The sequence below is a fragment of the Heterocephalus glaber genome, unplaced genomic scaffold, assembly GCF_053883595.1.
Source record: "Heterocephalus glaber isolate CG9 unplaced genomic scaffold, H.glaber_assembly_v1.0 deba00001555, whole genome shotgun sequence".
Classification (NCBI taxonomy): Eukaryota; Metazoa; Chordata; class Mammalia; order Rodentia; family Bathyergidae; genus Heterocephalus; species Heterocephalus glaber.
In genome coordinates, this window is record NW_028258346.1 from 5,944,974 (window position 1) to 7,098,406 (window position 1,153,433).

The 1,153,433-nt window shown below is 36.1% G+C and overlaps 8 protein-coding genes, 1 long non-coding RNA gene and 7 pseudogenes across 34 annotated transcripts; 7 read left to right on the top strand and 9 right to left on the bottom strand.

Moving 5' to 3' along the window:
* Positions 1 to 23,194: 23,194 nt before the first annotated feature.
* Positions 23,195 to 30,693, top strand: Osr2 (odd-skipped related transciption factor 2). 3 transcript variants are annotated; one of them, XM_004850157.4, is made up of 4 exons: positions 23,195 to 23,582; positions 27,432 to 28,200; positions 29,250 to 29,349; positions 30,109 to 30,693. In XM_004850157.4, exons 2-4 carry the CDS (start codon positions 27,545 to 27,547, stop codon positions 30,289 to 30,291), a joined length of 939 nt encoding a protein of 312 aa, XP_004850214.1. In that variant the 5' UTR covers positions 23,195 to 23,582; positions 27,432 to 27,544; the 3' UTR covers positions 30,292 to 30,693. The 3 variants fall into 3 exon arrangements, with proteins under 3 accessions (XP_004850214.1, XP_004850215.1, XP_021118343.1); XM_004850158.4 differs by having other exon boundaries at positions 30,191 to 30,693; XM_021262684.2 differs by lacking the exon at positions 23,195 to 23,582 and adding an exon at positions 26,831 to 26,972 and having other exon boundaries at positions 30,109 to 30,484.
* A 57,009-nt stretch (positions 30,694 to 87,702) lies between these two features.
* On the top strand, positions 87,703 to 815,757 carry Vps13b (vacuolar protein sorting 13 homolog B). 9 transcript variants are annotated; one of them, XM_087190742.1, is made up of 62 exons: positions 87,703 to 89,616; positions 89,954 to 90,129; positions 100,483 to 100,626; positions 115,905 to 116,025; positions 129,637 to 129,804; positions 134,417 to 134,598; positions 138,226 to 138,400; positions 147,656 to 147,924; positions 155,326 to 155,421; positions 155,881 to 156,003; positions 156,468 to 156,605; positions 157,505 to 157,592; positions 162,507 to 162,698; positions 167,463 to 167,632; positions 181,435 to 181,629; positions 194,226 to 194,350; positions 216,496 to 216,677; positions 285,924 to 286,058; positions 286,797 to 286,970; positions 357,569 to 357,678; positions 362,418 to 362,562; positions 389,893 to 390,020; positions 398,650 to 398,884; positions 424,526 to 424,746; positions 437,554 to 437,757; positions 451,790 to 451,961; positions 452,651 to 452,765; positions 454,562 to 454,628; positions 457,764 to 458,169; positions 464,335 to 464,446; positions 487,458 to 487,661; positions 501,095 to 501,221; positions 507,193 to 507,336; positions 566,605 to 567,292; positions 591,175 to 591,312; positions 617,394 to 617,798; positions 641,791 to 641,993; positions 644,690 to 644,894; positions 645,442 to 645,626; positions 705,513 to 705,709; positions 722,499 to 722,680; positions 723,943 to 724,292; positions 731,356 to 731,517; positions 754,820 to 754,975; positions 761,965 to 762,228; positions 762,646 to 762,729; positions 762,908 to 763,083; positions 763,791 to 763,961; positions 764,310 to 764,511; positions 765,586 to 765,774; positions 768,171 to 768,317; positions 770,366 to 770,649; positions 773,675 to 773,802; positions 774,002 to 774,201; positions 788,115 to 788,233; positions 792,201 to 793,006; positions 797,373 to 797,549; positions 799,463 to 799,633; positions 807,245 to 807,421; positions 809,614 to 809,716; positions 810,270 to 810,519; positions 814,228 to 815,757. In XM_087190742.1, exons 2-62 carry the CDS (start codon positions 89,983 to 89,985, stop codon positions 814,474 to 814,476), a joined length of 11,982 nt encoding a protein of 3,993 aa, XP_087046868.1. In that variant the 5' UTR covers positions 87,703 to 89,616; positions 89,954 to 89,982; the 3' UTR covers positions 814,477 to 815,757. The 9 variants fall into 9 exon arrangements, with proteins under 9 accessions (XP_087046868.1, XP_087046866.1, XP_087046869.1 ...); XM_087190740.1 differs by lacking the exon at positions 454,562 to 454,628 and adding an exon at positions 455,185 to 455,326; XM_087190743.1 differs by having other exon boundaries at positions 451,790 to 451,955.
* Positions 102,776 to 103,110, bottom strand: LOC110350336 (translation machinery-associated protein 7 pseudogene; annotated as a pseudogene).
* LOC106009840 (E3 ubiquitin-protein ligase RNF10 pseudogene) lies at positions 621,659 to 628,835 on the bottom strand (annotated as a pseudogene). The gene has a single exon (XR_015442936.1). The product of XR_015442936.1 is annotated as an E3 ubiquitin-protein ligase RNF10 pseudogene (transcript).
* LOC147824080 (selenide, water dikinase 2-like) lies at positions 731,524 to 742,657 on the top strand (annotated as a pseudogene). Its single transcript, XR_015442937.1, has one exon. The product of XR_015442937.1 is annotated as a selenide, water dikinase 2-like (transcript).
* LOC106009841 (selenide, water dikinase 2-like) lies at positions 742,547 to 743,087 on the top strand (annotated as a pseudogene).
* Positions 800,283 to 827,521, bottom strand: Cox6c (cytochrome c oxidase subunit 6C). Of its 3 annotated transcripts, none has more exons than XM_087190750.1 (4): positions 827,411 to 827,521; positions 826,375 to 826,498; positions 821,694 to 821,822; positions 800,283 to 800,506 (listed from the first exon to the last, which is right to left on the bottom strand). In XM_087190750.1, exons 2-3 carry the CDS (start codon positions 826,486 to 826,488, stop codon positions 821,709 to 821,711), a joined length of 228 nt encoding a protein of 75 aa, XP_087046876.1. In that variant the 5' UTR covers positions 826,489 to 826,498; positions 827,411 to 827,521; the 3' UTR covers positions 800,283 to 800,506; positions 821,694 to 821,708. The 3 variants fall into 3 exon arrangements, with proteins under 3 accessions (XP_087046876.1, XP_004850216.1, XP_087046875.1); XM_004850159.3 differs by lacking the exon at positions 800,283 to 800,506 and adding an exon at positions 817,261 to 817,381 and having other exon boundaries at positions 827,411 to 827,520; XM_087190749.1 differs by lacking the exon at positions 800,283 to 800,506 and adding an exon at positions 819,743 to 819,922.
* Positions 827,522 to 863,154: 35,633 nt separating this feature from the next.
* On the bottom strand, positions 863,155 to 990,457 carry Rgs22 (regulator of G protein signaling 22). Of its 10 annotated transcripts, none has more exons than XR_015442847.1 (28): positions 983,189 to 983,630; positions 982,895 to 982,923; positions 972,262 to 972,324; positions 962,074 to 962,295; positions 948,826 to 948,911; positions 947,925 to 948,093; positions 945,279 to 945,408; positions 942,547 to 943,141; positions 940,224 to 940,385; positions 926,712 to 926,886; positions 923,180 to 923,313; positions 922,278 to 922,392; positions 920,748 to 920,873; positions 919,821 to 919,922; positions 898,520 to 898,714; positions 896,543 to 896,635; positions 894,390 to 894,562; positions 893,643 to 893,805; positions 890,624 to 890,782; positions 887,870 to 887,938; positions 882,777 to 882,938; positions 878,143 to 878,322; positions 873,823 to 873,981; positions 870,365 to 870,463; positions 869,703 to 869,834; positions 869,504 to 869,587; positions 869,309 to 869,361; positions 863,155 to 868,171 (listed from the first exon to the last, which is right to left on the bottom strand). XR_015442847.1 is itself a non-coding variant. In XM_004850162.4 (28 exons), exons 1-27 carry the CDS (start codon positions 983,211 to 983,213, stop codon positions 869,354 to 869,356), a joined length of 3,768 nt encoding a protein of 1,255 aa, XP_004850219.1. In that variant the 5' UTR covers positions 983,214 to 983,629; the 3' UTR covers positions 863,155 to 868,171; positions 869,309 to 869,353. The 10 variants fall into 10 exon arrangements, 9 of the variants coding, with proteins under 9 accessions (XP_004850219.1, XP_087046798.1, XP_087046800.1 ...); XM_004850162.4 differs by having other exon boundaries at positions 869,703 to 869,793; positions 983,189 to 983,629; XM_087190672.1 differs by lacking the exon at positions 920,748 to 920,873 and having other exon boundaries at positions 869,703 to 869,793.
* LOC147824081 (CBY1-interacting BAR domain-containing protein 1 pseudogene) lies at positions 882,947 to 887,862 on the bottom strand (annotated as a pseudogene).
* Positions 990,458 to 992,455: 1,998 nt separating the features above from the next.
* Positions 992,456 to 1,005,748, bottom strand: Fbxo43 (F-box protein 43). Its single transcript, XM_087190678.1, has 5 exons — positions 1,005,180 to 1,005,748; positions 1,001,538 to 1,003,014; positions 998,991 to 999,093; positions 994,910 to 995,113; positions 992,456 to 994,804 (listed from the first exon to the last, which is right to left on the bottom strand). The coding sequence occupies exons 2-5, from the start codon at positions 1,002,995 to 1,002,997 to the stop codon at positions 994,556 to 994,558; spliced, it is 2,016 nt and encodes a 671-aa protein (XP_087046804.1). The 5' UTR covers positions 1,002,998 to 1,003,014; positions 1,005,180 to 1,005,748; the 3' UTR covers positions 992,456 to 994,555.
* A 3,235-nt stretch (positions 1,005,749 to 1,008,983) lies between these two features.
* LOC101712738 (cytospin-B pseudogene) lies at positions 1,008,984 to 1,013,503 on the bottom strand (annotated as a pseudogene).
* A 7-nt stretch (positions 1,013,504 to 1,013,510) lies between these two features.
* Positions 1,013,511 to 1,017,337, top strand: Polr2k (RNA polymerase II, I and III subunit K). The gene is made up of 4 exons (XM_004850163.3): positions 1,013,511 to 1,013,635; positions 1,014,256 to 1,014,325; positions 1,016,284 to 1,016,376; positions 1,016,971 to 1,017,337. Exons 2-4 carry the CDS (start codon positions 1,014,265 to 1,014,267, stop codon positions 1,016,991 to 1,016,993), a joined length of 177 nt encoding a protein of 58 aa, XP_004850220.1. The 5' UTR covers positions 1,013,511 to 1,013,635; positions 1,014,256 to 1,014,264; the 3' UTR covers positions 1,016,994 to 1,017,337.
* Positions 1,017,338 to 1,019,946: 2,609 nt separating this feature from the next.
* Positions 1,019,947 to 1,081,061, top strand: Spag1 (sperm associated antigen 1). Its single transcript, XM_087190679.1, has 19 exons — positions 1,019,947 to 1,020,023; positions 1,022,983 to 1,023,124; positions 1,025,814 to 1,025,973; positions 1,028,420 to 1,028,545; positions 1,033,704 to 1,033,771; positions 1,034,983 to 1,035,092; positions 1,035,846 to 1,035,951; positions 1,037,192 to 1,037,322; positions 1,038,826 to 1,038,932; positions 1,046,196 to 1,046,355; positions 1,058,553 to 1,058,813; positions 1,059,011 to 1,059,110; positions 1,063,983 to 1,064,135; positions 1,069,369 to 1,069,535; positions 1,070,901 to 1,071,033; positions 1,072,052 to 1,072,178; positions 1,076,949 to 1,077,107; positions 1,078,744 to 1,079,115; positions 1,079,203 to 1,081,061. The coding sequence occupies exons 2-19, from the start codon at positions 1,022,985 to 1,022,987 to the stop codon at positions 1,079,332 to 1,079,334; spliced, it is 2,712 nt and encodes a 903-aa protein (XP_087046805.1). The 5' UTR covers positions 1,019,947 to 1,020,023; positions 1,022,983 to 1,022,984; the 3' UTR covers positions 1,079,335 to 1,081,061.
* LOC147824082 (uncharacterized) lies at positions 1,023,096 to 1,058,559 on the bottom strand. Of its 2 annotated transcripts, none has more exons than XR_015442849.1 (5): positions 1,058,294 to 1,058,559; positions 1,049,767 to 1,049,840; positions 1,036,489 to 1,036,643; positions 1,028,766 to 1,028,873; positions 1,023,096 to 1,023,914 (listed from the first exon to the last, which is right to left on the bottom strand). It is a non-coding gene; the product is annotated as an uncharacterized LOC147824082 (long non-coding RNA). The 2 variants fall into 2 exon arrangements; XR_015442848.1 differs by having other exon boundaries at positions 1,036,489 to 1,037,307.
* Positions 1,048,899 to 1,055,730, top strand: LOC147824083 (large ribosomal subunit protein uL23 pseudogene; annotated as a pseudogene).
* An 11,384-nt stretch (positions 1,081,062 to 1,092,445) lies between the features above and the next one.
* On the bottom strand, positions 1,092,446 to 1,148,776 carry Rnf19a (ring finger protein 19A, RBR E3 ubiquitin protein ligase). Of its 2 annotated transcripts, XM_004850164.4 has the most exons (11): positions 1,148,510 to 1,148,766; positions 1,134,976 to 1,135,162; positions 1,120,213 to 1,120,979; positions 1,112,711 to 1,112,919; positions 1,107,763 to 1,107,907; positions 1,106,822 to 1,106,984; positions 1,102,893 to 1,103,007; positions 1,102,147 to 1,102,308; positions 1,096,771 to 1,096,984; positions 1,095,464 to 1,095,607; positions 1,092,446 to 1,094,626 (listed from the first exon to the last, which is right to left on the bottom strand). In XM_004850164.4, exons 3-11 carry the CDS (start codon positions 1,120,884 to 1,120,886, stop codon positions 1,093,939 to 1,093,941), a joined length of 2,514 nt encoding a protein of 837 aa, XP_004850221.1. In that variant the 5' UTR covers positions 1,120,887 to 1,120,979; positions 1,134,976 to 1,135,162; positions 1,148,510 to 1,148,766; the 3' UTR covers positions 1,092,446 to 1,093,938. The 2 variants fall into 2 exon arrangements, with proteins under 2 accessions (XP_004850221.1, XP_004850222.1); XM_004850165.4 differs by lacking the exon at positions 1,134,976 to 1,135,162 and having other exon boundaries at positions 1,148,510 to 1,148,776.
* Positions 1,148,777 to 1,153,433: the final 4,657 nt, after the last annotated feature.

Sequence of the window (1,153,433 nt, forward strand, 5' to 3'; positions counted from 1 at the left end):
GCACAGACCACTATCTTAATAGTTACAAGCATTACAAAAAGAGGAGAATTAGAAGGTAAAAGCTTTGTTTAAATATGTCCCAGGCCAGCCCTGCTCCTACCCAGTAAGAAACTTCAGAGGGAAGAGACCCACAAACCCAAACTAAAATTGCTTTAGAAACTTCCATATGAAGATTATTGTATTCCCAGAAATGACTCTCATCAAACAAAAAATTGGGGGTAGGGATAAGTTAGTGAATAGCCTTTGTATGTCAATAGATTTCTCCACCAGGGGATGGAGTTGTCAGAACAAGGCCTGCAAACTCATGGAAATTAGCAGTAATGAGACATAAACAGTCAAACCTCAAAATAACATCTCTGGCCTTTAGAATCAACAGAGCTCTCCTGTCAGCCTGCACCTGGCCCGTCCGGCTGGGTCTGGGAGCCACTGGGGTTTTAGGCCCCTTTTAACAGCTGCCAAGAGCACATTACTCATGGCCGGGATGTTGGCCTTTTATGTTGCCACAAGTGGCCCAGCCGTTGTTTGGGCCTGGTGGAGTCCATTGATAGTTTTTTTTTTTTTCTCTCAGAGCTAAGGCTTTGCTCTCTGATTTTTCCAGAAGCTCCTGTTTGTCCAAATGATACCATGTACGCCAAGCAAGCCCCCTGGGCTCCTGTGCTGGCCTGCAGCCATCTTGCTGCCTGGCCACATCCTCTGGTCCCTGGAGAGGCAAGCCAAAGGCTGAAGTTAGATGAGCAGAGGGTTCCAACCTCACTCTGGGAAACTGATCTGCCTTGTCAGGGCCTGGATTCCCAACATAATGGAACAGCTGAGAGACGCTAGTTGAACACAAAAATCACCCAAGAAGGCCAATCTGTGATACTGCAGAAGACCTAATTGTAGTACATGTGTTTGAAACACACCCTGGAACAGGGTGGTGATTTAGTTGATTGGCTGAATAGCTTGTTGGTTAAGTGAGTGAATGAATGAGTGGGTATATCAAGTTTTTTAAATTAAATGAGATTAAATGTTGTTAAAAGGTCCTTTCTGAGTTTCTAAGATGCTGATCACCTTGGTGTGATTAAATTTGGGGTTAAATCCTAATGTGTTCATTAGTATCTGATGATGATAAACTGACATTTTTAACTATAATTATTTTGTTGCCCTCTATTCTCCTTTCTAGAATTTAAGTTCTTTGAGGGCAGGAGTGGTCTGTCTTATTCACTGCTTTATTTTCAGGGTCTAATGCAGAGAAAATCCACAAATAAATCTTTACTGAATGAATGAATGTGTTGACTCTTTAATCTCCAAGTTGCTAGATACTTCTGGAAAGGATATTTTTTTTCCTAATTAAAAAAAAAACAGTGGTTTTGCCATCTGCTGCGTAAGCGCAAGGACCCGAGTTTGATCCCCGGTACCAAAACAAAAAAAAACAACAAAAAAAATCACTCTTTTTCAGACCAAAGATGAGAACTTTCTGGTGTTCCCTTTTCCCATTGCTATGAATGTAGACTGTAAAGTCAGATCTTGTGATAGTCATCTCACAACCAATACTAACAAAAATGAGGAAACTGCACCTAAAGAATGTAAACCAGAAACAGTCAGAGATGCCCTGACTTCTTAGGCTTCACTGAATCATTGAATCATCCCTGAACCAATTACCTCTGGCATACCCATGTGTGTGTTACTATGTCCAGCTTAAACGTCTTCTTCAGTAAGATAATATGAATATCTCTAATATTTTGAATCACAGTCTCATTCTATTTTCTATTTTCTGCATTCAAATACTTCATAACTGATACTTTTTTTACATGTACTTTAGATAGGACAGAGACTGTTTTATTCAACTCGTTATTTTCAAGCAGCTCAGAATGTGGTACAGAGCAAGAACTTAATAATTACTGAATAAATGAACAAAAGAATCAGGAAATGAATAAAAGAGGATTCAGATGTTCATCTATTGAATTTTTATATGCATGGCATTGCTGGTTACTGAGTGAGGGCAGTTGTTAGAATTTATTATTTAGTTGAATATTTTAGAACTATTGTATTTATAAGGCATTGATTACAAACTGTTTATAATTCTTGGTTTTTGCTCTTTGATTTATATAAATTATAGTTTATCAAACTTCATGCTCTTTGCTTATTTTCTTAATATACACATATTCATTCTTGAAGCTTGAAGAAAAATAACTGATCCTCTATTGTGTTTATTAGCAGAACACTTTCTATGAAATATGGAAACTATTTTTCTTCTTTGAAATTAGCTAAAATTGGTTCCGCTGAGAATTGTCAAACTCGGGCTGTTTGCTGACATCATTTCATTTAGGGTACTAAGATATATACCATCCATGGGGTTTCAAAATGTTTGATGTTTAGAACTTTTAAATTAAAAAAAAATGTGGAGCCTTGATCAAATGGATAGGTTCTAAACATATCTACTGTGTATTGTAATGAAGTGAAATTTATACTAGCTTACAGTCAATGACCCATGTTAAAAAGAAGATTTAAAATAACAAAACGAGCAGCAATAATGCAAATATTATGTTAATAAGCCTAGGGATTGAGCTTGTGGGAATTATTTTAAAATTTTCTTTTGCCTTTCATGCAGTTCTTCATCAAGGCCCAAGTGAAACAAGTAATAAATTTTCCATCAACAGGTGGCAACACTTGCATTGTTTGCTTTTGAGTATGGGCTTTGACTGCATTTCAGAACAAATGTGCTGATAGCTGGTGAAGATGAATAAGACATATTTTTTTAAAGCAACTGAATCCAGAAATAACAGCCTTATGACAACATAAAAGAGAACAGTGGCCGAAGAAATCATAAAAACAAATGAGCAAACAAACCTAACTCTGTTTCCACAGCATGTTCTTAAAACACAGACAGATGGATTCTCCCTAGGCTGGAACAACCTAGAGGCTCACAGTAGGCAGATAAATGATTGTGCAGCTTGAGGTCTATGAACAAAATTTAATATTCAATAACCATTAAATCATAGAAATGTGTGCACAGAATAAAGTAGAAAAAGCAGAATGTAAAATTGTGTGTGCAAAAAGAGTACAGCTTTGCAAAAACATGTGCATGCATGCACGTGTGTGAGTGTGTATGTACGCGTGTGTGGTGAGTGATGGGAGAGAATTTGGAAGCATGTCAGTTGTTTTATGCTGCGCCAGCCAGTTCTTTTTATTTTTTCTCTCCTCCTTTGGTAGTTCAGATTTATGATATAAGAAAAAAAGAGAAGCACCCTAGAGCTAAAACCATCCCTGGCAGCCTGAGAGAGCTGTCAGGCCATTTAAAGGGGACCTGAGGAGGTTCAAAGGCTCAGTGTCCATGTCAAAAAGCAGAGAAGTCTAAAGACAAGGGTTGTGTTTTGCCTCTGAAAATCTGTGGCACTCCATGGCAGGGCTCTCTCTCCCTGCTCTTGTTTCTCCAGACTGTAGTTTGGGCAGCAGGGGGGACCCTCATCTGTTTAATAAGTTTGTGAACAAAGGCTGATTGCTTCCCTTGTCAATAAACAAAGAGTATCTGCTTCTGTTTCTCTGCTAAATTGAGTTTCTGCTTACTCCAACTGGTTATATAAAGGCTTCATGTATACAAGAAAAAGAAATGACAAGGTTGTGTAAGCAGGCAGCCCTGGGTAGAGCTGTGAAGTCAGAACAGTTTACTTCTGGGGGATGCTTTCTTCTCCTTTATGCATACTTCTCCCTCATTTAAAGGCCCAGATCCCTCGGGAAGCCATTACTTTCATCTTGCATCAATCTATGAAAGGACCAATAGATTTCTCTCTAGGATTCTTTAAATTTAAAAAAAAAAAAGGGAGGAAGGGCACAAACCAAGGAGTGAATCACTATAGACCGAAGTTTGGGCACAGTGGTAAAGAATGATGTTAAGACATACCATGTAGGGAACAATTTTTGTGAAAAGCCAGAACTGAGGAACAAAGAGTTTAATTTGTTGGCTCAAAGTCAAACAATTGAAAAGGGGGATAGTCAGGATTAGAAGATAAGTTTCCAGGAAGCAATTGGTGCAGTGAGTGGTTGTGAGAGTTCAGAGAAAGGTGGATGGACCCAGCTTTCTCTTCTCATATAGGAGTGAAGTCTGGGCACTGTGCCCATAAAATGCATCAGGTTGGCTTCTGGTGTGTGACACAGTATGGTACCAATTAGAAGGAAGAGAACAAAAACCTCTGGTTTTAACATGATAGGGTACAAAGGAGGGAACAGGAGAAAAACTACTCACATCAAGCATTTGAAGCTCAGTTCCTTCTGGTAAGATGTCTTGCATTGAAAATGGTGTTGCCGAAGTCCAAACCTTCTCTGGGAGAGCTGCAAGAAGGTCCAACTGACTGAATGGAGGCCGTGTTCTGGGGCCATCTGCTCTCTAAGTCACCGGTGCATCAAACTCTGATGGCCATCCGTCCCTATGCACCTGTCTGTCATAGTTCTCCTCACGTTCCCTAATACAACTGTTTGATCCTTCTTTTGGCTTGATAACCCTGACTTTTCTGCCAGGCTTAAGGATAATGAACATTTATCTTTCAATTAAAAGCTATAAAATAAGGCATCTTGACTTATGTCATCACACAGCAGGAAAAGACAGATACTGAAAATCTAATGAGCATTACATGGGCATTCTAAACAAAGAAACAAAACTCATTAGATCTCCCAAGATAATGAAGCTGATTGGCAGAAGTGGGGAGAAACTGTTTGGGGCACCATATGACTTATTTACTCGTTTTAAGGTAATAGTAGCACAAAATCCTTTGCACTTTATAGTGTAGAAAGCAGCCCTGTAGCCTTCAATGTCAAGAATATAAATTCATTCAAACGCTTCTAATTATAAAGATTTTTTCAGCCCCTCTTTCCATCTGAAATTTGTATTTTTGTTGGCCCAAATACCACTTTTTGATTGCCCTTGCTGCTTGCTGAGAATGCAATCGCTAAAGCACTCTGTTTAATCTTTGAATCAGCTCAGGAAGATGAAATTACCATCCCTGGAAAACTGCAGTTTAGTTTCAAGGAACTTGCTGCAGCTGCAACAATAAGATGGAAATTTGACTGGTTTGGAGGAGGCAAGGATTAAAAATATGGGATTCAGAGAGCCTTGCTTGCCCCAGTGAGTAGAATGAGCACATAAATCACAGGCTAATCTTGGCCTTGCTCAGCTTGTATTAAAGTATGTAGTATCATAGCCTCCTCTAATCAAGAGTTGTCATCTTGAGCATCAGAATAGAAGATGCAGATGCTAAAGAGGGGCCAGAGGATGAGGAGGAAGTGAATAATTGTGGTGACAGTGACTACTATTTTGATAGGAACCAGAAAGTCTGCAATATTTCAAGAACCATGTATAAGAGCAAGAGCTGTTGGAAATATGCCTTGCAACCTCAGAATTTGCCTGACCATAGAATGTTGATAAGCCTTGGGGAGAGAGCAGCTGGAACTCTGCAGGCTGCCTGTATTTCCTTTCTTGATATTTATTCCTAGATCACATTTGCAGCTGCTTTTATCTGCTCTTTAGAAGTTGTTGTATTTGGGGAGTCATTTATTGTAATATAACAGCCCCACTTGCTCACTTGGAAATATAATTTATTAGCCTGCTAGAGAACTAGTTGTCCTTTAGTGCATACATATGAAATCTGGAACTTTCTACTCTACCCTAGATGCCATTTATAGTGACTCAGGTTTATCACACCCCATGTTTGCCTGGGTTTAAGACATTGAAAGTAATATATCCCAGTAATACATATGAGGAAATAGGGAAGGTTTTAAAATCAAAATTGAAAGGATTCTGAAAAAATTCTGAAAGGATGACCAGCAGAGAAAAGAAACTATACAAATAGAGCTCCAAGAACAAGACTGTAGAGAAATAAAGCATAGCCTGATTTTGTTAAAAGGGGCCAACCTATGTTGATTTCTCCTTTGGTCAACCAAGGAGGAAGTTAGGGTAGGTCAGAGGCAAACCTATGAGAAAACTGACTCCAGGATATCTAAGGCAAAGTGTTTTAGGACACAGCAAGCTTAGGTGTGGTTCAGTCCTAGCTGGTCCCAACTAGCAGGCAAGGTCAGGTGCCCAAAGGTTGTAGGCAGGCAGCAGTGGTAGGTGGTAGGTAAGTGTGTGTGTGTGTGTGTGTGTGTGTGTGTGTGTGTGTGTGTGTACTGGTCAGAACCACAGGAGTCATGGGGCCAGAATCCAGACCAGGCTGTGCAAGGGCCACAGCCAAGGAAAATGAAGTTTATAATGTATCCCAATCACAGAGGCAGGAGCTCGAGGCTGGGAAATTAAGCAGATATGGAGCTGGAATTAAGATGTGTAGCTGGGTCCAGACCTGAGAGAAAGAGAGTAAAGATGCTTTCCCTTTAGGGATTCACTAGGCCCAAGGCTCAAATTCAAGCATGTTGGCAATTGATTCATTCCAGATCACACTGGAGGCCAGAGCTGAGGCTACCTGTATCTTTCCTGTTGTGTTCAGAACTGGATCACAACATATGATACTGTATTTGCCTCATATATATTGAATGTATGTTAGTTGTCTGTCTACCATTCCTTCATTTGGGACTGACTCTTCAGTAATTCAATGTGGTTTAGGTATTCCCTCCCAGTGCACAGGTATAAGAATGTGACTCAGATCTGGACAATCCAATTACTTGTTCTCCTTCCCACAGTGATAGGCATTTCACACAAGCTGAGCCAATACCTCTACTGAAGGTCTCCTACTATGGACATTTATTATTTACCAATAACTACTCTAAATGCTTAAGGTGCATTATTTCATTTAATCATCATATAATTTGATAAGGCATTCATATTATCATCTCCCCTTTATAGATAAAGGAACTGAAACAAAGGCATAGTAGCTTGTTCAAGATCATTGAACTAGGTGGTAGAAACAGACTATCTAGGCAGTCTTCTCCCACAGCCTGTGCTACTCATACAAAGAAAGACACACCAGCCTGCTCTGGGATTATAGGTTATAAGGATAACATAAACTGAAAATATGAGTGGCCATCATGTCAGGCCATCTGTGAGGAACTGTCTCTAGTAAAGGAGAATATGGCTGTATGCTATAAAGAGGAGAGAGAAAGAGGCCTCCTGATGTGGTTTGAATTCCTGGATCTAGGTATGCTTGAACTTGGACTTTCAGACACATGGACCAGTATACTCCCTTTTCTCCTTAAATTACTTTGAGTTGGGCTGTCACCTGTAAACAAAAAATGCCTGACTAATAAAGACTTGTCTTTAAGATACTCCATTATAGTATGAGTTGGGGTGGACCGGAGAAGACAAAGCAGAAGAAATGGGTCAGGATCTGTTAGACACAAGTTGGCATCCTATGACATGCTGTGATTGTCCATTGTTCCACTTGTCCTTATATTACCATTATGCCCAGCATTAGTAACAGGCTGTAAACGTATTGACTGTCCCTCCACAGACAGTCTAATGGCACCTGGAGAGAAGCCTAAAGTTAAAGCAATACAGGGTTATCACCTCACCAGGAGAAAATGTTTGATCAACCTTATCAATGCCTGAGTTTATAGCACACTGCAAATAGCCTGTAGAATGCTGGTTGAACATTGAGAAGGCCACACCTGCGAAACTGTGAAAAGCAAGAAAATTGCAATGCTTGTGCTTTCAAACACAGCTACTTGCCTCCTCTAAAAGATTGGGAGGTTGGTTGGTTAGTTAATCCCTCTGGAATAGCCAGATAGAGTTAACACTTGTTCCACCTTTGACTAATGTAAAGTGTCCTTTCTAGGTCTCTGGATTGCAGAGCAGAGAGCTGGGCCTTGGAGTTAATAAAAGTGAAGCCCATAGAACAATGTCTGCCACATGAGCTTGGCAAATGCTCCTTAACCAAGCACCATTCTGTCCTTCTTGGTTTTCCAAAGACTCTACCATACTAGTATTACTTTTCTAATTAAAATAGTATAATAAAGTGCTGATCTCCCCAAAAGGGAGGAAGCACAAATTCTTTTCTTGAAAATAGCTTACCATGAAATTCCTTTATGGACCAATAGGCAATTTCTAAACCTAGTGATAGATTCTGTGGTAAAATGAATGAGGAAGGTTTAACACCCAGATGATCCCATAGAAGAAGAGTCTCTAGTCAATATTCTCACATACTAACACGTGTACCAGAAAAGATTTTTAATTCAAACTTGGAGTTTAGCATGATGATGTGTGCCTGCTATAGTCCCAGCTACGTGGAAGGAAGGCTGAGGCAGAAGGATCACTTGAGTCCTCAAATTCAAGACTAGCCTGGGCAGCATGGTAGGACCCTATTTCAAAATAGAAAAAAAATCAGAAGTTGAGAGACTGAAACAAGTGAGTGCTTGGGGTCGACACAGGTAACAAGCAATAGTGGTGTAATGAAAAGATCACATGGTACAATTCAGTTGTGACAGCCTCTTAGTTTGCATTGACAATGAAAATAATTAAACCCCCTAGACTTTTTAGTGTGTGATAATTTAATTTTAAAATCTGAATTAATTGTAACTTCCTCTATCATCAAATGAACTGGCTTGAAAAGTAGAAAGTGCTTGATCAGCAAGATTCTTTTGAACTTTGCAGCTGAAGGTAACATTAAGAACAAAACAGGAGTGAGGAAGACTGGAATAAACAGATATTTCTACCACAAAACTCCTCAGAGCCTTGGATGTGCTAACGTACACTAATTCTTTAATCGTGGATCCAGTACACAATCTTTCTCACTTCTTTGGCAATGGAATCTTTTCCTCAGTAAAATTATTAAAATCTTGAGGTATCCTGAACACTATCTAGGAAACAGCAAAGACCTCTCTGCCAGGATTCACGCTTTAGTCGGTAAATCCTAATTATATTCTGGCTAGCAGAGCTCTGCAGTGACAAACCCTTCACCTCTCCCTCACCCCTGGGGTGCTGCTGCACCCTCCAGGCGGCTGTGCCCTCCCATGCCTAAGCCTGAGAGGGAGATGTCAGGAATCCCAGCTGCCGCCCCAGCCCCCGAGCTCTTTCTCTGCACGGCAGCTTCCAATTCCCCTGCATGTAATTATAAAGTATGTGTTCAGTTATTTACTTTCCCTGTTCCATGCTCAGTGTGTTACTGAATAATACAGTTCACAAGTAAACCCAGCTTTTCTGCTGCAAGGTCTGAATTAAAAAGATTACAACCTTCTATCATTCCAGTTTAAACAGAAACCACTACTTATGTAGGTTTTTTTTTTAAATGGAAACAATGATTCTCTGTCCTCTCAGAAATGCAAGCAAAATTGTGGAATTAAGACATTTACATGGATTTTGTTGTTTCTGATGGCCCTAAATTGTCTTATTTAGAAAGGTAGAAAATAAAATGCCTATATTTCTTGAATTTCCAGGAATTGAGTCTGGCAGCTGGTTACTGTTGTCTTCTAGAATTTGAAGCAAGAAAAATTACAACCAAAGTGGTGTCAATTTGCTCTATTTATGTTGGGAATTAACTTTAATGCTTAATTGTCAGAGACAGTGACCTCTATATTCATGAAAATCCCCAGGGAATTAGAAACACAGACTACTTGAGTTGGATGTGAATGTCATTCTGGGGTGACTCGGCCTGCACACAGCCTGAAGGAAAACTCTAAGCCCAAAAAGGCTACAACTGACCCTACAAACTTCTGTGCTTCATTTCTCAACCCTAAGATCAAGTTCCTAACCCACTGCTTCTGTCTGACCCAGATTTGTGCCATTTAGCTTGGCCCAGAATTGCTTGTGAATGTGCCTTGCCTCAAGAAGGAGAGGTATCCTTGAAATAAGTTAAGTGGAGGTCCAACTATTGGCCTTCCTTAGCTTCCAAAGGCCCCTGAGGATGGATGAGTGGCCGGGGGTTGGACTGAAGAAGTTCTGCTTGTTTAAGAAGGCCCCTGGGCAGGGCTTTGTCTGGAAACTTCCCCTTAATCTGGCAGAATTTGGAACAAATGTTTGGCTGAAACCATATACTATCAAATTAATAGAACAATTGTAGGATAGAGAACAATAAGTCAGAAAACAAAAATGCAAGCATACATCTCATGAAGTCTACTTTATGGAAGCAGTACAATGCTGCAAAAGTACATATTGTACTCCGTGGAACAGCTACCCTACCCCACCCTGCCAGCCGTATCTTGCACATATCTGAGAGAGAGACAGAGAGAGAGACAGAGAGAGTGTCACTTGAGCAAATAACATCCAGGCCTCTGCTGTGGTCAGTGGTAAACCCAGATGCTCAGGAGATAATATCACTGTTGTAATGAGGTAACTCAACAGCCAGGGGAAGCACTGGGTTTTCATAACAGCCTATTATAAGTGCAAAAACTTTGCTGACTGGCCCCACCTTAAATCATTGCCGGGTAGGAGAGGAGTCCTGTCAGAACAAAAACAATCAAGCTGAACTAGAGTGCTCTCTAGTATATACAATCTCCTTTCCTGGATTTGTTAGTGCAGTTTAAGAGCTGAGAATCATGGTTAAGCGTACGTTCTTTTACTCTAAAAAATAGAGGTCATTGATTTACCCTTCACTAATGAATGGTGCCTCTTGTTCTAGGAATGTTGTTCCCTTTGACCAAAGCACAATTTCAGGAAGGACATTAATGGCATGATGAGGTAGGTGGAGACTTGCTCCTAGCAAGCCAGATTAGTTAAATCAATCCTCATGAGGAGTGAAATGTCAGATACCAAAGCCAATTCAACCGGATGTGGATTCTCCATTGATCTAAATAGGATTCCAAGGTCGTTCTCTCCTGTTAGTAACAATAATTAACAGGGTGAATGGAAGCATTATTTTTGGGAATCACGTGCAATTTATCTTTTCACATTGACAGCAGGCAGAAGTCAATGAAGGAAAAAAATAAGAGGAAAAAAAAGTAGGAAAACACCTTTCTTGTTTTGGCATCTGAAAACAAGAAGGTAGCAGGGAATAGTCCTTACTGTTTTCCAAAATTTATCCATTCTTAGTTGTTCCTAAGCAACCTTTTGGATCAGTGGTTTTCAGCCAATTTAAGGGCCCACGAAGTCTAGTCACCTGGGGAGGTCTTTAAACTGCTCAATTCTCATGTCCAGCTCTAGAGAAAGTCTACTATATGGCCAAGAAAATAATACTCTCGGGTTTAGCCGATAAATTGAGACTGAACTGTCAAACATATGGATAGGAACGGAGAAGCAATGGTAAACCATGGTTAGTTTTTAATGTATCAAAAGACAATGATTTTAAAAGTCTTTAAGGAAACAATCTGGCAGTAAAGGCACAGTGGTCTGGAGCAGCTCATCCTAAATTTAATCTATACACAAATCTTCTAGGGACCTATCTTGTTAAAATGCAGGTTTCCATTCAATAGAACTAACTGCATTTCTAGTGAGCTCCTTGGTGCTAGTTCTTCAACCATACTTAGAAAACCTAAGCCCTGGAAGACAAGGCTAGAGCTCTGGTATTCATGGGCTCTTGGTACTATACAGCACCATACATCTTGGTACTACATAGCACAGACATCTTTTCCTGAAGGCAAAGGCCAGCTTCAGTCTAGTTGAGATTATGAACCATAATAGAAAGAGCTCTCACCTGAGATCAAAAGAGCCTGGACTATGCTGTGGAAGTCAGCTAGCCTGAGAAAATTACTTCCCTCTAGACTTTGTGGCCACATAAGCACAATGAGAGGACTGAATGCAATTGTCTCTAAAATGCTTTCTCATTTCATGAGAAATTCTCTAACCTCAGCACATCAAATAGGGTCAGACCAACACTGGTGGCCCTTTTCTAACTTTGCAGGTTATTAAGTACTGTATTTTAAAGACTCACCATGTATGTTTCTCATTCTTTGGTATGTTTGCTGCAAAACATACATGTCCTTCCTATACATCAATCGAATACATTACTATTTAGACACATAATTACATCCTAAAAGGGGAAATATATCTTCTGTGAGGGTTGATAAAAGAAGATGCTATTGTATACAAACTGAAAAACATTATACTTTACTTTTTAAATATTGTAAGGGCTGATATAAACAAGTCATAGCTTACAGATGTGTGTAAATCTGCACAAACTATGCACATTTACTATTTGGAGGAAGAAAAACACTGGATTCTAAAAATTGTTTGGACCGTGTGTTCTTTTCCTTTTTAGTAGGGTGGGGAGCCAAAAGAATTGAATTACAGGGTAGCATATAAAATACCTCCTTTAAGGAAATAAATGTGTAATAGGAACTATCTAGCCAGTTCTCTCAGGCGTGGGAATCCCCTGAGGCTTGTGTAGATGTGGATAAGTCTGTCCTCAGTGTTACTCCAGATGTTTCGGCAGGGAAAAAAAACCCTCTCCTCACACTTTGGCATGACACCCTGCATGTAGCCTCCATACTCAGACTTGCCCCAAGCCAAGCAGCATCCTGAAGGGTGGCTCCAGGTGAGATGGGGAGTGATAGTCCCTTCCCACCTCCCTCTGTCTGCACCTGGAAGATCATGTTACTAAGAATCCTTGAGGCTTGGAAGGGAGGATAGAGCCTCTAAATATTAGCACAGGATAAGGCTCAGAAGCCAAGTTAACCCAACAGGCAGAGAGGTCAGGCCAGAATAACTTTAAATGGTAATTGAGTCCCTCCACATTTGCCTCTGGAGACTGTCCTTGGGCTCTAGCTGAGCAGGGCCTTCTCCACTGTGTGTGAGGTCTGCTTGCAGTTTTGACTCTGCCCCTCTAGGGAACCTGAACTATACATATCTTTTTTCCTTTTTCCTGCAGCTTTCTTACAGACCCCATTAAAAACAAAAACCTGTTTCTAGCTTTTGCAGCTGCCCCTAAAGTCTGCTTTACATGGTGACAGGGTACCTTAGTTACTTTCTGATCACTGAGACACAATAACCAACAACCACAACTCTAAGGAGAAAAGGTTTATTTTAGCTCACAGTTTGTAGAGGGTTCAGTCCATAGTCTTAGCTGGCTCCAAGGCTGGCAGAGGGGCCTGGCATAGGAGAAACTGCTCCACGGCCTGGCAGCTAGAAGCAGAGAACAACCAAAGGAGGAAGGAGGGAGAGAGAACTTTCCAGGCCATGCCCCCAGTGAGCCACCTTCTCTGACCATGCTTCACCTCCCAACACCACATTTAGCTATAAGTGGACTAGTCCACAGATGAGTATCACACCCCCATGATCCAATCACCTCCCCAAAGCCCAACCTATAAGCACATGAGGCTTTGGCGGGGGGGTGGGGCGGGGTGGTGTTCAGATGTAAACCACAGCACAGGGCAAGAAAGAATCCAGGGATTTAATGCAGGAACTTTTCTGTTAGTGATGTACTATCTCTTTTCTTGTCCCATCTTCCAAGGAAAAAGTGAAGTGCTCCTGCAAAAGACCCAATCACTCAGCCCACCTGACACCCAGGACACATTCCACAAAGGGAATGCTACAGTGCTGTAAAAGTGGCCTTCCCCAACATCCATAACAAGATCTTTCCATCCAGGCTCTTGATATCTCTTCTCTCCAAACCTGACTTATCTTCTTTGTTCACAACTCCCCCCTCTAAGCAGAAGGTTGCCCACCAGTATTTATAACTAAAAGTTATTAAGAAAGGGGAAAGGGGTGGTAATATGCTCAAATAGAATAGAATAGAATAGAATAGAAATGAATCCTGCTGATGTATGTGAGTGCTTAAAACCTATAAAAACAGCAAAGGGAACAGTGAAAACTACCCAGAGACAGTGATTATGGTGCTAACATCTATAAGATAGCATATGTAAAGAACCAAACACAGGGGCTGGGGATTTAGCTCAGTGGTTTCGCTGCCTGCTAAAGCAAGCGCAAGGATACGAGTTCGATCCCTGGTACCAAAAAAAAAAAAAAGAACCAAACACAGACCTAGACATCCTGGGCCAAGATCATTGGTTGTTCCCAATATCCATTCTCTTCTTCTTTAGTTACAGAATTTTGAATTTTAGCAGGACACATGGCCACCCAGAGAGAAGACATTTCCCAGCCTTTCTTGAAGCTGGATATGCCAAGTAACTACAAGCGATGGCAAAACTTTTAGAGTGTTCAATGATACAAACAGCCCGCTGTGGCAGCATGACATAGGCTTGCCACAACTGAGGTTCTACTTTCTGGGCAGGCTCCTTAAAGAGAGGGACTTCCTTCTTTCATGTCTTCTGCCTTTGTGTTAGCCAGAATGCAGCCATATTGGACCATAAATTGGAAAGCAAGTCTTGAAGTTGGTGAAACAGCTGACATAAAGACCCCAAATATATGATAATCAAGGAGGTATACACCATGTTATTTAAATTTAAGTGAGAGAAAGTAAATTTCTTTGTTTAAACCCATGTTGTGTTTCAGATTTTCTAAAAAAGGTCAATTGTATTCTGACACATTTCCTCCTTTAAGACCTCATGTATCAATAACATCCCCAAATTAATTGCATCATTCTTTCATTAGCAAGTAACATCTCCAGAGTAATGACTTTGAAGCCTAAAAAATACATTCCTCACAGATTCATTCCATGTATTTTCTAATTGCAATAAAAACAAATGTACAATAAAATACAATGCACAAAATACTAGTGTTCCTACTTTTCAGTAAACAGTGAACATGTAACAATTTTTCTCCTGATAAAAGTCATTGGCGCTATGATTATATCTAGATGTGCTCCCAAAGCCTCATGCACACATAGGTGGGCTTTTGGATTATGGAGCATGATATTTATCCACTGATGAGTTTATGGCTAAATCTTGGAAGCAGCCTATTGTCAATCAACAGATGAATGGACAAAAGAAAATGTGGTCTTTATACACGCTGGAGCACTACTCAGCCATAAGGAAGGATAAATTTGAGTCACTGTAGAAAAACGAATGGATCTTGAGGCCATAATACTAAGTAAAATAAATCAGGAACAGAAGGTTAAATATCACATGGTTTCTCTGAGACCTAAAATATAAACTCTTGAAAGAGTAAATAAAAGATCAGAAGAAATAGGGAGGTAGACTCTGGAGACGGGAAGGAGATCTGGAGATGGAGGGACAGGAGGGCAAGGGAAAGAGGGAAGTACAAAATGATCAAAATGAATATATATATCGATATATATATATATATCGATATATATATCCCAATTCCCCAAGATGGATGTAATTATTATGTATCACATATACTAATAAAATAAAATAAATTTTAAAATAATAATAAAATAAAATCCCACTCAGCCATTGCTCCCTTGCTCTGCCAATGCTCTTAATATACTCCAGGTCACTCCCAGGCCACATGGCCTGTCAAGATAATGTGGTCAAGGATGAGACTGAGAGGACAGGACTTGTGTACACACCCATATGACACACTCGTTCTCCTCTACACTCTCCTGGGCCTGGGCGGGCCGCCCACATAGGGCATTTGGATGTGTGCCTCATGGCCTGGGAAACAACTTGCACTCTGTGTACTTTTCCAGAGAAAGAAAAAGGCAACCGTGGTCTAACAAATGTTAGAAGCACTGTGGCCTGGTGTCCTGATGTCATAGCATACACCCAGTCTGATTCCTGGCAGCAAGTCTGCTTGCCAAGCGTGGGTCAAGAGGGGTCTAGGAGGAGAGGACACAGAAAGAGGGGTTAGGTGAGTGTAAATGCAGTGGCCACATACTCCATCTACAGGGTGGCTCATAAATACAAGGTGACCAGGCATCATGATACCGGACACAGGGCAAGACAGGGTGGACCTCACGGTCTGTCATACTATTGTGTCCCCACCTCCAGTGTAATTACCTTTCTTTTGGGCTCAGAGGCAAAGACAACAGAGCTCATCACTTCTTACTCTAAGACATGACTTCTCTGAAGCTTGGAACTGAGCTGCTCCTGCACAATATTCTATCAGGGTTTTAAAAGATGTGGGCAATCTAACTAACCATCCACACTTCCTCGACTCCTCCCTCCAACAAGGGTGCCAGAGGGAAAAGTATCTGTTTTCTCTCTGTGGCCCTTTATAGAGTCAGGAGGTGAAAACAGGCTTGAGTGAACTATAGTCACCAATAATAAGGAATCTACAACTAAATTATCACCTGGCATGATGTGGAATAACATTATTATAACACATTGCCTTCCAAGTGGAAAGCCAAAAGCTAAGCCTATGCTGGCATTGACTTTCCAATAAATGTGCTGGCTGAAACACTGACTTTCTCTCCTTGACTTGTAAAAATGACCTAAAACTGTAAGAGAGTTCAATGACTGCTTTAAAGATTACTGTTAAGTATAAATACTTTAACAATTTAACATAACCAGGGGGGACCAACATTAAAGTCCCACCTGTCTTGCCCTTTCCCCTATTCACAAGTCAGGATGAAAGTTCAGGGTTTTGAACAGTCACACCATTGCCCAAGATGTGTAGTAGATGGTCAAAAATGTTTGTTGAAAAGCAGTTTTATGTACCTGATGAGTTGGCACCTCAGAGACTTTTTAAGAGTTTGCTGATCTGGATTAGATTCCAGAAGAGTATATAATCCTCTGGGGAATATTCACAGGCAAACAGCTACAAGGATATACATTTTCCTTTGTTAAAACTTGTATCTGAATTCAAATATTGGCCTTGGCATTTCCTAAGTGCTGGCTGCTTTGAATGTTACTGTGTCAAATCATCTACACTGGGGAGAAAAATCCTGTTAAGAAATATGATGGGTTAATGTGAAATAGGAAGAAAAGGGGCAAAAGGGAAGGGGAAGTAGGGGTAGAGGAAAGGAAAGAAGGGAATGGAATTAATATGAGAAAATGAAAAAATGGAAACAAAGTCTTTGTAAATAGGGAGGGATGGAGGGGTTGAAGGGAGGGCGGGGGAATGGGAAAAAAATAAGAACCAAGAGAGATTATGTAAAGGTGCAAATTTCCAATGATGAATGTCATTACATTGTGTACCTTAAATGTACCAATAAAATTAATTTTTTACATTAAAAAAAGAAATATGATCAGTGGTTGTAAAGAGATTATTGTTCCTGACCATTATACATTTTGTATTTTGAAAATCCCCATAAGAAAAGGTCATTTAAAAATAGCAACTCTTTGTCAAAGTAGAGATGAAGTACTTGAATACAATTTATGACTATGGTCAGTATAAAAATTCATCTTTGCCTGTGTTTCAGTGCCTTACTGGCACTGACTGAAATTTTCTCTAAATCTAAAGAAAGAAGACAAAAGACTTCTGGTTAAACTGGATTTTTTTTTTTAAAGAATACGTGAGGCAAAGTACCTTCTACTCTCACTGCTCACAACCAAGAAATCTCTGAGGGAAGCAAATGGTCCAGTGGAGGTAGCTCTTTGGCTGGCTGAGGTTAGAAGTTGGAGTCAAGATCCTATAGAGCAAGTGTGAAGTAAAGCCTTAAGGGAGGTCGATTTGGCATACAATTAGAGAGTGTGAGTTTCATTTGGAGCTTTAGTTACTCTGGAGTGGGTGGGGAAAAGGTAAAGGACTTGGTCCGATTTTAAGGCCACAAATCAATCTTCTTCTGGACACCCCTGACTGCTGGGAACTCAGCAGTTGGGGCAGCTGGGCTCTCAGGACTAGAACTGAAGGAAAAGAGTGGCCCAGATGGGGAGCTGAATGTGGGCATGCATGAGTTTTCTTGATCCTCTGAGTCCTGCGCAGCCTGAGGGAAACCCAGGGCACAGAGGCTCCCAGCCTTAGTCCACACACTAATCCTGCAGCTCATGACACTCCTCCATCTGTGGGGTCATCTGCTTTGACCCAACGCTGAGAGGGTGACCAGGGTGCAGGCAGTGTGCACGAAGGTGCATGTTCAAGTGTGTGCAGCATATACAGTGGTGAAAATGAAAATATCCAGCCTGGATGAGGAGCAGAAGTGAGGGTCCCAAAAAGCTTAGATGCTTAAATAAGGCGTGATGCTCCCGTTCACTTGGTTCCTACCAGGGACATTTGATGTCCCTGACATTTTGATCTGAAGTCAGATCAAATCTAGTAATAGATTATGATACTAATGAACAACTGGTGACAAAAGGGAAGGCCATCAGTGCTGCTTGCTCTCTCCTGCTCTTTGCTCTACACACCCATCCGTGATTCCTTTTGGGAAGGGGTCGTGCCTAGTTCACTTGGGTATTCTTAGCAAGTTTCCAAAAACTTGGGATGTGCCTCTGGAAACTTAGAAGAGAGAGTGAACTGAGGAATGAATTCACAAAGCTGCTCCAGGCAAGATGTTTACGTTTGCATTCTCCCCGGGGACGGGGACAACGGAAGGGGGATGAATGGGGTGATCATCACTGCCAAGTGTCAATTTGATCTAGGCCAATGATTCTCAGACTTTATCCTGCACCAGAATCACCTGGAGGGCTTGTTTAAACACAGATTGCTGGGTCTACTCCCAGTTTCTGACTCAGTAGGTGGGGCCACATAATTTGCATTCGTAACAAGTTCCAGCCTATGCTGACGGACCACACTTTGAGAACCGATGCTCTAGAGGTTAACTTTAGACGTATCCTAACCGCTCAGAAAGGAGGATCTGCAGGGAGAATTGGAAAGGCCAAGGAAGTCTTGGTCCCAGCATTTTAAAAACAGATGTCAGAGGGCCGAGGATGATTTAAATCAGTGGTGCCGCCGCCTGCCTCGCAAGCGAAAGGTCCTGAGTTCGATCCCCGGTACCAAAACAAGACAAAATAAAACAACAAAACAGATCTCAGGGAGAGGAGAGGAAACCAGAGCCGCTCCGTTCCAGCCGGCTCCCTGCCCCATAGGAATGGAGCTCATTGGAAATCAAGATTTCCGTTTGCATTTTCCCACCGTGTAAGCGTTAACACGCGCATACAAACGCGAGAGCCTGACAAAAACACACGTTTGCAGACTCTTCTGAGGACCATCTTTTCCAAGGGCGAGAGCGGGCCAGCTCCACACTGGGTAGGTGGGGCAGTCCCAGAGGGACACCATGCTCAGTGCCCTCCCTCTCGAGGTGCGCCTGGGTCTGGCCCTTGGCCGCCTGGTTTTCTTTGTCGCAGACACTGATGGGCTGGGTTAGAAAAGCACCCTGAACTCGAAGCGGGTCTTTGAACCAGAGTGCAGGAGTGGACCTAGCTCTCTGGCGAGGGAAACTGAAAATCTGTTCCCCTGGGGAAAGTGCACTGCGAACGCGCCCCGTCCAGTGCACCCTGGAATCCTGCGCGTGCATCCTCAGCGAGGGCCGGCCAGGGCCTACGCCCCGCATGAGGGGGAGCCAGCCCGCTGCTCCCCTGCCCCGACCCCAGACCTGTCGGGGTCCACGGCGGCGCCTCGCGCCAGGTCGCAGGATGGCCCTGGGTCTTTCTGGGATTTGATGCTGCCGGGCCGAGGACCTCACTTGGAGAACCCAAACCTGGACTGAACCTTGGCTCCGGGAAGGGTCTGTCCTCGGGCTTCCCTCCGGACGGGCCCGCGCAAGGCAGCTGAGCTAAGGGCCCGAGAAGGGAAGGCGGGAGCGTCCGACTGGCGTGGGGCGAGTGGGGTGCGGTCCTCGCGCCCTGCAACCCCAGAAGCCCCGGCGCCATCTCCTGCACCTCCTCTGGCCCTCGGCGACCGGGAGGCCACGGCCCGCCCGGGAATTCGGGCCTGACCAGGCTTCCAACGCTCGGGTGTGGTGAGGGCGAGGCCGCGCGGTGGGGCCGCCTCCCCCAGGGGCCCCTGAGAAACCCACTCGTATCTCCCGCAGGGGCAAACTCCCAGGCCTTGGAGTCTGCGGGGTCTGAACTGACGCTCTCGGGCCCCCCTGGGAACTCCCTGCGTTGAAGTCGGAGCGAGTGCCTCCACCTCTGTCCTGGGGAAGTCGGGCCCCCCGGTGGGGCGTCACGGATCCTAAAATCCACCTCAGAAATCCGCTAGGAAAAATGTCCCGGGGGGGGCGGGGGCGGGCGTAGGGCTCCCTAAACTACTCGGGGTCCAGAAGAGGGTGGAATGGCTTCTTGGCCCTGGCAATAGGACCAGGCCCTTACCCCAAAACGTGTGCTGCGCACAGTACTCTTCCTCAGCGACTAAGGGAGCCGGGTCCAAGCGAAGGAACCCAGGGGCCGGCGGGGTCGCGTGCGGCCACGCGCTCGCACCCGGCCGACGGCGCCTCGAAGTGCTCAGCCTGCGCCTGCAGGGGGCGCTGCGGCCCTTCCCGCTCGGTGCGGCGCTTCAACCCGCGGCTGCGCTTTCCCACCTCATCCCCGGTTAGAGCGCGGACTCCGACGCGCTAGTTTAAACAATCAAACTCAGTGCCGGCCTCGGACTCCGCACCCTTAACCATTGCTCTAACGCGCGTAGCCCTCTTCGGCGGCCCCGGCCTTCTCCTTTCTCAGAGCCTGGGGCGCACGCACTCGAGCAGAGCAGAGCTCCCGATTCCTCTCGGCTCCACGAAAACAGCAAACTGCGAGAAGTTCAAATGCCAGAGGTCCCCGCCCCGCAGAGGGAGGCTGAGGAGAAGGGAAGCGAGTCCTCACGGGCAATGGCAGCTGGGATCCCACGGGGAAAAAAGATTAAATTTCCATAATTTGTGTTTTAAAGGGTAAAGGTGTTTAGGATGCCCGCGGCGCGCGGTCAGGTCAGGGCGAGGCTCGAGTCAGCCCCGGGGGAGCCTGTGCCTGACACCTGCTCGCCGATCCAACTCGAGCCTCCTGGGTGGCCGAGGGGGAAGGGGCCTGCTCGCCCCCTGGCCAGCACCCCTGCCTCCGGGGGCCGTGAACTTGCTGCTGTTGGGGTTCGGGCAGCAACTGCTCCAGTGTGCCTCGCCGGGCCATTTCCCTGGAAGCGTCCCTGGTGTCGAAAGCCCGGAGCCGCGAGGGCAGCAGAGGACCCGGTCGGCGGAAATTTCAGCGTCAACCGGCAGCGCAGTCCCGCAGGGCGCAGGGAGCAGGGCGAGGGGGACAGCTGCGCGGGGATGCACACCTGGGCGCGCAGCTGGGCCACTGCAGGCTCCGGAACGTCCCGCTCCGCACACCGGACCCCACAACACGTTCGTGGGCCGGTTGGCCAGTCTTCTGCTCTGGGCGCTGTTGCTGGGAGAGTCTAGCCGGTGAGCTGCTCGGGGCTGGGCCCCCGCCACGCGTGCGCCCCCAGAGCTGGCCAGGGCTCGGTCCTCGCCGGGTGTGAGAGCGGAGGATTCCCAGGGCCCATCCCGGGCGTGCGCCGAGGGGGTCCCCGGGAGGCCCGAGGCAATGCAGCGCCGCGCTCAGCCGCTGCCCGGCTCCCTACGCCGGGCGCGCACCTGTGCACCGCGGCGGCAAGGCCAGGAGGGGCTTCCTGAAAAGGCCGGCGCTCGTCGAGGCTTCTCTACCTTTCCAGCGGCTGCAGCGCGGGGCCGGCTTGGCCTAGACTCCATTTTGGAACTTCGCAGGCTGGGGGTGGGCGAGGTAAATGTTTATGGAAAAACTCGGGCTCAGGAGGTTTGCAGAAAGAGGGCGCAGCTCGTGGGTGGTTGGAAATTCTGTGTACCTCGCGGGAAAAGCGGGCGGTTCCGCACCCATCGTACGCACACACTGGGCGGGAAAGGTGTGAAGCCCGCCGCTGGGGCGTTGCCTCCACTTGGGTGAAAAAGAAATGCGAAGCATAGGAACACTCTTCAGGTCATCACCCCGCGCGTGTTTGTTCTGGGGGAAAGAAGAGAAAGTTCCCTACAAAGCTTCCAAATTGAGAAAAGCTGCGGAAGGAATGAGGCGGTTGGAGAGAGGGGACCGCAGGCATCCCCGAAGCTAAAATGAAAAGAGACTAAGAGCTAAAATGAAAGCACCCCAGTTTTAAAACCCCTAAACTCCAAGGCATTCTGCTACTTTCATGGTGTTGGTCAAATTTACTTTGAAGAGCTGAAGTACTTCAAGACACTGAACGCTCTGGTCTGCGTTGCAGCCTCACTTTTTAATCTTTGCGAACCTAAAACTAGAAATAGAAGAAAAGGTCTGCTAGTCCTGAATTATGTTTTACCAAAGAAACGAAAAGTTCTATCCACCTCGGCATTAATAAAATAGAGTTTTATCTTCATGAAATAGTGTTTTGTAGCTTCTGCCTGGGTCCCCAATCGCTGTTTAACCTTTTGACGGATTTAAGCCTCCTGCATCTATTTGCCCACTTCGTGGTTGAGGTTGTGATTATCCTTTGGGAAGACTCATCCCAAACCATCCTCTGGATGTACACTTTTGAGTTCTGTGCCCTCTCAGGAGAAGTGTGCCGTGGGCTAACACAAGGCTCCTTTGGCAACTCGTCTGGGACGAAGGACGTTTTGCTTAGAGTTTGCGTAGGCAGATCTCCTATTTAAAAAGCCACTTAAAATGCCTGTGTGTTATTCCCTTTCTGTCACTCGGTCACCCTGTTCCCCAATGGCCGAAGTGCGTTCTGCATTTACACTCACACAAGACTTAACCTTTAAAAGAACTTGAAAAATGTACCATTGCGCTTCAAATTCGATTCATCTTCCTGGCGACTGAACAATGAACTCAATTTTTTGCTGAGAAGGAAGATAATACATGTTTTGAGAAGCCAGAATACTATTTCTCTAAATTTTTTAAAGGATTGTTCTTCACCCATTCCAGATGGATTTTTTATTGTTTGCCAATAGGTTGCAGATGCCCACTCCTTTAACCAAGTTGGTTAACTGCTTATGAAATGTACATTAACTGATTAAAGCTTAGATATTGGAAGAAATTTCTCCTGGAACATTCCATATGTCTTTGCAGTAATTACGAAATTAGTCAATTGTCACCTCTATAAACAAACGTCGCTTTGAAACAGCAGACGAAAGCAGATTACACATACAGTCCTAATTGACTAGAAGTATGTATGAAACTATTTAAAATTGGGCAAAGGGTGATATGTGCCGGAAAGTATAATCCGGTACTGACTGACTTTACCTTTTGAAGAAGACAGTTGTGTTAAACGTATTAAGATGTGGAAATTAAACCGGGGAGCTCACCAAGTAAAACTACAAAATGCCCTTTGGGCTTCTCTTCAGAATCTGAAAAGCAGCGAACCAGCTGTTGAGTTTCTAACAGTACGTGGAAAAGTAGCACTGAGAAAGAAGGGGGTAGGCGTTGTCTTTGTGTTGGAGTTTTGAAGGGAGTCACCTTGGGCTCTCTCTCTGCAACAAGGAAACCTCCAGCAAACCTGTGCCTTTAAGACTCAGTTGCTATCCAAACACAAGTAAACAGAGTGGACCATTAGCGGGCGCCGGGCGCAGAGGCGGAGCCAGGGAGCATTGGGCCCTGCGCAGCGCGGGACGCCCGCCCGGAGGGGAGGCGGGGCAGCTACTAAAACCCAGGGCTCGAGGCCCCCGGCAGCCTAGGGAGGGACGCGGGCGGGGACGGAGCTCGGCGCGCTCGCTCGCTCGATCGCTCGATCGCTGCCGGAGGGTGATGGCCCTGCGAGGCTGCGGGCTCCGACTTCAACCGAAGTTCGCCGCGAGAGGCTCGCTCTGGCGCGGGGTCCTGGGCGAGCTCTGAGCGCCAGCCCCAGGCACTCCGGGTCCTTACACATTCCGCGCCCAGAGACTGAGGATCTGTTCTCGCTTTCGCTCTTCACGGTCCTCCAGATCATGTCCGCGGCTCCCGGGATTCCGCGCCGAAGAAGTTTGCCCAGCGTGGATCCGATGACTTCTCCAAGCTGTGCGCCCTGCTGCCTGGATCTAGTCTGAGCCGCGCTGCCCAGGCAGACCTTTCTGCCGGAGGTGAGTGTCCGCTCAGGAAGGGGCTGTAGCGGCCCCCGAGGGCCTGGGGGTGCAGGAAGCGCTCACTTTCTCGGTCTGGGGCGCCGCAAGTTTAGGTACTGTGAAAGGAGCTCACACGGGTGCAATCCCCGGGCCTTGTGTTTCTCACTTCCTTGGATCCCCAGCATGTGACTCCCACCTAACACCCAACTACACACACACTTTTCTATATTGTTTCTTAGTTCTGTTTTGGGACAGCAGATTTAAGCATTCAGCACTTCTCCTGCAAGCTGATCGACTTACGTTGAAATCGAACCCCACAACCCCATGACGCCGCTACCCCTGCCCCAGAAAGCCAGGCTTGACCAGTGCTGGGGGGGCTGCGGCAGCGCAGCGCGGAGGGGCCCGGAGACGCAGTGCCCGTCCCGCCCGCGCCGGTGCAGGCGCGTTTCAGGAGCGGAATAGTTCAGTCCTCAGTGATTCTCCAAACTGGTGCTGGCCTTTTGATTTTCTTCCCACCTTCCAGTCGTGGTAGAGAGCACAGAAAGCAAACTTCCCCAGGGCTTTAGAGCTTGGATTCTCGAGAAATAACCCAGAAAGGGGCTGCCCTGGTAGGAAGGAGGAGGGGGATAAAGGTGTTTTTGGAGAGAGGGCAGATCTGTCTCCCTACCTGTTAGAGAACAAAAGAGGGCTGGCGTTTCCCGGAGCCAAACTGGGCAGGCAGCTAGTTTCTCTGCAAAACCAACTGCAGTCGGGGACTGAGCAAAAAAATTACTTACACCGAGGGAGCGAGGGAGCGGAGAGAAACAACCCAGATTATGGAGAAGGCATCTTAATTTAATTAACTCCTTTAGAAGGAAGAGGCGCTGTGAAGGGGCAGGCACTTTCTGGCAGTTTTTCTCTATTCACCTGATCGATCCAGTCTGCTTTGTTGTTTGTTTGGTTTTTTTTGATCTGAGATCTACTTTGACTTTAGTTTTCTGATTTACATATAATTATATTGTGGATTGGCTTGAAATTCAGTGAGCCTATCCATCCATCCCTCGACTCTCTCAGATAACCAATGCATAACTTTTTGCAGCTGACCCTTGATTATATTATTTGTAGGTATTTCGGTGTAATAACACTGTTACCAAAGAGCGAGAGTCCTTATCAAATTACCATGTGCCTTCTCTTCAACAATGTTTTGAAAGCTTCACCGAACTGAAATTAGTATGTACAGATCTCCCTTGTTGACAGTGAACTAAATTTTTAAAACTCGTGCACATGCCTGGAAGTTCCCATGAAGAAGACTGGTGGAAGAAAAATAGCCTCAGTTCAACTAAACTACTTGTTTATGTCTTTTCATGGTTTAACTTTCACTCCTTGCAAAATTAAAAGTATCCAGTAGTCTGAAACAGGATTGTAGAGAAATGACAGTGGACTATGACGATGATTGTTGTACATAGCTCAGTTCTAATCAAAACGAAAGTACTTTAGATCTCTGCATTGACTTAAAACACACTTTGACATAGATTCTCAGCAATTCCAAAGGAGTGTGCATATCCACACTTCCTAATTATTTATGGCAACAGTGACTGGTGGATCTTAGGGTTGTTCTGCTTGCAGAGGGATTTCAGAAGGCTCTAATGCCTTGCTCTTCCACTGAAGAAACTAACTGCAAATTAAAACCAACACATACTATAAAATAGCACTTTTGGGCCAACATGAAGCTGAATTATAGTCACTGATTTCTACAACATAAACTGTTCAGGAAAAAAAGAAGGGGAAATATGATGACAGTCAACTTTTCTGCCAGTAGAATTAACATTGTAGCCTTTATGGCAAAGTTCACTTTGCGCTTTTCAAATCCAAATCGCAGATCCTGATAGTCCTTCAGCCAACAACACCCCCTTTGCTCCCTCGCCCCTGAGCCGTAGTAGGAGTTGTGCTTTGCCTCCTGTATTTATTTCTAAGAAATCTAGTCTGGGAATACACCCAAAAAATAATTTTGGTTTCCTCTCTATGGGGAAAGGCTGCTTTTCAACACCAGGGGGAAAATATTTTGAATCTCTGGAAAATCCTCATTACCCCAGGAGAAGGAAATAAAGGTGAAATTTATTATAATTTTAATTGAAGGGGAAATAATCAGATCTATTACCAGGGATGCTAGTGGAATCCTTTTTGCCTAACTCCCTAGGGGAATGCTTGAGGGTTGCCCCTGAACAAGAGTGCATAGTGATTTGTGGTGGGAAAGTCTATTACTAATGGGAGTTTAAAGTTTCGGTTGAATGGTCTGACTGAGACCCTCTACTGTCACACACCTCCCCTTAACTCCTAGGCTGAACTCCCAGACCTCATACCACAAGGCAGAAGCAGTCGGTTAATAAATCTCTGTCTCTGAGCCATTCCAAGCAGAGGAGGAAGGTGTGGGTCCCAAGGAGGCCGCCAAAGTCTGCCTTGGCAGGGCGCTGTCTTTTCAGCGCAGCCCCCTAAGTCTGCGCTCAGAGTCACAGGCACCCATTCGCTTCTCACTGCGCTGGAGAAGGAAATTTGGCGCAGAAAGGGGTGGGGGTAGCGGAAGGTTGGGCAGACTCCCTAGCCTTCGGGTTGGGTTCAGACGCCCCAAAGGGCAGTGCGGTTGGTGGGGCAGACTTACCAGGCCACCCGAGCCCGCTTAACTGAGTCCCGCACCTGGGAGGGAAGACCAGTGCCCATGGCATAGGGGAAACCTGCTTCTCCCAAGGGGCTGGCAGTGGGCGACGTGGGGCCCTGTGATCGCAGGTAGGTGCTCCTGGACACCCGGGTGTGTACTCCTACTTCTGAGTTGTTTCTGGGGGCCCAGAGAGCAGGGAGCGCCTGGATTAGGCCAGGCCGCAGATCTCAAGGCCGGCCTTTCTGGTGGCAGGAGCCCCTCGCGCACCTCCAGGCCAGCTGGGCCGCGCTGTACCCGGCCTGCTGCGGCTCCTGCAGCTCTTTCCTTTGGCCTCCCTAGGCACCCTGTCCTTTGATCTCGATCTCGTCTCCCCGTCTCGCCGGGCGTAGGGGCCGCTGCTCGTACTAGACCGGGAAGCCTCTCGGGCCTCGCTAAAGCTTGACATTCAGTCCGGGAAAGGGGGTTCCGGCATCAGGGGCGTTCCCCACCCCCACCCCACCCTCAGCAGTCAGAACCATCTGGAAGGGATCTTAGTGAGGGGTGGGAGGGGAGACAGCCCCTGGGAAGGAGGAGGGGTGATTTCAGGCTGAATCCAGCCCCCGAAGGTGTCACTTTTCTTTCCTTCGGCCGTCACTGCTGATAAATGGGACTGAGGCAGGGGAAGGAAAAGGAAAACCTCTGAAGTCAGCGCGGGGCGAAGCCGGGCCCTCTGAGGCCCCCAGCCCAGGAAGACCCAGCATGTCCCCCGGGCTCCCGAATGCCCTGTGGCATGGCAGGTTAAGCGCGGAAAGGCACCTCACCCAGGCCGAGCCAGCCTGGAGCTGGGGGTCTGTCCCCCAACCTGTAGTCCCCAGGGAGCCGGGAGGCCGCAGGCGACAGTGGCTGGGCCGTGGTAGTGGCAGTGGTCGACGCAGCTTCCCTGGAGGGTGAGGTGGGTGGGCTCGCTGAATGGACCTCTGCAGACGCAGCTGTGCGCCCCAGGTGCCGGGGACCCGACCTCCCTCAGTCCCGATGGGGCTACTTTCCGCCCGACCTTGAGGACCCATCTCGGCGGAGTGCGGACTCGGACTCGTAGCGCAGGCACCAGCCGCCTCCCGAAGGCTCCTTCTGGGAGTCCTAGATTGGGTGGGGGTGAGTTAGAAGAAAGCTAGGGAACCCGTGCGGGCCCCAAGGGCAGGCGAGGCTAGCTTCAATGAGAGTCACAATCTTTCCCTTTCTCTCCCTGCCATCTTTAGGGCTTTCTCTGCCTGCTGTTGTCTCTTTGCGTTTTCGCCGGAGCTCTACGCCCACCCGCCTCTGAGTCTTGGAAGAGAGGGGCGGCTCCTTCTGCCCCCAAGCATCTCGGAAAATGGGGAGCAAAGCCCTGCCAGCGCCCATCCCCCTCCACCCGTCGCTGCAGCTCACCAATTACTCCTTCCTGCAGGCCGTGAATACCTTCCCTGCAGCAGTGGACCACCTGCAAGGCCTGTACGGGCTCAGCGCTGTGCAGACCATGCACATGAACCACTGGACGCTGGGGTACCCCAACGTGCACGAGATCACCCGCTCCACCATCACCGAGATGGCGGCGGCGCAGGGCCTCGTGGACGCGCGCTTCCCCTTTCCTGCTCTGCCGTTTACCACTCACCTATTCCACCCCAAGCAGGGGGCCATTGCCCATGTCCTCCCAGCCCTGCACAAGGACCGGCCCCGTTTTGACTTTGCCAATTTGGCCGTGGCCGCCACGCAAGAGGATCCCCCCAAAATAGGAGACCTGACCAAGCTGAGCCCGGGGCTGGGAAGCCCTATTTCAGGCCTTAGTAAATTGACTCCGGACAGAAAGCCCTCCCGAGGGAGGTTGCCCTCCAAAACGAAAAAAGAGTTCATCTGCAAGTTTTGCGGCAGACACTTTACCAAATCCTACAATTTGCTCATCCATGAGAGGACCCACACAGATGAGAGGCCGTACACTTGCGACATCTGCCACAAGGCCTTCCGGAGGCAAGATCACCTTCGGGATCATAGGTGAGGTCGGAAGGGGGTTGGCTGGGAGAGCGAAGGAGAATTTCTTCACGGCACCAAATAAATATTCCAAACATCCCAAATTCGCTCTGATCTAGACAGCACCCCCCAAGGCCCTCCCTGGCTTCCCCTGACCCCTAACAATTCCCATCGTTTACGTTTTCCCCAGCCGTCCCTGCTGCGTTGTTTGGGATGAAGGAGAGCCTTGCTCCAATGGGGCAGGGAAGTCTGGTGGTTTAGGCTTGGGATCCTTAATCCTCTTTCTTCCCAGTCTGTCGCAGGGGTGGGGTGGGGGTATAGGGAGCAAGAAAAGTTGAGGGACCGCAGAGTCTTTCCCAAGATAGGGTGCCAGTGCTGGATGCCCAGGACTATTTCTGGAAAATCTGTTCAGACCACCTTTACTGGGCTTCCTCCCTCCACCTTTTCCTTCCCTCAAGGTGCCCCAGCCTGCTGCCTGGACTCTTCCAAGCTATATTTGTGAGGGTCTTGAGGTCACTGAATTTAGAAACAGATCCCATCTCCCCTCCTTAAATTTTGTAATAACAAACAAATTGAAGAAACAATTGAAGAAATACTGTGATGCAAGTGTTCTTATTGTGAAAAAACTTGCTAGGAGCTGGTGTGGAGGTACCTTCTCTGGGATCTGGCTGCGTGTCCCTGAGGTGGGACTCCAGGATCCACCCTCCAAAGCTGTGAAGGGATCCTCAGAGACCAGTCCCCTGAACTCAGCCTGGTCATGCATCCTGATTTGGCCAGTTTAAACCCCAGATAAAACCTGGAGGCCAAGAAGGCTCATTCAGCATGATTTTGAGCTGGAGAATATGCCAGAGAGGGCGATCAAGTGTAGATAAAGCCAGCCGCCCGTGAATGTTTTGAAGAGTCTGTTAGCTGAGGTTAACCATAAACAGAATTACACAGAAAAAAAATTTAAAAACATAAATCATAGAAATTCTGTTTCTTTTGTCTTTCCACGACTTCGTTTAAGTAATTGACAAAAGATACTCCTTACCATGGGGACAATACATTTCATGAACCCTTATATTGATTTTCAGGTATATCCATTCCAAAGAAAAACCCTTCAAATGTCAGGAATGTGGGAAAGGATTTTGTCAGTCCAGAACTCTAGCAGTTCACAAAACTTTACATATGCAGGTAAGTTTGTTTTCTTGCTTAAAAATAGTGAGTGGTTCATTTAATCATTATTGCTTTATAGAAGGTATTCAGTGGCAGGATCAGTCTTCTAAATGGTTATATTTAGATTAGTTCTCTAGATGTGGAAAAGCAGCACTCTTGATTTTTTTAATACATAATAATCTTATTGATATAAAACATTTTTGTTTTCTTAAAGAACAGGCCACTCTGTTTATAGTAAATCCTAATTTTAGAATTATTATTTTTTTCATCTGATCTGCCCTGCATTAAAGCTTTCATGTTTGGGAGGAAATAAAGGTAATTTTGATAATAGAGGCATGATGAAATCCCATACGCTCTCTTTCCCAGGGGCCTCATACTTCGTAGCTTTCAGAACTTGAGGAATAGTTTAATTTTCCAGCAAAGAGGAACCTTATTACCCGGGAGAATGTCATTCCTTAAGAGAGGATTAGAGTTTTTCCTTCCCCCTTTTCCTGCCTATGACATGGTGATGAAATGTGTAAAGCTGAAAATCACAAAGCCTCCGTGAGGTGGCCGCAGGTCTACCACCCAGTTATCAGTGTCATCAGGCCTCTGTGTGTGCCTGCACGTGTGTTTTCTTGATTGGAGGATTAGGAACACAGGTTTGTTCCTGCAAGTCTCCTCTTTTGTTGTGTCTTGTTATGTTAAGGCTTGTGATACGGATAAGACAGAAACTATTGAGAAGGGTGCAGTAGTGGTGTGAAGGATTAATCCTTTGCTTGCTTCACATCTGAACAGGAATCTCCACACAAATGCCCCACATGTGGAAGAACCTTTAATCAGAGAAGTAATCTGAAAACTCACCTTCTCACCCATACAGACATCAAGCCCTACAGCTGCGAGCAGTGTGGCAAAGTGTTCAGGCGAAACTGTGATCTGCGGCGGCACAGCCTGACTCACACCCCGCGGCAGGACTTCTAGAGAAGCCCAGGATCTGTCCCGTGCCGCCGCTGCTCCCTTCCCTAGACTCCTCTCCATGCCTCCCACCCGAGGGTCCCCCCCAACCCTCACTGACCCTGTCTCTTCCCTCCTTCCCTCGCTGCAGCCAGCCGCACCTGCAGCTCCAGGGGGAGCTAACTGTTCTTCCCAAGGACTGAGAGCTATAGAAAGCCACACTACCACACCCCATTCACCAAGAGCATATGCTAGTTTCTTGTAGATATTCACAGCTCATTTTAGAGCTCTTGTACATAGTGTCATGGGTCTTTGTTTTGTTGTTTTGTTTTTGTATCTCTTTGGATGCACCTAGATATGGAAAATGGAAGCCAAATTTATCTTTAAAGACTGTATTTTCAAAATAAAAAATTTTCTTGTTTGTTTCAACACTCCTGCAAAAGTGTCTCACTATTCAACTTCTGTTTTTCCTCTGGATTCTGGAAGAGTGTGAGGGGATCTCTTCAAAATTCAACATGGAAGGGTATTCTTCATTGCTAGGTTTTGAAATAGTACTTCTTACAATACTCCTACTGAAATTTAGCCCTTTCCTTTCTGTACTGTGGCATTTGGAATTAGACAATTGGGCTGCCCCTTTGTTTTTCAAAGATATTAAAATGGATATGCTTGAGGTTTCATTCCCTTTTATTTATTCCAATTCCTTGTGTCTTATTTTTTCAGACAAGAGCAATATAATAATCATTAATAATAATATGCACCTCCAATGGCTGCCTTCCTGGAAAGCTCAGGGTGGGACAAAGTGTAAAGAAAGGGGAGAAAAATGAGCTGCTCACCACTTCACTTTCTGGAAGTCTGTGACCTGTTGTCAAAGTTTATGATGGGCAACTTCTCCTACCATTAGACTTTGAACACTATGATTTATCACTATAAGCAGAGACTTTATCCTACTTGCAGGAGAGAAGTCTAAAATCCTCCTACAGAAGAATACAGGAAGATATACCCGTCGAGAAGATTGGGAAAAGAGGAAGGAGAAACTACTTAGCTATATTTGCACATAATATTTCTTTCCAAGGTTGGAGATTGTTTCTGCTAGAAGGTCAGGATTTCTTCACAAAGCAAAATGAGTTAGATCACTAGCAAGGTTTCCATCACCAACTGGCCTTTTGTTCCTGGGAAAATATCAGAATGACTGATTGCTCTAGGCAGAAAGCCCATGGCAAATATATGATCACCTTCTCAGGCATTTCAATCTTTACCAAATACTTCCTAAGGAATATGACAATAGTATAATGACAAGTAGTATAATGACAATCTGAAAGTGCAATGCAGGATTTGGGTGGGAGGCTTTGAATAGAGATAAACAGGAGTATTATCCACAGTATAAAGGAGAAATGACTGGATTTAAAGAGGGAACACTAGAGGAAACTATGGCCCAGTGTCCCTGTAGGTTCTCACAAACTGTTTACTACTACACAACAGGCTGAATTAAGCATTCTCACATTTTAAAAAATTAGAATATGTATGAGGGGATGGCATGTTTAACTTTCAGCATTATATCGGGCAACATGCCTATATTTGTACCTTGGAGTCCACCAGAGGGATAGGGCTAGGTTCAAAATTTATCACCAAAATTGATCACCAGTGCCTTGTTCAATACAACTTACAACGAGGTTTTAAAAAGTGTTCCAGACTCACTGCTCACCCTGTTCTCAGGGAAGCTGGCTGGAAGTTATTTCTGCATCTCACTGGAAATGATTTCTTGCCAACAAAGTGTCTACTCACCTTTCCATATGTCTCATGCACAACTAAATGCATTCCCCAGCATGAGATGAACCCAAAGGCTTCACTGAGGACAAGGGGCAGGGATGGAGTGTAGAGTACATGTGTATTGGGTATTTGGAGCAATGAAATCACTGTTTGTTTTCTGTTGTTTGTACAGAATTAACTCAGTGACCTCTTCTACCCCTACTCTCTCAAGATCCTCACTGGCTTGGCACAGAAGGTTTGAATACTTTAGGGCAGGGTTACACATTGACTGTCTCTAGAGCCTCTCCTAATCCTGTAGGGTTTTTCCGTATAGTCAGTCTCACAGCCCCACCCACCTCTACTGACTACAAATGTCACAGTTCCATTCACAGGGTTCAGTCGAATTATCAAAGAATGACCCTTGCTCACTGTCAAACTGCAGGCATGTCCTTGAGGTCCCTGCCACAGGGATACATAGATAGGTGTAACCAGAATACTGCTCCTCTCCATTTATTTTAGTTGAAAAAACTCGAGTCAGAGTGAAAGAGGAAGGGCAGAGGAGAAAGTGAAAAAAGCATTTCTTCTTCCCATACAAATATTGTTTCTAAAGTGAAGATTCATTTACTTAGAGTTCATTTCTTTACTCATTACTTTAATAAATGCTTATTACATGATTTTTGTATGGCAAGCCCTGTGCCAGGTTCTACTGATTTTTATTATTAGTTTCTGCCTTGCCATATCTACTGGCGAGTTTTTGGAATCTTGACTACTTGCATAATTTAAAAATCTATGATAGGGCTCAGTTTAATAGCTGCATTCAACCCAGACTTAAAGCCAGCATCCATGTAGACTCAGAAAGGACCTAGCTTCTGTCAGAGGAAACTCCACACATTTTTCTTGATCTCAGATGAATGGTGGATTCCTCTCTAAATTCTAGATTTAGTTTTGTTTGTTAGAATGTCTAAGTATACAGGAAATTAATCTTATATGAAGTGAACTTATGAGACATTATCAGGAAAATGAGATCTTGTATCTTAGGAAATTAGTCTGCTTCTTGGTTCTGTGGAGTCATTTGAGTTTTAGATTATCCTGTGTTTTCCTTACACCTTCTCCCATAGTCAACTTACGAATCAATGCTTCTGGCAAGAGACCAGGGCAGGAAATATCATGAGTCATAATCACAGTGCTAAAGAACTTGGTGAATAACAGTGAAGAATTACTTTTGAGTTGCAACAATGATCTTGTTTTATCTTCTATATGTGAACTTGTAAAAATAACTTCTAAAAATGAATTACACTGTAATCAATTGTTAATGTAAAATTATGAATGTGTGTTAGGTGCTCTTACTGATGCTAATCTTAAAATGTAGGTCATTTTAGTACTAGTGTTCTATTTTTAATAGTTATTTATTGATGTCTTGGGCATTGAACCCAGGGCCTTTGCACTGAGTTACATCTGCAGCCCTTTTTATTTTTTATTTTGGGATAAGTTCTTGCTAAATTCCTAGTTGCCCAGGCTCAAACTTGCAATTCTCCTGCCTCAGCCTACCAGAGTGCTGGGGTTATGAGCCAACATCCCAAGCTTGCATTTTACAATTATAGTAATTATAGTTGCTATTTTGCACAGGTACATTTTCTTTTATAGGAAGAGGCCTTTCTAAAATTGACTCTCAGGCAACTAAATAATTAAAAAGTCAACAAATCTAACATCTCAAACATCTCAAAAATGGGCCCATCTACTAGTAGTGAGGAAATCAGAGGCAGTTACTGGGAATTTCTTTTGTTCACTCTTTTGTTGTTTTGTTTTGTTTTTGACACAAAGACTCACTATGAAGTTCTGGCTGCTCTTGAACTCACTGTGTAGCCCAGGCTGGGCTAGAACTCATGATGATCTTCCTGCCTCAGCCTTCCAAGTGCTGGGATTACAGGCATGCAGCACCACGCCTGGATTCTTCTTCTGTTCGTTTTTAGATGTTAGCATAGACATTTGGATCTCATCACTTAAATAATATTCTATCAAGTACCCCTTCCTTAACTTTGATTTTAGAAGGGCAGCCTATCCTTGTCAGGCAGTTGGGAAACATTAGTTAGTGAAGATTGCCCGCATGCCTGACTAAATGCATTTTGGATTAAACACTGTGTAGAATCTATAGCAAAGACAAAAAAACGTTTGGGCAACTTAGCAAAACTCTGCCTCAAAAATGAAAAAAATAAAAAAGACAGAGGATGTAGCTCAGTACAAAGACCTTAGGTTTGATTCCTCAGTATTAAAGAAAAAAAAGCAAATTTTACACAAGGAAAGATTGCTGTAGTAGCTTGCCTTTCTTATTATCAAACTAAGTTTATTATTATTCTAAGAAAAGAAAAAAATTGATGTAACCATGTAACACATTCCAAACACAAATGATTTTTTGTATTTTAGAGAATTATTTACATTCACTTTTATTAGTGTGCTAAAATGTATTTTCCAATTTTCTCCAAAAATGTAACTTGCTACTAATAATCACTCTGCTAACAGCAATGAGTAATAAACAGATTCAGAATGATTAAGCTTTGATGACCTGAGATATTTCAAATTCATTCCTGATTCTTTTTTCTTGCTTTTTGGGTTTTCTCCCCTAAATTTCTAATTTTTTCCCTAAATTACCCTATTATCTAAACCATGTAGCTTTTTTCTTGAAACTATCCAAGGCAAAAACTGATAGTGAAAATCTGTAAGTAACCTAACTAAGCAGAAAATTGTTAAGTAATTATTAAATTCTTAAGCAAATTATAATGCTATGCCTGTTAAGATCCAAGAAAAAGAAAAACCAACAAAAATGGATACAGCAATAGGATATTGATCTTCTTACATTACAATAAGTCACAATGCAAGGTTTAGGGATTCATAATTAATTGGAGTTAACAAGATAATCTAGGGCCAGTTCTTCCCACTTTCCTGTTCTTCCATCTTAAGTGCTTACACCGGGTGCCCTTCATAGCCACAAGATGGCTGGACGAGCTCCACAGTCTCCTCACATATCTTCTGTGGGCAAAAAAAATTTACTTCTTCCGTGTATCTCTTTTTAAACACTAAGAAAAGAATCTCTCCCACAAATCTAACTTGTAGATTTGCTCTTCTCTTCTTGGCCAGAAGTAAATCATTTGGCCCTTCCTCAGCCAATCACTCACAAGGGAATAGAATTAGACCATGATTGCCTAAGACTAAGTAAAAAATCATCTTCTACCCATGGAAACCAATGAGTATCTGAAAAAAAAACACACCTTAATCCTTTTAGCAAGGAAGATAGGAGAACTGGCTATTGTTAATATTAGGCAGATAAAAAAATGTTTCCATTAATGACCTTATGTTTAGGAGATGCTGATGTTAGATGCAGGATACTTAATGGCATATACAGAATCTTCTCAACCATATAAAACAAACAAGACCTTCCAAAAACTAAGACCTAGAGAAAATATACCCAAATGTTAATAGCAGTTATTCATAAATGACAAACCAAAGGTACATTTTCCTCCTTCTTTTCTTATTTTTCAATTCTTTCACAGTGAGCACATTACTTTTTTTTTTTGGGTACTGGGGATCGAACTCGGGTCCTAGCACTTTCAAGACAGGTGGAGTAACCACTGAGCTAAATCCCCAGCCCCGAGCACGTTACTCTTGTTAAAGGAAGAATGTATCACACATTATTTTTAAAATCTAAAATACGGCCTTAATTTGCTCAATATATTTACTGTTTAATCTTACTTTATTACCTCTGACTAGTAGGCTTGTCTCACCAACATAAATCTTCATGTCGTTTCTAAACTCTTCATTTAATTTAGTTACATCTTTATTTTCTGGTTTTCCTTTCTTCCTTTCTTTTCAATTTGAAACTCCATTTCCTATCTTTTCTCTTCTCTAGAATTCTTTATCCTGTTTCTGTGTTTTCTCCCCTTTAAAGAGCCTCAGTAATTCTACCCCACTGTTCCCCAAGGTGTCAGCCTTACCATTATCCAAGGTACTTATTCTGGGCCCTCACTAATCCACTGGGTGAATTGGAATTTCTAGTGATAAAGACTAAGGACTCTGTATTTTAAACAAACACTTCAGGTAGTTCTTATGTGTATTAGAGACAGAGAACTTCTGAGTTAGCCTTTGACACCAACATTCCCTTTATCTTATCCATCAGCCATTTACTGTGTGCTTACCGTAATAAAAATAAAACAAATCTCAACCCACTTTGCTTATTTATGCACTGTCCTTGAAGTTGTCAAATTTTTCTTTGCTTTGATTCTTGTTGCTCTTCCACGGTCTCCCCCACCTACTTTTCTTTTTTATTGTGGCTGTCCCAAATCTCAATTTTTTCTTTTCATATAGATAGACATTTTTTGGCTTTGGTATTTTATTTCTTTGGTCTCTTAATCCATCACTAACAAGAGAATGTAATAGAAATGCAATAACTAAAATGAAAAAAATCACAGTAAAATAATTTTTTCAACTTGTTAATTGAAATATGATCACCAAATGACTTCTTCAGTTCCTGCATGAAAAATATTAATTTGCTGTGGTAATGATTTTTGAAGTATGAGTGTGTGTACTGGTTATAAAAATCAGAGAAAAATCAAAGTTGCTTTTAAAATTTTTTTCATATTAACATCACACTGAAATACCAGAGCAGGAGCCCATTGTATGAGAGAGCTGTGAACATAAAATCAGAAGATGGGTTTCATTTGTTTTAAACTCTAAATCTACTTATGGACAAGACATTTAACCTCCCTGAGACTCAGTTTCTCATTTATAAAATAAGAATTTACTCTACACAATTCATAATGTCTTGTCTAGCTTGTAAGATTTACGGTCTCATTTAAAAATCCATAAGTAACCAAGAGAGAATATGTAAAGGTGCAAATTTCCAATGATGAATGTCATTATATTGTATACCTAAAATGTACCAATAAAATAAAATTAAAAAAATAAAAATCCATAAGTATATTTTTAGAAAAATTGTTGACTGCACAAAAGCTAGAAAATAACAAAAAATCATATCACTTGAACTCCATAAAAATATTTAGCTCAATAAAAATATGTGTGATCTTTTAAGCTGTCATATCATTCTTAAAACTGTTGAAATTTTAGAGATTCTGCAGAAGACCGTTGATTGAAAATGATTTTTTTACACTGAAAAGTAAATATATTTATTTTCAGATGAAAAATTTCAAACAGTATAGAAATATATAAAGTATGCTTCCTATCATTCCTTCCTACCTCTTTGGTCCAGCAGTTAATCCTCTCAATTCCATTTCCCAGAGGTAGCCGGTATGAACATTTTTGGTATATATTTCCAAACACTTGCTATGAATATGCAGGTCACACACACACACACACACACACACACACTCTACACACATACTACACACACACACTCTACACACTGTATTATGCTATTTTGTGACTCCCTTCCCCTCCCTCCTTAACAGTAAAACTATAAATTGGGTCAATTTTTCCCTGTCAGTGTAAGTAGATCTGCCTCTAAGGTAATGAAGAAAAAAATCAAAACAAAGACTTTTAAACCTAAGAATTAGTTCTTAAGATTTTAATGTAGAGAAATAAGAAAATCATTCTGTTACTGAAATTATTTGCAAAACGCCATCCTTAACTTACAGCCTTTATTTAGTCCTTTATCTTCAGCAAGGCAGCTGAGAGAGCGCCCGAAGGGTTTTGAGGGCTCTTCAAGGTGTGTCATATTATGGTTCACATCAGTGCACACTGATATACCTCCCTGGCAAGAGCTGAAAGATACAGTTCTTAAATCCCCTGCTGACCCATTATCTATGGATCATTGACAAGATAGAATGTAATAGCTCCTGTCTTTTTACCAAGATAAATTTCCCAGTGAAACTGGACTGGTCATGCCCTACATCTTTTATCCAAATAAGAAAATTAATCTAGGTAAAAGGAACTTTATCAAGTAGATATTACACAGATTCTCATATTCTTTAGAGTATTTTAATTTTTATTGAATAAGGAAACAGTAGCTGTTTCATTGCAGAGATTGAGACTGTAACCTAACTTCTAAATAGAAATACAAATGAATTTGCATAAGATCTAGCATTTAGAATGCCACATAAAACTAATGGACATTTTACTCACTTAAGGACAGCATAAAAATAGTATTTTAATTGGTATTATGGACCAGAATTTAAGATTTCCCATTCTCGTGGCCTAAGAAGTCAGTGCTTCTCTGTTCTAAAATTGCTTCATTTGTGAACTGGGTCATAAAGAGTCACAGCTCTCAAAGGGACTTATTATCAGGCCTCTGGAATACTTACCAGGTGGCATTGTGTTTTCACAACATCACATATTGACAGTGCTATGTTGTAAATATTATAATGCGATGACAGGACATGGCCATGTTTTTATGTGTTTCTGATCTAGGTCCATCTGACAGCTCCTTTATGTTAATTTTCTTGACTATTAAAAGGATTCTGTCTCATTTCTCTCTGTGTAGAGATAGAAATGATGAGACATGGAAAATTGGCTGTTGTTAACTTGATTAGTATTTCATTTCCTCTCTAGACCAAAAGAGAAAAAGAAAAGAAAAGAAATTTGACCAACCATCTTGATACAAATATAGGCAAGGGACTCAGACCGCATGGCCTTGCCCTTCAACCCAGTAAGTCCACTAGAAAAACTCAAGTACATCTGGAAAGAGACATGGTTAAGAATATTTTCTGAAATATTGTTTTTAGTAGAGGAAAAACTAAAAAGAAAAACATAAATGTCCACCAACAGGAGACTGGATAAACTGAATATTTGCATAATGGGTTATCACACACTACATAAAATGACAGATTATCAATACATGTATTAAACACTTAACACATGGAAAAAAAGTGTTGGGGAATGACAAGTATATATCATTTATGTGGTTGTAAGACATGATGGACAGTTTATATAAATACAGTGTAAGTATAAAATGTTCTTGGAAATAATAAACACCAAAATCAAGATAGTGGTCACATTTCAGGAGAAAGAAGAAAGACATTACAACTAATACACATTGAGGTGAGACCTCAATTGTATTTATATTTTATTTCTTAAGATATCTGAAGCAAATACAGAAATTGAGACAACAAAACTGAATGATGGATGTATAGGTGTTTATTATACTAATCTTTGTACTTTTCTATGTGCTTGGAAATTTTCATGATAAACTTTTTTTTCAGTTCTCTAGAATCTCACCCATACTAGGCAAGGGTTCTACCACTGAGCTATACCCCCAGCCCATAACTTTTTTTTTTTTCAAAAAGAAACGGCCAGGCACAGTGGTATACACTGTAATCCCAGCACTTGGCAGGCTGAGACAAGGGGATATCTTAAATTCAAGTTTCCCCTGGACAACTTAGTGAGACGATGTCTCAAAATAAAAAAAAACAAAGAAGTGCTGGGGATGTAGTTCAGTGGCAGAGTGTCCTTGGCCTCCATCCCCAGATCCACAAACAACGACAAAGAATCAGATATTATGGCTAAGAGGGACTTGGTTACTCTGTGATGCTAAGGATGCACTGGTACATGAGAGAGCAAGGTTTCTTCACATTTAGAGCTTACATTCTACTGAACAGAGACCCAATTAAAAAAAAGTAAACAGGATAGTAAAGGGACCACACAGAGGATTTGTTGTTGTTTGAGGGTGAGGAAATTGAGGAGCACAAAAGTTAAGTGACCTCTTCAAGGTGCAAGCTCTAGGATATTGCCTTTCTTCTCTGTCTTTCCACATCTATTTTCCCCTGGTTACTCTCTAATTTAATGTTATTCTAATTATTGATGATGTTAGGCACAAGCACTGAGAGTATCCTACTTGTTTGTTTGTTTTTGCCATCCCAATTTAAGTTATAAGGAATAAGACATAAGTTTATCAAATACTAAAATCCTAACTAAATAGTCTTAAAATTACTGGACTATTTAAAACGTGATATTAAATTTACACAATTTACACAAGCATTATCATTATCTTCATTTCATAGGTGAAGAAAGAGATGAATGGGGGGAGTAGTTGTGGGGTGGAGTAAATTGCCTAAGGCTCTGTAGGTAATTAGAGTGACAGGTTCTGGGTCAGAATTCAGAACTCTGGCTAATCTAGTGCAAAATCTTGAGCACCTTTCTTTCCGATTTCTTTTTTCTGGTTAACGTGCCCCACATTCACCCATTTCTGTAAATTCAGCATTATTTTGAATACTGTAAGGGCCCTTGACACTTATATCTGATCAGATAAATTGAGTATTTGTTCATTGTCAAAACTGCAAACTTATTGGTAAAAATGCGTAATGTGGCCGGGGATTTAGCTCAGTGGTTTCCCCGCCTGCTGCGCAAGCGTAAGGACCTGAGAGTTCGATCCCCGGTACCCAAAAAACAAAAACAAAAACAAAAACAAAAAAATGCTTAATATAAGTTTTTGTCTCTGTTAAACTATGCAAACTCTTCTCTTAAAATGATCTCAAAAAATATTCTGCGGGGGCTGGGGATTTAGCTCAGTGGTTCCACCGCCTGACTTGCAAGTGCAAGGACCCAAGTTTGATCCCCAGTACCCCACCCCCGCCCCCCCAAAAATTCAGGGAAATCATTTCCAAGACTGTAACTAACTCTTCTATTCAAAGCTTGAAGTCAGATTTCAGGTGAGCTTTTATCCGCAGTTGGCAAGTAAAAAGGGAGTAAAAGGACAAAACAGTTATGGTGACCTAATATATTTAAATGGTGTTATGACACCCATTCCTCTTACAAAATTCTAGCATTCATAAAGTTTCTATTAAGGTAACTATCTTCATTTTTTTCCTATTAAAATAACTGCTTTAATCCCCGCCCCTCACCCCTTGGGATCGAACTCAGGACTTTGCGCTTACCAGGCAGGTGTGGCACCACTAAGCTAAATCCCTGGCCCTCCTCTAATATTATGATAGCTAAAAGTGATTGGTCTAGCTTCTTCTTCCTGAGTTCATTAATAAAGAAGTGGTTGTTTATAGAAATGAGATCTTCACTGGGAAAAATTATTCTGAGGAGAATTTAAATATCCAATATCAGAAGGTAGTGTGTTCTAACACTATCACTACACAGGAGTCTATCAGCAGATTTTACCCCTACGTACCACATACTTCCTAAGAAAGCTGATTATAGGTTTATAATGAAGGGCTGTGTGTTGACTGCTACAGGAATACTCCAGAATTACTTACTATCTTCATTTTCCAATGCTTTCTTTCCTTGGCTGATGTGTGAAGCTAGCATTCTAAGGACTTCTTCAGTGTCCTTATTAAGAACATCTGTAAAGAGAATCAGAATGAAGTGTTGAATTTCACCCATTTGGATTTCATTAAAGTGTCTATAGTTGTCAAGCATTTAGAAAGTCAAGACACTAAGAGTTTGGGGTTTGACCCAAAGGAAATTGGTCCTCATTTTAAGGCTAAACAGGAGGAATAAATGAGATAAAGTTTTTAAGGGAATAGGAGTATTTTTTTTAATCATTCTTTTCAGATATATGTCCTTAAAGAATGAAAGCTTAAACAGCCATACATCCTAATAGTAAGTTTTCCACCTTGCTGAAACAAAGGAGTGGGTTTATTGCAGAGGTTTTTAACCTAGAGTTCATGGACCTTTGTGGGTCCATAGGCTAACTTCAGAGAGTCCATAAACTCTGTGAAACTGTAAGCAAAATGTCATGTGTGTATATACACATGTATTTTTCCCCTGGGGAAAGGAAGCTCTAACTTTCATCAGATTTTCAGACATCTGCAATTCAAAAAATGTTAAGAAATGTTCGTTTGTTGTATTTTAAAATTTGAAATATTTGAATAAGCAGAATTTTTCATTTTTTATTAAGAATATACAATATATATTAAGTACATAAATTTTAAAATGCTATCAAGGTATACTTATTTTTAAATATTGACAAATCACCAGAACTTTGGTAATTTGTGCAAATCTCAAGTATTAAATTTACCTACATACACACTCTGACCTAATCAGGTTTTACAAAAATGATCTGTCTGATTATTTTGCAATAAGTAACATAGAAAGACTAATTTGGTTAAAAAGTACGTTGTTTTCAAAAATATGTTTGTTTCATATATATTGTTTTCAGCAGATTTAAAAATTTACATTATATAATAACAATAATGATAATACATTTTCTATTTGTTTGGTTAATTAATTTTTCTCTAATTATAGTACAGTGGCATGAATCAATTTATATTGTGACTTTAATCCACTCTGAGTAAAAACAGTAACTTTATTTGGTAGAGAACAATAAGTGAAATAAATTCTGATGTGAAAAAGCTACTGGGTATTTTTAAGTTTTGTAACATTTAAAATTAATACCAAATATGCTGATCACCATTACAATAATTCTAGTTTCCTTTATACATGAGACATTTGGCAGAATTTAAGAAGTCATATTTTAAATTCAAATACACTATTTTCTCTCAACATGTGATTTTTCAAAGGTATTTTAACTGGATCCTGTAGTTAGATTTGGTTTTTAAAGTTAGATTATTTAGTATACATTGAACTAACATTATTTTTTCAGTGTGGTTTTCCTGATGAGCCATCCTCTTGAGAGTAGAACCAAAAAACAGAATGAAGAAACACAAGATGAATCTTTGATTAATAGACTACCCACCACTCATCTTTGTTTTGTAGAACAGGAATATATACGGGTTATTTTCCCCCTTGAGCTACACTTCAGACTTCAGACATCATTCTACTTTGTTTCATCTCTGCTCCTTGTACAGCAAACCTTCCTTGGCCACCTTCTTAAATTACCTATCCTCTCAGACAGTGCTTTAGCTTATTATGTGTGAGCCTGGCTTGTTTCCAAATTAACTGGGTTAGTCTCTTAAATCTTTCCCATCCACTCTCAAAAGCCGTCATCTACCCTCTCAATATTCACCAAACCAAATGCAGTTATTTGGCTTCATACACCCCATCTCCTTGATATATATACTGTATGTCATTAACTTACTTTTATGGTTTTTTTCAGGTGTCTTTATTCTGCCTTCAAATAAAGAGTTAGTAAAGCTTATAATACATAAATTATATCTCCATAAAGCTACTATTAAAATACAGAAAAGAGTATAAAGTAAAGGAACTTAAATGAAAGTGTCCCTAAATATTTATTATTATGATGATTATTCTTATATGCACTATCTAGCCTTACAAATTCTCTGAAGCCTTTCTATAAACCAATAATTAGTCTCCTCTGCCAATTCACTGTCCTAGACTTATTTATCCAAATAAAATTATGTAAAAGTTTTTAACATAATGGCTGGTATGCAATAGGTGTCCAATAAATTTTGTTTTTAAAGGATAAACTAGAATTGATGGAATCTAGTCATATATATTTTATAGGATTTAAAGACTAAAATAAATTAGCCTACGCCTAAAAGAGAAGCCAATTAAAAATTTTAAAAGTCTTATTCTTTGATATTAGCAATAATATATGCTGTTACCCAGGTAACAGGCATAGAAAAGATCAGACTAAAAATTCAATTTTTAGTCCCTTCTTAAGAGGATTGTTATTTAGACCATGTTGAAATTGGCTTTGGAGTAAATGATGATTCTCAATCAACTTGCTTCTTATTATGGGAATCTTACAATTCTGACATCCAGGGAGCATTTATTCCACCATGATTCTTCCTTTCGGAAACAAAGAGCAACTTTTAAATAAATAAAAATGTGCAATGGTAATGATGTGCACAATGTTTCATTGCTCAGGAAATGTTTTGTTTTTTCAACATCTCAACCCCACCTCCCTTTCAGGTCTTGGAATCAATAAATAAAGAAATATTGTTTACCAAAGGAGGTGAAGTACGGAGATGATGGCCTACTAGGCAGGACAGCTAGCATATTCTGAAAGTTGTGACCTTTATTATACTTCAGGACTACCAATGTATCTGGATCAGAAGGAAATTCAAAAATGTCTTTATCCATTCCTCACACAGGTATTACTAACAGGAAAAACACTTACTATTTTGTGGAGCTTTAGGTTCCACTGTTAAGTGACTCTGAATGTTGAAAAAATTTTGTGGATGCTCAGCCAAAAATTCACATCTTTGGGCCGGGGATTTAGCTCAATGGTGCCATGCCTGCCTGGAAAGTGCAAGGTCCTGAGTTCAATTCCTGGTACAAAAAAAATCTGCATCTTTGCACATTCTAATGATTGGTCCCAATGCTACATTCTATTTTTATAAACTGTATACTTGGGGGAAAGAGGAGGAGAATTTCTCTTGTATAAACAGATGAGATGTTTGAGTTGAACTTTGTAAAAGTATTTGAATTATTAGGGAATGGTGTCACTATACTACCAGGTTCTCAGAAAAAACCATTGCTTATTCCTTCTTCATTTAGTCTCTAGACTAAAAAGTTATTATCCAATATGGCAGTAAGTTTAACAAATTTTTAGTTTTCCTAGGAAATTTGTCAACAAATATCAACAAATCAACATTAGCACACCTCATGGGAGGAGAGAGAAGGAATCAGAAACTCATTATTTTATCTCCTTCTTTAGTGATATGTTATGAAGGAGGATTAACTGGTTTGAGCTGAAGGCTTACTGTGTATGAATCTCTTAAATTCTTGGCCCAGATTAACTGAACGGATCCTAGTGTTGAGCACAAAGGTTGTCAAGAGGACTTGTATCACACTGGTTTGCCTAATAACTAATCTGAATGCAACAGCCTCCTAATGAGGAGGTTCCATTGTTCTCCTCTCACAAGTTCTAACATGCTATATACCCATCTTGACTCCAAAAAGGCCTGAGTTACATGATAGTATATCAAGCTGCCAAAGGTCACAGCTTCTTTATTTAAAAAAATACAAGAATGATTACAGATCATGCAGCAAGACTCTTAGCATCTACACCTGGCTGGCCCTGGTTTGACATATCCTCATCTATTTATTCATCCAAATAACTTAAAAAAAAAAAAAAAGGAAGAAAAAAATGAGTCACCCTGGTACCAAGCCTGAGATCATGTATATTAGCTTTGATCACATGCTCTGAGATTTGGGAAATGAATTACTGTAAACTGAGTGTCATCCTCTGCTCTTCCCTGGAAACACTTTTCTTAAATGTTGCTTTTGATCATATTTTTAAGATGTAATTAAGGATTCCTTTTCCCTAGCCATGTTTTCTGTCTTGAACTAAAGTCTTATGGAAACAATCCAATGGAATTATACAGCTATGGTTCCATTCACAGGAGCTCTTGGTAATGATTAAGGGTGCCTGGACAAAACAATATGGAATAGGTGCTTCCCTAGAGGGTGTGTCAACAGGGGGTGCTTTATATCCTTCTGCACACCCTGAGGTAGTACAAGGAACCCTAGGGTATAGCTGTAACCAGAAAATTCCTCTGATGGAATTTATATTTTTTGCTAATACTTCTCGTTTAATGGCCATTCAATAAATGTTGAGTACCTCTATATGTTCTATACTGTATTAATCTGAGATAAATTAGGGAAAAAACCCACATGAAAATATGAATAAAGAAATAAAATAAATATGTTAAGATCCAAGTATGTGAAGGGTTACACGGAAGTATGTAGATGTTTCTCCTGTCAGTGAAGGAGGAAGGGAAAGGTTAAGAGCATTCACTGGAGGAGGTGGATGTTATATTAATGGTGACAGAATATTCAAATGACTTTCTCCAGTGGAAGTATGCTATCCTGGTAATAATCAGATCATAACAGCAAATGGCAGAATCCCTGACACAGAATTCCTTAGACACTTTGAGGAAAACGATTTTGTCATCAAATATATCTAAAACTTCACAATGTATATTTACAACGCATGTCTTTGATAAGACTGGTAGTAAAGTAATCTGATTAATAAAGTTTAACCCAGCATTTCCCATATGGCGCTGGTCATAACTTTTGCTTTGAGAGACCTATTGAAATCCTGACAGATGTTATTAAAATTCTTAACCGAAAGAGGATAATTTCCTATCAAAAACAGATGCTGTGGGTCAATGAAATAAATTCTAACAGTACATTTCAGCTTTTCCATGTTTCACAGATTCAAATAGCTATCACCATAAAATGGCCAAAGGAGATACCTTTTTTAAAAAAAATTGTGGTGCTAGGAATCAAAACCTGGAGCTTGAGCATGCTAGACTAGCACTTGACCACAGAGCTGCACTCCCAGCCCTTATAGGTAGCTTTTAGAATGGCCAAAAGAGGTCAAGACTTGGCATCTGGCTTAGTGAAACTTAGTGCCTAGTTCTCAAAAAACCTGCATGGGATCCTCACCTTAGAGGTGAATGGACTGAAGCCCTAGGGGAGAATGTGCCTCTACATTCCTTGAAACAAATATGAAGGAAAAAGGAAAGAACTGCCATTATGAACTGTACAAAAGCCATGATCAAAAGTCTCTATACTTTGAAATACCTCAGAGGATTAAAACACATGAGTGAACACTAACCAATAATTTATTCATTTCTATATCTATGTAAATCTTTTACTTTTGATAACATAAATATTGTGGGCTTTTTTCTTGATTATCCTGACATTCTTTTTCCCTTCAGTTTGCAAGGTTTCTTTTGCTATACTGTCATCTCGTACTTGGACTATTGTCAGTTTCTGCTTTTATCCAAATCTACTTTTCAGAGTGACTTTTGAGTAGAAAATCTAAAAATCATGAAAGATTAACAGAAGTTCACACAAGATGTCTTATATGTCTAGGAATAATGTAGTGTTTAACCCTTATATGAGTGTTACATCTGGGGGCTTTAATAAGCCCTTCCTGTTGAGGTCATAGAGTCAGGCCTGAAAGAGACAGGTTTTCACATAGGTAGCAGAATTCTGGAAGGTAGGTCTTGGACTTGAATGACAACTTCTGACTCTCTCTGGAACAAATATTTCCATTGAACTTTCAGGTAGACAGATTATTTGAAGCTACTCCCTGGTGGTATCAGAAAGGTAGCTTCTCTTCACAGCTAGGCTTGAAGCTAGTACCCATGTAGAGAATCTTAAACTGAAGTGATAAACTTTCAGATTAGCTCTATATTGCTCTATGTGTACTTAAACTATGTGTAAACCTTTAGTAAAGGCTTATCATTATATTTTAGCCTGTCTTAGTCCTCAGTTGTGTGCTGCTGATGTTAGGTGAGAATTTGGAGTCTGTGTTTGACCCAAAGGGCTAACAAAGAGATGGTAGCACTCAAATTAACATAATAATAATATATGGATCTAGAAATCCATCTTCAGGATATATTCCCAAAGGAAGAAAAATCACTACCCGGTAAAGATATTTGCACTTCCATGTTCATTGTAGCATTACTGGGGCTGGGGATGTGGCTCAGTGGCACAGCACTTGCCCAGTACCACAAAACAAGAATAAAAACAAAATATTGTAGCATTATTCACAATAGCCAATATATGGAAATGAGCTAGATGTCTACCAATAGGTAGATAAAGAAATTGTGATACATATTCCATTATGTAATATGTTAATATTATATAGTATTCCCTCTGATGGAATATTATTCAACTTTCAAAAGGAGGAGACTTTGCCATTTGCACAGTGGATAGACCTTTAAGACATTATGCAAAGTGAAATAACTCAGACACCAAAATAAAAATATTGCAAGTATTTCATTATCTTACTTTCATGTGGGATTTCTTTTAAAAAGGTCAACTATACAGAGAGAGCAAAACTGATGTTACAAGGTTAGTGATGGGGCAGAGAAAATGGGGAGATGCAAGTCAAAGGATACAAAGTAACAAATATATAGAATGAACAAGTTTAAAGATCTAATGTACATCATCAGGAGTATAGTTAATAATAATGCCCTACTGTCAGGATTTTTGCTAAATGTATAGACTATAGCTGCTTATGCAAAGGAGGAAAAAATGGGTAACTATGTGAGAAGATACACATACTAATTTGTTCCACTATGGTAAATATACATATATAATATATATTATATATATATCTCACATATACCTTATAACATCATGTTGTATACCTCAAATATACACAATAAAATTTATTTTAAAAAAACATAATATGGGGCCGGGGATTTAGCTCGGTGGTTCTGCCGCCTGCCTTGCAAGCAGAAGGACCTGAGTTTGATCCCCGATACCAAAAAAAAAAAAATGCAAAAAACATAATATGTGGTTGGGTCATTACTAAGAATAACTACCCATTTGTATTCTGTGACAGGCATTTTATATGTGCTATCTTATCCAATCTTCACAGCAATCCTCAGAGACAGGTTCTACTAATCCCTTTTGTAGATGAGGAAACTGAGGCTCAGAGAAATCAAGTATTGGTGTACATCACATAGTTACTAGCAGATAAGATTTGAACCTAAGTTTCACCTGACTATAGACACTGAACATACTCTAGTCAAGTTACTTAACTTTTCAGAACTTAAGTTTTTCTATTTGAAATGATCTACGTTTTAGCATTGCTGGATTCTAGGGCTAGGGAGGATTCAGTGAATAATGTACATAAAGACCTTAGAGTCTGAGGTGTAGCTCAGTGGGAGAGCATGCTTAGCATGCTCAAGGCTCTGGGTTCAATCCCCGGCATGAAGTGAATAGTGGTGGGTGAGGGAAGGGAGACTCTGGGCCATTGACTAGAAGATGATGTCCCCCAAACAGTGTTTGTCCTTATGTTTTCCTTCTGCCTTATAATATTTCTTCTTAATATCCTTCAATGGTTCTTCTTCCTGTTAGGTTGGTATTCCCAAAATTCATTCTTTGACACTTTTTGAGTGACTTCATAGAAAACTAGGGATTTGGCCACTGAACCGTCAGTTCAGGTCACTGCTGAACTTGACCTTCATCTGGCATCTCTGCTTGGATGTCTCACAGACACACCAAACTATGTCCAAGACTGGACACATCATCTTCCTTTTCCAATCCCAGCTTCTCTCAGTAAGTGGCACCAATGTATCTCCAGATGTCCATGCCAGAAGCCTGGGAATCTTTGTTGTGCTCCTCATTCTCACTTGTCCCCCACACTCAATTAGTCATCAAACTCTCTCAAGCCTCCCTTTTTATTATCTCTTGTATCAGTCCCTCCCTCTCTTCTTCCCTCTGTCAATTTCATTTCCATAGCCACTATCTGTGCCTAAATTCAGACTCTCATCACTTCTATCAAGCGTCAATGCAATAGTCTCCTAACTGGTTTTCCTACAATCTATCCAACACTACTACTGTCCTCAGGATTACTGTCAAAAAGATCTTTCAAGTCATATACCACGCACTTCCAAATTAAAAATCTTTTAAGAGCTTTCCATACCTTAAAGTTCAAATCCAGCACACAAGGCCCTTCAAGATACAGTCCCCTTTGGTTTCTTTAGCTGCCCACCAGTTTTTCACGTTTCTGTTTTAAAGGATCAGTTGGACGTCTCCAAAGAAAGCTATTTCTAGCTTTGGACCTTTCCAAATGTCCTTGGATGCTCACCCATCCCCTTCCCACCTGCCCACTCTCAACTCTTTCCTTAAAGCTCAGCTCAAGGGGTGTTCATCTAGAGGGCTTCTTTTTGAGCTTGACTGGAGGTTCTTCTTCTTTTGTTTTTTTTTTTTGAGGTTCTTCTTAATGTTCCCATTGACCCCCATGTATAGCTATGTAACAGCATTTCTCATACTACCCATTTCTCTCATTAGTTTCTAAGCTGAACACCAAAGTTTATTCCACATAATATGGCATATAGTGTCCTCAGTACTTAACACCAATTGCCTAGTTATAACAGATGCAGATTGCTGGTAGGTAAAGAAGTGGATTCAGAAATGGAGTTTTTTACCTTTGGCTAGGTCATGTGTAAATTAAGAAGATGAAAGAATGACAGTGCTTTGAGTTAAGGTGGCACCACTGATGGAAATTCCTTAAACCTCATTCTCTCTACCCAGTCCTTTCTTGTCCAGCTTATGCCCAAGCTCCACCACTCACCCTAGGAAAATTAACACAGCCGATTTTAGACACACTATGGAACAATTAAGACCCAGAATGTTCCATCTGGGAGCCCAGGGAGGTGGTGTGACTGGGACCTACCAAAGGAACCAGGTCCTGCCCTGTGCAGACTTGAGCTTCCAGTTTCTGAACTAGACATTCAAAGGCTGAGGTCTAAAGGACTCTCTCGGATTTTACTTTCACTGAGGAAATCTGATGTTTTGATTGCATTAATCCATCTCTTCCTTTTCTCTTTTTATTTCCAGTGTTCTCTAAATATTTTCTCCTGTTTAAGCTATTTCCCACCTCTCCTTCTCTGAAGGTAATAGAAATAAAAAGGGTTAAAAAGAAGTAAAGAAAATAGACAAATTAAAAAGTTAGGGGGCCAGGGATTTAGCTCAGTGGCACTGCCACCTGTTTCGCAAGCTCAAGGTTGTAAATTCAATCCCTGGTACCGAGAAAAAAAAAAGTTGGGCTTTTTTTCAAGTCTCCTGTTGGGGAGAGTATCTGAGTTGGAAAAGACCTTAGGAATCATCCAGCTTATGTAACAACTTCAGTAGTTGATGAAACGAAGGGAAAGAGGTTAGGGACTTACCTAAAACCGCTTAATCAGCAGAGAGTAAGAGTTATTTTGGCTCTTAAGTGTCCCCAAGTTCCAGGTCTTGACAATCTCTTTTTCCTTGGAAACTATGTACCAACAGCTAATACAGTACATTGTCTATGCAAGCTAGGGTAATAGGGAAAAATACATTCATCGTATCTAGTATGTATCATATAACAGATCTATCAATAGATCTGTCTGACCAATACACTAACAGCAAAAAGCGGCCGCGTGGTCGACTCTCAGGGTTCTTATATCTTTCCCTGAATTTTGCCCTTGGAAGAGCAGCAAAAGTTGCCAAAGGATCCTAGGCTCGTGGACACCATGAGCCTCTGTCTGCACAGAACCACTGCTCCTCGGTGGCCTTTCTTCAAGAATGAACTGGCGCCCCAAGGTGCGGGTCGCAGCTGCCTGATCCACCCGAGTGCGCCCTTCTCCCTTCCCTGGCGCCTGGCCCGCAACAGCTCCCAGGAACTGCCTAGAAGGTGCAGTGTGCAGAGGCTGGGCGGCCGCTCCTCGCCTGGGAGCCAGCCACAGATGCAGGCCCGGGACTGTGCTCTGTACACAAGGCTAGCAGGCCTGGGCTTTTGCCTGCGTCCTGCAGCCCTGGGCCGGCCGGCGGACAGACCCGGCTCGCGGGCCGTGTTTGAACTTCAGGGCGAACACGTGGTCTGGTCTTACATTGGCCTTCCACGTGGCCACCGCCGGAAACCTTCCTGGGGAGATCCTTTGGAGTGTTTGTTCGACATTGACGCAACGGCCTTGAATGCCAAAACTGTTTTGCATTGTGATTTAATTAATTAATTAAATTTTGGAGAAAGGGTCTCGCCGTGCAGTTCAGGCTGATCGTGAACTCGCTGTGTAGTCCAGGTTGGCCTCGAACGCGCAGTGATCCTCCTGCCTCAGCACCCCCCACCCCCAACTCCCCCAGTGCTGGGATTACAGGCGTGAGCCTCCACGCCAGGCTCTGCACTGTGCTTTAAAAAGGTGAAATGAACCCTATATCTGAGGGACAGTTTGTTTCCATATAAACTAAGAAATAGGTTAGCGAGCGCGCAAATCGATTTAAGTAATGTGTCCTCCGGTTAAGAGGGAAAGGATGGGAAAGGGGAGAGATGGCGAGGTAGGCGGAAGGAGGAGGTTAGAGGAGAAATGTGAGGGTGGAGGGGGAGGGGTGGTTGGCGCAGACCCGGGGGAGGGGGAGGGGCAGAGTGGGGTAGAAGAGACTGAAGGGTGGGGAGGTGAGGGAGCAGCATCTTCCCCACAGGCCTCCTTGGAAAGGCGGTGCCCCCAGGCCCTAGACACCCCTGGCGGGCGATCCCCGCCCACACTGCGCGCGCCTTCGTCCTCGACGTCCCCGCTGAGCGCCTGGCCCAGCGCAGCCCGCGCGTCCCGTGCGCCCGTGGGGTCCGGGGCTCAGGAGAGGAGGCTCCTGGAGCTGTGAAGCGCGCCGGCCCAGAGACTGGATGCAATCTGCGGATGTTCAGGACCCAGGCCCTGGTTTCTTCGCGGTCCGCTCACCCTGAATTTCACTGCTTCTGGTTGACCGGCTGGCAAGTGCACGGAGGAATTTAAAAGGCTGCGCGGCCGGCGGTGCCCCGGGGAGGTCGCGGGACGTGAGCTCGGAGGCTGTGGGGGCGTGGACGGGGAGGGCAGAGTCGCGGCGCCGGGTGGGGACCAGGCTGCGGGGCTGTCGCGGGTGGGCGCAGTCGAGGCCACTCCAAGGCCACTGCACCCGGGTACGTAACTAGGCGCGCGCGAGGGTGGAGGCCCCGCGCGCCCTCCAGGTGCCCAGGTGTCGCCGGGCGCGGCCCCGGGTGGCCCGTGCCGGTGCCGCCCGTGATTCCGGCTTTCCGCGGGTGTGCCCGACCCGACCTCGCCCGGCTGCACCCCGGGAGGACGGGAGGACAGGAGGACAGGACGGGTGGACGGCGGGGTTCCGGACGCCAGGCCTGTCCGCCTGGTGCTTTCGGGACCGGCAGGAGGCGCTGCGCGGACGAATTTTAAAAGAAAAAGATTTTAGGGGACACTTTTCCGTGTCTGCCACCCGACCCTCAAGACTCCCAGTTGAGAGACCTGGTTCAGACCTGCGGGCTTTGGGATCTTCTCTTCTTTTTCCTCTTTTAAAAACCTATGTGTTTTGGAATATTCGGATGAGTGACAGTGAAAGAACGAAAAGTAGAAAGTGAAAATTGCAAGATTTGTTGCTCTATCGATTTAAAAGGAAGTTGTAAGGCAGAAATTCTAATTCTTGACTGTCTAGTGAAGGACTCACCTATTATTGCTATTCGTTGAAGATTCTGAGGCTATTTATCAATAATGTTATTTATTTATTTATTACAGTACTGGGGATTAAACCCGGGGTCACTCAATTCCTGAACTACATACCCCGGCCCATTTATCTATCTATCTATCTATCTATCTATCTATCTATCTATCTATCTAGTTATATTCTGAGACAGAATCTTGCTAAGTTTCCCAGGATGCTGGCCTTGAATTTAGGATCCTCCTGCTTCAACCTACAGATGGGATTACAGACAAGTGTCACCACACCCAGTTCAATACTGCTTTGTAAGACTTTGAGAAAAGTCTTTTTGTAAAGTCTTTTTATTAAAATAAAGGTTTATACAAACCTTCTTTATTGCTGTCTGATAGAAGATCATATACCAGTAACAAACAAAACGAAGTAATCCCAATATATATTTGAAATTCCAGTATATTTATAATAATGGTTATTTATGATGGCCTTTATCAAACTATAAATATCTATGATTTGTGACTCCATAGTGGCCTATGAATCAGTAATGAGTCTATCTTGATTAGAGTAATTCTGCAAAATAAAATGTATTATTTAATGCATTGTCATACTTAAGTGTATGACTTAAATCATTCCAGTGAGTAATCTGAAAACTCTGAAATCCTGAAACCCACTGTGCATGTGGCCAAATTAGATTCTTAAATTCTGTAAAAATAGTGGGGCTATGAAGGAATTCAGTGGAATTGCCTCAATCGTAGATGGTCTCAGCCTTACAGAGATGGGCCTTCTGGTAGAAGTTAGCATTCCTGGACTTTGGTTTTCAAGTGATTTTACTTGTGTCATTTAGAAGATAGCGCATTCTCAAATGGGAAGGAATCGAGATGGAGGGAGGGGGAGGGAGGGGAAGGAAAGGGGAATTAAGATGTGTTATGTATACACACCAGCTCACACATGGAATGTAAATATTATGTACTGCAAATGTACTAATAAAAATGACTAAATGCATCTAATATAAAGAGATCTTTTACTTTGTTAATGTTCAGTTGTATGGAATAACTAATTTCCAAACAAAGCTTCTATTTCAAAAAAGATTTTCACTTGTTTTATGATAGTGTGACTTGAAGTGAGGCAATTCTGACTTAAGAAATGGCTTTGAGGACCTCAGGACATTAAACTTAAAATCTGCATGAATTTTTTTGGAAACAAATTGTTGTTGTTTAAACAGTTGCTAATTGTTATGTGGCTAGGCAGTCCTTCCCAGTTTTGCTGAAATACAGTATTTCAACCTGAAAGGCAAATTTCTGATAGTGGGATTCTACCTTTTGTTTGAACAGATTAACCCCAAATAGGCATTAGGTAAAATAGTTAAATAGTTTTTTTTAAATTTGGTAAGTATTGGCTTAGATAAGTTGGTAGTTTAGATTGATTGTTTTATTGAGTAAAACTATATAGGAAGCTAAATATATTAATCATGTTATCTTATGTTTGGGTGGCATTATACATGTATCTCATTGAATTCTCATAGTAAACCTTCTGAAGTAGATATTCTTATGCTTGCTTTATAGCCCAGGAGTGGCCTCAGGCTCATATAGGTAGTTTGTGATAGAGGTAGGACCCAAAACCCAGATCCAGGTGGAAATTTCTCCTTTCATATATTTATATTTTAAATGGTACATTTTAAACATGGGTTTCAAAACTTCCTCAGCAAAATTTCTTTCAAATAATTCAGTGTAGGTTATTAGGTATCTATTTTATTTCAGTAAAGATAACATGAAGTTGTGATTGAAATGTAGCATAGATTTGGATTCAAAAAGTTAAGTCAACCAAGATTTAACTTCTCTTTACATTGAGTAGACATAGTTCTCCAGTTTCTCTCCTGCTATTTGTTTTGTTGGCTTGATATAAATTAGAGTACTAGTTTTGTTTAGTATTCTGATACATGTGCCATTGGACCCCAAATCCTGTGAGTGTAGAGAATATGTTTACACATCTTGTTAATCAATGTAGCATCAGTATGTTACATGTGCCTGGAATTTAGTGAGTATGATAAATATGTGATAACAAATGGGGCTCATATCTTCCTTCACCTCATCTCTTTTGAAATTCTACTCATACCCCAAAGCCTGACTCAAATGCTACATCTTTTGTGAAGTTCTTTAATTTCTCCCATTACTCAGTTTTCATGGTGCTTTGTGTATTTAGAGCATTTATCATATGCTAATTGTACTACAGTTACTTGTGCACATGCCAGACTCTTGAGTTTTTTAAGGGTAGATAAACCTTGCCTAACATAGTACTTTACACTATCTATTTTATTAATGTAAACTAAGAAAATAAAACAAAAAATGTGAATAAAACCAGAACATGTGCTATCCAACATGAATTCATATAATTAGCTTATTTGTTAAATTCTAATAAACTGTGTAAGCAAATATAAATTTGTCCTAGAAAAATAACATACACTCAATATAGGTCATAATAATTTTCATTTGATGTGGTCTATAATTTTTCTCTTCATGATATAAAACCCAGCATTTAGTATTATACTTATTGCAACTTTTAATATTAATTATATATCTAGTGCAAAAGTTGTAGGGATTTTCAGTATAACTTTCTATGACTAATATAATTCATTTGCCAAATTACAAACTACTTCTTCAGGCTATGAGCATAACTGTATGCTATAACAAGACCATGGCATATATTTTTCAGAGATCAAGGACTAACATTTGTTGCTAATACATTAGCTTTTTACAAACTCTTGAAATTAGCACTTTAATAACAAGCTTTAAAAAACATAAGCAATTAATTTTTAACCTGTAGAAAATAATTTGAGGCAAAATGTACTTTTAAGCTCTATTTATTCTGCTTTCAAAGTTGGTAAATTACCAATTTGATATTAGTGGAAAATTTTTGCTTTTCACCCCATTCATTTTTCATATAATCTACTAAAAGAATTATACCATGGGTAGATAAATATATTCACTGAAATATATACCATATCCTTATAGAATGTGCACTACAATTGGGCTTTTTTGGAATAACATTCAATGGGAGTTTATGTTGACGTTTTATTTTTATATTGAATTCACTTTGCTATGCAATTAGAGTAACTAGCAACTAATAATGTCTTGATTTTCAAATTTCACAGAAGACTTCAGTGTCCCTGAACCAAAAGAATAGTTTTGCAGCTGTGGAATGCAGAGGCAAAGCTGTACTATAGTTTTAAAGCAGGAGCTGTGGTATAAAAGTACAAACTGTGCCCTTTTGTGCATCTTTAAAAAGCAGCAACGTAGTGGGAGGGGTAGGGAAAAGGAAAGAAGGAGATGGAATTAATATGAGAAAAGGAAAAAATAGAAACAAAGTCATTGTAAATAGGGAGGGATGGAGGGGTTGAAGGGAGGGCAGGGGAATAGGGAATAAATAAGAATCAAGAGAGATTATGTAAAGGTGCAAATTTCCAATGATGAATATCACTATGTTGTATACCTAAAATGCACCAATAAAATTAATTTTAAAAAATTAAGTTGATTTCCAGTGTGGGGGGAAAAAAAGCAGTAATGTAGTAGGTTTATAGCTAAAATCATTTTGCTTTCTTAAAAAGAAAACAACCTATGCAGCTCAAAATTTAAAGTAAATTTAAAAGATAATACTAGAATGCCTTTTTTGGTTAATTTGACTAAATGAAAGAAACTTTTAAAAGTTTATTTCCTTCAACTCTGAGTTGTAGTATGTTTTGGACAAGTAACTTGAAATACGTAACAGATAAAAATGACTTGCTGCTTGGTGAAATACCAGCATAAAACAGACAGCTTATTTTCTTTTCCTCTTCATTTCTCCCGAACCAGCTGTTTATGTTTAACCTTCATTTAGTACTTCAAGAGTAATATTTACACTTCTCCACCAACACTTTATCCATATGTTCCTTGGCTTTATACAATATATAAGGCTTTCTGGGGCAACTTCCTAATCTTCTCATTACGAAAATGTCCCAAATAATGCTGCAGAAGATGTCAGATGACATCACTACCAAAATAACCCTACAGAAAATGTCATCTGATATCGCTTACAGGCTTTCTTTCATTTTTAGCAGTAATAGCCTTTGCCAGGTTGCTCTTCCCATTTAGACAGGATGTTTCCTTTTCTTTCTTAAACCAATAGAGACAAATGTTTCCTCGAAAAACACTTCACAATTCATTTGCTATCAGATAATGGATTTAGTTCCCTTGAGGGGATCATAATGAAAAGATATTTTTCTTAATTATAGTAAATGGTCTTATCTAAAACAAATGATCATTATTTGGTTCATAAATTCATATTAGAACATTATGCTCTAAGACTGTGTAAAAAATATTACAATGTCAAGTGCAGTGGTTCATGTCTATGATACCAAGTACTCAGGAGGCTGAGGCAGGAGGATCTTGAGTTCAAGGCCAGCCTGGGCAAGACCTTGTTTATAAATAAATAACAAGATAGAACAAAATGAATTATACCTCTGATCTGATAACTTATTCCTGGTTTTTCTTCCTATTCCAAAAATTTAAACAATTGACAAGTAAAACTGAGAAAATGTTTATATGGACAAATTAGTGTAGTTATTTTGATTTCCTTGATGGCTGAAAGTACTTAAACATACTTATTGGGGGAAAAAAGTCAGTGAATCTTCAAATTACGTTGTCTAGGTTTGGTTACTAGTATAATGGTTAATTCAGTGAAGTTGGGGCTAACATTTTTGTATTTAAAACTTATTATTATGTACTGATGACCTAATTGACCTTTAGCCGTTCAACATCAAGACAAATTCAAGGTTTTCAACTGTAAAACAAGCATAATCCTTTCTATCACCTTTGAGAAATATTTGATATTTTTATTGAAAAGATGCCAGATATGTCCTATGATAAAAACAAATTTAATATACTGCAAGCAATTACTATATCACTTGCTTTTTTAACATTGTGATTCACAAATAATGTGTGATCTGAGTGAATGTTTCTCATCTCTCTGTTTTGTTTTTGGCTCAAAAACATACTAACTTTTACCAGAATCCTCTACTCTTCTGAGTAAGCCTAGTTGACAAAAAAGGAAAATAGTCAAAAATCATTTCTTCTTTTCATTGAATGAGATTGTCTTATCTACGACAGCTATAGTGGTACAGCACTAACTCCACAGACTTACACTGCTACACTTTTATGTTTGAAGACTCATCCCCATGAATGTCCACTTCTAGAATCAGTGAAAATCAAATGCTGCCCAAAGAACTGTATATCTAATGCAAAAGTCACAGGAATTTTCACTATAACTTATTACAACTAGTATAATTCTCCTACCAAATTGCATACTACTTCCTGTCCAGACTGTAAGTCATAATGCCAACTATGACAGTTGTGAGATATTGACAGCCCTTAAAGAGTAAACTATATTTCAGTTTAGTACTCTCAATGTTGACATCCTAATTGCTTGAATCACTAATTTTAGCACTTAATCATAAACTTGAATTTTAACATTTGTCTTACTCTTTGTACCTCTTGACATTGTAATGTCGTGTAGACAGCTTCTCCATCTTTTAAGATTTTTTTGTTGCGTGACAACTCCTGAGTATAGTTTTGGCATGTGACAGATATTTAATGAAGAATTATTCAAGTAAACATCAACTGCTTTTGAGTGTTGTACAAGGCACTTTCCTAGAGAAATAAAGAATTGAAATATATGCTCTCTCTGCCTCTGTGATATATGCCATTTAGTCAGAAGACAGTCATTCTAAAGTCTGTATCATTAGATACACAGTCTTTTATGTATGATTCTGAAATCCCTGAAAATTATAATAATAATAATAATGTATTTGATAGTAAAATCTAGCCTGAGATTGGCTCTTTTGACAGAAAAACCTGACTTGAACTGATGTGAAACTATTTATAGCTTTAATTCATTCTACTTATGAAGAATATTCACTTTGTTTTACTGGAGAAATATTAATACTTTTAATCATGTTTTTCAGTTTACATGGTATATGTGCCATATTATCTTTTGAAAGCCAAAAATTTGGAGTTCCAAAATAGATCTGACCTCAAAAATTTTGGAGATGGTGGATCTGTATAACATACAAAAAATTACTCAATAAAATATTTGAATAACAACCAATATAGTAGTAATACAAATATCTAAAATCAGTACTTAGAAAATTTCCAGCATTTGAGTCATGGTATGGCTTTGCACATAGGCGGTATTCAGTCTTAGAGCCCAAGGGCCAGAGGTGGAGAAGATGGGAGTATTTTCCTCACATGTCCAGGCTAAGAAGAGCCATGGCATGTGTACAAACCAAGTCAGAGAGTACTCAGACTCAAAATCAGAGAAAGCAAGCTTGACCATCAGGGGATTAAAGATGGCTCAAAACAAGAACCAGAGAAAACAATGGAAAAGAACCCCAGAAATTAAGAATAAGGTGAGTCCCAGACATTTGTCACAAGGATGATAAACCTGCAACCTATGGTGCATGAAATGGATGACATTGATTTTAAGTGTAGAATTGGAATGGGCTGATGTGGAAAACTGGTGCTAGGGCCTTAGATCTGGAAGGGACTTTAAAAGATCATTTACACCTAAACCTCTCCCTGTTTTACAAATACGTAATCTGAAGTTCAATAATCATATTCCAGTATTTAGTTAGTGGTGGAGTCACAGCACAATTCCAGGTTTCATGTTGCCTATCTAATATTTATTGTACTACCATAGGGAGAGAAGATTTCAGTTTGCAGTGGTGAGGAATGAGTTTTCAGAGAATATAATATTTGAACTGAATGACTTCTGTAAGTACAACTTGGTTTCTCATAAATGTCTGAACGTATTTTTGTGTATTTCCCACTTTTAAGTACCTTGATGCCAAGGAAACTCGTAATTTTTGTAATCCCCAGACCACCTGGGCAGTGTCTGTGCATAGCATGGTTGTGCAAATCACCAAAACTCTCTCAGATGGAATTTCCATTCTTAAAGAGGTAGGGTCAGATGGCCTTTAAGCTTTCTTATTCTGTGAGTTAGGTTTGTGTCTCTTTGCTAGGACAAAATAATTGTCAATAACACTCACTGGTTTTGACTTTTTAAAGATTAAAAGGCATAGGCTATATGGATTTAGATTTTCCAGGGAATATATTGTTCTCTGTAGAGATATCTGAATCAATATCAAATATAGACACGTATTTTTGTAAGATAAAAGTACAAAATAAATGAATAGCAACACATAAAACAAGAATTATTTTAGTCACTGTTCGTATGGTATATGATCTGTTCCTAGCCTTCAGATTGTTTAGGATTTAGTTAAAGAGTTTACTTTAAAAGTTAAAAAAAGTAAGTAAATACTTCGAGCTTTGTGGAGCTCAGTTATGTTTAGCTGGAATGAATCAGCCTCTAAAAGTCCAGAATGACTGGCTGTTCAACCTTTCGTTGGGACTAAATTAGTTCGTATTTTATAATGTAAACATTTTGATATCATGCACTCCTTGGTTCATATGAAAGTAGTATGCATTATTGACAAAAATTTAGAGCTTACAAATCAACTAAGAGTATAATGTTTCCAACTGAATATCACCAGGGATAAATACCCTAATCTTCCTCTTCTGAGTCCTAACCATGTTAGAGCACTATCACATTCATCTCCCTTTGTGTTTATTAACTAATGGTAAAAATATTTCATTGCAACTGCATAGCATTGAGATTGACTAGTGAACATTTTAATAAGGGAGATCTAAATAACGATAACATTTTTTCAAAGGAAAGACATTGCTGGTGCTTGACTACCTGTTCTGTAGGATTTTATTTAGTCTTGTCAGTTAATTTAGATTAGAACATTTGAAGTTACCCATTTTTTGACAGTCTTTATAGAATGAACTATTTTGTGAAAATTTTTCGTAGGTGTTTTTCTAAACAAGGAAACTCTTTCCAGCTTTTGACTGTGACTACAATAAGAAATAAATTTTACATTGTGATCTAGTACAAACACACAGGTAACTGAAAACTTTCATGAAATAATATCTATCTGTGTATGATACACATGGGTTTTTAAATTCTTTTCTTATTCATTTTAGTGGTTTTTTTTAAATCACTGGTCAGAAACCTACTAAATTGATTCATAACTCTGTAAAGCGTTATAACCTACAGTTTGAAAAGCTGAAGCTAAAACTCTCTTTTGAGGACATTTACTATGTATTTTTTTCTTTTATTCCTTAGTCCCTAGGTCTGTGCTCAACAGACCTAGGAGTTCATATGTTTGTCAAATGTTTTAATTGTCCTTAATCTACTTTCAGAAATGTTATTGTTCATCTGTATGAAATGTATGAAGCTGTTGAAAGAGATTAGAAGAAAATTATTAGTAATTAGAAGATGAAGGCAAAACATATATGAGAAGTAAAAGTCATACAGTTGAAAAAAACACAATATTCACATTTTTTAACGTATTGTTAATACATTACTCTTAATGAAAGGGGAAAAAGAACAAAGTTGTAACACACGCACACACACACACACACAATAACAATGTGTTGTTTCCCAGTAAGGAGTAATAGGTTAAAGTGCTAATATTTATTTGGGAGGGGAGGCCACCATTTTAAAGTCAGACTGAATTTACTCTTCTAATAATTTTATCTTGAAACTGTTAAAACCATATAGTGATTTTTGCCTAACTGCTTTTATAAAGTGTGTATAAAGCTTTACTTTGCTTAAGTGTCATATTTCTTAAAAACACTTGCAGGTCATATACTTTGTTTAGCTTATTTTTATTACCATTCTTCCAAACATATTCTGAGCCAAATACTATTTGTTTGTAAACCACATTTTCTTTTCTTTTCTTTTTTGTCTTCGAATAATACAAGGATTTCCCCTCTGTGCTGTTTGTTTAATTTATAGCTTAAGTATGGTAATTAATAACTTGAACTTTCTCACTTATATCTAGTAGTAGCTTTTTTGGTAGGGATTTTGATGAATATTTTGGCACTTCTGCCAAGTATTCTCTGATGCTGACATTTTTCTTTGTAGCATAAGACGGTTTCTGTTTAGTCATATAATTAGGTTAGTTCAATAAATTTTTGGAGGGATTTGATTTATTCACATAAACAAAAGATGCATAATTTATTGTCATAAAAGTTGAGTAGGGTTAAATTACATCAAGTGATTTTCACAACTATTACTTTGCACTTAATAAAATACTGGTTTATAATTCTAAAAATTAAAGCTTTCCTCTCAGTTATATACTAAGTTTCTCAATGGAATCTTCTCTTTCTGTTCTCAGTTTTTCTTGTTTTTTTTCTATTTCCTTTTATCTCACACAATTCTTGTGCTTCATATACTAGAGTAATTCACTGAATGCTTATGATTAATTTTTTCTGTTTTTTTTTTTTTTTTTTGTGCCAGGGATTGAACTCGGGTTCTTGCACTTGCGCAGCAGGCGGCGAAACCACTGAGCTAAATCCCCGGCCCTATGATTAATTTTTTAAGCTACATTCTAAAAAATTTAGGAACACTAAAGCTTTTTAGTTTTAATGTTATCTAGTGAGTAGTGGATAGAGATTAGAAGTTAGAAAACTAAGACTGTGATTCCATTTGTTTGTTTTGGTTTTGTTACTTCCTCAGTGATTTTAATGTCTCCTTCCATTTTCTTATCTCTAATTTGGATAGGGCTAATATTTGCTTTTGTTTTGTCTACTTCATAAAATAACATGATGATAAATAATCATAAGAATGTGTTTTGAAAATTTAAAAGAATTCTACATGTATGGACAGTGCTTGACCAGGGTGAGTAAATAATAATGGTCACTACTGTTAATATTTTTCAATTTGTATATATACTTAGAAATTTTATTCTTTTATGTTTCACATTTTGAAATTTAATAGTCTAATAATATTAATTTTTTGGCAAATCTCATGCTTCTTATTCTTTGTGATTCTCTTCATTAGAAATTGTTTTCCTCCAAATCTGATCTATTATTTTATTCCTTATACTTATTTTCCATTTTATAGATTTTACCTAAACATCATTAAGGTTTATAATAATTGCAAAATTGACAATAAATAAAAAATTCAAGTAATTATATAATTTGACAGTTTTTCTATTGTTTTGACTATTTTGAATTCTATATTTTGAGTTACAGAAATTTGGATTAATCAATATTTGATCATGTAACAACAGTACATTTAGTTATTTGAATAATAGCAAGTGCTTCAAATACATAATTTGACTAAATTTGATCCAATATCAGATAAGTAAAATTTATATTGCATTATTTTTATGAACAACAAATGCTTTAAATACAAGGGGAAACATTACCCAGTTGAAGATTAAAAAGTACAAAATAATTTACATTTAACAACTTAGAACTCATACAAATAATTATATTTCACTTATTTATAATATATATATATTTTTTGGTACCGGGGATCGAACTTGGGTCCATGCACTTGCGCAGCAGGTGGTGAAACCACTGAGCTAAATCCCTGGCCCATACTTATTTATAATATTGACAGAGCTTCATTTATTTTTCTCCCAAACTGTTTTTTTCCCACCAAAAAAGAAGTGATGAATTATCGTGATTAGAGCTTTCTTACGTTAAACAGTAATGAAAAAATAAAAAATAATGTTTTTGCAACTTAAAATGATATAAATGGTAGTTATTCTTTAAATAACTTAATTCTCCCTAAAGACAAAAAGTGAGAGAAATATTTAATTTATATATATATATTTCTCTTTTCAGAAACCTTTTCTAAAATGTTAGAAGAGGGATAGAAAAACATTTACAAGCTATTAGTGAAGGAGTCAGGAACTGTTTGCATACAATATCCAACATCAGTTTAAGCTTTTGGCTCTGTCTTCACATGAGCACAAAAAGGTTTTGCTTCCAATTCCTGCACATATTTTTTTTATTGGTCATTTTTATTGGTCATTGGATTTCCTATTCAGCACTTTAGTTCCATTCCTTTGGTCATTAATCTGTTCATTTTGGAGGGCTAAGTAATTAAAATGGTTTTGAAAAGGTGTGTGAGAGAGAGAGAAAGAAAGAGAGAGAGAGACTTTGAACATCTATAAAAACCAGAAAAATGCTTGCCCAAACCCTCAAGATGCATGTAGTGTCATGAATGTTCTGAACACAGGAAACCATACAATATTATTTTATGAAAATCTATTCATTTTTAAATCAAATAGAATTTCCTCTATTCTTTAAAGTACCTGACTGGCAGGAGAATTTTTATGGCCCCCATTTACAGAGAAAAGTCTTCTATAGATTGAGGTTTGAATCTCTTGGAGATCTAGAAATTTCAGGCTTAATTTTGAGTTAACATATTTTCACCTACCTATTTGCTGGCTCTTAAGAATGTGTTAATTTTTATGGTTGTTTCTTTCTTTCTTTTTTTTTTTTCTGTTTTCTTCAGTATAATCACATGTTAACCAGGAAAATTGCTGTCTGCTCCTAAAGACTATCTCCAATGAAGATCTTTAATTGTGTGTTCAGTTTTATTGGTACAGGTTAGTACTTGACTTTTGGTTTGCTCAGATTCATTATTAGGATTTACTTACTATACTTTTAACCCTGATTTTATACGTGTATGATCATTTCTTTCCTAAAATTTATCATTCATTAAGATTCTAATAAAAGCCACTTGACCCACCAAACCAAACCAGATTCCTGGAAATCCTGTGTTCATATTTATTTTCCCTTTTATTTTATTCCTCAGTTATTACTATTTTTGACAGTTATTTGGAAAACAATTACTTGGGGTCTGGTAGTTTTTTCATCAAAAAGCCTTTGTATAGAGATGGTAAATATGCAAAATAGAATGGAGAATATAGATTAAAAAACAAAATTTACTTGGGGACAACAGTCATCTGTTTGGCATTATCTATCAAGATAATTCTCTTCCAATTTTTTGATGGTACATTAACCAGATTTCCATTCATTCATTCATTCATTCACTCATTGATTTGTGGTGCTGGAGACTGAATCCAGGGCCTAGAGTATGCCAGGCAAGTGGTGTACCACTGAGATACACACCCATCCCTTTTTACTTTTTATTTTGAAATGTGCTCACTTCGGCAGCACATATACTTTTTATTTTGAAATAGGGTCTCTGTAAGTTGAACTTGGGATCCTCTTGCCCAGTGTCCCAAGCAGTTGGGATCACAGGCATGTTTCACCACACCAGGCTGCACCCTGGTTTTCTCCATCCTTTTCTCATCTCTTGCTTGCCTGGCTAATTACTGTTCATTTTTTCAAGAATTTGCTTGGCTATCCTTACTTCTAGGAAATCTTACTGTTCCCTTGTCTCCTCTGATTTCTCATCACAGTTTTAGCTTAAGTTTATCATAGCACTTACCTGTTTATCTATGGTTTGTATTTACTAGAGAATGACCTCCTTGAGGGCAGGGACCAGATTATAGCTGGCTTTGTGACAGAAAGTATTGTTAAAAAATCTATTGAGGGCCAGGGGTTTGACTCTGTGGTTCCGTCGCCTGCTTTGCAAGCACAGGGTCCTGAGTTTGATCCCTGGTACCAAAAACAACCCAAAAAACCCCAGTCAATCAAACTGAACTTTTCTTAGCTGTAAATTAAAAAAAAGTTGTATGTACAGTAAAGGGTCCTGATAAAAGGGAAAATTCTGTCAAATACAAATGTACATTATAGGTTTCTGATAACATTATTGGTAGCAGACAACTGATCCAGTAATCTAAACTTTTAAAACTTTTTTCTATTCTGAATCCCTTCATGATGAGGGAATAAGCCACAGTAGTACACCCTGAAAATTCTGAATCAAGGGAATTTTCTGTTTCCTTTGTGGGACTGTCTGACTTGGACAGTTTTTGGCATGACTAATAATTTCTCAGATCATTTTAGAAATGATAAGTTCCATCTAGCAAGTATATTTCCCAGTGTGTGCTGACAACAGAGAGAAAAATACAGCCTAATGATTCTAGCTCCAGAACAACCTCAGTCTATATCCATTCTCCAACAGCTGCTGGTAGGTAATTATTGGAATACTCTGAACATCCACACTCTTGGAAAGATGGCAATAGGACAAAAGTTGCTTTCATCCAGCAGTTACCTAAGGTTCATGAAGTTTAACCTGTCAAAGAATTTAAAAAAGACAACAGAGTTTAAAACACATTTGAGGAGGCATATTAATGCTAATCTCTACTTTCACCTATGAATTTCCCTAGAATTTATGGGTAGTAAACATGTTTAAACAATAATGGGGTAAATACATTTTTTTTCCTACTGAGAATTGAACTGAGGGCCTTTGCCATGAGCTGCATCCCTAGCTTTTTAATGTTTTATTTTGATAAAGGGACTCACAAATTAGTCAGATTGCTCAAGCTGGCCTTGAACTTGGAATCCTTCTGCCATTGAGGCAGAATGCTGGAATTATGAATGTATACCACCACACCTGCCATATATATATTGAAGGATACATTTGCACTTGTCAATTTATTTATAAGAAGAGCAAAAGAAATGTACAGCTTGTGTGAGTTAAAACACTTCTCCATTGCATTTTTGCTTAATGAATTTTTTCAGCTACTTCATTAGAAGCATTATTTAATCATTTTATTATAAAAATAATCACCTTTTTAGATATAGTTACAATTCATTTACAACTGGCTAATAATGATGTTGATTATTATCTAATGCCATATTTAATTCATCTAGACTAGTGCTATGCAGTAAAACATTCTGAAGTTGTAAATGTTTTATATTTCTGTTTTCCAGTAGGTCAGCTAATACCTATCTGTGGTTATAGAGCATTTGAATGTGACTATTGTCACTGAAGAATTGAATTTATACTTGGATTTCATTTTAATTAGCTTAAATTTAAATAGCCACATGGGGCTAATGGCTATGTTAGTGCAGTGGTAAGCTATAAGGAATTGTAGGAAAAGTTTTAAAAAATATTTGTTAAATAAAGCACTTGAGTGTAATAAAGTATTATCCACAGTCAGCTAATCTATGATGCTGTTTATATGTCTTCTTATTATGGAATTGTAAAGTTTTGTATGAAAAATATCTTCATGGCCTAAAAAAAATTCTATGAATGTGATAATTTTGAGAGAACTGGACATCTTAAAAGGATACTGTATACTAAAGTATATTAAATTTTTCCAGTTTTATTGTTTCTTGGTGCCTAAAAAATTTTTAAGTGAAAAGCCACTACCATCCTTATCTGTAGCACCCTCCAAAAGGATTAAGAATAGCAAATAAGGAAACCCTTAATTAAACCCTAATTAAAGAAAAATTTACATCACCCACAGAGGTGATGGTTGCACCAAGCTGAATCTAAGCCACTAGAAACAGTAGGAACACACTGTTTCAGGGTAAATAAAAACCAATTCATGTCTATTAATTTAAGTAAAACTCATTTAAGATTTGATGAACATTGTCTTTTAACCACATTAAACTTTTGGTGATGGTCAGGCAGGTGGAATAGCATGAAGCATCAAAAATTGCATGAGAAAAAGACAACTTGTTTTCTCAAGGTTTCAAGTCCAGCTAGGTAAATTCAAGAAAAGAGATTCTTAACTTCTTGTACCATCTTCAGTTTGTGGAAGAAAAACAAAATGAAGACCAGAGGTTAAGTAACAGAAAGCAGAATGATAAAAGGGTATTGCTACTTCCTTTCCTTTGCTTGATAGAAGAGAAAGATAAAGTGTGCACATGAGTGCATGCCTGCACGAACACAGGTATGAGGCATAAGCCTCAGGGCTTAAGGTTAGTCAAAGTGGGGATTGAAATTGATGTGTCTGTGTATCCAATTTGAAAAACAGTTCAATGGAAAGAGAAGTTGTACAACTTGCTTAGGTCACATAGATAGTTAATAAATTAATCGTATTTTAAATCCACATCTACCTGACTCTAAACCTTCTCCCTGTAGGTTTTGTTTTATCCTCTTCTAGGGATTCTTCAACTCCATTAATGCTTCCTGATCTTCTACCTCTTTTCTCCTTTGGCAGCAGTTTTTGCTTGGCTTTAATTCTTTCATATACTCTCCCTCGTTACTTCTCAAACTCTTTTCCTTTTCTCTTTAATCACAATTTTTTTTTCTATTGTACAAGTAAAAGTAACATTAAAAGATGATTGAACTTTTAGTGTTCACTTATTCATGAATCCTGCCCTCATTATTTACCTTCTGAGAATTTATTCTGAAGAAATCTTTAAAGATGCATGCAAAATGTTAAATGTTATTATAAGGAATATAATCCAAGCATGATTAGTAGTCCTGAAAAATTAGAATAATTTTAATGTCTAACAGTAGAGTTATTCCTTTTTAGTGAACATTTATCATGTTTAATATAAAAATTCATAACAAATGTTATATATGTATTTTATTAAAGTTAATTTTTTTAGATTAAAAAGAAAAGTTGAAAAGTCAAGTAGTTCTTTTTTCCCACTGGATTGGAAAGACTATAATCAAAGACTGGAAAGTAAAAGGATTATGATTCACCATCAAACACTAATTAATAATCATTTTTAATCAGTATAACAATATTAATTCCTTTCTGGCACAAGTTCTGTACTAGGTGAATGGTGTAAAAGAACAGTAAATATGTAAGTGCCCTGTCATTCTAAGTAGAAAAAGGAGATATTTCCTAATTGCAGTGGCCAAAGAGCTTATCAGGGAGAAGGCTTTGATTTGGATTCTAAAAGTTGCAGAAGATTTAGGCCAGAGTTGTCAAAATACTTCATAACACTTCAGTTATTGAGGTTAGCAAAGAGCTTTTTAAAAATGTGAGTTATAGTCATCCCTGTTTACCACATTAGGAAATATTAACTTGTTTAAAATAAAGAACACGTTAACATGGGGCAAGGGATGTAGCTCAGTGGTAGAATGCCTGCCTAGCATGCATGAGGCCATGGCAAAACAAAGAGAAGAGAGGGAAGGAAGACAGAGGGGGAACATTACATGTTAGCATACATAATATATGAAAAGAACTATATTTCTGCAAACAGATATTTACTTGGGAAAGCGATATGGTTATATATTTTGTGGTTTAATATATGATTTAACAAGGACAGCTGTAATCTCATATCTGTGCCTATTGATGTCAACCAGTCACATAGCCTCTGGAAAACTGCACTACACACTTGTAAGAGAATGAGAACAAAGAGGCAAACAGTATCTTAATAGTACTGTGAACATAGTGTTGATGTTGTAGGCCCCCTGAGAACTACTTTGAGAAGCACTGATGAAAACAAACTGAGGGCAAAATAGAGGTTGGGCATAAGCTCAGAAATAGAGAGTATATGGCATATCAGAGAAAGTGAACAGACAGATCTGTTAATTGTGAACGATTCATATGGGGGGAAGTAGAAGATGTATGGCTAGAACTGTAGGTTGATGGATCATATTATGCCAATTACAAATGTTAGTATACTTATTATGACCTTCTTCAGTGGCCTTTACTTGGGGCTTTAGAAAGCTTTAGAGCAGGAGTGATAGAACAGAAATTCCCACTTGGTTCCAGGCTTGGTATGTGGCTGGCAGTTTCTTATTGATGTATCGATTGTCTTATTTACTCAATTTATTTAGCATTTATTATATTCCAAGAAGCAAGTTAATAACTAGTGAAACGAAGATGATAAAAACACAGTCTTTAACTTACAGAAGTTCTCAATTGAGTAGGAGAGTCAGATATTTGAGATGCAAGTAATATGTTCATTAATCTGCAAGAACACAGAGGAGAAGGCTACAAACTAGGACTGGGATGGTGGACAATTTGTGGGTTTGATAGGAGATCTTTAAATGAACTCCCAAATGCCAGCAACCAGTGATGGCCATATCATTTCTGACTATGGTGAGAAAAACATGTATAAGAGTAATAGATCCCATACACAAATTAATATAGTATATCTGAGAGAATGGTCAGATAGTATTATAGAAGAATTTCTTGAATGTGTGTTCTCTTTTGAAAGAAAGAATGTACTCTTTCCCCTAAATCCCTACAGCATATTTCCACTCCTGGACTTCAGAGATACCATCGATCTTAATGTCAGTACTTTCTTCACTTTACTCACTTTTTAAAGTCTTGTTTTACTCTGTGACTCATTAACTAGAGTGAAGAGGAGGAAGTAATTTAGATTATTACAATAGCTTTAAACTAAGTACTGAAAACATCTTTACTATCTCAAATAATTATAATTAAGTAAACAGAGAACCTATCTGCCAGCACCACCTGCAGGGGATGAGGAAGTCTGCAACAAGATTCAACACCTCTGCCAGAGTGTCTTCAACATTCCTTGCTGATCATCTGCTAGGGAAAGAGCCTACTTTAGCAACTGAGGAGAATGCAAAGATCAATAAGGGACTGTTCATTCATGCTCTAAGGGACACTTTATTAGAACCTGGAGATGTTTATAATGATTAGAATACCTTGGAAGGAACTGAGTTTACCTAAGAGAATCAGGATTCTTTTGTGCAGACTGAATAGTAAAGCAATCACTGCAGTGCCTTTTTACATCCTCCACCAACAGAAACTAAGAACGAAGGTGATTTCATAGTTTTAATAAGTGAAATGATGAAGCCTGTTTTTTTTTTTTCTTCCCCCGGCACCAGAGATCAAACTCAGGACCTTGCGGTTGCAAGGCAGGCAAGGTGCCACTGAGCTAAATCCCTGGCCCTGAAGCCTGTTTTTGAGACTCTAAGCCTGTTAAGGTTGTTTTGTTTTGTTTTGTTTTGTTTTGTTTTTAGACAGGGTCTCACTATGTAGTTCAGACTGGTGTTGAACTCAGTATTTAGCCTAGGTTGGCCCCGAACTCACAGTGATCCTCCTGCCTCAGCCACCCAAGTGCTAAGATACGTGAGCCACCATGTCCAGCTCTGTTAAGTTTTTTTGTGTTTGTTTTTTGCAGTACCGGGAATCAAACTCAGGACCTTGTGCTTGCAGGGCAAGGGCGGTGCCACTGAGCTAAATCCTCAGCCCTTAAAATTTTAATTTGATGAGAAAAGTTTGTATTGCGCACTGTTTTATATGGACCAGTTAAGGATGTTCTTTCTTAATTTAAGAGTATATGAAAAAACTGTCTTATGAATTGGCTCTCTGCTGGTCATTTAGAAGAATCAGAAGGAAGATCATACATGGATTAATATAAGTTCATAAACTCCTCTTTGAAATAAGGTGGTAAGTAGGATAATACACTCAGATGTAAAGCAGCCTTAAGTAGCATGTAGTCTAGTATTTCTCAAAGCGCAGTGCTATTATCTGCAAAGAATTTCTTGCTCATTACATATGCAAACTGTTGGGCTCCTCATCAAAACTAATCAATTTCAGAATCTTAAAATGGAATTCAAGAATTTGAATTTTTAACAAGCTCTTTAAATTGGTATGTGTATTAAGGTTTAGGGACCACTCACTTTGTCAACTTCATTCATATGACAGGTGAGGATATAATATAAGAGAAGTCAAGTAATTTGACCAAAGTGGAAGAAACTGGAATCAGTCTCAAATCTTGACTCCCAGACCACAAAATTTTCAGCTGTAAGTAGTTTACATTTTTCTTTTTTGGTAAATTCTGAATGGATCTCAATGAAAAACAAATTTAAATTCTTTATTTCTTGATGTTCCCCAAAGATTTAATACCAATAATTTACCATTAATGGGCTCTCTGTACTTACTAAGTAAGCTCTTGCCTTCAAATTTATATAAACTATAGAAGTTTGTAAGCAAAGATATTTTGTTATCTTCTTACCATCACACTCTTCACCATAAGACATACAAGGTCATTTATCAATGAGAACATATATACTCTTCTTCTCAAATCACAAGATATAATAATAAAAAGCAAATGGAAAATCCTGCTCCTAGTGTTTAACAAGAATATCCCACCCTCAACATACAATATGGTATTTCCCTACCTTGTTCACTATTCAACCTAACAATTTATTGCTAGGCGTCTTGGCAGCAAGCTGTGCAAGTTGAAGTGGAATCTGATTGAGGTGAGTTAATTAATGTGGTGGCAGCTTGGAATGTTGTCCAGCTGCCAGTGAGAATTATGTTTGTTTGCCTTTGGCCCAAGTGTGAAATGGCTGGCTGTTGATTTCAGAAGTGTGAGTGTACATTTTTATATCTCACACGAATGAATACATTTTTTGTATCCTACACATTTGGGGAAATGCTAAAATTTATTGGGTAATGTTATTTACCACTTGTGTGGCAGAAAAAGAAAGGTGGAATTTTGCCCCAGAGGTTGATTTTGCATCTGTAGAAAAAGCAAAAGCAGGTGGCATATAAATCCACGAGCAGGTAAATAAGCCATCTGAAATTAGCTCATCTAGTCTAATGTTTTAAAGAATAACTTTTAAAAGGAGGTAAGCAAGATTTTGGATCCAGAAAGAGTAACTCTTACAATGATGAAAGGATTCTGAAAGAAATAAACATAGTTTTAAATTTCTTTGGAGATGACTGGCTTGTAGATTTACTATTGACTTGCTTTTACAATGTTTATTTTCTTTCTACCAAACACAACACCCCACTGAAGATGTCACTCAATGTGCAATCTTCCTTTCTATCAATAACTGGTGACACTTATTCTTGTGATGTGCTTTTGATCTTAAAGGTACTATATAATTCTAAATGGTTGTTACTGATATATGCAGGGAGTTTTCCAATTTAAGCACTCAATAACTGATTCTAAACCAAGAAAGTTCAAGGTACATTTGAAGGGTATCAGATATTAGTGTTTTCTTATTATTTTTTCTATTTAATATCCTATTAAGATAAAATACTTCCACAAAATTTAGTTGCATAAGTTAAGAAAGTGAATACTTTAAAAAACAATGTTTTAATACATTTATAATACCATTTTGAAAAAATTAAAATACATTAAAACTAAAGGAAATCTCAGGACATATAAGAGCAAATAAGATAAAGAAAAGTCTGCAAACCTAATAAAACCTAATAAAAAGAAAAGTCTGCAAACCTAATAAAAAGTATTGCCAGATTTTTTTTCTTGTTGAGATGGGGTCTTCATATGTTGACCTCAACCTCCTAGGCTCAAGCAATCCTCCTGCCTCAATTTCCCAATTATCTGGGAGTACAGATAGGCACCAATTCACTAAGCCCTATCACTCCTCTTTTTTTTTCCCCATTAAGTTTATTGGTACGTTTTCAGTATAAAATACAGTTACATTCATCATTGGGATCTTGTACCATTACATGAGTCTCTTGGTTCTCATTTTTTTTTCCCCATTCCCTTGCCCTCCCTTCACCCCTCCACCCTTCCCTATTTGCAAAGACTTTGTTTCCATTTTTTTTCCTCTTTTCATATTTTTTCCTTTCCCTTTTTTCCCTTCCTCTACCCCTCCCAATTCCCCTGCTCTTTTAGACCTTTTCTTCCTGTTACACAATATCTGTTATACATTTTTTAAATTACAATATTAAGATCTAGGAGACATTACCACAGATTTTACAGAATTTAAAAGGATATAGAAAGCATATTACAAAAATCTTTTTTGAAATAAATTTGACAACTTCTAAGAGGTACCTTGGAAGACAAATTAATGAAACTAACTCTGGAGGAAATATAAAATTTGAATAGCACCTATTAAAGAAAGTATATTCCTAGCTTGAAAACCTACCTATATGACAACAGCAGGCTCATACACATTTTAACTGATAAATTATATTAAACAAAGAAAAAAGAAGGAACCCTTCTCCCCACATTTTAGGAACTCAACGTTGTGCTAATCCTAAAACTGGATAAATATAATAGAAGAAAGTATGAACATAGATAGAAATTTGTTTAACAAAACAAACTATTGGAAGTCAGATCTGGCAGGATGTAGAAAGTGGTTTTGTTGTAGGGATGGCAGTGTTGGTTCACCATTGGAAGATCCACCCCCAGAAGTCATTTTAACAGAGGAAAGAAAAATGCCATATGATCCTGTCACTAGTTGGAGAAAAAGTATTGGACTAAATTCTACAGCTGTTCATGGTAAAAGCTATCAGGAGCCTAGAAGTAGAACCGAAACTTCTCAGCAGGTGAAAGACATGTACTCCATACTTCCAAGGAGAATGCCTTATATGAATGGAGAAGATACAATGCTTTCTCCTTAAGGTGGGGAACAAGGGCAGATATGCTTACTCTTTATCTGTCGATTAAACTTTGAAAGCTAGTCCCCACCAAAATAGTCTGGCAATAAAATGACACAACTAGGATAGGATTGGCACGGCAGAAGCAAAATCTTTATATGTAGATGAAATGATCATCTACAGAGAAAATACTAAGAAATCTCTAGGAGCCCCTAGAACTTGTACTTGAATTTAGCAGGATTAGAAAACACAAGGTATATATAAAAATTCAGGTCTGTGTATACTTGCTATAAATGAAGAATTGGATATTGAAATTTAAAAGTTATGTAGGTCACTCCTCTTTTTTGTAAAAATATTTCCTTAAATTTCAATGTGTCCATAAGAATATTTTGAAGATACTAAACAAAGTTAGTTTGTTAAATTAAAAAAAGTAAAAATAGTATTTTATGGAAAAAACAATGCAGGTCCTACCTACTAAAAGCTTTTAAGAAGATTTTAAACTTCTATTCCCTTTTTTTCCAAGAGTATTTAGCATGGTTTTATTTATAATGCCTTTTCTCTGATAAAAATGTTTATTAATATGATATTATATAAAGCTGATAGTCATCCCTGGAAATGGATGGTATTTTTTATACATATATATATGGTATTATATATAATATATATGATATATGTATAATATGGTGTTGTATATAAAGCTGATAGTCATCTTTAGGGAATGTCAAGAAACAAAGAATTTGTTTACTTTATTATTTTCCTTTATTATGGAAATTTCAAATATGACTAAAACATTTTATGCCTATCCTTGCACACAAAAAAGTTTTTAAAAAACCCTAGTAAATATTATTGTACTCTGTAGATTATGAGGTTATCATAACCTTGACTCTCCAGATCAAAGTAAGCCTCAGAGTTAAGATTGTATTATTGCCAAAGTGAATAATAAATTAAACATTTTTAATCTCATGTATGCCCTATGGGCATCTCATGAGGTCAGATTTAAGCATAGATAGCTTCCCGAGAATGGACATCTATAACTTATTTAGTTGTAATTATAAAAAATTTTTAATATAGTATTATTAGACAAAATATTTTCTCCTTAAAATTTTCTGATATTTATGGTATGCTTACAACTACATAAAGATTATGAAAATGCTCTTACACAAAATCACCCTAAATTTGATTATTGCAGTCACATAAATTATACAAGATTAATGTGTTAGATACTTTTGATGAATTTTTTTCTCAATTTGTAAATTAGTAAATATTTGCAAATCATAGTAAATATATTCATTGTGGGGGAATTGGTATTTACACATATCACATCTTGATCCTTTTTATTTCCCCTTCTCCCCTCCCTCTCATTTCTCTCAATCCCAGATCTCCTTCCTATTCTTTTTTTTTTGGTACCAAGGATCAAACTCGGGTTCTTGTGCTTGCAAGGCAGGTGGCGGAACCACTGAGCTAAATCCCTGGCCCATCTCCTTCCTATTCCAAAGAATCGACTCATTAATTCATTGATCTTTGTATTGCTTTTTTAGTGTTATTTTCATTAATTTCCACTCTGGTCTTTATAATTTCTTTCCTTCTATTCATTTTAGATTTGGATTGTTCTTGTCTTTCTGGGACCTTGATATGTATCATGAGGTTACTTATTTGGGGTCATTCTGTTCTTTTTATGTGCGCATTCACAGCTATAAATGTCATTCATAGAAATATTTTCATTGTGTCCCATAGGTTTTGATATGCTTTGTTTCCATTGTCATTTGATTCTAGGAACTTTTGTATCTCTTTCCTGATTTCTTCTGTGACCCATTGATGGTTCAATAATGTATTAATTAATCACCTTGTGTTTGTGTAGTTTCTGTGGCTTCTTTTGCTGTTGACTTCTAGTTTCATTCCACTCTTATCCAACAGTCTTCAGCGGATTATTTCCATTCTTTTGTATTTACATAAGAATGTTTTATAGAGTAAGATATGGTATATTGTGGAAAGAGTTCTGTGTACTGTTGAAAAAAATGTGTTTTCTGTTTTGTTGTTGGATGAAACACTCTGTAGGTATCTGTTAAATCCTTGTATTCAATAGTGTGTTATTACTCTCATGTTTCTGTGTTAATTTTTTTCAATTGGCCTACTTGTAAGAGTGGAATATCAAAGTCTTCCACTATGATTGTATTGATATCTGTCCTTTTATGTCCAGCAGTTTTGTTTTATTAAGCTGGATGTGCCAACATTGAGTGCACAAATATTTATTTTTAAAGCTTATTTAATTAAAAATTAATTTTATTGGTACATTTTAGATATACTTAATGATAACATTCATCATAGGGAAGTTGTACCTCTACATGATATATCTTAATTCTTTTTCCCCCATTCCCCTCCCCTCCCTTCAATCCCTCTTCCTCTTCTTATTTACAACAGTTTTGTTTCCATTTTTTCCCTTCCTTCCTTTCCTCCTCCCCCCTCCCTAGTTCCTCTTCTCACTTTAACATTTTCTTCCTATTTCACAGTCTCTATTACATATTTTGGTCCTCATTTACCCTTTTGGTTTTTCACACCAGAGAAACAATGCAATATGTAAAAATGTGTGTCTGAATTATTTCACTTGAGAGTATGGTCTCAAGGTGCATCTGTTTACGTAGAAATGTCTCAAGCTTATTCTTCTTTCTGGCATAGTAGTACTCCATTGCATAAAAACACCCACAGCTTCTTTTTCCATTCATTGGTTGATGGGCATTTGGGCTGTTTACAAGATTTAGCTGTTACAAACTGTGCTGCTATAAACATGGATGTGCATATATTTCTGTGATATGATACCTTTAATCCTTTCAGGAAGATACCAAAAAGACTAGCTGGGTTAAATGGAACCTCTAGTTTTATTTTTTTGAAGAATCTCCACACTGATTTTCATACTGGTTACACCAGCCTACACTCCAAGCAACAGTGGAGAAGGTTCCTTTTCCCCACAGACCCTGCACCATTTGTTATTGATTGCTTGAGTTCTTGATAATAGCCCATTCTTTCTGGAGTGAGATGGAATCTCAGTATTGTTTTAATTTGAATCTCTCAAATGAGCGGGTATGTTGAACATTTTTTCATATGTATTTGCCATTTGTACTTCTTCATCTGAGAAGTGTCTATTCATTTCAGGTGCCTATTTTTAGATTGGGTCTTTAAATTTGGATGGTTGGATGTTTTTCAGGTCTTTATATATTCTAGATATTAGTCCTTTGAGAAATAGCTGGCAAAAAATTTTCCTACTCTGTAGGTTGTCTCTTCACTCTGTTGGTGGTTTTTTTTTGCTTTGCAAAAGCATTTTAATAAGATGAGATCCCAGTTGTTGGTTCTTTGTGATATTTCCTATGTGATGGGGGTTTTATTCATAAAGCTTTTGCCTACACCGTGTCTTCAAGAGTCTACCTATTCTCTCTTCTAGCAGAGTGTTTCTGTTTTAATATTTAGATCTTTGATCCATTTCAATTTTAGTTTAATGCATGGTGAGAAATATGGGTCTAGGTTTAATCTTCAGCATGTGGAAAGCCATTCTAGCACCATTTATTAAAGAGTCTGTCTTTCTTCCAGTGAAGGTGTTTGGCCCCTTTTTCAAGGATAAGGCAGCTGAGTGTGTTTGGAGTTGTTTCTGCATCTTCTAATCTGTTCCATTGATCCTAGGGTCTTATTTTTTTTCCAGTATCATGCTGTTTTTGTTTTGTTTTGTTTTGGTTTTTTTCCTGTACCTGGGATGGAACTCAAGACCTTGTGCATACCAGGCAGATGCAGTGTCACTGAGCTAAATCCCTGGTCCCTATGCTGTTTTTATCATACTAGCTTTGTAGTATAATTTCAAGTCATGCTACCCATGCTTTTCATTGAATTTTTCATATCATTTATGTTTCTCTTCATACTTTACAATTTTTTTCTAAAGTGACCATTCATAGCTTGCTTAACTCAATTAGTTTATTGTTTGTTTCTTCTTTAAGGTTGATGAACATTTTATTGGTAAAATCCTGTATCTGTTTAATTAAATCCTCTTTGAGCTCGTCTGTGTCATACGTTTGCCTACACTGTATGCTTCTTCTTTTACCGTTTCAAACATTTTAACCATTTGGTTTTTGAGTTCTTTGCCTGTAGCTTCCTTTACTTCACTGTTTGTAAAATCAGCTTTTAGGAATTTAGGAGTATTGGGGCATACTGTTGGCTTGTTTTTTTTCATGTTTGCATTGTTTTTTTCCCTGCGAGTCGAAAATCTGTTAGGGTAGAGAAATTCTGACAATACTGCGGAGATCTCTTTAGTTAGATTTTGTTTATCTGTGATATGTCCTTAGGTTTGTTTATGTTTTTGTGTACACCTGCTTCAACCTATTCAGCATAATACTTAAGGATCTCCTTATTGTTCAGCATTCTTTTGAGGGCTTGATCCCCAGCACTACTCATAAAGGAGAAAATGAACTGCACTAATGTTGATGACACAAAGACAAACCAGATATTGATGTACAGTAAATACTAAGAGCGACAATTATACCACCATTAACAATACAATAGAATTCAGCAATAATATTATAGAGTCAACTAAATAGCTAAAATTTAATGAAGCTTAATAGTATTAATAAAATGTAGGCATAAGCAAAGGGGAAATAAAGAAATAAATTTAAAAATTCCTCTGTGTGTTTGAGTGAGTGGTTTCTTCTTATCCTTGTGACATTGGAATCCACTATATATGGGTGAGGGATAGTGAGTCACAACTAAGGCCTATTTTGTTTCTACACCCATTTTTTGCTCTGTAAATTCTGAGTCCTGCTATGCCTATTCTGCTGGCCATGGTAAGTCAGTTATGTGTATCTGCTTTAGGGCTGTATTCACTCCATGGGCACTTAGTGTTTGTGCCATTGAGTCCACCTCAATCATTGCTATTTCTAACTAGCTTTAGGGACAGTAGGCTCGTGAGGTACCTCCATTGCTCCAGAAGATCCTCTGTCTGTACACTTCAGAATGTGGCCAATGTCCAAGGTGAGGCACATCCCTGATCACAGTGGCAGACAGGAAAAGCAAACAAACCACTGAGCTCTGTGTTAGAAATAGGCAGCAAGGTGGGTCATGCAGTCTTGCTGGGACTTAATGTCAGCACTTTCAGACCCAGTCCCTTCAGACAACCATGCAATCCATCTGGCTTCTCACCAGAGGGAGAGAGCTTTACAACCCAAGCTCACAGTTGCTTAAACTTCTCAGGGGATGTGCATGTAGCTTGCCCCATTTCTGTGACTGTCTCCTGGGGCCATCTCCTACCCAGTCACTGTGGCAGGATGACTCCAGAGACACTGAAGTGAAGTTGTTCTGTGACTTCTGATTCTCAGAGTAGCTCAACCTTTAACAATAAACCCCTTCTCAAAATGGCTTCTGATTGTATCACTCCCAAGTATGGCAGAGGCTGCAGTCAATTTCTTTTTCAACTCTAGCCTGTCATGTGGAAAGAGTCACTTTCAGAGTAAAACCTCACACTGTATTTGGAGCTTACAGTTACTGTGGGCTTTTCTTGGGGCTAGTGCTGCTGGTACATTGTTTCTCCCTGGGGCTGTATCTCACCAGGTTTACCTTGTCTTTGCAGACAGGATCTGAGGTTAGTGTTCCAGACTGTTTCATTCTTTTCTCTGCCTTGTCTTCAGTTTCTTTGAAGTTTCCAGTTTTATTACCACCTCTTTCTTGATTCCTGAAGCTCTACTTCTTTTTCTCTTCTCTAAGTTACTGTTTTCCTGGTATCTTGATTCCAGAGTCTAAAGAAGCCATATTTTCTGCTGGTCTTTATGCTACCACTTTTAATCCCTGCGAGAAGTTAAATTTAAAAAGTGTTATTTTGTTTTAGAAAATCAGGACTATTTAATGAACATAAATATTAATTAAGGGTCCTCAAATAATTCTAACAATAAAGTAATACTATATTATAAGTTTTCAAATTACTTGGAAATTGTGCACCTTTTATGTGTGAAAAAATAGAGGGTGATACAAATTTAAATAAGATAAATCCTGTGGCATAATGAAGTATTTTATAAGAAGATCATGAAGCAAACCATGAGGAAAGCTAGCCTTGGGACTCAGATCTGTTTGTTTCATTTTATATTGAAGAATCATTATACGTGTCAGTTATTTCTCTTGTTTTAAAAATTCTTCTTGTTTTTCAACAAGTTTTATTTTAATGTGCCATGGCATGAATTTCTTTTGAGTGTATCTTTATAGTTTGTTGAGTTTCTTGGATATGTAGATTCATGTATTTCATTAAATTTGAGAAATTTTCATCTGTTAATTTCTTTTTTGTTTGTTTTTGGTTTTTTGAGACAGGGTATTGCTATGTTTTTCAGGCTGTCCTTGAACTCACACTGTATCCCAGGCTGTCCTCAAATTCACAGCAATCCTCCTGCCTCACCCTCATGTGATTGCTGGGATTACAGGCATGTACTTGTAATGGATGCCTGTAATGGATGTGCCCAGCTTCGTCCATTCATTTCTAACAGATTAAGATGTACTATGTATATGCACCAACTCCTTATGAGGATTATATTCATTCATGTAGGGCAAACATGTACAAATAAAAATCCTTTGTGCACTTTTCTTTCTTCATTTAGTTCTCCTATAATTACACTGTACTAATTGATGTCCCACAAATTACTTTGGGTCTCTTAATTTTTTGTCTATTGTGTTTTCTTACTGCTCTTCAGACTGGGTTGGTTATTTATTTATTTATTTATTTATTTATTTATTTATTTATTTTTCTGGTACCCGGAATCAAACTCAGGACCTTGAGCTTACCAGGCAGCCATGGTGCCACTGAGCTAAATCCCCAGCCCAGACTGGGTAATTTAAATTGTCCTATCTTCAAATCTGCTGATCTTCCTTCTGACTACCCAAATTTGTGATTCCCAACAGTGTCTTTTGTGTGTGTGTGTGTGTATTGAACTCAGGGGTTGTCTGCATATGAGGCAAGGACTCTACCACTAAACTACACTGGCAGTCCCCTGCAGTGACTTTGCAATTTCAGCCACTGTACATTTCAGCTCCAAAATGTCTGTTTTTAAAAAAATCAATTTGTTTTTATTGATATTCTCTATTCATACCTTGTTCTCCTGCTTTTCTTTAGTTTTTTGTCCATGCTTTCCTTTTGCTGAGTGTATTTAAGATGGTTAATTTAAAAGTGTTTGCCAGGAAGTCTCATGTCTGTGCTTTCTCATAAATGGTTTCTCTTAACTATTTTCTCCTATGAAAGGGCCATACTGTCTTGTTTCTTTGTATGCCTTTTATTTTTGGCAAAACCTTGATATTTCAAATATTATAACATAATCCTGGAAATCATATTCTCCCCACTCCCCAGGGCTTGCTATTATTTCTTGAGGGATAGAGTCGTCTGTTTGTTTTGTTCATATACTTTTCTTGGAAAAATTGTATTTGTGTGTTTGTGTGTGTGGTCTCTTGATACTCTGTTGTATTATCTCAATAGCCAGCCAGCAACCTGACAGATCTCCTTAAATACCTGGAGCCAACAATAAAAAAGACTTACACTCTTTTTTTTTTTTTTTTTTTGGTACTGGGGATCAAACTTGGGTCCTTGTGCTTGTGCAGCAGGTGGTGAAACCATTGAGCTAAATCCCCAGCCCCTACTCTTTGTTTTTGTAGACTGACTATGATGGCTATGAACTGAGGCATTCTTTATACTACATCTCTTGATGAGGTCAGAGGTGGAAGCTTAGGGTCCTTTCAGGTCTTTCCAGAGCTTGGGTCAGGCCTTGGGCAAGCATTTGCATGTGTCAGTATGCCATTAGCTTTTATAACTAAGTAGTATTGTAATACATAGATATACCCAATTTTTTATCCATTCATCAATTGATGGACATTTTGTTTCCATTTTTTGGTTCTTATCAATAATACTGCTATGACACTGTGAGCTCTTTCTAGGGTAGTGTGTGGATAGAGAAATATATTATTCAATCCTATTTTAAAAACAGAGTCATTTGTACTGATGTACAAATAATTGAACATATTTAAAACTTATAGTTTGATGGATATTGAAACATATGCAACCTGTAAAACCATCACAATTAACATTTCTATCACCCTCAAGTTTTCTCATGTCCCTTTGTAATCCTATACAATAATCATGCATCCACTGATCTGCTTTCCTCACTAAACATGCTTGTATTTTCTGGTACAGTGGTACTTCAGTTCACAAATGGTTTTGTTCACAATTAGGTTTGTAATCAGAAGCATTTGACAAAATTTTGTTTTTGTTTGTTTGCAAACTCTGCATCGAATGACAAACACGATTGTGGCCATCTTTCCCACACAAACACAAACATGGTTATCTTTTCCAAAATCATGGAACATACTAAGTTCATAAACTGAGGCACCACTGTATTTTATATTAATATTATAACACAATACTGTTCCTTTTTTCAGGTTTCTTTCACTGAGCACAATTATTTTGAATTTTTCCATGTTGTTGCATGTATCAATAGCTCAGTTTTTACTCCTACTATTCCATTGTATGCCTATATCACAATTTATTTATTCATGTGTTTTGGATATTATAAATGATTCTATTTGAACATGTTTATACAAATATATTTGTGTTACTTATGCTCTCATTTATCTTTGGCAAGCCTAGGAGTGAAAAGGCTAGGTTGTATGATAGATTTAACTTTTTAGGAACAACCAAAGTATTTCCAACAATGGAAAACAATGGCCATTCCAATAATTGTCAAACTCTTGGATAATTTTACATTCCTACCAGCAGTGCATGAGAATTCTAGTTGCTCTACATTCTTGCCAATATTTGGCTTGGTCAGTCTTTTCAATTTTACCTACTACATTGGGTACTAATTTACATAGTACTAATTTTATACTACATTTTACTACTGACTAATGGTGTTGAAAATCTTTTTCACTGATGATTTGCCATCCACATATCTTCTTTAGTGCAGTGTATAGTCAAATATTTTGCCCATTGAGATTGAGAGATGAGTTGTCAATATAGTCTGACTATAAGTCCTTTGTTAGATATGTTTAGAAATCTTTCAGTTTGTGTCTTGACTTTTCATTTCCCTAGAAGTATCTTTATTAAAATAAATGCATCTAAGTAGGTACAGAAAGAAACCTTCATATCACATGGAAGACTTGGGAATTTGAGTTGACCCTGGTCTTATATAAGTTAAGGATGTAACATAGCTCATATAATCAGGCTTCCTTTATGAATATATTTTATAGAAAATGAGAAGTAACAATTTTTTAGTACTTTGTACTGATCATAAAGCAATATTTTTTCACTTCTGGAGAGTAAATATTAAACGGAACATTGTCAAACTTAAATGCATTCAGAGGAAGTAAATTAGGATAAGAAGACTGAAAGGAAAGATTGAAGACATTTGGGATAGTCTAGAGATAAAATAGATTAAGTGAAGTTAGAAGGTTTAACAAGCTTGAAGGCTTTTCAGTGAAAGGGTAGTTAAGAGCATAGGATTTGTTTTCAGAAGGATGTGGATTAAAATTCTAGCTACTCTTCATAATAGCTGTATAATATGAGGCATGATACTCAAAGGGTAAGTTTTCTCATTGGTAAAATTCATGATATCTATTAATAACTAACTAGTTGCAATGGCTTAAAAATGACTATTTAAAATGTTTCTTGTAATACAGCTTTGCCTTCTAAATTCTCCACTTTTTGTAACCTGTTTTATTTCTTTGTGTGTAAAGTATTTTTCCTTAGTATTGTGATATTGTATGTATTTTGTCCCAGTTGTAATGTTTCAGTCCATCATCCAGCTTTGGTTGCTGAAATCATACAGCTGTGAAGACTTGCCTTTGTTTCTGTTAGACTGTGTTTCAGTTCTGTATTTGGTATCTTAAGTACTGTAGAAAAGATGGTCACTTCTTTCTTTAAGGCTGTTTTGTAATATATGTAAGGACTGGAATTGAGTTTTTAAAGCAAAGCATTCAAGTATGACAGTGTTTTCACCGAAATGCTGTTTATTAGTTGAAACTTAAACTAATGTCATTTAATAAAGTGATCAAAATGTTAAAAAAATTATTATTATTATTATGAAACAATAGTGATGTCAAGAATCATACATGACAACTTCTAGGATGCCTGTAGGTATATTAAGATCTCCCCAAAACAGTACTTTATCTGGAAGGTGTATCAGTGTATTAGCTACCTAATTGTGTGTGAACTTACTCAAAACTTATTAGATTAAAACAATAAATATTTGCTATCTCTCAGTTTGTTCTGTGGCTCAGGAGCACCTTTTCTTGGGGTGGGGAGGAGTTTGCTGGTTGTGTTCAAGCTGTCAGCTAGAGATGCATTCATCTTAAGGCTGAGTATGGAGAGAAAGCCCAAGTTTCTTTGTTGCTGTTGGCAGAAGGCCTCAGTTTCTCACTAGATGGATATTTCCATAGCTTGAATAACATGGCAGCTGGGTTCTCCAAAAGTGAATAATCCAAGTGAAAGAACAAGCAAACAAAAAGCCACAATTCTTTTTATGTTGTACTTTCAGAAGTCACACATAATTGTCACCTCTGCCACATTGTATTTTTATTTATGTATGTTTGTATGTATGTATGTATGTATGTATTTATTTTTGGTACCAGGGATCAAACTCAGGACTTTGTATTTGCAAGGCAGGCACCGGAACCATTTAGCTAAATCCCCGGCCCTACTGTATTTATTTGTATTTTTTAGAAGTGATTCATAAAATACAACCTATAATCAAAAGGAAGGAGGTCTGGGTATTTAGACCAGTGGCATTGTGCCTGTCTTGCAAGCTCAAGGTCCTGAGTTTGATCCCTGGTACCAAAACAAACAAACAAAGCAAAAAAAAAAAGAAAAAGGAAGGGAGCCAGGCATGGTGGTGCACGCCTGCAATCCCAGCACTTGGGAGACTGAATCAGAGGATCGCTGCGAGTTTGAGGCCAGCTTGAGCTGCACTGTGAGTTCAAGGCCATCCTGAACTACACAGACCCTGGCTCAAAAAACAAACAAAAAGGAGTGGGCACTGTTATTGAATCTGTGGACATATTTTAAAACCACTGTAACCAACAAAGGAACCTGTGCAGAAAAGATTTTAAAGACTTTTTTTTTGTGGTACAGGAACTTGAACTAAGGACCATGCGTTTGCCAGGCAGGCACGGCACCACTGAGCTACATCCCCAACCACTACAGCCATTTCTGATATTGCTGAAGTGAAAGAAAACTATTCAGTACTTGTTTCCAAACAAGTAGCTGGAACCAGATTTTCTGTAATACTTCATCACAGCACTTATTTTCTCCCTAACATACTGGGTCCATCTTAGATAAAAATGTTTCAAGGGTTGAAGGTATAGCTCAGTGGTAGGGTGCTTACCTAGCATGGATGAGACCTTGGGTTCAATCCTTAGCACAGCTTTAAAAAAAGTTTCAACTACTTATTTTAAAATCCTGAATTTACAGAGAGACTTCTACACTTTCCCTATAAAAGAGTCTTCATTAGATTTCTCTCATCTTTTGGTCAACCGAGACAAGCTTTTAAACTCATGGTCTTCATCTTATGTTTAATATTCATGTTAAATGAAGACTGTCTTGACCATCTGACCTTACATATTAGTTTCCTATGACAGCTGTAACAAATTACCACAAGGTGGAGGCTTAAACAACAGAAGTTTATTCTCCCACAGTTCTTGAGGTCAAAAGTAAAAAATTAATGGGTCAACAGTGTTGTGCCCCCTCTGGAGGCTCTAGAAGAGAATCTGTTTTTGCTTTTTCCAGCTACTAGTGGGTCTTGACTATCAACTGTATCATTCCAGTCTCTGCCTCCATGATTCTATCATTTCTGTCCATTTTATCTTCCTTTGCCTCACTCTTTTATGAGGAGACGTCATTGGATTTAGGATCTACCTGGAAAATCTAGGATAATGTTCTTCTTAAAATCCTTAATCACATATTTTTCCCTGTAAGGTAATATTTACAGGTTCTGAGTGTTGGAATGTAGTGATATATTTTGAGAGGCCACCACTAGTATCATTATTAAAATTATCTTGGCAAAATAGCACAACAAAAAGGTCTTAATGATATTCTCTGTAGCATAACTGTATCTGTTTCTTTAAAATTTACTGTAAATGATTAAGATAATCAAATGTCTATGAATACAGTAGCTTCTTTGAAAAAAATGGGAAAGGATTTTTTGAAGTGTAATGTAAAGTTGAGAAATGTTGTAGTTGATTTTTATCAAGTATTATATATATATACATATATACACAATACCTGTTTACTCAATGCCTATTATTTTTTGACTTTAAAAAATAAAACATTACAAATATAATTGACATACTCTGCATTCCCTTCCTGTTCTATTCTGTCCCTATTTCTTCAGAGATAATTACTGTCCTGAATTGGGTGTTCATCTTTTTCATGAAAAGTTTTAAAAATTATTTCTACATCTATCCATTTATCCATCTGACTCTAAATCCAAAAATGTTTTTTGTTCTATTGATTATAATTAATAATTTTTTATTTCCTAGTTTCTTCCTTCTCAAAGGAGAGAAATGGAGACTTGAAGTCAGAAAACTTGGGGTTGATGACTGGGGCTACAGGTAGGTTGACTTAACCTGTTTATATCTGAGCTCCTTCATCTTGCTGTATGTTTTGTTATAAATGTAACAAAACATTGCATGTAAAAAGTATTCAATAAATAAGTCAGTGATTGTGTAGTTAGATTTTAAAACTTATTCATTTTATGAGTGAATCAAATTATGATTTCAAGGGGCTGAGGATTTAACTCAGTGGCACTGTGTCTGCTTTGCAAGCACAAGGTCTTGAGTTCAAGCCCTGGTGCCGGAAAAAAAAATTATGATTTTAATTTTCCTAAAGTAATATGGTTGAATTAAGTTTAGCTCAGGTCTATTGACTACCTGTGTATTATTTAAAATAATGCTTCCTGCTGATAAACCCCTAATCTCTATAACTTAAATAGAAGTTGATTTCTCAATCATGTAAAATCTTAGCAGGTATTACTAATTAGCAGACTGTGTTCCTCTAGGCCAGTGATAGTGAACCTCTTAGAGCTTTCAGTGATAACTGCTGTGGCATAGATTTGGGCATCCCTGCTCTAGGCAATGGTTCTTCGCATCAGTCTCCTAGTTTTTGTCCTTGGTATCTCCTCAGACCTGGAGTCCTCTGCATCTTATTTATTCATCCTCATGATGTCGAAAAGACTAAGACTCATATAGATGGTATTTATGAGCCAGGCCTGTATAGTCATAGTTTCTGTTCATTTCAAGTGGTCAGAATGCAGTTACCCGACAACACCTGATTGTAAGAAAACCTGAATAGTAATCAGGAGCTATTCTTATTCCTCATTCCTATTCCTCAATAAATTTTCCTACTGTTAATTTCCATCGTTCCTTAGTATTTATTCTTTGACTTCTGGGAACATGAACTTGGCGTATCTGACATCTAGCATGTTGGGAGTTACATTTATTTCCCCTGTATCATTCCTGTATCATTATGAATAGATGCATAAAAAGCACTTGATAAAAATCTAACATACACTCATGAAAAAAAACTCTCGGCAAGATAGTAATAGTGGGGAACTCCCTCAATTTATTAAAGTACTTCTATAAAATTCCTACAGCTAACAACACATTAAAAGGTGAGAAACTTGACAGTTCTCTGCCAAGATCAAGTACAAGGCTTGCCTAAATAGAACTACTGCTTAACCTCCCTCCTCTCCTAGAGGAGACAAAAAAATTATGAGGGAAAAAAATCTTATAAAAAGACTTGTAATAATAGGAGATTTGGGAAAGGCTTGTAATAATATAGTTGACATTTTATTTATTTATTTATTTTTTGGCACCTGGGATCAAACGCAGGACCTAGTGCTCGCCAGGCAGGCGTGGCGTCACAGATCTAAATCCTTGGCCCCACATTTGATATTGAAAAAAAACAAGAGCAATGATACTTATTAATGAAAATAAATTAATCTTGAATGCTTTCAGATACATTGTGTACTGTGGTGTACACAATGTAACACAAGCTGAAAACTATTGATTTTTGATAATTAAACAGCACTCAGATGATTTTCCTAAGCCAGGAATTTGGCAAGTTGTTGGCTCCAAGAAAAAAATGGCAGACTACAACAAAAGTTTAGCGTTCCATGTATTATTTTGCTCAAACATCTCAGTCACATAAATATCCACTATTTAATTTCTAATAGTTTTTATTAGATTGACACAATAAAAATAGGCTCCTTTTCTTCCTCTAGAAAGGTAAGACCTTCAGTTCTTCTGTGAACTGAGTGTCTATACAATTAGTGTGATAATTTTCATTATATTTTAATAACTTAGTCATGGCTTCAATCTGTATGCTTTTCAGTTACTTTATTTGGCTAATTTAGCAAGTTTTCATAATGCCTAAATTATTTTGAGTTATTCATCAAGGGTTTATGAGGGAGGAGCTGTTTTGAATTAGCTGTTTTGTGTGAAATTTAAGTTTATTTTCATTAACAAAATAAATCTAAACCCCTTGGCATCTTCATTTATGCTTTTCTACTGCAGTCGCCAAAGGTCTTTCAAGAAATAGTGGCTTCTGAATTTCAGGAAAGAGCTTTAGGCATGGGTGGGTATTGAAGAGTTTCATAAATCTGTTTTCAAAATGCAGTGGGAAGTGTTTTCTTCAAAGATTACCAAAAATGAGAAGCTGGTAAAAAATTACACAGCATGTCCTATGCCGTTCCTATAAACCCAGTGTATATTTTCCAAGTTAAGTATTGAATTTCTTGACTTTGTTAGCTTGCAAGCTACTACAAGGTTGTGTTATAGCCTAACACAACCAACACTGGCCTTAAAACTTTGCATTCCCTATCAGCTACTTTTATTGTCTCTAGAACTTTTATTTTCTTCATCTTGACGTTCCTGTGCCTTTTTTAAAGTTCCATATCAGACTGCAGTTCAGCGGTATCCCCAAAGTCTTCTCTTCGGTCATTCATCATCTATTCCCCACACCGGCATCAGTAAAGGAGGGAATATATTTTACCAACTCTTCACGAAAGTAACAAATCACGAGAGCTTGTCTCCATGTTTGGTTTAAACGTATCCGCCAAAGATATTCTAATCCTTTCAATTTTCTTCCCACAGCCTCCCTTGGTCAATTAAACCTCGGGCCTAAATTTAAATCAGTCCCCTAAATCGGTCCTAACAACGCAAGTTCCTCTTCCCAGTCCTGTTTCCCAAGGGAAACAATGACTTTTCTTCAGGGCTCCAAGAACTATGGCTGTCTTTTCCCGCACCAGAGCGGGTAAACTGTGCTTCCTCACCTAGGGCTGGCGACCACCCAAGGAACCGCCGCGGGCGATTCCGCCCTTGCACGCGCAACCGCCCCCTCTCGCCCCAGCTCCACTTCCGGGTCTCCGGTGTCTCCACTTTACCGGTCCGCACCTCCTCTGGTCACTTCCTAGAGCTTGGGCCTAATCACTGGCTGGCTCAGAATGGGGGCACAGGTTAGAGGAGTGTAAGAGTTCTGCAAGAAGATGCACTGAATATCTTCGATGGCCTAGGAAATCCAGTTGGACTCAGCAGTCGCCGGATGTGGCGATGGTGGCGTGCGCTGCACGGGGGGCACTTTGTTTTGAGCACCCAGCAGCGCACACCCGGAAGTTGCGCGGAGGACCAGCTGCGCCGCCGCCAGGGGCGGGTGCCAGACACTCCGAGGAGGACTAGACCGCGCAGTATCCGGTGTGAGTGGCAGCTGAGGGTGGCGGCGGCAGCGCCAGGTACGAGAACGGCCGGGCTGTAGCTCTGGTTTTATGGCAGTGGATCCGGCTGGGTTCCGGAAGGCTAGGGCCTTGCAGTGTAGTTGAGCTGCAGCAGCCAAAAGTAGCCCGCTTCTCCCACTCCAGGGGACTCGCTCTCCTCACACCACCAAGCTGGGCGAGCAGAGGCGAGTGGTTCTGGTGGGGAAGTAGTGGCCGGAGCGGGATTATCTACTTCTGGGAGGAGGCGAGAGTCCGCTTTTCGGCCTTTCTAGCCCTTCTTGAGAAAAAAAATTTTTTTTCTTCGCTATGTATACCTTAGACTCAGTTCTAACGTTGCTGTCTTCATCCCTTTCAGCGCTTGCCTTGGACTTGTAACCTTAAAATATGCTGGAGTCCTATGTAACCCCAATTTTAATGAGCTATGTGAATCGTTATATCAAAAACTTAAAGCCTTCAGACCTACAGCTTTCACTATGGGGTGGAGACGTGGTTCTCAGCAAGCTCGAGTTAAAGTTAGATGTACTGGAACAGGTAAGTTTCTAGCTGTCATTGACTGGAAACATTTACCGCTTGTTTAGAGTAGTCTGTCGACCATACTTTTGAGATTGTGCCATAAAAATGTAATTTTCCTGCTAATGTATTTTGAGCTGCCCCAAGACTTACAGTATTTTTAAAATGGTTTCTTTCGAGAGTTTATTAAAGTAAATTTCAACTGATAAGAAAATTTCATGGTTGTTGTCAAATTGTTCAGATTCTCAGGCATTACCGAATTGTAAATGTACCTTGTTGAAATTCTGTACAAAGCTGAAAATATAGATTTCTGTTTTCCTTTTTGAGCAGTGGCCCAGTCTGAATGACAGCATGGTTACATCATGAGGAAAAGTTCTGTCTGTGTTACTAGGAGAGATGACATCCATGGCATCTGCAGAGAATTGAGTAGAATACATCAAGAATGACAGTAAAATTTGAAACTTCTTTATTCACGTTTTAAAGTTTCAACATGCAAATTATCTGATGCAAATGAACTGTAACTTCAAAGTTCATATATTCAATTAGCATATTTATTAGGGATATATGTCAAGTAATTCTGTTGTGCTTGAGGATAGGAAATACCTGTAGATGCTCAATAGAGTCAGAGACTAAGCAGCTACTTTTTAGTAAGGGAAGACTTAAACTGATGGCTGTGGTTATTAAGTTTTATATTTCATTGCCTCTGTTATTGAATACAGTTGTCTTCTAGAAAATTGGCTCCTTCCCCATTCTTTTTCCAAGGTTAACTGTCTTAATATTTTCATTTAAAAATTCTCAAATGAGCACAAACTATATATAACATGCCACTTTTTAAATATGTATAGACCTGTGCAACCACCATCCAAGTAAAGAAAGGAGTATTTCGACCACCCTAAAAGGCTTTCTTCTGCCCCTTTGTTATCAGTACTCTGCACTCATAAAAGAGGTGACTGCTGTTGTGACTTCTATCAAGATAGATATATTTCCCTTGTTCTTGAACCTTATCTAAATTGGATCATTTGTGTCTGACATCTTTTTAATATTATGGCTGAGGTTAGCCCATCTTATTGGATGAACAGAAGTTTGTTTTGTGGTTTGCCTTTATTATTAGACTGTAGAAAGATTCTACAATTTATTTACCTATTATATTAATGGACATTTGGGTTGTTTATACTTTTGGCTGTTACAGAGAAAGCTTTCACGAACATTCTTGTACAAGTATTTTGATGGACATACGTATTTCTCATAGGTGGCTACCGGAGAGGTAGCCACATATTTAGTTTATTTTTGGTACTAGGGATGGACCTTGGGACCTTGCGCTTGCGAGGCAGGTGGTGGAACCAATGAGCTAAATCCCTGGCCCATAGCCACATATTTAGGAATAATGTATACTGCCAAATAGTTTTCCAAAGTGGTTGCATTAATTTATAGTCTCACTAACAATGTACGAGAGTTCTATTTATTTCACATTTTTACTATCACTTGGTATGTTATTTAATTTTAGCCTTTCTGATGAGTGTGTAGTGATAGCATTTTCCTAATGTATAATGATGAACGCTTTCATATGCTTATTGGCCATTTGGATAGCCTCTTTTGTAAATTCTCTGTTTTGCTTTTAAAAAATTAAACTTGTTTTTCTGTCTGTCTTCTTATTTATGTTTGGGAGTTTTTCTTTTAGTTCTTTGTCAAATATATGTTTTGCAATATCTTCTCTCAGTTTTTAACTTGTCTTTTTATTGTTGTAAAGGTTTCTTGGTTAGCAGAAGTTTTATTATTTTATTGAGGCGCAATATATCAGTCTTTTCCTTTATGGTTAGGGCTTTTCATATCTTAAGAAATCTTTGCCTCTTTAGCTTGTTTGACACTTTTTGGTATGTTCTTTTGGATTGTCTATGTGTTCCTTCATGTCATTTACAAATCTAATTTTACATCTTTTTTTTTTTTTTTTGGTACCAGGGATCAAATTTGGGTCCTTGCGCTTGCGCAGCATGCGGCGAAACCACTGAGCTAAATCCCTAGCTCTAATTTTACATCTTTTTATCCAGTGATTATAACTTTTATTATTTTTTAAATTATTTCACTAATAAATAGGACACACATATGTAAATACCAAATAATTTCTCTAGTGTGAGAAACTGAAAGTGTAAATAAGGATTAAAAGGATTAATAACAAATAATTGATACTTTGAAATAGGAAAAGGTCCAAAGGGCTAGGGGTGGTGGGAGGAGATGGGGAAAGGAAAGAATAGAAAGGAAAAATTATGAGAAAAGAAAAAAAAAATGGAAATGAAGTCTATGTAAATAGGGAAAGGTGGAGGGGTGAAGGGCGCACAGGTAATGGGGAAAAAATAAGAACCAAGATACATCATGTACAGGTACAAGCACCCAATGATAAATGTAAACGTATTGTATACCTAAAATGTACCAATAAAGGAATTTAAGGAAAAAAAATTATTTCACTGGCTAAGAGCTCTTATACAATGTGGAGTAGAGGTAGTGGTGAGAGTAGACATTTTCTTTATATTATAGTGATGTTAGCTGTGAACAGCCTTTTTGGGTTAAGAAAATTTTATTCTTGGTTTTGTACCAAATTTTAAAAATATCCAATGGGTGTTGAATTATCAAATATTATATTTACTGAGTTCCTATCTTTCTGTTTTGTTAATATGGGAAATTACATTGAGTTTGTTAAACGAACCTTGCATTCCTGGAATAAACCTCAGTTATTATATATTATCTTTTTCAGATACTGTTGGATTTTATTGGTTTAGTTTTGTTGCTATGCTTGTAAGTGACACTAGCTTATTTTTCCTTGTTGTGATCTTATTAGGTTTTGATTATCAGATATATTGATTCATTAGATTATTTGTGAAGTATTCCCACTTTTTATAATCTCTAGAAAAGTTTATACAACATTGGTATTACTGTTTTTTTTTTCTTTTTATTTGTTATAAAATATATAACATGAAATTTACCACCTTAGCCATTTTTTTAAATGTACAGTTCTGGGGCATTAATTACAGTCACATTGTTGTGCAACCATTACTGCCATCTATACCTATTAGTACTTTTTCATCTTCCTAAACTGAAATTTTCTACCCATTAAGCACTAACTCTCTAATCTCCTCCACCCCTCCTTTCAGCCTTTTATGGACTACCATTCTACATTGTCTCTATGAATGTGACTATTCTAGATAGCTCTTATAAATGGAATCATTCAGTGTTTGTGCTTTTGGAACTGGCTTATTTCACTTAACAGAATGTCTTCCAAGTTCATCCTTATTGTAATGTGTGTCAGCATTTCCTTTGTTTTGAAGGCTGAATAATATTTCATTGTACGTATCTACCATATTTTGTTCATTTATCAGTGAACACTTGTGTTGTTTCCATCTTTTGTCTATTGTGAATATTGCTGCTATGAACATAGGTGTAAAAATATCTTAGTGAGACCCTGCTTTCAATTCAGTTGTATACCAAGAATTGTAATTGCTAGCTAGATGGTATGGTAATTCCACATCTGAGTTTTTGAGGCACTCTGATAATGTTTTCTATAGGGACTGCCCATCTTTTGAGTTCTTCCCAGCAATGCACAAGAATTCCAGTCACTCCATATCCTTGCCAACACTTATTATTTCCTATTTTTTTATTATAGCCATCCTAGTGGGTATCCTAATGGTATCTCATTGTAGTTTTAATTTTCATTTCCTTTATGATTAGTGATATTGAGCATATTCTTGTGTATTTTTTGACTATTGTTGTCATCTTTGAAGAAGTCTCCAAGTTCTTTGCCCATTTTTGAATCAGGTTTGTTTTATTGTTGTTGAGTTGTAAGAGTGCTTTATGTATTGTGGCTATCAGCCCCTTATCAGATACATGATTTACAAATATTCTTTCCTGTTTTTGTTCCTTTTACTCTATTTATAATGTCCTTTGATGCAAAAAACGTTTTTATTTATTTAGGCAGTGCTGGATATTAAACCAAGGATACTCTACTACTGACCTACATCCATAGATCTTTTTTATTTTTAATTTTTACATAAAGTCTCCCCAAGATGCTTAGGCTGGCCTTAAACTTGTGATCCTCCTTCTTTAGCCTCCCGAGTAGCTGTGATTATAGGTGTATGCCACTGTGCCAGACTGGCCAAAAGTTTTAGATTTTGGTTTTATTGTCTTTAGTTTTATTTTTTTTCTTCTTGTTGCCTGAGTTTTTCATGTTGTACTCAAGAAGTAATTGCCAGTTTTAGTCATGAAGCTTTCCTCCTATGTTTTCTTCTAATTTGTAGAAGAAGCTTTGTTCAGTTGTGGTCTGGGTCCATTTAGGTGTAGGTCTTTGATCCGTTTCAAGTTAATATTTATATATGACATAAGGGTCCAGTTTTTTTTAAACGTGAATATTCAGTTTTACCAGCCCCATTTGTTGAAGACTGTCCTTTCCTGTTGAATGATCTTGGTGCCCATGTTGAAAATTATTTGATGTAAAGAGTTAATTTCTGGGGGCTGGGGATTTAGCTCAGTGGTTCCACTGCCTGCCTTGCAAGTGCAAGGTCCTGAGTTCGATTCCCTGATACCAAAAAAAAAAAGTTAATTTCTGGGCTTTCATTCATATTCCTTGTGTTTTCTTTTATGGAAGTCACATTGTTGTGATCATTGAAACTTTCAGTAAGTTTTGAAATCTAGAAGTGTGTAATCCCCCCCCGCCCCCTTTTTTTGAGACAGGGTCTTGCTGTGTGATCCAGGCTGACCTCAAATCAAACTCACTATGTAGCTTAGGCTTGCCTTGAACTTTTGGTGATCCTCCTGCTTCAACTTGAGTGCTGGGATTACAGGCATGTACCACCATGCCTGGTTTCTTTGTTTTTGAGACAGTTTTTCTGTGTAATTCCAGGCTGGTTTGAACTCCTGATCCTCCTGCCTTAACTTTCTGAATGCAGGGATTACAGCCATGTGCCACTACTCTCAGGTGTTCTTAGTTTTTTAAGTGTACGAAAAATTAGTCATGAAGTTATTTGGGTCATGGTGGAAAAGTTGTAAATAGTTGATTAATTTCTTGAACAGATATAGAACCATTCAGACTTTTATTTCTTCTTTTGTCAGTTTTGGTGAGTTTTATTTTCCAAGGACTTTCTCCTTTTGCTGAAAATTAAGGACCAGATTAGCTGTGATTTGCACTGTTTTTGGAACTGCAGTTTATTGAAACTTAGCTATCCTCATTTGTTTTCTTAGTATCTAGGGGCATTTTTGCATTAAATCAGCAGACTTCAGTACCTGGGACAGAGACTACATGGCTTGCAAACACCTAAACTACATACTGACTTTTTATTGAGTTTGCCTGTTTTTGCTCTAAATTGCCTTAAAGATATGAAACTTATTTTTTTGCAATTGTTTAAGGTTGCCCTTTAGCAACATTGTATCTGTGGAATCTGTAGTGATTGATGTACACTTTCTGTTCCTGATAATTGGTAGTTTGTATTCATTGCAGTTGCTGGTCTTTCAACTTTTATCAGTATTTTCAAAGAGCTTTTATTTTTGTTATTTTCTCTGTTATACTTCTTTCTTTGTCATTAATTTTGTTCTTAGTATCCTTTCTTTGAATGTGAGTTATTGTTTTTTCTAGCTTAGATTATTGATTGTTTAAAAAATCTTTTTTCTTTTGTGAATATGTGCATCTGCTGTTCCTTACCATATTATTTAGCTCTACACACAGAATTTTATGTTGTCTTTTTTTTGTTCAAAAGTTTCTGTAATTTCCATTTTGATTTTTTCTTCTTTGATCATTGGGTTATTTAGAAATATATTGCTTAATTTCCAAACATTTGGAGATTTGCTAATTACCTTTCTGTTACTGATTTGTAATTTAATTTACTTGTGGTCTGCATATTTTCTGTATGATTCCAGTCCATTACAGTTTGACTCAGTGTATCATCTATTTTTGTAAGTGTTCTATGCACAGTTGACAAAAAAATTATGTTCTAAAGTTGTTGCTGTGCTATTCTAGAAATGTCATTTATTTCAAATTGAGTGGTAGGATTTTTTGGATATAGTAAATCACGGATTTTCATTGGTTATTCTATCACTTACTAGGGGTGGTATTTTAATATCTCCAATTATGATTGTGAATTTGTCCACACCTTTTTTTTTTAGATTTATCAGCTTTCACTTTATATGTCTTAAAATTATGTTATTAAGTACATAGTAACAAATTTACTATTTTGATATCTCACTGTTGAATATACTTAAATCCTCCTGTAATGTGTTGCTTTTTCATGTTAGTAGTTCTTCTTGCTTTAGTTTTTAAATTAAACTTTTCAAGTTTTTCACCTTAAATGTAATAGAATGCATATTTGATTTATTAGAGTCTACCTTAAAGTACTACTTTTACTGTTTCCTAAATAAACTTAAAACAGTTTGACTCCACATATTCCTTTTCTCCCTGCCTTAATATTGTGATTCTTCATTTTGCCTGTTTTTTGTTTTTCTTTTTCTCCTCTTAGGGTGGAAGTCTAATTGTTAACATACCTTTTTTTTTTTTTTTACTGTTACAACTAGTTACATCTCTACATTTCTTTAGCTGCACCTCATACATTTTCATATATATTTTCATTTTTATTCAGTTCACATATTTTCAGAGTTCCCTTGAGATGAATGTGTTTTTGCAGTTGTTGAATGTGTATACATGTTAGGTCTAATTGGTTGATAGTGCTCAGGTTTTCTGGTTCTATCCATTATTGTATTAGTCTCCTTATTATAAATTCTCTATTTCTTTCAATTTCATTAGATTTTGCTTTATTTGGGGGTTTTGTTGCTGTGTTCTTATTTGTTTTATATTTCTTCATGAATTGACAATTTCATCATTACAAAGTGTCCTGTTGTTAGTAACATTTTTTCACATGAAGTCTGTTTTGTCTGATACTAATACTAGCTTTCTATAGTTGTTGTTTGCATATCATTTAAAATCTTATTTTCAGCTTACTGTGTTTTCAGATCTAAAATGTGTATTTTATAAAAAACAATTTTTTTTAATTTTTTAATTTTTTATTTTTTGGTACTGGGGATCAAACTCAGGACCTTGCGCTTGTGAGGCAGGTGCAGTGTCAATGAGCTAAATTCCCAGCTCTACTTTTTGTATTTTAAAATCTGGTTTAACAGTCTTTGCCTTTTTATTATAAATATTAACTCATATTTTACAAATTACTATTTCATTGTGACATTTTCATAGTTCACATTTTGTGCTGTAATTCTCCTTTTAGGTCTCTCTTTTTTAGGTTCTTCATGTGAGCAGAAACATGCCATAGGCACTAGGTGTCTTTTTGAGTCTTCTGTGTTTTGCTTATTGTGGTTAACATGATAACTTCCAGTTCCATCCATTGTTCTGCAAATGACATGATTTCATTCTTTATGGTCAAATAATATTCCATTGTGTATATATATCCATTGATTTGTTGACAGTTACCTCGACTGATTCCATAGCTGAGCTATTGTGACTAATGCTGCAGTAAAGATAGGTATGTAGTGTTTAAAAAATGCATTGTTTCTCTGGTGTGAGAAACCTGAAGTGGAAATAAGGACTAAAATGTGTAATGGATGTTGAGAAATGGGAAGAAAGTGTTCAAATGGGAAGGGGAACAAGGGAGGAGGAAAGGAGAAAGGAAGGAAAGGGACAAAAAAAGGTGGAAACAAAGCTTTTGTACATAGGGAGGGGAGGAGGTTTGAGGGGGGGAAAGGGATAAAATAAAATAAAATAAAATTTATTTTAAAAAAGATAGGTATGCAGGTAACTCTTGTATGCTGCCTTGATTTCCTTTGGGTATATACTCAGGTGTGGCATAGAGGGATAATATGGTAGTTGTTATTTTAGTTTTTTGAAGAACCTCTATACTGTTTTCCATAGTGACTGTCCTAGTTTATATTCCCACAGTGTATAAGGATGCCTTTTTCTTGATATCTTTGCTAGCATTTGTTAATTTCTGTTTTTGTAATTGTTGCCATCTGACTAGGGTGAGGTAGAATCTCAGTGTAGTTTTGATTTGCATTTCCTTGTTGGCTAAAGATGTTGAGCTTTTTTTCCATATATTTATTGGCCATTTACACTTCTTTTGAGAAGTATATGTTCATATAATTTACTCATTTATTGATTGGATTACTCATTCTTGGCAACTTTTTGGAATTTTTAAAATAAATTACAACTATTAATCCTCTGAGATGAATAGCTGGCAGAGATTTTCTCTTTACTCAGTTTCCTTTGCTAAGCACAAGCTTTTTAATTAGATGTAATCTACTTTGTCATTTCTTGGTTTTATTTCTTGAGCTGTTGGAGTTCTATTCTGGAAATCATTACCTGTGCTTATATTTTGAAGTTTTTCTCCTATATCTTTTTCTAGTAGTTTCAGAGTTTCAGATCTTAAGGTCTTTGATCCTTTTAAGTTGATTTCTATAGAGTATGAGATAGAGATCTAATATCAATCTTGTACATGTGGATATCTGTTTTCCTAGCACTATTTTGTGAAAAGGTTGAGATTTCCCCAACATGTGTTGTTTGGCACCTTTGCTGATGATCAGATGGCTATAGATGCATGAGTTTTATTTCTGGATCCTCTTTATATTCTGTTGGTTTATGTGTCTGTTTCATACCATGCTGTTTTTGATTCTACAGCTCTGTAGTATATTTTGAAATAAGGTGTTGTGAAGCCTCCAACAATGCTGTTTTTACTTATGATTACTTTGGTTATTCAGGAGTTTTTGTGCTTCTATATGAGTTTTAGGATTTTTCCTCCTCATTCTGTGAAGAATGTCATTGGTATTTCGATGGGGATTGTATTGAATCAGATCACATTTGTAAATATGGCCATTTTAATGATATTCTCTCAATTAATGAACATGAGAGAGAGACCATTCTATCTTCTAGTGTCTTTATTATTTTATAATTTTCATTGTAGAAGTCTTTTACCTTGGTTAGGTTTATTCCTAGATATTATATTTATTTTTTGAAGCTATTGTGAATGGACTTGTTTTTTTGTTTTGTTTTTTGGTACCAGGGATCGAACTCGGGTCCTTGTGCTTGGGCAGCAGGCGGCGAAACCACTGAGCTAAATCCCCAGCCCTTGAATGGACTTGTTTTCTGATTTCTCAATGAGCTCATTATTGATGTATGGAAAAGCTTATTATATGTTAATTTTGTATACTGTTACTTTACTGAATTAGTTTATTAGTTCTAAGTGTTGGTGGTGTTTTTAGGGTTTCTGAGTAGTGAATCATATGTGCAAGGCACAGTACTTTTTAAATTTGTATCCATTTTATTTCCTTCTCTTGCTTGATGGCTCTAAAATTTCAGGTCTGTATGGAGGAAATGCTTTCATCATGCAATATGATGTTGGCCATGGGTTGTTCTTATATAGTCTTAATTATGTTGAGATATGATACTTCTGTACTGTACTTAGTTTCTTCAGGACTTTTATCATGGAGTTATATTAAATTTTATCAGAGGCTTTTTCTGCATCTATTCAGATGATCATGTGATTTTTGTCCTGATTTTATGAGGTATATTATGTTTATTTACATATGTTTCCCAGGAATAAAATCAACTTGATGATGGAGTATGTTCTTTTTATGCCCTTATTATCTGATGCAAGAAATTAGTTCTTTTTTTGGAATTTGTTAAGATTTATTTCATGGCCTAAAATATCTATTTTGGGAAAGGGTTACATTAACTTTTATAAATAGCTACATAACTATAAAATATGTCAGAAATTCAGTTTCTTTTTTCTTTGTTGATTAGTAACAAAAACTTGTTCTGGAAGTGAAACAAATTAGTGTAAGTGATTGTGGTGAAGTTTGTATTTTTGTTTCTAACTGGTTGCCTAATGGAAAGCAGCCAGAAAAAATTTTAAATTTATGACCAAATAGAATCCAGGTCAAATCTTTAATGAGGTAAAACGAGTAAGTTGTTTTTGTAGGTTGATCAGTTTTCATTTTATTAGGTCATTTTACTCTGTCCCATTAAGCCTTCCTCTCCCCTTTTAAATTGCGTATAAAAACCTTCTGAGGACATATTTTAAGAGATTTAAGAAAAATGCCATTGCATCTATTTCTGTACTTATTCTGTCTACTGCTATGAATGATACCAGTACTAAATATGAGCCTTTATTATGTACCAATTATGTATAATTTCTATTCAGCAGAGGAGGAAACTTATTAAGTGTAACTTGCAAAATAAGCTGTGGTAGCTTATCATTAACTGTAGTTTGTTGTTTGATTCTACTTTTTATACCCAAAATATTTTTGTGTTGGGGTTTCATTTTTATTTCAAGAAAGAATTGGATATTAAGATAAAAATATTTAAGTACTTACTATGTTTTATTTAATGTTTTATGTTTTAAGGAGCTGAAATTACCATTCACATTTTTAAGTGGGCATATTCATGAATTGAGGATTCACGTACCATGGACAAAACTAGGTTCAGAACCAGTGGTAATTACTATCAATACAATGGAATGCATTTTGAAACTTAAAGATGGAATACAGGTAAGAAATTATTGAACTTAGTTGTTTATATTACCCAATTTTAATAGGTATGACACTTGACATTTCTAACTTTTGGATTGTCAGTTGTCACATAAATCTTACCTTATCTACTTTTTTTTTTTCTATTTTTGGTACTGAGGATCGAACTTGGGACCTTGTGCTTGCGAGGCAGGCGACAGAACCACTGAGCTAAATCCCTGGCCCACTCATCTACTTTTTACATACCTATTAAAGTAACTTTTTTTTTTTTTTTTTTTTTGGTACCAGGGATAGAACTTGGAACCTTGTGCTAGCGAGGCCCACTCATCTACTTTTTACATACCTATAAAGTAACTTTTTTTTTTTTTTCTGGGTACCGGGAATCAAACTGGGAACCACTGAGCTAAATCCCAGGCCCAAAGTAACTTTATTTATAGACAGGTGTTTTTAAATTTGAGTAAAACATTTAAAGGATGTTTTCATTCAAATTTTGCTTAGTCATAGCCTTACTAGACATGTAGATGGCTTATTACCTATATCCAGAATAGAAATGAGGCCTGATTCAGGCTAATTTTTACATTAATATTTTTGAATTTGTAGAATGGACTTGTATGGATTGTTATGTACATGACATTTCTAAATTAGAAAATTTTTCAGGGTTTTTTTTTTGGGGGAAAGATAAAAATACATTCTTAACACCAGATTTCATTGTTGTTTTGAACTTTTGGTATCAGAAACTGGTTATTTCAGATATTTCTTCTCTGATTCATTCTCTCTCTCTCTCTCTCTTTCTTTCTTTCATTTTTGGGCAAAGGTATATTACTGGTTTTGAGAAATATCTGCCAAAAATTTTCTAGTCTAAGAAGCAACAGCAGCATTTTGTGAAGAATGCTTTCACTTTCATCTTGTAGGAAAGTAGTGTGTTTGTCATTCATTTTTATTCCTTTTTTCTTAGCACACATTTAACATTTGCCTTTCATTTTTAAGTCAATTGATAAGTATTCTTAACATGACTATTTTCATAAGAACCATAAGGCAATTTTAGTGTATCCTAAATATAACTTTAATATGTATGAAATTAAGGTTATTTATAAGCTATTATAATTATTTCCTGTTTTAAATAGGTATTTTGTTGTATCAACCCATTGGACTCATAATTTTTTTTCAATTTATGAGATCTTTGATTGCAAGCTTGTATTACCCAGTTTAACTTTTTTTTAAATAGCAAAACATTTATTGGTACATTTTAAGCATACATAGTGATAACACTCATCATAGGGTATCCAGTTTAACTTAAATATTGTGGTTCCTGGAAGTAAGCAGACCAATATTATATTCCTATGAAAATTTATTTTGAAAACATTCAGTATTTGAGAGATTGATTTAGAATCTGTAGTTATATTGCAACAAAGTTTTATTTTACATTTACATTTGGTGGTATATAAATGGTTATTTAATCATCTGTTATTGGAATTTAATATATTTTTTAAAATTCTGTATTTGGTTATACCACCCATGTAGTGGTCCATGTTAAAAAAAAAAAAAGAAAGAAAACAATCCAGACACTTAGTATTTTTTCACTGGGAAGATGGAAGTCTCAAGGCCAGATGTTCTATAAGAAACACATTTTAAAATAGACAAATTACAAGTAATTATAGAGGCTGCTGAAAAAGATTTATAACACATGACTTAATGCAATCTAGAACTAATATTTGATATTGGCCAAGCGGATGGCTACTGCAAGAATGATCAGATTTCCTGCTTGCATGATATTTCCTGCTTGCATGGACTTGAATTTTGTGGTGTGTAGAACAAAAGGTCAAGTGTCATGAATATAAAGTACTCTGAAAACAAGTACTTTTTACAGATGTTTAAAATTTTGGGGTAGAAAGGATTTTTGAAAATTGCATTTGACATTTGGACAAATTATTTAGCAGCGTATGCCCCTGGAGAATAATACTCAAGTTTATGTAGTGATTGGAATTAAATTTTGAGTAAAAACATTACAGATGAAACACATTTTAAAATATGTATTTTATTTTCAAAATTTGTCTTGATTAGCATACTGTGGAATTAAGATAAAATTATGCATGTAGTGGTAAAGTTGAATAGCTCTATAATTATTATTATTTTTTTTTTATAAAACTTTATTGTTAATGTACAACAGACTCCAAGAACACACTTCATTCTAGTTCTAGGTGTCAAAAGATGTTATGGCAGGGAATTCAGGTATTTGAGTAGGAATGGAATCAAGGGTCACCATCATCTTAGGCACAAGGAGCAATTTAATTTTTGCCAGATTTCTTAATTCCACCTGTAGCCAGGGGACCCCTTCCTGTGGACTTCGTTTTTAGCTCCTCGAGTTTCTTCTGCTCCTCTTTTTGCTTCTGTTTGAATGCTCTTATCTTCCTCGTCCATCTCCTTGGCCTGTTTCTTGGGCTGTTTCAAGGGCGGCTTCTTGCCACCTTCGCGGCCGGACATGGCGCCCGCACACTCTCTGGAACCGGGTTCCTAGCTCTATAATTATATTATCTGAAGTTTTTACAGATATACAGATGTTGAAAAAACTTATTTTCTAAATAAAATTGGGGTGAAATGGTAGCTTCAGTGAAGGAGCCTTTTAGAATTACAGATCTCTATGAATATGGAAAATATATTAGTAATATTGGGGACTATGTTAAAATAATGATTGACAGCAATAAGAGGTTCAATTCAGATCATTAGAAGAATATAAACTTGTTAAATGGCTTGGTAAGAAGGCATGGGCAGTTTGTAATGTTGAAGCTACTTCTACCAACATTTACTGATTGCCTAATTTGCAGTTCACTGGAAAACATTGCTAAGATATTTATATAATTTCAGCAAAGGACACTTAGAAAAAGAGATTGGCAGTGCTACATTGTGACTCTCGTGATTATGATCATAACATGCTGCCTTCACTTGTCTTTGTAATCTGTTTTAATTTCAGAGATTTTTGGAATGAGAAAGTTACCAAATTGTCTTAGGTAAAATAAAGGCCACCTTGATATTCATTTGGAATTATTTTTAATATTTTAAAATTTTATAAAATACTTCTTAACTATTTGCTATTTTCTGAGTCATGTCTCTATTGGCCATTGTCCACACCTTTAGATCCACAGGTCACAAAGATTTTTATCATTCTTTGTCAGCAGGTTTCATATTTTATGTTTAAGTTTGTTTTCTATTTTTAGTTAATTTTAGTATCTGATACTAACTTTAGGTTGAGGTTTTTTTTTTTCCTTTTTGCTATGGCCTTCATTTGTTATAGAACCATTTGCTGAACATGTTGTTCTTCCACCATTGAATTACTTTTGAACCTTTGTCCAAAACTAATTGAGCATGTTTTTGCAGGTTGATTTTTGTGTTCTCTCTTCTGTTTCATTGATTAATATGACTATTGGTTCATCAGTGTCGCACAATCTTGATTAATGTAGCTAAGCCTTACCATCTGAAACTGATCTTTCCAGTTCATTTTTTTTTCTCAAAAATATTCTGCTCATTCTAAATGCAGCTTTTATCTTCCAAAATAAATTTTGATAGGGATTGCCTTAAATACACTGATGATTTTGAAGGGAATTGACATCTTTGCTATGTTGAATTTTTCAATCTGTGAACACAATATGCCTCTCCAGTTACTGAAATTGCTATTGATTTTATTATTACCATTTTGTGTTTTTCAGCATATAATTCCTTTATATGTTTTATTAGATTTATATCTATTTTTTTGAGCATGTACAAATATTGTGTATTTAATTTTAGAGTCCAGTAGTTCAGTATTAAGTAATAGAAATGCACTTGACTTTTTGCATTGGTGTTGTGTCCTGTGAATGCATATTTTATTAATTTTAGAAGCTTTCTGGCAGATGTCTTTTGGATTTCCTACATAGACAATAACATCATCTATAAATAGAGATAGTTTCATTTGTTTCCAATCTGTATGCTTTTCCACTCTTTTAAAATATGTTAATATTTACACCTCTTTTCACTGACTTTGCCCATAATGCCATTGAATGTACTTTGACACAGGTCCTTAGTTAACATCATGGCTGCAAAATCCAGTGGACACATTTCATTCATAAAAACATTTTTTTTGCAGTACTAGGGGTTGAACACAGGGTCTTTTCTCACATTCCCAGGCCTTTTAACATTTTGAGACAGGTTCTTACTGAGTTGCTAAGTCGCCCAGTCTAGACTTGAACTTGGAATCTTCCTGTCTTCAGCCTCCCAAAGTGCTGGGATTACAGGCATGTACTAACATGGCTGGCTTATTTATTTTTAAATTTTTGTTTACTTTTGATATTTAATGCTGTTGATTTCTTTCCCTGAAAATTTCACTTTCTTGGCTCCTCTGATTCTTCTGTTTGACTTATTTTCTCTTCCTTTGCTTACTACTTTTCTGTTATCTATCCCAAACATAAGTTGAAGTTTTCTGGATTTTCATTATTTTAGCCATCTTCTTAACTCTTCTTGGATAATTTTATTCCAAGTGTGTTTAGTTATCATTCTGTTATTTACTCATAAAATGCTGTTTTAGAGTTCAGTCATTTTTCTCCCTGACCTATAGTACTAATAGCTAAATGGACCTTCACTTAGGCCATTTTTGATCTCAGGCCTTTATTAATATACTTGAAGTTCACTGTGAAAATCTTACTCTTTTCTTTCCTAGAAGTAATAGTTATTCTAAGATTGATGCCTGTCATTTCTTTGCATATTTTTATACTTAAAAAATATAGTCATAAGATATATATAATATTTTTTGCATCTTCTTAAACTTCAACTTGATGGAAAAATAATGTGTATCTAGTATTCTACAGCATGCTTTTTTCGCTCAATTTTTTGCTTTTGTCCATGTTAAAACATGACTGTTTAAGTTGATTTATGCATGTTGATATGTTACTCCATTCATTTTAACTGCTATTTAGCAGATTATTGAATAGTGGGCCTTCTATAAATATTCCTTTTCATGTCACCCTTTGCATAGGTCTTAGAGTATTATTTGAATTGAAGTTGATGTATGTCAGATTTGTCACTTCAAAGTTATTTTTTAGGTTACTTTTCCACAGACAACATAAGATAGTTTCTGTTTTTCTATAGCCAAATCAATACTTCATCACTTAATACTTAAATTTTACAAAATGGTTATGAAATGATATCTTATTGTAATAACAAGTGACCTTCCTTTTTTGTAATTGCCTCTAACCTGTGGAGCATAACGCTAATTTTGTCATAAGGGCACATAAATGTGGGTCTATAACACTCAATGTTTATTCTTTAGAATATTTCTGTTGATGAATTGTTAATTTTAATTTTATGAGATATTAAACAGTGAGTACTTAAGAGGAAAAAAAATCACAAAAATAAAAGTTGAATTTTTAATATTTATTGTTTATAAAAAAGCATCAACATTTTAAACATTGACTGGTTTTTTTTTTTGGTACTGGGGATCGAACTTGGGACCTTGCGCTCGCGAGGCAGGCGACGGCACCACTGAGCTAAATCCCTGGCCCATATTGACTGTTTTTTTGGTGTACAGTGTCTAAAAAGGAGCAACACAAATAAATTCTTATATGAACTACAGTGAAAATACCAATAGCACTTTACAAAAACAAATTCTTTCAGTTATCACACCTAAGGCAGACTGCACACATGACAACAGCATGTTCCGTACACACATGTCACTTACACTGACAGCAATGTGTTTTGCTTTCCTGGCCTTTTTATAGGACATAGTTGACATCTCACTGGTCTTGTCAGAAGCTTCTAAAATATAAACAAAATACAGTATTAAATTCTTAATATGTATTGTATGTTTAGAATAGGCGTCAACATTTTCACATCAGCTTTGTACTTACTTACAAAATCTAAAATAACATTGGAAATAAATTCCTATATGAATTACAATGAAAATACCAATAGAATTTTACAACAAAATAAGCTTTACTTCAACTGTTACACTCAAAGCAGTCTTCACATGTGACAGCTTCATGTTCTATGCAGATATCTTGCTTACACTGACAGCACATGTGCTTAGCTTTCCTTTCCTATGTGGCAGTCTGGTCACTTCTCTTCCTGTTTTATTAGGAGCTTCCTACTATATTGTACAACATGCACTTAGCAAGGAAATAAGATATCAGTAAAATAAAATATCAGACATGTAATGTGTGCTTAGAATAGACATCAACATTTTCACATCAGGGGTTTACTTGTTTACAAAACCTATAAGATAACATCAGAAATAAAAACCTACGTGAACCACAATGGTAAGCACAAACAAAAGTCTACCACAGAAATAATCTTTGCTTCAACTGTCACACCCAAGGCAGTCTTCACACTTGACAACTGCATGTTCCGTATACAAGTATCGCTTACACTGATAGCACATATGTTTTGTTTTCTTGTCTCATCAGCAACATCTACTCCACCTTTGATTTTGTTGTAGAACGTTTCCATCTCAGGCTTCTGTTTTGTCAAGGTTTCCCTATTAGTATTTCCATTATAGTGTAGTGTTGACATCAGCAGTACCAATTTGCTTTTCTTTACCACGTATGAGGCCAGGGTAAATCTTTCTGAAATCCAAAGATTGTACTGTACAATTCTGTTTTGAATTTACAACATTTCATTTGGAATTTCTTCTTTGTTCCTTTGTACAGTTCCTGCACTGGTCAACTTGTGCTCTTTTAACAAATGTAACATCAATTGGAAACTGGTAAACCATTTGTCAAATGTCACATTCTGATTAGTTTGGGAGATGGGAGCAACAAGTCTCTTTACAACATCATTCAGTCTATTACTATACAAATAGGGACCTGATGGCTGAGTTCCAGGACAAATATCTAAATCAAAAGCATAATAAATCTATGCATCTACAAGGGCATACATTTTTATGCCATATTTTGACCCATCGTTTTTCTATAAGTTTTTTACATTCCTGCGGTTACCATGAGAAATCCCTGCTAAGAGCTGGGTGTGGTGGCACATGCCTGTAATCCCAGCACTTGGAAGACTGAGGCAGGAGAATTGCCATGAATTTGAGGCCAGCCTGGGATATATAGTGAGGGCCAGTCTGAACTACAAAACAAGACTCTGTTTCAAAAAAAAAAAAAAATCCCTGGTAAGGACAGCAGATCTATGAATGCTTTCAGTTCAGCTAGTGAGCTGTCACAATAAGTATATTTTTGAACATGGCTATGGGTACATACATACAGAATATTTTACTTGCATTTCAGCCTTATTGTATTTTGCAGCATCTTGTAGCATTTTGTCTGTTATAATTTCCAACATCAAATGGTAGTGCTGGCATTCTGTCCTATTTGTTTCATTCTTGCCAAGACCTTCACTATGTTTTTGGACTTAGTTCTAACACTGGATTATTCTATTTGGTTGCCTGGCCATTTTGCAACATTTCAACTAGTTAAATACGTACTCACATTGCTGTTTTCTTCATCCTCTGAATCAAGGAGGTCTGCATTCCCTGTGTCTGTATCAGTCAATTTTTGTTCAATTTCACTGTCACAGGATCTTTGGCTCACATGGCCAATGTCAGAATCATCATCACCATACACCCACACCACCCTTCTTTTATGAAAACATGTGTTTTACCATAATGGATCATCTTCATCATCCATGCATGAGTAATCTGATGATTTACTTTTGACCTCCAGAACTTGCAAATCTGGTTTTTCATGTGCCATTGTACTTAATTTTGGCTACTTCTACCAGCAAAATAAAAAGAAAACTTTTAAAAACAAATCCTGGAGTGGTGTGGGTCCATTGGCCCCTCTGTGATGCTTGGGTAAGCATATGCAAAACCAGTTAGGTGGAGCATAACATAGATAAAAATCCTGTTTTGTCAATTTTGCACATGTGCACACACCTTGCTGTTCATTTTATCAAGTAGGTAAACACATAGATTGCTTCCTGTATCCCTCAGAGAAAGGTACTGAAAGGCACTGATGGCTACTATTACTCTAAAGTACAAATTTACAGTAGAAAAGTAAGGGATAGGTCCACTGGACTCAATGTCATGCTCAGTGGGTTAGCCTATGTTTGTACTTTCCCATTGCTGGACACAATACCTGACACACACTTACTTAAGGAGAGATTTAATTTGACTCATGTTTTAAGGGTGTTCAGTCCATAGTCAGCTTGTTCTAAGCAGAAACATCATGGCTGAAGGGGATGGTGGAGCAGAGCTGCTTAGTTTGTGGTGTCTGGGAAGCAGAGTAGGGGAACAGTGTCAGAAAGGAGGGAGGGACCAGGTACAGTATCCAAGGCTATGCCTCCAAGACCCATCCAGATAACCCCAGAAGTATGTTCCACCAATCCCTTGGGTGGTTCCCAAGCCAATCACACTTAGCTGTCACAGAGCCTTTGTTTACTTTTGTTTATGCTATATTGTACTATGCCATACAATTAGATAATTAAGTACTTTATAACTATATAAATAACATACCATATAATTATATTAACATTTTTATATCTTGGCTTTTGCAGGAGTCTTTTATTCAGGATACCTAGTTTTATTCTGTGTTAGGTGTATCGCGGATTTTTTCTCTCAATCTTTGGTTTATTAACTTTAGCTCATATAGGGCAGCTTATTTTAACTTTAATGAAGTTGAATTTTTCAGTTTTTGCTTCAGCTATTTGTTTCTTTGGAAATTTTCAATTGATCTGTGGTAATGATGACATTTCTCTATGATTTCCTACTAGTTTTAAAGCTTTATTTTTTCATTTGTATCTTTAAATAACAGAATATGTTTTTATGTGTATTGAAGACAGGAGTAGGCCAACTAGCTCTCCCTGTACCATTTGAATGGACTGTCTTCCAAACTGATTTGTAATACTGCCTCTGTCCTGCTCTGAGTATCCATATATATCTGGCCATGTTTCCAGGATATCTTTTTTTTTGGTACCGGGGATCGAACTCGGGTCCTTGCACTTATGCAGCAGGTGGCAAAACCACTGAACTAAATCCTTGGCCCAAGGATATCTTTTTTTTCGGTACCGGCAATTGAACTCAGGACCTGTGCTTGCCTGGCAGGGATTGAGCCACTGAGCTACATTCCTGGCCTTCCAGGATATCTTCTGTTCCATTGTTTTATTTGTTTAACTTATGTTTTAAAAATAAATCATAATATAGGCTGGGTGGCAATTTTTTATGTTTATGTTTGTGTGTATAGATATTATTCACTTCTCTATGAAGATCAAAATACCCTTATTATAGACTTTTAAAGCTGTTATAGAAGACTGATTTTATTGATGTCTTTGCTGATTTCTTTAGCAGTAGTTTTCTTTGAGTACTTTACAATAGTGACTTGTAAGGTTAGTTTGAATAGAAGGGTCATTATCTCTATTTTACCACCTTCACTCTTAAACCCTTCCATTACTCATCCTTCCTTGACTAATAGTTTTACAGTTATTTCTGTTTTCTCTAGTCTAGAACCAGTTACTATCTTGACAATTCAGGGATCCTGCATTACTAATACTCTACTGGGTACATCATAAACATGCTTACCACACTTCTTTATTTTGAAGTTTGTTTCCCTGTGACTTTAAAAAAAATTTTTTTTTTTTTGATACAGCTTTGTGTTAAGTAAGTTCTAGACAGCCTGTTTCCAAGAACTGGGGCTTCACTTCATTACTAGTTTCAGATGTTGAGTGTGGTAACTGTCTTCTGCCTTGAATAGCCATTTTGAGTTGTCTTTATTCCTTACCTGCCTCTGTCAGCTTTTGAATCTTGAGCCATGTGTCATATTCAGTCTGACTCACTGCAGTGAGGTTAGCTAAAATTTTTTTTTTTTTGTTACTGGATGAGAAATAAAGAAAAAATTTTAGGGCCGGGGATTTAGCTCAGTTCTGGAAGTCTTCCTTTATGATTATGTATCTTTACCAGTTGTGATAAAAAATACAGTGACTGTTGCTGGTGACTGTCGTCCAGTGGCAAGGCAGGCTCATAAAAACATTATGGTGTGTCCTCATTCACCTTATTCACTGAATCTGGCACCATGTGACTTCTGGCTCTTCCTCAATATCAAAATGACCATGTAAAGTAAATGTTTTGAATTGATTCAGAACATCAAGGCAGCAACAACAGCACAACTAAAGACATTCACCAAAGAGGATTTCCAGAACTGCTTCAGAAAGTGGCAAGAATGGTGGGATAAGTGTGTTCAAAGTGAGGGGAAGTATTTTGAGAGGATTTAATGATAATGGGTCTTTTGTGTAATAAATTTTACAAATTTAAATATTCACTGTTTTTTTTTTTTTTTTTTTTTTGGTACCAGGGATTGAACTCAGGTCCTTGCGCTTGCGAGGCAGTCGACAAGAACCACTGAGCTAAATCCCTGGCCTCGCTGTATTTTTCAATCACACCTCATACATGCATATCATGTGCTTTGATTTATATCTACTAAGGGCTTTCTTGCTGCATCATAGCAGGGAGGAGAGTGCCATAGAACCAGACAAATCAAGTATGTCCCCTCTCTGTTATTCTGTTATGCATCTTGTGAAGTCTTTCCTGCCACCATGGGGGCCTCACCTTCATGACCTCATCTAATCCTGACCTTCCAAAGGCCCTACCTTCAAATGCTATCAACATATGAATTTGGGGATTAAGTTTCCAATGATGGACTTTTGGGAAACACCTTCAAACTATAGTAATTGCCTAAATTAAGTTATTAATATACTTCTCAAGGTACAGAGGTGAGTCAGAAATTACTCTTTTTGCCATGAGAGATAGAAAATATGTTTTCCCTGGCTCAGTATTGTGCTTTTCAGGTGTACCTTTGAGTTGATTGGTTAATTTGGTTTTCTGACTTTTTGAAGTTCAGTGTTACTCGTAGAGATTCTTTATTGTATCTGACAGTTGCCACAGTACTTCCTATTGGACAGGATAGAGGTAGATGTCCATAAGAACCTTATAGCACTGTGGTTCCAAGTCCTTTTTGATGTTTCAGGAGCCTTTTTGTGACCAGAGCTGCCAAGTGATCTGTCTTCATTTTCTGCTTGCCAGGTTTGGGACCACAAGGCTGAAGACCAAAAGCACATTACTTCTTACTCGAACCACTCAGTTTTCCTTCTGCTTTTTCTAGTATCATATTTATCTGTTAGATAAGGACTTGGAGTGAGTTAGTCACTTGTTTTAAGTTTTGCCCTCAATTTCATTCCATTCTTATGAATCTGGCAGTTGATAGTTGTCAAGTTTTAATTGACTAGTCCTATAAAAGCTAAGGGGAATGCAACATTCAGCCAAGATCTGTCAATATGAAGGTAATGAATCCATTTGAATAGTGTTTGCCACATTTTCCTTTTATTAGGAACTTTTTTTTTTTTTTTGGTACTGGGGATCAAACTTGGGACCTTGGGCTTGCGAGGCAGGCGGTGGAACCACTGACCTAATTCCCTGGCTCTATTAGGAACTTTTGTAAAGAAATGACATTCTTGCTTGTTTCTTGAAGCACAAAGGGCAGGATTTTGAGAAATAGCTATGTGATTCTCAGGAGAAAACATTCTTTTACTATGAAATATACTTGCCAGAAATTTTGGAAAAATTGAAATCTAAATTAGAAAGATATAACTGTAATGTGTTTGGTGTAAAAACTATCTCAAAATATTTTAGCTAGTATTTCTTTTTTTCTGGGGATTGAACTTGGGACCCTGCGCTTGCAAGGCCGGTGGTGGAACCACTGAGCTAAATCCCTGGCGCTAGCTAGTATTTTTGAGAACAGAGTTTTTTTTATTAGTAATTGTGGGGTTTTATTGAAGTAAAAATGTATAATAGACCACAGTGATGCCTACTGGTAAAAAACACATGATTAACTCAACTAATGGAAACAATTCCAGTTTTAATAGTAAATATTTCTATTCATAATTCTTATTTTTTTGCCTTATTTTTATTTAATTTGATTGGAGCCAAGAATTGAAGCTCACTTGTAATTGATACAATTAAAATGTAATTGAAATGAAAATAAATTCAAATTTTCAAAAATATTTTCTAATTATAATATGTATATAATTACAATTTCCTAACCATAATTAAGAAAAAAGTGTTTACACATTTGGTAATGTTTGTTTCATTACATATATTCCTTTGAGTACCATGATTAATGCTCATTTTTTAAGCATACTAAAATTTCAATATTAAAGATTCTGTTTAAGTTAATAAGGTTATTTAGTTTCCTTTTGAACAATGACAGTGTACTTTGTTGGGGAGCTTTATTAACTGTGTTAACTCATTGGAAATTCATATTTAGTCTATCCCTTTTTGCTGCAAATAACTTTTTAAAAATAAAAATAACATCTTCTTTCTTTAGCCTTAAAGTATTTGTCATCTTTTGTATACCATATTTATTGGACTGCAGTAGTTTTTAGTGCATTTTGGCTGTAATGTTTATTATGACATCACTGTAATCTATATGCAGTATGTGATTTCAGATGGTTTTAGTGTTAAATATTTTCATAATTATGCTAGCTTTGGCAGTTCACTTGGAACTTTTCACATCTCTTTAATGAACATGTTTTACTTCTGGGCCTTTTGAGGCAACAACATGTTTCAAAAATTAGTAGTATGATTTTAATGCTAACATTGTCCAGAAGTGTATAACTCGATATTTTTAAGGATCTAAGTTGAACTATAAGTAGTTTAGTTTTAATTCACAGTAGTAGTCTTTCAGTATTTAAAGACTGTAACATTCCTCAAAATAACAAAACATATCATATTAAAGATTGAATTGTGAAGCTGTTTGGTGGAATGAAATACTCTGATGTTACTCTTGGCATTAATTTTAAAAATTTAAGTTCTTGCAAAAGTTTTTTTTTTTTGTTAACAAAATGTTTTACTTTTTGCTGGTATGAACTTTCAGTTTCCCCCTATAGTATCACTAGCATCTGAAGCCATTTTCTTTTAAAAGATTCACCTTTTATTATTGTATATTTCTCTTAGTGTGATATTGAATAAGAATTACTTTTTTTTTTTTGAACAGGGTCTTGCTATGTAATTCAGGCTGGTCTTGAACTCAGTATGTAGCCCATGCTGGCCTCAAACTCGCAGCAGTCCTCCTGCCTCAGCCTCGCAAGTGCAGGGACTATAGGCATGCACCTTTATGCCTGGCCAGGAATTACTTTTTTCTAAAGGAGATCTTGTCATGATTCTCACTTGCTTCTAATTCCCTATTATATCAGTAAATTTAATGATTAGTCTTTATTTGCTCTTAAAATCTTTTCTTGAAATACATAAAATAGAAACAATGATCATGTTATGTTATAAAATGTTATTATTGATTATAGAACTGATGTATAGTACAACATCATTTATCTTTTATATAGGTATCTGTGTTGTCTGACTCTGCATCTTTCTTTCATTTTAAAGTGTGCTTTTATCTTTAAAAAAGAGAATAAGTTATCACATATCTTTACATCATTTTACCACCTTACCTGATTTTTTCCCTTCCAATGCCTATCTTCTTGAAGAAACAATTTGTGCTTATTAGGTCTGTTGATAACTTCTCATTCATTTGTTATTATTAGAACATAGTTGCAGTACATAATGATTATATCTCTTGCAGGAAATTGGTACATGTACATAATACATCTTAATTATTTTTTTATTGGTTTTCCCTCCTCTTCTTCCTCCTTTCATCTCTTGATCTCTTTCCCATTTGAGGAGAATTCTGTCTCCCTTGCTCTTTATTTATTTTTTATTTTTTATTTATTTTTTTGTACTGGGGATCGAACTCGGGTCCTTGTGCTTGCGAGGCAGGCGATGAAACCACTGAGCTAAATCCCTGGCCCCCTTGCTCTTTATTAATATTTGGGCAAGAGTTAAAAAACATCATATCACAGTGATACATGCATACCCATGTTTATAGCAGCACAATTCATAATAACTAAATCTTGGAAGCAGGCTATATGTCCATCAATAGACAAATGGATAAAGAAAATGGTATTTACACATAATAGAGTACTGTCCTGCCATAAAAGAGGATAAACTTGAGTCATTTGTAGGACAGTGGATGTACCTTGAGACCATAACATTAAGTGAAATAAATCATTTCTTTGTTGAACTACTCATTTACTGTTTCTACTCCTGTCCTTTCTCTGGAACTACTACATTTTCTTATAGATTGGATTACCAAATCCTGAAACAGGTCAACTAGAATGAGGACTAAGTATATCTCTGTGCTACTGTGTACCACATTACTACTGAATCTATCCATACTTTTAGCTTGTGATCTTGTTCTTCCATTTTTAACATTGTGTACTCTGCCCTTGTTTGACCAACCATCATTCCTTATAATAGGTATGCTTCATACATTTATACTGTTTTGCTTTGTCTTATGGGTCTCCCTCTCATTCATCATTTATCCTCCAACCTTAATCTAAAATATATCTACAGTGGTTTTACAGGCCTAACTTATGACTCTTTGTGCTGCTGTTACTTAAAAATAAAAAAGTAACTGCTGTCATAGAATTGGTTATATGTGTTTGATAGATTCTGAAATCGTTGAAGACAAGCATTATATCTAATTTATATTAGTAAGTAAATTAGTGATTAGAACATAAGGGCATTATATAAATATTGAATCAGAACAGGAAAAGAATGTTCATTTGAATTTTATAAAAGATAAAATTATAGGGCCGGGGATTTAGCTCAGTGGTTTCACTGCCTGCTGCGCAAGCACAAGGACCCGAATTCGATCCCCGGTACCAAAAAAAAAAAAAAAGATACATTATACATTAAAATATGTATAACTTAAGTTTATATGTGAAACTTAAAAATATATAGAAACTGTAAAACTTAAAAATATATAAAAAGTTAAACTATTTCTAATGTGAATAATAATTCAGTGAGCACTGTTAAGTAGGATACAGAAGAATAGTGATGTTTAAGATTAATCATTAAAGTTGACTAAGAAGATAGCTTGGATTCTAAATAGTGAGGAGTTAAGTATATGAACAATGTAGTTGAATATTAAGACCTTTCTTTTCACTTTGTGCTTAGATAGAGATGGAAATTTTTAAGAGTTTCCATTGAACCGTCTTTTCTTTTGCAAAAGCCATAGATAAGAGCAGTAATTTAAACTACTGGTTATTTTTAAAATGCTGTTTGAAAATGAACATTATGAAATTTGGTTACAATGTGTAGATTGTCAGGCGTAAAAAATAAAGCTAGAAGTCTATGTAATCTTATTATCCATAAACTACATATATTGCACAACATTGTTTTGGGGCCTTTAATGTGATTGATGTGTTTCTTTTTCCTTTCTTTAAAATATCAATAGGACGATCATGAAAGCTGTGGCTCTAATTCTACTAATCGCAGTAGTACTGAGAACACAAAATCGTCACTAAAACCCCGGAGAATTCAGCAGGCTGCTCCTACAGATCCTGATTTACCACCAGGTAACTTCTAATGAGGTTGACAGTGACCATATTGCAGTTGTTACTGATCCTTGTTTTAGTGTTTTGTAGAATATACACTTTTAGGCAGTATGTAAATGTGCATTTGCTGCATGGTTTCAAAACATGTTGGGTCCAGAGCCAACATTTGTGAGGACAAATGACTTTCATTCAGATTTTAATTCTTTTTTGTAGCAAGTAATTGAGTTTCTTTTTTTTTTTTTTTTTTTGGTACCAGGGATCGAACTCGGGATCTTGTGCTTTCGAGACAGGCAGTGGAACCGCCGAGCTAAATCCCCAGCCCCACATTTTCTTTATCCAGTCTCCAGTTGAGGGGCATTGGGGCTGTTTCCAAGTTTTAGCTATCACAAACTGTGCTGCTATGAACATGGGTGCACATATATCGCTGTGGTATGATTCTTTTAATTCTTTGGGGAAGATCCCCAGCAGTGGAATAGCGGGGTCAAATGGGACTTCCAGTCCTAGTTGTTTGAGGTATCTCCATACTGATTTCTACAGTGGTTGCACCAGTCTACACTCCCACTGGCAGTGGAGCAGGGTTTCTCTTTCCCCACAGCCCTGCCAGCATTTGTTATTGGTTGATTTCATGGTAGCAGCCATTCTTTCTGGAGTGAGATGGAATCTCAGCATTGTTTGCATTTGCATCTCTCGAATGACCAGTGATGTTGAACATTTTTTCATGTATTTATTTGCTATTTGTACTTCTTTGTCTGAGAAATGTCTGTTCATTTCAGATGCCCATTTTCAGATTGGGTCTTTAAATTTGGGAGGTCTGATCTTTTTAAGTTCTTTAGAGATTCAAGATGTAGACCTTTGTCTGAGGAAGAGCAGGTGAAGATTTTTTCTCACATTGTGGGTTGTCTTTTCACACTGCTGGTGTTTCTTTCATTGTGCAGAAGCTTTTTAATAAGAGGAGATCCCACTTGTTGACTGTTTGTGCTCGTTCACGGGCAACTGAGGTTTTGTTCATAAAATCTTTTCCTACACCAATGTCTTCAAGAGTTGTACCTAACCTCTGTTCCAACTGGTTCAGATTTTCTATTTTAATATTTAGATCTTTAATCCATGTTGATTTTAGTTTAGTGCATGGTGAGAGATATAGGTCTAGTTTTAATCTTTGGCAAGTTGAAGCCCAATTTTTCCAGCACCATTTATTAAAGAGGCTATTTTTCCTCCAGTGAGGGTGTTTGGCTCCTTTGTCGAAGATGAGATGGCTGAGTGTGACTGGCGTTGTTTCTGCATCTTCTAATCTGTTCCACTGGTCCTCAAGTCTGTTTCTTTGCCAGTACCATGCTGTTTTTATCACAGTAGCTTAGCTTTGTAGTATAGTTGCAGGTTGGGAATTGTGATACCCCCTGCCATGTCTCTGTTACCTAGAATTGCTTTTGCTATTCTGGGACTCTTCTTGTTCCAAATGAATTTTTGGATTGTTTTCTCAAGGTCCATGAAGTATGCTGCTGATATCTCAATTGGAATTGCATTGAATCTATATAGCAGTTTTGGAAGTATGGCCATTTTCACTCTATTAATCCTTCCTACCCAGGAGCAGGGGATGTCTGTCCATTTTCTGATATCATCTTCAATCTCTCTTTTCAGAGTGCCACAGTTTTCAGAGAAGAGGTCTTTGATTTCCTTCGTTAGGATGATTCCTAGGTATTTCAGTTTTTTGGATGCTATTGTGAAAGGAATTATTTGCCCTATTTGTCTCTCAGTGAGTCTGTCATTGGTGTAGAGGAAAGCTATTGATTTTTGTGTGTTGACCTTGTAACCAGCTACTTGACTGAATTTGGTTATTAAGTCTAGAAGACTTTTGGTGGAGTTCTTGGGGTCTTCTATATAGAGTATCATGTCATCTGCCAATAATGAGAATTTGACTTCTTCATTACCTATCTTTATTCCTTTTATTTCTTTCTCTTGTCTAATTGCTGTGGCTAATGTTTCCAGAAGTATATTGAACAAGAGTGGTGATAGTGGACATCCTTGTCTTGTTCCTGATTTTAGTGTGAAGGATTTCAGTTTTTGACCATTTAGTATGATATTGGCAGTTGGTTTTTCATAGATGACTTATCAGTTTGAGGTAGAGACCATCTATTCCAATTTTTTGTAGGGTTTTTATCATAAATGCATGTTGGATTTTGTCAAATGCTTTTTCTGCGTCTATGGAGATAATCATATGGATTTTGTCCTTGGCTCTATTGATATAGTGCATTACATTGATTGATTTACGTATGTTGAACCATCCCTGCATCCCTTGGATGAATCTCACTTGATCAGGGTGTATGATCTTGATGATCTGCATTCTGTTTGCCAGTATCTTATTAAGGATTTTTGCATCTATGTTCATTATTGAGATTGGCCTATAGTTCTCCTTTTCAGTTGGGTCTTTCTCTGCTTTGGGGATCAAGGTGATGCTTGCTTCCAGGAAAGAATTTGCAAGCATTGCTTCCCTTTCAATTTCACTGAAGAGTTTAAACAGTAGTGGCAGTAGTTCCTCTCTAAATGTCTTGTAGTATTCAGCAGTGAAGCCATCAGGGCCCTGGCTTTTCTTAGTTGAAAAGTTTTTAATTATGTTTTCAATTTCATTGGTTCATATTGGGTTGTTTAGAATTTTTAGGTCTTCGTTCAACTTTGGTAATTCATATGTATCTAGAAATCTGTCCATTTCTTCTGTGTTTTCCATCGTATTGGCATATAAGTTCTGGAAGTAGGTATTGATGATCCTCTGGATTTCTGCTGGGTCTGTTGTAATTTCACCCTTTTCATTCCTAATTGCATGGATTTGGGCCTTTTCTTTCCTTTTTCTGATAAAGTTGGCTAAGAGTTTGTCAATTTTGTTGATTCTTTCGAAGAACCAACTCTTGGCTTCATTGATATTTTGTATCTTTCTCTTAGTCTCCATTGCATTGATTTCTGCTCTGATCTTTATAATTTCTTCCCTTGTATGAGCTTTGGGGTTGTCCTGCTCTTCTTTTTGTAGACGCTTGAGGTTCAGCATCAGGTTGTTTAATTGGGCTCGTTCTGTTTTCCTAATATGTGTATTCAGTGCTATGAATTTCCCTCATAAGACTGCTTTCATTGTGTCCCATAGATTCCGATATGTTGTATTGTCATTGTCATTTAATTGAAGGAACTGTCTGATTTCTTCTTTAATTTCCTCTGTGACCCATTGGTTATTCAGAAGTGTGTTGTTCAATTTCCACGTGTTTATGAAATTTTTTGAGTTTCTTTTGCTATGGATCTCCAATTTCATCGCACTATGGACTGATAATATACAGGGATAACTTCAGTTCCTTTGCACTTACTTATACATGATCTGTGTGTGAGTATGTGGTCTATTTTGGAGAATGACCCATGTGCAGCTGAGAAGAATGTGTATTCTGATTTTGTGGGGTGTAAGACTCTGTAAACATCTGTTAAGTTCATTTGTTCAAGAGTTCGATTGAGTTCTGGTATTTCATTACTTATTTTTTGTCTAGTTGATCTATTTGTGACAGTGGGGTGTTGAGGTCCCCCACTACAATTGTATTAGTGCATATATGACTTTTCATGTCCGTTAGTATTTGTTTTATATAGTTGGGTGCACTAGTGTTTGGTGCTTATGTGTTTATTTTTATCATGTCTTCCTCTTGGATTGTTCCCTTTACAAGGATTTAGTGTCCTTCTTTGTCTCTCTTAGTCAGTGTCAGTTTGAAATCTACGTGATCTGCCAAGAGGATAGCTACTCCTGCTTTTTTTCGGATTCCTGTCGCATGGAGTATTGTTTTCCACCCTTTAACTTTCAGTCTATGAGTTTCATTTTAAATTAGGTCTGTTTCTTGTATGCAGCATACTGTGAATTGAGACCATTAATGTTGATGGTTATAACTGAAATGCATTGACTTATCATTGCCATGACTTTTTCTTTTTGTTGGCTTCTCCCCCTTTACATTTAATTTCTTGTGCCAGATGGGTTCATTCTGCTTTGCTTCCTGGGGTTGTGATCCTTAATGTCTGTTCCTAGGATATTGTGTAAAATTTTTTGGAGTGCTGGTTTGATATTCACGAAGTTCCTAAGGTGCTCTTTGTCATGAAAGTATATTATTTCTCCATCCATTTTGACAGATAGTTTTGCAGGGTACATCAATCTGGGTTGGCGGCTGTTTTCTTTTAGGCTTGGAATATATCACTCCAAGCTCTTCTTGCCTTGATGGTTTGTGTTGAGAAGTCTGCTGTGATTCTGATGGGCTTTCCTTCGTATGTGATTTGTTGCTTTTCTCTGACTGCTTGGAGAACTTTGTTCTTCTGTTGAGTTTCTGAAATCTTAACAATTATATGCCTGTGTGTAGATATTTTTTTGATCAAGGCTATTGGAGTCCTATATGCCTCACTTATCTGTATGTCAAGCTCTTTTCCCCTTCTTGGGAAGTTTTCTACCATTACTTCTGTGAAGAGTTTTTTTATGTCATCTGCACTTTCTCCTGTTTCTTCATTGAGTCCAATCAGTCTTATGTTATTTTTCTTTGCATCGTCTAGCAGCTGCTGGATTGTGTTCTCATGTTCCCTTATAATTTTGAAGCAATTTTTCTTTTCCTGGTCATTAATTGCAATCTTATCTTCTATATCTGAAATTCTGTCCTCACATTGGCTCATTCTGCTATGTAGACTTTCAGTGGAGTTTTTCATGTGCTGGAAATCTATTTGCATCTGTTTTATGGATTCCATTTGTTTCCTATGTTAGGATTCCATCATGTTCCTCAGATCTTCTATTTTTTATCTATGTCCTCTCTAGATTTATTAATCATGTCTTGCACTAGGAGCACAATTTCTCCTGTTATCTGAGAAATTATTTGTGATTTCCTTTTTTCCAGATCCTCTTTTTGTTGCCAGTTCAGTGGGTCCAGGTGGTTGAGTATCAGAGTGTTCCATCTCATTTCCCTTTGGAGTTGCTGTAGGTGATCTGGAAGTCTGGTTTTGAATCTTATTTATGTGTTTTCTCATTTAGAGTGGGGGGGAAGGGGTAGTGCTCTTGGCGCCCGTGAGGATCACCTCCTCTGATCTGGGAGAGGTGGGTCAGGGGCTGGGAGTGTCGTTAGAGATGAAGCCCCTTCCTTTGGGCCGGGAGCCGCAGGACAGATGGTGGCCCAAGAGCCCTTTCCTCTAGGCTGGGAGCAGTGGGAGGGATGCTGGCCGGGAAGCCTCTTCCTCTGGACCAGGAGCAGTGGGACGGTGGCTCAGAAACCCCTACCTCTGGGCTGGGAGTGGCGGGAGGGATGGCCCACCCCTGTATACTTGTTTTCGATGCCAAAGGGTTGTAAGCTTTCTGTTGATTTAAAATAGTTAATTTTTGACTGTCTTTTGGCACCATCGATTGTCAGAGCCTAGTGTTAAATACACCATTTGTTAGCCGTGTCTTCTTCAAGTATGTATTCCAAGTTACAGTTGAAGTGAACATTGTTAGCCAGTGCTATAGTGGTGTCAGTGCTGATTAATTCTTCAAATCTGTACCTACAAATTTGTTTGTCCCTCTGGCTTTTGGGTAGATTAGTTGGTATGAGGTAGTACTAGAAGAAATACTTTATTTCTAAATGTTTCCTGGTTTGCTTAGCGATGGTTCCAGAACTTTCCTAAGTTTTTCTTACTAATTAACTCCTTGAGAAAAATAAAGAGAATTAAACTTTAAATTACATTAAACCTGTTGCTTATTCTTCATTAAATGTCTAAACACTTTCTCTAAATTTGACTACATATTTCCTTAAAATTTTCTGTGTTAGTTCATGGTATAGTAACATTGGTGTCTTTTCTTGCTCTTGCTCCTTCTCTTCTTCCCTCTCCTGGTCAGTTTTAGATTTAATTGTTGACTCTTGCTCCATATTTTGTTTCTTCTAAGAAGTAACTTGCTGTTAAAAAAAGTTTAAATTTGTTATCACAGACAGAAACTTTCTAACCTGCAAGTGTTCAATATCGTCCCTAAACTTTAGATGGCTCTCTAGAGCTTATGTAAGAATTTAGACCATTATCGTGGTAATGAGCCTGTTTTTAGTGACATACAACATAGAGCATCCTTTTTTTTCTTTTTTGTTTTTTTTTTGGTACTAGGGATCGAACTCAGGACCTCGTGCTCACCAGGCGGGTGCTGTGCTGCTGACCTAAATCCCCAGCCTGAGCATCCTGTTTTTTGAGACATAAAGCAGAAATGTGTTCTACTAGAACTACTTGAGGCAGCTTTTCATTTAGTGTGTGCTTTTCTACCTTAACTAAGAGGAACACGTATTCTCTGTTATACAAATATAAATCGTAGTTAGGGAATTGCTTTAAGAAGTAAATGAATCGGGCTGGGGATTTAGCTCAGTGCCACCATGCTTGACTCACAACCACAGGGCCCTGTGTTCGATTCCCAGTACCAAAATAAGGAAAAAGTAAATGAATCTGTTGGCCAATTATTGGGAGTTAGAGCAGCTAAACTTAATTTTGCCAAAAGAAACAAGGGATAATTTGAGAGTCCAATTGGATAAATGATAAATTACAGACATTCCTCATTTAACTACCAAGTTCCATTCCCTTGGCTGGGTCGTTACATGAATCGGTTGCTAAATGAGGAATTTTATATAATATGTACATTACAATATTCGGAACAAAGAAGTGGTCAAAGGAAACCCCAGCTTGATAACTTGGCTTTTATTTGCATAACTCTTTACATGCAGTACTGTCATGTATAACAGAACATAAAACTACAGCACTGTATTGTACAGTACAATCAGCAAAAATTACAGTGCTATATAAACAAGGTGTAGTGTACAAAAAAAGACATTGGGGCTCTATAAACAAGATGTACAGAACTGTACAGAAAAAGATGGGTTGTAAATCTGAGCAGTGGATCCTAAGTCTGAACAGTTGTCAAACAGATCATTAAACAAGGAACATCTGTATTTTATTTAAAGGATAACCCATATGGTTATTTGAAGACCTATTTCTGGCAACCATATCCTGCCTGGGAATCATATTAAGGTTCTTTCATAGCAAGGTAAATTCCCATTTTCAGAGTTTTCTTGGGCAAGGTTATTTCTTCTGGGGTTTGTGGTTATAGTTTTGGAATTTGAGCATTTATATGTAGCCAGAGATGATTTTTGAGAAAAATTTTAATGTTATCAATAGTCAGACATTTATTTTACTTCTTTGAAGGATAGGTTACTTTCTAACAGTCAATATCTAATATCCTCCTTGCAGTATCTATTCATGTTATCTAGAGCAGTCTTTTTTACACTGTGGATCTTGACTAGTGTATTATTAAAGCAATTTAGTGGATCACGGCAAGTACTTGAAAAAAAATGTGACATAGCCAGACATAGTAGTGCATGCCTATAATCCTGGCACTCTAGGATAATCACAAATTCAGGCCCAGCCTGGGCAACATAGTGAGACCTTGAATTAGAATACAAAAGAAAAGAATATCATACAATAGGAGAAAGGAATGGCTAGGAATGTAGCTCAGTGAGAAGGCCCTGGGTTTGGTCCCATTACCACCATCAACAAATTTATACATATATTTTAATATATAAAAATATATATGTCTCAGAATATATATATAATTTATATATACCTATAAATATACATCACAGAATAGAAGACCTAGCATATTGGCATTTAATAAAATTTAGTAATTTTTCAAGAAATGTGGTTGTCCTGAGATTTGATTTTTTTTTTTTTTTTTTGGTACCAGGGATCAAACTTGGGACCTTGTGCTTCACAGGCAGGCACTGGAACCACTGAGCTAAATCCCCAGACCCTGATGTGTTATTTTTTATTGGGAAGCTCAAAACAGTTTGAATCTGATTTCAAGCATACACACTTTCTTTAAGTTAATGATGTATAGTGCAATATCTTTAATTACTGCTAATAATAAGTATTGAATTGTGGCTTTAGTAATTTTTGTAAAATATTCTGCTTTAGAGAGATAGTTTAATGATGCTTTATTCATTTATGCTTTCCTTTATATTCTCTGCATTTCATTCATTCATTGAGATGCTGAGAATCAAACCGAGGACTTCATGTATGCTAGGCTAACATTCTACCACTAAGCCATACCACCACCTATGCACTTTCAAAATTGGTATATAATTTAGGGCAGCGATGGCAAACCTTTTAGAACTTTCAATGATAACAAACAGCCTGGTGCAGCTTGTGTGCCATACAGTTTACTACCATTGCTTTAGGGTATTTGCATACCTATTGAAGTATATGAATAGACCTTAACTAAGGCCTGTGATGTAATCCACATTTTGTGAATGAGAAAATTGAAACTCAGATATTTTGGAATACATGGTGAGACATTATTAAATTGTAGTAATATACTCAGATTTTTCAGTTTTCTGCAGAAAATATTGAATAGAAAATAGAGGACAGTGTGTGTGTGTGTGTGTGTGTGTGTATGCTGCACACACGTGTGTCTGTTTGTGCTTAAATTCTTGCCATTTTGGGCGTTTAGGACTTGGTTTTCTGATAAAATCTCTTGAAGGAAGTTTAATAATAGTTGGAAAAGATGTCAGATAAAATATTTAAAACATTGTAATATATTACCTATTCAAGAACCTGACTCCAAAATGACAGAATATTATCGGAGGTAGCAGAAATGTTTGTACTTTCTGTTTGCCTTTGAGGGTGTAAGAATTTAAAGCCATTCTTTTCTGAAACATTGAAGACCAGAGAAGAACCTGTCGGCAAAAGATTAAAAAAATGCAAATCCAGGCGTGGTGGCATATGCCACCACATGGCTTGTATATTCTATTTTTAAAATTTTTAAATTTTTGTGGTTTAACATTTTAATGCTTTTACTGTTTAAGACTGTGCATTAAAGTTTTCTGGTAGAACTTTCTTAAAACAACAATGATAGGTTATATAAGTTAGGGTAATGTTAAGTAATAGACAAATTACCTGCTAAATTTCAGTGACTTAACCTAATGAAAGTATTTTTTAATGTATTAGTCCAAAGATAGTGTCATATCAAGATATTTTTATCTGGGGGCTTTGGTATCTTCTAGGCTAATTGGATTCCTGTGCTTTCAGCCTGCTCAAAAGGAATCAAGAAGACCTCCCTACTACTTACAATATTCCCAGGCTGCAGTTACACATATTCTGCTCAGATTTCATTGATGCATTGAGGGAAACTGTTTGCATAGGATGTCCGTCTGTCTGTCTGTCTTGAAGGTTATATCTCATTTTGGAAGGCGAACCAAAACTTATGAATGGATAGCCAGCCTTCTCTGCTGCACAAGTGCACTTATTAATGTATCAGTCAATTTTTAAATAGATTCTGCTTCAGACTAGTTTTTGTGATAATGACCTTTAAGCTATCTGATGTTTATATTGTGTTTATTATAGCAAAATTGGAGTCTTTTTTTCATCGTACTAGGTATGAATTTCAAAATACTGTTTATTGAGGGGAGATTGTTTTAGAACTGTGTATCAGTCAGCACCCAGCATGTAAGACAGTGTACATTCTTTCGATGCACACATTGAATATCTTACACTGACAAAGACTTAGGAAGTCTTGACAAATTTAAAAGTATCACATATCATTAGATCATCCTGTCTGACCACAGTGCAATTAGACTTTAATCATTGATATCATTTATTAATAGCTAACATATAACATTTATTTAAATCTACCATTTTATTTTTCATCTTTGTAAGCTTTTTTTTTGCTCCTGTTTTCCCCCTCTTGCATATTATTTTCAGTCTTGAAGTAGCTGCTCCATACATTTTGTTCAGGTTTTATGGGTACATTCACTGGGAGAGAGGATGGAGGGCTTACTTTACCTAGAATTGGAGTCTTCCACTTTGGTGTAATCTTTTCTTTCTATACACACACATGCACACACACACTTTCTTTTATTACATGGATTTTCTACTTAATGTTATGCCACCAATGTGTTTTCAGGCCATATTTTTTACAATGTTATTTTAATCAGTGGTGTGATTAAAATAATACTGTGTATGGGCTGGGGACTTAGCTCAGTGGTTCCGCTGCCTGTCTTGCAAGTGAAAGGTCCTGAGTTCAATCCCTGGTACGAAAAAAAAGATGTGTAACTATTCCATAGTTTATTTAACCAATCTGTTTTTGTTTGATATTTAGGTTGTCATTTTTAGTTTTGTAAAATGCTTTGATGTACTGTGAGGTAAATCTTTGCACGTATCTCTGGTTATTTTCTTAGGAGAAACTCTTACTAATTTTCAGAATCAATATTTATGAATAATTTAAATGCTTTCATTACGTATAATAGAATTACTACGTGAAATTTTGGTAGAGTACTGGATTTTTTATTATTAAAAAATATTTCCTTGGAACTTTCATAGATGAAAAATGCTATCTCACATATTTTATTGCTAATTGCATTACCATTTTTATCATTTTATTTTTGTTTCACCATTTTGTGTAGGAAAGCTAATTTTTGTATTTTGTTGAACACTATTCTGGATTTTTAGTTGCTTCTTTTGGATTCTCTCAAAATACTGATATCTTTACAAAATGATAATTTTATGTCTTTTTTTTGAACTTATTTTTTCTTTTTCCTTCTTAATTAGTTGTCTGTTAACTGTTGTGACCATCTTAAGTAATTATATGGATAGTGGATACCTCAAATCAGAGCTGTTTTCTGTGGGTTCTACGGTAACTGCCTTTTTATTGACCAGGTATCAAATCTGATGAATGCTTTTGAATTTATATTTTATTGACAATATTCCTTATTCTTAGACTTTGGAAAAAGTTCTTAAACCTTGAAATAACTTCAGCATTATAACCAACTTATTTTCTCTTTAGCTGTTTGAGTATAAGTTGTCTGTATGATGGATGTTGCATAAATTCTGAGGAAGTTTTACATCAAAACTTGACAAAGGTGTTTCTAGGCCATATAATTAAGTCATCAACCATGGAGTTTCTCATTTTTAGCAACTTAACTTCCCAGTGACAAAGTCAGATGAATCAGTTTCATATGCTCTTTCTTTGTAACCAAAAGTATCTGATACATGGTTATTTTAATTTAAGAATATCAGAGAAATAAAAAATTTTCATTTTAGGACTTACTAGATTAGCAGGGAAGATAACTGTGCATTTATACAATGCATAAGCTCAGAAGGCAAAAGTAACATAAGCCCAAGAAAAGCAATAGACAGTTCTCCTTAGTGTTTATGCATAGGGTATGGGACATTGGGGAAGAGAATATAGGGGAGGGCACAATTATGCTGGGCCTGAAAAAGAAGAGAGAATAGACAAAGTGTATTCTGAACTAAAGGAGAACATGAGCAAAGTGAGTGAAAATTCTTAGTGTTTTTATATGGTCCTGTGGGCATAAATCTCTGTATTTGGAGTAATGGAATTTATGGGTGAGACAGAAGTGGGTAAGAATTTCTAGAAAGAGTTAACTAGTAACAGATTGTTTAAGAACCATGTACTATCTCTTGTCTTGTAGGTTCTCATCCCCATGGTGACCTTTCATTTTCAGAAGCTTATGAAATAGATCTGAGTTGTTATGATGCTATTTAAGTAGATATTCTCCCAGGGACTAATGAGCACTATTCGATCTATTTGACAGTTTCTAGAGTTTGCTTAGAACCAACTTGTTATGAAGGATTATAGAGACAGAGATTTAGTCTGTTGATAAGTCCCTATTACTTAGTTTGCTAATGTATTTTTAATAAGGAAACAAATACAGTCTTGTACAGAGGCAGTTATTTTTATTTTTTATGTTTTGGTACCGGGGATCGAACTTGGGACCTTGAGCTTGCAAGGCAGGCGCTGGAACCACTGAGCTAAATCCCTGGCCCATTATTTTTATTTTGATGAGTTGATTGTTCATCTCAATTTGTAGGTCAGTTTTATAATGGAAAACTGAGGGAAATTATTTTAAAATGGAGGTAAAATCCATGTTTCTGTGTTTTTCATTACATATTTTCTTGTGTTTTACTTTGATTTTGTTTTGAAGATGATAAAAACTCATTACCGCTTAAATGATTTTTATGAATTTCCTATTGATAACACGTTTTCCAGAAATAGGAAGACAAGTATTAGTCATATTTACTGGCTTCCTTGAAGCATACATACATACACAGATTTATTTATTTATTGTGTTTAACATTTGTGTTGAGTATAAATGTGTTGGAATAATGTGTATTATAAAGTTGAAAATTTTGATATATAAAATTTATTTTGGAACTTTAAAATTATTACATTACTCATAAAAGAGTTCTTTTTAATTTAAAACTGTTAATACTTTGTATGTTAATTTATAGCATGTGATAAGTAGCTCTCTAAAAGTTGCTGATAGTTTCCATATAAGAGAAAACTTAAGGTTATGTTGTATTTTTTTCTTATTTCTACCTTGAGAATGAATGAAACAACTGTTTTACAGACATGTTATGGTTGAATTGATTTAAATAAATTTCTCCTATCAGGTTTTAATGTAGGTATTGTTAATGATAGTGGATGATATAAGTTGATTAGTAAAGTTCTGGTTTTAAGACTATATATATGACTGCGCATGCGCAAGGACCTGAGTTCTATCCCCGGTACCAAAAAAAAAAAAAAAGAATATATATATATGTGCATGTTTATTTCTTGAAATAGCTAAAATTTATTTACCTTTTAAATAGTTTCTTGTAGTGGAAAATGCATCCGAGTAAAGTGGAAAGGTTATCTTTTTTGTCTTTTTAAATACTGCTTATTTTAAATTATTTTTACTTATATTTTTGTTGAAGTCCTCTGCAATGTATCCAAATATTTACTTTTGTGGGAAATTTTTTAAAGATGATGAGGTATGCCACAGTAGCATGAAATTAAAAGAAAACATTTGAAATTCTGAGCAATCTGTGGAGAAAAAGAACATTTACTGATTATCTTTGTTGTTTTTAGTTTTAAAAAGTCATTTCTATTTCTCTATTTTCCTGTACTTTTATTCAGTTTCTTCTGTTTTTCTTTTTTTCTGTTTAGTTTTTCTGTTGTCTTCATTGTATTCTTCTTTAAAATTTTCTTTAACTCTTCTTGTCTTTTCTTTTTCATTTATGTTTTCTGCTCTACTCTGTTTCAGTATTACATGTTAGTAAGTGAATATAGTTGACTCTTTAGCTTGATTATATTTCTTCTACCTTTCTTCCATCAGGCATAACTAACTTGTGGATATTTTGATGGTTAAAGGAGGAGGATGATGATGGCTAGCTAGGTTAAAAAAAAGAAACTTAAACAGGCTCGTCTAATATGTTGTGTATTTACCATATAGTAACTTTGCTGCATTTAAAAAATGTTTATAAAATAGGCAAAAGCAGGATTACTTTCAGTGTAGGATAATCGTTGTATGTGATCTGTTATGTTATTGAAAAATACAGTCTTTGTGGTTTCTCTTAATGCATGCACACTTCATTACAGAACTTCTTGGGTAAAAGTGTTTATGGGCTGGATTTATTACTTACTATGTTACTTTGGCAATCTTTAAACTTATCTAAATTTTAGTTTCCTTTGTTCAGAATGTGCTAAATTATGCCTACCTTGCACATAAAGTTCAGCAGCATTTTAAGAAATAATTATTGGTGGAGTTGTGGCTAATTGAACCCTTTTGTTCTTCTTTATAGGATATGTGCAGAGTCTGATTAGACGAGTTGTAAATAATGTAAACATTGTTATAAATAATCTCATACTAAAATATGTTGAAGATGATATTGTCCTTTCAGTCAATATCACTTCTGCAGAATGCTATACAGTAAGTGAATTATGGGATCGTGCATTTATGGATATTTCTGGTAAGTAAATATCAACAAAATAGTGTACATTTTTCCATAAATAAAATAATTGCCCTGATTTCTTAACGGTTTTGCAGGCCACCTGGTTTTTTGGTAATGTAATGAAAGCTTAATGCTCTGTTGTGGGAAAAATGCACATGTAAAATATTTAGCACATTATTATTATAGGAGGTTAGTAGATAAAGGAGGTTAGTAGAATCCCAGATTAAGACTGGGTATGGTGGTACATGGTTGTTATCCCAACACTCTGGACAGCTGGGGCAGGAGGATCGCAAATTTGGGCCAAGACTGGGAAACGTAGCAATTTTGTGAGACTATATCTCAAAATAAAAAAGAAAGGTCAGGGGATGTAGGTTAGTGGTTAGAAGATGTAGTTAAAAGCCCTGGGCTCACACCCCAGTATCTCAGAAAACAAAAACAAAACCCCACAGTCTTGTTCTCATTTGTGAAGATTCTTTATTTTCCATCTTAACTATCACATGCTTGTTTCAAGTATGATATATAATATTTTACAGCATTATAAGTTATATCAGTAAAAATTACATGATGTTTACTTTACATTATTTGTTTTTGAAGGGGGAAAGGGAGCATGTTGCTTTTCTGTAGCTCTGTAATAACATGTAATTGATACATATTTTAGTCTATATATTCTAAACCACATGTAGAACTTTTGGTTGTCCTGAAAATTATATATCTTGGTACATTCTTCAGCTTACCTACAAGAGCTATTAAATAATACAATAATGTTTAATAACTAATGTACTATTTTGGTAATAGTTCTGGATAGTAAACACTGTGATAACAATGAAAATACAACTGTGAAGGAGATAGATACTGTTTAAGTTTGTGAGGGGAGATTTGTACTCACAGGGTAAGGAATGAGTTTTTTTGGAAAATAAAGTAAAAGGTTATTGTGAGCGCCTTCTGCATGTGACTTGCCATGGTGTGTATTATTTGTTTAAGGTGCTATCAGTAATTAAGTTACAGTTCTGCTGTCCTTCTTAAAAAAATTGTTTTATTGGTACATTTTAGGTATACAACACGTTTACATTTATCATTGGGTGTTTGTACCTGTACATGATGTATCTTAGTTCTTATTTTTTCCCCATTACCTGTGTGCCCTTCCCTATTTACATAGATTTCGTTTCCATTTTTTTTTCTTTTCTCATAATTTTTCCTTTCCCTTCTTCCCTTTCCCCTTCCCTTCCCACCACCCGCACACCTCTGGACCTTTTCCTATTTCAAATTATCAATTATTCATTTTAATTATTTTCATCCTTATTTACACTTTCAGTTTCTCACACTAGAGAAACTATTTGGTATTTACACGTGTGTCCTATTTATTTCACTTAAGAGTATGGCCTCAGTATGCATCCATTTAGCTATAAATGTCTGTAGTTTCTCGTTCTTTATGGCTGAGTTGTACTCCATTTTATAAAAAACCACATCTTCTTTATCCAGTTTCCAGTTGATGGGCACTTGGGTTGTTTTAGGTATTACAAACTGTGCCTCTATAAACATGGGTGCACATATATTGCTGTGGTATGATTCTTTTAGTTCTTTGGGGAAGATACCTAGCAGGGAAATAGCTGGGTCAAATGGGACTTCTAGCCCTAGTTCTTTGAGGTATCTCCATACTGATTTCCACAGTGGTTGCACCAGTCTGCACTCCCACCAACAATGGAGAAGGGTTCCTTTCTCCCCACCCCACGCCAGCATTTGTTATTGGTTGATTTCTTGATAGTAGCCATTCTTCGTGGGGTGAGGTGTGGAATCTCAGTGTTGTTTTCATCTGCATCTCTCAAATGACCGTCATGTTGAACATTTTTTCATATATTTATTTGCTGCTTTTACCTCTTTGTCTGAGAAATGTCTGTTCATTTCAGATGCCCATTTTTGAATTGGGTCTTTGAATTTGGGGGGTCTGATTTTTTTCAATTCTTTATATATTCTAGATAGTAGATTTGTCTGAGGTATAGCTGCTAAAATTTTTTTCCCACATTGTAGGTTGTCTCTTAGCTCTGTTGGTGGTTTCTCTTGGAGTACAGAAGCTTTTTAATAAGATGAGATCCCAGTTGATTCTTTGTGCTAGTTCCTGTGCTACTGAGGTTTTGTTCATGAAGTCTTTTCCTATGCCTGTGTCTTCAAGAGTTCTACCTAACTTATCTTCCAGTAAATTTAGTGTTTCTGTCTTAAATCCACTTCAATCTTAGTTTAGTGCATGGTGACAGTTATGGGTCTAGTTTTAATCTTTGGCAGGTTGAAATCTAGTTTTTCCAACACCATTCATTAAATAGGCTATCTTTCCTCCAATGATGGTGGTTGGCTCCTTTGTCAAAGATGAGATGGCTGAGTATGTTTGGAGTTGTTTCTGCATCTTCTAATTTATTCCACTGATCCTTGGGTCTGTTTCTTTGCCAGTACTATGCTGTTTTTATCACAGTAGCTTTATAGTATAGTTTCAGGTTGGGATTATGATACCCCTAGCCGTGTCTCTGTTGCCTAGAATTGCTTTAGCTATTCTAGGTCTCTTCTGGTTCCAAATGAATTTTTGGATTGTTTTCTCTAGTTCTGTGAAGTATATTGTTGGAATTTCAATCGGAATTGTATTAAATCTATACAGTAGTTTTGGAAGTATATTGTTGGAATTTCAATCGGAATTGTATTAAATCTATACAGTAGTTTTGGAAGTATGGCCATTTTCACAATATTGTTTCTTCTTGCCCAGGAACAAGGGATGTTTTTCCATTTTCTTATATCCTCCTCGCTCTCCTTTTTCAGAGTGCTATAGTTTTCAGTGTAGAGGTCTTTTGCTTCCTTTGTTAGATTGATTCCTAGATATTTCATTTTTTTTGGATGCAATTGTAAAAGGAATTGTTTCCCTAATTTCTCTCTCTATAAGTCTGTTATTTGTGTTTATTTTTTGAGTGTTGTCTCATATCCAGCTACTCTACTGAATCTGTCAATTAGGTCTAGAAGACTTTTGACTGAATTTTTTGGGTCTTCTATGAAAAGTATCATATCATCTCTGTTGTCCTTCTTAGTAGGTATATGACCTTGGATGAATTTACCTCTCTCTGAGTTTCCTTATTTGTAAATCAGGTATTAAGTGGGACCTTGTGTATGGATTTATTTTATTAAATCAGCTAATGTACCAAAAAGACTTGTATAAGTCACCAGTCAGTGCTAGAAAATGAATTGTTAATATTATTTATTTTTCTACTTCTGACTCCATCTGTGATAACTTGTACTTTTCATTCATTTAGTCATACATTTATTTGTATGTCATTTATTATTTATTTTTATAAGTCCTATATTATTTAAGGATTTTAAAGGGTTGGTTTTATTTTTAGTCTACTCATTATAATTTCTTAATTTGTGTACAATGTGTATAATACTGGTAATTAAGTCATACAGTCATATATATAAAATTGAAATATGGTAAATTTACATATTTTTAACAAATTTAAAATTTATCTACTAGCAAATCTTTTTCTATTTTGACACATATATATATCCCTTAAATTTTTCCTTCTCAAAAACTTGAATCCAAATAAAATTAAAGGGTTAAATTAATTAGAATTTGCCAGGGAATAGTAAAAAATAGTTTTGTCAGAGTGGACCAAAGCATGTTTCATTGATTTGAAGGCTTCCTTGGATAGGTTCTTAAGTTAGCATTTGGCTGGCTGCTAACCTAAAATCCCTGGCCTGATATTTACCTGGGAATTTCTTATAGGTAGAAATAAAATTAGCTGCGGTAAAGATTTCATTTTTTTGTTTGATTCTTTATCACCATTTGTTTTAGTTTTATTCCTCTGAAAACAAACTTTAGAATGTTACTGATAATTTCATTATTTATTTTATACCAGTGATGTCCAGTAGAACTTCCTGTGATGTTGGAAATGTTTTACATCTTCATTGACCAGGAATACAGTCATTAGCCATATATGACTGTTGAGCACTTGAATTATGGCTAGTTAATCAAAGATCTAGATTTTCCTATTTATATACTTTTAATTAATTTAAATATAAATTTAAATAGCCACTTGTGGATGCTGGCTACCATATTCGACAGTGTAGGTTTAAAATAGCACTGAAGATTTTAATAGAAAATGAATACTAAATAAGTGACTAGTGTTCAAAAGTTTTTTTTTTTGGTACTCGGGATCTAACTTGGGTCCTTGTGCTTGCACAGCACGCAGCGAAACTACTGAGCTAAATCCCCGGCCCACAAAAGTTTTTTTTAATATGGATTCTCAAGAATTTTGTTACTTTATTTTAGAAAAGAACTTTAGAACTTTGTATCAGTTTTCTTTTAAATTTGTAGTTGTTATACATATTGGGCCAATGTACTTAGGCCTCTGAGTTATCATACATAAAATGGCGATAATTATGCTTATTTAAAATAAGATTTTTGGAAGATTTTAATGATATAAAACACGAGAAGTTCTGTGCGTAGGGTCTGACATGTATTAAATCTGTGAGCCTATGATCTAAATCTACATCTATGAATGTATTTTGCGGTATTATTACTTTTACTATTATATGTAATAATAATTGTTTATTCCTTTAATTTTGCTTTTCACTTAAAATTTTTTAATTTTCTTTTTAGCAACTGATCTGGTGCTGAGAAAAGTTATCAATTTTTCTGACTGTACAGTTTGTCTTGATAAGCGAAATGCCAGTGGTAAAATAGAATTTTACCAGGATCCATTATTGTACAAATGTTCCTTCAGAACTCGTCTGCATTTTACATATGACAATCTAAATTCCAAGATGCCATCTGTTATTAAAGTAGGTTTCTCTTTTTTCTTCTAGATAAATTACATGTATCTGTTAGCTCTTCTGCATAATTATTAAAAATTTAAGAAATTAATCTCATGCCATTAATTTTTGTAAAATATGTTGTCTTTATGTATAACTTTTTGTATAATATGTTTTAATAGATATATTTTCAGGACAACTTTTTCTTTTCTGTAACTAATTTTTTTTAAGTTTGTCTAGCTGTTTCTTAATGTTTTGCTCTTCAAGTAGATAGAGATCTTATTAAAAAGTAGCATGAGTTTGATCTCCAGCACTATACAAACACAAAAGTGTATTTATACTCACAGTAGACTGAATCAGTAATCTTTATTTTTATCCTTATAATTTGTTCAGCATGATCTGATAACTGATCTTACTTTCTTTTCTCTTTCTTAGATAACTTTATAAGGCCTGATATGCTCACCTAACACTTTAGCTTAGTGGTTCAAGAAGCTTTAGCTTTTGATCCATGGTTTCAAAATGTAATTAAAATCTTAAAGAGTATGGGAGCTTTTCAGGATATATTTTAATATATGGGAAAATTTGTTGTTCTCCAAGATAGTGGTATATATTTTCAATGTGTAATTTATTTTATATGTAATCATACATTGTCATCTTTTTTTTTAAGTTCACAGTTTTTGGTTTTTTTTCGGTACCGGGGATTGAACTCTGGACCTTGTGCTTGTGAGGCAGGCGGCGGAACCACTGAGCTAAATCCCCGGCCCCTAGTTCACAGTTTTTGATAAATTTTTGTTTATTGAATTACTCAGTTCTGACTACCAAAGTTCTATGATGGAAAGGCCGACCCTAAATGTGAACAATTATTTTTTCCTATTTTGTTGCGTAAAAATTATTTTTAAAAAATATTGTTTATATTTTACTTATATTTTCCACTGTGTATAATGCATGTTATGTTTGAATATGTTACTTTTTCCTTCTGTTTTTAATCTTTGTCAAAGATAAGCCTTGGAAAGTGAAACAATATTACTGATATCTCTGTCTCAGGAAAATGAACTTACTATTTTTTTATTAGCCTTGGATCTGCTACTAGAGTTGGAGAATATGAAGATAAATTAAAAAATATTTTAAAGCAAAAAGTGAATGTTTAGAATCTTTACTATATAAAATAATCTTTTTGTTCATTATTGCAAGTGTAATTGTCCATTAGGACTTGGCTAAATTAGATGAAAAAAGTTAAAATAAATAAACTTGAGCAAAACTTACTGTTGGCATGTAAGTTTGTATTCTCAAAATTGAATGGCCGTGAATTTTTATGAAAAGTGCCTTAACATAAGTGTTTGTTGATATGTGAGTTTTGACTCTGGTAATTGTCACATATCTTACTATGTTATGCTCAACTGAAATACATTTTTGAGTTTTTTATTAATTCTACTATGATGTAATATTTGCTGTTCGGAGTTAGACCCATCTTCCAATTTTAGTTCTGGGAAATATGTATTAAATGGATATGGCTAACCTCATTAATCACATCGTAGACTGGGGACTTTCTAGTATGTTCAGATACTCTATTTTGTTGAACCTTTCATGTATGCTTGTTGAAGTGGTATTTGAATTTATTTATTTATATTTTGGGTAGGCTTTACAATTTTCTGTGTTTTGTGTGAACTAATATTTATGAGAAATATCATAGGGTACATAATTTAACATTTTCCCTATTTTTGGAAATCTTTTTTGTAGTTTTTTTTCCAGAGAAATGAAACTGCACATAAATCTTCAACCAAAACTCTGATTAATTCATTAGGAAAGATTTCTATACAGTATTTGTAAATATCTTATGAATGCATAAAATTTTTGAAGACTTTCAATCTGTATTGCAGAACTGTTTCTAGAAATGTTTAACCAGGTTATAGACCTATGAACATTAAGGAAAATGACTGTGTTATACACTTGTTAGCCTTATGTATGATCATATTTTGAAGAATTTCCAACTTGAGCAAAGAATAACATACAATATAACTGAAATTTATTTATTAGGGAGTTGGATTTTTGAAGATATGCCTACCATTTGTTTAAAAAAAATTATCCACTCAGGTTCTTTGTCTGTTTTTCTATTGAGTGTTAATTTTTTTTCAATTGATTTTAAAACTTTGTTATAAAGGATAGATTCTTTGTTAATCACTAGTGCTTTACATTATTTAAAAGGATGTGACAGATCTCTAGAAAAGCTTAGCAGTTCTATATATTCCTTCTCTGTCTCCCTCTTCCATTTTCTTACCTCTTCATGGTTTGTTCAGTGTGTGATTTTTAGAGCAGTTTTACGAAACCTGCATTGGTATTTGAAAGACAGTATTTTACCTTCTACCTTCAATTCACATTTTTCTGAAGCTCTTGTTAATAGAACTATTTTTGTGCCTTAAACCCTAAAAATATGACAACCATTGCTTCTTTTTCATGTTTCATAGACATTCAAATACCAGCTAGTCAAAATAAATCTTCTAACAGACTTGATTTTATGGCTTAATTGGTTTTCTTCCATGTTTATATAACAGCAGGAAACCATTACACTGAGTCTGTATTTATATTTCATTGATGTCTCTCTCTTTTTTTAAGAACTTTGAATGCTGTATATGCTATTTGTTAGTACTTAATCTTATTCCTTATAATTGATTCATCTTATAAATTTTATCATGTTTAAATTTTGAAAATTTGAAAACTTTCTTGAATCTATATTTTACTTGATTTTTCATATTTAACAATAAAATTTTATAATTTCCTTGTTATCATGTTAATCTTTTACCCACTTTTTTTTGGTACTGGGGGTATTGAACTCAGGACCTTTCACTTGCGAGGCAGGCGATGGCACCACTTAAATGCCTGGCCCTACCCACTTGTAACACTTGGTTTTAGTATACATGTATATTATTTTAGGCTAATAAAATAGGAAAAAGTGATTAAAGTTTGACAAAAATGACATCATGAAACTTTTATTCTTGGATTTGACAAATATTTCTTTTTTGGGGGAAGTAATTTGATTTGCTTTAGTTATTTGTTTATGTAACTTTTCTTCTGAGATAGTTCTGGAACTCTAATATGAGTATATATTTTGATTATTCTATTTGTAAATGTAATGTGAATATATCATATCTTCTAATTAATTCTTTTGTATCTAATTACTTGCCTTAATCCAGTATCTTTCTAAAGTTTATTGATCATTACAGCAAAATGTGTTTGATTCCTAAGAGTTGAATTTTATTTTGGCTAATTATTTGTGACATTAATGTTTTTTATGGTATTGAAAAAATTAATTTTATTGGTGTACTTTGATATACCTAATGATCACATCATCATAAGGAATTTATACTTCTACATAATATATCTTGATTCTTCTTTTCTCCATTCCCCTCCCCTTCCTTTAGTCCCTCTTTTTATTTACAAAAGCTTTGCTTCTGTTTTTTTCTTATTCTCTTTTTTTCCTTTTTCCTTCTCTTCCCTTTTCCCTCCCTTATTCCCTTTTCCATTTGAACATTTTCTTCCTACTTCCCAAAAAATATCTAAGTGATATTTTTTTAGGACCTAAAATTTATCAACTTATCTTAAAAGGTATAGTATTCCCTTTAAACATATTTTTGTGAATGTTTTTGTTTTTTCAAAATACAGATTCATACCTTAGTGGAGAGTTTAAAACTTTCTATCACAGATCAGCAACTGCCTATGTTTATCCGAATAATGCAACTTGGAATTGCTCTTTACTTTGGAGAAATAGGCAGTTTTAAAGATGGTGAAACAGAGGACGCTACCTGTTACAATAAAGATATGTTAGGAAACATTACGGGTAAGTATAACAGAAACTTAATTTAGAGCTATTATTCTTCCAAAGTGTTTTCATCACTGAGAAACTAAGAAACACTCTAGATTGAGTTATACATGATGAGTTGATTTTAGTTTGGTTGTTTGGCACTACTTTGATTTTTTTTTTTTATTTGCATATGGAATGCTGTTTGATTTTCTTTGTTGTACTTACTGAAAATAATATTTCTCATAGGTATGAATGTTCAGAATATATATTTACTAAGAGTTAAAATAGTACATCCTCAATATTTCCTAATAAATGAAAGTATTGTTAGTTTTTCTGCAAAGGCTCACCAAGAGTCTATATATTTAGCTAATTGGGTTTGTAAATACTATTGATTAATGAAATACACAGTTCAGTGAAGAAGACCCATTGGGTTAACTCAGTTATTCATTTCATTACAACTTTACTAAAGTCTGCTGTATAAGAGACATAATCCATAGTAATGTGGGAAAATACTGAGATGGATGAGATGTGTTCTCTTCCCTTAGACTCTTCCAGTATGGTGGACAGGTGTGTGAATAGTTACTTACATATGAATTATGATAGAGTGGTAGAATGGTTGATAAACAGAGTTGTGAATAATCTGAGATATAAAGATAGGGACAGGAATAATTGATTCTGTGACTAAGGAAAAATTTTAAGATACTAATTTCCATAGATAGAGCCTGAAAATATGAACATTTAAAACTGGGTGTGGTGGCAAATGCCTGTGAGACAGGAGGCCAGCCAGGGCTACATAGTGAGTTCAAGGCCAGTCTGGACTACATAACAAGGCCATGTCTAAAAAAAAAAAAAAAATTTAAAACTTAGGGACAAATAATCCATATAAAAATGGGCAAATAAACATTTCTCCTAAGAAGATAAATAATGGCCAAGAAGCGCATGAAAAGATACTCAACATTACTAGCCACTTGTATTAAAATGTTGTGTTAGAATGCAGATCAAAGCCACAGTGAAATAACACTTGATAGCCACTAAGATGACTATGGTTTAAAAAAATAATAAGTATATCTTGCTTGTGGGAATGTAGAGTGGTATATCCATTTTGGAAAACAGTTTGGCAGTTTTTCAAAAAATATTCAGCATAGAGTCACCATGTGACCCAGCAGTTCTACTTCTAGGTATCTATCAAGAGACTTAACATACATAGACATAAAAACATGTACATGAACGTTCATGGTAGCATTATTCTTAAAGCCCCCAAAACAGCCAAGGAAAGCAATCAAGTAGCTATCAACTGATGAATAAATTATGGTTCATCCATACTTTTTAATGTTATTCAGTGGTGCAAAGGAATGAAACACTGATATATGCTATAACACAGTGGTGGCGAACTTTTGGCACCTGTGCCACAGGGGTCTGTTGTATCATTAAAAGCTCTAAAAAGTTCTCCATCACTGCTATAATATGAGTGAACTTTGAGAACATTATCTTCAATTCTCCCAGTCAAAAGGGATTGTATGGTTCTATTTATATGACCTGTCCAGGAGAGGCATTTCTACAGAGGGAGAAAGTAGATTAGTGGGTGGTGGAGAGAATGAGTGAAAATAGGTAGGTTTCTTCTGGGAGTGATGAAAATGTTCTAAAGTTGGATAATGGTGATGGGTGTAAAACTTTGTTACTCTACTAGAAACCAGTGAATTGTACTCTTTAATTTTTTGGGTGTTTGCGACAGGGTCTCACTGTATAGTTCAGGATGGCCTTGGACTAGTGGCAGTCTTCCTGCTTCAGCCTCTAGAGTGCTGGAATTACAGGCGTGCACCACCACACCTGGCAGAGGTACACTTTTAAAGAGTGAATTATATGGTATTCAAATTTTATCTGATTAAAAATCTTGTTACCTTTGGAAAGAAATATAGAGAACAAGTTCATTGATAAATTACTTGAAACAAGTATATCTTTATTTCATACTCTATGTCTTTATGTCATACTAGATAGTGAATTCCTGTTAGACAAGGAACTCCTGAGACAGGAACAATGTTAAACATGTAGAACAAAACTTAGCATATAGAAGGTGCTCCATTCATTTTCTTTTCCCAACATGACAAATCTCTAGTATAGAGAAACACTAAAAGAATTACTTTATTTTTAAAAATGAATTTTATTGGTAAATGTTAGATATACATAATGATCACATTCATCATATGAAATTTGTACTGGTATATAATATATATTGATTCTTTTTCTTCCCATTCCCTCCCCTCCCTTCAACTCCTTTCCACTCCTTATTTACAAAGCTTTTTCATTTTTTCCTTCTTTTTTTCTTTTCCCTTCCTTTCTTTCCTCCTTCCCCCTCCCTAGTCGTCCTATACCCATTTGAACATTTTCTTCCTGTTTCCCAATATCTGTTATACATTTTGGTCCTCATTTACGTTCCAGTTTCTCACACCAGAGAAACAATGTTTTATTGAAACATGTGTGACTGATTTATTTCACTTAAGAGTATGGTGCATCCATTTACCTAGAAATGTCTCAAGTTTATCCTTCTTTATGACAGAGTAGTAGTCCATTGCATAAAAAAAAACCTACGTCTTCTTTATCCATTCATTGGTGTTGGGCATTTGGACTGTCTCCAAGATTTAGCTGTTAGAAACTGTGCTGCTATAAACATTGCTATAGATACATTGCTGTGGTGTGATGCTTTTAATTCTTTTGGAAAGATATCAAGAAGGGGAATAGCTGGGTCAAATGAAACCTGTAATTTTAGTCTTCTGAGAAATCTCCACATTGATTTCCACAGTGGTTGCACCAGTCTACACTCCCACCAACAATAGAGAAGGGTTCCTTTTTCCCCACAGACCTTCCAGTATTTGTTATTGGTTGATTTCTTGATAACAGCCATTCTTTCAAGGGGTGAGATAGAATCTCAGTGTTGTTTTAATTTACATCTCTCAAATGAGCACTGATGTTGAACATTTTTTTCCTATATTTATTTGCCATTTGTACTTCTTCATCTGAGAAGTGTCTATTTATTTCAGATGCCCATTTTTAGACTGGGTCTTTAAACTTGGGAAGTCAGATTTTTTTCAGGTCTTTATATATTCTAGATATTAGTCCTTTGTCTGAGGAAGAGCTGGCAAAATTTTTTTCCCATACAGTTTAGGTTATCTCTTTACTCTGTTAGTGGTTTCTTTTGCTGTGTAAAAGCTTTTTAATAAGATGAGATCCCAGTTGTTGATTCTTTGGGATATTTCCTGTGCATTGGATGAGTTGTTTACAAAGTCTGCCCACACCTGTGTTTTCAAGAGTTCTACTTATTTTTTCTTCCAGCAGATTTAGTGTTTTTGTTTTAATACTTAGATCTTTGATCTAATATTTTGATTTTAGTTTAATGCATGGTGAGAGCTATAGGTCTAGGTTTAATGTTTGGGATGTGGAAAGCCAGTTTTTCCAGCACCATTTATTAAAGAGGCTATTAAAAGAGTTATTTTAGAGTGGACAATTCCATACTTTCCATATAGATTCTACCATAAATTTTTGTTACATTTGTTAAAACATGTATCTGTCTAATATCTCTCCATATTTAATTGCAACCAATGTTTTCATTGTATTCCATAGTAAATTACAGGCATTAGTATACTTTACACCTTGATTCTAGCTACATATCCTTAACTAGAGTTTGTTTACTAATAGGTCTTTTAATTTTCTGAAGGTTAAATTCATAAAGTAAAATGTATATATCTTCAAGTCGTCAGAATATTATTCACTTAATTTTTAAAATGAATATAACCATGTAGTGCAAAAACACTCACTGAAAGCAAAGGAGTGCTTCCAAATTCATTTCTGGAAGCCAGCATCACTTTGATCCTAAAACCTAAGGAAGACCCAACTAAAAAAACAAAACAAAACAACAAAACAAGAACAAAACTACAGGCCAATCTCCTTAATGAACAGATCCTCAAGATATGGCAAATAGAATGCAACAAGTCAACAAAAGGATCGTGTATCATAAACAAGTAAGTTTTATCCCAGAATTGCAAGGATCATTCAACATGTAATTCACCACATAAGTAGAAGCAAGGACAAAATCCACATGATCATATCAGTAGGTGCAGAAAAAGCTTTTGACAGAACCCAACACCCATTCATGATTAAAATCCCTGAAGAAAATAATTATAAAAGGACCTTACCTGAATCTGGATAGAAGTCATTTATGACAAACCAATGGCCAAAATCATATTAAATGGAGAAAAATTGAAAACTTTTCTTCTAAAATCAGGAACAAGATAAAGATGCCCACTATTACCACTTCTATTCAAAATATTACTCAAGATAGTAGCCAGATCTATCAGATAAGAGAAATAAAAGGGATACGTATATGAAAGGAAGAGGTCAAATTATTATTTTCAGATGACATGATCCTCTGCATAGAAATCCCAAAAAATTTCACCAGGGACTCCTAGAATTAATAACAAAATTCAGTACTGTAGCAGGACACAAAATCAACACACAAAAATCAATAGCTTTCCTCTACATCAGTTATGAACTCACTGAGAAAGAAATTAGGAAAGTAACACCATTCAGAATACCATCAATAAAAATTTAATACCTAGGAAATGATTGGTTAGTGAAAGACATCTGCAATGAAAACTTCAGTATTCTGAAAAAAAGATTGAAAAGGACATTAGAAAATGGAAAGATGTCCCCTGTTCTTGGATAGGCAGAGTCAGTATTGTCAGAATGGTCATACTTCCAAAACTATTATATACAATTAGGCAATCCCAGTAAAAATACCAATAGTGTTGTTCCTCACAGAACTGGAGAAAAAAAATTGTAAAATTCATATGGAAACAGAAGAGGCCCATAATAACAAAAGAAATACTGGGCAACAAGACCAAGAGGCCTCACAATACCTGATTTCAAAGATATGGTCATAAAAGCAGCGTAATATTGGCACAAAAACAGACATGTAGATCAATGAAACAGAATAGAGGATGTAGGAACAATCCCAGACATATTCAGCTACTTATTTGATCTTTGACAAAGTGGCCGAAGACATATACTTCAGGAAAGATAGCCTCTTTAGAAAATAGTGCTGGGAAAAATGGTTATTCATCTGCAGAAGATTAAAGCTGGACCCATGTCTCTCACCATGTGCTAACTAAAATTAAAATGATCAAATATATAAATATTAAAACAATCTATACTGAAAGACAAAATAGGTGAAACTTTTAAAATCATAAGTATAGGCAAGGACTTTCTGAAGAGAACTCATAATTGCACAAGAAATAGTGGCATGAATCCAGTGGGATTATATGAAAGTAAAAAGTTTCTGCACCGCAAAGGAGACAGTGGAGTGAACCTACAGAATGAGAAAATTTTGCCAGCTATTCTTCAGACAGAGGCCTAATATTTAGAATATATAAAGAACTAAAAAATTAGATCCCCCAAAATAAAAAAACCAGTCAAAAAATGAATAGACACTTCTCAGAAGAAGTACAAATACTGTAAATGTGTGAAAAAATATTCAATATCTCTGACCATGAGGGAATTGCAAATTAATACTAAGATTTTATCTTATACCAGAAAGAATGGCAATCATCAAGAAATCAAATAAAGTAATAAATGTTGGTGTGGCTGCTATAAAAAAAGAGCCCTGCCACAATGTTGGTGGAAATGCAAACTAGTACAACCATTGTGGAAATCAGTATGGAGAGTCTCAGAAAACTAGAGAGAAATTCCTTTTGACTCAACTATACCCCACCCCTTCTAGATATCTTCCCAGAAGTGCTAAAAACATCATATTACATCGGTACATGCATACTAATGTTTATAACAGCACGATTCATAATAGCTAAATCTTGGAAGCCGCTTACATGTCTATCATCAGATGAATGGATAATGAAAATGTCTATATATAATGGAATACTACTTGACCATAAAGAACGATAAATTTGAGACATCTTTAGGAAAATGGATACACCGTGAAAACAGTGTTAAGAGGAGTAAATCAGACACACAAGATGAAATACTGTATGGTTTCTCTCATTTGAGTAAAGTACAAATGAAAAGTAAAATAAAGATTGATAAGAGGAAAGCAGGCAGATAGGTCTTTTGCAAATAGGAAGGGCACCAAGAGACCAAGGGTGGGGGCGGGGAGTAGGGGAAGAGGATGTAAAAAGATATAAGCTGCCACATGTACGTGTGCCCCCTGCCCACAGTGAATGTAATCACATGTCACAGTCATGACCTTAAAAAAAAATCATGAAAATGGGGAAAGGGAATCTAGAGACAGAGGGAGGTGGGTGGGGGAAGGGGAATAAAAAGAATCAGGATCTGTTAGGTACATGTACTCCCTATGATGAATGTAAACATCATCTACTGTAAGCATAATAAAAATAGCACTAATTAAAAAAAACACTGAGATAAAAGATCATTAACATCTCAGAGTTCCGTATGCGCCTTTCCACTATTCTCCCCTCTACCTGCGTGCTTCTCTGGAAACTACTATTCTGAATTTTTAAAGCCATAGATTAGTGTTGGTTCCAGGATTTATAAAAATGGAATTATACAGTATAAACTCTGTGAAAGGCTTCTTTCACAAAGCATAATATTCTTTTGGTTCATCTTATGTTTCATGTTTCAGTCATTATTATTACTAGGAACATCGTCTAAATAGACCATCTAAAGATAACCTAGTTGAGCTATTACCTTGTTAATAGTAGGGGCTTTCTAGATTTTGGGCTGTTCCTAGTTTTTGGCTATGATAAATAATGTTTTCATGGACATTTTTGTACAAGTTTCATATAGACAGGTGTTCCTTCTCTTGGGTAAATACCTAAGAGTAGAATGATATGTTTAGTTTTTAAAGAAACCATTTGTGTTAGCTTTCCTTCACTGTGACACATACCTGAGACAATCAGCTTATAAACAGAAAAGGCATGTCTTTGGTGATCCAAGTACCTCCCCATTCGGTCCCACCTCTTAAAAGGTTTCTTAGCCTCTCAACAATGTCACAAATGGGAGTGAGCATTAATAATGATGATGGTAACAACAATGATAATAATAAAATGGCTCTTTGCAGGACACTTTTCTTAACCATAGCACACTACTTGACCTTTTCCCCAAAGTAATCGTACCATTTCACATTCCCATCAACAATGAATGAGAATTCCAGTCACTCTACATTAGTTGGTCTCAGCATATTTTTACTTGTCATCTTTCTGGTGTGTGGTGGTACTTCATGGTTTTAATTTGCATATTTTTTGTTGAGTTAATACTTTTAACTTTTTCTCGAAGTTGTTGGCCTTTATAACCTTTTGAAATACATATTAAATTTTTGCATGTTTCATTATTGATATGTAAGTGTTTTTTAATATATATTGAATTTAAGTCATTTGTCATATATGTTGTAGTGTGTTTTGCCAGGCTGTGACTTATTTGTTTTTTAATAGTTGTCTCTTGAACAGAAGTTTTAAATTTTAATAAAATTAACTTTAAAATTTTCCTTTATAACTTTTATTTTTTGTGACCTTAGAAGTAATTAGGTATTTCTTGTATTTTAAGTGAGGATGTAAGGACCTCCACTGTGTGCTTACAAAGGAGTTCAAATTAATTTTCTTACCTTAAGGTTCCTTAAACTTTTTTGGAAAGTTTATAAACCTTTTCTCAGGATCATCTTTAACTCCCACAGACATGCTGGGAATTGAACCCAAGGCTTTTGCACTGAGCTGCCTCCCCAGCTCTTTTTATTTTTTGAGAAAGTTTTAAGTAACTTGATTACAGTGTTTCTTTATGGTTTTGTAAAGCTTGTGAACATTTTACCGGAGAATTTTAAATAACTTGATTATAATACTCCTTGGTGTTGTTTCTTCATGTTAGTTGTGCTTGGAGTTCATCGAATTTTTATTTATATATATATATAGTTTAATAATATATAAAATATATAATATAATAAAGTGATATATACAATGATATAATACAATAACATATTTATATATGTATTATGTAGAGAATATATATATATATTCAGTTTTTTTTCTCCCTACTGAATTACTGGCATGTAAAAAATATATATTTCCCATTAAAATTCATGGATTTCAAAAGGCCCCAAGTTAAAATGCACTGTTCAAAAGAAAAGAAGAATCTTAGGAAATTCTGACCAGATATCAGGGAGATTTTTTTCTATGCTCTATGTTATTTTATAAAGCAATGAGAAAAGAATTGGAACTTTAAAAGAACCTTTCAGCAAAGTCCCTGTTATTTTTTAGTCTAGATAATATTAAGTGAAAGTTACAGTGATTGCTTTGTCAGACCTTTTTTTGTGATTTTTTTTCCATGTTATAACCTCAAGAGGTGGTTACCTTTTCTGTTTTAGTGTCATACATAAGAGAGATGGAGAGATCAGCTCTTTGAACCCAATCTGATCATTATTTTTGTGAGTTGAGATACCTGATTATTTGGATTTATAACTAATGTCTCATTTTAGCGGATGGCCAATTTAACGTTTTATTAGGAATAAAGAGTGCTTGGGATCTAATAAATCTTTACTCTGCCAATTCATAACAAGACATTTCTTTTGGTAATTTTTCATCTGTAGAATAGTAAAGATACTTGTATATTTTACCCCAATACTATTATTTTTCTTAACTAACTACAAAAGTTGTGTCTTTGTAACATTTACTTTCATTCTTTGGGATAATTATTATTTTGGCTATACACTTTGCCTAGAACCACTTGCCATTTTCTTTTAATTGGATGCATCAAAAGCTTTTCTTGGCTCTTTTCTGGTATGTATTATATTTCTGAAAAAAGTCAACTCAGTAGCTTTAATTTTGAGATGTAGGTTTTGTTGTTGGATTTAAAAAAATAGGTGAAATGTTTAAAGAATTAAGTTTTTAAAAAATACTAAACATGTTTAAAATTATGTGCAGTTGATAGACTACTGCCCATATAATGTTAACCCTAACTTGTGAACAGATTGACATTTAACAATACACAGAACCTTAAGAGAACTATTCTTTTCAAATAATAACAGTAATCATTATATATGATTTGTTATACACCTGTTTTTTTTTTTCTGGAAGTAGAATGTAGGAGGAAAAAAATTTTTTTAAAGAATGGTTGACAAAGTCATATATTTAAGATGTACAACATCGTGTTCTTTTGGAATGTTTTAGTCTATATATTTTGATCTTACTCCCTTATTACCACGAGGAACATTTTTAAGGCATTTATAAACCTTTTCTTAGTTTAATCTTTTTGGTTTTAATTAAAATGACTTTTAATTCCTAGGTCCTGAAGATGAAAAACGAATAGATATGCAGTTCCCTGCTCAATACAAAGGCCAAGAGTTGTATTCACAGCAAGATGATGAGCAGTCACAGGGATGGGTATCCTGGGCGTGGTCGTTTGTGCCTGCAATTGTGAGTTATGATGATGCTGAGGAAAACTACCTTGGGAATGATCCTGCATCAACCATGCATCAGCAGAAAGCACCAACTTTGAAGGATCCTATTGTTTCTGTAGGATTTTACTGTACAAAGGCAACTGTAACTTTTAAAGTAGGTTTCCTTTCTCTTGCTATTAATATTTGTCAACTTTTATACTTAAATTCTGATTGTATGATTCTAGTTTGAAAGGTGGTTTTGTGTTCAGCAAATATAAGATAGAATGTAATAATTCTTCATAAAATTTTATTATGCCTCTAGCTGAATTCTTTGAATTTTGACTCCTTCCAATTGCTCTTAGGGGATCTTCACTTTTCTTTTCTTATTAGCTTTATGGGCAGTTTTTTTCTTCCTACTGAATTACTGGCATGTAAGTATGCTTTAATATTTTTATTAAAAATGCACCTCACAAAATCTTTCTTAAATTCATGTATTCCTGCAGCTTACTATTTAATTTCTGAGATCTCCTTCATAACAAAACTTATTTATTTGCACACATTAATTGTATATATTAATGGAGTTTAGTGTGATATTTCAACATGTGGATATAGTGTGCACTGCAGAAATTCAACCAACCTTTACATCTCCCTCCCAGTGTCTGATAATCACTGTTCTCTCAGGTTGACATTTTGAGTTTCCACATATGAGAACATGTAGTATTTGCCTTCTGTGGCTGGCTTATTTCACTTAATATAATGTTCTCTAGTTCCATCCATTTTGCTGCACCAAGGCTGATCTATCTGAGCTATTGTGAATAGGATAACAATAAACATGGGCATACAGGTGTTTCTTTAGTATACTGATTTCAGTTCCTTTGGATATATATCAGAAATGGCTTAGCTTTATTGTATAATAGATCTCTTCTTAGTTCTATTCTTCATAATGGCTGTACTGATTCATATTCCTACCAACAGCATATACGAACTTTTTTCTCCATATCCTCACTAGGATTCCATAATGAAGTTTCTTATATACAGTTTCACCTCTCATCTCTCACTCTTTAAGACAGTCCAGTTTCTTATTTCGGTCTTCTTCCAACTATTTTCAACTCCAGTTTCTTATGTAGATGCTTTTCTGACTCTTTTTTTTCAACATATTTTAACATTTTGACTGCTTCCACCATGAAAAGTGCATATAAAATATATATTCAAAATCTGGTATATAATGTGTATTTGTTAAAAAAAATAGTAAGGTTAACCCCTTTTACTTCAAGAATTAAAAGGTTACTAGTACTTTTGGCACCCCTACATGTTCTTTGGTGATATTTTACCTTCTATTCCACTCAGATATAACCTGACATGTATTTTGGGTTCTTTGTTCTCTGGCTTTTTATAGTGCTATTATCATACATGTATGGTAACCCTGAACACTTTTTTTTTTTTTTTTTTTGGTACCGGGGATCAAACTCGGGTCCTTGTGCTTGCGCAGCAGGCAGCGAAACCACTGAGCTAAATCCTCGGCCCTCCCTGAACACTTTTTTAATACATGCAACAAATATTTATGAATGCTGGTTGTGTTCCAGGTACTATTTTGTCTCTAGAGATATAACAGTGAACAGATTTAAATCCCTGCTTCTTTTTAAATTGTCATTATAAAGAAATAGATGACATTGATGGTAATAGTTATGTAGAAAAAAACCAGGGAAGAGGAATAATAGTGTTTTACTAAAGGGTAGAGATTGTGCAGTTTTTAAAATGGGATCATCAGTGAGTGTCTTAGTGTGAAGGAGATATATTACTGTGAGGGTGTGTGCAGAAACTTGTGAAAGATGAAGTCTTGTAGATAACTGTAGGAGTGAACATTTCAGGAGTAACAAATATGAACACCCAAAAGTTCAAGGAATAGCAAGGAGATCAGCAAAAAGGACTAATGTAACAGTGACATGATATCAGATCAGAGAGATAATTGGGGTTTGTAACAGTGTTAGAAAGTATAAAACTGTGTAACTCCTCCTCCTTCTTCTTTTTCTGCTCTTCCTCCTACTTCCCCTCCTGCTTCCCTTCCCTCTCCCTTTCATTCCCCCCCTTCCCTTTTTCTTCCATTCATTCTTGGTACTGAGGATCAACCTAGAGTCTTCACACTGAGCTTCGTTTCCAGCCCTTTAAAATTTTTTTATTTTGAGTTTAGGATGGAAGCAAGTCTAGATAATGAAAAGTGATTAGTGTTTGATGTGTTTTGAAAGTCAACTATGAAAGATTTCCTGATAGATTTTATTATAAGTCATGAGTGAAATAAAGGGGATCCAGGATTGGCTCATGAGCAACTGGAGAGATTGAGTTGTGAGTTTTTGAGATGAGTACTGAAACAACTAGGTTTGAGATGAAAATCAGAAGCTTGGTATTGAACAAGTTTAAGATGCTCATTGCCAGGCCATGGGTATATGAATCTGGAATTCAGATTAGAAATTTGATCTAAGTGTAGAAATTTGACAGTTGTTAAGACTGGAATTGGTGTAGACAGGAAAAAGGAGAGGTTCTAAGATGTAACTCTGGGATATGGTAGTGTTAAAAAGTTGGAAAGTGGAAGATACAGTAAGGAAATGGAGAAAAAGTGATTAGTAATATATTCAGAAAACCAAAAGAGTGTTTGTTTGGAAGACAGGTGTCATAAATGTTTTAAAAGGGAAGAGGGATGTCATTTTTGAGAATGAATATTTGGATTTAACCAATATGGATGTTGATAATCTTGGCCAGAGTAATAATAGGATACTAGTAGAATCTTAGTTGGAATAGCAGATGGAAGGACTGGTACAAATATGAAATGGTGCATCCACTGTGGAATGGTAGTTTCTCAAAAAGTGAAACAATTACCATATAATGTAGCAACCTTCTCTTGGGTATATACCCAAAAGAATTCAAAACTGATACTCCAAGGCCGGGGATTTAGCTCATTGGTGCTGTGCCAGCCTTGCAAGCACAAGGTCCTAAGTTTGATCCCCTGTATTGCAAAAAAACCCAAACCCAAACCAAACAAACACCCCGCCCCCAACTGATACTCCATTGGGATGGCCCAAACCAGAAACAGTTAAAATATTTTCCAGTGGAGGAATGAATAAATAATTTGTAATATGGTGGAATTTTATTCAGCCATAAAAGGAATGCAGTTCTAGTATATGCTAAATACTTGAAAAATTTTGCAAAGTAAAATAAGCAAGGCCCAAAAGGACAAATTTTGTATGATTCTACTTATAGTCAGTATTTAAAATAAGATAATTTATAGTGACAAAGAGTAGAATAGAGGTTACCAAAGGCTTGGCGATTGGGGAGTGGGGAGTTAGTGCCTAAAGGCTACAGAATTTCTGCTTGGGATGATGTGAAAGTTCTGGAAATGGGTTGTGGGGATAGTTATACAACATGTTTTACTTAATTATACCTTGAAAAACAGTGAAAGTGGTAAATTTTGTACATTTTACCATGCCAAAATATGTGGAAGTAGAGGAATTGACGATTTTGAAAACTCTTTAAAGATGATTTATTAAAAGGGGAACATAGAAATGGGAGATCAATAATCCATTGTGAAAGTGGAGTCTAAAGCTTTTTTTTTTTTTTTTTACAGGGTTGGAATTAATAAGACATGATTATTTGGTGATGTGAGTGATGTAGAGAGGAGAAAACTGATGATGTAGGCATCATGGGGAGAATTGCTCGAATGATCTTGAGTAGATGAGTGAAAGAATCTGATGATGGTCTCTGATGGGACAACAGATTATTGATTGGTGTCAGCAAGAGAGAAAATACTATGATCTGGCACCCATGTATATGGTTACATAGTTAAAATATTTGAGGCTTTTGGAAATTTTCTTCAGATTGTTTTTATTTTTTGAGAAGTTCTCAGGGTAAGAATGGGGGAGGAAAGTGAAGATTTGGGGAAAGGTATAAAATTGTCATCTCAGAGAGGATGAGGAGCAAATATTGTGAGTATACTGTATGTGTTTGCTAGGGACACTAAGACCTACAAGACAAAAATGATCACAAATTTGCAAAGGCAGCAGCCATTGTGGTTGTATGTTTTTCTCTGGTCATATTCAACTACAGAACTTGTGTAAAGATGAATGGTGAAGGTAGAATAGAGGATAAGATCATTGGAGAGGAGGAGGAAAAGAAACTGAGAGTTTAGGAATGACCATCTCTGGATATTGAAATCACCAAGAGTGATGACAGTGGCAGTGTAGGAAAGAAGGAATCTAAGACCAAAATTTTCGTAGTGAGCAGAATTACCTGAGGGTGGATTTATGGCAGCAATAAGGAGGGATGGTGGTCATATTACCTGTTCTGAATTTTTTTTTTTTTTGCTGAGTTTTTGAAAATTCTGGTATAAACATGTGGTATATATATATATTGTACAACACATAGACTGTTTAAATGAATATAGTTGTTTCTTTAAAAGTTTTGCTTGGGTTTTTCTTACCAGATGTTTTTTCAGTCTTATTACTCCTTTTGTCTAACCTTTGAATGTTGACTCTCTAAATTTGATGAGATGTAAAGATGCCATGGTCTCTCATTCTAGTACTGTGGTGAATACTGATAGTCCTTGGTGTGACCTGTTTAAAGTAATATGTGATGTAGATCCATCCAATTATACTAATTTGATACTCGTAAAATGTAAGGAATTTAGCGACTCCATATGAAACTTGAATATTTTTGGCAGAGTGGAAGATATAATGATGCTTGCTGGTTGCTGTTAGCATTTCTGGACAAACTAGACAAACAAACTAGACAAACAAAGAGCTCAAAGATCCATAGGTAATCTAAGTTCTAACTCTGAGGAAAAATTAATAAAGGAAAATAAGGAGCTCAAAGATTCAGATTCCTAGCTATAGACACACATAAAATGTTTAAATGTTTTTAAGTGTGTCTTGAAAGAAAATCTCCTCTTCTTCAGATGCTGGGCTGAGATTGCAGAAACCCAAACACAGGCCCTCATAATTCGATGGGCTGAAATACAGTGTAAGTTTAGTCCTCAGTCTCAGAAGGTATCTGAAGTAAAAGTCAGGGCTCTGATCAGAAAAGAATGGGATCCCATAACTAGGGATGGAGATGTTTGGGAGGCTGACAAGGCTGAGGATGCTGAGAGCCTAGATTATAATGAGATTAACATCTTTTCTGTCTACATGTTCCAAAGGTATAATTTAACTATTACATTGATGCTGATAGAATGCCAAATTATAGTTGGGTGTGGTGGTGCATGCCTGTAATCCCAGCACTCAGGAGGTTGAGGCAGGGGGATCGCTGTGCGTTCCAGGCCAGCCTGATCTACATAGTGAAACCCTGTCTCAAAAATAAAAAGAAAATGCCAAATTAATTTGTGCCTCCAGTCATTACTGTGCTTGAACTTTAGAATTCAGCTGCCCCTTTTGTGTCATCACTTGCATATCTAGTAGTTATTTACCACATATGAAACCAGATTTTTCCCTTCTGTCCTGCTTTCCCCCACTGTTTTATATTTCATTAAGTTGTGATAATATCCATTCATTTACCTTTTGAGTACCTTTTTCTCTCCTACCACCACATCTGGTGAGTCATCATATTCTGCCAGCTACAGTCATTTCTCATAAGCTTTAATGAGTTCTACCCATACATCAGGAGTTCTTAAACTTTTGGCTTCATGATTTCAGGATGCTTTATTTTTAATAAAGTTTGTGAGAGAAGACAAGGCTTACTAGTTAAGTACTGTCTTTTCTGGTGATCTTTGTTTATTTACGTTCAAATTCAAAATTATTTTGGTATATTTACTATCTTACTGATGACAATTGTATTAAATCGATCAGAATAGGCATTTATATATAAAACTTTTATGGGTTTTTGGCAGTATTTGTTATTAATCACTATGTCTTTTAAAATTTTCAAAGTATTTATGTTTCTTGAAGCTTTCTCTAAGGGAGATACATTGATATTTAGAGGGAAAACATTAGAATTCATTGTTCATCTTGGACTTGAATAATGTATGGAATTAATGCGTGGTTCATATTTTGCTCAGAAAATAAGGTCATATTTCTACATTAGCATTTTGAACAGTTGATATCAGTCCAACAAAAATCATGCCAAATTAAATGTAGCATTTTCCTAATAATGTTTAAAATTGTTCTTATACTGTCCTTTTAATCAATTAATTGCTTTTTCTCAACAGTAATTGTAGAAAGCTGATGGGTGATCAAGTTTAAAAAATTCAATTTTACTTAAGCACTTTAGCTTATAGGATTATATTTTAAAACAGCACATTGAGTTTTCCATTACTAAAAATATCCAAGAAATAGGGCCTTATGTGAAAAATATAATACATAAAAATTGAGAATAAATAGTTCTCTATATAAATACATAGTACTTAGGCTTAAAATTGTGATTGTTTTCAGCACAGTAACTTTTATTTGGCTTAAGTTAATTTTTAAAAAACGTTATCTTTGACTTTGTGTTTGAATTGTAAAATATTGTTATCCATTTCGCAGGAAGAAGGGTAACTGAAACATTGGTCAACCCAGGCAGAATACATTAGGTTTTAAAAAAATTTAACCCTTTTTATTTTAGGATAATCTTAGAATTAAAGAAAAGTTACCAAGAATAAAGAAAGTTCACATACTTTTTACCCATTTTCTTCTATTTTTTTGCTGTCTTGTGCTATCACAGTACATTTGTCAAAACTAAGAAGCCTAGTTTGATGCATTGCTCTTAAGTTCCATAATTTGAGTTTCATAAAGTTATTTTTATGTGCCATAATGCAAACTGAAGGACCACATCACACTTAGAGAAGTACATTTAAACAATAAATTTTCTAGTTTTTAGCACATACAAAGATGTGTTGTTAAGCTTCAGGGGAAAGTTAAAAAGTTTCTTTTGTCAGCATTTAGATTAGCATTTGTTATCTAGTTGATACTCAATAAGTAATTGTTTCATAACTGAGTCTATGAGATGTAGTATGAGACGTACTTTGACAACGAACACCTATGATTATATCTCCCTCATAGCAACTACAAAGTTCCATTGCATGTGAGTTTCTTCACAGCTTTATATTAGAAAAGTGGGGAATCTTGGAAATGATTGAAACTGAACATGGCTGAATATACTGGTGAAAATAAAATGAACTGAGGTTATAATATATGTACTTTTTTTTTTTTTTTTGGTACCGGGGATCAAACTCGGGTCCTTGTGCTTGTGCAGCAGGCGGCGAAACCATTGAGCTAAATCCCCGGCCCAATATGTACATTTTTGGTAGCATATGTGAACAGTTTTATGAGTGTGTCTGTTTCTGTGCATAGTTTTAGTTTTTAAAGCAATATTAAGGAATTTTAAAAAGTGGAATTTAAATAAGTTCAGAGTAGCATATTCAACCTTTATTTATGGATAATCTGTTAGAGCTGTTTTTGTTGCATCTGTTTTCTTGCTTAATAATTAAATTTCCTGAATCTTAAAATGAACCTTATTTTCATCAGTTCATCATAATACTGACAGATTATTGCCTTTTAATGCTAGTTTTTTTTTTTTTTGCTAGTTTTGATTTACTTAATATTCTTACTTTTCTTAGCTCACTGAAATGCAAGCTGAGAGTAGTTATTATAGTCCTCAGAAGGTAAAATCTAAGGAAGTGTTATGCTGGGAACAAGAAGGAACTACAATTGAGGTAATCTTTTAGCACTGAACATATTTAAAAAATTTTTATATGTTCTTAGAGTTAATATTTACAGTTAATAAGGCTTTATCATAGTATATTTAAAATGTATAATTATAGTTTTGTTTCTATTTTAGTAGTCAGTAGCATTGGTTGAAGTAATTATTCTTTAATATTTTACTGTAATGTGCAATGTGAATTAATTCTTTATACTTTCATTAAACTTGTCCATATATGGGGGATGTATATGTGTGTGTTAATGTTCCTGAAGTGCCAGTCATTTGAGAATACAAATATTTGAGGATAGAGACAAAGAAGGATATTCTTTAACAAAGTAAAGTTTATGATCTAAGGAAAATAAATTTGGTAAGGCCGTAATCCTAAAGATATATGACCAAGTTAGGAATCCTACAAGGAGAGCCTGAACATAAATTGCAATTCTTAGTTTTAATATTTCTTTTCCTCCCATAGGCCCTTATGATGGGAGAGCCTTTCTTTGACTGCCAGATTGGGTTTGTAGGTTGCCGAGCCATGTGTCTTAAAGGAATTATGGGTATTAAAGATTTTGAAGAGAATATGAATAGAAGTGAAGCTGTAAGTCAAAATTTCCCTTTCTTCCTTTTCTTGGATAGGATGCAGGGATAATGAAATGCTTAACCTTATAAAATTTGCTAGGCTACATATGTCTCTGGCTTGAGAGAGAGGAGCTTTACAGTTTTCCTCTGCATTTCCTCCCAAAGTTATAGAACTCAGGGGAATTAAAAAAGTTGGTAGCACTTAACACCTGGATAGTAGTAGTTCAAAATATTTTCCAATTTGTAAATGTCTCTTTCTTTCTTGTTTATGGTAGCTACTTGGAATTCCTTTTTGGTCTGTTAAAATGTTCTCTGCCAAAGTAGGCAGTGAAAATGGAGACAGCATTCCTTATCTTTTTATAGCACCTCAAGTTTTAGTAATTTCTGTTAACTACTGAATGGGTGTTATAAGACCAAAGTTTTATTTTTTTAAAAAGTCTAATGATTTTTCCGCCTGTTCAGTAATTTTACATTTGTTTTCAGGAAGCCAGTTTTTTCATTTGTGGTGAGAATTTAAGTACCAAAGGTTTGACTTACCTTACAAATTCATTGTTTGATTATCGAAGTCCAGAAAATAATGGTACTCATGCAGAGTTTATCTTGGACGCAGCTCATCATAAGGTCAGAGACTATTTTTGAGAAAAATTCTATGCTGTGATTGGTTGGACACATTGTGTGAATATTAGTGATTGCCATCTTCTTAAATAATATTTTCTGAATGATAATTATTTATTGAAACATTTAGAATATTTTTGCCCAGCATTTACATCTAGGAAGGCTTAAGGAATGAGCAGAAGTGTTTAGTTTTATGTAGTATATGACCATAGTTTGCTTATCCATGTCCTCCTGTTAAAATATTCATGGAAGAAACATGTAGAATTATGTTTATTAATTTCCATTGCCTGTAGAGTGTGGGACTGAAAAGAAATGTATTTTAGTTTTCACTATATATGTTTTAGTATTGTTTGAATTTTCCATGTAAGAATATATTAATATATTTATGGAATATTATTAAATTTATAAAATAAAATTAAAAGTTACATAAAGATTAATAGAATAATTTACATGTTAACTTTTATAAGGCTTACTCTTACAGTTAAAAATTTAATATTTATCTGTATAATTAACATGCATTTAGAATATTTTAATGTATCTTTAGTGTTTGAATTGTTTCATACAAATGTTTTGGGGTACTTGATGACTAGCTCTGAGAGTGTACATTTTAGACAGTTTTGTGATAGTGATAAAGTTTGAGTATACTATCTACTCCATTATAGGTATTCATTAACTAGACATTATTGATAAAGTGGTCAAAATGTCTAGTAGAATTATGGAGGTCCTTTTATGTGGTCAGTAGAGGTATTACCTTTCTCAGAAGTAATTCTTTGGATAACCTCTGTTCTTTTGTTTCTGTTAATCTTTTGAGTTGATACAGTCTATGTAAGGATGAGTATCAGACTTGTGAGGTTTTAAACTCAATTTCTTTATATAATGTTCTGTTTGCATTGCTTTGTTGGCAGGAGACATACACTGAGATAGCTGGAATGCAAAGGTTTGGGGCTTTTTACATGGATTACCTGTATACAATGGAGAACACTAGTGGCAAAGGTATTAGTTTCATTCTGTTTTGCTTGTCTTTCCATGAACAACAGAAACAAAGGCATCTTCAGAATCAGATTTAAAATTTAAAAAAAACTGAAGCTCATAATACTTTAAGTTGTCAAAAAGAATAACACAAATGTGCATAGCAGCACATACCTATAATTTCAGGTATTTATGGGACTCTGGCAGGAGCCTAGGCAGCCCAGGCAACTTAGTGAAATCCTGTCTCAACATAAAATTAAAAACAAGGTTGGGAATGTAGCTTAGTGGTAGAGCCCTTGCCTAGCAAGTGCAAGCCCTGGGTTCAGGAGAAATATCAAGAAAAAATAAAGAATAAAAATTTCTTTTTCTATATTAAATACGTTTTGAAGTTTGTATATTTTTCTTTTTATTAAAAAATTTGTTGGTTCAAGCAAAAAAGTAGAAATAAAAATTTTCCAGAGATTATAGACATATAGGTTTTATTATTCACTTTATTATTTTTATTTTGTTAAGACATAATATTTTCTAAAGTTTCACTATTCTGTGTGCACATTAATATGTGCTGTGCTTATTATTTCAATCTTTTATTGCATTGAAAAGTTAAAATAGATTCTCTTTTTGTTTATAATTTTTCATGTTAAAGATTTCTGTGTGTAGGTGATTTTGTCTGGGCCTATCAGCTCAATCAAGTGTTAGCGTGTGCTAGGTGATATGTTAGTTACTCTGAATGCATTTCTCAAGAATCTTGTAGGTAATGCTAACTAGGCATTTAGAATAGTAGTATAAATAGAATGAAGAGAGGTCCAGGCAAGAAACTTAATAGCTTTTGTTTCAAGGGTGGCAGACTTCACAGAGGAGTTGATTTTAAAGTACGGTGTTAAAAAATTTTTTTCCTGAAGAAAGTAGGAAAGAAGTAATTTTCTGCCTTCTCCTATTTGTGATGTTTTTATAAAAGTTAATTTCATTGTTCAGTCCTTGGATTTCTTTCTCTAGAAACTCTCTCTCGAAGTAATCTCATTATTTTCTGTGGATTTAAGTACCTTCCAATGTTATTAATGCCCCATTTGTATTTTTAGTCCAAACTTCTTACAGTTTCAGAATTAAATATCCAGTGTATTACTTGAAATTTTCACTTCTGTAACATATATATTATTAACATATATATGTTAATTATATAAAAATATAATTTATAGCACATATTATATATATATCTCAAAACTGAATAGGTCCAAAATTACATTATTAATATCCCCATGATCATCTACTACCTCTTCTGTGTTCAGGCATCGCTTCTTGGAAAATTATACCATCATCTTCTTGTTGCTTAAGCCAGTAACTCAAATATCATCATGACTAACTTTCTTTCCTGATATCCAATCCGCTATCACATTTTGTCAATGTTTGTCTCTAAAATCCATTCACTTCTTGTAATCTCCAGTCTCAACACTCTTATCTAGTACACCATTCATCTGTAGATTCTGGTAGCTCTCTTAATGATCTTCTTGATTCTACTTTTCAACCTTTTATGGTATGGAACTCAATTTGATTTAATCCCCTGCTTAAGATCCTCAGAAGCTTCCATTGCTTTATTTAAAAATAAAATTTAAATAGTTTACCAGATTGAATATTGATAATCATTAAGAAAGCTAGAGATAAGAAAGGAAAACTTTTGAGGTACCTGTGGACATTGAATGGAAATGTTCCTTAGCCAATTAAATATAAGGAAATACAACTCAAAGGTCTGTGCTCTAAGCACTTTGCAGATTAGTAGGTATTGTTGTTGCCAACTGCAAGCTGGTAGGATTTTTCTTGTTCGGTTTAATGTCTTATTCATTTAATAATGTCTTATTCATATAATATGGATTTAGTATCTTGGGAGGAGGTAGAATATGAAGTAGTAATCTTTCAAGTAAAAGAAAGCCAGCCCTGAAATTTTATCAAAGTTTTGTTATCATACCTGTGATTTGTGTATATGCTTCTGCTGCATTTCATAGAAGATAGAAATATGATCTGCCAAAAGATAAAATAGTTAAAACTGAAGACAAGAACTTTCTGTAGGCAAGGACTTTCTGAACAGAACCCCAGATGCATAAGAAATAACATCAAGAATTAACAAATGAGATAATATCAAATTAAATAGCTTCGGCACAGCAAAGGAAAAAGGGAGAGGAGTGAAGAGATAACCTACAGAATGGGAAAATAATTTTTCCAGTAGTCCTCAGACAAAGGACTAATATCTAGAATATATAAGGAGTGCAAAAAAAATTGGGCCACCCAAAATAAAAGACCTGATCCAAAATTGGCAACTGAAGTGAGTAAAAAACCACTTCTCAGAAGAACTTCAAATGGTCAATAAATACATGAAAAAAATGTTCAACATCTCTGGCCATTAGAGAAAAACCAAATTTAAACACAAAACTACACTGAGATTTCATCTTACTCCAGGTAGTTTTCATCTGGAATGGTTTTAATCAAGAAATCAATGACCAGTGCTGATGAAGCTGGAGGTGGGGAGGGGAGAAACCCTTCTACATTATTGGTGGGAATGTAAACTAGTACAACCATTATGGAAATTAGTATGAAATTCCTCAAAACACTAAAACAAGAAATTCCATTTGACACAGTTATTCCCCTTCTAGATATCTTCCTGAAAGAGTTAAAGATGTCATATTACAGTGATAGATGCATCCCTATGTTTATAGCAGCACCATTCATAATAGTTACATCTTGGAAGCTGCCTATATGTCCATCAGCAGATGAATGGATAAAGAGATATATTTATAAACAATAAAGTACCACTTAGCCATAAAAAAGAATAAACTTGAGTCATTTGTAGGAAAATGAATGCACCTTGAGACCACAGTGTTAAGTGAAATAAACATACAAGCTTAAATATTGCATGGGTTCTCATATACGAGAAACCCAAAATATAAATAAACAGCAAAATAAAAAAATAGATAATAGAAAACAGGGAGATAGATCTTTTGCAAATGGGAAGGGGGTGAAGAGATGTAGGGAGGAGGGCTGGGGACTTAGCTCAGTGGCACCACGTCTGCCTCACAAGCACAAGGTCCTGAGTTCAATCCCCAGGACCAGAAAAAAAAAAGATGTGGGGAGGAGAGGGCCAAGGGGAGGGGAAGGAGATGAGAAAAAGAATTAAGATGTGTTATGTACATGTATCAACTCCCCATGAGGAATGTAATCATTACGTATTATAAATGTGTACTAATAAAAAATGGGGAGAAAGAAATACAGTTGTTTATGTATGTTTTTCTCAGAAACTGGCAGTTTATTTTTTGAAATTTTCATATTTTTTATTTCTGTGAGTAGCCCTCAATATCATATGAATCTTAGTGCTGTTATTTTTAAACAAAATGTAAAAAGCACACAAAAGAATTCTATACATTTAAATAGAGAATAGCAAAGAATTATAAAGTGAATGCCTTTGTATTCCCACACAAGCAAGAAATAAGACATTGCTAGATCTGATGAGCCTCTCATGTGTTCTTCCTATTACATGCTTCCTCCTTCAGTAGAGAAAATTGCTGTTTTGAGATTTGTGGGAATCATTGTCTTGCTTTTGATTTAGTAGCGAGGCATCTACTTTCTTAATTAGGTAAACTGTGGTTTTTTCAGAAAATACAAATTTCCACTGTTAATTTAACTTGTAAATGTTACATATAATTTAAAAATGTTTTCATACACATTGTTTTCATTTATTCCTTTTTTTACTTTTAGGTAGCTATACTTTAATGTTTTAATTGTGAATTTACATTCATTTACAGAATAATGATGTTGATAGCTAATGGTTATTGGTTTTAGATGCAAGGCTGTGTTCTTACTATTTTACATATGTTAGCTTATTTAATTCCCATAATCCTTTAGAATTGATGTGAATGATGTATTATTTATACCTGACAATTCCTTTGTGTGGGAAGTATTTTTCTGAAAATTGTTAGAAAGTGTAGATAGAGAGTTTTTGTGATAATTTAGGTCTTCTAGATTCTAAAAGTAACTAAATTCTGGAAAACCTCACTTTTCACTTTCTGTTCAAATAAAATGGCTAAAAAATATTTTATGTTAGCAATATAATAATGGATTTTTAAAAAAACCCAAATCTCTAATACTACAAGTGTACATATTAGGTAATGAGAAACATCTGTGGGTAAAGCGAAGATGTTCTTTAGAAAATAGTTTTCATTTCTCTTCAATATGTGGGCAGGTGAGAGATGAAGGATCTAGAATTCTTTTTTTTTTTTTTTTTGGTACTGGGATCGAACTCAGGACCTTGAGTTTGCAAGGCAGGCAGCGGAACCACTGAGCTAAATCCCTGGCAAGGATCTAGAATTCTACACATAAAACTTTTGTTCTGAAAAAGTTCAAAGCAGGTGATACTATTTTTTTGATGGTCATTATAAAATACTCAAGGTACCTTGTGAAAGTAATTTTAAACAATGTAATGTTGAGTGAAACATCTGAGATAAATTAGTATTAAAATGTAGTTTCCTCTTAAGTTTCCCTTCCCAGTCAACATAATATTGTGTATAGAATTATTGGATCTTAGCCCATTAGGTTTTACAGGATAATATATTAAGAATGACATTTTGATTTTATAACACCTGTTATAATATTAGATGACAGGAATTATTGTTTGTGAAACAGTTGTTTTTGTCAGTAATACCTACATGGAAAAAAAAGCAGATCTTGAGGGTTCTTTGTGTCTAGCTGATTGAGAATTGATATAAGGTATTAAGGTATTTACCTACAAGGTAAAAAAGTGAGAGATGAGTAATATTAAAATGTATACTTTATATCTGATTGATATGTATATTAATATAAAATTATACATATACTAATGTAAAACTACATATACTATATATAAAATTATAAAATTATAAATACATTGTATATACTAAGGTAAAATTTGAAATCTTGTAGGTTCTTCAAATCAACAAGACTTTTCTTCAGGGAAACATGAAGATTTGGGAATAGTCCGAGAGAAGTCTACCAAAAGCCTTGTTATAGGTCCTCTTGATTTTCGCTTGGACAGCAGTGCAGTACATAGGATTTTGAAAATGGTTGTTTGTGCCTTGGAACATGAATATGAGCCATATAGTAGGCTAAAACCAGGTTTGTTTTGGTTTAATTCTGAATCTATTGTTAGTTGATTTGAATGATTATATAATGCAATTTGTCTTGTTTTGGTAACTTCTTTATGTTTGGCCTGTCAGTAAGGATTTTTAGGTATTCAGTTATCAATTTAGAGAAGGAACTTTTGTGTGGAAGTTTTAGGGGTGGTCAAGATTTGGAAATTATTTGCCTTAGTACCTTATTTGAAAATATTTGTCAATATTTCATTGTCATACTTTTTGGTGCTCTTTCTAGTGTATATTCATGAAATATGACCTTTTTGCCACATTAGTGTATTCTAAGGAGTCAGCTACGAAGATAGCCTCAAAACATACAAATTTAACATTCAACAAAACTTAGGTACTATTGTATTGGTAAAAAGAAATTTACAACTAATTTTTGTTATATAAAGATAAGTGTTATCACAATTTCATAAAATACAAGTTATTTTTTAATGCAGCAAAACACTATCGAGTATAGTAGAAGAGAATAGCATAGGTAGGAAATACAGGATAGTATTTAAGAACTCAGTCTCTGGGGTCAGATTATGATTTGAAATCTAATTCCCATTCCTTGGAAAATTTGATTAACATTTCTGATCTTCCATTTTTCTATCTCCATACTGAGTCTGATGACAGAGATAGCTAATTATCTTTCCAATATCCATTCTCTTATTTTATAAAAATAAGACTTTTTTGACTTTTATTAGTACATGTTTGTAGTACATAATGATTTCATTCACTGTAGGGAACTGGGACATATACATAACACATTTAAGTTCCCTTCTTCTCCCCTCCCCCACCCCCTTTTTATTTTTCCTGCATCAGATTCACTTCTCTATCTTGTAAGACCTTATAAAGTTAATTATCATATATATAGATTGAAAACCAGACTAGTAGGCCAAAGAACATATAAAACATGTAAGACAGTTGTACTAAGTCAAGGTATATTTTTAGATACATTGTCTGCACTGGATTGCAGTACCTTTCTTCTTGCTCTTTTTTTCCTGTTATCTGTCTTTTATTTCACACTATATATATATATATAGTGTGTGTACCCAGTAGTTCTGGGTGTTAGGATGGGAACTGAACTTTGTGAAGAATTTTAGATGATGATTTTAAGCCAAAGAATAAACAACTTTTACATCTACCCTTCCTCTGTCTGGAAAGTATATATAAAGGGTGCATCTAGAGCTGCCATGTTAGATTCAGAGCGAAAGCTACATACTAATGATATCAGCAGCACAGTATAGTGAAGGGAACCTAGGGCAGTGGTGGTGAACCTATGGCATTTACATTATTTTTCTTTTAAGACAATGTTAGTGTATGAGTTATTTTTTCTAAACTAAAAGCCCAGTATTCAGGTTTAATTGCAGTGTTGGCACTTCACAATAAATAAGTGGGTTTTGGGTTATAGTTTGGGCACTCATCTCCAAAAGGTTTGGCATCACTCACCTTGGGCCTCAGTACTGTGGCAGCACAATGTTAGGCCTGGAACTACTGAAATTATTATGTGAAAAGAAACTTCTGTTTTTATTGACGCTTCTGTTTCACTTTTTCACAGTAACTTCACTGTTATCCTGAGTGATACACTAGTAGAACTTTCTTCCCAAGATTATTGTGAGCACTAAAGAAATCTCAGGGCATGTAAAAGCACTTATTAACACAGTGCCTAGTGCATAGTAAGTGCTTGAAAAATGTTCATGCATTCATTTGCTACACCTCAGTTGAATGTGTACGTCATGCCACTCTTCTGTATACTAACATAATATAGCAAACAAGATATACAAAGCTGATGCCCTTATATCCTAGTAGGGTAGACAAGTAGTAAACCAGCAAAGGTATTATTTTAGACATTGCTAAGTGCTGTGAGAAAAAACAGTGCATAGAGAAGAGTGCTAGAGGGAGGGGAGGAGAGCTGTTTTATGTAGGTAGGTTTGGAAAGTCCTATCTGGAGAGTTTATGTATGAGCAATTACTGTGACCAGAGAGCTTTATATAGATTGGTACAGGCTGGCTAATATAGCTGCAGTCCAATAAATGTTGGTAAGTTAAGAGAAGTAGATATATATCACTGTCAGGCTTTAGGGACTAAGAAAATTTGATTGTATTCCAAATGTGATGGGGAATTATTGGAAGATTTTGAGGGGGAAAATTCACTCCTTTTATTTATTTATTTAGTTTTTAATGGTACTGGGAATGGAACCCAAGGCCTTCACACTGTGCTTTATCCTTAGACCTTTTTATTTTTTATTTTGAGCCAGGGCCTAAGTAAATAACTAAGTTCCCCAGGCTAGGCTTGAACTTGTGGTTCTCCTACCTGAGTCTCCCAGAGTTCTAGTATTACAGGCACGTGCCACCATGCTCAGTTTTAGTTTTCTATTTTAATAGTAATTGCTATAGTTGATATAGAGTAATAGTGTTAAATTTGGTTTTTTCTGTGTAACTTGTACTAATTTTTGTGTGTATATATTATGTTTTATACAATGTTTATTACCTGTATAGCTTTGTGTGTCTATTACTGTAGTCAAAACAAACAATTCCTCTGTAAAGGTCCCTCATTTATGTCTTCTTATAACCTAACACATCTCCCTTTGTCTCTCTCTCTCTCCTTATCCCTAGCTCCTGGAAACATTGGTGTCTTCCATTTCTAAAATTTTCTCATTTCACAGTGTTATATAGGGGCGGGGGATTTAGCTCAGTGGTGCCACCGCCTGCCTTGCAAGCACAAGGTCCCGAGTTCGATCGCCGGTACCAAAAAAACAAAAAAAATGTTATATAGTTGGAATTATTCCGTATGTAAGCTTTTGGGATTGACTTATTTTGCTAGGCATAATTGTCTGGAGATTTATTTATGTTGCTGCATGTATCAAGTTTTTTTCTTGTTATTGCTGAGTAGTGTTTCATATGCCTGTACTACCGTTTGTGAAGCATATGTTGAAGGACATTTGGAATGGGTCTAGGTATTACAAATAAGGGTGCTTCAAATAGTTGTTTACCATTTTTTGTATAAATATAATATTTTATTTCTTTGGGATAAATATCCAAGTGTGCAATTGCTAGGCCATATTGTGACTATGTATTTAATTTTTAAAAAGAAATTACCAAACTTTTCAGGAGTGGCAGTACCATTTTACATTTCCACCAGCAATGAATGAGTGGCCTCATTTCTTTACATCCTCTTAGCATTTGCTGTTGTAACTTTAAAAAATTTTAGCTATTCTGGTAGTTCTGTAGTTTTAATTGGCAATCTGTGATCTCTTTGCAGCTTTAAGTAGCATTTCCTCACTGGCTGATATTAAACACCTCTTCATGTGCTTATTTGCTATTAAATTTTTTTTTCATTTTCATTTGGCCTTCAGTGAACTATATGTTCATTCTTTTGTCCATTTTTCTAGTTGAATTTTTTTTTCTAGAACTTTTGCCACTTTTTATTTTATATATAAATCTGTTAATCTGCTTTGAGTAAACTTGTTTTTCTATTAGGAGTGCTGTTTAAGTAGAGATTTATTTATATGTTTGGATTGATTTCCAGGTGTTGCAACAAGTACCATTTGTTGTTATCCTTCCTTTCTTGAATGTTAAATCAATTTGTCAAAAATCAATTTAGAACATAAGTATTTGTCTTCTGTGTCTTTCTTGTGATGTGTGTAACATGCATATGCATGTGGCATGCACTGATCAAATAAGGGTAAACTAGCATTTCCCTCTCCTTATCATTGTGTTTAGGAGGCTTAAAGTTCCTTCTAAATCTTCATTAAATATATGCTAGGTCATTGTGAACAACAGCTGTCCTGTGCTCTTTAGAGAAAAAGTTTGCTGATCTTTTTTCTATACATTCTTGGCAATAAATAGTATTTTCAGTATTTTTAAAAACCATTTTAATGAATGTGTATGTAGTTCTATCACATTGTGTCTTTATTTGTAGTTATCTGATGCCTAATGATGTTGAGTAGCTTTTGGGCATTTGGATATATGATCTTTTGCTTATTCAGTCTTGTTTTGCCCATTTATCAATTGAATTATTTTTCCATTTCTTAATGATTTTTAACAGTTTTTATTTTTAGAAACATGCTATGGGTATAAGTCTCTTGTGTAGATCTCTGTGTCTTGCTATCTCTATTTGTATATCTATCTATGGCAAATAATTTTATTACAGACTGTTTTGTCTTTATGTAACCTGAGTTGTAGTTTGATTATCAGAAAGGTATTTTTTTGTCAAAGGCCTTTATTTTTTTTACCGGTGATCAAACTCGGGTCCTTGTGCTTGCCAGGCAGGTGGCATAACCACTGAGCTAAATTCCCGACCCTCGGTATTATTTTTTTTAATGGAACAAATTGGGAACTTATTAAAAGATATTTTAAAGTAAAATTAGCTCACTTTTGTGTAGTGACTTAAACCTTTACATTCTAGAATAATTTAATCTAGAGTAACTTATTATTTTATAACTTTTTTTGGTGGCATTAAGGATTGAACCAGACCTTTCACACTGAGCTACATTCATAGTCCATTTATTTTTATTTTTTATTTTGAGACAGGGTCCCAGTAAATTAGTTGCTAAGTTGTCTAAGCTGGCTTAAACTTGTGATCCTCCCCCCTCAGCCTCCCAGACCTCTGGGATTATGGGTCCTACACCAACTTTGTCATTATTGAAAGGAGAATTTGCCCTTAATAATTTGGGTTGATTAATTCATATTTTCATTTGAGGAAATTATGTAAAGTTTCTGTTACATAATTCACTAAATTTTCTTTATTTTTATTTTAGAAATTAAGGATAAAAATGAAACAATACTGAATCCTGAAGAATTGGCTTCTCTGGAGGAATATATTCCTACTCGACATACAAGTGTTACTCTTCTCAAATGTACCTGCACAATTTTCATGGCTGAATTCAATTTGCTAGACTATTTACTTCCCATCATCATGGGAGAAAAGGTATATTTGCAATTCACTACTTTTTTTTTAAAACTCATGTATATCTAATTTTGTTTATTAAATAAAAGAATATGTGCTTATATAGTTATCCATGATGGAATAGAAGCAATTTAAGTATGATTGTCAATCATTAGTAAATTTAAATATGTATATTTCAAAAACTAAATATAAGACCATATTATATGAAGAAATGTTGAAGCGCTTTGGACTTTAGAAGCTTAAGCCATTGATTTATGTCACTGAGCCTCATTTTCCTTTTTTGGAAATAAGAAAATTATATTTTTTTCAAGCAGACTTGCAGATTTATTCAATAAAGAAGCAATAATACAGATCTAGTTTATTACTTTCCTACACAGCAGAAGCAAAATGAGTAATGCTGTCACCTTCCCATGTCCTTTGTTTCATAGGACAACACAGTAGCCAATGAGCCAAGTAACCTAAAACATGAGTATAGTAGGGTAGCTGTTTGGTAAGGAGTCAGCCTTACACTGAAGCTGAGCAGTTGGATAGCTTTCACCTAACCTTTGGGCGTAAGAGGTAGGCAGAAAGCCCCACATCTCACCTGAAGGAAGAAAGTGGATGAAAAAACTGTCTCATGGCAGCTTTCCACATCCTGAGAAAGTGAGTGAGAAATGGTCCTTTAGCAGCTCTTTGTTAGATGACCTATTTTCCCTTTATCTTAAAGTATCACAAGGTAATCTACCAAGACTTAGATCTACTGTGGTTGAGCCTTGCCTTTGTGACATGGATTTGTGTGAGATTGTCAGGATGTTGGCAAAGACCAGTTTCTCTAGGATTCTGAATATTCATTGAGACAATGCACATGGATCATTTTGCCTATATTAAGAACCAATTATTACTGCTGTTATTGCTAATGAGGACTTATTAGATGCTTAATATTTAGTTAAAAGTCCATATATAATATTTTGGTTTCTGAGTTTGACTTATATACATAAGGCTTTATTTGTTAATTTATTAAGTTTTTTCATGTTTCTTTTGATGTCCACATAATGATGTTTTCTGTAAAAATGTCCTAACTTTAAAATTAATGGCAGAGAATTGGCTATGAGACATTAGTTTCATTTTGTATATTTTCTCCCTATTGACCAACCATCATTAAGAATTGTATTAGGATTAAGACATCATGTTGAAAAAATTCAAAATCAGTATTATATTTTCTGTCATTTCTATTTTTGTTATTTAACTTTTGTATTTTTTAGATAATTTAGGTTCAAATCAAAATTGAGCAGAGGTACAGTGATTTCCTATATACTTTCTGCCTATACACATGTATTACTTATCAGTCTCCTTCACCAGAGTGGGAAGTTTGTTATAATTGCTAGAATCTCATCAGTACATCACCCTGAGTTCCCGTTTATATTATGATTCATGCTTGGTGTTTTATGTTCTATAGGTTTTGACATATATAATATATGTATCTCCTATAACAGTATTGTGCAGAGTAGTTTTGCTGCCTTAAAAATCCTGTGATGCTTCTTTTTTTCCCTCCTTCATCCTAACAATTGGCAGCTTTTGATGTTTTTACTGTTTTGCCTTTTATAGAATGTCATATATTTAGAATCTTCCAGTACATGACCCTTTTAGATTAGCTTCTTTCTATAATATACATTCAGATACCTATCAGTTCTTTTCATGGATTCAACTGTCATTTAAGCACTGAATAATATTCCATTATCTGTACTTATCACAGTTTATTTGTCCATTTATCTACTGAACAAGATTTTGGTTGTTTTCAAGTTTTGGCAGTTATGGATAAAGCTACTATTAAACATTTGTGTGCAGTTTTCAAATACTTGGTGTAAATACTGATGAACACAATTATTGGGTTGTATGGTAAGAGTATGTTTAGTTTGCTAAGAAACTGTCAAACTGTGTTCTGTGTGGCTGTATGACTTTTCATTTGTATTAGAGCCATACCCTTGATTATCAGCTAGTGTCTTTTAAAAGGGATTGGCCTATTTCACCCAGGTTATCAAATTTATGAGCATAGAATTGTTCATAGTATTCTTTTATTATCTCTTTAATGCCCATGGTTTTGTAATGATGTATCTCTTTCATGTGATGTTAGTAATTTGTATTGTCTTTCTTTTTTCTTATGTAGCCTGGATAGAGTCTTAATGATTTTTTTTTTTTTTTTTTGCTACCAGGGATCAACTCAGGATCTTACGCTTGTGAGGCAGGTGTGGTGCCAATCAGTTAAATCCCCAGCCTGAGACTTACTGATTTTTTAAAAAATCCTTTAGACAACCAACCAGGTTTTGATATTATTAGTTTTCTCTATTGTTTTCATTTGTATTGATATTTGTTTTAATTTTTGTTATTGCTTCTTCTTGTTTTGAATTTAATTTGCTCTTGTTTTTCTAGTTTCCAAAAGATGAAGCTTAGATGATTGATTTTAAATTTTCTTTTCTACTTGCATTCAATGCTGTGTTTTCCTTTAGGCACTGTTTTTACTAAGTCCAAGAAATTTAAGTTGTGCTTTGATTTTTATTTAATTCAAGGCATTTTAAGTTTAACATCTGACATTTTTTCTTTGATTTGTATGTTATTTGTTAACTGTACAGTGATTCATCTTTTTTTTTTCTAACGATTTTTACTTCATTTATTTTGATGATTTGTCTTTAATAACTATGTATTGGCCCCTTTTATTTTTTTAATTATTTTTTTATTTATATATATATTTATTGGTACATTTTAGGTATAAAATACATTTACATTTATCATTGAGTGTTTGTGCTGGGGATTTAGTTCAGTGGTTCTGCTGCCTGCCTCACAACCACAAGGTCCTGAGTTCAATCCCTGGTACCAATATAAAAAAAAAAGATAAACAATAAATCATTAGGTGTTTGTACCAGAACATGATGTATCTTAGTTCTTATTTTTTCTCCCATTACCTGTGCACCATTCACCCCCTCCACCCTTCCCTATTTACACAGAGTTTGATTCCATTTTCTTTTTCTTTGTCACAATTTTTCCTTTCCCTTCTTCCTTTCCCCCTTCCCCTCCCACCATCCCCAAACCCTTGGACCTTTTCTTATTTCAAGTTATCAATTATTCATTTTAATCATATTCATCCTTATTTACACTTTCATTTTCTCACATTAGAGAAGCTAGTCTGTATTTACACGTGTGTACTATTTATTTCACTTACGAGTATGGCCTCAATGTGCATCCATTTAGCTATAAATGTCTCTAGTTTCTCATTCTTTATGGCTGAGTAGTACTCCATTTTATAAAAAAACCACATCTTTTTATCCAGTTTCCAGTCAATGGGCACTTGGGCTGTTTCCAAGCTTTAGCTATTACAAACTGTGCCGCTGTAAACATAGGTGCATATATATCGTTATGATATGATTCTTTTAATTCTTTGGGGAAGATTCCCAGTAGGGGAATAGCTGGGTCAAATGGGACCTGTAGCCCTAGTTCTTTGAGGTATCTCCATACTGATTTCCACAGTGGTTGCACCAATCTACATTACCATCAACAATGGAGAAGGGTTCCTTTCTCTCCACACCCCCACCAGCATTTGTTACTGGTTGATTTCTTGATAGCAGCCATTCTTTGTGGGGTGAGGTGGAATCTCAGTTTTGTTTTTATCTGCATCTCTCGAATGACCAGTGATGTTGAACAGTTTTTCATATATTTATTTGCTGTTTTTACTTCTTTGTCTGAGAAATGTCTGTTCATTTCAGATGCTCATTTTTGAATTGGGTCTTTGAATTTGGGGGGTCTGATTTTTTTCAGTTCTTTATATATTCTCCATAGTAGACCTTTGTCTGAGGTACAGCCGGTAAAATTTTCTTCCCACATTGTAGGTTGTCTCTTAGCTCTGTTGGTAGTTTCTCTTGCATTGCAGAAGCTTTTCAATACGATGAGATCCCAGTTGTTGATTCTTTGTGCTAGCTCCCGTGCTACTGAAGATTTGTTCATAAAGTCTTTTCCTATGCCAATGTCATCAAGAGTTCTGCCTAACTTATCTTCCAGCAAGTTTAGTGTTTCTGTCTTAATATTTAGATCTTTAATCCACTTTGATCTTAGTTTAGTGCGTGGTCATAGGTATGGGTCTAGTTTTAATTATAAAGATACAAGCAGAAATCAATGCAATGGAGACTAAGAGAACGATACAAAAAAAAAAAAAATCAGTGAATCAAAGAGTTGGTTATTTGAAAGAATAAATAAAATTGATAAACCTTTAGCCAACCTTATCAAGAAAAAGGAAAGAAAAGGCTCAAATCCATGCAATTAAAATGAAAAAGGTGAAGCCACAGCAAATCCAGCAGAAATCCAGAGAATCATCAATACCTACTTTGAAAACCTGTACTGTAATAAAATGGAAAACACAGAAGAAATGGACAGATTCCTAGATACATACGAATTGCCAAAATTAAATGAAGAAGATTAGAAATTCTAAACACCCCAATAACAATGAGTGAAATTGAAAATGTAATAAAAAACTTAACAAGAAAGAAAAGCCCAGGTCCTGATGGCTTCACTGCTGAATTCTGCAAGACATTTAAAGAAGAACTATTGCCATTACTCTTTTAAACTCATCAAGGAAATTGAAAGGGAAGCAAGGCTTCCAAATTCATTCTTGGAAGCAAGTGTTACTTTGATCCCAAAACCAGGGAAAGACCCTACCCAAAACGAGAACTACAGGCCAGTCTCCCTAATGAACATAGATGTAAAAATTCTCAACAAGATACTGGCAAACAGAATACAGAGGGTCGTCAAGAAGATCATACACCCTGACCAAGTTGGATTTATCCCAGGGATGCAAGGATGGTTCAATATCCGTAAATCAATAAATGTAGTATACTATATTAACAGAGTGAAGGACAAAAATCACATGATCATCTCAATAGATGCAGAAAAAGCATTTGACAGAATCCAACATCCATTCATGAAAGAAACGCTGTAGAAAATTGGAATAGAAGGTCTTTATTTCAACTTGATTAAGGCTATCTATGAAAAACCAACAGCCAACATCATACTAAATGGTCAAAAACTGAAAACTTGCACGCTAAAATCAGGAACAAGACAAAGATGCCCACTATCACCACTCCTGTTCAATATTGTTCTGGAAACATTAGCCATAGCAATTAGACAAGAGAACGAAATAAAAGGAATAAAGATAGGAAAGAAAGAAGTGAAACTGTCATTATTTGCTGATGATATGATACTTTACATAGAAGACCCAAAAAACTCAGTCAAAAGTCTTCTAGACCTAACTGACAGATTCAGTAGAGTAGCTGGATACAAGGTCAACACTCAAAAAACAATAGCCTTCTTATATGCAAATAGAAGACCCATTGAGAGAGAAATTCGGGAAATAATTCCTTTTACAATAGCATCTAAAAAAATGAAATATCTAGGAATCAATCTAACAAAGGAAGCAAAAGACCTCTACACTAAAAACTACAGCTCTCTGAAAAAGGAGATCGAAGAGGATATAAGAAAATGGAAAGATATCCCTTGTTTCCGGGTAGGAAGAACTAATATAGTGAAAATGGCCATACTTCCAAAACTACTATATAGATTCAATGCAGTGCTGATTGAAATTCCAAAAATTCACAGAACTAGAAAAAACAATCCAAAAATTCATTTGGAAGCAGAAGAAACCTAGAATAGGAAAAGCAATCCTAGGTAACAGAGACATGGCAGGGGGTATCACAATCCCCAACCTGCAACTATACTACAAAGCTACTGTGATAAAAACAGCATGGTACTGGCAAAGAAACAACCGAAAATCAGTGGAATAGATTAGAAGATGCAGAAACAACTCCAGACATACTCATCCACCTCATCTTTGACAAGGTAGCTAACCACCCTCATTGGAGGAAAGATAGCCTATTTAATAAATGGTGTTGGAAAAACTGGATTTCAACCTTCCAAATATTGGCCCCTTTTAATTTCTGATAACTTTCCTTGGTTAGAGATTTGCTGTGTCTGAAAACAGATAACTACTTCTACTTTCTTTTGATTAGTGTTGCTATCCATGTCTCCATTACTTTTAAATTACATGGTTGTATATTTAAAGTGGGTTTCTCATAAATAATATATAAACTGAGTCATATTTCTTGATTCACACAATTTCTGACTTTTAACTGGTACATTTAGACCATTAATGTGTGAAGTAATAATCGATGCAGTTGTAGTAATAGTCACCATAGTTTTTAACATTTTCTACTTATTATCCTGTTTCTTTGCTGTTATTTTTGTCTTCTTTTTATGCCTTTTGTGATTTTCATTGAGCATTTTATATGATTCTATTTTTTCTCCTCTCAGTACTAAAAGTAAACAAAAATCCTGTCAGATTTCTGGCCAACTCCTAAACTGCTCATGTATAATACAAGACTTTAGGAAACCTAGCAGAAAAGAGGTGAAAGAGCAATATAGAAATTTTACTGTCTTTGTGGTGCTGGGTATCAATAATTAAGAATTCATGCCTTGCCAAGTGAATACCTAGTGCTTTCCTTTGAGACCTTATAAGGGCTACACTCTAGCATTGAGTACAAATTGAAATAGATTAGTCCTAATTTTAGTCCTGAAGTGAGCCAAGGTGATCTGCTTGTATTCTGTTCATTTGCTAAAGAATAGTTAATTCCCTTTGGAAGAAGATAATATAAAAATCTTGTATTATTTATTATCCATGGTGACAGCTGCCTAATAAAAATTAGGATGTACTAAGAAACAGAACAAATTAAATTTAATTTAAAGAGGAAAATTAAGAATAAAAGCATCAGTAGTGTGACTGAGATATTGGTGGGCAGGGACTGTAGGTCATTGGTAGAATATTTGTCTAGCATTCATGAGGCCTTGACTTCAATCCCTAGCAACACATACACGCACACTTACATGGACACACACACAAAATGTTGGGGTTCTTTATTACCTATGGAGTTTAAGTGATTTTTATTAACTTCCAGAAAAAAGAAAAGTGGAAGATTTCAAAAGAAACCTGAAACATAAAAAAAATTTAAATTTTTTTAAGGGCACAAGGGATAAGTAAAAGGGATAAGAAAAAGGGATAAGAAAAATACATGTTTTAAATGCTAATCAAAAGAATAATAGTAGATTTGTTTCAATACTAAAAGCAAATTTAGGGTAAGAAGAATTATCAGAAATAAAAAGCTGCTTCATACTTTAAAAATGTCAAATCAAAAAAATGAATACTATAGATAATTCACACAGATGTTACAATGAGTGAAAGAGTACTATGTAATTCCATTTTTTTTGTTAAATTCTTTTATTGGTACATTTTAGGTGTACAACACAATTACATTTCTCATTGGGAAATGTACCTTTACATAATGCATCTTGGTTCTTATTTTTCCCCCATTCCTTGCCCTCCCTTCACCCCCTCCACCCTTTCCTATTTACAAAGACTTTATTTCCATTTTTTCCATTTCTCATCATTTTTCCTTTCCTTTCTTTCCTTTCTCTTGCCCCTCCCACTACCGCTACCCCTTTGGACCTTTTCTTCCTCTTTTACATTATCGATTATTCATTCTAATCATTGGTACATTTTAGGTATACAATATAATGACATTCATCATTGGAAATTTGCAACTTTACATAATCTTTTTTGGTTCTTAATTTTCACCGTTGCCCAGCCCTCCCTTCAACCCCTCCATTCCTCCCTATTTACAAAGATTTTGTTCCTATTTTTCCATTTTCTCATATTAATCCCATTCCCTTCTATCCTTTCCCCTAGCCCTCCCACTTCCTTCCCCTTTGCCCCTTTTCTTCCTATTTCACGTTACCTATTATACATTTATTCCTTATTTACACTTTCAGTTTCTCAAACCAGAGAAACTATTCAGAATTTATTCATGTGTGTCCTGTTTATTTCACTTAAGAGTATCATCTCAATGTGCATCCACTTAGCTATAAATGTCTCTAATTTCTCACTTTTTATGGCTGAGTAGTACTCCATTTTATAAAAATACATTTTCTTTATCCAGTCTCCAGTTGATGGGCATTTGGGCTGTTTCCAAGTTTTAGCTATCACAAACTGTGCTGCTATGAACATGGGTGCACATATATCACTGTGGTATGATTTTTTCAGTTCTTTGGGGAAGATCCCCAGCAGTGCAATAGCGGGGTCAAATGGGACTTCCAGTCCTAGTTCTTTGAGGTATCTCCATACTGATTTCCACAGTGCTTGCACCAGTCTACACTCCCACCAGCAGTGGAGCAGTGTTCCTCTTTCCCCACAGCCCCGCCAGCATTTGTTATTGGTTGTTTTCATGATAGTAGCTATTCTTTCTGGAGTGAGGTGGAATCTCAGCATTGTTTTCATTTGCATCTCTCGAATGACCAGTGATGTTGAACATTTTTTCATGTATTTATTTGCTGTTTGTACTTCTTTGTCTGAGAAATGTCTGTTCATTTCAGATGCCCATTTCTGGATTGAGTCTTTAAATTTGGGAGGTCTGATCTTTTTAAGTTCTTTATAGATTCGAGATAGTAGACCTTTTTCTGAGGAAGAGCAAGTGAAGATGTTTTTCCCACATTGTGGGTTGTCTCTTCACACTGCTGGTGGTTTCTCTTGCTGTGCAGAAGCTTTTTAATAAGAGATCCCACTTGCCCATTGTTTGTGTTAGTTCAAGGGCAACTGAGGTTTTGTTCATAAAATATTTTCCTACACTGATGTCTTCAGGGGCTCTACCTAACCTCTGTTTGAACTGGTTCAGAGTTTCTATTTTAATATTTAGATCTTTAATCCATTTCGATTTGAGTTTAGTGCATGGTGAGAGATATAGGTCTAGTTTTAATCTTTGGCAAGTTGAAAGCCAATTTTTCCAGCACCATAAATTAAAGAGGCTATCTTTCCTCCAGTGAGGGTGTTTGGCTCCTTTGTCGAAGATGAGATGGCTGAGTGTGTCTGGAGTTGTTTCTGCATCTTCTAATCTGTTCCACTGGTCCTCAGGTCTGTTTCTTTGCCAGTCCCATGGTGTTTTTATCACAGTAGCTTTGTAGTATAGTTGCAGGTTGGGGATTGTGATACCCCCTGGTATGTCTCTGTTACCTAGGATTGCTTTTGCTATTCTGGGTCTCTTCTTGTTCCAAATGAATTTTTGGATTGTTTTCTCAAGGTCCGTGAAGTATGCTGCTGTGATCTCAATTGAAATTGCATTAAATCTATATAGCAGTTTTGGAAGTATGGCCATTTTCACTCTATTAATCCTTCCTACCCAGGAGCAGGGGATGTCTGTCCATTTTCTGATATCATCTTCAATCTCTCTTTTCAGAGTGCCATAGTTTTCAGAGAAGAGATCTTTGATTTCTTTTGTTAGGTTGATTCCAAGGTATTTCAGTTTTTTGGATGCTATTGTGAAAGGAATTATTTGCCCTATTTGTCTCTCAGTGAGTCTGTCATTCGTGTAGAAGAAAGCTATTGATTTTTGTGTGTTGACCTTGTAACCAGCTACTTGACTGAATTTGGATATTAAGTCTAGAAGACTTTTGGTGGAGTTCTTGGGGTCTTCTATATAGAGTATCATGTCATCTGCAAAAATGACAATTTGACTTCTTCATTTCCTATCTTTATTCCTTTTATTTCTTTCTCTTTTCTAATTGCCGTGGCTAATGTTTCTAAAACTATATTGAAAAAGAGTGGTGATAGTGGACATCCTTGTCTTGTGTCTGATTTTAGTGTGAAGGATTTCAGTTTTTGACCACTTAGTATGATATTGGCTGTTGGTTTTTTATAGATGACTTTTTTTTTTTTTTTTTTTTGGTACCGGGGATCGAACTCAGGTCCTTCCACTTGCAAGGCAGGTGGTGGAACCACTGAGCTAAATCCCCGACCCAATAGATGATTTTTATCAGTTTGAGGTAGAGACCATCTATTCCAATTTTTTGTAGGGTTTTTATCATAAATGCATGTTGGATTTTGTCAAATGCTTTTTCTGCGTCTATGGAGATAATCATATGGTTTTTGTCCTTGGCTTTATTGATACAGTGTATTACATTGATTGATTTGTGTATGTTAAACCATCCCTGCATCCCTGGGATGAATCCCACTTGATCAGGGTGTATGATCTTCTTGATGATCTTCTGCATTCTATTTGCCAGTATCTTATTAAGGATTTTTGCATCTGTTCATTAGTGAGATTGGCCTATGGTTCTCCTTTTTGGTTGCGTCTTTCTCTCCTTTGGGGATCAAGGCGATGCTTGCTTCCAGGAATGAATTTGGGAGTATTGCTTCCCTTTCAATTTCATTGAAGAGTTTAAACAGTAGTGGCAGCAGTTCCTCTCTAAATGTCTTGTAGAATTCAGTAGTGAAGCCATCACGGCCGTGGCTTTTCTTAGTTGATAAGTTTTTAATTACATTTTCAATTTCATTGGTTGATATTGGGTTGTTTAGAATTTTTAGGACTTCTTTGTTCAACTTTGGTAATTAGGGTTAGGGTTAGGGTTAGGGTAATTCATATGTATCTAGGAATCTGTCCATTTCTTCTGTGTTTTCCATGTTATTGGTGTATAGGTTCTGGAAGTAGGTATTGATGATCCTCTGGATTTCTGCTGGGTCTGTTGTAATTTCACCCTTTTCATTCTTAATTGCATGGATTTGGGCCTTTTCTTTCCTTTTTCTGATAAGGTTGGCTAAAGGTTTGTCAATTTTGTTGATTCTTTTGAAGAACCAACTCTTGGCTTCATTGATGTTTTGTATCGTTCTGTTTGTCTCCATTGCATTGATTTCTCCTCTGATCTTTATAATTTCCTCCCTTGTATGAGCTCTGGGGTTGTCCTGCTCTTCTTTCTCCAGAAGCTTGAGGTTCAGCATCAGCTTGTTTCATTGGGCTCATTCTGTTTTCCTGATATGCGTATTCACTGCTGTGAATTTCCCTTTTAAGACTGCTTTCATTGTGTCCCATAGATTCCAATATGTTTTATTGTCCTTGTCATTTAATTGAAGGAGCTGTCTGATTTCTTCTTTAATTTCCTCTGTGACCCATTGGTTATTCAGAAGTGTGTTGTTCAATTTCCACGTTTTTATGTAATGCCTATGTGTAGATTTTTTTTGATCAAGGCTATTTGGAGTCCTATATGCCTCACTTGTCTGTATGTCAAGTTGTTTTCCCTTGCCTGGGAAGTTTTCTACCATTACTTCTGTGAAGAGTTTTTTTATGTCATCTGCACTCTCTCCTGTTTCTTCAGTGACTCCAATCAGTCTTATGTTATTCTTCTTTGCATTATCTGGCAGCTGCTAGATTGATTTCTCATGTTCCCTTATAATTTTGAGGCAATTTTTCTCTTCCTGGTCCTTAATTTAAATCTTATCTTCTATATCTGAAATTCTGTCCTCACATTGGCTCATTCTGCTGTGTAGACCTTCGATGGAGTTTTTCATCTCCTGGAAATCTTTTGCATCTGTTTTATGGATCATATTTGTTTCCTATGTTGGCATCATGTTCCTGAGCTCCTCTCTAGATTTATTAATCATGTCTTGCATTAGGGGCACAATTTCTCCTGTTATCTGAGAAATTCTTTCTGATTTCATTTTTTCCAGATCCCCTTTTGTTGCCAGTTCAGTGGGTCCAGGTGGTTGAGTATCAGAGTGTTCCATCTCATTTTCCTTTGGGGTTGCTGTAGGTGATCTGGAAGTCTGATTTTGAGACTTATTCACGTGTTTTCTCATTTTGATTGGGAGGTGTGGGGGGGTGATGTTTGCGCCCGTGAGGATCACCTCCTCTGAGCTGGGAGAGGTGGGACAGGGGCTGGGAGCGGTGGTAGGGATGGTGACGCAGAAGCCCCTTCCTCTGGGCTCGGAGCAGTGGGAGGGATGGTGGCCAGGAAGCCCCTTCCTCTGGACCAGGAGCAGTGGGACGATGGCTCAGAAGCCCCTACCTCTGGGCCGGGACCGGCGGGACCTAGTAAGGTAGTCTGGTGTTCTGGTGTCCTCTCCGTCTTTGTCGTAGGGAAGCAGGTAGCTGTACAGAGGAGCGAGGAGGGGCTGTCCAGTGGATTGCTGCTGGGGCACGTGCTGATTCGTTGTGTTCTGCAAGACTCGTGAGCTTGGTAGGGCATCTGTAGACCTGCCTGTCTGCAGCGGGCTGACCTGGTGTGTTCTGCACTGCTCGTGACCTCTGTAGGGTATCCACAGACCTTGTGATTCCATTTATATGAAGTTCAAGAATAGAGTGTAAACTACCTATGGTGATTGAAGTGAGAACATTGTCTATCTTTGGTGGGCATTTCGAATTTCCCAGAAAGGGATATTGGATAGCCTTGCAGGGTGCTTCAAGTGGGTGGTAGTTATAGGTATATGAATTTATTGAGCTCTACACCACAGATTGTTGTGATTTACTGTATGTTTTTTCTCAGTAATCAAAGTTAGTTAAAAAAGTAATGATCAAATGAGTGGTGATTTTAATTATAATAATGAACAGACAATCAGGATTGTATATTTTTTTTATCCAGCTTTAAGTTATACTGTGTTGTTTTTCAGTAATGACACTTGAATTTTTATGTGATTGTGAAAGTATTTTGTAGCATTTGTCATCTTTGGGAAATGTCTGCAAAAAGGCAGTATTACTGTGACAATGAAAGGCAGACAAAACAAAATAAAGAAATTATTCTTCTTATTTTCACATTCCTCTGGATGGAAAGTAGTGCCATTCCTCATTGAAATCTACTTTAAGGAAGTTAGTTCTGGGACCAGAAGGTGGGTTTTTTATCAATTAGGGACATACTCTGAGTGACCTAAAACTTAACTGTATTTATTTAGAAGTTCAAAAAGGTTCTACAGAGACTACCAAACCCTCCTGAAGATTCTTAGCACTTTGAGTCTTTCACATATGTATTATTAGTAAATATGATTTTGATTAGAAATTTTTCCTTCCTGTATACTTTGCTTATTGTGACTATCTTTTAACTCTTTTGTCTTATAGTTCACTTAATTATCTAAATGTGAATAAAGGAAAATTAAAATATAAGCGTTCTGGCTATTGGATATCTAGAAATTATTTTGTTATCACTGAGCTTAAGAAAATACAAGGGATGATCAAAAAAGACAGTGAATGCTTAAATAAAAAGTTATTGGAGTAAAATTCACATTGCTATTAATCACTTTCAAAATACCCTCCCTCACTTCAAACACACTTTTGATTTTTCTTGCCACTTTCTACAGCACTTCTGGAAGTCCTCTTTCGTGAGTGTCTTTGAGAGGTAAGATAAAAAATGTGGTGAATGCTCCCATTGTGCACCATGCAAAGAATGGCAGGCTCATAGAAACATTATATTGTGTCCTCATCCAGCTTGCTCACAGAATCTGGTACCATGTGGCTCCTGGCTTTTGCCCAAGGTCAAATGACCATGAAAGGTTGATTCAGTACATCAAGACAGACATGAAAATGCAAATAAAGACATGAACTATTACAGAAAGTGCAAGAATGATGACATAAATCTGTTCAAAGTGAGGGGAGTATTTTGAGGGACATTAATGGCAGTATATATTTTAAACATGTAAAACTTTATATTTCAGATCACTCGTACTTTCACCATACTGAAGCATGTAGTGATACTATTTCAGTTGATTGAAGAAATAAAAAGCAGTAGCTAGAGGTTTTACAAAAATATGCATTCTTTGAAAATTAATATATAAAGTAGATTCAGATTTGTTTATGGTAAAACGTCCATAGTTTTCATTTCTAGCTTGATTTAATATCACTGCGAGCTGTGCAGGTCTAAATCTTGTCTACAAGTGATTATGTCTATGTCTACAAGTCATTGCTCTACTCCTAAAATATAAAGTCACCATTATTATTTTCCAGAACTCAAGTAACTTCATGAATGCTACAAATTTCCAGACTCTTCGGCCTTTGCCATGTATTCAGATATTGGTGGATAAAATTAATCTGGAATATTCTGTCCCGATGTATGCTGAACATTTGGTGCATGTGGTCAGCAGCCTTAGTCAGCCTTCTGATAATCTGCTTCATTATTGCTACGTACACTGTTATCTTAAGGTATGAAAAGTGCATTTTCTTATTTCCTAATTTCTGTTTCACTTCAAGAGTATCAAATTTTTCTTTCTTTCAGTTGTACTTTCACAGAATTAGTACTCCATGTTAAGATTTAAATAAGATAAAAGATGTAATCATTATTGTAATATAATTAAAAAATATATTTATTCAAAAATTTTTTCTTCATTGTTGAATTAGTACCTTGATGTTTGTAAGTTAATGATAATTATAAGTTTTGAAGATTTTATGTATCATTAATGATTTTTACAAGAAGTGTGAAAGAAAGCTTAGTCTAATATCTGTGCTTTAAAAGACATGATTTCTTTGAAGGAAACATTTATCTGAGGCATAATGTTTTATAAAAAGTAGGTTTAACATAGTTTTAGTCACTTTTAGTTGAATTTATGTTAATATCTTGATACTCAGAGAAAAATCTTTATTATTTTATCTATAGTTATGTAAAATGAATTGTTTGAAGCTTTGCCCAGCTCCAGTTTTTAAAAATAAGTAATGCATCCCAGCACAAATCCCAACAAAAAATAAGTAATGCATTCCAACACAAATGTTGAATAATCAATGTTTTTTAAAGCAAATATAGATGTATAGTCTAAGAAGAAACATCACATAGTCAATCAAATTCTGTTTTATCAACAAGATGAAATTCTAAAAAGTCAAATTCAAGAATAAATTCTAAAAAAACCCCAACCAACCTCAATTTTCTATAAAGTACTAAAAGATTAAAGGAGTTCCTGAATAGTACCCCTGAATATTATCTCTTGTTTCATGGTTATAGTTTAATGTTTAAAGTTCTTCAATATTTGTATATTTGTAAAGAAGAGACCAATTTACAGATAATAGTTTTTGGGCCGGGGATTTAGCTCAGTGGTGCAGCACCTGCCTTGCAAGTGCAAGGTCCTGAGTTCTATCCCTGGTACTGAAAAAAAAAAAAGAAGACTCAATAGTTTTAAATTATCTACAGATTAATTTTGAAATGTTAAAATTAGCTGTTTTCAAACCACACAAAATAGAAGTAGTTTTGGATTATCTGCAGATTAACTTTGAGATGTTAAAGTTAGCTAAAAATTTTGATATGTTAAAACCACATGAAATAGAACACATTTGCTAGATGTCCTAGTAACGGCCTTTTTCAAGAGGATTGGAAGAGAAATATATCACATTGCAAAGTGATTTGGAGACAGAGAAGTACAACTTTTGGGAAGCCATTATTATGATCTGCCACAATGTTTCATGTTATATGGAGAGTAGCAGAGGATTATTTTTCAAAGCTAGACACATACAGAATATTTTATACTTGTGCTTTTTTACTCATTTCCACAATGCATAGAAGTATATGATGTTTTAAAGTATTGATATCACTTTTATCAAATTAATATGTGCATTTTTAAAAAGTAACTCTAATTTTAGGTAGTTTAGTAATCTAAGTTATTCTATTTATATGGGATTCATCTATTTTTAACATTTTTTTTTCCATATTAAAGACATTCAACATTAATTATAAAGAAGATGTACCTTCATCTTCAAGGAAAATGGTCTCAAAATCTTTGGTCACCAATATAGTTACCATTCATACTGACCAGAAATTACTAGAATAGTTGTTCATCACTTCTGCTTGTTAATATGTTAAAGCCTAATTAGATTTCCATTGTAAAGTAAAAGTCAGTGTGGTCCCCATATAGTTATGTTTTAGAAAAAGTGCTTTTGGTACATATATGGTCTAATTTTATTTTTAAATCACTTTGACTACAGCTTTATTGGATGAGTTAAATAGATACATTTAAAGGAAAGCGTTGGGCAGAGTAGGAATAGTATAATGTAGGAAAACCGTTTATTGGCATTAATATTGAATGTAAAAAGCTAAAACCTTGAGTCCTGGTTGTTTTGAATATTTCATTTCATTTTTGATATTTCTGGGGTATAGTACATTTTAATACTTTGAGGATTTTTTCTTTTTTTGGCACCAGGGATTGAACTCAGGACCTCATGCTTGCAAGGTAGGCACGGTGCCACTGAGCTAAATTCCTGGCCCAGGATATGTTAAGAGTTTTCATTTATATAACTCCTGAACTGACTCAAAATTCTAATTTGTTACAAAGTTTTTAGGAGTTTTTGTTTCTTAAGATGATTTGAACAACTTTTAAAGAATTTTCAAATTTCACTTGTAGTGTTACAGTGTTTTAATGATATAGTAGAGGATTTGTGTCTATGTCATGTGTGTTTGGCATTTTTAGTAATCTTTAATTACATACTTAAATGCTTGAGTTCTATGTATTTGTACTTTGTATTAGCTGTGTGATGAAATGATTTATAATTCTCAATTTATAGAATGAAATTTATGAATTGGGAGGATTGGCATGGCTGTATATAGAAAATATGAAGATGAAATTTTATTTTTAACAGTAAAACTGTACAGATTTATCATGTACAGCATATTTTAAGATATGTATTCATTATTATGGAATGACTTAAACTAATGAACACATACATTACCTCACATACTTTTTTCTTCTATTGAGAACACTTAAGAACTCACTCATTTTGAAAATCCAGTGTATTCTTATTTACTATAGTACTTATACAGTTGTCTCTTTTGAATTTACTTTTCCTAACTGAAATTCTGTATCCTTTCACTAGTATTTTCTTAAACCCCTCTCCCCAGAGACAAAACTTGCTTATGCCTTATCAAGACCTCTTTGTTTATTTGGCAAACTCATCCTTTGAATATGTATGTCATTGAGTAGCCTTAGCAAGTCATTTGATATTTGAAACACATGTAGAAAATAACTTATATGAATGCACTCAATATATTGTGGAAGAGTATATAGCTTTAAGGCTTTGTTATTCATAAGGATCAGAAACAACATGTTTCTGAGACATTAAGGTTGTAGAATCAAAATCCCTTGGCTTCAGCAAGTTTTGATCTCACATTTCTAGGGATTTGGAAGAACTGGAACTTTTATACACATGTATTTGGGATATAAATTGGTATAATAATTTTTCAGTATTCTTTATCAGGACCAATAAATTTGTAAGCACATCTGTCTTTTTTTTTTGGTACTGGGGATTGAACTCGAGTCATTGCGCTCGCAGGGCAGGTGGCAGAAGCACACCTGTCTTAATACTTGTCCCAATTTTCAGCATATACCCTAGAGGGTGGGAAAAGCAAATTTTATTTAAAAGATGAGAGAATAAATTTTTTAAGTTTTGTGGGACAATAGAAAAAAATTGAAGATTGTGTAGGTATTTAAATAAAGGGGGCAAAAGTTTCCATAATTTTTGAGTTGACAACATTCAAAATGTTCCTCATTAAAAAGTTTTTTTTTTGTAATACAATTTTATTAATGAGGACAGAATTCTTTTTCTTGGGATAAGATTTTATGTAATTGAGGTTCCAGCTGAGTATTTGCATCATCATTGCATTGATCATAAATGTTTATATATGAAAATTACTTGTACATTGTACAGACATAGGCAGTGTGTGGGATTTGGTCTCTCGGCTGTAGCTTGTTTTTTCTGTTTTCTTTGGAGAGGTTTATTTCTTAGAAATTAAGTTAAATAAGGTGAAAGACTTATACAATGACAACTATAAAACATTGTTGAAAGAAATTAAGATATAAGTAAAAGGAAACATATCCCATGTTCATGGATTAGAAGACAATATTAAAATATGATGGTTAAACTTAATTGTGTCAGCTTGAATGGTGAGGGGAGCGCCCAGGGGATTGGTGGGACACACTTCTGGGTGTGTCTGGATGCGTAATGGGTCATTACTTTGAATACTATATCTGTTCCTTTCCCCCTTCATCTCTGGCACTATTCTTCTGTTCTACTTCCCTGCTACCACGAACTGAGCAGCTTTGTTTCCCCAAAATATTTCTGCCTTGGAGCCAGCTGACTATAGAGTGAGTCCCCTTAAACTGTGTGCCAAATTGGACCTCTTTTTCTTGAAGTTGTGGGTGTTGAACGTTGTATTCAGTAATGGGAAAGCTGACTAATACAATGGAATCCCCTTTAAAATTCAGGTTGTTTTTTTTCTTTTTCTTCTTTTTTTTTTTTTTACAGAATTAAAAAGGATATAGAAAGCATATTACAAAAATTTTTTTGTAATAAATTTGACAACTTCTAAGAAGTACCTTGGAAGACAAATTAATGAAACTAACTCTCGAGGAAATACCAAATTTAAATAGCACCTATTAAAGAAAGTATATTCCTAGCTTGAAAACCTACCTATATGACAACAGCAGGCTCTTATACATTTTAACTGATAAATTATATCAAAAAATTAAAGCAGAAAAAAGAAGGAACACTTCTCCCTTTATTTTAGGAACTCAACATGGTGCTAATCCTTAAACTAGATAAAGATAATAGAAGAAAAAAGTATGAACATAGATAGAAATTTGTTTAACAAAACAAACTATTGGAAGTCAGATCTGGCAGGATGTAGAAAGTGGTTTTGTTATAGGGATGGCATGTTCAGCATTGGAAGATCCACCCCCAAAAGTCATCATTTTATCAGAGGAAAGGAAAAAGCCATATGATCCTGCCACTAGTTGGAGAAAATGTATTGGACTAAATTCTACAGCTGTTCATGGTAAAAGCTATCAGGAGCCTAGAAGTAGAACTGAAACTTCTCAACAGGTGAAAGACATGTACTCCATACTTCCAGTGAGAATGCCTTATATCAATGGAGAAGATATAATGCTTTCTCCTTAAGGTGGGGAACAAGGGCAGATATGCTTACTCTTTATCTGGCCATTAAACTTTGAAAGCTAGTCCCCACCAAAATAGTCTGGCAATAAAATGACACAACTAGGATAGGATTGGCAAGGTAGAAGCAAAATCTTTATATGTAGATGAAATGATCATCTACAGAGAAAATACTAAGAAATCTCTAGGAGCCCCTAGAACTTGTACTTGAATTTAGCAGGATTAGAAAACACAAGGTATATATAAAAATTCAGGTCTGTGTATACTTGCTATAAATGAAGAACTGGATATTGAAATTTAAAAGTTATGTAGGAGTACAAAGGCCCTAGAAAAGTTAAAAACAAAAACAAAACCAAAAACAGTGTTGGAAGACATTTAGTACCTAATTTTAAGACTTCTTCTAAAGCTACAGTAATCAAGGCAGTGTTGGTGTAAGGAAAGACATATAGATCATTTGAATAAAACAGAGAATCTAGAAATAGAACCACACATATATGGTCCACTGAGTTTTGCAAGATTATTTAACGTTAGCATTTTATAGAATATAAATTCAATTCAAGAGCCAAGGAAGAGAATGTTTTCAGCAAACGGCACTAGAACACCTGGTATCCGTATATAAAAAATTAACCTCAACCCGGTTTTCCCATACATGAAAATAACTTGAAGGGATCTATGAACCTAAATAAGAAAGCCTAAAAGTATAAAACTTTAAGAAGAAATTATAAGGGAAAATGTTTATGAATTCAGAGTAGGCAAGAACTACCTAGGATACAAAAACCATGATGTATAAAAGAAAAAAATTGATAAATGAGATTCCATCCAAATTTAGAACTTTAAATGACATCATTAAAATGAAAAGTAGTCCTTCAACATACCATATTTACAATGCATATAACCTATGAGCAGAATATATAAAGAATTCTTAGAGCTCATTAATAGACAACCCAATTAAAAAGTAGACATAAGAAGATGATAAATAGCCGGTATAGCACAAGGAAAGGTGTGCAACTCTAGAATCAGAAAAATACTAATTAGTACAATAACAAGATTGAATTATACATGCATTAGGGTGATGAAGTCAAAAGTTTTAAAAGCCTTGTCATGACTTTTTCTTTTTGTTGGATTCTCCCCCTTTGTGTTTAATTTGTCATGCCCAATGGATTCATTCTGCTAGGTTTCCTGGGGTTGTGATCCTCATTGTCTTTTCCTAGGGTATCGTCTAAAATATTTTGGAGTGCTGGTTTGGTATTCGTGAAGTTCCTGAGGTGCTCTTTATCATGAAAGTATCTTATTTCTCCATCAATTTTGAAAGATAGTTTTGCAGGGTACATGAATCTGGGTTGGGGGCTGTTTTCCTTTAGGGCTTGAAATACATCACTCCAAGCTCTTCTTGCCTTGAGGGTTTGCATTGAGAAGTCTGCTGTGATTCTGATGGGCTTTCCTTTGTATATGATTTGTTTCTTTTCTCTCACTGCTTGTAGAATTTTGTTTTTCTGTTGGATTTCTGGAATCTTAACAATTATATGCCTAAGTGTAGATTATTTTTGACTAAGGCTAGCTGGAGTCCTATATGCCTTACTTATCTGTATGTCAAGTTCTTTTCCCCTCCTTGGGAAGTTTTCTGCCATCACTTCTGTGGAGAGTTTTTTTTATGTCATCTGCACTCTCTCCTCTTTCTTCATTGACTCCAGTCAGTCTTATGTTATTCTTCTTTGCATTGTCTAGCAGCTGCTGGATTGATTTCTTGTGTTCCCTTACAATTTTAAAGCAATTTTTCTTTTCCTCCTCACTAATTGCAATCTTATCTTCTATATGTGAAATTCTATCCTCACATTAGTTCATTCTGCTGCACAGACTTTCGATGGAGTTTTTAATCTCTTGGAAATCTGTTTGTATCTGTTTTATGGATTCCATTTGTTTCCTATGTTGGGATTCCATCATGTTCCTCAGATCCTCTATTTTTTCATCTGTGTCCTCTCTAGATTTATTAATCATGTCTTGCACCATGAGCAAAATCTTTGCTGTTATCTGAGTAATTATTTCTGATTTCATTTTTCCCAGATCCTCTTTTGTTGCCAGTTCAGAGAGTCCAGGTGGATGAGTATCAGAGTGTTCCATCTCATTTCCCTTTGGGGTTGCTGTAGGTGATCCAGAAGTCTGTTTTTGAGACTTGTTTACATGTCTTCTCATTTCCACTGGAGGAGGTGCTTCTGGCGCCCACGCGGCTCACCTCTGCTCTAGGAGCTTGGGATGGCGGCGGGGGAGCTTTCTTCCGGGTTCTGGGACCGGCTTACCTTCTCTGCCCTAGGAGCCTGTGATGGCGAGGACCTTCCTTATGGGTACTTGGACTGGCTGAGCTTCTCTGCCCTAGGAGCCTGGGATGGAGGCGGGGAGCTTCCTTCCGGGTGCTGGGACTGGCTCACCTTCTCTGCCCTAGGAGCCTGTGATGGCGAGGACCTTCCTTCTGGGTGCTGGGACTGGCTCACCTTCTTTGCCCTGGGAGCCTGGGATGGCAGCGGGGGAGCTTCCTTCCAGGTGCTGGGACCGGCTGAGCTTCTCTGCCCTAGGAGCCTGGGATGGAGGCGAGGAGCTTCCTTCTGGGTGCTGGGACTAGCTCACCTTCTCTGCCCTAGGAGCCTGGGATGGAGGCGGGGAGCTTCTTTCCGGGTGCTGGGACTGGCTGAGCTTCTCTCCAGGTTTTTTTTAAAGAAATAACACATTCTAAAATCCATATGTAATATTGAGAGACTACAGTAGCCAAAACAATCTTGAAAAGGACAATGCTGGAGAACTTACACTTCTTGATTTCAAAACTTACTACAAAGCTATAGTAATTGTAATGGTTTATAGCTAGATGTCCCCCTCAAAGCCTTATGTGCAATAAGTGGAGCTTCTGGGAGGTGATTGGATCATGGGAGTGTGATCTTTATCACTGGATTAGTCCACTGATGAGTTTATAGCTAAATGTGGTGTTAGGTGGTAAAGTCTGGTCAGAGAAGGTGGGTCACTGGAGGTGTGGCCTGTCAGGATATATTTCCCTTCCTCCTCCTTTGATCTCTTGTCTGCTTCCTGTCTGCCATGCCATGAGCTGTTTCTCTTCTGACAGGACCCTCTGCCATGCCACCCTTAGGGTTAGTTGACTATGGACTGAAACCTCTACAAATTGTGAGCCAAAATAAACTTTTCCTTGAAATTGTGGATGTTGGGCATTGTGTTGCAGCAATGAGAATAGTAACTAGGACAGTAATAAAAACAATTTGATACTGGGCTAAAAATGGACATATTCTGCACAAGCGCAAGGACCCGAGTTCATTCCCCGGTACCAAAAAGAAAAGGACATATTTACCAATGGAATAGGGTAGAGAGACCAGAAATAAAGCCTCCCATATGGCCAAATGAGTTTTGACAGGCATGGCAAGACTACTCAGTGGGAAAGGATATTCTTTAACAGCTAGTATTTGGAAGCTGAATGTCAGTATGCAAAAGGATGAAGGTGGACCTTACCTCACACCACACACAAAAATTAAGTCAAAATAATTCAAAGACCTAAGTGTAATATTTTAAAAAAATATTTTGTTTCTTTTTATGACTGAATTATAACATTCCATTTATGGTTATACTACATTTTGTTTTCCCATTTATCATTTCATGAATGTTTGGATTGCTTTTACTACTTGGCTATTATGAATAATATGGCTATGAACATTCATGGCAGGTTTTTTTTTTTTTTGGTACCGGGGATCAAACTCAGGACCTTGTGCTTGAGAGGCAGGCGGCGGAACCAGTGAGCCAAATCCCCGGCCTATTTTGCATATTTTTGGGTTTTTTTGTTTGTTTGTTTGTTTGGTACTGGGGATCGAACTTGGGTCCTTGCGCTTGTGCAGCAGGCAGCGAAACCACTGAGCTAAATCCCCAGCCCTCATGTCAGGTTTTATTTCTCTTGGGTATACCAATAGCGAGGTATGGAATTACCATATAATAACTATGTTTTTAATATATTTAGCAGTTCCCAGACTTTCTTCCAGAGGATTTCCCTGTTTTGTTATCTAAGTAGTGAGTAAATAAGCATTCCTGTATTCTCACATCCTCACTAACACTCGTTGTTGTGTGTCTTTTTAATTTTAGGCATCTTAGCAACTATAAAGGGGCTTGTGGTTTTGAGTTGTATTCCCAGTGTGAGTAAGGGCGCTGACCATTTTATTTTTCATTTTCGTTACATGTTGGCCATTTGCATATCTGCTGTGGAGAAATACCTATTCACATCTTTTGCTCATTTCAAAATTGGGTTATTTTTATTCTTATTGTTGACTTGCAAGTACTTTTATATTCTGAAAGATTTTACATCTTTAACAATGTAAGCAACAGAATGCTTGTATTCCTATTTTTGGAATTCTAGGTGGTGGCAAAATCACCAATATTTATAGTTTTGCTGGCTTAAGTTGCTGGGGAAAATAATAAAGAGAAAATCCTTTTTAATTTCCCCCATCTGAGAAAAATGTTGTGTCAGGTTCCATCCAGATTTCCTTGTTTTTCCTGTGATTACATGAACAGAAACTACATTGAGAGGAGTTTCTACTAAGCTCTAGACTGTTCATTTGAGATACTTATGAAAGGAGAAGAGCAAAGTAATTTTATTCACCGTTGAAGGAGAAGTGATGGTGAGAAAGATTGCTTTTATTTAAGGATAAGTGGAAAACCAACCATTCTTTTTTGGGAGAGGGGAAAGACGAAATTGAGGGAGGAAGGAAGGCTAGGTGAAATTGAGCTAACTGAATGAGTTAAATGAAGCATCATATTGCTTCAGTGATACATAATTTTGAAGATATCTTAAATCCTTTTTGTACTTCATTTTTCCTATAAATGAGATGATTGAGTCAAATCTTTAAGCAGTTTTAGCTTTAAAAATCTGTGATTAGTTCTGGTTCTGTTACTTCTAAATGCTTTTGTTGTAGAATATGTTCATGATTATGCTGAATTATTGTGTAATTATAATCCATTTTTTGTTTCATTATAGTGCGTACAAAGCAATTTTTTACATGAAGGCAGTGCTTATTTGTTCCTTTAGGGGATAATTATACCATATGGCTACAGTGACAACATGAAAATGATTTCTTTTATATCACAATTACTTTGTTTTTATTGGCATTTATGGTTAATATGTACATTTTATATTTTTCTGTTTAAATTTGCAAATCTTAATTCATCATCCTAAATTTTGTTAATAACAATTTGTAGAAGTTTTATGATGTTTTAAAATCTCAGAGTTTCTTCTATTTGAGATGTTAGTTCAAGAACATTTGTCATAAAATACTAAAATATTGGTGATATAGTTATTTTTATCTTTTTGGTATTTTTTGTTTGTTCAGTGGTGTTATGTTTAATTTTCATTTAATGGGATATATCATCTTATTCAAATTTATATTTAGTTCAGCTAAAAGTTATGTTGATAGTTACACTTACACTGCTGTATATATTTTTATGGCTTCAGACTATTGGTTTTCAGCATTCAGCACTTATTACATTTCTGAATATATATACTGCCCTTCATAAAAATTACTTCAATTCCAAGGTCCCAAGTTCGATTCCCGGTACGAAAAAAAAAAAATTACTTCAATTCATACTGCACTGGTTTTCCTTTTTTCAGATCATATGTTTATAACCTGGGTAAAATGGTGTTGAGGGGTCATTAGGTTATATAAGTATTGTAAATCTGTATATCTAATTGCTATGATTTAAAAGAGAGTTGAGTATTTATACTGATTATTTTTGATATGGTAGATGATAAGAAGTACAATGAGATGTATTAAATATAAATTGGCAGTATATAGAAGGTAATATGTCTGATAGATCCTCTTTGTTTATAATATTTATCTGCTCGAATGTTTCTTTAGCATATGTGAAAAATATGTGTAAAATATAATACAGAATTTTTTTAAAAATGCAATTATAGGGCTGGGGATTTAGCTGAGTGGTTTCACTGCCTGCTGCGCAAACGCAAAGACCCGAGTTCGAGCCCCGGTACCAAAAAAACACAAAAAACGCAAAAATGCAATTATATAGTTTCCCTGGAGTCCTTTGCAATTCTTCAAATAACCAGCAGGGGATCTCCTCTGCACCCAATTCCATTGGAGTACTGCTAATGAGAGTGTCTGATTATGTTGTTGGGGCTTTAACAGAACGTTAGAAAGTAGCTTTGAGAGAGTTCTCAGTTAAACATAGATAATATGATGTGATGAAATGTTACCTTTATTTATTGCTAGAAATATTTGGAGGCTAGATATTTTTTGATACTGTGTTTTATATTGTAATGTAATTATAAATTTCAGAATTAAATACTTGACCTTTATGAGAAAATATGAAATGCCAGAATTATACAGTGCCCAGCACATTTCTTTGCATACACTGTTGGTCAGAATAGATCTTTAGAAAGAACAAATGTGTAATACATTAATTTTTAAGTTATGATTTTAAGTAATCATTTTGATATTCAAAACATAGCCTTTTCTTTTTCTTCTCAATTTCGTAGTTGTCAATTTGTTAATATCAGGACCTAGAGAAATTAATACTGTAGTTACACCATTTTTATTTTTCATGACTGTAGTTGCATAGGTATGTCCTTTGAAATGCAGTTTTCTTTGAAAATGTAATTCTTAATGTTCATAACACTATTTCATTCACTAAAAACTGATTTTAGAAGAAAGTGTTTAACATTATCAGTTGATAAATGTTAGGGGCATAATAGGATTTTGAAACCATTTGGATACAGCTTAATACTATAAGTGCATTTGTGTTATGTGGTAGGGATTGAACCTAGAGCCTCCTGCATAGGCAGTTGCTCTACCACTGAGGTATGTTCACCCTCAGCTCTCTTTTAAAGAAATTGATCATTGTTTATGATCATTGAATAAATATACTGTATCTGAAAATTTTTTTTTTTTGCAGTGTTTATCAGTTAATATTAATCCTAGAGATTGATTTGATAGCTATGAAGTCAGTGGAATATACACCCAGGGATTACAAAATAATTAAAGATGAATGTTGAAGTTACATTGCTTTGTATGTTATTGGAAAGCAGTGGTGCTGTTTTGTGTTCCTGTGTGTCAGTCTTTTTAGTATGACATGTTCATCTTTTATTGTATTGAAAATAATCCGAACAGAAATAACATCAGTTCTCTGCAGTGTTTGATATAAAATATACTGTTGAAATGTTTCTTTCTATTAAGATAATTACCATGTCCTGGAAAAATAGGGATTGCTTATACAATTTTTTAGTGTGAGCCGCTTATTTTAAGTATAAGCGTAGGAAGAGTAATTATACCATGTATCAGATTTCCTAGAGTGTAAAACCTCAGCTTTACAATTATTTTCACAAAAGAAAGGAGAAAGAAGTAACAACTTAGGGTAGTTTTGGATATCCTTTTTGTGTGTGATTAATGAATGTTGAAGGCAAAATACATTTTTAAGATTGTTCTTGTAGTTCTTGTACTTTTAGTTAGATAATGTTAACATTTTATTTAATTTATAATTTACAGTGGGGAGAATGCAGTCAGCTGGGTATATTTTTGGAAAATATGTAAATTTCAGCAGATAATAAAACACTACATGAAGGTTAAATGAAATGAGGTTATATGAAATAAAATGTGAAACTTAAAAATGTCAAAAGCAGTGATCTTTTAAGGATATGAAAAATGCTATATATTTGGATCTCTTGATTTAATTAATGTTAAATTGAAAAGAAAATGTTGATTGTTTGGCAAGTGGAAAAAACATTGAAACATATTATGCAGCTGTTGTACAGCAAGTTGAAACTGACATATTTCATCCTGTGCTTATTAAAACTTTGTGAACATTTGGATCTTTTCTTCTTGTTTCAGATATTTGGCTTCCAGGCAGGACTGACATCTTTGGATTGTAGCGGATCTTACTGCTTACCTGTACCGGTTATTCCCACCTTTAGCACTGCTCTTTATGGTAAATTACTAAAACTCCCCACCTGCTGGTACGTATTACATGTTAAAATGTGTTTGTTACTTTTCATTTCATAATTTCAGAAGGGAATAAAACCAGATCTATCTGTCCTGTGGCCATATGTTAGTTTTATGTAAAACTTTAGAAAAACATCTGAAGTTGTACTGTCTTTTACTGAAACTATAAAAATCTTTTAAGTATCTGAAATGTATTAGTTCACAATATTTTTGTGGTTATAACTGTTGGGAGGAATAAATCTGTGTTGGAGATACAGTAAAATGTTGCTGCTTCAGAGTGTAATTTGGAACTATAAGAGCAAGTGCCTTTTTCTCTGAGAGAGAATATATTTAAAGAAAGGTTTTAATTAATATTTAAGGCCAACACTTGTCTGTTAAATAATTTTACATATTCATAACCACTAAGTAAATTATACCCTTACATAAAGTTTGGCTCTATCTGACATGTTTAGTAGCTACATTTTGGAAGAAATTGATTTTTAATTGGTATCATTTGTGTTTAGGATTGAGTTGCCTCATTTGGAGATCATATTTCCTTAAATTTAGAAATTTACAGAAAGAAAAGCAATATTTACTTGCTTTTAGTTAAAATCATGTGTTTTAAAGCAATACCTTTAATTTATTAAAAATAATTGTTTAAATTTATGAGATAGTATTTAATTATCTGAAATTGTTTTTTACTGAAATATTTATATATTTTAAAATTTTAAAAATTTTATTATTTAGAATATATCTTTACTCTTTCATCCTGGTTGGTAATCATATTTTTTCAGAATATATTTTCTGTTAGCTTTTTACTATAAGTGGCACAACTTTCAGAAAAAAATAGGTATTAATTCATTTAAAATACTTCAGTTATTTCAATAGTGTGTAACTTTCAAAATGAAATTAGTAACACGAGTGCATACATTTTTAAGGAGATTTGCTTATTGAGCCGGATAATTTAAAATAAAAATAGAAATTGTAATAAAGGCTTGGAATAAATTATTGGATAAAATGAAGACATTTAAAGGTCATTTTTCATAATTCTCTTGGTAAATTTCATTTTTCTTTCTTTACCTGTATTCATTATATGTCACTTATTAGGCTATTTAGATAACAGTTTAACTTTTTATTTGCATCTATATAGCATATTGACTACATTCGTGCCTAATTTGATATTCTAATTTATAAGAAATACCATGGGATTAATCACAGTTGATATATCCATATCAGTTTTATTAAGTATCTCTAAAAATGTTCATCTCAGTTATGTGCTGATACCCTGATTATTTACAAGTCTTAAATAATTTTAATAGTGCTGTTTATTTTAGAAAAATGAACTTCAAAATGTCCAAAATTTCCAAAATGAATTATTCACTTTATATCAAAAGAACTAAACATTTAAATACATGAGGTTTATTTTAAGGATATGTAGGGTTTACTGCAAATATTGTCATATGTGATCTAAAACATGTCTGCAAACACCTAAAAGAACATACTCCAATTTGATACAAAAGACAGAATGCTAATAGTTACTTGGATGTGTTTGTGTTTTTGTTCTAGGTAAAACCGCTCATACATTATTCCAGTGATATTTTCACTGTGCTTTGCAAAAACATACTGCTTTTTGTTTCTTTAAATTATTTTTCTCAATAAATAGATAATGTTATCTTTAATAGTTTTTAACAATTCTTAATTTGAAAATAACAAAATTCAGTAAGTTTAGATATTGCTAAGTGCATTTTGAAGGCAATAAAACGCCAGAGAAACTAATTATATAGTACTTGAGTTAAATCACAATCAGCTTGAAGACTGAGAGTTTTATTTAACTCTCAGGGTGAATTATTTTAGTAGAATATCTAGATTATGTCATTTAATGTCAACTCTATTCTTACTCATGGTATTCTACTTGGATTCTAAAAGTTCATATTCAGACATTTTAAAAGTAAAATATAATTCTTTGTATATATGTCATTTAATAATAGAAATAATGTTTTTCCTGTTGCCCACAGTTTTTGATACAGTGACATTTATAGCCTACTGTGAAAGTATTTAGTATGTTTGGAATTATCAGTGAAAATTCAAACCTTATGTAAATGAGCAAAATAGTTTATACAAGGGGTGATCAAAAATATGATGTTTAAATTTATAAAGATTTATTATAATAAAAGACACATTGCCATGAATTGACCTCGGAGTATCTCCCCTCACTTTGAACGCATCTATTGATTTTGCCACTTTCTGAAGCAATTGTAGAACTCCTCTTTCATGAGGGTCTTTAGGAGGTGTGACAAAAAAATGGTGAATGCTGCTGCCACATGCTGTTCACCTGGAAAGGTGGGGTGTGAAAACATTGCTGTGTTTCCTTATCCACCTTATTCACCAGGTATAGCACCAAGTGACTTCTGGCCTTTCCGGAAATCAAAGTCAAAATGACCATGAAAGGTAGAAGTTTTTGTTTGATTCATGACATAAAGGCAGCCATGACAGCACAATTAAAGACATGGAAAAGAACTGCCATACGCTTCAGAAATGGCAAGAATGCTGGGATAAGTGTGTTTGAAGTGTGGGAGAGTATTTTGAGGGGGATTAATGGGAATGTATCTTATACCCTAATTTTTTTATTTAAACACACCATATTCTTTATCACACCTTATACTTTTCATTTATAATTATTTCTAAACTGGACTGTTAATTATGTATGGTTTCAGAGTTAGAATGTTTAGTATAATTAGATTTGTAAATAATTTTTTAAAATGTGTGGTTTAATATAACATTGAAAATTTCCCATTTAAAATTTTTACTATATTTTAGCTTCAATGAGCAAACTCTTAAGCAAAGTTAGAATTTATTTTCCCATTTTTTTTGTGGCTATATTATATTTTTCATTCTATACTGTATAGTACTCAAACATAAGCTTCTCAAAAAAATTTTTTTTTGTTCACTAGCTCTTATCATGTTGACATTTCATTCTGTTGGTCCTTTAGGAAAAGATTGAAGAGTGTTTAGGTTATAGTAGAAAAGGCACAATGACCAATAATGACAGAAAATTTGAGCAATAACTTATATTTGGATTTACTTTTTAAAAAGATTTAATTTATGGGCAGTAAAATATTATAGCCTTGTTGCCACTAGCAGGTTCAAGCCTTAGTGTCCCCTTTGAATGTTATTTTCAGCATTTTTAAAGTGATGATGCTTTTGGGTTTTAGTTATTGGATTTAACTTTTAGAAAAATAAAAATGGAGCAAAAATAATAAATTAACTTTATTTTTTAAAATTTCAATTGAAGTAATACCTATAGAAAAGTGCATTCATTATGAATGTATATGTTCAGGGTTGTTTTTTTTTAACTGAACTGAACTGTGATGACTAGCACACTGATGAAGAAACAGAATATTACCAGTGTCTCAAAGCCTCTCCCCCTTTTCCCTCATCTGAGGTTAATCACCCTATTGATCTCTGATAACATAGATTAGTTTGATTGTTCTTGTACTTAATATAATCATATGCTATATATTCCCTTTTGACTAGTTTTGGTTGCTCAGATCAGTGTGTGTGACATTTATCCAAACTGTGGAATGTAGTTTTTTGATTGCTTACTTTTGTTGCTGTAGAGTACTCCATTACATGAAGATTGATATTTTACATGTTCTTGTTGACTCTTTTTTTATTTTTGCTACTGGGGATCAAACTCGGGTCCTTGCGCTTGCTTGCGCAGCAGGTGGCGAAACCACTGAGCCAAATCCCCGGCCCTAATTTACATGTTCTTGATCTAGAATTTCAATTGAAAAGTTAAGTTTGCAGTTTGAATGAATTTCTTTATTGTTCCATTACTGTTTTCCTTCTTAAGCTTCAGTTGTGTTAGGGAGATTAAATGCCATTCATTAAACATTTTTCAATTACTCATGTTATGATAGGGATTGGGCTATTTGTATTGAGGGCTTAATGTATTGTGTGCTTCACTGTCCTATTTTATTTTTTTGGTACCAGGGATCGAACTTGTGCCTGTGCTTGCGCAGCAGGCAACGAAACCTCTGAGCTAAATCCCTGGCCACTGTCCTATTTTTAATAATTGAGTTTGATAGGGGTCACAAGTCTAGAGTTGAATACTTTTAATGCTCCTTGTGATAGATCCCCCCCCCCATTTGTTTATATTCATCTGTCTGCTTTTGTGATTAACATTCTCTTAAAACTGAATGTTTTTTAAAACTACTAAGATTGAACTTTCTCATTTCAAAGATGAGAAAACTGACTCCTGGAGAGGTCAAATTACTAGTACAGTGAGTATATCATTGCTTCAATTTGATCCTATCTTTCTTTCTTTTTTTTTTTTTTTTAATACCAGGGATCGAACTCGGGACCTTGCACTTGCGAGGCAGGCGGCAGAACCACAGAGCTAAATCCCCAGCAGATCCTATCTTTCTTGAGTCAGTGTCTTTCAACTGTACCATATTGCCTTAAAATTATTTTTATTATTAGAGTAAAGCATACGTAACAAAATTTACCATTTTAAGTGTAAAATTCAGTGGTATTATAAGTATATTCACATTGTTGTATATTACAACTACATCTGTAGAACTTTTATATCTGTATCATTAAAGAACTGGTTCTGTATTACATCCTCCCCCAGCTCCACTACTATTCTTTTTTTCTATAAATTTGACTGTTCTAGGCCTCTATGTAGGTAGAATCATCATCATTCCATATTTGTCTTTTGCATCTGGCTCATTTCACTTAGTGTGTTAATGATTCATCTATGTTGTGAGCATGTATCAGAATTATATTACTTATGTATTTATTCATTCAGTAATTCTTTTGTGAGGTTGAATTTTATGTGTATCCTATGATTTTGTTTACTGACCTATCCACCAGTGGGCACTTGGGATCCCCAGCCTTTTGGTAATGGGAGTTACTCTTTTGTGAAAATGTGTTCAACTAAATCTCTACTTTCATTTCCTTTGGGTATTTACCTAGAGGTGGAATTATTGACTTCCAGGTGGCTCTAGCATTTTATATTCCCACTAGCAATGCACAAGGATTGAATTTCAGCACATCCTGGTCAACACTTACTTTCATTTTTGCTAATAGCCATTCTAATGACTATGAAGTGGTATCTCTTTGTGATTTGAATTTGCATTTCCCTAATTAGTAAGTTTGAGAATCTTTTCATGTGCTTAATTCACCATTTCTGGCTTTGAGAAAATGTCCATTCTAGTTATTTGCCCCTTTTTAGTTTTTTTTTATTTTTGAGATTTAGATATTCTTTAAATGTTTTATAAGTTAAGTTGTTATCAAATACATGATTTCCATTACTGTATTTTCTCCCATTCTGTGGGATCATATTACTTTTAGTGTTAAGTCTATCTTATTCTAACTCTAAAGGTTAGAAGCTGATCATACTTCACATATCTTGAACTCGGGTCCTTGCGCTTGCGAAGCAGGCGGCGGAACCACTGAGCTAAATCCCCGGCCCACCACTTCACATATCTTTTGCATTTTGCTTAGAATAGTTATCTTTTAAAAACAACATAGTTTTTTTCTTAACAGTTAGTATAGTTTGACCAAGTCAAAAGTGGTGAAGTTCATATTTGGGATAGTTCTACTTAAATTGTAGAGAAGGAGATAGACATGAATTTATTAGACTTCTTTGGGTTGTTTACAAGATTATCTTTCCAGATGTCTTTGCTCCTTCCCTTTGTATAATGGGTGTCACATAACAGAAAAATTTTATAATTTTCTAGAGTATGGAAAGAGTTGGAGATCTTTTCCTACTTAATTTTTTTTCTCATTTTAAACATATTTCAAAACTATGTTAAATACTTTAGTAGACTACAGTACTTCACATTTAGATTTGAATCTTAGAATATAGACAAGTTTAGCATTACTAAATGGAATGAAAACTAAATCAAGTGAACTTTGGCTCATACCTTGATCTTTCAGGATGCTATAACAAAATACCATAAACTAGGTGGTAGTTGATAACAGAAATTTATGTTTCTTAGTTCTGGGGAAGACGTTATAGATAAAGTTATTGGCTGATTGGTGATAGCCTACTTTCTAGCCTACTTTTTGGCCCATCTGGACATCTTTTTGATGTGTCCTTAACTGTTGGAAGTGAGGAACTAGCTCCCTTAAGGCTATTTTATAAGAGTACTTTTTAAGATGATGAAAAAGCCAGGGAGAACAGGATAGATAGGATAAGTAGATATTAAAAAAATAATGCTTCTCAATTTCAGTAAAAACTCTAGTAACTGTTTCTGCTATGATTATCTGCTTTTTTACATTATTCATTCAGGTCTGTTTTATAGATATATGGAAAATGACTGCTGAATGCCAGTCATTGCAGGGGTACATCAGTAAGCAGTATAGGCAAATTGCTTGACCACACGACAGCAGAAAATACGTGTTCTTTTAATTGAGGGAATTTTAAGGAGAGAAAAATTCATATGTTGCAGATTGTCTTTTAAAATCTAGTTGAAAAATTGTCCTTTTTGCTATCCTAGGTCTTGCAAGAATTTCTGCTGCCATAATATTTTACTTTCTCTTAATGATTCATTTTTTTTTTTTAATGATTCATGTTAGAACTGAAAATCATCTAATTAGGACTGGAGGAAACTGTGATAAGAGTTGAAATACAAGATTTTGCAGATAAATGAAAAAATCTTTGCATAAATTAGTATATCATTGTTTTATTTTCCACTTTTTGGAAAACATTTTCCAGTTACTGTTGAATTGAGTTTTTTAGGGTGTACTTGATAATTCTGGATTTAATGTAAACTTTTCTAAAAATTTGATTTCTCATAATTATTTTATTTTATTTTTGGTACAGAGGATTGAACTCGGGTCCTTGTGTTTGCAAGGCAGGTGACAGAACCATTGAGCTAAATCCCAGCCTCATTATTATCTTTTTCGTGTATTCTCTTTGGTTATGAATTACTGAGGTTTTGCCAGAGCTTTCAAATGGTATCAATACTTTATAATCATAATTTATGATAAATGTGTTTAGTATTACATTTTTACTTTGCATATAATTTGTATTTTTAAAAACTCATGTACAGAATTTTTCAGTTTAGATAAGGGCTATATGAGAAATTTGTGGGAATGGTTTTAATAACTCAATATTACCAATGTATGTGCAAGGAGCAATGTTAATTGTGTTTTGTACATTATTCTACTTAAACTTTATGACATCCTTATGAATGAGATAGTTATAGCCATTGTGTACACAAACTGTTACACACATATAAGTAGTAAATTGTGAAGCTGAAATTCAGTTTATTTCTATCTGAATCAACACACAAGATTGGCAATCCTTTCATCACCGATGTACTGTAAATTGATAATAAGTTTTAATTCTTATGTAGAATTCTATAGGAGTAGCTTTCTTAACTGAAAAAGAAACAACTTTATTTAGGTATATTTTATGTAGCATAAAATGCACCCATTTTAAGTATACAATTTTATGACTTAGAATAACTTACCATATGCCAGTTTAAGATAATTTTGATTCCTCCAGTAAGAGCCTCTTGTCCATTTATAGTGCTCATCTCCAATCCAAGGCAGCCATGAATCTCCTTTTTATTTCTATAAATTTGCTTACAATGTGTGGTTTTCTGTCAGGTTTCTTTCTTTTAATAAAATGATTTGGATGTTTATTCTTGACATAGTATATATCAATAGTGAACTTTGTTTTTTTATTCTGAATCTCTCTGGTTTTCTTTAACCAAGTAAGATGTATGTAGGTCTACAAATAATTATCCTTACAGTTACTCAGAGATTTTTAAATTCTAGAGTTGAAAGAGGGGGTTTCACACCTTGTTGCTTTAACAGACTTGAGAAGTTCTAAGACTGTCCTTTGGGTCTTTAGACTTTCTTCATCCTCAGATATGCCTAGGCTTTTATCATAATTTTTGAGAAATTAGAGAAGTGGAAGTGGTGTTTGTGCTCCTTGCCCTGTGATTATTGGCATTTAAAACTCATCTAGTCTGCTTTTCTTAGGAAAATGAGTAGTTGGCAGTGAGCGGTATTTTTTAAAAAATTTAAATCCTTCGTAAGTTTACTGAACTTCAAAATACTTAGTCCTTTCATTATAGCACTTTATCATTTTTGTATCTTGACTAATTGATTTTTCATATGTACAATTATGCTTCAGGACCTAACATGTTGTTCATTTTCAAATAAATCTTAAAATGAACTAGAATTTAATTAATGAAAAATTCTTAGATCAGCTAACTGAAATTTTAAAGATATTAAGAAAAACAACATATTTTTGAGCGAATTTCTGTTTAAGGAACAAATGCTAGCTAAAGCAGCCATCCTCTGCTTTGCTTTGTTCATCTTTCTTTTTTTAATAAATAAAGCTTTTATGTTCTGAAACAAATGATTGGTTAGATTTTAGCATCTAAAGAGAAAACTTTTTTAGAATCTAGCATCAGATTGTCTTCTATTTTGATGTCCAAGTAAATGCAAATATTTAAATAATTGAGTGGTATTTGAGTTTGTATTTCTACATTTTTATCTCATTTTTTCTTTTAACTAATTTTTGGAGAGAAATTATATTTTAAGATGAATACTTAATTTTTCATACACAATTTACTTCTTCAGGTATTCTATTTTATTTTTATAAAGTCTCTGGAGTTATTTAAAAAATTATAAAAGTAGCAGGAGCATGACTACACTACACTTGAGAATATATACATATATATATCATAATTCAGAATTCTATAGAATGTAATTTTCTAAAGTTCTCTGTAATAGTTTTTTTCCTTTTTGACTTTTATTAATACATGTTTGCAGTACATAATGTTTACATTCATTGCAGGGAATTGGTGCATGTACATAATACATTCAAATTCTTTTTGATACTGGGGATTGAACTCAGCACCTTGTAGTGGCAGCAGTTCCTCTCTAAATGTCTTGTAGAATTCAGCAGTGAAGCCATCAGGGCCCTGGCTTTTCTTAGTTGGTAAGTTTTTAATTATATTGTCAATTTCATTGGTTAATATTGGGTTGTTTAGAATTTTTAGGTCTTCTTCCTTCAACTTTGGTAATTCATATGTATCCAGGAATCTGTCCATTTCTTCTGTGCTGTCCATCTTATTGGGATATAGGTTCTGGAAGTAGGTATTGATGATCCTCTGGATTTCTGCTGGGTCTGTTGTAGTTTCACCCTTTTCATTCCTAATTGCATGGATTTGGGCCTTTTCTTTCCTTTTTCTGACAAGGTTGGCTAAGGGTTTGTCAATTTTGTTGATTCTTTCGAAGAACCAACTCTTGGCTTCATTGATTTTTTTGTATCGTTCTCTTAGTCTCCATTGCATTGATTTCTCCTCTGATCTTTATAATTTCGTCTCTTGTATGAGCTCTGGGGTTGTCCTGCTCTTCTTTTTGTAGATGCTTGAGGTTCAGCATCAGGTTGTTTAATTGGGCTCGTTCTGTTTTCCTAATATGCGTATTCACTGCTATGAATTTCCCTCGTAAGACTGCTTTCATTGTGTCCCATAGATTCCAATATGTTGTATTGTCATTGTCATTTAATTGAAGGAACTGTCTAATTTCTTCTTTAATTTCCTCTGTGACCCATTGGTTATTCAGAAGTGTGTTGTTCATTTTCCACGTGTTCATGAAATTTTTTGAGTTTCTTTTGGTCTGGATCTCCAATTTTATCGCACTACGGTCTGATAATATACAGGGGATAACTTCAGTTCCTTTGCACTTAATTAAACATGTTCTGTTTGTGAATATGTGGTCTATTTTGGAGAATGACCCATATGCAGCTGAGAAGAATGTGTATTGTGATTTTGTGGGGTAGAAGACTCTGTAAACATCTGTTAAGTTCATTTGTTCAAGAGTTCGATTGTGTTCTAGTATTTCATTACTTATTTTTTGTCTAGTTGATCTATCTATTTGTGACAGTGGGGTGTTGAGGTCCCCCACTACAATTGTATTAGTGCATATATGACTTTTCATGTCCGTTAGTATTTGTTTTATATAGTTGGGTGCACTAGTGTTTGGTGCATAGATATTTATGATTGTCATCTCTTCCTCTTGGATTATTCCCTTTACAAGGATGTAGTGTCTTTCTTCATCTCTCTTAATCAGTGTTGGTTTGAAATCTACTTGATCTGCAAAGAGCATAGCTACTCATGCTTTTCTTCAGGTTCCTGTCACATGGAGTATTGTTTTCCACCCTTTAACTTTCAGTCTATGAGTTTCCTTTTGAATTGAGTGTGTTTCTTGAATGCAGCATATTGTTGGATTTTGCTTCTTGACCCATTCTGCCAGTCTCTTTCTTTTGATTGGTGAATTGAGACCATTAACGTTGATGGTTCTAACTGAAACGTATTGACTTGTCATTGCCATGACTTTTTCTTTTTGTTGGGTTCTCCCCCTTTACATTTAATTTCTTGTCGTGACAGATGGGTTCATTCTGCTTTGCTTCCTGGGGTTGTGATCCTCCATGTCTGTTCCTAGGATATTGTGTAAAATTCTTTGGAGTGCTGGTTTGGTATTCATGAAGTTCCTAAGGTGCTGTTTGTCATGAAAGTAACTTATTTCTCCATCCATTTTGAAAGAAAGTTTTGCAGGGTACATCAATCTGGGTTGGCGGCTGTTTTCTTTTAGGGCTTGGAATATGTATTTAGGCCTCTTTTAATTTGGTGATAATGAAGTTGTTACTAACATATTGGTAACCATTAGATGGTTCTTGATAATAACTTTGTGTTCTGTGATGATTTATTACTTGAAATCCATTGTCAGTTTCCTACAAGAACCTGTTAATATTTAGCACTCTCTAAATTTCTTCTGGTAATGGCTTACTTACTTTTAAAAAACTTTTCTTGATGCCTTTCATATAAAAACTATTGTTTTGGGAATGGAGGGCTATTAAATAATCCCACAATGCATTATACAATCAGTTATGTGAAAAGTACAGTGAAAAGCAAGAACGTTGTCCTATGAAGGCATATATTAAGAGAATGATACCTAGTCAGAAAAGGTATCATTTGTCTCAGCATCTAAGCTCTATGATATTTAGTGGTTAGACTAGGGAAACAATGTATGAAAGCCTGGCTAAAAGGCGAGAAATTGAAGAGGGTAAAGAGATAGGAAAGATGATATTTTAGATGAGTTTAGATAGCCAAGTGGGACAAACTATGATGGATATTATAAAATATTTTAGAGATTTGAATCTTTATAGTAAAAGCTGTGTGAAGCAAAGTAATCTAGTAAAGGTAAGACATAATTAGAACTATCTTTCAAAACAAGTCAGACAAACTTGGCTGCAGATGTATGTGTATACCAGTATTTAAGAACAGCTGCTCAAATTCTGAGAAGATGAAGAAAGAAAATGCAAACACCATGACTTATTCATGTGGGTGGGCATTCCAATGCCCACATTGGTATAGAAAGCATTTCCTGATATATATTGAGTGAAAAAAATTTTACAGAATAGAGTACAAAATTTTTCCTTTTATATTTTCAAGCAATTCTTGCAGAAAATCTAGAGCTATTGCTAAATTGCTTATGATGGTTTTATATTGGTGTTGAGTAATACCTGGTTTATGTAGTGTAGTTTTTAAGAGCATGAACCTCAGAACTAGACTGCTTGCATTAAAATCTTGTCTACCTACTAGCCTTGTGACCTTGGGAAAGTTACTTTATTTTGTTTTTGGCCTTAATTTCTTCATTTATAAAAGAGGAATTTATGATTTCTAATTTAGGGTTATTTTGAAGTTTAAATGAGTTAACAAGTGTAAGTTCTTTTAAATTGTGATTGGCACATATGATTTTTGGACATGTTAACTATTGCCTATTTTTCAACTTTAAAAATGAACATATTTTATGGCATTTATAAAACTAATAGGTGACCTTTCTTTGAAAAGATTGCATACCATTTCCTTTGACTAAGCCAAAAAAGAAAATGTTTTTAGTTGCATGTATTAATATGGTTGATTTAATAATAAATTTAGAAAAATCAACTATCAGTGCACACAATTGTATATCCTAAGTGAGAAAAGTTGAACACAAGAGGATATTGCAGAAATACTCTATGATTCTATTTATTTGAATTTCTAGAACAGTCAAAAGCTGTTTTGCTGTGAAATAAAAGATGATTGCTTCTGAGAGGATGGAATATGAAGGATTGCTTGGGAATATCTGAGGAGATGGCAGTTTTTATATATATATATATTTTTTGTACTGAGGATTGAACTGGGGTCCTTGTACTTGTGCATTAGGTGGCGAAACCACTGAGCTAAATTGCTGGCCCACAAGTTTTATATCTTAATATAACAACAGCACAACCAGGGACCTAAATTGTATAACAATGGCATGAGTATTTGTGAGAATAACTATTTATACAGTTAGGATTCTTTTGTTTTACTCTTTGTAAATTTTACGTAAGGAAAAAGGATCTCAAGTAAACTGGAAATGTTGCTAGCTGGATGCAGGGGTTAGCAGTTCTTAAGGCATTCTCTGAGTGTTCCAGGCTGATTAAATAAGTAGATTTATTCAGGTTAAGGGTTTCCAGGTTTCGTACTCATGGAGAATGATTATACAGTATATATGTATTGAAGAGGAAAAGTATAATGTAACTTTGCATTGTATTCGAATTGGACATCTCGCTCCCCCCACCCCACCAGGGCTTTGACACTGAGCTATATCCCTATCATTTTTAAAAAACTGTTTTGGAAACAGAGTCTCACTGAGTTACGCAGTGTGGGGTTGAATTTGTGATCCTCTTGCTTCAGCCTCCGAAAGTGCTGGGATTACAGCTATGAGCCACCATGCTCAACTTCATGGTTTCTAGTGTGATTATCTATTTTACACCTGTATCTTTTGTTCTTATCATAGCCATTTTCTTTTTATTTAATGTAAGTACTTTGTTGAATTTAGGTCCCTGGTTGTGCTGTTGTGCTCTATTGCTGCTCTCAAGTGCTAGGATGTCTAACATAATAAGTGGACCTTCATTTTTGATAGTATAGTGAAGTTCACATAATTTAGTGGCTTTTCGTTTTTAAGGATCCTTTCTTTAGATGAAATTTTACTCTAGAGCTGAATATGTAAAAAGTTCAAAGTGGAAATGCTTAGATGGAATTAGGGAGATAAGCAGCCAAGAATCTTGCATTTGGTTTCTGTACCCTAAGTGTTTGAGTGAACTGTAACTCTCTTTGGCTATGGTAGATATTAAGTTCTCCGTGAGCATATTTGCTTTCTGATCATGTTTTTGTATATTGTCTAGTAATAGCTAATGCTTAGTACTTGCCTAACAAATGTGGGTTTAAATTGGATATTATTCCTTTGAGATCACACTGTTTTAGTGTTAAAAATTTTAGTAACTAATAATAATCTTCAAGTACATTTTTATTGTTCATTTAAAAACCCCTTTATTGGGCTGGGGATTTAGCTCAGTGGTTTTGCCGCCTGCTGTGCAAGCGCGAGGATCTGAGTTCGATCCCCAGTACCAAAAAAAAAAAAAAAAATAAATAAATAAAAAACCCTTTATTGAGATTAAACTTCCCCTAAAACTAACCTATTTTAAGCATAAAGTTCAATGATTTGTAGTTAATTTCACGAGTTGGGCATTCTTCATTAGAATCTTATCACTGCAGTGACTTATACCCTGTATCTATGCATACACTTTTCCTAAGTATTTTCTATTACTGGATGGAATCTATAGTTTGTGATCTTTTGTTTCAGATTTCATCCATGCTGTAATATGTATCAGTACTTTATTCCTTTTTATTTATTTATTTTTTTGGTATAGGTAGACTTTACTTATCCAATGGACATTTGGGTTGTTTATACTTTTATGATTATTATAAATAATGTTGCTGTGAACATTATAGTGGTAGTCTTTGTATGGACTTATATTTTCAATTCTCTGGTTGTCTGCCTAGGGTGGAATTATTGGATTATTTAGTAAATTTATGTTTGACTTCTTAAGAAACCACCATTCTGTTTTGCATAGTGACACCATTTTGCATTCCATCCAACAATATATGATGGTTTCCAATCACGGCCCTGCCAGTTTTGGCTACTGTCTATTCCAGGGGATGTGAAATGGTATCTCCTGGTGATTTTATAAGAATTCATTTTTGTTTGGTTAGTTAATTATAAGATTTTAGATTTATGTATTAAAGTAATTCAGACAGTCAATATTTTTGTCTTTTAGTAAGAGACAGATTTTATTCCTATTTTTTGTTCCTGTCATCTAACATTTAAATTCAAATAGTATTTTGGAATTTTGAAAAATACTGAAATGTTTTCATATCTCAATATAACAGAATATACTTTGTATAAAATTTGTATTTAACAAAGTAATCTGCAAATACTCAGATTCATGATAATAGTTAATACTGGTAAGGATCTTGAGAGATACTCAGATAACCTGCTGATGAACATGAAATTTCAGCACATGCAATAAAAAGACCACTCTGAAGCATATGTATTCATGTGGAAAGATCTTGATTTCTAAGATACATAGTTTAGTATTAAAATGCAGGCTACGCACACAAACATATAAATGCTCCCATTAAAATTATAAATGTTACACTAGTTCTTAAGATCAGTATACAGAGGTCTTCAAATGTATATGTTAAATTCATAAGAAGTGGTAATCTGTGGGGGTGGAGTAGGAATAAAAAATTCTTTAACCTTTCATTTTACCTACCATTTAATTTTTAAAAATGTTTTTTGAGTATGATGTGTTCTGTAAGTTGTCATTATGTAAAAAAGATGTACAGTCTTTACCTTTTTAAGCTACTCTCACAAGTTGGGTTAATGAAGTTTTTGTACTCATTTTATTTTGGAAAATGTGAACTAATCTTATTTTACTGTACAGGATATGAGTAATAACAAAAATACATTTTTGGAACCAATTTTTATGTTCATACTTTGCATTTGGGGACTCTGTATAAATCTTTAGATCCAGCTGTTACTGAGAATATTGTTTCAGTTGCTATGAGGTGTGTTGATTTAAAGAGAATGGATGGCTATTCCTCAAGTGTACATATGGCAAAATTTTTATGGTATTACTATGAATGTGAATGGATTGTTTAATTTCTATGCATTTGGGAGTAAGAACCACACTTCCATTTTTTTCTATTTAAAAATTTAAAGGAAGATTTTTCTTTTGTAATGACACATTGTTCCAGAAATTTAATCATCACTGTACTACAATTTACTATCAAATGGTACAATGAGAATCTTTTTTAAAGTATTTGTTAATTAGGCCATATTCATTTTCAGTCTTTGTTGCTCTAGAATCAAGACCTACTTGTTTCTATTTCCTTCAATTTATCCTGGAGTTTGTCCAAGTTGAGTTTTAATGAGTTGTTTATCCCACTAGTTACACTAGGATTTATTTTTCCCTAGGGAGTAATATTTGAATTGATAGATTTTAAACCTATTCTGTAAAATGAACATATGTTCAACCTAAGACTTCTGGATGTGAGAAGTAGGCATTTGTTAAATAAATTATTTTATATTCACGAAAGTTAACTGTTAAAATGGACCTTTAGTAATATTTCAGAACAATTAAGTCCAGAAGTTGTAATTTTAATATGAATTTATATTGAGTTGTTTTATTTTAAATAAAGTTTAATAAATGTGTAGTGGTATAAATCACAAGGAAAATAACATCTTTATTGTACATTTTCATTGACAATTTAATGAGTCCCCCAAATAGTTTTAAAAAGTTGTGAAACCCATTGATCTCTAAACAATTTTCTGAAGCAAGTGTGTTATGTTATTGTTTGATGAATTGAGTAATAGATACATGGGCATTGTTATTTTCCATACTTACTAACCTGTTTGATATATTTCAAAATTGACAAAGGAAAAGGGGAAAATTTTTGTTTATTGATATTGTTACAATAACATTACATTAACAATGTCATGTACATGGTGTAAGCTACTACCTATTGCTAAGTCTTTTTAATTATTTTAGTTTAAATGCTAGAGTATTTGAAAGAATTATGATAATGTACTTTCATTTGTATCAGTGTTAGTTGAAAAACGAACCCACAGAAACACATCATGAGTATATGACATAATTACTTTGTTTAGTATTGAATACTGATGTTTGTACAACATGTTATTTTCTTTAATAATAAATTTGAAGAAGAGAATAACTCTCTACCCTTGAACATTATTAAAACCTAGAATAAACTGATCTTTGAATTTGCATATGGTTAAATTTTATTCAAACCTGTGTTATATATTTGAGAACCATTTTATGTGATATATGATAGCTTACAAGTTAGAGTACTGTATACAATAGCAGACTTTATAATAAAATAGTAAAGACTCCTACCATTTTATAAAGAATCTCTCCTATAATTTTGCCTTATAATTATTGCTTTAGTTAAAAGAACATGGCTCTTGCTTTTATCATAGGACCTTCTAATTGCTGCAGAGTGCCTTTTTTTTTTTTTGGAGATAGGGTCTTGCTATGTAGCTCAGGCTGACCTTAAACTCACTATCTAGTCCAGGCTGGCCTCAACTCATGGCGATTCTCCTGCCTCAGCCTCTCAAGTGCTAGAACTAGAGGCGTGCACCACTCTTGGCCAACAGAGTATCTATTAATATGATGTATTATGGTTAAGTTTTTTCTTAGGTTGAATTATTCTTTTATGTCTGAAATCTTAATTATCATAGTATGCAGTTCTTTTAATATTCTGCTTAATTTGATTTGCTAGTATTTTATTGACCATATTTGGGTCTATGTTCAGAAGGGGTATTGGTCTGTAGTTTTCTTGTGTTGTCTTTACTTTAGTATTAGGTTGTACAGTACTGGCCTCATAAAAGGAATTAGGAAGGCTTATTGCTAGATTTTTTGCAAGAGTGTGAAAATATTTGTAGAATTAACAAGTGAAACTTCGTGATCTTAGACAAGAAAATTTTTGAGAAGTTTGTGCTTTACTTTTGAGGAATAGTTTTTCTAGAATTAGAATTCTTGGTTGACCGATTTTTTTTTTTCTCTGAGCACTTTAAATAGTTCATCCACTGCTTTGTGGCCTTCATGATTTTTGTTGGAGTATACCTTCAAAACTCAACCATGCAGTTTACAATTCTGTATTAGCCTTCTCTTTATTGTGTCTGAACCCAGACTCTTTCTCTAGTCTTTCTTCTGCATGCGCATAGCACTGGGCATACACATGACCTTCTATAGTTCCAGAAAATGTCAGAGATTTGAAAAGTTTTTATTCATCAAACCATGATGCTCCAGCTGTTGTCTGCAGTTTGGCTCATAAAAGACTATGAAACTCATTGTTCCTATTGAGATTTAAGCTGGTGATTTGAGGGAGATGAGGATGGAATCTAGCACCTTGTGCATGCCAGGGAGGCAAGTGCTCTACATCCCCAGCTAAATTGAGATTTTAAGTTAAATGTCACCTCAGGACCCTTTCACAAATTCTTCCTTTTGCGCAAATCGCATTCTGAAGATAATCGCATAGTTGTCTTCTTACCTCTTTCATGATTATTCTAGTTTCAATTGAATAATAAGATCTGTCCTTTTAAAGCCTGACTACTATTTATGGACTTCCTCATCCCACAGCAGTCTCATTACATTTGCTATGTTCTTTTCTATCTGTTTCTAGTAGTATTTGTCTTATATCCCTTATTTAATGTATATTTATTTTTGTCTTTCTTCCACATTAGAATGTAATCTCTTTGAGGGCAGGGATTTTTATTATTTTGTTTATTCTTTCATATTTTAAAATGCTAGACTAAGATATTTCCTAAATAGCTAGAACTTGACTATTATAGAATAGGAAATTAATAAATATTTGCTGATTTTATACATTTTTTTTGTATAACAACTTCAATGTGAAGCTTTAAGAAACTAAACTTAATCTGTAACTTAAATAATAACAACAAGCATTCAGTGGGTACCTCAGTTCACAAACGCAATTCTCTTCACGATTTTGGTAACAAACCGAACAAGATGAAAACCAAATCAAATTTCCCCATAAAGTCAACATTGAACCTAATCATTGGATTTGATTCGGTTCTCATCCAATTTAGTTTACAACCATAATTGTGGAAAGAATCAAGTTTCTGAACTCAGGCTGTTTACCACAGTATTGTATCTCATTTCTCTATGAACTAGAAATTGCAAAATAAAACCTCAAGTCTTGGGTTTGAAAGATACAAAGTTACTAACACAGTGGACTGTAGCAATGGATATCCATGGCAAAGGATAAAGTCTATTAACTTGAAAAAATGACTGAAAGTAAAGCATGCTTGCAAGTACCTAAAGTAACCAACTGACCTGACTCTCTTAGTATCTCCACTTATAAGAGTAATACTTTTTATGTTCTTTTGAGGGTGAACTGTGCATGTAAATTGACTGTTCTAGACTATATTTTATTTCATCTTTTTTTTTTTTGGTTTATTTTTGAGACAGGGTCTTACTGTGTAGTTCAGGCTGGCCTTGAGCTTGCTGTGTAGCCCAGGTTGGCCTCAAATACACAATGATCTTCCTGCCTCAGCCTCTAGAGTGCTAGGATTATAGGCATGTGCCACTATGCCCAGCTGTACTAGACTATAGTAGAAACATTAGGGAGGATAATAGAAAGTAAGAGGAATTTTTGAGAAGTTTTGCTATCTTCATGTTGCTTTATTTACTTGTATGCCTTTAGAATTTTTCCTTTGTCTTTCTTTCTGAGACACATTGGTTACTTTGTTGATTAAAGTCTTTTAGGCAAGTTGTTAGACATTTCTATGTACTATTTCTTTTGTATTTATTTTGCACTTTTCTCCAGGAACATAGATTATATATATTTTAGATTGCCCTTTCTGTCAGTGTTTCAGTTTCAGATCCTTTTCTAAAATCATTTCATAATTTTTCAAATCTTTTATATTGTGGGAATTTCTGAATTTTATGTACTATATTCTTTACTTTTAGAGTTATATTTTCTTTGTTTAATTTCCAAATATTTGGAGATTAGGTAGATACTTTTTTGTTATTAGTTTATGGTTTAATTCCATTATGATCAGCACATATGCTTGGTTGGGTTTTTTATCTTCAAATTTTATTGAGACTTGTTTTTGTAGCCCAATCACTGCCCACAGTAGAGTGTGCAGTGATTAATGTGTATTCTGTTGTTTGGGTGGTATGCTGCATTCTTTACATGTTAATTAGGCCAAATTGATTGATTTTAATTTTTCCTGACTTTGTTTCCTCTACCAGTTATTGAAAGAGGAGTTGAAATCCCCAATGTTTTGTTTATTCCTCTTAAGTTTCACATTTTTAAAGATGAAAATATTTGGAAGGTTTGATGTGTATATGAACCTAAGTGATCTTTTATCATTATGAAAAATTCATCTTTTTTCTCATTAGAAATTTTAAATGACAATTTATGAGTAAGGAAAATGGAATGAAGAACAGTCCTATTTTTTTTTTAAAAGTACATTTTCCCATAAGAAAGTACACGCAGGTCAGTACAAAAATTCCAGTAATTAGAAGAGTCATTTTATAGTATATCATTAATCATCCCAAAATTAAAATATAGACAAATCAAATCTCCTGTTATATTAGAAATATACTTCCTTCCCTCATCACCACATGCATGAAATGGAGAGAGAAAAATTATGTTAACTCACTTAAAACGACCCTACCTGTTAAACTTATGTAGAAAAATCCTTCTTTCCTTGGTTATGTTCTTTGTTCTGAAGTCTGCTTTGCCTGGTATTACTATGTTAGTCTCTTCATTTTTGTATATAATGTGGCCCCCCTCCCTTTACTGCTTTCCGAATCTTTATCCCCTTTCCTTTTAACCTATCTTCTTTATGCTTACAGTGGGGTTTCTATCGAAGGGATTGAGTTGATTCCATTTGTTTTCAAGGCAATCTGATAATCTCTGCTTTTAATTAATGTGCTTAGGCCTTTGACATTTAATATAATGATTAGTATTTTTGGGTTTAAGTCTTGTCATCTTGCTGTTTGTTTTCAAAGTGTCTTATCTATTGGTTCTTTTCCTGACTTCATTTGGTTTGATTCCATTTCATCTCTACAATTTCATTTTTAGAATTTCATTCCATTTCCACTATTTCCTTTATTAACAGTCTTTTTGTTTTGGTTTTCTTTTTGTTCTGAGGTTTAGAATTTACATCTTTTACTATCTTGATTGCTGTCATATAATATTTCATGTCATATATTGTATCAGAACCTTGTAACAGGATATGTACATAGTTTTAGTTCTACATATAAGCCCTCGAATATGTTGTTTTTACTTTTGATTTAAACAGTGAATTCTTTACTCTCTTGAAGATACTAAGAAAGAATGTCTTTTTTTTCTTTTTTCTGGTACTGAGTATTAAACCCAGGGCCTTCACACCGATGTACATCCCCAGCCCTTTTGTTATTTTTTATTTTGAGAAAAGGTCTTGTTGAGCTGCTAAATTTCCTAGGCTGGGCCTGAGCTTGCAGTCCTTCTGCATTAGCTTCCCAGAGTGCTGGGATTACAGGTGTGTGTCACCATGCCCGACATTTCCTTTTAAAACATTCACCCGTATGTTTACCATTTATAGCATACTTCACAGGTTTTTAGGTAGATCCACAGATTTTCATCTAGTATTTATTTAGCCTGAAGAATTTTCTTTAGAATTTTTTATAGTGCATTGTTTAGTCATAAAAGGCTTTTATGTTACCTACATTTTTGAAAAATATATTGTCTGAATTTTTAATTATATGTTGACAGCTTTTTTTGGGTGACATTTGAGTAAGATCATTCTATTTTCTTCTTTTGTGTAAGATTTCTATAAGAAATTTGCATTAGTTTCTCCCCACCTTTACTTCCTCTCTTCTTTGTTCTGGGGGATTGAACCTGGGGCTACCTTATACATGCCAAACATGCACTCCATCACTGAGCTAACCCCCTAATTCTGTTGTGTCTTTGTATGTTATGTGTTGTTCTGCTCTCTGCCTGCTTTTATAATTTTTCTTCTTGACACAACATTTTTCTGGTGCCTTTTCCCACTTCTCTCTTCTGGGAGTGCAGTTATTAAGATTGCTTGATACTGTCCTGCAGTTCATTAAGGCTTATCCAATTATTTCAGTTGTTTTTTCTTTTCTGGTCTTTAATTTCATGGAACTTCCTAAGAGACTTATGAACTACATTGCAGAATTGTCAGCCAGGGGAAAGAAAAGGGGAAAAATTTATCCCTCAGTTTTCCAGGTTCTGAAATTGTGAATATAAAGTATAGTACTATTTTCCAGTGGTGTCTTACAATATGGGGTCGCTGTACTCAATGCCAGTGAAAGTCTGCTTTTGAATTGGTATCTATGGCAGGAACTGGAATAAGAGGTGGGGTCAAAAGCTTTTTAATAGATATGTAGTAATGTCCATTACTCTCTGGGTGTGATGTGACTGGCACAATGATAAAGGATGGTTTGTGGGTTGAAGTAAAGAGTGAGTGACTGTGTCTAAATAATAAGCATCTTAATGTTTTTTTTCAAATCTTTTTTCATGTTTGCTAACCTTTAGTATTAATTTACTGCTCACAAGCATTTCAGTGTTTACTTTGAGGTTTTGTTTTTTGGAAAATTTAATTTCATGAAACATTCATAGAATCAGATAGTAGGCATTAATGAATCAGCTGTTGCAGAGCAAAAATTCAAAAATAATTTTTCTGTGTTAATGTTAAGTTGGGACTTATGTATAATGTAAAGACTTCATAAATACTTGTGAGAGGAAATACAGGTCAGAGGGCTCTAGATCAGATCATTTGGAATTAAATTCCAATTTTTCCATTTAATATTATGATATTTTTGCCTTAATTTAAGTGGATGTATGTGTCTGTTGATTTCTACATCTGAAAAATAAATATGATAGTCATAGTGTTATTATGACAGAATTCAGTAGCTTAATAGACATAATAAATTTAGAATAATTCAGTTCTGATAAATCCTCTTTTCTATTCTATTTGATGACTAACTTGATTGAAAAGTTGTAATTGTTTCAGCAGAATAGATATGTGTATGGATATCATTCCATTTTCCATTATTTTAAGGGTTTTTGAAATAGTGAAACTTAAAAATGCAACTTAAAATTGCATATCTAATTGATTTAATTCAACTTTAAAATATTTTGAATGTATATGCTTTCAACCTGATTCAATCAACATTATTAAAACTATTTTTTGTTTTTCTTTCTGTTTTCTAATGTAGGACAAAGAGATCTCAGAGTGTTATAACTGAAGGTATATTTGAACTTCCAAATCTTACAATTCAAGCCACAAGAGCACAAACACTTCTGCTACAAGCAATATACCAAAGTTGGTCTCGTGTTGGAAATAGTAGCTTTTCAGGAGTGAATGAAGCTTTGATGAATGAAGTCTTCCAAACTGTAGGTAAGAGGACAATTTCCTTGGCAAGTCTATGGAATATTTGTCTTAGAGGTGACTAATATCATTGAGATTCAAATGTCTAACATGCTCAATTTATATTATAGTTCTATAAAAGTCGGTATTTATAACAGATGTTTCAAAGACAGATTATGTGTTAAGCCAACAAATTTTGATCTCTGCCAAATGTTTGGGTATGTTTTGTACTTGTAAGAGTTTATTTTTTACCATCTCCTTGTATAATTTATCTTTGGTCTCACATAGATAATTTTTGAGGGAATCAGTGTATACTTTTGAAATGATAACTACATGGAGTATAAATAGTTATGTATTGGTAAGTAGTGTATGTATACTGGTAAAGTGAAATAAAAGTGTTGTTCATAATACTTGTTAAATCTCAGCAAGCAAATTTTCCTTTGTGTGAGAAAAGAAATTATAAATTTTGGTATACATGCTGGCTCATATACTAACTCTGGTATGTGTGTGTGTATATATATATATATATATATTACATACATACACACACATATATACATATACACACACATGTACTATATATATGAATATTTTCATTCCTAGGCATATACCCAAGAGAAATAAAAATATATGACCCTACAAAATCTTTTACACATATGTCCACTCATTATTCATAATAGCCAACAATGGGAACCACAAAGTATACTTCTTGATGCATGGATAAACAAAATAGAGTGTATCTATATAGCAGAGTTTTAGATATTAAAAAAAGTAGAAGTATTGATGCAAGCTAAAGATGCATCTTGAAACTGATAAGTTTATGGTTAGAAGCTAGAAACAAAAAGAACATACTATGATTCTGTTTATATATTATACCTTGAATAGGCAAAGCTATAGTTAATCTCAGTGACTCCTAACAAATGTTTCTTTTTTGTTTAAGTGATAAAATTTTAATATTATTAAAATACATTTGGAAAAGAAGTTAGATAATGTAATAAAAAAATTTGATGTTAAATCCATATTTAAAAAGGACCCCCCTCACAGTTTAGAAAATATTAGTGATATTTTATTATAACACAATGCATCATGGATTAGTTCATAAATGATTTAATTCATAAATGTAGTACTTAGGTCATATTTAATGTTTAGCTGCTTATGATGAAATTTATTTGCTTTTTAATATAGATGTTGTATTTTTTTTGGTACTGGGGATCAAACTCGGGTCCTTGAGCTTGCGCAGCAGGCGGCAAAACCACTGAGCTAAATCCCTGGCTCCTGATGTTATATGTTTTTGAATGTATGTATTTGTATATGTTTGAATGAATGAGAGACAGTGTCTTTCTATGTTGCCAAGGCTGTTTTTGAACTCTTGGATTTAAGAGATCCTACTGCCTCAGCCTTTTGAGTAGTTGGGACTGTAGGGTTATATCACCACAGCCAGCTTATATATTATATAGTCAATAGAGAAAATACATTTATATAATACACATATGTATTATATAATTATGCAAGGTGATTTATTAGGTAGGCTGTGATCCTTTAGAGGCAAGGAGAGTCCACGGTGGCTGTTCTCATGAGCAATGTCAAGAGGGTTCTTAATGGCCCTCATGCCTTGGAGAGCTGGAGGATATCAGTAGTTGCTCAGTCCGAGAAGATAGACACTGTAGAACATGAGGGATCAAGGATGCAGCAGCAGTCCAAGGTTGAAGGCCTGCATAATCATTGGAGAATTAATTGTCTGTGAAAGTGCTTTCGAAAGCTAAAGAAACTGGGTATCTGGAGAGTGATGATGGTAGCAAAAGGATGCACCTGCTCAAAAAGACTGGAGCTCTTCAAATTAGGCACACTTTCTTTTTCTTTCCCTTTTTTATTCCATCCTGACTACAAGGGTATTGGTTGGTACCACCCACAGTAGAGGTGGGTCTCCCGCCTGTTTGCTGGCCTGCATGTCAGTCATCCACAGACACACCCAGAACTGTGTTTTACTAATCTGGTAGGCATTTCTTTCTTTCTCTTTGTTTTTCTTTTTTGTTTTTTTGGAGCTAGGGTCTTGCTATGTAGTTCAGACTGGCCTTGAACTCACTGTGTACCAGGGCTGGCCTTGACCTTGCCGTGATCCTCCTACATGGCCCCGAGGGCTGGGATTACAGGTGTGCATCACCGTGCCAAGTGGTCAGTAGGCATTTCTTACTCCAGTCAAGTTGATATATCCAGATTAACAGCCACAACATTATTAACTGTAGTGACCATGCTGATTGAGAGATCTCAAAAACTTACTTCTTCTACTTAGAATTTTATACTCTTTCACAGCATCTCCTCATTCCTTCTCCTTCTTACTGCTTTTGTTTCCTGTGCTTTCAGGTCATATCCAAAAAAATTGCCTAGACCAGTATTGTGGAGCTTTCACTCAATGAAAATAAACAAATAAATGTTTGCTTTGGCTTTTTGGTGTCTTCTATAGTTGTAAGAGACTTCTAAGTGTTGCCTTTTCTTTTGTCCTTGAAAATTGGGTTTTTGACCCCATCTCAAATACAGACATTCTTCATACAGACCAAGGTATGTTCCTGTGAGTAAGTCTTTAAATGAGTTGGTCTCTACATGAGGAATTGTATATAGTATGTACATTACAATATTCAGAACAAAGAGATGGTCAAAGGAAACTCCAGTTTGATGACTTTGCTATTATTTGTATAACTTTTGCATGCAGTACTGTAAAGAACAACAACATAAAACTACAGTACTGTATTGTGCAGTATAATCAACCAAAATTACAATACTATATAAACAAGGTGTACTGTACCAAAAAAGATACTGAGGCTTTATAAACTAGATGTACAGAATTGCACGCCCCCCCAAAAAAGACAGGTCATAAATCCAAGCCATGAGTTGTAAGTACAAACAGCACACCTCAGCTGTAAGTACAGACAGTCATTAAATAGGTAAATTGTTAAAGGAAAAGTATCTATACCTTAGTCTTCTCTCATTGAACTGATGGTGCTACAGAAATGTAATACCATTTTCAGTTTCAAGCATTAAAACTATAAAATGCCTCCAGGAAGAAAAGATTTGTTTCTTTGGTTAAATATATCATATATCAGAAGAACAAAAGTTAGTTGTTGAATCAAAGATGTTGTTGATTCAAAGATGAATTTCTTCTGTTTGCAACTGAATTAACCTAAGAGACTTTAAGAGAATATCTGAGTTGCATGTTCTATAAAGGTACAATGAAATCCTTCCTTAGCTCTTGCAGAAATAAAAAGTAAAAAGCTCTATGATTATTCTTGTTAGGGATTTTATTTAACGCATTGGAGTTTATTAACTTGTATGTTATATAGATAATGGTATAATGAATATCTTACTGTTTGTGTCAGGTAATATGAGTATTCTTACTTTCACATCTTGGTGTTTAGAAGAGAATACTGAATAAGAGTTGAAGATCCTCTTAATAACTACTTAAATGACTAAAGTGAAGGTCAGTTTGTTTCATTGAGTTGCAATTAATTTTGTCATCTTCAAAATGGTATCTTATAGCTGCCAACAGTTCTTGTGAGCACCAGACATAGTATTGATTTTGTAGTTGTTTTGTTCATCTTGTTCTGTACATAGAGCCTTGCTGGGACTCATCCATGTTGAGATAAGTAAGTACCTATAGAAGTGGTTCAGTGGTCTGAAGTTCCTGGAAACTGTGATGACTCTTGTCGCAGTTGGAGTCTATATGTGTTTTAACAGAGAGTGCAATTGGGCAGAGGTAAATGTAGAAGAGTAAAGCAAAAAGGTAATTAGGATAATAAGTAGCAGTGTTGGTGAGACAACATCAAAATCTAAGACACTGGTTAGGTTTAGGTATTTGGACTTCATGAAGAAAGGCTATATTGGTGCCTCACATACCTGTTTATTAGAGGTCTCACCAGGCTCACAGACATATTCTCACTCCTAGGGATGCCAAAGAGGAGTACATCAGTACATTGGTAAATGGATGTGACAGTGCAATTGGTAATAGAAATCTGAAACCATGCCTTTTTGTCTGCTTTTCATAAACTTTTTTTTTTTGGTACCGGGGATTGAATGTGGGTCCTTGCGCTTGTGCAGCAGGCAGTGAAACCACTGAGCTAAATCCCTGGCCCTCCTTTTCATAAACTTTGCAGCTATGTGCTAAGCATTTTCCCTTAATGAGCTGTATGGTGTAGAGACAGGATACCATAAAACTTGAATAGTCTTAAATTGATTCACCTTTTTAGGTTGATAGTTCTTTTGCATCCATTTCATTGGCTTCTTACCAGTATATTGTTGTTGGCAGGTTATACATCCTATTTTACAGATGGGAAAATTTATGCTCAGAACAATTTAGTGTTTTTTTAAAAGTATCAATTACCCCACAGCTATTCACTGAGTAAGTTTTTGAAACCAGGCTTTTACAATAAGATAATTAAATAAACTAAGATAATTAAAACTTGGTACTCCATTAGATATTATTTAATGAAACTATAGCAAATATTAGATATTTAATTAAGTTATAAAGAAATTATGAAGACAGAGCAGTAATTTAAAGTTCAACTAAATTCAGGATTATTGAACTATTTTTTGTTCTTCATGTTTATGATAGTATTAAAATCATAGATATTGTAACTCTTGTCATTTTTCCAGAGATTGAAATTCAAAGTCACAGGTGAATTTGGTTTGCCGTGGAAAACAAGCACTTGCTACCATTTTTTTCCACAGTCAGGTCATTATTTTGTTGACACTGTAGATCCATTAATGTGGCATTTGCAGGGAAATAACTTACAGATTTAAAAAGCTGTGTAAAGGTGATCAAATGGACATTTGAGTCCCTCATTTAAATGATGTCTTACTGTTAAAATAAAAATCTACTTTGCAGAAAGCAACTGTAAAAGTATTTTATGCAAGATTTCATATGGGATACCTTAATGGTAGAATAATAAATTTTGCCTCATAAAAATGAAATTCAATAATACAGTAGCTTTCTCAGCTCAGTAGCATCTGGTCTATTCTCATGAGAGCCAATATTTTCCAACTCATTAGAATCATGTCGTTCTGTATGTCGTCAACATTGACTTAGCCAAGCTACCTTTACTTACATAACCGCCAAACTATTAAATAGGTCTCTTGTGGAGTGAAGTCAAATATTCCTCTTACTTTACTTCTGCCTTAGAAGAGAGGAAGAAAATGTACATACTGTAACATTTAAACATCTGGTCTAAAACCACATCAGTGTAACTTTGAGAGAAGTTACGGATTTTAGTATTCTTCCCAGGTGTGCATATAAAAAGGATTTTGGGGTTGTTGCATAGTTCTTTAACCACTTATGAAAAAGACTATAAGGGTATAGTGATATGATTTTTCTGTTGCTCTGTTTTCAAGCTACTTCCCCTGCTTCCCTCCATATCTTAAAATACTGCTAATATATTCTAAGACATGTATTTTTGGGCAGTTATAAGAATTTTCTTGCCAGATACAAGCATTAGTTATGAATTTATCTTTGCCAAAATAGAACACTGAATTGAATTAGATTTTCAGTAAGTACCTTTTGCAAATCCTGTAATTTTTTTTTTTTTTTTTTTGGTACTGGGGATCGAACTCCGGACCTTGTGCTTGCAAGGCAGGCAGCAGAACCACTGAGCTAAATCCCTGGCCCAGATCCTATAAATTTTAATGTGCCCATAAATGAGCTTTTCATAATGTGGATGTTTATTGAATTTAAAAATCCCATTTAAATAGAATTCATGTCCAGGCCTTGAGAGCGCATTTATAGAATATGTGATCATTATCAAGATATGGATAACTTATATCAATCTCAAACACTCATTTAGAGTGTTAGCAAGATATGTTAATTTTGTTCCTATATTCTGCTTTAGGAATTTGATAATATTTGTAATTGTTTTTCTGATGGTACTTCTTGGCCTAGGACTATGTATTTTAGGGTATCACTTACCAAAAGAGAATGAGTCAGTGATTGAAATGAAAATAATTTTAAATAGCAGAAAATACCCTGTCTAAAATCTGTTTACCAAGTAATTTGCTAGACATATAATGCCTTAAATTACAGTTAAGTATATTTCATTGGATTTTTGAAAAGCAGGCAGTATATGCCTTTAATATGATTTGTCAGTATTAAAATCTTTCATAAACAACCTCATGAAAAGTCTATTTTACTTTTTTTTTACATTTTTTTTTTGAAAGGGTTTGAACTCAGAACCTTGTGCTTATGAGGCAGGAGGCAGCACCACTGAGCTAAATCCCCAGCCCAGAAGTATATTTTACTAAGTTAATGTTAAGAATGTGTTACTAACAAAAGAATGTGTTAAATATATGCAGAAAAGACTTTTTTTTTTTAGCTTTTCAAGCTGACTTTAAATATGTATTGGTTTATAACCTAAAATGTATTTCTTTCATTTGTATTCACTTATTAAACTTCTAAAAATATGTACTATGTCATATGTTCAATTCTAGCAAGAAATAGGCCTCATTCTAGTAAAGGACATAGAATCTTTGTGTCAGCTATTATAAGGTGTCAGGTGTAGCTTTAGAACGGGACAAAGGTTCATTATATACAGTAGAGGAAGACAATTAATATCATAGAATTGTTAAGAAAGTACCACAAACTGGGTCTTGATGGTTAGAAGTCTGACATAAAAATAGAGGAAAGGGAGAGGACTTGGTTTGCTATCTGCCCAGAATAGAAATCCTCTTTGCTTTTAGTGTTTCCTGGGGTCTTTCTTAAATTTAGATAAGCTGTATTTCAGAATGGAGAGTTAATTATAGCTATAGCTTGTCCAATAGCAAAATGGGATAAACTTTTGCTCTGCACAGAACATGTTTTGGGATCTTTTTGTATCATCACCACTCCTTTTTTAGGAGCAGGAGCTGGCTGTTGATGCTAAAAGGGAAATTAGATGACCATCATTAGTCAGCAGATACAAAAAGCACTAACTTTGCCACTTAAAGTGTAAATTTAGAGATGTCCTTATATACCGTGTTCAGATTGCATGAAAAAGTTTGTCAATATGCCATATTGTTGTGATTATTGACCTAATGTCAACAATTAACCATCAGATAATTTTGTCGATCATTTGGAGACCTAGAATAATGAAAAATAAGCTTCAGTGGTCTAATTGTGTAAGATTTTTTTCCTTGTATCTTACATTGCTTAAACTGCTTTTTAAAATTTTGCTAATTAAAGTTACACAGCCAGTATTGTCATTTTGTAAAATATTCAGTGTTTGTCATGTCCTATTTCTGTTAGGAAGCTTCAGTAGTCTCGATTGATTAACCCTAATGTTTTACATGAATGCCTTTTATTTCTTTTTCTTGTCCAGTTGCCCTAGTTAAAAGTTGCCATACAGCCAGGTGTGGTGGTGTACACTTCTAATCCCAACAGTCTTGGAGGCTGAGGCAGAAGGATCACAAGTTCAAGCCCATCCTGGGCAACTTAATGACTTATGGAGACCCTGACTCAGAATAAAGAAAAAAGGATTGGTGTTTTAGCTCAGTGCAAAGGCCTTACTGCCACAAAAAACAAGCAAGCAAGCAAACAAACAAAACACACAGCTCTACCCCAAACAAAAACAATAACAAAAACCCGTCTGTACAATATTGAATAGAAATGTCAAGAGTGAACATTTTGCTCTTGTTCCTGATCTTGGGTGAAGTCATTTGGGCTTTGATAATTAAATGTGATTAATTGTGGGGTTTGTTTTTTTTTTGGTCACTGTCCTTTATCAGATTGAGAAATTTCCCTTCTATTCTTAGTTTGTAGTTCTGTACATTTTCAGGTGACCTCCTCAGCTCTTCTTCTTCTTCTTTTTTTTTTTGGACTGGGGATCGAACTCAGGTCCTTGCGCTTGCGCAGCAGGTGTCAAAACCACTGAGCTAAATCCCTGGCCCATCTCAGCTCTTCTTATGAAGAACTCCTTAAAAAGAACTCTTTGGAGTTCTTTCACTGCACTGTCTTCAGTCATTGGAAAGAGAAAAAATGAAATCACTCTCTTGCTAAAAATTCTTTATTCTGTTGGAATAGATGATATTACTTAGATTCTCAGCATTCATTCTTCATTTGTTCTGTCAGTGGGCCCTGGTTTACTTTTAAATAACTTTTTTTTTAAAAGACAGGGTCTTGCCACGTGGTTTAGGTTAGCCTTGAACTCATTGTGTAGCCCAAGCTGTCCTTGAACTTATGGCAATCCTCCCTCCCAGCCTCCAGAGTGCTAGGATTATAGGTGTGTGTCACAATGTTGGCTAGGGAACTCGTTTTTTTGCCCTGTGAAACAGTCATCCATTTTTGATGGAATTGATACATGACTTGATTTCAAAATCCCAAATAACATTAAAATATCACATGACATTAGGCTAATATTATTTGCAAACTGAAAATAGAACTTAGTAAAATGGCTATTAATTTCTTTCGTATAGTACTTGATCTGCTTTTTAGATTCTTTCCCATAAGAAGTAGTCACTTTTTAGTAATTCTTCATTTCTCTAACAGCATGCTTCGTACTCCACACCTACCTTACTCTTCTGTGTGATTGGAACCACTTGATACAGGTCTGTTTTTCCAGCCATTATTCAGGGCCTGGTACCAATCCTATCATAATTGTGGGATAATTTAAGGATGCACATTCAGTAGTTGACTCAGGAGCATCTACTTAACTTTGCAGTTAATCCTGCTTTGACTATATTCTTAACCCAGGAGATTGTTGACCCAGTTTCCACCTCGGCTACCACTGCAATTGCTGAAAGTGTATTTCTTCTGCAGGGCCACATTCTCTGTCTAGTTTTATAGCTCTTTGATGAGCTACGGGGATAGGGATAGATGGCAGGACAGATAGACAAGGATAAATGGCATTGCCTCTTATGGTGTAGCCTTTTTCACCATAATATAATCTGGTTTACTTTTGGTAGTCACATGTGTACCATACAGTGGCAATTTCTGTATCAGAAACATAGTTCTTTACTTTTGGCCCAATCTATGGAGGTAGGTGTGTTACCTTGTTATGTCTGATACACTGATAGATCCAGGCAGCAGTAATGTCAGTATGGGTGATACAGGCTTAATCAGCAACTTGACTGTAGTTGAGAATGGGTACCTAGTATGGCATCTGCATGAATGATGTGGGTGAATTGACCAGCTATGATTTTTTTCTTTTTTTTTACCCTATAGTTTAGGTCCCTAGTCTTTAAATCTACTTTGTATTTTTCTAGGGGTCAGAAAAGATAGTCCATTGGCAAAAACCCAATGGTTAGTGATTTATGAAAAGATTCATCAAGGACAGTATTGGCCAGAATTATGAGACTGGGCTTAAATTCTGCCTGCTGCATTTTGCCCGTTGGATAGCTGAGACTGAGGTTGAACACCTGCAGTATTACAGTGGACTTGAATTTAGTCAGTTGGTTTCAGTTTAGTCAGACCATTGGTGAACTTAGACCCTGGCATTTTGGGAGACCTCCATGTAATTCAGGCCCCATGAATCCTGCTTCTTTAATTCAAGTGGTGGAGTGGGGCTTGACGTTTCTCCTTATGGGGTTTTATGCTGCTATAACAGAATAGCAGCATTTTATGCTTTTGTAACAGAATATCATAGACTAATTTATAATGAGAAATTTTCTGGTTTACATTTCTAGAGGCATAATTTTTGCTGAAATATAAACATTGACTGGGGTCTATTGTCCACTTATCCACTGCTCATCACTCTGAATGATATTTATCTTACAAATATTCAAACTCCTCAAATGATTAAGGTTTGTTAACTTAAATGATTTAGGAGAATAAATTTTAGGCCAAAAATGTGGGTCTAAATAAAAATATCCAGTGGAACATTGATATAGTTAGCTTATGAGTACTTCAAAGGACAACATGTTTTGGTATGTCTGCTGATTTCCTGTAACACAATCAGGATCTTATGATTTAAATTCTAGCATCATAAATCTCCTCACTCTGTTCCCACTATTGCCTTTTACTTATTGTGGTATTTTAGGCATATTGCATAATTCTCAAAATCTGCAGTTTCTTCTTTAGAAAATATGGCTAATAATAAACTCTACATAGTTTGATTGTGATAAATTGCATTCATCAACAGTGTCTGGTTTTGTATTTGGTGGCTATGGTTATTAACAGCAGTAATCAAGTGTCTTGTAATTGATGGGTGTGGTTATTCTATAAGCAGCAATAATCAAGTATCTCAGATTATTTCATGATTTAATGAAAGGTAATTGTTTTCTAATTGTATAAAGGAGAAGAATGGACTAAAACTAGAAGGAATTTAGGGCCGGGGATTTAGCTCAGTGGTTCCGCTACCTGCCTCGCAAGCACAAGGTCCTGAATTCGATCCCCGGTACCAAAAAAACACAAACAAAAAAAACTAGAAGAAATTTAGTTGATGAAAAGAAGAATTGGTGGTATTTTAAAAGCTGGAATGGAAACTGATGACAGTTATTTATTGAATGATATTACACCATTTGTTTGTTTTCTACTATCTTTTACCCACAGAAAGCATCCAGTTATTTAAATGTCTCTAGTTTCCTTTGAATGGACTATATGGGTGTTTGTTTCCACATACCTTACTTTTTTCTGAGTCAAATAGCTTTTACTGTCTAGTACAGAGGATTGCCTTTATATTGTTAGTGTCTGATAATGGTTTATAAAATCATGGTTGGTATTGAAGATGATTTCCAGTAGTGTGTGGAAAAGTTTTTTAATTTTGAGAAGTATTTATTTTAGTGAATATTAGGAACATATATTCCTCATTCTGCCTGATTTCAGTTATTATTAAAATAACAGGGTTGAAGTTTATTATACAATAATTTCTTTGTGAAGTACATATTATAGGTAATTAAAAAGGAATATTAATAGTGGTATGACTTGTTGAGTACTTATTATGAGATAGGCACACTTCTAAGTGCTTGATATCTGTCAAGTCATTTAGTCCTCACAGGAGATTTGAGAGGAAGGTACTATATTCCTCTGCGTGTAAGTGAGACACAGGCTATGGAGAGAGTAGCAGTATTGCTCTCGATTATGGTTCTAAATTGCACAGCTGGGTTATTAGTCCATGTGTTCCGACAGTGCCTGACCTAGCCACTGTGCAGTACTGGCACTTGTTTATTAAGTAAATAATGCTGCAGATGATATATGGATAGGGTAATGATAATAGCAAATACTTGCAGTTTGTAAAAACTGCTTTAGATAATAATATTTTTCTAATCTATAATGAATTTATTTCTATGTACATATATGTGGAATTGAATAGAAATATGTTAAAAAATCTATCAAGTTTATTTTACATATTCAGTGAAGCATTATCATTTTACTTGACGTAATGAGATAATCCTTTATTAAAAATATTAAAGTGCTGTGAGTCATAGTGATGGCTTTTCAATGCTCATACTTTATAACTAGTAAAAGTTAAATTTTTGGGTCATTCACAGCTGTGTTACAGACTGATAGTTCAGTTTTAAGAATTAACTTCCTAACAAAAGGCATCACAGGACATCAGAAGTGAGTTGCAATGAGAGCTCTGTCAGGAATGCTCTTAATAGGAAGGAAGACTTGGGGTCTGTGAGGTTGTGTGGGCTTGAATGTGATTTTTATTTGATATATGAGCTGTGACATAACTTTTGCATGACTAAGATGTGCTTGTAAGTGCTATACTATGCAGATGGGTTTTTTTTTCCTGAAACAAAGCCAGAAATAAAATCTTGAATGTGTGCATTTACTAGGAAAAGAATACTTCATAGAAACATATGGAAACATTTCTAAGTTTTTTTCATTAAATACTTTCTAAGCATTTTTATGATTATTCAAGTTAGTATGTCATTTACCTCATATTTTCCAAGTTTAGTGAGACATGGGAAGTCTTTTAGTACCGAGATGTTTGGAAACAACCAGATCAACTTTTAGGAATGCACATTTCAGAATTAGATTAGATGATTATTTAAAAATTAGATTTGAATCACGGGTATATTTTTATTGTTATTAATCATATGGGTTATCCATAGCACATTAGTTCTTTCAGCATTATAGTGGGATCTGATAAGGACACATCTTTTTACTCATTTTTAAATTGTAAAAGCATAGGTCAACATTAAAGGAAATCATAAAGGGAAAAAATACAAGTGTACCATGACTGTTTTTAATTTTCCTTGTTCTCTTCTAGCTCTCTCTATATAAATTTTTATTATATATTACTGTTTCATTTATGCTTTTCTTTTCATGCCACTTAAAAAATTTCTCTTTTTGGCAGTCAGGTGCTACTTCCATTGTCTTTATCACTGTGAAAAGGATACAAAGAAATTTTTTTCTCAGATTCTAAGTCCCTTTCAAGTTTTCACTGTATCTTCCTCTTATCTGTCAGAAATGACATAATAATAAACATGTTGCCTCTGCACTTGGCTTTAACTCTGTATTTCTTTTAGTGTTAAACTTCCTTGACTTCATATGTGACACATAAAGAACTCTTTTTATTTTTCGCCTTTTCTCCTTTGTCTTTTATCTTTGACCTTGACGAGTACTTTGAGTAATCCCCTCCTATGTGGCTTCACCTACTGCCCATATATTGACAACTGCTTTATTTAATGTCTACCCTAGAACATTTTCCTGAAATGGATGAAATTCATTTGAATGTGCTAAGGTACCTGAAACTCACTGTATTAAGATGACACTTAATTCATTTTCTAATCATAGCTAATGGTTATTACTATTTACTTAATGTCTTAGGCAAAAGACCTAGGAACTATCTTAAACTTACCCCTTCTTTTAGTCTACATCTTGTGGATAATCATGTCCTGTTATTTTTTTCCTCCTAAATCTTCCTGGCTCTGGGTCTCTACTTAGTGTTACCGTGCCTTTGTTTGTGACTGGACTGTTGTAATATTTTCCCATGTGATCTCCCTATCCTCTCTCTTTTGCAATTCATTCTCTCCACTGCAGCTTCAGGGATCTTCCTAAAAGGGAATTCTGATATGTCCTTCAGTAGTTTCCCATTTGTCTTCAAAATAAAATTGTAACACCTTTTCACATCATTATATGGTCATTTCATGACTTTCTCTTAGACTCATCACTGTAAATGTTCATCCTTAAGCCTTCTTTTATATACTGTTTTGAACCATTGAACTATTTGTAGTGGCCCAAACATTTGTAATCTGTCATACCTCCTTGCTGATGGACATGCAGTTGCATCTGTCTGGAACACCTTTCTTACCACCATGACCACTTCCTGTCTTCCTCTTTTAAGATATAGCTGAAGCTTCATATCCTTCAGTCTGATATCTTTCTATGCTCTGAGAATATGCTGTCTGACATGGAGTGCCATGTCTATAGTATATGTTACTAAAATATTTGTAATGTAATTATTTAATATTATTCCACTGAAGCTTTTTGTTTTTGGAAATTCATTGACCCTTGGAATTTAGTTTATGTTTATTAGATAAAAATCATCTCATTTTCATGCATATCATTGCTTTTAGATACTTTCTTGCAAAAATTTTCTTTTGTTTTTATTATTTTGTTTTTTGAGACAAGGTCCTGCTGTGTAGTTCAGACTGGCCTTGAACTCACTGTGTAGCCCAGGCTGGCCTTGAACTCACTATGTAGCCCAGGCTGGCCTTGAACTCACAGAGATCCTCTTACCTCAGCCTTCTGAATGCCAGGATTTCAGGTGTGTGTCACTGCACCTGACATTTCTGCAAAAAGTTTTACAAGTAGAAATATTGAGTCAAAAATGGGGTACTTTTTATGACTCGTTTGGGTAATGATTGTTAATATCAAAATTGCTCCAAATATATGCTGTAGTCTAGTGATTTTCACAAACCAAGAATATTGGCAATGATAATTTTCTGTTTGGTATTTTTATTCTTAAAACTGACCTTGAGTGTAATATTAATTACTTTTTGCATTTAATAATTATATATATGGAGTATATATGGAATATATATGAGGTACTGGGAACACACATTAAGGCTCTTTCCCAACTTTATTCTTTTTCTTTAATTTTATAAAAGAAAGGTTTCTCAAGTGCTCTGAATAGTAATATTTATAATTCATACATTCTTATACTAATTAGATCTTCCTTTAAAATATGAAGACAAATCAGTGCTACCTTTAACTTATTAATGTAGTAAATTAAAAAAATTTTGTTGTTTATATGATGTGATAAAAATATAGTGAACATTTTAATTTAAAAAATTTTATTATGGTCAAAGATGCATTGTCATCAATCCTCTTCAGAATATTCCCACTCACTTCAAGCACACTTTTGCTGTGGTTCTTGCCATTTTCTTAAGCAGTTCTGAACTCCTGTTTTGTGAGCATCTTTGGCTGTTGTGGCTCCCTTGATGTCCTGAATGGATTCAGAATTTTGTCATTCATAGTCATTTTGACTTTTAGGGAGGAGCCTAGAGTGACATGAAGCCAGACCTGGTGAATAATGTGGATGAATACTCATCGTGATGTTTTTATTTGACAGAAATTGCTGTCAGCTCTTTTGAGAAGATACCTAGAAGGGATATAGCTGGGTTGAATGAAGTTTGTATTTTTATTTTTTTGAAGAATAGTAGAGTTCTACTCTGCCATAAAGAAGGATAAACTTGAATCGTTCATAGGAAAATGGGTGTACCTTGAGACCATGACATTAAATGAAATAAACCAGACACATATGCTTGAATATTGCATTGTTTCTCTTATATGAGAAACCCAAATATAGAGAGAATAAAAGACAGATAATAGGAAATAGATCTTTTGCAAAAGGGAAAGGGACCAAGAGATGGAGGGATGGGGAGGGAAGATAAGGGAAGGGGATGAAAAAAAGAATTACGATGTGTTATATACATATCAACTCTCCATGGGGAATGTGATCATTAGGTACTGCAAACATATACCAATAAAAATAAAAATTTAATTACAAAAAATTGCCATAAATATGTGATCAGTAAAAAGTGATCATAAAATATAGTGAATGTTGACATTAAAAAATGTATTACAGGGCTAGGGATTTAGCTTAGTGGTTCCACTGCCTGCCTTGCAAGCAGAAGGTCGCGAGTTCGATCTCCGGTACCAAAAAAAAAAAAAATACTATGGTAAAAGAAAGATTGCCATTAATTCCCCTCAAAATACATACCTTCACTTCAAAACATTTATTCTGTTGTCTTTGACATTGTGTCTTTTACTATAATGTTATTTATTTTTTTATTTAGGTACCAGGGATTGAACCCAGGATCTTCCACTTGCTAGGCAGGTGCGGTGCCACTGAGCTAAATCCTCAGCCCTTTTATTTTAAACATTCACTGTATCTTTTGATCATTCTTTCAGAATGATCAAAATATAAATGATCAGTATATTGATCAAAATATAAAATGTATAATGATCAAAATATAATCAAAATATAAAATGTATGATGATCAAAATATAAAATGATCAGTATATTTCAGAGTGTCTTAATTGTTTGAAAAATTGCCCTTTCCCACATTAATGTTGTATTTTTGCTTTTGTCCCTTAGAGGAATATTTCAATTGGGATCATATTTTAATAATGAGTAGTAAAAATGAGACATTTTTTGTTAGAAAATATTACTAGTGAATTGCAGAATAAATTTCAGGTTATTTTTAACAAGTTGAACTATTACTTATAGTATTGTTTATTTGTGTTTGTTTCTTAAAGTTTTATGCTGGTATGTTTCTTATTTCAATATTAAATTGTAATTAGAAGCATTTTTTAAAACATGGAATCTACATAACAACTCTGTACTGTTGGTGTACAGTTCTTACTACAGCAAGTTCCTTACTACAGTAAGTTCCTTACTACAGTAAGTAAATACATTACCTCAACTCTTAATCATCCTACCATTGCCACTGATGACCCAATGCTTAAGTTGTAACTCTATGCTGCTGACCCAGACTCAGGGGGCTTGTTTTATTTTATTTTTTGATGCATTGCTGTAGGCAATTTTAAGGGTGTGGAACCAAGCCATTTTTTCCCTTGGACTCATTTCCACTTTTATTTCCTATGGGAGGCTTAGCCTTCCTTTAAAATACTTAGAATGTAAAATTGTTCACCTACTCTGTGATTGCTGGATAGGAGAGTAATGCTGCTTACTCCATTTTAACTCATTCAATTAAAAAAAACATGGTTTAATTGTTGGTGTTAAATCTCAAAACTATAATTTATAAAGTTTTGTTCTTTATTCTTTTTGTGTATTTTCCATGGATTAGTTTTATTTTATACTTATATACTAAGAATGCTTGGCCTGATTTTTGTCCCAGGAGGGTGTAATTGAGAACTGACAGAGTATATGAAGTTGAAAAGAAACTTAATGAATTGTAAAAACCAGTGCTTCATTTTTTTCTTGGTAACTAATATGTTATTTGTGAAGAAGTATCCTAAAAAGTTCAAAATGAATAAGCCTCTAAATTTCTTAGTAGTTTTCAATTTTAACACTAATAACTACCTCTCAAAAAACAAATTGAATTTTATTCACTAAGAAGAATACAGGTATTTTTATTTTTAGAGCATTAAATATTTGGGGGTTAAATATGTTGACCTCAATTATACAGCCTCACATGTTAAAAAATTATATATATATTTATATATATATGGTCAGATGCTTCAAAATTTAAAAATTCACTTTAATTTTAGTTTTTCTTTCTTCATTAATAAATGTACAGAATATGCTATTTGTACCAGGTGCATTATAATGTGCAGGAGTGGTTAATATGAAACAGGTACAGACTGAAAGAGCTGGATCTTTAACGAGGAAACTGACATTTAAGCACATAGTTATAACAGTGCAATAAGTATTGCTTGATGTTCAAAAGGAAGCCACAAGAAAAGAGCAGATGATTGTATTTGAAGACTTCATAGAGGAGTTGACATTTTGTGGTTGTGTGTGTGGGGAGGCTTGGTGGGGAAAAAGAAGTGTGGTGGTAGCGCTTTCATCAATCAGATGTTTGATGCAAAATGAAATGAATCCTGTATGTACCATTAAAGGTGGCCATTCTTATTTGTAGGTATAAGAAGTGATTTTTTTTTCCTGGTTGGCTCCTTTCTTTCTTTCTTTCTTTCAAAAGAGGTTTTTTAAATTTTGTGAAACAATAAAATAAGATTTCATAACAAAATAATAAATACACTGTACATCATTATCTTCAAAGTAGTTACACAGAGACAACAAAAGATTCTCTCTTACAAAGAAGAAACAGATTATGGAAACTATGTTGCTGGGGTTCTTTAGGAAGCAGACCCTGATGTGGAATTACACTGCAAACTCTCTACTGGAGAGTAACACTTGGGAAAAGAAAAGGGTGGGAGGAATGGTCACATTGTGGTCACATTGTAAAGATCATTTGACAACTTCCTGCCAACCCAGCAGGGACTTATGGAACAGAGGTTGATAGAAGAGTCCTGCATTTGTTGGTGATGGCTAAGTGATGGCTAGGTGATGACTAGGTTCTTGATGGGCTTCCTCAAGAGGAATATGCCTTTGGCTACAAAGCTGAGGCAAACTATGTAGAGCTTAACAGTAGGAGGCTGTCAGTCCATCATACTCCTTATATCCAGGCAGTGTGTATGCTTAAGGATGATCTAAGGATTACATGTATATGTTTGCTACAGAAATGAGAGCAAGGGTGGATGTTCGGGTGAAACAAAGCAGTTACGTCTTGTGTGTTATTTGTGAGGAGGTTTCCTGAAAAGTTCAAAATGTTCAACTGGTTAGTTTAATCAGGTGGTCAGTTGGAGACTTGTTATGTGCTAGGGACATGCTAGCATGGCTGGTGCAAACAAAACAGTTATGTCCCTGTTCTCATGTAGGGCAGTGGTATGTATGATTCAAGAGCATTGCAGGCAAAAGAGACATTAAGGATAAAGGACCTTTCATGGGCAAGAGCTTGGCATGAAGCAGAGATGGAAAGACCACTTGGGCCAGAGAGTTCTGGGGAAAAAGAGAGTCTGGAGGGAAATGAGGTCAGAAAGTTTGGCAGGAACCACATTCTAGAGCCTTGCAAACCCAGTTAAGGACTTTAGATTTTATTGTAATTGCAGTGGGAAGTCATTGGAAGGTTTTAACTGAAGGGATGATACAATTTTATGTATGGTTCAGAAAGTTTACTCCTGCTTGCCAGTTTCCATATTTAATAATCATAATGCAAAGACATCTTAACTACTGGCTTTTTTTTTTTGGTATCAGGGATCGAACTCGGGTCCCTGCATTTGCAAGGCAGGTGCCGGAACCACTGAGCTAAATCCCCAGCGAGGATGAGGATTCTTTTATATAATTGGGAATGATACAACGTCTCTAAAAAATGTGTCAGATCTATTATCAGACTTTATTTTACCTGTTGCCCATATTTTTATAGCAGCTCACTTAGCAATTCTTTTGCTTTTAAGTAACTATTCATTACTCAATTAGAGAACTATTTTAATTTTAAGTTTTAGTTGAGTATATAGATTTTTTTTTTTTTTTGCCCATTCTTAGTTCTGACTATGTAGAAATTTTATTTAGGAATTTTAGCCTCTTCATGTGAATGTTTTTGACAACTGTTAAAGTTTAACTAGTTCCTCACTGGATCTATTCAGCTCTTTAAGATAGTACAGGACATAATTTTAAGATCCTAGGTCTCCTGCATATAGTAGGGACCTATACAATGCTATCTTCCAGATCTCTTACACTTCTTTTTGAGGTCAGAAATTTACACTCTTTCTGTAGGAAGTTTTAGGACTTATTTCCATCATAATATTGACTCATATAAATTTCTTTTTTTTGAGACAGGGTCTTGATATGTATGTAGTTCAAGTGGCTGTCTAACTTGTGGTGATCCTCCTGCCTCAGCTTACCAAGTGCTAGGATTACAGGCATATGTTAACATGCCTGGCTTGACTTATCTAATTGGAAATGGTTTTAATTGTTTTCAGTTTTACTTGAGACCTGTATCGTTTACTGGAAATAAAATTCCAGTTTTGAGAAGCATCTTCTTAAGTGCCCAAATTTGAGCCATGGCACTTAACCATATTTTAACCATGTGATTCAGGCAAGTATATCTACCTTTTTTGTTTAACATTGGTTTCTTGTTTTGTAAAATGAAGAACACCAGTAGTTACTGGTGTGTTAGGCCTAAAGTGAGAAACAAGTGAAATAATAATTTGAATGTCTTGCATAGCATTACTCTTCTATAAATGGAAATTGTTGGTGTTTTTACTGTTATTTTTATTTTATTTTAATTTATTTTTTGAGACAGGGTCTTGGTCTACTCAGCTTAGGCTGGTCTGAAACTCCTGGGGTTAAGAGAGCCTCCAAGCTTAGACTCCTCAGTAGTTGTGCCTACAGGAATGTCATTGTGCCCAGATTTATTATTATTTTTAATATTATTATTTTACCAAGGATATATAGATGTACATATTCAGTTTGTATATTCATCTGAAGACTAGTTCAGTTTGAGCTCTGGCCTGTACCTTCAAAAGGTTGAGTAACAGTCACTTTAGTGACATTTTTGGCTTACTGTTATATCTGTTAATGGGCTAGCATCACTTTTTAAATGAAGCATGTCACTTGGATTTATTAATGTTTCAATACTTGCTTTTAGGCCATAGATAAGCATTTTAAATCTTTTCTTTTTTTGGTACCGGGGATCAAACTCAGGTCCTTGTGCTTGCACAGCAGGCGGCGAACCCACTGAGCTAAATCCCTGGCCCAGCATTTTAAATCTTTTAAAAAATTTTATGAAAATAAAATTTCATAATAAAATAAGAGAATAATAATAGTTAATACTCTGTACATCATTATCTTCAAAGTACTCAGTACAAAACATAGACAATAAAAAATGATTCACAATAAAAGAAACATAATAGCACAGAACTTTCTTTTTAGTGAAGAGAAACTAGTATAAATGAAACAAGTTAGCATATATATTAAAATATTTTTGAAGCAATGACATAGGTAATTTGAGAAATTAGTTGATTCCTTGTATTTTCTATTTTCTATTTTTGTCTTTATTTGTATATATATATTTTGAGTTTCTCATAAAGGAGAAAGCATGCAATAGTTAAGCTTTTGTGTCTGACTTATTTCCTTAAACATTGTGTTCTCAGGTTACATCCATTTACCTACAAATGCCTCAAGTTTATCTTTCTTTATGGCAGAGTAGTACTCCACTGTATATAAATATTATCTTTTCCTTATCCATTCATCTGTTGATGGACATATACATTGTTTCCAAGATCTAGGTATTATAAATTATGCTGCTCTAAACATGAGTATCCATGTGTCTCTGTAATATAAAGATTTTAACTCTTTTGGGAAGATACCTAGAAAGAGATCAGCTGGATCAAATAGAATTTCTATTTTTAGTTTTTTTAGGTATCTCTACACTGATTTGCATAGCGGTTGTACTAGTTTACATTCCCACCAACAAGGTAGAAGGGTTCTTTTCCCTCACATCCTCACCAGCATTTGTTATTACCTAATGTTTTGATGACAGCCATTCTTTCTGGGGTAAGATAGCATCTCAGTATAGTTGTAATTTTTACTTCTCTAATGGCCAGTGTTGTTGAACATTTTTTTCATGTATTTATTAGCAATTTGTACTTCTTTTGAGAAGTGTCTATTCATTTTGGTGGGCTTTTTTTGATTGAGTCTTTTAGTTTGGGGCATCTGATTTGTTTGAGTTCTTTATATATTCTAAATGTTATTCCTCTGTCCAAGGAATAGCTGGCAATTTTTTTTTCCCATTCTGTAGGATGTCTCTTCACTCTGTTGGTTGTTACATTTGGTGTGCAGAAGCTGTTTAATTTGATAGGATCCCATTTGTTGATTCTTGGTATTTCTTGTGCCATTGGGGTTCTTTTAAAAAGAAAGTCCTTACCTTTTCTCGTAATTTTTCCTTTCCCTTTCCCTTCCCCTTCCCCTCCCACTTCCCTTACCCCTTTGGACCTTTTCTTCGGGAATGGGGGAAAAAAAAAAGAACCAAGATACATCATGTATAGGTACAAGTACCCAATGATCAATATAAATGTATTGTATACCTAAAATGTACCAATAAAATAATTTAAGGAAAAAAAAAGAAAGTTCTTGCCTAGGCCTGTGTCTTCATGAGTTATATGTATTTTATCTTCCACCAGATTTTTTTTTAACATTTACATCTTTGATCCATTTTGATTTTAGTTTAGTACATTGTGAGATATGTGAGTCTAGATTCAATTTTCTGCATGTGGATATCCAATTTTCCCAGCATCATTTACTGTAGAGGCTATCTTTCTTCCAGTATGTCTTTTGCCCCTCTGTCAAAGATCAAAAAGCTTTTTATGCCTAGGATTGTTTCTGCTTCCTCTGTTCTGGTCCATTGATCTACATGGCTTTTTTTTTGTGTCAGTACCGTGCTGTTTTAATCACTGTAGTTTAATAGTATAACTTCAAATCTGGGATTGTGATGCCTCCTGCTTTGCTTTTGTTACCCAGGATTGCTTTTGCTATTCTGGGTCTGTTCTTGTTCTATATGAATTTTTGGATTGTTTTCTCCTGATCTGTGAGAGATGCCATTGGTATTTTGATTGGGATTGCATTAAATCTGTGTATCAGTTTTGGAAGTATAGCCATTTTGATTATATTGGTACTGCCTATTCAGGAACAAGGACTATCTTTCTATTTTCTGATGTCTTCCTTGATTTACGTTTTTGGAGTGATACAATTTTCATCATAGAATCTTTCACTTCCTTGGTTAGGGTAATTCTTAAGTATTTGAATTTTTTGATGCTATTGTAACTGGTATTGGTTTCCCAATTTCATTTTTAGTGAGCTCCTTGTTAGAATATAGGGTTGTTATTGATTTTTGTGTGTTTATTTTGTATCCTCCTTCATTGCTGAATTTGATTAGTAATTCTAGGAGTCTTTTGCTGGAGTTTTACACTTGATCTTAGCCAAAAGGCCGAGAAGCAATTTTTTGCTGGAGTTTCGAGATCTTGTAAGTATAGGATCATGTCATCTGGGAATAACAGTACTTTGACTTTCCCCTAAATGTTGAGTGTTTGGGTTTATTATATACATTACTTGATAAGAACTTCAAAATCACAGGGAAAGTAGAGAGTTGTAAGTCTCAAATCTTGTCACCATTATCTTTCAGTATTTTGCCAACACCAGGAAAACAGTTGAAATTTTTCTTGAAAATGCAGGGGTCAAGTGACATAGGAAGATATTTTAGTAAAAAAGGAAAACAGTCCGTGAAACTATATTGTTAGTGAGGAATGAGATTTAAATAAATACTTAGTTAAAAAATCCTGAGTTCTGAGGCCTAACTGTATTCATAAGGACAAACAGTGAAGGTGAACCTTTTAGAGCTTTCGGTGATAACAGCCGGCTGTGGCACACATGTCATGGTTTTGCCACCACTGGACTAGGAGATTAACTGGGTGTTGAAAAATGAATAGCATTGTATACAAAATACATCATATGCTATTTAGTGACAGTTTGCTTCTTTATAATGACTTAAACTTTAGATAGTGATAAGAGTATGTTTCAACGGTATCCCTCCTATGACAAAACTTGTACTTAAGTTCCTTTTAAACATATCTTCCTCTCCAAAGAATTCTGCTGAGTAATGAAGGCATTTATTTGGCTATGGTAGATAACTTGAAGCAATATCTCAAACTTTCATCTCCTACACAGAGCAACATCTCTTTACACTTGGGCAACATTTGAAAACACAGGTTCTTATACCAGTCCTACTTATTTGAGGCATCTGACTTTTAATAGATACCCCGATGATTTTGAAGCAAGCTCCTGTCTATTTGGTGAGAGGGCTGATACATCTATATGAAGTTTTCTTGAACAGTTATGTACATTCTATCATGATTTTTGAGTACTTAATTACATTGAATGAGATGTTACTTATTTGAATGTATGAAGTTGCATTACGAATTGCTCGAATCAGTCAAATTATGCTTACCTTGTAGCTGATGCAATTTTGTATAATAAACTGTCATAAACAGTTTTGTTCATTATAATCTGGGGGAAAATCCTAGTGTTATTACAATAAATGTCCGAAATCCTCAGTAGTTTGAATAATTATCTTTAATAGTTAACATTTATTATTTTAAGTTTACTTTGGTATTTCTGGTATTCTACCGAAGCTAATAATTCTAATAAGTATATATTGTTCTTTTTTACTTACTTTTTATTCCCAGTTTATCTAATAATATCTTAATCTCTACTTTTTTTTTTATGGTACTGGGAATTGAACTCAGGACCTTGCACTTGCCAGGCAGGTGCTCTGCTTGTTTTTTAAACAGTAGTCAAATTAAGACTTTGTAATATAATAATGTATTTCCCTGACTTTGTGAGGGAATGACCTTTTAAATTTTGGTTAGTCTTTCCTAATATTTGCTTATAAAAGATGCAAAGCTTAAGAATTTACTGTGCTTTTTAACCTTTAAAATTCATCATTAAGTTAAATGCATATACATTTTAGTATGTGAAGCAGTACATGGTTATACAAATAAATATTTTTTAAAATTAATTTCCACCCCACATACTGATATAACTATAAACACATATATGGGTCTGTGTTGAATGTGTATATAGATTTCTGTGAGATCATTTGTATATTTCACAATTTTCACTTAATAATGTGTTACAGTAATTGGTCCAACATATATAATTGTTTTAAATATAACTTCCTCTTCTTAAGAGAAGCATATAATTCCATAGTACAGGATTACCATTATTTATTTAGGCATTTTATTGATGAAAATTTAGGATGCTTCTCTTTTTTTCCTTTATAAAAATCTAGCATTGTATGTATGACTTTTTATTTTAAAAATAAGTTTTCGGATAGAAAAATTACTAGAAAAAAACGCATAGGGGCCGGAGATTTAGCTCAGTGGTTTTGCCACCTGCTGCGTAAGTGCAAGGACCCAAGTTCGATCCCTGGTACCAAAAAAAAACACAAAACCACACAGAATGAAATAAAAATCATTCATAAATATACCACCAAAACAGAAGCATTGTATGTATGACTTTTTATTTTAAAAATAAGTTTTAGGATATAAGAATTACCAGAAAAAACATATAGAATGAAATAAAAATCATTCATAAATATATCACCAAAACATAATAAAGCTTATTTTTCCATTTGCTTTTCTTTATGCACCTTTGCAATTTATTACATTCATTTTATTATAAACTGCTGTTTACTTTTATTTCACAAGGAATATTTTTTAATTTCAATTGCAGATTTGTAGATTGCTTCTTTAAATCCTTAAAGTTTTAAATTTAGATTTGTATTTGTTTTTTACTTTCACTTAGAACAGCTGAAAACTTCTGATAAAAGTTGTAATGAATCTAGAATGTATAGTATTAAAAAAGAAAGGAAAAATAGCTCTGAAGTAGGATTAATAAAGATTCAGTTTGACTTTGATTAGTCATGGGATTTGGGTCAAGTTATTTGACCTTTCAGAACCTCTGTTTCCATTAATAATTCCAAATGTGGATGATAATAACTTAGCATTTTGAGAGAGTATGTTGTTATTTGCAATTGAAGACAAAGAAAGATACTAAATGGTCTGTTGATGCATGGTTTTATTTGTGTCTTAGAACTTGAAAAACTTAAAAAATTTTCTGGAGTCAATGTCAGAAAGTTTCTTGGCATCTTCTTCCAGTCACTTCTAATCATTACTCCCAAAGATAGTTCTTGTTCTCATTGATGTTACCATGGATTTTTTTCTTTCTATTTTTGAAGTAATATAAATGAACCTATACAGTATTTGCTGTTTTTTATTTGATTTTTTTCACTAGAATGTCTGTGACTTACCAGTGTTGTATGAATGTAACATTGATCTTTGCTCTGTAATATTACACTATTTAATATTAGCCAACAATTAAGATATGTAGCATATATTGATTCTTGGTAAAAAGTAAGTTGCAGATTTGTGCATATAGCACCATTTCACCTTTCTGTTTTAAGAGAAAGTGTATATTTGTGTGTATGTGCATAGGTAGATTAGTAGTTTTGTTTAGAAGAATTGAGAAGGATAAATACAAAACAAGTACCAATTTTACCTTTTTGGGAAAATGTACAACATGGAGAGTGGGATACATGAGGCTCACTTCTTTTTCCACATGTAAAAATGCCATGTAATTACAGGAGACTTTTGCCTTTTATGATTTGTGTTTTTCAGATGGCGAGAGGAGAAGACGCCAGCACTACATAAATATAATCTTTAAAAATTTCTTTTCTCCCTCCTGCTTAGCTCCTCATTTTATTTTACTACCCCTTGAAAATTCTTTCCTATTATATGGGCAAATGTAGCCTTTAATCCTTAGCATTATGAGAATTGCTCTTACCCTCCCCAAAACAAGATTATTATGTCCATTGTGGTGTGTATGTGTATGTGAGGGGTGGTAGCAGGCTCTTTCTGTCTAGTATCCTTAACTGTAGTCTCCTCATTCCCTACTTACTTTCTCTAAGAAGTCGTTTAAAATTTTTAATGATTATTTACTAAGTGTAGTACTTATAGGCCATGATCCACATAGGTAAATGACAAACTTTTCAATATTTGTGAGTGAATATTTTAAACTGCTAAAATAAAGATTGATCCTTTTTGGTGATTGAAGCAAACCTCCAATATTTAGATGTTTTAAAATACAAATAGTTTTAGTGTAGGGTATAGATTTAATTTCTACAGAATCAGAGAAGCAAACTTAAAAAAAATGAAATGCCCTTGTTATCCTTTAGGTCATTTAGTTTGTAATAAAATTCATGCAGATTAGTATCACCAGCAAACAAAATAATTAAAGTATTGAATCATTAGCAGATATTTAGCAAAAATAGAAAATAAGGGTTTTAAAAATAAAAGATGTTATTACTATGCTGAAGTAATCACTTAAAAAAAAAAACAAGCCATGAGTCAGTCTTCTCAATATTCATGAGTTTCTGTGGACCCTTTTCCCTGGATCTGGATTGGCTGTGTGATGTGCTTTTGATCAGTAGATTGTGCTAAAAATGATATTGTTTCATTTCCGAAGCTAGGTTATAAGGAGCCTTGCAATTTCAGTCTGGATCATTTTGAATATGTACTGTGGGAGAAGACACGCACCATTATGAAGTCCAATTCTTGTTACTGCCATGTTGTTAGGAAGCCCAAGCTGACCACATTTAGAGGCTAGCATAGTGGAGGGAAATTTATGCCTGCCTGGCCTTCAGCTGTTCCAGGCTTTCCAGTGGAGGTATCAAACATGTTACAGAACCATGTTGGATCTCAAGATTTTTTGAGACTTGGGGTGATTCCAGGCTTAACCATCTGTCTGGCTTGAGCTTCATGGGAGAGACCTACACAAGACCCACCTAGATAATTCTAGAAAATCCATTGAACTGTAAGAGATAAACTTGGAGCCTTGTTTCAAGCCATCATATTTTTGGAGTTGCTCCACAGCAATAAATAATTGGAACAGATTATTAATTAAAATTTGTTTTAAGTATTCTGAACATTAAGGGATTAAGAACATTAAGAGATTCTCTTCCTCCTTTTGACACTTTTCTTGGGATACTATTTTGGGCCAACTGATACTGATGTGAATGTTTAAGACAAAATTGCAGTTAAAGAGAGGTTCTGAGGTTCTGAGGTTAAGAATGTAGCTCAATCCAAATTGAAGCATTTAACACTACAATGGAAGTTTTAAAGACCCATGAACAACATCTTAGTGATGCATCTGTACTATTGGGATCCAAGTTGAACTTAAGTATTTCCTATTTATAGTTTGAAGCAATAAAATAAGATCTGAGATAACTTAGTTTTAAAGGAATTTAATGAAATAATTCCAGATCTTTCACTCTTTTCTGCAAATTTATTTTTTCTTTTTCTATTTCAGACGGTATTTTAGTGGCCCAAATAAAGTAGACCTTTATCAAGTTAGGCTTGTGTAGAAGAGTGAGATTTGTATCAGACCAATATAATGTTGAAGTACCTTTGTAAATTCCAGATGAGAAAACATGAATTCTCTGATGACAGAGACTGCTGTTTCTTGCTTACAAACTCTTTGACCTTAAGTTCACTAAGGATTAGTATATTAGGCACAGTGCATCGAAGCTCAGTTTCTAAGTTGTCTTTGATGTTTTGTCAGCAGTCAGGTGGACTCAGCATTTTGGAGGAAATTTAGTCAATGTAGTCATAATTATCAACTGCCTGAAGAGCTTACCAGGTACTTTAAAGAATATTAATAGAGTCACATCTAATTTTGTGAGGGTTTTCACATGATTATAAAGTTGTCACATCTTATTTTTCATGTATTTTCCTAGCCATTTTTACACTAATGTACTTTCATATCATATTTGACAGCTAAATATTTTAAAAGTACTTCCAGTATAATATAGCATGTAATTCTAGGTAGTTAAATGTTACCTCATATAATTTTGGGCTCAATTAGCCTACATTGAAAAGCGCGTCATAAGTGCATATAAATACAACACTAGAATAAAAAATATCTCATGATATAATATAGAAGTAGAAAATGTTTTAAGTTATATTAAATGTGATTAATAAATATTATGGCTGGGGCATGCGATTGTAACAACTTCCAAAAATCTAAAAACAAACCTGAAAACCTTTTTACATTTTACTTTTAAACTAATGTTTTGTATAAACCATATTATTGTTTATTTAAAACTAAAAAACAAATTTTACTTTTCTCCATCCATCCTAACAAAAACTTAACAAGTAGGTATTACTTTAAAAATGACACGATCCTCCAGTCATCTGGTAAGACCAGCATAATCATAAATTTCCCATCCATGGTTTTTCCAAAAATACTACCCCATATTGTTCTCCCTGGACCTGTTGTAGGGATGACTAATCCAACTGCTGAGGTCTCCCTTTATGTGTTTGATGGAACACTTGGCTTGCTGGACTACAGCTGTGTGTTTATGTGCAGTGCACACCTGCAGGGGCCTGACAAATAGCTGTAGTATGCAGAGGATACAAAATTACCCTGGCAGTGCTGCAAATAAGGAAGTTTCTGTTTTGAAGTCCATATGTGTGTGTGCTTGAGATGCCAGCTGGTGTGTTTATGTTGCATGCACAGATGTAAAACTGCCAACTGATTTTATACCAAATAAAATCTAATCTTTTTATATGTACTTTGTGTCAAAGTTATGAAGTGGTATGAATGTTTTCACGACTTAGATCTTTTAAACTAAAAGCTGTTATTAAAAATGTGAACTCATGACATGATTAGGAAAGAGGATAGTGATATAGTATTTCTTAATTATTTTCCTTGTGTGTAAGAATGTTGTTATTGCTGTATCATTAGGTAAATAAAGTTTTGATTTATTACAATCATTAATGATTTATATCCTCTTTTGTGACTAGAATCACTAGGTTCTTTGTTGAATTTAGTTCATGAATACTGAAATGTGAAAGAAATTTATATAGCTACCTAGCTTGAAGGCTTTGAGTTTTCTATTTTTTTTAAAGTACTGTATACATACTTAAAAGAAAGTTGAAGTGATGGTGTGTTTTTAGCAATACTACCAGTGTAAATTCTAGTATTTATAAATACTAGGAATAATATTTTAGAAGCCTATGAATTTTTAAAACCCATATAAATATAATGGAAAAATCAATGAAAAGAACACTGGTAAAAAGCATTTTTGTATCTTTTATCATAGCTCTTTGATTTAAATGAGGTATATTTTGTTTGGTGTATCCCCCCTAAATAAGAAATTAATATGTGCAAATTAAACCCCTCATATCTTTCACTTAACTATAGACTTAGATTTGAAACTCTTCTGATTTGTGATGTACTCATTTTCCCTAAGAACTACCACAGTTTACCAGCTAATTTTATTTATTAAAATATGTAGTTGGTTTCTGATATTAATAATATGTTTTTATTGAGCCATTTTGAAAGGCACTAACTTTTACCATATTTCAAATATGTGCATAAATTAAGAATTTTTAGACAATATGCAATAATAACTGGTTATGTGGTTATATTTATTTTTGGCTTCCCTGTGATTTCTTTCTTTCTTTCTTTTTTTTTGGGTACCAGGGATCGAACTCAGGACCTTGCACCTTGCAAGGCAGTCAGCAGTACTACTGAACTAAACCCCTGGCCCTTCCCTGTAATTTCTTTATGGTCTTTATCTTGATATATTTTATCTGGACTGATTTGTGAATATGTGTGAATAATCCTCTGTCAGTTTTGCATTTGAAACACATTTCTGTTTTATAGTGTAGACCTAAATATATTGACTGTTCTGATACTGATGTAAATTTTATTTTAACAGAGCTCATAGTTTCTCATCTTTATTTTATGAATGTTTTGTGTGCTTTTCTAAATATTTTCATTGATAGTATCAAACTTGTAAATATTTTTATAAAGCCTTTATTTCAGTAGCATTTTAGTAGGCATGATTTGTTTTTCTTTTATAGTAGGCATGGTATATTTTTTTCATCATAAAAGGAATGTATATTTCTTATTATTTGTTCTTGTTGAATTGTAGCAAATGTGGGAAGAATCTGCATTTTTAACATTGTCTTTAGCCTTATGAGTGTGAATTTTGACTAAATCAGGCTTCTCAATTCACGTCAACAGTTTGATTTGGAATAAGTTTGTATAATGAGACAGGAAGACAGAGTAGAAACCACATTTACTAATGGCTGACCTAATGGATAGAATGTTTCTGACAAAATATATTATATATCATATACAAAAGTACATTAAAAAACCAGAAAATTCCAAAAAAGGATGAAAGGCAGTGAAGTATATTTGAAAAAAATGGTCAGGATACAGTCAAACCCTAATCCTGTTCCTCATCGTTGTGTGATGTTCTTGGAGCTTTAGTTTAGATTTTTTTCACCAGAGAAAGGGAATAATAATTCCAGTTTAATATTGATGTGTTAAGATAATGGACAGAAAGTTTTTCTAGGGTCAGCATATAGGGCATATTGTATGTGTTTAGTGAATGTTGATCATTTCTTTTATAGTAGTAGTAACAGCCTGAAATATTTCATTACAAAGGAAATATGAAGTTAACTCAGAAAATCATGGAAACAGGAAAGCTTATTGTTGCCTTATATTATTTCCCAAATAATATTCTAAAGAAAGTACCAAACCTTAAAGTTTTCACAACTGAAGGACAGAACCTTTTATTACTCATTTGAGAGATTATTTGTTCCATATATTGCTTGGTTATTTAGTGGCGGGGCCAACTGCCTTTAGTAGGGTATCACTTCAAACACTACTGCCGCCACTGCAGGTTGCAAGCACATGATTGAAGGCTTCTACTTCTCAGCTCATGCCCAGATGTCTTTCAATAACTATAGCCAGTAATTTCTTCAAATTGCTCACTTTATCAGCAGCACATGTCATCAATCCTGAAGTGGTTGCTCAAGTCAAACTACAGAATCTTTAGCTTACAGACACAGCTGCAAACAGGTGAACAGGCAGAAAGTAATTTGTGCAGCTTGGTGGCTGTCAGACGAAAGACAGACAATCTGTGTTTAAAACAGATTGCAGGCCCTGTATGGGCCAGACAAAAGGGATTTCTCCAACTGCAAATAATTCCAAGGTTAACATATTTTCCTTTCTGCCATTAGGTGATTTGTTAAAATTGGAAACAATGAACATTATAAATCTACACAGAAACTGGAGACAAGATGAAAGAGAAAATCAGATCACTAAATAGGTTTACATTTGTCTTTCCAAAGAAGTACAACTGGCATTCATATAAGATATTTTCTCACAAATTAAGCCCAGGCTATAAAATAATTCTTTGAAACTTACAAGATTATAAATGTTTCAAGTGGCATTAAAAATTACCTATACTAAAAAGCAATGAAACCAGCACAGTATAGTGTTTATGGTAAATATTTTGATTTCCAAAGTTAATTGTTAATTTGTGCATGTAAGAATTTGCTTTTGTCAGATATTAGTGTTGCCCTTTAAACTTTATTAGTGTAAATTTTAAAAGTAGCAGATGCCAGATACATTACTTTTTTTTTCAGCAAGTAAGAATCTACTATGCTTACAGAATAAAAATTCTTAAGGGAAAATTTCAAGAATGTATACATTTAAAAAACTTACCCTCACATTTTTTCCCCTTTGGTACTATTAGAATATGACAATGAAAGATACCTGAATCTATCTGTGAGTCACATTTTACAAGATTACTGTATAATAGCACAGAGTATTCATCATTTTGTCCACAAATCTTAAAATCGATAAATTGTTTGAGAGCCTGAATCAGCAGAATATTACTTGTCAATATTAGACCATATAAATGCTAACTCACTAAACAAAACAGGCTGAAGGACTGTATTACATTAACTTTATAAGTACCTCATAATAGAAGACTGTTGAAGCAGATACATACATATGTAGAAACCCAAAATATAAATAAAGAGCAAAATAAAAGATAGATAATAGGAAGTGGGGAGATAGATCTTTCTCAAATGAGAAGGGGATCAAGAGATAGAGGCGGGGGAGGGGGAGAGGCAGAGATTTAGCTCAGTGGTGCCTCTGCCTGCCTCTCAAGAGCAAGGTCCGGAGTTTGATCCCCAGTACAAAAAAAAAAAAAAAAAAAGAGTCGGGAGAGGGAGGTGAGGGGAAGGAGATGAAAAAAATTAAGATATACTATGTACATATACCAACAAGGAATGTAAGCATTATGTACTGCAAACATACTGATAAATAAAAATATACATATGTGCCTTGTGCATGAATGCACATAATACATCCACACACGAATGTGTTGCATTAGAAGTCAAAAAGTAGTCCTGTGTTACTATTTACCAGAACTCATATCTGTGATACAGAGAACAAATATATGTGAGTGTGACTGATTTGTTTTCTCTTGCTCTCTGGCTCTCTTATGTGTTTTCCCTTGTTTCACAATCGATTTAGTGTTGGAATTACTTTTAATAGATAGTAAATCTTTTATAGCATAGTGTTTGAAAACAATCTTTAGTGTGAAAGCTGATTCAAACCCCAGTGCAGTCATATTTTGTGACTTAGGACAAATTGCTTAACCTCCCAAATCAATCAGTCTCTCTCTCTCTCTCTCTCTCTCTCTCTCTCTGCTCTCTCTCTCTTTCTTTCTTTTTAGGGATGATAGTGCTATTTACCTAAAGCAAGCTGGGTTTTTTTTTTTCCTGCATTTTTTTTTCCTGCATTTTTAAAAAGTCATATAAAGTGTTTTGCCTAGCACCTTGCATTTATTTCAGGAAACTTTTGAACATTTTCTGCTGGAATTTAAGTATCCGGAGGAAAAAGAACATTGTTGTCTTATTTCTACCTCCTTCATAAGAATTTCTTACCGTGATTGGAGCACCATAAAAATTCAAGTAATTAGAATGAATTTATACTTGATCTGTAACTTTGAGAGTCTACTTTGTAAATATCCTTAGTTATAACAGTTCTTCCTTATTAAATATTTTAATCTCAAAAATGAAAACAATTCTGATTGTTTTTTAAACGTAGTTGAAAGGATATGAGTATTTTAACTTCTCTTATTTCAGTTCGCCTAACACTAACAAATTATTTTGATTCTATTTTTCATATATCACTGACTTTTCATGCTAGGTTATGCCTTTTGGTCTCTAGACTGGTCATTGTTCCTCTCTAAACCTAGGCCAGAAATTGATGGGTTTGTGTACAAAGGACTTAACTTTAGAGCTTGCAGTTATCTCATATCAAAGTCTCTTTTCCTCTAGACCAGTAGCTAGGGCTTCTCAAATATGCTGATGTGCAGTTCCTACATATACCTGTTATTTTAAAATCTCTGAGTGTGACACTTCCATGTCAGTCACTTAAAAAATCAGTCTCAGTGTAATCTGGATTCAGGGTTAAGAACAACTGCTTTGGGATACAGATTGGCAAAGTATGCCCCACAGATCACATCCAGCTATCACTTGTTTTTAACAGGAACACAAATATTCACCATTATTCAGTTAATTGCTCAGTTGTTTTTTCTAACTCTTTTGTGCTATGTGGCATAATTGAATAAGTGAAAGAGAGACTATGTCTCTTAAAGCTTAAAATATGTACTGTCTAGTCCTTTACAAAAAAATATTTGCTGGTCCTGCTTTAGATTAAAATCTGATTATCACAGCTTTGCATGTTCCTAGAGCCTTATTTGTTAGTACTTGATATACAGTACTGGTGAATTAGGTACATTTTTGTCAGTTTTTTATTTCTTGCCTAAGGTTGTGTTGGGAGCTATCTTAAGGCAGGTACTATGTTTTTATAATTCTTTGAGTTCTTCAGTACCTAATGTAGTTAATTTTGCCTGGTTGGCTCTAAGTTAATATTAATTATTTGATACTGTCTACTGGCCTTAGGTTATTTTATGAGTGCACCAGCCAGCAAAGGGTAGTGTGGTGCTTTTTCCTTGTACACCAACTATCTCCCTGACCTTTTTCCCTTTCCCTATATCTCTTACCTCTTTTAAAAAAAGTCATTGATCTTTAGTGCATTAAGTAAATATTATAGTATTCTACAGTATTATCAAATCATCATTTTATAATTACGGCAAATCTCCTAATTGTTTTCCTATTTCTGTAATTTTCTTTAATCTTCACTAGAGTTTTTATTATAAAACAGTATACCATGTTTTCACCATTTTTAAAAAAGTTTGCAATAGCTGAGATATTTGTGTCTTGAAAATATCTTGAAGGTTTGCCAGTTATGAGGTTGATCCAATTTTAATTATAGTTTCCCCTACATCCAGGCCTTTAATGGGTCAGCATTAGCTTAGTCTTTGTTGCTAATGTGGTCATACTAATTTTAGATTGTAGGTTGATAAAGAGAGAAAACAGATACATAGTGTCTCACATAACTTCTCTTTTTACTCTTAGAATGATGCATTTAGTCAGTTTTATAGCTGCACAAATTATGTTTAAGGGTTATGATTCAGCATTTGTATTTTAAATATGCTTAGTACACATACGTTTATTATATATTTATTAAGAAACTAAGATCAATGTCATAAAAAGATTTTTATTTGACTTATTAAATAAAGTGAATATGTTATTTAGGGCAGAGAACGAAATAAAACACTCAGGCAGGTTGCTGAGCACAATCCAAATGGCTGATCAGAGAGTTTTTGTATGCATCGGTAATGTGTTGTGCAATATAAGCTAAAATACATTCCACAAGGGAGGAAAACGGAATAGGTTACATACGCTGTTCCTAAGTGCAATGAATATAAAACTCCATTACTCACTTTAGGCAGGTGCTTTTTATATGAGGCTTTAACGAAATGTAAAACTGATGGTCAAATGATTGTTTTGTATGGACATCACTTAGTTTCCAGAGTTTGACTAGATAAAGAGGCTATACATATCCTTACAAACATTTCATCAGTGATTCTTGGATTGATGTTGATACTCTCTTAGTATAATAACTGTCACTATAACATTGCAGAATTGAGGAAATTTTTGACCTTGTTATGAATAATTATTTTCAGGGATTCAGGAAAATGTTTATATTTTGGGGAGTTAATGATAAGGAAATGCTACTTCTCAGTATTTCTTTTTCAAGATACATATATGGATTTGAAAATATTTCTGAAGGACTTCCTAAATAATATATCTTTGTAGTTTTAGGATTTTGTTCTCCAGAAACTAGAATTTTTTTTTTAAATTCTTTTATTGGTACATTGTAGGTATACAACACAATTACATTTCTCATTGGGAATTGTACCTTTACATAATGCATCTTGGTTCTTATTTTTTCCCCATTCCTAGCCCTCCTTTCACCCCTCCTTCCCTATTTACAAAGACTTTATTTCCATTTTTTCCGTTTCTCAGCACTTTTCTTTTCCCTTCTTTCTTTTCCCCTGCCCCTCCCACTACCCCTACCCCTTTGGACCTTTTCTTCCTATTTTGCATTATTGATTATTCATTCTAATCATTGGTACATTTTAGGTATACAATATAATGACATTCATCATTGGAAATTTGCACCTTTACATAATCTCTCTTGGTTCTTATTTTTCACCCTTGCCCAGCCCTCCCTTCAACCCCTCCATTCCTCCCTATTTACAAAGATTTTGTTCCTATTTTTCTATTTTCTCATATTAATCCCATTCTCTTCTACCCTTTCCCCTATCCCTCCCACTTCCTTCCCCTTTGCCCCTTTTCTTCCTATTTCACATGACATATTATACATTTAGTCCTTATTTACACTTTCAATTTCTCACACCAGAGAAACTATTCGGTATTTAATCATGTGTGTCCTATTTATTTCACTAAGAGTATCGCCTCAATGTGCATCCACTTAGCTAAAAATGTCTCTAATTTCTCATTTTTTATGGCTGAGTAGTACTCCATTTTATAAAAAACCCACATTTTCTTTATCCAGTCTCCAGTTGATGGGCATTTGAGCTGTTTCCAAGTTTTAGCTATCACAAACTGTGCTGCTATAAACATGGGCGCACATATATCACTGTGGTATGATTCTTTTAATTCTTTGGGGAAGATCCCCAGCAGGGGAATAGCAGGGTCAAATGGGACTTCCAGTCCTAGTTGTTTGAGGTATCTCCACACTGATTTCCACAGTGCTTGCACCAGTCTACACTCTCACCAGCAGTGGAGCAGGGTTCCTCTTTCCCCACAGCCCCGCCAGCATTTGTTATTGGTTGATTTCATGATAGCAGCCATTCTTTCTGGAGTGAAGTGGAATCTCAGCATTGTTTGCATTTGAATCTCTCAAATGACCAGTGATATTGAACATTTTTTCATGTATTTATTTGCCATTTCTACTTCTTTGTCTGAGAAATGTCTGTTCATTTCAGATGCCCATTTTCGGATTGGGTCTTTAAATTTGGGAGGTCTGATCGTTTTAAGTTCTTTATAGATTCAAGATAGTAGACCTTTGTCTGAGGAAGAGCAGGTGAAGATTTTTCCCACATTGTGGGTTGTCTCTTCACACTGCTGGTGGTTTCTCTTGCTGTAAAGAAGCCTCTTAATAAGAAGAGATCCCATTTGTTGATTGTTTGTGCTAGTTCACGGGCAACTGAGGTTTTGTTCATAAAATCTTTTCCTACACCTATGTCTTCAAGGGTTCTACCTAACCTCTGTTCCAACTGGTTCAGAGTTTCTATTTTAATATTTAGATCTTTAATCCATTTTGATTTTAGTTTAGTGCATGGTGAGAGATACAGGTCTAGTTTCAATCTTTGGCAAGTTGAAGCCCAATTTTTCCAGCACCATTTATTAAAGAGGCTATCTTTCCTCCAGTGAGGGTGTTTGGCTCCTTTATCGAAGATGAGATGGCTGAGTGTGTCTGGCGTTGTTTCTACATCTTCTAATCTGTTCCACTGGTCCTCAAGTCTGTTTCTTTGCCAGTACTATGGTGTTTTTATCACAGTCACTTTGTAGTATAGTTGCAGGTTGGGGATTGTGATACCCCCTGCCATGTCTCTGTTACCTAGCATTGCTTTTGCTATTTTGGGTCTCTTCTTGTTCCAGATGAATTTTTGGATTCTTTTCTCAAGGTCTATGAAGTATGCTGCTGGGATCTCAATTGAAATTGCATTAAATCTATATAGCAGTTTTGGAAGTATGGCCATTTTCACTCTATTAATCCTTCCTACCCAGGAGCAGGGGATGTCTGTCCATTTTCTGATATCTTCAATCTCTCTTTTCAGAGTGCCATAGTTTTCAGAGAAGAGATCTTTGATTTCTTTTGTTAGGTTGATTCCAAGGTATTTCAGTTTTTTGGATGCTATTGCGAATGGAATTATTTGCCCTATTTCTCTCTCAGTGAGTCTGTCATTGGTGTAGAGGAAAGCTATTGATTTTTGTGTGTTGACCTTGTAACCAGCTACTTGACTGAATTTGGTTATTAAGTCTAGAAGACTTTTGGTGGAGTTCTTGGGGTCTTCTATATAGAGTATCATGTCATCTGCAAATAATGACAATTTGACTTCTTCCTTTCCTATCTTTATTCCTTCTATTTCTTTCTCTTGTCTAATTGGTGTGGCTAATGTTTCCAGAACTATATTGAACAAGAGTGGTGATAGTGGACATCCTTGTCTTGTTCCTGATTTGAGTGTGAAGGATTTCAGTTTTTGACCATTTAGTATGATACTGGCTGTTGGTTTTTCATAGATGGCTTCTATCAGTTTGAGGTAGAGACCATCTATTCGAATTTTTTGTAGGGTTTTTATCATAAATGCATGTTGGATTTTGTCAAATGCTTTTTCTGCGTCTATGGAGATAATCATATGGTTTTTGTCCTTGACTCTATTGATATAGTATATTACATTGATTGATGTGCGTGTATTCAACCATCCCTGCATCCTTGGGATGATCAGGGTGTATGATCTTCTTGATGATCTTCTGCATTCTGTTTGCCAGTATCTTATTAAGGATTTTTGCATCTATGTTCATTAGTGTGATTGGCATGTAGTTCTCCTTTTCAGTTGGGTCTTTCTCTGCTTTGGGGATCAAGGTGATGCATGCTTCCAGGAATGAATTTGGGAGTATTGCTTCCCTTTCAATTTCATTGAAGAGTTCAAACAGTAGTACCAGTAGTTCCTCTGTAAATGTCTTGTAGAATTCAGCAGTGAAGCCATCAGGGCCCAGGATTTTCTTAGTTGATAAGTTTTTAATTATGTTTTTAATTTCATTGGTTAATATTGGGTTGTTTAGAATTTTAAGTCTTCTTCATTCAACTTTGGTAATTCATATGTATCTAGGAATTTGTCCCTTTCTTCTGTGTTGTCCATCTTATTGGCATATAGGTTCTGGAAGTAGGTATTGATGATCCTCTGGATTTCTGCTGGGTGTGTTGTAATTTCACCCTTTTCGTTCCTAATTGCATGGATTTGGGCCTTTTCTTTCCTTTTTCTGATAAAGTTGGCTAAGGGTTTGTCAATATTGTTGATTCTTTTGAAGAACCAACTCTTGGCTTCATTGATTTTTTTGTATCGTTCCCTTAGTCTCCATTGCATTGATTTCTCCTCTGATCTTTATAATTTCCTCCTTTGTATGAGCTCTGGGGTTGTCCTGCTCTTCTTTTTGTAGACGCTTGAGGTTCAGCATCAGGTTGTTTAATTGGGCTCGTTCTGTTTTCCTAATATGTGTATTCACTGCTGTGAATTTCCCTCGTAAGACTGCTTTCATTGTGTCCCATAGATTCTGATATGTTGTATTGTCATTGTCATTTAATTGAAGGAACTGTCTGATTTCTTCTTTAATTTCCTCTGTGACCCATTGGTTATTCAGAAGTGTGTTCTTCAATTTCCACATGTTTATGAAATTTTTTGAGTTTCTTTTGCTATGGATCTCCAATTTCATCGCACTATGTTCTGATAATATACAGGGATAACTTCAATTCCTTTGCACTTACTTAAACATGTTCTATGTGTGAGTATGTGGTCTATTTTGGAGAATGACCCATGTGCAGCTGAGAAGAATGTTTATTCTGATTTTGTGGGGTGTAAGACTCTGTAAACATCTGTTAAGTTCATTTGTTCAAGAGTTCGATTGAGTTCTAGTATTTCATTACTTATTTTTAGTCTAGTTGATCTATCTATTTGTGACAGTGGGGTGTTGAGGTCTCCCACTACAATTGTATTAGTGCATATATGACTTTTCATGTCTGTTAGTATTTGTTTTATATGGTTGGGCACACTAGTGTTTGGTGCATAGATATTTATGATTGTCATCTCTTCCTCTTGGATTCTTCCCTTTACAAGGATGTAGTGTCCTTCTTCATCTCTCTTAATCAGTGTTGGTTTGAAATCTACTTGATCTGCCAAGAGGATAGCTACTCCTGCTTTTTTTCGCATTCCTGTCACATGGAGCATTGTTTTCCACCCTTTAACTTTCAGTCTATGAGTTTCCTTTTGAATTGAGTGTGTTTCTTGTTTGCATTATTTTGTTGGAGTTTGCTTCTTGACCCATTCTGGCAGTCTATTTCTTTTGATTGGTGACTTAAGACCATTAATGTTGATGGTTATACCTGAAACGTATTGACTTGTCATTGCCATGACTTTTTCTTTTTGTTGGGTTCTCCCCCTTTACATTTAATTGCTTGTCATGCCAGATGGGTTCATTCTGCTGTGCTTGCTGGGGTTGTGATCCTCCATGTCTGTTCCTAGGATATTGTGTAAAATTCTTTGGAGTGCTGGTTTGGTATTCACAAAGTTCCTAAGGTGCTCTTTGTCATGAAAGTATTTTATTTCTCCGTCCATTTTGAAAGATAGTTTTGCAGGGTACATCAATCTGGGTTGGAGGCTGTTTTCTTTTAGGGCTTGGAATATGTCACTCCAATCTCTTCTTGCCTTGATGGTTTGTGTTGAGAAGTCTACTGTGATTCTGATGGGCTTTCCTTTGTATGTGATTTGTTTCTTTTCTCTGCTTGTAGAACTTTGTTCTTCCATTGAGTTTCTGGAACCTTAACAATTATATGCCTATGTATAGATTTTTTTTTTCATTAAGGCTATTTGGAGTCCTATATGCCTCCCTTATCTGTATGTCAAGCTCTTTCCCCCTGCTTGGGAAGTTTTCTGCCATTGTTTCTGTGAAGAGATTTTTTTATGTCCTCTGCACTCTCTCCTGTTTCTTCATTGAGCCCAATCAGTTTTATATTATTCTTCTTTGCATCATCTAGCAGCTGCTGGATTGATTTCTCATGTTATCCTTATAATTTTGAAGCAGTTTTTCTTTTCCTGGTCACTAATTGCATTCTTATCTTCTATATCTGAAATTCTGTCCTCACATTGGCTCATTCTGCTATGTAGACTTTCAGTGGAATTTTTCATGTCCTGGAAATCCATTTGCGTCTGTTTTATAGATTCCATTTGTTTCTTATGTTGGGATTCCATCATGTTCCTGAGCTCCTCTCTTGATCCATTAATCATGTCTTGTACTAGGGGCACAATTTCTCCTGTTATCTGAGAAATTCTTTCTGATTTCATTTTTTCCAGATCCCCTTTTGTTGTCAGTTCAATGGGTCCAGGTGGTTGAGCAGCAGAGTGTTCCATCTCATTTCCCTTTGGGGTTGCTGTAGGTGAACTGGAAGTCTGGATTTGAGACTTATTTACGTGTTTTCTCATTTTGACTGGGGCTGGGGGCTGTTAGTGCCTACACGGATTACCTCCTCTGAGCTGGGAGAGGTGGGAAAGGGGCCGGGAGCACCAGTAGTGATGGTGACCCAAAAGCCCTTTCCTGTGGGCTGGGAGCAGCGGGAGGGATGGTGGCCTGGAAACCCCTTCCTCTGTGCCAGGAGCAGTGGGACAAAAGGTGGCCCAAAAGCCCTTAACTCTGGGCTGGGAGCAGCGGGAAGGGTGGTGACCGGGAAGCCCCTTCCTCTGGACCAGGAGCAGTGGGACGGCGGCTCAGATGCCCCTACCTCTGGGCCGGGAGCAGCGGGACTCAGTACCTTGATCTGGTGGTCTGGTGTCCTGTGGGTGTTTGTAATGTGGAACCAGGTGGCTGCCTGTCTGCAGTGGGTGATTCGGCGTCTTCCGTGCAACTCAGGACCTCGGTAGGGCGTGCACAGACCTGCCTGTCTGCAGTGGGCTGATTCGGTATGTTTGGCGCCACTGGGGACCTAGGTAGGGCGTGGGCCTAGAATGTTTTATAAACATTATGATTGAATGAAATTTGGAATTTGTGATAACTGTTTTTAGGACCGTCTGTAATTGGTTGAGGAACATCATGAAATATTAAAGAGTATATTACTTTGAATAGAACTGCAGTGGTCCCACCTACATGTACAAGCCCGAACTCTTCTCTGACCTTTTCAACTCTTAGACAGGATAAGTACCTGCTTATTAATTTTCATAAAGAGAAATCAAAAGAATGCCAAGTAGATATTTTTCAAATTTGTCTTAGACATAAATTTTTGAACCAGATTTTCTTTGTAACCCTGTCATGGATTGGTTTTCCTTCATCTCCCTCTCTTCCTCCAAAGAGATTTCTCCTTCTCTGTCTCATTAGGTTTAAATTCACAGAAGATACAGTCAACTATTATAAAGTGTACAATGTAATAATGTTTTGTGTATCACAATGACAGTGTGTAACTGCCGACTCTTTCTGGTTTCAAAACTTTCATATTGTTGTGAAAACATTTTATTTCTTTAGGTAATTGCTCCCAAGGTCTCCTCTGTCCCATGAGTTCTGTTAATTTATCATCTAATTTAGTTTTCGTCTATATGGATTTCCCCGTGCTGAATATATTGTTGTAAAGGGCTTGTGTAATATGTATCTTTTTTCCTGCTTTGTGTAATTCTCTGGAGAACTATTCAAATTGTGTGTATCAACAGATAATTTTTATTGTTTTATAGTATTTCATGTTATGGATATACCATAGTTTATTCATCTGTTGAAAGATTGTGTGTGTGTGTGTGTGTGTGTGTACGTATTTACATATGTATATTTCCAGGTTTTGACTATTAGAAATAAAGCTGCTGTAAACATTTGTCTGCAAATTTTTCAGTTTTCTGCGGGTAATGCTCAAGATTGCAGTTGTTTGGACCACATGCTAGTTGCATATTTAGTTTTAAAAGCAGTTCTCACACGCTTCTCAAGAGTGGCTGCATAATTTAACATCCCCATCAACAATTTATGACTTTCCATTTTCTTTTCATACCCATTAATGTGATTTTTTTTTTACTATGTTTTGTTTTAAATATTGAGATAGGTGAATATTAACATGTCATTGTGGTTGTAATGTGTTTTTCCCTGTTGTGAACAGAGATAATACTGTATATGTTTTTCTGTGCTTACTTTCTATTTGTGTGTTTCCTCAGTGAAATGTCTGATAATATGTTTTGCCCATTTTCATACTGTTTGTAGTTTTACTGTTGTGCTCTACACTGTAGCTTCTAATCCATGGTTAGATGTATGGTTTGCAAATATCTATTCAGCTTTAGCTTTTCTTCTCATTTTCTTAGTAAGCTGTTTTATAAAGCAGAATTTATAATTTTTTGAGATCAGTGTTTTTTCTTTAATTGATTCTTCTTTTGTTGTTAACTCTTTGCCTAGCTCTAGGTCCAAAGATTTTTCCCTATGCTTGTTTTTGGGGGGGTGGGTGGGTACAAGACCACATGTCTGCCAGGCAGGCGCTGTGCTGCTGAGCTACATCCCTGCCCTCTAGCTTAATTTTTTTGAGACATCAGTTCTTGAGGTTCAGTGTTTGCTTATGGGTGTGTATTTGTTCCAGCACTGTTTTTTGATTAGTCTTTCATTGAATTGCATTTGCACCTTTGTCAAAATTATTTGGCATATTTTTGTGTGTCTAAGTTTTCTGTTGTCCTGATTTATGTATGTGTTTTTCTTTACAAATACTGTGGGGATATTGATTACTGTAGCTATAAATATTGAAATTGAGTGGACTGATTTCTCCAACATCTCTGTTGAAGTTGGGTTTAGGTATTCTATTTCTTTGCTTTCCATAAATATTTTAAAATAATATGGTCTATATCTACCAAAAACTTTCAGTATATTTTATCTTCCAACCATGACCATTATATTTTTTTCTATTTATATAAATCTTCTTTGATTTCTTTCATCCCTGTTTTTTTTAGTTTTGTTTTTCTTCAGCATCCAAGTACTGTATATGCTTTGTTAGTTTTACAAATAAGTATTTACCCTTTTTCTGGTGATTGTAAATGGTATTATATTTTTAATTTCAATATTGACATTTGCTTGCAAGTCAGATTTGTCTGTTTTTGTCTTATACCCTCTGATTTTACAAAACTCACCTATTCCTTCTAGTTAATTTGATTTTTTTTTTGTACTGGGGATCGAACTTGGGTCCTTGCGCTTGTGCAGCAGGCGGCGAAACCACTGAGCTAAATCCCGGCCCTAGTTAATTTGATTTTTTAAAAAAATGCCTTTGGATTTATACACAGTTATATGAACTGTAAAGAGGTACAGGTTTTATTTTGTTTACGTTTTCTCCCTTTTCCATCTGTATACTTTTTCTTTTTTTAATAGAACTACTTTATTAAACCAAAAATCTGCTTACTACATAATTTACACACTTAAATAAGATTCAATAGACCCTAGCACATTGATAAAGTTGTATAACCACCAGAGTTGTATAACAGTTGTCGGACGATCTGTATACTTTTTCTTATTGCATTGACTAGAACTTCAGGCATGTTGGATAGTGATAATAAAAGCTGAAATCTTGAATTTTCTTTATCATTGTGTAAAAGCATTCAGCTTTACCATTAAGATGTTTTAAGTGTTTTTGTTGATGCCCTTTCTCTGTTGAGGGAATTCCTCTCTATTCCTATTTCCCTGACCTTTAAAAAAAATAATGAATAAGTTTGGAATTTTTTCAAATGCGTTATGTGCATCAGTTGATAGCATCATGTGTCTTTTTTTCCTTTTGTAGCATGTTAATATGGTGATTTTTCCAACATTGAAGCAGCTGCCCATTCCTTAGATAGGTCCTAATTGAGCAAATTATGTTATTTATATTTAAATATACATATACACTAACACATTATTTAATTCTGTTTTCTAGTATTTTGTTTTGTTTTCACATTTAGATGAGCTACATTTGTGTAGAGTTTTTGTTTCTGTTGTATCATTTGTTTAGTTTTAGTAGCAGGGTAATTCCAGTTTCATAAGATGCTGTGGGAACCATTTTCTTCTTTCCTATATCCTGAAAGATATGTATAGAAGGGATGTCAATTCTTTTTTTAAGAGATTTGGTAGATTTCTTCAATGGAACTGCAGTTTTACTTTTTTTCCCCCTAGAGTAATTGATCTATATTGTCATAATTTTCAAATTTTGTGTTTAGAGTGATTTGTCCCCTTAACTTTCTGATATCTGCAGGAGTTACAGTGATACACTGCTTTCTTGTATTGGCACTTAACAGTTTTTCTTTTTCTTTGTAAGTTTTGCTAATGTTTTGTCAGTTGGATTTTTTCATAAATGAATTTTAAATGTAAATGTCTCTGGTTTCAGCTGTCTTTATTATTTCTTTCCTTGCTTTGGCTCTACTTTGTTCTTTCTTATGTTTTTCAAGTGCGTTTCAGTTATTGATTTGAGACATATTTTTCCAAATAGGACTATTTAGTGCTATCAGTTTCCCTCACCATATTGCTTTAGTTATGTTCCACAAATTTTGATACTTTTTATCAGCTAATTTAAGAAATTACCCTTGAGTCTTCCTCATTATTTTGTGAAATATTTAGATCTGTTAATTTCCAAGTATTTGGGCATTTTCCTATTGTGTTTTTCTTACTGGCTTCTAGTCATAAAGTCTATGTAACTTCAGTTCTTTCCATTTTATTAAGGTTTGTTTATGAGCCAGCATTATATATATATGCTCTATGGCCACTTGAAAAGCATGTGTGTTCTGCTATTCTGTAATCCAGATGACAGTTAATTGGTTGATGGGTTGGCTTTTTTTCACATTATCTGTCTTTTTTAATGTTTTCGCTAGTTATGCTGTTAGCCTTTCAGAGAGGTAGTGAAATCTCTAGTTATAATTGAATTTGCTCATTTCTCATTTCAATTGTTTCTGCTTCTTATATTTTGTACTATGTCATTTGGTTTATATGTATTTTTGATTTCTGTGTCTTTTTGGAAGATGGACTTGTAATTTTTATGTTTTTCTTTAATCTCTTCTTTATTTGACGTTAATATAGCCATTCTAGATAGCAAGTATTGTTTTGGTGTTCTATTTCACAGTAGGGTGTTTGTGGTTAAGATAAGGTATTGTATAATTCAAAATGGCTAGGAGAGAGGATTTTGAATGTTTTACTCTAAAGAAATGATAATTGGGATAATAGATATGCTAATTATCTTAATTTAATTATACAACATATACATAGATTGAAACAATAATGTACCACATAAATTTGTGCAATTATTATGTCAGTTAAAAACAAAATTAAAAATAACCAGGTTAAAGACTAAAAGACTTAAATCTAAGACCTGAAATTTAAAATTACTAGAAGAAATACTCATGGCATTGGTTTGGGAAGGATTTTTAAGATAAGAAACTTAAAAAAGAGATAGTAAAAGGAAAAGACAAATTGGGATTATGTCAGTGTGAAATTTTTACAGCTAAGGAAATAATCAGACAGTGAAGAGACAACCTATGTAATGGTATGAAGTGTTTGGAAATTATATATGTGATAAAGGATTGATAATTAAAATATATAATGGATCTGAGTAGACATTTCTCAAGTGAAAACATACAAATAGACAAAAGGTATATGAAAATATGCCCAATATTATTAACCATTGGAGAAATGCATATTAAAACTACAATGAAGTATCACCTCACACTTTCTTGAATGACTGTGGTAAAAAGGATGAAAAGTACATGTTGGAAAAGATGTGGAGGAACCGTTTGTGGTAGGAATGCAAATTAATAGAGCCATTATGGATAACAGCCTGAAGGATCCTCAAAAAATTAGAAGTAGAACTGCCATATGATCTAGCAGTCTCACTACTACATATCCCAAGGAATGAAATCAGTAAGTTGAGGTGATATCCCCATTCTTAAGTTTTTTTGCAGTGCTGTTCACAATACCCAAAATAATGGAATCAGTGTAACTGTCCATCAGTGGATAAATGGATAAAGAAAATTATATATATATTTAAAGACAACATATACATGATAAATTATACAATTTTTTCAATAAATGTAAGTTTAAATAATGTTAGTAAAACATTCTTTTTAAAATCGAGGTAAAATTCACATTAACAGAAAACTTAACCATTTTGCTATTTTAAATTGTGAAATTCAGGGGCTTTTATTGTATTCATAAAGTTGTACAACCATCATCATTTGTCTAATTTTCAAAAATTTTCTCTTCCCCAAAGAAGCCCCATGACCATTTAGTAGTCACTGGCAACTGATTTTTCCTTGTCTGTTTGTATATACTTGCTCTGAATACTGTAATTTCCTGTAAAAGAAATCATGCAATATGTGATGTTTTCTTTATAAACTTTTTCACTTCACATAATTTTTTTCAAGGTTCATGCTTGTAGTATGTTTCAATACTTTATTTCTCTTTATGAGTGAATACTGTTCCATAGTATATTTATAGTACATTTTGTGTACCTGTGGCTCAGGAGAAATAAGTTCATTTTGTACTTTTTGGCTATTAATAATAATTCTGTGAACATTTTTGAACAGTCTTTTGTATAACATAGATTCTCAGTTTTCTTAGGTATTTAAGTAGGAATATAAATACCAGACCATATGATATCTCTATGTTTAACTTTTTTATTATCTGCCACATTGTTTTCCATAACAGCAGAACCGTATTTCACTCTCAGCCCCAATGTATGGGGGTTCCAGTTTCTCCACATCCTCACCAACATTTGTTATTGTTTCTCTTTTTGAGTATGGACAGCTTAGTTGGTATGAAGATGTCATTGTGTTTTACTTTTTGTTGATTGAAATTTGTATAATTTAATTTCTCCCATCCTTGTACTTTCATTTCACCTAAATCAGTACATTTGAAATGAGTTTCTTATAGACTTCATAATGTTCGATCATGTGTTATGATCCAATCAGGCAATCTTGTTTTTTTTTTTTTTTTTTTTATGGTACCAGGGATCGAATTCGGGTCCTTGCGCTTGCGCAGCAGGTGGCAAAACCACTGAGCTAAATCCCTGGTCCAGGCAATCTTGGTTTTTAATTGATATACTTAGATTATTTATAGTTAATAAAACTGTTAACATGTTAGGCCTTAAATGTACCATTTTATTTTCTGCTAGTTTAGTTTGTTTCTCTTATCTGGTTGGGGGTTACTTGAACATTTAAAAAACAAAAAAATTTTTTTGGCTTTTTATAGTGATTTTGTATTTAATCTCATCAAACTTTTTTGTGATTATTTTTAGGTATTGCATTTCATATACCTAACTTACCACAGTTTACTATTATCATCATTATTCCAGTTCAACCAAAGTTTAGAAAGTTTGTTTCTCTTTGTGAACCTCTATACTCCCTTGATTGTAATTGTCTTAAAAATCTCTATATATTGAAAATCACATCAGATATTAAATTTGCCTGAAAAAGAAACATATTTTAGAAAACTCAAGTGGAAGCTTCAGTATAGTTACCTACCTTAGTTTTGCTTATCATATTCTTTCTGCCTTCCTAGTATTACAGAGTTCTTTATTTAATCTTAACTTTCTGTTTGGAGAACTTACTTTAGCTCTGAGAGTAGGTATGCTGGTGACAGTCTTAGTTTCCATTCATTTGAAAATGTCTGTTTTTCCCTTACATTTTTGAAATATTTTTACTGAATATAGCTTTATCATTATTACTACTATTATTTTCTACCAGCAGTTTAAAAATGTGCCACTTTCTCCTGACCTCTGTAGTTTCTGATGATATATGTGAATTGAATTTTGAATTCATTTGAATTGCTTTTCCTCCATGCATGAAGTGTCATTTTTTTTGCTCTTTTGCATATTTTTTCTAATTTTCACTTCTCTGTGATGTTTGAGTTTCTTTGAGCTACTCTATTTGAAGTCAGCTCAGCTTCTTAATCTTTACCAAATTACCAGATCTTTACCAACTGTCTTTTACCAAATTTGAGGGAGTTTTACCCATTATATTTTGAAATATTTTTTCTACCTTTCTCTTCATTTTTTTCTGGACTCTGATGACATGAATGCTAGTCCTGTTGAGTTTCTTGATTTGTTTGTTACATTTATTGAATCCTGAAATTTATTTGGTTAACTTTTTTGTCTTTAAAGTATAGCTTTCTATTTATTTCCTAAAATTATTGTTTTCATTTTTTTCAAACATGCTTATAATTGCTTCTTAAAGAACTTTTATGATTACTTTAAAATTGTTTGTCATATCTAATATCTGTGTCATCTCAATTGTAACAAGTATCTTTTTGTGGTTAGTTTGGGATCTTCTCAATGTTTGGTGTGATGAATGGCTTTCATTTAAAATCTAGAGATTGACTATTGTGTTCCTAGAGCCTAGATTTCATTTAAGTGTGATTTAGCTGATTTTCTCTGAAAGGAGTGGAAGAGGACATGTCCCTTGTCACTGAGAGGTGGCAGGGACAGGTAGATATTTCTTCACTTAGTCTCTGTTAATATCTAAGGTCAGGGAGATTCTTGTTACTTATGGAAATTCTAGCTTTCAGAATCTCCTTTGATACTTCCCATTTGCAGTGTTTTAATTGCCACATTATTGTTCTCCATGATGTCTCCACTGACACTGAGTTAGTGGAGGCAAGGTGACTTCTTGTTATCACTAGGGATTGGTAAAATATGTATCTCATTCTCCACAATATCTCCTTGATACCACTGTAGCCAGAAAGGGAAAAGGCACCTCACTGGGTTGGGTTGCAAGTCTAGGCTCCCTATATAAGCCTTTTCTCCAGTCAGAAGCCTTGACATTTCTGTTACAAAGACCAAATGTAGAAATCTAGGCTCCTCATGGCTTCTGCTGTTGTTTGTGAAGGTGATGTTTATCTGGAATAGCTGTTACTGTCTAAAAGCCTTTATGTATTACTAGCATGCCCTCTTCTGGTCCTTTGGCTAAGCTTTGTTGGGACTTTTTGTGTCTGTACCTATTGGCCTTTCTGAATTGCTGGCTTCTTCAGCTTGAAAACTGGGATATATGGGGCAAAAACAAAGCCATGAATCTTACTATTGTGTCATTCCTTGGCTTTAGAGATCCCTAACTTTCTTTCTTTGCTCCATCTCTTAAAATCTTTTTGTTGTTGTTAAATATGATACCTGGTTATTCTTATATATGATAACTGGTTATTCTGGGTTGTACTTAGCATGAGAAATAGGGAACAGTGTGTTTATTTTGTCTTCTGGAAGTGGAACTAGTTTATTTCCATAACTATTTAAAAACAGTCATTTAAAAACCTCCGTTATGTTTCTTTTTGATTATATTGAAACTATCTGTGACCTTCAGCAGTCTCCCATTTATTGAAGTTATTATTTCTTAGTTTAACCTACCAAAGCTACCTGACATGGTACATTGCTCTAAATTTGGCAGTAGTAACATTCATTTCTTAGAGATGTGGGCTGCAGTGATTTGGGAATAATTTAAAGCTCAATCTTTGTACATTTTTTTCATTCTTATTCTTCCTACCCTCTTTTAAATATATTTTCTTAAGATTCCTGTGATTTTTATTTCATTTTATTTTTATACTTGGATTAGTTATTTGAAAAGCTTAGTTTTAAAAATAAATTTGTATATTATAGTGCGTTTAATCTTTTAACATTTTGAAGTTTGGATATATATAGATGTAGATATACATCTATATACATCTAATTACAGATACACACATATATGTCTACATATAGATGTATACTGTGTGTGTCTATGAAAATTAGGAGCTCTTGTTGTTGCCTCCTGATCGCTGTCTCCAGTGATAACAGGTCATTATTTGCCTTTAGTCTTTACTGTTAACTTACCATATAGTTTTAAAGTTTTCAAAATTTAGTAAGTATATTTTTTACCTTGTGTATAAAGTTTAGAAAATTTCATTTTTTGCACAATAATAGCAACTTCTATATGAATTCTAATATTTTTCCATGTATAGTTTTCATATGGTCATAGTCATGTACCATTTTATGTTCAATTTTTTTCATTTATCATTTCCTAATAAATGTTGATGCATGCTTTTTCCTAAATGTTAAGTAACATAGGCTTTTAATAATATTGGAATATTGATACTTCATAGTGCACTGAGTTCTTCTCTTTTGTGATATCTAAAGTGTTTTATGATTTTTCTTGATGTTAGTGTAAACATTTTTTCCTTTTATCTTTTCGGAAAAATTTTCTCAACTGAAATAACTTGTTAAAGATTTGTAAACTTTAGAAATAAGACATAATATTCCTCTAAATTATTATGTGAAGTGAATATCCAAAGCAGCTGGGAATGATAGTTTTTTAAAAAGTCTTAACAACATTAAATATCATAGATTCATTTTTCTTTTTATTTGTTTTTTTTAGGTACAGTAAGATTGATCTTTTGGGGCGAGGGATTTAGCTCAGTGGTTTCGCCGCCTGCTGTGCAAGCGCAAGGACCCGAGTTTGATCCCTGGTACCAAAAAAACACCAAAACAAAACAAGAAAAAAAGATTGATCTTTTGTCTTTTTTACTATTTGATTTCCTCTTATGTGAAGTTGCTTTTAGTATGTGTGCTGCCGAAGTAAGCACAATGTGAAGTTGCTTTTATTTTTTACTATCCATTGTTTTCATGAACTCATGAATTCATTTAACAAATATCTACTAAGTGCTTTATTAAGTGATTCATTAAACTTTTAGTATATTTTTCAGAAGAGCTTAAAAAGTTTCTGTCAAGTCTTTGGCTTCACCATGTGAATAGTTGTTTTTACTATCAAAATAGAGATATGATAAACTCCTAGCCAGATTTGACTTCAAACTATAATAACAATTTTTTCTTCTATATTTTGTATGCTCAGGAGACTGTGCTTTTTCCTGTAATTGTTACCTTCATGAAAACAAGACTTAAGAGCTTTTCTTTTTTATTGTGGTAAGACACCCATGACAAAATTTACCATCTTAACTATTTTAAAATGTGATATTAAATTCACTTGTGATATGCAACCATTACCAACTTTCATCTCTAGAACTCTTTGAAAGCTGAAATTCTATGCCTATCAAACAATAGTTCCTCACCTTCTCTTCTCTGAGCCCCGGTAAATCTTCATTTTCTATCTCTATGATTTTGACTACTCTAAGTATGTGAGATAAATGGAATCTTTCAGTATTTGTCTTTTTGAGACTGTTATTTCATAGCATACTGTCTTCAGGGATCATCCATGCTATAGAATATGTCAGAATTTTCTTTATTTTAAAGGCTAAATAATAATTCATTGTATCTGACAATGTATATCACATTTTTGCTTGTCTGTTCACGCATACATGTATATTTGGGTTGCTTCTACATTTAAGTTATTTTAGATAATGTTTCTATGAACACAAGTATACAAATATTTTCTTGAGAGGTAATTTTTTTATCTACCCAGATGTAAAAATACTAGATCATATGATAGTTCTCCTTTTAGTTTTTTGAGGAATTACTGTGCTATTTTCATCAGAGATTGTACCATTTTACATTTCTACAAATAGTGCGAAGAGTTCCAGTTACTCCACATCCTTGACATACTTTGTTTTGGTAGTTGCTGTCCTAATGGTGTCAGGTGGTAGATATCTCATGGTTTGTTTTTTTTTTTTGGTACTGAGATCGAACTCAGGACCTTGCACTTGTGAGGCAGGTGGCGGAACCACTGAGCTGAATCCCCGGCCCTCTCATGGTAGTTTTGATTTCCATTTCCTTAATTATTAGTGATGCTGAGCATACTTTTATGTGCTTATTGGCTACTTGTTTATTTTCTTTGAGGAAGTATCCATTTAAGTCTTTTGCCCATTTTTGAAGCAGATTTATTGTTGCTGAGATTTAAGAGTTCTCTATACTTAGATTTTCAGTTTCTCACACCAGAGAAACTATTCGGTATTTTTACATGTGTATCCTATTTGTTTCACTTAAGAGTATTGCCTCAATGTGCATCCATTTACCTATAAATGTCTCTAATTTCTCATTTCTTCTTTTTTTTTTTTGGTGCCAGGGATTGAACTCGGGTCCTTGTGCTTGCGAAGCAGGTGGTGGAACCACTGAGCTAAATCCCCTCCCAATTTCTCATTTTTCATGGCTGAGTAGTACTCCATTTTATAAAAAACCCCACATTTTCTTTATCCAGTCTCCAGTTGATGGGCATTTGGGCTGTTTCCAAGTTTTAGCTATCACAAATTGTGCTGCTATGAATATGGGTGCACATATATCACTGTAGTATAATTCTTTTAATTCTTTGGGGAAGATCCCAGCAGGGGAATAGCTGGGTCAAATGGGACTTCCAGTCCTAGTTGTTTGAGGTATCTCCATACTGATTTCCACAGTGGTTGCACCAGTTTACACTCCCACCAGCAGTGGAGCAGAGTTCCTCTTTCCCCACAGCCCCGCCAGCATTTGTTATTGGTTGATTTCATGATAGCAGCCATTCTTTCTGGAGTGAAGTGGAATCTCAGCATTGTTTTCATTTGCATCTCTCGAATGACCAGTGATGTTGAACATTTTTTCATGTATTTATTTGCTATTTGTACTTCTTTGTCTGAGAAATGTCTGTTCATTTCAGATGCCCATTTCTGGATTGAGTCTTTAAATTTGGGAGGTCTGATTTTTTTAAGTTCTTTATAGATTCGAGATAGTAGACCTTTGTCTGAGGAAGAGCAGGTGAAGATGTATAATAGGTAATGTGAAACAGGAAGAAAAGGGGCAAAGAGGAAGGAAGTGGGAGGGATGGGGAAAGGAAAGAAGGGAATGAAATTAATATGAGAAAATGGAAAAATAGGAACAAAATCTTTGTAAATAGGGAGGACTGGAGGGGTTGAAGGGAGGGCTGGACAAGGGTGAAAAATAAGAACCAAGAGAGATTATGTAAAGGTGCAAATTTCCAATGATGAATGTCATTATATTGTATACCTAAAATGTACCAATGATTAGAATGAATAATCGATAATACAAAATAGGAAGAAAAAATCTAAAGGGGTAGAGGTAGTGGGAGGGACAGGAGAAAGAAAAAATGCTGAGAAATGAAAAAAATGGAAATAAAGTCTTTGTAAATAGGGAAGGGAGGGCTAGGAATGGGGAAAAAATAAGAATCAAGATGCATCATGTAAAGGTACAAGTTCCCAATGAGAAATGTAATTGTGTTGTGTACCTAAAATGTACCAATAAAAGAATTTAAGGAAAAAAAAAGTTCTCTATACATTCTGGATAATTATCTCTTAGCAGATACATGATTAGCAAACATATTCTCCCATTCCTTCCCTCCATATGTTGTCATAGCATTCTGAGTTCATATTTTAGCATTTTTCTTCTTATCATGTAGGCACCCTTTTGTAAACTTAATGTTTAGTGACTGTTTCTCTTAGTTTGTTTTGGTACAGTGACCCAGGCTTATAATCCTAGCATTTGGGGAGCAGAGGCAGGAGAATTGTAAGTTTGACTGCTGCCTGAGTAACTTAGCAAGATCCTACCTTAAAAAAATAAAAGGGCTAGAGCTATAACTCAGTGCAAAGTCCCTGGGTTCAGTCCAAAGTATAGGAAAAAACAAGGCAGAAAGAAAGATCTTGTCCTATGTTTTGAAGTGAACACTATATTTATTTTTTTCTCTTGTACCATTTCCTAATTCTTTGCAAATATATATGCACACATATACATAGTGCTATCTTCTTAATTTAAAAGATAGTTTTGCCCCTTATTGTGAGTTCTTCAATTATTTTAGTCATTTAGCATCCTTATCTATGTTAAAATAGTTTTAAAAAGCATTCCCACATTTCCCCCATTATGTTTATGGTAACATTTTAAAACATACACTAGGCTTTCTGTATCATATTTTAAAATCACCTCATTTTGTTTTGGGGCTAATACTCATATAGTTTTTAAAACGAAATTTGGTGTCCAAGAGCAATGGCTTTTTCTCTTCCCCTTCCTTCTTTTGACTGTAGAAATAGGGACTTTAAAATGACTTCGCATTGTAGTCCCTTTTAAGATACTTCTATCAATGGTTATAACTGAGAACTTAGTTTTATATATTTCCTTCCCCTGTGTGGTGTAAAATTACCCAATTGAAGAAGTAGGCATTTTGTTTGTTCTGAGGTTTTAGTTTTTTACCTCATATACTATGTTTCTTAAAATTAATTTTATTGGTACATTTTAGATATACGTAATGATCATATTCATGATAGGAAATTAGTACTTGTACATGATATATCTTGATTTTTCTTTTTGCCCCCTCCTTTCAACCCTTCTTCCCCTCCTTATTTATGAAAGCTTTGTTTCCCTTTTTGTTCTTTTTTTTGCTTTTCCCTTCCTTCCTTTCCTCTTCCCCCCTACATGTATCTTTGCCCATTTGAACATTTTCTTTCTATTTCCCAGTATCTATTGTACATTTTAGTCCTTATTTACCTTTTTGGTTCCTCACACCAGAGAAGCAATGCAATATGTCAACATGTGTGTCTGATTTATTTTCCTTAAGAGTATGGTCTCAAGGTGCATCCTTATTTATCCTTATTTATGGCAGAGTGGTACTGCATTTTAGTAAAAAAAAATCCAACACATTTTCTTTATCCAGTCACCAGTTGATGGGCATTTGGGCTGTATAAACAGGGTTTTTATGTGGCATACGCTATCTCCTGCTTTTTCATTGACTCTGATCAATCTTATGTTATTCCCTTTGCATCGTCTAGCTGCTTTTGAATTAATTTTCATGTTACCTTGTTATTTTTAGGAAATTTTTCTTTTCATGATCTTTAACTGCAAACCTTTCTTCTAGATCTGATATTCTATCCTCACATTGGTTGAGTCTCTTATATACTTTCAATAGAATTGATGATCTCCTAGATATCTTGTTTGTTTCTGTTTCATGGATTCCTTTTCTGTCCTATATTGAGCATTCATGGTTTCAATCATTTTCCTAAGCTCCTCTGTTGTTTTGATCTGATTCTACCTAGATTCACTAACCATGTCCTTCATTATTGTTATCATCTCTTTAGTTATCTGAGGATTATTTCTAATTTGATTTTTTTCTAGAGCTTCATTCATCTGTGTTGTTACTTCTGCTGGTAGCATTTCAGAGAGTTCAGGTAGGTAGCTTTTGAATTGTTTCACCTCACTGCTTCCTGGGTTTGCCTTTGGTGAGCTGGGGTTGCTTCTTGCTTCATTGTCTCTTTTCTTTTCTCTTTTTTCTCTTTTCTCTTTCCTCTCCTCTTTTTTCTTTTTTTCTCTCTTTCCTTCCTTCTTTCTCTTTCTTTTCTTTTCTTTCTGTTTCTTTCTGTGTTGATGCTTATAAGTTGCTTATTGTAGGTAGCTTTATTGACAATATGGAGAACTCTTTAAGGAACTATTATTTTCAGAGATGTCTTCTTGGTGTAGATTGCTTTTGGCTTTTGAGTCTGTTGCAAGATTCTACCTCTTCAACTTATTGGGGAAGAGAAGTTACTGCCTAATTGGCCTAGCCCCTGGTTCTTTGGTAGTGGCCGGTAGTATTGTTTATGACCCTCAGGCAATCTTGTTCTTGGCATACAAGAAAAAAATAACTGATGAGAATGGGTGTATCACCTTGGCTAAAGTAGTACAATTAGTAATAACAATAGCGATAAGCATGGCCTTGAAAATGAAAAACGGTGGTGACTATTAATTTGCCACCTTTAACCTGTGAACAACATTTGTAGTTATATAACAAAATGTAAAACAAACCAGAAAATTATGTACAGTAAATATCCTCTCAATAGTGTGATTTTACCCTCAGGGGAAAAAAATTTATAAGGGGCAAGAGGAAAAAATTGAGAAATAGAAGAAGATAAAGAGATTAGAAACAAAGCTGAAGGACAAATGAAGATTATGCAAGCTTTGGAAAATTGGTGAAGAAAACAGAAGGGAAACAAAGGAGGAAGAAACAGAAACAAGAACAAAACAACAACAACAAAACTAGAAACAATCATCACACTCATATAAAAGCAATAATAAACAAGAAAAAGGGAAAAAACAATGAAAGCAAGAAAAAAAGGAATAAAATGTCCACTTCAGGGCAAGTCTCTGCTGTTACTGGTAGATAAAAGGGACAGATCTGTGTTGGTTGATCAGCAAGCGTGCAGTAGAATTACATTGGGATAGTGTATAATCTCAGAAAGCCTGTACGTTCAACTTCACTGAAGACCAGGCTATTCCTAGTTTCTGGATGTGAGATGGGACCCAAGTTATTCAGCCTACAACACTCTGGGTGTCTCTTGCCAGCTTGAACTTGGCTCCCTGACCCTGGGTATCTTGCATGGCTGCACTTTACCTTGACACGAGGAGCCCTGAGATGGAGCTAACTCACAGCTACTCTGAGTCCCTAGTTCAGTTAGCCCCGTTCCAAAATGCTACCAGCCACTTGCCTTCTCCTAGGGACATTTGAATCAGAATCACTGACTAGCCACCGCAGCCCACAGTGTCCACTACTCCATTCCACTGGTGTATCTCTCCATGGTGGCCTCTGGAGTTACTTGTTGTCCCCATGCCTCTGTAGGTTCCAGCTGTCTCTTTCTCACCACGAGCTGGTCTTAAGGGTGAAAGCACTGTTTGGTACCTCCCTCTTCTGTGTTGAGGTCCCTCTCTTAGCTTTCCCTGTGAGCGCCACTTCTTGCTTTATATCCTTCCTGGGTCCTGGGGACTCACTTCCCTCTTTCTTCTCTTCTCCACATTGCTATATTCTGGCATCTGGACTCCAAATTTCAGAGAGGGTGATTTGCTACTGCTCAACACTCCACTATTTTCCCAGATGTCTGTATGCTATCTTTATTAAAGTTTGTGGGGACAATACCAAATGATCATAACTAGCCATTAGGTATTGTTATTTAAACCAAGAACTTTCATATATAGAAAACTCTTCTCCTGTTTTATCACTTTGTTATGGGTATCATGAGTATCAAGAGCAATAACTATCATTCTTTTCCTGGCTGTACAGTTCTAGAGGCTAGGGGGCCATATAAAAGCTTTGGAAAGTTTTCCTTGCAATATCATTTTGTAAACGTATTTATAGTTTTCCTTTATAATTTTATTTTTCATTACAAACTTTACCTACTCCATATTTTTCTACTTTATATTCAAAACCATAACTCCCTTATTTAGTTATTGCAAGTTTTCTTAGCCAATAAAGTATACTGAAGATAAGTGACAATATTTATCTGAAAGGACACTTTTTTCCATGTACCATCCTGAAATATTAATTTCTTTCATCTTCTGCAGCTAACAGTCATTGGCTTTTAGAGCTAAAAGTAATCTCAATCTCTTACCATCAAATCCAATTCCTTACTTTTTTCAGGTAAAGAAATTGAGCCATGCAGCTTTTAAATCCAAAATTATACAGCTATTTGATGGTTGTATTTGGGCTAGAATAAAGGTGTTGTAGTGATTTTTGTGATGCTAAGCATGTACCTCTAAGCTACATGTCCAGCCCTTATTATTACTTCTTAATGTATATGAGCTGAAGTTGGGTTGTTTGTAATTACAGTAGTCACAATATAGTAGCTAACAATTATTGAGGGTTTATATGCCAAATATACTGTTAAACACTGTCCATTTACCATTTCAGTCATTGCTCATGATTATTCATAGGGCAACTAGTGAGTTCTAACTATTTTCCAGATGAGAAAATGGATGCGGTGTTAAATTTTGGGTATTATTCTATGTTGCAATGTTTAACCGACAATGTTTAACCTCTAAAGTTACTTGTTGCTTCTTCGTCTTTCAGGAGTGAAGTGTTAAGGAGGAGAAAATGCATTTATGAGCTACTTTTATCCAAGAAACACAGCATGAGTTTAAAAAGAAAAAAAAAAAAAGGACACTGAAAAACCAAGAGGAAAGAAATAGGCAGTTATGCCTGGCTTCTTAATGGGCTATGGCAAGCTCAGGGACCAATAGGCTTGTCTTTTAATCACCAAAAGGAGATGGGGCCAAGAAGGGAGGAATTGGAAGTGATATTCCACTTCCACAAGCTTATAACTTCAAAGGTAGTGTGTTTAAAAAATCTTTTCCACTCCTAGATTAATAAAGAAGGTTCTTTATGTTGGCCTTGATTAGGAAGGGGGAGGGTGCCTTCTCAGAGAATTTGTAACCACACTCCTGTCTTCATTCAGGTTTTAATTTCCTGCATGATCTAGGACCCACCAAGCCAATAAATTACAATACAATCCTGGGTGGCCTGGTTACATTTCTTAGTATCCCGTAGTAAATACAAATATTTTCTGTGGCATATGCCCTCAACTCTGGTAAGGTATTTAAAAACGAAAGCCTTGCAAAAATGTGAACTCACAATCTAAAATTACAAAATACTTAATCTGTCTACAGTAAGAATGAGTAGAAACCCTCAATGACAGAAAAGGACTTCTAGGATGTCAGATAAAATAATTATCAGAAACTAGTATGAAATGACTATGTTTGAAATGATTAAAGAAGTAAAAGATGGAGTTGAAAACATAAGGCACAGGATGTCAGAATTTTATGCTATGCAATTTTAAAGAAGAGAGATACACTTTTTGGCAGTTAGAAGTTATGGAATATATTAAAACAGCAGATTAAATAGACAGTTTGTGAACTTGAAGGTGGTTATATGGAAATTCTCCAGAACTTAGCACTGAAGAAATATAGATAAAAATGAGAAATCCAAGTAAAAAATCTGGATCCTAGAGTGAGAGGAACTTTTATTTTTTTATTTATTTTATTTTTTTTCGATACTGGCCTTTGAACTGAGGACCTTGCGGTTGTGAGGCAGGCGGCAGCATCACTGAGCTAAATCCCCGGCCCAGAATCGTATGTTTTCTAGATTCACCAAAGGAGAAAGAACAAAAGCATTATTTTTTTTTTGTCTTCATTTTCTTTTATTTACCACAGTTCTCAAAACATTTGAGTGAAATTGGGCCTCCTTTGATAAGCAAAGGACCTGAAAATAATATTTAAAAAATGAACAGGCAGTTTTCGGTTCATCCATGACAGGTGGTAATATTCCCTTCTCTTATCCTGTACTGTGAAGCACCCAGGTTAATGGTCTAAAAGCTAGAAGAACAAGAGTACATTTGTGGTGGAATGTATTGTCATTTGCTGATAGCTAGTTGAAATACCATCATCCCCTTTTAACAGGTTTAAGAAACAGCCTTAAGGCATACACAATGTGTAACTCTTTTAACTCTTTTCTTATTCCCTGCTCTACATAATACAGATTACATAAAGGCTGACAAATCCACATTTATTTAAGCAGTAAGCGTTTTCTGTATCGAAAAACTTAGTTCTAATACTAGGCGGTACAGAGTTACAGAACATATTTTGATTGGTACCGGGGGTCGAACTCAGGACCTTGCACTTACGAGGCAGGCAGCAGAACCACTGAGCTAAATCTCCAGCCCCTTACAGAGCATATTTTTAACAAAAGCATTATTTAGAGACTTTTTTCCTCACAAAATTAATGCAAAATATAAATACGAAGCAGGGAAAATAAACATAAACTTCTGTGGATCCATTGTGATGAAACTCCAGGGTGCTAGAGAGAAGTGTAAACCTTTACATAAAACTAGAAGAAAAGGAAATTAAATATTTACGCTGCCAACATGTTACTTTTTGTTTTCTCTACTTGATAATGAAGATGTGGAGGATAATTTGTCTGTGAACATATATTTGTGGCATGGTGCTATCTGGGTTTTCTTTTATAAAGCATACACAGTCTGGTGATCCTTTCCTTTTTAGTCAAAGTAGGTTCTTGAAACTTCTTGTTGCTCTACATCTAGAAGGCATGGATTCTTCAGTATTTTAACCAGATCTGACCCCCTTCCAAATAAAAACATTTATTTTTCTCTTTTTAGTTCCTTGTTTCATAACATAGTAGAACAATGGTCTTTTTAAAAAGACCATTTTTGTAGAGCAGTTTTAAGTTTATAGTAAAATGGAGAAGATACATAGACTTCCTTTATCTCCTGCCACATACATGTGTAAGTTTCCTTGATTATCAACATCTGCCATCAGAGTAGTACATTTGTTACACTGATGAGCCCACATTGATACATCATAATCACATATATGCATAATATTTGTTAGGGTTCATTCTTCATGTTTTGCATTCATGGGGTTTGGATACATTTATAATGACATATACCTATCATAGTAGTATACAAAGTGTTTTCACAGTCCTAAAAATTCTCTGTGTTCTGGATATCTATTTCTCTCACCTACACCTGGGAATCTGATCTTGGTACTATCTTCAGAGTTTACCTTTTCCTGATTATCATGTTGTAAGAATCATATAGTAGTAGCCTTTTCAAATAGGGTTTTTTCACTTAGAAATACAAATGTAAGGTCCCTTTGTGCCTTTTCTTGATAGCTCATTTCTCTTTAGCTCTAATATTCAGTTGTCTGTATGAATCATAGCAGTTTACCTAACTGAGGAACATCTTGGTTGCTTCTGAGTTTTAGCAGTTATGAATAAAGCTGCTATTAATATCTGAATATAGGTTTCAGTTTCTTTGAGTACATACCAAATAGCATAAATGCTTGGTTGTATGGTAAGAATTTGCTTAGTTTTGTGAGAAATTGCTAAACTCACTTCCACCGTGGTTGTACCATTTTGTCTTCCTACCAGCAGTAAATGAGAGTTCCTATTGCTCCACATCTTTGGCAGCATTTGGCACGTGGTATTAATTCTCATTAATAAGGCAAATAAGTTTTCTAAGAATGTATGTTGTTAGTGTGACAAAGATGTTTAGGAAAGAGATTGTAATTCATATAATTTTAGAGTTAGAAGCAAATTTTTTGTTAACCTTTATATTAAAAAGTATGTCATAAACAAGGTGGCAGAATGTGTGGCTTAGAATTGAGGTGTAGTTTTTCATCCTTCTGTTATTATGAAACTGAGTCATATCAAATGTTTGCCATTGTTGATGTTAAACAAAACATTATGAAAAAAAAGGTGATCTATTAATGTATGTTAATAAATGTTGCTCTTTTTGTTGGTGATTGGCAGGGACTGCATGAAACAATAAAAGGTTTTACTTTAGAAGGCTTTGTGTTTTCTGTCTTGTTAATATTTAAAACTGTTCTGTAATCTAATTATCACTGAGTTGCACTTTGGAGATTATTTTTTATTTAAAGCTATTTAATTGATTATACTTTTGTGATTATATTTTATATTCCGCTGAAAATATTAATGGTTTTTGCCTAGATATTTTGGCTTAATCATAGGATGTTACTATATCTGCCTTTTGGTATTAAAAAATTTATCGGCAACAGTAGTAACAAAAATACAATTTCTGCCTTTTGAAATCTGTTGTCTCTTGTTTCTCTTTAAAAAGAAAGCCATTTACAGTGTTCACCTCTGATTGAATCTTAGAACTGACTAGCTTTCTTGGTACACCTATCTTATTTTTTGCTTTCCTACCCAGACACTTTTGTTTAAGTTTCTAGTTTATCCTCATATGATAAATTTTCCTCTCATTTTACGTTCTCCCTTTGTTATTCCCCTGAAAAGATGTTTACTTTTTATTATAAAACTTACTATTTGGAACCTCTTTGGTATTGTTATTTTGTGTAATACTCTTTAATAACTTTGTTAAGATGAATATTCCTTTAGTGCATATTTTAGAAGTTCCTCTGTCAGAAACCTGTAATATTGGTATACTGTCCTGTGAATTTATTATTTTTCTGTATATAACATGGGTCCTGGCTGCTTGAGTGTCCTGGATAAGCTTTTATTTTATTTTATTAAAGTGTAGTTTTGCAAAGCTTATAACAAAAAAATCCAGTCCTCTGGCCTCCTGTCACCATCACTGCTTTTTATAGTCATTTTTCAGTTCATTCTGAGATAGGTACCTTGACATTTCTAAGAAAGTATGCTTTATTGGAATTTTAAAATTTTCTATGTTTAAGTTACCTTAAACCAACATTCTTCTTACTATTGAATTTGAGGATATAAAAGTTTTCTATTGCCACTCTGTATAATAAGTTACCATAAGCATAGTGCCTTAAAACAATTCAAATTTATTTTTTACAATTCTGTATGTAGTTTAGAAGACCGAAATGGGTCTCAGACTAAAATCAAATTGTCAGTAGCATACTTTATTAGAGGCTCTAGAAGACAATCTGTTTGCCTTATCCAGCTTTTAGAAGCCTTTTGTATTTCTTGGCCTAAGGCCTTGTTTCCCTATCTTAAAGCCACAACATTGCATTTCCTTTTTTAAAAAAATTTTAATTAATTAATTAATTAATTAATTATTTTTTGGGTACGGGGTTTGAACTTGGGTCCTTGTGCTTGCGCAGCAGGCGGCAAAACAACTGAGCTAAATCCCCGGCCCTTTAATTTTTTATTAGTATGTGTTTGTGCTACACAATGATCACATTCCTCATAGGGATTTGCTACATGTACAGAGCACAAACCAGTTCTTTTTTCCTCCCCTTTTTTTCCTCTCCTTCCCCTCTCTTCTTCTTTCCTCCATCTTTTAGTCTTCTCTTTTGCATAAGACTTAGCTCCCTATGTCCTATTACCTTTCTGTTATTCTGCTTTGTAATTTTACTCTGGGTTTCTCATATAAGGGAAGCCATGTGACATTTAAGCTTGTGTATCTGATTCATTTTGCTTAATGTTATGGTCTCAAGTTGCATCCATTTTCCAACATAGCATTTCTTGAGATGTCTGTCATCACATCTCTTTCTCTGACTCTTGTCTGCCTCCCCCTTCTATTTTTAGCAATTCTTGTGATACATCATACTATAGCGATACATGCACACCAATTTATAGCAGCACAATTCATAATAGTTAAATCCTGGTAGTAGCCTGTATACCCATCAACAGACGATTGGATAAAGAAAATGTGGTATCTATATATAATGGAGTACTACTCGGGTATAAAGAATGACAAATTTGAGGTATTTCTAGGAAAATGGATGCATCTGGAAGATATAATATTGAGTGAAATAAACCAGACACAAGCTTAAATACCCTCTGCTATCTCTCATTTGGGTGAAACAAAGCACAAACAAAGAAATAACAAAGAATGGATCACAGTGTACAAGGGGATTGATTTCTTGCAATAGAGAATAGGTCCAAGGGAACAAGGGCAAAAGATGAAGAGGAAGGGATGGGAAATAAGTGGAATAAAGATACACCATGTACAGGTACCTAATAACCTCAGTGAATGAATATTATGTGCCATAATATGAGCTAAGATTTATAATATCAACAAGAATGAAAATAGAGATAGGGAATTAGAGGAGGAATGAGGGAGAGGGGAAGGGGATTATAAAAAGAAACAAGCTGTGGTGTGTACATGTACCACCCTGCAAGATGATTATAAACTGCATGTACTACAAATGTATAGTAATAAAAAATTTTTTTAAAGTTAAAAAAAGTTCTTCTGAATACATTGGATCTTTTTTTTTTTGTACCAGGGGATCAAACTTGGGTCCTTGTACTTGTGAGGCAGGCGGCGGAACCACTGAGCTAAATCCCCGGCCCTACTTTGGCTCTTCTTGAATAATATATGATCACCTTCCTGTTATAAAGTCAGCTGATTAGGATCTTTAATTCTCCTTTGCCTTGTAATATAACATATTTACAAGTCTTGAGTTCTTTGTGGGGCACTATTATTTTGTGTATTACCAAGGATTTAGCTTTTAGGGCAAATATTGTCTCTGGTTTTTTTCTAAATTTTTGAATATATCATAATTTTTTGTTGAATTGGAACATATTATGACCATGCATGTAAAAATTATATGCTATCAGTACACTTTTTTCTTATAAAACTTTTATTCTTGGAATTAATTTTTGGCTTATTTTGTTATTTTTGTTACTTGATTATAGTGTTCTGTGTACTTATTCTAAATTAATTCTTCCATACTCTGGCCAAAACATAAGTCTTCTTTCAGTATTTTCAAAAAGATGCTTTAACTTTTGAATTCTTTTGGTGCACTTTTTTCCAGTTTCAATCTCTGCCTGTTAAGACTTAATATAATATGAAAATATTCTAAAGTTTTCTTTTATCATTGTTCAGGGATTCCCCTTTCTCCTTTGTTGAATCTTGTTTCTCAGATCATGCATTCCCTCCCTTCTTACCTTTCTTCCTTTTCCTTCCTTTTTTTGTATTTTTAACTAAAGGATTGAACCCAGGGACTTGTGCATGTTAAACAAGTGCTCTACCATTGAGCTACATCTCCAGTCTACATGAGTTCCTTTTTTGATTTCCTACTGCCTCCTTTTGGTAGGACACAAACCCCTATAGCTTGTAGTATAGAGAGTAAACTTTACAGATCGGAACTGTCTGAATAAATGTTTATTTAACCTTAAATATGATTTGTAGTTTGGCTGTGTATAGATTTTTTATGTTGGGAGTTATTTTCCAGTAGAATTTTAAAAGCATCACATTATTCTTGCTTTTGGCATTGCTGTTGATACCATTCTAATTACTTGCTTTAGCATATTTTTGTTTTTATATGTCTGGTGTCTTGTTTTTTGTTTTTATCTCTGAAGCTTTTTGGAGATTGATTTTTAACACTTTTGTTCAGGTGGTATGTGTTTATGTGTATTTTTCATTTGTTGTATGGGGTATTTGCTAGGCTTTTTAAATTTTGAACTCGTTTATTTTTGGAGAAGTATTCTTGAATTTTCATTGATTATTTTTTGTTTTGTTTCAGTAGCTCATGTTTCAACTTACAGTTTTCAGATACTGAATTTTTATGCTGACATTCATTTTATTGTCATTTCTCTCTCACTTTCAATTTCTTTGAACATTTTAAATTTATAGGTGATTTCCTCAAGTTTACTTCCTAATCTTTTTATTAGTTTAAGGAGAATTAACACCATGTTTTTAATTTCTCAGAGGTCTTTTTTGTTTTTTGAAAAATATAAACAAACATCCAGTTCTTGTTGCAGTATCTTCTGTGTTGTCTGAATGTACATACATTTTTTTTTTTTTTTTTTGGTACCGGGGATCGAACTTGGGTCCTCTCGCTTGCGCAGCAGGCAGCGAAACCACTGAGCTAAATCCCTGGCCCGTTCATACATTTTTATTATTTGAAATTTCCTCCTGTTTAGCATATAGCCTTGTTTGTTTGCTCCAAGTTTCTTTTCTCTCTGTGTATTTTTTTATCTCTGCCTTTTGTATTAGTGATTTGCTTCTTACATTTGGTGATCTTTTATATTGTAGAACAAATTACTAAATAACAAATTGGAACCTCTGTTTGAGCATGCAGCTTATAAAATGCATGGTGTCTTTCTTGCAGGGAATTGGACATGACTTGTTTTTTTATTGGGAGATAGTCAATTTTCAATTTCTTTGGTTCCTTTTTCATGGTCTGTCAAGTTTGCACAGAGAAAGACTTTTTTCCTGCAGGTTATAAGCCTGTCACTTAAGAGAGAGTTCTAACAGAGTAAAAGATATCTCATTACCAATACATGTATCTTTATAGATTTTTAAAAATAATTTCTGCTTTTAATAAGCACCCTTTTCTTTGGTTGTGTCTCATATTCCATAGTCTGCAGTTTATTGTTCAGCATCTCCCAAACCAACCCTTCAGTCTTCCGCTGATCAGTATGAGGTAGTTGCTTGGCTGCATGGTTTAAGGGAATGGATCTTGGCATAGATTGAAGGAAGGAATCTGTGGTCCTTAGATAGGCTTTCAGTCACTCCTCATCTTTCTAGCCTCATCTGTACCCCTGCCTTCTAAACTGCTTGATTTTAAGAATTCTTACTTTTTCTTTGTCTAAACACTTTTTTCTATTAATTTTACTCAATGTTATTTATTCATCAAATATTTGTCTTCCAAAACCTGATGACAGCTTTTGCTTCTTTCAGATCTGCACATTCAGCTGTCATATTTTTATTTTCATTTCTTTGTTGGTTTAGGGTTCTAAAATATTTCTTACCAACCTATTGGTGGAGCTCAAGGACTGAAAAGAGGTTAAAAAGTGCAATTTAACTTTAATCTTTTATTTCTAGAGATCCTTCTACAGTTCATTCTTATTAGTTCATCTAATTTTTAGGTGACAGTTACAGTGATAATAATAACTATATTATTGGACACTAGAAAGTTTATACCAAGGGAGAGGTCTCAGTAAAGCTAGGAGAATTATGGCAGGGAAGAATTTGTGGAGAAATAATTGGGATTAATGATGCAATTTAGGATTTAAAAATATGTGTGTTTGCAGTTGTCATTTTTCAGAAAAGTACTAGGAGAAGAAATAGCAATATAATACTTTGTATGCAAAAAATTCATAATTATCTTAAAATTATTTTATAGTGCACTGTAAAATCCATTTTTAATCACAGTGCCTTAGAGATCCCTCTTTTTTGCTCTAGTGGAGTATGACAAGAACATTTGCATAAATGTATAGGACAGTACTTTGCATTTCTTTCCCAAATAATAGGATTTTCCTGCCATATCGGTGATTGTCTTCCTAACCCATATCAGCTCTGATTGTACATCCTACCAAAATATTGCACTCATTCCCTAAATTAAGTGCTGTATACAAATTCACCTTTCTCTGAATTAACTGTTTCAAGAAGTACAGTTATTTTGGCCTCCACAAATAACAGTTAACAAAGCAGGTAATGCTATTCATATTTGAAGTCACATTTATTCAGCAGATTTGAATCATTTTGTTTTACCATTTTGCTTCTGTAATAGAATTGTTTTCATAATTTCAGAGAGTAGTGTTCCTGCAGAACAGCATATGACTGGTATCTTGAGTTATACAGTGCTGAGACTCTGGTGCCTCTTACTTTTGTAGTGCTTTTATATTTGGGGCATTTTACAGTTTTATAAGAAACTTTTCTGCATTGCCAAAATCTGCCAAGAGATTACTAAAATTTATTCTTAAAAAAAAATACTAAGCTTGTGACAATGCTAACAAATTTCTTAAAGAGAAATTTTGGCATAGTAATATTTTAACTATTAAAACAAGTTTTAAAATATCTGAGGTATGTGATGATCATAAAAATGTAAAGTTTAAGTTTTTGTTACTGTTAGTTTACTAAGGTCCTTTATACAGGTATATGAATTTTTTTTTTTTTTTTTTTGATACTGGGGATCAAACTCGGGTCCTTGTGCTTGCACAGCAGGCAGCAAAATCACTGAGCTAAATCCCTGGCCCCGAGATTTTTTTTTTTTTTTTTTTTTTTTTTTTGGTACTGGGGATCGAACTCCGGTCCTTGCCCTTGTAGAGTAGGCGGCAGAACCACTGAGCTAAATCCCCAGCCCCTGAGATTTTTTTTTTATTGTTGTTACAGTAGTGGTGATTGAACTCACAGCCTCATAGGAGTTAGACTGGCACCTCTCCCCGCTCCAGGAGCTACATTCACAGGTTGATGAAATTCTTAGCAGAAAAGGTTTCATGTGGGTGTGGTGGTGCCAAGGCAGGAGGATTGCTAGTTGGAGCCCAGCCTAGCAATTTAGTGACTTAGTGGAATCTTGTCTCAAATATAAAAACCGAAAAGGATTAGGGATATAGCTCAGTGTTAGGGGATCAGGGTTCAATTGCTAGTATTACCAACAAACAAAGAACAAAGTAAAATGAAAGAGATTTCTGTCAGATTCTTCTGATTATTTTCATATATAACATGCATGAAATATTAAAGATCTAGCATTTATGATTCGAAGTAGAGTCATGAACTTTATAAACTGTAAAAATAGCACTGTTACATTTAAAAAACAAAATCATTTCTACTACCCAGATTCTTTTTCTTTTGTTATCTACTAGAAATGGATTTATTTCTTTTGGTTTTGAACACCCTGAGCAACTCTTGAGATAATTTTTTAATAGCTCTTATCCGCTCACTCCTATATAGGTTCTCATTAGTTTTTGAAAAATTGATATTGACTGAGTCTATGAGGCTTGGGAACCAGTATAGGGGATTACTCAGTTCTGTGTCCCTCTCATCTTAGCATAGTGATTGAAAAAGGGTAAATTATCCACTACCACTACAGTAGAATTAAATGTGCAGAATAGCTCAACATCCTTTCTTATATCAAGTGTAATCTAGGCTTTGCCATTTTCAGACTTGCATCTTTGGCAAATTTGTCTTCATTTTCCTATATGTTAAATAGATAATAGTAATAGCTACTTTAGTTTCTTTAATGTATGATGAATAAAGTAGGCAATGTGCATGGGACTTAGTAAGTGCTCAGTCAGTGTTAGATGCTGTGATAACTACTACTGCGATTATGTAAGTATTGGTGCCAATTAATTTTTGAGATATTTCAGTCTTTTTGCATCATGGATTTTTAGAATCTGATAAAATGGCTTAGCAAAATGCACAAATATACAACATTTTAGATACCATCTCATAGATTTCACGCACTTCTTAAAGTCTGTAACATACTCCAGTTTAGAATTCCTGCTCTGAGGGTAATTAATGGATGCTATTTTAAATGCAACACAGGTGTGAAATATTGGTAACCAGCAACTAATTGATACATAGATATATAAATAACTCCTTCTAAAGTAAGGGTTGGTATGTGAGACCCTGATTTTCAAGATAGTACCCTTTAACCATTTGCAAATCATTCAATTTGTTAGTTAAATTGCCCATTTCTGGGCCACAGCTCAGGAAGACTCTGCCATAATCCTGTGGAGAGATTATGGGTTTTCTTGAATGGATTAAAGCTTGAAACGAAAGATTTTAGAATGATTTTTTAATATACCTAGCAAAAACAGCTCATGTTTTTCTTAATTATTCAGATGTAGTGAAGAAACGTCAAAAATCAAGGATAGTATCAATATCATGTATTTATCCAAAATGTGGAATAGGGAAAAGAATGGAAATTGTATTCTTTTGTGTTTATGAATGTAGGCAAAATTCTCTTTTCTACTTACTAATTGTAGTGCTTTTGACAAACATTACTTAACTCCTCTACTCCATTGTATCCTCCTCTGTAAAATGAGTATAGTGATACTATCTATATTATTGGACTTTTGTGAGGATTGAATGGGCACATATGCATAAACCATTGTAAGACCTCACTAAATGATAGAGGTGGTCATCGTCATCATCATCAACATCATCTCCACCATCATTTTAATAGTTGTCAGTAGTGTTAAAATAATATTCTGTTGCTTCTTTGCCTGTATAAGTCTCTCCTACCCTTTGTAACTAAAATGAAGTTCTCCAGTTTTTCCAATCATTTATTTATGGTAATTATTATCTTTATTCTTCAACAAGAAGTAGGTAGAAGAGATGTAATATTTACCTTTTTGGTTACTTGATAAAAATCTCTTTAATTTACTTTTGCTTAGGAGCTGTTGTATTTTAACTTAATAACTTCCTTGAACTATTCTGTTTCTACTTCCTCACTCCACCTGACCAAGACATTTTGTTTACTCAGGTAGTTTCCTGTATAAATACCTCTGCCAAAATTAAACTCAATTTATGAGTTACATTTGTTTCAAAAATAAAATTCTTATCGTAGATTTTAAAGCCAAATATGATTTTTAAAACTCTTGTTTTTTTTAGTAAATATTTGTACATTTACTTTTACTTTTTGAGTTTAACTAATCAAGAACTAGGTATAGTTATGAGAGTTCAGCCCATTTAGTTAAAAATTGCATCCTTTCACCTTTTAAACACTGAACTCTGAAACCTAACACAAATACTGTTAGAACATCTGAGGTGGATAATTAAAGTATAATTAAGTTTAAATGCCTTGGTGAAGAAGTATAAAAATTATTTAAATTCAATCGGCTAGTACATTTGCAGTTTTCTTTTATTAGGTGTGAAATCTAAGAATCCCCTGCCAACTCTTGAGGGTTCAATCCAGAATGTTGAATTGAAGTACTGCAGCACATCATTGGTCAAATGTGCCTCTGGGACCATGGGATCAATAAAAATTTGTGCCAAAGCCCCAGGTATGTGCAGCTGGACCGTGTAAAACTTTATTGCCTGTATAGGAGAATTGGCCTTGCGTTTTACAAGGAGTGTTACTGAAATAAGAATTTACTCATTGTTCCTATGAATCAGAGGTTTTAATTTTTTTTAGTTTTATGTAAAAAAATTTAATAGTGCCAGGATGACACTCCTTAACTTTAAGAAATTAATTTTTTAATTATAAAAAACACATAGTTTTAAGAAGTTATGAGGGAGAAAAAATATACTTTTGGGCGAATTAGTAGTTACATATGACACTTGAATATTAAATAAAATTATGTTAGTATAGTAGGATGGAAAACAAAACCTGGCTGTTTTTAAATTTAGGGCTGTAATTGACTCCTCCTTTCTGTCAGTGTTTTATTTCATAGTATTTTCCTTATTTGTAATTAGCACAAAATAAATTTCAACATAAGTCGATATTAGTACAGATTCTGTAGAATTTTTAGAAGCAATGTTCACATTACTTCCTTTTATAAACATTTTTGAACATAGTCTACATTCATTACCAGAGTGTTTAAATGTAATTTTAAGTTAGAAATGCTTTTATCAGATTCCTTAAGATTATAACTAAATGTACAGCTAATGTTACTAAATGTAATTGAAATTTTATGGTGTTAATATATTTTTAAGATCAAGCATCTTTATGCTATTCCAATAATATTTTACTTAGTAAGATTTATATTGGTGTTTGTTTCTCACTAAATATTTTTGTTCAGGTGACAGTGGAAAAGAGAAGTGGATTCCCTTGCTTCAGGGTCCTTCTGACACTAAAGACCTTCATAGCACCAAGTGGCTCAATGAGAGTAGAAAGCCAGAATCTCTTTTAGCTCCAGATTTGATAGCCTTCACAATCCAAGTTCCACAATATATGGACTACTGCCACAGTTCTGGTAAGTACAAACCTACCATTATTCCATCATTTTGCATTTTCTTTTCCAGAAAGGCTTTTTAAATTAGGCTTTGTAAAAATCAGTTTGTGTTTATTGGGATCTTTTCTGCAGTTTTGTTTTTCTAAAATTCAAATGAATTATTTTTGTATCTTTTTTGATTATTGAAATATTTACAACAATATGAGAGAATTTAGCTGTATAGTACTTAACCTCAGATTTATATCTATAAAGGCTGAATTTTAAAATGTAATATATCAGGTAACATCTATTTTCCTTTGACTGTGACCTACAGTTTGCCATGTTAAAATTAGGTTTCAGTCTTTTATAATTTATAGAAAGGAAAACTTTTGATAGTGGAACCACAAAGACAAATAAACAAACAAAACCATTGAGAGGTTATGATCTCATGTCTTAGAGTTACACTTTTTCACTAGTAGCATTTTGCCCAGAATCTGTTTTATTTTATTCTGTACTGTAATAACAGAATCATCCTGTCATGTTCAGAGGCGATATGAGGAAGTTCAATAAAGGTTAGGAACAGAAGAAGTTATGATAGGTAGAGAGACCATCCAGGCAAGAGATCAGTTAGCCAGTGTGTGGTTAGTGAAGCCAATGTGATCAGCCAGTGAGGCTAAAAATTTAATAGTAACATAGAAATGTCTAAAAAGGACTTTTAAAAAGAAGAATTAACCAGTTCAAGTGATTTCACAGTAATTGCATACTAGTAAAGCTCCTTTAACATTATTCAGCAAGAACTGTAGCCTATACAAAGTATGTTATGCATTACTAAATTCAAAGTATACTCCAGAAAGATTTATAATTAACTAGATAGAGGCAGTATGGAGGTAAATGTTAAAGCAGGGCCAAGTGCACATATGCAGGAACACAAGAAAAGTTTTGAAAGATTAGGTTTTTGGCAGTACCATTTACAGCTGAACACTGCAAATTAGTATTTGAAAGGCCAGTGTGAGAATGCCTTGTCATCATGATTCTAGAGATAACACTCCTCAAAATGAAGGTATCAGCCTGGTGAGAATGGTATAGAATCTTAAGGAAGGAATGATATGAAGATGAGGCCAAGACCCAAATTAGCACTATATGGATAAGTGATTGTATCCATCTTTTAAAGCAGAGATTGGTAAATATTTTAACAAAGGGACAGATAGAAATATTTTAGGTTTTGTGGACCATGTGGTTACTGACCTCAACAGTTTTGTTTGGCTCTTGCAGCACAACAATAATCATTCATAATGCATTAGTGAATGGATGTAACTGTGTTCCAATAAAATTTTATGTATAAAATCAGAAAGTGGGCCAGATTTGTATGGTTTACCTACCTCTGTTTTAGGGAGAAGGAATTAGTGGTTAAATAAATGACTATTTAATCATGTCCCTTAATTATGTTGTTCATTAACTCTTTTATGTAATTATCCATATAGTAGGTGTTTTTGTAGTTTTTGTTCTCAAATTGTCAAATTATTAAGATAGTAATTAAAATGACCAGACCATTCAGTTATAATTTTGATACCTAAGAAGGGATTACTGTTATTTGAATCTATCACATATTCTTGGGTTAGATGGGGCCTTCTAATTTTTTTGTTTTTTGCATGCCATTAGAATAATTTAATGAGTCAAGCATATTTTAATAGTAAAGTGATCTTTCTTCTAACAATATTTAGGTTATTCTTTGTAATTTAAATGTATTTGTATGGTCAAAACTTACATTTGCATTTGTCTTTTTATATGGGTCTAAAAGTAAGCTGGTGTAGGAAAGATTATCTATGACACCTATTATATTTATAGAGGAAATTTGGTGTTTTTTCTTTTTGTTAAGGAAATTCACCTAATCTTCAACATTAGTGTTATGTTTAGTGACATTTATGGATTTGTGTATAAAATTTTACTGTTATCATCTTTTTGGTTCTTTGAAAATACTCCTTTGGGTATGTGTAAATCCTGGAATTTAATGTGTTTTTATGTAAACCGTATTCACATTTATTTAGGCTATTTTAAAATTTATTTTCTATCTCCCTTGGAACTGCTACCTACATACAAGGCTTAGGTATTTATGACATGGTTTAGAGAGCTCATAAGTTTTTTTTAAAGCCAATTTTAACAGAAGCAACTAAGTGAACAAGTAACTCAAGATCACATTTACTTTTCTTTGGTTTTTGAGGCTGGAACATTTCACGGAAATGGGACAAAACAGAAGTCTTTCCTGATGTTAAAAAAATTTAAAAAAGGATACTAACTAGTTAAACCTTTTTAGGTGAACATTGAAAAGTAGTGCAAGTAGTCCCTGCTGGCTTTTTCAGAAACAGATACATGTCTAGATGACTTTGTTAATGAACTTTTTCTATGAATTTATAGAGAATTTTTAGTGATGATCATATTAACAGGCTTCTGAGGACCCTGGCGTAATGTGTACAAGATAGTCACACTGTGTCTTTGCTCCCAAATTGAGGGAGAAGAGATTAAAGCTAGCACCAGTAAATGTTGTAGATGTTATATAGAAGTCAGTTACGTGATTTTTACACTTGATCTTAGACAAAAGGCTGAGAAGCAATAGTTACATGATTTTTGAAAGGAGCTTAGTCAGGTATAGTGCTTTGACTGTGATTTTAGAGTGTGAAGGAATGGACATCTTTATTAATGGTGATTAGGAATTAATGGTCAGATTCTAAACTGGAAGCTGAGGCTTCAGACTGTAACATTTTTTTCACTTTCTAGTTGTTTACCATTTTGTCTTTTAATCTTGGGATCTGAATTGCTAGACCATTGCATCCCTCAGCCTTAAAAGTCCTTAACTTCCAGGAACCTCTTTCTTTATATTAAGCACTGTCAAAAGAACCACACTTTTATGATCTCACAACACTGCTTTGTCTTTGAAGTCTTACCAACTCCCTTAGCATTTTTCCCTCTTCCTCCCTTGATTGCATTTTGCACTTGGCTGACTGATTACAGTGAAGGACTTGAGGGCTGTCATGGGAATTCTCAATGCCAACTCATATTCTTTATTCACAGTGACTTTAAGGGGACCATTGAGTGATACTGACATTTCTTATGTTTGTATAGATCTTAAAAGTCAAATAGAGTAATAGATGTTTCTCTGGCTCCTTCATTGGTAAGAGTACTAGTTGACAATAGATGATATATATTAAATATTTTTAAATGAGTTTTAAACATTTTTATTTTCTTCATATTTAGACTTTAGCTCTTTTTCGTATGCTGTATTTTGCCAAAAGGATCTAAACCTTTGTTAATTATATGAATAAATTTTAGAGTATTTGTTGTTTGTTGTTAATCACAGAGTCCTATCAATTTAGAATCAAAAGAGCTAGGAGACCATCAGTTCATTTTCTGAGTCAGTATTGAGACCTTTTAACATATTTCCATACATATAGTTGCTACAGATCTACTAGCAATTTTTAGTTTTTTGTTGGCAGTTATGCTTTTACATATGCTTTTTTTTTCCTGCATGGGATTCTAATAGCTATCCCTTCCTTTTTTATAGCTGTTTAATCTCAGCTTAGCCTTTAACTTTTAGCTCAACTTCTACTTCTTCAAGGAAGCTTTTCCTGAAACTTCCTCTCTCTCCCCATTTGCTTAAGCACTTATGTTGCTATTCTTTGTTTTTCCTCTGGTAGCGGGAATTGAACTCAGGGTCTTTCACTTGCCGTGCAGGCTCTGTGCCACTGAGCTACATCCCTAGCCGTTAATGTACGTTTTTTCATAGTCCTTATGACAGTGTGTATTTATATAGTCTGTCTTCATCACTTGCTAGTCAGTTCCAGGGCTAGTCACTAATTGCTCATCATTTTATCTTCAAGGCCCTACATTTGCCTTACTCATAAGGAATGCTTGAGAGATCAGTTGTTGAATGAATGAATGAATAAATGAATGCATTTTTATGAAAAATAGTCAAGGGTATGAATGTATTTGACAGAACTTACTCAAAAGTAAGATCTTATAAGTCAAATAGAGTAATAGATGTTTCTCTGGCTCCTTCATAGGTAAAAGTTGCTTAAAAGGCAAAGTTACTCAAAAGTAAGTTAATACTTGTTAAGTGCCTTCCCCCTTCCTATTTCTTCCTCCTCTTCTCCTTCATATTACTACTGTTGAATATCTTCCTGTTAGATAGTTTCTATTACTACTAGATCTTTTGTTCATTGAATTGTAACTTCCTTGTTCTAGTTTTAGTCGTATTAGCCTTAAATGTACCCAACTTAGCTCCTCCCCTCTTTCTTTTTCATCTCATTCAGGCTGTGAATTTACTGCTATGATCATATCCTTTTTATTGAAGCCTTTGCCTATTTTGGCCTCCACATGTTAAGAAACAAAGCACATAGGTCTCTTGTGGTTTTTGGAAATCTTATTAGTATAGGCACTATTTTTTCTTTTGGAGTGTTCTTTCAAAGAAGTTTGTATAGTGAATGGCCTTAGAAGATAAGATAGAAGATCTCTCTCTGTAGCAAAGGGAAGGTATACTTATTGCCCATTATAAAACATTTGGTCACTTAACTCAGGATTCATTTGTCATTTAGTCCATGTGTAGACATCTAGTTGGACCATCTTTGTGTCATCATGACTGGAACACAGGGCAAAGGGAACTGATGCAAATATGTTGATATGTCCCATTATTAATAAAGTCCTTAGTGTGACTAAAAAATATTATCTTTAGCAGCATTCATGAAACTGGGGTTGGGCAAAGTCTTAGTTCTATTACAATTCTTGACACCAGAACAGTGCTGTTTCTTTTGTCTCCTTTGTTCTCTTGAAACAGATTTCTCTTTTTGTTCCTTAAATACATGCCATTTCTACAGTTAGTCTAGATTCTCTTCATTCTATTTGGATCCTTTAATCAGCACTTACAGTTTTATTTACCAACTGTACCTTTGTACCTCTCTGTCCATTTATTTCATTTGATATCCACATCCCAAATTTCAGCTACCACTCACCATTTTCCTTGGCATATTTTAATGGTGCCTACATATTTAAAAATAAAATAGATATAAATTTTCTCTATTTAATTCACTGTTACTTACTATTTAAATTAATGGCACTATTTCCCTCTTGATATTTAATACTGTTATTTTCAGCACTAGTTCAGTTTTTTTCTTTCTTTGTATAACTGGTATCTTAAGAAGTTCCCCAGCTTAACTAAATGATCCGAGCTAAGCATCATAAATGTGTTTTTCTCATCATTCAGATTCATTGCCATACTAATTATTTTTTGTGTGTTTGAAAATGTCTCTTTTAAAATTTGTACTCCAAAATTTCACAGTGTCTTATATAACAAACTCCCTAAGTATACTTCTCGGATTTATATAGTGGACTTTAATTTCTGTTTTTTTCACCTCATATGCCACTGATATATTTTATATGCCATCAGTTTTTTTCACATGAACTACTGCTCTTAAGACAATTTTCCATGCTTTGAATATTTATTTATGAACCTACACGGAGGTCTTTGTACTTATTTCTGTGGAATTTCCCCCAATTTATATTGGTCCTTGATCAATAAAAAAATTATCTTTAAAAGTATATGGTTGACTCTAGTTACTGTGCAAGTCAGATGATGAGTTAGTTTTCTTTTACTACATAAAATGCAAAATAATATTTTCTTCATAAGATTAGAAAAATAGAATTAGTTGATTATTATGATATTCTAAAACAGTGTAAAACAAGTGTTTCTCTTAAAATACTCTGTAAATATAATAACAGTTTAAGCCAAAATTCTTATTCCTCAGTGTAATCAGTTTCATATATAACATTTTGCTTTACTAGGTTGTCATAAATTTTTAAAAAATTTAGACGGCTCATCAAATATGGTGAATTTTTGGTCATTTTTAGTAGGAAGGAAAGTCACAATTACAAGTCTAGCCTCAAAAAATACAGTTAAGTTGGGAAGTAGTTCTTTCTTGATTAAAATATATCAGCAAGCATACTCCATTCAAGTTGGTTGGTTAGAATTTGACTAAGGAGATTTTAAAATGGAGACGCTATTTTTACATTGAAATTTTCAATTTATAAGGAATGTCTTTTGTTTCAAAAAATTCTCTTCATTATGTAGAATTAAGTGAATTGCCTTGAAGTTATGTTTTTAGTATTTTTGACAGAACACATGAGTAAGAATACTTATAGATTGTAGCAATTAGAGACAATTCACATTTGTGGTTTGGGCATAAATGTGTAAAAATTATACCCATCTATCTTATTACATTTCCTCTCTTCTCCCTGAGGACTTTACTATGTACTTTATCTGTAATTGTTGCCAGTTTTCTATCATGTTCTCACTGGGCTTCTGGTGCAAAAAATCTTATCCTCTTGATGACAGAGCTTGCCTGAATGATTTCATGCTCCTAGCATTTTTGTTCACGGGAATTAGGGGCAAAATGTAACTACAGCTGAACAGAGCGTCTATTTTTGTAATTTTGCAGTTTGGGCTCTGTTATTGGAACTAAATGAAGAGATGCAGGTGTTCTCCAGTCTAAGCCCTTTGGGAATTTTGATGGTAGATGCTTGAAAAGAAAATGCATGTGTTTCCAGAGTCAAACAGCAGCTGTGAGACAAGGATTTATGTTTTTCTCAGAACTTTGGGATTTCAAAATGTTACATTTAATCACAAGCACAGAAAGGGGAGCAAATGTTAAAGATGTTACGCATAAAAGTAAGTTTACTGATCTCTTTACCATACCAACTAGTTGTGGGAATATATGAACAAAGTGATTTTTAAGTGCGATATAAACAATTTCTAAAGGATTATGATAGTTTTCACAACAAAGCCTTTTGAGAACATTGATTGCATTTGTGACACACAATTTTTTATTCTAATTACTTACAAAAAACTATTGTTTTTTTCCATTTAGAAAAGCATACATGTGCATGCACACAAACAATGAAAGGTGTGGTAAAGTATTTGTTATATGCATTTTGATTATCCTTTTTTTCCAAATGTTTAAGTGATAAATTTCCAGTTGTAAAGACAGCACAACATTTTCAAGTATAAGAAATGTAACTTTTAAAAAATCTAGAATAATAACAATTAAAGAACTTTACAGATACATATTTAAAAAAGATATGTACTTAAATATTTGTATGTATTGAAACATATATTAAAATTTTTTTTTCATTCCAAATTATGAAGTTATTGTGTGTTTTGATTATCAAATTCTTCTTTGACTACTTTTTAACATTTTTTGCCATTCTCATATTTTATTATACTTTGTTTTTAGTTTAATAATTCATTATTTATTCAACAAATACTTTATTGGAAGTATTCTGTATGTAGAAATACAGTGATGCATCAAAGCTACTTTACTGCTATAATTTCTAGTGTATTGAGGAGTAGACATAAAAATAATTATGGCAGAATGAATGAATACGTTAATAAGTGAATCAATGATAAGGCCTTATATTCTGGGTTCACCATCATTCTTTGTAAACTATATTATCTTGAACAAGTCAATCATTCTGAATACTGGCTTCTCTTTTATAAAAAAGGATGTATTTTTTCTATTAAGGTTGTTGTGAAAATTAAGTTAAATACCATATACTCAAGTAATTGTAAACTATAAAATATAATACAAATTTTAAAGTTAATTCCTAAAAATAAAGTTAATTCCTATATTAATCACTTATTTAAAACTTAGAGTTCTTCTGACTTTTTTCTTTTCCTTCCTTGTTCTCTACATCCTAGCTGATCCCTTCTTTTATTTAAATTTCTCAATTTATCTGTATAAACCTGTGTGTATGTACTTCTGAAGCTAAGGAGAAAATCCTATACCACATTCCAGAATCCTTCTTCCTTGATTTTTTCCTTAAAGCTACAGGAAATTACTTGCTCCTTTGAATGGTACTGGATTCTGGAAGGAAGCCAGGAGAAAAATCTCTTGAGTCTTGTGGCTGATCAGTTATTTCCCTCATTTATAGCAGAAGGTCAAAAATTTGGCATTTTTTACTGATTATATAGTAAAAGTAAACTGGTATTCAAAGCAAATAAGTAATAGCTTCGTTAGTAAGCTAGTGTATAAGAATACTTACATTGGAAAAGGGATACAAGTGAACTTAATTATAAAGTATATAATATTTTATAATTTATTTAAGAATTTTAAATGTGGATCAGAAAGCTATCATTACACATTTGTATTTTAGAAAGATTGTTAATTTGCAAAGTAAGTTTTTAGTTTTGTAGGTCCCACCTTTTATGTTATAAGTTCCAATAACATTAACTGTGATCCTCTCCAGATTTTGAAGTTGGCTGTATAGTAACCTTCATACAAAACACTTAGGGATGAAACTCATATTAATCTTTGCTACTCTTCCCCTTTCTTAGCTTTTTTAGCCCCTGCAGAGGAAGCTTGATTTCACAAATAACTTTTGCATTCCTGTTAGTCACTACAGTATACATAGGAATCATTCTTAAACCATTGTTGTATTTTGTAAGTAAATAATGAGAGTCAGTTTTTCATTAATGTGTGAGAATTTACACAGGGTGTTTTTGTTTTATTTATTTTTTCCTCCATCTGATATCCTTCCTTCACCTCCTCTTTCTTCACTCCCTTCTAAGGACTACTATGGCACTTTGACCATGTACTAACAACTGATTATTACATGATAGGCATTCAGGAAGTATGGGATGATGCAAAAACATTTATTTTTTGCAATTTGAGGATAGCCTTATTGTTTACAGGCCTTTATCAATTTATTTTTAAATTTCTTTCTTGGAGAAATTTGTCGTTTGGTGGTAGCCTGTTAGAGAATATATATATTTTTTAATGTCATGATTCTCATGTAGATATAAAGATCTAACTAATTCATTAATAATGAGGAAACTAGGTGGATCAAAGGAGAATTAAAAGGAGAATTATAAAAACAGGTATTTATAAATCAGTAATATTGAAATAAGTTTGTAAGTGGGACAAATTTCTAACAATGAGGAAGGAGGTTAACTGTACTTTTTGACAGGATTTATTTGGATGTCTGTATTCATGAATTACTTTGTTTTGCTATTAGTTATCTACAGTTTACTGGTTTGTAAAGTAGCTCAAAGGCAATGAAATGTATAGAGTCCCATAGAGTCAGACTCAGGTACCTTGGAAGGGTGTGCTCTAAACAATGCAGCGCTTTCCATTGAAGCATCATTTGTTTCCTTAGGCCTTACTAAATTCCAGATGTCTAGGCTAATTTTTGCTGAGATGGTTTAAATATAGAGACAGGTCAGAAGTAATTTTGTGAAGCTAAGGTTCAATGCATGGAGAGAAAATTAAAGGGAAGTGATGCCACTGGCAGTGGGGAGGGATAAAGTAAGAGTTTCCGGATATCCAAAGGAGGTATTGATTGCTGAATAATTCTTGTGTGGCCCATAACTTGAGTTTGACTTGAAATCTTGTCATATTAATTTCCCTTCAGCCAGTTGCTTTGTAAGGGTTGGACACCTTTCAGAATGTTTCTTTATTTGGTTTTGTTTTGGTTTTTGTTAAGTAAATAAATAAAAGTTTATAACCAATTTTTGTTAAGAAAATAAATAATTTTAATGTATAATTCTAAATAATTTTCTTAGGAAAAGAATTCATACAGCAAATATTTGAATACTGAATTATGATAGGTGCAACTTCAGGTATTAAGGAACTATCTACCTTCCACCTCCACATACATGAAAGAGGATTTCCCAAACTCATAGAAGTAACATTTCTTTGATTATGACTTTTTAATTTTAGTGGTTACTATATTTATGAAATTAAAAATAAAGTATTATCTTAATTATTAAAAGCCTTTTTAAAATTTAAATTGTAGAAATTCCAACTTCTAATTAGAGTAAATATTTAATTTTTTGCACTTAAAATGTGGAAATCTGAAATGTAGGAATAGCTGAAAAAATATAGTAGACAAACTTGTGCAAAAGTCTGTTATAGATTAATAACAAAAGTACAAATATACTGTAGCAAAATGGCCAGTGGATATACAAGTAGAGACAAATGATTAAAAATACATGAAAAAAATTCAAACTGCAAGTAGTCTGTAAAATGGATATTATAATAATAAGGCACTATTTTTACCTGTGAAACCGACAAATATTTGATAAAATAAAAGGTAAATTTATAATGTGATGAATAGTTTCATGAAAATCTGGTAGGATTATGAATTGATACAAAGACTCCACAAATCAGTTTAGAACAATTTATCAAGTATTTAAGAGTGGTTATCTTTCCTAATCTCAGTTCCTAAAGGAGTAATCCTAGATGCGTTAAAAAACTTATATTTAGACTATAAAGATATTCATGTCATTTACAATAGTCACAGTCACCAGTAGTAAACAGTTACAAAATGCAACAGAATATATCCTTAGAATGCCTTCTTTGGAATCAGCTATTAAAAAGTATTTGTTATAGGATAATGTTCATATTAAGAAAGCTAGTATGAAAAAAGAAAAATATTAATCTACATTGAGGACTCAGTCTGTAACTGAGTGGTATAGCACTTGTCTATCATGTGTGAGGCCCTGGGTTTGGTCACCAGCATTGCAAACCAAAGGGAAAACTATATTGAATAAGATAACAGTTTAAAAAATTCACTCAATAGATGAACATATGGATTATGTGTGAATGTATTATAGTCATAGAAAAATTATTATTATTACCAATGCTTGATGGTATGAGTTATCTCCCACTCACATTTGTACTCTTCTGTGGTATTAGCTATTTTTGCTACCATTATAATTATCTAAATATTTCTTCAAAGTTTTTAATTTTCAACTAAGTTATTTATAGGTCACTATGGTTGTTTTTCTCACAAATAGGTGTTCTTTCACACTAGTTCTTTTGTAGTCTTTAAATTTCACTTTAAAAATTTTTATTTTTATTGGTATATGTTTGCAGTACATAAGGATTACATTCATTGTGAGGGGTTGGTACATGTAATTCTTTTTTTCATCCCCTTTCTCTTCCTTCTCTTCCACTGTGTCCTACAGAGTTTATAGGTCAGTTTTTAGAGATGCGTTACGGGTTTTACATATACCTCTTTATACATCTATAGAGAGGTTACTATTCACGTAATTAAGTCTTCAGACTTGATTATTCACTGTTTTGAATTGTTTAATTTTATTTATTGGCTTCTAGCTCCATGTAAGATACTATTAGAAGTTAGTAGAAAAAATGTATTTAACACACGGCTCTGATCAAACTTAACTTTAGCAAGTGTACTTGATTGGAAATAGAGGAGAGCAATTAATTTGATTTGAAGGAAGGAGGATTGAATGATCTTGGCAAAGGTCTCTGAAAGGGGAATTAATATTTAAGCCTTGAATGATAGAATGTTGCACATGCATTGAAAATTCTTATTTTGGCATTCTAAATACTTTGCATTTGCTCATATTCTAAGTGGTGAGTATGAACTAAATACTGTGTTTTTATAGAAGTATAAAATGAAAAGTGGTAAATATTGATGGGAAGTTAGTTTTTCCTCTAAGTAAGTATAATTACATTATCACTAAAAAATTTCAATTTTAAAATGATTCTAAAATATAAAATATTTTCAATACTCATTATTGTTACTTTTGTTTTCTAAGACATTTATAATTAAAATAAATATTGGGATTGTTGGATTATATTTAGTTCATGGGCTTGTTTTGAAGTTAATTACGTAGAACTTGATTTTCAGCCTTAGAAAAACAAATACAAAAGTGAATAAAGCATAATTTTTTTTATTGGACTCTTTGTTAAGAAGGTATAGCATAAGTAAGCTTCAGTCAGTCTGTGAAGGGATGACTTAACACAACTGTTGATGCATTTGGAGTGAAACATCTTTATCAAGTTAATACAAGAAGAGTCATGCCCTACTTGAACTACTCATTTTTAATAGCTGAACAGCAGCCTACGTGGGACTTTGAAATCCTGGGGAAATAAGATGCTTGCATACATCCACATATCAAAAGTATTTTATTCTTCAGCAGCTCTTTTCGCAAATGTTGAGCTCTTTTGTCATCTGCTAGGTTTTTGGCCTTCAGGTATTTGTGATCAATTTATTTACTTACTTACTTACTTATTTATTTATTTATTTATTTATTTATTTATTTATTCCCTTTAAGTTTATTGGTACATTTTAGGTATAAAATACAGTTACATTCATCATTGGGATCTTGTACCTTTACATGATGTATCTTGGTTCTTATGTTTTTTCCCATTCCCTTGCCCTCCCTCCACCCCCTCCACCCTTCCCTATTTGCAAAGACTTTGTTTCCATTTTTTTCCTCTTCTCATATTTTTTCTTTTCCCTTCTTTCCCTTCCCCTACCCCTCCCACTTCCCCTGCTCCTTTAGACCTTTTCTTCCCGTTACATGATATCAATTATACATTTTTAAAATTACAGTATCAAGATCTAGGAGACATTACCACAGATTATACAGAATTTAAAAGGATATAGAAAGCATATTACAAAAATCTTTTTTGAAATAAATTGGACAACTTCAAAGTAAGAAGTACCTTGGAAGACAAATTAATGAAACTAACTCTGGAGGTAATACAAAATTTGAATAGCACCTATTAAAGAAAGTATATTCCTAGCTTGAAAACCTACCTATATGACAACAGCAGGCTCATAAACACATTTTAACTGATAAATTATATCAAACAATTAAAGCAGAAAAAAGAAGGAACAATTCTCCCCTCATTTTAGGAACTCAACGTTGTGCTAATGCTAAAACTGGATAAAGATAATAGAAAAAAGTATGAACATAGATATAAATTTGTTTAACAAAACAAACTATTAGAAGTCAAATCTGGCAGTATGTAGAAAGTGGTTTTGTTATAGGGATGGCAGTGTTGGTTCAGCATTGGAAGATCCACCCGTAAAAGTCATCATTTTAACAGAGGAAAGGAAAAAGCCATATGATCCTGTCACTAGTTGGAGAAAATGTATTGGACCAAATTCCACAGCTGTTCATGGTAAAAGCTATCAGGAGACTAGAAGTAGAACAGAACCTTCTCAACAGATTAAAGACATGTACTCCATACTTCCAGCAAGAACGCCTTATATGAATGGAGAAGATACAATGCTTTCTCCTTAAGCTGGGGAACAAGGGCAGATATGCTTACTCTTTATCTTTATCTTTAAACTTTGAAAGCTAGTCCCCACCAAAATAGTCTGGCAATAAAATGACACAATTAGACTAGGACTGGCACGGTAGAAGCAAAATCTTTATATGTAGATGAAATGATCTTCTACAGAGAAAATACTAAGAAATCTCTGGGAGCCCCTAGAACTTGTACTTGAATTTAGCAGGATTAGAAAACACAGGTATATATAAAAATTCAGGCCTATGTATACTTGCTATAAATGAAGAACTGGATATTGAAATTTAAAAGTTATGTAGGAGTACAAAGGACCTAGAAAAGTTATAAAAAAACAAAAAACAAAAACAGTGTTGGAAGATGTTTAGCACCTAATTTTAAGACTTCTTCTAAAGCTACAGTAATCAAGTCAGTGTTTGTGTAAGGAAAGACATATAGATCATTTGAATAAAAGAGAGAATCTAGAAATAGAACCACACATATATGGTCCACTAAGTTTTGAAAGATTATTTAACATTAGCATTTTATAGAATATAAACTCATTTCAAAAGCTGAGGAAGAGACAGTGTCTTCAGCAAATGGCACTAGAACACCTGGTATCCATATATAAAAAATGAACCTCAACCCTTTTTTTCCATACATGAAAATAACTTGAAGGGATCTATGAACCTAAATAAGAAAGCCTAAAAGTATGAAACTTTAAGAAGAAATTATAAGGGAAAATGTTTATGAATTCGGGGTAGGCAAGAACTACCTAGGATACAAAAAACATGATGTATAAAAGAAAAAAAAATGATAAATGAGATTCCATCAAAATTTAGCACTTTAAATGACATCATTAAGAAAATGAAAAGTAGTCCTTAAACAGACCATATTTACAATGGCTATAACCTATGACCAGAATATATAAAGAATTCTTAGAGCTCATTAATAGACAACCCAATTAAAAAGTAGACATAAGAAGATGATAAATAGCCAGTACAGCACAAGGAATGGTGTGCAACTCTAGAATCAGAAAAATACTAATCAGTACAATAACAAGATTGAATTATACACTCATTAGGGAGATGAAGTTAAAAGTTTTAAAAGCCTTGTCATGACTTTTTCTTTTTGTTGGATTCTCCCCCTTTGTGTTTAATTTGTCACGCCCAATGGATTCATTCTGCTGGGTTTCCTGGGGTTGTGATCCTCATTGTCTTTTCCTAGGGTATCATCTAAAATTTGTTGGAGTGCTAGTTTGGTATTCATGAAGTTCCTGAGGTGCTCTTTATCATGAAAGTATCTTATTTCTCCATCAGTTTTGAAAGATAGTTTTGCAGGGTACATGAATCTGGGTTGGAGGCTGTTTTCCTTTAGGGCTTGAAATACATCACTCCAAGCTCTTCTTGCCTTGAGGGTTTGCATTGAGAAGTCTGCTGTGATTCTGATGGGCTTTCCTTTGTATATGATTTGTTTCTTTTCTCTCACTGCTTGTAGAATTTTATTCTTCTGTTGGATTTCTGGAATCCTAACTATTATATGCCTATGTGTAGATTTTTTTTGATCAAGTCTAGCTGGAGTCCTATATGCCTCACTTATCTGTATGTCAAGTTCTTTTCCCCTCCTTGGGAAGTTTTCTACCATTGCTTCTGTGGAGAGTTTTTTTTGTGTCATCTGCACTCTCTCCTGTTTCTTCATTGACTCCAGTCAGTCTTATGTTATTCTTCTTTGCATCGTCTAGCAGCTGCTGGATTGATTTCTCATGGTCCCTTACAGTTTTAAAGCAATTTTTCTTTTCCTGGTCACTAATTGCAATCTTTTCTTCTGTTTCTGAAATTCTATCCTCACATTGGTTCATTCTGCTGCACAGACTTTTGATGGAGCTTTTAATCTCTTGGAAATCTGTTTGTATCTGTTTTATGGATTCCATTTGTTTCCTATGTTGGGATTCCATCATGTTCCTCAGATCCTCTATTTTTTCATCTGTCTCCTCTAGATTTATTAATCATGTCTTGCACCATGAGCACAATCTTTGCTGTTATCTGAGTAATTATTTCTAATTTCATTTTTCCCAGATCCTCTTTTGTTGCCAGTTCAGGGAGTCCAGGTGGTTGAGTATCAGAGTGTTCCATCTCGTTTCCCTTTGGGGTTGCTGCACGTGATCTGGAAGTCTGTTTTTGAGGCTTATGTGTCTTCTCATTTCCATGGGGAAGGGGGTGCTTCTGGTGCCTATGCAGCTCACTTTCCCTGCCCTAGGAGCTTGGGATGGCGGTGGGGGAGCTTCCTTCCAGCTGCTGATACCAGCTCAGCTTCTCTGCCCTAGGAGCTTGGGATGGTGGCGGTGCAGCTTCTTCTGGGTGCTGGGATCAACTCAACTTCTCTGCCCTAGGATCATGGGATGGCGGTGCGGGAGCTTCCTTCCGGGTGCTGGGACCGGCTGAGCTCCTCTGCCCTAGGAGCTTGGGATAGCGGCAGGGAAGCTTCCTCGTGATCAATTTAATTACTGACCAACTTTATCCATTATTTTTAATGATTGCAGTCTCTTAAGTATGCCACTAAAGTTCACTGCTTAAAAGATCATGTTTAGATATTGTGTATTTCAAATTTATAAAAATTAAAACACATAGACCTAAATGTTATATAACATGAGGTGTGATTGAAAATGTGGTGAATGTTTAATATTTTGTGAGTGTCTTTAGTTTTGGTATCATAGCTGCTTTTAGTGTTCTGAGTTGATTCATGACATTTACCTCCTTTTGACTTTGAGGAAGAGCAGTGGTGCCTTATCTGATGAGAAAGGCTCATAATGTTTTTATGAGCCTGTCTTTCTATGGATGGCATGCGGCAGTTGCATTTGCCACAGTTTTGATCACACTTCACACTCAGATCACTACAAATAGCGAGTAATTTAGATGTAATCATACAAATAAATTTTTTTTCTCCTTCCCTCCCTCCCTCTGTCCCTCATCACCCCTCCCCTCCCCTTTCCCTCCCTAGCCTCTCTTCCTCCCCTTGCTTTCCCTCCTTTCCCTCCCCCTCTCCTCTGTTCCTTTCCCTTCCCTTACCCCCTCCTCCCTTTCCCTTTCCCTCCCTTTGTAATTCAGGCTGGCCTTAACATCTCAGTGATCCTCTTGGTAATTTGTTCACTTTAAATGTAGTGTAGAATGGTAGAATGTGTTCATGTCTAAGAGTTACATAGTGTATGCTCTATGTATTGCAGTACTGAAGTGTTATACTCTGTAACCCTTTGTAAACTTGTATAATTTTCCTAAAATATAGGGTATAGTTTATTTTAAATCATAACTTACAAAGACACAAAGCAACTAATTATACTTATTTTTTATTTTATTTTACTATCTGGTGGCTAGTTAAAAGAGAACTTTTAGGAAATATGAAGTGATGTAGCATAGTGAAGAAAAGTTTCATTTTATTTGAAGGAAGAAGTGTGTCTCTAACTTTAAGGTTGTTACTGTTAAAATTCTGATTCTAACTCTGGAACCCCTGTTTTTGTAAATCATTTGATATTCCTTTGATTGTTTCTAATGTCCTGCATATCTGTTTGAATCTGTTTCATGCATTCCATTTCTTTCTTATGTTGGGCGATCATGGTTTCCATTTCTTTCTTATGCTGGGCATTCATGGCTTCCAGCATGTTTCTGATCTCATCTATTTTCTTGTCTCTTTCTGCTCTAGAGCCTCTCATCATGTCTTTCACTCTGCTCACCATCTCTGTATTTATCTGGGAGATTATTTCTGCTTTGAATTTTTCTAGAGCCTCATGTATCTGCTTTGTTACTTCCTGTGCTATCAGTTCAGGGTGTCCAGGTGGTTGATTATCCGACTTGTCCACCTCATTTCCCCCAGAATTTCTTTTTTGGTCGTGTGGAAGCCTGCGTTTGTGCCTTGCTTAAATGTCTTCTCATTTTTGTTTTTGGTACTGTCCTTGGTTTAATTCCTCGGTTGATATTTCAAAATTGCTTCATCCAGGTATCTTTGTTGCTTGTGTTTAAAACCCTTGTGGAATGATTGCTTTTCAGAGATGTCTTCCAGATATGGCTTGTGTTTAGGTTTTGAGGCTCTAATGACTCTGAGGCTATTTTATTTTCCTTATACTAGGAAGGAAAACTGATTAGATCAATCACAATATGTTAGGCCAAATGTTACAATCAGCAATACCAAGCGCAGCTTAGAAAATGACAATTTTTGGTAGTTATTAATCTGTCACATTTAACTATGTGAAATATAAGCCCCTGTGCCTCTGTAGTGAGGGACCAGGTAGCAGAAGAGCTGGAAGGCAGGGGGGCGGGGGGGGTGTCGTGGAATTGGGCCTTGCAAGTGGCTGCAGGGCTAATGGGAGCACTGGATGAAGGCGGGGCTCCAAGCTGCTCCGGGGACCTCACCATGCCATGGGCAGGAACCGGAACACAGGGGAGGAGCCTCAGACTGCTTGGCCGACCCCAGGCTCCTTTGATTTTTTTCTTAACTTATTATATTGTAATACCAAGTAGAAAATACTGTTGTATTGATTGTCCATTGCATAAGAAACCTCTTTAGAAAGGTTACCATTCACATAATAAGCCAATTAAATTTGAGTAATATTGTTAATTACAATGATTTTCTGGAATATGGTGATAAAATTGCTATTTCCACGAAAGTGTCATATTATGACAGTAGTGAACAGATGGAAGATTAAGCAAGGTACCATATGGCTCATAGTAGACAATACTGGTATTATTTGGCTGTCTTTAAATCTTTAGGGGAAACATACTAAGAAGTAGTATTTCTAGATCAAGTGTTGCTTCTATTTTTAGGTTTGTTTTTTCTTTTTTGTTACTGGGGATGGAACTGAGGACCTTGCACTTACAAGGCAGGCAGCAGAACCACTGAGCTAAATCCCTGGCCCTTCAGTTCTTGATTTTTTATGACCTTGAGATGTGTCATTAGTTTATTTATTTGGAATTCCTCTTTTTTCTAATGCAGAAATTCACAGCTGTAAAATTCCATCTGTGAACTGCTTTCATTGTGTCCCCTAGATTCAGATATGTTGGGTTTCCATTATTATTTGATTCCAGGAATTTTAAAATTTCTCCCTTGATTTCTTTAGTGACTCACATCTTTCACAAATGTGTTATTTAGTCTTTATATGTTTGTGGTATTTCTGTGTTTATTTTGCTATTGATTTCTAGTTCCATTTCATTGTGATCTGATAGGTTGCCTGAGATTATTTCAGGTTTTTATTTTATTTCATTTTTTTTGTTTTGGTAATTATTGAGACTTACTTTATATCCTAAAATAGTCTATTAATGGAGAAAGTTCTGTGGGTCGCTAAAAATAATTTTTTTTATTGTTGGATGAAATATTCTTGTTTCTCTTGATTTTTTTTTTTTTTTTGATGTGGTATACCTATTTGTGAGAGTAGGGTACTGAAGTCACTCATTATGATTATAATGGGGTCTTATTAATTCACCTCCCAAGCCAACTAAGTGGCCCTAATATTTGCTTCTCCTTTGCATTCTGTAATCTTATGAATATTTTTATTAAAGCAGTTTTAAACATAATGGTTAATTTTTGGATTCTTTCCCACTAAGTTATGAGCATCTCAAATTCAGGGACTATTTCCCCTTTATTTCTGAAAGGCAGATGCTTACTTTTAGGCATATAATTATATATGCCTGTTTAGTGACAGTTTGTTGAATTGATAAATTGTTTTTAATAAAAACAAAATCTGTGGTAACAGTTAATGGTAAGCTTGATTTTAATGAAAATTAATGCAAATCAACACAAGAGGCAGAAATAAGGAAATGGAATTACACAAGTATTTCCACATTTAACTTCAGTCACTCTGTGAGTTTCTTCCTCTTATTCACCACTTTAGCATTGTTTGGTCTTTCTGCTTTATTAGTTCTAGTGACTTTGTCGAAAGGTACAAGTTCTCAATCTAGTTATATAGTTATAACTTCACTTTTTCATTAATAGTTTATTCTATGAATACTGTTAATTTGTATTTCATGATATGACTAGAAACATGAAATTTCCCCACATATTTGGCACTTTAAGTGTATAAATATGAAGTTGGTTAACTGAAGTCATTTAAGCAAATCTGGTTAGGAGAACTAGTCCTGGAAGTGAAGTAAAGGGATGAAGGCAGTGCTGTGTCATTTATAGGAAAAGAGTCCATAGAAGTATGTGGGCAGTGTAAATATATGAGGGGATTTTCCTGGAATATATTAGAGGCTAAGAATCTCTCTAAATAGGTCAGGAATATTTGGACAGGAGATTAAAAATGCCAGTGTGGTAGAGGTTGTATGTCTTCATTGTCATTTAGGAATATTTGACTTTTAAGGGAGAAGATAATGCTGTTTGGAGCTGGCCTTAGGTTGCAGTAAGTCCCACTAGAAGTTGATAGAGGCTATACATAGGGAGCAATTTGGATTTGCTAGCAGGGTACCAGTTATGTTTAATGTAATGATACCATTAGGTTTAGAACTATTGGTTTTTGCCTTTGAATAACCTAGTTCAACCTGGGCCCTAACCAAATGCAGGAGGTTAATATTCAGATTTATTTAATGAATAAATTGGAGTAGTTCATTGGCAGAACAAATTAAACTTTCACTGCTTGAGTGCTTATGCTTACACAGTATAGTGTAGGAGGATCATCAGCCAGTTTGTCTTCTGACAGCAGAGAACTCTAAACTGAGGTTTCCTGTGGAAGAACTATCTAACTTGAACCCCAGAACTTTTACTAAAAAATTTATGAAGTGGGATGATAGTAAATTATTCAAGTCATAAAAGCAAGTATGTTATTAATTGACAATTTATTGACTTCATCCCCAAGGCCAGTTAAAAGAAAAAAGAAGAAAGGTTAGATTTTTAAGCTACACTTTGCTGTGTGAGGTCCGTTTTTAGTTAGGCTGTAATTAATTAACTCAATTAAACATGTATTAGTACATGAGTAAAAATTCCACTCTTATAAATCTGGGAAATATGTAGTAATAGATCCAGTACTAACAAAATTGTGACCCTGACAATGGCTAAGAGTAATGGGCACCCCAAAATTTGCGTGTCATCTTTATACTCTTGGTAAAGAGTAGCAGTAGTCCAGTGTTCCACATATGTATTCTGAATCTTTTATTATATGCCTGTGCTACATATATTAATGTATGTTTACTTGACATCAGAGAAAATATTAATCTTTACGATTATATATATACATATATAATTTTTATTTTTTGAGACAGGATCTTGCTCTGTAATTCAGGGTAGACATGAACTCACTATGTAGCCCAAGCTGGCCCCGAACTCTTGGCAATCCTCCTGCCTTGGCCTCCCAAATGCTGGGATTACAAGCATGTGCCATCATGTCTGGCTGGGTACAATTAATTATATTTTAAACTGTTAACTTCAGCTAGTTTCACCCCTTCAAAAATTGTTAGAAATTAACCTCTGGCTTTATAATTTGGAGTTAAAATTTTTACTGACATATATATAAGCCAAGAAAGATTTTGAAACTTTCCATTTTACTTTAGTCTTCCTTAAAAAAGAGGTACTTCTAGTTTATGAACAGTAAAATGAAATTCCATAGATAGAACTATTATTTTTCCTTTGAAAAGTTATTAATATTGAGATTCTTAAACATTTTTTGCATCTTTCCTGTGTATTATTTCATTTGGTTATTCTTATTAATTTTGAAAATTACTGTAAATATTGATTAGGTTTTCAGTATTCCATATTTTAAAATCTCTGATATTAGAAGCCCTTATATAATTAATGATCTCTCACTATTGCTGATGGCTTGAGTTGAGGTCAAATTTTAACTTAGATGCTATGTGTTTGTTTCTTTTGGTCATCTACTGCCCTATAACTTGAGAGTATATAAAGATAAATTGTCTGATTGGAAATTTCTTGTACTTCCTTGGTAATGTAGATTTACACAGCAGTTCTAGCTGAATAATATCTTATGGTTCAAATTTCCAAAGATATGTTTTTCTCTCACTACCTAATATAAAGCTTTGGTCATACAAGTCACCTTTCTATATAATGGCTTTCTTTCCTCTTTATAACTTGATTTTCACAGATATTTTGTTACAGCGATGAGCTAACACAAGGACACTCATACCAGTTTCCTTTTTTAGACAATTTTCTTTTTTAGTGATACCTCAAATAATGCCAAATCATATAATTAATAATGTCTTAGATATTATAAGATGTAGGAAAAATGACATAAGCAGCACAGGCAGCTTGAAGGCTACTGAAAACGGTTCATAGCCTTGGACCTGATTGTCACATGACATATAATGGCCTTTATAGGAAGAACTTGTGAGGGTAAAGCTGGTAATTAATTAAATTGTGGTATTTCTTGTTATATGTATAAGCAAGACTTTGAATGTTATGCTGTATCAGTCCACCATCGAGTTGTATATTGCATCATCATTTAATGAGCACCTCTAGAGCACTGACCTAAGTTTAGAAAAAGATCTAGAGAGCCTGAACCATTCATCTATTGTATGATCAGTGGTTCTTTGGTCTTGGCTTTGAGATAAGAGCTGTTAGGTTGCTTCTTCAGTATCGATAACAATTTTTAGTGGGCAAGAATTCTCCAGTGTATTGTTTAAAAAAAAAAACTTGTATTATGAACCTAGATGCATACACAAATATACTGTTATATTTGTAAACTAGTAGGGGTTATGTATCATATTCAAATTAAGCATTCTTTTTGAATTTTCATTTTGAATAGGTATGATAATGTGTTTATATTATCCATTAAAAGTTTATCAGCATACCAATAAACATTAACACTGTGTAGTCAATTATTCTATAGACAAACATTCGTTGATTATTTAGTGGAGAAATAATAGAAAACTATTGATAAATTTCCATGATAAAATATAGCCTCTCAGTGATACTTCCCATTTAGCTATTTATGTCTTTCAGTATAGACAAACAAAAGAATAAACAAATTTAAATTATGGAATATGGACGTTTACTTCAGTGGCAAGAAATGTCTGAATATTGAGAAAAACTTATATAAAAGCATTCATGTGTAAAGTTTTCTAACTGGGATGGTCAGTTTTGTTATTAGTATACAAATGATGCACAATGATATATTGTAATACTTTTCAGTTCTATCAAATCTAATGTTCTTTTAACATGAATTTTATAATGTCCCTGTACTATCCTGAAATACATATCAGACGGACATGGCAGTGCCTGCCTGCTGTACCAGCAGTCTGGTACGCTGAGGCAGGAGGATCACAAATTCAAGCTATGCCTGGGCAACTAAGAGACTTGAAGCTAATCTTTTCAATAGTTATGTTTTCCTTTGCAGGTCCTTCTTTCTGGTGAAACTGAAAATATCAGATCACCCAGCTCTGCTGTTTATGCCCGATTCTCACTATAAATCTGGCTCAAAGCAGACAGCATTACTCATGTCACAGCCTGAACATTGGGCTGCCTTGAAATTTCTTCTTCCAGATTAATTAATCTACTACCCTTAATCTCAGTCCCCTGCAAAGTCTCAGGATATGAGTAAAGTATTCAGAAATGTTTTTTGCCAGAGTATAACACACATGGCCTCGAGCCCAACTGCCAGTTGGAGTCCTGGTTTCCACTGAAACTTCCTGAGTCTGGCTTTTACTGTCTGTATTCTTATCAGCATTATATTCTACTGAGATCTGACCAGACTCTCCCATCAAGCTTGGATTAGAGAAATCTAGCGGTTCTCCAACCTGCATCTCCAAACCTTTCCAAATACCTGGTTTCTAAAACATATGGTCAGGTACAATTACAGCAATTACCCTCTCTTTTCGTAGTCCCTTCTATCTTGGTCACTTTCTTGTTGCTGGGACAAAATACAACTTAAAGCAGAAGAAGTTTATTTTGGCTCATGGTTTCAGTTCATGCTTGGCTGCTTGTAAGGCAGAAACACCATGGTGGAAAGGCTGGTCCTCTCTTTCTGTGATTTTTGACTAATATTTACACATTGTATTTTCTCAGGAAATTCATTATCTTTGTCTTATTTGACTATTTAACTTTCATCTTAGTTTAAACCATTTACTAATATGTTAAGATTGAATAGCTACTTCTGGTATTTATTTTGAGAACTACAGTACTACTTTGAAATACTGGAAGAGAACATTAATTTTCCATTTTTATTTGCAATCAAACCTTTTTAAAAGAGAAAGCATTTAATCTGTCAATTCTGCTCCATGTTTTATAGAGTAGTGAACCTTACATGTACAGTATTGAAGTTTACCTAAAAATCCATCACTTTTGTATTTATAGTATGGAAAAGCTAAATTTTCCTAACTGCTTTCTTTTCTATTTGGCCAGGTCATTTTTGGGTCACGCATTGTTACTTTCATAAATCTACTTGCCTTTGGCCCTTGGTTACTCAGAGTTTACATTTAGTTTTGAGGCAGTTAATGCTCAGATATTTAAAACTAAACAAATGTTTAGCATTCACCTGATTTAAACAATTGTCTCCTTAAATAAATATTCAATCACTTCCACAAGAAAACAAAATGATGTTAGTTATCAGATGGGTTGGATGTTTTTATATTGTTTTAGAAGCTGCAGATCTTTTTTCATTTTCCAATATTAAGGATTGAGCCCAAGGGTACTAAGCTACATCCCCATCCATTTTTATTAGTTGCCCAGGCTGAGTATAAGCTTGCAGCCCTCCTGCCTCAGCCTCCAGAGTAGCTGGAAATCTAGGTATGTGGTACTGCTCCCTGAAGAAATTGAAGATTCTTTTGTGTACAGTTTTATGTATGTGCTTAAATAATTGTATTAGGTAATGGATATATATTTATATTTCCTATAAAAAGCTTTAAATTTTATTTATTCTCTTTTATTACTTACACTTCTGTCAGAGAAACTTTTTTTTCATTTCTAGGGCTTAGAGTGATTTTAAATTTGCATTTGAATGGCATTTGTAATTTCATTTTGTAGTACTTGCACATAAACTTTCTTTGGCTTAATGGACCACTTATTTTACCCCTTCCCTATGAAAAATGTGATATGGGATATTAAAGGGATTAAGATAATATGTAATGTAATGTAAGATATCTTTAACACATAGTTACTTGTATTCAGGTCCCCCCCCCCCCATTAACTTTATTGGTACATTTTAGGTATACAATACAGTTACATTCATGATTGGGATCTTGTACCATTACATGAGTCTTTTGGTTCTTATTTTTTTTCCCCTTCCCTTGCCCTCCCTTCACCCCCTCCACCCTTCCCTATTTGCAAAGACCTTGTTTCCATTTTTTTCCTCCTCTCATATTTTTTCCTTTCCCTTCTTTCCCTTCCCCTACCACTCCCAATCCCCCTGCTCTTTTAGACCTTTTCTTCCTGTTACACAATATCAGTTATACATTTTTAAAATTACAATATTAAGATCTAGGAGACATTACTACAGATTTTACAGAATTTAAAAGGATATAGAAAGCATATTACAAAAATCTTTTTTGAAATAAATTTGACAACTTCTAAGAAGTAACTTAGAAGACAAAATAATGAACTAACTCTGGAGGAAGTATAAAATTTGAATAGCACCTATTAAAGAAAGTATATTCCTAGCTTGTAAACCTACCTATATGACAACAGCAGGCTCATATACATTTTAACTGATAAATTATATCAAACAATTAAAGCAGAAAAAAGAAGGAACACTTCTCCCCTCATTTTAGGAATTCAACATTGTGCTAATCCTAAAATTGGATAAAGGTAATAGAAGAAAAAGTATGAACATAGATATAAATTTGTTTAACAAAACAAACTATTAGAAGTCAGATCTGGCAGTATATAGAAAGTGGTTTTGTTATAGGGATGGCAGTGTTGGTTCAGCATTGGAAGATCCACCCCCAAAAGTCATCATTTTATCAGAGGAAAGGAAAAAGCCATATGATCCTGTCACTAGTTGGAGAAAAAGTATTGGACCAAATTCTACAGCTGTTCATGGTAAAAGCTATCAGGAGACTAGAAGTAGAACAGAACCTTGTCAACAAATTAAAGACATGTGCTCCATACTTCCAGCCGAGAATGCCTTGTATGAATGGAGAAGATACAATGCTTTCTCCTTAAGGAGGGGAACAAGGGCAGATATGCTTACTCTTTATCTGTCGATTAAACATTGAAAGCTAGTCCCCACCAAAATAGTCTGGCAATTAAATGACACAACTAGGATAGGCCTGGCATGGCAGAAGCAAAATCTTTATATGTAGATGAAATGATCATCTACAGAGAAAATACTAAGAAATCTCTAGGAGCCCCTAGAACTTGTACTTGAATTTAGCAGGATTAGAAAACACAAGGTATATATAAAAATTCAGGTCTGTGTATACTTGCTATAAATGAAGAACTGGATATTGAAATTTAAAAGTTATGTAGGAGTACAAAGGACCCAGAAATGCCAAAAACAAAAACAAAAACAGTATTGGAAGACATTTAGTACCCAATTTTAAGACTTCTTCTAAAGCTACAGTAATAAAGGCATGTTGGGTGTAAGGAAAGACATATAGATCATTTGAATAAAAGAGAGAATCTAGAAATAGAACCACACATATATGGTCCACTAAGTTTTGAAAGATTATTTAACATTAGCATTTTATAGAATATAAACTTGATTCAAGAGCCGAGGCAGAGAAAGTGTCCTCAGCAAACGGCACTAGAACACCTGGTATCCATATATAAAAAATGAACCTCAACCCTTTTTTTCCATACATGAAAATAACTTGAAGGGATCTATGAACCTAAATAAGAAAGCCTAAAAGTATGAAACTTTAAGAAGAAATTATAAGGGAAAATGTTTATGAATTCGGGGTAGGCAAGAACTACCTAGGATACAAAAAACATGATGTATAAAAGAAAAAAAAATGATAAATGAGATTCCATCAAAATTTAGCACTTTAAATGACATCATTAAAATGAAAAGTAGTCCTTAAACAGACCATATTTACAATGGCTATAACCTATGACCAGAATATATAAAGAATTCTTAGAGCTCATTAATAGACAACCCAATTAAAAAGTAGACATAAGAAGATGATAAATAGCCAGTACAGCACAAGGAATGGTGTGCAACTCTAGAATCAGAAAAATACTAATCAGTACAATAATAAGATTGAATTATACACTCATTAGGGAGATGAAGTTAAAAGTTTTAAAAGCCTTGTCATGACTTTTTCTTTTTGTTGGATTCTCCCCCTTTGTGTTTAATTTGTCACGCCCAATGGATTCATTCTGCTGGGTTTCCTGGGGTTGTGATCCTCATTGTCTTTTCCTAGGGTATCATCTAAAATTTGTTGGAGTGCTAGTTTGGTATTCATGAAGTTCCTGAGGTGCTCTTTATCATGAAAGTATCTTATTTCTCCATCAGTTTTGAAAGATAGTTTTGCAGGGTACATGAATCTGGGTTGGAGGCTGTTTTCCTTTAGGGCTTGAAATACATCACTCCAAGCTCTTCTTGCCTTGAGGGTTTGCATTGAGAAGTCTGCTGTGATTCTGATGGGCTTTCCTTTGTATATGATTTGTTTCTTTTCTCTCACTGCTTGTAGAATTTTGTTCTTCTGTTGGATTTCTGGAATCCTAACTATTATATGCCTATGTGTAGATTTTTTTTGATCAAGTCTAGCTGGAGTCCTATATGCCTCACTTATCTGTATGTCAAGTTCTTTTCCCCTCCTTGGGAAGTTTTCTGCCATCACTTCTGTGGAGAGTTTTTTTTGTGTCATCTGCACTCTCTCCTGTTTCTTCATTGACTCCAATCAGTCTTATGTTATTGTTCTTTGCATTGTCTAGCAGCTGCTGGATTGATTTCTCATGGTCCCTTACAGTTTTAAAGCAATTTTTCTTTTCCTGGTCATTAATTGCAATCTTTTCTTCTGTTTCTGAAATTCTATCCTCACATTGGTTCATTCTGCTGTGCAGACTTTAGATGGAGTTTTTAATCTCTTGGAAATCTGTTTGTATCTGTTTTATGGATTCCATTTGTTTCCTATGTTGGGATTCCATCATATTCCTCAGATCCTCTATTTTTTTTTTCTGTGTCCTCTCTAGATTTATTAATTGTGTCTTGGACCATGAGCAAACTCTTTGCTGTTATCTGAGTAATTATTTCTGATTTCATTTTTCCCAGATCCTCTTTTGTTGCCAGTTCAGAGAGTCCAGGTAGTTGAGTATCAGAGTGTTCCATCTCGTTTTCCTTTGAGGTTGCTCTAAGTGATCCAGAAGTCTGTTTTTGATGCTTGTTTATGTGTCTTCTCATTTCCACGGTGGGGGAGGGGGTGCTTTTGGCACCCACTTGGCTCATCTTCTCTTCCCTAGGAGCTTAGGATGGCAGCGGAGGAGCTTCCTTCTGAGTGCCAGGACCGGCTCACCTTCTCTGCCCTAGGAGCTTGGGATGGTGGCGGGGGAGCTTCCTTCTAGGTGCTCGACTGGCTCAGCTTCACTGCCCTTGGAGCCTGGGATGATGGTGGGGAGCTTCCTTCCGGGTGCCTGTATTCGGTCTTATTTCTCTCTGTTTTTGTCTCTAGGGTGTTTCAAAACTTAGATTTCTTTGCTAAATACAAGAAAAGTGAGATTTTTTTTATCTTCACCATTTGTAATAAAGTGTCAACTCCTGGCAATGCTTTTTGGACCCTCAAATTTTTAGCGAACCAAACAAGCTACTACTTTGTCGTGTTAGAGAAAACAGTCAGTTGGACACCTACCTATTTGCCCTTGTCCAAAGACTGTGCTTCTTTACCTGTATCATTCTAATATGTGTTCTTGTTGTTGTTAGTGTCCTTAAAACCCTCCTGCTTGCCTCCTGAGCATCTGGGGCTGCAGATGTGTACCCCTGTGTCTCCTGTCCTTGCTTTTGCCTTTGATTATTTAACTGCTCTTTTCTCAGAGCAACTTGTTATTGACTCTTCTTTTCTGCTTGTATGGAAGGAAACAGTCATCTTTTTCATGGGACACTTGAGCTAAAATGTGTATAGGTGCTCTGTTAAACTTACTCAGTAGGGTCAGACTGAATCTTTAGATTTAGGTTTTACTAAGTCACTAATGTTTCAGTTAATTATGTTCAACAGCTTTTCACTGTGTAGAGATTCTGATTTTTTTTATGACTTTTGAGAACTGAAGAATATTCTCCTGTTCTTTATGTTGCTCTGGACCTATAAATGTAATGTTGATTATGGCAATTTTCCATATTTTAACACAAAAGAATAAAATGAAAATACAGTTTTTATTTCTAGTTGTTCATGATCTCTCATCTTAGCTTAATGTGAACAATGAATAAAAATTTTTAGTATTAATCATTTTTCTTTGAGACCTGTTTAACTTATAAGATTGAGATCATTGAAATATTAAATTTGGAACTTAATAGGAATGTGACCCAAATGTCTTTGTCAAAGGTGTGTCTATTTTTTTTCAATTGAACTAGGAAGCACTAACATGTAAATGCTTAGATATTGCTAAAGCAATATTTTGCTTTGTCTTCCTATTGTGTTTTGTTGCCTGCATTTACAAAGGAATTTGGAAAAATTGTAATGGATACAACAGAATGAATAATAATTATCCTTAGGATTGAAAGAAGGATGCAAGGAAAACGTACAATATTTTTTGAACATTTAGATGTTAATTCCTTGATCTCTCTATGATGTGCGTTATCCCTTGCACTATATACTATCTCCAAATGTTATTAGAATTAGCTATACCAATAATATTTGTTAGCAAAGTATAGGAAAGAATCTGATTATGAGTTGTTTTGTTTTTGGAAACTAGTTTTGCACACTGTGAATTTGATCTGTCATGTCATTTCCCTAGACAATTATTTTCATTGGGCCCTCATTGTTTGTCTCCGTCTTTTTTTTCTTTCTTCCTGAGATAGTGTCAGACTTGAAAATGTGAGCATCTTTTCTTGGTCCTGATGACAGTTCTGAGGAAGCTGTATGCCTGTTATTTCTTACCAAATAGATAGTTGATGAATTATTTAATGAGGGAGCTCTTAGATAGTAGCTGCATAGCCCAGAGCAGAATGTAGGTTTATAGATTCGTGAGGATTGATTTGTCTGTTTTGATAGTCCAGGAATAGTTCATTTCCAGTGTGAAGCTTCAGGTCTGTAGAATGGCCAATGAGAGGGCATAAAGGTGTATTCAAGCACTGGCCATTCTGTTGAAAAGTTACTTGCTTAGATTCTAGTTATCAAGCATAGCTTAATAATTGTCACAAGGGACCCAAATACTAGCAGTGACCATTGTCATCAGCCTATCGGGTAGGACAGATAGATTTAGGCAGTTCATATTCTCTTGTTCCTTGATCAAGGAAAGATTGATATAGGTGTTTAACAGGTACATGCTTACTCATGTGTACGTCATAAACTTTTTCTTTCACTTTCTTTTCATATTCGTCCTAATTTCCTTAATTGTAGAAATGGGGACAAGAGATTTCTTAGTGATCTCCTTAGAGAGCATAGAGTTAGAACAGTGACTTACTCAATTTGGCAGTTTTCTATCTCAACAAGGGATAGAGAGAAGAAAATTAAAGAGTTATTGAACATGTACAATTATCAGATACTGTGCATGTGCTTTCATCTTCTTTTAAACCTCAGAGCAGCATATTGAAGAAAGAATTTTTTCATTTTTACATTGAGAAAATAAGCTTAGGCATAGCTATTCAATATGGTTTATTAGCCATTTCAAAGACATATATCTAGTAAATGGTGGAACTAGGAATTGAAACATGTCCCGAAAGCTCTGTGTTATATCAGGCTTTCTCAAAATCAAGTATCTAAATGATTGGAAATGAGAATAATAAAGAATTTAGTTAAATATAACTAAGCACAGTGAAAACCAAGATAGGCTACCAGGTACACTTGAAATTTACTGCTGCACTCCTTCTACCCCATAAGGTTATTGCTGTAAATAACCAGCTTGTGTTTGATTAATCTTGATTGTGCTCTGATGCAGCGTTTTTGCATTTATTTGACTTGCAACCTGCTTTATAGAGCCAGTGATTTATGGAATATCTTGGAAGCAAGTCCTTGACAGGCAGTATTTTAAGGTGAAATTGCTGTGTGAGGATTTTGTTAACCTGACATTTTGTGGTTTCGCCTCATAAAACTGGCAAAGGACTCCCAGTATGGAATGTTAATGGGGTGAAGTAATGAATGCAGGCTGGGATGCAAGCAACCAGACGTGAGCAATGCTATGGTTCATACTCCATGATTCCTGGGGGGAGGTCTTTGTAGACAGTAGCTTTACTAAAAGATAAAAGCAGTAGGAGATCTTTTTAACTCAGCAGTTGATCAAATTCTTTTTCTTCACTTACGTTTAGAAGCCACCAGTGGAATGCACATGGGAAAGTAGTAATGAAAGTTAAGCTGGTACAATATCTCATCACCATTTTCACTTTCTCAAACTGCTGAAGTAAATACTGACTACTGACTTCCTCAATTTAAATATTAGCCTTTTTATTCTATCCAGCTTTCAAATGTTATATTGCATACTCCATTTGTATATCTCAGTCTTTCAGTCAGATAAGTAATTTAATTTTAACTGTGCAAATTTTATTTCACTAAGGCAATATACTATGTTTTATTATTTTTTTTTCTTTTAAAGCTTTGTAGAACCCAAAAGTTTCTTAGAGTTGCCTTGAGGGTAGGACTCTGACTTCTCACTTCTATGATTCTAGAACTTGGGCCTGGGATTTAGCTCAGTGGTTCCGCTGCTTGCCTTGTAAGTGCAAGGTCCCAAGTTTGATCCCCAGTACCAAAAAAAGCGGGAGCTTTGCTTTTTTTTTTTTGTTACTGGGGATTGAACTCTGGTCCTTGCGCTTGTGCAGCAGGCACTGAAACCACTGAGCTAAATTCCCGGCCTCAAGCTTTACTTTTTATGTGATTTATTGGCAAAACTACCCTTGTTGGAATTTGTTTGAAAGAAAAGATTCTGTTTCTATGAAAGTTGGAAAGCTGCATGTTCAATTATTATTCAACGTTAAAAGGATATTAATTTTGCAATATATTTTCAAAGTTTTTGTTATACATTTGAAATGATAGAATACAAGGAATTACCTTAAATCTTGCATTCTAAGGGACATACTGATTGTTTATAGATTGAGGCAAATTTTAAGATATTTTGCTAAAATGTAGTCAGTTTTGTAATCACCGCTATTTGGAGAGATTGTAATTTTGATATTTTTCTTTTAATTAAAACTTTTGCACTGAATAAATTATTGACATGTTTTTAGATTAAATCAAAAACACTGTTGTTAACCATTCTCATTTTTATTTAGGTCCTGAACATGTAAGCTAGTGTCTCAGTTGTTGTTATGGCTTGTGTTTAGATGTGTCCCCCCATGCCCCAGCCTCATGCAGTCACAGATGGGGCTTTTTCAGAGGTGGCTGGATCTACAGTGTATGATGCTGGGATTAAGTGTGAGTGATTACTAAATTAGTCTAGTGATTGGTTTGGCACCTGCCCTAAGCCTGGTAGCCTAAATAGGCTAAAAGGGGCAGAAAGAAGCTGCTATTTTTACTTAAACTTGATGCATGCTGGATTCTGCCTGCCCTGCTTTGCCATGAGTTAATTCTCCTCTGCAGTGCCCCTCTGCAGTGCCATGTTGCCTTGGAGCCAGATGACTATGGACTGAAACCTCTACAAACTGTATTTCTTGTTGTTGGGACAAAATACCCAATCCTGTTTTTAGTCCATAATTGCCTGGCTCCAAGGCAGGAAGGTATGGTGGAAGGGTCTGGGCAACACAGAGCTGTTCAAGGCATGGCAACTGGAAAGCAGAGAGAGAGTCAAGGGAGGAACTGGAAAGAGAGATACAGCCTTTTAGGCTGTGGCCCCAGTGACCCTCCTCTTCCAACCAGACTCTGCCTCCTAAGAGCAAGCAAGCAAGCTATTAGCCTCATAATTCAATTACCCCCCAAGAGCCCCACCTATGATTGCATGAGGCTTTCAGAGGACATCTAGATATAAACCATAACAGCTACTTTTTAATTATTTTTCTCAAATGGCTCATGACATTTTAGTCCATCTTCTCCTTTACTACTAATCCAGTTATCAATCCCGCGTTCTTAGAGTTAACAGGTTGTAATTCTGGGAGGCAAATTCTCTTTAATTTTCCCTTACTTTTTATTCCCATTTAATTGACATTAGACTAGACTGTCATTATCAATGATATAATTGTATACTTGGAATATTCTCTTGCTAATTTTGACTTTGACTCATTCTGTATGAATTTCCCAATTGATTTTGATTTTGTTCTGTGAAGCCCTACAGTGACTCCCTATTGTCTCTCAGATAAAATCCCAGTGTTTTATCTTTTGCAGCTGTTGGTGTATTATTTTAGTGGAACAAACCAATTAAATTTTATGCTTCAGTTGTTCTTCAGAATATTAACTTCTAAGCTAAAGCAATGAACAACTTTTTTTCTATTAAGTTTATTGGTACATTTTAGGTATACAATACAGTTACATTCATCATTGGCATCTTGTACCTTTACATGATGTATCTTCATTCTTATTTTTAACCCATTTACCTGCCCTCCCTTTAGCCCCCCACCCTTCCCTATTTACAAAGACTTTGTTTCCATTTTTTTTCCTTTTCACAATATTTTTTCTATTCCCTTCTTTCCGTCCCCTACCTCTCCCATTTCCCCTACCTCTTCCATTTGCCCTACACCTTTAGAGCTTTTCTTCCTAAGAAATGAACAACTTTAGTCTACCCCTAAAAGCTGTTTTATAAAATTTATTATGAAGAGCAACCTTACCAGAGTAATTTTAATTTGTGTTTATATATATAATTTAAACTAAAATCTCAATCAATATAAATCTTATGGTATAGGGCAGGCTTATAATTCAGATCTCTTAACATTATTTTCCATGATTGAAAAGCACATATTTAAATTGTGCATTTCCTTCAAGGTTCTTACTATCTCAATGAAAAAAGTATTTTCCTTCTTTGGATATTTGCCCTTATTAAATTATTTGTTTCCCATAGGCTGTTGTTTTGGGAGCATCATTTCTCAGTGCCCCATTATTACTCCTTAGTGATTGATTTGCTTATTCATCTTTTTTTATTTATTAAGTTTATTGGTACATTTTAGGTATAAAATATGTTGACATTCATCACTGGGAGTTTATACCTCTACATGATATATCTTGGTTCCTGTTTTCTCCCCATTCCCTTGCCCTCCCTTCAACTCTTCCACCCTTCCTATTTATAAAGAGTTTGTTTCCTTTTTTTTCCTTTGTCATATTTTTTCCTTTCCCTTCTTTCCTTTCCCCCATGCCCCCACTTCCCCTTCCCCTTCCCCTATGGATCTTTTCTTCCTGTTTCACATTATGCGTTTACACATTCAGTTTCTTGAACCAGAGAAACTATTTGGTATTTACATATGTGTGTGCTATTTATTTCACTTAAGAGCATCGCCTCAATATGCATCCATTTAGCTATGAATGTCTCTAGTTTCTCATTGTTTATGGCTCAGTAGTACTAGTATTTTATGAAAAAAAACCACATTTTCTTTATCCACTCACCAGTTGATGGGCTGTTTCCAAGATTTAGGTATTACAAACTGTGCTGCTATAAACATGGGTGCACATATATCGCTGTAGTATGATTCTTTTAATTTTTTTAGGAAGATAGCAGCAGGGGAACATTTTTTGGTTTTTTTTTGTTGTTTCTACTTCTTTGTCTGAGAAATGTCAGTTCATTTTAGATGCCCATTTTTGGATTGGGTCTTTAAATTTGCAAGGTCTGATTTTTTTTTAGGATCTTTATGCATTCTAGATAGTAGACCTGTGTTTGAGGAACAGCTGGTAAAAATGTTTTCCCACATTGTGGATTGTCTCTTCACTCTGTTGGTGGTTTCTCTTGCTGTGCAGAAGCTTTTTTTAAAAAATTAATTTTATTGGCACATTTAAGGTATACAGTATAATGACATTCATCATTGGAAATTTGTACCTTTACATAATCCATCTTGGTTCTTATTTTTTCCCCATTCCCCTGCCCTCCCTTCAACCCTGCCACCTCTCCCTCTCTACAAAGACTTTGCTTCCATATTTTCTTTTTCTCATATTAATTTCATTCCCTTCTTTCTTTTCTCCTATCCTTCCCACTTTCCCGTCCCCTTTGCACCTTTTCTTCCCATTTCACATTATCCGTTATATCTTTTAGTCCTTATTTACACTTTCAGTTTCTCACACTAGAGAAACTATTCGGTATTTACAGTTGTGTGTCCTATTTATTTCACTTAAGATTATCGCCTCAATGTGTATTCGTTTAGCTATAATGTCTCTAGTTTCGTTCTTTATGGCTAATACTCCATTTTTTAAAAAAAACCCACATTTTCTTTATCCAGTCTCCAGTTGATGGGCAATTGGGTTGCTTCCAAGTTTTAGCTATCAGGAATTGTGCTGCTAGAAGCTTTTTAATAAGATGAGATCCCACTTGTTGATTCTTTGTGCAAGTTCATGTATGACTGAGGTTTTGTTCTTAAAGTCTCTTCCTATGCCAATGCCTTCAATGCATGGTAAGAGATATGGGTCCAGGTTTAATGTTTGGCATGTAGAAAGCCAGTTTTTCCAGCACTATTTATTAAAGAGGCTATCTTTCTTCCAGTGAAGGTGTTTGGCACCTTTGTGAAAGATGAGGTGCCTGAGTATGTCTGGAGTTGTTTCTGCATCTTCTAAACTGTGGCATTGATCCTCAGGTGTGTTTTTTTGCCAGTACCATGCTGGTTTTTAGCATAGTAGCTTTGTATTATAGTTTCAGGTTGGGGATTGTGATACCCCTGCCTTGTCTTTGTTGCCTAGAATTGTTTTTACTATTCTAGGTCTCTTCTCGTTCCAAATGAAGTTTTTGATTATTTTCTCTAGTTCTGTGAAATATGCTGTTGGAATTTCAATTTGGATTGCATTGAATCTGTATAACAGTTTTGGAAGTATGGCCATTTTCATTATATTGGTTCTTCCTACCCAGGAGCAGGGGATGTCTTTCCATTTTCTGATATTTTCTTCAATCTCTTTTTCAGATTGCTCTAGTTTTCAGAGTAGAGGGCTTTGATTTCTTTCCTTAGATTGATTCCTAGGTATTTCATTTTTGGGGATGCTATTGTGAAAGGAATTTTTTCTCCAGTTCCTCAGTGAATCTGTTGTTTGTGTATAGGAAGACTGTTGATTTTTGTGTGTTGACCTTGTATCTAGCTACTCTACTGAATTTGGTTATAAAGTCTCGAAGACTTTTGGTGGAATTCTTGGGGTCTTCTATATAGAGTATCATGTCATCTGCAAATAATGATAATTTAAATTCTTTGTGTCCTGTCTTTATTCCTTTTCTTTCTTTCTCTTGTCTAATTACTGTGGCTAATGTTTCCAGAACTATATTGAACGGAAGTGGTAATAGTGGACTTCCTTGTTTTGTTCCTGATTTTACTATGGAGAATTTAAGTTTTTAACTATTTAGTATGATGCTAGCTGTTGTTTTTTCATTTATGGATTTAATCAGGTTGAGATAAGGACCATCTATTCCAATTTTTTGTAGGGGTTTTATCATGAACGGGTGTTGGATTTTGTCAAATGCTTTTTCTGCATCTATGGAAATGATCATATGGTTTTTGTCCTTGGCTCTGTTAATATTGTGTATTGCATTTATTGATTCACACATTTTGAACCATCCCTGCATCACTGGGATGAATCCTACTTGGCCAGGATGTATGATCTGCTTGATATTTTGCATTCTGTTTGCCAGTATCTTATTGAGGATTTTTGGGTGTATGTTCATTAGGGAGATTGGCCTATAGTTCTCTTTTTTGGTTGGGTCTTTCTCTGCTTTGAGGATCAAGGTGATGCTTGCTTCCATGAATGAATTTGGGAGTATTGCTTCCTTTTCAGTTTAATTGAAGAGTTTACAATAGTTCTTCTCTAAATGTCTTGTATAATTCAGCAGTGAAGCTATCAGGACCCAGGTTTTTTTGTTGGCAAGATTTTAATTACGTTTTCAATTTCATTGATTGATACTGGGTTGTTCAGAATTTTCAGGTCTTCTTTGCTCATCTTTGGCAGTTCATATATATCTGGGAATCTGTCCATTTCTTCTGTGTTTTCCATCTTATTGACGTGTAGGTTCTGGAAGTAGGTATTGATGATCCTCTGGATTTTTGCTGGGTCTGTTATAATTTCACCCTTTTCATTCCTAATTGCATGGATTCGGGTCTTTTCTTTCCTTTGTTGATAAGGTTGGCAAAGGGTTTGTCAATTTTGTTTATTCCTTCGAAGAACCAATGCCTTGCTTCATTGATTTTTTGTGTGTTGTTCTCTTAGTCTCCATTGCATTGATGTCTGCTCTGATCTGTGTAATTTCCTTTATTGTATGAGCTTTGGGTTTTCCTGCTCTTCTTTTCCTAGAAACTTGAAGTTCAGCATTAGGTTATTTATTTGAGCTCACTCTGTTTTCCTAATATGGGTATTGAGTACTATGAATTTCCCTTGTAAGACAGCTTTCATTGTGTCCCATAGACTCCAATATGTTGTATTGTCATTGTCATTTAATTGTAGAGATTGTCTAATTTCTTCTTTAAATTCTTCTGTGACCCATTGGTTATTCAGGAGGGTGTTGTTCAGTTTCCATGTGTTTATGAAGTTCTTGTGGTTTCTTTTGTTATTGATCTCCAATTTCCTTGCAGTATAGTTTGATAATATACAGGGGATACCTTCAATTCCTTTGCATTTACTTACACATGTTCTATGAGCAAGAATATGGTGTATTTTCCAGAATGACCTTTGCCCAGCTGAAAAGAATGTGTATTCTGATTTTATGTGGTGGAACACTCTGTAAACATCTGTTAAGTCCGTTTGTTTAAGAGTTTGGCTGAGTTCTAGTATTCATTGTTGATTTCTTGTCAAGTTGATTTGTATTTGTTACAGTAGGGTATTGAGGTCCCCCACTACTATTGTATTAGTACTCATTTGATATTTGCATGTGTGTTAATATTTGTTTTATATAGTTGGGTGCACTAGTTTTTGGTGCATATATATTTATAATTGTCATCTCTTCCTCTTGGATTGTTCCTTCTACAAGGATATAGTGACCTTTTTTCTCTCTTAAGCAGTGTTGGTTTGAAATCCATTTTGTCTGCAAATAGTATAGCTACTCCCGCTCTTTTTCAGGTTCCTGTCACATGGAATATTATTTTCCATTCTTTAACTTTCAGTCTATGAATGTCTTTTTGAATTAAGTGTGTTTCTTGTATCTTGGATATTGCTTCTTCATCCATTCTGTGGGTGTATTTCTTTTGATTGGTGAATTGAGACCATTTTGATGGTTATAACTGATATGTATTGACTTATCCTTGTAGTGACTTTTTCTTTTTGTTGGATTCTCCCCTTTGCATTTAATTTCTTGTCTTGCCTTGTAATTCATTCTGTTGGGTTTCATGGGGTTGTGACCCTCATTGTCTTTCCCTAGGATATGGTTTAAAATTTTTTGGAGTGTTGGTTTGTTATTCATGAAGTTCCTGAGGTGTTTTTTGTCGTGAAAATATCTTATAACTCCTTCGATTTTGAGAGATAGTTTTGCAGGGTACATCAATCTGAGTTGGAGGTTGTTTTCTTTTAGGTCTTGATGACGTTTTTTATTTAATGCTGCTTGTAAATTTCTTACTGCAAGTATCTTTATTTCTAGTATTTAGAGCCCTTACAGAATGGCTGCTTCTTGGATTGTCTTCTTGGTATAGTTGACCTTTGGATTTTGAGTCTGCAAGGCCTTTAAGCAGTCTCAGTCTTGCTATACCAGTAAAGACAACTGACTAGAGTAATCAGGTCATCTTGGCCAAAGTATTACAATGAGCAATAACAATACCTTCAAACACAGCTTAGAAGATGACAAATTCTGGTAGCTATTATTTAAAAAGCATAAACTAGATTTGTGGTTACAAATCAAAATAAAGGACCAAGCAAGAATATGTTTACAGTTAGTAAGCTCTGGGAAGAAGATTAGAAGGAGTTGGGTAAGCGAGGATAGAGAGAGAAAAGTAGAGGTTAGAAGTAGGACCAGAGGACACAGGAGAATCACACAAACTTTGGGAAACTGGTGAAGATAGGAGGAAAAGAGAGAAGGAAGGAAAGAAGAAACAGAAACAAGAACAGAACAAACTAACAGCAATGGGGAAACTAGAATCTGTCTTCACACTCTTTTAACAATATAGAACAATCAAGAAAATAACAGAATAAGACAAAAACAGGAACCAGAAAAGTGAGAAATGAAGAAGAAAAGAGAAGTAAGAGAAAAGAAAAAAAAAGGTCCCCCTCGTGGTGTGACTCTGCTATTTCTGGTATACAGTGTGGGGAGCAGAGTGCAGAGCCCAGTCGATTGATCTCAGTGAGCCAGCTGTAGTCCAGTGAGATTCAGGCTGGTTTCTCACTGAGAGGGCAGAATTGAGCTCCCTGACCTCCTGTGGGTTAGAACTCTACAAGGTTCCCCTGCAGGTTTGAGCCACCCTTTCCTCGTAGCAGGTCCAGGTTAGGTATGAGGTACTGGTCCCACCACCTCACCAATTCCTGTACTCCACTCTGTCTTCGCTCTCCCAGTGAGCTTCAATTTTCAATAACAGCAAGCCTTGGAGAGGCCCTCTCTCTGCTGCTCACCACTGGGCCATCTTCCTGAGCTCACAGCAATGGCCCTCTGGCCCCAGATGCCTCTGCTGCACGGATCCCGATCCGAGTGATGCCCTCAGGAGTTCAGGGAGAGAACCTCACAGGGTCCAGGTTCAGGAGAGGCCGCACTTCTCCTGGGGGCCGGGAACAGACTGCTCAGTAATCTTTACAACTAATTTATTGTAAATAAATATATTCATCACTTTTTTTCTCTTAGCTCTTCTCTACTGGATTCCTTTTTATATGGTGAATCTAGAATAATAATTGCATCACGTACTTTAAGAATTGAAAAATACTCAGTTATCTGTTTTGGAGTTCACATTGGGACCCCTAGTTAAGATGAAGGCACAATCCCTGGGATACAGGATCGTTACTCAGGGTATATTGAATGAATAAATTTGTTTTATAGTAGTTCCCCATATTCATGGTGTTGCTCTCTGTGGCTGCTGTTATCTGTGGTCAGCTACAGTCTAAAAATATTAAATGGAAATTTTAGAGCCTTGCTGTCTCAATCTAGGTATGAATCATCCCCTTGTCCAGTGTATGCATCCCATCTATACTACTTGCCCATTAGTCATTTAGTAGCTATCTTGGTTATCATGTGAGCTATCGTAGTATTGCATTGCTTGTGTTCATGTAAACCTTGGGCCCCAAAGTTAAAGGCTAGTGACATAGGCAGTTTGGAAGAGGGCTTTTTTTTTCAGTGAAAAAGAAAACAAACAAAGTCAAATACTGAGGTTATTAAACTCTATGGTAGAATCTTGTATCTGTGAAGAAGGGAAAGGTTATTTGTTCTACTTTTACTATTGCACTTCAAACTGTAAAAGTTACAGCCATTGTATATGATAAGTGCTTAGCATTTACCTCAGTTCATCTCATCAAGTAGGCATTGTATCATTTCATATCACCACAGAAAGTGATAACGTAGTGTGATATCTTGAGACACCACATTCACATAACTTTTGTTACAGTATATCATTATAATTTTTCATTTTCAAATAGTTATTGTTAATCTCTACTTTCCCAATTTAGAAATTAAACCTTATCATAAGTATGTGTGCATAAGAAGAAGGCATTTTATAAAAAGGTGTGGTACTATTGGAGGTTTCAGGCATCCACAGGGCAAGGGGAGTTCTTGGAATATATCACCTGTGGATGGGGGGGCGGTCACTGCATTTTCATTTTATGTATGAATATTTTGTTTCCCAACTATACTCTAAAGCCTTGGAGGAGCTGAAATATCTTTTTTTGTGCGTGAGTTTTTTTAGTTCTCAAGTAGTTTGTAAAATCAAATTAATTTTGAATAAGACAGAATTTCTTTTTGATGATTTTCTCAAAGCAAATTGGAGTATAAAAATAATTTTCCTCAAAAATGCAGATGACAGTGTGACTTAAGATAATACTTGTAAGAGTTGAAAAGGAAGTTGAGAAATTAAAATTATGTAATATGAGGGACTGGGGATTTAGCTTAGTGGTACCACAACCTGCCTCGCAAGCGCAAGGTCCTGAGTTTGATCCCTGGTACCAAAAAATAAAAAATAAAATAAAATAATGTAATTGGAATAAATTCTGATTAATAACATTTAGAATGTATAATGCAGTTTAAGTTGTATATAAATATATGCTTAAGGATTTACTTTCTTTCCTGGCCTAAATCCTCTGATTAAAAGGTTAAGAATAAGTAGGATAAAACTAAGCTCCTAGCCATGTGTTAAATTGTTAAGATGGTTAGAAATAAGTCTCAATGAGTACACAGTAAATATTTATCTAAGGATGCAGAGATAGCTCAGTGATAGAGCACTTGTCTGGCATGCTCAAGGCCTTGAGTTTGATCTCCAGGACTTCGAAGGAAGGAAAAAAAAGAAAAGAAAGATTTATCAAGTCCAAAATGGTTGATTTTGCAGATGTATATGGGGAGACTGATTTCCTAATCAGCTATATGTAAAATGAAATTCTGTAGTAATTAAAAAGTATTTTTACCTGGACATTGTGATGCACACCTGAAATCTCACCTACTTTGGGGATTGAGGCAGTAAGATCACAAATTTGAGGCCAGCGTAGGCAACTCAGGCCCTGTTTCAGAATAAATAAAAAGGCTGGAGATGTACCTCAGTGCTCCTTGGGTTCAATCCCCAGTGCCATACCACAAAAAAGTATTTTGTGGTCTCCTCCCATATTATTAAACTTCATGTGTTTATCCATCCCTTTCATCTCTTACAAATATATTATTTATCATACTTAATTCATGCCATATATCATCAATTTTTAGATACATTCTTTTCCAGATGTTAATATTTCTGAGTGTGTGTTACACCTTAAAATAAATGGCCTTTTACTATTACTGTTGATCTCGGGTGAAGTCTTGTTTTGTAGAGGGAGTTTGTGTTTGTTTCTGACAGTCACCTCAGACACTGTTAAATGAGACCACTTTGAATTAAATAAGTTATTTGTTAGAAGACTTTCAGGCTTACCTGGTAGTGAAAATTTAAACTGCTATAAATGTGTGAGTACCAGATTGTGGTTTCAATTCTGTGAGGATATTTCTTTCCCAATATTTTACCCAGTTCAAAAATTAATCCATTAGTTTTCTTCTCATTCCTATGAAGTTGGAGGATTTTTTTTCTTTTTAATCTTACACAATGGTGGACCCTTAGAGTCTTTCAACTCTTTGCACACATAATAATAATATTGTGTCATAATTGATAGTGGCTTATATGAAAAGATACATGGCATTCTAGTCAACATAAGTGGATAAAATGGCAATTGTAGGAAATTAAGCCAGCTCAATTCAGTTTTAATTCTTTAGTTAAGCAATAACTAGAGGTAGGAATATTATTAAATAAAAGTGACTTTTTTGGGATTTGTCTTTAAGATGGAATTTGTAATATTGGAGTATTTAGCTTCAATGTATTAGTTATATCCAGAGTAGTAAAAAGTAGTATTTTCTGAAATACTTAAAACAGTTCATTTTTAAGACTAGTTTCCTAGCTTTAGTGATTTCATTAGAATATTAAAATATTTCCTTTTTTAGTTTTAAGAAGTATTACCTTGAATATAATTTAATTTAATTGAATTCTGTCTGTTAATTTAAATTCTGTGTCTGCCAGGTAGACAGAAACAGATTTTTTTCTGTATATGGAATAATCCTTTTTTTTTTTCTGATTAGGTCACCTGCCGCCAAGGGCCCACTTTTGAATCCATAATAATTGCTATGAAATATTATACATTTATTTGTTTTAGTTCTCTTCTGTTCTGGTTTTTTTTTTTCTTTTTTGGTATTGGGGATCGAACTCAGGTCCTTGTGCTTGTGCAGCAGGCAGCGAAACCACTGAGCTAAATCCCAGGCCAGTTCTGTTTTTAAACTAGGAAAAGCAAGTATGAACACTACAAATAGCCTGAACTCTAGAGTAAAGGTGACATTGGCTTCTAGGCTCCTGAATAAAATTTAGAATTTTATTCAGAAAAAAGAGAAAAGTGGCTGCTGGAGAAGAACCAGCAGGATCCTCTGCATGGTTTATTACGCATATAAATTCTTTTAGTTTAATTCTCTTAGGTTTCTTTGAAGAAATTCCTAATGTCTAGATAATATTAAGAACTCTTAGTTTTTCTGCATTTTAAAAACTGTTTCCAACTGTGATGTACTATAGTACTGAAACTTTCTCCTTTGGTTTTGTTGGTTTTAGTATATGTTCAGTTTCACAAACTAAGCATAAAAGGGTAAGTTGATATGTCTTGAAGATTGTTAAATTTTATATATTCTCTAGAAGGAATAAAGGCTCTAGGAGAAATAAAGAAAATGTGAAAGCTGTGTTTATTTCATATTTCCTACAATTAAAATGATAGAGTTCTGTTAGTTTTGGCTTGGTAGTTAGAAAGTTTTAAGTAGGATTTAACATTGTATACTTAATCTTTACATAAAATGTCAGGTTAATAAAATTCTCATGCAACAGTGTCACCTTAAAATAAAATTACAGTACCCATCAAGGATTTGCTTACAAGATATTCAATAAATCATTATCCCTATAAAGCATGTAGCAAATAAATAAATTTTAAAATTTTTCATGGAAGCACATCCAAGATGAATAAAAACATGAGGTAGAAGAGGAGGTGGAGATAACATACTTATCTGCAAGCAAGATGGAAAGACCATGCTTCCCTGTGTCCTGTAGCATGAAATGTTGATGTATTTTGTTGGCCCTCCCTCACCTTCTGCATAGATGACTAACTTACCATTTATATATTATGTTAATTTTACCTATATTTCATAAGCTACTTTGCTTACTAAGACATTCTATGAATTCTACCTATATTAGTTTGTTTACCATCTGTAGTTGATATTCCTTGTGAGTCTTAATTTATCCTGTTCTTGATTTATTGTGTAATAGAATATTATCAAACAATACATAAAATAGACCTTACAGAAATTCTGGATCACTAAAATTTAAAAGAAGCAGAACCACTCAGATAATACAAGGGAGTTTTAATAGGAGGATTGCAGTGCTAAGGTTCAAACGCAGGACCTCGCATATACTGGGCAAGTATTCTACCACATCAGTACACCTCCAGTGCTTTTAGTTTTTTTTGTTTGTTTGTTTGTTTGTTTGTTTCATTTAGTTTTTGAGACAGGGTCTCGCTGTAATTCAGGCTGGACTTGAATCACTATGTTGCCTAGGTTGTCCTTGAACTTGCAGTGATCCTCCTGCCTCAGCCTCCCGAGTTCTGGCATTGTAGGCATTTACCTCCACGCCTGGCACTTTCAGGTGTTTTTAAAACAGACTGTGGAGTTGTTTTGTGTTAAGTGTTGTTGCATGAAATGAGTAAGGCAGGGGATATAGATGAGAATACAGACAGTAAGTAAGGGAAAGCAAGGACATATAATAACCTGAGAGATTAGTAGAATCTGGTCTCTCACTACGTCCACCCTAGATGGTATAGGTGTCTTATAAGGCTATACATAAATTTTATTTTATATTTTAATTTTATTTATTCATTTTTGCTGCTGGAAAGGGAACCCAGGACTTTACACATACTAAGCATATCCTAAACCTCAGAGTTACACCCCTAGCCTCAGAGAACTGAATTTTAAACTTGAGATGAATGTATTAAAAAGATATTTTTTAACACATCTCAGGGATTTCTAAAGGAACAAGAAATACAAGAATTGGTGAAGTTTAGATTTATAGCTCCCACATTAATTTTATATAAAATGGTTCTTTTGTGTAGGTGAGAGAATATTTCTTTTTCAATCAGTTCAAGTGTTTAGGTCAATCAAATATTCTTAGGTATATTCTGAGGTGTTCTCAATTTGCACACTTAAATTTCCTCAGTAGAGGCAGAGTGAAAATTCATGTATCTACAAGATCTAATCCAAAACAAGTCATGAAAGGAAAATCTAATTGATATCTCTTATTTTAGGTGAAAAATCTGTTATTTTAGCATTCTATTCTACAGTGTATTGTTTCTTTTTAAAATTATGAGTACATGCTTATAGTATATAATGATTACATTAGTTGTGTGGCGTTGATATATATACATAACACATAGGGCAGTTAAGCTCACTTTAGGAGGAACTTCTTTGTTTTAATAGAATTATGTCTCATTTGCATAAATGACATTGTAGTTTTACTGGAATACAGATTTTAAAATTCTGAATTTCTAAAGAAGTGATACTTTAATAGTAAATTGAGAAAGAAATTAAAATATATTCTGTAAGAGAAAGTTGGTTATATTATCAACATAAAAACATCTGGGATATATTTGCATTTTTATGTAAATAAAGACATAAAATTCTTTTTTTTTTTTTGGTACCGGGGATCGAACTAGGGTCCTTGCGGTTGCGTAGCAGGCGTCAAAACCACTGAGCTAAATCCCCGGCCCAAGACATAAAATTCTTAACGTGTTTATTTGATGTTTGCTATAGATTAAGTTGTAAAATTTAAGGAGGGAAATGAAAGCTGCTACAGAAATAATTGGATTTCATTGGAAGTATTCATTGTGTACATGAGACAGAATACTTTGTGTGATTTTATAACATTTTATAGGTGATTGATAAGAAATGGTCAGTTTTTGAGCTTATCATTATAATTATATAACTTTAATAACTTAAGAGAAAGGATATTTAATACAATGTATTATTTACATTTTAATTTAAGACATTTCAGTGTTTTTTTAATGGCAGCATTTTAACCACCCCAGCAACATATATTAGCATAGAGCTTTGTTTTTAATTAGTATGAGGAAATTTTGAATTTAATGGTGTTTCTTATCATACTATTAATAAATCAAATAGAACTTGGCCTGTCTGTCCATTTTCAAACATGTTGAACTCAGTGGAAAGACTCATTGAATCTTTTAAATAATAGTCTATAACTTAATTCTTTTTCTAGAATTTGTCATGGTGTTTACAAGGAAATGGTTCGATTTTAAATCTTGACAACACTTGATTAAAAATTATTCCTAAGGAAATAGAAAAATCAGGAATTAATAAAGTTAAGGTTTATGATTACAACAGTCTTTTCATAAATGACTATTGTATTCAATTCAGGGAACAGTGAGTCTTTTTCTTCAATTGGAGCAAATGTTTTCGGTCAAATGAAATGTTCTTTTAGTAAATTTTTTGAAAGTCCCAAAAGGTACAGTATGGAGAGGATGTTTATAAGTATGATACTTAAAGTCAATGCTTTATATATTGTCATAAGTTATCCTTCACAACACCCTTAAATCTACAATACAGGAAACAAGACAAGATTTAGATAAAGAGATTTTACCCATTTTTTCTAGGCTTCTCCTAATAAAATATCTTTTCCAGATCATCTGTATGAATTATAAAATTTTAAACATCAGGTTTCTAATAACTTTCACTTTATGTCCATTTCTTTATCTTGAAGTTCTACAGAAATTGCATTAAGTTTATGTTGATGGGAAAGGGAAAAATGTCTCACATGTTTTTTATTGCAAAGTGGTCAAATATAAAAGTATGCTTATTTTATTTAATGATATAGTAGAAAAATGATTTCATAATGGCTGTGGTCATTTACCTTCCCACAAACTGTACAAAGATTCTCCTTTATTTACATACTTGCCAACATTTTTTCTCTGTTTTTGGTAAAGGCCATTCTAGTAAGTGTGAAGTGATATCTTACTGTAGCTTAAATTTTTATTTCCCTAATGATTAATGATACTGAACAGTTTTTTTGTATATCTGTTGTCCATTTGTATGTCTTCTTTGGAGAACTGTCTAGTCAAGTCCTTTACCTAGTTTAACTCAGGTTATTATTATTTTTGCTATTTAATTGAGTTCCTTATTTTTTTTATATATCAACCTCTTATCAAATGTATGGTTGACAAATATTTCCATTCTGTGGATTGTCTCATTACTTTGTTGATTATTTCCATTGTCCAGCTGGCTTGCCATGCCCTAATCTCCAGCTTCTAATGGAAGTTTTAAATAACAAAATTACAGCAACTAAAAATGATAATTGGTTTTATTTTCTATTCTAGGATCATGGAAGACTTCATTCCGTAAAGTAAATTAAATGTCTCAGTGACCTGTGGAGAGGGGGTTCATTTTAGAGACAGAAAAGGGCTGAAGACAGCAGAAACAAGAAATGAAAACCAGACTGGTTATTTCAAAGTTGATTTCCTTGTAGGCAGGGAGAGGTAGGGGTCACAATAGAAAAATAACTGATTCATTAACATGAGGTTGCTTCATGTTACCTTTTTTGGTTTTAAGATTAATAAAGGATGCTTCATTATCACTGCATTTGAAACTGGCCTGTTTGGAAAATTTGGGTGGTTTCTGATATGGTCAGAGGAATAAGTTTTGCTTCAACTTGATCACATGGAACTTTACTATGAGTGACTTCATTTTGATTTTTGGCTGGTGAGGTGTGGCTTGGTATAAGAGCTTAGTCTAAAACAAGGGGTTCTTGTAATTTTTATTTAATGGAAAAATTAATATTGTGGAAATGTACATATGGTACTACCCAAAGTGATCTACAGATTTAGTGCAATCCCTACAAAACTACAGTCTCATTTTTATATAAATTGACAAATACTGTCTTTATATTTGTTTGGAATTACAAAAGACACTAAGCCTAAACAATCTCACATATAAAAAACAAGTTTAGTGGAATTATACTCCTTGATTTCAAAACATATTATAAAACAATTGTAATTGAGACAGCATGTAGAAGCACAAAACAGATGCACTGACCAATGAACGGGATAAAAAGCCCAGAAATAAACCTTCTATTTCTGGTCATTTCATTTTTGACAAAATAGGTCAAGAATGCACAATAGGGAAAGGACAGTCTCTTCAGAAAATTGAGTTGAGAAGATTGGTTATCCATATGTAGAAAAATGAAATTGGGCCTTCTAACCATATTTTAAAAATCAGCTTAATAAAAGTTGGAAACAGTATAATACTTGAAAATATGTAATTACTAGAAGAAGACAGAGGAGAAGGTCCATCACGTTGGTCTAAGCAAAATATATTGGTTTTTTTCTTTATGTGTTTTAGAATTTTTCTAGGTTTACCCTAGCATTGCAATTTTGAGTGATAGACTAAATGTCTTTCACTTCTGTAGATATTGTGAAATTGTCAAGTAGCAGTATTACATTTCCTTTAAAAAAACTAGTTTTTGTTTCAATATGCATCCTCATCTATAGTTAGTATTATCAGACTTCTAAATTTTTGCTAATTTGAATTTTAAGTCATTGTAAGTTTATTTTGCCTTTTTCTGATTACTAATGAATTTCTAAGCTTTTTTCTCTTTGTTTTATAGGTTACTCTGTGCTATTTTTGGCCCCTTACATTTTTTTTACATATTTTTATTTTCACTTATTATTATAATTTTTGTTTGAGACAGGATCTTGCTCTGTAGTACAGGCTAGCCCAGGCTTTTCCTGAATTTAAGATTCTCCTGCCTCAACCTCCTCAACTGGGATTACAGGTGTGTACCACCACACCTGGCTTACTTTGTATTTTTAAAGAATGTTTCTTACTTTCATTGTAAGAACAAAAGGTTATCTAATTCTTCAGTCAGGCATCAGTGAAATATCCAGGCAGGACACAAACTTTAAATGGGAGTCTTCTAAACAATAAATACATTTGTACAGAACTGCTCAAGATGTGAACCAAAGTGGAAAACAAAGGCAAAGGACTGACAATTATGACTCCTACCCCAAACCCCAGTGGATCACTGTGGCCTGAGACAGCCATAGGCAGGAGAAATATGTGATCATGCCATCTTAGAGTAGGAAGCCATGGCTGGACTAGATCAAATCTAACTGTCAGGACTCATGGTGAGCTACACTTGTAAATATCAGAGGTGGATTGAGGTAGCGGGGCAAGTGGGCAAGCAGATAGAGTAGTTAGCTCAGTGTGTACCTCACTGCTATCGCTCCTTCAGTCTCCTCAGAATGTTTGCCAGTGCTGAACCATTAAATCAAGGTCTTATTATAGATTGTGATTCTAGAGGATGGTTTCCTAGATTGTAATAGTTTGCTTGATGGTGTATATTGTGGACTTAGCAGAGGCAAAATTCTTTCAGGCCTTGGATGGTAAGCTTGCATTTGGATCTTGCTATAATCCTCAAGGTCGATAAAGGTAAGGGGCAACAGGCCAGCTTATTCAGGTTGGTTACATGGATCTTGGTGATGATGGCCCAGCCCTCAAGGTGGTGGGGTATTGGTGCTATATGCTTCCATGTCAAGCTCTTGCTATTGATTCTCATCTCTGATTGCTACCCATCTCATGCTGTTTCTTGGATGAGGGACAGGGACAAACTTTTGAGTGACAGCATTGCTCACAGAGAAGGTACTGTTTTTAGTATTGATGGCACCATTGAGTACATTGTGAAAGACACTGTCCGGGTCCCTCATAATTTGAATCAGGTGTGAACATTTGAAATATTAGACCTTTAACCTTTATGAAGATCTGCCACATTACTTGTTCAAAAGGCTTCAGAGGTTTCAGGTACTGGTTGGTAAGGCTTACTGTACCACTTCCCACCAGGTAGGATTACTGGTCGATGTCCTGCTTGGAATCAGCTCTGCATCTGTATCAAGAACCTCCAGTTTATACTTCTTTTTTCTTTTGCCATACTTGCCTGTAAATCAGTCAGATACTGGGTTGAACTTGATGATCCCAGGAGTAGCTGGAACTTTGTTACAATTTCTAGGGACATGTTGAAGGCATGTGCCTTGGGGTTCACATTATTGTGGCCTGTGTGAAGTTCTAGTATGAAGTGATGATTGTGATCTTCTTCACTGTTTTTCTGTCCTACTTGCCAGTGCATGTGGCCAGGCACATTGTATAGAATCTGAAACTGGTAGTTCTACTCAATGCTGATGTAGCTCTCCTGAGATACAAGGCCATTATGACCTGAAACTTGCACTTAAAACCATTAGCATGCACTTCCTTGGCCATAGTTGTTGAGCAACTTAAGTCATAGCTTGAGTCAGTGCTGCTGCTGATCATACCCAGTTTGATTTGCAGACACTAGCCATCCTCTGCTATAGTATCCCTACCACAGGATTGTCCAAATTGGGACCCGTTGACATATGGCTTCAGCTTATTAAGGTTAATTTTAATCTATTGGTTATAATGGCAACTAGAGTGATCCTTGATTTTAAATGCCAGATTGTCATTGTTGGTTTAGTTTCCCTTACACATTTCTTCATTTTCTGGTTTTAAAAGAACATCAATAACCCCAATTTTAGTGCCCTTGTTGCAGATTATCATCACAGCAGTGTAGGAGATGGCCCCAGAGTTCTCCATAATAGTGCCCACACCACCTTTCATTGTTAAATGCCTACAACTTTCAAGACCACACCTGCATCAAATTTAGCCTGAAGTTTTGCCCATCAGATTAACACCAGTCACTTTGAGGTCACTTCAACTCTGAGGGAATTCCAGTCACACTTTTCCATAAGGCTCCCCAACTCTGATGCGTATGTCCAGCAGGCTAGCTAGCATCATTATGCTTTGGGAGTAAGTACAATCAGAAGAATCCTACAGTATGCCTAAATTTCAAGAATTAACTAGCAAATGATTCTAAATCCAGGTCTCCAGAAGCCTGTTGCCAGGAAACTATACACTCCCTAGTTGATATCCTTGGCCTAGCACAGGTCTCTCTCCTGAGGTGGGGAGTGAGGAAATGATCACAGGGGATGGTAGATGGTATTGCCGTTTTGGGCACTCCACTGGTGATGAATTGTGTTCTGGTTGTCTAATCTGTGGTATCCTGTGTGGCCATGCAGGTACATCTTGCCCTGTTCAGTTTCCAGCTTACCTAGAGTCTCCTAGGTATCCATACACATTCTTCTCCCAGAAGGTCAGAGACTATTCAGTCATTTCTGAACAATGTTAATGTTCTTTTCAAGTAGATCAGAATAGGTCCCAATTGGCTTATGACTAACTTCACCCATTGCCACAGGATTGAGATTGTGGATTTTGCTTTGTTAGAGCAAGGGCTTTCTGCAGCAGTCACTAATAGGATTTTCAGCCTCATTTTGTAAACTAGCAAAGACAACGTCTTATTTGTTTGTGTGTGTGGGTGGGTGTATTTCATAATAATAATTTAACATATATCAAAATTACATTAGGATTTTAAATTAGAATTTTCTGAACATTTCAGTATTTTATGTGTATATGAACCTGAGAGCTGACTACAACCTCAGTGGACATAAAGTGGGTGTATAAGAAAGTTTTTTCAGTTAAGACCACCCCACACTGGTGACCTACAGAATAATGAGTTAAATAAATAATTGTTTTAGGCTACTGAGTTTTGGATTGATATGTTACACAGCGAATGTTTGCTGTTACTAGTTTCATGGAATTTGTTTTGTTTTCCAGTTTCATATTCTATTTCACTTATGGTAGCATGCCTATGCAGTGGTAGCTATTCACTTTTTTTCCTGTTTGTATTATTCCATTATATATGAATGTACCACAGTTTTCTCCCCACACAATTTAGATTGTTTTCATTTTTAAAATCATTACAGAAATGCTCTTGGGAACATTAGTATACATCATCTTATATAAATGTGCAAAAGTCTCAACGATATTTTAAGTTTTAGGAGTAATATTTAAGAAACTAAATTTTTTTATTTTCATCTTAATTTTATTTTTTATGAAAAAAAATCATAACAAAGTAAAAAAAACTTAACATTAGCGAATACACTGTATCATAATCCTTAAAAGAAGTTATTCAGAGTACAATACAGACAAAAAAGACTCATGAAGAAACAAACATAGGAAATTCTAAATATTTTTCAGAATACAATATAAGTTGACTCTTTTAATTTCAGAAAGTTTGGATTCACTGAAATGGTAACATTGCCCGTACCATAAACTCGCATTTCATTGCTGTAATCCCCTGGCCTGGTAGTGGTGAAATTTGAACCATAAAATTTCTTAGGTGTCTGTTTTAAAATTTCTGTATTTGATACAAAGATCAATTTTATGTCCTTATGTTTTTAAGTTGCTAACAAAATAAACCTTATTTCTAGCCCATGTTTAGCACATCATGTTTCTGATTATAGATAAAATCAAGATTGCTAAATAAAGTGATCATGAAAATAAACTTTTAGATGACGTGCAAAAGTTATTTGTTTTACTTCTGCAGCGCTAAACCCCATGGACATAAATTAGATGATGCTATTTCCTCCATGGAACCATTTAAAACAACTCTATTCTAAAAGTCAAATAAGGTGATTGTGATCAGAGAATTAGGCTTGGCATTAACATTTTAGCCCATATCCTTTTATCTTCATGGAATAATAAAGTACAATCATTATGTTTCATTGCTTGTGATGAAAAACCTAACAAATGACTTTTCCTTCAATATTTATAGAATGGTTTAATTATTCATTATTTGTGCTTCATTTCATAATTCTAATGATAAATGTTTTTATATATAATTTTTAAAATGTTTGAAATGCACATGAACTTCAATTAGAGGAGGTTTTATAGCATGAAACATTCTGACAAATGACTATCTTTGAATGTTATTTTGAGAAAATTGTACTGCCTATTGAATGCTATAGATTACTTTCTGCATCATGAAAAGGAACATAGAAGTTTATTTTTGTGGGATGTGAAACAAACACTTTTCTTATTTGATAACAGTGTTATTTTTCATTGCCTTACCACTCAGACAAATAGTTCCTTGCTACTTTAGTATCTCTTGTAAATATACCTAACAAAATATGAAATCCTAGTGGAAAAATAAAATTGTAGAACAATAACTCTTAGATGAATATAGTCACCAGATAAAATATGGAATGAATAGCTAAATGTAAATTTCACATAACAAATGATTTGTAAGATATATTAGGGCAGGCGTGGTGTGCATATCTGTATTCCCAGCACTTGGGAGGCTGAGGCAGGAGAATTGCCAAAAGTTCAAGGCCAGCCTGGGTTGCCCAGTGAGTTCAAAGCTAGCCTGAGCTATGTAGCAAACCCTGTCTCAACCCCCACTCCCAAAAGATATTAAAAATGCTTATTGTTAACCTAAATTTTGAGTTTAGGTAAGCAGCTTCTATTTTTACTTGTTAAATCTGACAACCCTTAATAAAATTCAATTTTTATAATTGTACATACATACTCTTTAATAATTCTAGGGAAATGCCTTCAGAAAATGAAACAAAATATTAATAGTGTAGGTGTTATTTGCTGTGATTAGAAATGAGGAGGGAATGTTTGGAATGATTTACACTCTACATTGTATTCATTTAATACAGTATATTCTTTATCCTTGTTACTTGTTTTAACATTTTTTTGTTGGAGTGCTAAAGATACAGTAGGTATTAAAAATATCAAAATATCTGATAGCTCTCGTAGAGCTTATGAATGGGAGGGTAGAGTAATTACCTAAGTAAGTGTAAAATTGCAATTGCAATAAGTATCAGAATAAAGATTCATAAATGTGGATTATATAATAGGAAGGTTTGCCTTGATTTTTAGGACTGCACAGAAAGCTCCCTTCTCCTCTTCAGTTTTTCTTTTCTATGTTGAGGATTGAACTCAGGGCCTTGCATATACTCTTATCTTTGAGCTATCTCCTCAGGCCCTTAGAAAGCGTTCTTGAAGAAGTAAAGTGTGAGTATAGGTGTAACAAAATTCACGTGGGCATTAATAGATGAAAAGGATGGCTTTTCAGAAGAATGAAGGATGAAAAGTAGTATCAGGAGGAGGAGGCACTGAAGGAGAGCGCCAAGGACAGTAGTGCAAAATGAAGCCAAATGGAGACAGCACCTTACCAAGACTTGGGTTACATGTAAGAGATCAGGTTTTCATCCACAAAGCAATGTGAAGCCGTTGATGGGGCGATACTGGTGATGTCGCCAGGGTCAGATATTGTTATGAAACATCATTTTTGCTGCAGTTTGGGAACTGGTATGATGGGAAGGTGTATACATGAGAGTAGGTGTTCATAGAGAACCATAGAGAAGATACAGCAGTGGTTCCTATGAGAGATAAATCAGAGTTTAATCTTCTTAGGGAGGTTGGGAATGAAGAGGCAAAGACAGATGAGAGTAATTTAGGAAGTTGAGTTTCTCAGGATTTAATGAAGATGTTGCTGTATGGGAGGCAACAAACAAAGAGTGTACACGATAGCATCTGCATTTCCACTTTGTAAAATAGGTGGAATGGAAGATAATAAGGCTAATGAAAAAATTAAAATAGTTATTTATAGTGTCAGGTAGCAATTAAAATGAAATCACTTGGAGAAGTTTTTGAAAGTGAAATTTGTTGTGGTTGGAGGTGAGTAAATCAGATTTTAATGAGCACATTTTTAAGAATTACCTGGATATTTTAGTTATATAGCACATCCAATCATGTTTAAATGATACAATTTTAAATGTTTTTATATCATGACATTGTTTCAGTATTCATAGGGCACAAAAGAGACATCACATTATAGAAGCTTTTGGAATAAAACATTTAACTATATAAAATTAGAAGAAAGTAATTTTTGGACATTGGGAAGGCAGTATACAACAAGGGATTAAAGGATTATTAGTATCAGACAAAACAAGATTGGTTCATCAGTTTTAAAAGGCAGGCATATCTTGGGTGATTGAACTGCTCATCTGTATTGTAGCAAAGTTTTTTCAAAAAACAACCTAAATGCACAGCACTTATTATTATTTATTAAGAACTCAGTTTTGGGCATTCTTGGGTCTGTTTCTCAATATTCCATTTACTTGAGCCAGATTCTCCCAAAAGTGTTTTTCCCACCAAAGTGAACAACTGTATTTCCAAATAAATCTTAGATCCCATATCTTTGATGAAGGTTGTTGGTGTCTTTTTCTTTTTTCTTTTGATGGTACTGGGGTGTCTTAGTCACTTTCTTAGTTGCAGGGACAAAATACCCAACACCCGTGTAAGGAGGAGAGATTTATTTTGGTTTACAGCTTCAGAAGTTCAGTCCACACTGGGCAGTCTCAAATACAGACAGCATCATGGTAGAAGGGCTAGGTGAGGAAAGGTGCACACATCACAGCAGTCAGGAAACAGAGGAGGGAGAAGACAGGAAAGTAGATATACCAGTATAGGTCATGCTCCCCAGTGACACGACTCCTACAGCTACACCCCACCTAATAACAGAAAGTCAGTTGTGGCACCTGAGAATTCAGCTACCTTTCTAAAGCCCTGCCTATGAGCACATGAAGCTTTGGGGGACATTTAAATATAAACCATAACATGGGGATTGAACCCAGGGCCTTCCAACTGAGAGCATCCCCAGTGCCAGCCCCACCCTCTTTAAAATTTTTTTTGAGGCAGGAGCTTGCTGAGTTGCTCTTTATTTATTTTTAAGCAGTAAAAATAATCACAAAAAACATGAGAATTTTGAAGAGTATAATGTGTAATTCTGTAGTATTATCTATGATTTTATGTGACTTTATCCATTCTAAATACTTTATTCTGTATATGGATGTGTCATTATAATTATATAATGTCCAAAAGGATCGGATCCATGTTTAAGAACCTATTACCCTTGTTTCTATGAGAAAATAAGATTTGACTTAAGTTACTTTGATTCATATTTTTGTTTTCTGGTTTTATAATATACTGTAACTACAAAGAATATGTGTTTATAGAAATAAAAATAGCAACGCAGTTTGCTTTCTGAGGCTTGGATATTATTGATTGGATATCAGCATGTGGTAGTAACATTAGGATGATATCTTTTGGATAAGTTAGGAAATAAGTTAAAATTTTCACTCTTAATAATTGGAAATTTACAACTTTTAGGGAAAATAATTATGAGCTTGCTATTCCAGGCCTTTTTCAAAATTTCAAATTATGTACTTCCTAAAAAAACAGAGAAGAAATAGTCCAGAAATTTAAATGCCCTATTTCATCAGATTCTTGACAGTGGTATTAATTTTTTGTAGATGTTTTGTAGATGTTTTTAGTGTGTACCCATGAAATATCTTAAGTATTTGCCTTCAGACTGCATAGAAATTCGCCTGCATTCAGAAAGCTTGTCAAAATTTGATTTTTATCTTTAGAATTTTTTAAATTGAACAAATCATATTATTTCAAAATCTGACCTACTTATTTGTGGAAATCACTGTTTAGTCTTTTTGTCCAACATTGAAGTTCTTAAAATAACAAAAATGTTTAATACAGGCAAAGTTAGTAGCCTTCTGTGACAGAGATGTAAATTAGGTAAGTAATATTCATAGTACACAGAGAAAAAGGAAAAAAATAGGCTATGGGAATTGGAGAATAAGCAGTGGAAGGGTGCTACCCTTAATTCTTATAGAACAGAACTTCTGGAAGGGCTCAAGAAGTTTTACCTCCATTACTGTTATTTGTTGGAGAGTGGAAAAGGTTAAGAACTAGTGGGTTACTTAAAATTTTATGGGCGTCCTTGTTTCCAAGCTTGCTGTCCTACATTCTTTGCATCTCAGAGTAATTTTCTCTCTTCAGTATAACTCAGCTCATGTCATTTCCCCTGTGTTCCTAAAAGGGTTGCTATTGTAGTTGTGCTATCTATTGTACATGGTTGTTTTAATGCTTTGCACTTTGTAGCCTTGGTGTCAGCTTACATGTCAGTTATATGGGTAGGTCTTTATAACTACCCAATTAAGGAGTTACTTCATTATTTTCTATCATATTACTATATTATTTTCTTATGTGCTTATTTCCTTACTATATTCATAGTGTACCAAGTTGTGCTTAGTGCCTAATACAGTTGGTACCAAATAAATACTGCATTAAAGAATGATTGAGCCACGGCCTAGGTTAGGCTGCTATCCGTGTTGTATCAGTGTTGTCTTGTTCAGGTGATACTTCCCGTAGTTTTCAGAAACTTCATTTCACTGTTGTTTTTTATTGTAATAAAAATAGAGGACTATTAGTTACAGTGAAAAAGAATTTTCAATTTAAGGTCTGGAAAATTTGGTTGAAATTTTGACACTTCTAGGTAAAATATAATTTAGACTTAGTGTACCTCTGTGGCTATGTTTTTATTTCTTTAACTTCTCATAAGATTGTTTTGAGATTTAAATGTAGTAGTATATTTAGGAACTTTTCATGAAGCACTGTAAATTAACTTCTTTACTCTTCTAAAAAAAGAAATGAAAAACTGAACAAGTATCTTTACCTATATTTTAAGAATGAAGTAATTTTTAAAGATGAACTTCGTTTTATAATTTCACTATATGTGCTATTGAGGGATGTAAGTTGAATATTTTGAAGAATCTCTTGTATTGATATCGAATATTTTAAGGATTTCAAACTGTTACACTTAATGATTTCTTCTTCTCCATTAATTCTTCCATTCCTTTGTCACTTCTTTTCTTATCTGTCATAATAATCCTTTTGATATATTTTTATGCAATTTGAAGGATAGTTCCTTTTTTTGCTTTCTGAAATACTTATTATAAAACAAATTAATTTATTAGAAAAATGTATATATTCAACTTTAGGCTTTGAGTATCTATAGTTGAAACTTCTTCAACTTTTTTTTTTTTTTTCTGTAAAATACTGTGTGTTCAGTCAAATCGATTAACTCTTTAACCCAGTGTGGATGCAGGAAAGTGCATCAGAATTTCCTTTCTGCTTCCTTGCCTATTCACACCTATGTCTAGAAAAAAAATACTCATTTAAAATCTTTTTCTCTAATGACTTCTTGCTATAATTAATCATATTTTACCATCTCTAATACCATTGTTTTGTTTTCTTTAACTATCAGTAATTAATCATTTTACTTTTTCTACCTTTTATTTTGTGGTTTTAAATCTTCACCAATTTTCAAGATAAAAAACTCTTGTTTCTATGTACAGTAAAATCTCTTTGAGGGCTGTTTCCATAGTGTCTCTTCTAGCATTTTAATTCATTTTTTGTGATTAATAAATTTTTAAATTTTATTTTTACACCCCATTAAAGAGCTATTAATTTTGCTCCAAAAGGAAATAGTTGTGTGCCACTTTGAGTGACATGATATGTCGTGAGGTGTTAAGGGTTAGATACTTATGTAGTCATATTACTTAGATTTTATTTCCAGCTTTTCTATTTAATAGTAGTAGCATCTTGGGAAAGTCATTCAATGTTTCTGTGCCTCCATTTCATTATCTCTAGTGGAGAAAATGATAAATCCTTTTAGGATAAGTGTGTATATTAAATGAAAAAAAACATGTAAAATGCTTAACTTATTGCATGGCACAAGTTGCCACTCAGTACTGATCATCCCCATCAATATTAGCAGTGTTATTTTATGGCATAATGGAAAGAGACATTGACGTCAGTGCTTTGTGACATTGGGCAACTTTCTTTTCTTTTCTAAAATCTAGTTTGTACATTGATAAAAATGGAGATTGATTGTTCTAGTGGCAAATCTATATTTTTTCTTAGGAATTGCTGTTGAGTTTTTTGGGATCGAGATAGATACACACCTCCCTATGTTCTTCATCTCTCTGACAGGGACTAAATACTACTTGAGAAAGTTATGACTCGTAATTTATTCTTTTCAGAACCTGGATTGTTAGGAAACCCTAACACATTTTTCTAAGGGTCTATTGTATTCAGAAAATGAGTAAGAATGCAGTACCGAATAACAATGTTAATCTGGGGAATAGATTTTGGCAACATTAGTATGGGTTTTAAACTACACTACTTTATTATCACTGGTACCAATGTCTACAGAAGAACAATGTTGAAGTCTTGGTTTGTGCTTGGTCATAGTTTATTTGTTGACTAAAAATCAGTGATTTTTATCTGACCATAATGTAAAGACAGTTGCTTATAGAGTTATCTCCTTTACATAAAATATTGTAACAATATGAAAATGTTGATATAAATCAAATTTAATTCTACAGATTTAGAAATTTTTTTCTACAACCAACATTGCAGCTTTGAAAAGTTAAACTTTTTGTCTTGGGCTAGATGATAATTACTTTTGGTATCCACTTTGAGGGCTAGAGAATCTCGTTTTAGGCCACATTTGAATAGCAGCAATGGTCTACCCAACCAGGTATGAGAGAATATTAGCACCACCTTGTGGTGCCTCCTTTATCCTGCCATTGTTACACAGATACTAACAATCAGGAAAGGATAAATAAGGAGAACCTCAATAATTATGTTTTGAGAGCATATGTAAAATTTGATTAATAGACTCTTGTTTTTCTTGAATCTCTAATGTTTCCCTAAGACTTTAAATTTAAGTGCTTGCTTAATATGGTAATAATGTATTATTTAGATGCTTCTGATTCTTAGGCATATTTGCCAAGATCATTTTAGTGTGGGAATACTATTTCAGATTACTCTAGTAGATAATCATTTTGTTTTTCTCCAAATTATATAAGATTATTGTAAAATGAGTGTTGAATTTTTCTCTTGGTTGCTGTTAGAACACTACATAAATAAATTTTAAAAACAATTTTTGTCATTAACTGTAAAATATACCTTCATATTTTCTTGAACTGAATGATGTAGTCATAACATTGATTTTAAAAGCAATTATTTTCATAAAAATCAGAATATTTTCTAAGGTTTTATATTATGCTTTTATATTTTTAAAAATATAAATTTTTTAAAAAAGTATAAAATACTTTCATTTTTTTTTCTTTTCCTGATACGGCGGATCGAATTCAGGACCTTGAGCTTGCAAGGCAGGTGTGGCACCATTGAGCTAGATCCCCAGCCCTTTGAAAAGTTGGTTTCTTTGTATTACTCTCCACTAGAAAATTTTAATATTTTTTAAAATTCGTCTTGAAAATACATGTTGAGGATTATTTTTTCTGTGAAACTTCTAAAAGAAAAATCAGTGTTAATTGAAGATGAATAAACATAAAGGATAGGAGGCACAAGTAGTGTAGGTGTTATAATGAAAGACATTTTGTATTTTTGTCAGTAAATGAAAATGTACTAGATAGTAGTACTCTATGTAAATGAAAAATGCACAAGTGTCTTTTAAAAAATCTTGAAAGTCTGGAGTTTGGTAAATTGATCAAACATGAATATTTCTTTTCTTTTGTTACTGGGGATTGAACTCGGGACCTTGGGCTTGCGAGGCAGGCGGCGGCACCACTGAGCTAAATCCCTGGCCCAAACATGAATATTTCTAATGAAATTAAAGAACAATTTAAACACAGACTTAAATGCAATTAGGCTAATAAGCGCACTAGCTTATGAACACTCCACAACCAAAACCATGAATTATTTAGCTATAAAAATAAATCACTTTTTAAAAAATTTCAAAACATCATGTTTCAAACTTGACGATACTATAACCAAGAAAATGTTGGTGTTTTATGTTACTTTATGTTGTTTTCCAATTATAAATCTATATATTGGGATTTTTATTTGGTTTTGATGCATGAAGGAAATGCAATTTTCTCAAAAAAATTTGTTTATGCTTTGAACAAGATGAGCATAGGGTTCTTGTATTTAAAAGGCAGGCTTAATTTCTAAAAGTTTAACAGAATGAATTTGAGTGTACAAAGATGACTGATGATATGTAGGAATGTTTCAAATATGTCCTGATTTATGTTAGATCTTAGATAAAATGAGAGGCAGTGATTGTATCAGAAAATAAATGCTTATCTGATTTGATGCAACACTATTGCTTTTAACTTTGAAATTAAGATTTATTATTAAATTACAGTAGAAGAATTCTGTGATCAAACAACATATGTACTACATCTGCTACTTAGGCTTTTAAAAATTATAATAATTTCTAAAGAGTCATTGCTACTGGTAAATGAAATTTTAAAATCAATAGACACCATGTAATGTGGCATGACTAAAGATTTATTCTAGTTCATTTATAGAATCATTATAATAGTAAACGTTTATTAGATGTTTTACTTGAATCTACAAGAAATATAGGCATATGATCCTTCACTCTGTGTACTTAATATTTAAACCAGATATGGATAATTTCATATAGTCAGCAAGATTAAAATGTAAAATCAATGCAGTATAATTTAAGTATTTAGAATTATATTTGGTTAGCAATTAATTAGTTGTCTTAAAACCTTGCACACAACAGATATTGGTTATTCCAAATTGCATCACTTCATATTTGATGCAGTTTTGAAAGTAGTTCCATTATGTTAATTACAGTTGATTATCATTGCAATTTTTTTTTTCCTTTTTTGAGCAAGCGCTCTGCTTTACAAGTAGGCTACTCACCAGTTTAAGGGACTAGTTTTGAAAGTTACGTTTTTTAGTTATAAAAATCAGATTGTTGATACATTTTTGGCACAGGATCACAGGCATGGGGATACTGAATGATGACTCCTATATCTACAGATGAGTTTCTATAATAATTACTTGTATATTCACCCGCATACGTAGACATATCACTGTTTCATGTTTTAATATACATGTATAAACATTTTATGCTTAAATATACATGTCAGGAGTACCTGAAATTTTTGTACAATGTATTTTATAAGTACACTTTGAATTTTTCACTGAATATACTATTCTGCACTTACTTTTGTCCCTTTGCATATACTTTATGTCATTGTTTAAAAACTGAATGTGGTAACATTAAAATAAATCATAATTTGGTTACAGAAACTGTTATTTGTTTATTTCAAGTAATATAAAAATGAATATCTTTCTGCACATGCTGTATTTTTGACAGTATCTACAAATGCTATCATCTGTAGGATTCTTACAACTAAAATGGTTAGGTCAGGGAGTATATACATTTAAAATCTTAATAATTCCAAAATGGTCATCAAAATGGCTATGCCACTTTGTATTCCTTTTATCAGAGAATGGCAATGCTTTATCCTTTATAGATTTATCAGTAATGGGATTTCACTTCTCAAATTTTTATTACAAATTTATATTACAGAAAAATTTTCTCTTTGGTTTACCTTGAATTTCATTGCTGTTAATGATATTGAGCATTAATGAAGGCTGGTTGCATTTATACTGTAATTTATCGATATTCTTTACCCATTTGTCTGCTGTATACATGTCTTTTTTCTGTAAATTTTAGGAGATCTTTCTATATCATCAATATTATTTTGTTATGTATTTTTTGTTATGTATTTTTGAGTATTTTCTTATAGTCTGACTTTTGGTATTTAAGATATCTTTTATCACTTAGAATTTTTAAGTTTTCATTGTCAAAGAAATTCATAATTACCTTTATGATTATAGGATTTTACATCATGAATATAAAGTTGGACAACAAAATTTGAAACAACACACATTAATTAATTGGTGCCTCTTATGGTGTAAGGTTACCATTAAATCTGCCTTGTGGATTGTGGAAAAATGAGAAATAAGGTGCATGAATCAGATAGAGGAGAGATCAGATACACGATAAGGCCGACTAAGGTTACATCTTGATCTAAAGGGAAATTACCCCCACCCTGCTCTGCCTTCTCTGTGCCTTGTCTGGAGAAAAATATGCATCTAAGATAGTGGTCGCACATTAAATTCAGGCAAAGCCATACCTTTTTTTATTATTTGACGCAGTAAGCAACTTCCTAAGGCATCCTTTGTCATGTCTATCATCTGTATTCTCACTTGATAACATTCTTATCTTTTTCATTGAGAAAACGGAATTGGGTCAGTGGCTTAAGTAAATTTGATAATACTCAGTATTGTAGTAAGAGAATGAAAAGTTCAATGGCAAAGGCTAACTTGAATCAAAGGATGTTTAGAATTTGGAGAAGTTAAAAAGAAAAGCACAGGGCCGGGGATTTAGCTCAGTGGTTTCCCTGCCTACTGTGCAAGTGCAAGGACCCGAGTTCGATCCCCGGTACCAAAAAAAAAAAAAAAAAAAAAAGAGGAAAACACACATATGTGTAAATTGTTGTTTAATATTTTTATTTGATCTGAGTGGGGCATGATAGTAATATTGTTAATTTAAGAATACAGTGAAGAATTCTAATATAAGCTGAAAAAGACGTATTTTATTATTTTACTGTTTTACTTGTAGTTAGCACCATGCACTAGTTCTGTTCTGTGGACGTATATTTTACTTTCAGTGTGTAATATGAATCCTGTGTTACATTGTTGTTATTATTTCTTCTTTAAACAAAGTGTTTTTAAAGAGATTTAGATATTCATACACATATAAAAGTAGATTAAAAAGAAATCTTTATTTACCAGCATATTATCCTTTCTGCTCTTCATTTTTTCCTCTAAGTTTGGATTCTGTGTGGTATGATTTCCTTTCATCCTAAAAGCACCTTTCTTTTTTTGGGGGGGGTACTGGGGATGGAACTCGGGTCCTTGTGCTTGCGCAGCAGGCGGCGAAACCACTGAGCTAAATCCCTGGCCCCAAAAGCACCTTTCTTATAATTTCTTACGGAGTAAGCTTTCTGGAGTCAAATTCTTTATGTCATTTTGTTTTTATTTTGTATTTATTTTTGAAGGACATTTACTATGAATGTAGAAATCTAGATTGATTTTTCTTTTATCAGCCGTTTAACATTCTTTTTCTTTTGTTTTCTAATGACCATAATTGAGAAGTTATCTTTATTTTATATGCATTGTGTCTTTCCCCAAACTAGTGTGTGTCTTTGGTCTTCTGCAGTTGATTATTGATGTATCTGAACTGGCTTTATTCATTCTTTTTTGGGATTTGCTGAACTTTTTGAACCTATCACTTGAAATCTTTTCATTGGTTTTGAGAACAATTTTGGAAGAATTCTTTACCTCTGATAATTGTATTTTTTACAATTCTAATATTGTCGTTTTGCTCTTTTATAGTTTCCCCCTGCTGAAACTCTTTAGTTTATGTCTGCTGTCAACCTTTTTTAAAAACCACATTCTTTACAATAGTTAACCAAAGTTGTCTTAAAGTCCCTGTTTGATAATTCCAATATCTCAACCATCTCTGAACCCTCTAGTGCTATAGAGTGTTTTCTCTTCTGAAGAGTCATTTCTTACTGTTTTATGTTGTGTTTCGTAATAACTTTTATTGAATGCCAAGCATTGTGTGTAAAAATGATAATAAACCCTGGGGTAAGTATTGTTTATGCCCACAAAAACTATGCCTCTTTTGTCATGGCATTTGTGTTTGTGTGCTGGTCATGTTTTCCCCTCCATTATGTCATTTCAGTAGGATTTTTGCCAGCTTTACATATACTTCATTTAACTCCAAGAATCAACATTTTTTGAGAGAACGATTATAATCTTTCTTTTTATTTGGATTATGATTTTCTTTTAGTTTTTCTGATTTAACCTAAGAACTCAGCATGCCTTGTTTATGGGTGTCCCAGGCAAGGGATCTGACATTTAGGTCTTCACTCTCCCCAGTCCATATTGTTCTGCCTGGTCCTGAGTGGAAGGTGTGGACTGCCTGTGTCATTTCTTTCAGTTTCACTGCATTTCATCAGGATCCATGGGCCTGGACCTCATTGGGTCTTTCTAACTTCTCATTCCCGATCCTTGTCATTCTCAAGAGCACTTGTGGGAAGCTTTTGGAAAAGTAGCAGGAATCCCCTAGTATCTGCAATTCTTGGTGATTCCAATCTAGTATGCCATTCTGAAACTGTGTTTTTAAACATTTATTAATTTTCTCCTTACTGGCTTTCTTCTCCTGCTACCCTGCAAATATGAAGGTAGCTGTTCATTCCTTCTCTCCTATAAGGGTCTGTTGACTTTGTTTTTGTTAGATTTGTGAACTCTCCTGTCTGATGAATATTGAAAAGGTTAATAAGTTTCTGCCTTGCTACTACTATAATGGGATATTGTTCTCTTGAGTTCTAAGAGAACTCTAAGAGAAGAGGAAATAATTGTTAATTAAGTAACATGAACTACACCACAATCTTATGGTTCATCTATACTGTTTAACAGTTCTTAGGTAAGGTTGCCTGTGGTTAGCAGCTTATTTTTGCTCTGTCATTTCTTAGTTTTTGATTTCCTTATCTTTATTCCTCACCAACGTTTTTGAAATGTTCTTACATTCTCTGTCCTGGCCTACTTAATTGTTTAGCTAGAATTATGAAAAATGAGAGTAACAATACTTTAATACCTTAATAACAATACTTTAATTCCTTAATAGCTTTCCAAGTCTAAAAAGTTCTTATTTTACTATTACTGCTTAATAAAAAATGCTTTTAGACACTTAGATGTAGATTAATATATAGTATTTAGGTCTCATTGGTTAAAGTTAAAACACAAGTCACTTTTTCACTTATATAACTTATTCGGTGTAAGATAATTTCTTTGATTGACAAAGTTCTATAGATGAAAAAAAGCATACATGTTTAAACTTTTACCATGCATTGTTCTCTCCTACTTCAGCTTAGGATGTAATTAAAAATGACACTGATGCCCTAGTTAAAATAAGTGGTGAAGCCTTAGTGGAATGTGATTAAGTGAGCCATTCTGGAGCTGAGCAGACAAAGCACACTTTTCTCATTATTTGTTTCCCAGACCATAGCATAATCTATTACCAAATTTTACTAATTTATGAAGGGAGAGTCTGTTCTAAGTCAATTCAGTATCAAACTAATTGCTTATACACTTATATGTCAGAACTTTTGTGTAATTTTTAAAAATGTGTGTCTTGTAAATTGAGTGTAAGATTAAAATGAGTCTTTACATTTAAAAGAACATTCTAAAAAGTATAATGTCAATAAGTTGATTTTAAATTAATGTGTTATTCTGTCATCTCTTTAACATTCATAAAGTTCAAGTAACCTCTAAATTTATTCTTTAAAAAATTTTAATTTTTACTAGTACATGTTTGCAGTACAGAATGACTGTATTCATCTTGGGGAATTAGTACATGTACATAACACATTTTAGCTTTTAAAAACTTCCCCTTTCTTTCCCCTTCCTCCCACCTAGTTCCATCTCTTGGTGCCCTTTCCATTGCTTTTTCCTTTTGCATACCTTGTTTATATAGTTTCTTTTTATGTGTCATCATAATTAAAAAGTTTGTATGGTGCCTGTGCTTTTGATGTATAATATTAGAGCAAACCTTATCCTGATTCATCTGTTTAAAAAATCTGTTTAATTTCCTCATTTATTTTGTTTTAAATATTCTTTCTCCTTTTCTTGTATGATTGCAAATCTATATATATTTAAATTTTGAAGCAAAATCATATATCGAATATCATTGACTATTACTTTTTTTTAAACTTTGCTAATCTGTCCTCTGTCTTTGTGTCTGTCTCTTTTTCTGTGTCTCTCTCTCTGTCTCTCTTTGCCTCTCTCTGCCTGTCTCCCCCCACCCCTTGCGTGCACATGCTCATGTAAGTTTATTTAATTTATCCACAGGGATTTTTTGAGCTTTCTGGTTTTGAAGTTTACTATCTTTAAAAAATTGTATACAATTCTCATCTAGAATCCATTTTCTAAGACCTTTTTATTTTATTTAGATTTTATTCACTTTTGAACTATACTACATTTAAGTTATCTAGTTGTGTATTATCCATTCTTTATATTTCATTATTTATATTTCATTCTTTCTTCAACTGCATGTAATATACTCTTTAATCCCTTGTCGTGAGTTTTTTACTTCAGTAATTTGTTGTTTGTATTACTTCCTTTTTTAAAAATCTGTCTGCTCTTTTGCTCTTTACTGGTACTTTCTCATTGTTTATCATGATTTCATAATTTTTAAACATCCTCTACATTGTCTTTTTATAGTCTGTATCGAATATCTCCTGTTCTTAAGGATCAAAATTTATAGCTTCTTGATATTTCTGACTCTTACAGTGACATTGCCATGCTGATTTTTTTTTTTAATGGGAAACATTAGTAGGTTTTAACTTGTGGCTGTCATATAAGAATAACTTGGAGAGTTTTTCAAACAAATTTTTTTAACAGTGATATAGTATTCATCACAAGAAAATGTGAGACTTGTGTGCCTTTTCTGCTCTCCAAAGTTTCGGAATTACAGTTATATTTTTCCTCACAGTAACTGTGAATCCTCTTTTTAATGTTCTGTGTTCTAGACATACATAGTTTCAACTTTTTTTGCTAATTATTTTGATATTTGCTGTCATACTTTTAAATAATCTTACCTTTTCTTGATTACTCGTTTTAGGGCATTTTTTACTGACTCTTACTTTAGAAAGTGATTATTGATGGTCTTTTACTCTTTCCCACTCCCATTACCTATTCTTATATGGCCATACTCCAATATTGTTGTTAAGTATGATTCCTTGATTGATTTATTTTTTTAGAATTTGATTTTCTAATTATAAATACTATTGTATATTTGTGTTGGATCCTATAATTTGCTATATCTATATACGCATATGTATATATAATGTGTTTTATATATGTACATTTATATATGTATATGTATATAGTCATGACATTTGTTTTTCTTATATTTAATAATTGTGTTTTTTATATGAACATTTATATATGTATATGTATATAGTCATGACATTTGTTTTTCTTATATTTAATAATTGTGTTTTGTTCCTAGAAAGTTGTACTTGCCACTAATCTGGTGTTGTAATCCTGGGCATTCCCATCACTTTTTTCCCATATTGGACCATTTATTTTCAGGAGCCAAATGTCTTTTTTTGGTGTTTTTCCTTTTTTGACGGAACTTGTACTTTTTCATTATATATTACTTATGGTGTCTTTAGTATTTATATGTCATTAATTATTAAATATATTATATTGCAAGAGACTCATTGATAAGAAATAATTCATTGTAATTGTATTTATAGGTTTAGTTTTCTAGGTGGACTATAGGAAAATCTTTTAATCCTTAAGACTGAATTATATATTCCTGAGTTTAAAAATTTTAAAACTGTTTAAATTATGTTCAATTCATTTCCTTAAATCAAAAAATCTTTATAAACAATTTTTACAATGGAGAGCAAAGTTTTTCTCACTACATAGCATTTTTAGATAAAATAAGTTATTGTAAAAGAAGAACACAAATGGGGCCAGGGATTTAGCTCAGTGGTTCCACTGCCTGCCTTGCAAGCGCAGGGTCCCAAGTTCGATCCCCGATGCCAAAAAGAAAAAGAAGAACACAATGCAAATTAAATCTTGCGGCATACTGTAATACTGTATTTTTGTTCGAATGTAGCAATGGCAGTCTTTATTAGAGCTGCTGGAATTGTTTGAAAACTAGATATACTTTTGGAAAAGTCCTATTTACTTTTCTTAATTTAAAATAGGATTTTAAGCCTTTGTTTATATGTTTGTAGTATTTGAGAAATAGAGTACTTTATGTTCCTATGAAGTATTTGCAGTCTATGAAGGCATAGAAATACATGTTACGTTTTAGATGTAAAATGCTCCCCCAAAGAAGTAGTGCACTTGAAAGATGATTGGATCATGGGAGCATAGCTGAATGTGCTGTTAGGAGGTGAGGCCTGGTTCAAGGTGGGTCAGTGTGGACATGACCTGGAAGAACATATTCCTCTTCTCTCTCTCTCTCTCTCCCTCTCTCTCTCCCTCTCTCTCTGCCTCTCTCCCTCTCTGTCTGTCTCTCTCTCTCTCTCTCTCTCATTTTCCTTTTAGCATTCTTGGGTGACGTTTCTCTTATGTCTGGGATACTCATGGCAGTTTTTGTTTTGTTTTTAAACTGAAAATCATTTTTATTAGTACATTTGCAGTGCATAATGTTTACATTCCTTCTGTGGAGTTGGTACATGTACGTAACACATCTTAATTCCTTTTTAAAAAAATCACCTTTCTCTTCCCTTCCCTCCTCTCTTCCTCCATTTCTTGATCCTTTTCCCATTAAAGTCTATCTCTGTTTCCTGTTACTTATCTTTTATTTTGCTCTTTATTTATAATTTAGGTTTTTCATATAAGAGAAATCATGCAATATTTAATTTCATTTAACATTATGGTCTGATTATTTCACTTAACATTATGTTCTTGAAGTACATCCTTTGTCCTACAAATAACTCAAGATTATTTGTATGGCAGAGTAATACTCTGTTGTGTATAAATACTACATTATCTCTATCCATTCCTCTGTTGATGAACATACAGGCAGCTTCAGCATTTAACATTTAGCATTTATTATGAATTGTGCTGCTTTAAACATGGAAGGGTATAATCTTGTTCTCTGCTCCTCTCTTTCCCTCTCTTTCTGCTTCCTGGCTGTAATAGGGCAGAAAGCCTTTCTTTGCCACCCTCTTCTGCCGTGCCATATCTACCTTGGAGCTAACCAATCACGAAATGACTCATCTATAACTCATGAGCCAAAATAAATCTCACCTTTAAGTTGTGGGTGTTCGGTATTGTGTCTAAGCAACAGGAAAGTTACTAGTACAATAAATATTAAATTGAACTTTCCAGTTAGCTTCAATTATGAATTTCCTTTTGCAGTTTTCTTGTATTAATTTCTCCCTGTCTTTCCTTCCTTATATGTTGTTCTTCAGTTAATCATAGCTCATTGGTACATGACAGGTGGGCATTGTTTATGTGCTTCCTACGGATCTGTACTGATTCTGGGCCCCTTGGAGAAGTGGAGCCTGTGACAGTCAGGAACAGCCATGTACATGACAAATTTTGCTTATTTGAAAATGCTGCACAAAGCTTTGAATAAAGAAGAAATCTCTTGCTTTTATTTCCTCTCCATCTGGGTGGGGTCATGTTACTCAGGACTCAGTATCAATATGTACTAATCATAAAAATCTACAATGTAATAAAGCATATGGGCTTTTGCAGTCTACCCTCAACCTGTCTACCATTGATTCTGAAGTGTTTTACTTTTTTTAGCTCTTGGCATGTGCCTGATTACTTTTCTAGATCCATATGATAACAAAACTGAGACATACACCTTCCTTCATGTTCCTTATATAATATCTTCCTTAGTGGAGCTAATAATATTTATGTTGAAAAATAAATGTTAAAATGCAAAGACTTCTTTACAATGTCTATACATTGTACATAAATTATGAATGGGATGTTCACCTTCAGCTGAGTTTCATGTGAGGTACTCTTTATCAGAAAACAACAAAAATGTGATAGGATAGAATTGCAACTTATTGCCCTTTAACTTTGTTTTGTTTCCCCAAAAGTTAGCTTGTATTTCATGTAGCGAGGGCTTTTTTTGCTTAATATTAAAAGATATAATTTATAATTATGAATGGAATGGTTATAATGTTTTTTACAAATGGTGAATTAGGTTCATCATATCAACAAAGAACAAAGATAAAGATTTTACTCACAGGGCCAATATAAAAATAACTTTTTCATAAAAATTACTCTTACTATTCTTAAAGATAATACAGCTGTAATAAGCTTTAATTTGCATTCCATAAGGTTAATTTTTAAATTATATACTAGGCTTTAGCATACAGTTGACCTTTCTTATCTGTGGATAGAATCTTTGATGTTTAATGTCAATTTAAGCTCTTCCTTATCTGTGGTTTCCACCTTCACAGAGTTAACCAATCATATATTGAAAATATTTGAAAACAATTCTGATGGAGGGGGCATGTACACAATTTTTAATGTCATTAGTCGTAAACCGTGTAGTATGAGAATTATTTATGTAACGTTTGCATTGTAGTCGGTATTATAAGTAACCTAGAGATGATTTAAAATATACAGGAGTATATGAATAAGTTATATGCAAATACTATATCATTTTGTATAAGAGACTTCAGCATCTTCAGATTTTGATATCCATGGGATGGGGCCCAGAATCAATACCTTTTGTATCCAAGGGATGATTTTTCGCCAAGCTGTGTGGCCATCACCGTTTTCTAGTTACAGAACATTTTCATCATTCTGAATAAAAATCGTGTATCCACCAGTAGTTAGTTCCACTTACCTTCTTCCCCATACTAGTGGACCATTAAGCTACTTTTTGTCTCTGTGTTTTAACCTTTTCTGGGCTTTTTGTTTTTTTGTATCAGAGATTGAATTTAGGATCTTGCACTTGCGAGGCAGGTGGCAGAACCACTGAGCTAAATCCCCGGTGCTTTTCTGGGCATTTCTTATAAATAATACAGTATATATTTTTGGTATGTGTGTGACTAGCTTGTTTGCTTATATTTTCACAATTTGTCCATTCAATAGCATGTATTGGTATTTTATTCCTTTTTTGGATGTATAATTTTCCATTTTATATATACAGCATATTTAAAAAATTCATTTATTCACAAACATTTGTTTTCAATTTTTTGGCTGTGTAAAATTATACTGATAAAAAAATTGAGCACAAGTTTTGTGTGGACATATGCTTTCTGTTTCTTTGGTTTGTACCTAAAAAGAGATTTACTAGGTCACTATGTAATCATATTTTTTAATTTTTTGAGGGAACGCTATACTGCTTTCTAAAGTGGCTGGACCATTTAACTGTCTTATCATCCATTGAGTGAAGGTTTGAATTCATCCAAATCTTGATTATTTTTTTCTTATTATTTTCTTTTTAAAAATAGCTATCCTACTTATAAAGTGATATCAACCTTACTATTTTTATGAGGAATTATTATTATTTTTAATCTTGCTTTAAAGGTGCAGTACTTCTTTGTAGTGTACAAGGATTTGCTATTAATATTGACCCAATCCTATACACATGGCTCATCTACCAGCCTCAGAAACGAGCAAGCAGACATATGCAGCAGGTAAGAGACTTTTGTTTTTCTCTTAATGATAAAACTTCTTCTCATGTAGTGGAGTTATATATGCCTTTTTATTGGACCTTTTTGTATAGGTTTACCAGAATTTCTCAGTATACCACACCATTCATTTCAAACACTTGTGTTCCTTAGTTTTATTTATCAAAAATTTCAGCTCAACATAGAGTTTCTTTGGCCCTTGAGGAAGATTTTTGTACAAATTGGGTATAAAGTGGACAGATTAGCAAGACTAGTTACGCAGTTTGTTTCTTACAGAACAGACATCGCTCAGTAAATGTCAGCTTTTGTTTTTACAATCTTTACATTCTTCTTCACTTTTAGATTATTCAACAAACATGTATAATGCCTAATCCTGAGAATGGGATGCTTGCTGCAAAGATGTCTTTTTGTTTAAAAGGGCATAAGTTACAAAGTACAAGAAGTAGTAGTTGATTGCTGCTTCTAGAATACTTAAGTGAAATTTTACCAGGATATCAACTGTAACTCTAGCAGAAATTGATGCTTACTGAGACTGACTCACCTGCAGTCACACCTAGTAAATGGTAGGACTGAGAATTTTTGAGGCCACATTTATATTGTTTGGGATTGTATTTCCCCATTGATACAATTATAATTTTGCAGTATTCTATATGAAATAGTTTGGTATATTTTATTCTAAAGTAAATTAATGTTAGTTGGTAATAGAAAAATACATGATTTTATAATTATAAGAGAAGTAATAAATTAACTGAAATATACAATCCAAGGAGCATCTTTTTATTAGTTGACTAATTGATTTTTGGTGCTGGGGGTTGAACCTAGGGCCTCCCGTATGTTCAGCATGTGCTGTATCACAGAGCTATATCCCCAGACCCTAAGGAATACCTTTTTTAAAAATTTTTCTTCAGCTTAGCATAATTTCATTAGAAATTTCTGCCATCCTTCCCACTCTTTCAGGCTTCATTTTAATAAGGAGATATTGAGTATAAAGTATGTGCTAGGTACCAAGACTACCACAATAAAAGTTATCACTGGGAATATCTCTCATTTTAGGAATATTCAGTATATTTTAGAATGGTAGTAAATATAGAAATGTCATTTGTAGTAATTTCTATGCAGATCTATGGCCAGGATTATGTGAAAACAAAAGGAGTTACTTTCTCATTGTTGAGACACAATACCTGACGCCCATATCTGTAAGGAAAAAAGGTGACATTGGAGTCTGAGGCAATAAAAAAAAGTTGCACTTATTCAAATGGGACAGAGCTTTTCCAAATGCTGGTAGACTTTCTCCTTCTTCCTGTTTTTCATTCCATCCACACTGCAAGCTTATTGGATAGTGTCCTCTATGATCAGGGTGATTGTTCCCCCCTCATTTTGCTGGCTTACATGCCAATCTTCTCCAGAACTATCCCAGCAGACACACTCAGATGTATGTTTTGCTAATCTCTTAATTCAGTGGAATTGATAATCCTGATTGATGGTTACAATTGGTATAAAATATTAATTCTAAGGGCTTGTGCAAATATCTTAATAGTGATTGAATCTGGAAGGAAAGGACAATAGGTTAGAATTCAGAAAAGGATTTTTAGCTTTATCTGCAATATTTCATTCTTTTAAACACAAAAGCATGTATGATAATGTTGCTATCAGTCATTACTTATGGCTATAGTAGGAGTATAGGTGCTATTTTATTTAAAATTCTCTATATTTTTATAATTTATTAAATTAAGAAAATTTAAAAGGGCATTTTTATAGGAAGGGAAGGTATGAGAGGCTTTAGGTATTTTGTGATCATGTTACATTGATGGGAAAAGGATAGGACAGATTTGGGATATATTACAATTGAAAATTTAAGGATTCTTCAGTACTGGAAGGTTAAAGAATGTAAGCAGATTAAAGAAAGTTATTGTATTAGCTAGCTTTTCATCACTGTGACCAAATACATGAGAAGATTAATTTAGAGGAGGAAAGATTTATTTTTGTTGTAGAGGTTTCAGTCCAGGGTTCGCTGCTTCCATTGCTTTGGGCCTTGAAGTGATTTAGAACATCATGATGGAAGAGTGGAGCAAAGCTGCTCAGTTCATGGCAAGTAGGAGTCAGAGACAGGAAGTCAGAGAGGAAGGACCAGAGACATGACCCTATGCTCCAACTAGGCCCCACCTCCTTTTTCCCGTTTCTTCCCAGTAATGTTGTCCAATTTTCAATCTATTGGGATAATCCATGGATGAATTTCATAATCCAGTCATATGGTAGCCAGGCCTTCACAAAATGGCTTTTAGAGGACATTTTAGATTTAAATTTAAGTCATAAGGATTATTAATAGCAAATACTGCTTACTTTTTATATTTTGAATGGAGAAGTCATATTTCCAGAACAGTGGAGGGAACCACTGGTCTAACATCTCCAGCATCACTTGCTGCCTGATATGCAATAACTATATTAGCAGTTATTCAACATTATTATTAAGGATCTATTAGGCATTTAGGTATTTTAAATATAGCTGTGTACAAGGCATAGAAGAGCCTTGCTTATGTTCAGGGTGTTTGATTGATTTTGGTGTATTTTTACCTATGTGAAAGTACACTCCGTTTCAACCACTGTAAGTAAAGAATTTTTTGTTTTGTTGTTGGGTTTTGCCAGTATGATGATTTTCATTAGTCTGATCTTTTAGCTACTGTGCTCAAATTTGTATCACATTGAGAGCATGTAATTTTTCTCTTGTTATTTTATATTAATTTTAATCCTGAGTTTGACTTTAGTTTCTTAGAGTGCTTAGTTATATTCCAGATATGTAAATGATAGACAGAAATTTAAGAGAATGTACAGTCACTAACCATTGGAATTAAGTTTTTCAATAAACATCTCCACTTCCTTTAATTTTTTTATTTAAATTTTTTTCAGGAAGTGCTATGAAATTTTAAATGTGCAGGTGTGTGTTGCAACTGTACATTTTCTTTGACAGTGGTGTTTTTATTGAAAAGTGAGATTGAAATCCTAAAAACTTAAGATGTGCTGAACATACATTGGTCTTAGCTATTTCTATTTTTATTTGTTATAATTATTGTCATTTTTATTAAATTCTGAATATGAAAGCAGGCATTTTAAATATTAAACATACTATTATTTATAGTTAATATAGTATTATTTAGTTTTACAGTTAAATAATCTTTTTATTTTCTCCTTTTCAGTTGTTTTAATCCATTTGCTCAGCCTAGTTAACAACTTGTAAGATAATTTGCCACTTCCCCTCATTTTCCTATTTACATTATTTATAAAACTTTTATTGTTGTGGTTTTGAAGATAGCACTGTACTACACTGCAGCACGACCATTCCCTACCGCATCCACCCTGTACTACAGCTGTGTCACAGCTATCATCTATTGTTTCTCAAGCTGTAATATCCGTCTCACTTGTGGATAAAACCCACCTTTTGATGATTATTTTCACCCAGTTCAACATTGATCTTTGATCCTATAGCAAATTTCAAATACTTTTTTTTGAGTTTTTTTTTTGCCAAAAATCTGACAAGATTGTATTGGGAGTCATCAGTAGTAACATCAGACTTTATTTCAGTGAATAAAGATGAAACAGCTGCTTGCCCAGCTCAGCACTCATTCAGTATAGGATCATAATGTTTTCCAGGTTTTTCTAACTATAGATATTTTTTTCCTTTTTCTAAGTATGTTATGGTTATCATTCTGTCATACAAGATAGATTTCTCAGCATTTCTACAAAAAAATGGATTGTCCACTTTAATTTATAATTTGTGGATGTACAGTATGTTCCTAAAAATGCCATTTTATAGTGATAACATTCTTTTTCTTGAGCTCATAATTTTCAAAGGGAATTTCACTTTTGATTTTACCCTTTCTATATTGTCTTTATTTATTATATGTTACCTGAGTATTTCCAGGCTGTCTTGGTTTCCACGTAGAATTGTCAAAAATGACCTGAAAATACTAAATGGAAAATTTCAGAAATAAATAATTCATTAATTTTAAAAGAATTTTTATTATAATATATTATTGTTCTGTTTTATTATTATTATTGTTAATTTGTCATATACCTAATTTATCAATTAAACAGTATTATCAGTATGTATTGGAAAAACATAGTACAGTTGTCCCTTAGTGTACATGGGAAATTGGCCCTAGGAACCCTCTTTAGACATAAAAATCTGCATATGCTTAAGTTCGTTATATAAAATGGCATAGTATTTGCATATAACCTATGCGTATCCTGCCATATATTTTAAATCTTCTCTAGATTACTTGTAATACCTAATGGGATGTAAATGCTATATAAATAATTGTTATACTCTATTATTTAGGAAATAATGACAAGATATAAGGTCTGTACATATTCTATACAAATGCAGGCATCCACATTTGATTGAATCCATAGATGCAGAACCCATGGATGTGGAACGCTGACTGTGTATATAAGGTTTGGGACTATCTGCAGTGTCAGGCATCCACTGGGAGTCATGGAACACACCTCCTGACTATAGTGGAGTAATTATATGTGAAAGACAGCTGGAGAGTTGAAGGAAGGAAGAAGCAAGCAAGGAGGGAAGAAAGGAAGGGCTGGTGGACAGAAGGGAGGAAGAGAGGGAGGGAGGGGGGAATTTAAAGTAAACACTCAGGCCCCACTTGTGAGGGACTGTCCTTAATGATGCTAATTTAACCTTCATTACTTAAAAAAGGCAATAATTTGTTTTTTTATTTTGGCTTTCTCACCAGCCTGTGATATCTGTTCCTCTTATTATGCCAAGTAGCAAAAGGAAAGAGGATGAGCTCTCTGTTGGAAGTGCACCATTGGCAAAGCAACAGTCCTATCAGGCCTCTGAATATGCCAGCAGCCCTGTAAAGACAAAAACACTAACAGGTATGTGTCAAAAAATGGTGAAGGATCTGTGGTTTTACTGTACTTCAGAATTAACAAGTTAGCCTGCACAATTTCGCAGATGTTGGCTACAGAAATGAGACTTCAGGAATGGAGACACAGCACTTTATTAGGTAAAACCACAGCAGTAATCAAGAGTACTAGCCTTTTTGAGGGGTGTTCATGTCCTTATCCTAGTTCCCTCAGGGTGGTATGAGGAGGGCCAGAGATATCTTTATACAGTGGATTGTGTTACTTGGGAGGAACCTGAAGTTTAAGGAAATTCTACAATAGAAGGTTTGCCTGCCTTTTTATCCAGAGGAAGACCTTTATTTTTTAAGACTCAAAACAAACTTGTCTTTTTCTCAGAGGGCAGATGACTATTCTCTATGCAGGTATCCTTAAAACAAAGCTGGGAATAAAAGGCTTCACTGCCTCTACTTGGAAGATACCAAGAAATAAGACACTCGTGGACTACTGACTACCAATAATATTGTTTCTTCCTTCAGTGAATTCTTGAAAACCACATTACAGTACATCTCAATCTTCTTTATTCTTCTTTCTCTCACATTCTCAGATTATCAATGCAAATATAAAATATAAGTATTCTTCTAAATTGATTTATTACATGTTGTGTAATAAAAGAGCATTTTATGATTTCATTTTAAATGATGGTTTTTATTCTTAAACTTCAATTTTTATGATGAGTCACATTTCTTTAGGTAATTTTATGTCTTTCCTTAAATGTTTAGCTTTTTTGTATAATTCATATATTTTCATCCATACTGGTAGATTTAAATATTCAAAAAACTTGATGTCACCTTTGAGTAATTGTGATCAAGATTTTGTTTTAAGTGAAATTAAGGTCAGAAGCATAAGACACAATCTCTACCCTTCTGGAATTTAAAATATGATTGTATATAAGAAAGATCAACATATGTAATTTAAGGAAAATCTAGTGTTACTTTCTTACTACACTTTACAACAATTTAAAAAATGCTGAAATTATTTTTGAGGAATTTTATATATATGTCTGTGCTGTTTCTTTTCCTAAAATAACACCTTTTGTTTACTGTGTGGAATCATTAGACTTTTACCCTGATAATATCTATAATCTCATTCTCTTGATATTTTATACTAATTAAAATATATATAATTACTAATATATCATAGATAATATGTAATTTGAATTGAGTTTTGAATGTAAGTTATACCTTATTTCCCGTGGCCTATAATTTGTATTGAGTTTTTGTTATAAAATTTTATCTTACTTCAAGAAGCTTGGGGGAAGCTTTTTCAAATTTTAGTTTCTTTTAAGCTGGCAATTTACATAAAGATTTATGAATATCACCTTCCTCCCTCATACTATGGGTTTAAACCCAAGGCCTTGAGCATGCTAAGTAAATGCTCTACCCCTAAACTACAACCTCAGCCCTTTTTACTTTTTATTTTGAGTTTGGGTGTCACTAAATTGCCATGGCTAGCCTTGGTCTTTTAGTCTTCTTGCCTTAGATTTCTGAGGAATTTGGATGATAGGCACCTACCATTACATACTACAGAATGTGTGGTTTATATGCCAATAGAATAAATTTATTTTTACCAGTGAGCATTTATTTATGAGGTGGTAGTCAGTGGAGGTACCCACCTATAATCCCAGTACTTGGAAAGCTGAGGCAGGAGGATCATAAGTTCGAGGCCAGCCTCGACAAGTTAGTCCAGCCCCTATCTCAAAATAAAAACCATTTAGAGGTGTATCTTAGTGCTAAATCTTGCTTGTCATTTGCTAGGTCTGGGATTCAATTCTCAACAAACAAACCATATAGTCTGGTTTCTTGCCTTAACATTTAATTTTGTTCTTTAAGTCACATAATTCATCTAAAGTAAATGTTAGTAAGATGATTAATAGCAATATAAAATGCTTAAGATGATAATACATGATACAGAACTATTAAGAAAATGTGATCAAAAACTTTGAAATGCAGCTTGCACAGAAAAATATTATGTAGGTTCCAGCACTCGCAGTGCAGAGGAAGGGGCCTCCTGGCCACCATTCCACCGCTCCCAGCCCAGAGGATGGGGCTTCCGGGCCGCAGATCCACTGCTCCCATCCCAGAAGAAGGGGCTTTTGGGCCACCGTTCCACAGCTTCTAGTGCAGAGGAAGGGGCCTCCAGGCCTCTGTTCCACTGCTCCCAGCCCAGAGGTAGAGGCATCTGGGCCACCATTCCACCACTCCCAGCCCAGAGGAAGGGGCCTCTGGGCCGCTGTACAACTGCTTCCAGCACAGAGGTAGGGGCCTCTGGCTGCTGTACCACCACTCCCAAGACAGGGGAAGGGGCCTCCCAGCCACCATTCCACCACTACCAGCCCAGAGGAAGGGGCTTCTGTGATGCCATTCCACTGCTCCCAGCAGAGAGGAGATGAGCCGCGCGGGTGCCAACAGCACGCCCCCTCCCGCGGCCACCCCGGTAAATGAGAAGAAATGTAAATAAGTCTCAAAACCAGACTTCCAGGTAACCTACAGCAACCCCACAGGGAAAAGAGATGGAACACTGTAATACTCAACCACCTGGACTCCCTGAACTGGCAACAAAAGAGGATCTGGAAAAAATGAAATCAAAAATAATTTCTCAGATAACAACAGAGATTGTGCTCATAGTGCAAGACATGATTGATAAATCTAGAGAGGAGCTGAGGAACATGATGGAATCTCAACATAGGAAACAAATAGAATCCATAAAACAGATGCAAACAAATTTCCAGGAGATTAAAAACTCCACTGAAAGTCTACGCGGCAGAATGAGCCAATGTGAGGACAGAATTTCAGATATAGAAGATAAGATTGCAATTAGTGACCAGGAAAAGAAAAATTGCTTCAAAATTGTAAGGGACCATGAGAAATCAATCCAGCAGCTGCTAGATGATGCAAAGAAGAATTAACATAAGACCAATTGGAGTCAATGAAGAAACAGAGAGTACAGACTACATAAAAAAAACTGTTCACAGAAGTGATGGCAGAAAACTTCCCAAGCAGGGGAAAAGAACTTGACAAACAGATAAGTGAGGCATATAGGACTCCAAATAGCCTTGATCAAAAAAAGCGTACGCATAGGCAAATAATTGTTAAGATTCCAGAAACTCAACAGAAGAATAAAGTTCCACAAGCAGTGAGAGAAAAGAAACAAATCACATACAGAAGAAAACCCATCAGAATCACAGCAGACTTCTCAGTGCAAACCCTCAAGGCATGAAGAGCTTTGGGTGATGTATTCTGAGCCCTAAAGGAAAACAGCCTCCAACCCAGATTGATGTACCCTGCAAAACTATCTTTCAAAGTGATGGAGAAATAAGATACTTTCATGACAAAGAGCACCTTAGGAACTTCATGAATACCAAATCACCACTCCAAAAAATTTTAGACACTATCCTAGGAACAGACATTGAGGATCACAACCCCAGGAAGCACAGCAGAATGAACCCATCTGGCATGACAAGAAATTAAATGTAAAGGGGGAGAATGCTACAAAAAGAAAAAGTCATGAAAATGATAACTCAGTATGTATCAGTTATAACCATCAATGTTAATGGCCTCAGTTCACCAATCAAAAGAAATAAACTGGCAGAATGGGTCAAGAAGCAAAATCCAACAATATGCTGCATACCAGAAACACACTTAATTCAAAAAGAAACTCATAGACTGAAAGTTAAAGGGTGAAAAACAATACTCCAAGTGACAGGAACTCAAAAAAAAGCAGGAATAGCTATCTTCTTTGCAGATCAAGTAGATTTCAAACCAATACTGATTAAGACAAAGAAGGACATTACATCCTTGTAAAGGCAACAATCCAACAGTAAGAGATGACAGTCATAAACATATATGCACCAAACACTAGTGAGCCAAACTATATAAAACAAATACTAATGGACATGAAAAATCAAATAAACACTAATACAATAGTAGTGGGGGACCTCAATACCCCACTGTCACAAATAGATAGATCAACTAGACAAAAAATAAGTAATGAAATACTAGAATTCAGTCAAACTCTTGAACAAATGAACTTAACATGTTTACAGGGTGTTCCGCCCCACAAAATCAGAATACACATTCTATTCAGCTGCACACAGGTCGTTCTCCAAATAGACCACATACTCACTCATAGAACATGTTTAAGTAAATGCAAAGGCATTGAAGGTACCCCTTTATATTATCAGACTATTGTGTGATGAAATTGGAGATCCATAGCAAAACAAACCCCAAGAATTTCATAAACACATGGAAATTGAACAACACACTTCTGAATAACCAGTGGGGCACAGAGGAAATTAAAGAAATCAGACAGTTTCTACAATTAAATGACATTGACAATACAACAAATTGGAATTTATGGGACACAATGCAAGCAGTCTTATGAGGGCAATTCAAAGCAGTGAATATTCATATAAGGCAAACAGAGCAAGCCCAATTAAACTAACTGATGCTGAACCTCAAGCTGCTAGAAAAAGAAAAGCAGGACATTATTACTGAGCATTATTTTGCTTTTATTTTTCTCTGTTTTCTGTAGTGATGAGTATTAATTTTTTAGTGAGAGGACTAAAGAAGAAAAGCTAGAAACAATGTAGGCATGGTCTATATGCCTGTAGTCCCAGGACTCTGGGGGACTAGGATGGACGGACTGTAAATTCAAGCTCATCCTATATAACATGGCAACTTATCAAGAACCTGTCTCAAAATAAACAATTTTAAAAGTTCTGAAAGTATAGCTCAGCATGAAGGCCCTCGGTTCAATCCTCAGTACCACAGAGTGGAAAAAGCTAGAAACATAATTTTTTATCATTAATAATATTTATAGATTATGGAAACAAATGCAATAATTTTATTTCACTGTGAACTGTGGATTTTTTTTTTTGCCTTAGAGCTCAGAATAACTGCCTTTTGTATATTAGTGTTTCCCTCTCTTTACACCCTTCAGATTTCCTAGACATATTCTTCTTGTGGAAGAGAACATCAGTATTTCACCAAATACAAATTTTTATTTAAGTTGAAAAAAAAGGTTAACAGCTATCAGACTTAATACTTATGCTGACCTTGCTTGGGGACTGGGAGGATTTATAGAGGGTAAAAAAGCCCCAGGCATAGCATTTATTCTTTGTGAACTATATGAATACATTCTATATGTATTTTAAAATGTTGCTGACATTTCTCTCCCCCCATGAGCGCCCACCATCTATACTTCTCTTGGGAACTTGCGGTAGTTTTCTATATTTTCTTGAGAATATTCTCTGCTAAACATTTTCTTTTCTTAGAATTGGGTTTTAAGTGTTTCTGTTTTAGTTTTGATTAAAATATATAATCTGTTTTTAAATGAATATATTTTATGATTTCTTTGAATGTGATACCTATATGCAAATGTACTTATTATTTTAACTAGTGTTTTAGATATTATATATATTTTATCATACACTGTAATGAACTTGCTAAGCTATTTATAATCCTTTGCATATCTTCACATACATTTGTGTGCCAGTTTATTCATATATTATTTTCTGTGTAATACCTAACATTGGTTTTGTTTTGTTTAATTTTTTACCATCTTAATGATTTTTAAATTTGCAATTCAGTGGTGTTAAGTACATTCATTTTGTTATGAAGTACCCATTTCAATTTTTGAACTGCTGTTTGCAGTGTAAAAATGTTAGTCTTACTTTTATAACAGAATCTCACTCCCCTGTTCAAAAACGATAGTCTCATTATATTGCTCAGGCTGGCCCTAAACTCCCAAGCTCTTGGACTCAAGCAGTCCTCCTGCTTCAGCCTCCCACACAGCTGGCACTACAGGGGTCTACCACTGTTCTCAGCTTTATGCCTAAATTTTTATTAAAATTTTTTTATTGTTATAGTCTTCTGATATGGTCCGATGTTGATCCTAAGTTCATCCCTAAAAAAGGTATATAATATTCTTGGCTCATGAAGAGCAAGTATTGCTGATACTGCACTGGCTTTGATTTTGCTTTTGGATTTTCAACAAGAGGCAGACTTTTCCTCTTCAAATCTCAGTTAACCATGTTAAGTAGCTAGCTGCACAGGGAACATATGTTTGATGGCTGGGAATGAGTTGGCAGCAGAACAGAATTATTTCAGTGATACCACATAGAGCAGGCCAAGGCCAAATAACAGTGTATTCTACACAAAGATAATATATCATCCTAAATACTCTTCTAGGGTATCTATATATCCATCATCGAACCAAGGAACCCCTAAAATCTACGACATATATTATATAAGTCAGTGTTCACTAGAGGAACAGAATACATATATATTAGACTTACAGTGGCTGCCTGCAGAGTCTGGCGTGAAATAATGCACAAGGGCATGTTGGAGACCCAAAGGATCCAGTCAAAAATCAAAGGCTTGGAGCTCAGAAACCAAAGAATCACGGAAAGGCTGAAGAGTGTGTGCTAGAAGGTTAGAGTCTGCCATAGAAGCCTGGAGATGTAGAAGACTGGAGCTCCTCTGAAGAAACAGAAGTGAGACTTCCTTCTTCTTTACCTTTTTATTCTTTCCAGGCTGCATGCCTCCTTTGTTTCACCCAGGCTGCACTTAGGGTGGGCCTTTCCTCTTCAGTTAGTCCATCATTCAGCATGCCCTGACCCAGTCAGTTGGGTGGTTTCTTAGTCAGATTGACCCCGCAGTTAACTACCACACTCTGTATTTTGAAATATTATATACCTTAACTTGGAAAATGATAAAAATGTCTATAATAGACACGAAAACTTTACAATCCAGTATGTTCCATAAATGATAATTATTAAAAATTTTGACCCTAAATGTTTATATATCACTTCACAATTTAGGAGATTCAAAGATGTGTGGAACTATCACTAGGAGGGAAATTAGCTAGTAGGAATAGAGTGAGAAATGACACTCTGTTAATCTTCCTGCCTCAGCCTCCCTAGGCATGTACTACCATGCCTATAATCCTTTTTTATTAATGACATAGCCAGCCTTGAATAACGAGTGTATGACAGTTTATTCATCTGCTATTTTCTCTGCAATATGTAACAAAAGTAGCCAACTTAACACCATGGACTAGCCAAACTTAAAACCATGGACTTCCTAAATTTGCAGTCTATTCCCATAACACTAAGATAGTGAGAAATTTTTCTCAGAGTTAACAAGATAGACTCTCCTGAGAAATACCTACCCTCTGTCTGTAATGAGCATGGACGGTCCTTTCTTTCTTTAACTGGTATCACTTTGCACAGTTAAAATCCTAGATGAGAACCAAAAATGGAGTATTCACTGTATTTTTTTCTTCAATATTTCCTTAAATATATTCCAGAATTATTGATGTTTCTACCAAAGTAAAAAATTTTTTTTCAAATTTTTTTTCAGGCATATAGGAGTATCTCTTATGCCTGTTTCTCAAAGTAAATTAAATATAAAAACCTAGGAAATCTTAAAGTACTTTGTTTATATTAAAAAAATGAAAAGTTTTACACTTATCTCTCTCCACTTCTTTCACCTTTTGTAGGATTTTTGAGAATGAACTTTGGTTATTAGATAGACTATTTTAAATGTTTTCTGACCTCAATTCAAAATTTGGTATTTTAAATCTAAGCAAGAGTTTAATAATATGGTTATATTTTTTGTGATTGAGGGAAGTTTGACTCAATATTTCAGAAAAGTCTAAATATCAGGGATTGAAACAAGATAAAATTTTGTCGTTTGTGTGGAAGCTTGAGTAGATACTCCAGAGGTATTATGGTCCTCTAGGATCGGATAGTTTTTTTATTCTGTTATGGGTGGCCTCCATTGCCAGGCTTGCTTTGAGACTTACTACGACTGTTTCAACAGTAAGCAGAAATGGGTAAAGGGAAAGAAAAGGGTACTCCTTATCTCTTTAAAAATTGTCCATGCCCCACTTTTGTTTATATACTCTTGGCCAGAAGGTAGTCACATAAAATATAAGAAAAATCAAAGTACTAAGGAATTTTGGTTTAGAACTAAAAATAATTTTTCTCACAGTGTACAAATGAAAAAAACCCAATTTCTAAATCTATATTTTCATTAAATTTTCTGATGGCTTTCTGAATATTTTCAAATTGTTTTTATTTTAGATGTGCTATCACAGATATACTTCATTTTACTTTGAAACATTTTCTATTCCTTAAAAGGCAAAAATATTTCTTAAACCACACTTTATTCTTGAGAATAAAATCAAGTACATGTTTTACATTAATATGTACTCTCGTTTTAATTTTTCCAATGAAATTAAGTATCTCATTAATCAAAAAGGAATAAAATTTTAAGTTAAACTACATGATTAAAGCAAGCAACTTTTAATATATATACATAAAAACACAAAAATGTATTTCTTCTATATTAATACTAATTCCACACTATAATTAGGAACATACCTGGTCAACATTCAAAGTCAAATTAAGGACGGCTTGAACATTTTTACATGATTAATTATATTGAGGTGACTCATTTTGCTTATGATCTGCTGTTCTTAAAAATTAGAGATTCAAAATATATCAGTGCCTTGGGAAATTATCAGCAAAAATTGGAAGTCTCCTTAAAAGCATCTTAAAAGGTATACTGCTTGTGATTTAAATGATTTTTAAAAATTTTAAATGAATTTCAAACTTGGGACTCACGTTAAAGTGACGAAAAAATTAGAAGGTAAAGTATAAGGTTGTATTTCTTTTTAATAGAAGGAATTACCCCTGTATATGAAAAATAAAGGGTGTGGCTTGAGAAAATTATATATATTCCCTGATCTCTTACACTCTCTTAAGAAAAACAATGCTTGTCCTACATAAATAACTTCCTTGTGGAGATAAAAATTAACTATTGATCTATAATGATATTTGTTCTTATCTTCTTATCTGTGTCTCAAACAGCCAATTCTTTGAAATATTAAACCATTCTGCATAAGATTTTATATACTGCTCACTTGGGATCTTGCTATATAAATTATTCTCAGTGTTAGCTTTATCTCCAATTTTGCCTTTTGTTCTCCCTGCTTTACTGTATTTATAGATATACCGTAATGTCTATATAATTAAATTTCTTGAGAGTTGTGTACCTAGGCCCTCCCTGCTTCTTCAGTTCTCATTCATTCCTAACAGCTAAGGCCAAGTTCCCTGGCCAGTTGACCTCATACTAACAGCCTGTTTTCTCAGGCTCATGATGTTTTGATGATTGTGTAGTTCACAGTTTAAACTGAGAAGAGTATTGGCTGAGGTAGTACAGGAAATCTTGGGTAAAGAAAGGATCAGAAGAGTAAAGAAGTTAATAGCATCTCCACATCTGCAGACTCAGGATAATGATCAGTGAATGTGTTAATGGAAGGACTTAGAGCCAGGTGAACTCAGGAGGCAATAAGTTTGAATACTTCTTGAGGAACTAAGCATGGAATTAAGTTTAAAACATTCTGCAGATGTGTGCTGCCTGGATAAATGATGTTGCCAGGGCAGGACATGTACAACTAGTAATATATTGCCTAGATTGCCCCCTAATTGTTAGGTGATTCCTTTACTAGGTAATAAAACATTTCTAAATTAGAAAGAACTTTCCGATTATAAAAGACAAATTATATTCAAGAAAGTAGAGCACTAGTATTTGATTCACATAACCAAAATGGTCAGAAAAGGCAAAAATGAATCTTTTCTTTGGATTGACTTAGTACCAGAGACTGCACTATCAGGACTTTGTTCACAGTGACTTAGATTTCTCTACTGAACACAGTGTACTTGGCTGTGGTTCCTCTGAACTCAAATACTTGAGTTTGTTTGATTAAAGTGAAATGATTTTTCTTGCTATCTATTGAAAATGTACCTAGAGAGATTTTGCTTGACTTGTCTTGGCTCATGTACTCGCATATTGAACAGTCACAGTCGCCCACAAGGTTAGATACTATTTTTGGTCTAGTTTCATAGCAGGTTAGGGCACTAATATTCAGGAGCATGAGATGGAATGCTAGAAAATGAAAGGATAGCAGAAAGTTGCCTGTAAAGATAATTTCTGAGTGTTAATCATCTATTCCAGTTTGTATCTACTAATTTTTCATTTTACAACGCAGTCAAAACATGATTATATAATACTTGGATTAAATCACATTCACACATTTCTGTTTTAATTGGAAGAAAATAAATGGATTGTGAAAACATTGGATGCAAGAACTAGAGGTCAAGGGAAAAGAATCTAGCAGACATATAAAATGTTTTAGATAGATTGCAGACTTCACAAGTTTTTTGTATTTGTTTTTTTGTGGTGATAGAGATTGAACCTAGGATGTTGCACGTAAGGGTTTAGCACTCTACTACTGTATTGATCTGTAACTCCAGACTTTTTGTTTTACTTTTAACCTAGAGTTTATTCAGTTAGGGAGAAGGAACCAAGATGAATTTTTGTTGTAGATAATTTTGAACAATTCCGTTCTGCTTTGAACCGCTTATTAATTTTCCAACTTTATCTGTTTCATTATAAAGAAGTTTTCCCTAGAAATAGTTAATTTGTGTTTTTATAACATATGATTTGAACTGTAGTTCAATTAGTTATGCAGTGCCTTTAGAACATATTTTGATGTTAATAAGCACATTGCAAGTTTTTAAATATGGAGTATATTATTCTAGCTTTTATATGAACTGGCAAGAATTCAGCAAAAATTCAACCAAATTGTTTTGTATGCAGTGTTTTCACCCTCTTTTAGCAGTTAGAACAAGATTATAGTTTCCAGATGAAATTTCTGAATGTCACATAGTGATGACATGTATTTTCCTGGTTGGCTCAGCATGAGATGCAATTTTGCATGCCATGTCACGCTGACTTGCAGAATCCAAAAGTCGTTATTTCCCAAGGGGCTTTCAAGAGTGATAGTATCAAATATAGTTTGTATTTTGATGAAAAGTCATAAGCATTATTGCAGTTTTATGGCAAGTTGCTTAGAGCTTTAAATATTATCTAACCTTTAAGTCAGTAGACAAGGGACCATAAAGTTAGTATTTGACCATATTCCCACTCTACTTCAAACTAACCTCAGACAACTAGATTTTCTTTGAAATGGTATATATCTGTTTATGAAATACATATATATACATATATATTGCACTTTTGTGTTTTATAGCACCCCACACATATGATAAAATTCCTTAAAATGAGAAAATACTGTTCAGAAGATAAAGATTATGTTTTTCGATGTTTGAATTTTAAAAGGAAAGCTGTACACTTCACGCATAATGAAGTTTTTTTATCAACAGCTCTTGAAATGTAATTTTATTACTTTTCTCCTTTGGATTGTAATCATCTGTAAGTTGCCTCAGTATATTAATGTATGTCTACATAATATTTATTTAACACCGATGTGCTTCCTTCTCTTTTGTATTTATTCATCTGACTTCTTTTTCCCGTCTTCTTTTTCTCACTTTTAAAGTGTCTTGTCCATTTTTTGACAAATCTCTCTAAGCAGATCTTACAGGCTGCTCATCTAACGTGTCTTCTTACTTCTGTCTTTTTAGATATATGTAACTGCATACCTCTTCTCTACCACCATTTACTGTACTACTTCATCTTGAAGTCTGTGGTCCCCCCATTCCTTAACCTGGCCAATTTCTCCTGTTCCTATCCATTCTGCCTCCAAGTAGTATCTTGAATCTTTTTGTGTTTTTGTATTCTGGGACTCTAGGCATAACCCTATTATTTCTTGTGTAGAATAATGCAGGTGTTTCCTTATTTGCCTCACTGCTGTCATTCTACTTTGTCTAATCCTCTAGTCTCAGTTACCCTATTTCATTGTATATATGACAGAAAAAGTCATTGTATTGAAAAATTCAAATTAGACTCTGCCGTTCTTGCCTAAAGCACACTAGATGTTTGGTACTGCACTTAAAATGAATCTAAATTGCTTATCAAGGCTTACAAAGTTAGTCCTAGTCTAACCTCTGTCACATTCTTCCATTTTTATTTTCTGTCAGTTTTCCTTACCCTGATCCTCTTTGGTTTCTTCATTGTTATTTTTTTTGCACAGTATTTTCTACATATTTGTTTTTACTGTTTCTATTGCTCTTCTCTTAGCTGTGAAGTTTCCATATTCCAAGCCTCAGTTTAGGTGTTACCCTTTCAGTAAAGAAACTTTCCCATCAGTATACACATACCTCAAAAACTAGGACTAGAGGTCCCATTTGACCCAGCTCTTCCCCTCCTGCGTATCTTCCCAAAAGAATTACACCACAGCAATACATATGCACCCATGTTCATAGCAGCACAATTTTTAATAGTTAAAATTTGGAAACAGCCTAATTGCACATCAATTGAAGACTGGATAAAGAAAATGTGGTTTTATTTTTATAAAATGGAGTACTGCTCAGCCATAAGGAATGTGAAACTAGAGACATTTATAGCTAAATGGTTGCACATTGAGGCCATACTCTTAAGTGAAATAAATGGGCACACATATAAATACCAAATAGTTTCTCTAGTGTGAAAACTGAAATTGTAAATAAGGACTAAAAGGTATAATAGATAATGTGAAATAGGAAGAAAAGGGGCAAAGGAGAAGGGGAAGTGAGAGGGGTAGGGGAAAGAAAAGAAGGGAAAGGAATATGAGAAAATGAAAAAATGGAAACAGTCTTTGTAAATAGGGAGGAGTGGAGGGGTTGAAGGGAGGGCAGGGGAATGGGGAAGAAAATAAGAACCAAGATATATTATGTAAAGGTACAGATTCCCAGTAATGAATATCAGCATATTGTATACCTAAAATGTACAAATAAAATTAATGCATTTTTTAAAAAAAGACAATTTCCCTGTTTAGTCTTTTAAAATATGTCTATGCCACTTGCCTAGGATTCCCTACCTTAGCGTCTTTTGTCTTGTTCTTATAAAATTTACCATGTTTCTCTCCATAACCTCCTTTGGTCTCCTTTCAAATATATGTCATGGATCATATCTGCCTTGCTCACTTTTGTATTACCAGTATAACACCATTGCTAGTGTTGAGCAAACATACTGTAAATAGTTGTTATGTGAATGAACAAAACCTTTTTTTCTCTTGTTATTTTTTTAAGAGTATAAAAATTATATTCCTTAATCACATTCAATTCCTGTTCTCTAATTGGTTTAAATTTATGTTCTATCTGTTCTTATATCTTTTCCCAGATTTTCCAAGGATATTTATTGAATATTTACAAGTTAGCAGCTTGTGATACAACTTGAATTCGTGTACATAATGTTTTAGAATATTCCTGTGCCGGGGGTTTAGCTCAGTGGTTTCACCGCCTGGTGTAGAATATTCCTGTCCTGCCAGAAATTTAGATATGGTTTAAAATATTGAATTATGAAAAAGGTAGTCCAAGTGCAGCCCAAGACATTGAGGTAAAATTGTATTGATAAATATAACTGTAAGTTCCTGCAGTGTTCCCTGCTCTGTGATAAGTGCTTTGGACAGTTCCATGAAGTATATGACATGACTTCTATATGATAAACTTCTAGGTTCTAACTAGATAGAAAAATAATGTGCTTTCTGGTAGACTTGGTGGAACTGAGGGAAATTTAGGTATAGAAGCTTTCGCTAAAGACAGTAGGAATGTGGCCAGATGGAAGTTGTGCAGATCTCCCACCAGATCTCCATTCTTTGGTGACAAGAGTCTGGGTGATAAAAAATGTTCTTAGATTTTTGGGCTTCATCTGATGCCTGATGTAAATGGAACATAAAAGGCAATTAACTCTAGGGTTTGCAAAGCACAATTAGGTAGTCAACCTGTGAGTATTGAGAATTGGAAAAATGTAGGGTTGTAGTCTTTCTAGCATCACTCAGGTCGAATACTATTATTCCAATGTGTGCGTGTGTGTGTGTGTGTGTGTGTGTGTGTGTGTGTGTGTGTGTACTGGAGATTGAATCTAAGGCCTTGCCACTGAGCTACATCTCTCATTCTTTTTAAATTTATTTTGAGAGAGAATCTGGCTGAGCCACTAAGCTACCGAGATTGAGCTTAAACTTGCAGTCCTCCTGTCTCAGCCTCTCAGAGTCCAGTGATTATAGGCTTGCTGCACTACTACTATTCCAATTTTATAATACATCTATATATGTATGTATGTATGTGTGTGTGTGTATATATATATCACAACTTTTAGACTTTATTGATGAAGTGTGCAAATTGTAATTTTATTTTTCTGTAGTGTAATACAGATTTAATTTATCTTTAATAATTCTACCATGTTAAGTAAAATAATATAAGATCAATAAGCACCTCCCAGTTAATTTTCAGCAGGGTAATATTTAGAATATGACTCTATTAGTCTGGATACCGTGGCATCATCCCCTCTCTTAGGAAATGAAAGATTCTAGAAGTATCTATCATTGAGAACCTCAGTTAATAAATCTCTTAATCTCCATGTTTTAGACAAGGACTGCCACAAAATAGGCAAATAGCAGAACTTATTTTTCTTGCTTTCCTCTTAAGGGGGAAAGAATCAGCCCTTAGGTAAAGTATCATTAGGTAATTAACACTGAATGAAATATTTGAATTTATGATGAACAAGATTTCCTTCTACCTTTCTTTACCTCCCATCCAAATCAGTCAATCAATTCATTCATTCATTCATTCATTCATTCATTCTAGTAGCAATCCGATTAACTAAAGGTTTGTCAGTTATATTTTTATAATCCATCATTTAGTTTGTATTTAGTTTCTTTCTGAACCCATGTAACAAAAAAACCCAAAGGTTAGATAATGGCTTAGCTGCAGAAAGGTAGAGTGTAAAGTGTGCTTGTAAATCTTAAATATCAAATATTGACACTGATTTTATAGTCCTGCATAAAAATTAGCTTTATTGTTTTATAGAAACGTTTTGAATAATTTCATTTTTTAAATTAACCTCAGTTCTGAGTGTAAAATATTGGAAAAAAAGAGTTGCAGCTGCAAGGAAAAGATGGCCTACTCCAACCTGTTTTGTGTTTCTCCAAGGATCCCAGATACTCTCTGTATATACTTTGGCTTCTTTTTTACCCTGCTGTATCATTTCTGATGGTGAAAATATTAGCTGGATGTGCTAAGAAAGTCATGGAAGTTCAAACATTTTGTTGTAGTTTTTGTTTGTTTTGACTGATTTTGGAATTGAGACCAGAGGGAGAAAATTTTAGTGGCTCAGTGAATTAATATGGTAGTCTGCATGTAACTTGAAGGGTACACTTAAGAAACATTCATACCTGCTTTACTGCTTAGAACAAGATGTTAATGTGTGCATGCTCTGTCCTGCCCCCTCTTCCTTTCCTACTTTTCTCCCTTTCTTTTTCTCTCCTTTTTTTATTTCTCCATGAGGGACTACAGCATCCCTGATGTTTCTCCTTGATTTTTCAGTTACATTTAGCCAGCTTTTATAGTTTATCTTCTGAAAGTTGTAGAAAAGAAAACTGAAATCTAAATATTTGAAATGAATCTGAGATCACACATCTTAATTTCAGAAAATAAGAACTGTATTTCTTGATTCCTCCAATCTATATTTTGAGGAAATGTTTATTTAAATATATTAATCCCACTAGTGACTGAAAATCTACCATTAAAGATTTTTGTCTTACTTTAAATTTCAAAGCCTCTTACATACATACATGCATACATATATGTGTGTGTATTATATATATGCTCCATGTCTGTTTTGCTCAGCAAAGAATTTTTAGTTCTTAGCATAATCCTTAAATGATAATTAATGGCTCCATAATTTTTTAAAGAATATTTTACACATTGAAATTATGTGATGTTTTAATTTTCCATCCCTCCCTCTTTGCCTTCCTCTCATAGTCACTTTTGGTAAGCTCCATTTTCTGATTTTTCTCTTACTAGATTATGTCATTTACATGGTAAAACTATCTATGAAAACGTATCATATTTAAGCCCATATACTGTTAATACTTCATCCTATTTTTTTCATAATATTTTTGTGAATAGGTAAATGAAGTGTGATACTGCACAGTATTCCATGTCAAGGTCTGCTTTCTCTTCTGATGGATTTACCTTTTTTTTTCCCCCAAATTCTTAAGGTGTGCCCTTTTACATAGCTTGTTTGTTTAGTCTTACACGGCCTGAAAACCTGTGGTGAAGCAATTCCTCCTTCAGGTCCTATTGAAGCAATTTTCTCCTTCCCAAGCTTGCAACTTTTCCCTTTTTATCTGTTAGGAATCCTTGTTTTTCCTTATGAGCTTTTTTGGGGATAATCATCTTCTATGTTTGCCTATGACTTTTTTTTTCATCTTCAAATGTTTACTACTAAAAAATTAAGTATTTCTATATTCATTATCATTATTAATGGTTCCTAGGTATTTTACAGTATAGATAACTTCCCATCAAAGAACAAATTAGAATGCACCAAGTAATTTTGTTATTTTAAAAAAGAGCAACAATAAAAATATTTGCATCTATTTTATACATCTTAGGATATATTCATACAACTTGTATGTTTTATTTTTTGAGATTATTTCTACTTTTTATTTTTCTTAGTATATGTTTATAGTACATAATAATTATGTTCATCATAGGGAGTTGGTACATATACATCACACATTTTATTTGTTTTTATATCCCCTTTCCCTTCCTTTCTGGATGCATTATTTTCTTTCTCCCTCCTACCTCCCTTTATCTCTATTTTTTCCTATTATCTATCTTGTATATTGCTCTTTGTTTATATTTTGGGTTTCTCAAAGGAGAAACCATGAAATATTTAAGTGTATACGTCTGACTTATTTCACTTATCATTGTGGTCTCAAGATGCATCAGTTTTCCCACAAATGACTTAAGTTTATCCTTTGTTATAGCAAAGTGTAGTCCATTGTATATACCACATCTTCTTTATCCATTCATCTGTCAATGGACAAATGAGCTGCTTCCAAGATGTAGCTATTATGAATTGCATTGCTATAGTAATATGATTTCTTCAACTTTTTTGGAAAGATACCTAGAAGATATCTCAGTCAAATGGAATTTCTAGTTTTAGTTTTTTGAGGAACCTCCTTACTCATTTCCATAATGGTTGTACTAGTTTACATTCCCACTGACAATGTAGAAGTGGCTACCCCAGCAGCCTTTGTTATTTTTTTATTTCTTGATGATAGCCATTTTTCCTGGAGTAAGATAGATTCTCAGTGTTGTTTTAATTGGTATTTCTCTAGTGGCCAGAGATATTAAACAATTTTTTCATGTATTTATTGGCCAGTTGTATTTCTTCTTCTGAGAAGTATCTATTCATTTTAGTGGCCCATTTTTTGATTGGGGCTTTTATTTTAGGGGTATAATTTTTACAAATTCTTTTATATTGTAGACTTTAGTCCTCTCTCCAAAGAATAGCTGGCAAAAATTTGTTCCCATTCTGAAGGGTGCCACTTCACTCTGTTGGATGGTTCCTTTGTAGTAGCTTTTTAATTTGATATGATTTGTGTTATCTCGTTTGCAGTTGGGATTCTGTTCAGAAAGTCCTGGCCTGTGTCTTCAAGAATTTTAGCTATTTTACCTTTCAGCAGATTAAGTGTTTCAGTTTTACTATTTAGATCCTTCATCCAGTTTGATTTTACTTTAGTACATGGTGATATATATGGGTTTAGTTTCAATTTTCTGTATGTGAATAGCTAGTTTTCCCAGCACTATCTGTTAAAGATGTTATCTTTCCTCCAGAATTAGTTTTGGCCCCTTTGTCAAAGATCCGGTAGCTGAATGTGCTTGGAATTATTTCTTCATACTCTGTTCCATTGATATAGAGGTCTGTGTTTCTTTTTTGCTAGTACCATAGTGCTTTTATCACTATAGTTTTGTAGTACTACTTGAAATCCGGAATTGTGATTCTTCCTGTCTTGCACTTGCTTGCCCAGAATTGCTTTTACTGTTCTACATCTCTTCTGGTACTATATGAGTTTTAGGACTTTTTCTCTAGTTCTGTGAGGAATGCTATTTGTATTTTGTTTGAGATTGTATTCAATCTGTATATAAGTTTGGGAAGTATGGCCATTTTGACTATATTGTTTCTGCCCATCCAGGAACAGGGAATTTCTTTCCATTTTCTCATATCTTTTTCAATGTCCATTTTCAGAATCCTGCATCTTTTGTTGCAGAGGCCTTTTACTTCCTTGGTTAGAATGTTTCCTATGTGATATTTCTTGGTGCTCTTGTGAAAGGTATTGTTTCCCTAATTAGTTTCTCAGTGAATTCATTAGTGGTGTAGAGGAATGCTTTTGTCTTTGTCTGTTGACTTTGTGTCTTGCTACACTACTGTACTTGGCTATTCTACAAGTATTTTGTTGAAATTTGGGGGGGGGGGTCTTCTATGTAGAACATCATGTTGTCTGCAAATAATAATTTGGCTTCTTTCTTTCCTATACATAACCCTTTTATTTCTTACTCTTGCCTGATTGTCCTGGATAATGTTTGAAGAACTGTATTGAACAGTAGTAGATATCTTTGTCTTATTCCTGATTTTAGAGGAAAAACTTTCAGCTTCTCCCCATTTAATATGATGTTGGTTGTTGGTTTGTCATAATTGACTTTTATCAGATTGAGATAAGGTCTTTCTGTACCTATTTGCAGCATTTTTAAAAAAATCATGAATGGATGTTGGATTTTGTCATATTCTGCATCAGTTGAGATGTTGTGAAATTTGTTCTTGTTTCTGCTTATGTTTTATATTACATTTATTGATTTGCATATGTTGAATCATCCTTGGATGGTTGAATCTTATTTGGTCATGATGTATGATTTTTTAATGATTTCTTGCATCATATTTGCTAGTATTTTGTTGAGGATTTTTGTGTCAATGTTCACCAAAGAGATTTCTCTGTAAGTCTCCTTTATTGCTGGATCCTTTTCTGGTTTTGGAATCAGAGTAATGGTAGCTTCCAGGAATAACTCTTGAGAGTACTCTTTCCCTTTCAGTTTCATTAAATAGTTTGAGGAGAATGGGCATTATTTTTTCCCTGTAATTCTTGTAAAATTCAGGAGTGAAACCACTGAGACCTAGGCTTTCTTTAGTTGGTAGTTTTTTAAAAAATTACTTCTTCAGGGCTGTGGATTTAGCTCGGTGATTCTGCCGCCTGCCTTGCAAGCACAAGGACCCAAGTTTGATCCCCGGTACAAAAAAAAAAATTACTTCTTCAATCTCATTCCTGATATTGGATTATTCAGGATTTTTAATGCTTTCTTGGTTCAGCTTCAGTAGTTCACATATATCTAGGAATCTATCCATTTCTCCTGAATTCCCCATTTTATTAGATATGGGATTTCAAAGAAGTTACTAATGACCTTCTGGATTTTGGCAGAATCTATTTTGATTTTGACTTTTTTATTTCTAGTTGGATTGAATTGCTATCTTCCTTACATTTTTAGGTAAGATTGCAGATTGCCTAGAGGTTTGTCTATTTTGTTTATTCTTTCAAAGAACCAGTTCTTTGATTTATTGTTTCTTGTATTATTTTTTTGTTTGGTTGGTTTTTTGTCTCACTTTCATTAATTTCTGCTCTGATCTTTGTAATGTCCTTCCTTGTTCTAGCTTTGGGTTTGGTTTATTCTTGGTTTTCTTGGATTTTTTTTTTTTTTTTTTTTTTTTTCAGACAGGGTCTCACTTTGCAGTTTAGGCTGGCCTTGAACTCTCAGTGATCCTCCTTCCTCTGCCTCCTGAGTGCTGGGATTATAGGCATGCACCACCACGCCTGGCTAGCTCTTGAGGTGTATCATTGGGCTACTTATTTGAGCTTGCTCTGTTTTTCTGATGAGGGTATTCACCACTATAAACATCCTTCTTAGGGCTGTTTTCATTGTTTCCCATAAGATCTGGCATACTGTACTCGCATTATCTTTTCATTCTAGCAACTAATTTCTTCTGTAACCCATTGATTATTTGAGGAGATTGTTTAATTTCCATGTTTACTTAGTTTCTGTGTTTTTGATTCCTTTTTTCTTTTTTTGGTACTGGGGATTGAACTCAGGACCTTGTACTTGTGAGAGGCAGGCGTGGCACTGCCAAGCTAAACTCCTGCCCTAGTATCTGTTTTTGTTTGCCATTTATTTCTAGTTTCATTGCACAGTGATCTAATAATATGCATAGAACAGTTTTGGTTCTTTTTCATTCGTCATGGGCTAGCATGTAGTCCATTTTGGAGAAAGTCCCATGTGCTGCTGAGAAGAATGTGTATACTGTTGTTGAGTGAACATAGTATAGATGTCTATTATGTCCATTTGTTTGAAGGTTTTGTTCAACTGTGATATTTCTTTGTTCTTTTTTTTTTCTAGTTGATCCATTTGTGACAGTGGGGTATCAAGATTTTCCATTATAATTTTATGGGTGTTTATCTGATTTTTATGTCCAGGAGTGTCTGTTTTATGAAGTTGGGTGTAGTGCTGCTTGGTGCATGTATCTTTATAATTGTTATCTGTTCTTGTTGAATTGTTCCTTACCCAGTGCCTCTTCTGATCAGTTTGGCTTGAAATTGGCTTTGTCTGAAATTAGCATAGGTACTCCTGTTTTTATTTGGGTTCCCTTTTTATGGTATATTATTTTCTATCCTTTGGCTTTTAATCTGTCATTCATTTTTGGAGTAAATGTGTTTCTTGTGTACAACATATACAATCTAAGATTGACTGGAATAAGTGAACAATCAGAAGACAGCAAAAAGTGCATAAAAAAAGAGTTTATGGAAATAATGGCAGAAAACTTTCCAAATACCGGGGAAAATATTAAACACACAGGTAAGTGAGGCATATAGTAATCCAAATAGACTGGATTTTGTTTCTTGGTCCATTTTCTTGATCCATTCTGCCAATCTGTGTCTTTTGATTGGGGAATTGAGACCATTCACAATGAGAACTTTTAATGCAAGTATTTAGTTATTCCTGTCATTGCATATTGTATTATGTCTCTGTTGCTGATCATTTTCCCCTTCCCTACTCAACTGCACACCCTGCCTGGTGCATTCATTCTATTAGATTTTTTCTTTTTTGGTACTGGGGATCGAACTCAGGACCTTGCACTTGTGAGGCAGGCGGTGGAACCACTGAGCTAAATCTATTTAGATTTAGGCCCTCTATTAGATTTTCTTGCCATTCCTGACTTCATTATCTCTTTTGTAGTTCTTGGTTTGGTGGTTATGAACTTCTTGAGGTGGTCTTTGTCATAGAAATACTTTATTTCTCCATTAATTTTGAAAGAAAGTTTTGTAGAGCCACATAAGTCTGGTTTGGAAGTTGTCATTTTGCTCCATTGTCTTTGGCCTTTAAGGTTTGTTTTATTGAGTAGTATGTTGTAATTTTAATGGGTTTACCTTTAGAGGTGATTTGTTACTTTTCTAGAACAGCTTCTGAGATTCTGTACCTATGTTGGTCTTGTGATATTTTTGTTATGATGTGATATGGAAAGGTTCTCTTTTAATCATGGCTATTTGGATTACTATATGCCTCACTTACCTGTGTGTTTAATATTTTCCCCGGTATTTGGAAAGTTTTCTGCCATTATTTCCATAAACTCTTTTTTTATGCACTTTTTGCTGTCTTCTGATTGTTCACTTATTCCAGTCAATCTTAGATTAGTGTTCTTTGTGTTATCTAGCATCTGTTTAAACCATTTTTCATGTTGTCTTGGGGCTGGTATCCATGAGTAATTGGTCTTGAACACATTCATATTTTCTAATTCTGTCCTCACTTTAACTATTTCTGTTGCCCAAACTTTCAATACAATTTTTAATCCCGTGGTTTCTGTTTGGAACCTTTTTATGGATTCTAGTTCTTTGATAAACTGGTCATTTGTGTTTTATATTATTTTGTTTAGCTCAGCTAGTTTTTAATAAGCGTCTCCTCTACACTCCCTGATTGATTTACTTCCTGCATTATCTGATCATTTGTATTTTCTGTGAGCACCCTCAGCTCAGATCCCTCATTGATCTATTTTTTTTTACTATCCTCTTTGTCCTTTAGAATAATTCAATTGTGTGGCTTTTGCTTTCCTTCCCCTCAATGCCCCATGGATTGGCTTTGGAGGAGTTGGAAGTTTGGGTTGGTACCTTGTTACCTTGGCTTTTCATATTTGTATTATTTTGTTTTGTGCTTAGATATGTGATCACTTTATATGCAAAGGTACATCATCATCATCATCATCATCATCATTATTATTATTATTATTATTATTATTTTGTTCCGAGTATCAAACTTGGGACCTTGCTCTTGCGAGGCAGGCGGTGGCACCACTGAGCTAAATCCCTGGCCTCCAAAGGTGCATTATTTGACAAAAATGTCACATAATATGCTATTTGAAAAAGATTTAAAGAGTGTACGTATTGTTTGTTGTCTCTTTTAAAAATATTAACTCATTGATTATTGAGCTGTATACTAAGGGTTTCATAAAATAAACACAAATTCTCCTTTCATTGAAATGAGTATTCTCCTGCCAGCAATAGTCTACTGGAGGAAGTCCATAAACATAGAAATTGATGTTTAGATATTATATGTTTAAAATAAAACTGGTGATTCCAACAACTTTTTAAAAATTATTTTTCTTCTATGAAAAACACCTCTTATTCCCTAAGTACTAAACATGGCTAACCCTAGTGATAACATCTTTCTTTAAGGGTTTTATGTGGCAGATGACATGAACTGGAAGAGAATGGTCTTTGAGAAGCACTTACTGTGAGAACTGAGTTATTGAAGCTGACCAAATGTTCTTTGAGACTTTGATAATCATGAGATAACCTTGTTATTATGAGAATCTTTTCCTTGAAGAATACAAGCCATTTGGAATTGAATGTTAATATTGATGCCCCTGATTTATACATATTAATTAGATATTTAGAGCTAACCATTTAACCACTGACATCATTACTCAAATAATGATGAGAAATGAGAATAGAGATTTTTGACATACTAGTATTGACTCTGAGTAATTGTTACCAGGTTCCAATTCAAATTGAAAGGGCAAAGGAATGTTTTGATGTAAATCATTGAAATATTGAACAAGAAAGTTACTTACTTCTCTTGCCCGAAATTTCAACCTTTATGCTTTTTCAGTCAATTTTATCAAACTGGCAACATGTTAACAAATATGTACATAAAGATTATATCTTACTGAAAGAGTAAGAGTAGTTGTGGACATAATGCAGAGTGTGTTTTTAATATTCAGCCATTGACTACTATCATTTATTGCTAGCCTATATCACTGTGCTCTACTGCTGCTTTTGGAGAGTGAAACATTCAAATGTTTAATATTATACCATGAAGAATTATGCATTATATACAATTATGTCAGAATTCTGTCAGATTATAGAGGAAGGACCAAATCTAATTTTGGTAAATCACTGACCATTTCTCAGAGGAAATCACATTTAGAGTAGAACTAATAGGCTGATTTTTGTAGAAAAGGCATACAAGTCAGTTTTAGATTGGATAACCTTCAAGTTCTTTTTTATATATTGTTAATGATTAGTTTAAAGTTTTTACCATTCTGTACATTTGTGGTTTTTTATGAACTGAATTTAAACTGAATTCTACTCTTGACATAGAATCTGTTATTAGCTTTTTGTTACAGATCAGAAAACTGACACTTACCAGATAAATTCCTCAATTCATATGACAAATCATACAGTTAAAACTAACTCAAGTTGACTGGAAGGGTAGTATTTTTTTCCATGGCATATATATGAAAGAATTATACTCAGTTTTGGTGATACATCCACATGAAATAATATTTTAACCAATAAAACTTTGTTATGAAATTACCTTATTTATTTACTACTGAAAACAGAAACGTGTAATAATTTTTGGAATCATGTGAGAAGTAGGTTTGGTATATCTTCCGTGGGAATAAATCATATTTTCTATATTTTTGTGGCACTATATTAATAATGTAAATATACTATCTCTATATATTATATATATTTGACAGAACTAGAAGTGATTGTACAGTTTATACAATAGAAGAGGCACTGTAGCCTAAAAATAAAAAGGGTAAACCCTGAAGTCATGCTGCTGAGATTCATGTTCTTCTTTTGACACCCAGGAAATAAGTTATTTATCCCCTCTCTGATGTTTCCTTATCTGAAAATCATGATAATAAGAGCCTGAATAATAGTGCATTCCTTGTAGTGTTTTATGAGTTTTAATGGGGTGGTTATTTTTAAAGTGCTTAGAGCAGTGTGTGGAATGTAGTTGATGTGTAGAGGTTTCAAGTAAATAAAATATGGATCAAGATTGCCAGTTTTATAAAATATCCTATCTTGTAGAAAATACTGTCTTTTCACTACAGAGTTATCTTACTACTTGATAAAGATTAGTGTATCCAAAATGATATTTTTGTTCTTACTACTGGGTTATGTTAATTAAATAAAAATTTTAATTGATTACATATTTCTCAACTATTTGGATAGCAACATTTAGCCACATGCTGATTTTAATTCTTCCAAATTTTTTATTAGGTTATTATATCAGCATACAGCATTTATAATCATCATGTCACTCTTGGTTAGTGGTTGCTGGAAATACTGCTTTATAGTCATGTAGAAGTGCCATTGTTAGCATTTATGAAATTGATGTGTTTTAAATTATAGCAGTAATAAATATATAGAATAAATATTTTATAGCAGTAGGTTTTAAAAATAATTTTATCATTAATAACTTTGGTGAAACCCTTTAGATTAGCTATTTCAAAAAAGTTTTACATTTGGTCTGCGTTGTAAGCCAGTTATTTAAATTGGTAGGAATCGCCGATAAGTTTACATAACCATTTTCTTCAATAACTACTAAAAAAGAGAAAAATAAAGAAGTCCAGATAAGTACAAAGTGAATCAATATGTGTGTTTAAAAATATAATAGATAATTCTTTTAAAATAATGCTGATGTACATAGTAAAGAATTAAAAACCCATATCTCTTTATCCTTCAATTCTACAGTATCCTTCTACAGTACAGTAATTTTTGTCCAGGTTTGCTTTTTATTCTTCAGTAATCTTTTCTATGTATTTGTAGGTAAGTTTACACTCAAACTTACATACTATTTTAATAAAATGTTTTGATTGTACCTTATAGAGAGAAGGGTTATTATCATTTTATATGGTATCAAAAATACTTTTGTCCTAACTTTAACTGTACCTCATCTTTAAACTGTGGAATTACAATCTTTATTGCATCTGTTCCAAGATTAATTTAACCATTTCTTCATGGACAAGAAAATATTTAGCCTTTTCTCTCTTCCTCCCCTCTACTCTCATTTATTCCTCCTTCTCTCCCTTCTTCCTGTTTTTGCTATTGCAGATAGTTTCCATTGCTGAACATCTATAAATTATATGCATATGTTTTCTCATGTTTTAGTGTTTTTTTCTCATATATTCATAGAAATAGTATGTGGGAGTATATACATGTTTAAATTTTGATAGATTTAAATTGCCCTTCCCCCACAGCAGTTCTACTACTATAACTATCCCTGTACTATTTGTTCCTATTATATGAAACATTGTCACAAAAGGCTTCAACAATGACAAATTTTGTAGGCATACAAGTTAACTTTTTAAAATGTTTGCTAAGGCAAGAGATGGAAAGGACATCTGATTGATGCCTTTAATTTTGTTTCCTTGTTTATTAGCAAGGTTGAACATTTTACTCATAAACTGTTTAAATTTTTTTCGGTGAATTACCCATGTATATGCTCTTCTCTTTTTTTGTAAAATATTTGCCACTTTGATATTTTTACTTCATTTCTAATAGAATTCTCAACTAAACATGTTCAAAACTTTTTGTTTTCCTCTCTAATCTTCTCTTCTTACAGCTCGATTCTTTCAGTTCCTCAGACCTAACACCTTGGAATCATCCTACATTTTTTTTTTTTTGTACCGGGGATCGAACTCAGGTCCTTGTGCTTGCCAGGCAGGTGGCAGAACCACTGAGCTAAATCCCCGGCCCCTCATCCTACCTTTTTTGTATCTCCTGGTGTATATCTTGTCCATCACTAAGTCTTGTTAGTTATATGTTGGAAGTGGTTATAGATTTCTACCACTTCTTGCTATCTTCATAGCTCCTACCTTCTCTCACAACTTGAACCATGTGGTCAACTTTATACCATCCAGAGAAATTATTTCAAAACAAATGTTCAGTTATGCCATGTCTATATTTAGAATTCATTGTTATATCTTAGTTTCCTTAAAGTCAAAACTGGTCTTCTTACCATGGCCTACATACACCTTTTATTTTTTGGCTCCTGTATGCATCTCTGACTTCATCTACTTTTCTTGCCTTTCCTCCCATCTTGCTTCTGTAAATTTGCATAAAAATCCCAAGCATAATGGTAACTCTGGCATTTACATTTTTGACTCATCTTCCAGTAATGTTTTGGACTTGAATATCTCTTTCAATCTCTTCTAAACTGTTTTTCTTTAACAAGCATATTTAAAAAAAAATTTTGTTTGGTACAGTGCCATAGTCTTTGGGTTTATAAGAATGACAAAGATCGATGCTTGGTACACTTAAGATATTTTAAATCTAGGATAAGTGTATATATATGAACCAACTTGGGCAGAGAAGGGAAGTGTGAGTGAGTATGGTAACTAGTCACTCTCATGACGGTGATGTGGTAGCATTTATTTTGGAGAGCATGCTGGTTTATTCAAACTTAATTTTATCTTAAAAATCAAGGCCTGATTTATTTATCACATGCTAGCTTGAAAATATGTAAAATCATGCAAATTGTATTTTTGCGTTAACATAAATATATATGTGCATCTGCTTAGTTACAAACATTTAATGCATATACTGTTATAAATTATTAAATTATTTAAAGTACTTCCTATTATTTTTCATTATAAAAATAGTTGAAATTTTGTAAGTTTTTGGATGAACAAAAATTTTTACTCATATATGGTACAATATCACATATCGTTACCTTTCAGTACCTTTCATGTACTTCTTTTGGTTACCACCAAAATCACTTTTAAAAATTGATTTTGTGGTTAAGCTTTTATAATCAGAAAATTTCACATATGGGAATATCCACTTCCTATCTGTTTTGAAGAAACATTTTTGTGGGCATATTACTTTTATACTGAAAAAATGTTTAAATTAAATAGCAGCTTAATGAATTTTCATAAAGGACAACCTCTGTGTAATCAATAAATGGATCATTCCCAACTCCATAATTCCACCTCCCAGTCATCAATTCCTTGAATAGTGCAAAGTAATTCTACAAGATAAAATGGCCTATTATGATAGTTTGTAATCTGATATACAAGATTTTAAACAATGAAAAGAAAATCTTGAAAATATTTTCTATACAGTTTGTGAAATTAAAAAGTATACTGTTGTTAAATAATTACCTGTTCTTATACTTAGAGTCCCGACCATTGTCTGTTCCTGTGAAAGCCATGTTGAATATATCTGAAGCCTGTAGAAGTCCTGAAGAAAGAATGAAAGAGTTTATTGGAACAGTATGGAATGCAGTGAAGAGTCTTACAATACAGGTAAAATAAAAGTTAGAAATATGTCTGTAGTTTCTATAATGTTTAAAAATTTTTAGCATTGTTAATATTGGTACATATTTCTCATGCTAGTAATGTTAATCTCATTTGCACAATTTATTTGAAAACAATTGGTATACTTTGCTTACTATAAATAAAGTTATATGAAACATATGTGCTCTATAAAAGTTTATTCATTTTGACGTGATTCTTACCATTTAAGAAACTTTTATTCATTCTACCTTTTGTTTCTTGTAATATTATTTGAAAGAGGACCGGGGATTTAGCTTAGTGGTTCTGCTACCTGCCGTGCAAGCGCAAGGACCCGAGTTCGATCTCTGGTACCAATCAATCAATCAATCAATCAATAAATACATAAATAAATAAATAAATATTATGTGAAAGATTTGAAAGCTTAGTGTTCAAATCACACTTATCTGTGTATTGAAATAATCTGAATTGGAATTAAATTAACAATTATAAATTAAATATAATGATAATCTAGGTATTTTCTTTATTATTAAATTTTCTTCTCATTTATTTTCAATTTTAAATGAATGTAATTCAGTCTTTTTAAATTGCTCCCTTCTAGATCTTATTTAAACTGATGAAAATATATATAACTGGATGGTTATCTAATTGATCTCACAAGAATTAGGTAAAAATAACACTTGCAATTTGAGGTTTTTAAATAAAGTCCTTTTTACATAAAATTTGAAAGACTGATAGCAGAGTCTGACTGATGTTTATGGTATTTTAAGTGTAGCAGTCAGTAATATCTAAGTAAGATCAATATCACTTCTGATTATGATGCAAAATATTGCAAGAGAAAATTGCTTATACCTTAGCAGTGAGAGCAATCTGGATGATCTAGAAGTTTATAGTTGTTTTAAGCCCATAGACAGCTGAACTCCCAAATTGGCATTACTATAACACTAGTATGCTAAAATCCAAAAATCAAAGATCAAAAGAAAACTTTTAAAATAGGCAGACACCAAAGGCATATTATATGTAGATGAACAATGATAGGGATGACTCCTGACATTCTATCAGAAGAATAGTACAAGACTGTTATTCCAGCACTCTGGGAGACTGAGGCCAGAAGATTGCAAGTTGTTGCCTAGCCTGGGAAACTTAGTGACTTAGTGAGACCTTGTCTCAAAATAAAACAATTTTTAAAAGGCTGAGGTTGTAGCTTAGTGTAAAAACCTTGGTTTCAGTCCCCTGGTAGTGAAAACACAAAACAAAAATGAAATAGTCAAGGCTAAAAGAGAATGGAATAACACCTTTTAATATGCTGGAGAAAAAAAACTGTTAGCCTATAGTTTCATATGTAGCAAAATACTTACCAAAAATATTGGCAAAATAAACACATAAACACGTAAAGACAAAACTTTTCTCCATCCTAAATTTAGTACATGCTGGAGGTTCTTTATGCAAAAGGGGAACTATAACAAAATCTTGATTTTGGAGGAAGTAGTAAAGTACAATAGAAAGAGTAAATGAGTTGGAAAATTAACTACTGAGGAAAAATATATAGTATTTATTGAGTTATAGAAAAACTATTTGACTCCACTATGTGATGTACTCTAGAATATGATAACTTTCAAGAAAAATTAGCTAAAGTTTACTCTGCTCCTAAATGCTATTTCATAATGATAAGTACTGGTATTAAAAGTAACATCATGCCTTTTTTCCCCGCTTTCTCTGGTACTGGGAATTGATCTCAGGACTTTTGTGCTTTTCTATATACCCAGCCCTCTTTTGAGACAGGGTCTCACTAAGTAGGGCTCCAGTCAAACTTGTGATCCTTGTGCCTCAGCCTCTCAGCATGCTGGGATTACAAGAGTGCACCACTATGCCCAGTTCCTCATTCCTTGTTACTCATTCTGTAAAGAAGTATATAATATGGTTTACTTATCCTTTTTTAAAATATCATTTTGAGAAAGTCAGTAATAGGGAATATGAACAATAATATTAAGTTGATTATTATTTGACAGCTCTAGGAAAACATTCTAGTTGATTCAAAATGGTACCAGAAGTCTTGGTATTTATAAGCTAACAGGTAAACACATCTGTATTCCACAATATAAGATCTACTGGAGAATGTCTTTCTCTGTCCAGAGAGAATAACAGGGCTCAAATTTATTTTACTGCCTGAAATAACCAAAAAAAGGAACAAAATATATAAAAAAATGTTTTTGGAACACTAGGCAATAAGCCAAGTTGAATAGTGATCTCTGAGAGACTTAGGGTAAAATCAGCAGGACTTATTAATCAGTGGTTTTAGGGAATGACAGAACAGAATGTCTCTAAGAGGTTGGCCAAGTTGCAGTTCTGGTATTTGGGTAGATCACTGCCATTTAATGAAAGGAGTACAACATTTTCATTTAATAAAAGGAATATAGCTTTAATGAAAGGACAAATAGGAAGTTTGATTCCACATGTATTTGAAATATGTGTGAGATATCCAGGTATCTGTTAGTAGAAGAAAATTCATAGGTAGAGTTTAAAGGCGCATTCAGAGTAGAGTTATAATTTTGGGAGTCATCTTACAGATGACCAAAACCAACAGAATGGGTCATTCAAGAAAACACATCAAGTTGAAAGAGCAATGGGTCAAGGGAACACCATTCTTAAAGTAGTCAACGGAAGGAAAATGTCCTTGTCAGAAATTGTAAGATAGTAATCAGAAATGTAGGATGTGAGAAGCTGGAGAGTTCATGGTAACAAGGGAGTTTATAATTCAAGGAGCCAGTGCTCACCATTATCAAATTCTGAATGTTAACCATGGCTTTACTTTGCTTTTATCTGTAGTGTGACTTGATTGTTAATAGCCATTCTAACGTTCTGTTAGGATGCTTTGGCTTCTTTTGTTTGTAATATAATGATAGAGTGCCTAACGAGTTTCATTAATTACAGTGAACTTAATCTTATGCCATTATGAATTATACTTTTTTCTATCCTTTATTTCTTCATCTGGTAAAATAGAACAACAAAATTTAAAGCCATCAAAGGATTATTCTATTGGTGGGAATTTGGGCAATAAGTGTGTTTGGTCCCAGTTTATGGAAAGTTGATTTTGGAGCCAAAGTGTGAATTTACTAAGCCCATTTTTTTTTTTTTTACTTAAGATAGAAAAACTTATATTGCATAAAAACACTAACAGTATTTACTATAACCTATTTATTTTCTCAGTGTGGAAATATAGCTTTCATACTTCATTATAATGGATTATCTTATAATATGTGTGGTCATAGACATCTTGTTTTACATGAAGTTTATTTTGGGGCTTTTAAACAATAGATTTTGATAAACTCACTTGTTCTTTATTATTTTTCTCAATCTGCTCATTAGCAAAGCTCTTATCTATTACGCTTTAAAATGCCACATTTTTATTCTACAAGCACATAATTAGTAATGACATGCAGTTGACAAAATTAGAAATGCCCTGGCCTGGAATTCACTCAGAAAGAAGTACATTGTCTTTCACTGCCAAAGTCAGCCTTTTTCTCATATACATTGAAGTTCTTGCTGTTATTCATTTTCTGATGTTGTTTTTGGCTTTTTCCTTTTGGGGAGGTTGGGAGGAGACCATCGTGGTCTCTTACTTTTGTCAGTAATTATGTTAATCCTTTAGTGGACTACACACTGCATTTTGTGTAGTATTCATGTGAGTGTGACTCAGAGTGCCTAAAGGAGTATACCATATGCCAGTTAGGCTGGGCCAGTTCAATTCTTTCTCCTAGGAAATTTCATATGGAGCATAATCAGTGATGAAATAATCATATTGTATGGTGTCCCATGAAATCTCTGCCTTATCTTCAGGATCAAATAGGAGTAGACATTTCAGGCCTTATAGATGAACTATCAGTTACATTAATTATGAAAGAAAGTTTTAAAACATTTAAAACTGGCAGTTTTACACCGAGTACCACATTCTTATTTATAGATATTCATCAGTGACAGCCATTTTACCCTGGTTTTTTAGAAGGCGGAAGTCTGGAATTGCATTCTAGGAAATTTTTCATGTCTGTCTTTGACAAGTTTTTATAGAAAAAGTATAGAGATTTATAGTACTTCTCAAAAGGAAGGTAACTAGAATCACTTTTGAGATTTTTAACTTAAGGCCCCAAACTGGATGTATTTCAAGTTCTTACAATATTTTCATGACACATTAAGAATTTTTAAAATAGGAAAATATTTTGGGTTGTGATTTGTATATTTGTTACAGTATAAACGGAATGCTTACTTTCAGGGCTCCTATATACAAAGTAAACAGCATTTTAAAATATATCTTTTGTAAATCTATGAAGGCCAGTATATCTGGCAAATAATAGATCCTTATTTTTTATTGACTTTGTTTATTTAGCAACTTTGTAGGTGATATTTACTACAATGAATCTTTATATAAATTCTGTGATTTCCTCCTACATATAATGAGGAAATGGAAGTCATGGGAACTTAAATAACTTGTCAAAGTTCCCATAGCTGGAGAGACAAGTCAACTTTATTAATCACCCTATTAGACTGCCTCCTTGGAATGAAATTATAAACAATTTGCATAATGCAGTTATTTTAAAATCGGATGATAATAATGTTTCCTTTTTACACATTTATTGAATATATAGTGCATGCTAGGTACCATCCCATATAGTAAGGCAGATTGAACAAAATAGGCAATGTATTTGACTTTATACAGCTTACATTATAGTGATAATTCTTCCAAGTTGTTCATATAGGAAGATGTTAAGTGTTTTAAGTGCTGGACTATATTTTTGTTTCTGTATTCCTCACTTCTTGCTCAATTCATAGTAGATATTAAGGAATGCATAAGTAAAGGAAAGGGAAATGAAATACAACTTATAATGTTTATTTTTATTTTGAAGTTGATCCTGAAGAATAAAATGCTTTCATATAGAAAAGAATCTTGTTCTGGAGAAATTTTTTAAATTATCATTACCATTAAAATTTCAAGTTCTAACTAAAGAAGAATATGTTATTTGGGAATAGGAAATAGTAACATTATTTAAAAGAGCAAACGTATGGTACAGCATTTGAAAACATTTACAGTATATGTGAAATGTTTTATATAATGGCTGTTGGCTAATTAAGATTTTCAGATTAGTGTGTAAATAAAACTTAGGCTTTTTTTTTAACTGAGTTGCAGCCACAATTATAGAGCACATAAATCAGAAAACTAAGTTTTCCAAAACTTACATATAAGAGTGGGGGAACATAATAGTGTATATCTTTTCAAATGAGATATTAACTTGAAACTGGGAAAACATGCATTACAGTCATTTCATTTATTAAAGTAAAAATACCAAATAACTTTTACTTTATTGGTTTATCTTCAATATATGAAACTTAGATATGTAGCCCTTTTGACCTAATAGGAATCAAAATAGATGTGGTTTTATTCCAGAATTTGTAATAATCCCTTCACTTTAACACATGAATGTGTTCAATATTGGGAAAAGAACACGTTGCTACCAAAACTGAAACAAGATCCTTGAAACAGAAACGATGTTGCCATGGAAAAATGAAGTAACACTCAGTGCAGCTGTGATGCATTAATGAATAGGATATTTTTTTTAAAAGATCATTTGTGTTTGGTGTGGCTCAGAGGGTCCCAACCAGATGGTTTCCATGAACATGATCTGACCCCCGGCTTGAGGACTTCTTACGGGCAGATTACTTCATTTTCTTTCCCTTGGATTGTCAGATCCTTACATTAATGCAAAATTTACTGCTGCAGATTTATATTCAGTAATATAAATCACTCAGCATTTTACATTAAAATGACAATTTTACACATACAGTTTTAACAGTTATTTTAAAAGTAAAAAGATTTATGTGATAGATTCAGTATATATAATAGTTGTAACTTTATAATAATTTTGAGTAATTTGGATTTTTTATATATATATATATGTTTTGATTCTTTTTTTTTTGTACCGGGGATTGAACTCAGGACCTTGTGCTTGCAGGCAGGCAATGGAACCACTGAGCTAAATCCCTGGCCCTATATTTTGATTCTTATTAAAGGAATCTTCTACATGTAAATGAAAGATTTTTTTTTAGAATTATTATATTTAGAATATATTATTATCTCATCCCAATATATTGTTGATTCTCTATATATTGCTCAGATTGTTGAAATTTGTTGAAACATTTGATTCTTAAATCATTGGAATTTGGTGTATTTTATAGCATTTTATAGAAATTTTGGCATTATTGAAATTTATTTCTAAGGACAATATGTGCATGTTTGTAGATGGTAGCATATTAAATTAATCACCTCACATTTTATAGAGCAATTTTCAACATAGCATCCAATAGATACTATGAAGTGTTAAATATTTTACTATTCATATTTTGACCTTTTAACTTGAATTGATAGAATACATGTAATTAATGTACCCTCTTAAATTGTTTAACTCACTGATGAATCATATTAAGTGCTTTAAAACAATTGCAGTGTATCTATGACAATGTAGACTTTTTGTTGTTGTTGTTGTTGTTGTTTGTTTGTTTGTTTTTTGAGATAGGGTCTTGCAGTGTAGTCTAGGGTGGTCCTGCATTCACTCTGTAGCCCAGGCTGACCTTGAACTCACTCAAAGCGGTCCTCCTGCCTCAGCCTCCTGAATGCTGGGATTACAGGCATGCACCACCGTACCCAGTAATGTAGACTTGTTGCTATTTCAGAATAGTATAAACTGTGAAAGTATAGTTAAATTATCTAAGATGCATGATAAAATTCTAGAACTAAAATAATGAAGTCTAATTTCATACACTGGTGCATTTATTTTTGCCGAAAATTTTTTTGTATTTTTTCTTCCCAGAACTTATCATTTTGTCTCTGCCCAGAAATGTGAAGCAAAAACACACAGGTTTGATTATTTTTAGCTTGGCAAATGATTTATCATATCAAAGAATTCCAAACCCATTACATATCATTATGTTGTCATTAAGGAGTGTATTAACCCTAAAAGAAAAGATACTGCTTTATCCTTCCTTATCATTTATGAAATATTGCCATTTGAAAATGGATGGAAATGGAGGCTACTCTATTAAGCGAAAATAGCCAGATTCTGAAAGATAAGTACTGTGTATTTTCTTTCATATGTGGAAACTTAAACAATTTTTTTTTTTTGTACCGGGGATCGAACTCGGGACCTTGAGCTTCGGAGGCAGGCGGTGGAAACGCTGAGCTAAATCCCCAACCCTAAAAAACAAATTAAAAAAATAAATAAATCTTTGAAAATAAAAGGTGGACTGTCATGGAATGGAAGGGATGTGAGCCAAAGAGAAATGGGGAGGGTAAAAGAGGGTACTATGGAGGGTAGATATAATCGAAGCACTATATATATACATATATACATATATACATATATATGGAAATGTTACAGTGAAACACTTTGTACAGTTAATATAATTGGGTAAGTATAATTTTAACCCCCCCCAAAATAATATAATTATTTATAATTATATTGCTAATATAATTTACTAGAGTATCCAAGCACCTATCAAGCAAAAAAAAAAATTTTTATCACTCTTTTAAATAACATCTTCATGTGCCCAGTTTTTTGTAGAACATCAACAAGTTATAGTTTATATTTTCTTAACTAATTTAGGTATGCCAGAGTGTTTTAGCAATTTAGTAACATACACACAAAATACTACTTTGGAAGAGCCAACTAAGATTAATAGACTTTGATGTACTTGGCTCTTAAATTAAAAATTCGTGTGCCAGGGATTTAGCTCAGTGGCGCCTCACTTGCCTTGCAAGCTTGAGGTTCTGAGTTTGATCCCTGGTACCAAGAAGAAAAAAAAAGAATTTGCAATAAATTCAGTTTTTGGTTTGGACTTCCTTAGTCTTATCTGTCTAAAGACCTGATAACTTAAATAGCTATGTTTAAATAATTTTTAAAGGAAGCATAAAATATTCACATGAAATCACAATTTAGGTAATAATTTGAAAGGTAAAAAAAGCAATGAAATGGTGCTTTGATCTTTAAGATTTCTAATTCTTATTTTAGATATCTGCTTCTATGAATTATCTATAATATATGTATATATACTTGAAACTTTGAACATATGTATATAAAAAGAAATTATTGACAGGAACATTCATAATTCTTTCATATTTCATTAATATCATGTAGTGTTCTAAACAGTGTTTCAAACTTTTTTCTTATATTTTAGTCTGCAATTTAAAAAATCTAAGGACCAAAATCATACAGAAATAGCTTTATTTTTGCATTAAAAGTAAAAGCAGTTTTAAGAACCTATGTGTTTGGTGTGATCAAAATTTCACTGAACTACAAAAGAACAAGGTTTTTCTCACCTTTTTTGGTAGCATATTTTCTCTCTCAGCTGTGTTTTCTGGAAAGAATGGTGAAGGGCAGGTAAATTTTCATCTTTTGTCACTGGGTGGTTTTGATCAGATTTATACATGGAAATATATTTTCAAGTATTTATTGGGTTTTTAGTAAAAGTAACTCAAAGACATACATGGGAAATGTTTTTATTTTTTAATTTGTCTATTTATTCTAATGAAGATACTATATATTCAAAGGCATGTTTAGTCTGATTGAATTATTTTAATTCTCCTTTCCCTTTCTAGCTTGATGTACAGTCTTGTTGTGTGTTCATTCCAAATGACAGTCTGCCTTCCCCCAGTACAATTGTATCTGGGGACATTCCTGGAACAGTAAGAAGTTGGTACCATGGACAAACCAGCATGCCAGGAACACTTGTCCTCTGTTTACCTCAAATAAGGATTATTAGTGCTGGTCACAAGTATATGGAACCTCTGCAGGAAATCCCATTTGTCATCCCACGACCCATCCTTGAAGAAGGTACATTAAAAAAAATTCTTCTTTTGGTTAACAGTTCATATTTTGGGGGTTTAAAAAATTTTATCACTATACATGTAAATTAATCTCATTGACACACTTTCATGACCCAAGTAAATGAACTCACACCATTTACTGCTATTCATCCCTTTTAACTAGCCATATATTATATATGTAAGTGTAACTTGTCTATAAAAGACCACTAAAGTGTAAATGTAGGAAAATTAATTTGGGAAGAAAGTTGGCTTTCGATGTTTGCATTAGGCAGAACAAAGAATGATAAGAAGCTTGACCTTAATTGAAACCACTGGAGTTATAAATCAATAAATTACATGTAAAATGGAATGAATGTTATTTATCTGAAGTATAATGTATTTTATATTTCTGATTTACACAAAGTAAATAATTTTGCAATGATTCAAGCCATGATTCTTTTTCTAGTAAATATTTAATTTCTTATATCACAGTGTCTTAAGTTATAAATTCATACCCTTTTGAACCTTGACACATTAATTTCAAACAAAATGTGAACCTGGAAAAGTTTTGAGCCACAGAGTAAATAATGTGAATCTGTATTTTAATAACAAGACTCAAATTTTTGACAGTGCTAAATGAATCACCACCTTGTTCATATTATTAACATGTAAGTATATGCATCCTGCTACCATTCAGATTACTATTCGTAATGTCACTGAAAATCAGACAGCTTGTACAATTTTTCTCTCCAACTTTGATGCTGATTTCCCTTGCTTTTTCTCTGCACAGAAATTTCCTTTGAAGTCCAGTTTTCCTAACAGATGTAAGCAGTATATCACTGCCGTTAGTCCTTAATAATATGAATACCAATATCATAAAAACCAGAATTTTAAAGGAACTCTTTTTACAAACTCTTCTTGTGTTATCATTGTTTTGATACAGAGATCCTTTCTCTAACATCTCTGACACATTTGTTATTTACTATGAGCTTTAGTTATTATGAATTCTTTATTTCAGTAGCAATTATATGGCATATCAAGGTTTTGTTAATCTCAAAGTGAGTTTGGGAATACTCCCTATTTTACTTCATATTCTGAAATAAGTTTTAAAATTAAAATGATTTGTTACTGTAATTTTAATTGAGACTCACTGATATATAACAGCTTTTTGAAGTACAATTTATATGTCATAAACATTTTTTTATTCAATTCAGTAATCTTTAATATGTTCAATTTTCTGCAAGCAGTATCACTATAGAATTTTAAAACAGTTTAATTTACAAAAAAAAAGAAAATACTACACTATTAGCATTCACTCCTCATTCTTATGTTCAGCCCCTGGCAGTAACCAGTCTACTTCCTGTCCTTATGTTTTTGCCATTTGGACATTTCGTACAAATGGAATCATGTTGTATGTGATCTTTTATGCCTGGTTTCTTTCACAGTTTATATTTTAAGACTTATACGTATTAATAGCAATCTTCATTCTTTTTATGGGTGAATAATATTCCATTATATGCATAGATACCACATTCTCATTATACATTTATCAGTTGAAGTACATTTGGATCATTGCCATGTTTTGGCTTTTATGAAAGAATCTGGTATAAACATTTCTTTATGTATTTTTACATGGATATGTTTTAATTTCTGTTATGTGACCCTTGAGTAGAATTGTTAGGTGATATGATTGCTCTTACATTTAAGCATTTGAGCAATTACTAATGTTGTCCAAAGTGTCTATACCATTTTACAAACGATGTATGGAGGTTCTAATTTCTCCATAATTTTGTCACCTTTTGTTATTTCTGTTTTGTATATTTCTGTCTATTCTAGGGTATAAAATAGTATCTCACTGTGGTTTTGATTTTTATTTTTCAATGATTAATGATGTTAATCATCTTTTTCTGTGTTTATTGGCCATTTATATATATTCTTTAATATTTTCTTCTATTCATTTCTTTTATCCATGTTTTAATTGCATTATCACCTTCTAATAATTGAATTGTAAGAATTCTTTATATAGCCTGGAATCTATGCCCTTTTCAAATATATAATTTACATTTATTTTCTCCCATTCTGTTAATTTTCTTTATTTTCTTTTGTTTTTATCTTTAATTTTCATATCTTTTTATTTTTAATTCCACTTTCCTATATCAGAACTTTGTTACAATTATTATTTTTGACCTTAGAAATTAATAATCCTTTTCAAAATTAACTGTAGTTCTAGAAATATTAAGATATACATATTTAAGTTGTTAAAATATATGGTAAATCAGTCTACCCTTTTCCTTAGCAACACATAAGTCTTAAAGCATTTTAATCCTTTTCTACAAATTAGCTCATTATTACATTCACATTTTCATTATAGCTTTAATTTTAAAAACTTCTAAAGATTTTCATCTAATTTTATAGTTGTTTAGATTTGGTGTATATAGTAGTAATTCAGGAGTTAGAAAACTTTTTCAGTAAAGGGCCAGATGGTAAATATATTTTGTTTTGCCAGTTATATTCACCTTTATTTACAAAAATCTTTTGGTTGGCCACATTTGATCATATGCTACGTTTTTTAACACCTGTGTTGGGGCTTTAGTAGTCATTCCTTTTCACAGTTCATTTCTTCCTTCCATCTCAGAGGTTTTAATTGCTACCTAAGATATCCCTTAGAATCTCTTTTTATGGTGGTATAATGTTAGGAAACTCTCAAGTTTATTTGAAAATATTTTTATTTTGACTTCCTTTGTGAAAGACATTTTTCTCAAAAAAAAGACCTCTATATACAGTTTACGTTTATAGTTTTTTTTCCTGATGGAGGCTGTTGTGCTGATTTTCTTTGTTATTTGTATTTTAATGTTGCTTTCTTTTAAGAGTTCTGCATTTATTCATACATGTACAGTATATATTCCTTTTTATTCTCTTTTCCCTGTCAGTTCTTTGCTGTTTCATATTTTTTTCTTTGATTTGGATGGCCTCCATTCTGAGTAGTTACAGTAATATCTATGTTCAGTTCATTAATTTTCTTTTCAGTTGTAGTTCATGTACTGTTAAAGTTGTTCGTTGAATTTTGGGGAAACATTCATAGAAGTCTAATAAAATCATACAGAAAACTGTACAGCACTTAGTGTATAACCAAATGATTTTTATAATGTAAAACTATACATAGTACCAGTACCTGAATCAAAATGAAGAATATTCCCAGCACTCAAGTGATCTCTAGACCTTTGGCAGTCACTATATCTTCAGAGACAAATCATATCTTGACCTCTAAAACCATAAATTAGTTTCTCTTTTGGGGGACTTTATAGCACTTTATTTAATTTAATTTTTATGATAAATATTTTATTTTGATTCTTTAAAAAACATTTTATTCGTATTTCCAGGGCTTCCTTTTATTTCTTTGTACCGTAAACTTTTTAATGTTATTGTCCAATTCCTCTAAATCTCCCTGTGATACCCAGTATTACATGTGTATTTCCTGTTGGTTCTTTTGTTTTCTTAGTTACTTACACTGGACATTTCTTTGTAGAAATATTTTTGATAGCATGAAAAATTCCTCCTTTGGAAGTTTGAATTCACCTTTGATATACTAGATCATTACCAAGTAAGGACTATTTGGAACTAAATAATTTATAAGTTTTTATGGCACCAGAAATGAAAATTTAAGCTACTACCTCTTATAACATCTGGGTTGTAGTTGTGAGTTTGTTTTGTTTTTCCCTCTGTTCAAGTTTACATTTCTGTTAGTGTTTTTGAAAAGCTCATATAGAAAGGGAAGAACAGGACAATTTTATTTCTAGCTTACCTTAATATTATGGCTATTTGCATACTAACTATATAGTCTGTTACTTTCTGCATTGCAAAATGGGCTTTAGCCTTTCTCTTAAATCATCCTTAGTTGTGAACACAGATGCCTTATTTTACTAACTTTTAAGTGCCTCAGTCACTTACTCTACTTACCTCTGAGTTTCTGACTTTCCTTAGTTCCTCACTTTAAACACTTCTTCTTTTTTTGGAAATTAATTATTGAATTTAAGAAGATATCGTTTGTGTATATGTGCATATAAAATAAATTATGTAAAATTTATACTGTGTTAAAAGTTTTATAAATATATTTATTTGCTTTCAGCAGAAGGACCTAGTCTACTATGTTGCTATAAATACCTCAGTGATTTTTTTATAATGATGTTTGAAAATATTCTATATTTGTTCTAATAAATTTTATAAAAAGATTGATATATATTACCTACCATTCTTTATCTCTTCTATACTCATGTAAAATCAATCATTCCTACAAAGGCCTTGTGAACTACTACTGCTTATCTTTTTCATATTATAAATTATTTTATTCTTATCTTATTTCACAAATACATCCTGAATGACTTTTCAGAAGTTTCCATTTTTAAATCTTTCAGTGTTATGGTGGCTGATTTTTTTTTTCAAAAACTGAGAGAGCAACCTAGTTTATTTTGCACTTTAAAAAAATTGCACATGCCAGATTCAAAGTGTATTTTCATACTCCTAGGAGAATATAGAATGACTATATAGTCAACACTGAAACGTGAAGCAGAAACAACTTTTAAACCATATGGTTATTCTTGTTAGCCAAACTTATCCTGAAGAAAAGATATTTCAAGATATTTAAATCCCTTTTAGGTCTTAAAAACCTACAGATACTAACTTAAGTGACTATCTTACCTTTTCTTCCTTTTAAATGTTATTTATAAAAATATTTGTGTATAAGCATTTGGTACATACATGGATATTTATTTACTCTTTATCATTACATTTATTTATAGATAAAGATGAGATCAGAAAGAGTACTTGCTTGTTTTATCAATTTTCAAGCAGTCCTCCTGGTTTTGCAATCCCTCCTGCATTCTTTTTCAAATATACTTAAATATTGGAACCTATAATGGAACTGATGTCGTGCTGCAGCTTCCTCTTTTATAGCTTGCCTGTCTTGTCCTCAGTCATTTGCTACTTATCTGTATGCTTGTCATGTTTAAAAAAATCTGTGATGTCTTAAATACTGTCATATCCTTTCTCATCTTTTTGAGTTTTAATGTTTTTCCCCGTCATTTTGCTTCTTCCAGAATATAAATAAATACTTCCAGTCATTTATGTTCTTACAGATATAGAATGTCTAAATCCCTATCTGTTATACCCCTTTTCAGTCTGCTTCTCTGATATTGTTGTTCAGTAAATGATTTTTGTTTTTGCTGAGAACAGAGAATGGCATAAGGTAGGAAAACCAGAGGTAAGTAAATTAGTTAGATATTACATCTTGCTGTTAAAATTGTGTAGAAGAAACGTGAATGTTGGAACCAGTACAGTGCTGCTATGTATAGAGGTTTGGACAGAACAGAGGAATATTTAAAAGATTAAAAAACAAACTGTCCAAACTTAGTTACTGCAGTAGATATGAATAGTGAAGGAAAAGTAAATATGAGGAATATCTCTCTAATTCCTACCTTGGCTATCTTTTTAGACATTTATATAGTTAATACCTGTATTATGGTTTGAAATAAAGGAAGAAGTTCAGTTTTCTGTGCAAGGTGGGATGGATGAATTTAGTTCAGTGCATATTGTGAAGGACTATGACATACTCAGGTAGATAGATCTAATTGAGCTGTTGAATATACTCAGATCCAGAGTTCAAAGCAGGAGTCACTGTTAGAGATGCAACATGGTCGCAAGAAGAACCATGAAAAAAGATGAGATGATTCAAAGTCAGTTACATAGTGACAAGTTGAGTGGTATGTACATATAACAAGAAGGGAACACTAACATTTATGGCATGAGAAGAAAAGGATAAATCAGTTACAGAAACCACAAATAAAAGGTAACTAGAGGAAACACCAGAAGGCAGTCTTATGGAGAAGACATAGTATTAGAACATTTATAACTATAGAATAGATGCCTAAGAAGTACTGAAAAGTATCAAAGGAATCTGAGTTTTAGGTTATTGGCTTTCCTTAACACAATGTGTCCAGAGATTGATATTAATGCATATCAAATGCAGGTAGCCTGAGGACTATAAAGAAAATGAAGGACTGGTACAATAAATTTTTAGAAATTTTTTCATTTTATTTTTAATTATTTCAGAAAGACAGGGGAGAAGGGATCAGGATAGTAGAGAAGTAGGTACATAGATAGGTAGATAGGTATTCTTCAGTTTTAAGCAGTAGGAACAAAGTCAGGATAACGTAAGTAAAAATGGAATATAATGATATGTCGATATTCTGCTATAGAAAACAACTTTGACTGTTAAAATTTTCAATGTTAATCCAACCTTTTGATTCTGTTTTGAAAATTGTGTTTCCTGAATAAATAAAAGAATAGTTTCCTGAATAACTAAAGTTGTGTATTTCAGATCCCTTATTTTGATGAAAATATTTTGGCATATGGTATATATTTCTTTGATTTAAGCAGAAAATAAGGCACAGAATGTAATCATTGAAAAATTGCTCAAAAAATTGCTCAGTGGGCCAGGGATTTAGCTCAATGGTGCCACCGCCTGCCTCGCAAGTGCAGGGCCCTGAGATCAATCCCTGGTACAAAAAAAAAAAAAAAATTGCTCAGCATTGTCATTCTTAATGCAACCAGAATAAGTGTAATAAAATAAGAATTTTTAATTCCTACCTTAAAATTTTCTCAATAGCCTAAGACATGTTAAAAGACATAAATATAATTCCAGTTATCCTTGAAACATAATCTTCATCTTGATAGATGAGACAGTTACTTGAAACAACATTCTAATGGTATCTATCTCATCTGTATTTTTAATTCCTAAACACAGACCAGTGGTGGTGAACCTAAGGCACACAGGCCACAGCGGGCCATTTGTATCATTGAAAGCTTTAAAAGGTTCACCATCACTGACCTAGACTAATACTTTCTTCATCCATTTTTTCTCTCTGTGTTCCTTAGTCCCCCAGCCTCTTTCCTATTTTTTTATATTCCTATCTTCCTCCATACTTATCCCATTCATTCCACAAATGTCTACTGAGCACCTACCATGTAGAAGGCACAGAGAGTACAGATTTGAACAAGATAGATATGGTGCCTGCGCTCTTGATATTTTCCAAGCTTTTGAGAAAAATCCTTCCAGTGTAATCTTCCCAGTTTGACCTTGTTTATCACTTTCAGCTTGATATCTATTTCAAAGAGACATAGGGATTAAACGAGATAATATATGAGCACTTTAATATCTGTCGCATGTTAAGTACTCGCTAAAAACTGTTATAGTTATTAATACCCAACTAATATTTTCAGTTTCCGGGGCCAACTTTCTAATTTACTGCAAAATTGGAATTTCTGGAACTGTATTGTTACTGGAACAGCAATGTTCCTAGAATACTGTATGGAACCCCGTTCTGTAATAGACATAGAGACAAGTTCTTTTCTTTTTCTTTCTTTTTTTTTCTTGGTACTAGGGATGGAACTCATTACCTTGCACTTGCCAGGCAGGCGCAGTGCCACTGGGCTACATCCCTGGCCCTGTAATAGACATAGAAATCGTCTTTTAATTCACTTAAAGAATTCATTAATATAAAAGCATTAAAAAGCAAAAAACTCAGTTTGCCTAATAGTGTATGTCCTAGTATAGAGAGGGAGTAGTAGTACTGGTGTATTTTGTATCAAACAATTTTTTGAATTGTCTATAGTCTCCTAGACATTTTTGTACTTTAGCATTTCTGCAACAAATGATTTCTTTCTCTAGGACTTTTATTTCCCTCTTTTTATCTTCTAATTGAAGTAATTTCACATTTTTCTCCCTTTGTCATGTCTTTAACATGACCAATAAGACTGTATGAATTACCCCTGCCCACCCCTTTCCTTAATTATTGCAATTCTTCCCATTGCATGCTATTTCTCAGCCCTAGCTCCAGTAGCCTTTCTGGGGTTGTTTGTTTTGGTATTCATTGGGCTAGCATGGCACTATGCTATCACCACAGGTATTAGCACATAGCTTCCTCCTTCCTGATCTCTTCCCTCAGCTTCCTTCTCATTCTTTAGGCTTCAGGATGTTTCATTTATCAGGTTCTCCAATTCTGTGCTTTCATTGCACCCCAATTACCACTTTTATCACCCTCATCCCAATTTTAACTATCTTTCTTCAGGTTCTCTACTAGGATAAAGAGAACAGAAGACATACATGTCAAGAAGAACTCACTATATACTTGTAGGACAGAAGAAGTTTTCTGGCTATTCATCATAAATAATCATAAACAATTTTTGGTTATTGTAAAGAAAGTCGCTTAAAAATTAATAGGTATTATCTAACTTGTTTTAGTGCTCTTATACAATTGAAACAATTCCTGGTGATTTAACAAAAAATAAATTTTAAAAAAGCATCGCAGAGATGATTAAAAGCATTACATAGAATGAACAAGAGGAATTCTCAGTATAGATTCAAAGTTCTTTCTATACTTGAACTTCTAAAATTCAAAATGAGGGACTGTTTGTTGAAATGTGTCATCTGATTTCAACTGCCATGGAAAGAGAGAGATAATCTCTTTTATAGCCAGATCCAGTCTATATAGGGTGTTTGGGTCAAAATCAACATCCTGAGTTTCATTAGGGAGCACTTGCAGTGAGCCTTGCAGATGTAATTTGCTACATCCACCCAACACCTCTGAGCAGATGGGTTTCTACAGTGTGCCTAGCAGAGGTTTGTTTCTTCTTCTTTGAAAAAGTTGCCTGTGACTTCAATAAAATATTTTGACAGAAATGGAATATTGAGATCATTTATAAATTAAAACTTTGCTGTGGTTGGATTTAGTGAGTTTTAATAGAGACCGATGTGAAAAATATTCAGCATCTATGAGAAACATGAAGGCTATTTTTTGTGTAATGGCTTGTTCACCTTAATACTTTATGTATTATTTCATTTTAGGTTTTTTAAAATCACAGTTTCATAGTCTCAATTTCCATTTGTTCTGAAAAATTATGATGTAATATCGTAATAGTCCTCACCCCCAGTTTTACTAAGTTTAACTTTAATCCTTAAACCATATATGTAAATCGGATTCCTTTGGAGAGGACAGGAAGTTCAGGAAGGAACTCAGATTTGTTTCTAATGATGATGATATTTTTAGATAAATGCCTTGGAAAAATTAATGTACATATACAAATGGAATCAAGCTTTTGAAGTAACTAAATATTAATATAATTTCTGCAGATGTTATTTTCCTCTTAGTAGGTCAACCTGCTTCATCAGTTGTTTCTGTATTCTCTGGCCTTTTAAAAATATGTTTCTAAGAGTACTTTTAGTATCACAACAAAATTAAGAGGAAGATACAGAGATACCCTACATATATCATGCCCTTACTCGTGCATACTTTCTCCATTATTAATATCCCCACTGGAATGATAACATTGGTTAGAGCTGATGAACTTACATTGACACACAAACTTTATAGTATATGTTAGGGTACACTTTTGGTGTATATTCTGTGCATTTAGAGAAACAGTTAATGGTACATTTCCACCATTATGGTATCACACAGTATTTCTATTGCCCTGAAAATTCTCTGTGCTCCACTTATTCATCCTTTGCCCTTTCCTCCACTCCACATTCTGGCACTGATGTTTTTGCTGTCTTTATAGCTTTACCTTTTCTAGATGTCATATAGTGGAATGATTCAGTGTGTAGCTTTTTTGCATTGACTTCTTTGTGTAATATTCTTTTAGGAATGTGCATATTTCTTTTGTGTCTTTTCATAGCCTAATAGCTCTTTTTTTTTTTTTTTGAGTGTTGATTAGTATTCTGAAATCTAGATGTATGACAGTTTATCCAGTCACCTGCTGAGAGATGTCTTGATTACTTCCCTATTTGGGCAATTATGAATCAAACTGCTGTAAACATCCATGTACAGTTTTTTGTATGAACATGAGTTTTTGTCTTTTGGATGAGCACCAAAGGCTTCAATTCTAATCAGTTTTTTCTTCTTAATAAATTAGCAATTTACCTGATATCAGGGTCATAAAAATGCTTTAAAAATTATTACCAAGGTAACATTTTCAAAGGAAATTTTGGTGGTTAGAAACATATACAGAAGAAAATAAAAATCACTCTCTGTCATAACTATTATCATTTTGTATATTTCTTCTTAGTATTTGCTTTTTCAGTATTGTATGATGAATACATAGATTCTGTACGTATATAATACTTATTATGTAAAATGATATTTATTATGCACAGTTATGGTAGTATTAATTGACAAAATTTTCAACTTGGTTTTGAGACTTATTTACGTGTTTTCTCATTTCGACTGGGGCGGGGGGGCTGTTAGAGCCTGCACGGATTACCTCCTCTGAGCTGGGAGAGGTGGGACAGGGGCTGGGAGCAGTGGTAGGGATGGTGACCCAAAAGCCCTTTCCTGTGGGCTGGGAGCAGTGGGAGGGATGGTGGCCAGGAAGCCCCTTCCTCTGGACCAGGAGCAGTGGGATGGTGTCTCAGAAGCCCCTCCCTCTGGGCTGGGAGCGGTGGGAGGGATGGTTGCCTGGAAGCCCCTTCCTCTGGGCCAGGAGCAGCGGGACAGAAGGTGGCCCAAAAGCCCTTTCCTCTGGGCTGGGAGCAGCGGGAGGGATGGTGACTGGGAAGTCCCTTCCTCTGGACCAGGAGCAGTGGGACGATGAAGGGGCTTAAATTTTATAAGCCTCAGCTTCCTTATCTCCCAGCTTGCAGGAATACCTCCTTTTCAGGATGACAGTACCTTCAGATTTGACAGACATCAAGTCTCTGGGTATTTCTCCCGTCAGCCAGCTTTGGAAGAGAAAGCACTAGAGTTCAACTTTATTTAAATCATAGCAGTGAGCAGTGAAGGGTCTAAACCCCCCAACAGAAGATAAATTTGTTGAACTGCTTGATTCCACTCCCCATGACTGCCTGGAGTCTACTCAGCTGAGCTCTGAGCTGGATGAAGAGGCCAGCAACTGACTCTTTATACCTGTTCTCCTCCCCATTTCTAATTCTAGCCCTAGCCAACCACTGATTTGCTTTGTGCTCTTACTAAATTGTCTTTTCTATACATTATAGTATATTGGTACTGTAAGCTATGTAGTTTTTTGCATCTGGCATTGTTTCTCCCATGATATAGCATCTGTTAGCAAATGGTTCATTTTTATTGCTGGGGAGCATGCCATTGTGTGCTTATATCACATTTTGTTTATCAGTTACCAGTTGATGATACACATTTGCATTGTGAATGCTACTATTACATACACTTGGATGCATATATTTGTGTGGAAAAATGTTATAATTGATCTTGGAGAGTCATTGGAGTGAAATTACTGAGTTGTTTGTTAAGTTTATGTTGAATATTTCAAGAAACTACTAAACTGCTTCCCAAATGGTTTATACTGGTTTACATTCCCATCCTGAATATGATCCTTGCCAGTACTGGTATTATAGCCTATGTAATGGGTATGTAGTGGTATCTCACTCTGATGTCAACTTGCATATGTATGAGTTATGATGTTGGGTGATGTATGGATTTGGTAACCACTTATACATCTTTAGTAAAATGTGTATTCAAACATTTGCTTAGTTTTGAGTTGTTTTATTTTGGGGCTGTAAGAATCCTTTAAGTAGTTTGGATACAAATTTTTTGATACAACATTTACTAATATTTTTCTAGTGTGTGGCCTACCTGGCTTTCTTAATGGTTTCTTTTGAAAGATAAAATTTTAAATGTGGTGAAATCTATATTGTCAAATTTATTTTATGAGTCAGTATTTCAGTGTCATTTTTAGCTCTACATTTAGATCTAGAATCTACTTTGAGGTCATTTTTAAATATGGTGTGTGAAGTAAAGGCTTAAGTTAATTTTATTGCATAGAAATATCCAGTTGTCACATTAATATTTTGGAAAAAAAAACCTATCCTTTCCCCATTGAATTGTCTTGGTACCTTTTTTGAAAGTCAATTGACTATAACTACATTTTTTTTCTAGACTCTTCTTTCCAATCTATTGATTTATATGCCTCTCGTGTGTATACCACATGATTTTGATCACTGTGGTGCCACAGTAAGATTTTAAATTAGATTATATGGATTATCAAACTTTGTTTTTTTGAAATTATTTCGCTTATTTTCTATCCACAATTTTTTAGGAATATTAATATCCACCTATCAATTTCTACAGAAAAAACCTGTTAGGATTTTGTATGGATTGAATTTAATTTGGAGGTCAGTATGAGAAAAATTAGATACCTTGACAAATTGAGTCTTTGGATCTGTGAATATAGAATATTCTGTCATTTATACAGGCTTTATTTAACAATACCTTGAAGATTCCAGTGTACAAGTCTTATAATTCCTTTATTAAGTTTATCCCTATGTATTTTATTTGATGCTATTCTGGTGGGATTATTTTGTTTTCATTTTTATATTCTTTATTCCTAATATATAAAAGTACACATTGAAATGTGCATGTTTTTCTTGTCTCTTGAAACCTTATTGAACTTCTTTAATAGTTGTTTTTATTTTGGATTTTTCTGGGACATTTTATCTTCTAAATCATGTCAGATCGGAATAAAGAGAGTTCACTTCTTTCACAACTGGGTGGCATTGTTTGTTTAGTTTTTACCTTAGTGTGTTGGCTATGATGTTTTGTGCAGTGTTGCATAGAACTACTCAGAGTAGACCTGCCTACAAGGTTAAATGTAATGATAGCTATTTATTTAGGCTCATAGTTTTGGAGGGTTCAGTCCATTGTCCATTGGCCCTATTGTTTTGGGTCTGTAGTAAGGCATCATATCATGGTGGATGGAAACACATGGTAAAGCAAAATGACTCACCTCAAGGTCTGTATGAAAAGAAATTGAAAAAAAGGAAGAGACCAGGGTTTCACTATCCCCTTAAAGACATCACCCCAGTGACCTAAAGATTTACCTTTAAGGCCTCACCTCTTAACATTTCTACTACCTCTCAGTAGAACCACACTGGGGACCAATCATTTATACAGGGATCCTTGGGTATCACTGAAGATCAAAACTAAAGCTAAGTGCTACTGAGGCAAGATGATCATCTGAGCCCATAAGTTTGGGGCAGCCTGGGCAACATAATGAAACTGTACCATGTAAAAAGAAATATCCAAATTTTAACAGTGTGAATTTTTCATGAATGTCCTCCATCGGGTTTAAAAATCCATTACAGGGGCTGGGGATTTAGCTCAGTAGTTTCATCATCTGCCTTGCAAGTGCAAGGTCCTGAGTTCAATCCCTGGTATCAAAAAAAAAAAAAATCATTACAGATATATTCATAGTTTGATACTTTTTCCATGAGTTAGTTGCTTTTGGACTTTCTCAAGTGCTTTTATGAATCTACTGAGAGGATCGAGTAGTTCATGTTATTGATTTTGTATATTATATTAATCAATTTTACATAATTAGTTGAATTGTCAATTAAAGAAACCTTGTATTTACGGACTATATTCCATTTGGCTATAGTGTGCCCTACTCTTACTGTGGTGCTAGATACGTTGTTTCTTTGGGGGGGGGCGGGGTTACCGGGGATTAAACTCAGAACCTTCCCCTTGGGAGGCAGGCAGTGGAACCACTGAGCTAAATGCCCAGCCCTTGTTTCATTTTTTAAATGGACTTTTGCATCTATATGTTTATTGAAAGATTTTAGTCTGCAGTTTTCTCAGATGGACTTTGGTTTTAATAGCCAGGTAATGCTGTTCTCAAAGGAAAAGTTGGGAAGTCTTTCTTCCTCTATTTCCAGTAGAATTTATGAAAAGGTAACATTTCTTTAAATGTTGGATAGAATTTATCAGTGAAACTATGTGGAATCGGTGAGTCTTTTTTGTTTTGTTTCGGTGGGCACTATTTAGATTAATAATAAAATTTCTTTGTAGATCTATTAAAATTTTCTGTTTCTACTTTATTGTTTGTTCATAGTATTAACTCTTATGGACCTACTGGTCTAGTGATTCTATCAATTATTGAGTGTAAGGTATTAAGAATGACAAGTAGTCATATTTTAGTTTTCTGGTTTCCTTTTTCTTTAAATTCTGTCAGCTTTTGTGGGAGAAAGGAAGGAGGGACAAAAAAGGGAAAATAGAAGGAAAAAATGGAAATAAAACTTTTGTATATACGAAGTGGAGGGGGCTTGAGGGGAGAATGGGATAAAATAAAATTTATTAATAAAAATTTTTTAAAAATAAAATTTAAAAAGAATTCTGTCAGTTTTTGTTTCATGTATATTGAAAATCTTGTTAAGTGTAAGTATACCTATAATTTTAATGTCTTCCTAAATATTGGCCCTGTTATAATTATGATACAACCTTCTTTGTTTAATATTTCTTGTCATAAATATAGTATCAGTTATAGCTATTCCAGCCTATGGCCATACCAACCTGTATGTACCCTGTCTGGTCTGAGGATAGTTAATCTAGCTTTCTTATTGTTATAGTTGTAATGGTATATCTTTTTTCTTCCTTTTAATTTAAATTTAATTGTTTTGGAATAAAAGTGTCTCTTTTAGATAGCTTTTGTTAGATCTTGCGTTTAACATAGTTCAGCAATCTGATTTTTAAATTGCGTGTGTAAATCATTTTAATGTAATGTAATAGTAATATGTTGAAATTCAATTGATAATTTGCTACTTATTTTCTGTCTGTCCTCTTTTACTACTTTGTTTTAAATCTCTATTTTAGTATTCCATTTCATTATTCTTGTTGATATTTTTATACTATATAATTTTGGGGACTGTGGGAATTATATTGTGCACATGAATTTATGATGTTATACCTTAAATACATTCTATCAATTGTAGTAGATTATAGAAAATTTGTTGTATTGTATATCTATTCTTTACCCCTTTTTGTAAAGTTATAATTATTGTTCTTTCTAATGGAATCCTTTAAAAATACTTAAGAAATGAGAAATGCTATTTTAAGAGTCTTATAACTCACATATTTGTCATGTCTGGTCTACTTTTCTTCCTGTAGACCACTTGAAGGACAAGCTATTAAGGCAGATGTGTAGTAGTAATTTTCTCACATCTTTTGTATATCTTAGGATATGTTTCTTTTGTCTTGATTTTTGAAGGATAATTTTGTTTGAAACAAGTTCTTGATTGACAGTGTATTTTTTTCTTACATATATTTGAATATGACTTTCCACTGCCTTCTCTGTTCCATTATTTTACACAAAAGTCAGCCTTTAAATGCAGTGATTCCCTAATATACATTGCTTATTTTTCTTTTCCTGTTTCAAATATATGATTATAATGTTTTTAGATGTTCATCTCTTGGTATTCATTGTACTTGAGCTTGATTGTGTATATTAATGTTATCAATTCTTGACCTGTTCATTTTTCTGATTTTTCAGCCACAATATTTTTTCTGCTGTTATTGTCTCTTTTATCTTCCTGGGACTTCTGTTACATTTATAAATGCACATGTGATACTGTTATGTCTCTAAGATTCTATTAATTTTTTTCAATATTTTTTCTTTCTCTTCTTCAATTTAAATAAATTCTATTCATCTGTATTGAGGCTCATAGATTATTTTTTATGCCATCATTTATCTGCTATTGAGCTTCTCCAGTAAAATTTTTATTTTAATCACTGTACTTTCCTACTCTAAAATTTGGTTAGGTTCTTTCTATAGCATCTCTCCTTGTAAGATTCTTTATTTGTTGATTCATTTTTATCTTACCCACTGTTAAGTTTTGGGGATGGTCGTGGTGGTGGTGCTGGGATTTACTCAGGAACACATAATTGTTAGCCCAGCACTGTTGAGCTACACTGTCAGCCCACTGTCCTTTAATTTTTAAAATATTTTCTTTAGTCCCTGAAGACATTTATATTAACCTCTTTGTAGCGAGTATCTTTCTGTCTCTGTGTCTCTCCTCTCTGTCTCTACTACCTTGAATATCTGTAGATACTCATTTTTTATTGATTACAGATTTTTTTGAGATAGGTTATACTTTTGCTATTCTTTGTATGTCTTGAATGTCTGTCTCAAATTGAGCTTTGTATATGTTTGTGTGAGTGAATGTACACATATACGAAACTCCCCATTCTTATTTTCCTGAAAGGTGTGTTTGTTATGGGTTTGTTTGGTACTTTCCATATAGTTATGGCTTTTGTCTAGATGTCCCCCCAAAGCCTCATGTGTCAGTGAGGCTTCTTGGTGGTGGCTGGATCTAGGGTGTATGATGCTGGGATCAAGGATGTGATGCTGGGATTGACTTTTGGTACAATGCTAGGATTAATGCCACCCCACCCTGGGTGTGAGCGCTACCCAACTAAGGTTGGGTAACCTGAATAGGATATAAGGGACAGAAAGAGGTAGCTGCTTGTCACTTGTCACTTTCTGCTGCTTTGGTATGTCTTGCTCGCTTACTATGGACTATTTCTCCTCTCTGATTCCCACTCTTTCATGCTACCCTGCCTGGGAGCCAACCAATTATGGCTTATTTTGAGAAACCATTTCATTGATTACTATTTATTTGCAAATATAACCTAGAAATGGTTGCATTTCATCATCTCTTTTGATTGGCCCCATTAAGAGTCAGGCAGCAGTTGAATTGTGACCTCTACAAACTGTAAGCCAAAATAAATCTTTTCTCTTTTAACTTTGGGTGTCAGGTATTTTGTCTAAGCAACAAGAAAAGTAAGACATATGTGCTAAATCTGAAATGTATACCTTTTCATCTATCTGACCATGATGACTTTGATAATTTTTGTTTCATACTTTTTATTCTTTCCTTCATTTTATTTATTTATCTATTTACTTTTTGGTACTGGGGATTAAATTTGGAACCTTGCGCTTGTGAGGCAGGCGCCGGAACCACTGAGCTAAATCCCCAGCCCCCCTATTTCCTTCACTTAAAACCCTACCTTCTTAGATATTTATCTCCATTTCTTGTCTTAGTGGTCAGCCAAAATATTAGTTTTTTTAGAACTGCCAGTAAGGCTTTTTGTCCTTTATGGTGGATCTGAATGGGCATATGTTGTGCATTTCCTCTCCATATTCAGTTGTGCCCTGCCTCTATTCTTCATATATTCTGATGCATGTCCCCTGTATATATTTTCAATTGAAGGATGCTCAGGAGTATACAGACAACTCAGTTCTTCAGTGTCAACTGTGCATGCATACCTCTACCATCAGGAAGATCTTGTTTGCCCCCCTCTCATCCATAGTCCCAGGCTAAATGAGCTGTTTGTCTTCCATATTCAGCCAATACTGAGATAATCACTTCATAGACAGTGTTGTGGTGTCTGGGCACTGATAACTCTCCACGTTAAATGACCTTTCTCAAACCATGGCAGCAGTGCCTCTTCTGTCCTTATGGCCTGCCTTGCTATGGCACATTGTCTACACTGAATGAGCTAAAAAGAGTCTGGAGTGACTTTATGCTTGTTATCGCAGTCTCTCACTCTTTATGGCCAATGTTCAGCTTTTGAAAAGCATATATTCTTTGCTTCTCAGAATACATAGTTGTATTTATTTTATCAATTATATCAAGCTTTATGGTTTATTTTTGGGGAAGAGACTTTTTGTAACCTCCTCACTTGGCCATAACTGCAAGTCTTACCCAGATCCCCTTATTTTGTGAAACCATTTCATTGATTAATATTTATTGGCAAATGTAACGTAGAAATGGTTTCATTTCATCATCTCTTTTGCTTGGCCCCATTAAGAGTCAGGCAAGAGTTGCATTGTGGGAGGAGCAGAACTGCCCCCAGTGCAGAGGAAGTGAACCTTCTGGACCACCGTACCCCTGCCTCAAGTGCTGAGGAGCAGAGGTGCCCCCAGTGCAGAGCAGGTGAACCTTCCAGGCTGCTGTAACACCGCCCCAAGCGCCAAGGAGGTGAGCCACATGGGCAGCAGCAGCACACATCCTCCTTCCCAACCATTGAAATGAGAAGACACATAAACAAGTCTCAAATCAGACTTCCAGATCATTTAAAACAACCCCAAAGGGAAACGAGATGGAACAACCTGATACTCAACCACCTGGACTCTCAGAACTAGCAATAAAAGAGGACCTGGAAATAATGAAATCAGAAATACTTTCTCAGATATCAGCAGAGATTGTGTTGATAGTGCAAGACATGATTAATAAATCTAGAGAGGACACATAAAAAAATAGAGGAGCTGAGGAACATGATGGAATCCCAACATAGAAAACAAGTGGAATCCATGAAACAGATGCAAACATATCTAGGACATTAAAAACTCCATTGAAAGTTTACGCAGCAGAAGGAGCCAATCTGAGAAAAGAATTTCAGATATAGAAGATAAAATTGCAATTAGTGACCAGGAAAAGAAAAATTTCTTTAAAATGGTAAGGAACCACAAGAAATCAATCCAGCAGCTGCTACACCATGCAAAGAAGAATAACATAAGACTGATTGGAGTCAATGAAGAGACAGGAAAGAGTGCAGATGACATAAAAAAACTGTTCACAAAAGTGATGGGAGAAAACTTCCCAAGCAGGGAAAAAGAACTTGACATACAGATAAATGAGGCATATAGGACTCCAACTAGACTTGATTAAAAAAAAATCTACACATAGGCATATAATTGTTAAGATTCCAGAAACTCAACAGAAGAAAAAAATTCTACAAGCACTTAGAGAAAACAAAGAACATACGAAGGAAAGCCCATCAGAATCACAGCAGACTTCTCAATGCAAACCCTTAAGGCAAGAAGAGCTTGGAGGGATGGATTTCAAGGCTTAAAGGAAAACAGCCTCCAACCCAGATTGATGTACCCTGCAAAATCATCTTTCAAAATTGATGGAGAAATAAGACCTTCATGACAGAGAGCACCTTAGGAACTTCACGAATAGCAAACCAGCCCTCCAAAAAATTTTAGACAATATCCTAGGAAAAGACAATGAGGATCACAACCCCAGGAAGCTAAACAGAATGAATCCATTGGGGACAACAAGAAATTAAACACAAAGTGGGAGAATCCAACAAAAAGAAAAAGTCATGACAAGGATAAGTCAATACATATCAGTTATAACCATGAGTATTAATGGTCTCAATTCAATCAAAAGTAATAGACTGGCAGAATGGGTCAAGAAGCAAGATCCAACAATATGCTGCATACAAGAAACACACTTAATTCAAAATGAAACTCATAGACTGAAAGTTAAAGGGTGGAAAACCATACTTCAAGTGACAAGAACCTGAAAAAAGGCAGGAGTAGCTATCCTCTTTGCAGATCAAGTAGATTTCAAACCAACACTGATTAAGAGAGACAAAGAAGGACACTACATCCTTGTAAAGGGATGATAGGAAGAGATGACAATCTTAAACATATATGCACCAAACACTAGTGAGCCCAACTATATAAAACAAATACTAACGGACATGAAAAGTCATATATGCACTAATACAATAGTAGTGGGGGACCTCAATACCCCACTGTCACAAATAGATCAACTAGACAAAAAATAAGTAATGAAATACTAGAACTCAAACTAACTCTTGAAAAAATGAACTTAACATGTTTACAGAGTGTTCCAACCCACAATATCAGAATACACATTCTTTTCAGCTGCACACGGGTCATTCTCCAAAACAGACCACATACTCGCTCAAAGAACATGTTTAAGTGCAAAGGAATTGAAGTTATCTGCTTTATATTATCAGACCATAGTGTGATGAATTTGGAGATCAATAGCAAAAGAAACCGCAAGAATTTCATAAACACATGACAATTGAACAACACACTTCTGAATAACCAATGGGTCACAGAGGAAATTAAAGAAATCATGGGGCCTGGGGATTTAGCTCAGTGGTTCCAGCACTTGCCTCATAAGCGCAAGGATCCGAGTTGGATCCCCGGTACCAAAAAGAAAAAAAAAAGAAATCAGACAGTTTCTACGATTAAATGACAATGACAGCACGACATATCAGAATCTATGGGACACAATGAAAGCAGTTTTATGAGGGAAATTCATAGCAGTGAATATTCATATTAGGAAAACAGAGCAAGCCCAATTAACCTGATGCTGAATGTCAAGCTTCTAGAAAAAGAAGAGCAAGACAAACCCAAAGCTCATGAAAGGGAAGAAATTCTAAAGATGAGAGCAGAAATCAGTGCAATGGAGACTAAGAGAACGATACAAACATTAATGAAGCCAAGAGTTGGTTCTTCAAAAGAATCAACAAAATTGACAAACCCATAGCAACCTTATCAGGAAAAGGAAAGAAAAGGCCCAAATCCATGCAATTAGGAATGAAAAGGGTGAAATTACAACAGACCCAGCAGAAATCCAGGGGATCATCAATACCTACTTTGAGAACCTATATGCCAATACGATGGAAAACACAGAAGCAATGGACAGATCCCAGATACATATGAATTACCGAAGTTGAACAAAGACCTAAAAATTCTAAATGACCCAATATCAATGAAATTGAAAATATAATTAAAACTTACCATCTAAGAAAAGCCCATGTTACATGGCTTCACTGCTGAATTCAACAAGACATTTAGAAAGGAACTACTGCCTCTACTGTTTAAACTCTTCAATGAAATTGAAAGGGAAGCAATACTCCTGAACTCATTCCTGGAAGCAAGCATCACCTTGGTCCCCAAAGCAGAGAGAGACCCAACCGAGAAAAAACTATAGGCCAATCTCACTTGTGAACATAGATGCAAAAATCCTTAATAAGATACTGGCAAAAACAATGCAGAAGATCATCAAGAAGATCATACATCGTGACCAAGTGGGATTCATCCCAGGGTTGTAGGGATGGTTCAATATACGCAAATCAATCAGTGTAATACACTATATCAATAGAGCCAAGGAAAAAAACCCCATGATTATCTCAATAGATGCAGAAAAAGCATTTGACAAAATCCAACATGCATTTATGATAAAAACCCTACAAAAAATTGGAATAGATGGTCTCTACCTCAAACTGATAAAAGCCATCTATGAAAACCAACAGCCAATATCATACTAAATGCTCATAAACTGAAATCCTTCACACTAAAATCAGGAACAAGACAAGGATGTCCACTGTCACCACTCTTGTTCAATATAGTTTTGGAAACATTAGCCACATCAATTAGACAAGAGAAAGAAATAAAAGGAATAAAGACAGGAAATGAAGAAATCAAATTGTCATTATTTACAGATGACATGATTCTCTTCATAGAAGACCCCAAAAGCTCCACCAAAAAACTTCTGCATTTAATAACCAAATTCATTAGCATAGCTGGATACAAAGTCAACACTCAAAAATCAATAGCTTTCCTCCACATGAACAACAGACTCCATGAGAGTGAAATAGGGCAATCCATTCCTTTCACAATAGCATCCAAAAAACTGAAATACCTAGGAATCAACCTAATGAAAGAAAGCAAAAGCCTCTTCTCTGAAAACTTATAGTACTCTGAGAAGAGAGATTGAAGATGGTATCAGAAAATGGAAAGACATCCCCTGCCGCTGGGTAGGAAGGATCAACATAATGAAAATGGCCATACTTCCAAAACTGCTGTATAGCTTCAGTGCAATCCCAATTGAAATCCCAGCAGCATACTTCACGGACCTTGAGAAAACATCCAAAAATTCATTTGGAACAAGAAGAGACCCAGAAAAGCAAAAGCAATTCTAGGTAACAGAGACATGGCAGGAGGTATTACAACCCCCAACTTGAAACTATATTATACTAAACTTTAACATACTGGTAAAAGCAGTATGGTACTGGCAAAGATACAGACCTGAGGACCAGTGGAACAGATTGGAAGATGCAAAAACAACTCTAGGCGCAGTCAGCCACCTCATGTTCGACAAAGGTGCCAAACACCCTCACTGGAGGAAAGATAGCTTTTTAAATAAATGGTGTTGGAAAAACTGGATTTCAACTTGCCAAAGATTAAAACTAGACCTGTCCCTTTCACCATGAACTAAACTAAAATAGAAATGGATTAAAGATCTGAATATTCAAACAGAAACGCTGAACTGGGTGGAAGAAAGGTTAGTAGAACTGTTGAAGACATTGGTGTAGGAAAAGATTTTATGAACAAAACTTCAGTTGCCGGTGAACTAGCACCTACAATCAATAAATGGAATCTCTTCTTACTAAAAAGCTTCTGCACAGCAAGAGAAACTATCAACAGAGTGAAGAGTCCACCCACAATGTGGGAAAAAATTTTCACCTGCTATTCCTCAGACAAAGATCTACTATCTAGAATCTATAAAAAACTTAAAAAAATAAGATCTCCTAAATTTAAAGACCCAATCCATAAATGGGCATCTGATATGAACAGACATTTCTCAGACAAAAAAGTAGAAATAGCAAATAAACATACGAAAAAATGTTCACCATCGCTGGTCATTGGAGAGATGCAAATGAAAACAATGCTGAGATTCCACCTCACTCCAGAAAGAATGGCTGCTATCATGAAATCAACCAATAACAAATGCTGGCAGGGCTGTGGGGAAAGAGGAACCCTGCTCCACTGCTGGTGGGAGTGTAGACTGGTGCAAGCACTGTGGAAATCAGTATGGAGATACCTCAGAGAACTAGGACTGTAAGTCCCATTTGACCCAGCTATTCCCCTGCTGGGTATCTTCCCCCAAGCGTTAAAAGAATCATACCACAGTGATATATGTGTACCCATGTTCATAGCAGCACAATTTGTAATAGGTAAAATTTGGAAACAGCCCAAATGCTCATCAACTGGAGACTGGATAAAGAAAATGTGGCTTTTTTAATAAAATGGAGTACTAAGCCATAAAAAATGAGAAATTAGAGACATTTATAGCTAAATGGATGCCCATTGAGGCGATACTCTTAAGTGAAATAAACAGGACACCCATGTAAATACTGAATAGTTTCTCTGGTGAGAAACTGAAAGTGTGAATAAGGACTAAAAGGTATAATAGATAATGTGAAATAGCAAGAAAAGGGGTAAAGGGGAAGGGAAAGTGGGAAGGGTAGGGGAAAGGAAAGAAGGGAATGGAATTAATGTGAGAAAATGAAAAAATGGGAACAAAGTCTTTGTAGATCGTGCGGGGTGGCGGGGTTGAAGGGAGGGCAGGGAAATCGGGTAAAATAAGAACCAAGAGAGATTATGTAAAGGTGCAAATTTCCAGTGACGAATGTCATATTGTATACCTAAAATGTACCAATAAAATTTGTTAAAAAATAAAATTAAAAATTAAAGCATTCCATTGTGACTTATACAAAAGAATGATCCATGACTGCTTAATGCAGAAACCTGTTATTGTGGTAGAAAAGATTTTAATCGCTGTGTCATGCATGTGGTAAATGTGATAACACACTGTACAGTTACATATTCTCTCAGATTCTCAATTTCATGAAATGAAGTCCTGCTGTGCCTTATTTCATTTGTTTGCATCTAAGCTTTTCTTCTTTAGTTCCTGACACAGTATGGGGAAAAGTTACTTTTTTTCCTCCATTGATAATTTTACTTTTTCTAACTCTTTCACTTCTCTGCCCATAAATCCTTGCATAGGCATCACAGGTATTACTTATTTACCGGGACTAATGGGGTTGGGTTTTTTTTGGCACTAGGGATCGAACTAGCGTCCTTGCGGTTGCACAGCAGGCGGAGAAACCACTGAGCTAAATCCCTGGCCTTGAGACTAATGTTAATGGACTAAATATTTGTACCTCTTCAAATTCATATGTTAATATCCTAATTCCAAGTGTAACTGCATTGTGAGGTGAAACTTTTAGGAGGAAGTTAGGTTCAAAGGACATAAAAGGAGAACCTACATAATTGAATTAGTGTCCTATTAAGTGCAATAAGATGCATCAGAACTCCTTCTTTCTTGGTGACCTGAGAAAACAGAAAGAAGATGATTTTCCACAGGCCAACTTCAAATGGGCCCTCATGAAGAACTGAATGTGGCAATACCTCAATCATGGACCTCCCAACCTCAGAATTGTTACACATAAACTCTTTTTTTTTAACAGGTGTGTGCCAGGAGTGGTGGCACACACCTGTAGTTCCAGCCCTCTGGGATGCTGAAGTAGGAGGATGTCAAGTTCAATCCCAGCTTGTGCCACTTAGTAACATCTGTTGTGTATGTTTAAGCATATTTTAGCAAGTATTTCGAACATTATTTTACCATAGTATAAAAAGATTTGGTGTTTGTATTTTGGGGAGTGTATACATAGCACACATATAGAAACACTACTTTCAAAGTTAATATGATTTGTTATGTTATTAATTGAGGAATTTTTGTCCTTGCACGTGAATACCTCAGCTCTTAACATAGTGTGCCTTTTAAAACAGACTATGCTAAGTAAATAGACATGAAGTACTTAAAGGTTTGTTTTAAAATGCTGTATGTCCAATTTAAATGTATTGCTCTGATTCCAAAAAATAGAAACATGTAGCTCAGATTAGAACCAGTGTTATTTGGGATCTTTTTAAAATTTAACAGACTTAAATGTGATACTCTTCTATGCAGCATAAGCACAATTTAGCATTTCTTAGAAATGTTAAAATATTTGAAAATATACATATGTGTGTATACATAATATATATATATATAGAGAGAGAGAGAGAGAGAGAGGACTAGCTATTGGTTTTACAATTTGTATTTGAAATCCTTTAAATATTTTAAGACAAATTTAGCAGAGCTTGTATTTTGTATATAGGATGGAATTTGATGTCTATCTTCAAAATAATTTCACAATCAATTACAGATAATTTAAAGTTTGTTATTTTTTTCTTGGGGGAAAATATTTTAAGTTTTCAGATAGACAAAGTACTATAGTATTGACCACATTATTCATAAACATGGTTATGGTTATTTATAGTTATTATTGTGAACTAATATGTAGCTAGATTTATTTATTTTATTTAGTTTTTGGTACCAGGGATCAAACTCAGGACTTTGTGCTTGTGAGGCAGGTGGTGGAACCACTGAGCTAAATCCTAGTCCTAGCTAGATTTATTTCATTTGGTTCTCAATTTCAAAGTTTATTATTTTCTGGTTGTGTTGCTTATACATTTTTTCTCTAAATCCCCAGCCAAATCTATGGGTATTTTCAGTTCCTATACAAATTATTGCAATTATTTACCTGGGTACCAAGTGCATGCCTATAATCCCAGCTACTTGGGAGCCTGAAGCAGAGGACTTCAAATTGGAGGATGGCCTTGTGAACTTAGTGAGACCCTGTCCCAAAATAAAACATAAGCTGGGGATGTAGCTTACCGGTAGAGTCCTTGCCTATCATTTATGAGTCATGAGTCACATCCTCAGTACCACACACATACACATGCGTGTGCCCGTGTGCACACAAACACACACAATTTCATTTTCCTATCTTAATTCATTTTCTGTAGTCTCAAGCTATGGTGCATGTGTTTCCAACGGTTATACAATTCAACCCACTAGGAGTAAGATGAATGGAAGTTATAGCTTCTTTTCAATTATTTTTTCTTTAATTTCTATTCATGTATTGTTTATAATTACATTATTATTGATACAGAAGTATAAGTACACTTACAACCATTTTAAAAGGTAAAATGTTGTGTAAATTATTTAGCATTTGGTCTCTGGGATACTGTGTTTGATTTTTACAATGCTGTATTAAATGTTTTACCTTTCAAGTATAAAAAATATTCATTTGACTTTCATTTGACAATTTAAATTTTTGTTTATATGCTTTCTTCCTTTTTCCCCCTTTATCAGGTGATGCTTTTCCTTGGACTATCAGTCTACATCATTTCAGCATATATACCCTTCTTGGAAAACAAGTGACACTTTGCCTAGTGGAACCTATGGGTTGTACCTCTACTCTAGCTGTCACATCTCAAAAACTAATTGCTACAGGACCTGATGCAAGACATTCCTTTGTTGTCTGTCTCCATGTTGACCTAGAGTCGTTAGAGATAAAATGCTCTAATCCCCAGGTTGGTACACTGAATTTATGAAACGAATGTTAAAGTTACATGTCTTAAAAATATCATCCATTTTATTGAAAGATTCTTCTTCTCTTAAGCATCCTAATTTCTTTTTTAATTGGGTCATCAAAGATCCAGGTGGTTAGATTAAGAATTGCTTTGAAGCTTTCTCTAGTTTTGTAATTTAATTGTTCTGGAAATGTACTGATGACAGCATAAATGCATCTTTTGGCAGAGAGAATGAAATTAGTTATAGATATAATGCTTTTAAACACTGAATCATTTTTTTTCAGAATGAAAGGGTCTATTGAAGTGATCAATTGTAATTTTCAGTAAGATTTTCACTCAGAACCTCTTTATTCATCTTGCAGTATTTAAAAACAAAAGAATAGCAGTATTTACTCTTTGAAAGGGCATTGTTATTCCTATATGGTTCAGTTGTCATAGGCCAATCATGTTATATTCTGCAGCTCTACAATGTAATGTGAATTTAGATCACTTGGATTTGTACAAATTATTAGTCATGTAAAATTCAGCACTCATTTCTTTATTTTCCAAGTAGGTTGTCAATGTAGAATACTAACTTTACAAATATATTTTTAACATTATTTTAGAAATTTATTTTGATACATTATATCACAAAGAAATCTATAAAATTCCACTCTGCCACAGATGCAGCTGAGAAGACGAAGCTCTGTGCCATCCAATTGGTGACCGAGTGATGTCCCATTTCTTACACCCACAGCACACATCTTACATATTGTCTCTGTTTGACAGCTACTTCCAAATTCAGCTAACCAAATAGTCCTTTTTCCCCATAGTAAACTCAGCATTGTTGACTTAGTTATTCCAGGTTCTACATTATGAGAGGAACGAAGCCCTAGCAAATAGCAAACTGGCCACCTTTGAAGAACTGCCGCAGCCTCTGCTTGGCCTGTATGCTCAGCCTCAATATGTCAGTGGCCTATACAGTTATCTTTTTAAGACAATCCTTTTTAGAATATTATAGAATCTAATAGGTCAGTATTCATAAATACATGTTTATTCCAGCTTTAGTGGTTGTAATCCAGTATTGAAGTATGTTTTTGAAAAGTAAGTTCTGTCATTCCATATTTTATATCAATTCTTTACTAATACCATCCTCTTTTATTGTCATCTCCCTGGTTTTCTCCTCTTACATTGTCGTCTTGCTGCTTTCTTCCCCCATTATACTCTGTAGTTTGGTTTAATCTATCTATCATCTATCTATGATACAAGAAATGGAGAATTTAAATAGAAAGAAATTAAACATACTGCCAAAAAGTGTCCCATAAAGAAAACTTCATGGTTAGGTGGGAGAATTCTATCAAATATTCATAGGAAAAAAAAAAACAAAGTTTTTTCTGATTTTTTTCTCTAGAAAGAGAATATGAAGAATCATTGCACAGCTGGCACTATGAAGTCAGCATAATTCCAATACTCATACTTAATACTGGATGCAGTGACAGCTCATGTATTCCTAGGTGCCCAGAAGGCTGAGGCAGGAGATTGAGTTTGAGGCCAGCCTGCCCAACATAGACAACATAGCATCTAGATTCTGTGTCAAGAAACAAACAAACAAATACCTAATTATAAAATACTGAATTGTTTCCCACTGAGATCAAGAAAGTAGGAAATAAATAAAATTGATTTTGTTTGCCTATTATAAAATATTTTGTTAAAAACTTTAATAGTAGTATAAGAGAGTATTGCTAAAACTAATGAATTCATGAAGGATTCACAAAAAGAAGGATAATTTGTAAAGCCTCATTGTATTTTCATGTGTAAGCAGCAAACAACTGGAAAACAGAATGACAGAAATTTCATTTATACTGGCACCAACACATACAAATAATAAATCTGATGAAAAATATCCAAGACCTGTACCCTGAAAACTACAATGTATTGCTGAGAGAAGTTACAGAACACCTAAAGAAATGGGAGTATGTGGCTGATAATAGATGAGAAGTCTTGATGTTAAGATGGCAGTTTTCCCCCCGACTTGATCTTTATATTGTGCATACTCAAGTTTAAAAATATTTTCTTCTTGAAAGATATTAAGATAGAAAGCAGTGGTATTTGCAATAGATATATCTAACAGTCGATTTGAAGAGTACCTTCTACTCAGTAGCATGAAGACAGAGAACAATATATAAAATAACTAGAAGACAAATGATTTGAACAGATATGTCACCAAATAAAATACATGAATGGTCAATAAGTACATGAAAATTTGCTCTACATTATTTATCCAGTTGGATATTTTTATAAGGGGACATAGAACTGCTCAGCTATTAGGTTGGCTAAAAGAAATGACTAACTGGAACATATACAACTTTTTTGGGGGGAATATAAAAATGAAAGAATAGTTTTGGAAATAACTTCGCAATTTCTGGTAAAGTTAAACATATATTTACAATTCAGTATTATTCCCTCTTCCTCCCTAAGTATTTCTCCTGAAAAACAAAATTATATATCCATAAATTGTCATTTTCACTGATATATGTAACAGCCTTATTTATATAGCCAAGACATTGGGCACCATTCTAATGTTTATCAGTGGAGGAATTAGAAAATAAGTTATGAGATGTATATACAAAGTTACACTACTTAGCTGTCATCATTGAGAAATATCACAATCATGCTGACTGGAAAAAAGCAGGTTTAAAAAAACTACTTACTTTATATAAAATGTTAAGACATATGAATTACTGTGTAGTGACAGAAGGCAGGTTAGTTGTTACAAGGAGGCAGAGCATCAAGAGGGAAGGAAGAGGGAGGGATAAGGTATGTTATGAATGCATAGGAAGAAACTGTCAGAAATAATAAAAGTACCTTTAATAATTTATAGTTTATATTTGACAATACCCCAGTCTCCATATAAAGCCATTTATATTAATTTATGTATGCACTTGTACTTATTTATGGGGTAAAATATAATTTGATGCATGTATATCACATGCAAGGGTCAAATAAAGACAGAATTTTTATCATCTCAGCTATTATCATTGGTTTCTTTTTTGGTACTGGGGATCGAACTTGGGACCTTGTGCTTGGGCGGCAGGTGCCGGAACCACTGAGCTAAAATCCCTGGCCCAACTATTATCATTTTTATGGATGAGGAACATTTAAACTCTTCTCTAGTTATAGTAAAATACATGAAAAATTATTTCATCTGTGCTTTTGAACATTAAAAGTAATTTCTCCCATCAATCTATACTTTGGTGCCCCTTATCCAACTTTTCTCTTTTGCATCTCCCTCTTATGCTTTCTAAACTCTATTGATACTGTTCTACAGTATTTACTTCTATATGATCAAAGTTCTTATCTTCCACAAATGAGTGAGAAGATGTAATACTTGTCTTTCTGTACCTGTCTTCCTTCAGTTAGCATAATGTCTCCAGTTTCATCTGTGTTCCAATAAATGATAGGGTTTCATTTTGAATAATATTTCCTTACATAAACAAACGTATATGTAAATATATCTCACTTATAATTTTCTGCTTTATATTATCTCCTTTTAAATTTCACTTTTTATTGATGGATATTTTGGTTGATTCCATAACTTAACTATTGTGAACAGTGCTGCAGTAAGCATCAGACTATAGACATCTTTTTGACATGTTGATTTTATTTCCTTTGTATGTATGCCCACTAGTGCATTGTAAAATCATTTGGTAGTTGTGTTCTCAGTTTTTGAATAACCTTCACACTGTTTTCCATAATAGCTGTATTAATTTACATGCCCACCAACAGTGTGTAAGAGTTCCCCCCTTTTCTGTTCTTGCCAAAATTGGTTATGTGTCTTTTCGATAATAGTTGTTCTAACTGGAGTAAGAAGATACGTCATTGTGGTTTTGATTTGCCTTGGAAGGGCGGGGCTTGGGGATTGACCCTAAGGTCTCACACATGTTAAGCTTGTGCTTTACCAGTGAACTATCCTCCAACTTCCTTGATTTGTATTTTACTAATGATTACTGATGTTGAACTGATGTTGAACACTTTTCACATATTTGTCAGTCAGTGTATGTCTTCTTTTGAGAAATGCTTATTCGGGTCTTTTACTTGATCTAAAAAATTATTTGGGTCTTTTTTTTAAACTTTTTTATAGGTTCTGGATACTAATCTCTTGTCAGATGGATAGTTAGCAGATATCTTCTCCCATTTTGCAAGTAACCTCTTCGTCTTGATTGTTTCCTTTATGATACAGAAACTTTTTAGTTTGATGTAATATTATTTGTGTCTTACCCAATGTCTTAAAGTGCTTACCTTATGTTTTCTTCTTAGTCACAGCTCTTAAGTTTAGTTCTTTGATACATTTGGAGTTTACTTTTGTATTTGGGAAAAAGAGAGTTCTAGTTTTCTTCTTCAGTGCGTGTATATACAGTTTTAATAATAGCATTTATTGAAGAGATTGTCCTACCTCCAATATATGCTATTGGCAACTTCACTGAAAGTCAGTTGGAGATAAGTACATGAATTAATTTTTGGATCTTCTCTTCTGTTCCGTTGGACAGTATGTCAGCTTTTATGCTGATACCATGTTATTTTGGTTGCTGTGGCTTTATAGTTTGTTTTAAAATCAGGTATTGTGATACCTCCAGCTTTGTTCCTTTTGCCCAGGATTGCTTTGGGTATTGTTGGGTCTTTTGTGGTTCTGCATGAAGTTTATAAGTGATCTGTGTCTGGAAGGAATATCATTAGTATTTTGGTGGAGATTGTATTGAATCTGTAGATTGTACACCCATATATAATAGACAGACCTCTGGTGCTTGGAGCATTTAACCAGAGTCCTTATATCTGAGAAACTTAGGAAAAATGCTTACAGCTGAGGGGGGGATACTCTTCTCCATGTGTTCTGGTTACCTGTAGCCATCCTAGCTAAACAAAAACTTTTGCTACTCTTATTGTTTTAGTCTTAGACTTCACTTATTAATCTTTTTTGTTTTCTTTGGAGATACTCAAATTTTGTGATTTTTATGATATATTTTTTTAAATGTAATACTATGGCTCAAAGGTAGAAATCCAGGATATTTTATTTACTATTTACCATGTTTAGAGTTAAGCTCAGATCTTGTTGTTTAAATAACAGTCAATTCCAAGCAAAGTCATCCCACAGATAGATCTAGTGTTTGGTCTGATCATTTCTTCCTATATCTGATTGTTTTTTGTTCACTCCCTGGACTTCCTTCCTCCTGCCCTTTAGGTACTAAGAATCTCTTTTGAAGAATTATACCAAAGTTGAATGAACCTCATGAATTAAGAATTCCCATTTTACCCAAGTAATGATTCTTATATTTTATTTAATTCCTTTTTATCTTGTTATCTTGTATCTCAATCATCATAAACCAAGTTGCATTAATTGTTTACCAGCTGCTGTAATCAAAATTGATCACAAGGTTTTTATTAAATTTAAGCAAGATATTAATGAAAATACTTTGTAAACTTTGAAGTGCTACACAAATGTCATTTTGTTAGATTCCTCTCAAAATACTCTCTTCACAAGTTGGCCTGACTATCTAAGGTGGAATTTATCGTTATTCTTCAAGGGGTATCAAGCCATGAAAAGCAAAGGATTGAAGAATACATACGTACTTAGACACTTAGTCAGAGGTTAATACTTTTTAATATCCTTTGTAACAGATTAACGTAATTTTTAATAAAAAAAACAAAACATGGGATTCCAAATAAATCTCTTCCTTCTGAGTAGCTGCTTTAGATTCTGCTTCCAGGCTCCTTTTAGTTTCTGTCAAAATTCCAAAGATGACTTCTTTTTTCCATATGAATTTGGCTAATATTTTGAGTACTACACATAAGGCAGAAATGAAAGAAACAAAGATGAGTAAGAAATACACACAAAGGCCATGTTGATTTATATTGTAATCCAGCTGTTGAAAGCCACACATGAAGAGCAAATATTGAAAATACCACGACAGAATGCATGTATGGCACATTAAATACAGGCAACCCAATATTTGATTAACAGCTTACTTCTCATTACAAAATACCAAAACCTATGAGGGCCAGAATAGCAACATTTTTAAGTTGCAAAAATAAAGAAAATTTCTCATCTCCCAATTCTAAATTAAACAAACAAAAAATCTTACACGAAGACTAAAGAAAGACATTTGTTCATTTCAGATCACTAAAAGCTTTATGTAATTCTACTCCATTTGTATTGATTCTGTATATCTATGTATTTTCTTCATCCTCTTCACCTTTATGATTCTGTTTGACTCTGTTTCCTAATATCTTGCAAAAGAAGCCCTTCAGGTCTAACCGGATGGGACTTTACGTTGTTCCTGTATGTTTTCTTTATCAACATTCCCGATACTTGCCTTTTTGCCCAGATTGTACTTCTAAGTAGAAAGACTCTTTGAACCCAGTTAAACCCTATCTCTCTGTGAGGAAAATATTCCTCAGGACTTTTTTCAGCCATTCCAATGTAATTATTTTGTTTATTTATTTTGGTACTGGGGATCGAACTCGGGACCTTGCGCTTGAGAGGCAGGTGGCGGAACCACTGAGATAAATCCCCAGGCCCCAATCTAATTATTTTTAAAAAGTGTATATATATTAAAAGAAAAAAATACATGAAAGTAATTTTCAATTTAAAATAAATTTACTTTTTAACATATATAAACCATAAAAATTGTACATATGGTATACCATGTGACTTTTTTTGATGCATATATGCACTGTACAATGTTTAAATCAAGTTAAATGTTCCTTTGAACATTTATAATTTCATTATGGTAAAATCATTTAAAGTCCTTCTAGCTTGTTGATATATGTACTGCATTATCATTATGTGTGTTCATGCTACCTTACAGTGGTATATCAGAAATGCTTATTTCTAGCTAACTGTACATCAGTACCCATTTGTTAATTTTTTCCCATATCTCCAACCCCTTCATTCTGTGAAGCTTGTACTCTTGACTTCTGAGATAAACTGTTCACACTCCACATATGAATAAGATCATGCAGTACTTGTTTTTCTGTGTCTTACTTAGCTCACGTTATATAATAATTTCCAGTTCCATGCATGTTGTCACAAATGACATTCTTTCCGTTATTTTTCACCTCAATAGTACTCCGTTTTGTGCGTGAACCACCTTTTTAAAAGTTTTTCATCCACTAATGGACACTTAGTTTCTTTCTGTCTCTTGGGTCTTGTGAATTAATGCTGCAATAAATATGAAAAGGTGCATCTCTTCAAAATACTGATTTCGTATCCTTTGGATATGTACACAGTAGTAGCAATGGTGCAATAAAGGGCAGTTCTATTTTCAGAACATCAATACTGCTTTGTATAGTGGCTATACTAATGTACATTTCCACCAGCAGTGTGCAAGCATTCCATTTTTTCCAAGTCCTAGTGAGCATTTGAGCACTTATCTTGTCTTTTGATGATAGCCATTCTAATGGAGAGCAGTGATATCTTGTGGTTTTACAGTTCATTTCCCTGAATTTGAATTTTGTTGAGCAGTTTGTAATATCCCTTTTGACCATTTGTATATCCCCTTTTGAGAAATGTCTACTTAGGTTTATTGCCTAATGCAGGGTTATTTGGGTCATTTGGGTTTGTGTGTATGCATGAATGATTGTGTATTTATTTTTGTTTTTGCTACTGTTTAGAATTCTTTATATATACTCACTGTTAACATCAGATTTTGCAAATGTTTTGTCACCTAGTATATGTTTTCTCTTCTCTCTATTGATTGTGTCTTTTTCTCTTCAGATGCCTTTAAGCTGGTTACAGTTCCATTTGTCTTTTTTGCTTTTATTTCCTGTGCTTTTGTGGTCTTGTCAAAAAAATCCTATCTATTCCAATGTCTTAAAATATTTTCTAAGTATTTTTTAAAGCTTCAGTTCTTATGTTTAAGTTTTAAACTTATTTTGAGCTGATTTTTTAAATGTATAAAATAAGAGACAGGGGATTAGTTTCACTTCTATATAGAATATCCAATTTTCCCAACATCATTTATTGAAAAGCATGTTTTTGCTTCTCGGTGTGCTCTTTTCACTTTAGTCTAAAACCATTTGGCTGTTGATGCATGGCTTTTAGTCTGTGTTCCCTGTTCTGTGTGTTGGCCATTGTATCTGTCTTTGTACTAATATCATGCTATTCTGTAGTATATTTTGAAGTCAGACACTGTAATACTGCTTGATTTATTCTTTTTGGCGAAAGCTGTGGCTGTTTTTATTTTTCTGAGGTTCTATGTAAATTTTAGGATTATTTTTTCTAGTTTCATGAGGAATGTTGTGATCTTTTGATAAGAATTGTGTTGAATCTATAATTTGCATTAGTTATTAAGGACATTTAAATAATATTGATTCTTCCAGTCCATGAACACAGGATCTTTCCAGTCGTGTGTGTGTGTGTGTGTGCGCACATGTGCATATGTGCCCTCTGCAATTTTTTTCTTTGTGTTGTATAACTTTAATTATAAAATAATTTCTACTTGCTTAATTTTTTGTTGTTAGTGTAGTTTTTGCTTTTCTTGGTTTCTATTTCAGATCACTAGCTATTGCTGTACTGCAGTGTTGTTCATTTTTATATGTTGATTTTGTATACTGCAACTTCACTAAATTTATTTAGTGCTTAGTACATTTTTCATGAAGTCTTTGGTAGTGTTCTAGATCCAAAATCAATTCTTCTGCAAACAATGACAATTTTCTCTTCAAGGTAAATGCCCTTTATTCCTTTCTCTTATTTGATGTATGTATGATGCTATTATTTGTTCAGTGTTTATCATAGGTATATGTTAAATTTTATCATATGTTTTTTCTGTATATATTGAGATGGTAATATGATTTTAGTCCTTCATTCTTTGCTGTGTTGTATCCCGTTTATCAATTTGCATATGTTGGGCTATCCTTCCATTCTTGAGATGAATCCTACTTCATATGCTTAATAATGATTTTAATGTGCAGTTAAATTCAGTTTGATAGTATTTTGTTTTGTATTTTTGCATCTGTGTTTCTCAAGTATGTTGGCCAATAGCTCACTTTATTTGTTGAATCTTTGTCTGGTTCTGGTATCAGATTAATTCTGGCCTCTTGTGTGTGGAAGAATCCCTCTTTTTAAATTTTTTTGAATAATTCAAGAAGAATTAGTTTTAGTTCTTCCTTCAGTGTTTGTTAGAACTCAGCAGTGAAACCACTTGGTCTTGAGCTTTTCTTTTTTGGGAGACATTATTATACAATCAGTCTCATTACTCTTTATTTGTTTGAGTTTTCTATTTCTTCATGATTCAGTCTTGGTAAAGTATATGTGTTCAGGAACTTGGTCATCACTTCTAGGTTATCACATTTCTTGGTGTATAATTCCTCATGATAATCTCCAGTGATCTTTTGTGTTTCTGTGGTGTCTCTTGTAATGTTTTATTTAAAAAAAAAATCTGATTTTGTTTACTTGAGTCCTTTTTTAGTCTATATAAGAGTTTATCAGTTCTGTTTCTTATTCTGCTGAGGAATTGAACCCAGGACCTTCATGTACTAGGCAAGTGCTCTGCCATGGAGCTCCAGCCCCAGCCTGAGTTTAGTTTCTTTCTGAAGAACCAGCTCTTTGTTTTATTCATTTTTAAATATCTGTTTCTTCTTTTTCTGTTCTGATCTTTATTTTTAAAATTTTTAAATTAAATTTATTAGTACATTAGGTATACATAATGATTACTTTTACCACAAGAAATTAAATTCCTCAATTTTTCTTCTGTTTTATCTATTTTTATATTTATGCCTTTTATCATATTTTTAAGTTTCACCCAGCATATTTTTAGCTCAAGAATTTGTTTGATTTTTTTTCTTTTTGTTTTCCGTCTCTCTATTAAGTTTCTCTTTTTGAAGATTCATTCATCTGTCTGTGTTCTCTTTAAGTTTGTCAGTGTTCTTAAAATAGCTCTTTTATATTCTCCATCCAAGATTTCACAAATAATACTCACTCTAGGTAGTTTGTGCTGGTTCACACTAAAAGTGTCACCATTCCCTGAAACTTCTTGATGCCCGTGGAGAATAATTTCATCTGAGCATTAAAGGATTAGGTATTTATGCCAGTCTTCATAATCTGACTCTGGGCCTAACTGTCCAGAAATTCTAATTATACTGCTTATTTTCTCAGAGCTTATAGTCACTTCCTCTGGTTGGACCGTAAGTTCCAACCAGTATACTGTAGATTGTTGTCACTGTTTCAGCATGAACCATGGAAGGACTTAAAGGGGTAGTTCATGCTGCAAGCCTCTTACTGGGGTATTGATAAGCCCAGTGTCCTGTTCCACAGTTAATGGTCTACCTGTGCTCAGGTACTGCAGGATTCTGCTCAACTCTGTACAGAATCACGGTGAATGGAGCCACCCCAGCCTCCAGTACCATGCGTGTGGCTACCACCACTGTAATGCCATGTCACACCATGGGCCCAAATCCAGTACAGTCCAGTGTAACACTGAGTAGGAACAAGACTTCTATTGCTGAGGTGACTCCTGGTCCAAGATGGCTGCAACCAGCCTTAGGCGATGCTGGCCAGAATATTTTTCAGGTATTTCTCAACTATCCCCAGCCCCAGCAGGAAAGCTGATTAATACAACTTCGTTGAAGTCCTCCTTCTGTTCCTTCCTCATCAGAGATAACCATTAATTTTGTTATAGAGAAATTTTTATTTTCTAGTATTTTGTATAAATGAATTCATACTGTTTTGGGTTTTTTTGTTTTTTGGGTTTTTAAAATTTTTTATTTTAATAAAACAAGCAGATATTAATAAAGGAAAAATTTTTTCCTACCTTCTTTCATTTTGTATAGTTGATATTAATCTATGTTTAGTATATCAGTACTTTTTCAATGCTAACTAACATTCTGTATGGATGTACTTGAATTTATTTACTGCTTATTTTTGAACATTTGAGTCTTTTCTAATTCTGAGCTATTACAGATAACACTGATATGTACATTTTTGTGCATATCTTTCTGTGGACATTTTCAGCGAGAAATACTTAAGAATTGAATAGCTAGATTATATGGATGGTATACGCCTATTCCAAAACTATCAAATTAAATGCTACATTTTTTTTTTTTTTGGTACCGGGGATTGAACTCGGGTCCTTGCACTTGCACAGCAGACAGCGAGACCACTGAGCTAAATCCCTGGCCCTTAAATGCTACATTTTACATTCTTGCCAACAGAGAATAAGAATTTCAGTTGCTCTACATCCTCCTCACAATTGGACCATAGGCTTTTTAATTTTCAGACATTCTGTTAGGTGGAAAGTGATAGTGCATTGTAGCTTTAGTTGAGATAAAGTTTCAGTAGTAATTGAAAGATCAAAATTGAGTATTTATCCTCAAATTAATAGCCTCATTTTGGAGGAAGCCCAGCTTTTGTGTTAGCAACTTTCTTCTTTGAAAATAAAAAAGACGTTTAAAAGCTTATGTCATTGTTTGCTTGGCACTTTATAGACACTTTTATGGTGAGAAACAGTAAAGGTATGTTCCTCAGAAATATGGAAACTTGGGAGCTGAGTAAAAATGAGGCTCGGGTGCCCCCTTTGCCTACCTCTATTCTTGCTGACAACTTTATATAACTTTAAATAATACTAAAAAGGAATTAGAAGTAGTAACAATAAAGCAGCATTGTTTCCCATAAGTAAACTTTATGTCCTTACTATATAGAACTTGTTTCCTTTGTTTATACTCTGCTTATTAGTCATTTTATTTTATAAAAATAAAAATAATGTTTTTCATAAACCAAGTTTGCCCCTGAATTGTTTCTTTTCAGAGAGACACTTATCATTATGGAAGAAAAGATTCGAACTAAAAATTTTCTAAGAAAAAGTTTTAAAAAATCTATATCCATGAGTTTATTTTTAAACAAAGATAGCTATATCCTTCGATTTGAGACTTCGTTATATAAAAAGGAGAAAACTACACTCGAGTACTGTTTTATATCAAATAAGGATTGACAACAGTGTTTTTATGCATCTGTTCTGCCCATATAAGAAGCCAGCTTCATCATCTGGATGTGTCCTGGGGCTGAAACTTCTTATAAATATGAGAATTTTACTTTAAAAAAAAATGGCAAGCAGAATATGGTATCCAGCTGTGGATTTGCTTATATATTGTGTTTGCATTTTTACTCTGGGCTTGTTTTATATAGTATATGGCGATATGTTGTCATACAAATTCCATGATTAATGCTTACTTGTGAGATCTTATGTAAATATCTTAGAACTCAGTCAAACAATGTGCAAGTTACACAGTTTTTTTCTCTGAATATTGGAATGACATATCCCGGGGGAATAGTAGGTTGGATATGTTCTTTATCTATAGAAAATTCAAATATGTAACATTTTCCTTTTACTGTTCTATGTTATATCATTCTTTTTTAGTTTATTTTGCCAAGCAGGAAATCTAGTTTCAGATATATACCTCAGAAAGATAAAATTTAGACATGGAAATTATTGAGAAATAGGATGGTAGTGATTTTATATTTCACAAAATAATTACATTTACTGAGATATATGTTTGTTTTCTAATTTTTATCTTGTCCTTTGTTTAAGAGACGTGATTTTTTTCTTAAATCTTGAATCAACTTTTTCATTGACAGCTATACTTATTAGCATGGTTTTATCCCCAAGAAATACTGGATTTAAGATATCATAGTGTGAGTATAAGGCAAATTACAAGCGGGAATAAATCAAGAATAGTGATATGTTGGTATATATTTGAAGATTCCCCTTTCCCTGTGCTAACAGTATTTTAGTGAATTTTGAGTAGAAACTGAAAATTTTTTTTTTCTTTTATTCTCAGGTTCAGCTCCTCTATGAACTAACTGATACAATGAGTAAGGTCTGGAATAAGATTCAGAAGAGAGGCAATCTGAGTACATCTTCATCCTATTCAGAGACTGTGCCAGGCCCTGTCCCCAGTTCTCCAGTTCGAAGCAGTGTAGGCACGGTTCCTCCAGATACTAGCACATGCAGCCCATCTGCTGATATTGGAACGACTACTGAGGTAAGTGTTTCTGAAAAGTCTTGCTTCCAAATGAAGGGTAATATATAACACAGAGTTACATAGTATGGTTGAGAGTGAAGATGACCTCACCACTGTGGAAGCTGACAGATTCAGAAAACTTATGTGGAGCTCTGGTTGCACTGATTGTGTATGATAGTCCTTTTAGGTCCAAGTATTTTTTATCACTTTTGATAGGCTGTGTGCAGTAGTATGCTATGTGAAATACTAGGTGCTGAGACACAATAAAGGTATGTTTCCTTAGGAATATGGAAATTTAGAAGCTGAGTGAAAATGAGGCTCATGTGCCCCCTTTCCCTACCTCAATGCTTCAGCCCTTATTTGAACCAGGGTGTTACTGTTACCTTTAGCTGAGTGGCATTCAACCCTTTCAGACCCAGTGTCTTCCTCTTCTTCCCTTCAATCATAAAATCTTATTAACTTCAATACCATAGTGTCACCTGGCACACCAGTGTCTTTATTATAAAACAAATATTTTTAAATTACCACTTTATGGGCCAGGAATGTAGCTCAGCAGCATTGCACCTGCCTGGTAAGTGCAAGGTAGTTTTAATCTTTGACAAGTTGAAACCCAATTTTTCCAGCACCATTTATTAAAGAAGCTGTCTTTCCTCCAGTGAGGGTGTTTGGCTCCTTCATTGAAGATGAGATGGCTGAGTGTGTCTGGCGTTGTTTCTGCATCTTCTAATCTGTTCCACTGGTCCTCTGGTCTGGTTTTTTTGCCAGTACCATGCTGTTTGTATCACAGTAGGTTTGTAGCATAGTTTCAAGTTTGGGATTGTGATACCCTCTGCTTTGTCTCTGTTGTCTAGAATTGCTTTTGCTACTCTGGGTCTCTTCTTGTTCCAACTGAATTTTTGAATTGTTTTCTCAAGGTCTGTGAAGTATGGTGCTGGGATTTCAATTGTGATTGCATTGAATCTATATAGCAGTTTTGGAAGTAGGGCCATTTTCACTATGTTGATCCTTGCTACCCTAGAGCAGGAGATGTCTTTCCATTTTCTGATATCATCTCTGTTTTCAGAGTGCTATACTTTTTAGGGAAAAAGTTCTTTGATTTCTTTCATTAGGTTGATTCCTAGGTATTTCAATTTCTTGGATGCTATTGTGAAAGTAATTGCCTTATTTCTGTCTCAGTGAGTCTGTTGTTTGTGTATAGGAAAGCTATTGATTTTTGTGTGTTGACCTTGTATCCAGCTGCTCTACTGAATTTGGTTATTAAGTCTAGAAGACTTGTGGTGTAGTTCTTGGGGTTTTCTATATACAGTATCATATCATCTGCAAATAATGACAATTTGACTTCTTCATTTCCTGTCTTTATTCCTTTTATTTCTTTCTCTTGTCTAATTGCCGTGGCTAATGTTTCCAAAACTGTATTGAACAGGAGTGGTGATAGTGGACACCCTTGTCTTGTTCCTGATTTTAGTGTGAAGGATTTCAGTTTTTGACCATTTAGTATGATATTGGCTGTTGGTTTTTCATAGATGGCTTTTACCAGATTGAGGTAGAGACCGTCTCTTTCAATTTTTTGCAGGATTTTTATCATAAATGCATGTTGGATTTTGTCAAATGCTTTTTCTGCATCTGTGGAGATAATCATATGATTTTTGTCCTTGGCTCTATTGATATAGTGTATTACATTGATTGATTTGCATATGTTGAACCATCCCTGCAGTCCTGGGATGAATCTCACTTGGTCAGGATGTATGATCTTCTTGATGATCTTGTGCATTGTATTTTCCAGTATCTTATTAAGGATTTTTGCATCTATGTTCACAAGTGAGATTGGCCTATAGTTCTCTTTTATGGTGGATCTTTCTCTGTTTTGGTGATCAAGGTGATGCTTGCTTCCAGGAATGAATTTGAGAGTACTGCTTCCTTTTCAATTTCATTGAAGAGTTTAAACAGTAGTGGCAGTAGTTCCTCTCTAAATGTCTTGTAGAATTCATCAGTGAAGCCTTCAGGGCCTGGGCTTTCTTAGTTGGTAAGTTTTTAATTATGTTTTTAATTTCATTGGTTGATATTGGGTTGTTTACAATTTTTAGGTCTTCATTCAATTTTGGTAATTCATATGTAACTAGGAATCTGTCCATTTCTTCTGTGTTTTCCATCGTATTGGCATATAGGTTCTAAAAGTAGGTATTAATGATCCTCTGGATTTCTGCTGGGTCTGTTATAAATTCACCCTTTTCATTCCTAATTGCATGGATTTGGGCCTTTTCTTTCCTTTTTCTGATAAGGTTGGCTAAGGGTTTGTCAATTTTGTTTATTCATTTGAAGAACCAACTGTTGGCTTCATTAATTTTTTGTGTGTTGTTCTCTTAGTCTCCATTGCATTGATTTCTCCTCTGATCTTTATAATTTCCTCCCTTGTATGAGCTTTGGGGTTGTCTGGCTCTTCTTTTTCTAGAAGCTTGAGGTTCAGAATCAGGTTGTTTAATTGGGCTCGTTCTGTTTTCCTAATATGCGTATTCACTGCTATGAATTTCCCTCATAAGACTGCTTTCATTGTGTCCCATAGATTCCTATATGTTGTATTGTCATTGTCATTTAATTGAAGGAACTGTCTGATTTCTTCTTTAATTTCCTCTGTGACCCATTGGTTATTCAGAAGTGTGTTCTTCAATTTCCACATGTTTATGAAATTTTTTGAGTTTCTTTTGCTATGGATCTCCAATTTCATCGCACTATGTTCTGATAATATACAGGGATAACTTCAATTCCTTTGCACTTACTTAAACATGTTCTATGTGTTAGTATGTGGTCTATTTTTGAGAATGACCCATGTGCAGCTGAGAAGAATGTGTATTCTGATTTTGTGGGGTGGAAGACTCTGTAAACATCTGTTAAGTTCATTTGTTCAAGAGTTCGATTGAGTTCTAGTATTTCATTACTTATTTTTAGTCTAGTTGATCTATCCATTTGTGACAGTGAGCTGTTGAGGTCCCCCACTACAGTTGTATTAGTGCATATATGACTTTTCATGTCCGTTAGTATTTGTTTTATATAGTTGGGTGCACTAGTGTTTGGTGCATAGATATTTATGGTTGTCATCTCTTCCTCTTGGATTGTTCCCTTTACCAGGATGTAGTGTCCTTCTTTGTCTCTCTTAATCAGTGTTGGTTTGAAATCTACTTGATGTGCAAAGAGGATAGCTACTCCTGCTTTTTTTCGGGTTCCTGTCGCATGGAGTATTGTTTTCCACCCTTTAACTTTCAGTCTATGAGTTTCCTTTTGAATGAAGTGTGTTTCTTGTATGCAGCATATTGTTGGATTTTGCTTCTTGACCCATTCTGCCAGTTTATTTCTTTGGTTGGTGAATTGAGACCATTAACATTGATAGTTATAACTGATGCATATTGACTTATCATTGTGATGAGTTTTTCTTTTTGTTGGATTCTTCTCCTTTATATTTAATTTCTTGTTGTGCCCAATGGGTTCATTCTGCTTTGCTTCCTGGGGTTGTGATCCTCATTGTCTTTTCCTAGGATATTGTCTAAAGTTTTTTGGAGTGGTTGTTTGGTATTCATGACATTCCTAAAGTGCTCTTTGTCATGAAAGTATCTTATTTCTCCATCAATTTTGAAAGATAGCTTTTCAGGGTACATCAATCTGTGTTGGAGGCTTTTTTTCCTTTAGGGCTTGGAGTATGACACTGCAAGCTCTTCTTCCCTGAATAATTTGTGTTGAGAAGTCTACTGTGATTCTGATGGGCTTTCCTTTGTATGTGATCTGTTTCTTTTCTCTAACAGTTGTAGAACTTTGTTCTTCTGTTGAATTTCTGGAATCTTAACAATTATATGCCTATGTATAGATTTCTTTTTGATGAAGTTTAGTTGGAGTCCTATATGCCTCACTTATCTGTATGTCAAGTTCTTTTCCCCTGCTTGAGAAATTTTCTGCCATTACTTCTGTGATCAGTTTTTTTATGTCGTCTGCACTCTCTCCTCTTTCTTCATTGACTCCAATCAGTGTTATGTTATTTTTCTTTGCATTGTCTAGCAACTGCTGGATTGATTTCTCGTGGTCCCTTACAATTTGGAAACAGTTTTTCTTTTCTCATTACTAATTGGCAGACTTCTCTTCCATATCTGAAATTCTGTCCTCACATTGGCTCATTCTGCTGTGTAGACTTTCAGTGGAGTTTTTCATCTCCTGGAAATTTATTTGCATCTGTTTTATGTATTCCATTTGTTTCCTATGTTGCAATTCCATCATGTTCCTCCACCCCTCTCTAAATTTATTAATCGTGTCTTGCCCTACAAGCACAATCCCTGATGTTGTCTGAGAAATTTTTTCTGATTTCTTTTTTTTCCAGATCTTCTTTGTTGCCAGTTCAGGGAGTCCAGGTGTTTGAATATCAGAGTGTTCCATCTCATTTCCCTTTGGAGTTATTGTAGGTGATCTGGAAGGGTGGTTTTAAGACTTGTTTATGTGTCTTCTCATTTTGACCAGGGTGGGGGGATAGGGTACTGTTGGCATCTTTGCAGCTCACCTCCTCTGAGCTGGGAGCAGTGGAAAGGCGTCCCGAAAGCCCCTTCCTCTGGGCTGGGAGTTGTAGAACAGCGGCTTAGAAGCCCCTACTTCTGTGCTGGGAGTGGTGGAATGGCAACCCTGAAGCCCCTTTCTCTGGGCTGGGAGTGGTGGAATGGCAGCCCAGAATCCCCTCACTCTCAGCTGGGAGTGGTGGAATGGCAGCCTGGAAGCCCCTACCTGTGCTATTTATGTCATCTTTAATACTTCATGGCAATATTTTGTGATTTTAAGTGTACCCATGTTTTACTTTCTTGGTTAGGATTATTCTTAAGTATTTTATGAGATATTACTAAAATGTATGGGGAAATGTTCAAATAGAAAACATTTATTATAGTCAACACTTTGACATGAATCACCCTCGAAATCTCCCCCTTGCTTTGAACACATTTATCCCATAATTCCTGCCATTTTCTGAAGCTATTCTGGCCATCCTTTTTTGTGAGTGTCTTTATAAGGTGTGATAAAAAAAAATAGGATGAATGCTTCTGCTTAGTGTCATCCATCAGAAAGGCAGGCTTTGTAAAAACATTGCAGTATGTCCTCATGTAAGTTGTGCACCAGGTCTAACGTTGTGCAATTTCTGGCTCTTTCCTAAAGTCAAAATGACCCATAGGGCTGGGGATTTAGTTCAGTGGCACTGTGCCTGCCTCGCAAGCGCAAGGTCCTAAGTTTGATCCCCATACAGAAAAAAAAAAGTCCCATAAATGGTAAATATTTTTTGTTTGTTTGTTTGTTTTGGTTTGGTTTTTTTTTTTTTTTTGGTACTGGGGATCGAACTCTGGACCTTGCACTTGAGCTCAGTACCCAGCCCCAAATGGTAAATATTTTTAATCGATTTGGGATTCCAAGTTAACTATAAAGTGCAATTAGAGGTACTTATGACAGAAAACTTCTAGATCTGCTTCCTGAAGTGGTAAGAATAAGTGTGTTTGGAGGAGGGGCGAGTATTTTCCAGTGAATTAATGGGAATGTGTCTTTGAGTGTAATAAATTTTTAAAATTTAAGCATTCACCAAAATTTTCAGTCTCTACTAGTATTCTTCTAGATTCTATCATAAATGAAATTATTTTATTAATTTCTTGTTCTGATTGGCAAGTTTCTGTGAACAGTTTATTGTATGTGATTTGGTATTCTGCAACTGCTGAGTTTATTAGTTCTAAACTTACTTATTTTGTGCAATTTTTAGAATTTTCTGAATATAATTTTATGCTGTCTACAAAAACAGATACTTTTACTGCTTCCTTTCCAATTTGGATTACTTTTCCTTCTTTTTGTTGCCTAATTGCTCCAACTAGTACTTCCAATACTATATTGAATAGATTTTCCAATTCATTTAAACAACATTAAGCATTATTTAAAGTTGAACATAATATCCCCTCTTGATAATTATCTTTATTGAGAAGGAAACTTTGAGCATTGTCTTGGCTCTGATTAAGTTCTATACAAATAACAAAAGATATATTAACAAATTGGTGTTTTATTTTTCTATTTCTATATTTTACCTTTATACTGTTTTTATCCGAAATAAATGTCAAGTCAAATATAAATTACAGCTAAAATTATCTAGCCTAATGTTTATATTGGCCCAGAAGTAAAGATCTTGAGTAATGGTTTTGTTATTTCAATACCATTCTGAATATAGTGTATAAATTTTCTGTTGCTATCTATCAACCCATTATTTTTATTATCAAAGGATAATCCCTACTTAAAGCTTAGTAAAAAGTAGGTTCAAAAAACAATGTTCTTCAAAATATAAAGGTTAAATTATTGTGACATATCAAATGACATAATTATAAATTTAAATTTCAGTTGTCATTGTGTCTGAAAAAGAGATGTATATGTACAAATATTTTTATGTAAGTGAATGAAACTGCATAAAATGAGTATATTTTCAGTTTGCTTTTATATTTTTAATCACTTTAGACATAATTATTTTATATTTTTATCAGATCTGGTATTGCCAACTCTTGCTCATAAAAGATTGTTTCCTTGTGTTAGGTAACTTTGTGTTGGGTGCTTTTCATCAATAGAATGATATAAGATTATTACATTGTAGCTGAAAGCCTGTCCTAAAAGAAGTTTGCTTCTCCAAGGGACTATAAAGGCAATCACCGTAGCTTTGGAACCCTTTACTGTTAATTTTATAGTTAGAAGTGTTGTGATACATTGACCTGTGTGAAATCAAGCTCTTCAGCCTACATGTATGGCACAATTGTGTTGAAAAATTATCAGAGACGGCCAGGGATTTCGCTTAGTGGTTCCACTGCCTGCCTTGCAAGCACAAGGTCCCGAGTTTGATCCCCAGTACCAAAACAATATATCAAGGATAGCTTTTTTCTCCCTAGTTCAACTCAGATAGATACTGCTTTTTTGATGGGTTTTTTCTTTTGTGTTTATAATTTCCTAAATTTGATATGTAGTAATTTTCAGGCTTTAAAAAATGTTGTAATATTTAAGAAATAGTTTTTTTTAATGCATAGAAGAATTTATATTTTGAGTGGATCATATATATATATATATATATATATATATATATATATATATATATATATATATGGATACAAAGGTCAACTGACAAATTTAGCCTATAACTGGGCTCCTTTCCAGAAACAATTCTATATTACACAAGGAGCGATAATTTTTGTAAATAGCCAAATTTTACTTGATTGGTATTTGCATTATTCCTGCCACATTAACTCTTACATGGATAGAAAGATAAATAATAACTTTACCAGTATACTTGAAGAACATGTTATACTGTACTTCAGCTACATGAAGGTGTCAAAAATATGTTTAGGGTGGGAGTATAGTTCAGTAATAGACTGCTTGCCTTACATGTCTAGAGCTCTAGGTTTAACCCTAGGCACACACACACAAACAAATAAATGTTCGGGAAGGTGAAGCATTTTATAATTATGTTAATGAAATTTTAATGTAACTTTTTGCTTACAGAACAGGAGCCAATCAGTAAAAACTACCATGAAAACACTAATATTTTGATTATTCATTTTCATGACAAGTAATGATACAAACACATACACAGAATACATACAAATTTACATACTTCTGTTGCATGATATATTCACAATCTATAGATCTTTTGTAAGTTGTTATTATGTAAAATGATATTTTGAAACTTTTTTTTTCATAGTTTTAGTGAAGGTGATTTTTTTTTTTTTTGGTACCGGGGATCGAACTCATGTCCTTGTGCTTGCACAGCAGGTGGTGAAACCACTGAGCTAAATCCCCGGCCTAAGTGAAGGTGATTTTTTAAGGGACAGTTACTATGGATGGTGGTATTCTGTTGATAAAACTAAATCCTTCCAACTCAGTTGTAATTTTAGGCAAACCATTTAGCATTATTTCATTTTACCTTTCTTAGTTCTTTGTGCAGTGCTTTTCTTCACAACAGTGGTATCAGAAATAAGTTCAAAGCTTTAGAAAAATCTAAAATGTAAATGTTCACTTAGAACATGGATTATACCTAAAATAGAATTTGACATATTAATCTATGGATGCTTGGAAGGCTATAGCAAAATTTGGCTAGCATTGTTTATTGATCCAAAAACTAAAATTGCTTTACTAGCAACCTTTTTAAAAAATCTGCATGAAATGGTTCATACTTTAATGTCCAGAGTTGCTTATATTGCATGATTTTCAGTTAAAACTGAATATTGGACTGAGAAATAGTTTGGCATCAATTTTTACTGCAAAACTGTCATCAATTTTTCAGTTATTTAAGTACAATTAACCTAAACAGTGATCTACTTCAAATTATTGTTCAAATAACCATTTAGATGGTAAGCTTAATTTGAACTTTTTACTCAATTGCTATTTTAAGATAGTCTCATAATTGTTTTAAATATTTTACTGAAAATTCACTTTCATGTAATATTTTTCTTTACATAGTTTTGTTGCAAACCCTTAGTGAGAAACTTTTATGCAAAATTTGGCAATTATAGCATTTAGATTAACCTATTTGAATAGTTATGGAAAAAAACAAAAATAATGCATCAAAACAGATCAGAGAAATGAAGGTTTCTGTTTAGCTTTCACAGGCCATTCAATAAAATGTTTTGTATATAATGGTTTTCCTACTTTAGAATATTCACAGCAAAATATTTTTCTAGTTTTTCAATTAATGACTACTTGAGTTAAGAATTCAGATAGTGTTATTGTACAAATATAACTATTAATCTGAGATAATTTTACATTTATTTTACCCACTTATCATCAAGTATGTTTGTAGGTCCACTTTAAAATTACAGTCTTAAAATTTTATAACTAAAATTTATATTCAGAAAAGCTAATAAAATTTTAAAATATTTTACTATTTTAAGAGTTGAGGTTTTTTGCTTAGAGTCCAAACTCCTTTTAAATTCTTTTGAATATGAAAGACTTACTAGAAATGGATCTAATTTTATAAAGCACATTCTAAAAATTGTTTGTATTAAATAGAAGTATTTATTTATATGGTCCTTAAATGATTTATAATTTAAACTATGAGTAATTCTTTTCATGCTGACATGTTGATAGTGAGCACTGTGCTTTCCTGCCAGTATAGATAGCTCCAGCTTTCTGTATTTCAGTCTGGTTTATGGTAGAGTGGGAAGTATGAGTGAGAGACTTTAACTACTAAGCTTAAAAGCAGTTAATCACTTTTCCTACTCTTGCATTGATACAGTGAGAGCAAAAGTAGTGGAGACCCCAGCAGGCCACTTGTTACTGTTGACTTAAGTACAAACAGTGGTGGAAGTGTTTAGCCTTTTGGGAAATTTTGTGATTGAACAAGAATGCTGGAATTATTTTGACAAGAAAGGGTAGCATTGTGGCCAAAACTGTGAGCATCCCAGAGCTCTCAAGCAGGCCAACGATGAAGGGTTTAAGTGTTTCCTCTTCCAGATGAACAAAGATAAATTCACCTAGGAAAATAAATTCTGTATTTTGGTCAATTTGCAAAGAAATGGTAAAAAATTTGAACTGTTTATTTTAGAACTTGGCCTAAGGAAGTGTGGGAAAATAGTTCAGTATCTCCATTTCTGGCCCGATTTTCATTATAGATTTGAAAACAGCAGAAAATTAATGCACAAACATGTTTAACAATACCACACCAAATATTATAAATCCAAAATGAAAATTGAAACTGCATGAGGAAGTAGAGCAAAGCTTTTTCTCAGGGGTCTTTACTAAATTTGAAGCAATAGTTTTCTTAGCATCCTTATAAAGTATACCCAATAGTGTTAAAAATCAAGGTCTTATTGATTTGATATACTATTTTCTTTTCGCTTTTCCATTCTTGGAGGATGATGTTCTTCTGATGACCAAAGATTTAATTTATGCATGCTTGTGCTCTAAGAACCTATCCATAAAGAAAGGCATACTGACCACATTAATGTCTTTTATTTAATTTCACATTATAAAAAGCATCATCCAATAACAAATGCTGGTGGGGCTGTGGGGAAAGAGGAACCCTGCTCCACTGCCGGTGGGAGTGTAGACTGGGGCAACCACTGTGGAAATCAGTATGGAGATACCTCAAACAACTAGGACTGGAAGTCCCATTTGACCCCGCTATTCCACTGCTGGGAATCTTCCCCAAAGAATTAAAAGAATCATACCACAGTGATAGATGTGCACCTGTGCTCATAGCAGCACAGTTTGTGATAGCTAAAACTTGGAAACAGCCCAAATGCCCATCCACTAGAGACTGGATAAAGAAAATGTGGTTTTTTAATAAAATGGAGTACTAGTCAGCCATAAAAAATGAGAAATTAGAGACATTTATAGCTAAGTGGGTGCACATTGAGGCGATACTCTTAAGTGAAATAAATAGGACACACATGTATAAATACCAAATAGTTTCTCTGGTGTGAGAAACTGAAATTGTAAATAAGGACTAAAATGTATAATAGGTAATGTGAAATAGGAAGACAAGGGGCAAAGGGGAAGGTAGTGGGAGGGCTAGGGGAAAGGATAGAAGGGAATGAGATTAATATGAGAAAATGGAAAAATAGGAACAAAATCTTTGTAAATAGGGAGGAATGGAGGGGTTGAAGGGAGGGCTGGGCAAGGGTGAAAAATAAGAACCAAGAGAGACTATGTAAAGGTGCAAATTTCCAATGATGAATGTGATTATATTGTATACCTAAAATGTACCAATGATTAGAATGAATAATTGATAATGCAAAATAGGAAGAAAAGATCCAAAGGGGTAGGGTTAGTGGGAGGGGCAGGAGAAAGGAAAGAAGGGAAAGGAAAAAATGATGAGAAATGGAAAAAATGGAAATAAAGTCTTTGTAAATAGGGAAGGGTGGAGGGGCTGAAGGGAGGGCTAGGAATGGGGAAAAAAAATAAGAACCAAGATGCATTATGTAAAGGTACAGTTCCCAATGAGAAATGTAATTATGTTGTGTACCTAAAATGTACCAATAAAAGAAGCCAAACACACACACACACACACACACACACACACACACACAAAGAAGTTTCTTTAAAAAAAAAAAAAGCATCATCTTCTGGAATTAGTTGTGGCTTTCATTAGATGTTATGTTAAACAGTTAACAAAAACTGATTTTTTTATATAGCTTCTCCAGTTCTAAAAATTTCAATCATAGCAGATTTAGGACTGCATATTTTGGAGAAGTATTTATCTAAAAACCCCACAAACAGTGAGTTATTTGCTGGGTGTTTGTGGGACAGATTGACTTCAACTTCGGTTTCAATTTAGGCTTGACTCTATAATTTTTCAACTTAGGTTTGCCTTTATAATTTTTAGCACTGTAAATCCTCAGATACAATCATTTCTATGGTTGGTGCTATGTCTAACTCTTCCTAAACACCTGGCTATCAGTCTGTGAAAGTCTTCCTCATTTGGTCTTGTCTTTTTCTGGGGCTTCAGGGAAATTGAATTTTCTTTGGATTTAATGTTGTAAAGCACTGAGTTCAAGGTGTAGAAGTGTCATATAGTGTGGGGGGCCTTGCCCTCCCCCCCCCCCCCCGCTGGAACTCTTGAGTGCCTTTTACGGGCATGTCTGGGCCTGCGGCAAGTCCACCGGGCAACAAGGAAGTAGCCCCAGTACCCTCCCCTTGCTCCTCCCCTCTAGCCCTACGATATATATGCTGTAGCAGCTTCCAAAATAAACGAGACTTGATCAGAAACCTGTCTTGTCTCCATCTCTCGTGTCTCTTGTCCCTTGTCATTCTCACTCCCCGTCTAGGGTCTCCGTTGACTTACCCGCGGGCCGGGACAATATAGGAACTAAATGTACCCTTGTCAGAATGGTGTATCTGTGGTAATGAGGGCAGAGTTTTCTGGGGTTTTTTTGTATGGGGGTTTATTTTTATTTTTATTTTATTTTTTGCTATTAGGTGTCATACTAATGACTTACGAGATTAGGCTTCTGATCTCAAAAATTATCCATAGAAAGTAGCATACTGACTCTAATAGCATGCTGATTATCTTATGTTGATGTCTCAGAAATGTAAAAGGATGTTTTGTTCTGCCTCTTAACTACTAATCATGACTGCTTAGCATTTGTAATGAGTGTTCTGTTTAAGACATTCAAAGCAACAATGAATTATTAAAGATTGAAGATGTATAGCAAATGAAAATTTGTCCAAACTTAAAAATATGACAAAATGAAAAAGACAAAGGGGATAACAAATTCCAGTAGAATGTGATTATATACTTGCTTTAGTATTGGTTCTAGCTAGTATTGGTTTAGCTAGGTGGTGATAATTATACCTACCACTCATGAAATGTTTGCTATATGTAAATACTTCATTCACATTGATATTCTTATTTGTCCTTAACACTAGAAAAGAAATAGCATTATAAAAAACCATTACAAAGGAGATATTAGACTCTGAAATGATTTGCCTAAAGTAATGTCTAAAGTACTTAACATACAAAGCTTACTTAAATATATATAACTTATATGTAAGCTCAAAATATTATTTTACGGCTTCCACTCCATGCACACACAAATATTTTAAATAAGGTCATTATGTTATATTTAATCAGTTCCCAGAATGTAAGGACTTACGGTCTCCATCTGGGATGTCCCCCAAAGGTTCATGCCTTAAAGGATTGGTTCTCCAGGCCGCACAGTTCAGAGATGCCACTTTCCAGAAGTAAATGGATATGAAGCCTCTAACCTCATCCATGGATTAATTCATTGATAGATCCACAACTCAATGGCAGTATTGGGAGGTGGTAGAGACATTGAGAGGTGGGGCCTAGTTGGCAGAAATAGGCACCTGAGGTTGTGTCTTAGAAGGATATATCTTGTCTCTAGATGCTCCGATTCTCTGTTTCCTGGCTGCTGTGAGGTTAGCAGCTTTCCTCACTATATTCTTCTGCCATGATGTACTGCCTTATCATACCCTAGAAACATCAGAGTCATGTGGTGGAAACCTCTGAGATTGTGAACCAAAATAAATCTTTCCTCCTTTAAGTTGCTTGTCTCAAGTATTTTGTCACAGGGATGGAAAGCTGGCTAACAGAAGCTCCAAGTTTTGTTGGTGGGCTTTAAGTAGACATCAGAATTTAAGATTTTCACCCTCACATTTAGTATTTAATCTTAGAAGAACTAAACACATCAGGAATGATCACTTTCTTGAGTACCATCTTCCTGTATTTGAGACTAAAGTTTTTCAACTCCAGGTTAACTTCAAATAAATGGATTTCTTTTATTGTAGGCTACTGAAAGCTACTGAGAAGACCAAAAAATCTTTTTGACAGAAAGTATGTTAGCACCAAATAAAGGACCTTATACATCCAGAGTTCAGTATATATTTATTGAATGGAATAAGCTCATGCTTTATTCCTTGAAGTTTTATAATAAAAACATTAAAAACCATTTTAAAAACTATCGTTAAATCTGCTAAATTTTAATGTCTCCTCATATTGAAAAATGTAAGGCCTGATGAATCTTTTGTTGTTTCCTAAACTACTAATCACTTTGCTATGGTTATTCTAGATTGAGTCTTAAAAATACTATATCAGAGATAGACCAATTTTTCTGTATAGTCCTAGTTATCAATACTTTAGGCTTTGTGGACCATAGAATCTCTGTAGCAACTATGCAAGTCCACTGAATAGCAGTCATGGATAGTAAGTGAATGAATGGATGTGGCAGTGAGTTAATAAAACTTGAATTCTTCAAACATTTGGATTTGGTTCTTAGCTGTAAGTTGCAGACCCTTGCTCTAAGACAATATTATCATTGATATGAACTTGTTCTGAATCTTACATATTTGTAGAGAAAATGAGAATATCATGCATAGATATTGTAACTATACAAATCTTTTGAGTAGTATGTGTTTATATGCTTGGCATTATGTAGGAGTATTAGTTTTTATATACTTACCATTAACATAGATGATGTAGAAAAGTTACAAATAATAATTTAAAATGATACATTTTAAATTATTTTTGAGTTGCAATTTTTTTGCTTTTTGTTTTTCCTCTCCCCAGGGAGATTCTATACAAGCAGCTGATGACTCACCATTTTCAGATTCTGTTACCTTGGAACAAACTACTAATAACATTGGTGGATCCAGTGGACGTATTAGTCTCTGGATGCAATGGGTACTCCCCAAAATTACTATAAAGCTCTTTGCTCCAGACCCTGAGAATAAAGGCACGGGTACAAGATAATATTTCTTTTCTACTGTACAGATCAAATATTAAATACTATTTTTTAAAAAAATGTTAGACTTAATTTCATTAGTTTTAAATTTTTATTAGTATGTTTGCAGTGCATGTTACTAATAAAAATAAAATTTTAAAAAGTAAAAATTTAAAAATAAATATAATTAGCTTTAATTCAAGTGATTTCTATTAGTCCTGACATATGAATCTTATCAATATGTAACATTTATGTATACATACTATCTTTGACTCTGTGTAATACTTAAATTTTGCCTGTTGGTATTAAAATTCATCCCAAAGGCTATAAGAAAAATTCTTCGCTGATCAAATTGATTCATTATATCATTGTCAATAATATTACAAAGATCCCTGACATATCAGATTAGCACCTTAAATATTATCTAGAATTTTTCTTATCTTTAAATATGTGTCGTATCTTAAATGAAAGGCCTTTTTAAAAAATTTTTGGTACCAGGGATCAAACTCGGGACCTTGCGCCTGCAAGTCAGGCACCAGAACCACTGAGCTAAATCCCTGGCCCAAAAGGCCTATTTTGCTTATGATTTTATAAGCTTTTAAAATTTCTGTGCCTCTATAAATGTCCAAGAAATATACTCCAGAATGAATGTTTTAACATTGATTATGAGATAGTATACTGAAAATAATGTTTGCTTCTTTTTGCAGAGGTCTGTGTGGTCAGTGAACTGGAAGATCTCAGTGCTTCCATAGATGTGCAGGATGTATATACTAAAGTAAAATGTAAAATAGAGAGTTTCAATATTGATCACTACAGAAGCAGGTAAATAATGAATCATTTATATAAGAAAAGCTATATTGTCTTTGAACAAAGTCACTAGAATTTTTCTATTTTAATTTACTTTATTCTTTAAAATTGCTGTACTTATTCCCACAGAGTGTTCTTAACTATGAGATATATGGGTGAATTTTACCTAGTATATATGCATTTGTGGAGTATGTTTTATAAAATAGCAACTCTCTTCATAAATATCCACATTGTCATATTAAATGAAAGAAGTTACTTTACTAATCATCTCACACACTTTATTATGTATGTTATATATTTGCTAAGATACCTGAAAAGGAGTTGATGGATCTGCTTTTTGCTGTACATTTTGTTCATTCTCTATATAAATCTCCCTTGAGATGGAGTAACTGCTCGTTTCTTAGAACTTTGAAGGTCATATCAGAGATCATTCATATACATGTGGTAGATATTCCTAGAACGACATTGTTCCTTCCCTAATTAATTTACATCACAAGCAAGATTTCATGCAGTTTTGATTTGTTTGTAATAATGAGATTTTAAAAATTAAATTTTTTAATTAAAAAAATTTTTAAAATAAAGGTCTAAAGCAGTTTTGTTATTAATGTTTTACAAATAAAAATAAAAATCTTTTTTCTTTGGCTTTATAACCTGGTGTTTTAATTTTTAATTGAAACAATTTACATACTATAAAATACAAATGCTTCTTAAACATATTTTAAGTAGCATCATATTTTCAGTTTCAAAGCTTTTTGAATCAGACATAGCCTTAAATCTATTTCTTTCTGGATTCAGAAATATTTATTCATTTAACAGTTTTTATTATGTGCCTGAAAAAGGCCCTTCTGTGTTTCTGTACATATATTGATACATTATGTATCCTAAAAGCAGCCTTTTTATTTAAAAATTTTCTAGCCAGGTATGGTGGTGCACACCTGTAATCCCAGCACTTGGGAGGCTGAGACAGGAGAATGTCTAGTTCAAGGCCAGCCTGGACTACAAAGCAAGATCCTGTCTCAAAAAAAAGTTTCTAATTCTACATTAAAAACAGTTGAATTTTTATGTTATCATTAAAAATGTGTTAACATATTTCTTATGTCAGTAATGACCAACTCTGTCACAGATGAAAACTTAGCTCATAATTGTGAAATATAAAATGTTTTTCTGGAAATACATTAGAACCTGTCATATTATCTCAGTAATCATCTAATTTTTTATTAATGAATCTTTTATTGGCTTTTGATGTTTAGATCTTTATTTCTTTTCCAGTTATATATATATTTATAATTCAGTATTATCTTTACAAATGAATATGTAAATATAACTTTAGAATTGAAGTACAGTAATTTATTCATGATATAAATATTGTATGTAGAAGTTTATCCCTGACTTTACTGTTAAATTTATGTAAATGTTAAATTTAGATTATTGATTCATTCATTCATTCAAGCAGTCAAATAATCCAAATGCTTATTGAATGTGTATTATGTGCCAAGCTCTATGCTAAACTCTGGGGATATAATGTTTAATAAAATAGGCTTAGATTGTACCCTTATGGACATTATATTTTTGTAGATGAGGTAGAAACTAACAAGGAAATAAATGTACCATTTGCTAAAGGACAAATAGTTCTATACATGATTATCAAAGTGTGTTGCTATTGTAATGGTTCTGTTGAATGCATCATTATTTTCCTGTTTTGGTACAGTATAGTGTTGTTTACTTTAGAACTACTGAAATAGTTATATATGCTCAACTTTTTAATTCAGAAAAATTGAAGAGAACAGATAAGGTAAACTTATGTTTTCCAGGCCAGGGGAAGGTTGGCAGTCAGGACATTTTGAAGGAGTATTTCTGCAGTGCAAAGAAAAACCCGTGGTGAGACTCATTTAGAAATTACAATTTTTGAAGATATATTTCAAATTGTTTATCTTTGTTCTTTCATGCAGAAGGATTCATGGTTACAAGAATTAGAGCTCAGAATATTTTTAACCTCTTCCTCCAAAATTATGTTGTAAATTTAAACCTCTTTATTCTTTTAATCTGCTCACGTTTTGTAACCATCTTCCTTTGTACCAGTTAAATAAATTTATCCAAAAAAAGGTAGGATGCTTTTATTGTACTTTTTCTTTATTGAACTATTATGTTGACTTTTTGAAAAAATATCCCTTTCTGAGTTCAAGCTGTATTGTCCTTTACTATAATAAACACAGTAATTGTGTACTAAAGCAGTTATTTTAGTTTATTTTCATTAACAGTACAATTGCAGAAGATGGTCCAGACAGAAGCTATACCTAGCTGTGGTCAAATTAAACCTATGCAAACTTGAGCAGAATAAAAATCTATCCAGTTTTTTTTTTGTTGTTTTTTTTTTCTTATGGTTTTTATTGCTTTTTGTCTTTTCACCTTCTTTGCTCCTGTCCATCACCTCAAGCCTTGGGGAAGACTGTTGGTCTCTGGGGCAATGTGGAGGTGTCTTCCTTTCCTGTACTGACAAGCTGAACAGACGCACCTTGTTGGTTCGACCCATCAGCAAGCAGGACCCTTTCAGTAATTGCTCTGGCTTCTTTCCTTCTGTAAGAAATCATTTTAAAATTATGCTACAGAATTCTCCTTACCAGGAACCCAGAGAAGGAATTGAATTATCCATAGAGTCAACTCTTGATTTTGATTTTGTCCTGTATTGTTTATTTTGGATTGGTTTTTCACTAGATATAATCTGGTTCTGAGTCACTTAGACATGCTGTTGTCATCCTGGCTTTATAAATACAAACCAATTTTACCATTGCTATAAGAAAATCATAGTAAGATGTTAAATATAATATTCTTTTTAATTGTGCATATACCAAATGATCAAGAGTTGACCGACAGTGTTTTTGTCATTACCTTTGAGATTCTTGGTGAGACTGCTTTTTTTTCTTTGTTTTTTTCTATTATGCTATTGTTTTCTTCTCATAACTAATTCAAAGTACATTATTTGGTGCACTCTTAAATCTGGACAGGTGTGTACTTCTGTCTTTTGACGGGCTAAAAGATGATTACTGTACTTTATACTAGTATCCTAGAAGTTTAAAACAGTGTTCTAAGGGCATAATACATATGAATATGTTCTTAAGCTAATTTGCTTAAATGATATTCTTGAATAAACAAAACTGCATGAGCTTGTCAGATATTTAGAGCAGATTATCCCAGTGTTGATATCATTCTCCTAAGAATTTATTAAATCATTGCAGACCTTACTAGGTCTTTTCTGAGCATATATGAAGTATTCCTTTTCCTTTTTTGTAGTTCAAGACAAATTGAAGACATGTATTCTTAACATTATGGAAATATTTTAAGTAAATTTGTTTCTATATTTAATGTTTAATAGCATATTTGGATTTTTTTTTAAGTTTTGAAGAAAAGGGATTTATTTTGGCCCATCATTCTGGTATAGGTTGAGGGGTTTTTTGTTTTTTTGTGGTTTTTTTCTGATTTGATTTTGAATTTTTTCTGACAGTCTCTCCTTCATACCAGAAAACATATTTCTTCTTTTTGGCTTTTGTATCCTTAGAGGATCTGATTAGATTTACTTTTCTTTTTTTGAATGCTCATTAGTGTCTATGAAAAACATTCTTAATTTTAAACATATTACAAAAATATTTATTTTTAACTTCAACTTAAGTCTTTATCATTTTTTCTAAATGTTTTAAAATAAGTTGCCTTTTATTAAAATTTTTTACTTATCAGTGCTTTCTGGTTTTCATTTTATATAGTATTACATGTTGATTATTTCTCTATGAAAAGTAAAACTTAGATTATTTTAATTCTAGCTGGGTATATTTTCCCTTTTTATTAAAGGAGTTGGAGATACAATAATTTAATAAATGAAAATCTTTCTCTCATGTACCTTACCTTTCAAGAAGGCTTATGTTCAATATATTTAAAATGTTTTTCCAATTCAAAATATTCATGCACAGAAATACCTTTTGTAATTTTCCAGGGTTAAAATCTTACAATTAATAGATATTTATTATAGTTGGATTATTTAGATCAGTAATGCGAATAATCATCTCCCTAAAGTGCAATTTTGACACCTGGAAAAGTCACCATTGCTGTGTCCTCTTCTACACTGGGCTGTACCACAGCTGCCCTTTGTTGTTGCCTGCTGGCCAGCAACATCATGATCACAGTTGTAGCATTTTTTCCTGCTTTACCGTACTGCTTGTTATTTTCTTTTCTTTGAGTGTAAAAAGCAAAAAGAAAGGAGAAGCAGGGAATAAAACAAGTGAGAAAATTGGTAACAGTGAAAACATTTTGAGGGCAGACTATTATGGGAATAATGATTATATTTCACAACCTCTAATGATTACTTTCCAAAATATTTTAATGGCCAGATTAACTTGATAAAAGAACATATACAAAGGTGAATTGTTTTCACTTTGTTTTAAAGTCTAGATAGAAGCAAAACTAGCAGTAACAGCTGAATTGAATAATCCTCCTCTCACCATATCATTTGGTTAAAGGCATCAACAAAAGAAAGACTTAGAAAGGAGGTTTAAAAGCAATAGGATAACAAACTTAGAAACATCTTGGCTTTGTTACTCTATACTTTTTCACTGTTCATTTGAATACGTTCTCTTCCTTTTCTTCTTCCCCAGTTCAGTTCCCCTTTTAACATCATTCCTTGAACCCTAATAATAAAAACGTCAGGTGTTGGGAAGAGGAATTGGGAATGTGGGATATATCCATTTTACTCAGATTTTTATGTTAAGTAATTTGCAAAACAGGATTCTGTACACCAATAATTGGTTCAGAAAAAAATTTTATAGAGAATTTCTAGTTTTCATGTCAGTCATTTTAACAGTTGTAGAAGCTTTTTCCCCATCTGCAGAATCAAGCAGTCACTTGTTTATTAAGAAGTGTATAATGAGTAAGACAGAAAGATCAAAATACTAAGGTCATTTTCTTCATTCAACTGTCATTTTCTTTTTCTAATGAAATGTGTATCATGATTTCCTTTTTCTGGAACAGACAACTGCAAAACTTCTAGATGGCTCTCATCAGCAGCATGGATTTCTCTCTCTGACATATACAAAAGCTGTAACAAAAAATGTCCGCCACAAATTAACATCAAGAAATGAACGAAGAACTTTTCATAAGTTATCTGAAGGTTTAATGGATGGTTCCCCTCATTTTCTTCATGAAATTCTTCTTTCAGCACAAGCCTTTGATATTGTCCTTTATTTTCCTTTACTTAATGCCATTGCAAGTACATTTCAAACGAAACTACCAAGACAAAAAGAGAAAAGAAAATCTCCTGGTCAGCCCATGAGAACCCATACACTGACCTCACGCAATTTACCTTTGATTTATATCAACACAAGTGTAATCAGAATTTTTGTTCCAAAAACAGAAGAAATGCAGCCAACTGTTGGAGGTATTGTCTTTTTTTTTTTTTTAAATTGTAACTAATTTCCTTCTGGAGATTGTATTTTTCTGGGTGTTTGTGTGAATGTGGGCAGCTGGTTGTATTTTACAGTTTAGTGAGTTTTAAAAAGAGTAACATAACTTAATTTTTAGAACTTATACCACATTACTAGATAAATATCTGACTCCATTAATAAGTAGAATAAGAAATATGACATTTTTTTCTTCTCCAGGGCCTTTGCCAGTAAAGCTTGTACTGTCTGTCATTGCTTTTATGAAACTCAAATGTTTGAAGATAGATGGATTAGACGGCAGGCAGGCAGATGTATATATTTTATATATGTGTGTGTGTGTGTGTGTGTATATGACAAAATTTTCTTTGAAAATAATGTTTATAGTGATGAAAAATTTAAATATATAAGAATTCTATAAGTGAAATATCCAACTCATGACTCAGTATTTAAAAAAGTAGTAAACTCCTTAAGGCCCCTGTGACTTTTTCCAGCCTTCTCAGTGCCTTCTGAAATTATTCTGTATCTTGAAGTGAATTAAATTTATAGTCTCTCTCCCTCTGCCCACAAGATTGACTTAACACATTTTAATTTCCCCTATGCCATAAGAATATGAAAAAGGATTTTGAGAGACATAGCACAATGGTTAATGCAGTGGACCTTGAAGTTATACAGACTTTAATTCAAATACCTACTTTATGAGTTGAAATCATGAGTAAGTTAATCTAAGATCTTCATGTGTAAAGTAGTGATAGTGCCTAATTTGGTAAGTAGGTTGTAATAATAGCTTACTTTCAAATGATCACAACATAAGACTATGTACCTAGTGCCAGTGCCATAGTAAGTTCCTAATTAATGAGAGTAATAAGAAAGGGTTATGCCCTTTTAAAAAAATACAATTCTATATTTCTTAGATTTCACTCCCTTGTACGCCTGTTGTAAAGACTTAATCATATGGTCATGCTCAGGTGCAAAAGAGGCTGAGATACAATATTTTACCTAGGTGATGGTATCCTTAGTTTATTTCTCCTACTATAACAAAAAGCCTCAGAATGGGCAATTTATAAATACTAAAAATTTGTCACATTTCTGGATGTCAGTAGATTCAGTGTCTGATGAGGGCCTCTATCTGCTTTCAGGATGGCAGCCTGTTGCTTGATCTTCATATTATAGGATACTAGAAGGGCAAAAAGGGACAAAGTTGTTCACTGAAGCCCTTTTATAGGAAGACAGAGCTCTCATGGCCTAATTATTTCCCAAAGGTCCCAATACTTAATACCATCATTTTAGTGTTGAAACATAGACATTTTAGAGGCATATTACATTTCAAACTATAGCGTATACCCAGCTAATAATTGTGATAATTAGTGCCCTGTGAATTTGAAAGAGAAGAGAAAATGGATATTTCAGAGATAGGTAATGGTTAAAATAGTATAAAAATAGTAGAAATTTACTTTAGCGGGGGTGTTTGTTTTGTTTTGTTCTTTTAATTTGCTAGAACAAAAAGATCTTGAATAATCAAGGATAATATAACAGGAAAAGCACTTGGCTCCATTCTCGGAATCTCTTTCTGACTCTGTCTACATTGGAGACACGATCTTAATATTTTGTAATTTAAAAAAATTATATAGCTTTATATTTTTTACTTAGCAAAATATCTAGAGTGGAGCTAATTTGAACATATTATGCTTATGGATTCCCCCTAACATACACACACCAGGGATTGAACTCAGGACCGTGCGCTTGGCCAGGCAGATGCGGAGCCACTTAGCTACATCCCTGGCTCCAGGATTCTTAATACCTACTAGTTCCTACATTTATGTCTTAATTCTTTTGCTAGGGATTGTTTTATAATTAATTACTTTGAGATATTCTGAAAATACTATATAGTTGCTTTTATCTATTCACAGTTTGGAGAAACATAGGAAGGATAAAGAATAAGGAGTTAGTCTGTACTGAACAATTGCAAGTGATTTAAGAGACGACCTACTAATCAGAAAAGCAAAAGCTGGATATTTATTGTAGAAGTAATGACCTATGTTTTTATCTTTTGTTATATTGAGTATCTAATGAATTTTTAGTTACTGTAATTTACATTAAATTTATAGAAGTTTTAACACATTCATGACAGAGCTGTAATTCATGTGTTTTACTTCCCAGGTGGCTTGAGCCACCAGTGGTATATGCATAACTGACCCACTGAGTGGCTTGTACCACTGATGGTACAAACAGATCTAATCACTTCTGTCAGTCTTTTTACTAGTAAAATTAATAAAAAGCTGCCATGTTAAAAAAAAAGAAACCTACATTTTTATATAAGATAATTCTCTAAACCATAGTTGGCAAGGCAGAATGACATTTTCTCATAATTATAGAAGAGACATAGACGTAAAAGATTACCAAGATTAACCATCCTTTTAATTTTATAAGTGAGAATGGGAGGAAAACACCACTGAAAAAGAAGTAGTCTGGCATATATTTTGGAATATCTTTACTTTTTTGTTTTTGTCCCATGTACAAATGTCAGTATATCTTTATATTTACATCTCTGTCTATACCTGAAGTGTTATACATTATCATGTATCCATCCTGAAAATGCAATTGCAAAAATGCATGCCAGAACTTCAAAGATTTTGTTACCTTATATGGTTAGATTTTTTTTTCTGATACTTTATCTCTTTCCATTGCTACTCTCATTTCAAATGATCATAATTGATTCATGAAAATGGAAGAGAATTTTTTTTCATTGAGGTAATGTTCATTTAACATAAAAGTCATTTTAACCATTTTAAAATACAAATTTTAAAATATTTTATATAGATGATGGGATATTTCCATATAATGTTTGTTAAAAGCTATGATGTAACTGAAGAAATCGTGGTAGAAATGACAATTACATTCAAATAAATATCATTATTTAAATAACTAGTAAGAGTGAAGAATGTTTTTATTTTTGAAAGGCTTCAATAGGAAGATTATTTGAATATTTTATGAGATTAATCAAATTTAGAGTACTATAAGGTCTTATTGAGCATGATAGTATAACTTGTTATATCATGCTTCTCTGTAAAAACTTTTATTATAAAAATATCACAGAATAACTTTATAGCAATATGTGCTTGTCTTAAAGATAATTCATAAGCTAAATTTTTCTGTTTTTTCTAATCCTGCACATTTATTGAACATTCTTTCTGTCTTCAACTGGAACATGGCAATAACTAAAACCTTTTGCTGATGTCTTTGTGTAGGGCTGTCATAGTAATTATGACTTTATAAAAATATAACATTACACAGTGGAAATTTCAAATACTCTTGAGACTTTGGTTGTTATTATATTGAGAATTCTTGAAGGAAAGTTGAATTCTTGAAAACACTTATTTTATGTGTGACATTTTAAAAAGTCACAAGTAACAATCTTAAATTACCTAACAGTTACATAAAAATTCTGCTGTTATTTAAACTTTTGGTAGCTAATGCAAGCTCATAATTTCAAAGTTGTTTATAGCCTTTTCATTTTCCATACACACATAAACACCCATGCATCTGCACATACACACATATATACTCTTTCTGACCCCTGAAAGATAAACATTTATGTTACATTAATGCAAAATTTAAAAATCATACCTAAAATGTAGCTAATGATAAAATATATTTAACATTTTAGTATTTATTTAGAAGAGTGACCCTGAAAGTCTGGTTTTCAACATGAATATTGTTTGCACTGTGTGCAGTTATTATCAAGATTTCTAAATCTACAGGTATTTTACTTCCAGTTTAAGCTTTTTATTTCAGAATAGATGGCTTTTTTTTTTTTGGTTCTCTGTGTGAATCTTCTGGGGGTGAGTGGTTCCTCATGAGGCTCAGTTTTTCAAAATACAGGTAAAGCAAAAAGGGAAGGCATTTTCATATTTAAAATGCTTCATGAGGGAATATTTCCTCATGTGACTCAAGTATTAAATGTAGGTGAAATAAACCCAAAATTAGGAAGCTTGTTTCTGTTTGTGCTATAAAGTAACTGAAGAAATGGCTCAAGATACTTCCTTAAATAAATACACGTATTTTTATTTTTTGCTTATATATCAGTGAAATATTTTGACACATTGTATACTTTCTATAATTAATTATTATAATTCAGTTTATGAATGATATCCATTAGTTTCATATATATTGTATATATATGCTTTATTATAGCTTCATAGTATAATCTATGCTATAGAGAACACTGTACTATACTGAGAACACTTTGGGCTCTAATAGAAAGAAAATTCTGTTTGTGGATCTGGCTTTGTAACACCAAGTATGTCAGTTTTCCTTCCATATGTACCTAATTTACTGCAGTGTTTCTATTACAGTTCAGACTTTCATATGGTGAGTAGTATCTGTAGCCTGAAAGAACAGTTAGCAAGTACACTAATTCTACTTTTGTGGCATGATCTATTCTCCAAGCTTACTATTTATTGATTTAATTGATGCCTGCTGCTTAATCAGAGGTTTTACCCACATGGAACTATTTGATAAGCTTGGCATAAAATGCAAGGTCTGTGAAATGTAAACAATGTTCATAGTATAAGGACCTATAATCAAGCCAGACTTGTAGTCATTTGAAAATACTGCAGCTGCATGAGAAGTACTTTTCTGTTTGATCTTTTTTTTTTTCCTCCCATGACATTTAAAAGTATTGTCTTTACTGTGACATCCACATGCTAGTATTTATTATGGTGTTCATTTCTTTTTTCTGCTCCTGCTGTCCTCCCTCCTCTTATCTCTCTGCCATTTTAGCTTTCTCCACTCCTTTTATGGTCATCTTACTTTGGTTCTTTACCTCACCTGTGTATCTTCCTTGTTTCCTTTCCTGATTTTCCTAATTCCAACTTTGTTTTTGTAGACTAATCTAAGTCAGACCGTACCAAGTGTACTGCCCAAGCAGCTGGAAATAATCTTCTAGCTCTTGCATTCTTTGGGCACCACAGTTTGGGAAATATGGATTGTATGCCTTTGTAGGCATGTTCTGTTCAGGATATTCCTGAGGTCTTACAGCCAGTCATTTTTTTTTCTATTTTTGGCAGATGATAGCTCCTTGAGACAGTTATAAGTTTTATTATGTTTACTTCAAATCCTTGAAAGATATATATTATTAAGAAATTTTAAACATTGTTTCAGCTATTATAGTAGAAGTATCTGTTGGAAAACAAAGACTAAAATATCCCTACCATCTCAGATACTTCATAGAAAAGACACTGAATTAGCCAGTAAATTATAGAAATAATGTTGAACTTCATAAGAACATATTATTATGGGTATGTATCCCTTTTTTTCTTTCTGAACTTATATTACTTTTAGGCTTCATTTAAACAGCCTTTGGTTACTATTTCTTAAGCAGTTTCACAGTAGAAAAGTAGAAATTATTAAAGTGCTTAAAATAGCAAATTGAAATCTTTTCTCATATCAGTTAGTTGTTCTTTTCCAACATTGCAACCACCATATGTCTGTTGGGCTTTTTGACATTGTGGAAATTAAAGTGCTCTGCTATATGTTTGTGTGTGTGTGTGTGTGTATGTGTGTGTGTGTGTGTGTGTGTATTTAGTTATTATTAAGCATGTAAATTTAAATGGCTTTGAGACTTTGTTACATTGTATCAAAGTGGAACATTTTCTTAATTTTAGTGTACTTCATCATTTGAAATTTAGAACTGTACATGTCATATGGGTCAAAGCTGTAAAGAGAAGCAAATTTATAAGGAAAAAAAGTCAGTAAACACTTTGTTGATATCATTTCATACATTTGCAGACACCAGTGGAGTGTTAGAACCCCAAAACTTGAAATGACTTGGGAGAAAGATGCAGTAGTATGAAATTGTGAAATTAGATAAACACATGGCTCCAGCATTACATTTATATTTATACTTATTTTAATGTTGAGGATGGAATTGATTTTCCTTGTTATTTTAATTGAATATTCTAACAGAAAACCAGTTAATTGGGTTTGAAAGAAATATAGAGTTAAGAAAAATATCAAATATTTTTATTTTAATTGTATTTTTTCCTTTTTTTCCATATTTATTTGTGTTATCTTAATGTACTTCTTTCCCATTTTCTGAAATATTTCTTCTTATACATAAAGTTATACACAATATATTCATATGTCTATTTCTTTTGTTATAGTTAATCAGGCAGCAAAGGAAGACACCATGGTTTTGAAGATTGGCTCTGTTGCTATGGCTCCCCAGGCTGACAATCCCCTTGGCAGATCTGTTCTCAGGAAAGATATTTACCAGTAAGTTTAATTTCTTATGTTCAATATTGCAACAATTTCTTCCTGCAAAAAAGTACAGTGATCAATAAAACTTGGTTAGTGTGGCCTGTATAAATACTTCTCATTTGAGAGCTTTTGATATTTAAAACCAGGTTTTTCTGATTTTCTTCAGTTGTGGGTTTTTAAATTCATTCAGACAAATCAAGTATTTCTGTGAAGTGTTGATGAATAACAGAATGTAAGTACCAAGTCACCATAAAAGTGAAGAAGCATAGTTTGGAAAATTTTAACAGATTTCAAATTTGATCAGTCTAATCACATAAGAAAATGAGGTCCTCTCCGCATCCTACTGTAGTCATGTTGTATCACAGTAAAACATTTTCTTAATTTAAGTGAAAGCCACTATTTGAAATGTAGGACTATGGATGTCATATGGATCAAAGCTGTAAAGGAAAGCAAACTTCTAAGGAGAAATTTCACAGTAAACACTTTCTGTGAAAATGCTGTGCTCTGGATTTTGTCACTGAATATTTGCAAACCACACCAAGCATATATGGACAACTAAACTGGTGAACATATGTAATCAACATGATAAAAATAATATATGATTCATACTGAAGTTGACACTGCTGCCAGACATAAAAGTACAATTGCAAATAACACCAAGTGAGAAAAGTCACAGAAATATGGATGAACAAGTGTGTTGTTCTTCCTGCTGGTCTGTTTTTCAGATGTTGTAGCCCTACTCTTACAAAATAAATTCCCACTGTTTTCTAGTATGCATGACTGCTAGGGAAAAATTCTAATTTTGGTAATGCATTTACCACCCAGAAGGTGATGTCTATTTTTACTTTAAATGGATCTAGGAGTTGTATTACCAAAATGTTTTTGATGTCTGAGTTGATAATTTTTTCCTTTGTCTTAAATGGTATGGTTTCTTCCCTGTATTAATTTTTAAAGTAATTTATAATATTGATCTTTTAAATGAGTTTTTGTTTAGCAAAGTTTATATAAAATCTTACAGTGTCAGAGCTGAAAGAGGGCTTAGGAATTATCTAACCCATCTTCCTTAGTACTTTACAAATTAAGAAAACAAGTATCAAAAAGAATAATTATCTCTAGTTAAATAGGAATAAAACTGGGCTGGGGATTTAGCTCAGTGGTTCTGCCACCTGACTTGCAAGTGCAAGGTCCCGAGTTTGATCTCTGGTACCAAAAAAAAAAAATCTTCCATTTTGCCGGGTATTTAGCTCAGTGGTTCAGGCGCCTGCCTTGTAAGCTCAAGGTCCTGAGTTCGATCCCTGGTACCAAATAAATAAATAAAATAAATAGGGATAAAACCAAAGTTACAACTCTTGAGTCCCTTAGAATCTGTGGAAAGAATTACAGTAGAACATAAATTCTGTATGAAAATTGTTTAATTTTCTAACCTTTAGAAACTCTTGCATGTGTATTTACCTTTCGTAATTTTATGAATTACAAAATTTATGAATTTCAAATTTATGAATGGATAAACAATGTATATTAATACAATTGAATATTGTTTTGTCATTGATAGGAACAAAGTAATGATATATGCAATACAATGGCTTAACATTGAAATTCTTATGCAAAAAAGGATAAGAAAAGGTCATACTCAGAAGTCTACTTCTTATATAGTTCCACATAGATGAAATGTCCAAAAAGGATAAATCCATAGAGATAGAAAATAGAATAGTGCTTGCTAGGAGGTCAAGGGGAGAGGAGAATGACTACTAATGGTTCTGGGATTTCTTTTTTGGGTTGAGGAAAATATTTTATAATTAGATAGTGGTAATATAAAATGAAAGGCACAGGGAGTGCTGTACAGCAAGCACAATAAGAATATATAATAAACCATCTCAAAGGAACAAATTTTATGAAATGTCAACAGTGTCTCAAAAAAATTGATTTTAGAAAAATATCAGAATGTGATGTCACTAAGAGGTCCAATGGAATTAATTTCAAAGAGGGAAATTCTCTTCCTAGGTTAGTAAAGGCTGGGTTCTTTTCAAGTAGTATCTGTCTTATCTGGATATAAGCAGAGGGATTTTGTTGTGGGAAGAAAAAACCCAGGGACATTTATCTGTCATGTGGCCTAGAGGGACAAATTGGAATCTGGAGGAGGAGCCCAAAACATCGAGCCAGTCAGTCCTCCACAGTACTTTTTCTGGGAGAGAGTGCTGGCATAAAGAAACTTGAGTCAACTTTTCACATTTCTTAAAAAGCAAAGGCACACTAGAGATATGCAGTCTAATACAATGCCCTAAAATGTGCCTTTAAACTGAGATATTTTATAAGTATAACATACAAACCAGATTTTGAAAACAAAGTAAAATGCCTCATTACTATGATTTATATTAACCATGTGTTGACGTTTGTAGGTATAGTGACTTAAATATATTTTTCAACTATTTTGTACTTTTTTAAAAAAAGTCTTTTTAAGTGTGACTACTCACAAACCTTTATATAGATAGTGCACAATTATAGTATGTTGTATATTTCCACTGAATCTCAGTATACCACAGGGAGAGGCCTGCACAAATACAAGGTAAGTCTCCTCCTGAGACATTTGAAAGCAAATCTAAATTGAGTACAACTAGCAGTGTGAGCCAAGGCCATGCCAGCTCAGTTCCTCATTGTATTTGGGTGATCCATTCTTCCCCTAGTCTGCTTGACAGGAAAAGATACGCCTTCTATGGAAGGGAAATGTTGGCTTTCGTATCCTTAAATCTTTTTTATACATGGTGTTTAGATATGTGATCAAAAGTATAGGAAAACTTGACCCATCATCAGGGGACAAATTAGTTAAAAGAAAAATACAAGCTTCTGGGGATTTAGCTCAGTGGTTCCACTGCCTGCCTCAAAAGCACAAGATCCCTAGTTCAATCCCCAGTTGAAAAAAAAGAAAAAAGAAAAGAAAAATACAAGCATATAACTAAGATATTGGAGTTGCTGTAGTAGGAGTTTGAAAAATTGTTTTTAATATTTTAAGAAAAGTAGTCAAAATGGAGGCTTTCAGTGACACAAACTGGGTTTTTTAAATTCTGAAGCTAAAAGAATTATCTGAAATTAAAGACTTTCTGGAGAGCCTTAACTGCAGATAGACACAGCAGAAGATAGAATTAGTAAATTTTTTTTTTTTGGTACTGGAGATTGAACTCAGGTCCATGCGCTTGCGCAGCAGGCGGCAAAACCACTGAGCTAAATCCCTGGCTCAGGATTAATGAGAGTACAAGAAATAGAACAAAGAATGAGACAAAAGAAATAGATTATCCTTGAGGCTTTTCCAAAATCAGAAGTTGTTAATGAGCAACTCAAAAAACCTACTACCTCATTTCCAACCCAAGCAAAATAAAGTAAAATAAATACAACTGGGCATTGCGTGGTGGGATTGCTGAAAAGCAGAGAGAGACTACTCCCTGATGAGTTGAGGGAAGAGGCTAACAGAAGAGAGGATGTAACCACATTGTCCAAGGGAGGATTCAAAGCTTAAGGTAGTAATTTGGCAAGAGAGAAATTTTTATCTTTAATGAATTTCAACATTTTGATTCTTAAAGAAAAATCTGAAACAATCATTAAAAAATTTTTATCACCTTTGAGGGTAGAGTAGTAAGACTGACATAACTGAAGGTCTCAAATTTGATGAAGAAAAGCTCCTAAGTGACATGACAGCATTCTTCAAATGCTTCAGCCTATCATATATCATAAGGAATAGTTTTATTCCTTCTGAAGCTAATAACAGACCTGAGGTCTTTAAATCAGTAGATGTTATAGTGGCACTAATGGCAGCTCAACAGAATGAAGATCTTTAAAATTCTAAATGTCTGTTTATTTATTGAGAACCTACCATCCATCACACACTATTCTAGATGTTAGGAGTACATCATTGAGCAAGAAAAAAGTCTCTACTTTCATGGAACTTATGTTCTAATAAGAGATTATTTTCACTAAGGTCACACATAAAATAAGTGACAGATCCAGGACTGTCAGTTTCTATTACCTGTGCTGTATAACATTATGCTCTGCTGCCTGTATCAGACTTTCTTTTTTTTTTTTTTTTCATACCAGGGATTGAACTCAGGCCTTTGCGCCTGCAAGGCAGGTGCTAGAACCGCTGAGCTAAATCCCTGGCCCTGTATCAGACTTTCTTGCAACACAGACTATCTTTACGTTAACTTATAAATAACCAATGCATCACATTAAATTTGAAACTTGATTTTTTGAACTTTCACATTTACATTTTATTACTTTTTTCTTTTTATTATTTAGATATTAGGTTTTTTTCCTAATAACATTCTTGTTATCAAAAAAAGAGTACATGGGTGGGCGGGGGTGGGGGAGGTCCTGCCAATTTTAGACCATTTTCCTGGGATGATATTTAAGATATTCTGAGCGGGATGGAAGATCTAATACAGCTTTAGAGCTGTAATTCATAGGGAAAACTCAAACTCACAGTGTCTCTGTTTCGTGGTTCTTGAAGGTACTTGAGCATTTTAATCATAGTGTGCTTACTTCTGCACTGGATCTTAAAAAAGAAACAAAAGCTCCATAGCTAATGGTTTTGATTGTCATCAAAGTTTTTCTTATATCTTTTGTGAGCTCTAACATGAGTCATGACAAGATACAAATATTAACACAGAATTAGCTGCTTTATAAATGCTTTCTGTGATTCTTAGTTAAGATATTTTAAAATTATTATAAAACACACATGTATAAATACCAAATAGTTTCTCTGGTGTGAGAAACTGAAAGTGTAAGGACTAAAATGTATAATAGGTAATGTGAAATAGGAAGAAAAGGGGCAAAGGGGAAGGAAGTGGGAGGGCTAGGGGAAAGGATAGAAGGGAATGGGATTAATATGAGAAAATGGAAAAATAGGAACAAAATCTTTGTAAATAGGGAGGAATGAAGGGGTTGAAGGGAGGGCTGGGCAACAGTGAAAAATAAGAACCAAGAGAGATTATGTAAAGTTGTAAATTTCCAATGATGAATGTCATTATATTGTATACCTAAAATGTACCAATGATTAGAATGAATAATCGCTAATGCGAAATAGGAAGAGAAGGCCCAAAGGGGTAGGGGTAGTGGGAGGGGCAGGAGAAAGGAAAGAAGGGAAAGGAAAAATGCTGAGAAATGGAAAAATGGAAATAGTCTTTGTACATAGGGAAGGGTGGAGGGGGTGAAGGGAGGGCTAGGAATGGGGAAAAAATAAGAACCAAGATGCATTATGTAAAGGTACAATTCCCAGTGAGAAATGTAATTGTGTTTTATACCTACAATGTACCAATAAAAGAATTTAATACAAAAATTATTATAAAACAAGTACTTTTAAATCTCCTTTCTCTTTAGCAAAGTTGTTTATTAGCCTAGTTCTATCTCAAAATTATAAAAGAAAATGAGAAATTAAAATTTATACTAGTTTTATTAGCCTTGAATATATGTACTCATAAATTAAGTACACATTGTTTTGAAATAACTAGTGACTTTAGTATTTTAAGACAGTTATATGCTATTTTTTTACATATACTTTTCTATGCAAAAATTATATCAAAGTTGAATAAGTATATTACAAAGGTTCATAATAATTTGCATTTTTTCTTCCTATTCATCTTGTGCAGTTGAGAAATTATTGTGTTCAAGCTACACATCTTAAAATACTTATTACTGGATTAAATTTGGAAGGCAGTTAAGATTATATATTGATTGCCTGTATCATTGCACTTTCATACTGTCTAAAATTTCACAAAATATTTCAATAGCTACTATGAGAAATTTTTTAAATATTAATGATTATAACAAAATATTTTGGAATAAAGTATAAATGATTGGTTAAATCATCTTAAAATATTTAAAACTTTTTTCCTTTTGTAATATTTTTAATTAGAAAGTTTAGCTTTCATCCTTTACTTGAGAAAGCTATATCCTTCTTATAATTAGACATATGTGAACTTCTGCATACCACTTTTTGTTTGCGCCATAAATATTTGTGGGTCTTGTGATGTCCCTTCTGGGATTTTATCTGTGACTAATTTATTCCACAGCTCTTTTAAACCTTTGTTAATTGTTCTGTTTTTTAACCATTTCTTTTTTGCAGACATTTACTAATCCTTTTTAGTGCATTCAGTATTAAATAGACTTGAATCTGGTATTGGGTTTCAGTTTTTCTCCATAACGAATTTCATTCTCTTGAAAAAAATTCTACATACATCATATGAAAATCTATAGTAATTCTGGCAAACATTTTAAAGGAATCTTTTGAAGTGAGACGTCTAACAAGTGAACACTACTCTGTGGCAGTTTAATCCATGGAATTTCACCTTGAAAGAACTATAAAAGATGGAGTAGCTGATTCATTTTGCACCCTGAGAAGCCTTGCTATCATAGAATTCTTTCAGGAATGTATGGAATTTTTTTCCCATCTATTTTTTATTTTTTATGGGCAACTTTTACAACTGATTACTTTCTGTTTATCTCTGAGCCTGATATGACATAACCAATCAAATGAAGAGTGAGAATATGCCTTACTCTTATGTAGTTATTGAGAAAGTTTCATTACAGAAATTCACTTAATGACTGATATTTTAATAGAATAAATGTTCAATGCAAAAAATGCATTTTTCCAAATGGAAACTGCTCTTTTATTGAATTTAGCACATTTTTATGAACTACTGTAAAATACATCTTAGTTTTTAACTGACTTGAATGTATAATCAAATATCTGAGATTTTTTTTTAAACATAATTTACTAAAAATCTGAAGTGTTTGTTCAAGATTTTAAATAAATAAAACTTGATGAACTACCAGGCCATCCAAGATAAAAACATTTGCAGATGACTCAGCTGTATTTATGTGAAAATCTGGACCGTTTTTAACCTCTAACTTCATTTCTTCTGTTATATGTACTCAGCAAATTTTACAATGATTATCTTGACTTTCCAGTTAACATTTCCAATATGAAAGAACATTAGATTTATGTGATCAGTGAAATTCATGCCTGAGATTAACTTTTTTATTACAAATACCATTTTAAATTGAGAACTGAAGCATATAATAGAAATTCATAGTTGAGATTCAGATATTTCCATAGATGAGCTTAATAGTTAATGCATGTACATGTCAACAAATTATGTTGATTTAAAAATAGGAAAAATATTTTTTCTGCAAGTGTTTAAATTTTTTATTTCTGATGTAAGTAGCTGAAATTACTACATTTTTCCTCTCTATATATAGTTTTTATGGTTTTTCCTAAAATGTAGACTATCGTCTACTTTAACAGCGAGCTAAAGTTTCCAGATAGGATGTTAAGATTAAATTCTACAAATCCCACAAAACTGTGTTCTCCTCCTTTCTCCCAACCTTTAATTTCTTCCTAATTCTCTTCTTATAAAAATGTTCTCAAAATAACCTTTGTTTTGTTTTTTGGCAAGGTATGTTTCATATCTAGGGACATTATGACCCTAATGCTATAATGCTTAGTGTTGGTTTCAAATAACCACCTTTTAGCAAGTCAGAGAGATTGTGATAGTAGGTATGTAGAGTAACTTGCCTAAAAGCTTTGTTTGAAAACACTATTGGCAGGGCCAGGGATTTAGCTCAGTGGTTTCGCCGCCTGCTGCGCAAGCACAAGGACCCGAGTTTGATCCCCGGTACAAAAAAAAAAAAAAAAAAAAGATAACACTATTGGCAGAGTTTTAGATCTTGTTATGTTCTTCAGCTGATCTAGTTGAAGGCTTTGGATTTGCATTTGGCCCTCCCCAAAGCAACTGTGTCTTTTTTGGCTTCCTGTAGGAGGATGTAAGTTTCCATGAATCTGTTTCTGTTTGCTGCCAAAACCTATCTCAATAACAGTATTGAAAATGACTGTAAGTTCTACTGTCATAAATTATGGAATTTTAAAAAATGTATTTTATTCTGTTTATTGATATGCTTTATACACATGCCTCCAAAAATTTACATTGGAAAGAAACTACAGAATAACATCTATTTGTGTTCCCATCATAATAGTTTTTATTGGAAAATTATTGTGTACTTCTTTCAAATACATTTTGGTTATATTCAGTGCACTAGACATGTAATATCTTATATCAGTTGCTAATTGTGTACTTTCTTTGAGGCACTAAAAGTATTTGAATTTATTAGCTAAACATTTCTGGACTTAAAGACAAGTGAAAGGAAGCATAGTATACCTTTAAAATAGATTTTTTTAAAAAATTAACAATAAAAATTAAACTCTTGAGAATCTGGAATATAATGATAGTTCACTATAACTACTGTCACATAAAACAACTCTTTAACAGAGTAAAACATTGTAGTACTAAGTGTCTGTTATAAAGGAAGAATTAGACTTTTTCCAAAAATAACAATGATTGAGTATTATGAAGAGTAACCTGCATTTGTACTCCTGTAGTTGTTCATATTGTGTCATTTGTTAAACTAAAAGGATTAAACAGGATGGATAGAGAGTTCTAAAAAGTTTTTAACAAGCTTTGAATTTAAGGAACTTAAAATTATAACATGCTTTGTGGTTCGAATTTGAGAAAAATCCATCTTCCCTTTTGTTGATTAGGGTCCATTTCCTACCAATTGGCTCTTATCCCCAGTACCAGTAAAAAAGCTAATCAGAAAGAAAATTAGGAAGCAAGTGATCTATGAATTCATTTAATATGTATAGTTGACAATAAATTACTTGTTTGCAGCCTATAAGAGTACTTGCTAATGACTAGTAAAGTAAAACACTGTTACCAAAACTATCCTTGCAATTTTTGCATGAAAGCAATAATTATTTTTTAAAGCACTAATTTAAATAATATCTTATAAATACATGTGCGTATCTTGTCTCATATTTTATGGTGTGCACACTGAGGTTATTATCCTAGAATAAACACTGTTGTTTTGCCTTTTCTATGCATGAGAAATCCCTCTATTCTGTTTGGAGGCTTTACATACTGTGGATTGAAAGCAAATTGTCCCTGAATTTGAAATGCTTTTCCTGACCATCATCTCCAGCTTTGAACTTTGAGGAAAAACAAATACCAGATAAACAATCCACATTGACAAAGGTGGTGAAAAATACAAATGTGTTTGTAAGAGTAGATGAAAATTATAAGCAAATTTCTTTGCTTTGTACTTTTTTCATCTTTTTATTGAGGTATACCTTAGATACAGGAAAATGTATTGATCATTTATATACAATATAGTGAATTTTTGCATACGTATACAGCCACATTAACACAACCTGCACCCCAGAAACCTTTCTGTCCTAAGCAGTAGTACCTTATATGCCAAAGATAACCAAAATTCTGACCTCTGTAGCCAAAGATTAGTTTTTTGTTTTTTGGTAGGGTTTTTTTTTTTTGGTACTGGGGATCGAACTTGGGACCTTGCGCTTGCGAGGCAGGTGGCAAAACCACTGAGCTAAAACCCCTGGCCCACCAAAGATTAGTTTTGATTCAACTAAATGGTAATAGCAATTTTTAAATTGTGTAACCTTTTATCTCACCATAATTTGTCACCTATAAATATACTTGACATAATTCCAAAACCAATCTCCAATAATACAAATAATGATTTTGACTAGAATTACAGCAAAACTTTTAACCTCTGTTGGTCACAACTTAACATCAAATAATATATCAACCAACTACGGTATTTCCATGTAAATCTCTGAATGATATTACTGTATAAGGAAAAAAATACTCTATTCATTGGATAAGTTCCTAGTTTTAAACCTTAATAAATATGATCATAACATGAATTTTTGAATCCAAATGCTATCAATTGTATTTATTGCCACAGTTACTTAAAACTGTCGTATACACATGTACATGGTATTTATACATTATAGAGTACATAGCTTCTCTAATAGAAACTTTGTATTCTGGGATGCCATTTTCTTTTAAATGAATTGACCCATCCAGATATGGGTTTGATAAATTGACACAACAGTGAAAAGAATCCCTGTCCCATATCAGCTTATCAAACACACTGTGGATAACATATCTTTGGTATTGAACAGACTCCCAGTCATTTAAGTTGTGAATAGAAGCCACGAAGCTTATGCTCAGTGAAACACAACCTCAGTATTTCCAGGTAATTTAAAAATACACCTGATAAAACTGAGGTATAGTACCACTAAACTTTAATAAGAGCTTTCCAAAAAATAGGGAAAAAATACCATACAAGCATTATAGAATTTCACTTCTTTTGTTCAGTTTGGTGACAGAACAGATATTATTGAAATATACAGAAAAATCATTTAATATCTTATCACTCTGGTATACAGTATCAAATTATGCTATAAACATATTTACATTGAAAGTAAAACAATAAAATCAAGTATATTTTCATCTTTTTATCAGTAGATATTTTCCTGGGAAAGTTATCTTTCCATTTGAATCTGTTTTTTCCATCATCATTCAATTATTTTATTTTTGATAATGCATCCTCAGAAATTTAGCAGCCTTTTTTTCAACAGTACACCAGAATCATTTATAAACTGTGCAGATTAAAAGTATAATCATGAATTTTAAAAAATATGTTTAAAATTATATTCTGGTGCCATAAATATATTCAGGTGAAAAGCTGAATTATAAGATACAAGATTAAATCATATTTATTTATAGCTTTATGTACATATATCTATAATAAAACAGTTGAATCTATAACATTTATGGGTGAATCTGCCAGATATTATATATAAGGTGAAAATATTTTTCCAGATGGATTCTCTGTACTTACCCCTTTGAGGAAGAAATTACATTTATGCAGTTACAGTACCTTATCAATGGAGCTCCACTTTTGAGCTGCAAATGGAAAGGTAGTCCAACAATACTGAGCAGAGGTTGCTCTCCTTTTTAGAGAAAATCACAGTATTCAAGAGGGTTTTTTTTTTTTAAATAAGGGACTACTTTTAAATGTGTCTGGTCACCTCAAAGGATGTGTAGAGCATTTCCTGCCAGTAGGATTAAAGGAAGGAAGCACCAGGCCAAAGTGTTTGATGTGTGATGTACTATAATTCATTTCATGTGTTTGGTGGCTTTTATATGATGATCAGTGATCTGCTACCAATTGTGACCCTGGTGTGGTCCAGGTCATTAAAGTTCAACTTTCCTTAATATATGAGGTCATTAACTATACCTAGCAGCACTGTTGTAATTAAGGGTACTGTTTTCTTTTAAATAACCTCTCATTTTCATTAAAATATTTATTTCTCATAATTGTATGATCTTTTTAGTGATGTGATTCTTGAGAAAGAGATGTCAGTGTTAGGAACTGCCAGTACTAACATTACGATAGACCCATGCTCTTTAGGTTTCCTCACTTTATCTTGTAGACCTGGTTTTTAAATCAGCATTTTCTTCCTATGGGTTTAAAAAGTTCAAGATGGAAACTAACTTTTCAGTGTAGTTTTCCTGGGTATGTGAATTTAACAGGCAATAAGAGTTGACAAAATTGTTCTTGGTGATATTATATACCTTTAGTGAAACAAAGTATAGCTAACATTACACATCATATATTACCTCTTTTAATTTTCACCACAACCTTAAGCATTCTTAATACTATTTTTCATATTTTACAATGGAAAAAAACCCAAAGCTTGGGCATATCAAAGATTATGCAGCAAGCTTCTCCTCTTAACCACTATAGTATAATTCATTTCCCTTTCTATTGAAACAACTATACTAGAATAATGTAAAGAATAAAGAAATGCATTTTCTATGCTCACCTACCTCTTTCAAGCTCTATTTTATATGTTATCACTTGATAGTTATACATTATCACTTGAGAGTCATGATTTCATTCATAGTTTCTTACTGCTGAATAATATTCCAGATTATTAATTCATTCCTCCTTTTGATAGAAATGCAAATTTTACTTGGTCTATATCATAAATAGTGTTAAAATGAATAGTCTTTAATAGTCTCCATATAGTTTCTCTGAGATTGCTTTCCAGTAGCACTTCCTATAATCATGGGAATGTCTATATATGGTCTGTTTAAAACAGTGTCCATTAGCCATATTTGCTTATTGAAAACTTAAGCTGTGACCCATTCAACTAAGTTAGTAAATTTTTAAAAGTGTATTTAATTTTAATAAATTGTAAATATATATATATAACTAGCAGCTATTGTATTGGACAGCACACCTTAACCCTAGAGTTGAATTGCTAAATTACAGGTTATACATAGCTTCAAGGCTGCTAAACATCACCACATTGTTTTGCAAAGGAATTACTATCAGATTTACATTCTTAACAGCTGAGTATGAGAGATTGTTGCTGTGCATTTTGACAAATTATACTGGCAGTATACTGACAAATACTTGGCATTATTATTGTATTAGATACTGTGCACTTGTGATCACTTTGGGTAGATATGATTGGCTGATATTGAGGTAAAAATACTTTACAGCTGGAGGTGATCCTTTATGTTACAAGGCCCTAGTATAATCATATACATGAATATGTGTCACTCTAATGTATGCTAATTGAAGGGCACTATACCCTGTAATATAGATATATTATATCTATTGGAAAAATATACCAACTTTTCTAATCAACTCTCAGTCTGTGTGCTTTTCTCTGAACAGAAGATTTTTGATTGATACCTTTTGTTATGGTTTATATCTAGATGTCCTCCCAAAGCCTGGTGCACTTATAGGTGGGACTTGGAGGAGGTGATTCGATGAGTGTGATACTCATCAGTGGATTATTCCACTGATGAGTTTATAGCTGAATGTGATGTTCAGAAGTGAAGCTGGTTGGAAGTGGTGTATTACTATGGGTGTGTGCTAGAATGGTATATCTACCTCTGTTCCTTCCCTGATCCCTCCCTTCTTCCTACCTGCTATGCCATGAGCTGTTTCTCCTCTGCTATGCCTCTCTCCATGCTGCCCTACCTTGAAACCAGCAGACTATATGGACTGAAACCTCTACAAACTGTGAGCCAAAATAAACTTCTCCTCCTTTAACTTGTGTGTGTTGGGTGTTTTGTCCCATCAACAAGAGCATAATTAAGACACGTTTTCTTCTTTATTTAAAGAAAAGTATAAATCTAGTTCCACCATCTACCTATTGCATGTATACATTTTGATAAAGTATACTATTATAATTTATTTTGGAAACCTGTTCTCATTTTGTTATGTATAGAAAATAGGCAACAAGAGAGGACAGAATTCATAGTCAGAAGGTGTCCTTTCCAGTTTAGACTGAGCTGTTTCCCATCTTCCTAACTATAGCACCCTGTGGTAGTGATTTGGCTAGTAATATTGAAAGCACTTTGCAAATCAGTAAACTGTAAGCCAATGTAAAATGGTATATTAACATGTTTACCATCATTTGTATGTTTTTATATATTGTGCATTACACAGTACTTTATAGTTTGGTATTAGAAACAGTGATGTGAAACGAAAAAATGTAGAGAAAAAGTTTGCATGATGTAATGGAGGCAGCACTTTTAGTGAAAGTTAACTGGTAAAAGAAAAAGAGAGATATCGTAGTTTGAAATTTTATTAAAGATACAATTTGAAACTAGGACTGGTTTACATACAGGCCACTTAACTCAGTTGCAACTTGCTTTTTATAAATACTTTAAGATTTTTTTCTAAATAAAAGTTAATTTCAGCCATGATAGATTTTTGAAAATTTTAATGTAATGCAAGTAGATATTAATAAAAAATATAAAGGCTATTAATAAAAGTAATTTTTATAACAAAAATAGAGAATAAAATTGGCATATGCTGTGTATCATGATCTTAAAAGAATATATTTTCATTTGTTAATCTATCTCTCAACTCATTTCCTAATACTACTATATACTTTTTTTGCATAAAACATTTTATTAGCAAAATATCTCACACTCTGTATAATTTTGAACAATTTCTTCCTATTTCACAATATCTATTATACTTTTTTAGTCTTAATTTACACTTTCAGTTTCTCACACCAGAGAGACAATATGATATTTACATATGTGTATTCTTTCTTTCAGTTTTTGCGGTCTTTTATGTAAAGTATCCTATCATCCGGAAATAATGATAATTTAACTTCTTCCTTTCCTATCTTTATTCCTTTATTTCTTTCTCTTGTCTAATTGCTCTGGCTAATGTTTCCAGAACTATATTGAATAGGAGTGGTGATAGTGGCATCCTTGTCTTGTTCTTGATTTTAGAATGAAAGCATTCACTTTTGACCATTTAGTATAATGTTGGCTATTGGTTTGTTGTAGATGGCTTTTATCAGATTGAATAAAGACTATCCAAGATAGACTTTTATAGGAGTATCCTGAAACAGGAGTGTGCTGAAGGAATCTTGTAGAAATATTAGAGCAAGTAGGAGGTCTGTCTGTAGTACAGACACATTTTAAATTTGCTTATTTTATTACTCTCTTTAGAAATCTAAAGAAAAGAAACCTATGTTTACAGTTTGTCATTCAAAAATCACCTTTGTGGGAATTACTGTAAAACCATTCTTGACTCTGATATTTCTAAAGTTAACATTTATGCCAAGTAGTTGTACATTTTAGTAAATAGGATTTTATAGTAACATAACTGTAATATGTTACTGTAAAGTTCTCAAGGAAATCTCTCATCCCATGTGGTCAATGGCTTATTATTTATTAATACATGAATTGAAATTTTATTTTATGCACATAAAATGAATTCATTCTAAAATTATTTGGATATTAAAGAAAGAATAGTACCTACGAATTATATTATTAGTGCAATAAAGGAGAGATTGCTTAATTGTGTGAAACTTTATAATATAGTATATTTGATTCACAGTTAAGAAAGCTTTTGATATTATCTTTTCTTTCAAATAAACCAGCCTAACTTTCCTGGGTATATTTTATTTTTATTATTTTAGAGTAACAGGTTTTTAAGCCATGTCTTTTATAGTCTCTACATTGGTTATTTGATCCCAATGTAGTGTATTTTTTATTTGAACCCGTTATGGAATTTTGCATTTGTCACTGTTAAAATTCATTTTACTAGTTTTGATTTGGTCTTTTTGTTGTTTTTTTTTTTTGGAGACAGGATCTCACTATGTAGCTCAGGCTGGCCTGAAACTCTCAGTGATCCTCCTGCCTCAGCCTCCCAAGGCGAGTGCCACCATGCCTGGCTGGTCTTTTTTTTTTAAATTTTGTGGAATGTGTCAAGAGGTACAGGATTCTCTTACCATATTAGTTATATTTATAAACTTTATTATCTGAAAATGTGTTGACTATATAAATTCATTAAAATTAATTATTAAAAACCATATAATTGAGCCATATCTGAGCAAATTTCTAAACCTGCACCTCATTGTGTATTGGTTTGATCTGGTTTATAAGTGTACCATCCTGAGTGCTCCCACTCTCATCTGATATTCTTTGGATCTGGTATTAAATCAGCTCTACATCCATTTTGCTATGTTAAATAGCACTCCTATGTATGGGAGTGAGTAAACAGCAAAAAGAAGTCTAATATGGAGAATAAGGGATAGTTTAGCGATTATGATGCCACATAAGCTCATGGAGGCAAATTTTTTAAATAAGCAAGATCATGAAAATAATAATTTCTAATATATATCAATTGCTTACTTTAACATTAAATACTATTTTGCATTAACTGATTTAATTCTCTTAGTAACTTCAATTTTTGGTTAGTAAAATGAAGTATTAAAATTTTATTTTGCCCAAAGGCATCCAGGGGTAGGTGGCAGTGCTAAAATTATGGTTCCCAGAAGGATGAATTTTCAGTTTCTACTATTCACCAGGGTACTATACTGCAATTTTGAAGTGTCATATGTCCAGAAAAGTCCACAGAATTAATGGCTGAAAAATGCCCCTTGAGTATAGTAAGTAGAAAATTAATTGGGGATCTTTTCCAGGAAAGTTTCAGAGGAAAGATAAGGATGATACTGGGTTGTTCTTGTTCAGAGGAAAAAATAAATGGTGAATAAATTAAAATACTCAGATAAACATAAGATTCTGGTGTCAAGGGCATGTGGGAGAAGCTCAAGGAGAATTCAGGGTCTTAGTGTCTCTCTTTTACAAGAATAACTTGAACATGTCTTTAGCCAGAAAGACAAAAGATGCAGGAGAGGAAAAGAAAAACTGATCAAGCAAAATCTCCACAGGAAGTGACAGAAGTAAAGAATGTTCGTTATTCATTTAATTTTCACGTATTAAAAGCCTACACACACACTAAGCTTTGTCTAAGTACTTTGCACATGGGAGTGAGAAGAAAAAAAGACGTGACTTAGCTTTCCAGTGTGGAGTGAATTAACAAAAACCTTAACCTCAAAGAACAGAAGAGATGTTTCCTCTAAATAACTCAGTAAAGGAGGCAGGACAAATATGAATTCCTGTTTTATATATGAAACAGCTTTAGATTTTACTGGTCCTCTCCTATTCACTTCAGGTTAGATACCTGAAATAAATGTTAAAAGTTAAAGAGATGTGGTGCTGTAAGTGTTAGGATGCAGTTTTTAAAATCAGTAGGGATGTTAGTTAGATAAAAGGAAAGAAAACACAGGGCATATTCTGAGTCCTGACCCAAACATGCTGAATCAGATTCTCTAGACCAGTAGTCAACATTTCTAACAAGCTCTATGGATGATTCTTCTGCTATCTGAATTTGAGAGTCCTACTGTAAGTGGTGGTGAGGCTCAGCATTGGTTTTAGCCTGACAATCATTTTATCCTCTGTCTGCTTCCTTTCAAAATTAATGACATATATGGAGACTCAATGATGAGTATATAGACATTTAATCATGACACAAAATTTTACTTCTTTCTGTGTTGCTGTTTTCTGCCTTGTTTAACATATTGTAGATCTCAATTGAGGTATAAGTGACTGAATTTTACTAATTTACAGTGAATTTCCGAGATATGCCTATTCAGCAGTGAGCAGTAAATGGTTCAACATGAGCTGTTCCTTATGTAAACATACAAAAGACCTGCTGACCCAGACTAAATCAATTTAAAAAGGAAAATATTAAAGCTGTGTTTTCTGTTATACACTTAAAGTCTTCTTTGGTTCCTCATGATTACATTATTGACCCACTATTGCAGACTTTAGCTTATCCTCCTACACCACCTGCTGAACAGTTCAAATGGTAAGGGAGAAGAGTTTCGGAAGGGCAAAGCAATTACAATTATAACTCCTACATGTTAGCCAATAAGCAACTTTTTGTGTTAAGGGTAGGGAAGTCATGAGGATCTTGATTCAGCTTCTTTCCTGATTTGAATTGCTAAAAGGTTTTAAAGGCTGAAATAAGAGAAAAAAGTTCATAAAGCTTTTGGAGTATATGAATTTGAAGCAAGAAAATTTAATTTCCATTTATGATAGCAAACATTCCTGAGAAAAATGTAATTAGGAAATGAAACAATAATATAGGGCTTTTTATTGTGAGATAATTGCATTATATTTTTTAAGGTAGACATTGTTAATATTAGGAATCCTAATCCTCACTGACTTAGAACTCATTTCCTAGTAAAATACCATTCTACTGGTATTTTTAAGAATTCTGAAGTTGTTTCTTCTGCTGTGAAAATTTAGTGCACTAAGTCAAAGGTTTCTTGAATATGATATTTCAATTTTGGCACTTGCAATCAGATAGTATTTTACTCCTCCCAATCCATTTTTAACTTACAAAATCTTTTGCTTGGAGGAAATGATGTTTTAAAAGTTGTAAAATTGTAAAATGATTTCTAACTTTTGAAAAAATAACTTAATTAAAAATCTTATGTTTATAAACATTTATATATGTAGCCTTTAAACTTTTTAGTGTACCATGAGATGTGAAGTATTTCTTTCAAAAGACATCTTGCTGTAATAGTGCTTAATAAAATTTAATGTATTGTATTTGAAACCATGTTGAATATGATTTCCAAATTTAGTATTAGAGAAAAAGACTGGGTGCTTTGAATATTCTATATTTTAATAAGTGGAATTGACTTTCAATATGCAGAAAATAACACAGGAAAAATCTTGCATTAAAATACCAAGTACTTTTCAGAAAAATGAAGTAAATCAATATACTAGTACATTTTCTCAAACTACAAAAAACTGAAAATAAATCTTGGGGATCATGTAAAAAGAAAGAAATATTATGCTTTTATCTAAATTCTGTATTAGAGAAAATCAACTTTAAAGTTTATACATATTAGGTAATTCTCTATAATAGAATAACCAAAACTAGTAAGCCAGAAGGCCTAACTTTTAAATTTACAATGAAAATTTAAATTTTATAATTTGAAAACTGAATTATACAGAGGGAATACATTGAAATTTTCTGGTTCTGCTGTCACAGGAGGCTAAGAAATTCTTGAATAAAATATGTTTTCTAAAGATACAAGGATGTTTTAAATTGGTCTACATTTTCCACAGTAAAGTATTTCTTGGCCCAGAAAGTAAGGGGTTTATTGCATACCACCATTGCTATTAAAATCTTTTTGACTAACAAAACAGATTAAATTAGAAAATGTGAGTTGAATTCATTGAATTTACTTTATTAAGTTGAGGGTCAGTAGTGTCTCTGGTTGGTAGTTTTTCTGCATCCTAAATATGTGCTTTCCCCAGCTTGGTCTCTCTTCCTATCACTTTCTAGTCATTTCACTTCAATTTAATATTGGGGGTAGTATCAGGAATCGAACTTAGGACCTTGCTTTTGACTGGCAGGTGTGGTGCCACTGAGCTATATCCCCAGCCTCAATTTAATATTTTATTCAAAGGCTGATGAGAGAGTCAAAGTAGGATGATTTTTTTTTTCCTAACATGTATTGAAGTTTTTATGATGTCCCAAACTTCTGTGTCATAAGTAAGATAGAAACTCAGGTTTCTTTTTGCTCTGGACTACTGTATAGTAGTTATACTATATTATACTGTATAGTATAATTATACTATAGTATAAATTATACTGTATAGTTTAATTTCTGATTCCTGATTGGTAGGGTGAATGGCCAATTTGCAAGGCAAGCAAATTTCTGGGACACATCTTTTTATTCCTAAGGGCTAGGCCTAATGCAAGTCTCCTAAACTTTATAAACTTTCTAAGATTTTATGAAGAAAGACTTGTCTTTGGCTGGAATCCCCCATTGCCTTATGGCATGGCTTCTTCCCCGCCTCTCTCCATGTAGCTGTTCAGGGCCTCTTCAGAGTATCCAAATGTGTTACGCTCTTACCTTTGGGCCTTTGAACCTGTTGTTGCCTCTCCTTGAGATACATTCTTTATTGTGTGAAATGAGAGGACTGGGCTTTTTAAAACTCATTTGACCATTTCCTTTCTCTTTTCTACATGCTTCCAATTACACTCTGTACTTAACCTTCTACAGTATCATCTCTTTTGTAATTGCTTCTAAGAGGGCAGGGAACATACTGGTGAACCTTTTAAAGCTTTCAGTGGTACAGACAGCCTGGTGGGGTATGCTAGGTTCTGCCACCACTGCCCTAGGTCCTATCATAGGACCTAACAGACAATCCACCATAAATTATTGAGGAATGAATGTAAGTTAGCTCCTTAAAGAAAGGGCTGTTTTGAAAGGAAAGATAGTTTTGATAGTACTAAGGCTAGGAATTTGGGGAAGCTTTGTTCTTTCCCACCATGTACTACATTGCCAGCAGTTTTTTATACTGTCAAGGTGTTGGATTTTTGGATTTTGATTTTCAGTGTTGGGAACATTGAACCCAGGGCCTCGGCAGTGAGGTACATCTCTGGATCTTTTTATTTTTCATTTATTTATTTTGAGGCAGGATCTTTCTAAGTTCCCCCATGCTGCCCCTGAACCTGTGGTGCTCCTGCCTCAGTTTCCTGAGTAGCTGGGACAATAAGCATGTTTCACCACACCCAGCTAGGGCTTTTAACTAGCTAGGGCCAATTGGATATAGAAGTAAAACTGGAGAAGAAAAAGCAATGTTATTTTTGGTCAAAAAAATGAGTAGACAGCCTTTATATTAATCCCATGGTGAAATATATGAATATCTTCTAGGAACAGTGATAACCAGGAGACACTTTTTCCAAAATAAATTATAGTGTAAATCTTTGTCTTTATGAATCTTCCTAGTAGCCTCCTATTATCTGCCTAATCTTCACAGCATTGTAGTTACTTTTCTTATTGCAAATATAGTTTATGTGGACTTTTATATTTATCTGAGGGGTTTTGTTTTGCTTGTTTATTTTCCCCTGAATGTTGACGTTGTCTCTATTTTTGGCTGTTATTTGTCTCTTTTTTATTTCATTAATTTCTCCTTTTATTTCCTTCCTTTTTTTTTACTTTATTCTTCCTTTTTATGTTTTCCTTATTATTATTTTTTGCTTGTTTGTTTCTTGTTTTTTTGAGATAGGATCTCACCAGGCAGTTTAGGCTGGCCTTGAACTTAATATATGCCCAAGCTGGCCTTGAACTCGTAGCAGTCCTCTTTCCTGCCTCATCTTCCCAAGTGCTGAATTTACAGGCAGGTGCCACCACACTGAACTTGCTTTTTAATTCTGCGTCTTCCTTCTCTGGTAAGACTAGTATTTCAAACAAATTTTCCTCAAAATACCATTATTCATACCATAACCTTAAGGCATAACATTTTGTTTCAATTTTTATTATGATGTTTTGACCGAGTGATTAATTTAGAAGTATGTTTTTTAATTTCCAAACATAAGGCATTTTAAAGATTTCTTCTTTAATAAAATAACTTAATTTAGGATATAATCTGTATGGTACTAATTCAATAAAATGTGTTGTGGCTAGTTTTATAGCCTAGCATGTGATCAGTTTTTATAATTGTTTCTGTGTGCTTGAGAAAACTATACATTCTCCAGTGGTCAGACACTTACTCTATAAATGTCTATCTTATCAAAGTTAAATTTTTTAAGTTTTGTGTATTTTTTGTCTATTTAATCCACTGCTGAGAGAGATGTTTTTCATTTTCTACTATAGATGATAAATTTCTTCCTTTTGTGGAAGGTTTGTTTTAATGTTTTGAATTTGTTTTTACAAATAAATGTAGAACTGTCTCCGCCTCCACCCCCGTGTTGGAAATCAAACACAGGACCTTGTAGGCAAGCAGTCCACCAGTGAACTACACCCCCAAGCCCTAGAATTGTCTCAGCTTCTAGATGTATTGAATCTTTTGTCTTTTAGTAGTAACTGTTTAATGACAGTGTCATCTAAGGTCATAGTAAGCTTTCTTTGGTCAAGTATTTGTCTGATGATATATACTTTTATAGTTGTTGACTCAGTCTTCCTGTGTTCTAAAGTTTTAGCTATGTCTTATAAAAAACAATACAACTCCAATTTGTTAACTCTAATCTGATTTTTTAAGCTGAAGGGTTCAGGTTATTTATATTTATCTTAATTATTATGTTTGGATTCTTTGTAGCTTATTGTATGTTTTCTCTTCAACATTTTTCATTTCTTACATTCTAATTTTTAATCTATTTAAAAAATGTCTTCCACATCTATTATTTTAGAGGTTAACATGTGTACTTAACCAGCTATTATAACATGTATACTTAAGTGTGATTTTAATCAGAACCTTTTCCTTTCCTGCCCATAGTACGAGAGCTTTAGAACACTTTGCATCAGTTAACTGGTCCTCCAATTTATATAGTATTATTGTCCACTGCCTTATTTTTACTCTTTTTTCTCTTAATTTGGACCTCTTTATTACTGGTTTAAAGATTTTTAAGCTTTCCGTTTATTTACCAATTTCTTTGTTATTATATTTAAAATTCTTTGTGCTGTCTGAATCTCAGATTTGGCATTTTTTAACAGTTGAAAAATAATTCTCAGATATTATCTCTTCAAATAATACTTCCTGCCTATTTTCTGTAATATCTCCCTGAGACTCCAGGTAGGCATTTTATTAGATTTTCTCCGTTCTACTCTTCATGTATCTTAACCCTCTATATTTATAGATAAATCTATATTTCTTTGTCTTTTTGAATTGCATTCTGAATATCTTCAGGTCTTTAATTCACTATTACTTCAGTTGAGTTTAATTTTCTTGAGTTTTACATTTAATTTTGTTCTCATTTGTAGTTCTTAACAAAAACTTTTATTTTATTTTAAGGGTGCTTTTTTACTTTCTAAACACTTAGATTTCGTGTCTGCTTCTCCACTCTTTTCAAAGTCTTTGAGGGTCTTTTTCTTCTGCCTGACATTTCTACTGTGTCTCACTAAAGGTAGCTAGTATCGTGTGTGGGTTGTAACTTCTCCTTTCATTCTGAATCTACTCTAGGGGAATTCTTGCAGTTGAAATTGAATTTCTCCCAAGAGAATTTTCTTTTACCTTTGCCTTGTCTGTCCTCTGGCTCCCTGCCTTCCTGGGACGAGCCTGTACAGATTGAAATTTTTTTCATAATGTATCTGAGATACAAACCCCCAAGTGTAGGCCATCACCTTTCCTAGCAATATAGAAAGTTCTGAGGAAGTTAAATGATTACCATAGAAAGGTTTGTTGTGTTTTTTTTGAGGGAGAGCATGAATTTAAGCTGTAGTTTTGTCATATACTAGCTTTGTAACTTTGCTGTCTTCTAACTGACTTGTTTTCTTATTGGTAAAAATGAAAATAGTAGAACCTGAAAGCATGTCAAGAATTGAAGTCATATATGTAAAAGTACTCAGAAAGTACAGTGCTGGGAATTATGTAAGAAGTCATAATAGTACAGATTTTTGTTAGATGCTAAGTTTAAGATTACATATAATATATGATAACATTCTAATACTTATAGATGCAGTTAACCCACATTATTAATCAGTAATCAAAGCAATGATAGCAGAGGAAAATGCTTGCACATACCTGTAATCCCAGCACTCTAGGAAACTGAGGCATGTGGATTGCAAGGTTGACCCCAGGTTGGGCAATTTAGCAACTTAATTAGACCCCGCCTCAAAATAAAAAATAAAAAATGTAGCTCAGGGCAAAGGTCCTCGGTTCAGTTCCCAGTACCAGCAAAAAAACTTAATGATACTGTATTAGCTAGCAAAGTTAACATAGAATGTTGATCTCTTTACCTTTTATCACTGTCTTTACAGGAGAGCATTGAACTTAGGTATTCTTCGAGATCCTGGATCAGAAATTGAAGATAGACAATACCAAATAGACCTGCAGTCCATCAATATTGGTACTACTCAGTGGGATCAACTAAAACCAGAGAAGGAAAGTGCAACAGGAGGGGTGCTAACAGAGAGTGAAAGGAATTCTCAAAATCCAGCTCTTGAGTGGAATATGGCAAGCAGGTAAGAAATTATTGAGAAACTTTCCACTCTGTAATAGTTTATTACCAGAAGAACACTTAGTGACTGTTTTGCTATTGCTTCTGCTTTTCATTCTAAACATAACATATGTTTAGTAATTTCAGCTGATGAGGTTTACTTGGAAACCTGCTAGTTTTACCACTGTTACATTGCAATTATTACAAATTTAGAGTTCTGTCAGGATTTTTTGTTTTAAGCTTGCTATTTGATGAAAAGATCCACTTCAGGCTAAAAAATACATTCATGTATTTTCTTGAAACCTATTTAGTTTGAGGTCAATTATTTATTCGTTTAGCCTCTGCTTTCTACTTACAGTAATAGGAGAAAAGAACAAATACTGTATAAAATTATGTAGGGGGAATAGCAAGAGATTCTGGCTCTGTTTTTATTTTCCCCTGTTCTCTTAACTAAACGCAGCTTTCCTCACAGAAAACATAAAAGAAATGAGCTGTTAAGATTTGTAGAAAGCCCCTGCAACCCAGACTATTCATGGTTTTTATCAGAAAAATAGCTAGGCATATTTGCTGGAAGGAAGATAATAATCATTAAAGCAAATTTTATATTGTAAAGCTAGAGGTCTCTTATCATTTTAAAAAGTTTTAATTTTTCACCTATATTTCTGCTAATTCTGTAAGATAGACTTGGTAGCATTTGTCTCTTGTAACACATCATGGTGTTTTGTTGGTAAGATTTCTTTAAAATGTCATGTGCAGTATTTGTTATCTACCTTTTACAGTGCTGATTGCTTTGGTTCTGTTCCTTTACCAAAATGCTATATGTGTCCACCTCTTAACAGTAATAATGACATTAATAATGGATTATACAGTTTTTATCTCTTTAGTTTACTTAATGATCACAATAATGCAATGAGGCAAGAAATATTATTTTTCCCTGATTATACATGAAAAAACTGAGGCCTAGACAAGATAATTTGTATAAGACAGTAAGATAGCTTTTTCTCCTTAACATGGCTTCTAAGATTCTATTTTCATAGGCCTTTGTATGTTATCTTCTCTGCCTAGAATTCTTTTAACTCACCCTTTTCACTTGCATACTCTTCCCACTTACCAAGTCAACATCATGTTTTCTTGGGAGTCTTCCCTCAGCCTGTCATAAGTCCAAGTTAGATCCCCTTTGTATGTGTTTCTGTCATATTGCTTAGCATATTTTATCTAATTATCTGGGACCTGATGACAGATTATCACCATCCCATCTATTGATTTATCCCTATCACATAGCACTGCCATGATAAGAAATGTATTATTATAGCCTTTCACTGGCAAGTGATGGAATGTGCATCTGAGGAGAAATGTAAATTTGTTTAAAGAAGCACACACTGCCAAGCTGTGTTCTATGGCACACACCTGTAATTCCCCTAGAGGCTGAGGCAGGAGGATCACAAGTTTGAGGCCATCCTGGCCAATTTAGCAAGGACCTGACTCAAAATTAAAACCGCTGATGATGTAGTTCTGTGATAGAGCACCACTGTGTTCTGTCTCCCATACTACAGACAAACAAACAAACAAACAAATAAAAAGTAAAAGAAGAATAAGCAGCATGCACAGCCAGCCAAGATCAATTTCAGAAGGATGCAGCTATTGAACTGTCAGTGGGTAATTTGCCTGGTAGCTGGCGATGGGTATTTCTGTCCTGAAGGGAAAATCTGAATGACACACCTCCACACCAGTCCTTACCCACAAACGTTAAGGATTTCTCCTCCATCTTCATCAATGTTTGTTATTTTCCCTTTTTTTTTTTAATACCATCCTACTGAGTATGAAGAGGTATCTTACTGTGGTTTTGATTTATATTTCTGTAATGATTAATGGTGTTGAGCAGCTTGTCACATGTTGTTTATATATATATTTTTGGAGCAATGTTTATTCAGATTTTTTGCCACTTTTTAAATTGAGCCAATTTAATGAGTTGGTTGAATTTGTTGATGAGTTGTAATTCTGTATTTATTCTAGATACTGTACCCTTAACCGATATATGATTTATGTCATTTATAAATCTATTGTATATGTATATATATTATAAATCTATTATATATATAATGCCCTTTGATGTACAAGCTTTTTAATTTTGATAGCCTAATTGAGTTTTTCTTGTTATTTCCCATGCTTTTGATACCATATCTAAGAATCTATTGCCAAATCTGAGGTTGTGAACATTTACCCGAATGACTTATTCTAAGAGTTTTATGGTTTTCCTCTGTTATTTAGATCACTGATCCTTTTGGAGTTTCTGTGTATCTTTTGTATTTTTGTGGAGTCTTTTATTTGTTTATATTTTGTGGGGTTTTTAAAATATGGTATGAGGTAAAGATCAAGCCAACTTCATTCTTTTACATGTAGATTTCTGATTGTTCCAACATCATTTGCTAGAGACTATTCTTTACCCATTGAGTGATTTTGTTATCCTTGCCCAAAATTAATAGTGACTTTTGAAGGTCTAATCAATGCTATTGAAGGTCTTGTACACTGGAGGAACAAAATAAATAATTTTTAATATATTCCTGTCCTTTAACGAGTTGTGCACTCAGAGGGACATTGACATTAGAATTTAGTGAAGAAAATACTATGATATACTTAGGTTTACAGAAGAGTCACATCCAAATCAAGATAAGCATGTTCCATATACATAAGGAGATCTTAGGCTAATAGATATGATGGACACATAAACCAAACAATACATTATTGCAAAATTGACTGAGGTTCAAAGTAGAAAATTTAAAGGGAGAAGTGAATGATTGATTAACTGTGGGTGAGGTCTCAGGGATGGTTTCACAGAATACATTGCTTCTGAGGTTGCTTCTATGGCTTATGTATACTAGGAGAGAAGGAGCATTCTGAACTAAAAAACAGTAGATCTACAGGCCAGACAGTTAAAGTATGGCATGTTTATTTATTTTGAATACCCAGTATGTAATATGGTGCTTGAGTGAATTAATGAAAGATTAAATAATTAAATTATTAAGTAGCACTTGTAAGTGACTGAATTAAATGTTTTTGAGCGATACCAATTTAAATGAAGACAAGAAATTTTAGATCTAATGCAGAAGAAAGTTTAGATTGAATGCAGTTTAATTCTGATGAGTAATCTTGACAGAACTATAAACAGGCCCTGAATATATTCTTTTTGGTTTTGAATAGGTATTATAAATAAAACTCAGAGGATGAAAAAAGATAGTAAAGAATCATTTCCTCCCTCCCTGAACAGTATTAAATGACAACTTTTATAAAATTTCATATTCTTCTTCTGAGGGCATCACTCAAATTTTTTCTTTGTGATGTTTTTATGTGTAAGTCGGAGGAGAGAAGAATAGAAAAGTTAAGCACAGAATCACCAAATTTTGAAATTTGTACATTATTGAAACCTTGATTTTTCAGTCTGAGGGACTATATCAAGGTTCACTCAGGACCATGATGAGTAATAGAATAAGTGATTTATTTTAGGGAAAAAAATCTTACCCAATTGTGGAAGAAACTGGGAAGTAAAAGTATAGGAGAGGGAGGTGAGGCATCAGAGAAAATTTATAACCAACTTTCTGATGCATTTAACCTGGGTAAAAACATTGGAGCTTTCAAGGGAACCTGGGAAAACAGGCATATCTGGCTGTTAGAGTTGGGACTATGAGGAGGCTGGCAGAAAGAAAAGTCAGTGCAAAGGTGTGGCCTCTGCACCTGAGTGTGGGCTTGGAGGTGCTGTTGTTTAGCACGAAGTGGTAACACAGCTTAGGAGAGTGAGGACTACTGAAATCTTCTAGCACCTCTGCATTAGTCTTTCATTGTATTTAAATAGCAATGTCTATATTTATCACTTTCCTGGTACACAATTCCCAACACTAGCAACTTAAAGGAGGAGTGGTATAGTTTTAGCTCATGGTTTCAGAGAGTCCCTTGATTGGCTGGCTCCAAGGCAGAAATGACATGTGGAGGACATGACAGAGGAAAACAACCCAACCTATGGTAAGTAGCCACAAAGCAGAGAGAAGAGAAGCTGAGGACAAAAATATATCCTTTCGGGTCACATCACAGTGACCTAACTCCTTCTAAAAGGTCCCATCTCCTCTCTGTACATTCAGCTATGAACTCATCAGTAGATTAATACACTGATGGGTATGGTACCTACGGTGTCCGATCACCTTCCCAAAGCCCTTCCACTAAAGACATGAGACTTTTAGGGGACATTTTATATTTAAACTGTAACAATGACTTTCGGAGAATATTAGCTGCTTCTATTTCCTTCCATCTTCCACATCTTTCTCTTAACTCTGAATGCTGAACAATGCCTTACAGGTTGTTATACATCAACAACCTGTTTTGTAAACAACACAGGAAAGTAAGGTTGAGGAGGTTCTGTGGCTTTTCCAAGGTTGTTTTAAAATGGAACTGAGTGGGCTGGGGATTTAGCTCAGTGGTTCCGCCGCCTGCCTTGCAAGCTCAAGGTCCCAAGTTCGATCCCTGGTACCAAAAAAATAGAGCTGAGTATAGGACCTTCGTTTTCTACCTCTGGATCAGCTACTTTGCTGGTACTCAAGACGGTGACACCTAGGTTTATGGTACAATTTATTCTTAGCTAGGCCCTCATTTTTTTCCCTCTTACCAAGCATTTTTGCTATATCTAAGTTCATTTTATAAACTCACAAAATGAAGTGCTAAGGGCTAAAATAATGCACAACAATGTCTGCCGTGTGCAGGTTGCACATTCAAATCACGATTGCTGCTTCATGTGGAGAGATTGGTGGAAAGTTCATCTCAGCATTTCCTGAAAATAGCACTAAGCCTGCAAATATTTTGAAAACTACAATTGATAATAAGTAATCTAGTTTTATCTCAGTAATTTTATTTGTTCCTGTCACTGACTATCTGTGTTTGATTTCCTTGGATAATTTGTCTTTGAACTTCATTTCCAGAGAAATAGATATAGCATATTCATATTTGTTTGTTTAAATATTTTGATACAAATGTACCAAGTTTATATAATATTTTGTGGGTCTTTTTATCTAACAGATAATTTTTCAAACCCTTTGTTGTAGTTGGGCATAGTGGAGGATGCTTGTAATCCCAGCACTCCAGGAGGCTGAGACAGGAATAACACAAATTAGAGCCCAGCTTAGGCAACTTAATTAGACTCTGCCTTAAAACTACAAACATTTTTGAAACTTTAAAGATAAAAATTTTTTTAAATGGCCGGGGATTTAGCTCAGTGGTTCCATAGTCTGCCTCACAAGTGCAAGGTCCCGAGTTTGATCCCCGGTACCCAAAAAAAAAATTTTTTTTTTAATTAAAAAAGGAAGCCCTATGGATGTAGCTCTGTGCAAAGGCCATGAGTTCAACCCCCAGAAAAATAATAATAATAATATAATAATAATAATAATACAGGTAGTAGCAGTACTTACTTCTACATTAATACTGTAATAGTATTACTGTGTTTGCTTAGCAGTCTGATTTGAATTTAACATGTTCCTAAAATTCATCAGTCCTACACTTCCCAGAATTGGTAACATTGAGTACAGGGAACTGTGGCTATGTATTAACATTAAGTTTGCATATTTTTCTTAATTTTCATAAGATAATATAACAGGTAATATAAAAACAAGAATTTTATGAAATTTGTTCAATACAAGAATTGACTGGTTAAAATGACACCACCCAAATGACATTCAGGATAGTCAGTGCATAAACACACATGCTGCTTGAGTGAAGCTTAAACTGTTAAGTGATTAAATGTGTTTCTTGTGTGCAGCATATTGTTGAATCTTCTTTCTTGACCCATTCTGCCAATCTGTTTCTTTTGATTGGTGAATTGAATCCATTCACATTGATGGTTATAACTGATGTCTATTGTCTTATCCTTGTCTTATTATTTTTCTATTGTTGATTCCCTATCTTTCCCTTCTATTTAATTGGACCTGGTAGGTTCATTCTACTGGGATTCTTGGAATTGTTGACTTCTTTGTCTTTTTCTAGAATATCCTTCAGAACTTTTTGGAGTGCTAGTTTAATGGTCATATATTTTCTCAGATGTTCTTTATCAGGGAAGTGTCTTATTCCTCTATCAATTTTGAAAGATAATTTTGCAGTGTACATCAATCTGGGTTGGAGGTTGTTTTCTTTTAGGACTTGAAATACTTTAAGCTCTTCTTGACTTAAGTGTTTGTGTTAAGAAGTCTGCTGTGATTCTGATGGGATTTGTTTCTTTACTCTAATAGTTTTTTATTAGAGTAAGATTATTAATTAAGATTATTTATTAGAATAAGATTATTATTACTGTAATAGTTTTTATAATACTCTAATATTGTGTGGAATTTCTGGAATCTTGACTATTATAAACCTTGATGTAGTTTTTTTCTGATCATGGATATTGAGAGTTCTGTATCTCAAGTTCTTTTTCCATGCTTGGAAAGTTTTCTTCTATTACTTCTGTGAATAGGTTTTTTTTTTTAATGCCCTTTGTGCTCTCTTCTGATGCTTCACTGATTCCAGTTAATCTTACATTAGTCTTCTTTTCATCATCTAGTAGCTGTTGGATTGATTTTTCATAGTCCTTTGCTATTTTTGAGGGATCTGTCACTTGATGATCACCAACCACAACCCTCTCTTCTAAATCTGATATTCTATCTTCACATTGCTTGATTCTCCTGCATGTACTTTCAGTAGAATTTTTAATCTGGATTTCTATTTTAGTGTGTTTTATGTAATCCAGTTCTTTTCATTGGATATTCATGGTTTCCATGTCTTTCCTAAGCTCCTCTATTTTTTTTTTAATCTGTATCTACTCTAGATTGACTAGTCATTTCCTTCATTATGGTCATCATCTCTTTAATTTTCTCTGTTTTGTTTTTTGTCGAGAGATTTATTAATCTTTTTTTACTTTTACTACCACATTTTATGAAATTTAGCTGGAGGTTTTTTATTTCTTCCACCTCAATGCCCTCCTTTATTTGCCTTCATTGAGGTGGAGGTTATATATTTCCATGTCTTCTCATTTTCTATTCTTTAAAAATTTATTTTATGTGTTGAAGCTTGTAAATTGCTTATGGTAGGTGGCTTTATTACTAGTATCAAGACTTATTTAGGAAATGGCTACTTTTTTTTAGGCATAGCTGGATTTTGACGTTTGAGTCTGTCTCAAGATCATCCTATATTTTCAGTTTATTAGGGATGAAGGATTGCTCACTGGCCTAGCACTTACTTCTTTGGTACTGGACTACAGTATAGTTTTTGATCCCCTGACAATCTCAGTATTGGTATACAAGGAGGAACGACTGGTCACTAATACAGTAAATATCCACTCAGTAGAGCAGTTCTACCCTAAGGGGAGAAAATTTAAAAGGGATAAAAGAAAAAATAGAGAAATGAAGCAAAAGAGATGAGAAACAAGGCTGAAGGACAAAGGAAGATTACCCAAGCCTTGGGAAACTGGTGAAGAAGATAGGAAGGAAAAAGAAGGACATAACAAAAATAAGAACAAAACAAAACAGAAACAGCTAAAAGCAGTGTTCATACAGGAACACAAACAATCAAAAAAAAAAAAGAAAAAAAAACTGAAGGAAAAAAACCTCAAAGCAAAGAAAAAAAAGAAATTTCTGTGATTTCATGCCTATAGTTTTGTGGTAGTGTCCAATTCAAGGCATGACTGTGCTCGTGGTGGTAGAAAAAGGAAGCAGTAAGAGCCCAGATTTATGCTGGGTAATCCCAGCAACCCTGCAGGAAGATTAGGGATGGTGGTGTTTCTGGTATTTTCAGATCCACAGAAGTCCAGGCTGATCCTGGCCTCTGATCCTGGCTTTGGAGCTGAGTCGTACAACACTAGGTGTCTCTTGCCAGCCTGACCATAATTCCCTGACCCTAGAAGTCTCCTGCAGTTTGTCCCTCACAGTCATTGTGGAATTTTAACACTGAGAGCCCAAGTCCTGGGTTCAGTTAGCCCCTCCCTAAAATGGCATTTGACCAAGCACCCTGGACATGGTAGTTGCTTGGAATAGAGTACATCACCAGCTGTTGTACTGCACAGCATCCACGGTTCTGTTCCACTGGTGTATTTCTTTCTGGAGGCCTTTGGAATCACCGGCCTTCACTGTCTCTCTGTGGATTTAATCCTCTTCTTTCACACCACAATCAAGGAGTCAGGGAGAAAGTGCAGATTACTCCCTCTTTTTCTGTGTTGACATCTGTCTCTTCACTTTGTGTGTGTTCTCCAATTTTTCCTTCAGATCCTTCTTGGGTCCCAGGGATCCACCTCCCTCCTTCTTTTCTTCCTCAAATTGTTATTTTCCACTATCTGGATTCCAAATTTTGGAGAGATTGATTTGTTGCTTCTTAGCTCTCTACCATCTTCCCAAAAGTCTCAAATTATTTTAAAATAATCATCTCAAACAGCTTCCTTGCTTTCTGATGTGACAAGATGTTCAAGAGTAGTGGTGGTGAAGCTGTGGCACATATACCACACTGGACTGTTCGTATCATTGAAAGCTCTAAAAGGTTTGCCGTCACTGTTCTGGGTTAATCTTTTGTATTTCCTGTCCCAGTCCTTGACCTGGGCTTTTTTCTCAAAAGCCCCTGGTACCTTCTAGGGGGGGATTATATTTAAAGAGCACAGACTAGCCACAAGGGATGCCCATTGCTGCAAGGTTGGCCCTGGTTCCTAGACTTTTTTAAGGAGACAGCCTGGTGTACTTTAGATGCCCTTGAGGGTGTATATGGGGCTTCCATTACTGTCACCTGTCAATGCCTCAGCAATTCTCTCTGCTCTCAGAATTGAGCAGCAGTTTTCTTATTGGGTAGCTCCTTCTAAAAGTAGCTTACGAAATAAACGTTACCAGGTTCTGAGTTGCTTGCCTCTCCTTTTGGAGTTAGATTTGAGGTTCTTCTCATCTCGAACAAATATTGAACAAAAAGCAGTGGCAAGTAAAAATGAAGAATGAGAGAGATCTGGCTCTGCAGAGTGAGTTTGGGCCAAGTAGAAGCAAGATAAAAGTACACCCTGGAGGAAGCAGGGCATGTATCATGAGAAAAGCCATGAAAGCAAGCTCTTCTTGGTGTCTGTTCTTTTACACTGTCCAAATCTCGAGGAAACCTACAAGAACTTCTACATTCATATCCTAAGGGGTGGTGCTGGGATCCCATGCTTCAGGCTGATATTAGGTCTATGGCATCTTATTAAAAACCTGCTCAAATTCTTCAGACAACTCCGTATCCAAGGCTTTGGGAACAGTTCTGCGCATGTGTTCTGGGATCTTGTAATTAACATGTCATGCCTACTTCCTCAACCAGTTTTGCTGTGGAGTGGCCTCATTTCTATGATAGAAAAGTAATTGCTTTGGGAAGGTAATAGAAGATTCTCTGGTGGTAGCTCTCAGTCACCTTAGTGCCACAAACATCCAGTGTCAAATTGCTGAATTTCCTTAGTGTTAAGATGCCAGCAGTTCTAAGACACACCATCCATCAATTTAATAACAGCCCAAAGTCACACAGCTAGAGTCTCCCACATCTGTCAGACGTGAGAATCACACTTTGTTCTTCTCTTGGGAGTGTGAAAAAGTAGGAGGTTTCTAAGACATGGCTTCTGCTCAGTGGAGCTGTGAAGGTCATCTATGCAGCCTGGGCCTCACAGTGCAGTCCCGTGTCGGGGAGGAGACACACTCCTTGCCTCCCCATCACCTTCATTGCCCAGGAACTTGGGGCCAGGATGTAGAGCGCCCAGGCTCTTCCCCAGAAGACTTCTAGCATTTCTGGTGGAATAATTTGTAAAATTTGATAGCATTTTTCCTACTTCTAGATTTTTTTTAAAATGCAATTTTTGAAGTATCATTCAACTCCTTTAATATGTTACACAAAAGCATACCAAAATGTATGGCAAATGGGCAAAAGAATCTTGGTGTAAATATATTGAGCCCAAGAAAGATGCACAGCCTTTCTGAACATGTGTTTTCAGGCCCCCATGTGGCACACATCTGTGTGTTCTGACTAAGTGCAAGTTTTAGAGAAGTATACTTTTCCTTGTTTACAATATACTCCCCCCCAGCTGAAAAGTATTTATTAACACTGATATTTATTTTCCTGTTATTTGATTTGAACCTAAGATAGTCAATGTTTTGTTTTTTTAAACAAGGATTTAGTAAGTTTTCATGAACATAATCTTGTTTATTAGATAATAGGTACATATAATTGTACCACTTCTTTGTTTCTGTGGACAGCTTAAATCATTGTTATATTAGAGTATCTCGGAAAAATATTCCTTCCACACCTTTCTAACCCCATGTGCCATAGAATGCTACAGGAAAACTATTCTAAAGGTGAAATTTAATATCTTACTTCATTATGAATCATACATTTTTTCACCAAGCTGTGCTTTATTGTGAATTTCATTATACTCCTCTAAACATGGATTCATTGTGCTTTCTTAATCTGTAGACTCCTGTATTTCATCAGTCATGAAAAAATTGTCATCTGTATCTCTATAGTATCTTTCTATTTCCACTCTTAATTTGTAATATTAATTAAATGTTTCAGACTTCTACTATTCTCCTTTCTGCCCCCCCCCCAGTTACTGGGGCTCGAACTCAGGACTGGGCTTGCAAGGCAGGTGTGATGCCACTGAGCTAAATCCCCAACCCCTTTCTCCTTTCTTTTTAATTTTTCCATTTTAAAATTTACTAGAGCCCAAAAGTGTGTATCACTCTTACATGATAATTAAAAATATGTATAAAACAAGTAAAATAAATCTTACTATAATATATTCTTGGACTTTCCCAAATTTTTATTCTAGTTTACTAATTCTTAAGCTATATCTAAAATACTATTTCTCCCACCTGTTGTGCATTTTAATTTAAATAACTTCATTTTTTGTTTCTGGAAATTGTATTTGGTCTTTAATATTGTTTTATTTTTTCTCTTTGTTTTTGAATTTCATTATATATGTCTAATAATTTTAAACAGTTTTATTTTATTGTTCATATGTAGTAATTCCATTATCAAAAGTTCTTGGTAATATACATGTTTGCAAATAGGATCTAATGCTTCCTTGCTAATAAAGTTTTTTAAATAAAAATAATCTGTGAGTAGGTTTTTATCTTTTTTTGTTGTTGTTGTTACCTGGGATCAAACTAAGGACCTTGTGCTTGCCAGGCAGGCCCAGCGCCACTGAGCTACATCCCTGGCCCAATAAGTTTTTATCTTTAGTGTTCTTTTCTCTGAGAATCCTTTTAGAATTAAGGACATATTTTGTATCTGTTTTGCACAGATGCTACAGGGTAATCAAAGGTTTGATGCCATTTTTATGTAAATAAGAATTGGTATTCCTGGACCACATAGGTAGTATAAGTGAGAGCCACTCAGTACACATGAGGGATTTCTCATTTGTTTTAATTTTCCCAGGTGATCTCTATTTATTTTTTCCCCATTAAGATGTGTTGTCAAGAGGGGCAAATATCCTTGTTCTTCCTACTTCAAATGGGCTGATATTTTATTGACCCTTAAAAGACCCTGGCCTTAGGTAGTCACCTCAATTCAAAATCCTTGCCTTGTCACAATATAAACATTAAAAGTCTATTCCCTTCACTTACTGAGAGTGCTGAGACTCTGAGGCCGTTAACAACCTCATTTAATTCTTTGAATTTTAATTTTTTTTTAAATTTGAAACCATAGTTTATTATCTAGTAAAATACTGGCATCATTTAGTTTTGCCTTATAGGTATTTCTTCAGTGTTTGTTTTTCTTCCTTTTGATTCATCCTTGAAAACACTTGATCTACAAAATTTTTTAATGATTTTTTTAAAAAAATGTATCATTACCTCAAATATTTACCCAAGATATGACAGAAGCAAAGTTAGCATTATATACCAGAAAATTTAAGTGGAACTATTGATTTAATTTCTTTTCTTCTGTGGTCATAGATCTTTCATATTTTCTATCACTGATTTAATTCACACAATGAAGAAAAATGTATTATATGGACAAGTACTTTTTATTTTCCATAAGCACTTTAATGTTTCTTCTTATTTGGTTTTCTTCCATCTTTTCCATTTTAAGACATTTTAAATACATCATATGTTTTAGCGCTCCCCAGTGGAAGCACATCAGATGTTACATGTTTCTCACATTGGTCATTTTATGGAATTTGAACTATTAGACTATAATTATGGTGTCTCTCAGGATCTAAACCCTTCCTCCATAGTCAGAGATTTTAATACTTCTTCCCGTTACTCTCAATTCACCAGATCTCTTAATTCTTTAAAACTGACTTTCTTGAAATCCAATACTTAGGTGTCATAGAACCAGATGATCCAGTTTACTTTTTTGGCAAACATTGTATAAAGCTCTGCCCATTGCAGATTTAACAGAAAACATTAGTACTCTCTAGACTACTTTGATTTAAAAAAGAAAAGGAGAAGCTGTATTGAATTTTATTGAGGCTTCATGAGAGGCTGTAGAAAGATTTGAATTTTATCTAGGCTCTATGAGATAACTTACGCTAATTCTTTTTTTTTAAACTTACACTAATTCTAATATACTAATATAGACATTAGAAATTATACTAATGTAGACATTAGAAATAGGAGTATATAGAGTGTACTTTAAAATCTTTACCAGCTTAAGCTTTGATTTCTCAGTTTTCCGTGTCATCTTTCACCATGCATCCAAAACTTCCTTTGAAATGATTATTTTGAATGCCAAGATGAAATATTTTGCTAAATCACTGATCAAAGGTCAGAATGAACAAAGAATTTTAAAAGAAGCCAAAAGCTCTGAAGTGTCAACTTGCCCACCAGGTCCAATTTTGGAACTTTTGTTCCCACTGGGTGGCCTTAGCCCAGTCCCCAAACTTCATTTCTTCATTGGTAATGTGGGAGTAATAATGCTCTTTACTTCTCGTACAGGGTTGTTTTCAGGAAGTGTTTGGTTTTATACACAAAAGCCATTTAACAGACTGCGAAGGCTATAACAGTCTATAAACTCAGATGGTTTCTAGAGCCTAAAAAAAAGTTCAGAAATTAAGAGGATATGTTCATAAACCTAATGAGTTTAGAAAGATAGCACATGTCAAACTATTGAACTATTAAAAATTATTTTTAAAACAGTAAGATTATTAATAGTAACCAAGAGGTGTGAAACCATTTATAAGAACAAAAATAATTAAAAACAGAAGAACTAATTTGTTGACGGGTCCTGGAATGATACCAATATTCATTGCTCAATTACATCTGAATTTCTCAGTGCATAATTTTTGCTGACTTTTATACATTTACAGAATTGAAGTTAAGAAATTCTAACTGACAAACTAAAAATAGGCACTCTCACTAAATAACTATAATTTTGTCATATGTTGTAGTACAAAGACTTGTACAAATTTAATGAAATTGTCCCTGCAAAGGTGAAATGACTGATAATTTTTCCTTTCTCTTTTAGCATACGGCGACATCAAGAAAGGAGAGCAATTTTGACCCCCATTTTGACAGATTTTTCTGTCCGAATAACTGGAGCACCTGCCATCATTTTCACCAAAATTATTTCTCCAGAAAATCTGCATACTGAGGTTAGAACATAATGTAGATTTCATTTCAGTCTAAATAATAAGAGTATCTGCGCTTTGTATGTTAGGGATTTCCACAGTTTCAGTTCACAAGGCATCAAATTAGCTTAGTAATAATAGCACTTTCTAATAAATCATAGCTGATTTATACTTAGCACATTCTAGCGCTATTCATATTTTCACAAGTAGAAAGCTACAGAGCAGAGTGTGAACTCAACTGCTGTGGCTTCATCCTCTACGCTCTTAACTTCTTCAGCCTGTTTCTCTTGACAGTAGCAATAATAATGACAGGTAACACGGGGTTCTCACACAGATCACCTTACATAGTGAGTTCCACTTGAGTTATTTGTTTACTTCTCACAACATCCTTACGAGTTAGATACTATCTGTATTTTATAGATAAAGAAGCTGAAGTCAGAAGAGATTAATTCAAACAGTGTTAACTGTTGGGCCCAGGTTTCAATTCTGATCATAATCATGTTCTGCCTCCATAACTGGAAAATAAATGTAATAAACCACCATATGGTGTAACAAACCACCATAATGTAAAGGAGAAAATCTTCATAGAAATTTGTTATGCTGAACACATTAATATGTTTTGGTCCTTCTCAGAGTTATAGGCAGTTGTTATGAAAAGTTCAGAAAAATTAGATATAGATTGAATACATAGGAATCGTTTAATTCCCTGATTTAAGACATTTCAAGTTAGAATTTTTCAACTTTACAGTGTGAGAAAGTGATCTGTATTCCGTAAAACCCATAGTTTAAATTTTGAATTTTGATCCTTTCCTGGGCTAGTCATATATCAAACTATACTGGACATGTATCAGTGAGCGACAGCTCCCAGTCAGCTATGCAGTCACCAGGAAACAACCAGTACTCTACAGTACACTGTATTACTAGGCAAGATGTTTGGTAGGTTAGGTGTGTTAAATGTATTTTCAACTTTATTGGCTTTATTGGAATATAACCTCATTTTAATCCAAGAATAACTGTATATTACTCATAGACAATAAAAATCTTTCATTCCTTCTCTAAATTTTTAAAAACAGTATTTGTGTGTTTGTTATTTTTTTGATGTTATAGCCCTATGGGGAAGATTGAGTTAGGCAAGGTTTATTTATATCCACAAGATTACCTAAGTCTTGTTATTTTATAGTCATGTTAACTTCTTATATGAGGTGTTTTTCTATACATGCTGCTGTGAAATATGAATTAGGACACACATTGGAATCACATTTTCTTTTTCTGGGTTGGATTTTGTTTTATTATGTTTTGAGATAGGGTCTTACTATGTAGTTTAGGCTGGCCTTGAACTCATTATATTACCCAGGCTGGCCTTGAACTCAGCCAGGGTGAGTTCCTCCTACCTTAGCCTCCCTAGTTCCCACACATCAGGGTGGAGTCACATTTTAAAACTGCTCCAATTTCCTGTTTATATTTGACTCATAAAAATGAAGTGTCAGGGCTGGGGTATAGTTTAATAGATGAGAGCTTTCCTGACATAGGTTAGTTTTGATCCCTAGCATCAGAAAAAAAAAAAAGAACAAAGGGAAGATAATCACTTTTAATCATTAAGACTTTGTCTTATTTTCTTGTCACTGGGATAAAATACTCAATACTCACAAGTTAAAAGAGGAAAGATTTTTTTTTAGCTCACATTTTTAGTCCATAGTGTGCTGGCTCCAAGTCAGGATGTCATGGCAGAGGGGCAAAGTGGAGGAAGAGCTGCTCACAGCATGGCAGCTGAGAAGCAGAGAGGAAGGAGCCTGGGAGGGAGATACAACCCCACTGACCCTCCTCTTCTGATCATGCCCCTACCTACCATCACATTTAGCTATAGCGCATCCATGCTTCAGTTATGGTTCAGAAGCCCAATTTATGAGCCCATGAGGTTTTAGAGGGACATCTAGACGTAAACCATAACAAGCTTTTTTTCTGAGAATACTCTTTACTTTGATTCTTGGGTACCTGTCACCACAAAATTCAGACAAAAGTTAGAATGTATCAAACTGTTCATAAAATATTATCCCATTTTAATTAGCATGTCTTATAATTTGAAGGTGTTATTAGAAAGTTTCTAGCAGGAAGCTAGAGATTAGAAAACCTAATCCTAGGGCAACCCCACCTTCATGTTAAACAATGTCATCTTCAGCCATTCACTTAAATTTTTTTTTTTTTTTTGAGATAGGGTTTCACTATGCAGTTCAGGCTGACCTTAAACTCGGTATGTAACTGAGGCTGGCCTCCAACTTGCAGTGATCCTCCTGGCTCAGCTTCTCAAGTGCTGGGATTACAGGCATGCGCCACCACTCCTGGCCTTCTTTTTCATCAGTTTCCTTAAACCTAGGTTAGCTGCCTCATGGAAGGCTTCCCAGTTTGTCCTCCAGCTTGTTTCATGAATCAAATTGATCAAAAGAGACAATAATTATAAATAGAATAAAACAAAATTTTTTACCATATTAGATACTGATTTTTACCAATAGCATTGATGCCATTTAACCTACTAATATAGGATCAGTCATTTGCTAGTTGTAATAGGACATATTCTATTTTTTTTCTTATCAAAAATTTATTTAAGGACATCTCAAAAGCATAAATAATCTATAACCTATTTTTTTGTTTTTTTGTATTAAATTCTTTTATTGGTACATTGTAGGTATACAAGACAATTACATTTCTCATTGGGAATTGTACCTTTACATAATGCATCTTGGTTTTTGTTTTTTCCCCATTCCTAGCCCTCCCTTCACGCCCTCCACCCTTCCCTATTTACAAAGACTTTATTTCCATTTTTTCCATTTCTCATCATGTTTTTCCTTTCCCTTCTTTCCTTTCCCCTGCCCCTCCCACTACCCCTACCCCTTTGGACCTTTTCTTCCTATTTTACATTATTGATTATTCATTCTAATCATTGGTACATTTTAGGTATACAATATAATGACATTCATCATTGGAAATTTGCACCTTTGCATAGTCTCTCTTGGTTCTTATTTTTCACCCTTGCCCAGCCCTCCCTTCAACCCCTTCATTTTTCCCTGTTTACAAAGATTTTGTTCCTATTTTTCCATTTTCTCATATTAATCCCATTCCCTTCTATCCTTTCCCCTAGCCCTCCCACTACCTTCCCCTTTGCCCCTTTTCTTCCTATTTCACATTACCTATTATACGTTTAGTCCTTATTTACACTTTCAGTTTCTCACACCAGAGAAACTATTTGGTATTTACACATGTGTGTCCTATTTATTTCACTAAGAGTATCGCCTCAATGTGCATCCACTTAGCTATAAATGTCTCTAATTTCTCATTTTTTATGGCTGAGTAGTACTCCATTTTATAAAAAAATACATTTTCTTTATCCAGTCTCCAGTTGATGGGCATTTGGGCTGTTTCCAAGTTTTAGCTATCACAAACTGCACTGCTATGAACATGGGTGCACATATATCACTGTGGTATGATTCTTTTAATTCTTTGGGGAAGATCCCCAGCAGTGGAATAGTGGGGTCAAATGGGACTTCCAGTCCTAGTTCTTTGAGGTATCTCCATACTGATTTCCATAGTACTTGCACCAGTCTACACTCCCACCAGCAGTGGAGCAGAGTTCCTCTTTCCTCACAGCCCCGCCAGCATTTGTTATTAGTTGATTTCATGATAGCAGCCATTCTTTCTGGAGTGAAGTGGAATCTCAGCATTGTTTTCATTTGCATCTCTCGAATGACCAGTGATGTTGAACATTTTTTCATGTATTTATTTGCTATTTGTACTTCTTTGTCTGAGAAATGTCTGTTCATTTCAGATGCCCATTTTCAGATTGGGTCTTTAAATTTGGGAGGTCTGATTTTTTTAAGTTCTTTATAGATTCGAGATAGTAGACCTTTGTCTGAGGAAGAGCAGGTGAAGATTTTTCCCCACATTGTGGGTTGTCTCTTCACACTGCTGGTGGTTTCTCTTGCTGTGCAGAAGCTTTTTAATAAGAAGAGATCCCACTTGTTGATTGTTTGTGCTAGTTCATGGGCAACTGAGGTTTTGTTCATAAAATCTTTTCCTACACCGATGTCTTCAGGAGTTCTACCTAACCTCTGTTCCAACTGGTTCAGAGTTTCTATTTTAATATTTAGATCTTTAATCCATTTTGATTTTAGTTTAGTGCATGGTGAGACATATAGGTCTGGTTTTAATCATTGGCAAGTTGAAGCCCAATTTTTCCAGCACCATTTATTAAAGAGGCTATCTTTCCTCCAGTGAGGGTGTTTGGCTCCTTCATCGAAGATGAGATGGCTGAGTGTGTCTGGCGTTGTTTCTACATCTTCTAATCTGTTCCACTGGTCCTCAGGTCTGTTTCTTTGCCAGTCCCATGGTGTTTTTATCACAGTCACTTTGTAGTATAGTTGCAGGTTGGGGATTGTGATACCCCCTGCCATGTCTCTGTTACCTAGAATTCCTTTTGCTATTCTGGGTCTCTTCTTGCTTCAAATGAATTTTTGGATTGTTTTCTCGAGGTCTGTGAAGTATGCTGCTGGGATCTCAATTGGAATTGCTGTAGGACATATTCTAATAGAATGAAGATATATTTAGTACAAAATTAAAACTTCTGAGACAGTGTTCTTTTTTCTCTTTTTATTGTTGCTTGAAAAATACAATTAAAATTCCAAGTATAATGAGTGAATACAGGAAATTTATGGAGGAAAAAGTTTAATAAAAAAAGAATAATCATGTCACTTCTTTATGGCTTTATTAAAAGCTGTTCTAAGCTATCTAGTTGATAATTTGAGCAGCCATAGTATTCTTAAATCCATTCCTTTGGATGCTACTAATAATGAGAAAGTCTGTTGGACTTTGGAAGCATTTGAATGTTGTCTACTTGCACTTCATGACAAGAAGCAGGATGTCTGGTTATTAAGAAAAACTTCTGGATTGTTGTTGTTTTTTTTTTTTTTTGGTACCAGGGATCGAACTTGGGTCCTTGTGCTTTCAAGACAGGTGGTGTAACTACTGAGCTAAATCCCCGACCCGTCTGGATTGTTTTTATTTGTTTTCCTTCTCTAACCCATTTAGCAGTGATATATGTTCAAGTGATTCAGTACTGCTGAACAGCACCAATTAAGTAGTGAACATTTGCCTAATGCTGCCTAATTTTAGCAGTTTGAAGAAGTAAAATTAATTAGTCTAGCTCTCTTTGGCTTCAGCACTCTAGATTGTTATAAATCATTTGAAGAATATCCTTTTGAGAATGCTCATAATCTGGTATTTGGAACTGTAATTGCCACCCTACGTTGCTTGTTTGTATTTGTCTGCCCTACTAGATTATAACTTCCTCAAGAGCAGAGTACCCTTCAAGGCCAGCTTTATTCTGTATTCTGTGTACTCTACTGTAGTGCCTAGGAGATGCTCAATAAATACTGGTTGATTTGAATTGGTGAACAAAATTCTGCTACAGAATTACATCGTTTGTTACATTTTTTATTATTAATTTTATTGGTACCTTTTTAGGTCTACAATATAATGACATTCATCATTGGGAATTTGTACCTTTACGTAATCTGCCTTGGTTCTTATTTTTTCCCCATTCCCCTGCCCTCCCTTCAACCCCTCCACCCCTCTCTATTTACATAGACTTTGTTTCCATCTTTTTTCATTTTCTCATATAAATTCATTTGTTACATATTAAAACAATGATAGTAGTGTGAGATACGAAGAGCCAAATGGGTATAAAAGTTGAAAAGTTCTTATTAGTCACCCTGTATCTAACACAAGGCCTGGGACATACCAAGCACTTGTAAATATTTATTAAATTAATATATTAAATTATGTCAAGTGGCTGTGCTTACCATTTTTGTTTTCCTCATTAACATGTGAACTTAAGTCCCAGATAACTTAGGAAGTAGTAATGGTCAAATAAGTAAGAATAGTAAATTATCAATTGAATGCTATCGTATTTCTTTATCTGTATTCAACCTTTTTTTTTTTCCTGTAGGAGATTTTAGTGTGTGGCCATTCCTTGGAAGTGAATATAACCACGAACCTGGACTTCTTCCTAAGTGTGGCTCAAGTTCAACTCTTACACAAGTTAATAGTAGCAAATATGACTGGACTGGAACCATCAAATAAGGCCACAGAGGTAACTATTTCCTGATTCTGTTTAAACTTTCACAGTATTTGTGCCAACTTCACAGTAAGAAGACTATAATTAAGCTAAATGCTTTCTGCTAATTATTATGTATTTAATTTTTTTCAAAATATAGTCATAAGTCATCTTGGATTAATGTTCTTTATTTTTGAAAAATTGTTTAGTCGCTTTTCTCTTATTTATCATATAACTGTACAAAATTGCTGTGGACTGACCTCAGAAGTGCCTCTGTTAAAAACATGATTTTATTATCCTGCTAAAATTTCTCAAGTGTGATGTGAGAGAACTAGTATAGCTTTCATTTGAGTACATTACAAGGGATAGGGCCTCTTTTGGAAATAAACTTTGTAAGAATACTATGGGAATATCTTCAATAAATAACTTGTAAAGCATTTTGTTTCCCATGCTCAGTGAAGAATAGACACAATCATAAAAGTTATATGCCTGCCTAGAATTTTAATTTTGATCCGGTATTCATTGGAAGCCTATATTATAACCACAGACCATGTCAGTATAAAACAAAGAATGCTGCTTGTTAGATGCTTCTCAAGATATGTTTTCTTTGGGGTTTTTTTTGTTTGTTTCTGCACATCTTTGGTCATATGTGTACTTAGACTACATTTTTTATAAGAACCCAGGTTAAGAAACTGTTTATCTGTGAAAAAAGTGTTGCTTTTATTTTTGCCATGAGTTATACAGAAGGCTCCAAGTTCTGCTTACTAAGGATGTAGGGAAGGAGGAGATATTCACTAAGAGTTACTTACTACGAGCCAGTGACCAGCTGTGTTCATGTAAGTTAACTCACATATCTTCAAGTAAACCATAATAACCTGGTGAGGGGAATATGAACTTATCCCCATTTTATTCATGAGGCTTTGGAGACTTAGAAAGGATAAGTGATTTGCCCAAAATCATCACCATACATAACTAAAAAGTGATACATCTGAGAATTGAATTTAGGTCTTTCAGTTCAGTTCTATTCCCATTGTGCCATAGATCATATGTTATCACAGTCTTCTCTATTCTTAAAAAGTTATTTAAATATGATAAAGCTTTCAACTTTTGTAAATGGAGATTCTCTAACTTGCTTATTTTTTATTATCCGTGATTTCTGTCTGTTACCTCGTTTTAAAGGATTACAGACCTATATAGTCTCCAAAATATAAACTTTTTAAAAAATATGCATTACAGAGTCAAAAAATATAATTATATGACATGAAAATGAGACTCAAAAATATTCTCCCATATATTTTTATGAAGTCTATGAGCCACTTGGGTTCAAAAAGAATGATTCAGATTCAGATGGTTATTTTTGCCAATTTTAAGAATACCACATATCAAGGAAATATAATTCACAGATTTATGATTTGTTTCAGAAATTCATGTAACTTAAAAAATTGGTTAACCATGCATCAACATACTTTTAAAATGCCTATTAGAGAATCAAATTTCAGTAAATAGAGGGACATTCAGAGTTAGATTAATAATTGCTCTTCCATAAACACTGAGTCAGTTCTCACAGTTCTATAAACTATCTTGTTTTTGCTGTTTCTAAAATTGCATCTGTGGGGCCAGGAATTTAGCTCAGTGGTTCTGCCGCTTGCCTTGCAATTGCAAGGTTCTGAGTTTGATCCCTGGTACCAAAAAATAATAATAAATTGCATTTGTGGCTCTTTATTCCTTCTTACCAATCACATGAAGAGCATAGACTTCATTATATTTTTAAGTGTTAAGGTTTATGATACATGTAGTTACTGTGGGGCCAGGGATTTAGCTCAGTTGTTCTACCACCTGCCTCACAAGTGCAAGGTCCCGAGTTCAATCCCTGGTACCAAAAATGAAACAAAACAAACAAAAAAAACCAAACATGTAGTTACTGTGATTGAGCAGTACAGACACTAATGAGGCAGGATAATTTGCCACTGTCTCTAAACCTAGTGAGATATATCTGTGAGCATTTCAGGAATTGAGAAAAGATTTTCAGTGAACTGAAAGAATATAATTCCATTCATTATTAGCAGACCTTACATTGGATAGTCTTAGAATATAAAGATATTTTAGTCACATCGAATATTCTGTAATAGATCAAGATGATTTTAAAAGGACTAGTTGATTACCTTTAAAACAACTTTATTATGCCAGGCATGGTGGTGCATGCCTATAATCCCAGCACTCAGGAGGCTGAGGCAGGAGGATTGTCACAAATTTAAGCCCACCTTGGGCTACATAGTGGGTTGGAGGCCAGCCAAGACTACATGGCGAGACCCTGTCTCAAAAAACAAAAAGAAAAAGCAAGAATCAAGTACTGAAAATGTCAAAATATTACAGATATACTTGGTATTGTATCTGGCAAAGACAAATCAGAAGTGCCACCATTACTGTTTTTTTCCAAGGCCTTTGACACAGCCCTCACCATCTGTGACATGCAGCAGCCTCTCCTTAAATACACTACATTAAAAAGAAATGCTATGTTAATCTAAAAAATAAAACAGGTATATTTTTACAATTCTTAAAAATTCTTAACACAGTTGAACTTGGCTGAGTTATTAGCAAAGTGGAGGAAAAGATATGTATTTGTAACACTTGTATATTCTTGCATTATAAACTATTTCATAAGAATGACAAATTAATAAAAAGAATATAACTTATTAGTACTTTAAAGAGGCCTCTTAGTGAATTATAGGTAAATAATTATCCTAACTTTTCTCAGCCTACCATCAGACACTGCATTAATGCAGTAGTTATGCAACATATTTCAGTAAAATGACATCATGTATACTTGTGCATTGCTATTTTTTAGGAGGTTAATATTTTCAGATAGCTCTTTGGCAAGGTTTAATTTGAAAGATTAAAAATTATTTAGGAATGTGATGGGTGTTTAGTAGAGGAAATATATCTACACTATAAACAAAGGGGAGAAAAATGAACATATATTTAGAAATAGATGTGAAAACAATGAGATGGCCTAAGGATTTTTTCTAGAACAAGTATTTGAAATTAATTTTATTTAAATGGACAACTGATACTTTGGAGTTCATAGCCAAAAAGAACCTCTTCTGAGTGATAAAATGACCAAGTGATGATTTAGGTGAATTTTTCTCATGTTTAACAAAACTTTTCCAATATTTTTGGTCTAAAAAATGTTATCTAGGTAGAGTAAGGCTACTGGACCAAAGGGGTTGGTTGTATTTCTACTCTTTGGTTTTCACTGACTTCTTCTAGCATTGTTACTTTCGTTATTTCTAGCTTCCAGTATATGTAGCTTCCTCCTTTTCATCTTTTCTTATTTCACTATACATAATGCAACAGTCTGAGAAACTATATCAGAGAAATAAACATTTAATATTTAAGAAGCCCAAATGCATTCCATAGTACTGACATGTCTTTATGTAGCTGATCTCTATAGTTCACAATCCCATTCTGTAGTCACATCTCCATAACTGCACTGGGTTCTATAGGGTTCATACAACAACCGTGTTATTTAACATTCTTAGATACTAGTTCCCTCCCATTTATGTGAGATAGGAGCCAATTTCCTAGACAGCTTAACAGTGAAAGCTAATTGTACAGTTCTAATTTTATCCCCAAATAGAGCTCTACTACTCATCCTTGATTTCTTTACCAGTCTGTATTTAGTGAGGCTGTGGTGATTGACACAATTGTTTTACCCTTTCAGAAGATTGTTACTAAATGGTCTTGGTTTCATAAAAGCCCAATTATATGAACCCAGCTGTTAGTAATACAATCAAAACATGCAATACAAATTAGTAGAAAAGATTGTTTAATTACTTCTGCCAGTAAATTTGTCAGGAAACTCTTGCAAAACCATGTGAATAAATAGTTAAAGAGTTTTAATTCATGCAAGTATTTTAGGAAGAAATAATGAAGGTCATTAAAAGGAAATTTAAAAATCATTGTAAACATTCCTGAAGCTATCAATATACAGGGCATTCTAAGGAATAGTTGAAAACAAAAGTCCTAGTTGATTTATTTTAATTACAATCACAAAAAGGGACATTATGAAGAAATGTAATTTGTTGTAATTTTAAAGTATTACAGAAATTTAGACTGAAAATATGAAAGATGTGCAATCTGTCTGTAATCTACAGAATAATGAAGACTACAGCTAAGATGTCAAAACTAATCTGTTACCTTGAAATGGTTAGCCTACTTTTTATAATGTTTTATTTTTATTGAAGCAGCACATGAATTTTAATAATCATGTATTGCTTAATGAAATGCATAAAATGAACTTCAACCCCAATATTCCCATCCCATCCAGCACGCTGTCAGTCACTTTTACCTCCACAAGCTGTTTATTCTATCCATGTTTCTGAATAACCTGAATAGGCTACCGTTGCTTTATTGACTGTAACCGTATTCACGTGCTGTTTATTGTAGATGCGGGTTCCTTCTCTTGCATTTTCCCCCTTGCCTCCACCTTACCAATATTTTTATACTTTCTCTGAGTCAGTATGAATTGTTTTCATTATAGAGACTTTGTAAATGTTGCTTATTGTTTAGTGAAATAATAGCCTGTGAATTTATTTCCTATCTTCCTATTTTTTATTTTTGAAATTAGTTATTGCAACATTTTTTATTTGCTCATTGTTTAAAAATCTAAGGGCTTTTTTTATTTGTCTTTCTTTCCATCCTTTACTGTACCTCCCCACACACTTGTGGTTCTATATAGTGTTTAACAGTTTAAATTTTTATACTTTGAAACTTGTATACTGCCCATACTCCGAGTTCTTGTTCTGCCTTCTCCATTTTGAACTATTAGTTTTCTAGAACTATTAGTTTTCTGCTGCATCTTTAGTACAAAAATCACCAAATGAGAGAAGATTGTGTTTATTGAGGTTGGTGTAAAGTGTTGCAGAAAATTTAGAATATGAAGAAAGTAATGAGTTTTATGAATATAAATTAGTAAATTTGCTAATATTTTCAATTCTGTCATTCTAAAATATTGGATATTTTGAGTTACTATATGAAAACCATATAATAGAATACAAAGATATTGAAATAAAGTTCATTATGCCTACCTAATATAGTTTATTTGGGTTTTTTTAAGTTTATTATAAAACAGATTAGAATACATTAGACTTTTTTGCTGTGAACATATGCATAACAACTGATGATAGAAGCAAAGGTTGTTTTTGGTGATATTTTAGAATGGAAAGTTAATCAAAGGTGAAAAATTTTTGCAGATATCCTTGACCATCCAAAGGATTGGTAGCAATAATTGGACATAGGACCTTGAGGGTAAAGAAGAGGGAAGGAGATTTTTTAAACTGTGTGGTAGTGTAGTAACTGATGTTGTATGGAGCAGAATTTTGAGAAGGGAAATATAGGCATTGTTTACTCTGAAAATACATGTTTTTGGAGATGGGATTCAAACCTGGAAACTGAAATTGGTATGAGGGTGTATATTGATGTTCACATGTATCTTAGTGCTTCATATCTTGAGGTAGGCATGAATGGAAAAGGTCAGATGGAAGGTTACAGGATTCTGTACTTATGAAAGGAGATGGGAATTTTGGACAGTGTGAATGTAGTAACCTCTCTTTGGTGTTGCTATGCTGGGTATTTTGTTTCTCTTTAAAGGCACCTGGATAGACCACTTGTAACCAGGCAATAAACACAGACTCCAATGAAATATGAGTTCAACCAGAGCCTTAAATAGACAAGAAGGGCTGTGATGCCGTACTTTGAATTTCTTAAAATCCAGGCCTGGGAAAGATATTAAATATTTTACTACTTATCCTCAAGAAGAGAACGATTTCTTGAGTACATGGAACTATCATACCTATCAAAGTTTTTGATAAGCTCAGTAAGTAGAGGCCTCATAATTCTTGATATAAAAACTTACAACAAAGCAACTGTAATCAAGATCATGACATAAGGATAGATATTCAAATAAATGGAATAGAATTCAAAGTCTGGAAAACAACTCTCACATTTATAGTTTGATATTTGACAAGGAAGTTTAGACCATTCAGTGGAAGAACGGATAGTCTTTTCTGCAAATTGTGTTAGGACAACTGGATATTCACTTGCAAAGAATGAAAGAATATGCCTAAATCATACAATATATAACTCAAAGTACAACAAAGCCTTAAATATAAAAAGCTAAAACTATAAAATTCTTAGAAGAAAGCATGGGCATATATCATGATCTTGAATTAAGGCGAAGATTTTTTAGATATGACACCACAAAGGAATACAAATAGATGAATGAATGGAAGGGTGGAGTTTCATAAAAATGTAAAACTTTTGTGTTTCAAAGGAGTTACCAATAAAGTGAAAAAAACTCATGGAAGGAGAGAAAATATTTGTAGATCATGTATTGATAAAGGACATTATGATATATAAAAATGTCTTAGGGCTGGGGGTTTAGCTCAGTGGTACTGCTGCCTGCCTCGCAAGCACAAGGTCCAGAGTTTGATCCCCAGTACCAAAAAAAAAAAGTCTTAATAATCAAAGACAACCCAGTTTCAAACTTGATGTAAAAAATCTGAATCAATACAATATCTCTCCAAAGATGGTGTAGCTGTGAACAATAATCACGTGACATATTACCCAATATCATTAGTCATCTTAGATATGCAAATCAAAACCACAAGTCAAGGTGCTTGCTTTGGCAGCACATATACTAAAACCACAAGGAAAGACTGCATCCACTAGGATGGCTATAATCAATAAATCAAATAAAAATAGAGTTTAGAAATCATGGGGAGGGCCAGGGATTTAGCTCAGTGGTTCCACCACCTGCCTCGCAAGCGGAAGGTCCCAAGTTCGATCCCTGGTACCAAAAAAAAAAAAAAGAAAGCATGGGAAGAAATTAGAACCCTGTTACACTGAACCAGAATGTTTATCTGTATAGCCTACTGTTACAGTGACACTTAGGCACCTTTGCAAAATCCCAAAGGTTCATTCAGTAGGTTAGAGTTTGAAAGCTATTGCCCCCAAAGTATCTTCTCTGAAAACATTATTACTATTATGTTCTTCTAAAACAGAATTAACTGTCATGTTTTAGGTTATATAGCTCTCCAGCTGGAGTCTAGAGTAGTTAACATGTGGCATTTCTTATTGAGAATGGATATGTACACTTAGAAAACCAGATCCAGCAGTTAGCAGGCTTGAAGACAGACGTATTGTGAAAATAGGGTTGTAACATTTCACTCAGAACTGTGTTAGCCTCATGTCACAAACTCCAAAATAGAAGTTTCTTGTGTAATAGTCTTTTACTATGACTTGTATGATGGCTCTACATCCAGAGATTCAGTCTACTTTCCTCTTGGCTACTTTGTCATTTCTAAGGTGTCTCCCTGGTTTGGTTCAAGATAACTTATTATGTCTTTGTTCTAACCAGCAGGTGAGAAAAAGAGGAAATGAAATGAGAAGTTCTGAACATACCCCTCATAAGGAAAAACCCTAAAGCTATATATACATCATTTATGTTCACATTTCATTGGTCAGACCTTAGCCATGTGGTCACACACAGCTTTAAGTGAGACCAAGCAATGTAATATTTCTACATGTACCCTGCTGAACATTATTTTTCTGTGAAAGAAAGGGCTAATGGATATTAGGGTACACCAGCTGCCTTGACCACAGAGACCTCAGGATTACCTGGTAGGCAAAGCCAGGATAATTCTCAGAAAATGGTTTTGCTTCTTTCACAATACTTTAAATATATATTCAAATCCTAAAGTTCTACACCATAAAATATTCCAGAAATGATGTTATCTTGAAAATTATTCAATGCTGCTATAGGGACAAATGCTGTCTTTTCCCATTGTTTCTTCCAGTCTTCATCTGATGATAGAACTCACCTTTCTTTGGATAAACAACATTCTCTTATTGCATGTGACTTTGATGGGGTTTTCCATTATAAGCTAGCCAGTTGTACTTCTTCTTCCAAATCTTGTTATTGGTTGATGTGGTCCCAGGACTTAAGCAAGGGCTAGTGTTTCATATGAAGACAGAGAAGAATGAACTCTCTTTCCTGCGGATAAATTTGTTCAGATATGATAATAATGAAATTTTTACTGACCGTGCTCTGCTCTTCTTCTTTACTATTGTCACTTGAAGAAAACCTATCTGAATTTTAGAAAAGAGATTAATTCAAAGAATAAGCAAAGCTGAGATGGAGAGTCTTTGACATCTATTCAGTGACATATAAAGAGAAGTGTACTGTTTCTGTTCCTAAAAACAAAAAGGTGTATGTAACATATACTTCCAAGAAACTTAAAGAAATTAATGATTATATATTTGACAGAGTCAGGTTTGGTACATATTGTGGAGCACTCTGAACAGTAGGCTAAAATGTTCTATTTAATCCGTAGGTGATAGAGAGGAGTGGAAGTTTGTTATGCTAGAGAATGACTTAGTTATGCTTTTAAGCTCAGATGCTTTTTTGGACTAAACCTGTCACACAATGACAGTAGTAATTTGTGACACTTAACATAAATGTCATAGTTGCATCTTCTCCTATTGCAATTTGAGGAGATACTGATTTTTTTTCAGTAAGGAATTAACAGTTATCTGTACCCTGTAGTATTGCCCATTATTTCCAAAAGGTACAATTTTTCTATCTTATATTCTTAAAAAATGAATATACTTTTAAAATGGATTAAGGGTGAGAGGTGAGAATGCTAGAATTACCCTGCATTATGTTTATTTGACTCCAGTAATTGTTATTCCTGAATAAAAAGTAATCATCTTATTAAGTCTACTTACAGAGGTGGTATATGTAAGGAATAACACATGCTTATTCTTAAATCAATATTTTAGAGTAAATAAAACTTTTGTAGCAAAACCTAAATCATGTTTTTAGGGGCAAAGAATACAACCACATCACTGGAAAACTGACATAGGAGTCCTTTGATGCTCATACTACATATCCTGGGAAAGAATGAAGCCAACTTATAACACTAATTGAGCTTCACTTCCTTTGCCTTCTCTCCTTCCTCCTCTGCCTCCTCCACTTAACCACTTGGTTTTAGGCACTTCCTTAGCTCTCCCTTCTCTTCAGTATGCACTACTGATACACTTGGTAACCTGTCTTTGTATGCTTGGTGCCTGTTACTACATTGTCTTTGATAGGTAAAATCATGTACTTTTAAGAAAATTTCCATCTTAAATTTTAGCCATCACAAAAATTTACAGTACTTAGTCCACGTTCTTTTACTATTTCCAAAGTAATAGGTATTTCTCCCCAGTGTAAGGTTTCTAGTTCACTAGGCTTTCTGCTGTTATTTATTGTATTTGGCTTCTCTACAACTTTCTATTGATTTCTAACTAAATGAAGCACCGTATTCAACTGTCTCTGAAGCATGATAAAGTTACATTTTTTTAAAAAAATGTTATACTCCCACCAGTCAGAGCAAGTAAAACCTCTTTCCACCAGTTCCCTTTCCACACTCGGCCACCCTGTCATCTTAGGCTACTGTTGGCCTCATGCCTCCCCAGGCCTCTCCCATTGACTCCCTTGCAGTTATCTTTTTTCCTCCCCATGCTAAGGTCTAAGTCTTCTGTCTGACCCTGAGTTCTGTGCTTTTGATAATTGCTTCTTTCTCACCTACTTTTTCTTTCATATCTAATGTTATCTGTTAATACTGTGTTTTCATGACACAAAAATACTTGCATATAAAGAGGAAAGCCCTAGGAAAATAATTTATAGCTTTCATTGTTATCCTTTCTGAGTAAAAACATGATAAATGACCTGGCTCTTAGAAGGAAAAAAAAAAACTGAGGGCACGTGGTTTGCTTGGTTTCGTCTCTGACAGTTTGTACTTTTTTAACAAGCAAATTTCTGGGCTTGTCTTACTATTACATGAAAGACTCAACTTTTAAAAATATTAACATCAGAGCCATGGGAATGTATATAATTCTCATCTAAGATTTCATACATTTTGAGATTGCTCATTTCTGAAAATTTGGCTCTTCCTCAAAGGTTTTCTGCAACAAATAACTAAAAATCCTCTCGGAGTTTAGAGGTATATAAAATAAACACCATGACATAAACCCTATATTCTTCCTCTACAGTTTTTAAGATTCTTAGACCTGAAGAAATAGGCCATAGGGGGCCCCCCACCATTCATTTTAAAGATTGGCCCATTTTGTACTGTACCTTTGAAAGACACAAAAGTACACAGCGGAGAAAGAAATATTTGATGATCGTGTCATTTACACAACTATCTACATTTGTATTTAGAAATTATACATCAGTGAACTTAGCTTTTAAGAACTATTGAAACAGTTACTAGTGCAGCTTCAGAAAACACAAAAGCCCACTGACAACAGCAATTTCCACTCAGAATCTGTAACATCAGCTAGTATTTATTGGGTATTCACCCTCTGAGACAATGGTTTAAATGTTTTACGTATTTTGACAACTTTAATCTTTATAATCACTCTCTAAGTTTGGGACTAATCTTCAGGTCATACAGATATGGAAATTGAATTTCAAGAAAGTCCCATAACTTGCTCAAGGTACGTAGCTAGCTGAGTATCAAAGCTAGGCTTGCACAGGGTGTGTGTGTGTGTGTGTGTGTGTGTGTGTGTGTGTCTTTTTCTTACCCACACACAACATTGACAGTATTGGTCAGAAGTGTTGTTAGAGGTAGTTCACTGACCTGATTTAAGAATGTTGGCCTTTAAAAGGGCAGTTAAACAAAAATTAGAAAGTCACCAATCAGTATCTCCTTAGAATTTGCATCTTTTGTTTTCTTCTTTTTTGTTTTGTTTTTGTCTGTTTTTGTTTTGAGATGGGGTCTCATTTTGTTGCCCAGGCTAAGCTCAAGTGATCCTCCCAGCTCAGCCTCCCAGGTAACTGGGACTATAGGCACTCACCATCAAACCCAGTTTGCAGTTCTTCTTGAACTCCTGGCGAGCTCACTGTTTCTTTTATGTACCTACATGAAAATATTAGCCTGGATCATTGTCTTTTTAAGGTTTAAAGAGAGGTTTATGTATTTATTGGTTTTATTTCTAAATATGGAAAGATAGCATGTTGAAATGTCAGTGGAAGGATTCAATTAATAGAGGGCATGAATGTGATCAAAATACATTATATACATTCAGTCTTCCCCCAGAAAAGGTAATACAAGGGAGTTTTGTGGGGCAATGAGAGTGATGCAAGGAAATGATTAAAGTATGTTATGTGGATGCATAAACAAATAAAAAAATAGAAGAAGGGAGGTTGAAATATATTGGAATGAGATAGAAAAATTGATAATATAACATTCCTAAAACAATGAGAGAATAATATCCCCCTAAAAACAGAGGGATTGACATTAGGATACAGAATACTTAGAATATAACAGAAGGAAAGAAAGATGATCTGATTGTAGATATAAGTGGGTATGTAAGTTTGATTGAGTTTGAGGAGATGAGAAGATGCCCATTGATGCTTTTTGTATAGTTTTGTTTTGTTGTTGTTTTAAACTGTGACATAGGATATAATTTTATCTCTTAAGGAATGGTAAGACTTGAAGTTTTGAGAAAGAGGCAGGAGCCTGCTAATTATACTTAAACGTTAACTTTTTACCTGGAAAATGTAGATAAGAGCCCATAGAGATGCATACAGTAAAAGTAAAATATAAAGATTTCTAAAAGTTAAGGTTAGAGAAATAAAAATACAACATAAATTTAGCATTTAGAGCCTGAACTTCAAATGCTGCCATAAACTTCCTGGCCAAAAAGACAGAGATTCAGATATTAACGAATTGCTTAAAGGTTTTACTAATTTTTACAATGTACAGATCTTTTTAAATGTTTTTCTCTTTTAGCATGGTTTTGAATTTACTCAAAAGTTGTGAAAATAGTATAGAAAGTTCCCTTACATACTACACCCTGTTTCACTTATTAACATCTTATTATCATTGTTATGATGACATTTGTCACAACTAATGAACCAATTTTAATACATTATTAGTAACTAAAGTTTATATTTTATTTGGATTTCCTCAACTTTACATTTTAGTACTACCCCTTTCCTATTCCAGGATCCCATCCAAGTTACCATATTATACTGTATTTCATTATTCTATCTCCATAGGCTTCTCTAGACTCTGATGGTTTCTCATACTTACTTTCTTTTGGATAATCTTTACAGTTTTGAGCAGTGAACAATACTGATCAGGTATTTTGTAAAATGTCCTTTAATTTAAATTTGTCTGATGTTGGAAGAAGAGTACCTACATAAATTATGAGGAATTCTGTTCAGGTTTGTGTGCTCTCAAATTTATGTGCTCTGAATATTTATATATTCATTTATAATATATAAGTAAATTATTTTCATAAAAGATGTCATTCGCAAATAATTTTAAAAATCAATTAGTAGCATTAATTGCAATTGTAATTCATCCCTAATATGGCAGACATTTCTAAGTCTCTTACAGCCTTAGCATCTCCATTGGCAGAATGAGAAATCTAAACTATGCTAGCCTTCCACTAATGTTTTTAATGACCTGAGGCAAAGCCCGAGACTGACCTCCAGTGGCTATTCATGATGTGCTCTAAGAAATGAATGCCTGTTTATTGACAGGATGAGTTGGAGCAACCAGGGAGTTACCATCTCTTATTCATCATCTATTGGCATGGAACGAAAAGTTTTAAGTAGGAGTAACCTCAAAGTGTCTCTTTCTTCTGCTCCTCTGAAATTGGAGCTATTGGATCTAAACTCTCTTCTTCAATCTATAGATAACTCTAATTTCTGGTATGATAAGTTTATCAGTGTTTCTTCTGTTTAAATTATTTTCTCAGTATTTTAAAAAGTGATTAATTTTAGTATTCCTAAAATTTTTCCGAACTTAGCCTCTCATCGTCTGCTTTTTTCTCAGGTATATTTCTCTTCATAGAGCCATATTTACATAAAAACTAAGAGATTTCTCTCTAAATATTTTCAGAAGATAGTTGAGAACCTGTGAGGTTTGGGCATATCCTATCAGGAATAACTTCTTCCATATCGTTTTTAGCCTTCTCCAGGAGGTAGATAGATGTAGGTTTTCTGGGCTCTGCACTTGGTCCTCCTTAAAATTGCAAATTACAGATACAAAACTAGGTTCAAGCCCTTGAAAATGGCCTGCACAAGTAAGAGCCCTTAAAGCTAAACTTTCTTTAATGTTATAATAAATCTTCGTCAGCCATCTTGGGAAACAACTAACATTACTGTTGTATTCCTGTTTTATTGCTGCTCTCACAAATTAGCATTGGTGGCTTAGAACGACCCAAGTTTATTATCTTTCAGCTCTTCAGGTCAGAAATGTGATACAGAAGAATCACAAAACTAAAATGGAGGTGGCAGCAGGGATATGTTTGTGTCTGGAGACCCTTGGGGGAGGAATCCATTTCCATGGCTTTCCTAACTTCTTTAGGTCTCCAGCACGCCATGACCCATGGCACTCTCTCCATCTTCAGGGCCAACAATAGCCAGTCATATTCTTCTCACACTGCATCTCTCTTTTGTCATACCAAAGATCTCCTTAGCTTTTAAGGACTTATTTACAATCCAAACGTCTCAGAACCATATAGAACTTTTGTTTAAATGAGATATAGGTGTTAATATTTATTATATTAAAACTTAAAGCATAAATTATTAATTTATTCAAAAAGAATACAAACCATTTATATGTAAAAAATAACCGTTTTCATGAAAAGTAGCTGTTTTCTAAAATAAAAACAATCACTGACATTGTCCTAAATTTTTATAAATCTCTTTAATGTATGGCTTAATAGAAGACAGCTGGATTTCTACATTTGTTTCTGTATTCAGTTGGTTGCAATATATTATTTAGGCTTAAATATATTCTCATCACACAGATACGTAGTTAGAATTGTATTCTAATATCCTTTAAGATAATTGTGGGTCATCTTTTTGAGAGGTAGTAGCATCTTTTTAAAATCTACTTTATTGAGTTTATATTTTGTTTTTGTTTGTTTTTTTGGTACTGAGGATCAAACTCATGACCTTGTGCTTGGGAGGCAGGCGCGGTACCACTGAGCTAAATCCCCAGCCTGAGTTTATATTTTAACATAAGCTTTATCGAGATATAATCCACCTACCATACAGTTCACACATTGAAAGTATTCCAGGACCAGGGATTTAGCTCAGTGGTTCCGCTGCCTGCCTTACAAGCGCAAGGACCTGAGTTCGATCCTTGGTACCAAAAAAAAAAAAAAAGAAAGTACTCCATTCTGTGGCTCTTAACTATATTCAAAGTTGTGCAGTCATCACTACAGTCAATTTTAGAACATTTTCATCCCCAGAGTCAACTTTAGAATTTTTTCATTCTTAAAAGAAAACCTGCACTTCTTAGCCATCACCTCTAATTCCCCATCCCCTCCAGCCCTAGGCAACCATGGTTGTACTGTTTTCCTCTATTTGCTTATTCTGAAGATTTCATGTAAATAAAATCATACAGAATCCTTTATGACAAGCTTCTTTCACTTAACATATTGTTCCTCTATGATTCGCCCTGTGTTGGTATTTCATCTTAGTAATTGCTAAATAATACTTTATTTTGTAGATAAATATCACTGCTTTTTTTCTAGCTGATAAACCTCTGAGGTTTTTCCATTTTGGGACTGTTATGCATAGTGCTGCTCTGAGCATTCATATGCATGTTTTTGTATGGACATATGTTCATTTATTTTTGAAATATACATAGGATTAGAATTACTGGATTACATGATAACTGTTGTAATGATCATAGTTTCTTAAAGGTTAGTTACAATTTGGAATCTGAAACCATGGCAATGAACTTTACTTACCTTGTTATAATTCACTGACTTGTCCTGATTTTGAATGAATCTTTTATCCATACACAATTTTATGACATCATACATTAATCATTTGGAAAAGATTTGTTTACTGGGTTTGATAGATATTTTGAAAGCTGACACATTTTACTATACAATATTAAAATTCTCACTTGTTAATATTACCACTAACCTCATCAGAAAAGTCTAAATTACTGAAAAATCAATTTAACTTCATATTGGCAAATACAAGTTTTTAAAAATGCTATTTTATCTTGAAAGCTTAAATTTTATTATTGACAGTAAGTACTATATATTGCTTTCCTTGAAGAAAAGGCTTACTGTTAATTTTAGAATATTTGTGAAATACCAATTAAGAATAATAATAGCTTTGTCAGTCACTCTTCCAAACAAAAATGGTTTTCTATAAAGAAATCAACTGGTACAGCTTGCAGTTCAATTGCACATCTGCTCTTCCTCAAACAACTATCATTTTTTAGTGTGCAGCAAAATGCTTTATATGGACTTTCCATTTCATCACACTGAATATTGATTCGAGGGTCAAGATTTTAAAATGAGTAAGTTTACTGGTTCATTAAGAACATTCTCTTTTTTTTTTTGGTATGGGGGATCGAACTCGGGTCTTTGCGCTTGCGCAGCAGGTGGCAAAACATTAAGAACATTCTTAAACTTATTTGATTTGCTTTCTACTGGAAATGTATAGTTTGGAAAGATGCAACAAGAAGTGGTTGCTGTTGTTACTACTGCCTAGATCGATGCTAAAGCACTCACTGTTGTTCTTTGCACCATCAATAGAAATGTCAATATGTCGAAAAAGATAGGTGACCTGAATTTGGTTTTGATGTTAGATGTCCTTGATAGTGTCTCTGGGACCTCAAGGGATCCTTTGCCCATGCTTTGATAAATGTGGCTTTCAAGTACTAAAGTTTATCCTTGTTTTCCGTCCTCAAAAATGACTTTCTTGAAATATGAAGATTAATGAAAAGTGATTTGTCCTTTTGAGTGGAAAAAGAAAAGTGTTGTTACTTTGGACTATCACATTGTTTTAATCTTATCTTTCCTATTTTAACTACCTTCAATAGTTATGTAGCCTAGAGAAATTTAGAAAGTAAATAATCTTTACCCTCATTTTAAAATGAGAAATCTTTGGAAATTGACTTTTATTTACTTTTCTAATATAAATGTAAAACAGTAAATTTGCCTAAGTTCTAAGCTAGAAACCATCTTTTTTAGAGGCCACTTTACTAGAAAATGTACGTGAAATACCATGATGCTTTTGAAAAAGTCTGAAGTGTCAGCTTAATTTGTCTGTCACATTGAATGATCTTCATATCTTTTTAGGCTTCAAAAATTGGTTAGAGGAAAACTGTTCAATTTGAGAAATTGGATATGAATTATGCTGACATTCTAAAATTTGCAATTTAAATTCCCCTAAGCAGTGTCTGTGGGAAATGAATTCATATGAAGAGCTTTAAGAAATATTTTAAGAATGAGATGAACCTTTACTTATAAAATCTCATATCTGTATGAAAGTTAAGTTGAATGAATTAGTCATATACAAATCTCCACGTGAACTTTCTATGTAAAATATAATAAACATCAAATAGCTTCTATGTAGATATTTCATTAGTGATGGAAATCTTATTTTTAACAGTGCTTTATTTGTAATTTAATTTTAGCAGAAATGATGCTCTTAGGATGACTTTTGGAGCACATATTTATATATCTTAAAAATCTCAAGTCTTCAATGCTATCAATAGTGATAATGATAGCAGTAGATAATAGGATGATGGCTTTGGATGTACCAAGTATGATCTGTATTGTTATGTGCATTATTTCATTCTCAAATAGCTTGTTGGAAATAACTGATCTCTAAGAGCAAATAAACCAAAAGAAAAAAGATCAAAGGTTTGATCTTTTTTATAATTACTGGTATAGGTATTTGTCATAGGAGTATTTTCTTCATTCTTAAATAGCCTTTTCACCTGCAAAGTCATTATCTAAGTAGTCTGGTGATTGATAGCAAGAATTATTTTGTGACAGATGTTTTGTTTTCACTTTCCACATCAGTTTCTTAGCACAACCTAACTTTAATTTATAATTTTAACACTAATAAAATGAACGAGAAAGTTTTTCAGACTTTCTATAAACTTTAAAATACTCCTTTCCAGAAATAATGTTCTTATTATATACTTACAATAAAAATGTACCAATAAATATTTTGCTTCAAAAATAATTTTCTCATAGTGGGTCGGGGATTTAGCTCAGTGGTTTTGCCGCCTGCTGCGCAAGCGCAAGGACCTGAGTTCAATCCCCAGTACCAAAAAATAATAATAATAATAATGTTCTCATAGAATAGATTTGATTGAGTTTTTCCATAAAATGTACAGATGTGGTGCCTAAAAGTTTTAGGACTGTATCAGAGGACTCAAAATCTTAATGATAATGATGATAAAAATAATCTATTCCATACTTATTATTAGCCAAATATGGTAAGTACCATATGAATATCCTTCCCATTCTCTCTATAACCCATAAAATCTAGATGCATGTTATTCTTATTCCCTTTTATCAAGAAGGAAAGCTGAGGCACAGAGACTTATTTTCCCAAGATCATATAGATGTTCAGTTTGCAGCCGTGATTCCAACCTACATCATGAAAAGTACTTTAAAGAATTTTCTGCTTTTTTCTACTTTTTCTGTTTTGTTGTTGTTGTTCTTGTTTGTTTGTTTGTTTTTCACTTTTGCTTTCTTGATTTCTGATCTTGGCTTTAAAACTTACCAATAATGTCCTTGTGTAACCTTCTTAAACTTAACTCTTTAAACTTCAGTTTTCTCATCTCTAAAATGGGAATAAGAGTAGTAGTTCTTAACATTTGGAGGGTCAGAGATGCCTTTGGAGTTTGTTGTGAAGACAAATAAAGTAAAGTATTTTTGATAAACAAACAATGATGACTGTAATAATAATAGTAATGAAATCAAGGCTGTTACTCCTTCCTGGCAATGTGGCCCTTGCTGTTATGCACCAGAACTACTTGAATATCCTCCTAAATGATTATCAGCTTTCTTTCTCATTTTAAGCCAGTCTAACAAATAAAGCAGCTAGAATAATTATCCTAAAGTTAATTTGAGAACATATTACTCCTTTGTTCAAATATTATCAATTCTTTCCCTTTGCCTACTGAACTGAATAAGAGTAAGCCTGATATTGAAGGCTCCAATTAATAGTCTTTCCTGCTTCATCTTTCCTACAGAGAAATCTGTGTAGTTTTTCTTTGGAATGGGGATAGAGTTATTTGGAAATGTTAGATTGTCAGTATTACTGAAGATCTACAGCTAACATTTAAAGGGTTAGACCAGTTCCAAACTCTTCCATGTGTGATGGTCTCACATGAAAATTTTCTCACACAAATGTGAGCAGTCATGTAATCAACCTCCTGCTCCCAAACTGTTCTTCCTATTTTCCAAACATCTTTTTTTTTTTTTTTTTGCGGTACCAGGGATCGGACGCAGGACCTTGCACTTGCCAGGCAGGCACAGTGCCACTGAGCTATATCCCTGGCCCCTTACTATTCTTGCTATTTATTTAAATATTTCTACATCTCCTCTTAAAAATCTGTAGCTGTTGTTATCTTATCTAGCCTTCAAGGTCACACTTAAATTATTGCTTATGTTCCTGGATCCCTCCAGTTTGTATCCCTTGCACTTTTTTTGTTAACCTCTTAAATAGCTTTAGCCTTAATACTGGTCTATAATCATGAAGAAGATCATTTACTATCCTACAACTTTTTCTTTTAAGATAAGTTTAAAGTCTGATTCATCTTGGAATGTTTCAACATGTATATAGCACTGAGTATTACATCTTATAGGCATTTCTGGAGGGTAGAGACCCCACTTGAAACTCTTTGGCCCTAACAACATCATTTTTGTTTTTACTGATAATTTGCATAGTGTTAGACTAATGGTAGCAAACCTAAGACAAAAGATGCTAATGTAAAGTTTTGGTTTTTCTCTAAACTAAAACCTCAGTATTTGGGTTTAATTATAGTTTTGGCTTTTTAAGATAAATAAGTGGGTTTTGGTTGCAGTTTGGCATGCAGCCTCTAAATGGTTTTCTGTCACTGTACTAGACCTATATATAATAGGCAATAAATTCATATTTTCTAAATTAATTTCTCTAAGTAGACTGAGAGTTTTTAAGGGCACGTAAAGAATTGTTTATTATATGTTTACTTATTTACATTCTTATTTATCTATCCATCTGCTTGGCTGTACCAAACAGGGTGAAAGAGGTAATAGAAACAGCCATCTTTACTTACATATCGAGCATTGATAATGTGATCCCTTTTATGTAACAAATGCCTAATATGTTTTGGTAGCCTGGAACATAAAGGAAAGGTGGAAATATTTTCATGTCTTACTATTGTTTGGTGGTGAATTATCCATAGCCATGAAAGCATCTCAGAACCTGAATGATAAATTATGTAAGTGTAAAACTGAGTAGATACAGTTTATTTTAACATGCTGGCATGGCGCCAAAATAACATATGTACTCAAAAACCATATTTAATCCTAAAGGAAAAGACTCACAAAAAGATTTGTCATTATGTATACAGGAACCTCTTAGTACTAAATTTTTCATTCCTCAGTTAAACAAGAAGAAATTAAATTCAAGTATTACTTGAGTAACATTTAAATATTATTGTAGTAATAGGCTAATGTGATTTCACCAAAAAAATAAATAAAATAAAAAATAAAGAATCTTTTATCTTATTTTAAATTATTATTTAAATTGTTTTAGTTTGAGAAGCAAGTCTCAAGAGCTAGGGTGATTTTTTTTTTTTTTTTTTTTTTTGAGCTAGGGTGATTTTAACTGAAGTGTTATGTGGGGATTTTGACTTGATCCAGATCAGTAAAAATAATTCTGCATAATTTGATCATTTGTCACAGAACTATATCCTTTCATTATTTGGATTAGATGTAAATTTATTCTTTTGTGTGATAATCAAAAAAAGAGCAGATGACTTTACCAAGTTTCATATTTCAAAATTTGCTAGCCAAAATTGATAGGAAGTTTTCAGAAATGTTAACATTGCCTTTATTGAGATATCAAGATCCAGTGTCTGCACATTTGCTTCATTAAACATATATCTATAGCACATTTACAGTGCCACATAGTAAGAGTTTGCTAACTAGTTGGGAGAATTTAAAAAATAGTTTAGTAAGTAATACAAATATGAAGAAAGAAATGAGGACTAAACAGAAGGAGTGGTGGAGAGATTAGATAAGACCTTGTATAAAATGATGTACTTGATGTAACATATGCACATCTTTCTGTATACTTTAAATCTCTAGATCACTTACAATATCAAATAAAATGTAAGTACTCTGTTAGTAATTGCTACACTATTTGTATAGGAAATAATTTTAAAAACTATACATGTTCAGCCTTTTTCCCTACAATTTTCTGACATTGTCTGACTCTATGGATGCAGAAGTAGTAGATACAGAAGGCTATGTATGAAAAATAATTCACCTAAACCAGTAATCAAGTAAATTTTCAATTAAAACAAAAATGATTTGTTCAAAACAATTAATAAAAATATTTTGATTTAATAATGGATATGTGGCAAGAAATTCATCTTTACACCTACTAATGATAGTATCAATTGGTATAAGCTTTCTGGAATATATTTTGGTAGTATTTACCAATAGTTATAAATGGATGCAATTTTACCTAGTAATTTTACTTTGTAGGAAACTATCCCAAACAGGCATTAAAAAGATAGGATAAAGAATGATATAAAAAGTTTTCCTTTATAAAATATATACTTTAAATATAAGGTATATTAAATACTCAAATACATCATAGAAATAGATTAAGTAAAATATATATCATATCTATATTCAGTATGCATACACGTAGTGTAATTGAATTTTTTCAGCAAATATTAGAAATAAGACACAAAGCTGATACATTGTACAATCCAGTAAAATAGTTTATAATGAAAGGCTTTTGTATATTTAATAAATTTTATTATGTATATTTGAGGTTTGCAATATGATGTACTTAATAGAATGATTTATTATAGTGAAGCAAATTACATATCATGTGACATAGTTACTCTGTATACGTGTGTGACAGCAGCTAAAATCTACTTAGTTGACAGAAATCTCAAATATAATGCAGTGTAACTGATCTTTATGTTGTACACTGAATCACTAGACTTAGCTATCTTCTCTGGTGCTTTGTGTTGTTTAACCTATATATCACTGCATTTCTTCCCTGTCTAGTCCTTATTCTTTCTGTGTATTTGAAATTTTCTTTCTTTGAGACCAGGCCTCACTGTATTGTCCAGGCTGGTTTCCAATGCCTGGGCTTAAGCAATCCTCTTGCCCGAGCCTCCCAAGTAGCTAGGACTGGAAGCACACACCAGCATACCTAACTTACCATGCTTGCTGTCAGTTTTTAAGATAGTACATATTAGTGAATCATAATTTTTCTTTCTATATACGTCTTATTTAGCATAACGTCCTCCATTATCTAACCATGTTATACTAAATGACAGACTCTTTTATAATGCTGACTAATCTTCAATGAACAAAATTAATGAACAAAATTTAAGGCTGAAAATTCAGGGACGTCGTAAAAAAGAAATGGTCATCTATATCTTTACCACCTGTGGGTAACTACTAGAATATCTTTGTATATTTACTTCTGTCTTCTACTCCTCTGTCTTTCAAGTATTTGTTTATATCCATCCCAGTAAAATGTGAGCCATTGTCATTTTATTTGCACCTCACTATTGAATCAGTTCACTGAAGCCCACCTCTTTTTTAAAAATTTTTTAGACTAGGAAGAATTTATTGAGAGAAAGATAGCTTCTGTCTAAGAGACAGAAGAGGAACTGGAAAGTGGGTTGCCCACTCACCTGACTTCTCGAAGGTGTTTTATGGAACAAAGCCAGGAGGTGAGGTGGGACAAAACTATAGTCAACTAGTAAGATTACAAGTATAGTTGCTTAGGTAGTATTGATCCAGTGAGAAATCACAAGTGGACAAAATTATGAACAGCCAATAAGATTACAACAAGTATAGTCGCTTAGGTAATACTGATTAAATGGGGATCCAATGGGGAAACAAGTGACTTAGCTAGCATACAAGGAATGAGCAAGGATTTTCAGTGGTAAGGGGTGGTTCCAGGGTCTTTCTTGAAAGACCTTGGTCCTCCATCCAGGTGATTGATACCTATTTAGATTATCAGTCATTGCTATTCATGCTATGCTGGTGTGGTAGTTTATCTTCTTTTACAATGCTGGCTTTCAATGAATGTATCTTGATTGTCCTCCATGTTGGCTCCTCTACTATTAACTTACCCATCTACAGTATTCCCCCCCTGAATAAATTCCTCTAACTGCTGTGAGGGGGCAAAGGGTGAAAACCGTTCTCACCACTTCCAGCTGAAGAGGGTCATAGTTGTGATCAGCAGTCAGTTACTCTACAGAGGGTCTATCTAAAGACCCTCAATAGGCACCAGGCATTGTCATCTTGGGTAGGCCTATAGCTTTGAGTCTGGAGGAGACAAAGCCAAAGAAACAGTTAAGAATACATGGGTGGCCAGGTTAGCAGGATTGCTATGAATATAGCCAACAAGCATTTCCACCAGGAGGAACTAGTAATAGCCTCCCACAAAGAGAAGAAGGTCCAAGGGACTTCAGAATCTGACACAGAAGTCCTATTAAAATTTAGCAGTTAGGAGCTGTTTACAAGGTCAATCTGGTGGATCCTAGTTAAAAAAAAAAAAGTCTAGCACAATTGTCATTGGTTCCGTTTGTGTGACTGCTTGGAGTTTGGCAGCCTCGAGGCAAAAATAAGCAAAAATTTTAAGAAATTAGAGCATGAGCATTAGAATGGAAAGGCAGGTTGAGGAAAGAGTCACACTTAGAAACTGAAATAGTGAGTGATTGTCTTAGACTCTTATTGATGGAGGTTATCTTTAAGACTGATATTTTGTCATAAGTCTCGCCAGTCTTAGCTTAAGAAGATAGAGACAATTTGAAAGACAAATTTAGCGAAGAAATTTTAAACTCTATATGAGCTCTTACAGATTTTACTGTAGTTTTTTTCCTAATGATCCATTACCATGGTCAGCTACTGGTATAGCTGGAAACTGCCAGAAGGGGTCAATGATTGGAGCCCTTTTTTACATCTAATCTAGCTTTATTACTAAGGTATTATTTTTATACTTCTTTTGGTCATTCTTTTCTTCTGGATGTTTAAGACCAAGTTAAAGTGATACCTTTGTCAATCAAAATCAACCTCTTGCTCTCTATCAAGGTCAGTTAAGTCCCCTCAGGCATTACTTTGAAACCCTGCATAGAGCCTCTCAGCTCTTCTGTCAGTGTCAGCCATCAGGATGGATCACAGCCTTCCTTAACCATGCTGCTTTCGGTGAAAGTGTGGGAGACTTTTCCCTCTTGGTGATCCTCCTTTGGGACATAGTACATTTGTCCTCTGGTGTCCAGCGGTCTCCCTGCCCATCCTTGACCTACCAAGGATGTAGGATCCTGTAGAAGAGGTTCCCTCGTGTCCTGGATTCTTTGTTGACCTTGGAGGGCCAGGGCCAAAATATTGGCTGTCCTCTTAGACCAGTTACCTTTCTAGTTTTGGTCTCCAAACTTTAGTTGTTGAACACCCAGAAGAGATTAGTGACATTAGTAGTGCAGTAGGAGCAGAGAGCTTAACTATTTTAATTTTGTCTGGACATTAACCACTTTTGAGGTATAAACCACAATTAGAGGGCTCTTATTTCTTACCAACCATGGTTGTTTTAGTAGTTGAATCCCTGCAGACAGGGATTTGAATTATAGATTGAATCCCTGTAACAACAGTTATACATTATATAGAGAAACTTAAGATCAGGAGCCACACATAGTGTTTTAGCAGGACAATCATGATGAGATTATCTTTGTAACATTGACATGTCCATCTTAGTATGCAGTAGTCTTTCAGTCAAACACCTCCATCTGATCACAAGACATTAAATTACATAAAGAAAACTCTTATTTGTTATCCTTCAATAAAATGCCATTTAAAGAGAACATACATATTGGTCTACAAATGTATCTTAGAAGTTCATAATATCTAGCCTCTAATTTAGAAACATTGTTTCTACTGTTTGGTATCTGACTATCCCTAAATGTGGTGACACATATAAAATGCATCACATATGTCCTTGAGAAAAACTATTATTTGCTGGCTTGACATGTATCTCTTATCACAAGTAGCTGTATTGCAAGTAAAAGGCAGATACCTGAGTCAAAAAAGAGCATTACCATAAGTAATATCCTAGAAGACTTGTACAACCAGAAGGCATGAAGACTTGTACAGCCAGAAGGCGTGAATAAAATAATGAATATCAGTTACATGAAACCCTTTGTCCCTTAATTTTGTTTTGTACCAAGAGCATTTTAAATAAAACCTTTTTATTTTCCAACAGGAAACTTATCTGTTTGACCATGACCAATGTGTATGTATCACAATAGTAATATGTTTAGCAATGTATTTCCCACAAGGCTATGGAAATTATCGGGGTCTCCTTTGTGAACAAATGCTGGAATAAATTTTTCCAGGCAGCTGCTCCTTTATTTGCCAAGGGGAGTCCTGTCCAGTAGTTTTCCTAAGCCCAAGGGTCTTTATTGAATTGTCTTAACAAATTTTTAGATTACCTATGAGACCCAGATCATAACAATTAACACATTATTTTTCGACCATTGAAAGTTTCCCAAGTTATTATGCATAGACAACCATATGTACTATATTGACATCATTTGGATCATCTGGAAACCTGGGGAAAGCATGTCTTTAGTGACATTTATCTATAGCCCAACTTGAGTTACAGGCAAACATCTTTTTAAAAATTCAAAAGGCCAAAAAGAAGAAGAAAATCACTGAGCTCAAACAAAACACCTGTGTGTGTTGTAACAAATTGAACAGACAAAAAGACACATAAGATGATGTGTTCATAAACCAGAGTGCACTCAGATGTATTTGGCCACGTTGAATTATAATAACCCTTTTATAATTTTTAGGTTTGTAATAATAAATAAGACTAGTCAGAACTTTTTGTACATCAATTAACAGATCTATTGTAATAAGAATCAAAAGGAATGAAAACCTTTTACACCTGTGAAAGCAAAGACAGTTTTAAAACGGGCCCTATGCTGACAGCTTATCTGATTGCAGTACCCAGCTATATAGGCTTCTCATGGTTGCTTTCATAGCCAATTGTTTGACAGCCTCTAAAGGGACAGACTGTTAAAATTAATTTTAACTATCTCCAGGGGGGTGCGTTCAGCCTGGTTTTGGGTGTAGAAGGAGCCTAGGTGATACTCTTTGGAGCTAAGTATGAACTCCAAACAGTGAGGGCTTGGCTCTAGGGGACAGGTAGGCACGCCATGCATGGGTGCACGAAAATCTCTTTCTCAATATGTGAAGCTGGAACATTTTCCAGTGTTTGAGAGTACATTCTAAAGGAGTGAGAGATTTAGATATGGAGTCTCCTAACTGAAACAAGAGAGACAGACTGGCATCCCTGATGAGTTTCTACTTGATTCATAAATCCCCAAGGAGTCCCCAGGGTGACTCGCTCCAGTGCTGCCATCTGGAGGAAACTGGAAGATAGTCCTGAAATGGACTAACCACCCTTTAACTGTGCATGGGTCCTATCCAGGAACCTCCCATTTCTACCCACCTAGGTATTTCCAAAACACAATGTAACTTTAAAAGAAAGAAAGGGAAAGAAGGCGTCTCTGTCTATCCCTCTGTTATGTGCCCAATTTGAGGTGTCCCTTAGACTTTACCCCCTATATTGCCAGTGCTGGGAAACTGGAGATGCAGGGATGTGGCCAGATCCGGGAGCTGCTCTTGCTGTGCGACTGGACCCCATTCCTTGTGTTCCTGTGACCCTTGGACCACACTTAGTTATAGGCCTTCCTTTTTAAACAAATTATTCTGCATCTATAATATCTAATTTAAGACTTAAATATCCTATAGGCCTTGATTGATAGTTCCCTGATCTTGTATAAACACTCCCAAAGCCATGTCTCACTTATCAATATACAAACTGAGACAGTGTCCTGTAGGCAGGCACTTAGAAGTGCTTGTTTGAGCTTCTGGAATGAGCTTGGGAATCAGATTCCCAGGTTAAAATATGGGTGTCTGCCTTTTGGGTTTCTCTATAAGCTGATAAGAGGGGTCACACAATCTCACTATATCCTGCTATCTGAAGGCAAGCCTGTAATTTCTAGGAATATCCTTAGCTGTTTTAGAGTCCTGGGCTGTGGAAAGAAAAGAATTGGTTTAATTCTTTCTTCTCCCATTCTCTGGGTTCCCTTAGATATAATAAGGCCTAAATATTTTACCTCAAGCAAAGTTGTGGCTTAGATCTAGAAATGTTATAACTCCTGTCTGTTAGAAAATTCAGCAGAGCACAAGTGTCTTGGCTAGAAAGCTCTTCTGAGAGGGTACATAACAGTAAACCATCTACATATTGCAAGACTGACTTGGAAAAAACTATAGTATTTCCTTCTATCAAATCAGGATCTAGGGCTGTCCTCATCTTTTTCCTGATAGTTGACCATTTAAAATAATTGAAGGGTTTAGTTTTCATCTTTCTTAGATCTTCAAGAATATATGCCTGAAAATGTCTTCTATTTAATCTCCTATCTGATTGGCAGGCCAGTGGGGATCTTGTATATGATATGCTTGTGTTCAGTTAGGAACCAGTTGTTCCCCTGGCTGCCTGTCTTTTGAGCTTCCAAAATTAAGATAATATTTGTCTCTAAATGTAGTAGCAGTTGTAATAGTATTTGTCTCTCATTAGAAATCAATGTTTGATTTAAGAGCAACTTTACATCTTTCTAATCTAGTCCATAGGTCTGAGTAAGCCCTCTAAGGACCTCAGTGTACATATCAGGGTCATATCAGGGTCATCTGAAAACTTTTAAGTCTCATTTGATCTGTCTTAGATCACTGAGAGAAAAAGACACTTGAACACAGGTAGTCCCATATTTGCCATTTACTTCCTGCAAGAGATGTTGTCTTTGAGGGACCTGAACAACTTAGCTAAGGATGGATATAGCCTCATGGAGGTTTTAATTATGACTGGCCTAGAAATTCCATGCTCAGCACCCAGTGGTCAAGGCTTGAAGTTGCCTTGGAAGCTTTGTTCTCAGGTTCTAAAGGGTGACAAGTACCCTCAGGCTTAGAGGTGCTGAATGTCTTAAGAGCAAAGTGTTTTTCTATGGCCCACATTTACATTTGAACACAACCAAGGATTACTTCTTAATGTAAAGAAAGTCTCAACATAAGCTGATTTTGACCATTTTTTCTCTCTTACAGTATATATATATATATTTTTTTGGTACCTGGGATCGAACTCAGGAGCTTGCACTTGCGAGGCAGGCATCAGAACCACTGAGGTAAATCCCCAGCCCTCATACAGAATAATTCTAATTGTGAGATAGCATCATAGTACCTTTCTCTGTATACTTATTTTGGCTTTAGAAGGTAGGCACAATACGTGTGGGTATAGATAAATACTAAATCGCTCCTTATACATTCCAAAGCAGTATGAGGTTCAGATATGGAGTTCCCCATCTGAAACAAGAAACAAAAACGGGCATCCTGTCCCATAAACCTCTGCTTGATTCCTATGCCCCTAGGCTGTCCTCAGGGCATCCCCCAAGGTTTGTTCCACTGGAGGGCAGGTAGCTACCCTTTGGAGAGAGATCCAAAAAATAAAACCAGACTGGACTATCTACCCTTTACCAGCGCCTCAATCTTAACCTTCCTCAGGGAACTCATATCCTTACTTTAGTAGGTACTTTCAAAGCACAAGTTGCAATTGACTTTAGCCATACCAGTCATGTTTTTTTTGTTGTTGTTGTTACATTCTTTTATTGATACATTTTAGGTATACAACACAATTACATTTCTCATTGGGAATTGTAACTTTACATAATGCATCTTGGTTCTTATTTTTTCCCCATTCCTAGCCCTCCCTTCAGCCCCTCCCCACTTCTGTAATTACAAAGACTTTATTTCCATTTCTCATCATTTTTCCTTTCCCTTCTTTCCTTTCCCCTGCCCCTCCCACTACCCCTACCCCTTTGGACCCTTTCTTCCTTTTTTGCATTATCGATTATTCATTCTAATCATTGGTACATTTTAGGTATACAGTATAACGACATTCATCATTGGAAATTTGCACCTTTACATAATCTCTCTTGGTTCCTATTTTTCACCCTTGCCCAGCCCTCCCTTCAACCCCTCCATTCCTCCCTATTTACAAAGATTTTGTACCTATTTTTCCATTTTCTCATATTAATCCCATTCCCTTCTATCCTTTCCCCTAGCCCTCCCACTTCCTTCCCCTTTGCCCCTTTTCTTCCTATTTCACATTACCTATTACACATTTTAGTCCTTATTTACACTTTCAGTTTCTCACACCAGAGAAACTATTCGGTATTTACACATGTGTGTCCTATTTATTTCACTTAAGAGTATCACCTCAATGTGCATCCACTTAGCTATAAATGTCTCTAATTTCTCATTTTTTATGGCTCACTAGTACTCCATTTTATTAAAACCACATTTTCTTTATCCAGTCTCCAGCTGATGGGCATTTGGGCTGTTTCCAAGTTTTAGCTATCACAAACTGTGCTGCTATGAACGTGAGCGCACATATATCACTGTGGCATGATTCTTTTAATTCTTTGGGGAAGATCCCCAGCAGTGGAATAGCTGGGTCAAATGGGACTTGCAGTCCTAATTGTTTGAGGTATCGCTATACTGATTTCCACAGTGGTTGCACCAGTCTACACTCCCACCAGCAGTGGAGCAGGGTTCCTCTTTCCCCACAGCCCCGCCAGCATTTGTTATTGGTTGATTTCATGATAGCAGCCATTCTTTCTGAAGTGAAGTGGAATCTCAGCATTGTTTTCATTTGCATCTCTCAAATGACCAGTGATGTTGAACATTTTTTCATGTATTTATTTGCTATTTGTACTTCTTTGTCTGAGAAATGTCTGTTCATTTCAGATGCCCATTTTCAGATTGGGTCTTTAAATTTGGGAGGTCTGATCTTTTTAAGTTCTTTATAGATTCGAGATAGTAGACCTTTGTCTGAGGAAGAGCAGGTGAAGATTTTTCCTCACATTGTGGGTTGTCTCTTCACACTGCTGGTGGTTTCTCTTGCTGTGCAGAAGCTTTTTAATAAGAAGAGATCCCACTTGTTGATTGTTTGTGCTAGTTCATGGGCAACTGAGGTTTTGTTCATAAAATCTTTTCCTACACCGATGTCTTCAGGAGTTCTACCTAACCTCTGTTCCAACTGGTTCAGAGTTTCTATTTTAATATTTAGATCTTTAATCCATTTTGATTTTAGTTTAGTGCATGGTGAGACATATAGGTCTGGTTTTAATCATTGGCAAGTTGAAGCCCAATTTTTCCAGCACCATTTATTAAAGAGGCTATCTTTCCTCCAGTGAGGGTGTTTGGCTCCTTCATCGAAGATGAGATGGCTGAGTGTGTCTGGCGTTGTTTCTACATCTTCTAATCTGTTCCACTGGTCCTCAGGTCTGTTTCTTTGCCAGTCCCATGGTGTTTTTATCACAGTAGCTTTGTAGTATAGTTGCAGGTTAGGGATTGTTATATCCCCTGCCATGTCTCTGTTACCTAGAATTGCTTTTGATATTCTGAGTCTCTTCTTGTTCCAAATGAATTTTTGGATTGTTTTCTCAAGGTCCATGAAGTATCCTGCTGGGATCTCAATTGGAATTGCATTAAATCTGTATAGCAGTTTTGGAAGTATGGCCATTTTCACTATATTAATCCTCCCTACCCAGGAGCAGGGGATGTCTGTCCATTTTCTGATATCATCTTCAATCTCTCTTTTCAGAGTGCCATAGTTTTCAGAGAAGAGGTCTTTGATTTCTTTCATTAGGTTGATTCCTAGGTATTTCGGTTTTTTGGATGCTATTGTGAAAGGAATTATTTGCCCTATTTCTCTCTCAGTGAGTCTGTCATTGGTGTAGAGGAAAACTATTGATTTTTGTGTGTTGACCTTGTAACCAGCTACTTGACTGAATTTGGTTATTAAGTCTAGAAGACTTTTGGTGGAGTTCTTGGGGTCTTCTATATAGAGTATCATGTCATCTGCAAATAATGACAATTTGACTTCTTCATTTCCTATCTTTATTCCTTTTATTTCTTTCTCTTGTCTAATTGGTGTGGCTAATGTTTCCAGAACTACACTGAACAAGAGTGGTGATAGCGGACATCCTTGTCTTGTTCCTTATTTTAGTGTGAAGGATTTCAGTTTTTGACCATTTAATATGATATTGGCTGTTGGTTTTTCATAGATGGCTTTTATCAGTTTGAGGTAGAGACCATCTATTCCAATTTTTTGGAGGGTTTTTATCATAAATGCATGTTGGATTTTGTCAAATGCTTTTTCTGCATCTATGGAAATAATCATATGGTTTTTGTCCTTGACTCTATTGATATAGTGTATTACATTGATTGATTTGCGTATATTGAACCATCCCTGCATCCCTGGGATGAATCCCACTGGATCAGGGTGTATGATCTTCTTGATGATCTTCTGCATTCTGTTTGCCAGTATCTTATTAAGGATTTTTGCATCTATGTTCATGAGTGAGATTGGCCTATAGTTCTCCTTTTCAGTTGGGTCTTTCTCTGCTTTGGGGATCAAGGTGATGCTTGCTTCCAGGAATGAATTTGGGAGTATTGCTTCCCTTTCCATTTCACTGAAGAGTTTAAACAGTAGTGGCAGCAGTTCCTCTCTAAATGTCTTATAGAATTCAGCAGTGAAACCATCAGGGCCCAGGCTTTTCTTAGTTGATAAGTTTTTAATTATGTTTTTAATTTCATTGGTTGATATTGGGTTGTTCAGAATTTTTAGGTCTTCTTCATTCAACTTTGGTAATTCATATGTATCTAGGAATCTTGTCCATTTCTTTTGTGTTGTCCATATTATTGGCGTATAGGTTCTGGAAGTAAGTATTGATGATCCTCTGGATTTCTGCTGGGTCTGTTGTAATTTCACCCTTTTCATTCCTAATTGCATGGATTTGGGCCTTTTCTTTCCTTTTGCTGATAAGTTTGGCTAAGAGTTCGTCAATTTTGTTGATTCTTTTGAAGAACCAACTCTTGGCTTCATTGATTTTTTTGTATCATTCTCTTAGTCTCCATTGCATTGATTTCTGCTCTGATCTTTATAATTTCCTCCCTTGTATGAGCTCTGGGGTTGTCCTGCTCTTCTTTTTCTAGACGCTTGAGGTTCAGCATCAGGTTGTTTAAGTGGGCTCGTTCTGTTTTCCTAATATGCGTATTCACTGCTATGAATTTCCCTCATAAGACTGCTTTCATTGTGTCCCATAGATTCCAATATGTTGTATTGTCATTGTCATTTAATTGAAGGAGCTGTCTGATTTCTTCTTTTATTTCCTCTGTGACCCATTGGTTATTCAGAAGTGTGTTGTCCAATTTCCACACGTTTATGTAATTTTTCCAGTTTCTTTTGGTGTGGATCTCCAATTTCATCACACTGTGGTCTGATAATATGCAGGGGATAACTTCAATTCCTTTGCACTTACTTAAACACGTTCTATATGTGAGTATGTGGTCTGTTTGGGAGAATGACTCATGTGCATCTGAGAGGAATGTTTATTCTTATTTTGTGGGGTGGAAGACTCTGTAAACATCGGTTAAGTTCATTTGTTCAGGAGTTCGATTGAGTTCTAGTATTTCATTACTTATTTTTAGTCTCGTTGATCTATTTGTGACAGTGGGGTGTTGAGGTCCCCCACTGCAATTATATTAGTGCATATATGACTTTTCATGTCTGTTAGTATTTGTTTTATATAGTTGGGTGCACTAGTGTTTGTTGCATAGATATTTATGATTGTCATCTCTTCCTCTTGGATTATTCCCTTTACAAGGATGTAGTGTCCTTCTTTATCTCTCTTAATCAGTGTTGGTTTGAAATCTACTTGATCTGCAAAGAGGATAGCTACTCCTGCTTTTTTTCGGGTTCCTGTCGCATGAAATATTGTTTTCCACCCTTTAACTTTCAGTCTATGAGTTTCCTTTTGAATTAAGTGTGTTTCTTGTATGCAACATATTGTTGGATTTTGCTTCTTGACCCGTTCTGCCAGTCTATTTCTTTTGATTGGTGAATTGAGACCATTAACGTTGATGGTTATAATTGAAACATATTGACTTGTCATTGCCATGACTTTTTCTTTTTGTTGGGTTCTCCCCCTTTACATTTAATTTCTTGTCATGCCAGATGGGTTCATTCTGCTTTGCTTCCTGGGGTTGTGATCCTCCATGTCTGTTCCTAGGATATTGTGTAAAATTCTTTGGAGTGCTGGTTTGGTATTCACGAAGTTCCTAAGGTGCTCTTTTTCATGAAAGTATCTTATTTCCCCATCCATTTTGAAAGATAGTTTTGCAGGGTACATCAATCTGGGTTGGAGGCTGTTTTCTTTTAGGGTTTGGAATATGTCACTCCAAGCTCTTCTTGCCTTGATGGTTTGTGTTGAGAAGTCTGCTGTGATTCTGATGGGCTTTGTTTCTTTTCTCTGACTGCTTGGAGAACTTTGTTCTTCTGTTGAATTTCTGGAATCTTAACAATTATATGCCTATGTGTACATTTTTTTTTGATCAAGGCTATTTGGAGTCCTATATGCTTCACTTATCTGTATGTCAAGCTCTTTTCCCCTGCTTGGGAAGTTTTCTGCCGTTATTTCTGTGAAGAGTTTTTTTATGCCATCTGCACTCTCTCCTGTTTCTTCATTGACTCCAATCAGTCTTATATTATTCTTCTTTGCATCATCTAGCAGCTGCTGGATTGATTTCTCATTGTTCCCTTATAATTTTGATGCAATTTTTCTTTTCCTGGTCATTAATTGCAATCTTATCTTCTATATCTGAAATTCTGTCCTCACATTGGCTCATTCTGCTATGTAGACTTTCAGTGGAGTTTTTAATCTCCTGGAAATCTATTTGCATCTGTTTTATGGATTCCATTTGTTTCCTATGTTGGGATTCCATCATGTTCCTGAGCTCCTCTGTAGATTTATTAATCATGTCTTGCACTAGGGGCACAATTTCTCCTGTTACCTGAGAAATTCTTTTTGATTTCATTTTTTCCAGATCCCCTTTTGTTGCCAGTTCAGTGGGTCCAGGTAGTTGAGTATCAGAGTGTTCCATCTCATTTCCCTTTGGGGTTGCTGTAGGTGATCTGGAAGTCTGGTTTTGAGACTTATTCACGTGTTTTCTCATTTTGAGTCGGGGGGGGGGGCGGCTTTTGGCCCTTGCAAGGATTACCTCCTGTGAGCTAGGAGAGGTGGGACAGGGGCCGGCCGCAGTGGTCGGGATGGTGGCCCAAAAGCCCTTTCCTCTGGGCTGGGAGCAGCGGGCGGGATGGTGGCTGGGAAGCCCCTTCCTCTAGACCAGGAGCAGTGGGATGGCGGCTCTGAAGCCCCTACCTGTGGCCGGGAGTGGTGGGAGGGATGGTGGCCTAGAAGCCCCTTCCTCTGGGCCAGGAGCAGCGGGACAGAAGGTGGCCCGAAAGCCCTTTCCTCTGGGCCAGGAGCAGCGGGACAGAAGGTGGCCCGAAAGCCCTTTCCTCAGGGCTTGCAGCAGAGGGAGGGATGGTGACCGGGAAGCCCCTTCCTCTGGACCAAGAGCAGTGGGACGGCGCCTCAGAAGCCCCTACCTCTAGTCTGGGAGCAGCGGGACTCAGTACCATGGTCTGGTGGTCCAGTGTCCTCTGCGTCTTTGTAGTGTGGAACCAGGTGCCTGTACGGAGGAGCAGGGTGAGGAGTGTCCATTGGATTGTTGCCGGGGCACGGGCTGATTCGGCATGTTCCCTGCGACTAGTGACCTCGGTAGGGGGTCCACAGACCTGCCTGTCTGCAGCGGGCTGATTCAACATGTTCGGCGCGACTCCATACCAGTGATGTTAAGAGAAGGAAATATTGCTAGCAAACCAAAAGATTTAAACCACTGCTTTCTAATTCCTTGAAAGAGAAGAAAATAGGTCAGCAGACATACTAGGGCACTTTTTTCTGCAAAAGAAATCACCTCTAGACATGGTAGGTGAGAGATTCTGCCTTGGGCCCAGGGAGGAGAAATCTCTGATACATTTACCTAGGCAGTCTTTGTAAGCAATAAGACAAGGTTATTTCTTTAAATTCCTGTAGGGGCCGGTGGGTTGAAGCAGGGAGGCCTGGTCAGAACAAATCTGTCATGCGCCAGTGCTAAATGGCAGACTTTGTGTCCTCAGATGCTTGGGCTTTGACATATCTGCCAGTGGCCCCCTACAGGTCCATCTTAAATTCACTAAATATTTGAAACTCACAAATTAAACTTAGGTTCATTTCCTAGCAGCCATAATCCACATGTTAATAAAGGCACACTTGTTGACTTCCTACACGCTCATGAAGGAAGAGAAAAGCTGACCAAAATCTCCTTTATTCTAGTTAGCATGTAAAAATACAAATGCACGTTACCAATTGCTATTTTCTCTAGTGTAAAACAAAACAGTTGTTTTGAGTTGCCCTAGTCTGACTTCCTGGAAGGAGAAGCAGTCTGACTACAAGGGATTCTCAAATGAACTCCCAACAAGTTGAAGAAAAGTTTAAGGGGAGTTTTTAACTCACTAGCAGAGAGAAAAAGTCCAACGAAAGTTCAAGCCGGTTAAACATCCAAAAAAATTAACCACATAGCACTCTATAAGTCCACAGTCAAGGTTCCAAAGTCCACAACTTATCAGCAAAGGTATTTTTCTTCCCTACACACAGAAATGATGAAGACCAGGCCTCAGGGGAGAGAAGGTTCAGGTAGTTTTTTACTCTATCAAAGATTTGTTTTTTACATTTGTTTAGAGGTCTGTTTTAAGTAGAGAGAGCAATCCAAACCTGTAGCTCAACTCTTAAAGGAGGCTTAAAGAAAGGGCTCTGACAGCATCATTTCAGATCCCTCTGAGATAGAGGATATCTGATGATCACTGACCATTCCCCTTTCACCTTACTGGGGAGTCCAGATAGGGACTAGATTTGAAGATTTTCTGCTGATTACCCAGATGGGCTGTCAGGAGCTAGTTTCTTCTGAGCAACCTTTGGGTATCTGCCAGAGCGTAGCCCTGGCCATGACCCCTTAGTTGTCACCTCAGTTTCCACTAGTTCCGTGCAATTTTGGTCTCCCAAAGGAACTCAGTTACCTATCTCGTCAGTGTTCCATCCACCATTGGCTTCAGTGGAAGTGGGATTCACCAGAGGGCAACTGGAGAAACCTGTCCTCTGCTTTGAGAGTGGCAGCTGCCCTAAGGGCAATTACTAGCAGAGTAACCACTATTTGTTTACTATTCTATAAGGGACAGATAAAAGCCTGAAGTCTTTTTATCTGAGATGATTGCATAAGAGACCCATTTTACAGCATTTTGAAGCAACTAAGTCCAAAGGCAACATATACAAAATAAAAATAAAATGTAATTTTAACAGAGGACAATGCATCATAAGAGAGACAAGCAATTTGCAAAGAAGAAAAAAATTAAAACATACAACTTAAAATTAAGACACTTTTGAAACAAAAGCCAAAACAAGGGCCAGAATTTATGAAACAAATAGCCAGAGCCTGTGAAACAAAAAGTTAGTCTATGAAGCAAAAAGACCAAAGTTACAACCTATGAAAGAAAACTTACTTCCAATCAGTAATCTCGGTGGAAGACCTCGAAAATGTTACAGGGGGAAGAGATGTAACTCCCAAACCTGCTAGATATCCAAAACTGGAGTTAGTGTTCTCTAAAATCGAAGAATGAATTCTAGGAACAACAGAGGTTAAGAGTAGGAAAAATTAATTGAGAGAAAGAAAGCTTCTGCCTAAGAGTGACAGAAGTGGGACCAGAACATGGGTTTCCCTGGCCACCTCCTTTATAATTAGGAAAAATTGGATAATTAGGAACAACAAATTAGTATGTTATTTTAAAAAACGTTATTTCCCCAAAATCAGAAATGTCCATTTTCATTTGCTATTTGGAGAACAAAAAATTTACAGTTAGTCCAATGAAGAAAGCACCATATTTTTGTTTCAACCCAAATTTGCCTGTGAGGTACGTGAAATCAAAGAATTTTGAGAATGAATTCTAGGTGTTTATTGGTAAATTTTCTGTATACTTTTAAAAGTTCCCCAGAACAACAACAACAAAAAAAATAAAAAGTAGAGAAAGTCATAGTCCCATGGCTATGTCTGCCACTGATGTAAGGACACTTAGTATTTCCTACAGCTTTGCATTTGGGGTACCCTTTTGCATCCTGAAAAGTAAAATAACTTTGAAATGAAAATCTACCACCTACTGTAGTATTGCATGACAGACCCTCCATTAATGATACATGTCTCTGCGATGCTTCTATTTTTCCTTTGGATGGACCTGCTGATTCAAATTCCTTTTTAGTTCTTGTACCACTGAGTTTGAAAAAGACAAGGACTTTGGTTCTAGGTATAATGAGGTAAATACGAGACATACTTTCTTGAACAAAATATAAAAACAGCTTTGAGGGGCTGGGGATTTAGCTCAGTGGTTTTGCCGCCTGCTGCTCAAGCGCAAGGACCTGAGTTTCATCCCCAGTACCAAAAAAACAAACAAACAAAAAAAAACAGCTTTGAGTCATTGGATAAAGCAGTTCAGACAGTGATCGATCATTAAGATGAACCTTACACTGGCTGCAGGTTTGCTGCTTGGAGGGCTTCCAGGACACACCACAGAGTGAGGGAACCAAGACAGCCTTGCAGTGTCCTTGCATTGAAGTGACAGAGTTTGGAATTCAGGACTGTCACAGGCGGAATTCACACCCAGCCAGAAAAGCTGAGCATTGACCAGAGAATAAATTTGAGGGAAAGGAGCAGGCTAGAATTCTGTATCAGACAAAGTATCTTTTAAGAAACAAAAGATTTTTCTCTGACATATAAAAGCTGATTCTCAGTAGACTTACACTGACTTACACTATGAGAATTGTTAAGGAAGTCCTTAGGCAGAAAGAAGATGATACCAGACAGAAATCCGCCTCTACACAAAAGATTTAGGAACAGCAAGATTGGTAACTATAAATGACTCCCCCTCTCACTTGTACTTTTTAAACCTCTTTAAAAGACAATTGACGTGGGCCAGGGATTTGGCTCAGTGGTACAGCAGCCTGCCTCGCAAGCTCAAGGTCCTGAGTTCAATCCCTGCTACAAAAAAAAAAAAAGACAATTGACTGATTCAAGCTAAAATAATAACAGTGTATCTGGGGATTTACAATGTGTATGGAAATAAAATGTATATAATAATACATAAACTGAAAAAGGACAAATTAAAGTATATTTTTTTGCCACCACCTGCCTTGCAAGCGGAAGGTCCCGAGTTCAATCCTTGGTACCAAAAAAAAAAAAAAAAAAGTATGTTGTTTTAAGGTTCTTAGACTACAGGTAAAGTGGTTTATTGTTACTAGGAGGAATATTTTAAGTTAAATTTTAAAAAATAATTTCAACACATACATATCCAGAAAGCAGTAGTAGAAAAGTTTTAAGATTAGACAATTCAGTTTGGGTACCATTTTGAAATTAATAATTGTATTTCTCTCCTATCTCAAAACTAATTCCTCACATATTTAAGCCTAAAAAATGGAAGTTAGTTGTATGGTCCATATATAAGTAATACTGCTTTGAAATAGTAAAGCCTAGACTTTGTTTTATAAACATAACTTGATATAGAGTTGGCTATAACTCCTATATAAAACAAGCAGACAATATGAAGCTGTACGTTTATATCCATCACATTGAGAGACTTATTAACAACTTTTCTACCACATTTTTGTTAAGATTTATTGTTTTAGGAAGACAAAATAAATAAATAATGCCAGTCCCAGCTCACAAAAAAATTGTTAAGCAGAAGAAATGCTTTGTCCATTCCTCTCCACTCTCCCTTTTGTGGGATACAAACCTCATATCCAACTCTAGCCACTGACCATGATCTCTCAGCAGTTTTGTGTGTGCATCTGTATGTTTGTGTGTGTGTGTGTATGTGTGTGTGTTTGTGTTTCTGATATCCTGTTTCCCCAGAAATGCTCCCTTCTTGCTAAGTCACAGTTTCCTTTGCAATGTGATAAATAGTAATGTAACATAGCTCCACAAAGAGCTACACTTTGCACCATCAACACCTTGCCAACCCACTGTGAAGTATGAGGGAAAGGACAAATGATCTACTTCCTCTTCCATGTTTGGATACTTTTCCTTAACAAATTTTTTACACAATACTGACAAAAAACCCAGAGTAATCACACAAGAAAGTGTGTTGACTCTCAGAACTTGCAGTCTAGAGGTAGGAGAGAAGTTAGAGTAATTTCATCTGAATACAGCTTCTTTGCTTTTCTTTATTTCTTCATTTTTTGTTTGTTTGGTTTTTATTTTTTTGGTGCTGAGGACCAAAACCAGGGCCTCATGCTTCTTAGACAGGCGTTCTACCACTGAGCTAAATCCCCAGCACCTCTTGATTTTATCCTTAGTATGCTTTCTTGCTGGTGGCTAAGAATTACTAGCTCCTCAGGCCAGGGATTTAGCTCACTGGTTCTCGTGCCTGCCTTGCAAGCACAAGGTCCCAAGTTCAATCCCTGGTACCAAAAAAATAAAAAAAGAATTACTAGCTATTGTAGGTTACTCACTGGTCTTGCCGGGCACATTTTAGTTAAAGAAAGAAATGTTAAAGCATGTGATTATTTCTCATATTGTTTTCCTGCTGTCTCACTAAGATTTGACAGGAAACCTAAGCTCTTCCTCCAAAAACTGGGCACCTTACCCTCACAAGCTTTCTTTATGGGTTCCTGTTTCTCATAGAGAAAAGCCGGGTTTTATAATGGTTGTTTTCAAGGCAGTATTAGGTAAGTCCTCTCCCTCCCTCCCTCTCTGACCTGCTCTTCTACACATTCCCCTTTGCTTACTCTGCCCCAGCCACATTAGATCCTTTCTATTCCTTGAGCCTGTGTGGTGTTATTGCTGCCATCAGGCCTTCTTGAAACCTACCATGACTACCCTATTTAAAATTGCAACCTTTCCTCAGAACTCCTGATCTATTTTACCCTGCTTTTGTCTTTCTCATAACGCTTATGATCTACTAACATACTATAAAATTTACTTATTACTTCTCCCCACCTTCTGCAAGGGCAGGGTTTTTTGGAGGTTTTTTTCACTGTTCTATTCCCAGTGCCTTAAATTATTGGGTGCATGTTAGGCACTCAGTCCCAATTCCCTAAATGAATAAATGATGGATATAATTAATGAATACCCATAAAAATTTACATTTTACTAAGAAGGCAATATAGACATTCCTCATTTAATGACCAAGTTACATTCCTGCATCTAGGTCATTAAGTGATTCGGTTACTAAATGTGGAAATTGTATATAGTATATACAATATTCAGAACAAAGAAATGGTCAAAAAACCTCCAACTTCATAACTTTGCTTTTATTTGCATAACTTACACGCATTACTATAATAGTAGAACATAAAACTATAGTACCATACAGTGCAATGAGCAAAAATTATAGTACTGTATAAACAAGGTGTACTGTACAAAAAAAGATACTGAGGCTTTATAAACAAGATACATAGAACTGTACAAAAACAAAAAATCAAGTAATAAGTTCAAACAGTGTGCCTGTGTTGTAAATTCAAACAGTTCTTAAATTAGGAATGTCTTTAGTGTCCTCATGTGACAGCACTTGACCAAGATAAACCCTATGTTTTATAGACAGAGGTGATAGAATTGGGAGATATTTATAGCAGCTACAGAGGTTACACTTTGATGTATCTAAATAAGAAAAAGGAAAAAAAGAAAAAGGAAGCTTTCATTGGCATATTAGGTTAGCTTGACAGTACATTTTGAAAATCAGATAGTTCATATGTGCAGGAATAATACTACTCTCTTCTCATCAGTAGGACATGCAGTTGTTCTTTTTTAGTAATAATGTGAATAGTGTGCATGTTTGCAAAAGTAATACGCAGATTCAGAAGTATAAGCTATGTCTATGAAACAGAATTTGTTTCTGTGTCAGTCTTATTTAACTGACCCAATATCACTTTTTCCTGGACAATCTTTTATATGGACTTTGGGATTCAGGGATTGGTGGCCAGTACAGGTTTGATGCTACAGTGAACCCAGTTATTTTGAATTAAAGCATTATTTCTCTTTAATGTAGTAAGAACATTTTTCCTTGTAAAATAGCCTATTCTTTGGAACAAAACAGCAGTAAGTCTCTGTGAGTAAGGTAGTGTTTAGCACTGGGCTGTTTAGTTTGTAAAAATATTTTATTTAGACTGAGCTTGTGGCCTGATGATGTTTAGAAGCCAAAGTGTAACTCATAAAAGATGCCAGTGAAAGCCATAGTTGGGAGAGGTGAATAATGATTGCATCATTTTCTTGGTAGGTGTAACCAGGCCTGAAAAACCATCACTGCCATTTATAAAATATGTTGCTAAGAATAAAATCAACTGGTATTCTGTGCATTGCATTAAGTATCAAAATAAAACATCTGTCAGTGCCTTGAGTGTCCCACTATCTTTACACTGTTGAGGAAACTTTGCTTCATTATTGTGTTTTGCTGCCAAAAACAACAGTAATATTTTCCCCCACTTTTAATGAGCATTTTTGTTCAGTGAAAACGTTGAACAATACCAAGTTTTTCTTTGTGATTTTAATTTGATGTCAAGTATATTCCTGTTAGCAAATAAGTTCTTGTAATATGTTTTACTTCAGTTTCTGAAATTCCTCTCTTAAATAACATCTAAAGACCAATGCAGCATGAAACAATAGCCATATTTGGTCAAAATAAAACAAACTTTTTTAATGACATGCAGTAATCAGCACAACATAATAGATCAGATTTCTAGAAGAATAATGAATGTGCAGAAGATTTTAAAATTCAAAAGAAATAAATTAAAATGTTTAACTCTCCTTGCTTAGTACAGGGTAATTCTAGAAATGTTGAATGTGCAATTCCTTAACTCCTGTTGTGAAGGAAGTACACTCCCCCCCAAAAAATGACAAAATGTATTTGTTTGCAGTATGCATTCAGCTATATTGGGAGAGTCATTAAAGGTAGATGGAATCACAGCACCATCACCAATTTTGGGGAAGAAGTACACCTAAAAAAGAATGGGGAACAGAGAGAACAGAACGTGAATTATTGGCATCTGATAGATTTAGGTATAGTAGGGGCATGAGAGGCAGGGAGCAAAAGGAAGGAGTGTACAATATTCCCTGTTTTTTCCTTAAGCCCATAGATCTGAACCCACCCTTTTCAAAAAGGTGACATTGTAATGGGACACATATCTTAACTGAGGAAGAGTGTATACACAAGCACATGTTACGAATAGAATATGGGGCCTTGCTCCATGTAAATTTAAACACAAGCTGCTTTATCTACAATAGTTCTTCATCTTCAGCCACAATAAAAATTGGAGAATGAAAAATAAAGACTCTTTTACTTTTTTATTAGTTGAAAACCATTCTCAAAAACCTCCTTCTTTTCCAGCATTCTGTAAATGTGCCTCACAATTAATGTTGTACTGTTCTTATTTTGTGTTTTTACTTTATTGTGTGACCAAAACATAAGTCCGAGGACATACAAATGAAAGGTCCTGGGAGGAAATGTGATAGAATTTGATCCACAGTTTCAAATCAATGCTCTTATTAAGTTGACCATATAGTTTATCATCTAAACAGGAAGTTATTGAAAATGAATGCTGTTACTGGGCTGGGGATGTAGCTCAATGACACCACACCTACCTGGCAGTACAAGGTCCTGAGTTTGATCCTCAGTACAGGGTGGGGTGGGGTGGGGGTGAAAAACAAGGACAAAATCAACAAACCCAAAATTTGGTCCTTAGAATAGCAAAATTAACAAATCTTTAGCTAGACTAGTCAAAAAAGAACTAAATTACTAAAATCTAGAATGCAAGATGAGAAATTAATAGACTTTATAGAAATTAAAAGAAGTATAAGAAGTCATATACCATATATAAAAAATAACACAAAATTAATTAAGACCTAAATGTAAGAGCTTAAACTATGAAACTCTCAGACATAAACAGAAGTAAATATTTGTAACCTTAGATTAGGCGATAATTTCTTAGATTTGACATTAAAAGCGCAAAACAACCTAAGTGAATGAATGAACCTTCATCAATATTAAGCAAGTGGAAAAAAAAAACAAGTCACAGAATTGATGAATATATTTGCAAATCACATATCTGGTAAGGTACTTCTATGTAGAATAAATAAAGAATTCTTGCATCTTAATAATCAAAACAAAACCCAATTTAAAAAGTAGACAAAGAATCTGAATAGGCATTTCTTCAGTAAAGGAAAAAATAACAGATCAGACACATGAAAAAAGCTCAGAATAATTAACCATCAGAGAAATGCAAATCAGTACCACCAGTGAGATAGCACTTCATACCCATTAGGATGGCTATGATCATAAACACTATAACAAGTGTTACTGAAGAGGTGAAGACCTGGAATTTTTAGTGAGAGTTTAAAATGGTTCATCTGCTTTGGAAAATAATCTGGCAGTTCCTCAAAAGATTAAACATACAGTTACTATATAACCCAGCAATTCCATTGTAACCAAGAGAAATGAAAGCACATGGTCCACACAATAACTTGTATATGAATATTTTTATCATCATTATTCATAATACCTAAAAAGTAGAAGCAACTATTGTCCATCAAACAGTGAATGGATAAATAAAATGTTATGTGTCTATGCTGTGGAATAGTACTTGGCCATTAAAAAGGAATGAAGTACATGGTACCAGGTGGATGAACCTTGCAAAACTTGTACAAAAGAAAGCTTGTCACTAAAGGCCACATATTACATGATTCCACTTAAATGAATTATCTATAGTGAACAAATATTCAGATATTGTATTAGTTTTCCTAATGCTGTGACAAACTACCTGACACCTGCATTGTACAGGAGAAGTTTTATTTTGGCACACAGTTTCAGAGATTTCAGTCCATGATCATCTGGCTCTTAACACAGAAACATGGTGGAAGGGTGTGGTGGAGCAAAGCTGCTCACTTCATGGAGGCCAGGAAGAAGAGCACAGGGAAGAGTGCCAGCAAGAGATGCCTGCCCCAGTGATGTGTATATGTCTGGGCCCCACCTTCTAACAGCTCACTCAACTGTGAACATCAGTAAATTAATCCACTGGTGAAGATAGCACCCATACTACCCGGTCACTCTCCAAGAGCCTCTGAATCCAGTTAAACTGACAATGAAGATTAACTGGAACAGAGACAGATATTAGAGGTTACCTAAGACTTGCAGGGAGTACAAATTGATATAAGATTTCTTTTAGGAGTAAAAAAAATATTCTAAACTTGATTGTGGTATGTGGCACAAGTCTGTGTGTACTAAGAATCATACTTTCTGTCAATGATGGTAAGCCTTTTAGAGAGGAGTGCCCAAAATACAATCCAAAATCAACTTATTATGAAGTGCCAACACTGTAATTAAATCTGAGGTTTTAGTTTAGAAAAAACTCATACATTTATTTCTTTTGTCTTAAGATAACACACATGCCATAGATTTTGCTACTGCTTTATATGAATTGTATATGAATTATTATCTCAATAAAGCATATTTAAAAATTATGTCAAGAGTAGCAAGTGTTGATAAGGATCAAAAGAAAAGGGAACTCTTATTATGAAAAACAGTGCAGAGATTCCTCCAAACAATAGAAATACAACTACCATATAAACCATTAATCCCTCAACTGGGAATATATCCAAAGGAACTGAAAGCATTATGTCAAGAGACATGTGCACTCCTATGTGCATTACAGCTTTACTCAAAGTAGCCAAGTTATGGACTCAACATAAGTACCCATCAGCAGATGAATACATAAAGAAAATGTATATATACACAATGGAATACTATTCTACCTCAAAAATAAGGGTTTTGTCTTCCCTGACACACGTATGAATCTGCAGAACATTATGTTAACTGAAATAAGGCAGAAAGGTACAAAAAATTTAGTACTGCATGATTTCACCTATATTTAGAATCTTAAAAAGTTGAACTCCTAGAATAAAATGATGATTTCCAGAAGTGGGGGTAGGGGGTCAGCATAGGAAGTTGATCAAAGGTTACAAAGTTTTAGACAGGAATCTGTTTTGAGATTACTGCACAGGATTATGGTAACATTTCAAAATAATCATGAGATTAAATTTCAAATGTCTCAGTATAAAAAATGATAGGTAAAGTGATACACGTGCTAATGAGCTTGATTTAATAATTCCACATAACATACATGTATGGAAATAATACACTATACCCCATAAATGTATAGAATTGTCATTTAACAATCAAAAATATCATGAATAATAAATTATATCAAGAGATGGTTAACTAGTAGCATGGGCTTTTTGCCTGCAGATCACATACAAGCATGACAGTCATCTTGAGGCAGCTTTGCTTTTTATCTGCTTTACAGATTGTCCACTCCCCTAGCTCCTCTACCCATCACCTGGTAAGATATTCTTTGCAAAAAGGATATTGTAGCAAAATAAATAAATAAATAAAGTGATTTTAAAATTGCTGAAAACAATGAACTCCATAACCTCTTCCAGCTCTAAGAAGGCATGATTATGATGCATTAAACTGAGAATTTGAATTTGGCCAACATTATTCCATTTTAACTTCATGTGAACTTGTGAACTAAAGAAAAGCTGTGAACAAGATAGTTTTTCCTCCACATAGCTGCACGCAGGTGTGACTTAGTGGAAACCATGGTACTCAGCCAGTTCCCTGTTTAGTGCTCTATTTCCAAGCCCCACTTCCTGTTCTTGAATACAGTGATTTGCTAAAATAGAGACACCTGGTCCCAGCACCTTGCAAAGGGATTTTTTCCTTGCAGCATTTCAAAGTACATTCATGAAGGCTTTCTTTGGGAAGCCATCTGTCTGAAATCTGCAGAAAAAAAATCTCCCAAGCTCCCTTAGATAGTCATAATGGTATGTATTACTTCACTCTTGGATTCTTGTCTCCTCTTTTCTTGTCCTTATTTTTTCATTCATTTATTGCAAAGCCTTTATTTATGGAGCCTTTGTACCCAGGACTAGGTATGTAGCAGTGAACAAGATTACTTTGTCCCTACAATTACTTGCCTTGCCATCTAATAGAACATTGACAAGAACAACAAAATTTAAAGTTTTTGAGTTCTGTTAAGAACAATGAGAGAAAAAAAGTTCTGGAAGACAGATTATGTAGATTATGATTTTTTAAAAAATAAATCCTAGTGGGCCTCAGATTTAGCTCAGTGGTTCTGCTGCCTGCCTTGCAAGCACAAGGTCCCAAGTTCAGTCCCCAATACCAGTCAATCAGTCAATCGATCGATCCATCCATCCATCCTAGAGCCATACTGTATTGCAAATATTCAAATCCTAACTTCACTATTACTAGCTATGTGATTTTTGAGTAAGTTACTTAATTAACACTTCTGGGCCTCAGCTTCTTTACCTTAAAATGAGAATACCACCTACTTTATACCATGGTTTGTTCTGTGAATTTAATAAGTTGATGTGTGTGGTGCACATAGGAAAGTTCCAAACATATTAATTCTCCAATAAATGTTACCTGTGCAAACTAGTTATCTTTGTTACCATCTCAACCACCATTATCACTGCCATCTACAAATACTTATCACTTACATATGCTTTATGCACATGATTTACAAAAAATAGATGTGGCATGTTCCTGGACTCAAAAGCAGTATAAGGATTAAAAGAAAATTACAATGGAAGGTAGCATATGCTAAGTGCCGAATAAGTGATAGATATAGCATGTTCTGTAGGACTGTAGAAAAAGCAGTTACCATGGGCTAATCAAGTGAAGGCTTCAAAGAGGAACTTACAGAGAAGGTGGTTCAGCCTTGGAGAACAAGCTACTGGTGATGCAGAGGCAAGAAGGTGAGTGCATAGTTTTGAAAGTAGAGAATCTGAATAGAGAACTAGTGAGCTGGGAGTTTACCAGGAAGTCCCAGAATACTCATTATTCAGTAGACAGTGAATAATCTGCTGGAACCAGATTCTGAACTAGAGTGATCAAGTATGATTTCTTTCATTCATCTGAGGCCTACTATTTCATATATTGCCTTATTTCCAGTCCCCATAATTGTCATTTCTAACTGATAATGCCACCTACAGTCTCTAGTCCCCTCCTCCCTTCACATTTTTATCATTTCAGTTTTCTTGGAAAGTTCTAACAGTTCCCTATTGTGCATTACAGCATTAGTACTCCTAAGAGTACTAAAAATTACTCCTAAGGGCACTCCTAAGAGTGCCTAAGAATTAATGGAAGTTTGTTGTAAGGGTAGAGCCTTAGATCTTACCTTCAGCTAAGATGCTCCTGGCATGGAGCCTGAAAAGCTGTGTTTTAAAGAAAATCCTCCATGATGCTGATTGAGGTGCCTAGGAGGCTCTGTTTTGAGGAAAACAAAACATTAAACAAAAGTGTTAAACAAAGAGTTAAAATTCCTAATCCTATCACCTAGAATTTTGCTTTATTTTGCCTTCCCAACCTATGGGACATTTTCCATACACTTACCCATACTCTGAAATGTTTTCATTTTTTTTTTTGTCCTTGTTGCTTATGTGGTACCTTCAGCCTTACTGCCATTCCAAATTTCAGGCCTGGTTCATATGTACTTAAAAGTACACTAACCTAGCAGGCAGGCTCCAAGTTGAACTTATTGTTATATCTACTCCACTACCCAAAGTCCTAAGGAGTACCTTGTAAATGATTCCATTTATTTGTTCCTTTTGTAATTCACTCATTATTTATTTACTGAGTATATACTTTGTATAATATACTGTTCTAGCTGCTGATAAAATAGAGGGAAAAGCACTCAAAAATACTGCTTTTATGTACCTTATATATTCATGGGGCAAATGTTTCTAGGTAACATTGCAAGTGTTTTGAGAAGAGTAACCTGGTAGTACTTCATAAGTTATATTAGAATAGGGAGAGACCAGTGAAATTAATGAAGGGACTCTTATAAGTTGCTTTTATATAGTGGGAAGGGCCAGTGAGAATGCAAAATAAAAAGAAAATGAGTAATTAGTGAAACAAAGGAATGACCAGCAGTAATTGGTGTGAGTCACAAGAGTACATCTAATATTTGAGCCCTTTTGGAAAGAAAATAAGGTGGAAGGTTGATATCTTGAAGAAAGACATCTTAAAATGCTATGGTAATTTTTAGATTTTTTTTTATGGTGTTGATAATGGGACATCCACATAGAAATACTCTGGAGCAATTAGAAATATGTAAATCTTATAAAAGACCAGATCACTCTCCTTTCCCATGGTTATTTTTGCTGTTCAGGTCCACAATTTCTGCCCAAGAAATGGTTTATGTCTCATCTACTTGACTTTTCTGGGGATCATGGCATGACTGCGTCTTAGCCCCATTTCTCTAATCTCCAGGTGTTTGCCCAGAATGAGGCCTGGGCTCAACCCCAGAAAATTAGCTCAAATTAAAGCCTTACCTTGAATGGCTCGTAACTGATTAGAAATTTGACTTGTTGGAGGAACTAGGAAAAAGTTACACTTGAACTAAGGAGTCCTTTAAAATTGAGTATAGGTGGACATGATAGTGCATGCCTAATACTCTAGCTCTGGGGAGCCTGAGGCAGGGGGATCATGAATTTAGACCAGATTGGGCTAGATAGAAAATTCAAAGCCAGCCTGAATATATAGAGAGATCCTGTTATGGTATATATATGAATGTCTTTTCAAAGCCTCATGTGCTCATAGGTTGGGCTTTGGGAAGTGATTGGATCATGGGGATATGATACTAATCGATGGATTGGTCCATTGATAAGTTTACAGCTATATGTGATTTAGGAGGTAAAGACAGTTGGAGAACTTGGGTCACTAGGGGCATGGCCTGGAAGGATTTGTCTCCCCTCCTCCCTTGATCTCTCTCTTTCTTTGCTTCTGGCTGACATGCCATGAGCTCTTTCTCCTCTGCTGGGCCTCTCTGTTATGCCCCCCTGCCTTTAGAGCCAGCTAACTATAGACTGAAACCTCTACAAACTGTGAGGCAAAACAAACCTCTCCTCCTTAAACTGGTGGATGTTGGGTATTTTGTCCCAGCAACAAAGAAATTAAGACAAATCCTTTCTCAAAAAAGAAAAGAATATAGTAGTGAGTTTCATTTCCCTATGTGAATATCACACAGTGGTCATTTATTGCAAAATTTGAACACACATATTGTAAAAGCATTGGCACAATATACGATTGTTGTTGTTGTTTTGTTGTATTGTGCTTTGTTTGAGACAGCATCTTGCTATGTAGTTCAGTCTGGCCTTGAACTCATTAAGTAGCCCAGGTTGGGCTTGAACACTCAGGATCCTCGTGCCTCAGCCTCTGGAGTACTGGGATTACAGGGTTGGGCCATCACACCCAGCACATAATATGTGCTTATAAAATGAAAACCTGCTTTCAAAAGCCTGCCAGATCATCTTTTCCCGTTTTTATACCTGATCACACCAAGAAAACCTCAAATCATTCCTGTCTTTCATAATATCCAACATCCTCATCAGAAAATATGGGTGGAAGGTTATATAATTTTTATTATCTGACTTTTCTATAATCTTCATGAAGGCAAGAGCTGTTTCTGCTATACAATATTTGCAACCAGTGTTTAGAACATAGTAGATTCTCAGTAGTGATTTGTTGAATGAATCAATAAAGTGAAATAAAATTTCATTCTACATTTTGCTAATTTTGACACTGACTGAGTTTTCAAGATGGTCAGGAAATATTTTATGTCAATAAAATGATCAGTGCTAAAGTTCTTTATCATAGTGTTAATTGATGATATTAACCAAATAATACTACTTTAAAATAATTTTAAAATAAACTGCTGGTTCCTAACTAGCTTAGAGAAATGTCAATAAGTTTTAAAGGCTAAGAACACTCCTCTTTAATTGTACTGATTTGTTATTACTGTTGTAAATGTGACATAAAACTTAGCCTTAACAGAGACATTCTGATAAGATCAGCTGCTAAATACATACAATGTATAATTAAAATTTATTTTCTAACTCACAATTTTTTGAGAAAATCTTCTCAGGAATATCCAGATTTACGTACTTCATCTCTGTTTATTAAATGATGCTTGATATTTGGGGAAAAAAATTAAATCATCTTTCTAATCTTGTTTAAACTTTCATTCTATTCCTACATGACCAGAAATATCCAAACTTAAGGTGTATATTAGATAACCTTCATAAGTTGCTTTCTTAGAATAGCAGGAGTCCCTAAGACATACAGAGTTTGAAAATTACAGGAGCTACAAAGCTATTGTTAGGAATTTTTACCTGATTTAGATAATATTTCCAAGGACTGAAGGAAGAGGTTGGGTCCTTGCACTTGCGAGGCAGGCAGCGGAACTACTGAGCTAAATCCCCAGCCTGATACTATTGACACCATTTGTGTGGAAAACCATTTTGACATGGGGATGATTTTCATGGAATAGCAGAGTGAAAGCTTTTCTAATAGAAAATAATTGGCTTCAGGGAGGAAACAGATGTCTCTAACATCTTGTTTACTTTGCATTTCAAATCCTTTCCATCAGTTGTGTTTTAAAGGATTGATAATATATGTGACTGAGAAGTATGTGGCTTTAGTTCAGTTTGGATGTGATCTGCCATCATAAAGTTAAAGAATGACCGATAAAGTTTGCAAATTATCTTCTGTAATGTCTTGATGGATTTGAATTAAATCAGGTAGGTGATAGACAACACTGAGATTTGGGATTACTTTAAAGACAATCTAGAGTTAACTGAATCAAATTTGTTTAGTAAACCAAATATCTAATAATGAAAATCAGCTCAGTATTTTTGTTAAATAACTATAGCCTATTTGGGAATGAGAACCAGCTACTAAAATTAATTATAGATGTGCTTGACCATTTTATCTATTCTTCAACTTGCACTGAATATGGTGGGGAGGGGGGATTAGTTCTAAAAGCCTTTTCTTTTCTTGTCTCCATAAACCCTATATTATGTTTTTAAAGAAGTATATGTGACTTAGGGAAAAATCAAATAAGGATTTATATGTATTTTTATCAATAGAAGTCATAGTTTTCTTATCAGAGAACTAGGTTCATAGGTGCAAGGCAGAGGCCCACTAGAGTAGTTTAATAAACATAGTCTACTTGTATATTGCTGCCGAAACTAAATGCAAACTTTTCTGTGATTCTTATAGACAGTGCATAGGCTCAATAAACTTTCATCTGCTTCAGGGTTAGGGCTGATTCAATCTTAAAGCAAGTTTATGAGAGTGGCTGATGTGATACAGTTGTTTCGAGTAAAATCAGACTAGCTCTAAGGAGCCAATCTAAGTCAGTCTCTAAGTAAAATTCTATGAGAAACAGACTTCGATTCAGACACAGTTGTAAACCCTGATATAATGAGGACTTGCAGCTGATTTAATCCTCTTGAAAATCTTTAAGCAGCCAGGGGACAAAATGGTTTCCACATTGACATCAATGGAATGAACCTTAGATTTCATCAGTATGAAGAAGAGTAGTTACATTGTACACACAGTAGCCACTTCTTAAGAATTAACATCATGGCCATTTGTAAGCCAGGCTATTATTTCCGATATACAGGCATCTGTTTTGATTAATGTCCTAGAATGTGGCAAGTTTTATTTTTTAAAAAGTGAATTCATCACAAAAAGCAAACAAGTCAAACTTAAACTCAAAACTTGTACTCCTTGAACGAAAGTGGCCAGCCTATTCCATTTGTTATATATGTAAGAAGCATAAAGGAGAGAGAGAATGAGAAATGTTTCTAAGTTAAGATGCCATATGCAAAGTTTTACCTGGAATTTTTTTTTAACAAATTTCCCACGAATAAGCTTATGCTGTGAAATCATATACATATAAAGTGACACAAAAGTTTAAAGATAACACTACAGTTAAAATGTTAAAGTGACACAGAAGTCTAAAAGAGAACACTTCAGGTAAAATCTCAGGTAGAATTAGAATTTATCTGCGGTGATGTGGTTGTTATTGTGTGGAACCCCTTCCCCCATCTTTTATATTGAAATAGGCACTGATAATGATCTAGGTATTGTGGTCTTTAGCTCTAGTTCTGGTCCCTTTTCATAATTTGCATTTATTTACATTTCATTTGTTGTTTTAAGGTAAAACAATAGACCACAGACTAAAGTAAAAGGCAGCCTTTTCTGAACTATCTCCATGCTTCTTTTATTACAGTTAGCACTGGTCCTGAAATGTGAATATTTGAACTGATACCTAGCAGGCAGTAGGGGCCTCATACTGTTACTTCAAAGAGCCAGAAAATTTCATGAAAGGAAAAGCTTGAAACTATAGTAGCCTTTACCATTCTATCTGTTAAGCAGTGGTGGGTATCATTAGTTCTGCTTTTTTGCATAAATATTGCAGTATTGTGAAAACATTTTGTCATCCAACTGGGAACAATTATATTAAGGGATCTTGTATAACATTTGGTTTAGAGAAACAAAATAAATATAAAAAGCCCTTGTGTTCTAATGCCTGTGTGATGCTTGTGCAAGTTTGTTTTCTAAGGAAAAAATAACATTGACTGGTTACACAGAAAGAAATATTTCATATAATAGTCAATTTATTCTGTTTAATGCTTTTTATTTAATATGTTAACATAAATTTCACCTAGCACATCACTGAGTTGAAATGATAACTCATCCATTAAATCTTAAAACTTTATGATCTATAATACACCATTGAAAATGTGAGACAGTGGGGCCAGGGATTTAGCTCAGTGGTTCTGCTGCCTGCCCTGCAAGTGCAAGGACCGGAGTTCAATGCCTGGTACCCCGTCAAAAAATGTGAGACATAAAAATATGCTCTTACAATTTTCTTGATTAAATTAGTACAATATGCTAAAATATGAAACTTCCAAATTAGACTATTTCTCTGTTAGAAGCATGAAATAACCTCTCCCAATCCTACTGTGCCACACCATCCTACAAACTTCTAAAAGATATAGCTAGAAGTATGTTGCAAGTGTTTAGACAATGAGGGACATAATTTTTTCAAATTTATAAAAAGTCTCCTCTCTAATTCCAGTATGTGAAACCATTAGAGTATATAACCAATTAGTTTTTACCTGCATTTGATTTTGTAAGAAACAGAGTATTTGTTAGAAAACACTATTACATTTTAGCAAGAGCAGTAAAATTAGGATATGTGTCACTGTGATATACAGATGTGATTGTCACTTTGATTCTGTAGTTTTACACTTGACTTTTTTCAGTCTGTAAATGTGAAAAATGATCTTATAATTGGAAAAAGATATTTTTATAACAATTAAAGTGTAACTCTTGCCTGCCGGAAGTGTTGCTTCAGTGTTGCTGTTATGTAACCATAATTATGATAAGGAAGTGGAAAATTTTGTGTATATGCTTATGTTTTGTATGTAGTTTTTCTTTAAAAGACAGATTTTGAAAGTAATGTGAAATAAAGTACTGGAGTACATAATGAATTTCCCATTATTGTTAGCCATCAAAAAAAATTGTTTTAGTCCTTATCTCAAAAGCCTGGTTCCCACATATATTCCTTAAAACTTTAAGCATCCATTTATTTGCAGCATTTTTTATTAATGTGGCTGACTTTTAGATATGTTCCTAAAATTATTGCTATGACCCAACAAGAAGTTTCAATCAACCTTCTTTCCCTACTCCAAAATGCTACTTGAGTATCAAACTCATGTAAGTAGAAACTTTTAATACATCCTTTGATGTTGTTGCCCTGTCATTCAAATGTGGTTCTGTTCACTACTCCTAAAACATTGCAGATCTTACCAAACTCTGGGGTGAGCTAGTAAACTTTCCTATCTCAATACTGTCTATTAAAAAAGAGGAATTAGATATAGTTCCCTAGCTACTAGTACAGCTTTCAGCACCTTCTCCGTGGTGGCTGGTGTCTGCACTATATATAGCTGTGAAAGGATGGGAAAATGAGCTGGAATGATCTAAGAAGTAAACTATCAACTTGACCTGTTTCCCTAGCTATTGAAAACCTCTCATATTGAAACCCATTGATAGTGAAACTAGAATTCCTCTGCCTTAAGTACCATCTGGTTGTGCTCAAGGCTTTAAAGCTGTTGTCTCCACGTAAAATTTCAGAGTCCTATACTTTTTTTCTTCACTGAACTATCCATTTTTAAGCCACAAATATTTTTCCAGCTCTTTCAGATTTTATCTAAAAGTATATTTTCACAGTATTTAAAACGTTCTTAAACAATAACAATTTATCTTGATGGATAGCATGCTGTGTTTTTTCATTTTATTTTAATTAGCCATTGTGGAACCAAATTCCCTTTTGTTTTAGTCTTTTGAATATTGTTTAATTATTGTTATCATGCCAGATATCTTAAAGGTTATTTTACCAATACAGTTTCATTTAACATAACCCATATGGAATCAATAGCCTAGTTTCCTAAAGTGAATGCTTGGAAAATCTTACATTCATATGTTAAGAGTACACATCCTTTCCTCATTAGTTGGAGAGTACAGGGATTTTGGCACAGGTTCTGTGTGGAAGCATTGTGCAGCTTTTATATGGATTTTGTTTTGAGCCTTTGATGACACTGTTTAGAATAGGAAGTATCTAATAAGTAAAGCATTTTGTCTCAAGTGCTGCCAGTGTGTTTAATATATGCCTGGAGGTCTGAAACATTATCTTCTTCACTACAGTAATATGCATTTAATTCTCTGAAAGCAGAAGGTCGAACTTTTAAAAGGGACACAAAGTACATTTTCAAACAGAATAATTCAAAACATATGGAGCAGAGGAGTGGAGTAATGTACAGTTGGTTTTTATGGTTTAATCATGATCATGTTAATGCACACCAGTAGCTAATTAAAGAAAACTTTTATTGTTCATTTTAAATAAGTTAGGTAAAGAGTGGGAGGGCTAATGTAACAGCGCTGCCCAGAGATACATGCAGCACTCACCAGCAGCAAGCAGATAGTGCTGTTTTTGACAACTTAGTCCGTTGGACAATAATAATGAGGCAGAACTTATTTTCAGAGTGATCACGTCACTTTTTGTTTCCTCAAATGAATGGGAAATTTGATACCCAATTTTAGGGCCCAGCTCACTTAATTAATTGTGAAATATTTCTCAGTAGTGGGCCAGATACTTCTCAGTATAATAGATAAATTTGCAATTGTCAAAGGACAAACAGTGGGTCTTTCAATATTGTCTCAAAAAATCCTCAGTTTACTTGTTTCAGTGCCACAAATAATTTGGAAGCTTAGAATAAATGGAGGAAATTTTGGCTTTCTAACCCAGTTTTAAAAGTTAGTTTTCTAGTACTGAAAAAGTTGTGCCTTTTTTTGTTTTCCTTCCCAATGAAAATCAGGCCCTTTCATCTCTGGATCACTGGTTCAAATTCCATTCTGCTCAGTAGTAACTAGAATTAGTTACCATCTGACTTCTGTTTAGTCACCAGTGTGACCTTAGCTGATAGCTGCCATCCTGCCCCTGCCAATTATTTATATCTCAAGTTCATGCCACTTGACATGTGCTAGGGTCTAATGTGGCAATCTCAGCATGTAATAAGACTGCACACTAAATTTCTTTATCTTTCCCTACAGGTGGTATGGTTTTTCATGTTAACACCTATAGGGACATTTAATGTGCATTAGAGGAGGAGAGACTAGGTTTTAAATGTATCTATAAATCAGAAGAAAATTCTGTGTGCATAAAACTATAGTTTCATATAGTTAATTGTGGTTGACTTTCCTGATTGGGAGAATGAAAATAGTTTATGAAGCTGGAACTCGATTTGACTTTGCCATGGAACTCAACCTAACTGATTTTTTAGTTAAATTGTGCATAGATATTTAGTTTGGGATCCCTCAAAATGTGGGCAATAAATCCTAGACTACTTGAGTAGTATTGGGAATTCCTAGTTGACAGTGTTTAGAAATCCATTTGGAATTTTCATAATAAGGATAACAGCTTTAAAATTAAGCTGTTATTCTAAAAACTGGTGGCTTTTTTTTTTACTGAATTTCTAAATTAAATCTGTTCGTTTTATTCATTCATATATTCAGTCAGCAAGTAGTGATTAAATTGTACAAGAAGTATCATATGTTCTGAGAATACTCTCATGGTGTTTTTCCTTACCAGGTAGCAGCCTGCCAGCTGTCTCTTGGGCCTTTCTTTTCACCCCTTCTTTTTAGTAGTACATGTTGGTAGTACATACTGTTTACATTCTTTGTATGGAATTGATACATACATATACACATCTTAATTCCTTTTTTCACACACACACTCACACACACACCATCTTTTAGTCCCTTTTCTCTTTCAGGGTTTTCATTTTGTTTTTTGTTTTTGCTTTTGAGACAAGGTTTCACTATGTAGCTCACAGTGGCCTTGAACTTGCTGCAACCTCCTACCTCAGCCTCCTGAGTGCTGGGATTACAAGCATGCACTACCAAGCCTGGCCCTTTTCCATTTTAGAAAGATCTACCTCCCTACTTCCTATCATCTATCTTTTATTTTGTTCTTTGTTATACTTTGGGTTTCTCATATAAAAGAAACAATGCAATATTTAAGTTTGTGTGTCTGATTTATTTCTCTTAATATTATGGTCTCATTTTCCTGTACCTTTTGATTAACATATGCCTCAGTTTCCTCAGCTCTAAGATGGAGCTAACAGTACTGTCTCTCAAAGAGTTATAACACTTAGTAAAGAAAATGTATGTAACTTGCTAACAATAGCTATCAAATAATAAACATTCAGTGATATCTTTTTTAAATTTTCAATTGCTTACTATAAGAGAGAACACAGTGTAAAGAGTACCATATAAATAGGTTGTTTTAAAAGCATAGATGTCAGCCAGTCATGGTAGTGCACACCTGTAATCCCAGCAATCTGGGAGGCTGAAGCAGGAGCAGCCCAGCCTGGCAAAGGTCCAGGCCATGGGAATAATCCCTAGTACTACCAAACAAAGAAAGAAAAACAAAGGGGGGAGTGGGGGGGTGGAAGGAGACAGAGAGAGAGAGAGAGGCAAGGGATGAGGAAGGGGAAGGGGAGGAGGAGAAAGGAGAAGGGGAAGGGGAGGAGGAGAAAGGAGAAGGGCAAGGGAATATGGGAAAGACTAGCAGTATCTGGAAGATTTGTAGACATCGTCATTAAGGAGGTGAAATTTTTTTTAATTATCCTTTAATGAGTGTAAGATCAGTATATCTACCCATCTAATGCCACAACATCCTTGCATATTAGTGTCCCACTATGAGGATGAAGACATATCAGAGACTAGGAAGATCACTTGGAAATGTGTTCAGCTGCAGACCAGGAAAGACCTCCTGAATATGTTGATATTAACAAGTCTTCATTCACATATGTTTACATATTAACAATCATTAATTCTAGCCTCCCAAGTAATTTTTTCACTTACCATTTTATCAGAAACAAACATATCACCAGACATTTATGAATCCTGTTCAATGTTCTAGGCACTGCACTGCACCCTAATAATGTACATGATGTGGTCCATTCCCTCTAGCAATTCTTCACCTGGCAGGAGACAGACCATAACAGATGGTAATGTCAGTTATTTTCTATATGCCAGGTAGTGTGCTGACTCTTTTAGGTAGACTCATTCACCAAATCCTTATAATAATCCTTTTAAGAATTATTCCCATCGTTTTGCAGAAAAGATTATGCAGCCTTAGAGAGGTTTATAATTTGTCCAAGGTCATATAATTAGAAGAGTGTTGGACTTGATCCCAGGTCTCTCTGTCCCCAAAGCTTATATACAGTCATGTATCACTTAACTATGGGGACACTTTCTGAGAAATGCACCATTAGGTGATTTTGTAGTTATATGAGTATCATAGAGCATATTTACACAAACCCAGATAGCATAGCTTACTATAAACATAGGCTATGTGGGAGTCTGGGGATGAACATACATATATGTAGTGTAGCCTTTGCTCTTTTGGTCATGATAAACAAAACCATACAAGATTAAGTCAAGCACAAGAGAAAATGATGCAATCATCAAGCAATGTAGTAAACACTTAATGTAATAGGCTGTGTAGGCATAACACGGCATAAGATTTCATAGTAAACATTTTTTATAAGTAGAAGCACATACTCAATGATAAAAAGAATAGTATAATAAAAACACAAAAATAAATCAGTTTTTATCATTATCAAGTGGTATGTTCAGAGTTGTATGTGTTATGCTGTTTCATGTGGCTGGCGGCACAGAGGATTTGTTTATCCCAGCACAACCACAAACATAAGTAATGGATTGCTCCGTGACATTAGGGCACCAAGGACATCACTGTCTAACAGTAATTTTTCAGCTCCATTTTACTCTTGTTGGGCCACCATCCAGTATGTCATCAATCATTAAGAACTTGTCATATGTGACTGTATTGTAAAACTATCTGCTAATGTACTGTCGCTGAAGAACATTTTAGTAGAATATAACCCATCAGTAATAGAATTATGAGTGAAGTATTGAGATCACCAAAAAGAGAATAATTCTCAAATTCCACTTGTTTTGATGGATGACTAAGAATTTGTCAGCTACAGCAATCTCAGAGAGATGCTCCCACCACAGAAATAGCACAGTACAGATAACATGATTTTAAAAAAGCATGGTGTTGGGGCCAGGGATGTAGCTCAGTGGTACCATGCCTGCCTGGCAAGTGCAAGATCCTGAGTTTGATCCCTGGTACCAAAAAAAAAAAATACAAAGCATGATGTCTTCCAAGAGCAGGGGTAAGTTTTATTTCAAATAGCTAATGCTACATCTAATGCTGTATTTTTCTGACAACAATGTGTCTTCATCAGAAACTATAAAATCAATTAATAGGAAATATTATTTGAAAAAATTTAACTGTTACATCACTCTGTTTTTTATTAGTTCTTTAACATTTTCACGATGAGCCCTTGGCAAACAACTTAAGTAGCATGTGACAAAGTGATACTTTTTTTAACCAATCAAATGAAAAACTGATAAGTAATATCCAGTATTTGGGGAATATTTTTCCATCACTAGTAGTAATGTAAATCAGTGCAGCCATTTTGGATAGGTGGCAATATTTAATAACTTAAAAAATTTTTATAACATTTACCTTCTAATTCCTGTCATAAAGAAGTATTATTGCATGTTTTTTATAGGTATTTGTTAGCAAAAATTGAAAACTTGTATGTCCAATTGTATGGGAATGGTTGAACAAATTATTCCTAACACTAAGTGAAGAGTATAATACCTTGTCAAAAAATGGAGTTACAAATTTGTGTCCACACCAAGGGGTGTGGTTGGGGGAAAAAGACTGAAAGAAAATGCACTAAATATTACTGCCTAGCTGTATTTGCTGATAAGACAGGAGTGGAGAGGACTTTGTACGTTCTCTTTATACTTTTGGGGATTTTCCATGGTTACACTGATGATTCAGAAATACTTCAAAGATACAGCAAGTGAAATATCAAGGTGCTGAAAAGACGATTGGGAGATCTGAGAAAGGAGAGCTAATTTCTTAAGAGTCATGCTGCCAAAGTAATCTTAACAAAACTGCTTCTGCCCCCAAGTAGTTCCTTTTACTCTGTTCAGGGAGTCTATGGTAGAAAATGTTGAGAACTAGTAGCCTTTATTGCCCAAAGGAAAAAATCTACCCTGGGAGGCCTTAGTTACTGACTTGATTTTATTTGATCATTTACATTTACCCTTGTTCCAAATCCTATTATAGGTGGGGAAAATAGCCATCTTCTTAGATGACAAGCATTTATTTTAGATGACTGTTCTTTGTTCCTCATAATTTAGGACTGCTGACTTTTTGCTCCCTTTCTTGCTATTCAAAAATCTGTACATCAGCTTATGAAAAGGGTAAACAAAATAAGCTGCACCTAGATAAAATAGTTTCAACCAGTAGTGAACATGATTTTGAAAGTTTATTGTATTGCTTGTAAAATCATTGTAAAGAAAGCTAATTAAAATAATTATTTGAAGAGGCATTTTTTTAAAACATGCTACATTGTATTAATCCAAAGTAAGTATAGGTCAGACACTCACAGATATACTGAAATGCACATTTGATGCTTTTCTCAAGTATTTCCTTGCCATTTGAACTTTTTTTTTTTGAATGGGCACCTACCTAGCTTGTTTTTATGATTACTAGATTATAGTAGGCTTATTTTTTAAGTCTTCTCTTAAACGCAAACACATTGTTTACATACCAACACTCGCAACTAATTTGAAATATTTTATCCTTTTCCCTACAGATTTCTAAACAAGAACTGAAAAAAATGGATACATTTGATGGAGGCATGGCTGAAACCTCCTCTCGATACAGTGGTGCTCAGGACAGTGGAATTGGCAGTGACAGTGTTAAAATCAGAATAGTGCAAATAGAGCAGCAGAGTGGTGCCAGTCAGCACCGGATTGCCCGTCCCTCACGCCAGTCATCAATTATAAAGAATCTAAATTTTATTCCCTTTGACATATTTATTACTGCAAGTAGAATCTCACTAATGACCTATTCTTCGACGGCCTTGCCCAAATTGAAATCACAAGAACAGAAGGAAGATGAAAAAACAGGCAAGAGTTCATTAAATCTCCCAGAAGTTGATTCAGATGTTGCTAAGCCCAACCAGGCATGTATTTCCACAGTGACAGCAGAAGATCTCTTAAGCAGTAGCACATCTTTAATATCAGGGAGAAAAATAGGGGTTCTCTCTCTTGAATGTCTTCACGCATCCACAAGGTCATCTGCAAGACAAGCACTTGGCATTACTATCGTTCGGCAGCCTGGTCGAAGAGGAACAGGTGACTTACAGCTAGAACCATTTCTGTATTTCATTGTGTCCCAGCCTTCCTTGCTTCTGAGTTGTCACCACAAAAAGCAGCGAGTAGAAATATCCATTTTTGATGCTGTGCTTAAAGGGGTAGCTTCTGATTACAAATGTACAGGTAAGAGCCTTTAAATTTACTGGAGTACTAGTAATTACTACTGTATTACAACTTTTATTCCCATAGCGTTAAGATTGATCAAACAAAAAACAGCTGGCAGACCAGACAAGCCTTCTTTTCTCTGTAGAATATATAAAGTTCACGTCCCACAGCTGAATCATGTTTAAGTAAATTTTTGAAGTGTTTAGAGGTTTAACTGAATGAAAGAGAGACTCTCTTGGCAACAAAGATGCTTAACAGTTTCCAGTGTTTGAGAAGCATACCTTTTTGTCATATTAATGGCCCATAGGTGTGTTTTCCCATGTTAATGTAGCTCTACAGATAAAAAGAAAAACCTTAGAATATGAACTGTATTGCTTTGGTATTCTTTTGATCTATTCTTCTCACTACAATAGCATAAAATATAATCAAGAAAATTTATTAATAAAGTGAGATGATGTAAAGATTTTTATACATTTACAACAAAATTTTTATTAATGGCTTTGGCTAACAGGCTCTTCTTGCACCATATTCATACCTTCCTTATAACCAGAGGGCCTCCTATACTATAAAATGAAACCTCTGAAGCTTTTTGAGACAAGAAAGGTGAGCAGATGCTCAGATTTAGGATGCAAAAACTATTAAGTAACAAGGTCCAGTGGAAAATGGGTCAAGCAACGTATAATGAGAGACTTTTCTCCTGAGTTAATGTAGAACTGGAGATTTGCTGCAAAGACTTGAGATGGTAGCTGGTCATCTAAGATTAAATATTTGAAGAAGACCCTAGCAAGCACAGATGTATTTCAGACATTTTGTTGCTAGCAAATGATTCGGTCTAGCAGATGGAAGCCAGCAATGAGGCATTTGGAGAATTGGACTTAACTGGAAATTAGGTTGTCTTATTCTTGGCATTAGAAGAACCATTTTACATACCTAGCAGGTTCTTGAAGAGTAGATAGGAAATGTAGGGGTCAAGATTCAGCCCAAACAGGTAGAATCAAAGGAAGTCTAAGCTCTTGACAACATTTCATGGAAGTCATTTATTTTAGAAAAGGATAACTGGCCATTTGCTAAGGTAGAATAACCTAGAGTTGCCCCCTACTATTTATTGATCCTCTCTCCAGTGGTGTGCTGAAGCTGGCTGGCTTGCTGGTCCTGATGAAAGTGAGTGGACTCTTAGACTTTCAGGATCTTTGTGAGCCAGTTGGTAAATCACAGGTAGCTTAAATTAGCCATAGTGAGAGTATACCACACATATTAGTAAGTGTTATCAGTCAGCTCTCTTGCTCTCTAACATCTATTTGTTAAATAAGTACATATACCAACTCCATGCAAGAAATGTAAACATGTACTAATAATTAAAAAAACATTTACTAGCAGCCACTGCCCCTCTTCTTCAAACATACTCTCATTTACTAAGTGCCTATGACGTTAATAGGTACTGCAGGAGCACTGGAGATGGAGTGGTGCTGGGGTGGTGGAACATGTTATATAACTCAGAGACTTATGTCTGCATATCAGGTAGTTGTTTGAAGGTATGGTTAGAATTGGCTTAAATTGGTATAGGATGAGGAGACTAAATCTTAATTCTCATCCCAACATAGGAAACAAATGGAATCCATAAAACAGATGCAAACAGATTTCCAGGAGATCAAAAACTCGATTGAAAATCTTAATTCCCTACTCCTCCTTAAGCTCATTGACTTGCACTCACTCTGTAGGTAGGTGGCTTCAGTGGCCCCTGTTAAGAGATACTGGGAAAGGCAGAGGACAGTAGGAAGGGGAAAGGGGGCTGATATAAACAGCTATCACCTCTTCCCCAAACTTGCATTTGTAGACGAACAGTGATCACAGAAATCTCATTTTGCCCAACCTTCAAGACCAACCTAAAGATATTCTGTATATCCTCAGCATTTGAAAGTAATTGTTGCACTGAGGTAAGCCAGGGTCCATAGTAATAGAAGAAAACTATCAATGGGCTTTTTCCATTTTCCAAAATTATAGAGGAAGGTTTATTTTAATCCATTTTATTAATACACTCCTAAGTCATGTTTATACATTTTCATCTAAGTTTGAATTCAGCAAAGTTATAATGGTTCACTCCAAAGATATTCATTTGAATTACTGTGTTTTCTCTCATTGCTGAGACAAAATACCTGACACCCAAAGTTAAAATGGAAGGGGTTTATTTGGCTTACAGTTCATAGAAGTTTCAGTCTATAATTGGCCATCTCCAAGGCAGGGATGACAAACAGGCATGCCAAAGCAGAAACGACATGGCACAAAGACAACAAAGGTAACAAGCTAACTTCATTGAGTCTTTCTGCCTCTTTTATCTTATTCAGACTACTTAGGGTGGGCAGCACTCACACCCTTAATCCTAGTGCCCTTGAGCCTAGCATTGCATCATGAGTCAATTCCAGCTTCACACACTCTAGATCAAGCCTGTGACCACATTAGGCCTTGAGGGGAAGTCTAGATGCAAAACATAACAATTATAATCTCTTCCTAAATCAAAATAATGAAGTCCTTCTTCCTAGGAGAAAAATTCTTTTATATAAATATAGAACCAATTTTCAGTAGGTAAAGCTACAGTAGAGGTCATGGGCCAGTTTTAGTATGGGGTACACATGTGGGAGGAAAATGTCTTACCTTTTCAGGAGCACATAATGTTCCTGCAGTTGCCATTCCTTACACAGTAGGCATCTACTTGGACATGACATAATCCAAATATGATAACACTTAGTCATGGCAAAGTACATGATTATGTTTCTTAAAAATGAATTTGGTGATCTTGTGAAATTTATCAAAAAGCCCTTGTTCCCCACCTTAAGGAGAAAGCATTGTATCTTCTCCATTCACGTAAGGTGTTCTCACTGAAGTATGGAGTACATGTCTTTAATCTGTTGAGAAGGTTCTGTTCTACTTTTAGTCTCCTGATAGCTTTTACCATGAACAGCTGTGGAATTTAGTCCAATACTTTTTCTGCAACTACTGACAGGATCATATGGCTTTTTCCTTTCCTCTGATAAAATGATGACTTTTGGGGGTGGATCTTCCAATGCTGAACCAACACTGCCATCCCTATAACAAAACCACTTTCTACATCCTGCCAGATCTGACTTCCAATAGTTTGTTTTGTTAAACAAATTTCTATCTATGTTCATACTTTTTTCTTCTATTATCTTTATCCAATTTTAGGATTAGCTCAATGTTGAGTTCCTAAAATGAGAGGAGAAGCATTCCTTCTTTTTTCTGCTTTAAATGTTTGGTATAATTTATCAGTTAAAAAGTATATGAGCCTGTTGTTGTCATATAGGTAGGTTTTCAAGCTAGGAATATACTTTCTTTAATAGGTGCTATTCAACTTTTATATTTCCTCCAGAGTTAGTTTCATTAATTTGTCTTCCAAGGTACTTCTTAGAAGTTGTCAAATTTATTTCAAAACAGATTTTTGAAATATGTTTTCTATATCCTTTTAAATTCTGTAAAATCTGTGGTAATGTCTCCTAGATCTTGATATTTTAATTTTGAAAATGTATAATTGATATTGTGTAATAGGAAGAAAAGGTCTAAAGGAGCAGGGGAAGTGGGAGGGGTGGGGGAAAGGAAAAAAGGGAAAAGAAAAAATATGAGAAAAGGAAAAAAATGGAAGCAAAGTCTTTGCAAATAGAGAAGGGTGGAGGGGGTGAACGGAGGGCAAGGGAATGGGGAAAAAAATAAGAACCAAGATACTCATGTAATGGTACAAGATCCCAATGATGAATGTAACTGTATTTTATACCTAAAATGTACCAATAAACTTAATGGGGGAAAAAAAAGCCAAACAAGCAAAAACTCAAAAAAATATAACTAACATTTATCAATTATGCCAGGTATTGTACTCACTACTGCTCTAAATGTATTATTTCACTTCATCCTAATAAAATTCTATACGGAATGTTATATTTCATATTACAGACTAGGAAACTAAAACCTAGAGAAATTAATTGGCTGCGGTCACAGATCTAGTAAGAAACAGAGCTATAATTCAAAACCAAGCTTTGTTGGACTTCTGAGTCTGGACTCTCAAACTCCAAGTGGAGAAAATGATGTGGATCCACAGTTTCCTCAGTTAGGCTCTAATTGTCCCACTCCTGGCCATGCAGTGGTTCCCTCCTTAAGTTTTACCTGGCACATTTATATTTGTTAAACATGTCCACAATGTGACTACACAGTACAACCTTTCTTGGTAGTGTAAGAAACCTGGGTTCAGATTCTGTCACAAGTAGTATACCTATCATGTAGCATAACTGAAAATGAGAGATAATTTATGAGTAGTTGTAAAATACTTAACATTGAGCCTAGTAACTAGAAGACCCTCATAAATGTATGTTCCTTCTGCTTTAGCTGTTACTGTTCAATAGTAAAAAGATTACTAAACTAAGAAACAGAAAACCTAGATTTTTGTTACTGGGCCTGCCATTAATTGGCAGAGTGATCTTAGCCAGGCACTTCACTTCTTTGAGTTTCTGTTTCCTTACCTGTAAAATGTGATGATTATTAAAGATATCAACAAGTACCATTCCAGTTCAAAAGCTTTATCATTCTATAATTTAAAATTCCTCTTGGGCCGGGGATTTAGCTCAGTGGTTCCGCTGCCTGCCTCACAAACACAGGGTCCCAAGTTCAATTCCCAATACCAAAAAAAAAACACCAAAATTCATCTTCCTACAAGTGTCTTTCCAAAAATATTTTAACTATACTCCTTTGGGCTCAGGGACTAAGCCACTACCATATCGGGAATTTATTTTTGACTTGTTTTGGAGATGCAAATTTTCTTTGACACTCTAGAAGAAACACTGACTAGTTTCTTCAATATTTTAAATATATAAATTTTATTAAATGTTAATAAAATTATTTTTCAAGAACTGATCTGGAAAATTCTGTTTTAAATTGATCCCCTTAAATGAACTGTTACAATCTCATTACCAAGTTGGTTATCCAAAAAAGACTTTATGTAGCGCTTTTCCATCCTCCATGAAATGTCTGCTCCATGTCTAATAGTCTTTGGAAGTACTGAGATAGGAAAAAAGAGGAATAATATGCACTGCTATAATGTTAACATCCCTGAGAAGGGAGGGACAGTAAGGAACAGTAAGGTGGAAGGTGGCTAGTTCTGTTTCTGATTTCTAAAGTTAAGCAGTGCCTTTTAATTGAAGAAATTAAGGGAAATTTAAAGCCATCATATGAGAGAAGAAACGTGTTATGTCTTTTTACAGTGTTCATACTTTCTCTTTAGTTATCAGAATTACTCATTTTCTATAAGGTACCAGGTGACAGCTTGGTGTCTTAGTTACTTTTCTCTTGTGGCTGAGACAAAATACCCAGCACCCAAAGTTAAAGAGGAAAGGTTTATTTGGCTTAAAGTTTGTAGAGGTTTCGGTCCGTAATTGGCTGACTCAAAGGCAGGGTGCCATGTTGCAGAGAGGTATTGCAGAGGAGAAACATGGGGGGCACAAAGTAGCAAAAGCAACAAGGGACTTTAATAGTATTTCTGCCCCTTTTATCTTATTCAGACTACCAGGATTAGAGCAGTGTCAAACCAGTCACTCACGTGTAGTGGTTTAGTAGTCACATGCTCTTAATCCTAGCATCACACACTCTAGATTCATCCACCTATGACCCCATGAGGCTTTACAGGGACATCTAGACTCAAACCATAACACTAGGCAGTAGCAATTTTAGCACATACCCACATCTCAGTGATCATTTCATTTCGACATTTCAAACTTGCCTGAGGTTGATAGGAAATAGGTTTCATTTCTTGGGTTTTGGTTTTTGTTTTGATAAATTTTTAACACAAAAATATTTGGTTCCAAAATGTTCTAATACAATCTGGCTTGTGTTTATTGATTTCTATGCAAGTCATCAGCCATTATTACATGTGCTTGTGTTTCTTTATATGAAAGTCATATAAAATAAAAAGTAAACAAAGGAGTTTATTTCATTCTTCAAAAAGCTTACCATGTTCACAGGATAAATTTCCCAAAAAAATGTTAATATCATAGTTCTTATATTAATATAAAATGAGCATAGGTCCAAAGATTGTATGAATAATTAATGAATGAATGAACAATGAATGAATAATTAATACATTTTATTCATTTTGTCAGAATTTTCCCAAAAAAAATCCATACGCAGGAGACCTGGTCATCTCAGAAATTTTGGTTCTAGAATTCATCAGGATCCAAACAATGAGGAGTCTCTTGATCCATCGGTGTTACTCATTGCTAAAGCATGGCTCTGGGTGATGCTAGAAAAATGACAATATTTTGGCATTAAATTATGAATATTTTATTTCACATCACATATTAGGAGACCATAATGAAGACTCTGCAAACAAATACTAAAATTCCTTTGAGCATTGTCAGAATATGGTGTAATATTGCAAGGTAATTCCATTAAATTAACGTGGTTTTCAAAATCCAAAATCAGTTCCCCTCCTATCTTACATGATCACCTTGACTTATTACCTTAGAATGAATCTTTTATCCCTATTGCACTTTCATTTCTACACTCTGATAATCTTTGGGAATAATCATTCATTCATTCATTCTGTTTGAACACCATTCTGTTTACTAAATATACATTACATACAAGATGCTGAGGAACCAGTAATAAATAAGATACAGTTTCTCCCTTCTGGCATTTCACTTTATTTAATAACCATACTTATTGTAGTTGATGATTTAACAGAATATAAATCTTCATGAAATGGACCACTGTCAAACACTTAAATTAGTTAAGTAACAGTGCAACTTCTGTTTCCAGGGAGGCAATTTAGGAAAGCTAGTATCACTTACAAGGAATGGTTTAAGAAAAGTGCTTGGGTATAGAGGACTGCTCTCTTAAATTAGTAATTTTTATTAGTAGTAGATTAGATCTAACCACAAGTCAGATTATTTTTAATAGTCTGTATAATTTATTTGCCTTTTGGTTATATGTGTTTTATAATATATTTTAGTGCTTGGTCTGGGGTTTCTAGTATATATTGCCAAATCTTTCACAGTCTTACTTAGAGATAATATTTTATCACTTCAAAGAAAATGTACAATTCTGCCTTTCAGTGTTATGGTTTCTTTTACTGTGACCGATTTATGTTTTGTCTTGTATGTTACATGTATTATATTAAAAACTCTATCAGATAAGGTTTTAAACTGCTTTAGTAATCCTATTTTTTAAAAGTGAAGAGCAAAAATTAGTCTATGATATTCCCAGATATTTGCCATGTCCACTACTCTTCCTTCATTGCTGAAGTCGCACGGGTACATTTTCCTTTAGCATTAAGAAGTTACTTTTAGGGGCCAGGGATTTAGCTCAGTGGTTTCGCCGCCTGCTGCACAAGCACAAGAACCCAAGTTTGATCCCTGGTACCAAAAAAAAAGAAGTTACTTTTACATTTCTTTTAGAGCAAGGCTACTAACCACTAGCAGTGCTTTAGATTTTCTTGATCTAAGAATATCATTTTTCTCTGTCTCATTCCTAAAGGATATTTTTGCTGCATATAAAATTTCTTTCAGAACTTTAGAGGTATTATTCCATTGTCTTCTGTTCTTTGTAGATTCTGATGAGAAATACATGTTCATTCTAATCATATATCTATAGCTATATATATATGCTTTTGCTTATCTCTAGTTACTCAAAATTTTTTATCATTGATTTTATGTAGGTTGATATTTATATGTCTGGGCTTAGTTTCTTTGAATTTATCCTGTTCAGGGTTCCCTGAACTTCTTGATTCTGTAAATTTATAGTTTTGTTTTTACTAAATTTGGGTACTTTTTGACCATTATTTCATCAGATTTTTTTTTTTTTTTTGTACTGGGGATCAAACTCAGGACCTTGTGCTTGCCAGGCAACCACAGTGCCACTGAGCTAAATTCCTGGCCCCTTCATCAGATTTTTTTTTTTTTTTACACTACTCTCTTTCTCTTTTCTTTCTGGAATTCCATTGCTGGTTGTTATGCCGTCCTACAGATCTCTGAGACTTTCTCATTTTTTCTCCTCTTACCCCTATTCTTCAGATTGGATAATAGCTATTGAATTTTTCAGCTCTAAATCTACTCTTTTTTTTGTAGTTTGCTGAAAATTTCCCTATTTCTATTTGCTTCAAGTGCATTTATATTTACCTCATGAAATACAGCTGTAATAGCTACTTAAAGTCTTCAGTGCGAGTGTCACTACCACCACAAAATACCCATCAGAGTCTACACAGATATAACCACACCCTACTCTGAGGGCAAAAGCAAAAAAGGGTGAGGGGAGCCAAAAAAGAGAAGAAAAAGAGAAAACAACAGGGTTTCCTCCACAGTCTTGAAGCCACAGGGTTAATTCTCAGAGGGGGTTTCTGTTGCTGTTTTGGCTCTTTCCAGCTTAAGCCTGACTCTCAAGTCAAAGTTGCAAGGGATAAGAGAAAACACCAAAACAAACTAGGATACTCACCGCCATATGGGTCGTATCATCAAGTGTGACTCCTCTTCGGAATTTGTATTCGTATTTACTTTTCAGAGTACACTGGAATTTACTTATTTTTGGGAATATGTGCAGGGTATTTTATTGTAAGGAGCATGAGAATTAGGCTGCAGTGAGCTTTTTCTATTATGGCTGGCACCAGACATTCTACAAATTTAAAATAATGTCTTCTAATTCATTTGCCATGACCTTGTTTTCTGAGAAACTTAATACAAGATTTCTGCCAGAAGCGATACTTTTATATGTTTACATCTGTGAGCACAGGTCACTTAGATATATTATAATGAATAATTACTACTCCCCAGGAGTTGTCAGCATTAACTTGATTCTGGCCATGTCACTGTGAAGCAGAGAACATGCCCAAATACTCCAAGGGCAGCAGCAGTGTTTTCTGTCTGTATTCCTCAGGGCTTTCCTTTCATGCGTTATAAAATCAGTTAAAAAGAGGAAATACTGTTAAATTGTCCTTCTTTTCCGTATGCCTTCCCCAGCACATGTGAATTATATAGAGATAGAGATGTAGCTGTAGATGTATATGTAGGTATATATCTCTTAAATTCTGTGAGCTTCTACCTAGCACAGATGACAAATGGAATATATAACTGTATGTATTTAGGAAGCTAAAATGTAATAAAATAACATTTATTGTTTTGAAAGCATTATTATTAAAATGTAATCTCAGTCTGAATAATTTAATGATCCACAAATATGCTAACTATAAGTACATACAGCACTATGTATTATTTCCTTAATTTAAAACTGCCAAATTATTTAAAGACTAAATTATCATCCTGAATTCCGCTTTGATTATTAATAATGCTCTACCTATGGGCCGGGGATTTATCTCAGTGGTCTTGGCTGCCTGCTGCGCAAGCGCAAGGACCCAAGTTCGATCACCGGTACCAAAAATAAATAAATAAAAATAATGCTCTACCTCAAATGATTTTCTGTCTCACCCAAATAAATAATATATCTGTAAGTTAACAAGTTATTAAAATAGTAAAATACAGTAATATGACAATGGTTTTTTCCCTGCCCTTGCCAACCTGCAGAAACCTCTAAGAGAAATAAGGTCTTCTGCCAGCACTTTTATATATAGCAGCTGTATTATTGGCAGTTCTCATTTAAATAAAGATGTATGTAGTTGTTTTTAACATAATTGTATTAGCTGTGTTTATAAATATTTAAAAATTGGTATTTGTTTTGTGTAAGGTGATGCAGTCCAGATTTGAAATTGCCTCATGACTTGACTATGCAGCTAAAGGCAGCCTCAAAATGTCATTTTTCTTCTTATTTGTTTGGGGCTTTTTTGAATGTTTTTAAAGAAATGACTGTGCCATCTATTCAGTTCTGAAGGAGTCCAGCCACCCTGGAGGAACTTAACTAACCACCATACTTCCTTAGCATATAGTCAGCCTAATATCTTATTACTCATTAATGTGTGCTAGGATCTAACAAACCAATTGAGAATAATTGCTTAACTCTTTTACAACTTCTTTACCTGATTGTAACTTTTAAACATCAGCTAGACTAAAATACAGAAGCTAAAGATTATTAGAATGTCTCATACTGAAAAATCAGGTAATAACACACTTTTTCAGACAATAACAGTCAAGATATAATATCTTTAGTATAGTTTATTTTCTGCATTTTAAACTTTTTAAATGCTACAGATAGGACCTAAGAGGTCCACTTAAGAGACAGTGTGGAAAAGAGTCGAAAGAGACCCCTAGATTTGGAAATCAGTCCTGAGTTCTCATCCCTGCTCTGCTTTTCATAGCTGGTTGACCTTGGACAAGTTAATTTAATCTCAGTAAGCCTCAGATTCCTTATCTGCAATATAGGGATAGTACTGGTAGCAGCCTCCTAGGGAAGAAATTCTTAGTTAAGTGTACGGCATAAGACTCAGTGAATGACAATATTATTGTTATTGCTTTTGTCACTACCTTTAAATCTATTTTAAGATAGTGGATGTAATTGGTCAAGGGAAAAGATCACATCATTTAAGTATAATTATAACTTATGTAGTTTGAAAAATTTTAGTTATGGTAATTGACTGTTTTATCCTTTTATGAATAGGTCTACAAAAATGTGCCTAAGACATTTGAGTAAACCAACAGTTGAAAAATCATAAACTAGCTTCTTACACCTCATAAATCATATCATTTAGTTATTATTGACTTTAAAGAGATGATTGAGTTACATGTCTCTTTAGAATTAAAGGTTTTGTTAATGTCCCTGGAAAGGCTTAGAATTAACCTGTGACTTGCATGTCACAATGATCACAACTTGAACATTCATCTGAAAATTTAGCTGCTGGGAACATTTCTTGCTGTCCAATAATGTGAAATGAAATTCTTACTTGACAGGCATCAGCAAGTAAGTAGGTCTCTTAAATGAGAGGCACCGTAGTATATCACTCAGGGAGAAAGGTGATGAGAAGGTTAAATAAGAAATGACCCAGTCATTTATGAAATAATGTTATATTAAAGAAAGGAAGTCAGAAAACTTGACTTATAGTCTTGATTCTCATACCAAAGCTCTTTGATACAGATAACTTCATTTCTTGCATTTCTTGGTGCTTTAGTTTCCTTACCTCTAAAAAGGATAAAATAATATTTGGTTTGTGTACTTTAATGGTTTAATCTGAGCTCCAGATGAAATATTTATGAATCCTTTGGAAATATATAGCATTATTCAACTGTAAGTTTAAACTTCTGCTATTATTAGCAGTAAAAAGGAGAACTTAATAAACTGTCATTTTTGGACATGATTTATATCGTGGGTATTGTGACACCTGTGTTTTTCATCAGCATCTACTTAAAATGAAGAATGGGGAAAATCATTTAAAGACACTAAATTGACTTTAATGTTACAGAGATTCAGACTTTGCATAGAGCAGAGAAAAGGTTTACAGTTGGGATTAAGTTCATCTTTGGATATGTCACTATATTTTTTTAACAGTTACTATTTTAACTTGCACTGAGTTTTAATCAAATGTTATCCTATAAAATATTTGAAGCCCATGGTTAGATTTAACAATGAAAACAACCAAATGGAAAGATCAAGAAAATTGTAAAACAGGACAGAAAATCAAAAGGAATTCGTTGTATTGATATTTCATGCATTAACCACTGGTTAGCACTGTTAAGTAGAAAAAACACATATCCTTGGAACAAGATGTAGACTTGATTCTAAAAGTTAGACTAGTGGACAGTGACAGCCAAACATCCCAGCAGCACTTTAATCTCTTCCTTTTCCTGTTCCTGTAGGCTGCAGACCTGAGATTTCAAGACAGAAAATCTCCACTTGCCCTTTCCATCACATCTTATGAGGTGCAGAGTAGATGCAGAATGGCAAAAGCATAGGGAAAAAAATGCTTGTGGAGCTAGTTAGATTGGTCCACAAGGAGATGTTGCCACTTACCTTGCATCCAGAGCAGTTGAGTTGGTTTCTTCATTGATTTTGCTGCCCTGACATTGAATTAATGTAGTATTTCATAGATCTGTGTTCCTTCACAATTTAATTTTCAGGTGTTACAGAGGCCTCATCAAGTACATTTGCTTCTGTGGCCACATTTTTAAAAAGAAAAGGAAAATAGCCATTTAAACTATGAGTCATAGAAATATATAAAAATAAGAATGATCAAGATATCCTATATACATGTACCAATTCCTCAAAATGAATGTAACTATTATAGTACAACATATATTAATGATAAAAATACACTAAATGATAAAAATGAATGTAAGTAAATTGCAAACAGACACTAATAATAAAAGTAAATAAAATTTAAAATGAAAATGTAAAGGCTTATAGCCTTGCCTTTTACATGTCCAGTGGCCAGGAGGTAGTTGTCCTGATGGTAACCTCTCATGGTAGGAATTGTACTTTGAGCCATTGATATAGTCAAAACAAGGTCAGTTGTGATTCTGAGTTCCCTTGGAAGTTTGAACATTAATTTCATAGAGGCAAACAGATTTAGTGTGATAGGTCCTCCAAAATGTTTTCCTTTAAAATTTCTACAAGTTCTATTAAGTAACATCCTTGGGTTTTGGCTGAAGATAAAAGGAATATTAAAACACATCTCCACAAACAAAAGAATTGAAAGGGTAGGAGAGCAAAGAATCTCATAAGTACTCCCCTATTGCTCTGATTCCTGTTTATGTATATGTATTTTCTCCCACCCTACTCTAGCTGTGACTTCTGCTTGATCTTCCTTTACAAAGTCTGTGAAACTGAAATCCTGATATATTTCCCATGTTTACTTGTAAAGTATTGTAAAATCTCATTTCATTCAGGCTATTTATAAAAAGATTTATGTACCTAGACTGCTCTTGGCTTGCACATTATCGATTCCTTGATTCATATATAGGTAACAATCCTCTAAGGGATAGGAAAGAAAGTAAGAATGTGATTTGGAGCAGAGAGAGGAGGCACACACCTGAAATTCCTGCATTCTGGGAGGCTAAGTCAGGAGGATCATAAGGTCCAGCTCAGCTTGTGCAACCTAGCAACTTAGCAAGACCCTGTCCTAAAATAAAAAATAGCAAAGGAGTTAGGGATGAAGCTCATTTTGGAGGCTCTGGGTTCAGTCCCCAGTACTACACACACCAAGGGAAAAGGAAAAAGAAAAAATAAGAGGGTGGGGGAGGGAAGGAAAGAAAAGGTAAAAAAGGAAGGTAATTTTGATAATCTTTAGAACCAAAGTAGAGGGAAATTGTTAGGTCTGTGGCTAGAAGTACTATTAGAGAAGTAAAATAATGTTGAGTATTATTTGAAGCCTCAATAATTAATATAAAAAGGCCTACCATTTTTAAGACTAAAACTGGCTATAATTTCTACGAGTAAACAAAGCTTTTAATTTTTTTTTTTTTTTTTTGTACCGGGGATTGAACTCGGGTCTCGGGTCCCTATATTCCTCTTATTTAAGATGGGAGATTTTAAAACATTTTTTAAAACAGGAGGAGTATACACTGAACAAAATAGCTATGCATACTCATTTTGTTTATATTTTTGCTAAAATGATGACTAATTCCTACCATGAGAAGTCCCATTGAAACAAGTTTACATACGTTATCTTATATAATATTTCACAACTTTTATTTTGGAAACAAATTTACCTAAAGGGATCATCAGGATTTATACCAAGATGTGACTACCTCCAGAGTTTTTTTCATCACTCCACACTTTGTCCCATTTTATAAACTCTCATATAGAACAAAATGTGTGAAAATTTCATGACATTAAAACTTCTCAGTAAAGCCCTAGGTCAGTAACAAGCTATTTCTCAAACCTCTTATAGGACACTATATCATCTTCCAGTTCCACCCTCAAGAATTCACCAAAAGTCACTTAAATGCCCTTTCATGAGTATGAAGCCCAGTTTACCTCAGACCAAAGGCAGCTGTAGACACCTCCTTGGTTCTGTGGCAGAATGAGACAGGCCTGGCTCCACTAGTTATGGTGGACTAGAGTATACCTATAACTTGTATAACTGTTCACTAAAGATTTCCTGAATAAATGAATAAAAATGTACCATCTGTTATTTCATTTTTTAAAATCACAGATCTTGCGGACTTTCTAGAACTGATGAATGAAGAAGGAAGTAAATTTTGAGGTTATTCCTAGTCCTGCATAACACACATGCTCATTTTATTAATTTCTGGACAGTTTGTGATGTTTTTATCATATGCTACTATCAAAAAAGAAAGTCTAGTCAATGCAATATGACATCAGAACAAAAATATCACTGAAATTTGAATCTACAGTAATAATAGTTTAGGAAAAACATTGATTTTAATCATATCATCTGTAATGCTAACATTAGCATCAATATGATTGGGAATTTAAGCAAATGCCATTTCAAAAGTTGATGCTAAGGATTGCAGGTATCAACAAGATAAGATTAATATAGCAAGAGGCTAATGCCAAGAGTAGATAGACTATTTGCTTGCTGAAGAAACATGATTAATCTGGAGACAGTGGCTTGCACCTGTGGTTCTAGCTATAGAGGAGGCTGAGCTGGGGGAATCATTTAAGCCTAGGAATTTGAGGCCAGCCTGGGCAATGTACAAGACCTAATTTCACACACAAAAAATGCTAGGTATTTAATCCTTTAATCCTAACATATTCTGGGAAACTGAGGCAGGAAGATTGCAAGTGTGAGCCCAACCAAGGCAATTTACTGACTTGGTGAGACTCTCTCAAAATTTAAAAATTTTTGAAAGGGCTGGGGATGTATTTCATTTCAAAGGCTTTGGGTTCAATATCCAGTACCATAAAAGAAAAACAAAGATTAAAAATGGGTACTCTAAGGCCTAATTAATCAAAGGCTTATATTTCAGGACTTATTCCCTAAATTTGAAATAATTAGACTTTTTTCAATAACACGAGTTTATGAAAACTTTCCTCCATACGGAAGTTTAGTTTCTTTGGTAGTGCTTCATATGTAAGTTAGCACTCATGTCCACAGAAGTATAAAAAACAAAGGTATTATAAAGAAATTAATTTAAGGAAAAACAACATTGTTGTAACTACAGTTACTAGCATCTCCCACAACAAAAACCTTTGCCTGTAGCTAAGGGGAAAATGACTACTGGATGGATTTTTCTTTTTACCATTCCTTAACCATTTCCTCTGCCAAGCACTCCTACATCAAGAGAAAGCAGAAGGAGACACCTATTGTAGAGTCTACTACACGCCTGTGATTAATGAAAGTAAACAGTAGAGAAGAGAGGGGAAAGTGAAGAGGAAAATGATGTCAATTTAGAGTCTCACTCCAGATACTTAGCTTTGAAATGAGCAGACTTTTGCGGCACTTGGTTTTTTAAAATTTTAAGTTCTTTATTCGTAGTATAAAACGTGTTAAAATTTTGATTTCTGTAACATGTTGCACACTTAGAAGTATCAAGTGTGAAAGTAACTGGACTTCATTGTATATTTAGTGTTACATCAGTCTTAAAATGAGAAAATTATCATTGAAATCTATAGGGAAAGCAAAAAATATTTTCTTTAATGCCTTAGTAAAAAACGCAACTTTTTTGTGAAATCTATTTTTTCATTTGAGTTGACTGCACTGAATTATGTTTTGTACAATCCAAATGATACGTAAAGATATACTTAATTCTGTGAATGATCATTTCACATAGAAAATACACAAAATAGGCTGGGGATTTAGCTCTGCTGCCTGCCTCGCAAGTGTAAGGTCCCAAGTTTGATCCCTGGTGCCAAAAAATCAAAAACAAAACAAAAAAGAAAGAAAATACACAAAATAATAGTGAATAACACTTCAAGAGACCTCTTATATATCATATTCAGTGAAAACTCTTCCAAGAAGTTTAAAAGTAAGATTTTTCTGAAGAGCAAAATATTGGTAACAACACAGTCTGAATCAAATTTTTTTGAAAGCTAGTACCTTGATTAATATAGGAACTCAAGCCTTTGGTAAATTTTTTCTTTAGATATTCTTTGTGACATGGTATGATGAAATAGTACTTTCTTTTGGAGGCCACGTCAGCCCAAAAGGAAAACAAATATTACAACTTTGTCCATAACAGTATCTTTTTTAAGTGAGTTATGACTCATTTTTAAAAAATTAATTTTATTGGTACATTTAAGGTATACAATATAATGACATTCATCATTGGAAATTTGCACCTTTACCTAATCCATCTTGGTTCTTATTTTTTCCCCATTCTCCTGCCCTCCCTTCAACCCCTCCACCCCTCTCTATTTACATGGGAGATAGTAGTTTTATCATATGTTCAGAAGTCATCAATCATAAACCTATATAAGTCAGATATACATTTAAAGCCATTTGTCCTCATATTTTGTTGGGAAATAGTCATCAAAATTTTTATTTCTTCAGGGAGATTTCCTAGACTCTTACAGTTGCTTTTGTTCTTAGATCCGATTCTGCTACCTAACATTGCCAGTTGGTTCTTTTTGTCTCCTACTAACTCATTTACCCCTGTCACTGCCCCAGAAGGCCAGGCCCTCTGACTTCTACCATAAGAAAGGCACAAAGGCCCCTCACTGACACATTATCAGAATTTGTTGTTCACCCACTTTTTACCTTGATGAGGGAAAGACATTGAATATCTATTGAAACACTGTTTCCTTTCCCCCTTTTTTTAAATTTTTGTAAATGCTTGATAAAGAGTCCTATTTTGTTTTCACTCCTGATTAACTTTTGGGTCCATATATCAACTTATGTTTAGGACCATCCCAAAGGCGGTTGTCCTCTGGTACTTGAACATAAAGTGAATATGTATATATATGTATATGTAGGTATAAAGGAAGATTCTCAGACTTGGATTTACTAGTGTCCTGTTTTGCTGTTTTATTCACTGAACTACACTCTAAAGCTCTTCTATATTAGTACACGAGACTCACTCTATTCTTTTTAGAATAAAGCAGCATAGCATTCTATGCAGTATTCAAGTTTAGCCATCATTTTACCATTTCTGTATAGATGGATATTCAGTTTTATATTTCCCAGATTTTTAATATTTTAAATGATAGTATAGTACACTTCTCTGAACATTTATCTATGTATTCTTTAGTAGTTCTTTAAGGTAGAGTTTTGCAGATGACTTTTCTGATCCAAAGGGCATGAACATGTAGAATTTTGACAGTCATTCTCAACTCTCCAAAAATACTGTACTGCATGTACACTCTTATCCACCATGCATAGGAGGATCCATTTGTCTTCTTCACCTCCCCACAAGATATTTACAATCTTTTATATCTAATCCAATGATGAAACTTGTCTTTCTCATTTTATTTTATTTTATTTATTTATTTTTTTTTTTTTTGGTACCGGAGATCGAACTTGGGACCTTGCACTTGGGAGGCAGGCAGCAGAACCACTGAGCTAAATCCCTATCCCATTGCTCTCATTTTAGTTTTTATATTCTGAACAGTGAATCTGAACATATTGTTTCCATTTTTCATAAAGCAGCACTCTCCATAAAGATTAAACAGCTAAAAGTAAAAATGAAAACTTTAAAATGCTTCAAGAAACTAAATAAGAATATCTATAATTACCTAGAGATAAATTGAGAAAATAAAAGTTACTATATTTTTACCACATTGATTAAAAAAAGTGTCCCTGCAAAAAAGCACCAGAATATATTTGAAAAACAACTGGCATACAAAGAAGAAATATTTACTTGTATAAATCAGTGAAGAACCCAGAAGAAAAGTGGTAAATAATTCTACAATGAGTAAGTGTGTATGTATATACATGCATGTATATACTTACCTGATTTTTTACTTTGGAATACCTACAAGTTAATTTGTTGGATCAAATGATATATATATTCAAAATGTGTTGTGTATTATAAAATTATGCTTCCTAAAGGCCTACCACTATTGAATAAGAGTAAACATCCAATCACAAACCCCCAACTCAGTCTGAGGCTAACAAGTGAAAATCTCTATCTTAAAATGTTTATTTTAGCTAACTTAATTTCTTCTAAATGTTTATATCATTTGCTTTTCTTCATCTATTGTTCATTAATTTTTTTAATTAATTTCTTATTGTAGTGTCCACTGGTTTTATTATTGGTATCTGTTTGACTATGTGAATTTTTTATGTTGATATCTTTTCTGTCACTGTCACATATGTTGCAATTTGTCACTTTTTATTTGACTTTTTATTGATGATAACCTTTACAAACGTTTTATATAATCATATACAATGTCAGTCGTATGTTTTCTATTTTTGGAGTCTTAGTGTTGTTGATGTTTCATATGATAGATAACATACTTATCCATGGTACACATTCCCCTACTACTGAGAATCCTTATCTTTAGAAAAGTATAATAAATGGATTTTATTTTTTAAATGCCACAAACATAACAATTTTTTCATACTCCATACAAGTGAGATATGCAATTCTTGTTACTTTTCTTATCCTATTTTACTTGTCATTTTTATACATCATATTAATATTCCTGCATCATTATAATTCATTTGACCCAGGTGTGATGGCTCATTCCTATAATCCCAGCACTCAGGAGGCTAAAGCAGGAGAATCACCACAAGTTCAAGGCCAGTCTGGGCTACATACTGAGTTCAAGGCCAGCCCATAATAAACTGCAAGACCTACTCTGAAAAAAATACTGTGTTCATTATGTTTAGTTCATTTCTTTATTTTTTTCCCCCATTAAGGTTTTTGGTACATTTTAGGTATAAAATACAGTTACATACATCATTGGGATCTTGTACCATTACATGAGTATCTTGGTTCTTTTTTTTTTTCCCCTTCCGCTGCCCTCCCTTTACCCCCTCCACCCTTCCCTATTTGCAGAGATTTTGTTTCCATTTTTTTCCTTTTCTCATATTTTTTTCCCTTCTTTCCTTTCCCCTACCTCTCCCACTTCCCTGCTCCTTTAGACCTTTACTTCCTATTACACAATATCAATTATACATTTTTTAAATTAAAATATCAAGATCTAGGAGACATTACCACAGATTTTACAGAATTTAAAAGGATATAGAAAGGATATTACAAAAATGTGTTTTGAAATAAATTTGACAACTTCTAAGAAGTACCTTGGAAGACAAATTAATGAAACTAACTCTGGAGGAAATATAAAAGTTGAATAGCACCTATTAAAGAAAGTATATTCCTAGCTTGGAAACCTACCTATATGACAACAACAGGCTCATATACATTTTAACTGATAAATTATATCAAACATTTAAAGCAGAAAAAGAAAGGAGCACTTCTCCCCTCATTTTAGGAAATCAACATTGTGCTAATCCTAAAATTAGATAAAGATAATAGAAGAAAAAAGTATGAACAAAGATAGAAATTTGTTTAACAAAACAAATTATTAGAAGTCAGATCTGGCAGGATGTAGAAAGTGGTTTTATTATAGGGATGGCAGTGTTGGTTCAGCATTGGAAGATCCACCCCCAAAAGTCATGATTTCAGCAGAGGAAAAAGCCATATGATCCTGCCACTAGTTGGAGAAAAATTATTGGACTAAATTCCACAGCTGTTCATGGTAAAAGCTGTAGGAGACTAGAAGTAGAACAGAACCTTCTCAACAGATTAAAGACATGTACTCCATACTTCCAGCAAGAACGCCTTATATGAATGGAGAAGATACAATGCTTTCTCCTTAAGGTGGGGAACAAGAGCAGATATGCTTACTCTTTATCTGTCCATTAAACTTTAAAACCTAGGCCCAACCAAAATAGTCTGGCAATAAAATGACACAATTAGGATAGGATTGACAAGCAAAATCTTTGTATGTAGATGAAATGATCATCTACAGAGAAAATACTAAGAAATCTCTAGGAGGCCCTAGAACTTGTATTTGAATTTAGCAGGATTAGAAAACACAAGGTATATATAAAAATGCAGGTCACTGTATACTTGCTATAAGTGAAGATTGGATATTGAAATTTAAAAGTTATGTAGGAGTACAAAGGACCTAGAAAAGTTAAAAACCAAAAACAGTGTTGGAAGACGTTTAGTACCTAATTTTAAGACTTCTTCTGAAGCTACAGTAATCAAGGCAGTGTTGGTGTAAGGAAAGACATATAGATCATTTGAATAAAAGAGAGAATCTAGAAATAGAATCACACATATATGGTCCACTGAGTTTTGAAAGATTATTTAACATTAGCATTTTATAGAATATAAACTCAATTCAAGAGCCAAGGAAAACAGTGTTTTCAGCAAATGGCACTAGAACACCTGGTATCCATATATAAAAAAATAACCTCAACCCTTTATTTCCATACATAAAAATATCTTGAAGGGATCTATGAACCTAAATATGAAAGCCTAAAAGTATAAAACTTTAAGAAGAAATTATAAGAGAAAATGTTTATGAATTTAGGATAGTCAAGAACTACCTAGGATACAAAAAACATGATGTATAAAAGAAAAAGATTGATAAATGAGATTCCATCAAAATTTAGAACTTTAAATGACATCATTAAAATGAAAAGTAGTCCTTCAACAGACCATATTTACAATGCATATAACCTATGACCAGAATATACAAAGAACTCTTACAGCTCATTAATAGGCAACCCAATTAAAAAGTAGACATAAGAAGATGATAAATAGCCAGTACAGCACAAGGAAAGGTGTGCAACTCTAGAATCACAAAAATACTAATCAGTACAATAACAAGATTGAATTATACACTCATTAGGGAGATGAAGTTAAAAGTTTTAAAAGCCTTGTCAGGACTTTTTCTTTTTGTTGGATTCTCCCCCTTTGCGTTTAATTTGTCATGCCCAATGGATTTGTTCTGCTGGGCTTCCTGGGGTTGTGATCCTCATTGTCTTTTCCTAGGGTATTGTCTAAAATTTGTTGGAGTGCCGGTTTGGTATTCATGAAGTTCCTGAGGTGCTCTTTATCATCAAAGTATCTTATTTCTCCATCCATTTTGAAAGATAGTTTTGCAGGGTACATGAATCTGGGTTGGAGGCTGTTTTCCTTTAGGGCTTGAAATACATCACACCAAGCTCTTCCTGCCTTGAGGGTTTGCATTGAGAAGTCTGCTGTGATTCTGATGGGCTTTCCTTTGTATGTGATTTGTTTCTTTTCTCTCACTGCTTGTAGAATTTTATTCTTCTGTTGGATTTATGGAATCCTAACTATTATATGCCTATGTGTAGATTTTTTTTGATCAAGGCTAGCTGGAGTCCAATATACCTCACTTATCTGTATGTCAAGTTTTTTCCCCTCCTTGGGAAGTTTTCTGCCATCACTTCTGTGAACAGTTTTTTTATGTCATCTGCACTCTCTCCTCTTTCTTCATTGACTCCAGTCAGTCTTATATTATTCTTCTTTGCATTGTCTAGCAGCTGCTGGATTGATTTCTCATGTTCCCTTACAGTTTTAAAGCAATTTTTGTTTTCCTCCTCACTAATTGCAATCTTATCTTCTATATCTGAAATTCTATCCTCACATTGGTTTATTCTGCCACACAGACTTTTGATGGAGCTTTTAATCTCCTGGAAATCTGTTTGTATCTGTTTTATGGATTCTGTTTGTTTCCTATGTTGGGATTCCATCATGTTCCTCAGATCCTCTATTTTTTTATCTGTGTCCTCTCTAGATTTATTAATCATGTCTTGCACCATGAGCACAATCTTTGCTGTTATCTGGGTAATTATTTCTGATTTCATTTTTCCCAGATCCTCTTTTGTTGCCAGTTCAGAGAGTCCAGGTGGTTGAGTATCAGAGTGTTCCATCTTGTTTCCCTTTGGGGTTGCTGTAGGTGATCTGGAAGTCTGTTTTTGAGGCTTGTTTATGTGTCTTCTCATTCCCACGGGGGGTGGGGGGTTGCTTCTGATGCCCCTCACGGCTCACCTTCTCTGCCCTACGAGTGTGGAATGGCAGCAGGGGACCTTCCTTTTAGGTGCTGGGACTAGCTCAGCTTCTCTGCCCTAGGAGCATGGAATGGCAGCGGGGGAGCTTCCTTCCAGGTGCTGGGACCGGCTCACTTTCTCTGCCTTAGGACCATGGAATGGCAGGGGGGGAGCTTCTTTCCAGGTGCTGGGACCAACTGAGCTTCTCTGCCCTAGGAGCATGGAATGGCGGCAGGGGAGCTTCCTTCTGGGTGCTGGGACCAGCTCAGCTTCTCTCATTTTTAGTTCATTTCTGTTCATTAATTGTTGTTGTTTTCTGTTATATAGTGTTTTGCTTTTAGTTTTCGTCAATGTAAAAAATTATAAAACCATTTTGATGATATTTAGATAGGTGAGATCCTAGAAATGCTCAGGTCTTAGTTGATTTAAATAGCTTCCACAGAGTATAGCATATACCAGCAACAGATTGCTATAATCCTTTCTCCAGACCTAACCATTTTATTTAAAAAAGAAACTAGTGTAGCAGTTCTACTATGCATATTTTCACGGCTTTAAATTCAATGATCGTATAAAAAATGAAGACTGCACTAGCTTAGTGTTTGATCTTTACCACATAGATCTAACGTCACGAACAATTGCTTTTAGTATTTTCTTTGAAATCATATAAAGGTTCATATGTGCCACATTTCATAAGGATCACATGATAAGGTCAAGAAATACAAATTCCAAGGCAGAATTTATATGCCCAGTTCACATATGACAGTAATAGTATAAAACCATATGTTGAATATAATACACTGTATGTAAATGCTGTTCTTGAAAGCAGTCCAATCAATAAAACCTAAAATAAATAAGCCTTTAATAACACATTTCAAATAGTCTGAAAATGGAATGGATGGGCTCTATGGCAAGAACATCTCTATAAAATTGACATTCACAGGCCATTAAAACACCGAGTGTAAAACAATCATGAAACAAAAAAAAAAAAGAAAATGAATATTTAGAAGTTTTTTAAAAGCTTACTATACTGTAGGCCAAGATATAGCAGTCATTTTTATTTAAAGAGCTATTTCAATAAAGAACTGCATTTCCAAATATTAAAAAGCAAATTCAGTTTGCTATTACCAATAGCCAAAAGTATACTTTTTTTTAAAACACACATTAACCAGAAATAGTAAAAAATATATAATATTAAACAGAAAAGTGTCAAAATTGAAAAATTCATGTTTCAGTGAAGATTGGAACTAGATTGGCTGAGTTTTATCATTAAAAAAGGTTATGGTCCGGCGATTTAGCTCAGTGGCTTCTCTCCCTGCTGTGCAAGCACAAGGACCTGAGACCGATCCCCAGTACCAAAAAAAAAAAAAAGGTTATGGGAAAGCTACTGAAGGTAACTTCAAAAGCTTAATAGTAAAAAGTGATTGTAATGTTGGTAAAACTCTGAAACAGATCAAATAACCCTTAAGTAGTCCTAATGCACTGCGTCTTTGAACATGTATGTGTCTTTTTCAAGCTGACAGGTTGCTGGTTTTTCTTTGTTTCCAACATTTTTTTTAATCCAACTATTAAACATTTATAGTCAGTAGCTCAGAGTGCAGAAACTTTACCTTTATTCAAAGATGATATGAGTTAAGATTTAAAATGTCTTTTTCTCTTTGGCCTAGTACTGGAAAACATGGTTTTGTGGACTCATTCCATGGTTTTGTGATAAAAAGTTTTATCTTTTTCCATATGAGTACTTGGATACTGTATGTGCACAAATAAATGAAACAGTGAAGGTTGTAGGAAGCTATTTAATTTTTTTTGTTTATCAACTCAAATTCATACACTAAACTTTGTAAGGACTTACAAATAAATGAATCTGATGCTGGCAAAAAAAGGGACGAAGGGAAAGGGGGAAAAAAAAAATTGAGATGTGTTACGTACATGTACCAATTCTCCACAATGAATGGAATTATTTACTGCAAAAAAATTCATACACTAAAATGAGATGTTAGTAATGTAACTGATATTTTTAATTTTAATTTTGTCACTTCAGATCTTGGGAAGATGCTTCCTGAAGGCCTTGATTACAGCACTGTGTGGCTTCAGACAGTGCCTGGAGAAACGGACAGTAAAAGTGGTATCCCACCTTCCCTTATCACACTACAAATTAAAGACTTTCTTAATGGACCAGGTGATTATAATGACGTACATATAAGATCTGTTGGAAATTTTGACATTCCTTGCCAAAAATGAATAGTTCATTTGCTTTCCTGAAATGTACTCTTTAGGCTGCCCATTCTAGACATCAAAAGACAAATATAAATATGCTTTAAGATTATCTCTAGTCTGATAGAAAAATAGTTAACTAAAGAATAGCTGACTTAAAGATAAAGATCCAATGTATTTTCTACCTTTTCTCTTAATTGTTTGGTCTTCAGGAATTGATCTTACCCTCTGTGCCTCAGTTTTCTTACCTGTATATGAAGAAAATAAAATGGATGGAAGGATGGATGGAACATGTGATGTTCATACATAAGATAGTGTATATAGGTAGATTAGACAGTTAAATACACTTATTTAAAATGCTTGAGAAAGTGCTCTTGACACAGTAATTAGTTTGAGATACATAGCTACAGGTATCAAATGTGCTTTACATATTCATAAATAGCCAAGAAATAGATACTACAATTATCACCATTTTATAAATAAAGAAGCTAAAGCTTAGAAAAGTGAAGCAAATCGTGAACACTCATAAGTGGTAGAAGAATCTAAGTGGTTGAAAAATCTGTCTATTTCTAGAGACGAGATCTTAATATCTTTACTACACTACTTCTAGTATAAATATTTTTCTTCTCTTTCTCCTCTTCTTTTTCCTGTTCTTTTTCTTATTCTTTTGGTTTTTGTTCCTTTTCTTCTTTTATTCTCTTCAATTTGGTTTTAGGTATATATTTAATAAAAATTACTCTATTTTAGTTTTCCTTCTCATATTTAACAGTATTTTTAGAATGTGTTCATCATCAAAGGAATTTTTTTTCTTTAAGAGTGTTCAACAATGATGTTACATTGTCAACTCTGCAAAGCATGAATTTTGGTGAGGGAAATGTCCGTGTGTGGACCCTGTGGAGTGTATGTGTTGTGGGGGATCAGTGCGCCTGTGATGATGACTGCAGATGGAGAGGGCCAGTCACAATGTCTGGATTGAACAGAGCCTGAAACTACCTACATTTGCCCCTACCCTGGGGCCTGGTTCTTTGTACGCTTGTACCTCCAGTGTTAGTGTGAAGAACTCTTTCTATTCATGATAAATACTTGGACATGGTTTTAAAGAATGGCAAGAAAGTTAGAAACTGATGATGAAGGATAAGGGAGGCATTGAAGGGTTAGAAGAAACCTTTGGGTAAGGTAGTAGATAGCTTGGAAGAGAATAAGTCCTAGTACCTCATTATTAAGTATGAAGTGTCAGCTTTCACTGAATTCAACCAACCCTAAATTGTAGAAAAAGACATTTTATGTACCACTAAGAAAAAACTTCTGCCACTGCAACTATGATAGAGTGCTTTCTTTTATTATATCAGATGTAAGACATTTCCTGATTTTAGAGTTATCATATGTGAAAGACTTAACATGTTAGAACAGATGAAATAGGATTACTTCATAGAAGAGTGACAGAGAAACTTCAGTTTACTCTTATTTCTCATTTTGAGTCTCAGCTTTCTTTTGGTTTTAGTCTTTCGCTGAGTTTGGCTGAGAAGTTGTCTTGCGGTTTCTGTTTGATTTGTTTGTAAAAGAGAAGGGGATCTGCAAGTTGATATTAGATTCAGAACCATATTTTCAAAGCAGCCAAATAAATTGAATTATAAGAGAAACATCATTGAATATATGAAAAACTATATATTTATTATTCCAGCATTTGATAAGACTATGTAATAGAAATATGATTTTTAAAGTAATTATACTTTTGTGTTTCTTAAGGTACTTTTCCAAATTGGGAATTAGATATATACCATTTCTGATTTCATGTCTGTTCAATAATAGTGATAATGTATTTGGAGATTCAAACTTTTAAGTAATTGAATTGAAATAGTTATTTTGTGATAGTGCTGCTCAAACGTGAGGCTGCATTTGAAGCATCTCTGGAAAATGTGTTAAAACACAAATTGTGATTTAATAGTTCTTGAAAGTAGGGCTTACAAATCTGCATTTCAACAAGTTCTCAGATGAAGTGAGTGCTATTTGAAGACTATGCTATGCATGTATGATTACTTATCAAACCTGACTTTTCCAAGAGCATCAATCATAGTTTTTGAGGGCCCAACTCAGAAATCTGGAAGCACAGGAGAGGTGTTTTCAGAGTGGTCCTTTTATTGTGGGAAATCAAACGTAGTGTACATTATAACTAAAAGTACTTTTTTTTTCTTTAAAATTAAGGGAAGGTTAGTTCGAATGTTATGTCAGCTCTGTGAGATTTCCTCTAAAACATCATCTTAACAATCTTGAACTGCTTCTAAATTTACTACCTTAGATAAAATTTTCCTTACTGTGAACAGTTTGTCATTTAGAATAGGTAAGTAGATATTCCACAGATAATTACCTTCTGTCATTATGTTGTCAGATTACTACTCTATGTTAATTTGGAAATTAAAAAGCTATAGCAAATAGTAACATTATTTAAATGGAAATAACAAGACACATTAAAATGTTTTTGACATATGAATATATTATCTACTTTATAGATTTCTGACATTCATGAAATTGTTTTAAAATTTAATATAATAGGATACTTAAGAGGAGTATTATTTATGCTGAGGAGGAAAACAAAGTTCAACTTTATAATATTCCCCAATACTGTTCCCTTCCCTTAAAAAATAAGAATCATTACAAACAATAAGAAAAGCATTACAAATAATACTTGTTTTTTATGCAATGTTCTCAGCAGTGTTATCATTAAGAATCTTTTCTTCCATTAGTTTTTTAATCTGTATATGCATCTATTCACTTATTCCCAGAGAATGTCTTATTGCTACATCTCCAAAGCAGTAAACTTTTTATACTGTTGAATTTAGGTAACAATGACAATAGTTATGATGCTGAAATGTAAGGAAATAGTGATTATAACTACCTAACCTTAAATTTTCTTTAAAAAGGTGTGAATTTAAAAGATCTTAAATCCAGCCTTCCAGATTCATTTTTTATGGCTTATTTTCTGTGAACAAGGTGATATAAATGCTGCATTTGTTTTTTGGAAAACCAATTCGGAGTTCTTAAGTATTCCTTTATTTCCTCTCTTCACTTAATATTACCTTAGGCAAATGGCCAGTCCTAACTTTTGCACCAAAAACTCCTTCAAAGCTCTCCCAGCCCCCACCTCCTTTCTTCAGAGGCAACAATTGTACCCATTAGCAAGGTCAGTGGCTTGGAGAAACCTGGAAAACAGCAGCTACCAAAAACCCACTAAAATAATATCTCAAGCAGGTGATAGATTAGTTGGAACAAATTGGAACCATTGCAGTTCAGCAATCCTGGTTTCTTTCAAGCTGTTTTTAAAATGTCGTCATTTTAATACACAATCTAAGCCCTGCGGAACAGTCCACTGCAGGTTAATTTGAATCATATGATGTGTCACTGCCCTCAGCTGACATGAGCTCTATTCCATGTGTGAAGCCATAATAAATCCATTCCCAGCAGAGGAAATTCCCTGTGAGAAGGTGAACTAATCCAGGCCTCACACTGGCATGCTAGCCCTCTGTAATTGAAAGCAGAGCCACCTGTTCCCAGCACAGTTAGCCTGCAGAGAAGAAATTAGTGTTAGATCAGATACTTCTTACATTGAAAAATCATTCATAGTCTTGCAAATTCAAATTCAGCTAAAAAGTGTTTGGTATGACATCACACAGAAATGGAAGAATGTGCCCACTTGATCCTAGTTTAAAATTTTTGTTAACTGTAGGATTTCTTAACTTTGAAAGTTTTTTTTTTTTTAATTTAATGAGAGCTGACATGTGAGAAGAAGTGGAAAGGGTGCAGATTTTTCTAATTAACTCAGGGTCATTTACAAAAACATTTGAGCTCCCTGGTATTTTTTTTTCATTGTTCGTTTGCAGAAATCTTTTAACCACACCTCACTGTAGCCATGAAATGACATTTAAATAGCTACAGCGAATAAAAGTGTCAAATCAAGATAAATTCTCAAGTCATTTCTGTTTTATTATAAATTAATGATTAGCATGCACCTATTCATAATATAATTTAAATAACATGGTTGTATCAAACACGTTATGAATGCAATTTCACATTACCTTTGGTTTAATATCTACATATCTATAATTGGAACATATAGCCACTGATGTGTTTTTCTCCAAATCTCATCCTGTTGAACTTGTTCATTATTTACCCATGTAGTTTTCAATTTTTCTAATTTCATTTTAGCTTTGGATTGGTTTCATCTCTGGTTCCATTTGAGTTTTGTTTTAAAAATCACTGTGACTTCTAATTGGTGATAATCTATTCTGAATACTGTTTTCTTAACTTTTTTGTGTTAATTTATTGTTTTTTGTTACAATGATTTTAATTTGTACTTTTAAAAATTTCGTAAAAGGGCCGGAGATTTAGCTCAGTGGTTTCGCCGCCTGCTGTGCAAGTGCAAGGACCCGAGTTCGATCCCCAGTACCAAAAAAAAAAAAAAAAAAAAACTTTCGTAGAAAGGGCCAGGGATTTAGCTTAGTGGTGCTGCACCTGCCTGGCAAGCACAAGGTCCTGAGTTCTATCCCCAGTGAGGGGGGGAAGGGTCATAAACATCCTAAACTATTGTATCTCCACAAACTTCTTTGATTTGAATGAAAATGTGTACTTAAGTACTGTAAAATAAAAAGACTTCTCAGGCCAGGGATTTAGCTCATTGGTTCCACCACCGGCCTCGCAAGCGCAAGGTCCCAAGTTCGATCCCTGGCACCAAAAAAAAAAAAAAAGACTTCTCAGGTATAGTTACACACCAATAGCTTTACTTAACATAAATATAAAGCAAAAATTGTAAGTTACTTTCCCCTAAATATTTGTGTTTTTTAAATGTCTTTACTTTTCTTGGTGAACTCTTTTTTGTTCTGTTCTTATTAAATTCATTACTCAATGAGAATTAATTCAGATGTATCTTAAAGATGACTGATTCAGGTAGATTAAGGTATCTGAAAAAGGTTACTCAAAGAAAATGAAGGATAAATAAAATGATTATTTTCCCACTTATAACTGGGGATTGGAGCCAGAGAGCATTAAGCTATGTTCCCAACTTTTTCTCTTTTTAATTTGAGACAGGGTCTTGCTAAATTGCCCAGCATGGGTTGCCATCCTCCTGCCTTAGACTCCCAAGTAACTGAAGTTACAAGGATCTGCCACTATGTCTGGATAATAATATTATTTTTAAAGGCAAGAAGATTCAAGGTGAAAGAAAAGATCTTCAGAAACTAATTTTAATTAATTAATTTCTGTTAATGTTGCTCTGGTATTTTACCTTTTGCCCCTTTCTCTTTGTAGAAATTAGATTAAAGCCCATTCTATAACCACTAGAGCCCTGCCACTAGTTTAATTAAATTTTACACCCATACTGTAACTATATTCTACATTTAAGAAATATAAATTAATTAATAAAACCATAAAAACTTTGACTTTTATATTTCCTGGGTTTTACTGGTTCCATTTTCCAGTGTAAGCATTAATATTATCAGTTTATTATCTCCTTGATTTTTCAAATAAAACTGTAAACTTGATATCAGGATGTCAAATAGGGAAAGGACCAAGATTTTGAAATGCAAGAAAGCCTTTCATATTTCAATCTTAGTTTTTCAACTATAACTTCTATTTTAAGAAGAATGGAGAAAAGTGGATGATTTTTAACAAACTGATTTTTTAAATAAACTTTATTTCATTAAGAAAACAATCTGATTTTAGTAACAAATTTCCCACCAAAGCATCAGTAAGGCATATTATTTACTTTCCTGCACTGTAGAATGAAGGGACTTAAGTCTTCTTTGAAGGTCTAGCTAACAGTGATACTTTCCGAGAGGCTGCACCTCTTTGCTGCTTAGATAATTAATTTAACCCGAAGAGTCACAGATGCTAATCCCCAGATGGTAAGCCAATCAGGGGCCAGCACCAGTTCTCACTCAGTGAGTTGGTGGAGTGGCAGTTATTTAATTTTTTAAAAATGTTTTTCATGGAGCCTAATTCTGTTATAATTCTTCCTCTACAGAAGAGAATGAAGGGGGTTGAGGTATATCCTGCTGTGGTAGCAACATGGAGTAGGCTAAGATAGAAGAGAAAAAAAACGTTATCTGGCCTTTTTTCCCTTAACATTCTAGCACTGTGCTTTCCCAAGGATGCAATGCTGAGCTTTCTTTTCTTATCTCTGAATAATATACTCAACCATCTCTTTATGTTAACAAATTCCAAATGCCTAGCCCTAGTTTTGACTTATATCTAACTCCAAGACTATTTCTCCATATACCTAGTAGATATGTTTCACTCTAAACACAGTATTTTCTCTTCTCTTGCCGTTTTTACCCTTCCTTATTATAGTGTTCAAATGTCTTTAAAACAATAAATGATAGCAGCATTATTCCAGCCAGGTACTTTCACAATAGCACTGTCATTTTCAGTCTTTCTGCTTTCTGTGCCAGGTACTTTTAGTCTTTTATTTTCTTTGAAATGATCCTCCATCATATGCACTACCTACTTGGTGTAGGAGTATGCCCTGATTACTCCACACTCTGCTTACTCGTACCCTTAACTTCAGATTCTTCTTTGACTTAATAACTAATAATTCCTCACAAGATGGGCTTTTCCTGCCTATCTCATAAATCTTGGCTACCTGCGTTCCTTACTTCAAGACAAACTTTCTGCAACCCATACCCTCAGGGCCCCTGTCCTCTATATTTTCTACGTGTGTGTGTGTGTGTGTGTGTGTGTGTGTGTGTGTGTATAATTAGTACTTGGTTTAATCTGATTCAGGTTTGTTTGGTTTTTTAAAGCAAGACTGTTTTGTAAGAGGTTTTATGTTGTTCCATAAGAATGCACATGATGTCTGATGGTTTCTCTTTTTGTGATATTAGCAAGCCATTGATGGTAATACCTAAATTTAGTGGAGATTGTAAACACTAATATTCTATTTTTAACATTCCTTTTTTCATATATTAGCTGTCATTCTATAAAGAGAAACATTTCCTCATCAAATACTTGATTACTGAGTAGTATTAGTCATCTACAAAGGCAGGATAAATGTTTCATTCTTTTACTTTACCTACTTTCAAAAAGAAATTGATTTTCTAGCATATCCCAATGATGGCCAATTAATTGATGTTAGTTGGTGTTACTGTAAGTTCATTATTTTTAATGATGCTCAGACTGTCACATTATTGGGAGTGGGAGCCTATAAGGGAATAAGAAGCTTAAGATGGCTACACTTTGGTTCAGGTGGGGGGGGGGTGATTTCCAGTAAACATTAAGTTCAAGGCAGCAAGATTTCAGGGTAGGTGCCCCTCATAGGTCTCAGTATAAATAACTGATATAACCAAGATCAGTGCCAGCCAGTGTAAATAACCAAGGTTGTTATTGGCACATATCCACCATTGCGGAGATCCATAAACAGTATGTAGTTGGACTGCCACAAAGGCTGATAGGTGGGCTAGGGGCTTGAGAATAAAGGCATGTTCAGACATTTACATGACTGTGTGTCTCTTCAGGCTGCCTGAATCTCAAGTGAACCTCCCCAGTCTGAACTGGTGACAAAACAGAGCCTCTGTAAATTGGCTTCTCTATGTTTTAAATCTTGTTGTTCCCTCAATCTGGAATCCTTACTTCTTTTTTCTCTGCCCATCCTGGTTCTGAGCTGCCACTAGGTTTAGCCTAAGTCTCTTTCCTCAGTGCTCTTTTTTCTTTCATTTCCACTCTAATCTCTTGTGTGATCTCCTTTTTTTTCATAAGCAGCTTGATAATACTATTTTTGCTGAACGTAACTCAAAACAGCATTTGCCTCTTTCCAAAAGTTGTATCTGTTGTCTTCAAGGATGAATGTATGCCACCATAGAGAATAGCAAAACAAAGACACCAAAAAGTTGCCGGAATTATTGGAGCATGGGAGTTATTTACTCTCATATTGTTACTACTTAGAAGAGACAATTTCATTTAGACGACTCTGCTTCATTGCATTCATTTTAGAAAACAAGTGCAGTTACTCTATAATCCTAACTTTTTGATGAAGTAAAAAAGTCAGTGCTTGATCATGAAAATATGTGCCTGGATAATTTTGCTAGTAGTGATGTTGCCCAGATCTAATTGATAAGCACCATGAACTGCTACTGGGTGACACAGGTCAGGACCTGTGTCAGTCCATGTCTCTGACCCTCCTCAGAGCACCTGGGAAAGGATCCAATTGCACATGGCATGCCATCATTAATTAAAGCACTCATGTCTGCTGCCACTGAAGTCTTCATATGTCTTACCATCTAAAACACACTGATCTCATTGTCTTGAGCAGCTTTCCAGTTTTCTAGCTCTCACACTTCTGAATACTCAGCCTCCACTGTCCACTGTCATCATGAACACCTTTACTTTCCCATTGTAACAAAAATCTGAATTTGAATTGCTGATTAAGAGAAAAAAATACTATTATTTTGTAATAAAATGTTTTTATTAAAGTTACTATAATCTATAAAGTCAAGCTCAATTGTAGATTTGGTGGTTTTTTGTACAAAATTCTTTTATTGGTACATTGTAGGTATACAACACAATTAGATTTCTCATTGGGAATTGTACCTTTACATAATGCATCTTGGTTCTTATTTTTTCCCCATTCCTATCCCTCCCTTCACGCCCTCCACCCTTCCCTATTTACAAAGACTTTATTTCCATTTTTTCCATTTCTCATCATGTTTTTCCTTTCCCTTCTTTCCTTTCCCCTGCCCCTCCCACTACCCCTACCCCTTTGGACCTTTTCTTCCTATTTTACATTATCGATTATTCATTCTAATCATTGGTACATTTTAGGTATACAATATAATGACATTCATCATTGGAAATTTGCACCTTTACATAGTCTCTCTTGGTTCTTATTTTTCACCCTTGCCCAGACCTCCCTTCAACCCCTCCATTTCTCCCTATTTACAAAGATTTTGTTCCTATTTTTCCATTTTCTCATATTAATCCCATTCCCTTCTATCCTTTCTCCTAGCCCTCCCACTTCCTTCCCCTTTGCCCCTTTTCTTCCTATTTCACATTACCTATTATACATTTAGTCCTTATTTACACTTTCAGTTTCTCACACCAGAGAAACTATTCAGTATTTATACATGTGTGTCCTATTTATTACACTTAAGAGTATTGGCTCAATGTGCATCCACTTAGCTATAAATGTCTCTAATTTCTCATTTTTTATGGCTGACTAGTACTCCATTTTATTAAAAAACCCACATTTTCTTTATCCAGTCTCCAGTTGATGGGCATTTGGGCTGTTTCCAAGTTTTAGCTATTACAAACTGCGCTGCTATGAACATGGGTGCACATATATCACTGTGGTATGATTCTTTTAATTCTTTGGGGAAGATACCCAGCAGTGCAATAGCGAGGTCAAATGAGACTTCCAGTCCTAGTTCCTTGAGGTATCTCCACACTGATTTCCACAGTGCTTGCACCAGTCTACACTCCCTCCAGTAGTGGAGCAGGGTTCCTCTTTCCCCACAGCCCCGCCAGCATTTGTTATTGGTTGATTTCATGATAGCAGCCATTCTTTCTGGAGTGAAGTGAAATCTCAGCGTTGTATTCATTTGCATCTCTCGAATGACCAGTGATGTTGAACATTTTTTCATGTATTTATTTGCTATTTCTATTTCTTTATCTGAGAAGTGTCTGTTCATTTCAGATGCCCATTTTCAGATTGGGTCTTTAAATTTGGGAGGTCTGATCTTTTTAAGCTCTTTATAGATTCGAGATAGTAGACCTTTGTCTGCGGAAGAGCAGGTGAAGATTTTTTCCCACATTGTGAATTGTCTCTTCACACTGCTGGTGGTTTCTCTTGCTGTGCTGAAGCCTTTTAATAAGAAGAGATCCCATATGTTGATTGTGCTAGTTCACGGGCAGCTGAGGTTTTGTTCATAAAATCTTTTCCTACACCGATGTGTCTCCTTTGTCAAATATGAGATGGCTGAGTGTGTCTCGCGTTGTTTCTGCATCTTCTAATCTGTTCCACTGGTCCTCAAGTCTGTTTCTTTGCCAGTACCATGCTGTTTTTATCACAGTAGCTTTGCAGTATAGTTGCAGGTTGGGATTGTGATACCCTCTGCCATGTCTCTGTTACCTAGAATTGCTTTTGCTATTCTGGGTCTCTTCTTGCTCCAAATGAATTTTTGGATTGTTTTCTCGAGGTTTATGAAGTATGCTGCTGGGATCTCAATTGGAAATGCATTAAATCTATATAACAGTTTTGGAAGTATGGCCATTTTCACTCTATTAATCCTTCCTACCCAGGAGCAGGGGATGTCTGTCCATTTTCTGATATCATCTTCAATCTCTCTTTTCAGAGTGCCATAGTTTTCAGAGAAGAGGTCTTTGATTTCTTTCATTAGGTTGATTCCTAGGTATTTCAGTTTTTTGGATGCTATTGTGAAAGGAGTTATTTGCCCTGTTTCTCTCTCAGTGAGTCTGTCATTGGTGTAGAGGAAAGCTATTGATTTTTGTGTGTTGACCTTGTAACCAGCTACTTGACTGAATTTGGATATTAAGTCTAGAAGACTTTTGGTGGAGTTCTTGGGTCTTCTATATAGACTATCATGTCATCTACAAATAATGACAATTTGACTTCTTCATTACCTATCTTTATTCCCTTTATTTCTTTCTCTTGTCTAATTGCCACGGCTAATGTTTCCAGATCTATATTGAACAAGAGTGATGATAGTGGACATCCTTCTCTTGCTCCTGATTTTAGGGAGAAGGATTTCAGTTTTTGACCATTTAACATGATATTGGCTGTTGGTTTTTCATAGATGTCTTCTATCAGTTTGAGGTAGAGACCATCTATTCCAATTTTTTGTAGGGTTTTTATCATAAATGCATGTTGGATTTTGTCAAATGCTTTTTCTGCGTCTATGGAGATAATCATATGGTTTTTGTCCTTGGCTCTATTGATATAGTGTATTACATTGATTGATTTGCGTATATTGAACCATCCCTGCATCCCTGGGATGAATCCCACTGGATCAGGGTGTATGATCTTCTTGATGATCTTCTGCATTCTGTTTGCCAGTATCTTATTAAGGATTTTTGCATCTATGTTCATGAGTGAGATTGGCCTATAGTTCTCCTTTTCAGTTGGGTCTTTCTCTGCTTTGGGGATCAAGGTGATGCTTGCTTCCAGGAATGAATTTGGGAGTATTGCTTCCCTTTCCATTTCACTGAAGAGTTTAAACAGTAGTGGCAGCAGTTCCTCTCTAAATGTCTTGTAGAATTCAGCAGTGAAGCCATCAGGGCCCTGGATTTTCTTAGTTGATAAGTTTTTAATTACATTTTGAATTTCATTGGTTGATATTGGGTTGTTCAGAATTTTTAGGTCTTCTTCTTTCAACTTTGGTAATTCACATGTATCTAGGAATTTGTCCATTTTTTCTGTGTTGTCCATCTTATTGGCGTATAGGTTCTGGAAGTAGGTATTGATGATCCTCTGGATTTCTGCTGGGTCTGTTGTAATTTCACCCTTTTCATTCCTAATTGCATGGATTTGGGCCTTTTCTTTCCTTTTTTCCGACAAGGTTGGCTAAAGGTTTATTAATTTTGTTGATTCTTTCAAAGAAACAACTCTTGGCTTCATTGATTTTTTGGTATCGTTCTCTTAGTCTCCATTCCATTGATTTCTCCTCTGATCTTTATAATTTCCTCCCTTGTATGAGCTTTTGGTTTGTCCTGCTCTTCTTTTTCTAGACGCTTGAGGTTCAGCATCAGGTTGTTTAATTGGGCTCCTTCTGTTTTCCTAATGTGCGTATTCACTGCTATGAATTTCCCTCGTAAGACTGCTTTCATTGTGTCCCATAGATTCCGATATGTTGTATTGTCATTGTCATTTAATTGAAGGAACTGTCTGATTTCTTCTTTAATTTCCTCTGTGACCCATTGGTTATTCAGAAGTGTGTTGTTCAATTTCCACATGTTTATGTAATTTTTCCATTTTCTTTTGGTATGGATCTCCAATTTCATCGCACTATGGTCTGATAATATGCAGGGGATAACTTCAGTTCCTTTGCACTTACTTAAACACGTTCTATGTGTGAGTATGTGGTCTGTTTGGGAGAATGACTCATGTGCATCTGAGAGGAATGTTTATTCTTATTTTGTGGGGTGGAAGACTCTGTAAACATCTGTTAAGTTCATTTGTTCAAGAGTTCGATTGAGATCTAGTATTTCATTACTTATTTTTAGTCTAGTTGATCTATCTATTTGTGACAGTGGGGTGTTGAGGTCCCCCACTACAATTGTATTAGTGCATATATGACTTTTCATGTCCGTTAGTATTTGTTTTATATAGTTGGGTGCACTAGTGTTTGGTGCATAGATATTTATGATTGTCATCTCTTCCTCTTGGATTGTTCCCTTTACAAGGATGTAGTGTCCTTCTTCATCTCTCTTAATCAGTGTTGGTTTGAAATCTACTTGATCTGCAAAGAGGATAGCTACTCCTGCTTTTTTTCCGGTTCCTGTCACATGGAGTATTGTTTTCCACCCTTTAACTTTCAGTCTATGAGTTTCCTTTTGAATTAAGTGTGTTTCTTGTATGCAGCATATTGTTGGATTTTGCTTCTTGACCCATTCTGCCAGTCTGTTTCTTTTGATTGGTGAATTGAGACCATTAACGTTGATGGTTCTAACTGAAACGTATTGACTTGTCATTGCCATGACTTTTTCTTTTTGTTGGGTTCTCCCCCTTTACACTTAATTTCTTGTCATGCCAGATGGGTTCATTCTGCTTTGCTTCCTGGGGTTGTGATCCTCCATGTCTGTTCCTAGGATATTGTGTAAAATTCTTGGGAGTGCTGGTTTGGTATTCACGAAGTTCCTAAGGTGCTCTTTGTCATGAAAGTATCTTATTTCTCCATCCATTTTGAAAGATAGTTTTTCAGTGTACATCAATCTGGGTTGGAGGCTGTTTTCTTTTAGGGCTTGGAATATATCACTCCAAGTTCTTCTTGCCTTGATGGTTTGTGTTAAGAAGTCTGCTGTGATTCTGATGGGCTTTCCTTTGTATGTGATTTGTTTCTTTTCTCTGACTGCTTGGAGAACTTTGTTCTTCTGTTGTGTTTCTGGAATCTTAACAATTATATGCCTATGTGTAGATTTTTTTTTGATCAAGGCTATTTGGAGTCCTATATGCCTCACTTATCTGTATGTCAAACTCTTTTCCCATGCTTGGAAAGTTTTCTGCCATTATTTCTGTGAAGAGATTTTTTTATGTCATCTCCACTCTCTCCTGTTTCTTCATTGACTCCAATCAGTCTTATATTATTCTTCTTTGCATCATCTAGCAGCTGCTGGATTGATTTCTCATGTTACCTGATAATTTTGAAGCAGTTTTTCTTTTCCTGGTCACTAATTGCAATCTTATCTTCTATATCTGAAATTCTGTCCTCACATTGGCTCATTCTGCTGTATAGACTTTCAGTGGAGGTTTTCATGTCCTGGAAATCTATTTCCACCTGTTTTATGGATTCCATTTGTTTCTTATGTTGGGATTCCATCATATTCCTGAGCTCCTCTCTAGATTTATTAATCATGTCTTGCACTAGGGCCACAATTTCTCCTGTTATCTGAGAAATTATTTCTGATTTCATTTTTTCCAGATTCCCTTTTGTTGCCAGTTCAGTGGGTCCAGGTGGTTGAGTATCAGAGTGTTCCATCTCATTTCCCTTTGGGGTTGCTGTAGGTGATCTGGAAGTCTGGTTTTGAGACTTATTTACGTGTTTTCTCATTTTGACTGGGCCAGGGGGCTGTTATTGCCTGCACGGATTACCTCCTCTGAGCTGGGTGAGCTGGGCCAGGGGCCGCGAGCAGCAGTAGGGATGGTGACCCAAAAGCCCTTTCCTGTGGGCTGGGAGCAGCGGAAGGGATGGTGGCCAGGAAGCCCCTTCCTCTGGACCAGGAGCAGTGGGATGGTGGCTCAGAAGCCCCTCCCTCTGGGCCGGGAGTGGTGGGAGGGATGGTTGCCTGGAAGCCCCTTCCTCTGGGCCAGGAGCAGCGGGACAGAAGGTGGCCCAAAAGCCCTTTCCTCTGGGCTGGGAGCAGTGGGAGGGATGGTGACCGGGAAGCCCCTTCTTCTGGACCAGGAGCATTGGGACGATGGCCAGAAGCCCCTACCTCGGGCCAGGAACAGCAAGACTCAGTACCTTGGTCTGGTGGTCTGGTGTCCTCTGGGTCTTTGTAGTGTGGGACCAAGTGGCTGCCTGTCTGCAGCAGGGTGATTCTGTGTCTTCTGTGTTACTCAGGACCTCGGTAGGGCATGCACAGACCTTCCTGTGTGCAGCGAGCTGATTCAGTGTGTTCTGTCAATTGTAGATTTGTTACATCTGTGTTTTACATTTGACTCTAAGATGAGGAATAAAAAACACCATTCCTCTGTCTGTACCTAGCCACCCATGTATAAACTGAATATTTTCCTAGTAGGCCTTACTTTTCTAAAACTATATATATGTTTTGCAAATAAAATTCCAAAGGAAGAATCACTTAAAAAAGTTTTCTTTCATAATATTATGATTTGAGAATCACAAGCCATATTGAACTCATTGGGTTTTTGGTAATAGATTTCATGATACATCATAAATGTAAGTAATATGATGACTAATGAGTCAAGTAAAGTTTGAACATTTTAAATGAGAAAATATCTGGAAAAGTTTTCAGGAAACTTTCCCCGCTGATGTTGGTCCCCCACAATGTGTACATTCACATAAACTTAGGGGAATCACCTCTGGAGCTTGAATTCCCTGTCTGATTTCATTGTTGCAACATGATTCTTTTCCTTTCACTATTAAGTCACCTTTTAGTGTGATGGGAGCATAAAATAACTGCAATTTATTTGTATTTGTCTAATCTCCTTTTAACTCAATAGTCATTCCATCATTCTTTTTCCTGATGGCTATTCAGAAAGTTTTGAAGCGTAATTAGAATCTTATAATTGACCGACATGGGTTTACTTGGTCACTTAAAGATATAGAATATGTGCCAAGGATGGAGAGAAATTAGTTCTGGCAGAAAAGTGGATGACCCAGCTGGGAAATTCTCTGTTACTGCATATTCCTAAAATCTAAACTCAGAAAATAATCCATTAATTAAAGTTCAATGAGTGTTATGAAAAGCATTCAAAACTCTTAAACATAAGACTTTGCTAGTAATTGCAATAAAACCCACATTAACAACCTTAACAGTGTATGCCAGGCTCTTTATCCATTTGTTTCCAGATATTGTAAAACGGTACTCTACGTAAGTTCCACTATATCTCTGTTGAAAACAAATGCTTTTTAGTTTTTAATGTTTTTATCTTAGTGGTGAGGTTATTGTATTCATTAGTTTTAAAAGAGGAAAAGACATTAAAAAGTGGATTGCTTCTTTTTTTATGTTTACAAATGCTAAAAAATTTTTATTGCATAATTTTTCCCTTTTCTTATTATTTTTTTTTGGTACCGGGGATCAAAATCAGGTCCTTACACTTGCAAGGCAGGAGGCAGAACCACTGAGCTAAACCCCTGGCCCAATTTTTCCCTTTTCTAAAAATAATCTTCCTGGCACAGGACTGAAGATATTCGCAATGAAGGCACCAGTTTTCTACCAAAAAGTGCCTGGCTAATTCATGATGTGAAAATCTATTATTGGGTAATAAAAATATAGTGCAAATCTGTTGAATTAGCAGGTGTGACAATGACTTTGTGATGATTTCAGGTGAAGGATTTACACATGTTGGTGAACCTTACACAGCAATAAAGGGTGCTGTTTAATTTATGATGTTTCTCGTTCTGGTATGTGATTCCTGTTTCTTGGTGGATCTGGTACTTTAGAAAGAAATACCTGGTATTGAAGGAAGCTCCCCACCTCCATCCCAGGCTCCTAGGACAGTGAACCTCAGCTGGTCCCAGCACCGGGAAGGAAGCTCCCCCGCTGCCATCCCAAACTCCTAGGGCCAAGAAGGTGAGCCGGTCCCAGCACCTGGAAGGAAGCTCCCCTGCCTCCATCCCAGGCTCCTAGGGCAGTGAAGCTCAGCCAGTCCCAGCACCTGGAAGGAAGCTCCCCCGCTGCCATCCCAAGTTCCTAGGGCCAAGAAGGTGAGCCGGTCCCAGCACCCAGAAGGAAGCTCCCCACCTCCATCCCAGGCTCCTAGGGCAGTGAAGCTCAGCCGGTCCCAGCACCCAGAAGGAAGCTCCCCTCCTCCATCCCAGGCTCCTAGGGCAGTGAAGCTCAGCTGGTCCCAGCACCTGGAAGGAAGCTCCCCTGCTGCCATCCCAAGCTCCTAGGGCACAAAAGTTGAGCCGTGTGGGTGCCAAAAGTACCCCCCCACCATGGAAATGAGAAGATACATAAACAAGCCTCAAAAACAGACTTCCGGATCACCTACAGCAACCCCAAAGGGAAACGAGATGGAACACTCTGATACTCAACCACCTGGACTCTCTGAACTGGAAACAAAAGAGGATCTGGGAAAAATGAAATTAGAAATAATTACTCAGATAACAGCAAAGATTGTGCTCATGGTGCAAGACATGATTAATATATCTAGAGAGGACACAGATAAAAAAATAGAGGATCTGAGGAACATGATGGAATCCCAACATAGGAAACAAATGGAATCCATAAAACAGATACAAACAGATTTCCAAGAGATTAAAAACTCCATCGAAAGTCTGCACAGCAGAATGAACCAATGTTAGGATAGAATTTCACATATAGAAGATAAGATTGCAATTAGTAAGGAGGAAAAGAAAAATTGCTTAAAAATTGTAAGGGACCATGAGAAATCAATCCAGCAGCTGCTAGATGATGCAAAGAAGAATAACGTAAGACTGATTGGAGTCAATGAGGAAGCAGGAGAGAGTGCAGATGACGTAAAAAAACTGTTCACAGAAGTGATGGCAGAAAACTTCCCAAGGAGGGGAAAAGAACTTGAGATACAGATAAGTGAGGCATATAGGACTCCAGCTAGACTTGATCAAAAAAAAAAAATCTACACATAGGCATATAATAGTTAGGATTCCAGAAATCCAACAGAAGAATAAAATTCTACAAGCAGTGAGAGAAAAGAAACAAATCACATACAAAGGAAAGCCCATCAGAATCACAGCAGACTTCTCAATGCAAACCCTCAAGGCAGGAAGAGCTTGGTGTGATGTATTTCAAGCCCTAAAGGAAAACAGCCTCCAACCCAGATTCATGTACCCTGCAAAACTATCTTTCAAAATTGATGGAGAGATACTTTGATGATAAAGAGCACCTCAGGAACTTCATGAATACCAAACCGGCACTCCAACAAATTTTAGACAATACCCTAGGAAAAGACAATGAGGATCACAACCCCAGGAAGCCCAGCAGAACAAATCCATTGGGCATGACAAATTAAATGCAAAGGGGGAGAATCCAACAAAAAGAAAAAGTCATGGCAAAGCGTTTAAAACTTTTGACTTCATCTCCCTAATGAGTGTATAATTCAGTCTTGTTATTGTACTGATTAGTATTTTTCTTGATTCTAGAGTTGCATACCTTTCCTTGTGCTGTACTGGCTATTTATCATCTTCTTATGTCTACTTTTTAATTGGGTTGTCTATTAATGAGCTGTAAGAGTTCTTTATATATTCTGGTCATAGGTTATATGCATTGTAAATATGGTCTGTTGAAGGACTACTTTTCATTTTAATGATGTCATTTAAAGTTCTAAATTTTGATGGAATCTCATTTATCAATCTTTTTCTTTTATACATCATGTTTTTTGTATCCTAGGTAGTTCTTGCCTATCCTAAATTCATAAACATTTTCCCTTATAATTTCTTCTTAAAGTTTTATACTTTTAAGCTTTCATATTTAGGCTCATAGACCCCTTCAAGATATTTTTATGTATGGAAATAAAGGGTTGAGGTTAATTTTTTTATATACGGATACCAGGTGTTCTAGTGCCATTTGCTGAAAACACTATATTTTCCTTGGCTCTTGAATTGAGTTTATATTCTATAAAATGCTAATGTTAAATAATCTTTCAAAACTCAGTGGACCATATATGTGTAATTCTATTTCTAGATTCTCTGTTTTATTCAAATGATCTATATGTCTTTCCTTACACCAGCACTGCCTTGGTTACTGTAGCTTCAGAAGAAGTCTTAAAATTAGGTACTAAACGTCTTCCAACACTGTTTTTGGTTTTTAACTTTTCTAGGTCCTTTGTACTCTTACATAACTTAAATTTCAGTGTCCAGTTCTTCATTTATAGCAAGTACACACAGACCTGAATTTTTATATATGCCTTGTGTTTTCTAATCCTGCTAAATTCAAATACAAGTTCTAGGGCCTCCTAGAGATTTCTTAGTATTTTCTCTGTAGATGATCATTTCATCTACATATAAAGATTTTACTTCAACCTTGCCAATCCTATCCTAATTGTGTCATTTTATTGCCAGACTATTTTGGTTAGGCCTATGTTTCAAAGTTTAATGGACAGATAAAGAGTAAGCATAACTGCCCTTGTTCCCCACCTTAAGGAGAAAGCATTGTATCTTCTCCATTCATATAAGGCGTTCTTGCTGGAAGTATGGAGTACATGTCTTTAATCTGTTGAGAAGGTTCTGTTCTACTTTTAGTCTCCTGATAGCTTTTACCATGAATAGCTGTGGAATTTAGTCCAATACTTTTTCTCCAACTAGTGGCAGGATCATATTGGCTTTTTCCTTTCCTCTGATAAAATGATGACTTTTGGGGGTGGATCTTCCAAGGCTGAATCAACACTGCCATCCCTATAACAAAACCACTTTCTACATACTGCCAGATCTGACTTCTGATAATTTGTTTTGTTAAAAAAATTTCTATCTTTGTTCATACTTTTTTCTTCTATTATCTTTATCCAGTTTTAGGATTAGCACAATGTTGATTTCCTAAAATGAGGGGAGAAGTGTTCCTTTTTTTTTCCTGCTTTAAATGTTTGATATAATTTATCAGTTAAAATGTACATGAGCCTGTTGTTGTCATATAAGTAGGTTTCCAAGCTAGGAATATACTTTCTTTAATAGGTGCTATTCAAATTTTGTATTTCCTCCAGAGTTAGTTTCATTAATTTGTCTTCCAAGGTACTTCTTAGAAGTTGTCAAATTTATTTCAAAACAGATTTTTGGAACATGCTTTCTATATCCTTTTAAATTCTGTAAAATCTGTGATAATGTCTCCTAGATATTGATATTGTAATTTTTAAAAGGTATAATTGATATTGTGTAATAGGAAGAAAGGTCTAAAGGAGCAAGGGAAGTGGGAGGGGTAGGGGAAAGGAAAAAAGGGAAAAGAAAAAATATGAGAAAAGGACAAAAATGGAAAGTCTTTGCAAATAGGGAAGGGTGGAGGGGGTAAAGGGAGGCAGGGGAATGGGGAAAAAATAAGAACCAAGATACTCATGTAATGGTACAAGATCCCAATGATGAATGTAACTGTATTTTATACCTAAAATGTACCAATAAACTTAATGGGAAAAAAAATAATTAAAACATGTTAATCATTTATATGTACTAGTGATCTAAAAGAGATTCCTTACTCTTACAAGATACAACAAGAAAGGCAACTGTTAATTTAAATTACGTATATGCCATCTTTATTTTGGGCTAATATACTTGTATGAAATTGTAGGCCATCCCTTTAGGTTGCTTTGGGAAATGGATCTTTCTGATTTCAGACTATTCAAAAATTATATCTTATACAATAAGATCAACAATATTATGCAAATACATTTACAGTTGAAATTCATCAGTGTGTCTAGATTTTAGTATTTCTTTCTCTGAATTATCAGAATTTGAACTCTACTGATAAATATCTTTTAAAATTTATTTTGTAGTAGGAGCACAGTTATATGAAAGAATGCATTCATTCTCATGATTAAAATACATAGGATTGGCCTGGGGATTCAGCTCAGTGGTTCCGCTGCCTGCCTCGCAAATGCAAGGACCTGAGTTCTATCCCAGGTACCAAAAAATAAAATAAAATAAAATACTTAGGATTGTGTCAAATTACCTGTGTGTTTGAGTTCTACTGGCTTACCTGACTGTGGTATAGGTGTTAAAGCCGCTAATTTTCATCAGCCATAACCTTTGGTATTAATAAAATCAGCAATATTCCTGTGGCTTTTCTAACATTAAAGAATGACACTTCCTCTCAAATTCTACAGAAGACCCACCCTGATCTCACCATTAAACACCTGAGTATAAATGTTGTACTTCCTTCTTGGAGGGTCTGTGGTGAGTGGAATGTAACATGAAAACCACAGTGAGACTTTTGAGACAAACTATGAGACGGGAGACAGATTCAGTGCAAAGTTCATTACAATTTGGGCCTAAAGTAGTCTTCTCCTTTGTGCAAGAGCTGTGGGCCCTTTTTGTAAGATTTTTTGTTTTCTCTTTTTTGGTACTGGGGATCAAACTCAGGTCCTATGAGTTGGAGTCGGAAAACCTATACTGTCACCCACATGACACCCATTGAATTAATTCTTTTTTAAATTAACATACAGTAAATTTGAAATTTGTGTATAGTTTTATGAATTTTTAACACATCTAGATTCCTGTAACTCTCCTAGCATTATCTTTACACTACCATCACTTTACACCACTTTTTAGAGAGTGTTTTTAATTTTGAAGATGTCCAACTTATAATTTTTAAATGTATCTTGCTTTTTTGGTATCGTAAGAGCAACCTATCTCCAGAACTTGAAAATTTTTCCTGTATTTTCTCCTAAAAGTGCTTTATAATTATGTATTTTAATATTTAAATCCACTACCATTTGAGTTAATTTTTATATAAGGTGTAAAGCTGGGTTCAAGGTACTATTTTTTTTTGCATACATATCCAACATCATTTGTTGATAAAACTTATTTTCTCCATTTAATTGCCGCTCCACTTTTTTCAAGTATCATTTGACAACATTTATTTGGACTCTTATTTCTGGATTCCCTGTTCTGACCCTCTGATTCCATTCATATATATCCCTTCTCTAAGACTACACTGCCTTGATCATGGCAGTTTTATAGTAAGTCCTAAAATCAGGTACTTTGAGACCTCCAATGATATCTTTTTCAAGTCTTCTGGTTACTTTAGTTCTTTTCCTTTGCTATGTAAATTTTAGAATCAGCTTATATATATCTAAAATAAATACTGCTGGAATTTTTATTGGAATTGTGTTAAAACTATAGATTAATTAGGAAGAATTGTTATGTTGAATTTTCTAGTTCATGTATATTCTATGTGTATAGTGTCTCTGTTAATTATATTAAGTTTGTTATTTGTTTAGCACTGGAGATTGAACCCAGTGGAGTATGCTTGCTAAACATGAGCTCTACCACTTAGCTGCAACTTCAGCTCCTAACTTTATATCAGTATTTTGTAGTTTTCAGCATACAGATTCTATATATTTTTATTAGATTTACATTTAAATATTTCTTTAACTTAGTGGTATTTAAATGCTATTCTCTATTTTAAATTTTTTATTCTACCTTTATACTGTTAGTGTTTGTTTGTTTGTTTGTTTGTTTGTTTTTTGGTACCAGGGATCAAACTCGGGACCTTGCACTTGCAAGGCAGGTGTCGGAACCACTGAGCTGCATCCCTGACCCTACACTGTTAGTTTTCAGGAATACCATTGATTTTTGTGTGGTAGCCTTGTATTCTAAGATTTTGTCAAAGTGTCTTATGAAATTCTAGGAAGTTTTCTTGAGATTCCTACTGTGTTTTCTATATGAACAATCATGTTATCTGCAAACAGGCATTGTTTTATTTCTCTTTCCAAACTGTATGCTTTGTATATTTTTTTTTCTTGCCTTATTTCATTGGCTGGAGTCTCCATTGTTATGCTGAATACAGGTAATGAGAATGGACATCCTTGCTTTGTTCCTGATCTTAGCAAAGCATTCAGTCTTTCATAATTTTGATGTTAGCTTTAGGTTTGAAATTTATGAGATTAAGGGATTCTTCCACTATTCATAGTTTGCCAAGAGTTCTTGTAATAGGTACTGGATATTGAATTTTAAAAATTGATACCTTTTTTCATTCAAACTGTTAATTTGTTCCACTGGTTGATCTAACCCTTGCAATCCCAAGATAAACCTTGCTTCATCATGGTATTGCTAGATTTCCTTATTTTTTAAATAGGATTTTTATGTCTCCATGTTTTGTTTATGGTTTGGGGCATCAAATATAGGAGTGTTCTACAATTGAGCTTCATCCCCAGTCTCCTCTTTTTCAATTTATCTATTTATTTATTTATTTATTTATTTATTTATTTATTTATTTATTTATTTGAGACAAGGTCTCACTAAGTTGCCTAGGCAAAACTCTAACTTGGAATTCTCCTGCTGCAACTTCCTTAAGTCCTGGGATTATGGGTTTTCACCCCCCTTGCCCAGCTACCACTATTCTTGAGGGATATGGGTGTGTTGTTTTCTTATTTTGTCTTGGCTTTTGATATCAGTAGTAATGGTCTCACTGAAAGAACTGAGAGGGCCGGGGATTTAGCTCAGTGGTGCTGCCGCGTGCCTTGCAAGCGCAAGGTCCCAAGTTCGATCCCTGGTACCAAATAAAAAAAGAAAGAAAGAAAAGAAAAAGAACTGAGAAAAGTTCTTTCCTTTTTTCTTCTAGAGCACAGGATAATAAGGAAAAGAAGGAAAAATTAAAAAGCAGACCACAGTCTAAGCATTAGGAATTGCCCTTCACATTCTTTGAATTCAGAAATAAAGGCTTTTCTTTTTTATCTGCACATGACAACCATTTTTCTAGGGGAAAAGGAGAGGGTAAATGAGAAACTCCTTCCTATTTAGGTGGTGTTTTGAATTCTGTTCTTCTTCCTTGACTTTTGAAAATCCTCAAATAGCTATTCTGTATAGACTGTATGGCTGTATTCTCTCCAGTGAGAGACAAGGTTTCTTCTTTCTTGGAACTCTGAAATTTTTTTTAAAGGAAAAGAATAGGCAGCTAATAAATGGAAGAACATATTAGCATTTTCAAGGTATATTAGATGTGTTTGCTTTTGAAAAGAAGGACAAAAAAATTGAGGCAAATATTCCTAGGCCTTATAACTTCTTTGGTATTCACATCAGAACCTGGAAATGTTGAATGAACAAATGTGCATTTGGAATTTATGTTTATTTTCTGTTAATACATAACAAATACAGGTTATAGCGACATAGATTTATTTTCTCACAGTGCTGTAATTTAAAAGTCCTGGTGGGTTCAGCTAGATTCTCTGCTCAGGGGCTCTCATAAGGCCAAAGTCAGTATGCCATTTGGGTGAGACCCTAATGTGGAGGCACCTAGAAAGAATCTACAGTACTTCTAAACTCATTCCAGTTGTTTGCATAGTCTAGTTCCTTATGATTTGTAGGACTAAGGTTCCCAGTTCCTCATCACTTGTTATCCACTGGTTGCCCTTAGCTGTAGGGACCATCCATTCCTTCTCACTTGACCCCCACCATGCTCAAAGCAGCAGTAAACTATCATAAAGCCCTTCCTATTCTTCAAACCTCTCTGACTTACCCCATTGTCTTCTTTATTTCCCTTTTAGAGGGCCCTTATAATTAGGATAGGAAGTTGACCCAATACTCACCTAAAGAAACTGATGAACCTAAGATATCCATTTTTTCCTGACTACAAATTGGCACGGCACTCATAGGATGGTATATGTGAGAATTGCCAGCTCCTATCTTGATGTGGACCCTCATCTCTTAGGTACTATTGTGGACTTAGGAACACAGATGAAAACTTTATAACTCTAGCTACTTTCCTAATTTATCTTCTGAGACTCAGTCCTTGGGTCACTTCTGGAAATCTTTCTTGACCACTGTTGGTGAGTGAGCTGCCTCTCATCATCGCTTTCAGAATGTCCTGTGCATTTTGTTATCACCAGGAATCTATGGGATTTTTTTTAATAGTTATCTGCTTACAGATTTGTCATAGTTCACTGAACTGTGAGCTCCTAAATAGTAGACTTTCCTGTGTCTTAGTATTCTTAGTGCCTAAACTACTATTTGGCCTATTGTAGCTAAATTAATGTTTAATAATGTAACAAATAAATTAGCAAATAAAAAAGCTGGTTGTCCTTTTCTACTGAGCTCCCACAGACTCAACAAGTCAATCCATCCAAAACAATCCATTAATTCCTCTCAACGGGGTTAGTAGAAATGTTCTATTTTCCCTGTATCCATTAAATACCTGTATAATCCACCATGTGGCTCAAGTCAGAAATCTGACTTTTTTACTTCTCATATTATTACCTCTTTCTCTAGTCCCAATCCACTGATTCAGTTTATCAATTTTACTTCCAAAACACTGCGCTGAATCCACTCCCCTTCTCTCTAGCCTTCAAGCCACTGTGCATATATTCCATATTTTCTTTATCCACTCACCTGTTGACAGGCACCTAGTTTGTTTTCATAGCTTCGCTGTTGTGAATTGTGCTCCAGTAAACATGGGTAGACAAGTATCTGTATTGTATACTGACTTTCATTCTTTCAGAAATGTATTGAGGAGTTGAATATTATTCAGCCTTAAAGAAGAATAAAATTATGTCATTTGCAGGAAAATGGATGAAATTGAAGATCATGCTAAGAAAAATAAGGCTCAAGATGTCAGATGTCACTTTTTTATTATATGTGGAATTCACAAAAAAATCATAAATTTTTAAAATGGAGATGACATAAAAGTAGAAGACAGACTATTAGAGAAGAGGAAGAGAGTGGGTGGAAGGAAAGAGAAGGGAGATGATGGAGGGGTGAAAATGATCAGAGTGTTCTACATGCATGTTTGAATATGCCAAAATAACACCCACTATTCTATGTAACTAATATGCAAAAATAAAAATTCCTTTAAATTAGGGCGTTTTTTCTGTTCAAAAAATATGAGGAGATGACATTTTATTATTGTGTAAGGGCAAGTCAGGTACCTGATCTTTTCCAGTGGACTACTTGCTAGAGCCAATACTCTCAGAGTTTTTGTAGACCTTATAGGATAAGTGAATGAGCAGGAAGGGGGCACATTTGAAAGGGATGGTGCCAAAGTGAGCCTGGCTTTACAGGAGGAAACCCAGAGGTGCCAAAATCCAAGGAAGATGAGGAAAGGCCTCCTTAGGAAAGTAAACATAGAACCTTAACTTGACTCACTTAACAATTGCTATTCCTGTGTGCATTGGGATTATATCTTGTTACATCTTCAAGCTCCCATGAAATGAACACGTGTTATATTCAGTTAAGCCCTGACATTCACTGTTAGATACATTTTGAGACACAGTGTGCTGAACACTGGGATATAAAGATGTATGGCATTCTCTGCCTTCATGATCCTTACAGTCTAAAGTGTTATTGATAAAAACAGAGCAAAAGATAATCGAAGGTGAAATAAGATGAAATAGAAATACGGTGAGTTTGTTTTGATATCAGGCAACTAAGTGACAAGGACAACATCTGGTATGTGAGATATGTAAATGAGTCCATATTTTAAAAATCTCCATTTACCATGTTAAATTGAGTGAAATATTTCAACTTCTATCAACACAGACTGTAGGAGACGGTACAGGAACGTTTCTGGTTTGCAGCTGGTCAAAAGGAGAAACTAGTATTTTCCTCAAAACTCAATTAGAGAATGGTAAGGGGAGCCGCTTCAGTAAGTTACTTGGATCAGTGTTGATTGTGACCAGTATTTATATCAAACATTGTTCTGGGTAATAAGGGAAGTTCTTTTTTCCTTGGGAAAAAAATGTTGGTTTCGGGCAAGTAATAAACTGAAAAACCTGTTTCATTTTGCCTTGGGGTAGGGAGGCAAAAATGGAAATAAATGGCCTTGATGTCCATGTGTGGCCCTTGCTGTATCAGGAAATCACAATAATTGGCCAGGAATATAGGCAGTCCATTAGTCCAAGGATAATATTCTTTAAAGTAACTACATGGGAAGAATAATTAAGTTAACAGTGAAATATAACGTTCTGGCATCCATATGAGTATTTAATGAGAGCTTCACTAATTTCCTTATCTTTTTTCACTTCTGTAGCGGACATCAGCTTGGACATATCAAAGCCTTTGAAAATGAACCTGAGTTTTACCAAACTGGATCAGATAAACCACTTTTTTAAAAAGATTAAAAATGCACACAGCTTTGCACATCACAAAGAAACTTCAGCCCTGTCAGAAATGATGCTGAATAAAGATGAGCCTCCGGTCTCCAGCTTCCATGGGAAGTTGTCCAAACCAAAAGTTCATGGTGATGGAGTGCAGAAGATTTCATTTCAAGAAAACACATGGCGAGCCATTTCCTACTTTCAAAAAATTTCTGTCCATACTACTCAGATTGTGGTCTCCATGGAACCTGTCCCTCATCCTAACAAACCATGCCTCTTAGCATCACTATCAAACCTCAATGGAAACTGTAGTGTCAAAGCAGCACAAAAAGTACCTGGTAAGTCACAAAAACAGAAGGACATTTGGAAGTGAGAAAAGGGGAGAGAGAGAGAGCAAGCAATATGATTTGCAAACATCTGAAAAATGTATCATTTTGAAGATTTATATTATGTAGAAGTTAAAAGTTTTAAAGGCTGTTAGAGATGGGAACATTTCTGGTTTATGACCTTGTTGTAGAAATCGTTTTATAACAATTCTTTTGAGCCTAGGTGTTTCAATGCCCTAAACTGTTTCTATCCACTTCTTGAGGCGTATTCCTACAGACATCTTTAAAATTGTTAATTCCTAATGTTTTTTCACCTAAAATAGCTGTGATGGGACAAAAGTGTCAAGTTTTGTGAACTGTTAGAATAATGGTTCTTACAGTGTGACCTCGGGGCCAGCAACGTCAGCATCACCTGGACCCTCGTTAGGAATGCAGATTCTCACACCCCATCCTGAACCTGAAGCCTAGTGCTCTACTTCAGTAAGCACCACAGGTGATTCTGATGCACTGCAGTAATTCACTGGTAACAATTTACTTAAAAAAGAAATTACTGTGCTTGCAAATATACTACACAAAGTGTAATAGAAGCCAAGGTTCAACTTTGTAAGAAAGCCTTTAAGGCATTATATCAGGTAGCAGCACCTGGCAAGGAAAGGCCGTGCATCTGTGCCCAGCCCAGCAGAGGGTTGGACCCTGCAAACTGAATGTCATTGATGGGTGGAGAGGGGAGAGGTTAACTGGCAGTGACATCTACATTTTTCTCTTCTGATACCATGACTAAGTTGTTATGTGCTTTTCATGCTGAATCAAAAAGGATGGACAGAAGGAATTCAAGGAGGGAAAGAGAAAAGGCAACACCCAGGTGGGAAATCACAGTCTTCAATCACAGAAATTGCTACTGTAAAAGTTTAGGGCACAATGCCAGAAAATTTACTCTGAAAGTAAAAATAGCTAAAGGGAACTATCTTTTTTTTTCCTTTTTAATTTGTAGGGGGAAAAGTCGGGGCAATGGGATAGTCCAGTGGTAAAATAAGCCCTTAAGCTATGTGCAGCATAGTTGCTTACAAAAAGTAATGAAGTGGCAGCTGGAGACTTAACTGTAACTTAGTTCCACAGCTCTACTTTGGGCACAGTACTTTAAGAGATAAAGAAAGTTTTACTGTTAAAATGTATGAATTTTAAGCCAAAACATAGATGATTTATTTCTTTCCCACTAGAAATATTTGTGACCAAACCAGCTAAAAGCTCTGTATTTTTTTATTGTCTTTAAAGTTAGAAATGAAAAATGTAAGGTTCACTGGACATGAAAGACTATGAAACACTGGAAGCTACAATGTCAGATTTATCCAGAAATAAACTGCAGCCTAGAGAACACTGGACTGGTTCCCACAGCTTTATAGTTGTACCTTAATCATAGCAGGGAAAGGTTAGGACTGCGGAAGAATTTAAACATACTGTATTCAATTCTAAGTCCTTTTTTTTCCATCCTTATTGCTTTTAAATTCATTTGCTACTCGTATTTTATCCATTTTAATGGTGTCTATCCTTAGTATAACACTTGTTTCTAAAATAAAATTAAAATGTTCTTACTGAGCCATATAAATTAATAGACTCAGTCTATTTTGAACTTGTCTTCCCCTTTCTATTAGAAAAACTACATACCTCTTTTCTATTTACAATTAGTTCTTAAATCTAGTTATACCTAGAAATAGAAATTATACCTTTTTTGAAGACATACTTTATAAATCTACTGGTAGTGTCCAGCAAACATTCTAAAATAGTTATTTGTGTCAAATTAAAGTTGGACATTTCATAGGAAAAATTTTATTTTGAGACCGTAAAAAACATCAAAATCTATTTTCCACATTTCAACTTTGTGATAGCATACAAAAACAAAAAGATAACAAAGTCAGCAAAATAATTCATTTTAATTAGGTAAAATAAGATTGTATCAAGTTCTAGTTAAAGCTAAAAGGTGACTTCTAGGAAAATTTTAATTCAGATTACTTCATATTTTTAGAAAATTAATTTTAATTATATTTTTTAAATAAATAAGCTTTGAATTTTATCATGTTAAATATCTTGAAATGTCATTCTTTGTAGTTTATATTAAATGTATGCAAATATATATTTTTCAATGCAGAGTTTTGATAAATGGTAAATACCATTCATCACAAGTACATGTGCACGTGCATACACATAATCTTACTCCTTTTGTAATTTTCAAGTGATGTCGTTCTGCATTCAGACTTTTGTATTTATATCTTTGAACTCAAAGGGTTAATGTCAGCTTTTTATAGTTTGACTCTAATACAGAAATACTTAACTGTGTCTTTGATTTTCCAGTTTATATAATTATTGTGACCATCTGCAGCAGCTGCACTTTTCAAATTATTTGCTGAACCAAATTGAGCACAGTGACAAAAGTAGTCATCTCAGATGTACTATTAAACAGAGAAAGAAAAAGGAGCATTGCCTTGGTACAGTATAGCCATCTGTTGTACAGATGTTACTGTATAGAATGACTTAAGATAAAATAATTGTAGAAACTTTCATTAAAACCTCAACAGTTTGCACTTGTTTATTCAAATCTGCATAGCTCCCCAATGAGACAACACACTTGGGGTTTCTTTGGTTCTCACTCACTTTCTCTTTGATCCTTTTTGATGTGCTGACTTTAATAAACACAGTCAAAAACACTGTGCAAAACATCATGGAAAAAACTACAAAGGAACAATTATAGCAGCAGAAAGTACTCTAATCCCTAACTTACACAAGCTATTTTTAGTGAAATATTTTTTTAACACTCTTTATGTGACAATGTTATATAAACAGGAGAAAATGGTCTTTGCCAGATGAATTTTAATTTAGGAGCTGAAATAAATTTGTAATGCTAAAGGACTCTTATATGCTAAATAATATTTAGAGAAATGCCCCTGGAATGTGTTATAGGCATGTTCCTTCACTTGTCAAAGATACAAAAAATATTTCAGTTCACTTAATGATTACATTTTTTTATCATCAAACTGTCATAATCTTATAGGAAGTATGTGCAAAAAGGGAATAATAAAAGCATGAAAGAAGAAAGTTTTAATGTTTTGGCCCAAACATTGTCAGTACATTTAAATAATCTAAATTGCTTTCATATTCATTTACTCATTTTTAAAACCAAATATTTACAAATTATTCACTGAACTGATTAAAACAAAATGAAATGGTTAAATATTCTCCACTTTACCAAAAAAAAAAAAAAATCAACAATTCTAAGCCTCCAGTACTAAAGTACGAGAGTTTCAAGGAACTTGTATCTAATTTTTACTCTGCACATGCTTGTGTAGCAGTGACTTATAATAACCTAACTCTGTTTCTGCTAGAATATTTACATTTTCCCAAGTGTCTTTACTAAAATGGCTCTAACATTCTGATTTCTAATAGACATAATACTTATACTTTTTAAAAGTGGTGTATATTTCAGAAAATATGATGATTTTATTGTCAGTAACAAAATGAATCTCATTTAGAAATTATGTCTTATATAGTGAAAGATTTTAAGGCAGATAATATTTCTTTGAATCCATTAAACCCATCCTATTCTATAGTATGTTCTTAAAAAAATAAAAAACTTAAAATCTTTCCCCCACATATATACACAAACAAACTTTATTTTATTTTTTTCTGAGTGTCAACACTTTATTTTGGTGTAAAGATGGGAGGCTAGAAAATACACTGTATTTAAAATTTCCTTGGGAGCGCACAAGAGGAGGCTTCCCAGCCACCATACCACCCCTGCCAGCACATGGGAGGTGAGCCACACGGGTGCCAGCAGCACACACCACCACCACTACCACCACCACCACCACCCCCTGGTCGAAATGAGAAGGTAGGTAAGCAAGTCTCAAAACCAGACTTCCAGATCACCTACAGCAACCCCAAAGGGAAACGAGATGGAACAATCTGATATTCAACCAGCTGGACTCCCTGAACTGGCAACAAAAGAGGATCTGGAAAAAATGAAATTAGAAATAATTTCTCAGATAACAGCAGAGATTGTGCTCATAGTGCAAGACATGATCAATAAATCTAGAGAGGAGCTCAGGAACATGATGGAATTCCAACATAGGAAACAAATGGAATCTATAAAACAGATGCAAACAGATTTCCAGGAGATTAAAAACTCCATTGAAAGTCTACACAGCAGAATGAGCCAATGTGAGGACAGAATTTCAGATATAGAAGATAAGATTGCAATTAATGACCAGGAAAAGAAAAATTGCTTCAAAATTGTAAGGGAATATGAGAAATCAATCCAGCAGCTCCTAGACAATGCAAAGAAGAATAATATAAGACTGATCACAGTCAATGAAGAAAGAGGAGAGAGTGGAGATGACATAAAAAAAAAACTGTTCACAGAAGTGATGGCAGAAAACTTCCCAAGCAGAGGAAAAGAACTTGACATACAGATACATACATACAGATAAGTCAGGCATATAGGACTCCAACTAGCCTTGATCAAAAAAACTCTACACATAAGCATATAATTGTTAAGATTCCAGAAACCCAAAAGAACAAAGTTCTAGAAACAGAGAAAAGAAACAAATCACATACAAAGGAAAGCCCATCAGAATCACAGCAGTCTTCTCAATCCAAACCCTCAAGGCACGAAGAGCTTGGAGTGATGTATTTCAAGGCCCCAAAAAAACAGCCTCCAACCCAGAGTGATGTACCCTGCAAAACTATCTTTCAAAATTGATGGAAAAATAAGATACTTTCATGACAAAGAGCACCTTAGGAACTTCATGAATACCAAACCAGCACTCCAAAAAATTTTAGACAATATCCTAGGAAAAGACAATGAGGATCACAACCCCAGGAAGCCCAGCAGAATGAATCCGTGGGGTGTGACAAATTAAACGCGAAGGGGGAGAATCCAACAAAAAGAAAAAGTCACGACAATGATAAGTCAGTATGTATGACCTATAACTATCAATGTTAATGGTCTCAATTTAATAATCAAAAGAAATAGACTGGCAGAATGGGTCAAGAAGCAAAATCCAACAATATGCTGCATACAAGAAATACACTTAATTCAAAAAGAAACTCATAGTCTGAAAGTTAAAGGGTGGAAAACAACACTCCATGTGACAAGAACCCCCCAAAAAAGCAGAAGTAGCTATCCTCTTTGCTGATCAAGTGGATTTCAAACGAAAATCTGAAACACTCTGGTCCCAAAAATTTCAGATAAGGGATACTCAACTTGTATGTACAAATTATTGTGAACATGTGTTTTCATTCCTCTGAAGTAAAAAGAACAGGACTGTTGGTTCTTAACAATAATACAAGAAATTTCTATATTGTTTTCCAAAATAGTTTTATCATTTTACATTCACATTAGCAGTATTAGAAAGTTGTAACTGGTTCACACCTAAGCTGACATTTGTTCTTTTAAAACTTTTAACTTCATCTCCCTAATGAGTGCATAATTCAATCTTGTTATTGTACTGATTAGTATTTTTCTGATTTTAGTGTTGCGCACCTTTCCTTGTGCTGTACTGGCTATTTATCATCTTCTTGTGTCTACTTTTTAATTGGGTTGTCTATTAATGAGCTGTAAGAGTTCTTTATATATTCTGGTCATAGGTTGTATGCATTATAAATATGGTCTGTTTATTTTTCATTTTCATTAACGATGTCATTTAAAGTTCTAAATTTTGATGGAATCTCATTTATCAATTTTTTTCTTTTATACATAATGTTTTTTATATTCTGCGAAATTCTTGCCTACCCTAAATTCATGAACATTTTTTTTTATAATTTCTTCTTAAAGTTTTATACTTTTAGGCTTTCATATTTAGGTTCATAGATCCCTTCAAGATATTTTTATGTATGGAAATAAAGGGATGAGGTTAATTTTTTATATACGGATATCAGGTGTTCTAGTGCCATTTGCTGAAAATACTCTTTTCCCCTGCTCTTGAATTGAGTTTATGTTCTATAAAATGTTAATGTTAAATAACCTTTCAAAACTCAGTGGACCATATATGTGTGGTTCTATTTGTAGAGTCTCTGTTTTATTCCAATGATCTATATGTCTTTCCTTACACCAACACTGCTTTGATTACTGTAGCTTTAGAGGAAGTCTTAAAATTAGGTACTAAATGTCTTCCAACACTGTTTTTTTTTTTCTCTTTTTCTTTTTACTTTTCTAGGTCCTTTGTACCCCTACATAACTTTTAAATTTCAATATCCAATTCTTCATTTATAGTAAGTATACATTGACCTGAATTTTTATATATACCTTGTGTTTTCTAATCCTGCTAAATTCAAGTACAAGTTCTAGGGCCTCCTAGAGATTTCTTAGTATTTTCTCTGTAAATGATCATTTCATCTACATATAAAGATTTTACTTCTACCTTGCCAATTCTATCCTAATTGTGTCATTTAATTGCCAGACTATTTTGGTTTGGGACTATGTTTCAAAGTTTAATGGATAGGTGAAGAGTAGGCATATCTGCCCTTGTTCCCCACCTTAAGGAGAAAGCATTGTATCTTCTCCATTCATATAAGGCGTTCTTGCTGGAAGTATGGAGTACATGTCTTTTAATCTGTTGAAAAGTTTCTGTTCTACTTCTAGTCTCCTGATAGCTTTTACCATGAAGAGCTGTAGAATTTAGTCCAATACTTTTGCTGCAACTACTGACAGGATCATATGGCTTTTTCCTTTCCTCTGATAAAATGATGACTTTTGGGGGTGGATCTTCCAATGCTGAACCAACACTGCCATCCCTATAATAAAACCACTTTCTACATACTGCCAGATCTGACTTCTAATAGTTTGTTTTGTTAAACAAATTTCTATCTATGTTCATACTTTTTTCTTCTATTATCTTTATCCAGTTTTAGGATTAGCACAATGTTGATTTCCTAAAATGAGGGGAGAAATGTTCCTTCTTTTTTCTGCTTTAAATGTTTGGTATAATTTATCAGTTAAAAAGTATATGAGCCTGTTGCTGTCATATAGGTAGGTTTTCAAGCTAGGAATATACTTTCTTTAATAGGTGCTATTCAAATTTTATATTTCCTCCAGAGTCAGTTTCATTAATCTGTCTTCCAAGGTACTTCTTGGAAGTTGTCAGATTTATTTCAGAAAAGATTTTTGTAATATGCTTTCTCTATCCTTTTAAATTCTGTAAAATCTGTGGTAATGTCTCCTAGATCTTGATAATGTAATTTTTAAAATGTATAATTGAGATCATGTAATAGGAAGTAAAGGTCTAAAGGAGCAGGGGAAGTGGGAGAGGTAGGGGAAAGGAAAGAAGGGAAAGGAAAAAATACGAGAAAAGAAAAAAATGGAAACAAAGTCTTTGCAAGTAGGGAAGGGTGGAGGGGGTGAAAGGAGGGCAGGGGAAGGGGAAAAAATAAGAACCAAGATACTCATGTAATGTTACAAATCCCAATGATGAATGTAACTGTATTTTATAAGTAAATAGATAAAATTAAAATTTGGTTCCCCCTCCCGTGTGGAAACTCCCTCCCCCCACCCAAGCTAATCTGTTCAAACTCAAATACTTAAAAATTATGGCAGCAAAACAAAAGCGTAGCAAAAAGAATACCAGATGAGAAGGTAGCCTGGGCCAGGAGTATCACTTGTTATGAATGACTGAGGTGCTGAACAGGAGCTTCTGTTTCTCTTTTTTCCATTTCTTTCCTCCTTTTTCTTCAGAGAGGGGATCTGAAGTAGCTGGTGTGTCCAGTTTCATGGCCACTGCTTCAGTAGCTTGGCTGAAAGAATTCTGGAAACGGTACAGGAACACTGTCAGAGTTATCACTCTGCCCATCACTGTCCACAGGGGCAGGAGGAACTACGCTATTCTCATCTTTCTTTGGAGCAGTTTTGGGCCACACATGTGCTTTTTCTTTTCCAACCCACAGCATCTGGGCAAAGGAAGGGAAGGGAGAGTCTTCTTCCAGACTTCCAATCCAGAATGAGGGACTGCTCAGAAAGTCTGCATGAGAACCTGGACTTCTGCTAAGAGGAGAAAGAGAGAGGGTCCCATGACCCTCAGTCCTGGTAGGACCCGAAGCAGAATCAGAAGAGCATGTATATGAATTAAAGGCAGAAAACTGCTGTAGATTCTCCAGGGGAATATGGACCTCCAGATACCTTCCCTGTTTCTTGTTCTCCATCTCAATCCTATGTTCTCAGCGACATTCCTCCTGAACCTTCTTCTGGCGCTGACACTTCCTCTTCTCAATATCATCTGAGAACATCTCTAGGGTTTCCTTAGAGGCCACAGGAGGCTGCAGAGCCAGTTTACAGATGCTGAACTCACAGGTGAGCGCCAAGTGAGAGATATTTATGATGCTGATGAACATCCTCAGACATGGAGTACTCAGTGATTTCCACCATAGTCACTGAGATCTCCAGGCTCTGCTCCAGGCTGCCATACTCTCACACAAGGCAGCGCACATTGATGGGGTGCAGGAACATGTGCTGCCCACCCTCCACTTGGTAAAAGTAGTAACGAGGTGAGCTGCTCAGGTGTGTGAAGCCAGGTTTAATAACAGGCTCCTGCTGGCTGGACTCAATACAAACGGTTTCCTCCCCAAGATTGTCATCTGCTAACTCCGAGTCATCACAGGCCTCTGACAAACCCTCAGGCTCTGTTTCAGACACTGCTTCCTCCTCCTCTTTGACCAGAGGGAGAGCAAGAGGGCAAGGAGAGTCCAGAGGAGAAACTTCTGTGGTTTCTTCATCAAAGGCAGACAGATATTCTAGCACACCCTTCCTGGGTTGAAAAACAGACATTTTCACCAATGGAGCCATCAACACTAGTTGTTCCAGAGCAGTAACAACACCAGGGACCTCCCCTCTGCTTTCAGCCAATCCTGACAGAGCCTCTTCTGGAGTCTTGAGCTCCTGGATAGCTGCCTCAACAAAGCAGGACTCAGGAGTGTGCTTCTCCTCTGCCAATTGCCGCTCCAGGGCTACTTTCTCTTCCAGAACAACTCTATGCAGCACCTGCTCCTTAGAGGCCAGCAGAAACTTGGAGTACTAGCTGTGCTGTTCATCTCCTAAATGAATGGGATGGTCTACATTCATCCACTTGGACTTGGGCAAGGCCACCAGTACTCCTTTCTCCCTTTTCATCAGCTGCATCGTAATGGTATCACCAGGAACATAATGGTGTGACTCTGTGGCAACAACACTCTCGAGATCCTTCTTATGCACAGAACTGTAACAGAAGGTACCTTTACTCCAGGTCTTCTCACTCACTGAAAGATAATGCAGGATGCATGCCCAGCAGAAGATGTGTCCACAACGGGTTATCTTGGCTGCAGTAGATGGATAGAGGCATAATGGGCAAGATGGCACTTCATGGCCACAGATATGCACTTGTTCCACAAAGTCCCAGTTGACTAAGTTACCAGGATCAGCAAAATGAACTGTGTGGTCTTGGTCTTCTGACACCACAAATTGGCAGTTGGCCTATAGAAAGAGTTCCTTATTAAAAGGCTTATGTCCCTACTTGTTTCTTTTTCCCCAGCTGCCATGTCCACTGCCTTCAAAGTGACCTGCCTGGCCATGCAATTCAAAAGTGAATCTTCTTAGGGCCAGATTCAGGCTTAGATTCAGGTTGATCTTCTTAGGGCCAGAGAATTGGGCAGGGCTAAACCCTGCCCATTGAGCCTCTGCTACTAGTAGGATTAACCTTTGTACACTCCCACAGGAATCCTGGTACTGCCGTGGGTGTATAGATCCTGCCAGAGACCCCCGTCTCAGACACACCATTATTCATACTTAAGCAGAAATAAGTAGATGCAGAAACAGTTAAGAAAGTAGCAAGAAACTATGAGAAATAGCACTGCATACAAAGATGAAAAAATGTTGGGGTGTACTTCAGTCTTCAACAAGAGCCAGCTAGATCATTTCTCAGTCCCAGTTTCCCATCAACAAAAACTTTATTGCTATGGGAAATATGTCATTTTGCAGGAGCCATAATCTGTAGTTATAAATTCTGAAGTAGCTATGCAGCAGTTTCCACAGGCAGGGTAGGGAGTGAGCTGCACACTGTAGCTCCAATTGTCAGAGGATATCATGGCTCTATTAGGGCAGGATGCCCTAGATTTTGACAAACGAGTATGCAGTTGAGAACTGTGAAATTGCTGTACTTGGGGCTGACTTGCACTTACTAAGGAGCACTGATATAAGCAACCTCCATATTGCCAAGGAAGAGGAGAAAATAGAATAAAAACAATTTAGGCACCACAAAGGGAAAGAGCCTAAGACGTACTATTTTGGTACAATTTCAGTCAGAATTGGGAAAAAGTTGTAAGGACTCTTGTGAATAGGTACTGAGGACTTGTCACCCAGGCAGAAACCAGTGAATTGAGCTCCTTCTACTCAAAGAACTGTGGTTTCAGTAACTCACTACCTCCACTGCTGTCATCCAGATGTACTTATCTTTGTGGCTAAACAAGAGAAAGAAAACATAGCCACATTATTTTCATGTACACAAAGTGCTTCTTGTCATGGTCACAAAGTTCAGGACCGATAAAATACAAAGAACCTAAAGTTCTTTTTCATGTACTGAAAAGTGAAACCAGGTTATTAATTGATACAAAATTTTTCATTCCATAGTAAACTGGATCTCCTGAGGAAAATCTCATAAGACATGGTCATAGCCTTTGGATGCTGCAGAGATTCAAGTTAGCCTAAGGGGAAATAAAACATTAAATTAGATATGACTACCTAAAATAATATGTTGCAGTAATAAGCCTTTTACAACACCCCAAAGAGCCTTGTTACTTTTAGAAAGAAATAGCATCTCTTTCGAGTGCCTGAACAATAGGAAATGAATTCTTTGACAGTAAAAGCCAGAGGACAAACTTAACTTTAAGCAGCCACTGAGGATTGAAGTGGAAGTACAGCTTGTAGACAGCTATACAAATCACTAGCAAACCTTAATGAATATTGGGTGTGGGCATAAGGGTTCTGTCATTGTTGACACTGTGTCCCAAGTAGCTTAAACCCAACACTCAAGGAAAGGTGGAGACCTCAATGGGTCTGTAACATCTGGGATTTTATTTGTCATTTTGGCATACCCTGCAAGCGCAAAAGAAAGAGTAAAAGGGGATTATCTTGACAATGAAATGAGTTACTGAATCTTGTGATAATGAAAAGCAGAAGAGTTCTAATTCCTTTCTATAGTCCCTGAGGTAGAGAGATACGTTTATGGTTTTGCAGAAGTAAAATGTAGGCAGGTAGAACAGATGGCTTAGAGTCCGTGAAACATGACACTCCCTCATCCCAGGGCTGAGTGCCACTATTAATCCTGGTCAGATTCTGACCTATTACTTTATAACAAGGTTCAAAATTGCTACTGATGAACTGGCATGTACCTCTTTTTTACCTTTAAATTACCTTTAGGTTACTGGCTTTTTTTCCAATGGTGATATTTTCCTGTAAATTCTGGTGAACTATTGAGGCATCTGAAAAAAAAAAGCATAAAAGTGTAATACAAAGTTCTAAAAATTGAATGGGAAAGAAATAGAACTAGAAAAATTATTGTAACTTTTTCCACAGAATAATTTCCTATGTTATTTCTAATATAAGGGAAGATGAAAATATAAATATATCAGCTACTGTAATCCTCCTGTCTTCTTAGAAATAATTTTCAGTGGAGAAGAAATCTCAGTGTACCAATTCTCCTTCCTGTGACTGAAATATGAGTAGATAGACTTTTGGACAGTAATAAGCAACATTAATACCACTACCTTAGAAAAAGTTTTTTTCTTCAGAAAAAGAGAAAAATTATATATATTTGACATTTTTTAAAAACTCTTAGATTTTTGCTTTTCAGGAATGTTTATGCAGTTATTCTTTTGTTTAAGCAAATTATGTCCAGCAGCCTTGTACATCTTACATTTTGTGACATATGTTCATTTTTCCATTGTAAAGAGCTCATGTATATCTTGAAATGTCTATTATGTAGTTATTGTTCTTCAGGTACATTTTGTGTTAGTGCTTATGGTTATTATTACTGTTTTGGATTCTAAGAGGAACCTTTTTTTTTTTTTTTTTTTTAGGAACCCTTTTAAATACATAGGATAGTATATATTTACCTTTATAGATACAGAAGGTAACCATGGGCTTAAATCTCTGATGTATTGATTTCAATGCTGCATGAAAAATGAAAACTTTCTAATAAGCAATAATCTTAGCTATCAGAGCAATGATCTCCTCTGCTGTGGTGTAGTGAACATGGTGTACCTGCCCAGTCTTTCTAGAGGGAGATGAGCTCACTACAAAGAGATAACCATCTCTGACTTTTTCTTCTGATTCATCACTGACCTGAACTCCATTTGAACCTTGCTAGACAAAAAACAAGCAGAATTCCTGGCCCAAACTATAAAATATAATTAAGCCCTTTTGAAATGATGTGTAAAAGAACATTGCTGTACCCCCACTTATAACCACTACCACCACCACAACTAATAAAGTTAAATCAAGCACTGCCTGTAATGGATTAAAATAAAAAATGTTCCTGGATTTCAGTGTTTGAAGTACTTGAAGAAAACAGGCTCCCAGCAGCCTGGGTAACTGAATGTAGAAGAGACATTTATTAATGACAAGTTCAAGGATTTGGCCTGTTTAAGATCATTACTTTCTGTTTACCGTGTGTTACACATCTCTTGTGTTTTTACACAGCCCACATGTGTCCACATGCAATAATGAAAAGCTTTTTTTTTCTTAACAAAAGGATTGTTAATTGTATAAATATGGTTCTCCTGGGGAGTATGAAGTCTTCATAAGACTCTGCTCCCTTCTAATGAGAAGTCCAATGCAGTTATAATAATGTTCCATGTAAATCCACCTCCAAATCTTGTCTCTACCTAAATTAGTCTATTTCTTGCCATTGGTTTTAGTTACCAAATTTCAAACAATATAGAGCTTGGCTTCACATTATATATTTTTAGAATTTTGTCCCATTACACTTGGCTCTGTGTGTCGTGTGTATGCTAGGAGGAAAACAACTTAATGCTTTGTGTTTCTTCTAGTTTTAACAAAGCTATGGTAAAGAAAATTCTTCTAGATTTAGATGCATTTGGTTAAAAGAAGTCAGTGATACAAAATCACATATACCCATATTAAAGTGGGCTGTTTCTTGGACAGGTCAAAAAAGAGGCTTTTGAGACAACAAAAATGTTATCAGGTAACATGAAGATAGCTCACTGTGCAGAATGTTAATGGAGAAACAACATCCCAGTCCTAGTAATCAAGTACTAGAGGTATTTTTTTCTTGGTTGACTCTTGCATCTTGCTGACAGGACCCTAATATCATAGCCCTAGCCCTAGAACTACAGAAAAAAGCAAAGGTTAGAAGAAATCTCTATTGCCTGCTCTGCTGAATTTATAATGGCGTTTAGTTTTGCCTGTGGTCACAGCAAATTTACTCACTTGTCCACATAAGCCCTGGCAATAACAAGTGACTGAAAACACATTGGAGGTGTTCTTTTACATCCTTGCCGGTCCCCTGGACTTGTTGACTGTTTTAACATAACATGCTGAGGCTATACAAGAGGACTGGGGACAGGAAAAGGCATTTATTTAAAACTCTTTTACCACATGGGAAATGAAATTACTAAGAGCTAAGAGTAATTTTTATATAGCAATATAATGCTTAACAGAGGCTGACAGAATCTGCATCCCACCCTGCTACTTACTAGAACATTAATTGTGGTAAAAACTGTCACACAGCTTATATCCCAAAGGAAAGCATGAGTAATTCACAGGGCTGTTAAGAGGATTGGGCAACAGTGTGAGGAGAGTACCTACATAATGCTGGGCACCAGCTAATGCTCAGAAAATATTTGTCTTTGTGTGTCTTCCTTCCCTCTTTCTCAACAAAATCACACCACTTGACTGCTAAAGTCAAGGATCATTAAATTTTTGTTTGTTTGTAGCTTTGGTTTTTTGAAGCAAGGTCTCCCTATGTAGTTCAGGCTGGTCTTGAACTTATTGTATAGCCCAGACTGGCCTCCAACTCAAAGTGATCGTCCTGCCTCAGCTTCCTGTGTGCTGAGATTATAGGCATGCACCACCATGCTCAGATAGATCATTAAATTTTGAACTAAAAATTATCTTAAAGGTCATATTTTTCTTTATCAAGAACTCTGTTTATCCTTTCCTCCTATAGACCTTATGATCCTAACATACTGCATTTAGGATTAGATAGCTAACTATACCAACTAGATATAATTATAACAAGAAATAAAAACTCCACAACTTTGTCTCAGACAGACTAATGATATCTGAGCTCTTTGAGATACTAAAATTACAAAATTACCTCATGGACCTCCATTTGTATGTAGGACACCCTAAGTGGAAGCCAGGGCTGAAGGCCATTGAGCTAGTTTTAACCACTAACCAGTCCAATTTTTTAAATACAGGATGACCAAAAATTGCATGAGGTTTTTTTGGTTAATTTTTATAACATAATAAAACAAAGGGGCCAGCTGGTTCAGGCGCCTCCCTCACAAGCGCAAGGTCCCAAGTTCTATCCCTGGTACCAAAAAAAAGATAATATAACAGAAATATAAAAACAACAATTTAATCAAATTTATTTACTAATTTTTCTGTGTATGATGTATCTCAAAACATTCAGTACATAACGCAATATTATAACCTGGACATCTAGTCTCTTTCTGAATTCTTTTCACATTATTGTCTTTCTTTGAACAACACACTTTATACTGTCATGTCGGCCTTTTTTTTCTGTGGGAGAGATAATTTCAATTAAATGTCTACCCACCGAACGAAATGGTGAAGATGTTGATGATGAATGTCCTGGTTGGTGTTTCGTTATCCTGTATTTTTCAATTATTTTGTCTATTAGACCTAATCCAAATTGTAAATGACTTTTTGAACCCCCTTGTTTTGAATAAATAACAGATGAGTTCCATATTGTTTGGTCCAGAAGGTGGTGCATAAATATTTTATAATAATATTTTTTCTTCACTTTTTTATTACAGGATAGCTTGTTGGATGTTCGTCAACTCTGTCAACACCACCCATAGAATTATAATCATTGACCACTATTGGAATTTTTTAATTTTTGCTTCTTCTTTTAAGCTGTCATTTCTGTATCATGAATACTTGACAATGAGGAGGTGTCTTTTTTGTCTTTCCATTTCATAAAACAGACTTTTCCTCTCTGATATGCTAAAATTTCTCCATTTTTCGCTTTTTTCTTTGCAGATCTTTTGGCACTTCCTTCCTAATTCACCCTCAATGTCCTACATGTATCCTTTTGTATTGTAAAAGAATATCACTGAGTTCTGGAGAACTATAAAAATTATATCTAATGTACTCTTACAATAAGAAGTTTTGTAGATTGTAGCACAAAATTATAGGTTATTTTTGCACAAATAAACCTGAATTAGTAAAAGAAAATAACCAGAACTATTATTAGATTTCACTAGAAGCAAATATCAAAGCCGAATACAATGTTCTGAATTTAAAAGAACACTGAAATAGTAGATATTAAATGAATAAACAGATGTACAAGTGTATCTCATGCAAATAAGAATCCACTGATTGAAATGACATCTCCCTGGGCAATGCTTGGGATAGAACGTAAACAAATGCACTGCCCAGGTAACACTCAGGGTATACTGTTAAGTGATTAGCTACTGCATTGAATAAAGAGTGGAGAGGTTGAGCAATTTGCCCAGCAACATTCTGAGGTAGAATGCACTTCTCTTGGCTTCTGGTCTTTCTGCTATATCAGTCTAAAAGCCTGGGTTTCATAGCTCAAGACCAGTTTTCTAAGCTGTTGTAGTGAATTGCTTACCAAATCATGTTACTTTCAACATTGTTTAAGTTTAAACCAATTCTTCTATCCATGACTGACTAAAAAAAAAAATGATTCAATAACAGCAGTTTCCACCTGTAAATTGACCAGCCACTGAATCCATCTCAGAAACTCTCAAGCATGCGTTTGCTATTCTTCACAAGAAAATTGTCCTACATTCTCCAGTATGCTCTCAAAAGTACCAGTCTGTTTTCCCCATGATCAGATCAGTTTTGTTTTTCCAATAAACTGAAACAACTGTAAAAACAGTGAGCATGGTTGCAGATTGGAGAGGAAGAAGGAGGCAAAGCACATCCTCCATCCCCCTTTGGTATTTTGGCCAAATTAAATGTTTTCCAGGATATTAGAGTTTTAAGACATTTCACTCAAAATACCTTTTAGAAAAGAGCCAAGAATAAGTAGTCAACTTAGTAGTCATTTCTTCTTTTATGAGAATTTCTCTTTTTTTTTTTTTTTTTGCTAAGTTTATTGGTACATTTTTGGTATACAATGTGGTGACATTCATCATTGGGAATTTGTATCTTTATATGATATATCTTGGTTCTTATTTTTTCCCCATTCCCCTGTCCTCCCTTCAACCTGAATTTCTCCTTTCTTTATGTTAAAGAAAAAAAGATTTTCTGGCTTCTTGTTATTTTTCCATTACCCTATTTCCAGAGATAAGCTTTGCATTAGACTAGGGATTCCCACTTTTACTCACCAGTGAGGACCAGGTCAGCATTTAGGAGGGCACTGGAAGTCCTACCAATGAGAAGGTGTTCTGTGCTTTAGAGAAGGGATACATGCTAGTAGGTGGGCCATCCAGTTAAGCTCATATTTTATGACCAGATGTTTAAATTACTTTGTTAGGAAGCGCTGACATCCCTTACCACTTAAATGTCAATGTCCAAGAGGTTTTCTGTTTTGTTTTATTTTGTTCCATATGTCAATTTTATCTTTTAATTTACTGTATTAATAGGTACTATATATTTATACATATATAGGCTTATTACAAAATTGAATGTATTTAAGTAGGATCAGATGAGTTTATGCATTTTAATTGATGTGTTTTCATGGTTAGAGCACCTAAGTGTCACTTTTATGTGCTATAAAATAATTAATTGAAGGAACTAGGAGTAGGGAAAAATGTATTCTTTGAGGGACTGGTCATGTCTTTATATATCATACTTGTAAAATTTGTCTTCACCTCAGTTTTGGAGGCTCTCCATGCTTCCTTGTTATGCAAATCAGCTTCTGTATGTTTCCAACACATGCTTTCTGATTTTCTAGTAGATTAAGATTAGTTCCAGCTGCATAAAAAAAAAATACCTGGATATGCTTCCCTAGCATATGTCATCACTGAGTACTCTTTCTAATGATATGCAGAAGCTTGATTTACATTGTATTTTGTTCAGTCAGCATAGAGTCTAGTAGATACTGTTGATGTACAGCTGGCAGCATTTTGTAAATTTTTTCCAAAACAAATGACTTGCATTTATTAGTCTTATGAAGTATTTTAAAGGTCATGAAACTATTTGTTCCTTGAATGAACTAAAATTTTATACTTAATGAAAAGTATGGCAGTACACAAAGCAAGGTTCGTTTATCATGCCAGTTGTTTTTGAACTTACTTCTCAGTGTTGCTACACCTCATTTAGTTTAATTAAATATCTTCCATTAGTTTGCTAAAACTGAAATTGAAAATATATACACAGACTTTTGTAAGAGGTCCAGCAGAAAAGCTTTCTGTTGACTGAAAAAAGGTGGAGAGAAGAGGTTATATTCCCGGTCAAAATGACCTGATCACACACATGCTAAATATAGCAAGGGGTCCTGGAAGAGAATAAAAGATATTAGAGGAGAAACTTATGAGACTCAAAAAAGTTCTATTAATTAGTAGTATCATACCACTATTAATTTACTCATTTTTGAGAATTATACTCTAGTTTTATATCAGTTATTAACATTGAAGGAAGATGAGTGAAGGATATCAACTTTGCTGAAAGCCTAAAATTTATTTCAGAATTTGAATTTTTTAAGAAGATGACTCGAGGGGCTGGGGATTTAGCTCACTGGTGCCGCCGCCTTCCTCGCAAGTGCAAGGGTAACTAATAATTGGGTAACTAATGATGTTCATGCTTACAAAGTGATAATTTTATTTTTTAATTTAAAGCAACTTTATCCATAAATCTATGAAAAACCTTATTTTAGTTTTTTATTGATACATATTTGCAGTACATCATGAATACATTTGTTATGAGTAGTTGGTATATGCATGACACATGCTATTTTTCTTTACATCCCCTTCCTCTCCCTGCACATCACTTAGACTCCTTCCCATTTACCAAAGATCTATCTCCCTATTTCCAATCTTAAACTTTAACAGCATTTATTTAAATTTTTTTCTTTCTGCAAATTTTTAGACTTTTAGAAAAGTTAAAGTACAAAAGATGTAAAGGATAGCATATCAGATGCCTGCGTACTTATCAGTAAAAACAAATGTAAACACTTTGTCGTATTTGCTGTAAACACAAGAGAGAGAACTGTACAAAATTATTTAGCCTTTTCTAGTGTTTCATTGCTAAGGAGATAACTTTATAATTTTACTTGTGGGCATTTTGTCCAACAGTACATCACCACTAGGAAGAAGAGCAACACATACTTTAACTTACTTTCTCTTGCTATTTACACAAGATTTCAAATGTGTAGGTATCCAGTGTACATGAATTCTTGAGTATGCTCTGTTACCCTGGACTTATATGTATGTTTATATTTGAAGTAAGATTCATTTTATCCCAAGAAAGATATTTAGTATGTCTCCTCATGAAAAAGAAAAAAAGAACAAAAGAAAAAAGGAAGAGATGATGTCCCATAGGCAAGCTTCTCAGAGGGAAAAAAGAATTAATAACCCTGTCACAAACCCTGAGATTGTTCTTTTTGAAATTCATCACTATTCTGTTATTACGGGTCACCACATCTTATTATTGGTCACTTACACCAAAATTGAACTAACATGTGTTTCTGTTATGATGTAGCTTTTTAAAAATGTAGCAGGAAATGTTCAGAAGAGCTGACTGTTTTAAACTCGAAAGGTTATTCTTGAAAGGTTAACTGTGATGCCACAAATAACCAGGTCCCCTCATTGAGAAGCACAGTCACAAGATCGTGGCATGTAGTGAGCAAGAAAAACACGGGGATGAGCTGAGTTAGTCATGTAAGTCTTGTAAGTGAGCCATGCCTAATTTCCTCATAGTTATATGGCGAGAAAGAAAAGAAAGGGGGCAGAAGGGACCACCAGGGCACATTTATTATCTGTAGGTCATGTATTTTTCTTGATGCCTTAAGGCAATGCCTGTTTCTGTGTCCTCACTGCCCCCATTAGCATATTAAATTCTCAGTGTCAAGTTTAAACAAGGTCAGTGCCCAAGGTTGGTGCTGGTAAACTTGAAGACAGAGGACAGTACAAACTGCACATGAGTAGAAAAGGAAGAATAGAGCGGGGGGGGGGGGGGGGGTATTGGGGAAGAGAATAAAAAGGAACAAAGGTACTGTGGAGCATTAATAGGTGGGGCCTTACTAGAGAAGTCCTTAAGTCATCATGGACATGGCCTCAGAGAGGATTGCAGGAGCCAAGTGTCTGTCTTTCTATTTTTTTTTTTCCTTCTTCGTCTTGAGGTGAACAGTGCTGCTCTGCCATAAGCAGTTGTTCTGCCACATGTTCCCACTATGATGTGCTGACTCCCCACAGGCCCAAAACAATAGGGTCAATCATTCATGGAGTGGCACCTCCAAAACTGGGAGCTGAAGCAGACCTTTTCTCTTTATAATTTAATTACCTCAGACATTTCATTTTAGTAATGCAAAGGTAACACACTACCTTTATATTTCTTTCTTGAGAAATCCAGCTATCCCATTACTCCAGCAAAGAACAATAGAATTTGTATGATAGGAAGGGAATGTTCATGGATTTAGTCGTGCATGTAGTGACACAAAATCTGTGAACATTTCTATATTTATTTTTGTAGTAATTCAAATCTAGACTTTTTTTTCATCCTTTCCTATCACAGTCAATAAATAGTTATAAACCTTTAGGAGTTAAAAAGAACCTTCCATCAACTCTACTTAAGTTCTGTGAGAGGAGGCGTGCAACTTCCTGAGTATCTATAAGTCATACTGATTTTATTCCAATACTAGATTTTTTTGACAAAACCTCAGATACTAATTTAGACAGTGCAACATCAGTATTTTATTTCTACAAAGCTGAGATTTTATCTTATGCTTGCAGATATTCTTGTGCAAATGAAAGAAAGCTGCTATAGCATGACAAAGGTAATCTCATTCTTTGGTGTGCTTCAGACAAATTTTTGTCAAATCCATCCTTTTTTTTTTTTTTTTTTTAATACCGGGGATCGAACTCAGGTCCTTGCACTTGCGCAGCAGGCGGAGAAACCACTGAGCTAAATCCCCGGCGTCAAATCCATTCTTAAAGAGACTTTCAGAAAATATTATTAACTCTTTCTGTTAATAGTCTTTTAGATAATTAATTACCTTTGTTTCCCTGAAGTTGTCCTTTATGTCTATCTTAGTTCTTTTGCTTTAATTTGACCACTCACTCCAAATGATGTTTTAGAGTAGATGAGAAGCAACATATCAGAAGGGGGTTCTCAGCGGGTTTTTCACAGTCACAGACTGAAAAATAAAGGGAGAAGGCTAGAAACTTCCCTGTGGTATTGAATTAGAACCAGAGGTATCAGGATGAACTCCAGGTTTTTAATATATTTACAGATGAGTAGATACAGTGTGTGTATACATGGATTAGTATACATACACTTCTTAGTGCTCTTTGCAGGGAAGGCCTAGAAGCAGCAATGCCCTAGTAGCAGTGAACATACCTATCAGCCAGATTTTGGTTTCTAGATATCATTTGCAACAAAAAAGCCAAAGCTTCACTGAGAAGTGGCTAATGCCTAAGTAGGATGGGGAAAATACAAATTGAGCCTGAAATACCTTGTGGCCAGGAACTAAAGAGGGCCTTAAATAATGATGAGGGTATATCCAAAGGACACAAGAACCAACTTAAATGAGCCCCCAGCAGCCAAACCTGGTTCAATTTAAACATCAAAATAAGTAATGGCAATATTGGATTATAACTTATAAAATGAATATTCAGGGTTCCATACTAATGTAAATAAGCGAACTAGTAAATGAAGTAGAAGACACAGTTCTGAATAAAGGAAATGGGAAACTAGCAGTTCACACACCACAGTAATTTAAAAAAATCATTACAGGTGAGTCTCATTGAAGGAAGCTAACATTAGTGGAAAAAGTTGTCTGCTGAATCTCCAAGAATCACGCCCCCCCCATATTTATTTACGAAAGAGAAAACGGTAACTATAAAGTGGCAAAATCTGCTTTAGCCATGTGACCAAAATCAATATTACCAGTAATAAAATAGCACTGCCACATACCCCAATAAGATGCACTAAGCATCATTTCTGTAGGATTCTTGCCAATAGTCCATAACATTCTGCTCATAAGAAAACTTCACTTAAACCCAAATTGACAAATGCTCTGCAAAATAGTTGGTTTGGACTATACAAAAGTCCTAAAGTCATGAAGACAAAGAAAGCTGGAGATCTGTTGCATATTAAAAAGTAAAGAGATGTGACACCTAAATTAAATGGGAATCCTAGGTTGGGTGCTGGACCAAAGAAAGGACATCACGGGGAAACTGGCAATTTTTACTAAATAGTTTTATTATATCAGTATGAATTGGCTGATTTCAATATTTGTACTCTACATAGTTGGATTAGGATATATGGGAATTCTATATTTCTGCAACATTTATGTAGATCTAAAATTATTACAAAATAGAAGAAAATGTTTCTTTTAAAAAGATGGAGACTTGGAGTGGATGGCTTTTAAAGTCTCTTCCATCTGGTCCTATTATTCTGTCTTATAGTAATGCAAATTGAAGAATGTCAAAGATTTCAGCACTTTTAATTCCTGTTTACCAATTAAATATGTTGAGGCAGCTGAAAACGGGATCATATTCTAAATTGTCAGTTCAGATCAGTGGAGCAGATTCTGAAGAGCTATAGAACAGTACCCAGAACTTCCTGGAACAAGGTGGTCCTTGACTCTAGGATGCTGAGTCTATTGGAGCTTGAAGATAATGTAGCCATCCCTGTCAGTCACTTAAATTAGTAAAGTCTCTCTTCCATGATGATTTAAAATAATGAAGCTAGGAAAAAAAATGGAATTGGACAGAATGAAATAAAAATAAGCCATCCATGGTAGCTCACACCTGCAATCTCAATACCAAGGAAGGCTTAGGTAGGAGGGTTGCAAATTCAAGCCCAGCCTAGGAAACTTAGCAAGACCCTGTCCCAAAATAAAAATTATAAAAAGCTGGGGATATAGTTCAAAGTTAAGGCCCTGGGTTCACTCCTCAGTACCACAAGAAAAGAGGGAGAGTAGGAGGGAGGGAGGGAGGAAGGGAGGGAGATCTTGGGAATTTATTCAAAGAAGAGCCCTTTAAAAACCCCAAGTGTTATCAGTCTGGATTCTTGAAGAAATAATGGTAACCATTAAATCTGCTAACCAATTTCAGAGCCTTTGGGTTTAAACACATTGTGTTTCAGGATTAGTTAGACATTTATGTTAAGATTACTATTAAATAACTGAGTATGTCAGTGTAGAGTAATAGGAAGATGCATGCATTTGAGGATAAAGGGAGTTGTAATTCTGACAGTCCCTTGATGCACATTTTCTAGATGGTTGTACTGAATTAAACCTACTTTAATAATCCCATTATGATAATTTCTGCATGATGAATTGATGCATTTCATTTAGCAGATATTTACTGTTGAGAAGTCAAGAAATGTAATACAGTTGTCAGGAAGTTATGACTTAAATTGTAAACCCCATTAGTAAAGTTGGGTTTTGATTCTTAAGTATTTTTGAATCTATCTCTTTTTTTATTTTCTGGGTTTTTTTAAAAGTGAAATGTAGATTTGAATCAAGAGAATTGTATAAATGAAATAAAAATTCAGTGGCACATTTAATGAAGTAAGTTTAAGAAATTTATTTCCACCATGATAATTTTTTAACCAAAGCCTTAGTGGTAATGTATTTATAAGTATGATGCCTTCTGTGGAGAATTAGAAGTTATGTACATTATTACTTCAGTAGAAACATGCAACATGTATGAAGTTTTCAAATCTCCACAGAATTGAAAAGTCTGTGTGGGTACTGTACTTTGAAACATGTGTATACTGTGGGCCTAAGGTGTTTTTTAATCTTTCATCTTTTTAAAGGATCAAATAGCATTAGAAAAATAAGCCTTGAGCATTACAAACATGGTCTGGTGAAATTCAATATTCACAATGGCAATTTAGAATATGAGCTCCTTGAGAGGAAAGTGAACTCATCACTCTAACTTTGCATCTAAATATCTTAAAGTGTGCTGTTGGTTTTATGAAAAGGTTTTGATCCTCACTCCTACTTTAAGTTCAAAAGAAAACCTACATTTTAAAGTATATTCCTTTTTTGAGTATATTTACTTTGAACTACAACACATAGTTTTTCTCATAAATCTAACCTGCCACTATCTGTTTTTAAGACTTTGTAAACTTCAAGTAGTTATGATGTGTGAAGTTTGGATTAAACTAATTTTTTTAGAAAACACATGTTGTGTATTTTGATTGTTTTGGATTTTAACATGGGCCAGTCAAAAGGCTGTCTAGCATAGTGTATTCTGTTGCTGAATCACAGAACTCACAGAAATCACAGAAAACTGCCCTTTCCCATTATATTAACTACAGACAAATGAAGCAGCTGTTCTTATTCTTAATGTAGTTTTTGAAAAACTTGCACAATTTAATGAAAATGTCTCTACTCGTAAAACATAAAATGCTCACACATGGAAAATGTCATAATGTTTTGGTAAATACTGCCTTGTTAGAAATGTGAATGAGGTATACCTGCCTCATAACTAGAATTGTATATAAATGGCATGAAACTGTGGTACAAAGCTAACTGAAAAAGAAGACTCTGAGAAAGAGTTAAGAGACTTTAAAAACACAGATAGCCCTTCCCCAAATGTTTTCTCAAGAATAATTATAATATATATTCCTATTTATTTTTAGGCATAATTCTTGGATCATCATTTCTACTCAGCGTAAATGATTTTCTCCTTAAAACAAGTCTCAAAGAAAGAAGTCGGGTTTTGATAGGACCATTTTGTGCTACTGCCAATCTGGAAGCTAAATGGTGTAAACACAGTGGCAATCTAAGCCCCAAACAGTCTCTACCAAAAATATCCATTGATCTAAGAGGCGGTCTACTACAGGTCTGTGGGGATTATCCCTATTTTCCTATAAGCTTTTGAGTAGCTTTTCTTTTTTAACTGTTTCACTACATTTTAAGTCTGTGCTAAAAAAAATATTGTCAGATTGCTACTTTTGTAAATGTTTTAAAGCTTTATTGAGATATAATTTATCTATTTAATGGAAATAAAGTCTTTGTAAGTAGGGAAGGGTGGAAAGCGTGAAGGGAGGGCTAGGAATGGGGAAAAAATAAGAACCAAGATGCATTATATAAAGGTACAATTCCCAATGAGAAATGTAATTGTGTTGTATACCTACAATGTACCGATAAAAGAATTTAATACAAAAAAAATTTATCTATTTAAGAGTTTTTTAGTACATTTACAGAGTTGTGTGGCCATTACCACAGTTTCAGAACATTTTCCTTACCACTTATTCATCACTTGAGAGACATTTTGGGTCTTTCCACTTTGGACTTTTACAAGTAATACTGGCATGAACATCTGCATACACATTTTTTTGTGGACATATACTTTCATTTCTCTTGGGTATATAACTAAGAGAATTGCTGGGTCAAGCTTTTTTTAATGTGTAGACTTTTTCTAGTTATAAACTAGTCAATGTGTTTCAAACACTGTATCACTAGCAATATATAAGAACCATTTCATAATAGCAATTTTGTTAGGTTGATGTCTGATGACTAAAGTATATGTCACATTACTGTCTTATGTATTTGCCTGAAAGCTATGTTACTAATATGTGAGAATATCCACCTTATTTCTTGATGAGATATGGATAGATTTTTAATATAATGTTTATGTGATTTAATATCATTCAGACTTGTCATAAAAGCAAAAGTTTTGCAAGATTCACAATGATAGAAAATTGAAATTATTAATTTGTCAGTAAAGGAGGCATATTAAACTTGAATTTCATGTTTTTATCTTAAAGTTGTATTGCCCCAACTTTTCACCAGTCTTACTGACACAGATCAAGATTTTGGGAGATCCTGATAACTTATGTTCTGTATTGTTTCTGAGATTTTCAGTATCATCATCAGTCTTAATTTAGTAATAAACATGGTTTTGTTTTGCTTCCAGTGCAGCAAAGTAACCACACATTTAAACCAGAAATAAGAGTAAAAACAAGTATATCTTCTCTACATTCTAGTCATTTACTATCTCTTGACAATTTAAAGGCTGAAATGTGGTATTTTCCTCTCCAGCTTGACTTTTTACTTTTCTTTATTTCTCAGCACACAGTAAAAATAATATTGATGAGAGCAAAAAAGTAGAGTTAGTGTTCTATCTCTTATTTCGGAGAATCTAAGCCTAAGATTTTATACTTATCTATAAAGTATATCAGGCTGGGGATTTAGCTCAGTGGTTTTGCCGCTTGCTGCGCAAGCACAAGGACCCAAGTTTGATCCCCGGTACCTAAATAAATAAATAAATAAAAATAAAGTATAGGGCTACTTTTTTCTACCTCTGTATGTTCTTTTCTCTATATTAATTGGTTCTTTTAGAATTAATAGTTATATTGTCTTTACCCAGTATATTCAAAGAAATTTATCATTATTGACATTTTTTAATTTTCTGCAATTAATCACTGTGACCTATTGGCCATATGTCTGTTACAGAATAATATTATTCAAAACCAGAAAAAGAACAAGTCTGCTCCAGTAGAGAAAATTCCATATGCTTTTGCTCTGCAACTCTCCTGAGCTCCCAGGCAGTTGATTCTTGGGGAGAGACTGTGCAATCTCATGTGTTGGCGTGTTCTCACTAAACACAGAAGCTGGGAGCCTTCTAAGTTTTTTGTTGTTGTTGTTGTTTGTTTTAGTACTGAGGATCAAACAAAGCCCCTTGCACTTGCCAGGCAGGCGGTGGTACCACTGAACTAAATCCCTGGACCTAAGTTTTTTTGTTTTTTGTTTTGTTTCTTTTGTGGTACCAGGGATCGAATTCAGGACCTTGCACTTGTGAGGCAGGCGCGGTGCCGCTGAGCTAAATCCCTGGCCCTGAGCCTTCTAAATTTTAAGTGTATTGAACAAGTTCTCCTCTTTTTCTCTGAAGTGTAAAAGTACACAGGAATCTCATAGTGAGGATTATTTATTTAATCTCATGACAAAATGTACAAAGCTATTCCACAAGGTTATTACTATTTTATTGACATTTTGGCTTAAAGCAGTGATAGCTAACCTATGGCGTATTTGCTGCAGCCCGCTGTTTGTTATCATTGAAAGCTCTCAAAGTTTTGCTATTACTGGCCTAGAGGATCTCCATTACCTTCTCTTGCACCATAATAGGTGTTCTTTGTTATCTTAGCTAAATAAATTTATAAATATTACTTCAGATGAATGTAATTTCATCATTAGTCTAGCATTTTAAATTTATAGTTTGCAGGCTGGAGGCCTGGTGCTCAGTGGTAGGGCATTTACCCAGCATGCACAGGCCTTGGCTTCAATCCTCAAAAATAAATAAATGAATGTATGCTATTTACACAATAGATGAAAACAGTAATTTTCTTGTTATATATTTATTCAAATAATAGAATTTCATTCTTTTATAAGTTAATTATTTAGCAATTGTAGTTTATTATCAGTAATTAAATTGAAGATAATTATAGACTTACATCAGTTCAAATATGATTGTACTTAATTATGCTCAAGAAATGTTTGTATTTAAAGACCAGTAGAATTTTTCATGTAATTTTAAAGGTCTTCTGGGGTCAAGAACATTTGAATTGTTTAGTTCTTCTACATGAGTTACTCAGTGGATATCTTAATGAGGAAAGAAATTTTGAAGCACAAGTTTCAGAACCAGTGTCTCAGATGCCATCTTGGGAAAAGAACCAAGCCTTTAAAAGTGAACAAAGCTCAGATGATCTACGGACAGGTCTTTTTCAATATATACAAGATGCTGGTGAGTAACTACAGCTTTGGTATGAAAGTATGTGTGTGCGTGCATGTTTAAATGAATGTTCACTAAATGATACATCAAGGTCATTTGTAAAGTACATTGATACTTGTAGTACAAAATAGTGCATTATCAAATTCAGTCTCTTAAGGAAAATGCTTGATTTCTTTCTGTCTCAAACCATAAAAAATGATCAACTTTATATGTGTAGTTTCTTTGTATTGTTTTCTTTTCTTCCCATATTTTTTCCTACTCTTAAGAAACCAACATGTGTATTTATGTCTATGTGTGTTTTGGGGATTTTTTTGTTGGTTTTTGTTTTTCATGGTACAAAGGATTGAACTGAGGGCTTTCGCACAGAGCTACATCCAGCCCTTTCTTCTTTTATTTTCAGACAGGGTCTTGCTAAGTTGCCCCGCTGGCCCTAAACTTGTGATCCTCCTGCCGCAGCCTCTCAGAGTATGGGGATCATATTCAAGAGTGTGCACCCCCATTCCCAGCTAACATGTTACATGTTCCCTTAAAAGTGTATTATTATATTGTCATTTGACAGAACCTTTGAAAATGCCTGGTGCCTTTGAAGTCTTTTTTCATAATGAAACTGAAGATAGCCCAGGAATGATGTTATGGAGGTATCCAGAACCTAGAGTGCTCACTCTTGTACGAATAACTCCTGTGCCTTTCAACACCACAGAAGACCCGGATATCAGCACAGCAGACCTAGGTGATATGCTGCAGGTACGTAATGATTATTCAGTTTAAAATAAAAACATGAAAAAGTGCTGATCATTGACTAAGAACAATGTTTAGAGCATACTTATTTCTTTTGTCAGTAATAACAAAGAGAAATACACACAAGAGTAGTATCAAAGAGAAATACAGCTGTACTATATACACATGTATGTACAATAGAAATTTTAAAGGAAAATAGTGTGATATAAATTTAAGATGCATAACAATTTCAGGTGTTCTCAGTCCTACTCGTCATCCTGCTGTGGTTAGGTTACCATGATCTCTAACTATAGTTGGACAAGCAGATGTAATTCAGCTCACCACACATTTGAATGTGCTTACTTTGTGTTCATACTCTTCGAAGTTGCTAGAACTGCTCTGTAAAATAATATATGCACATGTAAGGCCAGAATTTGATTACTTTAGTTTTCATTTTTAGAAACATTTTTGGAACAGTATAAATAAAATGAAAATGGTCTCAGGCCTGAGACAGGCTGATTTTTTTTTTCTTAGTGCACATCAGTTATACACATTAATGGGTTTCATTCTGGCAGATTTGTATATGCACATAACATACTTTGATCTTTTCCCTCAGTACCCTCTCCCACACACACACTACAAGCTGATTTTTAAAACAAGAAAAATTATCTAACCAGTAATCATATTCCCTACAATTTTGTGAAGTACCAGAATTTAATGCAAATGTCATTGTGGATATCATTATATTATCATTCTCATTAATATTCTACTTATCTGAATTTCTCTTGAAATTTGTTTCTCCCTTAGTCTTTCACCTATTTCTGATCTTACAACCATCCACTCTAAACCTAGGAGTCGTTCCTGATTGCTCACTTTCCCTAACTCTTCACATCCATCCCATCAACAAGTCTTGTCATTGCTGCCTCTAAAATATGTCCCTATTCCACATTCTTACCTCTGTTCCTACTAGTAAAACTTGAGGCTAAGCTGCCATCATCTCTTCCCTACTGTAGTAGTTTCCTGATAGGTCTTCATGCCTCCATTCTTGACTACTTCTAATGCATTCTCTAAATAGCAGCTAAAGTGATCATTTTTAAAGGTGGGTAATATCACATCACTCTCCCAATTTAAAACTCTCTCATGTCTTCCTATAATATATTCTAGTCACTTGCTCTGTCCACCTCTGACTAGAACTCAGACAGTATGCCACCTCAGTCACTTCTCTTGGTCACCCCTCATCTTTGAACATTATCACTATCCCCCATTTTTGCCAGTCAGGCACCAGCTCAAATGTCATAGCCTGGCTAGCCTACTACCACTACTTCATTCTGTGTTGTATTACCTTGCTTCACTTTCTTCATAGCTCTTATATTGCTGTCCAAAATTATGCATTTATTGTTTACTTGTTTATGTTCATTCTCTTTCTACTGTTAGAAAATAAACTATTTGTGTTTTTTTTATTGGTATATTTTTGCAGTATATAATGCTTACATTCATTTTGGGAAATTCATACATATGTATATCATTTTTTGATTGTTTTTAATCTGTCACCCCTCTACCCTGCTCCTCTCTTTCTTTCCCCTGATCACTTTCCCCATCTCCAAAAGTCTGCCTCTCTGTTTCTTACCATCTCTCCTTTATTTTACTCTTTATTTATATTTTAGGTTTCTCCTCTAAGAGAAACCAAGTACTCAAATTTCATTCCCTTCTATCAAAATCATATTCATGATTATGACCTCTGCCAGTATTCTTAGATTATTTTTACTAGATATAATAGCAATGTATGTGAATTCTACTGTCTTTTTAGACTTCTCAACATGCGGAATGTCTATAGATTTTCATTCAGCATGTAAATACTCATGTATTAAAATTACAGCTTCATGGGCCGGGGATTTAGCTCAGTGGTTTCGCCACCTGCTGCGCAAACACAAGGACCCGAGTTCAATCCCTGGTACCAAAAAAATAAATAAAATTACAGCTTCATGTAAGGGCCTCTTTCCAACTGATTTTAGATTCAGAGTTATAGCTAAGTGTTAATGATTACACTAATAATTATTAGTGTCATTATTGTGTCACTTGTGTTTAATGAGGCACTTGAGTAGTAAGTACATTCAATAGTGCCATCTTCTCTATCTTCTTACTGCCATTAGAGTGACAGGGGCATAGTAGTGAAGAGGATGTGAACTATAGCCAGAATGTTAGAGTTCCAATCCTGGCTCTACCACTTGCAAATAGTGTCCCATTAGATGAGTAACTTAACTTTTCAGCATTGGGTTTTTGTTTTTTTAACAACAAAGTGGGTTAATAGTAATATGATTATAAGAATACTGGTAAAACTGTGCCTAACACATAGCAAGTGTTGTTTAAGTGTGACAGTTACCACTACTTTGATGACTTTTGTCAGACTATACATCAAGCAGAAGCCTAAATTAGACCAGGAAGAATGAGAGCAGTGTTGGTGAACCTATGGCGTGCGTGCCCCAGTGGGATGTTTGTATCCTTGAAAGCTCTAAAAGGTTTGCCATCACTGTACTAGAGTCTGGTGGTTGACTTTGTAGAGTAGCTAGAACAGTCCAGATCTAGGACAGTCCCTGGGGCCCAGATTATGGATTTGGCATCTAAGCAAACCACTTCATGAAGGAAACCAGGCAGGCCTCAGCAGACAGAGAGCAGGTGTCAGAAAGGTCTTGGCCATGTATCATAATTCATTGAAGAAATAAAAAACTGAAATGTGGACAAAGTTCCAAGACACGATGCTTGCCTAGGAAGAAAATAGGGTTGCATCTACTGGAAGTTGAAAGAGAGAGCTTGATCCAGAATCGACACCTGGATGAATGAACAGAACTGGCAGCAGGGATACTTGATGCCATCCTTCTGAGCTCCTGTTATAATCCTTGTATTCTCACTGTGCACAGAATTTGCCCCAGGGTTTGGGATGGGCCTCATTAGTAGAAACAACTCTGAATTACAATCTTAGAACCAAGTAAACTATTTTGTTTCCTTGGAGCTTCTGTTGAGAACAGAAAATATGTAGCATAAGCCACAGGTTTGATTCAACTCAGCAGCTTTTGCTCTTGGAGATCGAGAGACAAATGAGATGTTGTCCAGATGCTGGAAGCTGTGTCTAGCAAGGAAGTTTCGGTGATGGTTTAGTGTAGAAGTAGCTCCCTATTTTCTTTTTCAAAGATGCTCTGCCTATTGTCAGAATCATTCCTCTACTACATATGTTTACCTCTAAGTTTATTTGTTTTTTGTTGTTATTGCTTTGTTTTGCTTTTGGTAACGGGGATCGAACTCGGGACCTTGCACTTGCAAGGCAGGCAGTGGAACCACTGAGCTAAATTCCCGGCCCTACCTCTATGTTTATACTAGAGGAACAGATATAATAGTGAATAACTAATTCTGAATTTCACGGAGCTCATGAAAGGAATGCCCTTTATCAAATTGGTATAGTGGAATGATATGGCGTTTAGAGTCTCATGTTCTTGCCCCTCTTTTTACTGATGCTAACCTAAGACAAACATAATCTCTTTGAGCTTCAATTTTTTCAACTGAACATTGGATTTAATGTCTTCTACCTTTCACAATTGTTTTGGGATATCATAAATAATACAGTTAAATAGATGCCTTATACATTTATTTGGTACCAGGGATCAAACTCAGGTCCTTGCACTTGCAAGGCAGGCAGTGGAACCACTGAGCTAAATCCCCAGCCCCATACTGAGTTCGGTTTTTTTTTTCCATTGTTTTATCTAACTAATTTTTTTTCTTTTTTTTAATGTAATTTTATTGGTACGTTTTAGGTATACAATATAATGACATTCATCATTGGAAATTTGCACATTTACATTATCTCTCTTGGTTCTTATTTTTTTCCCCATTCCCCTGCCCTCCCTTCAGCCCCTCCATCCCTCCCTATTTACAAGGACTTTGTTTCCATTTTTTAATTTTCTCATATTAATTCCATTCCCTTCTTTCCTTTCCCCTACCCCTCCCAATTCCCCTTCCCCTTTGCCCCTTTTCTTCCTATTTCACACTATCTATTATACTTTTTAGTTCTTATTTACACTGTCAGTTTCTTATACTAGAGAAACTATTGGTATTTACATGTGTGTCCTATTTATTTCACTTAAGAGTATCACTTCAATGTGCATCCATTTAGCTATAAATATCTCTAATTTCTCATTTTTTATGGCTGAGTAGTACTCCATTTTATTTTTTAAAAACCCCACATTTTCTTTATCCAGTCTCCAGATGATGGGCATTTGGACTGTTTCCAAATTTTAGCTATTACAAACTGTGTTGCTATGAACATGGGTGCACATATATCACTGTGATATGATTCTTTTAATTCTTTGGGGAAGATCCCCAGCAGTGGAATAGCGGGGTCAAATGCGACTTCCAGTCCTAGTTCTTTGAGGTATCTCCATACTGATTTCCACAGGGGTTGCACCAGTCTACACTCCAACCAGCAGTGGAGAAGAGTTCCATTTTCCCCATAGGCCCGCCAGCCTTTGTTATTGGTTGATTTCATGATAGCAGCCATTCTTTCTGGAGTGAGGTGGAATCTCAGCGTTGTTTTCATTTGCATCTCTTGAATGATCACTGATGTTGAACATTTTTTCATATGTTTATTTGCTCTTTCTACTTTTTCTTCTGAGAAATGTCTGTTCATTTCAGATGCCCATTTTCAGATCGGGTCTTTGAATTTGGGAGATCTGATTTTTTTAAGTTCTTTATAGATTCGAGATAGTAGACCTTTGTCTGAGGAAGAGCAGGTGAAAATTTTTGCCCACATTGTAGGTTGTCTTTTCACACTGTTGGTGGTATCTCTTGCTGTGCAGAAGGTTTTTAGTAAGAAGAGATGTTGATTGTTTGTGCTAATTGACAGGCAACTGAGGTTTTGTTCATAAAGTCTTTTCCTACACCAGTGTCTTCAAGAGTTCTACCTAACCTCTGTTCCAGCCGGGTCAGCGTTTCTACTTTAATGTTTAGATCTTTAATCCATTTCAATTTTAGTTTAGTGCATGGTGAGAGATGTAGGTCTAGTTTTAATCTTTGGCAAGTTGAAACCCAATTTTTCTAGCACCAATTTATTAAAGAGGCTGTCTTTCCTCCAGTGAGGGTGCTTGGCTCCTTTGTCAAAGATGAGGTGACTGAATGTCTAGAGTTGTTTCAGCATTTCTAATCTGTTCCACTGGTCCTCAGGTCTGTTTCTTTGCCAGTACCATGGTGTTTTTATCACAGTAGCTTTGTAGTATAGTTGCAGGTTGGAGATTGTTATACCCCCTGCCATGTCTCTGTTACGTAGAATTGCTTTTGCTATTCTGAGTCTCTTCTTGTTCCAAATGAATTTTTGGATTGTTTTCTCAAGGTCCATGAAGTATGCTGCTGGGATTTCAATTGGGATTGCATTGAGTCTATATAGCAGTTTTGGAAGTATGGCCATTTTCACTATGTTAATCCTTCCTACCCAGGAGCAGGGGATGTCTTTCCATTTTCTGATATCATCTCTCTGTTCAATCTCTCTTTTCAGCGTGCTATAGCTTTCAGAGAGTAGGTCTTTGATTTCTTTTGTTAGGTTGATTCCTAGGTATTTCTGTTTTTTAAAGGCTATTATGAAAGGAATTGTTTGCCCTGTTTCTCTTTCATTGAATCGGTTGTTCGTGTAGGGGAAAGCTATTGATTTTTGTGTGTTGACCTTGTATCCAGCAACTTTACTGAATTTGGTTATTAAATCTAGAAGACTTTTGACGGAGTTCGTGGGGTCTTCTATATAGAGTATCATGTCATCTGCCAATAATGACAATTTGACTACTTCCTTTCCTATCTTTATTCCTTTTATTTCTTTCTCTTGTCTAATTGCCATGGCTAATGTTTTCAAAACTATATTGAACTATAGTTTCCAAAACTATATTGAGCAGGAGTACTGACATTGGACCTCCTTGTCTTGTTCCTGATTTTAGTGTGAAGGATTTTAGATTTTGACCATTTAATATGATATTGGCTGTTGGTTTTTCATAGATAGCTTTTATCAGATTGAGGTAGAGACCATCTATTCCAATTTTTTGTCGAGTTTTTAATCATAAATGCAAGTTGGATTTTGTCAAATGCTTTGTCTGCATCTATTGAGATGATCATATGGTTTTTGTCCTTGGCTCTACTGATATAGTGTATTACATTGATTGATTTGTATATGCTGAACCACGCCTGCATCCCTGGGATGAATCCCAATTGGGCAGGGTGTATGATCTCCTTGATAATCTTCTGCATTCTATTTGCCAGTATCTTATTAAGGATTTTTGCATCTATGTTCATGAGCGAGACTGGCCTATAGTTCTCTTTTTCGGTTGAATCTTTCTCTGCTTTGGGGATCAAGGTGATGCTTGCTTCCAGGAATGAATTTGGGAGCATTGCTTCCCTTTCAATTTCATTGAAGAGTTTAAACAGTAGTGGCAATAGTTCCTCTCTAAATGTCTTGTAGAATTCAGCAGTGAAGCCATCAGGACCCACCTTTTTCTTAGTTGGTAAGTTTTTAATTACGTTTTCAATTTCATTGATTGATATTGGGTTATTTACAATTTTTAGGTCTTCTTCGTTCAACTTTGGTAATTCATATGTATCTAGGAATCTGTCCATTTCTTCTGTATTTTCCATCTTATTGGCATATAGGTTCTTGAAGTAGGTATTGATGGTCCTCTGGATTTCTGCTGGATCCATTGTAATTTTATCCTTTTCATTCCTAATTACATGGATTTGGGCCTTTTCTTTCCTTTTTCTGACAAGGTTGGCTAAAGGTTTGTCAATTTTATTTATTCTTTCAAAGAACCAACTTTTGGCTTCATTGATTTTTTTGTATCATTCTCTTAGTCTCCATTTCATTGATTTGTCCTCTGATCTTTATAATTTCCTCCCTTGTATGAGCTTTTGGTTTGTCCTGCTCTTCTTTTTCTAGAAGCTTGAGGTTCAGCATCAGGTTGTTTAATTGTGCTTGCTCTGTTTTTCTAATATGAGTATTCACTGCTGTGAATTTCCCTCGTAAGACTGCTTTCATTGTGTCCCATAGATTCCAATATTTTGTATTGTCATTGTCATTTAATTGAAGGAACTGTCTGATTTCTTCTTTAATTTCCTCTGTGACCCATTGGTTATTCAGAAGTGTGTTGTTCAATTTCCATGTGTTTATGTAATTTTTCCAGTTTCTTTTGCTATTGATCTCCAATTTCATCGCACTGTGGTCTGATAATGTGCAGGGGATAACTTCAGTTCCTTTGCACTTACTTAAACATGTTCTATGAGCGAGTATGTGGTCTATTTTGGAGAACGACCCGTGTGCAGCTGAAAAGAATGTGTATTCTGATTTTGTGGGTTGGAACACTCTGTAAACATCTGTTCAGTTCGTTTGTTCAAGAGTTTGATTGAGTTCTCCGGTTTCGTTGCTAATTTTTTGTCTAGTTGATCTATCTGTTTGTGACAGTGGGGTATTAAGGCCCCCCACTACTATTATATTAGTACTTATTTGATTTTTCATATCTATTAGTATTTGTTTTATATAGTTGGGCGCACTAATGTTTGGTGCATAGATATTTATGATTGTCATCTCTTCCTCTTGGATTCTTCCCTTTACAAGGATGTAGTGTCCTTCTTTGTCTCTCTTAATCATTGTAGGTTTGAAATCCACTTGATTTGCAAAGAGGATAGCTACTCGTGCTTTTTTTCGGGTTCCTGTTATGTGGAGTATTGTTTTCCACCCTTTAACTTTCAGTCTGTGAGTTTCTTTTTGAATTAAGTGTGTTTCTTGTATGCAGCATATTGTTGCATCTTGCTTCTTGACCCATTCTGCCAGTCTATTTCTTTTGATTGGTGAATTGAGACCATTAACATTGATTGTTATAACTGACTGATATGTATTGACTTATCATTGTCATGACTTTTTCTTTTTGTTGGATTTCTCCCTCTTTGTGTTTAATTTCTTGTCATGCCCTATGGATTCATTCTGCTTTGCTTCCTGGGGTTGTGATCCTCGTTGTCTTTTCCTAGGATAATGTCTAAAACTTTTTGGAGTGCTGGTTTGATATTCCTGAATTTCCTAAGGTGCTCTTTGTCATAAAAGTATCTTATTTCTCTATCAATTTTGAAAGATAGTTTTGCAGGTTACATCAATCTGGGTTGGAGGCAGCTTTTCTTTAGGGCTTGGAATACATCACCCGAAGCTCTTCATGCCTTGAGGGCTTGGGTTGAGAAGTCTGCTGTGATTCTGATGGGCTTTCCTTTGTATGTGATTTGTTTCTTTTCTCTGCTTCTAGAATTTTGTTCTTCTTTTGAGTTTCTGGAATCTGAACAATTATTTGCCTATGTGTAGATTTTTTTTTTGATCAAGGCTAGTTGGAGTCCTATATGCCTCACTTATCTCTATGTCAACGTCTTTTCCCCTCCTTGGAAAGTTTTCTGCCATCACTTCTGTGAACCGTTTTTTCATGTCGTCTGCACTCTCTCCTCTTTCTTCATTGACTCTGATCAGTCCTATGTTATTTTTCTTTGCATTGTCTAGCAGCTGCTAGATTGATTTCTCGTGGTCCCGTACAATTTTAAAGCAATTTTTCTTTTCCTGGTCACTAATTGCAGTCTTATCTTCTGTATCTGACATTCTGTCCTCACATTGGCTCATTCTGTTGTGTAGACTTTCAGTGGAGTTTTTAATCTCCTGGAAATCTGTTTGCATCTGTTTTATGGATTCCATTTGTTTCCTATGTTGGGATTCCATCATGTTCCTCAGCTCCTCTATTTTTTTATCTGTGTCCTCTCTAGATTTATTAATCATGTCTTGCACTATGGGGAAAATCTCTGCTGTTTTCTGAGAAATTATTTCTGATTTCATTTTTTCTTGATCCTCTTTTGTTGCCCGTTCAGGGAGTCCAGGTGGTTGTGTATCTGAGTGTTCCATCTCGTTTCCCTTTGGGGTTGCTGTAGGTGATCTGGAAGTCTGGTTTTAAGGCTTGTTCATGACTCATTTTCACGGTGCGGGGGCTGCTGCTGGTGCCCATGTGGCTCACCTCGTCTGAGCTGGGAGCAGTGGTATGGCAGCCCAGAAGCCTCCTCTGTGTTGGGAGCAGTGGTATGGTGGCCTGGAAGCCTCCTCCTCTGCGCTGGGAGAGGTGGTATCCTGAGTTCTTAATAAATGTTTATTTCTTTCTCTCTACCCCACTTTCATACACAAAGCCTTGCCTACTAAAAGCGACCCCCCTAAGTGGAAATCCAGCCTTCAGTCTCTCTTCCTTTCAGCCTGTCCTTCTTAGGCCTTATAGATGGATTGTTAAGTTCCCTGAAGTAAGCCTCAGTGGCTCTTTCACCCTGCTGAACTGACCTGCAAAGCACTGTTTAGCCACCCTCACCCCTGTCGGCTTTACTTTTTAAGGCTTTAGCCCCTGAGATGTGGTCTATGCTCTGGTTAAACTGACCTATTTGGTATTCCCCAAACCAACTTGTAACATCTCACTTCCACTTTTTGAATCCCTCCATTCTGTGTCAGTTGAAATCATATCTACACTTCTGATCAGAACAGCTATAATGCCATCGTTTTCCGGAAGCTTCTTTTGGGAACCATGTTTAATTAAGCATGGTAGAAATTCTCAATAAATATATTAAATGGAAAAGAACACATGAATGTCTTCGTTCCTATTTCACAATATTCAAAAATGTCACATTATTCATCACTATTTTATGGGACTAATGAGTGCATTTTGGTTTTCCAAACTGAACCATGTCAGGATGCTGTACGCTATCCATCAGTGGTATCATCTACCACAAACATGTAGTCTAAAGTCATTACACAGCACAGGCTCTTGGTGAGATCATTGAATAGTCTGCCAAGCCCACTTGCCTCTCAAATAGAGGCTGTTTCTCACATATTAAGATAAATTAATCTCCCTGGCCTTAATCCTAAAAACAATTAAGTTTGGGTGATTTTTTTCCTTCAGGAGCATTTAGTTCATTTAAAAATGTAACCTACAGAGTTGAGTTAAACTGCAGAACTCTAAGGTTTGTCTGTTTGTATTCCATCATTCCATGATTGTTAATGAGATTTATAAGCAAGCTTCCCATGGCACCTTATGGATTTTATTTTGAAATAAAAAATATGGGAAACATGTCCGTTATGTTAAATCAACCTGTCATAGGTTCTGAGTAAAAATTCAGAAATTAGTGTTCATAGACAGCAAAGGGAACTTATTTTGTTGTCAGTTGATAATTTTATTATTTTAAATTTTAACTGATTAGTATATTGACATGTTAATAAAATTAGTTTCTACAAGGTAAAATAAAATAATTATAAGATAAAGTAATTCTACCAACCTTAAAGGAGTGTTGTGTGGTTTAAGTGAGCCCAAAGGCAATAAATTTGTAGCACTGTATAGAAACCTACTAGGTTTTTCTCTTTCCTCATCCTTCTGTGTACACTGTCTGTTGAGGATTCCATTTTGAAAATAACCACATTTCAGAATTACATGTTTTAAATTCATTCTTTGTAGTGAAATTGGTAATGAATATTTTAATTCTTATATAAATCTGTCATGGAACTTGTTCTTATTGCCCCATGAGGAAAGATGGTATTTTGTCATATACCAAATGATGGCCTCTAAAAGTTTATTACAACATGTAAATGAAACGAAATATGAAAATAAGATTGGTACAGCATTAAGGGAACAACAAATTTTGAAACTTGAAAATACCTTTTTAAATAAAGTTATATTGACATTGTAATTCAATTTACCCTTCAGATATCAGAATTCACCAAACTGCATGATTTCTCCTATATAATAGTTTCAAATTTAGTGCATAATTCTTATATGAAAAATTTTTCATAATAGTAACAGAAAGAAAAAAGACAAAAACAGTGTCATTTGTTTATTTCTGGTGGAGAAGGAGAATGGTACACCAAAGAAATCAATGTACTTGTGCCCAGTTCACTTTTGTTTATCCAGTTCAGAAGTCAGGAAAATCACTACTATGATTATAAAAATCAAAGTGAAGCCACATTAGAAGAACAATGAAAAAAAGAATTTCATTCTAAAAGGTGGACATCACTTCCATTTTATAAGCAGGGAAACTGAGGCTACTTAGTTAATTAACTGCCTTGAATCATAAAATTTATAAGGGAGAGAGCTAGAATTTTTTCCCAGTCTTTCTGACTGTAAAACCCGTGTTCTTTCTGACTTGAATCTATGCTTTCTTCCCTACAGAAAAAGTGGGGTGGCAATATTGGACATGATATATGAGTGACAGTGAGCCACTACAATAGGAATGTGGAAACAAGGAAAATAAAAGTATCCTTTTACTTTACACTATTAAATCTTGAAATAATTAGCCCAAAGATATGCAAAGTACCCTTAAATAGAAGTACTCCCAGATAGGCAAGATAGGTTGAGTATTAGGAAATGTAAAGAAAGAAACTTTCCTTCAGAAGAGGAGCTAGTCAGATCTGGAGACCTGGGAAGGTCCTGGCAGCATTTATTGGCAGGGATCTTTCTGGCAGCATCCAGTGAAATGTGCCCAAGTGTATGATTTAACCTGGTAGTTAAATCTATTTTAGAGGGCTAAATGTAGCCGCTGTCAAATATCTGTCTAACATTCAAATCATGTAGCCACCTAAACAACCTTCTAATAGTTTGGCTCCCAGTGTAATCCATCTTTAGAGAGTCAGTATCAGTATTCATGCTGTTTGGCAATTACACAGCTCATGGTAAGTTAATAACTTGGAATGGGGTTTATGTATCAGTGAATTTTGTTAGCATGAGTCAGCGTTCCTCAATCCAGTCAGTGCTAGGTCAGCACTGAAATTTTCTCAGACTGTGCAACCAACAGCTAGATGTGGAGTCACAGTAAATCCATCACATTAAGTGCCCTCTTCTGGCTACCTCCCCTCCCAGAAGGCTGGCTTTTCCTAAATGACATTTCTATTGTTCAATGTGTCACAGAAAGACTTATTTCTTTCCAAACAGACTTCTACTTCTGTCTCTAAGAATTACAAGGAGTATGGATAATACATGTGAAACATCCGGCATAATGCCTTACATACTTAGAGGCTCAGTAAGTTATTTTGACAGGTAGTGATAGCTTTTAGGATTATTATTATTATTATTGTCATCACCATCAGCATCATCAGTGTCCTTTTCATTGATAAAAGAACCCGGATCCCTGTTCTGTTAGACCAAGGAGTCCCTGTTTTCTAAGAAGGTATTTTTTGTGTTTATAGTTTGTTAATGGCACAATAATTTTGAGGAATGCTGGCTCAGGATGTGATTAATAAATGGAATGCTTTCACTGACAGGGAGTGGCCCCCCTAAGAGACATCTCCACAGCTACATGGACAGTGGTCTCTGTAACAGTCGTCAGTTATAGTTCCTAGCTCGCAAGTAATAGCCCATTGAAGTGAACTTTAGCAAAAAATGGGGAGAGTTAATATCAAGATACACTAGAGAGTCCTTGAGTCCAAAGGCAAGATGCATCTGGCCCTCTGGAAAGAACTAGGCCTGGAATGCCACACAGGAACCTAGGAGAGTATTCACTTACTATCACTTTTCTCTGCTTCTTTCCCTATATTTGCTTTTTTTTTTTTTTTTCAACAGACTAGCTTTTCCCCCTTGCTTCTCAGGCCACCTGATAGTTTCCCACACAAAACTCAGAGCTCTTAAAGTGACATAGAAATCCAGGCTCCATTATAGATACACATTTCTAATTGACCCAGTTTGCTGTCCAGTACTCTTGGCCATGTCAACTATAGCCATAGGGTTCAGTGACATCCTACCAGCAGGGGTATGAATTGGGGGTCATTTTGAACTCCACAGAAACCACCAAAGAGGTCTATTCTTAATGGCCTTATTTTCCACTCCAGCTCTGTTAGCTGAATTCATGGTGAGTACTGACCACATACTGTGAGCTGCTACTTTTCAGTCTAACTCTGAAAGTCTGCACTGTGGAGGGCAGCCTTCTTGTAAGGTCTACGGTTGACTCCCTGAGAGTCTCTAGAAAGGCTGCTTCGCTATAAAGAAAATGGATTCTTTTTGCTATGGTTTTTCCAGCTTTTCCCTTTGCAGATATCTGCCAGTGGTGTTTCTCTCTATACATCAAAGGCTGTCTGCCTCTAGAGAAAAGCTTCATAGCATTTTTTAAATCCTGTCATTGTTGTCCCCTAGCATCTTCCCAAAATTTAGATAAGGCAAGGTCCTGTGTCACACAAGATACATAAAATATACAGATCATTTCTTGTCCTCTATATGCTTAAAATTTATACTTTTCTTGACTAGTGCTTCCTTTTAAACCCAGTGACTACGTAGCACATTGGCAGCTTCACAGATTCTATAAATTCACTTCCAGTTCTTATGAGATATGAGAGCTTAACATAATTTTCTATTTTTAAAAAATGAATTTACAGGGCCAGTGATTTGGCTCAGTGGTTCCGCCGCCTGCCTGGCAAGCACAAGGTCCTGAGTTCAATCCCCAGTACAAAAAAAAAAAATGAGTTTACAATGAGATGTTTAATGTCTGTAACTTAGTGATGATTTCATTGTCTTCAGTAGTTTCCTTTTTGTGAGGGGGTAACTGGGGATCGAACTCAGGACCTTGCCCTTGCCAGGCAGGTGAGGAGCCACTGAGCTACATCCCTGGCCCTTCAGTAGTTTTCTAATAATATCTTATATACTGTTTCTCACAGACTGAATTAAAACTTCATTAAATCTTATAGTTGTGGGGTATTTTTTCTGTTTCATAATTATATGGAAAATGTTCCAAGTCAGACAGTTATACCTGATATTATCCAATAAATTAGAAACTGGACTTTTACTGCTTTAAACTTAACTTTGCAAACTTCCTCTAATTCTAAAGCACATGGACCTAATAGGCAAAGGTTATGGTATTATCACTTGCAGATACAGAAAAGAGAACCTTCTGAGAGTTATTTGCAATCTAATATGATTTGCTCTTCCATACACAGCTTAAAAAGAATAAAAGGAAGTATTCTTGGGTGTTTCTTTTCAGCTGTGTTAGGCAGCTTACTTATAGCTACACATGTGTTCCCAGAATCCTGAGCTTTTTATTTTATAAGCACCTCCTGCCCACTGGCAGCTGTACTAATGTGTCCCAGAAGGCTTTGCTTCTATCCATCATCTTTAGGAGGAATACTCAAAACCAGATATGGGATTCATTATTGTTGAAGTGCAGAAAAGAAAATATCTGGGAGTGGGGTAGGGAAGTAAGAGGCTGAGCCAAACTCTTAGGAAATAAAGGAAAGGAAAACAATCCCATGTACCCAGTAGACACAATAATAAATGATTCTAAATGATGGGTAATGGTGCTGGATCAACTACTAAGTGTTTTACATCCAGAAGCCATTGCCTCCTTTTTTGGACAAAGAAAGGAAATCTAAAATAGAATATTCCCTGAATATCCTCTTTTTTTTTTGGTACCAGGGATCGAACTAGGGACCTTGTGCTTGCAAGGCAGGCGCTGGAACCACTGAGCTAAATCCTCAGCCCAGAATAATTTAATAATCCTGTCTTCATAGTATGGTAAAAGTTACCGGCGGGGAGGATCTTGGAATGCATTTAAAAGAGCACTGCTTGAGAATTTTGAGGTTAACTCAGTAAATATAGATGAAAGGACCTAGGCTATGTGCTGTGCGAGATCTAAAGTAGAGAGGGCTCTAGCTCTGTTCTCAAGGCACCTACTGTAGCCTTTCAGGAGGAACAACTAGCACACAAAGCAAGGCAATGCATAACATGTAATATGCCACGGAAAACACAGAAAAATGTGCCTCTTCAACAGAGTGAGTTTATAGCTGATTGGAAATATCAGGACAAGGCTTTGCCATTGAGGGGATCCTTAATGAGTAGGATTTCAAGAAATTTTCAAGCAGGAGGGTATATGGGAGGAAATCGGTATGAACAAAATTTCAGAAATTGAAAAAGTGAAACATAACATTTCTAAGAGGTAGCAAATAATCAGTTTTGACTAGCACAGCTTAGACAAGTGGAGGATCAGTGGAAGAGTGATGAGCTGTAGATGTGGATTTTTCATCTGTATCATTTCCAAGTAGGGAAGGAGAAGGTAATGTGTTTGCTGAACATCTACTATGTACAAGGCACCAAATTCATTTATATGTCACATGTTTTCTGTCTTCACTGTAGTCCTGTGGAACATGTGCAGTTATCTCTACCTTAGAGCTAAAGTAAAACAGGTTCTCAAAAGTTAAGTAATTTCCTTAATAATCGTGAAACAAGTAAAGGGACAAAACTAGGACATGAACCTAGATTTCTATGACTCCCTAAGTCCTTCTATGTTACGCTGCCTTGACTACATTTAGAATATGGACTTCATTTTTCATTTGATAGGCCTTAGTGAACCATTGGCAGTCCAGGACTTGGAGTAGTTTTTGTAGTGGTCTGGTAGAAGTAGAATGGAGAAAGAGGAGACCAGAAGTGAGAAGGTCTAGCAGGGGGTCTCAGAGATGACAGGCTGTAAACTCCAGGGAGTAGCTGGGATGGAGAAAAAGAGATGAATGCAAAGATGTTATAGAGAAAGAATTTATACTCTTTGCAATTAATATGATCAATTAAAGAATAAGTAAGAAAAGTCAGAGACAGCTGAAACATGTAAGCTTCATGAGAAGTATGGTCAGAGCATTCACACGGTTTTGGAAATGAGAATGCCTACTATGGTCAGCACTGTTCACTTTGTTATAGTTTATAGATGCTAAGCCTGAAACCAGGCCTGCAGAGGGAATGTCTGTGTCCTCTTATTAGAGATGAGGAAGCTAAGGATCTGAAAAGTCAAAACAAGTTGCCATGTCTCTTCTCCCAGAAGAGTGGATGAGATTTAATGTACAGTTTCAGGAAGCTTATAGACCCCCGTAAGCTGTGAATGAATCTTTGGTAAAGAATCCCAGTAACAAGAAACACTACTGGGGCTATTCAGTTCTGTATAGGTTACAGTTAGGTTCAAATATGAGAGACAGAAAATACCAAACATCAAAGCTTAAACAAGGTTATTTCCTCACACCTATGAGAAAATATGAAGGTGGTGATCTAGAACTGAGTATCTACAAAGTTCTGAGGGCTCTGGCATCTTCCAGCTTCATTCTCCTTCACTGTCATTGGCATTTGGTTCTCCTTCAGGATCCAAGATGGCTGCTTCAAGCAGCTTGTCCCAACTCCAGCCATAGGAAAAGAAAAGGACCAAAAAAAAAAATCAGACCTCCTCCCTCTAAGAATATTTCTTGGAATCCACACCCTGTATTGCTGTGCTGCCAACATCCCAGAGTCCAGAATTGTGTCACATGGCCACACCTAGTTAAAGAGGAAATTGGGGCTATTTGCTGAGAAGGAAGGGAAGGAGAGAGATTCGGAGACAATAGCAGCCTCTGCTGACAGCATAGCTGTAACCCCTGAGGACCTGTGTCCCAAACTGTGTTATGCCCTCCAGTCCTGCAACCGGCATCTGCTCTTGCCTGATTATGAGATGCATCATTTAGTCTGTTGTGCGGGGAAAAAACTCATTTTGTACTTTATTAATGAAAGATCTGCTGGGGCAGAATCTGCAGAAAAAAACAATGCAAATGTGATTTTTGAAATAAATAAATAGTTTGAAATGCTAGCATTCCTTGCCCTTCATAAAAAAGTAAGGGGTGGAGAAAGAATCTGTCAGTAAGATGTGCTTTTAAAGTAAATGGAAAACATTTGCAAACTGGAATAATACTGAAGTCATTTTTGTCCTGTCACTTTATTTGGTGGTAGAAATTTTATTAGCCCATTTCTTTCTTCCTATTAAATATCCTTGCATTTAAAAGCGGGGGGGAACTATTTCTTTCTGGAAACAAAAAAATGCTTAACAATCAGAATGTGTTTGATGTTTACTGCTCAGTATTAAAAATGTTTGAGATGTAAAAATGATAAAATGAAACAATATTAAATATGAATGGATGTTCTGTGATCATCTTTTTATGAGTTAGTGTCAGCCAAATAAAAAATATTTCTTCCTATGAAATTAGCAGTAAAAACCATTATTCCTTAAGTATAGATTGTTTCTGGAAAGATACATTGTTTAAAAGAGCAACAAACAGGAGAAAAAGGAAGTACAAAAAGTCAATGTTACCCATTTCTTAAGAACACAGATTCTAGAGCTAAAGTCTCTGGCTCCAAATTCAAAGTTACCTTTTGACTTCAAGCAAGTTCTGTAACTTCTGTGTTCTTTCACTTCTTTGTCCATCAATTAGGGTTAATAATAGCTCATACTTTATTTAAGAGTTGGGAGGAATGATTGCTATATGTAAAAAGTACTTAGAACCATGTCTAGCACACAGTAGATGCTCTGTAAATGGTAGCAGTTACTACATTGTCCTGTTTACCGTCTGCAGGTACTGATTTGTCCCTTGTTCTGCCCTAAATTTTGAATATTAGAGAACAGTTGAGTTTTGATTGCAAACTAGAAATTCTGTATCCCTTTACCTATATTTCGTATAAAGACACTGGTCTGAAAAATTCACACATGCCTTCCTTTTTTATCCAATTCTAAGATTAAGAAAAAAATCAAACTTGATTACCCTATATGTTTTGTAGTACCAGCTTCAAATGCTACATCAAAGTTAATGATCATGGTTCTTTTATGCTATTAGCTCCTTTTTTTATTTATATATTAATTGGTACATTTTAGGTATACAATACATTTACATTTATCATTGGATGCTTGTGCCTGAACATGATGTACCTTAGTTCTTACTTTTTCCCCTATTACCTATGTGCCCTTCACCCCCACCACCCTTCCCTATTTACATAGACTTTGTTTCCATTTTTTTTTCTTTCTCATAATTTTTCCTTTCCCTTCTTCCCTTTCCCCTTCCCCTCCCACCACCCCTACCCCTTTGGACCTTTTCATATTTCAAATTATCAATTATTCATTTTAATCATTTTCATCCTTATTTACACTTTCAGCTTCTCGCGCTAGAGATACTATTCGGTATTTACACATGTGTGTCTTATTTATTTCACTTAAGAGTATGGCCTCAATATGCATCCATTTAGCTATAAATGACTCTAGTTTCTCATTCTTTATGGCTGAGTAGTACTCCATTTTATAAAAAACCCACATCTTCTTTATCCAGTTTCCAGTTAATGGGCACTTGGGCTGTTTCCAAACTTTAGCTATTGCAAACGGTGCCGCTATAAACATAGGTGCACATATATCGCTGTGGTATGATTCTTTTAATTCTTTGGGGAAGATACCCAGTAGGAGAATTAGCTCCTTTTTCTTAAGCAGCTTTATTGAACTGCAGCTCACATATCGTACCCATTTAAAAGGTACAATTCAATGAGTTTTAGTATATTCATGGAGTTGTGCAGTCACTGCCATAATCAATATTAGAACATTTTTATCTCCTGAAAAAGAAACCTACTACCATTTGTCTATCATTCTCCAATCTTTGTCCTTCAGGCCTAAGCAACTACAGATTGACTTTTTGTTTCTGTATATCTGCATAATTCTGAACATCTCATCTAAATGAAATATAATATATGGTCCTTTGTGACTGGTTTCTATCATTTAAGGTAATGTTTCAAATTTATTCATGTTATACTGTGGATCATTATTTCATATCTTTTTATTAAATAATATTTTACTATATGGATATACCAGTTATACTTGTCCATTCAGTAGTCAAAGGGCATTTGGTTATTGCAAGTTTTGAATCTTTATCCTTTTTATTTAGATTTTTAGTCTGCCCTACAAACTTTAGGGGAAGACTAAAAGATGATGATGATTAATATTTACAATGTGCCCTTACATGTATTATCTCAAAAAGCTTATTATTTAAGTTTCATGAAACAATACATTAGCAATCATTACCCAGAAGAATATAACATATGCTATAATCAGCATGCAGAGAAAGAAGCTAATATGATAGTAGATGAGCTTGAAAAGAAGGCTTAAAGCAAGATCCACTGAGACATTTAGGCTTTATTCTGTGACAACAGTTGTTAAAATGGTTAATGAACTGAGCCAAATCCATGACCAATTACACAGGAAAGGACAAATTAGAGGATACTATAGGTTGGATGCACAGAGACCTGTTCATAGCACATTGCAGTTGCTCAGAAATAATGATGACAGTTGGAAGAAGGAAATGAATGTAAGAGAGACATCTGGAGGCAAAATAAACATTTCAATTCCTGAATGTGACCAGTAATTGGAGATAAAAATTAAAGAAGACTCTGTCTGTTCTAGAGGGCTAAATGAATGGAACACCACAATTCATAGGACCTGGAAATGTCAGGAAAAATTGAGCAGGTAGGAATGTGAAAGAGATAAGTTCTGTATTGAACACTTGCCATTTAAGGTTTTAGGGAATAATCACAGTAAAAGGCCTATGAGAAGTTTGGAAATGTGAGCTAACAATTCAAAGAGGCAGAATTATTTAAGAAATAGCTTGAGAAGCCATACTCTTCAGGTAAAAATGAAGCCATGCAAGTAAAAGAGAAATTGCACCCAGAAAAAGTGAAAATAAGAAAAGGATAGAACCACAAGAATACTTACTATTTCCAGTAAATAAATAGTAGATTAGGAATTTGGTGAGTTGAATGATGTCAAGAGAACCAAAGATAGAACCACAAGAAAATTTACCACGTTCGTAAATAAGTAGTAGATTAGGAATTGTGGTGAGTTGAATGATGTGCTTCTAAAATTTATTTCTACCACGAATCTCAGAGTATGATTTTATTTGGAAATAAGTCTTTGCATATATAATTAAATTATGATGAGGTTATTACTAGATAAGAGTGGGCTAAAATCCAGTGGCCAGTATCCTTGTACTACAAGGAGAGTTTCAACAAGACACAAACTTAGGGAAAAGACCATGTGTAGATAGAGGGAGAGATTGGAATGCTGCAGCTGCAAGCCAAGGAACACCAAGGATTTAGGGGAACCGTCAAAAATTAGGAAGAGACATGGAAAGATTCTTCCTTAGAACATTCAGAGGGGGCAAGGCCATTCATTTTATCCTTCTAGTCTCCAGAACTGCAGGAGAATAAATTTCTGTTGTTTTAAGCCACAAATTATGTGGTAATTTGCTATGGAAGCTCTTGGAAACTGATTCAGGAATCAATAAGGGTGTGGGCAAAGACAGGGTGGACACTACAGCATCATGAAAGCCCAGGCATAGGTGAAATTTCAGGAAGGTTGGGGACCTTAATATTATCACTTCTACACAGTACACTGTGGACTGGTGAGGCGGGGAGCAAAGTGTGAATTTGACAACTTTAATGTCACTATTGACTTGGACCACTTTTAGTTACCAGGATACCAGTGGTAGAGCCTTTTCATTATAGTAGCCCATCTCCTTCTCGTACACTATGCTTGGCTTCTTCAGTTATTTGATTGTAATTCCCACAGAGTAGAGACCCTATCTCTGTTTGACAGGATTTTTCTGTTGTCTAGAAGACTAGAACATATGAGTTCCTCAATATTTGTGGAAAGTATGAAAGGATAGAGGGAAGAAGTTAGGAATTTAAAAAGATGTTATGAGTTTAGTTTATCTTTGATTCTAGGACAAAGAAGTAGGGATTGGTAGGAGCAGTTAGAAATAGAGAGTTGAATGATAAGATTCAGTCCTTAGAGTTAAATTAGTAATGTCCATTTATTTGGATTTTGTTTTGTTTCATTTTGTTTGTTTGTTTGTTTTTTGAGACAGGGTCTCACTATGTAGTTCAGGCTGGCCTTGAACTCACTACATAGCCCAGGCTAACCTTGAACTCATAGCTATCCTTCCTCAGCCTCCTGAGTGCTAGAATTACAGGCATGCAGCACCACACCTGGTCAGTTTAAAAAAAATCTTGATGTGACATTTACTGAAATGATGGTTTGGCAGTATCTATGTGCTGTTATATAGTGGCCAACAAATCTGACAAGTAGCAATATATTAAGGTCAGAAAATAGACTTTTAACCCTAAAGGTTTCATACTTAAAGAGGGGATTTTTTTACTTTTTTTTTTCTTGTTTTGTTTTTTAGTACTAGCCATTATGCTAAGAGCTGTACATAATTATCCCAATACATATGCTACAAAAACTTGTGCATATTTTACCAAAACTGTTATCTTATTTAACAGATGATAAAGCTCAGAAAAGTTAAAGAAATTTCCCATAGGCATACCATTGGTAAATAGCAAAGCCAGGATTTTAGGCTGCTATTTGGGAGATGTTCTAAGAAGTGTGTTTCCCTGTTAACAGTTCTCTGCTATCATATACTGGACTGGAATGGTTGCTTATCCATGTACAATATAGAAGACAACTTCTTTTAACTATCTCAAAGAAGACTTATCAAAGAGCATTTTGCGTGAAGAGAGATGAGTAACATGGTGGTTCTTTCCATTTATGAGTCTTGGAGTATATAAGCCAAAATGACATTCTAAAAGCACTCATCACTACAACCAGCTCACTTAGCACAACTCTCAAACTTCATTTTATTGCTGTGATCTTGAAACAAATATAAGTACATTCACAGTTTTATCTTGTATTTGTTGACTGAAAAATATTCACCCTGTCGCGCAGACAGGCAGGTCTGCCCACACCCTACCGAGGTCCCCAGTCGCGGGGAACACACGCCAAATCAGCCTGCTGCAGACAGGCAGGTCTGTGCACGCCCTACCGAGGTCCTGAGTCACGCGGAAGACACCGAATCACCCCACTGCAAACAGGCAGCCACCTGATTCCACACTACAAAGACGCAGAAGACACCAGACCACCAGACAAGGTACTGAGTCCCACTGTTCCCGGCCCAGAGGTAGGGGCTTCTGAGCCGTCATCCCACTGCTCCTGGTCCAGAAGAAGGGGCTTCCCGGTCACCATCCCTCCTTCTGCTCCCAGCCCAGAGGAAAGGGCTTTCGGGCCACCTTCTGTCCCGCTGCTCCTGGCCCAGAGGAAGGGGCTTCCAGGCCACCATCCCTCCCACCGCTCCCGGCCCAGAGGGAGGGGCTTCTGAGCCACCATCCCACTGCTCCTGGTCCAGAGGAAGGGGTTTCCCGGCCACCATCCCTCTGGCTGCTCCCAGCCCACAGGAAAGGGCTTTTGGGTCACCATCCCTACTGCTGCTCCCGGCCCCTGTCCAACCTCACCCAGCTCAGAGGAGGTAATCCGTGCAGGCCCTAACAGTCCCCGCCCCAGTCGAAATGAGAAAACACATAAATAAGTCTCAAAACCAGACTTCCAGATCACCTACAGCAACCCCAAAGGGAAATGAGATGGAACACTCTGATACTCAACCACCTGGACCCACTGAACTGGCAACAAAAGGGGATCTGGAAAAAATGAAATCAGAAATAATTTCTCAGATAACAGGAGAAATTGTGCCCCTAGTGCAAGACATGATTAATAAATCTAGAGAGGAGCTCAGGAATCCCAACATAAGAAACAGATGGAATCCATAAAACAGATGCAAATAGATTTCCAGGAGATGAAAAACTCCATTGAAAGTCTACACAGCAGAATGAGCCAATGTGAGGACAGAATTTCAGATATAGAAGATAAGATTGCAATTAGTGACCAGGAAAAGAAAAATTGCTTCAAAATTATAAAGGAACATGAGAAATCAACCCAGCAGCTGCTAGATGATGCAAAGAAGAATAACATAAGACTGATTGGGCTCAATGAAGAAACAGGAGAGAGTGGAGATGACATAAAAAATCTCTTCACAGAAATAATGGCAGAAAACTTTCCAAGCATGGGAAAGGAGCTTGACATACAGATAAGTGAGGCATATAGGACTCCCAATAGCCTCGATCAAAAAAAATCTACACATAGGCATATAATTGTTAAGATTCCAGAAACACAACAGAAAAACAAAGTTGTCCAAGCAGTGAGAGAAAAGAAACAAATCACATACAAAGGAAAGCCCATCAGAATCACAGCAGACTTCTCAACACAAACCATCAAGGCAAGAAGAGCTTGGAGTGACATATTCCAAGCCCTAAAAGAAAACAACCTCCAACCCAGATTGATGTACCCTGCAAAACTATCTTTCAAAATGGATGGAGAAATAAGATACTTTCATGACAAAGAGCACCTTAGGAACTTCCAAACCAGCACTCCAAAGAATTTTACACAGTATCCTAGGAACAGACATTGAGGATCACAATCCCAGGAAGCAAAGCAGAATGAACCCATCTGGCATGACAAGAAATTAAGTGTAAGGGGGAGAACCCAACAAAAAGAAAAAGTCATGGCAATGACAAGTCAATACGTTTCAGTTATAACCATCAACGTTAATGGTCTCAATTCACCAATCAAAAGAAATAGACTGACAGAATGGGTCAAGAAGGAAAATCCAACAATTATGCTGCATACAAGAAACACACTTCAGTCAAAAGGAAACTCATAGACTGGAAGTTAAAGGGTGGAAAACAATACTGCATGTGACAGGAACCGAAAAAAAACAGGAGTAGCTATCCTCTTTGCACATCAAGTAGATTTCAAACCAACACTGATTAAGAGAGATGAAGAAGGACACTACATCCTTGTAAAGGGAACAATCCAAGAGGAAGAGATGACAATCATAAATATCTATGCACCAAACACTAGTGCACCCAACTATATAAAACAAATACTAACAGACATGAAAAGTCATATATGCACTAATACAATTGTAGTGGGGGACCTCAACACCCCACTGTCACAAATAGATAGATCAACTAGACTAAAAATAAGTAATGAAATACTAGAACTCAATCGAACTCTTGAACAAATGAACTTAACAGATGTTTAAAGAGTCTTCCACCCCACAAAATCAGAATACACATTCTTCTCAGCTGCACATGGGTCATTCTCCAAAATAGACAACATACTCACACATAGAACATGTTTAAGTAAGTGCAAAGGAATTGAAATTATCCCCTGTATATTATGAGACCATAGTGCGATGAAATTGGAGATCCATAGCAAAAGAAACTCAAAAAATTTCATAAACATGTGGAAATTGAAGAACACACTTCTGAATAACCAATGGGTCACAGAGGAAATTAAAGAAGAAATCAGACAGTTCCTTCAATTAAATGACAATGACAATACAACATATCGGAATCTATGGGACACAATGAAAGCAGTCTTACAAGGGAAATTCATAGCAGTGAATACGCACATTAGGAAAACAGAAGGAGCCCAATTAAACAACCTGATGCTGAACCTCAAGCGTCTAGAAAAAGAAGAGCAGGACAAACCAAAAGCTCATACAAGGGAGGAAATTATAAAGATCAGAGGAGAAATCAATGGAATGGAGACTAAGAGAACGATACCAAAAAATCAATGAAGCCAAGAGTTGTTTCTTCGAAAGAATCAACAAAATTAATAAACCTTTAGCCAACCTTGTCAGAAAAAAGGAAAGAAAAGGCCCAAATCCATGCAATTAGGAATGAAAAGGGTGAAATTACAACAGACCGAGCAGAAATCCAGAGGATCATCAATACCTACTTCTAGAACCTATACGCCAATAAGATGGAAAACACAGAAAAAATGGACAAATTCCTAGATACATGTGAATTACCAAAGTTGAAAGAAGAAGACCTAAAAATTCTGAACAACCCAATATCAACCAATGAAACTGAAAATGTAATTAAAAACTTATCAACTAAGAAAAGCCCGGGCCTTGATGGCTTCACTGCTGAATTCTACAAGACATTTAGAGAGGAACTGCTGCCACTACTGTTTAAACTCTTCAATGAAATTGAAAGGGAAGCAATACTGCCAAATTCATTCCTGGAAGCAAGCATCACCTTGATCCCCAAAGCAGAGAAAGACCCAACTGAAAAGGAGAACTATAGGCCAATCTCACTCATGAGCATAGATGCAAAAATCCTTAATAAGATACTGGCAAACAGAATGCAGAAGATCATCAAGAAGATCATACACCCTGATCCAGTGGGATTCATCCCAGGGATGCAGGGATGGTTCAATATATGAAAATCAATTACTGTAATACGCTATATCAATAGAGCCAAGGACAAAACCATATGATCATCTCCATAGACACAGAAAAAGCATTTGACAAAATCCAACATGCATTTATGATAAAAACCCTCCAAAAAATTGAAATAGATGGTCTCTACCTCAAACTGATAGAAGCCATCTATGAAAAACCAACAGCCAATATCATACTAAATGGTCAAAAACTGAAATCCTTCACACTCAAATCAGGAACAAGACAAGGATGTCCACTATCACCACTCTTGTTCAATATAGATCTGGAAACATTAGCCGTGGCAATTAGACAAGAGAAAGAAATAAAAGGAATAAAGATAGGTAATGAAGAAGTCAAATTGTCATTATTTGCAGATGACATGATAGTCTATATAGAAGACCCCAAGAACTCCACCAAAAGTCTTCTAGACTTAATAACCAAATTCAGTCAAGTAGCTGGTTACAAGGTCAACACACAAAAATCAATAGCTTTCCTCTACACCAATGACAGACTCACTGAGAGAGAAATAGGGCAAATAATTCCTTTCACAATAGCATCCAAAAAACTGAAATACCTAGGAATCATCCTAATGAAAGAAATCAAAGACCTCTTCTCTGAAAACTATGGCACTCTGAAAAGAGAGATTGAAGATGATATCAGAAAATGAACAGACATCCCCTGCTCCTGGGTAGGAAGGATTAATATAGTGAAAATGGCCATACTTCCAAAACTGCTATATAGATTTAATGCAATTCCAGTTGAGATCCCAGCAGCATACTTCATAGACCTTGAGAAAACAATCCAAAAATTCATTTGGAACAAGAAGAGACCCAGAATAGCAAAAGCAATTCTAGGTAACAGAGACATGGCAGAGGGTATCACAATCTCCAACCTGCAACTCTACTACAAAGCTACTGTGATAAAAAAAAAAACAGCATGGTACTGACAAAGAAACAGACTTGAGGACCAGTGGAACAAATTAGAAGATGCAGAAACAACACCAGACACACTCAGCCATCTCATCTTTGACAAAGGAGCCAAACACCCTCACTGGAGGAAAGATAGCCTCTTTAAAAAATGGTGCTGGAAAAATTGGGCTTCAACTTCCAAAGATTAAAACTAGACCTGTATCTCTCACCATGCACTAAACTAAAATCAAAATGGATTAAAGATCTAAATATTAAAATAGAAACTCTGAACCAGTTGAAACAGAGGTTAGCTAGAACCCTTGAAGACATCGGTGTAGGAAAAGCTTTTATGAACAAAACCTCAGTTGCCCGTGAACTAGCACAAACAATCAACAAATGGGATCTCTTCTTATTAAAAGGCTTCTGCACAGCAAGAGAAACCACCAGCAGTGTGAAGAGACAACCCACAATGTGGGAAAAAATCTTCACCTGCTCTTCCTCAGACAAAGGTCTACTATCTCGAATCTATAAAGAGCTTAAAAAGATCAGACCTCCCAAATTTAAAGACCCAATCCAAAAATGGGCATCTGAAATGAACAGACATTTCTCAGACAAAGAAGTAGAAATAGCAAATAAATACATGAAAAAATGTTCAACATCACTGGTCATTCGAGAGATGCAAATGAAAACAACACTGAGATTCCACTTCACTCCAGAAAGAATGGTTGCTATCATGAAATCAACCAATAACAAATGCTGGCGGGCCTGTGGGGAAAGAGGAACCGGGCTCCACTGCTGGTGGGAGTGTAGACTGGTGCAACCACTGTGGAAATCAGTGTGGAGATACCTCAAAGAACTAGGACTGGAAGTCCCATTTGACCCCGCTATTCCACTGCTGGGGATCTTCCCCAAAGAATTAAAAGAATCATACCACAGTGATATATGTGCACCCATGTTCATAGCAGCGCAGTTTGTAATAGCTAAAACTTGGAAACAGCCCAAATGCCCATCAACTGGAGACTGGATAAAGAAAATGTCTTTTTTTTTATAAAATGGAGTACTAGTCAGCCATAAAAAATGAGAAATTAGAGACATTTATAGCTAAGTGGATGCACATTGAGGCAGTACTCTTAAGTGAAATAAATAGGACACACATGTGTAAATACCAAATAGTTTCTCTGGTGTGAGAAACTGAAAGTGTAAATAAGGACTAAAATGTATAATAGGTAATGTGAAATAGGAAGAAAAGGGGCAAAGGGGAAGGAGGTGGGACGGCTAGGAGAAAGGATAGAAGGGAATGAGATTAATATGAGAAAATGGAAAAATAGGACCAAAATCTTTGTAAATAGGGAGGACTGGAGGGGTTGAAGGGAGGGCTGGGCAAGGGTGAAAAATAAGAACCAAGAGAGACTATGTAAAGGTGCAAATTTCCAATGGTGAATGTCATTATATTGTATACCTAAAATGTACCAATGATTAGAATGAATAATCGATAATGTAAAATAGGAAGAAAAAGGTCCAAAGGGGTAGGGGTAGTGAGAGGGGCACAGGAAAGGAAAGAAGGGAAAGGAAAAAATGCTGAGAAATGGAAAAAATGGAAATAAAGTCTTTGTAAATCGGGAAGGGTGGATGGCGTGAAGGGAGGGCTAGGAATGGGGAAAAAATAAGAACCAAGATGCATTAATAAAGGTACAATTCCTAATGAGAAATGTAATTGTGTTATATACCTACAATGTACCAATAAAAGAATTTAATACAAAAAAGAAAAAGAAAAGAAAAATATTCACCCTTGGAGAAATATTTACAAAATCAACTTTAAACCATTCTTTCAAATATAAACAATGTTTTCATTAATCTTACCCATATTTCTGCCCTTTATCATAATAGTGGGGGTTTTTTCCTCCATGAGAAAAAATCATTTCATCTCTGAGTTATAAACATCAATCAATATATTTTTCTTGAGCAAATCATGGTATTTCTATATCAAATAGGCTTTTAAAGTTTCTGTTTCATGAAAAATTATCTAAAAAATGAGTACTAAAATTACTAAATTCTTTTTCTTTTTATAAACTCTTTTAGATACATGAAGAAAATTCAGAGCTAAACCCTGGTATAAGCTATGCTTACTGATCGTTGCAGTGTATCATAGTATATTTACAATAAAAAGTAGTCTTGAAGAATCAATTTTTTCACAGTTTTTCCTTGTATATTTGGCTCCTATACATACAGTCCTTTTTTCTAAGAAATGCCCAATCACTTTTAAAATGTATATACCCTGTTGAAAACCTTCACCAGTTATGTGCTTGTTCCATATAAAGCCATCATAGTAATGTAATCAACAAAGAACAATAAAATAACCAAATTAGCAATGTTGATAGTATCACCTAGTGTTAAAAACCCACAGCCTATTATTCAAATGTATTTTGAGTGCATTAAAATGTATCATTGAGTTATATCTTCCAGTGATGGCACTTTTTTGGCTTTGGTAATTTCCCTTTAAAAAAATTTTAAGCTAACGAATCTCAAATACAGAATAAATTAAATGAGAGAGTAATATAATAAACTTTGTACATCTCTCACCCATCTTTAGTAATTATCAGTAAGCCGTTGTCCTTGCTACATCAAAGCCTGTGGCCATGTTTTACCAGTGTTATTCTTCTGCAGTATTTTAAAGGAAATTCAGTTTATCAGACTTCACAAAATTAATAATTCCTTATTATAAAATAATAGTTTATATTTAATTCTCCCCTATTTTCTGAAAAATACTTTTATTTTTAAGAGATGTCTGAATCAGGATCCCAATGAGATTTATATACTACATAATGGATATGGTTTTTTAATCTCTCTTAATATTTAATAGTTTCCTCTCTTCCTGTACATGCCATTTATTTGTTGAAAAAAATGGATCATTTCACCTGGAAAATGTCACATATTTTGGATGATGGTTTACTGTGCTTTGTATTTTTTAATACATTCTTCTATCTCCCACATTTTTTGTAATGTCATAGTCACAGCATTTGAGTTAAATTCTTTGGAAAAAATGCTTTACAGTTAACACAATATTATTCCTATTGCATCACAATAGAAGATGAGAGATATGTTAAAATTGATTATGTGTAATCAGTCTGACCCGATAATCATATCTGACCCGGTCATCATTATAAACTCCCTCATCAACATTTTTAATGTACTAGTGAGGAAACCCAAGGGTGTTCTACCATTAAGCTTCATCCCCAACACCCCCCTTTTTTGAGACAAGATCTTCCTGAGTTTTTCTGACTGACCTCAAATTGAGATCCTCCTGCCTCCACCTCTCAAGTATCTGGGGTTTCATGTATGTCCCATCACACCCAGCTCCCCATCAACCTTTTAAACAGTGGTTTTAACCATCCAGCAATACATACTATAGTTTGTCCATAGTTTCTCCAACCTTCAGAAATAGAATTCAGTGATATATTTTTCACTAAGCAGCAGCCTGCATGTATTGAGCAATTTCGGTTTTCCAGAAATTGTGTTTGCCAGTTTATCTACATGCTTTGCTTTGCTCTTCACCAAATCTTGTGCATTCTATATGTTATTGCAATTTGATAGATAATGAAACTGCAAATAGATTAATGATTACAGAGCAAGTAAGTAAACTCAGTTATGAAGGTTTGGGCAATTGTTTTTGTTTTGAAAAACAACTACAAGACATTAATTGATAAATAAAATACATTAAAACTAAGACCAAAGTAAATGAGAATGACATCAGTAGCATTGTATTATTGTCAGTAAAATATTGTTAGTATCATATAAGCTTTGTACCTCTCTTGCCACAATTCTTTTAACATTGGAGCCAAGCAGATGATTTATCATAGTTTATCCCTTTAATGAGCTAAAAATGTAAGTTCTATGGTAGTTCATTTTATAGAAGATTATGATGTCCACCAAATACGGTAACATTTTTATAAAGAAAATGTGTCATAAAACATTTTCTACAAGTCTTTAAACATCATTTGTTTTCATGGTTTCGAGTTTTATTTTGTCCAGAGCAGCAAGTTGATGTCTATATGACCTCCCAAAGTCCTTGTCAGTCCTGCAGTTCTCACAGTAATGAATTCAAACAGAAAAGCATTATTGGGCCAGAGTCAGAGTATCTTCCGAGCCAGAATGTAAGAAAAGTTACAAAATACAGATGTCTGTCAGGGATGGAATCCAAAGAGAAAAGCATGCCAAAAGTCAGAAATAGAATGTTATTGTACCAAAAAAAAAGGCTTGAATTTAGGGTTTTAGCCAGAAAATATTTTTTTCTTTAATTCTCAGATCAACCTATTAAGTCATGGATAACCAGTTGAGGTACAATGAGGTTCTGTGGTTGGAGATAGATAGTCTTTAAAAAAATCATAGTTCATTATATTCAAATGAATGTAGACCAGCCCTCAGTACCTCAGAACTGTGACAGATTGCACCTTTTAGGGAACCTACAAACCTATAATTTTTTATTGAGTAACATCATTCAGGTATTTTTTTTGGAATTGTCAGTTTTTGCATATCATGAATTACAAATGGAATTCAAAGTCTTTAAAATATTGTATAATTATGTAGGCTGATACTTTTAACACTAAAAGTAAGGTATTTTTATTGGGGGAAATGTCTCTAAACACCATTTTAAATTATACACTAAATTTTGAAGAATTGGTTATATTAGGGAGAATTCGTTCTTTGTGGTTTTTAACAATAACTGCAATAGGGTCAGGGGAAGAGAATCAGAGTAGGTGATAACTGAGAAGGTTCCTGATTACTCTGTGCAAATACAACAACTAGTTAGGGATACCACTCGATGTTTGGTGGACTTTATTGTTGTTGTTAGTTGTATCCATACTATTTGTTTTCTATTTCATACTTTTTTTTCCTTTCCATTAATCTTACAAGAAAAAATCCTACCTGAAGTTTGTTTTGTACCCCTAAACGACAAATTAGGTGCCTGTAGCTTTTAGTTTAGCCTGTGATGAGTTATGATTTTAACAAAATTGTCTAAAAAGCATTCTCAAAACTCATCTTTTCCACATTACATTCTTTCTACATGATGATCCACTTAACAGGACATAGGTCACCACCAAATAATGTTGGTCAGTACAGCCAGAAATTCTATCTGCAGATTCATGAAGAAATAACCAGTCATTCCAACCCAGGAAATTTGCCTCGCTGTAGACTTTTTAAGAGATGATTTTGCAAGATGTAGAGAATTATAGTTATCTGTGAGAAGATTCTTTGTTCTCTTAACTACCTAAAACTGAAAACAAACTAAGTGAACAGAGCTGTGGTTTGATATGTTCAGTTGGTATATAAGCAGATGTGTTTTCTAACACCATATGGCTACTCTCATGGTAAGTCTGGGAATTATAAGGTTAAGAATGATTGGCACTAAACTATTATAAGTCATTATTTCAGGCAAATTTGACATGACATACAATAAGAAAAGAATCATGATTAACGTCAAACACATTCACATTTCTTTGTAATAACATGTATCATATTTGTGCCTATTTTTTTGCATTCCACTTCAGGGCTACTGTGTTGAGAAGGCCATTTAGGAATGATTGTCTTGGGAAAATATACCTTTTATTCATATTTACTTTATCAGATTTGAATAAATCCTTTGAAATTTCAAGTCATTTTATATATTGTGAACAAAATTTATTACATACATAATGACCAAAATTATGTTTCCAGACTTTTGAATTTACATTCAACTACATCTGATCCAGTTTTTAACCACAATAGTTTTTGCCAATTACATTGTCATTTCTTGTCCATTGGATTAATGAATACTTGAAATGTGACAATTCACATTGAGTTTAAATGGCATCTATTTGAATTCATTCATGATGAAATAATTGTAAGATAGGAGAAGCCTCAATGTTATTTCCAAAGTCAGTCCCTATGTGCATATTCATCAATAGTATGGACTTTACGGACTGTTACGCTTATCTGTTTGGTGGATCTGTGAAAACTGTTAATGAGCAGGCTGAAGATAAAGAGGATTTTGCAGTGTTTCTGGTGAGAAGTTAAGACATAACAACCAGCATTTGTGCTTACTCTGCACAGGGTACCCTTGAAGAGAGACAAGAAGTTACCAGGTCCACAAGTTGGAGTTCCATATGCACAGATGCGCACAGCTAAATTCAGATAGTATTGGGAAGTGTCACTAGAACCATGAATATCTCTTCTGAAGAGAAATTACTTTTAATTTGGACAATTAAAGAAGGGTTGTTTTGTTCTTTTTGTTTTTCTGGGAGGAGGTGTACTCAAGCAGTCACTTGTGGCAACATACTGAGGACAGCTAAAGGGATATGTAGTATAAAGGGAGAGACCAGCCTGGAAAAGAGGCAGGGGCCTACTTCCTTAGGAATTTACACACAATATGACTTTGGTCATTCAGAGACTTATTCTCCCCAGACACTTACACAGAGTATCAGAGGCCAAGCAAAGTTATTGTTTTCAAAACTACACTCTAGAGTCTGCCTCTTACTCAGGAGCTGATTTTGCAGGCCTACTTTTTTGCATTTCAGGGTTGCACATTTTTTTCTTCCTTTATCCTCTTACCCACCAACAAAAACTTTTTGTTCCCATCAGCACCCCCGTGCTGCTCACATGAGTAACTCCAACCATTAGCAGGTCTATAGAAGATCTCATGTAAAGATAATACTTTGATACTCACCTATGAGAGGAGGAAATGGTATCTTCCCCTGATAAATAATTAAACCACATTAATTTAGACTATAAAGACAGATTCAGATTTACTAGAAAAGTATGAAATAAGTACATTGCTAGAGAAAACTTTTAATTAATTTTATTAGTACATTTTAGATATACATAATGATAATATTCATTATAAGGAATTTGAACCTCTACACAGTATATCTTGATTCTTCTTTTTTCCCCTTTCCTTCCCCTCCATTCAATCCCACTTCTCCTTATTTACAAACGCTGTTTCTATTTTTTCCTTCTATTCTCTTTTTTCCTTTTTCCTTCCTTCCCCCTGGCCAGTTCTCCTTTCCATTTCAACATTTTCTTCCTATTTCACAATATCTATTATACATTTTTGTCCTTATTTACACTTTCATTTTCTCACACCAAGAAACCATGCATTATTTGAACATGTGGGTCTGATTTATTTGACTTCTGAGTATAGTCTCAGTGTCCATCCATTTACCTAGAAATGTTTCAAATTTATCCTTCATGGCAAAGTAGAACATTGTATAAGAAAACCCCACATCTTCTTTATCCATTCATTGTTTGATAGGCATTTGGGCTGTTTCCAAGATTTAGCTATTACAAACTGTGCTGCTGTACACATGAGTGTGCATATATCGCAGTGATAGGGTGCTTTTAATTCTTTTGAGGAGATACCAAGAAGGAGAATAGCTGGGTTAAATGGAACCTCTAGTTTTAGTTTTTTGAGCAGTCTCCACACTGATTTCCACATTGGTTGTACCAGTCTGTACTCCCATCAACAGTGCAGAAGGGTTCCTTTTTTCCCACAGTCCTGCCAGCATTTATTACTGATTGATTTCTTGATAATAGCCATTCTTTGTGGAGTGAGATGAAATCTCAGTGTTGTTTTACTTTTCATCTCTCAAATGACCAGTAATGTTGAACATTTTTTCATATATTTATTTGCTGTTTCTACTTCTTCATCTGAGAAGTGTCTGTTCCTCTCAGATGCCAGTTTTTGGATTGGGTCTTTAAATTTGGGGATCTGATTTTTTTTTTTTTAGTTCTTTATATATTCTGGATATTAGTCTGTTGAGGAACGGTTGGCAAAAACTTTTTCCCCCTCTATGGGTGTCTCTTCATTCTGTTGGTAGTTTCTTTTGCTATGCAAAAGTTTTTTAAAAGATGAGATCCCAGTTGTTGATTATTTGAGATATTTCCTGTGTGATTAGGGTTTTGTTCCTAAAGTCTTTGCTTACACCTATGTCTTCAAGAGTTCTACCTATTCTATCTTCCAGAAGATTTAGTGTTTGTGTTTTAATATTTAGATCTTTGATCCATTTCAATTTTAGTTTAGTGCATGATGAGAGATATGGGTCTACTTTTAATCTTTGGAATATAGAAAGCCAGTTTTTCCAGCACCATCTATTGAAGGGGCTATCTTTCTACCATAAATGTATTTGTCAAAGGTGGCTGAGTGTGTTTGGAGTTATTTCTGCATCTTTTAATCTGTTCCATTGAGCCTTGAGTATGGTTTTTTTATTTTTGTTTGTTTGGTTTGGTTGCTTTTTTTTTTTTTTCTTTTTTTGCCAGAAACATGGTATTTTTATCACAGGAGCTTTGTAGTTTAATTTCAAGTCAGGGATTATGATGCCCCCTGCCTTACCTTTGTTTCTCAAGATTGCTTTTGCTATTCTAGGTCTTTTCTGGTTCCAAATGAGTTTTAAGATTGTCTTCTCTAATTCTGCGAGGTAAGCTATAGGTATTTTGATCAGGATTGCATTAAATCTGTAAAACAGTTTTGGAAGTATGGCCATTTTCACTATATTGGTTCTTCCTATCCAAGAACAAGGCATGTTTTTCCATTTTCTGATGTCCTCTTCAATCTCCTTTTTCAGAGCACTTTAGTATTCAATGTGAAGTCATTTTACTTCCGTCGCTAGGTGGTGGATTCCTAAATATTTCTTTTTTTTTTTTTTTTTTTGGATGCTATTATGAAAGGTATGGTCTTCCTAATTTCCCTCTCAGTAAGTTTCTTTTTTGGGTACAGGAATGCTATTGATTTTTGAGTGTTGACTTTATATCCAGCTATGCTATTGAATTTGGCTATTAAATATGGGAGTCTTTTGGTGGAATTCTTGGGGTTTCCTATGAAGAGTATTTTGTCATCCTCAAATAATGATAATTTAACTTCTTCCTTTCCTATCTTTATTCCCTTTATTTCTTTCTCTTATCTAACAGCTCTGGCTAATGTTTCCAGAACTGTATTGAAAAAGAGTGATGATAGTGGACATTCTTGTCTTGTTCCTGATTTTAGAGTGAAAGCTTTCAGTTTTTGAACATTTAGCATGATGTTGGCTGTTGGTTTATCATAGATAGCTTTCATCAAATTAAAATAAAGACCATCTATTACAATTTTTTTATGGTTTTTATCATGAATGGGTGTTGGATTTTGTCAAATACATTTTCTGCATCTATTGAGATGATCCTGTGGTTTTTGTCCTTGGCTCTATTAATATGGTGCATTATGTTTATTGATTTGCTAATGTACCATCCCTGCATCCCTTGGATGAATTCTGCTTGGTCATGATGTATAATCTTGATGACTTGCTGTATTCTATTTTCCAGTATCTGATTGAGGATTTTTGTGTCTATGTTCATTACAAAGACACCTGTAGTTCTCTTTTTTGTTTGAATCTTTCTCTGGTTTTGATATCAGGGTAATGCTTGCTTCCAGGAATGAGTTTGGGAGTATTGCATCTCTTTCAATTTCATTAAAGAGTTTGAGCAGTAGTGGCATTAGATCATCTCTAAATTTCTTGTAAGAAATTCAGGATTCTTGTAAGGATTCAGCAGTGAATCCTACAGGACCTGGACTCTTCTTTGTTGGTAGGTTTTTAATTATATCATCAATTTCATTGACTAACATTGAGTTATTTAGAATCTTTATCTTCTTGATTCAGCTTTGGTAATTCATATGTATCTAGGAATCTCCATTTTTTTTCTTTGTTTTCTATCTTATTAGAATACAGGTTCTCAAAGTAGGTATTAATGGTCATCCAAATTTCTGCAAGCCTTGTGATTTCACCCTTTTCTTCCTAATCACAGAGAATTGAGTCTTTCCTTTTTTTGGTAAGGTTGGCTAAGAGTTTGTCAGTTTATCAGGGCAGTATCTTATTTCTCCATCAATTTTGAAAGATAGTTTTACAGGTTACATCAGTTTAGGTTGGAGGTTGTTTTCTTTTATGGCTTGAAATACTTGACTCCAAGCTGTCCTTCACTTAAGGGTTTGTGTTGAGAAGTCTCCTGTAATTCTTATGGGCTTTCCTTTATAAGTGATTTGTTTCTTTTCTCTAACAGCTTTTAGTATTTTATTCTTGGGCTGGGGATGTAGCTCAGTAGTGCTGGGCCTGCCTGGTAAGCGCAAGGTCCTAAGTTTGAACTGCAGTACAAAAAAAAAAAAAAAAATTCTGTTCTTGTGTTGAATTTCTGGAATCTTGACAGTTATATGGCTTAGGGTAGATTTTTGTTTGATCATTGCTAATTGGAGTTCTATATGACTCACTTACCTGTATGTCAAATTCTTTTTTCATGCTTGGGCAATTTTCTGCTATTACTTCTGTAAATAGGTTTTTTATGTGGCTTGCACTATCTCCTGCTTTTTCATTGACTCTGATCAATCTTATGTTATTCTTCTTTGCATCATCTAGCAGCTGTTGATTTTTCATAGTCCCTTGCTATTTTTAAGAAATCTTCCTTTTCATGATTCCTAACTGCAGTCCTGTCTGCTAGATCTGATATCCTGTCTTCACCTTGGTTCATTCTGCTGTGTATACTTTCAGTAGAATTCTTAATCTCCTGAATATCTGATTAAATCTGTCTGATTAAATCTTTTTCATGGATTCCATTTCTTTCCTATGTTGGGCATTCATGGTTTCCATCATTTTCCTAAGGTCCTCCATTTTTTCATCTGTGTCTTTTCTAGATTCACTAATCATGCCCTTCATTGTGGCCATCATCTCTGAAGTTATATGAGAAATTATTTCTGATTTTTTTTTCTCTAGAGCCTCATTCATTTGCTTTGTTACTTCCACCGTTACCACTTCAGAGAGTCCAGGTGGGTGGCTTTCAAATTGTTCCACTTCATTGGCCCCCTGGGTTTACATTTGGCAAGCTGGAAGTCTAGGGTTGCATCTTGCTTGCTTCCATGTCTTCTCATTTTCTTTTTTCTTTTTTTTTCCGGTTTAATTCTTGTGTTGATGCTTGTAAATTGTTATGTTTGGTATATTTATTGCTAGTATTTAGAACCCTTAGGAAATGACTGCTCTTTAGAGATGTCTTCCAGGTGTAGCTGGCTTTTGGATTTTGATTCTGTTGCAAGATACTACCTCTTCAGCTTATCAGGGATGAGAAGTTGCTGCCTATTTTGCCTAGCCCCTAGTTCTTTGGCACTGGCATATAGTATTGTTTAAGACCTTCAGGCAGTCTCTGTTGTGACACACAAGTAAGAACAACTGATTAGAACAATTATGACCCCTTGGCTAAAGTAGCACAGTCAGAAATAATGGCATCAAACACATCCTAGAAAATGGCAAACTGTGGTAACTATTAATTTGCCATCTTTAGCTGTATCTACAGGATTTGTAGTTATATAACCAAATCAAAAAGAAACCAGAAAATTGTGTACAGTAAATATCCTCTCAATATGGAGATTTTGCCCTCAGGGGAGAAAATTTAAAAGGGATTAGGGGAAAAACTAGAGAAGTAGAAGAAGAGAAAATGATTAGAGGCAAGGCTGGAGGAAATGATGATTATACAGGCTTTAGGAACTGGTGAAAAAGACAGGAGGGAAAGAAAAAAGAAACAGAAACAACTACAAAACAAAAAACTAGAAACAATGTTCTCACTGGTATAGAAACAAAAACAAGAAAAAGAAAAAAATAGAAAATAAAAATTTTTTAAACTTAAAAATAAAAAAATTAAAAAGGAAGAAAAGTAGGGGGCAGTTGCCTGTGAACTAGCACAAACAATCAACAAGTTGGATCTCTTCTTATTAAAAAGCTTCTGCACAGCAAGAGAAACCAACAGTGTGAAGAGACGACCCACGTGGGAAAAAATCTTCACTTGCTCTTCCTCAGACAAAGGTTTACTATCTAGAATCTATAAAGAACTTTAAAAAATCAGACCTCCCAAATTTAAAGACCCAATCCAAAAATGGGCATCTGAAATGAACAGACATTTCTCAGACAAAGAAGTAGAAATAGCAAATAAACATATGAAAAAATGTTCAACATCACTGGTCATTCGAGAGATGCAAATGAAAACAACACTGAGATTCCACCTCACCCCAGAAAGAATGGCTGCTATCATGAAATTAACCAATAACAAATGCTGGCAGGGCTGTGGGGAAAGAGGAACCCTGCTTCACTGCTGGTGGGAGTGTAGACTGGTGCAACCACTGTGGAAATCAGTATGGAGATACCTCAAACAACTAGGACTGGAAGTCCCATTTGACCCAGCTATTCCCCTGCTGGATATCTTCTCCAAAGAATTAAAAGAATCATACCACAGTGATTATATGTGTACCCATGTTCATAGCAGCACAATTTGTAATAGCTAAAATTTGGAAGCAGCCCAAATGCTCATCACCTGGAGACTGGATAAAGAAAATGTGGTTTTTTATAAAATGGAGTACTAGTCAGCCATAAAAAATGAGAAATTAGAGACATTTATAGCTAAATGGATGGACATTGAGGTGATACTCTTAAGTGAAATAAACAGGACACACATGTGTAAATACTGAATTGTTTCTCTAGTGTGAGAAACTGAAAGGTAAATAAGGACTAAAATGTATAATAGATAATGTGAAATAGGAAGAAAAGGGGCAAAGGGGAAGGGGAAGTGACAGGGGTATGAGAGGAAAGAAGGGAATGGAATTAATATGAGAAAAAATGAAAAAATGGAAAAGTCTTTGTAAATAGGGAAGGATGGAGGAGTTGAAGGGAGGGCAGGGGAATGGGGAAAAATAAGAACCAAGAAAGATAATGTAAAGGTGCAAATTTCCAATGATGAATGTCATTATATTGTATACCTAATTGTACCAATAAAATAAAATTTTTTTTAAAAGAAAAGAAAAGTAGGGGAAAAAATGTCCACTTCTGAGCATGTCTCTCCTGTCACTGGTTGATCGGGCAGACAGAAGCCAGATCTGTGTTGATTGATCCCAACAACCCATCAGTAGAATTATGGTGTTGGTAGATAATCCCAGCAAACCTGAGCCTTTAGTTCCACTGAGTTCAAGCTGCTTCTGGTTTCTGGCTTTGAGGAGGGAACCCTAGTTTTTCAGCCTGCAACACTCCAAGTGACTCCTGCCAGCTTGAACTTCGTTTCTTAACCTCCTGCTCATTTGAACTCTGCTGTGCCTCACCCTGACAGTTGGAGCTGCTAAATGGAACCAACCCCTTCAGCTGTTCTGAATTCTGACTTCCATTGGCCCCTATTGAAAATGGCTACCAGGCAATCACTCTCTCCTAGGGGGCATCTGAACCTGAATAACTCATTAGCCACTGTAGTCTCCAGCATCCACTGCTCCATTCCACTGGCTAATTTGTTCATGGAGGCTTCTGGGTTCACCAGAAGTCACTGTGCCTCTGCAGGTTCGAGCTGCCCCTGCCATACTATGAGCCAGGGTTCAGGGAAAAAGCACCATTTGCCATCACCCTCTGAGTTTTTGTTCCTCTCTTCACTTTCCCTGTGGGCTCTAATTCTTGCTTCAGATCCTTCTGGGTCCCAGGGACCTACTTCCCTCCTCCTCTTCCTCACATTGCTACATTCCAGCATCTGGATTCCAGATGTCAGAGATGCTGTTTTTCTGCTGCTCTCCATCCTACCATTTTCCCAGAAGACAGTTTGTAGAGGTTTGAGTCCATAATTGGCTGGCCCCAAGGCAAGGTGGAATGACACACAAACATTGCAGAGGAGAAACAGTCCATGGTGGGCAGAAGATAGCAAAGCAAGCAAGAATAAGAAAACATTTTTTAAAAGACACTTCAAATCATTCCTGGCAACCCTATGTACTTTACTATTTATTTATTAAAGGTGTATATATAGTATAAAAGTAGGATACTAGTCTGGGAAAAGAGGTAGGGGCCTCCTTTGTAAATTACATAAAGGCAAGAATCATATGTCTGTCTTGCTGACCATCATGTCCCTAGCTTGCCCTTACTATAGAAATATTTAATAAATATTTGATAAAATATAATTGGTAATCTAAAGCAAATTCATATATACAGTTATGTTTATATGATAAACATAAAATATATATAAAATATTTGGTAATAAAATATACATATTGTCAGTAATTATGAAAAGCCCAAACTTTACCTATTTGCAAACTAACAAGTTACTATTAATTTTTAAAGTACATTATATACACTCATTTGATACAAATGAGTTAAATACCTGAATAGTTAGATATGAGACCAAAACACAGTATGAATTTAGAGTTTACAGTCTCATTAAAAGAAACTCTAAAATAGTAAAGTTGGCCTTGCTGGTTTTGACCTAGAATTCATAATATATTTTTATTTTTTCTCCGTAAGGAAAATGATTTGGGAAGAGTATCGTATTACACACCTGCATTTGCTTGAAACCTGGTAGCTTGATAAATTGATAAGATAACTAGGTCATATGTTATGTTTTTTGAAAAACCAACCCAAACATAGATCCTAATAAAAGAATGTTACACATTTCCTTTTAAAGGCTAAAGTATATTTCTCAGGGCTCTTAAATTACCATATTCTGATACCAGGGGAAAATAAAATCTAGACTTAGAGTCTTGTTTGTACTTAGAGGGTTTTCCGGACAGGAAGGCAGTCTTGATGCAATGCAGTAACCCACAATACCAGTGGGGCACTACAGGTGAAAAATCTGCAGCTGTACCCTTCACTGCAGTGTATTACAACTGTATGCTGGAAGATTTCCTGTACAGAAATAGAGTTTCGTTAACTTTGTTTCCCAAGAGTAGATCACATTAAAATGTTTTAAAGTCATGATTTCCTGCATTTGAATACTTGTGGTTTTTCAACTGGTTCCAATGTTAGAAGGATTTTTTCTTTCTATCTTTTTTCTTGCATGACTTCTTTTAGTAGAAAATGTATAGAAGCTTTTCTTTTCCTTCTTCAAAATCAACTAAAAATCAGATACAAAAGGAAACAGGAAACATTTGAGATTGCAAACATATTTGTATTTTATCTCATTATTAAATGGTAAATTTTTACAATGAAGTAGAAACAAACATTCTATGATCAGAATACATTTTATTTTTAATTATTAACTATTGAAAAGTATCTCTATTCAATTTTCACTTTTTCTGTGTGATACATATGTATCTCCTGTTGTAAATTATACATAACTGATTGTAAGTTAAGGCATTTATGTTTAGGATAATTAAGTCCTAACACAGTCATGACTAGAAACCTGTTATTGCTTAAAAACAATGCTTTTTTACCTCATTAAAGTTCTAACATGTGTATTGCTGTCTACTAATCCCTACTTCTACATAGGCACCATATCTTTCAGTAGCTTGAAATGTATTTCATGGTCAGATCTATTTTTCAGCTCATCACTTGTTCTCCAGTCATCAGTTAAAAGCTTTTTCACTCTCAGGCTGGGGATTTAGCTCAGTGATGCTACTGTCTGCCTCACTTATCTACTTCTCTAATATTTCCAGTGCATTCTTCATTAGGAAATATATTTGGTCTTATAACCACTTTGACATTGTTACAAGTGTGGAATATACTTTTTCTTTGTTAATGAGGTAAAAATAACTTTATTATCAAAATAAGCTGCACAATAAATACTCTTAAATGTTATCTACTAGGAGCTTTCCTCCCAATCCTTGGGGTTGTATGTCAAAAAACAATCAAGAGGCAATTAATAAATTTTAAACTTGCTTGAGGCAGTAGAAAACAGTTGAGATAACAATAGACTAACCAGAAATTTTAAAAGGAAAAATTGGGGAATGATATGTCCACAGAGCTTTTGAAAGCTGTGTTATATTCCTGGAAAACTAGAAGGACATGCTCTTGACAGGACTCTGCACATCCTTAGGGCTGTGTGCATGCTCAGGAAAAACCTGAAAAGGCCCCACACTCTGAACTTTTTCTGTCCTTAACCTTTTGTGCAAGCAGAAAGTGAAGGCCAAGGCATAGTCGAAAGCATCCCCAAACATACTTAGAGGCCTCTTTAGCAAAGAACTGGCATCTTACTTGTTCCAGACCTTTAAGGAGATCTGCTGTGTAATCATTAAATGACCAGTAAGCTAACCAAATGGAAACTAAAGTGGCTACTCAAGTCAGTTTTGCATTATTATACTAAAATACCTTAGGCCACTGATAAGAAAAGTTTACTTAGCTCACAGTTTTGTAAGTCGAAGGGCATGACACTGGCATTGGCTCAGTTTTGGTGAAGACCTTCTCAGCTGTATCACATGGCAATGGCACGAGCATATGTAAGAACAGATGATTACATCTCAGTATAGGAAGCCAGAGAAAAACTGAGAGGGGCCAGCCTTCAGATTTTATAAGAATTGTCTTTCAAGAACCAACCAGGGTCCTTCAGTGACCTAAGCATTTACCACTGGGCCCCACCTGTAAAAGGTTCACTACTCCCACATTGCCATGCTGGGGCCCAACACCTCAATATGTGAAGCTTTGTGGGGACAAACAATATCCAAATTATAATAGTGGTAAAGATTACACTTTAAAAATATGTTCAAAAATATCAACAAGAACTAAAACAAATAGCAATTACAGTAAACCCTGGGGAAAGGCCATGACCTGATTTTTACACTTGCCATTATTTATTAATATTAATAGTATTAAATAGACAACTATACCATTTAAAATATCAAGTTTTCAACAAACATTTTTGAAAGATGCAAAGAAACAAGAAAGTATGGCCCATATATAGAAAAGAGGTAGCTAAGAGAAACTGTTCCTAAGGAAGCCCAGGCGTTGAACTTACAATACTTTAAATCACCTATTTAATGTGTTCAAAGAACTAAAGAAAGAAATGTATAGGGAACTAAAGAGAAGTATGGGAATGATGTCTACCAAATAGAAAATATTAATAACAAGAAATACAGATTGAATATCTGTTATCTAAGATGTTTGGTACCAGAAGTGTTTTACATTTCAGATATTTTTGGATTTTGGAGTATTTGCATATGTGCATATAATGAGATATCTTGGAGATAGGATCCAAGTTTAAATATAAAATTCTTTTTTGTATTTCACATACACCTTATACACTTAGCCTGAAGGTAATTTTATCCAGTATTTTTACTAATTCTGTGTACTGTGTTATGTGCCAATATTTTAGCTCCAACTCATCCCAAAGTCACATATAGAGTTTTCCCTGTGGCATCATGTTGGCACTCAAAAAGCTACAGATTTTGGAGCATTTTGATTTTTAGAAGAGGGATGGTCAACCTAAGATAATTTTTAAAAATAAATAGAAATTCCAAAATTGAAAAGTATAATAACTGAAATGAAAAATTCAGTAGTGGGAGCTTGACATCAGATTTGAACAGGCAGAACAAAGAGTCAGTAAGTGAAGATGGGTCTATAGAAATTATTGAGTCTGAAGAACAGAAAGAAAAAAAGAATGAAGAAAAATGAATTTGAACCTCAGAAATCTGTGGCATACTAGCAAATATGCCAGTACATGCATAATGACAGATCCAGAGGGGAAGGAGAGAAAGGGGAAGAAACAATATTTGAAGAAATAATGACTGAACATTTCACCCAAATTTGTGAAAGACATTATACATCTAAGAAGCTCAGTGAATTTTAGGTAGAAGAAACTAAAAGATATCTACACCTAGATACAAACTATGTAAAAACATAGAATCTTGAAAGTAATAAGGGAGAAGTGAATCCTGAAATTAATAAGGGTCATTGATAATATTATTGGCTTATTTACCACTTAAAAATAGAGGCTGGAAGGCAGTGAGGTAACCTATTCAAAGTGCTGAGAGAAAAATACTTTCTGTGACGAGAAACCTGCCAAGTTGAAGGAGCTTATAAATGGCTGGGCAAATGACAAAAATCAAAATTGTTCTGCATTAAGCTTGTTTCCTAAGAGTCCACTTAAATGAAACTGGAACTGGATATTGTAAATGATAGAGTATAGTCTATTTTTTCTTTAAAGATAATTAGAGTATAAGATTTACAGCCAAGAGACCTACTACTTAATAAATGTGTAATTTTGACCAAGTAACCTAACTTCTTATCACTTCTCAGTCTTTTGGCTAAGATCAAGTGTAGTAACCTAACTTCTCTGAGCCACAATTAATTCATCTGTAAAATGGAAAAAATATTTTTCTCACTAAGATAATGTGTAAGAAAAATCCTTATAAATTATGAAAGGTAATTTAGAAGGTAGTGCCTTCTCTCTGCTATCACTACTGTTTCTGCCACTCCTCAAAACACTCTGGTATAAAGGGCAGCTGCTCTTTTCTGTTATGGAAATCTAGAAATATGGTGGGAGGAGCGATAAAGGTAGTATCCTCTCCTGTAACCAAGTTTCAGTAACTGAGATCAGAGTAGAAGTTCTGGCTTTGTATTCTAACCAGCCCTATACTTCCCCTCTCTACCTATCAGCTCTGTGTTATACACATGAATACAGGAAAGACACTTCCTCTTTGCCCTTTTCTAAGTGATTTAGTGGGACTGAGTGGACAAAGTGTAATTACCAGTTTCATCAGCCCCTGCACAAAGAAAGCAGAGCTGTTCTTCCTTGAGGACAGATGGGCAGTTGTAACCCTGCTAATAGTCTTGGCAGTACTATTAAGTAATAAAAACAAATTAAGTGCAAAAATATTCTTTGTACCAAAAATATTTTTAAATGACCAACATACATGCAAATCTTCCCAAATTAGCTATCAAATGGAAACAAATTGTGAAATAACATTTAAATGCAAAAATAGATGTTCTCTTACCAATTGGCAGATATACAGCCTAAAATACATTCATATGCAAAGACCACATATGCTTAAAATACAGTTTATTATGTATAGCCGGCTAATTTTTTAGGTCCTGTCAAATAATGAATAGCAAAACAAAATGTAATAAAAAAAATATAGTCTTGACAGTCATTTGAAATGTACCATGTGTTACATGTGGAATGTTTTCCAGTGAAACCAATTTTCTTGTTCCCACTTCCCATGACTCAGTACTGGATATTCAGTCTTTCTAAACTATTTTTTGGCACTAAATTTTCTTGGAATAGTCATCGTTCCTTCAAGTTTTTCAGTACATGCATTAGTAATAAATCTTCCATTATAGATACGTAACTGAAAAGATCATTCGCATCATCTCTTTAAAACCTAAGAGTACATAATAAAGTTATTTTAAATAGATCACACAAAATAGAGACCTGAGTTTTCCTTGAGAGTAATTAATTACTACCATATGAAGTAGCAAGCATGATATGACATTAGGTTTCTGGTTTAATTATGTCACTACTAACCTAGAGATTAGCTGGATAATGTCAGCTTCTAACTAAAAGACAAAGGAAGATTAGTGAACTAAAGCAAGGTTTGTTAAAAATGGATGTGATGCCAGAATAATTTGAAGGAAAGAACTAGTACATAAAAGACTTCTTTAGAATAAAAAACTGTTAAAGAAGGTGACATTGTTACCTGTCCAGCAACTATCTTCATTTTGGGGGTCGGGGCCAGTGCTGAGAGTGAGCCCAGGACCTCCATCATACTAGGCAAGCCCTCTGTAACTGAGCTACACTTCCAGTCCCTATTCATTAGTTTAAAAATTATGTATAAAGCATATACCATATACTAGACTCTGTGCTGTGGATTTATTGGAGAAAGAGCTATAGGTCTTTGAGAGTAATGGTCTGAGAATATACAGCATGCAAGCCAGGCTTAAAGAAGTAGCAACAGACTATTTTTTTAAAAAAAATTATTAAATAACTTTATTATCAAATATACACACATACAAAAAATTAAAACCACTCAAAGAAAAACAGTGCAAGGGAAAAAAAACTGCAATAATATTCAAATACAGTAGAACTCAACCAAAACAAAACTGAAAAGCACTTAAACATTTTTCCATATAACTTTAAAAAAGCATCTCAAGCACCAACAAGACACAAGAGGATGTGATTTGTTTCAGAAAGGTCCCCAAAACCAACATTGAACAAATAATGATCTGAAAAAAAACTCCAGTTAGTTAGCAGACTCCACATAAGCCAACCTTCTCCCTAATTTAAATTTCAATACAGTCATATGCCACGCGATGGAAACACAATCCAAGAAATATGTTATTAGGCCATTTCATCCATGTGTATCCTTAATTACACTTTCACTTTCTCTCACTAGAGATACTATTCGGTATTTACATATGTGTATCCTATTTATTTCACTTAAGAGTATCACCTCAGTGTGCATCCATTTAGCTATAAATGTCTTCTCGTTTTTTATGGCTGAATAGTACTCCATTTTATTTTTTTAAAAACTCACATCTTCTTTATTCAGTCTCCAGATGATGGGCACTTGGGCTGCTTCCAAGCTTTCACTATTACGAACTGTGCAGCTATAAACATGGGTGCACATATATCGCTGTCGTATGATTCTTTTAATTCTTTTGGGAAGATACCCAGCAGGGGAATAGCTGGGTCAAATGAGACTTTTAGTCCTAGTTCTTTGAGGTATCTCCATACTGATTTCCATAGTGGTTGCACCAGTCTGCACTCCCACCAGCAATGGAGAAGGATTCCTTTCTCCCCACACCCCCGCCAGCATTTGTTATTAGGTGATTTCTTAATAGCAGCCATTCTTTCTGGGGTGAGGTGGAATCTCAGTGTTGTTTTCATCTGCATCTCTCAAATAACCAGTGATGTTGAACATTTTTTCGTATATTTATTTGCTGCTTTTACTTCTTTGAGAAAAGTCTGTTCATTTCAGATGCCCATTTTTGAATTGGGTCTTTGAATTTGTGGGGTTTGATTTTTTTTTCAGTTCTTTATATATTCCAGATAGTAGTCCTTTCTCCAAGATACAGTTGCTGAAAATATTTTCCCATGTTGTAGATTGTCTCTTAGCTCTGTTGGTGGTTTCTCTTGCAGTGCAGAAGCATTTTAATAAGATAAGATCCCAGTTATTGATTCTTTGTGCAAGTTCCTATGCCACTGAGGTTTTGTTCATAAAATCTTTTCCTATACCAATATCTTCAAGAGTTCTACCTAACTTATCTTCCAGCAAATTTAGTGTTTCTGTCCTAATATTTAAATCTTTAATCGACTTCAGTCTTAATTTAGTGCATAATGATAGGCATGGGTCAAGTTTTAATCTTTAGCAGATTGAAATCCAGTTTTTCCAACACCATTTATTAAATAGGCTATCTTTCCTCCAATGAGGATAGTTGGCTTCTTTGTCAAAGATGAGGTGGCTGAGCATATCTGTAATTGTGTCTGCATCTTCTAATCTATTCCACTGATCCTCAGGTCTGTTTCTTTGCCAATACCATGCTGATTTTATCACAGTAGCTTTGTAATATAGTTTCAAGTTGGGGATTGTAATACCCCCAGCCATATCTCTGTTGCCTAAAATTTCTTTTGCTATTCTAGGTCTCTTCTGGTTCCAAATGAATTTTGGGATTGTTTTCTCTAGTTCTGTGAAATACATTGTTGGAATTTCAATCAGGATTGCATTAAACCTATATAATAGTTTTGGAAGTATGGCCATTTTGACTATATTGGTTCTTCCTATCCAGGAACAAGGGATGCCTTTCCATTTTCTTATATCCTCCTCAGTCTCCTTTTTCAAAGTGCTATAGTTTTCAGTGTAGAGGTCTTTTGCTTCCTTTGTTAGATTGACTCCTAGATAGCAATAGACTAATTTTAAAACACAGCCATTGTTTACCCCTTCTAAATCAAGACTCAATTCTAACACATGCTTCACTTCCCTCTTTTCTAATCCAAGTATAAGATTTCTCCCTTTCTGTCTAGATACTGGTTTGTGTGTCTTTTTTTTCTACTCTTACCCAACCTCCTTCCTCTGCCTCCCATACCTAACACCTTTCCACTAAGCCCTGTGGAACAACTGCTGCAAGGTTAGAGCTCCCAAACTTCACTCTCTTCTTCAAGCATTTCTTCTACCACATTACGTTAAATAAAATTGTGCTGTCCCCTAGGACCTTAGGCACAGCAGTGTGCAATGGAGCCTGTGTATTATCGTGCATTCCTTTTTTCCTTAATGACAAGATTTAAAGTATCTGCCACTTGCCTACTCTCTCTACCTTTCTGTCAAATTCCTGTTTCTTTAAGATTCCTTCCATTGAATTATATCAGTGTAACTTTTCTTTGTTGTTGCCTTCTGCTAACTTTTTGAGGACCCTTTCTCATTCTCAGAAGTCCTTGGTACCCACTGCTTCTTGTCTTTTTCGTCACTGCTGTCAGCATCCACATGTACAACCCAGCCAAAACCCTGCTGTGGTCTCATCTCTCATGATCTCCTCCATGCCATTTACTTAGTCACTCCCATACACAAGCCCTGGATCTTGTCATTGTCCAAAACCTTCCTGCCTCCAAAACCATTTGTTTCTACATCCTAATCTCCCTCACAGTCTCTCAGCCCTCCAGCCTGTTTACCTAGCAACTTCTAGTACGGTCATTCATTAAACTATATGTAAGCCTATGTGTAGTTCTCTGACTTCTCCCTATCTCTCCACTCATTCTGTTTTCATATCCTCTTTTAGCCAGGTTACATTTTTAACTCAGCGTTTAAAACACTTGCAAATAAATACCTTAAACCTCACTAGTCAGTGTCCTTTCATCACATACTCCTGACTAAAGGCTAATGTTAGATGAGCCCTATAACTTTGCATCAACACTTTAAACTTCTCTTGCACACTCCAGATCAGCCAACTCCTTACTCAGTCTTGCTACAGAATAGCTCATAGGCACCTCCAACAATGAAAAAGAAATCATGATCACCCCTCCACCACACCACATATACCACAAACGTACTCCACAGAGACAGATCAGTCTTAACCATCCCATTAAGTGATATCAACATCCACACAGTTGCTCAAGCCCAGCAACCTGGGAGTCATCTTTTACACTTCTTTCTCACTTCTCATATCTGATCAATCACCAAGACTCACTAATGTTTATTTCCCACATATCTCCCACATAAGCTCCAAAACCCTTAATTTGGCTTCAAAACAATGTAGCTCTTACTACCCTCATTTCACAAACAAGAAAAGTATGACTTAGATTCATTAAATAAGCTGCCAAGATCACAGAGCAATGATTAAGTGCCAGGGCTGGGATCTTACCCCAGGTGGGACACCAGTGAGATATTTTATAAGATGGAAAAATAAGGTAATGTAAAGATTATGATCCATGTGATTTTTCTTTTATAAATTTATGGGTCAGTAAATAATTGAGTGAACATTTGAATAAAATTACCTTTAAGACACTAATTATACTCATTATTAACTTTTTTGAAGTATTAAAGACAAATATAGTGGAAAAAATGGTAAATGTGTGACTTTCATAAATGTGCTTAAAAACACAATTTAAATCAGTTTCAACAGAGGTTTCATTTGCCATAAATTTATTAATATCCCTTTATTAACCAATGAAAATAGAATACATAAGAGAAAATCCTAACAAATACATAACTGACATCTACTGGGATATATTTCTGTAGTAGTTTTCTGAATTTTCAGAGTAGCCTGGAATGTTCCAGTTGAGGTATCAAACCATAGAGTCAGCACCACACAATTGTGAACTAAATACAGTTTTCTTTGGCTTTCCTCCACATCTTTTTTGAACTCCTACTGTTCTTCCTTCCCCTGGCCATGGTATTGGCACAGTCTACTTTCACTGCTCCTAAACTGGCTAAAATGTACTAGTACTTTTTCCTTAAGGTGTTACTCTGCTTTCCAGCATGACAACTAATTTACCTTAGCTACTGTGTATAACTTTAATGTAGAACTTGTGGAGATAATACCAAAAGCAAATCTTTTTTTCACCCTATTTTCTATATAATCTCTCTGACAAGAAAATACATTGAACTTTACATTCCATCATTTATATTACAAGAAACAATACGTATATTAATATGCCTTTTCTGAATTCATTTGCCTTGTTCCACCTGAGATTCTTGTATGCTTCTAGGGATTTATGCCTCAGTTCCTACATCTCTTCTGTTCCTAGTTACAGGGTTCACTGGTGGTCTCAAGAGGAGCTAAGCAGTGACATTCTTTTGTCTCTTAAGCCTTAAGATACATAGAGGACCTGAATTTGACAGGTGTTGAACTATAGTTACATAGTTCCTGAACATCAAGGTTCAGGATATTTTTTTTTTTGTACTAGTCCAACCCATGGTTAAGAAATCTAGGACCTGGGACTTAGCTCAGTGGTGTCACCGCCTGCCTCGTGAGTGCAAAGTCTCGAGTTTTTTCCCCAGTACCAAAAAAAGAAAAAGACATCTAGCAAGCAGGATTCTTACAACTTTTCTGATTCTAATCATAGCATACAAGCTTCATAAGTGTTCTTTGAGCACGAGGAGGATAAGCTCTTACTATGTGGTATTAAATAAAATACTTGCCTCATTAATTCTTAACTAAAGTTCATGAGAATAGTTCTGTAATTACTTCCCTTTTGGGAGATATGAGAGCTAATTATTAAAATTAATTTACCCAAGAACTTATAGCTAATGGAGCTAGGATTGAATCCCAGTAGGTCTGGCTGCAGAGTTCTTGCTTTCATTTTCTGTACTTCTTTGTGGGGCATCTTCAGTGTGCCAAGATGAGCTAAATTACCCAATATGTATATATTCATTCACTCATTTATGAATTATTCATTCAGCAATTCTTTTTGAACATTTGCTCCATACACTACCCCATGTGTTGTGGAAATCCAAAACATAGACAAATGGAAATCATTCACCCAAGAATATGTCTACCAAGGTGCTGGGGATTTAGCTCAGTGGTTCCACTGCCTGCCTCACAAGCGCAAGGATCCGAGTTCGATCCCCGATACTAAAAAAAAAAAAAAGAATATGTCTACCAAGGAAGATAACATGTACAAAAACAACTATAGGGCCAAGGATTAAGCTCAGTGGTTCCGCCACCTGGCTTGCAAGCCCAAGGACCCGAGTTCAGTCACCACTACCAAAAAACCCCACAAAACTTTAACTTGAAGTATACAGTGATAATAACTATGGAATAGATTCCCTGTTTTAAAATGTTATTGACATTTGGGAAAAGGGAAGAGTTTTTCTATCTGGGGAAGTGAAAAGACTCAGAGAAAGGTAGCATTTGATTTGGTTCTTGATATATAGGAAAGATTTAGAAATGAGACGGTGAGAAAGTAGGAAGTGTGCAAGTATGTCAGGCTAAGAGAAAATAAAGGAACAATTAGCCAGATAGAGGAGGTTAGAGAAAATTATGCCGAATATAGCGAGAAAAGAGAATTTCAAGAAATGATAGCTAAAAATAGAATAGTACAGATATGTTACTTCTCAATTTGCAAACATATGCCTCTTTTTCATTACACTGTTACCTTCTTAGGCATGTTTCTGTTCTCCTTTCTTCCATCTAGCATCTCTTCATGCATGGATGCTCAAGTCACTTCTAAAGACAAGAAACTTCATTATAGGTGGAGGTAAAATGTATTCCCATTGAAAGATTAAGAATAACTTATTTAGGAAAGAAAGGATAAAGAGATGTCTGTTCACTCAGGAAACTTTTTTGATGTCCTATTATAAGCCCCAAATACTAAGAATAAATTTTAAAGTAATATGGTCTTTCTATCCCTCAGAGCCTCAGAGTCTAATAAAAGAAATAAATAAGAAATTGCAGGGTATAGTGACCAATGTGATAGAGGAGTGTGCTAGAAATGATAATAACACAAGAGGGGCAGTGGTCAGCTTTGAGGGTGGTAATCAGGGAAAGATTCCAAAAGAGGAGACATCTGAGCTCAGTCTTTTTATTTTATTTATTTATTTTTTTAGTTCCTTTATTGGTACATTTTACGTATACAGTTCATTTACATTTATCATTGGGTGTTTGTACCTGTACATGATATATCTTGGTTATTTTTTTTCCCCATTACCTGTGCACCCTTCACCCACTGCACCCTTCCCTATTTACATAGATTTCATTTCCTTTTTTTTTTCTTTTCTCATAGCTTTTCCTTTCCCTCTTTTCCTTTCCCCTTCCCCTCCCTTCACTCCTTCGTCTTTGGACCTTTATTCCTATTTCAAATGATCAGTTATTCATTTTAATCATTTTAACCCTTCTTTAAACCATCAGTTTCTCACACCAGAGAAACTATTCGGTATTTACATGTGTGTCCTATTTATTTCACTTAAGAGTATGGCCTCAATATTCATCCATATGGCTATGAAGGACTCTATAGTTTTTTGTTCTTATTGCTGAGTAGTACTCAATTTTATAAAAAAACCCACATTTTCTTTATTCAGTTTCCAGTTGATGGGCACTTGGGCTGCTTCCAAGCTTTAGCTATTACAAACTGTGCCGCTATGAACATGGGTGCATATATATCACTGTGGTATGATTCTTTTAATTCTTCTGGGAAGATACCCAGCAGGGGAATAGCTGGCTCAAATGGGACCTCTAGTCCTAGTTCTTTGAGGTATCTCCATACTGACTTCCACAGTGGTTGCACCAGTCTGCACTCCCACCAGCAATGGAAAAGGGTTCCTTTCTCCCCACAACCCCGCCAGCATTTGTTATTTGTTGATTTCTTGATAGCAGCCATTCTTTCTGGGGTGAGGTGGAATCTCAGTGTTGTTTTCATCTGCATCTCTCGAATAACCAGTGATGTTGAACATTTTTTCGTATATTTGTTTGCTGCTTTTACTTCTTTGTCTGAGAAATGTCTGTTCATTTCAGATGCCCATTTTTGAATTGGGTCTTTGAATTTGGGGGGTCTGATTTTTTTCAATTCTTTATATATTCTAGATAGTAATCCTTTGTCTGAGGTACAGCTGCTAAAATTTTTTTCCCATATTGTAGGTTGTCTTTTAGCTTTTTTGGTGGTTTCTTTTGCAGTGCAGAAGCTTTTAATAAGATGAGATCCCAGTTGTTGATTCTTTCTGCTAGTTCCCATGCTGCTGAGGTTTTGTTCATGAAGTCTTTTCCTATGCCTATGTCTTCAAGAATTCTACATAATTTATCTTCCAGCAAGTTTAGTATTTCTGTCTTAATATTTATATCTTTAATCCACTTCAATCTTAGGTTAGTGCATGGTGATAGGTATGGGTCTAGTTTCAATCTTTGGCAGGTTGAAATCCAGTTTTTCCAACACCATTCATTAAATAGGCTATCTTTCCTCCAGTGATGGTGGTTGGCTCCTTTGTCAAAGATGAGGTGCCTGAGCATGTCTGGAGTTGTTTCTGCATCTTCTAATCTATTCCACTGATCCTCAGGTCTGTTCCTTTGCCAGTACTATGCTGATTTTATCACAGTAGCTTTGTGGTATAGTTTCAAGTTGGGGATTGTGATACCCCCAGCCATGTGTCTATTGCTTACAATTGCTTTAGCTATTCTAGGTCACTTATGGATCCAAATGAATTTTTGGATTGTTTTCTCTAGTTCTGTGAAGTATATTGTTGGAATTTCAATTGGCATTGCATTGAATCTATATAGTAGTTTTGGAAGTATGGCCATTTTCACTATATTGGTTCTTCCTACCCAGGAGCAAGGGATGTCTTTCCATTTTCTTGTATCCTCTTTGATCTCTTTTTTCAGAGTGCTGTAGTTTTCAGTGTAGAGGTCTTTTGCTTCCTTTGTTAGATTGATTCCTAGATATTTCATTTTTTTGAATGCTATTGTAAAAGGAATTGTTTCCCTAATTTCTCTCTCAGTGACTCTGTTATTTGTGTACAAGAAGGCTATTGGTTTTTGAGTGTTGACCTTGTATCCAGCTTCTCTACTGAATCTGTCAATTAAGTCTAGAAGTCTTTTGGCAGAGTTCTTTGGGTCTTCTATGTAAAGTATCATATCGTCAGCAAATAATGACAGTTTAATTTCTTCTTTTCCTATCTTTATTCCTTTTATTTTTTTCTCTTTTCTAATTGCTGTGGCTAATGTTTCCAGAACTATATTGAACAGGAGTGGTGATAGTGGGCATCCTTGTCTTGTTCCTGATTTTAGCGTGAAAGTTTTCAGTTTTTGACCATTTAGTATGATGTTGGCTCTTGGTTTTTCTTAGATAGCCTTAATCAGGTGAAGATAGAGACCTTCTATTCCAATTTTCTGTAGGGATTTTATCATGAATGGGTGCTGGATTTTGTGGAATGCTTTTTGTGCATCTATTGAGATGATCATATGGTTTTTGTCCTTCTGTTGATACGGTGTATTACATTTATTGATTTACGAATGTTGAACCATCCTTGTATCCCTGGGATAAATCCGATTTGATCAGGGTGTATGATCTTCCTGATGACCCCCTGTATTCTGTTTGCCAGTATCTTCTTGAGGATTTTTGCATCTATGTTCATTAGGGAGATTGGCCTGTAGTTCTCTTGTTGGATTGGCTTTTCCCTGGTTTTGGAATCAAAGTGACACTTGCTTCCAGGAATGAATTTGGAAGCCTTGCTTCCCTTTCAATTTCCTCAGTGAGTTTAAAGAGTAATGGCATTAGTTCTTCTTTAAATGTCTTGTAAAATTCAGCAGTGAAGCCATCCGGACCTGGGCTCTTCTTTGTTGGTAAATATTTTATTACAATTTCAATTTCACTCATTGTAATTGAGGTGTTTAGAATTTCTATATCTTCTTCATTTAACTTTGGCAGTTTGTATGAATCTAGGAATCTGCCCATTTCTTCTGTGTTTTCCATTTTATTGGAGTAGAGGTTCTCAAAGTAGGTATTGATGATCCTCTGGATTTCTGTTGGATCTGTTGTGACTTCACCTTTTTCATTCTTAATTGCATGTATTTGTGCCTTTTCTTTCCTTTTTTTGATAAGGTTGGCTAAAGGTTTATCGATTTAATTTATTCTTTCAAAAAACCAACTCTTTTGATTCATTGATTTTTTTCTATTGTTCTCTTAGTCTCCATTGCATTAGTTTCTGCCCTAATCGTTATAATTTCGTCTCTTGTAAGAGTTTTGGATTCATTATGCTCTTCATTTTCTAGGAGCTTGAGGTTCTGCATTAGGTTATTTATCTGAGTTTTTTCTGTTTTCCTAATATGGGCATTTACTGCTATGAATTTCCCACGTAGAACTGCTTTCATTGTGTCCCATAGATTTCTGTATGTTGTACTGGCATTTTCATTTACTTGTAGAAACTTTAATTTCTTCTTTAATTACTTCTGTGACCCATTGGTTTTTCAAGAGGGTGTTATTCTTTTTCCATGTGCTTGTTGGGGTTTTGCGGTTTCTAATGTTATTGATCTCCAATTTTATTGCACTATGGTCTGATAATATGCACGGGGTAAGTTCAATTCTTTTCCATTTACTTAGAAATGCCCTATAAGCTAGCATGTGGTCTATTCTGGAGAATGACCTGTGTGCAGCCAAAAAGAATGTGTATTCCGATTTTGAGGGGTGGAACACTCTGTAAACATCTATTAAGTCCATTTGTTCAATAGCTTGGTTCAGTTCTAGAATTTCCTTGTTAACTTTTTGTCTAGATGATCTGTCTATTTGTGATAGTGGGGTACTGAGGTCCCCCACTACAATTGTGTTAGTGTTTATTTGGTTTTTCATGTCTATTAATATTTATTTGGTATAGTTGGGGGCATTTGTATTTGGTGCATATATATTTAGGATTGTCATCTCTTCCTCTTGGATTGTTCCCCTCACAAGGATGTAGTGAGCATCTTTGTCTCTCTTAATTCATTTTGGTTTGAAATCTACTTTGTCTGCAAATAAGATTGCTACCCCTGCTTTCTTCTGGGTTCCTGTGGTGTGGAGAACTGTTTTCCATCCTTTTACTTTCAGTCTATGGGTTTCTTTTTGGGTTAGGTGTGTTTCTTGTATACAGCACATTGTTGCATTTTCCTTTTTAATCAATTCTGCCAGTCTATTTCTTTTGATTGGTGAATTAAGGCCATTAACATTGAGGGTTATAATTGATAGATATTGATTTATCCTTGTCATGATGGTTTACTTTTGTTGGCTCTTTTATTTCTTATTTTTCCCCCTTTCCCTTTAGTGTCTTACCTTGCCTGGTGGCTTCCCTCTGTTGGGCCTCATGGAGTTGTGACCTTCATTGCTTTTTTCTAGGATATTGTTTAGAGTTGCTTGTAGTGCTGGTTTGGTGTTCATGAAATTTCTCAGGTGTTCTTTGTCGTGGAAGTATCTAATTTCCCCATCGATTTTGAAAGATAATTTTGCAGGATACAACAGTCTAGGCTGGACGTTATTTTCTTTTAAGGCTTGAAATACTTCACTCCAGGCTCTCCTTGATTTGAGGGTTTGTGTTGAGAAGTCTGCTGTGATTCTGATGGGCTTTCCTTTGTAGGTGATTTGTTTCTTTTCTCTAACTGCTTGTAGGATTTTGATTTTTCTGTTGGGTTTCTGGGATCTTGACTATTATATGTCTAGATGTAGATTTTTTTTGATCATGGCTAGTCAGAGTTCTATATGCCTCACTTATCTGCATGTCCAATTCTCTGCCTCTGTCTGGAAAGTTTTCCACTATTACTTCTGTGAACAGTTTTTTTTATGTCAATTGTGCTTTCTCCTGTTTTCTCATGGACTCCTATCAGTCTTAATGTTATTCTTCTTTGCATCGTCTAGCAGTTGTTGGATTGATTTCTCATGTTCCCTTACTATTTTTAAGAAATCTCTATTTTCATGGTCTCTAACCACGATCCTGTCTTCTGTATCTGATATTCTATCTTCAGATTCTCTTAATCTGCTGTGGATACTTTCAGTGGAGTTTTTGATCTCCTGAATATCTGTTTGAATCTGTTTCATGGTTTCCATTTCTTTCTTCTGCTGGGTATTCATGGCTTCCAGCATGTTTCTGAGCTCATCTATTTTTTTGTCTGTTTCTGTTCTAGATCCTCTGATCATGTCTTTCACTCTGCTCACCATCTCTGTGGATATCTGGGAGATTATTTCTGCTTTGAATTTTTCTAGAGCCTCATTCATTTGTTTTGTTACTTCCTGTGCTATCAGTTCAGGGTATCCAGGTGGTTGGTTATGGGACTTTTCCATCTCATTTCCCCCAGGATTTACCCTTGGTGGGGTGGAAGTCTGAGTTTGTGCATTGTTAAAATGTCTTCTCATTTTTGTTTTTGGTACTGTCCTTGGTTTAACTCCTGGGTTGATAGTTTGAAATTGCTTATTGTAGGTATCTTTGTTGCTTGTAATTAGAACCGTTATGGAATGATTGCTTCTCAGAGGTGTCTTCCAGATATAGCTGGTCTTTTTTGTTGGTTTGTTTGTTTATTTGTTTGTTTTTATAGCTGGTCTTTAAGTTTTGAGTCTCTAATGACTCTAAGGCTATCTCATTTTCCTTATACTAGGAAGGTTCATTGACTAGATCAATAACAACACCTTAGCCCAAGTGATACAATCAGCAACAGCACTGCATCAAGTACATCTTCGAAAATGACATTTTATGGTAGTTATTAATCTATCACCTTTAGCTGTGTGAATTAAATCAAGATCGAGGACCAACCCATCATATAGTGAATAAACTCTTCAATATAACAACTTTACCCTTTGGGATGAGGAGTTAGAAGGGGTTGGGGAGGGAAGGATAGATGGAAAGAAGGATAGGGGAAGCAGTGTGGTCAGAGGACACAGGTAAGAAGGAAAAAGAGAATAATAGGAAAATAAAGAAGAACTCTGAATGAGGACCAAAACAGGGACAAAACGGGAAGATGAACAATGTGGGAGAGCAAGAGAATGAGTGTAAGAGAGAGAGAAAGGAAAGAGAAAAGAAAGAAGAAAAGAAAAAAAGGAGAGAAAAACAAATATTTGCAAAGAGTAGGGGAAAAAATTAAAGATAAGAGGAGCAAAAGAAAAGAAAAGAGAAAAAGAACAAAATAATAAAACTAATTTTGGGAATAAAAAATAACCATGAAGATGAAGGGCCTCTTTCAGAGTATGTCTCTGCTGTCACAATAGACAACGTGGGTTGTAGTGTGCAGATCATAAGTCAATGAGACTCAGCAAGCTACTTGCAGACCCGTGAGATTCAGGCAGATTTCTGGCTGCAAGTCCCAAGTTGAGCTCCCTGTCCTCCTGTAGGGTTGAACTCTGCAGGTTCTGTATTGCAGGTTCCACCTGCCCTTCTCCTGAAGATAGTCCCGGTCCTGATGGGAGGTGAAGATGACTCCAACTTACCCAGTACAGTGGTCTGGTGGTCCAGTGTCCTCTGTGTCTTTGTAGTGTGGAACCAGGTGGCTGTATAGAGAAGAGGCCAGAGGAGCGGGGGTTGGGGGGGGGCAGTGGATTGCTGCCGGGTCGGGCTGATTGGTCATGTTCCATGTTCTACGCAACTCTCGACCTTGATCTAAGGAGTCCGCGGACCTGCCTTTCTGTAGCGGGCTGATTCCACGTTTTCCGTAGGGCTCGCTAGGGGACCTTGGTACGGCGTCCGCAGACCTCCCTGTCTGCAGCAGGCTGATCTGAGCTCAGTCTTTTTTCAAATAAAAATACGATCAACCCAAATGTTCTTATTTTAAGATGAATTATTTAAATTAATACTAAATATTTAAATTATGTTAATATTATTTAAATTTGCGATTCCTGGTGTCTTTTATATATTAGTATATGTAAATACTCTTTACTCATTTTAATGGTAGTATAGTAACCTACTCTAGAGCTAAAACTAATCTACTGATAGAAATTTGCATTGTTTCTACTTTTCTCACTATTACAGTATTGAAGTAAATGTACACACATAAACATGCAATATATATAACATGAACATATATATATATATAAAACATATATATGCACACTCGCATTGTAATCTCTGTAAGACAAATTCCTAGAAATATACTTTCAAGGTAAATTACCCTCATAATATTGTGTAGGGAATTTTTTTACTATACTGTACAAAAATTCTTCTTAGACTGCCAGATTAATACATAAAAATCTCACATTACTGCTTTAGTTTGTATTTCTTTTTCTTTTTCTTTTTTTTTTGGTAGTATCAAACTCAGGACCTTGTGCTTGTGAGATAGGCATGGTGCCACTGAGCTAAATCCCCGGCCCTAATTTATATTTCTTGAGTACTAACTAGTAGAGTATCATTTCATTTCTACTGACTGATTATCTTTCGTCTGTGAAGTAACTAGTTACTTTCAGGGTCTGGGAATTTACCCAGTACAAACTAATAAGTTATCTTTTCAGTGTTTCATGGATGCTAGCAGAAGACATAAGACTGGGTCCAAAATAAAAACTTAATTGGTCACAACACAGCAAGCAGCATGAGCAGCATGTTTGTATTGTTTCCCTTTGTCCCCAAGTTGCACAAGGGTGATACTGAAGAGCTATGGGAGGTGTTAAACATGCAGTTAATAGTTGGCATAGTTGAACATAGAAGAACATAGAAGAACACGAAGCTTGACAATTGAAGATTTACATTTCTTATCCTGGTTTTTTTTAATTTGAATTTTACCATTGTTTTTTCCCATTCATGAACTTTATTGCATGCAAAGAAATACTAACCTACTACAAAATGAAAAATATTGACAGATTTTTTTTCTCTTACACTTTACCATTTTGATTCTTTTGGAATTTACTTTTGTATTAAGAGTGATGTATAAGGACCTGCTTTGGTTTTGCCAAATAATTAGGCAGCTCTGCAACCTCATTTTCCATCTTTCCCCGCCTTGTTTGAAATGGACCCTTCAGTACATCCTAACATTTCATTTGTACTTAACCACTATTAGTTTTTTATTCCTGTCTTCTATTAGTATGTTAGTACTCCACCTGTATCTTTTACTTACTATAGATTTATAATCCACTTAGCACCTTGAAGAATTGATTCCCATGATTTTCTTCTATTTAGAAAAATTTGGCTATTTTCACTTATTCTTGAATGGGTCTTTTAAAATAAACAAGATGAATATAACTATGAATAGAAATCCTAAATGACTGTCATTTATAATTTTTTATTCCTTTTATGAGGCTCTTAATTTGAATTTCAACAAATGGAAGCATACTTTCTATTTATAACATCTAAAATTTTTAAAATTTTTAATTCGTATGTTTATGGTGCATAATGAATATATTCATTGGAGATATTGTTACATATTCATATCACACCTTAATGTTCTTTTTTTTTTAACATAGGTTCCTTGTAGTTTGGAATACTGGGATGAAATCCAGAAGGTTTTTATTGCTTTTCGTGAATTTAGTCTGTCTGAAAGCAAGGTTTGTGAACTGCAGTTGCCAGATATCAATCTTGTGAATGACCAGAAGAAATTGGTATCATCAGATCTTTGGAGAATTGTCTTGAACAGCAATCAAAATGGAGCTGATGACCAAAGGTAATTCAAGTAAAGATGAGAAAAATAGTGACATTACACTAGGAAATAATCACTAGATCATCTTATCTAGTGACTCTACATTTAGTTGTATGTAGGTTGTCCAGTACCTACATTTGACTGAACTATAGATGAGAAACATGAAAAAAGATAAAAATCTCATATTTCACAGTCTCTGTACTAAACATTCTGTTTTACTCATGGAGAAATGTGTCCCCTAACTAAAACTTTGTTCCTTAAATATAAGGAAAAAGGTATAAAATCAAACTTTTTAAAAAGTCATTCTGCATGCAAAAATATAGAGGAAAATAGCCATGAACACCTCAATAGACTCTTAATTATGTAGTAATTAGTATTATGATGGTAATACTGGAAGGTTAAATAAATTAAATCTTCTTCTAAAAGGTAAATTTTGGAAATATTTTTATGTTAAATGGTTTTGTTTTTTGGTTTGTTTTTTTTTGGTACGAGGGATCGAACTCGGGTCCTTCCACTTGCGAGGCAGGCGGCGGAACTACTGAGCTAAATCTCTGGCCCTATGTTAAATGGTTTTTAAAACACAAACCTGCAGAGCTGTAGAATTCAGGTATACTGAATCACACCCCAGGAATTCCTATTCAGTGGTTGGTGGCAGAAAGGAGCCAGATTATATTCTTTCCCCAATATTATCCTGCTTAACACATGGATTAACCCCAAGGTCCAGAAAAATAGTTTCACCAAACACTTTTTCAGCATGTCTTCTGTGTTATATATCCCTACTGACCCTTTCGGCTTGTGTTCTTACACAAGACAGGAAAAAGAAAGTAAGCCACAATTTGTGGAACACTTTTCTTGGATCATATATTACATGTTCCATGAAGACATGTTCATCACTTTCAACATCCTATTTTCCAATTTTACTGATGAATTGGCTTTAGTGTTATCTTATTCCCTTCATACATCTCTTCTTTTTTTTCCCCATAAAACATTCTGACACTAATGGAGACAAAAACATCCACCATTCCAGTACTCTACAAATCAAATGTTTTCTCTTTATTACCTTTAGATTATGTCCATAGGTATACATTTGTTATAATCATTTTGTATTGATTCCTACTTTATATTATAAATAATTACAAATGGTTTTTGTTTTGAAAGAATTTTTTTTTATTAATATTGTGTTTTCATTGAAAAACCTTTGGAAGATAAAATAACACTACCCATAATCATATTACACAGTTATAACCTCTTAACATTTTGGTCTATAGCCTCACAATTTTTTTGTTGATTACTTTGTATGCTTAATAATAATAATGTGTTTATACTCTATATATTTTATTTCAAGGTCATCTGGGCCCTTTAAAAATAATTGTCTTCCTAATAATTACAGTATCTAGTAATATACTATATAATTAATGAAAACATATTAGAGATGTAAAGTCTTGATTTTACAAAAAGCAATACAGTAATTAAAAACACCACCAACCTATATGGAATTAATAGATAGGTAGATGACCCCTCACAATATTAAAGTATGTGCAGTCAGATGGGGGTGGCTGTCTCCATCCCCAAAATCCTGATTCATGAAAAGAGTCATCCTGTAAAAAGAATTGCCTTGGGCCGGGGATTTAGCTCAGTGGTTCTGTCGCCTGCTGTGCAAGCGCCAAGTCTCGAGTTCCATCTCCAGTACCAAAAAAAAAAAAAAGAATTGGCTTAAAGATGTATGATTCTTTCTTCGTGTGATCAAAATTTAATCTCTAGGAGTTCTTTTTTAAAATACTTTCATCTTTACATCTGGGAAAAAAAGGAAACCATCTCAGTGGCACTATGTATATTCACATTTATATTTTCTTCTTTCTTACTCCCTTCTGATTCCATAAAGGAAGTCACTTTCCACTTAGTAGTCTTTGAGACAGTGATCCACATCTTTTAGTGTGTATGAGGAGGAACTGCTTTCCTTTTCCCAAAGCATTGACCCTTGCATGTATAGACAGAAGACAAGTCAGGAAGAGTGATGATGGGAGGTCCCTAAATTTTCTTCCTGCCAGTTGAACTCTACCCGTAAGTGACTGTGGCTTCCTGATATTGTTGTCCATTTGGCTACTTGGGTCTGCATCTGTAGATATACTTACATTTAGCTGGTGGCTTTTTTTAATGTTTGACATTTCATAAGCCATTCAGACCTAAGTCTTGACACTTGGAACTGCTTTGTCCCTTGTATTTCTCGTCATATGATGGCATAATTCAGCATGTATCCACACTTGATCTTAGCCAAAAGGCCGAGAAGCGATTCATTCAGCATGTATCCAGAACAGTGTTTTCTTAATTCTTTCCTAGGGCCAAACCTGAATTTTTGGCTGCTTTGCCTTTGGTAGAAGTTTTTCCTATGTGTCTTTTTGAGGACTTTTACTGTTTCTTTCCTCCAGGGAGTTGATCTTTTGCCATGAGCACTCAGTGTTCCTCAGTTAAAATTCTGGGCTGATAGCACTGACATTGTCTCTGTGTTCTGTTGCTTATTCTGTAAATCTTGGGGGAAAGCACTCTTGCTTTCACTCTGTTTTGTTTTTTTTAAGTTAGATTGAAGGAGTTCTTTACTCAGGGGCCCATTTCATTTAAGGTTATTTTTAAAACTACAGATTGCAACTTGTTAGTGGATCATGAAATAATTTAGCAGGTTGCAACTAAATTTTCTTAAATAAAATTGGATAAAATAAAATATCATCATAAAAATGATGATTATTGTGTGATCCACTTATTTGGAGTACTGAGAATAGCAGATTCATAGAGACAAAACAATATAATAGTGACTGCCAGGAGCTAGACAGAAGGAAGAATGGGAAGTTATTGTTTAATGGATATAGTGTTTCAGTTTGGGAAGATAAGATTCTGGAGATGGATAATGATGAAAGTTGCACAAAAATGCATATATGTAGACTGGGGATTTAGCTCAGTGGCACCACACCTGCCTTGCAAGTGCAAAGTCCTGAGTTTGATCTCTGGTACCAAAAAAAAAGCGAATATATATAATACCACTAAACTCTATACTTTAAAATGGTTAAAATGATAAATTTCATATTTATAAATCTTAACCAAAAAAATCAGTGTGTAATGTTTTCAGGAACCATCCCCTTTTATTTGTGTTTGGGTTATAATAAAGGTATCCTTGTTATTTTGGGTTTGGGTGAAAGCATTTGAAAAGCCACAACTGTAAGGAGTAGAGAATATGGTCCAGCAGGCACACACATGCTCCCATGCTCTCTCATCCACTCAGCACTCTCCTAGGATGGACAGCAGTGTTTGTGCAGTAGGCAAGAGAGTTCATGTGAACCAGTGCTGAAATCCAGTGTCCACTGAGTTGAAACACAGTGAGGTTTCTCTTGGGGCACTAAAGGTAATCTCCAACAATTCACATTAAACTAAGTAACCAGTATATAATATCTTGTTTTGCCAAGACAATAAAAGAGGAATTCTTTTTTCTATTTTCAAATGTGCTAAGTAGTGGTAAGTAGTTTGTATGTAAGTATCTCATTTACTATTCAAAAAGTAGGCATAACTACTATACTCATTTTACAAATAAGAAAACTGAGTTTAGCCAGATGAAATAATCTGTTCCATATTAAATGTAAGTAATAGCAGTGTACATATTTTAATTGTGGTTCTCTCACCCTAGTCAACCTCTGTTTAATCTGTATGCTATATTATAAAACCTTTATTGGCACAAAGGGATCCAGAGAGTAACTCAGGGTTTCATCAGTCAAGTCAGATTACTATTTGGTACCTGCTGTGTTGTAGTTCACCCCAGAATAATATACAGGATGAATCTTTAAAGACCATGCCTGTGTCCCACAAAGCCATTAAGACAGACTGTCCCTACATCTAGTTGTACTGGATGCTCCATATTCAAAGAATAGATGCCTGTCTATAAGTTACTGCAGACAGATGCTTTGTAACCCTTTGGCTAAACAGAAGGTGTAGATACGTAAACTTCTGCATGCTTTTCACTATTTAGAATGTCTTCACTACTCTAAAAAATGTTGAGTTTACAACTAAACTTACATATGGTTGAACAAACTACTGAATCTAGAGCTATTACTAGAGGTTTTGCTTCTAGGAGCCATTTCTTAGCATATTAGAAGTACACAGCAACAGAAAATGCTGTGAATTCTGCCATCAATTTGACCTGCATTGAAAATCTTTTGGGAAGGGGGGAAGTATTGAAATATCTATAATAGGTTGTGGGGTTTTTGGGGGGATTGTTTTTTTTTTGTTTGTTTTGTTTTGTTTCTAGTACCAGGGATCAAACTCAGGACCTTGCACTTGCAAGGCAGGCATGGTGCCACTGAGCTAAATCCCTGGCCCAGTTGTGGGTGTTTTGGTTTGATTTTCTTTTCCTTCTCTGCACAATTTTGTTTCCTTTTTGATAACTGAATTAGGTCAAAGTCCATTGTTGGACCTGTTAAAGAAATTACAAAGCTAGGCATGGTGGCACACACCTTTTTATCCCAGTTTTTCAGGAGGCTGAGGCAGGAAGATCTTAAGTCCAAGGCCAACCTGGGCATCTTGGCAAGACCCTGTGTCAAAATTATAAATAAAAGCTGGGGCTATATCTCAGTGGTAGAGTGCCTCAGAGAGCTATCTATCCCTAGTGCCTTTTTTGTTGTTGTTTTTTGTACCAGGGATCAAACTCAGCACCTTGCGCTTGCGAGGCAGGCAGCGGAACCACTGAGCTAAGTCCCAGGCCCAGTGCTATTTTTTTTAAAAAAGCTAAGGGTCATTGCTCTGTTTTTGGCTGTTTAATTTTATTACACTTACATCTCTTCAGTGCTACTTTTGTATTATATGGTTATGACAGAATTAAGAGTATCAAATATAAATGCACTGGCTCAAATTACAGTGTAAGTATATTCACATTACATATACAATCCTAATCTTGTGTTTATGAAATATTTAATTTTAATATGACTAATTTTTAAATAAAAGCCTAAGTGTTTTAATTTAGATTCAGCTAGGAACCATTTTACACAAGATGTTAGGATTGAAAAAATATTGCTGACCACTTGAATATAGTTTTATGATTAAGGAGTTACTAAATATACTTTATATACTTTGTGGGGGGTACTAGATATTGAACCCAGGAACTTGGCACATGCTAGGCAAGCACTGAGTTATATCCCCATACTTCTTTTTTTTCAGTTTTTTCTTTAGTGTTTTATAATTTTCATTGTAGATGTATTTTGCATCCTTAGATTTATTTCTACGTGTTTTGTTTGTTCATTTGGGGCTATTGTGAATGGGATTTCTTTTCTGATTTCTTTCTTGGAAAGTTTGTTATTGATGCCTAGAAATGCTACTGATTTTTATATCCTAATTTTGTCCTTGTTCATTTACTGAACTACCTAATCAGATCTAAAAGCCTTTTGGTGGAGTCTGAATTTTTTATGCATGAAATTATCAGTTGCTGGGGATTAAGCTCAGTGGCATCGCATCTGCCTCGCAAGCGCAAGGTCCTGAGTTTGATCCCCAGTACTGGAAAAAAAATTAAATTATCAGCAACCAGGGGTATTATGACTTCCTCCTTTTCTATTTGTGTACCTTTTATTTCTTTCTCTTGCCAAATTGCTCTAATATTTCTGGTACTGTATTGAGTAAGAATAGTGAAAGTATGAAATCACCCTGCTGCAGACAGGCAGGTCTGCCCATGCCCCACCGAGGTCCTGAGTCGCAGAGAACACGCCGAATCAGCCCGCTGAAGACAGGCAGATCTGTGCACGCCCTACCGAGGTCCTGAGTCGCGCGCTGTCCCCCGCTGCAGACAGGCAGCCACCTGGTTCCACACTACATAGACACAGAGGACACCAGACCACCAGACCAAGGTACTGGGTCCCCCTGTTTCTGGCCCAGAGGTAGGGGCTTCTGAGCCACCATCCCACTGCTCCTGGTCCAGAGGAAGGGGTTTCCCGGCCACCATCCCTCCGGCTGCTCCCAGCCCACAGGAAAGAGCTTTTGGGTCACCATCCCTACCGCTGCTCCCGGCCCCTGTCCAACCTCACCCAGCTCAGAGGAGGTAATCCGTGCAGGCGCTAACAGCCCCCCGCCCCAGTCGAAATGAGAAAACACGTAAATAAGTCTCAAAACCAGACTTCCAGATCACCTACAGCAACCCCAAAGGGAAATGAGATGGAACACTCTGATACTCAACCACCTGGACCCACTGAACTGGCAACAAAAGGGGATCTGGAAAAAATGAAATCAGAAATAATTTCTCAGATAACAGGAGAAATTGTGCCCCTAGTGCAAGACATGATTAATAAATCTAGAGAGGAGCTCAGGAATCCCAACATAAGAAACAGATGGAATCCATAAAACAGATGCAAATAGATTTCCAGGAGATGAAAACCTCCATTGAAAGTCTACACAGCAGAATGAGCCAATGTGAGGACAGAATTTCAGATATAGAAGATAAGATTGCAATTAGTGACCAGGAAAAGAAAAATTGCTTCAAAATTATAAAGGAACATGAGAAATCAACCCAGCAGCTGCTAGATGATGCAAAGAAGAATAACATAAGACTGATTGGGCTCAATGAAGAAACAGGAGAGAGTGGAGATGACATAAAAAATCTCTTCACAGAAATAATGGCAGAAAACTTTCCAAGCATGGGAAAGGAGCTTGACATACAGATAAGTGAGGCATATAGGACTCCCAATAGCCTCGATCAAAAAAAATCTACACATAGGCATATAATTGTTAAGATTCCAGAAACACAACAGAAAAACAAAGTTGTCCAAGCAGTGAGAGAAAAGAAACAAATCACATACAAAGGAAAGCCCATCAGAATCACAGCAGACTTCTCAACACAAACCATCAAGGCAAGAAGAGCTTGGAGTGACATATTCCAAGCCCTAAAAGAAAACAACCTCCAACCCAGATTGATGTACCCTGCAAAACTATCTTTCAAAATGGATGGAGAAATAAGATACTTTCATGACAAAGAGCACCTTAGGAACTTCCAAACCAGCACTCCAAAGAATTTTACACAGTATCCTAGGAACAGACATTGAGGATCACAATCCCAGGAAGCAAAGCAGAATGAACCCATCTGGCATGACAAGAAATTAAGTGTAAGGGGGAGAACCCAACAAAAAGAAAAAGTCATGGCAATGACAAGTCAATACGTTTCAGTTATAACCATCAACGTTAATGGTCTCAATTCACCAATCAAAAGAAATAGACTGGCAGAATGGGTCAGGCAGCAAAATCCAACAATATGCTGTATACAAGAAACACACTTCATTCAAAAGGAAACTCATAGACTGGAAGTTAAAGGGTGGAAAACAATACTCCATGCGACAGGAACCCGAAAAAAAGCAGGAGTAGCAATCCTCTTTGCAGATCAAGTAGATTTCAAACCAACACTGATTAAGAGAGACAAAAAAGGACACTACATCCTGGTAAAGGGAACAATCCAAGAGGAAGAGATGACAATCATAAATATCTATGCACCAAACACTAGTGCACCCAACTATGTAAAACAAATACTGATGGACATGAAAAGTCATATATGCACTAATACAATTGTAGTGGGGGACCTCAACAGCTCACTGTCACAAATGGATAGATCAACTAGACTAAAAATAAGTAATGAAATACTAGAACTCAATTGAACTCTTGAACAAATGAACTTAACAGATGTTTACAGAGTCTTCCACCCCACAAAATCAGAATACACATTCTTCTCAGCTGCACATGAGTCATTCTCCAAAATAGACCACATACTCACACATAGAACATGTTTAAGTAAGTGCAAAGGAATTGAAGTTATCCTCTGTATATTATGAGACCATAATGCGATGAAATTGGAGATCCATAACAAAAGAAACTCAAAAAATTTCATAAGCACATGGAAATTGAACAACACACTTCTGAATAACCAATGGGTCACAGAGGAAATTGAAGAAATCAGACAGTTCCTTCAATTAAATGACAATGACAATACAACATATCAGAATCTATGGGACACAATGAAAGCAGTGTTATGAGGGAAATTCAGAGCAGTGAATACACATATTAGGAAAACAGAACGAGCCCACTTAAACAACCTGATGCTGAACCTCAAGCTTCTAGAAAAAGAAGAGCCGGACAACCCCAAAGCTCATACAAGGGAGGAAATTATAAAGATCAGAGGAGAAATCAATGAAATGGAGACTAAGAGAACAATACAAAAAAATCAATGAAGCCAAGAGTTGGTTCTTCAAAAGAATCAACAAAATTGACAAACCTTTAGCCAACCTTGTCGGAAAAAGGAAAGAAAAGGCCCAAATCCATGCAATTAGGAATGAAAAGGGTGAAATTACAACAGACCCAGCAGAAATCCAGAGGATCATCAATACCTACTTCCAGAACCTATACACCAATAAAATGGACAACACAGAAGAAATGGACAGATTCCTAGATACATATGAATTACCAAAGTTGAAAGAAGAAGACCTAAAAATTCTGAACAACCCAATATCAACCAATGAAATTGAAAATGTAATTAAAAATTTATCAACTAAGAAAAGCCCGGGCCCTGATGGCTTCACTGCTGAATTCTACAAGACATTTAGAGAGGAACTGCTGCCACTACTGTTTAAACTCTTCAGTGAAATTGATAGGGAAGCAATACTCCCAAATTCATTCCTGGAAGCAAGCATCACCTTGATCCCCAAAGCAGAGAAAGACCCAACTGAAAAAGAGAACTATAGGCCAATCTCACTAATGAACATAGATGCAAAAATCCTTAATAAGATAATGGCAACCAGAATGCAGAAGATCATCAAGAAGATCATACACCCTGATCAAGTAGGATTCATCCCAGGGATGCAGGGATGGTTCAATATATGAAAATCAATTAATGTAATACACTATATCAATAGAGCCAAGGACAAAAACCATATGATTATCTCCATAGACACAGAAAAAGCATTTGACAAAATCCAACATGCATTTATGATTAAAAACCCTACAAAAAATTGGAATAGATGGTCATTTCCTTTTTTGTTTCTTTTCTCATAGTTTTTCCTTTCCCTCTTTTCCTTTCCCCTTCCCCTCCCTTCACTCCTTCATCTTTGGACCTTTATTCCTATTTCAAATTATCAATTATTCATTTTAATGATTTTAACTCTTGTTTACACTCTCAGTTTCTCACACTAGTGAAACTATTCAGTATTTACACATGTGTGCCCTATTTATTTCACTTAAGAGTATGGCCTTGATATGCATCCATTTAGCTATAAATGACTCTAGTTTTTCACTCCTTATGGCTGAGTACTACTCCATTTTATAAAAAAACCACATTTTCTTTATCCAGTTTCTAGTTGATGGACGCTTGGGCTGCTTCCAAGCTTTAGCTATTACAAACTGTGCCACTATGAACATGGGTACACATATATCACTGTGGTATGATTTTTTTAATTCTTTTGGGAAGATAACCAGCAGGGGAATAGCTGGGTCAAATGGGACCTCTAGTCCTAGTTCTTTGAGGTATCTCCGTACTGACTTCCACAGTGGTTGCACCAGTCTGCACTCCCACCAGCAATGGAGAAAGGTTCCTTTCTCCCCACAACCCCGCCAGCATTTGTTATTTGTTGATTTCTTGATAGCAGCCATTCTTTCTGGGGTGAGGTGGAATCTCATTGTTGTTTTCATCTGCATCTCTTGAATGACAAGTGATGTTGAACATTTTTTCATATATTTGTTTGCTGCTTTTGCTTCTTTGTCTGAGAAATGTCTGTTCATTTCAGATGCCCATTTTTGAATTGGGTCTTTGAATTTGGGGTGGTCTGATTTTTTTCAATTCTTTACATATTCTAGATAGTAATCCTTTGTCTGAGGTACAGCTGCTAAAATTTTTTTCCCATATTGTAGGTTGTCTTTTAGCTTTGTTGGTGGTTTCTTTTGCAGTGCAGAAGCTTTTAATAGGATGAGATCCCAGTTGTTGATTCTTTCTGCTAGTTCCCATGCTGCTGAGGTTTTGTTCATGAAGTCTTTTCCTATGCCTATGTCTTCAAGAATTCTACATAATTTATCTTCCAGCAAGTTTAGTATTTCTGTCTTAATATTTATATCTTTAATCCACTTCAATCTTAGGTTAGTGCATGGTGATAGGTATGGGTCTAGTTTCAATCTTTGGCAGGTTGAAATCCAGTTTTTCCAACACCATTCATTAAATAGGCTATCTTTCCTCCAGTGATGGTGGTTGGCTCCTTTGTCAAAGATGAGGTGCCTGAGCATGTCTGGAGTTGTTTCTGCATCTTCTAATCTATTCCACTGATCCTCAGGTCTGTTCCTTTGCCAGTACTATGCTGATTTTATCACAGTAGCTTTGTGGTATAGTTTCAAGTTGGGGATTGTGATACCCCCAGCCATGTGTCTATTGCTTACAATTGCTTTAGCTATTCTAGGTCACTTATGGATCCAAATGAATTTTTGGATTGTTTTCTCTAGTTCTGTGAAGTATATTGTTGGAATTTCAATTGGCATTGCATTGAATCTATATAGTAGTTTTGGAAGTATGGCCATTTTCACTATATTGGTTCTTCCTACCCAGGAGCAAGGGATGTCTTTCCATTTTCTTGTATCCTCTTTGATCTCTTTTTTCAGAGTGCTGTAGTTTTCAGTGTAGAGGTCTTTTGCTTCCTTTGTTAGATTGATTCCTAGATATTTCATTTTTTTGAATGCTATTGTAAAAGGAATTGTTTCTCTAATTTCTCTCTCAGTGACTCTGTTATTTGTGTACAAGGCTATTGGTTTTTGAGTGTTGACCTTGTATCCAGCTTCTCTACTGAATCTGTCAATTAAGTCTAGAAGTCTTTTGGCAGAGTTATTTGGGTCTTCTATGTAAAGTATCATATCGTCAGCAAATAATGACAGTTTAATTTCTTCTTTTCCTATCTTTATTCCTTTTATTTTTTTCCCTTTTCTAATTGCTGTGGCTAATGTTTCCAGAACTATATTGAACAGGAGTGGTGATAGTGGGCATCCTTGTCTTGTTCCTGATTTTAGCGTGAAAGTTTTCAGTTTTTGACCATTTAGTATGATGTTGGCTCTTGGTTTTTCATAAATAGCTTTAATCAGATTGAAATAAAGACCTCCTATTCCAATTTTCTGTAGTGTTTTTTTTTTTTATCATGAATGGGTGCTGGATTTTGGTAAATATTTTATTACATTTTCAATTTCACTCATTGTAATTGGGGTGTTCAGAATTTCTATATCTTCATTTAACTTTGGCAATTTGTATGTATCTAGGAATCTACTCATTTCTTCTGTGTTTTCCATTTAATTGGAATAGAAGTTCTCGAAGTAGGTATTGATGATCCTTTGGATTTCTGTTGGATCTGTTGTGATTTCACCTTTTTCATTCTTAATTGCATGTATTTGTGCCTTTTCTTTCCTTTTTTTGATAAGGTTGGCTAAAGGTTTATTGATTTGTTCTTTCAAAAAATCCAACTCTTTGATTTATTGATTTTTTTTCTATTGTTCTCTTAGTCTCCATTGCATTAGTTTCTGCCCTAATCTTTATAATTTCCTCTCTTGTAAGAGTTTTGGATTCACTATGCTCTTCATTTTCTAGGAGCTTGAGGTTTTACATTAGGTTATTTATCTGAGTTTTCTCTGTTTTCCTAATATGGGCATTCACTGCTATGAATTTCCCATGTAGAACTGCTTTCATTGTGTCCCATAGATTCCTGTATGTTGTACTGGCATTTTCATTTACTTGTAGAAACTTTAATTTCTTCTTTAATTACTTCTGTGACCCATTGGTTTTTCAAGAGGGTGTTGTTCAGTTTCCATGTGTTTGTTAGGGTTTTGCAGTTTCTTCTGTTATTGATCTCCAATTTTATTGCACTATGGTCTGATAATATGCACGGGGTAAGTTCAATTCTTTTCCATTTACTTAGAAATGCCCTATAAGCTAGCATGTGGTCTATTCTGGAGAATGACCTGTGTGCAGCCAAAAAGAATGTGTATTCCGATTTTGAGGGGTGGAACACTCTGTAAACATCTATTAAGTCCATTTGTTCAATAGCTTGGTTCAGTTCTAGAATTTCCTTGTTAACTTTTTGTCTAGATGATCTGTCTATTTGTGATAGTGGGGTACTGAGGTCCCCCACTACAATTGTGTTAGTGTTTATTTGGTTTTTCATGTCTATTAATATTTATTTGGTATAGTTGGGGGCATTTGTATTTGGTGCATATATATTTAGGATTGTCATCTCTTCCTCTTGGATTGTTCCCCTCACAAGGATGTAGTGAGCATCTTTGTCTCTCTTAATTCGTTTTGGTTTGAAATCTACTTTGTCTGCAAATAAGATTGCTACCCCTGCTTTCTTCTGGGTTCCTGTGGTGTGGAGAACTGTTTTCCATCCTTTTACTTTCAGTCTATGGGTTTCTTTTTGGGTTAGGTGTGTTTCTTGTATACAGCACATTGTTGCATTTTCCTTTTTAATCAATTCTGCCAGTCTATTTCTTTTGATTGGTGAATTAAGGCCATTAACATTGAGGGTTATAATTGATAGATATTGATTTATCCTTGTCATGATGGTTTACTTTTGTTGGCTCTTTTATTTCTTATTTTTCCCCCTTTCCCTTTAGTGTCTTACCTTGCCTGGTGGCTTCCCTCTGTTGGGCCTCATGGAGTTGTGACCTTCATTGCTTTTTTCTAGGATATTGTTTAGAGTTGCTTGTAGTGCTGGTTTGGTGTTCATGAAATTTCTCAGGTGTTCTTTGTCGTGGAAGTATCTAATTTCCCCATCGATTTTGAAAGATAATTTTGCAGGATACAACAGTCTAGGCTGGACGTTATTTTCTTTTAAGGCTTGAAATACTTCACTCCAGGCTCTCCTTGATTTGAGGGTTTGTGTTGAGAAGTCTGCTGTGATTCTGATGGGCTTTCCTTTGTAGGTGATTTGTTTCTTTTCTCTAACTGCTTGTAGGATTTTGATTTTTCTGTTGGGTTTCTGGGATCTTGACTATTATATGTCTAGATGTAGATTTTTTTTGATCATGGCTAGTCAGAGTTCTATATGCCTCACTTATCTGCATGTCCAATTCTCTGCCTCTGTCTGGAAAGTTTTCCACTATTACTTCTGTGAACAGTTTTTTTTATGTCAATTGTGCTTTCTCCTGTTTTCTCATGGACTCCTATCAGTCTTAATGTTATTCTTCTTTGCATCGTCTAGCAGTTGTTGGATTGATTTCTCATGTTCCCTTACTATTTTTAAGAAATCTCTATTTTCATGGTCTCTAACCACGATCCTGTCTTCTGTATCTGATATTCTATCTTCAGATTCTCTTAATCTGCTGTGGATACTTTCAGTGGAGTTTTTGATCTCCTGAATATCTGTTTGAATCTGTTTCATGGTTTCCATTTCTTTCTTCTGCTGGGTATTCATGGCTTCCAGCATGTTTCTGAGCTCATCTATTTTTTTGTCTGTTTCTGTTCTAGATCCTCTGATCATGTCTTTCACTCTGCTCACCATCTCTGTGGATATCTGGGAGATTATTTCTGCTTTGAATTTTTCTAGAGCCTCATTCATTTGTTTTGTTACTTCCTGTGCTATCAGTTCAGGGTATCCAGGTGGTTGGTTATGGGACTTTTCCATCTCATTTCCCCCAGGATTTACCCTTGGTGGGGTGGAAGTCTGAGTTTGTGCATTGTTAAAATGTCTTCTCATTTTTGTTTTTGGTACTGTCCTTGGTTTAACTCCTGGGTTGATAGTTTGAAATTGCTTATTGTAGGTATCTTTGTTGCTTGTAATTAGAACCGTTATGGAATGATTGCTTCTCAGAGGTGTCTTCCAGATATAGCTGGTCTTTTTTGTTGGTTTGTTTGTTTATTTGTTTGTTTTTATAGCTGGTCTTTAAGTTTTGAGTCTCTAATGACTCTAAGGCTATCTCATTTTCCTTATACTAGGAAGGTTCATTGACTAGATCAATAACAACACCTTAGCCCAAGTGATACAATCAGCAACACCATTGCATCAAGTACATCTTCGAAAATGACATTTTGTGATAGTTATTAATCTATCACCTTTAGCTGTGTGAATTAAATCAAAATCGAGGACCAACCCAACATATAGTGAATAGACTCTTCAATATAACAACTTTACCCTTTGGGGTGGGGAGTTAGAAGGGGTTGGGGAGGGAGGGATAGATGGAAAGAAGGATAGGGGAAGGTTAGCAGTGTGGTCAGAGGACACAGGTGAGAAGGAAAAAGAGAATAATAGGAAAATAAAGAAGAACTCTGAATGAGGACCAAAGCAGGGACAAAAAGGGAAGATGAACAATGTGGGAGAGCAAGAGAATGAGTGTAAGAGAGAAAGGAAAGAGAAAAGAAAGGAGAAAAGAAAAAAATGGAGAGAAAAAAAAATATTTGCAAAGAGTAGGGGAAAAAATTAAAGATAAGAGGAGCAAAAGAAAAGAGAAAAAGAACAAAATAATAAAACTAATTTTGGGAATAAAAAATAACCATGAAGATGAAGGGCCTCTTTCAGGGTATGTCTCTGCTGTCACAATAGACAACGTGGGTTGTAGTGTGCGGGTCATAAGTCAATGAGACTCAGCAAGCTACTTGCAGACCCGTGAGATTCAGGCAGATTTCTGGCTCCAAGTCCCAAGTTGAGCTCCCTGTCCTCCTGTAGGGTTGAACTCTTCAGAGTTGTATTGCAGGTTCCAGCAGCCCTTCCCCTGAAGATAGTGCCGGTCCTGATGGGAGGTGAAGATGACTCCAACTTACCCAGTACAGTGGTCTGGTGGTCCAGTGTCCTCTGTGTCTTTGTAGTGTGGAACCAGGTGGCTGTACGGGGGGGGGGGGGGGGGGGGGGGGATCCAGTAGATTGCTGGGGCGTTGCTATGGCATCCACAGACCTGCCTGTCTGCAGCGGGCTGTTTCGGAGCGTTCCGCGCGACTTGGCATTGCTATGGCGTCCCCACAATGGGCTTTAAAATTTTTTTCTAAGCATTGCTTTTGCATTTAATGTAGGAAGAATGAAGAATTAATCATTTTTTATAAATAAAGATTGTGACAGATACTCATGATGGTTTTACAGCCTTCTCCAGTATGTTGTAATATCTGCTACTCTCTAGAGATAGAAAAATGAATCCTGGAAAATCTCAGAGTGTCAAAAATTATAGTTGGTAAGAAAACTGCTTCAGATAAACACCTCAAATTGTGCACTTACTGTTTTAAAACTGATCTCTAGAACTCTTGCCTGGACTTTTAATAATATTTTGACTAACATTGTACCTTATTTCTTACAACTTTTTTAGTATAAAGAGTTCAGATGTGTGAAACACAGGTATAATTAATGTATTTTGCTATTTCTGATTTTGCCTTGCCTGTGAAATCTTTCATTTGAAATTCCACATAAATTCATGGAGAGTTATTTAAATTAGTATGCCTATTTATACAGTTTAAGGTTACTGTACCTGCATTTTTGTGCATAGTCAATAATAGAGTGTCCCAGAGTTTGTGTTTTCTTTGTGTCCAAGAGAGATTTCCTAGTATTGCAGTAAATATCAGGTAACTAAAATCTTTTTGAGGTTAAACAACTCAGTAAGCATGTTGAATGCTTCTAGCTTTAATTTTTACCAGCCTTTTTTCACAACCTCTTTCAAAGAGGTTAGAGTTATAGCTCAGAGAACTCTGCATGATGACATTCTGAGCTCCTCTCACATGTGCACTAGGTAGCACTTCAGCTCTCCCATTCCGGTGTGATGGTTCAGTTTTGTAATGTTTGCAAATGTCTACATATTGAGTACTACCAGTTAGAACATGAGTTCTTTCAAAACCAAAGACTTATATCTTGAATTGGTGTGTGTGTGTGTGTGTGTGTGTGTGTGTGTGTGTGAGAGAGAGAGAGAGAGAGAGAGAGAGAGAGAGAGAGAGAGAGAGATAGTTTTCTCTAAGAAGCTGTAAATCACAGTCTTGTTCTCTAGAGTACTCTATGTTTTGAGAGCCAGGCTACCATGCCTGCAGAACAAATTCACATTGAAAAGAAGGTGGAGGATAGTGCAGGGAAGCATCTATTCAGTGATCCACATTGAGAGGATGGAACTTGCTCTTCCCCTGCAGTCCCCTGCTTTCATGCCTCTACTAGCACCAGGCCAATCTAGTCTGCATGTTTCCTGTGCACACCAGCAGCCACTATGTGCAGAAGTCTTTCCGCCCATGGGTGCCGTCATTATTCTTTTTAATCGGACTTTACTTGCATAAATTGGTTTTAAGAGGATCAACAAGTAAAAGGGGGAATTATGCAGTGTAATTGTCCATAAAACCCTCATTCTTTGGACACGGTCATAACTTTTATGGCACCTACTATAGTATTCAGTGATAACATATTGACTGACCCATGTGGGAACATGGGTATGGACAACCTGAAGAAGGAAAATAAAAGTGAAGTGTTTATGGTTACACTGAAAGTATTGCATTCTTTCAGCACCAGAGTCATACTTTGAATTGTTTTGGTTTTAAACAGAACAAATTGTCCATGAGTTTTATGAGATGTATATGAAAAAAATTGGGTTGAATGTAGGTCAACATGACCTGGAGATGGAGAAATGCTTTGAAAGTTTTCTGCCAACAATCTATAGAATATGCAACATGAACTTATTTTTTTAATTAATTTAATTTGTGAGTAAATACAGAAGATATGATGATAACATATTAACTATAGGATATGGGGTGCCAGCTTTAAAAACTTACAGAAAGTCAATGCACATATGTAGTATTTAGAAATTTAGGTCATTCATCTTCTTTTATTATTTTTCATAGCTCTGCAAGTGAATCTGGTTCTCAAAGCACATGTGATCCACTTATAACTCCAACAGCCCTGGCTGCCTGTACTAGAGTCGACTCCTGTTTTACCCCGTGGTTTGTCCCATCTCTTTGCATGTCCCTCCAGTTTGCTCACCTGGAGTTCCATCTGTGTCATCACCTTGACCAACTAGGCACAGGTACTCTACTTAACATCAGAATAATATCCACTGAATTCTTGCTGCTTTCTCTTGAGTATTCTCAAGATACAACTCATCAGTTTTTACCCAGCTGATTTATTTTCAGGAAATGTGAAGTAAACAGTAAGAAGCTTATTTTGAAATTGATCTGGTTCAACACATGTACCCTTTCCTTTTGAACTAACCTAGGCAGGTAGAAGTTACCAGTGGTGTTGAGCTGATGTGTTTTGGGATGCTTCCTAATGAGAATTTCAAGGAAGCTACAAAAATTTCAAGTTTTACTATTATTCCAATTATGATCTTTTTCAAAGAAATAAATCTGGTTTTGTTCTGTTTTCTGACTCACTACATTAGTGGCAAATAGATTGTAGAAGCACTTAATATTGCCTGGTTTCAAAAGCATGAATACCTTCTACAAAAGATGGGCACATTCTCAAATTAATTTAAAGGAGTCCCATTTTTACAAGTTTAGAAGGAAGACAATTAAATTTCCTCACACATCAAAAGTAGCCTTTTATAAATTTGCTATTCTAACTTGAATAGTTATTTCTAAAGCATCACATTCTGTATGAAACCTTTTCTCCTTAATACATTTTGATTTAAGTATTAGGTTTTCAGCCTACATATAATGGAAGGAGAAAAATTCAGATTAAAACCAAGCACAGACTGTTAAACATCCTCCTTTTTCTAAATATTTTTGAGTCATATTTATTTTTTAAGATTCATTTGGTAAATACAGAGATTTAGATACTTGTCTCTGGTTTATCTTCTGTGATCAAATTTTTTTCTGTGAAAGTGAAAGTAACTTTTGGACAATATACCTTTAAGAAACCTGATTGAACAAAATAATTTTACTTGCAAATATCTAATAAGAATTTAAAGATTTTAATATCTTTAAGAGAATGTTTGAATTTATTAAATACCAAATACAAATTCAGCAACCAAAAAGTGACCAACCTGGGCTACACAGTGAGTTCAAGGCCAGCCTGAATTACATAGCAAGACCTGTCTCAAAAAAAAAGCCAGGCATGGTGCACACATGTAATCCTAGCACTTGGGAGGCTAAGGCAGGAGGATTACCATAAGTTTAAGGCCAGCCTGGATTTCATACCAAGTTCAAGCCCAGCCTGAACTACATAGCAAGACCTTGTCTCAAAAACAAGCAACCCGAAGAACAAAAAGTGAATAATTTAAATGTCCTCTCTTTATTTCTGTAAAGGATTGCCTCATCTTAATTGCTGTTTTTCTTATTTTCTTAACAGCTTCACCACAATACCTACAGCCATTCATTTCTGACAGAAATGTGCCATCTGAACTAGAATACATGATTATTTCCTTCAGAGAACCACACATGTATCTTCGACAATGGAATAATGGTTCTGTCTGCCAGGAAATTCGGTTCTCAGCTCAAGCTGACTGTAAGCTTCTAGAGTGCAGAAATGTTACCATGCAAAGTGTGGTAAAACCCTTCAGCATCTCCGGACAGATTGCAGTTTCTAGTGATGCGTGGGGAAAGCTGCTTGACTCCACCATGAGAGTGGACTCTGTGTCTGCAAACTTTGGACAGCATGTGGTTCATTCTCTCAACACTGCGATAGAAGCTTGGCAACAGGTATGCACATTCTAGAACAGTGTACAGTTGGCTGCAGAGGTACTGTGTGTTATCACTTCTAAGTATGCATTACATACAGACAAAAATGTGAGCAAATGAAGTTTGATAGGCAGCATTATATTCAGGGCCTTCTCTGTATGAGGAAAGGAAAGTGATACATGTTATCTTCGTTAAACTTCGAAGAATATGAGTTCTTTACACATGCATCAGAGATCATGCCCAAGTTTTTATGACTAATCTACCACATCTGTGTGGAAAGTCACATATTCCCAGAAATTTTTTCTAAGTAGTATGGCTTTGGTTTGCTAAAGGGTCAACTTAGCTATGTATGAAACTATCTGTGTGTACATCACGGAAGTGAAGAACCTGTAAGCCTTTCTGACAGTAAGCATTCCAGTTTCTCAAACAAAAAAAGCAATGAGATGGAATCTCTGAGGAGTCTTAGTCTTTTCATCTACCATCATTCTACATTTTAAATTCACTAAAAAGCACTGAATACAGATTTTTAGGTTAAACACTCTTGCCTAATAATTTTTTACTAATAATTTTTATTTGTGTACATTATGAGAAATTATCCACATCAAAAAAGGGATTAAGTATGAGTCTATGCTAAATGGCACATTTAAAATGGGAAACCTAGCTAGGTATGGTGGCACTTGCCTATAATCCCAACACTGTGGGGCTGAGACAGAAGGATTGCAAGGTCAAGGGCAATTTAGAAATTTAGTGAGACCCTGTTTAAAAAAAAAGAAAGCCGGGGCATCAAGAGATGGATGGAGAGGAGAGGGAGGGAAGGGAAAGGGGATGATAAAAAGGAATTAAGATGTATTATCTATATATAGGAGTTCCCACAAGGAATATAAACATTGTATACTAAAAAGGGTTGGGGATGTAGTTTAGTACATCTCCAGGACTAAAAAAAAAAAAAGAATTAAAGAAAAGGGAGGGCTTCGTGAACTAGCACAAACAATCAACAAGTGGGATCTCTTATTAAAAGGCTTCTGCACAGCAAGAGAAACCACCAGCAGTGTGAAGAGACAACCCACAATGTGGGAAAAAGTCTTCACCCTGCTCTTCCTCAGACAAAGGTCTGCTATCTCAAATCTGTAAAGAACTTAAAAAGATCAGACCTCCCAAATTTAAAGACCCAATCCAAAAATGGGCATCTGAAATGAACAGACATTTCTCAGACAAAGAAGTACAAATAGCAAATAAATACATGACAAAATGTTCAACATCACTGGTCATTCGAGAGATGCAAATGAAAACAACCCTGAGATTCCACCTCACCCCAGAAAGAATGGCTGCTATCATGAAATCAACCAATAACAAATGCTGGCGGGGCTGTGGGGAAAGAGGAACCCTGCTCCACTGCTGGTGGGAGTGTAGACTGGTGCAACCACTGTGGAAATCAGTATGAAGATACCTCAAAGAACTAGGACTGGAAGTCCCATTTGACCCTGCTATTCCACTGCTGGGGATCTTCCCCAAAGAATTAAAAGAATCATACCACAGTGATATATGTGTACCCACATTCATAGCAGCGCAGTTTGTAATAGCTAAAACTTGGAAACAGTGTAAATGCCCATCAACTGGAGACTGGATAAAGAAAATGTGGGGTTTTTTTATAAAATGGAGTACTAGTCAGCCATAAAAAATGAGAAATTAGAGACATTTATAGCTAAATGGATGCACATTGAGGCAATACTCTTAAGTGAAATAAATAGGACACACATGTGTAAATACCAAATAGTTTCTCTGGTGTGAGAAACTGAAAGTGTAAATAAGGACTAAAATGTGTAATAGGTAATGTGAAATAGGAAGAAAAGGGGCAAAGGGGAAGGAAGTGGGAGGGCTAGGGGAAGGAGAAAATGGAAAAATAGGACCAAAATCTTTGTAAATAGGGAGGACTGGAGGGGTTGAAGGGAGGGCTGGGCAAGGGTGAAAAATAAGAACCAAGAGAGACTATGTAAAGGTGCAAATTTCCAATGATGAATGTCATTATATTGTATACCTAAAATGTGCCAATGATTAGAATGAATAATCAATAATGTAAAATAGGAAGAAAAGGTCCAAAGGGGTAGGGGTAGTGGGAGGGGCAGGGGAAAGGAAAGAAGGGAAAGGAAAAATGATGAGAAATGAAGAAAATGGAAATAAAGTCTTTGTACATAGGGAAGGGTGGAGGGGGTGAAGGGAGGGCTAGGAATGGGGAAAAAATAAGAACCAGGATGAATTAATAAAGGTACAATTCCCAATGAGAAATGTAATTGTGTTGTATACCTACAATGTACCAATAAAAGAATTTAACAAAAAAAAAAAAAAAAAGAAAAGAAAAGGGAGGGCTTGAGGATGTAGCTCAGTGTGAAGGCCCTAGTTTCAACCCCAGTACCACAAAAAATAAAAGAAAATAAAATAGGAAACCTGTGTCTACTAGTATGGAAGGAATTTCATGAAATGTCTAGATGATAATATGTTCAGCAGTTTAGCAACAAATCACTTCTGCTTCCATACTGCTTTTCAGTGTCATATTGCTTTTCCACCATGTTTGGTTGCTGTCTAAGCCGAAATATTTTCCCATTCTTTATTTACTTTCATGTACTCTTGTGTGGAATTGACTCCCCGGGAGGAATAGTCCTGCATCCTATACTGACCTCTGTCTCAGACAGGGACACCAAAGTGTGGGGGGATCTTTCATTCTCTAAGAATTTTTATAGAAATAAGCAAAAAATTTGGGGGGAATTTTTATGGGAATAACTTAAGAATTTTTATGGAAAAAAATGTTTATAGAATAAATAATTCTAAAAAAGAATTTTTAATTCTCTAACTTAAAAATTTTTACAGGAATTAAACTTTATAAAAATAAAATTTAATGTTTTCTTTATATGCATGAAGACCTATGCAAGACTAAGGAATTAATTACCTAACATAGTACTACAATAACAAAGGGAAAGAAGATAACACATCTGTTTTATATTTTAAAAATCTTTTTTAAGGGCATTCCATGGTTTTCTTGTTGCAAAGGACATGCGTAAAATAAGAGCTGGTGCGATCTAAATCTTTGCAGCTGGTTCAAATAGCAATGTGAAAAAAACCTCCATGGCTCCAGTTTCTGTTTTTTTGTCATATTTTGAACAATGCATTTAATAAAAAACAAACCTAAAAAATATAAAAGAGTCATTGATAGAGCATTTAAACCATGAATATTTTTGTCTTGGTATCAGAGCCATTATAAGAGGGCTCATGTGTAGTAACTACTGTGAAATGGCCTTCACAAATATCAGTTTCCTCTCTGGGTAAAAATATTCTCTTAGACACAGCTATACATATAAATAAAATATGGTACGTAAATATTTAAATGTTTTAAGCCACATCAGAGTGTAAATGACTGACTGGCTAACATAGTGCCTTGAAGGAATATTCTGAGTTTTTCTTTTTTTTAAGGAATTGTATATTTGATTAAGTAGAGCCATATGTCACATAGCATATTGCTGACAGGTACATTCTATGAATAGTTGGTTCTGATTTATACAGGGATTTGGCAATGTTAACATGAGCCACAAGAGGATATACTTCTGTAATTGTTGCTGTAATTTTCTTGTTTCCTCCCATGTCAAGGGTACATGCCACCAAGTTTTAATGTGGTAGGCATCTAACCCTGTGTATTCTAAAGTAAATACAAAAGTACACTACTTTAAAATTATAGGACATTTGACATTGAAATGGGCTGGTAGAGGTTTATTAAGTTCATTGTTTCCAAGATGCTCTGAATGTGGTTTATCCTCTTTAGGGAGTTTAGTTGCCCATATTTGGAATTTACTGTGTATATAATGCTTATATAACTGTTGCCAATGAGAAAAATGAATTTAATAAACAGGATAAGTGATTTGAGTTTGCCGCATACTTTTGATCAGATGCATATCAGGAACTAGTTATTTTTACCCCACGTGGATGGACCAGACTGTTGAAGCATGAGGCAGTTTGGCCTTTCACCTTTAGGTCATGAGTCCAAGATTAACAGAACCCTTAATCAGTGTCTGATTTCTCTGGCTGTAGGTTTTTCCCTCTCTTTTATAAATGATAACTGCTATATGAAGTCAGATTAAGGACCCAAAATACCACTTTCAGTTTGTTTTATATTCTTATGTCACATTTGTAGTTTGGGATAAAATAGTATTTAAAGGTTTTTTGTTTTTTTTTTAATCAAGGTCATACTCATATGTCTTCCCTTACACCAAAACAGTATTTCTGCTTAACTGCAAATGCCTGTGTAACATGCCATGAAACTTAAAGGCAAATAAGCAAAGATTTAACTACAAATCCTAGTGAGCATTCTAAAGCTCAGCATATATGATGGCACATTAAATGCATATGAACTTTTTAATAATATACCAGAATTTAAAACATTACAAGAAATGTTTAAACTTATTAGAGTTATAATGAACTCCACAGATGAAGGAACAGTGGAGAAACAGTTCCCTGAGGACTTTGAGTATTCTTTAGAAAAATGTAAACAAGCCCCTTGTGTTCTTTAATTTACATTTTTTCCTTAAACCCTCATCATTTATTAAAGGTCAGTTTTTAGAGATGAGGAAAGTAGTATGATTTTTTTTTCTACCCAAACCCCATCTGGTAACTTAACCTTTGTGTTGAGATTGATCCCAATTCATTATGAAAACTAAGTTTTAATCTCAGGATGTGTAACTAAGTGGGAGATTGGAATCATATCCTTTCCTTTATGTTTGTACTCTTGGATGGAAAGGAGAGAGAAATGTTTACAAGGAGAGCCATTTATGTTGATTTTGTAATGTTAAATGGAAAAATCTCATCAAAACTAATTATATACTATCATTCCAGTTTGATTAGAGGTTTGTAGATAAATATATAAGATAGAATTGGATAGGCAAGCCATTCAGAAGGGAAAAACTTTCTTGAAAAATCACAAAATGTTAATAGCAGTTGTTGACAAGTGTGAAATTAGAGATTTTTTAAATTAATACTTTCTATATTTTCTAATACATTGAACATTATGTTTTATAATATTATATTATATTATATAATGTTAAAAATTAAATTCTACTTAATTTTTGCATCCTAAGTGTTTACTGAATACTTGTATGTCAGGATTGGTTTAAGTACTGGAGATAAAGTTGTAAATAATACAGATCTGATTCCTGCTATTTTGGCAGAGTCTAATGATGGAGGCTATTGGTTCGAGCACTCTGAAGGTAAAATATAGTGTCATGTGGATGGATATAAGAGTAGAGAGCCTGGTATGATCTGGGGAAGAACTCAGAAGGCTCCTCTGAGGAAGTGGCCTTACCATAGGAACCTGAAACCTGAGCAGAATTAAGTTGGTCAAGCAAAAGTTGGAGGGAAAGAGGTCTCAGCAGAAGGAATGAGATGAGGCAGGAAGCAGCTTGACATGTTGGAAAAATTGAAAGAAGGCCATGGTAGTGATGGAGGAGTAGGAAAGGGCTTTTAGAAATAGGATGTCCTGCACAAACATTATCAGCAAATGAGTAATTTGAGATGTAGCCAGAGCTTGGGCAGGGACTAGGCAAGACTGGATGTCTAAAACCCAATAGCAGGAAATATTGAACCCATGGGTAATGATCAAAAGCCCAGCAGAAAGCATTATGGTAGACAACAGGTAGTTGGTTATAAGTGCTTTGGTATCAACCAAGTTTTAATTTTGGTGAGGAGTGTGGCTTTCAAGCATGGTTCAGCTCTACAGAATACATGGATGATAGAGTGAGGGCTTAAAAGTCCTCAAGGGCCTATAGAAGAATGAGCATGTCAGGACCACTTCACTACCTGCAACCACGCAATACTGCCCAACCACTTTAGGGGAATTTTTCATGGCTAGGGTGAGTTCTGTTTCCCAAGGTGACTTTGTTCCCTGATGAATTTCTAGATCTGGTCTCCATCCCAGCTAGGTTCAAAGTTCATTTATTCATAGACTCCTTGACATCACTCCTCTTAATCCCTTGAATCACTATGCTTCTAAACTGTATCTCTTAACTCTTCCTCCCCTCAATAAAGTGGCAAACAATGAAGTATGTCATTGTGGCATTGTTTAGATCCATAGCCAGGAAATAGAGGCCAACTAGAGAAGCATCCATTGCATATTTTATCCCATTCTCTGCAGATTAATTAGCTAATTATTAGCAAATTAATCATTTAGCTATGCTTTTAATTTACCAAAAGTATATTTCTTATTGTTTAAACCCTAACCTAACCAGAGTGATAAAAGCATAATCACAGAAATACTCATCACTTTGCCAGTGTTTTGCTATAACAGCATCCAGTTGAGTCCCCATTTGGTTGAGAAAGAGGTATCAACATGGGAACATATTACTAATGTGCTGAGCCTTAGCTGATTAATAAAGGATATTAGCTGATTGATGACTATTAGCTGAAACAGGTACTGGAAACAGTTTTGCAACTAACATTATTTCTGTTAAAAACTGCAACTTGACTTAAACTGACTCTGGAGTTGATCTGTTTTGTGTGTTCAGCCTCTTCCCAATAGAAGGAATGTTATGGTTTTATTTACATCTCTCTCTGAGCAGATTTACACACACTCTTGTGCACCCTCCCCCTTGAGGGATCTGGGGATATATTACCTAAATGATCCTTACTTTCTGCAGGGTACAAACTGTGGCTTTGTAAATTGGTTTTGATTGTCAAGTTTAGGAGGCTGGGAACATGGTAATTCTAGCCTCTAGTACACTACTCAAAAACGTGCACTACCCAGTACAGCGCTCTTTGTAGGATGTTAATTCATTTTAAGAAATGTTAAGTTTAAAGGATCTCATTGTTCTTTTACTGATCTGTGTGTATGATTTATTCTGTATAAATCAAAACACATTCTTGGAACATTTCTGATCTCTTTAAGGTAATTTCTGTGCTTATCCTGGAAGTATAGAATACTTTGTATACCAGAGCTAATGACAACAGATCCTTTAGGGTTTTAGTGTTGTAACAATGGCCACTGGGCAGACAGCTGCCAAACATCTTGCAATTAATCTGATACACTTTGGCTTTCATATTTCTCTTTCAGAACAAATGCCCTGAGGTAGAAGAGTTGGTCTTCAGCCATTTTTTGATCTGTAATGACACACAGGAGACACTGCGGTTTGGCCAGGTGGATACCGATGAAAATATTCTGCTGGCGAGTCTCCATAGTCACCAGTACAGCTGGCGCTCTCACAAGTCCCCACAGGTATTTGAGAAACAGCTTTACAAACACAGCAGTTCTTAAGGTTAGGGATTCATTCATTCTGCATTTGTGTATCTGTCTGCAGTTTTTCCCTGTTTAAGTCTCCCAAGTAACCACACAATGTACTACAGCTGATGGAAACCCAGAACTGTTCAGAGGTAGGGCCCAGCGCACCCGTGCTCCCCCTGGAATGGAGCATTTTCCTGTTGAGCATGGGTGCTGATGAGGCAGCAGGATGTGTTGGCTAAGAACTGGACTCCAGAGCCAAAGCATGTAGGTCTAGATCCTGGCTCTGTGGAACTGTGCTTTATTCTCTGTGCTTCAGTTTGCTCAATGTAGAATGAGGATAAAATAATCCCTACTCCTTTAGGTGTGAAGACTTAATGAGCAAATAATATCAGTGCTTGGTATACAGTAAGCATTATGTCTTGGGCACCATTATTCATTCATTTATCCTGTACCAGGCACATGCTATATATTGGGAATGCAAAGTCAGAGTCTGCACCCTCTAAAGACAGCTTTTACAACCTGTGGTGCTGTGAGCGCAAGAAAAACTAGGCCCAAAGAAGCACTGAGAAAAGATATAGCAAAGGATGTCCGTTTTTCAAGTAGTGTAATTCCATTTTCCTGTCAGTTTAGATGGGACTAATTAGAGAGTTATGCCCTGCAGGAATAATACAAGAATGAATTAAATACAAAGATGTGGTGTTAAATGAATAAAAAAAGTCCTAAGGAGTACTCTGAAAACTAATATATTTCTAAATTCTGGGTAATAAGGCAACCTACTGTCTGCTTAAGATTAAAAGAAAATCATTAGATTAGAGAGCAAGTTTTTCCATCTGGTCTGTAGACCAGCTTCAGAGTATGTGTTACTCTTAGGCCTCATCTTCCTTTTTCTTTTTTCAGTAGGTACATTTGACTTCTTGTTTTTTCATCAAATTGCCACACTGTTGTTTCATAAAGTTTGGAAAAGTAGATATAGTGTCATATTTCTTATTTTCATATATTCATTTAATTCAAAATCTGACAGGACATTAAAACTACATAAATCTTTTTTTAATAAAAGTTCTTACAAAAATTTGTCACACAATATGATATTGCACTCATATTTTTAGGGTGAGTCACATGCCCTTATTTTCTAATTTGCTTCTTGAGAAATTTCCACATTAGAGAGTTTTTTATTGTTTGCCCCTTGTAGCATAAAGGATATTGTGTGTTTCAGAATTAAGTTTCTTTTTCTTTTTTTTCTTATCGAGAGCATACAGAAACAGACCCAAAAAACCCACATCTCTGTAATCCCAGCCATGTTAACTCTTGCTGTATAACCTTTTAGGTCATCTGAAGGTTTCCATGGTGATTACAGTCCCAGCAATGGATTTTGAGTGGCAAGGAGAGCGCCTTGGAAGAGCTATGATGATGTGTACCCTACCCCTGTAGCCACTGTGCTCATAGACACACAGCAAGCCACTTAGCCAACAAAGAGCAAAGCAGAGGATGCCTAACCCTCCTCACAGTCATGTGAAGGTGCATAGCTAGTATAGCCCTCCATGACTCCCAGGATTCCCTGGGCAGTTGAGCCAGGATGGGAAGGGGGAATCATAAGAACCATTGGCTCAGGAGTATGGGGAAACACAGTTTCTGGTTAGGGAAGAGATCAACAGGGAAGAATCGACAACCACTGTCAACCTCTACACCTTCCGTATTTGTGCTCTTTTGCATATTTTCAAGGCCTTTTTGTATTTAGTAGTAGTTTTATTTTCAAACACCCCTGTGTTGTTGGTAGTATTTGTTAAACATATTTTATAGATAAGGAGACTTATCTTTTGATTTTTCTATATACATAGTATTATTGCCACAGCATTATCTTGCTCTCCTGGATTTTGGAAACATTTGTCTGTTAGAAAGGTGAAGCTGTGAGGTTCTGAAACCAATGATGTCACATCTGGAGAAGGAGCACCACTGCTGTGCTGTCCAGGCAGCCCACCAGGATCATAAACTCAACACCAATAAAAAATTAGAGGGACAAAGTTTAGCAAAAGGAAGACATTTTATTTGTAAAGAGGAAAAGAAAGGGGGAGGAGGGAGAAGATAGATACCTACCCTGATAAGAAAGAATCAGATAGGGGGCTCTAGAAAGATGGGGAACCCATGGGCCCTTTATTCCCAGCTGCTTTTATTGGGGGGGATCAGAGGCCTTCCCCCCACACACCAGGAACTTGCCGTAACTGTATTGGCTTCCGGACATCTCTGATTAACATCATTTCTTCCTGTGGTCTATTTGCAGCTTTTTTCTGTTTGTTTACTTGTCTTTGACCTACCTTTTAGGACCTTATCTTTGGGATGGGTGGCTAGTTGGCAAGGGCTTACCTTATTCATGGTTAGCTTAGAGTCAGTAAGGGGGCATGTGGATATCTATTGTACTCTATAATGACCCTAGAGTGAATAATATAGTGACTCTAGAGTGAATACACATGGATGTAAGTATATATGTTAGAGCATAGGTGTGAGCAAACACTGCTTTAAAGTTAGTTAGCGTCCCTCCCCTTTGTTTCTCCTACATTCTGTTGGAGGTGGGGGCAGTTTATCATTTGTGCACTTGGCTTTCTGTCTGTGTCCTGCTTGTCAGCTCTTTTTCTGGTCTCTTGGTGCAATTCCCAAGGCCATTTGATGCCTTTCTTTATCTGGTTTTTCTCTCTGTACCCCAAACCTTGACCTGCCTCCCAGGGGAATTTCTCTAGTAAAGTTTGTTTTTAACTCCTGCTAGTCAGGATTAGCTAGAAGATCTAATGAGGTTCCTATTCTATTTTTTCCCTGTCTACAGACCCCTGACCCTACAGTTCTAAGAGAAAAGCTGAGAAATCTCTGGTACAGTAGACCATGCAAGTCTAAAACTAGAGTAATATGGGATTCTTTGAATATGAACCTTTTCAAAGTCTTAACTGTATAACAGTCTTAACTGTACCAAAAACAGTAAGAACCTTTTACTGACAAACTAGAAACATAAGACAGGTATCTGTTAACTTTTCTTTTTCTTCTAAATTGGTAACTGCACACTCTGTATGCAAACTTTAAGATGAGCAACAGTGACTATAATTTGCTGTAGGCTAAAACTTAAAATCACATTTATAGAAAACAGTATCTCTTTGCTATATCTGTGTATACTGAAGTATGTTTTCAGACCCTCTGAAGCCAGATGCTTTAATGGGCCCAGAGGGTCTTCAAGGAATTCCTTACATCCACAATTGCAAATTCTGCTGTGTTCTAATGAGAGGTTACATCTGAAGCTCAGGAAAACTAACCACTTAGCTTCAAACTGCACCTGGAGCTAGTCAGAGACCCACAAGTGAGCACAATGTTCCTTTTCCAGACTCCCAAGTCAAATTCTGCATAGCCCAGCTAGCTTCGTTTTAGGAACAATTGTGTCTGCATATTTGTGCTGCCTTGGGTGTTAAGCATTTCGTAGTCTCAGGAAGGGATTTCTAACTTCATAGAATTTAACTCCACTAAACAATGTAGCTTGTATTGCAGAGATTAGTAAAGTGGCAGTGACACCTGGAAAGGTTTCAAAGAGGTCAAGATATTTTAGAACCACACAGGAGGTTGCTAACAACATTAAGTCCCAGTAGGATGGGAAGAAACATGGACACAACCAATTCCAGAAATCCAGAGCTGAACAATCCTTTAGAATTGAAAAATTATAAACTCTCCTTATAGTTTCTAACACATGTCTGAGGCAGAATCACTTACAACACTGGATATCCCACAACAATTTCTTGCCTGAACAAAGGAAGAACAAAACTATTTCCTAGGGAATAACTGAGCACGTTTCAGCTGCACAGAATCATAGATGCCACCATGAGGGCCCTTAAATATTCCACTTTAGTACACTTCAGATCAGGTGGGATGACAGCAAAAAACACCAACAGGTTGGTCTTCAAAGACATGTTTCATATTATACAGTTGAATCTAGACACTGGATGCATGAGTTTTATATGCAGCTCAGATTCAGGGGAAGCTTTGATTTAACCAAACCAGATACAGTGGTGCCTCAGTTTATGAACTTATTCCTTTTTCATGATTCTGATTCCAAGCCAAATGGGAGAAGAATCGAATCAAATTTCCCCATAAGGTCAACATTGAATCTAACCATTGAATTTGATTCGGTTCTCATCCAATTCGGTTTGTGACCAGAATCATGGAAAGAATTAAGTTCGTGAGCCAAGGTAGCACTGTACAGTGCCACTTCCACCATGTAGTGACTGAACTAAAACAGAATAGAAGGCTAAATTGGTAGAAATGCCTACAAAATTGATCTTTCTGTGAATAAAAGTTATAAATTCTGAACAGAATCAAACTATCTGAGGGCTCTGGAGACTAAACAAAGGCAAGCAGATTTTGGAGAGTCAGAACTCTGAGAAAGTAATCTGCAGTGAATTCTCCATTTTTTTGTGGCTCTGCGCTGAGGGTAAGTGTCGTGGGAGATCAGGGGTGAACCATCATCTTTCTGGCCAGCATACCAGGAGAAAAGCCCCAGCAACCAAGGCTGCAAGAGAGTGAGGAGAAAATCCTGCAAAGGGAAAGCCATAAAATGGGAACATAATACACGTAAATTTGGCCCAACTGCTTGGCTGAGCCACACATGCATGGAGCAAACTGAAAGCAGTTTGAAAAAGTCCTGAAGAACTGAACAAATCTGCTATTCAGGAGGTGCGAGAGTTTTCTATTTTAGTCTAAGTAACTTAGTTACCTATTAAATGAATAATATCAACACTCTTTGAACTGTCATAAGAGAATCGAGACTCCACACATAGCATTAACAGTGTTCATAACATAACCCAAAATTGCCTAGTCGTTAAGAGTCTAGTGGGGGGAGAAGGATTAATCACTCTCAGCACTCTGGGAGGCTGAGGCAGGAGGATCACAAGTTCAAGTCCAGCCTGGGCAACTTAGTGAGACCCTGTCTCAAAAAAATAAAATAAAATAGCTGAAGGTGTAGCTAATTGCAAAGGCCACAGATTCAATTCCCATACCATAAAAATAATAGTAAAATGATGTTGCTTGATTTCAAGCAAAAGACAAACTGATACAAACTCTAAGGTGACCTGAATATTGGCCTTATCATATTTAAAGTATATACTTTAAAGCAGCTGCCAAAGGTAAAAGTATTTTAGAGCTGTAATTAAAATCCTAAATTAAAAAAAGATAATCCCTGGCTGCCTGCTGTGCAAGTGCAAGGGCCCGACTTCGATTCCCAGTACCAAAAAAAAAAAAAAAAAAAGATAATCCCGAGTGGGCCTAATTTAATCAGATAAAAGCCTAAAGTAGGGATTCAAATTTTTGTGAAGAGAAGTGCAAGCACTTTGCCAACTTTGAAGAAGCCAGCTGCTGTGGGGCAGAGAGCTGTGAGAAACCTCCAAGCCTGAAGGTGGCTGCCAGCACCAGTCAGTATGAAGTGAAAGCCTTTCTCCTAAAGCCATAGAACAAATCCTGCCAACAACTTGAGTAAGCTTAGAAGTGGATTCTTCCCAAGTAGAGCATCCAGATAAGAGTGCAGCCCAGCTGACAGCTCATCTGCAGTCTTGTGAGACCCTGTCTGGACTCCTGACCATGGACAGTGTGAAAATAAAAGCATGTGGTATTAAGCTACTAAATTTGTAATTTATTACTCAATGAGAGAAATACGGTGCAACATGGCAGAAAGAAAGTCAGTAAATTGGAAGATATCTGTAGAAATCATTCAATTTGAAGAAAAAGAGTCAAACAAAATGAGTAGAACACCAGGACCATGAGAAAATTCAAAATGTCTAACATATGCACTTCCAAAATGAAAAAGAAGAAAATGAGGCAAAAGTTAAATAATTCCAGAAAACTTCTGAAATTTATAAAAGATAGAAACTAACAAATCCAGAAAGCTCAGATAAACTCTAAACTGTGTATATCCAAAGAATTCACAACCAGGCATATCATCAGGAAATTACTGAAAACTAAAGGTAGGGGCTGGGATTTAGCTCAGTGGTTACGCTGCCTGCCTCACAAGCTCAAGGTCCCTGGTACCAGAAAAATATGAAAACTAAAGGTAAAAAGAAATCCTTGAAATCGACCCAAGGAAAACAACACACTATACTCTGTGGGGAATGACAGTCCAGATTTCTGTGGACTTCTCTCCATAATAAGGCCATAAGACCATGGGATACCATCTTCAAAGTACTGAGAGATTTGCAGTGGTAGAAGTCTGGTTGAAAGATACATGGGAGATTAAAAACACCATGATTTTATTTTTGATTATGGAGAAAAAATGATTTGGTTTGATCTGATTTCAAAATTAGATGACAAGTTGGTAATGTTGCTATAGCCCAAGATGGAGAAATGTGTAGAATAGTGTTTTAGAGACAGAGAATAGTGTGAGTGCACAATAAACTGACCCGGAAGCCATTTGGACACACTGAGTTTTAGGTTGCTTTGAAGTGCGGGAAGAATGACATATTTAAAAAAGTATAAATCTGAAGCCATAAACACCTTAGTCTCATTACTATGATTTCTTATACCTGTAAGATTAAAGCTTCTCAATTTCTCAGAGCTTCAGTTTCCTCTTATACAAAATAAGATTATTGTGAATACTCTGTGGGAAAAAAAATTATACAATGCCAGTAAATAACTTGGCTCTTTAGCCAAAGTTTATTTTATTCTCCTTTTTGCCTTTCTAACATATCCAGGTGGACATGTAGAATAGACATATTTGATATAAGAGTCTGGAGTTCAAAAGAATAGTCTGCCCCAGAGAGATAGATATGGCATGCCATCTGTGCCTGGGGAGCAGTGGGACTATTTAAGAATTCCACAAAGAGAGCACTAAGAGAAGAAAGCCTTCTCAGTGAGCTGATGCTCCAGAACACTGTCCAGTGGCACTGGCATAGGTAACTACTGTAGATGCTCCCATTCATGAAAGGAGAAGACAGGAAACACAAAGGGGTTACTGGTCCATAGAAATTCTGAAATCCGACCAGATAGATGTTTGATGTTTCTTGATCAGTAGTTGGTACTATTCTTGATAGGGAATAATACTCCATGATTCGTAGCTTTGGGCACTTTGCTATAGCCTTTGAGTCATCCATAATTTTCCATGAAAATTAGGCTTTGTTTGCACCTTATTGTTTTCTCAGCCTATTTTCTGCAGATAGAAATTTGAAGATTCAAAGGTCTCTTCATTTTGTACTCTCAGTCTAAGTTGGCAGTGTCTCTCCCAATGTAATTCTTTAAACAGTTCTGTCAATTTAATTTTATTGAGCTTCACTACATTAGACAAAATCATACCCACAGATCTCTTCAAGATAAGCCCTTCTTACCTGGTATGGTGGTGTGCTAGGAGGTAGAGGATCACAAATTCAAGACCACCTAGACTACTAACAAGACCCCCTTTTCTTTTTAAAGGCCTACAATATAACTCAGTGGTAGAGCTCTTGCTCTACCAATTGAACCATTGGGTTCAATTCCCAGTATGGCATTTGTATGTACAGACACATACAAAGCTCTTCTGTTTCAAGATTGCTGGCACTGCTGAGGGACATTACCCTTCAATGTCTAACTCTTTTTGTTTGAGCATTTCTCTGAAGCTCAGATTTAGATCTTTATATGGTCTTAAAGGATTTCATAGGCACACTCTGTGTCATCTCTAGACCTGGTTTTCCTGGTTGGTAATATCCTGGTGAGCTTTGCCTGGAAGCCATTTGTTGATTGTAGCATCATTTGGCATCTGATAAAGTTAGGAACTTTCAGAACTAGCAAATTCTAGCTCCTTTTTATTTAATAGTCTTTCCTTAAGCTCAATATTTCCCCTCTTTGATTTTAATATAAACAGCATGTAGAAGTGGAGACACTTAAGCACTGCCTAGAAATCTTACCGAGATCACATAGTTTATTAAGCCTATTTTCACTTTTCTGTGTTACTATAGGTAATAGTATGCTAAACTTTCTGCTTCTCCATAGCAGTAATCCCCTTTCTGACCATTTACAATGATGTTTTCCTCACTGCTTCACTAGCAGCCTCCACTAAGACCATCAAGTTTCTATTAATCTCCTTAAAGCACCTTAGACATTCACTAACCCTCTCTCCAAGACCTTCCAGTTTTTACTTACTTCTCTGCTCCAAAGCCCCTCCTACATTTTAGGCTTCTGTTAGAGTAGCATCTCATTTGCAGATGCCAAAATCTGTTTTAGTCACCTGTTGCTGTATAGCAAATTACCCAAAACTTGAATAGCTAAAACAACAAACATTTATATCTTAAAGTTTTGTTAGAAATTTCAAGTGTTGTTTAACTGAGTGGTTCTAGCTTAGAGTCTCTGTTAAGGTTGTCATCAAGACATTAGCAGGAGGTTGTCATCTGAAGGCTTTACTAGGGTAGAGGGGCCACTTCCAAAATAGGGCACTCACATGGCTGTTGGTAGGAGGCCTCAGCTCAACAAAGATCTCTCCATATCCTCATGATGTGACAGCTGAACTTCACAAAGGTCAAGTGATCCAAGATGGAACAGACAGAAGCTGCAGTATCTTTTATCATCTAGCCTAAGAAGTCATTTGTTGTCATTTCTGTAATTTCCTAGAAGTAACACAGATCAGATCTACTTAACATGGAGGAGACTACACAAAGACATGGGTAATAAGAGGCAAGGATCATTGGAGCTGTCTTGGAGATGAGGTTGCATAAGGACCAATAGTAGAATAGGAGAGGGGTAGGCTAAGGAATGGCATCTACTGAGGAGGAATGGAAGTATAAGGAAAGTCAAGATAATTGGAAAATCAAGTCATAATGATGTTTTAAAAGTCGAGAAAGGAAAGTGTTTTGAGGGATAGAAATAACAGTGATTGAATGATTCAGGAACCAAAAAAAGGAAACTTTTATTTGGCATTTGTACATCATTGATGGCCTAAGGAAAGCACTTTCAGCAGAGTTAGAAGCCAGCCTACAGTGGGTTGAGAAATGAATGAGAAGTAAGAAAGTGAGGTTGAGCCCTTTTTTAAAAAAATCTTATTCAGATGATATCCATAAAAAGCTGCAGGGTTGAGGAAAGGTTTTAAGTGGAAGAAATTTAGAAAAGTTCATATGAGAAGAAATAAAGAGCAAAGAGATTTATGATGCAGAGTAGAGAAGGAATGACTAATGGCATAAGGTCTTAGAAGGGCAGAGGAGGAATGAATCAAGATTACAGATGAAAGAATTGATCTTGGATGAGAAGAGGTTCATATCAGATATCTATTGCTGCTTAATAAACCAAAGCTTAATGGCTTAATTCCTGAGTCTGCTGGTTAGAAATCTCGATGTTTTCAGGATATTCTTCTGCTGGTCTCACTTGGACTCCCTCAGGAGGCCACAGTCAACTGGCATGTCAGCTGGTGCTGGGTGTTCTAGGGTGGCCACACCTGCATATTTCATAGTTGGCAGGCTGTGGCCAGGTGGCTTGCTTCTCTTCCATGTGACCTCTTTAGCCAGCTTCTTCATATGGTAAAATTGTCTGAGAAAAACAAAAGCAGAGACCACAAGGCCTCTTAAACCTAGGCTCAGAACTTGCAGTGTCATTCTGCCACATATTATGGGGCAGAACAAGTCACAAGGTTAGGCCAGATCTAAAAGATAGAGAACTAGATCTTGAGGAGAGTTGCTGAAGAGGGTTTGTGACCATTTACAATTTATCCCAAGAGCCTCCTCCTATCCTGAGACAAGAGGGAGAGAATGAGGGTGGATGTGAATGTGAATGAGGTTTGGTGGGTGTTTGCTGATAGTAGAAGGGGAATAGAGTATGAGGCTTTAATAATGTTTTCACAATATCTATCCCTATATCTTCCTTATAACAGCACTCAATATATGTTCACTGAATAGATAAATGTTGAGGTTTCTCATAACTTTTTTGACATTTCTCTAGAACATAGGTTTCAAATATTTTAATACTATTAAAATTATAAATGATATTCTTTGTATCATGTTGAATGCTTTAATATGTACTGTAAATACATACACAAAAAGAGGCACTGGCCTCAAAACATATACCATAGTATGCTGTCAGTATACCTGGACTAAGAATAGCTTTTGAGAGTCCAAGAAGGCGACTTGAAGAAAGTGTGCCTTGGTGCCAGGTGTGCTGTGGAGAAGCTCTGCCAGTAATATTTGGCTGTTACTTCAAATTAACTACAATAGAAAATCAAAGGACCTCCTACACCCCATCCCTTTTCTCCCTGTGGGGTCTCAACAATGGTGGAAGCCACAGCAGGTGCCAGTGAATAGGCCATGGCAGTGGTGGAAGGCTCCTACCAGCCCTTAGAGCCCCAGACATTAGGCCTCAGCCCCAACTGGCTGCTGATGGGCTTCTCCAGCATGAAAGGCAGAGGCTGCAGAGTCCCCCTGGAGATACTGCTCAAACTCCTGGCAAGACTGACCTGGCCTCTTATGGCCCCCACTAGGCCTTGGTTTTTTGGGAGGCCAGGGAGAGGCAGTCCCGGCCCAGCCTGACCAACCCTGAGCATTGGGCTGTACTGTGTCCTCCCCCTGAGACACGGGGGTCTATCACTGGTGCAGACCACTGGCTTCTACCTCTTGGTGGAAGATCCCTACATGGCGGGGCATATAGTTTGTGCCAATGTGCTGAGTGACCTGCTGCCCTGGGCATCACTGAATATGACAACATGTTAACATTACTCTGTGTCAGCCAAATACGAATGAGGATCAAAAAAAGGTAACACCACTCATGATCAAAGGATGCTGCTGAGAAGGGAGGAACTGCAGTCACAGGTAAACAAACCATGGTCCCTTGGGTTATCATTGGTGGAGTTGCCACTGTGTTATGTCAATCAAATGAATTCATAATGCCTGACAGTGCAGTTGTAGGGGATATGCTTGTGTTAACCACAACCTTAAAAGCTCAGGTTGATGGGCCCGGGATTTAGCTCAGTGGTTTTGCCGCCTGCTGCGCAAGCTCAAAGACCAGAGTTCGATCCCCGGTACCAAAAAAAACAAAAGCTCAGGGTGCTGTCAGTGCCCACTAGTGACTGGATAATCCTGAGAGATGCGAAAATAATCATGGTGGTCTCCAAAGAAGAAGTAAAGCTGGCCTATCAGGAGGCTGTGTTCAATATAGCTATCCTAAAAGAAGTGCTCCTATATTAATGAACACATTCAGTGCCCATGCAGCCACAGATGTCACAGGCTTTGGTATTTCAGGACACTGTCAGAACTGCACAAAACAAAGGAGGTGTCATTTGTCATTCATAACCTGCCATCACTGCCAAGATGGCTGCCATCAGCAAGGCCAGTGGCAGGTTGGATCCTTCAAGGAACCTCAGCTGAAACCTCTGGTGGATTATTGATTTGTCTACCAAGAGAACAGACAGCCTGCTTTTGTTGTGAAATCAAGTCCTTCAAGTATGGTGAGGGTCACCAACCATGGATTGTCAGCGTTGTGAAAAGGGAAACAGCATGGCCCTTATCATTGACAAGCCTCGAGTTATAGAGGTTCTACCTTGTGGGTCCACTGCTTCTGCTCTTGCTCCTGGTAATTCCTGCACTTTTTCTGAGCCTAGTTCATGAACTGGAATAACAGAAGTTGTTGGGAACTTACCACCTTTGTACACAACCATGGATAACTCTGAAGAGTTGATTTTAAGAAATTTCTGAAGAGGGCTGCCTGCATACTGTCTCCAGCCACCCTTTCTGGAGGATTTAAATTAACCTATCTGAAGCTGGCTCTGTGTACATTCCAAGGCCAAATGTAACATTTTGAACTTGGGGACAGAATCAGAGCAATATGTGTTCTTCTCTTAGATGAATGAGGAGCAGGAAATCTGTTTCCTCTTTCTGAAGCAGCTTGAGGCTATTCAAGTTTGAGGGATTTTCCTGTGCACTAGGTTGATTCATTTCTGCATAGGAAGTGAGATTATTAAAATTACATACACAAAAAGTAAAATGAAAATCATTTAGAAGCAACTGATTTTGGATCAATACTATTGATAAAATCTAAATCATTAAGAGAGATCTTATGACATAATATCAAACTCTGTTAGACTTTTTCTGAGGAATTGGCTCTTTCCTGCTCTGGACAAGAATTGAACAGCTTGTCCAATGACTGGGAAAGGAGGACCTGCAACCTGACTTTGTTTCTGTTGGTAATGTCTCTCCCTCTCAACCCCAGTAAAGACTGGGAGTGGCAGAACAAGCCCCAGGGCCCAGCCATTGTTGGTCATTAAGATGTTAAGTCTTATGCTGAAAAATCCCTGGTGATTTAATTAATAAAGAGTAATTTCTAGTTAAAAAGGACTTTGTTGGAAAAAAAAAAAACCCACAATAGCTCTTAGTCCTCCCAACCCTACCCCATCCCTACCTCTTTGGCCTGTCTGTGGCCTTTAATGAAAACTCATAAAATAGGAAAATGCTACAGGAAGAGATTAGCAATGTACTTCAAATGGAACCAACTCTCAAGCCCACATGCAGTCTTAACTGTTCACACTCTTGTTTAATCTTTTGTGTTTATTCTATAAAAATTGTTGTTTATCATAAAATAAAAGTGCATAGTATAATTGCAAAACATTATGTATTTAAAGTAGACTTTATTATAAGTTAAATTTGCCACATATTGTTTCTTTCTCTAATCATGGAAATAATTTCCCAGAAATCTACATGATCACCCTTATTGTTGTGTAGGGCACAGCTGTCAGCAACTAGCAGTTCCATTTGGAGAAGAAGGATTTTTATGCCTTTGCTCCCCGGTGGCAGTAACAAGCTTCTTTTTATTGTTGCTGACATTAAGATAGCTAAAATCAGCAGTGAGGTAAACACTCCTTGGGACCATCTGGCAAGGATTTTAATCCAAAATATTCTGTAAACACTGGCTCCATTTGAGTGCCCGGAACTACTGTCCATTCACCATCAATTGCATTTTTATTTCAGTTTTTAGCAGTAATCAAAACAGCAGAAAAGCAATCTATAGACTCAATTCCCTCACTTTTCTCCCTTAAAATATTTTTATTTCATCAGGAATTCTAAGAAACTCACATTATCTGAGGGAGCTTACAGTACCTTCTAAAGTCACCAGTAGAAGTAAATGCAGCCCTGGCAGTTTTGGCTATTTACTATCTCATGCACAGAGCGTATTTGGAATTTCTTCATTCTCTGTTGGGAGATACATTTATTCTACTTAAATCAGAGACATAAGTTTGAGATTGAGCTTTCCTGTATATTTTAGTTTCTTTGTAAAAATCATTTGCAATATGACCTTTTTTAAGACTTTTAAAGTCTTTTACAAGAAATGGCAAAGAGGATTGTGATAGGGCACTTTATCCAGTCCCAGGGTTGATTTCTGGCATTTTCCTACAAACCTGCGTGAAAGGGGTTGACTGTGGATTATTTCAGCCGAGAAGCACCCAGAGGAATGATTGCTAGTGGTGCTAATGGTCTCTCTGTCCCCCCACTGGCAATAAATTTTAGATTTTGAAATATAGCTTTGGAAAAAACATACTGGAGATTCCTTAAGCTTTTTACAAGACACTCAAAGCCTTTTCACAAGCCTGTGCTCTGCAAATGTGAATTTTTGATGTCTAAACATAAAGGTCCTGGGCCAGGGATTTAGCTCAGGGGTTCCAGTGCCTGCCTTGCAAGCACAAGGTCCCGAGTTCGATCCCCGGTACCAAAAAAAAAAACTAATCATAAGGGTCCTTCACTGAACTAATTTTAAGTGTGAATTTTAATATAGAGTGCTTGGAAAAGGGAATGTAGCTGGACCATTAAAGAATGGTGTTTTGCTATTTTTTAAGTAATAGGAAATACTGATTAAGAACATTACAAAGATTTCAGCGTATATACTATGACAGTCCTTAATCAGAACTGATCATGAGTCTATATAAGAAAAGCATTAGCTGAAAGACAGTGTCATACCTATTATATTGTGGCACTTTTTAATTATTTCCATGTTTTTAATTATTTCCAGGATATTGAAAAATGTATTATTTAAAGGTCAGAATAATGCCCAAGACATGGCCAAGCCCAGTGAGTGTCAGATGCATGGAATGTTGGATGACTTCATAGTTATGAAATTATTTCATTTCTCATGATAATTCCCAACTTGCCAAGTTAATGAATTTTAAGAACTCTGAGAGCAGATTTTAAGATAAATGTGAAATAATCCATACTTTTGGAGTCAGGGACTTCCCTTCAGGCATTAGTTCATGTTTGACTTGCTTGACTTACACTTGGGGATAAAATGAGTTAGGACAAGGTCTTAGATACCACATTCCCTCACTGGGAAAGAAAACCAACTTGCACAATTTTGTCTGGCTCATGTTTCTTGTTATACAGGCACTGTGTAGCAGCAGTTGCCATGAAATACTTTATTTAACCTTTACAAAAATGTTTTCTTAGTATGGCAAGGAAATTTAGTTAAATGAAAATAAATAAGAATTTTAGATTTTTTTATATCCATCTGTTGACTTTTTTCTTTAATTAAAAATTAGAGATAACAATTATAATTGTCTAAATTGCCATAGTGACAATATAAATTTAAAATCACATAAAACCACTTGATCTTTTCTTAGAATATGTCTTGGCATGTCTTCTAAATTAAACTAAGTTTTGTTGAATAATGAATGGTACATTTTACAACAATTTAAGAGAAAAGTTTAATTTAAACTTTTGGATGTTTCTTTTATTGTTTTTGTTTGTATTTTGTCAAAATTAATTTTCAAACAAACAAACAAACCTGACAATTTAATTGACAAACTCAGAGTGTTTATCCAAATCTGAATGACTCTCAGATGGCCTCTCCAGTTTCTTATGTTGGCTTGAATTTCCCAGCTCACCTAAATTATTCTTTATTACTTCCATCCAACATGCTCTAACTTCTTCCACTAAAGAATTATGTCCCATCAAGCACATGACAACTGTCAACTATCTTTATAACGTATCATTGACTGTCAAAAGAGTGTGTACCCAACACCAGAATCTTCCAGCTGTTAGTCCTACCCTGTTACGCACAGAGAAAGTTTCTGTTTGACTATTCACTTACAAAGAAAATGTGAATTATCCTCTTCTGTATATACACACATATATACATACCAAGGCTCTTTGAATTTTCAGTTTTCAACCCTTTGTGGTGGTATCAAGGGTAAACAGACTGTCATGCAATTCTGAACTTAAGGCAACTATCACAGCTCATGTTTTTTCAGTCACATATCATTTAACTATAGAAAAGCCCATAACATTTAAAAACAATACATGTGTGTAATTTTGAAATAAGCATAATCTCATTTCATACTTTCTTTTAGTGTGTGTGTGTGTAAGAAAAAGATATTTCACAATAGAAATGTTCCAGTTATGAATAAAATTTTAAGAAAATATTTCAACATATGAGACAGCTTGTTCATTAAATCTTTTTTGCAAAATTTTTGCTAAGTAAATTGCTTTCCCCTAATTTGATAATTTAGATTTAGATAATTTTTAGGAAAGAATATCCATTATACATTCTACTGTTTTGTACATAATATATAAATTAAAGATATCACCACTATTTGCTCTACCCTTCTTTTTTAACTTATTTTCAACTTATTTTCTCTTAAGTATATAAACCTTAGCCAGAGACTGAACAGAGACTAATATCTGAAGAGTAAAACCCTATAAACAAATTCAAGAACTTAGAGTTCTATTTATGATTCTTTTTAAAAATGTTAACAAGGTTCTGTTGCTAGATTACAGATATATTGAAACATTGATTAATCCTTAATATTTGCTAGAAATGTGACATCTGATTTACACATGAGAATTCAGAATGCTATTTCAAACTACACGGTAAAATAATACAATGTACTGTGTAAAAGCTATGAAGAGAGCCAGGCATAGTGTTGCACACCTGTAATCCCAGCACTTAGGAGGCTAAGGCAGGAGAGTTGCTGCAAGTTCATAGCCAGCCTGGGCTACACACTGAGTTCAAGGCCAGCCTGACCTACAGAGTGAGAACCTGTCTCACAAAAAAAAGGCAATGAAAAGTATATAAGTATATATAAATAATGTCATTTCATATGGCCAAGCATTCTTTGTTTCAATTACTTTGTTTCGCTGACTTTCATGCTTCAATCCCTGGTGTTCATTGATGATTGATGCTTCAAAGGAAAATAGCAGTTACCTAAGAGTCACTGCCTCTTCACCCTTCCTTTCTTTACCACTTTCTATTAGGTAGGTCTTTTCCCTAACCCTGACCTCTCCACATCCCCAGCAATCTACACACTTGCCTGTTGGCTGCGCAAGAGTAAGATTTGACCTCCTAAAATAATAACTTTTGTCCCAGTATGATTCTGTCCTTTCTAGGATCAGTATTTAATGGCTCCATTTGTGTGATGATCAGAACTACTAGAGGAAAGGAGGCTGACGAGTTCATAATATAAAGTTAATTTTCCAAATTATATTGGCAAGAAATATAGCCAGAAATTGGTTACACAATTAGTTTCAAACCATAGCTTGTCATTTTTATGACTTGTCTTTATTTTTAATGCAGTCAGTATGCTTTGTAAACACTTAATTTTGTGCAGAAAGAACCACTCCATCCCTTGTTCCTTGTCATGTGGCAACTTAGGCTATTGCCTGTTTTTGTTTATCAGAAGTAACAATACTGTCATCTTTTATTCCATTTCAACATGTTTTTTTAATGTTATTTGTTTAGATAAGCAAATATGTCCTCTTGTCAAAATTTAGCTTTCCCCAGCAAAACACTCCTGGAATCCTACATTTTTTTCTTATTCCTAATAAAATTACGCTGTATAATTCTTCTTGTTGAATCTGTTTCTCCCACCATATTGTAATTTTTACCCCAAGTAAAGTGCTCATTCTTCTATAAATCTTCCATGTGTAGTATAATTGGTTGGCTTACAGTAAATATTTAATTTCTATACATCATTAAATCTATTTGCTAACTTGACAGATACTATTATCCTAGGGGAAAAACTATTACCCTAGGGGAAATCACATTAAACTCCTTTAAGAATTATGACTTATACAACATAGCAATTTAGGAAGGCAGATCCTGTGCTGACCTGTGGAGGCTGCAGAGATGAACTGAAATCATGTCTCCCTCTTACCACAGTGCCAGGAGTACAAATGGGGAAACGTGGATGCTGACTAAGACATATGGGCAGACTTTATGAAGCGGCTGAATTTGGGGTTTCACAATGGAAATGTTCAGTTTCTCCTTACTTGAAATGCAGTTTCTGTATGCTTTGTATTAGACATTCTTCATTCCTTTTGGGGGGGGAGGTACTGGGGCTCAAACTCAGAACCTTGCACTTGTGAAGCAGGTGGCAGCATCAGTGAGCTAAATCCCTGGCCACATTCTAATATTAATTTTTATCTGACTGCAGATAGTCTAAAATTTGGAAATCACATGAAAGCATACACACAAAAAAAAGGAAACTTAAAACACAAAATTGGGGTAAAATAAAAGTTATTTTTTAAAAACATATAATTCTGTAACCCCAAGGTAATCACTGTTAGCATTCTGGTATATATCTAAACTTTTACTCCCTTAGAAATAGATATAAAAATATATACTTTTGTTTGTTTACTCTTTAGAATGGGATGTACTACACATATCTTTTGTAATTTTTTCAATTAATTTGTTAATCAATCAGTGTTAACATTTTTCTTTCTTTTTACAGTACTAAGGATTGAATCCAGGGCCTTTGGACTGAGTGCCATCCACAGCCCATTTGTTTTTATTTTTATTTGTTATTTTTGAGACAGTTTCTCACTAAGCTACCTGGGCTGAGCTCAAACTTACAATCTTCCTGCCTCAGCTTCCTAGTGTTCTGGGGTTATAGGCATCTGTCACCATTCCTGGCTTCTTTTTCTTTTTTCTATCAAAATAAATTGCACCAAAGAGTCAAATTTCCCTTCAAAAACAATTCAGTTTTATCTATTTCCAGTTAATCATTCTTTTAGATAGGAGATTATATTCTATAAGTGTGAAAAGATACATAAGGTCCAAAGAGTTTCAGTACTGAGTCATGATGTTATCGAGCATTAGCAATTAACTTGACAGTTTTATACTTGTTTTGTAGCATTATTTCAGATACCCTGAACATCCTGAAATTCAACTGCCTTATGAAAACTATCATGAGCAACATGAATATTTCATTTTCATGCTAATTTAGCAGTGTGAAATGTACTGTCAGTTCCACTTAGACTCCTGAGTGTCAAACAAGCAATTTAATCTGTTTAATTTACTTTCTAGAAATTGCATAGACAAGATTTTTTAATATTTTAACTTAATTTTTAGTTATGAGACTCACCTATTTTATCATTTGAGTATGTTTGATGTTTTAATATGAATATTGTAATATCCGAATTATGGATCTGAGGGATTACATTGATTTGTAGTTTAATAGCTATCTATATAAAATCTATCTCCTGCATTGAAAGATCATTCAAATGGAAAATTTTCTGAATATTTTTATTTTATACTCATGGTATGTTTTGCAGAAATATCACCACTAATATTTTACTATATCTGCTTTTGGTTGCTTTCACTAATTTTGATTTCACTAATCTTGATTCATTTATTCAACAAATTTTTTAATGTCCTGTACACTAGGCTCTTATACTGATAAGTTCTAAATTTTAACAACTAAATGTTAGCTACATTGTAATATATTAATATGTACAAAATTGCAAATATTAACATATTATACTTAGTGTGATCAAAATGTGTGATGAATGTTTAAATTTCTCAAAATTGTATTACAGTAAAAGATACATTGTGATTAATCCCCTTCAAAGTACTCCTTTTCACTTTGAGCGAACTTAGTCCATCATTCTTGCCACTTTCTGAGGCAGTTCTGGAAGTCCTATTTGTTAGTAACTTTACAAGATATGAGCAAAACTATGGTGAATGCTGCTGCCAAATGCCATCTAATGGAAAGCTTTGCAGGAAACAGGCTGGTTAAAACATTACTGCGTCTTCATTCACCTTATTCAATGAATCTGGCACCATGCAACTTCTGGCTCTTTCCCAAAGTCAAAATGACCATGAAAGGTAAATATTTTGAATCCATCAGGACATCAAGGGAGCCATGACAGCACAACTTAAAGACACTGATGAAATGACATCGAGAACTGCTTCAGACTGCATGGTGGCACACACATATAATCTTAGTACTCAGCAGACTGAGGTAGGAGGATTGCCATGAGTTTGAGGCCAGCCTGAACTACATAACAAAACCCTCTCTCAAAAAAAAAACCAAAAAAAAAAAGGAAAGAAAAAAAGTAGCAAGAACAATGGGATCAGTATGTTCAAAGTGAGTGTATTTTGAGGGAGATTAATACCAATGTGTTTAAAATGCAAATATTCACTATATTTTTCAACCACACCTCATTTATAAATTGATATATTCAGTTTATTTCTTTTGGATTTCCATATTGATTTTTAGCACCCATAAAATTTCTATAATGAATTAAAAAAAATTTGAAGTTGTTTAGATTTTCAGTTTCTTTACAGGACATTACATCACTACAGGGTAAATTATTATAAAACCCAAAAGAAAACTGAGTTTAAAGATAAATTTTAATTTGTTGTTATTGGGTAGAATTTTGACAAGAGTTTCACAGTGTGTGATAAAATATAAGTTTGGAGAAAAGTATTTGGTGCCTTCATCATTTGTATTTCAATACATCATTTAAAATTTTTACTTAATCTTCTTTCTCTTCTTTACTGTACTCTATTTTCTTAGATTTCTTCTTATTTTTCTTTCCTCCTGACTTTATCAGTCTGGGAATTCTCTCTTTGGACATGACTGTGGGTGGTCCTCAGAGCTAATTCCTAACTCCCTGATCACTAACTCTGTTTAAGTTTTATTTTATATAATGAGTTAAAAGGTGTACATGCTCCCATCTGAGGTCTGCAGTAGTAAAATTACAAATCTAGTCTGGCTGCCAACACATTACTAGAGACTGTTGAAAAAAGAAAGCATAGCCCCTTGGGACCTCCCAACAATTGTGGCCACTGTATACCCCACCTTATTCCTTAGTTTCAGCTGTCATTAAAAAATGCCAACAAGAGTAGATCCTTTTTGACTACCCCTACCATGGGATACTAGACACTAGCTAAGTAGGCAAAAAGAATGAAAAGCCTGGATGAAAGGAAATGTGGTAGAGGAAGTGATCAGTAAGAGGAACTCTTAAAAGAGGCAAAGGAAATTTCCAAGTTGATGAGAAAACCTAGAAATTCCTTGACTCCAGGTAAAAGGGATAAGCCCATTGCTTTTCCCTGCCCCACAGTGCTTCTCATCCTATGAAGGTTTTCTGCCTTCATAGGCCATTTTTACTGTTCCATCAACACATTGCTCACTATGCCAGAGGCTTCAGAGACTATCCACTAATTCCTAAATAGAGCACAGCTTCCTCAGCTTCATAAATCAGTCCTGGGCACCAGCTAAATCTGCTTGTCTGAACTTATCCCCCACTTTTTTTTCACATCTCATATTGCTTCTTTAGCCTGGAAATGAACTGTCATCTTTACCAGTTGCAATTCTGCCCAAACTAAGATGCAGCTGTTCATGAATCTTTCTTAATCACAGCAGCCTGAAGCAGGCCTTCCATCACCTGAAGGACTGTAGCACTTTGCACCTCTTTTTCTGTCTCATGTTGGCTATTTGTTCTTGCCTTATTTGTTCTTGTGGGATCATAAGCTCCCAGTAGGACAAAGAACTCAACTTTATTTCCCCCATAGTCCCTAGCACATCACCTTCCTTATAGTACCTCAGTAATGAAAATGTGTTAGATAAATGGTAGAAAGAAATCTCATTAAAATTAAATACTGTAACAAATTTCACATTCTTCTGCCTGATTTTATATTTCCTTCTGTACAGAAATAAAATAGATATATGAGTATTTCTTATTGAGAATTTCAGTACCTTAGTGAAATGGGTCTAACAGGAAAAATACCTCCCACCTGGGATTGGTGTCTGGGTGTCTGAGCACTACTACACGTGCCCTGGTCTGGCTGTCATGCAACAGGAAGGAAGACCAAAACATCCTGTGCCTCCTGAGCTCCTTTCTGTAGAGTTCTCTCTTAAGAATGTAATTCCTTTCCTAATAAATTCTGTCCATCAAATTGCCTGTTATATTTAATGTTTTTAACTGAAGGTCCAGTGTTACAACTATTCAATTGATGATGTGTATGGGGAGAAGTGTTACAAATATTTTTCTCACACTTAACTTTTCTGTTTGAACTAAATCCAATTGTATTTGAACTTTCATAATTCAAATAAAGTATCTGTGCCAACATTTTGAGAATAAATAGCTGCCAAGCAAAACCTGATAGCATATTCCTTGGTGGCAGACAGTCATAAAAATCTGTGTACACAAAGTGAGCAGCTATCAGCTATCTTGAACTAAGTGCATATGCAAATATGAACATACCAATTAAAATTACATCATGTGTATTAAAACTTTCTCTAGAGCCTATAGAATATTCAGAAAAAATACAGTGAGCTTGACCTTAAGTACCTTGCCTCATTATTTTTTTGTCATTTCCAGCTACCAGGCACTCCAAAGAAAACAGCTTTTTATTTAGTTTTGTGTGTTCCCTGAGCTTTATTCCCAACTGCTGCTGTTAAAAAAAAAAAAAACCTGAAATGGTTCCAAACACTACTGTTGTTTTTCTTTTTTCCTTTTTTCCCCTGTAACTAATATTTAAACATCAAAGATACTCTGGTACTTTTAGTTGTAGAGTGTATATAAGATCATATTTTCCCAAAAGGTATTTGCTGTACAGGATTTTTTTTTTCCTTAACTGTCAGCCTTCTTTTTCAGAGGTCATCTCACTGGTAGCCTTTTGATTTCATAGGCTCACTGTATGGAGGAATAATTGCAGTGAGGTCAGACTAGAAGCAAGGGAATGAATTAAGCAATTTTTTAAAATGTTATATTCAGGGGCTGGGGATTTAGCTCAGTGGTTTCGCTGCCTGCTGCACAAGTGCAAGGACCCGAGTTCAATCACCAGTACCAAAAAAAAAAAAATGTTTTATTCAGGTATTTTAAAACAAAAAACCCTACTTTTGTTATCTATCAAACCTCATGTTGTGATGATCAGTGACCTTGGGAAATTTTTAAACTGAGCCATGTTATCAGTGCTTCTCATAAGACTGAAATTTAAAAATTATCTGCTTCCATCAAGACTTATTATTGTGGTAATTCTCATGTAAATGCTTACTGTAGCTATTATGATAGCTCTTGTAGGATGTTTTCAAAGTTTTATTTAATCTGTTGGGAGTGTTTCATAAGATTCATCTTTGATTAACTCTGTTAAAATGATATATAAAAATTATATTTGTGTGTCATATACATATCTCTCTTAACATGACAGTTTTTCCTTATATTTAGTAAGCATATACAGCATTGTTTATTTTCCAGTTAAATATATGTCCTAAAAAAGCAATAATTATTACTCGTTTTGAAGGAATATCTATGCAGTTAAACTGATTTTCCTAGCAGCAGGTAATGGGTTAGTAGTCAAAATAAAAAATATTTGAATAATTGCAAAGGAAATCCAGATATTACTAAAAGTGGGAATGCTAATGAATAGATAAAAGTATAAATTGAGAGGTTCAGTTAGTAAAAGTTATAGTAAATATATAGTGCAAAAAGAAAGAACAGAGACATTTTAAATATCAAAATGTTGAAGGCATTTCTAATTTGATATTATGATCTCATAAAGAGTATATTAAATAGGGCTGGGGATTTAGCCCAGTGGTTCCGTCGCCTGCCTTGCAAGTGCAAGGACCCGAGTTCGATCCCCAGTACCAAAAAAAAAGAGTATATTAAATGAATTTCATCTTCAAATTGCTATTTTGTTCTTTCTAAAAAAAATAGGCAATGTAGGCTCAAAAATAATTCTGCACACCAAACAGCTTTAACTACTGTCTAGCCATAACAAGGAATAAATTATTAGCCAAAACTAAGGCTCTTTGATCTCACATTTAAAACTTCTTGTCCTCCCAATGAATGAAATGATCTCTTCTCAAATAGACCTTTTACTACTTGATAGGACCATTATTTTTAAGAAGCTTTAAAATGTGATCTGGAAAACTACATTGACTCTATGTGGCATATTTGCTATTCTTAGCCTGATGAAATAAGCTGGAAGCAGATGAAGAATGCAGGTTAGAAAGAAAGCAGATGCTAGATATTAGAAATAGAAAGGTTTTTCCAGCAATAAAACTTTCATTTCAGGACTAGATTTTTGTAGGCATGTGTGGCATTATGATGATTATTGTTTTTCTCTCCAGCTGCTACACATCTGTATTGAAGGTTGGGGCAATTGGCGTTGGTCAGATCCCTTCAGTGTGGACCATGCTGGGACATTTATTAGAACGATTCAGTACAAAGGTCGCACTGCTTCACTCATCATCAAGATTCAGCAACTCAGTGGAGTGCAAAAACAGGTAAGTTTCTTTGTGTTCAGATCCAGACAACTCTTAAATATTTGCGGTCATGGAGACTAAAACTTAAGAGAAATGTAAATAATTGATAATAAAAATATCACAGTAGTTACACCTACCACTACCATGCACATGAGCACTTAATAAGTACTTGTTGATGATCCTGATGATGATGATGGTTCAAACCCCTTGTCCCACATCTTTTACAAGAGCTGCTAACGAGCAGTAAAATTTACTGATTTGAGTTTCACCTCTTCTCCCTGTCAGCACCTACCTTCTGTTGGAGGTGCTAATGAGCTGTGAAATAGCCAAAGGGCCTTTGTTGAGAAGGAAAAGAAGCAAAGGATTGTGGGGACTCTGGATAATCCACCAGTGGATAACCAGGAGTTGGTTCTCATGTGTGTGAGGAGAATCTATGTGAAAGTGTCATGATACTCTCCTGTGACTAAGGAGGCCTGGGTCTCCAGCAAACTTCTTTTTTCTAGGAGTTAATATTAACTGTAGTAAAAACTGCAGTCAAACTCTTGGCATATAAAACCTCAGCTCTCAGCACATATTTTTTACCTATTTTATAAAACTTCCTTTTGGCTGTTTTTGAAGTTCTAAGACTGCAAAAGGAAAAAAGTATCTCACACTTTTTTGTGTTCTTAAGATGTGAAAATGTGGTTTGTAAAAGATGGTTTTCAAGCATGGAGCATATGATAAGAGTAGAAGGAAGAAAAGGAAGTATTAAAACTGGAAAACTGACTTCACTGCACACATAATAACTGCATTTGTCATAAGAGTTTTAACATACATGTGCATCTGGATTGTAGCAGCCGACCTAGAGCTTATGTGAACTGAGGACATGATAGAAACAATATTCAGTCCCTGGAAAAGGAGAGCTCTTCCTGTGGAACCATAAGGGTTCTTCTATTGCCCTATGCCAAGAAACAAGCAGGAAGCAACTGGCAAGAGGAACAGTAAGCCCCATACCATGTGCATTCTTGGTCTGCACCTAATCAGAGAACTGGACTTGATGTTCTCATTATTGTGCGTGACAAAAATGAAAAGTGAACCATAGCAGAAGAGTCCAGAAAAGAAGCATAAAGAGCTTTCTCAATTAACTGGTCATTTCTCAGAATATGTGCTGATTGCTTACAGTGGAACCAAATAAAATGGAAGATACCAAATGTGTGACATAATCTTTGCTCTTAAATTCCAAATTTATGTAAACCCACCCATGTATACAACAGATAGCAAGTGTGAAGGCAATTTAGAAGATGCAGCTTGAGTTGAGTTTTGGAAAATATGTAGAATTTGGATTAAGAAGAGCATTCCAAGCAGACAGGATAGCATAAATAATGGTACAAAGACAGGATTAATGAATCTTACTGAAGGACTCATGAGGAGACAGCCTACTAGTGTGAGCTCTGGGCTAGAGTCGTAAGAACTGGAAGTGTCTCTAAGTCCTGTCTGCCTTCAGAGCTCTCTTACACAGGTGGGCTCAAGAAGTACATACTGATTTTCTGATCCCATCACTCATGTTCTTTGAGAAATGTCTCATCCACTTTTCGATACACTGGCAAGTCTGAGAAATGGTCATTCAGCCTCCTTCTGACTAGTTCAGATGAGAAGTCCATTCCCTCACACTACCAGCTATTAGGAAATTCTCTCCAAAATTTGAACCAAAATCTTTCACCATTCCACCACCTTTTACCATTCTTCAGAACTGTGAGCCATACAGAGCTGGCACACAAAAGTTTGTTATGAGGATTCCATGAGTCCCCTCTCTTTTGTAGCCTTTCAAAAATGTGAAGGGAGCTAATATGTTTCCTCTTAACTTCCTTCTCTAGCTTAAGCCACTGGTTCTGAAACTCTAGTGTGTATCAGAATCTCTAGAGGACTCGCCAAAATACAGATTGCTGGATCTTGCCCCCAGGGTTTCAGATCCAGGGGGTCTAGGGTATGTCCTGATAATCCCATTTCTAACATGTTTCCAGGGATACTGATACTACTGCTCCAGGGCACGTATTTTTGACAACCATAGCTCTAATCAAAACTCTTGCAGTTTCTTCAACTCTTTTGCATGTAGTTGCTAAAACTTTTACCAAAGAGTAAAGGTGGAGAAATAGTTTTAATTGTATGTCCTGATGGTTAAGATTATACATAGGCAACTATCTGTGTTTCCTTGCTAACTATGTGATCTTGAGCAAGTTATTTGACCTCTTTATAAATCAGTCTTTTAATCAATAAAATGAGGATAGTAATAGTGCCTTCCCCAGGAAATTAGCATAAGGATTAGAAGAGTTTGTGTATACAGAGTGCTTACAGTGTGCCTAGCCAGCCCATTGTCATAACCCAGTAAACTTCATTTACAACTATTATAATGCAGTATTCTTAGGCATGAGTAATGAGAGTTGGGCTTTTCTGTGTTACTGTAATAATGGCTCATTCTTGCATACATATGTATTTTCAAGGAATGATGTTAAATTTCAGGGATAAATTGATATATACAATTTTTCTGCACAGATATTACCAAATGTCAAAAAAATGTGGTAATTTGAAAAATATATTTTCTAAAAACTTCTCATAAAGTTCACTTATGTCCTTCATCCCCAAACCCCACCCCACCCCTCCGACACACACAAGCAAATTTTTAAATGTCCTTTTCAGTTGGATTTAATTTTACTGTCAGGGTAGTTTAGCATTCAGATTAAAGTTAAGGTACATTAGAGACATAAGATTTCCTCAATTGGTGAGGTTAGGAAGAAAGAAAGGAATCAAGCTTCAGAAGACCTTTGTGGATTCCTGCCTCCCTCACATCTTGGCTTCTTTCCTACTTCTCCACCTGGTCCTAGAAATTTGCAATAAATTGCAGCTGCCTAATTACCAAAACTTATTTGGGGAGGTGAGTGTATGCAGATCCCTGATGTACCTTAACCACATTAAAATGTCCCTGAATAATGGAGAATTGGCTTAAGCTCTTTTTAACATTGATGCTTGGTTATCTGTACTCTGCCTTTCCTATATTCCTCTTGTTTCCCCCAGTCAAATGTAAATTGACCACATTTAATGTTTCCCAGGGACTTTGTACATTATACAACTACTTGTGTACACATTCTTGCTTCTATGTTTTTCATCCCTTCACCAAAGAAACCTTTACCAGTCTAAAAGCCCATATGTACATATCTATGTGTGTATGTTTCTATCTTTATACATACACTTTTAATGATGGCTAAGATATCATTTTCCAGTGCATCTGGTGCTCTGGACTTATTTTTTAATATCACTATTCTTCTTGGCACTGATCTAATAAGAGTTCTGAAACCTGCTAAGTAAAATCATATGTAGAAATCTTCAACACACATCTTTCTGACTTTGAGAAAGGAGGGAAATTAGTGTGAAACCTGGAAGTATGTATAAAGGAGAAACCCTACATTAAAAAAAAATAAGTAGCTGTCTTCAACTGATAAATTTATCTTGAAATTCTAACCATAATTTTCAAAATAAAGGCATTATAAGTTGGCCACTTTGAAGAAAAGCAGACTGAGCTCTCCTGAACTTTACAGCCATGAAAGAGCCCCACTCCCATGAGTAGCCATTTTGGATTTCCCTTCATCCAAGTAGTCCTTTGCCACTTTTTAGATTTTAGATTTTTGGATTTTCTTTTTATCAAACTTGAAAGCCTATTTAACAGGCTTTTTAGTTGAAAATGAAACTATTAAAAAAAAACCACCAAGAGTATCTTTGTCTTTAAACAAAGCAAGTCCCAGATGGTTGCAGAGATTCTATGGTTTCTGTGAAAGACAGTGAAATTCTCTTGCAAATTTCCAAGGGTCCAAAGGTTGCAAAGCAAGAGCCATACACATATGTTGCCAGGCCTAAGTATATCAAGAATAAGAACAAAGTTAAATACTTCCTCCAAATGTTCACGCTTATTTAAAGTTAGGTCCTGCTGTGGCATCACAAGACTTATCATGAGTGTCTAGTAATCCCTAGCATATGCTAAAGAAAAGCTTGCTTGCTAATTTAGGACTGAGGTTCAGTTGACTTTTATGGTTTGTTATTGTGGAAGCATGGTTTTAAAAGACTGTGATGGCCAGTGTATCCAAGGGAAGTATAACCAAAGGATGGCTTGGTTTTACAAATGTGTTCCTTTAAAAGAAAAATTTAAATGAATACTTGGAAAATAAATGTTTAAGAAAATATTAAACCCCACTGTTTAAATAGCACAAGGTAAAAATCACCACGTTCATCTAGTGGACTTGTTTTGGATAAAAAATAATTCATTCCTAAATAGTTATTCATCTGGGCATGATGTACACAGGTAGCCTCAGATAACTTGAGAGGCAGAGGCAGAAGGTTTGCACATATTATATGGCCAGCCTGGGCAACTTAGTGAGACCCTGTCTCAAAAAAAAAAAAAGTTACTCATATTTATTTATGGAAATAATGGTTGATTTTGAACATTGGTTACGGATTTCCTTTGATGACAGTTAATATATTATCTAGTATGTTGCCACTTGAAATTATAAAATGTGCTTTTTAACTTTCATAGCAGATCCTATTATTAGTCTCATTTTACTTTTTTTTTTCACATTGTATAAAGGAAGAACACAGGTCCAGTGTTGGTTAACTCAGCACTTCAGAATTGTCTGTACTTTGCTTCCCTGCCATCCTCCTATAGTTACCTTTCTGGGCTCAACATGGCTCCAAAAGCTATAACCATCTCTCATAACACCTTCTGTGACAGAAAAAGAGGGCTTTTTCTTCTTAAACTGTCTCCCTTATTATCAAGGAATAAAATCTTCTCTAGAGCCTTTTGACAACTTCCCTTTTCATGTTATTAACTGATTGGCAAAGAGAGAATGGAGTTAGTTACCAGGATTAGCTTGTAACAGTTACATTACAGCTATGGGGACTAAGGAAGCCATCCCTCTCTCCTAAGGCCTTGGCTATCTTTTGATACCCAAGCCAAATCAGAGTTTTGTTTTGCTTTGTTTTCCAGTACCCAGGATGGAACTCAGGACCTTGTGCTTTCGAGGCAGGCATGGTGCCACTGAGCTAAATCCCCAGCCCTCAAATCAGAGTTTTAATAGCAAGGAGAAAGGGGAACACACTATTAGGAAGGGAACCAATGGGGTCTGCCACATCTGTGGTATGATGAGTAGCCTTTACTCTGTGTCTTATGGAATCTAAATGTTCTTAATAAGTAGGTATTTATTTTACGAGAGATAGACTGCATGAGTGACTCTTAACACAAACATTAGGCCAGACTATTTACCACCCAGCAATGCCTTGTTAAGATAGGCATAGTAGGGCGGGGGATTTAGCTCAGTGGTTCTGCCACCTGCCTCGAAAGCACAAGATCTCAAGTTTAATCCCTGGTACCAAAAAACAAAAAAAAGAAAAGAAAAGGTAGTCATAGTTACACCTTCTTTATAAAGTTGCTATGAGATAAAGAGGGTTATAGAATAAATACAGGGTGTGGGGGAGTGATTGATTGAATGATGGGCTGTAAATTGGCTCCTGTGATCATGGAGACAGAGAAGTCCCAGGCTCCACAGTCAGCTAGTTGGAGAGCCATTGTATTGTTCATGTCGAAGTCTGAAAGCCTGAGATCCAGTAGAGCCAGTGGTGTAAATTTCAGTCCAAAAGCTACAACTTCAAGACCCAGAAGAAGCATTGATTCAGTTCAAGTTTGAAGGCTAGAAAAGATCAACATCCCAGCTCAAGTACTCAGGCAGAATGAGTTAATTCCCTGTTACTTAGCATTTTTGTTCTAGTCATGTCTTCAGTTGATTGGATAATGCTCAATCACACAGTGGGGTGAGGGCATCTGTTTCACACAGTCTACTAATTCACATATTAATGTCATCAAGAAACATCCTCACAGATCCATTCAGAATAATGTTTCACCAAATGTCTTGACATTCCATGGCCCAGTGGAGTTGACACATTAAAGTTAACTTTCACATCCTTAGGTCTGTAAGTATGTTTATTATTGTTAATATTTGTAATCTGAAAAAATGTTATAAATAAGAAATCTAGTTTGTGAAAGTTCTGTTTTCCTCAGTCATGGTAAGTACTCATACTTTAAAAGAATTTGCTTTCTAAAAGTATTTACTGCACAGAAGTAAATTTTTTCAGGCTGAGAATGTAGCTCAGCAGCACAGCATCTGCCTGGTAAGCACCAGTCCCTGAGTTTGATTCCCAGTACCAAAAAAAAAGTAAATTTTTCATTATCTTCTCATTTTCAACCAACTTAAACATTTGTTCATGCCATGAATTATATTCCTAGCTGGGACCAAAGTTGGATAATCTGTGAGTTTAGTGGATAATTCTGTGTTTTATAAGGATACATACTCCTACAATGTAGAAGAAACTGAATAAATAAAATGAAAATTAGGTAGTATCTCACCAAATGTGACTTGTTTAGGCTTATACAGAGATCTCTTACTGGGTTAGAGTACAACAGACTCTTAGAAATCAGCTTCAAGGAATAGATTGATCGTAATTGCCCTTTCAGTTACCAGAACTAAATGCTTGCGTTCAATTCCCATGCTTTTCAACTTCATTATTTAACTAAATTAACTACCACTCATCAGCTAGTTACCTTTCATGGCTTCAGCAACACTTTATTCTAATTCACTTCCACATTCCTTCAACCCTTTTTTTTCAGCCTTTTTACCTCTTCTCTTCACTCTGGGCCTGCCTGTACAGTACTGGTCAATTTCTGGGTTTGTGCTTCCACCACCCCTCCAGGTAACTATCCTCTGTCAACACACTTTGCATGGCTTTTACAAGTCTTTATCTCCAGCTCCAACTTCTCTCTTAAGCATCTGACCAGTATTTCTAGGTGGCCACTGGACCCTGCCTCTTGTCTTTCCTTTACTGCAAACTCAACATAATCACAGCAAATTTCATTCTTTCTTCAAATTTTTATTCCTTTGTATTATTAATGAAGTCTGAATTGATGAAGCCTTATATACTTACACATTATCTTTTAGATTATCATATCTGGAAGACAGATCATCTGCAGTTACTTGTCTGAAAGCATAGAACTAAAAGTTGTTCAGCATTATATTGGCCAAGATGGACAAGCTGTGGTTCGAGAACATTTTGACTGCCTGACACCCAAAAAGAAATTGCCTTCATACATACTGGAAAACAGTGAACTGACAGAGTTATGTGTGAAGGCCAAAGGAGATGAAGACTGGTCAAGAGATGTGTGCCTGGAATCCAAAGCTGCAGAGGATAGCATTGTCATCCAGGTATGAGAAGCAATCCAGGCTAGAGTAGAGCAGCTTTAAAAGTGAAATTTCCCGATATGCTCTTTACTTAATACAGCATTTCATTTATAAAAAAGTGATACATAATAAAAAAAAGTGATACATAGAAAGAGGGAGGAGCTGAAAAAGCAGAATGACTTTGAAGAGTGCTTCTCAGACTGTTGCCATCTCTGTCTTTCCCAGATGCAGGGAAGTTACACTTTGGAAGAGTCGCACACACCAGGGCTTTATGCTATAATGAAGTCTCTTTTTGCTTAGTTGTTTTTTTACTTTTCTCCTATAACTTTAAACTTTTTCATCTTCAAAACTGAGGACAAAGTATCTTATATCAGTATCTTACTTTGATTAATTAGTAAGCTGTTTTGTATTTAAAAGGACCCTTTCCCTTCTCATGTGCAGGTGCCATCTTCAAACAGCTCCATTATTTATGTCTGGTGCACAGTTTTGACTTTAGAACCCAACTCTCAAGTACAACAACGAATGGTGAGTACTTTCCCAACTCTAAAATATGGTATATGACTCTGACCTTTCCTGTTCTGAAATAAATTAAGGTCAGAGTGACCTAGGAAAGAGATTTATTACAAGTTTGTTTCAGCATCAAACAGCTGGAATACTGCAACAAAGCAAATATGAAAGTTGTTCTGTCCTTTTATTTTTATAGATTGTGTTCAGCCCTCTTTTTATCATGAGGAGTCATCTTCCAGACCCCATTATCATACATTTGGAGAAAAGGAGTCTAGGACTGAGTGAAACACAGATTATTCCAGGAAAGGGGCAGGAAAAGCCACTGCAAAACATAGAACCTGACCTTATACATCACCTCACATTTCAAGCAAGGTATTAACAAAATACATACATTTTCCTCAAAGAAATTCACCAGAAAAGTAATTTTGCACTTTTGAGGGAGAGGGGAGTATGGATGGAATTTTTGTTGTATATTTTCTTATCTTAGGAGAATATTATTTGAAATTTGTACAGCCTAATGTTTTCTAAATTCTGCCTTATAGTTTTAGATAAAAGTCAGCCTTTCTCATTAAGCTGAGGAAAAACTCAGATGGATCATCAGAAAATGTAATTTAATTTAGATTTAGTGAGTGTTCTTTTTATTTTTTGTGTTTGCTTGTTTATTTGTTTTTGAGACAGGGTCTCACTGTGTTATCCAGGCCAGCCTTCAACCTGCCTATGTTGCCTAGGCTAGCTTGAACTCAGGATCCTTCTGCTTCAGCCTCCCAAGTGCTGGGATGGGGAGTATGCTACCATGCTCAACCTTAGATTTTATTTACATACGATTTCTATAGTGGACAAAGATATTACTAGAAATGTCAGCCAAGCATTGGTTGTTGGGGAGGAAAATCAAGGGCACAGATCATCTAAAAACTGTGTTATAAATTCCTAAGTCACTAAAAATTGACTCAATCTCACAAAAAAGTATTGATCTACAGTATATTTTATAGTTAGATTTTTTAAAAATAAATTGTAGACCACTTTAGAAATCTGGTATTTATTCTTGGCTTATTTAGTTTGTTTTTTCTTCCATTTCCTAGAGAAGAATATGATCCTTCAGATTGTGCTGTTCCCATCTCAACAGCCCTCATTAGGCAGATAGCCACTAAGATACACCCTGGAGGCACAGTTAATCAGATCCTTGATGATTTCTATGGGCCAGAAAAGTCACTTGAGCCCACATGGCCCTATAATAAGAAGGATTCTGAGAGGTAATGTTCTTCAGTAATCTTTTTCTACACACACTTCTACATGTTAAGAAGTGACCATTCACAAAAATATTGATACTATAAAATGGTACAGAAATGGTATTTATACGGCTGTCAGTTTCTGACCTTTTTATCATTGAGTAGATATAATTGATAGATTTTTAAACTCATAATCTAGAACGTGATTGCATGAAAAGTTGCTTTTTCCTGCTTGCAAATTCAGCATTGAATGTCTCTGGTGTGAAGAAGTATCATACAGGAGCATTGTGTATTTGGAATGCTTAAGCATATTTCATGAATACTGAAGTCATCATGTTTCATTGAGTCTCTTGGATGTGGTATTTGGAACAGGACTGAACAGCTGAGTCAGTGGGATAGCCCAATGCGAGTGAAGCTGTCAATCTGGAAGCCATATATTAGAACCTTGTTGATAGAACTTCTACCCTGGGCCCTGCTTATCAATCAGTCCAAGTGGGACCTCTGGCTGTTTGAAGGAGAGAAGATTGTTTTACAGGTTCCTGCTGGCAAAATCATTATTCCTCCTAATTTTCAGGTACTATAACTTTTAAACCTAACACTAATTCTTTTCTCTCAACAACTAGATTTTATTCTGAGGTGGTATTTATGATCTTAAAAGAATGAATCAGATATGGAAAACTGTCTCATAGATGCATACATAAGGGTATGGAATGCTTTCTGATACTCAGAAGCTTCTCAGATGTCTTTTTCCCCATCAACAGCATTCCTGGTTAAGGTATCATTAAATTTGATGCATAAGTTGTACTAGCTCATTCTCATTTCCATTGTGTGCGGGGTATTTGACAAGTATCAAGGTTGATCTAGTCCATGCATACATATCTATTCCAAGAATACATATGCTAATCCACCCCCTAAGCACTCTTTGCAGTTCTCCTGTAAATTCTCTGAAATCTGTAAGGTGTTGAGGATTTCTAAACAATCATTTTGTCAGAGTTTTTTCCTTATAAGTGGACTTGTATGTCCATAATTATGAATGTTTACTTGGTTGTTGATGATAACAACGTGGAATCATTAGAGAAAAACCTAATTTATAGAATAAAATTTTACAGGAAGATTTTATATGCTATCACAAGAAAATTAAATTTATAAAGCTAGCTCATTTCAAGAAGACATGTAGGTCTACAAAAAAACAAAGTAAAGGGAACTCCTAAATATTTTTCTCAAAGAGAACAATTTCAGAGTCTTATATTTTTAGCTCCAGCCCATAAACATCTTTATTCAGTTCATTTTTCCTTTTTGTTCACATAATCAGATGCTGTTACCTTATGGAATTGGAATGTTGACCTGTGTAGACCTAATGTTGCATATTATTCTCTTGTCAAATGAGATGAAACCTTTAGTTTTTAAGCCTTAGGTATTCATTTTTTTCCCTGTTCCAAAAAAACTAATTTCACTGTGAGTCAAAAAAGACATTGGGAACTAAGATAAAATGCATGTTGCCATTACCTCCCCCGCCAGAAAAGGGAGGAGGAGGCTATTTGTTTGCCATAGTAGCCCTACTATGTTGTATTTTAAAAATCCTAGGATTGAGGTTAAAAAAATGTCATAGTTAAGAAAAATATTCTAAATTGAGATATTATTTTTCTAGGAAGCTTTTCAAATTGGGATATACTGGGCAAATACAAATACTGTGCACAAGTCAGTGGCAATTAAACTGGTTCATAACCTGACATCTCCAAAATGGAAAGATGGAGGTAATGGTGAAGTTGTGACATTGGATGAAGAAGCATTTGTTGATGTTGAAATAAGACTTGGTGCTTTCCCAGGACACCAGAAGGTAAAATCAGTGGAAATAGCATACCCACCCTTTAAACTGTTTAAAATGAATTCATCCTTTCTATTTTAATCCTTTTTGGGTATTACTTATTCTCAATAATGTATAACAATGAAACATTTTATTTCTTCCTAGACCTTTGTTTTATAGTATTTTTTTCCTTTACTAGTGATAAAAGCTATGTCACATAATTTATCCAATAACTGCTCTATTTCAGAACACTCAGCAGTCACTTGATTTATAGTATGTGGGGGCAAATAATCTTATTCCAAAATATCCACAAATTGTACTTGGCCTCCTTTTTTAGAACAGGAAGTGGAGTTGCTAATATTCAGAGCATTAAGTGAAAGGACAAAGTTTCCTTCAGCATAGATTATTTCCTAAGCAAAATGATGTGGACTGATTCTTTTCCCATAAAACCAATGTTACAGAGCCAGTCTTGGTGGTGCACGCCTGTAATCCTAGCACTTGGGAGGCTGAGATAAGTGGATCACCATGCGTTTGAGGCCAGCCTGGACTACATAGTGAGACCCTGTCTCAAAAACAAACAAGCAAACCAAAAAAACAACAACAAAAATACTATCGTTACAAGAGGGAAGTGTTCATGCTTTTAGAGACTTATACAAAAACATACTGAGTCTATTGCTTAACTAATGCAAATAGTGTGCATATTTCAGTATAAATCTAAAGCTTATGAAAACCAGTTTGCTGAATAATATAGTAACAATACATGAAAGTACATTATCAGCATGCCATGTGGAAGTCTCATTCTGTTCTTAAAATATCTTCATTATTTTAGCTGTCTCAAATGAGAAAAAGAAAGGATACTTTAGCAGAGTGGTATAATTCAAATGATCTTTCCCTGGAGAAAAGTTAGATTTCTTTTTTTTTTTGATGAGCATCTTTGAAGAACCTTTTGAGAAAGTTAGGGTCATGTGTTCACTTTTTAAAAAATAAGTTTCTCATATTTTTAAAGAAAGAAGTTGGTCTTTTTTCAGTGTTCAGACTGGCATCCATTTCCTCAGAGTTGTCTGGGCAACACATGTTGATGCTGTGCTGGCCAGAATACTGTAACACGGGTGTCAGTGGCAAAGAGCTATAAGCATGCGTCACCCAGAGTTGAATAGTTGTAAATTGAGAACTACCATCAAAACCTGGGGGAAAATGTTGCAGTATAAAATTAGGCACCCATTACCTCTAGCTCCTCACAAAGTAGCCGCAGTGAGTGCTGAATGAATGTTTGTGAATAAATGAATGAGCTGTTGGAAGTCCATTTATTGATGTCCAATTATTCTTTATTAATAACCCATTTTTTATTCTCATTTATACTCTTAAAAATTATTGAGAAGCACAGAGACCTTTTGCTTCTGTGGGTTCTATCAGTTTTATCAGATTAGAAATTAAGAGAAAAAATTTTAAAACATTCTCCATTACCTATCAGAGTAATCACATCACATATCATAGCTTCTGAATAAAAGCTCTATACTTATGTGGAAGTTAGAGTGAAAAGATAAACAGTAACTTAGTATTTTTATAAAAATTGTTTTCACCTTGGGTCCCCTTGCTCAGAAGTTCCCCCGTGAATCTTCCAACTACCTTTTGAAAACTACTGCTCTGAGATTACCACATATTTCTTGGGTACTTTTTAGTGAAGTCACATCTTCTGTGAGCATCAGTTCTTTATGCAGTATGGTAAGGCAGTGAGACAGTGCATGTAGTGGTAAAGAACAGCACCCCAGAGTCACAACATGGGGTTCCAACTCCAACTAGAGCTTGGGCAAGGTGCTTAGCCTCTTTGTGCCTGACTTTCCTCTATTGTAAAATAGGGATAATAGTAACTACATTATGTAAGTATTATTAGTGATTTGTAAGTTAATATGCACAAAGTACTTAAAGCTGATGGGAGAAGCATAATATCGTAATAGATAAAGGTCAATAATTACTGTTTTCATCAGCATCATTATCAGAGTTCTCAGAACTCTCCCTGGCCCATAATGGGCATTCTGTGAGATCACTGCTGTGACGAGCATGAGGAGGGATGTTGGGTTGAATGTTGTTGAATAAGATGAGTGGTATTAGATTACATATAAGTGCTTTATAAATAAACACTCTGTGAGGTAATTTAGGAAGTAATCCAAAAGCAAGTCTCATGTTGGTCACTATGCAATAATAGCAAGAGTAACTGACTGATGAAAGTACTCTATTATAGAGTAAATACTGTCCCCTGACAATGGCCAGGACATTATTGAGACTGAAAGGGAATGGTATTAAATACACCGGAGAAATGTAAAATTAGTGCTGTCCTGGGCAACCAATAGATAAAATAGCATTTTAAGAATAACCATGTGATCTGGATATGCCTTATGGTAAAAATTGCTCTTTCCTCAATTATCTTACAGCTGTGTCAGTTCTGCATTTCTTCCATGGTACAGCAAGGGATACAAATTATTCAGATTGAAGATAAGACTACAATAATCAATAATACACCATATCACATATTTTATAAACCACAGTTATCTGTCTCCAATCCACATTCTGGAAAGGAGGTAAGCAATTTGTAATATGATTGTGTTCTCTACATTTGATAAATTAACAACAAATAGGATAAACTATTTTTTAGCCTAGGGCAAACAAAATGTTAACACTGAATATAGGTAGAGAGAAATCTTTATTTATTTTTGCTGTAACTAAAAACATGGATGCCATGGTCAGTGCTTCCACAATAATCAATGAGCAGTAATCCTACAAACCAGCAGATCCTAAGACTGCTGGATTAGTTCTGCCTGCACCCCAGCTGCTCAGAGGCTCCAATACAGACCTCTAGCAACCTCACTAAACTCCTGCTAGCAGAGTAGTGGTCCTAAGAACTGACTCCCAACTTGCATGAAAAAGAACATCTGCCTCACAGGCTGCGGTGCCGCTGGAAGAGCCATATGGGCCAAGGATGAGGGCTGAACTGAGCCCCAGATCTGGAAACAGTGAGCTTGTGTCCGTGAAGAAAGTGAATTTGAAGATATACCAGCTCATTTACAGTAACATAATGGTAGAATAAGCGAAAATAAATCCAGGGCTGATAAGAGGAAATTGTAATTCAGCTTTTTGTGTAATTAAAATGAACAATTATGTTTTAAGAGAGTAAGGAAATTTTTCAAAATTTTAGAATATGCTAAGTGGTATGTTAACTATTTTATGCTTTTTAAACTGTTATATAGCATTATCTTTCTTTATTTTTGACTGCACTTATTTTAACACTTACTTTCAGCTCCTAAAATTACATTAGAATAATTAAATAGGATGAAAGCTTTATATTTTTTAGCTTACAATATGTTGTGATATTTACAAAAATATCAGAATTCCATCCCAGTTGGCCAAGATAGTGATAAAAATAAATCGGTGACCAGCAGTACCCAGTTGATTGCCCACATGGAAAATAGAGGTCAACAATATGCACACTGTAAATGAGAATCTGACTAGAGGGTATGTGTCCTGATCATTTTCTTGCTTCTCATCCTAGGGCTTCTTAAGACATTGGATCAGGGCTTTCCACACTGACAAATTTTCTCATCTGTAAGATGAGTAATCTTGCATTCCATGTAGGTTTTGTGAGGGTTGAAAAAGATAAGTAAATGACAGTTGCTGCCAGAAGCTGCAAAAGTGTCACCCAGAACTCCTGATTCTCCTCAGCTTCCTGGAAAGTGGAGAAAGTGGGGAAGTCTGGCTCTTGCCTGCCAGAGGAGTGTTCCTTTTTTTTTTTTTTTTTTTAACACTGTGCCTTCTTCAGGCAGGTATGGGAGTTTTTGAGAGGGAGAGACCTGACAATCCCTACCCTCTGAGGAAACTGGGACGTTGAGCAAACCACAAACTCAGAAGCAGGAAGCCTGGCTTCTGGCTGGGCTTTGCCACTTCCTGCAATGTGTGGCTCACTGGAAAGCAGCTTCCTCAGCTGTGAAAGAGCGGATGCATGCTAGAGCCCTGGTACCAGAGGAAGGGAGGAAGGAAGGAAGGAAAAGGAAAGGAGAAGGGAGGGGAGGGGAGGGGAGATGCAAATAAATTATCCCTTTAAGGTCCTTTTTAAGTCTAAAATGCAGAAAGGCCAAAAATTGTAGAATTCCATCTGAGGGTTGGGATCACAGTTTGCTCCTCCCTCAGGATGAGCCTTAAACAAAATTTGTCTTCTGAGCTTCCAGTTTCCTGTTCCAAATCTCCTTCGGGTCCCTTCTGAAGTTCTCCAGTGTGCCACACCTTTCAGTGCAGCCAGATCTGTCTAAGAGAACTCTTTCCTCTGTACATAGCATTTCTACCACGGGGACGTCAGGGTTTTTGCAGTACCTGGAAGACAAAGAGAACTTTGCATCACCTTTTTAATCACCCCCACCTCAGCTTCATGTTTCGTGATGCCCAGAAAAGCAGGCTCTGCTTCCATTGCTTTAATTGTCTCATTAAGATTGTTTTATGGAAACAGGATTGCTGATATTCCCACATTTCTGAGTAGAATACATACTTATAGTTTCCTAGAAACTGTGCTTTAAAAGCTTAACTTTAGTGCATTGCTGTAGTAAATGTGGTCTCTCTTCATTGTCTTTTCATTTTTCAGGATTTTCATGTTCCAGACAGTGCTACTTTCAGCATTTGCCCAGGGGGAGAGCAGCCTGCTGTGAAACCCAGCTCCCTTCCTTGCTGGGACTTAATGCCGGACATCGGGCCATTGGTGCTGGATGCATCCCTGCTTCAGAAGCAGATTTTGCTGGGCTTTTCTTCTGCTGCAGGTGCTGACAGCTCACAGTGCTGGAGCCTGCCAGCTATAGTGACACAAGAGTTTCCCAGACAGAGTGTGGCAGTGCCCTTTGGGAACTTCAGAGAAAATGGATTCTGCACTAGGTATTTTACATATATGTGAATGCTTTGTCTGCTCATCAGTGTCATTGTTCCTGGAGATGCCCAGAAAGACAGGAGAATAGTTAACAGTGCTTCCCGTAGGCTATACTATGTTGGACTTTTACCTATAATGACTTTTAGACATTGTATTCAGCTTATCAAGTGTTATGATTACATATGTGTGCTGCTTATTAGATTTTTTTACCTATGCAGCTTATACTAGGGATGGATGATGTTTGTACCATAGAATAGCAGAAATAGAGTAAGTTCCCAACTCATGAACATTCAAGTTGCAAACTCTCACAGATGCAAACAGATCTCAAATTATGAATATTTGTAGATGTGAACAAATCACAGAAGTAGCTCACGTGTCTGCCAGACACTGTCACAGTTGTGCCGCTGTGTGCTCACTGTACAGTGATAGTGCACAGTACTGCAGTGCTCAGTCAGAGCCGGTATATTTCGAGGCAAGAGGAAAAGCAGTGGTGACATGGAGGGGACAGCTGGACGTTCTTCTGGAACAGAACTCGTTCATAAGTCAAGGACTTACTGTACATCATAATGAAAAAAATCACTTTTTTGAAAGAGTTCTTAATCTCTGTAAAATAATGCGACAAAATTTAACATATGAGAATATCAAGTTGGAAACTTTTTGTTGCCAGCATTTTACTTCAAAATGGAATTTTTTGAAAAAAAAATCATTTAGAGAGATAATTTAGATAAACACAGCCCCAAAAGATTGTGCTGTGATTGTTCCCACACACCGGTTGCTCCACTTACTGATTACCAGTTATGCAAATAACAACCACAGAATCAAGCCAGAGAAGTGTAGTGGTTTATTCAAACTGGACCTCTATTTTGTGGTTGCTTTGCATGCAATACATCCTTTCTGGATCTGTCAGGAATTACTTATGGTATATGTAACAACTACAAAGGAAAACATATTGTGACCCTATGAAAGGCACCTTATTGTCATGATAATGAATTTTTTAGGCTTTGGGATTTTAGCCATCCTGTTTTCATATATGTAGAGATTTTTAACAGTAATATCTTAAAAGATAACAGTTTAACTCAAGTTATCCATGATGGTAAGGTCCTATTCCCTCTACATATCATTTCTTTTTTTACGGTGTTCATAAACACCCCCAGTTTTACAAACATTTTTTATCCTCAGCACTGTAGAAGACTGGTTACCTTTATTTATTTATTTTTCCCAGTACTAGGGATCAAACTCAGGACCTTGCACTTGTCAGCCAGGCACAGTGCCACTGAGCTATATCCCTAGCCCATGGTTACCTTTATAGTCTAGTTTCAAATAATGTTAAGTGTGTTGAATTTAAGAAAGTGTTCTTGAAAGATATGGGAACTTACATCTATAAAAACAAAGTTGGGGGCTGGGGATTTAGCTCAGTTGTGCGCCGCCTGCCTCACAAGTGCAAGGTCCCGAGTTCAATCCCTGGCACCAAAAAAAACCACACACACACAAAGTTGGGATGGGACTTTTTTTGTTGTTTGTTTGGTTGGTTTTTGGTTTTTTGAGGCAAGGTCTCCCTTTGTAGTTCAGGCTGGCCCTGAACTCACTGTGTAGCCCACGCTGGCCTCAAACTCTCGGCAATCCTCCTTCCTCAGCCTTCCGAGTGCTGGGATTACAAACGTGCACCACCATGTCCAGCGACAAAGTTCACTTTTCAAGTGAAAGTAAAAACTTGAAACAAAACTTCATTTCGAAATGAAATTTAAAATTCTAAGAATTTAGTGTAATTTAATCTTTTGTATAAATATAAGCTGAATAGACTAAAAGGGCCATATTCTAGTCTTGGCCCCCAGCTTTCATGGGTGTCAAAAAGAAATTGTTGGAAATTAGCTTGCCCAACTCTTTCAAAATTAGGCTGTGCAAAGAACTTTCCTGTCAATACACTGAAAAATGAATGCACTTTCTGCTTTCCCTTCTCTATATCTTTCCTCCCGTCAGTCCAGCAGTGCATTTGGTGTTATTAATGTGCTTTTACCAAATGCTTATGGGTAATTCATTCTGGCATCTCATACAGATTTAGTCTTCAGGAAAGACTCACACTGGCAGATAGGAGAGATAGCAAATGGAAATTCTTTAGTGTTATGGCCCCTTTCAAAGAGCATAATCTAAGAGCCACATTTAACAAATTTCCTAATTAGTGAATATTAGAGTTCAGAGAGAATTTTTTTTCCTTCTTTGACATTAAATATCAGTAGGAGAATTTGTGTCTCTGAATCACAGAGGGCAACCTCTGTCCATGCAGCATAATCCCAAGTAATACAGCTTTGCTCCTAGCAGTCAGAATATAGATCCTGTAATCCTCTTGTGAAAACTGACAGCACACATTGTGCATCTTTAGAATGAAGAGAACAAGCACCCTAACTCTGCAGCCATCCTAAAATAGGTCAGCTCCCCCTTTCCCAGAATTTACTGAGCACTTTTTGAGAAGGTACCCTATCTGAAGAGTTAAAGCCACACATGCATAGATGAAAGAACAGGCAAACTTAGCATGAAGTTAACTATAGTTCTCTCTGAGTTATAGTTTTTATCTTCTAAGTAATTTTTCACAAATTTGGAATTTTTATGGTAAATCCATGTTACTGTTATGACCATCAGAAATCTAGCAGAAAGTGGTGGTTCATGCCTGTAGTCCCAGAATTTGGGAGGCTGAGGCAAGAGGATTGCCATGAATTTGAGGATAGCCTGGGCTATGCAGTGAGTTCAAGGCCAGCTTGAGCTACATAGAGAGACCCTGTCTCGAAAGAAAGGAAGAAAGGAAGGAAGGAAGGAAGAAAGGAAGAAAGATAAAGAAAAAGAAAGAAAATCTATAATTTACATATGATAGGTAATAAATGAGGGGATGGCTTCCTCTTCTGGAAAGCATCTCCCCTGAGTTACAAAAAAGAAAGTATTTTAGAATTCAGAATATCGCAAACCCAGGTAAACATAAACCAAGAGACAAAGCATGCATTGTTTTCCAAATCATTTCTGTTATTTGGTTTGGTTGTGTTCTAGGGCTCTAGCACTGACATACCAAGAGCACTTTGGAGTGACTTACTTAACACTGTCAGAAGACCCTAGTCCTCGAGTAATTGTCCACAACAGATGTCCAATGACAGTGCTTATGAAGGAAAATATTAAAGGTACGTTTGATAGCATTGATTTTAAATAGCAAAATTTTCATTCTTTCTTGAGGTTTCTATTTAGTAGATCCCTGTGACCCAGAATGTTTAAATGAAAGTATTATCCAATCCTGCTTGAGAAATTTATTTTGCCACATTATGTTTAATATCCCTAAGTCCTTCTGTTTAAGGCCTAAGTATGCATAAACTTCTTTTTCAGAAATTCCAAAGTTTGAGGTTTATTGCAGAAAAATTCCCTCTGAGAGCTCAGTTCATCATGAGCTATATCATCAGATTTCCAGTTATCCAGACTGCAAGACCAAAGACTTACTTCCTAGTCTCTTCTTGAGAGTGGACTTGCTGGACCCAGTAGCCACCGAGTGGAGTGACGCCATCGACACCAACAGCCAGGGCACACAGGTCAGTGAGCCATGTGTGTTCCTGCCCAGACCCACAGGAAAGTGCCCTTTGCCAAGGTCTTGGTACTTTATTTTAAACATAATTTTCTAAATGCTGAATCTGTCTGTGAGGCCACTTGTATATCCATTTTTACATCCACATCAGGCTGTAAATTCTTAAACACAACTATTTGTCTCCAAAATATACTGTGCAACTGGTTATCAGAGGGGAGTCTTGGTAAAATCAAGCCATCTTGGATTTAATACAGGTCAAAAATGAAATAAAATTGCCTGTTATAAAGAAGCCATCCAGCTGTCTAGATTTTAGGTTGACTGTAATACTAACCCTGTATTAATTCCTTCTTTTGAAAGTTTACCAATTTTAAAAATATATATCTATACTAGTAAAACATAAAACCCTGCAAACATAAGTTTCAAAAAACTAGGCAGATAAAATGTCCTGATTTGTTTCTGTCTTACTGTGAATATTAATGGTATTATTTTTGGTGAAAATGGCATATAAACCTCGCGTTTTCTTTCTTCTGTACTTAAAACCTACCATTTGTAAGTATACAATTTTGTGGCACTAAAGACATTTACAGTCTTAAACATCCATCACCACTATTTATTTCCAATACCTGTTCAGCAATAACTCCCTTTTCTCCCTTTCCCCAAGCCCTGGTAAACTTGATTCTGCTTTGTGCCTCTATGAATTTGCCTACTCTGCGTGCCACAGATAAGGGAAATCATAAACTATTTGTCCTTTTGTATCTGTTTTATTTCATTATTTGTATCTGGTTTATCATATTATCGTGAAGGCTTCTTTGTGTTATAGCATATATCAGCACCTCATTCCTTTTTATGGCTGAATAATATTGTGCTGCTCCTTTTTTAGAGTTCTTTCATATTGGTTCATTTAATCTCCACAACAAGCTTATGAAGTAGGTTCCATTGCAGTGGTTATGAAACACATATTAAATTCATAAATATATTTAGTGTAATAATAATGGTTATTGCTTAATAATCACTCTGTGCCAAAATTAGGCTAAACACTGTCACTCTCATCTAAGCTTTACAACAGTCATGCAAGTTAGGGCTTGTTATACAAGTAGAAAAGGAATTTTTCAAAAGTAGCACATCCTCATTCCCATGCATTACAAGGGTTACTGGGATACTGTCCAGATCTCCTGGTTCTGAAGCCCAGGTTTGAAGCACAGTGCTACACATACTACTTTTCTTGGAATTCCTTGATTCCTTCTTTCCTAGCCCTTGGCACACATTTTTCTCTGTCTTTCAAGATTCATTTAAAGCCTTTGTGCCATCTTTTCTCTTCCCCTCTGGACCTTGTGTGCTTATTTATTGGTAGCATTTAATTACACTTCTGTAATTATTTTAAAGATTTTTGATGGCTAGATATATATCTTATTCATCCTCAGCATATAACAGGTACCTGTCAACATGGTAAGATCTTAATAAATATCAACTGCATAAATGATTGACTGGATGAATGAATTGAGTGAAAAGATACAGTTACCAAGAGGTGGTATGAACGAGGTCACACATGTCCTTGGTATGCCCTGAGGAAATTCCAGCATGCTCTAGAACACCAAAAGAGACAGGGGGAAAGGGGCCAGCAATAGGAGACCTGTGTGAGGTGACAGGAAAGCCCCTGGAAGGACAGTGGTTACAGATTAGAAAACCCTGGAGAGAAGCCTTGATGATTAGGAAGAGCTTAGAGTGAACAGAAGTGAGGGAGCAGAGGAGCAAGTGAGAGTTGCTCTCTCAAGGAGCCGGCCACAAGAAAATGGATCATTGGGGAGGAAACTCGTGCACGCTGTGGGAGAGGATCCAGGCAAGGAGGGTGGAAAATGTGAGAAAGGACCCAGAGAGGTGAACCCAAGGCCCAGGCAGAGTAATTGAACTTGCAATGGGGCCATTTGAGCTTCTCTGGCAGGGCATGGATGGAGACATCTGGAGGGATAGGGCCAGGAGATGAAGTGAATTGGTTTGTGAAGTGTTGAATGAGAGATCTGCTGAGAGAGAGGGAAGAAGGAGGGGCCTGGGAGAGCAGTAGCTTTGGAAGCAGATAAAAGATCTGGCAAAGGACAGGAAAGAATGGCTGAGCCTCCTGCAGGGCACACTCAGCCTGGACACCTGCGTCTGTGGTGGCCCATCTTCCCAGGGTGTGCTTTCCATCAGCAGATCTTTGATGACCACTGGGTCTGTGCAGACTCAGGAGATGTTCCTGGTCTCTTTAGTTTACAAAATAAATATGCAGGCTTCTCAAAGGTTCCCAAACTCCCCTGCATCGGTCTGAAGAGTTTTGAAATCTTGCTTATATATGATTAGGGAATTCTTTGCAATAGGCATTCCGCCTGCCAAACTGTACTTTGGGGGCTCCCGTTTACTCTAAATTTGCTCAAACCTTTGTAGTCAGGGCTACTTCAAAGCTTAGGGGAGGTGCTCTTTCTAACACCCTTATCATCCGTGGTCGGAGGAGGTAGAAAAGGCTCGTGTTCCCATTAATCTTTTGGGGGCTGTGCACCATATGTCCTGCAGAGCGGGGTGTAAACCTCATCGGGAGGAAGATGGGTTTCAGGCCCTCACCGACAGCCCCACAGCAACACCCCAGGCATATAAATCACTGGGAGAGAAGGGAGCTGTGGCCCTGATGAAAAAGCAGTCCTCTGTGGAGGAGGTTTGTCTCCCAGGACTCTGCCCTCAGTCCTGAGTCTGAGGGTTGGGATGTGAGTTTCAAAGCTGACTAAACAAGCAGAATTAAAACATCATAAAATCTCTATTACGCTGCAAGGAAGACAACTCCTTTAGCTTTTGACAGTCTTACATATGTCCCCGGGCTTAGTTTTGTAAATAGAACAGTTTCATATTATATAATTTTGAGGCTGGATATTTGAGAGAGGTGGAAGAAATAGTTTTATCACCTTACAGAGAAATATCCTTTGGACCACACATTACCAAGAAGACCTCATAGTGTCCACAGAATTCTGATTGTGAAGTTGGTTTAGGATAGTATTCTGGGGTTGTGGCCCTGGCTCACGCCTGGTTAGAAGACAGCTCATGGTTATTCAGCCAAAGTCCTGAAAATGGCACCTGGAGCTCATTTCCATAATTTGACAGTGCAAGGTAACTTGACTTTGGAGGGCGGGAATCTTTAGGGTCTCAATAAATAAAGCACAAGAAACAAGTTCACGATGATAATTTTACATCATACTTCACAAAATGGTTTAAAGCTGGGTGTGGTGGTGCACACCTGTAATCCCAGCACTCGGGAGGCTGAGGCAAGAGGATTTCCATGGGTTTGAGGCCAGCCTGGTTTACATAGTGAGTTCAAGGCCAGAATGAACTACATAGCAAGACCCTGTCTCAAAACAAAACAAAAAAATGGTTTAAAATCCTGTCAGATTTTTGATAGAAACCTTACTTTTTATAGTTAAGCAAATAGAAGAGGAAATGTATAGCATAGCCATCTAAAGCAGTATAAACATTAAAATTCAAAAGCTAAAAATAAAAGTCCCGGGCCGGGGATTTAGCTCAGTGGTTTCACCGCCTGCTGTGCAAGCGCAAGGACCCAAGTTCAATCCCCGTACCAAAAAAATATAAAAAAATAAAATTCCCTTCAAATAAATATCAAAAAGAAAAGAAAAATTCAAAACAAAGTATAAAGAGCACATAGAAGTTACTGTTTAACTAACAAAATCATTGTAAAGTTTGCTTCCTTCTTTAAATTATCAAATACTGAGTTTCTAATATGTGCAGACATTAAACTTGATACTGGAACTACATAAAATGCACTGAACAAAAACAGACCACAGCCAAATTTTATAAGTGGAGGAGATAGGTAACAACAACAAGCAGTCACATGGAAACTCGTATCATCACAAACTCTGATAGGAACTAGGAAGGAAGGAAGGAGGTGTGCGATAAGAGGACACAGCAGAGGTTTGAGAGGCCAGTCTGTGCCGTTAGGAATGCACAGGCACAGGTTAGACAAGAGGGGAGGAGACTGCTTTAGGCAGAAAAGCAACATGTGTGAAGCTCCATCACTCGGAGTGAGCACGTGGACCTTTTAGGGAGCTCCATGCCGGTGTTATGGCCATCATGCCAGAGGAGGGAAAAGAGAAAGAGGGGAGGTCTGTGAGGCAGTTAGAGACCAAACCTGGCAAGACCCCGTGAGTCCTCAAGGATTTTGGTTAAGAGCCATGAGAAGTCATTGAATTGTTTATAAAAAGTAATTTCCAAGCTATTGAAATGGCAAAACAGAATGCTCAGTTTGAACCAAAAAATAAAAAAGAAGTAAAATTATCCCTTTACACATGAACTCCCTTCTAAAAAGATCCAGTAAATTCTTAATCTTTGACCGTCACAGAAGTGTTAGTGAGGTTAGCATCACTACTATTCTCAAAGTGTTTATATGTGGGAGTGGAGGGGCAGAGAGTGACAGTCCCATTTACACAACACTGCAGGAGCTATGAAGTGCTTTCACACAGCTCCATTCTCTCATTCATTTGGTCCAAAAATTTTTTATTGAGGATCTGTTAAGTACCAAACACTTTGCCCTAAATAAGATCCATTTCCCACCTTCAAGGACATGAGTAACAGCAAAGTGTAGTAATTCCCAAGATAGAGAGACTTTCTTTTTTATTTGTTGTAGTAGTAGTAGTAGTAGTAGTAGTAGTAGTAAGAGGAGTCTTGCTACATAGTTCAGGCTGGGACTTGAACTTATTGTGTAGCACAGGCTGGTGTCAAGCTCACTGCAGTCCTTCTGCCTCAGTCTCCCAAGTGCTGGAAGTACAGGTGTACTGTATCATCCCTGGCCCCAAGATAGAGGCGTTGATTACCACAAAGATTCTAAGATCATGAGGGTAGTAATTTTCATGTTTACTGATGAGAGGTTTGAGGTTGAAAAAATAATCAGCTAGGTGCCTTACAGCTAAGCAATCAGGCTGGCACTTGCATCTGCTCACATATCACTTAGTCCTGTTCTTACACCAAGCTAGGGTCACAGGTTGTCCTCTAAAGACTTGCTTTTGCTACAGGTACTGCTGCCTGAAATGTCATCAAAGTACAGGTTTTTAAAATTTTTTCTAATTTTCCCTTCCATGACATCTTATCTCAGAAGGTCCCAGTACTATAGTCATGGCTTATTCCAGTGGTGACTACAAAACTTTCTTCTTAATCTAATTGAAAGTGCTCTCCCGGTGCCATCCACTCATGGATCCTTATCTTGCACTCTACCATGGCACACGTTATTGAGTTCCCCTTCAGTACAGCCACACTACAGTTTTCTGGTAGCAGCTTCCACGCTGTCTTGTAAGTGTTCCCTTAACCAGGCCAAACATTTCTGGTTCCTTGAATCACGGTTTTAGTAAATGTAATTTACAGACCCATTGCCACAGTTACCGCTGTCTGAACACACCAGTGCGTTATGTTCCCTGTTAAAAACCTGGCAGCTGGAATTACACACAGTATTCCAAATGTGGTCTAACCACCTATTACCTCCCTACACTTCCACCAATAAAGTAGAAGCCTGAGTTATCGTTTTAATAACATATTCAGACCATTTGTTATTATTAAACTTGTGGTCAACCACATCCCCCAAATCTTTATCATATGACTAGCTATACAGTTGACTTTTTGAACTCAGTGACAGGATTTTATATTTAGCCCCCCAAAATTAAGTCTTATTGCTACTGGCCTAGTCCACTGTGTTGAAATTACTTTTTAAAAATTGCGATGCTGTCATCTAGTATATTAATATCCATCATTTATAGATGTGATATGCATGCATTCTACATATTCATCCAAGTAATTAATAAAGATGTTGAACAGGACAGATCCACAGCCTGCATGGAGTGAGGAATCACTGTGTATTTCCCTCAAGTCTGGATTCAGTCATCCAGGAACAAGCCAAACTGTATTGTCATCTAGTTCACCATTCTTAAATTTTAAGAATGCATATAAAAACACATTTCTTCTAAATTGAATAAGATACTCCTTGTCTATAAGAACATCCTGAGATATTTTTTAAATGCTTTGATGAACCAGGAGGCAAATATGTGCTTGGTCCATTGGTTCACGTCACATGGAGTAACCCCAGCACTGGTGCTTACAGCACCAGGTCATCATTTTCAGAGCTATCTCTAGCCTTCATACAGAAGTTTTCACATAGAAAAAAAGATGTCAATCTAAGTGAATATCAAGTTCAGAAAATGTGTAGTGCAGGTATTTTTGGCCTCTTGCTTACTTTTCTCACCTTCCCCACCCCCATACCAAGTCCAGAGCAGTTAGTGCAAGTTGGCATCCACCTCCAAATGTCTGCCAAGTGCCCTGGTCTAGAGTCTCCTATGTGTTTACAGTCTGCTCTGGCTGAGTCATGACTGTTTCCAAAGATACTTAGGAATAAGAATTTCTCTTAAATCTTATTTTAGAAGTTTACAAGGGAAAAATTACATCCAGAATATCTACTCTTTTCTTTCATCCCTGTCCAACCTTTTCTACTTTATCATTTTAGAAATTCATCTCCCTTCTTATCTTCTCTGGGAGATCTAATTCATCTCATAGTTTTAGCTACTATCTATCACCTAATCACTTCCGGATATCTCTCTCTGCCTCTTGTATTCCTCCTAAGCTCCAGTTTCCCGCTACCACTAAGTGTCTCATCCTGAAGGACCTACGAGCACCTCAGACCCAAAGTGTCTAAAATTAAGATGATCATTTTCTGGACACCAAATCAACTTTTCCTAGAATCTCTGCTTTATTTAATGTCATCACTATATCCCAGTACAAAAGCCTTAAATAATATTGATATAAATTTGTATTGAATGCCTGTTTTATCTCAAGAACTCTAAAGATATTATCACTAATCCCAATAGCACATCCGTTAAAAGTAAATGCTACCTGCCAGGGATTTAGCACACTGGTGCTGGCACCTGCCTGGCAAGTGCAAGGCCCTGAGTTCGATCACTGGTACCGGTACCAGAAAAAAAATGTGTCTTTCAGGGCTGGGGATTTAGCCCAGTGGCACCACACCCACCTTGCAAGGGCAAGGTCCTGAGTTGGATCCCCAGTAACCCAAAAAAACAAAAAGTAGATGCTACCTGAAGCTCAAAGAAGTGATCTTGTGCTGGGTTAGTGGACCTGGGATTCAAACCCAAGACCATCTGGCTTCTAAGCCTAACTTCTTTCTCCTGCATCCCCATGCCTTCCTTTTCTCTCTTTCTCCACTCACCTAGTAAATCACCAGGTTCTTTTAGAGCTATCCCAGGAATGGCTCTGTCCCTTCTCACTCACCAGAGTCTCTTTCAGGCCTTTGATTCATCATTTTGATCTCAGATTATATCAGTATCCTCTTAAACGGTCTCTCTATCATCAGCCTCTCTACCCTCAAGTCATTATCCATCACTACTACCAATGTGTTTACTAAAGCATAGAGTCCACCCCAGAGAAGGCTCTCCAGTCCAGTACACCAGAGAGACCACAGCTGAGGCCAGGCTACATCTTACCCCTGTCCTCCCACTGCTGGCAATGGGTCAGTCCCTTAGCACACATGGAAATCTCTTCTTCCCTCCCTTCAAAGACTTAAGTCTAGAATTATTGTATCTCCTGGGCTTCCTACTTCAAATGCTCTTTTACACACTAAGTACATGGAGACATATTTAGTAAAGTTTAGACTTACTTCTTCCCAATATAGGGAGTGACATTTTTTATGAAAACTAATTTTTAAGCAAAAGTCACCTGATCAAGTAAAATGCCTAATTAACATGTCTTCAGATCCTTCTAGATGTATCAGTTCTCAGCCCAAGATAAGTATTATACTGTCTTCAATTTAAAGATTGAAAAGTAAGAGAGGAAACTATCATCTTTAATCATTTTAGAAAATAGAAGTCCTCTGAGGGGAGAAAGTTATCTTTAGAAAAACACTTGAATGAACAATTTGGGCTATGGACAGGTACTCAGGAAAGGCTGGGAGTAAGAAAAAGAGATGGATAAACTCTCCCACCTAAGAAAGGACATGAAAATTTGAGGCGAGGTAAAGAGTTGGATAGAAGAAAAAGTTAAAACAACAGAGGAAGAAGACCCAGCAAGATGTACCATAATGGGGATTGCAGCCCAGTTGAAGAGAAGATCAGTGAAAATTGGAGGAAGGACTAGCTTAAATATTTTAATAACAGGGATAAATATTATTTTACTTACAGTGCTTTAAAACTCCCTCATGAGTATCCCCAGATCTTCACATGTAGCCTATTAAGAGAAAAGAAACAGAAGGGTGGATGGAATAGAATCTCAAGAATACATTCCATTATTTCCTTATGTGTCACCATATATATCAAAGTCTTTCTTGTTTGTGATTGTAGTTAAAAATAATGTATTAAGCAGAAGGCAGGGGGACCTAGGGCTCAAATAGTCTTCACAGTGGGTGAGATAGAACCTCTGATCAGAATGCTCCCACACAGATTTGAGTGACAAAACTCAGGAGATCCCCAGATATGTTTGTGGTTAAAACAGCCAGTGTTTTACTATGTGGTGCTGAGATCCTTCCACACACACCCCCGTAGTACCAGTACGAAATGAAGAAAGTGCAATAGAACTAATAGTGGCATTGTGCAGGACTGGCTAGGCTATTCTGAGATGACAGACAACCCTCAACTCCTAGAAAAATCCCTTGGCCATCAACCATTTAATTTATTCTTTTTCCCAAATCTCTGCCCACCCTCCCTGGTACTAAACAGTTACTGTATCACACTGAATTCCAGTAATTCTAAGGAATGATCGGGGATGACGTGACTTCTTTTAATCTCCAGACCTAGGAGCTTATCTGCTCCTCCTCTCCCTACTGTTGTACTGAGCAGGATAATGGTAATAATCTCTCCAGTCTGGAAAGGAAAAAAGTGAAAAACATATGCCTGTAGCAATTCTGAATTTTTTCTGCCCACATACATAGGGTTTATACCCTGGAAACAAGAATTAGTTTTTGAGCCCTGCTTCTACTCTTGGAAACTCTTTTACCATTGTTCTTCAGGTTCCTGGATTGACCTTCTATAACAGTGATGGTGAACCTTTTAGCACTTTCAATGATACAAACAGCCCACTGTGGCACATGTGCCATAGGTTCACCACCACTGCTCTAGGAGATCTTCCTTGGCCATTTGAAGCTTGTATCAAATAATAACATCCTCTATCAGTCTAGGTTTGTGAATATATAAGGCAGAAGTAATTTCTCAAAAACTAGGTAGTCTTCTTACCTATGTGATTTCAGAGAATTCCATATGCCAGTAACCATATCCCCAGTCCTTTGTAAGACATATTTCTTTGCTGTCTTGCTTTCTTCCTCCCTTTCTGGATTTAAAAGAGCTTCTTTGGGAAATATATACTCTTAATCTGAATTTGATTCTCAATCACTTTAACAGTTAAAAATTTTAATAATATGATACCTATAATCAGTCCTAAGACTGGGTATTATTCTGCATTCATGTTCAAAGGCTTTCAGTTTTATCACTTGATGTTTGGACTAATATAACAAAATGTGATAGACTGTGTGGCTTATACACAACAGAAATTCATTGCTTACTCTTCTGTAGTCTAGGAAGTCCAAGATAAAGGTACCAACCAATGGGGTATCTAATGAGGCCCCACTTCCTGGTTTGTATGTGACTGTCTTTTCACTGTATCCTCACATGGCAGATGGAGCAAGAGACTTTCTTGGACCCCTTTTATAAAGACAATGCTCACTTCCTAGTAGTATCATGTGGCAGGGCTAGGATTTCAACATACAAATTTAGGGGAAATATGCTCAGCCATATTAGGTTTTAAAACTTTTCTAATTTTGCAAGACCCAGAATTTCTTTTTTTAAACATTTCTTATAGTTTTATTCCTCTAGAATAATGGAAAACAACAGATGATGCATGTACCTGGAAAATTTAGATTTTACAGAATTTTTAATAATTATGCCTAATGTGGAGGGCCCAGAATCTCTAGGATCTCTTTATTCTCTTTCATTTTTATTTGCAACCTGGCCTGTTCTTTCCTGAGCTCATCTCTTCTTTATAATACATTGTTAGATACCCCCAACAGCAGCTAACACACACTACTGATGTTTTGTTTTCAAACATCTTCTAGAGCTACAGATTTATTAGGTTTATGCTTTACCTCCCAAATAATCTCAGGTGTCAGTTTTTCTAAATGCTTTGACACTTCAAAATGAGGGTCCTCATTTTTGTCAATTTCAGTGGCCATTTTTACTTCATGACTATTACTCCAGGACCTCATATTTTTGATTTTTGCTAGAAACCTACTTCTATTACAAATACCTACCCTAAGCTGCCTATAATAATGTTAGGTTTATTCCTTGTTCTTGCTGAATGCTCAGGGTTTGTCGTTAGGATGCTCTGTCCTACATGATCACTCAGGGACCCAGCATCTGTCATCTACCTCATTGTAACAAACCACCCCAGAAACTATGGCTTCAGATAGCAGTGATTATACTTAGAATTCTGAGAACTGGCTAAGTGAGACTGCGATCACCCACACAACTACATTCAGCAGGAGAGCTGGCTGAGGGACAGGTTTGGCTGGGAAGTCCAGACAGCCCTCTCATCACATGGTGCTCCTCCTCTAGGAGGCTAGGCCAAGATCCCTCACATCACACCAAAAGGGAAGGCCCAATAAGCAAACTTTTTAAAGCTTCTTATTTGCCAACATCATGTTAGCTAAAGAAAGTCACATAACCAAGTTCAGTGTCAGTATACACAAAAACATGAATATTGGGATGTACAAAAAATCATGTAACAAGCAGTCCATCACAAATATCAGAGCAGGAGTCTATAGACTTTTTCTTTGCAGTATAGATAGTGTTTTAGGCTTTGCATGTCTTAGTGGTCCAGGAAAGCTGTATTTTCAGTAACAGGACCAGATTTGGTCCTCCATTGGCCTGGAACAGAAAGTCTTTGCCAGGTCTCTGCAGCAGGGAAGAAAGGTAGGTTCTTGCATGCTTTGGAATGGAAGTAACACATGTCACTTCAACCGTTTAGCCATTGGGCAGGCCTAGTCATATGGCCACCCCCAACTACAAACGGTAAAGAGTATAATCCTGCTTTGCAGGAAGAAATGGGGAGCTAGACAAGGGTGGACATGAGAAGTCTCTGCCACAGGAGCCAGCTTTCAAAGATGTCCATTCAGATCATCTCCCTTTCTGTACTGAGTACACTGGTTCAAGTACTAAAGACAATGGACATAAAGTCATTGTATTCATGGAACTCACCGAGAGACCAGGATGGCTAGGACCCAAGCAGGAGAACCGTGGTGTACATCTCTGCTCTGGAACTCTTAGTTTTGACTCACTATTTGGGTACATGGCTTTTTCACCAACTGGGATGTCGGCACTTTTATCTTCTCTGATAGCTGATTCTTTGTGCGTGCTGTTAGGTATTTGTCAAAGAATGGATAGAATGATTGAATGCTCAAACCATCAGACCAAAACAAGGATTTCCTTTACATTTCTGGGGTCCTGGATATAGGTGTCTAATTTTCAGTGTCTCCAGGTACCTAGCTTCCTAATCACTACAGCTGCACTATACAGAAGCTTAGAGTTGTGAGTTGTTGTACCTGTGAGAATGAACAAGTAGAGGAACCATGAGTTAAACTCTGTTTCTTCTATTCTCAGCACTGAGGTAAAGAAACATCCAGCAAAATCTCCGGAGTCCAAGTGTGGGGCCAGAAGAAGCACCATAAAAGTTTAGGTTAATTTTCTTGTTTTCAAAAGTCCCTAGGGCAGTTAACAAAAACCGTCCATTTGTTTTTATTATCATAGAACATTTAAGTATCCTCATTTCATCATGCCAGAAAGTTACTCTGAGAATGAATAGAACAATATTTCTCTATTTTAATCCCCTTTTTCCCTTCTTTGCGGGATGCAAATTCTGGATTTTAGCACTGTGCTAAACCTGGGTTAGGCACTGAAGTTATGGTCAGTCCCTAAGAAAAGGTGACATCAATGAGAACATAGAGCCCTAAAAAGCTTTATCCCAAATGAATAATACCATATGTTTTCACCTATAAAAAAGTAATTAGCCAAGGGGTGGCCTTTATAAATGGGAATACTTCTCAAAGAGTATTCACCCTGTTTTATTAGATTTGTGAGCTGAGCCATTGTAATTCCAAATTTTATCATAGTCAAATTTGTGATATGGAATCTTTTAAAACATATTTTTGCAAAATAATCCATTTGAGGGCTGAGGATTTAGTTCAGTGGTTCCAGCCCCTGCCTCGAAAGCACAAGGTCCTGAGTTCAATCCCCATTACCAAAAAAAAAAAAAAATCCATTGAGAGATGTGTCCGTAGAGATGTGTCCATAGAAAATACAGATACAACAAATTGATGCATTCTTACTCTCAAAAATTTCATAATCTAATGATTGAATGAAGTCTGTCTATAAACAGCCAACTAATATGCAAACCATAAAATTTGTGAAATTTGTAAAGTGTGATTTGAGTGCTTTTAGAAAATAGGAGTAGGGCAGAGGATTTAGCTCAGTGGTTTCACCGCCTGCTGCGCAAGCGCAAGAACCCGAATTCGATCCCCGGTACCAAAAAAAAAAGAAAAAAGAATATAGGAGTAGGTGTCAAACCAAAGAAGGGAATAGAAAAATTAAAGAATATCTTCATGAAATAAGGTATCCTTTAATCTGTATGTGAAAGAAACACAGAACTTTGAAAAGACTTATGTGGAGGAGAAAGTGCATTCTAGGCACAGAAAGTGTTAAGTGGCAGGCAAGAGCCTAGGCTAGAACAGTCGGCAGACAGAGCTTGGATGACCTGGTAACAGCTGAGCCACAGTGGGGAGTAGAGAGAGGAGACAGAGATAGCATCCATGTGCCCTGGATGCTAAAGATGGGCAGGATTTCTGAGGGAGGAACCATTGCACAAGAAAGAACCCCAGTGAGCTCTAAGTTGCTTCCACACATGATTCTATGACTCTCTTCCTGTGGGCCTGCGTATACTCTGGTAACTCTTTCTGTGGTCAGAATTAGAATGCATTAATAGCTTATCAAGCAAGTACCTAGTTTTATTACTTTGTTCAGGAATTGTCAGTCTTATTTTCTGTCCTAACAATAAGGGTTTTGACTTGGACTGCATTGATATTGCAAATCATCAGAATTAACATACCCAGGCACAAGGAGGTTCTTGCCCCTGCCCTCAGGTAATCCTGGCTGTGAACATGGTGTTCTTGGAGTTGTTTTTCACATAGTTCTGTTCTGTTTTCAAATATTTATCCATTTAAGCAACATTGGTATTTAATGCTGAAAGGACGTCTGTTCTGCTGGCCCGGCACCTGGCTTCTAAGATAGAACTTTTTTTTAGGTTGGTCCACCTTCTTATGGTAGAAAAATTAATCTTGACTCTAAGCAAATTACTTTATCTAAAATTCTTCTTACAAGTTATGTATGAAACCTTGAGAGATTGTGTGTTTTTGTGGCCAGCATGGAAGGACACCCCTGTAATAAGTAGTAAGTCAGTACTCAAGAGCCTGAAAACTTCTCACACCTTGCATTTCGAGTCCTGAATTTTAGCATTTTTTCCACAGAGATTCGTATGAGTACATAAAGCTGGCCCCATGGCTAGGCTCCAGCTCATACAGAGTTATTTGCCAATTCCAAAGAAGCAGAGAATGAAGACACTCATGCCCCATCATCCATCATTTTTTTCCTATGAATCTTACAGGTGGATATTGAAAAATCTGGATTTGATTTTTTTCTTCTTTTCATTCCAAGTCAACTGAGTAACCTGTACACATAGATATAAAGAAATATAACCAGGAAGTGTTTGTGATATTGAATCAAAACATGAGACATTTGAAGTCAGCCATTTCAGTAGTGTTCCTGTTTCTTTTTAATTAGATCCTGAACATTCTCTTTACAGGTTGTGTTCCTTACTGGCTTTGGCTATGTATACGTGGACATTGTCCATCAGTGTGGCACAGTATTTATCACTGTGGCCCCTGAAGGGAAAGCAGGACCTATTTTAACCCATACTACCAGGTAGGTTTAATTATTTCCCAGTAATAGTACAGTAAGCTTTCCCATTATAAAATTGTAAACCTAATATTTACCATTCTTTGTCATCCTCATATACATACTAAAGCTTTTGGTTAATTACTGTATAATCTATAATTGTGTATTATCTTTCCTGAGTCTCCCTTCCAGTTCTTCTGTGATGTTTAACAAACTAATTTACAAAATAAGACATGTATCTTAGAATCATACCATTATTAGAATGAAATGCAAGTTAATATTTCAATATCCATGTGACAACTTAGTAATTAGACTTAGCAATTAGAGCTATACCAAATGTAAATATACTTATTAGAGCCATATTTTCCCCATTTGACCCAATAAGTAGCCATCAAGTTTTAAAAACATGAAGCAGGCAAAAAATTAATATCCTTGATTTAAAAGAACTAATATTGTTCAATAGAAATAATGTAATGTTATCTATCCCCCTTCCAAAAATAAGGGAAAAGACATGAACAGAAAATTCTAGAAGAGGAAATATAAGTAATCAAAGAAATGCAAACTTAAATAAGATATCAAATTAACAATGATGTTCCATATATGCAGTTCTGGCGAAGTGTGAATTGCTGCCATTTTCTGGAAAATGCTTTAGCAATATATATTAAGAACTTTAAATCCCTTTGGCTTGGAAACTCCACTTTTAAGTGTTTTAAGAGTTTTTAAGAGTCTCAGTTGATGCTATCTTTCCATATGACTGTAATTACCTTAATGCTATAAAAACAATTATTGATTCTTTATTGAAAAAAAAGTTTAAGAGTTAAGGAAATAATGTAATAAGTGGGCAAAGATATTCAGTACACAGAAGTTTATTCCACTGTTGATTATAACAGCAAAATTTCAGAGTACACATGGTCATCAGTAAGGAAATGGATGATATATAAATGTGTCATAAATGGTAGATCACAAAAAATAGATGGTACAGAATTTTAATGAAAGAGAAAAAAATGCATATTATGTAAACTAAAGCAAGCAGAATATTGAATATATAAATATACTGGCTGTATTTCATCTGCACATATAGACAAATGCATGTATATGAATATATTTACATATAACAAAGATATGTAAAATTCTTAGCAATAAGACTGACATTAAAAAAAAAAGACTGACATAAGGCTGAAAGGAAATAAGAAAAAAGACTAAGGAAAAGAAATAATCAAATTGTCCATAGCGGGGTTGTAAGTACTTATTTAATAGTTTCTGTATTTTCATTTTCTATTATAACACTTATTTTGTGATCATAAAAATTAATTTAAAACATAAAGTAATAGTAATGCTAACTTTTATGCATTTGTCTTAAGCCCTTTTTAAAAATGTTCCTTGCATCTCATGTATGGCTGAGAACTCATTAGTTTGGACCCAGCCAATTTGAATTGTAGTATTTCAAACAATGTTAGATAGAATGTTCTCTTTGCCCATAAGTGTTTTTTTTAAAGAAAAACTAATAGTATAACAAAATTAAAGACCAAATTTTACATTGTATAGCACAAAATTTCAAGCCTATACAACAACTTTAGAAACGTTTAAATCTTAATGACAATAGACACAACACATGGGAGGTACAATAAGAGCAGTTTTGGTACTGGATTCCACTTCCTTTCAGCAAATGTGTTTCAAGTGCTTACTGATATCAGGTACTGTTCTAAGAATGGAGATGTATCTCTGAATAAAAAGATCAGAACCCCAGCCCTTGCGATTAATTTCTCATAGACTTGGAATGGGGAGGAGGGTTCAACAGAGAATAAACACAATAAAAAAGGAAACATTCGCTTACAGTAGAAGGTCAGCATTCTACAGGGATAAAAACAGAGCTCAGTGAGGAGGGCCAGGAGTGACAGGGCCTAGGGATAGGAAGAGTATAGTTTTAAGAGAAGCTTTCCAGAAAAGCTGCCATCTGAATGGGGACTTGAAAGCAGCAAGATAGTTAGGAATGTTGTCTTCTGTGAAACTTGCTTCCAGACCACAGGCCCAGCCAGCCCAAGGCCTAGAGCAGCATGCCTGGCATAGTGGCGGCTAGGGCAAGGGAAGGTGGCCCAGTGGAGTGGGTGAAGGTCAGAATAGGGGTGTATGAGGCCAGAGATCTATGGGCAGAAAGGAGGGAGACACATGGTGAGGAGCCATTGTAAGAGTTTAGTGTAATTCTAACTGAAATGAGGAAGTCATTGGAGCATTTTAAGCAGAGAAGTTCCATGTGATGTTATATAGACTGGAGAAGTAAAGGCAGAAGCAAGCAGGAAGATTATTAGAGAAGATCAGAAGATTATTAGTTATTCACACTGGCTTAGACCCCTGTGATCTCAGTGGAAACAGTAATACAGTCATATCCCGGATATAGTGGGATTTCCCAAATACATTGGATAAGAGTTTAAAATAGAGGAATCAAGGATGACCCCAAAGTTTTTGGTCCAGGGCTAGGCATGCCTGTAATCCCAGCACTCAGCAGTCTGAGGCAGAAGGATCACAATGAGTTTGAAGCCCGCTTGGGCAACACTGAGTTCAAGGACACCCTAAACTACATAGTAGGACCCTGTCTTAAAACAAAAAAAAATTTTTTATCCCTTTTTTTTTTCTTTTTCTTTTGGTCTGAGCCACTGGTAGGATGTGGTTGCCATTAACTGAGATGGGAAACACTGTGTGGGTTAGGGGGTAGGATCAGGGGTTGGAGTACAGCCATGGTGAGCTGAGATGTCATGTAGACATGTCGGTGACCATTTGGCCAGGCAGTTAGATAGATACACCGGGTTGGAATTCAGAGGGAGTTCTGGGCATCAGTGCGTAGGTGGTATTTTAAGCCATTAGCCTGGCTGACGCCCCCAAGAAGGCCAATGGAGATGGTGAAAAGAAGATCTCCAAGGCTGAGCCATGGGCGATATTAGTTTCAGGTTTCTGGGAGAGAAGGGATTCACATGAATGACTGAGGACAGGTGATCAGAGAGAGAGAAGATCTGACAGCAGACATGTGAAGAAAGTGTGTCCAGGAGGAGGGAGTTGCTAACAATGCCAAATGCTATCAGTAACAAACCCTGAAAGTCCATCTTTTACCTTAGCCAAATGGATGTCACTGGTGACCTTGATGAGAGTTGTCTAACTGAACTGGTGAGGAGCCCAAGGCCTGAATGCAGCAAGCTTCAGAGAGAAAGGAAGGAGAGGAATAAGAGATAATCTGTATGGGAAATACTTTGGAGTTTTTGTGTAAAAGAATCAGAAAATGAGTGGTGGCAACAAAACAAAGTGGAGTTACAAGAGGAGTTTTCTAGGATAAGAGATATCAGTATGTTCACAAGCTGCTAGTAATAAAGAAAAAGGTGATACTGGACAGGAGTGGAAGGCTGGAGTGATAGCCCAGAGCAGGTGAGCGCAGAGGACTACCGGGCACTTTGGAGAGTTCCCACAGAGGAGCACAGGGGCTCAGCTCTAGAAAGGGCCAGGAGCCAGGCATGCTAGCGGGGCACAGTGATAGTGGGGTTCATGCTGACCTCTCCTGCTTGCCTATTTCAATTTTTCTTAGTTATTTTATTTATCTTTCTGCCCTGTGATCATTTTGACAAAGAATTGGTGTACAAAAACTAGAGGGATTTGGGAGTAAAAGCCTGGTGTTGATAAAAGAAACACTATAGAAACATGACAAGAGCTATTTTTTGTTATGTTTTTTTTGGTACGGGGGATTGAACTCTGGACCTGGCACTTGCAAGGCAGGCGCCGGAACCACTGAGCTAAATCCCCGGCCAACAAGAACTTTTAATAGTCCCATTGGGAACATTTCCCAATACTGTTCAGTGTGGCTGGCTCTGTCCAGACACAAGTTGAGTTCTCATTTGTCTCTTATGAGAATCTGATATCCCATCAGGTGTTTAATAAGGTACTGTCATTAGAAATGAAAGAAGAAAGAAAGGAAAGTGAGAGAGACTAATGTCCTCTTCCCTGTCTCCTCTAGAACTCTGGAGAAGATGGTTACCTTTAAAGTATTCATCACTCAGTTGAGTGTGGCAGTGTCTGACGACCTCACCCACCACAGAGAATCGTCTGAACTTCTGAGGCTCACTCTGGACAATATTTTTCTCCACATGGCACCTGTAGCTGGCGCCCTCCCTGGAGAAGAGCCCGCTGCAGCACTCTTCCGTCTTTACTCCGTGGAGATCTACTGTGGGGACCTACAGTTAGACAACCAGCTTTATAACAAGTCCAATTTCCATTTTGCTGTCTTGGTCTGTCAGGAAGAAAAAGCAGAGCCTACCCAGTGTCCTAGAGTGTCACATCTCCTTGTCTCCAGCAGAGATTTGGAGGAATACAAGGAGAATTGCTTTATCAAACTTGGTATCACCTTAACTGAGGGGAAGAGCTTCCTACTCCTTGTCAGCGAGCTCAGTTTTGAGCTGAAACCTGCCCGGTTATATGTGGAAGACACATTTGTGCACTACATCAAAACTTTGTTTCACACCTATCTTCCTCACAGAAAGCCAGCTGGTCACCCCTCACAGCTCTGTGGGGGTGACCAGGTCCTGCCCCTGCAGGTGAGACAGCACGCCAGGGCCTTGGTGAACCCAGTAAAGTTACGGAAACTGGTGATACAGCCAGTGAACCTGCTCGTCAGCATCCATGCTTCCCTCAAGCTGTACATAGCCTCCGATCACACTCCTCTCTCCTTCTCCTTGTTTGAGAGAGGCCCCATCTTCACCACCGCGAGACAGCTCGTGCACGCCCTGGCCATGCACTACGCTGCAGGAGCTCTTTTTAGAGCAGGTAAGGACACAAGCTGAGAGTCTGTGGTGAGCTAGAGCCTGAGCAAAATAACATGCTTTGGGGTAATGCCTTCTCTGTGACAAGGCATAAGGAAGCAGTTGGTGGGTGGTGATGCACACAGGCTTCACAGTTAAGCAAAACTGGATCTAAATGTAAACTCTGCCACTGTTTGATATAGGGCCTTGGGCAAGTTATGGAAGCCCCTGAGTCTTAGTGTCCCATCTAGAAAGTGGGTTTTCTGATTTTTGAGAGGGTCACATGTCAAGTATCCAGCGTTTTGCTTTGCAGTTAATGAATATTCAATCAGTAGTAGCTATAATATTTTAGCTGTTAATATAATTTAGAATTTAATTCAGTTTAGCAAACATTTTTAGCACCTTGCAGGCATAAACTTTCTTACCACACTAGTGCAACCAGGAAAACTAGCCCAGGTCTTCAGCTCAAGTGCCTAAATGAAATCCAGTTCTAAGGCATTAGTTTTCTTCATTCCTGTTCATGAATAGCTGTAGGTGAGAAATTCAGAGGGTTTGTGTACTCCTAAGATGCACAAAGAGCCCTCTGCATATCCTGAGCAGCACCACTGTCTAGACAGACCTTAAAGAAAAGACTGTTGGTGTCTCAGCCTTTCCACAGAGCTGGGCCCAGAGAGGAAAAAGGACCCTGCTCATCCTTCCCACCCTCTCTGCCAGGTAGGTGGCCTCCTGCAGGCAGAGGGCTGCTGTTTTTCAGGCCTCAGTGTGTTTCTCAGGGCCCTTTCCACTCTGGCTGGAAATCTCCAAAGTGCAATTTAATAAGTGTACAAAATCTTATATGCGGAGTACTATGTGTTAAGGATTGATTATTAGGGACCATGTGGTCTTAGAGTACTTTACAGTAATCGGTATCAAAGCATCTGTTCCTGGGCCAAGTTCACTCTAAAACAGTTTTACTTTGATATTCTGGCCTTCATGGTCCCAAAAATTCAAGCAGACACCACCATCCAGAGCTGTTGGCCTCATCAGCACCCTCCAGGAAAGAACATGGAAGTCTGAGTTTCTGAACCTGACGAGGGTGAGCTCTCTATTCTGCTCTCTTTGTGATCTTGTACTTGATGAATGCATTTCCATAGATGATTCAGATTGTAGCAAAAAAAAAAAATCCATGTTATCATTGGTAAAAGCAGCAGTAACTGCCATTTTGGTAAGATTACATTTCCTCCATAATGAAATTCATAGGGTTAATAGGGCTATCCAGACTCTTATAAAAGGAAGTGACAAGATCAGAGGGCCCTGCCAGACCTGTTGTATTGATAGCTTACCCAACAATGAGGAAAATGCTTCCCTCTTGCTAAGAAGTCATTTAAAAATAAGCAGTTAACATTTCAAATTTAATAGATGGGTATATTTACAAACTATTCTAGAAATGTACCCTTTTAGGCAATTTCCCTTTTAACCTGAGAAGCAGACTTGTAGGTTGCTGCGCTCTGGTCTGAGGCCAGGCGAGGGGTAAAGTTCCGTCCAGTCCCGCATGGCGCCAAGGTGCTGGGAGCACCAGCCGGGGGACAAGTTGGAAGAGAAGCTCCACCTGTGGCCCCAACTGACCGTGGGCCCTCCAGCCTGTGTGCTAAAAGTGACCTCTTTGTTTTGTGTTTTTAATGAGCTTTCACAAGCACATTCTGTTTGGATTTTTAGTAATTCATCTAAAAATCCTCTTGCTGTCCCGACCTCACTGTATACAAAGACCAGAAATTCTAACAGAGAGCCAAGTTTTTAGAGCTTGTTGGAAACTCTGTCCCTAAAAAAGATCTGTGATGTCCCTGGGGTGATCCTTCCTTCCCCATTAAAGTGCCTGTCTGAGCTCAAAAAAAAAAAAAAAAAAATGTGGCCAATCTGAAGACCCTTCTGAAAGAAAGTAGTGGTTGAAGGAATGGGAAATGGAAAGATAGCCTGAGGGAGAGACGTGAGAATGGAGCAGCATTCTTGTAGAGGAGGGGAGGGCTGCCTGGGGGTGAGGGGGGCACCCACTGGGCTGAAGGAGGAGGTGCCTGGCTGCAGAGGCCCAGAACACTTGACCTCATTTCCAGAAAGTTGGTAGAGTCATTTGAAGAGGTTTATAAAATAGTTAATGATAACTAGAAATTGAATATGGGTTTGAGAATTTCCTGAGATCCCTATCTACCTGAAAGTGTCAATTTTATGGGAAGTCAGAGAGGGCTCTTTGTCGGGAAACTTTCCTAACAACTGAACGAACACAAGAGATACACTATCCGCATCTGCAGGTTCAACCAACTGCATGTCAGAAGTATTTGAAAAAAGAATTGTGTCCATATTGAACATGTACAGACTTTCTTGTCACCATTCCCTTGAAAAATACAATGTAAAACTAATGACGCAGCATTGGCATTGCATTATGTATTGTAGACGATCTAGAGGTGATTTAAAGTATAGGGAGGGTATGTGCAGGTTGTATACTACCTTGTTTTATATGAAGGACTTCAGCTTCCACAGACATTGGTATCGGGGTGGGGGTGGGGTCCTGGATCCAATCCTCTGCAGATACAGAGGGGTGACTGTGTTTGCTTTTGGAGGAAAATAATTAAAGATGGTTTTCTGCCCTTTTCTGGTGAGCTCAGATGCTACTGGAATGCAGCTCTGGTCCACAGATAGCCCTCCCATGCACCAGGGGCTGCAGGTGTCAACAGTCATAACCCAGAGGATCCCAACACAGCCTTCAGCTGGGTAGCTGGAACCATGCTGCCCTGCCCTGGAATGTCATTGAGAGGGCTTTGCTTGGCAAGAGTGACTCTTTTTTTCTTTAAATATCCAGTCTTTAGAAAGAGAGTTCTTTAGAAGAGGTTCTTCAGGTGGAACCTCACATTGATTTCAGGCTAAAGGGAATCTGTTCTTTCTTTACCGCCAGAGAAGGGAGAAGATTCTATAATTTCCCACAGCACCCTGTCTGCTCCTTGCAGCCTAGGCTTATGGAAGGGCAGGGTAGGATTGGAATTAGGCTGCCCTGGCTTGGAGAGCCAGCCCCCATGTCCACTCAGCAGGAGATTATGAGCAGAGAGGAGTGCCATGCTGGATTCACCTCTCCCTAGTGCAGCCCCTGTGTCCAGTTAGCCACTCAGTCACTGCTAAACTGAAGGAGATGATGACACTCTCATCACAGTTGCAATGAGGAATAAATGAGTAATGTGCTGCCCCCATAGCACTTTCCCATTTGTGTTCTTCATGTTCTGGAAATTACTCCCCCTCTGACCTAAGCCCTACTCTTACTGTTCCTAATGTTCTGGAGAAGGAAATTGGGCTCACAATTCATGAAGGTCCTTCTGTGCATGGGCTGGGGCTGGGGACCGTTCAGGACCCTGGCCTGGCTCCTACACTAGTGCCTTCCCGATCTCTCAGGTCGGTTCCTGGCCTGAGGACCTCTGTTATAGGACTGTCCACCAGAGGCCAGCTGCTGAGAGATGGAGGCTCCCACACAGGACTTGTCCCCTTGGTCTTAGCACTAAAGGACCCCAGCATGGGGCTGGGGAGGTCAGTGGGTTCCCGGAGGAAGTTGCCTTTTCAGATTCTTCCTCTCCTTGGCCCTTAGCCCCTGCCTGCCCTGCAGTCCCTGGGCTCCCAGCCTGCAAGAAGGGCCGGCAGCCTCATTCCCACAAGGCACAGACTGTAATCAAGCCTCTGAGCAGGCGGCTCCTGGCAAGCCCAAGCTTAACTAGGAAACCAGATCCACATCTGCCCCCCTGGGACATGGCAGGGAACACTCCCCTCACACTAACCCAATCAGTGTGTCCCTGTCACTGGTGTTTACACAACCAAAGCTGGGGCTGAAGGAGAGACATTTGTCTGGCTCTAGCTCTGCTCCAAAGGGAAGCACTCAACTTGGTAGGATTGGGAAAGATTAAAAATAACTCCTCTATCCTTGTCAGAAGTTTGCATCCCCTTTGCAGCACTCCATTTAGCATCTGGCCTCTCCCCGGGCCACGCAGCTTCTCCTGCTGCTGCCTGCTGCTGCCTGCTGCTGCCCGCTGCCGCCCACTGCCGCCCACTGCCCCAGTCCGCCTGTGAGCACCTGCCCAGGGCTGGAGGAAGTGTCCCCACCACATGGGTCTCTGCTGCCACAGTGCATGAGGCTTGGCAAGGAAGTCATATTAAAACCATTTGTGAGGCTGCCAGAGGATTGCTTTGATTTATAATGTATGAAAGTTCGCTATTTATGAATTCACAGTGAATGAGTTACTTCCTGTATTTTACTCTGAAGAAGCTTATTACATTCTCAATTCTACTGTGCAAAATGAATTGCAGGGAGACTGGGCCGCTTATTACAACTGGTGAAAGTACACACAACCAGCTTCCGTAACCCTTGCTCTGGTCCATTGCAGGCTGGGTGGTTGGGTCCCTGGAGATCCTTGGCAGTCCCGCGAGTCTGGTGCGAAGCGTGGGGACCGGCATCGCCGACTTCTTCAGGTTGCCCTATGAGGGACTGACCCGGGGCCCCGGTGCCTTCGTGAGTGGCGTTTCCCGAGGGACGACGTCCTTTGTGAAGCACATTTCCAAAGGTAGCTATGCCGTTCCTTGTGCAAATGCCTCTTCTCATTCCTTGTCTGTTGTACTTTTTCTCTGTAAAAAGTGTTGAAGTTTGAATGCATTCACATTGCCTGTAACTTTGTTTGGCCTGTTAGCTTGCAGTGAAATATTGGTTTGGAACAAAGCTCATATATAATGTCTTATGTTTTAAACAGATCACTGGTTACTGGTAGTGTGTGAAAATGTTTCAGAAACTTCAGAATTTTAAAACTCCCATTGGGAAAACAAAGATTGGCTCAACTGTTATTCCATGTGATAAATATAGAAATATTAAAGGTGTTCAGGATTTCTGCCAAACATCAGAAATCCTACACTGTGTTGCTTCATTATTTTTTTTAATGTAGATACAGTTGTCATAACTTTCTTAAAGATGTGGATGCGTTTTGACATGGAAACTGATTTAAAGGTGAACAGGCCAACTTTTCTCTAGCGTGCTGCACGAACAGTGCCATCTTGTGGTCCAGCCAGGTCACTGGGCACCGAGGCCAAGCTGCTCCCTACCAGAATGTTTTTGTTTCATCCCAGAGCTTAGTTGATGATATTTTTGGTCAGGTTGGCAATGACTCAGGAACTAACAAGGGCCATCTGAGTCCCCTTTCTTTCTCAGCAGGAGGCAGGGAAAGCAAGGCAAAGACCTCCCTTCCCCATAAACGGCATTTTACCATAGACGGTGCCGCACTCCTTTTTGAGTGGGCAAATTGTGGAAGTCTCTAGAAGGCCTCAAAAGAAATATGAGAAAATATGAGAATCCATGATCCATAGCAGGGGGGGCGCCTGGGTTGGGGCTGTTAAGAGAGCAGCAAGAGCAATCAAAATAAATTCCACAGACAATGAGAGGAACATTCCTGGGGCCTGGGAGCCAGGCTCGGCCTCACCAGATGAGTCCCTAGCAGGCTTCTCACTCTTGACACCTGAATCCTTGTGGTTCTGTTGTTTTTATTCTAAAATACAATAACCAACACCTGATAAATTAAACCTCAGCAGTCATTTTAGCATTCTGAGTCACTGAGGGTTTTTTACACTGGTTCTCTCCTCTTGGGTGTGCGTGTGTATGCGCATGCTGTTCTTTTCAGAGCACTGGTAAAGATGCAACTACAAAAAACGTCACCTACCATTTCTCCTCCAGACTAGACGTCTGATAACAGAGGAGCTCCTTAGCTTCAGGACATTCCCACCACTGCCTTCCCCTTTTTTTTTTGCAGTTTTCCACTTTTGTTTATTGAGATAAATGTGGACCTGCTGGAGGGCTAGGACTGCTTTGAGCAGGTGGCTGAAGTCGCTTTCTTCTGAAACCCAGACAGAAATGTGGCCTTGCTCCTTCTTGTTGTCTTTACTTCTTTTCACCTAACATCCTGAAGATCAAAATTGCACCTATTCTCTGTGACATAATAATTATTTCCTCAGAATATCAAATGGTAAAGTTTAGTGTCTCCCTTTATTAAACTGAAATAATAAGATAAATGTTATTCCTAAAGTGGAAACATTTATAATCTTATAATCTTATTTATAATCTTATAATCTGTCTAAATTATCTAAAATCTATCAGCCACACAACCTTTAAAAGCAGAGCAGGCAAATTTTAGCCTTCAAAGCTGGCCCTCAGTGAGGACTTCACCACTGTTTAATGAGGTCTTGACAATCAAACCATAGGAAGGCTGGGAAATTCTAGGTCTCTGCCTGGACACAGAAATTCTTACTTTGTGCTCTTGAGTACCATCACCCTCGTGAGCAAATATTGATCTTTCCTTCATTTTCTTGAGGCTCCATCCCTCCCCACTGGCCATACCAAAAAGGGACATAAGTGCTGCTCCTTCTCACACTCCCCCCACCAGCCCAGCAGGCCCCAGCTCTGGGACCCACTGTGCATGTGCTCTTCTGTCCTCAGGTACCCTCACGTCCATCACCAACCTGGCCACCAGCCTGGCCCGGAACATGGACCGGCTCTCGCTGGATGAGGAGCACTACAACCGCCAGGAGGAGTGGCGGCGGCAGCTCCCCGAGAGCCTAGGCGAGGGACTGCGCCAGGGCCTCTCCCGGCTGGGCATCAGCCTGCTCGGTAAGGGGGTGCAGGCACCTGGGTGTCTCACGGGACTGCTCAGGCCTGGTGTGGGCTCTCCCCGCACCTTCGCCTTTGCCTTCTCCCTAGCAATGGCTATGAAGTTCACCTCCTTTCTGTGGACAAGGGAGACTCAGAGAGGATAAGGTGCTCACCTATTGCCTCCAGTGCATCCATGGGGCCCTGGGACAGGACCTCATCTCCCAGGGCCACTGTGTGGCCTTGACAGGGCCGTCCCAGGGCCAGCAGAAGGCTGGCCTGCACAGACACCAAGCTCTGCCTTTGGTGGAAAACGGAGCATGCACCTCAGCACAATGGTGTCCACACCAGGACAGCAGCATTCAGCTGTTTGCTTTTGGCTGGGAGTGACAGGCAGCCCCCCTGAAGCCCTCACTCCCGCTCCCTAAGTCCTACAGCCCTTGAGTGACATCCCAGTGTCATGTAAACCTGGGTAAGGAGCCTGCGTCTCCTTTCATGTAATTTTTATTTATGTTGAGATCAGCCTGACTCAGGGTAATTATTGTTTGTCCAGCAGCCGGATGGTGTGGTTAGAGGTGAAGATTTCTATGGATGTTTCAAAATATTACAAATATTTGAAAATACAATCCTCTGGAAAACTCTACTTTAAAAGAAGCCTCAGAGCTCAAAGTATAGTGCAGGGTTTCCAGGGTAATTTTGTTTATTTGCTTACAAAGAAATTTGAAACTGTACTGCTTGGCAACCTGCCTTCCACAAGTCTGAGGGAGTATGTGCCTCAAAGAGATCAAAGTGACCACAGCAGTGCAGAGCACAGGGGAGAAAAGATGAACTTGAAAGTCTTCATTCTCTCTGTCTTCTGTTCTCTGCAGCAGCTCAGCCTGCAGTACAGCCAGGCTATGGAAGGAAGTGATAAAATGTTACAAGAGCAGGTGGAGTCCCTAGAAATTAGTGAAGTACTAACAGTCAGTGGTATGGTGCACTGTCATTTGATAATGCATGGGAACAGGGAGGCTAGTGGCCTGCTGGGCAAAGGAGCAAGCTGCAGGTGGTGGGACTCCTTTGGAGGGTGGTGTGTGGAGGCCGTGTCCCTCAGGATCCCAGGCCCCAGCCTGGGCTTCATGGCATTGAGCATGTTCTTCCCAGGCCTTGGGTTTCTGCTTCATAAACTGGAGCTGGTTATGCTATTGTTAGAAGTAACAAGGGGTGTTGGGCAGACAGAACCTGTTATATTATATCACGGCAACAAAAGAACTGTAAGAGATACGTGGTTTCAAAGAATGTCCTGGCAAAGAGAGGCATTTGAGCAATGACAGCCACATTCTTGCTTTAGTTAAGTCCAATGAATTCAGTTCCTATACCCAAAGAAAGTACCAGGGAGGTTATCTTGGGATCCCCGAAGTCATCATTTTGGGACTTTAGGATGGCTTTATTCTAAGAATTGTAGGCTTGAGTGCCCTCTACTCTTGGCATGAAAGCTTCCTTCCCACACCCAAGCTCTTCCTGGAACTTCCAGGTGAAAAGGTAACCTGAGCTACAGGCTGTCCCTACCCTCATCCTAACTCCCTTCTAGCCTAAGGATTCTGTTCCCTTACTACCCAGTGAAACCCCCAGCGGCTTACTCAGCTTCCACTGACTCAGAGTCACCTGCTGGTAGGGATCAGGCGCTGAGGAGCCCCGAATCTGCCCTGCTGAGGTCACCCTCAGCCATGATGTCTGCTGATAGAGTTTAAAGTCATAAAGCCGTGAACTCAATGTGGTCGTTGTGTCTCATGTAACTTCATCCACACTCTCTGCAGAAATGGTAGTGGGCCCATGATGTTTGGTGCACGTCAGGTCATTTCTAGATTCTGTGGGTTCTAGGGTAATAGAAACCCCTCAGTACGCACAGACACCTGCAACACTGGCCTGCCTGCTCCCGGGGAGCTTTGGTCCCAGCCTGGCACACACCAGAGCAGCCAGAGTCCATGACGGGCACCTTCGCCTTGGCCCAAAGCAGCATCTTCTCCAAGAGATCAAGAGCCTGTCTGTGCCTCACAGAATCTCTGGGTTATCTCAAAATTCTGAGCCTACAATGACCAGATATGTGACAGAAAGGATAGGAGGAGGAGGAGGAGCAACCAAGTCTCCTCTCTTCAAAAAGTATACTTGTCACCACGTCACTCATCCCTAGAAATGGTGTTTAAAATTGCCAGATGCAGTTAAACCTAATTGAAGTTAGTGATTAAAATATATGATGAATGTTTAAATTCTTTTTAAATGTTTTACAGTAAAATACATTGCCGTTAATCCCCTTCAGAGTACTCCCCTTCCATTCACATACACTTATCCCACCATTTTTAGTCCCATCATTCTTGTCACTTTCTGCAGCAGTTCTAGAAATCCTCTTTTGTGTCTTTACAACATGTGATTAAGAGAAGATTCAAAATGGCTGAATAGAGGAGTCATGTGGACGTACTCAGAGAAAATCAACATGTGATTAAAAACAGTGAATGCTGCTGCCAAGTGCCATCCAAGGGAAAGACAGGCTCATAAAAGCATTGCAGTGTGTCCTCATCCACCTTGTCCCCCAGATCTGGCACCAGGTGACTTCTGGCTTTTCCCCATGTCAAAATGACCAGGAAAGGGAAACATTTTTAATCAATTCAGGACATCCAGGGAGTCATAACAGTTGCAACTAAAGACCTTCACAAAAGAGGACTTTCAGAACTGCTTCAGAAAGTGGCAAGAACGATGGGATAAGTGTGTTTGAAGTGAGAGATTCGTGACAGGGTATCTTTTACTGAAATAATTTTTTATTTTAAGCATTCATAATATTTTCAATCAAATCATATAATAGTTTGAACCCCAGAATAAGGAATTGAAATTGTACTTGATCATTTTCTTTCTTTATAAGATGGAAACTATAAAAAAATATACTTAAAGAACATACTGGGTGACAAAGCACTTTCACAGGTATCATCTTACTTGATCTTCACAAACTTAGCCATGGGTGAAGCTAGTGACCGCCCAGATCAAACCTCAGGAAGTGGGGGAACCTGGGCCTTTCTACCATGTCACCTACCCGAGGAGGGTTCTAAGCCTGAGAACCATCCAGACTGGGAGAGACTTCACAGTTGCAAGTTCTAGGGTAGAAAGAACACACTTCCCTTGAATGTGCTGGGTTCATTGGGCCTCTCAGCCCTGCCTCCCTGTCCTGGGGTGTTGTGAGCATTTGAAAATCAAATGCAGACGTTAGCTGCCATGCTCACCTGGCCCTAGCTCAGGAGGAGGAAAAGTGCCCATGAGAGAGACCACTGAGGCTTTGGCTGAGTTCCCCGGCAGTTCTCAAAAAGCAACGGCTTTTGGGAAGACTGTATTCACCCTGCAGAACCACCAATAGCCTTGCCAAATCCACTTCCCCAAATACCCACACTTGCTCCTCTGCCCTGGCAGCTGTGCCGGGAAAGGCTGGTCAGCTCGGTGCCACCATTCCGCTGCATGGACCGGCTCCTCCAGACACCAAGGCCAGAGCAGCTGCCAAGTGCTGCAGTGATGCTGAGTCCCCATGAGCCCACACACTTTGGGGACCGTCTCAGAATCCCAACAAAACAGGCCTCTCCTTGGTGGTCAGGGGTTGCCCATCAGAGAATTACGGCCACTTTGACACGCAGCCTGCTGTCCACTGCGAGGTTGTTCGTTAGGCGCGATTTCAGGGTGACAGACCCAAGTGCCTCGTTCTCAGTTTGCACATCTGTTCTGGTTACCGGAGCTGCCTGGGGCTGCAGTGATGACCCCTGTGGATGTCACTTGTGTCTGGAATGGTGCAGCTGCACCTCTGCCCTTCTAATGGAAGAGGGCCCAAAATAAAATGACACCACAGGAGATCCCTGCCCAGGTGCCCTTGCCTGCTGCCTGCACCCAGTCTCAGCAGCTGAGAAGGAGCCCAGTGGTGCCCTCATTTCTCAGGGGTACAGAGGCGATGCCCCACAGCCTTCCAGGGCTTTGCCCCTGCCGCCAGGCCCTCCTTCCTGCCTCTTCCATCACATCACAGCCCTGTCCATGTGGCCCCCGCCCCCACCCATGGGCCTGATGCCAGCACGGCCCTGAGATCAGTTTCCACTGCTCACAGCATTAGAGCAGATTCAGAGCTCTGACAGGGAATGATTTACCAGCCGTAGGACTTAGCTGGATCCCACTGCATCAGTGAGGGCTCCCACAGCCGTAGGTGCAGCCGCTCCCCACTCCTCATCAGGCTTGCAGGGACCGCGCGCGAGCAGCTGCAGGTCTCTCCTGGCTTCTCCTCTCCCCTCCCTATCACAGAGGGACAGTTGCACCTGGAGACCGGGAAGCTGTTGGGGTGTGTGTGCCGGGCTAGCTTTTCCCCTCCCAGGGCCTGGCTCTGAGCGTGGGCAAGTGACTCAACAGCTCCTCTACCTCGTAGACTCTAACACCTTGTCATGGGGCTCCGGCTTCCCACTTTCCTAGCTGCCCCAGTCACAGTAACTGGAGCCTTCTCCTATGGTGAGTGACGGGATGGTGGAAGATCAAAGGCGGCTTTCACGGGAGGGACACCATTTGCACTTAAGCAGAAGTTCTCACCCTGTGGGGATGATCAGGGTGGTCATGCTGCAGGTTCCTTGTACAGGTTGGGGCTGCCACATGAAAGTGGCGGCAATTTTAAATGAGGTGACCAATCACCCTGTTTTTGGTTTGGTTTGGTTTGTTTTGAGACAGGGTCTTGCTGTATAGCCCAGGCTGGCCTTGAACTCAAAGCAGTCCTCCTGCCTCAGCCTTCTGAGTGCTGGGATTGCAGGCATGCATCACCACACCTGGCTTACCCCATCAATTTTAGAAGTTGTATTGAAAGCCACACTCGAGAAAAGATATTTCCACCAGAAATACTGGCAAAAATTTAATTTATTGATGAATTTATAATTACTTATCCATTTTATGTAAGCATGGAGACCTTTCAGAGAAATCACATAATAAAATGAGAAAGGCTTCATTCTTTAATTTGATGCTGCTCACTTTGAACTACTTGCTATGAAATGATGAAGAAAAGACCCAGAGTCCCTGCCTCCACTGCACTGCTGGTGTAGCTACTCTGACTCCTCGCCTTATAGGTGGGAACCAGAGGACCCGATCCCTCAGCCTCTGACAGAAAGAAGGGTCCTCCTAGCCCGAGGGCCAGCACTGGCAGTCTGAGGTGCTGCGAGTGACCCTGAGCCCAGGAGAGCCAGGGCAGCCGGGAGTATCTGCCTCGCCTCAGCCTGTCATTCTGTAGGCGCTGCTCTAGACTGGGAACGGAATTGTCACCTCAGCCAAAGCCTAGAGGACTAGAATCCTTGAATATTTCCTTTACATGTGACCTAAAGGAAAGAGCCTTTTGTTTGACTGGGTTTGGTCCATAGACTATTGCTTGCAATTAGCTGGCAATTAACTGAAAGAAACATAGACATCTCAAGAGACTGAATTAGTGCTATGGGATTTGATAGTACTAAAATTTCTATCAGGGCACTGCATTTTTGTATATCCTACCAAGTATGAGTTGAAAACAAGGGATTCAGAGCCAGTTGTGGTGGCACACATCTGTGATCCCAGCACTCAGGAAGCTGAGGCAGGAGGATCTCCATGAAAACAAGGAATTCTATCAAGAACTATAAAGAAATTTTTATGTCTGAGTTAAGGAACCCACTGTTCCATCATGAAAAAAGGACTACCAAGACCTTTTCTGAGACTCATCATTGGCCCTTGAGGTAAAAGGAGCAGGAAGGATGTGTCTAGAGGGGTGGCTAGAGAGTCCTTTCATTTGTAACCACCTTCATTCGGCTCAGGATGAAAAGTAATGGCCCCATTGTGAAACTGGTACAACAGATCCATGAAACAGGGTTTTGGTAGCTGTTCTGAAGTGAACAGTAAGTGACCAAATCTCAGTTGAAGTGAGAAAGAAGGAAGTTTTCTAAAATTGGCAAAGAGTCTGTTTTATTTTGTTTGTTGTTTTTGGTACCGGGGATCGAACTTGGGTCCTTGCGCTTGCGCAGCAGGCGCCGAAACCACTGAGCTAAATCCCTGGCCCATTTTGATTCTTTTTTTTTTTTTTTGGTACTGGGGATCGAACTCGGGCCCTTGCGCTTGAGAGGCAGGCGGCAGAACCACTGAGCTAAATCCCCCGCCCAAGTCTGTTTTATAAAGAGGACAAGTGAATCCAGGGGCTTATCAAAAAACATGGTAGATGTTTTAAATCTAAAAATTATTACAGTTAAAGACACACTACTATTAATCCCCCTCAAAATACTTTCTCTCACTTCAAACACACTTAGCCCTTTGTTCTTGCCACTTTCTGAAGTGGTTCTGGGGGTCTTTTTTTCCCCGTCTTTAGGAGGTGTGATCAAAAATGCGGTGAATACGATCCCTGGTACCAAAAAAAAAATTCAGTGAATGTTGCTGCTGCATGCCATCCACTGGAAAGACAGGCTCATAAAAACCTAACAATGTTGGGCTGGGGATTTAGCTCAGTGGTTCTGCCACCTGCCCCGCAAGCGCAAGGACCCGAGTTCAATCCCCAGTACCAAAAAAAAAAAAACAAAAAAACCTAACAATGTGCCCTCATCCACTGTATTCACCAGATCTGGCACCATGCAACTTCTGGCTCCTCCCAAAATCAAAATAACCATAAAAGGTAAACATTTTGAATCCACTCAAGACACTGAGGCAGCCATAACAACACAACTAAAAACTCCAATGAACGAGGACTTCCAACAAAAATGACAGGCTAAGTGTATTTGAAGTGTGGGGGGGTATTTCAGGGAATTAATGACGATGTGGCTTTTACTATAATAATATACATTTAAACATTCACCACATATTTCGATCATACAGCATAGCTTAGTGGGTAGGAGCAAAGCTCTGACTCAGGATCCTTGGGTTCAAACTCAGGCCCAACCACTTAACAGCTATGGGCCCAACCACTTAACAGACAATGCGTGACTCCTAGGGTTATGAAGAGTTAGTGATATCATAGGTGAAGCTCTGCTCAGTCTCTAGCACCTGAGTAAGCACTCAAGATAGACTAGTTATAGAGAAATAAATACTGTATCAATTATTACCCTTATTAAAGAACTGAATACATTGATCCTAATGAATTATTAAATAATTATTACTATCGAAAGCAAGAATGTAGAAAGGGGCTGCCACTTCCCTTTTTTTTTTGGTCCTAGGGATCAAACTCAGGTCCTTGCATTTGCACAGCAGGCGGCGAAACCACTGAGCTAAATCCCTGGCCCACCACTTCCCTTTTGTGCACCCCAATTGACTGAAAGCTTGTTAGGCTACACAAGTTCTCTCTCCTGAGGCCCATCCTTGTCCCTCAAAGGTGTTGCCTGATTTCTGAGGAAAGGCAAATGGGTAAAACTGGGGAAGAGTCTGATATGTATGGTAAACTTCACAAATCTTAACATTGTGTTTTGATGAATAAATGTCTCACATATGCAACCTTTGGTGTACTTAGATAGTTGGTAAATAAATGTATAGTAAAAATTTTTATAATGAGGGCAGGGATTCATTTTCAATCCAAATAAAACTGGATCCAGATCGGGGTTTCATTTTCTGAGGATTTTAAGCCTCTGTCCTTACTGAGGGCTTTTGTTATTTCAGGTGCAATTGCTGGAATAGTGGATCAGCCGATGCAGAATTTCCAGAAAACATCCGCTGCTCAGGCTTCCGCAGGACACAAGGCCAAGGGCGTCATCTCGGGTGTGGGGAAGGGACTCATGGGGGTGTTCACAAAGCCTATTGGAGGAGCTGCTGAGCTGGTGTCGCAGACCGGCTACGGTAAGGAGGTGGGAAATTGGCCCCTCGGACTTTACTGACTGATTTGCATTATGATACCAGGGCCCCTTAAGGTAGCCTGGCCTTTCACAAGGGAAATGGGTGCAAAATAATGGACAAATAGTAGCTGTCTTTCTTGCCTTCCTATGCTTGTTTACACAGAGTAGAACTGTGCTCCTAGTAAAAGGTAATAAAATTGTAGAGGCAGGAAATCAGTAACTTCAATTAGCAATTTCACACCAGACTGTGTGATTCTGTGTCACAGAATTTTTTTTACAGTATACTTAGTAAGATAGACTTTAAGCAGGGCATGGTGGCTCATGCCTGAAATCTCAGCACTCAGGAGGCTGAGGCAGGAGGATCACTGTGAGTTCAAGGCCAGCCTGAACTACATAGCGAGACCCTGTCTCCAAAAAAAATCAAAATAAAGTAAAATAGATTTTAATGAACAGTAACCAGTTAGAGGCTGAGAGCAGTATGGAGAATATATCGCACCAAAGAACGACTACTTTTCCCCCCATAAAAGACAAGCTACAAGGCAGGAAGAGCTCTGTGAGCAGCAGTGTGTCTGTGAAGGAGCAAGTGGGTTTGGACGCAGACCTTGGGCCAAGTCTTGTGGTCAGCAGAAGCAAAGGGCCATGGTCTGCAGCTGGAAGCCCCTTCTCCAACCCCACAGCTGGGAGACCTGCAGCTTGGGGCTCCCTCTGCTTGGCCAGTGGCGGCGCTCCAGGGCCTGCCCCTCCCAGTGCACAGGTGCAGTGGGTAATGTGAGGGAAGCACCTCTTGCCAGGCTTACCCTCTGCACTCCTGGCAGAGAACATTCGCTTCAGGAAACATGTGGCTGGGATTGTTACTTTTTACCAAATTGATGTCATCCTTTTGGTGTGAAGCGGCTAACTCGTACCTTAACCCCAGGAGGACTCACCCACTTGTCAGATCCCAGCCCTCTGCGACTGCCACTGGCCGAGCAGTCTGTGGGGCGGCATCCCACTGCCCACGTCCTGAACCTCGGGAGGGCTGGCAGGACGCAGCCAGGGCAGAGCGTGAAAGTGGTGTCTGACAGGGGAGGAGCAGGAGACCCGGGCCCGCCCCCAGCAGCCATCAGGAGCCTCCTGGGGCAAACAACAGGGATGGGGGTGATGTCCCTCTTTGCTCCCCACATTCCCACTTTATTTCTCTCCCTGTCCTGTGAATGATATGTTGGCTTGAAGGGAAACCAACAATAAGAATTGCTGCAGCTTTTTGAGGGAAAAAGTTAAAAACTGTCCCTTATCAAATGCTTAGGCCTTACACGTGAATAAAAACAGAATTCCCTTTGCTACAGACTCCAGTGAGGTAAAGCCAACTCATCCTTCATAAATCCTTTTGGTTTTGAAAGTACTATTGTCCCTCCTGGTGTTTCCCAGGGCTCAGGAACTCTGCCTTATATAAGAGCATCTCAGAGCAGAGCTTCACATGGCCTTTTTGGTTTCCATCACTCTTGTAAAACTTTTATTACCACACTGAAGGTTTTACAAACCACTAACTCTTAAGTCTAATGACTGTGCCTCATTTATAAACATTTACAAGCCCCCAGAAAGCACGCATGCTGTACCATCTTTGGTTCTGGAGAGTCTCTTTGGAGGCCTGTGTGGCTGCCACTGGGTGCCCTCATTTGGTGCTGGACCAGGAGAGTATGTAATAAAGCAGAGGCTCCGAGAGCACTCATAAATGTATATGGAATTGTATTTAACAGCTGGATTAAGTCACTTAACATTTAAATACTGAATCTAGGCAAACTATGTGCCTTTGTATGTATCTGTGTATGTTGTTTTTCATTTGACTGACCATATAGCACAGATAAAGAAGTGTTGGATTATTAAGCAAGGAAGTCAACTAGTGATCTTGACATTTTTAACACAAATTATAAATGATTGCAAGCTATTACTGATGACCAGCTGCCCTCAGGAGCACTGTACTTCCTGTAAGTGCTAGTCTATGCTTGGCCTATATAGCACATTCATATTGTAGTTTGTAGCCAATGTAAGATTGCCAGTGCTAAGAGGACTGTAATGTGTAGTGATCATCTGTGCACTTGTTTCCATCATTTTGGATCTGTAACATTTAATGGAGCGCTCTCAGCAGATGATGTCACTGCAGCATGGAACTGTTTTCCAGAAAACAACTGTAAAACTCCCTCGCTTCTCTTACCACAGGTATTTTACATGGAGCTGGACTTTCTCAGCTTCCCAAACAGCGCTATCAGCCAAGTGATCAACATGCTGACCAGGCTCCAAACAGCCATGTCAAATATGTCTGGTAAATTATTGAGAAACTTGTTCTACTTTACATCAACATTGTACATTAATCGCTCCTGGCTCACTGTCAAGCTAATGGCCGTGATTCCAGGGAGCCCAGGAGGACCAGCCATTCTCTACACTGGTGTCTTGGACAGTACAGGGCATCCTAGAGGCCCAGAGACAGACTACCGTTCCCAGATTTGAGACTGGCTGCAGAACTCTTTTCAATGGTAGCCACTCAGGGAGGTCACATATTGGCTGAAAAGCCTGGGGCTGAGGCCAGGATTCCCTGTAGAACCAGCATTCTAATTCAGGGTATCATTTCTAATGGGAAGAAAAGAAGCTAAATGGAGCTGGTGGAAGGAAATCTTAGTCCCTAGGAGGAACTATGTCTGTTGACCAGAATTAAACTGACAGCATTTCAAACTAAAGTTAATCATCAGATGGGTGATGACCCTTTGCCCTTAGGAGCTTTGTGTAGGGTTCCCCCAGCTATTTGTAAGCAATGAGCACCAACAAGCAACTATATTTACCAAGCTGGCTGCTAGCCTCACTTTCCTCCTTTTATACAGGAAAATGCTTCAGTCTCTGGGCAGACCAGAAGTCCACATGGCTCTGGACGTGGTTCTGGTGAGGGGCTCAGGCCAGGAGCATGAAGGGTGCTTGCTGCTGACATCAGAGGTGCTCTTCGTGGTGAGTGTCAGTGAGGACACGCAGCAGCAGGCCTTCCCTGTCACCGAGATCGACTGTGCACAGGACAGCGAGCAAAAGGACCTGCTCACCGTGCAGCTCAGGCAGCCAAGAGTGGCCTGTGATGTGGAGGTATGGTTCAGATGTGGGTTCCTGGAGCTAGCTGCCTGGGAAGTCAGGACACAGGCCGACAGTTATGACTCAAAAGTGGCTGCTGGAGACCAGAAGTCTAGGAGGATGGTGGCAGGGGGGTGAGCGGGGTGCACTGTGGAAAGGTGTTGAAAGACCCACCCAGGTGTGCATGCGAACCCTGCATAGGAGCCCAGCAGGTACTAGAGGGACTCCTGGCCTGGGGCCAAGCCCTGTGAATCACACAGACTGCTGGTGGCATGGGGCTGGGTGCTGGAGTGGACAGCACAAAATGGCGGAGCTCCAAAATGAGTGAGCTGCTGCAGGAAGGGTGAGGAGCACCAGGACTTCCTGGCAGCTGCTCCACAAAGGAGGCCCCTGGTCTGTACAGACCCGGAGGTGGCTGCAGCAGGTCTGTGGGTACAAGAAAGGAATGCTGGAGTGAGGGGTGTCATGAGGGAACCAAGGCAAGGGCAGGCTGGACAAACTTCTTCCCTCTGTTCCCTCCAAGCCCAACCCGAAATTTCATTGGTCATAATGTTGTGAATACATCTCTCTCCTACACACTGATTTGTCTTCTGCAGCAGTGCTCCCGTTCCCATAGAATAATTTCCTGTCCCATAAGTAACACCGAGCACCTCCTAGAGGCAGTGCCTGGGCCCTTGGGCCAGTTTCCTGGCTCCACAGCTCCGGAGATGTAGTGGCTGCCAGTGCTAGCTCCTGGCAAACATAAGTTGACATGGAATAGATGCTCTCAAGTGGGGTACACACAGCAGCCAATGGAAAATGGCTCCATCTCCACCTCCCAGGTCCCTAACTGCTCACCCAAGAAACAGACATCTTGTTCCTTGTGGCAGGGTGGGGATGACCAGTGGCAAGCTGGAGCCTACTGGTCTCAACTGGGGACTAAGTGGCCCCAGCAAAGGACAGCAAATCCTGATTCCTTCGTTCATTATTTTCTTCCTGATATGGGAGCCTGTATCTCCCTCAAACCACTGTCTGGGTAAAATTATCTGCGATGGAAAGCAGCCAACCACAACTCTGTGATATCTCTAGTTTCTTGGTTCATAATCAGTCAAGGCTTTAGGCTGGGGGTTGGCCCAGGACTGTACTGCTGCTTTGAGTTGATGACTTTAGGGGAATAAGCAGAGGTCAGATGTCTGGGCTGATTTTATTACATCTGCAAAAACCCTTCTGATCCAGTTGACAGTAAGGCAGCAGTGATCTGGCTACAGGATTTGACAGGGGATAGTAGCATTATCTTCATGTCCTTAGTCCTTAATGAGAAACCTCTAAACCCCCAAGAATATGTGACTGTTGTTTTTCCTTAGTAGGCTTGGGAAATACTTCAGATCTTAAATTACTGACAGTGGAGATTCATCTCTTGCTGTTAAAACTACCTTTTGTTGTGATCCTTCTCTTTCGCACTTGAGGAGGGTACTGAGATGAAGTGTCATAACTGGAGAGGAAGAGACCTATTTCTCCAGGGTTACTGAGACAGCCAGAGGAAACACCCGTTCAAGTTGCCAAGGTTGAGACCATGGAATCAGAGTTAGAGGAGGAAGCACGGAAGCTCTAGATACCACACTCAAGAAAGATTTTCCTTTGATGTCCAGGAATAAAAGAGGGTTGGGGTTAAGGAGAGGCTAAAACACAGGCAGGAAGACAACTGAGAGTAGGAGCACTGCAAGACACTTCAAGACAAGCAGTGAGCTCACACACAGCAGCACCAGCAGTGCAGAGGTGGGATGTCCAGGGTGCCTCCACTCTGTCTCCTTGTCTCTCCCCTCAATTCATAAAAACTGCTGCCTAATCCTGAGTCCATGACCCATATCTCCTACTCACTCTAAAGAAAATTCAAGCCACAGAGCATTTGTTTGTGAGTCCTTCCTACTCTAATCCATTGTCTTCACTGTGGGAATGGAGGTTGCCCTGCCCTTGTCAGTACCTCCCAACATAGTCCAGACAGAGAGCTGGTTAGGCCTACGTGCTGTCTTCCAGTGACAGTCAAGAGAAGTATGTTAAATTCTTTATGGAAAATGGCTTTTCTGATTTATTGCTTTTGCCTGAGAGGCTAGGAAACAGCTCTTTTGAGTCTTGGAAGGAACTAATTTGTAGATGACATCATTCAGCATATTCAAATATGGCAGGATTCAGATTTTTTTAAATCAGCGTTTGCTTTCCTTGGTCAAATGCAACCATTTTTAGGGGTAATAATTGCTTAAAATGCCTGGCACGTTATTGAAATCCCTTATGAGAGGCTCAAAATGAGTCAGAAGGTCAATTTATTCCTTGGCCAGGTTCCTTTCACAACACGGTTTTTCCTGTGCTGCTGTTCAGGAGGAGCAATTAAGACATTGTGTATTCAGAACTTTCCAGCTGAATTCCAGCCCCATCAAGTGATATCAGAGCTCTGGCTTCTGCCTGGTGGTGCACAACTTTCATCTGCCTAAATCTTTGGGGGTCTCCATCATTTTCTTCCTCTAGCTTAAAAAAAATTTTTTTTTTTTTAGGGGCTTTTTTTTCACTTTTCTTTTTTGGTACCGGGAATCAAACCCAGGGCTTCATGCTTGCCAGGCAGGCACTGCACCACTGAGCTAAATCCCCGGCCCTCTAGCTTAAAAATTTGAGATCTGAACTGACAGATGCCAGACTGAACCCTCTGGCAGACCCCCTTTTCTATCTCTGCCATCTCACTGGCTTTTGCAGCTTTTGACACTTTTGACTGCAGTTTCTGGGCCCTATTCAGAAATAAAAGAAATTCTTTATATTGTCTCTTTTTTGAAAACTAAGAAGCCCTCAGTAAGACATCTGTATTTCTTCCAGAGTGGTCTTGCTGACATTCAGTAAGTAAAAATCACCATGAGGTCAGTGGCTACTTGCTTCTCACAGATGAGTGGCTTGTGCTGCAGACTCTGCCTGATCTACACACTAGACAAGACAACTAGGTGAGAATAATTTATAGCTCCAGCTGCCTTTGATGGGCGCTCAGAAAGTCTCACTTAAGAACTTAGGTAGTGTATCTCAGTTCACCTACTCCTTTCTCCTGAAGATGAGCCAGATGTTTATGAACCATAAATGTACTTTGCATCCTCCCTTTCTTCCATAAAAATTTCCTCTTCCTCTGCCCAGTTTTTGTTTTCTCCAGCTTTAAATTCTAGCATTTATAAAAACAGAAAATGTTACAGTCCAAAAGGCATTTATTTTTTTAATCTCTTTCTAGAGCCACTGGTTTGAACGAGATACTCTTCCCCATTTTCTGTCAAACTGAAGAGGTTTTATCTGAAGGTTTGCGAAGCCTAACAGGGCTTTTATTTCAGAATGCTGAGTATAATGGTGATTAGATTTAGAGGAAAGACATTCGTATTCTTTGTTCCAGGGCTGCTTGGTAAAGAGCAGTGACAGATGTTTTAATAGTAAGTACAATGTTATCAAATCGTCAACTTCAAACATGGGAGTTTTACTCAACACCAGATGCTTATTCAAAGGAGGCTGTCTTAAGTCTCACGCAGAGCTTTTGTTCTACTGCTAAAATCAGTGTTATTATTGCTCATCTCAGAGGAAAAATGAAAGCACTGTTTCGGACAAATGGCTTTATTAGATGACCTAAGAGGCATCGTGTTCTAATGTATCAAGAAAAATAAAAGGAATAATTTTACTGTGTAAGTCTATTGTACGGGTTTGGCAGCTAATGAATGTTTTGGATTGCAGGTGGATGGAGTCCGAGAGAGACTGTCAGAGCAACAGTACAACAGACTCGTGGACTACATCGCAAAGACATCTTGTCACCTGGCCCCCAGCTGCTCTTCTATGCAAACACCATGCCCAGTGGTGGCTGTGGAACCTCCCCCCTCCACTGTTAAAGCATACCATTATTTGGTTGACCCACATTTTGCTCAGGTTTTCATTAGTAAATTTACCATGGTAAAGAATAAAGCCCTGAGAAAAGGGTTCTCTTGAGTCCCCAATAAGGTGTGGATTTCTAATTATGCAACTTTTTGAAACAAGAAATCTAGTTACTCTGCAGTCAACATGGACACAAGGCCAACACTTTTAATTATAATTTTCTAGCCACTTATAAAAATTATAATTTTTCACCAGGGATATAGCTCAGCGGCATAGTGCCTGCCTGGCAAGTGCAAGGCCTTGAGTTCAATCCCTGACACTTTCCCCCCAAATTATTAGATTTTTGCCCTTTTTCCTTTTAAGATGGAGTGACCAAAAAAACTGTTCCTTTCCCACTGGGAAACAATGAATAGAATCCTGTATATGCTGTTTTTACCAAACATGGAAAATGTGTTCCTTTTTGCTCTATAATGCCACTTCCTAAAATTTCCATGATACTTATGTTAATGCTTTACAACAAAATGATTAGTCATTAGAATGCAGTTTCATTTCCAGTTGCATCCACTTAGGAGACACTGAGACACCACCTCTGCCTAATACATCCTTGTCTGCAAAGGTTTGGATTCTTTAAATGAAATACCTAGGATTCTGTTGCTTAACTTGTTAAATTTGTCATTTAGCTGCTATGTATATTCCCTCCAAAGTCTCTGTTCTGTATTGAACTTTTCAAATACTTCATGTCTGTTTAGGTGCATTTTGGAAAGCGTCTTTTCTAGTTTTTCTAAAGAAGATCCTTTGATATCTACCAATAAAAACAGACCCAAAGTGTTCAGGTGAGATAATTGCTAGGAACTCCCTGGTACTGAGAGGGGAGTCAAGATCCCTAATATTAATGCTACTAATGACATCAGTCCAGATAAGTGTTCTCTGCTGAACTGAAGTATGAACACATTCCCACTGTCTTCACATTATTTTACACCCAAGAATGGGTCTGACTCAAGAATTTGAGGTCAGCACATACCTTAAAATGTTCAGTACATATCTCATGGTCCATTTAAGTGAAGCATATCTACTGATTATGTGGTTTCAAACTTGGTCCTGTAACTTGTTACTTAAAATTGTGAAATCTAAGAAAATACAATTTCAAAGGGTCACTGATCTATTAGTCTCATAGGATGGTGAGAAGTCTTCACTCTATCACTGTTCCTGGAAAGGAAGACTGCTAATGGAGAATTCAGGCTGAATATGAAGGAAGGCTTGTTTATGTAATACTCATTTCAGGAGAGGGAGTTTGTCAACTTCAAGAGAAATTATTTTTAAGAATGTAAATATATACTAATTGTTGTATGTTTTATGGTAATTTTGCATAGTTATAAAAAATTGTTTAAAAGAAAACTGGGGTTTTTTTTTGCCGGGGCAGGGGGGAGCGGTGGTCACAGTGCTAGAGCAAACTTAGGGCCTCCCAAACACTGGGCAAGTGTTCTACCACCACACTGCATGCTCAGCACAAAAGGTTTTCCTGAGGGGCTGAGGATTTAGCTCAGTGGCACAGTGCCTCCCCTGCAAGCACAAGGTCCTGAGTTCGATCCCCAGTACCAAAAAAACCAAGGTTTTCTTGAATTACTGACCATACATGAGTGTATATTGTTACAAGTTTTTACCCAACTCATATCATGGGATTCAAGAATCCTGCACAAGAAATAACTTATCTGAAAGTAACAATCCATGATTAAACTAGCTTTGGATAAATGTAACTTTAAAGCTCTGTGGTATCACTTTAATCACAGCAATTAAAGAACAGCTGAAACCTCTGAAAAGGTTACCACACTGTTTAATCATTACCAGACATTACTCAAGTCAAGTAAAATGACTGTTTTTCTGGATACATTCCAATTCTACACGAGGCATGATCAAAAACTACAGTGAATGTTAAACTTTTTTTAAAAATAAATTGGGCCGGGGATCTAGCTCAGTGGTTCCAGCGCCTGCCTCAACAACCGCACGGTCCCGAGTTTGATCCCAGTACCCCTCAAAAACATATATAAATTATAATAAAAGACACATTGCCATTAACCCCCTTCAAAATACTACCATTCACTTTGAACATACTTATCCATCATTCTTGCCACTTTCTGAACCAGTTCTGGCAGTACTCTTTCATGAGTATCTTTAGTTACACTGTCATGGCTGCTTAGATGTCCTGCATCAATTCAAAGTGGTTATCTTTCATGGTCATTTTGACTTTGGGACAGAGTCAGAAGCCACATGGTGCCAAATCCAATGAATAAAGTGGTGAGGACATGGCCTAAGATTTTTATGAGCCTGCCTTTCCACAAGTGGCAAGAATAAAGGGATAAGTGTGTTCGAAGCAAAGGGGAGAATTCTGAAGGGGGTTAATTAATGGCAGTGTGTTTTTTATTATAACAAATATATTCACAGCTAGGCGTGGTGGTGCACACCTGTAATCCCAGCACTCAGGAGAATCACCAGGAGTTCAAGGCCAGGCTGAACTACATACCTAGATCCTTCTTTAAAAAATGAAACAAAAAAGTTATATTTGCTGTATATTTTGATCACTCCCTATATATATAGTAGTTCTTTAATCAATTTTAAGAATTTCTCAGTAATTCATTTTGATTTTTATCTATCTAATGGTAGCAGGGCTACCAAATAATGGCAACGAAGCCCAAGTACAGAACTGATTGGAAGGACTGTCTGTCCCTCCTTACAGACTCCTCGAGATCCCTTCAAAGCCATGACTTAGGAGTACCTCAGTTATCAATACAATTAAAGATGTGTTAAAAAAATGAAATACTTTGTTACCACCATAAAGTTCACAAAGTTAAAATCTCTAGTTTTAAGTGATCTAAATTACCGGTAAGAATAACTGAGCAAAGATTTACTGTCCACACTGGTGTTTATTTGTCATGAGAACTATTCTTTAGTCGATATTTTGATGTTTCACAGTTCAGGAACACTTATCAGTGACAAGTGTCTATGGAACTCTATCCAAAGTAACCTATGGAAAGAAAGACAATGACTAAGTTAATGATAAACATTCTCAGAACTGACCATCTCTGAGATCAACTGATGCCTATTTATTCAGTGGACTCCATGTTCCGATCACTCCTGCCCCCCGAAATCCAGTTCAGGTTACCTGGGCTCTAGGTTCACCTTCCTCCAAACTGCCCAACCACTCTCACTGAAGTCTTCCATTTTGAGCATACCACACCATGCTCTTGTTTTTTGCTTTAACAAATTCAGCTCTTTTCTTTCTCGAGTCTAATTCACCCCATTCTCTCTCATATCTATACAATGTCCTTAACCTCAAAGTTAAAACAGCAATGTTATGCATTATAAATACAACTATTAGTGTTTCCTTAAATCATCTTTCCTTTGGTCTTTATCCGTGAAATTAACAGGTCATTCTGTATAAGACATTCTTTATTTCCTATAATTTCTTTGTCATCTTATGAATATCATTGATAATGGACACAAGAGCCTATGGCATGAAAAGCAATTTCTAACCATTGAAAAATAAAGTTCTATTTCTCTACTAGAATTGTAAAATACCTGAATGTGAATACTTGAGCACACACATCTATCTACATTTCAAATATTTCCTGAAGACTGACGAAACATAGAACACTGTAGAATCAAATCTATTAGTCAAAAGTGCCTCATAGTCTAAATTACCTTTGAGTTATTTAGAAAACTGATCTAAGTCCAGTACAACAGGTTTTTTTCCTGCTGCAGATCTTGGAAGATATATACACACATACAGTTTTTTTCAGTGCACCTGACATGCTTATTCGGGAATAATCTGCCTAAACAGTAGGTTCACATTCACCATGTCAGACCAAAATGGTAGATGCTCTATAACCATTTAGTGTCTCCTTCTTGTTTTTTTTGTTCAGCTTAAGTTAAATACATGCCTAAGACTCCAAAATATGAACAGTCCCTTTAGGCACTTGATATATCATTTCAAACAATTCAGTGGATGACCTTCATTAGGACACCAGTCAGCCCTTTTCTAGATGAAGAACCTTAAATCATACAAACTGTCCTGAGACAAGGACCTCGTGGATGATCGTCTAAGCCAGGATGTATGAAAAAAGCTAGGAAGTCAATCACAGACAACCATCTTAAGAAACCGTAAAAGGAACCTAAAAAACTGTTCTGTTTTTTTTAAAAGTCACTTCTAGGAAAATGATTTTTTTCATGTTGCCAATCTAGCAATAGTAAAACTGAAATGATTTTGAACATAAATAGTAACTTTTAAAAAATGTAAGCAATAGACAGTGGACTACAAAGCTTCAGACCCGTCCCCCCACATTCCTCCTGGAAATAATGAATAAACAGTATGTGGACCAAAGTAGTTTTGTGAGAAATGAAGAAACCAGTTAAACTGCAGCAAACAATTGAACACTTAGCCGAAAGGTAAATTTTGGGGCAGTGATGACAAACCTATAGCACACGTGCCACAAAGGTCGGTCTGTATCACTGAAGGCTTAAAAAGTTTGTCATCACTGTTTCAGGGCATTTTTGCTCCTACCTGTCCTACTCCACTGCAGTACAGAGCAATCAAGATGAAACAACCCAACTCTTGGCCCCTCGCTCAGGATAGAAGAGTAGAGCTGGCTTACAACACACTGGCTCACCTGGGAGCTGCTCTAGGCACTGGTTTCTGTCTTGCTGACTTGGAGCACTAATAGGAACAGTGGACAGTTTGAATACTGGGTTGGAAACAGAAGAAAGCAAAGGGTGATGCCACAGCATGAGAGCTGCCAAGGTGTGGGGGGGGGGTGCACAGGAGGAGGAAACTCTTAGGAAAGTTAAGGAAGGCTTACGAGCAACTGTGTGTATATATAGGGAAAGTGGAACAAAAGCATATGTACAGTCCCAGGGAAGATACAGGCTTACAAAGAGAGAACCCTGAGCCTTTGTGCCAGGCTAATGAAGGTCTTCCCATGCACACAGCGAGTCTACATAGAGAGAGGTGGTTATTTTTCAAAGGCCCACATTAACAGACTGATATGAGGGATACAAAGAAACAAGGCTTTGCTTCCAAGAAACAAATCTCCACAAATAAAATGTAAAAAAACCAAAAAACACACTGGCCTCTGATTTGACAAAAACTTAAAACTATCCACAGGCATGGTGCCAATGCCTATAATCCCAGCACTCAGGCAGCTGAGGCAGGAGGACTGCTCCAAGTTCAAGGCCAGCCTGGGCTCCATAGTAAGTTCAAGGCCAGCCTGAACAAACAGCGAGACCTTGTCTCAAAAAAAAACCCCTTAAAGTTCTCCTAAATATGCCCAATGAGCTAAAAGAGGACAACTAAGCAAAATCAGGGGAAAAAATGAAAATAACAGATAAATCATTTTAAAATTAATTTTATTGGAGACAAATTATTAAAAGAACCAAACCAATTCCAAAATTGAAAAATACAGTAATATAAACAAAAATACTCATTTGGGGAGGTGTCTCAAAAGCAGACTCAAACTGGCAGAAGAAACCAATCAGCAAACTTGAAGATGGATCACTGGCACATATCGGTCTGAAGAGCACAAAGAACAAACAATGCAAACAGAGCCTAAAGGACTTGTATAACACCATTTAGGAGGCCAACGTATGTAATACAGAAATCTCAGAAAAGGACAGAAAGCTTATTTGAAGAAATAATGGCTGAAAACTTCACAAATATGAAGAAACAGAATGGAAATATAGCTAGCTCAACAAACTCCAAGTACATTAGGCAAAGACAATCTTGAAAGCAGCAAGAAAAAAGTGACTCATTGTGAAGGAGGGAGCCTCTGTAGAAATCTTTCAGGCCAGAAGATTGTGGGATACATTTAAAGTGGTGGGAAAAAAATATCTGTTAACTAAAAATATTATATATGGAAAAGCTACCCTTCAAAAATAAGTAAGAGCTGGGTGTGGTGGCACATGCCTGTAATCCCAACACTCAAGACTGAGGCAGGAGGATTGATACCAGCTTGAACTACATAGCAAGACCCTGACTCAAAAAAAATAGTCTCAAGTTGAAAGAGAGATATCATTACTAGCACACCTATACTACAAGATATATTTCCAAGAAATAAATCAGACACTTACATTTAAATATACTGTTTCTCTTGTGTGAGGCTTGTTTAGATGTCCCCTGAAAGCCTTTTGTGGTCATAGGTGAGGATTTTTAGAGGTGGCTGGATCCAGAGTGTGTGATGCTGGAATTATTCATTGTGTGTAAGGGAACTAGGATTAAGGGTGTGAGCGCTACCCACCCTAAGTAGCCTGGATAGATGCTGTTTAGGTCCTTGTTGCTTTTGCTACCTTCTGCCTGTCTGCCACGCCACCTTATCTTGGAGCCAGTCTTTATGGACAGAAATCTCTACAAACTGAGCTAACTAAACCTTTCCCCATTTAACTTTGGGTGTCAGGTATTTTGTCTCAGCAACAAGAGAAAAGTAACTAAGATTAGTTACTTACGGGAGGGGAAAAGGAAAGAAGTGAAAAGGAAAACAGAATGGAAGGAAAAAAATGGAAACAAAGCTGAAAAGCAATCAACAGGATATAGAAATGGCCAATAAACACATGAAATGATGTTCAATTAAAAATCATTAGAGAAATACAACCCAAAGCACTAAGAGATCTCACCCATTAGAATGACTACTATTAAAGGAAAAAAAACAGTAGTATATATGACCATACAGAGAAACTGGAACCCTTCCTTGTGTACTGCTGGGAGTGTAAAATGACGTAGCTATGATAAATAACAGTATGTAAATTTCTTAAAAAATTAAAAATAGAACTACCCTATGCTTCAGCAATTTGGTTTCTGAATACACACCTAGAAGAACTGAAAGCAGGGCCATGAAGAGACATTTATTTGTATACCTATGTTCATAGATAAACTGTAGTATATATAAACAATATTATTCAGTATTAAAAAGTTGGGAAATTAGGAAGTGCAAGGTCCTGAGTTTGATCCCTGGTAGAGCAAAAAAAAAAAAAGTTGGGAAATTCTGACATATACAACATGGGTGAACCTCAAGAACATTATACTAAGTAAAAGAAGCCAATCACAGAAAGTAAAACACTGGTTGCCAAGGTCTGGGGCAAGAAGAGAATGGGAAGTGTTGTTTAATAGGTATATACAGTATCAGTTCTGTAACCTGAAGAGTTCTGAAGACTGGATGGTTACACACTAGTATGAATGTACAGTAGTTAATACCACAAAACTGTACAGTTAAAAATGGTTAAAACAATATATTTTACATTTTAACATAGCTAGAAACTGTTTTAAAAGTAATTTCAAATAACCATATTACCTTTTTATTCCTATATCACTTTGCACTCTGAAAGATACCAGCCTTCCTCATTTCTTCAAAATCTTTCATGGAATCATAATTTCTGTAGAAATCTGCATACGCCTTCTTTCTTGGTTCAGCCACACCAAACTAAAATGTAACACATACTATTATTGTGTATTTTTCAGGTTAGAAATTTAGTATCTAAAGACAATATAAATTACAATATACTTGTGGTTGTTCGTCCTTTAATTTGAACCCTACAACAAAAAGTGGAGTAAGTGAATAGGTGCAACGAAGAAAAATTAGTTTCATGGAAACTACACGGCATGGCAGCCCTTCTTGCCTAGGGACAGACTGTGCCTTTCACAGGGTGGATTGTATGTATATGGCTTGTATGTGTTTGGGTACTGGGGATTGAACTCAGGACCTTGTGCTTGCAAGGCAGGCACTGGAACCACTGAGCTAAATCCCCGGCCCCTATGGCTTGTATGTGTTTGATGGGAGAGAAGTACAGAGACTGGCAAGAGCCAGAGGATGATACCTCCAAAATTAAAAGGTGTTTGACAAACAGCCTTCCCTCCAAGTAAAGCCTAAATATTTCTACAACTGAGAAATGCAAAAATATTCTGCTTCAATTTAAGCCAAGTTTTACAAGTCTGAGTCTGACTTGGTAACTGCATCTCTCTGGAAGGCACGGGAAACTTACTATCTGACAAGAATAATTTGAGGTGATTCATATAATATCTAAAAGGAGGCACTGATCCTTTTTACAAATATGAGGAAATGGACCTGAGATAATGACTACTTTGAGAAAGCAGGCCTTCAAATAGCTAACATTGCAACATGGCGGGGGGGGGGGGGGGGCAGTGGTCATTTTGTTGGGATTTTACTTGTTTTTGCAGTTTCTGTGTATAAAGAGGAGGGATCAACAGAGAACAAATGAAGATTCCAAGAATGAAAGAGAAATGTGGAATTTAACTTGATCAAAGTCTAGGAAGCACTAGCTGGTAGGTGGCTGGAGCAGAATTCAAACCCATCTCTTGTCACATGGCAAAGGTTTGATTCTGCACTAATCACTGCTTAATGGGTTTAATGAGTGAGTAATAATACAACCTTAAATCTCAAGATACATATAAAAAACAGTAAAAATTCAAGTGCCAATCCATATTAGTGAAGGTGTTACAGAAATTCACAGAATCACATTATTTGATGAAATAATGCAGGTAAGAGCCTTCTACCAGATGAGTTTTACTGCTTTACTTCCTATTCAAATTCCCAATTTCTTCTTGTAATAGGCCAAAAGGAAAAAGCCTCAACGCTAGTCTCCAAACTGAAGTGGGCTGAGGCCTATCAATACCTGTGATTTTCTTTTTTAGTAAGTTTTCTTGAGGCAGGGTCTCACTACGTAGTTCAGGCTAGCCTTTGGTGGTTAACCTTATGTATCAATGTGACAGGTTAAGTGATGCACAGACAGCTGGTAATACATTATTTCCAGGTTTGTCTGTGAGGGTGTTTTGGGGAGAAATTGGACTAAAGATCCAACCTCACCAATGTGAACAGGAGGGCCTGAATAGAACAAAGACAGTGGTGGAGTAAACTCTCTCCTAAGCTGGGATACACATCACCTTCTGTCCTCTGGAGCTCCTGTCTTCCAACTCTGAAACTTAGACCAGCAGCGTCTCTTTCTCCCAGGTCTTTGCACTCATATTGGGAGCTATACTACCTGGGTCTCAGACCTTCAGACAGACTACATGACCTCAACAGCTACTTCGTTCTCCAGTATATAGATGGAATATATACAACTTCTAAGCTCTCCATAAACATGAATGTACATACACACAAATACTATGCAATGATGAACACTTTGTTAGAACAAGAAAAATATTTCATTTAAACAATTATGGAACACCAAGGCAAAAAATAGCAAGTTGTTGTTAGCAACCCTAAGAAATGAAAGCAAATTAATTTTATAACCTTATCTAAATTTTGTCTATTACACTTTAAAATGAGAGTGGTTTTTTTAAGTCTGGAAAATAGAGACTTCAGGGAAGAAAAAAGACATAAATTATTGGGGCCCAGGGATTTAGCTCAGTGGTTCTGCTGCCTGCCTTGCAAGTGCAAGGACCCAAGTTTGATCCCCGGTACCAAAAAAAAAAAAAAAAATAGACGAAAGGATAAAGACATAAATTATCTATTTAGAGCCTCCAAGTTATGAGTAGCAATTATAGTATAGCCCAGACTCAACATTTTATATGATGAGCCTATACCTGAAGATTTAAAACAAGCCTAATTTATGACAGTAATCAGTTAAACTAAAATATGGGAAAGTCCATATTTGATATAAATGCCATTCTTCTGCCTCTTAAACCTAACTCATATTCATGAATGTAAGCTTGGTACAAACTTAACCAAGAATGATTTATACCAGATTCTTACCTTCATGTAAAGAACACAGAAGTTGACTAAAACTGAAAATAGGCCAAAATTTGGAATTTAAGGAGCACTAAATACTAGGTAGGGAAGACAAAGGAGATGAACATCTACTAAGACAGCCAAAAGCTGACTACTGAATTATTAAGAATCTGGATTCATTCCTTAATGTTTTGGGAAACTTCCTTCTAATCAAACACTAAAAAGCTAACTAGGCTCGAATACTTTGTTCCATTACCAAACATTTTTTTATTTTTCATCACAATGGACAGTCTGCCATGGATCCAGCTCTGAATATAAAAAGAGGAAATACAATTTAATAGAAAATCCAACGTGCCCAATGCTATAAAGCAGCCTGGTACAAAATGCCTGAGAACCCAGAAGAGAAGAACCAACTGCTCCAAAGAACATTTGAACAGGCCTTGAAAGACAAATTTGCCTGACAATGAAGTACAAGATATTCCTGGCATGTTCATAAGCATGGGAAAAAGCAGAGGTGGATAACAGCAAATACTGTAGCGGTGAAGGACTGCCAAGTTGGATGTATTACAAGTGCTGGGGTCACAATGGGAAGGGGAAGAACACATCAGAAAAGAGTCTTAGAATCAAGGGCAAGTTTTAGCCTTAGCCTTTGGATAAATGTGTTTCAAGTCATCAACAACTCATCAGTGGGACATGAAACCAACTTAGAAGTCTGAAGCCAGCACTTCAAAAAAAACAGAATAGAAAATATTAACAGGTTGTGACAAACTATTTCAGTTTTATGCACAGATACACCTATAAACTCTGACACATATGCGTAAGTTTGTTAACTGAATCACAATGCAATATAAGCCAGGCATGGTGGCATATGGCCTGTAAATGCAGCACGTAGGAGGCTGAGGCAGGAGGATGGATCACTGTGGAGTTCAAGACCAGCCTGAACTATATGGGGAGATCCTGTCTCAAAACAAAACAAAACAAAACAAAAAAACCAATGCAAACATATATTTGCTGTAAGTGAAAAGTTTCAAAACCACTACACACTAAAGAATGGGTAACCCAATGACATAAACACACCTATTCTGGTGGCTCCCAGTTAAAGGAGCAAGAATTCATACAAGTTATAAAGGCCTGAAATTTCATAACAGTGACATCAGAGACAAGGAAAGAATTCCCCATACTTTCCCATATACTCAACCTTTCTTCAATAAACATTTATTTCATACCCCTGCCTGACAAGTAAAGGGGTTATTTTTTGTGTTCGTCCCAAAGCATCGGCCCACTTAGTGCTTTTGTTTACTGTTCCCCCTTCCTCTTTGTTCTGTTTTGGTTTACAACTTCAGTATCCCCTAAAGCCTGTGTTCAGGTGCGGCCTGTGGAAGGTGAGAATGAGTTCAGTAGCTAAAGAAGCTATTAGGAGGTGGGTTGCTGGAGGTGATTTGGAAGGGTATATTCTTGTCCCTGCCTCCTCTCTTCACCCTTCCTTCTTCCTGGCTGCCAGAGAATTAGTAGCTGTCCTCGGCCCAGACCCTTTCACCATGCCTTTTCTGCCTTGAGACAGTGGATTATGAACTGAAACGTCTAAAAGCCATGAGCCAAAGTAAACCTTTCCTCCTTTAAGCTGTAGGTGTTGAGTATTTTGTTCCAGCAATGAAAGTGACTAAGTAGCTGGGGGTGGTGGCACATGCCTGTAACCCCAGCACTTGGCAGGCTGAGGCAGGAGGATCGCCACAGAGTCAAGGCTAGCCTGAGGTACATAATGAGTTCAAGGGCAGCCTGAACTACACAGTGAGACCCTATCTCAAAAAAAAAGAAAGTGACTAAACATTTGTAGAGGTTTCAGTCCACAGTTGGCTGGCTCCAAGGCAGAATGGCATGGTGGAGAAGCAGCTCACAAGGAGGCAGGAAAGCAGAGATCAAGGGAGGTGCCAGGGAGGGAGATAAACCCTTTCAGGCCACAACCCCCCACACATTTCCTCAACCAGAGGCCACCTATTTCAAAGGGCTATAAGAAGACATCTAGATAAACCAAAACACCAAGTTCTTGCTAACTTTCAAGGCTCAAATTCTACCTTTTCTTTATTTAAAAAAAAAAAAAAAGCTGGGCACAGTTGCTCATACCCGTAATTCCCGAACTTGGGAGGCTGAGGCAGGAGGATTACAAGTTCAAGACCTGATCTACATAGCAAAACCCTATCTCAAAAAACCACAATCAAACAAAATAAAATATATGTTAAAACTGAAAACACACTTCATGATCTTAAAACAAAAAAACAAACACATGTACCTTATAGAGAGTTGCAACTCCCAGGGAGACAATGAATGCTCCAACCATATGGATCCGCAGACGCCTGGCCAGAAGACCTCGCATCTGCGGTTTCGTCAAAGCACTGGAACTCATGTTTACTGTCCTTCACAGGTAAAACAAGGAAAAACAAAACACCTTAGAACAAAGTAAGAGATCTAAACAACTCCCCAGCAAGATGCAGGGTAACAGTGGACTGACTCCCACAAAGCTAAGGTGCTGAGTGGCTTATCCTGTAGCTCCCCCCAATACGCTGAACTACTCCCAAATAAACAAGGAAACTGGCATAACCAGTAACGAATCTATCATCAAAAACCACAAACACAAATCCCTCGCAACTACAGTTACAGACGCAAATGCACGTATAGCATTTACCCTTAAAAGCTTTTTCGGGACAACCCCTGAGAAGCGGAGGAACGTTGTCTGCCACGGTCACGGGGCAAACATTCAAACGCAGAAGGGAACCCAGCAGCTGCTCGGGCCTCCAGCTCCCCACCCTGCGGCCTCCTCTGGGACCCGCGGCGAGCAGGAAGGCTGCGCCGAGACCGGCCGGCGACGTCCTCCGGCTGCCCGGCTCTCGTCGCAAACCGAGCCCTTCGGCTAACACCCACCGAGCGCTGGTGTCCACGGAGCTTCGCCCACGCCGACCCCCCACGCCTCACGACTGGGTGAGGAAGAAACCAGTGAAGCCCTAAGGCCGGGTGGGCCAAACGACCTAGCCAACTAGCCAAGGTCACATCGACAAGGGAAAAGGCGTAGGGGGAACCGGCCGGGCCGGCCGCCTCACGAGCCTGCTGCCTCCTCCACGACCCGCCCCAACCCCCACCCCGGGTCACCGAAGCCGCCTCAGCCCGCCCTCCTGAGGCTGCGACAAGGGCGTGCGGGGGGCGACGCAAGAGAGACGTCCGGGGCTCCACCGCTGCTAGGATGCGGAGTCACGACCGCAGAAGCAGTCAAAGTGCAAAAGGTGGCAGTTGGGAGAATTTCAATGTGGAGAACAAACGCGACATCGACTCACCTCAACACCAGCGTCCTTCCCTACTGACGGAAAAAAGAGCTGTGTTTGAGCAGTGCGCAGACGCAGGGAGAAGACGTAACGACGGTAGCCGAAGGAGTTCAAAACGCCCCTGGCGCGCCTCCAGCCGTTCACAAGCAAGGCTCATCAGCCTAAAAGGAAAAAAAGCTCTCATGCTGCACACAGATTTGTTTTGAATTTATTAAGGAATTGAAAGATTTTTAATATTTAAGAAAAGCAATGTACTCTACAAATCATCCTGGGCCAAAGGATTGCCCAAACTATATATATATAAACCAACATTTTCATTATAACTACCTTGACTTGAATAACCATTTGGTTTGGGTGAAAAAGCCGACTTCGGGGCTGGGGATTTAGCTCAGTGGTTCCGCTGCCTACCTCTCAAGCACAAGGTCCCGAGTTCGATCCCCAGTACCAAAAAACAACAAAAAAGAAAAAGCCAACTTCTAGGAGCCCAGATGAGACAGACATAGATTAATACCAATCCCATGCGGTAGGAGCAAATTTTAATGGGAAGGATATTTGTGTTGTGTTCTTAAATAATACATGTTTTGAGAGACGGCAAAAAGAAGTGGGTAAAAAGTGGTGTAGAGGAAAGCTCTTGTGACTTAGGGATGACCAATTTAGTTTTTATAGAAATAATCTAGATTTTGTCAATTGGGTAAGCACACCATAGAAGATACTCTGGAATACAAAAGATGCACGATATTAATTCAACTTTTTTTTTTTTTTTTTTTTTTTGGTTTTGGTGTTTTGAGGCAGGGTCTTGCTATGTAGTTCAGGTTGGCCTTGAACACACTGTGTAGCCCAGGATGGCCTAAAACTTGAGGTGATCCTCCTGCCTCAGTCTCCCTAGTGCTGAGATTACAGGCATGGGCCACCACGCCCAGCTGATTCAATATACTTTGATTATGCATCTACTGTGTACTTGGCTCTGATATGCAAGAGGACAAATCTTCAAAGGGGTGACCGTTATGACAGAGTATCTTCAACTTGTTAACGGATACTCTTGAGAGTGAAATCTTTCACCTACACAGAAAGGTACTATTTGAGAGAAGTAGGTTTGGTCTTCACCAACACTTTTGCAGGCTTCTTAAGGGTTTACCCAGCTGAAAATGTTTACATAGGATTTGTACAGGTGGTAATTGTAAGGTCAGACCAAGGCTCTATTGAGACCACCGAGGCAAAGTCTAAGCAACATGTGATGAGTTTATTGCTATCTGAGTGCAGATGGGCCAAAGGCCCACTTGAAGAACAAACTTTTTTATGAATTTACAGTTAAAGGCTCTCAGCTTCACTTTACAAAAAAGATTAGAGATTTCCCTCATACTCTAGTCAGACATGTTAAAGAAGTGTTGAAAAGGGAATAACTTTCTCATTGTATCCTTTTGAAGAGAACCATTGTATATGATTTTTGGGGAAAAATCATTTCATAATTAAATTATGATTAGGGCTGTCTAAGGCCTACTCTTCTTTCCTGGAGAGCTGGCTATGACATGCAGAAACAACTCTCTTTGCCTCCAGTCACAAGTTGAGGCCCAAATGGTCCTGGGATACTGTGATGCTCAAGGGCAAAATTACATCAGCTGAAGACGTCTTGGTTCATTGAGAATTGAATAATAATTAAAAAAGAAAAGTTTCACCTGGGGAAGGATGAATTCCTCATTAGCCTGCTATCTCGTCTCACCTACTATTGCAGGAATACTGTGCTCATCTCCTCATGAGTGACCTAAAATCCTCATCAACATCCTCATCAACATAGGGTTACCCCGCCTCTAAATCACCTGATACTCCCTCTGATTATTGTGTGCACCCAATAAATAATGACTAGCTCAGAGTGTCTTTGTCTTTGCCCACTCTGAGGCACTTACCTCCTAGCCCGCCCCCCCCCCCGTGTATTATGATATTACACATGCCTATTGACCTTCTTTAGCCCTTGCTTTCTAGGCAGAATGAAAGATTGATCAGCCTCTGATAATGTTCAACATTTTTTATAACTTTAAATTTGCAAAATTTCAGCCTGGTATGCTGGCACACACCCATAATCCCAGCACTCAGGAGGCTGAGGCAGGAAGATTGCTATGAGTTTGAGGCCAGCCTGGGCTACATAGTTCAAGGCTGGCCTGAATGACAAAGTGAGACCTTATCTCAAAAAAATAAATAAATAAATTGCAAAATTTCAGACACATACAGAATTGAGAAAATAAAAAAGGCCCCATCACTGGAGAGCAGGGACGACAGTCAAGCCTAGCACCTTTGTTCTACCTCAGCTCCCTGCCACCCTTCACTGATGACTTGAAACCAATTCCAGATATCATATTATTTCATCAGTAAATGTCTCATTAGTTGCCTCTAAAATATAACTACAATATCATTACCATATCTTTTTTTTTTTTCCAGTACCTGGGATCACACTCAGGTCCTTGTGCTTGCAAGGCAGGCGAAGCATCACTGAACTAAATCCCAGGTGACTCATTATCATATTTTAAATAGCAGTAACCCCTCACTATCATCACACATCCAATATTCAGGGTTTTTTCAACTATAGTAATTAAGAAGCAAATAAAAGCCACATATTGCAAATGGCTGATATGTCTTTTACATCTCTTTTAAATTTATTGCTTCTCCCTCTTTTTTCCCCTTGATTTTATTTTATTGAGACAAGGCCTCACTATGTAGTTCAAACTGGCTTTGACCTCACTATGTAGCCCAAACTGGCCTTGAACTCACAGCAATCCTCCTGGTTCAGCTTCCCTAGTGCTGGGATTATAGGCGTGTGCCACCACACCTGGCTCCCCTTGAAATTTTTGTGATTATTTAAAACTAGAGGAGCTAAGAAACTCCCAACATTGCCCTAGAAGTATTGCAGATAGCTAGGTTAGTTAGAAATTATTATAAGGCTGTTAGACAAAGCTGGGCCCTCAGAATAGAAAACAATGGAGACTTATTCACTGGTTAGCATTACAAAAAGAGAAAAGGTACTGCATCCACCTACTTTCTCTGGGGATAAATAGCAGTGATTGATATTCTAAATAGGCATCAATCTCCCTACCCCATTTCTTTTCCAGAAATTCCTTGTATGCTTGCTGCATGACTTGTTTTCCAATTTAATCCCCATTTAATCAAAATTATCTGGGGGACTCTACTTGTAATCTTATTGGTTGATCATAGTTTTGTTCCACCTCATGCCCACCTTGTGATTTTCCATTGGGTCTTATAATTTTATCCCACTTTGTACCCACCTCACCTCATGGCTTTGCCCTATAAAATGCCTTTGAAAACCAGGATGGGCTGGCAACCCACTTTCCAGTTCCTCTCCAGTCTTCTGTCTCTCTTAGACAGAAGCTATCTTTCTCTCAATAAATTTTTCTTACTCTTAACCTTCATTGTTCCTAAAATTCATTCTTCAGTTTTAGAAAACACGAACAGGTTGAGAGTTATAATATTTCCCTTGTTTGGATTACTTTTGCTTATTTGGATTACTTGCTGCCCTATATCATTTTTGGATTATTTGTTGCCCGATATCAGAAGTGTTGGGACTGGTGGGCTGAAGGGAGGCCAGGTCAGGCAAGGTTCCCAAAGAAAAGAACAGGCATGGAGCCTGTTACAAAGCAGGAACCAAACTTTAATTTCCAGCAGATAACTTATAATAGCTCTTTATCAGCTTAGCTAAGACAAAACATTCTTAGCAACCTTACAGGCCATGTGGAGCTGCTAGGAATAGTGTCTGACTGGGGAAGCCATTTTACAGGGGCTCAGATACAACAGTGGGCCAGAGACAATGACATTACCTGGCACTTTTATGTGCCCTACCAGCCGTAAGCTGCTGGTATGATTGAGAGATATAATGGGCTCTTGAAAACTAAGATGGCCTATTTGGCTCCAAAGTTTATTGGGTGGGTACAGGCCTTACCACAGACTGTTCAATTGCTCGATGACCAGCCCTAGCATACATGTGACAGCCCATTGGATTGCCTTCTGAAAGCACAGCTGACTCATCCGAGCATTCAACTGGAAGAGCAAGGTACTAAGGTGATAAAGGGACTTTGGTCCTCCCCACACGAAAGCCTGTGCTGCTCATAGGTACAGTGCCCACTGATTGGCCCATGGCAGATGCCTTATGGGGCTGTGGGACTATGGTTTGGCTGTACCTCCCCACACACTGGACAGGGTGCTGCATCTGGGGGTTTCCCAGGCACTATTAAGGGCACTATTGGTCCCACCCTGACAGACACACCCCACAATTAGGACACTATATATCACCAATGGCACCACTTCAAAGGGGTGGCCTGGTGGTTTTATCCTATGACTGCCAGGGGCAGGGACTATAGACCTAGCCCTCCAAGTGAAGCTCTAGCCCAACACATGGCACAGACCCTAAGTATCACACACCAGTCTCTGATGTTGCTCATGGATGAAATATCCCAGATGAGAAAGGTGGTGTTACAGAACCTTACGGCTCTGGATTTGTTGACTGCAGCACAGGGAGGAACTTACATGTAGAATGCTGTGTTTTTATTCCTAACCAACAGGAACAAGTACAAGAGGCCTTACAAGAGATGGACACAGAGGTGTGTGCCACTTAAGCCTTGCAACAAGACCCCCTGACCCGAGGGTGGGAATCCCTAGGAGCCACCTGGCGCTGGGTGGCTCTCAGTGGTGATGCAATAGCAATGGGGTTGGTGGTTATATATTGTTCCCTGTACTGCTTCTGTGGGCTCTGGGCAGAAGTGACAGCCCCCCGATCTTTGAAAGAGTGGGATGAAGGAGGCTGCTGTGAGATGTGTCAAAGCCCAGGTGTCTGAGGGCAACTGAGGACACAATCCTGTCATTTAGTGCAGGCACATGATGGGGGTTTGTTATATAACAATGAATCAGCATAGACAACCACACATGCACCATACAGCCTACAAGGTCACCCAGAATGTTTTTTCTTACTATGTCTTAGTAAGCCGATAAAAGTACTACAAGCGCTTTGCTGGAAAATAAAGCTGAGTTCCTGCTTTCTGTGACATCTGCTCCACAAATGTTCTTTTCTTTGGAAACCTCACTTGACTGGGCCTCCTTTCAGCCCACTAGCCCTGACAGCAGGTAATTGAGAAACGTGTCTGATGGCCTGAGAAGGACAAAACAACAGCCAGAAAAGCTCAAGTGACTGTGAGTCATTCTTATGATTTTGAAGGCTTAAAAAAGAGGCTTCCATCTCTACTGCCTTAAACAAAATACCAAAGTTTTTACTATTAGGGTAAATGTAAGAGATACTGCTTCTCAAGTGGATTCACCCTGCTTAAATAGAGCCATCAAATGGCTCAAAATGCCTAAGGGATTCCTGAGACACTGTTTCCCAAGTGACTCCACCTTGCTTAAGCAGAGCTATCCAGTGGCTCAAGAGTGGCTAAGAGAATCCTGTTGGGAGGGATCGATCTCATGGGAGTTTCAGAGGACTAGGTAGAGCCATCAAATGGCTCAACCCCCTCTCCCTAAGGAATTAGTGGGCCCTGTATAAAGGCAAAAAGCCTCCAGTCAAGCTTTCTTCTATGCTTCTATGAAAGATGCAGGCATCATCCTAGTTTCAGAAAGAGACGTTTATCTAGCAAATACTTGAGTCTCACAAGGGAGGTTTTGCAGGCTCATCAGGTCTCCTTCTGCATGGGATGCCATCTTAATGACCCACGACCTAATTGTCTCTCTCTATAGGCCCCAAAATGAGTTGTGGAAAATCTCATCAACCCTGCAGATTTCACTGACTTCACTGTTTGGTCAGTGGGAAAGGTTTGACTCTGCCAATTTAGAATTTATCTATCATTGCTATACCCTTTGGAGTCAATATGTTGTGGGGTTTTTTTGGTGCTAGGGATCGAACTCGGGTCCTTGAGCTTGCACAGCAGACGGCGAAACCACTGAGCTAAATCCCCGGCCCTGGAGTCAATATGAACTAGGAAGTGGTGAAAGACAGGTAGGGGATGGCAGCTTAAATTATGAGACCATTTTTCTGCTTAAAACATAGAAAGTGGAGTTAAACCCCTTATATTCAGGCTTCCGTGACCTCTTATCTAGGGAAAAGCCCCAAAACTATGGTATTCAGAGTGGCCCCAGAGGATGAGATATTTTTGATGATCTTGTCCTCAGATCCTCACCTGTCTTTCAGGGGAATATGGGTCTCTCTCATCTGCTTAATTAAGAAATTTCAGATGAGACTCCAGGCACCTGTGACCCAATTACTGTACATGGATTTTTCTATGTTTAACAATCAGAATCTGGAGGACGGTCAAAAGAGAAAAGCTAAAATAACTGTTACAATTACTAATGCTTTAAACTTACCCAAATTGTCTAAGGCAAAACCCAAAGACATCCAAGGACAGAGTTTCTAGTTCAAGTGCAAGAAGTCTGGACATTGGGCACATGACTGCACCAAGCCCCCACCTGGGCCTTGCTCCAAGTGTGAGGCAACCAATGTGCCTGACTCATGGCACTGGAGGATTGACTATCCCTGTTCCCAGAAAGGGGATAGGCCAGCCAGAGCCCTCATTTCCTGCTCTGAAGAGGCCCAAAGGAACCCACAATGACTCTGTCCATGGACATCACCATTTCCTGTGAGGAATCCTAGGTAATACTGGATGTTATGGGCTAGCCAATTCAATACATTCTGCTTTGACTTCTCTGGAAAACTCTTCTCTAGATCTATAGCCATAGTTTGGGTCAAGGCAACTCCTAGTCAGAGATTCTTTACTCTTGTTTTGATGTGTCACTTTGAAGGCCAAATGCTTAACCATGAGTTTCTAATTGTACCACCATGTCCTACTCCCTTGCTAGGAAGAGATTTACTAGCAAAATTGAGGACAATTCTCAAATTCTGGCAAAGGGAAAACCAGATTTTACCTTTTGGGACTACGCCAGGTCTCTGACCTAATTAGCCAACATGCTGCATGGTATAAAGGAACATCTGACTTAAAGAAACCCTTATTCCTCTACATTTCAGAAAACAGAGGAATTGCTTTGGGTGTCTTGACCCAAAGGCTAAGACAAGAACTCTGCCCAGTGGCATACTTTTCAAAAAAGTTAAATGAGTGCCTGCTGGATGGCCCCCTACCTGGGAGCAATAGCAGCTATAGCTATGCTGACAGAGGAAGCTGCAAAACTGACTTTTGGGCAGAAACTATAAGTCCTGACTCTCCATCAGGTCAGAGCAATTCTTGAGACAAAAGGTTGCCTGTAGTTAACAGGGGAATGGCTTGCCAAATATCAGGCCATGTTCTTAGACACCCCTAAGGTTATTATAAAACTTGAACTACTCCTAATCTTGCCTCTCTGGTGCCTACAAGCCCAGAAGTTAGCCACTGTTGTGAACAAGTGATCTCCCAGACCTATACAAGCAGGCAGGACATCAATGACCTGCCCCTCCAAGACCCTGAAGGGGTGTGGTTCACTGATGAAAGTAGCTTTGTCCAAGAAGGACACTGAAAGGCCAGTTATGCATTAGTCACTTCACCACAGGTCACTGAGGCAAACCTCCCCCAGGAACCTCTCTCAAAGAGCTCATAGTTCTTACTCAGGCATTGATATTAGGAAAAGCCAAGAGGCCTTTTATACAGACTTATTTATACAGACTCCAAATATGCTTTTCTGGTGCTACATGTTATGCAACAATCTGGAAAGGAGCTTGCTGACTAATAAGTAATAAGCAATTATCTACAAAACACAAGCAGGAAATGTTACAACTCTTAGAAGTAGTCTATCTTCCCAAAGTCATTCATTGCAAGGGATCCCAAAGAGACATGTCTAAAGTCTCCTTCAGAAATCAAAGCCTGATGAGGAGGCAAGAAGGGCAGCCCTATAGTCCCTTAAGACCCTAGCCTTATTCCTAGTTCCTGAGGAACCATTCTGGTCCTTTCTCAAGGAATGTAGCAACAGCTATAAAAATCCTACATAGAAAGTAGTCACTAGAATTTTCACAGGACTATGAAGAAAGCTATTCCTAAGGATCTGTGGAAGACCCAAGGCTCCTCTTTGAAAGCAAGACTTCAGCATTGCTCTGGGTGCAGATAAGTAGTCAATAAAGACTGTAATTCATCACAGTTTAAATGGGCACCCATTTTTAATTGGATCCATTTCATGGATAATTTTGCTAAGGCTATGGTTCTCAGGCTGTCAGTTTATCTAACCTTCCTCTTTGCCATACTTTGCCCTCCATAAGAAGTGTGGAAATCTGAGCTGCTCCTCATATTTTGGTTCTACATCCCCAACATAATAATAAAGTTACTTTCTTTCTCCCATCAAACAGACAGTTCAATAGTCACTAACTCTTTTCTCACTGTCTTCTGACAGGTTTTTTTCCTTCAACTCAGCCAGTGAGCCTCAACACCCCAAGGTAGTTGAAGAGCACATAATCCCCAGTAGGTAGGGTCTACAGCCTCTTTCAGCCAGAAAAAGCTATAGAAGACAGAGACTTCCACTTCCTCAACACCCCATAAAGAATTATGGGGATATGTGTCCCTCTCAGGGAAATGAGACTGGAGATTAGGGTATGGCAAAGCTGGCTGGGGAAGTAGGTGTGACCTGTTAATTACAAAATCCCAGGACACGTGCACAGAAAAGTTCCAAAAGTCCTCCACCTGGACTTCTCCCAAGAACTTGAGCAGGTTTTCAATAGGGTGGCCTGGACCTGACATCGGCCTGAGGAGTGGGTGATACAAAAAGGATGGTCCACACTGAGTTTTTGCCACTGTGTTGTCTCACATAGTTGCCCCAACCTCAAGCTCTAGGATGTACTTCTTTTCCTACTTTTATTTGGTCCAAACTCCCTCTGCAGAACCTGTTTCTTTTCCTACATTTAATATAACACTGCTACTGTTTGTACTTGTCTTGACCAATTCTTTGTTCAGGACAGAAATTACCCAGAAACCACCTCCAGAAGGAGATTCCAGCACCCTAAAACCTGGTAACAAGAGTGCTCAGATTGAGGTAGAATAGAAGAAATAAAAGATGGGTAGAAATCAGACACAGGAATCATAAATAAAATTTGTACTTTTAAGAAGACTGGAACTTGCCTCAGTCAAAGTCACCCAAAGCAATCCATGTCAGCATTCCCTTGGTTAAATATAGGCTCCTTTTCTTCCAGGTATGATGATACCCAAAATTCCTCAGTTTACTGGAAGTCCATAAATCGGCTTAAGTGAGTAAGTAAAGAGCAAGAACCTGATCCTTGGATAAGGTAGCAGATCAAGAGAATCCAAAATGTGTAAATTACTATTATTTTTAAAAGCCAGGTGTGGTTGTGCACACTGGTAATCTTAGCACTCAGGACTGTCACCCAGGGCTACATAGTGAGTTCAAAGCAAACCTAAACTGCATAGCAAGACTTTGCCTCAAAAAGTCAAACAAAACAAAACAAAGAAACTATAAAATGGACTAGTACACTTTTGGGGCAGTGAGTCACCTTTCCTGGGGTTTCCACCCCTCAACAGAAGCATAAATGTTCCATGTTCCAGGAATTTTGTGCCTCCCTCTTGAGGATGTATGCTCTATTTCTTTGAATGTGTACTTCTAAATGTCTGCCTAATAAAACCTTCCCAGTGCCTTAAAATTTAAAGGATTACTGACTACTCCTTAAAATTTTTTTTCCAGTGACAGGATTCAGAGAATCTGCTAACCTAGTCTACAGGTAGAATGGATTAGATTACTTATCTCAGCTTTGGGAGCCTCCTGGGACCTTGGCCAGTGAAAGGATGACAGGCACAGGCTACCCCTGCTCATTTTTTTTAGAATGACAATAGTCTTAAACTTATCTAGCTGCTTCCCTCTTTGGTGGTAACCAATGATACCCAAGGGCATGCCCTTTAAACTGCAGTGAGAGAAATCTAGAAAAGTAGGAAAAAGAAAAAACTGTTCCTTTTCCCCAGTGAGCATACTGAAACTTTTTAGAAAAGGAATCACATTCCTACCAGAGAAGACATGGGTATGACAGGGAGCAATAGTCTAACCATGCAGGTCCACCAGTCACATCGCCTGCAGGAGCCCAGTTGGTCAATGTCACCCAGGCCTGCCTCTTCCTAGAGGCTGGAGAAAAGCAGCAATGTGTGTCATACAGCTAGTTTCTCAGAGCTGGTGAATTGACAGTGACCCCAAAGTACCCATCTTATTTTCTTCTCCAGTGTGGAAAGCTATTTTTCCCTTAAATTCTTTTATTGGTACATTTTAGGTATACATTTACATTTATCATTGGGAACTTGTACCTTAAAGAATCATAAACTTTGGCAATCTTACTTTTAATTTTTAAATTTCTTTTTATGACTCTTTCCCCACAGCATTGTATTTTTATTTTCTGGGATATCTGTATAGATCTACATCTATATAGATCTACATCTTATAGATCTACCTCTGCCTATCTACCAAGATATATGTATATATTTAAGGATGCTCACTACATATTTTTGCGTGGTTTTTTTCTATGAATCAACTCTGTGTCCCAGGGAGTCATTTTTGCTTCCATATATTTAGGCCTTTTTTTTTCTGAGTATTTCACACTTTCATCTCTGGAGGTTTTTCGGTTTTGTTTTTTCTTTTTCCCCACTCATATTTAAGAATGAGGCAATGAATGTGAAAGGTCACCATCAGTTAAGCTTCATGGCAGGAAGTGTCACCTCTGAAGTGTCACTTGAAGTGGGCAGACAGGGAACACCCGTCAGTCTTTGGGTCTTATAAAATACAACTGTGCTGTGTACAGACCGGAACTCTAACTCACAGGCTCACTGCCCCGCCTCTTACCAGACATTTCTTTTCAAACAAAATCCATAGTTCAGTCACTCTTTCTCCCTTCTCTCATGCTGTCTCTACCACTCCGCTCAGAGAGACTGACGCATTCTCTCCAGAGCCGTGCTGAACGTTCCGCCTTTGGCCTTTTCACTCATTCCTGTGTTTTCAGCCCCATGTTCTGCATTCTCTGTAGGCCCCGGAAATTCTGACTCCTAAGCCTCTCATGGGGTAGCTGAGAGGTGGCTGTACAGTTTCCTCTGTTACAATATCCACCACGCGTTTTTTTCAGTGTGGTTTCATCCTCTCATCTTCCTCATCCAATACCTACTCCACCACCTACTTACTTTTTAAAGAAATTTGTTGGAAGTCTCTGCTCAACTCATGTCCTCTGTTTTGTGGATTTATAACCTTAACCTTTACAGCAAATATTAGGAGCTGGGAGGGAGAGTAGCTAAACACATGTGCTTATTCCACCGAATTGAATTACAAGTCTGCAAGTGCACTTTGAAATCTTACTGTTTCCAGAACCCTTCTTCCTTCTGCACATGCAGGCTCCTATCTAGGACCATTTCTATTCAGCCCTGAAAATCTGTAGTGTCTCCTGCAGTGCAGAGCTAGTGCAAACAAAGTCTCTCAGCTTTTGTCTGAAAATCTCTATATTTAAGGCCTTATTTTTCTAGTTTTTAGAACTTTTTACTTTGAAATTTTAAGCTTACAAAAAAAATTGCAGAGGTGCTACAAAAAACTCCCACGTACCCTCTTTAACTCATTGCACTTGTTAATTTTTCCACATTTTAAAGTTTTTTCAAAGGTTTTACTTATTGAAAATTCCTAACGTAGTTCTGGTTTGGTTTTTTGTGGGGGTGTACTGGGGATCGACCTTGGGACCTTATGCTTTCGAGGCAGGCAGCAGCACCACTGAGCTAAATCCCTGGCCCCCTAACATAGTTTTAAGACTTGTTTATATGGTATCCTAAAGTCTTTGCCCCCTTATTTTTTTTAATTTTTTTTTATCAGTACATATTTGTGGTACATGCCGTTTCTGGTCATTCTGGGGAGTGGGTATATGTACATACTACAGCTTGTTCCTTTTTTTTTAATCCCCTTCCCTCCCCCATCCCTTCTCCTCTAATTCCCCTATCCTGATTTTCCTTCTTATTGATATTATTAATCTTAGCTCACATTATGGGATATAGCATTTATATTCATTGAGGTTATTAGGTTCCTGTATATGACATATCTTTATTCTACTTATTTCCCCTTCCCCTCCTCTTCACCCCTCGCCCTTATTCCCTTGGACCTATTCTCTATTGCAAGAGATCCAGCCACTTGTTCTCTTCTATCCATCCTTTATTATTCTCTTTGTTTGCACTTTGCCTCACTCAAATGAGAGATACCATACGGTATTTAAACTTGTGTGTCTGGTTTGTTTCATTTAACATTATATTTTCCAGGTGCATTCATTTTCCTACAAATTTCTCAAATTTGTCATTCTTTAGAGCCAAGTAGTATTCCATTATACATAGATACCACATTTTCCTTATCCAATCGTCTTTTGTTGGGTATACAGTCTGCTTCCAGGATTTAGCTATTATGAATTGTGATGCTATAAACACTGGTATGGGTGTATCGCTGTACTATGATGTCTTAAGCTCTTTGGGGAAGATACCTAGAAGGTGGATAGCTAGGTCACACGGAACTTCTAATTTCAGTTTTTTGAGAAATCTCCACACTAACTTCCATAATGGTTGCACTAGTTTACTTTCCCACCAACAATGTAGGAGGGTTCCTTTTTCACCACAGCCTCATCAGCATTTGTTATTGATTTCTTAATGACTGCCATTCTTTCCATAGTAAAATGGAATCAGAGCTGTTTTAATTTGCACTTCTCTAAAAAAATGAACATTTTTTCATATATTTGTTGACCATTTGTACTTCTTCCTTCCTGTGTGAAGTGTTTATTCATTTCTCTTGCCCATTTTTAAAAATTGGGTCTTTAATGTCATTAATTAAAAATTAATGTTAGTTTAATTTTTTTGAGTTCTTTATATATCCCAGAAATTAGTCCTCTAAGGAGTAGCTGACAAAATTTTTTTCCCATTTTTGTAGGCTCACTTTTCACTCCCCTAATTGATTCGTTTACTGTACAGAAGCTTTTTAGTCTGATAAAATTCCATTTGTCGATTCTTGGTGTTATTTCTTGTGCAACTGAGATTCTGTTTAGAAAATCCTTTTCTACACCTATGTTTTCAAGTGTTTTACCTATTTTATCTACCAGTACATATAATGTTTCTATTTTAATGTTTAGACCATTGATCCATTTCTATTTTCATTTAGTATATGGTGAGAGATAAGGGTCCAGCTTTAATCTTCTGCAAACAAATAACCAGCTTTCCCAGCACCACTTATTGAGTAGGCTATCTTTCTTCCAGCATACGCTTCTGGCCTCTTTGTCGAAGATCAGATAAATGAATATGTCTGGAGATGTGTCTATATCCTCTGTTCTGTTTCATTGATCCACATATTTGTTTTTGTCCAAGTACCATGGCATTTTTTTTATCACTGTTGCATTGTAATATAGCTTGAAGTCAGGTATTGCTATGCCTTTTGCTTTGCTCTTGTTGCTCAAAATTGCTTTTGCTGTTCTGAGTCTCTTCAGATTCCACATGAATTTTAGGATTGTTTTCTCTAGTTCTGTAAAGTATGCTCTTGGTATTTTAATTGGGACTGCACTGAATCTGTATAACAGTTTTGAAAACATGGCCATCTTAACCATGCTGGTTCTGCCTATCCAGGAGCAGGGGACATCTTTCTATTTTCTGACATTCTCTTTAATTCCTTTTTTTTTCAGAGTACTGTAGTTTTCTTTGTAGAGATCTTTCACTTCTAGGTTAGGTTAATTCCTAGGTATTTCATTTTTCTTAAAGCTACTGTGAATGGTATTGTTTTCATAATTTTCATCTTATGTATTTCATTATTGGTGTACACAAATGCTAGTGATTTTTGTGTTGACCTTGTATCTTGCCACACTGCTGAAGTTGGTTATTAATTCAAAGCATTTTTTTGGTGGAGTTCTTTGGGTCTTCTATATAGAGTATCATGTCATTTGCAAATAATGATAATTTAAGTTTTTCCTTTCCTATATGCCTCTTTTTTATTTCTTTCTCTTGCTTGATTGCTTTGGCTAATGTTTCAAGTACTATGTTGAGTAGAAATGGTGATAAAGGACATCCTTGTTTTGTTCCTGATTGTAGGGTGAATGCTTTTAGGTTTTTTCCCATTTAATATGATGCTGGCTGTTGATTTGTCATAAATAGCTTTTATCAAACTCAAGTATGGTCCTTCTATAACTGTTTTCTTTAGGTTTTTAAAAAAATCATGACTCACTGTTGGTTTTTGTTGAAAGCTTTTTCTGCATCTATTGATACGAAGGTTTTTGACCTTGCTTCTGTTTATGTGAGCTATTACATTTATTGACTTACATATGTTGAATCTCTAGGATGAAACCTACTTGATCATGATGTATGATCTTTTTGATGATGTGCTACATTCTATTTGCTAATATCTTGTTGGGGATTTTTGCATCTATGTTCATTAAGGAGAATGGTCTATACTTTTCTTTTTTAGTTGAGTCTTTGTCCAATTTGAGGATTAGGGTGATACTGGCTTCCATAAATGATTCTGGGAACACTCCATCCATGTGAATTTCTTTGGAGCTTGAGGAGTATTGATGATACCCTTAAAAGTTGTGTAGAATTCAGCAGTGAATCCATGAGGTCCTGGGCTTTTTTTTTTTTTGGTAGATTCTTTATTACTGCATCAATTTCATTGCTTGTTATTGGGTTGTTAAGCATATTTATAACTTCTTGGGTTAGCTTTGGTAATTTGTTTGAATCTAGGAATCTGCCAATTCTTCAAAATTTACTAATTTGTTGGAATACAATTTTTCAAAGTAGTTACTATCCTCTGGATTTTGACAGTGTCTGTTGTAATTTCACCTTTTTTGTTTCTAATTGCATTGATGTGAGTCCTTTCTCTCTCTTGGTAAGTCTGGCTAAGGGCTTATATATTTTATTTATTCTTTCAAAGAACAAGCTGTTTGATTTGCTGATTTTTTATACTTTTTTTAGTCTCATTTTCATTAATTTCTGCTGTCATCTTTATAATATCCCTCCTTAATTTTAGTTCGGGATTGGTTTGTTGTTGTTTCTCAATTATCTTAAGATTTCTCATAAGGTTATTTATTTGAGTTTGTTATGTTTTCCTAGTGAGCATTGATTGTGATGAATTTTTCTCTTAGAATTGTTTTCATAGAATTCTATAGGTTTTGGTAAGTTGTACATTCATTAACTTCCAGAAAATTTAAAATTTCTTCTTTGATTTCTTCTGTGACCAATAGTTTTATTTAGGAGTATGTTATTAATTTTCCAGGAGTTTTCCCTTTTCTGAAATTTCTTTTTTTTTTTTTTTTTGGTACCAGGGATTGAATTCAGGACCTTGCGCTTTCGAGGCAGGCACCAGAACCACTGAGCTAAATCCTGGCCCTCTGAAATTTCTTTTGTCATTGATTTCTATTTTCATTGCACAGTGGTCTGATAGTATGCACGGGGTAATTTCAATTATTTTACATTTACTTTAAGCAGGCTTTATAGACCAGCATGTGATCTCTTTTGGAAAAAATATCATGTACTGCTGAAAAGTAGGTATATTCTGTTGTAGAGGGGTGGAATACTCTGTAAATATATATTAAGTCCATTTATTCAGGGGTGTGGTTCAGCTCTGATATCTCTTTGATTTTTTGTTTAGTTAATCTATCTCTTTGAGAAAGTGGGATGTTAAAAATCCCTACTATGACTGTGTTGGTTTTTATTTGACCTTTTAAATTCAGCAGTTTTTGTTTTATGAAGATAGGTCCTCCAGTATTTGGTGCATATATATTTATCAATGTTATTTGTTCTTAGATTATTTCTTTAACTAGTATGTAGTGCCCTTCTGTCTTTTAATCAGTTTTAGCTTGAAGTTTACCACATCTGATATTTGAGTTGCTACCCCTGCTTGTTTTTGAGGTCCTGGTGCAAGAAGTATTGTTTTTCACCTTTTAACTTTAGTCTACTGCTGGGTTTGGGACAGCAGACTCTTATAGAGACAAAGGAAGGTGCAAGAGACAGAGAATATCTTTGTTGAGGGACAGGGGACTTTATTGGAATGGTGTGAAGCTTTGAACTGACTCAAACCCCCAGATTTATTGAGGAAAACAAAGGCATAGAGTTCTGCTGAGTGCAGATGTTTGTTTTAGGTAGCAACGCAGGCAAGCAAGGCGTGGTGACAGTTTGGCTGAATAATAAACTTTTATCTGATTATCCCCTCAGAAACTTTCTTGTTTCCTGCATAAGGCCCATCTCTTCCCCAGTTGCCAAAACATCCCATCTTCAAGACACTTTGGCTCCTTGGAGTTAGCAGTTAGCCTCCCGAGTCAATCCAAGCAGACATTGACCCATCGGGTGTCACAAGGAATTCCATAGTCTATGAATATCTTTTGGAATTAGATTTCTTTTTCTTTCTTTCTTTCCTTCCTTCCTTCCTTCCTTCCTTCCTTCCTTCCTTTCTTTCTTTCTTTCTTTCTTTCTTTCTTTCTTTCTTTCTTTCTTTCTTTCTTTCTTTCTTTCCTTCTTTCTTGGGATCTTTCTTTCTTTCTTGGGATCATGTAGTTCAGCCTAACCTCAACTCACTATGTAGTTCAGGCTGGCTTTGAGCTCACGGCAATCCTCATGCCTCAGCCTCCCGAGTGCTGGGATTACAGGAGTGAGGAACCACACTCGGCTAGATGAGTTTCTTGATCCAACAGACTATTGATTTCTGATTTTTGATCCAGTGTTTTAATTGGAGAATTGAGGCCATCAACATTAGGAGATATTACTGGTTATTTACTATCATTGCCTTCTTTATCTGTTGGTCAATCCTTTGTTTTTCTTGTCTGGACAGTTTTGTTGCCATTTATTTATTGACCTTACCAGTGTTTTTAGTTGTGTCAGTTTCACTGTTTCTGTCAAGAATACTCTTTTAAGAGTATTATCTTGAGTCCTGGTTTAGTACTCATATATCTTTTTTTTTTTGGTACTGGGAACCTTGCACTTGTGAGGCAGGCAGTGGAACCACTGAGCTAAATCCCCCCCAGCACTTATATATCTTTTTTTTTTTTTTTGCTTAAATTCTTTTATTGGTACATTTTAAGTATATAATACATTTACATTTATCATTGGGTGCTTGTACTTGTACACGATGTATCTTGGTTCTTATTTTTTCCCCATTACCTGTGCGCCCTTCACCCCCTCCACCCTTCCATATTTATATAGACTTTGTTTCCATTTTTTTCTTTTCTCATACTTTTTCCTTTCCATTTTTTCCTTTCCCCATCTCCTCCCACCACCCCTACCCCTTTGGACCTTTTCCTATTTCAAAGTATCAATTATTAGTTATTAATCCTTTTAATCCTTATTTACACTCTCAGTTTCTCACACTAGAGAAACTATTCAGTATTTACACATGTGTGTCCTATTTATTTCACTTAAGAGTATGGCCTCAATATGCATCCATTTAGCTATAAATGACTCTAGTTTCTTGTTCTTTATGGCTGAGTAATACTCCATTTTATAAACTCATATATCTTTTGAGCTGGTCTTTTTCATGGAAATACATTATTTCTCCATCTATTTTGAAGGATAGTTTTGTTGGCTAAGTTAATCTGGGTTGGAAATTATTTGCTGTTAGGACTTAAAATACTTAACTCCAAGATCTTCTGGCCCTTAGGGTTTGTGTTGAGAAGTCTGCTGTGATTCTAATATGCTTAACTTTATATGTGATTTTTTTTTTCCTAACTGCTTTAAAAGGTCTGGGTTTTTTGACTGGATTTCTGATCATTTAAAAGACTATGCCTTGGTGAGCTTCTTTTCTTGTCATATTTGTTTGGTATTCTGTATGCTTACTTGTATTTTAAACTCTTTTTTTATGTTTGGGAATGTTTTCTGAAGACATATTTGTAAATTCATCTGTGTTATCATCTAGTTTTTCTCTAACTCTAATTAGCCTTAGATTGTTTTTCTTATTGCCATCTAGTAGCTGCTGGATAATTTTCTCTTATTCTCTTATTTCCTTTGTGGCTTCTTTGAGTACTTCATTGTAATTCATACTTTGTCCTCAATTTTAGACATTCTGTCTCCACATCGGTCATTTCTGCATTTATGAATTCTATATAGTTTTTTATATCAGGTATTTCTTTTTGGTATTGGGACTGGGGATCAAACTTGGGACCTTGCACTTTCGAGGCAGGGGCTGGCACCACTGAGCTAAATCTTGGCCCCCTCATCAGATATTTCTGTCTAACATCCCCCCATCTTCCACTCATACCGGGGACCAAACTCGGACCTTGATCTTGCAAGGCAGGCAAGACACCACTGAGCTAAATTCCCGGCCCTGTCTAACATCTTTTTGAGGGTTCCTTATCCTTATTGAATCTGTCATTCAATGACATCACAATCTCATTGATCATTGAGATCTCAATGGGGAAAAAATTAAAACCAAGATATATCATGTAAAAGTACAAGATCCCAATCATGAATGTAACTGTATTGTATAGCTAAAATGTACCAATAAGCTTAATGAAAAAAAAGTTGTGACTGTTGACATAGGGAACTCTGTCTCTGTACACCAGCCAAAGGCTCATTTAGCAAATCACATGTAGACCTTGGATTGACTCATAATTTTAATCAGTAGCTGAATTATAAGCCAATTCAATAATATTTAAAACCTGCTCAGTGAGGTTTCAAGCTGGTCTCTGGCACAACAGAAATTTTATAGAATCAGTGATCTAACGTCCAAGGGGTTGGGGAGTGGGTAATGCCAGGGTGAGAGAAAGAAAAGAAAAAGAAAGGTTTTTTTGATAGGTCTTCCAGTATGTGGTTTGTTTGGGAAGGAGGAAATGGGGGGGGGATCCTAATAGTGGTAGAAGTATATTTAGGAGGGGATAACAGGGAAAACTGGGGACAAAAATTGGTGGTGAGAAAGGGGGATGAAGAGATTATATGACTAATATAAATATTAGAGGAATAAAAGGGAGACCGGTAAAAGGAAAGGGAGAAAGAAAAGAAAGAATAAGAAACAGGAGAAAAAAGTCAGGTGAGAAGATATCCAAAAAAGTGAAAGAAATAAAGAGGGACAAGAGAGAATTCCCTTACCCTCTATAAACTAGATTGGAAGAAAAAGGCAAGAGGAAGAGAAATGCATGCACACACACGGACGCACACACACGGACGCACACACACACGCACACACCCTCATAAAAGAATAAAGGAGAAAATAATGGAATAAAGTTGAGGTGGTGAACAAAAGGAGGAAAACAGCAACAAAGACAGAGAGAGAGAGACAGAGAGAGAGAGAGACAGAGAGACAGAGAGACAGAGAGTGTTTTCTATTGTTCTGGACTTGTGGCTCTTTTTCACAGCCTAGGCTTAAGGAGCAGAGCTCAAGCAGACATACCTCTGTTCATCCTGGAAGTCTGAGGCAGCGGTCCTTTCCCAGAGCCGTGCTGGATATAGACATCCGCATAGAGTGGGTACAGGGTGCCAATGTGACCTTCCAGGCCTGTGTAACTCGGACTGAACCTGGCTTCTGACTGCAGGAGCTGGGTCCATGTTCACCAGCTGCAGCCCCTCAGTAGGACTCCCCTCAGCCTGTTCTCAGACCACCAGCTGCCTCCTACGGCTGTCCTTCCCTCATCCACTCTAGGAATTTGACGGTGTGGAGATGGTTTGAGCCATGGGCCTGTGCTGAGACACTGAGTGCTTCCCTACATGGCAACCCTGTCGGCTCTCATTCCATAGTTAGGGCAGTGGTCCCTCACCAACTCTTGACCATGGAAGGCCACTCTGTAAGCAGCATCCTGTGTTTTCTTTGTAGGTTCCAACTGCGGCTGATTCTCTCAGTCCTAATGTGGTCCTCCATGAGTGAAAAGTTTTTAGTCTCCTGGACGGCAGCTGGCCAGCTACTCTTAGCCCTGGTTTGAAGAGGATCCATTTATCTATGAAATGAGTTCTATTTCTTCTGAATCTTTTTTATTCATTAAGTTTATTGGTACATTTTAGGTACACAATATGATGACATTCATCATTGGGAATTTCTACCTTTACATAATATATCTTGGTTCTTATCTTTCTCCCCATTCCCCTGCCCTCTCTTCAACCCCTCCACCCCTTCCTTTTACAAAGACTTTGTTTCCATTTTTTCCTTTTCCTTCTTTTCTTTCTCCTACCCCTCTCATCTCCCCTTCCCCTTTGGACATTTTCTTCCCATTTCACACTATCTATTATACATCTTGATCCTCATTTACAATTTCAGTTTCTCACACCAGAGAAACTGTTCGTATTTACACATGTGTGTCTTATTTATTTCACTTGAGTATGGCCTCAATGTGCATCCATTTAGCTATAAATGTCCCTATCATTCTTTTTTTTTTTTTTTTGGTACCGGGGATCGAACTTGGGTCCTTGTGCCTGCACAGCAGGTGGCAAACCCACTGAGCTAAATCCCCGGCCCCCTATCATTCTTTATGTCTGAGTAGTACTTCATTTTATAAAGAAAACTCCATATCTTCTTTATCCAGTCTCTAGCTGATGAGCACTTGGGCTGTTTCCAAGATTCAGCTATTACAAACTGTGCTGCTATAAACATGAGTATGTATATATCTCTGTGGTATCATGCTCTTCTGTATCTTTTACTCTCTCTCTCTCACATCAGTTCCCTCCTGGTTTCTGGGTAACATCATCTCACCTTGATTCTTCTCCAAGCCACTACTGTTTTCTAGGCTCTAGACACCTTGTCTTGGAGGTCAGTTGCTGGCACTCACTGCTCTGTCATCCAGCCAATTTTTCCACATTTGCTTAATCTCCCCCCCCCTTATATATATACTTAGACACACACAAACTCACACACATACACACAAATTTTGAACCATTTGAAAGTAAGTTGTAAATAGAACAAACCAGATTCAGGGAATTTACATTATCATCTAATCCACAGATTCTATCAAATTTCATTGATTTTCCTGAGAGTGTTCTTTGAGAGATGGTAGTGATGTTTGTACAATAATGTGAGTGTACTCATTGCCACTGAATACACATTTAAAATGCAAAGTTTATATTATGTGGGTTTAACCACAATAAAAAATGGCATGTACCTTGTTTCTCCACCACAGCTAATAAATAACTTGTACTTAATAATCATTAGTAAGTATTCTGAAAAGAGGTAATTTTACTCATATAAACCGTGGGTTGACACCAATACTTCCAATTTCAATCCAATCCCACAGGTTTTTTTCTAGCATTTCTCTCTACCATATTTGTAAAGCCCCCTTCTAACAGTGAAAACCTGGCTCTTATTATCCTTAATAAATTATTTTGTCAATCTTCCAGTATGTAATCAACCTCCTAATTATACAGACCATCTCCTCAATCCTGCCTCCACCAACAATGAACCTAATCTTTGACCCTGGATCCAATGGTTATGGCAACTGCATTTTTGATTCCTGATAAGGGAGAAGAAGATGAAGTCAAGGTGTTTAATTTTGAAGGATACTTTCACTGCTTGTAGAATTCTCCATTTTAAAAATTCTTTTTTTTCTTTCATCATTTTAAAGGTTATACCTTTCTACCTTCTATTTTTTTCTGCTAAAATGTCAGCCATCATTCTTGAAGTTGTATTTACAAATGTAGTATGTGTTTTTCCTCTGGATGCTGGGGTTTTTCTTTTAACATTTTCTCCTTATCTTTGGCTGTTAACAGTGGACTATGCTGTGCCTAGGTGTGGTCTTCAAAGAATTTATCTGTTTGAGATTTACTTGTTCAATTTTTTTGTAAACCTATAGGTTGGTATCTTTCACAAAATCTTGTGAAATCTTCAATTATTTCTTCTACCCCACTACCTTAGTTACTTTTCTCATTGCTGAGACAAAATACCCAATACTCAAAGATAAAGGGGGAAAGGTTTACTTAGCTCAAAGTTTGTAGAGGTTTCAGTCCATAATCAGCTGGCTCCAAGGCAGGGTGGCATTGCAGAGGGACAACGGTTCATGGCAATGGAATACAGCAAAAGCAAGCAAGCAAGGGAAACTTAACAGACTCTTTCTGCCCCTTTTATCCTATCCAGACTACGGCCATCAATGGACTGGTTCAGTAAACACACGCCCTTAATCCCAGCATCACACACTCTAGATTCAGCCACCTATGACCACATGAGGCTTTGAGGGGAAACCTGGACCCAAACCATAACAATCGCTTTCTCTCCATTGTACTTATTAGATCATTTATATTTTCTTTCTGGTCTCTAGCACTCTGAACTAATTTTCTCCTTTTATTTCCTCTCTGTTTTAGTTCTGTAGTTTTAGTTAGCCTCCGTTTAAGTTTATTCATCCTTTCTTCTGTGGTGTCTATCTACCTTAAGGTCAACTTGTGAATTCTTTACTTCATATACTATATTTTTCTCTTTTAAATTTTTTATTTAGTTCTTTTTATGATTTTCCTTTTCTTTGCTGTAATTTATCTCTCTAGCCATATGTTCAATCGTTTCCTTTATTTGATTGATTGATTGATTGATTGATTTTGAGACAGGTTCTCTCTATGTAGATCAGGCTGGCCTCTAACTCACACCAATCCTCCTGCTTCAGCCTCTCAGGAGCTGGGAGTACAGGCATGTGCCACAAACCTGGGTCCAATCTTTTTCTTTAGTTTGGTGGTTTAAAACAATCTGTAATAGCCAGATGTGGTGGCTCATGCCTGTACCCCCAGCACTTGGGAGACTGAGGCAGGAGAATTAACATGAGTTTGAGGCTAGCCTGGGCTACATAGTGAGTTTAAAACCAGCTTAAATTATATAATGAGACCTTGTCTCATAAAACACCCATCTGTATTATCTCACAGTATCTTTGTGTCAGGAATCTTGAAATCTTACTATGAGCTATTTTAGCTGGATGACTCTGGGTCAAACTCTCTTATGATATTGCAGTTAACCTGATAGCTCAGTCTGTGGTCTTACATGAAGGCTCATTAGTGGAAAGAGCTTTCAAAATTTAAAAGATATTTATAATTTTAAAAATCTTCATTAATCCCCAAATATTGGCCATCTGTGAGCCCGTTCAATTGACCATTTTTTTCTTAATTATGCCTCATTTCTTCCTTTCTTCTTCTTCATATATCCAATAATTTTTAAGACTCTTGGGAAGGACATAGATTCTAGATTTTATCTTCCTCTGAAGAGTGTTGAATTTTTTTTCCTGGCAAAATCAGGCTAATTAACACATATATATCACCTCTGATACTCACAATTCCTTCTTAGTGAGAAGAGTTAAAGTCCACTCTTTTAGCTATCAAAATGAGAGTTTTAGGGCGGGGGATTTAGCTCAGTGGCTGCCACCTGCCTTGCAAGCTCAAGGACCCAAGTTCGATTCCTGGTACCAAAAAAACCCAAAGAGTTTTACATTTGGGGACATTTTCCAAAACCACTTGTAGGGCTTTGGAGCAGATAGATTTGAGTTTAGGGCAGCAAAGGTGGCAGGAAATTGTAGTAGAGGGTGTACAGATAGGAAGGAACCATCAAGAAGTGGTTCAGTAATACGCACACAGGTACTTTTGGCTCTTGGACAACTCCTAGCCTTTACATGTTCTAGCAAAGATTCTGCAAGGTCTATCGGCAAACAATAGAGGAGCTGAAAGTTAAACTCAGATTTTAGAAGTTGTGCAGTGCCATGCAGGTATTGGAGTTCTGGTTTGCTTAGAGTAGAGATACCACACTGAGACCCTAAAAGGGCCATGCCCTAGAAAGAAGAAACATGCCATATGAATAGGACTGAAATTCTAGAACTAAGGAATACCTTCAATAGATCCATGCTACAAGCCTAAAATAAGACTCAACCAAACAAAAATGATCTACCACTGAATTCTGGGAAATAGGAGGTGGGTAGAAATAATATATGCCACTTCCAGGCTTCTCTATGAAAGACTATCATTCCTCTTCCACCCCTCTACAACTGTCTCAATCTCTCTTCTCCTTCCACCAGTCATTCTTTTAAGATGGTTGCCTCACAAGATGTGAGGAGCTAGAAATGTAAGTAACTTCTTGAAGGAGAGTTATGAAGGAGCTGACTGACTCACTAAAAACCATGAGAGGAAAACAAACAAAAACTGTAGTTAAACCATTTAGGGATAGGGTTTGTTATCATAGTAGAGTCTGGCCTACTTTGACCAAAGTACCAATCAGAATGTATAGTAAGACTACTTTTGAAAGGTGAAAAGGAAGCTACATAGCATTCATATTATCATTGTTGATAACCAATAATACTATGAGCATTAGTATCTGAATGTCAGTGTTCACATATGAAGCCTGCTTAACACATACATGCACACACATATACACACCCACATACATTTAGGCAGCCATGCCATTAAAGTGGATCTCAAGCCAGGTGTGGTGGTGCACTCCTGTAATCCCAGCACTTGGGGGGCTGAGGCAGAAGGATCGCCACAAGTTCCAGGGTCAGCCTGGGCTACATAGTGAGTTCAAGTCCAGCCTAGACTACATGGTGAGACCTTGTCTCAAAAACAAACAGAAACAAACAAAACAAGGTGGATCTCTACATTTAAAAGATTGACTTTATCACTTCATTCTTTGAGAGTTCAAGAGTCTAATCAATTCTTGTAGGACCTATAATACAAAACTATACCAATAAGCTTTGTGTTATCAAAAAGTGTCTTTTTGCCCCCAGCTTTTGATACAGGGTCTTGCTATGTAGTTCAGGCTGGCCTTGAACTCACCATGTAGCCCAGGCTGGCCTCAAACACACACCAATTCTCCTGCCTCAGCCTCCTGAGTGCTGAGGTTACAAGCACATACCACTGTTCCTGGCTATCAAATAGTATCTTAATGGAAAAAAACATAGTCTTCAAAGTCAGTGTGACTTTAGGCCAATTACTGAAATCGAAAACCAAAGCCAAGCCCGGCATGGTGGCGCACACCTGTAATCCTAGCTCTCAGGAGCCTGTGGCAGGAGGATCACCACGAGTTTGAGGCCAGCTTGGCCTGCATAGTGAGATCAAGGCCAACTTGAACATCATAGAAAGACCCTACCTCAAAACAAAAACAAAAACAAAGCCAAGTATCATTTTTTATAAGGATTGAGTGCTTCTCCAGAGCTTATTCTACTCATCTCACACAGAGGCATGAAATTTGTACTTATTACTTAATAAGCTATTTCATTTATAGGAAATATGCAATGTTGTTATTATTACTATTATTGTTATATTTGTACTGGAGATCGAACTCAGAACCTTGAGCTTGTGATGCTGGTAGCTGCACCATTGAGCTAAATCCCTGGCCCTACAATGTTATTATTAATATAAAATGAGAAGTCTAATTGATTTTAATTTTCCCAAACACTAAAGCTAGCTATCATAATGATGCACATTTGAGTTGGTCTTTTTTGGGATCAAAAGGGAATTAATGGTGAATGGCCACATGTATTAATGACAGAAGATGTAGCAGTATGACCATAGACAAACTACTGAAACTGTGTCTCAGTTATCTCATGTGCGAAATAATTCTTATTGGTTGCTGTGAGAAATGCATAGAACAACACAGTATACAAAACTACTTAATAAATGTTAACAGTCACTATCATCATCATCATCATCATCGGTTTCAACATCATTACGGTAAGGAGATCCTCAATTTTGTCACTCACTTTATATAAGAATGAGGAAAAGAATATGGACAATATACTTTTTTCATTTGGGGCATTTATATCTCACTTCTTTCAATAAAATAGGAATATCAATGGCATAATGTTAAAGTACACAGCAATTGTAATGTATTTTAATTGTAAATTAAAGCCTGGAAGTCAGGAAATACATTTCTGGTTTGTTTGTTTTTTTGTACCGGGAATCAAACTCAGGACCTTGCACTTGCCAGGCAGGTGCAATGCCAATGAGCTAAATCCCCAGCCCTACATTTCTGAATTAGATTTCTCTACTTTTCAAAATAAACTTTCAATTAAATATTAGAAAAATCAGAGTATGGCATCTTGGAAAAGATATTTTAAAACTGAGGAAGACAGCCTTAAGTAAGCTGCACACAGGTTTTTTCCTTCAAACATTTAAAAATTGATGTTTTGGAACCAACTCATCATTCCTTTGTGTTCACATATACACACATTAGACAAAACACAGGGCCTGTATTAACAAACACTGCCAATCACAGCTAAGGTAAATGCATTATAAATTCTCTTTTCAGCTAATCCTAGATCTCGAGGTTCTTGGAAGGATGGTGGAATCACATTTATCAGAAAGTCCCAAGGGACACATAAAGCTTTCAAATCCAAATGAGGATTTGGATAATAAAAGAATCTGGCAAAAGAGCTTTAAACTGGCAGTGTAGTTTCCTAAATCTATGCCACAGACCCACAAAGCATCCTTTCCATCTTCCTTGGTTCATAGATGGCCAACTCATGTAGCCAAGCCAGCATCTAAACAAGAGTGTTATGTTCCAAGCTCAGTGGAATTTTGAGTTTAAAGAATATTTTTTTCTTTTCCTCTTTCTTACTCAGTTAGAGTTGGAGAAATCCAAGACCTGAAAATGTAACCATAATCTCATGACCTACAAGGTACAGTGCTTATGAAACCACTCAACCATTCCTTCAAAGGTTTTAAACCTACTTAAAATCTGGGCCCTACAAGCTGCTCTCAAAACACTAACTTGATCTCTATTGACATCATCATAAGACAGCATATGGATACACTGATTTTAGAATCAACCAAAAATATATGGCATCTTACTTATGGATCTGCTACAGCCTTGGCAGGCAAATCAGCATAAGTAGTTTTAGGTTTATTCAATTCCAACTAAAATATGGTGAGTGTACCGTAGTACTAACCAAAATTTATTGAGAAGCTGGCCACAGACATAGCTTCTTCAAGCACAAATCACCAAATACAAGTTTAGTTCCCTTCATAGTTCCCAGGCAAGCCAAAAACCTATGGAACTGGAGTTTCTTCATTAGACTAGTATTACTTCATAACATCATAAGATATTTACAAATCCCATAGAATTGTTGTTGGCATAAGCAATACTTGGGACTTTTAGTAATCACAAAATAGCCTGGTTTTACTTTAGTATTTTACTTGAAAAAAATCTAGTTAGAAAAAGTAGATCTCATATTTCTGTTGCATTGAAAGGTTTGAGCTTCATGATTAATAGTATTGGCAATAGATAACAGTATAAACAGTCCTCCTTAAATGCATTTGATTAAATGCATGTAGCATTCCATGTAAGATGCATTTTTCTGTACTCAATATGGTGCTAGACATGGGTGGAAAAACAGCAGATATTTTTCCAAGCAGAAGGCATGAGATAAATCCTCAGCCTCCACAACAGTATTAATTAGTGTGTTCCCCAACCAAAACTGTAATATTTGTAAATGAAATTCTAGAAGGGGCATCAAGCTAGAACAGGATATGGAAGCCAAATGGAAAACATAAACCAATGAAAGAAAAAAGCTAAACTAGCTAGAAGTCTAAGTTTAGTCTTTGAAGTCAGTTCAAGTCCTGCATGCTTTAATTCTGATGTAATCTTAAGATGGTGGGTACAAACAAGAACTCGAAAAGAGCTTTTGTGACTTTTGGACTAACTGCACATAAATCAGTTTGTTGATGTAATCAGTGATTACACAGTGGTCTTTGCTGAATTTTATCTGAATTGAAACAGTCATTTGCCTTAGGTTGAGATATAATGATGAAGACTTCCCAACAAAACCATCCTCAAGCACATGCACCCCTCCATGTACATAAGATTTTACACAGTATGTTACATTATGTTCATTTCTCACATTTTCTCAGCAGCAGTCATACATGAGGTCTTGCTCACAAGCACATTCTTCCTGTATGACAATGTGTTTGTTCTTGTTTGTCCTGTAATTTGTCTCATTTCACACTCTAGTTAACGAGATGCTGGCTTTTCTGTGTACAAGAATATTTTTCTGAGAAGAGAGAATTCTCTTGATTTGAAAAAATTATATTTCTGTCAGGATGGGAATTTCAAACACATATGGCATAAAAGGTCCATGATCATCCCAGTCTTAATAGACAAAAAAATTCTTCAATTAAAAGCATGATGTGCTAAAAAAAAAACCACAATGTGCTAAGTTTATTCTTCTTTTGTGATGATAAGCTTTAAATTGAAATAGTATACAAAACAAAAAATGCACTGATTCTTAAAAATAATGATGTTTTAAATCTTCAGATGCAATAATTGTTATCACTGTTATAAAGTTTTTCATATAAGCCAAAGTAATTATTCCTTTTTTTTTTCTGTTGAGATGGGGTCTTGCTATGTAGTTCAGGCTGGCCTTGAATGCATAGTGATTCTTCTGCCTCAGCCTCCTGAAGGGAGTAATTAATAAGGGAAGCCAACAAAGAACTACTGTATAATTACATGAGAATAGAGTATGCCACCTACAGTGCAGCATGACCCCATGGCAGCACTATTGTGTTTCAAACCTGGAAAACTGTTCACAGGAACAAGAAAACATGGCCATTGCCATGATTTTCTCATAGGTCTTACAACATTCTAGCCTTATTAATTATTGAATATTTAATTAATCATGCAAAAAAGATCAAAAGTACTATAGTAGATATGCCAGATGTGATTAAAAACTACAGTGAATATTTAATTTAAAAAATTACTACAGTAAAAAACACACTGCCATCAATTACCCTCAAAATTCTCCCCCTTGGTTTGAACACACTTATCGCATGGTTCTTGCCACTTTTGAACCAGTTCTGGAAGTCCCTCTTTCATGTCTTTAGTTGCACATCATGGCTGTCTCGATGTCCTGAATCAATACAAAACATTTACCTTTCATGGTCATTTTGACTTTGGGGAAAAGATACAGGTCACTGGTGCCAGATGCAGTGAATAACATGGATGAGGACACTGAGTAGTTTTTATGAGGCTGCATTTCTGTTGGATGGTACTTGCAGCAGCATTTACTGTATTTTTGGTCACACTTTCTAAAGACACTCAAGAAAGAGGACTTCCAGAACTGCTTCAGAAAATAGCAAAAATGATGGGATAAGTGTGTCTGAAGGAAGGGACAGGGAATATTTTAAAGGGGATTGATATGTCTGTAATAATTTTAAAAATTGTAATAACTTTTTAAAATTTAAACACACATTTTAAAAAATATTACCATAATCCTTTGTCATTTATTTTAATACTGGTTAGACAACAAAAACAATATTTTTCTTTATCTAGAGATTGATATTTTGTATGTTCTGTATATATACATGTAAAAACTGCAAAACACAGGAAATGTTCTTTTATGAACCACCGCTATGTACTGACTAAATGCTGAAACAAATTTTCTTATAACTAAACAACAATATGGCAGTATACATACATATTTAGAACAGTCACACAAAAACAGGTGGATGAGTTTCTTTGCTCTTAACTGAGATATACCTTGGTTAAAAACCTTCAATTGTTAATAAGAATCACTTGCTTTTATAGTGCAGAGAACTATCCCGGATCTCCAATAGGTAAGATAATTAAATAATTGCTCACAGCCTAAATCTCAAGGCCATTTATTGAAGGCTGCCAGATCAGAGGAGAATCCCTGGCATATAATAAACCAGAAAAGTGCCTCGCTCCAGGATCCAGGTAGTATCATGCTGAGCAGGAATCTGGATGTAGGCTTGGCTGATCCCTCGCTATTTCTGGAAGGCAGGATGCAGTGTGTTGATGGCTTTTCATATAGCCTCATGGCAACATCAGCAATCCAATAATCTTCTCACTCAGTATAAAGAATTGAATTTGTTACTCTACCAGAATTATGGGAGGAGGAAATCCAACATGGCCGATTAGAAAGGGTGGTACATTAGAAATACTCAGAGAAGAGTCACTGAAAAATACAGGTACTCTGAAAAGGAGAAGGCAATCACTTGAAGAAATGGAAAACCAACCTGAAAGACAATCCATCTAGATCAAACCAAATATCTGGGTTGTTGAAAAGGGGAAGCTGCACTGTATTTGGGGAGCAACCCATTTTGGGAACACGCATACCCATTTTTATAGCAGCAAAACTCATAACAGCTTGACGGAGCCCGCCGTCACTTGTAGAACAGTACCTGAATGGGGGAGTGAGGATGAAGAAAAAGACGCAGAAAGAAAGACGCAGAGATAGAGTCGGGAGCCTCTCAGAGAGAGAGAGAGTGAGAGCGAGTGCCCCACGCTTTTCACTCTCCTTCTTTTATTCACCGGTGAGTTTGGCTGTTCATCATGACCCTTATCCAGAGACACCTGCTTCCTTGTTTTCTAGTTCTTTGGGAATTCCCCACCCTCATGGGCTTCCTTGTTTCTTGGGCTTACAGAACGTTCATCACGTTCCAGGGCAATCTAATTCGGCAAGGACGCGGCTCCTCGTAACATAGTCTCCTTGCTCTATACAATGGAGGGTAAGATTCAAAATGGAGCCTCTTTGGCTAACACCGCTCTCCACACACCGCTCTCCACAACAGCTAAATCTTGGAAGTAGCCTATATGTCCATCAGCAGATGAATGGATAAAGAAAATATATTTATATATAATACAATGCTACTTTGCTATAAAGAAGAACAAATTTGAATCATTTGTAGGAAAATGAATGCATCTTGAAATCATAATGTAAAAGACATAAATCAGACACACAAGCTTAAACAGTGCATGCTTTTTCTTATGTGAGAAACTCAAAATATATATAAATTAAAGAGCAAAATAAAAGGTGGGTAAAAGGAAACAGGGAGATAGATCTGCTGCAAATGGGAAGGGGAGCAAGAGGTGGAGGGAGGGGGAGAGGAGGAAGAGGAAGGGGATGCCCGTGAGCCAAACACTCACAATAAAAGTAGTCACTATGTCGCACAAGGATGTACAAAAGCAAAACAAAACCCACGGCAGGAAAGTGGAGTTTACAAGAATCAGTTTAAAAAGAAACTTCCAGCCTATGTCTGTATTTGGAGACAATCAGAAACTACATAGGCAGTTTCTCACATATTTACAAATAATATTGACCCTATACCACAGTTTTTGATCAGCCCTTATATGTGCATGACACCATGAGAAGACAAAAAAGAAAAAGATCAATTTAGTTGGAAGACGAAAGGATCATGGGCAGGTTTAAGGAGGTAATTTTTTTTTTTTGGTACCCGGGCTCAAACTCACAACCTTGCGCTTGTGAGGCAGGTAAGGAGGTAATTTTTTAATTAAGACTTTGAAAAAGTGGGTTGGAATTCTGCAAAATGAAGACACCAGGATTCCTGAGCAAATATAAAATTCCCGTGGCCCATTTGTGAGCTTAGGGAAGTTTTAGGGAAGAGCGGTTCTTAGGGTTAAGTTCTATATACCTCTTTTTCAAGTGGCTTTTGAATTGGGCTATGGGCAGAGGGTGAAGAGTTTGGAACAGCAGCCTAGCAAAATCTTATAATTTTGTGACTGGGATGTTATAGGTGATTCTGATGAGGGCCTATAAAACAAGGAACTAGTCTCTGAGAGAAATGAGGGCTTAATTGGAAAGTGGGAGAAAAGGCCATCCTTATTTTGAAGTAGCAAAGACATTTACTGTATTGTGTCCATGCCCTAAGACAGTGTGAAAGGTGTAACTTAAAATTGATGGACTAGTTTATTTTGTGGAAATAATTTCACAACAACAAAAAAATTTAGGCTACAGCATGGTTGACATTTATTAGTTTTATGCAGATTTACACTGAGACTTTGGAGCAAAAGGAAGCAGAGTGAAGAGATCTGGAAATTTGCAACCTGGCTAGGGAAGGAAGGAGGAAAATGCATCTAAGTTTAGAAACCACTTGCTAAAGAGGTTAGGATAAGGAAAGGAACACAGTTCCTTTGCATCAGGACAATCGGAAGAAGAGAGCTGAAGAGCATCTCAGAAATCCTTGAGGCCACCCCTCTCATCACAGGTGCAGAGACCTTTGGGCTAGAATCACTTCCTGGAACCCTACAGCTTCTGCTGGGGCTCACCTCAGGCTTCCTTTCCTTGCTTTCACCCTGCAAAGTAACCTGTGGCCACAGCTGTGACTCCAGCAGGATCAGCTTCAAGACCAGCTGGAGCTCACACTGGAGCAGGCCTTGGCGATCACATGATGCTGATTTTGCAGACATGAAGAATTCAAGAGTTTAGGGGTCATGATGGCTTCTACCAAGATTTCAAAAGAGTCTGGAAGATGAGGCAGAAGTTTGTCTCAGGGTCACAGTCCCTGCACAGAGGCAATGAGGGCAATGCCTACTGGAGCCATGAGAGCTGCAGGAATGAATCCACAGTGGAGACTCCACAAAGATTCAGCCATTGGCAACACACCATGCCTGCCAGGGAGAGCTGTAGACATCAGCACGCAGCCTCGAGAGCGGCTATGTGGGTAGCAGATCTGGGAAGAGGAGGTGACACTGCTTGTATAACCATGTGATTCTTGCCGAGGGGGAAGGTGCTAGTGCAATAACTCTACGCTTTGCTTTCTTTCCTACATCACCTCACTACTTTTTTTCCTACCTGATATGGTGGTCACAGGACCAAGTCTTCAAGTGTAAGTGCCAGAAACAAGAATGATTCTTAGCAAGAAATTCTAACTACATTTTCAAACTTAATGTCAGAATCCCCAAAACCTGATGAGGTCTTCACCTCATCCAGCAAAACTGAGGTTAATAGTGAAGACAGCTACATCTCTTGCCTGGTGGTAAAAATAACCAACAGATTCTGCACCTGTGTAACTGCCCCATCTGAGCAGGTGAACTGAGGGGAGCCACTTGCTAGCTTTAAAATCTACAGACTCTCAGCTATGCCTATTAATGTTCAGTAGTTTTTTCTGAATACATGTTTTTCAATTTGTGATTTCTTTAAAAGGTTTTTTTATAAGCCTACAGTGATTCATGTGATATTTGTCCAGTTTTATTGTTTCTTTCTGAGGAAGTGATTTACTGAGATTCTTACTCAGCCATCCTAGAAGTCCCACCCTACTCAGCAACTCAGTGATTTAAAAAATCTTGGTAAAATCTTCATATTTGATATGTATATGTCTTATAACATCTTTCTCTCTCTTTCTCTCTCTCTCTCTGAAAAATCCCACAGACATGGTGATGAAGTCAAAGAAGAGAGATGTGTAACTGTGTTGAGGCTGGGAGAGAAAGCCACCAGCAGACCAGAGACTGACAAATGTGCAATGTAGAAAGCTGATGATACTGATGTATAAACCGAGCAGAGCACAGACATGTTATGATTACAATTTGAAAAAGGGAGGTTGGGCAGCACATAGTGGTCACAATTCATCTTCTGAACAGAAATGCGCCGATGTCTGATTAGATCTTGTTTCTACTCCATGGAGATACTCCTTGGTCCCCACTCTGGGACCCTTGGCTTCAGACTTCTAGGAAAATTTTCCCCATCTATTATCCCCTAGGCCCCTTCTGATGTTGGCATTGGCCATGGGGCCTCTTTGGAGGCTGTGCAAATATCAGTAGCCTGATTTTTGATGATGCAAGTTTAGGGGCCTAGTGGTTGTTCTAGAAATTAAAACAATTTCGGTACATTCTTTTTGTGTCAGTGTTGTGGTTTTGCTGAGAAAACAATTCCATCAAAATTTTAGTAAGCTATTTACTACCAGTTAGTTCCACGTCAAAATCTTTTGGCCATAGTACTTATGGCTGCCACCTCTCTTACTTTGTGGATTCACTTCTGCACTTAGCCCATTTGTTAAACTCATCTGAATCAATTGATTAGAATAAAACAGCAACACTTCTCCTTTGACCTTTGTTATAGGGCTTTCACTGTCCAGATGAAAAGCCTTAGTGAAACTCTTCTGAAAAAGGTAATGAACAAAGGTGCTGTGTTAGTAGGCATAGTTAGAGCTGACTTTCCCAATTTTAAAGATCTAAATTATTAGATTTTATATCAACTTTAATTACAAGCCAATGTCAAAGAATGTACCTCCCTTTGCTGAGCTGTATTTGCTTTCATTTCTATTTGTAAACTGGTTAATTCTTGCCTACGATATTTCTCATGGTACTTTGCTAAAAGCAGCAAGGAGCAACAAATGCATAAACATACATCAACATTGTTTTGAACCTCTTGTTTTTGTTTTGTTTTGTTTTGTTTTTTGGTATCGGGGATCAAACTCGGGACCCTGCACTTGCAAGACAGGAGGCAGAACCACTGAGCCAAACTCCCAGGCCTGAACCTCTTGTTTTAAAGGGCTACAGGGAAAGTAGGCACATGGTCTGCTTTCCAAATTATCAGAAGAAACAGTTTTATCCAACACTTTTTTGTCTGCAATTGTGTATTTCTCTGATGTCCACTGACTGCTTTATCAATGATACCTATTTTAAATTTTTATCATAGTAGTTCCCTATATACTTTGTATTAGTTAAGGTACAGGATAAGCTGTTGTAACAAAAAGGCATGAAGATGAAGTAACTCCAAAAAGATAGAGATTCATTTTTTGCTCATGTAACAGTGCAGAGTGAGGCAGGTCTCCCCCATGAAGCTATCCAGAGACCTAGGCTCCATAAGCCCTTTGATATTCCATCTACTCGGAGAAAGCTTGCACCAGCACCACAGCTGTGATCCACTTTACAGGACAGGAAAAGAGAAAATAGTTGGCAAGCATTTTCATTTTTTTTTTTTTTTTGTACCAGGCATCGAACTTGGGTCCTTGCGCTTGCAAGGCAAGTGACGGAACCACTGAGCTAAATCCCTGGCCCGTGCATTTTCATTTTTAAAAGACTTGAATGAATACGCCCTCTTCTATTCACATCTCTTGAACTTGGTCAGATGACCACATCTACTTGAGACTGGGAAATGACAGTTAACTCCATCCAGTTAGGTAGTCGTGGGCACAGCTAGAGCTTGTGATTCCATTACTAAAAGATAAGAGAGGCTAGGTGTTGGGAAATGGCTGTCCTTGTATGGGAAAAGAGAGAGGTCACCATTTAACTTCATCATGTACTGTTGAAATTATTTTTACTAGGTGTACATATTGGTCTTAAAGTATTAACAATAAAGAAATGGCTAAAACATTAACTATTTTTAGGTCAGGCAGGATAAATACCCAAGTATTTAGCTCTTGAAAAGGAAACAGCATAGATGTTGAATTTTTCTTTTTATTTTTTGATTTAAAGTTCTGATTCAAGGGCTGGGGATGCAGCTCAGCAGCACAGTGCCTTCCTGGCAAGGACGAGGCCCTGAGTTCTTCAATTCCTGGTACAAAAAAAAAAAGTTCTAATTCAAAATGGAGAAATAATGCTTGCTTCAGCAGCACATATACAAAATGGGGAAATAATTTCTTATTAAGGAACAGACCAAAACTTCATAGGTAGTTGCACATTAAAAAGTTCCACTATTATAAATTCATAAACTCAATTATTAGAGCTGAAAAAGAACTGTGAGTTCTTTATAGGTAAGTAAACTGAGATTCAAAGAGGTTAAAATAAATGGTACCAAGTCAGAAAGGCAGCAACAGATCCTCAGAATTAGAATCAGATTCTACTGAATCATTGGATATATGTCAACTGATATATTTTTTGAGGCAGAAATTTTGGTGTAATGTTAATGTGCAAATTAAAGAATAAAATGGAATTACAGATTATATATTATAAATTATATCTTAAATGATAATGATATATATTTAAGAATTTGGATTACTTCATTATTTATCTCAAAATGCATTTATTCATCCCAAATAATAATGCAAACAAAGAAGGAGCTCAATTTTCTCATGTTCTGAAAGGTGTAAGTTGACATGGTATGCATAGTAATTTGTGTGTTTTTAAAATGTAAGACTACTCCAAAAGTGAGCTGTGTTTTAAGAGAACTCATAAAATCAAGAAGCACATCAAAGGCAAAAATAGAACACAATTAGAATTTATTTTAGGTATTTATTTCTATACACCCAAGTCAAATTTAAGAGCACAAAAGATTACTTTAAATATAGTATATGCTTCACTAAATATAAGTAAAGATTTAAATTGTATTAATTCAACAAATATTATGTTTACAACAATTATGTAAAAGAGCAGAAATTATTCAAGTGGATGTGATATAGATAATCACTAAAACAAATGGGTTACATTGATTAGAAGATCCTTTTGGTAGTATTGTGGAGGTGGAGGGCATGATACTTTAAAAAGTATATACTATAAAATTAGAATTTAAAGTTTCCATTGTAATCAGAGATAGCGAAAAACCAAAAAAAGTTTAAAAGTCTAAAACAGCTAGTATGATTTGAAAAAATAAAGAAATTTTGTGCTGCCACAACTGGGGAGGTTCTAGCAGATTCAGTGTGCAGAGCCCAAAGGCACTATTACAATTCACAGAAGCACCCTCCACAGCAAATAATTATTTGGCCAAAAATGTCACTAGCGCTGAGGATGAGAAGCCTGAGCCCAAAGTGATTTAATTTAAAACATTAATTTCTTCTCTGATGATGATGCATAAGTTGTATTTTCAAACAAAAAAACAGAACCAAGATTTATACTTAGCATAAAACTGCTATATTATTATGTATTTGTAAAAAATTACTAATGGCAAATTTTGTGTGAACAACTTTAACCCTGTTTAGATAAGGAATGGTTTTCTTCTAAAAATTTTACAGTGGAGACATTTTCTTCATTTTTTCAACAATATTTAACGGGCACTCCACTTTTTAGATGGTCTATGTAAGGTGCTAGAATGAAGAGTCAGTGGCTATGTTAGGGTACACAAGCACATAAATAAAATGACAATCATTGTGACTAATGCTATTATTAGGGAGTGGAATCCAGGGGTAGGACGGAATGATAACTTCTGTAACTGTTTGGAGGATCTGCAGTAAGAAAGAAAACTAAAAGACAGCTTTCCATAGGAACAAAAGCCTGACCTGGATGTTTGTCTCAGAAGGTAGGAGGGCCGTCTGTGCATGTCGCGCTTAGTAAGTGATTTCTACTTTACTAACAGCAAGTTTATCAACGCTTTAAAGATTTAGTTGGAGAAACTATGTTGGCATTTTAGGAAGATCACTCTGAGAACAGCTGGGAAGTGGCCAAGCAAGAGAAAGAGATACTAATTAGGGTCCAGATCCAAAGTGAGGAGGATCTGGAACAGTGTAACACTCCAGTAACAAAGAGGAAGGAGGAAGAGAAGGATTAAAGGATATTAAGAAGAACCAGTATAACCACAGCCAAGACAACACTTTCTGAGCACACTAATGTAAGGGTGTTTCTTCCAGGGCAAGAACTGGGATGAGCTCATGCTGTTAGATGACTTGAAGGTAGATAAAAAATGAATGCCTGGGGCCGAAGATTTAGCTCAGTGGTTCTGGCGCCTGCCTTGCAAGTGCAAGGTCCAGAGTTCGATCCCCAGTACCCCCCGCCCCCCAAAAAATGAACGCATGAATATTTGTAATACAGAAATCACCACAAACTATATATAACACAATACAAACTTCATTAACAAGTTAATCTTTCTTAAACTTAGTTTTAAAAAACGGACTACAGAATACTTTAAAATACAGATGTTAAGCTTCAATCTGACAACAAAGAGCTTGGAAGTCATCATAATCATCTTTACACCAAGACAGAGCTGAACAAACTGAAAATCATTTTTCTTGGATTCATCAAGGAGTTATGGTCACAGGGGACACCCCCACCCCTTCCCACCCCTAAAACTTAAGAGATAGGCAGATAAGAGAATCACAGCTTTACCAGAAACAGAAAATTGCAGCTGGACATTTTTTTTTTTTTTTGAGACAGGATCTTGCTGTGTAGTTCAGGCTGGTCTTGAACTTACCATCCTGGGATTATAGGCATGTGCCACAACACCTGGCTTCTCCCATGTCTTTTTGAACTTTACCTTTAGGATTTCTATTATGTTCTCCTATAAAGACCAAAGGAAAATCTGCTTCTGGAAGTGGGGGGAGTAAGGTAGCTATTTTGAAATATAGTCAGCATTCTGTTTTTCTTCACAGAACCTGTCCTCAAAGGAAACTAACAGATGAGGGTTTACCAAAGCCCACGCAACCTGGGGGAAGGGAAATACCCAACTCAGGCTCACTAAGACACTGAGACCTAATGATAGAACTAGAAAACATTTCCCTACCACCACATCAATAGGGATAAACTTCAAATACTTCCAGCCTCTAGGAAAACCCCAAAACAATACAACAAACAATAAAGAGCATAGAGGAAACTTCGGACTCTAACAGCACAGAAAGCTCAGCCTAATGGTATAAGCATACAACGTCACACTAGAAGCCAGTTTCTTCTACCTGATATATCTTGTCTTGTTTTAAACAAAAAATGACAAGGCGTGTGAAAAAGCCAGAAGCACAGCCTGAAGAGACAGCAGGCATCAGAACCAGACTCAGAGATGGCACAGTGCTGACATCAGACTAGAAATTTAAAATGATTGATTCATATGGTAAAAATTCTAATAAAAATGGACAATATCCAAGAACAGATGAGTAATGTAAGCACAGAGAAGGAAATTCCCAGAGAAAATGAAATGAGAATAGTACACAAAAAAACCCCTGTAACATAGATGAAGGCCTTTGATAAGGTCATCAATAGACTAGGTACAGCTGAGCAAAGAATCAGTGCACTTGAAGAGAAAATAGAAACTTCCAAAATGGAAATGAAAAGAGAAAAAAGAATTTAAAAAACCAGAATATCCAAGATCTGTGGCTCAATAACCTAAGATGTCAATATGTGTAAAGAAATGCCAGAAGGAAAAGAAAAAAAGGGAACAGAATATTTGAAGTAATAATGACAAAATTGTCCAAAATTAATGACATACACAAAACTAGTTTCAGGACAGATATCCTGTATTTATTGAGCAGGATAAATACACTCAAATATACACCTAGGTATATAATATTCAGACTGTAGAAAATCAGGTCCAGGGCCCGGGATTTAGCTTAGTGGTTCTGGCGCCTGACTTGCAAGTCCAAGGTCCCAAGTTTGATCCCCAGTACCAAAAAGAAAAAAGAACAGAACAGAAAATCAGGTCTTAGAAGAGGCCAGGAGGAGCCAGGTGTGGTGGTGGTGGTTTATGCCTGCAATATCAGCACCGAGGGAGGCTGAGGCAAGAGGATCTTGAATTCAAGTCTCACCTGGGCAACTTAATGATGACCTATCTCAGAATGAAGAGTATAATTGGATTGGGGATGTAGCTTAGTGGCAGAGCATGTCTGGATTCAATCCTCAGTACCTGGTTGGGGTAAAGGGAAGCAGGAATATAGAGGTGCAAGATAAGAATTACATTTGACCTCAGAAATCATGTGGGCAAGAGGAGAGCAAACTATTTTAAACGTTGTAAGGAGAAGCCACTAACCTAGAATTCTGCATTGTGTTAAGTTATCCTTCGAAAGGAAAGGCAAACAAAAATTGAACAACTATGTCTCAGGCAGACCTACCTTGCAACAAATGTTAAAAGAAGTTCTTCAGAGAGAAGAAAAATCATATCGATCAGAAACTTGGGTCTACAAAATGTAATGAGGAGCATTAGAGAAGGAACAGATGAAGGTAAATGTTTTACTCTTCATCTTCTTTATTGATTTAACAGATAATTTGTTCAAAATAATAACAGCAACAATGTATTTGGTAATTAGAACTTATGGGTCAGAGAAATGAATGGGAATACTCTGTTTTAAGATACGTGTATTACCCATGAAGAGCTGTAGTGTTATTTTGAAGTGGAATTTTATTAGTTGTAATATATTTGCAGACTCTGGGGCAATCAGTAAGAAAATCTGAAAAAGAAATATAATTGATATGTAAGAGAGGAGAGAAATAGAACCACATGGACTACTGAGTTAAAACCAGAGAAGGGAGAACAAGAGTGGGAGAAAAGAAAATTCATGACCACTGAAGTTTAGGGATACTGTGGAGGCACCAAAAACCACAGGGTTTCAGTGATTTTTAAAATTGCAAGTGTTCAAAAACCACTATTTTAGGGGGAAAGATGATCTTTGAAGTATGTCTCTTGAGACTTTCCCATTTAAAGCATCTAACTCCTTAGAGAATTTGGAATGCAGTTTCAACTCTGAAAACATCTTCTGGGATGGTGTAAGACTGTTGTCCGAGCTGGTAGTTTGAGTCTTAGTCCTCACAGCTCCTGAATCATGAGCCCCATGGATGATTCCATGGTCATTCCTTACAGATTTCCCTTTCCCTCCAGGATTGAGTGTAGCAAGGCCTGAGTCTAGGTTCTCTTTGCTGTAAATGTACCCTTTGTGGCACAAGAGAGGGCTTTGACCTCTCGTGCACTTTTCTTACTACCCTAACAGTTTATCTCAGAGTGGTTCCTGCATCTCCTGCTTCAGTATCCCCTGGGTGTCCGTGAAGGATGTGATTCCCTGGTCCTGCTCGAGAACTACTGAGTTGGACCCTTGGGCAGTGGGCCCAGGAGCCTGCATTGCTCACTCATGTCACCTATGAGTCGTAAGTGCCCTACAGTGTGAGAACCACTATTTTACTATCATTTCTTTACAGCTGAAATGGATGGGAAAGGCTCCTCCCTCTTCTCTTTGGGTCAGTTTAATGCTAGGAATATTCATGCCTCCTAATCAGCTGAATATCTGCTAACAAAATACTTTTGGAGTAAATGCTCAAAGAATATTTGTTGAAAGATGACCTCATAAGCATAACATGCTTCTTTAGGGATATATAATAAGCAAAATATTTTGATTCTTCTAACTTAGAGAGTAGGCATTTTATTCTAAGGTTTAAAAAAAGTTAAAATCATGTGTACAGAATAGCTGTAACCTTAATATATGGAAGCAAAGCAAGCCAAACTTTATTTAGATGTTACACTTGCTCTCATGCAGACCATCAAAATCAGTTACTTGAGCTTCTCCTGTTGGTTAAATTTGATTTAAAGAATTCCTGCAAAGAAAAAAAATAAATGAATGAAAACATAAGCATTTATAGAAAATATAAATCCAAAACAACAGTGACAAGGACTTACACTGGGTTGTCATAAAAATCAAAAAAGTGATGTCCCTAAAGTATATGGAAAAATGTTTAAGTGCTTTTCAGTTTTGTTTTGGTTGAGTTCTACTGTATTTGAATATTATTGTAATTTTCTTCCCCTTGCATTGTTCTTCTTTGAATGGTTTTAATTTCTGTATGTGTGTGTGTTTGATACTAAAGTTATTTTTAAATAAAAAAAAGTGATGTCCTAAATGTTGGGAGCACTATGAGGGTGGCCTAAGTGGTGGGAACACTTGCAGGAGGGGAGGTGTCTAGCGTAAACTAGCACAGAAAAAAGATCAGGCTAAGAACAGAGGCCTATTCATCAAAGCTTCCCCAAGAATCAGAAAATTAGGATTCTGGGAAACCAAATAGCTAATCTGCAAGATTAAAGAGAACAGGAAGGGGAATTTCAACTAGCTTTGAGACTCTGTGCTGGAAGTCAGGTACGATGGCACAGGCCTATAATGCTAGCACTTGGGAGGCTAACGCAGAAATCTCCGTGACTTCAAGGCCAGTGTGAACTACATAGTGAGAGCCTGTCTCAAAAACCAAGAAAGAAGGAAAGAAAGAAAGAAAGAAAGAAAGAAAGAAAGAAAGAAAGAATGAATGAATGAATCTGGTCAATGGCTTACACATCTGCTAAATATACTACCAGTATCCTTTGTCAAGGCTGTATCCTATCAAACTGTGTAAGGATGTCAATATTGGTATGGGAGAAGGGCCCCCACTTGATTTTCAGATCCTTCTTATATTTCTCACTTTAAAAGCCTGGGGAAAGCTCTAGCCCATTCTTCCTTATGTGTTCTTTGTGAAAGAGAAAGACTGCTAAGGAGTAAATAGAAGCAACCAATGGCCCCCCTAGAGAGGCATTTGTACTTCTCAGGAGACCGTGCCACTCAGGAGGAAGACAAGATGTTCTGTTCATCAATCTGTTCGTGGGGCATGGATGCCTGTGGGGTGTAGGCATGTGCTTTGGTTGAGATGTATGCAGGTGTGTTGTGTTAAAGGGACCTGGTGAGATCGATCCAGTGTCAGACTAGGACTCACCTTGCACCTACTGGCAGCAGGATGTAAACACAGACACAAATGCTGTCACCACTCTGGAAAAGAGAAGCAGTGTTAGGTGCATCATTTAATCTTCCCTCCTTGGCAAGGAGAGACACCACAGACAGGGACAGACAGGACACACACACACAGTGACATCCTCCTAACTTGGGGGTCAGGAAGATGCTGGAAACTCACTCTGGATGCTTTGGGTAGACAAATTTTTCTTCAAAGACATAACTGAGCCAGAAGACTTAAAAAAATGTGTAAAAGATGGTGTGCCTGCACAAAAGTGAGAGAAATAAGAAAAACAGTGAAACAATCATTGGCAAATTTCTCTAAAATTCATCTATGATAGACGATAACAAAGTAACTGCAAACAAAAAGCAAAAATTACCTGTCAGCAACTTTCTTTCTAGTTCTTGGATTTTCAGAAGAATTCTTTCCTGTTCTAAGGCTTCTATGTACTTTGAGTAGCACCAGGTTGGCTGGAAAAATAATTTTCAAAGTTGATTCTGGAAATTTTTGCCTACAAAAGTATGCAGCGTGATCAAAATATATGGTGAATGTTAAAATAAAACATTTTATTACAGTAAAAGACACATCGTCATTACTCCTCAAAATTCTCCCTCTTGCTTCAAACACATTTATCCCATTGTTCTTTCCACTTTCTGAAGCAGTTCTGGAAGTCTTCTTGTATGTCTTTAGGCAGCGTGACCAAAAAATAGGATGAGTGCTGCTGCCTAGTGTCATCCAACAGAAAGTAAAAACATTACCCTGTGTCCTCGCCCAACTTATCCAGTGGATCTGGTACCATGAGACTTCTAGCTCCTCCCCAAAGTCAAAATGACTATGAAATGTTTTAAAACGTAAAATTTTTTAAATTGATTCAGGATGTTCTCTGAAGGCTCAAGGACATTCTGTTTCAACCCTTCCTAGCATTATAATTTTAGCCCCGTTTTCAAACACACCTCTCGTTCTGCCCAGTGACTGAGTTACTGTGTCCCACTACTTAGCGCTCAGCAGAGGAAGGGACCCCTGTGGCTGCTTGCTGCTTACCTGTCGGCCATATGCTTGCAGGCCTAGCAGGGATTCACTGGTTAAAGCAGGTGTTTTTGTAGTAGACCCTGTAGTACTTGCATATTGTTTGATTGCAACCTGTAATTATATTAAATTAAATTATTGAGAAAAAGGATATTGCTATGGTAATATCAGTTAAGAAGTCATAACATCATATAAAAAAAGTTTCATGGTATACTTGAGATTTCACCAAGTGACTGTCCCTTTGATCTTTAATTTTCTTTCATATAATATAAAAATATTTTAAAATGAGTGAAATAAATGATGAAGCTGAATGCAAAAATCACTCCCAAATTTAGCATACAAAAAAATCACTATAAACATTTTCATAAACATCCATCTAGACCTCTCACTACAGAAAATGCATAAATAATTATGATCTCTAAATTTTAGTATTTCCATTTTATTTAATACATTTTTTTTCTTTTTTGGGGGGGAGGGGGTAGTGGGGATTGAACTCAGGACTTTGCGCTTACGGGGCAGAAACTGCGCCACTGAGCTACATCCCCGTATTTAATAAATTTTATACAAATGGAACCAAACTATATGTGCTCTTTTTAATGGAAAGTATGAGGTGAAAATGTTCCTATGTGAAGAAATACAGGACTGGAATGTATGCTGGGCCTTTGTATTATTTGCCATAATATGTTTATTTGTAGAACAGTGTCTGTCACATATGACACACTCAAATATTTGTTGAGTGATGAAGTGAATAAATTACATCACCATTTTCAACAGCTGAATGGTCTTATGCACTTAAATACTTGTTGAATGATACAGTGAATAAACCAAATCATCATTTTCAACATGAGAGTGTGGGATATGCCAGAGATAACTTAATGCCTCCTACTAGAAATTTAAGTCATTTCCAACTTTGTACTATTATAAGTGATGCTGTACACATACATTTTATACATTTTTATGACTCTCTTCTTCAGAATAAGCTCCTAGAGGTGCATTTGCTGATTTTAAAAGAATGAGCATTTTAAACAATACCTGTCTGACTACTCTCAAAAAGTACCATTTAGACTGTCTCCAGCAATGTACCGATTTGTATGCTTTTTCATCATACCAACATTGAATATTGCCAATATTTTCTTTGTTGTCAGTATTCATATCTTTGGTTACTGGTGAAGTTGAACATCTTTTAATGCTTTTACTCGTTAGTGTTTCTTTTATGAATTGCCTGTTAAATGATCTTTGCCCAAATTTCTGTTATGAATATGTATCTTTTCTCTGATTTATTTATTTATTTATTTATTATTTTTTGGTACCAGGGATCGAACTCGGGTCCTTGCGCTTGCAAGGCAAGCGACGGAACCACTGAGTTAAATCCCTGGCCCTCTGATTTATTTTTATAACTTACATCATACATTATATTTCCCAATATATCTTATAACCTGGTTTATTTTTGCCATTTTTAAGTTTAAAATTTTTACTTAGTTAAATCACTGTGATCCTCTGTTAATGAATTTGACGCTGTTCATTTTAAGTACTTTACCCTAAACTAGACATTAAACTAGGTGAAACTTTTCATGACTTTCTCTTTGTCCTACCATAACTTTCTTCAGGCTACGCAGGTTCAGTTAATTCTTTGATAAAAATAAAAATGAAAGATATATTTGATATTATTTCTTCCCTAAAAAGGACAATTATTGCTACACTATTATTATAATTAACACTTACTTTATGACATGTCGTTTACTTTATTAATCCTACTCTATAATATAAGTTATATTGCTATCTTCATTTTACTGAAAAAAAAATAAAGTTTGGAAAGTGAAGTGGCTTGACTAAGATAACAGGCCTAACAAATGGTAAGGATGGAATTCAAAGCCAGGCATTCTGACTTTAGAGCCTATTCTCCTACCTACTGTGCTATAACTGTCTCAAATGATCAACTGATACCTTACAATTATGTAGTGGAATTGCTCACATATAGTCTTTTATGTATATCAGACCACGTTGATTAATCCTCTGTGAATCATGAGAGAGTAATACTATTACCATTAGTTGATAGATAAAATAGAGGTTCAGAGAGTTAAAAGTCATGCCCATCATCACCTGGGGAAACCTATGCTTTGCAAAGTAACAGAGTTTTTCCAAAGCATGTTTATGTTACAAAAAAATCATGTTTGGGGCTGGAGATTTAGCTTGTGCCATGCCTGCCTCGCAAGCACAAGGTCCTGAGTTCAATCCCTGGTACCAAAAAAAAAAAATCATGTTTCCTATATTCATTTTTTCTATACTCATCCATTCATTTCATGTTACAAAAAAATCACAGGTTTCCTATATTCATTTACTATTCCAGCTCTATTGATAATAAAATTTGGAGGCAAATATCTGCTACTGTATTGGCCTTCCTTACATTTTCCACATTAAAATAAATACAAGTGTGAAATGTGAAGATACTAATAAGTGGTGCCAATATGTTTATTGTATATAATGAGAGTATTTGAAAGTAGCCTGGCATGGCAACATGTATCTGTAGTCCCAGCACTTGGGAGGTTGAGGCGGGAGAATCACTTGAGCCCTAGAAATCTGAGAAGAGCCAGGCAACATAGCAAGATTCACCTCCCCGGGAAGGGGGAGTATGCAGAATGTGAAATCCACAGGGTTACTTTTCAGCTATCAGAAGGGATGCTTTTCAACTGTCAATATTTTGTACCTAACCTTGTTAGTTGTTACCAGTTAACAGATATGGCCAAATGAGAAGGTCAATTAAGGACAATTTTCATTTCCGTAACCAAGTACAAAATGTAAGACAGAAACATCTGGGATTTTCTGGAGAAATGGAGGCAGGCTGGCCAGTTTGTGACCTATACTTACAAATTTCACAATGTTTCATCCTCTAATTTTAATACTGAAAGTGCTGGTACAAATTATTTGTTCATTCATTCATTCAGTCATTCCTTGATTTTAACCAATACACAATGATTAACAATTGAGCATGTCTTGGACGCTAGTATAAGCGCTTATGAAACACGGATGAATAAGGCAGATACTATCTTTGAAGATCTCCATCAGCAAAGACGGCAGATGCACAAACTTAATTACAGGACAATAAAAGTGTGATTTATGAAAAGAAGGACTATAACTGCAACAGATACTGCTTGTGTGGCCTAGGAGAGTCAAGGTGTCACACAGAAGAGACGATATGTGAACTGTAGCCTGAGAGGTTAAAAAACAAGTCTGAAACCTTCAGATGAAGGCTGAAAGGCCCTAAAACCCGTATTCTTTTTTTTGCGTACCGGGGATAGAACTCAGGACCTTGCACTTGTGAGGCAGGCAGTGGCACCACTGAGCTAAATCCCAGGCCCCTAAAATCTGTATTCTATAACTTCTCTGTATATTTCTTAGCCCAATTTCTTCTACAAGTCCATACATATAATGTACGTTTTAAAGTATGATTAAATCCAGAATGAGTATTGTCTTACCTTTCCAATTTTTTCATCATCTATGACTGACAATTTCTTTTTCTGCTTTTCGTATGCTTGTCTTCTCTCTAAAACACTCATAATTTTTTCATCAGTCAAATTCTTCCTAAACTCACAAAATTGTGGCCAAAATTTAAACAGAACCCCCAAAATTGTCATCTGTATAAAAAACAAAGTATGTCTCAGATTACAATTTTATACAAATGTACCGATTTAAACTCTAATTCACCATAATAATGGATTAAGTATTCTATCTTTAATACACACCATGTTTCCTCCAACTTATTGTCTCCAGACTTCTTAGTATAGTTCAGCTCAGCACATGCTTATCATCAATGTTTTTTATTACCAATGAGAAGACCTTCTTTGAAAAGAAAAACATACACCAAATACTTAAAAGTCACTTTATTCTTTGTTTCCCTAACCAATTGATTGTATTAATAAAGAATCCATTAGGTCTTTTTTAAATAAGAAATTTATGTTTTCTTTTAAAACCTATACTAGTTGATCTGCCACACACTCTGCTGTTTTATGCAAGTATTCCAAGTATTCAGTTCATCAAGGGAAACTCCCCCACTCCTTTTTCTTTCTTTTAGAGAAAGGAAATACCACTTTGCCTCTGGAAAAGCTCTTAAACAAAGCTGCAGATCTAAGAATAAATCTCGAGTAACTTTTAAATGATATAATCTCTCTTTTATGCGAGAGCAAGAAAAGTAACATTTAAAAAGCCAAATGATATCCTAGACAAATGCTTTCTATGAGGACACTTTGCATTAAGTGATTAATTGTGATATTTATAGAGATAAGAATAGTTGCTCTAATTCCTATGCCAAGTTTTTCCATTAGTTCCAGAGGTATACATTACTTTCAAGAAGGTAGGACTTGCCACTTCAAATCAAGTCCAACATCTTATGACTAGGAATAGCCTTTACCTAATGCCCTGAAAAACGCTAAACCATCCCATTAGACTCAAAGTCAACTGTTAAGGGAAAAAGTGGAAAATTTTTAAAAGCAAATGCTGCAGTGATCAACAGAGTCCTGAACTGGAATAGTTCATTACTCCTCTTTTCCATACATGAATGTTATTAGTAATTCTAAAATTATTTACTCCTTTTAAGATGCAGTTTTATCACTGGCTCCTATAGCCTCTTGAGAGTGTGATGGTAAAGTCTAGAGATACTTTATTTGATGAAGCAAGCCTTCATGAAATTTTCATTTACATGTACCCACCATTCATTTAATTAAGTCCCCTTTTCCAATGTTAAGGGATCATAATAGTTATTATGAACTTCTTAAGTTTCACTACTACTCCTCCTCTATATTCCAAATATTGGCTCTCCTCAGTTCTGTTTCCAAAATCCAAGCCATCTCCACCTCTCAAGTATTTACATGTGGAAGGCTTAACCCTATTCTGAAATTACCCAATTAGGATACAATGTTTCAATGGAAGGCATAAAAATGCTATATTTCCAAAAGATGAAATTGAGATTTTAGGTTAATATCTGTCACTAATAAATTTGTACCTTTAGAACCTTAAAAGATAACCAAATTGTGGGTAAAAAATATTTTAATAAATATAGAACTACTTTGCTTACTGTCAGCAGATGAAGAATGGTTTTAGTCTGAGTAAAAGGACCAGTAAAAACTTGGCTGAGCGATGAAACTTTAGAGACTACATGAACAATAATGCTAAAGTAGAAAATTTTCATTTACTATTCAGCTCTTTTGCTCAACTTTGCTCTCATTTTCAATGTGATCTTATTCTGATTGGTTATGACAAATGACCATTTAATTCATGGTCATGTGGTTAAAAAAAAAAAGCCAACTCTGTGCCATGTATTTGGGCCACAAAGACAAATAAAAAACATTCCCTGCCCTTCAAAAGCTTACAACCTAAAAAGGAAGTCAGACACAGGGATATACCATTTTTTTTTTTGGTACCAGGGATCGAACTCAGGACCTTGCACTTCCCAGGCAGGCGGCGCGCCACTGAGCTACATTCCTGGCCTGGGACATACCATTTTATATGGTAGGTGTTATGACAGGGATTTAGGAGAGAGAGAGGATTAAGCTCATGAGGGAAGACTTACAGTAAGGGCCACTTCAGCAAGACTGGGGAGAGATGGCAGGGAGATGGAGGAGATGTAGCTGGGCAGGTGTGCAGGGATCAGGATTTCATTTGAGGGCAGTGGAGGGCAAATGGAACATTTTAAGCACAGAAGTGATGTGAGCAGATATGTATTTTGAAAAAGATTGCTCTGGTTGCAGTTAAGCTGAATGAATCGGAGAGAGCCCAGAGGCAGGGAGTTTTGGTAACTGATGGGAGTCCTGTTGCAGATCTGAAGTGAAGCAGTAGGGTACAGTTGGAGAAAAGTGGAATGCATGATAGATAACAAGAGGACAAATGCATACATTTGAAGGACTGTTTAGACATGAGGGTAAGGGAAGAATGTCAAGGAAAGGCATGAAAATGGTAACCTTGAATACCCTGGTAGAAGGGGATGCTATTCTCTAAGCATCCTCAGGAAAACAGGAGGAATAAAGGATTCAGAGGGATCAAGCCCCCAAATAAAGTTTCTGTATTTTCAGATGCTCTGAAGTCCATATCTGTGACTCCATTTTAGGAAATCAGGTAGACCTTGTTGGCTAGAAGCCACCAATAAAGCTCATTGGCTGCAATTCCTGAAGAAGGTAGCAGAACCAACCAATGTCAGAAGCTCCAGGCATCTACCCATTGGACGCAGGCTCTTCAAAATAGATTGGCAAGTCCTGGCCTGGTTTATCAGCACTACTAGGCATGGCTAAATTATTCCTAAGATCTTTTCATTAAAGAGTCTACAATTCTGGCGCAATGTTTTCTCTATTTCTCTCTAGCACATCTTCAATCATACCTCTATATTTTTGCCTGTTTTAATGCATAATTTGGATTGTGAGTCCACTTTGAGTTCCTTGGAGGACTTAGAACACAGCTGGTTCACAAATGAGCGTTAGGGAGTAATGGCCTTTTTCCATGCTCAAGGGCAATCATGTTCTAAATCTCTGTTTCATATCACTTAATTCATGACATGGCCTTCCCTATTACCCCCAGTATAATTTATTTTTCTTAATCATTTTTTAGGAACAACATCACTAAAAGGCTTTTCAAAATGCAAATAAATTATGTTCACCAAGTCAATGTTTTCTATTATTTATCTTAAAAAGAAGTAACTTGAGCAGGTTAACAGCCATGATTTTCCTTTCATGAGTTTGTGTACTTTATGTTGGTTGAGTACTTAAATCTCCTCTCACTTATTTTATGAGCTATGTGAATATTCCAATCTTTAAAAATATACAAATCTTAGGGCACAGATATTTTACACATTTTTGTGGTAGCAGATATTTTAAGAGGAGATATAAATGGTGGGAAACGAAGGCAGCATTAGCCTTCATTAGAAATAAAAATGGTAATCACAGAAAGTCAGTGTATTTTTAATTTTATTTGCTGCATATTATCAACAAAATAACATGCATGTTACTAGTTTTATATGTTGGTGGCAAATGCAAAGATTAAATTATTTTTCAACTTTTTACTTTTTATTAGTGTGTTTCTGATAAATAATAAATACATTCATCATGAGGAATTGGTACATATAGGTATTGCCTCTTAATCCTTTTACTCCCCTTCCTCCATCTTCCCCCATTCCTAGGCCCCTTTCCCATCTCCACAAAGTCGATCTCCCTATTTCCTATCATCTATTTTTCTTTGCTCCTTAAATTATTTATACTTTGGATTTCTCATGTAAGACAAATCATGCAATATTTAACCTTCTGTGTCTGATTTATTTCACTTAGCATTATGGATTCAAAGTTCATCTATTTTCCTACAAATGACTCAAATTTATACTTCTTTATTCTTTCTTTCTTTCTGTCTTTCTTTCTTTCTTTCTTTTTGAGACAGGGTCTCACTACGTGGTACAGGATTGACCTTGAACTCACTATGTAGCCTAGGTTGACCTCAACTCACTGAAATCCTCCTGCTTCATCCTCCCAAGTGCTAGAATGACAGGTGTGCACCACCAGGGCTGGCTTCTCAAGCTTATCCTTCTTTATGGCTGAGTAGTACTCCATTGTGTATATATTCCACATTTTCTTTATCAGTTCTATCTGTTGGTGGGTATATAGACTGCTTCCAAGAAGATAATTTAAATTAATAGAATATATTTTAGTACTGGGAGGATTCAAATCTTACCAAATATAAGTAATGTAAAATCTTTAAAAGAAAATTGAGATTGCCACCAATCTATTTTGAAATATGCTCAGCCACATGACCTGATATCTTACCTGTGCCTCTCTAAATATGTATGGTCCTAACTCCTTCCTGTGTTCAATAATCTTCTGGGCCTGTTCTACTGGAATGTCGATCTGCAAGGCTGGGGGAATACAGGAGTTGATGAAGCAGCTGATTACAGTTGTGATCTTCTTCTGGATGGCAGACTCATCGCAGTGGGAGTGGCACAGATCCTGAGCAGGAAGAAGGGACAGAGTAGAAGGTGACTGCTGCCTCACTTGAACACTATGGAAAGGCGTCACCGCGCTCACCAGTTGGTATGTACATTTAACTGTGGGTTAGGAGGGCACTGGGACATGTCAAGGATATTTTTAAAAAATCACAGCTTTTCTTTCTCTTGGATTTGAGGAAGCTAAGACTCTGCCAAATATGCTTTACACAGACACAGCCTTCTTTTAATCCTGATCTCTTGTTTCTCTAGGCCAAGGGAAAACAACTCTAGTGTCCACTTTTACTCATTTAACAAGTATATATTGAGTGCCTACTACATGCCGGACGCTGAGCTGAGCCCCCAGTCAGTCTGTACCCTTGAAAGGATCCATCTCTGGATGAAAAACATGTTACTCAAAACAGAAATAGTAGTTGGGCATGGTGGCCCATGCCTGTAATCCCAGCACTCAGGAGGCTGAGGCAGGAGGATTACCACAGTTCGAAGCCAGCCTGGCCTACACAGTGAGTTCAAGGTCAGCCTGGGCTATATAGCTTCAAAAGACCCTGCTTCAAAAACAAAAACAAAAAAAACAAACAAAAAATTGAAATAGTTCATAAACTTCACAGTGGAGGAATACAGAAGGTCCTAGGAGAACACAGAGAATGGGCAGCTAACTTGGGCTACAGGTGGTGCCTGTGGAAGCTTTCACGTCCAGACTGCTCTGCACAGTGACTCAGGCTCAGAAAGGCCACCAATGAAAGTGGGTCTGCTTGGCCGGGGACTGAGCTCAGTGGCATCATGCCTGCCTCTTAGGCACAAGGTCCCGAGTCCAATTCCTGGTACTGAAAAAAAAAAGCTATAACAAAATACAAAAGAAAGAAAGTGGGTCTGCTGGTGGAGAACAGGTGTCTCATGTCGTTTTGTACCTAATGTACTTCCAGTTGTCCCATTACATTATCCTCTTTTAAGTTTTTTATTATAGATAAAGAACTTGAAAATAATGACCGTACATTAAAATGATCTATTTTTAAAGCCACAGATGTAGGGCTCTTCTTTCTCTTTTTAATAATGAGATAGCTTAGCTTGAATTATAGTATTTTGCTATCAAAGATATTATTTTCTAAATCAGTTGAAGCAAACAAATTTAGAAACTTCTAATTCTAGGCCAGAAATGAGCTAAAATTTATTAAGTACCCAGTGTATGGCAGTCATTGTCTTATGGGTACCTATCTTATGGATATTATTAAAGATAAAAAATTCTGGTACCAGTCATGTAAAACATTTGCATGTTTGGCCAAAGTTATATGTGAAAAGCTTAATGTAAATGTTGCACTGTAATAACAGTTAGCACTTCTCAACTTAGCATCACCTCAAAAAAGGCCTATTTATACCACACATGTTTGGTATGTTGCCAGATAGGCATTATTTGTAATTAGTAGTGAGGTTACCGTGCCCACTAATTATTTGGTGGGTCTGATTTATAATTATAAAATATAAGCATTCAAAATAAAAGCAAACTTATGAAGTTACAAAGTATTAATTTTGAGAAAGGGCATAGAATTTAGACAGAATCATAACTGATTTTTTTTCCCTAACTGTTCTACTCTATCATGCCACTAGCCTAGTTCTATCCTTAATTCTTTTTTTGGCGGGGGGTGGTTTGGTACTGGGGAACGAACTCGGGACTTTGCACTTGCGAGGCAGGTGCCGGAACCATTGAGCTAGATCTCCGGCCCTCTATCCTTAATTCTTGAAGTCTGTTATTATGGTTGTAGTTTAAGCATGTTTCCTTGGAGTGAATTTTCTGTGACTTGCTTAATCCAGGGGAGACATTCGTCTTACCTATTCCCATAGCATCCTGGGCTGCCTCAGTTACCCAAATCCTACTCTTACAATTGTCTTGTCTGCCACTCATCTGCCCATCCTCCTGACATGTGGAAGCTCTATAAGGGACGACTATTCTGACAGCTGTTATATCCTCAAGGTTTAGCCTGGCCCTTGGTAAATATTTGTTGGATGACTATATTCTCCTAATCTTTACACCCACATAACACATATTTTTTTTATTAAACCATAGTGTTTTCTAGTAGCTAGTTTAAACATCTTTTTCCATCATTGATTATTTGCTGCCTACAACATGATTTTTATTGGCTGCAGAGTATTTTGTTTTGAATCTATATCATGATTTGGTAACAAATGTTGCTTTGTTGTACATCTGGTCCTTTCCAACTTTTCATAGTCCAGAACAATGTTTGATTAGGATTACTCCATGCAGCTCTTTGTATATTGCCACAACCATTACTGGGAGGCAGCATAGTTGTGTGGTTAAGGACATGAGCTTTAGCAATAGAATGACTGGGTTCAAGTTCTATCTCTATCACTTAATCACCTGTGTGATGTTGGGATTTTCTTAACTTTTCTATGCTTTAGGTCTTTTATCTGTTAAGTAAAATCTTGGACTTCAAAGGATTCTGTAAGAATAACATCCTTGAGCCCAGGCTTCTTGTGAAGAATAAACTCATTATCACATGAGAGGCATTAGGACCGTAACTAGCAGGTAGTAAATAGTAAGAGTAAGCCACGCAAGGCTATCTCACAAGGCTCTGCCAGGAGGAATGCCTTCCAACTGGTGAACTTCCTCAAGTCCAACACAAATGGCACCATTTCTGCTGAGGCTGCCCTGACCTCCCATTTCTCCATCCCCAGCATCACCTTCTCTGTGCTAAACTATACCTTATCAGAACATGGATCAGGATCAATATAATTTCCTAATATTTGTTTTCATAAATGTCTTCCTCCCCGAGGAAGGACCATGTGCTGTATTCACCTTATCATTCTTACAATCTAGCATGATGGCTGGCACATTTGACATTTAATAAATGCTTCTCAGATGAACAAATTTATTCCCATTGCATGATTTTTAATTTTATAGCATATTTTTAAACACAGCTACTCACTATTGTAAGCCCTGCATGCTATACTATAGAAAAGATACTAAAATGGAGATGACTGGCAGCTACAAACTAAGGGTAGTCTCTATGACTCTATGGGTTTAAGTACCTGTTTTTAAGGTTTATTTCAATACTTCTTATCCTAGTAGGGTTGGGCTTCATCATGTTCTTATTATCTTAAAGATAATTCTGCCCAGCCATATTGAAAAATTGCCTATTGAGGAAACAGACTCTACTTGCTTTCTAATTCTCAAAAACCTTTAAAAAATATTATTCATGTGAAAGATTGTGAAAATCTTTACAAATTTTTTTCTGTTAAAGCCTGAGTTAAGAATAGTACACAAATAGCTGATAACAGAAAAGGGTAGAAATAGTTCTGTGGGATGTTGTAGAAGGCTTGGGTTTATTCAGCAGTCACTAACTGTATAGTGAGTAACCGTAGTAGTGTGGCATAATACGTACTTAAAACTGTAGGCCAACTGAAAGCATTATACTCTTCAAGTCTAGTGTTACTTTTATCTCTCACTTTTAAAAATAAAATAGGCTACTTGTAGGGAAATAAGCCTGTACTCCTGAGAGCATTTAAGCTGACGCTGGATACCTTAGGTACTTGAAGACTTTGTTTTTGTTTTGTTAGAGAGACTCGCTATGTAGTTCAGGTTGGCCTTGAACTCATTCATTATGTAGCACACAAGTGGCGCTGAACTCAGTGATCCTCCTGCCTTAGCCCCCCAAATGCTGGGATTACAGGCATTGTACCACCATGCCCAGCTACTTGAAGGCATTTCTTCACTGAAATCTAGACAATGTAACAGGGAAAGTCTCTTCTTCTGAAGGCAAAGATTCTATATGAATCTATTAAACACAAACCTGGAAAAAAAAATGCCTTTGCACCTAACCCCTTGTTCTTTTATTTAAATTTGGCTATTTTTCTAATAAAAAGGCCTTTCTCATCTCTGTTGATTTATCTATAAATATCTTTAATTACTATTGCTATAAATATGGCTGGAGGAATACTTATATAGAGGTCTTAGTTAAATGGATGTACTAAATACAGGTATCTTCAAGAAAAAAATGGGGCCAGGGATTTAGCTCAGTGGTTCTGCTGCCTGCCTCACAAGCTCAAGGACCTGAGTTCAATCCCCGGTACCAAAAAAAAAAAAGAAAGAAAAAAATGTGTATACTACATTTACATGGTACATATATACATACATAGTACATTTTTCTACATGAGATATAGATATGAGAGTTAAAACTCTTCAAGAAAGACTGTACTCATTAGGGCATAATGCATATTAATGCATTTAAAACCCCAATACTATCATTTTAGGGCTCACCCTTACTCTTCACTGTATGTAATAAATCTACCCAGAATGAACAATAAGTATCTTAAAATTTAATTATGGGTATGAACCTAGCAAAACTGGGATATCTTATACAAATCTTGTCCATAAAGTTATAGTTAAGAATCTGATATGTTAATGCATTTCCTCCTCAAAATTTTCCCCAGCTCCCAATACAGTACCTTATATTTTTGTACTTCTTGCCAAAAGAGTACCCCATTTCCCAATAAATCTCCTTTTAGAGTCACAAAATGTTGAAACTGTTTTGCAGTAACTGGATTCAATAATGCTTTACGAAAAGTAATAATTTCACATGATGAAGATATCCACTTACTCTCCACAGGCTGTCCAAAACAGAGAATACACAAAATCAGCTATGGTTTAAAATATAAAAATAAAGTCACTAATTAGGTTAAAATTACCAACTTCTATTTCCTTTCATTTTGGCTGTTGAAATTTGTGGCATGAGTACAATAGCATTTGGCAACTTTTCACTCTCTGTTCCTCTCCTTTTATCTCCCTTATATTTTTATGGCATCATTTTTTAAAGAAGTACAGAAAAAAGAAAGAACTGACTGGATGATTTAGAACACATGACTACATTGTTTATGAATGTTAACAGTCATTACAGTTTTGTGACCATGGTGAAAAAGCACTTTTTAGTACATAGTATGAGTTCTGTGCTAAAGCGGAACAAAGTAATCATAATGTTATGATTATCATTACCTTACTATTTATTTTATTATTACATAATTCTCTTGTGTTGTAAAAAGTGAAAGCAGTTGAATAATCAAGAAAGTTTTTCATTTTTTAGGAAAAAGTATCAATTAATTCTAATTTAAATTTAAAATTTACTGTAGAGCTTTGTCAAAATCCTATCCTGAAGAGATCATGTGTTTAGGTAAGACATTTTTATATTATTTAATAATAAATTATGATTAATAATGATAATAAACAATCATTTTAATAATAAAATTCCTCTGATTGATTATTTACATAACATAAAATCTAGAAGTACCCATGGTGTTTTAGTAATGCTGAAGGGTATTTTTATCTACACTTATTTTATATCTTTGTAATTTTGAAGTGTTTCATTTTTTTTTACTTTGATCATTTAAAATCACATATCCAATCCCTTTTATTCTCTCAGATTCAAAAAAACATAAGAAATAGGTTTTACTGAATTTATCAAATAGATTTCAATTTTTTTGAAGTTATCCAAATTGATTTCAGCATACAAGCATACAAAGAAGCATCCTTCCAAAGGCAACGTTTTAGATGGGCTTACAAATTATGTTAATGATTAAATTACATGAAAAATATCCATTACTGACAATGCGTAAAATAAATTCCTTGAAACAAATCACATGTGACCATCAATGCACGTGTTTAGGAGTTATGTAAAAAGTGCTACGGAACAGAAAGGAAAGAGTAACTAATTCTGCCCGGAAAGGCGAGCCTTTTACAGGAGGGCCCTGAGGACCCTGTCTGAGTTGGCGCTGAGAATGGAAGGCAACTCCGGGCCGTCTGGATGAGTGTGGTGCCATTACTCAGATAAAGTGCACAGATGTGTATCACCATTTCAGTGAAGCACATGCCATGTTCTCTAGACAAAAACTTAAGACCCTCAGCATCTGGTCCTTATTAAAATTATAGCCCTATAAATAGGAACAACTATGGATTAGACTGGGATGTTTATTTAAAATCCACTCAACAAATAATGTTTTAAGACCTGGTTCTTAAGATACTAAAACTTAGTAATTTAACTAAAACCTGTAATTTAACTAAATAGAAAATAATATAATATATAATGTACAATGATATAAAATATAAGCTCATTCTACTAGTATTTTAACAAAAAGATAGTAAAAATCAAACGTTAAAGAAAAGATTATTTCTTTTCAAGAGGAAAATACAGAAAAGAGCATTCTAACAGATACATGGATTCCTCTAACACTCAAATTAACTTTTAGTTTTGTTTTGTTGTTTTGAGATAAGATCTTGCTATGTTGTCCAGGGTAGCCTCGAACTCACAGTGATCCTCCTGCCTCATCTTCCTGAGTGCACGTGTGTGCCGTGACACCCAACTCAAATAAACTTTTATCTTTGTCAGTTTTCAGTGAGTCACCTATGTCCAGTTTGACATCCTACCATGACTTGAAGGAGAATAAATACACATCAACTTATAGGCTCAAAAAGAAGACTACGTTCATCCTGCTTGTTAAGAAACAAAATAGGTAATTACTGTACTAGTGAGGTAAAGGTATCTTATTATAGTGACTTTAATAATTACCAAAATTATAGTTACTGTAATTCTTTTAAAGCTAAACTGCAATTCTAAATAAATGTAAGATGATTTAACTTGCTTATTCTACCTCATACTACTCATTGTTTTTAAGTAATCCACTGTCACTAATAAGTAAACCACTATATGCTGGAAAGGACAGCTGGTCTCCATAAATCCACCATAAGCCAAATTTAAAAAAATATTTTTTTGTGGTACTGGAAATCAGACTTAGGGCCTCATGCAGAAAATACGATATATCTATGTCTATATCTATATCTATATATTTTTTTGTGGTGCTGGGGATCAAATTCAAGACCTTGCCAGGCAGGCATGGTGCCACTGAGCTCCATCCCTGGCCTCTATATCTACTACAGTAGATAATGATTATATTCAGTGTAGGGGATTGGTACATGTACATTTCAATTCCTTTCTCCTCCCCATTCACCCCCTTTCATTTTTCCAGCATGAGATTCATTTATTTATCTTATGAGAACTTATAAAGCTAATTATCTTATATACAGATTGAAAACCAGACTAATAGGCCAAAGAACATATAAAACATGTAAGACAATTGTACTAAGTCAAGATACTTTTAGATACATTGTAGATACATTTTAGATACATTGTCCACACTTTTTTCTTATAAGAGAAACTATGCAATATTTAAGCTTGTGTGTCTGCATTACTTCTCTTAACATTATGGTCTCAAAGTGTATTCATTTTCCTACAAATGATGCTAATTTATCCTTTTTAATGGCAGAGTAGTCCTCTATGGTGTACAAATACATTTTTTTTTGAAATGTAATTTTTTTTAAACCTTAATTTTTGGTCAGCATAAATTTCCTTTATTTTTGCATTTATGGTGGGATTTTGTTTTGAGGTTTTCCTTATCAAGTGAGTATAAAGTTTTCAAGTCATTTAAGATGAAAATGGACATGTGGAAATTAACTTAAAATTAATTTTCTTCTTCTGTAAAGTCTACCTCTTCACCTTTATCATCTTCTGCATGTTGATCCTTTCTCAATTGACAGGTAGATACCTGTCCTGTTCCAGATACACCCTTAGCTGACAGTGATCTCTGAAGAGGTGACTTTGAATTCGCTTTTACAAAATCTAAACGAGATGGATAATCTAGTGGATACAGAGAATTTCAGAAAACCTCTAAATCTTCATCCTCACCGATCTTTTGTATATTTTGGTAGGCAGCAGTGTAGACCTCTAAAGCTTTGCCATGAAATAACATTTCGATTGTGATAAATTCTGAAAATATATTCTTGATATCCTTTATTTCCTGCTTTTCGAAATTGTCAATAGTTTCCTCCAGATGACAAGTTGTTCGGGTAATATCTGTTGAAGCTATGTGTAATTTGGCTTCTGCCTGTGAAATTACCTGTCGATCAGATGGGTTTCGTTGCCGGGTTCTTTCTAATTGAGTTAACTGCTTAGCTTCTCTATTCCTTGCTGTTAACGCTGCTTTGAGATCATCCCGTTTCAGTTTTACAATTGCTCCATAAGCTTTCAAGGGTTCAACCACTTTGGCTTCAAGTCTTTCAACCTCTGCTTGTTGATAATCCTGAAGTTTGGCAAACTCATCAGCGAAAATTTTCAGGTCTTGCTTTAAATCTGGGCTCTCTGTAGAGGTATACATGTTAATTTCATTCACCAGGAGGTCTGCTTTGTCTCGCAGTCTGGCAGTTTTCCGCACATAAGCAGCAAAGATTTGGCACGGCTCCCCAAAATGCTTCTCCACATTTGTGACAGCATCTTGCAGTTGTCTGGTTTGAGCGTCCCGGCTTTCCAGGGTGTGCCTTAACATCTTGCTGCGCAAACGGCCAGGAGCCAGGGGCTGGAGCCCAAGGACTGGGGCTCCCAGGCGCCGATGTGCGCTGGGCGCGAGCCACACCTACCATATTTTTTTTTAATCCATTCATCTGTTGATGGACATATAGGCTGTTTACAAGATATAGTTATTATGAACTGTGCCGCTATAAACATCGGTATGCATATATTGCTTTGGTATGATGTCTTTAACTTTTTTTGAGAAAATACCTGAAAGGAGAACACCTGGGTCCAACAGAATTTCTACTCTTAGTTTTTTGAGGAATAACCATACTGATTTCCATAGCGGTTGTGTCAGTTTACAGTCTTTTCAACAATGGAGAAGTGTTCCTTTCTCACTACAGCCTTGTCAGCATTTGTTATTGGTTGCTTTCTTGAGAGTAGGTATTCTTTCTGGAGTGAGATGGAATCTTAGTGTTGTTTTCATTTGCATTTCTCAAATGGTCAGTGATGTTGAACATGTTTTCTTGTATTTATAACCTTTTGTATTTCTTCATCTAAGAAGTATCTACTCGTTTCAGATGCGCATTTTTCTTTTTTATTATTTTTATTCGTACATTTTAGGTATACAATATAATGACATTCATCATTTGAAATTTGCACTTTTACATAATCTCTCTTGGTTCTTGTTTTTTCTCCCTTCCCCTGCCTTCCCTTCACCCCCTCCATCCCTCCCCATTTACAAAGACTTTGTTTCCATTTTTTCATTTTCTCATATTAATTCCATTCCCTTCTTTCCTTTCCCCCACCCCTCCCTCTTCCTCTTTGCCTCTTTTTTTCCTATTTCACATTATCAGATGCCCATTTTTAATTGGGTCTTTTAATTTTGGGGGTCTACGTTTTTTGAATTCTTTATATACCTTGGTTTTAGTCTTTTGTCTGAGCCTCTGCATAGCAAAAGAAAAACACTAACAGAGTGAAGAGACACTTGACAGAATGGGGAAAATATGGTATACACTTGAAGGCCAATTACACACTTCTAAGGTTGAACAGGTCAAGAAATTCTTTAAGTTAAGAGCCATACTTTCCCCATCTGCAAGAAAGCACAGTACCAGTCAGTTGATCTATAGCGATGGTCACAGGACAAGAAAGGGAAGAAGCAGTACTTTGAGTGGAACTTACAAGCGGAAGAATATAACAGTTACTTGCCTTCCAGACTCCGATTTTCCCTTCATGCTTCTGTAGTAAAAGGTCACCTGCTATGTCTTTCATCTGTACCTAAAAGCAAAACCAGTCATTTTATCCTATTATTTATACTGTCTAAAGTTTTTTTAAAGTCTCCATTTATTTTTTTTATTTTTTTTCTAAATTTAATTTTCTGTCCAAAGTTTTGAAATCATTTACTAATGTAATAGCTTAGAAACCGAGGTAAAAGTGAGGCTGGGTAAGAGACAGTGCTGGGCAGGAAGCAGAAGACAGGACCGAGAAGTGGAGGCCCTGCAGTTACGGTTCTGGAGGTCACACATTCTTGGAACACAACTTCCTCACCCGCAAATATAGACAACATCTGATCACATTGGCCTGAATGTGGATGACATTTTCACTTAGACTCACACAGGAACTGACTGAGCTAGAGAGGTAACTATGGATTCTCGGAGTTTTGCACTATTTTCTAGCCATATACTTTTCTCTCTCTTTTTTTTTTTTTTGTACCGGATATGGAACTCGGGTCCTTCCACTTGTGAGGCAGGCGGCGGAACCACTGAGCTAAATCCCCGGCCCCAGCCATATACTTTTCTGCAACTAATTTTTTTCTGGTACCGAACTGAGAACCTGGCATTTGCAAGGCCGGTGCAGTGGTGCCACTGAGCTAAATCCCTGGCTCATGCAACTAATTTTAGAAGCATCCAAAGCTTATTGTCAACATCTAGAGAAATACAGTAGATAGTCTTTCCTCTGTATCTCTGGGCTCAACCAAACTTGAATGGGAAATATCTGGGGAGAAAAACCTGTGTCTACTGAACATGTACAGACTTTTATCTTTATTCCCTAAACAATACAGTATAACAACAATTACAAAGCATTTGCATTGCTTTACGATTTTACAAATAACCTAGAGATGATTTTAAAGTATATCAGAGGATATGTGAAGTACATGGGAGGATATATTTATATGCAAACATGATGTCATTTTAAATGAGGGACTTGAACATTCAGAGTTTTGATATATCTGTCCTTCATGGATGCTCAGAAGGAACTACTTCTTGGGGTTACTGCCTATAGATAATATTTTCCCTTTCTGGGAACTGCTCATGCCAATATGCTATGCGTCTCTATCCCCCTGCCCACAGCAGATTGATCCAGAAGCTGATCTAGAGAGTCAAGGACCAGGACCACTGGGGCTGGGTCTTTATTTTTTCCCTTTTCTTGCAGTGCTGGGATTTGAACCCAATCTCCGCATATCCTAGGAAAGCCCTCAACCACTGAGCTACATTCCTAGAACGGAGCCATTTGATAGCCACAGCCCAGAGGAAAAAATCTGAGTTTTTGCTGGGTTTCCAGGTCTGTTCTGGGCTACATCTTTTCTAAAGATTGGGTGTCAACTCTTCCCCTAAATGCATGAGATTTTGTAATAAATTCTCACCCTCTCCTTTTTTTGTTTGACTTAAGGTTGTTGCCAGAATCAGTTTAGTTTGCTGACCACCCAAAGAATGCTAAATCAGGAAATGACTACAAGTTACAAAAAAATTACTGTGGTAAATATAATGAGAAAATGTGGTAAATAATATTAGCAAGCCAAATGTCCTTTATTTAGCTTTGGAAAGAGCACTGGAGTTTCCCTGCAGAAAGAGAATGAAGAGATGTGAATTTTTCCAAAACTTATTTCTGGGAACTTTCTGCCTAAAATGAGTCGGGCTCTTCTCCATACTATAAATTCTGTGTTCCCAGCTGTTGCTCAGCTCAAATGACTAAGGATATTTCCAGATACACAGTCCTCAAAGTGTCTCATAAATTCAAGACAATGTAGAGGGAAACTTTTTCAGGTTCTTCCCAAGCAGTATTAATGGCATAGAATATCATTTCATTTCTTACACTTTTATTATTTTTGTAAAGATTAGAATTGACTGTTTTTAGGTATGATAATGATATTTTAAATGATTGAAATAATACTTGCTTCATATAAAATTAAAACAAATCAAGAACAAGAACCCACTTTATAAAGTAAGAAGTAAAAATCCTTCCCAATCCCCACACCAATTTCCAGGAAGCAGAACCTTTTAGACTTTTTTCCCAAGCACGAATGAAATGATAGCTAGATGGATGAATGGGTGAATATAGATGAAAATGCATAGACATGAATACATGGACAAAGAGAAGTAGATAAAATGAGATTGTCTTCTATATATTGTTTTGCATCCTGCTTGTTTTACTCAATAAATAACATCTTTCATATGTGTGGAAATCTCATTTATATAATCTCATGTTATATGGAAATCTGTGTAATGTTCCATAGTGGAATTGTTGTAACTCACTTAACAATTCCCCCATAGGACATTACAATGAATATCCTGGTATAGCCTTGCCTGTTTGTGTAAGGACTTAATAATATTAAAAAAAACAACTATGTTGATAGATAACATGTGTTTGCTGTATGCTAGGCACCATTTGAGAAACTAAACACACACTAATTTCATTTCATTTTCACAATAATCTTATGAAGCAATTTCTATTATTAGCTAAGATTTTTCAAATGAGGAGACTAAATTTATGAGGTTTAAAAGTGGTACAATTAATATGTGGTACTGTTGACATCAAAATTTGGGAAGTCTGACTCCATGCTTTTAACCATTACCTACAGAGGTACAATGGCTGAGTCAACAGTCGCATGAGGCTGCTGGTACACACTTGAGGTTTTGATAAGTACTGCCAATTTCCATCCAGAAATGACACTGATTTATATACCTTTATCTTTTGTCGGGCTGCAAACTGTTCACTTGCAAGAAACAATGGCAACCACACATTTTCCAGCCTATTTAAGACATGCTTCTGAATTTCAATTAAAACAGGTGCGTCAAGCTGCTCATGGAGAATCTTTCCCCAACCACCACTTAACTCCACTACCTAAGAAAATAAAAATGAGACAGTAACTAAAAATTTTTGTTTGCTAAAGAAACACTAACAGTCATCCATTCATTCCTGAAAGTGCCGCACTTTTCATTTTTTGCAATGTGGCCATATTATATACAAGAATGACAAACAACTCTCCTAACATCAAAAGAGAATTGTAGTTTACATGGTGGTTGTTTTATATGTACAATTTTTTTTCTATGAAATATTTTTTTAAAAAACCACAAACACAGGAGTGGATTTTTTCCCCTGGCGCTGGGGGTTAAGCCCAGGGCCTCAGGCACATGAGGCTCACACCCTTCCAGGGAGTTACAGCCCCTAGCCCCAGCCCCAGGGCTGAGAACGTTATCCAGTGTGACCAGAGGCAAAGGCACTGTTTTCTTCCACTGAATCAGCACCTTCAACTATAAAATGTGGATATTAATCTATTAGTTTTCCAAGTTCTTCTAAGAAAGCATTTTTTATGGGTGAGGAAAATGAAGTATTAATTAGTTAAGGAACAACCTTGATGCAGATATTATAAATATATATGTTACTGACAAATGTGGGGTTGGGAATGGCAGGATGACAACAGTGGTAGTGATGTAGGACTACTCCTGATGATTTCTTTTTCTTTTTTTCTTTCTTTCATTTATTTATTTTTTTGGTACCGGGGATCGAACTCAGGACCTTGAACTTGCCAGGCAGATGCAGTGCCACTGAGCTACATCCCCAGCCCTACTCCTGATAATTTCTAAGAAGAAAACAGAGGCAGCAAGAAGTAGATGAGAGTTCTATTTTTCAAATAATAGTTAGACTTTTACAGGTGGTATCATTTAAAAACACAATTTCTTGGGCTGGGGATTTAGTTCAGTGGTTTTGCTGCCTGCTGTGCAAGCGCAAGGACCTGAGTTCGATCCCCGGTACCAAAAAAACCAAAACCAAAACAACAAAAAACTGCAATTTCTTTGTGGCCCAAATCTTCTTTCTGCATACTCATTGGCCTCGATAAGCTTCTGGTAGCTATTTCCTGCTGTAGATTATTGTTTTCGAGCTGTTTCGGTGTGTATATTGCTCAAAATTTCTGGATTTCTCACTAGAACAGCTACCCTCTTTATATAGTTCTCCTTTGATTAACAATATTAATAAAATGCTGCTAATAATAATATTGTTTCATGTAAAAACAAAAGACAAACTCCTTTTTAGTCCTCTTTAAATAGAATTTATCAAATAATAATCCAAAAGTAATATTGCTTTTGCATAAAAAACTGCCTTGCTAATCAAAGCTCAAACTGGCTACACAACTAAAATGAGGACGAGCGTGATCTTTATGAACTTGATGTGACATGGACATGCTCAAGTATAAAATAAGTAAATAAAGGAGGAGTGATGGAGAGGAAGAAGGCTCATTGAGAAAGCTCTGTGTGAAGCACAACCATTTGCTATGACAGCAATGTGACATTTAAACCCTCAGTGTGTTGTACATACTACAGAGGGTTCATACAGTAGCATCAGATACCATGAAACTTCACACAATGGAGCACAAGCCAAATACAAAACAAATGCTTTCCATGTGCTTATTCATACTTGTGCTTATTGAGATAGCCAACGACTTTTGCTAATGTGTCCCAGATTTGTATCTTGGGGAACTAACAGCAAAGCATTTTTGTCAAAGTTGCTTAATTTTACCATTTCTTCTCCCTCTTGCTCCCAAAAATTCTTGTTTATTCCACTCCCACCAAAGATATAGCTTATTAATTTGGTTTGCTCTACACATGAATGTCTCCGAATTTTTCTTTAATTTTCTGAATTTAGTATTAATATGAAATTTGTGTTTTATAAATGTATACCAATAGACTATATATCCTTTTAAGCTCCTAAAATAAAAAGAAATAATTTGATCTTTATGTAGTACTGTAGAACTAAAAAACTTCAAACTAAATAAATTATAATGCTTAACTATTTGTATTTCAAAAGCATAAAAATTAAGACACACTTCATGAGATAAAAGTGTTACATGAACACTCAAACTCATAGCTGAATCCCACTCTGATTTTTTTTTTCTGTAAATCTAATGACACTACTACTACTAACAAGTTGTGGTTAAGGCCATAGGACTTTGATACAACAAAAAGGTCAAACCTATGTTCCTAGTCAATGAAAATAGATTCTGGGGACAATAAAATTGTAAACAGAATTTTCAAAGATGGATTATATTTGGAATAATAACAGCTAAGAGCAGAAGAGAAAGAGATGGAGATTAGGCTTAATGGTTGATAATAACTGCTTTCCTACTTGTTCAAAGGTGCAGGGACCTTGTCCTCCCTGTTCACTACTTTGCTCTGAGTACCTGGAACAATGTCTGGCATATCAGAGGCACTCATATTTGTAGAATGAATAAATAACTCAAGTATAGGAGGTACAAAGCTGTGATTCTACCCTCAAATTTCTAAGCATTATCCACAACACAGACCTAGAAGAATAAAAGTTATGTTAAAGTAACTTTTCTGGGGTTTTTTTTGTTTTGTTTTGAGACAGGATCTCACTGTGCAGTTCAGGCTGGTCTTGAATTCACTGTGCAACCCAGGCTGGCCTCAAACTTGCTTCTATCCTCCTGCCTCAGCTTCTCAAGTGTTGAGATTACAAGCGTATGCTACCACACCTGGCTAATGTATTTTTAAAAATAATATGTAATACTTGAAAACCTTTTAAAACCATTTAATTTATAGATACTTGTGAACACTCAAATATCAAAAATGTCTAGCATATAAATCATAACAGCAAAAGGAAAAGAAGACTTTGAAGTTGTTGGCAAAAAGAAATAAATGATTGATTTTCACACTTCAAAATAGAAAATAGGTTTATATGTTGATACCTCATTCTGTTGATTCAGAGAAGCTGGACTGTTGGGTCCGAAGAAATATTTTTTATTAAGGTATTTGTTTTTAATATATATAGATTTTGCCTCCCTTTGATTTCGATCTCTGTAATTTATTCTTCGGAACTGCTCAATGTCTGTCCAGCACATAAGGTCCATGCTAAAATAAAAACAAAGAAAAAGTAGAGACTTCTTATTTATTTCTCTAAATTCTATGAAACATCAAAAAGCTTTTGTTTTGACAGGACTTAGAAAGTGACCGTCTTGACTAGTTAGTGCAACAGATGAAACCACAGAACTACTGAGTACAGTGTTGCCGCTGCACCTTCCCTGGGCCACTTAGCTTGACTCTACTACACCCTCATCTTTTTTTCTTCATTAGTTATGGACTAGTATCATAAATTTCAAATACAAGGAAATTTCCACATGTGGCATATCCATTTGACAACAGCCCAAATTTAGACAATTCTTATTACAATGAAAGGAAACAAACTGAAATTCGGCTTCCAGTTCTAACTAGTTTCTGCTAACTTGAGAGAAAAAAAATACAATCAGCACTTCAGTTTATGCACACCAACAAAGAGTAATGCATACAGATCTCAGATGATTATGTTCATTAGGTTTTACCAACATAGGTAAAAAATATAGCAGCAAATCACTTTTATGATATGTTAAATCAAAACTAACAGCCTAGAAAAATGATGCTTTAAGGAAGAAATATTTAAAAATGGCTATGTTCCTTACCTTGAGGAATGCGCCCCAAGAAACTGACAGAAATGTTCAAACTCCAGTTTGTTGTTAAGCAGATCATTAAAACTAAAATGCTTATATTCTTCAGGAACATTATTCCAATATTCTGTTTGTTTAGAGACATCAGAGAGTGATAAAATACCAGTTCCAATTTGACCAGTGGCATCCTAATGACATAATACTTTTTAGAAAAGTTTCTTAAATGCAACAAATTATTTATAATTTTAAATAGAGAGACTGAAAGAAAAATCAACATTAAGCCAAAGCTGTTTAACCATTCAGTGATAGAACTGGATAAAGAATGTAAGTGATTCAGGCTCCAACTCCCATCAAATTCTGTTCTGTTTCTTTCCATTCCATCACTTTCTTTTTATGGGCACTTAGTAAACATGTACTATGTACAAAGCAATTGTTTAAAAAATATTAATTGTATTAATTTCTTAGTATAGAAGTAATATGTCTTTTGTGAGAAAAATAAAAATCATATATAATAGTACTGTCGAGACATAACCACCATTAATATGTTTATATACATCCTTACAGTCTTTTTTATATATAAACATGTAGTTGATTACAAATGAAGATAGGATTATACCCCTACATATGGTTTTGTAACCTTGTTCTTTTTCTTCACAATACATAATGAACATAAAACATTCTTCTTTAACAACTTTTAAAAGTTAATTATGATATTGATAGTAATCTCCATATAAGTTAATTTTAAGATCTCTGATGTGATAGTTCATAAGCCTTAAATGGCAAAACGGTACAAAGAGGCTTATACTTTGAAACGCTCTTCATCATATAATTTCTTATAAAATTCATCTCTCTATTTGTTTATAAACAGTGTATGACCAAGAGATAAACTACCAATATTTAAAAAAATTAATTTTCCTTTTGTAGAAGTATTATGGAGAGTTAAAAAAAAAGCATTCAATCTAAAAAAAAAAAATCTCTTTTTTCTTTCTTTCTTTCCTTTTCTTCTGTTATTTCTGTTTTTTGAGACAGGGTCTTACTATATAGTTCATGCTTGGTTTGAATACACTATGTTGCCCAGGCTGGCCTTGAACTCACAGCAATCCTCCTGCCTCAGCCTCCCAAGTGCTGGGTTTACAGGCATGCACCACCACAACTGGCTGAGTGTTATAAATTTTAGTTTCTAAAGTTTAAAATACAATCTTATAATTTACTTCCTTTTTTGATTTTTATGTATTCTCTCCAAGAAAGTAGTATCTCAAGTAGAAAACTTCCATGTTAACAAAAGCAACTATCATGGTTACATTAAAAATGTTTTTGTCAAACTTTATCATACAAGAATAAAAATTTCAGACAAATATGAGGAAGAAAGTAAAAAGGAAATCAACCTAAACTTTAGCACTCAGAACTATCCTTAACATTTTGGCAAATGTCTCCAGATACAGTATCTCTTTTTGCATATATGTATAAATGTAGAAATACATTCATAATTTTACATAAACAGGATCAGACAATATCATTGTTTTTTCCATACATATTTATATAATAATATATCATAGACATTTTACAGGTTGTCTTTTATACAGATGCACACATTTAATTTTATGGTTTTATATAGCTATCACAGTTTAGTCATACAAGTGTTTTGACATACACACATACATAAATCAAAATAACATTTTTATATTCTAGTCAATCTAATGATCTTTCTACTGACTTCTCCAATTCTTTTCCATATTTTTAAATCGTTTCGTTTTTGCTGTCACATAAGTTTTTTTTTCTGTTTAGTAAAACTCAATTTAACTTTTGTGATCTGACAACAAGGAAAAAGAGTTGCTGCCAGACATAAAATAACTTACAATATTCAAAGCACTATAAAATGGCTTTAAGGCTCAAGTTTTTGGCCTTAGGTAAGTTGAACAAATGTCCTGGCTCCTTCTGCTACTTTATCTGCTTTGTTTTTCTGACTCTGTTGTTAAATGTGTCGATATAATGCAACACCTGTCAAATGCAGCATGCTAGGCAAAGGAATAGCAGGAAAATGACACTGCTTGCCCCCTATTCTATCAATATATGATCTCCTCAATATAAGGCTTCTTTGACACCAGTGTGAAAGTGGTAGCTCTCTCCAGCATAAAAAGTTTGTTTTTCTAAGTAGAAAATTGTCTTACCTCAGTTTTCTTGGGAAATGACTCTTTATACAAAGCCTGTAGCTTTCTGAGGCATGTGGAGTCTAGCTGCCTACTTTCTTCCACCTGTTCCACCTAAAATAATAATAACAAAACTTTTGACATCCATAGAATATGCATTATGAAAGAGTAATGAACAGGGTGCATAATTTGCCAATGTTAGTTTAAAAAACAAACACGATTGTCAAGAAAGAAAATTAGTTTGGAAGTGAAAACAGGAAGATCAAAATAGTTAATATTAGCTACAGCAAAGTCCCATCTCAAATGCATGTATTAAGAAATACAGACATTTCTACATAATGATACAGGGCCACTGATGATCACCCCTCCTTTTTGCCGCCTCATGTACACTAACAGTGTAAATATGTTGGTCATATTTCGAATTTCTATTCAACATAACATGAAGGCAGACACGACTAGCTTTAGGAACCAAATAATTGACAGTCAAACAAGAAATGACCAGACTCCATATTGTTATTAATCTATAAGAAAAGGCTTTCTTGCTGTAGCAAAAGAAGAGACAATCATCAAGTTAATCCTCACGAGCAGCTCTCAGTCTTCCAAACCTGTAAATCGCTGTTTTATATTGTCAAGAGATCATGGCGCTCTGTTTCTCTATTGCAGGGAAAGAACAGTTTGGCTGACTAGATGCTTAATAACTTTCTATGTTTAATATCTAGCTTTGGTAACCTGCTTAAGTATTCTTTTTGGGAAATAGTCTGTATTATACAGTCAGCTGGGGTTTTAGAGAAATCTCTGGGCTAAATTTAAGGAAGTTTTAAAAACTAAGAAAAAGAGATATATTTTTCCTCTGATTAAAAGAGAGTATAACCTGTCCTACACATTTTATAAGAATCACTGCTAAAGTCAAAACTTTTTGAGTTAGGAAAATTAGTTATGATTTCAATTTTTTTATCATCACAGAATACTGTACACTACATTTCTTCCATGCAATAAAGTATATACATGTATTTTTAAAATGGCTAAGAGATAAGATTTTAAAATTTCAGATACTACACTAATTTTCCTACTGTAATAAGTGGATTTATTTAGTAGAAAGGACTGTGTGCTAATTTTTCAGAAGAATGAAAAATCAAGAATGAAAATTTAATTATTTCAGCCTCCCTGAATTGAGTAAGCCATAGAATTGCTTCAGTCACAATCCAACAAGGTAATTCTGCCTGAGGTGTTTTGGTATTAGTTTTAATCACTCCATCTACTCTTCCTGATGGGACACATGACTGTCTAACATTTTTGAGGTAGATATGAGTAAGGAATACCCATACAAAGACAGCAGAGTTCCACCTGAGATGACCTCATGCACAGGGTACATGCATTAAGTTGATGTAAAAAATACCCAAGGATGGTTTTAATTTGTGATTTAAAATAAATATTTAAAGAAATTTCCTCCACTCATCAATAAGAATAATGAAAATATTCAAGCATCAAGGCTTAAAATGAGCTTTTTCGGAATGAAAAAAGATGTGTTGAAACTTTCATCCAATCAAGCAGTCTGACCTGATGAACATCTGGGGGTACTTTAAATAGAAGCACTGAAGTCAGAGGACCTTTCACAATACATACGAAATGTTTATATTTTCCATGGGTGTAATATTTACTGTAACTCATCCAGCGTAAAATGAACGGGCTTTTTCCATTAATCAAAATTAAGACCACTGCTGAGACATGGCAAGAAAGGACAAAGCCAGTGTATTATCATAGCATATTTTGTTAGTCCACAGAAAACCAAAACTCAGATTTCTCTCTTCTGACATATTTGCACAGAGAACTAAAAATGACACAGATTTAGGAGACAATAGGGAAATTGGCAAATATTAAGTTAATAAACATTTTCCCTGCCCAAGTTTTGAGCTTTCCCAAATCTTAACTCTAAATCCTTGGCTCATGTGAGACTTTGTTCAGCCCTTCGGTTCACACTATTCATCCGTGCCACAATACCTTTCTGTAAGCAAATTGGTCTGACTTTACCATCTTCATCCAGGGTTCCAGAAGGAGAAGAAGGATATATTCTTCTGCTGTGTCAAAAAGATCTTCAAATGGTGGATGTATTTTCATACAAATTTCTTTCTTCTTTTCCTGTTGGAGTCCAATGTCAAGTGTGGCTGACGGAGCAACATATGTGGCAAAAAGATACTGAGAGGAAGAGGAACGGAGAGGACGTTAGGAGAAAACAGAATGGTTAGCTGACTCCTCGGCAAAGACATTTAAGAAGAAAGAAGAGAAAGCAGACACACTCAAGTGGTTTTTCTTGAAAAGATGAGTAAAACCACTTACATCAAGGCAATGTGTTTATTCAAAAGACTTTTTTTTTCATTTTCTATCTCTTCACTGGTAATTAGCGATTAGCCAATTTTTCTCAGATGACAAAATTATGAGGATGTAGTAGGATTACTGATTGATTCAAAGTTATAACCCTCCTTTTCTTACTGATGTTCATAATATTTCTAAAACACTCGTGTTACTTTCCAAAGTGATTTGAAATGTCTTTTCTTTTCTTCTTCTTTTGTAATATCAGGCATTGAACCCAGAGCCTTGTACATACTAGGGAGATGCTCTGCCCCTGAGCTCTATTCCCCCGCCTGAACTGCCCTTTCAGAAACAACAGGCAAGAATACACTGGAACTGAAAACCTATTAGTTTTCTAACCTAGACACCAGAGTACCTGCCCTACATAGTTTAGTTGTCAAGTTCTAAGACTGTTTCTGATTATTCCTTTCTGCTATAAATCTCTGTCTGGTGTCCAGCACTCTGGAAGAGATACAGAAGGTGATTAAAGTACATGAGAAGATACATGCAGAACTTCCAAAAACCTGCAGAAGACTTATATTCCATTCTACACATTTGTCTTGTCTCTCAATAATAGTAACTTACATCCAGGAAACAATAACATTTTATTTTTAACTTTTTACATACTAGATATATGATACCAAGACCGTGGTCTTGATCATATTTAGACTCAACTCAGGAGATTGAGTGTGTGTATGCATGTATGTCTATATGTTTGTCTGTGTGTGTATATCTCCAATATCAAATAATTGGTTTTATTAAAATCAGACATTAAATAAGTCTTGTTTAAAATAACTTTTAAAACCAGGACGCACATATGTAAATACCAAATAGTTTCTCTAGTGTGAGAAACTGAAAGTGTAAATAAGGACTAAAAGGTATAATAGATAATGTGAAATAGGAAGAAAAGGGGCAAAGGGGAAGGGGAAGTGAGAGGGGTAGGGGAAAGGAAAGAAGGGAATGGAATTAATATGAGAAAATGGAAAAATGGAAACAAAGTCTTTGTAAATAGGGAGGGATGAAGGGGTTGAAGGGAGGGCAGGGGAAGGGGGAAAACTAAGAACCAAGAGATTATGTAAAGGTGCAAATTTCCAATGAAGAATGTCATTATACTGTATACTTAAAATGTACCAATAAAATAATATTTTTTAAAGTTTTAGAGTCTATGTTAATAACATAAGCATTTACTGAGGATCTAGCGTATCTTAGACATTTGGCTAAATGCTGTGTATGAAAAGATAAATGAATGAGAGCCTGCCCTGAAGGAGCCTGTTTGGTGGTGATGGGAAGATGGAAATCAATAATGCAGTATGGTACATGTTATCACAGGGCATGTTTTACAGATAAGATCTTCAATGACTGCCTGTGTAATCTTCTAAATTCATCTCTCAGTAATCTACTGTCAAACTTTACACTCAAATACCAAATTTTCTGTAATTTCCCTATGTCTCCTTGTTTTGCTATTACATACCATTGCATATAGTGTTCCTTCAATCTTAGAGATTTACCCTACCCTTCATGCTTAGTCTACTTGATAAATTATGATTTAAAAAAACAACATGGATTTTTCCTCCTCTCAGAAGCCTCCATTTTCCTCCCAAAGTCATATGTCCTACATCTGTCACACTATAATGGAGTTATGTACTTACGTGTTTTGTCTTAGGGTCTGAGGCCCTTGAAGACAAAGATTAAGACTCAGCCATCTGTGAATCTCCAACTGTTCTTGGCAGAGTAGTCCAGAGACGTTTACTGAATTGTACCAAAACCACAGAGAAGACTCATTTATGAATTGGAAGAGGAAAGGAAAGGTTCTAGAAACTCTTCAGGCAAAAAGTAATTTTTAACTCGAATCTTAAAAAATGCTGCCAGAGCCAAAGGAAGAGTTAATTTAAAGGTATTGACTGGTATAAGTAAACACTGTTAAGAATACACATACAAATACACATATACCCTTGTATATTAGAAGAGGTCAAGTGAAGCTAAAGAACCAAAAGAATTGAAGGTGCTGGTTAAAATGCAACTGAAAGAAGGAAGGAAAGCAAATGAGGACATAATCAGGGTAGTAATACAATACAATAATAAGCAGGATAGAGTATCAAAGAGCTAGATTAAAAGGAGGAAGGCCGTGAAGAATAGTTAAAAGAGAGTACTGTATTGTTTAGCATATAATGGGTGTTCAATAAATATTTGCTGATGGCTGGTCACAGTGGTACACACCCATAATCTCAGCTACTTGGGAGGCTGAGGCAGAAGAATGGCAAGTTCAAGGTCTCCCTGGGCAATTTGGCAAACTTCCTTTTCAATCAAAAAATAAATAAACGCAGGTCAGGGATTTAGCTCAGTGGTGCCCCCACCTGGCTCGAAAGGGCAAGGTCCAGAATTGGATTCCCCAGTACCGACCCCCCCAAACAACAACAACAACAACAACAAAACAAAACTTCTCCTGTTGCTTCATGAACTGTTGCTGCTCTGCCACTCTGGCTTGAAGCCAGCCAATTATGGACTGAAACCTCTATGAAATCACTATGGGAGGATCAGTGATAAGAGGTGGTGAAAGAGATGTGGATAACAACAACAAAAGTGGGCTACGTAGAATGACACCACTGTCGAGAAAAAAAGGCATTCTACAATCATATAAAACTTCAAAGGATCCCTGAATAGTGCAAACAAGGAAGAATGAAATATATGGATTTGCACTCACTGATTTCAAAACTCACTACAGAACTATAGTAATCAGAACTGTGTGGTATGGCCATAAACACAAACATAAAGACCAACAGCATCAAATGGAAAGCCCAAAAATAAACTTTCATATATATGGTCATTTTATTTTTGACAAGGGAGCCAAAATCATTCAAGAGAGAAAGAAGAGTCTTTTCAATAAATGGTCCTGCAAAAGAATAACACTGAATCATAACATAATGCTATATTTGAAAAGTAACTCAAAATGAATATAAGGTCTACAACTCTTAAGATCTAAAACTCTTAAGAGAAAATAGGGTAAAGGCTTCCTGACATTGGATTTAGCAGTGACTTTTTGGGTATATCACCAAAGGCACAGTTACAAAAAAAAAAAAGAAGCAATTAGACTTCATGAAATTAAAAAACAATCTTTATAGCTTGCTCTCCTAGAACATAAGGTAAGGTGACTATACTTTTGCCTTTCTACCTTCATCTATGAGAGGACACACTAACAGGCCCTTTCCAGATATTAGCACTTGGACCTTCTCAGCTTCCCGAATTGTGGGAGAATGAAATTCTGTTCTTCATAAATTGCCCAATCTGTAACGTTCTGTTATAGCAGCACAAATGGACAGTGTGATGGGATATCCCTCTTCATCACAAGAATGCTTCCATGCGCTACTCTCCTTGGCTGACAATAGAACCACTGCAATTTTCTTTTGAAAAACATTTAATAAATAAAAAAAATAAAAAGAACTGAGGATACAGTTTAGTGATACAGCGTCCCTGGGTGTCACTCCAGTACCACTTAAAAAGTGCTAAATGGATAAATGGGAAATTCGTGAAACAGATCTGAAAAAGGAGTTTCGGAGTTCAAGAATTTAAAGTTGAAAGAGATGCAAATTATGGAGGATTTCATTATATAGCCAACACCATAATTAACTGAAGAAAAGTACAGAGAGTTGGGTAAGCAGCCTATAAAAATTCAAGATGATAAAAAGAAGAAATTTCAGAGTTAGGTATTGAAATTTCTAGGAATAAAAAGAGAATTTAAAAAGGTCTTTAGATAATATTAATGAGTTTTGTGAGAGGAGGAAAACAGCAGATGGGGTAGATTTCAAAAATTTGAGGTAGTTAAAACACGAGACTTGAACAGCAGCAGAGAGCAGTCTTTCTTCCTGAGTACTGTGAAATATGGGGCGCACTTTGGAGACATGATGCCCTACTTAATTAGAGTTGTAATACTGAGTTTCTGTGTCTTGGAAAATTGGAAACTTCCTTCCCTAGAACATAAGTACATAATCTGCTGGCTTGAAGAATCCAAAGTGAACCATATTTTACCAAATGATTTTATAGTATTAAAAGTGAAATTTGCTTCACATATACAAATGTGCATACATACACACATGCACACACACACTCTGATTATGGCAAATTTTTCTAACCTTAGGAGTGATTTAGGAGAATGATTTGCATATTTACTAATCTAACTAGTAAATTTAGATGCAAGATAAGATTACATCAGATTCAAATCTATCCTTAAGCATTTTCTAAATTGCTAAGTTTTTCAAAGTGAATAAATTAAACTAATTTACTTAGGTAAATTAAGGAACTAAAAATGAAAATTATCAAGTTAACATTTAAAAACGTCTCTTAGGCTGGGGCTGTAGCTCAGTAGCAGAAGTGCTTTCTTAGCATGTGTGAGGCTCTGGGTTCAACCCCAGCAACACAAAAAATTAATCAGGCACCATCGAACTTCTCTTACTGTCTTACACGTTACATCAAGGACTGTGCTACACTCATATGAACATCCTTAATTCCTTCTCACCTTGGTCAAGGCTCAATTTGGGAACAGTATAATCATTCATTCATTTCTCCAACTCTATCAAGTTCCCAATAAAAACTTCAATGGTTAGTTCCATTATAAAAACAACAATCAAAAAACTCAAAATAAATCAATTAATAAAAATAAAAAATTAAAACCCCAGCTGTGATCAAAAAGATTGTTGCGGTTTTATTTGGAATATATCCATTTCCACCTAAGCACTGCCATCCTCTTCAAACCTCCCAGCTGTGCCTTTCTGCTGCTTCACTTTCAGAAGACTTTATCTCCCATTTCACCAGGAAACACCACTGGTATAAATGTCCTTGCCTTTCTTCTCAAGAGCTCTCTTCTAAGTCTTTTTGGTTCTCTAACCCCTCAAAGGAAGACAACTTTCCAGGCCTAAACCATTCAGGTATGTTCTGATTAAACTCCTCTGGAACTTGCAACACTGATCTTTTCCTTAGTGTTCTGTTCCCTTCGTCTATCTTTCCACCCTTTCCTCTTCCTGCTTTATGCTAGAGAGTGCAGTGACTCTCCCATTCCAAAATATTTTTCCTCGCTTTTGAGGTTTTCCCCTCAAAACCATTATCCTACCCTTCTCTAAAATTTTTCATACTCATTCCTCAATCTACTGCAATCTGGCAATAAAACTGATCTCCAAGATCACCTACCACCACATGATCACTAATTCAGTAGCTTCACTCCTTAATCTTCATCCAATTTGATTTCTTGTATAGGTTTGACATTGCCGAGCAAGCCTGCTAACTACTTCCTCTGAGTTCTTCAACACTTTCTCTGTCAATTTCCACTCCTCAGGCTCCTTTGCTGACTCCAGCCCTCCTTTTCTACATTTTCTTCTCGGTTCATATTCCCAGTTTTCCCTGCATGCCAGGCCTCTCTCACAGGTCTTTTGTACTATGCCCTCTAGACTCTATCCCATCTCCTTTTTTCCCCTTTCACTGAACTTTTATTCACCAAAAAGTACTCAGCTTCCTTGACCCCTGAAGTCTGGCTTAAGTATCCTGCCTTTGTGCGGGAGGGCCCTGTACTTTTAAGCTCTAGGAAACTCTGCGAACAGAGAATGGGTCTACTTTGTTTATTACTGTTTTCCTATCATCCAGCATATGGTAAATACAGAATGAATGAATGATTTCATCCATTCCCAAAGACTTATCAACTATATGTGAAAAAACCCAAAATACTTGTATATACAGCTTTAGACCTGATCCTTTCTCTGAACTTAAAACCTTACCTTCTAGTTGCCTACTTGTTATAGCTTCAAGAATATCCTGTGGATCCTCTATGATTCAATAATATAACACATTACCTTTTCTAACTTCCCTTTTTGTTTCCAGTTTTCATTAATAACACATCATTCACAGAGCAATATTTGACCGTTCCTCACCCTTCCTTTCTCCTCAAAGGTTAAGTCTTAAGAATTTAATCTCTACAATTAAATGAAGAGAAACTAACAGGAACAAGTACAAAAACTGTTTAGGAGGAAATAAGCAGCACCAGCTCCATTCTAACAAGAACGTCATACCAACCAACTTTTTGACCAAGCTAGGCTAGACGTTTCCCAACTATTACCTACTGTCTTCTTTCCTAACTGCCTACTCTTATTTTGCTCCATGTAGTCACAGGGGTCTGTGTATGTGACTTGCACTAAATTATTACACCTATATGTAAGAATTTATTTGTCCTCTCACTTTCTTCAGCTTCCTTACAGCCAGTGTGTCAGAATATTGTTCATTTATTACCTAAATCATTTCTCTTCGGTTAAATATCAACTCCCACAAATAATCAGCATAATCCTCAGAGTAATATGTTCCCCTCACATTTATGATTCCTTACCCCTGTTATTATAAAATCACAGAACCAGAAGTGTAAGAAAGGGGCTTGAGAGGTCACCCATCCCTTGACATCTGAAGCCTACGGTATACACATCTATCATCTTCCACTGGGCTGAATCTGCTCCTCCTCACTTCCCAGGGTGGTAGGAACAAAAGAATTTAAGATAGAAAGGACAAGAAAACAGAATTCTGTTGTCAGTCCTTTATTAGTAAATTTAACTGATTTGTGGCATTAAAATCTGAGTGTCTAACAGTCAAGAAACAATATATGAGAATAACTGACTATATATAACCAAAAGAGATGCATATATATATATATATATATATAAAGCTATACTACACCTTTAAATTTTAAAAATATTTATAAAGATGATAAAAAGCATGTGAAGTCAATGTAAACTGAATTTGTGATGAGATAGAAGGATGATATTATATGATATCTGGATAATACAGTCTAAATATGAGTTAGAAACATTGTTTCAGTATCCTGGGTCTTTTGCTGCTTTATTGGCCACCCAGTTCTTCCTTCCTAGCCACAGAATAAATAACAAAGTAGCTTCTGTTGGAGGGAAAATGCTCTCTTCATGTTCCAGGCAGCCATTCTGATTCACAGTGAAGCAGAGATTCACTCACACACAGCTGTGGCGGACTTGATTCCAATTTAAACATTACCCTATGAAGCTTTAACAGCCCAGCAGGAAAGTTTTTGAGAAGGGACACAAGCTCTGCCTGTCTGTGATCAGACCGCCTGGCACTGCACACACCGTGGCTCTGAATGCTGTCTCCCCTGGAGACACTCAAAGGTTATGTAATCAGGAAATGCACCCTGGGCGGCCTGCCCTGCACCTCTCTACACCTGTGCCTGTGACTCACTTTCTTGGCAACTGCATCAAATAAGAGAGGGAAAAGCAAGACCTCTTTTACAGTCCCCAAAGCCTGGGAGTTCATTTTCTTGTTTAAACTCTGAAGACTATCTGATGGCTAATAAAACTGGGAAGGAAAAAAGATGTAGGATGTATACCATGGAGACAGGAGGAAGAGTTAAATATTAGAGGGAGGGAAGGAAGAGAGAGGGAGAGGGAGAGAGAAAGAGAGAGAGAGAGAATATGGAGAAACAAATTGGAAGAAATGAAGATCAAAAATAATACAAAGAGTGGAAGAGAAAAACTATGTTTTAATAAATATTTTGCTTTCTAGTGGGCATTAAAAGAACAATATTTAATTTAAATTATTTTTAGTACACATTTGTTTGTTGGCATTACACTGAAAGATTATTTCTATGTTTGCCTCTCCAAGGACATCTCGGGTGCTTTATTAATGAGAGACAATATCCTATGCATAACAGTTGCCTTGTACTACACAGGAAATGGGTCAAATAAGTTAAAATATGACATTTGCCATTGCAATTTTTTCCCCTGGTACTGAGCCCAGGGCCTTTGCACTGAGCTATATCGGAAGCCCCCACCCCTTTAAAATATCTTTAATGTTGAGACAGGGTCTTGCTAAGTTGCCCAGGATGAGCTCCAACTTGCAGTTCTCCTGCCTCACACTCCCAGAATGCTGGGAATATAGGCATGTGCCAACATGCCCAGCTTACAATTTATATTTTTTCCTTCCCTATGTATTTTGCTTGGAAGATTAGAGCATTATCAATTAACAGCTTTCAAAATCATTTTGAAAATGTGTGTTACTGAGGATTTCATGAGGTAGAGGCAGCTCTCAATCTCCTTTTAAGTATATCACAATGCATTAAAAAGTATATTTTTACCATGTTAATGTTTTCTTATTGCAACATAAAGCCTAGGTAAGCATACATGAGAAATGAGAATCTAGGCGTATTGAATATATTCTCGTTTTCAACAATATAAAGAGCTAAGTAAAATTGAAATATTTTCCACAACTGTCTGTGCTATTTGGTATTTTCTTACCCTAAAGACTAATGATGAAAACCACAGGATTAGATTCCAACACTGTGCTGTGGACGCATGCTGTAGAAGCACCCAGAAAGGTATCCTCACTGTGTTTATCCAAAGGTGAACATAATTTTAGGAAAGAATCTTCCCCCAAGTAGGGGCCCTTTGATGGGCTGCAGCCTGACACTCACACATGTCCCCAGTTTCTGTGCAGTCTTAAAAGGCCAAGTCAAGAGTAATCCCAAATGTGTAGCACATGTGTTGATTTGTTATGTTACATTTCAGCTGTTAGTTATGTTAATGGAACAGTTTCACATATTTCCTTTTGATGTATTCATTTTAATGATCATGTGTATGTATCTTACTATGATTGCCTGGTAACACTGATTGCATGATGCTTTGCTGTCACCACCAGGCCAGGACTGGAAATAAGAAAGAGAAATGTACAACTTTGAATTGTATGACTTAAAACAAATTTCTTGATACACTAAGGATAAGATGTGTCAGGACCTGCATGCTGTGAGACCTTAACGCTAGCCTATAGGGTAATCCAGCAGATCATATTATCAGGTCAACTAAAATTGAAGCCTAAGTGGTTTTTAAAAACGCTTTTACCACAAGAAATGCTAAGTGCATGAGATGATGAATATGTTAATTATCCTGATTTGTTTATCACACAGGGTGTACATGTATTAAATTATCACACTGTACCCCACAAATGTGTATAATTATTGTTAAATGAAGATCAGCTTTAACAGTAGATTTTTAAAATATAACTTGTTGAAGTAGTCCAGAGATAGGAAGAAAACATTTATTCTGCATTTTGTGTCATCAACAAATTTGTTTTTCTTAGTCTCATTACTTGACTACAGTGGTAAAAGACAGCAGAAGGCCTCTTAGTATGCATCTTTCACATTCTTCTAGCAATGTTCCAACATGCCCACCAAGGCTGTATAGGGAATAAACAGCAGTCTGCCCTGCTGTTTCCTTCTACTTATGAGCAGGCAGCACTGGGGTTCTGCCTGATGGACTGACGGTAGTACCAAGACACACCTGCTAGCCTCTGAGGAAGAAGTCCCATAAAACATAGTGCTACTTCATACACCTACAGACAAAAGAAGAAACATCTTTTGAATACAGAAATATACAAAGGTTTTCCATATGCCCTTTCTTCAAGCTCACAGTAAACAAAGTGTGCAGAACCTGATAATTCTGGAGCAAAGGTGGTGTGCCTTGTTCGGTAGGTACAAGCAAAGGATTCATAAACAGTCTCTAAAATGTTGGGGAAAATTCAATTTAAAATGGAGAGGATCAAGGTGATTCTTCTCTTGTGATCTCTCTTTTTCCATTACAAGCAATGGTATGCTGGAGCTGGCTTGTCCAAGCACACAAGAGCAAATTCATAAATTTTCAGGAATTTTATGAATTGTTAAATTCAGTCATTATCAAAAGTTATATTACATGCCATTTTCAGGAAAGTAGATGGAACTTGAGACAATCATGCTAAGTAAAATAAGCCAATAAAGTTAAATATCTCATAGTTTCTCTTCTATGAGAAACCTAAAATACAAATATGAATAAAATGAAGGAGAGATGGTAGGAAACAAGGAGGCAGACTCTTGGAGATGGGGAAGGGAATGAGAGGCAGGTAAGGGAGAGAGAGGAGTTAGGGGAGGGGGAATAAAGGCACTGAAGATGATCAAGACCTGTTATGTGCATGTACCATTTCCCCAAAATGAATATCACAATTATGCATTGCAAACATATGCTAATAAAATGAAATAAATATAAAAGAAAAATAACAGTAAAATCAAGATAATGAATTTCCAAAAACCAATGCTTTCTAATGAACCTCTAGTTTTCTTATTGTCTGCGCCCTTGGTACTGTGTGGTACTGTGTGGTGGAAATATATGAGGCGGACTACTGAACATGTCTCCCTAACTCTGCATTTGGTGAAGTCAGCGATAGTGACAATTTTTAAATATTTACTGGAGGCAATGCCACATACCAGATGATGCCAATTCACAGCAGAACATGCTGATTTACAACACAGTTCACTTACATACTCTGTTTAACTGGCATACATTTTTAAAAATATGGATACAGCCAGGGCAAGCTGGATGGAACAGGGAGCAGTCATCTGTAGCTTTCCATGGCGTCAGCTCTGGTAACCTTGTCATGTCTTCATTACTTAGTCTTTGATATACAAATAAAATTATTTTCTTTGAAAAAAAATATGGATACTGTAAAATCCCTTTTTCATTGTTAGAGTAAAGGTAAACTTCAAGAGGAGGGTCAGAAAGCCTTTCTTTAAATTTGTCTGTTTATATTCTAAATTGTGTTTATTTAGAATAGAATGAAGCTACACTTCAGCCTGATAAGTAAATTTAACTTCGATATGCTAAGTAAATCAGAAGAGGTAAGAATTTAGTGGAGAAAACTGGTTAACTTGTCCTCATGAGAAAGTAAAAGGAATAGCCTTAAAGAAGAAATGTTAAAATACTAAGAGAAGTAAAATTGGTACTAATGGGTCTTGATTTAGTCTGGACCCAAGAAATACCCACATATCTTCACAAATGATCTTAAACACAACACAGCAGATGTCCATGAAACTGTAACAACAAAAAGCCATATTGCTGTACTTGATGGCAAATAGCAAAGTGACATGGGACCTTCTCAACTTGGCTCAATAATCCCTCCCTTGGAGTTTATATAAACAAGGAGATGAAACTGTGCTCCAAAAAGCTAAAGGCAAAAAAGGTATTTATAAAAAGAATATAAGCACCCTGATACAGGATACTTGCAGGAATCACAAAATACTTACTTCAGAAAGAAAAAGTCTGTTTTCATAACCACTCATAGCTCTGGTGGGCACAGAACATTATTATCTGAGTTCATATGAGGCACAAAAAGAAAATAATGAGCAAGTTCAAGCAATCCAGCCTTTTTTTTCCTGCAAAAGGAGGAAAAAATGATGATTTTTAATGACCTCTCATATCCCACTAGGCGTTCAAAAACATTACTGAGGAGCTATGCCGAGAGGGAATAAATTACAGATGGAGCTTTGCACAAATGGATTTTCATGTGAAGAACCTTGAGTTTTTCAATTAGGAATCATAAAGATGGGATGCAGGGATTGCAACATCCTAATACTGAAAGGCAAACTACTGCAGAGATCAGCACAAGATGGAATTGCACAGAAAAGATAATGTGATGACAATCAAACTGAAACGTTCTGGCAGTTGCTCAGACCTTACTAAGGAGAAGTCAAAGCAAAAGAACCTAAGATAATGCCAATAGAGGATAAAAGAATAAAACAAACTTGAATCACTTTGGACAAAATAGAAAATCAGCATGGGAAAATAGAATGTGTTAAGCAAAGCCAAAAACAAACCATAAACTCAAGGGACAAAATAGTCTATGTTTTTAAGACTGATTTGGGCCATTTCTCAAGACATTTTAAGCAAAATCAATTAAATACATGATGGAATAAAATAGACAAGCACACAAAAAAGAATTATTACTCAGCAGTCTAAGGCAACATAAGCAGCAAATAAGGATTTTATCTTATCAATTTTTATTCATTTTAAAAAACCCTTTAACAGAACCAAAATATGTTAAACTAATGTGATTATTTAATAATAATATAATATTATTATCTAATAATACATGATTTCTTGGAAATCAATGAACAAAGAATAAGCCGATGAGAAAATCATGATTATATTAACATTTTTGGTTTTAAAAAAAAGCCTATTAGGGACGCTAATCCATGCTAACAAAGCAAACAAGACTGGTACATGAAACCAGAGCATCAGTGATAACAATAAGAAAACCAACCGTCAGTCAGGCCGGATCCTGATGTCAGCTAGCATGCACCTCGGAAAGGAAGCTCACATGCCGCTCTAACGGACCCCTCTTCCTGACCAGCAGTCCTCCTTTAGATGTGCTGCTACCTTTGTTACAAATCTGGCAGGCCCATGAAGCCACTGTCTCTAGCAACTCCTCATATCTGTTCTCAATCATTACCCACTGATTTCATAGTTTATGTTTTAAAAAACAACCTTATTTTTTAGGTTTCTTGGGTGACACAAGAAGAGGCAAAGAGATTTCACTGTTGCTCTAGTGCAATTTATTAAGAGCTCTTTATTAGGAGCAAACTTGGGCTATAAATACAGTATGTCTGGAAAGACAGAATGTTGATAATTGTTGAGCATAGGAGATGGTATATGAGAGATCATTAAACTATTTTCACACACACATAGACACACAAAGTTGTCTAAAAACACCTGGTTGGCAGTCATATCCAAATAATCAATGATTAACTATAATTATATTTATAACATGTTGCTGAGACTATAAACATGCTAATGAATTCATTCATTTATTCAATTACTACTGAAGCATTTTAAGCCATCTTCAGTTCTGAACAATACAAGGCAGAAAAAGGAGACTGTCTTCATAGACTCAAAAGTCCAGTGGGGAAAAATATTAAGGTGAAATTTTACATGTAATGTTCATAAAGATATTTTAAATATTAAAGTGAAAGATTAAACAAGGTTGATAAAAAGATAATCATTATGTAGAGAGAGTTATAAGAAAGCAACAGCTTATAAATAAATTAACAGTTTAGGGCCTGGAGTCAGAACACATGGTTCTAATTCCAAGTTCACCAATTGATAAATGAATTAGGAAAGTAATTTCTAAATCTACGGAATGGGGATTATACCAATATCTACCTCTTAGGATTGTGAAGAGTTAAACAGTTATTACCACAGAACCTAAAATAGTAAACATTAAATAAATGTCATATATAATAATTATGGATTAAAGAAGTTAGGTGTTGGCCTTTCTGGAAATAAGAGGATATTTGGCTATCCTTTCCTGGTCTATTAATCCTACGGTATTCAGAATCTTCACACTAAATGTGAGTAGCTGGTATGAACATCAGGAATAGGAATAGGAATGAATGGGTAACTGTATGCCAGAAAGCTGGCTGCTGAGCATATTCTTCCTGAATCCACTTTATTAACACAACAGATGGGACACAAGACAACCCTGCTGATGCTGTGTTCAGTGATTCATAGCTCTTGAGAATCCAAGCCTGACAGCTACTTGGGGCACCGTCTCTTTGGTAACAAAAACAAATAATGTAACAAAGCTTGAATAGTAATGGCTTAGCACTCAAGAAACAGCCCAGTTCTGAAGACATTGAAATTTACCATAAAGTGGTTCATGATTTTCCACATTCACTCACCACCCAACCTCTCCCCTCACTCATGCCCATTCATCTTGTAGGAAACACAGATTGATTCTTAATGCCACTTCTGAGTAAAGAAATAATGAACTTTGTTGCTGCACCTGAAAATACACCATCACCTAGAGAAGCAGCACTTAGCTCACAGCTCTTTAAGCTGTCAGGACCACCCTGAAATATTTAAGTCCTGTAAATGTGAACTAGAGAGAAGAGTCAAACAATTAAGATAATGGATGACAGTGAACAAGAAAAAACTAATTATGAGAAAAAAAAATCTTCTACACTGCCACCCCTCTTATGCCATAAAGTGTCTTTCAAATGCATTTGTGGTAACACCCAAGGTTTTGGTTACCTAAAGTTAGCTCAGATATAATTGGAAAATATTGCTCAGGACAATGCAGATTTTAAGGGAAAAGGGCTTCGTGATCTTTTCTGGTCTTTCTTTCCAACCCATTAGGGTTCTCTGGAAAAGTGGGCAACACATACACATACTCAAAGCTTGATAGAAAGAACTCTTGGGAGGCAGCACTTGTATGTGCTTTTTTCACCAATAAGTTCTGTTATAGTTTGAATGGAGAATGTCTCCCAAAGGCCTCATGTGCTCATAGGAAGAGCTTTTTTTTTGGTACTGGGGATCGAACTTAGGTCCTCGCACTTGTGCAGCAGGTGGCAAAACTACTGAGCTAAATCCCCGGCCCTTTTGTTTTTGTTTTTGTTTTGAGACAGGGTCGTCTTACTCCAGGCTGGCCTTGAACTCATTGCGTAGCCCAGGCTGACCTTGAACTTGCAGTGGGCTCAGCCTCCCGAGTGCTGGGATTACAGGGGTGCACCACCACGCTGGCCTCATAGGCAGAGATTGGGGAAGGTAACTGATTTATGGAGGTGGTATAGCTGGCTTGTGAGGAGGCAGGATCTGGTCAGAAGAGGCGGATCACAGGGGTGGTGGCCTGGAAAGGTGTATCTCCTTTCCCAGCTCGCCCCTTCTGTCTCTGCTTCCTGGCCACCATGACATGAGCAGCTCTCCTCTGCAAAGACCTTTACTCCATGCTGCCTGTTTTAGACCCAGATGACCATGGACTGTAACCATGAGCCAAAATAAACCTCTCCTCTTTTAAGTGGAAGGTGTCAGGTATTGCATCTCAGCAATAAGAAAGTGACTAAGACATGTTCTCAGCTCAGGTTAAGGCCCAGTATGAAGCAGATATTCAATAAATGTTAAAATATCAACAAAAGATTTTAGGCTAAGGAAATATGTACTCATAATTGCTGGTCTCACTGCTACCCAGTTTATACTGATTGCCCCTATGTGCTGTGATAGAAACAGGAGCAGGAGCAAACAAGACTAATACACTGACATAGCTGAAGAACTCTCAGGCAGGATTACACTGTATAACCTAATATGAACATCACTTGGATCTGCACTAGGACTAAGATCACCCAACAGGAAACTGAGATGATTTGGGGTCACAGAGAATGAGGATACAGTAAACAGTTGCTGAATGAATACATTAGTCAATTGAATTCTGCATTACTACATTAAAAATTAAGGTTTCTCCAAAACACCAATGCCTGATATAGGTCTAGAGATATTTATTGGCTCAGACTGTGTTTCCTTTTTCTCTCATGAAATTTTGCAAACACACTACTAACACTAACTACTACAGACCCTGGAGTGGGCACTTAGACTGACTGATTTGATGGGAGCCGGAAAGCGACTTGTCTGTAGGAAACTGTAAGTAGAAACAAGAGTTTCACCACAGTACAGGGTCAGGGAGTGTTTTCAAGCTATTGAGTCACTGGGTGGAGATGTCAGGAGTGGGACCTCCAAATCAAGACTTCAGCTAGCTATGGTTGAAAATACTGGAAAGATTTCAAATTTGGTCTGAAATTATTAATATGAATAACATGGTATTTTGTTTGTTTGAGAGGTTATCCTCAAAACAAAGATTTATTTTGTGTTGTTTCACCGGGCGTGAATACGACTAAAGAAGAACAGCTATTAGCTCAAAAATAAGAAAAATAGTTCCCTCACTTATATAGATACTTAAAAAGAAGTTGACAACTATTAAAAGACACAATCACCAGTGGTTATCTGATTGTAAAGGAAAACTTATTTCACCTTCCATGACAATGCTATTGTCTGGATTTTGTTTGTTTCAATAACTACTGGAGCACTTCAGTAAGTCTCTCTCCTTATAGTGAGCTCTTTAAGCCAAGAACTTTGTCTTCATCATCCCCACACAGGACATCACTTGCCACACAGTAGTTTCTCAGTGAATGTGAATTAGTAAACAATCAACTAAATATTGTGCAAGAGATTCTTAAAAGGTTGTGATTCTATGCAGTATATCTCTGCTTAAATTCTATTCTGAAACTCAGAATAAGCACTAATATTGGTTAAGTGAACAGCTATTGATCAAGGAGCTGCAATTCTATTTTCTTCGAGCTCCTATTTTCCTTCTGTTATCCAGGTAGTTGATAGATCCTTGAGTAGTGACACTAATAATCACAATAACATTTATTTACACCATCAAGTGCTCTGTACTGTCCCACTAAATTTGTCAACATACATTATCCTGTATGATCCTTATAAAAGTCCTATGAGGTAGACATGAGAATTTTATACAGGACTGGAGGCAAAGTACTACACTGAAGTAAGGTTCTGTATCTTCAGACTGAGCTTTAGTTTTGTCCTTTACCTATGTAACCTTGCCAAGATCAACATGTGAAAGATCTAGTTTCCTTAGTAAAATACAGTGAAGAAAATATATTTTTTAAATTTCATGTTAAATTCATTTATTTATTTATTTTGGTACCAGGGATTGAACTCTGGTCCTTACACTTGCGCAGCAGGCAGCAACTAAATTTATTTTTTAAAAACAACTTTTTCCTGCTCCACACTTCAATTTGTTTACAGTCCTACAAGGACCTTGGTATATGTGGGGATCTCAGTAGTGATTTTACCTTGTGAAGGTCCATGGCCATGCCTCCTGTACCCGAAGGCTTTGGTTCACCCCATGGTGGTCCATTATCAGCTCAGGATTATCACACTGGTTTTCAGTACACTCCTTAACTCTGGCCTCTAGGGGATTCCCTTACTATCTCAGTCATATATTTTGAAGGATATTCATTATATTTTATTCATTATCACTAGAAATTTTATAGAGGAAGGGTTTTCAAGTAATCTAGGCTGCCAAAATACCAGAAAAGGAGGTCTCTGGCAGAAGCAGTCATAGAAGTCTAAGATCTATAGTCAGTATGACGAAAGCAAGAAAGCAAGTTTCTTTTCTTTTCTTTCTTTTCTTTTCTTTTCTTTTTGCAGTATTAGGGATTGAACCAGGACCTTCACATTGAGCTACACTCCCAGCCCTTTTGAAAATTAATTAATTATTTAAGGGTGTGTGTGTGTGTGTGTGTGTGTGTGTGTGTGTGTGTTTAAATTGTGAGACAGGGTATTGCTAAGTCGCTAAGTTGCCCAGACTAGGCTTGAACTTGTGATCTTCCTGCCTCGCACCTACCAAATCTATGCGATTAAAAAGAAGCTTGCACATCTTGGTCTGGACACTATGTAAAAGAAAATACATTGCCTAAGAATTTGTTATGATGACTTTTCCCTCACGTGGATTTGGTGTTTAAATTTTTATTTATCTTATTTCATACCTCTTCAAGATAAGAAATTAGTATTAAAAATGTACCTAGTAGAAGAACCATAGATAAGAATCCCACCAAAGATCTCATCACAAGGAAAGAATCCACCATGTCTTCAGAATTAATAAATAGCATAATTAGTTCTTCCAAGAATGACAGAATAAATCACAGGATTACTGAATACTACTGCAGCCAGATTCTAGCACTGTGAATGTAGTAGTATCTCCTTGTATTCACATTCTCTCCCCTAAGCATGAGCATAATGCGTAGCTTGCTTCTGATCAACAGAATACAGCAATGGTGATGATTTGCAGGTATTATGTGTACGTTTCATAAGTCATAATGTGTGTCTTGCTGCACACTCTCCCTCCTGCTGGCTGGTAGAGCAAGCAGCCTTGTTGGGAGCTGCCCATGTGGCACAGAGCTGAGGGTGGCCTCTAGCTCAAAGACAACAAAAAACTTAGGCCCTCAGCCTGGTGCCCTTCCAGGAACTGATGCTGCTGACAGCCACATGGACACTGAAACGGCCCCAAGCAAGAAACCAGCCCAACTTTGGATATGGCCATGCAGAGGACCCAGCCAGCCTGTACCCAGAACCCTGTCCCACATAAACCGTGAGAAAATACATGTGTGTTGTTTTAAGGTACACTGCGGGGGGGGGGGGGTGTTACTGGGGATTGAACTCCGGTCCTTGCGCTTGCAGGGCAGGCAGCGGAACCACCGAGCTAAATTCCCAGCCCTTAAGCTACATTTGTGAAAACACTGTTATGCAGGAATAGATAACACAGCTACAGACTCTAATGTATGTGTGGAATAATTAAAGACACAAAAGACAAAATTTAAAAGGGAGAAAAAAGCAAGACAAAAGGAAAAACACCAGGAAGATATGTAAAACACAAATATAATGTTGAATAATAACATAACTCCTAAAATGGCTGAAGTGAAAAGCCAAATGAAATCTGCAAAATCTGAAAAAAATATATTAAAGAATATGAAAAAAATATGTTAAGTGGAAAATTGACCCCAAATTTATGTATTTCAATTTACAACATACACCACAGATATTAAAAGATGGAGGAACTTGAAAGAGAAGCTCAGAAAGACATGGGATGTATTTGAAAGCACCAGCATTGACCAGACAGGAAATCCAGAAGGACAGAATACAGAAAATGGAGAAGTAGAAAGAGTGAAAGAAATAACAACTAAAGATTTTCCAGAACTGATGAAAAGGATGGTTTCCAGATTGTAGAAGCAACCACAGAAAGCATTGATGGCTGGGTCTGTTTCATTCTGTCTTGTTCTTTCTTGCCAAAGCAAGGGGTAAAAAAGGTCTAGAAGCCAGGCGTGGTGGCACAAACCAATAGACACAGCACTCTGGAAGGCTGAGGCAGGAGGGTCACAAGTTTGAGCCTAGCCTTGGCAACCTAATGACTCAATGAAACCTTATCTTAAAATAAAAACTAAGAAGGACTAAGGATGTAGCTCAGTGTGAAGGCTCCGGGTTCAATTCTTAGTACTAGAAAAAAAAATATAGAATGTAGAATCTAGTCTCCAAATCTTAGCTGTGTTATACAGTACTCTTCTAATTGTGCATTATCCTCTCTTGAAGCCATACAGTGAAATCTTCAGTGTATGACCAAGACAGCAGTTGAAACTCCTGGACTCTGCAGTATACAAAACCACTTTTACTGACCTCCCCCATCCAGTCTGCTTATAAATATCTTTACAATATTTCATGGGGCAATAAGACTTCAGGACACGTGTGCAGAAAATAATGTAAGTCCCTTGGAGTCAATTCTTGGTCTGCTATCATACAACTTGGTGGCTGTATGAAAATGAAAGAAAAGTTCATACCGACTCTAACATACTACCAGCTGCCAGTCGCATTATCAACCCTTCAAAATCTATCTTGTATATGCGCCCTCAAAGAAAACCATATACTATTTCTGATGTAAAGAAATAAATAATATTTCATATGGTGAAACAAACCTATGGGATTATGATTTTAGAGGCAATTGCTCTATCCGGAGACAGAATCTCTGGATAAGTGAAGGATAAACCAATTTAGACAACTGTTCCTTTTTCTCTAAATAAATAAATAAATAAATGTAAAATAGCTAGAGATATAAGAAGAAAATGAATAAAAAATGCACATGAATTTGTTCCTTTGATTTCTCTGTTCATTCTTAAAAGCAAGTGCCTCCATTGCTCCCCTTCTGCCACCCTGCAATGACTCTCCCACAGAACCTAGGGGAAAAGCTGATAAACCTTGATAATCTCCAAACAGAATAATCCATCTCAAAATAACCCAAACTGTGTCCGGTTTTATAACCATTTACAGTTAGTTTAATAATACCATTACTAAGAATTAATAAGTCTACCAAGCTCAAATAGAATTTTCTTTTTTTTTTACAAGTGCATGGAAATCTGGTAATTATTACCAATGATAACAAAAAAAAGTTCCAATTCATTAAGCAGCTGAAGATTTTTGGAGGAGTAGTCTTTGTAGTAGTAAAAACATAATAAAAATAATGGATGGTACTATAGTAGACAGGGCCAATAGGTTAGGAGAAGGAGGATAAACAGTGAATTGCAGGTAAAGGATTAACAAGCAGAACAGTCAACTGTGTGGTCTCAGAAAATGGTACTGGTAAATCAGAGATTAATTTCATGGAGACATCTGGGCTGTATGGGAGCTGAAGCCCTTATTCTCACAGTAAAAAGTACAAAGCTCTGTCACTGATTTACAAAGCAGTTATTCATGCCAGAGTCAGGGCGGTGGAAGTAACAACAGATATCCACACTACAGTCTGATGTCCTGAATAAGATGATAACATAATAAATAAAGCAACGAAGCTAGTTTCTTTAGCAGTGTTTGGGGGGAGGTCTGTTGGAATGGGTCGTTCTGGTTTATAAGAATCACTTAAGTGATCAGATGATACAGAAGTGATTAGCATTTTCTAGGCTTGGAGACCCCTCTCTATAAAAGATCAGAAGAGCCTAAGAATAAAAAACTGCAAAGATAAGTCAGCCAGAGCCATAATTCTGTTCCCTTTTTTTCCTCCTCCCAAAAGAGGCCACTCTCTGTGTTCCCTTCTACAGGGAATCTTCTGTTCTTCCTCCTCTATTTTGCTTCAGGGTGGTCTTGAAACATTCTCTCCTCCACCCTCTGAATATCTGCCTCATATGGTGTGTAGCACGGAAGCCCAGGTGCCGCACAAGGCCTGCACACACAGCCAGTCAGCAGCAGCCCTGAGCATAATGTGTAGCTTGCTTCTGATCAACAGAATACAGCAATGGTGATGATCTGCAGGTATTATGTGTATGTTTCATAAGTCGTAATGCGTGTCTTGCTGCCACTCTCTCCCTCCTGCTGGCTTGTAGAGCAACAGCTGATGTCTACAGCAGGCTCAGTGGTCAGCGCTGCTGCTCCCAGTCGCTCCAGTGATTCCTCACAAGTCCACTCAGGCACCCACAGCCAAACCAAAAAGGTTTAAGTCTGTGGGTGCGAGGGAAGATGAAATGTTCTTTATTGAAACAAGTAGTTGGCAGCAAAGAGAAAACAGAGCAAACCAAATCAAATAGATAAAACTGAAAATCCACAAATCAGATTTTAGAACAATATTTTCTGCTGACAAAGTAATCCCAAGGCAGTAAGTTAATTGCTGCCTTTTTGCCTACAATCTCAGCTTTCTGTTGTATAAGACTAAACACAATATTCATTTCACTGTGCACTTAGAGCTTCACACAGAACCAACATTATTTACTACTTACTTGCGCTTGTTTGCATACTTTAAAAGGCTGAAGTGTTTCTTGGTAGAAAAGCTGATGATAAGCCTGTAGGTCAAACCAAAAGTACACACTGTTCTTCCACAACTGCAGATGGGAAAAGTACATAATTACCACCACCCAATTATTAAAGTTCTACAAAGCTCTAATTTCAAATATAAATAATTGTTTAGCTCCTTGCTGTTAACACAAATCTGGTTCCATTTAAGATGATTTTAATCTCCTATCACTGAATGACAATATACAAAATATTTTTTGGCATTGTCACTAGAAAATTATATTTTTGCATGTGTGCATAATTGGCCATTAAAATAGTAAGTGTTCTAGTTAATGGTTAGAGTAACCACATGAGGCCAAAATCTGAAGGTATTTCAATATATATGGAGAAATGTATATCATAATGGAACCAAACATGTTTGAGCCACTTAAATACTTTTCATTTAAGCCAAATAAATAATTTGTGATTTTTTTTAAAAACTGGAAATAATTTTGCCTCTATTCATTGTAATTTTTAGAATAAAAAAGTCTTGTCAGAAATCAAATCTAAATTTAAAATATATTACATTAAGATAAAATTATATGAAAATAAATTGTTGTTAGCAATACAAGTCAAACCTTTATCTGTATTTTACTTTTCTTTGTAATTTTAGTAAGATAATGAACCAAAAGAATTATAATTGTGATGTTTAAATTTGTAATTTTTTAAATATCAAGTATATTAGTTTTCTAATCACAGAAGGAAATGTTAGCCTCAAATACAACTATCTGAAGCACTGAATTATTTTTATTTTTTTATTTTTTTGGTATCAAGGATCGAACTCTGGACCTTGTGCTTGTGAGGCAAGCGCAAACACTACTTATTTTTAAATGAAGGCTAATTATAAAATTAAATCTTAAATAATTATTTTCTACCTTGTTCCCTGAATCCTCACAGAATTTAGTAAAGAAGAATCCAGCTCTACTTTCTACATACAAAGACTGCAACAAATTTTCCATGTGAAATCCTCCAAAGGCACCAACATCTGACATGGTTTTAACCTATATAACAGAACAGAAGTCCATTACCCAACCCAAAACATTATCATTTTTACAGAATTGTACAGATGGGCTTCATAAATTCTGCCAGCCTGTCATTTTCCCACCAGACTATTTTATTTGTGTACCATATATGTAATTAATGCAGTATGTTTCCATCTGACTGTCATATAAGATTCATTTATGGAGCCCAATTACAGCAGCAGAATTCTTTCTATTATGAACCAAACTGGTTTCAAACTTGATGTTAAAGTGACTTCCCAAATTCAATTATTTTCATGTTTCAGGCACAGTGGTACCATTGGAGGAGTCTTACAAACCTCTGTTGGTGGCCTTTTTCCTACATATTTACAGTTGTTTTAGCCTTGAGGTGCTGCTATTATAGATACCACAGTCATAAAAAGAACTATCTTCAAGGCCTCTCAGTGCTGCTCATTAACTGTCTTTAGGGGGTCCCTCTCTGGACGGTTTCACCCCATGTAGGTCATGGCCTGTGGAGTGTAAATGGTAGTATAAGTTCTCATAAAAGTCTGTTGTTTATGACTTCTCTGCCAACAATGCTAGCAATCTTAACACTACCCTTCAAACACAGAAAGCCGACTATTCCTCCAAGTGCAAGAGTGAGTCCAAAATATGAAAGGGTATCTACTGTGCACATGAACTCTTTGGTATTTGTTTTGTGGAATTCAGACTTCTTTGTAATCCTTAAAACAACTGGCCTGAACAATTTAGGGTTTAGGTCAGCCTCTTGTTCTCTCTTTGTCATACCCTCCGCCTTTTGCTGCCTGCTAAACAAATTCTAAAGTGAAAATTTAATGTTCTTATGATGCTTAACTGTCAGCACTCCAAACTGGAAAATCACTGTGTTAGTAGGGAAAAATCCTAATTAGAAGAAAAGAGAACTATTTGCTTATGATAAATAAATCATAAAAATTTACAGCTAAATGTTGACTGTATGGGTCTGCTGAGGTTTCTACTTAGAGTGTAATCCTTGGGAAATGTGAAATTTTCATCTAGAAATGATATATTAAATCCACATTATTAAGGTAGCTGAAATCTGAAAATGGCCTGCTTTTTAAAATTTCCAGATTTCAAAAACATAACATCAAATATTATTTTTACAAAGTGTTTAAAATTTAGCAAAAATATTAGAGGGTCTTATTTAGTGTCTGAGATATTATACCAAAACCAGAACACAATTGTTTTTGAAAAAAAGCAATCAACACAGTATTAGGCATCATGATATTATAAAGGGAAACACAGAGGAAGTTTTGATGCAAAAATCCTTTTGCCTGGAAATAGAATGTGTTCCTTAGAGAAAAAAAATGAGTCAACAAAAAGTTTAAAATCAGGGATTTTGATCAGTTCAATGAGGAATAAGGTTATTTCAGTCTTCAAAATACTTACTTTAGGTTCTTCTGTGTAAGTGTATCTCCTGTCTAGCTGGGGCTTCAGACATTCAGAAATGTCAGTAAAAGATATTAAACGAATAATTCTGCTGCTTTCAGACAGGTGCCTTGTCCTAGATTATAGACAGGAGAACTAATTAATTGATCAAGAGACACATTTTGGCATCAAAGAAGCTCCTCAAAAGGATAAGAGATCTATGAAAAGCATATAGCTAACATCACTCTTAATGGTGGAAAGCTAAGCATTCCCTGGTATTGGGAACAAGACAAGGATGTCTTCTGTCTCCATTTTTTTGTTTGGTTGGTTGGTTGGCTGGTTGGTTTTTGAGACAGGGTCTTGTTAGGCTGACCTCAAGCTCACAGCTATCTTCCAGCCTCAGTCTCCTGAGTGCTGGAGATAACAGGCATGCACCAACATGCCCGGTTCTGTCTTCAGTTCTATTCAACACTGTGCTAATGAATTAGACAATAAAAAGAAATAAAAAGTACGCATGACTGAAATGAAATTGAAAGCTGTCTTTATTCTCAGAGATATATAGAATCCACTAAAAACTACTAGAGTTATTAAGTTCAGTAATATCCCACAGTGCAAGATAAATAAGCAAAATTCAATTATATTTATGTATGCTAGCAATTGACAGTCCAAAAATAGTATTAAGAAAACATTTCCATTCATAGTAGCTTCAAAAAGAAACACACAGAGATATCATCTTTTTAAAATTCCTAATATCTGATATTCTATTCCTAATTTACAGTATGTATAATAAGAATAAGCCTTTAATACATACCACTGGGATACAAGAACCCGCAAAAATTGTTTTCAATTTTTATTTAATTTTCAAGTTCTTCAAATATCTTAACAATTGCAGAGAGCACTTCCCACATCCAAGTGACACCTACCCTCTCTCGGTCCCAGGATCCCTTGAGGGAGCTACACACAAAGATTCAGTCTTCCAAAGTTTTTGAGCTGCTGTTTTGACTCTAGGTGTTTTCTTGAGAGATTTGGTATGTTGTACTGAAATGAATTCCTCTTTCTAAAAAGTAGGAAGATAATAAAATGAAAACTGAGCAAAATGGAAAAAGGAAAATCAAGCACTATTATGTATATGCACCTCAAATTTGTTTTGATCACTAGAATATTTCCTCCCTTGCTCTATCTCTTACCATGTTTCCCACTAAAACAGAAATTCTCTCCTTCCCCAAATTTCAGTTTTATGATCCAGCAGAGGGAAATTCAACAATTTAGATAAGAAAAGAAGAACCAAAGGCTTCTATGTCCCAATTTCCACCACTATCAAACAAAACTCTTTCTTGGAGGAAGAATTTAACAGAAACTCCCCTTTATTCTATAACTGAATAGATTTTGGGTGGGGGATATTCTGGGGCAAGAGAAGTGAAACAAAGATACCCTTGGCCCATAAGAAGGGATCTATAACCAAATTTCTTTCCATTTGGGGACATTTAATTCTCATGGCTATTTTTCTCCATTTTAAAAAGTTCTTTATGTTGTAAAAGTTAAACTATTTAAATCTAGAATATAAGACGGTATGTGCATGAAGTAAAAAGTATAAAAAACTAAAAGTCCAAGTGGAGGGAAAGAAAATAATTATCTAACTATGGGATATGCACAAATGTAACATTATATAATACTTTAAAATAGTGGTTATGAAAAGGATGTACATGGAAAAATATTGATGACGAAGTTAAAAGAAAATCAGAATACAAAAAGAGAAGTGCACTAAAATTTTAAAAATCACAAGAAGCCTAAGAGAAAATAAATTAGTAGTTGTATAGAAGGTAGTGAGATCAGAAGTGATTTTTATCTCACCAGTTTCCAAATTGACAGTAGTTTTACTATTTATGTAACTTGAAAAAAAAAGCCTTTCTATATGTCAACTTCCATTAGAGTGTTATATATGTTGACAAAGGAAAGGATTACATTTGTGTTTTACTATCCAGAACAAACAATAAAATCTATGTGTACTTTACATACCTAATGAGTAATAATTTTTAAGAATTCTATAAAAAAATTAATTACTTAAGTATGTTGTACTTATAACTGTCTAGGTATTCAAGCTCACATCTGTTTTAGTAATTCAGTAATTTAGTAATTCAGTAAGACATTAAACAATACTCCATAAATGACAGGTACCACAGGAGGCTGAGCCTATAATTATATGTATAAAGTATATCACACAAAAATAGTAAAAAAATTTTTTTGTTGTTGTTTTTTTGAGACAGAGTCTCACTCTGTAGTTCAGAAGTCCTTGAACTCACTATGTAACCTAGCCTGGCCTCGAACTTGTGACAATCCTCCTGCCTCAGCCTCCCAGAATGCTGGGATTACAGACATGTACCACCACACAGGGCCACAGAAGTAGTCAAATTTATAGGAAGGAAAAATAAAATGGTGGTTTCTAGGGCGTATGAAGAGAGAGAGAGAAAAAGATTTGTTGTTTAATGGTATAGAGATTTACAAGATGAAAAATTTCTGGAGATCTTTCATAAAATTATGGACATGTTTAACACTTCTGAAGTGCACACTTAAAGATGGTCAGGATGGTAAATTTTATGTGTTTTCTGCCACAATAAATTTTTTTTCTTTAAAAAATTGTTCAAATGTATCATACAGAGAAAAGCCTAATTTAGAGTTTTTAAGCTTGCTAGCTTGAGTGGAAGCTAAGAGACTATGCAGAAAGTAAGTTAAGGGGAGAGACAGATGACAAAAAAGGCACAATAGAACTGAGGAGGCTAGAGTTAAAATAATTGCTCTATATCATGACTGTGATGGTAGTTATACATTGTATCCATTTAACTATATATTAAAAAGGGCATACTTTATTGTTTTTTTAATTTTTTAAATGGGAAAAATAAAATGGCATAAATTCTATTTCTTAGAGTGTTTTCTGCAAAGGAGAGACAGAGTAAGATCGGAATATACTGTCCAAGGAGAAAACATCAATAACAACATAGGGTGATGACGATTCTCAGGAAGGCAAAGATAAGAAACAAGTCATGTTTATACCACTTTTTCATACAAGCTAACCTTTCTCCATTCCTTTGGAACTATTCACTTATTCAAGTTCTTTTTCTTAACCACATCACTGATTTTCTCTTCCCCTCTCGGTTTGATGTTTTTTATACAAATGTTTACATGTTGTCAGACCATATGGTCCCTGCACTATGTCTCCGAGATGTGTGTTCACCTGGTGACTGGGTCACTAAGACACATGGACCAGCCAGGAGGACTAGATTAATCAGCTAGGTGACACACAACAAGAACACAAGGTGCCAAGGAGGTCAGGGAGAAGGAAACACCGGCACACTGAGGGGACACAGAGGTGCAGATCCCAGAGCAACAGCAGGATGATCACCAGTGAGGGGCTGGCTGGAATGCAACCCCTTGCTCCTCACCAGGACCCGCTAAAGCCTCTTCTCTGGCAGAGCCCAGGAATCTGCATGAACAAGTACTTTGGGTGACAGCTATGAATGGTAAAGCTTGAGACTCATCAGCTAGTAACAGGGCTTCCCATGTGGAGCATCTGGGAATCTTATTAAAGTGCAGATTCTGAATCGTGGCTCTAATGTTCAGGCAGGGTTGAGAACCTATGTTCAAAGCCACCTCCTTGATTCTCAGAGTGACCCTGAACCATTCCAGATGAATCAAGTCAGGATCTCTGAAGGTGGGACCCAGGCATTGGTATGTTTTAAAAGTTCTCATGACTTTGATGTGCATCTAGAATTCAAAAACTACTGACAGAAAAATTGTAATGTGTTTCCAGCAGTGTGTGCAGAAGTAAAATTTTTAAAATTATATTGCATATTTTGCCTTTTAAAATAAGGCACCCTGAATACACAGAATTCTTTTGAAAAGGTTGTGTGTAATTATGGCCAGTAACAGCATTCTACTGTATCCTTAAAGGCAATTAAGATTACTTAAGATCTTTACTACCAAAATACAGGTCTTACTTATAGTTATTTCATCCCTATGCCAAAATACGTAGGGTTATTGATTAATTCTTTATAAAGTTAATTAACTTTTATTCTCTTTGGATTTTTTCTCTTTCATTTTTGTGCCCTGGAGTTTTTGCTTGTTGTGTTCAAAGAGGAGCAAAGGGATCAGTGTAGCTGGGTGGAGTAGGTTACAGTGGTAGGAAACAAAGTGAAGAGGATGACGGGCCTGTACAGCTTGATAGAGACTTCGGATTTTATTCTGAGTGGAAGAGGAAGCCACTGGAGAATCCTGAGCAGATGAGTGACATGAGCATGTGCTTAGTGGAGAACAGACTTGGTTTTCTTTTTTCCTAAATGTGGTAGCATGTACATTAGTTAATCACAAAGCTTTCAATGAAACTAAGTATTAGTGGACACTCAAACATGGACACTGAACTGTACACTTAATAGAGATCAAAGCATCAGTTGTATGCCTTACCTGGATCTCAGATATCTGTGGATTGCAAGATTTAGGTCTTAATGGCAAGAGAGTTGCCATTTGTGGAAAAGGGTCAATGTCCTTCCTTGGTTTCTCCTGACGGAGATGCCAGAATTTCAGTTCCGCACTAGCACTTTTTGTTGAGGATAAATGAGTAATACAAAATCTTGGTGCCCTGTTTATTAGAAAAACAAATTTCTGGTTAAAGATAATAAGGTTAAACTTAATAAGCCTCAAAAATCAAAAGTCTACCAAATATATAACAGCTTTGCTCACAATTATCAATATTGATATATCCCTTTTCTAATAATTTCTATTTCTTTTTCTGCTTCCTAGTCTTTAGAAATGCTTTTCTGTATCTCACTGCCAGCAGTTCCTTTTACTCAGACATAAAAGCAATATACATTAGGGAAAAAAATCATAAATCATGTTTAAATTATTATCTGCTTGGTAAGAAAAAGAAACATAAAACATATAACTAGAGATAGATACATGGATGAAGGAATTTTTAAAATAGCTTAATTTCTACTAAAATAAACAATATTCTCTAATCATTTTAAAGCAATTTAGTATTTATCTAAGTACCAAATATAAATTGGTAGAATGAAATTAGTATTTTAAAAATATATAAACATTTTATAATGCCCAAGTATACTACTAAAGTAGGTTATGATTCATATTATCTATTTCAAGTCTTAAATTAGAAGGTAGGAATTAATTTTATAATAATTTACAATAAGTGAAAAGTGAACTCCACTGCAGAAACTTAGGAGAAAGAATATTTGGCACAATATCAAGGCCATGCTTAATTGAATGGATATCCTGGCACTCAATCTGTGGGTTAACTCTTCGGTTTATTGTATATAAGGTTAATGCCAGCTGTCAAGGCCTACAGCTAATTGGTTCTTGGATCAGGCTTTCCCTCTAGATGCCACAGCCCAAGGACTAATTGCTCTTCTGTAGTACAAGATCTGGTAGAAAATCACGTCCCTTTAAAACAGAAAGAAGGTAGATATCTTCTGAATGCAAACATAGGTTACGGCAGGAAAAGAATCCAAAGCCCATAATTAATTTAGGATCAGAAAACATCCTGTGCAGTCTGAATGGTTATTCTATCCTATATTTCTGAACTTCTTTTTTTTTACTTAAATTTTTTTATTGGTACATTTTAGGTATACAACACATTTACATTTCTCATTGGGAACATGTACCTTTACACGATGCATCTTGGTTCTTCGTTTTTCCCCCATTAACTTTATTGGTTCATTTTAGGTATAAAATACAGTTACATTCATCATTGGGATCTTGTACCATTACATGAGTCTCTTGGTTCTCATTTTTTTTCCCCATTCCCTTGCCCTCCCTTCACCCCCTCCACCCTTCCCTATTTGCAAAGACCTTGCTTCCATTTTTTTCCTCTTCTCATATTTTTTCCTTTCCCTTTTTTCCCTTCCTCTACCCCTCCCAATTCCCCTGCTCTTTTAGACCTTTTCTCCCTGTTACACAATAACAGTTATACATTTTTTAAATTACAATATTAAGATTTAGGAGACATTATAACAGATTTTACAGAATTTAAAAGGATATAGAAAGCATATTACAAAAATCTTTTTTGAAATAAATTTGACAACTTCTAAGAAGTAACTTAGAAGACAAATTAAGGAAACTAACTCTGGAGGAAATATAAAATTTGAATACCACCTATTAAAGAAAGTATATTCCTAGCTTGAAAACCTACCTAGATGACAACAGCAGGCTCATAAACATTTTAACTGATAAATTATATCAAACAATTGAAGCAGAAAAAAGAAGGAACACTTCTCCCCTCATTTTAGGAACTCAACACTGTGCTAATCCTAAAACTGCATAAAGATAATAGAAGAAAAAAGTATGAACATAGATAGAAATTTGTTTAACAAAACAAACTCTTAGAAGTCAGATCCGGCAGGATGTAGAAAGTGGTTTTGTTACAGGGATGGCAGTGTTGGTTCAGCATGGGAAGATCCACCCCCAAAAGTCATCATTTTAACAGAGGAAAGGAAAAAGCCATATGATCCTGTCACTAGTTGGAGAAAGAGTATTGGACTAAATTCTACAGCTGTTCATGGTAAAAGCTATCAGGAGGCTAGAAGTAGAACAGAACCTTCTCAACAGATCAAAGACATGTACTCCATACTTCCAGCCGAGAATGCCTTGTATGAATGGAGAAGATACAATGCTTTCTCCTTAAGGTGGGGAACAAGGGCAGATATGCTTACTCTTTATCTGTCCATTAAACTTTGAAACCTAGGCCCCACTGAAATAGTCTGGCAATAAAATGACACAACTAGGATAGGATTGGCACAGCAGAAGCAAAATCTTTATATGTGGATGAAATGATCATCTACAGAGAAAATACTAAGAAATCTCTAGGAGCCCCTAGAACTTGTACTTGAATTTAGCAGGATTAGAAAACACAAGGTATATATAAAAATTCGGGTCTGTGTATACTTGCTATAAATGAAGAACTGGATATTGAAATTTAAAAGTTATGTAGGAGTACAAAGGACCTAGAAAAGCCAAAAACAAAAACAGTGTTGGAAGACGTTTAGCACCCAATTTTAAGACTTCCTCTAAAGCTACAGTAATCAAGGCAGTGTTGGTGTAAGGAAAGACATATAGATCATCTGAAAAAAACAGAGAATCTAGAAATAGAACCACACATATATGGTCCACTGAGTTTTGAAAGATTGTTTAACATTAGCATTTTATAGAATATAAACTCGATTCAAGAGTCGAGGAAGAGACAGTGTCTTCAGCAAACGGCACTAGAACACCTGGTATCCATATATAAAATATTAACCTCAACCCTTTTTTTCCATACATGAAAATAACTTGAAGGGATCTATGAACCTAAATAAGAAAGCCTAAAAGTATGAAACTTTAAGAAGAAATTATAAAGGAAAATATTTATGAATTCAGGGTAGGCAAGAACTACCTAGGATACAAAAAACATGATGTATAATAGAAAAAAATTGATAAATGAGATTCCATCAAAATTTAGCATTTTAAATGACATCATTAAAATGAAAAGTAGTCCTTAAACAGACCATATTTACAATGCATATAACTTATGAGGAGAATATATAAAGAATTCTTAGAGCTCATTAATAGATAACCCAATTAAACAGTAGACATAAGAAGATGATAAATAGCCAGTATAGCACAAGGAATGGTGTGCAATTCTAGAATCAGAAAAATACTAATCAGTACAATAATAAGATTGAATTATACACTCATTAGGGAGATGAAGTCAAAAGTTTTAAAAGCCTTGTCATGACTTTTTCTTTTTGTTGGATTCTCCCCCTTTGTGTTTAATTTGGCACACCCAATGGATTCATTCTGCTGGGTTTCCTGGGATTGTGATCCTCATTGTCTTTTCCTAGGGTATTGTCTAAAATTTGTTGGAGTGCCAGTTTGGTATTCATGAAGTTCCTGAGGTGCTCTTTATCATCAAAGTATCTTATTTCTCCATCCATTTTGAAAGATAGTTTTGCAGGGTACATGAATCTGGGTTGGAGGCTGTTTTCCTTTAGGGCTTGAAATACATCACTCCAAGCTCTTCTTGCCTTGAGGGTTTGCATTGAGAAGTCTGCTGTGATTCTGATGGGCTTTCCTTTGTATGTGATTTGTTTCTTTTCTCTCAGTGCTTGTAGAAATTTATTCTTCTGTTGGATTTCTGGAATCCTAACTATTACATGCCTATGTGTAGATTTTTTTTTGAGTAAGTCTAGCTGGAGTCCTATATGCCTCACTTATCTGTATGTCAAGTTCTTTTCCCCTCCTTGGGAAGTTTTCTGCCATCACTTCTGTGAACAGTTTTTTTATGTCATCTGCACTCTCTCCTGTTTCTTCATTGACTCCAATCAGTCTTATGTTATTCTTCTTCGCATCGTCTAGCAGCTGCTGGATTGATTTCTCATGGTCCCTTACAATTTTAAAGCAATTTTTCTTTTCCTGGTCACTAATTACAATCTTATCTTCTATATCTGAAATTCTGTCCTCACCTTGGTTCATTCTGCTGCATAGACCTTCAATGGAGTTTTTAATCTCCTGGAAATCTGTTTGTATCTGTTTTACGGATTCCATTTGTTTCCTGTGTTGGGATTCCATCATATTCCTCAGCTCCTCTATTTTTTTATCTGTGTCCTCTCTAGATTTATTAATCATGTCTTGCACTATGGGCACAATCTCTGTTGTTATCTGAGAAATTATTTGATTTCATTTTTTCCAGATCCTCTTTTGTTGTCAGTTCAGGGAGTCCAGGTGGTTGTGTATCAGAGTGTTCCATCTCATTTCCCTTTGGGGTTGTTTTAGGTGATCTAGAAGTCTGGTTTTGAAACTTGTTTACATGTCTTCTCATTTCAATGGGGGCAAGGGAATGCTGCTGGTGCCTGCACAGCTCACCTCCTCTGTGCTGGCAGGGTTGGTATAGCAGCCTGAAAGCCTCCTCTTGTGCACTGGGAGCAGCTTACCTTCTCTGTGCTGGCTGAGGTCTTCCCTTCTTTTCTTTCCCCTACCCCTCCCACTTCCCCTACTCCTTTAGACCTTTTCTTCCTATTACACAATATCAATTATACATTTTGATCCTTATTTACACTTTTAGTTTTTCACACAAGAGAAACTATTTGATATTTACACATATGTCTCCTATTTATTTCACTTAAGAGTATGGCCTCAATGTGGATCCACTTAGCTATTAATGGCTCTAGTTTCTCATTCTTTATGTCTGAGTAGTGCTCCATTTTATTTTAAAAAACATATCTTCTTTATCTAGTCTCCAGGTGATGGGCAATTGGGCTGTTTCCAAATTTTAGCTATTACAAACTGTGCTGCTATAACATGGGTGAGGATATATCACTGTGGTATGATTCTTTTAATTCTTTTGGGAAGATACCCAGCAGAGGAATAGCTGGGTCAAATGGGACTTCCAATCCTAGTTGTTTGAGGTATCTCCATATTGATTTCCACAGTGGTTGCACCAGTCTGCACTCCCGCCAACAATGAAGAAGGGTTCCTCTTTCCCCACAACCCCACCAGCATTTGTTATCGTTTGATTTCTTGGCACCAGCCATTCTTTCTGGGATGAGGTGGAATTTCAGTGTTGTTTTCATCTGCATCTCTCAAATGATCAGTAATGTTGAACATTTTTTCATATGTTTATTTGCTGCTTTTACTTCTTTTTCTGAGAAATGTCTGTTCATTTCAGTTGCCTATTTTTGAATTGGGTCTTTATATTTGGCACATCTGATTTTTTTTGAGTTCTATATATATATTCTAGATAGTAGACCTTTGTCTGAGGAACAGCTGATAAAAAATTTTTCCCACATTGTAGGTTGTCTCTTCACTCTGTTGGTGGTTTCCCTTGCAGTGCAGAAGCTTTTTAATAAGATGAGATCCCAGTTGTTGATTCTTTGTGCTAGTTCCCGTGCTATTGAGGGTTTGTTCATGAAGTCTTTTCCTATGCCAATGTCTTCAAGAGTTCTATCTAACTTATCTTCCAGAAACTTTAGTGTTTCAGTTTGAATATTTAGATCTTTAATCCATTTTGATTTTAGTTTAGTGCACGGTGAGAGATATGAGTCTAGTTTTAATCTTTGGCAAGTTGAAACCCAGTTTTTCCAGCACCATTTATTAAAGAGGCTATCTTTCTTCCAGTGAGGATAGTTGGCTCCTTTGTCAAAGATGAGGTAGCTGATTATGCCTGGAGTTGTTTCTGGATCTTAGCTATTCTACTGATCCTCGGGTCTGTTTCTTTGCCAGTACCATGCTGTTTTTATTACAGTGGCTTTGTAGTATAGTTTCAAGTTGGGGACTGTGATACCCCGCCATGTCTCTGTTGCCTAGAAGAGTTTTTTTAATTAAAAATTATGTTTTACTGTAATTGTAGATTCATATGCAGTTGTAAAAAATAATATTAAGAGATACTGTGTACTTTTCATTTAGTTTCCCCCTGTGGTAGTGTCTTACATAATTGTAGTACAATATCACAGTGAGGAAATTGACATGGATAAAATGTATTCATCTTTTTCCACATTTTACAAGTTTAATATGCACTCATTTTTGTGTATATATATTTACCTCCATGTCATTTTATCATTAAATCATGGTTCATGCATATGCCACCACAATCAGGATACAGAACAGTTACATTACCAGAGGTGTGCTTTCCTTGCCCTTTTTTTATTCATGAAGCTTATTGGTACATTTTAGGTATACATTATGATCACATTCATCATTGGAAATTTGTACCTGTACATGATATATTTTGGTTCTTGTTTTTTCCCATCCCCCACCCCTCCCTATTTAGAAATGCTTTGTTTCCATTCTTTTCCCTTTCTCATACTTTTTTCTTTCCCTTCTTTCCTTTCCCCTACCCCTCTTACTTCCCCTTCCCCTTTGAACCTTTTCTTCCTCTTTCACATTATCTATTATATATTTTGGTCCTCATTTACACTTTCAGTTTCTCACAGCAGAAAAACTATTCAGTATTTACACACGTGTGTCCTATTTATTTCACTTAAGAGTATGGCCTCAGTGTGTATCGATTTAACTATAAATTTCTCTAGTTTATCATTCTTTATGGCTGAGCAGAAAAAACTGGGTTTCAACTTGCCAAAGAATAAAACTAGACTCATATCTCACCCGGCACTAAACTAAAATCAAAATGGATAAAATATCCAAATATTAAAACAGAAACACTAAACCTGCTAGAAGGTAGGTTAGGTAGAACTCTTGAAGACATTGGCATAGGAAAAGACTTTATGAACAGAACATCAGTTGTACGTGAACTAGCACAAAGAATCAACAACTGGGATCTCATTAAAAAGCTTCTGCACTGCAAGAGAAACCACCAACAGAGTGAAGAGACAACCCACAATGTGTGAAAAAAATTTTACCAGCTGTTCCTCAGACAAAGTTCTACTGTCTCTAATAAAGAACTTAAAAAAAAATCAGACATGCCAAATTTAAAGACCCAATTCAAAAATGGGCATCTGAAATGAACAGAAATTTCTCAGACGAAGAAGTAGAAACAGCAAATAAACATAAAAAGTGTTCAGCATCACTGGGCATTCAAGAGATGCAAATGGAAACAATGCTGAGATTCCACCTCACTACAAAAAGAATGGCTGCTATCAAGAAATCAACCAATAACAAATGCTGGTGGGGTTGTGAGAAAAAAGGAACCCTTCTCCACTGTTGCTGGAAGTGTAGACTGGTGCAACCACTATGAAAATCAGTGTGGAGATTCCTCAAAAAACTAGGATTAGAAGTTTCATTTAACCCAGCTCTTCCCCTGCTGGCCATTTCCCCCCAAAATTAAAAGCATCATACCACAATGATATATACACACCCATGTTTACAGCAGCACAGTTTCTAATAGCTAAAACTTGGAAACACCCCAGTTGCCCATCAACTGGAGATTGGATAAAGAAGATGTGGTTGTTTTTATAAAATGGAGTACTAGTCCCTGACTTTTTATAACCACACACCTCTCTCTCCCCCTTCCCTCCCTAACTCTGGGAAACTACTAATAAAAAAATCATTCAATATGTAATCTTTTGACATTAACTTTCAAATTCGGCATAACTCCCTAGAGATCTGTCCAAGCTGTGTGCATCAACAGTTTGTTCCTTTTTATTCCTGAGTAGTATTCTGTTGTGTGAATGTACTGTATATCTACTTACCATTTAAGGACATTAGAGTTGTTTCCAGTATGTAGTTATTACATTGGATGCGCATGTGAGTGCATGTGCGCGCTCACACACACACACACACCAGATCCTTGATGTTTATGTGGCAAATATCTTCTACTCTCTAGAGCTTGAGAATTAGGATGTGTACAACCATTGTACATAAGAACTTGCATAATGGTACCATTAGAAACAATACTAGTTTAGGATTCACTATGAAATAGCCTATAATAATAGATGAATTTACATACTGGCTAATCAAATGTTAATGCTATATGTGTGAAAAAAGAGTAAAATTAAAATGGTAAGAACAGTATGGATTTAGGGAAACATATGAATACATTTAAATAATGTGAATCAGAAAATTGAGGCATCTAGATTTTCTGGTCATCACATATGTGATTTATTTGATGAGTCTTGTAGATATGTCTACTTCTGGTGACATAAAATAAATAATTTTGGATGTTTCCAAGTCTGTAAGTAAAAGTTCAGAAATATGAAGGAAGCTCCCCCCGCTGCCATCCCAGGCTCCTAGGGCCAAGAAGGTGAGCCAGTCCCAGCACCCGGAAGGAAGCTCCCCAACTGCCATCCCAAGCTCCTATGGCAGAGAAGGTGAGCCGAGTGGGTGCCAGAAGCACCCCCCCCCATGGAAATGAGAAGACACATAAACAAGCCTCAAAAACAGACTTCCAGATCACCTACAGCAACCCCAAAGGGAAACAAGATGGAACACTCTGATACTCAACCACCTCGACTCCCTGAACTGGCAACAAAAGAGGATCTGGGAAAAATGAAATCAGAAATAATTACTCAGATAACAGCAAAGAGTTTGCTCATGGTGCAAGACATGATTAATAAATCTAGAGAGGACACAGATAAAAAAAAAATAGAGGATCTGAGGAATATGATGGAATCCCAACACAGGAAACAAATGGAATCCATAAAACAGATACAAACAGATTTCCAAGAGACTAAAAACTCCATCGAAAGTCTGCACAGCAGAATGAACCAATGTGAGGATAGAATTTCAGATGTAGAAGATAAGATTGCAATTAGTGACCAGGAAAAGAAAAATTGCTTTAAAATTGTAAGGGACCATGAGAAATCAATCCAGCAGCTGCTAGACGATGCAAAGAAGAATAACATAAGACTGATTGGAGTCAATGAAGAAACAGGAGAGAGTGCAGATGACATAAAAAAACTGTTCACAGAAGTGATGGCAGAAAACTTCCCAAGGAGGGGAAAAGAACTTGACATACAGATAAGTGAGGCATATAAGACTCCAGCTAGACTTACTCAAAAAAAAATCTACACATAGGCATGTAATAGTTAGGATTCCAGAAATCCAACAGAAGAATAAATTTCTACAAGCACTGAGAGAAAAGAAACAAATCACATACAAAGGAAAGCCCATCAGAATCACAGCAGACTTCTCAATGTAAACCCTCAAGGCAAGAAGAGCTTGGAGTGATGTATTTCAAGCCCTAAAGGAAAACAGCCTCCAACCCAGATTCATGTACCCTGCAAAACTATCTTTCAAAATGGATGGAGAAATAAGATACTTTGATGATAAAGAGCACCTCAGGAACTTCATGAATACCAAACTGGCACTCCAACAAATTTTAGACAATACCCTAGGAAAAGACAATGAGGATCACAATCCCAGGAAACCCAGCAGAATGAATCCATTGGGTGTGCCAAATTAAACACAAAGGGGGAGAATCCAACAAAAAGAAAAAGTCATGACATGGCTTTTAAAACTTTTGACTTCATCTCCCTAATGAGTGTATAATTCAATCTTATTATTGTACTGATTAGTATTTTTCTGATTCTAGAATTGCACACCATTCCTTGTCCTATACTGGCTATTTATCATCTTCTTATGTCTACTGTTTAATTGGGTTATCTATTAATGAGCTCTAAGAATTCTTTATATATTCTCCTCATAAGTTATATGCATTGTAAATATGGTCTGTTTAAGGACTACTTTTCATTTTAATGATGTCATTTAAAATGCTAAATTTTGATGGAATCTCATTTATCAATTTTTTTCTATTATACATCATGTTTTTTGTATCCTAGGTAGTTCTTGCCTACCCTGAATTCATAAATATTTTCCTTTATAATTTCTTCTTAAAGTTTCATACTTTTAGGCTTTCTTATTTAGGTTCATAGATCCCTTCAAGTTATTTTCATGTATGGAAAAAAAGGGTTGAGGTTAATATTTTATATATGGATACCAGGTGTTCTAGTGCCGTTTGCTGAAGACACTGTCTCTTCCTCGACTCTTGAATCGAGTTTATATTCTATAAAATGCTAATGTTAAACAATCTTTCAAAACTCAGTGGACCATATATGTGTGGTTCTATTTCTAGATTCTCTGTTTTTTTCAGATGATCTATATGTCTTTCCTTACACCAACACTGCCTTGATTACTGTAGCTTTAGAGGAAGTCTTAAAATTGGGTGCTAAACGTCTTCCAACACTGTTTTTGTTTTTGGCTTTTCTAGGTCCTTTGTACTCCTACATAACTTTTAAATTTCAATATCCAGTTCTTCATTTATAGCAAGTATACACAGACCCGAATTTTTATATATACCTTGTGTTTTCTAATCCTGCTAAATTCAAGTACAAGTTCTAGGGGCTCCTAGAGATTTCTTAGTATTTTCTCTGTAGATGATCATTTCATCCACATATAAAGATTTTGCTTCTGCTGTGCCAATCCTATCCTAGTTGTGTCATTTTATTGCCAGACTATTTCAGTGGGGCCTAGGTTTCAAAGTTTAATGGACAGATAAAGAGTAAGCATATCTGCCCTTGTTCCCCACCTTAAGGAGAAAGCATTGTATCTTCTCCATTCATACAAGGCATTCTCGGCTGGAAGTATGGAGTACATGTCTTTGATCTGTTGAGAAGGTTCTGTTCTACTTCTAGCCTCCTGATAGCTTTTACCATGAACAGCTGTAGAATTTAGTCCAATACTCTTTCTCCAACTAGTGACAGGATCATATGGCTTTTTCCTTTCCTCTGTTAAAATGATGACTTTTGGGGGTGGATCTTCCCATGCTGAACCAACACTGCCATCCCTGTAACAAAACCACTTTCTACATCCTGCCGGATCTGACTTCTAAGAGTTTGTTTTGTTAAACAAATTTCTATCTATGTTCATACTTTTTTCTTCTATTATCTTTATGCAGTTTTAGGATTAGCACAGTGTTGAGTTCCTAAAATGAGGGGAGAAGTGTTCCTTCTTTTTTCTGCTTCAATTGTTTGATATAATTTATCAGTTAAAATGTTTATGAGCCTGCTGTTGTCATCTAGGTAGGTTTTCAAGCTAGGAATATACTTTCTTTAATAGGTGGTATTCAAATTTTATATTTCCTCCAGAGTTAGCTTCCGTAATTTGTCTTCTAAGTTGCTTCTTAGAAGTTGTCAAATTTATTTCAAAAAAGATTTTTGTAATATGCTTTCTATATCCTTTTAAATTCTGTAAAATCTGTGGTAATGTCTCCTAAATCTTAATATTGTAATTTAAAAAATGTATAACTGATATTGTGTAACAGGAAGAAAAGGTCTAAAAGAGCAGGGGAATTGGGAGGGGTAGAGGAAGGGAAAAAAGGGAAAGGAAAAAATATGAGAGGAGGAAAAAAATGGAAACAAGGTCTTTGCAAATAGGGAAGGGTGGAGGGGTGAAGGGAGGGCAAGGGAATGGGGAAAAAAAATGAGAACCAAGAGACTCATGTAATGGTACAAGATCCCAATGATGAATGTAACTGTATTTTATACCTAAAATGTACCAATAAAGTTAATGGGGAAAAAAACCCCAAATTTCTATCTATGTTCATACTTTTTCCTTCTTCTTTTTTTTTGTATTAAATTTTTTTATTGGTACATTGTAGGTATACAACACAATTACATTTCATATACTTTTTCCTTCTATTATCTTTATCCAGTTTTAGGATTAGCACAATGTTGATTTCCTAAAATGAGGGGAGAAGTGTTCCTTCTTTTTTCTGCTTTAAATGTTTGATATAGTTTATCAGTTAAAATGTATATGAGTCTGTTGTTGTCATATAGGTAGGTTTTCAAGCTAGGAATATACTTTCTCTAATAGGTGCCATTCAAATTTTATATTTCTTCCAGAGTCAGTTTCATTAATCTGTCTTCCAAGGTACTTCTTAGAAGTTGTCATATTTATTTCAAAAAAGATTTTTGTAATGTGCTTTCTATATCCTTTTAAATTCTGTAAAATCTGTGGTAATGTCTTCTAGATCTTGATATTGTAATTTTAAAAATGTATAATTCATATTGTGTAATAGAAAGAAAAGGTCTAAAGGAGCAGGGGAATTGGGAGGGGTAGGGGAAAGGAAAGAAGGGAAAAGAAAAAATATGAGAAAAGCAAAAAAATGGAAACAAAGTCTTTGCAAATAGGGAAGGGTGGAGGGGGTGAAGGGAGGGCAGGGGAAGGGGAAAAAAATAAGAACCAAGATACTCATGTAAAGGTATAAGATCCTAATGATGAATGTAACTATTTTATACCTAAAATGTACCAATAAACTTAATGGGGGGGGGAGAATAGAAGGGAAAAGAACAAACATGAGAAAAGGAAAAAATTGGAAACAAAGTCTTTGTAAATAGGGAAGGGTGGAGGGGGTGAAGGGAGGGCAGGGGAATGAGGAAAAAATAAGAACCAAGATACATCATGTAAAGGTCCAAGATCCCAATGATGAATGTAATTGTATTGTATACCAAAAATGTACGAATAAACTTAATGGAAAAAAAAAGATACTTCTGTCTTGGTAATGTTTTATTAAGTTGAGTGGTGTGTACACAGGTACCCACTATACTATAATTTCTACTTCTCTGTATGTCTTACATATCTAACAATAGAGTTTTTAAAGAAAGATTACAGCAGCACACTATATATAGAAAAGTACAATGTGTACAAGTAATCTGGAATACCTAGATGGGAGATGATGCCAGAGAAGTGGGCAAGGAGCAAATCATGATGCTTTTATTTGCTAATTTAAATGATCCTAACTTTAAACTGAAAGCTTTGGGGCAACCTGTGAAATTTAAAGCAGAGAAATGATGCAATGAGATCCAAAACAGTCATTACGGACACTCAGTGATCCTCAAACTGCACATATCTTCTCCACTGTGTCCTCCATCCTCTTTTCTTTTGAATTACTCAAGTCTCTGGTGAAATATGATCTCTTCTCTGCCCCTGTACATTCACGCTTTATTATCCTATTTTCACCTGAGTGTTTCTCTCTCTGGACTTTGATCTGTAGACTTGAGCAGGTTTTACCTTTTATCCTTAGCACAGCATTTGGCCTAATGTAAGTGCTCAAAAAATATTCTTTGAGCCGGGGATTTAGCTCAGTGGTTCCACTGCCTGCCTCACAAGTGCAAGGTCCCAAGTTCGATCCCCGGTACCAAAAAAAAAAGTCCTTTGTGATGATAAATCTGTACCTCTAGCTACACACAAACACACACAGATACATGGACATGTGCGCCAGTTTTATGGGATATGACCATAAAAAGGTGGAAGGATGTGCTCACAAGTTAAAAGGGAACTTAAGTACTGTCCAACTTATAGATTTAAAGTCATGCCAAAACCCTAATTATCTGTAAAATAAGCACTTTAAGCAAGGTGAAAGATATAATAATCTTGTTGTTTAAATCTCAACAAATTATATACCCATACAACAAAAGATATTACACATAACTAGTCTAAGAAAAGTGAAATAACTTTGATTCATATTGTTGTTCTTACCAGTATAGAAGTAAAGGTTTTATGACCTCAGACTGAATATTTTTTAAATGTTCTTCAGTCCACTGAGATCCATCTAACAAATCAAGTTTTGATAAGATTTCTGCAGAAAGGTAGCACTCTCCACTGCTCACTAGGTAGCATTTTTTCATCTTCTCAAGATGTCTGAAATAAAACATATCCTTATTTTACTACTCAAATGCAAATGTTTCAGACAGGCAATAAACTACCTCAAAACCAACACTGATTTACAGAAGTATTAAACATTTCTATGGAGATGAAAATATTTCCATAGTTATGGAAAGGGAAGAGGTGTTTATAATAAGCCGAATGGCCTTGCAAAGTTCTCTACATCCTAATCTCTGGACTTTATAAATTTATTACCTTACAAAATCATAGAGATCCTATAGACGGGATTAAGACTTTAAGGAGATTATCCTGAGTTACCTGAGTGGTCTCAATATAATCACAAGACTCCTTCAAGAGGGAGGCAGGAGGGCCACGGTCATAAAGATGTGAATGTCAGAGAGAAGACAGGATGTTATGCTGCTGGTTTTAAAGATGGAGGAAAGGGCCACAAGCCAAGGAACACAGGTGCCCTTCATAGATTAGAAAAGAAAAAAAATTTCCTCCCAGAGCCTTCTGACTCCCAGAAATGTAAGAAAATAAACTTGGTTGATTTAGGCCATTAAGTATGTGGCAATTCATTATAGCATTTTCTGATGCCCTCAGCCCCATATATATATATATATATATATATATATATGTATGTATACAGAGTCAACCAAAATGTATACATCAGGAAAAGAAAAACTTTTATAAGTATTTCAATACTAAATTTATTGCAACATCATGAGATTCATACAAGTTACCTTTGGCCTCTACCATTACAAGAGATGCTTAAAGCAGTGGCCATTAGCTTCCAGATATTTATTAGTATGGTGAACTGCTAAAGCATGTATACATTTTTTTGGTGAACTCTGTGTGTGTGTGTGTGTGTTTGTGTATTTGTTTGTTGTTTGTTTTTGTTTTTTGAGACAAGATCCTGCTATGTAATTCAGGCTGGCCTTGAGCTCACTATGTAGCTGAGGCTGGCCTCAAACTCAAGGCAATCTGCCTGCCTCAGCCTCCTAAGTGCTGGAATTACAGGTGTGTGCCACCACGCCTGACCAGCCCCTTTTAATATTTCCTACAATATTATCTATAGGGTTAGATCCTGAAAAGCCTATGTAGGTTACTGGCATACAACTTTCTTGATATGTCTTTAAAAGTGGTAGTGACCTTTTATCCATGATCAATCAGGTCATACTTCATAACAAAGCATTTGGTAACCTGCTCTTATAACTATAAGCTCTGTGGGCTGAATGTCATTAAAATAACAAATATTCCAGTTGCTAGTATATACTTGATGAGCTCTGTGATTTGGATGCCATAAAATAACTGGAATAACTCAATCACTAGTATATACTCCCTCAAACTCTTAATAAGAATTGCAATCTACTATACTGTATTACGAGTACAGATGAAATCAGGACTTTCCTAACCTAGTTTCCTCTTGAGAATCCTAGACTTACAGTAACCTTAAACATATGGAGCTGGCCAGATGAAAACCTGAGTCCTATCAGGCCTTCGGGAGGCTCTTTATCAGAGAGACTCATTCAGACATCCAGCTATGTGGAATCCTACCAAAGATGGAATTTGTTAATGAATCAGGCTGTTAAGAAACAGCTCCTATCTTATATGAGTGTGGTCATATAGATGATAAATTTTTTGATAAAAATTCTCTATCATTGGGATATTATAAAAACTTAAGTAACTTTAGAGCAGTTCCAGAACTTATGGGAAGAAATATTATATAAACCCAAATAATTGCTATTATTAGTGCCTGAAAACTATGAAATCAGAAAACATGTGAGGTCAAAATTTATTATTATGGGGCCACGGATGTAGCTCAGTGGCACCTCACCTGCCTGACAAGCACAAGGTCCTGAATTTGATCCCCAGTACCAAATGAAAAAGAAAAAAATAAAAACCAAAGTTTATTATTATAACAAGATAAATGTTATTATTATTAGGTGTTTTTTTTTTTTTGACTTTTTGAGGCAGGGTCTCACTATGTAGTTCAGGCTGGCCTTGAACTCTAGGGGATCCTCCCCAAGTGCTGGGATTACAGCCATGTGCCACCACGTCCGGCTAAATGTAATCATACCTCCAAAGGTATAAATTACGTTTTTATATTTATTGCAAACTTTCTGCTTGTGATTAAAAAACCAAACAATTTTCTATAATTTATTTTAAAACTATTAAAAATAAAAAGTAGAAATACCTTTGATGTCTTCCAGGGTCCTTCAGAACTTTTAATCTCTCAATATCCATCCACAGATACCAATATCTCTCTCCTAAGGTGCCCTTCATAAATTTCTTAAAATTTTCAAACTCCTTCCTATTGCTAATGTTGTAAGTTCTGTGAGAAATATTCCAATCGGTCCTGCTCTCAGGTCCGAAGCTGTCCCTCTTTGAACTTAAATTGTTTTTTTCTAATGCATCTTCTGACTTTGCCATTATGGTATGAACTGGTTCAAGGAGAGATTCAAAAGTATCATTAACCACCACTTGTCCTACATTGCTGAAGTTTATGTAGTTCGGGCTTTCTTTAAGTGGCTCTCCAGTAATTTTCTGAACGGCTTCTCTCAAAATAAAGAATATATAGGAATTTAAAAATTCTTCACATGTTGAAAAATGCAATGTCAGGCTTCTGTCAAACACATCATATTGCTTTTCAAGGTATATTCTCAGAAGAGCTCGTGAAGGAGTGTCTTTTAGAGATACAGAGCCTTCTTCCAATTCAGAAATTAATTTAGTGGTTGTAGATGAGCCCTTTTTTGTCCTGGGGTGAACTCCATCATCAAAGATAGAACTCTCTGTGTTAAATTATAAAAGGCTATTAGGTTAGATATGAGTACAAAGATTTCTATTATTAACAGATGCTATAGAGCTGGCATGACAAACTGGTTTATCACAAGGAGTGACTTAAGAGGACCAGTATCTTCAGTAGGATTCTGAAGCCACATTTGGAACCAGTAAGGAAAAACCTGCCAATAGGGATAATCATATCTTTCCTGGATGTGGCAGAAGGACTAAATATTTGACAGCTCCAACACAGAGGATGTTAAAAAAAGACATCATATGCTTTTAAAATATTTTACACTGATATAGAACAACAAAATACAAGGGCCAAATCTATTAATCAAAAATATGTATATTAAACAATTATATGTACTTTAATATTTCACATTGTATGATAAAAGAAAATTAGCTTGATGAGACCATAGACAAACAGGCTGGAACTACAGTCAATATCAACACTTTTTTTAAATATCAACACTTTTTTAAAATTGGCTATTTTATAAGAAAGATTCAAATACTGTCATACAGTCTATGATTAAAGTTACAAATAAGCATAAAGTACTTGTGAAGGTTATTGGTGTATTATTTTCACCTTTTCCAAGGATAGAGTATTTCACTCCTATTTTCTGTCTTTTAGAAACTGGTGAAATATCAGATGTCAGCACTATATTTCACATGGTAAGTTTACCTCAGGAAATGCCATGGATCAAGTATCTTGTCTGCACCCAATTCCCAGTGACCATTTTCTTACCCAATTTCGAACTCAATGCACTGGAAAGATTTTGTTATAAACTTATGGAAAATATATATGCCAGTTCCCCAATACTGAGTGATATTAGACTTTATAAATCTGTGAAGGAATACTGAGCATATTCTAAGTCCTACAGAATTGAAGGGAAGGTATGGTAGAGATCAACACAGGCATTCCTGCTCATTATTCTCTACTATTCTTTCTCTTTCTGTTTTTACTCTTCAACTTTCTACTTTAATATTTTTGAGGAGGCAGCAGGAAATCTATAAATATAGCTATCTTCAGTTAGGGAGATTGTGCACCTCTTTACGTAGACTTAGGTTCAATTCTAGAGAATCTAGATTTATCTTCCCCACTGGTTGAATATACTTTTCAGAGGGATTAAAGTTAAGAATTCTTAGTAAATTCTGAAATTCTCCTGAATCACATTTAGACTTTTTTTTTTTTTTGGTACCAGGGATTGAACTCAGGTCCTTGCGCTTGCGCAGCAGGCAGCAGGCAGCAAAACCACTGAGCTAAATCCCTGGCCCACATTTAGATTTTTTTCTCTCACAATATCATGATGACTCTTATTTCTGGAAGGTTCCTTCTATTTTTGGTGAGAAGTTAGTATCACCCACAAAAGCTCCACACAGTAGTAATATATCTGCTTTTCCACCTGAAAAATAATCTTAACTTCAAAGCAGAAGAGAAACTCAGTTTTCATCAGTGACTTTTTTTTGGTACCAGGGATCGAACTCAGGACCATGTGCTTGCCAGGCAGGTGGGATGCCACTGAACTACATCCCCAACTCTAATGACTATTTACTTTTAAGAACAAACACTGCACCCACTTTATTGCTTAATAAACAGGCTTAATAGTAAGAATTTGTAAAGTAGGAAATAGATAAGGCAAACATGTATTGACTGCACATTAAACCAACCATGAAGCCAACTATTTTTTAGACATTAGGGTGTATCATCAGTTTAATCATATAGATGAGAAAATCAAGATGCCCAGGAGTAGAATAACTCATCAAAATCACACTAGCTGGATGTGGCGATCCCAGCACCACCTGCAATCCCAGCAGAGGCAGGAGAATCACAGGTGTGAGCCCAGCCTGGGTAATTTAGTGAGACCCTGTCTCAAAAAAAAAAAAAATTAAAAAGCTGGGGATAAAATTCAATGAGAAGGCCCTGGGTTCAATCCCCAGTACTACTAGGTATCAGAGCGGGGTTCTAAACTCATTCTCCTTTAACAAAACCAAGCTGCTTCTCAAAAAAAAAAAAAAGGAAGCAAAGGGAGGAGCTGTGTACATATTTTTTCCTCCCCAATCACTAAATGCTCTCTTACAAGATTAGCGCAAACACAGAAGATTTAAAGAAGAATCCTGACATCACTCTTATCCTTTTCTGCTTACCAGAAACAGATGAAATAACTGGTGATTCAATTTTACTGTGGGGTACACAACAGGGTAATGAAAAAGTGGATGTCATTTGCTGACTTTGTTTTGCTAGTGAAAACCAATCTTTTGTTTGAGTATAGGAGGCCTAGGAAGAAAGGGACATATTAGTTTAACATTAGATTAACAGAGTTCCTCCAATCATAAACCTGAACAAATCATTATAATATTTAATTTGTACAGTGTAATATGTAAAGGAAAAAATTATTGTATGGAAAAAGAAAATCACACTAAAATTCATTAGCTAAGAAAATAATGGGAAGGACATTTTAATCCAGATTTTTCATATTAGATAACCAAAGGAAAAAAATGAGCCCAAATTCTTTTCCACTCTTATTCTCAGGATATTGCTGAACAAGCAGAGCATGAAACCCCATTCCTGGATTCATGACAGATTCATATTCCTTTGACACATCTTTTGGTACCTGCTCCTATTTATAAATTTTCTAATTGTTCTATGACCTCAATTCTGACTGACCTGAGTCAGTGTTTTTTGTTTGTTTTCATCTCCTACCCCAGCGTGACAGACTCTACTCTCAGCTTCTGTAAACCTCTCCAAGCTCAGCTGCCTCTTTGCCTTAGACTCAGCTTTCACAACTTTGCTTGCGTTGGACACTTCCTACAAACTAATTCCCAACTCCACCTGGTCACAGATGCAGCCTTTAATTTTTCCTTTGCTTTGTGTACCGCTGAGCCAGCTGACCCAATTCCCAACCTGATCCTTAGCTTCTGAAACTCCACCCCTAAGAAGCTCCTAACTCACCTATCCTGGGGAAATTACTCTGGCTGCCTCTCTCAGTAATGCCCTCCATTTTTCCCAGGGAATCCAAGTTGTTCCACAGGAACAGAGAAGGGAGTGTCCAGCATTCTCATTTCTCCTTTCTCCACCTGTCAGTTGACTGACACTTAGCTTAACACTTGAAGAAGAGGCAAGGCTCAAATGAAAGATATCATCCCCTGGCTATTACAGAGAATTAGCAGGGATGTCAGGCCACACAATAAGCCCAAAGGAAAAGAGAGAAATGGAGATGCCTTCTGTGTAGCCACTGACCCTCTTCTGGGTAAGGCTCCCTCGTGCACAGAAGCTTTGGGAGGCTCTTCGGTTCCAATTTTTCTTTACCTATTGAAACTCTGCTCTATTCCAAGCCATATCCTAAGCACTGAGAGGAGGTCAAAATAATTAAGGAATGCTCAAGGAATTGAGTTAGACAAAAATACAAGTGTCAATTGATCAAAAAGAGTGATGGAGTAGAGAACAGGGGAGAACAAAGTCATCAGTCATTCACCAGTCTATGATTTTAAGAAATGGGCCAATTTAGATGGTACAACTGAAGACTCAAAGAAGATTACCAATTATAATAAAGATTAATTTCTATGTACAGTTGTAGTTGAAATAATATAAGGACCCAAAGGAAGTACAAAAATTATGAAAAATTATAATATATAAAGTATTAATCAAGTGAACAGAAATTATTTTTTTCATCTCAAAAAACAGCTAAAGTAAACTAGCTTGGATTTTCATTCCCTATATTTGTTTAAATTCACATATAAGGAGTCAGAGCTTATTCTCCTGGATAGCTCTTCACTTCACATGTTTATTGGCCTCAACTATCAGTACATATTTTATGACATTTCTGACACTTCTAAAATATTTAAAAAGAAAAAAATAAACACTTAAAAAGTATAAGAGAGAAGGAAAATGTCTTTAGTGTATCATTAATCATTTTTCAGCAAAACTAATGAAACATGTAGCTTTAAAATTTTGGCAAATATTACTGACAGAAATACCAAACTACAAGATTAACTAGGAATACACATGAAGAAAAGTTCAAGTAGCGTTAAGTCTCCCAGTCCAACACAGATCAAAAGGTTTCCTCGTGTATGACATCTCAGCTCAGCTGGCAATGCCTATCCAGAATAAAAAAAGAATTTGAAGCCAAGTCCTAGCTCAAGAGAAAACTTGACACAACTGATTGGCAAGGTCGTCATGGCTGGAGACTAAGAGAGTAGCAGCAACCAGGGTCACATATTTACCATCCCTGATTTTGTGTGACAGATAGAATTGTGTATCAGAAGTGTGTTGCCAGAGATAAGATCTGATAGAGGCCAAAAAAACAAATACTTTTCACCAAGCCTTGATGATTCTAAAGCACATTTGATTCTAGGCTTTATCCCTTCGAATGTACTCATGTAATACCACATTTGCACAGTCATGGAGGAGAAATTTCTCTGACAGCAGTTAAATAGTAATGCTACTAAGGAATTGTCTAGATAGTAGGGAGGAGAAGGCACAATTTATCATCTTTTGTACAAAGGTAATTGAATCCAAATAATAACAATTTTGAAGTGAATAAGCAAATTTGCTTCCTAGATGACATTGAGCTTGTTCTTCAATCTTGCTTTTGTTACTTGGGACACATGACATAATATTTCTAATTGGATGTAAAGTTAGAGTGCAGAGTAAATGACTCAGCATAAATCCAAAAGAGTTATTGCTGAACATGCTTTAGAAGTATTTTAAGTCATTTTCCCTGTCCAAGTGTTACAAATGAAATGCATGCCTCTGAAATAAAAAGTTTCACAAAACAATACTCATACTTTTACCTCGCCAAGAGAAATGTAGAACTTTTTCATAATTATAAGATTGTCTTCTTCAACAGCGGGAGGTGGTGGACTGCGTGGTTTCCTCAGGACCCATGGAGAAAAATGTGTACCGATTGTGAAACTCACACCTGACTTGCTCCATCTTACTTGTGAGACCAATTTGGCTAACCTGAAGTGTAGAAATCACAAAATTTGACTAAGTTTCAAATATCATAGAATTCAGAAAAAAGCCTAAAATATTGAGTATTTATCAGGCAATCTCTCCTCCTAACTCTGCAGGATAACTCTCTTAGGCTCTGCTGAAATTAATGAGTTATTCATTAGAATTGTTCACTCATACAACAATTCCTTAATTAATAATTTTTATTTTAATCTATTTTTATTTTTAAATGGCTGTTATAAGCAAAGGTCAAATTTTAATATAATTTCAGAATGTTTGGGTACTTGACACTTTATAAGGGGGCATTAAGGAAAAAACTGGCTTTGTATTGGCATTCTTAATGTTGGATTAACATTCATCTATGAACTCCTGTACACAAATACCATTATCCCCAGTAGACAGTTTAAAAAGTATAACAAGGCTGCGGATTTAGCTCAGTGGCACAGCGCCTGCCTGGCAAATGCAAGGTCCTGAGTTTGATCCCCGATACAAAAAAAAAAGTATAACAACCAAAGAGGTATGACTGAAATACATTTATTAGGTACTATTTCTGTGAAATCTTTTTGGAAAAGTTAAGTGATTTTTTTTTTGGACAATGCCCTATCACTCTTTATTCTATACCAAGTCGGACCCAAACTCTAGTGGGCTGCAAGGTATACCATTTTACTAAGAAATCACAGAAGAATGATGTTAGGTGAAAAAACAGGCATTTAAAATACGTATATTGATGAACACCAATACCTGTATTCAAAGTAGCAATCACTCTCCAGAAATGCTGGAAGTCTTTCTTTTTTGATCCATTTAATACCTTGTTCCCGATTAAGACACTATTAGGAGGAAGTGAAAAAAGAAAAAGAATGCTAAAGAAAAACACATTTTAGGATAATTGAGACCTCATCATGAGAGTAATAATGATCTCTGCCTGTCACTAAGAACTGTGTCCCTACATTCTATTTGCATGAGAAAGAGAAATAACCCCGAGTCATAAATGCGAAATCACTTTTTGTCTCTGATACCCCTTAAATTCTCTCTACAACCCTGTGTCAATTATTATCTCCATTTTACTGATTAATAACTTGAATTCAGGAAAGTTAATTAATTGAAAGAAGAATGAAACAATAGCTAGTCAGTATTAGTATTTTTACTGACATAAAACAGACTAAAAATAATTACCAAGGGACGCTGGAAAAATAAAAGGGGAGTGAAGGAAGGGGAAAAAAGGAATTTAAATGTTATGTACATGTACCAATTCCTTACAGTAATGGTATCACTATGTACTGCAAACATGTACTAATAAAAGTCAAAAAAAAATTTTAAGAGGGGAAAAAAATAATTATAGAGGAAGAATCACCATGCAAATTTAGGCCACTAAGGACACTTGTTCTCCCAGTTTTAAATTTTTGGTTAAATGTTTAACATCTCCAGACACTCTCCTGGAAACATGAAAGTTAACATGTAGTAGAGCGAAGGTGCCACAATGTAGGCTCCTCTGGGAGCCCACATAGGCATCCCCCACCAGGAGAGGTTCCCACAGAACGTTCCTGCACTCTCTCACCTGAAACATGTCTAGCTAGGCTGAGGAAGGGAACAAAAGAGGAAACAAACGGGTATAACAGTATTAGATCACAGGATGCCATCTGAGGGATGGAGGGAAGAAACCTGTGACTGTGATCAATCTCAAATAACATTAAGGAGGGCCGGGTATTTAGCTCAGTGGTTCCACTGCCTGCCTTGCAAATGCAAGGACCCGAGTTGGATCCCTGGTATACAAAAAAAAAAAAAAAATTAAGGAGCTTAGATTAGTATAAAGTTATTGAGGAATTATAAAGTTGCTACTCATCCTAAAATATTTACTCACTATTGATTCTTATATCCACTTTTTCCAGATTTCTTGTTTTTAGTACGTTTGCAGTACATATTTACATTCCTTGTGGGGAGTCGGTACATGTGCGTAACACATCCTAACTCTCTTTTTCATCTCCTTCCCTCTCCTCCCTCTCCACTCATCTCGTGATCCCCTTCCCATCTGAGAAAGATCGATCTCCCTACTTCCCATTATCTTTTTTTTTCTTTTTTTCTTTTCTTTTCTTTTTTTTGGTACCAGGGATCGAACTTGGGTCCTTGCGCTTGTGAAGCAGGCGCCGGAACCACTGAGCTAAATCCCTGGCCCATCTTTTTTTTTTCATTATCTTTTATTTGTTCTTTGGGTTTTGCATATAAGAATCCAAGAGATATTTAAGCTTGTGTGTCTGATTTGTTTCACTTAAGCTGCTTCCATTTTCCTACAAATGACTCAAGTTTATCTTTCTTTACAGCAAAGTAGAACTTCACTGTGTATAAATAGCACACTTTCTTTTTCTGTTTATCTGTTGATGGACACACTGGCTGGAATGTCAGTACCTAAACAAATGTTACTAATAGGTAAAACAATAAATAAATTACATATCTCAGTGAGGTAAGTGTCTGCACTTATATGGACCATCTGCTGCAGTAATACTTTTGCTCTGATAGTAACATCATGGTCAATACATGGACCATTACTAAATCTAGTGAAGAAATCAAATGGCTGCATGATAGTGTTGCTGGTAAGCTGGTGTCCATGAAAGTGTGTACTCAACATTGCTGACATGTGTCACAAAGTCAAAGGGCTCACATGATTAGTGAATAAAACACACAACAGCTTCCTCCTACCCAGTAAAAACATCTGTTTGTCCTCAGCAAACATGGTCTTCTGAGCAAGGAAAGAATAAAAACTCTGAAAACAGCCAGCACCTAAACAGTAGCACCTTGCTGACTAATTCTCTGCTTATCAGTGAGATTTGAAGGCCATTGGGATCATCTGGCTGGAAAGACTCCACATATGTGATACACTGACCACCATAAAGGACTCTTATGTCCTCATTAGCAATACAGTCAATGCATTAAAGAAAGACACAAAACTATATATAAAGATTTATATCCTGTAAACCCTTGAGAAATTCTACAAGGTTGGCAGACTAGTCAGGTCACCCAAAACCAATTTGCCAGATATTTAACTAATGAACTGTTCAACTAAAAGTCATTTCTGCATCTATTTGACCTAAAAATGAAATAAAAGGTTCAAGGTTTAAAGGTTTAAAAAGAATAAAATAAAATAAATTGAAGAAAAGTCTTTATCCAAACTGCCAAAAAGAAAAAAAGATGTTTAAAAGAACTAAAATATAAAGACCAAAAGCATATAAAACAATTCTGTTCAGGCAGGAGATTAGGGTGTGGCAAACTGGCTGGGGAAGTGGGTGTGACCTGTTAATTACAGAGCCCCAAGATACATTCAGAATAGTTCCCAGTCCCTGCTCATTGAAACCTGGGAGTGCTGTCTTCAGTTCTTCTCAGGAGAATTCCAAAAAGTTCTCCACAGGATGGCCTAGACTTGACATCAGTGTGAGGAGTGGGAGATACAAAAAGCCCACATGAGCTCTGCACTACTGTGTCATTTCACAGTGGCCCCCTCTTACGTTGTAGAATGGACCTCTTTTTCTACTTTTACGTGGCCCAAACTCACTCTGCAGAGAACATTTCTTTTCCTACCTTTAAACCTTTTTACCTTTTGCACTTGTCTTGACCAATTCTTTTCTTAGGACAGAAAGAACCTAGAAACCACCTCTAGAAGGAGACCCCAGTACCCAAACCCAGTAACACTACCATAAAACAACTTAATACTTATAAGAAAGAAATATGCCGGGCATTTAGCTCAGTGATGCCACTGCCTGCCTCACAAGTGCAAAGTCCCAAGTTCAATTCCTGGTACCAAAGAAAGAAAGAAAGAAAGATAATTTACCTAAAGTGAAATTATTTAATCCTGAAAAAATTTTTAAAGTTGGTTAAAAAACAAAATGAATTGGGCATGGTGGTATATGTCTATAATCTCAGCCCTCTGGGAGGCTGAAGCAGGAGGATCCTAAGTTTGAGCCCACCCAAGAAAACTTAGCAACTTAAGGACACACTGTCTCAAAAGAATGAAGAAAGGAGGGCTGGGAATTTAGCTCAGTGGTTCCATTGCCTGCCTCGCAAGCACATGGACCTGAATTCAATCGCTGGTACCAAAAAAAAGAAAAGAAAAAAGGAACTGGAGATGTAGCTCAGTATAAAAGCACTGGCTTCAATCCCCAGTACCACAAAAAACAGAATACAATCAAACCAAAACAAACCAAACCCAAAAAACCCTGAGATAAACAAAAGGCTAGGAGAAACTGGCTTTATGATAATCACTGATGATCTTTTTTTAATATTAATTTTATTTTTTATTAGTGTAGGTTTGCAATATGTAATAATAATATTAATTTTGGAGAACATATCTTGATCACAGGAAAACTCCACCTTTTTTAAATCTAGCTACTTTTTGTTACATTCTTCGACCTGTCATCTATAATTCCTTAGGAGAAATCATCCTAGAACTATTTCTAAATAGCCATACACAAGCTGTCTACAATGTCTCTACACTTGTATTAATAAGTTATGTTTGGGTGTACAAGGCAACCAAATAAAGCATGGCTATCAACCAAGAGATATTTTTGTTTGGTCATATTTATTGGAGAATAAATTATACACAGTAAAACCCATCTTTTTAAAGTATACAATTCCAGACATTCTGACAAATGCATACAATCACAAAACAAGGACCATACTCCAGATAGAGAATAATTCAAAGGCTCCCCAAATTCCCTCATGCCAGTAGTAGTCAATGACTCCCTCCAACTCTAAATCCTGACAACCACTGATCTGCTCTCTGCCCTGATAAGTTTGCCTTTTCCAAAATGCCATATAAATGGAATCAGTATAGTACTTAACCTTTGACCCTGGCACCTTTCATTTAGCATAAAACATTCAAGATGGACCTCCGATCTCCCATGTATTACTAATTCATTCCTCTCCATTGCTTAGAAGTGGGCCACTGAATGGATGTACCAGTTTGTTAATCCATCTCCAAATGAAAGAAAATTTATATAGCTTCCAGATTTTATGATTACAAATAAAGCACTTGTATCCATTCACATGCAGGCTTTGGTGTAAATATGATTTTTAATTCTCTTGGGTAAATATATAGGAGTAGGATAGATGGATAGTACAGTCTGTGTAACTTAGAACTGCCAACCTGGTTTCCAGAACGGAATTCTCAACAACAATGTAAAAAATTCCAGTTGCTCTGCATCCGAGCTAGCTAGCATTTGGCTTCTTAGTTTTTGTTTTTGTTTATTTTACTTAATCTATTAGGTGTATGCAAATAGTTCATCACGACTTCTGTGTGTGTACACATATGCCTTCTATCTTTTTTGCCCCCTGCAGTTCTGGGGATGGAATCCAGGCCTCATAATGCTAGGAACCACTCTGTGAGTAAGCTATACCCAGCCCTGTATCTTTTAAAAAATAACACATTTACCAGATTAACTCATACTCCATACAATTTATCATTTAAAGTATAAAATCCAGTGGTTTTTAGTATATTCAGAGATATATATTACCAGTAATAAAAATTTTTAACATTTCATGCCCTGCAAAAATTCCCCATAACCATAAGCAGTTACTCCTCATTTTGTCTCAACTTCCTGCCTTCTCTCCACCACCTACAAATAACCATGATTCTATTTTCTCTCTGTATATATTTGCCTATTCTGGATGTTTCATATAAATTAAATATCACATGACGTCTTTTGTGACTGGCTTCTTTCATTTAGCATAATGCTTTCAAGGTATGTACATCCCTATTGTAGCATATAACAATGCTGTACTTTATTTTTTATTGCTGCATAATATTCCGTTGTGTTGCTATACCACATTTTGTTTATCCATTCATCAAATAACAGGCCTTTGGATTGTCTCTATTTTTGGCTATTATGAATGATTCTACAATGAGTATTTTCATATATATTTTTGTGTTGATATATATCTTAATGCTCCTGGGTATATTTCTAAAAGTGGAATTTCTGGGTCATAAGTAACTCTGGCTAACTTTTTATGGAAGTGCTTAGTATTTTTCAAAATGTCTGAACCATCTTGAAATTAAATCAGGAATATATGAGAGTTCTAATTTTTTCATATCCTGATGCTTTAATTATATGTCAAAGTTGTTTGTAAAGTTCCCTTATTTTTCTTTGAACATCACTAGAATCTGTAATGATATCATCTGTCATTTATGATACTAGTCATTTCTAGTTTCTCCTTTTTTTATTTTTTGTTTTATCAGTCTGAGTAAAAATTTATCAGTTTCACTGACTTTTATTCAAAGAAAAAGCTTCTATTTTTTGTTGGCTTTTTTAAAAATTAATTTTATTGGTACATTTTTAGGTATACAATATCATGACATTCATCATTGGAAATTTGCACCTTTATATAATCTCTCTTGGTTCTTATTTTTTCCCCATTCCCCTGCCCTCCCTTCAACCCCTCCATCCCTCCCTATTTACAAAGACTTTGTTTCAATTTTTTCATTTTCTCATATTAATTCCATTCCCTTCTTTCCTTTCCCCTACCCCCTCACTTCCCCTTCCCCTTTGCCCCTTTTCTTCCTATTTCACATTATCTATTATACCTTTTAGTCCTTATTTATACACTTTCAGTTTCTCACACCAGAAAAACTATTTGATATTTACACGTGTGTCCTATTTATTTCACTTAAGAGCATCATCTCAATGTGCACCATTTAGCTATAAATATCTCTAATTTCTCATTTTTTATGGCTGACTAGTACTCCATTTTATTTTTAAAAACCACATTTTCTTTATCCAGTCTCCAGCTGATGGGAATTTGGGCTGTTTCCAAGTTTTAGCTATTACAAATTGTGCTGCTATGAATATTAGTGCACATATATCACTGTGGTATGAGTCTTTTAATTCTTTGGGGAAGATACCCAGCAGGGGAATAGCTGGGTAAAATGAGACTTCCAGTCCTAGTTCTCTGAGGTATCTCCATACTGATTTCCACAGTGGTTGCACCAGTCTACACTCCCACTAGCAGTGGAGAAGGGTTCCTCTTTCCCCACAGCCCTGCCAGCATTTGTTATTGGTTGATTTCATGATAGCAGCCATTCTTTCTGGGGTGAGGTGGAACCTTAGCATTGTTTTCATTTGCATCTCTCGAATGACCAGTGATGTTGAACATTTTTTCATATGTTTATTTGCTATTTCTACTTTTTTTCTGAGAAATGTCTGTTCATTTCAGATGCTCATTTTTGGATTGGGTCTTTAAATTTCGGGGGTCTGATTTTTTTTAATTCTTTATAGATTCTAGATAGTAGGCCTTTGTCTGAGGGACAGCAGGTGAAAATTTTTTTCCACATTGTGGGTTGTCTCTTCTGTTGGTGGTTTCTCTTGCTGTGCAGAAGCTTTTTAGTAAGAAGAGATCACACTTGTTGATTGTTTGTGCTACTTCAAGGGCAACTGAGGTTTTGTTTATAAAGTCTTTTCCTGCACAAATGTCTTTAAGAGTTCTACTTAATCTCTGTTCCAGCCGGTTCAATGTTTCTACTTTAATATTTAGATCTTTAATCCATTTCAATTTTAGTTTAGTGCATGGTGAGATATGTCTAGTTTTAATCTTTGGAAGTTGAAACCCAATTTTTCCAGCACCATTTATTAAAGAGGCTATCTTTCCTCCAGTGAGGGTGTTTGGCTCCTTTATCGAAGATGAGATGGCTGAGTGTGTCTGGCGTTGTTTCTGCATCTTCTAATCTGTTCCACTGGTCCTCAGGTCTGTTTCTTTGCCAGTACCATGCTGTTTTTATCACAGTAGCTTTGCAGTATAGTTTCAAGTTGGTGGTTGTAATACCTGCTGCCATGGCTCTGTTACCCAGAATTGCTTTTGCTATTCTGGATCTCTTCTTATTCCAAATGAATTTTTGGATTGTTTTCTCAAGGTCCGTGAAGTATGCTGCTGGGATTTCAATTGGGATTGCAGTGAATCTATATAGCAGTTTTGGAAGTATGGCTATTTTCACTATGTTGATCCTTCCTACCCAGGAGCAGGGGATGTTGTTCCATTTTCTGATATCATCTCTCTTTTCAATCTCTTTTTTCAGAGTGCTATAGTTTTCAGATAAGAGGTCTTTGATTTCTTTTGTTGGGTTGATTCCTAGGTATTTCAGTTTCTTGGATGCTATTATGAAAGGAATTGTTTGGCCTATTTCTCTTTCGGTGAGTCTATTGTTCGTGTAGAGGAAAGCTATTGATTTTTGTGTGTTGATCTTGTACCCAACTACTTTACTGAATTTGGTTATTAAGTTTAGAAGACTTTTCGTGGAGTTCTTGGGGTCTTCCATATAGAGTATCATGTCATGTGCAATTAATGACAATTTGCCTTCTTCATTTCCTATGTTTATTCCTTTTATTTCTTTCTCTTGTCTAATTGCCATGACAAATGTTTCCAAAACTATATTGAACAGGAGTGGTGACAGTGGACATCTTTGTCTTGTTCCTGATTTTAATGTGAAGGATTTTCAGTTTTTGACCATTTAGTATGATATTGGCTGTTGGTTTTTCATAGATAGCTTTTATCAGATTGAGGTAGAGATCATCTATTCCAATTTTTTGTAGGGTTTTTATCATAAATGCATGTTGGATTTTGTCAAATGCTTTCTCTGCATCTATTGAGATGATCATATGGTTTTTGTCCTTGGCTGTACTGATATAGTGTATTACATTGATTGATTTGTGTATGCTGAACCATGCCTGCATCCCTGGGATGAATCCCACTTGGTCAAGGTGTATGATCTTCTTGATGATCTTCTGGATTCTATTTGCCAGTATCTTATTAAGGATTTTTGCATCTATGTCCATTAGTGAGATTGGCCTATAGTTCTCTTTTTGGTTGGATCTTTCTCTGCTTTGGGGATCAAGGTGATGCTTGCTTCCATGAATGAACTCGGTAGTTTTGTTTCCCTTTCAATTTCATTGAAGAGTTTGAAGAGTAGTGGCAGTAGTTCCTCTCTAAATGTCTTGTAGAATTCAGCAGTGAAGCCCTCAGGACCCGGGCTTTCCTTAGTTGGTCAATTTTTAATTATGTTTTCAATTTCATTGATTGATATTGGGTTGTTTAGAATTTTTAGGTCTTCTTCGTTCAACTTTGGAAATTCATATGTATCTAGGAATCTGTCCATTTCGTCTGTATTTTCCATCTTATTGGTGTATAGGTTCTTGAAGTAGGTACTGATGATCCTCTGGATTTGTGCTGGGTCCATTGTAATTTCATCCTTTTCATTCCTAATTGCATGGATTTGGGCCTTTTCTTTCCTTTTTCTGATAATGTTGGCTAAGGGTTTGTCAATTTTATTGTTTATTCTTTTTTTTTTCATTCTATTTTTTTTTGTTTATTCTTTTTTTTTTTTTAGTACTGGGGATCGAACTCAGGTCCTTGTGCTTGTGCAGCAAGCAGTGAAACCACTGAGCTAAATCCCCGGCCCTTGTTTATTCTTTTGAAGAACCAACTCTTGGCTTCATTGATTATTTCTGTATCATTCTCTTAGTCTCCATTGCATTGATTTCTCCTCTGATCTTTACAATTTCCTCCCTTGTATGAGCTTTGGGTTTGTCCTTCTCTTCTTTTTCTAGAAGCTTGAGGTTCAGCATCAGGTTGTTTATTTGGGCTCGCTCTGTTTTCCTAATATGAGTATTCACTTCTATGAATTTCCCTAGTAAGACTGCTTTTATTGTGACCCATAGATTCTGATAATGTTGTATTGTCATTGTCATTTAATTGTAGGAACTGTCTGATTTCTTCTTTAATTTTCTCTGTGACCCACTGGTTACTCAGAAGTGTGTTGTTCAATTTCCATGTGTTTATGAAATTCTTGCAGTTTCTTTTGCTATTGATCTCCAATTTCATCGCACTATGGTCTGATAATATACAGGGGATAACTTTGATTCCTTTGCACTTACTTCAGCATGTTCTATGAGCGAGATGTGGTTTATTTTGGAGAATGACCCATGTGCAGCTGAGAAGAATGTGTATTCTGATTTTGTGGGGTGGATCACTGTAAACATCTGTTAAGTTCATTTGTTCAAGAGTTTGATTTAGTTCTAGTATTTCGTTGCTTATTTTTTGTCTAGTTGATCTATTTGTGACAGTGGAGTATGGAAGTCCCCCACTACTACTGTATTAGTGCTTATTTGATTTTTCAAGTCTGTTAGTATTTGTTTTATATAGTTGAGCACACTAGTGTTTGGTGCATATATGTTTATGATTGTCATCTCTTCCTGTTAGATTGTTCCCTTTCCAAGGATGTAGTGTCCTTCTTTGTCTCTCTCAATTACTGTTGGTTTGAAATCCACTTGATCTGAAAAAAAGGATAGCTACTCCTTCTTTTTTTCAGGTTCCTGTCACATGGAGTATTGTTTCCCACCCTTTAACTTTCAGTCTATAAGTTTCATTTTGAATTAAGTGTGTTTCTTGTATGCAGCATACTGTTGGATCTTGCTTCTTGACCTATTTTGCCAGTCTATTTCTTTTGATTGGTAAATTGAGACCATTCACATTGATGGCTATAACTGATACATATTTACTTATCATTGTCATGACTTTTTCTGTTTGTTGGATTCTCCCCCTTTGCATTTAATTTCTCGTCATGCCCAGTGGATTCATTCTTCTGGGCTTCCTGGGGTTGTGATCCTCATTGTCTTTTCCTAGGATATTGTCTAAAATTTTTTGGAGGGCTGGTTTGGTATTCATGAAGTTCCTAAGGTGATCTTTGTCATGAAAGTATCTTATTTTTCCATCAATTGTGAAAGATAGTTTTGCAGGGTACATCAGTCTGGGTTGGAGGCTGTTTTCCTTCAGGGCTTGAAATAGGTCACTCCAAGCTCTTCTTGCCTTGAGAGTTTGTGTTGAGAAGTCTGCTGTGATTCTGATGGGTTTTTCTTTGTATGTGGTTTGCTTCTTTTCTCTATCTGCTTCTAGAACTTTGTTCTTCTGTTGGGTTTCTAGAATCTTAACTATTATATGCCTATGTGTAGTTTTTTTTTATCAAGCCTTGTTGGAGTCCTATATGCCTCACTTATCTGTATGTCAAGTTCTTCTCCCCTCCTTGGGAAGTTTTCTGCCATCGCTTCTGTGAAGAGTTTTTTTATGTCATCTGCACTCTCTCCTGTTTCTTCATTGACTCCAATCAGTCTTATGTTATTCTTCTTTGCATCGTCTAGCAGCTGCTGGATTGATTTCTTGTGTTCCCTTACAATTTTAAAGCAATTTTTCTTTTCCTGGTCACTAATTGCAATCTTATCTTCTATATGTGAAATTCTATCCTCACATTGGTTCATTCTGCTGTGCAGAATTTCGATGGAGTTTTTAATCTCTTGGCACAGAAAGTTTACCTCCTCTGCACTGGGGGCACGTCTGCTCCTCAGCACTGGGGGTGGTGGTACAGTGGCCTAGAAGGTTCCCCTCCTCTGCTCTGGGGACAGCTCTGGTCTTCAGTGTTGGGTGCAGTGGTCAGCTTTTTCAATTTCATTGATTATGTTCTTTACTTCTTTAATTGGGGTGTTTTCATTTAGCTTTATTTTTCTAGTTTCCAATGGTGGAAGATAGGTCACTGGTTTGAGATATTTAATATTTCTATTATTAGCATGTACTGCTATAAATTTTCCTCCAAGGGCTGATTTAGCTGTATTTCACACATATTTATTATATTGTGCTTTAAGTTTTATTCAACTCAACATAATTTCTAATTTCCTTTGAGACTTAACCTTTGACTTCCGAGTTATTTAGAAATGTGTTGTTTAATTATTTAAGATTTTTTTTGGATATTCTTATGTTACGGATTTCTAGTTTAATTCTGGCATGTAGAAAAACATACTTTACATTATTCCAAATCTTTTAAGTTTGTTCAAATTTGTCATATAGCCTAGAATATGATCCATTTTCATATGTAGTCCATTTTGTACTTAAAAAAGAATGTGTCCTCTAATGTTGTGGGGTGAGGTGTTCAAATTAAGACTCACTTGACTGCCAATGGTTATAGAATGTCTATGTCCTTCTGATCTATCCTTTCTATTGATTACTGAGACAGCAATGTTTTAATTTCCAACTAAAACAATAGATTTGTCCATTTCATTTTTCAGTTGTATCAGCTTTTGCATCATCTATTTTGAAGCTCTATCGTTGAGTGCTTGTGTATTGTGAGCTGTTACTCTCTTTTGGTGAACTGACCCCTTTATCATTATGTAATATTCCTCTTTATCCCACTGCAAGATTCCTGATTCTGAAGTCTATTTTATGGCTATTTGCACACCTTGCACACATTGTTTTATTAAAACAACTTTCAGCTGGGTGTAGTGGTGCATGCTTGTGATCCCAGCATTTGGAAGATGGAGGCAGGAGGATAGCAAATTTAGTACCAGTCTGGGCTACACAGTGAGTTCAAGGCTAGCCTGGACTATAAGTGCAACATTGGTCTCAAACCAACCAACCAACAAACAAAACCTTCTTTAAGAAAACTTTTCATTAGTAGATATGAGTTATTCAGATTATTGGGTTTCATTTTGGCATATTTATACATGCATATAACACACTTTGATTATTTCCACCCCCATTACTCCTTTCTTCTTCCCTTCCCCCCTTTTCATTCCCTTTCTGATCTCTAAGTCTCCTCTCCACTTTTCTGTCATCTCTTCAAAAACAACTTTCTTAACTAACAACTTACCTAGTTTAGAATATATTTATATAATTTCCTTGTTTTACCTTCAAAATAACACTTTAATGTACTTATTATTAGCAGCATTTAATTTGACAGAAATTAACAGAAAAGAAATATACAGTATTTTAATTCAGTAACAGAAGACTTGAAGAACTTTCAGACTGGAGTAATATCTGAAGTTTCAGACATATTTTAGCCCAGATGAATATAATATTATTAAATATTATCATTATCATTTAACCTCCATAACAAACCAAAGTAGTATGTAGCAAAGACATGACAGATGATAAAAATAAGGTTCACCAAAGTGACTTGTTCAAGGACATAGAGCTAGTGAGCTGAAGAGGCAATATCTGAACACAGATTTTCTGACCACATGCTAAGGAGACAAACTAGAGGCTGATAATAAAATTTAGGTCAGAGCCACAAAGTGTAACTTGAGGATCAAAAGGCTCAATTCCTAACTGATTAATAGATTGGTTTAAAATCCAAATGAAAGAAACACTTCCTATATATGTACATTTCCTAGAATGCAACTAAATATAAAGGATATTGTCTTAGTTACTTTGCTTTTTTTTTTTTTTTTTGGTACTGGGGGTTGAACTCAGGACCTTGTGCTTGCAAGGCAGGTGGCAGCACTACTGAGCTAAATCCTCGACCCGGTTACTTTGCTTTTTGATGAGAAAAACCACCCAGCACCCGAAGTTAAAGAAGGAAAGGTTTATTTAGCTCACAGTTCATAAAAGTTTCAGTTCATAGTTGGCTGGCTGCAAGGTAGGGTGCCATGGCAGAGCAGCTTCACAGAGAAGAACAGTTCATAGTAGGCAGAAGGCAGAAATCAGCAAGGCAAGTGACAAGCAACTTTCTGTCCCCTATATCTTATCCAGGCTATCCACCTTTAGAGTGAGTAACACTTACACCCTTAATCTTAGCATTGCACCATGAATCAATCCTAGAGTCACCCACTCTAGATCCAGCTACCTCTGAGAAAGCCCCACCTATGACCACATGAGGCTTTGGGGGAAAATCTAGATACAAGCCATAACAGATAGACATATGGCACTTGTACTGCTCTAAACTAACCTCATTTTAAACATTCAAGATAAATTATATGAACCTTCTTATACGGATAAACATCAACAAAACTGCTAGACTAAATTGGCCACTAGCTATAAACAAATGATATAGCATCTAACAAACACTATGTGTAAATACAGCACAAGTTAACATTTACAGTTACATTTCAGAAAAGGAACCCCAAGGAACTTCATGTTAATCTCATCAAATGATTTTCTATCTTGCAAGATACAAACTTTAATGTACTTTCTTACCATAATATTGTAGTTGACATTAATGGTCTTATCTTCACAGGGGACATTCATTTGAACAGGTTCAACATCCTGCCTTCTTTTCCTCACAACATCATAGATGGGATTTCGAGGTTGTTGGTTTTGTAGAATTTTTTTCAGTTGCTTTTCCAGAAGTTGTGGAGCATCATTAACTACTTCAAAAATTCCATAATCTACATTAAACCTAAGTGCCTCTGGAAAGGTCTGTAATACAAACATATGGAAATTTTTAAAAATTCAAAGCCCAGCAATTCACTTTCTCTAAGAAGACCTGAAATTTACTATATGCATGTATACTTAATCATTCTTTCTTCCCCATTAGAAGCTTGGAAATCCTTACCAGTGAATTTATGCCGAGAAGTAAGTGTGAGGGTATGCTATGGCAGAAATCCCCTCTGTATAAAAGTCTTACCTCTGAGATTCTTTGAAATTATAGAAATACATATATGTGGTCTCTATGAAGCCAAGTTCCCTCTTAGGAGGGAAGAATGAGTAAAGAAGAAGAAATAATGCTCTGTTTATCTCTTTCATCCCCAGGAGCTACGGAAGTTAACCTCCTTTTCCCAAAAGGAGAAAATTAAGTACAGTATGTTTTTCACTTAAGAGTATTTCAACACCATTCCTCACACTATGACAAAAAAGTGAAAGAGAATAGTATTTCTAAGCATTTCTCATTAATTATTAAATGCTGCCAAGTTTTATTTAAAGCTAATCAGTTAATATACAACAGGAGCTTTGAGTCTGAATGCCAGCTTACCAATAAATAGCTCTGTGGCTTTGGGTAAGTCACTGAACATCTTTAACATCTTTATCTCCGTAAGAAGTAAAGTGGTAGATTAGCCATGTCTTCTCTCATCTTGCCTTCCACAACCAAAAAAATACCTTTTTCAAAATACTTATTTACTGTAAAGTATTTTCTAAGAACTGACTACTCATTCACTATAATTTATATGTTTAACTAACTGGTAGAAGACACTAAATTCTTCCCCAAGAATCAGTAAGTGTCCTAGATAGACCATTACTTAAGTTTTACTATAGCACTGTTAGATATGCTATAATTAGGACTTAAATGGAAGGATGTTGTTGTCAAACTGAATCTAGAAATATATATGTGTATATACATCTATTCATATTTATATCTGGATGTCATATAATATCAGATCTCCAAATTCTGACTGTCTCCCCAAGACATTTAACACGTTCTCACTGGCTTGAACCACCAGTGGTAAATGCACGACTGCCCCTTTGAGCAGCCTGTACCACCAGATGGGACAATCATGCATGTACCACAGCGGTTCAGAGCCGCCCAGCACCAGTGGTTCAGAGCCACCCAGACATACACATTGCAGCCCCACCACAAATGTGTTAAAGTGCATGGACAACAGAGTTCAAGTGTCAGTCGACAATCCAACAAGATGACAACAAGACAATCCGACAAGTGACAGAGTGTCAGTCGACAATCCAAAAAGACTCAGAGATAAGCCTTACCCCAAAATGACAAGTACAGCTCAATGATTATCTATGGATAGTCAGCAGTAAATTATGTATATGGTTTCTTTAATAAATGTATTTTATTGGATCCCCTCTCCATCTGTCTTTCAAATATGTGATTCAAATCAGCACCACTTACCTAAATGTCATAAATATTACCCTTGAACTGTGCTATTAACAGACTAAACAGATAAAAGAGTCTGCTGATATCAGAGACTGGATTTATCTGGATGGAGAAAGGAAATGAATTAAATTTGATAGAGGATGAATGTCAATTGGTAACAGTGTGGGGAAAATGAAGCACTATAATATGAAAGACCATCTGGATTGGTGACCATGAAACAAATGTACAGCTACAGAGCTCTAGTTAGGGCTATGGTAGGTAAAGCAGACCAGTTCACTCAGGGTCCATCCCAACCTCCTGAGATGTAAAGACTGGAAAACCAAAAACTTGATTTTCCAGACTCCTTGCAACTATGGTTTAATGTACTCACAAAAATATACGAATTCTGAACCAAGTTAAGTGGTGAAAGAATCAGGGTATATCCATTCTGGGGAAGAAAAGCTAAAGGATGTAAATACATTAGAGGAGAATAACTGGACAAAAAGAACTTTACAAAAGCACAGGGAAAAACAACTAAAAGTTAGAATTAGTGTGTTTATAATAAAAGTAACATGAAATGTTCTCTTTTTTTGGTACCAGGGATCAAACTCAGGACCTTGCACTTGCTAGGCAGGTGCAGTGCCACTGAGCTAAATCCCCAGCCCAAAATGTTTTTATTTTTAAAAAATGTAAATGTAGTGTATGCTAAAATATATGTAAGCAGGGCATGGCGGCATATGCTTCTAATCCTAGCTATTTGGGAAGCTGAGGCAGGAGAATTGCTTAAGCCCAGAAGTCTGGGGTCAGGCTGAGCAACACAAAGATATCCAGTCTCAAAAAAAAAAAAGTTATAATTCCTAAGCTTAAAAATGTTTAAGACTGAAGAGTGTTTGCCAAACAAGCATTTTTCTATTTAAGAAGTCATGAGTTAGAGTAGATCTCAGAAGGTCTTCAACAGCACTGTGATTTTAAGATTATAAAAGTGACACATAACTAATTCAAAGCTTCTCCCATTTAATTCACCTCAATAATATCAAAAAAGGACCGGAGATGTAGCTCAGTAGTATTGTACCTGCATGGCAAGTCCAAGGTTCTGAGCTTGATCCCTGGTACCAAGAAAAAAAGAATCAAAAAATTTAAAACCTCTAGTGTCAGTTATTGTCCAAAGTTATTGTTACAAAGCTGAATAAAAAACATTGTTTCTACTCTTTAAGGAATAAGGATATAATGATGCATTTTGCTCTATGATGAAAAGAATCAGCAAAATACTAAAATGTTGTAAAATTCATGTAAATTCAAATGCCAAAGGGACAAGAGAATAATGTCCATTGGGAAAGGGGGAATAATATTAGAATATACGTCTGGTCCAATTATTGCACCTTAAGAGAGATGTGGCTAAACCAGAAACTATCCAGAGAAGGATAAGCAGAATGGTTAAATGGAAGAAACCTTGGGTTAACTACTTTGCCTTTCTAAGTAAAAGGGGCTTTAACTAGATCATCTCAATGTGCCTTCCCTGTTTTATACCCCATCAGTCCGTGACTGTGTCTCTCTGGGAAAAGAGTCCATGTCTATTTTTATTTAGTAAGATCACTCAATTCCATTCTTCCTTAATTACTTCATTCATGTATTCAATAAGTATTTATTAAATCATTATTAAATGAACTATTATGAGGGATGATATGTTGCCATATTGAAAGAGACAAAAAATCAGCATCCTCCACAAAACCCTAACTGAAAGAAATGAAATCTGGGCCCTGCCTCAGAGTACACATCATTGAACAGGAAAAAAGTATCCCCTGAAATCCTTGAAAGTACCACAAAGGACAACATTCTCCTGAACACTGTTCTGAAGCGGATCACAGTCGGTTTTCTTCCGACATGGAAATGGGTCATTGCTGCTTCAGTTCATGTTGTACCAAACTATGTACTGTGTATTTAACACTTGTGACCTGAGATGCTGCATAATGAGATGACTACGACTGTGTTACTGAGAGCCAGGAAGGATGAGACCCATTAAGGGGATGGCAGATCCTCATCTTCCGTCTCACACCCTCAGCTGGGTACACATTCATGGACTGCTACATACAACAGGCAGTAAAACAAAGCCTCACTCTTTAAACCACCCACGTTCTGAAGAGCATGAATAGTTCAATCTGCAAATAACGCACTCATACGGCAACATCACTTCAACACACAGAAAGTACAACAGGAGTATTTAGAAAGTAATGTGATGGCACATAAGGCTTCACTTAACTATCTCCAGGAAATTAAGGAAGAGGTGTAGAGAAAGTGGGACACTGGAGTTGTGTCTTGAAGAATGAATAGACATCAATCAGATGGAGGAGAGAAGGAAACTACAGAATAAAGAGCCAATGCATCAAGATACATAAGCATAAAATAATAGGGCACTTTTAGTGAACTGTAGGCAGTGTGGCATTGCTGGTTCAATAGAAGAGGGGAGAAGAGCAGGATATGCCTGGAGAGAAAGGCACAGGACCAGTTCATCAAGGCCCTGCTACCACACGGTGTAACTCAATGCATTCTCTCAGTGGTTCTACGAGTGTGGACTCCTGACCACCAGCATCAGTATCAACAACTAGGATCCTATGTGAAAGGTAGAGCCTTGGCCCTCTCCCGGAATCAGAAATTGAGGATGGGACTCAGCACTCTCAGTTTTAGCGAGCCCTCAGGTAATTCTAATGCACACTCAAGTTTAATAAGGATCACTGCTTTAGGAGGGGGCTCTACTGAGGAGTTTTTAGTTGAAGAGAGGCAGAACCCAGATTAAAACAAACCTCAAAGGCCAGGTTCTGCCCATTCCCTCATGCTGACTCTCAGGTACCCATCTAGGTTCTGTACACAGGAGAAAGAACCTTGCACTTACGTGATCACCCAACTTCTTGCTGCCTGTTTAAAAAGAATCTCTCCCACACATCACATCCCTTGTTTTTACCATTTCCAAGTTTATCTATAAAACACCTATAGCTTAGTATGTACGTAAATGATATGCCGGATAGGGGAGATAGAAATAAACGATACGAAAGAAGTACTTTCCCTCAGAAGCTGAGTAGGCTGATTTAGACAACACTCAGCTTTTAATCATATGACAGGAAAAATCTTCAGTAGGAGCCTCAAACCCAGTCCTCTCCAAGCTGTTACAGACTGCTCTTTTCTTTACTTAATTTTCTTATTTCAAGGGTATCATTTTCCAAATGTTCTAAAACGAATTGACCTGAAGGTGCTGAAAGCTAACTTTGTAGTACTAGTCATCCATGTGCGAAAAATATTTTCACAGAAAAAACAAGTGCATGAAAATATTTTTACCACAATAAATTGCTGGTTCCACACTTCTTTGAAAAGAGGAGGAAAAAAAACCTGTGAATAATTAGTGATGTGCTTAAACTGCCAGCCCAGCACCACTGAAACTTACCGGGTGCCAAATTATTTAGCTGAACAGTATTTAAATTAAAAACTAATGACTAGGTTAATTTAATACATATTCATCTCTGCTCCAACTGTCTCTACTAATTGAGCTCCAACACTGTATTTTAAACATGCATCCTAGTCAGTGAACAGAAAAACATCTGACTACTTGGCTATAACAAATCAGTTACCAATAACAACTTTTAATCTAAGTTTTATTGTCATTTTAAATGTCTAACTGTAAACTGTTTACTAGACATTTACCAATGAGATGGAAGGAATAATGTGCTACAAAAATATATAGAAAACATCCTTGGTTAATAAAATGAGTTACATTTGCTAACATGTTTTTTTATGTTGCAGCTACAGGGTTTAAAAAAACATCCATAGGTATAAACATGACAAAGCGGTTGCCTAGATCTCCACTGAATCCTTTAAAAACCTAGCTCTGGGTATGTAAATCTTGGCAACGGCAGACCCAGACCTCTACCCCCCATCATCCCACTCTTTCTCCCCGTCTCTATATTCTCTTTCTCTCTCCATCTCCCCTACCCAACAATCCATCTAGCATATAACTCCTTTATAAAGCTGCAAGAAATTATAATCGTTTACAGATTTTTTTAAAAAGTGTGGAGAATCAGTCCAAAAAAAGAAGTTATGGTAAAATTCCAAAAGCACATAGCTAAGCATGGTCTGGCAAACACATGACATACCTATCCTTTCAAGGAGAGTATAGAACAGGCCACCCCTTCAGCTTCTGCAAACGATAAATGTCACAAACATTCGAAACCACCCACAGAGGACCAACCTAAATCTATGTGGGCTCATCGACTCAATCCCACAACAGTCACTAAGCATAAAACACACAAAACAAAACCAAAAGGAAAAAATGTTTTCACACTATAGCACAGAAGAAAATTTAATAAGCAAACACTTGTCCATAAAGAGTTGACAGCAACCAAAACCTCCCAGACACCAAATGAAAACAATATCTGAATGTGAACTTGGCGCAAGAACAAACGGAATGAAGTTATGAAAGCTAGGATTTGGAAAGTGCCATAATCATTTATAACAGTGGCAACTGTCCTGGATTCCCCTCATCAAAAAATAACATGGAGGCAGGCTACCAGCCATCAATTTCTGGATCTTATGATGTGTCCCAAGGGTGTGATGGCGTAATGGAAAGAAACGCTGTAGGGCCAGAAAGCCTGACTCCTAGGCCCATTTTTGCCACAATCCACTTATGGGACCTTGAGTATGTTCCTAAAGATGTGGAAAAAGTCTCAGGAGTCTCAAAAATATAGATGACCTAAAGGCCCTTTAATGTACATCTACACTATCAGGCTTAGATTATGGCTGTTTTTGGTGGGAAGTTGCCACCAACATTTGGCTGTTTTTAAGGATCTTTTTGTTGCTGTTTTGTTTTGGTATTTTGGGTTTTTTTGTGTGTGGTTTTTTTGTTTGTTTTTTTGAGGCAAGGTCTCCCTTTATAGTTCAGGCTGGCCCTGAACTCACTATGTAGCCGAGGTTGGTCTCGAACTCATGGAGATCCTTCTGCCTCAGCCTCCTGAGTGCTGGGATTACAGGCGTGTGCCACCACACCCAGCTGTTTTTAAGGATATTACATGGAAGATAAAGAAATAAAAACACAATCATCTTGAAGAAGAAGTTTTCTTTGTCCCCAAGAAATTTACAGTAACTTCTGATATAAAATAGAGGAGGTAATCAAAATTTCTTTGGTTGGGTAAGTTCAATATCCCACCCGAGGTAAATAGGTTTGTAGGCAGGTAGGTAGATAGACAATGTTCTCCCTATACAGTGTCCCCATAGATGATTTCCTAATTTCCTTCCTTCCTTCCTTCCCTCCTTCCTAGATATTTCCCCTATACAATATTCCCACAAAATGACTTCCTAACCTCCTCCTAAATACCTCTAATCACAAACCAATAGATCTTACTGTTCTAAAAAAAAAAAACTCAACAATTAGATTCTCTCATAAATTGGCCTTGGTTCTGCCTTCTAGTGTCACAGAATACATTAATCCCTCTTCCTCAATCAAATTTCAAATATTTGAAAAGACTACTCCATTCCACCCCTGCTGCCTAGTCCCAGGCCAGGTTAGACACTCACCCTCCTTTCAACCCCTCTTCATCTGACATGGTTTCTACAGCATTTCCCTGAGTCTGGCTTGTTGAGGCAACTCTTGACATATGGGACCAAGACAGGAATACAATATAATACAATAATGTGGTCTGATGATTCAACTCAATTCAAAACAACATTTACTGAGTACCGTTTAGGCACCAGACTAATATTTTTTTATCCTGACCATACTTCTATTAATGAACCCTAAAAATACATCAGCTTTATTTACTTTAGTTCATTTCACACTACGTATCAGGATAAAAATGAGACAAGAATCTGCTATCCAAATGATCAGTTTCCTGTTGCCAGTTCTGTGGACATCACAGTGTAGTGGAACAATCAAAAGTTTTTGAGCCACGTGGCCCTGGGTGGATCTGTCATTTACTAGCTGAGTGACCTCAAACTGGAAAAACATTGATTCTCTTGCAACTTTTCAAACAAGTCTCTATTGAAAATAATTTTTAAAAGGCAAAGAAGTTACAGATTTGTGTGGCACAAGAGAATAACCTCTAGACTTATAATGACCCACCAATCCAAATAGTGATTGTCTGTTATATTTGGGGAATGGAGATGGTCTAGTTAGTGAAGGAAAAGGAAAAAGAAGCACTAATTCTTAATGAACATTACCTCATTTCATAGCAATCTTGTAAGATAGTTATTTTCTTCTCACATGGAAATAAATCAAGGAATTGAGTGATGTGTGTAAGATCACCAGGGTAATGAGCAGAGGGGCCAGAATCGGGACACAGTGCTGTCACACTCCTATTACTAAGCATTACACAGTGAGCACTGAGCACAAGAAGATTATATGCGGCCATGATAGGTTGGTGGGTTAGGAGAGGCAGAAAACAGTGTGTGTGGTGGCACAAAAATATGAAGCTAGAGATAAAGCAAAAAAAGGTTAAGTTGAGGCCAAATTGCAAAGGGTCTTAAATTCCATACAATGAATGCAAAGTTCAAATTGTAGACTATTAAGAATCAACTTCTACTGGTTATATTTAGTGAATCGGTTCAAATATTTCAAAACTAATTTCACAGATATGATAAGGACTTTGGTGAAAAATAAAACAATGTAAATGGAGCATGCATTGAGGATATCATTTTAGACAGAGTTGGTGGGAAGACTTTCTAAACAGAAATGATTTTAGCAGGGAGAAAGTGATACAAACATCCCAGCGAAGAGCACTCCAGCCTGAAAAATCTTGGATGTTCTTGGCATATTCATATAAGAGAAACATGAAGAAGACTTTAATTAAGTTGAAAAAACATTAGGGGAAAAAGGATAGGAAATGGAGATCAAGGGATGGTAAGAGCCAGATCATACCAGATTCCAGATTTTATTCTTAGTGTGACAAGAACCCGCTAAAAAGGGTTTTAAGCAGAGTAGGAAGTAATATGGTTCAATGCATTATTTTATAACACTTTATTGAAACCATAATACCCTCAATTTATGTTTTGCTAGAATACTAGTCCATAACTATCCAAAAGAAGGAAGAAGCCTGTCACATTTATTCTTAGCAAACCCATACTAGCTTCTAAATATTAGTTAAGTGCTCATAAACCAAATATTATTGATCTGTTCTAGAATTTTGCCAGGCACTTGGTTTGAGAACCTACCATTCTTTCTCTCCCTGTCCCTAAATCCCTTCTGCAAACATAACATATTCCCTTCTTTTGTGATTTGAAGGCGAACAGGTTGAATGTGTGGTACTAAATGCAGATGCAAAAGGAGCTGGAGTTGGGGGAGAAAAAGGAGGTAAAAACAGAAGGATTCAGAGAAATAGAAAACAGTCCATTTGAGCTGCATGGGACACATAAAGGGGGATGAACTACATGTGTCTGCTGGGGAAGGATGCGAAACATGATTACATAGTCACCAGAAATGAGTCCGTTGTCTCATCCATCATCTGAAGAAAAATGTACTATTTGTTCTGACTGGATGGCAAGATTGTAGTTTAATTTTTCTCACTTTTTTGTAAATTTTCTTTTTTATTCTACTATGTGTATAATTTAAAATAGATTTTTATGGGAAAGAATGGCAGGGGAATTCATTCATTTTCTGGAGCAAGTAAAAGTCAACATAATCTCATATCTTGAGACTTTAAAACTTAAGTGTTGATAAACTGAAGTTAGACTTAAATAGAAATGTTTCTTTTTATAAAATTGTACTGCTGTAGATCTTTAGCAAATGGGAAGAGGCCCAAGAGATGGAGATCGGGCGGGTAAAAAGAATTAAGATGTGCTAGGTACACGCATCAACTCCCCATGCTGAAGGTAATCATTATGAACTGCAGACATGTACTAATAAACATTTTTAAAAGAAGAGTAAAAATTATAGAGGCCAGAATAAAGATTATACAATGTATAAGAGCAATTTTGTGATGCTTCCAGGTTTCTTATAATGTACAAATAATGAGGAAGGAATCAGACCAAACAAGAACTAAGACCCTGTTGCACATATAAAAAACCAAAAAAACTGCATTTTAATATTTGTCCATGAGGATGACAATAATAGCCTAGAGTAAAAAAAAAAAAAAAAGGGTTCTTGAGTTTTTATTATTCTGTCATTATCACTTCTGTTCAATGCCTAATGTGGTGCCAGACACAGCTGTGTCAGGTTCCGTAAGGAATGTTTTCTGATGCCCAGGCAAGCTCCTTTCTTCAGTAAGAATAACTTCAAAATATGGTTCAAACCCCAGTGATTAACTCTATAAAAAAGATACAAACTGAGGGGCCAGGGATTTAGCTCAGTGGTTCCACCACCTGCCTCACAAGCACCAGTTCCGAAGTTCAATTCCCGGTACCAAAAAAAAAAAAGATACAAACTCTACCAAAATGCCTCAATTAATCTTTTAAGAAAATACAACTCTGAAAAAAAAAAAAAAACAAAATACGACTCTGGATAAATTTGTTTCACAAAACAATTCAGTGGAAAAAAACCTAATTCAGTGATTAAAATATTTTCTTTTAATGGCATATTCAACAGAACATACTAATACACTCACTGGAAGGCTTAGGAATTCATTAAAATAGTCCGCAAGGAAGACATCTGTTGCCAAAGAATCTTCCTGTAAAAACATAAAAAAAAACCCAAATTATGATTATAAGCTGTTTTAAAACATGCCTATATTAATCTCTTATCAATTTATTATAATATAGATCTTCAAATCTTTTTTAGTCCGTCCATACTACATCCTCACTACATTCATAGCACAGTGCTATAGACTCTGGAAGGAAGGAATATAAAAATAGAATGGAACATACTCCTAAAAGACCTTGCTATTGTACTTAGCTAGAAAGCAGAACACATAATTAATGTAAACCCAACGTTTCCAGAAGCTCCAACAAGAACAAAATAAACCAATTTACCACCACATGGTAAATTTCCCATGGATTTACTAAACACACACACACACATATATATATATATATATATATATATATATATATATATATATATATATGTAAATAATATATGCAGCAGGGAGAGTCAATAAAGCCAGAAGCAATGAGCAATGTTTGGGGTTAAAAGGAAATTGAGAATATAAATTTCTTAAGTTGGCCAATGGAGATGATAAACTAAGTGAAGTAAATGCTTTACTTTCCCCTCCGTGAATGAGATACTTTTATAATCTAGTCCTGCTACATTTCTGTAAGAGGAACTTTGATGATGTATGTCTTCTAAGCATAAAGATTTTTCCACAATTATCTCATCCAGCAATGTAACCACTTTTAAAAATGGCAAAATTGAAAAGCCACTGCCAAGAACAAAGCTGTCTTCCGAATCATAAAACACCTTATTTTATTAGTAATTGTTTCCATTGTGTCAAAAGCACATCGTGACACACTCCTGTACAGTACATGTGTTTATTTTGTTATTCATAATTATATTTCAATTTTGCAAATCTAACATGAAGTTGACCAAAATGACACAATGCTATTATTTCCATATGGCTGATGATTTTCTCTTTGTACAGTATGGCCAAATTTAAAAAAAATTTTTTTAAATAGTGTGCTACACTGAAGATAGTACAGAATATTTACACTTAGCTTGGAAAACAATTTCACAGTAATTTCTTGAAGTAACTGAAGTGTCAGAAGAGAGTTATAAACAATCCTCATAGGATTTATATGAAGGAATTTACTCTAAGTCTCAACTGATTAAGACAATAAGAAACTAAGGATTTAATAAATCTACTACCTTCTTACTAGTACCTTAGTAGTATATGTTCAAATAAAGTTCTGATTGGCAAAGGTCTGACAAAACATAACAAGGCAGATATGATTTGGCAGGAAACCATAGGGCTAATATCCTTTTGAACTTTATCTTTCAAAGTAACTTTAATTTTATGGACTGTATTTAGCAAAGTACCTAGTTTCTGTTAACTCTTATGAGAAAACATCTTATACTGTATCTCTTAGATAGAAAACTATGTTACAATAAGGGCCAGTACTGGGCCATGTGATTAAAAAATCCATAGATGGGAAGTGTGTGTATTTTAAATTAATGACAGAAGTACAGTCCCTTGTTAGTTTTTGTAAAATGTGCATTTTATTTTTAATTTTTAGCCATAATAGAGAATACGTATTTCACGGTGCCTGATGGACCTAAATATTGCCTGGAATTTGACCAGCCTTATTGCCAGAAATTTCTAGACCATCCTCAGATTCATATATTCATTTCCAGATGCCTCACACTTCTAAGAAACTTTAACTCAACAAACTATATATAATAAAGCACTTGCTTTGTTTTTGTTTTTTTTTCATAATCCATTTCAGATGAATGTAAATTTTTATAAAATACAGTAAGAATGAATTACTAGGAAACAAAATAAAAGACATGCTTTGCAATCCCAAGTTGTTATTATTAAATTCAATAGTTATAAGCATATCCTGCCAAACTGCCATAAAGTTTCTAAACATTTACTTTCAATTTCTGAGTTCATCTTGCCACAGATCTGCGAGTTCTCGGTAGCCCTCCCCTACCCTCAGGGTGAGTCCACATATCCTGGCATTCAGTCACATTCTTGAGTTTACACTTACAGACAACTATAGAAACTTAAAGTAGTATTCAAGCACATTAAAATCTGTATTTCTTTTCTGAAAATGTACCTGAATTTTTACCAGTATTAAACATTTGCCATTCTGCTCATATGGGATAATTCCACCGTGGAAACTAGGTGCAGACTGCAAGCGCCCTGCTCAATCCTCTTACGGCACTTCAGCAGGAAGGCCTGCACTTATGAAATAAGTAAGTGTATTTCCCACTGCAGTGTCTAGTTCAATCAGTTCAAGTATCATATCATTTTGATAGGCAGATGGTCTTGTAAACAAATGAAGATATCATGAAGCCTTTACTCCCAAAACCTTTGACTAACTACAACAAAATGAAAGCCCTTGATCTGAAGAAGTAGCTCAGTCATCCTCAGTAAGTTTCCCCAATCCAATTACTCAGACATTTAAAAATAAATTAACTCCATACTCAGGCTGACTATCTTCCAAATAACTAATGAACTGGTGATGGTTCAAGGTATAATCAAGAAGAAAACTGAGTTACAATCAGTTTCCCCATTACATCGTTTTATCAATCTGACTGCAAAATTTGCAGCGCAGATTCTCTGCTGAATGATGCAATGGAAGGTAGAAACACTTCTCAGAACTGAACATGCTCTTAAAACTTTTTTTTCATGTATTACAGGTGTGCCATCTGTGAAAGTGAAGTCAGCTTTTCCATTTTTAGGGCAAACTTCTCAAATTTCTTAGTAAAAGGGAGTTAGGCAAAATGGTTTATGCACACTTGCTAATTATGGTAGGTTAAGATTTTTTTTTTAGCTATTTTGCTGTATCCTCAAATCAGATGAATTACAATTTTTTTTCACAACTCTAAAAGATTCAGGATATACAACGATTTTATAAACAAGGAAGAGGAATTAAGATAAATACAAATAAGCCCAAGACATGCCATGAGAGAATTACAATAGTAACTGTTTTCTCCAAAGGAGGAAAAAATGTTATCTAGTAGAATCAGAAGAGACTCATGGGGAAACGGTATTTGAAATGTGTTTTAAATAACTTCAAATTCTATATTTAGAAATATAAATATGAGCAGCAATTCAGGGTACAGAATGAAATGCATGAGCGAGGAGAGGTCAGAAAGCACAACAGAATGCTTGTTATCTCTGGGGAATGAGGACAAGAATCAACTGGGAAAAAGCTTGAAGGAACTTCGTGAAATTATAGAAATGCTCTTATAGTGGATGAGAGTTTGGATTACAAAGGTATATACATGTTTTAAAATTCAGCAAATGATACTCTCAAAATATTTGCATTTCACAGTGTATAAATTTTGCATCAACAAAAGAATCATAAACTGACATTGAACACTAGCTCCTGATGTTCACACTGAAGTTCTGGGGTGAACTGTATCAATGCCTGTAACTTATTTTTTAAATGCATGAATAATAAGATAGGTTGGTAGATGGCTGGCAGTATAGATGGAAGACATATAAAAAAGCAAAAGCAGCAAAAGAATAACTGTGAAATCTTGATAGATATATCAGGTTCACTGAAGAATTCTTTTAACTTTCTCATATGCTCTAAAGTGTTTCAAAACAAAATGTTCTAGGAGGTACTTATGTATACAGAAAGGAGATCAGGTTTCTCTGTCCCTTATGGACAGCCTTCTTTGCCTTCTTGCCTCTAGATAAACTGCTGGTTCTCTGACCACTACCCTGGATCCCAGCCACTACAGGTCAGATGCTGAGCCCTCCAGTTCACTCTTTTGTGCATGACATCAAACTTCATTTTTTCTAACCTCCTTCCTCACACCACCTCAAGCACCAGTCTTTTTAACCTCACATAAATTAATACAAAGGATCCATTTATCTGAAGTCTTTCTAAATGGCTTATGCTGAATGCAATTTAGCTCCTGCCCATCTGTCCAGCCTCATCGCATACTAACATGTTTCAGTAATAGCAATTTTTTAAAGTTCTGCACCTTGCACATGTTGATTATTCTGCCTGGAGAGATTTTTTCTCCCATATTCATCTACCTTTTTCTTCTCAAAAAATCTGGAATAGTGGAGTTTGTCTTTTATAAAAACCTTTATTACTTTATTCTATAATTGTCTCTGTATATGTCTTACTCACGGAATGGTGAACTTCTGAGAAAGAGGGGCTGTTTCTCATTCATGTTTAAAATTTCCAATGCCTTTTTAATTTTATTTTTATTTTTGGTTTTTTGAGATAGTCTTGCTTTGTAGTGCAGCTGGCCTTGAACTCACTATGCAGCCCAGACTGGCCTTGAACTCATAGCAATCCTCCTGGCTCAGCCTCCCAAGTGCTGGAATTATAGGCATGTACCACCATGCCTGGCTCCAATGCCTTTAGACAGTAGGTGCTCATAACTTTTTTTGTTTTGTTTTGTTAGTACTAGAAATTCAATCCAGGGCCTTTACACTGAGCTATATTCTCAGTCCTTTTTAAAAATTTTTAAATTTTGAGACAGAGTCTTGTTAATTCACTAAGTTGCTCTGACTGGGTTCAGTCTTGCAATTCTCCTTCTCCCCTCAAACCCCACAGAGTGGAGCGATTACAGGCATGCACCACCACACCAGGCTTCCTAACATTTTTGTTAAATGAATGCTTAAATGATTACACAGAGGACATAAAACCTGAACAGACTGATGACTTAACAGACTCTTAAGAGAATACTAATAAAGAGACATTGTCAAAAGAGAAAAAATAAAAAATATTTTTTAAAAAATTTAAAACATATAGAAAAGAGAAATATAAGATGAATAAGAATCCATCAAGAGATGAGTAGAGGTAGGAGGGAGAGGAGAGAAAGGGGACAAAAAAAAGGAATTGAGATGTGTTCTGTACATGTACCAACTCCACAGAAGGAATGTAAACATTATGTACTGCAAATGTACAAATAAAAATAAAAACACAACAGAAAGAATCAATTAAAGATTCATAATGCAAAAAAAACAATGAATAGTGAAATAAGTTCCACAAAGTGGCTTGTGAAAATACAGTTTGCTTAGGTGAAAAATATTTTTGAAATTTTAGAACCAAAATCCCATTTATCTGATTCCCAGGGGTTTACAAAATTATATTTTCTTATGAATGAAGTCAATGAAGGAGAGAGAAAGTCAGAGTGGTTTGTGTAATGAAGAGCAAAATACAGACTTCCTCCTTTTATCCTCAAAGATTGCATTACATCAACATGTACCCTGAAGTTCTTTCCATTACGCTTCTCTCCCTCCCTCCTTCCCTCCCTCCTTCCCTCCCTCTCTTCCGGAAAAAAAAAATATGGAAAGGCCCAGGGAAGGTGAAAGATGCTCTTGACTCCCTTTTATTCAGTCATATTCTCACATTATATCTAGTAGGCTTCAGCTAATCCATTAGACCCAATACCCAAAGTCTTTCTTCCCATACGAAGGTCCTACAAGCCAAAATACCCATTTAAAAGAGTACCTCACACTTTTTCTCCCCTTCTACACGGTACCTATGGGTTAAAAGAGGATGTGGCAAGCTGCTCTAAATCCTCACACACTTTTGGTTCAAACCTCATAATTAACACTTAAATATAAACTGCTTATCATCTCATTGTTTCATATTAAAGGTCATCTCTCGAATCAAAAGTTATACTACTTTTGGAACTAGTGACTAACATGTGTCCCCAATACACAGCCGTAAGTGGAAGAAGTGGTTCAATGATATACTTATTAACTACCTTATCAGTGAAACCTCTAACAGTTTTTGCAGTTTCAAAAAAAGCATCAAAGAATTGATCTTCCCAAGTATAGTACTCCACAGAGATGAAGGAATTCCAAATAGCCCAACACTTCCCAAAGGTTCTCTGGGACCTGTCTCAGTTTCCAGAACATTTCTCTACAACTTCTCTCTCCTCTTCAGGAAAAGGAGGTGAAGAGACAGAGTAGTAGTGGTACCTACATCTACTACCATTTCCACATAAAGCTAGCTGCTGTGTGAACCCAAGTGTGCTCCACAGTTTATCCAACCCAATTTATGTACAGCCTACCAAGTTTCATTTTGGAAAATAAACACTAAGTGGCTATTAACTCCCAGTTAATTAGAAAGTCTTATTCATGCAGACTGCAATTATAGAACTTTTAATATTTTATATTAAAATAAAAGTATTCTTATGATCTCAGTTTATTATTTCATTCAACCTATAAAATAACAGGATATGAATTTGAACAGGCTGAATATTGCCTTGAAATGAATTTTTTTTTGAGACAAGTTCTCACTATGGAGGTCAAGCTGGCCTTGAATTCACTATGTGGCTCAGGATGGTCTCCAACTCACTGAGACCCTCCTCCTTCAGGGTCCCAAGTGCTGGGAATAGGCGTGTGTCACCACACGCAGCAAAATGAATACATTTTTAACAAGTAAAATGCAATAAACACTGCTTTAAACTAAATTCCCTTTGAATTTGATGGCTGAGATAAAAGAAGTCTTTTTTCTTTTTAAACAACTTCTATTTTGCTTTAAAGTTAATATAACTGTAGTTTTATATATCAGAAAATTTTCAACAAAATAATCATAATACTATAATGGCTTTATTCTATAAAAACTCTTTTTGAAGCATGACACAGCTATTAGCATAACTGCAAACAAACTTTTTAAGGCACACACAAAAAAGATAAGAAACTCAGATACATACTTAAATCTTTAATATTAGTATATTCTATTTTAATGCTAAAAATCTAGGAGTCGCTTCACTTCAAACTTTTCTCAATGCATACATACATGTAATTAAATCCCAATGTATCATAAAGCATTCTGAACTATTTGCTATGGTAGGTTTATATTTCAGTTTTTATGTAAAATTAAGGCAATGAGAGAGGCTAAGACTAACAGAAGTAGTGAAGAGAAGCATTCATTTTATCTATATTATTTGAATTATATACATTGCTTATATAATCAAAAACACATTATACAAGAAAACTGATGGAAGAGCTGAATATATTAAATTTTTGTGTTTTCCCTAAGTTACCAAAGACATGGCAATCAAACACAATAATAAAGATGCTAAAGTAGAAAAATGTCAGAAGATAGTAATTAAGAAATGTGTAATAAATATCAAATAAAACTGCACAAAAAGAAGAAAGAGAAAACAGTGACAATTACACATAAAAATATCCATAAATCAAAATGATTTAATCATCTTATGACATATTCTGGACATTGTGCTGTACATGCTATAGGGAATATTAAGGTCTACTGAGACACATTGTACACTATATGAACTAATATTTTGGTTAAGAAACTCCAAAATTTACACATAAAACATTTGAATATGGAATATACACAGTAGTATGCTCCTGAAAAAAAAATGACTGATTCTAAATGACTTGCTCTATGCATTGAGGATGAAGATCCCGTTTTAAGGAAAACATATTTTGCAGACACCAACAATAACCTACTTTTAGATCCAGTGATTGAGAAAATAAAATATGATAAAAAGTTACACAGGATCACCATACCAAAAAAGGAACACAGGATCACCACACCAAAAAAGCATCACTGAAAAGAAACCCAAGTTTATTCATTTCTTATAATCAGAAGCAGTGCAAGGCTGGCATTGTAGCTTCCCAAACATCAGAAGCCCAGGCCCCTTTGATCTTGTGACTGCCATCCTCAAGATGTCGCTTCCATCTCATGAACCAATATGACTGCTTCAACTCCAGCATCACATCCTTCTTTGCAGCCATCAAAAAAGAAAAAGGGTTCATTTTCCCCTCTCTCTACGTGTATGTTTAGTATTAAAAGTCAGAATAACCTGGCTTTCAATTGTGGTTCACCCAATTACCAACTGTGTCACCTAAGGAGTAGTAATTTGATCTCTCTAAACATCAGCTTTCCCAAAGTAGAACACATACTTCTGCTTACATCCTAATGACCAGAATTGTTTCACAGCCACATTTGGCCACAGGGGACACTACCAAATGTAATCTGTAAGTGTCTAGTATCTACTAAGGAAAAGGAGAGTTGGCGTTTAGGGAGATATGCGTCTCTGTCACACTTTGTATAAGAATATGTAGTTTATTAATCAGAGCAATACTTTTGCACTTTGGAAAAACAAAGGCAAATATGTGTTCAAGACAGGTTGGTTAATCTGAAAATACTTGGTTAAGTATGTGAATTTGAGGATCTGCTCACAAACTGGTCTCAGTGGAAAGCTGCCCTGAGCTCTAAGTCTGGATGATGTTAGCCTGGAAAGGTTTCACTGAGGAGATGATCTGGGCCTGGAAAAATGTGCAAGATTGTGAAATGGATGGGGAAGGGCAACTGAGACAAAACTCGACAGCAAAGGCAGGAGCCAAGCAGAGTAGCTTGGCTGGAGCAGAAGGCATGTGGAAGTACTTTACAAACCCCAAACAGGATGAATGTCGCCTTTATTACAGAGAATTGGAAGGTAAGGTTAAAGAAGACCGAAAAATTATGCTAAGGCCAAGTGTCTGAACCTTTACTCAATGTATAGCCTCGGGCCTAGTGATTGAGCTCTGTAACTTCAACTTACTTGTGAAAGATGGGTAACAATAACCACCTCATAAGGGTTGTTTTGAGGCTGGATATTAACATGTAGTCAGCATTCAATACATATTAGCTATTAATAAAAGCTCTGCAAAGTCAAATAACATGGTAATATTTTAGAGTTCAACAGCAATTTGATAGCCAGGGTAGCAGTGATGGGAGAAGTAAAAACAAAAGGTAGACAGAGCGAAGCAACAGCATGGAATCTAGCACAGGTGATGCACAGGAGTTTGCATTTTATACTTCAGACAAAGAAAAAACTGGAGTTGGCAGAGGAAATATTGAAGGCAGGGATATCAGGACTACTGCCAAAGTCCAGGCCCCTGAACGAAGGCCTGAACGAAGACAGTAGCTATGAGAATGGAGAAATGATTTGGCTATGAAAGGCACTTGGCAAATGTTTGCAGGCAGGAGATGAAGAAAAAGGCAGAAAGGCTCTCACTTGGGTGACTGAATAGCCAGTGGTGCCATTAACCAAGATAAGAAAAAGTGGAGGAAGAACAGAATTAGGGATGGGGTAGTGGAGATAAAAGTTCTCTTGAAGTGATGCAGGGACATTGAGATGACAGAGATGCCCAATAGCCAGTGTACAACAGAAGTGGGGTCCAGGATGGAGGAGGGTAGACTTACATCAATATTTTCATGGGAAATGATAGAGACCCTGGAGAGGGAGAAAAAGAATGAGAGAAGGCAGTGGCGGTGCATGCCTGTAATCCCAGCACTCTGGGAGGCTGAGGCAGGAGGATCACAAGTTTGAGCCCAGGCTGGGCAATTTTGTGACTCTAAGGAGACCCTGTCTTAAAATAAAAAGGATCTAGGGCTGGGGATTTAGCTCAGTGGTTCTGCCGCCTGCCTCGCAAGCGCAAAGACCAGAGTTCAATCCCTGGTACCAAAAGAACAAATAAACAAAAATAAAAAGGATCTAATGGTCTGCAAGGGTGAAAGTGGAAGATATGAGGGTATGCAAATTTAGCTCTCAGTTCTAGGCCCTGCTAGACTGAACTTTTGAGACTTATCCTCAGCACCTAGGACTGCATTTTTTTTCCTGGTACTGAGGGCTGAACCCAGAGCCTTTGCACTAAACTATATCCCCAGGCCAAGTTACTCAAGCTGGGCTTGAACTTGTGATCTGTCTGCCTCAACCCCCCCCCAGAAATCTGGGATTACAGGCATGTACCACCAGACCTGGCTAGGACTGCACTTTGAATGTACCATCACTCGTACCTGTTTGAATACAAAGCCAAAAGCAAATAAGATAATCAGTCAACAAGAGAAGTAAGTACTGGAGAACATGAGTAAATAATAGAAGTGTTTAGGGCTCTTGGAATCAAGCTCAGCTCTTAGTAGTTATTAGGTCTTGCTATTTCCTGTCCTTGAGCAAGCTCCTTAAATATAAAATATTGTCCTAAAATAGCACTCACCCAAATGATAATGTATACATTTGTATTTTTTATTAGTACATGCTTGCAGTACATAATGATTATATTCATTGTAGGGAGTTGGTACATGTATATAATACTTTTCTTCATCCCCTTTCCTTCCCCATATATATTTGGCAAAATATTTGTTATTATCAATTTCTCCAAAAGTCTGAACTGAGAACAAAATATAAAGAAAAATTTTAAAGGAATTAGAAATCAACTCACAATCAAAGCCATACACTAATGTTTACTGTGACCAGGAACTGCACAGCCACATCACAACAAAACCATGGAGATAAAACCTACCTCTCCTAGAGACGCTAAAAAGCTCAGAGAAACTAAAGAGGGTCATTTAAGGGAAAGAACTTTTAACAGTGATTAGCGTCCACCACACAAACCAAGCGGCCTTTTCTTAAAAATGTACCTGTGAAATAACGTAAGAATGATCTCGAACAAAATTATCATCATGGTTACTAAAACCAAAGCTTCTACAAAATTATCATCATTGTTACTAAACCAAAGCTTCAACGACTCAGGTGACCCCCCCCAAAAAAAAAGAAAGAAAAGAAAAATATACAATTTTCTTCTATCATATGGTATTTGCTATTTTGGAAAAATAAAATAAGTAGCTCCTGAAAACTGTACTTACAAACCCTGCTTCTGTGATATCTGGTGGCTCTGAAAAGAGAAAAACATAACATTATCTCACTCAAATGTAATTTCCTTAGGGCATGAACAAGGAGCGCGGCCGCACGCACGTGGCCGGGTTCAGGCGGGAACTGGGGGGAGGACGCCAGGCCTCGGGGACCCTGGGGCCGGCGACTTGGGGACGGAGGCAGCGCGAGGCGGCGGTGAGGGCGGGGGCGAGACTCCGGGTGACACGCGTGGAGGGGGCCGCGTCGCCGCTGCCCCCACCGTCGTGGAGGGCAGGTCTGGCCCCTACCCGCCGAGAGCCGCTCTTCGGGCATGGCGCCGCCACGGTCCCCGCGCCCATCCGTGCCGCCGCGTCAGTGCGGCGCGAGGCAGCGGCCCAGGGCCGAGGCCGGGCGGGGCTAGAGGCTCACGTGTCCCGCCGCTCCCGCGTCGCCGTGGAGCCGGGACAATGCGGGCCGCGCGGCGGGATGAGTCCCACAGGCCCGGCCGTTACTGTGACGACCGCGGCTCTCGCCCGTTACATCCGGCGCCGCCAGCCCAGGCAGGGTGACCTGCTGAGGGAAGGGCCGCCCGGCCTCAGGAGTTTCTCCTCCTCCGGAGCTGGTTAGGCCAGCGCTCTCCACGGAGCCCAGGGCTCTTCCTGGTAAAGCCGTAGACAGACAGCACACTGCTCTCGGTGCCAAATATCGGACGAAGGTACATGTCCGTGAGCTGTAGGAACCAGCTCTCACCCTGCGCTTTGGCTGCATTCGGTTAGGATTGCTGCATGTTCAAGATAACCAAGCTTTAAAAGTCACCCCAGGAGGCTGTTGAAGAGGGGGCAATAAACTGAAATGCCCTAGAGTGCGTGTCTGGGAAAAAGTTACAATGGAAGACTTTATGAAGAGTGAAATTTGAAAACAACAAAAATCGTAAGTAGAAAAAAATTACATTTTCGGGAAGGTTGTAGGTAACTCCAATGCCCAGCGCCGGCCTCTCAAACCTCAAGAAACCCCGTGTCTGGTTGGTTGCTGTTCACAACAAATGCCCCAGAGGAAACACATGCCTTCCCAGTCCTTTATCTTCAGATTTCATTGTCTAAGTAGTACCTTCAAACACCATGTGAGTCAAGCCAGAAACCTGGGAGTTTCCTTCCTAACACTTTCCCTCCAAACTTCATATGTATTCAGCCTGGGCCTACCAATCCTAAACTTAAAGTATTTCTGGAATCTAGAGTCCCCTCTCCACTCCCACTAACAATCATAGCTTTAGTACGGCCTCCCCTGTATCTAGATTGTAAAAACTTCCTAACTTGGCCTCTTCCAGTCTTTGCTTCCTTTGAAGTGCCTCTCAAAAACCCCCTCCACGATGAAAGCAAAATCATCTAATGCAACTCTGACACACTGAACACTGAGTGGCTCCACATTTGTCTCCTCTGTGTAGGGGACACTCATGAATGGCCAGTGTCCCACAAGTATGTGAATGGTTGAACAAGCAAGGAGTAAGATAGTGCTTATACTTCAACGAAGCAGAACACTTGCCTGGTTACATTTGTTGCTTTTTCAATATGACATAGGAAAAAACCAAAAAAATCATTTTGGCCGGACGAAATCAAAAGGCCCAAAGAATTCAGTAGAGAGAGAGATGAGGAGAACACATCTTAAGGGCCTTGTGGGCCCTGGAAAGGTCTCTGGTTTTCACTCTGAGTGACATGAACCATAGGAGAGTTTGACCAGAGGTGTCACGTGTTTGCTTTTAGGAGAAAAGAATCACCCTGGGTGCTGTCTAGACTCAGATTCTGCATCCATTTTGAAGGTAGAGCCTAGCAGACATGTCCAACTGGAGCCTGTGGACACATTTGTGTTTTAACTTTTTAAAAATTGGGCTGGGATTTAGCTCAGTGGTTCCACTGCCTGCCTCACAAGCACAAGGTCCTGAGTTCGATCCCCCATACCAAAAAAACCCCCAAAACTTTTTAAATTGAAAAATAAAGCCAGTTTTGTTATATATACACAGTAACTATGTTTTGTATGCAGCCCAAGACAGTTACTCTTCTCTCAATACAGCCAGGCAAGCCAGGAAGGCCCTGTCTAACCTCGGGGAGTAGGGAGGACTTTCTGAGAAGTTGGATGTAGAAAAGGAACAGCATAATTAGGAATAACTCCAGCGTTTTCGGCCTGAACAGACAGACTGGTAAAGTTGCCATCAACAGAGACAGAGAAATCTGCAAGTGGACATGTTGAGAGGAAAAGTATAAGAAGTCTTGTAGCAATCCAAATGAAAATTTTGAGTTTGCAGTTGACATAAACCAGAATTTTGGATATAAAACTGAGAGTCAGCACATAATGGACTTTGGTAGGAGTTTGCTTGTACTGTTTCTGCCAGCAGAGATAAACTCTTCTAGTCTTTTTCTTTACTGGGCACATTTTCTCATTTTTCACAGCTCATCTTGATGGTCCTCTTCTCCACTATACCTTCTTGTGGAAGCCTTTCATTGGCTCTCTTCTTGCTCCTGTAATACTTGGTGCAAACTCATGTCTTAAAACTATATTACATTTAAAATTATTGACCCAAGAAAGTGTACCTTCAACCCTCAGTGTTACCACAGACAGTAAAGTCCTGGGACTTGAGGGAGCTGCATCTTATTTCAACCTCCTCTCCCCTCTACACTATACCCACTACTAAATGCCTACCACTCGTAGCTATTTCTTGACGTGAACTTCTGGAGTTCCTCTCCATTCCGATCATTCTGTATGCTGTCGTGCTCACAGGCAAGACTTAACTCCTGTTTCAGACTGCCATACTGGTGAGAAGCTAACCTGACTCAATGTTAGCAGCTAACACATTCTTCTTTGTGAGGAGCCTCTAATAGCCTAATGTGCTTAGTATTATTATTCTCAATTTTCCGTTTAGGAAATTAAGAGTTAGGTGAGATAATTTACATAAAGATACACAGCTTGAAAGTATTGAAACCACCAGTTTTCTGATTTCAAAACCTTTGCTCCTTAACCACTATGTCATGTGACTTTTCTCTCTAAAATTAATCTCAAAAGATTAAAAAATAACATGAGAACCACAAAGACAAAATTGAACCCAAATGCCTGGGTTAGAAGTTGTTTTAGTGATTTTTGGATAACAGTTGAGACATAATTCACGTATCATCCAATTCACCTATTTAAAGTACACAACTCAGTGGTTTTTAGTATGTTCAGAATTGTGTAACCATCACTTCAATCAAATTTGGAACATTTTCATCACCTCAAAGAAACTTCATACCCTTTAAGAGTCCCCCCTCCCACTAATCCACTTTCTGATTCTCTATATTGTTTATTCTGGACATTTCATATAAATGGAATCATGTCACTCATGGTCTTTTGTGTCTGGCTTCTTTCACTTAGCAAAATGTTTTCCAAACTCATCCATGTTGTGGCATGGATCAGTACTCTATTCCTCTTATGACTTAATAATACACTGTATTCTATTTTGTATATTCATTAACTGAAGGACATTTAGGGTTCCTCTTTTTGGCTATTATAAATAATGATGCTAAAAACATTTGTGTATAAGTATTTTGTGTGTACATATGTTTTCATTTCTCTTAGGTATCTATCTAGGAGCAGAATTCCTGGGTCAAATGGCAGCTCTGTGTTTAACCTTTTGAGGAACTGACAGATTATTTTCCAAATTGGCCATACCATTTTATATTCCCAAAAGCAGTGACTGCAGGATCTGATTTCTCCACATGCTGGCCAACATTCATCATCTAATGTTTTCATCATAAACATCCTGTTGTTGTGAAGTGGTATTATTTGCCATTTCCCTCATAACTAGATTCTATTTCCTTTTAGCTCTATGTCCCCCTCCCCCCATGATACATCATAGATGTTTTTTTCCAAAAAGATCTTTTTTCTACAATCCATCCACATCATTGTTGAAACCAAGGGAGTTTAAAACTGAAGGCTTTAATGAAAAATATACTCACATAAACAGAATTGAGTTTTTGTCTGTCCTCTTCTGGCTCTGCACATGTAGTTGGTAAATTTAAAGGGCTTACAGTAGCCTTACATACTTTCCTATACACTGAAATTCAACTTTGAGAACCCTGGAGAGCGTCTCAGACAATTCTCCCCACTAAACAGCTACCACTATGATATAGTGACTAGCCAAAGTGGTAGGGAGTAGGACAGGAGTGACCCCATGTTAAGCTTCTAGAGACAAAGAAAAACAGTAGGCTTTCAAATTTGACCCCCACACTGACACCTCAGAGCTGACCTTGTAAACTATAAGGATTAGTTTGCAATAGAGCTGTTTTATATTGCCTGCTCAGGGTTAGAAACTGCAAGGATTTGTTTAATGATTCTCTCAGGTCTAGACTACCTTATATGTGTATGTACAAATCAAGAGCATATTTTAGGCATCCTACTTGTTTAAACATTTTAAAAAATACATCCTTGGCTTTGGTGTGGGACAGTCCACCTTAAACCTTGATCTCAACTTTTATGAGTGTGAGTAAGAACAGCACCAAAGGATAAAACTCATAGTAATTATAATAGTGATTTTAAATTTTGATAGTAATAGGATATTAACATGGCTGACAGTCTGAATATACAAATGGACAATGGCTTAATAATATAATAAACTCTGACCCATAACCTCTGCAGCAACCAGCCTTGGAGGCCAAACCATAACTTTGGGCAGTAGGCTCAGAATGGTCAGAATTGGTCAGTGACTGCCAAGTTCTTGAATTTTGACCCCACTTCTCACTCAAGACCAACCAGAGGAAGCCAGACATGCTCCCCAAACCAATCACATAGAATCACACTAGATTCCAGATAGCCCATGTCTAGCTTCCCAGGTCAACAACCTTGGATTAGAGTGTACATAAAGCCTTCCCTTTTTTTTCACCGAAGCACTTTCCTACTCCCCTCCCTGCCTTTGAGTCTTTGAAAAATGCAAGCAATTGGGGGCTGACTCCCTTGCCACAAAAAGCTCTGAATAAACACCCTCTGATTTTTTTCTATTATTTCCACATAACCAAACTATATTTTTAATTTTCACACATAAGTGAGTCAATATGAAGGGTCAGCACATTATTTTTCCTAGGAGCTGGAAGGGAACTCAGCATCTAATGATACATGATCCACTCCCACATTCCAGTTCCTAAAGTAACTGCAGGAGATTTAGATACATAGGCTATAAAATTTATATGATGTTTATTTTCATTCTTCTGGTTACTGCTGATTATCTTTTCTTTTTGTTAAACTGTTTGTCTTATCTGTATTGTTTAACAACTACCCACATCCGTATTACATTTAACTGGAAAATGGGCTTTTTTTCTACTTCTTAACAGTTCATAATTTTTTGAAAAACATAATTAATTTAATATATTCATTAGGCAATTTCTCAACTTACCCAAGATAACTACCATGTGGACCTGCTGGTTTAGATTTACTCTAATTGTCAATATATTCCATTCCATTGCTTTGTTTCTTGCACAAACTGATGAGATAATTCAAGTTTTAACTCTATCCTAGTTAAAATTTGAAAATTTGAATATTGCTCTAAGAGGGGGTAAAAACTCTAGCAGCTAAAATTTTCTATCAGCTCACTTGAGGCCAAATCAGCAGCAAGTGATTCTCTATTAAAGCAGGGAGCAGCAGACCCAAATCTCTGCTGATGCAGGAAAGGGTCCCTGGAGCAGGCAGAAAGCCAACATCAAATATTTAGCATCAAATAGCCACCATTCTAGCCCCAATTTGAAATTCACTTATGTGGAATGAAAATATTTGTAATTCTCTCTAAATCTTAGACTTTTTATCTGGAAAAAAAATGTACAGATAATAATGGTACCTCCCTCATACTGTTGTCCTTAACACAAATAAATAATGTCTCCACAGTTCACTGTCAGGCTAATTTAAAAATTAGCTACCAACAACAGAAATATACAAATGTGTTAAATAGGAGTCCCTGTCTCAGGATTCCACAGCCCATTACTCATCCTTTTCAGTGTCTGTAGGGTTACAGTAGCAGGCACCAGAGCACTAGGAGGAGGTAAAAAAGAAGAGCCCATCCATGAGATAGATATACTCCTCAGGAAATACTTCAAGAGCACTTACAGGGCAACTTGAACATGAGAGTGAATTACATTGTACCAATGCATAAGGTGGGAGGCAGCAACGGAGAATAAAAGGAGGCCTTTTAGGTCAGTGGCCTTGACACCTCCTCATTTTTAACAGTAACACAGAAGAATGGTGTGAATTAGGAGCTCTTCTCTTTGCCCATCACACTTTGTATGGACCTAACCTATCCTAGGTGGAGAAGAGATCACCAAGGTTTCTCCAAACATGGAACTTTGGTTCAGAGTAGGTAATGTGGACACAGACTTGGGTCAGATGAACTCACTGTCTAATGAGGAAGACATAAAAGCTCTGATACACTCAGTGATAACACAGTACAAAGGGCCCAGCTGCACGGAGGGGGCAAGAGCAACCAGCCTGGGATGGAAGGGTGGTAAGCAGACTGAATGACCCCTGAGCAAAGAATTCAAAGGCTAGTAGGAGGGAGACATGCAGGAAGGCAGAGTGACAAAGCAAGAGGTAGAGTAGCATTGGAGAGGCAGGAGGGGCAGGAAAATGGAATACAGTGGGAATTCCAAGTGACCAAAGAACTGAGTAAAGGCAGTGGTGTCTCCATTTTAGCCCTCTCAAAAACAAATAACTGGAATTGAAGTTTTCTGTGCTACCATCTGAAAACATGAGAAAAATTGAGATTTGGGTAGTTTCTCATATCACAATCATTACTTCAGCAATTCAACTAGCATCCACAAGACACTATGTTAAAGGAGATAGGTAAAGTTTTTGGCTCTTAAGGAACTTACTAATGGTGGAAGACAAGAATTTAATACAAACAAGACAAAAGCCAGAAATATGGAAAAAAGAGGATAAATACTGGATTCAAAGAAGGCAAAATGTTCATCTTGGTTGAAAAGATCAGAAAATGACTCATGGAAACAAACTAAGGATTAGCTGGATTGTAACAGAATTTAATATGGCAAGAGAGGAAGGAAGTGGGAGAAATCACTTGGGAAAACAGCAAGGAGACTAGTTTGGCTGGAACAAACTGTACAAAATGAACTGGTGGGAAAGATTGTTAGAAAGTTAGGACCATTTGGAGATCCTAAATTCTGCAACATTTTTAACAGTAAGCAATGTGATTAGAGACACATTTTAGTACACATAACCTGGGAATGAGCATTTAGGAGAAGTTCAAGTGCAGAGCAAGGAGAATCAGGAAGATCTGTTAGGAGGCATTTGCAGTAATGCAGGCACAATGTTTTTAAGACCTGAACCAAGCATTACCTTTCTGCAGGAAGGAGGATGCCAGAGGGAAATCACTGGTAGCAACAACACCTCTTTCATAGCCAGCACTCATCTGCCACGTTTCCACTGCTCCTTCCACTTCCCTGGCTCCACAGTCCACGATGATAGAGCCAGGAGTGCAGAGCCGTTGGGCAAGGAAACACAGATGGCCAAGACACAAACCAGGGCTGGCCAACAAGGTGTTCTATTAGAAGGCATCCGGGAAAGCAGTTCACTCTTACGAGCCAGCTAAAATATTTTAATTACCAACCCTGAGTAATAACTATTCCTCAGATGTATTCTATATACACTTTAAAAATTAACTCAAGAAGTACTTCCCCTATTTGGCAATGTCATAGCATATCATCATCAAATACATAAAAGCTGCATTTACTTTTGTGAAGAAAAGCCAAAATCATAAATGAGTCTTTAGTGCCACCTGGTGGAATGTTTTAATGTGATCTTTGAAATATTTACCTTCCATAGGAAAATAATGGGTAATTTCCATCTTTTAAATCATGTAAAGCTCTTTCTATATACATCACACTTTTTAAACCAGAAGCAATTTAAAATAAAATCATAATAAATAACTCGAGGCAAACCAGATACATGATAGATTAAACCTGAAAATATGCAGTTAATTTTTGTGTCATAAATTTATGACAGTTTTGCTCTGTGTCAAAAGTAATGGAAGGGCTGGGGATTTAGCTCAGTGGTTCCACCGCCTGCCTCGCAAACGCAAGGTCCCGAGTTCGATCCCTGGTACCAAAAAAAAAAAAAAAAGTAATGGATAAACTTAGCTTTCACAGTGCCAAGTAAGTATCAAAAATATTTTCTCAACAAAACTTCAACCCTCATTGCTAAGAAATCCATAATAAGACTTAATTCTTTAAATCACTAGAGTGAATGTAAATGTCTATATTTGTGCCCATAGGAAAGCTCGTATAAAATGATAAGATGGTTCTTACAGTGTTTGTTTTCTATTACTTGACAAGTCTCTAGCCAGTTTTTCCGAAGTAGGAGATGAGAATTAGTAAATACCTGTCCTTTTGAACTAAAAAGGCAAATAGAATAATCCTGCTCATTAGCTAGAAAGGCTGCCAAGGCATCAGAACAGGGAGAAAAGATTGAGATTCTCTTCCTAAAGCAGTAGAAGGTAAAGCAATTACTGGCTTTCCTCTGAATTAAAGTCATTGTGCTAAAAAGAAGCTTACCTTTTGAATTCCTACTCTGATATTTTTTTCTTTAGGAAATTTTATAAAATCATTAAAACGTGTGCTAGCTGGGCGTGGCACTCTAGAAAGCTGAGGCAGGAGGATTGAAAGTTCAAATCCAGCCTGGATAACTTAGTGACTTACTGAGGCCTTGACTCAAAATTTTTAAAAAAGGTCCAGGGATGTAGCCTAATGGAAATACCCAGGCTCATCCCCAATATTTTACATACATGTGCACACATACACACACACAGACACACAGACACACACAGTATCCTTACACTATTTTTTATGTCTACTTGATCATATACTTAAATCCCAAGTAAAACCAGAAATATAAAAAACTTCAGCTTCCATTGTTATGAGTATCTCCAGTACAAAGGAACATAATGTTTATTAATCTCTAAGTTAAATATAGTAAAAGTTATTTTCACCACCAAGGTGAGATAAAATGCTTCATTCTAATGGGCTGAAGAATGACAAGATGACAAATGTGACCATGTTTGGAGGACACTGTAGCTGCAATACCAAAGACAACAACAAAGTGTTTCATGACAGACTAGAAATAGGATTCTGGGTTACACTGCACTACTGATAACCAGATGTCAAGGAAATGTTTATCTTCTTTTCCCATTATCCTGTAATAAAATAAAAAAAAATCTTAAACTGGGCAATATGAAAATTTAAATGCTATAGATAATATTACATTTAATATTTTTTAAAGTATTAAGAAACTGGATCTGTGATTTTAAAATCTTAAGAGTCACTTAAGGATTGACATTTAGATTAGGTAGAAATCAAAATCAGAGTATAAAATAGCAAAAATGTCCGTGTGACAGATGAAGATTTACTTTATTTTGTGTGCTTGGGATTGAATCCAGGGCCTCGCACATGCTAGGTAACCATGTTTTAAAACGGGATCTCACAAAGTTGACTGAGCTGGCCTCAAACTTGTTATCCTCCTGCCTCAGCTTCCCATATACTGGGATTATAGGAATGTGCCACCATGCCCAGCTGAAGATGTGATTTGATCAGAGCCATAAAAAGAGATGGTAAAGACAAGTAGTTCTGGATTAAATAAATCATGAGGTGACTTCATACATTAAGACAATCAAGATTGGAATAAGTTTCCTATATACAAAAAAATCTTCTCTAAATTAAGCCTGAAGAAAACAACAGTAAGTAGTAAATTGATCCTGATGTGGAAGATGTATCAAAAAAATTAAATAGGCACAGAGAACTAAATTGGGTTAGAATCAAATAAATTAGAAAGTAGGTAAAATTCAGAGATTATCTTTTATTAAATACAACTAACACTTTACTCAGTTTACTCATTTTTATATTTTGTCTCCAAAATCCTTTGTGGAATTAAAATATAAATTTTAATAATTTGGCAATTAACCAAGATTTTATAGTAAGTTAAGCAAAAAGTTAAAATTAATGGCATATTTTTCCAAACATATCTATATCTAATTAACACATTAAATTTTTTTTTTTTGGTACCAGGGATCGAACTTGGGACCTTGTGCTTGTAAGGCAGGTGCCAGAACCACTGAGCTAAATCCCCAGCCCACATTAAATCATTTTATTGAAATAATGCGTAAGAGCCACACTTAAATCTGTATGTATAGTGTAAATACAAGAATGTATGTACCCATAGCAATTACCTAAAATACAAAAAAAAATTATAAAACTATTTTCAAATTTCTCTCAGGCCTTACTGACTTGTTCAACAATAAGATTTCTCCCTTTTTTGCTGCTGTCCTGTAAATGGAACATGCAATCAGCCTCAAGTCATTTTTGGAAAGAAGTTGATATGATTTGTATCAAGATGTCGATACAAATGTCCAAAGCCTCAGGTCAGTGATTGGAGATGGGGCTTTTGGGAGGTGGCTGGATCTAGGGTGTGTGAACATGGTTTATGGGTAATAACTGACTCAGTTTGCTAATTGGATTAGCACAGTTATGGGTGTGGCATAATGGATTTGTTGAAGACAGAAGACCCACCCTGGGTGTGAGTGGCACCAATAGGCTTGTAGCCTGAATGGAATAAAAAGGTGAAGGCAGGGTAGCTGCTTGCTGCTTTTCTGCCTGCCTTGCCATGGACTGTTTCTCCTCTGCCATGCTGTCCTGCCTTGGAGCTAGTTGACTGTGGACTGAAACCTCTACAAACTGTGAGCTAAAATAAACCTTTCCTCTTTTAACTTGTAGGTCTCAGGTATTTTGTCCCACCAAATAAGAAAATAACTAAGATAGAGGTATACTATAAATCTACATAAGTTATACTATAACTTAGTAGCTTATTTTATTTTAAAATTATATAGGTGCTTCTTTGCCAACCACTCTAAATTTGTCCAAATAATAAGTGAAATCTGTGACTATAGTTTTAGAATTTTCAAAACTATGTTTTGGAATGTATGGGTTATAAAGACTTATTAAGACTCCTATTATGGATAACCACATATTCTCCATAATTTACTTTTTTATGTCTTTCTAGTTATCAGTACAGTACAGCTTGCAATTTGGTTGCAACCAGAATCGTGGAATGAATTCTACTGGAATCATGGAAAGAATTACGTTTGTGAACCAAAGTACCACTGTATTAAGTAAATTTTACTCAAGCAGAGGTCTATCAAAATATGCCAAAGAAGAGAAAGATGGTAATTATAAATTCAACAGAACTTCTAAAACATTTTTATATTTCAAGTCACTTTCCAAATTTATAAGTCCATTGGTTTTACTTCCAGAATTTTTAATGTTATTTGGAAAATTGTTTTTTCATAAATGATTAAAGAATGTTTCACTGCAGTGATGAAATACAACAATTTAAAAGGTTACATGAAACAGTAAAATACATATATAACACTCAAAATTCTTTATTTAAAACACCAAGTTATTAAAATGCATAAAAATGACATAGTAAAATGTAATTTTTTCAAAACTCATCACTTTAAAGAAAACATATGACATGGATTAAATATATACAAAATAGGAAATAAATCATCATCTTTCATTAATGGGAAGATTTGCATGTGTTCAAAATAGTCATAATTTTAAGTCAGAAAAATAAAGCATTGCACAGGGGAACACTTCTTTGAAGTCTCTTTACAGGCGCTTTAAATTCCGTTTACTCTGGGCACTTCCTGGGAGGGGATCTTTTCTATTCCTTGGCTTTGCTATTCCTTTACTGCATTCTTCAGACCCGTGATAAGCGCACAGACATAACACACAAAAGTCAAAACCACAAGCTGTGCGGCTACACAGTCCCCTTTTCTTATATGGCTGGTACTTGGCAGGCGACTGGCACCGCGGGCAAGGTTTTAATGCTTCATCAGTAAAAAGTGTCTTGGCGACCTGCAGTAGAAGCACACATAGTCGGTCTCCCTGGGTCATATACAGAAACACTTTATGTCAAATTCTGTAGATATTTATCCTTAGTAACTTATGATAAACACTTACCTTAACATACTCTTCCTGTTTACTGCTTAAGTGGGTGAGTGAAGAGCTTGCCACAGGTATCAAAACTTCTCCCCAAGGAGATAAGGTTGGGACTTGCTCTTTCTGAGTACTGGGTGTCCTAGCCTGTGCTTGCACTGATCTTAAAGCTGCGCGATTTAAAAGACGGAGCCGAGTAGCAGCATCCTCGACATTTAATACAGCCCCCTGTGGTAAAAGTCGAGTCATCAATACACAATAACAAAACACTTCTGAGATAGGACAGCCTTCTGGTGCACATGGATTTAAATGCTTCAATGTGGTTTATACCATCAGAATTTTCTCCCCAGGACCATTGTTTTTTTAGGAAAAAAAGTCTTTTCTCACCTAACATTTGAAAGTCACAGAAATATTTTTAAAAATTGAACAATAAATTGTAACTTGTATGATCAGTTATTTCTCTATTTATTTTAAGCTGTGGTTTGGCAAATGTTTCCTGAAAACAGCCAGATAATAAATATTTTGGACTTTGCAGGCCATATAGTGGCAACTTTTCAAGCTTTCAGTTGTAGAGAAAGCAGTTGTGGACAATAAGTAAATGAAAGAAGGAGGCTGTGTTCCAATAAAACTTACTTTAAAATACAGCTGACAGGCCCCACAGACTGTATGTAGTTTGCAAACTGTTTTAAACCAACATCTAAGAAGAAGCAAATCTTTTGAAAATTTGCCACTGGATGTCATGGAACTCTAAATTTTTTTAAGTTAGCCACTGAGGGACTGATTATGCCTTAAAACCCAATTTCTTTAACTGAGCTTTTGCAAATATCTGGTGCTGATTTATTTTTACAGTAAAGTTTTAAACAGGTTTTTCAAAGGAGCAAAAAAAATCTCATTTGAACTGGATTCCCACATTATTCAAATAATCAGTCAAGAAATATATTACTTAGCTGTGTATACCTTAAAAATATACTATTGCTATTATCAGTTGTACATTAATAATGCTGGAAAAATAAAAATAAAAACAATAAATGTTCAACAATTAATCTTTGTAGCCTTCTATTTTGTTGAGGTTGGTAATGAAAAAACAGTAGTTCTTTTGTTACAGAAAAAATTGACATTCTTAATTTTCAAAATAAAATGTACAATGGAAGAATTTTCTTACATGACCAACTATAATTGTGTTCCCTCTCCCTCAGTAGTCTCCTTTGCCACAGTTAGGCTCTTAACTATGGGGAGAGCTAAAAGACAAGAAATCATAATAGGATAAGTATAGGAAATGAAGTTAGTAGGTCATAAAAAATTACATGGTTAATAGTTTAAATGCATAACAGTAACAAAAATAGGGCTTCAGAAATTAGAATGAAGACAGTTAAACATATTTAAGTTATTCAAGGATAACATACATCTTTCATATTGTATTTGTATAAATGATTTGCAGCCACACTAAAAATAAAAAAACCTCACTGGACTTCTGAGAAGCTGTTAAACATAGTATGCATGCAGGAAAAATGAATAAAGATATGTTGCTGAAGCAAATTTCAGCCACAGAAGAAACAGCCACTCATTTAATAAATATAGGACTGGTGCCAAGTGCATAAAACAGTGTAATCTTCTTGAAGTTTAAAAGGTGTGCTATTTTTTAATAAGAGGCAAAACAGTCAACAAAAGCAAACATTCACGAGTGCCAAAAATCTGCAAACGTAGTTATCATCACATTATCAGAAGATTTCAAATGTAAGAATTCAGTTATTTAATAGCTGTTCATGTCCATTAATATGAGAGGACAGTAAATGAAGAAGTTCATTGTAAAGTGTGGTACTCCGATGCTGATGCTCATTCTCATTGTTCCAAAGCAAACTGATAAAACTGAACTCCTATTATCCATACCTAACCGGTGCTTTCTAATTTCCACGTAGGGGAGCTTTTAATGCCAGTATTCAAGTAATGAAGAAAATCACCAAACAACTTTGTCTTATAATTTTTCTGTTTTGGTTAGTGATACATACATTAGGACTGCTCAGGTAGAAAGTGACCATATCAGAATAGGAAGGCACAGGACCTTAGGAAGAAAGAAGGAACAGGTAGAATACCTGATTTGTTTGGGTTTACACGGAGGAGACTTTCAGTTCTGGTGGACAATAGGAGATAAATCAGGTATCTGTACAGAGAAACACTAAGAAAATGAGAGAAGGGGGAGCAATTAACAAAAGTTACACAGGAAAGAAAGTGTAGTCATAGTGTACAAGTCATAATACTCTCAATACAGTCTCAATGATGTCATGATCTAATTCACTCCCAAATTGTGGTGTAATTACAGTCTTAAGATGGGAATAGGGAAAAGAATTCAGGGTGGGGTGGGGTGTAGGGAAGTCACGGAAGTAGTAGTGAGAGGTGATTAGAGAACTAATTCCCCTCTGGAAAAAAAATAAACATCAGTTATGAATTTTATTTGGAAATACAGTAAGGAAATAAAGACTACAAGAAATGCTAAAGAAAGTTGTCTTGATGAGGAAAAAATTGAGAGTAGGAAGGGATAACAGGGCAAAAGAAGGGTGTGTTTCATCATAAGCCTCATAATCCAATTTCACTTTTTAAACAATGTACTTGTATTACTTTGAAAGAGTTTTAAAAAGCAAAACAAAATTTAAAAAGTAAAACAAAAAATATGGACATTTAAGAAATCAAGGTTTTGGGCCGGGGATTTAGCTCAGTGGTTCTGCCGCCTGCCTCTCAAGCACAAGGACCCGAGTTCAATCCCTGGTACCAAAAATAAAAAGAAATCAAGGTTTTAAAACTGATAGCTCAGGTAGGAGAATAGAACATTTTATCCAGAATTATCTGAGAGTTTGCTAACACATCCACATTACTTCTTTAGAGGAGTTAAGCAGTATATGAGGCTAAAAGTTAAATATTAATAGGTGCTTGGTTAAAAATAGTTTTCCTTTTAGGTCTGTCCCCAGTATATAGAGCATCACTCTAAAAGGAAGGCAGTTAATCTTAATAACTTCACTGGTAGGAGCTCCCAGGGCCAGCAGCTACATTAGTAAGTGGCCAGGAGCTCTGAGTAAGTCGTAAGGAAACATCACAGAAGAGAACATGAAACTTTTCTTCAAAGTTTTTGTTAATAGGAATCTGTAGTACGTCCCTGAAATGAAAAACCTACCAATCTGAATTTAGTTGTTCACATTTGTTTATGCCATGCTTTCTCTCAATTTTTATATTCAGTCAAATTAACAATGTACTTTAGTATGGTATTAAATACTTTATATTATAACAAAAATAAAGTACCAGTTTCTCTTGGCATTGATGCCCAAGGTCAAAAGTTGAATCTACAAGCAATACGAGTGGGAGTCATCAGATGTCATTTACACAAAGCAGTGTCCTTGTGAGGAGTCCATCAGCTTTTATAGGACTTTTCCTGTAACTTCAAAGTCAGCACTCAGATCCTCAGAGGAGTACAAGTTTATCATGCATCACAAATGCCTACTGCCAAGCTCACCCACCTCCAGGGCTCTACACATGCTATTTGCTGTGCTGAAATACCCTTTCCCCTTCACCTAGCTAACTGCACTACCTCATTGTTCAGGTCTCAGCTAAACAATGCACTTCTCATGATTCCCAAGTATTGGCCCAATACTCCTTTTAACTGTCCTGTAGAACTCTGGGTTTCCCCTAACACCCTATGGTCCAGTCACCCATTTACTTGTATGACCCAGGGGAAGAGCTCCAAGGGAGCAGGGACCATGTCTGAAATGTCATCATTGTCATCCAATCGATTGGCACAGGTGCTGTAACAGGCACTCAAAAGACTGAATAAAAATGCAATAAGGATATATAATTATTACTAGGATCCAGCAATATCATTGATATTCAACTATTGTCCACAGCAAATCTGCGTAAACAGTAACAAAACCCAACAAGATGGTCATGGTGCTCAGTAGCCTATGCCATTTTATATATATAGATGGAAATGGGGTTTGGAAAACAGAATTTGCTAAATGGAAAAAGTTAAAAGATAACAAAGAAACGTAATTAGGTTGTTCAGCAATATGGGATTATTAGATATTTATTAAAATGCACTTTAGAAATGCATTATATACATTACCTCAGAATTTGCTTTCAGTTGTGTAATATAACATTTCCTCCTCCGATTTGCTTTTTTATCTTGAACAACAATTTCACACCAATTTCTGCTGACTTTCCAAACACTAAAAGAAAAAGATCAGTCCTTACATTGCATGTGTTCCCAAAGATTATCATTTTGTATATGGTCATTAATAAGAAAAACTTGCTTTAAAGATTTTTGGTCACTAAATTTAAACTAAGAATCTTCATTAAAATATGACTTGAGCAATATCGTTTTTCATATTGATTCACTATATGAAAGAATTTCTATTAAAATATCAAGTCTATTCTAGCATTATTTTAACAGGTCACTATTTTATAAATGGTCGTATAAAGCCCAAGTGAGTCCACTGGGAGATGAAGATAATATGACACTAAGATTACAAATTTGAAACACAACATGCAGCAAATGATTATCATCTGTAGCACAAGAATGTTAAATTCTTTTCTCCTTTTTTTTTTTTTTTTTTTTGGTGCCAGGGATCGAACTCAGGTCCTTGAGCTTGCAAGGCAGGTGGCGGAACCACTGAGCTAAATCCCCGGCCCTTTTCTCCTTTTTTAGAGGGGTGGTACTGAGGATCAAACCCAGGGCCTTTGCACTGAGTTACATCTCCAGCCCTTTCTGTATTTTTAGACAGGGCCTCCCTAAGTCACTAAATTGCCCAGGCTGGGTTGGAACTTGCAGTCCTCTTGCCTCAGCCTCCCAGAGGGCTGGGATTGCAGGAGTAGGCCACCAGGCCCAGCTTGTTTTCTTCTATTACTGTATTTAACAAATCTCTGTCATTTTGACTAACTAAATATAAAAACAATTGATCCTTCATTGAAACTATTAATAAATACAATTATGGGTAGCACTACAAAGTTCCTATTTTATTCACCAAAGTTTATGAGAATGAAATAGCTAAAGACAAGACAGTTTTAATCCAGTGATTGGTTATCAATAACTTCAACTATATTAATAATGAAATCAAAAATAATCCTTCAACTGTTAATCTTGTCTTTTTTATTATTCTCATTTAATAAGTCACTTAAAGGGGAAAAGGTCAGAACACTGAAAAAAATAAAAAGCCACTTGTTTTGGAGGGCCCAGGCAATACTTGAGTTGTCAACACTATTATTTCTTCTGCTGCTGCAGCGGCCTCTTCGTTGCCACTGCCTCTCTCTGAGCCAGTATAGGTACCTTACATCAGACAGAGGAAACAGGCACAAAGTCAGCCATTAATGGGGAAACGAATGACACAATTGGGTATTCTCCAATTTTAACTGATTATCATCCCTTACGTTACCAAAAACAACACTGCTAATATTATAAATACATGTTCCGCATTATAAACACTGAATTCGGAGGGTGGACAAGAGGGGACATTTTGAAACATGACTATTAGCTGTTCATGCCTATAAGCACACTAAGGTGAAGAAGGGTTTTGGAAGGAATTACCATAGCTGGGCCTGGTAGTGCACACCTGTAATCCCAGCTACTCAGGAGGCTGAGACAGGACTGCAAATGTGGAGCCAGCCTGGACAATTTAGTGAGACCCTGTCTCAAAAATAAGGGGCTGTAGCTCAGTGCAAAGGCCATAAATTCAATTTTTAAAATAGTGGCTATAAAAAACAGCAACCAAACTCTTGACATATTCCCATTAAGAGGACCTGCACATTCTCCCCGCTGCCACCACCTTCCAGAAACTGGGTTCCACCTGACTTTCCTCTTTCCTGGCCATGGCATTCCTGAGGGTCTTGTCTTCTGATAGTCCTCCAATTCCTCCACGTCACCAGCAGGAGGGGTCTTACAAGTTTTCGTAATCCCAGCCCTGACCCCCATTCTCCTAAATGTCTCACCTAATTTCTCTTTAATTATGAATATTTGTGAACACAAATTCTTCAGTTTCTAATTTCCCAAAAGTACTTAATTGCCTCTTCTGTGTTAATAATAAAAATGGAATAACATATTATTTTGGTCTCTAGAAAGACTGAAAGCAAACCAGTATTCTTGGATTCTAGAACTTGGATTAAAGAATTGAATGGTATTTAATATATGTGGTCACTTCTCACTCACCACAATGCTATTATTTCTGAACAAGTGTCATAACTTTTAGACAATTTGGATCTGACAAAGCATGTGAACTCTTAAATACATTATTAAGCACTCTGGAATAAACCTTGCCATCTTAAAAATTTTAAGTTCAACTTTTAGGAACTCTCATTCCAAATGACAGTAATAAGAATTTTATCCAGAAAAAGACTGTCATTGCTTCTAAAGCAGGCTTTTAAGCAGGAGGGACTATGCTAGCAAGCTCTCCGGAGAAGGACACTTAAAATTTTTTTTTCCTTAGTACCAGGGATCTAACTCAGGACTTTGCACTTGCAAAGCAGGCACAGCACCATTGAGCTAAATCTCTGGCCCCATAACTATTTTAATATAATGTAAGACAACCAAAGATAGAAATAATTTTTTTTAAATGGGACAATCACTCAAATTATAGAAAAACCTTCCAACTTAAAAAATGATAAAAGTTTTATTTCATACCTGTATAGGCTCTCTGCAGTCAAGAAATCTAAAACCATAGTAAGGATATGCTTTAAATTTCTATATTTTAATTCTGACAAGATGTCCAGTTGTTCTATACCCATCTTCTTGCCAATCAGTCCAGCAAGCGCACACTGCAGTACAGCTATTTTCCCCCCATCCCTTTCTTCTAAGAATTCATTGGTATTCTTTCCCTGGAATCTTTTCCTTTTGCTTTTCATAAAGAGTTCGTGCACTAATTGCAAGGCTGGGGTCTTTGATAAATTCTTAAAGCTTAAAGTCAAATCCCTACTCTTACTATCAGTGCTCGGCTGACTCTCCAAGATGTCTGTAGCAGCCGCTGGTCTTGTTTCAGAGTTGGGGTGGATGACCTGCTTTTCCTCCTCTGTCTCTGACTGTGAGCTTTGCTCCCGAAGAGTGGACAGTCTTCTTGACCTGCCAAGACGCCCTGATTTTCTTATGGTATCTCCCACATTGTGAGTTCCTTTATATTTCTGAAGTAGTTCTTGAAAAGAACCCTCCTGATCAGAGAAGGAATCTTCTGACTTATCCAAGCTCAGTGAGTTAAAACCACTGTCTTCAGGAGTGGAAATATTGCCTCTCACCTCAATTGAAGGAGAAAGTGTTTGACTTGCAGCAAATTTAATGTTTGCTGCAAAATTACTTACTGGAGTCACAAATATGTCTTCATCTCTTCTATATGTTGTTCTACTACCAGAGGAGCCCAGAAGCTCAGGATATGTATTTTCATCATTAACACTTAAACTGCTATCACTAAAGTCATGTGTGATTGAATCTTTAAAATTATTGCCCTGAATTGGAGATATACATTCAACTTCAAATAGGCTACCATCATCTTTGGAATCATCAACTGTGGAAGTCTTGTGTTGAGAAAAATTTAGTCTTAAATTTTGACGGCTAGAAATCACTTCTTCTGTTTTTACACTGCTAGTAACTAAAGGGCTAAAGTTATTTTGCCTTGGAAAACCCGAAGCACTGTTAGGAATACATTTTTCCAAGTTGAGAACTTGGCTTATACTACTTTGAGAACTGTTTTGTGATTCAAAGTCTTTCTTTAGAAGAGAGAAAGATACATCTAACCTTCTGCGCAGTAAAGATTTTTTTCCACCAATTTTAGGAGTTTCACACAGTTCTGGGGTCTTATCCTTTTCCTTCCTAGGGAAGACAAATTTATTTCTTTGAGTAGGAGACTCTAGGGAATGTATCGAGCCCAGGTCTGAAATTTCAGGGTGTTTGTGGATTAACATTGGGTCCTTTTCTTGCTTTCCAAAAAATTCTTTATCTGTATTATCAAAGCTGCAAAATTTTGACAACTCATGATGGCCACTATCTTTAAAGGAAGATGTGGAACAAAAATCTCTGAGGCTGGAGTACTTGAACTGGACAGGAGAGCTCGCCTCACTTCCTCCTCCAGGGCTGGCTGAGTGCCTTTGCGACATCTTCAAACTCTGTGGTTCTGAAAAGTAAAACATTTTATTCTTCTTTTGAAATGAGTAGCCAGGCAGCTTTCTCCAAAAAACATTATTTGTTTGAAATATAAATAATAATGGAAAATTAAGAAGAAAAGAAAAAGAAAAAAAGTAATGGAAAAGTGACAATTTTTAAAAAATTACTTTAAAAACAAATCCATCCCACAATATACTATACTGTTGTATATCCTACTTAAAATAACTTCTTTTTAAAATTAATTTTATTGGTACATTTTAGGTATACAATATAATGACATTCATCATTGAGTATTTTTACCTTTACATAATATATCTTGGCTAAAACAACTTCTTAACATAATAAAACCAAAACTTTCAGATTACTTGACTAAACTATAGGACAAGTACCATGCACAAATATTTTCTTGGACTACTCTTTAAAAAATATCTAGCAGATTCATTTTTAGATTATTTTATGACTTTAAAAGCATGTAATTTTAGTTTAATATTCTGGATTATTCTTCCTGGGGTATATTAGTAAGGTAGAAATGTGCTTTATAAGTTCTAGGATGTAAATAATACTACTTAAAAATATATGCTACTCTCTAAACAGGGCTTTGGGAAATGTATCAAATAATGAGGGTGAGCATACGTATGACTAGGCCTGTTGCAGAAATCCAGTACCTTATGGCCATTCACAAGGTTTGAATTCTCAGTCTTCTATTCTTACGAAGACTCTTTGGCTCACTGATAAATTACTGACATATTCTACTTGACCTAACTCAAATGAACTACTATGCCTTAGAATGTGGGGTCAATTTAAACCCAGCACATTGTGCTTATTTATGTCTCAATTTCTAAATACTTTAGTGTCCTACTACAGGCTTGAAATCACAAATAATAGGCAGCTATTTGTAGGAAAACCACCCTTTGTAATACTACATTGAAAATAAGGAATTCAAGTCAATTTCTTAAAGAACAATTACTCTGCAATTACATGAATAAGGAATTACATTAGGAAATATTTTACTCAATTTTTTCAACAGTATTGTTATGTTTTTTAGAGAAACGAATTAAATCTTTCTTCATATAAGAAAGTCATTGTTTTTGATATTTCTCCAGATTATTCAATGACCATTAATAAAATTATCTTTCACTTAAATTTTTCTCCAGGCTAAATGCATAGATTTTCTTCATTGAAAGATCCTGAGAAGATATGTTTTAGTTGACTTCAGTGGGATTATAATCTATGCCTATGTTACACAGGTTAAATACATGAGTGAGCATGTTACAAAGGGAAATTGCAGTACTAAACACAAAATTATTTCTTCATGGCATACTGATCATTAGAAGATCATTTTATCTGCCAGGGATTTAACTCAGTGGTTTTGCCGCCTGCTGCACAAGCACAAGGACCCGAGTTTGATCCCCGGTACCAAAAAAAAGATCATTTTACTGAAGAAAGTATCTAACTTTTCACACTTCTATTTCTTTTCAATAAATCTCACACATGTTCCCTTGTGGTCACACTTTTGCACTTGTTTAGGAGCCAAGATTACCAAATTTTACTTCCTACAATTTGCATTTAAAAATTTTTGCCGTTCAGATATTAGATTAATAAGGTATAATGTATTCAAGTTAAATCTCCATCCGCGAATCTCTGCCTCTTCTCCGAATCATTCTGTGCACCACCGTGCTCGGCATTCTATTAAATAACAATTTTCACTCAATTTGCTAAGAATAGGTCGTTTTAAATTAAACAAATTTTACTATTCGGCTACTTCACCACTAGGTGTCTCATTATGCCAGTATTTGGAAGACGGGGCAAATTGTTGGAAACAAAGTAGGGATGCAGATATCTCCTCCCCTAAAGACTATAGGCTTTCTCTGGTTTCACTTTTAACTTTCGACTAACTCAAGGCGTTGGTCTCAAAACCTGGTTCGTTAAAACTGAATCTGGAAATTATTCACGCGAAAATCTGTTGACTTATTTTACTGATTCGACACTTGACTGATGAACCAGGTAAACCTCTTTGATAATCATCTTTAAAAACCAGGCTCCTGATAAAGGACTCAAAACACGTATATCTAAAGGCTTCCTTTTTTTTTAAGGGGAGGGGCCTATTAAATCAGAGAATGGAAACATTTAACTACGTTCAATCCAAATTTCCTTCATTTAAGTGAAAAATCTTACCATCCGTAAATGTTGAGCTCTTAGATGTCAAAATTAGGTAGTCTTCCAAAAACAAAGAAAATCTCTCATGCTTGCTTTTAAAATTCACGCCAAACTAATGCCACTTAAAAACTTCCGTTTGGAACTATTAATTGAAAAGTGCAGCCACCCATGAGGGCCAAGACTGGGAGAGAACCTAAAACCCACGCTGCAGGGGTCATGCCTAACACTCGCAAAGGCCTGAGCTCTTCATTTTGAACCTCCTTACTCTCAACGCCCTTGTCCTCTGCACCCAGCCTTGGGAACTAGTGAACCCCACATTCGGGCTTCTGGAGGGGCGGTGGGCGGGTAACGGTTCCGCGGCCGGGACCGTGGACGTCGAGGGCGGCGCCTGAGAAGCCGCTACCGCACACACCTGGGCAGGCTCCGCGCACCTGGAGGCGGGCGGTTGGGCGGGCTGAGGGCCAGGCGGCCCCGGCAGGGAGCTCAGGGAGGAGGCTCGCTTCGCTCCCGGAGACCAGAGCTGTGGTAACCCACACCCAGATCCACTCAGGGCCGCAGCCTTTGCCTTGTTCCGTTTGAACTGCCCGCCTCCGGTAACCGCCCCGCCCCTCCCGCCCCGCCCCTCCCTCCCACTCCGCGCCGCCCCGCCCCCTTCTTCCTGTCTCGCCCCTTCCTCCCGCCCCGCCCTGCCTCACTTCTCCCGCTCCGCAGCACCCCCAGCTGGCCAACCGCATCCAGGCCATCTGCAGAGTTCGAGCAGCAACTGTCTCTCCCGCTCCTTTGCACCTTACAGGACCTGAATAAGTGTCTTCCTCTCCCTGTGCTCACTTTGGGCATCACTGTTTCCAAAGCGCTGGTGTCCTGCAGGGGATGCCTTCAGAAATAGCACAGTGGTAAAGCGGTTGCCCGTCTTGCCCGAAGCCCTGGGGTTAATCCCCAGCACTGAGTGTATGTTTGGGTGAGGCTTGATAAGCACGAGGATATTCACTAAAAAATGTTTCCCCAAGCTATTTAGCGTAAAAACAGGTAGATTAAGTGTACAGGCACTGGATAAGAACGAAAAAGTATGAATGACTTGGTTACTCTACCACCACCACTCTGATGATATTTCTCTATCTGGGAGTCCATCTGAGTGTCATCGTAAATGTAATATATCCAAAATCAAACTGACAGATATGAAGCTCAAACTATGTGCCAATTACTGGACTAGGTACTGGAAACACTGAGATGCCTAAGGCACAATCACTGTGTTAACAGGCGCGGTGCAAGGGCTACAATATAAAAGCAGTGGCTCAAAGGAAAGAGGGACCAACTAACCCTGCTAAATAAGAATGTGCATTTCGCCACCTGCTGCGCAAGCACAAGGATCCAAGTTCGATCCCAGGTACCAAAAAAAAAAAAAAAAAAGGAAGAAGAAGAATGTGCAGCACCAGTTTCCTAATGATCACGTTGTGAAGTGGAGTGTGTGTGTGTGTGTGTGTGTGTGTGTGTGTGTGTGTGGTACTAGAGATTGAACGCCAGGCCTTGAGTAAGTGCTCTGCCACTGAGATAAACACCTCAGCCCTTTTTAATTTTTATTTATTTATTTTTTAGATAGGGTCTTGCTAAATTGTCCAGACTGGCCTTGAACTTGCAATACTCCTACCTCAGCCTTCCCAGTTGCTGGGAGAACACGTATGCGCCACCACACCTTGCAGGAGGTAGATTTTGTTGGGCATTTAGCAGTTTAAAAGACCGATAACAGGAAATTCCAAACCCAGAATTGGGCAGGAGCAGGAAATTGAGCATTGGGTGCATTAGAAAGACTATAAATAATTTATTATAACTGAAAATTAACACATACTGGAGGAAAGGTGAGAGAAAATTCATGAGAGGGGGTGTGGAACCAAGCCCTGGAAAGTTGTGCGTACGTGTTGAGAGCCTGAAGTTTATCCTGTAGTGAGGCAACGCAGAGCATTTTAGAAAGACCACTTGGGCGCAGAACAGAGGACAGAATGAAGAGAAGCCAAGGAGACCCCCTCATTACTCTGGAAGATAGTAGAGGTAGAGATGATCCTGAACCCAACGAACTCAGTTGGCAGAGTCAACTGCATGGGGAATGGGGTGAGGCAGCCAAGAGAACTGGCTGGGATGGGTGTTGTGGATAAGATGTATTTAGTGTGAGGTTGTTAAACTGAGGTAAGGAACTAGTGAACTACACATGCTTCATAGCACCTGTCTGAAGCCTCCCGCACTCCCACACAGCACGAGTAGTGCCTTCCCCTGCTCTTCAGACAGATCTGTAACAGCAATTTCACACTTCCCTACTCAGCACTGGCAATCTTCCTTCTCTGCTGATTTTTCTGTGCATGTCATCACCTTCCAAAATATGACATTGTCTACTTATTTAAATGTCTACCCCTCATCCCCACACTGATGTAAACTGGACAAGGAATTTTGCTTATGGTTAAATAAAATCTACATAACCCCAATACACCATATTTGAACATTGCCCTTCTCTTTTTTCTTTGGTTAATTTATTTTTCTTGAGATATTTTCTTGTAAGTGGATAATAAAGGAACATATTGTAACTCCTTTATATTTTTCATGAAGGAATAATTTTTATCCCTCCCTGCCCAAAAAAGGGCAAAAAGATATCTAGTAACATCTAGGTTGCATTGAGCTTTATATACTCCAGATATAGGTCACTAAGGTATATTTTTATATATTTTTATCCATTCTAGTCTTTTGCTTTTTGGCTTCCCTTTCTTGGATCGGGGAGCACCCCAACACTGACTCCGAATTTTTTTTGTTGTTTATTTGTTTGTTTTTTGAGCCAGGGTCTCACTATGTAGTTCAGGCTGGCCTTGAACTAATGGCAATCCTCCTGCCTTAGCCTCCGAAGTGCTAGGATTACAGGTGTGTGCCAAAATGACTCATAATTTTAAAATCATCTGTTTCCCAAAGATCTAATGCTTCTTTTAGGGCCATCTAATAAAACATAATGGAAGATTTTTTAATGACTGTGGCATTCAAATTATGCAGGTATACTTAAATAATTATGATCCAGAAAAAAAGAAAAGGCAGACTGGAGAGAAATATTAACTTGCATCTGCATACCCATCCTGTAATGAGTTAAAAGCCCTGGAGTCCAGGATGGCAAGACAACTACCTTTGGTAGGAGAGAGGAATACAGTGATGTCAAGCATGTAGTACATGCTCAAGAAATGTTAATGTTATCACTGATAATAAGGTAGCTTCCATGGAGCATGCTCCATAGCGATACTAAAACTACTGGCTCTCACTGATAAGGAAAAGGAATGTTGGATTGGGAATTTAGCACTTCATGAACTCTTGTGGAAATTCTAGATCTCCTTGCTGTAACTTGGCATTACTCCACCACTCTGTAAGATCCACTATTCTACATGTATTGATCCATTGTGAACTCCACGGATTGTTTTGTGCCAGAATCATCTTGATATTGGAAGTGGAGAGTAAGAATCCAAAATAGTTTTTAACATGAAACTTTTACTTTCAGGATCATTCCATCACCTTTCTCTTATGGTAACACTGGTTTAATCTAGTATTTCTTGTAGAGAAGCCTAGTGTGCTTCTTGTATTGGATTACTTACTTCTCTTTGATTGACAGGAGAGACACTTCATAACTGGGCCGATGATCAAAATATTTATGCTCTGGTACCATGTGTGGAGGAAGCAGCAGGAAACTGCTATTTCTCCTGGAAATTTCTATTTTAAAACTTTTTTTTTTTTTTTTTTTGGATATCGGGATCAAACTCAGGACTTTGCACTTTCGAGGCAGGCATGGTAAACGACTGAGCTAAATCCCCAGCCCTATTTATTTTATTGTGCTAAGGAGTGAATGTAGGGCCTTGCACATGCTAGGCAAGTGCTCTCCTACTGAGCTAGCCCCGGAAAAAAATTTTTTTTACATAGAGGAATACTGGAAAAATCAGGTTAAATATCTCAAGATGTTCTGTGAAGATCCAACCACAATTTGAACTCCTGGAAGTGAAAGGTGAGGCTCAAAGTTCTCAAGTTGCTGGGTGGAGAAGTGGAAACAATAGCCTCCTTATTAAGACAGGGAGGATGTAGTACACATTGGGAGAAAGCAAGCCTGTCTCTTCCATTAACTTAAAAAAAATAACATTTATTTAGCACTTCATAAATGCTTACATATAAAAATATTCAACAATACCCAGAGTAAAGACAGATCAAAATATGCTTTTAAGTTGAAGTTGCATTTTTCTTATTGTTTAGATTAGAAAACACCCAACAAGTGCATTTTAAGTCAATTCTAAGAATTTTCAACCTGAGGTAAAGATCCCTCAGGACATGAAGATAACTCCAGCGAGTATCTAATTATTTTTATAAAGAAGATATGGATGTCTCTTCTTTCTCACACCAAGCTAAGTTTTTCTGGTGAGCCTGTGCGCTCCAGTTTGATATCTTGAGTTTAAAGAGCTTTCTTAATCCAAGTTTTTATTTTTTTAATGAAGCTAATGGCCCTATGCTAGATACACCGCAAAATGCTTCTCCTCTGAGAAGTGTAGTAGGTTTCACTGGTAGAGTCTGCTGAATTGGACACAGATCTTCACAAATGTATGTACTACCCGAAAGTTTAAAGTCATATTTGAATTCCGGATCTCTCTGAGTTATACCTTTCTGCATTATAAGTCTTTAAGTTTCCAGGATAAATTTTGTTCATGAGGCTTTTGTTGTAAGTTGTCCTTTATTAGTTTTCAGTTAGCATTGTCACTGTGTGTTCTTATCTGGCTAATACGTTTTTTATTCTCAACCAAACATCTATTTATGTTTAGCCCAACAAAGATTCTGTAAATCAAACTAAAGTTTAGTGGCAGTTGTTTCAAATGAAGTAATAAAGTGAGACCTCAGCATGCACAGGTTGAGGTGCAAGACTTGATGTAAGGGAGGACTTTCTAAATTCTTCTGAATAAGGCAACATGCAGATGGCTTCTTATTTTGCCTTAAGTACTGTCAATCCTGAGATTACTAGATCCTATATTCAAATAAGCAGCTTGAAAATAAATACCAAAAAGCAAAACCTATGCATGGGCTGCATTCAGCACCACTTGGAGTTTGCTAAGCCACTATTTTCTACGAACATATGAAATATTTTTTTCACAAGACATATTTTTTCTTTCCAGAACTTCATTTTATTCTCCAAAACAGATATTACTAAATCTTCTTAAGGAGGAGAAAAAAAAAAGAGGGAAGTTCATTTTTGATCGTGAAAGAGTTGATTCTGAAAATGTAGAAAAAAGTAAAGAGGCTTGATTGCAATGTGGCACTGTTTGGAACAGTGAATCGTACAGGAGTCAACTGGGCTCTTATATAAAATGGCGATTTCTCCTCTACAGATTCCTCCTTTCATAGAGAGATGGCTGTAGTTCCCAATCATGGCAAGGGCTGGGTTGTGTTTCTTCCACCAAAACCTCTGATAGCTGACAGAGACCAGAGAGCTGCCATGGCCCTACATGTTCCCCAGCTCCTTCTGTAGCCTGGCATTCTTCTCTTCCTCCTCCAACAGCCTCCTCTTCACAGTGCGTAGCTCCTGCTGGGCCTCACATTTGATGTCATTGGCCACCACCACTGCATCTGCAGGTCTGCCTGGAACTGCCTCCATTCCTCAGTCTCCTCCTTTATCTGCTTTGTCAGGGCCTTTAGCTGCCACTCCAGGTCTGAATTCTGCTCTTCCAGCTTGATTACATTGCTCTCTAGCTCACTAATGAGCTGATTGTTGTATAACTTGACAGCCTGCTGCTGTTTCACCTGATCTTTCCATTCAAATATGGTTCCTTTAATGTCTTTTATCTCTGCATCACTTTCTGACGTTTTCTTTTGCAGTTTAGGCTGGTTCTGCTCAGCTCTTCTGCTTGATGATCACAGATCTCCTTCAGGTAAGAATAATATTTTTCCATCTTAGCTACCAGGCTTGAAATGTGTTTAATTTCACTATTTGCTTTTAGCAATTCTTGCCTAAGTTCAGTACAAGAGAGTTCCAGCTGATCTTTCTCAGCTCAAGCTACTTGAAACATTTCCTGAAGTTCACAGTTCTCTGCTGTCTGTCCCATGTTACCACTGGTCTTCATGGCTTTTTGTTTCTCACATTCCAAATGAGCCTTCAAGGATCATCTTCAAGCCATCCAAGGTAACTCTCCATTCTTCCAAAGTTTGGTCATTATTGTTACACCATTCTATTTCTAGACACCCATTCAGTTTTTCATTTTCTTCTTTCAAGGGCTTGATCATGTCCAAAGCTCCTTGGTTTTCTTCCTCAGCCTCATAAGCTACAGGTCAATTGCTGCTGAATGTTCTCTCTTTCAATGTGGCTTTTCTCAAGAATATCTATGTACTTCTGCTCTAGCTCAAGGATTTTCCCTTCTTGGGCACTGGGCTCCTAATTCCTTCCTTGCTCTTGTAAAAGATTTATCAGTTTCTCATTTTCTTGACTTAGCTGTTTTGCCCTCTGATGCTGATGGAAGGACATCTCTAAAATAGTCCTCTCATCCACTAGCTTCTCATTCTCAGCTGTCAATCCCTGCACCATTTGTTGCTGGTCTGATAAATCTTGTAGAGTGGCCTGTAGCTCCTCTGTAGTGCTGTGGTGATTCTCTTCCATCTTCCGTATCTTCTCTGCAAGGGAAATTAGGGATAGCTCAGGTGCACTGTTTGGAGAATTCCCAGTGGTTGAACACTTGGCATTCTTAAAATGATTGCTAGTGGAAGACAGAGGCCGAGACAGGGTATCAGTGATGATGTGCTCAAAATCCGAGGCATCTGGTGACAAAGAAGCTTTGGTAACATCACTGCTTGAAGAACTGGATGTCCCTAATGTATTATAATGTTTTTTTAATACTCATCAATTTTACTTGACAGTTCATTTCTAGTTGGGCTTTCAAAGCTTGACTCTTGAGTTATAGATTTTGGGCAGCTGCTGTCACCAGTGTGATTTGCTAGCCCTTCTGAATTTGGTACTGTTCAAGGTTAAGTCAGTTTTTCCTTCAAAACCCGGTTTTCTTCTTCTAGGTCAGCAAGCTCTTTCTTTCTAGGTCAGCAAGGTTGTGTTCTTCTCCTCAAGGGTTCTTATCAAAGGCTCTGTATCTCCTGTTGAAGTTGATGTTCCATCTGAACTTGAGTCTGAAGCACCACTCCCCTTGGTGCTCAAGGGCCTTCCCTCCTTGCATTTCTTTAATTCGCTTCGAAGTCTGCTGATTTCATTATCTTTGGCTTTGGCTTCTGCTAGAAGTTCCCAAACTTGGAACTCAAGCTCAGCCTTCTCTCCCCCTTCATTCTTTTGCTTGAGTTTTGCAGAAGTAGTCCTCAGGTGCTTAGTAGGGCTGTGAGTTCAGGAGGAAGTTGGACTGGACCCTGATTTCCTTGGGTTGGAGGGACCTTGTGCACAGACCTCTCTTGGGACAGTCACTGAGAGTTCTCGGGAGTTGGGATGCCTGTCCGTTTGGTCCACCGTGCCACAGCCTGAGCCAGCACCAGCCCCTGCAGGCGAGGTAGCTGCCTCTTCCATTAATTTTGTTAACAACTGATTAATATTTTTGAATTTGAATAACGTTTTCTTTGTCCTACTTATATAAGTAAAATATCTGCTGTGAAGTTAACAAATTAAGTATTCTGAACTCAATGGATACAGTTATCTCACTGAAAATTTTGATCTTTGAAAGAACACTTCTCCACTCAACAGGTCATTTTGTTTCCCTTTGGATGAAAACACGGGACAGAGGATCTGAGGAAGGGTAACGTTACCAAACCCCTTAGGCTTGAGTGGAATAAATGATGTAGCTGCCCTCATGCCAGCCTTTGCTTTACAAAGAAAATAAATGGGGGAAAGGAATGACAGGCGCCTAGGAGAGAAAGGGCTGGAACGCAAAAACAAAATCATGAGAGGAATAGGAGGTTGCTGCCTTGGTACCCAAGCATGCACATATAACTTGAAAAACAATAAAGTGTTTCTATATGTGAATCACTGGTGGAACCGATTCTTCCGTGTGAATCCTAGATTCCACAGACACCTGTCAGCTGTTTCTCTTCTAACCCTCGGCCCTTCCAGAAAAGTATTACTTCCTACCAACTTCTTTAGACAAAAACATAAACCTCTTTCCACTTGCGTGTCACAATGCCTTGCGTTCCTGGAAAATGAAAGCAACCAGGAGAGAAATAGGCACTTTCAGGGATAGCGAACCTTTCGGGGCCTTCAATGATATTAAACAGCCGGCGGCGGCGGCGGCACGCGTGCTATAGGTTCGCCACTTCTATAGAGAGCGCATACCGCACCCGCCCAGTACGCACAGTCTGAGCAATCAGAGTTTCCGGGCTGCCAAGGCGGAAGGGGCGGATACTCTAGTGCGTCATCTGTCAGCGACGGAAGTTGGCTGAGCACGACGAGCGAGCTTCTCTTTGGAAGAGGCGGTTGAGAAGTTTCTCGGTGTTTCCCAGATAGGGTATTAATGGTTTGCGATTTGGGGGCGGCGCGCGCACAGTGTGTGTTGGAGGTGCTGTTTGGGTGAAAATTAGATGCTTGCAGTTAAAAGGGTCCCGGTAGGGTTAGTGTTGGGAGAGGCTGGGATAGAGACGATGCTCTTAGTGCTTTGATTTTAGTTTAGCTGTTTAGCCGCAGAGAGCTACTGCGTTACTTTACCCTTTGGTTAGGCTGTTCGCCTGTTGAGGGGTGTAATTTTTTGGCACAAGGAATATAATTTATCTCCGGCTGAAGTTTTAAGACTGGAACTTCTTTTAAATGATAACCCTAGTTTTTCGGTCAAATCTGAATGCCTTTGTAGCTGAGCGATACTGTGCAGATTAACTTCTCTTAAGCCCCAGCTTCTTCACATGTAGTTATACTTCCTGGCCCTACTGTATAAGGTATTTATTATTTTGTCCAGGATAAGTTAAGCGGTCAGTACTTTGTGTTTCGTCCTTTAGACCTGACTCATACAGCTTGGGGGAAAATCACAGATCAGAAATTGAAATCTTTTTGTTTCTCCTTAGAAAAATGGGGTTTGGTTGGTTTTGTGAGGAGCTCCTTTGAGAAAGTATTCAATATTTGAATCTGTGATTTCAGAGACTAACAATGGACACTCAGAAGGACGTTCAACCTCCAAAGCAGCAGCCAATGATATATATCTGTGGAGGTAAGAGTAACACTTAGACAAAGTAACAATCTTGTGAAATTTTGTCAAGATTTCATTTTTTCACTTGGATAAGTGCATTGCCCACAACTCTTTTCTTTTCTACTTAATGTATTTAGCAATATCAGCATATTGAGAATGAGTACATTTAAGATATGTTATGTACATGTACATCATAATAAATGTAGTGCAAACATACTGTACTAATAAAAATTTTTTTTAAAAAGCTTGCAGACCTGTCACTCTGGGCTTCTTAATTTTATGAGTATCTGATTTTATCAAAGGAATTACATCTTATTAAGAAGAGTACCACTATCTGATGCAAGGTGTTGGCAAATAGCAACTTGTTTTCCGTGTTTCTGTGACACACCCAACATGCAAAGTGGGTATAACACAGGCCAAAGTCTTTAGAAGCAGCTAATTAACAACTGTACAATATATTCTTTTTTTAAAATTAATTTCATTGGTACATTTTAGGTGTACAATATAATGACATTCATCATTGGGAATTTGCACCTTTACGTAATCTATCTTGGTTCTTTTTTTTTTTTGTACCGCGGATCGAACTTGGGTCCTTTCGCTTGTGCAGCAGGCAGTGCAACCACTGAGCTAAATCCCTGGCCACTTGGTTCTTATTTTTTACCCATTCCCCTGCCCTTTCTTCAACCCCTCCACCCCTCCCTGTTTACATAGACTTTGTTTCCATTTTTTTACATTTTCTCATATAAATTCCCATACAGTATATTCTTAATAAGAAAGAAGAAAAATTTTTCTTAAATAAATAGCTGGGCGTGGTGGTGCATGCCTGTAATCCCAGCACTTGGGAGGCTGAGGCAGGAGGATCACTGCGAGTTTGAGGCTAGCCTGGGAGTTCAGCACCAGCCTGAACTACAAAGGGAGACCCTGCCTCAAAAAAACCAAAAAAAAAGAAAGAAAGAAAGATACATTGATTTTAGGGCTGGGGATTTAGCTCAATGACACTACGCAAACACAAGGTCATGAGTTCAATCTCTGGTACCAAAAAAAAGAAATATATATTGAAATCTTTTGTTTGAAGGTACTTTACAAAATTACCCAATTCTCTGAGCCATAGTTTTGAGTATTGGTTTTATAGATAAGGGCTTCAGGGCTCGAAATGAGTTATGTGAAGTTAGATCTTTGTACTCTAATTCTAATCCCATCATATCAGAATTATCCAGAATTTGTCATTAAATTGTTTGCAAATAAATAGAAGCAAACGATCCATTTCTTTTTTTTTTCTTTTAAAGTTTAAAAAGGGAGTTGGGAGGCAGCAGTGGAAAGAGGAAAAGTTTTAAAGATTTCTGTTGAATTATGTTTTATAGAGGCCATACTCTTAAGTGAAATAAATAGGACACACTTGTGTAAATACCAAATAGTTCCTCTGGTGTGAAAAACTAAAAGTATAAATAAGAATCAAAATGTATAATTGATACTGTGAAATAGGAAGAAAATGTCTAAAGGAATAGGGGAAATGGGAGGGGAAGGGGAAAGGAAAGAAGGGAAAAGAAAAAATATGAGAAAAGGAAAAACATGGAAACAAAGTCTTTGTAAATAGGGAAGGGTGGAGGGGGTGAAGGGAAGGCAGGGGAATGGGGAAAAAATAAGAACCAAGATACATCATGTACAGGTACAAGATCCCAATGAGGAATGTAACTGTATTGTATACCTAAAATGTACCAGTAAACTAAATGGAAAAAAAAATTATGTTTTATAGGAATTTTACATTTTATATGGGATTTTCTTTTAAACTTTCATTCTTTTTTGCCTGAAGTCTCAAAATAATTACATAATTTCTCATCTTAAAATAAGACCAAAAAAAAAAAAGATTGAGTGTATATTAGTTCTTTGGGTTGCTTTGGGTGGAAAATATGGTTTAAATAATGTACTTGTCTGTAATATTTTTCTTTTATCCATTGAATAAATGTGTTTTCTTTTTCTAGAATGTCACACAGAAAATGAAATTAAATCCAGGGATCCAATCAGATGTAGAGAATGTGGATATAGAATAATGTACAAGAAAAGAACTAAAAGATGTATCCTTTTATGTATGCTTTCTAAATATGAAGAGGAAATGCAGAATAATGCTGGGTTTGATACAGATTAAGTTATGGTAAGAACAGTAATAACTTTTGGATTACTTTAGAAACAAACAGGATCACCATTTTCATAGACCACTATATGGGCTGTTCATAAACACTAATTATTTTGGTTCTCATTAGAATATTTTTTAGGGATGCTGTACTTAATAGAAGTACTCCTTATTGAGCTTGAGTTTATAGGCAGACTATACAAGGAGAAATATAAATATTGTATACACTACCTCAAGAAAAAGTAGGGCCCAAATACTGGGAATAAATTGTTATGTGGTAACTAACAAATTCTTTAAAATCAGCAATTTATCACCTTTAATATAGATTAATATTTTTTGATGCATTTGCTATTGTATCTGGAAAAAGTAAAATGAAGATTTTTAAAAGATCTCCAATTATTGTAGTAAATAGTTCTGTTCTTTTGTACATTTAAAATAAAATAGTAAACTAGCTTACTGCCAAGAGAAAGTGACTTGGAACCTTAAATCTTATGTAATTTTTATGTACTTTTTTGGTCCTTAACTCAGTTAACTACAGTGGTGGTTTTTGATGCTCGATGAAACACAGGAATTCAGAAAAGTCTCTTCATTGGTTCTTGGGTTTGCCCCTTAATGTTTTTCATTGTTGTGTAGCTTTTGATTTAACACAGTCACTAATACAACTATATACATTTTTTCATTTTTATTTCATTTTCAAACTAGATTGTACTTAGGTATCTATATATACTTTGTATAAAGAATTTTTTCATTCAGTTATATGACTTGTTATTTAATTTTATTGTATATGTAATCTGACACACAATAAAGGTTAAAAGTGTTTCTCCAACCATACTTTAAATAAAATTTATTTAAAATTTGGATTTCTAGAGCTCTCTAAAGATCTAATTAAATAAGTTCTTTGGAAACCACTGTTCTTTGTCATTGTTTGTAAACATGATAGCACCATTTGGTATAAAGTATACCAGTGTACTTGCTGTTCATGTAAAGTTATGAAAAATAATACTTGAAATCAGAAATGAATAGAAGCTCAGTGGGGCCGTGCCTGCCTCTCAAGCGCAAGATCCTGGGTTTGATCCCTGGTACAAAAAAAAAAAAAGAAAGAAATGAATAGAAAAATAAAGAGATATAAAACAAGTTGAAAGAAATGAATAGAAAAATAAAGAGATATAAAACAAGTTGCTTCCTCACATATAAAGATCCACACATCCCCACCTTCTGAATAAGTCCTATGTAGAAGTTTAGTCAGATGGAGTGGTTACTTGAGCAGAGGACTAAACAATGAGAAAACAGGAAGGAGCATTACTAAGATGGAGGAAACAGCCCTTGAAAAAGCTCTGGGGTAGGACCCAAGCTCATCTTGTTCCCCTTTTAAAATGAAAAACCTGTGACAGACTGAGCAGTGAGGTAGTGGGAAGAGATGAGGTTGCAAAGGTGAGTGGAAGCCAGCTAAGTTAGGATGCTCTTTTGGAAAGCAGTTGGGACAGTAAGCAGGGGAGTGATGTGTTTCAAGCTGTAGTGTGAAAATGGACTATACAGGGTCAGGTGGCAGCAGATAAAAAGGAAGGGTCATCTGTAGTAATGGCAGACAGTAGCTGGGCCAGGGTGGTTACTGGTGGAAGGGATGAGACATAACTGGATCCCATTTTGAAATTGAGTCAGTAGGACTCATTGATGCGTTGCACAGTAAAGAGCTCACTGAACCATGTGGGCCTTGGTGTGAGGCTTTGGGTCCAAATACCTAGACTGCCCTTAGCTGGCCATGTAGGCCTCTCATACAGATCTTGTTTCTTGGATGCAGTATTTTGTTATGTGTTTATAAATACTGTAATGATTTTCATTTGCCTACATTGTCTTTTTTTCCTTTAAGTTGCTTTGTGTCCTGCTTTTTTACCTCAGCAGAAGTGTATACATAATTATAACAAAACATTAAGCGTGACTGAAAAGAAAGTAACAGGGCGTGTGGAATTACTACCATTTCCCAGATACTTAAAATGATTTCTTTCTCAGCTAGAAATAAAATGATGTGAAATTATAGTGGCTATGTATTTGAGATTTAGGGCATGATTTTGGAGGAAGTTTGCTGTCTGGAATGAAATATGAAATGACTTTGCAAGACCTGGACATGTTACACTCATGATAATTTAGTAAGGCAACCTAAGACATTTTAAAGTTATCTATAAACATGCAAATGTAACATTTTTCCAGTACTGGCAATGGAAGCAATGATATAATCATAGCTTGAATATTTTTTTACCACTAAAAGCCCCAGCTAAGAGTATAATTTAAGTGCAAAGAGAAGATAAAATATTGAGCTCCTTTTGGTAATAGGAGTTGAAATAGGACCTCCAAATGATATAAGGGAAATATTATAACCTCCAACCTGTTAAATGTGAGTTTGTGTTCTCTAAAATCAAAGAATGAATTCTAGGAATGGTGGAGGTTAAGAGTAGGAAAATATTTGAGAGCATAGCTCCTGAGAGGCAGAAGGGTTCCTGATTGGGTAGACATGGACCTCACGTTACAGGGATGTTTTTATAGAGCAAAAACCAGGTGGGTACAACATGGGTTAAAGCTATGATCCACTGATTAGGTGACAAGTATAGCCGCTTAGGTAATGGGTGATCCAATGGGAAAGTAGGTCATGTAGCAAGGGTACATGGAAAGGTTGGGAAGGTGATGGATCCAGGGGTCTTGGTCACCTATACCTGGACTTTACTAAACCAGGTGTTATCACCTCATCCCTTGGGGAAGTATGTAGGCCTGGTCCTTTTGTCAGCATCTTCAGGCCTGGATTCTAACTGATGTGTTTCTGGCCACAGTTGTAGTGTGTTTTTACCTTCTGTCCCGACTTTCTGAAGGCTCAGCCCTGTCTGACTGCCTGTAATATTTTTACCGAACTTAACTGTCTATAGTACTTTTACGTGCTAGGCATTGTAGTAGGTGCTTTGTTCATCATCTGTTTAAACTAGTCTGAAATATATTTAAAACGGAAATTACAAGTGACCTAGTATGTTCATCTGAATATATAATGCCTTTCACGTCTTTATATCTGAATGCTCATAACCAGCACTCCCAGAATGGAATGCATAAAGAGAAAGGGAATCTTGTCTTTGATTTATTCTTGTTTAAAGAGGAGGAGGTCAATAAATACAGGTTGGAGTGCAGGTTTTGAAATTGTAATTATTTATTTTTGTTTGGTTTGGTTTGGTACCGGGGATTGAACTCGGGACCGCGCGCTTGCGCAGCAGGCGCCGGAACCACTGAGCTAAATCCCCGACCCTATAATTATGTTTTAATAGTTAAATAGGAGAAGATGTCTACTTAGCAGGAATACAGCAGTCTGGGGTAAAAGAACAGTGACGGAGTTTTAACTCTAAACCATACAAACTCAAAGGAGAGGAAGGAGTTTGCACATTTAGACTCCTTTGGGTGAGGGCAGAGAGGGGAGGCTGGGCCCTGCGAGGCCAATCAGCAGGATGGTAGGCAGGGACAGCCAATCGCCTTGCAGAGGCCCCCAACCTCCGCCCGCTAGTTCTCCAGTACCAGCCGGGAGGACTGGGCAAGCCCGGAGGAGCCTGATCTGAGAACAAGGTGAGTGCTGATGTGTACCTGCCTGCCGGGGGTAACGTCCATCTCATCGCGGCCTCTCCTTGGGGGAGCGGGGGTGAAAGGCAGAGAAGCACACGCTCCCTGACACTGGAGAGAGGACCACGCTGTCGGGTGAAGGCCCTTCCAGGTCCGGGCAACTGACAGCGGATGTTGGGATAGGGTCGCAACGCGGGAGTTCTCGGGGTTGGCCCACGCAGCATCCCTGGAAACCAAAGCCGGGGGCTGAGGGACGACCTCAAACGGTTTCAGGTTGGCTGTGGACCTTGCAGGGTAGTTTCGAGCCTGCTACCCTCTGGGGCCAGAGAGTACATAGAAACCGTTGCCACGGCTGGAGGATGCCATTTCCTTCTGTTCTGGACCAGCAGGGGGCGCTCGCCAGTGCGGATACTAGAAAGGAGGTGCCTCGGAGGGAGGCTGCCAGATTTTCCAGTTACTAGGGTTACTACTAGTCCGTGGCAGTTTGCACTGAAAGGTTAACTGACAAGCTGATTTATATGGGAAGTGGACGTGGGTCGGGTCGGGATGACAGAGAAGAAATTAAATCCAGCTAGGACTAAGTATTTTTCTAACCAGAAGCAATGACTTTGCAAAGAGATGTGGAAGAGCCTTCAGAAGAACAAATAAAGGGAGACTTTTTGGAACTTCAGAATTGGCATTTAGTAATGTTGAGAAAGTGTATCCTACAGGGAAAAAAAGGAACGGTAGTTTTTGAAAAAAGTTCTCAGAGATATGTTGAGTAGTTTTCAGAATGAAATTTAATTGGGTAAGAGATGGTTCTATCATTTTGCGTTTTTCACTATATTTTATTCAAATCAAAATGTCAGTGGTTGCAAGATACTTTCAAGCTACCTTAATCTTTTTTTTTTGGTACTGGGGATTGAACTCAGGACCTTGCACTTGCAAAGCAGGTGGCAGAACCATTGAGCTAAATCCCAGGCCCCCACCTTGATCTATTTTAATCCCATTAGATGCTCAATTCTATCTCACAAAAGATCCTCCAGTTCTTTGGAAAATTCAGGGTATCCATTCTGTTCTGTACAGTGTCGATAATGTAAAAGTTCCTTATCTTTCCTTCCTGTTTCTTTCATTCTTCTTACTATCCTTGTGATGGGAGCCATTTGGCATTCTGGGCCCTGCAGTGTGGTTTAAAAGCCAGTCTATTCTCAGCTGGATCTCATTCCAAAGCCTAAATAGCGTGTTTATACTTCATACCCACTTCCAAGCCAGTAGGAATATGGAGAAATTGACAGAGGTCTCTTTCTCCACACGAGTCTGATATATGGCCAGATTCCTAATTCTTATATGAATTAGATTTATTTTGAGGCCAGGGATTTAGCTCAGTGGCACCACACCTGCCTGGCAAGCACAAGGTCCTGAGTTTGATTCCCAGAACCAAAAAAAGGGGAGTAGATTTATTTTTACTTCAGTTTTTAAAATGATCACCCAATAGGTTTAGTGTTTTTTAAAAACTTTGATAGTGACTCCCAATAAAAATATATTTCACTTTGCAACCATGTGCATTTATACACACACATAATTTCCATTTATATAGACATGAAATAAAATTTTTATAAAATAATGTTATATGCCAGGTAGTCTGTTTTATTCAATTTTATCTTGTTATAAAAATGCTGATTGCAACTTGCTAAATTGATTTCATGAATCGCCACCTATAGTTTGAAAAGCAGTGGTATGATCGTTAAGTATGTGCACTCTATAGTCTACTGAGATGCATTTCTACAGCTGACTTGTTAACTTGCTTATCTATAAATTATCATCATTATTATTTTATCTATTTTTAGTGTTGGAGATTGAATCCATGGCCTCATACATGCTAGGCAATTGTTCCGCCACTGAGCTACACCCCTAGCTCTGGGAGTATTATTAATATTTTTCATAAGAATAGATTTTAAGATTAAGCAAGGTAACGTTTTGGCACATGGTAATACAGCTCCATAAATGTAAACTGTTGTTATTGCTCGTACATAAAACAAAACCTACCTGATATAGTAGTTGGAGGATTAAATAAGAAGTGCTGAGTATATACTTCTATGTCATATATCACATAAGCTTAGGATGGTGCCCAGCACACATATATAAGTCTTGCAGTAATTATTATCTCCATCATTAACAGCAGTGTCATTAGAGTGAAAGTCTCCAAGACCTCCTTATTTCCAATTCAATTCTGCAAGTATTCCTTAAAGAATATAAAGCACTACCTATTATATTAGTTTTGGAGCCATGAGGATAAGTAAGATCTTTCACAATCTAGAGAAGAAAGGAAACATAATTAAAACAGTCTAGGTTCTGTGAGAGGTACGTACAGAGTGTTTTAGAATATAATCTTGGGAACTATTCCTTCATGGGAGTGAGTGGCAGTGTAGGAAATGAGGCCAGGAATGGAAAAGAAAAAACTACAGAAAGGACAAATAGTGTTTGTACCAACTCAAATAACTGGCATGTTAATAAACAGCTAAAGTATAAAATCATTCAAAATAAACCTTAACAGAGACTTTAAAAAGTAATTCCAAGGCACATGCCTGTAATCCTAGCACGGAAGGCTGAGGAGGAAGATTGCTGAGAGTTCGAGGTCAGCCTGGACTACATGATGAGTTCAAGTCCAGCCTGAATTAAAAAATGAGACCCTGTCTCAAACATAAATAAATAAATGTAATTTGAGCACCAAAACCAGCTTTGTCATTATTTCCCAGCTTTGCTTAAGTGAAGATTGAAGGAGATAATCCATGTATGACACATAGTAATTTAACTCCATAAATGCTACCTTATTATCAGGGAAGGAAAGTTCAAAATGAGTAGGCTCCATTCTTGGAAAAACTACTCCACCTCTTTTCCTTCCAGAGGACCCAGATAGATACTACTATCCAAACTAACACTATTACATGTATTAGGTTCACATCTGCTTTCCTGTATTATATTTCAGCCATGACTGCCAAAGATTATCCATCATTGTGGGGCTATGGAGCAACAAAAACATTCAACATTCCTGTTGAACATTTGGATTTCAAGTATATTGAAAAATGTTCAGACATTAAATACCTGGAAAAAATTCTTTATGTGCTCAGGTAAGTATTTAAAAATCATTTCATGTTTTGGTATGCCAGTTTTTATTATGTTATTGTTCCCTTCTAAAAGTTGAACAAAACAGAAATACTAGAGAAAATGTTCAAGTATTGATACTGTTTTTTCCTATGGTGGGTTCCAAAACATTGGTTTTGATCCATTTCCAGCATGAGACTTAGGCTAATGAGTACCCAAGAAGGCATTTTTCTTGCTTCCTCTACATTAACTATGAAAGTAGCCATCAGAAGGAAGTTTATCTCACCAGCTACTTCCTATCCTCTGATAACAAAAGAGGGTGAGTACTGCAAGCTCATCACAGAGGACACAGTGACCCGAAGGTAATATCAGAAGGGAGGGAATTAGGGCCTTCCAGAGCAGACCCCCATGGTGGTGATAATCAAAATTAGATGTACATGAGATATGGCTGTTGAAAATACAAATGTGAGGGTCTCATTCCCAAGATTCTTCTCCAGGAACTCTGGGGTGGGACACAGAAATGTGTTAACAATAGAGCTGACTGATTGTTAAATGCTGGTGGTCAAATCCACTTCAAGAAACACTGCCCTGTGGAGTAGCAACCTGGGACACTTCTTTGTGGTTTCCAGGGCTGTTTTCCTTAGGAGAGCAGGTTCTCTTGCAGAAGGCACTTGGGGAGCACAAACCTTCCTTTCCAGACTCAGGATTCTTGCAGTTCTGCAGTGGTTTTCCCTATCGTTGTGCTCTTCTTTTTCTCCTTCATCACCTTTAGCCTCCTGCTTCCCCGCCTGACTCAGTGTAATAACCGTATCCTTTCTGAAATGGAAAGATGAAAAATCATACTTGTTTTTCTCAGCAGAATGTTGTCATTCATACATATAAAAGAATATAAATATATATTTGGTGTGGTGTTGGGAACCCACAGAATGCTGTACACTGAACTATATCCCCAGCTCTCTTGTCACCAGGTCAGACTGGGAAGGTTCACTTGCGATTCAGGCAGCCCAGAGAAAAGACAAAACTGTAGCCTGGGTTAAACATCTTTTATTCAGCTGCTTAGCCATAGTGCATCTGTTCAGCTGCTCTTGCAGCCCCAGCCTCTACAGTCCTGGCAGTCCTTAGACCCCTGGCCCACCCATTCTCACAGCAGTCCTCGGCTGCTGAGTCTACATTTATACCAAAGTGCACTGTAGTGGTCCTGTGTGGAAACAACCTCACTTATGTAAGTTACTTACACCACCACTGACCTTGGGGGATCGGCAGATGCACCTGCCCTGGCGCTGTGTTGACCCAGAACCCACTGCTTCCCAGATCCCCTTCCCTTTGCAGCCTTAACCAAAGTACCACATCTTGTACTGTTGAGTTTCCCTACAGTAGCCCTTCTTTATTTTAATTTTAATTAGTTAATTAATTCATATGTGTGGGTGTGTGGTACCTTCATGAACCCAGGACCTTCATACTGAGCTACATTCCATCTTTTTTTTTTTTTTTTGAGACAAGGTCTTACTAAATTGCCCAGGCTGGGCTCCTCCTAGAGTGCTGGGATTACACGCATGAACCCTGGCTCCTTTTCTATTTTTCGATTTCAGCCAGCATCTCAATAAATTCCCCAGGCTGGCCTTGAACTATAATCCTCCTGCCTGAGCCTAGTCCTTTATATTTGGTCAAGGGGGGCCGGGGATGTAGCTTAGTGGCACCATGCCTACCTCGCAAACTCAAGGTCCTGAGTTCGATCTCGGATACCAAAACAAACAACAAACAAAAAAAACTATATTTGGTCAAGGATTTTTTTTTTTTGTACTGGGGATCGAATTCGGGTCCTTGCTCATGTGCAGCAGGTGGTGAAACCTCTGAGCTAAATCCCTGGCCCTGATTTTTCTTTTAATGAAAAACGTATGGGATGAAAGAGTTTGAAGCCACAGTTACAATACTGGGTCCAAGAAACCCTGTGAATAGTCTAATTATATTATATTGACATGGAATTATTTTTTATTATTTAAATTTTTTTTTTTTTTTTTTTTTTGTACCTGGGATCGAACTCGGGTCCTTGCACTTGTGCAGCAGGCGGCAAAACCACTGAGCTAAATCCCTGGCATGGAATTATTTTTTTAAAAAATAATTTGGAAATGAGATTTATTTGTAATTTTCTAAAAATTTCAGCGTGAACAGACCTACAAGAGAAAGGAAAATGATTGATTTTCTTTAAAAACAAACAAAAAAGAAGAGATGCTTCTAGTTAGCTCTCCAAGGAAAGAACTCTGTTTCTTCAGAGGTTGACTTTAGAGGTGTTTTGTTCCTCTGCCATTTTCTTCCTTTTCCTTTTCTAAACAAAAATTCAACTCTGAACAGAAACTCCTAAATGAAAAGCAAGCCCACCTTTTCTCTACCTACCTCTAAAACTGAATTTCCATTTATGTATTTAACAATGCCTTGTGTACAAGTGAACATATGTATGTAAAATAGGAGCGAAACTGGTATTTATTCAACTTTTAAAGCATGTGATGGAAAATTAGCCGCTTTGGAGCCCCTCTTCTCTTTGCTGTATCCCTCCACAGATGAACAGAGAAAAGAGGCTGTGTGGGTTAGGCCTTCAGGTGTGTGACGCTCTTGCCATCTCTACAGAGCCCTTGGGCTCCACAGAACCTGGCTTGCAAACCACTGGTCTAGAGGATTTCTAAATAAGGCGCTAACACTAAACTTACAAATATTTTTTAGGTCTGGTGAGGAAGGATATTATCCTGAACTTACAGAATTTTGTGAAAAGCGCCTTCAAGGCTTAGCTCCTGGGAGTAGAGCTCTGAGGAAAGATAAACCTGCAGCGACAGCATCCAGTTTTACAACGGAAGAATGGGAAGAAATTGATGGGGACATAAAGGTAGAGGGTAACACAGGTCTTTGACAGACATTGCAGTGATGTTGTAGATGTGTCTGCTTCACTTAACTGAAATCTTAGGCTTCTTGTTCGTCAGTAAATGGCCCTTAGTGGTAATTACTTAGGAAGTATCGATTTCTTCTTACACCTAGGAAAATATTGTGAATTTGTGTTTGCACATGTATTTTAGATGGCTAGATAATACTCCATCCTAAAAAGAATTATAATTTTTTTATGTTTAGCAGCAGTACATGTTTGCGGTACATAATGATTACATTCATCATGGGGAGTTGGTACCTGTGCATAACACACCTGAATTCTAAAAGAATCATAATTTAGTCAGCTTCTATAAATAGTGCTCTATAAACATGTTTATTTATAGTTTTGTGGTCTTTCTTTGCACCTGCCTGATGATTTCCTCCAAAAAAATTATTAGAATTCGAAGTATTGAGCAAATTACTGGAATATTTTTAAGGCTTTTGGAACATTCTCGTATTCTCACACTGACACACCAGGAGGGTGTGTCAATTTTCAAGGTGTCCATTTTCAAGTTCTCTTCAATGGGTACTGTAATCATCCAACTGATTTCATAGTTGAAAAAATTATAGTATTGTATTTTTATTACTAGTAAAGTTGAATTTTTTTGATCTATTACTTGAATTTCTTCTTTTGTTAGTGACCTGTTTGTATCTTTACTCTTTTAACCAGCCTTATTGAGGTATAATTTCTATTCAATAAAAATTACCAACCTGGGGCTTAAGATTTATTTATTTATTTATTTGGGGCGGGGGGTGTGCCAGGGATCAAACTCAGGACCTTTTCCTTGCGAAGCAGGCCCAAGGGCCCGAGTTCAATCCCCAGTACCAAAAAAAAAAAAAAAAAAAATTACCAACCTAGGGGCTAGGGATTTAGCTCAGTGGCACCGTGCCTGCCTTGCAAGCATTAGGTCCTGAATTCAATCCCCAGTACCAGAAAAAAAAATTACCCACCTTACAGTGTACATTTCATTGAGTTCTAATAAATGTATATGATAGAGAATATTTCCATCACTTCAAAAAGTTTCCTTTTATGGACAGGGATTTAGCTCAGTGGTTTCACCGCCTGCTGCTCAAGTGCAAGGACTGGAGTTCGATCCCTGGTACCAAAAAACCAAAACAAAACAAAAAAATAGTTTCCTTTTAGTGCAGATGCCACACCTTGGCCTGTGGCAAGCACTGAACTGCTGTTTGCCACCATAAATTTGCCTTTTCTAGACTTTAGATAAAATATAATCATACAGTGTGTTGTCTTTTGTGTCTGTCTTCTTTCACTTAGCATGATGCTTTCCGGATTATCTATGTTGTTGCAGGTGTCAATAGTTCATTCCTTTGAATTGCTTAGTATCGAATTGTATAAATTTCCCACAGTTCATTTATTTACAAGCTGTCAAATGTTTTCTAAAGTGGCTGTACCATTGTGCAGTCCTGCCAGCAATGTATAAACTTTCCAGTTGCTTTATATATTTGTCAATATTTAATATTGCTGGTTTTGCTACTGTTAACCATTCTACTAGGTAGTTAATGGTATCTCATTGTGGTTTTAATTTGCGTATCTCTAATAACTAATGATGCTGAGTGTCATATCATAATGCTTCTTTGCCATCCATGTTTCTTCTTATATAAAATGTCTTCAAATCCTTTTCCCATTTCAAAAAAATGGTTTTTTGTGTGTTTTCATTATTGATTTGGAAAATATGTCTTTTATTAGGTGTATGTTTTGCAAATATTTTTCTGGTACTCTGTGGCTTCCTTTTCCATTCTTTTTAACCGTGTCTTTGGAAGAGCAAAAGTTTTAAATTTTGATGAAATTATTTTTTTCTTTATAGTTTGGGACTTTGTGTTCCATTTGGTAAATCTCTGCCCAACCCATGATTTCCAAGTTTTTTCCTAGAAAGTTGTAGTTTTAACTCTTATATTTAGATTTATCATCTGGTCTTTTGGAGAAGTCATATACAAGTATGCATAGCCATGTGTAAGTAAGACAAGCAACCACAATGTGAATATTCTTAATAAGACTAACTGTATGTTAAAAATGGCTAAGAAAGCCAATTTTTTTTTTTTTGGTTTGGGAAATTGGACTCAGGAGCTTGTACTTGCCAGGCAGATGCAGTGCCACTGAGCTAAATCCCCTAAAAGGCCAATTTTTATGTTATTTTGTTTGCCACAATTAAAAAGGGTAGAGATAGAGAATGGCATATCAAATTGTCACCTAAAAATGGACTCATAGAAAACTAGGATGTACAGTTCTTTTTTTTTTTGTACCTGGGATCGAACTCGAGTCCTTGCGCTTGCGCAGCAGGCGGCAAAACCACTGAGCTAAATCCCCAGCCCATGGATGTACAGTTCTTTCTAACACCTTGGCAATTATTTCAAACTGTATATTCACCTTCTTTTTCTCCCATTCTTTTTAGAGTTGGGTAGCAGAAATTAAAACTGAAGAAACTAGAATGCACTTTCAGGAACCTGAAACATTTCCAGGAATAGGAGCTCATTTGCCTCCAGTTCGTGGTTCAAACAATGGTCTTCATGTTACCAAGGTAGGCCCTCATGCGGTAGGATGGCCTGGTGTAGGGAAAAGGTGCTGGCTTTGCTGATGGGGCTGTCTCAGTCCAATCAGAGTAGCATGATCTCTTCTGGGAGAACTGGGGAGGTTTGTAGCTGGTCAGCACTGTCACCATCTTTGGTAGGCCATATAGCATCACAAGAGAGATCAAAATGAAGCAGTTTCCTTTGAAGGCTTACATTTTGGGTACCCACCTTCCTTCTTTTTCCTTTTACTCTCCTGTCTCTTCTGCTCTGACAGTTTTTATGAGCCCATAACGTTCCATTCAGTGTGCAATTTTTCCGGGAACAATTTTAATATATCTAGTGGAGGAACAGAGAATATGTCTTATTATGTGAATTTTGGGGGGGGGTACCAGGGATCAAACTTGGGACATTGTGCTTGTGAGGCAGGCACCAGAACCACTGAGCTAAATCCCCGGGCCTTTATTATGTGATTTAATGAAATACAGATTGAAAATGGCAAACAGATACCGTCAAGTACTTATACATGTCATTCTTTTGTTGAGTGCATATTTTTTCTTTTTTTCTCTTATCCCTATCTCTCTGTGGTTGGTCCCTATTCTGTCACACAGACCTCTCCTTTTTAACCAGGGATTTCACAGAGAAGGGGCCTATTGGAGTTTGAGGTGCATCTATTTAAGTTCAGGTTGGAACTGGGCCTCTTGACATCCAGCTATCCTCATCATTTCTGACAGGATGGGTACCAAAGTCTTTCATTCTGAGTTAACTCATTCTTGTTATTTGCATCTTTTCTTTGAATCTTCAATTTTATTTTAAAAAACATCTGTAGCTCTTCATTGCTCTGCTCTCTAATACTTTATTTTCCTGGACTTGTTTACTCTTTATTAGGAATTATGCAGGTGAATGAAGGGGGCCACTATCTGTAGCCAGTAGATTTATATTTATTAATTGAACACTGTATGTTATGTTGGTGACTTAAAATTATTACAATGAATAATACTCAGTCTTTGCCCTCAAGGAGTACTGGAGACCTCTGCATTAGGTTCCAGTCTCCTGCCCAGTGTAGGATACAGGGCTGAAGAAAGACTCAAAGACAGAATTTAAGAAAAAAATGGGGAGCCAGGACAGCCACTGCTGAGCAATCAGCAAAGCCCCTGATCAGCCCAAGTCACTGCTTTTTATTGATAATCAAATTGGGGTAAAGGGTAACTATGTGCAAGGATGTGTATTCATGCAGTTGCTATGGATACTAATGCAGGTAAGGCTTATAAAGGAAAGGACAAAGCATTCTCAAATTAGGAACAGAACAAACAAAACATAAGAGTTGTAATTAGAAGCTTGTCCTTCTTGTCTCTCTGCTGTGGCCATTAGCGGGAAGGTCATACTAACCTGCACACTACCGGAGTGCTTATGGGGTGCTTGTATTAGTCATGTAAGCTTCAGTCAGACTCGCTTCTTAAAATGAGCCAATTGAGGGGTTGACTCTTTACAGCCTGCACTGCTTACAGCCTGCTTTGGCCATAATCAATAGGGAGGTCCCCTGCAAAGGAGGTTTTAATCCAGTGTGGTAGACAGACTAATGATACAGTGATTCTTAAAGTTTGGTCCAGGGTCCTAGAATTCCAGGGATCCAAAAAGTCAATGCTATGTTTTTTGTTTTGCCTTTGAAACAGTCTTAGCTATGTTGCTCAGGCTGGCCTAGAACTCCTGGGCTCAGGTGATCTTCCTTCCTCAGCCTTCTGAGTAGCTGGGACAACAGGTGCATGCCACTGTGCCCAGGAATGTTATTTTAAAAATAATATCAGTGTTTTGTTTATTCCGGTGTGTTGACATTTGCACTGAGAATAAAACTCCTGGTGCCGGGCTGGGGATTTAGCTCAGTGGTTTCGCTGCCTACTGAGAAAGCGCAAGGACCCGAGTTCGATCCGCGGTACCAAAACAAAACAAAACAAAAAAACTCCTGGTGCCTTAACATAAATAAAGGCAGTGGTATCAAACTGTATGGGGGCCAGGGATTTAGCTCAGTGGTTCCACCACCTGCTGTGCAAGTGCAAGGACCCGAATTTGATCCCCGGTACCAAAACAAAACAAAACAAAAAACTGTACTAATGCACATGGTGAAAAATTCCACTTTAACTTAAAAATATCTTTCATGAAATAATATAATAACAACTTTGTGTAATTTTGAACCTCGACAATGTCTTTTTATTTTTTGTGTGTGACAAAAGTAAGAAGTGTGTAGAGAGTGCCTTACTCAGTAATGAAATATGGCATATCTCTGTGCTGAAGTGGCCACTTCTTGGAAAACTACTTCTACTTGAAAGAATGGTTAACAAGACAAACCATGGTTATGCAGACTTGGGGTTTTGCGGGCATTTTGTTAAATGAACAGAGGACCTGTCACTTTAAGAAAAACAACTGACAGTGTTTGTTGCCAGTGAGCCTATCTGAGCTTTCAGGTGCAAATTAGGGTTTTCACTTTCCTATGCATTTGTTGAATACCTCCTAGCACTGTATTCTCTTAGGGGGATGTTTGTCAAAAGACTAAAAGACAAAATTGTAACAAATTTAATTTGAAGATCATATTGGCTTTTTTCAAGGATTCATGAATTGCAGTGGTATCTCTTCTAAAAATTTAGAAAAGGTCTTCCATTCCATATGGCAGAATAGTTGGTTTTTATTAGGTATCATGAGTAAGAACAAAGACTATAAAAAGCAGACTGGTGAATATCAGGTTACTGTTCTTGAAGCAGAGGAGCCCGCCTTCTCCTACCAGCTAAAACAGGCCTGTTTGGAGATGTGGCTATTATCTCCCTTTCTCCTTTCTGAAAAGGTCCAATATCTTGGTTTTTGTGTGGTGAGGTGGAACTTTATCATGAATGACTCCATTTTGGTTTGGTTTGTTGGGATCTAGTGCAAGAGTTCATTCCAAGCCAGTGGCCTTCTATGATTCTTTTAAAGCATAGCTAAAAGACTTTTTGGACGAGATCCATGGGGATATTAATAATACGATTTTAATTGTATTTTGAAATGTGTGACTGTTTGGAAGATCAGCATAACTCCAAAGGGCTCATAATTTTCAGAAGTGTGAAAATGTCATGATACCAAAGACTTGGCACCCCACTGACGTAGTATGAAATTAGGACAGGGTACTATGGGATATGTGGAAGGGATACAGGCCCTAATTTTTCGGAGTCAAAAGCATTGCCTTTCTTTCTTTCTTTCTTTCTTTCTTTCTTTCTTTCTTTCTTTCTTTCTTTCTTTCTTTCTTTCTTTCTTTCCTTCTTTCTTTTTCTTTCTTTCTTGCTTGCTTGCTTTCTCTCTCTCTCTCTCTTTCTTTCTTCCTTTCTTCTTTTCTTTTTTTTTTTTGGTACCAGGGATCAAACTCAGGACCATGTGCTTGCAAGGCAGGTGGCAGAACCACTGAGCTAAACCCCTGACCCAACCCTTTTGTCCTTTCTTGCTCCCCTCCACCCAGGTTTATTTAGACAGTCTTGTTACATAGTCTAGGTTGGCCTTGAACTCTCTATGTAGCCCAGACTGACCTTGAACTTGTAATCCTCCTACCACAGTCTCTCAAGTGCTGTCCTTTTTATAATATAAAAATAGAATATTGTATAGTATATTTTATCCCATACACCGAATCCATGTCTTGAGATTCTTATTGATGTACATTCATTGTATTTACTTATTAAATATTTCCTTTATTGGATAATTGACAAATTCAAATTGTATAGTTAACATGATGTGTATATATATTAACGTGATGTGTTTATATATACACATATGGTAAAATGATTACCACAATCAAGCCAATTCGTATTCATTCTTTCATCCCTTAGTGAGGATACTTTTTTGTCACAGGCGGGTATTAGAGAGCAACATACAAACATACCTTTGATTTGTAACCAGTATCCTTTAAAACTAAGTTGTGCCACCTGCATTAGTGATAGCAAAGATATGTAATGGTTTAAAAACAAATCACTAGCTACTTTTTTAATAAATTCTGCTATACTTCCCTTTCTTCAGACTACAGATAGGTATTTTTAAAGTTACACATCTAGCATATGTACTGTGGCTTTGGAAGGTTAACTACTTGTGAATGCAATGGCTGTTGTCTGTGTTCCTCCCATTGCCACGTAGTGCAGAACCTCCCTCCCTAGCGAGCCTTAACAATGGGTCTGCGACTTAGCTAGTGCTTGGTTAGGGATGGGCACATGACCAAGGTGGCCAGTCAGTCCTTCCCTGGAACTTCTCTAACAGAAGGTGTAGAGAAGGGACAGTCTCTTTTTCCTCTGTGACGAGACCTGTGAGGGTGTAATCCCAGCCTGCTGTGGACATGCTTCCTGCTACCAAGAGAAAGCAGGTGGCCCTGGAGAAAAGTGAAATCACCAGGCAGTGAGGAGCAGAGACTGGTTGGGGTGCAGCAGCAGTGGTGGGGGCACTGGACAGCGGCATAGGAATCCCTTTATTCGGCAGTAGCCCTGCCCTTTCATCACTTTGGTTATATAAATAGGTTTATTCTTTTTTAATAGAATTAGCCCAAGCTGGGTATCTGTCGTCACAAACAAAATAGCTTTATTAGAGGTAGAGCAAAGTAATTATTCTTGTTTCTCCAATGTCTAGGTTTTAAAAGAATAAATCATAATTTAGTGCCCCAAGACACTGGGGGAGGAGGACAAGGAGAAGTAAAAAGAATTAAGATGAGTTACGTACATGTACCAACTCCGCACGTGGAATGTAATCATTATATAATGCAAACATGTACTAATAAAAATTAAAAATTAATTTAAAAGTATCCACATGTTTTCAAATTTTATATATATACAAATATGTATGTATATAAAAGCCTACAGATTGTTCCCAGAATTAACTACAAATTTAAAATACTTTCTCTTACGTTCTATATATTATTATGATACTGAAGTTTTTATAACCTCAAGGTTACCTGTTTTTTTGACTCATTCCATTTGTGTATCTCTTTTTTTTTTTTGGTACCGGGGATTGAACTTGGGTCCCTCCGCTTGTGAGGCAGGCGGTAGAACCACTGAGCTAAATCCCCAGCCCCCATTTGTGTATCTTAATTTAGTATTTTATTTGCAATGCATGTATAGTAAACCCTGCTAATCTTAGTTAAATGTCTCATAAAATATGATTTTATTCTTTCAGGAAAAATATTCCTCTAAAAATAAATCAGCTAAAAAGAAAATTCCCAGGGATTATGCAGAGTGGGATAAGTATGTTTTACATTTCTTTATATAAAATTTATCATTGAAAAATTCTTCAGCATTATATACTATAATAACTTTAAAAATGCTTATTATAAACTTGAACATATCCAAGTATCAAACTATTTTAGTAGAATACTGAAAGTATTTAGCTTAAGCACTTTTGATCTCTTTTTTTTGTTTTTTTGGTATCAGGGATAGAACTTGGGACCTTGCTCTTGAGAGGCAGGAGTGGTGCCACTGAGCTAAATCTCCAGCCCAATCTCTTTTTTTATTAAATAAAAACTACTGGATCATTTTGTTTATAAACCAATCAAAGATAAGTATTGCTGGGGCCGGGGATTTAGCTCAGTGGTGCTGTGGCCTGCCTTGAAAGCGCAACGTCCCGAGTTTGATCCCTGATACCAAAAAAAAAAGAGAGAGACCAATAGGTTTTTTTCTTTTTTATTACCAAGGATCGAACTTGGGACACTGCGCTTGTGAGACAGGCGACAGCACCACTGAGCTAAATCCCTGGTCCAAACTATTGCTCTCTTTGTACTCATCCAAATTTTACTTAAAAAGTATAAATATTTTACGTGGAGAGAAATTGGTCACAATTTTAATGACAGAGTTCTGAACAGGTTAGATCTGTTTAATATTAAAAGCTTTGCTTGGGCTGGGGATTTAGCTCAGTGGTTCCGTCGCCTGCTTTGAAAGCGCAAGGTCCTGAGTTTGATCCCTGGTATCAAAAAAAAAAAAAAAAAAAAAAAAAGCTTTGCTTAATAGTATTTTTTCTTAAGAAAGAATGCATATGACTTGAAAAACAAACCCATTATGCATGCTTTAAGCATGTGTTCAAAGGCACAGTACAGGTTGAGCCTTTCTAATCCAAATATCTGAAATGGTCTAAAATGTGAAACTTACTTTTTAGCACTGACATGACACCACAAGTAGAAAATTCTCTTTCATGAAACTTTCCTTCATATACAAATTTTTTTTCAGATATTGCATTAAATTTGATCAGGCTATGTGTATAGGTTGTATATAAAACATAAATGAATTCTGTGTTTTGATTTGGGTCCCATCCACAAGTTATCTCATTGTGTATATGCAAATGCTACAAAATTTAATTTGCTGGTCCTAAGTGTTTCAGATTAAGGGTACTCACAGTGTAATTCAAATATATTTTCTTGCTTATATTGTATCTTTTTTCAGTTTTTGTTTTTTTTCCATTTAAGATTTGATGTGGAAAAGGAATGTTCAAAAATTGATGAAGATTATAAAGAAAAGACTATAGTAGACAACAAGTCACATTTATCTAAAATTGAGACAAGAATAGATATAGCAGGTAATAGGAGAAAATAATAATTTAGTAGTTTTTAAATTTTCTAATGATAATAACAACTGTCAATCCACAAAACATTATCTTTGGGTGTTGCATATTTCTATTAAAAGTTTATGGATTTTCTCATAACAAGCCTAACAAGTTCATTTGTATCTTTCAACTACTTAATTTTGTGTGGATAAGTTTTATGTCGATAATAACTACATTTACTAAGATGTGAAAATATAAGCCCGTTTTTCTTACTGTAATTCACTTGTTTTTATTACTTTCCTTAATCCTCTTTCCTATAAATTATATATCTTTCTTTCTCCTTCACAAAAAAGATGATGAAATCCATAGGGGACAACAAAGTTAATTGTAAAAGAAATCTAAATTCTTAAAAATTCTGAATGATTTTTTTGAAAAATCCCTAAACTTAGGAAAGCTTTTTATTTCAAGCTTTGTTTAATGTATGATTTTCTACTTGTGTTAAAGATAAGCATCCTGGGGGCTGGGGCTGTAGCTCAGTGGTTGAGCATTTGCTTACCATGCCCAAGGCTTTGAGTTCCATCCCTGGCATTGAAAACCAATTTTAAAAACACCCTTGAATTTAAATGTCTATTACATTATATGTTCACATGTAACAGATAATTTTCAGTCTTTTTGTTTGTTTGTTTTTTGTACCGGGGATCGAACTCGGGACCTTGTGTTTGCAAGGCAGGCGGCAGGACCACTGAGCTAAATCCTCAGCCCTGTAATAGATAATTTTATCTCTAGGTCTCACTGAGAAGGAAAAGGGTTTTCTTGCTACTCGTGAAAAAGAAAAAGGAAATGAAGCTTTCAACTCAGGAGATTATGAAGAGGCTGTAATGTATTATACTAGGTGAGCAGATTTTTGTTTTTTAAACTTGCCATTAAAAATGATAACATTTTAATTATTGGAAAAAGTATAAATAAGCTAAATAATCTATGTCAGAATCACTTGAGGTTCTGTACTTGTCATTTTTCATAAATTCACTATATTTGTCTTTTCAGTATTTTTTCAAATCTCTTAAGTTTTCACCCTACTCCTGCCTCTGACAGAAGACCAAATTTTCCTCTTTTAGAGAGAACAGAAACCATCTGAAAGGAACTTTACAGAAAATCTACACAGCATAAAAGTTATGAATTTGGGTTCTGGAGTTAGACTGCTTGGACCTAATCCACCACAGAGCCTTTGTACATCCCGAGGCCTCTGTCTAAAATGCTCTTCTCATGATCCACTGAATTCTTTCTAACCGTCCCTCCCTCCTTCAATCTCTTCCTTCTCTCCTTCCTTTCTTTTCTACTTCCTTTCTTCCTTTTTGATCAAACTCAGGCCCTTGGACATGCCAGGCAAGTGCTTTACCAATGAGCCACACCCCAGCCCCTCCTAACTTACCTGTTAGAATTTGTCTGTGCCTTACTTCTTTGGGGAAATCTTCCTTGACCCCTCAGGAAACCTTGTTAAGTAAGTTAAATCTCCATCTACCCCTGACACTGCTGACCCATCGGCTCAGAGGTTCTTGTAGCAGTCTCACTTCTCCTTTGTAGCACCTGTCAAAATACAATGTAAATTTGTGCTTTGATACTAACTAGACTGTGTGCTCTGTAAGAGCAGAGCCTACTTACCCACTACGCTATCCTCAATTCCCAGCAAAGTACCCGGTTCATAGCAGATGTTCCATAAACACTTGTATATGAACTTTGGAAGTTCTTAGTCTATGAAAAGTAGATGAAATTCCTAAAATACTGTTACAAACTGTGCTTATAGAATCACTAATGCTTCCTTAGAATTAAATAATTAAATCATCTTTAATGATCTTTAATGACCATGTTGATTACTTTTCCAGTTGTACCTTCTATTCCTCTCCAGATTTGGTAAATTCAATGTGCCAGTGCCTGATCTTTCCTATATCTGGGTATTCATTATTTCACAGCATTCCAAGTCAATTTTTAAGCCATCTCCAGCTAGACATTAAATTCTTTTTTTTATTAATTATTTTGCACTAATATACAGGCTATGATTGTTTGTTTACAACTTTGTTTCTCTACATTCTTAGGTTTATTCAGGCCTGCTTCTTGCCAATGTGTTTCTTTTCTAGGAGCATATCTGTGCTTCCCACTGTAGCTGCTTATAACAATCGAGCTCAAGCAGAAATCAAATTGCAGAACTGGAATAATGCTTTTCAGGATTGTGAAAAGGTCTTGAAGTTAGAACCTGGAAACATAAAGGGTAAAATAGTCATTGAATACTTTTATATTTATAGCAGAATTCATTAAAGACCATTTGTAGATCATATATTTACATTAAACATATTTGAGGTAAAGTCAGATTTCTATATGTGAATCATCACCTTCATGCATTTACTTTTCTTTTTTATCTTTTTGTTTTCTCATACCAGCAATCAAACTCAGAACCTTGTGCTTGCCAGGCAGGTGCAGTGCCACTGAGCTAAATCCCCGGCCCATGCATTTACTTTTAATTTTGAATTTCACTTGGAATTTAAATCCCTGATTATTCATACTAAGGTAGCTAATAATCCACAAAGATTGAATAAGATGTTAGTATTAGGGGAAGCAGATTGAATGTACACAGGAATTTTCTGTGCTATCTTTGCAACCTCCTGTAATTATCAAATTATTTCAAAATTTTAAAAGTTACCTCCCCCCCAAAAATGATAATTCTTATATCACGGATATTTCTTTGTGGAAGTTCCTTTTGGAAATTTGAGTAGCAATGGCAGTAGCTAAAGTATACTTAAGGCACAATGCTACTATATTAATTATATTTATGACAAAATTATTTATCCTTTAGGTTTTCATGGCTCATCCTAAGACTAAAATCACACTGGTTAAATTTATGAATATGTTTTAAAATAGCATATTAAAATATGTCAGATATAAACTTCTCACTTCTCAAAATTACTGAGCCTAATTTTTTGTCAACATATTGATTTATTGCACAAAATTCTCTCATTACATAATGATTAGCGATGGGACTAAGAAGGCACTCATTGTCATTGTTAAATAATCATAGAATTTTATACATCAGAGCCTTCCCAAAAATCTGATGCAAATTACCAGTGTGCTCAGTTTCAGAACCGTAGCTGACTTAATCATTGGGATCCTCCCAGTTCCCTGTTCTAAGTAACTCCTTCTAGTCTTTTTTTTTTCCCCCAGTACCAAGGATCTAACTCAGGACCTTGCACTTGTGAGGCAGGCGCGATGCCACTGAGCTAAATCCCCAGCCCTCCTTCTAGGATTTTTAGAGATGGCTAACTAGATTTTACTAACGTGCCATATTCTGAGCTAGAGGCTGGTCAGTAATATATGAAATTTCTAAGTTTTCAGAAAGCCATGAAACTTTCATCAGTAGTGCAGATGATAAGAAGGAAAACATTATTGTTTTGGCAAAAAGCTTCCTGATGATGCGGCACAGTATGGTGCCTGTAAAGAGGAAAGGGACAGAGTCTCTCTGGCCTTGGGGGAGCCAGCCAGGGTTAGGTTTAGGGTTAGAACCAGAGGTTATTAGAGGACACAGTTGCCCAAGGCAGCCTATTCTGCTTACCAGAAGATCATTTCCAGGATGTTCAACAATATGAAAATGGGTGTATTGAAGCTTTGAACAATTACATCTTAAAGTGTCCTGTGATACTTATATTTTTACACTTGCAAAATGTTATAACCATAAACCCATATATTAAAACATATAATTTTTATTTTGGCAAACTTTCAGCTCTTCTGCGCCGTGCCACTACTTATAAACATCAAAACAAGCTCCAGGAGGCCATAGAAGATTTGAGGAAAGTACTAGAGGTTGAGCCTGATCATGATTTGGCCAAGGTAAGTATAGAAAGTGACTTCTTGCCTAATTCTATAATTTGCTGTTTCTGAATTTGTATTAAAATGACATCAACCTTGCTGAATAAATTACATTGAGCATTAGGTCACAGCTTTAAAAGGTAGTACATCCCAGACAAAGACGCAGAGGACACCAGACCACCAGACCAAGGTACTGAGTCCCGCTGCTCCCATCCCAGAGGTAGGGGCTTCTGCACCACCGTCCCACTGCTCCTGGTCCAGAGGAAAGGGTTTCCCGGTCACCATCCCTCCCGCTGCTCCCAGCCCAGAGGAAAGGGCTTTTGGGCCACCTTCTGTCCTGCTGCTCCTGGCCCAGAGGAAGGGGCTTCCCAGCCACCATCCCTCCTGCCACTCCCAGCCCATAGGAAAGGTCTTTTGGGTCACCATCACTACTGCTGCTCCCGGCCCCTCTCCCACCTCTCCCAGCTCAGAGGAGGTAATCCATGCAGGCACTAACAGACCCCCGCCCCAGTCAAAATGAGAAAACATGTAAATAAGTCTCAAAACCAGACTTTCAGATCACCTACAGCAACCCCAAAGGGAAATGAGATGGAACACTCTGATACTCAACCACCTGGACCCACTGAACTGGCAACAAAAGGGGATCTGGAAAAAATGAAATTAGAAAGAATTTCTCAGATAACAGGAGGAATTGTGACCCTAGTGCAAGACATGATTAATAAATCTAGAGAGGAGCTCAGGAACATGATGGAATCCCAACATAAGAAACAAATGGAATCCATAAAACAGATGCAAATAGATTTCCAGGACATAAAAAACTCCATTGAAAGTCTACACAGCAGAATGAGCCAATGTGAGGACAGAATTTCAGATATAGAAGATAAGATTGCAATTAGTGACCAGGAAAAGAAAAATTGCTTCAAAATTATAAAGGAACATGAGAAATCAACCCAGCAGCTGCTAGATGATGCAAAGAAGAATAACATAAGACTGATTGGGCTCAATGAAGAAACAGGAGAGAGTGGAGATGACATAAAAAATCTCTTCACAGAAATAATGGCAGAAAACTTTCCAAGCATGGGAAAGGAGCTTGACATACAGATAAGTGAGGCATATAGGACTCCCAATAGCCTTGATCAAAAAAAATCTACACATAGGCATATAATTGTTAAGATTCCAGAAACACAACAGAAAAACAAAGTTCTCCAAGCAGTGAGAGAAAAGAAACAAATCACATACAAAGGAAAGCCCATCAGAATCACAGCAGACTTCTCAACACAAACCATCAAGGCAAGAAGAGCTTGGAGTGACATATTCCAAGCCCTAAAAGAAAACAACCTCCAACCCAGATTGATGTACCCTGCAAAACTATCTTTCAAAATGGATGGAGAAATAAGATACTTTCATGACAAAGAGCACCTTAGGAACTTCCAAACCAGCACTCCAAAGAATTTTACACAGTATCCTAGGAACAGACATTGAGGATCACAATCCCAGGAAGCAAAGCAGAATGAACCCGTCTGGCATGACAAGAAATTAAATGTAAAGGGGGAGAACCCAACAAAAAGAAAAAGTCATGCCAATGACAAGTCAATACATTTCAGTTAGAACCATCAGTGTTAATGGTCTCAATTCACCAATCAAAAGAAATAGACTCGCAGAATGGGTCAAGAAGCAAAATCCAACAATATGTTGCATACAAGAAACACACTTAATTCAAAAGGAAACTCATAGACTGAAAGTTAAAGGGTGGAAAACAGTACTGCATGCGACAGGAACCCGAAAAAAAGCAGGAGTAGCTATCCTCTTGGCAGATCAAGTAGATTTCAAACCAACACTGATTAAGAGAGATGAAGAAGGACACTACATTCTTGTAAAGGGAAAAATCGAAGAGGAAGAGATAACAATCATAAATATCTATGCACCAAACACTAGTGTGTCCAACTATATAAAACAACTACTAACGGACATGAAAAGTCATATATGCACTAATACAATTGTAGTGGGGGACCTCAACACCCCACTGTCACAAATAGATAGATCAACTAGACTAAAAATAAGTAATGAAATACTAGAACTCAATCGAACTCTTGAACAAATGAGCTTAACAGATGTTTGTAGAGTCTTCCACCCCACAAAATCAGAATACACATTCTTCTCAGCTGCACATGGGTCATTCTCCAAAATAGACCACATACTCACACATAGAACATGTTTAAGTAAGTGCAAAGGAATTGAAGTTATCCCCTGTATATTATCAGACCATAGTGCGATGAAATTGGAGATCCATAGCAAAAGAAACTCAAAAAATTTCATAAACACGTGGAAATTGAACAACACACTTCTGAATAACCAATGGGTCACAGAGGAAATTAAAGAAGAAATCAGACAGCTCCTTCAATTAAATGACAATGACAATACAACATATCGGAATCTATGGGACACAATGAAAGCAGTCTTATGAGGGAAATTCATAGCAGTGAATACACATATTAGGAAAACAGATCGAGCCCAATTAAACAACCTCATGCTGAACCTCAAGCTTCTAGAAAAAGAAGAGCAGGACAACCCCAAAGCTCATACAAGGGAGGAAATTATAAAGATCAGAGCAGAAATCAATGCAATGGAGACTAAGAGAATGATACAAAAAATCAATGAAGCCAAGAGTTGGTTCTTCGAAAGAATCAACAAAATTGACAAACCTTTGGCCAACCTTGTCAGAAAAAGGAAAGAAAAGGCCCAAATCCATGCAATTAGGAATGAAAAGGGTGAAATTACAACAGACCCAGCAGAAATCCAGAGAATCATCAATACCTGTTTCCAGAACCTATATGCCAATAAGATGGACAACACAGAAGAAATGGACAGATTCCTAGATACATATGAATTACCAAAGTTGAACGAAGAAGACCTAAAAATTCTGAACAACCCAATATCAACCAATGCAATTGAAAATGCAATTAAAAACTTATCAACTAAGAAAAGCCCAGGCCCTGATGGCTTCACTGCTGAATTCTACAAGACATTTAGAGAGGAACTGCTGCCACTACTGTTTAAACTCTTCAATGAAATTGAAAGGGAAGCAATACTCCTGATTTCATTCCTGGAAGCAAGCATCACCTTGATCCCCAAAGCAGAGAAAGACCCAACCACAAAGGAGAACTATAGGCCAACCTCACTAATGAACATAGATGCAAAAATCCTTAATAAGATAATGGCAAACAGAATGCAGAAGATCATCAAGAAGATCATAGACCCTGATCAAATGGGATTCATCCCAGGGATGCAGGGATGGTTCAATATACCAAAATCAATCAATGTAATACTCTATATCAATAGAGCCAAGGACAAAAACCATACGATTATCTCCATAGATGCAGAAAAAGCATTTGACAAAATCCAACATGCATTTATGATAAAAACCCTACAAAAAATTGGAATAGATGGTCTCTACCTCAAAGCCATCTATGAAAAACCAACAGCCAATATCATACTAAATGGTCAAAACTGAAATCCTTCACACTCAAATCAGGAACAAGACAAGGATGTCCACTATCACCACTCTTGTTCAATATAGTTCTGGAAAAATTAGCCATGGCAATTAGACAAGAGGAGGAAATAAAAGGAATAAAGATAGGAAATGAAGAAGTCAAACTGTCATTATTTGCAGATGACATGATACTCTATATAGAAGACCCCAAGAACTCCACCAAAAGTCTTCTAGACTTAATAACCAAATTCAGTCAAGTAGCTGGTTACAAGGTCAACACACAAAAATCAATAGCTTTCCTCTACACCAATGACAGACTCATTGAGAGAGAAATAGGGCAAATAATTCCTTTCACAATAGCATCCAAAAAACTGAAATACCTAGGAATCATCCTAACAAAAGAAATCAAAGACCTCTTCTCTGAAAACTATGGCACTCTGAAAAGAGAGATTGAAGATGATATCAGAAAATGGACAGACATCCCCTGCTCCTGGGTAGGGAGGATTAATATAGTGAAAATGGCCATACTTCCAAAACTGCTATATAGATTTAATCCAATTCCAATTGAGATCCCAGCAGCATACTTCATAGACCTTGAGAAAACAATCCAAAAATTCATTTGGAACAAGAAGAGACCCAGAATAGCAAAAGCAATTCTAGGTAACAGAGACATGGCAGGGGGCATCACAATCCCCAACCTGCAACTATAGTACAAAGCTACTGTGATAAAAACAGCATGGTACTGGCAAAGAAACAGACCTGAGGACCAGTGGAACAGATTAGAAGATGCAGAAACAACGCCGGACACACTCAGTCATCTCATCTTTGATAAAGGACCCAAACACCCTCACTGGAGGAAAGATAGCCTCTTTAATAAATGGTGCTAGAAAAATTGGGCTTTAACTTGCCAAAGATTAAAACTAGACCTGTATCTTACCATGCACTAAACTAAAATCAAAATGGATTAAAGATCTAAATATTAAAATAGAAACTCTGAACCAGTTGGAACAGAGGTTAGGTAGAACCCTTGAAGACATCGGTGTAGGAAAAGGTTTTATGAACAAAACCTCAGTTGCCCATGAACTAGCACAAACAATCAACAAGTGGGATCTCTTCTTACTAAAAGGCTTCAGCACAGCAAGAGAAACCACCATCAGTGTGAAGAGACAACTCACAGTGTGGGAAAAAATCTTCACCTGCTCTTCCTCAGACAAAGGTCTACTATCTCGAATCTATAAAGAACTTAAAAAGATCAGACCTCCCAAATTTAAAGACCCAATCTGAAAATGGGCATCTGAAATGAACAGCCATTTCTCAGACAAAGAAGTAGAAATAGCAAATAAATACATGAAAAAATGTTCAACATCACTGGTCATTCGAGAGATGCAAATGAAAACAACGCTGAGATTCCACCTCACTCCAGAAAGAATGGCTGCTATCATGAAATCAACCAATAACAAATGCTGGCGGGGCTGTGGGGAAAGAGGAACCCTGCTCCACTGCTGGTGGGAGTGTAGACTGGTGCAACCACTGTAGAAATCAGTATGGAGATACCTCAAAGAACTAGGACTGGAAGTCCCATTTGACCCCACTATTCCACTGCTGGGGATCTTCCCCAAAGAATTAAAAGAATCATACCACAGTGATATATGTGCGCCCATGTTCATAGCAGCACAGTTTGTAATAGCTAAAACTTGGAAACAGCCCAAATTCCCATCAACTGGAGACTGGATAAAGAAAATGTGTTGTTTTTTTTTATAAAATGGAGTACTACTCAGCCATAAAAAATGAGAAATTAGAGACTTTTATAGCTAAGTGGATGCACATTGAGGCAATACTCTTAAGTGAAATAAATAGGACACAGATGTGTAAATACCGAATAGTTTCTCTGGTGTGAGAAACTGAAAGTGTAAATAAGGACTAAATGTATAATAGGTAATGTGAAATAGGAAGAAAAGGGGCAAAGGGGAAGGAAGTGGGAGGGCTAGGGGAAAGGATAGAAGAGAATGGGATTAATATGAGAAAATGGAAAAATAGGAAAAAAATCTTTGTAAATAGGGAGGGCTGGAGGGGTTGAAGGGAGGGCTGGGCAAGGGTGAAAAATAAGAACCAAGGGAGACTATGTAAAGGTGCAAATTTCCAATGATGAATGTCATTATATTGTATACCTAAAATGTACCATTGATTAGAATGAATAATCGATAATGCAAAATAAGAAGAAAAGGTCCAAAGGGGTAGGGGTAGTGGGAGGGGCAGGGGAAAGGAAAGAAGGGAAAGGAAAAATGCTGAGAAATGGAAAAAATGGAAATAAAGTCTTTGTAAATAGGGAAGGGTGGGGGGTGTGAAGGGAGGGCTAGGAATGGGGAAGAAATAAGAACCAAGATGCATTATATAAAGGTACAATTCCCAATGAGAAATGTAATTGTGTTGTATACCTACAATGTACCAATAAAAGGATTTAATTTAAAAAAAAAGTAGTACATCCCAGACACCTGAGAATTTAACACAGACTTGAAGTAGAAGAAAGCAACTCTTAAAAAAAAAATTGTGCAAAAGCATAAACCTATCCCTGAGTGTCAAATATTTAATTTTTCTCTTTCTTACAGTGTTCTAGGCAATGCTTTTCCCTGAGCTAATCTCAATTTATTATGCAGAGTAGAAGTTTCCTAGGTAGGAGTAGGGGTGAGCTGCATGGCCCAAGAAGAGTGTCTTTCTGTTGGTAGCATGGTAACATAGTATTGAGGATAGCCTGCACTCCCTGACAGAGTGGACTAACTCAGATGCAATTACAGGGCTCTGTATCAAGACTGAAAAGCAGAGGTAAGTGTCAGGGACTGGGAAGGGTCTGGGATTTTACTCTACTTGCAAATTAGCAAGGTGATTTAGCAGAGGACCCAAGATCTGTTGGGTCACACATAAAGGACTTTTTATTCCTGACATATCCAGCAGATGAGCTTCACATTTCTGTCAGTTCCCCTGGCTCCCAGGGCTGGCACAGAGTGGCCCCCAAATGGATGCCGCACACTCAGTGGCCTTGTATGATGGCTGAGGAATCTCACATTTAGGAAATCATCTTTTATGGTGGGCTGTAAACAAACTGCCCAGTCTCTGCCCCAAGGGGAAATAGCATCTTTATTATACTGAAGAGCAAACAAATGTGCTCTGTCTTCTCTAGGTAAATGCCATTTCTGTTTTCCAAGGCTATCATTCTTGGTAAGACATCCTTAAGGTCTATCTAGAACAAAGGCAGTTTAGTGCCTTTGCTTGCAGAATGGTCAGAAAGTGGGAGAAAGAGATGGAGAACTTCCCTCCAACAGGCTGTCCCTAAGTTTCCACACATGCCTATCAGGTTACCTGCTGTACCTACTGCATACTGTTTGTATTTACTTTATACATAGTTATATTTATTGTCAGTGGAACAATGTTATAAAAGAAAATTTTGAAACTAGGAAAGCCATTTTTAATTTTATGACCTTACATAATTTCACGTTTACATATTAACTTTCAGGCCTTATCCAAATGCATCTTTTTCTTAACCAAGTTAAAAATTAACTTAAAAATGAGCCATATACCATTAATGTAAAACCTAAAATATACTTATTACTCTAAAGTTTTTTTTTATATAGTGGGTGTGTATAATTATGATCAAATAAAGGAATGAAGTTGTCTTAAAAAAAACTAGACCTCCATAAAAAGTCTTATCTTTGTATTTAATATCTTCATATATTCTTACCTGGAGGAATGGTTTTTTTTAATTAAAGAAAAACATTTTCATTTATATGATTATGTTGCAGAAAACCTTGTCAGAGGTTGAAAGAAATCTGAAAAATTATGAACCCACATCTAAGCCCCAAACCAAAGGGAAGAGGATGGTTATTGAGGAAGTAGAGAACTCGGAAGATGAAAATGGAAAGAGAAGTGGAACTAAACATGAAGATGGGAGTGGAGATAAGAGTAAAGTATCTTTTCTATTTTGGTTATACAAAAACCTACCTGTTTATACAATGAGCTGGCTCTCTTTTTCTGTTTGCACAGAAATTCTTAGCCTACCAACCTTTTTCTAACTTAATCTTGTAAATCTACAAGCAAGTTGAGCTCACCTTTTTCTTAGCACAGTTTAATTCAATCTGCCAAACTCATGGTCTCTTCTTAATCTAGCTTCTTCCCTTCAGTGCTCACTTTAGTTCCTGATGATCACCTTGTCATGTAAATAGCTGTGTGTATGTGACACCAACCATTTGCAAATTATTTTTAAATCTCCCTCTTGGGTGATTTGTCTATATCCACTTGGTTGTTACAGATGTGCTATGTTCAAAAGGGGTCTCAGGGTGGCCCTGTTTAGATACCTAAAATGAAGACATTGTTGGGTTCTATGTGTTTCACTTCAAATATTTTTTAAAATTAATTAATTAATTTATATTTTTTGTGAGTGTATAGTTCAGCCTGTTATTGAACTCACTATGCTGCCCAGGCTGGTTTTGAACTCATGGTGATCCTCCTGCCTCAGCCTCCTGAGTGTTGGAATTACAGGCGTGTGCCACCATGCCCAGAAAATGTTTTTAAATATGCAAAAGAAATAAATGTAATTTCATTTCAAAGTAATTTTTAAAAAAGAATCTAGACTAGGTAAAGTTTTATCTTCTTAAGGTAAAACAGTGAAAGTTATGTCAGCTATGAGGGGAAAGATTTGCATATATGCTTGAAGAGGGCCATAAAACCTTTCCTCCTTTCATGAGGACACCTGAGCAACTGAAGGGAAAATATTAATTATGAAAATCATTCACAAGTAAAAAAAATCAACTTGGATTGGGGATGTTGCTCAATGTACAAAGCCCTGGGTTTGATTCTCAGAACCAGGAAAAAATAAAAACAAGTAAAAATTAACTTGTAAGTAGTTTTACTGAATTTTAAAATTTGAGATTTAGCAAATGTTCAGATCACTGAACTTAAAAAAAATTAAGAACAGTAATTTTTTTTTTTTGGTCCCAGGGATCGAACTTAGGACCTTGCGCTTTTGATGCAGGTGCAGTGCCACTGAGCTAAATCCCCCACCCCAAGAACAGTAATTTTTACTTGTTTGCTCACCATTCAGCCAGATTTTAAATAAATTCTGGCAGCAAAGGTTCTTCTCAGGGTTTATATTTAATATAATTGTCTTACAGTTAAAGGAAATAATTTAAAATCTTATCTGGAACAAAATGAAATATAAATCACACTAATTGTTATTGTTTTTTAATTAAAGGTTTATGTAGAGTAAAAAATGAACTTTTTGAGGAATGCAGTTCTAACTCATGTATAATTTCACGTAACACCACTAAAATCAGGACAGAACAATTCCATCACTCCAAAAAACTCCCTTTTACTGCCAGACTCCTTTCCCCAGTTCTTATTTCAGTAGTCTTACCTTTTCTAGACTGTTATATAGATGAAAGCAGAGAACATGTAACATTTTGAGACTAGCTTTTTTCACTGAACACGTCACTGAGAGCCATTCATGTATCAGTGGTTCATTCCTTTTTATTGCTAGGTAGTGTTCCATTATATGGCTGTACTCAAATTTGTTTTTCTACTTGTTCAAGGTTATTCAGTTGTTTCCAGTATTTGATAATTATGAATATAGCTGCTATAAATGTTCATGGACAAGTTTTTATGTGAATATAGGCTTTCATTTTTCCTATAGTAAATACCTAAGAGCAGGATTACTGAATCATATGACAAGTATGTGTTTAATTTCTTTTTTTTTATGTGTTTAATTTCATCAGAAATTGACCGACTGTTTTCCAGAGTAGCTGCATCATTTTGCATTGCCATTAGCAACTTATGAGAGTTCTAGTCTCTTCACATCCTTGCTAGCGTTTGATATTATTATGGTTTTTCTTTTTTATTCATCCTATTAGATGCATAGTGATTTCTGCTTATGACCTTATATATAATTTTAAAATCAATTTCTTAAAGGTATATTTTATTTTTCATGGTCTGCATTCTCCTGTTTCTCTTAATATTCAGTTATATTTCTTTATCATATAGAATCACATAATAATGCCATATATTTGATAACTACTTTGCCACAAGTCTTTGTCATATTACTAAAATTTTGTATATATCACTATAATATATAGCAGAATAGAATGAGTAGGATGGCAAATATAAAGCTGTAAAAATCAATTTCTATAGATATAAAAATACTCATGCTTGGAGTTTGATTGGATTTGCATTGAATTTATAGATTGGCTTTGGGGAGAAATGGCATAATGATATGGAATTTCCTAATCCACAAACATGGTATGTCTCTCTATTTGTATAGGACTTGTTTGATTATTTTTCATTAGCATTTTGTGGTTTTCAACATACAAGCACTACATATGCCTTGATTTATACTTACATATATCAATTTTCTGGGGTTATAAATAGCATTTTTAAAAGTTTCATAGAATTAAAATTTCATTTGTTCATTATTATCATATAGAAATGTGATTGCTCTTTTTTGTATGTTGACCTGGTATCTTACAGTTTTTTAAATTCATTTATATATTCAAGGATCCATTTTGTATATTCTTTGGAATTTTCTTCATAGACAATTATGTTGTGCACAAGAGATTTCAGTATAGGGCTGGGGATTTAGCTCACTGGTTTTGCCGCCTGCCTTGCAAGTGCAAGGACCCGAGTTCAATCCCTGGTACCAAAAAAAAAAAAAAGTTTCAGTATTATTTTTTCATTTCCAATAGGTGCATCTCTTTTCTTCCCCCTTGCTTTATGCACTGTCTAGGAAGCGCGATGTTGAATAGGAGTAGTGAGATTGAATACATGTGCTTTGTTCCCAATCTTAGACAGCAAGCATTCAGTTTTTCTTCATTGAGCTTCAGGTTAGTTATGAGCTTCTTTTTTTTCTTTGGTACTAGGGATCAAACTCAGGACCATTCAGCTACATGGTTGGTCCTAGTTATGAGTTTCTGATTGATATGCTTTGTCAAGTTAAAGGGATGGCTTACTATTTTTCTAGATGGCTGAGAAATTTTTTCATGAATTGATGTTGAATTATTAAAAATGCTTTTTTGGAGGGAGGTGGGGATTTAGCTCAGTGGTGCTGCTGCCTGCCTGGCAAGCACAAAGTTCTGAATTCGATCCCTGGTACCAAAAAAAAAAAAAAATGCGAATTACATTGATTGACTTGAATGTTCAGCAAGACTTGAATTTTGGAGATAAATGCCACTGTCATCATGTATTATTATTTTTATTTCTTTCTGGCTATTATTTGCTAATATTTTATTTAAGGCTTTTTGCATCTGTGTTCATAAGAGGTATTATAGCATATATAGTCTTCTTTCTTTGTTACGCATTCATTCATTCATTCATTCATTGCTGTACCTGTCTGGCTTTGGTATCAGGAGCATGTCAGCCTCATACAATGGGTCACGATGTGCTTCCTCAACTTCATTTTTCTGAAAGAGATTGTGTTGAACTGATATTATTTCACCTTCTCATGTTTGGTAGAAACTCGTCAGTGAAACAAGTTTCACTTGTAGTTTGTGTGTGAGTGTGTGAAAGATTTTAAACTCCTTGGTGAATCCTAGTAGTTTGGTAGTTTCAAGGAACTGGTTCATTTCACTAGAACTGAATTTCTCTACACAGAATTATTCATACCACTCCCTTATTTTTTTTTTTGGTACCAGGGATTGAACTCAGGCCCTTGTGCTTGTAAGGCAGTCATGGTAATGCTGAGGTAAATCCCGACGCACCACTCCCTTTTTATTTTAGTGTCTGGTGGGTCTATAATGATCTCTCCTTTTCTTGATATTAATAATTTGTGTTTTATCTTTTTTCTTTGCTAGTCTGGCTAGAGATTAATCAGTTATTTTTTCAAAATACCACCTTTTGTTTCATGAATGTTTTCTTTGCTTCATTTCCTTTTTCAATTTCATTAATTCTGCTCTTTATTATTTCCTTCCTTCTGCTTGTTTTGAATCTATTCTGCTCCTCTTTTTCTGAAGTGGGTTCTAATGACAGAGCATGGAATATTGCATTGAGTCTTTTCCCCCTTAATTAAGCAACTGGTGCTATAAATTTCCTTCTGAGCACTGCTCTGACTGCACCTCACACATTTTGATATGTTGTATATTCATTTCATTCATTTGAAAATATTTCTAATTTCCTTTGAAACTCCTTCTTGGACCCTAAGGCATATTTAATTGCCAAATATTTTTGAGATTTATCAGTTATCTTTCTATTACTGATTTCTAATTTACTTCTGTCAAGATCACAGAATATACTTCATGTCAATACTTTTACATTTGTTAAGGCTTGTTTTATGGCACAAGATGTGTTTTTTCTTGATGAATATTCCATATGCATTTAAAAAGAATGTGTAAGTTGGGCATGGTGGTGCATGCCTGCAATCCTACATTCTGGGAGGCTGTATCACAGAGAGTCACATGTTTCTGAAGGATATTTTTGCTGGCTGTTGAATTCTTGGTTGATAGTTCTTGGGTTTGACAGTTGGGGAAAACAAGGTGAAATATGTTTACTCCATCTTAATTATAACTTCCCTTCTTATTTTTATGTTTTAAAGGGGATGGAACAATGAACACATTTGAGGAAACACAAATGTGCTTCACAGATTGTTTCATATAATCCTCAGACCTATATTACCCTTATTTTTGTAGATTAGGAAACAGAAGTTTAGAGAGGTTAAGTTACTTGCCATGTTTTTGCGAATTGTGAGTTATGTCACTGGGATGAAGCCCAAAATTTGTATGATTTTTTTAGTCCATACTCTAAAAATGCTTACTGGGTGTTAACTAAGAGAGTATAGGTTCTCCAAAACCAGGCCAAACATCACCATGCTACATTCTCAAAGAAATAAATTTACCCACTTTAATGCCCACTGACACACCAAGAACTCTATCAGAAACTGAATGGAAAAGGGGGGCGGGGAAGAAACAATATATGCTGAGAAACAAATGAGTTAAAGACTAGTTTTGAAACTTAAAAGGCCTTTTTCCCAAATAGAGATAAACAGGACAAGGATAATGTGTTTTTAAAACCTCTAATATTACTTCTATGACTAAAAATACGAACCAGAAGTCAGGCATGGTGGTACATGCCTGGAATACCAGAATTTCTTGGAGGCTGAAGCAGGAGGATCACACTTTTGAGCCCAGCCTGGGCAATTTAGTGACTTAGCAAGACCCAGCCTCAAAAGAAAAAAAGGGGTGTGTGGGGGGCTCTGGGGATGTAGCTCAGCATACCTGTAATGCCAACACCTGGGAGTTTGGGGCTGGAGGATCTTGGGCCAAGGCCAGCCTGGATCCTGCCTCAAAAACACAACACTATACAGCAAACAAACAAGAAAGAAGTAAGATATCCAAGTCTGGACAGTTGTGATAAACATTTTACTTAACATTAATTCTTAACAGATTGTTAAATTGTTTCTGTCTGAGGTAGAGGATTTTCCTTAAAGTGAGTCTCATGGAGAAGCAATATTCCCATTCAGATCTCCAGATAGCCAGGGCTTTAAGAGAACATTTCTGACCCTGCCATTTATTCATGGATTAGGGAATATGCATATGTGAGTCAGAAAAAAGTCTTCATAGAAAAAATATAAATATTGAAACCAGTGAGCTTCCTTTTATCAAGAAAACAAAGTTGAGATGGAGTAGCTGGAAACTCAGAAATAATCCTTTCATCTCAGTATGAAAGGAATTCAGTTGAACCAGTTTTGGCTCCCCTCTGCCAAGTTGCATTGGTGGAGGATACGTAAAAAGGCCTGGGGGTCTTTTTACCAAGATGGCGCCAAAGGCAAAGAAGGAAGCTCCTGCCCCTCCCAAGGCTGAAACCAAAGCAAAAGCTTTGAAAGCCAAGAAAGCAGCGCTCAAAGGCATTCACAGCCACAAAAAGAAGAAAATCCGCACGTCACCCACCTTCCGCCCTCCCAAGACATTGTGGCCCCGGCAGTTGAAATATCCTCGGAGAAGCACCCCCAGGAAAAACAAGCGTGACCACTATGCCATCATCAAGTCCCCCTGACCACAGAGTCTGCCATGAAGAAGATGGAGGACAACAACACACTCGTGTTCATTGTGGATGTCAAGGCCAACAAGCACCAGATCAAACAAACTGTGAAGAAGCTCTATGACATGGATGTGGCCAAGGTCAACACCCTAACCAGGCCTGATGGAGAGAAGGCGTATGTTCGACTGGCTCCTGATTATGATGCTTTGGATGTTGCCAACAAAATTGGGATCATCTAAACTGAGTCCAGCTGGCTAATTCTAAATACACATTATTTTCACCATAATTTCACCTTGCATGAGAGAGAAGCAACCTGAGTCACTTTTAGGAAAATGAAGTTATAGCCCAGAGGGAAGGTATCAAGTTGGAATCTTTGCATGCTTCAGTCCATGCCACCACATTCCAAGAAGGAATTCCTAGTCATTAAGCCAGTGTTCCAGAAAGTCACAAGGAAATGAAGCAAGTGTAGCAGTTTGTAACCCTGGGTGATACTGTAGTTCCTGCAACAAGCTTCCCAGTGGGCCAGGCCCAGGGTCATCATAACCATGGATTCAGCTTAACAACAGATAGTTACATGGAACACCTACTCTGGCAGCTACTGAGACAAATCCAGTTGGCAGGCTTTCTTCCCTCAGCCTTCTGAGGACCAGTATTAAGGAACGCCTCACTCTGGGAGACAGGCAGGAACAAAGCAAGACCCTGTCTCAAAAAAATAAAAAAGAGCTGGAGATGTAGCTCATGCAAAGTTTCCGGGTTCAATCCCCAGTATTACAAAAAGAATAAGGGGAAAAAAACAGAAAAGAAACACCTGCCTACTTTTCAAGATTGATTAGACCTGGGGATTTGAGTTTGTGGGCTCTCTCAGAAGCTCTCTGTCTATTTGTGGCTTTTATTCCCTGGTAGAGATCATTTAGAAGAAGCAGCCATAAACAGAAGAATAAAATTGAAATATTACTCTTGCCCTAGAAATGGTAGGATGCAGAGGGTGGAAGGCAGGAATTTCTAAGAATTAAAACCACACACAAAACCATAAAGAGAAAAGTGAATGATTCTGACTGTGTAAATGTGACAAAGTGATATAGGGGGAATAGGTGTAACTCCCAAATCTCCTAGATATCCAAAACTCAAGTTCATGTTCTCTAACATCGAAGAATGAATTCTAGGATTAATGGAGGTTAAGAGTAGGAAAAATTTATTGAGAGAAAAATAGCTTCTAGGAGAGACAGAAGGGGAATCAGAAAGTGGGTTGCTAGACTGTATTTCCCAGGGGGTTTTTATGGAGCAAAGCCACGAAGTGAGACGGGTTCAAGGTGGGACAAAATTATAGTCAACTAGTAAGCTTACAAGTACAGTTGCTAAGGTAATATTGGTCCAATGGGAAATCACAAGGCGGGTTCGAGGTGGGACAAAACTATGATCAACCAATAAGATTACGACAAGTATAGCTGCTGAGGTAATATTGATTAAATGAATATCAAATGAGGAAGCAAGTCATGTAGCAAGCATACAAGGAATGAACAAGGATTTTCGGGAAGAGATGGCATTAAGGTCTTGGTCCCCAACCCAGGTGATTGATACCTATTTAGGATATCAATCACTGCTATTTATCCCTAGGGGAAGTTACTGGATGTAGTAAAGTTTCTCTCTTTTTATAATGCCACAGTGAATGTGCCTCAATTGTTTTTCTATGCTGAGGACCCAGCTTTGTCTAATTGCCTTATAATAATTTCTAACTAACTTATCTATCAGAAATAAAACCTTTATACATTAGGCTCCATAAAAAAACCTAAAAGACAAATAACAAATCAGAAAAAGGGGCAAAGGGCTGTTAACCTTATAAGATGAAGAATTTTTACAAAACAGTAAGAAAAAGATGAGGAACCAGTATAGAAATGAGCAAAGCATAGGAACAAATCACTGATGAAAAATAGAAATGACTAATAAATTTTTGTTGCTAATAAAAAATGAAAATTAAATACAGTTTTTTCTCCTATCAAATTGGTCAAAATGGGGGCGGGGGGAAGGTACCTTTTGCAATCAAAGGCGAGTTAAAATCACTTTTTAAAAAAATGGGATATAATTCATCACAGTTACCCTGAGTTGGACCCCCACCTAACCAGACGGGAGCCCCTCCCCCAAGCAGACCGATACCTGTATCCACAGGAGCATAGAGATAATGGAAGCCAGCAGCTGGCCTGCTGCTCTCACCACCACCTTTATCAGCCAGCGGCAGGCCCATCACCCACGGGACTAACACTTTTTACCCTCTTGACCAGTCCCCCCTCCCCTACCTAAACTCCCCTGTGACAACCATGCACACCACCTTCTCAAGGCCAATGGCCTTTTAACCCTTGGCCCACTGCACCCAGATGGCAATAAACTCCTCACATGTTGCTTAGATTTTGCCTGCCTCAGTGGTCTCAGTTGTGCCTTGGTCTGATCTTACAATTCATTCTTTCCTAATTCAATGGATTTTTGAATATTCACAAGGTTGTACAGCTATACCACTGCCTCATTCCAGGACATTTTCATTATCATCAAGCCCCACAAAAATCACATACCTGTTAGCAGTAACTCCCCATTCTCCCCTTCCCTTGACTGCTGGCCCAATCACTAATCTACTTTTGTCCCCATGGATTTGCCCATTCTGAATGTTTCATGTAAATGAAATCATATGACACGTAGGATTTTTGTATCTGTCTTCTTTCACTTAGCATAATGTTTTCAAGGTTTATCCATGTTGCAACATATATCAGTATTTCATAACTTTTTATGTAGAAATAATGTTCTGCTGTATGGACGATACATTTTCTTTATCAGTTGATGGACGTTTGGGTTGCTTCTACTTTGGGGCTGTTAATGAATATTACTTCATGGACATTTATGTGCAGTTCTTTGTGTGGGAACAGATGTTTTAAATTTTCTTGACTATATACTTGGGCATGGAATTACTGGGGTATGTGGTAACTGTTTAGTGTCTTAAGGAACTGCACACTATTGTCCAAAGTGGTTACACCATTTATATTCCCACCAGGAATGTAGGAGGGTTCCAAGTTTTCTAAATTGCTACCAACACTTGTCTGCATCTTCGATTATAGATTTTTTGTTTTTGGTACCAGAGATCGAACTCAGGACCTTGCACTTGTGAGGCAGGGACCAGAACCACTGAGCTAAATCCCCAGCTGATCTTTGATTATAGATATGGTAGGGGATGTGAAGTGATCTCTTCATGGTTTTGACTTGCATTTCCCTAATGACTGCTGAACACTGTCATTTCATGTGGCTTTGGCCATTTGTATATCTTCTGTGAAGAAATGTTTACTCAAGTCCTTTGTTCATTTTAAATTAGATTGTCTTTTTATTGTTGAATTGCAAGTATCCTTTATATATTCTGGATACCAGATCCTTATCAGATAGAAATACGATTTAAAAATCTTATTTTGTATGTTTTCTTTTTACTTTCTTGATAATTTTCTTTGATTCACAAACATTTTTAAATTAATTAATTAGTAAAAGGTACTAGGAATTGAACCTAGCGGCTCTCTACCACTGAGCTATATCCTCAGCCCTTTTTATGTTTTATGTTGGGACAGTGTCTTACCAAGTCGTTAAGTGGACCAGCAAGACTTGTAATTCTCCTGCCTCAGGGTTCCTTAGTGGTGGGATTACAGGCATGTGCCACCATGCCTGGCTATAAAGTTTTAGTGTTGATGGGGTCCAATTGTATCTATTTTTTCTTTTGCTTATGTTATTTTTTCTGTTGCTTATGTTTTTGGTATCATATCTAAGAATACATTGTCAAATCTAGGACTGTGAATCTATTTTCTTCTAAGATTTTTATGTTTTAGAAGTTATATTTAAAAGTCATTGATCCATACTTTATCATGTTGAGGAATTTCATATTTATGTCTAGTTTTCTGAGTGCTTTTCTCAGGAAAGGGTGTTCGATTTTGTCAAATCCCTTTTCAACATTAATTATGATGACCATGTAGTTTTTTCCCTTTTGTTTTGTTAATACGATGTGTAGGGATTAACTTTCTAATTCTGAACTACATTTATATTCCTGAGATAAATCCCACTTGGTCATGGTATATGATCCTTTTCATATGTTGTTGAATCAGGCTTCCTAGTATTTTATTGTGAAAAAAAAATTTTTTTTTTGGCACCTACCAGCTATGCAAACTATACCACCCAAGGCTGTTCTTTTTTTGGATATTTGCTACTGTCCCCTCCTTTCTTGGCAACATATTCCTGGTTTCTGAGCCTGTCCATCGCCCTAGTTTTTTTTATCTAGGCATTCTTCCATCTCCATTGGAGGGTCTTCCTCTGTTCAGCCTACAAGTATTATTATTTCTTGGGGATCCTTTGGATGCTCTGGTGATCCCATCCGCACCCATATTGTGAAGTTCCTTTATAAGTTGGCAGCTCCCAAGTCAATGTCTCTGAAAAAGGCCACTCCTCTGATCTATATATGGTGCCACTTCCTGAACAGCCCCTCTTCAGTGTCCCCTGGGTAGGTCAATACCCAACAAGATTCACAGGTTTGGCCGGGGATTTAGCTCAGTGGTTTCGTCACCTGCTGCGCAAGTGCAAGGACCCGAGTTCGATTTCCAGTACAAAAAAAAAAAGATTCACAGGTTTTCTTGTTTGGGCCTCTGTTTGCCTTCTAAGGACTGCCTAGTTTAGGGATATTTCAATTTTTTGTTCAAATCCCAGTCATGCTAGTTTCTAGCTCTGTTCTTTTTTTTTTTGGTACTGGGGATTGAACTCCGGTCAGGCGGTGAAACCACTGAGCTAAATCCCCAGCCCCTCTAGCTCTGTTCTTGAATGAAGTCTTCAGCTTCTTCCCTGTGTCTCTCTTGCCTCATCTTGAAGTGGGAATGTTAATACTTGGAATGAGGATTAATACTAATGTATATAAAAGTCTTAACGCATATTGAGTTCTAAATCTAGCAGCTTTGGTAGTAGTACTGGTCAGACATGAGGAGACACCATTCAAGGGGGTGGAAAATGATTACTAAGTTGTTCATACTAAGTTGTGGCCGCGGATCCGTGCTTCTGGGTTAGCACTGGAATAGTAGTTGCCAGTGAACACTGGAGCTTTGCTCTCACTAATCTGGGAATTATTTCTATAACAAAATATTTTTATTGGTTTAATAATTGAGTCCCCTTTGGTTGGTGATCCCGATTGGATGTTAGTCTGCTGTATTAAAAACTGTTCTAAGGGCTGGGGATGTAGCTCAGGGGTAACTGCACCTGTCTTGCAAGCGAAAGGTCCTGAGTTCGATCCCTGGTACCAAAAAATCCCACAAAAGAACAACAACAACAACAAAAAACCCCAAAAAACAACCAAAACTGTTCTAATTAATGTCTTTTTACATAACACTTTTCTTAAAATGATTGATCATCCACTGATTTTCACTTATATAACTGGGTTTTTTTTATCCTTCACATCTTGGCCTTACTATTCATGAAGGAGAATGGAAAATACAGTCACTAAAAATCAGATTAGAACTCGTTAAGAGAAAACTCGATATTTAAGTGCTTTTTAACAGTGCCTTGGTATGTTTTAAATATTCATCACATCCATCAGTGAAATATATAATTTGCATAATTAAAAACAATAGATTTAGTCGTTAGTAATTAAGGTTATATACCTGAAATTTTCAAGCAGATTCACGGGGAATTTTGGTTTGAATAATGCATCGAAATGGAAAATTTACTGTATTTAAGGTTCCCTTATTTAAGCTTAGAAACGAGGGCCTATTTCATGTGACTTATTTGCTAAATTCACTTTGAAATGACTTAAAAATCATTTGACTTTTTCTTTCAAATGATTTTTCTTCTTTCGCCACCCTTTTAAATACGGAAAGGGTTCCCTAACCTTGGGTGCCATCCACCAATCCATCAAGCTCTGGTAACTTCATTCCCTCATTCCTCGGTCTTGGACACGGGCAGGGCGGGTGGAGGACTTGCTCCCGAGCTGCCAGTTTTCAGTCTCAAGCCCTTGAGCGGTTAAAGAGTTAAGTTTGGCCCGGGAGCCTGGACCCGCGTCCCCAGGAAGCGCCGGGGGCCGGGGCCGGGCACCTTGCGGCTCCTCCCGTCCGGGTGATGCAGACTCCGACCCCGCTGGTCTTCCGCAGCTGCCGCGCGCGCCATGGGCAACACCGCCAAGAAGCCGAGCGGCCGGGCCGAGGAAGGCGGCCGGCCGGCTAGGGACGCCCGGCGGTCCCCGACCCCCACGGCGCCGGGCGGCGGGCGGAGCTCCGGGGACCCCGCGACGGCCGACGCCAGCCCCGACCCCGCCGGCCTGAAGAGCCAGGGGAACGCGCAGTTCCGCGGCGGGCAGTTCTCGGAGGCGGCGCGCAGCTACTCGGCGGCGATCGAGCGGCTGGAGCCTGCAGGTAGGGGGCGCCGCGCCCGACCTGGGGCCCGGGGCCAAGGCGGGGGGTGGGGGTGGGGGGCAGCGCCGCGACCTCTGCACCACGGGCGGGAAACGGCCGCAGCGTCTCCGAGCCCGAGCCCGCAGTCGTCTCGTAGTTCTGCTGAAATGTGATTTTGCTGATGGATTTTAACCGTATGTAATTACGTGTGATTGTAGGAAGTGAAAGCGCAGATGAAGTGAGTATCTTATATTCAAACAGAGCAGCGTGTTACCTGAAGGAAGGAAACTGCAGGGGCTGCATTCGAGATTGTAACAGGTAAACCGCACGTTTTGGGTTTGTCAAGACCTCGCTACCATTTCTGCGTGGCGAAAGCACTATTCTGTATACGAATATGACTTCCTAAAATAGTGTTAGGATATGTTGATTGATTAGTACGCGAAAATCATTCTCTACTCTCTCACAAGTGGAGACGGGGAAAACTGTGCAGACATTTTTATTTCCACTGCCCCCACCCCAGTTCACCCCTAGACTCCTGGAGACGCCTCGTCACTAGTTGCAGTGTATGTCGCAGATAACTTCTCCTGAAACGTTATGGTGCAGGGCTTTGAGGCTCAGGATTGTCTTCCAGGCAATTATGAGTTTCTCTGCCTCCCTCCCCCAACTTTCTGCTCCCGGACCACTTCCGCTCACCAGGCCTTTGCCGTGGTTTACCTGGAAGTGGGTAACGCCCTCTGCATATCTTTGCTTCTGAAATCCCTTCTCCACGCCACCCTGGTCTCTAGCACTGCATGCCACGCTGTCCTCCCTGTAGCTCCTTGTGTCTCGGCTTTAAACGCCCCTCTGAAGCGCGACAGGTACTGATGGTACTCGGTGAGTGAGTTACCTGCCAGGATGGAGGAATATACTGACAAAAATAAAGCATACTGTTTTCTTTTACCCTTAAGTAACGAGCCTGCTTCAGAAGCCCTTTGGCAACAAGTTACTACTTGTGTATCTTAAAAAAATAAATCATGTTCTGGTTTGACTAACACAATCTTGGTTTACTCCTGTTAACTCGCATAATTAGGAACTATCACCTCCCATTTCGCTCTCAGAAGCCCTAGTTTGGACACTGCATTGTGTGGGCACTGCATAGAAGGTGACCAGCTCATTGTTTCTTGCATTTGGCATTATCAGTTTACTGATATGATTTGTGCCTGCAGTTTAGAAAGAAGACCTTGAGGCACTTGGATTTTTTTTTGCCAATTTGATATATTCACATTTAACATAAATAATATTTCTATTTTGGCCTGGCCCCATCCTATCTCACACCAGCTAACTGTTATATTTTCAGGATTTTGTGGGCTGGTTGAGTCAAACTGGTAGCCGGAAATCTACCATGGTGCCATTATAGATACCATGAAATCTGATAAATGCCATGAATCTGGGATTTTTAAAATTTTCCCATAGAACCTAGAACATTTACCACTGCCTGTAAATAACTGACAAGACCTTGTGCATTTGTTAGGTGCCAGGCGCACTGTGATTCGCAGCCGACATCCTCTCAGCTCAAGTGTCTGTTTCTAATACACCCGCTTCAGAGTGGTCTTGGACCTTCCTAAAGCCAGCGAGATCAGGATTCTTTAGTTATAACTTGAGACCCCTGAAGTTGGAGCTGCTGGAAAACAGTGGGTTCACTGTTCTTCGGTGAGATTGTTTAAGTAGGCAGGCGTTTACTGGCCAAAATTCGCTGTGTTACAGTGTAGCCCAGGAAAAGAGATAGGAGTCCCACCATGGTGTCAGGGAGGCTAGAGTGGAGGCCGGTTTTAAGAAAGCAGGAGGTGAGCTGCTGGGGAGAGAGGTGGGCATCCCTTGTTTAGGTGTGGTGTCCTCAGGTAAGCAGTGCTTTCTAGCCAAGGAATCTGACCCTGCTGGTCAGTGCTGAGCTCCATAGAGGCTGACCTACTTAGATGTTTTCTTTGATAGCTGGTGTTTGGCTCAGTAGCAGGAGGGGCATGGAGATGATGCTCAGTAGGGGGTGGTTTGACTCCTAGCTGTGATTCTTAAACTTGTTTCAATGCCAGAGAAGCCATGATGCATCTTGGCTAGCATGTTGAAATGCGGATGTATTTAAATCTCTATGAAGTAGGAATAATTTATTAGCAGGCAGTATGACTATCTTTTTACCCTCAAAAGATTGTGTATTTTTTTGAAAGTTCTTTGTGAGCTTTTGCTTTTTTTTTTGCAGTACCAGGGATTGAACTCAGGACTTTGCTCTTGGAAGGCATAAGCAGTGCCACTGAGCTAAATTCCCAGCCCCAAGCTTTTGCTCTTGAAGAGTTCTGTGGCTCTCTTTACTAGACAGGTGGTACTGGGCCTGAGACATTGAAAAAGGAAAACCTATGTGGGCAAAAATTAAAATAAGGGAAAGGGGAAAAACAGCCAGTGCAAGTGACTTTTTATATATACGTGGGGAAATGGGCCATTTGATTTTTTCTTTTCTTTTTCTTTTTTCTTTTTGGTACCGGGGATCGAACTTCGGTCCTTGCTCTTGCGCAGCAGTGGCGGAACCACTGAGCTAAATCCCCGCCCCTGGGCCCTTTGCTTTTAAACGTCCACCCTCTGAGGAGTGTCAGGGCTGTGAGGGGTACTTTGGAGGGTCTCTGTGGGGAGGGATGGGGAGCATAAGGGCCGGTGTTTGACCTCACTGTAGCCTGTTTCTGTTAAGCCTCCAGGTGAAACCTGCAAAGAGCCTATGAGGGCTTAGAAAGGTTTGAGAACCATTGTTTTAGAAATTTTTTTTGTGCTCGCAATTGTTTATTAGCTTTAAAAAATCTTTCCTCATTTTTCAGAGAACGTTTTTGGGTTATCTAAACCACCCCAAGAATCTTTCAGTGGCTTTCCACTGAGGATATTTTGACAGACTAAATCAAAGGAATGTTGTCTAGTAATTCTCTGCTTTGGCTTATCTTTACTACTTTCTGACAGATTTGAGATTAGGAGCCTCCCCAGGGTCTTAATTGCATTGACTTGAAAAGACAGCTCTGGCTGAAAAGTTCTTTGTGCTTGTTTGTATGTGAATGGGTATTTTTTTTCCTTAGTGGAATTTCCATTTATAAACTCATATTCATTTTCAGGATTGCAGTTTAAACAGGGGGTGGGGGGACACCTTGCATTTACTATGCTATAAAATGATAAAAATGAAATAGCTCATCTTATCAATTTTAGCTCCCAGGAGTATCCTCATTGGCTGAATGGTACCGGGGACATTGGAGGTCTACATGCTTGTGAGAGGGACACATTTACAATCTCCATTCCTGTAGTTAGCCTCCCTCAGCAGTAAACTCCCTAGATTTCAGACAGTGGTACAAGTGACAGCTCTGGATGCCCAAGGATCCATGCTTCCATATTTTTACTTGATTTAAATTTTATTTTCAAGTGACTTTTACTGATTACAGAAGTAAGACAAACCTATTATAGAAAACAAAACAAAACATAGCACCGCACAAGGATGACCATTAAAATGACTCACATTCAGAACATGCAGGCCAGGGCAATTTGGTTGTTTTTCAGAGAAATGAGCCAGTTAAGTTTAGAGGCAGTTCTAGAATAATTTCTATGGTACAGAGTCCAAGTGGGCTCCCGCAAAGGCAGTTGAGGGACTGTTTGCTGTGGAAGGTTGTGAAGGAGTCCAAGTGGCAGGTGACTTAGTTCCTTCCTGGGCAGTGAGTGGGCATGTATGTGTGTGTGTGTTGGGAAGAGTGTCTCCAAGGGTTCTGTCTGAGCCACTCATGACAAGGTATGGAGCTAGGACTGAGAATGTGTCTAGTAGCACTCAGGCTGGGCAGTGTGCCTTCCTTCCTGCAGCTGACGTGCAAAAGAACCGACAGAAGGACACATCACTCCATGTGTCCCTCAGTATCCTCACCTGTGTGGGGAACATACTAATGTTTACCTCAGAGGTTTGCTGTTTAATTAGAGAGAAAGTCTGCAGGGCCCAGGATGTAGGTGTTCTTCGAGTGCTTTCTCCTTGCCAAGACACTGGCAGCAAAAGTAGCAGATTTTTAAGACTATTGGAAAAGAAATTTAAAGCAGCCCTCACTCTTGCTTTCCCCAAGGCAGGTTAAACATTTGCTATAGGAACCGCTTATAGCACAAGAGTTGACACAAAGAACACATTTGCAGTCTGCAGTGTGGCCCATCTGGTAGAGGTTAGGTCAGGCATAGGTTCTTTGTGCAGTCTCAGCGTGGAGGACTTCTTCATTGCTTCATATGATTTTGTTAAAACCAAGAGTACAATCATTTTCATTCATAGGTACAGTCTGAGAGTGTTTTATTTCGGAATATAATGAAGTATGTTAAGTTCCAAAGAAGCTTTAAATAGTTAATGGGAACAAAAGCAAAGAACACAACCTTGAAATACATCTTAGTTATGCTGGAAGCACTTTCTAGATTAGGAAATGCATGATAAAAATTCATGATTTATAAAAGAATCATAATATGTTTAGTTATTTGATTTTCTCTGGTCTATTTTTGATACCTTCTTGCAGAAAGTAAATCATAATGAACTGTAGAAAGTTTGAGAAAGCTGATTTTCAAAATGTTATGCAAGTTTTGTAGTTCTGTACTAAGGTGCCTTATTTTTTTGTTTTGTTTTGTTGATACCAGGAGTCAAACTCGGGTCCTTGCACTTGCGAGGTAGGTGGCAGAACCACTGAGCTAAATCCCTGGCCCGCTAAGCTGCCTTATTAAATGCATAGGTGTATAACAATTTTCTTTCCAGGGGTTGGGGATTTAGCTCAGTGGTTTCGCCACCTGCTGCGCAAGCGCAAGGACCCGAGTTCAATCCCCAGTACCAAAAAAAAAAAGAATTTTCTTTTGAATCTGTCAGCAACATGAATCCCTGCTGTATGCCTGGGGCCATGCCAGGCTCTGCGAGGGCACAAAGGAGGCAGATGCCTGCTTCCAGGGAGTCGAGACTCATGGGGAAGGAGGAAATGCCAGAGAGCTTTGGTCTTGGGTTCAAAGAAAATAACCAGGAATTTGCTACTTTGGGTTTGCTTTTTTGTTATGTTCCCAGGTCCCCAAGATGAAATAGCAGGTTATGTATGTATTTGAGAGCCCACTATTGCGATATATATATATATATATATATATATGTTAAGTATAATTAATTGTCAAAGTAAATGATACTTTTGTCTTCCTTAGAGCTCTGGAACTCCATCCTTTCTCCATAAAACCTCTTCTGCGACGAGCCATGGCCTATGAAACTTTAGAGCAGTACGGCAAGGCATATGTGGATTATAAGACAGTGTTGCAAATGGACTCTGGAATCCAGCTAGCAAATGACAGTATTAACAGGTAATCTAGTCTTGGACAGCTAGCTGAAGTAGCTATTTTATAATGGAAGCGTGTTTTTTTTCCTTCTCCTGCCTTCCAGAGCAGTGTCAAAGTGTAAACGTGATCTTGGTTATTTACTTTCCATGAATGATTGCCAAACCAAATGCCTCTCTCTCTAACTTAATTTCTAACTATCCCTTCAGAGATTTTGAGTTGTCCTCTAGCACCCTTATATTTGTTTCTTGGTTCATTTATTACTTTGGACTGAATATTTCTTTTAATAACACAAAGAATAGATCACACTGCTGCTTATGTACTTATGGTATTAGGAAGGTGTTTTTATTGGGTCATACTCAACACTATAGGACAGGGTCCAAGCGTGCAGTGAGCACCCCCATGTGGCTCGCTCCTGGGGCTGGCAGGTGTTCATTGGCACCATCTGTGGGAGGGGAAGTAAGTGTCTCTATGGTTTCTGCCTCTGGGGTGGACGTATTGACCACCCTGTTAGATGCTTGTGTTATGTGCCCTTGTAAATAGCCGCTGACCTCGGAGGAGTATTAGTTTTTAGAGGTGAAATAGCCAAGAGTTTGAGTCTCATTTACATCATGATCTGCTTACTACCAAGAGAGAAGGAGAAGGGAAGAATTCCAAGATCTCAGAGTTGGGGTAGCATTTAGGAGGCCCTGGGCTCCATACCCAGCACCCTCAACACTCCCAGAAAAAGAATCTCCAGACTTCATAAATTGCTTTCAGATGAAATTTGAAAGTTATGAGTTGGCTGATGTTTCTAGTTAGGTAGAACACCCTGGGACCCAATTCGCCCGAATTAGCGCTCATGTGCTGCACTGTACCGTGTGTTGGCCTAGTGCACCGTGTGCCCTTCTCCCCCTGAAAAAGGCAAAGGGAGAAACATGATATGGTCTCTGTCAGTCAGCAACTGCAATATGGTGAGGAGGGGAACTTATGTAAGACAGAGTATCCCCAGGAGGGCCAATTTGTTAGACAGGCAGGCAGGGGTGTCGCAGAGAGGGCAGGCTGGGTGTGGGCCCCTCAGCTGCAGTGAGAGTGCTTCAGCTGGCCCAGGAAGGGTGCAGGTAGAATGCCAGACCTTGAACAAAACAGTAGAAGATGAGAATGCATGTTTTGCATTAATTCACTTTCTAAATCAGGCTCTGCCTTCCCATGTGGCCCCTGCCCACTTTGGAGAAAACCACTGTGAAGAACTGACAGCCAGCCCCTGGAGCTTGCCTCTGGTGGGCCCCTGGAACTTGTCTGATCCCAGCCCGATAAGAAGAAATGGATACACATATATCTCCATGGGTTGAGCATCCTCAATTCTGAAAATCTGAAATCCAAAGTGTTCCAAAATCTGAAACATTTGGAACACCTACCTGAAACCACAAGGAGAAAATATCACACCTGATTCATGGGATAGGTCATCGTCAAAATGCAGGTGCACGGAGCAGGGCCTGCTGGTGCACATCTGTAATCCTAGCACTGTGAGAGGCTGCAGCAGGAGGATTGCAAGTTCAAGCCTCGCCTGAGAAATTTAGCAACTTAGTGAGACTCTGTCTCAAAAATAAATAAACAAACAAACAAACAAATAAATAATGGTGGGGATGTAGTTCCATGCAAAAGCCCTAGGTTTATTCCCCTAGTACTGAAAAAATTTCAGGTGCACTAAAAATACTGTATAAAATTACCTTCAGGCTACGTGTACAAGGTGTATATGAAACTTAAATGAATTTGATTTAGACCTTGTCCTGAGACATCACATTACATTTACTGCAATTTCAGAATTCTTTGGAAAAAAAAAATCCAAAGTACTTCTGGTCCCCAGCATTTTGAGTGAGAGAATCTTAGCTCGTATTGGTTGTTTGTGACAGGGTGGGACAAGATGCATCCTCAGGGAAATGCAGCCTCCTTGATCGGGAGCCAGTGAGGTCAGGCATCCTTCCAGTGCTGCCAGCCCCCCTCTGCCTGCCCCTCTCCCCTTGTCCCACTGGGTCCATCTCATCCTTTAGGAGAGAACGTGCTTTCTACAGGAATTGCCTCTCCCCAACTCCCCAGCCCTCCCCATCCCCTGCGTGCACCTTAGGTTCCTGTTCTCAGTGCCCCATAACACTGCCTTTCACTGCCCACCCGGACTCGGTGCCCCCCCCCCCTTTCTGGAGATCGAACTCAGGACCTTGTGATTTCGAGGCAGGTGCTGTGCCACTGAGCTAAATCTCTGGCCCTTGGGTGCCCATTTTCTATGACTCTTTTTGTAAAATTCCTTTCTTGCCACCATGCTGGGAACTCTGTAAGGGCAAGATGTAGTTGGAGAAAAAGAGAAGCTTCTCAGTCAGAGGATCTTGTGAAACATCAAGTGGAAAGATTCTTGAGGCATCTGACGGAGTAGAGGGGCCAATACAAAGGCATTTCAGAGCCGGCCTGGTGGTGCAGGCCTGTGATTCTAGCACTCCAGAGGCTGAGGCAGGAGAATGGCAATTTCATGCTCAGCTTCGGCAACTTAATGAGACTATGTTTCCAAATACAAAGGGCTGGAGATGGGGCTCAGGGGAAGGGCCCTGGGTTCAATCTCCAACACCTGGAAAAACAAAAGACATTTCAGGAAACCAAGTGGTAGGTTGAATGGTTTGTAGTAACTGACCAATGGGGTGAAGGGAGAAATAAGTCAGAGAGACTCTTATTCTCAAGTTTCTGCATTACACTTTTATTTAAAAAATTAAGATAAAACTCACATGACATAAAGTTAGCTGCCTTAAAGCGTGCAGCTCAGTGGCATTTAGTGTACTCAGTGTTGTGCATCCTCCACTTCCTTCTGGTTCCAGGACATTTCTTCACCCAAGAAGGAAACCAGTACCTATTAAGCAATCACTGCATTCTCCCTTCCCCCTGCCACCTGCCAGTCTGCTTTCTGTCTTCTGTGGATTTATCTGTTTGGGGTATTTCGCTTAAATAGAGTCATAGACTGTGTGACTTTTTGTGTTTGGTGTCTCACACTTAGCATAACATTCTCAAAGTTTATTCATGGTCTTGCAAAGATCAGCACCTCATTTCTCTTTATGGCTGAATAATACCCCATTAGCGGCTGTGCACATTGCTTCTTGTTTGCCCACTTAGCAGTTGATGGACATTTGGGTGGATTCTAACTTCCCGCTGTGAATAGGGCTGCTCTGAACATTCATGGATGAGTTTCTGATTTTAGTTCCTTTTGGTATATACATGAGAGTGGAATTGCTGGGTCATGCAGTGATTCTGTGTTTAACTTTCTGAGGTTTGTTTTCTATTTTCTATATGTACTCAGGAAGGGTTTTTTTTTCATACCAATTGACTTTTAAGTCCCTGTCATTTTTTAAATTGAATGGTTGTTGTTGACACATTGTTTTATAAAAGATGAAGAGGCCTTACCTGATTTTGCCATTTTAAAAAATATATAAAATATCCATTTTTAAAATCACACTATTGTTTTTGTGAATCTTGTATTTATGCTTGCTTTTCCATCTATTTCAGTTCATGGTGGAAAATTAAGTATCAGCACCTTACTTTTCTTTCTTTTTTTTGGTACTAGGGATTGAACTCAGGGCCTTGTGCTTGCGAGGCAGGTGGCAGAACCATTGAGCTAAATCTCCAGCCCTTCTTTTTTTTTTAATTTAAGCATCTGTGCTTATTTTGTTTCTGTCTTCCATAACCATATTCCTTTCTTCCTCTCCAGGAATCTTAATGTTACATTTCCGTGCATAACTTATTTCCTCCCTGGCAACACATCAACTCTTTTCAGCTTTCAGCTGGTTCTTCCTTCCTCTCCTACTGGTAATACAAGTTTTGCTTAAAACTTCTTTTTTCAAAAGCTTTTTTTTTTCTTCTGCAATTGTGGGTGGTTGTATATTAATTTTTAGTGTTTTTTTTTTTTTGCAATAAAACAGTGAGATTTAGTTATCATAAACAAAGATCACTTTGAAATTTACATTTAAGAAATGGGAAATATGCATATTATAATTCTATGTAAATAAAAAAAATTTTGCATACGAAACATACATGAAACCATAGACTTAACTAACTAGAATGTATTCTGTTAATTACCAATAAGGCTTCTCAGTCTTGGGAAGTGCCTTTTTAAAAATCCAGATTGATTCCAAAGGCATAATTCAATGTTGTTTTTAAATCTAAGTGTAACATTCTGAATTTTTAAAATAAGGAGAAAATGATAGTTAAGGATTTAATATGAATTTTATGATGGTCATTTGTAAATCCCATTAGTAGAAGAATTCTTTTTTGTTTTTGGTACCAGGGATTGAACTCAGGACCCTGTACTTGCGAGCCAGGTGGCAGAACCACTGAGCTAAATCCCCAGCCCCAAGAATTCTTAAAAGAGAATAAAATATTCTAAAATATATAAGATATATTCTAAAATATACTAAAATATTCAACTTTTTCATCTTTATTCATACGAAAAGAAAGTAAGTGGCTTATCTCACAAGGACCAGCTTAGCCGTGTGGCAGTGTCTTGAGAAGCCGCACTGTCTGTCCCACGTGGTAGCCAACCCTCATGAGTGTGAGCATTGATCTTGCACACTTGTCTTCTACCACTGTAGTATACAGTTCGCACAAGGAATTTCTGAAGTACTCTAACTATCCTCAAGAGTAATGCATTATCCATTTAGTAATTGCATTTAATATTATCATGGATATTTCTTTTAGGCCTCCTAAATTTTAGTTTTAAATTTCACTTTTTCAAAAATTAAAATTTTGTCATGTATATTTTATCAAATTTTAAACAAATTTAAAATGTCTTAATTTTTTTCTTTTGATTTGAAAATGGTCTAGCCAGGCGCAGTTGTGGGTGCCTGTAATCCAGGCTACTTGGGAGACTGAGGCAGGAGGATTTAAAGTTCAAGGCTAATCTGGGCAACATAGCAGGCCCCCTCAAGAAAAAAAGGAAAGAAAATGGTCTAAAGTTACGTCAGTAAAGGCAACCTTTTTTGTGGGGGGAGGTATACTGGAATTGAACTCAGGACCTTGTGCTTGGGAGGCAGGTGCTGGAACCACTGAGCTAAATCCCCGGCCCAAGGGCAACTTTTAAAGACCCTTTTGAAAACAGTTTATGTGAACAGAAAATAGCTCAAGATCATATGTTTTCTACAAGGAAGCACACTCAAGTGTGGCGTTTGTCGTCTTGCTGTTGATCTGACCTTCACTCATTTAAAAGAACTGCATGATCAATAGAGGAAACGCCTTTATTTCTTTTTAGAATAACAAGAATCTTAATGGCGCTGGATGGACCAAATTGGCGGGAGAAGCTGTCACCCATTCCTATGGTGCCCACCTCAGAGCCACTTCGAACATGGTGTCCTGTGTCACAGGCTGCCCCCAACCAAGCAGGAGACCCGGGCAGCTGCACCACATCCAGCATCTCAGGTGCGGGGAGCCTGCATTCTTCCCTTCTGCAGGGTGTCTTGGTCCATGTGTTTATTTCCACAGTAAAGCAGAGAGAGAGGATCCTAAACTCTGGCATTAGAGTTTAAGACCCTTTTTTCTCTCTTCTTAACTATTTGGCCTCAAGAATTTGCTTCAAAACCGGGGAGGTTGGTTGGTACACACCTGAAATCCCAGCACTCAGGAGGCTGAGGCAGGAGGATTACAGCGAGTTTGAGGCCAGCCTGAACTACATAGTGAGACCCTGTCTCAAAATATAATTAAAAAATTGCTTCATAGCCCCCATGTTCTGGAGTGTAGGAAAGGGAGACCTTGACAGCTGTCTCAGGAGGTGGTTCTTAGGAAGAAAGGGAGGCGTGTCTGTACAGTAGTTTGTTTATGTGCTGACTGTGTGAATAAATGTTAAGTTGCAATATTCCTAAGAAGGAAAAGAATTAAGCTCTTGAGTAGAACAAAGCCTAAAGAAATGTTGAAAGAGAAACATAAATAGATAGCAGGAAGCCTGGGCTGCTAAGTAGATGTCCACTTCCGGCTTTAAGAGGTTGGTTTGACATTATTCAAGAAGTATGTTGAGCTGAACACTAAAGCTATTTGTGTTCATGTTTCAAAAACTGATTCCACCATACCTCCAGCTTAATGAAAGGTCTAAAAGGCCCTATACTGTTGTCAAAGTGCTGTATGAGGCAGTGGATTGGGTTACAGAAAATTCTTTGAGGGTATTTGTGTAATATCAGCCACTCTGGAGGCTGAGGGAGGAGGATTGCAGGTTGAAGGCTGGCCTGGGCAACTGAGCAAGATCCTGTCTCAAAGATAAAACAAAAAAGGCTGGAGATAGAGCTCAGTGATAGAGTGCTTGCCTAGCATATGCAGGGCCCTGGGTACAGTCCCCAGTACTGCCAAAAAATAAGTAAATGAAAAAATGAAATGCTGTGGTTTTGGTGCTTTGCATGAGCAGCCATATTTGAGAAGGTAGCTCTTGTCATGTGGTCACCTGTGTCCCTGGGTCTTGGCTTAATTCTCTCCCTCTCTTAAGTAGTTCTGGCCTCTTAAAATCTCCAGAATCCAGGAGAGAAAAGGAGGCATATATATATATATAAATTTTTTTAATTTTTTTTTTTGTACCAGGAATCAAAGTCAGGACCGTGTGCTTGCGAGGCAGGCACCAGAACCAAATCCCCGGCCCTATAATATATTTTTAATTTACCCAGTTTGTCTTCTCAATTTATATCAAAGTTTTTCATTGAGACCAGCATGGTGTATGACCAAGTTAATTTATAGCTGTACTTAAAGATATCAAGGCACTAACATGAATATTTCCTCTCTCTTTTAAAAAATTTTGTCCCATAGATGAAGAAATGTTTAAAGCCCTTAAGGAAGAAGGAAATCAATATGCAAAGGACAAAAACTATAAAAAAGCTCTTAGCAAATACACTGAGTGCTTACAGATTTGCAGTGAGGAGTGTGCCATATATACAAATAGGCAAGTGTTTTGTAATTTTATATATTTCTCAGTACTTTTTAAAGTAATAATTTTAAAATAAGTCATTTATTTCCTTAAAATTAATTGACAAAAATTAATTATTTGCCAAAGTGTTTTGTCGTGGTTGTAGGCATGTATGTGGCAAGGTGTCCTCAGTGAGTGTCTCTGAAAGAGGTGGCCACATGCAGTGTGACAGGGTGAGGGTCTGATGTCTGGGTTACTGGGTCCCTATGAGCTAGAATGGTTTCCGGGGAACAATGCCCGCTTCTTCTGAATGCTGAGGGAAGGGACCAGCATCTTTCATAGCATGTAGCAGGAACAGGTGGATGATTCTAGAACACTGCTCAGGAGCCATCTTTGCCATATGTGGTCAAAGACACCACTCTGCCTGGGCATGGTGACCAGTAATGCATGTAATCCCAGCACTTGGGAGGCTGAAGCAGGATTGCTGCAAGTTTGAGGCCAACCTGTGCTACATAGTGTGTTCAAGGCCAGCCTGACCTATATAGCAAAACCTGTCTAAAAAAAAAAAACAACACTCTAAAGTGTGATTTGGGGATTTTTTTTAGGTAGTGTGTAGACTGTGGGGTGACAGGAGGAATAAAGGACAGGTTCTAGGCATTTTCTTAGCTATTTCAGATAAATCCTTAACTTAGCCTCTCACTGTGGCTTTGTACATTTTCCTCTGTTGGCAGCTTTCTGCCAAAAACATCACTAAATCCAACAGCTATTTTCTGGCCTCTGCAGGATGGGCAGCATTGGCTGCTTGGTTTTCCATGGGGACCCTTCTTCCCCTGGCTGCAGTGGCAGGGGCTGTATTTTGTTTGCGTTTATATCCCTAGTGCTGTCACCTCACGCAGTACAAGATAGTGATGTAACGGGAGTCACACATCAAGTTTCTGCTGAACAGCTGTGGTATAGACAGACTTGGCTGTTTTCAGATTTTGACAAGATGTCTAAATTTGCAGGTGCTCTCTCTTTACCTTTCTTAACACTGTGTTCCCTTGTGCTACGCCAGAGCTCTCTGTTACTTGAAGCTGTGCCAGTTTGAAGAGGCCAAGCAGGACTGTGACCAGGCCCTTCGGCTAGATGGCAGGAACGTGAAAGCTTGCTACCGGCGAGCACTGGCTCACAAAGCCCTCAAGGTGAGGGCACCCATGTGTTCACACACATAAATTTCAGCACTGAACAAATCAAATGGTTTTCCTGAACCTAAATCTGGGGGTCATGGAATGAGAGTGAGATTATCTGGGATTTAATCCTTGTAACTATACTAACCAGTACTAAATAAAACCTTGGACTAGGATTCACATCTCACCCCTCATGATAATGGGAACGGTTTCTGACAATCTTTCCGGTTTAAAAGTTGTGATCCTCTGCTTTTCTAAGGAGGATTATTAGTTATGATAGGTTCCCTTTTAAGGGAAGAGTGTTACTGAATGACTGAAACCTGACCACAGTGCCAGCTGGTTCCTCCTGCAAAATCTGGGGTTGGAAGTGGGGTGGGGAAGGCATCCATGTGGAAGATGGGTTGCTTGGGCACATTGGTGATGTATGAGACTTGGACGCTTATGGGTCCGGGGCTGGAGCTGGCTGTCGGTCAGGTCAGTGTGAGACTGCAGAATGGCGTTCCTTTCTCAGAAAACCACACAGTGAGTGCGGAAGACAGGTGTCATGCAATCACACTTCTTCTGCATGGAGACCTTCACAAATGAGTGTTTAAGTATGTAGAAAAGAATGCCACCAGGAAAACCAGAAAATAGTAGAGAATGCATTTCCTGAAATGTTTTTAAATCAAATTTTATTAAGATGTGATTCAGATATATTGACTTTTTTTTTTTTTGGTACGGGGGATCAAACTCAGGGCTTTGCACTTGTGAGGCAGGCCGCGGCACCACTGAGCTAAATCCCCGGCCCTACTGAGTTTGATAAAATGTTTTTCTCCTGTTGCCACCATCTTAATCAAGATAAAGAACACTTACCTCTCTTTAGAAAGTTCCCTGAGGCCCTTTGCAGTCTGCCTCTCCACCCTTTCCCTCTATTTTATTTATTCATTTATTTATTTTTTATTTAGCAGTACTGGGGCTGAAAGTGGGAAACACTGACCTACATTCCTAGTCCTTTTTAAGCTTCCTTTTGAGACAAGCTCTCGCTAAGTTGCTCACACTGGCCCTGAACGTGTGCTTTTCCTCCCTCGTCCTCCCGAGGAGCTGAGATTCTAGGTGTGTGCCGCTACACTGGCTCCATTAATCTAACTTCTCTTGCTGTAATTTGCTTCTTTTTGACATGAACATAAATATACACTACTCCACTCGTTGGGTGTTTTCCATGAGCATGAACCAGAGATTCATCCATCTTGTGTCTGGAATCGTTGCTTTTGAACACTGAGCTGTATGAATGGAATTTGTTTATGTATTCACTAGTTGTCCACACATCATTGCCAGCGTGGGGCTGTTATGAGAAAAGCTGTTCTTATGCATTATGTGCTGTTCTTATGCATTTTATTATGGACTTTGGGGAAAGGAGATGGTTCTTTTCATTCCTTGCCCATCACTGACTGGGAAATGTCTAGTTTTGTTGGGAGGGAGCTGCCATATCATTGCATCACAGACCAAATGAGGACCATCGGAAGAGCTAACGGACTTGGCTCAGTGATAGATATGCATGAATTTATATACAATGTCCAAACTCTTAGAGAAACTCTACCTTGTGCTGCCTACCTTTCTCTTTGAACCTATTTAGCTGCCTAAATGTCAGAAGCTTTACCTAAGGAAGGACTGGAATTTTATACTTAGAATAAATTCTAGAAATTCTATTATGATGCAGAAAGAGAATCCCAAATTTGAGCAACCCTATCCCATTTGATTATGGGGCTGGTACCTTGTTTTTCAGATTTGATTTTATAAATGGCTTCTCTGTCCAGTGGGTTGCGGTATGTGCCAAGTGAGTTTAGTTTCAGGATCTTCAGAGGCCACAACTGCTCCTAACACACATCAGAACTCATTCCTGGGTCCTGTTGTGCAGTGACTGAAAGGAAGAAGTGGCCCGGGGCTGTGGGTACGGGTGCCCTGTCTGGAGCTCCCAGCTGAACTTTCTGCTTCCTCAGATCTTTGATTCGTTTCTAGCTGTCTTCAATAGTGTGTGTGCACATGCAGTTCCCCCCACCCCACCTGGTACTGGGGATCGAACTCAGGACCTTGCCCTTGTGAGGCAGGTGTGGTGCCACTGAGCTAAATTCCTGGCCCTTACATGCAGTTCTGAAAAATATGCACAGAGGTCCTTCAGAGGCCTCTGAATATCTTGCTTTCATTTACAGTTTTTCTGTCCTACCAAGTGCTGGTCACAGGCGGTGTTGTTAGTATAGAGATGAATGAGATGGAGTACTGTACCTGCTTAAGGAGTCTGCAGCCAATAGAGCATGCTACAAGGTGAACAATACCAAAAGAATAAAACCTTGGGAGATAGTTACTACTTTTATAGTTGGGGCATGTCTGTGAATAGTAAATATTATAGCCAACCAATATAACATTGTTTTTTAAAGGCCTACGAGGTTATTAGCATCATTTAATGTCCTCCTTTCTGCCCAAGCCACACTTTGTATCTCTTCCTCCCTCCGTTCTACAGAGCTGCTTCCTCTCCTCCTCTGACTTCTCTGACAACTGCAGCAAAAGCTGACAGCTCCCCTCTTGTCATCTCAATCCTTTGCTCTCAACGGCATCACGACACTCCATAGTTAATCACTCATCTGCCTTTTTTACTGTTGCCCCTCATAGGACCGTGGCTTCCTCCAGTCTGTCCTTTGTGTCACAGCGTTCTCAGCTCTGTGCCTGGGGACCACTTAGTGACCACTGAGGTGAAGGGACCTTCCACCTGCCTGGCGATGTCCCCACCCTTCCTGCTGTCCTGCCTTTCTGCTTAGCTCTATAATCAAAGCACGTTTCCCGATTCACAGGTCTGCCCCAACCACCCCAGATGCTCTCTAGGCAGACTTTCTTGGATGGGTGAAAACAACCCTGTCCCGTCCTGTGGGTTGTACTTCATTTCCAAGGCTGCAGCTCACAGGTCTTTCTTTTCAGATCTCAACTTGACTTCCATACTGGATTATCATCCCCTTAATGGAAACTGCTGCTATGATTATCTCAAAGCTCACTTCTCTGTGCCTCAGTTTCTTCATCAAAAGTGGGAATAATGCAAGAGAGTATTTGTAGGTTACTATGAGAGTCAAGTAATACTTGTGAAATGCTTAGAGTGGTAGGAGTTATCTCCCTCAGCTTGCCTTCCTGCCTCACTCCCTTGCCTTTCACAAATGAGTCCTTGCCTAGGACACTTAGATGTCTCATTAAACAATGTCAGTTTATTTTTTTCTAGTAGGTTCCGATTGTGCCCTTGTAACACAGAGGTATGTGGAGATTTGTTACTAGTACATAATGTACTATAGTTTGCAAACAATTCACCTTTTTAAAAATAAATTAGAGCCGGTCCAGGGATGTAGCTCATTGGTGCCATGCCTGCCTGGCAAGCTCAAGGTTTGATCCCCGCTATAAAAAAAAGAAATTAGAGCAAACTGGGCATGATGGCACAGACCTGTAATCCCAGCATTGGGGAGGCTGAGGCAGGAGAATCATTGAGAATTTGAGGCCAGCCTGGGCTACATAGGGAGTTCAGGGCCAGTTTGAACAACGTAGGGAGACCCTGTTTCAAAAACAAAAAACCGAAATAAAACAATAAAACAACCTCCCTCCCCATCAGAGCAGATTTAAAATTATTCCTGTAAACTGTCATCTTGCTATGGTGTGTTGCTGGGGCAGGGGGCAGGGATGCATCATTCCAGCCAGTCTTTTAGGAATGTCATAGAACCAGTAGCTCAGTTTATCTGAGTTTCAGCTTCCAGTGCATCCTGGTGCTGATGTGTCATGACTGCTGGACAGGTCACGGCTGGGCGTGGTGGCTATGGCAGGAAGACTGTAAATTCAGAGCCAACCTGGGCAAGACCCAGTCTCAAAGGGGGTGGGTCAGTTTGAGGTGGGGCAGTGGCTCAGCATTTCCTGGGTTCAACCCCCAGGATTTGCACCCACCCCCCCAAATAAAACCAGGTTACATGTTATTGCAGTTCTTTGCCTCCTCACAATTTAGCTTAACCAAAAAATACATCTACTGTGTAGTTCTACAGCGTGGCCTGTGCCTGTAGTATGGATTTGTGGCCTCTTGTCTTTTCTGCCAGATTCAGCAGCTGTGCTTAATAGTTATAGATTCTCTTTATTTGTCCTCAGCCTCTTCAGTGCATTGTCTGACCCTTGAGTGACATTAAAAGTTGACATTAGCCTATTTTGGATAGTAACTCTGAAGGGTTTCATGGAAGAATACTATAATAATGACAGTCTGTATGGACCTTCCAGGTTTAACATGTACCACTGGTAGCTGAAGCCGCCTGGCAGCGAGACGTGTGAATTAGAGCCCCATCATGAATATGTTAACCCACTCATTTTATGCATTCATTGGTACAGACTTGTGAAAAGTAGAATAGAGGTTTTACTTTTATTTCAAAAGTGAGAAAACTGAAGCTCAGAAGGGTTAAGTGGGCTTTGCACTGTTAGTAGGGCATAATGAGGTGCTTCATTGTTTTATTTATTCACTCAGCAGAGGAATGCCTACAATGTGTTAAGGACAGTGAAGGTTGTGGTGATACAAAATGGAACATGAGTTTTCCAAGTCCAGTTTCTGTGTTCCTTCCTTTTCAGCAGACACTGGCTGTATTACAGGTTTTATTGTCTTAGCGGCACACTCACCCATAGGCCCACAAGAGTGGTGCTGACGGAAAGCCCCTGCACACCCACCCGCTTTGTCAACTCAGGCTAATTAAGGAAGGTCCCATCTTTTATTTATGAAAATTATTTTTTCTGTCTTCCTCCTTTCAGAATTATCAGGAAAGCTTAACTGACCTCAATAAAGTTCTCCTACTAAACCCAAATATTGCTGAGGCAAAGATGGAGCTGGAAGAGGTAACCAGATTCCTTAAAGATAATACAGCACCATTCAACAAAGAAAAAGAGAGACGGAAAATTGAAATTCAAGAGGTATTTGTATTTTATTATCTGTGAAAGGTCTCTTGGAGATTTGAAAGGTCTCTACAGAGATTTTAAGGTCATATTCCTGAGAGTTCTACAAAAAATCTTTTGTTATTCTTGTGATGATCATTGAGAAATTTAGCTAGTTATAAAGACAAAACTTGCCTTTTGCAGTGATTATTACCGTTGTACTTCCCAGCATGGACCTGCAGTTGTAATGGGCTCTGTATTACTAAAGTTCTCCCTTCTTTGCCCACTCTACCCGGCCTATGAATTGTCCTGCTCCCCTCTGCAGTGCACTGGGAGCCCTTGGCCATCAAACGGCTTCAGGGTAGAGCTGGAGAATGCTGATGTGACTCAGTTTCAGGGGGCCTGCAACCCACATCCTGTGATTTTTCAGATTGACTTTTTTTAGCTCTCTGAACTAAGATCAGCTCCACAGAGGATTTGGACTTCCCCAGTCAAACCTGCTGTCTTAGTTCCTTTCTCGTCGCTGAGATACAACAACTCTAAGGAGAAAAGCTTTATTTTGGCTCACAGTTTGCAGAGTCCATATTCCACTGCTTTGATGTAGGGCGACATGGCAGAGGGGCATGATAGAGAAGAGCTCATGGCATGGCATTCAAGGAGCAGAGAGGGTGAAGGGAAGAGATAAATCCTTCCAGGCCACACCCCCAGTGACCCACCTCCTCTGACCAGGCTTCACCTCCCAACATCACATTTAGGTATAAACAAATCAGTAGGGGCCTGGGATATAGCTCAGTGGTTCCACCACCTGCCTCATAAGTGCAAGGTCCCGAGTTCGATCCCTGGTACCAAAAACAAAAAACAAACAAACAAACAAACAAAAAAACAAAATGAATCAGTAGACTCATCCATGATCAAATCACCCCCCAAAGCCCCACCTATGAGTGCATAAGGCTTTGGGGAGGACATCTAGATATAAACTATAGCATCTGCCTTTGTTATTCCTGACAACCAAATGTTTTCCTTTGCCACTAGTGAAGAATGTCAGGCACAGATTTCAGTACATTCATGAATGTCATTAACATCGTCCCATTGATGGTCTTAAGTTTACTAAGAGGTTCATAGGCAAGAGAAGCTAGAAGTTTTTTCCCTCTAATGAAGGAAGAAAAAGCTGTTTTAAGAGAACTGAAAAATATAAACTCACTTCTCTGTAAAGGGTAAGGAACAGTAAATGTAAAATTTATCATGAAAGAAAATTATTATAGGTCCTCCTTTGTGTAATTTTACTCATGGAAAATTTTAAAATAAAATTTTGTTAAATTCTCAATGTAAAATGACCTTATAAAAACTTTACAGAAGAATACTTTTAGGCCCGGGGATTTAGCTCAGTGGTTTCACTGCCTGCTGCGCAAGGACCCGAGTTCGATCCCTGGTACCGAAAAAAAACCCCCCCCCACACACACACAAAAAAAAAAGAAGAATACTTTTATGAAAACCTAAAACTTTTCCTAAAGAAACTGCACATTTTACAATTTGTTACAAATTAGATTTTTCACTAAGAAACATGATTAAAGTACAGTCTACTTGTGGTTTTCAGTTCCCATTTTGACACATGTAACTTAGGATATTTGTGGTGACTGTCACGCGGTGTCATGGTGACTTTCTTTTCCTTGTGAAGGTGAATGAAGGCAGTGAAGAGGAGCCTGAGGAAAACCCAGCAGAGGTCTCCACTGCCTGTCTGGCTTCTGAGAAGGGCGATGAAAGCACTGGGCCGCCAGAGCACTCCGAGTCACTTCAGATCTCCAAGCCTATTAATGCCTATGAGTTTGGTCAGGTAATAAATGCTATCAATACCAGGAAAGATGAAGAAGCCTGTGCACACCTTTTAGCCATCACTGGACCAAAAGATTTGCCAGTGCTGTTGAGTAACAAGCTTGAAGGGGATACATTCCTTCTCCTCATTCAGTCTCTGAAAAATCATCTTATTGCTAAAGATCCTGCCTTGGTGTATCACCATCTTTTGTATCTAAGTAAAGCAGATAGATTTAAGGTAAGTGGCAAAATATTTTATTAATAGAGATTGAGTTTTTTCAGGGTTTCTAAAACTTTAAAAATGGTAATTATTTCATTCTTTCAGATGATATTGACACTCATTAACAAGCACCAAAAGGAACAAATTGAACAGCTGCTGAATGAGCTTTCAGACATACCGAACAACCATTTTACTTTAGAAGATGTACAAGTCCTAAAAGACCTTTATGAGCTTTAACTCAAGATTACTGTTAACTCCTTCCATGTACGCATATGTTCCAGCAATGTTCATGAGATGGTACTATAATAGTTGCATAGATAAAACCTGGATGATAAAAATCCCTTGGCCTGAACTGTAAGACAGTCTTATTTTTATACACAGAACATGTATATTCTGTAACCTGCTTTTTATTAGTTGTAAATATTTTATGTACCAGAACCATATCTTTATATTTAATAAGTGTATTTGGAACATGTTAAAAATACATTTTAATTTATAGCACACATTTTCTTTTGGTAACTTAGCTGTTAAATATTTCAGCTAAATAGCATTTCTTTAGGCTACGCAGTCCTCTAAAGTTTTGATGGAAATAAATTTCTTTAAAGTTCTCTTTTAAAACTGAAAGTCATTAACAGTAATTATTATGTCACTTTATATCCTGCTAAGTATCCCATTTTATATGCGTGGATTTCAATCTGTTAAAACATGATACAACTCCGAAGTCTATAATCTGATTATTAGTTTAATTAATTTAGTGCCCTAAGAGGAACTTATTTTTTCTAATAATGGAAGCATTGCCTAATGATTAAGAATAAAAATAATGGGCCGGGGATTTAGCTCAGTGGTTCTGCCACCTGCCTTGCAAACTCAAGGACTGGAGTTCGATCCCCAGTACCAAAAAAAAAAAAAAAAAAAAAAGAATAAAACCAGAAGTTTCTACCTCTTTCCACATTTTAAAAAAGTGACTTTTTCTTATATAAGCAAAACAACCACTATATAAAAGCAGACTGAGCCTGCATTTATATTTGAATTGTCACCTTCATGTTTTCTCCATTTAAATGTCCCCTCCTGCCTTTATTTTCTGCTTTCATGACTTTATTTATCGCTTTACTGTAAAAAGGGAAGAACTTGTTTTGCAAACTCCTTTGTTAACTGGGTTAAGAAAAGGCATTTCTTGCAGTAAAATATTAAGATCCTAAATCAGTGTACAGCTACTTATTCCTGTAGTCTATAGAGTCAATTCCCCTTTTTAGGAGTATTTTCCTGTTCATTTAAAAGTGATGATGAAAGATTAATGTCACCTTGTTTCCATAGTCACTGTCTTTTATAATTACAGAATATTTTCAAAATTATCATGTAAATGGTAATTTATAATGTAAATGGTAACTTTTCAAACTGTACCATTTTTTTCTTTCAAGCTCTTCTCTTCTTTGTTCATGTGTGAAAATCTACCGTAGTGAGTATTTTGGTCTGCAAGATACAGGTTTCTCCTTTTTATTTTTTAATTTTAATTTTAATTTTGTTTATTCATTAAATGTATTGGTACATTTTAGGTATACAATATGATGACATTCATCATTGGGATCTTGTTCCTTTACATGATGTATCTTGGTTCTTATTTTTTCCCCCTTCCTCTCCCCTCCCTTCAATCCCTCCACACTTCCTTATTTACAAAGATTTTGTTCATGTTTTTCCTTTTCTCATATTAATTCCTTTCCCTTCTTTCCTTTCCCCTATCCCTCCCACTTCCCCTTCCCCTTTGCACCTTTTCTTCCTATTTCACATTATCTGTTATACATTTTCATCCTTATTTACCTTGAGTTTCTCACACCAGAGAAACTATTCAGTATTTACACGTGTGTGTCCTATGTATTTCACTTAGAGTTTGGCCTCAACATGCATCCATTTAGTCTCCTTTTTAATGCCTTTACCTTTATAGAAATAAATGATGGGATTTTGTTACATGGCTGTCTCATAGGCTGTGTGGCTTAGTTTGTGTAAGTACACTGTGATGTGCACATGGCACTCACCAGTGATGCACTGTTCAGAATGTATCCCTATCACTAGGCAATGGATGATAGTGTTTTTGCTCTCTTACTCTAAATATACTCATTGCCAGCTGCCATGTTGTTAGAAAAAGATAAGAAAACTTCAAATAGTACAGACACCTTTATCTACCGAGCAACAGACAGATGTACATCAAGACCCTCCAGTAGAAATACTGTACCTAGATGAGTGGCTGGCCCTTGAGCTTTGGTGCCATCTCCTGGAAATTGGTCACGTTACAATGGCTAAGAGATTATCCACAGGCTGAGCTTCAGACTATTTACAGTAGCAAGATCTTTCTTTCCCAACTTGTCATTATTTTGAGGGCAAGCCAACACTCTAACCGCTGCATATTGGAGGTTGCTTAGCAAATGTTTGTTGAATGAATGGATCTCGAGGATAGTGCCTTAAAAAATGCTCACTTCCAGAGTTCAGATGAGAGAAGTTTCTGTTAGAGACACTGATGACTCTCCATTTCTCAACAGTGGTTCTTGGAATGTTTGCATACAATCACTTGGGAATCTTAAGAGTCCAGGAATCTGAACAGAGCTCTTGTGATTCTTTGGCAAATTGGAGCTTATGGCCTACTGGCCAACAACCTGGAATTTACAGTGACTAATATCTAAAGTGCATAATTGCTGTAAGTGGACTGAATGAATTTTGACCCTTTGAATGAAGCATTGGGAGTGATAACTCCTGCCTTCAATAAGCTTATGATTAATTTGGAAAAACTCAGCAATAACATCAAGTATAAGAGTCTGCAGTAGAAAAAAAGTATAAGTGAAATGTTCCAGGGTCACAGGTGTGAAATGGCCAAGTAGAGTTAGTAAAAAAATGTTTTTGAAAAGTTTCTGCCAGGGGTATCACAATCCCCAACTTAAAACTATACTACAAAGACACTGTCATAAAAATAGCATGGCACTGGCAAAGAAACAGACCTGAGGATCAGTGGAATAGATTAGAAGATGGAGAAACAACTCCAGTCATACTCAGCTACCTCATTTTTGACAAAGGAGCCAACCATCCTCACTGGAGGAAAGATAGCCTCTTTAATAAATGGTGTTGGAAAAGCTGGATTTCAACCTGCCAAAGATTAAAACTAGACCTCTATCTTTCACCATGCACTAAACTAAAATCGAAGTGGATTAAAGATCAAAATATTAAAACAAACACTAGGCTTGCTGGAAGATAAGTTAGGTAGATGTCTCGAAGACATTGGCATAGGAAAAAACTTTATGAACAAATCTTCAGTAGCATGGGAACTAGCACAAAGAATCAATAACTGGGATCTCATCTTATTAAAAAGCTTCTGCACTGTAAGAGAAACCATTAACAGAGCTAAGAGACAACCTACGATGTGGGAAAAAATTTTTTACCAGCTGTTCCTCAGACAAAGGTCTACTATCTAAAATATATAAAGAACTAAAAAAAAAAATCAGACTTCCCAAATATAAAGACCCAATTCGAAAATGAGCATCTGAAATGAACTGACATTTCTCAGATGAAGTAAAAGCAGCAAATAAACATATGAAAAAATGTTCAACATCACTCATCATTCGAGAGATGCAAATGAAAACAACACTGAGATTCCACCTCACCCCAGAAAGAATGGCTGCTATCAAGGAATCAACAAATAACAAATGCTGGAGGGGTTGTGGGGAGAAAGGAACCCTTCTCCATTGCTGGTGGGAGTGTAGACTGGTGCAACCACTGTGGAAGTCAGTACGGAGATACCTCAAAGAACTAGGACTAGAGGTCCCATTTGACCCAGCTATGCCCCTGCTGGGGATCTTCCCCAAAGAATTAAAAGAATCATACCACAGTGATATATGTGCACCCATGTTTATAGCGGGACAGTTTGTAATAGCTAAAGCTTGGAAACAGCCCAGTTGCCCACCAACTGGAGACTGGATAAAGAAGATGTGTTTTTTGTGTTTAAAAAAAAAATAAAATAGAGTACTACTCAGCCATAAAGAATGAGAAACTAGAGACATTTATAGCTAAGTGGATGCACATTGAGATGATACTCTTAAGTGAAATAAATAGGACACACGTGTAAATACCGCAATAGTTTCTCTGGTGTGAAAAACTAAAAGTGTAAATAAGGATCAAAATGTATAATTTTGTGAATAAATGTGAATAAATGTTTAAATTTGTGAAATGAGAAGAAGAGGTCTAAAGGAGTAGGGGAAGTGGGAGGGGTGGGGAAAGGAAAGAAGGGAAAAGAAAAAATATGAGAAAAGAAAAAAATGGAAACAAAGTCTTTATAAATAGGGAAGGGTGGAGGGGTTGATGGGAGGGCAGGGGAATGGGGAAAAATAGGAACCAAGATACATCATGTGAAGGTACAAGATCCCAATGATGAATGTAACTGTATTGTATACCTAAAATGTACAACATATATAATATCCCTAATACTAGAAAAATCAATTTATTAATTCATTTATACTAGAAAATTCTAGTATTAAAAAATAAAATTCAATGTATTAATACTAAGAATCAATTTATTAATACTAGAAAAATATATTTATTAATTTTTGGAATGTACACAGCTACAATCAGATATTCAATCCAAAGAAAAATTTGATCACATCTCTTTAATAGACTTTTTAAAAATTAATTTTATTGGTACATTTAAGGTACATTTTGAGATTCCTCAAAAAACTAAAACTAGGAATTTCATTTGACTTAGCTATTCTCCTTCTAGGTATCTTCCTAAAAGAGTTCAAGACATCATATTAGAGTGATACATGCAACCCCATTTTTATAGCATCACAATTCACAATAGCTACATCTTGGAAGCAGCCTCTATAGTGGACCCTCGAGTTACAACTGGCCTCACATATGAACAATTTGGGTTATGACTAGAATTTTAGTTTTAACTTATGACCAAAGTCTTGAGTTACTACCATAATGCCAGCGCCTTGTGTGGTTGTAAACAAAGACTCGCGATGCCAGAAGTGTGTATGTAAGCATACGTAAGCGTCAGTTCTGAGCCCAGATGCGCTTGTTTGTGATGTGATTGCAGTCAGTGCTTTATTTAGTTGCAACTGTTACTTTTATCAAAATGGCCCCAAAAGAGCTAGAAAAGAAGCTAAAGAAGGATGGGAAGATAAAGAAAGCAGTCACAATAAAAAAAGGAAATTGTGGAGAAATATGAGTGGGATTCATGTGACTGATCTCGCTAATATATACAGCATGTCGAAATCTACCATCTTGACAATCTTACAAAGATTTGTATAAGGAAGGTAGTGCTGGTAAAGATGTTACTCAAATTAGTAAGACATTGTCAACAGTGTTAGATGAGCTAGAAAGGCTATTAGTGTGGATAAATAAAAGACAGATGGCAAGTTATAGCCTAAGTCTATAATTTATTTAAAAAGCTAGGGCTATAAATGCAGATCTCGTAAAGGATAATTTAATCAACGAGTGATAGTGGTGAAACATTTCATGCCAGTATGGGGTGGTTTCACAATTTTAAAGCAAGAACTGGGGTTCATAGCATAACTAGGCATGGTGAAGCAGCCAGTGCTGTTAAAAGGGCTGCTGAAAATTACATATACCACTTGGAAATGATTACACAGAGAAATAGCTTTTGGTTTCATCAAGTTTTCAACTGTAATAAAACCGGTCTTTTCTGGAAGAAACTGTCCAGGAGAACATACATTACCCTGGAAGAGAAGAAAATGCCAGGCCACAAGCCTATGAAGGATAGGCTAACCTTATTGCTCTGTGCCAATGGGACTGGCGACCTCAAGATAAAACCTGTCTTGGTTTATCACTCTGAGACCCCTAGAGTGTTCAAAAAACATAAAGTCATGAAGAATAGGCTAGGGTTCATGTGGCGCTCTAACACAAAAGCCTGGGTAAGAAGTTTTTTTTCTTGAATGGATTAGGGAGGCTTTCTGTCCTGTTAAGAAATAGCTAGAGGACAAAGGTTTACCACTCAAGGCTCTCCTCATTTTGGATAATGCTCCTGCTCACCCATGAGATTTGGAAGAATTGGCTAAAGAATTCCCATGGGTCTGTCACTTCCCCCACCTAATACAACTCTTCTATGGCAGCCTATGGAACAGTAAGTTATAGCTAACTTTAAGAAGCTACACACCAAGGAGCTGTTCCTGAGGTGCTTCCAGATGGTCTCAGATACAGATTTACCCCTTAAAGAGTTCTGGAAGGAACATCACAACATCCTTTCCTGTGTGGGGTTGAGAAATCCTGGGCCAATGTGTCTCTCTAAAAACACTTGAGATGTGCCTGGAAGAAAGTGTGGCCTGAAATTATACAGGAGACTTTGAAGGCCCTGTAGAGGAGCCTGAGCCTTCAACTGACCCCGTGGTTGACGATATTGACACTGGAGTCCACAGACTTGCAGGTAGACAGTGGTGATGTTGAGGAACTGGTGAGAAACACTCAGAGGAATTATCTACAATGGAACTTCAGTAACTTCTGGCTGAGCAACAGAGAATGGCAGCTGAAGAGGAGGGGGAGGATCAGCAAGACTTTGTTCTGAAATAAAGAAAATCCTGAAAAAATGGACAGAACTACAAACATTTGTAGAGAAGATCCACCCAGAGAAAAAGCCAATCATTGCATTCACTTACTTAATGACAATGTCTTGCTACAGAACAGTGTTAAAGAAGACAGAAACAGACAACCTTAGACCAGTTTTTAGTTCTGAAAAGGTTGAGACCTAGTGAGGCAGATGTAGGTCCTAGTGGGCTACAGACTCTCCCAAGGAGAAAAACGACACCAGAGAGCCAGATTCCTGATGTTCTTATGGAAGGGACTCTCCTTCCAAACAATAGCCACCTTCCATTTTATCCTCCCTTGCTGAAAGCCAAAGATATCAACTTGAATGGTGAGTACAGTATGAAATTGTTATTTCTGGTAAACTAGGTACATTTTATAAGTATTTGGTGAATACACTAGGAAAACTATTGGTATTTCTGGTAAACTGTGCACATTATATAATCCTTTTACTATGAAAAGATTAGCTAACAGGTGCTTTGGGAGGTCTGGAATGCATTATGGGTATTTCCATTATTTCTTATGAGAAAAATAGTCTCACAACCAACTTGAGTAGCAACCAGCCTTGTGAATGAATTGAGTTTGTAATGTCCATCAACAGATGAATGGATAAAATGTGGTATTTATACACAATTGAGTACTACTCTGCCATAAACTTGGCTGTTTGTAGGAAAATGGATGTATCTCGAGACCATGTTAAATGAAATAAATCAGACACACAAGCTTAAATATCACATGGAATTTCTTATATGAAAAACTCAAATTATAAATAAAGAGCAAAATAAAAGATAATAGGAAATAAGGAGATAGATCTTTCTCAATGGGAAGGGGATGAAGATGGAAGGAAATGGGATGAAAAAGAAATTAAGATTTGTTAGGTACCTGTACCAACTCCACACAAGGAATGTAAACATTATATACTGCAACCATATACTAACAAAAAATAAATACATCTTAACACCCCCTTTCACCTTGCCTTGCAAGTAAATTAGTGGATGCCAGGGACTGAGAGGAGATAAAAATGGGAAGACTGCTAATGGGTAGAGTTTCTTTCTGGGATGATGAAACTTAATAGACTTTAACAAAAGATATCAGAAGAGTTCTTTAGAGACTTACTGGAATCCCAGTCAAAACTAGTAGAACTTGACAAGGTTATTCTAAAAAGCTTATAGAAATGTAAGTGCCAAGCACTTTCTTAGGAAAACTTATCTATTAGATATTAAATGGCAAGTTAATTGTCTACATTGTACATTAACTTACTCTGAAGTTATGTTTCTGAAATGCTTACCCACCAGGTATGTCTGTGTGATCCCTTCCTTTATACCTTCGTAAAAATGTCCTCTTAAGCACAGACTTTGTTTGCTCTAATGAATCAAACAGACTTCCCAATAACCTCAGTGACTTTTACTTCTCCCCACCTCATTGTTCATAGCAGCCATCACTTGATATTATTTTAGGCGACGTGAACGTACAGTGGTACCTTGGCTTATGAACACTTTTTTTTCTTTTTTTTTTTTTTGCAGTACTGGGGATCGAACTGAGGACCTTGTGCTTGTGAGGCAGGTGGAGTGCCAGTGAGCTAAATCCCCGGCCCATGAACACTTTTATTTGCAAAAAAACGATTTAACACACAGAAGCATTTGGCAAAATTTTTTGTTGGCAAACTCTGCATCAGGTGACAAACACAACTGTGGCCATCTTTTCCAAAATTGTAGAACAAATTAAGTTCGTGAACTGAAGTACCACTGTATATGTTTATTATTTTTGTCTTTTTCCCAACTTTAAGTTCTCTAAAGCCAGAATGTTTATTTGGTGCCATGTTGGATCTCAGGATCTCTTCTGTTACTTTACTGAATGAACAAATAGGTAGAAATCACAAAAACTTTTACTAGCATGTGAAGCACATAGAGTGATTCAATTTGAACCAAGTTTGTAAACTCACTATTCATCTGTCAAACAATGGCTACACAAATAATGTAACTCTAAGTTTAGCACTCAAAATCAATCTGTAAACACTTTTAATAATATCTCACACTTAAATGAGGGAAATAAGTGAAAGAACAAACCCATTAAGAGAAACCATATAAAAATGTAGTCCTGAGAATACTGACTCTGAAAGACCAAAAAAAAAAAAAAAAAATCTATGGAACAAGAGTTGTTATTCTCCCTATATCATGTAGGAATTATTAGCTCTGAGGTCTTCAATACACATTTGGTGATCCAAGTTTATATTTTAACTAGACAATATGCTATGGAAAGTTAGTATTTGCAAATTAACTCCATTCCCAGCGTAAATGTATTGGACTATGTAAACAACATAAAAAGCTAACAGAATCAGTGGTTTGAAGCAGGGAATGTGTACATTTGAGAGAATCTAGTTAAACTGGTGCAGTAAGATATACTATCAGAATCTTGTTGAATCTTGTGTTTTCTTTCACTACTTTGTGATTTTCCCTCAAGGCCTTAAAGATAGCAAAGCAGACAGGGTTTAAAAAAGATCTGATCAATAACATAAGAAACCACAAAACCCCAACAAACACATGGAAACTGAATAACACCCTCTTGAACAACCAATGGGTCACAGAAGTAATTAAAGAAGAAATTAAAGTTTCTACAAGTAAATGAAAATGCCAGTATAACATACAGGAATCTATGGGACACAATGAAAGCAGTTCTGCGTGGGAAATTCATAGCAGTAAATGCCCATATTAGGAAAACAGAAAAAACTCAGATAAATAACCTAATGCAGAACCTCAAGCTCCTAGAAAAAGAAAAGCATAACGAATCCAAAGCTCGTACAAGAGAGGAAATTATAAAGTTTAGGGCAGAAATCAATGCAATGGAGACTAAGAGAACAATACAAAAAAATCAATGAATCAAAGAGTTGGTTTTTTGAAAGAATAAATAAAATTGATAAACCTTTAGCCAACTTTATCAAAAAAAAGGAAAGAAAAGGCACAAATACATGCAATTAAGAATGAAAAAGGTGAAGTCACAACAGATCCAACAGAAATCCTGAGGATCATCAATACCTACTTCAAGAACCTCTACTACAATAAAATGGAAAACACAGAAGAAATGGGCAGATTCCTAGATTCATACAAACTGCCAAAGTTAAATGAAGAAGATATAGAAATTCTAAACACCCCAATTACAATGAGTGAAACTGAAAATGTAATAAAATATTTACCAATAAAGAAAACCCCAGGTCCAGATGGCTTCACTGCTGAATTTTACAAGACATTTAAAGAAGAACTATTGCCATTACTCTTTAAACTCATCAAGGAAATTGAAAGGGAAGCAATACTTCCAAATTCATTCCTGGAAGCAAGTGTTACTTTGATTCCAAAGCCAGGGAAAGACCCAATCCAAAAAGAGAACTACAGGCCAATCTCCTTAATGAACATAGATGCAAAAATCCTCAACAAGATACTGGCAAACAGAATACAGAGGGTCATCAAGAAGATCATACACCCTGACCAAGTCAGATTTATCCCAGAGATACAAGGATGGTTCAACATTCATAAATCAATAAATGTAATAACACCATATGAACAGAGTCAATGACAAAAACCATACGATCATCTCAGTAGATGCAGAAAAAGCATTCGACAAAATCCAGCACCCATTCATGATAAAAACCCTACAGAAAATTGGAATAGAAGGTCTTTATCTTAACCTGATTAAGGCTATCTATGAAAAACCAACAGCCAACATCATACTAAATGGTCAAAAACTAAAAACTTTCATGCGAAAATCAGAAACAAGACAAGGATGCCCACTATCACCACCCCTGTTCAATATTGTTCTGGAAACATTAGCCACAGCAATTAGAAAAGAGAAAAAAATAAAAGGAATAAAGATAGGAAAAGAAGAAGTGAAACTGTCATTATTTGCTGATGATATGATACTTTACATAGAAGACCCAAAAAACTCAGCCAAAAGACTTCTAGACTTAATTAACAGATTCAGTAAAGTAGCTGGATACAAGGTCAACACTCAAAAAACAATAGCCACAAATAACAGACTCACTGAGAGAGAAATTAGGGAAACAATTCTTTTTACAATAGCATCCAAAAAAATGAAATATCTAGGAAGCAATCTAACAAAGGAAGCAAAAGACCTCAACACTGAAAACTACAGCGCTCTGAAAAAAGAGATCGAAGAGGATACAAGAAAATGGAAAGACATCCCTTGCTCCTGGGTAGGAAGAACCAATATAGTGAAAATGGTCATACTTCCAAAACTACTATACAGATTCAATGCAATGCCAATTGAAATTCCAACAATATACTTCACAGAACTAGAGAAAACAATCCAAAAATTCATTTGGAATCAGAAAAGACCTAGAATAGCTAAAGCAATTCTAAGCAACAGAGACATGGCTGGGGATATCACAATCCCCAACTTGAAACTATACTACAAAGCTATTGTGATAAAATCAGCATGGTACTGGCAAAGGAACAGACCTGAGGATCAGTGGAATAGAAGATGCAGAAACAACTCCAGACATGCTCAGCCACCTCATCTTTGACAAAGGAGCCAACCACCATCACTGGAGGAAAGATAGCCTATTTAATAAATGGTGTTGGAAAAACTGGATTTCAACCTGCCAGAGATTAAAACTAGACCCATACCTATCACCATGCACTAAACTAAGATCGAAGTGGATTAAAGAACTAAATATTAAGACAGAAACACTAAACTTGCTGGAAGATAAGTTAGGTAGAACTCTTGAAGACATTGGCATAGGAAAAGACTTCATGAACAAAACCTCAGCAGCATGGGAACTAGCAGAAAGAATCAACAACTGGGATCTCATCTTATTAAAAAGCTTCTGCACTGCAAAAGAAACCACCAACAGAGCTAAAAGACAACCTGCAATATGGGAAAAAATTTTTAGCAGCTGTACCTCAAAGGACTACTATCTAGAATACATAAAGAATTGAAAAAAATCAGACCCCCCAAATTCATAGACCCAATTCAAAAATGGGCATCTGAAATGAACAGATATTTCTCAGACAAAGAAGTAAAAGCAGCAAACAAATAGATGAAAAAATGTTCAACATCACCTGGCATTCGAGAGATGCAGATGAAAACGACACTGAGATTCTACCTCACCCCAGAAAGAATGGCTGCTATCAAGAAATCAACAAATAACAAATGCTGGTGGGGTTGTGGGGAGAAAGGAACCCATCTCCATTGCTGGTGGGAGTGCAGACTGGTGCAACCACTGTGGAAGTCAGTATGGAGATACCTCAAAGAACTACGACTAGAGGTCCCATTTGACCCAGCTATTCCCCTGCTGGGTATCTTCCCAAAAGAATTAAAAGAATCATACCACAGTGATATATGTGCACCCATGTTCATAGCGGCACAGTTTGTAATAACTAAAGCTTGGAAGCAGCCCAAGTGCCCATCAACTGGAAACTGGATAAAGAAAATGTGGTTTTTTAATAAAATGGAGTACTACTCAGCCATAAAGAACGAAAAACTAGAGTCGTTTATAGCTAAATGGATGCATATCGAGGCCATACTCTTAAGTGAAATAAATAGGACACACATGTGTAAATACCAATAGTTTCACTAGTGTGAGAAACTGAGAGTGTAAACAAGAATTAAAATGATTAAAATGAATAATTGATAATTTGAAATAGGAAAAAAGGTCCAAAGATGAAGGAGTGAAGGGAGGGGAAGGGGAAAGGAAAAGAGGGAAAGGAAAAACTATGAGAAAAGAAAAAAAAAAGGAAATGAAATCTATGTAAATAGGGAAGGGTGGAGGGGGTGAAGGGTGCACAGGTAATGGAGAAAAAAATAAGAACCAAGAGATATCATGTACAGGTACAAGCACCCAATGATAAATGTAAACGAACTGTATACCTAAAATGTACCAATAAAATGTACCAATAAAATTAATTTAAAAAAATAAAAATAAAAAAGATCTGAGTTAAGCCTTGTCTTAAATACCCAGAGTATTCTCTTGCTGTACATAGCCCAGATTTAAGGTCCTTATATTAACTGGTCCTTATGTTAACTGTTCTAAATTAATCTGAGTTTGAAAAATCCAGAGATGAAGAAACTTTTGAAGCCAGCTGAAAAGTCTAGATTATTTTTAAGGTGAGAATGAGGTGGTACCGGCTGGGGTCCGAACATAAGGAGGGCCAGGGGCGTAAAGTGAATACAATGACTTCCCATATGACACCACTTTTGCTGTATTCCTCCAGAGATCATTTTGTTTTCCAAATCATGTTTAGCGTTTTAAAGAAATGTCAAGAAGACAGTCAACATATTCATTCACACAGATAATTTTCACTCAGTACTAGCTATGCACCAGGAAAACAAAAGCCATTTATGCACTTCATAGAAGCTACAAGAATAGATTACTATTTGCTTGAAATTAAATGACCTCAGTTTCATAATCTAATTTTGCTGGTTCATTCTCTTAGTCTTTTGAGACCTTTTTACTTTTTGAAGATGGGGATTTATAATTTTGATCTATTTTCAAAATTTAATGATAGATTTATTTACTCAAGTTAAATTCAACCAACTGACTTTTAAAAATGAAATTATGTTGATGTATAAAACATTTTCCTTCAGGAGGAAAGCAAGAATCAGACACAAAGAAATGAGTTTCTAACATTTTTGAAAAGTTCAGCAAGTGTTTCCATTTGGGCTGAGACCAAAGGACAGAATCATTTCAGTATATTACCACATAGCAAATGAATATTCTTGTTTTTATAAAAACACTTATGTACCCACAAAAAGGCAGCAATACATTAGTATTTACATTTATTTCATGTATGTAGTTGAATACTCATTACAGAACAAAACTGGAATGCAAACAAATATACAAATACCATAGTAAGCATTATCAAATAAAAAGAGCTGGCACTAGTGTTATAAGCATATTAATGGGCCTGGAGAGGAAAAGTGATGGAAGATTTGCAGCCCATGACATGTTTCGTTTTTTCAAAAGGAAATGCTCAGTAGCACCATACTAGTAATACTTAAAAGGAACACATAGGTGGAACATTGTATCATTGAGGTTAAACTGCTTTATTTAACAGTGAATTATATGGGAAGTAAACAGTACAGGCAGTATTTTGGCCAACTTCTGCTTATGTCAGCTGAACATCTTCCATACACAAAGCAAAAGGATATAAAGCCAACCATACACAGACCTTTTGTACTTGGTACAGTCTCCGCACCATGCTTTGATTTCATGGTTGGAAAAGATACAAATGTGTTAAAAACTGAGGTTATGTAAAGTTTTTCACTAAAGCCTGAGTGTGTCTTTGGTAGGCTAATACTTTTTCAGCATTGTTATTAATCACATTCATGTTTATCTATGCCCTGTATTTTTCTATGTAATCCAAGGTGACTAAAGAGGACATTATGGATAATAATAGAGCAAAATCTTCATATGATGAGGCCCTTAAAACCCAGTCTATCCCAAAGGCACCAAGAATCAATAGGGTACAAATTTCCCCTTAGTAAAAGGTGACTTGTTTTGGTAATACTTAAAATCAAATGGGATATTATTTTGCAGTTTTATATACCTTATTTGTTATTGTCAGTACACTTAATCATCTACCTTTACATTTTTCTTCTAAAATTGCAGCAACAATATTCAAGATATATAGAGTACCAGGTATTTCTATTTCAAAGTTGTGCAAAAACTGCCGGAATCTTGCTCAATGTGTCTAAGTATCCAATGGTTGCAAAAGGGCTGCATTAAGCATTATGTATTCACATTGCATATGAAGAAAAAAATGAAATTTTAGTCCAGTTATGAATAGAAATGTTACAGAGAGTATCATATACTGAGAGTAACTTGACAGTCTTTTAAACACATCCCTTAGTGGTTTCAATAAAATGTCACTAACCACTTTTCCCCTAAGCCTCAAATTTTCTTTATAAGAATGCTGTAGAACTGCATTAGGATATTGATTATAAATTAAGTCAAATTTCTATCTAAATACACAGGTATGTGCATCAAGCAATGTTTTGTGATAAGCACACAAAACATGCTTTGCTCTTAAGATTTATTACTCTTACAATAATGCACTTTTAAAGCCTTCATTTCATAGTTTGGTAATTAAGATCCACATGAAACACAATGCTTTTCTGAACACAGAAAATATATCTGCATTATGATTATGATAATGGCGTTTGCTGGTAACTTGAAATCTTATAGTCAGACACAGTTCAACCAGCTCCATACAAGGTTGTTCAGTGGTAATTATTTTTGCAGCATTTATGGGCCTAAATTTCAGTCTGAATTGCAACTTTTAATTCCATTGTCTGATGTGGGTGATTGTTATTTGTTTCTTTTAGTGCATCACCAAAATACAAATCAACATTAGGTTTTAGTCCACTGTTACCATGTTCTTCAGCAACATGATTTGGCTGTGGAACTTCTGAACATGAAGCAGTTTTGGTAAGCAGAGAAATGCTACACTGATGTGGGGAGTTTTCCAGACGGTCGTTTTCTACCTCAGGAAGAATGTTAACAGTAGCAAAGCGGGCATGATAATCACTGGAACCATGACTGCAAGAAGTTTTCATGCTTTCTAAGTCAGAACAACTAAATTCAGAGAAATGACTAGAGTGGGAATCTGCTACAGATGGCATACTGTCACTGAGGGATGGAGCCTCAAATTCACTTGAGTTCGTGCTTTGTTGTTCTAACAACTGTGCATCCATGTCCTCCCTGGTCTCGTTTATCTTCATGTTCCCTTTTTTCCTCAATTTACCACTTTTTGATTTTTTTGCTGCTGTTGCTTCTTTGGACCACTTGGTGGCACTGGATTTACCTTCGGGCAAGCCACTGGATGAACAAGCGTGGCTCCGGGTGGCACTGGCATCATCCACACTACTGCTTCCACTGTTGTGCCGGAACTTGGATGGCTTGGATTCAATATCTACTTGCACCTCCAAACTGTTGCCTTCTCTGGAAGAGAAGAGTAGCAAATATAAACAATGTCTGGCTTCTTTTTATTTTTATTCAGATGATAGTAAAGGTAGAGAACTTTTTGCAGTACTGGATCTCTTGCATACTAGGCAAGTGCTTTACTACTGAGCTACATCTCCAGTTCTTTCTTTCTTCTCTTTTCTTTTTTTTTGATACAAGATCTTGCCTCAGGCTAGGACAGAATTTGAGATCCTCCTGCCTCAATCTCCCTACTAACTGGGATTACAGGTGTCCACCAGCATGCCCAGCTGGGAAGGAGTTTTTGTATGAAAAACCCAAGAGTACATATAAAACTTGTCAGAACATATTAATGCAGGACGAATTCTACTAAAACAAAAGTACTGTACTTGAAATGAGGACTGTCTTAATAATGCTTCAATTCTTAATAGTAGTAGATACATTTATTGCTTATGTTATTATAGGTATTTTGCTACTCCCTATTTTTTAAAGTACAGCCTTACTGAGATATAATTTAAACACCACAACATTTACCTGCTTAACGCACACAATTCTGTGGTTTCTAGTTTCTTCAGAGTTGTGCAACTATCATCATTGCCTAACTTCAGAACATTTTTATTATCCCCCAAAGAAACCCTGTACCCATTTGAAATCAGTTTCCATTCTTCCCTCCCCCCAGCTTGCAACCATGAATCTTTCTATCTCTGTGGATTTGCCTACTCTGTACATTTCACCATTTCCCTAAAGAATTTAACAGTTTATCACCATTATTCACTGGTAATTTCACCAAATGAGAGGGATAATTCCTTTAAAATTAACTGTAAAATATTTTTGACTTTGTAACACAATTTTCCTTACTTGTCCAATGGCATATAGGAATTCAGAATGGATCCTGCCATTGCTTTGGTGCTGGCATTATCACTAACTGTTCCCAGGCTGACTGTGCCAGACTCTCCACTTAGACTGTACCGTTCTTTTTGCACATCTGCTTGTACTTCCAACCTTAAAGAGAAGGACATCAGGTAAAGACCAAAATTATGTATAATTGAGCACTACCATAATATGCAATTTTAAGTAATTCACTTAAGAACCTTGGTAATAAGAAGCTATTTTAAAAACTATTACTTTTTCAGTTTCTTCTCATTTGATTATTCAAATTCTACTCCAGCACACCAGACAGTACCAGCCATCAAATGGAATGGGAAAAATTAGCTGTCTGCCAAGTGAGGTAGCACGAGAACAACACAAAAAGGACACAACGATTTTAACTTAAATAAGTATCATTATTCTTTACTCAGGATCATGTTTCAGTGAGAAACACAAAGTCAGAATACATTATCAACCATTAAACATGACAGGTCAGTAGATTAAAAACTCCTATAATAAAGATGGTTCTATGAATAACATCTTACTTTTTATTTATGTATTTTTGCAGTGCTTGAGATCAAACCCAGAGACTTGTATACATTAGGCAAGTACTCTACAACGGAGTTATATCCTCAGCCCACATCTGACTTATTTTTAAATAAATAATGTACACTACTAAAACTTAAGAGTTTCTGTTTAAATGCAAACTATCGATTTATCTTTGAAGTCATATACTCTTCTCTCCATTAAAAAACAAGGCTAACAAACAATAGTGAACAAAGGAGCAAACAAGGGAAGATAAAGGCATGCTAATTTCTCCAACTGAACTGCTTGATTGTTGCTAAGATTTGGTGAGAAATGACCATTCATATTTTGGATCCAGGCCAACTAGTCTGGCCCCAGTTTGTGCATCTCTTGATGTCCTGACTCCACTTTTTCCCAGGCTTCTTCCAGTTTCATCTCCTAACATCCAGTTGTTGATACCCCCAGAAGGAAGGTCTAGGCTAAGCATATCTAATACTGAAGCAGCTCTAGCACAGATTGATTTGTGACATAAAATCTGACATATGCAAGGAAAAACTGGAAGAATGGTATCTGACTTAGTTTTTACCACATAATGGGTGTATTGTGACAAAATTCAAACAGTAAAAATCTCTTTATTGCATATCAATTTTCGTTTTTAACATTGCTATTAGAATAATCATCATGCTTTGTGTTCAAAATTCTCATCTAATTAACATCTTATACTTAACAGAAGGTAGAAACCAAGCAAGTGCAAGCAATCTGCTATTTCTTACCTGTTAAAACAGTTTACCATGGCACTTCCTGACAGACTCCCTGTTATGCTCGCGCCAGCAAGGGCCATGGTGCTAGCTGTTTCACTCAGGTTATCTCGGATGGCTCCTATTCGATCCATGTGGCTTCCGCTTGCACTCAAACTGCCAGTCAGACCACCAACACTTCCCTCCCCTATGCTAGGGTTGTGTCTTGCTTCTGCTACCGATGTTGTGTCTAAATGTAAACAATTAAAAGAAATTAAACAAGAATGATTATTAATTTTCCCCTTCTTGAATTCCTCCATGCTTTCAGATGGGCTATTTTTGAAGTATAAAAACCACACAAAAGGGTAGAAAAAATGTGTGGAGAGTTAAGGACATATAACTATGGTATAAGAGTAGAGATATACCTCAGAAAGTACACTGGATAGGGATTGATAGTCACTATTTGTTTTTGTTTGGTACCAGGGATCAAACTTGGGACCTTGCACTTGCAAGGCAGGCGCTGGAACCACTGAGCTAAATCCCCGGCCCACTATTTCTTTTAATTTTGAAGATTTAGGAATTCTATAATGAACTCATTATTGAAAAAATCAGTTGATTTTGGAGGAAAATTACACAACAATTTTCAATAATGGTGTCATCTGAAGATGATCTTATTCTCTAGAAGAATAGACCAAAAATTGATTTCTAGATTACAGCTCACAGTTCCAATTGCCTACTAGCTATTATAAGATCTGATAATGCTATATTTTAATCTTACAGTACTTTTGACATGCTTTGTATGGAAGGAGACACTTATTTATACCAATAATTGAGTTCCTATTAAGAGACCCAATCATATGGTGACAGAGGTTATAAAAAAGAAAGAGTAGAAGGTGTAGCAGACATCCCTGCCCAGTACTAGGGGCCATGAGTGGCATATGTTTCTTCCTTCCATAATTCGGCTATATTATTTTATTTTATTTTATTTTTATTTTTTTGGATTAAATTCTTTCATTGGTACATTGTAGGTATACAACACAATTACATTTCTCATTGGGAATTATACCTTTATATAATGCATCTTGGTTCTTATTTTTTCCCCATTCCTAGCCCTCCCTTCACGCCCTCCACCCTTCCCTATTTACAAAGACTTTATTTCCATTTTTTCCATTTCTCATCATTTTTTCCTTTCCCTTCTTTCCTTTCCCCTGCCCCTCCCACTACCCCTACCCCTTTGGACATTTTCTTCCTATTTTACATTATCGATTATTCATTCTAATCACTGGTACATTTTAGGTATACAATATAATGACATTCATCATTGGAAATTTGCACCTTTGCATAGTCTCTCTTGGTTCTTATTTTTCACCCTTGCCCAGCCCTCCCTTCAACCCCTCCAGTCCTCCCTATTTACAAAGATTTTGTTCCTATTTTTCCATTTTCTCATATTAATCTCATTCCCTTCTTTCCTTTCCCCTAGCCTTCCCACTTCCTTCCCCTTTGCTCCCTTTCTTCCTATTTCACATTACCTATTACACATTTAGTCCTTATTTACACTTTCAGTTTCTCACACCAGAGAAACTATTTGGTATTTATACATGTGTGTCCTATTTATTTCACTTAAGAGTACTGCCTCAATGTGCATCCACTTAGCTATAAATGTCTCTAATTTCTCATTTTTTATGGCTGAGTAGTACTCCATTTTATAAAAAAACCACATTTTCTTTATCCAGTCTCCAGTTGATGGGCATTTGGGCTGTTTCCAAGTTTTAGGTATTACAAACTGCACTGCTATGAACATGGGTGCACATATATCACTGTGGTATGATTCTTTTAATTCTTTGGGGAAGATCCCCAGCAGTGGAATAGCGGGGTCAAATGGGACTTCCAGTCCTAGTTCTTTGAGGTATCTCCATACTGATTTCCACAGTGCTTGCACCAGTCTACACTCCCACCAGCAGTGGAGCAGGGTTCCTCTTTCCCCACAGCCCTGCCAGCATTTGTTATTGGTTGATTTCATGATAGCAGCCATTCCTTCTGGAGTGAGGTGGAATCTCAGCATTGTTTTCATTTGCATCTCTCGAATGACCAGTGATGTTGAACATTTTTTCATGTATTTATTTGCTATTTCTACTTCTTTGTCTGAGAAATGGCTGTTCATTTCAGATGCCCATTTTCGATTTGGGTCTTTAAATTTGGGAGGTCTCATTTTTTAAAGTTCTTTATAGATTCGAGATAGCAGGCCTTTGTCTGAGGAAGAGTAGGTGAAGATTTTTTCCCACATTGTGGGGTGTCTCTTCACACTGCTGGTGGTTTCTCTTGCTGTGCTGAAGCCTTTTAGTAAGAAGAGATCCCACTTGTTGATTGTGCTAGTTCACGGGCAACTGAGGTTTTGTTCATAAAATATTTTCCTACACTGATGTCTTCAAGAGTTCCAACTGGTTCAGAGTTTCTATTTTAATATTTAGATCTTTAATCCATTTTGATTTTAGTTTAGTGCATGGTGAGAGATACAGGTCTAGTTTTAATCTTTGGCAAGTTGAAGCCCAATTTTTCCAGGACCATTTATTAAAGAGGCTATCTTTCCTCCAGTGAGGGTGTTTGGCTCCTTTGTCGAAGATGAGATGGCTGAGTGTGTCCGGCGTTGTTTCTGCATCTTCTAATCTGTTCCACTGGTCCTCAGGTCTGTTTCTTTGCCAGTACCATGCTGTTTTTATCACAGTAGCTTTGTAGTATAGTTGCAGGTTGGGGATTGTCGGCTATATTATTTTATATCAGGAATCAGACTGAAGCTCTACGTGACTCAAATGGGCCTGTCGGACGGTGGACTGGGCGAGTACAGCCCCTCCCTCAATGGCTGCCATGGAAACCTAGGCCCCGGTCTGTGCAGTGGCAGGGCTCTGCTGAGTTATGTGCAGCTGAGGTCAGCGTGACTCCAATTAAAACCCTCTCCCCTGAATTATGGCCTCTCATTGACCCGATGGGTTGCGTGCTAACTGCACCCGGTCCCCGTTCGGGTTTGTTCCATCCAAGGAAGATAAGCAGTGCTTCCTCCCTAACAGCCCTGCCCGGCGCCATCATGCCAGGTGTTCACAGTATTTCACTGGATGCCTTCAAAGCACACCCAGCTCCTTATTCCTTCCCATGATTGTGTTCATTAAGTCCTGGACATGCTTGGGGGCCTCTGTCTTTGCTGCCATCAGCAGCACTGACCAGGACCCAAGACTCAGCTTCTCCACTCAAGTCTCCTTTCTGTCTGTTCTTGAGTTCACCTGTACTGTGGCGGCTCGGGCCAGGGCCCACGGCAGAGTCCTGGTGACGTCCCCTTCCCCATTCCCTACGAAAAGGAGTCATAAGAAGTGCATGGATATACATGCTGGTGCACTATTTTATATAATGTGATCAGGAAAGGCCTTTTCGATAAGGTAACACTGGTAGAGACTCAAAGAAGTAAAGGAGTGAGCTATGAAATTATCTGGAGGACAGTATTCAGGAAGAGGGAAATACAAGTTTAAAAGGCTGGAGCAGGAACATGCTTGGCATCCTCCAAAATCAAGAAGGGGTGGTATGAAGGAGGAGGGTGAAAAGACGAATTCAGAGACATGGTTAGGGTATATCATCTGGGGCTTTATGGGCCATAATAAGGATTTTGGATTTTCCAATTCAGTTATAAGTCACTGGGAAAGATGGAGTTTAAGAAACACATGACCTAGGGCCGGGGATTTAGCTCAGTGGTTCCGCCGCCTGCCTTGCAAGCACAAGGACCCGAGTTCGATCCCTGGTACCAAAAAAACAAAAACAAAACAAAACAAAAGAAACACATGATCTAATTTGTGTTTCTGAGGAGTAATCACGGGTACATTTTGAGATAGTGAGTGGAAGCTGAGGAGCTGATAGATCATTAAGAGACTATTACAATAGCAGAGAAAAAAGAATAGTAGTTTGGACTAATGGAATAGCAGAGGAGAGGGTAAGAAGTGGTTGGATTATGGCTAAATACTGAAAGATGGGGCATAATTTGCTGATCAAATATAGGCTATGTAAAGGGTAAGGGGAAGTCACTGTAAGTGAACAGTTTTGACTCATATGACAGAAGTTGTTACTTACTGAGGTAAGGATGATGAGGAAAGAATAGGTTTTAGAGTAAAGAACTTGGTTATAACAAATTAAGCTTGAAATTGTTGACATCCAAGGGCAGGCTAAGGGGGAGAGTTAGCTACACAAATTTGAAGTTTAGGGGAGACTTCCAGCCTAGATACAAGTTTACAGAGGTTAGTCTATGTATTTTTTTAATAGATGAGATTATGTAGGGAGTAAGTGTAGATGAGTAAGTGAAGTCTGACATAAGCCTTGGGAAAAATCAAACACTTAGGAAGTTAGGAGAGGAAAATAAACCATCAAATAAGATTAAAAAGAAATAGCTAGGGGATATGATTAGAACTGACTTCCCAGAAGACAAGTGGAAGAGGAGGAGGACATGGTCTACCACATCAAGTGTACTATTTATTATATTATTATGAGGACAAGAACTGACCACTATATTTGGTACCACGGAAGCCACTGGGACTCTGTTTTAGTGTAATGATAGAGGGAAATTCTGTAGCAGGAGGGACAAAATTCTGATCAGAGCTCAGGTAAAGACAGAATGAGAAGTAATAGAGTGACATTATTTTTTACACATTTGCCTGGTTATTTTCCTAAGACAAATCTATGTAACAAAAATTGCTGCAATATAGAACATGCACTTTTTTTTTTTTTGGTACCGGGGATCAAACTCGGGTCCTTGTGCTTGTGCTGCAGGCGGCGAAACCACTGAGCTAAATCCCTGGCCCTAGAACATGCACTTTTAAAAAAGTTTATTAACTTATACCCTGCTGGCAATCTACAAAGGTCTTTTTTTGTACTCGTTGCCATGGTTATTGTGCTAATTTGTGTTTCTTTGACCAAAACTAGTTTGAAGGTATTTCTGACTTACTGGCCATCTATATTTCTTCTTTAAACTGTATTTCTCTTTGTATCCTTTTCTTACTGATTTATAATGTTTTAGGCAGAATATAAGAAGAAAGTTCAGGATTTTTAAGACATTACATCCCCATTAAAAGTTAGGTACTGAAATTATTCCATCCTCTTTTCATCCAGGCATCTCCCCTTAACAGTTAATTTCATTGATGTAGGCCAGGGATGTGGCTCAGTGGTGCCATGCCTGCCTGGCAAACGAAAGGTCCTGAGTTTGATCCCTGGTACTGGGTGGGGGGGAGAAAGAAAAAAGAATTCACTGATGTTCTTCTGGATGAACACTATTAGGTCTCGTAAAAGGAAGACACATGAAAATTCTAACCTGCATGTTATCTATGTCCTCCTCTACTAAAACTATTAATAAGCACAATTTCTTCCTTTGTTTAAAGAACTTACCTACAGCTGTGTTAGTTCCACCAACATTTATATCATTTTCGTCATCAAATTCAATCCTTACTCCTTTTCCATTGCCTGCTGAGACTCCACAACCTCCACTTCGGCAAAGAGAAATGGGAACAACGCCATAGACGTAAGCTAACATAATAGGAACACCAATACCTAGAGAAGTATTAAATGAGTCATAATAAACAAAAACAGATTCATAAAAACATAAACTTTAGAAACTCTTTTAAAAGAAGGTAAACAGGAGAAAAACTGATAGGGTTCTGATGGTTTGGCTGAAACAGATGCCAAAAGTGGATTTACCCAGCTCTTAAAGGACACAAATTCTAGGCTCCTAGCCTTTCAGGTGACACATGGGATGGAAGGGGGGGAAGGGGGGAGAAAGAGGAGGGGGAATGAGGGAGGGGGGAAGGGGGAAAGGTGGGGGAGAGGGGGAGAGAGACAGACACAGAGATGGGAGGGAGGGAACGAGGGAGGTATTTTCTTTTTTTCAGCACAGGCTTCTAAACTGTATGAATTGTGGCTCTTGGCTACTAAAAATTTATCAAGTACCCTACGTCTCTTGAGTCCATACTACTTTTAACCAATACAGTTACTGAATGAAACTTTCTGTAGGCTCACCTTAAATTGTCCTTAAATAACATTTAAAAAATATCCCTCTTATTTCCAACAACACAATACTTTAAGGAACCCTTTCACAAAAGACTGTAAGTACTTAGTATTTTAAAGCATTTTCTTACCCACAGTCACTGCAGCTACTACTGGAGATACGATTACAGACAATGTTACACCACCTGCTATGGCCAAATTCCGTTTGTGCTTTGAAACATCCTTGCCTTCATATCGATTGTGAATCTTGAATTAAAAATAAAAATAGGGGCAGGGTATTAAAGAGAAAATACACTACATATTTCATTTAGATGAAACAGACCTATATGTGCTAGAAATTTAAAGTGATTTCTCACATAATTTCATAGTTGAATGTCCTAATTCAAACAAACCTATTATTGTTCTGAAAATAGTCTTACAAATGCTTCTTAATAATACATTTTTCATAAAAAGACAATGACTCAATAGATATTACTTTGTGTTAACTTTTAAAACATTCTTCAGTAAAGACAGGGTTTATTATTCAAGAATAGCATAATGAAAAAGAAATTAAGAATGTTATTTGCATAATTATGGGTTGGATGTTTAACAGGATACTGTTAAGAAATTTAGCATTTCACAAGATTCTTTGTAAATAAGATTACCTAAATGGCAAAAATCAGCCCCTAGGGGAGGTTTCCACAATCTTTTTAAAAAAACTGACCTTAAAAAGTAGTGCCACTAAACATATTACTAAATAGAATTTTTTTCTCAAATCTGTTTTTACACAAGAAGAAAGTAATTAACGATGACTCAAAGTGCCAAGCTCTCATATGCAGTACAGAGTAAGAGGTACAGAGGGCAAAAGGAGTAAGTATTGGTTATCCAAGGACAGGTCACATCCTCGTATGGTGCTGCTGTTAATAAACAGAATTTAATATTACCATGTGAGCTATTATATGAACTATGGGAAACAGCTCAGGATCTTTTTCTCAGGAATTGCATAAGCTAAAGCTTATTAATAAAGTATATTCCCTGTTTCAAGACACATTCAAAACAGCCTCAAAAGTGTACAGGCGATATATAATTTATCAGTTAAAATGTATATGAGCCTGTTGTTGTGGTTTTCAAGCTAGGAATATACTTTCTTTAATAGGTGCTTTTCAAATTTTATATTTCCTCCAGAGTCAGTTTCATTAATTTGTCTTCCAAGGTACTTCTTAGTTGTCAAATTTATTTCAAGAAAGATTTTTGTAATATGCTTTCTATATCCTTTTAAATTCTGTAAAACCTTTGGTAATATCCTCTAAATTTTGATATTGTAATTTAAAAACTGTGTAATTTTTTAAAAAACGTGTAACTGATATTGTGTAATAGGAAGAAAAGGTCTAAAGGAGTAGGGGAAGTGGGAGGGGCAGGGGAAAGGAAAGAAGGGAAAAGGAAAAATATGAGAAAAGGAAAAAAATGGAAACAAAGTTTTCGCAAATAGGGAAGGGTGGAGGGGGTGAAGGGAGGGCAGGAGAATGGGGGAAAAAAAATAAGAACCAAGGTACTCATATAAAGGTACAAGATCCCAATGATGAATGTAACTGTATTTTATACCTAAAATGTACCAATAAGCTTAATGGAAAAAAAAATAAAGAGGCTATCTTTCCTCCAAAAAAAAACCACAAGTGTACAGGCAGTCTCTAGCATAAAATACTTGATCTACAAGCAACATTAAAGGCAAAGAACAAAATAACCTATGATTATGTGGTTATTCAGAGGCTATAAAACACAATGAGTGTGGGCTGGGCATTTAGCTCAGTGGAGCTGCGCCTGCCTTGCAAGTGAAAGGTCCTGAGTTCAATCCTGGGTACCAGAAAAAAAAATACAATGAGTGCTGTGGAAGAGATGAAACAGTGAAAAGGCTGGAATGGGGAAATGTGAAAAGCATGTATGAGACGAGGAACATTTCTAATTCCTTAGTCAGAATCCTGTTTCCCAACACTGACTGTACGATCCCAGGGAATAGGACTCAGTACTTCCCCCCAGACTTCATGTAGAGAGTGCAAACCTTTCCAAAGTCCTTTCTACTTTCTTTCAGCACTGTAGCTAATTCTTGCTTCTCCTTACTTCCACTCTGCACTGCTGTAGAGTAGTATAAATTATCTACAAACCAAGAGTAGACTTGCAAAGGCACATGGACAAGAGAAGGGAGTTCTCCAGAACATTTTGCACCTTTAAGCCCCAGTGTTCACTTAGTGATCATGTCATTCCATTATTTCTGGTTCAACTTAATTGTTTCTGTTTGCTATTTTGGCCACATTTTCCATTTTTTTATTGCAAACAAAGGCTTAACATTTGGGTACTCCACTGACTTATAGGTTTGCATGGAGTATGGATCCCTAAACACAATAAACGATTGTTCCATTGGAAAACTAATTCATCAGCTTACAGCCCTCTGGGCACATGTTTGAAAAAAGGTATCTTATAACTGTACCTAACACTGCAACAATGGCAATAAATAATCTCTCCTCTACAAATCCTTTGTAGGTATATGTAGTTTAACAGTCTTTCTTTCCTTTTTAAGTAAATAAAGTTTTATTTTCAAAAAATCTTGCTTTGGGGCCGGGGATTTAGCTCAGTGGTTTTGCCGCCTGCTGCCTGCCTCATAAGTGCAAGGTCGAGTTCGATCCCTGGTACCAAAAACAAACAAACAAAAATCTTGCTTTGAATAACATGAAAAAGTATCAGATTTTACATGTATTGGAGACGTTAAAGTTTAGGTTTACAAACATAAAACCTTCTGAAATAAACATTTGGTTTATAAACATTTAAATTAGCCATCAGTCCTAAAACTGATGGTTTGGTTTTGTTTTGCTTTTGTAGTGCTGAGGATCTAACCTAGGACCTCCTGCATGCTAGGCAAAAGCTCTACCACTTAGCTATATCCCAATTCCTAAAACTGACTTTAGAAAAATAATATATATTAGTATGTTTCTGATTATAAAATCTATGTTGAATATAAAAAAATCTGGCTGTTATATGAAAAAGGATCTACCTTATCCTGAGTTTGGTCCCAGAAATCAGAAATGGAAATAAAGGAAATAATTTTAAGAGAAACAGAGTCTAACTCAACATAATAATTTTCTAACATTAGCCATCTGACAACAGAATGGGCTGCCTCATGAGTTGCTGGTTTCTCTATCACTGAAGTGTCCAAATAGCTAAACTGAAAATTATCAGAGGTTTTACAGAAAGAATTCATTCATCTGAGTTCAAATTCCAGTTCTACTTTTCTGTGTAACTGAAGATAAATTATATAAACTTTTCTAACCGTCAATATTCTACCACATAAATTAAAGACTAATATACCTAGTTTTCTACAAGGTTAAAAATGAGTACAGAAAATATCTGTCGTATAGAATGGGCTTAACAACTGTCAGCTCCCTTTTTAAAAACTGGTATCCTTTATTCTACTTAGGTACAAAGTTCAGATTAGAAATCTTCTAAAGGTACTTCTCAATTCTGAGATGCCATTAAACAGCAGCAGACTTCCTAGCACTTCATAAATTATTCCATTAACATGTCAAAAAGAATTGTTTGCTTATCTAATGTATAATTCAACAATCAATAGTTCCAAATAAGTGCTGGTGTTTGGACTTATACAAGTTGTTATAACCTGCAAAACAGTGTAATCACTAATAGCAGTAATACAAAGGAAGAAAAACTCTGAACAGATGTGGAAAGAATGAATTATTCTTTGCTCGAGGGCATGTGTTACTTAGCTATTAATTTTTTAAAAAAAATCTCATAGACCTGACTTTCCTAGGACATACCCATGAGAAAAATGTCAGGTATGTCAGGTTTTATAATGCAAATGTACTGAAGTTTTCAGATTCAGATAGTTTTAAAGCAAGACAACTTTTTCGGTGGCCTGTCAAGCACTGGAAGTGAATTATCTTATGAAAAACAGTAATCTTTTTATAATGAAAAAAACTAAAAAGTACCTTTGTGTAAAAACAAAACAACAAAAATCAATACTAAAGGGATACACCTGAAGATTTATAATAAGCTAACACACATGTGTGAATTTTACCTTCCGGCCCACATACACAGGAATGCCAATAATCATTGCAGGTATAGCAATGCCAGCTATTAAGGCAATTCCCACAGGAGCACCAACAAGGGTTCCCAGCTGCCACAAGATTTTCTTCTTTCGGCTCCAGGGTTTCTTCCCCCAAAAAGTACATCCTGATGGACTAATGGGAAAAATTGTAATGTAAAATAATTGCTGCAAAACATCACAACAGATTAGTACAACACACTGAAGCAAAGCTTAGAACTGGAAACTTCTCATACTTAGTTTTTCCCCCTTTCTTTGAATTCTGAGTTCATCTAAAAGCCAAAAAATTAAGGTAAGATCCACTATAAATTACATGAACAGGATATTGATACCAGGGATTCAAAATTTACCCTTAGTCTTCAATAATCTTCAAAACTTTAAGTTAATTTTTGAAGACCACATTAATGGAAAACATGCTTATTTTATCTGTTTTAGACATAAAATGGTCTGATTATACAAGAAAATTAAATGGAAATATTCATGATCTACTATAATTATATAGGACATTAAATACTAGGATTCTACTTCAACTACAAAACAAAAAAGGGAAACCTCCACCTCCTATTTTTGACTTAATTTTTATTAATTCCAAATGGCAGCATAAGCTGGGCGTGGTGGCTCACATCTCTAGTCCCAGCACTTCAGAGGCTGAGACTTCAGCTCAGGAGTTCTTGACCAATCTGAGAAGCAAGTGAGACCCTCATCTCAAAAACACTAAACAAAACCAAACCACAAATAACTACTACTAATAATTTGGTACCATTTAAATCTATGTAAATAGAACAAAATTTATCTCTTTAAGTATTTTATAAATCCCATGTTTAAAAATGCTTAGGATACTTCTTTCAAAAAGTTATTTTGTTTTACAATACAAAATTATATTTACATATAAAAAACTCCCTTTATAAACTTACCTCAGATAATGTAAATCGGAGATTTCTTTCATACACAACCAACAAAATTCACAACCACAGACAGCACATGTCATATGATTGCAACTTCCATCATTCATCTTTATTATATAAGCAGCACATCGAGGACATGGCTTTATATCATCAGCTAATGGGAACACAGAAACATCTGTTAAGTATATAAAACTGGTCTAAAAATAATTTCTATTATATTTATCAACTGCAAAAACAAAATCTTATCATGTCTAGTTCATAACCCTACGGTGTTAGCCTGTTTTTTTTTTTCCTTCTGAAAGAGAACATATTTAACTTTAAAATTTCAAGTTGTAAACATTTTTCAAACATAGTAGAAAAACAATAGGAATAACAAAAGAATAAAATGAGAAATGAGCATCAAGAACAGCCCTGGGCAAATTTTTAAAGTTTGTCTTGTCCAGGCCCCATAGCTATCTTCTTAGCATCACTTCCTGTTCTAGAACTTTCCTAACCACTCCACTTAAATGTAGGTATTCTGTATGCTATTCCTTTAGTGAATGAGGACTGAAAGGGAGCAACAACTTGCTACAGCGCTATCTTAGTTCAGGAACTTAATTCTTTCCATGATTCTGGTCACAAACCGAACTGGATGAGAACTGAATCAAATTTCTCCATAAAGTCAACACTGAACCTAACCACTGAATCTGATTTGGTTCTTGACTGTCTTTGTCCTTTTTATTCTTTATCCAAAATGTTGTTAGTATATGTTCCTTGTATAGTAACATCGTTACAATGCACAGTGGTGGTAACTCAAAATTAAGCAGCATGTAACTTTAGGAATCAATGACAGCTGGGGGTAGCAGCACATGCCTATAATCCCAGCAATCTGAGGCTAAGTAAGGCAGGAAGATCACGTTTGATCCCAGCCTGGGCAATCTAGTGAGACCCTATTTCAAAATAAAAACTCAAAAAAAAATGGAGGTGGTGGTGGTGGCAAACTTATTAAGAGCTATCTGAAATTATACAACTATTTTAAACTTGGGCAGCTACTTATTAAATAGCAACTTGTGATTATTTTGCTGTTACTATTAGCCAGTTATACTTTTTAATTATAAATGCAGTATATATAGCTTAGAAAAGATATTTACAATCCTAATCAGTGAATTTAAGTATTGTTCCAATCTCTTGCATCATAAGCATTAAGGTATATTCTATTTTCTTTTCCACAAATCTTACAGACAAATTTTATCTGTACTTTATCTGAAATTAGGTCTCCTAGACTTTAAGAATTAGTCAATGATCAACAAGTCAAGTAATTTTAAGCAAACTGATTTTTATGTAACCACACTAAACAAATAACTACTGAAATAAAAAATTAAAAATATCCATAAGTCAAGATTTAAAACAAGAACACAGACCCTGTATTGAAACATTTAAAAGCCTGCTTTTATACCTGATAAAACATTTATATATCAAATAAAAGAAATGCTAATCCCATCTGCTTAAGTAGCATGTTGATAAGTTTTCTGATATTAGAGTATATTCAATAGTAGATATCTCAATTAGAGGTGGGTATGAAGAGACTCCAAATTTGGCTCTGATCCATACAATCTCCAGAACAAATTGAAAGGTATCAGAGGTAGCCACCCCCTTCATTCTTACAATTCTACAACAGCCTTTTAATAGCTAAGATTAGAGAACTGACACTATAAGCATGTATTTTTGATATGTATCTGTTTATATGCACCCATGTTTCATTGTGTATTTATCTATGAAAGGTTGGTTTTTGTTTTTTGAGACAGGGTCTCCCTATGTAGTTTAGGCTGGCCTGGAACTTACTATATAACTCAAACTGGTCTCCAACTCACAGCAATCCTCTGGTCTCAGCCTTGTAAATGCTGGGATTACAGAGGTTGGCCACCACACCCAGTCTGAAAGGCTGTTTTGTTTGCTTTTGTCTCTTTCCTCAAATAAATTAATAAGAATTTACTGTGCACATTATACATTTCTCTCAAAAGTTTCATATAGCGAAAGTCCTAAGTGAAACTGTGTAAAAGATTACTGATTAGTCAACTAAACTTCCACTTCCCAACCATTAATTATGCCAGTTTCATATTGAAAAGTTTTCCATTACTTCTTAAAAGTGTTTGGCAAGACTTCTTTTTGACTACTATATTTATGTTTACTGTTAAAATACAGGCCATTGTCACATTAAGAAGAAACAGTAGTTTACAAAGCATTATGTTCTCAATTTTTTTTTTTGGTATTGAACTCATGATCTTGCGCTTGCAAGGCAGGTGTGGCGCCACTGAGCTAAATCCCTGGCCCATGTGTTCTCAGATGTTAACAGTCCCCATCTGTTAGTGTGGTAGTGTGAGACAGTGGTAGGCGGACAGAATTAAATACATCTTTAGAAAAGGGAAAAATTATAGTAACAGAAAATTAAAAAATATAGCTCACTGAAAATGTAACGGCAAGTACATAAGCTCCCTAGTAGCTGTAAGAAAAAGTCTCACATGGATGGAATACCAAAAAGACAAATATAAACATAAATTATTTAATGTACCTTATGATTAAGCACACATTTGTCTTCAGTGACTGATTAGAAACTATCCAATCATTATTATACAATCAATTATTGTTAAAAGTGCAATGAATTTTCTCATCTAACATGATAATGGGAAACAACACCAAGATATTCAGAATAACAGTAATTAGTAAGACCAGTTTAGACAGTTGCTCATTTTCTCTTTCCTCAGGTCTAAAGAAGCCAAGTTCAAGTTTTAATTTTTTTGTAAATTACAGCAAAAGAACTGATCAGAGCCATTTGTTCTGAAAACATTGTTTTGAAGTACTTGTAAAAACGCATATACATTAATAAATTTTTTAAACAATGAGAAGTATTTTAAACAAGGAATGAATACTAAATGAAGTTTATTTTTAAAAAAAATAATCACATGGGAGACTATATTTATTCCAACAATGCTACTATTTGCCTCAAATCATGTAAAGGGTTTCTTTCAAAGCTGCTTTCTATACATATAAAATCATTCTCATTTATCACATAATCACATCTTACTCTGGTCAAACCCTAAACCAATATCCATGATTCAACATCATGATACTTTAGCTATTAGTCTTAGCTCTAAAGGAACTTTTGGTCATCCCCAGATATCTCAAAATGTCAAATCAAACTGAAATTAATTTGGCAAACTCTAAATGCTATGCCAGTAAGGCATTCCAGGATAGCACTGCTCATGTACACATAAATCATCCTATGGTGACTACACTGAACAGGACCAGTACCTATTTGGATAACTCATAATCTTTATTTTAAAAAATACAATCACCACTTCTATATTATTTTTTGTTTAACAATGGTCTAGACACAGTTAAATCTCCAGCAGGTGGCTGTGGTTTCTGTTTTCCTATCTCAGATAATTAGAGCACTTAGTAGGAGGCAGAAAAAGCTTCAACCCTATAAACATAAACATTGCTAGCATTTTCATTTTAAAGATGAAGCAAGTAACGTGTGCAAGACCACACAGAGACTAAGTGGAGAAGGTAGGGTCTGAATCCAGGTAGTCTGATTCCACAGTCCATGCTTTCCTACTTTACGTGTTCATGTGTCTTGTGACCAATAAGCACCCTACCCCACTGAGAAAAGAAGGGTATCACTTCCAAGAGAACCCCTCAGTGGTTACTGTTGACTCTTTAGGGGACAGTTCAGGTATATTCAGGTTCTCTCTGAGTTGCTTCTGAACCCATACTTAATACTAGTATTTTTGAGTTCCACCCTAAATCTTGAGAAGAGGGAAGAGAAAGCAAATAAGAATGAAAATGCATGTATATTATATAAAGTATTAAATGCTGAGTTTTTACATGTTAAAAGTTATATAAGACCTTTTTTCTAGTAGCAAAAGGTATAAACCAATCTCAATGCACTACTGGTAGGAATGTATATTATTTCTTTATAAATTTCTTCATTTCCAAGTTCTTTCTCTGTCATAATTACACAGACATATTTTTCTAAAACTGACCGGAATTCCAATAAACAAAAATCTTGTCATATATAAAATATTAATTTTTGAATGTTTAAAGAACATTAAGATGTTTTGAATTTTTTAAATTCTTTTTTTTTTAATTTTGAGACAGGATCTTGCCGTGTAGTTCAGGCTGGCCTTGAACTCATGGCAACTCCTCCTGCCTCTGCCTCCTGAGTGCTGGTATTTTTTTTAATTCTTGAGATCTAGGAATATACACATTGTTCATGTATTGAGCCCTAAGTAATTTTTAAGTTCCTGGCTAAAGACTCCTTCCAGTTCTTAGGGTCCTCTTCACTAAGGTATGGTTTTTATATCCTTGATCCCAGGAATGAATGAGATATCTAAAACAAAAAAAATGTTATTTCTCAAAATATTTAAATAAAAAGGATTCCAATAATAAATATATATAATTTGTTTATTTATTTATTTGTACCAGGAATGGAACTCATGGCCTTGTGCTTGCCAAGCAGGCACTGCACTGCTGAGCTACATCCCTGGCCCCATATAGTTTTAAATTTCAATTTTGTGTTATTTACACAATTAAAAATAATTTAAAGGTAAGGGGATATATTAAAAAGTAATATTTTATTAGAAATATTTGCTAAGTTTGACATAACATGCTTTTATAAACAACAGGTTCAGATCATCTTTGGCATCTGTTATATAAATAATCATAACATTTCCTTTATTTTCTTTTTCCTTTTAGACAATAAAAACCTTTTCAATCTTAGAACTACTTTCTTCACAGGAAAGAATGAGTGTGTCTAGAGGCAGAAATGCATTTAAAAACATTTATTTTACAATAACTTTTAAAAAATGAAGAGAACAAGTGATGACACTAACTCAACACTTTTTAAAAAATTAAAATAACTAGGTGTCTTGTATGTGTTAAATATCTTATTAGAAAAAAAAAAATCAGGCATAAATACCTGCTGCTCCAGACTCTTGACTGTAACTAATGGATGAAGACCGTATAGTTCTCAGACGTAAGCTCTGGGCTCTCTCCTGTCGAGCAGCATCACAGGTCTGGTTGGGGTGCCAAATCTGCTTACAGTGATAGCAGAACTCTGTTCCGCAGCCTTCTCGGCCACAAGTTAATTTTGGACAGCTGGCACATCCAAATGCTATCACAGCATATCTTCAAAAAATAAAAAATACGACAAGTTATTAAGTAAAAAATAAGTCTCTGACTAAAATGTTAACTCTTGAAAAACACTTTCTACTTATGGATTAGCAGTTATAAACCCTGACACTATCTTATCAAAATATAAATGAGAGAAAAGAAAGTTCACAAATGAAGATACAGTTTAAACACATTTTTAAAGCTCAACCTGTGTGTGTGTGTGTGTGCGTGTGTTGGTGGTGGTACTGGGTTACCCAAGGCCTTCACACTTAGCTACATTCCCAATACCTTGGTTTGTTTTTTAAATGTATGTACATACTTATGTATGCATGCGTGCATGCATGTATTCAATCATTCATTCATTCATTTGAGACAAGGTCTCACTATGTAGTTCAACCTGGCCTTGAATTCACTACGTAGCCCAGGATGGCCCCGAACTCACAATAGTCCTCCTCAGCCTCCTGAGTGCTGGGATTACAGGTGTGTACCACCACACCTGGCACCTTGTTTCTTTTGAGTCAGGGTCTCAATTCTCTGAGTTACCAAGGCCGGTTCGAATTTTCAATTTTTGTGCCTCAGCCTCCTGGAGCACTGGGATTACAGAAGTGGACTACGTGACTGATTTTTAAAAAATGAAGCAACTTTATTAAACCAGAAATCTACATACCACACAATTTAAAAACTTTAAAAAATTAAGATTCAATAGACTCCAGAACATTGACAGAATTGATTAACTTCTGTCAACATTTAATTTTTTGGTATGATACCAAGCTGTATTTTGCTTAATCCCAATTTTACAAAAAACGTGTTAAGTTAGTACTGCATATACAAGGAAAAGACTAGAAAGAAATACATCAAAAATCTTAACAGTGGTTTTCCTGGCATTGGAATTTAAAATTTTCTACTTTATATATTTGTGATTTCCTATAATTACTTGTTACTTTTAAAATCAGAAAAGTTAGAAAATGATTATTAAAAAGTATATTGAGAGGGTCAGGGATTTAGCTCAGTGGTGCCATGCCTGCTTCAAAAGTGCACGGTCCTGAGTTCGATCCCCAGTACAGCAAAAAAACCAAAAAAAACCCAAATCAGCTGTATTTCTCAGTTAATGGCATACTGTGCCAATTTACAAGTTTTGTGATTTTAATTTAAGCATAAATTCTCACATTGTTCTTTCTAAGCTGCCTGATAAAAAAATGGTCTTTGGTGCCAATCTTCTTCCTACCAAAAAGCACAAAAATTAGAATTTCTCAATCAAGAAGTAGTTCTGGGGCTGGGCACTGTGGTGCATGCCTGTAATCCTAGCACTGTGGGAAGCTGAGGGAGGAGGATGGCCAAATTCAAGCTGATCCTGGGTAACTTAGTGACTTAACAATAATTAATAAAGGGCTGAGGTTGTAGGTCCAGTTGAAGGCAAGGCCCTGGGTTCAACCCCTAGTAACACAAGCAAACAAAATGGTAGTAGTTTAGATGCTTCTGCTTCAGAGATAAGAAAAGACTAAAAACAGTAGATTTGAGACCCACTCTAATACCTATTCTAAAACTTTGCTCACTTGAAATAAGTTCTGGGCAATCCTAGATATTTATCCCAGAGAAACGAAAACTTCTGTACAAGAATGTTCATTTTATTTATAATAGCCAAAAATTCAAAAGAGATATCCTTCAAAGAGTAAATGGTTAAATAATCTATGGTGCTTACATATGCACACCATGAACTACTCAGCAATAAAAACAATTACTAACACAGGTAACAACTTGGATGAATCTCTGGGAAATTATGCTGAGTGAAAAAAGTAAACCTCGAAATGTTACAAAAATATGCTCTATTATAACTAAGTACTTATATAAACAAGTACAAGCAAAACTGGAGAAATTTTACTAGTATTAGTAGATTGTATGCATCTATACCAATACCCTTGTATAAGTGATAATTACATTGTGATACTGGGTACATAGATCTCTCTTTATTATTTCTTCTAACAACATGTGCACCTACAAATAATGAAATGTTCAATTAAAAAATTTCTAGGGTTTCTAGTTCTCTTTGAAGACAGCAACGAACAAATCTTATCTATATTCTAGAGGCGTTTGTAAATATTACAAATTTCCTTTAGTCTGGAAGTTTAGAGGAGTGTTCAGGGCTCCTCTTTCACTGGCAATAAAATTTAAGTAATAACTTTAACTGAGATTTTATCAAATATCAAGATAATCTATAAAATTATACAAGGTTTTAAGAGGCAGGAAGTTCCTCAATTTTTGGAACTAGTGCTCCCTTAAGTACCTCACCTTTAAATTTAAACTTTCTACCTTCAATTTCATTTTATTTCTGATGGATAAATCCTCTAATTACCACTTTGTATCACAGGTGTGCTTAAATAGTATTGAATCAAAAGCAACTTAAATCAACACAGGATAATTTAACAAAGCTTTATTTCCCTGAATCTTAAAATAGAAAGCTTATTCACTGTAGTCCGAGAAAAAAGAAAGACACTACAGTTCATTTTCTGTTAGTTATGACACCAAAGTATCTATGACAAAGAAAAGTCTTTATATAAAACAGCAATTTCAGTGAAAAGGAAGTGGCATTTTCTTCTAAATCTTTTAACTTACTTTTTTTTGAAGGAAGGAGGGAGGAAAGAGAAGAACTGAGAGAATGCAGGGGACAGTGTAAATGCAGGGGATAGTGCCAAAATTAACTTTTTTTTTGAAGTCAGTAATAATTTACAAGGCCCCAAGAGTTTGGCCAGCTGGTGCAAATTCCATTTCTACCACTTACTACTCATGCAGTTTTAATGTAAGCTATATAATGTCCCCACAAGTTATCTCATACGTAAAAAGGGATATACTGAGCTTTAGCTTAGACTTAGTACTTAGCACTAATCATCATCAGCTTTGGCTTTGGCTTTCAGAAGGCCACATAAACAAATGAGTACTTCAATAATATTGCTAGTATCCTTATAAAGTACTAGTGCTTCACTAATGACTATGTGACCATACAATTTACTATAATTTCCATATCAATAATATATGAAATTTGAGTTGAATATTAATGTCTGAGAACTCATTTAAAAATAAACATGAGTAGGCACTCTAGTCACAGCAGAAATCTTTTATGTGGCAAAATTTTACTGAATTGAAGTAAAATGCAGTAATCTATAACGATGACCGGGAAAGACAAATTTAGCTATGAATTTAACTTTCAAATAATTAAAAAGGGAAATAATTTTATAGTCGAACACTCCACAGTACCTTAACTAGATAAAGTTAGGAAGAATACAACCCTTTTGAGCAAATAAATATTTATAAAAATATGACAGACTAACAAATTAGATTATATATAATTCTAACTTTGTATAAGTTTGTTCTGTATATTAATATTCATATAACCAAATTAAAACTTAAGAACTGAACCATTAAAACTTAATTTTCAGTGATTTAGGTTATGTATCTTTCAAGAAAAACATTCTAAAAAAAAAAAAAGAAAAACATTCTATTGGAGAATTCTTCATGTATTAACAAGAATTAAAAGCAGAATGTCAACTTTGCCCTTTCAAAATCTCATGACAAGATTAAGTTCCAAAATCTGGTGTAATATCAAGTATGAAAACATTAAAGGATATAGAAAGAAAACTGAGGACCAAAAACATTTTCTTCTCAATAATCAAACTTCAAAACAACTTCTTAAATTTCTTTATGATGATTTTCTTATAGTCTGAGAGACTTAAGCTTGTTGAAAATGCCTTATAGATGAACAAGAACATTATCCAAACTTTTATCCTGAAGTGTTTTCCTATAAAATATATTACTGTAAAACTTAATCTTACTTGTATATCTTATGAACAAAAGTAATATTATTAAAATGATACCTATATATAATTTTTAATATGCAGCATACTAAAATGAATACTTGTATGGAATTGTTAAAATACACAGTATAAAATCACAAGCAAATAACTGACAGTGTACAGAAATTGCTATTCCTGTATTATGCCAAACATTTGATAGCTAATTTTTAAAAATAAAAATTTATATTTTTTCTTATATCTCAGAAATCCATCATACTATGATGGTGATATTTGACTTTGGCCTTAGAATACTTATAGTCAGACTGGCTCATTCAACTATTTTTTACAGAAAGTTAACTGGTGGTTACAAAGAAAAAACAAGTACTTTTTTTGGCCGTTAAGGGTTCAAAGATATTTAAATTAATTACGTATACTATATAATAAATATCCTATATATTCAAAGCTCCCAGCAAAGTAAGAAGTACTCCTATGAGATGACAGGAATAATGTGTGCTGGTAGAAGGGTGGCCACAGCCACAGATGAGGACAGAAGCTAAAATACCAACTTTTTGCTATATGCCTAGACAGTGTACAAATGAGGCTTCAGTATTTTTATCCAAAACAAGCTCTATGTTTTCTTGTCTATTTCCTCATAACATTCTTCTCCCTAGCCATGGTCAAATTTTTCTCTGAACCTATGACAACTGGTGTGGTCTAAAGGTAAGTCAGCAAGCCTCACGCTGGTTAAATTGTAGCACTCAGATTTGGCCTCTAAACCTCTTCTCAAGAGGAGTTTTTAGAAATACTGTCCTCTAAATAAGTTTAATCTGCCCTGGCCCTTAGAAGAGTAGAAAGAATTATGAGGTCAGAAACCTCCAGAGACGCAAATAGAAACCAAGTCAGCACTCTTTCTACTCTGAGGCAAGAAAATTATTTCTCAAGGTGTGTTAAACAGTATGTTTAAATAAAAATGTCAGATATGGAAAATGGTCATACTGATAAATATCAAATGCAAAAGGAAAAATTCGTAATTTCAAATCTACTACAGAAGTGGGGTGGGAGTGAGATTCAGCTACGCATGGTAATGCATACCTGCAATCCTAGCTACTCCAGAGGCTGAGATAGGAGCCAGAAATTCGAGGCCAGTCTGCGCAACTTAGCAAGACCCTGTCTCGAAATAAAAAATAAAAAGAAGTCTGGTAGCTCAGTGGTACAGAGCTTACCTAGCATACCTGAGAGTCTGGATTCAATCCCAGAACAACAACAAAAACCTTTCAAGTGTGTTGTCTAATGACATGGGTTAAATGCTGCACATACACATAATGCTTATGGCACTGTGGCTATGTATTTCTGTGAATGACTGCCAAATACATATTCGAATATTTACCTACATTCCTTATGTCTGATTTAAATAATAAACTTTTAAATTAAAATGTCTTTTAAATATTTCAATTAAATAGTCGAATGATTAAAAAAATTAAAATAGGGGAATGGGTAAAGCCTTGTCAGAGAGAGCATGCCTAGCATGGGTAACGCCCCAGGTTTGATCCTTAGCACTATAAAATGCAAAACAAAACACAATGCTTAGGAAATGGAGATAAGGAATAATAAATGAGAGCTACAAGAACCTTACTGTATCCTAAGAATTTTGCTAGCAATAACATTAAGGATGGATCTTTATCCTTATAACAATGGTATGCTTTCCCTAAAATAAAATTCTGTATACAAACTACAGGCTGTTTCAGGCCTATCATGTTCTATTAGCTTGTCAAGTGTTGACTATCCTTTATGATGGGGATTAATCAACCCAGCACAAGAGAATACATAGCTATTTATTAACCAGAAAGTTTGTGACCCTAGAATCACCATCTCAGTCTTTCTTGTCTACAGGTTCTGGAACTTAAGCCTCCTTTTCCTTTGTTCCATCACCTTTGGATTTTTTTTTTAAAAGCTATTACGTGTTGAAAGAAAATCAGAAGCAACTCTCGTAACCTGGGGCTCTACGAAGGATAGTTGGAAAACCATACCCTTTTACCCTTTTTGCTTAGTTTTTGGCATGGGAGTATTTGTTACAATAACTCACACAGTTTATTTAACCTAAAATTAACTATCAAACAAGATTAATTTCAGGAGAATGACTTGCTTCAGCAAAAATATTGTGCCAAGAGTTCATAGGATCAGAGTGATACAATCATATCTAAGTTGTTTTTCTAACAGGACACAGTCTCTTCAAGTTCTTAAAAGTTAATGTTCATTCTTTCTATTTTCTTCTCATCTTTTTCTTTAGAGTTTAGCTTTTCATGGGTCTCAGAATTTGGTTCAACCATTACACCTGGAGGCACCACTAACCTTGGGGCAGTTTATAGATAGATTTTGCTGTCATACAAGTTCTTTACAGTACGGGAGAGCACAATTCAAATATGACACTGAACGGTATCTCAGTCCTACACACAAATGATGAATTCATAAAGTATTAAGTAATTAGGTAATTTTAATGCTTTATATCACATGAATCCTTGGTGGATGGTTAAGTGCTAGTGTTATCTGGAAAAACTGAGACTTGTACATGCTAGAAACGTAATTTTTCTTATTTAAAAGTATAAAATATAAAAAGTAAGATTATGAATATAGGTTAGATGCAATCTGAAAATTCACTACTCAATAAGCTTTTAAAAATAGGTTTGATTCAAATGAGTTCTGAAATTCTAATCTGATAAATTTTATATTCCAGCCTTGCCTGACACTATACCTAAATAATCTGGAAATTTTAGGTTTTCACAAACTTCAGTGTACTAGTAGTAGGCTAAAACTCAACCGTTGTTGGCTCTTACTATTCTTGAAGAGTATATGACTTTCGGGCCAGGAATTTAGCTCAGTAGTGCTGCACCTGAGTTCGATCCCCAGTACCAAAAAAAAAAAAAACCAGAGTATATGACTTTTTTGGATCAGACAACTGAACATATTAAAAGTTTATATAAACAGGGGCTCTTGTTAACATAATAATCAAATACATACATGCAATTATCTTAAATGTTGTGGAAATGGTATTTATAATTTAAAAACTTGAGGCAAATAAAGTATTATACAACCTAATAAATAAAGTATTATATACCTATTATATAGGTAGCAAATCTTAAGACTAACAAATGTTTACATGTATCAACATGAATGTATCATTCTGTGGCAAAAAAGTCATACATTTATGATCATAAATAACCCTCTCACCACAAACTTGATCATTTCCTCTATTATTCAAAAATAAAAATTCTCTAAGTGGATGGGGAAATTCAATTTTGCATGTGGCTAAAACCTGTTCTCTACTATCTTACTCGTCTTTCAAAAATGCTCTTAAGTGAGTATGTAACGTAGAGACAATATAAAAATAAGATTCTTGCCTTTAACACCTAATGTTATACCTAACATGATTTCATAATGAATGAATTCTTTGACATGTTTAGTTGAGTAACAGCCAGCAATTTTTTTTTTTTTAATCCCCACAGAAAGTCAAACAGTGTTTTCTTACCCACAGTCTGGAGCTGGACACCACCTACAATCAGGATCTGCAACAAGCCACCGTCTAAGCATAAATTCTTCATATTTTTCCATTAAGACATCATCACTTAATATCAAGCGAATGTCATAGGGATTAAATCGTTCAGTACATTCTGGGCAACTGATATTAACTCTACTTTCAGAGATTTCTATCCTTAGGTACTGTCGTAAGCAATCCACACAAGATCTATGATGACAAGTCATTATATCGGGAAATCTGTCTTTAGAGTGCCGCAAAAGGCACAGAGGGCACTCTATAAAGTCTCCAATTTGTTTGCTGATAGAAGTTAATCCATTGTCAGAAGAGGTATTTGTAGAGAAAATGGAGTTCTTATCAGTACACATTTCAGAATGTATACTTTCAATACTTGCAATTCCATCCACCCCGCCATTTAGCTCCCTTGATTTACGTTTGCTATCCTTTTTCCTCCGAAATAGAGAGCCTATTGAAATTCTTCTTTTTTTGGGTGCTTTTTTAACCGAAGGCAAGCTCACAGATGAAGCAGAAGAGTGAAGATCTCGATCTGAACCCATTTGTCGATGGAAACTCATGTCTAGAATGCTCATGAGAATTGAGTCAGGGTCAGTGTTTACACACAGCCCTTCATTATACTTAAAAATAAATCCTGTTTCTTGTTGTTGCATTCAGATTAAGTCATGATGTACGAAGAGCCTACTTGGTTCCTTCAGAGAATTCTTGAAAAAGTTTGATTTATAGAAGATGTTATCATAGACGTCCTGAAAAAACAAAAACCAAGATCATTAAATTATATTTTTCATCTGCTTTTTTTTTTTTTTTTTTTTTTGGTAGTACCGGGGATCAAACTCAGGTGCAGTACTACTGAGCTAAATCCCTGGCTCCATCTGCATGTTTTTATAACTTACAAATTCCAAACACGTATATCCTTTAACTTTAGTTTAAAAATAAGGCCAATTTATCAGTTTATAGAAGAATATAAAATTAATGCTGAACTAGCAATGAGAACACTGTTTAATCTTAATAAATATTTGAGCTAACCCTGATCATTATAAAATATTAGGTAAAATTTTTGATCATTATCACTTTAACTTCAGCAATACCTCACAGCCTTTAGTTTTTGGTTGTTTTTAATTGACAATAAAAGATACACAGAAATACAAAGAGCTAAGGACAGTTTATTCAATCTTGAAGAGAAAACATCATGGGGGAAGGGCTCTTCCACTGCCAGAACAATGATTTATTATTAAATTACATTAAGACAGTATGCTATGTCATAAAGACTGATATAGAGCAATGGAACAGAATATTGTCTTAAAGTCCCATATACATACTTGATTTATGAAAATGATGACACTGCTGAGTACTAAGAATGGCCTTTAGTTTTTGTTTTTTTTTTAAGAAAAAAGTACTGTGTCTACTGGTTTTTCACCTGAGAAAATGGTTTGACTTATGGCTCACTCCATGTATAAAAACAATGCCAGATGGTTCATAGATTTAAATGTAAAAAATAAAACCATGTAGACTTTAGGAGACAGTATAAGAGAATAATTCAATGAAAAATTTCTTAAATGGAATATACAAAAGTACTAACTATAAAAGATTGATAAATTGGACTATAATAAAATCAACAGGAAGTACTAAGGGTATGGGAGAATATACAGAACTAAAAAAGGAACAGTACCCAAAATACGTAAAGAACATTACAAATCAATAAAAATAGACAACTCAACCAAAAAAGGGGGGGAAGATATAATAGGTACATACTCTACAAAAGGATATGAAAAAAATGCTCCATCAGAGAATAAAACATTAAAGTTACATTGAGAGACTATTACACACCCATGCAGTAGGGTGGCTAAAATTAAAAGAATATTTTCATATGATATAGGAGTAAGAATCTCCCATACTGATGGGATTATAAAATGGCCCAAATTCTTTGGAAAATTGTTCAATAATATCTACCCAATTTGAACATACAGATACTGTAATTTATTACCCAGCAATTTTATTAACAAATGAGTTCACAAGGCAAAATAAATCCATCAAAAGACATACATAACAATGTTTACAGCAATATTTGTATTAGTCAAAACACTGAAAACAAGGCATATTTCCAACAACAAAATAAAGAAGTTGTGGTATATTTATGCTCTGGTATTTATGGTATACTACAAACTAATGAAAATAATTCTACACATAAGAAAGACTACCACATAAAAGAATGTATGTCGTATAATTCTATCTATATAAAGTTCAAAAAAGGTAGAATTAATCTACAATGTTAGAAGTCAGGGTTGTGACTACCTATAAGAAGTAAACACAAAGAGACCTTTAACATGTGTAGTGATTGCAAAGGTATGAGGTGTGATAGAAAAATAAATGTTTAAAATGTAAAAAAATTTTGTTACAGTAAAATACACATTGCCATTAACTCCTCAGGATACTTTCTTTCTCTTTGAACACACTTACCCCATCATTCTTGCCACTTTTGGAAGTAGTTCTGGAAGTCTTCTTTAGTGATGTCTTTAGTTGCACTGTTCTGGCTGCCTTGATGTCTTGAATTGATTCAAAACATTTACCTTTCATGGTCACTATGACTTTGGTAAACAGCCAGAAGCTGCATGGTGAATACCAGTAGGGTGTATGAAGACACATCATAATGGTTTTACAAGCCTGCTTTTCTGTTAGGTGACCTTCAACAGCAGCAATCACTGTATGTTTGATCACACCTCATAAAGACATGAAAGTGGACTTCCAGTGCTTCAAAAAGTGGCAAGAATGATGAGGCAAGTATGATCAAAGCAAGAAGGAGTAGTTTGAGGGGGATTAATGGCAATGTGTCTTTTACTGTAATATGTTTCTTTTCATTTTAACGTTCACATATATTTTGATCATACTGCATTATGTTCAAATAGAATGCTGAGTGAACAACAGTAATTGTAAAGGATTATGTATAGCATGAGTCTATTTGTAGAAAAAACACTGCACAGTGTTATATACACATACTATATACAGCGTCTGGGAAAGTAAGTTAAGAAACCACTAAAAATGCTTACCACAGGCAATGCAATCTTTAGTATTTATTTTATGCCTTCTGGACTGTTTAAAATGATATACTTATTTCTAGCTAAGTCACATAAACAGCAACAACAACAATAACCACAATAACAACAAAATATGGCCCAATCAAAATTTTTTTTTTTGGTACCGAGGATTGAGCTTGGGTCCTTACTCTTGTGCAGCAGGCCGCAAAAACCACTGAGCTAAATCCCCGGCCCTAAATTTTTGATGAGCTTATATATTAGAAAAATATATTTGGAAAATGTTGCTCAGTGATTTGGTTGCACACTTTGATTAAGAAGCACTAATACTAAAGAGATTTTGTTAAAATACACTTATTTTTAAAATCAAGACAATTTGATGACTGTCCTCTGTAGAAATAATCCAAGGAACTGTCTATAAGCATGTAACTAAAGGGGACTGGAAAGCCTCAAAAGTACTGTGGCTTAACTGAAATCTAGCCTAGCATGTGCTAAACACTGACGTTATTACCACTGACAAGATACACATATTTCCTATCCTTATTTTGATATCTAGAGAAGAAACATATCCTAAAACCAATTAGACAATTTTGAGGTCTACTGGGTTAAATACAGAATAAATGTATATAAAATCCTAAATGTTCATATGGTATAACAATACACACTATTTCAGAACAAAGGAAGTAGACCTATTTAATGGTATTATAGGAAATATCCTCATCCTAATAATCCCTAACCTTGGAAATACTTTATATAGATTTACTATTACAAGAATTTGTCAAGCTATAATGCATTGATAACATAAAAAAAGCAGTGGAGTAAAGATAACATAGGTTGGCCTTTGGGTATTTTTATGTGTCAACTTGATTGGGCAAACAGATACGCAGATAGCTGGTAAAACACTACTTTGGGGTGTGTCTCTTGAGAGTGTTTCTAGATTAGGATCTGAATCAGCAGACTGAGTAAAGATTGCTCTCACTAATATGCATGGGTACCAGTCAATCCACCAAGGGCCTGAATAGGAAAAACAAAAACAAAAAAACCCAAAAAGCAGAGGAAGAGTGAACTTGCAGCTCTCTGCTAGGTTAGGATCACCATTTTTCTCCTGCCTTTGGGCATCAATGCTACTGTTCTCAGACCTCTGAACTCAAACCAGTACTTACACCACTGGCTCCTCTGGTTCTTAAACCTTTGGGTTTGGACTGGAACTATGCCAGCTTTCCTGGCCTCTAGCTTAAGATGGCAGGTTATGGGACTTCTCTGCCTCTATAGTCATGTAAGCCAAGCTTCATAATAAATCTTTTTCTTTATATTGATTTTGAAAAGGACAAAGTCCCAAACCTGTTTAACCGTCTCTATTTTACAGTATTTATACCACTTTTAAAGTCAAGATCTCTTGATTCTTACTTTTTTCTACCTCTTAAGGAATGTGTGATAAATTCAGGACTAGGAAACGGCCCAAAACAAAGGTGTTCCTACCACCTAAAAGATATGTGGCATAAAGATCTAGTAAAAGTGCCGAGTTTACTGACTCATCTTAAAATATATTTGACACCATGCTTTTTTAACACTTTATAAAAATTACAAAAGTTGAGCACTCTAGCTGAAGCATCTAACCAATAATTACAATACCCTTTAATAGGAAATGTACCTCAGCCTTTAAATATAAAGTTACAAAACAGGATAAGTAAGAACAATCTATACAGACAGCCTCCTATGTTTTAAGAAAAGCGTATAGGTCAGGGTCCTAGCAAAAACCAATGCATTTATAAAGCGGTTAACTGAAGGATGCACACAACAAAAGTGTGAAGAGTGTCAAAGGAACCAAAAGATGAAGCGCTCAGGAAGCTGCTGTCAGCCCTTAGAATGAAATAGCAGGGAGGGAGCAGTTACTGGAGAGAGAGTAGCTGATCAAGAGCAGCTGACTGAATAAATATCCAGCTTCTTTCTCCTCGGGACCCAAAATCCTGCCAGTGCCTCCCAATGGCCAAATCCAAATCCAGTCAGAAGTCAACAAGGGACAACAAATGAAGCATTCTTAGAAGTCAACTTCCTGGAGCATAAAGCAGGATAAATGAAGAAAAGGTGTGTGCGGGGTGATTCTGGAGAGGGCAGGACAGCAAAACCAACTAGTACTGGTATATAATAAACAGGCCTTGGAAACAGAAAAACCTTTTAGATAAGGTGTTATAACTAAGTCTGTGATCTCTATTATAAAACATGGATAACCCCACTCACTTAGAATGTTCCAAGAATAATGTGAAATTAAAATGTTTAAAGTATCTAATAAAACCTAACATTGTACTAAATGTTGGCTGAAATGAAAGATAAGCTTTGTATCCCTAGCCTAGTATCTTACATAATGTGTAGCTTATAAAAAGTGAGTAATAAATATTGGCTAAGTAAGTGAGGCTTTGGGGTTGCTATTGCTGCATGATCCTTATTATATAGCCTTTCTACATCCAGATTTTTAAACTAGAAAAAAAAAAAAGAAGCTTTTATTCCACAAGTGCTCCAGGATTCTTAAAACATGCTAAATATCCTGAAATAATATAACTTTGAGAATTATAGATTAAAAATATCCCATGGATAAATATTTCCTAACCATAAACACTGTAGTAGCATCTAATAGCAACCTATGTGCCTAAATGACTTATGACTCACCAACAAGCAGTGCAGAAAATGAAGGTTGGGTAAAAAGTTCCCCTCCCTTACTTCTCAAGAGAAATTTCTATTAGAAGTTCAAATGTATCCTGTTACTCAGCCAACACTAGGTTTCTGTCACTTCTCCAAAAGGTAAAAATATTGGAAAAATCCAATAAATTTGTGCTGTCTAAATCAGGCACTTCCAACTGTGGCCAGTGGGCTGCATATAGGCAGGGACAGCTAGTACTGTGGCCCCACAAGATCGAAAACTTTTAACACTACTGTGTGATTTTTAGGAATGTTTTTCACAATTTATTCAATTGTGTGGTGCTTTAGGGCAGACTGCATACAAGACAACAAAATGCTGTGTAGGCAGTGCAGTGCTGGCTCCACCTCCTGGATACACAGTATGCAGTCCAATTGAAACCTGCCACTTAAAACTTAGCACCTACTGATAATAGTATTTCAACCTAACTACACACGTGAGTGTGAAGATAGGCATCTGTTATTGAGCAAATAAATTTTCTTACTTATTAAACTTGGGGTTACTGTGTTATAATTTAATAAGTTAAAATAGCTCATTTAGCAGCTGTGACATAGAAAGCACAAAAACATCAAATAGCTTTGTTTTTTTTTTTGGGGTACCGGGGATTGAACTTGGGTCCTTGCACTTGCGCAGCAGGCAGCAAAACCACTGAGCTAAATCTCTGGCCCTTTGCTCATAATACTGTTGTAACAACATATATAATATCACTAATACTAGAAAAATCAATGGCTATTTATTAATTTTTGGAATGTACACTGCTACAGATATTCAATCCAAAGAAAACTTTGATCACATCTCTTTAATACTTTTTAAAAATTAATTTTATTGGTACAGTTAAGGTATACAATATAATGACATTCATCACTGGAAATTTGCACCTTTACATAATCCATCTTGGTTCTTATTTTTTCCCCATTCTCCTGGCCTCCCTTCAACCACTCCATCCCCCACCCCCCAATCTACAAAGACTTGGTTTCCATTTTTTTCTTTTTCTCATATTAATTTCATTCCTTTCTTTCTTTTCCCCCTCCCCCTCCCACTTCCCCTCCCCATTGCCCCTTTTCTTCCTATTTCACATTATCTATTATACATTTAGTCCTTATTTACACTTTCAGTTTCTCACACTAGAGAAACTTCGGTATTTACACGTGTCCTATTTATTTCACTTAAGAGTATCACCTCAATGTGCATCCATTTAGCTAGAAATGTCTCTAGTTTCTCATTTTTTATGGCTCAGTAGTACTCGATTTTATAAAAAAAAACCAACACATTTATCCAGTCTCCACTTAATGGGCAACTGGGTTGCTTCTAAATTTTAGCTATCACGAATTGTGCTGCTATGAACATGGGTGCACATATATCACTGTGATACGATTCTTTTAATTCTTTGGGGAAGATACCCAGCAGTGGAATAGCTGGGTCAAATGGGACTTCCAGTCCTAGTTCTTTGAGGTATCTCCATACTGATTTCCACAGTGGTTGCACCAGTCTACACTCCACCAGCAATGGAATAGGGTTCCTCTTTCCCCACAGGGCCCCCAGCATCTGTTATTAGTTGATTTCGTAATAGCAGCCATTCCTTCTGGGGTGAGGTGGAATCTCAGTGTTGTTTTCATTTGCATCTCTCTACTGACCAGTGATGTTGAACATTTTTTCATATGTTTATTTGCTATTTCTCCTTCTTTGTCTGAGAAATGTGTTCATTTCAGATGCCCATTTTTGGACTGGGTCTTTAAATTTGGGAGGTCTGATTTTTAAAAGTTCTTTATATATTCTAGATAGTAGACCTTTGTCTGAGGGACAGCTGGTGAAAATTGTAAGACCTATTTTCCTGGAAAAAAATAACCCTTGTTTCTTAATCATGCTTCATTCATGTCATCACTTTTTGGCAGTATGCAGATTTGTGAACAACTATTTTTAAGGATGAAGTACATGAAGAGTAAAATTAGATAAAAACCTTCTGACAAGCACTTTGAGAACTAAGAATTGTACCCACTTTGATTAAATTAGACACCAATTCGTTTCACAAATACAAGGTCAAGTATTAGTTTTATGTTTTTGTTACCTTTTTTCAAATGTTACAATAAAAAATAAAAATAAAAATAAAGGAAGGTTTTTTTTTTTACTTACATACATTAGTTATACTGTATTATACATTTTATATGTGTTCCAAGACAATTCCTCTTCACTCAATGTGGCCCAGGCAAGCCAACAGGTTGGACAGCCACAGTCTAAATACTAAATATTAGAGCAAAGAGTACCTACAGCTTCTCTAATTCTCTTTTCTTTTCCAGACGTCTGGTAATAAAAGTAGCATTCAACTGTATTTACCAGCACTGTTGAACAGCACAGGAAGAACACTAACTCCCTCCCACCCCCATTTCATTTTAGCAAGGAGGAAACAGGTATAGAGAATTCCAGAGTTCCTAAAGTTCACTAACTTGGACACTACACTAACGTCAGAAGCTTCAAGGCAGAGTCATGAAAGACAAGACTCTTAGATGTATTTTGAATTATAAAAGTATAACTTTTTCAGTATATACTTATGTTAAGAAGATGGAACAAAATGAGGAATAAGGAAAAATTTTAATTTTAATGGCTATTTATCAGTACGTGAGATTGGAAAACCAAGAGGAACATCTGCTTTGATGGATGAGAAAGATTTTTTTAGGCCTTTTATATTACAAGTCACTGACATTTCACTTTTAGTGAACTAACCACATGTTTATATCATGCTGGTAGACTTTTCCTTATTGATGAAGACCTACATATATATATATATATATATACACACACACACACACACACACACACATATTTTTTAAAAAATGTATTTGCTTATAAGGAAACTTTTTTTTTTTTTTTTTTGTACCAGGGATCGAACTCGGGTCCTTGTGCTTCCAGGGCAGGCGGTGGAACCACTGAGCTAAATCCCCGGCCCTATATGGAAACTTTTTAAATGGAGAAATTTCAAAAAAATTTTATGTGGTCAAATTCAGTTATCTTTGTCTTTCTAAGTTTTGGTTTCTACACCTGTCTTATAAAAGCTTTGCTTGTTCCAAGATTGTATTTTAAAAATTTTCTAATGTTTTGTATAGTTTTTAAATCACACATTTCAATTTATCTGAAAATCATGAGTAAGCTGAGATCAAAATTTTATTTCTAAATGGCTAGCCAGTTATCTTAACATTAGTTACTAAATAATGATCTCTCCACTACTTCACTCCCACTGATTTGATAAGCCATTTCTTGGTATATGAATATTGTACTATCTAAGTGACATGGACTTCTAAAATAAGCTGTTGAAATAGATTAGCCAAATGTTTTATCCCAACTTGTATTCCCACTAATCATAATAGGTGTTTATTTCCCTGAATTCTCACCACCATCCTTTATTATGTCAATAGTTTTTAAATTTGCTTATGGAATCCTTTCAGAGAATAAAACCTATTTATAGATATATTTGTCATTTCTGGTGCTCTTCTTTCTTTCTTGTGGATCCACATTTCTTTCTATTTTGAGTCATTTTTCTGCAGCCATAAAGAACTTGCTTTAGCAATTCATGGTGTGCAGATCTCCTAACAATGAACTATCCTTTTCTTTATCTGAAACGTCCTTATTTTGGCTTTTTTAAAAAAAGATACATCTGCTGAATATAGAATTACAGGTTGAAAGCTTTATCTTTTCAGAACTTTAACTAGGTCATGTCCACCATCATTTTTGGTAAGTCATTTTTCATTGATATTTTAATTCCCTTGTATGTAATGTGACTTTTTCCTCTTTGGCTGCATTCAACAATTTCTATTTTTCCTGGTCAGCAATTTGATTAATACATGCTGAGATGTAGTTTTCTTCATATTTAACTTATCCTGCTTTGGGTTCATCAAATTCCCTGGATTTGAAGCTGATTCAAACTAAGTAAGAATTTTGGGGAAAATTACTTAAATATTTTCCAATCTACTGTCCCTCTCTCTACTTTTAAAATTCTAATTATTTGGGGCTGGGGATTCAGCTCAGTGGTTCCGCCACCTGCCTCACAAGCGCAAGGTCCCAAGTTCAATCCCTGGTACCAAAAAAAAATTCTAATTATTTGCATGTTAGACAATTTAACCCAGTGACCACTGACAGAGGCTTTGTTTATATATATATATATATTTTTTTTTTTGGTACTGGGAATCGAACTTGGGTCCTTGCGCTTGCACAGCACGCGGCGAAACCACTGAGCTAAATCCCTGGCCCTGTTCATATTTTTATAATCATTTTTTTCCTCCATTCTTTGGCTAATTTTTATTAATTCATCTTTAGTTTCACCAACTTTTTCCTCTGCTGTCTTCAATCTGCTGTTAAATCAGTCCAGTGAAATTTTCATTTTAGATACTGTATTTTCAGCTGCAGACTGCTTTTTGTTTTGTTTTTCTGGTACCAGGGATCGAACTCGGGTCCTTATGCTTGCGCAGCAGGCAGCAAAACCACTGAGCTAAATCCCTGGCCTGACTGTTCTATTTTATAGTTTTCATTTCTCTACTAAGACTACCAATCTGTTCGGTCACTATGATCATATCTGTCTTTAAATCCTTAAAAATATTAGAGCTAGGGGCAGGGGATTTAACTCAGTGGCACCACACTTGCCTCGCAAGTGCAAGGTCTTGAGTTCAATCCCTGATACCAAAAAAAAAAAATTAGAACTGGTTTAAAAGTCTGTCTACTAATTCTGCTAACTTATTGGGGGGCAGTCTTTATATTGAGCTGTATTTTTCTGATTTTTCACATGCCCAGATTTTAACTGTACCTGGCATTTAACATCACTGGATCATCAACTTGAACTTATATAAAGGGTTGGCTTTATGCTTTTTTAGAGTGGGCCTGTAGAAAGCAGAAATATTTAGGAAGCCCCTTTCTTTGGTGAAAATCAAACATCAAATTCTGTCTCCTTTGCAGAGGGTAAGCAGCTGAATTTCTACTCAGCTTTTTTTCTGCCTTCTAGTTATTGTTTTCCTTTAAGATCCTTGAAATCTCCATACACAGTTCAGGAGACAATGAGTTATTGAAGGAGAGTTTATCCACACTTTAAGGGCTATCTCACTATAACAATTTCTTTCTGAGATTTATCCACTCAATTTCCACCCACTCTGGCAATTCCAAACTCTATCACCTGCCACCTCAAACCACTAAGACTATGGCTTTCTGCTTGAGTTTCAGCTGCCTTTTGCTACACGGACATTTCTTTACAAAGAATGATGTACAGTTTTTTGGGGGGGCATACCTGGCAGTTTTCCAAAGGATATCTTTGCCTAGGCTGTGAGATATAATATTCTTGAATCTGCATATATATATATATATATATATATATATATATATATATATGATATTGCTGTAGAAAATTTTAGCCTCAGTATACATTTGTGATCATCACAATGTAACAATTGATTCAAATACTTTTAAATGTTTTTGTTTCTTTGCTCCATGCAATCTAAGTATTATTTCATTTTTCCTTCAACAAATATGTTCAGTGCCTATCATGTTCCACATACTCTTCTAAGTGCTGTGTATATAATACTGTAATAGACAAGGCACTGCCCTGTAAACTTTCATTCTAATACATCTAAACTAAATACTGAACAGACATTTCAGACTATATCGTCTTCAAAAAATAAGAGTAACACAAATGACTTTGCAAGGACGTAAATCCGGCCCTCCCATACCAGGAATTGAACTCAGGACCTTGCACTTGCCAGTTAGGTAGGTGAAGCATCACTGAGCTACATCCCTGGCCTACAATGACCTAAATTTTAATGAAGTGTTTCCCTCTTATGCATAATTACTATTTAAAAACTTATTATAGCTTATTATTATACTTGGGCATGCATGTTAGTTCCATGATCTAAACAAATAATTATCAAAATCCAGTTTAAAGCTTTCTTTCTAACAGACTACAAATACTCTTAACAGCAATCTGTTTTTCAGTGACAGTGGTTTTCTACTATCCCCACACTCTGGCAGACAATTTAAGCTGCACAAAAAGGAATCATTACTTATCTAACCAAATTATCCAGTATAGAGAATACTGTACTTACTTGGCTCATTGTATATAACTTCAGAAACAAATAATATATCAACAGTGGGCAAAGCCTCAGAATTTGACTATTTTGGCTCTGCTCTGCCTCTAATGTATTAAGGCTCCTAAGGCAATGAGAAAAGAAGTATGTATTTTTCCAGAAAACCTCCTATATGTACTACTGCAAGCATCACTCCATCAAATTTAATTATGGCTATGTACAATTATATAATTCAGTGTAGCAGCTGATGGCCAAAAAAGAGATTAGAAGCCATTTTTAATGAGATTACAGCTAGAAATGATATAATAGAAATGACATAATCTATACAAGCTAACTTTGACCCAAGTGATTAAGGTCTTTTTTTTTCAAGTAATTAAGTTTTTATAAATCTGAACCACATAACTGAGAAGTTTAAAGCATTAAATTGGTTAGATTTTCATATATGGCTTTCTCTTAACAGATAAGTCATTAAAATCTATTATAATGAAGCTTGCTATTACTCAAAAAGGTTATTTAAATGTTTAAACTTTTTAAAAGTTGAATCATTCGTAAACTATATACTTGCTTATAAGACATGCTTAACTTACCAACCTGAAATTTGGAAATGCTGTATTTTCCTCTAATAAATCCATTCCCCAGTATAGTTGCCGAATTCAGATACCATGTACCAGTGCATTCCTTAACCATATTTTTATCTGTTTAAGTAGTATTTAAAAAACAGACTCTTAAAAAACTTTGAGTTCATTTTTCTTTATATAACCTGTTATAATAAATATACAATAGGGCCGGGGATTTAGTTCAGTGGCGCCACGCCTGCCTCACAAGCACAAAGTCCTGAGTTTGATTCCCAGTACCAAAAAAACCCAAAAAACCAAAAACCATATATAATAGACAACAATGTTTTGGAAAAGTATGAAACTACTTAAAAAAAACAAGTAATTCCTGAACTGGCTTCAGAGAAATCCATTAACTCTCAACAGTAATGCTAAATTATGAATAGAAGGTATATATGTACTAGTAATAGGATACATCCACAGCTTTCAGTAGACTCTATAAGGAGTCCAATAGATGGTTAGCTGCTACTGTTTAAATGTTAAAAATTAACTTTTTAGTAAAAGTTAACTTTAGATTTTGTAAATCTTTTCTGCTCTAATTTACAATTATAAATTTTTACATCTATACCAATTATAAGCTCAATTTGAAGATCATTTTATTCTAATAAGATTTGAAATTATAAATCTTTTCATAAGTTTTTGAAAAGCTTAAAATACACATTTGTTCCTAAGCAGCTATCTCTATTTCACTGAACAATGAACATGAGGTAGGTAGATAATCCCTTACATGTACTGAAAACAAAAACCATACAAAAAATGGTTAAGCAATATTGTGTGTTCAAATATTTAATGTATTTAAATATATGAGAATGCTATTATGTCACACAAAATGGCAATCACCATTGAAAAATGTTTTTTAAGTTTATTATGCCTTATAAGGTGAGTCAATAAACAATTATCTCTAAATAAAATGTAACAGACACAAAGAGGTAAAACATTTAATGCCCAAGGTGAAAAACAGCAATGGTGCTAGAACTACAATACAATCTAAATGCCTTCTAATTATTCCAATATCTTCTTAGAAACATGAGCACATGAGCATACTATATTCAGACTTAAAGAAATCTGGCTACTGGGCTGGGGATTTAGCTCAGTGGTTTCGGCGCCTGCTGCGCAAGCGCAAGGACCCAAGTTCGATCCCTGGTACCGCAAAAAAAAAAAGAAATCTGGCTACTATGGATCTTCACCATACAGTTTGTGGCTTTACTTCAGTATCAACATCTCTATACCATCTATAAAATAGGTAAAAGAGTATTGTGGCAGAAATGACTGCTATTATGCTCATCCATTTCAAAAGGGAAGGACATTTTTCATTCCATTTGTAGCTAGGTGTGACATGAATAGTCCTGACCAATGCAATTTAAGTACAATGATGTATGCATGTCCTTTCAAGGAGGTCTCTAAGTTCTTAAGCTCTCTCTCCTCAATGGCTGGCTAAAAGCAGTAATGTAATTCCTGTGGTTGATCCCAAGCGGAACTTAGGGACAGCATAAACAAAAGGCTGAAGGAATCTAGACACTGGAGTCATCTATATGGTTCTTTGAGTAAGAAATACATTTTTATTATATTCCACCATGAGATTTTGGAGTTGTCTGTTTCAGATACATTAAGTAAATTATGTCTTGTCACTTTAAAGTTAGGAGATACAATGAGGTAATAAAATTGTATCTTGGGGGAAATATTTTTTAAATGTTACACAAATATAGGTTAATATTGGAGCATATACTGGGAATAAAACATGGACTTAGGAGTAAGTATATCTTGGGTTCAAGTTCCTCTGAGATTTACAGTAGCTAGCCATATGACATCGGGTTAAATTAATAAGATTCAATTTCTTCAACTGTAAAATAGGAATAATAATAGTACCTAAATCCATAATTACTACAGAGATTAAACAACATATAAAGAATTCAGCATAGGGTATGGCACATATTAATCATTACTAAGTATTAGCTGTAACTATTATAAACATCTGAGAAGATGGCACAAATGCATTTAAACCATTTTCTGGATAAAAATGTTGGAAGATTATTACACATAAGATTAGAAATAAAATGTAACAAATGGTAGCCTCTGAAGCAGCTTTTCTCATTAGTATAGTTAGCCACTTGGAAGCTTGAAATACACTATTATACATGTACATAAATTTTGAGAAGGTCAATAAAATTTTCAGTTTTATTAGTTTACATAGCTACACACTTAACTAGTGTAGAATAAAAATGGAATATTTTCAACTTAACTACTAAATAAAGAAGACAGAGATAACTTAACAGATTATTAATGTAGGTAAGAATCAGTTTTCCGCAATCAATTTCCACTTTTGAAAAGTATGAAGACCCAGATATACTCACCACCTTGAGTTCGGAATAAACTATTCCCACATGCCACAAAGCCTCTCAAAAGAGATATTAACCAGCTTCACAAATATGCACCTGCTACATTTATCTATCTAAACCTTGATGGAGAGGTAAAATAGAATGGTGCATTGTGGTTTTCATTATATATCCATTACTCAATCCAATACAAAAATGTAGGCTCCTACAGAAAGAAAAAAGTATTATTCATTTTCTTTTCTCAAAAAAAAAAAAAAAAGATTTAAAACATTTTTGTTAGTTCATCCCAGGGCCTCTTTTGGTAAGGGTAAGCAATACAGCAATAGGGAAATGGTAGGGAAAGCAGAGTGCAAAATGCCAGGTACAATGAAGTGCCCACAGACATAAAGTTTTTACATAGGTTTTTTTTTTTTTTTTTGGTTTTTAGAGACAGGGTCTCACTGTGTAGTTTAGACCAGCCTTGAACTCACTATGTAGTCTAGGCTGGTCTCGAACTCTCAGTGATCTTCCTGCCTCAGCCTCCTGAGTGCTGGGATCACAGGTGTGTGCCACCATGGCCAGCTTACATGGGTTTTTAAAAGGTAGCTACCAAAGAATTTCCTCAACTGGTTTGAATACACATTGCTGCAAATCAGGAGAAGGGAAATGCTAACCTAGTATGAGATCTTAGCCAAGCCTACCACTTCTTTGAATTTCTATTTGCTTATTTGAAAGCTAAGGTGATTAAGACAAATAATATCTAGAGTTGCTTAGTTCTAAAATACTATTCTAAACTGGGCAAGGTGGCACAAGCCTGTAATCCTAGCACTCTATGAGACAGGAGGATGGAAAGTTTAGCCTGGGCAACTCAGTGACTTAGAGAAGCCTTGTCTCAAAATTTTATTTATTTTTTTAATTTTAATTTTTTGGTACTGGGGATCGAACTCGGGTCCTTGCGCTTGCACAGGAGGCAGCGAAACCACTGAGCTAAATCCCCGGCCCTCAAAATTTTAAAAAGTATTAAAAGATAAAAAAGGAGATTGAGGGCTGGGGATTTAGCTCAGTGGTTCCGCTGCCTGCCTCCCAAGCACAAGGACCTGGGTTCGATATCCGGTACCAAAAAAAAAAGGGGACTGAGGCTTTAGCTCAGTGCAGAGATTCTGGGTTCAATTCCCAGTAGCACAAAAACAAACCCTATTAAAATTATATCTATATATATTAAATTTATTTTTATTAGTATACATTTGCACTATATGTTTACATTTATCTTAGGGAGTAGGTACATATACTTAACATACCTTAATTATTTCTGTTCCCCTTCCCTTCCCCTTCCTCCATCTCTAAGCTCTCCTTCCTACATTCTCCTTTCCTTTTTATTTTAGCTCATGTTTGTGACACACGATTACACTCATTGTGGGCAGTTAGTACATGTACACAGCATGTCTCAATTTTTTCCATGTCCCCCTCCCTTCTTCCCATCCTCCATATAGAGTTTTAATACAAAGAATTCTCTAGGGTTAAAAGTAGGTAAAACAATTAAGATTTTTGAATAAACATTTTTATTTTTTTCAAAATGTCTCCAAATTCTCTCAAATTAACGTATTCTTCTGTCTTACTAAATTTAGGAGGATGAATATAACCTTATATATTGAATTTTTCCAAGTTTCATGATTATCTGATTGTATTATTTGGACAATTACAAGTATTAGGTGTGCAGGCTAATTCTGTCCTAATTGCCTTTCCTGGATGCTGCCTCCCCCTAACATAAACTGATAAAACAATATCTCACTTCTCCAATTTTGGAGGCTTGTTTGCCTCTTTTATAATGGCCAAGGGGGAGGAAAAACCTCCAGTTAGCTAAATCATTTTGTACATAATTTTCTAATACATGTACATAAAGGATAGGGTAAAAGTCATAGAAGTTATTTTAAAAATTTTTTCAAATTATCAAATAATTCTCAGAGGGAACAAAATCTCTTGGTAAACAGACACAACAGGCAAACTATATCTGTCTTCTTTGAACATGAAATATTGATATTAGCCTCTAAACAAGTCCCCCTAAAATGAGATTAAAAGTTCAAACACTAAGGAAAACTACCTTATATGGGAAGAAAACAATTATAAGAATATTTTCTGAAGAAAACAAAAGTACCTAGGTAAGAATAAAAAACTGCCATAAGGGTTTATCACTGTTACAGTTTTTCTCATTGAGAATTCAAAAGAAACAAAATCAATTTACCTATAATTCTAAAACATACTATTAAATTAGATGCATTAGATACTTAACTATTGACTCTTACAGGGCATCAGTTTGAAGACCAGCATGTAAAGTAGCCACTGAAGTGGATCTCTTAGGGCACAGAGAGAGAAAAACAGAAAAGGTAACACCCAGGAACTATTTCACAAACACTAGTCTGGCACATGTCAACCTGCTCAAAAACCCACTTGCTCTTCTCAGAAGACTGCACCAGCTTTATCTGGCAGTAGAACCTATCCTTCTTGTGACCTCAGTATTCTAATCTGATCTCCACAATCTCTCTCTCTTTTTTTGGTACTGGGGATTGCACTCAGTCAGGACCTTGCACTGAGCTAAATCCCTTCCCCACCACAATCTCTTAAGTGAGAAAACAGAATTTTAACCTACTCAGTCCAATATATCACCACCTTGATGTTATTTCAATTAAATTTTAGCCCCTCCCCCCAATAAAAACCATTTTTGGCTCCCAGTTACACTAGTTACATTTCATGTGCTCTGGGGCCTCATGTAGCTACTTGCTATCATACTGGACAGCACAAATCTAGAATATTTCCTTCACCATAGAAAGCTCTATCCGACAGCAACTGTCTCTAGGGTGTGGATTACCTGCAGAGCTAACGTGGCAGAGCCAACATCTACCTGCTGTCTATACTAACTTCTTAGGGTCTTCATTAATCAAGTGACGTCTGACCTATCACATTAGCCTCTTTGTTAAGGTCCGTTTACAAATTTCCATCGGTTTCCCAGAAATAGTGAATAAAAATTTCAAACTTCACAATAGCAAAACAAACAGTTCCCCCATCTAACTTTAATCTCTCCTGGTTCTCCTACATAAAACCCAACACTAGCCAATTGGACTATTTGTTAAATATCTTAACAAAACATAGTTTTACCTCCGTGACTTTTACTATGAGTTTTCTTTACCCTAAACACTCTTTTCCATCTTTTCTGGTATTTTAAAGAACTACTCCTTCAAGGTCCACCTTCTAGCTCCACAAATTATTCTAGGTCATCAACTAAAAATAAACACTGCTAAAATTGCCTCATCCTTTTATGTAGACATTTACAATATTCTAAACACTTTGTCTCAATATTTTAAAGTGATTCTTTGTTAGGAGGTGGCGGAAAAGGTACACAGAGTGGAGAAAATCATAATAATGTGGTGATGATTATGATTTTAAACATGGTCATCAGTATCTCCGCGAAAAAGTGACATTTAACCAAAGGCCTAAAAGACGGTAAGGAGTTAGGTGGAAATCTCAGGAAAAATATTCAAGGCAGAGAGAAGAGCCATTTCAACAGCTTTACAGGATTATGTCTGGTGTGGTTAAGGAATAGTGAGGAGGCAGAGTGTGAACAGAGGGAAATAAGCAAGAAAAAGTATTTATGAGATAGATCAGAATGCAATGGGGCCAGCTTGTGTGTGGTCACTGGTCACTATAAGTAAGGACTTTGACTTTTATCCTAAGTTAGATGGTGAAACTTTTAGGGGTTCTGAACAGTTTAATATCTGAATAGTATAAAAAGGATCATCCTGGTGCTGGGAATAGATGGAGGGAACATGGGCAATGAGAGAACAGTTTAAAGTCTACAGCAGGCCCAGGAAGAAGCCCCCACCCCCGCGATTCCACGTTCCTAGGGCAGAGAAGGTGAGCCCACGCAGGCACCAGAAACACACACACACACACACACACACACACACACACACACACCCGGCACCATGGAAATGAGAAGACACGTAAACAAGCCTCAAAAACAGACTTCCAGATCACCTACAGCAACCCCAAAGGGAAATGAGATGGAACAATCTGATACTCAAACACCTGGACTCTCTGAACTGGCAACAAAAGAGGATCTGGAAAAAAATGAAATCAAAAATAATTTCTCAGATAACAGCAAAGATTGTGCCCATAGTGCAAGACATGATTAATAAATCTAGAGAGGACACAGATTAAAAAAATAGAGGATCTGAGGAACATGATGGAATCCCAACATAGGAAACCAATGGAATCCATAAAACAGATGCAAACAGATTTCCAGGAGATTAAAAACTCCATCGAAGTCTGCACAGCAGAATGAACCAATGTGAGGATAGAATTTCAGATATAGAAGGTAAGATTGCAATTAGTGACCAGGAAAAGAAAAATTGCTTTAAAATTGTAAAGGAACATGAGAAAACAATCCAGCAGCTGCTAGACGATGCAACAATAACATAAGACTGATTGGAGTCAATGAAGAAACAGGAGAGAGTGCAGATGACATTAAAAAGCTGTTCACAGAAGTGATGGCAGAAAACTTCCCAAGGAGGGGAAAAGAACTTGAGATACAGATAAGTGAGGCATATAGGACTCCAATTAGCCTTGATCAAAAAAACTCTACACACATAGACATATAATAGTTAGGATTCCAGAAACTCAACAGAAGAACAAAGTTCTACAAGCAGTGAGAGAAAAGAAACAAATCACATTCAAAAGAAAGCCCATCAGAATCACAGCAGACTTCTCAATGCAAACCATCAAGGCAAGAAGAACTTGGAGTGATGTATTTCAAGCCCTAAAAGAAAACAGCCTCCAACCCAGATTGATGTACCCTGAAAAACTATCTTTCAAAATTGATGGAGAAATAAGATACTTTCATGATAAAGAGCACCTCAGGAACTTCATGAATATCAAACCAGCCCTCCAAAAAATTTTAGACAATATCCTAGGAAAAGACAATGAGGATCACAACCCCAGGAAGCCCAGCAGAATGAATCTGTGGGGCGTGACAAATTAAACGCAAAGGGGGAGAATCCAACAAAACGAAAAAGTCATGACAAGGCTTTTAAAACTTTTAACTTCATCTCCCTAATGAATATATAATTCAATCTTGTTATTGTTCATGATTAGTATTTTTCTGATTCTAGTGTTGCACACCTTTCCCTGTGCTGTACTGGCTATTTATCACCTTAAGTCTACTTTTCAATTGGGTTGTCTATTAATGAGCTCTAAGAGTTCTTTATATATTCTGGTCATAGGTTATATGCATTGTAAATATGGTCTGTTGAAGGACTACTTTTCATTTTAATGATGTCATTTAAAGTTCTAAATTTTGATGGAATCTCATTTATCAAATTTTTTCTTTTATACTTCATGTCTTTTGTATACTAGGTAGTTCTTGCCTACCCTAAATTTATAAACATTTTCCCTTATAATTTCTTCTTAAAGTTTTATAGTTTTAGGCTTTCATATTTAGGTTCATAGATCCTTTCAAGTTACTTTTATGTATGGAAATAAAGGGTTGAGGTTAATTTTTTATATATGGATACCAGGTGTTCTAGTGCCATTTGCTGCAAACACTATCTCTTCCTTGGTTCTTGAATTGAGTTTATATTCTATAAAATGCTAATGTTAAATAATCTTTCAAAACTCAGTGGACCATATATGTGTGGTTCTATTTCTAGATTCTCTGTTTTATTCCAATGATCTATATGTCTTTCCTTACACCAACACTGCCTTGATTACTGTAGCTTTAGAAGAAGTCTTAAAATTAGGTACTAAACGTCTTCCAACACTGTTTTTGTTTTTGTTTTTAACTTTTCTAGGTCCTTTGTACTCCTACATAACTTTTAAATTTCAATATCCAATTCTTCATTTATAAAAAGTATACATAGACCTGAATTTTTATATATACCTTGTGTTTTCTAATCCTGCTAAATTCAAGTACAAGTTCTAGGGGCTCCTAGAGATTTCTTAGTATTTTCTCTGTAGATGATCATTTCATCTACATATAAAGATTTTGCTTCTACCTTGCCAATCCTATCCTAACTTTGTCATTGTATTGCCAGACTATTTTGGTTTGGGGCTATGTTTCAAAGTTTAATGGACAGATGAAGAGTAAGCATATCTGCCCTTGTTCCCCACCTTAAGGAGAAAGTATTGTATCTTCTCCATTCATATAAGGCATTCTTGCTAGAAGTATGAAGTACATGTCTTTAATCTGTTAAGAAGGTTCTGTTCTACTTCTAGTCTCTAGTCTCCTGATAGCTTTTACCACGAACGGCTGTAGAATTTAGTCTAATACTTTTTCTCCAACTAGTGACAGGATCATATGGCTTTTTCCTTTCCTCTGTTAAAATGTGACTTTTGGGGGTGGATCTTCCAATGCTGAACCAACACTGCCATCCCTATAATAAAACCACTTTCTACATACTGCCAAATCTGACTTCTAATACTTTGTTTTGTTGAACAAATTTCTATGTTCATACTTTTTTCGTCTATTATCTTTATCCAGTTTTAGTATTATTACAATGTTGATTTCCTAAAATGAGGGGAGAAGTGCTCCTTTTTTTTCTGCTTTAAATGTCTGATATAATTCATCAGTTAAAATGTACATGAGCCTGCTGTTGTCATATAGGTAGGTTTTCAAGCTAGGAATATACTTTCTTTAATAGGTGCTATTCAAATTTTATATTTCCTCCAGAGTTATTTTCATTAATTTGTCTTCCAAGGTACTTCTTAGAAGTTGTCAAATATATTTCAGAACAGATTTTTGAAATGTTTTCTATATCCTTTTAAATTCTGTAAAATCTGTGGTAATGTCTCCTAGATCTTGATATTGTAATTTAAAAAATGTATACTTGATAGTGTGTAATAGGAAGTAAAGGTCTAAAGGAGTAGGGGAAGTGGGAGGGGCAGGGGAACGGAAAGAAGGGAAAAGAAAAAATATGAGAAAAGGAAAAAAATGGAAACAAAATCTTTGCAAATAGGGAAGGGTGGAGGGGGTGAAGGGCAGGGGAAGGGGAAAAAATAAGAACCGAGGTACTCATGTAATGGTACAAGATCCCAATGATGTATGTAAATGTATTTTATACCTAAAATGTTACAATAAACTTAACGGGGGGAAAAAAATAAATAAAGTCTACAGCAACAATGCAGGAGAAAGAAGACGATGGCTTATCAGTAGAAGTGATGAGTATATGCTTTGATGGATGTTTTGAAGGTAGAACCTAATATTCCTGAAGGACTGCAGAGTGCTACAATTGTGACTTGATTGATCAGGAGGCTGAAACTATCCACTGAAATGGGAGAGTTGTAGAAAGAACAAGTTTAGGAAGGTGCCAAGACTAGGAATTCATTTTTAGGCTTTAAAATATGAGATGCCTTTTTTTTTTTTCCTAGGTGGAGAAGTATATCCAAATACATGTTTTGACTAGCTTGGAGGTCAGGGGAAAATATCTGGCCTAAAAGTGTAATTTTGGAGTTGTTATGTGGATGCTATATAAAATCATGAACATAGATGAAATCACCAACGGAGTAAATACAGAAAGGTAAGGAATAAGCCCTGTGGGATTCCAACATTAAGATGTAGGGAAGAGGGAAGGAGACTGAGTAAGTGGAAGGGGAATCTTTGAGGAATTATACCATAAAAAGATAAAATCAGTCTATTTTCCCTCCCTCAAATGTGAATTACATCCTAAAAAGTGAAGAGCAAAGAAGTGACAAGCTGGGAAAGAGAGGAAAGAAATGACAGGAGTGAAAGTAACACAACAAACAGAATTTATCTTATAGGATATAATCTAGTAAACCTGTTAAGACTAGAAGGGATTAACACACTTCTCTGGTAGTTCTAAGAAAGAATTAGAATTCTAAAGGAAGAACTGTTGTCTCTGATAGTCAAGATGTATGATATAAAGCAAAGATAACACAGATCTCTGGTTTAATGAACAGTTTTTACTTATGGAATAACAAATTATCACATGCTGAGTGGCTTAAGACATTAGACATTTATTCTCTCACAGTTCTGGAGGTTAGAGATCCTAAACCCAGCAGGGCCGTGTTCTCCTCTAAGGCTGTATGAAAGAATCTATTTTTTGCCTCTCTTCCAGAGTCTGGTGATCAGGAACTTTGCTTGGCTCTGTGGCCACATCACTCCAATCTCTGACTCCAGGACCACACTGCCTCCTCCTCTTCTGTATATCTTTTCTTGTGTAACTTTCTTCTTCTTTTCCTTTATAAGGACATTTGTCACCGGATTTTGAGGTTACCTGATACCCTAGGATGATCTCAAGACCCTAAGTTACACCTCAAAGACCCTTTTTCTAAATAAGGTAACACTGATAAGTTTCTGGGGATTAGGATGTGAACATAACTTTTTGGGATGTACCTTTCAACCTATTACACATGGTTTCTGAAATTTTTGCTAATGATATCAGTAAAGTATGCCACATTTACACAAGAAGCCAAAGGATACTTAATGTTTGTATTATTAAAAGTTGCTGTGGGCCAGGGATTTACCTCAGTGGTTTCGCCGCCTGCTGCGCAAGCACAAGGACCCAAGTTCAATCCCCAGTACCCACCCCCCTAAAAAAAGTTGCCTTTATTTTAAAATTTTTTTTTTCTTTTGGATACTTGACTTTTTTTTTTTTTTTTTTGGTACTGGGGATCGAACTTGGGAACTTGCGCTTGCGAGGCAGGCGGCGGAACCACTGAGCTAAATCCCCGGCCATTTTATTTTAAAATTAATCAGTATGTTTATAAGGAAACATCTATTCATTTGGCTATGTATAAGCAGAAGTCTCTCAGTTGCTTACTAGGTAATCAGTCAACCTTGGTTTGAATAAAATAATTAGCATCACTGGACCATACATCCTATCCCGAGATGACAAGCTTTTCCAAGTACTGTACTTTACGTACCCTACCTATCACTCACACTACTTACTAGTCCCTATTCCCTCATTCCAAAGGAATTTAGTTCAAAATTTTGATTTTGGATGCCTAAAGTTTTAGTTATTCATACAAACAAAAAGTAAAGGCCAGATTAAGTCAGTATTTAAATAGATGAGAGATTTAAAATTTGGTGCACAAATTAACCTACTCACCTCCCTGATTCTATATGTTACAAGAGCACCTTGCATTGATTTATTCATTGTAACTGATTCCAATGTGGTGAAGTAACAGGACACCTCATATGCAGTAGTTTCATGGGGACATCCTTTTGCTTTTATACTGAGCCTTGTTATGACAAGTACTTCACTACTAATAAAAAGATCTCTTTTGTAACAGTCTTGTCTAAGTACAGTGTTTCAAATACATAATTAATTTATACTAATCCAATGAAATAGCCACAAAGTCATTCTGGGAGAGTTATAAAACTGAGAGCTGGACAGGTAGCCTGACTTTCAATTCACCTCAATAATTCTTTTGAAATGGCATATGCAGTTCCAAATTGGCCTCAAAAGGCATATTAATCAGAAAAAGACTACTAAAAAAATGAAGACTCTGTGGAAAGGAGCATTTCATACAAAATACCCCTAACATTACAATGTCCAGTATGAATAAAAGACTGTGAAGTCACTCATTCATAAATGCTGAAATGATAATATTTTGGATATGTTGGATAAAATTATAAAAATTAATTTCACCTCATTTTCCTTTTTAATGTGGCACCAAAAAAATCTTAAATTACATTTGTGGCCCACATTATATTTCTATTGGACAATGCTGCTACAAAGTTATGACCCTAACTAGGGACTTTTATATGTTAATACAAATATTTTGCCATTTTTCCCCTTGGAAATTTATATATAGATACTTTACTCATCTGGCAATTACTTATCCAACACCTATGAGGTTTAGGTTAAGTGCTGAGACCCCGAAGAGTGAGCAGAGAATAGTCCCTGCCATCACAGAGTTTGCATTATCTCCTACATGATCTCATTTGTGATCATGCATAAGAATAACTTAGAATAAAAATTTGGGGTACAAATACCAATACTTGCTTTATAAATTACAAAATATAAATTCATAGATTTAGACTAATGACAACCTATTTTTGTGATGTAATGTTTATAATATTAACCTAATATTTATCCAGGAGCCTAGTACTATCACACTTCCAATAGTTTGTTCTGGCTTCTTGCTCTAACTAGTTTGCTCCTCACTAACTGCTCACTTTTAGCAAAGTTCTCTTCAACTGGCAGTCAGCTAGCTATTCCCATTACAACAGGACTGTTTTTACTCTCATGGGTCTCCAGAGTAGGACAAAGACTGTGAATGTTAAGGGTACATAATTTAAGGAGCCAACTCCAGTTTTGTGGACCAAAGATTTAGTCAAGTTTCTTTTGGGTTTAAGCAAACTAGGATGATTTCTGAAAAAGATTTTGTTTCATGATTTAATGCATAAACTTATTTGTGAGTTACAAGTCCCCATCAGTTCTGCCCTATTGAGTCTTTCACATAACAAAACTTCCCCAAACAGGATTTCTAAAATACAACTACTAATTCTCTAGTAAATGATTTTTAAAATAAAATACATCCACAATATAATGGTCTTAATGCTAATGGCATAACTCTCAAAAGAATGTTAACAATGGAACAATCCTTCAGGTGTTATGAGCAACAAAAAGAACAATACAGCAAAAAGTATTTAAAGAAAAACCCCTCCTTTATCAAAATGTGTTTTCTTTCACTTTAATACAAGTGTCACTGACATATGACAGCTAATGAGAAACAAAGGAAATACTCAAGTTTTAAACACCCAAAATAATTTTATTGCCTTTTTTGGCTGAAACACCACCATCTGAGATACAGATGTACTTATTATTTAGGATAATATATGAGTATTATCCTTCAGTCTTTAGCTGTGCAGGTAGGCTTATACACGTTTTGTTAGTTTGCATTTCTGGTCAGCTAACAAAGAACTGAGACTTATGACTTCAAAGAAAAATCAAAGAAAAACAATTATTTCTGGTTGGAGGGGGAAAAAAATGCCTAAGTAAGAGAAATTTAGCTACTCTCCATAAGAAATCAGATTATCATTTTGCTAAATAGGAGTCAAACCAAAGCCTTTTAGCTTACATACTCCATATATGATCACAGGTCCTTTCACACAGTCATTAAATTATTACTTGCTATGATGAGCTAGCCTGCCAAATACAATGCACTATGCAATCAAATGCAAATTTAGAAATTCAACTTTACTTTAGCCTTTAACCCAAGATGGCCTAATTTTTATCTGGGCCTCATAATAAAAAATGATAAAAGAACATAAGCTTAGTAAAAACCAGCCTGCACTAGACAAGTGTCACCTGTTAGTAACATCTGAAAAGCAAATAGCAAGGCTTTAAGATTCTATTACCTGAGTAGAGAAGATAAGTGAGCAATTCTGATGTAAACATAACCAAATTATCATCAGCTTGCTCTGTGCCAAGCGCTTGACTAGGGACTTTTACCTGGCATCACAAATATTTTGCCTTTCCCCTGCCTCTTGGAAATTTTAGAAAACTACATTTCTCAATTCTCTGTGCTCTCCAGATCTTAAAAAATTTTAAGTATATGTGTATGGGAGGAGGGGAGATTAGAAACCAAAGAATTTCTGTCACAAATCTAAGTAAATAAAAATCAGAACCTGCCATAAATTACACATATTTAATTCCATCTAATTCAGAGCAAACTATCTCAAAACTGTATGCCCATGGGACCTCATTAAAAAGAAGTGACCCCCAAGTAACTTACACTCACAACTACAAAAATGTTATGACTTCACTTATCTTCAACTATGGAAAGTTCATTTACTTTCCACTAAGCGCTCAAGTATCTTTAAAAACAGATACTAATCTTAGTGCCTTTCCTGTTAGGTAGAAAACAATATGGTTTCATTCAGTCAACCAAGAAGGTAACAAAAATTCAACAAACTGCCACAAATATTTTTTAAAAAGCAAATTCTAACACTGGCTAGATGGCAGCAAAATGGACAATTATTAACTCCAATGAATTGAAGCATATTCCAAGTGAGACAATGTTTCAGTAGCTACTATGTGGATACCAAGAACTGGTTTGTGTTTCAGCCCTTAAAATATAATCTTGCGGTTTTAAAAAACTAATCTACAGTAAGAAGTCTGAGGTATTGAAAAAACACACTAACTTTAGTTGCCAAATGTAAATTTTTCCTCAGAAAGACACCTTGTGATGACATTAAAATATTTTCCATGGAACATGAGATGTAAACGTCAGTTACTTACATAGTTAATTTTAGAGAGAAAATCAAGAACAGTATTAACAAAAAAGCCTATTTTGAGTTTCTGTGTAATTTGGTTGAGTCCTGTATTGCATATAACAAGGAAAGAATATTTGAAAATAAGATCATTAACATTTTCTAAATAGAGAAAAGTATTTACGATTGAATTCAGATAGTTCAATGTTAAAGAAGCATAAGCAGGCAAATATGGTAATAGCTTGAATTATAAACAGAAGTGGTACGATGTGCACTGAGATAGTAACAAAACTGAAAATAAAACTTAACCATATCTCCGGGCTTCGTACACCCCAATGGGTCACTAAATCTAGGTTAAAAAAAGAAACAAAAACCAATAAAAAGACGGCCATGTTCTTACCAAAACAAGTAGAATGGAAGGGAGAAAAATCGCAAATATTTTTGGGCAACCCATGAACGGAAAGGACTGCTATATGCCTCCACTGTTTACTAACATTTAAAACTAGCCTTTCTAGCCAACACCTAGGTTTGAAAATTGCAGCGGCACTTAAGGCTGTCCCTTCTAACGCCAACCTAACAAGCTACTCTGCAACATTTCAAATAGTAAACACTAAACGAAGCAAGGCATCATTCATGTATTTCTACCCCCAAGGATCCAATGGACAAAAATTAAACCTTTCTTCCTCCCATATATGGCCGTAACTACTCTTTTCTTTTATGTACTCCCTCGTCTCGGGGTTAATGAACCCTAAACTTCTTTTTCTTTTTGCCGTTAATAGAAATGGGGGGGGGGGTAATGGCTGAGTAGACTCCAGATCAGAGGAAAACCTGGGAATTAAAAGTAGTGGCATTACTTGCTAGGTGAGGCTGGGGAACACCCTGACGGTTCAGCAAGAGGGAGACAATCCCACAGACCCCGTCAATCGTACGTTCCCCCGGGCTGCACCATTTTCGGTGCGGGTGTGATCTGCACTCTCGGAGAGGGTGCGCGTTCTCCCCTGTACTCGGTTCCCCTTCCCCAAGGCCCCGGCAGCAGAGACTGGGGGGCGAAGTCCCGGGCTGCACCGTGCGGCGAGGCCCGGAAACGGTCCCGTTAGAGCCGATTTCACCCGTCAGGAATGCGCTCCGCCCCGCCGCCGCCCCAGGTCTCGCCCGCCTCGGGCCGGGGAGGGCTCCGGGGGCGCCGCCGCGGGACTGGCCGGGCCTTAGCTGGAACCCGCGGACCCCCGAGCCCGTTTCTAGTCCGGGAGCGCGGGGCACAGCCCCTCGGGTCGGAAAAGGAGCCGCCCTGGTCCTCCCAGCCCCCATTCCCTCCCGGGGCAGCCTCCTCCGGCGCCCGCGTACCTTCAACTCCTCCTCAGCGCGAGGGCGGCGGCGGCGCGGGGCTTCGGGGGCGCAGGACCATCTCGCGGCGCGGCTGGGGAAGTACGCGGAGAGCGCCTCAGACTAGCCGCGGTGCCGCTCAGCTGGGGCCGGGAGCGCGGAGGGAAGAGGTGCCAACTGCCGCTTTCGCGAACTCCTTCTCCGCGGCTCTGGCTTGACGGCAGCTCCCCGACACCAGTGCTTCAACTGCCTTCTCCCCTCCCTCGGCCCCGCTGTCCCCGCCCCTCTTCCCACTCCTTCCTCCCGCCCTCCCCTCCCCTCCCCTCCCCTCCCCTCCCCTCCGCTCCCCCGGCCCCGCCCCGCCCCGCCCCTCCGCGCCGCCCGCGTGTCTTGCGTCATGGCGTCACGCCCACCGGGACGCGCACGTTCGCCCCGCACGGGAGCGCTCTCGGTGCACCCGGGTGGCCCAGGGAGTGACGGGTCTGCTGTCCTCCCCCCGCGCAGAGCTTCGCCCTTCCACTTCTCCGTGGCCCCGAGCGGGTCCTCACAGTTGGAAGCGGCTGGGCCACTCCTCAGGGCAGGGAGATGGGGCCTAAAGGACCCAGGTTCCAGGCGTTTAGCATTGCATTAGTCAACCCTTTGTGTTCTCACGGTCACCTGCTTATTGGCAGGCCTGGAGGACAAGCTGGGAGGTTGCGGCCCATTCCCGCCGCTCTCTGCCACAGAATATTATTGTATTTCATTCCAGCACTGAACAAAACATCAGTCCTGGTCGATCTATAATACCTCCTGAGTTACGTTAATCCAGCTTTGTCTTTTTGATCCCTTAGTTTATAAGCCAGCCATCCTGTCTTTGAATTTTTTTTAACCTACGCGGGACTTGGTATACATTCTTCTTAGTTGAATAAACAAATTCCTGATGGTCCTGATTTTTTTTTTCTCCTGAAAGTTTTAAAATCATTCTTCCTTGGAATACTGAGGAACGAACGTGATAGATGCTGGACAAAATGTCCGTCTACCATCTGTTACTTAACTAAATATACCACCCTTTCAAACCTTATTTTAGTGTGTGTCTAATTTAAATTAGAAACAAACGAAGGAGCCATGGGCTTTTCAGGCTACACTTGGTATCTTTGGTAACCCAGTAAATGTTTAGTAATTAGAACAAGCTAGGCAGTTGAGGTCTAAGTACCTCTGATCACGAATCTTGAAGTAACTATGGTTATGTTTGTTTTCATATATTGGAAAGTTTAGAACTGTTATGTATATCTTTAAATACTACTTGAAGGCTGCTAGCAATTTGATCTATGGGATAGTTAAGCTTACGGATACTACAAGAATAATAAGTTAAATAGATTTATGGACCAGTACCTATACAGAATCTTTCTCTAAAATACATTAACATGTTAAACATTTCAGTCCAGATGGAGCATTGGCATGGAAGGGATTTTTAGTAAAGAAATTTCGCAAAATGAGAATAGTCTTGTGCTCTGTACAATTGTCATATTTTCCAGAGATGTCTTTTCCAGCTTTTCTTGTCCTGTGAAAGTTAGAGGGATTTCCTGCTCCTCAGTAGGCCAACATGAATGCTTTACGAAAGAAATAGCCTATTGAGCATCTCCACTCAACCCTCTACAGCCTGACGAAGATGGGATTTATTATCTTTCCCTTAAAGGATGTATCTTTCATTGATCTAGGCCCAAACCAGAAATGTAGGGTTCTGGTGCTCTTCTCTTAACCCCCACAAAATCCTGTTTATTATGCCCTCTGAATATCCTTATCTTCTCTCTTTTATATCCTTCTTTGTCATTAAGGCCTCTTTCAAGTTTGACTGCATTTCAGAATCCCCTGGGGAGCTGTAGAATATTCTTATGCCCAGGCTGCACCCATCAACAACGTCAGAACCTCTGGGAGTAGTGCCCTGAATCAGTATATTTAAAACATCCTTAAGTGATTCTAATACATAGTTAAGGTTGAAAATCAGTGATACATCCTCATCATTTCTCATTGGATTAATGCAAAAAACCTTTTTAGCTTCTGTTAACAGTTTTTAGCAGCATCCTTCTTTCCCCTACTCTCTTCTAAATCATTTGATACCAATGTGTATTTGAGCACTTGGTATCTTTTTTAAAAAAATAACTTTATTATCAGACACACACACATACAAAAAATTAAAACCATTCAAAGAAGAACAATGCAAGGGGAAAAAAACTACAATAATATTCAAATACAATAGAACTCAACCAAAACAAAACTGAAAAGCACTTAAACATTTTTCCATATAACTTACAAAAGCATCTCAAGCACCAACAAGACACCAGAGGATGTGATTTGTTTCAGAAAGATCCCCAAAACCAACATTGAACAAATAATGATCTGGAAAAAAACTCCAGTTAGCAGACTCCACATAAGCCAACCTTCTCCCTAATTTAAATTTCGATACAGTCATATGACACGAGATGGAAACACAATCCGAGAAATAAGCTATTAGGCCATTTCGAGTGCTTGCTATCTTTAGGGAATTGTTTACTGTTATAGGCACCAAGAATATAGTAATGAAAAAGAGTCCATGTGTCTGCTCTTGTGAAACTTACATTGGTGGGTGTGGATGAAGGAAAACAAAAAGAAAAAAAAAAGGAAATATATTTCCCGGAGTACAGTCACATCATGGAAACCAGGAAGGCTGTTATTTTATTTTGTCTCTCCAACAAACTCGACTCCTCTGACATTTGAGCTGGGTTCTCCAAGGCAGGAAGGAGGCAAATAAGTTAACAGGTGGGGAAGGCAGAGGAAAAGGTCCTAGCAAGAAAAACTTGTCAAGTTCAAGACACCAAAGAGCTGAAGCATAGCAAGAGGTACAGCGCCATGACGTGAGCATTAAGAGGGGTCAGAGGAAGCCAGATTATTCAAGACCCTTTAGGTCATGGAAAGGAGAATTCAAAATGATTGATACGATATGTGATGAAGCAGTAAGTTTTTAAGGAGAGTAACATCTGGTTCACTCTGGCTAGTTAGATTAGAGCAGACCAAGAATGGAAACAGGAAGACCAGGGAGTCTATTGAATAGGAGTCCATTGAAATAATCCAAGAAAAAGTGTCATAGTTCTTTGAAACAAGGTGGAGACTGTGGAGACAGAAATGGATGTTTTTGTTGTCTTAGAGGTGTAATCAGTAAGACTTCATGGAATGGAATAAAAGTAAGAATGAGAGAAAGAACAAGGGTTACAATAATAGCTACTCCTTATTAAGTATATGCCACCTGACAGGTTCTATTCTGCTTTATGAATATTAAGCCATTATCATAAGAGTTCCCAAAGGTTGGTGCTGTTGTTATCCCTTTAATAAATTAGGATCTAAAGCTAGAAAGAGTAAGTAATTTACTCAGTTATAAGTTACAAGTAACTGAGTAAGTGGCAGAGCTAGGATTTCGATCATTCATGCATTCTGGTTCTAGAGTTTAGAACCCCACCACACCTACTCAAGCCCTCTCCTTTGGTGTCACAGTCCAAGTGAAAATTTCTTTAGCCTCACTAAGCTCCTTGCAGTACCACACATCTCTCCCCTCCCCTCCCCTTCCCTCCCCTTCCCTCCCCTTCCTTCTGCTCTTCTCTCCTCTCCTCTTGTCTCTCTTTTCACCCTACTTTTCTTTGTAGGTGCCACCTAACTCTGTAGGTGTCACTTGGCTTAGAATGGCCCATCCCCTCTTCTTTGGTTCATTTTACCAATTTTCACTGGTCCCCATCAAGCCTATCTGGCTCTGTAGCAACTTTGTGCTTTACCACTATGATTTTCTATATAAAGTGCTGTGTTATCATTTGTAGTTCTTTCCCACTAAACTGTGAAGGCAGAGAGTTAATCCCTTACACTTAAGGGAGAGAAGAAAGAAGCAAGCAAAGAAATATAGCTGGGCACACATAACACACTTCCCCTTGGTGCTGGGAGACCCAAATACGGGAAAACATCATCCTTGCCCTCAAGCAGGTTGTGAATTTGGAAGGGAAATTGACATAGCAAATCACCCAAATGCAAGTATGGTATAAATAACATATTATAAAAGCACTGGCCAGGGAACCATCAATTCTGTCTGAAGTCACTGGAAAAAATTTTACAACCAGAAATGGCAGTATTCTCAATTGTCATTAACAGGAGTTAGGGAGGCACTCTTGGACCTTCCTTGTCTAGGCAGACTTAGGAAATTCTCAGTTGGCACAACTGATCACTGGAACATTCTATTTCCAGACCTCTCACCCTTGCCTGTCTTTATATGACTACATGTACTGATTTCTTTTCATTTCCAGCAGGATCATAGATATTTCTTCTCATACAGTCTCCTCCTTTTTTTCATCTATGAGGTTTCAGTTTCAGTTCTAGCTGAGACCCTTGGAGTTGTGGAATTTCTGTGACCCTCAACGCCCAGGTCAGTGTGTAAGGCTGTGAAGGGCATTTCCTGTTTCAGTAGAGGCAGGTACCATGGACACAGATTACAATATACCCAGTGCCCCTGGATGTACACCGTAAGAGCCCTGCTCAATGTGCTCACCCATCAAACAGCGGTCAAAGCACTTCCTCCTCCAGCAGATTTACTCAGGGTGAAGTGAATATACAAGCTTGGCACATAGTAAATCATCATTAAGTGGTAGCTACTGTTACTCAGTAAGGGGGACCTTGCTAGAGTAAGGATTATTCCAAATATGATTTTTAAAATAGGGTCACTTGTGTCCCTGCTTGGGTTGTGCTTTTGTTAGAAACACACTGAGAACCTGGGGGAGGAGAGAACTTTTCTCTTCCAAGTGGAGAAATTTGCTCACTTGATGGAAAAGCCCTTCAGGTGGCTGAGGGTTGAGTGTTTCTAAGTCTTTTTTTCTTTTTTCTTTTTGGCACCGGGGATCGACTCGGGTCCTTGAGCTTGCGCAGGAGGTGACAAAACCACTGAGCTAAATCCTCG

Excerpts from the sequence above, each read along its gene's own strand:
- Osr2 (XM_004850157.4), top strand. The coding sequence starts at position 27,545 with ATGGGGAGCAAAGCCCTGCCAGCGCCCATCCCCCTCCACCCGTCGCTG. Across the intron at positions 28,201-29,249 it reads GATCACCTTCGGGATCATAG|GTATATCCATTCCAAAGAAA; the intron begins GTGAGGTCGGAA and ends ATTGATTTTCAG. Across the intron at positions 29,350-30,108 it reads ACAAAACTTTACATATGCAG|GAATCTCCACACAAATGCCC; the intron begins GTAAGTTTGTTT and ends ACATCTGAACAG.
- Vps13b (XM_087190740.1), top strand. The coding sequence starts at position 89,983 with ATGCTGGAGTCCTATGTAACCCCAATTTTAATGAGCTATGTGAATCGT. Across the intron at positions 645,627-705,512 it reads ACCTAGGTGATATGCTGCAG|GTTCCTTGTAGTTTGGAATA; the intron begins GTACGTAATGAT and ends TTTTTAACATAG. Across the intron at positions 773,803-774,001 it reads TATGAAGGAAAATATTAAAG|AAATTCCAAAGTTTGAGGTT; the intron begins GTACGTTTGATA and ends CTTCTTTTTCAG.
- Cox6c (XM_087190750.1), bottom strand. The coding sequence starts at position 826,488 with ATGAGTTCCAGTGCTTTGACGAAACCGCAGATGCGAGGTCTTCTGGCC. Across the intron at positions 821,823-826,374 it reads GAGTTGCAACTCTCTATAAG|TTTGGTGTGGCTGAACCAAG; the intron begins GTACATGTGTTT and ends GTTACATTTTAG.
- Rgs22 (XM_004850162.4), bottom strand. The coding sequence starts at position 983,213 with ATGCCCGAAGAGCGGCTCTCGGCGG. Across the intron at positions 982,924-983,188 it reads CGAAGAGCGGCTCTCGGCGG|AGCCACCAGATATCACAGAA; the intron begins GTAGGGGCCAGA and ends TTCTCTTTTCAG. Across the intron at positions 887,939-890,623 it reads CAGCCCGACAAAAGATAAAG|GTACAGATGAAAGACATAGC; the intron begins GTATATAAATCA and ends TTTTGCTTTTAG.
- Fbxo43 (XM_087190678.1), bottom strand. The coding sequence starts at position 1,002,997 with ATGTCGCAAAGGCACTCAGCCAGCCCTGGAGGAGGAAGTGAGGCGAGC. Across the intron at positions 999,094-1,001,537 it reads ACTGCAGAGAGCCTATACAG|TGTTTGGAAAGTCAGCAGAA; the intron begins GTATGAAATAAA and ends TTTTTCTTTTAG. Across the intron at positions 995,114-998,990 it reads AACTGAAAGCAAATTCTGAG|GGGGCTGTATTAAATGTCGA; the intron begins GTAATGTATATA and ends CTTTTACCACAG.
- Polr2k (XM_004850163.3), top strand. The coding sequence starts at position 1,014,265 with ATGGACACTCAGAAGGACGTTCAACCTCCAAAGCAGCAGCCAATGATA. Across the intron at positions 1,014,326-1,016,283 it reads AATGATATATATCTGTGGAG|AATGTCACACAGAAAATGAA; the intron begins GTAAGAGTAACA and ends TTCTTTTTCTAG. Across the intron at positions 1,016,377-1,016,970 it reads CAAGAAAAGAACTAAAAGAT|TGGTGGTTTTTGATGCTCGA; the intron begins GTATCCTTTTAT and ends AGTTAACTACAG.
- Spag1 (XM_087190679.1), top strand. The coding sequence starts at position 1,022,985 with ATGACTGCCAAAGATTATCCATCATTGTGGGGCTATGGAGCAACAAAA. Across the intron at positions 1,035,093-1,035,845 it reads GACAAGAATAGATATAGCAG|GTCTCACTGAGAAGGAAAAG; the intron begins GTAATAGGAGAA and ends TTTTATCTCTAG. Across the intron at positions 1,059,111-1,063,982 it reads TGCATTCGAGATTGTAACAG|AGCTCTGGAACTCCATCCTT; the intron begins GTAAACCGCACG and ends TGTCTTCCTTAG.
- Rnf19a (XM_004850165.4), bottom strand. The coding sequence starts at position 1,120,886 with ATGCAACAACAAGAAACAGGATTTATTTTTAAGTATAATGAAGGGCTG. Across the intron at positions 1,107,908-1,112,710 it reads TCAAGAGTCTGGAGCAGCAG|CTGATGATATAAAGCCATGT; the intron begins GTATTTATGCCT and ends TGTTCCCATTAG. Across the intron at positions 1,106,985-1,107,762 it reads TCCGATTTACATTATCTGAG|TCCATCAGGATGTACTTTTT; the intron begins GTAAGTTTATAA and ends TTTTCCCATTAG.